The sequence below is a fragment of the Choloepus didactylus genome, chromosome 9 (genome assembly GCF_015220235.1).
Source record: "Choloepus didactylus isolate mChoDid1 chromosome 9, mChoDid1.pri, whole genome shotgun sequence".
Lineage (NCBI taxonomy): Eukaryota > Metazoa > Chordata > Mammalia > Pilosa > Megalonychidae > Choloepus > Choloepus didactylus.
In genome coordinates, this window is record NC_051315.1 from 46100701 (window position 1) to 47031278 (window position 930578).

General features: G+C 38.7%; 5 protein-coding genes, 1 long non-coding RNA gene, 2 other non-coding genes and 5 pseudogenes across 27 annotated transcripts; 6 read left to right on the plus strand and 7 right to left on the minus strand.

Moving 5' to 3' along the window:
- Positions 1 to 5944: 5944 nt before the first annotated feature.
- UPP2 (uridine phosphorylase 2) lies at positions 5945 to 96148 on the plus strand. Of its 3 annotated transcripts, none has more exons than XM_037848951.1 (8): positions 5945 to 6378; positions 11399 to 11485; positions 15572 to 15689; positions 21880 to 22038; positions 24641 to 24755; positions 30979 to 31188; positions 33373 to 33519; positions 52958 to 55626. In XM_037848951.1, exons 2-8 carry the CDS (start codon positions 11424 to 11426, stop codon positions 53107 to 53109), a joined length of 963 nt encoding a protein of 320 aa, XP_037704879.1. In that variant the 5' UTR covers positions 5945 to 6378; positions 11399 to 11423; the 3' UTR covers positions 53110 to 55626. The 3 variants fall into 3 exon arrangements, with proteins under 3 accessions (XP_037704879.1, XP_037704880.1, XP_037704878.1); XM_037848952.1 differs by lacking the exons at positions 5945 to 6378; positions 52958 to 55626 and adding exons at positions 10977 to 11087; positions 95949 to 96148; XM_037848950.1 differs by lacking the exon at positions 5945 to 6378 and adding an exon at positions 10987 to 11087.
- Positions 63809 to 65031, minus strand: LOC119543991 (annotated as a pseudogene).
- Positions 72533 to 385483, minus strand: CCDC148 (coiled-coil domain containing 148). 2 transcript variants are annotated; one of them, XM_037848947.1, is made up of 17 exons: positions 385196 to 385483; positions 288131 to 288272; positions 287706 to 287768; positions 286612 to 286733; positions 278497 to 278600; positions 251455 to 251537; positions 251099 to 251250; positions 238711 to 238806; positions 238449 to 238630; positions 209674 to 209812; positions 195306 to 195512; positions 149993 to 150013; positions 148837 to 148977; positions 124371 to 124489; positions 78701 to 78818; positions 76361 to 76501; positions 72533 to 73626 (listed from the first exon to the last, which is right to left on the minus strand). In XM_037848947.1, exons 3-17 carry the CDS (start codon positions 287731 to 287733, stop codon positions 73480 to 73482), a joined length of 1800 nt encoding a protein of 599 aa, XP_037704875.1. In that variant the 5' UTR covers positions 287734 to 287768; positions 288131 to 288272; positions 385196 to 385483; the 3' UTR covers positions 72533 to 73479. The 2 variants fall into 2 exon arrangements, with proteins under 2 accessions (XP_037704875.1, XP_037704876.1); XM_037848948.1 differs by lacking the exon at positions 288131 to 288272.
- Positions 98977 to 100802, minus strand: LOC119543993 (14-3-3 protein zeta/delta). Its single transcript, XM_037848953.1, has one exon. It carries the CDS (start codon positions 100726 to 100728, stop codon positions 99991 to 99993), a length of 738 nt encoding a protein of 245 aa, XP_037704881.1. The 5' UTR covers positions 100729 to 100802; the 3' UTR covers positions 98977 to 99990.
- On the plus strand, positions 125411 to 129047 carry LOC119543994. Its single transcript, XR_005218716.1, has 3 exons — positions 125411 to 125679; positions 128199 to 128313; positions 129000 to 129047. It is a non-coding gene; the product is annotated as an uncharacterized LOC119543994 (long non-coding RNA).
- On the minus strand, positions 163796 to 163918 carry LOC119545037. The gene has a single exon (XR_005219017.1). It is a non-coding gene; the product is annotated as a small nucleolar RNA SNORA26 (small nucleolar RNA).
- On the minus strand, positions 285243 to 285349 carry LOC119545008. The gene has a single exon (XR_005219003.1). It is a non-coding gene; the product is annotated as a U6 spliceosomal RNA (small nuclear RNA).
- Positions 385484 to 385847: 364 nt separating the features above from the next.
- PKP4 (plakophilin 4) lies at positions 385848 to 641720 on the plus strand. 16 transcript variants are annotated; one of them, XM_037848816.1, is made up of 22 exons: positions 385848 to 385989; positions 458460 to 458596; positions 529313 to 529425; positions 557030 to 557064; positions 572605 to 572736; positions 572848 to 573038; positions 575917 to 576469; positions 589770 to 589958; positions 591646 to 591862; positions 601068 to 601200; positions 602308 to 602521; positions 617097 to 617280; positions 620823 to 620940; positions 622358 to 622549; positions 622738 to 622911; positions 626392 to 626542; positions 629837 to 630032; positions 634138 to 634222; positions 634346 to 634463; positions 637001 to 637129; positions 638884 to 638957; positions 640713 to 640961. In XM_037848816.1, exons 2-22 carry the CDS (start codon positions 458465 to 458467, stop codon positions 640959 to 640961), a joined length of 3579 nt encoding a protein of 1192 aa, XP_037704744.1. In that variant the 5' UTR covers positions 385848 to 385989; positions 458460 to 458464. The 16 variants fall into 16 exon arrangements, with proteins under 16 accessions (XP_037704744.1, XP_037704750.1, XP_037704745.1 ...); XM_037848822.1 differs by having other exon boundaries at positions 572605 to 572730; XM_037848817.1 differs by lacking the exon at positions 385848 to 385989 and adding an exon at positions 386312 to 386922.
- Positions 410541 to 411217, minus strand: LOC119543928 (annotated as a pseudogene).
- Positions 641721 to 767358: 125638 nt separating the features above from the next.
- On the plus strand, positions 767359 to 785202 carry DAPL1 (death associated protein like 1). 2 transcript variants are annotated; one of them, XM_037850378.1, is made up of 5 exons: positions 767359 to 767554; positions 775268 to 775355; positions 777794 to 777854; positions 782837 to 782931; positions 784921 to 785202. In XM_037850378.1, exons 1-4 carry the CDS (start codon positions 767497 to 767499, stop codon positions 782909 to 782911), a joined length of 282 nt encoding a protein of 93 aa, XP_037706306.1. In that variant the 5' UTR covers positions 767359 to 767496; the 3' UTR covers positions 782912 to 782931; positions 784921 to 785202. The 2 variants fall into 2 exon arrangements, with proteins under 2 accessions (XP_037706306.1, XP_037706305.1); XM_037850377.1 differs by lacking the exon at positions 782837 to 782931 and having other exon boundaries at positions 767431 to 767554.
- A 49356-nt stretch (positions 785203 to 834558) lies between these two features.
- Positions 834559 to 835383, plus strand: LOC119543727 (annotated as a pseudogene).
- Positions 835384 to 870906: 35523 nt separating this feature from the next.
- LOC119544987 lies at positions 870907 to 871508 on the plus strand (annotated as a pseudogene).
- A 37906-nt stretch (positions 871509 to 909414) lies between these two features.
- On the minus strand, positions 909415 to 909586 carry LOC119545019 (annotated as a pseudogene).
- Positions 909587 to 930578: the final 20992 nt, after the last annotated feature.

Sequence of the window (930578 nt, forward strand, 5' to 3'; positions counted from 1 at the left end):
CCACTGGCACTCCCGGGGTGGTTTTGTAGCAGAATGCCTCTGCTGAGACACCTCACTATGAACAGCTTTCTATGACTCCCTTGAAGGAGGATTTCCATCAAGTTCCACTGGCACAGCACCACAGCCACTTCCTTGCCACTCTGTGAGCTATGGCCGTGCTTCCAACAAGGTCTGGCCCTCAGCCTTGGGAGGGGGCGGCTTTTTTGGGGTGTCTGTCTCAGCCCTCGGGGTAGAGGCTGCTCTTTCTGTCTACTATTTCTATATTCTTTGGAGGTCTATGCATTCTCATAATTCAGAATCACAATGAGCTCTTTATTTTAAAAAAGATTACACCTAAACTCTCCTTAATAAAACTTCAGAATATAAAATCTAAAAGCTACTTGGAAGAATAGACAGATTACCAACCAAGATACAAGAAATAGACAAAATCAGGCTTTTCATCAGCAACAGTAGGTACCAGAAGGCAAGGAACTAATATACGGTGAATACTGAGGGAAAATAACTGACAACCTAGCATTCTATACCATATTAAATAATCACTAAAAAACGAGGTCAAAAAAGACATTTTCAGACAAATGTTTCTGAAGATAGACAAGCCAAAGAATGATCATATAATGAATTTTAAAAATAAATAAATTAACCCAAAAGGAAGAAGAGATGTGAGAAGCAATGGTAATCAAAGAAATTGGCAGAGTTGGATAATTTAAATTATTTTTAACTGTAAACAAAACAGTAATGATAATAATGACCAATGGCATGGAGAGGGGGCATGAAAACAGGATGGATTAAATTACTTCATGTAGAAAACATGTAGGAGTGATTGAAGTGTGCCAAGGTCCTTGAGTTATTCAGGAAGAGAGTACTGGTATTAATTAAATTTTGTTAAGTCAAATATGCTAGTTAAAATGAAGAGTCATTAATAAAAGAATAGGAATAGAATATATAACTTCCAAATCAGCACAGAGAAAAGGGGTCTACAGAAAACCTAATCTATAGAAGGCAGGAAAGAGGTGATAAGAAATTAAGAAAAAAATAATGAAATTAGGAATACCTCATATGAAAGAATAAATGAATAAAATGTCAGTAATCACAATATTTGTAAATGGATTAAATTTTTTGTTAAAAGACAGATTTTTTTTAAATCCAGTTATATGCTGGATATACCTGCTATACCCCGAAGACATAGTGACATGGAAAGTTTGAAAGTAAAGGACAATAGGTATAACCAAAAAGGGATTAGTATCCAGAATATATAAAGAACTCCAACAAATCTATAAGAGAATGATGAAGAACTCAAAACAAAAATGGGCAAAGAATATGAACAGACAATTCACAGAAGAAGAAACCTGAATGACCAGCAAACATAAAAAGATGCTTACATGTTGGAAGCAATGTAGTTATTTTAAGTTATTTGTTTTTCTTATTCCTTTGTTTTGGTTTTGTTTGAAATGTTTTTTTTTTTTCTGATTTGTTTTTTAATTTTTTTATAAAGTTAAAAAAATAAAAAATTAAAAAAGATGCTTAACCTCACTAGTAATCAGAGAAATATAAAATGTAGCAAAAAGGTATACCATGTCATAACCATCCTATCAGCAAAATAACTATATGGCTAATGACAACAGGTTTATTGGCAAGGATGTGGGGAAATTGGGGCATATTATATACTTGGCATGAATATAAGTTGGCACAACTGGCAACTTAATAACATCTAGTAAAATTGAATATATGCAAGCACACGACCAAATATTAGAGAGACTCTATGTGCATAGACAAGGAGATATACAGAAGGATGTTCACAGGAAAAATTTGGAAGCATACTAAAAAAATAAAAAGCAAGTTGTAAAAAATATATACAGTATACTATATATGTAAACCATAATCCTGCTTATATACTTTTAAGTATGTACTTATAAATAAATGTTTTAAAACGTGCCCCGGAAGGACAGTGGCTACTTCTGGGGAGGAGGCAGGGTAATGTAAGGTAGGGAAAGTAGAGAGGGCTCTTTCTTTCTTTCTTTTTTTTTTAAATCTGTATTAATTATGGACAAAATATTAGCAATTTAAATTTGTATAGTAACCACACAGACATCTGTTATCTGGTCATTTCTATATGTTTGCAATATTTCTCAATTGAAAATGTAAAGAATATTAAATAGCATAAAGTAATCAGAGAAATAAAAACCAACCACCACAATAAAAAATAAAATGCAAAGCCAAGTGAAGTCTTCAAAGGAATCTCACTTTTGAAAAAGTCATGACATTCTTAAGGTGAGCCATTAACAGAAATGTGACTGTAACCATGATTGTATAGCCAAAGTTTTCTGCTGCTTTGGAAAAAAATTAATGTTTAACTCAATATATTGCTCTTGGTAGTGTCAGGAGAGTACAATGAAACATGCTGTTCTCTGTCACTCGGCTAAATTCAAATTAGAATTCAGTCAGCTTTGAAATTTTATGACATTCAGGGTCTGGGATTCACCACCTCGGTGATGCATTAGCATTATTTTCCCATCTGAGTTCTTTGGGGCAGCATCAGTAATAACCTTGGACTTTTATTAGAGGTTAGGACTGAGCCTTCCTTGAGTTCCAAGGAAAATTGCCTTTCTCTTCCTTCAGTGTGGGGTTTGTCAGACTCAGATCTTCTTTCCAATGGCAAGGCTGATTTCCCAGTATATTTCACATTCTGATTAAGGCACTGTTATCCAGTGCTGCCAAACAAACTTGTGATTTAACCTTCAAGGCCTGAAGTCACCTGAATGGGCCGATCATGTGTAGTTAGGGAGCTGGGCTGAGAGGCCAACAAAAACAGCCCGTCGGCCTCACGCCTTCTAGTTCACTTGTCAGGGATGGCTCAGCAGCAGACAGCTTGCTGCAGGCAGAGGTGGGCCCAGCTTTTTGGATAAAACCATGGGTAGTGGTGAGCCTGAGATGAGGTAAACTGTAAATGAAAGTGTGTTTGAGGCACATTTTAAGGTCAATTTAAATTTTGGCAATGAGATTATTCTAAAATCAACTTTGAGACTGGACCATCCATTTGAAAGGGGTCATTTTCTTCACCGACACTCACACATTATACACACCCATTAGGGCTTACCTATGCATCTTTTCCCATAACCCAGTTAAACCAACAACCCTCATGAGCAACAGGATAAGATGTTGCAGAGAGATGCTCCTCACCTCTCAATCCTATTAATCTTCAAGACCCAGATCAAATTCCCTTCTCTTGTTGCTGCTGTTCTCCTTGGGGTCTTGCCTACTTTGAATGATTACAACATTTCTCAATGGTGATCCCGTAGAAAGAGATCCAGATGGTGATCCCGTAGAAAGAGATCCAATGGTTTTGTGGTCAAGCAGAACTGGTCTGAATTCCAGTTCTCTGTTAACTCATTGTGGGACATCATTTAACCTCTCTGGGCTTCAATTTCCTCATCCGAAAATCAGGGAAATAACAATATCTGCCTCACAGGGTTGTTGTGAGGATTACATGAGATTCAGCCTGGAAAGGGTGCATGTAGTCCAGATAACGGATAACAGAGAACATCACTGACATTATTATTCTTATTGCTCTTTCAATTATTTTTGCTTGTCCTTCAGATTTCGTTCCAAGTTGAGTGTGATTATTTTGAATTTAGAAAAAAAGGCTTTTTAATTTTAGTCCCAATGGTTATTGATTCAAAACATCATGCTTTATTTCCAGTGAGATAGCTTTTCTTGAATTTTTGTTTGACATCCTGTGCCTCACATTTCCTCTTCTCAAACATCGTTAAGCAGAGAAAAATTCTAAGAATTCAAAGTATATTCAAAAGTCAAGTGTATTCAGTCTTAAGCACCTCTGTTGACCAAGCCCCTTGAGTCACTGCTAACCTTCACTGACTTCTCTTAGCTGCCTGTTGTCTCACCGAGGCCCTCGTGCTGGCACTGATGTTGGTCAAGAGATTGCAAATTTAAACTTTGGTCACAGTCATGGGAATCACATCCATTAAAAGAAAGGCCCCCAGAGCTGCTGGGGCACTTGCAAGTAAAGTCCTTCTTATCTGGATATTGCCTGAAGAGTGTGGCTGAGAATAGGGCTCATTCTCTATGTCATTGAGAAAGGTCAAGCATTAAGAAACCTAACAAAAAAGTAGGTGCTTAATAATCAATCACTTACTGGGTTATAGAGACAACGTTCCCCATGTGGAGTCTCCACTTATCTGGAAACAGACCCTACCTGGAATAGTTCCCAAATAGTCAAGTCCCATCCCCTTTTCCTAAAAAACTCTGTAGATAAATGTCCACACAACTTGCAATTCATTCTTTTATTTATCATTTTAAAAATCATAATTCAAAGAGAAAGATTTCTAGTCATGAATACTTTAATATTAGAAACATAATTCTGGAAGAAGTGAAGATCAATGAAATTTTGTAAATCAGGAGGAGTATTTTTCTAAAGCACATTTCAATGTTAAATTCTTCTTGACCAAAAGGGGTATGTGAAAGGAAATGAAATAAGCTTCAGTGGCTGAGAGATTCCAAAAGGAGCCTAGAGGTCACTCTGGTGGGCACGCTTACGCACAATATAGACAACCTTTTTTAGGTTCTAATGAATTGGAATAACTACCAGTAAATACCTGAAACTATCAAACTACAACCCAGAACCCATGAATCTTGAAGATGATTGTATAAAAATGTAGCTTATGAGGGGTGACAATGTGATTGGGAAAGTCATATGGACCACACTCCCCTTTGTCCAGTGTATGGATGAAGGAGTAGAAAAATGGGGGCAAAAACAAACAAACAAGCAAAAAAACCACCCAGTGTTCTTTTTTACTTTGTTCTTTCTCACATTAATTTTTATTCTTATATTCTTATTATTTTTGTGTGTGTGGTAATGAAAATGTTCAAAAATTAATTTTGGTGATGAACGCACAACTATATAATGGTACTGTGAACAATTGAATGTATGCTTTGCATGACCGCATGGTATGTGAACATATCTCAATAAAAATGAATTAAAAAAAAATTTCAATGTTAAAAAGATTCCAGATGTCAGTGCCCCATGGGTCCTGGAAAATCTGTCATTGTTTTTTTATTTCTGAATCTCATACACAATTACTGAACTATTACAACATAACCATAGTGACTCTCTCATCTCCTAACATAAAAACAGGAGAAGGCAATTCTATGCAAGAATTAGGGGGTGCTATAATACACCCCACGGTCTCAGCCTGTGTCAGCTTCCACTAGACCAACCTTCAAGCAACCTCGCTGGTGACAGACTTCAGCTCTACTCCCTCTTCATGGCCCTGCCTAGAAGTCTAATACAGTTGGATGCATTTTAACAGGACTGTGCAGGGGAAAGCACTCCAAAGAATAGTACAAGCACTGTGTTGTGTGTAGCAGGGATACAATTCCTTATTGCTTTAACTGTTAACTTTGTTCGTTTACCCTCTCTGTGTACACAACCTTTCTCATTGTATGTACTCCCATCTATCTGCTGGGGAATGGAGTTGGGGATTCTCTGAATAGGAATCTTGAGTCCCTAGTCAGGAAATGCTTGGAAAAGTCAGGATTTTTAAAAAATGTTTATGCTTCTGCTAAAATATAAAAAGATAGGTCTGGTGGACATGAACAGAAAATACTAGAAGCCAGAGAGAATTCGGGATATGATATAAGAGGAGTTCACATCAGACAGGGAGAAAAAGCACAAAGACGACCTCTCTTTTTGATTATGAGATTGAGAACCAGGAGAAGTAGGGCAAGAAGGTCAGACCAGGATCCTTGGTCACCACATACCTGTTGGAGATGAAATTCAAGTGAGAGGGTGTCTGTAAATATCTAACTAGGCATAGTTCAGCCTGAGAACCCTGGACCCAGGACCTGCATCCTTCGATGTAGCATGGGACAGGTTGTATGTCTCTGAAACAACCTCCATATTCAGCTCAGGCCTGCATCCAACGTGGCACAGGGTAATTGGTGCAGCCCTGGTGGGGAGAGGTATCTGGAGAGACAGCCAGAAACAACACTAGTGGCTCCCCGAAGCCTGAGTCTGACGTGCAGGGGCCTGGAATTCCTGAGTTCCTGGTGTGGGAAGCAGAGGTTCACAGGTGGTCAGTGGGCCAGCAGGGACCTGAGCACTGAACCAAGAGGCCATAAGGGAGCAGGGCATTGAGACCTTAGAGACCCCTACTAGCATGATGCTCCCTGAGGGCTGGATGGGTCTAGCCGCCTCCTGCTGGCCCCATTCGGGGACCCAGTCACACCCACCAAGCCACAGATCCCTCACAAGGACCCAGTGGAGTGGGCCCGACCTGCTGCCTCACTGTGGAGCCAAAGGACAGCACAAGAAGCTGAGCACACGGATCTGGGAGCCCTCCTTCCTCACTACCAGGAAATCAAGTAAGTTCTTCCCCACTCCCCCCATTCAGTCGGTGTCATCATGGACAGGAATTGGGCAGAGGGAGGACATCTGACAGTGCATGTATCCGAAAGAAAGCACGTCATCTAAGTGAGACTATTTAAACCAAAGACTCAGAGATAATGTCAATTGGTAAGGTTAAAGTCACCACTCTGTGTCCCAAATACCAGTAGGGTGGGTGTAGTGGGAAAGACTGGATGGCTGTTAGAAAATAAAGCACATTTTCTTTGCTCATGTGCATGACAGTGTTAAACTGCAACACCTCCATGCAATTAAGGAAACAATTATGCATTTTTTAATAACTCCCCTCTTCCACACAAAGGATTTGAGGCAGCTATCTATGGGAAAATAACTACTTAAGGAAGACTCAATAACTTTTCTTTATTTGGAATAAACAAGAGAATGTTGAAGATAAAATAAACTTAATACATGCATTTAAAAAAAATACATGTTTTTTGTTTGTTTGTTTGTTTTTCAACATGTGTTTTAACATAGGGAAGTTGGGAGGAGAAGTGTGGTAACTTGTGTCCTGTCCATTCATAGAATGCCAACATTTTTGTGGAAAAAAATCAGAGAAATAAGAACTGCCTTATTCATAGCTGTATTTCTAGCACTTCCTAGACTTCCTGGAGTGTACACTACTATTATGCTCAGTAAATATTTGTAGAATGAATGAATGAGAAAAACTGCTTAACATTAGAATGGATAGCATAAGACATTTTTTTGGAGTTCTTTCAAGCATCAATGGAGCTATGGACCTATGGGGGTGGTATGGCAGGAGGGAGGGACCCACCTGAGAGACCTGCTACAGAGTGAGGGAAAAAAGAAAAGAGTAACGTGGGCCCTTGATGGGCCTTGCTGCCTCCTTCCTCTCACAGGACAGGCTGTGAAGTTAGTTCAGGAGTGTGTGCACACGTCTAGGGGCCATTGCTACCTGGGCAAGGGTGTTTGCAGCAACCTGTGGATGCCTCAGGTGATCTGATATAACCTTTTTTGGGTACCTCATGGAGAGGCACCCCTAGGCGTAGAGAATCCGATCTGGGCCCCAAGCAGAAGGGATGGGTCTGGGAGGAAGTAAAAGAGTACTAGGCATGGGCTTTTCTTGGTAAGCCCTGGGGGATGAAGGTGGGGATCATTTGGTCTAAAATTTGACTTTGTATATTATCTTAAACTCTCAGGATAGACTGATGGACTGAAAGAAGAGGAAGAGTGTAAGGCACCTTTAAACTTGTGTCTCATTAAGCTTACAGTGGGTGATGAATTAAAAAAAATTTTTTTAGTCAGCTCTGCAATTGTTTTGCAAATAGCACAATAGATTGCATTGTTTGTTAAAAGGGTTAAGATGCCAATTCATTAAACGTAAACATTTAAACTATATTACAGTTAGTGTAAACTTGTTTTGGCCTTTCTTCAAAGCCACCAAAGCCCCCTCTGAGATGGTCTTCTGGTGCAAATATTGGGGAATAAAAACCACAAAGCACTACTAATAATTCCCTAAATGGACCGTGTTTTCTGCTCCCTCAGTGCATTTCACACATTGTTCTCTGGGCTAGGAGCACAGGCCGCTTATACTCACCCCTACCTTCAGCAATATTGGGCCATCTCCCTTCTCAACACTCAACCCAGACATTACCTCCTCCCAGAGGCCTCCTGCATCCCCTAGTTTGGGTCTGGGGTCTCTTCTCTGGGTATTCATAGTGCTTCATATTCTTTACTGTTCATAGCTCTTTCCCACTAGAGTATAAATTCCTTTAGGGCAGGCACCAGCCATCTCATCTTTGCATTCTCAGGATTTAGCCCAGTTTTACTTGGTAGGTGCCCAGACCCTTACTCCAAATCCCCAGCTGTGCCCTGCCCGTGAGTGATCAGAGCACTGCTTTAGGGGCGTGGGTACAGTTCTAGGTGACACATGTACATCTCACAGATTCGGCCGAGGGCAGATTCAGACTGAGCAGAGACCTAATGCCAGCCCGTTACATGCCAGGATTCTGATTTCTTTCCTCCAATATTAGAGATTTAGTGGCAAAATTAAGGCACTAAAAGTTCATTACCAGAACACCCAGGGGCTGGGCCTAAGTTTGCCTTGGACACTCCTGCGAGCACATACTCTAATAAATGAAACCTGCTTCAATTCCCATTTGCAATACAGTACTTACTGAAAAATAAATAATTGTCAAGAAACAACCTACCGTAAGAGTAGGATTGAATCTAAGCCATGGAGAATGATTAAAGTCTATGCAAAAGACATGAATTAGTACTCTATTTTCATAGATTTTACAAAATTATTCTGCACTTTACTCAAACCGAGACAGCTTGCTTTGATGTCCAGGGGAGTCTTATATGGGGTCCATAAAGCTGAGCCGGTGTTTCTTGGCCCTGTGAGTGAGCCAGATCATTGACTGACAGAATCTGCACTGGAAGCAGACGCGTTAAAACAAAATACTAGACAAGTATAGGAGTTTGAGCAGTTTACGATTCACAAATCAGGCAGCATCCAAACCAACGTGGAAAGGAGCTCTGTTAAGGGAGTAGAAAGGAGAAGCTCATAAAGGGCAAGACAGGAGCAAGTGAGGAAATTTCTGATTTCCATTTCGCATAAGGGGGTCTTACGAAGTAGTAAGCAGATGTACACTAATTAGTATGGTGCCTTGTCCATTCTGATAAGCTCTCTCTCCCGGACTGAAACGGGCTTATCACCAGGTGTTGCTGATCTGCAATTCTGTAGGGTGCTGTCCTATGTTCCATTTTCTTGGAGAGCCCCTGCAGGTCAATCGTTTTCATGTTCTGGAAAACCCTTTCTGGAAAAGGGGTCTCTCCCAGCAATGCCTAATGCAGACGCCCATTTTACTTGAACACATGTTAATTAGTCTAATTAATTTGCTGGAGTAATTAGTTATCTAACACTTACTAATCAGCTAACATTTTCACCTATCAGAGCCAGAGGTAAATGCCAGATTGGAGATCAGTGGTTCTCCATATTATAACATAAAAATAAATTGAAGGAAAGTTTAGAGTCACATATGTCACCAGAAGGCAAGTTGGAGGTTAAAACTTGGGAATGTGTAAAACAGTGAATCTTGTGGTGGACAATGCCTGTGATTAACTGTACAAATATAAAAAAGTATTACAAGGGGTTAATAATAGAGGGGTTTGTGGGTAAAAATGTACCGATTGCAAACTATGGACTATAGTTAACAGTAATATTTTAATATTCTTTCATCAACAGTAACAAATGTACTACACCAATACTATGGGTCAATAATAGCGGGGATAAGGGGTATGGAAGGATTTGGGTTTTTTTAAAATTTTTCTTTCTTTTCTGGAGTAATAAAAATGTTCTAAAATTGATCATGGGTTTGTATGCACAACTATGTGAAGATATTGTGAGCCAGTAATTGTATACTTTGGATGGTTTGTATGGTGTGTGACTACATCTCAATAAAACTGCATTTAGAAAATAAATAGAGAGTGACTGCCTGGAATACCACATAACAGTGGTCTGGGGTGGGGGGAGTTTCAATATTGCAGTGGTTGCTGGGAAAGAGAAGCTGCCAGACCAGCTTAAGAAAGGTTATGAGACAAAAGGCATAGGTATCATTATAAAGCACAAACAGGAGCTACTGTCCTAAACTACAAAGGTGACACACATGTTCAGGCTTATTTTGTTTCATAGTTGTCATCAGCTTTTCCAAAATAAGGTCATCAGGGATCTATGTGGTGATGGCGGTAGCAAGATTTAGGCTGCTGTTCTGAGACCCCATCATGGAGTTCCCTGTTCTCTTTCCTTCCCAGTCTGCAAACCTTGCTGGTTAGCTAAGATGGACTGAAGGGAGCTAGCATGTAATTCAAGGAGCTTGACAAGAATCATGATCACCAGGAACCAGGAGCATCTTCAAACATGGAGACTACCAGTAAAGTTATGGGCATTTGATTATTGACTGTTACGCACATTCCTAAAGAGAAATCAATGCACATTATGAAATGCCTTGTTTCGGCTGCTGTTTGGGGATTCATGAATTTTTTAGCCTGTGATTGCATGAAAATCATGAGAGGAAAGTTCTTGAAACCCTCAGCAACATAAAGCTGACTCCCATGGGAGCTGAGGTAAAAAAGAAGGGGGATGAAACTCTTCTAAAGTTTCCTGGATTCTCCCTCCCAAATGTGAGAAGTAAGAAGCAACAGCAGAAGTAATGAGGACATGGATTTCTCAACAGAGACATTCCATTTTCTGAAAATATTAGCCCATATTTTGGTATTCTGCCTGGATTGACTCCCAGACACCTGGATTGACTCCCAGACACAAGTTTCAGTGGATCTTACAGGCAACCTTATGGTTTGGCTTAATGAAGAAGTCAGAGGAAACAAGCATTGCTTAATCATCAGGACTATGTGTGAACTTGAATGGGCAAAGTTCAGATGAAGAGGCTTTCTGAGGCCCTGACTTTGGATGTTTTCCTTACTTATGATCACCAAGAATGAAAACAAGTTGGCAGGGGTTAGGACATGGGTGGGAAAATGAAATGTTTGGCAACTGAGAGTGCTCACATGTATTGAACACATTTTTCAGACAACCAGTGGAGTTGTCATGGAAACCAACAGAGGACATGCATCCATATACAGTTGTCTCAAAGCAAATAAGTCTCTGCTATGCCAGATTCAAGCTGGGACCAAGGCCAGAAGCAAGGGGCAGGTACTTTGGCCACAGTTCACAGGCTAACCAACCTGGTCCAAGAGACAGGATGGCACACCTTCAAAGGGAGCCTGTCTCCTTGGGGAAGTGTTTATACAGCAGTATTAAAGGCCGTGTCTGGGGAGGAGGGAAGGTATTTTTGAATTGATAAGGGAGTTTAGAATGCTAAGGGAAAAGTTCCATTAGTAATTTCAGAAGAAAACATAAGTGTTAAGTGAGAGTATCATTCTAACTTGGAGTTGAATTCTTATGATAATATCTACAATTTAATAACAAATCACAATATTTCTCTTTCCTTCCATCAACTTAAGAGTGACTATCTACGTAACAGAAAGGATGGCTTCAATTTTATCTGCTTCCAATAAATCCATGCAATCTGACGGGGATGCATGTATTGGGTAAGTAATTTTGATTTTTCAAAATTTGTTTTTATCACATGGATGTTCCTTGGACTTTATATTAAATGTTCAGAATATGGACCTATGGCTATAGTTATTTATATTTCTTAAATTCATAGGTCATATAGTTGGAACACAGCTCATAATACAAGACAAAATAAAAACTATGCAAATTTTCTTACAATGCCATTTTCATTTCTTGGTTCTTGGGTTTGGACTCATCTAAGAAAGTGTGGCAAAGGAAATCACAAATGCCATACTAGGGTTTTAACTAACTACACGAGTGAACAAATTCAAAGTTCAACCTGGAATTCACTATGGAGTTCATCCTTTAATTCCAGGCTGTATCTGAGAAATAATTAAATGGGCCTCCCAGTGACTAAGGGGGATTTAACTGGGCTTCAGAACATTATGAAGTGATTTCATATGCTTTGCAATGGACTTTACATAAAATTCACTTCTAAAATGCCATGTATGTCATTCAACTCAGGAGTAGACATAAATCTGCGAAGCTGTTCGCAAATTTAGCTCTAATTCTTGCCCCAGGTTCACAGAATGTAATCGAGTATTAGTCTTCATGAGGCTTAAGGAATTTTTTTAAGTTCCTTTTGATTTACTGAGATTTGTGTATAATATCTTGCTTACAGCTTCCATCATATCAGCATATCAAAAAAAAAAAAATCTCCACTTACCCATCCTAAACAGAGGTAGCTTCCTACTGTGTTCATTTTTTCAGGGAAGCCAAGGAGAGAGAGAAAAAAAAATTATGAAGATGTAGGTAATGGTAAAATGGAAAGGCTTCTTCCTAGATAGTACTTTTCTTTGACTCCCAACATTTAATACCAGCCAGGCTGTGTAACTTGTCATAGCATGCTAAAATAAATATAATAAATAACTATAAATATAGATAATGATAATAAGGGAATTCCTCCACTCCTACCCTTTGACCCATGTGTTAAAAAAAGGAAAGAAAATGAAAAAAGAAAGGTGGAGAAGGAAACAATAAGGAACACATGAGTATTTAGTAAAAATTATATATTTTGAAAAAAATCAAAGTATTACAATAGCCCATATTTAGTAAAAATTGTATATTTTGAAAAAAATCAATGTATTACAATAGCCTGATTCATACTGGGTTAAAGTTGGCATGAAATTCCCAACAAGGCTGTTCTTTAGCCACTGATACAGTGATCATTTTAGAAGTACTTGTTGGTGAGCCCAATGGGACAAATACCTTCTATAGACATCTCCCCAAATCTTCTGACCTGAGAATCATTAGACAGTGGGGCAGACTATCAAGGAAAACTAAATCTCCCCTGATGGATTAACAGGAGTATTTAAATTAATATAATAGAATATAATTAACAGACTATGCTGGCCCGAGAATTTCTACTTGAAGATAGGAAAGATGGAGTAGATGGTGATTTTAAAAATAGCAAGGCCCAGTTCTCCTTGACCAACTGAATCAGAATTTCTAGGAGTGAGGCCTGGGTAGTCGCCCAGGTGATTCTGAAATGTAGTTAGGGTTTAGAACCATGAGAATACATGAATGGGACTCTTGTGTAGAGTAATGATTCTTAGATTCATTTGGGAATCTATAGGAAGATCTCTGAATCATGAAAACAATTTTGGCAAAACGAGACAGAAAAGTGTAATATAAGTTGGATGAGAAAGCGATGGCTTCCCAAACTTTGAAGCATGTGAGAATCACATGGGAGCTTATTAAAATGTAGGTTCTGATTCAGTATGTCTAGGATAAGGTGTGAGACTTTCCATTTCTGACAAGCTCCTGCTTGGTGCTGAGGTTGCTGCTTAACAAGGGACTATGGGTAAATGTCTTCCTGCTTCTCACAAGAGAAGAAAATAGATGTCCTTTTGCTTTGGGGTTTTGAGGCTTGTTCTGACGTAGTAAAGGATACTATCATCATGGAATGCCTTTTTCCTAAAACTGGGTATGACCCATAAACTAATTTAATTCATGGTATTTTTGTTCCAGTTCCTGAAATATTCAATTTAATTCAAAAAATAGAATTTGTGAGTACTTGGAGACAAAAAAAAAAAAAAAAAAAAAAAGATGTATGGCACAGCTTGCAGCAGGGAATTCATGTATTTTTTCAGGAGACAGAAAATTAACTCTCTTACAATGCAAAGTGCTATATTATCAGCATTAGCATCAACAAATGCTTTAGGAAAACAGAGGAAGGAACTAATACTGCCTGGGGAGGGAATTAATACTGCCTTGGAGAAGGCTTCATGGAAGAGATGATAGTGAATTGGACCTTGAAGAATGGGTAGGATTTTGCTAAGTGAAAAAGTGGGGGGAAAGGATGTGTTAGGAATGAGGGCCTAAAGCAGGGGCTCTTAACTGGAGCTGCAAATCATATATCACCTGGGAAGATTTAAAAATTACTTTCAGATGGGGAGTTATTCCTTGATCAGTATAGAGTTTCTGTTTGGGGTGATGAAAAAATTTTGGTATGGAAGAGGATGACATTTTCACAATATTGTGAATGTAATTAATGCCAGTGTGAATGTTATTAATCGTACACTTAAAAATGGTTAAAATGGCAAATGTTATGTTATATTTGTGTTACTACAATAAATTTTAAAAAATACCATCACAGAATCTGAATTAATTGGGGCCTGAACATTAGTATTTTTAAAAAAGCTCCCTGGTGATTTAAATAGATGACCAAGTTGAGAATCTCTGGAGGTGCATAAAGAGGCAAGGTTTGTTAAGACGTTTTCAGGTATTTGGTAGGAAAATGGGAGAAAATTAGAGAAAAGAGGGCTCAGACATTTCCTAGGAAAGATGTCTTAACCCACTTGGATGTGGGGGTATGATTTGTTACCAATAATAATTAAAGTACCAAAGGCTGTGGATGAATAAGAAATATGAATTGTAAACATGAATCAGCATTTAATTAAGGCCACTCCTGTAGCAGCTTTCAGTTCACTGTCTCGCATTCCCTGGTACTTCACCGAGAGAGAGGAAGGCGGGGTGGCCGGCGAGCATTCAGGTGATGGCAGCCTGGGCTTGGACAGTACTCGTTGGGTGGAAATTGGGGCAGTCCTCAGTGGTGTGTTACTCAAAGTGTGCTGGCATTTCACCAGCAGATAAGTGAAAAGAAAGAGAGCATCAGGTTTGAGTGAGATAATTGCTTTTCTTTAGGGGACAGACCTAGGAGTAGACACGTCACTTCCACCACATTCCACGGGTCAGAACTCAGTCGTGTGTCCTTGACTCACCGCAAGGGAAACTGGGGAATGTAGTGTAGCAATATACGCAGGAGGAAAAGGCATCGGGGTTTGGTGAACACAGAGCATTCTCTGCTACTTCCTACTTTTTCTGGTTGGTCTGACTAAAGCTACTACCTTTTAGGTTCCCCAGTGCTGGGAGGTGTAATAACAGAGTTATTTCATGTCCACTGCACATCAGGTGTGTTAACAAACATTACCTCATTCAGGCCTCACATTATTCTTACAAGGTTGTTATTAACACTAGGCCCATTTTACAGTTCAGGAAACTGAGGGACAAAGAGGTCAAATAACTTTCCCAAGATCACACAACTAGTAGATATATATGGTTGAGTTGGTCCTAGGAAGTCTGACTCCAGAGCCCAGTATCTTATGTTACACAGTCTCCTATGCAAAGAAACAGAGTCAGACAGAGCTGGATAGAAATGACGATTCTGTGGTCAACTGGCTGTATAATCTTGGACAGGTCTCTCAACATCAGTAAGCCTAGGCATCTTCATTTATAAATTAGAACATTCATACTATTTAACTTTTAGAGTAGCTATGGCATTAAATGATGTAATCTAATTATTGTATGCAGTTTTCATGCTAGTGTATGATTTCATGCTTAGTGCTGTGCCTGGCACATAGTAAGTGCATGGCAAATATTAGCCATTATTATCATTGTTAATACCACATTGATTCTCAACAAATCATTCACTCCTGGAGTAAATTTTGTGTCTGGTATTTGAGCTAGCAGTAATCATAGGTGTAGACTGATATATACTTTCTCTTTTATGTGCTTTCTCTCTAAATTCCTTTACTCTCTCTTTGAATTTTTTTTTCCAGAGAAAGGTTTGTTCATGTTAAAAATCCTTACCTGGAATCTATGGATGAAGACATTCTCTATCATTTGGATTTAGGAACAAAAACACACAACCTACCAGCGATGTTTGGAGATGTAAAGGTAAAAATATTTCTAGCTTTAGGAAAATGATTCAATATCCTCTGATAGTCGTTTTTCTTACTTCCCAACATAAATTTTACCCCTCTGACTAGAAAAATGTTAGGAACTGAAGCCACAAAAGGAACTGAAGCTATACTCATTCTCTGAAATAATTTAGGATGTGTACATTATGAAGAATCATTTTCTCCCCAACAAGACATAAAAGTTTCCAAACTAAAGCTAGTATAAATGTGATTATTTGGTTCTGCTGGTCCCTGGAGATAAATACAATTTTATTGACAATGCCACTGGGTATTCTGAGATATTGGGAATTCATTATGATTTTACAGTTTTAGTTTACTATTTAACATCTAAATTTATGGCAGAACCTCACCAATTCTTATTTTATTGAACAATAAAATAACTCCCAACAAAACCAACACTTCTATATTATTTCACTTCTTGAAAATGACCATTATCAAGTATTTTATATTATTAAGATTTTTCTTATTTTGTAAGAAATATTTCATAAGAAAATTGCTTATGTAATATTGCTCGGAAAATTGCACTTTTGTATTATTTTATTTTAAATATTTCTAAATTGTAAAAGTAGTTTGTGTTGATTATTTAAAATTGGTAAAATATAAAAAGGAACAAAGATTTTCAGAAACACCCCATAGTCCTACCACCTAAACATAGGCAGCATCAACTCGTTCTCTTTTCTTCCAATTCTTTTTAATGAATAGATTTTTAAGTGGTTGTAATTATGTAACTTTGCATCTGGTATTTTTCACTTCACTTTATGTCATTAACATTTCCTCACATTGTTTATGGATGTCAGGTGGCTGTACCACCCATCATATAAGGTATTGTTGGGCTTTTACATCAAAGTATTTTCCATTATAAACAGGACTCGAGAGAATATTTTTGCACCTAAAAATTTTTCACATTTAGGTCTATTTGGTTGGGATGATTCACAGTAATAGTAATGGTCAAAGGGAATGAAAATTTTAAAGAACTTTTCCAAAGGGCCAGTACCCATTGAACAATCCTACCTGTGGAGAATTGTGCAGTTTTTATCAGACTTTTAGTCATCTCTGTGGCAATTACAAGAAAAATAAAGCTTTTTTACATCCACTAGCTCACTAAATGTGCATATAGCTCTTTTAGGAAGGTATGGCAAATAGTGATTTCCTCTGTAAAACAAGGATTTTGCATTCAGAGAGGTCAGAGGAGGTCAAGGTTGCAGCCTACAGGGTCAGAGCTGGGACTTGGACCAGACTCTTCCAAGTCCAGTTTCCAGTGTCCTTGTCCACTGCACTCGGTGGACTGAGTCACGGTCACTCAGAACGGTCCGTAAACTGGTGGGGGAGGGTTGAAGAAAGGGGAGAAGGGGGAAGAAGGGGGAAGAGGAGGAACAAGAAACTGAAGAAGAAACTGAGGAAACAGAAGAGGAGGAGGAAGAGGAAACGGAAAAGGAAAAGGAAGGAAGAAAGGAAAGAAGAAAGGAAGAGAGAGAAAAAGGAAGAAGGAAAGAAAGAAAAATTGATCTATGAAGTTCATTATCAGTAAGTGCTAAATTGTTAGCTGTGTCCTTCCCCGCACACACTCCCACCCCAGTCTCTCCTAGGAAACAATTGGGAGGGTGTCAAATGATTTCCTGTCAGTAACTGGATCTACCCTTTTCCCCATCCCCCTCCAGACTGCTGCTCCTTGCCCTTTTTTTTTCAAGAAGCTCACATTCCTTTTTTAAAAATTCAGTTTTATTGAGATATATTCACATACCCTACCATCATCCACAGCGTACAATCAGTTGTTCACAGTACCATCATGTTGTGCATTCATCACCACAATGAATTTTTGAACATTTTCATTGGCTGGCTTCTCTGCAACCTTGCCTTTAACTTCTCAGTATAACCTTTCTCCCTACTGCTGTTTCTGATGTTTACGAGCTGAGAGTATTTGACCAAGGCTGTATTTTGTACTTATTAACAAGATTTCACCTGTATTCAAATGCTAGGTTTGGGGTTCATGCCTCATGATGATTTTCCTCAAGCCCCTTATCTGGGGATGACTCTGATTAATTAAAAGACTCATCATAATTAATAAACTAAGGTACACATCTAATGAATTAATTAAAAAGACTTAGGAAATTTTCTTGAGACAGAAAGTGTTCTAGTATCTAGATATCTAGATATTTGCCACTCCTCTACCATTTATGAGGTGTTTCTGTGTATTAGACTCTATACTAGGAATTTATGTATAGTATATCATTAAATCACCACAGCAACCACGGTAGTTATTGTCTACATTTTACAGATGAGGAAACAGAGGCTCCAACATACCTGCAGTGTTAAAACACATTTGTAATATATATTTGTCTGTCTGTAATAGGCATGATACAGCTGGTAAATGAAGGAGCTAGGGTTAAACCTTAGATTTCTCTGATGAAAAAGTAAAAGTAACAGCTCTCTGTTAAGAAAAAGACACTAACTGTATTTTGGTATTCCAAGTGTTTGTTTCTGGAATAAAATGACTTTGTTTTAGAGCTGAAAATGATGGGACTCATACCTCTCTGACATCTCCTCTCTTACATACACACACACACACACACACACACACACACACACACAGAGTCATCTCATCTCTTTTACAATGCTAGGAACCAAACCTTTACTTCTCTACCTGACTGAATTTTCTTTAGCACTCATTCTCACTCTGCCATAACCACTATCCAACTTTGTAAGTTCATCCACCTGGTTGTTGACCTCTTTGGTAGATTTTCTTTTGGATAAGAAAGAATGCTATGATTTAGAACCTGTTTTGTTCCAGTAGACAGCAATTCTATTGATTGGGCCATTTGAGTAGACATTAGGAGGCAAAGTGTGTGTGTGTGTGTGTGTGTGTGGTAATGCAGTTCCAAGTGATCAGAGCTAGCCATTTAACTTAAACCAAGATTCTTTAGAGGTAGCAAGTCTGATTTAAATTTACAGATGATTTTCTCAGAAACTAGCCTGCTTTCAACCACATTCACATCGTTGAGTGAGAACATGCTAGGTTCAGTTTAGGTTCCCATAAATCCAAGGCAGCAATCCTGACTAAGGAAAGAGGACATGATCCCTCAGTATCTGAAAACTCAGTCTCATCTGCACAGTGATGATAATAATTATTAATAGTGTTAACTTCAAAGGAAAGGAGAACTCTGGGTATGTAAATTTAGACCTTAAAAACGCTGACCATTGCAATCCTTCCTTACTATATTTTTAAAGATTTTTCTGTCACTGTCACAAGACCTCAGTGACTTAACACAGTGGAAGACTATTTCTCATCCACATTAAGTATAAAGCAGGAATTCCTGACCAATGGATGACCCTCCTCCAAGTGATGATTTAAGGGCCCAGGTTCCTTCCGTGTTGTTGTATTGTCACCTTCAATGAATGGCTTGCAAAATTTCCTTGGGTGTCAACACCCACCCAGCAGGTGGAAGAAGAGGGTATGTAGAATCATCAACGGGAGATTTCTATGGACCGGGACTGGAAGTGGCACCCATCACTTCTGCTCACATTCTAGAGGCTGGAACTCAAGCTTATGGCTTCATCTGACTGGAAAGTAAAGTCTAACTATGTACCCCAAAGGAAGGGGAAACAGCTAATCAATCTCTGCCAAATTCACTGGAATGAATCAATCAATTGGAAAATATGGTAAATAATCCTTTGAAGTTATCCATTTAAACTCAACCACCAATACATGAATCTCTTTTACAAGATCATTAACTGGTACTCCCCAATCTCTTTCTAGAAATTTCAGTTAACATGGAAAATCATTATTTTATGAGACTATGTATAATATGTATTTTTAAAAGTTATTTGCACTCCTTTGCTAACATACAAAATACATAAACTGTAGTAGGACCAGATTAACACAAAATGGCAAAGTTAACTCTTTTAATACACTATGGATATTTGAAAGCAACTGGCAAACTTGTAATGCCTCTGACTCTTCCCTAGTGCATTTATATTTTCTATAATAAAACCAGGACAGATGATAATTTTGGGGGGGACATTAATCATAATACGTAACACTTTGGGTCAATGTTGGTTGGTGGTCTTCAACCATATTTTACTTCTCATTAAAGTGGCTAGACTGGAAATTGCATCTAGAAGTGATACATAGTAAGTCTGACTGAGGAGTAAGGCTTCAAAAGCTGCTTCTGTCTGTACATATCATCTTTAGGTCTCCAGAAACATTCAGAAATTCCTGTTGATTACTGCAGTATCTGCAGTTCAAAGAAGAATTCAAACCACAAGCTATTCTGACATCTGTTTGGTTTTTGTGGTCAATCCGAATAGTTGTAATTTACATTCACTGGCACCACTCAATGAGGGGATAGTCAAACTATTGTACATTGTAAAAAAAAAAAATCTTCCTCATACTTAGATCTTAAGCAAAGTCTAACTTTCCATACCAATGGGGGGATAATTCATGAATAATCAATCATAAATTTAAAACCTACCTTAAGCCATGGTTTTATCCTCTTTGGTACTCAGCAGTTCATTACCAACTTTAGGCCCCATCGGGGAAACTCATAAAAAGGCACAGAAAAGACAATAATGAAGGTAGAAGAGAATCAGAGTTTCTGGATAGAAGGAAAATTACATCCTATAATTGAGAATGAATGTTCCACAGGAATTATTGTTAAATGAAAGCAAAATACATCATGTAATCAGGCTACCCCATAATTATGATAAATCATTTGTGAATGGGGGCTCCTTCTCTCCAATCTAAGTAAGGTGTTTCCTTAGACAGATATTTTTGCCTGTGAGGGGCCTCACCAGGCCCTGCTTCTGGTCTCCGCCCAATGTTGCCACATCAGCCAGGAACCACAAACTGCCTTTTCCCTACTCTAAGACTTGAACTAGTTTCATTTGTAGTACATCCTGCAATATAGAAAAAATAAACAAGCTCCAAAGCAGGGCTAGGAAATTGCTACATGATATGAAAAATAATAGCTACCATTTGTTGAGCACTTGGAACATGCCGGGCTTTGTGCTATATCCTTTGCCATGTGCCTTTCAGCCTTAAAAAATCCTAGGAGGGGTACTGTGTTTTCCTATTTTGGAGATAATGGCCTGAGGCAATGGAGATTAGATGTGTGACATTAAGCAAGTTACTTAATCAGCAGCAGAGGGGCTGAGATGCAAAGCCCGGTACACCTAATCTCCAAGGTAGGCCCTTAACCACTATGTTGCTTTACCTCTGTTTTGGAGCTCCTTCAGACCCGTGGGCCTCACTGCTTGCCTCAAGGCTGCCTGACTTTGTGGGCTGTGCCATCCTGGTTCTGTGACCCTCTGTTGTCACCCATCCTCTCCGCTGCTGACCCCTGGTGCTTTCCCAGCCAGTTGCTCATCCCGTGCTGTAAGGCCTCTCCGATCCTCTCTCTGGTATCCACTTCTCCCATCCCTGGGGCTGATGTACCCCTAACCGGCTGTTGCCCAAGCAACTACCAGTCAATTTTACTGCCATATTTTATTCAATTTATGACATCCCTCACTCTAACACCCAACTCAATTTCTGAGATGTTAAAATGTGAAAGGAAAAAAACCCCAGCTCTTTAGAACAGGTAAAATATGGTAGTGGGATTTCCAGTCTGTAATGATAGGGCTTCTTCCAAGAGAATTTCTTCTGAATAAGAAATTGGAAGATCTTGGCAAGATTCCATTGAAGTGTTACTATAACATAGAATCTTTCACAATAAAAACTTTTGGTTGGGGATGTGGAATCAGAAAACATGTTTGCAACTGGGAGTTCTTTTTTTCATGTTTCTTACATTCCATGCCCTTACTGTGTATATATTAAGCACATATCTTGCTAATGCCCCAAAATAGGTTGTCTATAACAACTTAAGATGCTGGTTAATGCTCACTGTGAATAAAAACACCAGGAATACCTACTTGAGTAATATCAACACTTACTTTGATTTTGTGATTATCTTTTTCTTCATGGACTAATTTAGTACCTTAAACTTCGCATCTGTTTGCCTTATTCACAGGTTAATGATGAAAATTGGCCAATTTGTGAACATAGCCTGTGACATATACATATACTGTTATGTGAATTACTGAAAAATAAAATAAAAACATTAGAGTTGAAAGCTGACCCTTGGTTCATATCCAGGTTACTATGGCAGGTAATTGTTTATTTTTATTAACAGTTTGTCTGCATCGGTGGGAGCCCTAACAGAATGAAAGCATTTGCACTGCTTATGCACAAGGAGCTTGGATTTGAGGAAGGTGGAGAAGACATAAAAAACATCTGTGCTGGGACAGACAGATATTGTATGTACAAAATTGGCCCTGTGCTCTCCATCAGTGTAAGTACTCAATGGTTGCACTTTAGCAAGCTATGGGCAGGCAAGAAAAAGTGTAAACTTCTGAATAAAGGCATTCTTTTTCTTCTCCTGCATTGTATTCTTACACAATGAAACTAAATGTTCAGGTCCATGCATTATTGGAAGCAGTGCCAGGGGCAGAACATAGCATCCAGCGTCACTTTAGTTTGGCTTGTTAGTTATTACTTAACTATTCAAGTTGCGGGAAAAACCTTCAAAGTACACCACCCCTCTCTCTTTAACTTGTAACTGATTAACCCACTGATAATTTTTGCTTTTTTATCTCTTATGCAGCTTTGGGAGTGTTGAGCTTTTAGTACATAGGGGCCAATTTTCAGCATTGCCCAAGTAGCGTCATTTAACACTATAATAAGCTCACTGAAACGCTGCTAATGCATTTCCAGGGAGTTCCTGTGAATTGCTTTCCTGTATTTAGAATATGTTAACAGCTCTGGACACACACAGTGTCCTAAGACAAAATGAAAGTAGAATTATTTGCAACTTTAGGGAACATGCAGCCTGTTTTACCCTTGGACTCAGGGTGGCATGCGGTTATGAGAGTGGATGTACATGTGCACCCAGTTTGCCTTCCTAAGCCTGGCTCTCAGTACAGGGCTGTGTTTCTAAGCAGCAGTTCTGAGCCCTCCTGTATGGGGACAATGCAGCCGTCAAAAGGGGCACAGTTGGGCCACGGGACAGGGGAAGAGTCTACTACAGAGGTGCAACAATTCTAAGGAGCTGAGTTATAAATGGCTCCTACGCTGGGGAATAAATCACCAACCCTCTGTCACTCCATAGCACCAGGTGATGGAGGGATGGAGCATCCTGGGTGGAAGGCTGGGGTAAAGAAGGGAAAGTTATGCCCTGTCAATGGAGAGGCCAAGTTCACCTCCCCTCTAAGCCAAGAATGCCTGAAACCTGCTTTGGGTTCAAGTGGGAGAGTCCATTCATTTATTAATTTGTTTATTTAACAAGCAATGATCGAATATCTACCTTTGAAGGAAGCCGAGTATCCTCCTCTGAGTGTGGCAGTTCTTGGCTTACTAACTTTTGCTTGAATTTTAGACTAAAACTATTTGTCCTTTTTTGCACAGTAAAAGGGTAAGAACAACAAAATCAGGTTCATAAAAATGTGAAACTGCCAAAAACAAGCAGTAAAACTTCAGATTAAGACATAAAAACAGCAGTAGACTGATCTTCCTGTCCTGAAAGGAAAGGAGAGTATGCATCATGCCCGAAAGTCAGCCAACTAGAAATGGGCCTCACTTTAGGCAGGTATTGACAATTCTTCCTCTTTAGTAGTTTTTGATGTGTGTCTGTGTGAAAAAGAGAGAGAATGACTTTAGCAGAAACATGCAAACCCATTTGTCATTTTATAACCATGTCACAAAATGAGTGATAATCATAAACCTATCAAAGTTCATTTAGAAAGAACCTAATAGATCAAACAGTAATTCATCCTCTTAATCTACAGTTGAGGAAAATGAGTCAAGTGTTTACTCTTTACTGACAGAGCCACTATATATATAAGGTTTGATTCCTGACTCCAGAAGGCCTCCAGTGCCTTTGGAAGTTGGAGCATGGTCAATGGCAATCAAAACTGGGAGTATTCATAGGCTCAAGTTTCCATTGTTCAATATTCTAGATGGTCCCAACACCATCCATTTTCCAGATTTGTTAACAAGAGAGTAAGTGGCAGGTATCCTAGCTGCCAAGATACCTCTGGTGCTTTTTTGCACATAAATTTTTGGTACCCCACAGTAGAATACATCCAGGGCTGCATTAAAGGAACACATTCGCTTGTAGGCTGTTCTGTTAGGAATGAAATAGCCACAGATTCTAAACTCAGATCCAGTTACTAAAAATTTGCAGCATGGAGGATCTTTCTGGAGAGTTATTGGTGCAACCAGCAGGAGTTGCTGAATCCACTAGGCTATGGACCCCTGATCTGGTGACATTGATTCTCCTGTTCTAAATGCTGAGAACACTGGGGTCACAGTCATGATCTATAGCAACCTAATGTCATCTATACATTTAATGTGAGCTCCAAACTGTTAGGTAGGGATAAAACCCATGTCTCACCCTAGAACCTTTCAGAATTCACACAGAATCAGTAGCAAGTGAATAAAGCTATATGAGAGCCATGAAATGAACTTACTGTTTCCTTTAGGACTGTGGGAAAGAACTAGCAACCAAACTTGTATTTCCTCAAAGTCAAGCCAGTCTTGCAATAGGCTCTTTTCAAAGCATCATCCTAAAAAGCCCAGCGGGAAAATTAGCAATGACACTGCCCCGACACACTGGTACTCTGTACCATCCCCACTTTCTGCTCTTGACGATGAAGGCTGAACTCAGTTTGACTGGCAGGGAGAAGCTTCTCTCTGATCCTCACAGATGGACACATCCATCAGCGTGTCATGTAGGCGTCAGTTAGAGATGACTTCCATTCTCCTCAGCATTGGCAAAGTTGTAATGATTATGTAAATTTATCTGAGGGTTGTTAACTTGTAATGCAGGAAGAAAATATGCCCTGTGCGTGTATCAGTTTGTGGATGTATAATGATTTTCTCTCTTCTCTCAACAGCATGGCATGGGCATCCCCTCCATTTCTATTATGCTTCACGAACTCATCAAATTACTTTACCACGCCCGGTGCTATGATGTTACCATAATCCGAATTGGTACATCAGGGGGAATAGGTGAGATGGACTGATTTCCATCATTAATTCTTCCACACACAATAGCTGCCAAAATACACCATAATTCTTAGAGCCCAGCAGAAACCCAGATGGCTAAAAAGTATCAGGAGGCTGTGCTTGAAGAAATGTAAAGGAACCTGCTTATATTGCCTTTTTCTTCCCTTCGTTTCTTTTTTTCTTGTTTTTTTCCATGGAAATCTGGAGGGAGAGAAGCCATAGCCTATTGCCCAAGTGCTCTTAGGTTTTCGTAAGGGGAAGGGTAAAAGAATTGCTAAAAAATATTTTGAGGTTATGTAAGAGTAAGTTTTGAGGGTTACAGTAAATTGTGAGGCATAGGAATTTTATAAATGATAGACAAGTGCTTTCAAGTAAAACACACACACACATACACACACACACACACACACACACACACACACAAGGATTTACTTTATCAGCTAAGTAGGCAGTTCCATAGCTCTTAGGAAAACATTGTTTTTAGCTCATACCAGTGACTATATCCCATTTCCCAGCTGTCTTTTCCTAATCAACACAGGAAAAGAGACCAGGCTGAGCCTTTAGGGAAGGCCCAAGGGACACTTTCCAAAGCTTTCCCAGAGCTTCCCCTCCTCTCCTCCTCCTTGGTTAGTCAGGAAGCTGTAAAGGGGACTTATTTACTTTACCATACTGGGCTGAGGGAAACTTTTGAGGAGTTCGCTTTCTTTTTCAACCTTTTCTTAAGGAGCAGGTCTTGTCTGAGTGTGATTCTACTGTCATTAAATGCAAATACAGACTGGAAAGGTCTGAATGAAGAGTGACAAGAGGGAATGGGAACTATAAAAAGGGCTATGGTTTTGGAAAAGAGAAGATTTTAGGATTATTACACATTTGTGGAGCAAGAAGAGACGTCAGAAATACTCACAGAATTAGAAAAGTGATTTGTCCAAAATCACAGAACCACAGACGGCAGAGCCATGCTTCACTGGAATCAGATAGGGCCTAGATTATGAGCTTTCTGCTTATAGGACAGGAATAAAAGTCCAGCCAAGGCCCTCACAGATGGGAGGAAGAGGGACATCTGTGGCTGCCCACCAAGAAAGTGGAGAATGTTAGCAAGCACTGTTAGATTAGGCATCCTTCTGGACTGAGGTCTATTTGACAATATCCCAAATAATCAATCGTAGGGGAAAATACATTTGGGGATTTTATTAATTTCCCAGGGCTTTCACAACAACTTACCATAAACTGGTGTGCCGGTTTGAATGTATGGTGTCCCCCAAATGCCATTATCTTTGTGGTCTTGTTGGACAGACATTCTTGGTGCTGGTTAGATTTGCTTGGAATGTGCCCCACTCAGCTGTGGGTAATAATTTTGATGAGATGTTCCCATGGAGGGGTGGCCCTGCCCATTCGGGGTGGGCCTTGATCAGTGGAGCCATATAAATTAACTGACTGAGAGAGAGAAAGCTCAGTGAGTGCAGCTGGGAGTGATGTTTTGAAGAGGAGCAAGCTTGCTGGAGAGGAATGTCCTGGGAGAAAGCCGTTTTGAGGCCAGAGCTTTGGAGCAGATGCTGGCTGCCTTCCTAGCTAGCGGAGGTTTTCCGGACACCATTGGCTGTCCTCCGGTGAAGGTACCTGATTGCTGAGGTGTTACCTTGGATGCTTTGTGGCCTTAAGACTGTAACTGTGTAGCAAAATAAACCCCAGTTTTATAAAAGCCTATCCATCTCTGGTGTTTTGCATTCTGCAGCATTAGCAAACAAGGACAGATTTTGGTACCAGGAGTGGGGTGCTTTTGCTGCTGAGTTTGCAAATACCAAACATGTTGGAACGGCTTTTCAAATGGATAAGGGGAATATGCTGGAAGAATTGTGAGGAGCTTGATAGAAAAAGCCTAAACTGCTTTGAAGAGACTGTTTGTGGAAATATGGACTCTAAAGATACTTCTGATGAGGTCTTGAACAGAAATGATGGACGTGTTGTTGTGAACTGGAAGAAAGGCAATCCTTGTTTTAAAGTGGCAGAGAATTTGGCAAAATTGAGTCCTGGTGTCAGATGGAAGGAAGAATTTGAAAGTGACAACTTGGAATACTTAGCTGAGAAGATCTCCAGACTACACATGGAGGAGGTATCCTGGCTTCTCCTTGCAGCTTATAGTAAAATGTGAGCGGAAAGAGATAAACTTAGAACTGAACTCTTGGGTTCAAAGAAACCGGAAGCTGATGGCTTGGAAAATTATGAGCTTCCAGGGGATGGAATCCCAGAAGCTACAGCCCAACATGAGGATGTAACCAAATATGGAACCCAGCCGCCATTTCAGTATAAGCCAAGATTGGAAAAGGAGTTAAGCAGAAAGGATTTGTGGAAAGTCCTATTGTCTGATGGCTTTGACCCCTGCATGCTTCATGCAAAGCCAACAGAATTTTTGCGAGATCTTTATGGACAGAGCCATTGCCGGTCTGGACTGGAGGAGACAGACAAGGAAAAAATTAAAGGAAAAATCTCTTCAAAGACAGAGCCATGGAGGTTGAGGTCTGGAGTCAGGAGGTCTCGGGCTGGGAGAGTGGAGCAGCCCTCAGGCATGGAAAGGGTGAGTTTGCCCTGGAGGTCGAGGGCGGGCTTTCCACCTCGATGCTCTGGAAGAGTTTTGCCACCTGAGGTCCCAAAGAGGGCGGAGCACATTCCCAGGGAATTGGGGAGAGCCTGGCTGCCACCCCACTGTTCTGAAGGGGTTGAGCGTGTGCCCTGGAGATGGAAGGGAATCCGGGAGCTGCCCTGATGTTTGAGGAGGGTGGGGCCAAGAAGGTGGTCTCCCCAATGTGTGGATATGTTGGAGCACTCACCCAAGCGTTTGGAGAGGAAAGGGCTGCCAGAAAGGCCCTTAGAAAGGGTTAGACTCCCGCTCTCTCAAGCCCCAAGGATGCAACGTTGTTCTGTTAATGACTCTCAGACTTTGAAATCTAATGGAGTTTGTCCTGCAGGTTTTAGGAACTGTTTTGCTCCTGTTAACCCTGTTTTCCTTACTGTTTCTCCTTATGGCAATGGAAATGTTTATCCTATGAAGGTCCCTCCTTTGTATATTGGAAGCATATAACTTGTTCTAAGTTCACAGATCCACAGCTAGAGGGGAATTATGCCTTAGGACTGACCACGCCTAAATTGATTTTGATGGGATTTTGTACTTAACTTTTGTTACTGAAATGATTTAAGTTTTTGTGATATTGTGATGAAATGACTGTATTTTGTATTTGGAAAGATAATGTCATTTTGGAGTCCAGGGGGTGGAATGTGCCGGTTTGAATGTATGGTGTCCCCCAAATGCCATTATCTTTGTGGTCTTGTTGGACAGACATTCTTGGTGCTGGTTAGATTTGCTTGGAATGTGCCCCACTCAGCTGTGGGTAATAATTTTGATGAGATGTTCCCATGGAGGTGTGGCCCTGCCCATTCGGGGTGGGCCTTGATCAGTGGAGCCATATAAATTAACTGACTGAGAGAGAGAAAGCTCAGTGAGTGCAGCTGGGAGTGATGTTTTGAAGAGGAGCAAGCTTGCTGGAGAGGAATGTCCTGGGAGAAAGCCATTTTGAGGCTGGAGCTTTGGAGCAGATGCCAGCTGCCTTCCTAGCTAGCAGAGGTTTTCCGGACACCATTGGCCGTCCTCCGGTGAAGGTACCCGATTGCTGGTGTGTTACCTTGGACGCTTTGTGGCCTTAAGACTGTAACTGTGTAGCAAAATAAACCCCAGTTTTATAAAAGCCTATCCATCTCCGGTGTTTTGCATTCTGCAGCATTAGCAAACTAGGACAACTGGGTATCCTAAAAACAGTAGCAATTTATTTCTCTCCAAGTTCTGGGGGCCAGAAGTCTGAAACCAAGGTATCAGTGGGGCTGATTCCTTCTCGAGGCTCTGAAAGAGAATGTCTTCCATGCCTCTCTCCTGGCTTCTGGTGGCTGCTGGCAATCCATGGTATTCCTTGGTTTGTAGACACATCACTCCAATCTCTGACTTAGTCTTCACACTGCCTTCTCTTCTGTGCCTCTGTGTCTCACAGCTCCCTTTTCTTTCTCTTATAAGGACACTGGTCCATTGGAATTAGGGTCTGTCCTAAATCCAAGATGATCTCATGCCAAGATTTTTAATTTAATTACATCTGCAAAGACCTTATTTCCAAATCAGGTCACATTCACAGATAACAGGGGTTAGGACTTGGACACATCTTTTGGGGGGGACTCTTTTTAGCCCACTACAGGGATCAAATGGATAACATTTTTATTAAGGCTGCTCAGAATTCTGTCTCCATAGCCCATGCCCATGCCCTGTGCCATCCTGCTATTAGTGAGTGTACAACAAGGGCAAGGCATGTTGTTACCACCTTAGCCCAAGATCTTGGATTCTAAGTCTTTTGCTTCATGGCAACATGATATATACAGCACACAGGCTATACCAGTGTCATGGTGGAGACCTACAAATGGTGGCAAATTAAATCACTGTGCTGGTGTAGACCCACTGTTTTGAAGTTTTGTCTCATTAGGACTCTAAGCTTATCAATAGGCATGTTTGTTTTGTTTTAAACAGCATTGCATTAGGGGATGAAAGCAGTAAAGCTTATTCTTTTGCTGACATTACTGCTCCTTAGATGAGCCAACACACTTTGATGAAGATAAAGTACTCAGTTAAGTAGTATTTGGGCTTTTGAGAGACCTTAATAACAATATAAATGCTCTAACATGTAAATATTAAGATGGCATCTGAATAACATCACTTTGATGGACCCTTTTTCAACTTCCTTTTCAGTCACTTTCCTATTCTTGGGGCATTCAAAATAATTCGGGGAGCCACTTGTTTGATGTATTCTTTGGTTGTGGGGACACAAGAATCTATCTCCATAGCCCATGGAGCCATCAAGGTTCTATCATCAGAGGTCACCTTGGGTCTCTTGCTGGGTCTTGCAGAGTGTCCTGTCTTTAACTCTTTGATCAATATCTTAATTTATGTCACCCAGAAGCATGTGGCTATGGTCTGTGACAGGAGTTGGCAAACTTTTTCCATCAAGGACAAAAGAGTAAATATTTTAGGCTTTACAGGCCATATGGCTTCTGGTGCGATGTCTCAACTCTGCTGTTTAGTATGAAAGCAGCCATAGACGATATGTAAATGAATGAGCATAACTGTGTTCTAATAAAACTTTATTTACACAGGCAGTGTGCTGGATTTTGCCCATGGGCCATAGCTTACCGACCTCTGCTCTACGGCATCTCTAAGTAAACATTCACTCATTGAACACATTTTTTTTTTGAGTAGCTATAATGTGGCACTGATGTGGGGAGACATCAGTGAGCGACATTGTTGCCTTTATAGATCTTATTGTCTACCAGGGAAACAGACAAGCAGGTAATTACAAAAAGTATGTTGAACATCAAAACAAGAGTGTCTAGGGCACTATTAACATACATCCTCCTTACCTAAGACTTTAGACAGAAATAAGGATAGATCAAAAGCCAAGTCAAAAGCTGATTCTAAGGAAATTTAATGTAACCTGCCTGTGTTGCCTTTTAATTTTCCTTTGGTTTTCCTTCTGTGGATTGAGACCTTTTGAAGGAAGTGATTTCAGCTGACCCCTGAAGAATGAATTGGTATTAGTCTGATGAAAGGGTATGGGGGGAGGATGAGACAACATTCCAGGCAGGGAGAAGAACAGTTGCCAGAAAATAGTTTCTGAAGTAAGCCCCAGTCAGGAGAGTCAGTCAGCCAACAGTTCTGATTTTCGGGGGGTTGGAGGAGAGAGGGAAAAAAGGAGACAATCTTTGTTATGAGAATCAGAAGGAAGAGAGGATTCAAAGGCAAAGAAATTATAGTAATCAAGGCATTGTAGAAAAGATTAAGTACCAAGTAGTCACATCATTTTATGAAAGCTGCTTGCTGGGAGGCTCATTTAGTTTATTCCTGACCTCATTTATTCAAATTTGGGCCCAAAGGCCGGCACTGATTTGCATGTCCAAGAGTCTTGTTTGTCTTGTAATCTAAACCCCCTCACATTGTCTATGTGAATCTGGGAGGACAGCAAATATAAATGCCTGTTTTGAATGGTATTATTTAATTGCATTTGAGAAGAAAATAATTTAAAATAGGAAGAATCATTAGCAACTGGTATTAATTAATGTTAGAATAGAAAATATACTATGTGCCAAAAGTAAAGTCAAAATGATGTTTTCTGAAATCACTTCATTTATTCCCACGTTGCAGGGATTGCTCCGGGGTCTGTTGTAATAACAGATACAGCTGTAGACGCCTTCTTTAAGCCCCGGTTTGAACAGGTGATCTTGGACAACATCGTCACCCGGAGTACTGAACTCGACAAGGAACTGGCTGAGGAGCTACTCAACTGTAGCAAAGAAATTCCCAACTTCCCAACCCTCATTGGACATACAATGTGTACCTATGATTTTTATGAAGGTGAGAATAATTTATAAACTGTGAAAGCAACAGAAAATTGGCAGCAACTCTTTGTTATTCAAACCCATAATTTGTATTAAAAACTCCACTTTAGAAAATTAATAGTTGAGGATTAAAAAAAGGAACTGAAACAGCTTTTTAAAAACTCACTAAAGCATAGGAACATAAGGATGTATTAAATAGCAGAGAAACACCCATAATGAATTTATATTGAGAGTGGCTTTAATCCTCCAAGAACTAATTGAATACTAAAATGCAATCAGTGATGTTAGCAAAACCTTATCTCTGTTCATGCCTTTAATTTAAATCAGTGACTCTGGGAGAAGAGAAACATGCTAATCCTATGTTGCTGCCATTCACCTATACCTCAAAAAGGTTCTGGTACCCAACAGGGTTTGGGGACCAGGAAATAGTCAGAATGCTTGGGGGAGAAAATCCCAGAGGGTGGTCTCAGAGCGGTTCTTCTACCTCTTAGCCATGAGTAAAGAGGAGCCCAACCAAGTTTAGAGGCAACTTGAAGGTGACTGCCAAGTAGCAGCTCTTGCTAGGAAAAAAACGAAAAACAAAACAAAACAAAACCCAAAATACCCAAAGCAATAAAACCCTCAAAGACAGACCCCATTCATTCCAGAAGAAAGAATCTAAACAGAGTTGGTACCTTGCCTTGGAGAGCATTCTGCAAATCTTGTAGTATAATTGCATTTTAGGATTGTCATCTCAAAAATACATATCATTTAAATATAAAATACTTTTAGAAAAATCTCCCTTTGTTTGAAAAGTTAGGGCATTATATTGAATTTATATATATATAAAGGTTATGTTATCCATAAATTTTACGTCAGGTTAGCAAAGGAGGTGTCATCACATATTTGCTATCAAGTAGGATGGGTGTTGGGGTCTTACAGGCTTGAGGCCCACTGTCCTGGCCCACAGCCCTTCATCTGGAGATCACCCATGGCTGGTTTGCCAATGACAGCCCATTGGAGTCAATTTCAGACATGTTTTCTTTGACCTGCACGGTATATATATATTTTTAATGTGAATTATTTTGCCAGCATTTATAATTTCTGGAGATTTCATAACACCACCCAGATTTTTGGCTTCTTGAAACAGCATAACATCATATAAAGAATATAAAATAATATATGCCTGGCAGCCCTGGCAAGCCCCGGCCCACGTCCAGGGCTTTGTCCACTGGAGGTGAGATGACGCTGTTCCGTTCATGCCAGGCAGATCCTCCGTCAGTGCCCGGGCACTCCTTGTCCCTACCTGTGTGGCTTCAGGGACTTCTGAGCTTGAATCAGCTTAAAGCACACTTCTGTCAGAAGGGTCAGGAGGCAACCCCTCCAAGGAGAAGGAAGCAAGGAGAAGCAGACAGGTGGAAGCAGCATGAACGAGATAGAGGAAAGGGAGACAGAAATAGGATTGTGGAAATAACAGATGGAGATAGAGTGCTGTTAGCCCACTTGCTTCGACGGGGGCCATCCTGGAGTGGGGAGTGGAGACGAGTTCTACTTCTGTGCATTCAGGGGGGTGAGTAATAGAGTGAGGCTTTTCTCCACTTCTTGTCCCCACTAGTCGGTACAGGTGAAGTTAAGTGATAAATGAGCATCTAGGGCAGTGTGGAAAGGAGAAAGGTCAAAAGGGGCAGCATACAGCCTGAGAGGTATGTGGAAGGGATGAAGGTTGGCAAACGGATGTCCATATATGACCACTACTGTCATGATGAACATATGGAGAGCTGCAATATGTATAGACCCAAGTGGATTCAAGTGGCCCAAACCACTTTCCAGATCCTCAAGGAGCTACGAGCATCACTCAGCCTTGATGCTCCTTCCTCTTCCCCAGCCCTTGTCTTCAGGTCATCTCCCAGTCACTGAAGCAGCCTGAGATGGAAGGACAGAGCCCTCGGCGACCCCTCCCCCATCACTGGGGACAGAGCTGGTTGCCGCGGCCACTCAGTGGTTACTTGCCGAGCTGGGGTTTTCAGCACCGCAGAGACTCCTCCTTTGCTCTAGGTCCTTTGACAGAAAGATTCAGCCAGCCAGGTTCATCCTACCTGGGGAGCAGGCTCAAGAGTTAGTGATGGCTGCCCAGCGCTTTGGTGGACAGTAAGCCTATCAGCGACACCACGACCACTATGGTGGGGCATCAACTCACCAAGGGCTCTCCATCCTCTTCCAGGCCAGGGTCGGTTAGACGGAGCGCTGTGCTGCTTTTCCAGAGAAAAAAAGTTAGATTACCTGAAGAGAGCATATAAAGCTGGTGTCAGGAATATTGAAATGGAATCTACAGTGTTTGCAGCTATGTGCAGACTTTGTGGTCTAAAAGGTAAGCTTTCCATAAATGCCCAGGGTCAAACTCTCCTTTCACGTAGTTCTTTTTCATTCCTCAGGAGAAGAGAAAGGGCTCCAGCTGTATTTTCCTTTGCATTGGATGCATGTCTTAGGATTGTTTTTAATATGTTTATAATATGCATTATCTAATAATGTCTTGTGAGTGGGCAGGACATTATTCCCATTATGTAAATGAAGAAACCAAACCTCAGGGGTGTCGTCCAAGGCCACTAGCTAGTTGTTTAATGGTGGCTCCTATTTCCCATTACAATTAAATTTATTGAGACATGATTTAAATAAAATATTCCTGAAATAGTTCATCAAAAGGACAAAACATCAGTAGTGTGTTTTAAAGTTAATTTACATGCAGTTTTACTTTTCACTTTTTATTTAAAAATTAAATTCAAAAATACAGAAAAGTTGAAAGAATATTATAATGACTACCTATGTACCCTTCACCTAGATACAGTGCTTTAATATTTTGCCACATCTGTGCGTGCATGCTCTCTCTCCCCCACACATACACACGCACACATCACGTACACTTAAAAAAACCATGTGTAAACAATTGGAAGTATCCTGATACTACACTCCTATGTACCCCAGCAGCATCTCCTAAGAATAGGGACATTCTTTTAACGACCACGACATCATTATCAAACCTTTTGAAAAGCTAAGGAAAGTAAAACTAATTTCATAATATCACCTAATATTCATTCTATACTTAAATTTATCCAGTTTTCCTAAAAATATCTTTTGCAACTATAAAACTTATTTAAGGTCCAATTAACTTCATATATTGTGTCACTTGGTTGTTTTATCTCTGTACTCTTCTAGTCTAAAAGAGTCTCGCTACATTTCCTTCTTTCTCCACAGCATTGCCTTTTTTTGAAGAGTGGAGGCTGTTTTAAAGTATTCCACATTTGAGATTTGTTTGATTGTTTCTTCATAGTGTTGTTTAACTTGCTCCTCCATACCATGTATTTCTAGTAAACTGGAAGCGAGGTCTAGTGGCTTGATTAGATCAGCTTTTTGGCAAGAACACTTCACAAGAAATGTTGTGAACTTTGTATTGCATTAATCAGGTGGACACAATGTAAAGACATCACAATATGAGTAGTGCCAGGTTTGAACACTTGGTTCAAGCAATAACTGCCATATATCTCATTGAAAAGTTAAAGTTTTCTCTTTGTAATTAGTAAGGAATCTCTGGGTTGATAATTTGGCATTGTGCGGCCATCCTGTAACCCAAGTGTTTTACAGCATGGGTTGAAAAATGATGATTTTTTAAATTCTCTCATTCCTCTTACATTTATTAGCTGGCTTTCTTCTTTTAGGAGAGAAGTTTTCTTTATCCCACCCATTTCTCTCTTTCTTTCTCCCTCCCTCCTTCCGCCCCTCCTCTTCTTTCTTTCAGAGGGAGGTCAGAGGGAGGTCACTATGGTTTGGGGTATTTTAAAAGAATCAATACGTTATAAACAATTTCTATCAATTATTCTTTTGGATACTCAAATCATCCCAAATTTGGCTGAGCCCCTTTCAGAGCACTCCTTTTTTTTTTTTTTTTGCTTTGGAATAGGGCTCTATTATGCACATTAAGTCCATCTGATAAGAAAGTATTAAACAAAAATTAAACAAAACAATGATCCCAATAGAAGGTAGACAAAAGACAATGAGAATCTTGCTTTGATGACTGAACAGCAGAAAATTGTACACGTTTTTTCTTTGGTTCAGAATCTGTATGTATGTGGACTGTTTAACGAAAAAGTGTGTGAGAGTGTGTGTGTGTGTGTGTGTGTGTTGTTTGTTTATTGGCTCGGTGAACTCAATGGCTTTGAGTAACTGAATTAATTTTTCTCCACTCATGGTTGGGGCCTACCTGCAACATAGGAAAACATTTTCATATAATGTGTATGAGCCATAAGATAGGAAATCTTCACCAATAATCAGCATATTCATAAGCCATTTAAGTACTGGTTTCTTTAACAATTGTTTTTTTAAAATTCAGTTTTATTGAGATACCATACAATCACATGGTGTACAATCATCTGTTCACATCACCATCATATAGTTGTGCATTCATCATCCCAATCTATTTTTGAACATTTTCTTTACACCAGAAAGAATAAAAACAAGAATGAAAAATAAAAGTAAAAAAGAACACCCAAATCATCCCCCCATCCCACCCTATTTTTCATTTAGTTTTTGTCCCCATTTTCTACTCATCCATCCATACACTGGATAAAGGGAGCAGTGCACTCCTTTTGACATAATCCTATTATGTCTTTGAGCATTTCTTGCTGTGGGGCACAGCAGGATTCTGAAGCTCACCTTTGCTTTTGCTGCTTCAAATCTGGAGTCAACCATTTCTCCAAGATGTCTTGGTTGCTTTGATGGAGAATGGTGTTTAGTAACCAAATATGGGTGCTGCATGAATTTTTAATTTTTTTGTGAACTTATTCCAATAGACCCACCAACCTTTGACCAACACGAAGAAAATCTATTGAAATAAAACAAAATTTTCACAAGTACTAATTGGTATAACTATTCTTTGTGATTTTAAATTATTTTCCTAGTCATCCTTTAGATAAAAAAACTGTAAATTTCATCGATGGAAAAAGAGTAAAGCTACAAAGTAAATATTCTTTACTAAATTCACCTATGAAAGCTTCAGATGTAAAATGGAATAGTGCCATCTTAAAATAATATCTTTGCATGGGAAGCAGTCCCTAAATGTTAGCAATGATGTCCAGGAAAATGTTGGAGCAACTTTTTTTCAGACCTCATGATTTTGCATTTCACATAGCAATGATCTTTTTTCAGAAAAAAAGTTATGTCATGGATTCAAATTTGTTTTATAGTGTGCTTACTAGGAGCATGGGACTATATTAAGAAGCCAGGTTTTTAAATCAGATTTTTGCTTCATAATATTTTATCTTTATCATTATCTTTCTCAAGAAAGAAGGACTTTCTTCTGTATAACAACCAGAGTCCTGAGTGTACAGGCAACTGGGGACATAACAGTGAACAACCAGACAAACCTCTCTGCCTTCATGGAGCTGGATTCTAGGAAGGAAGGCAAGCAATAAAGAGATAGACAGACAGACAGACAGATAGATAGATAATAGATATAGATAGATAGATAAGATAATAGAGAGAGATGATAGATATAGATTAGATAGAAAGGTAGGTAGAGATAGATGATAGATGACATTAGAAGATGCTGAAGAGTGCAATGGAGAAAAACAAAGCAAGGAAGGAGAATGCAGATGACTGGGGTAAGATGAAGGTTGTAATTTTAAACAGCATGTTCAGGGTGTGCTGAGCAGGGCCATTTATGTAGGAGCAACATGTCTACCTGGGGGAAGAGCATTATGAGCAATGAGGACCTAAGGCCACATAGCAGGAGAACACGGGGTGTGTTGCAGGAACAAGGGGACCCGTGCGGCCAGCATGGAGTGGAAGAAGTGGAGTGGTGGGAGATTGGGGGCGTGCAGATTGTGTGGGTTTGTCTGAAGTCTGTGGCTTTCACTTTGAGCAAAGTTGAAAGCCACTGGAGGGTTTTGAGCACAGGAGTAACCAGATCTGGCTTGTGTTTTAAGAGGATCACTGGCTGCTGGGTTGAGAAGAGTCTGATGGGTTCAAGGGCAGAGGCAGGGAGATGAGTTAGGGGGCTATTGCAGTAGTCTAGGTGCAAGACGATGGATCGGGGTGATGGCAATGGAGGTAGTGGGAAGAAGTTAGACTCGGTACATTTTGAAGGCCAATCCAGCAGCATTTGCTGACAATTTGATGTGAATTGTGAGAGAAAGAGAGTAATTAAGGACTCCCAGGTTTTGGGCTGAACATCTGGAAGGAGGGAATTATAGAAGAAAACTGGTTGAGCTTTTGGGAGTAGGAGACACTCAAATGGAGGTCAGCTAAGCAGTTGGATTTATGAATCTGGGGTTTGGGCAAGAGGTTTGGGCTGGAGAAGTAAAATCGGATGTGGACACCTATAAATGGCATTTAAAGCCATGCAATCGATGAGATCACAAAGTCCGTGAGTGTAGACACAGACAAGAAAAGGACCTTGGTTAAAAGTTAAAATTTGGGGGAGGTGAGGAAGAATGAGCAAAGGAGTCCAAGGAGGGGAGGCCACTGAAGCCGGCAGCACGCCGGGAAATGTTGTGTCCTGGCAGCTGGTGAAGTTTCAAGGAAGAAGTAAAGAAATATGGTATGAAAATTTGTCCTTAGAGTCAGTGAATTTTTTTTTTTTTTTTCATACAAAACAAATAGTACTTTCGATTGTTTACAGTACCATTACATAGTTGTACATTCATCACCTAAATCAATCCCTGACACCTTCATTAGCACACACACAAAAATAACAAGAATAATAATTAGAGTGAAAAAGAGCAATTGAAGTAAAAAAGAACACTAGGTACCTTTGTCTGTTTGTTTGCTTCCCCTACTTTTCTACACATCCATCCATAAACTAGACAAAGTGGAGTTTGGTCCTTATGGCATTCCCAATCCCACTGTCACCCCTCATAAGCTACATTTTTATACAACTGTCTTCGAGATTCATGGGTTCTGGGTTGTAGTTTAATAGTTTCAGGTATCCACCACCAGCTACCCCAATTCTTTAGAACCTAAAAAAGGTTGTCTAAAGTGTGCGTAAGAGTGCCCACCAGAGTGATCTCTCGGCTCGTTTTGGAATCTCTCTGCCACTGAAGCTTATTTCATTTCCTTTCACATCCCCCTTTTGGTCAAGAAGATGTTCTCCATCCCACGATGCCGGGTCTACATTCCTCCCCGGGAGTCATATTCCACGTTGCCAGGGAGATTCACTTCCCTGGGTGTCTGATCCCACGTAGGGGGGAGGGCAGTGATTTCACCTTTCAAGTTGGCTTAGCCAGAGAGAGAGGGCCACATCTGAGCAACAAAGAGGCATTCAGGAGGAGACTCTTAGGCACAAATACAGGGAGGCCTAGCCTCTCCTTTGAAGCAGCCGTCTTCCCAAGGGTAAAACTTATGATAGAGGGCTCAACCCATCAAACCACCAGTCCCCTATGTCTGTGGTCATGTTAGCAACCATGGAGGTGGGGTAGGCGAATACCCCTGCATTCTCCACAGGCTCCTCAAGGGGGCACTACATCTTTTTTTTTTTTTTCCTTGTTTGTCTTTTTTCTTTTCTTTCTTTTTTTTTTTTAACTTTCCCTTCTTTTTTCAAATCAACTGTATGAAAAAAAAAGTTAAAAAGAAAACAAACATACAATAAAAAAACATTTCAAAGAGACCATAGCAAGGGAGTAAGAAAAAGACAACTAACCTAAGATAACTGCTTAACTTCCAACATGTTCCTAATTTACCCCAAGAAAGTTACATAACATAGCAACATTTCAGTGAACCCGTTCCCACTACATCCACCAGAAACCAACAGACCATAGTCATTTCTGGGCATCCCCAGAACGTTAAATAGCCTATCTGTTCTTCTTGGATTATTGTTCCCCCTTCCTTAATTGCTCTCTACTGCTAGTTCCCCTACATTCTACATTATAAACCATTTGTTTTACATTTTTCAAAGTTCACATTAGTGGTAGCATATAATATTTCTCTTTTTGTGCCTGGCTTATTTCGCTCAGCATTATGTCTTCAAGGTTCATCCATGTTGTCATATGTTTCACCAGATCGTTCCTTCTTACTGCCGCGTAGTATTCCATCGTGTGTATATACCACATTTTATTTATCCACTCATCTGTTGAAGGACATTTGGGTTGTTTCCATCTCTTGGCAATTGTGAATAATGCTGCTATGAACATTGGCGTGCAGATATCTGTTCGTGTCACTGCTTTCCGATCTTCCGGGTATATACCGAGAAGTGCAATCGCTGGATCGAATGGTAGCTCTATATCTAGTTTTCTAAGGAACTGCCAGACTGACTTCCAGAGTGGCTGAACCATTATACAGTCCCACCAACAATGAATAAGAGTTCCAATTTCTCCACATCCCCTCCAGCATTTGTAGTTTCCTGTTTGTTTAATGGCAGCCATTCTAACCGGTGTTAGATGGTATCTCATTGTGGTCTTAATTTGCATCTCTCTAATAGCTAGTGAAGCTGAACATTTTTTCATGTGTTTCTTGGCCATTTGTATTTCCTCTTCAGAGAACTGTCTTTTCATATCTTTTGCCCATTTTATAATTGGGCTGTCTGTACTATTGTCATTGAGTTGTAGGATTTCTTTGTATATGCAAGATATCAGTCTTTTGTCAGATACATGGTTTCCAAAAATTTTTTCCCATTGAGTTGGCTGCCTCTTTACCTTTTTGAGAAATTCCTTTGAGGTGCAGAAACTTCTAAGCTTGAGGAGTTCCCATTTATCTATTTTCTCTTTTGTTGCTTGTGCTTTGGGTGTAAAGTCTAGGAAGTGGCCTCCTAATACAAGGTCTTGAAGATGTTTTCCTACATTATCTTCTAGGAGTTTAATGGTACTTTCTTTTATATTGAGATCTTTGGTCCATTTTGAGTTAATTTTTGTGTAGGGGGTGAGGTAGGGGTCCTCTTTCATTCTTTTGGATATGGATATCCAACTCTCCCAGCCCCATTTGTTGAAAAGACCATTATGGCTCAGTTCGGTGACTTTGGGGGCCTTATCAAAGATCAGTCGGCCATAGATCTGAGGGTCTATCTCTGAATTCTCAATTCGATTCCATTGATCTATATGTCTATCTTTGTGCCAGTACCATGCTGTTTTGGCAACTGTGGCTTTATAATAAGCTTCAAAGTCAGGGAGTGTAAGTCCTCCCACTTCGTTTTTCTTTTTTAGAGTGTCTTTAGCAATTCGAGGCATCTTCCCTTTCCAAATAAATTTGATAACTAGCTTTTCCAAGTCTGCAAAGTAGGTTGTTGGAATTTTGATTGGGATTGCATTGAATCTGTAGATGAGTTTGGGTAGAATTGACATCTTAATGACATTTAGCCTTCCTATCCATGAACATGGAATATTTTTCCATCTTTTAAGGTCCCCTTCTATTTCTTTTAGTAGAGTTCTGTAGTTTTCTTTGTATAGGTCTTTTACATCTTTGGTTAAGTTTATTCCTAGGTACTTGATTTTTTTAGTTGCTATTGAAAATGGTATCTTTTTCTTGAGTGTCTCTTCAGTTTGTTCATTTCTAGCATATAGAAACATTACTGACTTATGTGCATTAATCTTGTATCCCGCTACTTTGCTAAATTTGTTTATTAGCTCTAGTAGGTGTATCGTTGATTTCTCAGGGTTTTCTAGATATAAGATCATATCATCTGCAAACAATGACAGTTTTACTTCTTCTTTTCCAATTTGGATGCCTTTTATTTCTTTGTCTTGCCGGATTGCCCTGGCTAGCACTTCCAGCACAATGTTGAATAACAGTGGTGACAGCGGGCATCCTTGTCTTGTTCCTGATCTTAGAGGGAAGGCTTTCAGTCTCTCACCATTGAGTACTATGCTGGCTGTGGGTTTTTCATATATGCTCTTTATCATGTTGAGGAAGTTTCCTTCAATTCCTACCTTTTGAAGTGTTTTTATCAAAAACGGATGTTGGATTTTGTCAAATGCTTTTTCAGCATCTATTGAGATGATCAATTGATTTTTCCCTTTCGAGTTTTTAATGTGTTGTAATACATTGATTGTTTTTCTTATGTTGAACCATCCTTGCATGCCTGGAATGAACCCCACTTGGTCATGGTGTATGATTTTTTTAATGTGTCTTTGGATTCGATTTGCAAGTATTTTGTTGAGGATTTTTGCATCTATATTCATTAGGGAGATTGGCCGGTAGTTTTCCTTTTTTGTAGCATCTTTGCCTGGTTTTGGTATTAGATTGATGTTAGCTTCATAAAATGAGTTAGGTAGTGTTCCATTTTTTTCAATGTTTTGAAAGAGTTTGAGTAAGATTGGTGTCAGTTCTTTCTGAAAAGTTTGGTAGAATTCCCCTGTGAAGCCATCTGGCCCTGGGCATTTATTTGTGGGAAGATTTTTGATGACTGATTGGATCTCTTTGCTTGTGATGGGTTGGTTGAGGTCTTCTATTTCTTCTCTGGTCAGTCTAGGTTGTTCATATGTTTCCAGGAAATTGTCCATTTCTTCTACATTATCCAGTTTGTTGCCATACAGTTGTTCATAATATCCTCTTATAATTTTTTTAATTTCTTCAGGATCTGCAGTTATGTCACCTTTTTCATTCATTATTTTGTTTATATGGGTCTTCTCTCTTTTTGATTTTGTCAGTCTAGCTAGGGGCTTGTCAATCTTGTTGATCTTCTCAAAGAACCAACTTTTGGTGATATTTATCCTCTCTATTGTTTTTTTGTTCTCTATGTCATTTATTTCTGCTTTAATCCTTGTTATTTCTTTTCTTGTACTTGGTTTAGGATTGGTTTGCTGTTCATTTTCTAGCTTCTTCAGTTGATCCATTAGTTCTTTGATTTTGGCTCTTTCTTCCTTTTTAATATATGCGTTTAGTGCTATAAATTTCCCCCTTAGCACTGCTTTTGCTGCATCCCATAGGTTTTGGTATGTTGTGTTCTCATTTTCATTCGTCTCTATATATTTAGCAATTTCTCTTGCTATTTCTTCTTTAACCCACTGATTGTTTAGGAGTGTGTTGTTTAACCTCCAGGTATTTGTGAATTTTCTAAGTCTCTGATGGTTATTGACTTCTAATTGTATTCCATTGTGGTCAGAGAATGTGCTTTGAATAATTTCAATCTTTTTAAATTTATTGAGGCTTGTTTTATGTCCCAGCATATGATCTATTCTGGAGAAAGTTCCGTGAGCACTAGAAAAGTATGTGTATCCTGGTGATTTGGGATGTAATGTCCTGTAGATGTCTGTTAAATCTAATTCATTTATCAGATTGTTTAGGTTTTCAATTTCCTTATTGGTCTTCTGTCTGGTTGATCTATCTATAGGAGAGAGTGATGTGTTGAAGTCTCCCACAATTATTGTGGAAACATCAATTGCTTCCTTTAGTTTTGCCAATGTTTCTCTCATGTATTTTGTGGCACCTTGATTGGGTGCATAGACATTTACGATTGTTATTTCTTCTTGCTGAATTGCCCCTTTTATTAGTATGTAGTGGCCTTCTTTGTCTCTCAAAACATCCCTGCATTTGAAGTCTATTTTATCTGAGATTAATATTGCTACACCTGCTTTCTTTTGGCTGTAGCTTGCATGAAATATTTTTTTCCATCCTTTCACTTTCAGTTTCTTTGTGTCCCTGTGTCTAAGATGAGTCTCTTGTATGCAACATATTGATGGTTCATTTTTTTTGATCCATTCTGCGAATCTATATCTTTTAATTGGGGAGTTTAATCCATTTACATTCAACGTTAAAACCGTGAAGGCATTTCTTGAATCGGCCATCTTATCCTTTGGATTATGTTTGCCATATTTTTCCCTCTCTCTATTAATATCCTTTATTGTACCCATACCGAATCTCTTTAGTACTGAACCTTTCTCCAAGTCTCTCTGTCCTGTCTTTGTTTCTCTGTCTGTAGGGCTCCCTTTAGTATCTCCAGTAGGGCAGGTCTCTTGTTAGCAAATTCTCTCAGCATTTCTTTGTCTGTGAAAAATTTAAGCTCTCCCTCAAATTTGAAGGAGAGCTTTGCTGGATAAAGTATTCTTGGCTGGAAATTCCTCTCACTCAGAATTTTAAATATATCGTGCCACTGCCTTCTCGCCTCCATGGTGGCTGCTGAGTAGTCACTACTTAGTCTTATGCTGTTTCCTTTGTATGTGGTGAATTGCTTTTCTCTTGCTGCTTTCAGAACTTGCTCCTTCTCTTCTATGTTTGACAGTGTGATCAGTATATGTCTCGGAGTGGGTTTATTTGGATTTATTCTATTTGGAGTTCGCTGAGCATTTATGATTTGTGTATTTATGTTGTTTAGAAGATTTGGGAAGTTTTCCCCAACAATTTCTTTGAATACTCTTCCTAGACCTTTACCCTTTTCTTCCCCTTCTGGGACACCAATGAGTCTTATATTCGGACGTTTCATATTATCTATCATATCCCTGAGGTCCATTTCGAGTTTTTCAATTTTTTTCCCCATTCTTTCTTTTATGCTTTCATTTTCCATTCTGTCATCTTCCAGGTCACTGATTCGTTGTTCAACTTCCTCTAGTCTTGTACTATGAGTGTCCAGAATCTTTTTAATTTGGTCAACAGTTTCTTTAATTTCCATAAGATCATCCATTTTTTTATTTAGTCTTGCAATGTCTTCTTTATGCTCTTCTAGGGTCTTCTTGATTTCCTTCATATCCCGTACTATGGTCTCATTGTTCATCTTTAGTTCTTTGAGTAGCTGCTCTAGGTGTGTCTCTTCTGGTCTTTTGATTTGGGTGCTTGGGCTTGGGTTATCCATATCGTCTGGTTTTTTCATATGCTTTATAATTTTCCGTTGTTTTTGGCCTCGTGGCATTTGCTGAACTTGATAGGGTTCTTTTAGGGTTTGTAGACCAGTTGAAGTCCTTATCTCTAATTTATCAGATCTACAGCTTCGTGGAGTAGACTTTCTCTAACTAACCAGCAGGTGGCGTCCACGAGCCACCTGTTCTCCACAAGCCAGATCTCCCCTGCTTAGCCTTTTTGGTGAGTGGGGGAGTGAGTCTTGTGGGGCCCAATTGGTGTCCCAAGCTTGCGTGTGTAGTTGGTGTTGCCTGCCCTGTATGTGGGGCGTGTTTCTGGGCAGTCGGGGAGGGGGGGTGGCCCTAACAGTCAAATCTCCCTGATGATCCTAGAGTTTTAAAGCTACTGCAATAGTCTAATCCTTCAGTTCAGTCCTGCCACAGTTTGTCTCTGCCACTGACCCACAAGTCTTTGGTATTGGCGTATGGCTCCTGAGACTTGCAAGTGGGCCCCTCTTCCAGGCTGTGCACCCCGGGTCCTCTGTTGAGGGATGACTGTGCTATGTCACAGGTGAGTGCCGTCCCCCCAGGGCAGTTCTGGGCTGCTGGGCTGTGTTGGGAGGCTCCCAGTCTGCTCAAATGATGGCTGAATGGGGCTCTGTTAATTCACACTGCTCCCCCTTCCCAGCTCTGGGACATTCAGCTGAGGTTGCAGGGAAGGCTAATGTCCACGCCCAGTTTTGTGGTGTGTGCCTGTTATTTGAAGCACTTCCGTCACACTGGGTTGTCTGGGGCAGCTCTGGGCTATGGGGCTGGCGATGGGCAGGAGTGTTTCCTGTCCACCAGGATGGTGGCTGTGAGCGGACACCCCCCTTTTCTTGGGAAGTTGTGTTGTTTAGTGAATTTTCTCAGCCACTGGATTATTGCCTTTTGTCTCAGAGCTCTCTTAGTTCTGCTCTTGACTTGACGTGCCCAAATTTCAATTCTTTGAAGCTTTCTGTATTGAGCTTCTTAGAGTAATTGTTTTAGAAAAAGCAAAAAGGATTTAAAAAAAAAAAAAACAAAAAAAAAACGGCCCTCCTCAGAGATCTAATGGGTTATTGAAATGCTAATAGACAAAGCAACCAGGGCCATTAAGGAAAGGTGCACAGGGCAGAGAGATCAGCCTTGCTTCGGGATTTGCATATGCGCCTCAAGGCCTGATCTCCGCCGTTCCCCTTTCTGTGTTCACCAGAACTCCAAAAATCCTCTGCTTTTATTTTGGAGTTTTTCGTGTTGTTTTTTTTCTATGCCTGTCTCCTCTCTGCTGGGCTGGCTGCTCTCAGAGTCTCTGGTGTCTGGTCTCAGTCTATCTGTGGTTGGAGTTTGAATCAGTAGAATGAGTTTCCCATAAGAGCAGCCACTGCAGTTCTCCCTTCTCCTTCCCGGAGCTGACAGCCCCTCCTCCCCCGGGACTGAGCGTGGCAGGGAGGGGCGCGGGTCCCCTGGCCGCAAAAACTTACAGATTTCGCTGATCTCAGCAGTTCCACGTTTTCATGAGTGTTGTATGAAGTATGCCCAAAGACAGATTGCTCTGTGGTGTCCAGTCCACGCAGTTCCTGGCTTTTTACCTACTTTCCTGGAGGAGTAACTAAAACATACAGCTCACCAGTCAGCCATCTTGCCCCGCCTCGAGTCAGTGAATTTTAATACACCCAACTACAAACAAAAAATATGTGGTATGATTTCTAAAAATACGTCTTAGAAAAAAGTTATAGAAAATGGTTAATCAGAAGAGATTGATTGTAGAACCACTTAACAACTCCCATCGCTCAGAATACATGTAAACACAAATCCTCGTAATATGTGAGTGAAGAACAGCAAATGCATCCTTGTCCTCTTTAGAAGGTCATTGTTAATACCCTCTTCCTGCTTTCCTCTCCACATATTAGCGGTGCCTGAGCTCCAGTCCAGTCAGCACACAGCCTGCAGGGACACCTGGACTCAGGAATTTCTGCTCCAGGAAATGCTTCCTCACGTTTGTTTATTAAAGAAACAAGTGATTATTGAATCATGTCACCATCCAAGAGTTAAACAGAGCAGCATTTGGTAACTATTTAGATTAATCATAAAATCCCTAGTCACTGACATGCTGCCCTGGTGCCAGTTTGGTGATAACCATCAATTCTTCCTTAAGAAGCACAGATTGCCAGCTGGGGAGGGCCCTGTGCTTGTGAACCCTTGACCCAAGTCTGCCTCTCCTTAAGGGTACTGCAGAAGCCATAGAGGAGTTATTCTGTCAGGAGGGCTTTGCTGTCCTTGCTGCTAATCTTTGTGACCTTGCTTTCTCTGCCACCTGCAGCTACTCCTCCTAGACTCTTTCCTCTACTTTTCTGTAGCTCCTGCTCCCTGCTGCGGCTTCCTTTTCTGCTGCTGCTGCAGCTGCTGGTAGTTGAGTTCTGCAAACAGCTCTCTTCCAGGTCATGGCTGCAGGTTTTTCATTGAGCTGACCCCCACTGGGCTGCCAACGTTCACACTTAGGGTTGTGTCTGTATCTCTGTAATTCTGTAATTCTTGGGGGGCATTTCTGTCTGAATTTCTTCATGGTGGCAGGGGCTCTTTATTCCCCACAGAAACCACTGTTTTAAAAGGTTGGATTCCTGGTACAGTGTCCCCAGGAAGATCAGCCTCTAAGGAAACAGGCGAAATTCTCACCCATGTGATGCTATCATGTTCTCATCTTTCATCACCACTTCATAACATCCTTCTCCCACTGCAGGAAAGCTTGGAAGCTGGCACCTGGAATCTTTTGATTTTAACCCATTTACAGTGCACTCTGTGTGAGCCAGGAAAGCTAGCTTTGAGGCGGAGAGTGCATGCCCAAACAGCTGTTGAAACATAGAGGAAGGTAGGGAGGTTATACCAGTGGTAAGCAATATTGCAAAATAGGTCTCACCTGGATCCAAGAGCTCAGGGCTTACAGGTGGCCATTGGCCTCCAAGGTCCTCCAGCCCCCACTAGTAATGACCCATCTCTCCCTGTCTCTCCAGGCAACCTTCTCTGAGAGACTTTTCTGTCTCTCCAATATCTAAATTCATACTAAGGTGATGATGGCTGATAGCTTCCACTTATAAATAATTTTTTATTTAAACAAGGGTCTTCTAAAGATCTGAGGGGTCACCAAGTGAGGACCCATGCAGAAACAGTTCTTTTTGCATCTACTTGGCAGAAGGTGGACTTGGGTCCATGTGGATCACTACTTCTTATCCTTACAGTTAATATCAGATCTCACCATAAATCTCCCTTTCTTGGAGAAGCCTGGCATAAACACCTAAACTAAACTCATTTGACCACAATCAAGTCATTCACCTTCATTTTTCTGCATTACATTTACCATATATTTCTGGTCTTTTTCTATATAGATTATTTTACAGATATTAATGCATGGAGGTATGTATTTATTATCTCTCCTTTAGAATATAAGCACCATGAGAGCAGGGACCTTGTTTGTCATTTCATTGTTGTATTTCCAGCATTTAAAGTAATGCCTGCCACATGGGTATTCAATAAGTCAATAAATATTTTCTGAATGAATTAAGGAATGAAAAAATGAATGCATGAAAAAAATGGCTACTGGACTCTCCTTTATCATGGAAAATAGCCATAGCAAACTCAAGTGGGTCCTTTTTTTCCCAGCCACACTAGTGGCTTGGAATTGTCCCAAAGACTTAGTAATGCCTCCTAACTATCCAAAGAGGAGAAAGCAAAGTCTTAAAATTGAGTTTCCCTATACAGTAAGGTCCATAGAAATACTTTTCTGCTGTATTTGCAGGCCCTGGGTCTCTTGACATTTGAAGGTGGACAAAGTACCTATAAGGAGGCCATCAATACCCATTAGTAACTGCTGTATCCTGAGCTCTTTATCCTGGAGAAAAGTAGTGGGAATCCTTCGTTGCTTACAAAGATTTGGGTAAAGGGAAATAGAATTCATCAAATTATTCTACATCCAAAGGCTAAATCTTCAGAATAACATAAACCCACTGTACAATGCAGAACAAATGCATTCATCTATCAGTTCATATTATGCATATATCTGCCTCTGAGAGTAAAATCTACTTTAATTAAACCCCTAACATTCTGATTAAAGATAATCTTTTTCACGGTGAACTTGTGATAAACATGTTCAGTTTGTATCCAGTTTCTAAAAACACTGCTGCCTTTAGACATGCACTTGCTTGCATGGCAATATATGAAACCTAATATTTATCTAAGATTAGGTTCTGCTTAAATCCTCTTCTATGTCTTTAGTTGTTTGCAGCACTCACTGTTGCTTTTCTTTAAAGGAAGAATTCAGTGTTATTTCTCTTGACAGATATAACTTTGGGGATATATTAGGCCTTCAAAAAATTTATTACAGTTCAGTGAAAGGGAGCAGAATCTTGACTTTAATTCCATTTTTATATTCTTCTGCTAGTCCCAAGAGGATATTGGGCTGTAGAAACTGCACCATAATCATTGATAAAGTAAAGAAGATATTACAATAAGAATATAAAGATTATACTCAGTCTGAAGCTGGAGCATTTCTTGACTCTAAAATGGAGAAAAATTAGGATTTTGTAAAACCATTACACAAGGGCATGAGGCATCCAATTCCCTTCACACTCACAGGAGAAAAAGAAACTGAGGCTCAGAAAGGTTAAGTAACTTTCCAAAGTTTGCACAGTTAATAAGCAGCCAAGCTGCAATGTGAACCCAGCTCTGTCTGACTCAAGGCCCCTTAGCATCCTGCTATGCTGCTTCTTCCCAGAAGCATCACCATGATACACAAGGTTCATTAAAAATGTCAGTCCAGTCTTCTAAATTTTAAAAGTTGTGACAGATAGTTGTGCTACTTCAGGAGACAAACCCTAAGGGCTGAGCACATACCAAGAGAGTTTTGTGTTAGAATCAAAGAAAATGTTAAGTTGATACTTATTCAGCAGTACACATAACCATTATTTAGTCCCCCAAATCAGTTATCATATTTGGGAAACCAGACAAAGTGAATGGTAGGTCATTCACTTAGTACTTTTACAGAGCCAAGATTTTTAAAAAAAACAGTTTGTTTCTTCTTGCTTGGTAAGTTTTTGCATTTCTTCAGTCAAGGTCAGAGTCTATAGTTTTATATGATTCATTTTAATTCCACCTCCCTACACTCCATCCCCCTTCCCCACTGCCAACACACCCACACATCAACCATTTAGGGCCATTGACTCACCCCCTTTTATGGTTAGTATTACTGGTGACTTGCCTTTCTGCTGACCCCAGAGAGGCTTCCTGTCTTCCTCCTGCTCGAGGCTCCCTTACCTCCCCACATCCCCACCTCAGGACATCAGGCTCCATCCTCTGCCCACCCTGACTCCTGCCTGATTGGGGGTCCAGCCTCCAGCAGAAGTGCAAAGCCCCCAAGCTGATCTCCATCTAGAGATGACAGCATGTTCCTCGCACTGACAAGATCACAGGAGGCACACAAACTGAGGATATGGACTTGGGAGAGGTCTCTGAAACCCAACCAAAGAATGAAATGAGGACTAGAGTAAGAGACTTGCCCAAGGAAACAAGGCTAGACTGAAATAAAGAAGGACTAGAACTGAGATCTGTCTCCTGAACCACAGTCCCTCCACTATTCCATATGGTATGAAAAAGCAACATATTTATCTATTGAAAGATTATTTTTATTCTCACCTATTTGAAAAAGCATCAGTTTCAGCTTTCAATAAAAGATGAGTGTATAATAATATCATTTAAACAAGGGTAAACATAATAGGCATGTATTTAAGGGAGTGGATGAGGATTTTCAATATCAAAGAGGCTATCCAGGAGTGCAATACTTTAGGTTTAGTTCTGAGTTTCCTGGTGGTCAAGTGGAAAATGGAAAATACTCTGGGTTGCACAGCCCTCTTTATGTGGAAAAAAGGAAGCATTTGTGGTTTGTCACAAGGCAAAAGCTTTAAACAAATGTTAAACTTAAGTGAAGTTATCAGCTATATTTTAATGGACAGTGTCTTCAATAACACTTTTATTAGAGCTATGGAACAATTCTTCATAGGCCATAATGCTTAATCTTGGTTCTAATTCAGCATTTCTTTGGGGATCTAAATTACTAGAGTGTGGATGCAAACATTCTTGGTAACGTGATTTGATTCAGAGCTAGTGCTTAAAGAATTTAAAGAAATAACTCTCAAATATTAATGTGCAAATAATTTAATTGGGAAGACCTTTTAAAAAAAAACACAACAAAACAGATTCCTGCCCTTCCCCACCCCCCATTTTGGATCTATATGCCTAGGATAGGGCCTAGGAATCTGCATTGTTAAATTCTGACTCTGGTATAGTAGCCGGTGGACCATATTTTGAGAAACACCTATGTAGAACAAATTGTTCTTATGCTCATTAGTTTGAATATAAATTTTCACCATCTGGTTTTTGATAAGCAGCCAACAGCCTGAGATTGATGTCTCACAAGAGATACAGTCAGTGCAAAATCTCTGGGTTGTTGATTAATATACCAGGCATATAGGGAATAAAGGTGGTGTTTGCTTAATAAACTCAAACCTTGAGGGGCTAAAGGGGCCATGAAAAAGGCCAGGGAGGGATGGAAGAGGAGAAGACATAAGGGCCAGGCTGGGAACACCAAAGCTAACTTTTGCTGCTTTGCTATTTTCCGAGAGCTGCTCTGTTTGGCTTCCACTGTGCACCTGGGTGTTTGTGCCTAGCCCTGCTATCTTTGCCTACCGTTCACAGGAAAACTATTGGGAGTCCATTCTGAATCAAGGCAGTGGGGCTAAAGCAGGGGTCCTTAGGTGTCCTTGGATTCCTAAGGATTCACAGGTGGACTTTGGGGCCTCTGAGCCCCCTATAATTATACATGGATATTTTGTGTATCTAAGCATATGTATAGTTTTGTGAAAAGAGGTTCCAACTATGAATTTCACTGGATTCTCAAAGGGGCCATAAATGATCTGAAAGGTTCAGAATTCCTACAAGTTCCTAGTGCAGCTCAGGATACATTGAGCTGCATGTCCAGACCTGTGTGTTCCCATCACACCCCAGCCTGAGGTCAGTGAGCTGACAACCTCCTTGGTGACAGCTAAGTTTCTAAGTGTCCCTCCACAGGAGCCACCCTCCCTGTCCAACCTGAGGATTATGGTAGCAAAGCTGTCAGGCTGAATTTCAGCAAATTGTTGTGGGTAATTAGTCACTTTTAATTGCTCATGGAAACAGTAATTTTAGGTGACAAGATTATTACATGCTGCTTGTTAATGGGGTCTGCAGGGTCAAGAAAACACCACTGAGATTGCTGGGACCTGTTCTTTTCTGTCTTTGGCATCATTGGTGAAATCTCCAGAAAAGACATTTTATTAAAGTCTGATCCCGCTCTGTGAAAGTTCAGAGCACTGGTTTCCTTTCATCCTTCTGCCAAGTAAAGGATTAGAGAAGGACTTTCCATTTTTCCTTGCTACTGCCAGCCGATGTCACGCTTCACAGACTTGCTGATCATTAACTTGAAAAGCTGGGGGAAGTTTCTAGATCTCCCATTTGCTTGTTTATCATTACAAGCAAGTGAGTTTTGAATAAATAAGTTCCTAGGTGATGAAATATTTGACTCAGCCCAAGTTGAATATTTTCATTGCTTTTCAATTCACTGAACAGGAGGGTCAGTTTGACCCACAGATCAGGTCAGGTTTGCCTAATGGTTCACCATGTGGCAGCTCAGAGGAGGAGTGGCTGGAAGATGGGAAAGTCTTCTCAGCAGTATTGGAAGATGGGAGTTGATTGGTTATTTACTAGCTGTCTCACACTAGGCCATTCATTTGACCTTTCCAGGCCTTCGTTTCATCATGTGTAAAAAGGGGATAATGATGAAACCTAGCTCATGACTTTAAGGATTAAATGATACCATAAATGCTGACAAAAAGAAAGAACTGAAACAACAAAAAAATAGCATCTATTATAATTACAGTATATTTCTCCTTTCCAAATCCATATCTTCTAAAGAACCTGAAGCAGTAGAGAGGCCAGAGAAGAAAATATTGCATTCTCACCCAACTCCACCTCCATGCCCTCAAAGCTTGTTAGTGAAGACATATCTAATCCCAGATATACTGAATTCTTTTTTTAAAATGCTGCATATGAAGATGACAGTTACGACATTATTGTTAATTCAAAGTGGGTGACACTGATTTCAACATGTATAACCAGATTCCTTGAAATCAAAGATTTGACACTGACAATTTAAAAAATTGTATGGAATCCATTTCTTCTCTCTGGTCCTTCCTAGTGAAGCAAAACTAATGATGCCCTCCTGGTGACTTCTCAAAAATAAGAAGTTCATTTTCTCAAAAATATTTTTGATCACTTTTCTTAAAACAAAAACTTCTCTAGTTTCTTGTCATAAGATTTTAATCCAATTCTTTAGAAATTAAATGATAATTTGCTCTCTCTTACGTTTAAGAAATTCATTTATTTTTCTTTTCAAATTTCATGAGGGTCAGCGCTCCTCTTTATTGATATTTCCTGAGGTCAGCATTCCATATATCTCCTCTATTTCCTTTACTCTTCAAATACAGAGGATCTCAGCAAGAGTCCCAGCAAGCAGACTCAAACATTGCTTCAACGAGTAAAGCATCACTTCAGGAATAATGGCTAAACCTCTACTAACAGGCTCAAGTAAGAAGAGCCTTCTCTAAGAACCACAAATATGATAGGAAGCCAGAAGTGTGTGTCTTGAATGGCAAAGATCTCTCCTTGTCATATCCTGAACATGTTGTTTTCCCAAGCTTGAATTTAGCCAATTGTCAGGAGGGGGAAAAACTGGGAATGCTCAAAATAATTTCAATTAACTTTTTCAGATGAACTGTGTGGTGGGATTACACAGAAATATGAATTACATGGAAGGCTAGAGGGTTCAGCAGGTTGCGTCTACACTACAGGGAAAACAATGCCAAGTATATGTGCTGGGGATATTGGCATGTTTGGTTTACTTTTCTATACAGGAGATAAACCCATTTATTTCAGTAATTGTGATACTCACTGTTCTAGCTGCTGTGGTCTGTGTGACACTTCTCGACAGACTGGAATGTGACCAGATCAGCTCGGCCCATGGTGTTCTGATTGAGTACCAGCAACGGCCCCAGATCCTAATCTCCAAGTTCATCAAGCAGCGTCTTGGATTCCATAGTCACACATCATAGCTGGGCAGCCCACCCTTCCCCTGGAAGTCTGTAGCTCACGTTGTAATATGCTATTTGTCATATGCCATTTGTGGCGTTTTTCATATAGTTCTCATCCACATGCTAAAGTTGTAATGAAGTGATTTTATAAAATTTCTTTTCCTTGAAAAACTGAATTTATTGTAAAAGGAATTCATACTTGCATTGAATCAAATTCAAATTTCATTCTAGAATGTTAAATGAATTGGCCTAATAATTACTTTTTTAAAAATCCTGGATTGTGACATTTGGAGTTTCGTATGCAGCATTAATTAAGCTCACATCAAAATAGATCAGCCATTTGTAGATACTGTTACCAGCTAGTCTGTTTCTGAAACTGGTCCAGAGATTCATTTTAGAACGTTGTCAGGCACTTCTAGGTGTTGGACAAGTGACAGAAATTGATCAGGCACATTCAAAATATTTATGGAAAAAAGTGTCAGTGTAATGTAGCTCTAGATGGAAAAGTTACCCTTGGGAAAATGTGACCTTACTTCTACTTTTCGCCCTGCATGAATTCAGTGCACTGTGGAACAGGAATAGAGGTTTACGTATGCCTATATTTATGATTTTATCACAGAATATAACCACATTGGATTACACCCTGATTTCCAAATGCAAACCCTTGGTAACACATAGAGAGACCCTCATTTTTCTTCAGAAATCACAAGTGAATAAATTGCCTTCTAGCAATTTTTCTTTACTTTTTTTTTTTAAGGAAATGTGGTTTGGAGGAGGTTGTATTTTTCTTTTCCATTTCAATATTAACCAAATAGGCTGAGGAATTATTAACAATTGGATTTTGACTTGAGTTCAGGTTATTAAAGTAGTCCTTTTGTGTGGCTTTGTGGCAGGTGCTTGGTCAGCCCCTGCCTAGACCCCTGCCCCACCTGATCCTCTGGGAGGTACAGTGTCACCTACAGGCTACAACATGTGCTCTATGAATTGATCCAGCCTTGGGGTTTCTTCTAATGCTGACACACTCAGGAGTTGGGAAGCATGGCTGCGGGTGGGGAGAGGGTGACTGTCAAACTTGTATAATATGTAATGTTTTGCATATATGTTTATGTGGTTGTGGCTCAAAGTTTAATTTCATCAATACTATGGATCATTTGGATCCCGGAACAAAACCATTCATGGGGCACAGGGTGGGATCCTCTACTGGCATTCAGCTGCTCTTAGGCTGGTTGAGTCTGAAGTGGCTTGTTCCTGACTCAGGAACAGTTTTCCCCTTTAACCAGCAACAATAAACAATAACCTGAGAAGTGAATCCATTTGGGAACTTCATTTGACAACAGAAATGCTTGGAGTACAATTTTCAAGGTACTCTGATAATTGACCATGGAATACAAAGATCGGAGCTAAAGTGAGGAGGAATAGCATCCCAGTCCTTTTCTGGTGGGGTTTTCACTTTGTTTCATATTTTTTTGGACATGGAAACCATTTAAGAGTGCCCTCCCTGAGCTTCAGTTTGAACTATTGTCTTGACTACTCCCAGAAAACCTTTACTTTCCTTTTTACTGAGAGAGGGGAGGATGTGAGAGAGAGAAGAATGAAATAATTGTATTTAGCCCTCCTCGCAGCTCCTGACTAGGAGTGTGTGCATGTATTTTCCCCACTAGCATTTCCATCTCAGTAAGTGGTATTGGCTGCACAAGCCAGAAACCTAGGAAACTTCTTTGATGATTCTTTTCTCCTTCATTCCCATGTCGAATCCACACCCACATCAAATCAATCGCCAACTCCTATTAATTTATTCTCCTAAATATATCTCAAATTTGTCCACTTCATGCGATTCCCTCTGCACCCATTCAAGTCCAGGACATCAACTTCTCTCCTCTAGACCCCTGCAGGAGCCCCATTCCTGATCTCCCTGCTCCCATTATAACTGAGAAGTTAGGATTTAAGGACTGATTATGATTACTGAATCATTACATAGACATTCGTTTTTACTTTCTGGTATATTACAGTAGACACAGGGAAATACCTGAAACCTGAACTGTAATCCAGCTGCCTTGATCTCTGATAATGATGGTACAGCCTTTATATAGTGCCCTTATGATTGTAGAAACCTTGTGACTCAACTTCACTTGCACCCATTTATCCAGTTTTCTGACTTTAAAGTCTTCTGCTCACTAAAGACAGCCCCTATTATTTATTAATGAAGGGCCTTGGGTCAGCCCAGAACTACCCCACCCCAAGTCCAAAGTTATCTTGATAACTGAAGCTGAATCTAACCAAAATGGGCCCACCCAACATGCACAGTAGCTTAGACTTTAACCTACAAGTCACCTATACCTCAGTATAACACTAAAACTCATGCCCATCATCACATTAAGGCTGCCGTTTTCTTACATATGTTCTGTGACTAAGCATGTACTCAATCTGTGTATGCTCACTAATTAGATCACTTCTAAATACATCATCTGGGGCCACTGTACTTATCCTAAAATCTGCCCATCTTTTGATACTATAAAACTATTAGAATTATTGCAGTTCAGGGAGACAGATTTTGGACCGATAGGCCATTTGTTCTCCTGCTTCATGCTAGCAATAAAACTCTTTCTCTCTTTGAAACTCTGGTGTCTCTGGAATTGGTCATTTGAGCACATTGGGCAAAAGAATCCACTGCCTAGGTCTGGTAACACCATTCCTGAAATTCGATTGCTTTATTTTCCTGCTTAAAAGACTTCGCATTGGTCTTAGAATGAAGACAAAAGCCCTTAGAACAGCCTATAGGTCCCTGCATTGATGATTGGGTCCAGCTTGTCTGTGCTTCTCTTCTTGTCCCACTTCTCCCCCTTGTCTCTGCTCTCCAGGCACACAGCCTTTCAGTTCCTCAATTGTACTCAGGGCCACAATTTGTAAGTGATTGCCACACAGGAGTGCTCAGCTGAGGGGACAGTGGGGCGGAAATCCAGCCCATACCCTGTTCACCTAGCTGTGTACCCTATCTTCTCAGAGAGGAGGCCTTTTCCTGTTTCACACAGTGGTGTTGTAGGATAGTGGGGGCTCTTAATGCCAGCATTTATTCCCATTTTAGGTCCTTTTGCTGCCCTCTCTACTTGAAGGGTCCCCTGGTTAACTCTTGCTCTTTGGTTTAAACCTTAACTCAAAGGTCTCTACCTCTGGAAAGCCTTTCTTATTCTTCAAATCAGATTCCTCCCAACCTCGCCCCTAGCCTCCAGCAGTGTCCTCCACACTGCGTTCAAGATACTCATCACAGCTTGCAATTATGCTTTGACTTGTGATTACTGAATGATTAGTGCCCAGACTATAGGTTTCATGAGAGCAGAGACTGTATTCATTTTATTTACTGCTGTACACACAGCCCCTAGGACAGTGCTTGGTGCACACTAAGTATGCAATAAATATTTCTTAAATGCAGAATGAATCCTTTTCATAGCCTTTCCCTTAAAACTCTCACTAAAATGCCCTAAGTCTTTGCAAGACTCCTTCCTCCTTTCCTTTTTCATGCCCTTCTCAACAAAGCTTCTCCCCAGTGGTCCCTCTCACTACATCTCACATTGTGGGGAGGGAACTTGTCTGTACCATTCATGTACAATTGTGGTAAAATTTGGAACATCTTGTTTACTCATATAGCATAGGCTCCTCTGTCAAAACCAAGCCCCAAATTCACTTCCTTCAGAAGGTCTCCAAGTTTAACTACCTTAGCTCATCATTCCTTCCCTCCTTGTTCCTTTAGTACTAGGTTTGCACTAGAAAGATGTCAATCTGTTCTCATTCATATGTTGTGTTGGGAACATTCATCCTTTTTCATATACTTAGGTTGGGACGACTCAGCCTGTATTCATTTGGTAGGCTCATGTCTCCTCTATGGGAATGTGACTGGGACACTATCTTAAAAAGCTCCCCCCAGTGATGCACAGCCAGGGTGGAGAGCCACTGATTTAGAATAATGGATGGTCCATGAATCCAGAAGAGATCCTCCACATGAACCTCTGGAAGTCTGCTCTGGAACAGTTATGTAAAGATCAAGCTCTTTTACTTGACTTCTACTCAATGCCAGGGACGGTATCTTAACCATTTTATATCTCCATCTCCAGCAAACTGCACAGTACCTGGCACATAGTAAGAGTGAATGAATGTTTACGTGTGTATATAATATAAAGTTATGTGTGTGTGTGTGTATATATATATGGCCACACATAATGCTATGTATATATGTATGTAATATAAAGTTATGTGTATATATATACACACAATGCTATGTAGATGTGTGTGTGCAATATTATGTGTGTATATATACACATGCTATATATATGTTTGTTTAATATAAAGTGTGTGTATATACACATAATGCTATATAAGTGTGTATGTAAACAAAAACTAAACTGAAAAAATCCACAAAAAAACAAAAAAACAAACAAAAATAACAAAAAACCCACAATAAATAAAAAACAAATACATAGATGAGTACCTGTCAGGTTAACTTTATGCAAATGTTATAATTTGGGCAACTTTTCTGAGCAATGTATGTATATTATTCAATGTAACTTGTTATGTGAGGTCATTAAGAACCTTCACCAGTGATTGTCTCCCATATTTCACTCCAAAAAACCCACACATTAAACAGTTGAAGTTGAATAATCGCTTTAGTAAAACTCAATCTGTGTTACAAAATATGGTACACAATTTCTTCCGGTTTATTTGTATCTAGTTATAGAACTTATCTAGTGCTTTGCACCCTGTAGGTGCATAATAACGGCTATAAACTGTTAATTTGAGGAATATAACAGTGAGTTTGAATCATATTTCCTTCTTTTAAAAATATAGTGCTTAGCACTTGGGACTTATTTAGGAACCCTTAATGAAAGTTATAGACTTCTCTGCGGAAAAAGGCACACTTCCACAAATGCACCCAAATTTGCACATGATTTCATGGGCTCACACATGTTCCTAAGGCTGGGTCATGGCAGGGCACCAGTGTGCCCCATCACAGGCCACATGCCCTGTCAGTGTCTCGCCATAGTGCTGTCCTCTCCAGGTTCTCCAGACCCCTCAGGTCCGGGCTGGTAACACATGGTCCCAGCTGCACTGTCCCTTGTCGCTTTCGCTAACTCCTGCCACCCTACTGTAAACAGTCCCTTTAGTAAGTTCTTCCAGCTACCCAGTTTAATTGTGCCATCTGGTTCCTGCTGAGACCAAGTTATACAGCCTCCGGAATACATCTGGGGACCCAAACCATTTTGAAAAACACTGACTTAAGAAACTGAAGTCATTCCATATAAAGATCTTTCAGTTGCATTTTTTTAAACTGCAAAACAGAAGTTAGCTTTTTCTTTTTAACTGGTAGAATATTTTTTAAAAGATAATCATCTATACAAGAATACAACAATAAAAAATTCTCAAGGAACTCTCCAGGGCTTGCGGCTTGAGAAACAGTGCTAAACTTATTTTCCTAGCTGGCTGTTGGGCATCACATGTATGATAGAATTGAAAGCTCAAATAAAAGACAGATAAGTGGGCCTACTGCTAGCCTCTAAGCTACATGTCCTGTCATCCTGTCACAGAGGAAATTAAAATTGTCTGCCACATACTGCGTTTCATAAAGCCATATTGTTCTCTACAGGATCTGTGTGCCTCTAAACGACTATACTTTACGTCGATTTTTTGAGGACCTGTTCTATAATCTTCACCTCAGGACTAGAGCTAAGAAAACTAATCTTTAATTATCAGGGTATCACTTTTGAAAAATGAATGAGCTTTATATAATGTTCTTTATGAAATCCTCTAGAACTATTTCTACCTTCTAAGAATCCTAAAATAATAGCCAGTGGCTCTGTGATCCTATGTCTCCTAAAATGAATAACTACAAATACTTTTAACTTGCAACCTGCTTCATTATTCACTCCTCAATGATTTCCTCCCATTTCTGATTTGCTTTTCTACTCCTCCCCCCCCCCAAAAGGTGTCACTCAGTCTAGAATGAAGTTAACATTTATTGTTTAAAAAACTGAGCATAGCAATTTTCACTTGAGAACAAAATCTACCATTAAACCACTTTTTGGGAAACCTTAAATATGACTTAAATATTATTTTTTAAGTATAAAGCAGCTTAAAAATTCACCAGGCAAACAACCTAGAAACCAATATGATGTATTTTATAGAGGATTAGTCTAGAATTAATTTACCAAAAAGTAGTAATTTAGGGTTGAGTCTATTTTTTCTAAATTTCCAAAATTTCTTGGAAATGTCTGTTTCTCTCCACAGAAGCTTCATTGTTAACGTCGTGAAACACTGTAGAAATTCCAGAGTTATGGAAAATATGTAAGCAATCTTATTTTGCCCCATCCTGTTAGAAAGAAAGAACAGATCTTTAAAAATGTGGATTTTTCTTTTCATTTCCACATCACTTTATTGTTTACATCTGAGCTTAAGCTCCTTTGAATTTACAATTCCTCACATCATAGCCAACAAAAACCAATGATGAGACCAAACAAAATGTCACCCAATCCCACTTGCTATGGGTAAATGATTAGCTGTAAACACTGACTCACTACTCAGATATGATTCCTACACTTCATGATCCCACCTTCAGTGCTAGACACACTGGGGAGGCTATTGCCATCAAAGAGAAAAGCATGAAACAAGACAAAGGAGGGAAATAAAGGACAAATGACCAGAATAATAAAGGATCCTGTTTGGCGGATCTGGACAATAAGTTGGGGTTTTATTGTGTGGGACCCTAAAAGTGAGGTTAAGGAGTTTGGACCTTATTGGCTAGGTTATGGGAAGTCACTGAAGGCTGCTGATCAGAACAGTGACAAATCATAAGTCCATTGGGAATGAGTGGGAGAAGACGGAATATGGCTATGATAAGGACAAGGACCAAAAAACCAGGTTTGGGTGTGGATGACCAAGACTTGACTTTCCATGATGTCCCACATTTGGGGAGAGGGCACAGAAATGGATTCAAGGTAAGCTGAGGCTTCCAAATGTATCATTTTCTTGTTAAACTAGTCAGTTCTCCTACTTGTGAAGGCCAGTGTCTTCAAAACACCTAAAAAGTTAAGCAGAATATTTATATTCTGAATATTTTATATTTCAGAATAAAAATTTCCTTCTCCTGTGAAGAGGATGTATTTCCAAAGCCTTTCTTTTGTTAAAAGCTAAGGAGAGTTCAGATATGACAGGGCTAGGGCAGTAGCTGTGGGAGAGAATGGCATTTAAAAAGCTGGTGAGTGAGCGATGTCAGCAATAGATCTCAGTGTCTATGCAGATAAAACATTTTACAACTTTTTGGCTAATAAAACAATTGGCTTTCCAAAAGAAGAATATATGTATAAAATTCACTACACTAAAAAGTAAAGGTTTAGTGAGATCTGTTTTGTGGTTTTTATAAAACCAAATTCTAATTTAGAGAGAGAAAGCTCATGCTATGGGGCCTGATGTACTTATGGTGGCTGGTTGACATTTCTATATGGGTTTCTTTGTTCTACTGGAGAAGACAAATGGCTTTGACAAGGTTGCTTGGTGAGTGAGAAATCAGAGCAAAGGAAGGGTCGGAGGGATGGTAATGTCAAAGAGCATGGAGACTGTTTAGCCTAATGTTCTCAAGTCCAATACAGGAATATATTAACATGGTAGCCTGAATCTTTGCATCAGCCAGTTCAGGCACTCTCCCTTAAGATACAGTAGTAGAACAAAGTTATTTTTCAAAGAACAGCTCATCAGAGTCATAAATGCATTGAGAAAAAAAATGACTAACACACCAATAGCTATCAGAATGATTAAATCTAAAATACTCCCTAGACAGAAGAGAAGAAGAGCAACACCAGCGAATATTTCTACAGGATCAAAGTTTGAAGTTTTAAGATAAAATTGTCCTGCATCAACCCAAAAACACATTGCCCTTTGTGTAAATGCTTTGGTGTATAGTGATAGTAAAAGACCAGGCAATAAGGCCATTTATTTTTTCAGGTTGTCTTAGCACATCCAGAAGCCTGTAGGGTCAAAGGATGCTACTAGAGGAGGAAAGAAACTGTTATGAAGTGGAGGAAGATGAGAAAAAAATGTAAGGAAATATTGAGAGAGAAGGGAGCCTAGAGAGGAAGGAAGACAGTTACAAACTACTGTCATAAGAAGCAAGAATTCTACTGGGTTCTGCAAGACGGAGAGCATTATAACATACCACAAAACACTGTAAACTTCTAGAAAAGCTACTTCAGATATTTTTCAAAGAGAATCAAAACATGCTGGGGTGGGTGGGACGGAAACTTAAAGTAGGGGGGGTGGGGGTGGCAACCTGAGTTGATACCTGATAAGGAGGTTTGGGGTTAAAGCTCATACAGATAGAAGGTCTCACACTGGGTGAAGTAGGATGTTGGAACTAAGACCAAATAGAAAACAATCTGCCCACCGGCACAGGAGGCCCTAATGAATCTTGCCTGTCTCTGCCAAGGCAACCAGTGGGAGGAAAACATGGAACCCCCTGACACATTCAAATTCCATGCCCGATTCTTGTTCAGGCTTGGAGTTTGAATTTACAGCATCTCCAGGAAACCAACCCGAATTCCAAATATAAACAGAAAATTGGTCATGGACCACAAATACCCTGGTACCCCTGGCAGAAAGGGACACAAACCCATTCTGTTACTGAGGTCTTCAGCTCAGTGTGATTCCTTTAAATAATTACCTTCTCTCTATTGATATTTTGTGTTCAAGTATCATTTTCCTGATTTCCTTTAGTTCTTTGTCCATGTTTTCCTTTAGTTTTTTGAACCATTTTTTTTTTCAAAACTCTGTCTCGTATGAACCAGCTCTGGTCCTCCTCACTGATGGCTTCTAATGCTTGAATTTTCTCCTTTGGCTGGGCCATCAGTTCCTGTTTCTTTGTATGTTTTGTAATCTTTTACTGAAACCTGGCCATTTTGGTATTTCAATGTGCTAGCACTGGAATTTAAATTCTGAGGCATCTGTTCCTTAAGTTTCTGTTCCTTAAGCATATATCTATCTAGTGTTATGACAGAGCTTTCCTTGAATTCCAGGAGCTGACCAAAAATAAAACGAAACCCCTTTCTCAATGTTTGCAGTTTGACCTGTGCAAGTGTTCTCCTTCAGGATTTATCCATACAATGACTTTGGAGAATAGCTCCAGGCCAAAGCATAGGCATCTCTTTGATCTTTTCTGTGAACATGTCTTATCATAAGCATGTGTGTTGTGGCCATAGGAATACCCCATTCACACAGTTCCAAATGTGCCCTTTCCTCTAGAAAACAGTTTCCTCATGGTCCTGGGTACTGCACTATGTGTCCTAAAGCCAGTAATCCCTTGCACCAGGAGCATGACTTGACTACTCTCCCACAGCATTCTGTAGGAGAACTTGGTGAGCTGCCTTCTATATGCAGGGCAAATTCTGGGACAGTGAGCCCTTCAGGCCATCATTAGGCAGATTGGTCAGACATACATGCTTCCAGGAGGTACACAAGGGTTACTCTGCTCCCTCCAGAACTGGCCCCAGGGACCTGCCCACTGGGAGCATGAGGTTGGCTCCATGATGAGCCAGTGGAGGGGTGGGGGATGGGCCTACCAGGGTATCACAGGATCCTCCCAATTTGAAGTAACCTTTTTCTTGATTTGGCATTCATTCTGTTACTGCAGTCCTTTGTTTTCTGGATCTTTGAGAAAGATGTTTCTGTCAGTTCTTGCTGGTTGTTCAAAGTTTCTGTCGGGGAGACAGAGCCCTGAATCATCTCACTTGATCTGGGCAGGACCCCTTAATTCTTTTTAATGGTTGTAGAATTTGGAGATTTAGTTGAATTGAATGAAGCCATAGATTTGAAAAGAAAAAGTGAGAAAAAAGCAAATTTTCCAGAAGCATGAAAATGAAGAAGCAGTGAGGCTTCTGTTGGCCTTTTAATCCAGTTATAAGCAATTAAACAAATTGCCATAACAACATGAGTAAGAAAATATTCTCTTCTTGTTATCTGGATCCTTTATTTCCAGATAGCAGGATTCTCATCCATGTGGGTACAATTTCATGTTGTGCTCTGCTGAATTTCCTTTAGCATGTCAATTATTTTCACTTCTAGGAAAAGTTTTATCTTATTTTAGTAAGCTTAAAAGTAAATATTGTATTGAAACAGTAATCTTCCCAGATTTAGTTTATAATGTTATTTCAATAGCAACAGGGCATATTTTTGAGAATTGCATTTTCTACTTCAAAGGTAAGCATTTCAGATTAAAACAGTATTTATAAAATGTCTAAAGAAATGTAGGCAAATTCCTGTCAAAATTGTTTATAAATATTAGGAGTTTTAAGCATATGTGGTGCTAAATAATATTGACATGTCTAAGAAAATGTGCAAAACGGAAAATAATCCAAGTACTCATTCCCCATATTCACTTCCCCACATATAAAATAATAAATTCTCTGAAGAAGAGGTATTTGATGAAATTTGTGAGGTCTACAGTGACATGAGAAACATGTATTTAAATGTAAACCTGAATTATATTAAGCAGGAAAAAAACTAGACTCAAATACTATTGAAGGTAAGGAAAGAAAAAGAGTACAAGGATTTCTGAGTACAAAAAGAGGAATTACTGTAGTATTTGGAAACCGTCTTTCATAGCTTTCTTTTTTTTTTTTTTTTTTTTTTTTAAGTTTAGACTAATTTATTAAGAGCCTCCCCTCCTAGCCCTCGCAGTCTCTTCGGGTCACTTTTTCCGCTTATAGATCTTGTGCACCAGCCCCAAGAGATAGCCAGGGGCAGGGGCTCAGAGTACTGCTCTATGAGACCCAGAAGGTGGCTGTAACTGTCTTCCTCATACTGTGTCAAGGCAGCTGGCAGCTCCATCTCCTCGTACAGCACCTTCACCCGGGCCACCTTCTCGGCCTCCTTCTGCCCGTAATTCTCCTGCAGGATCTGGTGCTGTTCTGGAGAGGCCCGTTGCAAGACACTGAACCACCAGCCAGCTGCACTTGCTGTCTTGAATGTCAGTGCCAATCTTGCCAGTCACATTGGGGTCCCCAAAAAGGTCAAGGTAATCATCTGAATCTGAAAGAATTCTCCCATCTCCAGCAGGATCTTCTTGGCATTGGCATGCTCCTTCTCCCCATCAATGCCCACTATATGCATGGCAGCAGCTACGGGAAGGAAGAAGGAGTAGAAAGTTGTCTTGTACTTGACAATGGATTTGTACCTCTTTTCAGTGAATCTGCCAAGATCCACATTGCCCTGGGGAGCTGTGATGAAGTCCAAAGTCTGCCCAATCTCAGTCTGATAGGAAATCTGCAGGAAAAGCTTGATCAGGTTCAGATAATAGGGCTGCTCCCGGCAATAGAGCTTCAGCAGGCGGTAGATACTTCCAGCAGCATGGCATCATTAATGGCATCCAAACCTATGCCTGGATTCTGATACCAGCAGAGCTGTCCCCGTCGGGTGAGGGATGAATCCATAACATCATCTGACACCAGGAAAAAAGCTTGGAGCAGTTCCACACACCAGCCCACAGTCAGGGCCTGCTGGAGGCTATCAGCATCCTGCTTCTTTGGCTCCTCCAGCTCCTGGAACACTGCCAGCATGTCAAACCCCAGTTGTACTTGCCTCCAATGACATCGTACTCCAGGATCTCCTTGAGTCGGGCAATAGCATCTCCTGTCTCTGGGTGCCCCATCTCATCCTCGGTCAGCATCTTGACAATCTGGGAGAAGTGTTGGATGAAATTCTGCTTTTCTTGGACATAAACATCAGATTTCTTGTCTCCATTCATTCTGAGGGAGGAGCAAAGTGCTCTGTTCCTGGATGCCGGTTCTTGCTCGGTCTCCATAGATTTTTAACATGTAAGAACAGGACAGGTTGGATGGCACAGTCCTTCTTGAGGACTGAGAGGTGCATTTGATTTCATTAAGAGGTCACATAGCTTGTGAATTCTATTATTATAATACCGTTCCATATTAAGTCTCAAAGGGAAATAGCCACTGCCCCTAAATACTTAGTGTCTAAGTTCCTGCAAGTTTTCCCCCTAGAACCTCTCTGTAGTTACCAACACTGGGCAGTAAACTATTGAGGACTCATCCTCAAAGCATCAGCAGGCATACAACATTTTCCCAAATAAATAGATCAGATGTTGGAAAGAGCTATAGAGTTCCCAGTCTCTCCTTAGGTAAACTTCATCCTTTCTGGATTCAGCTAAAGACTTAAAAAGTTTTTTTTCTCATGACTTTTCTGGCCAAGTCCTGATTTTAAAAGTTTCCAGTTTCTCCCAAGTTTCCTTAAAAAAATATCTTTTATCTTCAAAATGGCTTTTTTTTTTCCACTTCTTTGTCCTAGACTTAGAGTCTAGCACAGCTACAGAGATAATGAAGTTATTTTAATAAAGGCAATATAGAACCTCAGGAAATGTGGGCATCATTAAAAAAATAACCAAATACATGCTAGATGTAGGAAGCACACCCTTTCCATGATTTTTGCAAACACTATATAGGATTTTGCTTATGGCTAAGCTCTTTGAAGTCAAAGAAACTCAGTTTCTAGTTGGCTCTTCCACTGAGTGGAAACCACTCAGAAATTAAGATGATGTTCAAAAGAAAATGAAATGGTTCCCCTCTCCCTATTTTCTGAAGAGAGTGGAAATGATAGTTGAGACACAACAAGTTGGAGAGATGGAGGGATAATTTATAATGGTCGCTAGACTGTGGTTGGTGCATTAGAGAAACTGAAAAGAGACCAGTGTATAACTGCATCCTTAGTAGCAAATAACAAAATCCACTCAAGCTATTTTAAATGGAAAGACAATTTATTAAAGGGTGTTAGGTAGTTCCTATAAATTACGGAAAGGCAGAGGATCAGCATTTGAGGTATCTAACCATGGAGGATGTTCAAACCTCACCAGAAGACTGCTCTACTAAAGACCCACTGCTGCTTTACTAATTTCATGCACCATCGCTTGCACCAACTACCCTGAGTACTATATGCTATAACATTACATATGCAACTGATGTTCCAAAGTAGAAGGTCTCTGCTGCCAGCCCTGTGAGTAGATGGATTCTTGCTTTCTCACATAGTTCTCTTATGAATTGAAGTCTCATATGCGTGCATCTAAATAGCAGAGGACAGACCATAAGAGAGAAGGGGAATTGAGTCTCTAGCTTCTAATCTAGAAGATGGATACATAATATGGGACATTCCCCAAAGGTGGGAATGGTGTGGCCAGGCAGCCACTATGCATAGCAAATGTCCTCTATCAGCAGTGTGGTTCCAACATATAGGCCAGGAAGTCAATAGGATGACAGATGAGATGTTAAGAGTGAAAGAGAGGAGGGCATCATGAATGATTCCCAGGTTTCAGGTTTGCATAACATGGTAGGTAGTGGTGTAATTACTGAGATGGAGTGGGCTTGGGGAAGGAGCATATTTAATGAAAAAAAGACAGGCAGGGTCAAGAGTTTAGTCTGGGGGAATTCTGGGAAGATGGTGGCAGAAGTGCATAGTTTTTAAATTTCAAATCAGCCCACAGAAAGGAAGAGAACAAACAAGAAAACAAAGTCAGACACCCATGGGGATCATCTTCAAGAAAACTAGGTGATAAAGTATGCCCATATACCCCAGAGTATGAATGGGTGAAGACCAACTACTGACAGTTACAAGACCTGGATTGTATCCATATCTTTGCAGAAGGAACTAGAGGAAATCAATGGGCAGCATATGGACTTATGAACACTAAAATAGCCAAAGGATACTCACTGGAAAGTTATCTGAACCTGAGAGGAGTTTTGCACTCTCTCGTAATGGAAAAGTACAAGGAGTTTGCATGAAGTCTGAAGGGGCCAGAGAAGTCTGGGCCCCAGGTGCTCCCAAACTAACTAGTCAAAACTTACCTCCAGGACAAATTCCTATGATGAGACGAAACCGTTGCAAAAATAATCCAAATTGAGAAGCACGGGAACAACAGAGAAGAAGGAAAGAAAAGTTCCAGATGAAAGTAGTGGAGGAGATTTCTCCAGAAAGTAAGATGCCACATTTTCTGAGTGGTAAACAAATAAAACAAAAGAGAGCGCTTAAGAGCCCCGAAGTCAGAAGAAGTATCCTGAACCACAATTTATTCTAAAGGTTAAGGAAAACTAATTTTAAGTATAAATGAAAACAAGAAAATGATCAGATCTTGAAGTTAATGTAAGAAAACAGATTAAAGAGAAGAATAATAATGAATGTACACCAGAAAGGCATCACACAAAATATATTAAAATTATAAACTAAAAGCCAATATAATATTTTAAAACCTAAAAAAAATGATACAAGGTATTAAAGAATAACATTGGTTACAATGAGCAAAACTCAGAAAAACCTTTCAGAAATGAAGACTAAACTATAAGAAACACATGAACAAAAAAACCTGATAGTCCTAGGTTAAGCATTATCCTAGCTTAAGATAAATAGAGAGAAAAAAGTAGAACACACTTAAAAATAAAAAACAAAAACCCAAAATGAAAAGCATTGTTTTTTTAAAAATGAGACTATGCAAAAACATCTCTGTCATAAAAGGCAAAAGGCTGTAGAAATGATTCAGATTGAAGCAAATTAAAGAGACGTGATAACTAAAAGCAATATCTGATCTTAGACTGGATCCTATACTGGAGAAAAAAATGCTACTAAAGACCATATTAGGTCAATTGACAAACTTGTAATATGGACAGTAAATTGGATGAAAGTATTGTATCAATGTTAAATTTACCATATTAACTGTTCTGTGATTAAATAAGGTACCATTCTTATCCTTTGTAAATACATACAGATATGTTTAGGCATAAGTGGCTATGGAGTATGCAACTTGCACTCAAATGGCTCAGAAAAAAATATTGTGTGTGTGTGTCTGTGTATATATATGTGTACACGCGTGTAGGGAAAAAAGGCAAATGATAAAGCAAATGGAATAAAATATTATCAATAGGTGAATTTAGGTAAAAGATATACTGGTCTTATTCTTGGGCTTTTCTGTAAGTTTGAAATTATTTCCAAATAAGAAGTTTTTAAAAGCCTGGAAAAAAAACGAGGAATGAGATTAAAAGGATTCAAGAAAAAGTGATATAGACTAAAGGCAAAGAAGATCCATCACGCTATAGTAGATGTCCCTGGGGTGGGGGGTGGGGTGGGAGGTAAGAAGGGACCAGAACAAATACTAACACCTATAATTTAAGAAAAAATTCCTTGAAATGAAATTGAATCTGTATTTTGAAAGAGAATACTACTTAGTGAGAATACTGACCCAGAATGACCAACATTAAGATATAGTCTAGCAAAATTACTGTACTGTAAAGAAAATGAACATAAAAAATTCTTGGTGCAATCAGGCAAAAAGATCAAGTCACCATAAAGGAAAGAAAATCAGAGAATTATCAGTCTTTTTAATGGCCTTTTGACATTTTATGCTAAGGAAAAAAATTGTAAATAAGGCATTTTATATCCAGGCAAAACTGACTTTTATCTATAAAGGCCTTAGACAGACTGTTATCAATATGTCAAAACTCATAAAATGTTTCCATGAGCAATTCCAGGAGAATTTTCTAGAAAATAGGCTCCAGACAATCAAAATGACAACAGAGACATTGATAAAAAGACTGGTCATGATCAGTAAATATAGATTTACTTATAGAATTAAGATTAAATAGGGCTAAAAGGAAGAAAGTATAATATTTACAAAATCCATGACAATATAAATGCAGTAAAATATAAAAAAGGAGAAAGAATAAGTACATAACCAAAATTATTTTATTATTATCAAATTGATATTTTATTCCAAGAGTATTGTGTATATAATGTGGGATAATATAAATGAGTAATAATATGAAGTTATAATTGTAACATTCTTGAGTCATTGAGAACCAGGATTCTCAGTGAGGAAAAAATAAAATACAGATGTAAAATAGAAGATGCCAAGTAGAAACCCTATGGAATTTGAATCAGAAGGAACAGAATGAATTTATATATATATATTTTTCTTCAACAAATAAATTGCAAGGGAAAAATGGATAGAGTGGAAAAGCTATAGACAAAAAGACTCTCAAAAGACTTAATTTAAAAACTAAAACTAAAGTATAGTGTTTAGGGATGTTCCTTTGAGAGATGTAATGATAAAGAAAAATAGAGATAAAGAATCAAATCCTGGACATTCCAACATTTACATATTGTTGGAGGAGTTAGCAAAGGAGATTGTCAAGTGACCAAAGAAACAGCAGGTAAAGCAGAAAGGTTGATGGCATTGAAGCCAAGAAAAAGAGCATGTTTTATGAAGAAGAGTTGTCAGATGAGCTGAATGCTGCTGTGAAGTCAGTGAGATGAGGACTGGAAAGTGTTCATTAGACTTGTCAATATGGACTTCATTCATGGTTTTGATAAGAGTAGTGTCAGTGGAGGGCAAGGGGCAAAGTAAATCAGACTGGGTGACAGTAACTGGAAGGTGAGGAAGAGAAGATATGAGTATATGCAGGTAACAAGATTTTTGGCTGAGAAGAGGAGCAGAGAAACAGCATGGTAGCTAGAGGATAATGTGTGGTTAAGGGAGGTACATATTTTTAAAATATAACTTATTTCAGCATATTTTTATGCTAAGGAGAGCTGTCAGCTTGAATATGTAGGAGAAAAGGAGCATAACCAACAAAGAGAAATTCTTGTAGAGGTGAAAGGGGATGAAAACCAAACCACACGTGGAACGATTGGTTCTTTAAGAGTGGGAGAGTTGCTCCCTGTGTTAGAGGAAGGAAGGTGAATGCAGACATGGGTGTATTTGTAAATTTGGTGGGGGAGTTTTTGAAGTAATTATAGACTACATTCTTTCCATTCAGTTTGAGACAAGGCCATTAGCCTGAAAGCTGTAAACTTGAATCCAGCTTTGATATTTATTAACCATGGGATTGAGAGTAGTGGTTTTCAATTTTTTTTTTTTTTGACCATACCCACATAAGAAATAATTTCAGTGTGACCACTGACATACACATACATAGATAAGTGAAATAAATTTTATTCTATTGGTCATGTACCCTTTCTCTCTTTCTCTGTTTATCTTTTACTCTTTCTCTCTCTCTCTGTCCCCCTGTATGTCCCTCTCTCTCTTTCTTAAGGCTGTCAGCCAAACAAATACACTGGCAAGACACAAAGAATGAGAGCACAAAGGTGGGGAAAGAAAGGAAATCCTATCCTTATGTCATGGGAAGTTTGACTCCTAAGCAGGGACTGGCCTTTCTATCTCAGAAATTCATGTAAATTAGGGATATTAAATCAGAAACTGGCTAAAAAGATTATTTCTGATGCACTTGTAAACCAAGTAATTATGCTTTTTAAAATTTGCTTTCTTAGTGTTCTTTTTTCATTTTATTGATAATTTATAGCATTGACATATAGAAGTATATAAGACTTAGGTACACTTTAAGGAATAATTAAAAATATTATAGAACCACTACCTTGGATAAGCAATAAAACATTTCCATAACTTGGAAGACTCCTTTCCCCCATATCCCCATCCCCCATCTTCTTCTCTATCTGCTGGAGATAATCATTACTTTGAATTTAGGGTTAATCTTTATTTTCTTGTTTTTCCTTATTGTTTCATTACCGGTGTATGCATCCCTAGGTTATGCTTGCCTGTTTTTTGTACATTAGATAAATGAAATAACACATAGTATATATGCCTTTGCCTCTGACTCCTATCACTAAATATTATGTCCATGTTGATATTTTTTTCATTGATATATGCAGTTCCATTATATGAATATATCACAATTTTTATATCTATTCTACTGTTGCTGAATATTTGGCTTGTTTTCATTTGGGAATAATAGTTTATGCAGGAGTTTCTATAAGGCATGTATCTAGTAGAAGAATTTCTGGATCAAAGGGTATAGACATCTTCAACCTTACCAGATAAGACCAAACTTTTTCAATTTATACTCCCACCAGCAGTGTGTGCTTCCCTTTTTCTGTATCATCATACTTGGTAGTTAGAGTTCTTAATTTTTGCTTATCTGGTGGATGTGTATTGGTATTTCATTGGGGTTTTAATTGGCATTTCCATCTTTTCAAATGTTTATTGGCCATTGGATTTCAGATTTCCATATTTTATTTTGTTTCATTTTAAAAATACTGAACAGGACTCAATAAATTGACTTAATGATACACAGTTTGAAAAACAACTGCATTAGGGTATATTATTTTACTCTTCTGAATTTATTTCCTTATCTGTAAAATGGGGATGACAACCTCATATGGTTGTTATGATGGTCATGGTGGGCTGAAAAATGACCCCCCCCCCCAAAGGTTTGTCCTAATCCCCAGAACCTATGAATGTTACCTTGTTTGGAAAAAGGAGTCTTTACAGATGTAATTAATTTAAGGATCTTGAGATGAGATCAGCCTAAATTATCCAGGTGGGCTCTACATTTAATGACGTATTTCCTATTAGAAACACATAGAGAAGCAGACATCCAGAGGATAAGGTGACCTAAAGGCAGAGGCAGAGATTGGAGTGATATGGTTACAAGCCAAGCAATACCAGGATTGTTCATGGCTCCAAGAACCTTCGAGACAGTCATGGAACAGGTTCTCCCCAGAATCTGTGGAGGGAGCATGTCCCTGATGACACCTTGATTTTGGACTTGTGGCCTCCAGAACTGTGAGAGAATAAATTTTTGTTGTTCTAAGCCACGTAGTTTGGGGTAATTTGTTACAGCAGCCACGGGAAACTACTGCAAACGTCAAATAAGATATTATATATAAACTGCACATATGGAGCTGAACACACAGCATGTGCTCAATGAGTGGCAACCACTATTAATATTACTGAAAAAAAGAAAAACAATTAATAAGATTTGAGTCTGGGCAGAGCCAACAGTTGGGCTGCTGCCCAAATCTCAACTGATGTTTTCTTGATAACTATAGCATATCAACTTGCTACTGTTGTGAAAACTGTGGTGCTATCTCTTGCTGTGCTACCACTGGCTACTATTCTTTGATTGTTGGAAAGCAGACAAGGAACAAAACTCAGCTGGAATGTGAGTGAGTTATCTCAGACATCAGTATGGATGCTGTGGACTCTAAGCAGCATCAGTGTCTTGCCACTTAGAGAGGATGTGCTCTGATGCAGCAACGGCTTTCATGGGCTGATTGTCTGGTACTTCACATCAAGCAAATTGAGGACCCAGGCAGGGACAATGTGACCCTGGTAGACACCCCTAAGACAAATGCCAATGCACACTACTCCCTGAATCATGTTAAAGACTCCTTCCTCCTTTTCTTATTATGAGCTGCATAATGCAAAAGGCTGAATTGGAAGGGTATTACAATGAACTGTATAATACAGAAGGGTTTTTGCCCATAGACTCACAGGATTTTTTGTGAAGGTTTATCCTGATGGGCTGGACTTGTTGCATTCCTTACCAATGATGTTGAGGACATCATGAAGCCAAAGATTCCAGCTGTCAGACTGGTCTTTGTCTTTTCTACATTATTCCAGTAACCGCATGGAGACCACAACCCCTGGGCTACAGGTGGATGGAGAATGGGTGGGTGGGGTGGCAGCCACAACAGAAAAAATGCAAGTGGTCTTCCTATTAACAATTGGTAACTTTCAACAGCACTGACTTGCTATTCTGAGTAAATAACTAGTTTCTAGAAACAGTCTTAAATTTATGCTTAATTTTTATTTGAAATGCTCCTTTTAAAATAAAATCTAGATATTTACTAGATAATTTGGAACTTTTGAAAGAATTCCAATTATTGTAAACTTTTAAATATTCCTTCCAAGCAACTATACAAATGCATTTTTTTCCAAGCCAAAACAGATATTCCCATGCTTGAAATGCTATTTCTAATTTCTAATTTATTCTTAAGGACTAATTTGCAAAATGAAATTGTTTGGATGATTGGTTTGCAGTAAACATGGTGTACCAAATTGGTTTCTAAATTTAGAGAAAGGTTGCATCTCCTCTTATAATAATCAAGAAATAATAGAAGTATTAATGTTAATGACGCTTCCATAATTAAAAAGTCAAATTCTGAAATAACAAGAAGGTTAGCAGGTAGTGGCTTCATAATTTATACTTCTTGCAAATTGTTATTTTGAGGTCCTTTCATAGGATAATGCAATCTGCAAAATGTAATTTACAAAATGATGGTATATGTACCATATATATCATAAGCTCCATAATCTTTGGGAATTTAATACTATTAAATAAAACTTAAAATTCTAAGAATTATAAAAGAAAGTTATTTTAATAGATGCTTTGATTTCTATGTCTGATTCTTAAAAAATTTTAGTAAATAGCAATTATGGTAATTAAATATAAATGTATTCAAAGAAAAATCCTGTTTATATAAAATATAATTTGGGGATGAGAACTAGATTTTGAATACAGTAGACTCCATGTCCTTCCTTGGAGGTTTTTGAGGATTGATTTTTGGAAATATCTCTTTGGCATAAAATGTTTTATGAAGTCCTGCTTCTCGAAGTGCTAACTCAAACCGAAGTCTAGGATCAGAAATTATCTGTAAAAATAAATACAATTTAAATAAACAGCAATTCATTGAACTAATGTACATTTTTTTCAGTTCATTCTATTTTCCCCAAGCTGCATAATTTGGTTTTGCAGGATAGATGACTAAATGACAATAAACTTTGCACTTACTGATGATTATATTCCTGTTATTTTTGCTGAAAATATCCAACACTTTTTGACATTTAACCCTTTCCAGTACTTCAATGGTTCCAACAGAGAATGTATAGAATACTGTATATTAGTAAAAATGCAACAAATTAAAATGATTAAAACATGAGATACTGGAAGCTTATTTTCACTACTATCACTGATTCATTATTTTTTGATAGATGGACTTGTAAAACATAGAAAACCAGTGATTAAAACAAATCTAAGTCTCAACTTTATGCATTTTTGTTTTTAAACAGACATTTTAATTTCTACATCATTTAAGCAATATGTAAATTAAGTTTAAACACATGGCCACTACTTGAAAATAAAATCATAGAATTTTTCTTCCAAGGCCGGATTTCTATTTCAAGCAGAACTAGAAAATTTCACCATCTTATTCCAAATGTGGAAATGGCAGATGAGTATCTCAATTTGTTTACATTTATTACTGATTGGACCTTATTCCTGTTCCCCTCCTTCCATGAATACTAAATGTCCACAGACATTGTTTGCAATGACAAGAAGGTAACCACGTATGGATTATAGCTTATGATCATTTTACATGAACCTGAAGCTCCAGAGAGGATGGGGCTAATAAGCTGTTAAAAGCAGCCCTAAGAACTCTAAGGAACTCTTAGACTAATGCAGGTAATAAGAAAGTATACAGATGATTATTGTTTGTGGCAATGTGTGACAGATGATCCAAGAGAAATAAAGAGAGACCTAGCAAGAAAAGGATGGCACACGCAAACCTTAGAGGAGAAAGAGGTCAATTTAGGGTCAGGGCAGTTCGGGTAGAACATTGAGGCAATATTCTAAGCAGTTGACATTTATTACCTCCAATCCTCACAAGAACATTTCAAGCAATTATTTTATAGATGAGGAAAAGAAGACATAAAGATGTTTATAACATATATAAGTTCACAAAGCCAATAAATGGTGGATGTGGATTTGAATCCAGAATGTAGGCTCTTCCCAATATTACATGCTGCCTAGCTTGGAATCATCCTCATTTTCTTCAACCCCTCCTTCCTCAACCAGAGCCATCCATGCCCAACCCCCACCCCTCACTTCTGTGAGGGCTTCTCTACTGATCTACCCCAATTCTCTATTCAGGGCACTTGGCTAAAACATAAATATGATTATATAATTTACCTGCTTCAAAGTTTCATCTCTACTCACAGGATAAAGGTCAAATGCCTTGGCAAGTGAGACCTATGATGCTTTTCACAATCTGACCCTAACCCATGTTCCAGCCTCATCTCCTTGTCATGTACTTTAAACTGAAGAAATACTAGGAAAGGCCTTGTCTCACCCTCTCCTGCTTGGTAAAATGCTACACTTCCTTAGCCCTGATTCCTGACAGCTTTCCAGCTTCTGGCTTCAGTTCTTGCAAGCCCTAGCTGCTCTCCCAACATTGGTTTCTGGGAGATGCCCTTGCATCCTTATAATTAATCTCTCTCCCCTGTCCCCATCCCCCCAATTTATTTTTGTTATCCTAAATCATCCATAATGAATTTTGTTATTGCTACCCAAAATCCTCAACTAATAAGATAGAGCTCAAAAGTTTCCTTCTGATGCTCTGATCATTTTTCTGACTTCTCTAGCCTGAGTTAACCATTTGCTTTCCCAGGTTGTCACAAGCCTTTGTACTTGCCTCCATTACAGAATCTCACCCTAGTAGCATTATTTCCTTACATGCCACTTACCCTACAAATGAGGCTTCTTTTGCTCACTCTCTATAGACAGGACCAGTTCGTCTTGTCCAGGGCTCAACCCTGGTACCCATCGCACCATGCTGGGACATAGTATATGTTCCAAATATATTTGTCTGATTATTGTGAATAATTATTTATCTTTTATTCTCTGGCAAAGTATGCAGCACATAATAAAGGCACACGAGATTTCTTGGCCATGGAGAAATTTCCTGTTTACATAATTACATAAGTAGTCATTTATTCATCTGCTCCCTCCCACCCCCTTCCAGCCATCATGCAAAAGTTATTTCTCAGTTTCATGCACAGACTGAAATGAATCATAAGTTGGAGAAATGGTTAAAGTAACCCTTAAACCATTTTCCACAGAAAATGTTTTACTTTAGTCTTTAGCTCTGATGTATTATCTTCTGTTCACTTTAATTTCTGAAAGCTTTCCTCTGCTTTGTCCTATATCTGTATAATCAGTTGTTTCTTAAATAGGATTTATGTTATGAATTTAAATATATATTCCTTAATATAATAGAGAAATATTTAAAGAACAAAACCCAATATTAACATAGAACTTTCAAGTAAAACTTACAAAGTTATTAAAAATTTAAAAAATGAATTTTTCAATGAACAGATTTTATAATATTTTCACTTAAAATTGTTTAGGTCTATGTCACCACTCAGCTATTTTATAAAATTAAGAATTATACAGTAATTATGTGGCATCCTTTAAAAGTAAAAATTATGCTACTGTGTGATATTCAAATGTAAACACTGAAAACAACTTCTAATCCAAACACACACTTCGACAATTCTTATTGTCATCATGGCTTTTCCATCAATCCTGCAAATAATTTTCATAATTACCTGCTGTTCATTGTATGTATTCAGTGTGAAGAGTGGCTTTTGAAGAATAAATTCTTCTTCAATCCCAATACCCATCTTAGCTTTCGATGCCACTGTATCTGACATCATTCTAACGGGATCAAATTGAGCAACAATAGCAACCTGAAAGAAGAGAAAGCATGGCTACTTGGAACAAGATACAAATTAAATATTTTTTGGTAACATTATCAGTGTTAAATGCCTCTTAAAATTAAGAAATTTTATTAAAGAGAAAACCTAAGAGGGAAGAGCAGAAAGAATATTAAACCAGGCCAGTCTTAGAGATCCATAAGGGAGTGAATGGTTTAAAAACAAAATAAAATGAAACAATCAAAAATTTGTTTCATGATTAATTTTAGATAAAATTTTCTCTTTCTGATCCAAAGTCATAGTAGACCATATATAGAAAATCTTCATATTCTACCAACAACATAAAAAAAGTTCTTACCACTAGTAACTTACGGCTATGGTAGTCCCATGATGTTTTCAGAACCAGAAAGATTAGTCTGATTAAGCTGAATCGAAAATGTATCATTCATGGGTAATTTTGAGCAGTATTAATGGGCAAGGTGGGTGAATTTCCATTCCACCAAACAGCTGGATTTCTAGGGGCTGCTATAAACCATTGTTTCCCCTTCTGAAAAACTGCATAGTCATTTTGACTCAAATGCCCTTGTCCTTTATGATAATTCAAACCTGCACCCTAATGAAAAGAAGCCACTAATTTTGTAAATTATATGCACCATTAGTAACATCTGCTTGTTAATTCCTAAAGTCAAGAATTAGCATTAAGAAAATGGCATTTTTAATGCCTTTTAGAAGCTATAATGATGTAACTGTGGGTTAAACATACTTCGATTATTGTAGGTTTCCTAGCCAAAATGTCTTATACTATAGTTCTAAATACTGATTACAGATAATAGGCATAGATATTTCCTCTTTCAATGGGCTCACAGATAGAAGGAATTCTAATCATATGGACACTGTAGCTTTCAAAATTATATTTTGAGCAAGAATGTGTTTAGTAATAGTGATGTTATTTTTTGTCCCCAGAAGGCTGTGGTATATAATTATTTGCTAATGATTGAATAATTCAAATTTTGTTGGATGTAGGATAGCCAGGATGTACAGTCCTGTGCTTTGAATTTACTTTATAATCTATTTTATTGATAATGATTAAGGTGATGGTATAATAGTCACATGAATTTACACTTCATCTATACTTTCTCATTTACTAGATTTCCTTGGTTTGAATCCTAGTCTGATATCCAACAGCTGTGTGACTTTGGAGATGGCACACAGACTCTGGTGTGCCTCCTCTGCTTCTTTTTCCATAAAATGGGAATAGCAATATACCCAGTTCAAAGGATTGTTGTAGAGATTAAATTAAGTAATACCTAAAAGCATTTAGAACAGGACTAAACACTTAGTAAATACTCAATAAACATGATTTCACATTACTACACATCTGTGAGGCAGGTAATATTATTGTTATTATATCCATACTACAGTTGAGGAAATGAGGTTTAGGGAGGTTAAGTAAAAGATCTAAGTTTTCTCTGCCAGTGAGGAGCAGAACTCGGTTGTACCAGGTTTGAAGGACACCAGATGCCAAGTTCTTATCCACGATGCTATGTCACTTCCACTGACACAGTGGCCAGTCATGGAAATGGTATCAGCTCAGAAATGGTATCAAAGGAGACAGCTTGTGAGTTGAACCAATCACTTCTTGGTTCAAAATTCTGGAAAATTACAAAGTAAACTATTTTATCACATTCCCCAAGTTCTTATATCCCTGCTCTAGTCATCTCTTTTCACATCCATCTACTTTTGCCTACTTGTACTAGGCAAAGCAATGGGAGATGTTTATTCCACCACACACAAAAATGGTATTTTTTTAAGTGTTTTTTAACATGCTTGTTGACTGTGAGAGGTTTCCAAAGAGAGGTCCCTACCCCAAAGAGGATTATCTTGCTTGAGTTCCACCAGGTTGTCTGAGGACAGTAAAATCTTTCAGCTAGATGCAGGGTTTCACTGCTGGGAATGGATACCATTCTGTGAAATAAACTAGAAGTGATATGGAAATATTTAAATCTTGAGGGAGCTTTTTTAAAAGGTGCTGATAAACTTCTTTTAATATACTGAGCAACTGGTTCAACATAAATCTAATTGCTCTCAAGAATGAAGATCAGTGCCCCAATTTGGAAAAGTTATATTTTATATAGCAGATGTCATGAACTGAGCCCTAGTAATGATGTTATTAAGAGCCCTTGGAAACATTTTTTTTTAAACCACCCATGAAAATTTCCAAATTAAAAACACCTGTTTCCTGAGGGCCTCTAGCTGCCTCTCTCTCTCTTGTTCTTCACGTGCTTCTTGAAGGGCCACTTCTTTTTTCTCCATCAAACGCTTTTCCAATAATTCTTGTCGATATTTAACCCTTTAAGAAATAATGCACAAGGAAGTTAGAAAAACATCATAATAATCTTAGAAATTATATGCACTGGAGCAGGCATCTCAGAGGTGACATGACTGTAGATTTTGTTTTTGCTTGATTTCTAATATCTAAAAAACAAAAGATACTTGTGTAAAATGCAATTTACAGTAATTCTCATAACCACCAGAGAAATGCAGGTCATGGGGCAGGAAAGGAAGGAGTGAAATCCAGTTCATCTCTTTCTTCATTGAAGTTATTTTGTTAAACTCTCAAACGGTCTGTTGCCTGCCACAGCTGTAGCTAATTACCTGAGAGCTGACCATCTCACTCTTGAGTTACAGCATTCTTCTGATGAGCATTTTTAACACAATTTGAAATGTTAAAAAGGTATATTCAGTATTAAGTATAGTTTTAGAAAGAAGGGTATAATAATATGCCCAAATTATTTTAATTACTAGAACTTAAACTACATTTTGTCAATATCATCACTCATGTTGTCAAAAATGCTCTTCTTGTTTGTGTGTGTGTCATCAAAAAACTTCAAAAATTTGCACTTGGACATCTGTAGATGGCAGCAGAAACATTAGTTTCCCTTAGCATTATGTTTCTACCCCCTTTAAAATCAGCATGTATTAAAACAGAGCATATTAAATACATGGTTTAATACCCTCAAGCTCATTTGGCCCTCCTGTGCTGACTTTTTCTTGGCAAGCCTTTCTTACTATCTTCTCCTGAAGCTATTCTTCTATTGAATTATCGAGTTGGGATTTGGCTTTGCAAAATGTGGGCACCTAAGTTTTCAGGAAGTATTAGGCCGTTGCTCTGTCTTCCATGACTGATGGTGTAGATTAACTGTCTTTCAGATGTGTCACAAATGCCTTTTGCAGTTAGCATGTACAGCCACGTAGTCCATGGATATACCTTCACAAAGCACTTTATATTCTGGATTCTAACATTTACTGAGTTTTCACTATGTACCAGGTTTTGTGCTTTACATATTTTGATTCATTTAGACTTCACGACAACCCTATGTTAGGACACCATTATTGATCCCATTTTACAGACAAAGAAATGGAGGCACAGATCATGATATAACTTGTCCAAGGTCTCACCTAAAAAGTGGCAGAGCCAGAAATCAAATCCAGGCACCTTTTTTCTCCCTCCACTCCAAGCATTTAACTACTATAGTTTTCTTCTCTCTTCTCCCTGTAATCTCTCCATCCACCTCACTAACTTCTGATATGTACTCTGTGCCAAACCTTGTGCTAGATATTGTGAGCATACCAAGAAAAAGCCCCTGCCCTTAAGAAGTATACAGTTTTATGGAGACAAAGAGACATACCTAAAGAACTAAACAAAGTATAATGTCTTAGGAGGTTTATAAATAAGGTCCACTGAGCATTTGTGGAAAGGTGAAATGACCATTTGCTGGGTTGTGGGAGGGATTGGCAGGACCCAGCAAGACGCTAGTAGAAGAGGCAGCATGAGAGCTGGCCCCAGAGGATTAGGATATGGAGAAATACTGCGGGATAGGGCAGAGGGCAAGGCCTGCCTTCCAGGCTGAGAGAGCTGCACTTGGCTGAAGAAAAGGAGATGCCAATTTAAGGAGGCACTCATTCCCAACTTCATGCAAGGGCCTGAGAGTGAGAAGTCCCTCACACTTCGCCTAACACTACCCATTGCCCTGGGAAGTGAAATATTCAAGATGGCTAGAACAGGGCGACTGAATGAGGAGTGAGCAAGAGGTGGGATGGGTAGGCCTCAAGAAGATAAATTCATGGGGAAAAATACTGTTTAAAGACAGGTTGCTCCTGAGTCTGACACTGAAGGAAAATCACAGGGAGGGGAAAGAAGGGAAGCATGCCATGGGTCTTTATGGAATGCAAAGCCCAGAATAAGATTTTGAAGGAAAATCCTAAAGTCCTTTAGTGGCCATGGTTTTCCCCTCCATTGTCTCCAATGTTAGGAGTCAACAGAGTCGATACACACAGATTAATGAGCCCACAGACCAGATTGCTGACTTTCTCCTGTGCCTCCATGTCACGGAGACCTATATTTCTCCTCCTTTCCATTTTCACTAAGGCATGACCACTGCTGTTCTAATGAGGTTCTACTCAATTTAAGCACTGAGTAGAAGCTTCTGTGTAGGTTCAATTAAAAGACACCCTGGGATTTGACAATTACCATATGGTAATTCTCAGAACCTTTGAAAAGTTTCTCTTCCTTTGGGATATATAGGTTGCTTTGTCTGCAACAAAGTTTTGTCTGCTTTGTGGAAAAGTAATAGTTGTTGCAGTCAGGGGAGCTTGACTAGTAAGGATGAAAATGCAAATGAGGACAAAGCATTCTTACCTGTGTAGTAGAGAAGGCTGGCTTATAGTTTGAGACTCATTTATTTAGTTAACTAATATTTATTGAGCACCTACTATGCATCAAGCACTGTGCTAGGCACTGAAGATACAGCATAAGCATGAGAGACATGTTTCTGCCCTCACAGAGCTGAAAATTCAGTGGAGTACAAAGACCCAGGCAGTTACAATACAGGGAGGCTCATGTTCTGAGGGGCAGTGGAGGCAGAGGTCATGGAGAGCACCTTTGACAGACTTGGGACATTCAGGGAAGCATCCCAGAGGAAGTACTGTCAAGTTGAGACTCAAAAAAAGGAGCAGGAATTCACCAGAGAGGGATTGAGTAGAAAGAATGTTCCAGACAGAAGAAACAGCATATGAAGGCCCAGAGGTGAGAGAGCACAGGTATGTTTGAAGAACTGAAAGAAATTTGGTATGATCAAAAATGAACAATGCAAGGTGTAGAGTGCCAAGGGCTAAGGTTGGGGAGTCAAGAGGGGCCACATATTACAGGGCTTTTCAAGCATGAAGCCTTCTGGTCAGGGAAATACAGTGATCACTTTGCCATTCAGAAAATTCTCTCCTATAATATGGAGGCTGGATTGTCAGGAAGCAAGATCAGAGAGAATGTCCAGATACAAACTGAAGGTTTTCTGATCTAGGGCAGGGGAAGGGATGGTAGTAGGTGGTAGGGAGAAGACGTGGATTTTAAAGTTATGCAGGAAATGGTATAGATAGGAACTGTCAGTTTATTTTATGGAAGAGGTATAGATATAGAAAAGGAGTCAACATTTGTCTTACACAGTGAATGGTGATATCTCTCACTAAGATTGGGGACTTCAGAAGGGAACAAGGAAGAGAAGGTATTAGGTTCAGTATGGATACAGACATGACTTCAAGAGATGCGGCCTGAAGACAGAGATCGGGAAACTTTATCAAAAGAAAGGAATTGAAGCCATGGTGATTGATGGTATCACCCAGGAAGAGAGTGTAAAGTAAAAAGAGAAGTGGACCTAGGATTGATTCTCAAGGAAACTACAGTTAAGACAAGGACAGAAGAAGAGAACACTTTCTAGAGGAATGGGGAGGAGAAATGGTGTCAAAGAAGCAAAGGAAAAAAGAGAGGAACAATGTCAAATGCTATCAAAAGATCAATTATAACCCAAAGTAATCATTGGGTTAAATAATACAGAGGTTATTGGTGATCTTGGCAAGAGTTGAAACATCTGTGGGAAGAAAAGAAGTAGAAAGAGTGAGTGGAGATAACCCCTTCAATTCTGATGCAAAAGCAAACTTGGAGGAGAGAAACTATTGACCTGATCACAGTTGCTTTGACTGCAAAGTGATGACAAGATTATTTACCTTAAAGGTTTGCCAAGGAAAAATTTAAAAAACAAGGGACTCACTCTAAAATTCTTCATTTTTACATTTTTACAGATGCTATGGTTTTATCTCAAATGATAATTCACTTATAAAGGGGAAATTCTCTGTGCCTCCTTCTTTTCCCACTCTGGATTAGAAAAATGTCTTTGCCTAAAGAGAAGTGATGCAGAAAAAACTCCTGGAGAAGGCCGAATACTCACATATTCATGGGGAAAGAAAATAGCAACACAGTAAAGTCAATCATTTGGAAAATTTTCTACAATAAATACTTTTAGTCATTTGAGGTAGCAGATTTTCTCCAAATTAAACTGTTGCTAGGAAAGTCAAAGTCGGGAAGTGGCTAAATTCAATAGCCTTTAAGTCATGCACTGAATTCCCAAAAAGGAATCCTGAGTTCTTCTCTCTCAGTCTATTTTATGCTCCCTGAGTCTACAAAGGTTGAAAGTGCTGCAAAGGAAGCCTTGCGACTTCTCTGGGGGGTAGAGAAGCATTATATTGTTCAAAAGCAACAGCTGCTGCAGAATCAGGCACAGAATTACCAATAATTTGCAAAGGATTCTGTTTAAGCTCCAGTCCTGAGTATACTTGAAGGAATAGGAAGCTTTCATGTAGAAATGGAGAATTTATGCATCATTTAGGAGACTTTTTATGTCTCGAGTATACAAATGAAAATGGTTTGGAAACACCTTGAATTATAATAACAGCTTTTCTTTGCTTCATTGAAACTTCAGAAAGAACTGGGTAAAATATTGACCTTCCTCCTATCTGGAGCCACAGTTAACTTCAGTCTAAAAGAAGCTACCACAACCAAGGGAGGTGGAAAAAAAGGACTTCTGAAAAACGGCTGACAGTGGCAAGATTTCCAATTTTTTTTTTTAAAGTGTAGGCAGTAAATAAAACTGAACCTAAAGGCACATCTTAATTAGGGTACCCTAACTGCTGTTGAACTTCCTCCAAAACTACTTCAGGGAAGTAATTTGCCCCACGGAATTGAAGGCAGTTTATAAACAAACTTGTTCCATAGTGGTATTTAAGTCATGTGGCTTACACAGTATGGAATAAGAAATCTTCAAATAGTCACCCACCTTAGTTGCTATGGCCTGAGGTATTTCAGAAGCAGCATCAGGGTGAACCTCTTTCTGCCTATTAGGAAACCCCTTTTCAGTTTAAACCCCACTCAGAAAGTTGTTCTTCCCACTAGGCAGAGTAAACATCTCCATTAGCTACAAGATACCCTGACAGGGAAAAGTATGCAGATCAAAACAGACGTGGGCCAGGAGCCAGCCAGCACTTCTCAAGGAAGCCTGCCGAGATAAAATTATAGAAATAAGATAACCAGATGCTCACATGGGGGAGCATAACCCATCTAACAGGCAGAGAGGCTCTACTCAATGGAAATTTTGGCTAAGGCATATGCAAAGACCACTTTCTGTAACTCACAAAGCAAAGCCTGATACAAGACAGTGGCATCCTGGTACAGACTGGTGTAGGGTGAGAACAAAGAGGACTCACAGAGGATATGCTGAGCCAGAAGGAGATGAACCCATGCCAGAATCAAACAGAGACCATTCTCCTGGTTCAGAGCTCTTACTGGTTCCTTTGTGAGGTAAAATGGCAAGTTCCTATTAGAACCCTATTCTTCAATTGACTAATTCAGTTAGTCAAAATATATTTACTTTGAGCACCTACTATGTGACAAGCGCTGTTCTTGATGCTCAGAATACAATAGCAGGGGAAAAATGGACAAAATACCCTCTCTCCTAAGTCTTATAGAGATTTTGGGTTGTTAGGTAACAAAATTGGCTCATTTTTGTGTTATGCCATTTTATTGTTATGTAATGATATGTCTCATTTCAGATGGTGGGTTAAACTTTTTTTAATAAATTATTTTTGAATTTATCATAAGGTCCTAATTTAGAGGATTCCTTTTTGTATCATTATAGGGTAAAAGTTCTCAACTATAGCTGTCATTAGAAGCACTGGGACAGAGAACTGTGGGAAGATGGTGGAGTGGGAAGCTCAAGGACTCAGTCCCTCCACCAGAACAACTATTAAACAGACAGGAACTGTCTGAATCAACTATTTTGAAACTTTGGAGTTCAGAAGAATACTGTTTAGCATCCAGGGGAGAGCGGGAGGAAGAGGCTGGCAAATTGTGGTAAATACCAGTGAATTAGTCTCTCTGTGCAGTGCTCACCATCACCCATCATCCACTCTCACAGCAGGCAGTAGCTTGCTGGTGCCAGAGTGGGACATAAAAACCTAGTTCCTCAAGATTGGGGGGGTTGGGTACTGGTCCTATTTGATCACTGCTTTTGAATAGCTACTTCAGATCACTGGGGCCCCGTCTCTAGGGGCAGCCATTGTTTCAAACTACTCAGGCAAAAAGTGGTAGAGACTTAAAGAACTTAAGTTTCCTCAGAGCTGTAGAGGACAGCTGAAGGGTTGCATTTGCTGGGCATGTGATGAGTCAAGGGAGTGCAGTTTGGGAAAGCCATGAAAGAAGTTCCTAGTACCCTTCCTGGCCCATTCCTCAGCCCTGCCCCAGGGCAGTTTGGAGATGGCTGATGTTCCCTTTGTGGGTTTCTCACCTTGTTGTGGCTGGGAAAGACTGACATGGGAAACTCTATGCTTCAGTACCAGAATTTGCTCTCCAGGCCAAAGCAACTTGAGACAATGAAAGCAATGTAAGAGAAAATTGAGGCAGGCAGCCTACAACAAAGGCTTACTTGCTTTAAATTCTGCAGTAAAACACTCAGGTGAGAGAGAAGGTCTATTTCCCAGGGAGGGGACATTCAAACTCCTGTAAACAGGGGAACTCCTAAGGCCAATAGCAAGCACAAGCCAAAGACAAGACACAGGCCCAGGAATTATAGGGAGGACTCTGTACTTTTTCTTCACCTTGGGCTGACCTTCCTGATAGGAGGGCTAAACTCTGAAGGAGAGCACCAGCCAATGCAAAGCCAGTTAGGAAAGACTGGTCAAAGGTGATTTTACTTAGATTTGCATGGTTGTTTTAGCCCTTGATACTTAGAAAATCTTGTCATCTCATTATCTGGGTACAATCTTAAGAAACAGACATCACAGGGAATAAATCCCAGAGTTAACATTTTTAAAATATTAAAATGTACAGTGTATAACAAAAGATAAGACAAAGAAACAGGAAATGATGTTTGCAAAGGAAGAGGATAAAAATCCAGAAAATGCCAATGAAGAAGACCAGAATGTAGACATACCGGACAGAGACTTAAAGAAAATGATCTTCAATATGCTCAAGGAGATAAAGGAAAATACAGGGAAAAAAACCTAAAGGATATCAGGAAGACAATCAATATATTCAAGGAGATGAAGGAAAATACAGAGAAAAAACTAAAGGATATCAGGAAAACAATGAATGAACTATCTGAGACTCTCAATAAAGAGACAAAAGTTTTAAAAAGGTAACAAACTGAACCACTGAAGTTGAAGATCATAATAAGTGAAATGAAAAATTCCCAGAAGGGTTTTAACAGCAGATTGGAGCTGGCTGAAAGATGAATCAGTGAACTCGAAGACAGGACAATGGAAATGAGTCAGGTTGGGGAGCAGAAAGAGAAAAAAATCATAAAAAGTGAAAATAGCCAATAAGACCTATGGTACTCCATCAAGTGTAATGTTATACACATTACAGAAGTCCCAGAAAGAGAAGAGAGAAAGGGGCAGAAGGAATATTCAAAGAAATAATGATAGAAACTTCCCAAACTTAGCAAAAGATGTGAATATACACACCCAAGATGCCCAGAGAACAACAAACAGGATAAACTTGAAAATAAATATGCTCTGTCACATACTGATCAAACTTTCAAATGCAAAGGGCAAGGAGAGAGTTCTCAAAGCTGAAAGAGGGAAGCAATGTGTTATGTACAAGGGAGTCCCAATTAAATTAAATGCCTATTTCTCATCAGAAACCATGGAGGCAATTAGACACTGGGTTGAAATACTTAACGTGCTGAAAGAAAACAACTGCCAACCAAGAATTTTATATCCAGCAAGACTTTCTTTCAAAAATAAGGAGAGATTAAGACATTTCCAGATTAAAAAAAAAAAAAAAAAAAGAAAGAAAAGGCTGAGGGAGCTCATTACCACTAGACCTACCATACAAGCTGTGCTAAAGGGAGTTCTTCAGATTGAAAGGAAAGGACACAAGACAGTGGATCAAAGCAGCATAAAGAAAGAACTCTAGTAAAAGTAATCATATGGCCAATTATAAATGCAAATAGTGTTGTATTGCATTGTGTTATGTAACTCAACTTCCTACTTCTTACAGGTACTAAAATGCAAATGCATAAAATGTATAGATTAATTGATGGTTTGGGACAACACAATGAATAAAGATTTGATTTGTAACAAGTACCAAAAAACAGGTGGGGGAATGGATGGGTACAGGAACAGTGTACATGTATGTTTTTGAAGTTGGTATCAAACCAAATATGATAGTTATATTGAGGATGTTAAATTTTAACCCCATTGTAACCACAAGGAAAATACATGAAAAATACGTCCAGAAAGAAAAGAGAATGGACCCAAAATGGTACAATACAAAAAAAATCAAGTATATATGAAAGAAGGTATAAATGTAAAAATTAAGGGACAAAAACAGTATAAGACTTACAAAGACTAAATAGCGTAACGACAGAAGAAAGTCCTGTATTATCAGTAGTGATTTAAAATGTAAAGGGATTAAACTCTCCAGTCAAAAGGCAGAGTACTGGAAGAATGGATTACAAAGTATGACCCAACTATATGCTGTTTACAAGAGAGTCACCTTAAATTCAAAGACACAAGTAGGTTGAAAGTGAAAAGATGGGAAAAATATACCATGCAAGTAGTAATCAAAAGAGAGCTGGCGTAGCTATACTAACATCAGATAAAATAGACTTTAAGTAAAAAATTGTCATGAGGGACAAAGGCAATCATTCTAAAAGGGTCAATTCAACAAGAAGACATAATAATTATAAATATATATGCACCTAAAAGCAAAGCTCCAAAATATATGAAGCAAATACTGACAAAGTTGAAAGGAGAAATAGTTCTACATTAGTAGCAGGAGGCTTTAATACACCATTTTCAATAATGGATAGAACATCTAGACAGAAGATCAATAAGGAAATAGAAGACTTGAATGATACTGTAAACCAACTGGACCTAACAGATATATATAGAACACTTCACTCAACAACAGAATACACATTCTTCTTGAGTGCACATGGATCATTCTCCAGGGTAGACCATTTTGGGGGAAGTCAAGGATACACTCAGCAGCCATCTCACAACCCTCACCGATCCTCCTCTTTTCCCCCTTTCTTGTTTGTGTGCAGGTATTTATATTTCCCCTCTTGTTTGTTTGTATGCAGGTATTATGTTTCTATTTGCACTTGTTTGCATGCAGGTGTTCAGTATGTTTCTATTTCTCAAGAGAATTCAAGCAGCTGGGGGAGATGTTAAAACTTAACCAGTCCCAGCTGTTTGCCAGGATATAAAGGTTGCTCATTGACAGAGCCCTCTCACGGCCTGGAATGTATAAAAGCTCATTACTCATTCAAGGCAGATATCCCTCAAAGAGAGGCATGCATAGCTGCTGAGCAGTTTGGCCTCCAGGGGGCCAGCTGCAATTGGTCTCTCATCTATGATCCAAAGAGAAGCATGTAGAGCTGCTATCCACCGACCCTCACCCAAGTAGTTGGCCTCCACGGGGGACTAGCCAAGGTGGGGTCTTTTAGCCTGCTTTTTTGGACCATTAATGCTGTGCAATCAATAAAGCAGTCATTTTCTGGGAGTCCTGTCATGCTTGAGCCTGTGTTCCCACAGCTATATCTTAGGTCACAAAACAAGTCTCAATAAATTAAAAAATATTCAGATTGTACAGTGCATCTTCTCTGACCACAATGGAATGAAGCCAGAAATCAGTATCAGAGGGAAAAATGGAAAATTCACAAATATGTGGACATTAAGTACTCAAACAACCAATGGGTTAAAGAGGAAATCACAGGGGAAATTAGGAAATATCTTGAGGTGATTGAAAATGAAAATACAACGTAACCAAAACTAATGGGACACAGCAAAGGAAGTGCTGAGAGGGAAATTTATAGCTCAAAATGCTTACATTAAAAAAGAAAGATTTCAATTTATAAATCTAACCTAAAAGCTAGAAGAACTAGAAAAATAAGAGCAAACTAAACCCAAAGCAAGCAGAAGGAAGGAAATAAAGATCAGAATGGAGATAAACAAAATAGAGACTAAAAGAACAACAAACAGATCAACAAAACCAAAAGTTGGTTCTTTGAAAAGATCCATAATATTGACGAGCCTTTAGCTAGAGTGAGAAAGAAAAAAGACAGAGAACATAAATAACTAAAATCAGAAATGAAAAGGGGGTATTACTACCAACCCCACTGAAATAAAAGGGACTATAAGAGGATACTATGAACTGCACACCAAAAAAAACTGGATAACCTAGATGAAATGGACAAATTTCTAAAAACACACAAACTACCTACACCAATTCAAGAAGATACAGAAATGGATCTATATCCAATACGTCCAATCTAGTTATCAAGCCAATAACTAGAAAAGAGAATGAATCAGTAATAAAAAACTTCCCAATAAAAGAAAGTCCAGGGTCAGATGAATTCACGTGGGAATTTTACCAAACATTTCAAGAATTAACACCAATCTTGCTCAAAATCTTCCAGAAAAATTGAGGAGGAGGGAATACTCCTTAATTCATTCTATGAGGCCTCATTCAAGAAAAGAAATTACATACCAAAGTCTCTTATGAATATAGATGCAAAAATCCTCAATGCAATATAGGTTGCCATGGGATAGGGTGAGGGTAGAGAATAGGGAGTCAATGCTTAAAATGCACAGTTTCTATTTGGGATGATGGAAAAGTTTTGGTAATGGATAGCTGTGATGGAAGCACAACATTGTGAATGTAATTAACAGCACTGAATTATATAATTGTTGTTAAAAGGGGAAATTTCAGGTTGTATATATGTTAATGAATAAAACATTTTTAAAAATCCTTGTAACTGTACAACACAGTAAACTCTAAGACAAACCATTGGCTATAGTTAATAGAACAATTAATAAAAATATGCTTTCATCAAATTTAACAAATGTACCACACCAGTGCAAGGTGTTAAAAATAGGGTAGTATATGAGAATCCTGTATATTATGCATGATTGTTCTATAAACCTACAAATTCTCTAATAAAAAAAAAAAAAAGAATCACTGGCATTTATAAAATTTGTGAGGCAGGGCCCCACCCCAGGCCAATGAAATCAGAATCTGGTAGTGGGGCCCAGGTATTCGTATTTTGTTAAAACTCCCCAGATGATTCTAAGGGGCAGCCTGGGCTGAGAACCAATGCTAAATAGCCCAGTGGTTCTGAAACTTTAGCTTACATCAGAATCACCTGGAAAGCTTGTTAAAGTGCAGATTGCTCTACCAACCCCAGAGTTTCTTATTCAGCAGTAATGGGGTGAGTCTCAAAAATGTGCATATCTACAGTTTCCAGGTGATGCTGATTCTGCCACACTTTGAGAACTGATGCATAAATACTCAGATTAGGGAGACTCTGACTATTGCTGTCAAGACAAAACTAGGTACAAATGTCTACTTAGACAGGGCTTATTTCTGTTTGCATTAGTAAATATCAGAGTTACATGTTTCAGGATTGATCCAAACTACAAATTCCTGCTCTGATGCTATTGACTGTTAAGCGCAGATCTTTTTACCATTCCCCATCCACCCACCCACGTGGCCCTAACATGCACGGATGACATGTTCTCTCAGTGACAGTTGTCTCTTAGATTTGGATCAATGTCGGTGATGGGTGCCACAATGGCTGTTACTAAACTTCTCTTTCCTTCGGATGCTACGCATACTAGTGTATCTTAATGACAGAGTTGAAAAACCTCAGGCTACTGGTAATACTCAGAGGTTCTATTCAGTAAAATCAAAGGCGGAGGAAATACTTGAAGGCATCTCAGCCTTGAAAAGGAGGTAGGAGTTACTCTCTTTGAGAATAATCCCTGCAGCTCCAAGGGGGTGGAAATTTTATCACACTGGAAGTGAACCACCCATAAATGAGAATGAGATCCATTTTCCTATAGGTTGTAATGTGTCCCAATCCACATGTCTGAGTTCACTTGAGATGGTAATACAAAGATATGTTCATCTTTAAAACAAGGATTTTGACCTGGGAGTCCACAGTTGAAACAGGAAGTGAGGTAAGGGATACCAGAAGAATACTGTAAATATTATACTAGCCCTTTCCCCAAATTAGTCCAAAATATTTCTGCCATAACTAATTCATCCTTCTCTTTCTGAACCATTCCTAACCCTCTCCACCTAGCCTTCATTAATCACTTTATGTCCTTAAACTTCTTCAGTAGCATTTCAAGAGGGTTGGGGGGGGCGTGGCCAACCCAGGTGCAGGCAATAAGAGATGCATCACCTGTAGAGAATTAAAGACAATAATAACTCCAACTAAGAGCCAGTCTTTCTTTTTTTAAAAAAAAATCACCATGCACCAGCAAATATAAACAATGTTAGTGATAAAATACTCTCTTCACTAGGGCAGAGACTCCCATCTCACCTCACTCTTAGTAAGCCATTGCTTTCAAATATTTTCCTTACTTGAAAACCATCGCTTCCCGGGAGACACTTCCCTGGCCACCCTTTAAAATATAGTTTTCCCTCTGTACCTTGAGGGGATGGCATTTTCCTGGCTCCTCAGAGACTATTCCAGAAAAGTCTTACCCTTTGACGTTGAAATTATACTATCCTCTTTTCTAGTATGTTTCTTGAAATCAACTACCGGCTTCCCAGATCACTGCCCATCATTTACTGAGGGTTATTCAAAACTCCACCCTTACAGTCGCTGAGTCCCCCAATAGACTTTGCTTTTTCTTTGCTTCAGTGACCAACTCCCTACACCAAACTTGGAGCTTGCAATTATGTAGAACTGTCCCACTGCTAAAATCTTAAATTGAGGAATCCATTCTATTGCTCCAGGGTTGACACATATAAGGGTTGTCCACTGCACAACTCTAAGAAGTATTCACATGGATTGCCTGCCAACCTTTTATCCTTCTAATGTTCTCCCTCATTTATTTTTACTCAACATGCTGCTTTATATAACAAGCTCTCCATTTTCCAACAATATTTATGAACTCTCTTCTATGTGCTAGGCACCAGCTAGGCCTTTCCTCATATGTTCACTGTCTTTCAACCTTTGTTCTTTCTTCCAGGCTATGAGACACAACCAGACTTTACTTCATTCCCCACCCAGCTTTTGATCCTTGGGTCTATCACTACAAGGACATTCTCACGAGTATCCCTTAATTATCTCACCTTCTTTCCCTTCCATGACTGCTCTTCCATTCCCAACCCTAATTCGTTGCTTAATTTATTACACATTTATGAGGTCAAACCTTAACCATCAGCATTACTCCAGAATCATTTTATTTAACCCAAGCTGCCTGCAACTCTCTGAAGTTTCTAATCCACACTTAATTCTCCCTATTAGCAGAGAATCTCAACTCCTACTTCACCTGAAAAAGAAAGGCCATCAAAGCATTCATTTTACATGCTTTGCTACTTCCAACTTCTCAAGACCCTCCTTCAGTCATCCTTTGCTCTTTCTAATCTTGCCTCTTAATCCCACAAACCAGAATATTGTTCCAGTAATTAATCCCTTTCCTCTTTCTTCAGTCTGTTTCTCTCTGACGGCTCTTTTCTATCTGCATACAAACTTTCTCAAGTGGAGGGAAAAATGTCTTTCTCAATTTGGGCTCCCTTTTCAGCTGCCATCTTCTCTCTCTCTATCCCTTCACTACAAAATTTATTAAATAAAGAAGACATAGATTCTGTTTACAGTTCTTCACTTCTCATTTAGTCCAAAATCCACTGCAGTATGGCCTCTGCCCCATCCACTCTATGGAAACTGATTTTATCAATGCTACCAGTGACTCCAAATGGCCAATTCAGAGCCTGCTTTCAGAACTCCTTCACTTTGACCTCTCTCCAATGCCTGGTGGTACTAATGACCCATTCCTTTAGGGAGGGGAAATGTACCTCCCACCTCTCACTTCTCTTTTCCTCCATGTCTTTTACGGCCTCCTCCTTATCTGTCCATCCACGCTTTCAATGAACCACTTTCTTTTTTCAATTTAAAAGCTTCTTCTGGGCAATTTGACTTCAACTACTATCAGTACACGAGCATCCGCAGCTCTCACCTCCAAGCTTCAGTCCTTTGATCTTTTAGTTTGGTTTAGTTTTTCTTCATGTAAAAATTGGCCTCTCAGACAAATCCCTCAAGTGTAACTGAATTACATTGCTGAGTAAATGCAGAGCTTCTATTTTAATAGGCAGCTGAGTTAGGTATAGAGTCGGCATACTCCTGTGAAAACTTAAGAACTAACCCAATGACAGGCATAAATGAAGGCCAGAAGGCCTCTCTCATCCTTTTAGAGGTGACCCACCAGGGTGCCATGGATACCATCGACAGGGCCAAGATTCTGCTGGCTCAATTATTTTGGGTTCACTCCCATCCAAAAACAGACAATTAAGTTCCCAACGTTTAATAACTTACAACATGCTGCAACAATTTTAGTTTGAAACATTTAGAGTTAATCACTTCAGCTATTAAAAAATCTTAAGAAAGCACCCATAGAATGTACAATTTTAAGCAATACATCCTGGGGCTATGAAAAATCTTTTATACGCTCAAGTAATGGACAGAGGCGTCTTTACATTTGGGATTATTGGCTATAAACCATTTTCAAATTGGGAACGTCTTCCAAAAATAATGACTTTAATATCAGAAAAGTTGATTTTTATCCCTTCTTTCTGGCAATAATTTGACATGAGGACAACTGCCTATTAATGGCCAAATGTAGATTTTAATAATTAAAACACAGTGAGGTAGATATTTGTGGTGGTTTCTTTTAATGCTGCTGACATCAATCCCCTTCATCTGCAGAACTGCGTCTCCTCACTCCATGTAGTTCTGCAGAGGCCTTTAATCAGAGATCCTACCTCCTGGTCTTAGGGGTTTACATGTGACCTTGGTATGAATGATGATAGTTCATTACAATATGACTACAGCAACTGGCCCTGAATGGGTACATGACTTCAGCTGAACAAATTAGAACCTTTCCCTTGGATTTATAAATGGATATTGAAGAAGAAAGTGTTTCTATTTTCTCTGAGGTCACTAAGCTAGAATGATATAATTAAGCCTGGAGCTGCTGATAGCCATGCATACTGTTCCCCCAACTCTCTGCCCACTTAGAGGAAGTCCAGATCAATCTGCAAACACACAAAGTAAAAATGTAGAAAGAGGGTGAGAGAAACATGAACATATAATTTGAGTCTCAGGGAAAGACCCATTCCTGGATTCCCATTTATGTGAAACAGTCTATCCCCTTTCCTGCCTAAGCTAGTTTGAGTTAGGTATCTGTCAGTTGTTTCTGAGGAGTCCTGACTAATAAACGTATTTTCTATGTATAAGGGAATATTCACATTTTTTCTCCTCTCTAACAGGAGGGCCTGTACCTAGCTAGCTATTTCAAATGGTAATCAGTTCATTTCCCAGACTGATGGCCCATGGAATGTTAATGTCTCACAGGATATTGGGTGATCAAGTTAGTTTGGGAAAAACTAAGTTAGACAAAGTGAAATAGGTTTCTTTACAGAAGGACTTCTCAGAATAGTTATAACAACATAGTGTTATGTATTATGAATCTCCAAAAGGAGGACTTAGCATTTTCTTTGATAACTGATACCTTTTTCAATAGAACCCAAGTTTGGGAAATGTTACTTGCCTTTTCAAGAATAAGCGGGGAGGTTCATATAAACAAACTAATGGGCATATACATATATACAGGTATTGGTTTTTATTATAACTGTTTTCATGTCTTGCTTCTCTGTTAGACTGTGAATTTCTTGAGTTAAAGAGGCTATGTCTTAATTGCCTTTGTATTCTTAACAACTAGCATAGTGCCTAAAACATAGAAGGCAAGCAATGATAGAAAGAAAGAAAGAAAGAAAGAAAGAAAGAAAGAAAGAAAGAAAGAAAGAAAGAAGTTAAATTGTGGAAAACATTCTACTGAATTTCCTAAGATTTAAGTAAATAACAGGAAATAGAATTTGACTAAAAAATGAATATACACATTTCCATTCAATTTGTCTAGTTAGTTGGTGGGTATACCTTTGTGAGAAAATTAATTATTTGAAGTGCTGAAAGAAAGGTTCAATCACTGGAGAAAAAAATCAGTTGTCTAGCTCCTTTGGACAATCAGGAGCCATGGAGGCTAAAAGGCAAACTCAAAACATGACATCCATGACACAGACTTGCTAATACTGTGATTTCTGAGAGGCAGCACAGACAGAAATGGCATGTTTCCTCTCAGGAATTATTTATTATGAAATAAAATTTAAAAGCCACACAGGCAGACCAGCATTTGCTTGCCTAATTGTCTCTATACAAGCATTCATTTATTCAACAAATTTATATTAAGTGCTATATATGCAAATGTGTAAAATAGTATTTCTGCAACAAAACAAAACAAAACAAAAACACAGAGTCATTGGAAAAACCTATCAGGTAAACAAGGGCAGTACCCCATCTGGATATTTGAATATGTACTGTCATATAAGTCTGCTAAGACAAGATGGTAGTTTGCACAGTGGCTCTTGAAATCACAAATGTTTTTGATCGAGTTTAACTTCATAGGTAATGTGTAATGCTTTTTAGAAACCTGTAATGTGCTATATTAACATTTTATTGGTTATATAAAAAGAGAACTCATGTTGAGGTTTTATCTCACAAAATTAGAAGCTTGCTTTATATTCTTTTCCCATGCTGGTTTGCAGTGCTTTTAAAGGTAAGAAACAGATAAGCTTGGGTGATTAGTTTAATTGGACTTTTTTCCTGAAGAATTATTGTAAGATACATATAATTTCTGATGCCCCAAATTTCAAATGAGTGTTTTCAGAATCACAAATACTGAAAGCAGCATTGTTGTAGTATGGAACTTTAAAAAGCTACAGTAATAAATACATCGATGTGTTATCAAATCATAATATTTCAGTTTGGTTTTATCTATTTTTAACTTCTACTTATTGTAAGAAATGTTTCTAAGTGGTCCTCACTTTTCCAGAGATGGGCCTCCATATCATTATAATGGAACTAGTTTCTCTTCAACAATAGTGATGGGACGGTCCTAAGACAGCAATACAAACCACAGTCCTCTCCCTCAAAAAATGACTTAAGTAAATAAGATTAATACAGCTTTACCTTCTGTAATACTGTTTGAAAATCCCCCTTACATTCTCTTTTTTCCTTCCCAGGTCTCTCAGAACTTCTATAGAGAGCAAACATCAAAAGGACCAACGATTTTTATAGTGATTCAACTGCCCATGGCGATGAAGTAAACCCTGACTTTCTGTCAGCGGAGGAAATGATCAGCAAAGAGGCTTCACAAACAGCCTCTTTAACACTGAGGTTAAAAAAAAAAAAAACAAAAAGTGTAGAAGAACAGTTGCGTTCATGAACACCGTTGGGGTTTTGTTGTTGTTGTTGTTTAGTAACCCTTATAATTCTCCCTCTAAAAAAATTTTCTTTAGCAAAACATTTCAGTTAGGCATTTTAAATATATTGAAAAAATAAATGATAAAATAATTTATGTACTGGGCTTGACTTGTCTAGTGTTTTTCTTGGCTCCCTCAAATGCAGATCGACTCCTGTTATGACTGGCGTTTCCGCCTTCAAGTTTCAACTAGCTTCTTTAGGGACTCCCCCAAGCAGCACCTTCCTTAGCAGTCTCCTTTTTGTCTCAGAATCCAGCCTCCTGGCTTGAGCTCTGGGTTCATTTTTCCTTTTGTCCTCAAATACAGACACCTCACAAAGCAACACACCCGAGAGTCCAGCCAAGTGAACGCTGGGATTAGGATCTCGGAGTACAGGCGGCCCATCCCCCTGCCAACTTGATGAGCTCTGCTGGCTGTGCTGCATTTTCCTCAGGTGAGATGCTAAAGCTGATGTTCTATAAAAGCTATTACTGCAGGCCAGGAGGAAGATGTGTGGCTTTCTCCAGATACCAGGCAGATAAACAAAGTTGAAAAGAGTATCACTGATTAAACTGATAGGGAACTAACTTTACTGGAAAAGATAAGATAATAAACCGCACCGAGCTCCAAATAAATTGCCAGCTAATACCTACCTCACTGACCCTCAGCCTTATTTTTAAAGGAGACGTATATCTTCCCACCAGCATTATTCAGGAATGGGAAGAAATAAAACCCCAGGAATGCTGTATTTTCCTTTCCTACATTAAGCTAAAGTTGTCGACACCCATATTCCATTGGACTTTTTGGGATACCTCTTAAAAGAAATAGAGAAATTCCTAGATGAAGGACATAGGCCAAAGATGTATGATCAAACAGGCTTCTAACAACTCACAATTTGTAAAAATTTAATATATGACTGAATTATAATTAGTTTCTAACCTTGGGGAACAGGTGGGGAAAGGATGGACAGGCTGGAAGAGAAGTAAGGAAGGATCTCCTAAGCAAGTTGGTGGTATAAATCAAGTAGATAATGTTTATGAAATTTTATTTTAATAAGTTTCAATGGCTAAGTGTTGTCCTATCTAGACCCAGCCAACAAAGAACCCCACAGGTGTTCTGCACAGAGAGTAAAGCAAAAGCATGAGAAGATCCTCAGGAAGAAGAGTTCTCTCCCTTCACAAAAACTTCGCAGTAAGTGAGCTCAGAAAATAAATAGCTAGGGCTCTCCCATGGGCCTAATCATGACCACCAAACGGTAAGCCCACAGGAAAATCCACTTAGTTCAAGTTAAACTGGCAAAAGGGGTGTTAGTCTTGCCCATCAAAGGTAGGTTATTTACTCTAACCAAGCTTCTGGGAAATCTCATGGCCTGAATAGCAAAAAGAAGGCTATTTTATTTTCTCTAAAAGCTATAAGTCGAATGTCCACAAAATTCTAATTTCTTACAGAGACATAGCCCACCTTGTCACATATATGAAAGGCAACTCACATTTTCTCTCCAAGTGAATCTTTTTTTTTTTTTTTTTTTTTTTTTTAAGTTTCAGATTTTATTTATAACTTAATTGAATGAGATCATCTCCTCAGTCTAGCTTAGTTTTCCTTGCTATGAAATAATTATTTCACCTCCTTGGCCTGGGGGTTGGAGAAATCCATAGGCAAGGTAAAAATAAAGAGCTGCAAGTGAAGACGCATTATTACATTGTCCCAAATACAAACATGAAATATCTTTTCTCCTTAAAAGAAAGACCCCAAGGCCTCCATTGCACTTTTATTTGAATGTGATATTTGGGACAATTTTCCAAAAGGGCCAATATTTCCCAATTTAATCTGAAGTCATTATAGAACAACAACAAAACAGTATTTGGGATTTCAGTTTCTCACCCTTATCATTAAGACTCACTGCCTCCCATCATCAATATTTATTGAGCATTTACAGTGTACTAGGCACAACAGAACATACAGAAAACATTGTCTCTGCTCTTGAGGAGCTTACATTCTAAAAGAAAAAAAAATACACCTCTTTAAAACGGTATTTTTGTTTGGTGTTTTCTGCAAGGTACTGAGGAAAAAGTCTGTAGGGTGAGTTTTGGGTATAACTTAGCCCCATCATTATTTAGAGAATAGAGGAAGGAGGAGGACTTAAAGGCAGACAATGACAGACCATTCAAGATAGGTAGGGCTTAGAGGGAGATAAACACAATCTCATCAACCAAGGAGAGATTTGCTGCAGTAAATAGGATGAGGGAAAATAGTCTGTGGGATGCAAGCAAAGGAAGGAGGGTAGTATCTTAGACATTTGAGTGGAGCCAGAAAGATCATGCGGCCTTTTTCCAAGTACACGGCCACCAAGTAGGAATGGTTGGTGACGGGACAGAAGGCTAAAAAAGGAAGGTAATCCTGTGCACCTGACAAATAGAAGGAATAAAGGATCAAAACTAAAGGCAGGCTACAAGAGTATCAAGAAGTTCTTAAAAACCAAAAGTGGAAGCACAAAACTTACAGTTAATGCTACCCAACATCATGGTAGGCCAGAACATTGTGGCTTGTGGCTTCCTAAGTTAGAAAATGCCCTATCCAAAAATTTAAATGAAACACATTACTTTTATCCAATTGACAACCCCCACCCCTCAATAGAAATTGTTGGGGGGGGGTGGGGGGAGGAGGAATGGAAAGGAGAATGGGACATGGTTGGGAATAGTAGTTACATGAGTAGTATTTTTGTTATTATGATAAATTTCTTATTTAAACTTGGTAAAAGCCCATTAGCTGCCAAAAGGGAATAAGGAATAAATTTCTAAAAATGTACAAGTAGTTGAAAAATCCATTCATAAAACTTTTATTCCACTTACATCAACTTAATACACGTGTTCTTAACAATTATGCTTGGATTGTTCAAGAAAATTTCATAAGACATTAAACAAAGCTAGCCATCATCAAGTTATTTCCCTGTTAACTATTTTTACAGCACATGCATGTTAGGCAAGTATCAAAAAAAAAAAAAAAAAATCACAAAAGCAAAAAACCTAAAAAAAAGTTAAATACATGGGTTTTTTGTTTTACTGCTGTGCTTGATATACACACAGTAATGGATATCAAGCAACTCATTTTTACTGCATCGTTACTTGTACATTTGTTCTTAGGTTGCCTAAAACAATTAAATACAAATAAAATGAGTGTAGCAAAAATAATGAAAGCAAACAGCAGGTAACTTTACAAATAATGGAATGTGAACCGTTTCTGCCCTTCTTCAGAGTAAATTGGGTCACAACTTTGTCTAAAGGAACATTTCTGCAGCTGTAGTCAAAGGTATGCACATTGAGACTGTGTATTCCACAGATACACATGGTTCAACATGTAATATCTGTGGGGTATCTTTTCTACCACAGCCTTGAAAGTGCTCTAAACCTTAAAGTACCCACAATAACTACACTTGTGACTGAAACCAATTATCCCTTTTATCCCCCACTAGGACAAACCAATATGTAGGCAGTTTTCTTTGCTTAGACATGGAAGCAGTTTTAACACTGGCCCTTGTGAAGCCACAATGTACCAAAAGTACTATGCCAAACATTTATAACTTGTATAAAAATTCCACTTCCCCATATTGGCCACCTCAAGATGAAAACAGATAACTCTCTAATGTTAACTGGCTCTACTCCCCTAATATTAAACATAAAAACCACATGGGAAATACAGAAATTCAAATAGAAGTAACATAAACCTGTCATAATCGTAAACAAAAAACTATTTGTGGGACAGCATGGATGACAAATGGTCTACTGTGTAAATTTTAGAATGAGGCAGACAAAAGTTGGAAGGCCAGTTAATTTTCCCCTCCTTCTCCTGCTTCAGCTTCATCTCCTTGGGTATCCGATGTCCACAATGTCAAGTTGTCTCTCAGTAATTGCATTATTAGCGTGCTGTCTTTGTATGACTCTTCACTTAATGTATCAAGTTCAGCAATGGCTTCATCAAAAGCTGTCTTTGCAAGAGAGCAGGCTTTCTCTGGGGAGTTCAGAATCTCATAATAGAACACAGAAAAGTTAAGGGCTAGACCCAATCTGATAGGATGCGTAGGCTGCATTTCCTTTTTGCTGATTTCAAATGCTTCTTGGTATGCTTGTTGTGACTGATCCACAATCCCTTTCTTGTCATCACCAGCAGCAACCTCAGCCAAGTAGCGATAGTAGTCTCCTTTCATTTTCAAATAGAAGACTTTGCTCTCTGCTTGTGAGGCATTGGGGATCAAGAACTTTTCCAAAAGAGACAGTACGTCGTTGCAGATATCTCTGAGCTCGGTCTCAATTTTCTCTCTGTATTCTCGAGCCATCTGCTGTTTTTTCTCAGCACCTTCCGTCTTTTGCTCAATACTTGAAACGACCCTCCAAGATGACCTACGAGCTCCTACAACATTTTTATAAGCAACTGAGAGAAGATTCCTCTCCTCATTGGATAATTCAGCTCCTTGCTCAGTTACAGACTTCATGCAGGCTGCCATGTCATCATATCGCTCAGCCTGCTCGGCCAGTTTGGCCTTCTGCACCAGCTCATTTTTATCCATGACTTGATGTTCTGTATCTGGAGTAGGAGGCGGCGGACACACCGGGCTCGGCAGTCTCTGGGCAGCGGCCGCAGCGAGGCTGAGACTCTGTCCCTCCAAGTGAATCTTTTAATCTTTATTGTCCTCTCCCAGATGTCACAACTCCTATCTGCCAAATTCCCCATTATTTCAAGTGACAAGAATATTCCCTAAGGCCTACTTTTTTGACTATACATCTTTCTGAGATCATATCTCTGATTTTCCTGAAGATTATCACATCAACAATTTATCCTCTGCCTGCTTCTTGACTTTGAAAATGATCCTCTCACCCTGCCTAGGCACAGTTGACATTTCTCTCCTACATACATTCCTTAGTTCAAGCAAAAATATCTTGCTTGGACAGCCCCATTTCTATGCATAAAAATACGCAGAAACTGGCATAACTTCAGATGGAGACAAGCCTTTCTGCAAATAGACCAATTACCACACATGAACCACAGGAACATTGTATTCTGAGCCTGGTCTAACATAAAATCAGTTATGTCCATTACATGCAAGTCCTAGGAGGGTATGGTTTGTAGAGCAATACACTGACAGATCACAAGGATTAACTTGTTCTGAAAGCTCCCAGTATTAAAGAAAAAAAAAAAAGGCAACAAAAGCCTTGCTCTTTTAGAAGCATTTAGAGCTTTCAAGCCCACACATGCTCAGATAGTAATGATAATCTCTGTTTGTGGGATTTGGAAGAGCTACAAAGAATAAAGAGGCACAATATTTTGACAAAGTGATGTATTCTTGTCTTTAGGTGTATTTGATGGAAACCTCTGGACTTTTCCCCTTCAATTAATAAAACATTGTAAATGCAAGAACATTTGAGTATATAAAAGCTCCATAAAAATACGGAAATAAATACACATGCTTATAGATACATACACATATATATGATACCAATATATTTTTAAAGTAACCTATTTGTATAAAATTTTATCATTTTCAAGGTACTCTCACATACATTATAAAGACAAATTCGGTATAAAAATAATTTTCTGTTGAACTAGTATTTAAACACCACCAGTCACACCACTCACACTTTCTGTATTTTTCCTGATGAAATGATGTCAGCAATTACTTTTTTTTAATTATTTAGGATTTATACCCCACCTGTTCTAAAAAGATTTGAAATAATATATAAAATAAAACACAAGGTTAAAAAGCAACATAAAAAAATCAAAGATACAAAACCAGCTAACTAAAAAGAGTAGATGTTTCCAAGCATCTGCAACAAGTTAATTGCCACAGTTGTGAATTTGCCTCTCACAGGAGTCAGCATTTGTGCACCAGGTGGGACAGCTGAAACTCCATGCCTGTTTAGCAGTGTGTTTTCAGACCCGTCTCACCAGTAGGGTGCCTGGGTTAATTATATTTCTCAGAAATTCGTTGGCAATCCATCTGTGTTGGAATCTCCAATGGGGCTTATTTTTTAAATGCAGATTCCTGGGCTCCATCCAGGGTCTTTGTTGGTAGGGTCATGGGATCTGCATTTTCATATACTCATTAGGTAATGTTTTTGTTCTCTAAAGTTTGGAAAACACTGTTAGCTGGGATTGGTGCCCATCACATGGGTGCTATAGAAAAATGCAGCTTCAAGGGGGAAGGAACAGCTATAGTGATCAATTTCTTCGATAGCACTTCATGCCTTGCTAATTCTGCCCTGTACTGGTAATATTTTCAAGTGCCTGTTCCATAGCCCACTGATTTTTTACTTTTTTCACTTGCAAGTTACACCTAAGCTCTCTTTGATGGTTCTGCACACACTGCAATCTCTGCTTGTGTTGCTTGGTATCAATTTATTCCATTGCAAGTCCTGGGCACATATGAGATACTCTTCCCCAGCTTCTGATCATCAATGCCCTGGTATGGACCTAGGTAGTAGGAATTATCTGTTCTTTGCTCCTTAATGCTACTTCCAGTTCATTGGCCTTATTGGATTATTCCCCATATTTGAGGCACATATCTATGTTTTTACCATGCTCCAAAATATTCTTATGCTTGCCCCTGTTGTTTTCCACCTTCCTCTCAATATGTTCATCACTTGGCTTACATTACTGGCTCCTGATGTGTCCTCTACATTTGACAATTTCACGTGAAGTCACATCTAACATCCTGACCTTAAAGTTTATGGTTCTAATTTCTACACTCTATCATCCCTCCAGCCATTCACTTGGGAATTCATCAATTACCAACTATTTACCCCCAAGGTTTTGCTCTTGTTCTCTGAGAATTTTTGCCTTCCCTGTTAAAATTTAGGATAACTGCCCCCACCCCCACCATCATCCTTTTATAGAACTGTTAGACTCCTGTCAAAAATATTTGCTTCATCTTTGAGAATCACCCTTTGTCCCTAACTCAGAGTCTCTCTTTATGACCAAAGGCCACCCAGGAAACTGTTTTTAAAAGATCATATTCAGCATATCCTGAGAGATTTCTATATTTGACTTTGTTTCCAAAGTCAAATTAGCAAGAATACAAGCTGAAAACACTTCCTCTATACCTAGCTCCTTCAGTCTTTTACTTAAGACTCCAAAGTTACTGGGGACACCTTCCATTTTTCTTCAAACTGACCATTCAATTCAGCAAAAGTGTGGAGTATCTGTCTGGTGCAATGACCTTCAGGACTTCTGAATCTGGTGAAAATTCACTAGGAAAGCAGCATACTTGATGTACCACATCAGGTCTGCACACAGGCAATTCCATCCCAGTCATAAGGAGTCATAATCATCACCTCATGTGACTCACTTGTAGAGGCGGTCACATGATTTACTGCACCTGCTGGGGCACCTGTGCTCCTCAGTGGTGGGCCAAAGCTGGCTCATATCAGCCCACAAGAGCTAGTCATTACATTTTTAGGTCATTTGCAAACTAAGTTGTTAAACACAGCCATTGGTAAACATGAAGTCTTATAAGCTTACAGTGAAGTAAGTTATATTAAAATAAAGGTAACAAATTACTCAAAACTCATCAATTCCTAATTATTTTACTATTATCTATACTTGAGGTTATTTACATCTATCGTATCTGTATGGTAGAAATACTATATAATGGTGTGCACATGCACATCTCCTCCCAGCTCTGTGTTCATAAAGTTGGTTCTCTGAAATAGGCCATGCTGGGAATATTTACACCCTGAAATCAGCAAATGCTACAAATCAGGGCTTAACCCTGCCATCCCCCATCCCCAGCCAGTTGTTAAACATTTACCAGGACATCATTGCTATGAACCCGCTTAGCACTGAAATGGAAAAACACAAAAGTACAGTATAATTATGGGTTAAATTTCCCAACTTTACTTAATACTCTCCCATTCCCCCCAACCTGCTTTCCTTTCATCATGGTCTAACATCTCTCAAGTCAAGGACTGCTGAAGCATAATGTATATCAAATTTGAAGGATCATATTGAATTGCTATTTTATATATTTATTGATCCTCCTCTAAAAGATGGTCAGAAATTCTTTCACCTAAATTTTATATCTAATTTCTCTCTGTTCAGAATCCCTGTTCTTTTATCTACATTGTCTCCTAGACCTTGCTCTGCATGTGTGTATATGTCTGTGTATGTACCTGTGTATACTATATAGTAGATAGATAATTCTGAGGGACCAACATTAACTCAAAATACCTACAATTTAAGCCCAGCTCAGAATCTACTAAAACCCTAGAAAGGGAGATCATTAAATATCTTAGAATCAATACTTGAATTCTTAGAGGGAATGCAGGTCAGCAAACATTATTAAAGGATTAGGAAATTGATTCAGGAAAATCTAAAGAAAGTAAGACTCCTTATGTGGCAATGATAAGGCTAATGGGAAACTTAAAATGATCCTGGACAATGGGAATTTTGGACAGAGGAGTCATTGTTCTCTATTTCAACTTTGGATAAGATAAGAGGGATTCAACTTACAGCACCTCATTGAAAGAAAAAATGTAGGAGAAGCCAGTAAGAGAAAATTATCCTAAGGTTTTTTTCCCCCGAAGTTGTTTTTTATCAGTCATTCTAATCAATGATCTCATAGATGCTTAATTTGAAAAGGTAGTGAGACTTACTATTAAAAAGTCACCTAAAAATACAGTCAATGGAAGATAAAATGTCTGTATTTTTCTCTCAAATAGATACGGATTACAGCTTTTTAAATATTTTCCAAAGTGCTAAGCTCAACTGAAGATCATATTTACTAAGCCTACAGTACCAAATAGATGGGTGTGTATACTTAAAGCAAAAGGATATTAGTATCTAAGAGACACATAACTGAATCAGATCAAAAAAAACATCATGGCTAAACTCTGTTTCTGATAAAACCAACAAAGTACTTTTGTGGGACAGAATGTGAGGGCCTCAAATAAGCAACTTTTCCTAATAAGCTACTATGTCCATTTGTATGCCTAATTCCATTTTGAATCCATTTGTATATTAATATGTGCAACCTCAGGGTAATTACTTTCCTAGTTTTTACTACACTCTAATGGTAGATTTCAAAAATAATTATTAAATTTATGAATTAAATAGACTAATAGATTTAAAATAATATTACCACTGTGTTCTCAAACTAGAGGCTCAGTCTATCATCTCTGCTCCTCTACAAAAAAAGAAAAAAGAAAAAGGCCCAACGTTATTGCCATTTTATTCATTTTCTGAATCATACCAGAAATCATGCAGTTCCCCAAAGGCAAATTCTTGATGATTTTACACACATCATTTCATGATTTTGTTTTCTTTCCTAGTGGTCTCTGGGATTTCACTGGGATTTTGACTGATATATTCAGATAATACTTGTAATGGCCTCAGAATCTCTTTTACATATTGGAAATGATAATTCAGAACTATCATTCTGTAAGTATAGTTTGTAGGACAGAAAAAGCAGAAACAATGGACTGAATTTAAATTTGTCTTAAGTTTGATTCTGTAAACTACCAGCAGCCCAAACCTTAAATGCTTTGTTAAACAGAACTTAAAAGCCATTGTACAATTCAAGAACATCTTCTCCCCTAAGGAACAAAAGCAGGAGAAAACTTTCACTGTGACCAGGGAACTCAGCCAAATCTTGAGTTAGAAGCAGCTCTGTCCTCAGAAAGATAACTTTTTAAGAGAGAAGGGGACCAAAACAAGAGTAGAAAACAGAAGTAGAGACTTTGAGACCAGTAAGAATAGCTGAGCATAAAGAGGTCTGCTCTAAAGTTAGAAAGAGGCTATAAGTGGGGAACAGAAGAGTGTCAAGGCACAAGAGTATGAATTAAGAACAGCTGTCTTGGGTTACAGGTGCTCTTACTTGGTTTCATCAGTTTGCCCTAAAGTATATGGCACTTTAACCTTGGAAAATATTTAATTTTCTTGCAAATAAGTTTTAATAAAAAGACATGTTGATATTACTTTAAATCCAGTTTTCAGCTTATAAATTCTTTTAAATTATTTTTCTATAACAGATATTAGGTGCTTCTAGATGACAGTCTTTGGAACAAATTTCCTGTCTGAGGAAAATCTCAGGTTGATAAGGAAGATCATTTAATGACAATTATTAGTAAAAATATAGCTATCTGTTTAGATTATTATTGGTAACAAATTTTTCTTTTCCTGTGGAAATAAAAGGGTCAAATGAAACAAACCTCCTACTTGTGACTGATGATAATCAGAGATGGTTCCTAAAGCATAAGCACGTTCTTCTCTGTCTCCTCCTCTCTTCATAAATCTGCTTTCTTAATGACTTTAACGAAAAGTTCAGAGAAAAATAGGATTGATTTTATGTCATGAGGCTTTGAAAGGCAGCTCACGAGGGTTGAGAAGCTCTCAAACTAGTCATTCTAGAAGAGATCACAAATGATTCTGATGGAGGAGAGAGAATTTTAAGATACTATACTTGGGTGTAAAAAACCAGCTACACAAGGACATGATTGAGGACAGAGCGCTTAACAGCACCATTAAAAAAAAAAAAAGATGATTGTTTCTTAGGTTCACATGCTGAAATTGGATTTTGTGTGTCAATACAGTCCCATCACTTTCTGTCCTATGATATTGACTTTTTGAAGTATATAGAGTACTTTGTTATTAGAACGTCCCTCATTTTGGATTTGTCTGATTATATCCTTTTGGTATCTAACTATTTCTTTAGGGGCCTTTTGCCCCTGAATTTCCTGTAAAGAGCAAGTTAGGTTTCAAAAAGAGATCAGCAAACGGTGACCCATGGGCCAAATCTAGCCTAGCACTTCTTTTTGTAAATAAAGTTTTACTGGAATAGAACCATGTCCATTCATTTATGTATTGTCTATGGTTGCTTTCTGGCTATAATGGCAGAGTTAGAGCTGTTGGAATAAAAACCCTACGTCCCGCAAAGCTAAAATAATCACAGTCTGGTCCTTTTCCAAAAAAAGTTTACCAAATCCCAGACTATTAGATTCTGGTAAAATTTTTTGACACAGAGGTGATGTACACCATACTGCATCAAATCATGAGGCATAACGTCAGGTTGTCCAGTATTAGTGATGCTAAGTTAAATTACTACATTTGGTTAAGGTGATGACAGCCAGATCTCTCCCCATTTCATTTAGTAAATACTCCATGGAGTAGTACTTTAGCTCTGTGTATATATCTTATTCCCCCAAAATCTTTCATCTGAAGCTTTTAAAATCCATTGATCATTACCTGAATCAATTATTACATTAGGGATTGAAACATGGTCATTTTCTAAATCTATCATTTCTTCAACATTTATTAGCTGGCAAAATAAAATAGCTTAAGCTCATTTTATAAATTTCCTGCTCCAGACCTAGAATGAGCCATATTTTCCTGACAATTATCCCTGGTTCCTTTAGATGGGAAAAGATACTTAGAAATCAACATCCAGGTACTAGGTGTGCTCATAGCTATTGGAGTGTGGTTGTTTCTAAGCCCTTTCAGGAGCTCTTACCAGAATAATGAGAATGTGCTACATAACCACAATACCATTAACTCACCTATGAAAATGAACAATAATTCTGTAACATCATTTTTATTTAAAAAAAGGAAAAAAATCATGTTATTGATATTTTCATTTTATATTTACTATTACAGTTTTTAGAATTCTGAATTTTTATTTAATATTGTATTTGAGTCCTAATCCTATTAACATTAGTATGTTTATTTATCTGCTTTATTTTACCACAAATGTAAAGTATTTCAAAATTACAATACCAATGTTATCATTTATAATAAAGCTACTGAATGAAGTTCAGAATTTCTTTCCAATACTTTTCCCCTCAGACTATATCCCAATGAAGACATACAGAGTACTATTTTCAAAAGTTGCTTGAAGTAACTATTTTCTTCATGTGGTTATATTACCTCAGTTTGAGTGGGCGCTATAAAAATATTCTTATGGTAATTAGGGAAATTTGAATAGGGACCTGATGGATGCTAGATGATGTTACAGAATTATTGTTCACTTTCATAGGTGAGTTAATGGTATTGTGGTTATGTAGCACATTCTCATTATTCTTAGCTGATTCATGCCAAAGTATTGGTGGTAAAGTGTATATAGAGAGAGGAAGAGCACAAATGATAAAGCAAATAGGGCAAAATATTGACAATTGGTATCTGGGTAAAAAGTGTACAGACCTTCTTTTTACATTCTTCCAACTCTATTTTAAGTTTGAAATTACAGAAGAATTTTAAGAGGAAAAAGAGAAAAAGAAAAAGGTGGTCATTAGGTCAGTACAAATTTTAAAAAGGTATTCCAAACACCAGTGCACAAAAACTTCATTACCTTGAGCAAAATTAATTTACATGTATATTTTGGGGGGTGAAAAAACTTATAATTCTGCTGTGCTCTGGCAGAAGAGTCAGAACTCTGAGTGCCTTTCTGTGAAAGGGAATAGGCAAATGCAATCAGAGGAGAGAATTGTGTATTTGGTTTAACTGAATGTCAAGATTTCCTGCTTTCTTCCATTTCAGTTCAGTATACCTAGAAACTAGTTAAGGATAAAACCCAATGACACAGTGGTCTTTAGCTTTTACAGTATCAGGAAATGCATACAAGCCTAGTCTGCATGAACACTTAGTGGAGAGGTAGTAGAAGAGTTTTAACATTAAAACTACTGAACTACATGACTTTTAAATCTATTACTTTCAATGCTTAGGCTTGAAAATTTGGTATGGCATTCTGTTTTTTGTTGAGAAAAAACAGCAAAGGCAAACATAAATTAACCAAAAGAATGAGGCAATTCTTTATTTCTCCAATTTAACCACAACCAAGAAAAGTTTGGCTCATTCACCTATAATGAATCAAGGCCCGACCATCTGCCTAGTGCAGTTTATCTTACTTATATTCATTCTTCCACTGAAGGAATAAATATTGAATTACCTACAATGTGCCAGACATGAGGGTATAGTGATAAAGACAGATACAGATTCCATTCTTATAGAATTTACAGTTTACTGGAAAAGGTATAAATTTAACAAGTCATTACAATAAAAAATAATGGGTTTTGAGATTGGGCAGGCATAAGGCACTGTGATGATTTTAAAACATGATGATAAATTCTTTGATATTCCTCCTATTGAGAGTTTGGGACTAAATCTCCTTTAGTTGACTCTGGACAGGAATGTGACTATTTTGACCAATAGATAGAAGTAAAACCATTTGATTTTTCAAGGCTAGGTCATGAAAGGCCATGAGGCTCCTGTCTTGTTTGATGGAAGACCAGCTCCTGGAGCTCTAAGTTACCATGGAGGAAGCCCAGTTCCCCTAAGGTCACCCTGCTTTGAAGAAGCCCAAGCTACATGGAGAGACCATGTGTAGCTGCAGTTGACAGTTTCCAGCTAAACCCAGCTTTCTAGTCCTCCCAGCCCAAGTGAAAGAAGTCACCAGATTATTATAGCCACCAGACATTCAGGACATCCCAGCTGAGATTCCAGACATCATGGAACAGAGACAAACCATCCTCTCTGTGCCCTGTCCAAATTCCTGACCACTGAATCCATGAGCATAATAAAATTGTTGTTTTATGCCAGTAAATTATGGGGTGGTTTGTTATAAAGCAACAGGTAACTACAACAGGTACCATGGAACATATAAGAAGACAACCTAACCTTGTCTAGGGACCAGAGAAAGCCTCTCTGAAGAAATAATATTTGAGCAGAAACATCAATAAAGAGTAGGAATTAGTCATGAGAGTGTTCAAGGTAGAAGAAACTGTCTGAAAACGAAGTGGAGGAGAGAGAAATCCTGGGATACTTGAAGACTGGAAAGACTTCAGTAGTCTGGAGAGCAGTAGGAAGGGCAGGAGTCAGGTGGGAGATACAAAATAAGGCTGAAATGCTACTCAAAATCTGACCATGGCTCATCTCACAAACAATATTAAGGCATTTGAACTTCATCTGAAGTGCGAAGAGAAACGGCTGCAGGCTTTTCCATATCAAGATGATGTGACTGGATATGTTTGCATTGATAGCAAGGCTGGAATAGGACAAGTTGTAGCAGTAATTTAAGTGGGAGACAATAGTAGCCTGACCAGGGTGACAGCAAAGGGTATCAATACTTAAAAGGCAAATTCATAAGATTAATGAGTGCTGAGCTGCAGGAGTGAGAGACAGGAGGAGTCACCTGGGTTTCTGACTTGGGCAGTGGGTGAACGGTGGTGTCATTTACTGAAAAAGAAACACTGGAGGAAGAACAGGCTGGAGGGGTGATGATTAGCTCCATCTGGGACATGAGGATTTTAAATGCCAGAGAAATATCCATGCCCAGAGATAGCGAGCTAAACATTGTAGTTAGGGAGGAGAGTATGGAGAGAAACTAATATTACTCAGTTGGGTATTTTAATTCAAATATTTTGTAAACAGGCATACCTCCTTTTATTGCTCTTCACTTCATTGCACTTCACAAATACTATGTTTTTAACAAATTGAAGGTTTGTGGCAACCCCGTGTTGAGCAACTCTATTGGTGCCATTTTTCCAACAGCATATGCTCACTTCGTGTCTCTGGGTCACATTTTAATTAAGGTATGTACATTGTGTTTTAGACATGTGCTATTGTCAACTTTTATAGACTGTAGTATATTGTAAACATAACTTTTATATGCACTGGGAAACCAAACAGTTTGTGTGACTCACTTTATTATGATACTCACTTTATTGCAATGGCCTGGAACTAAATCTGCAGTATTTCTAAGGTATGCCTGGTACGTTATTTCCTTTCATTCTGATAACAATCATTTTGGGTGTCCAGAAAGATAAGCAACTTGCCTAAGGTCACAAAGGTAGAAAGTGGTAGGGGGGGGATTTCAATACAGATCCATTTACAGATCCGTTTCACTCCATGTTCAAAGAGAAATGCACATTGCACTTCTTTCCGAGAGAGAGAGAGAGAGAGAGAGAGAGAGAGAGAGAGAGAGAGAGAGAGAGAGAGAGAGAGAGAGAATTACAGCACCTGGTGATACTCTTTGGATTTTGGAGGCAGCAAATCAGCATTTGGAAATGCCTCACCAATCAGTTTAGTGGTGACCTGAAAAGTTAACTAACATTTTTGAACAGGGGCCAGAGCAAGAGAAAGCTCTCCAGCTAGTCCAAGCCCCAGTAGAGACAGCAATGCCACTTGGCTCTATGATACAGTGGACTCACTGGTACTCTGGTGTATTCTGGATGACCAGAATGTTCTATGGAGCTTGCCTGTCAAACACCTTTATAGGAGCATAATAGTGGAGGCCCTTGGGGTTCTGCAGCACAGTCATGCTTCTTGGCAAGTTACAATTTTTTCTTTAAAGAAATAACTCTTGGCTTGTTTTGGACTGTGGTAATCATTATAATAACTATTATTTATCAATCAAGAACAATGGGATAGGCATTGTAGTAGGTGCTTTCTAAGTTTTAATTCACTTATTCTTCACAAAAACCATCTGAGGTAGGTATTATTTTTACCTCAATTTAATAGATGAGGGTTGATTTCAACTGGAGGCCTGAGCTAGTGACAATGAAACTTTAGCTACCCGTAATGAGTTGGGTGTTATCTGATCCATCTGGCCATAAAACTGAGCATGCCTAGCAACACAGACTCAAGGGATGAAAATGGAGTGGGCTTGAGCATGTCCTGAAGACACAAGTATTTTGCATGAACAGGTGGTTCATACACCCCACATGCCACTCCTGCCACATTGACATCTCTCCCTCCATCCACTCCTCTGGTCCATGGGGCATTCTTAATGACAAGCCAACTGGGGGTGGGTGGAAAATGAGACAGTTTTACAGCTGCATTTGCATATACAGTGGCCCCAGACAGAAGTAGACTGCTGTGGTGGATCGCCTTGCTCAGGGACATCCTAGAAAAGCAGTGGAAGAGGGAAGGGATATCACCCAGAGTCTTGGATTTGAAGCTAGATACTTTAACAGAGAGTTTGGGTTAAGTCTTTTTGGGAATGGGGTGAGCATGTTTTAGCTTTTAAAAGGTAAAATTAAACAGTGTTAATGTGGAAGGAATTATTTTTGGTTGTATAGGTATAGAAAGAAAGGTATATATTGATTTTGCTAACCAAGGTTGTGAATTATTATTCTTTTTTCATCCTCCTACCCTCCCTCTCCTCCTTCTCCTTCTTCAGCTTCTGAGCCCCCTTCCTTCTTTGAGGAAAGACACCCGCCTTCCTACCCTCCTTTGTAGCTTGAGCATGAGCACGTGATCTGAGTTCAGCCAATCAGGTGCTTCAATTGGAAGCCAGTGATGTAAAGAAGCTGGGCTTGAGGAGAATCTATTAAGGCAATGCTCAATGGCTGGAATATGAACAAAGGCAGTGTTACCAGTGATACCCTGAGCCTATACACAGCAGAGATGGCACCAGCCAGGGCATCTGATGTTCAGTGGTTGGCTCACTGGGCTGATTCTGTGGAAGGAATTGGGTTACATTACTGACTATCTCTCTTATTTTCTCAATCTCCATTATTCCCATTTTCCAGGCTTGGTTCTGTAGCCTTACTAGTGATTCTGTTAGCTACCCAAATACCTTTTAATACAATCTTTTTACGGCAAAATTAACTAGAAATTATTTCTGTTGTTCGCAAACTAGAACCCTCATAATACAAGGAGATTGGATTAGATGATTTCTAGGACTACTTTCAGCTTGAAAATTGTATGACTCTATAAACTCATTAAAATATATAAAACATGAAACTATCCCAGATTGTAAACATATTCCCTTCACTAACCTTATAATTCTTTTTAATATCACCCGATAAGAGTATAGATATTTTTTGCAGGTATTGTTCTAAACAAAGAATAAACATCATATGTTTGAAGTTATATTGTATTCACCACAATACAATTCTCCCAATTGAAAGCTTTATACTTCCTTCACTTAAGCACAACTGGTAAGTTTCTGCCTAGCCCCACAGCTTTGTAAAATCATCCTCAAGTTTACGTCTAAGAGGCCATTATTTCATTACGTAGACATGCTTAGTAAAACCCCTTAGCTATGGAGCTAGTGATAAAGACATCAATAATATATATAGTGGTTGCTTTCATTTCACTCGCAAATACCCTATGAGGCACTGGAGAACACAGTACCTCTTAGCCGCTGAGTAGGAACAGCAAACCACCGACTTCTACATGCTGGTGTCAATATTGAATGGGAGAAAGGCAATGCAGTTTCAAAACAACCCATTGCCCACAGAGGAACTTTCAAGTATCTGTATCACTAAATATGGACAAAGACAAAAGGTGTTGTTACTGGGGAAGGAAATACGAGATAATTGATTCTCAAATAGACCTATACATGGTTAGCAGCACCAAGATCTCCCATCTGAGGTTACTTCCTTGACATATACTTATGAAATAAAAGTATTAATGGGAACCAAAGGGATGCACTAGTGCTCATTTCATCTAAGAAATGTATTATAAAGGGCTTCTGAATATTGTCTGTCCTCCATCAAACATATACCTGCTGACATTCCATTGCATATCCTGGATGAGCAAACACAGACAGATGAACTTGGCATACATCAGAAATCCAGTACCTTGTCAATGAGCAAAGATTCTAAAATAAAAACTCAAGGTTGTAAACAATAAAGCAAAAGCAGCCCAAGAAACCAAACTAATTGCCAAAAGTTTAGAAAGGATCATAGATTGGCAGTCACTTGCATACCTCAGGAGCTCCATCATCCAAGACAATTAGAACGACCCTCAGCTGTGCCATTTCTACCCAGGTGGTGCTCTGCCTGCCTACTGGCACAAGCTTGTTTGTTATTTTTCACATTAAAATGGTTTTACTTTGCTTTGTCAATAAATTTCTTGGTCTCTTTAGGTCAGTCATGCTTGCCTAGCTAACATTCATCCAAGGACTACTATAATTATGTCTAAATAATTTGTGTCTACATGACCTGTCCTGAAATACATGAACACACACATGGAATTATGTTATACCAATAAATAGGTTATAAATATAATTATTAGAAAAAAATTATCTCCATGGGTTGGAGGAAGGTATGTGGCTATCAGTGAGGTCCCTTTCAGTCCTTCAAATTAATGTTAATTTGCATAGTATTGTAACATGATTAAAAGACAAAGCAGGCAGTCTTATCAAGAATAAGAACAATATTTGCTTAATGGCTTACAGAGATCCTTGGTCTACATCATTTGGCACATCCACTTAAAACAGGGATTTAGTTGACAAAGATTTAATGAATAAGAGTATTCTCACTAATCTTGGGAAATCTCATGCTGAGAAGGAAAAACAAATGTTTGTCAAGTTTCTGATAAAGTCTTGCAGTCACTTTATTAAACATATTCCTTAAAAATTTCAAAGATTGGACTGTGACTATGCTTTAAATGTCCTTAATGTCTTCCAACACAACATGCTGAATTTTGCACATTGATAAGAAAAGGCATGGAAAATAGAAACATCTGGGTTTGCTACTTAGAAAACACAATAACTGTCAATTCCCTGCAGTTGGCAAGCACCCCACCACCCATTAGATTAGCAAAGTCAATTTTGTGTTAGAGAGGCAGCTGGTGCCAGTCTTTTCCTTCCCAAAAGGTCATCTCAATTTTAAATGTTTACTTTTTTTACAACACAGGAAAACTTTGCTCTTTTGGGGAAAAAAAATTAAAACTAGTGTCTGTTACTATAGAAATCAATATTTTCACCATAGGAAAAAAATACATACATACACAACTTTTTGCTTGGAGAAACACATGCAAGATTTTTGTTTGAAGAGGAGTTTCAGATTTGATAAACTCCTCCATGAATACCAAGTTTCACTTACATGACTTCCCTGAAAAATGTGAGTGAAGGCAGAGCACTGGGAAAAGAGAAATGATGGGTATTTCTACAAAGAAGTGGGATCTTCTCAAGAACCCAACAGATGATTCAGGGCCAATACAGAAAGTGTGCAAAGAACCCTAGTGCAGTGGTTCTCAAACTTTGCTACACTTGAGAATCACCTGAGGATTTAAAAAATGCTGAGGCCTGAATGACATCCCCAGGGATTCTAATTTAATTGGTCTGGGGTCTGGCCTGGGCATCCAGACTGTTAAAAGCTCCCCAGGTGCTTCTAATATAGCAAAAATTGGAGCCACTGTTCTAGTATTACATTACCCTTGACCAATCAAGTTCTTACAACCCATACTCTCCATTTGTTGGTTTTGCCTGGCTTCAGCTTTCTCGGACAAGCTGATATCCAGAGGAACTATTTAGCTAAGTCAGTCTGCTTGTAGAAATATTTAAAACTACCTCTAGAACATGTAGTTAGAGTATGTTTAAAAATACATTAAAATTATCTTAAAGGAGATAAAATGGAAAAGGCAAGCAATTTATTAAATCACAAGAAACAGCAATGAAGATGGGTTAATGAAAGCCCACGATCATATTTATCCCTGTAAAAAATATAATTGGCTAATATGGAAGAAGGGGAGTACATGTTAGCTGCAAGAGAGCTGTACTTCAGAAAAGACAGAGATTGAACATTTTTACAAGCATTTACAAAATGTGCTAAAGACAAGGGGAAAGAGGCCTATGTCTGAAAGGGTGATCTAATTCCTGCTTGCTTATTCTGCAACTTTCAGTGGTAACAGGAAGCAATGATGCTAAGGTTATATAAAAATTCAGCTATGACCATTACATATCCTTGTTTTCAACTCCTCTCTGTGGGTAGAATTTTTCACTATCTAACAAAAAGAATACTCAATAAAGAAAAAGGTTTTAGAGACTGTAAATATGTTTTAAATTACCTGAAAACAAAAGAAACAAACATCACAGAGTCATTGCAACCATACAGAGCCACACACAACTGTAGGAACCATGGCTGAGGCTTTGGCCCCGATGGTCTGTCAGAAATACTGTGGGGAATGAGTGCATTCAGGGTTGTGCTCTGAAAGAAAGAACAAATGGACCACTGTGAAAAAGGAAAGAGAGCATTTGGCTTCCAGAGGTGGACAGATGAAGGCTTTATGGAAGGATAACAGGAAGTAAAAATGGCAAGGGTTTGGGATGGATAGAAAAGGACCTGAAGTATTGAATTAGGGAAATTAGATAATAAAAGGTAGAAACACTGGTAAAAAATAAAATGTGTATTCTTATGTCTATTTTGGAGACTGCTACTTCTGAAAAACTGAGGATATCTTCTATTTAATCTTCTCATATTTGGATCAGTATATTAATGTCTATACATTTCATATTACTTTCCACTTTGCCCACCAATTTGAAGCTCATAGCCAGGCAATTGATGTAACTGGGAAAGTATGCCTTATTTATTATTTTAAAAAATATTATGTGTTTTTTCTTGTTTTTTCTTAATATCATCAATGTATGCTGTGGTAGCTTGGAGCTGTTATGTACTGCAGAAGAGGCCATGTTCTTTCAATCTATTCCTATGTGAATGCAGACTTATTGTAGGTGCAACCTTTTGGTAAGGTTATTTCAATTGAGATGTGATCCAGCCCATTCAAGGTAAGTCAATCCTTTTACTGGAGTCCTTTATTAGAGAATAAAAACAAGAAAAAGCTCAAAGAGAGAGAGAGTAGAGAGAAAAGTCCCAGAGAAGCAAAGAGAGGACCTGCAGGACACTGAGAAGAAGCCAGGGCAACCAGAAGCTGAAAGCAATGAAACCTGGCAGCAAATGACCAGCAGATGCCAGCCATGTGCCTTCCCATCTGACAGAGGTGCCCCAGAGGCTGGCAGCCTGTCTTCTGAGTCCAGGTATCATCTTGTTGATGCCTTGAGTTGGACATTTTCATGGCTAAGAACTGTAATTTGTAAGCTAATAATTCCCCATTGTAAAAGCCAACCCATTTCTGGTATATTGCATTCTGCAGCTTTAGCAGACCAAAACGTATGCTCTATGTAGAAATTTTGGAAAATAAAGAAATATAAAGAAGAAAATAAAAATTATCCTTCATTTTTAATTATCCAGAGACAAAAACTGTTATCATAGGATTATGTTTCTTTCTAGACTTTTTCTTTATATAAAGATTACAGACATAAAATTTTGAAAGCACCAACTTCGTATATTTCTTATTTCCTGTGAAAATCATGTTTCCCTTCAGCCATTCCACTCTTGTGGAAAAGGAAGTAGGTGAAAGCCTCTGCACCATCACTTTTTACCCCTTAGTCAAACCATGAACACTGGAGGCTTAGTAGAAACAATGAGGCAGGTATGGAGGAATCAAGAACATAGGGCTAGCTTCCCACTTCCCTGGTATAAAATGCATCCCAGGGCAGCCCTCATTTAGCATGGCATTCTGTACAACATGACTAGGAACAGAGGGAGGTGTCTAGAGATAGCATGAGAAAACGTTTGTTTCCCATGGCTGGCACAGGGTCTTATTGGAGATCTAGAAGCTTCCCAGTGGCTGGGAAAGCCAAGGACTGGTGAGATCTGGAAGAGGGAAGAGGAACCTGCTGAAGAATGGCTGCTCAGGACCAGGGCAATGGCAGGTTGTGTGGTCAAGAGCAGCATATGCTGTTCTACACCCTAGAGGCTAACTGGGTCTGGTTATGTTATTAGTGGATTACATGAGAACCAAGGCCCATTCCCAGAAAAAAGACATGCCACAAAGGACACAGTGGCAAGGGTAGTGAGGGGAGAGAGAACCAGGCAGACCGGCCACCTAACCCCACATTGCCAGGGGACTTGATGAGCTTTATCCTACACCTCTGTTTTCCAATACAGTAGTCATTACCTACATGAGACTAGTCTCCATAGGAGGAGGGTGCCTTACCCCCAAAAGAGATGGGAGTTTGTACTTTATCTCCCAAAGAGACAGAGATAATCTGAAATGAGACCCCTTTGAAATGAAAGAGACTGAGATACTTTTCAATGGGAAAGTTTACAATTCTCTTCACTACCCTATAGGAAGGGGGCTCACAAGGAAGTTGAGATCAGTTGTGGAGAAATTAAAAAGCTAGTATTCTTCAAATATTTGGTAGTAGTATAGGTGACTATTTGACTTCAATACATATTTGTCATTTTTTTAGAATTGATATCATGCTTTTCCCTGTTCCTTTCATCAGTCTGCATACAGTAATATTAATCTCTCAAAAACAGGAAGAAAACTGTATTGCTTTACAAAACAATTTTAAAAGCCATGTTTAAGTGGAATACTATTCAGCAATAAAAAGAATAAAGATACATGCCACAACATGGATGAACGTCAAAAACATTACACTAAGTGGAAGAACTCAGACGCATTCCGTTTATACAAAATGTCCAGAAAAGGCAAATCTATTGAGACATAAAATGGATTAGTGGTTACCTGGGGCTGGGAGTGGGATTGGGAATTAATACAAATGGGCAGGAGGGATCTTTTTGGGGTGATGGAATATTCTAAAATTGGACATAGTGATTCACTAAATTTAGTGAGTCACTGAATTCATGAAATTTATTAAATTGTACTTTTAAAAGAGGAGAATTTTATGAAATACAAATTATGCAATAAAGATTTTTTTTATTTTTAAAAAAGCCATGTTCAATAGCTTCCAATAAAGCTTCTGAATTTTACACATTTTTATGAAAAGACATGGAAGATAGAGAAGTAGAAAGAAACTTGAAAACTGTCAACAACCTTGCCTTTGGCAAGGAAATCAATATCCACCAAGTTATTGTTAGGGTTTTAAAAGGAAATGCAAATTATTTAGAAATTAGTTAATAAAGCTACAACATTTCAAACCTTGTAAAATGTGGCCAAAGATAGAAAAAAAATCTCTGTAGCAAAATGAATTCATAAGAAAACTAAAGGGATTTAAAATAAAATTAAACTAAAGCTTTCAACCCAAGACACCAGAAAAGACTCAATAACATTCAAAGCCATGCTTCCTTCTCTCTCCTACCTCAAACTCCTTCCCCAATGAAATCAGTCACAAAATCTGACCTAGTCTTACCTAGATTTTCATAAAAATCTCTCTGCTTTTTTACCACCTTTGCAGCCCCACTGATAAACTTACCTAGTTCAGATATCTTGCTTACAAAGTTTACTGAAGAAAACTTACAATTGGTTTTTTGGACACAAAGTTCTACCCATTCCAAAATAATTTCAAAGCATTCACCAGAAAAAAAGAAAAAGAAAAAAAAAACTACGAAAATTTCTAAAGAACATAAGGAAAAACAGGAACTGGAGAGCTATTCTAGAAGCATACCCCTAGACTGGAGATAAAACTTAGTACGTAAGTCAGTCATCTTTAACAAAATTACAATATGAAAAATCAACAGGATTTTTAATGAAATTTGACACAAGAATAGTAAAAACATTTTTGAAAAGCACAATGAGAGAAGACTTGTTCTACCTGATAACAAAACAATAATTAAACATCACGGTATTGATGTAGAAATATAAAAATAGATCAATTTCTATTTAATCTAATCAAGAGTCCATATGGATATAAAAGTATAATTAGAAATGTAGTATAAATAAAGTGGATAAAGGATGAATCATTCAATAATTGTTTCTGAGAAAGTTGGCTATCAATTTAGACAGGAAAAAATGAAAGTCAGACACTTAACTGATATCATTCATAAAAATAAATTCCAGATGCCTACAGAACTAAATTTTAGAAGAAACATGAATAATATGTAGTATTTTAAAAGAATTCTTCTTTAAAGAATTTTTAAAATTCAATTTGCAGGAATACCGGGTATTGTTTTGAAGTTTGTGCTTTGCAAAAGTGATGTCTGTCCAGGGTTATAAATGGGAGTCATATCCAGGCAGTCCTCTGTTTGACAAGCACGTGTCCTGGTGCAGGGCTTCATGGTTCAGAAGAGGAGCATTTTATTAACTTACCAGTTTGTGGTAGGGCTCTTTGGCACCAAGAAAGGGTGGCTTTTACAATTGGCAAAAAGACCATATATGCTAGCAGTAACACAATAAATAGTAAATAGTAAGTAGTTAATTTGTACATACAGATAATATGTTTTTTTACACGAATGGCATTATATTGTAGAATACATTGTATTTTTTACTCTTAACTTGTTTTTGCGTAGATGCATATAGAAAGCATGTTCGTACATGTGTTTACAACTGATAACAGCAATGACTTCTGAAGAGGAGATTGCATGAGGATAGTGGTCAGGGTGCCCTTTTGCTTTAATTTTAATGTTTTAACTTTTATAAGAATATCCTTATTATTGAGTTTCATGTAAAATATTTTATATGTTTAAATACTTTGAGAAAAACTTATGTTAGAACATGTCTCATGTTGTAAACAGTCAACTAATAGTAATCACTTACAAGTAATGAATACTTAACATGTTCCAGGCAATCTATGTGTTATATTCAAAATCTCATTCAATCCTTGCAATAATCCTATGAAGTAGATACTATTTATATCCTCATTTTACAGATGAGGAACCTGAAGTACAGAGAAGTTAAAGAACTTAACCTAATGGTCATACAGCTATAAAGGATAGAGCCAGGATTCTAATGTGACAACCTCAATCTAGAGCTTTCCCTCTTAACTCCTATGAATGACATATTGAGAAATGAAAATAGGGTATTAGGAAATTCGGAGGTTAGCGAAAACTTTGGTAAAACAATTTCAATAGAATGATGTGAGCAAAGGACAGATTGTAATAGGTTGAGAAGGCAAATGTAATTAATAAATAAAACGAATTGCTAAATCTTTTTATTATGTTGAATCATATGAAATGGCCAATACTCAACCACTGTTAAAGTATAGAAACAGAAGTTTCATATGGTTCAACCTAATATATCTGCTTATTTATGAATATTGTTTTCAGGAAACTTAATCTTAGAATTAAAAAATAGAATAACAAAGTAAACAACAGAAGTTTTCAAACCCTCAAGGCTGTATGTGCATATTTTTAAGACAGATCTGGAAACTATTTCAAGCCTTCTTATTCTAACATGCAAAAATATACCTTCATTTAAAATATCCAAACATAAGATTTGTGAATTGTATTTCAGTAGTACAGAAAAACATTTTAACCAATCAACCAAATTTATTAGTGTCAGGATGGTTACAAGAGAACACAAAACAAAAAGATGGCTGTTGAAAGAAGCAAAAGCTACTCAGTTTTTAAATGTTGAACTCCATCTCCTTAAATCACAGAAGGACTTTCCTTCTATCCATAAAATCAGTGAACATTTGCTGAGAATTATTTCTCATATATATCCTGATATTTTAAAGGCCTTTCTCACAGATTTCCCATTGGCATGTAAGAACTGGATCCATGATTATCTGAATCAACAGCATTTTACATAAGATCATAGACCTCTAAAAGGTGACTCAGCCCTCAGAAAAATAATAAAGTTCAACCCCTTCATTTTACAGAGGACAAATCAGAGCCTTATGGAGGTTAAATGAACAACTTTCTCAAGGTCATACACTATCCAAAGAAGAGTCAAGATTAAAACCCAGGTCTCCCAGTTCCTAGACCTTAATATTCTTTTCACAATGTTATTACATGACTGTTTTTCCCCCTGGTATTTAATATGGATTAATCTGATTTTTTTTTCCTACTTTTCAACTGCAGTTCTGAAACAGCTAATTTTAAAAATTATTGGGACAGGAAGCAAAAGACTGAAATGACTCTGTAATTAAACATGTTCCCTGACTTTGAGGGATAATCCTATTAAAAGCATGTCTCCTAGATGTTGGGCCCCACATCTGTTCTGCTTTTTCCCACCCCTTTAATTCCTGTGCTTCTCTTGTTTTGGACGGCTCAACCAGTCTTTTGAACACTACTGTTGCCTGTTCCAAGGGTCACAAAAGAAGCTTCTCAGATACAAGTGGGCCTCATTATATAAAATGGTTATATGAATATGGGAAGCTCACTATTTAAAGGAATCTTATTGTGATTTATGTTATGAAATGAAAGTCCCCTCCTTAATTTATTTTTTGTGAAAATTACTAAGAAGTTAGCCAAACTAGATACCTACACCAGTTACCAATTTATTGTCTCTCAGCTCAAAATCGACTCTTCATTGCCTGCTCTGTGAAAATGGGGATGGGCCCTTCAACTAGTTCTCCTTTGCAGCTGGCACAATGTTAAGCATTGTCAGGAAAGAGTGCTTGGGGGACATTGCAGAAGGTAGGGGCTTTTCTTTCTAGGTCCAGTGTTTACTCTGACTTGCTCCTACCACGCAGCTGCCAGCAGCACATGGTAGGGACACCGGTGGTGCTTGTATCATGAAGTTCAGGCAGTGCCTCCATGGTCAGATTCTCTTCAAATTTCAGAGGCACTCCCATGGAGGATTCCCAGCAAGTGTTGCAGAAATTCCAATGGTTGGCTTCACTGCCTTGAGCTGCTTGCACTTAAGAGGGGTGCTTTCTGATTGCTCAGCAACTGTGGGCGAGTTCTGGTCTGAGGCCACCCGAGAATTTCTCTGCCATCCAGTGGGTCATAATCATACCTTCCCCAATGAGGTCTGAATTCCAACCTTGGTGGAACAGTGGGGGAGGTACTGGCATAAAGATAGACAAATAGATCATTGGAACAGAATTGAAGGCCCAGAAATAGATCCACACATCCGTGGCCAATTGATTTTTGTCAAGGATGCTAAGTGCATGCAGTAGGGGAAAGAATGATCTCTGAAACTAATGGCATTGGGAAAACTGGATATCCACAGTCAGAGAAATGAAGTTAGATCCCTACCTCACACCATATACAAAAAAATCAACTCAAAATGGATCAAGGACTTGAATACAAGAGCCCAAACTATAAAACTCTCAGAAGATAACATGGGGCAAATCTTCATGACCTGAGATTTGCCAATGAATTCTTAAATATGATACCAAAAGTATGAACAATAAAAGAGACAATAAATTTGATTTCACCAAAGTTAAAAGTTTGTACATCAAAGGAAATTATCAAGAAAGTGAAAAGAATAAGAGAATAAGAGAAATAAGAGTATAAGAGAAAATAGTTTTAATCCATAAGTTGGATAACGGCTTTAAATCCAGAATATATAAAGAACTTTTACGATGCAACAACCAAAAGACAACCCAATTAAAAAATGGGAAAAGAACTTGAACAGACATGTCTCCAAAGAAGACATACTATTGGCCAATAAACACATGAAAAGATGCTCGACATCATTAGCCATCAGGGAAATGCTAATTAAAACCACAATGAGATATCACTTCAAACTCACAAGGATGGCTATTACTAAAAAAACAAAACAAAACAAAACAAAGCAAAAAAACAGCATTGCAGAAGATGCAGAGAAATTGGAACTGTAGAACATTGTGGGAATGTAAAATGATGCAGTCACTGTGGAAAGCAATATGGTGGGTCCTCAAAAAGTTAAATATAGAATTGCCATATGACCTAGCAATCCCACTTCTAGGTATATCCAATATTCTAGGTATCTTACCCATAGACAGTAAAAACAGGATCTCAAACAGATACTTGTACATCAATGTTTCAAGCAGCATTATTCATAATAGTTCACTTTTGGAAACAACCGAAGTGTCCATCAACAGATAAATGGATAAACAAAAGGAACATACACATAATGGAATATTATTTGGCCATAAGAAGAGCTATGAGACATGCTATAACATGGAAGAACCTTGAAAACATGCTCAGTGACGTAAGCAAGGCACATAAGGACAAAAATTGTATGATATCACTTAACAAGAGATGGCTATAAGTAGCAAATTAGCAGAGACAGCTGATTAGAGGTTATGGGGAAAGTGTAAAAAAATAATAAAATAATAAAACTGCATGATTTTAGTAAATCCAGATGTTTTCATATATAAAGTATACCTTAAGTATATTATCATGAATATCATATAGTACTATATAATTGTGTATTGTCTTCCCCAGGCTCAGTCACAATAAAAGGGTCTCTTTCCTTATCTGAATAATGTTTCCCCCCTTCTGGGTCAAAATATTAAGTCACAGCAGCAGCTAGTATCATTTCATGCACACAGTGGACAATAAAATACTACAAAATACTCTGTGGGTATTTGAATAGGAAGCTATCTAAGGAACAATATGGAAAATTAGAGATTCATGTATGAAAATGAGAGTTTAAAATACAGTATATACATATATCATTTTATCTATTTGTGAATATAATATTGTACAGATACATTAAATGTAGAAAATGTTCCCTCTGATATTGCTTATCCTAACACATTACAGAATGTTCTGCTCACCACTTCCATTGCTACACAATTTAGAATATTTCTTTTACCTTTCTCTGTCTTTTACTGACTGTTGAGCCATTAATTTCTTCAGTTCTTCCAGACGCCGAAGATCTCTCATTTCCATTTCTTTCCAATTCTGTTCTTTCTTAGCCCAGTATTTTCTTATCTAGGATATAAATGTTACATAAAATTTAAATTAACAGATATGTTAAAAAAAAAAAAAAGCAATGAGAAAAGCTATAAGAACATTATCTATTGGTTCATATAGAAAAGATTGAATTTAAATGGCACTTCATCTTTTTGTTTCTTAGATCTGCCTGTAGCATATTGGCAACAGAAAAATAAATTAAAACATGAAGGTACATGTCCTAAGGAACTGCATGGTTTAAGAAATTCTGAAATAGAAATGTAACTTGTGCTGAGAACTGAGATTTTAATCTATGACTAAAATAATTGACTTTCAAGGAACCACAATAAAAGCATGTTATTTTTTCTAAAGAATATGATCTACCTGTTACTCAAGAATATTTTTATCCTCTTACGATAATGCAGTCATTAACAAGTATAGCATTAAAACTATTTTTACTTTAAAAGCATGAGTTTATTTATGCTAATGGACAGCAGGATGTTGAAAGCTTTATGCTGGGGAAGTGGCAGGAGATAGGTGGGAGGAAGAAGGAAAAGAAAAAATCAGCAGGGGTATGGTTCATAGTATTTCTGACTTCTGTGGTAAAACAAAGGTCAAGCTTACTTACAAGTTCAAAAAGGTGGGAGCAAGGTTCTCACTAGGCATGTTTTACTTCTCTTCTTTGGAAATAGAGACAGAAGGAGAAAACAGAAAACATATATGTGCTATTTTCATGGGGCTAACCTGTTGTTCACAGTACCTCAATGCAGAGGTGATCGATGTGGCAGGGCAATCACAGTCAATGTTTATTTGACAGAGGCCCATTCAACCCCTCTAGGCTACCATATTGTGCCTGAGACAAAAGACTGTATCTTGGTGGTGAAAAGCAGAGCACCTCAGTGGTGAAAGCTAGTGGAGTGACCACCCAGGAGAGGGTCTGTTGTAGAGGATGGGTTAGCCTCCCCACAACGTGGCATTTCCGCTTTTGAGGTGAATATGCTAAGCTAAGTGGTTTCTTGACTCTTCCTCACTGTAGTGACATGGTCTCTGATTCCTGGGGGAACCAGAAGAAGCATCCCCAAGCGCCATGGCCATGGCCACAGCAACTCTGCAGCAGGGCCTGCAACACCAGCAGCCACAAAAGCAACATCTATTCAATGCTTAATGAATAACTAGATGAGCTCAACGCAATGATTTCAACTCCTGAGATGGCTGAGATCTGAATCCAGGTACAACAGAGATGAAGCTAAATATGTGGCAGCAACAAAGGTGGGAGAGGGGTGAGAAAAGGGAGAGGAGAAACAGACTGACAGGCTGTATTCCAGAGTCCTAACTGATAAATGCTGGGGCATTCTATTAATACCAGATACGGAAATGTTAGCAATGATTGTATTATCTTCATCTGGGGATTATAAGTCATATTTATTTTATTCTTTATACTTTTGTGCATTACCTTATTTTTTGCAATGAATATATATTTCTTTCCTAATCAGAAAAAATAAACTACTTTAAAACTAAATTTAAAAAAGAACATATTGGACTCAAGGCCATTTTTCTCTGGGCTCTAAAACACCAGAAACCTTTGCTTACTCCCAGAACTGGCCTTGGAAGGAAGTCAGAGGACCTTTTGTATACAATCCCTTGACTACAGGCAGACCAACCCCAGATAGCTTTTATCCTCAGACTGCATCCTCAGACTGCTGGTAACACTTGGCATATTAGCCTGTGCAGGCACTGGAACTGTGTTAACAAATGAGACTTTTGGGAATCTCAAGACCAATTATTTCCATCCTTGATTCTCTTTGGTATCCTCAGTCACTGCTGTAAATGTAAGCTGCTTTTTGGTCACCTACTCCCTCTCATGATTTACTCCTTCCCAGTGGTTACTACTCGGCTCTCTGGAAGCTCTGTGCCATCGTATCAGACAGGGTTCTCTAGGAAACAGAACCAACAGGAGAGATCTGTAAAATACGAGATTTTATAAGAGGGTCTCATGCAACTGTGGGGATGCATGAGTCCAAATTCTACAGAGCAGGATGGTAAAAGCTGAACTAAGCACTTCCCTAAGGACAGTTCCATTTACTTCGCATCAATTAATAGGAGCAGGAAATATAAATCAAGAATTATTGGCTTTATAAGCCTCAAATTAAAGCCAAGACTAAGGGTATTTCACTAGCCCTTTGGGATATGTGAAACACAGATTTTAGACATATTGCTTTTTAAACTTTTGGAGTGATTCTAATAACATTCCCATGATAAGGGAATCAGAAAATCGGTGCACATGATAAAAGCTCAATTTAAACCTTGTCTCTTGACTTCCAGATGAGGTTTTTAGAAAAATCTTGCCTTTCTGAAAAACAAAACAAATCCTCATTATCCCTCACCTCCTCTTATTACCTCTGAATTGTACTGGATAAAAAATGTTACTCTTTCAGAGTTGCACAGTTTGTTCATTTTGGTAAAGTTGAGACAGTAAAAATGTAAATAAACTGAAGAAACTATTCTCCATATAGATTTATGATCTAAAATAATGCTATGCCAGTTTTCAGAGAGTTTAGGATCATTTTTATATCCTAGTTTACTTTTGTAATCTTCCAAACAACTTGTTTCTTATTAAAAACTCCACTAGTAAGCATGATGTTTATGGTATTAAAGTACAGTAAAGTTTAATTTTTAATACTTGGACTAATACTATACAACCATTAAATTATATTTTTTCACTTCTACTTCAGTCCAAGAACTAACATAATTCAGCATGAAATAAGAATTTCTTGTTTACACACAGAAAGCAGAATGTTAGGACTAAAGCATTACATAAGAAAACAGTTTGGTCCCTGATTTCAAGATGTTGAAACTTTGAACAAATAGACTTCTCTACATTGCTTCCAGTTCATTACCTCCAAGGCTTTAATGGCTTATTGAGGAAGAAGTCATAACACTTAGCCAGACACACAAAAGATATGAAATATGAAATTCAAAATATCCAGTTCTATTCCCCATAAGCCACTGAAGTAATGCATATTTTTATTCCATTTTCCCTATTCTAACTGACTTAGGCAATTCTTTGTATCTTAAAGTTTTCCTCTCTACTTTTGTCCTGAAATATGCACACCCACAAAAAACAGTGGTGTTGTTATACATAAAATCCTAACAGGGCATTTTAACAGAAAAGTATTCATTTTTTCACTTAGACTTTTCTCCAATCATTTTATATAGATCATTGATGGTGAATGTATCACATAAAACACCATCTATTGAAATATGACTCTTCTTTCTATATAATCAATTTGATACTCATCTATATTTTGCCACATAAATTTTCACACATTTGTGTCAACTTCTAGAAGGTAAGGAACCTGACTTATACTATAATATTAATTTGTATCTAATATTGCATCTTGCAGAAGAGAGGTATATATTTGTTAAACTGATTCAATGAAAAGAATATAGAAAGGCAACATTCTAAAAAATACTCTTCTTATATCAACTCATATAAATCCAAGACTTTAAATAAAGCAATCAGATAGATAATAACCACACAACTTTTCAATCAGTGGCCCAATGAATTCAATCACCTGGGGGTATGGAGGTACATTCAGTTCTGACAGAGCATGGGAACAAGGTTTTCCTCTAATCAAATTGCCTGTGGGAGCCAGATTAAAGGTATTTTGTTTCCAGTGAGGACACTTAGTCACTCCTACTTCAAAATCTTTCAGCCAAAGTTCTCTTTTCTATCCTTATGGTATAGATCTCTGCAGGCTTCAACCTAGGATTTGCTTAATCTTCTGAATGAAAATTTGACTCCTCATGCAAACATTTGACTCTATATTCTTTATGCAAAGACGGGAAAACTCTTTACAGAGGTAAGAAATGAAAGCTAGGTCTTTGATTTTCAAAATAGAAAGTCAATTTTGCCATCATCCTGCCTGGTTCATCTCCTTTCAGTCTATAATTCAGATTATTTGTATTTCAGCTCATGAGTGCCCTAAACATTACAATTTTTTGCTACCAATCTCCAAGCTGATAAATAAGCTCATGCATTGCTAATAGGAGAGTAAATTGTCATATTCTTTCTTAAGAATAAATAAGAATTAGCAAAAGCCTTAAGAATTAAGAAATAAGCATTTAATACTCAATAAGTATGGACCAAGGCAAAGATTTATTGTCAGGTACAGGTATATTCATCATAGTCTTAGAAGGATGAAAAATTGAGAACAATATGACTACCCAAATGTGATACTGGTAAAAAATAAACTATTCCATATGATGAAACACTACATAACCACTAAAAATTATGTGGTAGAAAAATGGGAAAATATGCAAGACATATTGATCAATGGGAAAAAATCTTAGGTTAAAAATAATATATGCAGTATGATTAAAGTTCAGTTAAAATCCCTGCATATATAGAAAAAAGAGTATAATTTTCTTTTGGTAGTGGTTTTGGATTTGGGGTGATTTCATTGTATCTTTTGTGCTTGTTTGTATTTCCAAACTGTCTACCATGGATATAAAACACTTTATAATTACAAAAGTATGTTTTTTAAAGTCAGGTCAAGAAAAGTAATCTTCAGAAGGAAGATTTAAGAGACACGACTATTATTCATTCCTGAAGTCTCCAAATTCTATTCCTGTATCAGGTGAGATGACAACAACACTGTATATATCTGTATATAACATTTTCACTTTCTATTACCTGGCATGTGACTTCACTTTCACTTTATATAGAAAAGTTTCACAGAGCAATGCTTTAGCTTCATGTCATAGGCCTTATAAAGGTTGGTGCAATATCATAAGAGGAATGATTTAGGATCCTTTTGTAAAACTTCTATTGAAAATGCTATCCATTGGGTAGGTTTCTCCCCTCACCCCAATACATGCTAACATCTGATGTGCTGGTATGTTGTCTATTATCAGCAAATAAGAGCTAACTGCTTCCTTTTAACTTTAACCGTGTTCAATTACAACAACATTCTTCAGTCTAGGTTTTCTGATATAACTATATTTCCATCCCCTTAATTTCTTGTTCCTTTACTGATTGTCTATTTTAATGATTCCTAATAGGAACCAGTTGGCATGTTCAAAATTAGGATAAATTGAGAAGAATGCAATAAGGAGAGAATTGGTAAAGGAGGTTTGGAGTGCAGGGCAATCACAATGGATTGTGTAATATAGGGCTGATTTACTACTTCTAAGCCTGAGGGTGATACCAGGGATAGAGAAGGCTGTGTGGGAAGGGCTGCTTGACTAGAGCTGAGACCTTTGTCTCACAACATGAAGGGGAAAGAAACAGGGGAATAGCTACTCCAACCTCTCTCTCCTCCAGTGTCCATTTTGGCTGAACCCAACCAGAAGCCTGCGGGCAAGGGAGCCTATTGATGTGACCCACACATCACATACATCACATCCATCTGCTCTGGGCCACAGAGCTGAGTGGAGAGTAGATATGAAATGGAAGAGGGAACATCTCCAGCACAATATTTTAATGCCCTTTATTATAAATTATTTGAAACATGGCAACATGGATCAAACTGGAAGATACAATGCTGAATGAAATAACTCAGACACAAAAGGAGAGAGACTGTATGTTACCACTACTATGAACCCCCTGAACAATGTAAAATCAATGTCTTATAATGAAGAATATTGGGGACCTAGAGATAGACAGAAGCTAGTGAAGGGGGAATGATAACCTAATATGATCAGATATGTTAATGAGGGTGAATTTAAATGTATGGGAATGGATAGGGGTGATGATAGTTTGTTAATGGAATTGTTTAAGTATCAGAGCTGCATTGAAGGTTAACAGGATTGAAAGGGTTGTTTAAAGGCAGGTATCCACAGATCAGCATTACAAATATAGATAGGTGCTTGCATGATATACTTCCAAGGTATGACACTGGGACGGAGAGTTGACAACAGAGTGGTATAGGGGAAAAAAAATCTTACCTATTTCATACTAGGGACTATAATGAATAGGAATACCTTACTAGTACTCCACAAATACTAGGGATACATAATTACGGGCTGAAAAGAGAAGAGAAAAAAAATTATTCGGAAGTGATGTCTAAAAGCATAAACAAATAACATTAAGCTCTTTTAGGTGGTGTTCAGTTCAGTCATTTATGGGAGCATTTTTCCATAGCAGAACTGCCTATTCAAATTAACAGTAAACTACTTTCTATTGTGATGTAGTCTTATGTCCTCATAACATGAGCCAAGAAAGTGTTCTGGAGGAAACACATTAGTTATCTCCTTTTAATTGAAATGTCAGGTGGATTAAAAATAACTGCCAGGTCTTCTTTAGGAGGATGGTCTATTTTCAGCATGGGCATTGAAATATTACATAATGATCATGTCATATGTTGATACTGCTAAAATGAATTTGTCTGTAATCTCATTTAATTTCTCTCTTTTCACTATTCATTAAGAAGGGAGTATATATATACTGAGGATGTTGTATTTTAAAGCCTTAAGTGTCAGAGAGTGAAAAGTGAAAAGTAGTCAAACCTCAGAGTCATTCAATCATGACTTCTTAAAGCTGAGGTGATTTTAACAAAAATCTAATACAAACATTTCATTTTACAATTAAGGATGCAAAATCCCACAGAGTCTATGTAATTTGCCCAATGTCACCCACCTTTTAAGACCTTCTGGTTTGGGATGTTTTCCTCAATATCTCAATATCTAAGTGTATTTTATACAGCACATTCATTTAATTCATTTATTCAACCAATATGTATTGAGTGCCTTGTGCCAGGTACAGGGCATAAAGCAATGAAGAAAATAGACAAATTCTCTTTCTCATGAGGCTTACATTTTAAAACGAGAAGAAAAGACAGTCAATAAATAAATAGATGTCAGGGGTGATAAATGCTAAGGAAAAAAAATAGGGTAAATGGCTAGAGTGACAGGGAATAAGCATGTGATTTTAAATTGAATTATCAAGAAAGTTCTCTCTGATAAGATGACATTTGAGCAGGATCCTGATTGAAGTGAGGGGGTAGGTGATACAGGAGGAGAGTGTTCCCAGCATAGGTAACAGCAAGTATGAAGGTGTTAAAGCAGGGGTGTGCTATGTTTGAGGAGGAGTAAGTAGGTTTTTATGGCTATAGGAGAGTGAACAAGGGTAAAGGAGGTAGGAAATGAGGCATTGGGTGGAGTGTAGGGAGGAAGATCATGCAAGGCCTTGTAGTCCTGGTTAGGACTTTGGATTTTATCCTGAGTGAAATGGGAAGTGTTGGAGTGTTTTCAGCAGAGGAGTGACATTACCTGATATGAATTTTAAACAAATTGCTCAGGCTGCTGCATGGAAAATAGCCTTGGGGGTGGGAACAGAAAGGGAAGAGGCAACAAAATTAATTAGGAAACTAGGAGGCCACTGTAATATTCCTGATTTTAAAGGTCAGGTCTCCTGTCCATGCCGATAGATAAGGGTATGGTGATCCAGTGAAAGGGAGAGACAAGGAGTTAAAGATGATATGAGGGCTTTTGGCCTGAGCGCTGGAAGAATAGAGTTTCCATTTGTCAAAAAAAAAGAAAAAAAAAAAGAAAGAAAGAAAGAAAAAGAAACACTGGAGAAGGAGTATATTTGGAGGGAAAAGCAAGAATACAGTTTGAGTGTATTAGATTTGAGATGCCTGTTAGATATCCAAGTGGAGATATTGAATAGGCAATTGGATATGTGAGTTTGGAGTTCAAGAGAGAGTTCCAGGCCAGAGATATCAATTGGTATTTTTCAGCATACAAATGTTTGGCAAAACTATACTGGCCTGGCTGAGATTACCCAGATAGCACAGGTATTTAGAGGACTGAGCCCCCAAATAACTCCAAAGCTTAGAAGTTGGAATGATACGAAGGGTCCATCCAAGGATACTGAGAAGGAGAAACCAGTGAGACAGAAAAACCAAGGCAGAATGACTTCCTAGAAACCAAGTGATTCCATTTTCCAAGGAGGAGGCTTGAGACCATGGTAACAGTCAAGTAAGATGTGGACTGAGAATTCACCCCTGGAGATCACCAATAATCTTGACAAGCATAGCTTTACTGGAGAGGCCAAGGCAAAATAGTTCAAGAGGTAATGAGAAGAGAGAATCTGGAGACAGTGTGTATACACCATAGAATGGTGAGATTTTCTTAAGGGACAAATGTGGGGTCAAGGTAGAATATTTTTTTATAAGGAAGTCATAATGGCATATTTGTAGATTAAGAGGAAAGATCTACAAGAAAAGAGGGAAATGGTGGGAGAAGGATTGAGATGATCTTGAAATGGAGAGAGGGAACAGGATCTAGTACACGTGGCGAGGCTGGCCTCAGAGAAGAGCACAGACACTTCATACATCATAAGAGGAGGGAAGGCAGGGTACATGGTTACAGATCCTGAGAGGCTGGTGGATTTGGTGTTGGAAGTCCGTGGAAATTCTCTTCTTCTTCTGAAATAAACCCCTACCAGCTAAAAAATGACAACAAAATCATTAATATTTTCTTCAGTCTACTTGTTAAAAGAATAGCACCAATAAGGCAACAAAGAAGGTATGAACACGTACTTGATTCTTCAACTTTGATCAAACTATAATGATCTGATTTCTCATGATATTTAGCCCTAGCAGCTGATTAACCCAGTGAGAGAAATCCAGAGAGAATATTAAGAAGAGTAGGAGACAGAACACAAAAGAAGTTCCACTAGTAAGCAGCAAGGTACTAATGAGGAGTTTTAAATTTATCAATAACCTATCCATTTAATGGCTCTGAGTTAATTACAGAGCTTTCTCAAAATTGATTAATTGCAAAATTAACAGTAAACAACAATCACAGTGATGGGCAGAATAACACAGTATTCAAAAATCATGAACTATGGAGTCAGACTACCTGGGTTTAATCCTAACTCCACATAATGTTTGTGTGACTTTGAGGAAGTTATGTAACCTTGTGTCTCAGTATCTTCGTCTACAAAATGGGGACTATAATAGTACCTCTCCATTAGGGATGCTAATGAAAAGTAGATGAACAGAGAATAGTCGCTTACACATAGCAAGCACCACATAGAGGTCATTAATTAAATCAAATCATCGGAATAATCAAGACCTAGCAAGAAAACATAGTAAAAAATGATATCTGGGGGTAATTTTAAAGGCTCTTCCTCTAAAACTGCCTATTGGGAAATCTTTTGCAGAAAAACAGATATACCTTGTTCTTGATCATACAGTCAGAAGATCATTGGGCCTTTTTTTTTTTCTCTCCATCTGACTTTTCCTTAAAAATAAGTCCTAACAAAGGGTAGGGAAAAAACCTTCATCAGTTTTTCTACTTTTTAAATATCTGGGTTAGTGGAAGTTTTCACTTTTAAAAGACACTTAAAACCAGAATAAAAGAACTTATTGGATTCTTCTTTGGGTTAGCAACCTACATTTTCTGTCACTTTTGACACTTATACTGAGAGTTGACGCTGTTCAATGTCATGTTAGAAGGTTAGGATCATTTAATGTTAATTTCTCAATGTTGGTAATAAAACAAGGAACATTATGAATATTTTTATTAGCTGATCCTTGATTTTTTTTTTTTTTTGGAAAATTAAACCTCCCATATACATTCATTTCTTTATTCAAGCAATATCTTTCAGAAGACTGAAATCCTCAGAAAATAAAATCAAACCCCCAGTTTATCTTGGAGTCAATATATGTATGTAAAATATAATTTACTATCTCTTTTCAACCATTATAATATCCTGATAGCTAATTTACCCGATCGGTTTTGTGGCTCCCATGTTTGGAGTATTTCATCAGATTCTCAAATAAGAAAACTAATAATTAAAAGAAAAACACCCACAAAAAACTTTGTAAGTTCACACTTCTAGGAGTTAGTAACTGACAGAGCCACAAAACAGAGAATTAGAAGTAATTCAACAGATTGGTCCTCAATTCAGTAGGGGTATTTCAGCTCTAAGGGCAGTTGGTTCTTTGGCGAAGTGGATGTTTGTGGTGAAAAAATCGGGTAGGTTAGAGCAGAGGTCAAACTGATCTTCAGAGAGATTCAACAACATGTTTCCAGGGGTCTAAGAAGTCTATAGGATTCTTAAATTTCATATTCTTAGTTTTATGAAAATGTAAATAAGTGCTATAAGCCAATTTTAGATCATCTGAATGTCATTCTATTACTGATTTTTGCCACAGTGCTTTTGTTTATGTTTACAGTTCTGTTGTCCCCCAGTGATTCATTACATAAACTGAGAATATTTAAATTTTGAGTCGTTTTAGTCTATCTAAAGGATCCGTAGATTTCTCCTCTCTCTCATACATGCATATACACACCCATACCCATCCATACCCCTTTCAAAGGAATCTCTGAGACTATATTACTCAAGGTTGAGAAGGAGTGGCATGAGGGAAAAGGACCCAGAAGACACAGAGGTTCTGGACCAGAGCAAGGAGGTCACATCTCTAATAGGCGTCTATGCTATGGGATATGTTTTCAAGGCAGCACTACCTAAAGACACTGAGATTTATATCACCCTCCCTCTGCAACAGCAGAGCATTTACTGGAGATGAAAAGTAAACAAAGGTATTTGAAGGAAATTGCTGAGGTCAGTTCTATATCTTGCAGTTCCTACAGTGTACAAATGCATGCTATAGTAATTAAGGCATAAATGAAAAGAGAAAAATTAAAATAGAGTTGGTGATCCCTATGGAGTCAATTGAGGCAGAAAAGTCTATACTCTAAGGCCTGAACTTTGATCCACTATGGCAAAACTGATAACTTCTACTAGCATAAGAGCATTCACACTAGGAAGCAACCAGACTAGCATGGGCCAGTGTGAGGATAGATGCTGAGAATATGGTTCATCAATACAGGACCAGGAAATAAGGGGAGGCCTAGGCATGGATGAGTGCAGAGGCAGTATTATAACCACCCCAAGCTAAAGGCTTCATCAATGGCCCAGTAAGAGAGGCAGGGAGTTAATCTCAAAGTCACACTGTAATTATGTGTGCATAATTATGTATGTTTCTATATATGTGTAATACACACACATATATATTTAATTTGCTATATGTAGTACTGCTTATTTAACTAATTGAAAACTCTGTATAGTTCATGCCATTGTGTATTTTTAGTTTTTCTCTATTAACTCTTTTGTTGTCCCTTTTGTCATAACTTTTTGTTATAAAATTTGCTCTTAATTCTTTTGCTATAAAGTTTGAAGCTTAAAGAAATCCTTCAAGTATTATTACTAAAAGATTCTATTGACCTAGCCAAGAATTGCACATTAGCTTTGTGGCAGAGTAGGTAAATACATTTCTTTAAAAGATACCAGAATAGGGGTGGTTTCTGTTTGAGTGGGTGACCTCTTACAATAGCACGCACTATGGAGAATGAAGGACTGCGTAGAGCATGTGCCACATTAAAGGTGCTTGGTTCACACTGATTAAACAGGAGAATAAATGACAATTCTATTTGGACCTTTAGTGACCCCTTTGAGATTATGCACAATTTTACTGTCAATTTATCTTACTAAGATCAGACACCACTCTTCTGTGTAGAGAGGTGGGCAGTGGGGGGAAGCAAACATTGCCCAGCACTATGTGTTGGCATCAGTGCCATTGCTCGCTGAAAAAGTCAACAGAATTCACTGAGAAATAGTATTTCCTGAAAGGTAACCTTGAGATTTCCAAGTAAAACACACACTGGAAGGTTTATGTGTATAGCTTCTAAGAAAGTCAGCAAGTCATGAAACTGGTACAGAATGATCTAAGTTTTACTTGTTTAAATTGTTTAGGTGCTGATGAGTCTATAATTTATCTTGGTGATAATTGCCACTTTTAACCATAAGATGTACTAATGAGTAAATGATCCTCTGGTTTAAGGTGAATAACTATAGATAACTATTCCTGCATGCCTATGTTGTGATTAGAAAATTTCCATCATAATTTCAAAGGCTTAGACACCCATTAGTGCTGGTAGAGTTCTGCTACTTTAGAGACATTCTCCTTCCATGTCAAGAGTAACTAGGAAAATATAAAAAGGACTGTGTTAATGAGACTAGTTTCTGAACCAGACTTAAATCCACTGCCTCTAATTATTATTATTTTTATCTTGTTCTTACCTGCCCTATTTTATTCTCACCATATTTTTCTAGCCTTTTGCTCTACCATTCTAGTGGAATAATAATAATAATATCAACAAATATAAAACTTCATTTGTAGAGTTCTTTTTAGGTGCCAGGCATATGCTAAGAGCTTCACATGCATTATCTTATTTAATATTCTCAACAATGACATTTAGAGAGATAAAATAATTTTCCTCAAGGCACATGGTTAATAAGTAGCAATGCTGGGACTCCAACCCAGGTCTGAGTGACTTTGAAAGCCTGTGTGCTCAATACCTTCCAGAGGAATCTCTCATTTGCAGTGAGCTCTCTGAGTTCTGGCTACATACTTTATAGTTTTGTTTTGTTTTTAATCCTTCCAGAATGGCTCTTCTTCATAATTTTTCTGGCAACTAGATCCCCTTGGATCAGCCCCAAGACTTCCAATGTCTATAAAATTCTTGGCTTAGGTCTCATGGAGATCGTTGGCATGCTATTTAGTACATGGCACACCATTTAGTATATAGAATTAAGGCCAATGTATGGTTGAATAAAGAAGTGCCTTTGGACTGCTCTCCCTCTTTTGGAGCTTTAGTTAAATATCATTTCAGAGCCATGTACTTACTGGGCACAACCAAACTAGTCTACGCTCTTGTTGGGGGAAATATTCATCTTCTGCTCCTCACATAGCTGGGAATGTTTCCTCCCCATAAGAGTTCACAGTCACTTCCACCTTATTCTGATTGGCAAATTTGGGATGAATGACTGAGCATGTTCAGTTCAGCTTATTCTATTAAAAAGCCACCTATCCTCAGGAAGCACTTTCCTGTTCCCTGTCTTACCATAAGCAGCATAACTCTTTGTGGAAGGAGGCCTGAGTTGCCTCAGCTCTTTCTGAGCCCCAGTGGGAGGGTTCGAGTCAATGGTGGAAGTATTAGGAATCCCAGGTGCCAGCCGTATTCTCCAAAAGCTGGGCTCTTGGAGCCCAGTCCACCCTGAATCATCTTTCCTTTTTGATGAAAGGTAGTACACGTTTGCAGCTGAGCAGTTTATTAGCCAGCTTTTGGCCAGTAGAATTTGAAGTGGGGGGAGCCCATGAGACTTTCATTTTATACTCTCACTGTAACTTTCAGTCCAAGCTGACGGTGTTTCTGCTGATATTAGTACCCAGTATCCAGTGGGTCTTTCATGGATTTCATGGGGCTTCACTCTATTAGACAAAAGTCATACCAGTTGCTGAGGTGGCTGAGGGACAATACCCTTAAACTCCTTAAAGGCCCTCTGGTTTGATCAAGCAGATCCATGAGAAACATTCTTATCTCTTGGAAGGGTCATTTGTGTGACTGAATACGCTGACCTTTTGATCTTTTCAGGGTTACAGAAGAGGGTTCTTTCTTCTAGGCTGTGCTTTCAGCAGTTCTCTCTTAACTGTGGTGTCTTTTATGATCTCGATAGGCTGAGAATTTCTCAAATCATCAAGTCCTGGATCCTTTTGGTTTAACAGTTCTTTCTTCAATTTATCTTTCTTCATTTTACTATAAGCAGCAAGAAGAAACCAAGTAGTATTCTCAACACCCTATCTGGAAATCTCTTTAGCTAAATATCCAAATATATCACTTATGAGTTTGTTTTCCACAAAACTGCAGGGCACAATTTCACTAGGCTTTCTGCCACTATACAATAGGGATCCTCCATTTTCCAGTTTCCAATAACATGCTCCTCACTTTCTTCTGAGCCTTTACCAGTAGGGTCTTTAACATCCATATGTCTGCTAACAATCTGTTCAAGGCAATCTAGACTTTCTCTATTGCTCCTCAAAATTCTTCCACTTTCTGACCACTTCCTGATTCTAAAGCCACTTCCACATTTTTTGGTACATATTTGATATGGTAACATCTCATCTCCAGTACCAAAATCTATATTAGTGCGTTTGTTTGGTTGTTTAGCTTTTTCTTCTGTGTAACAAACTACCAAAATTAAGCAGCTTAAAATAATACTCATTTATGAACTCAGAGTTCTTTAGGTCTAAAGGGTTTGGCACAGTGAGGCTGGCTTCTCTTACCAAGGCATAAGGCTGAAATCAGGGTGTTAAGTGGTCTGAGTTCTCATCTGGAGGCTCTGGGAAAAAATCTGTTTCTAAGCTCATTCTTGGTTTTGGCTGAATTCAGTTCCTTGCAATTACAGGACCAAGGTCCCGGTTTCCTTGCTAGCTGTCAGCTGGGAGCCACTCTCAGCCTCTAGAGGCCCACCTGCACTCCTTTCCATGTGGGCCCCTTCATCATGTTCTTGTCATGACTTCTTCTGGGACCAGCAAGAGGAAACTCTCTGCTTTATTCCTTATTCTTATGATTAGGTCAGACCCACCCAGATAATCTCCCTATCTTGATGTCAACTTGCCAAATAATATAGCCTCACTGTAGGGGTAAAATCCATCATTTTTTACAATACCAGAGATTACAGAGGGCCTTATATACCAGGGGGCGCAGGAAACTTGGGAGCCATCTTAGAAGCCTGCTATCACAGGCTTTTACCCTTCTTTAAATCCCAACAATCCTGAATAAGCAGAGTTTAAAGTCTCTGAGAAAACATTTTTTATCGTTCTTCTGTGGCTACCTTTTTTACTCTCTTAGCTCTGTGGATCAGTGTACTATTAGAATAAGAAACACTGGAGAAGAGATTTCGTGATAAAGTTGATCCAATATAGATGTGTGGTCCTTACAACAATCAGTTTAATATGGTTAAATAGGAGCTAGGTAGAGAGGGTGAGGGGAAGAAGAGACCATATTTAATGTGCTTATAGAGTTGCATAATAGAAGAGTCTGACTTTTAATATGGACCATAATCAGGAAGTGAGTTTCTCCAGAAAAGACAGTAAAATGCTGCCTTGCAGCTGCAAATGCAGCACGTGAAAGAGGTCTCTGAGCACTACACAAAAGACTGGCAGGACTTCACCATGATATAATCAAAGGGAAGCAATTCCCTGTTAATAAGCAGACAGCTAACATTTTGTCAGGTGTACTGTAAGAAGCAATTCTCCATCATAAAACATTAAATAAGGACTGTAGTTAAAGCAAATTTGTAAGAAGATAAGAAGAGACATGAAAATAAGGGCTGTTAAAACAGAAACAAAAACAGAGCCATCTTCCAGTACAAATCAGTATGGGACAAGAATGGACTGGAGTAGAAAAGAGGATCAGCAGAATGTGGCAGGAGAACCAGCCTGGTTCAGAGTCGACCTGAATCAAGTGGTCTTTACAGCTTCATAATGTTTTTCAGAACTTTACCTTGTAGTTTTCTTTATAAATTAATAAAGGCTAAATTTATATATAGTAACATATTCCCATTTCATAATGTAGGTTCAGTCACTCTCAACTAAACCGTTTTGTCATTCTTTATAAAGTCCCAAGGTAAAGAATTCTTCAGGAATTATTATATATAGCTGATTCAAAGCTGTCTTAGGCCCTAGGTGAGCAAAACCAGTTCAGCAGCCCCCTGACAGCATAGTGTTCCCATGAGGCTCCATCTGTTCGCAGATGTTATAAGCTAATATCCAAGGATATTCATAGTGATCACCCCAAGTCATCACTTTATGGAAAGGATGCATTATGATCTGTTTACTTTCTTGAGTATGGTAGGGCTGTGAGAGTCCTTTTAGACAGATTTCCATCAGGCAGGTAGAGTTTTACATTGATTTAACATTCCCTACTGACTCTTCTGCTATTCCCAGGTCAAAAGACTGCCTCATTCAGGTCGTCCTCCCTGAAAGCTTTCTTACCAAGCTATTAATTGTTCTCAAAAGAACCCACAATTCCCACTGTGGTGGCTTGAAGTTATGCACCCCAGAAAAACATATTCTTAATCTCAATCCATTCCTGTGGATGTGAACTCATTGTAAAGAGGACCTTTTAAGATGTTACTTTTAGTTAAAAATATGGTCAACTGAATCAGTTTGGGCTTTAACTGGATAACTGGAATCCTTTATAAGTAGAAAGAAATTTAGACATAGAGAGAAAAAAGCCACTGAAGAAGCCAGAAATCAACACAACCTGGAGGAGAAAAACGATATCGCGCTTTAACTGGATAACTGGAATCCTTTATAAGTAGAAAGAAATTTAGACATAGAGAGAAAAAAGCCACTGAAGAAGCTAGAAATCAACACAACCTGGAGGAGAAAAATGATATCGCCATGTGAACTGCCACGTGACAGAAAAGCCAAGGCCAAGGATTGCAGGCTCTCAGCACCAAAATGTTACAGACCTTTGGGAGAAAGCATCACCTTGCTCACCCTTCGATTTTAGGCTTCTCCTAGCTTCAAAACCATGAACCAATAAATTCCCATTGTGTGGTCTTTTTTTTCTTTCTTTTTTTTTTTTTTTAGCAGCCAGGAAACTAAAGCACCCACACTCAGAGCATGGCTTTGATCTGAATTGGAGCCATACTCTGGATTCTCTACTAAGCACAGAGTTTCTGATGTCATCTGAGAAGAAGCATTGTTATAGCCCTCTACCCTGCATTCCATTTTTGAAAGCCTATCCCCTATTATTTTAGACTCCTCCTTTTTCCCCCTGGTTATCTATAAGATGTATGTGATTCTGAATATTTGCCTGATTACTTGAGGGCATGGAGGAGTACCCACCTACAAAAATGAAGGCTGTCTTTGGATATTTACTGTGGTATCACGAGAGGCTGAGAATTCACAAAATGATAGCTCCCTCTCTAGAAACGGCTCTGAGGTAGGGCTAAAGGTTGCGTGGGCAGTGGATGTATCCAGACTTTCCTGATAATGCTCCCTCCTCCATCATCATCCAATGATGAAGTGCTGGGTTATGAGTTGACTAAAATTGAGAGAGAACTGTAGAATGCCGGGTCAGGGAAGACATATGTCTCCTTTATGTGTGAGCCTTGCTCAGAATTTCCTTTTAGGAGTTGGGCTGGAGCTACCCTTGCCTTTGTTCCCAAATTACGCCAGGCATCATGCAGCAGCAGACTCTCCTAAAATTCTACAATGCCAATCAGTTTTTATACTATACAAGCTACCCAAAGAGCCACAGTGAAAGGATGGTGCTGGGACCAATATTACATGTGAAGTCCATCTAGCACAGTAATTTTGTTCCTTACAATAGCTCCTAAGGATAAGTTATGGAAAGGCATCATCTCTTGATAGTTATCATGACAGTAATTTCAAAAGTAGAGATATGCTTCTGAAAACATTACCAACATTACCTAACAACTTATAAATCAAAATTTTCCTTGACTGTTGAGATAAAACTGTGCACATTATGTTCAACTAGAGTTTTAAAGCACAGAAGAAAAAGAACTATCACATATAAGGTAAACTTTAGTCTTGGATACAGATTAAAATATTATTCCAGCAAATTGCTGTAAAGAAGAATTAGGAGAAAGATTATCTCTGGTTCATATATTCTATGGTGGGGTTTTACACATGACATAGTTTTTCTGTATCTATTGTCACTTTCTGATAAGAATAGAAAATCAGAAATATGAAACAGTAGATGGGGATAAAATAGAGCACCAGCTAGCAAAGTGACAATTCTTAAGTCAGGGGGAATTGCCTATAAAGGTTTTTCTGTCAAGCTGCTGTTAGCCTATAAAGAACCTAAATTTGTCTCCAACCTATAAAACCTTTGACTCTGACAAAAAATTCACAGTGATTGAAAATTATTTTCTTTTGGTGTTAGGTGTTAAGGATAACAATGAAAGATTAATAAGAAATGTATCTAAGAGTATATACATTCTCCACAGTGTGAAGACTTGCACACATCAATCTATAAAGTAGCCTTACAATTGTTTACGTATAAAACCTGTGGCATGCTTGGGTCACAAATGAAGTAGGTCTACTATTACAGGCCAGATAATACAGGATTGTCTTGTCACTTGTCCTAATAGTTATTTTATTTATTATTATACTTTGCCTTGTTCTAGGATTAGAGATTACTTACAAACATATATTTAAAATATTAAAAGTAAGGAAATCAGGATGAAGGAAAAATAATAATAGTTAAAAGAGAGTCTAGGTTTGTAGTTAGTATATATGAAGGCAGTCAGAACTCGTGGTTGTTATGTCTGAGTTGACACAGAAATTTCCTTTCCCACTTCAAAAACACAGAAATGTTGGACAAACTATAATACAACTACACACACACACACACACACACACACACACACACACACACACTGTACTGGTTTGAAGCTGTTATGTACCCCAGAAAAGGCCATACTTTTTTAATCCATTCTTGTAAGTGGGACCTTTTGATTAGGTTGTTTCAATAGAGATGTGACCCACCCAATTCAAGGTGAGTCTTAATCCTTTACTGGAGTCCTTTGTGAGAGGACAAAAGACAGAAAAGCCCCAGAGAGCTTAGAGAGAGAAACACCCAGGGACTTTTGGAGAGAGCAGAGAGAAAAAGCCCCTGGAGGAGCTGAGAAAGCCACTGAAAGCAACAAAACCCAGAGCAAATATATGAAATATACTTTAGAATAAGTGTTCGAAATTGTTAAAGGGATAGATAAAAGGCCCAAAAGATTGCATATGGCAAAAACACAAAAGTATAAAAACATGACAGGCATATATTAAAAGGACCAAAGCAAACTCTAGAAACAAAAAGTATAATCACTAATGCAAAAAATTCCACAGTCAAGGTGAACAGTAGTCTATCAAAGCTGAATAAGGAATAATGAATTAGAAGTTGTATCTGAAGAAATCTTCCACAATTTTGCACTGAGAAATAGGAGGTAGAAAATATAAAGGAGAAATTAAGAGACATAGAGTATAGAATAAGATGGCCTAAAATTTGTTTGATAGGATGGTGTTCCCTAAGAAGAAAATAAGGGGAATTAGGAAGAGGCTATATTCAAAGTATGGCTAAGCATTTTCAAGGATTGAATTATACTCAGACTGAAGGATGATATTGAATCCCAAGCAGTACACAGCATCACAGTCAAAGAAAACATGCAAAGTACCAGAGAGAAAAGGCTGATAATTAGATCAACAGCAGGCTTTTCATCAGCAAACTTAGATATAATACAAAGAAATAAAATCCTCAAAATGCTGAAATAAAAAAGAATCAGTCTAGAATTCTTTGCGTAGATAAATAGTCATCTAAGAATGAGGATGCAGTAAATACATTTTATGATACACAAAGACTGAGTTTACAATTTACAGATCATCTCTGACTGAAATACAAAATCATATCTTTCTCCAAGAAAGAAGTTGAATCTACAAGGGAAACACTGTACAAGAAGCAATAGTGAATTGGCCAATATGTTGTAAATACAAATAAGTGTTTAAATAATCAAAGTTTGGAAGGGGGGTAGAAGGAACACATAACTAAAATTCAAGATGGAAATAAATAACAAGAAGATAAGAAAAGATATAATGGATATCTGTCATTTATGACTGCTCCAAATATTCTGAATATTGCTTCCACATTTTGGTAGTTCCCACATTTTAAATTCTACTTTCCCAGGATATGAGACTACTTTGTGAACTCAGAGTAGGAAATGTTTTCGTAAACAATTCAAGTAATCAGGGAAATACAAATTAAAACATTATTAAGATACTTTTCTTATTCATCAGATTGGTAAAAATCAAAAAGCAAAGTTTGAAATATCTTATAACATAAAATAATCTTAGGAATTTGAAAGTGTACAACACAGCAATTCCCTTTCTAGGTGCACCATGCAGAAAGCTCTGCACACATGTACCAGAAGACATGTACAAGAGTACCACTGCAGCATGGTTTGCTTGAGTAAAACTTTGAAAACTTAAATGTCAACCGCTAAGAATGGATAAATGGTAGTGTATTTCTACAAGGGAATACTATAGAACAGTTAATAGGATTGAACTTAGTCTACATGTATTAACATGGGTATATCTCAAAAAACATAAGGTTGAATGAAAAAGTATATGCTGCAGAATGATACCATTTAAAATCACAAATTGTGTATTAAAATACATTAAAATCAATACACGGCCTGGAAGGATAGAAACAAAGTTCACGATCATGATTGCCTCTGAGGAAGGAAGAAGGGAAATGGTCTGAGAAAGGCATCAAAAGAGGACTTCCACTTTTTCTGTAATGTTCTATTTCATTTAAATTTTTAAAATCTGAAACAGAAAGAAAAATATTAATATTTTCAAATTTGAGTGACGGGTAGTAATGTTTATCACATCAATCTCTATTTTCAAGAATTTTTAAATTTTAAAAGAAAATAAATAGAACAAACCACTTGCTTTGGTTCTATGCAATTGCTAGAGTTGGTAGTGAATTTGGCTTAGAGTTTCCAAAAACACTTAATGCTTTCTATACTCTATAAAATTAAATAACATGTTTGATAGGGGATTTTTTATTATGTTCTTCATTATCAATGCAAGACAGTGAAATAATGCCTACATGCAGCTTAGTAAAATACTAACTAGGACCAAAAAAATGCATTCTAGGTATATAATATTTAATAGCTTTCTAAATACACTTCTTTAATGATCATAGGTATAGTTCCAATCTTGCATTCTAAAATGTGGAGAGTATATTTAAGCTCAACTTACCCATATGATTAATGATGTAGAAATTCTTCTTTCTTCTCAGCCTTTCAGGCATAAGTCCCTTGTTCTTTTAAACTGCACTTGGGTTAGCCCTCCGATCACCTTAGCCATTATAATTGCCTAATTATTCCATCCATTACACTAGTAGATTTTGTTGAGGTATTTAAAAAACCCCTCTGCAAGTTCAGGAAGATCTCTCTTGCATCTTTCAAAATGCTTTTCCCTCACTTCTAGAAATCTTCCAGACTGCAAAGAAGATAGCTAGCAAAGTGTCCCTCTGTCCTCTCCTGTACAACCATGCCAATTCCCCAACTCAAATTAAATGCCCATCAAAGAGCCCCAAATAGCTAAAGCCACCTTGAAAAAAAAATGGATTTGGAGGACTCACACTTCCCAATCTTAAAACTTATTATGAAGCCACAGGAATAAAACAGCATTGTGCTGGTACAAGAACAGACATATAGACCAATAGACTAAAGTTGAGAGTTCAGAAATCCAGTCTCACATTTACAGCCAACTGATTTTTTGACAAGGTGACAAGGACGCTCAATTGGGAAAGAATAGTCCTTCAACAAATGGTGCTGGGAAAATTGGATCTCCATTTGCCAAAAAAAAAAAAAAAAAAAAAAAAAAAAAAAAATTAAAAAAATAAATTCAAAGTGGATCAAAGACTCTAACATAAGAGCTAGATTAACAAAATCCTAGAAAAAAATAGGGAAGCATCTTCAGGACCTTGTGTTAGGCAATGGTTTCTTAGATTTTTCACCCAAAGCATAAGCAACAAAAGAAAAAATAGAGAAATGGGACCACAACAAGATTAAAAACATGTGTTCCTCAAAGGACTTTATCATGAAAGTAAAATGACAGCCTATAAAAGGAAGAAAACATTCGGAAATCACATATCCAATAAAGATTAATACACAGAATAAATACATATAGAAATCCTTCAAATTAACAACAAAAAGACAAACAATCCAATTACAAAATGGGCAAAAGACTTGGACAGACATCTCTCCAAAGATGATATACAAATGGCCAAAAAGCACATGAAAAGATGCTCAACATCATTAGCCAACAGGGAAATACAAATCAAAACCATAATGAGATATCATTTCACACTCATTAAAATGGCTGTTATTTAAAAAACAGAAAATAACAAGTATTGGAAAGGATGCAGAGAAGTAGGAATGCTCATTCATTGCTGGTGGCAATGTAAAATGGCACAGCTTCAGCAGAAGACAGGTTGGTGGTTCCTCAGAAAGCTAATTGTAGATCTACCATACGACCCACCAATCCCACTACTAGGTATATACCCCGAAGAATTGAAAGCAGGGATTTGAACAGATATTTGTGCGTGGATGTTCAAAGCAGCATTATTCACAACTGCTAAAAGGTGGAAGCAACCCAAGTGTCCATCAGTTGATGAATGGATAAAAAAAAAAAGATGGTATATACATATAGTGGAATATTCAGCCACACCAAGGAACGAATTTCTGAGACATGCAACAACATGGATGAAACTTTACAACATCATGTTGAGTGAAATAAGCTAGACACAAAAGGACAAATATTGTATGATCTCATGGGTTTGAAATAATTAGAATAAGCAAACTCACAGAGTCAGAATCTAGAATATAGGTTACCAGGGGGTGGGGTGGGTAAAGGGAGTGGGAAGTTAAGGCTTAAAATGTACACGTTCCTATTTGGAATGATGGAAATGTTTTGGTAACAGATGGTGGTGATGGTAGCACAAGACTGTAAAAGCAATTAACAGCACTAAAATATATATATCTGAATATGATGATTAAAAGGGGGGAATGTTAGATTGTATATATGGTAACTGAATAACATTAAAACAAATCCATAGAACTACAGTACATAAACAGTGAGCCCTAAATTAAACCATGGACTTTAATTAATAGTGCAATTATTAAATGTACTCTCATCAATTGTAACAAATAATACACACCAATGCAGGGTGTTGGTAGTGGGGTGGTATATGGGAATCCTATATTCTATGAATGATTGTTCTATAAACCTACAACTGCTCTAATTAAAAAAGTTAATGCCCAAGATTAAATGCACCTATTCTTGTTCTCAATAATTGAATTATTTATTTTGTGTATTTTTTCATTGTCTTCATAAGTGCCCAGAAAGTGGAATTGTACCTAAGTCACTTTATATGATATTTAAGAATCACTACATGCAAATAAATGCTTAAACAATAGAATTCCTTTCATAGTCATTATAATTCATAGAAACAAAATACTATGAGAGGGGCCCATGTAGATTACAAAATTAAAAGAAAATGCTTTTCCAATATTGTACTTTCATAACAGCAAATAATTGGTAAGCTCCCCACAGAGATATCTAGTTTACTTATATTATGGGAAACATGATCAATATATATGACACTTTCTGGGGTACATGCAACTATTCCTTTTAACCATCAGTTTTCTTGATAGTGACTGATGAAACCACCCTACTTATTTCCTTAGAAACAGAAATTGAATTCATTCTTGAATTAAAAATACAAAAACTATGAATTATATCTTCTTAGCACCTGACTTTGTCAATGTTCATGTAACTTGTATGTATGTCGTTTTCCACACAGACTGCCTCTATTCCAATTAGTTCATTTAAAAACACAAAACAAATCAAGGACAATAACAACTGAGGTATAATAAAATGAAGAAAAACTGGCTTATAGATAAGAGATCCATAGTGCCTTCATCCCCCATGTATTCAAGTTTGAAGGAAAAACTTCCAGACAAGGGCTTCATAGATCCATCTTCTTTGCAGTCTGGTTCTGGATGGTTAAAAAACTCAGAGTCAATCATATTCACAAAAATGAAAAGTTTGCCCACCAAGGACTAGGAATTGATCAGTCATTCTTGGCAATTTAGGCAGCTTTTAAAAAAAATCATTTTTTATATCATGCCAATCAAATCAATACAGTGTATAAATTAACTGGAATTTCTTTGTGCTATGGGGTTGATCATAAATTGACTTTTTGTAAATTATTTCTATAGATATCAATTCCATAAAAAATAGATTTAAAAAAACTCATAAAATATTTAACAAAAATTTTTTTCTGCAAATTCTTAATTTTTGTTGTGGGAACAAACAAAAAATGCCTATATAAAAATGTTAAATCTGTATCTATATCTAATCCCTTATATGTATTCTATCTTCCACAGTTATCAACAATCATTTTAAAGCTATTAAGAAGAGTTTTGATGAAGATTTTGAAGATTGGGAACCAAATGTTTGTTAAAAAGAAGAGTGACGGATTCGTGTCAGTAAATGAAAAACAAAACAATCTAACATAATAAATCAAGAAGTAAATTCTCTAGAGGGCCTTTGGGCATTCCATGAATCCCACCATCCCCAGTACAATGTATTTTTCCAACAAGGACCTCTCCTGACAGTCATTTGCTGCATTGCCATCAACCACGTTCCTACATAGTATAAGACATCAAGATTCAAAAACCCGTCCTTTTTACCTGCAGGATCTCTCCTAATCACAAGTACCTGTGCTTATGCAGGTCAACCAAGTGGATTTTCTTCCAGGTCCACAAATCTCTGAAGCTCAAATGAACTGAAGCAAGACTCTACTACACCCTTATGAATTTTTCTAAAGACTGCCTATGAGAATTCCATGCTAAACTTTCAGATCAATTAAAGCTCATTCAGGCAATTAAGCATTCATTCACACATTCACATCAGTCATGGATTTTATACTTTGTTTTTCTTCTCTTCTCTTTGTAACAATTCCTTCTTCTTCCACAGTTTCTTTTTCTCCTCCTCCCTTTCTCTTCTTCTGGCACAAATATCCATTTCCAATCTCACTACTTCTTCCTGGTGGGCTCGCCATTGAAGAACCTGAAATAAAGACAAACACTTCATTTCGATAACTATGCACACTCAAGTGATTTTACAAGTCATAATTAGACTAGGTTCTGTATCAAGCAGACATCAAATATGGTCAAATATATACTAAAATTGTGTGTGCATATGAACGTGAGTATGTGGGTGATGAGAGTACATAAAATGAATGTTAGTGGTAAAAGGAGAAAGCAACTTTAAAATCATCTTAAGTTAAGATTCTTCATCTGGATTCATGCAAGCAGGTCCTAAAGAGTCTGTGGATTGACTTTAAGGGATCTGTAAATTCCCATAATAAGGAAAAATTCTGTGTTTTTACACGTGTGTTTTTCTAGAAAAGAGGTTGGACATCTTTTAAAATTTCTGAACTACTAATGTATTTCAGCCTACTTATTTTGTAGATGAGGAAAAAGAGTCAGAATGAAGATGAAAAAACATTTTCAAAAAATATCTGGGTACAGATATCTCCTGTTGGTAGAAGCATAATCGTTACAGCATTTCTGGAGGTCATTTGGCAATATGTATCACAGTATAAAATATCCATAGTCTTTGACCTATAACCCCACTTCTAGGAAATTATACAAAGAAGACAATCAACTAGACAATTGCACAAAAAAGTACCCACAAGAATGTTCACTGCAGTGTTGCTTAAAACAGAAAAATTGGAAAGTCTAAATGTCTAACAATAGGAGATAGCTTAAAATTATGGTACCTTCACACAATGACTGCCATTGAAAAAAATGCTATGAATCAATATTGATTGACATAGAAAATGTCCACAGCATATTACCAGATGTAAAATAAAGGTGCAAAATTGAGTTCATAGCATGAATCCATTAATAGAAAACATCATCTATGTATTCATGCACAGAAAGAGATTTAAAAGGAGGATTACCAAAATATTGTTGGTTATCTCTACATAGTATCATTTCATGGAATTTAAAAATTTTATTATTTAAACCTTTCTCTATAAGCAAAAAACCAATAAAACTAACAAAAAAACAAATCTTACCTGGTCCATGTACACATATGGCTAAGGAAGCAGTGAAGAGGGATGCAAATGTAAGGAAAATTATTTTTAGAAAAGGAAGGAACTAGCATTTAAAGTTAATGACTCATATCTTACATATTTCATGTAGGCATGGCTCATTAATGCTAATGTATAAAATGGAAGTTGATAAACACAAAACTGTCCTATAAAGATGAAAATGTGATTCTAAATAGTTTTCTTTCTGTACTTATATTATTCAAAGTTTTAGTCTTCTAAAAAGATATTTTTGTGCTATTTATCATAAGTAACCAAGGAAATTCCTACTCTTGGTTTTCAAACATACTTAGGTTTCTCCCATTCTTCCTTATACTGGCCATGATATTTGCCCTCTTCTTTGGAATGGCATTCCTAGAATAGATCATTTACACAATCTATCTTGACCTTCTGCTTCTAAATCATTCCTTTCTATAATCTAGTTTACATCTACAACACACTAATATTCAAAGTTAGGTATCTTGTCAAGTGTTGTCAGTGATCTCTTACCTAGTTCTCAGTCTCGCTTTCTTTGAACTTATGGTAAAATTGATCCTGTTGACCATCTCCTCATGCTTTTAAAACTTTTTTTGTCCCAGGCCATGACATTGCTCACCCTTACTTCTGCACCAGTGGATGCTTCTCTCTTTTCTTCTCCCTGCTTCCCGTGTCCATTCTGCATCTCAATCCCTACTGCTATCCTCTCTCTCTGACCTTCAGCCTCTCTCTTTACATTCATTATTCGTCATGCTCATTTTCTCCTAAGAGTCTGCCTATCACTTCTATGTGCCTGACTCTTAAAATTTACATTATCAGCTCTATTTTTTTGTCTGCAATCCAATCTTATAATAATGAATTTTTACCAGCTTGGCTATTTGTATCTGTACTCAAAATTCAACATTTCCAAAATTAAACTTAACATCTTTAACTTTGCCACAGCTCCACACCAAGCCCTAGGCAACTGCCTCTTCTTTTCAGACATCCTGGTTTGGTCTTTGGAACCATAACTCTCCCAGTAGTTTGGATGTTTTCATTACTACATATACCCAACAACATGACTAATTCTTCACATTTTATATCTGACTTGGGCAACCTTATATTTCTTAGCTCAGATGAACTTTTATTTATGAAATATTAATTTCAAACCATTGATCTTACCTAGTTTTCTCCATTAAAGTTACCCAGTCCACTTGGGGATTGAATCATGTCCCTCACAAAAGACATGTTCAAGTCCTAACCCCTGGTCCTTTGGGTATGAATCCATTTGTAAATAGGACCTTTGGTGATGTTATTTTTAATTAAGGTGTGAACTCATTTGTGAATAGGATCTTCAAAGATCCTATTTAGATGAAGCCAATTTGAATCAGGTGGGCTTTAATCCATATGACTGAAAGCCTTTTAAGCAAAGGAAGCATACATCAGAAGTTAAAAGCAACCAAGTAATGAGGCAGATTGCCATGTGATAGAGACAGAGATGAAAGCCAAGGAACCCCAAAGATAACTGACAAGCCAGCATCAGAACACTACAGACTCTGGAAAAAAGCATGACCTGTTGAGATCCTGATTTTGGCCTCCTAGGCTAAAACCATGAGACTAAATTCCTGTTGTTAAAGCCAACCCATTTTGTGGTATTTCTCATAGCAGCCCTTGCAAACTAAGAGACCACTCAAAGTCTCTCTGCCAAATATATTTAGAATAAGACCAGAAGGTTCATGGGGGTGATTTCAATGTTCAAAATAGGATCTAAATAATTTAGCTTTCTCTCCCGAATCAATGATCCTCTATAAAGTAATGGCCATTCTTTATTTTTAGGCTTATGGTGCCGTCTAAACTGTTCCCCTGCCTGGAATGCCCTCAGTTTCCTCCCTATTTCATAAAATGCTTCTTGGCCCAGAATATGCCCCCTATCTTCCACGAGACATTCTCCAACCAACACTCATGATCATCTCTCTTTTCTTTCACTTACTATTCCATAATTGCTTTTGAATTGTTTTGAGCATATTTTTTTTCTGCTTCTATTCAGAGTAGGGTCCATAATATAAAATACACATATATTTTTTCTTCCCCTTACACTGTTTAGCTGAGTGTTGGTACATCATAGGTGCTCAATAATTACCTTTTGTTTAATTTATCAAAATAAATATTTCTAAATGAAACCTAATAATGGAGAAGAAATGATAGTATCAGAATATACCTTTTTTTAAAAAAATACCTAACGAAATAATGGATCCTACTTCATGGCCATCAACGACTACTAAAATTTCACTTTCACAACTGACAGGAAACTTTATATTGGATGGATCAGATGGGCAAAAATTGACACACTGAACAATGTTAAAATCACAGAAACACAAGCAGAATTATGCCGATTTTTAGAAGTATACAACACTCCCATGAACTATTTTTGCCAAAAAGTAAAAGTAAAGCTAATAAAATCCCAAGACCTACCTACTAGGTTACAGGAAATTCAGCCAACAGAGAAATATATTAAGCAATATTGTGGGCATACAATCAGCAAAATTCAAAATTTGGGAAACTTAAAGTACTTTAACAAATTACAAGAAAAAAAGAGGCAAAGAAAACTGTGGATTAAAAGGGATTTAAGAGACATATTAATCAAATTGGATCATATTTGGATTCTGATTTGAATAAACCATATTAGAAAGAATTATGAGACAATTTGAGATGTTTTGAAATTGACTGGTTAATTGATGCTATTAAGGAATTATTGTTAAAATTTTTAGGTATGATAATAGTGTGGTCATGATTATTTAGAGTCCATTCGATTATATATATCAATACTAACAGATGATATGTCTGGGATTTCTTCAATATAATCCAATGGACAAGGGTAGAGATGAACCCAGTTTGGCTAATGAGTTGATAATTGCTGAAGTTGAATAAGAGAGTTTTTTAGATGTTTAAAAGTTTCCACAATATTTTTTTAAATTAAACTAAATCATAAAATAAAATGCATACCCAAAGAGATTTGTATAATAAAATACTGTAGTCTCAAGATGCAGAGGCAGTAGGAAGAAAGACTTGAGATGCAATGAAGCTATTGAAAATAAAACAGCATATATTCAGCCTTTCTGAGTACTGAGGTTAATTGCTACAAATTTCAGTGAAAAGGAGTTTATATTTTACAACTACTCTTTTTATTTTTTGACTTCAGTGTAACTGATGGAAATTATTGAAAGACCTTTGCTTATATGATATCACGATTTGAAGAAGCAAAAGCAGAATCAAAGATCTATAATTGGAGGTTTCAGTTTCTGTTTAAGGCAAGTATAGCAACTAAACTCCCAGTCTACCCACCTTGTAACCCCTTTCTTGTCATACTTTTTGCAAGTGTAAATGACGATTCTTCTGTTCTCCAGAAAAGATAAAGATAATGCTGATATTTATAAAAAGATATAAACACCATAAAATCATGAAAAGACTAGAAATTCAACAAATTAAAGCCAATGGATAGTAAATGTCAAGCAACACATGAAAAAAAAAAAAAGAAAAGTAAAGTAAAAGAAAAAAGAAATGATGAAAAATACCCCAGAGCAAGAAAGCATCAGCCTTCAGAGACTAAATTGCTTCCCTTTAATATTGGAATCATGGGAATGCTCAGGGACCTTTAAAGACTTACCTGAAATCAATAATACACAACATCATTTGTAATTATAACCACACAAAAATAAAGTCGAAAGCAAAAGAGAGAAGGTTGTCAAAGTGTTACTGGACAAAGGCGGTGGATTCTTTTGCCGGATGTGCTCAAATGACCAATTCCTGAGGCACTGGGGTTTCAAAGACAGAAAGCGTTTATTGCTAGGCGCGAAGCAGGAGAACAGATAGCCTATCTGTCCAAAATCTGTCTCCCTGAACTGCAATAATTCTGATATTTTATAGTATCAAAAGATGGACAGGTTTTAGGATAATGAGTACAGTAGCCCAAGATGACGTAATTAGTAGTGATTTAATTATTGAGCATGTGCAGACTGATTATATGCTTAGTCACAGAACGTATATAAGAAAATGGCAGCCTTAATATGATGGGCGTGATTTTTAGTATTATACTGAGGTATAGGTCAGATAGGCAACAATTGACACACTGTACAATGTTAAAATCACAGAAACACAAGCAGAATTATGCCCATTTGTTAGAAGTACACAACACTCTCATGAACTAGGTTAAAGTCTAAGCTACTGCACATGTCAGGTGGGCCCATTTTGGTTAGATCCAGCTTCGATTATCAAGATAACTTTGGACTTGGGGTGGGTTACTTCTGGGCTGACCCAAAACCCTTCATTAATAAGCATTAAGAGGCTGTCTTTAGTGATCATAAGTCTTTGAAGTCGAAAAACTGGATAAATGGATACAAGTGAAGGTTAGTCACAAGGGTTTTACAATCACAAGGGCACAAGATAAAGGCTATACAATCATTATCAGAGATCAAGGCAGCTGAATTACAGTTCAGGTTTCAAGCATTTCCCTGTCTACTCTAATATACCAGAAAGTAAAAAGGAATATCTATATAATGATTCAGTAATCATAATCAGCCCTTGAATCCTAATTTCTCGGTTACAAAAGCTGGAATTATATCCTAAAGTAGCTAAAGTTGTGAGATCTTGACAATGAGAAGCAAGCTTAGCAGCAATCAGTATCTAAACAATAAAGTAAAACAGGGCTTTCTCAGAAGGCACCAAGGGTAGATGAAGAATCTGGTAGGAAAAGGGTGCCACTGAAATGATCTTTATCCAATTGATCCCCCCAGGGAGAGCCAAAGGATTTAGATGGCTCCCATGTAGAGAGAATGACAAATGATTATGGTATTTTTGAAATGCCCAAGAAAACTGGCAGGCAAGCAAAGGAATCAATATTAACACAATAGGCTAAAGCATAGAAGACTTCTGAGTGAACAGGAAGCAAAGGAAGAATAGCCCAAAAGAACATTTTAGTGGTTTTATTTTAAAGGGCTTGCTAATTACAGAGCTTTAAACAGAGGATGTGAACATAACTGTGTATCAGTAATAACCATGAAAGAATATTACCACAGTGGCTGTCAAGAACATGCTATAAGGAAAATATTATTTAGATTATTAACTATAGGACATTTTTCCAGGTCTTTAGTTAATATTTTAAAAAACATTCCTGCCAAGAGTGCAGTCTCTGAATGAAATCATAAATTCACAGAGGACAAATGACATTTAAAATATGTTCATCTATTGCAAATGAAAAATTAAGGGTTTACAAGTAAAACAAAAGTGATTAGTAGCATAACATTCTTCTTGCTCTTAATGAAAAGTAAAATGGTTCAAGCAAAATTGATAAACACATTCTCAGAGGGAAAAAGTACTAGAAAAACAAAAAACAATGAAACCCATGAAAAACTTCAAAGGTAATAATTGAAATTAACATCAAGGCAACAATATTAACATAAATAATTTTGCATTGAAGTTGAGAGCTTTGAAAAAATTCTATTAGAAGTGGCAGTGTGGTATAAAGGAAATGAGTATTGAACTGTTGTTCAGAACATCTGCTCTTCAGTCCCATCTCTGCCACTGATCAACAGAATAATCTTACTCAAATGGCTAGTTCAGTTTCCTCACACTTTAAAGGAGAGGATTGGATCAAGTGACCTTTATAGTTCCTTTCAATTACATTGCTCTGATTCTATTTTATATTTTCCTCATATAGAGAGATCACACTATAACATACTTTGCAGTTTTCTTCTGCAAGCTAAATGAGTTGCAGTAAGTATCAGTATTTATAGGCCTTTCAAGTAATAATAGATAATTAAACATGAATATTATATTCAATCAGCCATATTTATGGAAACAGTGCAATGTGGTTGTTTCACATTGCAAATAAAAGGAAAGGTACCATCTGACCAACAATAATTAAATATTAAAAACCACCCTTTACCAGATTTATTGTGTGACAGGCCTATGCTTTATAAGGGCATTAAACACATGGTGGATATATTTCTTGAAACAAGTATACCTCTGTCCTTCACCCATCATCTGTGACTAACTTCTACTTATCCTACTTAAGTCTAAGCTTAGATATAATTTGCTCCAGGAAGCCTTCCCTAACCCACCCCACCCATGTCAGGGGCTTCTCTGCTTCCATCACACATATCCCTCTTCTATTATAGCATGCATAAAACCCTTTGGAATTGCCTGTTACCTCCTACTGGGCTACAAACTTCTTAAGGGCAGGGACCCAATTTGTCTTATTCATAGGCTGTGTCTCCAGAGCCCAGCACAGCTTCTAGCACTTAGTAAGGGCTCAATAAACACTTGTCGGGTAGATGGATGGGTAGGAATTTGAGGCTATGCTTAGAAGTTAGACTGACAATCTTTTCCTTCCTACCCCTGGGTTGGTCTTTAGAAAGGAAAAAGTCCCACTGCCATGCTACTATTTTTTTTAAATTCAGATTTATTGAGATATATTCACATACCATACAATCATCCATGGTGTACAATCAACTGTTCATAGTACCATCATATAGTTGTGCATTCATCACCCCAATCTATTTTTGAACATTTTTCTTACACCAGAAAGAATGAGAATAAGAATAAAAAATAAAAATAAAAAAAGAACACCCAAATCACCCCCCCCATCCCACCCTATTTTTCATTTAGGTTTTGTCCCCATTTTTCTACTCATCCATCCATACACTGGATAAAAGGGAGTGCGATTCACAGGGTTTTCACAATCACACTGTCACCCCTTGTAAGCTATATTGTTATACAATCTTCTTCAAGAGTCAAGGCTACTGGGTTGGCATTTGGTAGTTTCAGGTATTTACTTCTAGCTATTCCAATATATTAAAACCTAAAAAGTGTTATCTATATAGTGTGTAAGAATGTCCACCAGAGTGACCTCTCGACTCTATTTGAAATCTCTCAGCCACTGAAGCTTTATTTTGTTTCATTTTGCATCCCCCTTTTGGTCAAGAAGACATTCTCAATCCCATGATGCCAGGTCCAGATTCATCCCTGGGAGTCATATCCTGCATTACCAGGGAGATTTACACCCCTGGGAGTCAGGTCCCACATAGTGGGGAGCATGCTACTATTTTTTGACTCCTCCACTGTGGGATACGTGATTCTTGCTTTCCCCAGTTCCAGCTGTTTTGGTGCTACCCATGCCCCACTTGTGTTTTCTGATGTGCAAATATCCAGAAAACTTTGTCGGGATTTTCAACAACTAATTCATATTTCTATCAATGTTAGAGGAAATGTGTAAAAAGTTGCAAGCAAATCTCTTTCTCTGTTTCTTCCCTAAATGCTCCCATAAGCTTCTAAATACTGTTTGCTGAGTTAACTTCAAATTTTCAATTTATTAAATCTTTAACAGCTTGATAGCTCCATTAAATTCTTTCCAAATGTACCACAATTTTTCATTATTACCTACCCAAGCTTTTTTTTTTTTAAATCTTACCTGTTCCATTTATGTTTCAACTTTACTCATGAAATACAGTGCCTGTGATTTTGCATACCTTATTAAAGCTTTCTGTTCTCTGCTTGGCATTTTTGCCTAGCAGAAAGATTTGGTTTCCCTCTTGGTTTCACAATTGTTCCTTGGTTTTTTGGGGACATCAAAAGTGAATTTTTTTTATCACCTCTCTTTGATAACTGCTTTCCATTTTCAGTGTCTCAGAAGCTCAAAGATTATGCGCTAGTATTAACTGTACAGTGTTCTTTTCTTTTCAAGTAAAATCTTGCAAAGCTTCATTGAGTTGGGTCCTGGAGGGTCTAATCTTAGTGTAGAGCAAGACTTGTAGAAAGAAAAAAGAAACAAACTAAATACCAATTAGCAGAAAACTATCACAAATATTTTTTCCTGAAGGACAAAAATTATAAACCAATCAATTTTATCCTTGAAGCTGACAAAGCCAAATTGTATAATAAAATTCAGAAAACTTGACTAAGTGTCAGGAAATCACTTGTCTGCTGTCTGTGAGATCTTGGGAAATCACTTCCCTTTACCCGGCTTCAAATTCCCCTCTGAAAACTAAGGTGGTGGACTACATCAGAGTTTTCCAAACAGGAGGACACAACTCATTAGAGGATCATGAAATTGAGTTTGTGGGCAGCAACTAGCATTTTTACGAAAGAGAAAAGAATTGAAAATATCAAAGTGCATTTCACATCATTACATTAATACTGTTTCTAGAAATTTTCTGTTGCCATTCCCTGTGTGTGTATGTGTATATTGGTTTGCGATATAAAATACATTTTTCATTGAGTCTCAGTCAAAACAGTTTGAAAAAACTCCATGAAGCTCTGTAGAATCCCTCCCAGTGCTAAGATTCTATGACTCTGATATAAAGACCAAGGTTAATACGCCTTTTCCAACAATGAGCCATAGTCCTCCTCATTCCTTTTGCAGCCTACCTGGAAGCACAGTACAGATGAGAGAACTCAGGTTTTGCAATCATAAACCAAGGCGTGACTCTTCTCTGTGACTTTCTAATGGTGTTACCTGGGGTACACTATTTAACTACTTAGAGCCCAGATAAATGTTAAATGGGATAATAATTACATACCTTACAGGGTTCCTGCATAAACACTATCAGTTGCATAAACCAGAAACTCAGGAATCATCTGACATTGCCCGTCCCTGACACCCCACATATAATCCATCCCAAGTCCTGTTGACTGCACCTCCTAACTATTTCTTGGACCCATTCATTTCTCTCCATCTTCATGACCACCACCCTACAAGAGTCACTCTGCTTCCATTCTTGCTCCTTTTTCTATATGCTGAGGCCAGAGTGCTGTTGTTGTTTTTTTTCCAAAACATACCTCGATCATTACTTGCCCATACCCCCATCTCCTTGCCTAAAACCTTTTAATGTTTTCCACTGCTTTTAGGGTGAAGTCTACAAGGCCCCCAGAGTTTGGCCCTGCCTATGTCTGCAGCTCCAACTCATAATCCTTTACCAATCACCACCTCAACTTCTCTGCATCAGGGACATTTTTCAGATCCCTGAACAGGCCACATGTCTTCCAGCTACATGGATGTTGAACATGTCATTTCCTTTGCCTGTAATGCTCGTCCCCTCCTCCCTAAATCATTAGCCTCTTTTACTAATCAATTCTTAGTTCCAAATTTCAGCTCCAGTATCTGTCAGGGAAGCCTTATCCAGCTCTACATGAGATCAAGTCCCTTAGTTACATGCTCCCATGGCAATGCTTACTTTTTCCTTAAGGTACTTATCATAAATTGAAATTACACATTCAGTTTTAGGATTACTTGACCTGCCCCCCCCCCAACGTATGGTAATTTCCCTGAGGACAGGGACTATATCTGAATGACTCACCATTGTATCTCCAGTGCCTTATACACTAGCTAGCACCTATGCTTAATAAATGTGTTAAATGAATGAGTAAATGAGACGAGAAAGTACAAGTGCTACACAGATATTAATTATGTTCCTGGATTGCTGTAATTGCTTCCTAGCTGGCTTTGTTTTTCTTCAATGTCACTTTGACTCAACCCATTCTGTGTACATCTGTCTTTTAGATTAATTTTCCCACATTTCTGTTCCATGTTCAAGGCCCTAACAGAGAAAAAAAATGTTCAGAATACATTAAGACACTAGTTTGGGGCATATACCCTGTGAATCAAGGTCAGTCTTCCACAGTGAATAGAGGGTACTGACTTATTATCCTGCCATACAATAAATACTTATTTAATGTGTTAAATATATATAGCACTTTATAATCTTATATAAAAAATTTGCTTATTAACCATTTCAAGTGCATATCCCATTTACCTGATTAAATTATAAACTTCCTGCATTCTGAGGCCAAGGCTTATGCAGTTTTTGTAGTCTGTAATACACAATGCTAAACCCACAGAAGGATCTCAGTAAAACTCTTTACTAAAGATATCTGTGATTTTACAAATAGAAAGTTGGGACAACTTTCTGCTGAGCCCTGAGTTTAATTTCAACATCAGAAAAGATTCCCCCTTTGATTCTGCAATTCTGAGCTTTCTCCATCTTGGACTAAGTTTACAAATAATATATCTAGCACCTCTGCCTAACAAGGTATTTGCCTGATTAATACAAGGGCAATGTATTACAGAAAAGAAATGGAGTCATCTGAAATTATTTTCCATAATTTAAAGGGTTATAATGTCTAGAAGAAGGTAGGAGGTGTGTGTTATATAATATAAATAAACATTAGTAAACTATTCTTAAGTTCATAGGGTTATGTTAGCATAACCAAACACCTCAAAGTGCTGATATTTCCCTTAGAGTTATTATTCTAATGAACAGAATCTTGACAAAACCGCTCATAGATCAGTAACCACTGGAACACTTCTTTTTTATGAGAATAAGACCATTTTAGAGCTATGAAATGGAGACCACTGCTGTGAACAAAAATTGAGGCAAGTGATTATAGACTGTGATAAAAGTGATTACAGTTTATGGATTTTCTAATTTATAGGACCCAAACAGGAAGACTTCAATGAGAACACCTTTTTTCCCCTCAGCTCAGTTCTTTCTGCATATATTCACAGAATCAAGAACAGATAATTTAAAGAAGTTGGCAATACTTTTAATCTCTTCACATGAGAAATTCATTAAAGTCAAACAGAGATCACAAGAAGATTAACGGGGGAAAATCATAAAAGAAAGTGATTTCCATTACCAGCAGCAGAGCCCCCTTCACTTGGGACGTTATTTAGCAATAAATATTTCAAACTAGAGATAGTACATGTTGATGCTATGGGTATTGCCTGAATGCCTTCCTCTAGAAAGAACATTCAGAACATGCTGGGAAAAAAGAAGCAATATCTTCAAAATAGAAAAAAAAAGGGGGGGGATAGGGGAACCAAGGTTAAAATGCAAAATTAAGGGCTATTATGCCCATGCACAGGGGGCTCACCCAGATTATCCGCATAAATATTAACTGAAGTTATGCACATCAATTCTCTAAGCACTCACAAGATGATAAATTCCATTGTCTTGAACTTTTTCCAAATAGATACTAAGAAAGAGGCAGGATGCTACACTGGTATTACAGTGAGTTCATGGAAATGGGAAATCTTTTTCTTTTCCATGAAGTCCTTATCACCCTCTGAAATGAATGTTCTGAGTAAATGCTAGAACAATGTGATTTATTTAGAATTCATTTGTTTTATGTTCAATAGTTAGCCAGTTTTACATCTAAATGGCAACTCCATGGACGCTCATTTATACATTCCTCTGACTTCTCCAATCTTCTAATTACTTATTCTGTATATGTTTCTCTAAGGAATACCTATAACCCCTAACATAAAATTCTATATTATTCAGCCAAGGAGACAACTCTGTCCTTTTCCATAAAAATGTATTACACAGAACATATAAAGCATGATGCTGTGACTCTGCTACTCTTCTAGGAGATTAAGCAATTTGAATTTGTTCTTTCAAGTCTGTGTTCTATTGCAAGTTTCCTGCAAACAGATAATTACTCCCAGATAGGAAAAAGGTGCTATCAGTCATAACAAAGTTAATGTAACTAACCAATTATTCTATACATCATTATTTGAATGTCTTGTATTTTTCACATTTAAAATTACATTATCTTTTCATAGGAGTCAAATGAGTTATTGCATGCTGGGTTATTCATATGTGTGATTCCTCTATGTCATGTATATCCCATAGATCACATAGGGAGAAGCAGTAAACACTGAATATTGTAATTTGTGTTCAAAGTAAGGCATATTCTAAGAAATAAGAAAAGCTCTCCAAAATAATCGAATTTAAGGATATTCTAAAGAATTACTAACATGTCAGGATTAATTAATAAAATCAATTGTACAACTTCATTGGCTAGCTGGATCTCTTCCTCTATGTACTCTCTGGAGTTCCCAGGGTTTCCTTTCTTATTCTTTTCTTTTCAGTCAACCTCCCAAATCCATGGCTCTAGATCTGTATATCCAAACTGCCTGTTGGTTAGCCTATAGACTTTCTGAGAATGACGTATTCAAAAGAGAATCACTATTCTTTTCTCATAACCTGTATTCCCTCTCTAGGTTAATGGAATCACAAATCACCCAGCTGTTCAAGCCAAGAGCTACCCTAGTCTCCTTTCTCTCCATTAAGGACAGAGACTAAGTCTTATTCAGCTTTTTACATCTATTCTCAGCCCATAGCATATCAGCTGAAACAAAATAGTATTAGAACCAAATATGAAATAAGTGGCTATGCCATTTTCCCCAGTTAATAGCAAAGTCTTAATAGGAAAATGAATCGATTAGAGCGCTTCATTGATGTCTGAAAGAATTTAACTTTGTTTTCATATAAATATTGAAACTTAAGCTCCAACTGTGAAAAATGCCTGTAATCTGCCTCTTCTCCCAGAATGGTCAGTCCTTCACTCATAATTCAGTAGCTTCATTGAGCAAACAAACAGGAAATTAGTTATATACATATATATGCCTGAAAATGTTTCCTGGCCTCTTTTTTAAAATTTTTGTGTTAGGTATAATTTTTATACAGTAACATTCCTTCTTTTTAGTGTGCAATTCTATGAGTTTTGACAAACACCTACAGTCATCTAACCATCACAACAATCAAGATATATAACAATTCCATCATCCCAAAATTTCCCTGTGTTCCTTTGTAGTCAATGCTTTCCCCAGGTCCAGGCCCTGGGAATCCTACAGTATATTGCTTTGGGTTTAGCTCCTTTCACTTAGCCCAATGCATTTAAAATACTTCCATGTCATTGCATGTATCAGTAGTTAACTCCTTTGTATTGCTGAGAAATATTCCATTGTATGGATGTACCACAGATGGTTTATCCAGCCACTAGTTGAAGTACATCTGGGTTGTTTCCAGTTTTTGGTGATTAAGAATTAAGCTGCTATAAACATGTGTGTGCAGGCTTTTATGTAAATGTAAGTTTTTATTTCATTTGGATAAATAGGAGTGGAATTAGTGGATCATATGGTAAGTATGAAGTATATATTAAACTTCATAAGAAACTGTCAAACTGCTTTTCCAAAATGGCTGTACCATTCTGCATTTCCATCAGGAATGTATGAGAATTCTAGTTGCTCCACCCCCTCACTAACACTTTATATTGTCGGATTTGGGAGGGGTATTTTTGGGGGGGGGGTGATTTAAGCTATCCAATAGAAGTGTAGTGGTATCTTATTGTGGTTTTAATTTTAATTGTGGATTTAATTTTAAATCATTTTTCTTCACTCTTATGTATCAGCCAATGTGTCAGACATCTCTTGTGCCCCACCTCACATCTTCTTGGCCCACCTTTTAACTTCACCTGTTGCTGTGGCAACCAGCTGTACCTCAACTTCACCTCACCTGAAGCAACTCCCTCTCATTTTCTGCCCAAATAAGGGCCTCTCTGCCCACCCCATATGAAATATTTGCAAATATCTGCTCATTCTGATGCATGTGCAAACCTAGAAGTCCAAGAATATTTAAATATTATTAGTTAATTTTTTTATTTTTTTTAATACACAGGATGACTAACCAAAGTTTTACACTTGAAGACAAATATGAAAAGTATTTCCAGAAAAGATCCTGTTTACGTTGGATTATTTTACCCTCAAACAAAATCAAAGTTTCCAAATGCCCTTATTTATTCAAAAACACCATCTTGTCCATCCAGAAAAGTCTAGAAAGCACCAAATAACAACACATTGCCTGAATGTACAGTCAAAGCTAACGTTAGGTTTGAACTCATCATTTGCGCTGCTTGCTGTATAAAATTGTCATAAGGTAAGAACTTAAACTGTATGTATTTTGTTCTGGCTCAGCTGTAAACTCTGGGATCCAAAGAGGATCCAAAGAGGAGTTTTACAATCTTTTCTCTGGGTTTTATGGAGACTTATTCTATCCTTCCGTATTAGCCTCTAAAAGCACTGAAACAACCTTAAAATGGAACAGGAAAGGGCCCATTGGGTAATTCTTGGCCAAAGGTGGATGGAAGTTGGTGACTATATACTCTGCTCTTCTATCTCTCAAGAAAAGAACTGTAAAGCACATCATCTAGGGCTCCTCACAGGGTCCCTAGTAGGACTGAACAAAGACTGACTATTGTGCTGCTCGCAATGGCAACCAACAAAGTAATTCACCCTGGGATTGGCTTTCCTTCCTTCCCTGTTTGACCCATTCCAGGCCTCTGCCTTGAGATCACTTCCCAAAATAAATTATCTGCACATAAGCCCCAGGCTCTGCTTTAGGCAGAATCCAGGCTAAATAACCTTTGGAAAGAACTTCAGCTCATAACAGAACTAAATAACAGAACAAAACAGAATCTATACTTATACTCTCTATAAGGGACACACATATACATTTTTTTTTCCTACTTTGGGGAATACTGTTTTTAGGAATGTCTTCAAGCATGAGATATAAGATTATAAAGTTATATCTAAACTGTTGGATTTTTAAGACTCAAGTATGTTCCTTCAGTTAGAATTTAAGGAGATGTGTGACTATAGTATTTCAAGTTTATTGAAAATTCATAAAATATTAATGTCAATTTGCTTAACACTAAAATTTAACTTTTATTCTTCACTAAAGTAATTTGTAAATTCACATTGTTTTATTTTACTTGCATATTTTATGACAAAATCTCATATGAAAAGCAACTGAGGTGACTTGCCTAAGAGAAATCTCTTACAGAAGGGGGGATGTCACTCCATACAAGGGCTTACACTAGGGCTGGAGAGAGGACATGAGTGACAGTGACCCTTGAGTCATTTAGGACAGAAGCAAATAGCAAAGGAGGGGTTACTTCATTTTGTATGAAGATCACAGTTTTGATCCTAACTTTAGTCACTAAAGCTAAACTCAGGTGTCTCAGAAGACACCTACTTCTAAGAAATGTCCATATATAGAGAACATTTTTTGTTTTGCACATTATGTCATTGTTCATAAGAGTAAGAAACTGGAGACAACCTAATAGTGGACTGGTTTAAATAAATTATAGAACAGAATACAGTGAAATACTAAAAACAGTGGTGTATATAGGTGGATATGTACAGATATAGGAAGATGTTCACCCTATTTTGTTACATGAAAAAAAAAAGATTATAAAAGAATACAGTATCATGTCATATTTGTTTTGAAGGAAACATATCTGTTTCCATATATACATAGAAAAATATCAAGAAGGATAGTAGGCCTTCAGATTGATCCCATGCCACATGAGCCCTGAAACCCAGAGGTTCCAGTCTCTCCAAGAACATCAACCAGTTTCACTGAACTGGGGTTTTGTAGAAGTTTGGATTATTATCACTTTTGACAACAGATACCACCCCTCCTCACAGACCAAACAAAAGTAGCTTTTGTTAGCAAGCAGGAGGAAGCTAAGTCTATTCAGGAGGATAGATTTCTCAAATTTCTAGATGGCAATACAAATAGAACCCAACTCTTTAGGGCACAGATCTTTCTGGCACATGTAATATGTATATATAGTGCCTATGGGAACTACTTTTGGGGGAGGGGGGTTTTTCCTGCTAAGAAAAGCATTCTGAGTATTTTAACAAAGGGTAAAAGCCATTCTGTAGGTAGACAGAAGTCACACATGTGTACTCTGTTAAAGGGTAGCTCCTGAATTTCATTTACCATTTATAGGCTTTATAGATGAATGCTGGGAAAGTGGCTCCTGGGAAAAATAAGCAATAAAGGTTGGATTTGATTTTAGATAAAAATGTATATGATAAAACTATATAATAATTGCTTAGTATTTACAATAGTCAAGCATTATAAACATTCACAACATATTGCCTTTATGAAATTGATCCCATTCTCTGTTTCAGCATAATCATCATAACCTTCACTTTACACCAATGAATGGAATTAAGGAAGCAGATTTTTAAGGTTAATAAGCTACCCTGAGGGTTTTATGTATATACTTCTTAATCTCTCAGATAATAATTCACTAGTGTATGAGTAGCTTGCAAAATATCTATTTTATGCTGAAATCAGATAAAATGTTGCCTACTAAAAATTTTTATTTTGGGGTATAACAATCATTTAAAGAACATATCTTACCTTAAAACCAAACTTACTGATTTTGTCATAAAAGTAAATTGCTCTTCTCATTTCCCTATTCCTCTAGCCACTTCAGCTTGGAGATATCAGGTATCTTACATTCTCCCTGCCTCCCCACAGTAAATCAAGTTATATTAATGCCTCTTTTGTTTTATTTGAATCTTTTTTCCATTCCCTCTCCTCTTTTTCAAGTCAAAAGGTGGGGCTGATACCTGGTTTGTTAAATTAAGGACCAGTTATAAGTTAGCCCTGAGAAGATAGGAAAATTATCTGACAAGCTTAAAAGCAGCATTCTATGAGGTTTTCATAAGATTTACAGAGGGAATTTCTGGGGAAAGCACAGATTGCTCTTGCTTAATTTCAAACATAAGTATATCTTGGAAAAATCCCAGAGGCAAGCAGAGCTTATTCTAGAGGTAGAGACCAATATATGGGTCCCAAATGCAAGCTGGCCTCCTTGATGGAGGAGAGGGCTTTGATAACACCTCTTAACACCTTTGGTTTATGACAGGTGAAGTATAGTTCTTGGACAGAATGGAATAAAGTATCTCTGAATTTAAGTAAAAAAGAAAAAATGTGCAACTACTGACAATTCTTTGGTAACTGAAAGAACATGACGTAGATAAGAAAAAGAGGAGACTCTGTAATGCCTCAACTTTATGTCAGGTATGAAACTCTCCCAGGAAGTTTGGACTAAGACCTGATGAAGCAGCAGAATCCCCTGCCTCAGAGAGTAGGATGCATGGGGCTGTGTCAGGGATGGATGCCTGGTACCTTACTAAAGAAAGGGGCTGCAGAATACAAGCCTGATGTGGGGATAAAAAAAATATAAGTCTATCTTCCTGGAGTATTCATCCAAGGTTGGAGGAGAGCTTGCCTAGCATTAAGAACACCGATGTTTCTGCTCATTCATTGCGAAAGAACAAAACAAAGAAATTCGGAATGCATCTCTTGGACCTTGAACTTGTCTCAGAAAACTGAAGCCTTGGGGACACAAGAAGTGGATCCATTTTTCTTCTAGTTGCAGACCATAACTTTGGAAAAGTCTGGAGGATGTAAAAAGGGCCCAGAAAAGATTTGCTTTCTGTACCACAAATTATGGTTCTAGATCAACAAACTCCTAGATGAGCATTTTATAAAGATCAAGAAGTTTTTGGTAGAGTCATAAAGACTTGATGTAGTAGGTGTCAAACTAAAAGGAGATGAAGACAGATTAAAAGTGTATACTATGGGAGATTATAGGCATGATATAGAGAGAACAACAGGGAAGCAGATGCTTGATGATTCTCAGTAGTAAATGACAATATATCCCCAAATGTGACAATAAATGTGGTCACCTTAGCATGTGTGTACAAATTTTACTAGCTCATCATGCTCACCTCCACCCATAGGAATTCAGCCCACTGTATCCCAAAGTATTTCTAGGGATCAACAGGAGGTTCACAAACAAGTATGTATCTGAAGGGCATTTGCCTCTTTCCTAGCAGACCCCAGTAGGGAATCTGCTATCTCTATGTTGCACCAACCAAGTCTGCAGCTGCTGCTCCTCCAGGGACCCATCCTGAATGCATCTCCAGGTGCTCACAAAGCCACAAAATCCCCACGGTGCTAACCAACACTGCATTCCCTCCAGTTCTCCCGTGCCACAGTAATTCTGGGTTCCTCACAGAAATGGGGCCATGTTTCTACTCCTTGCTCCAAAGGGCTCAGATGCCATGCCATCCTTCTATCATCACCTCTCATGCAACTATTTCAAGCATCTGAATACCTGAATAGATACATGGGATGAGATTATAGTCTCAACTTTGGCTCAGCAGGATCTACTTTGCTCTACTGTACCCCTGAAAAATATGAATCCCTTGTGTAAAGGATTCTAATTTCAGTCACTGGCTCCTTCTCAGGGAAGGAGATAGTATTTTCTCTGCAGCTTCCTGGATGTTGCTTTGGGATGAGAGCCTAAGCTAGCTAGCTTCCATGGTTCTATTCAAGGATATCAGTTACTTCAATATACAGATGACCCCACAATAGAATTCACAAAGTCCTGTATGGCACTTCAATTTTTAAATGGAATATACCCAGATGTCATTAGCCTCTGGATAAAAATGAAGCCCCTGGTCTAGATGCTTGCTACTCAACATGTTGTCCATGCACCAGTAGCGTAGGTATCACCTGGGAGAATCTCAGGCTCCACCCCAGAATCTGCAATTTAATGAGATCTTCAGGTGATTGATATTCACATTAAAGTTGGATAAGATAGTGCTAGAGTTTACATCCCCAGATTTCACCATTTTAGAAGATAATATCACTGATAGCAATACTGCTCATAGATTTGAGTAGGGAATACAAACACTTGTATCCATTTGCATCTGCTGCCATCATGGTCACTGTGATTCTACACATAGGTGCAAGCATCTGGCCACTGGGTCTTCTGGTATTGTCACACCCAATCATTTGCACATTGAAATACATATTATTTTATATTAAACTTTTTATTTCTCCTTTACATTACTCTTTTTTCAAGTGATGTGTGTAGGTTGATTACAGTTTCTGTGGATTTAATTTTAGGAGAATAAATGAGATTTTACAGATTATTTGTCACAAATAGAGACACTGGGTCTGAGGGCATTTGGAAGCACTGCCAAGGGTCATGGGGAGACTAACATGTTTTAAGCCTGGAAGTAACATGGTCAGATGTTTTATTTCAAGTCTGAGCAGGGAGTAGGAGGAAAACTGGGACAAAGGGGATTCTTCAAAGCAAAGGATGAGAAGATTTCAAGAAGGAGCAAGCCAACAAGGTCAAATGGAAGGGGGGAACCAATCTGTGTAAATTAGTAGCTAGATGGTGACAAAATTTTGCATACCTAGCTGGGCACAAACAAAGCCAACTCATTTGAATTGGCATCGATATTGGAAGGCAAGGAAAATGAAAAAGGAGAAAGAAGAAAGAAGAAAATGTTCCTCATTTTCTCTGAGCAGTCTTTTCCCTTTTATTCCTCTACCAGTATAATCCTATACAGAGTAATCCTGTAGTCTTTTGGAGATGGTGTTGCTAAGAATTTGCAGATTGAATTCTAGACCCAAATCAAATACCAGTTATCTACATCACTTCTGGCAGGCCAATTTTCTGTGACTCAGTGTCCTTATCTGTGACTTAGGGAGACCTCTCAGAAGATAGTTTTGATGACAGAAAAATATGTCAAAGTATTTTGCAAAATTAAGAAAGATAACTAAATTGTGATCATCACATTGTTTAGATTGAGATGATATAATAGGCTTTCATTAAAGCATCTGAATGCATGAGTAAGGGCCAGGCCTTTTGCTTCTCTGTAGTAATTAGGCTTTTCCTTTCTCAAAAAAGAAAGAATGAACTTTATGATATTAACAATTCTCTATGACTTCATACTAGGGAATTTATGTGAACAAAGGGGTCTAAATTCTGTGGCTTTTCGGAGTCTTTTTTATCAAATCCCTGTCAATCTTGTTTTATAATCAAAGTATATTCTTTGGAGACCTTTGGTGACAGCTGGAAGTCAGAGTTTCAGTTGGTTATATTTATTCAAAGTATTTTGTAAAAGATTCTTGATGGGGAAAATTTAAATTGAAAAAATCTCTGGAGAAATTATTATTGCTTTAGAAAAATTTAAGTAGTCATGATGACTTTTTTAAAGGTACATATTATGGTGAACATTTTACCTGCAATGGAAGTTCCATAAAGAATCACCCATGTATATCATCAGTGGTACCTGTAGGTACCTAAATAAATTTCTGACCTGAGCATGTATTCACATTTAAACCAAAGAATTACAATTATACCAGTAGATTCCTAATAAGCTCTCTTTTAAAGAAAAGAATGCCTAATTTCTTTTTTTTTAAAAGAAAGTAAATTGATCTAGTTAAATAAAATAATTAACCCATAAAATAGTGATATTACTTGTAAATTTAGTTATATGACTTGCAGTTTTCCAAAAGTCTTCCCAGGCCAGAATGAGGCACTTGAGGTTTACTGGGTTTGCATTCAAAACTGCCTCAATGTACCATTGAGTCAACTTTAAGACTGGGCTGTCACATTAGGTGAGTTGAAACTCCATTTAGACACATAAAATGACATTTCCATTATCACTGATGAGGACTTTTCTTTCAGCCATTTGAAACACTTGTCAATTAAGTAGGCGTCCAATATGGTCATTTATACATAGATAATCATGGAGCTGGAACAGATTTTGAAAAGGCCTCTTAGGTCACACTAAGCCCCATTATTTTAAATGTCACACATTTTTTTCTAGAATAAGTATGCGTTATTAATATGACAAATGGAAAAAATATCATACTTAATTATTGGCCTACAAATACAAATTCCAAATGGCCCAGATAATACTAGAAATTCACTCATGCAAAACCACTTCAGAGATACTTAAATCACATCTTACATGTGAATTGTAGTATTTCAAAGATAGAGATAATTTAGTCCAACTCTCTTCTTTGACAGATGAGGAAATTTAGGCCTGGAAATATTGATTTGTCCAAGTCTACACAGTTAATGCAAGGGCAGGAACTAGAACTGAAGAAATTTTTTTAAGAATCATAAACTGTTAGGACTAATTCAACAGATATCTTAGGTCCAACTATGGTTTACAAATTCAAATTCCACATGTGTTGAGAATATACCATTATTGAAGACTTTTCCCAGGGCTACTGTGCATGTAGTTGCACAGGGTGAAAACACAGCACATCGCAAGGGGGTGGTGCCATCTTCATAGATCAGAGCTGGGCAGTAATAACCTGAACTATTCACAGGAAGGGTGACTATTTTATGCAAAAAGTCCTATGGAGGATTTGGAGAGCTACTATAAATCACCCTACGTTCTTTGAGGTAATGATGACCATATCTGATACTTAACAGTTTACACCTACAAAGAATGTTCCAAATTATGCTAATATTTGTCATAATCAAGGGGAATAATGATTTTCCCAACTATACCTTTACCATTTTTCTCTCTGACTCACAAATAGGGAAAGTAACAATTAACACTTAAGTAGTATTTACCAAATGCCAGGAACTATGCCATGTGATTTGCACACGTGACATTTAATACAACACAGTGAATTAGGTTTTTGATTTTCTCTTTTTTATGAATGAGGAAACAGAGGCTTAGGGAGTTTAAGGAACTTGTCCAGGTTAATGAACTAAATGATCTAAAAACATGAACCAGGTCGATCTGACTAGCACCTCTGGTCCTATCCACCATAGCAGTGTTTGACAAACATCAGTCATTAGAGTGTCCTCATTACCAGATCCACAGGTAACCTGTAAATATTAAAGTTAATATTTTTCTTCAAATTAACTGGCCTTTTAAAAACATATTACATTTATTCAAAAATAAAATCAGTAATGACAGATTAGGTATTTAAGACCCAACTTTCTGCTAACAACTTAAAAACAAAAACTGGCCAACATTTGAAAAAACAAAAACAATAACCTCTTAAAATCATCAAAGAGTTAACAAGATAGTAAAGAATTAAGGAATTAATGGGCCAAGCAGGGATTTCCATTGGAAAAACAAGAGGAGAGTATTGGGGGCCTTTTCCAAGTAATGCAGGAAGGTGAGAGGAGTAGCAGTGCTTTGGAAGGATCATAGGGGAAACATGGGTTTTGAAGGGCTGTGTCAATTGGAGCCTGCTTTAGCCCTAGAGGCATTTGGCTAGAAGAGGAACTGTGGCTTCTTCAGGATAGAGGGATAGATGGAGCCCAGGACCCACCAAGGGCAGAGACCCAAGTGAAACACCCTTGCTCTGGGTTGGGACTCTGGATAATTTGAGTGGCTTAAAAATCTTCAAGCCTTGGTCCTGGAGTTTTAGTGCTGTTAAGCATGTTCTCTGGAGAAGGGTAACATCATCTAGGATTCAAATTATTTCTAAAAGCATTTTTTAATTCAATATTTAGCAAATAACCAAAGAACAAGGTATACATGAAGAGAAACAACATGAGCCAGAACCAGCAAAAACAAAAGACAGAAGACATCCACAAGAATTACAAAAAATAGACTACAACTATGCTTACTATGTCATGAAGATAAAAGCTGACTTTAAATTTTCAAGCAAAGAATTGGAAACTATAAAAATTGACATTTCAAATTTTGAAAAAGAAGCAAATAGATATTCTAGAATGAAAACTACGATAACCAGAATTACGAATTTGGTGGATGAATTTAATGGCAGATTAGAAATGACTAAAGAGGGAATTTATAATCCAGAAGATTGTATCAGAAGAAACAATCCAGAATAAAGAATGAAATATAAAATAGAGGGAAAATACAGAAAAAAGGATAAGCATAGAAACAAAAAAGCATTTAATAAAATTTAATATCCTTTCTTATGTGTGTATGTACACGCACACTGACACACACACACATACATTTCTAGCAAACTAGGAAACTTGAAAACTTGACTCCCTAAGAAACTTCCTTAATTTGAAAGCTTTCTGATCAGCAGCAAGATAAAGATGGCCTCTATCAGCACTTCTTTTCAACAGTGCATGGAAAGTCCAGGCCAGTGCAGTAGGCACATATATATATGTGTGAATATATATTAATATATATATTAATATTAGTACATTAAGGTTGCTATATAAAAATAAATACACAATTATATTTTATGTTCTAGTAACAAACATAAAATATAACTTTTTAAGAGATATCATATGCAATTCCATCAAAAAGACAAAATACTTAGAAAAAAAATCTAGTAAAGAAACTATGAAACTTTATGACAGAAATGAAAACTTAAAAGACCTAAATAAATCAAAACATATAACATATTCCCTAATTGAAAGACTTGATTTCGTAAAGCTCTCCTTCTTACCAAATTAATCCATACATTCATTATAATCTTAAACAATCCTCAACAGGATTTGTTTTTTAGAACTTGACCAAATGTTTTTAAATTGTACATGGAAATGTAAAAGACCAAGATTTTTCTGAAGAAAAAGGTAGGAGGGCTTGCTCTTCTCCCTTTGTAATCAACACTTACTACAAAGGTATAGTAACCAAGGCAGAATGGTATTGGTGCATGGATGACACATAGACAAATGAAACAGAATAGAGAGTCCAGAAATTGATCTGCACATTTATGAACACTTGGCTCAAGATACAAATTGAACTTCAGAGCAGTGGAAAAGGACAGACCTAACAATAAAAGATGCTGAGTATCTTCATGATAAAAAAAATCGGATCAGTACCCCACACCACACACACACACACACACACACACACACACAATTCCAAGTGGATCACAGACCTAAACATGAAGAGCAAAAATAATAAAGCTTTTAGAAAATTAAAAAGAAAATATATTCATGACTTTAAGGGTAGGGAAAGATTTCTCACACAAAACACAAAAGCACTAACCATAAAGGCAAAGATTTATAAATTCATTACTTTAAAATTCAAAACTTTTCTTCATTAAAAAGACACTACTAAGAGGGTGAAAATGAAAGCCACAGAGTGGGCAAATATATCTGAAACACATGTAACCTACAAAAGGTTTATATTCAAGACATTTAATGAACAACTACAAATTGATAAGAAAAAGACAGACAACTCAATAAAAAAAATGTGCAAAAGAACTGAACAGGCAGTTCCCCAAAGAGGAAACTGAAATAGCCATTAAAAATATTAAAAGGAAAAAAAATACTAAAAGGCCCTCAACCTTATTAGAGATCACAGAATTGCAAATTAAAACCACAGCGACACCCCGAGGAGCTGGGGGAAAATGCAGAGGTGTTGGGCTTCCTCACCTGGATTGTTGCTGATGTTCTCAGAAACATTGAGGACTGGTGGTTTGATGTGCCAAGCCCTCTATCATGGGACTTGAACTTATGAAGCTTGTTACTGCAAAGGAGAGGCTAAACCTGCTTAAAATTGTGCCTAAGAGTCTCCCCCTGAGTACCTCTTTGTTGCTCAGATGTGGCCCTCTAACTTACCTTGGCGGGTGAAATCACTGCCCTCCCCCCATGTGAGATCTGACACCCAGGGGTGTAAATCTCCCTGGCAACGCAGGATATGATCCCAGGGACCCAACATCATGGGATTGAGAACATCTTCTTGACCAAAAGGGGGATGTGAAATGAAACGAAATAAAGTTTCAGTGGCTGAGCGATTCCAAATGAAGTCGAGAGGTCACTCTGGTGGGCATTCTTATGCACTATATAGATAACCCTTTTTTGGTTTCAATGTATTGGAATAGCTAGAAGTAAATACCTAAAACTATCAAACTGCAACCCAGTAACCTTGATTCTTGAAGACGACTGCATAGCAATGTAGCTTACAAGGAGTGACAGTGTTATTGTGAAAGCCTTGTGACTCATACTCCCTTTATCCAGTGTATGGGTGGATGAGTAGAAAAATGGGGACAGAAAACTAAAAGAAAAACAGGGGAGGAGGGGGGAATGATTTAGGTGTTCTTTTTTACTTTTTTTTTTTATTCTTATTTTCACTTTTTCTGGTACAAGGAAAATATTCAAAAAATAGATTGGGGTGATGAATGCACAACTATATGATGGCACTGTGAACAACTGTACACTTTGGATGATTGTATGGTATGTGAATATATCTCAATAAAATTGAGTCTTAAAAAAAAAAACAGTGAAATGCCACTACACAACCTCCAGACTGGCTAAAATTAAAACTGCAAATACCAGTGTTAGCAAATACGTAGCACAATGGGAACTTTATAGACAGCTGGTGGAATTATAAATTAGTACACCGCTTTGAGAAAAAGTGTGGTGGTTTCTTGCAAATTTGTAGATACATATACCCTATGATTCAGCATTTCCACTCCTAGGTGTAGATCCTACAGAAACGTGTGCACCAGGGAACATGTTTCAGAATGTTTATGCATCACTGTTCCTAATAATTCCAAACTGGAAATAACCCAAATTTCCATCAACATAAAAATGGATCAAAAAATTGTGGTACACCACAGCCATGCACAACAACAAAATTTTGAGGGAAACCTGCCACACACAGTAGAATAACATATTATTTTACTCCATTTACAAAAATTCAAACATGGGCAAAAATAAATTATGTTGTTTAGGGATGCATATCTAGGTAGTAAATTATCATAAAATTTTGGTTATAGTATTCTGCGCGTGAGTGGTTGAGAGTAAGGTGGAGCTATGTCAAGTGCTGAGAAAAAGGTGGAGACTGACAGGGGATACTGGGGGTAGGGGCTGAAAGAAAGGGTCCAAGAGAGGCATATGACTGGGAACTGGATGGGGTAATAAAGGTCTATGGTAAGAATGGGCAAAGAAGGATTACTGGGTGAGGGTTAAACCTGGGGGGTGGCATAGGATGCAGAGAAGGAAGTTGAGGTGAGCCACAGAGGAGAGGGAGCTGAGGGACGGCAGCAGACTGAGGAGGGGGTCAAAGTGGAATGAGCTGGGTGCATCGAAATGGGTTGGGGAAGAAAGGAAGTTATCACCCAGGAAGAACTGGGCACCAGGCATGCATGCCCCTAATTCCACCAGGTGTGCAGTTTGTCACTATATATTAGCATTCCATGATTATCTCTTGCCTGACTTACTGCAAAAGCCTCCCGAGTCTGCCAGTCTCTTCCCTCACCCTTTTAGTCCATTCACAAACCAACAATCAGAGGGATCCTATTCAAGTCAGATAACGTCCCCCCTTGTTCACGTTGCTCTAATTGCTATTCCTCAAATACAGCAGGAAGAACCTTTGTACTCATCCCCTCCATCCAGAATACACTTCCGTTGGACATGCAGCTTCCTCTCTAAACATTTTCAGGTTTTTGTTAATTGTCATCTCAGGAAGGCCATCCATGGATAGCCTATCTAAATTTTCAACTCTCCCCAAGACTTCCTTCTTTTCTTTGCTTAATATTTTTTTTCTCCCTAATACCACTCTCATGCACTATGCATTTTTCTTATCTTGGTTTTTCATCCTGACCTCCATTATTAGCTTCATGAGGGTTGGGATTTTTGTGTTTTTCTCCCCACCCCACCCCCATCCTCCACATTTGACTACCTAAGAAGAGTGCCTGGCATATACTCAGCCCTCTGTCATTTAAATATCTGTTAAATGAATGAATGAATCCACAAAGTTATGAAAGCTAGAAACCTGGTCACGTTTTTCCCTCTCCCTTACCCAGTTCTGCCCATTTAACTCTATCCCTCCTTCTCTATCATTCTAGTTCAGACCACTGTCACCTTTTACCCAGACTATGGCAGTAGATGTCTAGCTGCCCTCCTCACCTACAACCTTGTCCTCATAAAATCCACTCTTGCCCCAGCTACCAGTCTGATCTTAAAACTTGTCAGACTCGCACTAAAATCCTTCAATGGCTCCTCATCACACACATGGACTAAAACTCCAGCTCCGTGACACAGCACTCAAGGCCTTGCAAGATCTAACACATGCCTACATCTCTAGCTCTCCTCCCATTACTCTCTGACACATGCTTTATGAAGCAGCAGCTCCAAACTGCTTTTGTAATGACACACAGTTTTGGGCCTGTGGGAGACTGGTTCATCTGTCTCCATGTCTGGAAAGACCTCTCCTCATTTTTTGGACCAAACGATTGCCTCTTCCTGCTACTCCCTCCTGTAGGTTGTGTGCCCTCCTCTGTACTCCTATAATTTTAATGCAAATCTCTTCCATGGTACTTACTATGCTCCATAATAATTATGTACTTATATGTATGTCTCTTCTACTGGAATCTAAGTTCTTTGAGGACACCTTATTCATCTCTGGATGCCTAGATCCTATCATTGTGTCTGGCACATGGTAGGTGCTCAATAAATATTTGTTGAATGAGTAAATGGATAAATTATGTTATATACAAACAAAAATAATTTTTATAATAATCACTTATTAGTAGTAAGTAACTTCTGTCATTTTCAAATATTCAGGTATTCAACATATATCTTTTACAAACCCCATCTTTTGTGAAAGCAAAGAAATAGGCATAGGGCCCAGGAGAATCACTTTTAACATGCCTCTCATGGTCCTTTCATGCTCAGAAATTTGCTTCTTTTTATTATAAATGCCTTAGGCACCTACAGATCATTTTTGTCATTTTTTGTTCAACTTTATTCCTTCTCTAGTCTGCCTCTCTCACCCACAAAAAAGAATTTCTAGCAAGCTGCTAGAACCAAATGAAACATTTGTAATAATGAGACCATATAGGTGTTCTGGTTTGCTAATGCTGCCAGAATGCAAAACACCAGAAATGGATTGGCTTTTATAAACGGGGTTTATTTGGTTACAAAGTTACAGTCTTAAGGCCGTAAAGTGTCCAAGGTAAGTCATCAGCAATTGGGTACCTTCACTGGAGGATGGCAAATGGCGTCCGGAAAACCTTTGTTAGCTGGGAAGGCACATGGCTAGCATCTGCTCCATGTTCTGGTTTCAAAATGCCTTTCTCCCAGTACGTTCCTCTCTAGGCCGCAGTTCCTCAAAAATGTCACTCTTAGTTGCTCTTGGGGTGTCTGTCCTCTCTTAGCTTCTCTGGAGCAAGAGTCTGCTTTCAACAGCTGTCTTCAAGTTGTCTCTCACCGGCAGCTCCTGTGCTTTCTTCAAAGTGTCCCTCTTGGCTGTAGCTCCTCTTCAAAAAGTCACTCTCAGCTGCACTTCAAAATGTCACTCACAGCTGCACTGAGTTCCTTCTGTTTGTCAGCTCATTTATATGGCTCCAGTGATTTAATTTAGACCCACTCTGAATGGGTGGGGTAACACCTCCATGGAAATTATCCAATTAGAGTCATCACCCACAGTTGGGTGGGGCACATTTCCATGCAAACAACCTAATACAAATGTTCCAACTTAATCCCCACTAATATGTCTGCCCCACAAGATTGCATCAAATATGGCTTTTTCTGGGGGACATAATACATTCAAACCAGCACCATAGGAAAAACTCAATATACATTATTTTAAACATTTACAAAATGGGGATTTTCTTAAGTAGTCTGCAGTGAAAATACTGTAATGGGAATTCATTGGGTTGAATCAGCCAGGTAACAAGTGCCAAGAGGTCATTGTATTAAGAGTACTAAATGCTGTGCTAGGTAGAAATGTACCTGAATGGCATAAATATCAAAATAAAGATTTCCTTCAGTAACTAATAAATTTAATTTCTCCTTAATCACCCTTAGAGTTTTATGAAAACACATGATGTACTTAAAAAGGTGTTCTCATCTAACCAACTACAAACAGTCATAAAAGATTTTGATAAAAGATTTCCTGTACCACCTGGAGCTACAAGCAAGGAATCAGGGCTTGAGTCTTTCTACCCAATCAACCCCTCATTTACTACCTACAGTTTCCCCAATCAAGCAACGCTGGGGTAAAAGGGCAAACTACAAAAAGCAAATAGATCAGCCCTCTGAGTTTTTGGTTGGAGAAAAGTATATATATAGAAACCAGAAAGAGTTTTGGTGTTATGAAAACTATGAGGATTGCCTCAAACAGACTTAGATGATTTAATGCCATGAGTGGATTTTACAATGCAATATCTTTTAAACCATGAAGAGCATCAAAACCAGATATGAACAGTTTGAAACACAGGAAGATTGTCAAAGAATGTAAATGGGTATACAAGATTCATCCTACAGTACTTTTTTATGAAAGTAAATTCAGTACATACAAAATTTATTTTCAAGGGTATGTCAATGGTGTTCATTGAGTATCTATTATAGATTAGGACTGGTGCTAGATATTGGTGATACATGGATAAATAAAAAGTGGATTCTTCCTTTAATATTCTTAGAGTGCAGTAATAGACATTTAGACAAGCAAATGCAATATAGGAGGAGGAGCACAGGGAGGAAAACAGCACACTTACATTTTGCTTTACATGTAGAGAAAGTTGCACTGTTAATATACATAGCTATTCTCCCCTTCTTCACAGTTATACACCTCTGAATTTTGTCTAGGCATCTATTCTGGTTTGCTAAGGCTGCCAGAATGCAAAATACCAGAAATGGATTGGCTTTTACAATGGGGGTTTATTAGTTCACAAATTTACAGTTCTAAGGCCATAAAAGTATCCAAACTAAGGAATCAACAAGACGATACCTTCACTGAAGAAAGGCCGACGGCATCTGGGGTTCCTCTGTCTCATGGGAATGCAGGTGGCCGGAGTCTGCTGGGCCTCTCCCGGAGTTAGCTTCTTGTTTCCATTACTTTCTCCAAAATGTCTCTAGGCGTCTGTCTCTCTTAGCTTCTCTCTCTCAGCTCCTGTGCATCCTTGCTTGTTTCTCCCAGGGCATTTTTTTTAAGTGTCTTGGGGTCTGCTCTTAGCTTCTCCAAGGAAAACTCTGAATTTCATGTCTTAGCTTCTCCCCTGGTTCTGGTTTCAATGGCTGTCTCCAAACGTCTGCATCTGTGTCAGCTCTGGGCATTTTCTCTCTAAGTATCTCTGAGCTCTCTTCAAAATGTCTCTGCCTTTCATCCTCTCATAGAGGATAAAACTAATGCCAGTAAACTAATTAAGACCCACCTTGAATGGGTGGGGTCACACCTTCATGGAAATAATCTAACCAAAATGTCTTATCCACAGTTGGGTGGGTCACATCTCCATGGAAATAACCTAACCAAAAAGTTCCATCCATAATTGGGTGGGTCACATCTCCATTGAAACACCTAATCAAAAGATCATACCCACAACAGGTCTGCCCCCACAAGATTGCATTAAAGAACATTGCTTTTTATGGGGGTACATAACAGATTCAAACCAACACAGTATCTAACACCTGAAATGGACTATAGCCAACTTGTAGCCCGGCATGACAGGTATGATTAAGTTCTGCTGCATGGGAAGTAGGTAGAACCACAGTGTGCCATTTCTGGGAAATTACCTTAAAGGGTAGTGGTATGCTCTTCTCACCCCCTCCTTCCTGCTGGCTGGAACAGACACAATGGCTGGAGCAAGGGTCCCATCTTGGCCTACAAGATGAAAGCCACCAGTTGAGGATGGCAGAGTAAAAATACAGAAGAAACTGGTCTCTGATCAGCACAGAGCCATTCACTATAACCCTGGACTTCCTATGCTTTCATGAGTGATAAATAAACTTCTACACTGTTTAAGCCACAGTTATTTTGTGTTGTCTTTCACTCAAACTAAGAGAGCTTCTCTGTCCTTTCCATTCATGTTACTTTCAAACAGGCCAAAAGAATGTAAAACCATCTGTGTATCTATCCTCTTTGCAGAAACAAATTCTACCGTAAGCTCCAGCTCTCTCTCATGTTCTGACATTATTCTTTCCTAATATTAATCTCCTGTTAGCCATAAATTTCAACCCATATGAAAGTCATGGCAAGGGTCAAACAGGCAGAGGGGACTTGTGGATTATGCCTGGCCACACTGTATGGCCAGGTGGTTCCCGCTTTGCCTCCCTAGGAATTGGAAGTGGCTGTCCTCACACTGGCAACCACAGAATCCAAGGGAATCCTTTGAAAATGGAGCTGATCACTCAAATTTCATTTTTTTTTTTTTTTTTTTTTTTTTTTAAGGGAGTAAGTCTACCAAGAGAGCATCACCATAGAGTCCTCTTCTGGTTACTTCCTACTTCCCATAACCTGTCCATTCTGTCAGTCAATTGTCTAGGTCCCCTTGCCACGGTACCTTTGTATATGAGTTTCTTCTGCCTAGAACTTTCTTCTCACTGCCTTTCCCTCTCTTCCTACCTTAGCCTAGTTAACTCCTGCTCAAGTTTTTATCTCAACTCCATCATCACTTCCTCAGGAAGCCCTCCCAGATCTTCCACAAAAGGTTGTATGCCCCTGTCACATTTTTTCCCCAAAGAGTGGTGGGTATATTACTGGTAGAATGCAAGATTTTAGGTGGGACACAGACACCCTTTATTAAAAAAATCATTCATTCAACAAATGTTTATTTAGCCCCTGTCAGGTTCCAGACAGTGTTCTAGGCATTGAAGACACAGGGATGAACAAAACACACAAGATCCCTGCCTTTATTGTATACATTTTAGAGGAGGGAAAGCCTAAAACAAGTAACAAGGAGTAATAACTCTATGCAGAGAATTAAATAAGAAGATACGACATAGGGAGAAAAGTAGCTAAATTTCTAAAAAATCTCTAATGAATACTTTGTTTTTTGTTACCTTATTATTGTTTTTTCATTTTATTTGTTTTGTTCATTTTCTTATTGAGTTTTGAGAATTCCGTATACATTCGAGATGAAAGTCCTTGATCAGATATGTACCAATAATAACCAATATTAACATAATATTAATATGTAAATATTATCAAATATTTGCTCCCAGTGGGTACCCTGTCTTTTTACTATCTTAACAGTGTCTTTCAAGAGCAGAAATTCTTAATTTTGAGGAAGTCCAACTTATAACCTATTACTTTAAGGATAGTGCATTTGGTGTCAAAGCTAAGAAATCTGTCCAACCAAAGATTCTCTCCTATGTTTTCTTCTCCTATGTGGTGTTGTATTCAGTTTTACATTTAGATCTACGATCCATTTTGAGGTAAGTTTCATATAGGCAAGAGGTATGTATTGAAGTTTATTTGTTTTTGCATCTAGATATCCAACAGCTCCAACAACACTTGTTGATATGACTATCCTTTCTGCATTGAATTGCCTTTGTATCTTTGTTGAAAATCATGGATGTGTGGTTCTATTTTTCAATTTTCCATTCTGTGCCATTAGGAACTGTAGCAGCCCATGAGGGCCATGACAGTCCAGAGGCCAAAGAAGACAACAGGCATTTTCTGATACATGAACTTTTATTCAGAGCTTACTTACAGGGTGAGAAGTTGTGGAGAGATCATGACGGCTCTCTCAGGCCCAGCAGGCATCACGTTCACAGGGAAGACGAACAAGCCCGAGCGATGCAACCAGGACAGAAAGCCTTTTATAAGGGTTTAAGACAAAGGCCTTCCTAAGGGTGGGGGGAGCATAGATGCAGGAACAGGTTACTTGGACCTGGGGAGTGGTGCAGGAAGGACTAGAATAGCACTTGAACAATTACATTTTGCTCTTTTGTGAGACTATGAGCCTCTCACTTCCTGCCTGCTTGCATAAAGGTACATTTTAAGGTCAATTTACCCTTTTTCTCTTTACTGGCTTAGAAAGACAATAGGTTAAACATTTAGCTGACTAGGTCATGCAGACTGCTGTGCACCAAAGATCTGCAAGCTTATTTTGCTCAGGCCATGGGTTGCCACAGGCAGACTTTAAAAAAATTTAACAGCTATGTATTTATTTTTAACATGTATTAAAAAAATATTGCTTTTCCAACTCCAAGTTGTGACTTCCACTTTTAAATTACCCAGTGCTTGAAATTATGGTTGTTTGAAGTTTTATTGCATAAAGTCACTGTAAAATACAAACATCTATGTGCCAGACCAAGTATTCTCATTTGCAAAGCATCTAGTGAGAAGCTGTTATGACTTGCCACTGACGTATAAAGCTCTCATTATAAAGAACATTAAAAAAGTACAGCCTCTTTCAGAATTTATGAGAGACCCTGATATAGACAAATCTGCTTTTAAAAACTAAGACTTTTTAAGAGTGGGGCTATTTTGTTTATTTTACTTGGAACTAATATGTAGATGCATCAAGTACCCAAACCCAGAAGAATTTCAATTAACTACCTTCCAAGAGCCACAGAAAGCACAATATAGCTGTATAGAGGAAATGCCATCTGCCGCTGTGACCAATAAATCACTCTGGCATCTATGCCTGTGGTTCCTCAGAGCTCTCTTGCATCTGCCAATATTAAATCCATGGTTAACCACAGACAGTTTCTCAGTGAATGTCCTCAACTGAAGAGACTATAAGGAAACTGGTAATGCATGGGACTAATAGATAGCACAAAGTGTGCTCATAGAGCATGGTACAGTTGACCACACCAATACACTCATGAACAAATGCTTTCAATTGGCAGAAACTACTGAATCCTTGCCAGTTCCTAGAAATTTCCCTTCACCCCAAACAGAAACCCTACACTCATTTCTTAAGTCCCCATTGCTCCTTCCCCCACTTGTCATAACCCATACTCTACTTTTTATCTCTATGGTCATATTCTCTGATACTTTCTTTGTGTTTACTGTGGGGCTTAAATTTAACCTCTTAAATCTAGAACAGTCTTGTTTTTCTTTGACACCAACTTAACTTCAATAGGACACATAAACTATGTTCCTATACTCCTCCATTCCCCACCTTTATGTAGTTCTTGTCAAAAATTACATATTTTACATTGAATCCAAAACCACTGATTTATCATTACAGTTTATGTATTTTAGATCCTACAGGAAGTAAATAGTGGGGTTACAAATAAAAAATACAGTAGTATTGGTATTTATATTTACCATGTGTGCTAGTTTGAATGTATTATGTCCCCCAGTAGAAGCCATATTCTTTGATGCAATCTTGTGGGGCAGACATATTAGTGGGAATTAAGTTGGAACGTTTGGATTAGGTTGTTTGCATGGAAATGTGCCCCTAACCAACTGTAGGTGATAAGTCTGCTGAGATATTTCCATGGAGGTGTGGCTCCGCCCATTCAGGGTGGGCCTTGATCAGTGGAGCCATATAAATGAGCTGACAAATAGAAGGAACCCAGTGCAGCTGAGAGTGACATTTTGAAGAGGAGCTACAGCCAAGAGGGACACTTTGAAAAATGCACAGAAGCTGAGAGAGTAGCTGCAGAGAGACAGTTTGAAGATGGCTGTTAAAAGCAGACTTCTGCTCTAGAGAAGCTAAGAGAGGACAAACATCACAAGAGCAACTGAGAGTGACATTTTTGAGGAACTGCAGCCTAGAGAGGAATGTCCTGGGAGAAAGCCATTTTGAAACCAGAACTGTGGAGCAGACCCAGCCACATGCCTTCCCAGCTAAGAGAGGTTTTCTGGACACCATTGGCCATCCTCTAGTGAAGGTACCCGATTGCTGATGTGTTACCTTGGACACTTTATGTCCTCAAGACTGTAACTGTGTAACCAAATAAACCCCCTTTTATAAAAGCCAATCCATCTCTGGTGTTTTGCATTCCGGCAGCATTAGCAAACTAGAACACCATGTGATCTTTACTAGAAGTCTTTATTTCTGCATGTGGTTTCAGTCAATTGTTTAGTGTCCCTTCCTTTCAGCCTGCTGGATTCCCTTTACCATTTCTTATAGGACTGATCTACTGGTGATGAAGTCCCTCAGCTTTTGATTATCCGGGACTGTTTTCATTTCCCCCTCATTTTTAACCTCCAGGAGTTTGTGAATTTTCTAAGTCTCTGATGGTTATTGACTTCTATTTGTATTGCACTGTGGTCAGAGAATGTGCTTTGAATAAACTCTCTTTTTTTTTTTTTAATTTATTGAGGCTTGTTTTATGTCCCAGCATATGGTCCATTCTGGAGAAAGATCCATGATCAGTAGAGAAGAATGCGTGTCTCGGTGATTTGGGATGAATGTTCTATATATGTCTGTTAAATTTCTCTCTCTCTCTCTCCCCTTTCTTTGTTTCTCTGTCAGTAGGGGTACCTTTAGTATCTGAAGTAGGGCAGGTGTTTTATTAGCAAAATCTCTCAGCATTTGTTTGTCTGTGAAAAATTTAAGCTCTCCCTCATATTTGAAGGAGAGTTTTGATGGATAAAGTATTCTTGGTTGGAAATTTCTCTCTCAAAATTTTAAAGATGTCATGCCACTGCCTTCTCGCCTCCAGGTGCCTGCTGAGTAGTCACTACTTAGTCTTACTTTGTTTCCTTTGCATGTGGTGAATTGCTTTTCTCTTGCTGCTTTCAGAACTTGCTACTTCTCTTCAGTATTTGACAGTCTGATCAGAATATGTCTTGGAGTGGGTTTATTTGGATTTATTCTATTTGGAGTTCACTGGGCATTTATGCTTTGTGTATTTATACTGTGTAGAAGGTTTGGGAAGTTTTCCCCAACAATTTCTTTGAATACTCTTTCTAGACCTTCACCCTTCTCTTCCCCTTCTGGGACACCAATGAGTCTTAAATTTGGACATTTTATTTTATCTATCATATCCCTGAGATCCGTTTTGATTTTTTTCAATTTTTTTCCCCATTCTTTCTTTTGTTCCTTCATTTTCTGTTCTGTGGTCATTGAGAACACTGAGTTGTTATTCAGCTTCCTCTAATCTTGTATTATAAGTATCCAGAATCTTTTTAATTTGGCCAACAGTTTCTTTTATTTCCATAAGATCCTCTATTTTTTTATTTACTCTTGCAGTTTCTTCTTTATGCTCTTCTAGGTTCTTCTTCATGTCCTTTATATCCTGTGCCATGCTGTTGTTTGTCTTTAGTTCTTTGACTAATTGCGCCAAGTACTGTGTCTCTTTTGATCTTTTAATTTGGGTATTTGGGTTTGGGTTCTCCATATTATCTGGTTTTATCATATGCTTTAAGATTTTCTGTTGTTTTTGGCCTCTTGGCATTTGATTTACTTAATAGGGTTCTTTCAGGATATAAAAAACACCAATCTCTAATTTGTCAGATGTACAGCTTGGTGGTGTACATTTTCTCTAACTAACCAGCAGATGGTGTCCACGAGTCATCTATTCCCCTCAACTCAGTTCTCCCCAACTTTGTCCTTGTGGTGTGTGGGGATCTGATTCTTGTGGAGTCCAATTGGTGCACCAAGTTTGGGTGTGTTGTTGGTGCTGTCTGCCCTGAATGTGGGGAGTGTGTCTGAGTGGTTAGGGAGGCAGGGCAGCTTTAATAATCAAACCTCCCAGGTGTTCCTGGAGATTTAAGGCTGTTGCAAGAGTCTAAGCCTTCATTTCAGTCTTGCCACAGATTGTCTCTGCTGCTGACCCACAAGTCCTTGGTATTGGTGTAGGGTCCCTGGGATTTCCGAGCAGGTCCCCCTTCTCAGCCGTGCTCTTCCAGGACCTCTGCTGAGGGAAGGTTGTGCCATGTCACAAGTGCGTGCCAGCCCTCCAGGGAAGCCCTGGGCCACCGGGCCATGCAGGGGTGTTCCCAGCCTGTTGTTTCAGAATGCAGACTCCCGGTTTCACCAAATGCGCAGTCTCTGTGGATTTAACAGACCTTGTCCAGCTGGTGCATCCCTGGAACTGGTGTTCTGGGTCACTTTCTGGCTTTTATCTAGTATTTTTCATGGAGGTTTTTTTTTGCCTTGTCTCAACTAGCCGCCATCTTAGTTTCTCCCACAGATACATTTCAAGAAAGAAGTACAAGTTTACCAGAGGAAAACAAAGATTTCCATTTTGGACACTGGGTTTGAGTTATCTGTGGACTTCTAAATTGGATGTATGAGTGATTTAGTTTCCTTGGCTGCTCAAGTGAACATCATGCAATAGGTTCATTGAAATGGGAATTTTAAATAACTCATGGTTTTGAGGCTAAAAGAGAGTCCCCCAAATCAAGGCATCATTAATTAAGGTGATGCTTTCTCCCCAAATACTGTGGCCTTCTTGGGCTGGCTGCTGGTGATCCTTGGTCTTGGGCTCCTCTATCACAAGACAATGCACATGGTGGCCTCTCCTGGCCTCTCCCTTCTCTTCCAGGTTCCGCTGAGTTCCAGCTTCTTGCTTCCTGTGGTTTTCTCTCTCTCTGAATTTCATTCCTCTTATAAAGAACTCCAGTAATAGGAGTAAAAGTCATCCTGATTGGGTTGAGCCACAGCTTAACTGAAGTAACCTCCTCAAAAGGTCCTACTTAAAATGGATTCACAACCACAGGAATGGATTAAATTTAAGAATATGTTTTTCTAGGTACATACAGCTCTAAACCACCACAATGAGGTTCAGAAGAGAGCTGTTTAGAGATGGGGGGGCGGTGGATAAGATTTCAGAGTAATTAGCATAAAAGGGCATGTAAAACCATGAGGGTGGCTGGGGAATCAATGAAGCAGAGACAGACAAGAGCAGAGAGCAAGGATGGAAACCTGGAGAATACCAGGGTTTCAGAGGTGGGAAGACAATGAGTAATCCATAAGCAAACTATGAAGAACCACTTTAAGATGGGATAAGTGAACAGTTTTTAGAAGCTGAAGGAGTGAAAAATGTCAAAAGTGAGTGGTCAGCAGTGAAAAATGGAGCAGACAGATGCAGTAGGATCCAGATGGAAGAGCATTGACCAGATTAGGGAATATGCAGGTCATCACTGACCTTGGGGAAAGTATTCTGGTTGACTGGAGAGGTCAGAACTCTCAGACAATGATGTAGGACTTGTTTTTCGAAAGGTTTGACTTCAGAGGAAAAGGCAGAGACAGGGACTTCCCAGCAGGTAGAGGATGACTTAGAATCAAGGAAGGATTCATTTGGATTGAAAAGACTTTACCATGTTTAGGGGCTGAGGGAAACACCCCACAGAGTAGGAGAGATGAAAATAAGGAAAGGGCATAGTCTATGGAACCAAATTTCTAAAGAGGTTAGATGGGTCAGAGTCCAAAACATAGGGGGAGGAACTGGATTTGTACATGTAGGAGGCATCCCATCCTATATCTGGAAGAAGGCTGGGGACAGGCAAAAGACAAAAAGATATAGGGTGAGGGAAGCAGGAATTAAAGGCTGTTTTCACTCCTCAGTGGCTTACTTTTCATGATAAAGTAGGAAGTGGATTATTCCCTGAGGTGAAGGTGTATGGTTTTAGGTGGGGGTTGAGGGGTATGGTGTTGAGAGGAGTGGTGATTCTTTGGAACAAACATAAGAGGATCTGGGAGAGTGGGCAAACTAAGGACAGGATTAAGACTCTCACGTGGCATTAAGAGCCCAGATGAGGTTGACTTTTCCCAGTAGCACTCAGCCACCAGCCCAGAAGCAGAGAAAGTCAATTGTGAGACAGATTCAGGAATGAGGTTCCCTAGCTGTGCTGTGGAAAGACAAGATGCTAAGGAATCAAGGGAGTCGCTCACAGAGTGGTCTAGGCTGGACAATGGGGATGGGCCAATAGTCTGAGAACACTCAGTGGATCAAAGAGCAATTTTAGTGGGGGTAGGAGAATGACCACTGTACTTCTCCCTTTCCTCTCACTCCTCAGGCCCTGTGTGAATGTCTCTGCTTGCTACAGCCACCAGTATTGACAGAAAACTAAAACAAAACAAAAGAGAGAGAGAATTTGCTTTATTTCAAAATTCCTTTAACATTTTTCTTAAAAGACATGAATCCTCTGAATTATCCCCCAAATGCCCTTTTAAATTCCAAGGCTGAGAACAAAATTATGGTTAAATGTTTAATTAATGTTTATTATAGCTAGCATATTAGTTTTTGAAAGGTCAAATTTATGATACAATGAAGTAATATTTTTTATATTCTGTCAGTCTCCTTTATAGCCCACTGGAGCCCAAAGTATAATAAATATCTTCTATTATTTTGTAGGATTCTTGTAAGTGAAGCTGTGTGGAGCTGAGAGAATATTGAATTTCAAGTCAAACGAGCTGGCATGAACCTTAGGCAAGTCACTTCATCTTTCCAGACTTTGGTTTTCAGGCTTATAAAATGAAGGGTAGGTGAATACATTTCAATAAAACTAAATGTAATTTAAAAAAAAATGAAGGGTAGGGATAAATCTCCAAGTTTCCTTCCAGGTTAAAAAAATTATGAGCATAATTTAGCATTTTAAATTACTATTGTATTTACAGGTTTTACCCTCTTTTCTTTAATGGTATACTTTTGATCCAAGCTATAATTTATTGATCCCCAGTACTTGATCAAGAACACAGATTCCAAAGATAACACCATGTCCAAGGGAAATAGAATCCACTTTACCACAATTTCCCCGCTTTCTGTGCACATTTACTCTTTGTAGGCTTCATCTCCAAAAGTTCAGAAATATTTATTCACCACTGTTTCAGTTTGCTAAAGCTGCCAGAATGCAATATACCATCTCCAAAAGTTCAGAAATATTTATTCACCATTGTTTCAGTTTGCTAAAGCTGCCAGAATGCAATATACCAGAAATGGGTTGGCTTTTAACAATGAGGATTTATTAAGTTACAAGTTACAATTCTAAGGATGTGAAACAGAAAGACACCTTCTCTGAAGAAAGGCTGCTGGTATCCAGGGTTCCTCTGTCAGATAGCAAGACACATGGCTGGCGTCTGCTGGTCCTTCACTCCTGGGTTTAGTTGCTTTCAGCTTCTGATTCCAGTGGCTTTCTCTCTGACCATCTGTAGGTTCTCTCTTAGCATCTCTGGGGCGTTTCTCTCTCTAAGCTCTCTCCAAATGTCCCTGCCTTTTATCCTTTCACAAAGGACTCCAGTAAAGGATTAAGACCCACCTTGAATGGGCTAAGGTTGAAATAACCTAATCAAACAACAACCCTCAATAGATCTGTACCCACAAGAATGGATTAAAAGAATATGGCCTTTTGTAGGGTACATAATAGCTCCAAACTACCACAACAATTTTCTGACCATAGCTCTCTATATTTTATGGCCTACTGGAACCAAATCCTGACTTCAGTCGGTGGGTGTTCTGCAGCAACCTCTGCATATCTCAACTTAGATTTGTGATTGAGGACAATATCAGAAAATACATACAACATATCTCTTACAATGCCTAAGATATAGGGGGCACTCAGTATGCCTGATACATTGAACAGCATGATCTGGGGAAGTCATCAAAACATACCCTTGTTTTCATCTGTATTCAGATGTTTCTTCTGCCACTAAATGAAAACTCAGCAGACCATTGGCTCACTCTTGGGGTTCAGATAGACCCAAGGTCACTTTTTTTTTTTTTTTTTTGAATCTTTTTATTTTATTTATTTATTTACTTGCTTACTTGCTTATTTATTTATTTATTTTGCCATTTACTGGAATTCCAGGAACAGTCTCATTCCATAGTTGGATCCTTTGTTTCCTAGATTTCATGTCTTCCTCTTTCTTGTTTTACTCTCAAAGGAAAACATCTAGTTGCTTCTTTAGAAGGGGTGCAGGAAAGGTAAATTTTTTGACCCCTCATGTGCCTGGCAGTTTCTTTACTCTATCCTCACACTTAATTGTTAACTTGGATGGTATAAAATGCTAGTTGAGAATTCGTTTTCTTAATAATTTTGAAAGTATTTTCCATTAAATTTTAGCATCCACTACTGCCATTAGGAAACCTGATGCTTTTCTGAAAGCCAATCCCATGGAACCTGTTTTTCTTCTGGAAACTTACATGATCCCTTCTTAATCACTGGTTTGCAGAAATTTCACAAAAATATGTCTTGAAATGGATCTCATTTTTTTGCACTGTGCTAGACCCTTTCAATCTGGAAGCTCATTTTCTTCAGTTCTGAACTTTTTTTTTCTTTATTAGAGAAGTTGTGGGTTTACAGAACAATCATGCATAAAATATGGGATTCCCCCTCACCACTCCACCAACACCACCTTGCATTGATATGGAACATTTGTCATAATTGATGATAGCATATTTATGTAACTGTACCAAGGTCACTTTTAATCACAGAACAGTCCTGACTCAGAAATAAAAGTGTTCAGTCCAAGAGATTAAGCAACTCTTCCCTCTTTACTCAGAAGACAGCTTCTCCTCTCATTCAATACATGCTTGGACCATCAGGGTCCAAGGGTAGGAGAGGGAAACAGGAAGAACAGGTAAAGGAGAGAATGGCAAAGTTAACTGACACTGTCCTAAATAAGCCTGACAGTGTTTAATGCTGACTCTTGCTCACCTGGCAGTTTTTGTTCCCTGCAATTTTATTGAGATATAGTCACATACCAGATAATCATCCAAAGTGTACAATCAGTGGTTCACAGTATCATCATATAGTTGTGCATTTATCACTGCAATCAATTTTTGAACACTTTCATTACTCCAAAAATAAATAAATAAATAAGAACAATACGTATTAAAAAAAAATACCTAAAACATCCCATACCCCATATCCCCCCCCACCCAATTACTTATTTATTGCCTTTCTTTTCTTACCCAACTGTCTATACACTGGATAAAGGGGGTGTCAGTCACAAGATTTTCACAATTACAGTCAGATCATAAAAGCTATATAGTTTTACAATCATCTTCAAGAATCAAGGCTACTGGATTACAGTTCAACAGTTTCAGGTATTTCCTTCTAGCTATTCTAATACACTAAAAACTAAAAAGGAATGTCTATATAATGCATAAGAATAACCCCCAGAATGACATGTCAATTCTATTTGAAATCTCTCTGTCCCACATTGCCAGGGAGATTTACACCCCTGGGAGTCATGTCCCAAGTAGGGGGAGGGCAGTGAGTTTACCTGCAGAGTCGGCTTGGAGAGAGAGGCCAGATCTGAGCAACAAAAGAGGTTCTCTGGGGGTAACTCTTAGGCAAATTATAATTAGGCTTAGCTTCTCCTTCATAGGAATAAGTTTCATAAGGGCAAGCCCCAAGATCAAGGGCTTGGCCTATTAATTTGGTAGTCCCCAATGTTTGCGAGAATATCAGGAATTCCTCAGGTGGGGACGTTTAATATTTCCACTTTTTCCCCCAGTCCCTCAAGGGGGCTTTGCAAACACTTTTTTATTCTCTGTCCAAATTACTCTGGGATATATCGGGGCATCACACTAATCTGTGCAAATCAACAAGATCTCACTCCCTATTCAAGGTTCCACCTGTAGTTTTGTTGGCTTGAATCCTGACTGGGATATTCCTGTGAAAATTTCCCTGATGTGGGCCATGCACATTTTCCTTTGGCCACTCCTGTTCTACATATCAGGTTCCCATTTATTTTTGTTCTAGCCCACTGCTATTGGGATTTCCTCACCTTCTGTCAGGAGCTGTCTTGGGCAGGATGCCTTTGAAAATGACCTCAGGCCACTAAACCAGAGGTGTTCTTAAATAGCGTATGTAAAGGATTGATAAATAATATGTCATTGGGAACTTCTAGCTTCCATTTAGAGTGTGGAAAGCTGGAAAGAATGTCACTCCCACCCTAACAACTAACAAAAGCCAAATAATCTGCAACATCAGAACTTTGCTTAAATCCAGCAGAGAGCTGAGGTCACAAGGCAACAAACGAGGCTGAAATTTAAGGAGAAAGAGATGCCTCCAAGGAACAATGGAATGTGAGCACTGGCAGACCTGAGGCAGAGCACCTAGGGAAGATAGGAACACCACAGAAGCAAGTAAGAAGTTTGCAGCTAAGATTTTTTTTTTAGTGACAAGCTAGTTAAATTTTAACAAATTGTTACTGTGGGTTAGTGTAAGAGTATAGAACCTGTGGAAGCTGCAGACACTAGGGGGATTTGTACCCACTCCCAGGCTTTTCTCCACATACCTCACAGAGTGCTCACAAGAAAGATTGGGGTCACAGTGGGAGAGCAGAGGAAGCTTCCTTTGGTGGTACAGGTCCAGGGGAAAGGAATGGGAGCCCTACTGAACAAAAGCCTTTAGCCACTGGGCCAAGAGCAGCAAACCCACCAGGGCACAAGTATAGACTCATTGCAGCTGGGAAAAGGGAATTTAAAAAACCCTCTGCTCCTGGGAGAGGCGCAGGAAACACTCTCCTATACAAGAATCACCAGAGACATGAAGCAGAGTTTGTCTGCCAGGAGGAGGAGAGGAAGGATCACCAGGAAAACCCTAGCATTGAGACCCAGGGACACAGGCTCTACCTGAGACCGAGGCTGAAGCAAAAAACCAGAATGCCTCTCCCTACTAGGCTAGCAAGTATCTTGTAACAAATAGCAGCAGTCTGCCACAGGGGAAGGGACAAAGGCATGGCAAGAGACCCTCTCGGAGGTGCAGGCTTGCAGAATAGTCTAAAGCCTACCACCACCACAAAAAAAGTACTACTAATTGCCAAAAACTGGAAACAACTGGTGACTAGATAAACAAAATGTTACATATTCATACAAAGGAATACTATTCAGCAATCAAAAGGAACAAACTACTGATATTTGCAACAACATGAATGAATCTCAAATACATTATGCTAAGTGAAAAAAGCCAAACTCAAGAGGCCACATATTGTATGGTTTCATTGATAAAACATTCTAGAATAGGCAAAGCTATAGGGATAGAGAACAGATCAGTGGCTAGAAGTGGGGCAAAGGGTTAACTACAAAAGGGCAGGAAGGATTTTTGAGAGGTTAGGGAACTGTTGCATATCCTGATTGTGGTGGTGGTTACACGGCATGCAACTGTCAGAACACATAGCACTGCACACTCAAAAGGGAGATTTTACTGTTTGTAACATATCTCAAAAACATATTTAAAATTTTTAAATAGCACTTCATTAAAATTAAGTTTTGATCATCAAAAGCACCATTAAGAGAGTAAAGAGACAAGCCACAGACTGGGAGAAAATTAGAAAAGAACATAGGACTTGTATCCAGAATACATAAAGAACATGCAAATGAATAAGAAAAAAGCAAACAACCAAATAGAAAAAAATAGGCAAAAGATATGAATGGACATTTCACAATATTCAACTGGCTATTAAGCATATAAAAAGATGCTTAGCATTATTAGTATCACAGAAATGCAAATTAAAACCTTACTGAGATACCACTTCACACCCACCAGATAGCTAAAATTAAAGATTGATAATACCAATGCTGGGGAGGATGTGGAGCAACTAAAACTGATTGTAAATTTGTACAACCACTTTGGAAATCTATTTGGCAGTATTTACTATAGTTAAACAAACACACACTTTATGACCCAGCAATTCCATTCTTAGGTATCTTTCCAACAGAAATGAATGCATATGTCCACCAAAAGACATGTTCAAGAACGTTCACAGCATCATTATTCATAACAAAAATCTGGGAACAACTCAAATTCCCATCAAGAGGAGAACAGATAAATAAATTGTAGTTCATGTAAACAATGAAATACTATCTAGCAATAAAGAAGAACAAATGCCTGTAACATGCATCAAGAATGAAACTCACAGATTCAATTAAAAGGGAAGTACAAAGAATATATACTGCATAGTTTCATTTTTATGAAGGTCATGAACAGGCAAAACTAATCTGTGTGATGACGTCAGGGTGGTATTTACTGAGAAGCAGCATGAGAGAGCCTTCTGAGGTAGCGGAATGTTATTTATCTTGATCTTGGTGGTGTTTACACGGGGGTATATGTAAAACTACACTGAATAGTGCACTTACATTTTCTGCACAATATACCTCAATATAATACAATTTGAAGAAAATATCACTCATAGCATTAATCAAAGACTAATGATAATGTGTGCAAAATTCACATAAACAGCCTAAAGTATGGAGACAACTCATATCACCTGGCACTTTGTGTTTCTTATCCTACAGAGAAAGAGGAAACATGCATTAGCTCTGTGGCACAGGGTAGATCAGCTTTGATGAAGCTTCTATTCCCCTTTGGGTTCCACGGTTATGCAATGTCAAAAGAAACTTATCTTTTGGTTTAAAAAAATACAGAATATGCTTCTTCTGCTAATATTTTAAAACAGAGACATTTGTTTCTATATGTTATTAATTGCTATAGTGTAATGTCTGCCAGCCTTTTTTCTGTCAAGAGAATAAAATTTCTGGTTGCACTATCAGCCTCCAACCATATTATTTATTGATAAATCAAGATTAGTAACACTTCACTGTATGTCTTCTATACCACAATACAATTTGTTTTTAGTGGCCTCTTGCCAACACTCCTAGGGAGGCCATATCCCCATTGGGTCTTCAGGATTCATACACATGAGACAACGTCCTAGGGGTGTGGTTATTTCCCAACACAGTACTCTTGGTTTCAGTTCTGTCACTGAGGCGGCTCCTCTATATTTGACTGTGAGCATCCACCAGTCTTCTATCCTCCCAACTACAGAAGTTACACACTAAGCTCTCAAATCATCCTGGAGGCCCTTCACTGGGTCAGAAGAGAAGGAAAACCCTATCTATGTATACACAGCCCAGTAAACTTTCCCCAATATCTGTCCTCACAAATCCTCTCTCCCTTTCATAACTTAACCTTTTTTATATCTTTGATGTGACTTGAGAGGTCCAAGTGTCTTTGAACCACCATCAGACATTTACTTTATAATTGTGATCTGCACTTTAGTCCAGCACCTCACTTTGATGTGCAGTATTGATGGATGGTACTGGATGTTTCTATCAAAACTTCAGCATTGGCATCTTGTTATAATAGCTTTAGGTTGAACCATATGAAATTGTTAATTGTTGACTATTTTTGACCTAAAAGAACTACAATTCAAACTAATATTTTTATTCAAGATAGACTTTTTAGAGAAACTTAACTTAAGGTTGGGTTTGAACAAAAGTGGATTCATTCATGAATACTCAAATACTGAAACACTTCTGTGAAGCATCTTACCTTGGCTTTCAACTCAGCGCACAATTCCTGTTGCTTTTTCCTGTCTTTAGCCAATGTGCTCTCCATTTCATGAGCTGCACAAGCCTCGGCAACGGTCATCACAGCCTTCTGTATAAAGTCTTTCCTATTCTTATTCCAATTTGATATCAAGATCTTTCGCTGCTCTCTAGCAAAATGATACTGGTCACAGTATTTCTCATGTTCAACCTGAAAAGGTAACAGATAGTAAATATATATCATTATGTTTACATTGTGTTTACATTGTGTTACTCCATCTTTAAATCATTTTTTGTATTTTAACAATTATTTCAAGGGTTTAGACAATATGCTAATAAACTGAGAAAATTGTGGCAATAATCCTAAAAACTCAGTTTTGTCTTTAATTACTGAAACATTCAGGTGTTCAAATATCTAAACTTGAAGTAATTACAGCAGTGACCCTTAGCCTTGTCCACATCAAACTCCTGGGGACATATCTCTTTAGCATCAACAAAAGTAGCTCCTTTTGGCAATCATTCTCAACCAGGGGATGTGTCTGAGTTTTGGAGGAAAGAGCAGGAATGGAGATAGACTAAGTAGTTTGAAAAATCTTGGTAGTTGATTGCAATATGCTCCTCATATGAAAGTATGTCCCCTCAAGTGGAGAGTCACTGACCTAAATAATACTTTGTCTTTTTCTTTTTTAAAAATTATTTTATTAGAAAAATTGTGGGTTTACAGAATAGTCACACATAAAATATAGATTTACCATATACCACCCCACCACCAACACCTTGCATTGGTGTGGAACATTTGTTACAATTGATGATACCACATTTTGGTAATTGTACTATTTTTTTAAAATTAGTTATCTTTATTACAACTGATGAAAGGATGTTAAAATAGTACTATTAACTATAGTCCATAGATTACATTAGGTGTATTTCCCCCCCATATATCACCCTAATATTAACACCTTGTATTAGTGTCATGTATTTCTTACAGTTCATGAAAGAACATTCCTATAATTGTACTATTGACCCCAGTCCATCATCCACAACAGGGTTCACTGTGTTATATAATCCCATGTTTTACCTTCTAACTTTCATTCTGGTAACACACACGACCCCAAACTTCCCCTTTCAACCACAGTTGCATACATAATTCTGTTAATTATACTCAAATACTGTGCTACCACCACCACTACCATCCATTACCAAATCATTGCACTCAATCTAAATAGAAATTCTGTACAACTTAAGCACCAACTCCCCATTCTCTAACACCAATCTAACCTCTGGTAACCTATATTCTAGATTCTAACGATATAAGTTTGCTTATTATAATGATTTCATATCAGTGAGATCATACAATATTTGTCCTTTTGTGTCTGGCTTATTTCACTCAGCAAAATGTCCTCAAGGTTCATCCATGTTGTTGCATGCAACAGGACTTCATTCCTTTTTAGAGGTGAATAATATTCCATTGTATGTATATAGCACATTTTGTTTATCCATTCATCAGTTGAAGGACACTTGGGTCGCTTCTTTCTTTTGGAAATTGTGAATAATGCCATTATGAACATCATTATGCAATTATCTGTTTGAGTCTCTGCTTTCAATTCTTCTGGGTATATAACTAATAGCAGGATTCCCAGGTCATATGGTGATTCTATACTTAGCTTCCCGAGGAACTGCCAGACTGTCTTCCACAACAGCTGCACCATTTAACATTCCCAGCAGCAATGAATGAGTGTTCCTATTTCTCCACATCCTCTCCAACACTTGTAGTTTTCTGTTTTTTCAATAGTAGCCATTCTAGTAGGTGTGAAATAATGTCTCACTGTAATTTTGGTTTGCATTTCTTTAATAGCTAGTGATGTTGAGCACCTTTTCATGTGCTTTTTGGCCATTTATATATTCTCTTCGGAGAAATGTCTATTCATGTTCTTTTGCCCATTTTTAATTGGTTGATTGTCTTTTTATTGTTGAGTTATAGGATTTCTTTAAATATTCTGGATGTTGAACCTTTGTTACATATGTGATTTCCAAATATTTTCTCCCATTGAGTAGGTAGTCTTTTCACTCTCACCTCCTCAAAATTAATAACATTTTTGATGCATCAAGGATGACAAACTCAAAAAAGTTATTAATTTTGAGGAGGTCCCATTTATCTATTTTTCCTTTGTTGCCTATGCTTTGGGTGTTAAATCCAAGAAACCATTTCCTAACACAAGATCCCAAAGATGCTTCCCTACATTTTCTTTTAGGAGTTTTACAGTCCTGGTTCTAATATTGAAGTCTTTGATTCATTTTTAGTTAATTTTTGTGTATGGTGTGAGATAGGGACCCTCTTTCATTCTTTTACATATGAATATCCAATGCTCCCAGACCTATTTGTTAAAGAGACTATTCTTTCCCAGTAGAGTGGACTTGGCACCCTAGTCAAAAATCAATTGGCCATAGATGCGAAGGTCTATTTCTGAACTCTCAGTTCAATTTCATTGGTCAATATACTTATCCTTGTGCCAGTACCATGCTGTTGTGACCATATAGCTTTGTAACATATTTTAAAGTCAAGAAGTGTGAGTCCTCTAACTTCATTCTTATTTTTCAAGCTGTTTTTTGCTATTCAGGGCCTGTCACCCATCCAAATAAATTTGATAATTGGCTATTCCATTTATGCAAAGTAGGCCATTGAAATTTTGATTGGTATTGTGTCAAATCTGTAAATCATTTTTGCTAGAATTGACATCATAACGATATTTAGTATTAGAACACATGAAAATGGAATTTCCTTCCATTTATCTATGTCTTCTTTGATTTCTTTTAGCAATGTTTTCTTGTTTTCTGTGTACAAGTCCTTTACATCCTTGGTTAAATTTGACTCTTTCAGTTGCTATTGTAGATGGAATTTTTTCTTGATTTCCTCCTCAGATTGCTCATTACAAGTATATAAACATTATTGATTTTTGCATGCTGATCTTGTACCTCGCCACTTTGAGAATTAATTTATAAGCTTTTGTAGCTTTGTTTTAGATTTTTGGGGACTTTCTCTATATAGGATTATGTCATCTGCAAATAGTGAAAGTTTTACTTCTTCCTTTCCCATTTGGGCACATTTTATTTCTTTTCCTTGCCTAACTTTGCTGACTAGAACTTTCAGAGCAATGTTGAATAACAGTGTTGACAGTGAGCATCCTTCTCTTGTCCCAGATCTTAGAGGGAAAGCTTTCAGTCTTTCACCATTGAGTATGATGTTAGCTGTGGGTTTTTCATATATGCTCTTTATAGTGCTAAGGAAGTTTCCCTTTATTCCTATTTTTCTAAGTGTTTTTATCAAGAAAGATGTTGGATTTTGTCAAATGCCTTTCCTGTGTAAATCAAGATGATCATTGTGGTTTTTCCCCTTCATTTTCTGAATGTGGTATATTATATTAATTTTCTTGTGTTGAGCCACCCTTGCATACCTGGGATGAAACCCACTTGATCATGGGATGTAATTTTTTTAATGTCCTTTTGGATTCAGTTTACCAGTATTTTGTTGAGGATTTTTGCATCTTTATTCATAAGACATACTGTTCTGCAATTTTCTTTTTTTTTTTTAACAGTATCTTTACAAGGCTTAAATATTAGGGTGATATTGGCCTTATAGAATTAGTCAGGTAGTGTTCCCTCCTCTTCAATGTTTTGGAAGAGTTTTAGCAGGATTGGTATTAATTCTTCTTAGAATGATTGGTAGAATTCACCTGTGAAGCCATCTGGTCTGGGATTTTCTTTGGTGGGAGGTTTTTGATGACTTATTCGATCTCTCTACTTGTAATTGATCTATTAAGGTCTTCTATTTCTTCTAGAGTCAGTGTAGGTTGTGTGTTTCTAGGAATTTGTCCAGTTCATCTAAGTTGTCTAATTTGTTGGCACACAGTTGTTCACAGCAACTTCTTATGATCTTTTTTATTTCTGTGCAGTCAGTAGTAATGGCCCCCCTCTTATTTCTGATTTTATTTATTTGTATCTTCTCTCTTTTTTTCCTTTGTTAGTTTAGCTAAAGGTTTTGCCAATTTTATTGATCTTTTCAAAGAACCAAGTTTTAGTTTTGTTTAGTCCTATTGTTTTTTATTCTCAATTTCATTTCTTTTTGCTCTAATCTTTGTTATTTCTTTCCTTTTGCTTCTTTTGGAATTAGTTTGCTGTTTTTTTTTGTCGTTCTTTCAGGTGTGCAGCCTGCTCTAAGGAATGTGGACTCATGCCATCTCCACAGTTGCAAGAGACAATTTTATGAATCTCATAATATTTGCAGATATCTCCTATCAGTTCTATTTCCTAGAGAATCCTGACTAATACACCTGTATGTGACAAATTGCTTTTCTCTTGCTGCTTTCATAATTCTTTCTTTAGATTTGTCATTTGACATTCTGATTAGTGTATGTCTCAGAGTAGGTCTATTAGTATTTATTCTGTTTGCAGCACATTACACTTCTTGGACATGTATATTTATATCTTTCATAAGAGTTGGGAAATTTTCGGCCATAATTTCTTCAAATATTCTTTTCTGCCCCTTTTTCTCTTCTCTTCTCCTTCTGAGACCCCATGATGCATATGTTTGTGCACTTCATGCTGTCACTCAAATCCTTGAGACACTGCCCAATTTTTTCTATTCTTTTCTTTTTTTTTTTTTTATTAATCTTCATTTTATTGAGATATATTCATATACCATGCAGTCATACAAAACAAATCGTACTTTCGATTGTTCACAGTACCATTACATAGTTGTACATTCATCACCCAAATCAATCCCTGACACCTTCATTAGCACACACACAAGAATAACAAGAATAATAATTAGAGTAAAAAAGCAATTGAAGTAAAAAAGAACACTGGGTACCTTTGTCTGTTTGTTTCCTTCCCCTATTTTTCTACTCATCCATCCATAAACTAGACAAAGTGGAGTGTGGTCCTTATGGCTTTCCCAATCCCCTTGTCACCCCTCATAAGCTACATTTTTATACAACTGTCTTCGAGATTCATGGGTTCTGGGTTGTAGTTTGATAGTTTCAGGTATCCACCACCAGCTACCCCAATTCTTTAGAACCTAAAAAGGGTTGTCTAAAGTGTGCGTAAGAGTGCCCACCAGAGTGACCTCTCGGCTCCTTTTGGATTCTCTCTGCCACTGAAGCTTATTTCATTTCCTTTCACATCCCCCTTTTGGTCAAGAAGATGTTCTCCGTCCCACGATGCCAGGTCTACATTCCTCCCCGGGAGTCATATTCCACGTTGCCAGGGAGATTCACTCCCCTGGGTGTCTGATCCCACGTAGTGGGGAGGGCAGTGATTTCACCTTTCAAGTTGGCTTAGCTAGAGAGACAGGGCCACATCTGAGCAACAAAGAGGCATTCGGGAGGAGGCTCTTAGGCACAACCATAGGGAGGCCTAGCCTCTCCTTTGCAGCAACCGTCTTCCCAAGGGTAAAACCTGTGGTAGAGGGCTCAACCCATCAAACCACCAGTCCCCTATGTCTGTGGTCATGTTAGCAACCATGGAGGTGGGGTAGGCCAATACCCCTGCATTCTCCACAGGCTCCTCAAGGGGGCACTGCATCTTTTTTTTTTCCTTGTTTTTTTTTTTAACTTTCCCTTCTTTTTTAAATCAATGTATGAAAAAAAAGTTAAAAAGAAAACAAACATACAATAAAAGAACATTTTAAAGAGACCATAACAAGGGAGTAAGAAAAAGACAACTAACCTAAGATAACTGCTTAACTTCCAACATGTTCCTACTTTACCCCAAGAAAGTTACATAATATAGCAACATTTCTGTGAGCTTGCTCCTACTATATCCATCAGAAATTAACAGACCATAGTCATTCCTGGGCATCCCCAGAACGTTAAATAGCTTATCTGTTCTTCTTGGATTATTGTTCCCCCTTCCTTAATTGCTCTCTATTGCTAGTTCCCCTACATTCTACATTATAAGCCATTTGTTTTATATTTCTCAAAGTTCACATTAGTGGTAGCATATAATATTTCTCTTTTTGTGCCTGGCTTATTTCGCTTAGCATTATGTCTTCAAGGTTCATCCATGTTGTCATATGTTTGACGAGATCGTTCCTTCTTACTGCCGCGTAGTATTCCATCTTGTGTATATACCACATTTTATTTATCCACTCATCTGTTGAAGGACATTTGGGTTGTTTCCATCTTTTGGCAATTGTGAATAATGCTGCTATGAACATTGGCGTGCAGATATCTGTTCGTGTCACTGCTTTCCGATCTTCCGGGTATATACCGAGAAGTGCAATCGCTGGGTCGAATGGTAACTCTATATCTAGTTTTCTAAGGAACTGCCAGACTGACTTCCAGAGTGGCTGAACCATTATACAGTCCCACCAACAGTGAATAAGAGTTCCAATTTCTCCACATCCCCTCCAGCATTTGTAGTTTCCTGTTTGTTTAATGGCAGCCATTCTAACCGGTGTTAGATGGTATCTCATTGTGGTCTTAATTTGCATCTCTCTAATAGCTAGTGAAGCTGAACATTTTTTCATGTGTTTCCTGGCCATTTGTATTTCCTCTTCAGAGAACTGTCTTTTCATGTCTTTTGCCCATTTTATAATTGGGCCGACTGTACTACTGTCATTGAGTTGTAGGATTTCTTTATATATGCAAGATATCAGTCTTTTGTCAGATACATGGTTTCCAAAAATTTTTTCCCATTGAGTTGGCTGCCTCTTTACCTTTTTGAGAAATTCCTTTGAGGTGCAGAAACTTCTAAGCTTGAGGAGTTCCCATTTATCTATTTTCTCTTTTGTTGCTTGTGCTTTGGGTGTAAAGTCTAGGAAGTGGCCGCCTAATACAAGGTCTTGAAGATGTTTTCCTACATTATCTTCTAGGAGTTTTATGGTACTTTCTTTTATATTGAGATCTTTGGTCCATTTTGAGTTAATTTTTGTGTAGGGGGTGAGGTAGGGGTCCTCTTTCATTCTTTTGGATATGGATATCCAACTCTCCCAGCCCCATTTGTTGAAAAGACCATTATGACTCAGTTCAGTGACTTTGGGGGCCTTATCAAAGATCAGTTGGCCATAGATCTGAGGGTCTATCTCCGAATTCTCAATTCGATTCCATTGATCTATATGTCTATCTTTGTGCCAGTACCATGCTGTTTTGGTAACTGTGGCTTTATAATAAGCTTCAAAGTCAGGGAGTGTAAGTCCTCCCACTTCGTTTTTCTTTTTTAGAGTGTCTTTAGCAATTCGAGGCATCTTCCCTTTCCAAATAAATTTGATAACTAGCTTTTCCAAGTCTGCAAAGTAGGTTGTTGGAATTTTGATTGGGATTGCATTGAATCTGTAGATGAGTTTGGGTAGAATTGACATCTTAATGACATTTAGTCTTCCTATCCATGAACATGGAATATTTTTCCATCTTTTAAGGTCCCCTTCTATTTCTTTTAGTAGAGTTATGTAGTTTTCTTTGTATAGGTCTTTTACATCTTTGGTTAAGTTTATTCCTAGGTACTTGATTTTTTTAGTTGCTATTGAAAATGGTATCTTTTTCTTGAGTGTCTCTTCAGTTTGTTCATTTCTAGCATATAGAAACATTACTGACTTATGTGCATTAACCTTGTATCCCGCTACTTTGCTAAATTTGTTTATTAGCTCTAGTAGCTGTATCGTCGATTTCTCAGGGTTTTCTAGATATAAGATCATATCATCTGCAAACAATGACAGTTTTACTTCTTCTTGTCCAATTTGGATGCCTTTTATTTCTTTGTCTTGCCGGATTGCCCTGGCTAGCACTTCCAGCACAATGTTGAATAACAGTGGTGACAGCGGGAATCCTTGTCTTGTTCCTGATCTTAGAGGGAAGGCTTTCAGTCTCTCACCATTGAGTACTATGCTGGCTGTGGGTTTTTCATATATGCTCTTTATCATGTTGAGGAAGTTTCCTTCAATTCCTACCTTTTGAAGTGTTTTTATCAAAAAGGGATGTTGGATTTTGTCAAATGCTTTTTCAGCATCTATTGAGATGATCAATTGATTTTTCCCTTTTGACTTGTTAATGTGTTGTAATACATTGATTGATTTTCTTATGTTGAACCATCCTTGCATGCCTGAAATAAACCCCACTTGGTCATGGCATATGATTTTTTTAATGTGTCTTTGGATTCGATTTGCAAGTATTTTGTTGAGGATTTTTGCATCTATATTCATTAGGGAGATTGGCCGGTAGTTTTCCTTTTTTGTAACATCTTTGCCTGGTTTTGGTATTAGATTGATGTTAGCTTCATAAAATGAGTTAGGTAGTGTTCCATTTTCTTCAATGTTTTGAAAGAGTTTGAGTAAGATTGGTGTCAGTTCTTTCTGGAAAGTTTGGTAGAATTCCCCTGTGAAGCCATCTGGCCCTGGGCATTTATTTGTGGGAAGATTTTTGCTGACTGATTGGATCTCTTTGCTTGTGATGGGTTGGTTGAGGTCTTCTATTTCTTCTCTGGTCAGTCTAGGTTGTTCATATGTTTCCAGGAAATTGTCCATTTCCTCTACATTATCCAGTTTGTTGCCATACAGTTGTTCATAGTATCCTCTTATAATTTTTTTAATTTCTTCAGGATCTGCAGTTATGTCACCTTTTTCATTCATTATTTTGTTTATATGTGTCTTCTCTCTTTTTGATTTAGTCAGTCTAGCTAGGGGCTTGTCAATCTTGTTGATCTTCTCAAAGAACCAACTTTTGGTGATATTTATCCTCTCTATTGTTTTTTTGTTCTCTATGTCATTTATTTCTGCTTTAATCCTTGTTATTTCTTTTCTTGTACTTGGTTTAGGATTGGTTTGCTGTTCATTTTCTAGCTTCTTCAGTTGATCCATTAGTTCTTTGATTTTGGCTCTTTCTTCCTTTTTAATATATGCGTTTAGTGCTATAAATTTCCCCCTTAGCACTGCTTTTGCTGCATCCCATAGGTTTTGGTATGTTGTGTTCTCATTTTCATTCGTCTCTGTATATTTAGCAATTTCTCTTGCTATTTCTTCTTTAACCCACTGATTGTTTAGGGGTGTGTTGTTTAACCTCCAGGTACTTGTGAATTTTCTAAGTCTCTGATGGTTATTGACTTCTAATTGTATTCCATTGTGGTCAGAGAATGTGCTTTGAATAATTTCAATCTTTTTAAATTTATTGAGGCTTGTTTTATGTCCCAGCATATGATCTATTCTGGAGAAAGTTCCATGAGCACTAGAAAAGTATGTGTATCCTGGTGATTTGGGATGTAATGTCCTGTATATGTCTGTTAAATCTAATTCATTTATCAGATTGTTTAGGTTTCCAATTTCCTTATTGGTCTTCTGTCTGGTTGATCTATCTATAGGAGAGAGTGATGTGTTGAAGTCTCCCACAATTATTGTGGAAACATCAATTGCTTCCTTTAGTTTTGCCAGTGTTTCTCTCATGTATTTTGTGGCACCTTGGTTGGGTGCATAGACATTTATGATTGTTATTTCTTCTTGCTGAATTGCCCCTTTTATTAGTACGTAGTGGCCTTCTTTGTCTCTCAAAACATCCCTGCATTTGAAGTCTATTTTATCTGAGATTAATATTGCTACACCTGGTTTCTTTTGGCTGTAGCTGGCATGAAATATTTTTTTCCATCCTTTCACTTTCAGTTTCTTTGTGTCCCTGTGTCTAAGATGAGTCTCTTGTATGCAACATATTGATGGTTCATTTTTTTTTGATCCATTCTGCGAATCTATATCTTTTAATTGGGGAGTTTAATCCATTTACATTCAACGTTATAACCGTGAAGGCATTTCTTGAATCAGCCATCTTATCCTTTGCTTTATGTTTGTCATATTTTTCCCTTCTCTCTATTAATATCCTTTATTGTACCCATACCGAATCTCTTTAGTACTGAACCTTTCTCCAAGTCTCTCTGTCCTTTCTTTGTTTCTCTGTCTGTAGGGCTCCCTTTAGTATCTCCAGTAGGGCAGGTCTCTTGTTAGCAAATTCTCTCAGCATTTGTTTGTCTGTGAAAAATTTAAGCTCTCCCTCGAATTTGAAGGAGAGCTTTGCTGGATAAAGTATTCTTGGCTGGAAATTTTTCTCACTCAGAATTTTAAATATATCGTGCCACTGCCTTCTTGCCTCCATGGTGGCTGCTGAGTAGTCACTACTTAGTCTTATGCTGTTTCCTTTGTATGTGGTGAATTGCTTTTCTCTTGCTGCTTTCAGAACTTGCTCCTTCTCTTCTGTGTTTGATAGTGTGATCAGTATATGTCTCGGAGTGGGTTTATTTGGATTTATTCTATTTGGAGTTCGCTGAGCATTTATGATTTGTGTATTTATGTTATTTAGAAGATTTGGGAAGTTTTCCCCAACAATTTCTTTGAATACTCTTCCTAGACCTTTACCCTTTTCTTCCCCTTCTGGGACACCAATGAGTCTTATATTTGGACGTTTCATATTATCTATCATATCCCTGAGGTCCATTTCGAGTTTTTCAATTTTTTTCCCCATTCTTTCTTTTATGCTTTCATTTTCCATTCTGTCATCTTCGAGGTCACTGATTCGTTGTTCAACTTCCTCTAGTCTTGTACTATGAGTGTCCAGAATCTTTTTAATTTGGTCAACAGTTTCTTTAATTTCCATAAGATCATCCATTTTTTTATTTAGTCTTGCAATGTCTTCTTTATGCTCTTCTAGGGTCTTCTTGATTTCCTTTATCTCCCGTACTATGGTCTCATTGTTCATCTTTAGTTCTTTGAGTAGCTGCTCTAGGTGCTGTGTCTCTTCTGGTCTTTTGATTTGGGTGCTTGGGCTTGGGTTATCCATATCGTCTGGTTTTTTCATATGCTTTATAATTTTCTGTTGTTTTTGGCCTCGTGGCATTTGCTGAACTTGATAGGGTTCTTTTAGGATTTGTAGACCAATTGAAGTCCTTATCTCTAATTTATCAGATCTACAGCTTCGTGGAGTACACTTTCTCTAACTAACCAGCAGGTGGCATCCACGAGCCACCTGTTCTCCACAAGCCAGTTCTCCCCTGCTTAGCCTTTTTGGTGAGTGGGGGAGTGAGTCTTGTGGGGTCCAATTGGTGTACCAAGCTTGCGTGTGTAGTTGGTGTTGCCTGCCCTGTATATGGGGCGTGTTTCTGGGCAGTCGGGGAGAGGGGGGTGGCTCTAACAATCAAATCTCCCTGGTGATCCTAGATTTTTAAAGCTGCTGCAATAGTCTAATCCTTCAGTTCAGTCCTGCCACAGTTTGTCTCTGCCACTGACCCACAAGTCCTTGGTATTGGCGTATGGCTCCTGAGACTTTCAAGTGGGCCCCTCTTCCAGGCCGTGCACCCCGGGTCCTCTGTTGAGGGATGGCTGTGCTATGTCACAGGTGAATGCCGTCCCCCCAGGGCAGTTCTGGGCTGCTGGGCTGTGTAGGGAGGCTCCCAGTCTGCTGAAATGATGGCTGAATGGGGCTTTGTTAATTCACACTGCTCTACCTTCCCATCTCTGGGACAATCAGCTGAGGTTGCAGGGAAGGCTAATTTCCACGCCCAGTTTTGTGGTGTGTGCCTGTTATTTGAAGCACTTCCGTCACAATGGGTTGTCTGGGGCAGTTCTGGGCTATGGGGCTGGCGATGGGCAGGAGTGTTTCCTGTCCACCAGGATGATGGCTGTGAGCGGACACCCCCCTTTTCTTGGGAAGTTGTGGTGTTTAGTGAATTTTCTCAGCCACTGGATTATTGCGTTTTGTCTCAGAGCTCTCCTAGTTCTGCTCTTGACTTGACCTGCCCAAATAGCAAGTCTTTGAAGCTTTCTGTATTGGGCTTCTTAGAGTAATTGTTTTAGAAAAAGAAAAAAGGATTAAAAAAAAAAAAAAAAAAACTGGCCCTCCTCAGAAATCTAATGGGTTATTGAAATGCTAAGAGACAAAGCAACCAGGACCATTAAGGAAAGGTCCACAGGGCAGAGAGATCAGCTTTTCTTCGGGATTTGCATATGCGCCTCAGGGCCCTTCCCCTTTCTATGTTCACCAGAACTCCAAAAATCCTCCGCTTTTATTTTGGAGTTTTTCGTGTTGTTTTTTTTCTATGCCTGTCTCCTCTCTGCTGGGCTGGCTGCTCTCAGATTCTCTGGTGTCTGGTCTCAGTCTATCTATGGTTGGAGTTTTAATCAGTAGAATGAGTTTCCGATAAGGGCAGCCACTGCAGTTCTCCCTTCTCCTTCCCGGAGCTGACAGCCCCTCCTCCCCCGGGACTGAGCCTGGCAGGGAGGGGCGCGGGTCCCCTGGCCGCAAAAACTTACAGATTTCGCTGATCTCAGCAGTTCCACGTTTTCATGAGTGTTGTATGAAGTATGCCCAAAGTCAGATTGCTCTGTGGTGTCCAGTCCACGCAGTTCCTGGCTTTCTACCTACTTTCCTGGAGGAGTAACTAAAACATACAGCTCACCAGTCTGCCATCTTGCCCCGCCTCCGCTATCTCTATTCTTTTCTCAGTCTGTTCTTTTGACTGCATGATTTTGATTATCCTGTCTTCTAGTTTGTTGATTCTTTCTTCTGCCTGTTCAAATCTGCTGTTGTATGCCTATAGTGTATTTTTAATCTCTACTATTGTGCCTTTCATCCCCATTAATTTTTATGTTTCTTTTTATATTTTCAAATTCTTCTGTATGTTCACACAGTTTTTTCCTACCTGATATTTTTCTCTTTCATTAATTCTGCATTTGTAGAGTCCTCTCTAGACTCTATCATCCTCCAGAGTTCTAAACATGTGTAGTTTGTCCTTTTATTCACTGAATCTCTGTGGAGTTTTTTTTCAGAGAATGTCTTCTACCACCATGTTGATGACTTCCCATAATTCTTTGTTTTTCCAGTATAGACACAGCCTCTGAATTTGACACATTATTTAACCCCTAAATGATGTGACAAAAGAACCTAGCAAAAGGATAAGGTAGGTCCTACCTAAAATAATACTTTATATATGGTTAATTAGGAACACAATAAAACCGACTACGACCTGACTTAAACCAAATATCAGCTACTAAAATCTTTTCTGTAAACCTCTTAGCTTTGTTTCTTAAAGCCAAAAGTAAACTTAACACCTATAAAACATTAAGAAAGCAAGCATACATTATGTGGAAATGCATATAATCAATTCCCTATAAGAAGGAAATGGAAAAATCTTTATCATGTTAATAGTAGGAAAATACAAAAATCTATTAAGTTAAAAATGACAGCTGGTAACAGAAGCAAGTAGAATCAACAGGGAATAAAAAGAAAGAGAATTAATTTAATAAATTAAGAATTTTTGAAAATCCAGAGTGGAGTATTTATTATAAACATATTCCTTATATAACAAGCATCTGTTATAAAAGGAAGGGTGGGAGAAGATATGAGAAGATGGAATAGGATAATTATACCCACTGTGTGGTCTTTGCTTCAGCTTCCTCATCTATAAAATAAGTATAACAGTAGTACCTCTCTCATCCATTGTATGTGTTAAAGGAGTTACACATGACTGACACACTGTAACTTCTATACACATTAGTATTATTACTTGCTGTGATTGTTAATTTTATGTGTCAATTTGGAAGGTTGTGATGCCCAGGCATTTGCTCAAGCACACACTGGCCTAATTGTTACTGTGAGGATATTAAGTACACAATGGGATTAGCATCCACAACCAGTTGACTTTAAGCAAAGGAGATTAACATCCATAATATGGTGTGCCACATCCAATCATTTGGAGCTCTTAAACAGCAAGAACTGAGGGTTCCAGGGATCAGAAGGAATTCTGCCTCAAGGCCTATACCCTTCACTCCTTGTTGACTTTCTAGCATAAAGAATTTGAACTCAATATTCAACATCACTCTCACTGTAATTTCCAGCCTCTGGCCTTGCCTATAAATTTGTGTGCATGTATGTATGTATACACACACACACACATACACACACACACACACACACACACACACACACAGAGATACATACACTGAGGCATGGCAGGCTCAATGCATTGGGGAATAGGCATCCCACTTTCAGGCAACCCCTGGCAGTAGCAGAACCCCTGAGAGTAGGCAGGTGATTGGTCACCTGAGGGTCAAACAGTAGCAGAGCAACTTCAGGAGTCACTGGAACGATCTCTAGGGCTACTAGGCACAGAGGGATTAAATGTTGCCACAGAACTCTCCTACCTTCAAATGTACTGTAGAGTCGAAATATGACCTGCACAGACTTTCAACCTATAACTCCATTATTGGAAAAAAAAAAAAAAAAAAAAAAAACAGCCTTGGAAAAACTAACTTTTAGAGCACAATTAAAAAATATATATATATTTTTTGTTTTCTATTTATTGACCACTAAAACAATTTAACTTGCCAGTATGCAGGGTCCAACACTTACCAGATCATACCTAGATTTGTGGGGAAAATATCTTTGTAACATGTCCAGATATAGAGTTCTTCTACCAAAGACATCTCTAGGATACTGATCCAAAATAGCCTGGTAAATCCAGTGGTCTTCTTTATTTAAATGGAAGTTTCTGGAAGAAAAAAAAAATCACAAAATATTATTAAACAATTGTGGAAGCTTGAAGAATTTTAAATTATCAAGCTATTAGCAAGTGATAATAATTATGTAAAGTGAAGTTCTGTGGTATTTTTTTTTACATACATTAGCCAAATTTGATATTGGGTATAGAAAAGGTTCTCAACTGTAATAAATATAATAGGTTATTTCAATCCTGTATTTGGTCTTGCCATGAATCCCAGGTATAATTTGAAGAAATGTGACAATTAGACATAATATTTTTAAATTTTAATTTCATTTTGCAAAAAAGATATTTTAAAAATCACAATGGATGAAATAAACAAAATTTGGAAAATAAATTATTATACATATCAATTAAAAAGGAATTTTGTTTATTCAACAAAAGTAAAGTCTGAGGAAAGCATTTATTTAAGGTTTGACTTTAAATGCAAGTCTAAAATTATCTTTTAACTTTATCCTCTCGACTTCTTGGTTGGTGGGGGTAAAACTAGAGATTGGTAGTTAAATTTCATATCACTAAAGAACGCATTTCTAAATGGGCTCCCTTTGAGTCACCTTCCCAACAGTCATATCCACGATGCTTCCAAAAGGCCTTTTTTTTCCGGAACACCCCTAGTCACTGGCCTGGTTTATGTTCTATATAAAGAAAAAGTATTAGTGTAGCCTTAAGAAGAGTGAAAAAGTTGCAATATCAGCTTGAACTCTAAACTGAATTAATCTATTTTCTTTGTATCCTGAATTTATTTGCATATTATTATTGTTATTTAATAAATTAGAATAATCAAATACAGATGCAATCAGAAGGAATATTATTAGCAACAAATATTTCTTTGATCCAAGATGGAAACTTGCTATTGTTTATTTCTACTATATCAGTAGTCTGCTGCTTGAAAGTTAATTGTGCAATTCAAAGATATGTCTTCCATGCCCCTGAAAAATATGTGACAACTGAAAACAGAATAAAACACTCTTTAAGTCAGTGATACTGTTCTAGTTTGCTAATACTGCCAGAATGCAAAACACCAGAGATGGATTGGCTTTTATAAAAGGGGGTTTATTTGGTTATTCAGTTACAGTCTTAAGGCCATAAAGTGTCCAAGGTAAGGCATCAACAATTGGTACCTTCACTGGAGGATGGCAGATGGCATCCGGAAAACCTCTGTGATCTGGGAAGGCACGTGGCCAGTGTCTGCTCCAAGTTCTGTTTTCAAAATGACTTTATCCCAGGACATTCCTCTCTAGGCCTCAGCTCCTCAAAAATGTCACTCTTAGTTGCTCTTGGGGCATTTGTCCTCTCTTAGCTTCTCTGGAGCAAAAGTCTGCTTTCAGAGGCCATCTCCAAAGTGTCTCTGTAAGCTGAAGCTCCTCTCTCAGTTCCAAAGCATTCTTCAAAGTGTCCCTCTTGACTGTAGCTCCTCTTCAAAATGTCACTTACAGCTGCACTGAGTTCCTTCTGTTTGTCAGACCATTTATATGGCTCCACTGATCAAGGCCCACCCTGAATGGGTGGGGCCATGCCTCCATGGAAATACCTCATCAGAGTTATCACCTACAGTTGGGTGGGGCGCATTTCCATGCAACCAACTTAGTCCAAATGTTCCAACTTAATCCCCACTAATATGTCTGCCCCACAAGATTGCATCAAAAATATGGTTTTTTCTGGGGGACATAATACATTCAAACCAGCACAGATACTAAGGGGAATTCCATCGTCCTCATACAAAGTTACTTAGTTTTTATAAAGCATTTCATTATTCTGGGAAGCAGGAAGAAAGAAAAGAAAATTATTTTCAAACAAGAAAATCTTCCCTACCTGCCACATGATAGTGAGGAAAGGGGGGTTAAGGGAGAAGTAGGGCAATAAGGGAGGGAGCTGAGGTTTGAGTGGTCTACCAGGGTTTTAATTTCCTGGCAGCTAAAGCAAATACCACACAATGGGTTGTCTTAAACAACAGGAATTTATGGGCTCATGGTTTTGAAGTTAGAAGAAGTTCAAAATCAAGGAGTTATCAAGGGGATGCTTTCTCCCAGAAAACTGTGGCATTCTGGGGCTGGCTGTCAGAGATCCTTAGTCCTTGGATTTTCTCTCACATGGCAATGCACATGGTGGCCTATCTTGGCTTTTCTCTTCTCTTCTGGGTTCCACTGACTTCCAGCTTCTGGCTGCTTCCTGTGGCTTTCTCCCTGATTGACTTTCACTCTGCTTATACAGGACTCCAATAATCCAGATTAAGACCTAACCTGATTCATTTGGGCCCTGTCTTAACTGAAGTAACATCTTGAAGAGACCTTATTTACAATGGGTCCACACCCACAAATGGATTAAGTTTTTCTGGAATATATAACCCAAAGCTACCACAACCAAGAATAAGAACAAAGTACTTAAGTATAACCTAATAATCAACTGCAAAGAAAGAATTTGAGATGGGTTCATTCACTGACCACATTAAGGGTTTTGGTCCTGATTGAATTAGTTATGCACATGTTGGGGATTGAGTCATGTCCCCCACAAAAGGCATGTTCAGGCCCCAACCCTTGGTACTGTGGATGTGAACCCATTTATAAATAAGACCTAGGAAGATGTTATTAGTTAAGTGGTGCCCAAATTGAAAGAGGGTGGGCTTTAATCCAATATAGCTGAAGTCCTTATAAGCAAAGGAAATTGGACACATAAAGGAAGGCCTGTGAAGCAAGAGGCTGGAAGTCAACCGAACCTGGAAGAGAAACGAGAAGATGCTACCATGTGCATTGCCATGTGATGAAAAAGCCAGGGAATCTCAAATATTGCAGGATAGCCACAAGATACTGACCCCAGGAGGAAGCAAGCCTCTAGCCTCTGAAATTGTGAACCAATAAATTTACTGTTAGGTGAATCCATTGCATGGTATTTTAGTCTGGAAACTAAAACAGCATATAGGAGAAATAAGATGGTGGCATAAAGAGGAGTGGAAGTTAGTTCCCCTGAAACAACTAATAAACAACCAGGAACAACTAGTAAATAATCTGGAATAACTGCTGAGGGACAAAAGTGACTGTCCACACATCATACACCAACCTGGATTGGGAGAAATGTCTGAGATCGCAGCATAAAATCTGTAAGTAAAGACTGCGGACCTGCACCGAGAGCCTGCACGGCAAAACTTCACTGTGATAGAGAGCAGCACTCTCTGAACAAGCAAATATACCTCAGTCCAGCTCCAACTGGGGTTTTGATTGACAAACAAGAGCTGCTCAATACAAGCTACAAATCCCCAACAAGCAGACAGAGGCTTTTAGTGATGACTGACCTTAAAGAGCTGGCAGACTTCTTTGTGCTGGGAGGGGGAGCCCAGAGGACTGGGTGCTCTCTCTGGCCGATGGGTGAAGCTGGGGGGACCATGGACTGGCCCTGAAGGGGGGCTTTCTGTCCCTTTTTTTCTCTCTCTCAACCTGGGTGGCTCAGTAGAGAAAGCCACAGCCATTTCAATTTGGAGCTCTCTGACCCAGACAAGGGTGGAGATAGCAGAGTCAGAGAGACAAAGAGCCTATTTAAATGCAAATGAACATTCCCTAAGGGGTGTATCTTCCCTAAGAGGAAGGAGGTGGTGCCCAGCTCTACTACCAGCCTTCCATTCAGAACCAGGCCCCAGAGTCTGGGGGCAAACAGCCAAACAGAAACTAAGGACTAAGGAGGCCACACCTCCTTACACCAATCAGGAGCTACAGGCTGACAGGTGCCACCTGTTGAGCAGGATAGGAAAAGCACAGTGGCTTGAGGCCTCACAGGGTGTTTCAATCTCCTAAGACACACCTTCAGGAAGACCTGATACTGAATATTGCCCCCTTCTGAGATCTGAGCCCACTCTGGTCTGGGAATACCTGATTGGGGTAACCAAGGAAACCAGATGCCTAGACAACAGAAAACTACAACTTACACTAATAAAAACGAAGTTATGGCCCAGTCAAAGGAACAAACTTACACTTCAACTGAGATACAGAAATTTAAACAACTAATAATAAGTCAATTCAAAAAGTTTAGGGAAGATATGGAAAAAGATATGAAGTGTACAATGAAAACACTGGACAACTATACGGTAGAAATCAAAAGTTAGAAAAAAAACAACTGGCAGAATCTATGGAAATGAAAGGCACAACACAAGAGATGAAAGACACAATGGAGACATAAAACAGCAGATCTCAAGAGGCAGAAGAAAACACTCAGGAACTGGTGAACAAGACACTTGAAAGCCTACATACAAAAGAACAGATAGGGAAAAGAATGGAAAAATATGAGCAACATCTCAGGGAACTGAATGACAACATGAAATGCATGAATGTACCTATCGTGGGTGTCCCAGAAGGAGAAGAGAAGGGAAAGAGCGCAGAAGCAATAAGAGAGGAAATAATCAATGAAAATTTCCATTTTTTATGAAAGACATAAAATTGCAGATCCAAGAATCACAGTGTACCCCAAACAGAATAGAACTGAATAGGCCTACGCCAAGACACTTAATAATCAGATGATCAAACGTCAAAGACAAAGAGAATCCTGAAAGCAGCAAGAGAAAAGCGATCCATCACATACAAAGGACGCTTGATAAGACTATGTGCGGATTTCTCAGCAGAAACCATGGAGGCAAGAAGGAAGTGGGGTGATATATTTAAGATACTGAAAGAGAAAAACCACCACCCAAGAATCCTATATCCAGTAAAACTGTCCTTCAAATATGAGGGAGAGTTTAAAATATTTTCTGACAAACAGACAATGACAGAGTTTGTGAACAAGATACCTGCGCTACAGGAAATACTAAAGGGAACGCTGCAGACAGATAGGAAAATACAGGAGAGGTTTGGAACACAATCTTGGGTGATGGTAGCACAGCACTGTAAGTACACTGAATAAAGATGACTGTGAATATGGTTGAAAGAGGAAGGTTAGGAGCATGTGGGACATCAGAAAGAAAGAGGAAAGATAAAGACCAGGACTGTATAACTCAGTGAAACCTAGAGTGCTCAACATTGTGATAAAAGGTAAAAATATGTTTTTATATGAGGGAAAACAAATAAATGTGAACTTTGCAAGGTGTTAAAAATATGGTGGTATTGGGGGAAAATTAAATTCAATGCAAACTAGAGGCTATTAAAAAAACAGCATATATAGACCAAGGCTTCTCAAACAAATAATTTCAAATAGTATAATTAAGCAGGGAAGACACTTTGCCTGAGGTGTTAGGCATTTAAATCACCATCAATATAGAATATACTGTGTGTCTGTGTCTGTGTATTTATACAAAGGAATATTATTCAGCCATAAAAAGGAATGAAGTTCTGATGCATGCTATGTTACAACATGGAGGAAGCTTGAAAACAATGATGTTGAGTCAAATAAGCCAAACACGAAAGGAAACATACTGTATTATCTCAAATATGAAATATATTAAATAATCAGAATAAACAAATTTTTAAAGTCAGAAACCAGAATACAGGCTACCAGGGGCAGGAGTCAGGAGTGGGAAATGGGGAGCTAATGCTTAATAGGTCCAGAGTTTCTGTTTGGGATGATGGAAAAGTTTTGGTAATGGATGGTGGTGATGGTAGCACAACAGTGTGAATGTAATTAATAACACTGAATTATATATTTGAATGTGGTTAAAAGGGGAAATTTAGGTTGTATTTATGTTATCACAATAAAAATTTTAAGTAAAACCCATAGAACTGAATAAGACAAAGAGTGTATCCTAATGTAAACTATAGACTTTAGTTGATATAATACTGGTTCATCAATTCTAACAAGTGTATCGCACTAATGCAAAATGTTAATAGGGAACACTGCATGTGGGGGATATATGGGAACTCTGTACTTTTCTGCATGCTTTTTCTGTTAATCTACAACTGCTCTAAACAGTAAAGATTTTTTTTTTTTAAGTTAAATTTTAAAAGTCTATGGACAATATCTCAGGTCCTCTCTCAAGGACCCATCTTCATGCATGGTAATATTAATGCATTATAATGTCAGATTTAGCCACATAAATTCTCTATTCTATTGTGCAAGCAATAACAAGAGAACAGACTTGAAGTCCATGCCTTCATATCTATCCTTTATAATCATTTGAATTTACACCTCTATTTGATTACAGATATGTCTGTGTGTATGTTTGTGTTTGTGTGCTGGGGAGGAGGAACTGACAGACACTAGGTCCAACAAATTTCCCATTATTTCAAATTGTCATTTATCTATGTAATGGATACTGTTGGGGCTCTGCCCAGATCTCCTTTACTAGCAGTCATCAAGATGCTGGAGTCTTGGCTGATAACGCACAGATGCCCCCCTTCTCTGAAGAATTGCGCTTGGCCAATTAGGCACTGCCTCACCTGGGAGGTTATCTCCTGCGCCCTTTCAAGGGTGAACTACAGCCAATGACTGACTGACACAGGGGTCCAGAAGGCCAGCCCACTTCTCTTAAGATGGGACCAACTCTGTGGTAGCATTTGTGTTCCAGGGTTTCACTATGGGATCAGACTGCAGCCAATCTGAACTGAGACTTCCTCCTTGCTTAGCCATTTTCCCTTGCCCTATTCCTACTTTCCTCACTCCCCTTCTCCTGAGAGCATCTTCCACTAAATCACGTGTTCCAGGAATTTCGATCTTGACTTTGCTTCTACAGAACCCAACCTAAGATAATCTAAAGCAATCTTACCCATAATTTAAAAAAAAAAAATTAAATCCTTTGGTAAATGGAGAATTACTTCTAAACTAGTTGCTTTGATGATCTCTCATACTGAGCGGCGGTGCAAGATTGCGGCTGTTCTCAAAGAGAAAGTGCAAATAGCAAACATTTACAAAAATGTTTTTGGAATAAAAGCACACATTAAGCAGTGTACATTGCTATAAATAAATATAGCAGCAGGGAAATCTGTGGCACTCAGTGCATTTTTATACATTGCATGAATGTATTAATAAGGTGCCATTTTAGTGACAACATTGGAACCACTTAAACATATGAAATGACGATATAACATTAAAACCAGATATTTCAAAGCAAGAATGCTGTGAATAGCGATCACATTCATTTTGCCCTTGTTGATTTTAGAAGCCTCACATCCCAACAGCTTTTTCCAATTACCACAATTACACTAATTGGAAGCCACTTTTCTAGACCATGTTTGAAAGAAATGATATGTAAATACCCACAATATTACTATTTTTAGAGTATTTATAGCAGTTTCCAAAGCTGCAGGCTTAAAACCAGAGATAAATATTCCCATTGGCAACACTAATGGCACAGTCATACATCTCCATTAGAAATGCTGCTTGTGAGGAAGCAAACTCCTGCTGATGTAGTTATGCTGAGCCTCATGGACAGTAAAAATCTAAGAGGAATATTCAAATATAATAACCTCTTTATAATGACAAAGTTGCCGTTTCTGAGAAACATGATCTTTTAATCTCTAAAATAAAGTTAAATTCAATGTATCTGCATTTCTAAATTCAAATCTGGATATTTATCTTTTCATTATACAGAAAAATCTACATAAAATAGCTGAATAGTTTTCCCTTACAAAGTTTCCTGTTTAATTTCACTGTTTGCTGTTGATTATGACAGAACTAGCTAAGTAGAACAGAGACTGAAAAATATTCTGATTCCTTACAAACTTTCTGAATGTTAAAAGTGACTATCATTTTAAAGAAAATTTTAGAATTATTCCATACTTTTGCAATTCTTAAATATCATCAGACAAAAGATCTTTGGCAGGGCTCTGCAATTTCTATTTCTTTTTTGTCCATGCAAATTTTCTCATTTAAAATGCTTTACAACTTTCATCATTATCACAGCACACCAAGATTTTACATTTTGAAGGTTTATTAAGCACTTCTAACACATAGAGAAATTCCAGCCTGCAGAAGGGTGAGGTATTTACCACTTACCTTTCACCCACCACCCCTGGTCCCTAAACATTGAAGTGTACAGATATCCTATCATTACGATTTCTCAGGAAGTAAGATAAAACAGGTAATTCAGAAAAAGAGGATGACAGGACAGTGAAAATTCAACCTCACAATGGACGAATGTCTCCCTTAATGCTACTTGTTTGAATCATTTCAAAGACCCTAAATAGAATTAAAATTAACTTAGCTACAAGTTTTCATCATAGTCCCATTTAAGCCACTTCCCTTAGGTTCTGGTTCCATGACATCAAAATACATTTGGGTGGGGGGATAACAGTGACAAACAAGATACGTAGGATGGCAGTGGTACTTTAACAGTGGAAATAAGTCTATGAAACTAAGCATTGTGTTTACAATTTGGTTGAATGCTGTTCTATACTTCATCAGAGTGAAGGGAGCTGTCCAGACAAAATGGTAATCAGTGCCTCCTGAAGTTAACTGATGAATTAATCAGCATCTGACGATTGCCTTGAAATTGGCAAATGGCCATAGCAGATCTGGCCAGAAGAAAAACTATTATCTTTTAAAGTATAACAGTGTCAGGAGACACTTTCTGCTCCTCCACTAAGAAGCAGGATTGCAGTGAGCCACCATTGAATTAATGTGGATAAAAGATACCTCTGACACAATCCTCTTGTCTGCCTGCACAGGGTCTGAGCCTATGGAAAATACAACTCTACTTCACTTTTCAATGGTGTCTTTCTGAACCAGACCCATCCAAAGCCCCAAGTTAATCAGTCTGGATCTTGAAAGTTTCCCATCACCCAGAACTCCACCCCAGGCCCACTGTCCAAATATAAATCCATATTTTATTTTCAACCTGAATTAGATGGAATTCCCTGGCCCCAGACCAATTTCTGATCAGCAGAATCTTCTCTTTGGATTTTGTTGGTTATGTGCATTCTCTTTCCCAGGAGATCATTCCCACTTACCAGTTCTAACTTCAAGAACTCCCAGGATCCACTGAGTCTGGCTACTGAGCAGAGAGCTAACAACCAAAGTAAAGTGGTCACTCAGGAATATATTCAAAATTCATTGGATTGAAGAATCAAAAAAATTTTTAAATAGTGACCCATAGGGTAAAGCCAGAATTTTTAACAGCATCCAAAGCCTCATTCTTCTGAAAGGTAGATAAGAAAGTGAAAATATGACAGGGTTCTAAAAGTGATGACTCCAGAATTTCGTATAGGAGGCATAAGGAATGGGTTGGAAGAGGCTAGGGGACTTATTTGGAAGCTGCATTTTCAAAGCAGGCACATTGCTTTTATTTAAATTTTTTTTAAGATGGTTTGCATAGAAAGCTCAGTTTTTACTTAGAATGTCTGTTTTTTGGAGGTTGAGTAGCGGGGATGATGGCAAACCTCCTAAGCCACACTTTGTTCCCTAGAAACCACTAGTTTCAAGAGGCAATATAATTCCTAATGACAGTTTTGGGATAATATGACCAAGATTAAAATACCTGTTAAAAGTAATATTGTGGGGCTCAATTACCCCATACACTAAATTTTAAATTTTTAAAATTTTTTAAATCATTATATTCACAAGAAGTGTAAGGAAAAAGGTAGTTATAGCAGACATTACCACTATCTCTGCCTTCTGCCCACCAGAATCCTGATTTTATTCAGGATCTACCATCCTCCCTGTTTAAAGGAAGATGGATCCCATGTCCCACCCTGGAAGTGAATCTTGGTTTATCTTTAGTCATTCACAAATGTCCCCTTCCTCTACCCAGTGTTTGGCATAGGCATGGACCAGAGACCAAATTCTAATGAATAAAATGTGAGAAGTGTCCTGGGGCAAAGATTTCCTAGTTCTTAAAAAGAGTTCCAAGGATGAAAAGTTCCCTTTCTGCTTCTGAATGATGCTTTATGGAACATCTGGGAAGAAGTCACCTACCCTGCTGGAAGGCAGGGCAAGAGAGTACAGGAAACCAGACTACATTGTGCTTGGACTTCTCTACCTTTTGAGTTCTTGTTAAATAACATAAGAAATGTCTTGATTGTTTAAATTACTTTGAGTTGTCTGAGTATTCTGTTATTCACAGCTAATGACTTCTTAACTGATAGCTAATTGAAGAGAAGAAAAATGACTTTTAAATGGTGGCTTCCTAATATTGTTTTGGAAGGAAAATACTACGAAGGGATGCAGAGATGAAAGAGATGCAGGTCAACGGTGGCCAGATACCAGTAGCAAAGTAATACTCCTCAGCTGTTTGGGGACAGACAGCTGTCCAGACACCAAGGGCCATTTTTATGAGGAAAACAAAACAAAACAAAACAAAAAACACCTCAAACTCAAGTAAGTAGAATCATCCAGGAAAGATTACCTGCAAATAAATTGTATCCTCTAATTTAGACCGAAAATTCCTTACATTGAGCAGATATCTGCTTCCATATAACCTCTTTATACTTCACTTCATAAATGGGCATTGTTAGGGGCAAAAACATTTTTAAATGCAATAGCATTGAAAATGTTTGCCTCATATAGACTTTGTAACTCAATTTCCAGGTCCCAAAACAAGAATAATCAAACTGGCCTACTTCTTTGGGATGGTATTAGGAAAATTTAATTAATCTTCATGAGGCCTTCTGAAATTTTAATTGCCACATGAAAATGCTATATTATCACCTCAAACCAACTGCCAGTAATCATTAAAAAATTATAATAGTTTAGAAGAGTGATGGTTCTTTTTCTTAGTTTGCTACTTTTTAGACATTAACAATGTTCATTTCTATGTCCTTTATAGTGCTAATATGACACATAAACATAAACCTGTGAATATAGTAATTATAATTTCTTACATTACTAGTTCTCTATGGTGTCCATTCTATTGATGCAATTTCCTTAACAAGTTATGATTTGCCTGCAGGTGAACTTCAAGGTATAAGGAGCAGGGAAAACTTGTCATTATGAATTGACTTGATATATAAAATAGGCATTGTAATTCTTGCCATGTCAAAATTTGACAATATTCTCCATAGAAATCTTAATATTGACTTTACTTATTTGCTTGTAGCTACACATATTATTTGAGTAACAAATTCTATGTGCATTACCCAGGTTTAAAAAAAATGTCCATTGTCCTAGAAAGAAATCTGTCAAGCTGCTATGTTTTCATTTTCTCCCATCTACTCAAGATTAATTTGATTTCATAGCCAATGAAGAATAGAAACCTCTGACGAACGACTCTGACCATTTCATCCTGTAAAACCCAGATTTTTCGTGGTCTCCTGTACTATTGAAAATGTAATCTCATGCACCATTACACTGTATAGTCTCTAACTGGCTGAAACAATTCTGTTAAGAAGGCAGGTATAGCCTGCGGTGATAGTAACAATAGAACCAGACATTTTAGCCACTATTCCTAAATACACTTCTTACGAATTTATTTACGTGAACATCACATAGAAATAAGTATTCAGACTGAGTATTAATTAAGCAAAGGAAAACTTTAAGACTAGTTTTTGGAGTATCCTGAAGAATTTGGACCTATTTTTCCACAAGATAAAATACATTCCATAATAACCAAGAAAATTTAAATATATTTTATACTCACAACAAATCCAAAGTACAGTGAACAATCACCAAATGTGGTCTATGGTTCAAGAAAGAGTATTAAGCCATAAAGTGATTAGGTATTGTCAATGATAATTTATTTTAAGAGAAAGTTATTAAAGATAAGTGACAAAAATAAAATCATCCTCCACAACAATTAACCCCCAATAATGTAAATCTCAAGGTTAGGTTGAGCAATCCATGTTGGAAAGTGCCAAGAGAAAATGGGAATTACAGTGACCCAGGATGTTGGTTGAGTGAGTTATCTATCTGACGTGACCAAGTGAACAATGGATGAGCAAATAATTATGCTGCTGTTTCTGAGAACTTCTCCCCTTATTAACCACCCTTGACACAACAAGCCCAGACCAGAAATGTGGAACCTGAGTCTGGACATGTCCAGGAATTGAAACCTTCCAACAGTTCTGAGGCTACATTTTCAGAGGAAAATGCTACCTGGTAATTCAGATTCCAATATTTTAACTTGCTGTGACCTCATCAAGTAAGCTTATGTCAGTTATCTATTATGCCTCTTTCCTCTCTTTTTTCTCATTTATAATCTTTAAGCAATAGCCACATGCACAGGTCTTTGTTTATTTCAAATATTTTTAAAATAATTTGTGAGGTCACTCACTGTTCCTTGAGTGCTGGTTTCTGTTGTTGGATTTTATCTGTTTCATCATTTTTTAGCAATAGAGTTTATTTACTTTGAAATAAGGGAAGAATCAGGTTTATAATGAAAATTATGCATAGATTTATTTCCCTTTTAGTAAAACTTCCAACTAAAGATAGTGACAGAGCTAAGCTGACTAGATTAATAATGAAAAATAGAGAAAGAGAACATGAATAAAACACTGGTGATATTCACATGATAGCAATATCCAGTGCTCTGATAACCAAGTCCAAAAGATGAAGCAAGTGACATAAAGCCCCAAATCAAAGAAGCAATTGCTTCACCTTCCCTCTTACCTTCTTTTTCCTTCCATTCAGTACACAAGGTAAACAAATATCTAATAAAAAAGAAAACTTAAGTTTGCAAAGTATCAACTTTCTTCAAAGATTGTACCAAAGTTACTAAAGTTTTCAGGAAGAGCAAGAAAAGTGAAATCTTATTTGACGGCTTCTAAACACTGAAAAAGAATTTCAATGTTTGTATTTCAATAATTTAGAAATGTTTCCCTCAAAAGGTAAATGAGATCTTTTAGTGTTTGACAACAAAGTAAAAAACTGTAAAAAGAGAGAACAATATATTTGACTAATACAAAGCAGTTAATTTAAAAAGTATATTGTAGGGGGCTTCCAGAAGATGGTGGTTAAAAGAGACAGGGCAAAAAAACATCTCCATGAAAAATACTAGATAAAAGACAGAAAGTGACCCAGAACACCAGTTCCAGTGATGCACCAGCTGGACAAGCTCTGCTAAACCCACAGGGACTGTGCACATGGTGAAACCGGGAGTCTGCCTTCTGAAACGAGTGAGTAAGCCTGCTGAATAACCGGTAGCCACACTGCAGTCTGGGGAAACCGAGGGTTGGTGTTTGAAGTCTGGTTAGTTTTAAAAATCCAAAAGCAGCTGCGGATATGGCAGCAAGAACCTCACAGTGAAGCACGACGGAAACTGCATCCCCACAACCTGTGGGCACGCCTCAATATCTGGCATGGATGATAGCCTTTTGCACACCTGCTGCTAACTGTCTTGGAGTGAGGAAGGCAGAGGTTAGCCAAAAGAGGAAAATAACCACACCCCTTACAGCCATCATCCTGATGGGCTGGGAACGCTGCTGCCCAGTGCCAGCGCCACAGCCCAAAACTCACCAAATAACCCAGTGCAACAGGAAGTGTTTCCAACAACACACACACATGCCACAATATGTGGCATAGAAAATAGCCCTTTGCACACCCACAGCTAATTGTCCCAGAGTTGGGACGGCAGAGCTCTGCGAAAAGAGAAATTAACACACCCCGTACAGCCATCCTTTCAGCAGGCTGGGAACTCCCCTACATGGCCCTGCAGCCCAGAACTTCCCTTGGGGGACAGCAATTAATTGTGACATAGCAGCTTTCCCTCAGCAGAGGCCCTGGGAGGGCACGGCTTGGAAGAGCGACCCACTCAGAAGTCCCAGGGACCATACGCCAATACCAAGGACTTGCGGGTCAGCAGCAGAGACAATCTGTGGTGAGACTGAACTGAAGGTTTAGGCTCTTGCAACAGCTTTAAATCTCCAGGAACACCTGGGAGATTTGATTATTAAAGCTGCCCTCCCTCCCTAACCGCACAGACACATGCCCCACATTCAGAGCAGGCAGCACCGATTACACACACAAACTTGGTGCACCAATTGGACCCCCACAAGACTCAGACCCCCACTCACCACAAAGACAAAGTTGGGGAGAACTGGCTTGAGGGGAATAGGTGACTTGTGGATGCCACATGCTGGTTAGTTACAGAAAGTGTACGCCACCAAGCTGTAGATCTGACAGATTAGAGATAAATGTTTAAATAAATCTACATATCCTAAAAGAACCCTACCAAATTAAGCAACTGCCAAGAGGCCAAAAACAACAGAAAATTTTAAAGCATATGAAAAAACCAGACGATATGGATAACCCAAACCCAAACACCCAAATCAAAAGATCAGAGGAGACATAGTATTTGGAGCAATTAATCAAAGAGCTAAAGGCAAACTGAGAGCATGGCACAGGATGTAAAGGACATGAAGAAGACCCTAGAAGAGCATAAAGAAGAAATTGCAAGAGTAAATAAAAAAAAAAAAATAGATGATCTTATGGAAATAAAAGAAACTGCTGACCAAATTAAAAAAATTCTGGATACTCATAGTACAAGACTTAAGGAAGCTGAACAGTGCATCACTGACCTTGAGGATGACAGAACGGAAAATGAAAGAGCAAAAGAAAGAATGGGGAAAAAATTGAAAAAAAAATTGAAATGGACCTCAGGGATATGATAGATAATATAAAACATCCAAATACAAGACTCATTGCTGTTCCAGAAGGGGAAGAGAAGGGTAAAGGTATAGAGAGAGTATTCAAAGAAATTGTTGGGAAAAACTTCCCAAACCTTCTAAAAAACATAAATACACAAATCATAAATGCTCAATGAACTTCAAATAGAATAAATCCAAATAAACCCACTCCAAGACACATTCTGATCAGATTGTCAAATACTGAGAAGAACGAGCAAGTTCTGAAAGCAGCAAGAGAAGAGCAATTTACCACTTACAATGGAAACAGCATAAAACTAAGTAGTGACCACTGTGGAGGTGAGAAGGCAGTGGCATGACATATTTGAAAATCTGAGAGAGAAAAATTGCCAACCAAGAATTCTTTATCCAGCAAAGCTCTCCTTCAAATTTGAGGAAGGGTTTAAAATTTTCACAGACAAACAAAGGCTGAGAGAACTTGCTAACAAGAGACCTGCCCTACTTGAGATATTAAAGGGAGCCCTACTGACAGAGAAACAAAGAAAGGAAAGAGAGATATGGAGAAAGTTTCATTACTAAAGAGATTCAGTATGGGTATGTTAAAGGACATTAAGAGAGAAGGGAAAAAAAAAAATCTGACAAACATAAACCAAAGGATAGGATGGCTGATTCAAGAAATGCCTTCACAGTAATAACATTGAATGTAAATGGATTAAACTCCCCAATTAAAAGATATAGATTGGCAGAAAAGATAAAAAAATATGAACCATCAATATTTTGCATAAAAGAGACTCATCTTAGACACAGGGACACAAAGAAATTGAAAGTGAAAGGATGGAAAAACAATATTTCATGCAAGCTACAGCCAAAAGAAAGCAGGTGTAGCAATATTAATCTCAGATAAAATAGACTTTAAATGCAAGGATGTTATGAGGGACAAAGAAGGCATTACATGCTAATAAAAGGGGCAATCAACAAGAAGAAATAACACTCATAAATGTTTATGCACCCAATCAAGGTGCCACAAAATACATGAGACAAACACTGGCAAAACTAAAGGAAGCAATGAATGTTTCCAAAATAATTGTGGGAGACTTCAACACATCACTCTCTCCTATAGATAGATCAACCAGACAGAAGACCAAACAGGAAACTGAAAACCTAAACTATCTGATAAATGAATTTGATTTAACAGGCATATATAGAACATTACATCTCAAATCACCAGGATACACATTTTTCTCTAGTGCTCACGGAACTTTCTCCAGAATAGATCATATGCTGGGACATAAAAAAAGACACAATAAAATTTAAAAAATTGAAATTATTCAAAGAACATTCTTTGACCACAATGGAATACAATTAGAAGTCAATAACCATCAGAGACTTAGAAAATTCACAAATACCTAGAGGTTAAACAACACGCTCGTAAACAATCAGTGGGTTAAAGTAGAAATAGCAAGAGAAATTGCTAAATATGTAGAGATGAATGAAAATGAGAACAAAACATATCAAAACCTATGGGATGCAGCAAAAGTGGTACTGAGGGGGAAATTTATAGCACTAAACACATACATCAAAAAGGAAGAAAGAGCTAAAATCAAAGAACTAATGGAGCAACTGAAGAAGCTAGAAAATGAGCAGCAAACCAATCCTAAACCAAGTAGAAGAAAAGAAATAACAAGGATTAAAGCAGAAATAAATGACAGAGAGAACAAAAAAAATAGAATAAATAACACCAAAAGTTGGTTCTTTGAGAAGATCAACAAGATTGACAAGCCCCTAGCTAGACTGACAAAATCAAAAAGAGAGAAGACCCTTATAAGCAAAATAATGAATGAAAAAGGTGACATTACTGCAGATCCTGAAGAAATTAAAAAAAATTATAAAAGGATACTATGAACAACTGTATGCCAACAAAATGGATAATGTAGAGGAAATGGTCAATTTCTTGGAAACATATGAACAACCTAGACTGACCAGAGAAGAAATAGAAGACCTCAACAAATCAATCACAAGCAAAGAGATCCAATCAGTCATCAAAAAACTTCCCACAAATAAATGCCCAAGGCCAGATGGCTTCAAAGGGGAATTCTACCAAACTTTCCAAAAAGAACTGACACCAATCTTACTTAAACTCTTTCAAAACACTGAATAAAATGGAACACTACCCAACACATTTTATGAGGCTAACATCAATCTAATACCAAAACCAGGCAAAGATGCTACAAAAAAGGTAAACTACATGCCAATCTCCTTGATGAATATAGATGCAAAAATTCTCAACAAAATCCTTGCAAATCGAATCCAAGGACACATTAAAAAAATCATACACCATGACCAAGTGGGGTTCATTCCAGGTATGCAAGGATGGTTCAACATAAGAAAATCAATGAATGTATTACAACACATTAACAAATCAAAAGAGAAAAATCAAACGATCATCTCAATAGATGCTGAAAAAGCATTCAACAAAATCCAACAGCCCTTTTTGATACAAACACTTCAAAAGGTAGGAATTGAAGGAAACTTCCTCAATATGATAAAGAGCATATATGAAAAACCCACAGACAGCATAGTACTTAATGGCAAGACAGTGAAAGCCTTCCCTCTAAGATCAGGAACAAGACAAGGATGCCCGCTGTCAACACTGTTATTCAACATCATGCTACAAGCGCTAGCCAGGGCAATCCAGCAAGACAAAGAAATAAAAGGCATTTAAATTGGAAAGGAAGAAGTAAAACTGTCATCATTTGCAGATGATATGATGTTATATCTGGAAAACCATGAGAAATTGACGATACAGCTACTAGAGCTAATAAACAAATTTAGCAAAGTAGTGGGATACAAGATTAATGCACATAAGTCAGTAATGTTTCTATATGCTAGAAATGAACAAAGTGAAGAGACACTCAAGAAAAAGATACCATTTTCAATAGCAACTAAAAAAAATCAAGTACCTAGGAATAAACTTAACCAAAGATGTAAAAGACCTATACAAAGAAAACTACATAACTCTACTAAAGGAAATAGAAAGGGACCTTAAAAGATGGAAAAATATCCCATGTTCATGGATAGGAAGGCTAAATGTCATTAAGATGTCAATTCTACCCAAATTCATCTACAGAGTCAATGCAATCCCAATCAAAATTCCAACAACCTACTTTGCAGATCTGGAAAAGCTAGTTATCAAATTTATTTGTAAAGGGAAGATGCCTTGAATTGCTAAAAACACCCTAAAAAAGAAAAACAATGTGGGAGGACTCACACTCCCTGACTTTGAAGCTTATTATAAAGCCACAGTAGTCAAAACAGCATGGTACTGGCAGAAAGATAGACATATTGATCGATGGAATCAAATTGAGAATTTGGAGATAGACCCCCAGATCTACGGCTGACTGATCTTTGATAAGGCCCCCAAAGCCACTGAACTGGGACATAACAGTCTTTTCAACAAATGGGGCTGGGAGAGTTGGATATCCATATCCAAAAGAATGAAAGAGGACCCTACTCACACCCTACACAAAAATTAACTCAAAGTGGATCAAAGACCTCAATATAAAAGACAGTACCATAAAACTCCTATAAGATAATAAGGGAAACATCTTCAAGACCTTGTATTAGACGTTCACTTCCTAGACCTTACACCCAAAGCACAAGCAACTAAAGAAAAAGTAGATAAAAAGGAACTCCTCAAACTTAGAATCTTCTGTACCTCAAAGGAATTTGTCAGAAAGGTGAAGAGGCAGCCAACTCAGTGGGAAAAAATTTTTGGAAACCATGTATCTGACAGAAGACTGATGTCTTGCATATGTAAAGAAATCCTACAACTCAATTACAATAGTACAGACAGCCCAATTATAAAATGGGCAAAAGATATGAAAAGACAGTTCTCTGAAGAGGAAATACAAATGGCCAAGAAACACATGAAAAAATGTTCAGCTTCACTAGCTATTACAGAGATGCAAATTAAGACTACAATGAGATACCATCTCATACCAATTAGAATGGCTGCCATTAAACAAACAGGAAACTACAAATGCTGGAGAGGATGTGGAGAAATTGGAACTCTTATTCATTGTAGGTGGGACTGTATAATGGTACAGCCACTCTGGAAGACAGTCTGGCAGTTCCTTAGAAAACTAGATACAGAGTTACCCTTTGATCCAGTGATTGCACTTCTCGGTGTATACCTGGAAGATATGAAAGCAGTGACACGAACAGATATCTGCATGCCAATGTTCACAGCAGCATTATTCACAATTGCCAAGAGATGGAAACAACCCAAATGTCCTTCAACAGGTGGTATATACACAGGAAGGACTACTACGCAGCAGTAAGAAGGAATGATGTCGTGAAAAATATGACATGGATCAACCTTGAAGACATAATACTGAGCGAAATAAGCCAGGCACAAAAAGGGAAATATTATATGCTACCACTTGAACATGAAAACATGTCCACTAATGTGATTATAATGTAGAATGTAGGGGACCTAGCGATAGACAGCAATTAGTGAAGGGGGATCAATAACCCAATAAGAACAGATAAGCTATCATGGGTAAATTTAACTGTTCTGGGAATGCCCAGGAATGACTACAGGTATGGTAGGAACAAGTTCACAGAAATATTGCTATATTAGGTTATTTTCTTGGGGTAGAGTAGGAACGTATTGGAAGTAAAGTAGTTATTTTAGGTTAGTTGTCTTTTTCTTACTCCCGTGTTTTAGTTTGTTTGAAATGTTTTTTTTTAATTCTTTTTGATCTAGTTAATAGTTAATTTAAAAAAAAAATGAAAAAAATATGCAGAGCCTCCTTGAGGAGCTGGGGGAGAATGTAGGGGTGTTGAGCTTCCGCACCTCGATGGTTGCTGATGTGCTCACAGACATTGGGGACTGGCAGTTTGATGGGCTGAGCCCTCTATCACAGGACTTGCCCTTGGGAAGACTGTTACTACAAAGGAGAGGCTAGGCCTGCTTATGATTGTGCCTAAGTGTCTCCTCCTGAATGCCTCTTTGTTGCTCAGATGTAGCCCTCTCTCTCCAGCTAAGCCAACTTGGCAGGTGAAATCACTGCCCTCCCCCTACGTGGGATCTGACACCCAGGGGTGTAAATCTCCCTGGCAACGTGGAATATGACTCCTGGGGAGGAATCTAGAGCCAGCATCGTGGGATGGAGAACATCTTCTTCACCAAAAGGGGGATGTGAAATGAAATGAAATAAGTTTCAGTGGCTGAGAGATTCCAAAAGAAGCAGAAATGTCACTCTGGTGGGCACTCTTACACACAATATAGATAAGCCTTTTGAAGTTCTAATGAACTGGAATAGCTAGCAGTAAATACCTGAAACTATCAAACTACAACCCAGAACCCTTGAATTTGGAAGACGATTGTATAGCAATGTAGCTTATGAGGGGTGACAATGTGGTTGGGAAAGCCATGTGGATCACACTCCCCTTTGTCCAGCATATGGATGGATGAGTAGAAAAACGGGGACAAAAAAAAAAAAAGGCACCCAGTGTTCTTTTTTACTTTAATTGTTCTTTCACTTTAATTTTTATTCTTATTATTTTTGTGTGTGTGGAAATGAAAATGTTCAAAAATTAATTTTGGTGATAAACGCACAACTATATAATGGTACTGTGAACAATTGATAGTATGTTTGTATGACTGCATGGTACGTGAATATATCTCAGTAAAACTAAATTTTTAAAAAAAGTATATTTTAAAAGAATATTTGTTATAGTGACCCAGAACATAGAAAAATTCAGTAAACATTTATTGAAAGAATGAATGATATTAGATATAACTCATATACAGGAAAAATGGTAAATACGTGTTCTGTATTTTTTTCAGTTTTGTATACAATATACAGACATCTGAAATATAGAAAATGTTACCAGAGGATATCTCTGGGTTCTGGGAGTGTAGACAATTTTTAGGTTCTTCTCATAAGTTACTTCTATTTTAAAAATTTTCTCTAAAAAATATAATTATCTCTGTAATAAGATGAAAAGATATTATAAATAAAAGTAAAAGCTAATAGGCTACTAAAGGGTTACCTCAAAAGCTACTAACAAGTAGGTTAAATTAAAATAATTTAGCTGGAAAAATATATACTACAGGCCTTGGCAATTTATACACAGAAGGGCCAAATCAGTGTGGCTTTTAGATAGCCTTCAGATTTAGGTCCCACATAATAAAATAATAATTATGAATTAATAAAATATAAACTTTAATATACCTATCATCCAATAAAGTAGATTATTATGGCTCTATAGCTGTTAACACATATCAGCTTCAGATCTGACATAGCTAAATGGAGCATCAGACAATTATGCTTCGTCTGTACAATTAATTCATTCAAATGTTAAGAAATTAAAGTCACAATCTCATTTAAACTTAAAACAAGCAGCTACATTTGTCTTCATGCTACTATTGAAATACAGAACAAATAGAATCTAGTTTCCCAAATGTAATGAATGAAGAAAAAGTTCTGATTGCAGTTAAATTTTTTAAAAAAATCCTTTTAGTAAAAGAGTTTCCTTTAAAGTTATGCTTTCCAAGATGGTAGCCACTAGCCACATGTGGCTATTCCGCAGTTGACTTCAGCACTTGAAATGTGACCAGTTCAAATTAAGAAGTGCGGTGTCAGTGTAAAATGCCTACCAGATTTCAAAGACTTAGTATGAAAAAAAAATAGAAGAACTCGCTAATAATTTTTAAACGTTGAATATATTTTTGCAATTATAATATTTTAGAATTATTGAATTAAAATATATTGTTAAAATAAGTTTCATCTTTTCTTTTTACCTTTTTAATAGGGCTACTCAAAGTTTTAATTACATATGCACCTCACAGCTGTGGCTTGTATCATATTTCTATCAAACAGGGCTGATCTAGAAATCAACCTGAATTACCAACACCCTAGCAAATGTAAATATTTGAAGTGGGATTTACCAGCTCAGAAACCTTCAGGAAATTGCTTACTTCACTCTGAGCTGCAGGTTTTTCATTCGTAAAAGAGATTTTTTTTAATGAGTTGAATTGAGGATTAAAGTAACATGTGCAACTCATGTAATAGACACTCATCAAATACCAGTTGTCTCCTCTTTACCCTTTAGATTTTTAAAAACCTCTATCTTTGCTTTACAAAATAGAAAGAACAAGTATGACAAAATTATTTATAATTTCACCACCTGAGGATAACTATTTTATTATTTATTTTGATGGATAACCTTCCACACTGTTTTTTACAGCTATATAGACATAGATGTAACACTTTCAGAGAGAAAGTAAAAAAAATAAAAAAAGAGGACCCACATTACACAGATTATTGTGTGGCCTGTTTTTTAATGACATAACAATACATTGCAACTCCCTGGGTCATTAAAAATTCTTTTATGAAATTATTAATGACATTGTGCTATTTCACTGTATGAACATACCATATTTGATGCAGCTAATCCCCTATTTGTTGGTTTGCTAAAGCTTCTCTGAAGAAATGCTGATGGCATCTGGGGTTCCTCTGTTACATGGGAAGGCATATGGCCGAAGTCTGCTGGGCCTTTCCCAGGGTTAGCTTCTGGTTTCCATGGCTTTCTCCATAATGTCTCTGGGCTTCTGTCTTAGTTTCTCTCTCTCAGCTCCTGTGCATCCTTGCTTGTTTTTCCCAGGGCATTTCTTGGGGGCCTTTCTTAGCTTCTTTGAGGCAAACTCTGAATTTCATCTCTTAGTTTCTCTCCTGGTTCAGGTTTCAATGGCTGTCTCCAAAGTGTCTCTGGGCATTTTCTCTCTAAGCATCTCTCTGCTCTCTTCAAAACATCTCTGTTTTTTATCCTCTCATAGAGGACCAGTAAACTTATTAAGACCCACTTTGAATGGACAGGGTCACATTTCTATGGAAATAATCTAATCAAAAGGTCCCACCCACCATTGGGTAGGTCACATATCCATGGAATCAACCTAATCAAAAAGGTCTCACCCACAATAGGGCTGCCCCCACAAGACAGGATTAAAGAACATAATTTTTTATGTGGTACATAACAGATTCAAGCCAGCATAGTTGGCTGTTTGCACAATTTTGAAACTCTTGCCACATTAAAGAGGAACAACAACAAAGAAATGTTGAACACCCTTGTTCACTTATTTGTTTCACTTCTGTGATTATTTCCTTAATGACCATTTCTCAAAGAACAAATATCATTCACATTTATAAAGATTTTTGATGACACATTGTCAGATTACCTTCCAAATAAGCTTATATATGAACCAGGTATAAAAATGCCCATTTCTCCCATACTATTTCTAACTCGGTAAAATGCTTTTGTTTTACCATTTTATAGGTAAAACTTTAAGTACTGTTTTAATTTTCAAAGCTTTGATGAGTAGAGTGGTTTTCATAAGTTTCTTAGTCATTTATATGTACAATAGCCCAGATTCCACAAACTGCCAACATGACATCTCTTCACCTCCCAGAATCTGCACCATGTACCCTGCTTCCCCACCTGTTACTGTAGTAGATGAACCACCTGTGCTTATTCCTCTGCTTGAGTACTAAATCAAAACCCCTCTCACAACTCCAGGACATCACTCAGCAAATCTGCCTCCCCCCAACTCACCCCCCCACCACCGCCTCTGCATCAAGCCAAGTTTGCCCTTTATTAGATTATTCTCATCAGCATCAAGTTAAAAGAAAGAAAAAAAAAGACAAAAATGCAAACAGCAAAATAAATTTCACCCCACTTCTTGCTCCCCTTTGCAGAAAAACTTTTTTATACTCATTGTCTTCTATTTGTCTCCTCCCATTCACTCAAACCCACCTCAATCAAGCATTTTCTCCCACCTCTTCAATGAAAATGGTCATCAATGACCTCCACCTAGAGCCAACTGTTAATTGTCAGTTCTGTTGTATTTGACTTAGCAGCAGCCTTTACTGAGCAGATCACCCTCTCAGTTGACAAAGCTGTTCACTCCCTTCTCACCTACCTTCCAGGACCACACAATCTCGGTTTTCTTCTTATCTTGCAGGCCTTTTCCCAGTGTCTTTGATGGTTCTTCCTCTTCTGACACCGTAATGTTGGTGGGTGTCAGTATTTGAGCTTCTCTTTCTCTTCATTTACTACTTGGTAATCACATCCAATCTCATGTAGTTGACTCACAAATATGTATCTCCAGCCCAGATCTCTCTCCTGAACTCAAACCCATAAAGCTGACTGGACTGCCTAAACGAAATCTCCACTTAGATATCTAACATCATCTCAAGTTCAACCTGTCCAAACCTGAATGCATGATTGTCCCTACAGCCAAAACCTGCTTCACTTACAGCCTTTCCCATCTCAGTTGATGGCAACTTTATCCTTCCAGTTGCTCAACCAAAAGTATGAGTATTCCTTTGTTGCTGTCTTTTTCCTCATGCCTCATGAAATCTGTCAGCAGAGGCTATTGGCTCTATTATTAAAATATCTCTAAAACCTGAATATTTTTCACCACCTCCATTCCCTGATTCAATCCATCATCATTTCTAACGTTCCTAAGTATCCATTCAATAGCTTCTTAAGTGTCCATTCAGTATCATCGTAAGTATATACTCTTTTCTTGTTCCCTCCCCCAACTCCATCTGAAACACACAGCTGACTTTCTAAAACGTAAGTCAGATCTTGATACTCTTCTTCTCAAAACCTTCCCATATTCCCTTTGCTCTTTTGGCTGTTCATCTTTCACATAACTTATAAAGTATCTTTATATATTAAAGATTTTAATCTTTTGTGCCTGATAGGGTGCCAATATTTTCCTCATTCAGTTTTTATCAATACATCATTCACTGCTGGCACATTTATAAAAGTAGTCTCTCTAGTTGATGCTTGCATATAAGTTTTATTTAGTTGAGGTACATATGTATATGCTGCTTCCCCCAAATATTCCAAGCCTTCTCAAAGTCAAGGCCATATTCTTGTTTCGATTATTATACACCTCCCAAGGAGTTTAGTAGAGCCCACCATTTAACATTATATGATTATGCAATAATATTTTTCAAGTAAAACATAGATTATATACAATGTATTCTAGGTAATCATACGCTAGAAGCAGAATTTATGAACCTCATATTCTTCTAAAATAGTTTTCTGACTGCTGCTATAATATGCATTCTTGCCACTCTCACCTTCATGGTTTTCACTTTCAATTCAACTCAACTGAACAAGCATTTATTTAGAAGTTACTATGTGCCAGGAGTGTGCTATGTGCTAAGGATACGAATATAGCTAATAAATAATTCTGTCTTCAATGAATTTATTTATTTAATCGCCCTTCTGCCTGTTCTTACCCCACTCATTCTTTAAAGTCTATAGTGAATTTTACTTCTCCCATCAAGACTTCCTAAGATAGTTTACCCTTAGTGCTTCCCTCTGCAGAAATCTTAGTATGTTGATGTCTATTCATCTTATTCTCTACGTAATCTTACAGTGCTCTTCTAATATAGCAGTGTATTCCAATTTTGAAATTGAGCTTTCTTAAGTACCTTCAACAAGACCATAAGTTCCCTGAGTAGAAGGGTTCTTACTAATTCAGAATGCCTAATAAGACTTATAATTATATTTCTATCAATGAAGTGGATATAATTCTTTCACTGTTATTTTTCAGAAATTTCATAACCAGATCACAGGCAGTTGATTAGGGGAGTTACAGTAAGAAAACATCATTAACCACTAACTAAAATTACAGCAAACGTATCAGAAATGTAAAATATGCACATTTCTTAGTGACACAGGATTGCACAAAGGTAGAGCAGAAATTGAGTTTAGGCTAAAAGGAAAGTAGGAAGATGGTCTGGGAAGCCTAGGTCTTTCTGGAAAGGAGTCATTGCAGAGTACTCAGGCAGACTCCTCCATATTTAGGAGCTGCTGATATAGGAACACCACAGTCTCAGTCAGCTTTCACAGGGGGACAAAGTGTGATCTGGAAGGAAGGACCATGATCAGCCAACTTGCTTTAAAAGGACAGAGTCAGATTTACTTCCCTGGTAGCCAGTTAATCAGCCTGATTACATGCCTCCTTCCTGTCCTGTGCATTCTAAAATCTCTTTTAACAAGTTCAGGATTGGAAGGGAAGAGGGAAGCTGCATTTTACAATTAGAGACTTAAAATGACATGCATGGCTGAGCCCTCTGTCTTGGGGCTCGCCCCTATGAAGCTTGTTACTGCAAAGGAGAGGCTAAACATGCTTAAAATTGTGCCTAAGAGTCTCCCCTGAGTGCCTCTTTGTTGCTCAGATGCGGCCTTCTCTCTCTAATTAAGCCACCTTGGCAGGTGAACTCACTGCCCTCCCCTCTACGTGGGACCTGACTCCCTGGATGCAAACCTCCCTGGCAACGCAGGATATGACTCCCGGGGATGAATCTGGACCTGGCATTATGGGATTGAGAACATCTTCTTGACCAAAAGGGGGGTGCGAAATGAAATGAAATAAAGCTTCAGTGGCTGAGAGATTCCAAATAGAGTCGAGAGGTCACTCTGGTGGACATTCTTACGCACTATATTGATAACACTTCTTAGGTTTTAACATATTGGAATAGCTAGAAGTAAATACTTGAAACTACCAAACTCCAACCCAGTAGCCTTGACTCTTGAAGACAATTGTATAACAATGTAGATTACAGGGGGTGACAGTGTGATTGTGAAAACCTTGTGGATCGTACTCCCTTTATCCAGTGTATGGATGGATGAGTAGAAAAATAGGGACAAAAACTAAATAAAAAATAGGGTGGGATGGGGGGATGATTTGGGTGTTCTTTTTTACATTTACTTTTTATTCTTATTCTGATTCTTTCTGGTGTAAGGAAAATGTTCAAAAATAGACTGGGGTGATGAATGTCCAACTATATGATGGTACTGTGAACAGCTGATTGTAAACCATGGATGACTGTATGGTATGTGAATATATCTCAATAAAACTGAATTTAAAAAAATGACATGCATGGCTGAGTTAACACTGTACTGTTACTGAGTTTAAAGTGTAATTAATTAACCAATCAACAAGTGTAAATGATATATTATTAATTTTTTCCTCAGCTTTATTGCAAACTATTAAGAAACAAAGGGAGGAAGGGAGAAAGAATAGGAGACTGGAAGGGGCTCTCAGGAGACCAAAAGCTTATGGGGAGGAAAACATGAGTGTCCCACAGAAGTGTCAGAAAGAAGCTACGGTCAGGAAAGACTCAGAAGTTACCTAGGGTTAACCGTATTCACCTACAATTGTGCTGAGACAAGTAGATTATAATTGAAGAGTTTGGATCAAGAAGCAATCAAAGCAAAGCACTCTACCTGGAAGGATTTGAGGTTTTCCTTGTTATTGCTCATTTCTTAAATCTAGTAGTTTCTTACAGAGGTGCTTTGTTCACAGGCAATTCTTTAACAAATATAAGAAATATAATATTTGTCGGATTAATTTTCTTCCATTTCAAATTAGAAGTCTTTTAGCTTTAATTTACCTATAAAGGTATTCCTTCAATAGTTTTCCTTTCTTTTTAAATGTATATTCTTTGGGAAATTTTTGAGGTCAATACAATAGAAAAAAGGTATGTTTTCCTACAAAAGGTCTCCCAGAAATACCATATACAGTCCCTTCATAAGGTAGAGCAATGATCTGGCCTAGGGAGGCATTTTTGTGTTTATTCTTTAAAAGAATTTCAATATTGAAGTTAAATTAGAGAAGATAACCCATTCCAAAACTTAACTTTTAATCATTTACTGTATTTGCCACTTTATACATACTCTTGCACATTAACATCTAAGAGAAAGTTTAAAAACTTTTAGAAAACATAGTCTTTGTTTGCCATGGGACAAAATGACACTGGACTGCAGGTAACATAATTCCAGAGTTACATTTTCATTGTAATCAATTATTAGAACTGATCTTTGAGTAATCACTCAAGAGGAACTTCGTATCTTAAAACAAAAATTCATAGTTACTAAAAAATTTGAAAACTATTTCTTACCTGAGCAGTAAAGAGACCACTAAGAGGAGTATTTTCAAAATGTTTTAACCTTCTAAAAATCTTAAAACCCATTATTTCAGAGAAATTCTTTTAGAAACAATCCTCTCCATTAAAAAAATAGTCAATCTACACACCCCAAAGTAATTTGGGCACAGAAAAAATATATATGCAGGGCCCCCTGAGGAGCCGGGGGAAAATGCGGAGGTGTTGGGCTTCCTCACCTGGACTGTTGCTGATGTTCTCACAAACACTGAGGACTGGCTATTTGGTGTGCCAAACCCTCTCTCTCACGACTTGCCCTTATGAAGCTTGTTACTGCAAAGGAGAGGCTAAACATGCTTATAATTGTGCCTAAGTGTCTCCCCCTGAGTACTTCTTTGTTGCTCAGATGTGGCCCTCTCTCTCTAGCTAACCCAACTTAGCAGGTGAACTCACTGCCCTCCCCGCTATGTGGGATCTGACTCCCAGGGGGTGTAAATCTCCCTGGCAATGCAGGATATGACTCCTGGGGATGAATCTGGACCCAACATCGTGGGATTGAGAACACCTTCTTGACCAAAAGGGGGATGCGAAATGAAACAAAAGTTTCAGTGGCTAAGAGATTCCAAATGGAGTCGAGAGGTCTCTCTGGTGGGCATTCTTATGCACTATATAGATAACCCATTATAAGTTTTAGTGCATTGGAATAGCTAGAATACCTGAAACTATCAAACTGCAACCCAGTAGGCTTGACTCTTGAAGACAATTGTACAGCAATGTAGATTACAAGAGGTGACAGTGTGATTGTGAAAGCCTTGTCGATCACACTCCCTTTATTCAGTGTATGGATGGATGAGTAGAAAAATGGGGACAAAAACTAAATGAAAAATATGGTGGGGGGAGTGATTTGGGTGTTCTTTTTTTACTTTTATTTTTTATTCTTATTTTACTTTTCTGGTATAAGGAAAATGTTCAAAAAATAGATTGGGATGATGAATGCACAGTGAATGGTACTGTGAACAGTTGATTGTACACCACGGATGATTGTATGATATGTGACAATATCTCAATAAATCTGAATTTTAAAAAAATAGTCAATCTAAACATTTACTGATTGACTGTATTCCACTCACATAGCAACTGTGAAACAATAAACCAGAAGTAAGGCAATCCTCAACAAAAATTAAAATGTAGCTGTAAAAATCTGCATGACTCAAGTCATTTTATCATCACCTGTATATGTCTTCTAACTGAAGATCAACATCTTGAAGTTTCTTTTGATATTTCTCTATAAAGTTCCAGAACTCATTAAGGATTGAAGATTTTAAATCAGGGTAAGGGCATTCCAAAGTTTCTAATTCCATGGGCAGTTTACTAAGAGGATTACTTTTTTCTTCCAAAAAATGACCTTGTATCTGAAAAAAAAATTTTGTTATTATTTTATTTAATATAAATGACAATTTAATAAATCAATTACTGTCAGCACCACACTTACTTTCATACTCCAGTCTGAAAGATCATTTTCTATTTTCTGTTGCTCTAGGTTGAGTCTTTCAAAAACAGCTTTCAGTTGTTTCTTCACAAAGTCAACCTATAAGACATTTTGAACAACCTTTATAGAATGCAAATTATTGCATTTCAACCAATTTGAGAGAAATATAAATATAAAATAAATATTTTTAAAAGCACATGAATTATTCTTAAAAGCCAATAAAGGGTGAAATACTAAGTAAGAGAAAGTCCAGTTGAGGACCTGTGGAAGAGAGTTCAAGAGATGCCACAGCCAGACAGTGCCCATTAAACTGAAGAGCCTCAACAGGGCTTCCAGAAGCCTAACCCAAAAACAGGCTTGGCAACTACCGCAAATACATAGCAATTCTGCACCCAATTTAGATTTTGTTTGTTATAAGGCAGAGAGCTTACCAGAGTGTCTCAGATGCAATCAACCCTTCCTTCTCTTGCATCCTTGCTTCGAATTCCCAGGTATATTGATGGGCTTTGATTATTTGGTTGTTGTTTATTTTTTAGTAGAGAAGTTATAGTTTTACAGAAAAATCATTCAAAAAAAAATACAGAGTTCCATAAACCACCCCTCCACAGTTTTTCTTATTGTTAATACTTTGCGTTAGTGTGGTACCTTTGTTACAATTGATAAAACAATACTACTATAATTATAGTATTAATTATAGTCCATAGTTTACATTAGGATTTACTGTTTATTTTGCATAGTCCAATGGGATTAAATTTTTTTTTCTAGTAACATATATACACCTAAAATTTCTCCTTTTAACCACATTCAAATATGTAATTCAGTGGTGGTAATTACATTTACAAAGTTGTACTACCATCACACCCATCAATTACCAAAACTTTTCCATCACCCCAAACAGAAACTATGTACCAATTAACTCCCCATTTCCTATCCACATCCTGACCTCTGGTAATCTGTATTCCAGTTTCTGACTCTAAGAATTTGCATATTCTAATTATTTCATATCAGTGAGACTATACAATATTTTTCCTTTTGTATCTTGCTTACTTCACTCAACATCATGTCTTAAAGGTTAATCCATGTTGTCACATGTACAACAACTTCATTCCATTTATGGCTGAATAGTATTCCATAGTATGCATATACAGATTTTGTTTATCCATTCATTAATTGATGAACACTTGGATTGTTTCCACCTTTTGAGTGGCTTTCACCTTTTGGCAAATGTGAATGCTGCTGCTATGAACATCAGTATACAAATAACTGTTTTAATCCCTGCTTTCAATTCTTTCAGATATATACCTAGAAGTTGAATTACTGGGTTATATGGTAATTCTATACTTAACTTTCTAAGGAACTGCCAAACTACCTTCCACAGCACCTGTGCTATTTTACATCCTCACCAAAAAAGAATAAGTGTTCCTATTTCTCCACATCTTTTCCAACTCTGGTTTTCTTCTGTTTTGTTTTGTTTTGTTTTGTTTTTTAAATAGCTGCCATTCTAGTGGGTATGAAATGATATCCAGTGTGGTTTTTACTAGCATTTTCCTAATGGCCAATGTTGTTGAGCATCTTTTCATGTGCTTTTTGGCCATTTGTAAATCTTCATTAGAGAAACATCTATTGGAGTCTTTTTTCTGTTTTCATATTGGGTTGTGTTTCTGTTGCTGAGTGTAGGATTTCTTTAAATATTCTGGATATTAAACCTTTATCAGATATATGGTTTCCCAATATTTTCTTCCAGTCTCTAGGTTGAGTTATTACTTTCATGATGAAGTCCTTTGATGAGTAAACATTTTAAATTTTGGTAAAGTCCTAATTACCAATTTTTTTCTTTTGTGGCTCATGCTTTTTGTGTAAAGACTAGGAAACCATCGCCTAACACAAGTTCCCAAAATGCTTCCCTGTGTTTTCTTCTAGGAGTTTATATTTGGGACTTTGATCCATTTTGCCTGTATTTTAGTGTATGGTGTGAGGTAAGGGTCCACCTTCATTCTTTTGCATATGAATATCCAGCTTTCCCAGCACCATTTGTAGGAGGGACTATTATTTCCCCATTGAGTGGACTTGGCACCCTTGTCAAAAATAAATTGGCCATAAATGTAAGGGTTTATTTCTGAACTCTCATTTCAATTCCATTGGTCTACATGTCTGTCCTTGTGCCAATACCTTTTTGGTTTGTAATAACTTTTTTTTTAAATTAAGTTCAGTTTTATTGAGATATGTTCATATACCATACAATCATCCATGGTGTACAATCAACTGTTTACAGTACCATCATATAGTTATGCATTCATCACCCCAATCTATTTTTGAAAATCTTCCTTACACCAGAAAGAATAATAATAAAAAACAGAAGTAGAAAGAACACCCAAATCATCCCCCTCATTCCACCCTATTTTTCATTTAGTTTTTGTCCCCATTTTTCTACTCATCCATCCATTAACTGGATAAAGGGAGTGTGATCCACAAGGTTTTCACAATCACTCTGTCACCCATTGTAAGCTACACTGTTATACAATCATCTTCAAGAGTCAAGGCTACTGGGTTGGAGTGTGGTCATTTCAGGTGTTTACTTCTAGCTATTCCAATACATTAAAACCTAAAAAGGTTTATCTATATAGTGCATAAGAATGTCCACCAGAAAGACCTCTCGACTCCATTTGAAATCTCTTAGCGACTGAAATTTTATTTTGTTTCATTTTGCATCCCCATTTATGGTCAAGAAGATGTTCTCAGTCCCAGGATGCTGGGTCGAGATTCATCCCCAGGAGTCATATCCTGCATTGCCAGGGAGATTTACACCCCTGGGAGTCAGGTCCCTTGTGGGGGGTGGGTAGTGAGTTCACGTGATGAGTTGGCTTAACTAGAGAGAGAGAGAGGGCCACATCTGAGCAACAAAGAGGTTCTTAGGGGGAGACCCTTAGGCACAATTATAAGCAGGTTTAGTCTCTCCTTGCAGTACAAGCTAAGGGCAAGCCCGAGATAGCGGGCTTGGCATACCAAACCTTCAGTCCTCAGTGTTTTTTGAGAACATCAGCAACAATCCAGGTGAGGAAGTCCAACATTTCTGCATTTTCCCCCCAGCTCCTCAGGGGGGCCCTGCATATATATTTTTATTTTTTGCCCAAATTACTTTGGGATGTGTTGCTATTTCACTCTAACCTATACAAACCTACCATATTTCACTTCCTATTCAAAGTTCTGTGTAATTGTGGTGTCTGAACAAACTGACTGTAGAAGTTATATTGTTTAGAAAATATAGAGAAACTAAGATGGCGGCTAGGTGAGACAGGGCAAAAAAACACCTCTGTGAAAAACACTAGATAAAAACTAGAAAGTGACCCAGAATACCGGTTACAGTGATGCGCCAGCTGGACGAGGTCTGCTAGTACCACAGGGGCCGTATACTTGGTGAAACCGGGAGTCTGCATTCTGAAATGAGTGAGTAAGCTGGCTGGAAGACCCGAAACCACGCAGCGGTGTGGGGAAACCAGGGGTTGGCGTTTGGAGACTGACTGGTTAAACCCCGCGGCTAGCAGCTGGCTCCCCGGAGGGCTGGATAAACTCCTGCCTGGGGCCATGCCCACAGCCCAGAGCCCCCCCAGTTGTCCCAGAGCTGGGAAGGAGGAACTGTGCGAGGAGGGGGGGGGTTGAAACACCCCATTCGGCCATCTTTGCATCAGGCTAAGAGCGCCCCTGCACGGCCCGGCAGCCCGGGGCTTCCCTTGAGGGACGGCACACACTGGTGATGTAGCACAGCATTCCCTCAGCAGAGGTCCTGGAGGATCGCGGCTGGAGGGGGGCCCCGCTCAGAGAACCCAGGGATGCTACGCCAAGTCTGGTGGTTTGTGGCACAGAGAGAGAGAGGGTCTGGGGCTGAACTGAAATGAAGGCTTAGACTCTTGCGGTGGCCTTGAATCTCTGGGAACCTGGGGGATTTGAATATTAAAGCTGCCCTTCCTCCCTGACCACCAGGACACATGCCCCACATTCAGGGCAGACGGCTCCGGCAACACACCCAAACTGAGTTCTCCAACTGAACCCCACAAGAATCATTTCCCCACACACTATGTGGACAAGGTTGAGAACTGACTTGAGAGGTATAGGTGACTCACAGACGCCATCTGCTGGTTAGTTAGAGAAAGGGTACGCCACCAAACTGTGTTTCTGAAAAATTAGATTGGTATCTTTTTTTTACAACTTGAAAGAACCCTATCAAGCAAAACAAATGCCAAGAGGCCAAAAAGAACAGAAAATCTTAATGCATATGATAAAACCAGATGATATGGAGAATCCAATTCCAAACACCCAGATCAAAATATCAGAAGAGACACAGTACTTGGCACAATTAATCAAAGAACTACAATCGAGGAACAAAAACATGGCAAAAGATTTAAAGGACATCAAGAAGACCATGGCCCAGGATATAAGTGACATAAAGAAGGCCCTAGAAGAGCATAAAGAAGATATTGCAAGAGTAAATAAAAAAATAGAAGATCTTATGGAAATAAAAGAAACTGTTGGCCAAATTAAAAAGACTCTGGATATTCACAGTACAAGATTAGAGGAAGTTGAACAACATCTCAGTGTCCTAGAAGTCCACAGAACAGAAAATGAAAGAACAAAAGAAAGAATGGAGAAAAAAATCAAAAAAATCAAAATGGATCTCAGGGATACGATAGATAAAATAAAACGTCCAAACTTAAGACTCAATGGTGTCCCAGAAGGGGAAGAGAAGGGTAAAGGCCTAGAAAGGTATTCAAAGAAATTGCTGGGGAAAACTTCCCCAACCTTCTACACAATATAAATACACAAAGCGTAAATGCCCAGCAAACTCCGAATAGAATAAATCCAAATAAACCCACTCCGAGACATATTCTAATCAGACTCTCAAATACTGAAGAGAAGGAGGAAGTTCTGAAAGCAGAAAGAGAAAAGCAATTCACCACATACAAAGGAAACAGCATAAGACTAAGTAGTGACTACTCAGTGGCCACCATGGAGGCGAGAAGGCAGTGGCATGACATATTTAAAATTCTGAGAGAGAAAAATTTCCAACCAAGAGTACTTTATCCAGCAAAACTCTCCTTCAAATATGACAAAGGGAGAGCTTAAATTTTTCACAGACAAACAAATGCTGAGAGCGTATGCCAATAAAAGACCTGCCCTACTTCAGATACTAAAGAGAGCCCTACCAACAGAGAAACAAAGAAAGGTGAAAGAGATATAGAGAATTTTAACAGAGATATATAGAACCTTACATCCCAAATCACCAGGACACTCATTTTTCTCTAGTGATCATGGATCTTTCTCCAGAATGGACCATAAGCTGGGACATAAAACAAGCCTCAATAAATTAAAAAAAAATTTTTTGAATATACTCAAAGCACATTCTCCAACCACAATGGAATACAAATAGAAGTCAATAATTTTTTAATTATAACTCCACTATTTACTTCCTACATGATATAAAATACACAAACTCTAATGACAAATCAGTGGTTTTGAACTCAATGTAAAATATGTAATTTTAGACAACTATATAAAGGTGGGTGAATGGAGGAGTATAGGAACATAGTTTATATGTCCTATTGAAGTGAAGGTGGTATCAAAGAAAAACAAGACTGTTATGGATTTAAGAGGTTAATTTTAAGCCCCACAGTAAACACAAAGAAATTATCAGAGAATATGACCATAGAGATGAAAAGTAGAGTATGGGTTAAGGGAAATGGGGGAAGGGGCAATGGGGAGTTAAGAAATGAGTGTAGGGTTGCTGTTTGAGGTGAAGAGAAATTTCTAGTAATGGATGGTGGGAAAGAGCATTACAACATTCTAAAGGTGATTAATCCCACTAATGGAATGCTAGGGAGGGGGTGGAATGGGAAGATTTAGGTTGTATATATGTTTCCACAATTGAAAAAAAAAAAAAAAGTCTAAATAGATGACAATTGAATGCAAAGGATGAACCTAGATGGGATTGGAGGATGGAGGACAGGAGGCTCAAAGGAACACAGTTGAGACATAAGGAAAAGGAAATATAGAATGTAAGCTTTGTATCATTGTTGAATCTCTTGTACTTCTTAGCTGTGCTTAATGGGATTGCATAAAAGAATGTTCTTGTTCATGGGAAGTGTATATGTGAATTATAGTGCTTGTTCAAGGATGTGTGCAGCTAGCTCTCATATGTTCAGAAGACAGAGCAATAGATGATGGATGATAGACAGGGAGGGAAAGAAACAGCAATATGACAGCATGTTAAAGTTGGTGGATTGGGCTATTGGGGGAGGGGGGTCAGGGTATGATGGAGTTCTGTTTATGGGGTTAGTATTGTTTTTGCAACTGTTCCTATAACTTTGAATTTATTTCAAAATAAAAAAAGAAAAAAGAAAATATAGATCCTAGACCAAATAAACATCTCTTCCCTTGGTCTCACATGGAAGTTGAAGTTTTAAAACAGTCAGTTTCGACATTTACCCTTTGGCCCTATTTGCCTAGTGTTAATCAGATCTGCTTCATTCATATCTCTAATTGAAGTCTGGGCTCTGTTTCAGCTTTTTTTTTTTTTTTTTTTTTAACAGTTGCTGTATGAACTAATACCGACATTCACATCTGCCAAGCTCTAGCTCTGAGTTTCAGATGTCACATAGATACCAGGTTATACACAAAGGGAGCAGCATCTCAGAGGTTGGAGATAGCCATTACAATTCAGGAATAGACTTCACTGCTGTAAGAGTTTACAATCTAGGGACCATTACAATAATCATTCCCCTGATAGGCTGTGAGTTTACACATTGTAGTTAGTCCATATTGGTGAGGCATTATAGTGTTTGCCTTTGTTTCTGGCATACTTCACTCAAAATGCTGTCTACAGGATCCATTTACCTTGTTGTGTGTCTCACAGCTTCACTCCTTCTCACAGTTGCTCAATATCACATTGCATGCATACACCACAGTTCACCATTCTGTTCTTCAGTCAGTGTACCCTTAGGCCACCTCCTCCCATTGCAAATCGTGAATACTGCCTCCATAAACACCAGTATGCAAATGTCCGTTCATGTCTCTGCTCTCAGATCTTCCAAGTACATACCATGTAATGAGGTTGCAGGACCTTATGGCCCCCACATACTTAGCTTCTTTTGGAACCACTACACTGATCTCCAGAAAGGCTACATCATTCTGCCTCCTCATCAACAGTAAATAGGTATATCCCTCTCTCCATGTTTTCTCCAGCACTTTATTCCTGTTTATATTTTTTCCTACAATTTTACAGAGCTATATTCATATGCCATACCATTATCCACAATGTACAATCAATTGTTCACAGTATCATCATATAGTTGTACATTTATCACCACACTCAGCATTTGAACATATTGATTACTATGAAAAAGTTTTGGGTTTTTTTTAGCAAATAGTGAAAAAGATAATGAAAAGAAAAATAAAATGTCATACAATTCAATATAATAGTAAGGACAGACACCACCACTACCAAGAATCCCATATACCTCCCTTATATACCCCTCTCATACACATTTAGCTTTGGTATATTGCCTTTGTTACATTTAATGGAAGCCTATTACAATGATACTATTGACCATAGATTCCATTTTGCTTTGATTATGGTTTTTTCCCCAATACCATCCCTTTTTCAACATTCTGCATGGTTGACATTCATTTGTTCTCCCACATGCAAAAGCATTTTTATATTTGTACATTTAGTTATAGTCTTTGGTCACTCTAGTTTTTGCTAAGTTATACAGTCCCAGTCTTTATCATCTACTTAACCTCTGGTGTCATATTCCCCTATCCCATCTCTTTCAGCTTTACTTACAGACATCTTTGTTCAGTATACTTACAATATTGTGCTACCATCACACAGTATTATGCTATCTATTTCTGGATCAATACAATCAATCCTGCTGAACATTCTGTAGTACTTCAGCTTCAAATGCCCAATCTATACCCTCTTTCTATCTCCTGATAGCCTGTGTTATCAGTTTTTCATATCTTATTTTTCCCTCTCTCTCCTTTTATCCTTCCTGATAATCTTCATTTCTACACTCTTCTCCAAACCTCTCTCTCCTGTCTTTTCCTATCAGCCTGTAGCACTCCCTTTAGTATTTGTTGTAGTGCTGGTATCTTATTGATAAACTCTCTCATTGTCTGTTTGTCTGAAAATATTTTAATCCCTCCCTCATTTTTGAAGGACACTTTTGCTGGATATAGAATTCTTGGTCAGCAGTTTTTCTCTTTCAGTATCTTAAATACATCATACCACTGTCTTCTCGCCTCCATGGTTTCTGCAGAGAAATCTGTACATAGTCTTATCGAGCTTCTGTTGTATGTGACGGATTGCTTTTCTCTTGCTGCTTTCAGAATTCTCTCTTTGTGTTTGACATTGGACAATCTGATCAGTAAGTGTCTTGGAGTAGGTCTATCAGAATCTATTCCGTTTAGAGTACACAGGAATTCTTGAATCTATAATCTGTCTTTCATAAGAGTTGGTAAATTTTCAGTGACTATTTCTTCTATTATTCTTTCTGCCCCTTTTCCCCTCTCTTCTCCTTCTGGGATACCCATAACACGTATATTTGTGCACTTCATGTTGTCACTCAGCTCCCTAAGACTCTGCTCATATTTTTCCATTCTTTTCACCATCTGTTCTTTTGTGTGTATGAATTCAAATGTCTTGTCTTCCAGTTCACTGATTCTTTCTTCTGCCTGTTCAAATCTACTGTTGTAGCCCTCCATTTTCTTTTTCATCTCTTCCATTCCCTTCATTCCCATAAAAGTTCTGCCATTTTTTTTCAAGTTTATGAATTCTTCTTGATGGTCATCCCATGTCTTCTTTATATCCTTCATCTCTGTGCCAGTTTGAATGTATTATGTCCCCCAAAATGCCATTATCTTTGATGCAATCTTGTGTGGGCAGATGTATTTAGTGTTGATTAGATTGGAATCCTTTGATTAGTGTTTCTTTGGAGATGTGACTCAATCAACTGTGAGTGAAACATTTTATTGAAAAATTTCCATGGAGGTGTTACCCCGCCCATTTGGGGTAGGTGTTGATTGGATCACTGGAGTACTTTAAAAAGAGCCACACAGGCCCAGATGCTTGCTACAGCCAAGAGGGACACTTTGAAGAATGCACAGGAGCTGAGAGAAGAGCTGCAGCTTACAGAGACATTTTGGAGATGACCTTTGAAAGCAGATTTTTGCCCTGGAGAAGCTAAGAGAGGACAAATGCCCCAAGAGCAACTAAGAGTGACATTTTTGAAGAACCACAGCCTCGAGAGGAACACGCTGGGAGAAAGCCATTTTGAAACCAGAATTCTGGAGCAGACAGCAGTCACGTGCCTTCACAGCTAACAGAGGTTTTCCGGATGCCATTGGCCATCCTTCAGTGAAGGTACCCCATTGTTGATGCTTCACCTTGGACACTTTATGGCCTTAAGACTGTAACTTTTTAACCAAATAAACCCCCTTTATAAAAGCCAACCCATTTCTGATGTTTGTCTTCAGGCCATTAGCAAACCAGAATAATCTCTTTTGCCACATCTTCCCTCAGCTCATTGAATTGATTTAGGAGATTTGTTTGAACATCTTTAATTAGTTCTTCCCTCAGTTCATTGAATTGATTTAGCATTAGTTGTCTCAAATTCTGTATCTCAGTTGAACTATTAGTTTGTTCCTTTGGCTGGTCCATATTTTTGAGTTTCCTGGTATGGCTCATTATCTTAAGTTGTCTAGGCATCTGATTTTCTTTGAATTTTTAGTTTTTTATTCTGGTAGTTCATTTCACTTTTACCTAGGGTTTTTTTTTCTGTTGGTTGTTGGCATTTGTTCTCTAACCTTGGTGTTCAGTTCACTTATTCTAGGACCTCTGAACTTAGGTTCTATTTAGTCGATCAGAATTTTTCACCTCTTGTTTTTCTGTTTCTTGCCCCTGCCTCTATGTAGCCTTTTGTGAGAGGGTTTTCCTCAGATATAGTCGACTCCAGTCAGGTTTTCCCCATCTAGAGAGGCCCAGGTCTCAGGAGGAGGATATGGAGTTTCCCTAAGCATAAGACCCTCCTGTGAGGCCTCTAGACTCTGTGCTTTTCCTCTCCTGTCCAGCAGGTGGCACTTGCCAGCCCACAGCTCCCCCACCAGTGTTCTCCCAGTGACCCTGACCCTGTTGGGGGTGTGGTTGACTGAAGCTGGTTTTTAAGTTCCAGCCCCTGGGGTCTGAGTTCCCAGAAGGAGGGCTGCCAATTGAGCTGGACCTCCCTCTACTCTCTCAATCCTAGGAACTCCAGCTGTCTCCCAGGGGCACTATTCTCTTCTCCCCTCTCCAATTTGAGGCAACTCCAGCTTAATTCCTTGGTCAGCCCAAGTTGCCAATTAAAGACTGGGTGGAGACTTTCTTCAGAAGTGAATCTGGAATTCAAAGAAGTTCTGGGTACTCTGTCTCCCCACCAAGACTAGCCTAGACATTCAACTTGGGCTGTCTGATAGAAAATAACCACATGTTACTTTAAATTTTTGAGGCACATGTTACTTTTAAATTAAAAAAAAAAAAAAAGGAAGAAAGAAAGAAAGAAAGAAAAGAAAAGCAAAAAAAAAAAAAAAAAAAAGAAGAAGAAGAAGTCCCTTTTTAAAGCATTTCCTCAGCCTGGAAGTTTTGTCAGTGTCAGAGCAGAGTATTTAAAGGTGGGCTTTGGGCTATTATCTTGATAATTACTCTCCAAAAGCTTTAAATCTTCCCTTGCTAGGGGTTATTGAAGTGTAAAAAGATAAGAAGTCAGTGAGAAAGGAGAAGGGACAAAATGTAGAATAAAAAAACACAAGTGTTTTTGGAGCCAGGGAATGGGTGCCTGCTTTTATGCACCCACCTTCCTGGAGCCCAGCCCTTCTCTACCACCCCCAGTTCCAAAAGTTAATTAATTAATTTGTTAATTAATTCTGCAGCTGAGGCTGGTTTGAGCCCCCCTTCTTGCTCCCAGCAGATTGTTGTGTTTTTTTTTTTTCTTTCAGGGGGCCAGCTGCAACAAAGTCCATGGGATCTGGGCAGGGAGGGGCATTAGACCCCTGGTCAGGGACCTTACAAAATTCGCTGCCATCTCAGCTTTTCCACCTGTTCCAAACTTGTGTACTATGTGTGACTGGTCACTGGAGACCCGAAAAACCCTGTTTCAACAGTTCCTAGGTAAAAACCACCTGCCCTAGAGGAAAGACTAAATTCCACAACTCACCACTCCACCATCTTGCCCAGCCCTTCCTGTAATAATTTTTAAAATCAAGAAACGTGAGCCCCTCTAATGTTTTTCTTCTTTTTCCAGATGGCTTTGGCTATTAAGGGCCCCTTATTATTCCTTATGAATTTGATGATTGGCTGTTCCATTTCTGCAAAGAAGGCTGTTGGAATTTTGCTGGGATTGCATTAAATCTATAAGTTGCTTTGGATAGAATTAACATCTTAATATTTAGTCATCCAATACATGAACATGGAATTCCCTTCCATTTATTTAGTTCTTCTTTGATTTCTTTTAGCAATGTTTTGTAGTTTTCTCGTACAAGTTTGTTACATCCTTGGTTAAATTTATTCCTAGGTATTTGATTCTTTTAGTTACTTTGACATTGTTTTTGATGTTTTCAATTATAATTTATGGAAACAATAGAATACCTGGCACAACTATGCTCATGGAGCCTACACTCTAGTCAGGGAAGGCAGTTAATTTACTAATATAAAAATACATAAGAAAGTACCAGGAGGAGGCAATTAATGTAAAAACAAGGTAATGTGATAAGAAGTGACTGTGGCTTCTCTTATGTGGGTGGTCAGGACAGGCCTGTACATTTAAGGAGAGTACATTTAAGCTGAGACCTAAATGACCTAAGTGTCAGTCATCAATGGGACAGAGGAAACAGCCAGTGCAAAAGCCTTGAGACAGGACTGAGCCTCGCATGCATCAGGAATAGAAAGAAGGCCAGCACCAGTGGTTCCTAACTCTTGTGGGAAAGGGGGTATGTGTGTCATGTAGGAGATGAGACTGAAGAAGCAGGTAGGGGGCCTGTTGTATAGGGAGTATTTGTGGGCCAGCAGGAACCCCTAAGGGATTTTAGCAGGGGGATGAATTGATCTGGTCTACATTTTTTAAAGAATGCACTGGGAAGTGGGTTAAGAATTGAAGTAGGGAGACAAGTTATGAGGCTACTGTAACATTCCAGGTAAGGGATATGGGTTCTTTGACAGAGTCAGGGATATATTTAACATACTGAGAAAGCAGAATTTGCTGTACCTTTTATTTTGATATATGAGACACACATGTTTCTTTCCTATAGCAAACCACTCTACTTATGACAAAATGAAATATTACTTTATCAAAAATAAAGATAACATACTGACCTCTTCCAGTACTTTCACTGCATTAAACTCAACGTGTGGGTCCAAATGCTGTAAAGTATGATTCTGTCTGTATTTCAGATCTGCTCTTAACTGCTGAACAGGACTTACCACATTTTTAAGATAGGTGCACCATTGTTCTGATAATTCTTGCTCTATGGTGAAACAAAATTGAATCAAGAAAACAAATCATTATTTTACGTTTCCCCAAGAGTAGGTAATCAGAGTATAGTTATATTTTGGAGTTCTTTTGGAAAGAAGCAAATAGCCGTTAATACTAAAAGAACATGAATTGAGTGGCCCACTTTCATTCTTCCAAATGAACCTCCCTCCTTTAAATACAGGATGAAAAATCTCACCAAAATTTGTAAGGTCAGAAAGATACTCATTTCCAATGTTTTCTTCATTGAGAAAGGATTGTATTTCAGATTCCATTTTACATCTGAAATAGATATTATCTCAATAAATTTTTATAACCATGAATAAATATATATCAGTCTTAAAAATAATTACTACAAATATTCAATCTTCTGTGTTTTGTTCATCCATTCATTTATTCAAACCATACGCTAAATGCCTAATATTAAAAATGCACAAAATAAGAAAATTGCAACAATTACATTTCAATACAACAATTATTTTCATTTTTACATTTTAGCTTCTAGACATTTTCTACACATGCATATGTATTTTATATGGTTTTAATTATGGCATACTTAACATTTCATACTGTGGTTTCTCTATTTAACACTACAATTTTTAGTTGTTTCTAAATATTTTCATAATTATCATTTTAATGGCTACATAGTATTCCATCTTGGGTATGTGACATCATCTTCTAAACCAGTTCACTTATGTGAGGTGGGGTTTTTGTTTGTGTTTATATGTATGGGGGGATGGGTGCTATTGTAGATTATACTGCCTGGTCTATTTTTCCAGCATGTAGTTTTTGCCAGGAGTATTTTTAAGATCACATTTGAAACTGTTACATGGAGGATGGGTAAATAATAGTGGAGTCAAACCAGAGATTATTTCAGAATGGATTTGTTTAACCAAAAATATAACACTTTAAAATCATCCGGCTCAACTCCCTTATATTCTCAGCTAAAAATATGTCTAAGATCTTACCAAGGAGAATTTATAAAAAACACACAAAATGCAGAGTGAATTTGGCTTATACTGATAACACACACACACACACACACACACACACACACACACAAACAGCTTAAATACCAGGAAAAAAAACATCTACTTTTCCCCCTCAAGATGAAATTTTTCCTATATAACTTGCTTACTTAATGCTATTTTGCTGCTATCTCTTTCTTGGCATTTAATACTTTTTCTCTTTTCTGACTTTTTTTCACTGTCAATTTTTACTTATAATTTTTCCTTTTTCTTCTTGGTGTATCTGATATTTTTACATCCATTATTTTCTCCTTTCTCTCTTCTTGGTTATAACTGATTTTTTCTATATATCTATATAGATCACGAATTCACAGACTTTAAGATAACCAGGTATATTGATTTCTCCCCCAAAGTTAAAACATCTCCAAATTGAGACAAAGGTCATATTTGTAAGCTTTCTTTTCCCTTTCTTCTGCTAATAGGTTGCTTATTATGAAATATGGATATTATGTTTAAGGAAAAAGACTAAACTAGAAAGGTACTGTGGAAATAGCAGAAAGATAAACCCACATAAATCTTTGTCAAAATTTATTCTTTTGAAGTAAGGTATCCCGTTTTCCTCTCTCAAGATCTTTGGTGACATCATAAAGTATACAAAGTTTCTCAAGATCCTGCAAGCCAGTGATACAGAATAATGTGTGGTCATTTGAGTAATATGCAAACTATTTCAATTCTTCTTAGCCTATTGACATGTTTTGACCTAATGAAATACCTTTCTTACAAGGTACTACAAAAGAGTCCATATATTTTATTGTGATGAAAATTAAGGAAAAGATAGAAGTTATACCAATCACCAATCCCACTTTTAAAGAAAAACTCTCCTTCATGAACCCATCCCCCTGCCACCATTGCCACTTATTTGAAAAAGGGAATATCCTTGATCTTCCCCATTTGGCAGGGTTTAAATGAATATTTTAGACATCATTTTCACCCCCTCTACATACTTCTTTCCATTGGAAAGGAGTGACTAACAAGATTGGTGAAATTGAGAAAATCAACATCCACTGTAGGAACAATTGCAATTGACATGAAGGCAACAGAGGCTCATCTCTCTCTGGTTTGATAACGCTCACACATCCACATTTTCTCTCTCAAACTGTTTGTCTTTGTGTATGTGTGTCTCTAAGTCCTCCCTCAGAACACTGTGTTTCTCCAGATAAGTGCAACCTCTCTAGCTTCTTACCCCCATTGGTAAGGTAGGTCCACCATTCTTCAGGAACTGTATGTAGGAGAGAAGTAATTTTAATTTGGGAAGGATGGAAGGTGGCTTTGCTCTGTTCTCTAATCCAACTTTACAATTAACAAAATTTATACTCTAGCATATACTCTATACTCTAGTTTATAGAGTACCCTGTTTCTATTTATCACAGGGAGAAAGGATGTGTCTAATATCCTCAAATCTCTGTCTCTCATATTCTCCAACACTAGGACTCATGGTTGAAAGCTCTTACTGGTCTTTGTTCTTCCCTCTTTCTCTGCCCCCAGCAGATATGACTTGTAGTAGACTCCCTGTTAATGGACCATGGCTCAGTTTTTTTTTTCAAGTTTATTGCCATAAAGTTGTTCATAATACCCTATTATTATCTTTTCCCTATTCTCTTTCTTGACTCATTCCAATCAGGCTTTATTCAAATACTTTACTGAAACTACTTTTTTGTCAAAGTCACCAACAAACTCCAGGTAGCCAAATCCTGACTCAGTCTTCACCTAACTCAAATTTATCACCAGCTTTTTTTTTATTAGAGAAGTTGTACATTTACAGAAAAATCATACTATGGCTCAGTTTTGAGGTTCCCATATTTACTGTCCCATGGAATGCAAGAGTGCTAGGCTTTTTGTATCAGAACAGATATAATGCTAATCACTGCTGCATTGGTGTCTTATTAGAGCTCAGCCTTTTCAAACTGTTCAATTCCCCAGCTCCTTTCCATCATTGGCAGGCCGCCTTTGGTTGGTGCTTTCCCTAAAATATTGTTATATTAGAAATGGGGCATATCCCTCACTGTAGTATTTTACCCTAAGACTCAGTCAAATGAAAGGGTGTCCAATTACTTTTGGCTCAACTGCTTTATGCAACTCAATGAGAGATTAAAGTGAAGAAAATAAAAACATTTTTATGGCTAATCCATATTTATCAGTACAAAATAATCTTTGATTCGAGGAACATTTTAAATCCAAATATGCTTACTATCTAATCTCTAAACTTATCAATATGAGTTTTGTTTCTCTTTCAAAGGAAAAAAATAATGGAAGGTGTAGAGAAATACACCTGCTTTACCTTTTTTATACGAACCTCCAAAGTTATAAAATGCTTTGATGACACTCAAACCATTCAAAATAACTAATAAATCTATTGAGAATTCTATTGGCAGAGTTTTTAGTTGACATCACTTTACTACTCCCAGTCTTACATTCTGTTCTTTTTAGGTTCAAATATTCCACTACATGGCAGCCAAATGTACCAGGAATATATCCAGTAAATGTAGCTTGACCCAATACCACCCTTCATTTTTAGTTGTCTAGCTTTACACTCAATGATATTAGAAAAACATAAGCATGATGAGTAGAGATATGGAAGACATAAAAAAAAAAAAACCTACATGGAACGTCTAGAGAAAATGGAGTGGGTTTAACAGCACATTAAACATTGCAAAAACAAAACAAAACAAAACATCAGTTAACTTTAAGACATAGCAAAGAATCCAAACTGAAGCACAGAGAAAAATTACTGAAATACAAGGAATAGAAATTCTGTGACCTATAAGACAATATCTAGAAGTTTAACATATGTGAGATTGGGATCCAGAAAAGGGGGGGGGGGAGGGAATGTCTGAAAATGTTCCCATTTGATGAGAACTAAAAACTGAGATATAAGTAGCCTAATGAAAACTTAGCAGAAGAAACATAAAGAAAGTAACGTTTTCTCCTCTTCTTCAGGAAGCACATCAGAAAAAATTACTGAAAATCATTATTAAGAAAAAAACTTAAAATTAGCCAAAGGGTGAAAACACATGATCAGAAGAACAAAGACAAGAATGACAGCAGCCTGCTTACTGGTAACCATGCAGGCCATAAGGTAATGGAACAACACCTTTAAATGTTGAAAGACGAAAACTGTCAATCTAAGATCTTTCAAAAATGAAGAAAAAATAAAAACTTTTTCAGATCACTAAAAGGTGAGAAAATTAATGACCAGCAAACCTCCACTATGTGAGACATTAAAGGACATTCTTCCAGCAAGAGGAAAATATGGAAATTTTAATCTAAACAAAGGAAAAAAGCACCAAGTATAAAGGATATATTCTTCATTTTCAATCTTTTAAAAGACAATTGATAACATAATAGCAACATATTGTGACATTTATAACATATATAGAATTAAAATGTATATGCCAGTTATCAATTTATTGCCTCTCAGCTCTAAAATCACCCTTCAGTACCTGCTCTGCAATAACGGATATAACCCTTTGTGTATTTCTCCTTTACAATGAACATGACGTTAGGTTTCATTAGTAGAAGGCACTGGAGGAACATTGGAGGAGCAAGGGGCCTTCTATTCCTGGGTTCAGTGTACTGTTTGCTTTTTCTTGTTCCTGTAGTTCAGTTTAACATTGGTGAGTATTGGTGGACATATGTGGTAGTATTCTGGCCCAGCTACCTACCAGCTCTGGCTTGGACCTAGTGACCACCTTGCTTGAGTTCTTCTGATGCATGCACTGCACAGTCTAGGCCTCACATCTGCAAGGGTGCTCTGAATTCTACGTGCCTACACACCAGTCACAACTCAACTGCTGCCGATAGGGTTATTTCCTAGGTCCTCCTGACATGGGCACTACATGCTTTAGGTCTCACACCATGGCAGTTCTCTGTCTCCTTTTGTATCTCCACCTGCGATCTCAACTTGCCTGCATCCCAGAGAACTGTATGAGCTTTAGCTCACCTGTGGCTCAAAGGGCTTTCTAGGAATAGACACCATGTGCTCCAGGCCTCATTTCTAAAACATTTTCCCAATTCTCTCAGAATGCCCACATACCAGCCTTGGCTTCCTTGCATCCTGGAGGGTCGTTTCCTGCTTGCTCGATGACTGTAACCAAGCTCTAGCAAGGAAATTTCTATGCCACCCAACAGGCTGCCACTATACCTTCTCCAAAGATGTCTGAATGCCAGCTTTGGGGATGGGAGCCCGTCTTCCAAGTCTGTTCTTTTTTGGGTACTCTTCCTTATCCCTCATATACCCTTTAGAATTTTCTTTACATCTCCTATCATAGTTTAATAATTACTTATATTAAAATTTCCTGTTTAAATTACTATGTACTTTCAGATTCTTGCTTGAACCCAGATAGATACAATATATAAAAATGATAGCATGAAGTACGGAAGGGAAGAAATGAAATTGTATTGTTGAAAAGTTCTTATACTATACATGAAGTAGCATAATATTAAAAAGAAGAATGCTGTAAGTTAAGATTTACATTATAAACTTTAGAGCAACCAATAAAAAGAGGTATAGCTAATGAGTCAATACTGGAGATTAAATAGAATAAAAGAAATATTAAATCCAAAAGAAGGGAGGAAAAGAGGGAATAAATAACAGATGAGACAATAGAAAACAAATAGCAAGATGGTATTAAATATAATAGCTTAAATGTAAGGAAAAAACAGAATGATAAAAGCTATACCATGCAACCACTAATCAAAAGAAAGCTGGGGGGCTGTAGTGATATCAGAGTAGACTTCAGAACACAGACTATTACCAGGGATATACAGATACATTTCACATTTATGAAGGAGTCAATTCAACAAGAATACATAGCAATCCTAAATGCGTATGTCCATAACAACATAGCTTCAAAATATATGGAACAAAAGTGGATTGAACTAAAATAATAAATGATCAATTCCTCAACTAGAACTGAAGATTTTAATATTCCTCTCAGTAATTAATAAAACAAATAGATCCTACAAACATCAACAGTATGATAAAAAACATGAACAATTTTATGCCAAAAATTTGGCAACTTAGGTCAAACTCCTCTAAAGACATAAGTTATGAAATTTTATTCTAGAAGAAATAATCCTAATACCGTATCTACTAAGGAAGTTGAATATGTAGCTTCAAACCTCCCACAAAAATGAATAGACAAACAAACTCCATGCCCTGTTAACTTCACTGGGAAATTCTACCAAACATCTAAGGGGAATAGAATTCAATGCACTAAGGATAAATGGGTTCCATTTGCTAGTACTCTGAATCCAACAGCATATTAAAAGAATTATACACCATGAACAAAAACGAGTAGTGATTCTATACACAAGCAAAGAATAATTGGAAGAAGAAATCAAGAAAAAATCCATTCATAATAGCAACTAAAAGAATCAAATATCTAGGAATCAATCCAAACAAGAGTTTTAAGGACTTGTACACAGAAAACTACAAAACATTGCTAAAAGAAATGAAAGAAGACCTAAATAAATGGAAGGACTTTCCATGCTCATGGATTGGAACACTAAATATCTTAAGATGTCAATGCTACCCAAAGCAATTTATAGATTCAATGCAATCTCAATAAAAATTCCAACATTGTTCTTTGCAGAAATGGAAAAGTCAATCATCAAAATTACATGGAAGGGGCAAGATGGTGGCATAGAGAGGTGTGGAATTTAGTTAGTCCTCCAAAGCAACTAGTAAATAGCCAGGAACAACTAGCATATAGCCTGGAACAACTGTTGGGGGACATCTGTGACTGGACACGCATCATACATCAGCCTGGAATGGGTGGAATGGCTGAGATCACAGCATAAACTGTAAGTAAAGCTCCCCAAACTGCAGAGCTGGCGCCCCTCCCGCACTGGCTCAGCAGGCTGAGCTGAAATACCTCTGAAAAAAGAAGCTGGTCATCTGGAGCACGGGCAAGTAACTCAACCAAGTCCCAATTGCAGTTTTAATTAACAAATCTGGACTACTGAAAACAAGCTACAAGCACAGATAAACACCGAGCAAACAGGAAAGGAATTTAACGTTGCTCCCCACAGAGAGGAGGCAGGGCTGACGGAAAAAAAAATACATAAGTAAATAAAAACAGAGGCTGTTGGAGACAACTGAGCTCAGAATACTGGAAAATGGCTGTGCCCCAAGACAAGGGGCACAGAAAACCCGGTATCAACTCCAGCTGACTGGCAAAACTGGGGAACAGGGAACTGGCTCTGTAAAGGGGCTTTTGCTCTTTTTCCTTTTCTTTTTCTCTCTTTCTAAGCAGCTTATTAGAGAAAAGCTCAGGCATTTTCAATTGTCAATGCTGAACCAGGCAAATGTGGAGCTAGAATCAGAGAGACAAAGGAGGAATTCAAGTATAAAAGATAACTCCCCAAAGGGTGTATCCTCCCTAAGAAAAGAGGGGTGGGGCCCAGCTCAAATGACTGCCCTCCCTCAGAGAATTCAGACCCCAGGGCCTGAGGGAAAGAAAAAAAAACAGAAACAACTTAAGCTTGGCTTCTGACACCCTTGGGCCCCAGCCAGTGAGAATTTAAGGGACCACACCTGTTTACACCAGTGGGGACCTGTGGGATGACAAGTGCCACCTGTTGGATAGGACAGGAAAAGCACCGAGTCTAGAGGCCTCACAGGAAAGTCTGACAACCTAAAACTACAAATGGATATCTACATAACACATAAGAATAACCTCCAGAATGACCTTTCTGCTCCATTTGAAATCTCCCAGCCACTGAAACTTTATTTTGTTTCATTTCTCTTTCTACTTTTGGTCAAGAAGACTTTCTCAATCCCAAGATGCTGGGTCCAGGTTCATCCCCACGAGTCATGTCCCACGTTGCCAAGGAGATTAACACACCTGAGAGTCATGTCCGATGTAGGGGAGAAGGCTGTGAGCTTACCTGCAAAGTTGGCTTAGACAGAGAGGCCACATCTGAGAAACAAAAGAGGTTCTCTGGAGGTAACATTTAGGCACAATTATAAGTAGGTTTAGCCTCTCTTTTGCAGTAACAAGCTTCATAAGAGCAAGCCCCAAGATCAAGGGCTCAGCATTCTAAATTGGTAGTCCCCAATGCTTGTGAGAATGTCATTAATTCCCCAAGTTCGGAAGGTTTATTATTTCCATATTTTTCCCCAGTCCCTCAAGGGGGCTTTGTGAATACACTTTTATTCTCTGCCCAAATTACTCTAGGATGTATCACGGCTTCACACTAACCTATACAAACCAATCAGATCTCACTCCCTATTATGGTGTTTGAACAAACTCACCATACAAGTTAAATTGTGTAGAGAGTGTTACAGAAAATATAGATTTTGCACGTAATAAACATCCCTTCCTTTGGTCTCACATGGAAGTTGAAGTTTTAAAACACCATCAATATCTTTCTTTACCCTTTAATCTGGTTTACCTCAGTACTAGCCAAGTCCATTTCATTCATATCTCTAATTGAAGCTTGATCTCTTTTTCAGCCTCTTTAACATTTGCTGTATGGTATAATGCTGACATTCATAGCTGCCAAACTCTGTCACTGAGTCTCAGGTGTCACACAGATACCCAAAGTTCCAGGGATCGACCAGATTATACACAAAGAGCTCAGTGTCTCAGAATTTAGAAATAACCATTACAACTCAGGATTAGATGCAACTGCTATAAGAGCTTACAATCTAGGAACCTTTACCAAAAGCCTTCCCCTGAAAACCTATGCTCTCAGATTGAATTCTCAGAGTTTGCACTTTATAGTTAGTCCATACCAGTGGGGAGTTATAATGTTTGTCTTTTCATTTCTGGTTTATTTCACTCAACATACTGTCCTCAAGTTCAAGTCATCTAGTTGCATACCTCACAACTTCATTCTTGCTTGTAACCACTCAATATTCCATTACATGTATACACCATGGCTCACCATTCTGTTCATCAGTTGATGTACCCTTAGGCCACCTCCATCCATTGTGAATTGTGAATATTGCCACCAGGTCATATAGTTTTGAAAGTAAGAAGAAATACTGTCTTTATTTGCATTTTACATGTTGCCTATGTAAAATATCTAATGGAATCTTTTTTTAAGCTGCTAGAACTAATAAGTGAGTTTGACAAGGTCAAAGGATATAAGATCAATTCATAAAAGTCACATACTTCTATATAGGAACAAACAATTGGAAATTGAAATTCTAAAATGGTACCATTGAGAGAGGCGGGGCAAGATGGCAGACTGGTGAGCTGTATGTTTTAGTTACTCCTCCAGGAAAGTAGGTAGAAAGCCAGGAACTGTATGGACTGGACACCACAGAGCAATCTGACTTTGGGCATACTTCATACAACACTCATGAAAACGTCGAACTGCTGAGATCAGCGAAATCTGTAAGTTTTTGCGGCCAGGGGACCCGCGCCCCTCCCTGCCAGGCTCAGTCCCATGGGAGGAGGGGCTGTCAGCTCCGGGAAGGAGAAGGGAGAACTGCAGTGGCAGCCCTTATCGGAAACTCATTCTACTGATTAAAACTCCAACCATAGATAGACTGAGACCAGACACCAGAGAATCTGAGAGCAGCCAGCCCAGCAGAGAGGAGACAGGCATAGAAAAAAAACAACACGAAAAACTCCAAAATAAAAGCGGAGTATTTTTGGAGTTCTGGAGAACATAGAAAGGGGAAGGGCCCTGAGGCGCATATGCAAATCCCGAAGAAAAGCTGATCTCTCTGCCCTGTGGACCTTTCCTTAATGGCCCTGGTTGCTTTGTCTCTTAGCATTTCAATAACCCATTAGATCTCTGAGGAGGGCCCGTTTTTTTTTTTTTTTTTTTTTTAATCCTTTTTTCTTTTTCTAAAACAATTACTCTAAGAAGCTCAATACAGAAAGCTTCAAAGACTTGCTATTTGGGCAGGTCAAGTCAAGAGCAGAACTAGGAGAGCTCTGAGACAAAACGCAATAATCCAGTGGCTGAGAAAATTCACTGAACACCACAACTTCCCAAGAAAAGGGGGGTGTCTGCTCACAGCCATCATCCTGGTGGACAGGAAACACTCCTGCCCATCGCCAGCCCCATAGCCCAGAACTGCCCCAGACAACCCAGTGTGACGGAAGTGCTTCAAATAACAGGCACACACCACAACACTGGGCGTGGACATTAGCCTTCCCTGCAACCTCAGCTGATTGTCCCACAGTTGGGAAGATAGAGCAGTGTGAATTAACAAAGCCCCATTCAGCCATCATTTCAGCAGACTGGGAGCCTCCCTACACAGCCCGGGGTGCACGGCCTGGAAGACGGGCCCACTTGCAAGTCTCAGGAGCCATACGCCAATACCAAGGACTTGTGGGTCAGTGGCAGAGACAAACTGTGGCAGGACTGAACTGAAGGATTAGACTATTGCAGCAGCTATAAAACTCCAGGATCACCAGGGAGATTTGATTGTTAGAGCTACCCCCCCCCTCCCTGACTGCCCAGAAACACGCCCCATACACAGGGCAGGCAACACCAACTACACACGCAAGCTTGGTACACCAATTGGACCCCACAAGACTCACTCCCCCACTCACCAAAAAGGCTAAGCAGGGGAGAACTGGCTTGTGGAGAACAGGTGGTTTGTGGACGCCACCTGCTGGTTAGTTAGAGAAAGTGTACTCCACGAAGCCGTAGATCTGATAAATTAGAGATAAGGACTTCAATTGGTCTACAAATCCTAAAAGAACCCTATCAAGTTCAGCAAATGCCAAGAGGCCAAAAACAACAGAAAATTATAAAGCATATGAAAAAACCAGACGATATGGATAACCCAAGCCCAAGCACCCAAATCAAAAGACCAGAAGAGACACAGCACCTAGAGCAGCTACTCAAAGAACTAAAGATGAACAATGAGACCACAGTATGGGAGATAAAGGAAATCAAGAAGACCCTAGAAGAGCATAAAGAAGACGTTGCAAGACTAAATTAAAAAAATGGATGATCTTATGGAAATTAAAGAAACTGTTGACCAAATTAAAAAGATTCTGGACACTCATAGTACAAGACTAGAGGAAGTTGAACAACGAATCAGTGACCTCGAAGATGACAGAATGGAAAATGAAAGCATAAAAGAAAGAATGGGGAAAAAAATTGAAAAAATCGAAATGGACCTCAGGGATATGATAGATAATATGAAACGTCCAAATATAAGACTCATTGGTGTCCCAGAAGGGGAAGAAAAGGGTAAAGGTCTAGGAAGAGTATTCAAAGAAATTGTTGGGGAAAACTTCCCAAATCTTCTAAACAACATAAATACACAAATCATAAATGCTCAGCGAACTCCAAATAGAATAAATCCAAATAAACCCACTCCGAGACATATACTGATCACACTATCAAACACAGAAGAGAAAGAGCAAGTTCTGAAAGCAGCAAGAGAAAAGCAATTCACCACATACAAAGGAAACAGCATAAGACTAAGTAGTGACTACTCAGCAGCCACCATGGAGGCAAGAAGGCAGTGGCACGATATATTTAAAATTCTGAGTGAGAAAAATTTCCAGCCAAGAATACTTTATCCAGCAAAGCTCTCCTTCAAATTTGAGGGAGAGCTTAAATTTTTCACAGACAAAGAAATGCTGAGAGAATTTGCTAACAAGAGACCTGCCCTACTGGAGATACTCAAGGGAGCCCTACAGACAGAGAAACAAAGAAAGGACAGAGAGACTTGGAGAAAGGTTCAGTACTAAAGAGATTCGGTATGGGTACAATAAAGGATATTAATAGACAGAGGGGAAAAATATGACAAACATAAAGCAAAGGATAAGATGGCTGATTCAAGAAATGCCTTCACGGTTATAACGTTGAATGTAAATGGATTAAACTCCCCAATTAAAAGATATAGATTCGCAGAATGGATCAAAAAAAATGAACCATCAATATGTTGCATACAAGAGACTCATCTTAGACACAGGGACACAAAGAAACTGAAAGTGAAAGGATGGAAAAAAATATTTCATGCAAGCTACAGCCAAAAGAAAGCAGGTGTAGCAATATTAATCTCAGATAAAATAGACTTCAAATGCAGGGATGTTTTGAGAGACAAAGAAGGCCACTACGTACTAATAAAAGGGGCAATTCAGCAAGAAGAAATAACAATTGTAAATGTCTATGCACCCAATCAAGGTGCCACAAAATACATGAGAGAAACACTGGCAAAACTAAAGGAAGCAATTGATGTTTCCACAATAATTGTGGGAGACTTCAACACATCACTCTCTCCTATAGATAGATCAACCAGACAGAAGACCAATAAGGAAATTGAAAACCTAAACAATCTGATAAATGAATTAGATTTAACAGACATATACAGGACATTACATCCCAAATCACCAGGATACACATACTTTTCTAGTGCTCATGGAACTTTCTCCAGAATAGATCATATGCTGGGACATATAACAAGCCTCAATAAATTTAAAAAGATTGAAATTATTCAAAGCACATTCTCTGACCACAATGGAATACAATTAGAAGTCAATAACCATCAGAGACTTAGAAAATTCACAAATACCTGGAGGTTAAACAACACACTCCTAAACAATCAGTGGGTTAAAGAAGAAATAGCAAGAGAAATTGCTAAATATATAGAGACGAATGAAAATGAGAACACAACATACCAAAACCTATGGGATGCAGCAAAAGCAGTGCTAAGGGGGAAATTTATAGCACTAAACGCATATATTAAAAAGGAAGAAAGAGCCAAAATCAAAGAACTAATGGATCAACTGAAGAAGCTAGAAAATGAACAGCAAACCAATCCTAAACCAAGTACAAGAAAAGAAATAACAAGGATTAAAGCAGAAATAAATGACATAGAGAACAAAAAAACAATAGAGAGGATAAATATCACCAAAAGTTGGTTCTTTGAGAAGATCAACAAGATTGACAAGCCCCTAGCTAGACTGACAAAATCAAAAAGAGAGAAGACCCATATAAACAAAATAATGAATGAAAAAGGTGACATAACTGCAGATCCTGAAGAAATTAAAAAAATTATGAGAGGATACTATGAACAACTGTATGGCAACAAACTGGATAATGTAGAGGAAATGGACAATTTCCTGGAAACATGTGAACAACCTAGACTGACCAGAGAAGAAATAGAAGACCTCAACCAACCCATCACAAGCAAAGAGATCCAATCAGTCATCAAAAATCTTCCCACAAATAAATGCCCAGGGCCAGATGGCTTCACAGGGGAATTCTACCAAACTTTCCAGAAAGAACTGACACCAATCTTACTCAAACTCTTTCAAAACATTGAAGAAAATGGAACACTACCTAACTCATTTTATGAAGCTAACATCAATCTAATACCAAAACCAGGCAAAGATGTTACAAAAAAGGAAAACTACCGGCCAATCTCCCTAATGAATATAGATGCAAAAATCCTCAACAAAATACTTGCAAATCGAATCCAAAGACACATTAAAAAAATCATACACCATGACCAAGTGGGGTTTATTCCAGGCATGCAAGGATGGATCAACATAAGAAAATCAATCAATGTATTACAACACATTAACAAGTCAAAAGGGAAAAATCAATTGATCATCTCAATAGATGCTGAAAAAGCATTTGACAAAATCCAACATCCGTTTTTGATAAAAACACTTCAAAAGGTAGGAATTGAAGGAAACTTCCTCAACATGATAAAGAGCATATATGAAAAATCCACAGCCAGCATAGTACTCAATGGTGAGAGACTGAAAGCCTTCCGTCTAAGATCAGGAACAAGACAAGGATGCCCGCTGTCACCACTGTTATTCAACATTGTGCTGGAAGTGCTAGCCAGGGCAATCCGGCAAGACAAAGAAATAAAAGGCATCCAAATTGGAAAAGAAGAAGTAAAACTGTCATTGTTTGCAGATGATATGATCTTATATCTAGAAAACCCTGAGAAATCGACGATACAGCTACTAGAGCTAATAAACAAATTTAGCAAAGTAGCGGGATACAAGGTTAATGCACATAAGTCAGTAATGTTTCTATATGCTAGAAATGAACAAACTGAAGAGACACTCAAGAAAGAGATACCATTTTCAATAGCAACTAAAAAAATCAAGTACCTAGGAATAAACTTAACCAAAGATGTAAAAGACCTATACAAAGAAAACTACATAACTCTACTAAAAGAAATAGACGGGGACCTTAAAAGATGGAAAAATATTCCATGTTCATGGATAGGAAGACTAAATGTCATTAAGATGTCAATTCTACCCAAACTCATCTACAGATTCAATGCAATCCCAATCAAAATTCCAACAACCTACTTTTCAGACTTGGAAAAGCTAGTTATCAAATTTATTTGGAAAGGGAAGATGCCTCGAATTGCTAAAGACACTCTAAAAAAGAAAAACGAAGTGGGAGGACTTACACTCCCTGACTTTGAAGCTTATTATAAAGCCACAGTTACCAAAACAGCATGGTACTGGCACAAAGATAGACATATAGATCAATGGAATCGAATTGAGAATTCGGAGATAGACCCCCAGATCTATGGCCGACTGATCTTTGATAAGGCCCCCAAAGTCACTGAACTGAGTCATAATGGTCTTTTCAACAAATGGGGCTGGGAGAGTTGGATATCCATATCCAAAAGAATGAAAGAGAACCCCTACCTCACCCCCTACACAAAAATTAACTCAAAATGGACCAAAGATCTCAATATAAAAGAAAGTACCATAAAACTCCTAGAAGATAATGTAGGAAAACATCTTCAAGACCTTGTATTAGGCGGCCACTTCCTAGACTTTACACCCAAAGCACAAGCAACAAAAGAGAAAATAGATAAATGGGAACTCCTCAAGCTTAGAAGTTTCTGCACCTCAAAGGAATTTCTCAAAAAGGTAAAGAGGCAGCCAACTCAATGGGAAAAAATTTTTGGAAACCATGTATCTGACAAAAGACTGATATCTTGCATATATAAAGAAATCCTACAACTCAATGACAATAGTACAGTCGGCCCAATTATAAAATGGGCAAAAGATATGAAAAGACAGTTCTCTGAAGAGGAAATACAAATGGCCAAGAAACACATGAAAAAATGTTCAGCTTCACTAGCTATTAGAGAGATGCAAATTAAGACCACAATGAGAAACCATCTAACACCGGTTAGAATGGCTGCCATTAAACAAACAGGAAACTACAAATGCTGGAGAGGATGTGGAGAAATCGGAACTCTTATTCACTGTTGGTGGGACTGTATAATGGTTCAGCCACTCTGGAAGTCAGTCTGGCAATTCCTTAGAAAACTAGATATAGAGTTACCATTCGACCCAGCGATTGCACTTCTCAGTATATACCCGGAAGATCGGAAAGCAGTGACACGAACAGATATCTGCACGCCAATGTTCATAGCAGCATTATTCACAATTGCCAAAAGATGGAAACAACCCAAAAGTCCTTCAGCAGATGAGTGGATAAATAAAATGTGGTATATACACACGATGGAATACTACGCGGCAGTAAGAAGGAACGTTCTCGTGAAACATATGACAACATGGATGAACCTTGAAGACATAATGCTAAGCGAAATAAGCCAGGCACAAAAAGAGAAATATTATATGCTACCACTAATGTGAACTTTGAAAAATATAAAACAAATGGCTTATAATGTAGAATGTAGGGCAACTAGCAATAGAGAGCAATTAAGGAAGGGGGAACAATAATACAAGAAGAACAGATAAGCTATTTAACGTTCTGGGGATGCCCAGGAATGACTATGGTCTGTTAATTTCTGATGGATATAGTAGGAGCAAGTTCACAGAAATGTTGCTATATTAGGTAACTTTCTTGGGGTAAAGTAGGAACATGTTGGAAGTTAAGCAGTTATCTTAGGTTAGTTGTCTCTTTCTTACTCCCTTGTTATGGTCTCTTTGAAATGTTCTTTTATTGTATGTTTGTTTTCTTTTTAACTTTTTTTTTCATACAGTTGATTTAAAAAAGAAGGGAAAGTTAAAAAAAAAAAAAAAAAGGAAAAAAAAAAAGATGCAGTGCCCCCTTGAGGAGCCTGTGGAGAATGCAGGTGTATTCGCCTACCCCACCTCCATGGTTGCTAACATGACCACAGACATAGGGGACTGGTGGTTTGATGGGTTGAGCCCTCTACCACAGGTTTTACCCTTGGGAAGACGGTTGCTGCAAAGGAGAGGCTAGGCCTCCCTATGGTTGTGCCTAAGAGCCTCCTCCCGAATGCCTCTTTGTTGCTCAGATGTGGCCCTGTCTCTCTAGCTAAGCCAACTTGAAAGGTGAAATCACTGCCCTCCCCCCTACGTGGGATCAGACACCCAGGGGAGTGAATCTCCCTGGCAACGTGGAATATGACTCCCGGGGAGGAATGTAGACCTGGCATCGTGGGACGGAGAACATCTTCTTGACCAAAAGGGGGATGTGAAAGGAAATGAAATAAGCTTCAGTGGCAGAGAGAATCCAAAAGGAGCCGAGAGGTCACTCTGGTGGGCACTCTTATGCACACTTTAGACAACCCTTTTTAGGTTCTAAAGAATTGGGGTAGCTGGTGGTGGATACCTGAAACTATCAAACTACAACCCAGAACCCATGAGTCTCGAAGACAGTTGTATAATAATGTAGCTTATGAGGGGTGACAAGGGGATTGGGAAAGCCATAAGGACCACACTCCACTTTGTCTAGTTTATGGATGGATGAGTAGAAAAATAGGGGAAGGAAACAAACAGACAAAGGTACCCAGTGTTCTTCTTTACTTCAATTGCTCTTTTTCACTCTAATTATTATTCTTGTTATTCTTGTGTGTGTGCTAATGAAGGTGTCAGGGATTGATTTGGGTGATGAATGTACAACTATGTAATGGTACTGTGAACAATCGAAAGTACGATTTGTTTTGTATGACTGCGTGGTATATGAATATATCTCAATAAAATGAAGATAAAAAAAATAATAAAATGGTACCATTGAAAATTGCATCAAGGATATTACTTAGTGATAAATATGATAAAATATGTGCAAAATGTGCATACTAAAAACTACAAAACATTGATAAGAGACTCAAAGACCTAAATAGTGATATATACCATGGTCATAGATTGGAAGATTCAACATTGTTAAAATGTCAATTTTCCACAAATTGGCCTGTAGATCCAACACAAGCCACTCAAAATCCCACATGAGTTTTTTTGTAGAAACTGATGAGCTGATTCTAAAATGTATATGGAAATACAAAGTCCTAGAAAAGCCAAAATAATTTTAAAAATAAGAACAAAATTGGAGGATTTACATCACCTTAAATTACAACTTCCTAGAATGCTAGAATAATTGAATATATATGATAATAACAAAAGACATGATGCATAGATTAGCAAAACAAAATAGAGAATTCAGAAATAGACCCACACTTATGTAGTCAATTGATTTTTTTTAATTTAATAAATTTTATTTTGAAATAAATTCAATCTTACAGGAACCGTTGCAAAAATAGTACAAACCCCATACATGGAACTCCATCATACCCTGATCCCCCTCCCCCAATACCCCGATCCACCACCTTTAACATCCTGTCACACCACCATTTCTTTCTTTCCCTCCCTTTCTCTCTCCCTCCCTCCCTCCCTTCCTATCTATCATCCATCATCTATTGCTCTGTCCTCTGAACATATGAGAGCAAGCTGCACATATCTTTGAACAAAGAATATAATTCACATATAGTTTTCCTACGGACAAGAACATTCTTTTATGCAATCTCATTAAGTGCACCTAAGAAGTTCAAGAAATTCAACATTGATACAAAGCTTACATTCTGTATTTCCCTTTTTTTTTTTTTTTTTCTTGTGTCCCATCTGTGTCCCTTTGAGCCTCCTCTCCTCCATCCTCAGATCCCATCCAGGATCATCCCTGGCATTTAACTGTCATCTATTTAGACTGTCTTTTTTTTTTCTCAATTGTGGAAACATATATATAGCCTAAATCTTCCCATTCCACCCCCTCCCTAGCATTCCATTAGTGGGATTAATCACATTTAGAATGTTGCAATGTTTTCACCTTCCCATCATCCATTTCTAGAAGTTTCCCTTCACCCCAAACAGAAACCCTACACTCATTTCTTAACTCCCCATTGCCCCTTCCCCCATTTCTCTTAACCCATACTCTACTTTTCATCTCTATGGTCATATTCTCTGATACTTTCTTTGTGTTTACCATGGGGCTTAAATTTAACATCTTAAATCTATAACAATCTTGTTTTTCTTTGATACCAACTTAACTTCAATAAGACACATAAACTATGTTCCTATACTCCATCATTCCCCCACCTTTATGTAGTTCTTGTCAAAAATTACATATTTTACATTGAGTCCAAAACCACTGATTTATCATTACAGTTTATGTATTTTAGATCCTATAGGAAGTAGTGGAGTTATAAATCAACAATAGAGTAGTATTGGTATTTATATTTACCATGTGATCTTTACAGGAAATCTTTATTTCTTCATGTAGTTTCAGTCAATTGTTTAGTGTCCCTTCCTTTCAGTCTGCTCAACTCCCTTTAGCATTTCTTGTAGGACTGATTACTGGTGATGAAGTCCCTCAGCTTTTGATTATCTGGGAATGTTTTCACCTGCCCCTCATTTTTACACTCCAGGTGTTTGTGAATTCTCCAAGTCTCTGATGGTTATTGACTTCTATGTGTAATCCATTGTGGTCAGAGAATGTGCTTTGAACAAATTCATTTTTTTTTTTATTGAGGCTTCTTTTTATGTCCCAGCATACGGTCCATTCTGGAGAAAGATCTGTGATCTCTAGAGAAGAATGTGTCCCAATGACCTGGGATGTAATATTCTATATATGTCTGTTAAATTCTCTATATCTCTCTCTCCCTTCTTTGTTTCTCTGTCAGTAGGGCTCCCTTTTGTATCTGAAGTAGGGCAGGTCTTTTACTAGCAAAATCTCTCAGCATTTGTTTGTCTGTGAAAAATTTAAGCTCTCCCTCAAATTTGAAGGAGAGTTTTGCTAGATAAAGTATTCTTGGTTGGAAATTTTTCTCTCTCAGAATTTTAAATATGTCATGCCACTGCCTTCTTGCCTCCATGGTGGCCGCTGAGTAGTCACTACTTTGTCTTATGTTGTTTCCCTTGTATGTGGTGAATTGCTTTTCTCTTGCTGCTTTCAGAACTTGATCCTTCTCTTCAGTATTTGACAGTCTGATCAGAATATGTCTTGGAGTGGGTTTATTCGGATTTATTCTGTTTGGAGTTTGCTGGGCATTTATGCTTTATGTATTTATATTGTGTAGAAGGTTTGGAAAGTTTTCCCCAACAATTTCTTTGAATACTCACTCCTTCTAGACCTTTACCCTTCTCTTCCCCTTCTGGGACACCAATGAGTCTTGAATTTGGACATTGTATTTTATCTATCGTATCCCTGAGATCCTTTTCGATTTTTTCGATATTTTTTTCCCCATTCTTTCTTTTGTTCTTTCATTTTCTGTTCTGTGGTCCTCAAGGAGGCTGAGTTGTTGTTCAGCTTCCTCTAATCTTGTATTATGAGTATCCAGAGTCTTTTTGATTTGGCCTACAGTTTCTTTAATTTCCATAAGATCTTCTATTTTTTTATTTACTCTTGCAGTATCTTCTTTATGGTCTTCTAGGGTCTTCTTTATGTCTTTTATATCCTGTGCCATACTCTTCTTCATGTCCTTTATATCCTGTGCCATGCTCTCATTGCCTGTCTGTAGTTCTTTGATTAACTGTGCCAAGTACTGTGTGTCTTCTGACCTTTTGATTTGGGTGTTTAGGTTTGGGTTCTCCATATCATCTGGTTTTATTATAAGCTTTAAGATTTTCTGTTGTTTTTGGCCTCTTGGCATTTACTTTACTTGATCTTTAATTTGTCAGAATTGCAGCGTGGTGGCGTACACTCTCTCCAACCAACCAGCAGATGGCGTCCGTGAGTCACCAATTCCCCTCAAGTCAGCTCTCCTCAACCCTGTCTTTGTGGTGTATGGGCATCTGACCTCCGTGGGGTCCACTCGGTGCACTTAATTTGGGTGTGCTCTCGGTGCCATCCGCCCCGAATGAGGGGCGTGTGTCTGAGCGGTTAGGAAGGAAGGGCAGCTTTAATAATCAAACCTCCCAGGTGTTCCCAGAGATTTAAAGCTGTTCTCTGCAGCTGACCCAAAAGTCCTTGATATTGGTGTAGGTTCCCTGGGATTTCCGAGTGGTTCCCCCTACACTGCTGTGCTCTTCCAGGACCTCTGCTGAGGGAGGGAGGGCCGTGCCACATCACAAGTGCATGCCGGCCTCCAGGGAAGCCCTGGGATGCCGGGCTGTGCAGGGACATTCCCAGCCCGCTTCAAAGATGGTTGAATGGGACACGTTAACTTTCCCCTTTCCGCACAGCTCCGCCCTCCCAGCTCCAGGACAATCAGCCATGGGTGTATTCAAGGCCACTGTCCAGGGCTGATATTGTGGCATGTGAGCAGTGCTGTGGGAAAGACTCCCTGTCACACTGGGTTTCTTGGTGCAGCTCTGTGCTGTGGGTTCAGCCACAGGCAGGAGTGCCCCCACCTGCTGGGGAGATGGCTACAAGTCATGCATTTTTCTCTCCTTTTTAGCCTATAATTCTTGACTGGTGTGAGTAGGTATGGCCGTGTTCCCCCAGGCTCTGGGGTCTGGTACTGAATGGAAAGGGCCCCACCCCTTTCCTCTTGGAGAAGATAGACCCCCTAGGAGGAGGTCACTAGCATTTAAATGGTCTCTCTCTCTGCTTGTGCTATCTCCACCCTTCTCTGTGTCACACCACTGGGAACTGAAAATGGCTGGGGCTTTTTCCACTGAGCTAAAAAAGAAACAGATAGTCCCCTTCAAACCTAGTCCAAGGCGACCCTCCGGCTCTCCAAGGTCAGTCATCACCCAAAGCCTCTGTCTATTTTTGGGGGATTCGTACCTGTAGTGAGCAGTTCACACTCGCTACTTAAAACCCCAGTTGGAGCTCAGCTGAGAGAGAGGCTTGCTGGGAGAGAGGCTCTGGCACCACCAGGCTTTGCAGCTTGGGCTATGGGGGAGGGGGTCTCACGACTTGGATCTGCAGGTTTTACTTACAGATTTTATGCTGTGATCTCGGGCATTCCTCCCAATTCAGGCTGGTGTATGATGAGTGGACAGTCTCGTTTGCCCCCGCCGTGGTTATTCTGGATCATTCACTAGTTGTTTCTGGTTTTTTTCAGTTGTTCCAGGGGGACTACTTAGCTTTCACTCCTCTCTATGCCGCCATCTTCCATCTACTCCAATTGATTTTTAAGAGGTATACAGGGGTAATTCAATGGAGAAAAGAGTGTTTTTAACAAATAAAGCAGGAACAAATTGTTATCAATTTAGGAAAAAGTGAACCTTCATTCTTACCTAACACCATATGCAAAATTATCTCAAAAGTGGATCCAAAGCCTAAACATAACAGCTAGAACAATAAAGCATCTACAGAAAATGTAGGAGAAAATCTTTGGGACCTTGGGTTAAGCAAAGATGTCTTAGATAGGACTCAAAAGACACAGGCCATTAAAAAAATGGTAAAATGGACTTTATCATTATTAAAACTGATTTAGAAAAACATGGTCAAGAAAACAAAAAAGGAAACCTCAAATGCAGAAAAAATATTTGCAAAAGATTTATCTATTAAAGTTCTTTTATCTAGAATATATAAAGAACACTTACAAATTAATAACAAGAAGAAAAACAATCAAATTTAAAAATTTGAGGAAGACACTTCAACAAGTACATGAAGATATGCTCAACATCAGTAATATTTAGAGAAATGAAGGTTAAAACCACAGTGAGATATGACTACACACCCACTAGTATGACCAAAATTTTAAAAGACTGACAATACCAAACATCAGTGAGGTGGTTCCAGTGGAGCAACTGGAACACTCATACGCTGCTGGTGGGTAACAAAATAGTACAGCCACTTTGGAAAACAATGTGGCAGTTTCTTATATATGGTATATATATATAAACATATATATATACCATACAGCCTAGCTATTCTACTCCTAGGAATTGATCCAAGAGAAAGGGAAACAAATATGTATACATAAAGATTTATAAAAAAAGGTTCATAGTAGCTTTATTCATAATAGCCAAGAATTGTAGACAGACCAACTGATTAATGGATAAATAATGTACATAGGCATGCAATGGAATATTATTCATCAATAAAAGTGAAGCAACTACTGATACATTCAGCAACATGAATGATCTCAAATGCATTATGATGAGAGAAAGAAGCCAGACTCTGATAACCACAAAGTTACATGAGAATCTTTTTTTAAAAAGGCATAACTATACAGCCAGAAAAGAGATCATTGATTGCTAGGGGCTAGGATAGGGGAAACGGATTAAATGCAAAGGGACATCAGAGAACTTCTTTATATAATGAGTGCTTTATATTGATTGTGGTAATGGTTGTATGACTATACATGTGTCAAAATTTATCAAGCTGAACATTGTATGTATGGGGTATAAATTCTACATCAATAAAGTTGATTTTTTTAAAAAAAATTAGTTGCTACTTATTTTTACCAAAAAAAAAAAGGAGACTTACATACTAACCACAAATGACTTTAATTATACTGATTCTTATCAAATTCTACCTAAAATTACTTACTCTGATTTTTAGAAACACCTTATTATTCAAAATCTCTTTGTTTCTAGACCCAGACCTTCAGGAAATCAGGGCTCACTCTCTAGTCAAGGTCAAAAAAAATCTACTCTGATGGTGAAGCCACTCAGAACACAGGCCCCAGTCCACAGGACATTCGGTCCACTCAGAGTAGTAAATTCACTCCCAACCTCTAGGAAAAACTCTAGTCTAGAGACTCACTTGGAGGAGATTAGGGCTAAGCTGCTCAGACATGCGATCACCTCCCTTTATTCCGGCCTGAAATATGCAACCGTGTCCCTTATACCTCTCTATGAAGCTTTTTCTACAATACAACATAGCTGCATTAATTCTTGAGGTTACCACACAATTTTAAGACTACTCAGCCTTGAATTCCTTTAAATAAACTACATGATTATGTTTCCCTCTCACTTGTCTAAAGATGTAAAAAAGTAGGCCACTTTGTATATTCAGTATGAAAATGTACATAAATCATCTATCAGGGCAAAGAATGTGAACTAAGTGATCCCCGTCTCAGGCAAAGGATAAGAGCCTGTCATTCACTAAGCTCTAGAATTTATCTAGCTCAGTAAGTTTCAGGAGGGTTTGGCTGGCACATGCATATGCACAAACACATGCACACTCTAAAGTGACCTACATATCCAAAGTAGGCAGCTTTGCCAAGCTGGCAGCACAGTGTATATAGCTAGTTAGTCCTCCACAGCTGCTCAGTAGCAGGGCTTCAGAGCACAGGCCAAGGAAGCCAACCTCCAGGAAGCTACAGTAAAACATACAAACCACGAGGAGAAGTACCTTTGTTCATACTGTAGATCAGTCTGCTCCTGTGCATGTGATAACTCTGGTAAGCTCTATCCTAGCTTCTTAGATTAATCATGACCCATCACATAAGAAGCCCCATTTCTGTCAGTGTCTCGATTGTCCAACAAAGTTCAGAAACACTTTCTTAAACACTTTTTTTATGCCCCAAGAACTATAAGAATCTGGGACTAGCCAGTGAATGTATGCTAACATTTCCAAAATTGTGTTCTATAAAACAGTAATGCCCATAAAATTCTAGAAAAAAAAAAAGGTAAATGATGAGCTAAACAAAATGGGACAGACTTCTATAGTGCAGGACTTCTCAGAAACTTTATTATGCCAAAGTGCATTGAGGTTCTCCAAGAGGGGAACGAAATATGAAGTATCTTCCTAATTTATCGAACCATGAAACTCATTTTTCTCCATGGAACACCCTGAAGAACATTAGTGTTTTATGGAATATGACTTAGTAAACAGAGGAAAATTGTGGTGGACTCAACTGCAGCAAACAGAGTGATTCTGGAGGACAGAATGATCACTCTGTTCATCAGGTTACTGTAGGCCCTGATGGTCCCTGAGTGAAAGATCCACAGGACATACAACCTCCTCCACATCTGAAGAGGGACAAATGTAGCATTCCATGGCAAAATCTGCCAATTTAAGGACCATGTAATGCTCTTTGGCCTGTGCATTGATGGCACTGTGAGGGACCTCCTAAGTTTTTGTGTGACTATTTGCCTAGATGACATATTAATTTTCTGCCCAACTGCAGTGCAACCATCTGCAAGTAATCAACCTGATGAAGGATGTTTTTGAGCCCTCAGGGGTGTCTACTTTGTACCAGGACCTCATCCTTCCAGGATGGTCTCAAAGTTCCAGGTGGAGGATAAGAACCTAAAAATTACTCAGGGATTCTTGGGATTTCCAGGCTGCCACCACCACTTAATTACCAATATCAGCAGAACACGTGAAATGCCAGGTACAGGAGAGTGGGGGAGAAGGCGGCTTTTAAGCAACAAATAATCAAAGGGACATGGGCAGAGAATGGCAGAGCAAGTAAGTATGTTTAAATTCCATAAAGCTAACAAACAGTCAGGAGAGCCCAGAAAATTAGAGCACTAGGGAAGACCAAAGGCGGAAATCATCTCTCTCTAACAAAGGGGGAACTTGGCAGCTCAGATGGCTTAGTTGCTTAGACTCAGCTGCTTGATGTCCTTCTTACTTTTGAAAGAGCCTGCCCCAAGTGACCCTACAATGGAAGCCTGAGAAGAAAGTGTTAAAACTGCTGGCTAAGCAGTGAGCTCAGGAGGAGGACACAGAGTGAGTTCTCTGGAACCATGAGTCACACAGTACTCATACTGGCCTCAGTTTGATCTTTAAAGATACATTTCCAGACAATAGTTAATCGGTAAAAGTCCCATGATATCCACTATAAAGGTGATACTTTAAAAATAATGCCTTAAAACTAAAAATGTGAGCAGGATAGTAACCATATTTCTCACGGAAATTTGTTATAAAAAATCTCTTGAAGGAATAACAATAAAAATAACAAGGCTTAACAAATAAACCATGTTCTCATGGAGAAAAAAAAATTCTTATTAAAATAAAAATCTTAATTCTTTACCACATGGCCAATATGCTATAAATAACTTTCTCCTTAGTCTCTAAATCAGACATTCTTGAACAGGGAAGTAAGAACCCTTGGGAAAGTACATCAGAGTCTTCAAGGGTTGAAGTTTGAGAAAGCATATTAACCATTGCAATATAATTTAATACTTGGACATTATAAGTATCCAGTTTTCTTACTACAGATTTAGAAAAACTAAAGTTGAGCAACTTTTTTTCTTTTTTTTTTTTTTTTTTTTGGTTAGCAAGGATAGATGATAAATTAGATCTCAGATTATAAGAAGGGAACCTTGTGGGAAAAAGAAAAAGTTGCTCAACTCCAAAGTCATGGTGTAAAGGAATTAAGGGTAAATGTTCCAATCCCAGCTTCATTTAAAATAGCTGATTGGCCTTCAGCAAATGACTTTAATCCTCCAAACTTCAAGATTCAGAGAGGTAGCAATGGCCTCTACTGCAAAATGAGGATAATAATGCACCTACTCTGTAGGGTTGTTGTAAGGGTTCCATGAGATAAAGCACATATCTGACACATACTAAGTACCCAACAAAAATTAGATGTCATTGTAGGCCTTTATCTTTTGCAGGCTAAAATTCTAAAATGAGGTAGAGAGGGGTGCAGACCACAGTCTCAGATAAGGCATAAGATTCTTTTATTTATTAATAGGGAGTGTAGATTTTTTAAGTTCAAGAAATACTGATAGAACTTAAACTTCTTCCAATTTTCTGGCAATCCCTAAATTCTCCTCAAATCTAGCCACTTCTCTGACTTTTCTGCTATCCCTATTAGTTTTTAATTTCCCTGAACACACATTAAAATTAGCCTACATGCTAGCGTAACATGGAAAATTATCTTGAAATTCTGTTTTGTCCAATTTCCAACCCTTACAAGCTTCAAGACAGTAAGGTTATTATTACTTGAATGAACCTCACTTCTATCACCTTGTGTCATTCCAGGTCAACCAAAAGAATTATTCTCCTTAATGATACGTATATGCCTTTTCTGTCTAGCTCAAGAACAGCTTAATACACACATTAAGGAGGGTGTGGAACAACCAAAATAAAAATTCTTCCCCAGTGTCTTCCTTTACATTTGAGTTTGCATCAGTGAACACCATAATTAAAGTTTCCAAATGGCTTTCCTTTTTATCAATTTCAACTTATGCAAATTTTCAAAAACTTTTTCCAATGAATTTAAACTTGCTATCCACAAAGGTGACTTTTTGAGGGTAAGATGGGTCTGATTTAATTGATTTTATAGCAGAAGTATGGTGAATAAGTTATATAATTGTTTTTCTATGCTTTAAGTTAAATGATGACATAAAATAATTTCCAAACATGAAGCTTTTACTTCATGTGTAGGAATCACTTGTCAGAACAAGAAACTCCTATCAACATGAAGAGCACCTAAATCAAAGTAATGTTCATGGTATTTGGAAATCTTACTCAAAAAAGCCCACAAAACTACCTATTTGACATAAAATAGATGCTTAAAAGAATATTTTATAAAGCATAGTTTATATATACCAGCATCAATAAAACAACTGAAAGGAAAATATCTTCTATTGTTGCCTTTACCTTTGAAAAGAAATCTAATTTTCAAAGATACAACTAAGATCAAGTACAAAATCATTTTTTTTGTTTTAGTCAATTATGAAGTGATGACTGGAAATAATGACAAAAGTAAAAAATACAAATAGAATAATATAGTCATAATGCAACTTATAGCCAGAAACCAGTGAACAACTTAAGTTCATTCATTCACTCATTCATTTAAAGTATTTACATATCTCCTTCTACATTCTATAGCCTACAGTGTAAAGATGAATAAGATGGGATGTTTGCCCTCAAAGAGTTTATTCCTCTATAGGGAAGATAAACATGTAAACAAACATTATAATCCAATGTGCTAAATATAATATAAATGAACACAAGGATGAATGGGAGTGCAGAAGAGGAAGTGATTAGCTGATAAAGAAGATTATATTTTTTTCCTAACAAGAAAAAGCCATATTAATATATTCACTGGATTCCAAATTAATCTGAGAAAATGATAGGACTATAATTTGATTAACATCAAAATTATAGCACATCTGATTAAATAAGTAAGCGCAGTATTCCTATGTGTTCTTTTTGATATTTTCCCCAATTCTTACCTGATTTCATTTAGTCTTTGGTGTTCCTGCCACCACACTTGCTTATGTTGTTTTATTAGTGTTTTTTGTTTAGATATCTTTGAGGTCTGCACCATTCTTCTGATCTAGAGTTAGAGGAAAAAAAGAGGAGAAAATTCAACATCTTAAAATGTGTTTTGCACATTAAATTCTTTAATCTACATATTCTAAGCTAAATACTTATTCTTTTTTAATTCTTATTATTCCAACTTCTAACACAAAGCTTACCTAAAATAAGTACTTTGCTAAACAAAGAGCATGGAGTTGAAAAAGACAATGGTTTGAAATGTTGACCAATTTAAGAACTTTATCTCTCTTTTAAACACAATTTAAATAATTTATTAAAAGATAGATAAAGTAGTTCTATTTTCCAAACATACGATAAACAATACCATAATTCCTATAGCCCCAGAAAAAATTTCAAGAGCTTTCCATACATATTCTCCCCCTTTTCACATATTTTTTCCATGTGTCATAATGAGGATTATTCCTATTTTATAGATGAAGATATTCAAGGTCAGAGAAATTAAAAGACTTAGTCAAGATCATAAAACAACATAAACATCAGAATCACAAGAAGAACCTCGGTTCAGTGTCCTTTCTATAATAATGCTGGTTTTTATCTGATCACTCAGCTTGAAATGGTAAAAAAGCACTGGATAATTTGTTAGGAGGCCTGACTTTAATCTCAGTTGCAGCCCTTACTAGACACACAACCTTGAACACAATTTTAATCTTTCAACTCCACAATTTTGTAAATAAAATTAAAAAAAATATTTAGGCAAATATTTATTTAACGTACTTAAATAATGAAAAATCATGTAGCACTGAGACCCAAATTTTCAACTAAATTTAATTTATCCCCCAATTTTAATATTTTTAAAAACATAGCATATAATTAGTGCTTTTGGGTTTCTGCTGGGTTGTGCAGTTGTGCCAGTTTGGCCTAAGGTCCATTCCTCGCCATTTTCCTGGATCTGCTCCATTTGACAGAGTAGGCTATGTTTCTCAGGTGCCCCTAACAGCTGTCTTCCAGCTGGGTTCAACTACAAGAGACTGTGGGTAGGAGATGAAAAGGAGAGGAAGGGGGAAACCAGAGAATTATTCCCCTGCTTTCTCTGCATTTCATGGGTTCTCCACCAGCATCTGCAACTTCTCCTTTGCTCCAGCTTTCTCTGGGGTAACCTCAGCCCACGTGAGTAACCTCAGCCCACGGTATCTGGTACAGCATGTCTTTTTTCTGTATGTTCCTCTGATGCAGGGATGGCACTGGCTTCCTCCTGTTGATGATCTCTGTATTGCCACATGGTCCTCTGTTTGGTTTCTCAGATCTTCTATCACTGGTGTAACCATTTTCTCTCATTAAAGATGCCTGTATCCTAAATATTCAAATGGTATCTGTTTCCTGGTTAGAATGACTGATACTCATTTGTCTACACTTGCTTATTTCATATTAATATTTTTAAACACTGTAAAAGTGCTACTCTTAAATCAGACACTTGATGAAATACATAAATATTTCCCGTTACTAGAGTACACAATACCACCAGACCTTTAACAGATCAACAATGCAGATAAAAAACTTGAGAAGAAAAGTCCTAAAAAGGAATTTTTATAATGCATGCTATTTCTAGCTGTCATTCACTGATTACTTTAACCTTGAGTTTATCTTTCTACTGTTCTGATTTCTGATTCAAAATTAGGGATATAAGAAAACAAAATAACCAAATATCACTTAACAAAATACAGCCAAAGTCAGAACTTTTCATCAGGAGGTTTTAAGAGTGCCATGATTATGAAATTTAGGAGGGGGAAAGTACACTTAAATAAATACAGATCCTGCAAAAAAAACTTTCAGTAGTATCTATTTTACCTTCGAAAAAAAAAAAAGGTGCAGCTTATTTCTAAAATCAGATATTCTAGATTCTAGTGCTTGCTTTAAGAAGGCCTAAAACTCATTCCAACTATTTGTCATCTATAGTTGTTGCAGAGAGATTATTTTGACATATTTGGTCCATGTTATACACAAAAAAATTAAAACACATTGGTGGAAGATAAGACCAATTAAGTAGACTGTAAAAGTAAAAAAAAAAAGCTACTGTTTTTCAGTAGATGCGTCACTATTTTACAGAATATCCTGATTTTTTGTAAATTCACTCATGGATTGTATTTGGATCTTAATGCTAAAAATGAAGGAAAATAAAGCATTAAAGGAACGGAGAGAATTAAAGTTGTATCTTTATCATTAGAGAGGTTTCTAGGTTATTCTAATTCATTTTTCTAGGCAATATGCCATATGAAATTAATAAGCATTTAAAAATATTTATGGTAGGTGATGATTTATGCATAAACTGATGAATAAAAATGTTTTAGAAAAATAACCAAAATAATAAACGTGCAAAAGAAACAGAAACCAAAGGTTTCCTGTGTGTAGATTATTGTGACAGTTCAAGATATTGAAATCTTAACTCTAGGCATCTTGAAATACCTGGAAAGCCCTTTTAGTCCAGAAGACCTATCTTTAAATATAAACATCAATAACTAGTGGACAAGAGTGGGGGTTTGTCAATTTTATTGATCTTCTGAAAGAACTAACTTATGGTTCTGTTATTTCTCTCTTTTGTTTTTTATTCTCAATTTCATTTCTTTTCTGCTCTAATCTTTGCTATTTCTTTCCTTCTGCTTGCTTGGGATGAGTTTGCTGTTCTTTTTCTAGTTCCTCCAGGTATGCATTTAGGTCTTTGATTTTAGCTTTTTCTTCTTTTTTAATGTAGGTGTTTAGGGATATAAAGTTCCCTCTCAGCACTGCCTTTGCTGCATCCCATTAGTTTTTATATGCTGTGTTCTCAGTTTCATTCTTCTCAAGATATTTAATGATTTCTTTTGCAATTTCTTCTTTGACCCACTGATTTAGAGTTTAAGAGTATATTGTTCAACTTGCATGTATTTGTGAATTTTCCAGTTTTCTGGCTGCTACTGATTTCCAGCTTCATTGCATTATGGCCAGAGAAAGTACTTTGTATAATTTCAATTTTTTAAAAAAATTTATTGAGACTTGTTTTGTGACCCAACATGTGGTCTATCCTGGAGAATGACCCATGAGCACTTGAGAAGAATGTATGTCCTGCAATGTGCAATGTTCTTTATATGTCTGTTAGGTCTAGTTCATTTATCGTATTATTCAAGTTCTCTGTTTCCTTAGTGGTCCTCTGTCTGGATGTTCTATCTATTAATGAGAGTGGTGTATTCAAGTCTTCAGCTATTATTGTAGAGACATCTATTTCTTCCTTTACTTTTGCCAGTATTTGCCTCAAGTATTTTGGTTAGGTGCATACATATTTATGATTGTTATTTCTTCTTGGTGGATTGCCATTTTTATTAATATATAGTGTCCTTCTTTGTCCCTTATAACAGTTTTGCATTTTAACTCTATTTTGTCCAATATTAGTATAGTTACCCCAGCTTTTTTTTTTAATTTTTAAATTACTCTTTGTGTGGAATATATTTTTCCTACCTTTCAGTTTCAACCTATTTGTGTCTTTGGGTCTAAGGTGAGTCTCTTGTAGGCAACATATAGTTGGATCATATTTTTAATTCATTCTGTCAATCAGTGTCTTTTGATTGGGGCATTTAATCCATTAACACTTGTAACCACCACTTTGATGAATTTATTCATTAGCTCTAGGAGCTTTGTTGTGGATTTATCAGGATTTACTGTAAAAGCAGTACCTACTTCAACCATTTTATCCTTTGATTTTTATATGACATGTCTTTTTTTTTTTTTTGGTGTGGGGGTGTCTCTCTTTTTACCCTTTTAGTTTCTCTTGCTGGTAATCTTCATTTCTATACTCTACTCTAAACCTCTCTTTCCTGTTTTTTCCCTTTAGCTTGCAGAACTCTTTACTATTTCTTATAGGGCAGGTCTCTTACTGACAAACTCTCTGTTTATGTAGTATAGTTCTGTGGATTTTTAAAAATTTTTTCTTTTGTTACCACACATACAATCTAACATTTTGCCTTTTTATCATATTCAGATACATATTTCAGTGTTGTTAATTGCATTATCAATGTTGTGCTGTGATCACCACCATCCATTACTAAAATATTTCCATCATTCCAAATAGGAACCCTGTATACTTTAAGCCTTAACTTCCCATTCCCTAACCCCACCCAGTCCACTAGTAAACTATATTCTAGATTCTGACTCTATGAGTTTGCTTTTTCTAATTGTTTCAAATCCATGAGATCATACAATATTTGTCCTTTTCTGGCTTATTTCACTCAACACAATGTCTTCAAGATTCACCCATGTTGTCACGTGTTTCAAGATGTTTTTGGCTATTTGGGGCCTCTTGTCCTTCCAAATACATTTGGTGATTGACTTTTCTATTTCTGCAAAGTAGGGTATTGGAATTTTTATTGGGATTGCATGGAATCTGTAATCAATTAGGAGAGAATTGATATCTTAATTATATTTAGTCTTCCAATCCATGAATATGGAATGTCCTTCCATTTATTTAGATCTTCTTTAATTTCTTTTAGCAATGTTTTGTAGTTTTCTGTGTACAAGTCTTTTATACCCTTGGTTGGACTGATTCCTAGATATTTGATTATTTTAGTTGCTATTGTGAATGGAATATTTTTCTTTATTTCTACTTCCAACTGTTCATTGCTTGTGTATGGAATCACTACTCATTTTTGGTTGTTGATCTTGTAACCACCATTTTGATGAATTTATTCATTAGCTCTAGGATCTTTGTTGTGGATTTATCAGGATTTTCTGTATATAGAATCATATCATCTGCAAATAGGGAAAGTTTTACTTCTTCCATTCCAATTTGTATACCTTTTATTTCTTTTTCTTGCCTAAATGCTCTTGCAAGAACTTCCACTACAATGTTGAATAACAGTGATGACAATGGGCATCCTTGTCTTGTTCCTGATCTTAAAGGGAAAGTGTTGCCTTTCACCATTAAGTAGGATGTTAGCTGTGGGCTTTTCATAGATGCCCTTTATCATGTAGAGAAAGTTTCCTTCTATTCCTAAACATTAAGTATTTTTATCAGGAAGGGATGCTGGATTTTGACAAATGCCTTTTCTGCACCAATTGACAGAATTACGTGTTTTCTTAGGTTGAACAAATCTTGCACCCAGGGATAAATTCCACTTGATGTGAATGTATTATTGTTTAAATAAGCAGTTGGATTTGGTTTGCTAGTATTTTTTGGAGGATTTTGCATCTATATTCTTAAGAGATATTGGTGTGTAGTTTTCTTTTCTTATGATATCTATATCTGGTTTTGGTATGAGGATGATATTGGCCTTGTAGAATGAATTAGGGAGTATTCCCTCCTCTTCAATATTTTGGAAGTTTAGTAGAATTGGAGTTGAGTCTTCTTAGAATGTTTGGTAGAATCTCCCTTTGAAGCCATCTGGTCCTGGGCTTTTCTTTTTGGGGAGGCTTTTGATTAATGACACGATCTCTTTACTAGTAATTGGTTGTTGAGATCTATTCTTCTTGATTTTTGTAAGTAGTTTGTGTGTTTCCAAGAATTTGTCCATTTCATCTAGGTTAGCTAATTTATTGGCATAGAGTTTTTCATAGTATCCTCTTATAGTCCTTTTTATTTCAGCACAATTGGTAGAAATGTCCCCCCTTTTCATTTATGATTTGCATTACTTGTATCCTCTCTTTTTTTCTTTGCCAGTCTAGCTAAAGATTTGTCAATTTTATTGATATTTTCAAAGAAATAATTTTTGGATTTGTTGATTCTATTGGGTTTTTTTAAATTTCATTTGTCTCTTCTCTATCTTTGTAATTTTCTTCCTTCTGCTCACTTGGCTTAAGTTTGGTATTCTTTTCCTAGTTCTTCCAGTTTTGAGGTTAGGTCTATAGTTTGAAGTCTTTCTTCTTTTTTAATGTAAGCATTTACAGCTATAAACTTCCCTCTCAGCACTCTCTTCGCTGCATCCCATATGTTTTGGTATGTTGTATTTTCATTTTCAGTCACCTCAAGATATTTTCTAATTTCACTTCTGATTTCCTCGTTAACCTATTGGTTGTTTAAGAGTATGTTTAATTTCCACATTTTTGTGGCTTTTTCATCTCTCCCTCTATTATTGATTTCTAGCCTCATTCCATTGTGGTTTAATAATATACACGGTATGATTTAAATATTTTTGAATGTATTGTGACTTGAACTTGTTCTGTCTATCTTGGAGAATGAATGATGCACTCGAGAAGAATCTGTATTCTGTTTTTGTTGAGTGCAGTGTTCTACATATGTCTGTTAGGTCTAGGCTGGTTTAGGGTATCATTCAAGTCCTGTATTTCCTTACTGATCTTCTGACTAGATTTTTCTATCCGTTATTGAGAGTGGTGTGTTAAAGTCTCCTACTATTAATGTGGAACCATCAATTTTTCCCTTCAAATGTGTCAGTATTTGCTTCATATATTTGGGGGCTCTGCTATTAGGTGCATATATATTTATAATTGTTATGACTTCTTGTTGAATTGTCTCCTTTATCAGTACATAATGACTATCTTTGTCCCTTAAAACTGTTTTTTTTTAATTTTTTTTTTACTTAAAGTCTACTTTATCCGATATTAGTATAGCCACTCCAACTTGCCTGGTATATATTTTTTTTCATCATTTCACCTTCAACTACTTGCTGAATTTAAGGTGAGTCTTTTACAGACAGCATATAGTTGGATCATGCTTTTTTATCAAAATATGGAATGCTTCACAAAGTTGTGAGTCAACCATGCTCGGGGGCTATACTAATCTTCTCTCTACTGGTCCAATTGTAGTATATGTGCTGACAGAGTGAGCACCAGTCACTCAACTTTTGCATATGTTTACAATTTTCCATAATATAAAGTTAAAAATATTAGATGAATACTTGAGTTGGACAAGGAAAAATATTGATTCTTGCTAATCAAAGAAATTCAAATAAAAATAATTATAAAACATATTTTATATTTAATAAATTAGTAAATAACAGTTATATATAATGTACCAAAAATTTAAAGAAAAATTTATTGTGGCAGCATATTTATAACACAAAATGGTGTACCAAAATTTGGTCTCAGTTTCAGTCCAAATTTACTATTTGACTTTAGGTTCAATCTCAGACAGACTAGATCACTGAATTTCCCCTTAAGTGTCATATCTGGCATCCCATAACTTGTGCATGATTAATGGCAACATGATTTCATAGGCTACCACCACATCTAATCAGTATAACATATCAGTAATATAGGTAAGGCAAGTCTTTTGAATTTATTACTAATTACTTGTTAATTAATGGTGACTTGCTAATTTCTTTTCCAATATAGCTAAGTATTCTAGAAATAACTTGAAGCAAAAATCTTCTTATGTGTTTTAAATGTTAAAATTCTACCATTCAGTTTAAGTATGTGTTTATTTAATATTGCAGGAGTGAAGTGCTATAATAATTAATGATGATTGCTAAAGCTGTTAATTTCATGTTCAAAAGAAGGGGCTATTTTAAATAGTAAAATAATCAGCAAATAAACTGACAATTAATATAAATGTTAAGAGAGAATGTGTTAGCTATGTAACATTAGGATCATGATCCTAAAATTCTGTACACAATCACTTGCACATAAAACCCTTTCACATGTAATCCTGGTTCACCATCTCTTGAATTTGGACATATGCGTGGGCAAAAAAAAGGATATTCTAGAAAAGGTTGATATTGAAGACATATTTGTATGGTGTTAGAGAAAGAGCCTTAGATAAGGTTATAATACATGGCTGGCTCTTACTAACAATTTTTAGTTTTCAGATTAAGTTTGAAATTGTTGAAAGTCAAGGAAATGTGTATCTTTCCAAAAATAAAGTTGAATTCAGATCTCACGGGGTTGCTGTATACATCAAGTGAGTGATCCATGTAAACAGCTCAGTGACTGACAGCATTCAATAAACATTAGCTACTGTTTGCTATTATTAATAGTTGGAAGATTCCAAAAACTATTTAGAATGCTATTTATTTTTATATTTGCAGTATAAATATTATACTTCCCAGCAATTCAATTTTCTCAAAGTAGAAAAAGTATCCACAACCTCTTACCTTTAGCTGTGTAGAGGCAGATGCTAATTTTTTTGCTTCAGTCAATGCATGTAATTGTTGATAATCTATTGGTTTATACTTGGTACTTCTCATTCCATTTTTCATATGGAATACCAGACTATCTATTTTTCATCAAAGACAGAAAAATGACAAAGGAATAATATGTAATTATCAAATATAGTTGTGGCAACATGCTAACAACAGGTTTATTTATAAATAGTTTTAAGAAAATATAAGAAATAATATATTACAACATTCATAATATATTTAAACCTCTATCTCTAGAAACTCCTAAAATATGACATTAACACTACATTACTTCTTACATAAAATTACTTCTAAAAGGGCCTAGAGGAATACTTCTATTTAAATTAGTATTTTGAGCATTAAAGAAAATTGTAATGTCAAGATATAAAGTATGCATGCCGTTAAAACCATTCTTTTAATTTAAAATGTGTTAGGCATCAACTATGAATATTTAATTATCAGATTATTAGGAATCAAATGAAGTAAATGGATTTTTTTAGCATCATAGATGCATTGCTAACTTAGAAAAATCAAAATAATTTCAATTAAATTTGAAAAAAGTTTTGAAACAAATTTAAAAATTTAATAGATCAAATAAGATAAAAATGATGTGAAATGCTTGGGTATTCTCTATCCAAACACATATAATGTCCTATTTTATTATGTTATTAATCATTTTGATAAGGTAAAACATGAGTATACGATACTCTAAGTTCTTATAGCATAAAGTGTAATAAACTGAGTAATGCACAAAAAATGTACTTTTTTGTCAATTATATAATACTTATTCTGTGCCACGTAAATTAAGAAACATTAAGTAAATCATGGATCGCATAACTAAAAGAAGGCTCACAAATGATTAAAGAACAAGCACAGTGAAGGAAAGCCTGACCACTGTTCAAGAATAAAAAATACCCTATGTAAGGAAACTGGCAAATCCTTCAATATGACCAGAAAATGAGCTTTCCCAGTATTAAAATTTGGGGAAAATGTTCCAATTTTATATAATTTCAAAAATGCATAATCCACTGTAAATCATAAAACAGAGTTGGAAGTAGAAATAGTACCTGAGCTAGCGTTTCTCTGAATCATCATGAATGGTCAGTCACGTTTATTCATGTTTTCTACATCTGTGAAGAAAACAAAAGACAGCTAAAATTTCACAATGTTATTTTAAAAATATTTTTAAATATGGGTAAAATGAAGTGCTTTTAAAGCCTAGGGGTAGGTGCCATAACTCTGCATTTTATTAAAATTTGCTGTTCCTAGCTCCTAAAAAACCGTCCCCGACCCCCATTATTTTTAGCTCTGTGCTTTTTCCTGTTCTTGATCTATCCTTTCAATCTCTTCCTTCTTAATCCCCCCCTTTTGGATTGTTTCAGTGACTGATAAATATTTTGTGATTAGAAAGCTGTATATGTTTTATCTTGCATTCTTGGGAGGAAAGATACTACATAAATTAAAGTGTAAAGCAACTGGCCAAATTACTCACCATTTCTATTAAGCAATACAGAACAGGCTGCCCAGCTGCAGGGAGTGCAGTCTACAGACAACCTCCAGCTCTCAGCTCCTCAGATTCAGACTCAGAGAGTAGCCTCCGCCTGAAGCAGCACACATCCAGTGACTGTGCAAGGCTGGAACATAAAGGTCCAGCACATTAGGCCCAATTGGGACAATTGGCAATATTTGCTCCAGAGCTATAGGATGGCTGAGACTTTGTTGGCACTGTATGGAAGTTGATTTCTTCATCTGCCCAATCCTGCTTCCTCCCACTTCCTTTCACAGGGGTGGATCCCTGATAAAACATTGTCCCAGGGCCTGCTTTCCAAGAACCTAATCCGTAATATTACTAAATTGGACTGATATCTTTTAGGAACACACAACCTCCAGAGCAAACAGACTAGATCAAGTAGTTCTTTAAGTAACAGTACTCATTTGTTTATAAATTTTTGTTCCATATCCACAAAGTGAACTACTGAGGGAACATGCCTATTGGTCTTTGCAATCACCGAAGTTCTTTTTTGTTTTGTTTCTTCTTTTATTTGGTTCCCTAAACTTTTTTAAGTGGAAGAGAAAGTAGCAAATGCCCATGACTTTTGAAAACTCTGCCAATTACCAAGAATCCTGGTAACTGCCCACCACCTTTAGGAATATAGAGATAAACTCCAGCATGCAATTTTTACAGGGTCTCTAGTCAGGAAGGTCTTGTTTCAAGCTTTTAATAATTTTGGCAACTCTCTCTATAGGCTGATTTCTACTCACACCAACATCCTATCCTTTACCCAAACCTACTGATTCTTCTTCCTAAGTGCATATCCATCTTGTTCACTTCCACTGCCATAATAGGAGTAGAGTCACCATCACCTCCTTGCCTTGATGTCAGCAACAGCTCCTAATAGTCCATTTCCACTTTGTATCCATACAGTCCATTCTCCATACAGCAGCCAAAGAAATCTTTCAAAAACTTTAATCTGACCTTGCTTGAAACCCTTCAGTGGTTTCCAATTACCCTCTAAAATAGCATTCAAACACCTTCAAATGGCCCATAAGGCCCAGCATGACCACACCTGTATTCCTCTCCAACCTCATCTCATTCACACATTCCAACGACATTCGCCTTTCCATTTCACAAATTCACCAAATTCATTCTTCCTCAAGTCCTTCCCACCTGCAGTTACCTCTCCCTGGAAAATGCTTCCTTCCTTTTTGTTGATTCCTACCCATGTTTCAGCTCAGTCTATGTGTCACCTCCTCAGAGGGAAATAACCAGATCCCTCCATCTAAACAAAGTAGGATTCTTCTTATTAGCTCTCATCCTATTCTTTTTTTTTTTTTTTCTCTGATAATTTGTATTAGTCTTTTCATTTGCATGTTTCTGATTTGATGTTTGCTCTCCCACTAGACATGTAGGACTATGTCTGTCTTGTTTCCAACTGTATCCCCAGTGCCTAGCATAGCATAGTAGGTGTTCAATAAATTCTAGATGGGGGAAATGAATAAAAGGTAGCTGGTGGTATCTAGATATCTTCTAGCCCCTCAAAAGAACTGCAATGGTAATTCCTAAGTCCTTACTGTAACATCCCTATGCCTACCATAAACTTTCCATTTCTCTTTTACTTCCTTTAACAGCATAGCCTACAGACATTGGCGCCCTCAGGGACCATCAGGTAAGTTAAGTGAGAGAAGTGGCAAGGTGCAAAACCATAGGGAATGACAAAAAACATGGAAAACTGAAGAGCATTCCATGCCCAAAGATAAGCAAATACTTTTATTTTCTTTTTTAACACAGGCACCAGACAAATAAAGCAAGTCTCTGAAACAAGTCTAAGTTACATTCAGCAGCTGGTTTGTGATCTCTGGCCCACAACATTGCTTCTCTGGTTTCCATTTAATTCTCTCACCCATAGCTTAACTGTCCAAATTTGCCATCTCCATCTGGTAGGAGACCTCACTAGTCCTTCAGTTAATTAGCTTTAGTTCATACTCAATAGAAAGCTCAGTCTCATTAGATTTAGGACTCAATTTTCTTGGCATAGAGATTCAAAGATTGAGGTGAGGAAACAAAATGGGATTTTGCAGATTCTTTTTCATCTATCTTGTGATAACCCTATTTAATTGTTCCTCCTCCTGGTTTATAGAGGAAAACCATGCAGCCACACAATGTTTCTCATCATTTCTACATGGCTCAAATATTAATTACAACCATAAGAAATTTACACTAGAATACATTCTGGAAATTAAAGTTGCTAACAGAAAATACGCTGTCTTTATGAATCTGAAACTTAGTTTGGTTCCAACTCCACAGATAACCAACTAGAAACACTTCTTGACCTATGTACTTCAATCTTTAAACAAAAATCATGAATAATTACTACTCAAATTTCAAGGATGTTGAGGACCTCTGGATGAAAGAGTTATTGAACTGAAGTATTATAAAACTGACTTAATTATAGTGTTTCTTACATCAAAGAATTAGACATCCAGATTTAGAATCTGAAAAGTTCACAAATAATTTATTTAGTCTAAACTTCTCATTGTAGCATTTGAGACAAATGCAGCACAGAAAAATGACCAAGATCACACAGCTAATCTTAGCAAAAGAACTTCAGGTCTAAAATCTCACATTTATATTACAAGAATCTCTATAAAACAAAGGTTTATTTCATAATCAATAAGATGGCCAAACCTGACCTAAGCAGTCATCATTTGGTAGCAAACCTGAACCAAACTGAAGTTTATCACATATAATGTGAACATTCATACATTTGTGCAAAAATATTAATGTGATTAATTATGAAGTGCTGTCCCAAACACCATTGGGGTTTTAAATACTATAGGACATATGTACTATATCACATGTCAGAAAATCTAAAATCTTAAAAATACATCTGGAAGTTCTGGAACATGGAGGCATAGAGAGGAGTGGAAGCTAGTTAGTCCCCCTGGAACAACTAATAAACAACCAGGAACAACTAGTAAATAACTGGAATAACTGTGGGGGACACAATCTTTCTCCACTCATCATACACCAACCTGAATTGGGAGGAATGCCCAAGATCACAGCATAAAATATGTAAGTAAAAACTGCAGACCTGAGCTGAGAGCCCCTTCCCCCCACAGCCCAAACTGCAAAGCCTTGCTGTGATACAGAGCAGCACTCTCTGAGCAAGCAAATATAGCTCAGCTGAGCTCCAACTGGGGTTTTAATTAACAAGCATGGACTCCTCAATACAAGCTATGAATCTGCAACAAGCAGACAGAGGCTTTTGGTGACAATGGCCTTTGCAGAGCTGGAGGACCTCTCTGGGAGGGTGGGGGAGCCCAGGGGACCGGGTGCTGTCTCTGGCTGATGGGTAAAAGTGAGAGTGGCTAGGAACTGGCCCTGAAGGGGGCTTTCTGTCCCTTTTTTTGGCCCAGTGGAGAAACCCTCAGCCATTTTCAGTTCCCAGCACTCTGACCCAGACAAGGGTGGAGACAGCACAATCAGAGAGACTATTCAAATGCTAATGACCTCTCCCTAGGGGTGTATCTTCCCTAAAAGGAAAGAATTCGTGCCAAGCTCTACTACCCACCTCCCATTCAGAACAAGACCCCAGAGCCTGAGGGAAAACAGCCACAGGCCACACTCTCTTACAGCAGTCTGGAGCTACAGGCTGACAGACGCCACCTGCTGGGCAGAAAAGCACAGTGACTTGAGGCCTCACAAGTTGTATCAATCTGAGATACCCTCAGGGAAATCGGATACTATTGCCTCCTTCTAGACCTGAGCCTGTTTTGGTCTGGGAAAACCTGACTGGGATAACCAAAGAAATGAGATGCCTAGACAACAGAGAACTACAACCTACAATAAGAAAAACAAAGTTATGGCCCAGTCAAAGAAACAAACTTACACTTCAACTGAGATACAGGAATTTAAACAACTAATGTCAAATCATTTTAAAAAGTTTAGGGAAGATATGGCAAAAGAGATGAAGCATATAATGAAAACACTAGGTATACATAAGGTAGAAATAGAAAGTTAGAAAAAACAACTGGCAGAATCTATGGAAATGAAAGGCACAACACAAGAGATGAAAGACACAATGGAGACATACAACAGCATATCTCAAGAGGCAGAAGAAAACACCCAGGAACTGGAGAACAAGACACCTGAAAGCCTACACACAAAAGAACAGATAGGGAAAAGAATGGAAAAATATGAGCAACATCTCCAGGAACTCAGTGATGCAGGAATGTACATGTCATTGGTGTCCCAGAAGGAGAAGAGAAGGGAAAAGGGGCAGAAGCAATAACAGAGGAAATAATCAATAAAAATTTCCCATCTCTTATGAAAGACATAAAATTATAGATCCAAGAGGTGCAGTGTACCCCAAATAGAATAGATCTGAATAGGCCTATGCCAAGACCCTTAATAATCAGATTATCAAACATCAAAGATAAAGAGAGAATCCTGAAAGCAACAAGAGAAAAGCGATCCATCACATACAAAGGAAACTTGATAAGACTATGTGTGGATTTCTCAATAGAAACCATGGAGGTAAGAGAAGTGGGGTGACATATTTAAGATACTGAAAGAAAAAAACCGCCAACCAAGAATCCTATATCCAGCAAAACTGTTCTTCAAATACGAGGGAGACCTTAACATATTCTCTGACAAACAGTCAATGATAGAGTTTATGACAAGATAGTGGCTCTACAGGAAACGCTAAAGGGAGCACTACAGACCAAAAGGAAAAGACAGGAGTGAGAGGTTTGGAACTCAATTTTGGGTGATGGTAGCACAGCAAAGTAGGTACACTGAACAAAGATGACTGTGAGAATGGTTGAAGGAGGAAGGTTAGGAACATGTGGGACACCAGAAGGAAAGAGGAAAGATAGAGACTAGGACTTTATAACTCAGTGAAACCCAGGGTGCTCAATGATTGTGATAAAAGGTACAAATATGTTTTTATATGAGGTAGAACAAATGAATGTCAACAATGTAAGGTGTTAAAAATAGGGTGGGATGGGGGGGAATACAATCAATGCAAACTAGAGACTTTAACAGAAACATTGTATTATGCTTCCTTTAATATAACAAAGGCAATATACCAAAGCTAAATGCATATAGGCAGGGGGTGGGACATGGGGGAAGGTATGGGACTCTTGGCATTGGTGATGTTGTCTGACTCTTTATTCTACTTTAGTTTATTGCTATCTTTCCTTTGGGTGCTTCTTAGCTGTTATGTTGTTTTTTTTCTCTCTTTCTTTTTTCTTTCTCTTTTGTCTCTCTCCCTTCTTTGATTCTTCCTTCTTCTTTGTGGAAGAAATGGAAATGTCCTTATATAGATAGTGGTGATGGTGGTGAATACATAAATACGTGGCTATACAGGGAGCCATTGATTGTTTACTTAGGACAGAATGTATGGTGTGTGAACAAAACTGTTGTAAAAAATGGGTTGATGAGGAAACCTTGAGGGCACTATACTGAGTGAAATAAGACAGACACATAAGGACAAATATTGCAGGGTCTCACTGATATGAACTAATTATAATATGTAAACTCATAGACATGAAATATAAGTTACCAGGATACAGAATGAGACTAAAGAAGGGAGCGGTTGTTTATTATGAGCAGAATGTTCAACTAGGGTGAACTTAAACTTTTGGAAATGGACAGAAGTGATGGTAGTACACTGTGAGAATAACTAACAGTGCTGAGTGGTACGTGAATGTGGTGGAAAGGGTAAGTTCAGGGTCACGTATGTCACCAGAAGGAATGGTGGAGGTTAAAAGATGGGAATGTATAAAACAGTGAATCTTGTGGTGGACAATGTCTGTGATTAACTGTGAAAATATTAGAAATCTCTCTCATGAACTAGAACAAATGTATGACACTATAACTAGAAGTTAATAATAGAGAGGCATATAGGAAAAAAATATACTTATTGCAAACTATGTACTACAGTTAGTAGTATTTTAACATTCTTTCATCAACAGTAACAAATGTACTATACCAATACTATGAATCAATAATGGGGGGTGTGTGGTGGTTAGGGGTATGGGAGGATTTGAGTTTCCTTTTTTTTGTCTTTATTTCTTCTCTGGAGTAATGAAAATGTTCTAAAAATTGAAAAGAAATTAATTGTGATGGATGCACAACTGTATGATGGGCAACTGATGGTATACTTTGGATCTTTGGATAATTGTATGGTATGTGAACAATCTCAATTAAAAAAAAACAAAAAAAAAACACAACACAGACACACACACACACACACAAAATACATCTGGCCCAACAGATTTCAGAGAAGGGCTTATGAAACTATATTAAAAGAAACATTTCCTGATTCCCAAACAAGTACATGTCATCCAGGCTATTTCAATTTTATGCTTACTAGTGAGAAATTCAGAGTAGCTACTTAAGCCTGTAGTTAAACTGCTTTTGTCTGAATAACTGCTACTTGAACAGGATTTTTCATGTTAAATAATTTAAGAGCACTTAGTTTTAGAAATTATTCCATTTTCATATTACATGACATTTTAGAAATTGCTTTTGAGTGTTATAAAAATGTTAAGCCTTTTAGATCACTTAATTACTGAAAATATTTTTAAATACATTTTATGAGAAATTTCTTAGAGTAAAGGAAGGACATTTTGATATATAATGTAATGATCGCTTCACTGTGACTAGAGTGTTGAAAATACATTGCAATATAAAGTTAATTTTTACAGATTTTGATAGAGAATCTAAACCTTAAAAAACATATGTGCCCTCAACTAGTTTTTCTGGTGCTGAAGAAAAATCAGGACTTCTGACAAAAGATAGGAGTGATTATTTCTATAATGAGGCAGTCTTTTAAAAGTGTTAAAATTTGCATTCTTTTCTCCTTCCAAAGAAAATCTCTTTTAATACACCAAGGAAGTCACTTGTTCATAGGCTTAAAATCTTACAACAAATGGATTGATTGTCTACTCTAAACGCTTAAATGTATGGATATGTGGATTAGCCAATCCCCCATGAGGACAAGTTCTCTAAGATGATAGAGACTCTGCCAGGCCAACAGTTCTAAGAACATCACCAATATGAAGAAATGTCAAATTATAAACTTTTCACGTGAAAAAAATCCCATAATATTTTAAGTGTGAGATCCAATATTATGGTCGAAGTTCAGTTTAAGCAGTATTTATCCAAAATTCTCTTTTAAATTCTAAGCCAGAATGGTGCATATTACTTCCATTATGAATATTATGCACTATAATTTGCATAAGGTAAAATTATTGTCCTGGGAAACCTACCAGAACCAAAACGTAAACTATAAGAACTCATAAAAATAGTTAAAGTTCCAAGTTACATAATAAATATCTTATAATCAATTCAGTCACAATGGAAAAAGACCTCACTCAAAATACAACCAACCAACCAACCAATGAACAAAAACAAAATATCTAGGAACAAACTGTAAAATAAATTTGTAGGTGTAAAGTCAAAGAATCTATTGCTTAATATAAGGTCCTGTACATATTGCCTTACGTTTTCTTTTTTTTAATACAGTTTTATTGAGATATATTCACATACCCTACAATCATCCACAGTGTACAATTATTTATTTACTATACCATCATATAGTTGTGCATTCATCACCAGAATCAATTTTTAAATTTTTCCTTACTCCAAAAAACCATAAAAATAAAAGTAAAAAAAGAACACCCTAAACATTCCATCCCCCCATCCCACCCTATTTTTAATTTAATTTTTGTCCCCATTTTTCTACTCATCTGACCATATACTGGATAAAGGAAGTGTGAACCACAAGATTTTCACAATCACACACTCACAGCATGTAAACTACATAGTTATACAATCATCTTCAAGAAACAAGTCTACTGGGTTGCAGTTTGACAGCTTCAGGTATTTCCCTCTAGCCATTCCAACACCCTAAAAAATACAAAGGGATAGCTAAATAGTGCATAGGAATACCACCCCCCACCCTGAGTGACCTCTCAACTTCATTTGAAATCTCTTAGCCACTGAAATTTTATTTTGTTTCATTTCTCTTCCACCTTTTGGTCAAGAAGATTTTCTCAATCCCATGATGCCAGGTCCAGGCTCATCTCCAGGACTCATGTTCCACCTTGCCAGGGAAATTTACACCCCTGGGAGTCACGTCCCACATAGCGGGGAGGGCAGTGAGTTCACCTGTGGCATGAGCTTAGTGAGAGAGAGAGAGAGAGAGAGAGAGAGAGAGAGAGAGGGGCCACATCTGAGCAACAAAGAGGTTCTCTGGGGGAGACTCTTAGGCACAAGCATAAGTAGGTCTAGCCTCTTCTTTGCAGCAACAAGCTTCATAAGGGCAAGCCCCAAGATTGAGGGCTCATCCTACCAAATTGTTAGTCCTCAGTGTTTGCGAGAATATTCCCAGGTGAGGAAGTCCAACATTTCTGCATTTTCCTCCAGTTCCCTGGGGGGGGGGGGGGGTGCTGCCAATATATTTTTATTCTCTGTCCAAATTACTTTGGGATATAGTGGGATTCCACACTAATCTGTACAAACCTACCAGATCTCACTTCCTAGTCAAAGTTCCATGTAATTATGGTGTCTGAATAAACTGACTGTACAAGTTAAAGTATTTAGTGTGCTGCAGAGAATATGGATCCTGCAACAAATAAACATCTCTTCCCTTGGTCTCACACAGAAGTCGAAGTTTTAAAACACAGTCAATATCATCCTGTACCCTTTGGACTGAGTTGCCTTCGTCCTAACCAGATCTGCTTCATTTGTATCTTTAATTGAAGTATGAACTCCTTTTTCAGCTTTTTAAACAGTTGTTGTATGAGTAATACATTCATAGCTGCCAACCTCTAGCTCTGAGTTTCAGGTGTCACACAGATACTCAAAGTTCCAGAGACCGAACAGATTATATACAAAGAGCTCAGAATCTCAGAATTTGGAGATTACAACTCAGGAATAGATGTGACTGCTGTAAGAGCTTCCAATCTAGGGACCATTACAATAAGCATTCTCCTGATAAGCTGTGCTCTAAGATTCAATTCTCAGAGTTTACACATTATAGTTAGTCCGTATCAGTGAGGCATTATAATGTTTGTCTTTTTAATTTCTGGCATACTTCACTCAAAATGCTGTCCTCAAGAGCCATTCACCTAGTTGCATGTCTCACAGCTTCATTCCTTCTTGCAGCTGCTCAATATTCTATTGTATGCATATGCCTTTCTTAAAAGAGTTTTATAGTTTAAGCCCTTATATTTAGGTCAGTGGTACATTTTAAGTTAATTTATATGTATGGTGTGAGTTAAGAGTCCACTCTTTTGCATGTGGATATCCAGTTTCCCTGGTACCATTTGTGGGAGAGACTACTCTTTTCCCATTGAGGAGTCTTGGATCCCTTCTCAAAAATCAGTTGGACTTAGATGTGTGCATTTATTTCTGAACTCTCAATTCTGTTCTACTGGTCTACATGTCTGTCCTTGTGACATTGCTGTTTTGATTTATGTAGCTTGGTTTAATACGTTTTTAAACCTTATGAGAGTGTGAGTTCTTAAACCTTGTTCTTCTTTTTCAAAATGGATTTTGGCTATTTTGGGGCCTTGCCCTTCCACATGAATTTAGTGGTAGGCTTTGCCATTTCAGCAAAGAAAGCTGTTAGAATTTTTATTGGTATTGCATTGAATCTATAAATCACTTAGGTAGTATTGACAACTAAAGATACTAGGTTTTCCAATCCATGAACACAGGATGTCTTTCCATTTTCTTAGATCTTTAATTTCCTTCAGCTAGGCTTTGTAGTTTCCCACGTACAAGTCCTTTACATCCTTGGGTTAAATTTATTCCTAGACATTTTATTCTTTCAATTGCTATTGTAAATGCAATTATTTACATCATTAGCCCTTAAATCAAAACCATGAGATACTACTTCATACCCATGACAATGGCTCTTTAAAAAATGGAAAATAAGTGTTGGTAAGGATGTGGAGAAATAGCCACCCATCTACACTGTTGGTGGGGATGCAAAATGATGCAGCCACTGGAAAAGTCTGGTGGTTTCTCAAAAAAGTAAACACAGAATTACCATATGACCCAGAAATCCCAGTTCTAGGTACATCCAGAAAAAACTTGAAAGCAGACAGTCGCACAGATAGATATTTGTACACTAATGCTCACAGCAGCATTATTCACAGTAGTTAAGAGGGAGAAGTAACCCAAGTGTCCATCAACAGATGAATGGATAAACAAAATGTGATTTATGCCTACTTGGAATATTATATAGCTACAAAAAGTGGTATGTTTAAAATCTATAGATAAATGAATATTACTCAGAATAAATTCTGATACATGCTACAATATGGATGAACCTTGAAGATATCATGTTGCGTGAAATAAGCCAGCCAAAAAAGTACAGATATTATATGATTTTATTTTTAAGTTATTTTTGAAATAACTGGAATATTCAAATTCATAGAGACAGAAAGCAGATTACAAATTACCAGGAACAGGGGGAAGGAAAATGGGGAGTTAATACTTAGTGGGTATACAGTTTCTGTTTGGGGCGATTGAAAAGTTTTGATAATGGATGGTGGTGACAGTAGCTCAACATTGTGAATGTAATTAATACCACTGGTTAACATGGTAAATTTTATCTTGAACATATATTACCACAATAAAATTTTTTTAAAAAAGAAATTTGTAAAGCTTACACTCTAAAATATCGCAAAACTTTATTAAAGTAAATAAAAGAAAATGAACAAAGAGGAAAAATTCTAATTCTGTATACCAAAATATTTAACAGTGGCATTTTCTGGTTGTAAGATTACAGTTGATTTTGATTTCTTCTTTTTGCTTGAGCATAACTTAATTTTTTCTTTTTTTAATAATAAGAAGAAAAACATTTAAGAAAGTACTAAGCAAGGGCAATAAGTTATTTCACTACATATTGGGAAAAGACTATGGTTTCCATATTTTATCAGATAAAAAGAAATTGAACTTCACAACACCAAGAATTCTTCAAAATGTGAACTTATAAACATATGTGAATATAAATCTCCATACTGATATTAAATTGACACTTATTTCTCATGAGTCCTTTTAGAATAAAAGACATATAGAATACATTCGCAGAATTTTTCAGAACTTTAATTTATTGAGGCTTCTTTTATGTCCCAGCTTATGGTCCCTTCGGGAGAAAGATCCGTGATCACTAGAGAAAAATGAGTGTCCTGGTGATTTGGGATGTAAGGTACTATGTATGTCTGTTGAAATTCTCTATATCTCTTCCTCCTTTCTTTGTTTCTCTGTTGGTAGGGCTCCCTTTAGTATCTGAAGTAGGGCAGGTCTTTTATTGGCAAAGTCTCTCAGCATTTGTTTGTGAAAAATTTAAACTCTCCCTCAAATTTTTTTTTTCTATTAGTTACAGTCTCTAGTTTATGCTGATTGCATCCCTCCCCCAGTGCCTCCCCATTTTTAACACCTTGCAAGGTTGACATTTGCTTGCTCTCCCTCGTAAAAGAACATATTTGTACATTTTATCACAATTGTTGAATACTCTATATTTCACCAAGTTACACAGTCCCAGTCTTTATCTTTCCTCCTTTCTTGTGGTGTCTCACATGCTCCCCATCTTTCTCTCCCAACCGTATTCATAGTTACCTTTGTTCAGTGTACTTACATTGTTGTGCTACCATCTCCCAAAATTGTGTTCCAAACCATGCACTCCTGTCTTCTATCACCCTGTAGTGCTCCCTTTAGTATTTCCTGTAGGGCGGGTGTCTTGTTCACAAAGTCTCTCACTGTCTGTTTGTCAGAAAATATTTTGAGCTCTCCCTCATATTTGAAGGACAGCTTTGCTGGATACAGGATTCTTGGTTGGTGGTTTTTCTCTTTCAGTATCTTAAATATATCACACCACTTCCTTCTTGCCTCCATGGTTTCTGCTGAGAGATCCGCACATAGTTTTATGAAGCTTCCTTTGTATGTAATGGATTGCTTTTCTCTTGCTGCTTTCAGGATTCTCTCTTTGTCTTTGACATTTGATAATCTGATTATTAAGTGTCTTGGCGTAGGCCTATTCATGTCTCTTCTGTTTGGAGTACGCTGCGCCTCTTGGATCTGTAATTTTATGTCTTTCATAAGAGATGGGAAATTTTCATTGATTATTTCCTCTATTATTGCTTCTGCCCCGTTTCCCTTCTCTTCTCCTTCTGGAACACCAATGATACGTACATTATTGTACTTTGTTTCATCCTTGAGTTCCCAAAGATGTTGCTCATACTTTTTCATTCTTTTCTCCATCTGCTCCTTTGCATGTAGGCTTTCAGGTGTTTTGTTCTCCAGTTCCTGGGTGTTTTCTTCTGCCTCTTGAGATCTGCTGTTGTTATGTTTCCACTGTGTCTTTCATCTCTTGTGTTGTGCCTTTCATTTCCATAGATTCTACTAGTAGGTTTTTTGAACTTTTGATTTCTGCCGTATACATGTCCAGTGCTTCCTTTACAGCCTCTATCTCTTCTGCAATATCTTCTCTAAACTTTTTGAATTGATTTAGCATTAGTTGTTTAAATTCCTGTATCTCAGTTGAAGGGTACGTTTGTTCCTTTGACTGGGCCATAACTTTGTTTTTCTTAGTGTAGGTTGTAATTTTCTGTTGTCTAGGCATGGTTTCCTTGGTTATCCAAATCAGGTTTTCCCAGACCAGAACAGGCTCAGGTCCCAGAGGGAAGAAATATTCAGTATCTGGTTTCCCTGCGGGTGTGTCTTAAAAAATTGCTCCACCCTTTGATGCCTCGGGTCACTGTGCTTTTCTGCCCAGCAGGTGACGCCTGTTAGCCTATAATTCTTGACTGGTGTGAGGCGGTATGGCCGTGTTCCCCCAGGCTCTGGGGTCTGGTTCTGAATGGAAAGGGCCCCACCCCTTTCCTCCTAGAGAAGACAGACCCCCCAGGTGGAGGTCATTAGCATTTCAATGGTCTCTCTCTGCTTGTGCTGTCTCCGCCCTTCCCCGAGTCACAGCCCTGGAAACTTAAAATGACTGGGGCTTTCTCCACTGAGCCGAAAAAAAAAACAGATAGTCCCCTTCAGACCCAGTCAAGGTGACCCTCCGGCTCTCCCAGGTCAGTTGTCACCCAAAGCCTCTGTCTGTTTTTTGGGGCTGCGTACCTGTAGTGAGCAGTTCACACTTGCTACTTAAAACCCCAGTTGGAGCTCAGCTGAGCCATATTCGCTTGCTGGGAGAGAGCTTCTCTCTGGCACCACGCGGCTCTGCAGCTCGGGCTATGGGGGAGGGGGTCTCCCGACCTGGTTCCGTAGGTTTTACTTACAGATTTTATGCTGTGTTCTCGGGCATTCCTCTCAATTCAGGTTGGTGCATGATGAATGGATGGTCTCGTTTGTCCCCCCGCAGTTATTCTGGATTATTTACTAGTTGTTTCTGATTTTTTGTAGTTGTTCCAGGGGGACTACTTAGCTTCCACTCCTCTCTATGCCGCCATCTTGCCCGAGTCTTTCCCTCAAATTTGAAGGAGAGTTTTGCTAGATAAAGTATTCTTGGTTGGAAATTTTTCTCTCTCAGAATTTTAAATATGTCATGCCACTGCCTTCTCACCTCCATGGTGGCCGCTGAGTCATCACAATTTAGTCTTATATTGTTTCCTTTGTATGTGGTGAATTGCTTTTCTCTTGCTGCTTTCAGAACTTGCTCCTTCTCTTCAGTATTTGACAGTCTGATCAGAATATGTCTCGGAGTGGATTTATTTGGATTTATTCTATTTGGAGTTCGCTGGGCATTTACGCTTTGTGTATTCATATTGTGTAGAAGGTTGGGGAAGTTTTCCCCAATTATTTCTTTGAATACTCTTTCTAGACTTTTATCCTTCTCTTCCCCTTCTGGGATATCAAAGAGTCTTAAGTTTGGCCATTTTATTTTATCTATTGTATCCCTGAGATCCATTTCGATTTTTTCGATTTTTTTCTCCATTCTTTCCTTTGTTCTTTCACTTTCTGTTCTGTGGACTTCTAGGACACTGAGACATTGTTCAACTTCCTCTAATCTTGTATTGTGAATATCCAGAGTCTTTTTAATTTGGTCAACAGTTTCTTTTATTTCCATAAGATCTTCTATTTTTTTATTTACACTTGCAATGTCTTCTTTATGCTCTTCTAGGGTCTTCTTTATGTCGCTTATATCCTGGGCCATGGTCTTCTTGATGTCCTTTAAATCCTTTGCCATGTTTTCATTCCTCAATTGTAATTCTTTGATTAATTCTGCCAAGTACTGAGTCTCTTCCAATATCTTGATTTGTGTGTTTGGAGCTGGATTCTCTATATCGTCTGGTTTTATCATATGCATTAAGATTTTCTGTTGTTTTTGGCCTCTTGGCATTTGTTTTGCTTGATAGGGTTCTTTCAAGTTGTGAAAAAAAAAAAGGATATCACTCTAATTTTTCAGAAACACAGTTTGGTGATGTACACTTTCTCTAACTAACCAGCAGATGGTGTCTGTGAGTCACCTATACCCCTCAAGTCAGTTCTCAACCTTCTTCCCATGGTGTGTGAGGAAATGATTCTTGTGGGGTTCAGTTGGAGAACTCAGTCTGGGTGTGTTGCTGGAACCGTCTGCCCTGAATGTGGGGTGTGTGTCCTGGTGGCCAGGGAGGAAGGGCAGCTTTAATATTCAAATCCCCCAGGTTCCCAGAGATTCAAGGCCGCCGCAAGAATCTAAGCCTTCATTTCATTTTAGCCCCAGACCCTCTCTCTCGCTGTCCCACAAACCACTGGACTTGGTGTAGCATCCCTGGGTTCTCCAAGCGGGTCCCCGCTCCCAGCCGTGATCTTCCAGGAGCTCAGCTGAGAGAATGCTGTGCTACGTCACCAGTGCGCGCTGTCCCTCAAGCGATGCCCCGGGCCACCGGGCCATGCAGCGGCGCTCTCAGCCTGAAACAAAGATGGCCGAATGGGGTGTCTCAACCCCACCCCCGCACAGTTCCTCCTTCCCAGCTCCGGGACAACTGGCGGGGCTCTGGGCTGTGGGCACGGCCCCGGGCACCAGTTTATCCAGCCCTCCGGGGAGCCAGCTGCTAGCTGTGGGGTTTCTTTCAGCTTCCGGCTCTCCCCTCCGTTTCCCCAGCCCCGAGGATATCTGCAGCGGACTATCCTCCAGGCCAGACACTGAGAGGCAGGCCCAGCCCCCTCTTGCTGTGTTTTACTGCGTGGTTCCCACTTCCTTAACTGCAGCCGCTCCTGGGTTTTTCCCTTTTTTTTTTCCAAAGAGCCAGTCGGTCTCCAAATGCCAAGCCCTGACTTCCCCACAATGCTGCGTGGCTGCGGGTCTTCCAGCCAGCTTACTCACTCGTTTCAGAATGCAGACTCCCTGTTTCACCAAGTATACGGCCCCTGTGGAACTAGCAGAACTCGTCCAGCTGGCGCATCGCTGTAACCGGTATTCTGGGTCACTTTCTGGTTTTTATCCAGTGTTTTTCACGGAGGTGTTTTTTTGCCCTGTCTCACCTAGCCACCATCTTAGTTTCTTGCCTCGCAGAACTTTAAAAGAAAGATAACATTAAAATATTCACAAGGTCGTTTTTTAATGCTTGGTAGGGAATAAACAAAATAAACAAAGTAAATATATTAAACTATTTTTTTCAATTATAAAAGTAATAATGGTTAAAATAATATCAAACCGTATAGGGTATTTAAAGGTAAAAATAAATCTTTCCCATATTATTTGGCCCTAATATTCGAGTTGCATTCAGTACTGGTGGTCATTTTCAACATTTTATTTTGTACTCTTTCAAAGATTTTTTGTGCATATACAAGTAAATGTGTTTATCCAATTTTACACAAATGTATTCATGATATTTGTACAGTTCTACAAGTTACTTTTCATTTAATAACACAACTTGATTATCCTTCTATATTATTCTGTTTGTGTCTCTATATATATTATCATTAATGTCTTCCAAGATGGCCCTTTTATATATATATACCATAATTTATTTAACCAATACAAGAATCCAAGAAAAAAAAGTCTAAAAATTTTTGTCTTTTTAGTGCACAACAAAATCTATAATCAGTCAAAGGAAGCACATACAATCGCTGCCCTTTGCATAATTCATATAAATTTGCTTATGAAGCAACTTCCCCAGTCAATCTTTATGAATTTCCTAGTTTTTATGTATTTAAAAGCCCAAAGAGGAAACCCTACATCAACTCTGCTAATGAATATGATTCAAATGCAAACATATTTATCCCATATGCTTTTCCATTAAAAGTTTAGGGACCAGATCAGGTGGAAAGGAAAGGGTTAAGGGGCAAAGAACCTAAAAATGTTACTAAGGGACTTCAGACAGAGTGGAGGTGACTACAGTGGGGCCTCTCATAACCTCAATCCCATTAAGTCCTCAAAGCTATTTTAATAATTCCAAAAGCCCAAGAGAAAATGTGTATCTATCTAGATTAAAGCAGAACATGCTAAATAAAGCAGGAAATTTCAAGACATTTCACATGGGGGTGGGGTGAGGGGAACAGTTAAATTCATACAGCTCACACTGCTCAGTCTCAGAATTTCTGATAAAAAGCTATGATCAGCAGTTTCAAATTCTGGCAAATAAACTTGGTGAAATGAAATAACTGCATATGAATAATAGATACAATTTTGTAACTAATACCAACCCCCCTCCCAAAGATGGGACCCATAAAGGGAGGGCAATAAAAGTGATCTTTTGACTTGCCACTTTGAACACACTTAAACAGAAGACTTAGCCAATCTTCTGACACAGTTTGGAAATCTAATTTCTCATCCTACATACCTGCACTTCATGTATGAGGCATGCCTGCTTTCTCCTGGCCGCCTTTATTCCTAACTTCTCCATGAGTAGAAGGGAGTCAGATAATTCATCCTCTCCAAATATTTGGTGTGGATTATTGCTGTATCCTTTTATCTGGACTCCTAGCCCCAACTACCATAACACAACTGCCTGAATGAGAGATGTCTTAAAAATCCAAATATTTCATAAAGCTCCCCAATCTACCAAATGGTTTCTCATTGCTTTCCAGAACAGGTTCAAACTCTGTTTAGCTAACCTGGGCCATCTAAATCTACTTCTTGCCTATTTATCTAGCCTCATCATTAGCTGTTACCCTACAGGCACTCTACACTCCAGCATTCCCAAATCATTTGAAGATCCCTGAATACACAATGCTTGTGGCAGGTAGATCACTGGCTCCCTAAAGATGTCCATCTCCTAATCCTCAGAAACATGTTACATGGTAAAGGGGAATTAAGTTAGGAGATGGAATTAAGGTTGCTAATCAGTTGACCTTGTATAGGAAGATTATCCTGGATTATTGGGGCAGGCCCAATGTAATCACAAGAGAGAGACAGGAGGATTACAGTCAGAGAAGGAAATGTTACAAATAAAGTGGAAGTCACAGAGGAGAAACATTTGAAGATGCTGTACTGTTGGCTTTGAAGATGGAAGAATGGGGCCACGAGCAAAGGAATTCAAGCTGCCCCTAAAAGCTGGAAAAGGCAGGGGGACAGTCTTTCCTAAAGCATCCAGAAGGAGTGCAGCCCTGCCAACACCTTGATTTTAGTCTAATGAGACATATTTCAAACTTCTTTTTAAAATTTTTTATTGTAGTAACATATACAACTCCAAATTTCCCATTATTTCAAACTTCATCACTCCAGAATTGTGAGATAATAAATTTGTGTTATTTAATCCACTAAATTTCTAATTTGTCATTTAGCAATAGGAATCAGACACAATGCTCTTTAATACCTTTCCTCCTTTGTACACACTACTATCTAGGCATGGAATACCTTTGTCTGTCTAGCTAATGCCTACTTACTACACTTATCTTAAGAATCTTATTAGAGCCTCTCCTAATTCAGGAAGAGGTGATTTCACCCCCATTTTTGTGCTACTATTGTACCTCATGCATACCCATACTGATGCACTTCTTCATTTATGCATTTGTTCCATTGTTTAATTGAATATCTACCATATACTAGACTAAAGGAAATAGATTATTCAGGCCTCTGTAGAGAGACCTTCCCTAGCCATCCCATCAGAAGTAGTCCCTTCTAACCCCAGTCATTCTTTATTCCCTCAGTCTATTTTCCTTCATAGCATGTCTTACTTTGCGGTATTACACTATATATTTATTAGTTTGTTTACTTGCTTATTGTGCACCTCTACAACTAGAATGTAAGTGCCATGAAAGCAAGGACGTTAATGAATCATCTCTATTTCCAGAGTGCCTAAAAGAGTGCTTGGCATGTGTTCTGGTTTGCTAATGCCTTTTCACAAAACACCAGAAATGGATCAGCTTTTATAAAGGGGGTTTATTTAGTTACAAAGTCACGGTCTTAAGGCCATAAAGTGTCCAAGGTAATGCAGCAACAATTGGGTAGCTTCACTGGAGGATGGCCATGGCGTCCGGAAAACCTCTGTTAGCTGGAGAGGCACGTGGCTGGCGTCTGCTCCAGAGTTCTGGTTTCAAAATGGCTTTCTCCCAGGATGTTCCTCTCTAAGCTGCAGCTCCTCAAAAATACACTCTTAGTTGCTCTTGGGGCGTTTGTCCTCTCTTAGCTTCTCAGGAGCAAAAGACTGCTTTCAGCAGCCATTTCCAAAATGTCTCTGTAAGCTGCAGCTCCTCTCTCAGCTCCTGTGCATTCTTCAAAGTGTCCCTCTTGGCTGTAGCAAGCTCGCTCCTTCTGTTTGAGCTTATATAGTGCTCTAGTAAACTAATTAAGGTCCATGCTGAATGTGTGGGGCCACACCTACATGGAAATTATCTAATCAGAGTTATCACCTACAGTAGGGTGGGTTGCATCTCCATGGAAACATTCAAAGAATTATAATCTAATCAACACTAAAATGTCTGCCCACACAAGATTGCATCAAAGATAATGGCGTTTTGGGGGACATAATACATTCAAACTTGTACAGCATGTACAGGGCACTCCATTTGTTAAATAAACATTAAGTGATTGCATTTTAAACTACAGTCCTGTCACTAAGTTAAGGTACCATTAGAGGAACACATAATTTTCACCTCCTCTTCCTCAAGTTTTTAAATCTAGGCTCACCTGTTTGAGATGAAAATTAATATCAAGGACAAACTCCAAATCAAAAATGGGCAGTAGAGTGAATGTGTATACAAAAAAGGAGGAAGGAAAAATATGCCTACTTTATTTTTGTGGCATTTCAGCACTGACTGTCAGTTCACATTAACATCAGTTGACAGGTACTCCTTGCCCACATGTTCAGCTGCCAGTCATGGCCCACAGTGCTCCACATGCAGAAACCTGGGTAATGCCTCTATTTATTAGTAATCTAAGGATAGCACTGCCATTTTATTTTTCCAAGGGCTTGCAAAAAAGAAGGAAATTCTTTGCATGGTAGACATAGACAAACTTGTCTTAACTCCAACAAATATTATTGAGTGAATAATGCAAGTTCTCAAACAAACAAAAAAAAAAAATCTAAAGGATACACAAAAAAACCAAAAGACCAAACTGGAGAGGATACTGTAATTGGAGATAAGTGTCCAAGGGACTTTTGCTTTATCTGAAATGAAATCTTTGCATTTTTACAATGAGAATGTATATATGTCTTATTTATATAATTAATGGTAATAAAAAATTCCCCAAAAGGTCTTATCTATGAATAATTAGGTCTTCTATTGTAGAATTAATGCAGTGATATTACAGTACAAGAGACTTTATCTAAGGAATTCTGCTGGCAAGAGTCCCAGAGCCTGATCGCCCCCATTACACACATTTCTGAACCTGCCCATCTTTGACTACTTCCTAGAGCACCTTGACCCTACCAAGTTGCAACAACCCTGTGGAGTCCCGGATAAAGCTTTATCTTTAATTCTGACTGTAATTCAACAGTTTTTTTTGTAAATTCATTGTGACTTTAAAGGGGAAATTTCCTCTGACACATTCTTTAACGAAATGATTCAAAACATAGTATTTTTCTTTTGATTAACAGTCACAAATTCATTGCTCTTTCTCTTGATTACCAAGCTTGTTTATTAAAACAAAACTGTTAAAACCAAAGTTACAAACAAGGTTATAGAGGTCAACAATTAAACAGAATTTCAGTGTGGTTTCACTGTTGTTGCAAAGGTAATTTTGTCACCTGAAATTTAGATCTGTGGCAGACACCAAGGGGTACCAATATCCATTCTCCCCTTCTTCCTTCCTAACAGAACCTTTTTTTGCTCAGGATAGAAATATGCCCAGCTAAAATAATGACCTTCCTCAATACCCCCGACATGCTAAGTTCCAGCTAACAAGAAGTAAGCAGAGATCTGCAGGGAATTTGAAACAAGATTTGCTTTCTCTTCATAGACACTGCCCCTTTGTTCCTGTCCTTTCTCTCTTATTCCTACCTGGAATGTGGATATGAAACTAGACGTGGAGAGACCATCTATGACTATGCAGTTAATATTAGGATGAAATCTATGTGCTATTGCAGAGAAAGATAGGAGGATCCTGGGACATTAATGACATCAAGAAACCAGCCTTGCATTGCTTCCCTCTGGACTTATGGTTATATGAGAAAAACAAATACCCAAGCTTCTGCAACCATGTTCTGGATACTTTCAGTCAAACAGAATACCCAAATGATATAGACTGGCATAAAATGAAGCACCCAGGAGATGTGAGTGCCTCTCCACATGGAGGAGTATATGGGATAAAATATTTCCTGGGATAAAATACCAGGAACTATTACTATCATTTCTCTTCGATAGTAGCACGAGAAAATTATGTTTAGCAAAATTTCCTATTTTAAAATGCCAATAGAGTTTCATTTGCAGCTTCAACCTAGATGAAGACTGTAGATAAAAAAGATGTATTGGTGGTTCTGGAAGGGAAGGAAAAAAAAATTCTCAGAAATTTAATCCACTATCAAAAATAACACAGGAGGCGGGGCAAGATGGCAGACTGGTGAGCTGTATGTTTTAGTTACTCCTCCAGGAAAGTAGGTAAAAAGCCAGGAACTGCGTGGACTGGACACCACAGAGCAATCTGTCTTTGGGCATACTTCATACAACACTCATGAAAACGTGGAACTGCTGAGATCAGCGAAATCTGTAAGTTTTTGCGGCCAGGGGACCCGTGCCCCTCCCTGCCAGGCTCAGTCCCGGGGGAGGAGGGGCTGTCAGCTCCAGGAAGGAGAAGGGAGAATTGCAGTGGCTGCTCTTACAGGAAACTCATTCTACTGATTCAAACTCCAACCATAGATAGACTGAGGCCAGACACCAGAGACTCTGAGAGCAGCCAGCCCAGCAGAGAGGAGACAGGCATAGAAAAAAAACAACACGAAAAACTCCAAAATAAAAGCAGAGGATTTTTGGAGTTCTGGTGAACACAGAAAGGGGAAGGGCGGAGATCAGGCCTTGAGGCGCATATGCAAATCCCGAAGCAAGGCTGATCTCTCTGCCCTGGGCACTTTTCCTTAATGGCCCTGGTTGCTTTGTCTATTAGCATTTCAATAACCCATTAGATCTCTGAGGAGGGCCGTTTGTTTTTTTTTTTTTGTTTTTTTTTTTAATCCTTTTTGCTTTTTCTAAAACAATTACTCTAAGAAGCTCAATACAGAAAGCTTCAAAGAATTGAAATTTGGGCACGTCAAGTCAAGAGCAGAACTAAGAGAGCTCTGAGACAAAAGGCAATAATCCAGTGGCTGAGAAAATTCACTAAACAACACAACTTCCCAAGAAAAGGGGGGTGTCCGCTCACAGCCACCATCCTGGTGGACAGGAAACACTCCTGCCCATCGCCAGCCCCATAGCCCAGAGCTGCCCCAGACAACCCAGTGTGACGGAAGTGCTTCAAATAACAGGCACACACCACAAAACTGGGCGTGGACATTAGCCTTCCCTGCAACCTCAGCTGAATGTCCCAGAGCTGGGAAGGGGGAGCAATGTGAATTAACAGAGCCCCATTCAGCCATCATTTGAGCAGACTGGGAGCCTCCCAACACAGCCCAGCAGCCCAGAACTGCCCTGGGGGGACGGCACTCACCTGCGACATAGCACAGTCATCCCTCAACAGAGGAACCGGAGTGCACAGCCTGGAAGAGGGGCCCACTTGCAAGTCTCAGGAGCCATACGCCAATACCAAAGACTTGTGGGTCAGTGGCAGAGACAAACTGTGGCAGGACTGAACTGAAGGATTAGACTATTGCAGTAGCTTTAAAACTCTAGGATCATCAGGGAGATTTGATTGTTAGGGCCACCCCCCCTCCCCGACTGCCCAGAAACACGCCCCACATACAGGGCAGGCAACACCAACTACACACGCAAGCTTGGGACACCAATTGGGCCCCACAAGACTCACTCCCCCACTCACCAAAAAGGCTAAGCAGGGGAGATCTGGCTTGTGGAGAACAGGTGTCTCGTGGACGCCACCTGCTGGTTAGTTAGAGAAAGTGTACTCCACGAAGCTGTAGATCTGATAAATTAGAGATAAGGACTTCAACTGGTCTACAAACCCTAAAAGAACCCTATCAAGGTCAGCAAATGCCACGAAGCCAAAAACAACAGAAAATTATAAAGCATATGAAAAAACCAGACGATATGGATAACCCAAGCCCAAGCACCCAAATCAAAAGACCAGAAGAGACACACCTAGAGCAGCTACTCAAAGAACTAAAGATGAACAATGAGACCCTAGTACGGGATATGAAGGAAATCAAGAAGACCCTAGAAGAGCATAAAGAAGACATTGCAAGACTAAATAAAAAAATGGATGATCTTATGGAAATTAAAGAAACTGTTGACCAAATTAAAAAGATTCTTGACACTCATAGTACAAGACTAGAGGAAGTTGAACAACGAATCAGTGACCTGGAAGATGACAGAATGGAAAATGAAAACATAAAAGAAAGAATGGGGAAAAAAATTGAAAAACTCGAAATGGACCTCAGGGATATGATAGATAATATGAAACGTCCGAATATAAGACTCATTGGTGTCCCAGAAGGGGAAGAAAAGGGTAAAGGTCTAGGAAGAGTATTCAAAGAAATTGTTGGGGAAAACTTCCCAAATCTTCTAAACAACATAAATACACAAATCATAAATGCTCAGCGAACTCCAAATAGAATAAATCCAAATAAACCCACTCCGAGACATATACTGATCACACTGTCAAACATAGAAGAGAAGGAGCAAGTTCTGAAAGCAGCAAGAGAAAAGCAATTCACCACATACAAAGGAAACAGCATAAGACTAAGTAGTGACTACTCAGCAGCCACCATGGAGGCGAGAAGGCAGTGGCACGATATATTTAAAATTCTGAGTGAGAGGAATTTCCAGCCAAGAATACTTTATCCAGCAAAGCTCTCCTTCAAATTTGAGGGAGAGCTTAAATTTTTCACAGACAAAGAAATGCTGAGAGAATTTGCTAACAAGAGACCTGCCCTACTGGAGATACTAAAGGGAGCCCTACAGACAGAGAAACAAAGACAGGACAGAGAGACTTGGAGAAAGGTTCAGTACTAAAGAGATTCGGTATGGGTACAATAAAGGATATTAATAGAGAGAGGGAAAAATATGGCAAACATAAACCAAAGGATAAGATGGCCGATTCAAGAAATGCCTTCACGGTTTTAACGTTGAATGTAAATGGATTAAACTCCCCAATTAAAAGATATAGATTTGCAGAATGGATCAAAAAAAATGAACCATCAATATGTTGCATACAAGAGACTCATCTTAGACACAGGGACACAAAGAAACTGAAAGTGAAAGGATGGAAAAAAATATTTCATGCAAGCTACAGCCAAAAGAAAGCAGGTGTAGCAATATTAATCTCAGATAAAATAGACTTCAAATGCAGGGATGTTTTGAGAGACAAAGAAGGCCACTACATACTAATAAAAGGGGCAATTCAGCAAGAAGAAATAACAATCGTAAATGTCTATGCACCCAATCAAGGTGCCACAAAATACATGAGAGAAACATTGGCAAAACTAAAGGAAGCAATTGATGTTTCCACAATAATTGTGGGAGACTTCAACACATCACTCACTCCTATAGATAGATCAACCAGACAGAAGACCAATAAGGAAATTGAAAACCTAAACAATCTGATAAATGAATTAGATTTAACAGACATCTACAGGACATTACATCCCAAATCAACAGGATACACATACTTTTCTAGTGCTCACGGAACTTTCTCCAGAATAGATCATATGCTGGGACATAAAACAAGCCTCAATAAATTTAAAAAGATTGAAATTATTCAAAGCACATTCTCTGACCACAATGGAATACAATTAGAAGTCAATAACCATCAGAGACTTAGAAAATTCACAAATACCTGGAGGTTAAACAACACACTCCTAAACAATCAGTGGGTTAAAGAAGAAATAGCAAGAGAAATTGCTAAATATATAGAGACGAATGAAAATGAGAACACAACATACCAAAACCTATGGGATGCAGCAAAAGCAGTGCTAAGGGGGAAATTTATAGCACTAAACGCATATATTAAAAAGGAAGAAAGAGCCAAAATCAAAGAACTAATGGATCAACTGAAGAAGCTAGAAAATGAACAGCAAACCAATCCTAAACCAAGTACAAGAAAAGAAATAACAAGGATTAAAGCAGAAATAAATGACATAGAGAACAAAAAAACAATAGAAAGGATAAATATCACCAAAAGTTGGTTCTTTGAGAAGATCAACAAGATTGACAAGCCCCTAGCTAGACTGACAAAATCAAAAAGAGAGAAGACCCATATAAACAAAATAATGAATGAAAAAGGTGACATAACTGCAGATCCTGAAGAAATTAAAAAAATTATATGAGGATATTATGAACAACTGTATGGCAACAAACTGGATAATGTAGAAGAAATGGACAATTTCCTGGAAACATATGAACAACCTAGACTGACCAGAGAAGAAATAGAAGACCTCAACCAACCCATCACAAGCAAAGAGATCCAATCAGTCATCAAAAATCTTCCCACAAATAAATGCCCAGGGCCAGATGGCTTCACAGGGGAATTCTACCAAACTTTCCAGAAAGAACTGACACCAATCTTACTCAAACTCTTTCAAAACATTGAAAAAAATGGAACACTACCTAATTCATTTTATGAAGCTAACATCAATCTAATACCAAAACCAGGCAAAGATGCTACAAAAAAGGAAAACTACCGGCCAATCTCCCTAATGAATATAGATGCAAAAATCCTCAACAAAATACTTGCAAATCGAATCCAAAGACACATTAAAAAAATCATACACCATGACCAAGTGGGGTTCATTCCAGGCATGCAAGGATGGTTCAACATAAGAAAAACAATCAATGTATTACAACACATTAAAAACTCGAAAGGGAAAAATCAATTGATCATCTCAATAGATGCTGAAAAAGCATTTGACAAAATTCAACATCCGTTTTTGATAAAAACACTTCAAAAGGTAGGAATTGAAGGAAACTTCCTCAACATGATAAAGAGCATATATGAAAAACCCACAGCCAGCATAGTACTCAATGGTGAGAGACTGAAAGCCTTCCCTCTAAGATCAGGAACAAGACAAGGATGCCCGCTGTCACCACTGTTATTCAACATTGTGCTGGAAGTGCTAGCCAGGGCAATCCGGCAAGACAAAGAAATAAAAGGCATCCAAATTGGAAAAGAAGAAGTAAAACTGTCATTGTTTGCAGATGATATGATCTTATATCTAGAAAACCCTGAGAAATCAACGATACACCTACTAGAGCTAATAAACAAATTTAGCAAAGTAGCGGGATACAAGATTAATGCACATAAGTCAGTAATGTTTCTATATGCTAGAAATGAACAAACTGAAGAGACACTCAAGAAAAAGATACCATTTTCAATAGCAACTAAAAAAATCAAGTACCTAGGAATAAACTTAACCAAAGATGTAAAAGACCTATACAAAGAAAACTACATAACTCTACTAAAAGAAATAGAAGGGGACCTTAAAAGATGGAAAAATATTCCATGTTCATGGATAGGAAGGCTAAATGTCATTAAGATGTCAATTCTACCCAAACTCATCTACAGATTCAATGCAATCCCAATCAAAATTCCAACAACCTACTTTGCAGACTTGGAAAAGCTAGTTATCAAATTTATTTGGAAAGGGAAGATGCCTCGAATTGCTAAAGACACTTTAAAAAAGAAAAACGAAGTGGGAGGACTTACACTCCCTGACTTTGAAGCTTATTATAAAGCCACAGTTGCCAAAACAGCATGGTACTGGCACAAAGATAGACATATAGATCAATGGAATCGAATTGAGAATTCAGAGATAGACCCTCAGATCTATGGCCGACTGATCTTTGATAAGGCCCCCAAAGTCACCGAACTGAGCCATAATGGTCTTTTCAACAAATGGGGCTGGGAGAGTTGGATATCCATATCCAAAAGAATGAAAGAGGACCCCTACCTCACCCCCTACACAAAAATTAACTCAAAATGGACCAAAGATCTCAATATAAAAGAAAGTACCATTAAACTCCTAGAAGATAATGTAGGAAAACATCTTCAAGACCTTGTATTAGGAGGCCACTTCCTAGACTTTACACCCAAAGCACAAGCAACAAAAGAGAAAATAGATAAATGGGAACTCCTCAAGCTTAGAAGTTTCTGCACCTCAAAGGAATTTCTCAAAAAGGTAAAGAGGCAGCCAACTCAATGGGAAAAAATTTTTGGAAACCATGTATCTGACAAAAGACTGATATCTTGCATATACAAAGAAATCCTACAACTCAATGACAATAGTACAGACAGCCCAATTATAAAATGGGCAAAAGATATGAAAAGACAGTTCTCTGAAGAGGAAATACAAATGGCCAAGAAACACATGAAAAAATGTTCAGCTTCACTAGCTATTAGAGAGATGCAAATTAAGACCACAATGAGATACCATCTAACACCGGTTAGAATGGCTGCCATTAAACAAACAGGAAACTACAAATGCTGGAGGGGATGTGGAGAAATTGGAACTCTTATTCATTGTTGGTGGGACTGTATAATGGTTCAGCCACTCTGGAAGTCAGTCTGGCAGTTCCTTAGAAAACTAGAGATAGAGCTACCATTCGATCCAGCGATTGCACTTCTTGGGATATACCCGGAAGATCGGAAAGCAGTGACACGAACAGATATCTGCACGCCAATGTTCATAGCAGCATTATTCACAATTGCCAAGAGATGGAAACAACCCAAATGTCCATCAACAGATGAGTGGACAAATAAAATGTGGTATATACACACGATGGAATACTACGCGGCAGTAAGAAGGAACGATCTGGTGAAACATATGACAACATGGATGAACCGTGAAGACATAATGCTGAGCGAAATAAGCCAGGCACAAAAAGAGAAATATTATATGCTACCACTAATGTGAACTTTGAAAAATGTAAAACAAATGGTTTATAATGTAGAATGTAGGGGAACTAGCAGTAGAGAGCAATTAAGGAAGGGGGAACAATAATCCAAGAAGAACAGATAAGCGATTTAACGTTCTGGGGATGCCCAGAAATGACTATGGTCTGTTAATTTCTGATGGATGTAGTAGGAACAAGTTCACTGAAATGTTGCTATAGTATGTAACTTTCTTGGGGTAAAGTAGGAACATGTTGGAAGTTAAGCAGTTATCTTAGGGTAGTTGTCTTTTTCTTACTCCCTTGCTATGGTCTCTTTGAAATGTTCTTTTATTGTATGTTTGTTTTCTTTTTAACTTTTTTTTTCATACAGTTGATTTGAAAAAAGAAGGGAAAGTTAAAAGAAAAAAAAAAAGAAAAAAGACAAACAAGGAAAAAAAAAAAAAAAAAAAAAAAAACGATGTAGTGCCCCCTTGAGGAGCCTGTGGAGAATGCAGGGGTATTCGCCTACCCCACCTCCATGGTTGCTAACATGACCACAGACATAGGGGACTGGTGGTTTGATGGGTTGAGCCCTCTACCATAAGTTTTACCCTTGGGAAGACGGTTGCTGCAAAGGAGAGGCTAGGCCTCCCTGTATTTGTGCCTAAGAGTCTCCTCCTGAATGCCTCTTTGTTGCTCAGATGTGGCCCTCTCTCTCTGGCTAAGCCAACTTGAAAGGTGAAATCACTGCCCTCCCCCCTACGTGGGATCAGACACCCAGGGAAGTGAATCTCCCTGGCAACGTGGAATATGACTCCCGGGGAGGAATGTAGACCCGGCATCGTGGGATGGAGAACATCTTCTTGACCAAAAGGGGGATGTGAAAGGAAATGAAATAAGCTTCAGTGGCAGAGAGATTCCAAAATGAGCCGAGAGATCACTCTGGTGGGCACTCTTACGCACACTTTAGACAACCTTTTTTAGGTTCTAAAGAATTGGGGTAGCTGGTGGTGGATACCTGAAACTATTAAACTACAACCCAGAACCCATGAATCTCGAAGACAGTTGTATAAAAATGTAGCTTATGAGGGGTGACAGTGGGATTGGGAATGCCATAAGGACCAAACTCCACTTTGTCTAGTTTATGGATCGATGTGTAGAAAAGTAGGGGAAGCAAACAAACAGACAAAGGTACCTAGTGTTCTTTTTTACTTCAATTGCTCTTTTTCACTCTAATTATTATTCTTGTTATTTTTGTGTGTGTGCTAATGAAGGTGTCAGGGATTGATTTAGGTGATGAATGTACAACTATGTAATGGTACTGTAAACAATCGAAAGTACAATTTGTTTTGTATGACTGCGTGGTATGTGAATGTATCTCAATAAAATGATGATAAAAAAAAAAAAAAAAATAACACAGAAGAATGTATCTGTGGATTTACAATACTCCAGAATAAAGATAGTTTTTGCATAAAAAATCAGTTATTCAAGGACGAATTTTCTTCAGAAATGCTACAAAGAAGCATTTTTAATAAAAAATATCAATCCATCACTCTTTAAATTAACAACGAAGACTATAAAACTCCATTAAATGACAGTGCCTGGAACATGGTAGCCATTAATACTTTTGAATGAATTAAATAATTATAGTAGTTTCAAAATATTCATTCATTTTTGTGTTATTGTCAGTTACAAAAATGATCCCTAATCTAGGAAGTGAAGAGATGAAGGATGAGATTAAAGGAGTTAAGAGAAATTTTTGAGGGAGGGAGAGAAAGAATGAGGAGAAAGAAAAGCAGAAGAAATGAAAGAAAAGAGAAAACTGTTCACTTCCTATTTCCTCTTTCCAGTTCCCTCAATTTGGGAACTGAAAAACATCCTTCTTCCTTATAAAGGCAAATACTGGTATTTAATAATTGTGCATGTAATTGAAATCAAAACAGCACATTATCAAAAGTAAGGTATATCTTAATTCTTGAGTAGCATTGAGGTTTGGAGTCAAGCTTCTAAGGCCTGAATTTCAACTCTACTACTTATAAACTATATGAACCTCAGCAAATCACTGATGGTGGAAAATACTCAATATTGTAAAAATTTCAACTCCTTCAAATTGATTTCTACAATCCCAACTGAAATTCTGGAAGGCTTTTTTTTTCGTATGTATGAAAATTGGCAGGCTGATTTTAAAATGTGTATAGAAACGCAAAGGACACAAAATAGCCAACGGGATCTAGAAGAAGGGAACAAAGCTTGAGAATTTACAATACCATATATTGTGTTATTAATGCAAAAAATAGACAAACAGGCCAATGGAGCAGTATAGACAGTCAAAAAGCAGATCCATACATATATGATCATATGATGTATGACGGAGGTGAGTCACACTGCTGTGCAGTGTGGAAAGAACCATCTTCAATAAATGGTCTTGGGTCAATTGGATATCCATATGGAAGAAATGAATCTTGACCCCCTACCTCCCAACAGTCACGAAAATCAATTCCAGATGTATAGCAGATCTAAATGTGAAAGATAAAAAAAGTCATACTTTCAGAAGAAAACACAGAAGAACATATTCATGACCTTGGAATTGGCAAATATTTCTTAAACAGTTCACAAAAAATGCTTGCCATAAAGGTAAAAATGCGATAAATTGGAAAATACTAAAATTAAGAACCTCTTTTCATCAAAAGACACCATTATGGAAGCGAAAAAGCAACTCAAAGAGTGGGAAAATATATTTGATACACATACACACACACACACACACACACACACACACATTCAACAAAAGACTTGTATCCAGAATATATATATATAATTAATATATTAATTATATATTAAACCTTTTACAAAGTAGTAAGAAAAAGGAAGACAACCCAATAGAAAATGGGGCCTGTTTTAGTTTCCTGGGCTGCTTAAAGCAAATACCATGAAATGGTTTGATTTAAACAATGGGAATTTATTCACTCATGGCTTTGAGACTGAAAAATGTCCAATATAAGGCATCATCAAGGCAATGCTTTCTTCCCAAAGACCGAATGCTGGAGTCCTTGGCTCCTCTGTCACATGGCAAGGCATACGGCAACATCTGCTGGTCTCTCCCTTCTTTTCTGGGTGTCATTGATTTCAACTTATTGCTTCTGTGGCTTTCTTCCCCACCCCCCCTCAATTCTTTCTGTTTATAAAGGACTCCAGTAAGAGGATTAAAACCAATCTTGAATGAGATGAGTCACACCTTAACTGAAGTAGCCTCATCAAAAGTTCCGATTTACAATGTGTTTACACCCACAGGAATGGATTAACTTTAAGAACATGTTTTTCTGGGGTATATACAATTTCAAGCCATCACATGTCACCCTCTGGATCCCAAAAAGACATCTTCTTTCTACATGCAAAATAAATTCATTCCATCACATTATCCCAAAAGCCTTAAGTCATTTCAGAAACAATGCTTAGTATAAAATCTCATAAATATCAGTTATGGGTATGGTCTGTCCTGGGGCATAATTCCCTACTGTCTATGGACCTGTGAAACCTAGACAAGTTATCTGCTTCTAATATACAAAGGAGGAATAGGCATAAGATAAATGTTTCCATTCCCATAGGGAGAAACTGGAAGGAAAACAGAGGTAACAGTTCCCAAACAATCCTTAAACCCAGCGGGGCATACTCCATGAGATTTAAAGGTCTAAGAGTCATCTATGGAATGATATTTTGTCCCCTGGGCCTGATGGAGTGGCAGCCCCAACCCTACCAAGTGCTTGTGCAGTAGCCATGCTCTCCTTGGACAGTGGGGTGAAAAATCCACCTTCTTTAAGCATTGGGGTGGTAGCCAGACTCTCCACAATCCTCAGTGCACAGGCTCCTATCACTAAGAACACTAGGGTGGTAGCACTCTTCCTGAACAACACAAGGTGGAAGGTCTGCCCTCTCCAAGCTCCAGGGCAGAGCTATCCTTTCCATACACAAGGATGGTCTAGAAGGTGTCTTTGGTCCAGACGTCAGCTTCCATAGCTCTGTCCTTGAGTGATTTTTTTCTTTAGTCTGTCTCTTTTTGTCCAGGCTGGCAGTGGTTCTGTTCATACAGATCTTGCAAAAAAACTTGTCAGTTTTGCATGTAGGACACGGGACCAATCCATCAGACAGTAGAACTTTGCATAGATCCTTCCTGTATAATTGTACCTCTAATACTGACTTCCACTGAAATGACTCACTGAATCCATGTTCAGTTAAACCCTCACATGGAGCACTATTCTCTGGGGACCCATTTTCTAGAAGCTCAGAATTTTCCAAACCATCAATTTCTAGTTTCTTTGTACCCAGAAGTTCAGTTCTCAGCTTATCCCTTTCTTCTCACATTTTACTATAAGCTGCAAGGAGGGACCAGGTGGTACTTTCCACATTAAGCTAGGAAACCTCCTCAGCTATATATCAAAGCTCATAACTTTCAAATTCTGTCTTCCATCAAACATCAGAACTCAATTTTGCCAAGTTCTCTGTCACTTTAAAACAAGGTGTTCTGGTTTGCTAATGCTGCCATTATGCAAAATACCAGAAAATGGGTTGGCTTTAATAAAGGGGGTTTCTTTGGTTGCAAAGTTACAGTCTTAAGACCAGTAAGTGTCCAAGGTAAGGCATTAACAATAGGGTACCTTCACTGGAGAAAGGCCACAGGCATCCGGAAAATCTCTGTTAGCTGGGAAGACACGTGGATGGCGTCTGCTTGCTCCCAGGTTGCATTTCAAAATGGCATTCTACAAAATGTCAGTGTCACCTTTCAATAGCTTCAAAATGTTTCTTAGCTGCAGCTCCTCCTTCTGTCTGTCAACACTATTATAGGACTCCAGTGATTCAGTTAAGACCCATCTATTCAGGAAATTTCCTCCATGGAAATTATCTAAACAGAGGTCTTGCCCACAGTTGATTGAGTCACATCTCCATGGAAACACTCAATCAAAGGATTCCAACCTAATCAACACTTAATATGTCTGCCCCTACAAGACTGCATCAAAGAACATGGCATTTTGGGAGACATAATACATCAAAACTGGCACACAAGGATCATCTTTCCTCTAGTGTCCAATAGTACATTCATCATTTTCTTCTAAGTCCTCATCAGAAGAACCTTTAGCATACATATTGATACAAACAGTCCCTTCAAACAAATCTAGGACTTTTCTATCAGGCACCTCACAATTTTTCCAACCTCGATCCATTACCTCATCCCAAAGCCATTTCCACATTTTTGGTATTTGCAATAGTACCACACTCCCTTGGTACCAAAAGCTCTTTTAGTTTCCTAGGCTGCTTAAAGCAAATACCTTGAAATGGTTCAGCTTAAAAAATTGGAATTTATTCACTCATGGTTTTCAGGAATGGATTCACTTTAGGAACATGTTTTTCTGGGGTGCATACAGTTCCTAACCACCATACAGCAGAAGATTTGAACATATCCCACAAAAAAAGGATATCCAAATGGTCAATAATTTTATTAAAAGGTGCTCAACTTTATTCATCACTAGGAAAATTTAATTTAAAACTGCAACATACCTCTGTACACACACTAGAATGTTGTTCTGGTTTGCTAAAGGTGCCAAAATGCAATATACAAGAAACGGATTAACTTTTATAAAGGGGATTTATTAGTTCACAAATTTATAGTTCTAAGGCCATGAAAGTGTCCAAGCGAAGGCATCAACAGGAGGATAACTTCACTGAAGAAAGGCTGATGGAGTCCGAAACACCTCTGTCTGTTGGGAAGGCAAGTGGCTGGCATCTGCTGCTCCTTTGCTCCTGGATTGCACTGTTTTCAGCTTCTGATTCCAGTGGCTTTCCCTTTTAAATGTCTGTGGGTTCTGAGCCCTCTCTCCCTCCCTGAGCTCTCTTAAGGACTCCAGTAAACTAATTAAGACCCACCTTGAATGTGTGGGGTCAAATCTCTATGGAAATAATCTAATCAAAAGGTCCAACCCAGAATAAGTCTGCACCCATAAAACTGGATTAAAAGAACATGGGCTTTTGTGGGGTGCATAATAGATTCAAACCAGCACATTCCACCCTCTGGGCCCCAAAAAGACATGTTTTTTCCATATGCAAAATACATACATACATACATACATACATACATACATACATTCATTCCATCACAGTAACACAAAGGCTCATTTCAGTTAACAATATTAGGTACAAAGTCTTATCAAAATCAGTTACAGATGTGGTTTGTCCTGAGGCAAACAAGAAGGGTCAGTCAAAAGATAAACATTCCCATTGCCATAGGGAAAAACTGAAAGAAAAACAGGTGTCAAGCGACCAAAACAATTCTGAAAACCCACAGGGCAAACTCCATTAGATTTTAAAGTCTGAGAGTCATCTAAAGAAAGACGTTTTATCCTCAGGGCTTGAGAAAGCAGGAGTCCCACCTTTTCCAAGGGCTTTTGTGGTAGCCCTACTCTCTCCAAACACTAAGGTGATTGCTTCAACATATCCATGCACTGGGGAGACCATGTTGTTCTCGGCCCCATCCTCCTTAAGCATTGGGGCAGTACCCAACTCTCTGCCATCTCCAGGGCCAAGGCTCTCCACTCTCAGAACAGTGGGGTAGTGTCCAGGCTCTTTTCAACCCCCAGGGAATGTGCTCCACCCTCTCTGAGGCCTGGAGCACTGGCACTCTTTCTGAACAATGGAGCAGCCAAGTTCCCCTCAATTCCCCAGGCATCTGAGAATCCTTAGGCAGCTGTTCTAGTTTGCTAATGCTGCCAGAATGCAAAACACCAGAAATGAATTGGCTTTTATAAAAGGCGGTTAATTTGGTTACCAAGTCACAGTCTTAAGGCCATAAAGTGTCCATCAACAAAAGGTACCTTCACTGGAGGATGGCCAATGGCATCCGGAAAACCTCTGTTAGCTGGGAAGGTACGTGACTGGCATCTGCTCCAGAGTTCTGGTTTCAAAATGGCTTTCTCCTAGGATGTTCCTCTCTAGGCTGCAGCTCCTCAAAAATGTCACTCTTAGTTGCTCTTGAGGCATTTGTCCTCTCTTAGCTTCTCCGGAGCAAAAGTCTGCTTTCAAAGGCCATCTCCAAAATGTCTCTGTAGACTGCAGCTTGTTTCTCAGCTCCTGCCATTCTTCAAAGTGTCCCTCTTGGCTGTAGCAAGCTCGCGCCTTCTGTCTGACCTTATATAGTGCTCTAGTAAATTAATCAAGGCCCACGCTGAATGGGCAGGGCCACACCACCATGGAAATTATCTAATCAGAGTTATCACGTACAGTTGGGTGAGTCGCATCTCCATGGAAACAATCAAAGAATTTACAATCTTGCCCACACAAGATTTCATCAAAGATAATGGCATTTTGGGGGACATAATACATCCAAACCAGCACAGATACCTTCACTGAAAAAAGGCCGATGGGGTGCAGAACACCTCTGTCCGTTGGAAAGGCACGTGGTTGGCATCTGCTGATCCTTTTCTCCTGGGTTGCACTGCTTTCAGCTTCTGATTCCAGTGGCCTACTTGGTTCAGGAAAACAACACTACTGGTTGTGTCCAAAGGGAGGAATGTGTAAGGGGAAGGGTATATAAACACCAGGCATTGTTCTGCTTTGAAGTATGTACTAATTTAATTGTTTCCAGATATCTTAAAAGATAAATAAAGATAAATAACTGTTCGCTGAGGCTAATTTAACATGGTGACAGAGTTGACAAACTTGATGAAAGGTCCTTGGCTAATTTTAAAACCAAACCTGCTGAATATTCCAAATGATAAAACATATTTCACATACAAAATTTTTCACCCTAAAAATGCTCTAGAAGACGGCCTCCCTATACATGATAACAAATTAGCCATATGCAATTAGGTTAGAGTGCAGATTGCTTTTTCCTCCTAAATTTCTGCAGCACCAGCCTGTCATATCTTTACTTTCAAATTAAGCGTACTTTTCAATGGGAAATCCAGATTTCACCACAAATTCAGGTTGAACCAATCTTCCCATTTCCTTCTCAAACCAAAGGGAGATGCACTGAATTCTGTAATCTTTGGACTAGCTCCTCTCCATAAACCCTGCAACCCTGGCTAGATTCTTCTACTTCTTGTAATTCTCTGACACAACCCTTGATAGAAATCAATGCTCAGGTTACTAAAGTCACAAAACTGACCATTTCTTTTTCAGGGGCTTCTCACCTCCTCCTCTCAGGCTCTTTTCCTCGTGTTTTACTCCACACCCCACCCACATTCACAAGACTGTCTGATCTGCATTCACCTTCATTCTCCTTTAATCTGCATCCATCTCTAACTCCCAAAATCTTTCCCATACTTGTTCTAGTTTTTGCCAGTCATCCTCTGATAATCAACTCAAACCCATGGTTCTATCCCAGCTATGCAAGAAGTTTCATGATAGAAAAAAAGCTATATCAAAATACATATATGCTTTTGGAGTTCTGTGTCCTTTTGAAATTATTTTTTTGAACCTCCTTGCTTTCTGGCACAACAAAAATTTTTCAGGCTTATCTTGTGCTTTGCCTGCTCTAGTCCTGGAATGCCTTATTTTTCCAAGGAGCTCTGGTCCCTGGGAGAATAGTATTTAGAAGCCATGAGATGGGCACTAGATGTGCTTATGGCTGTTGAGATATCACTACTCCTTGGCCCTGCCTGTAAGCAAAGCTAGGAAATACACACACACACACACACACACACACACACACACACACACACACACACCTCTATTTCCATCTCTATTTATTTCTCTACATATATACTGAGAACCATGAATGCACATTGATATCACCCACTGCAATCCAATAGTATACGGGTCATTCTAGTTTGCTCTCTTTCTGTATATTTGTAAAACCTTTCTCCAACAGTGAGAAACCTGGCTCCTATTGTCCTTAGTCTTCTGTTATTCGATAAACTCCCTGTATGTAACCAACTCTAATGACATTCCTCCTCTACACAGACACCTTCCTCTCCCTACTTGAGTTCCATCAACCCACGCTGGCAAGCTATACTCTTCCAAATAGACTCGTATCTTACCCTGACTCCCCATGCTGCTACCACCCCATAGTATGGACATACCTTCTACTCCAATTGAGTTTCAAAACCCCATTCAAGCCTGCCCCTCCATGTTGATAACCTCTTCACCCTGCTTGGGCTCTGACATCCTGCACAAGGCTCATCTCAATTTATGGGTGACTACCCACCTCACTTGAATTCTGGCATTGCACATTAGGCTGCCTTTCCACATGGATGATATCCCTCCCCTTTTTGGACTCCAATATCATACTCTGGGCCACCAAAGTTCCCACACCCTTCCAGCATAGACACCAGCCCTGCTCTATCTCACCTAATGGCTTTAGGACTGATTGTTTAGGAAGGGGAGAAGAAGAAGAGGAAACTGACTGGACAGATTATTGCCTTCTTCCTCAACAGAAATTCTCTACTTTGTTGTGATCATAATTTAACAGTTTTCTGTAGACAACTCTAAAATGTTTGACATACAATATCATTTCTTCTGTAAGCAGTCAGACCCTTACAACAGGAGCCAGTCAACAATTTTTGAAGTCTTTTTATTCTAAAAAAATTGAAATCTATATTCATTAATTTAATGAAAGTAATTACTTTTTTAAATGATCACAAATATGGGTAACCAATAATAAAAGACGGGAACGGTACCCACTGTGCCCACAATGGAGGAATATACTATTACACTCAAGACTGTGAACTATGGAGCCAGGGTGTTGGGCTTAAAATCTAGCTCTGAGACCTCTGGCAAGTTCCTTAAATTTGTTGTGTCTCTGCTTTTCTGTCTGTAAAATGAGGATAATAATCATACTTCCTAGAGTTGTTGGAAGGATAATGGCAGATAAAATATCTTGTAAGAGCTTCTGGCACACACTAAAGAGGTAAAAAAAATACTAATTAATTCTATTAAAAGAGTACTCACGAGCTGTATGTTTTAGTTACCCCTCCAGGAAAGTAGGTAGAAAGCCAGGAACTGTGTGGACTGGACAACACAGAGCAATCTGTCTTTGGGCATACTTCATACAACACTCATGAAAATGTCGAATTGCTGAGATCAGCGAAATCTGTAAGTTTTTGCGGCCCGGGGACCCGCGCCCCTCCCTGCCAGGCTCAGTCCCGTGGGAGGAGGGGCTGTCAGCTCCGGGAAGGAGAAGGGAGAACTGCAGTGGCAGCCCTTATCGGAAACTCATTCTACTGATCCAAACTCCAACCGTAGACAGACTGAGACCAGACACCAGAGAATCTGAGAGCAGCCAGCCCAGCAGAGAGGAGACAGGCATAGAAAAAAAAAAACAACACAAAAAACTCCAAAATAAAAGCAGAGGATTTTTGGAGTTCTGGTGAACACAGAAAGGGGAAGGGCGGAGCTCAGGCCTTGAGGCGCATATGCAAATCCCGAAGAAAAGCTGATCTCTCTGCCCTGTGGACCTTTCCTTAATGGCCCTGGTTGCTTTGTCTATTAGCATTTCAATAACACATTAGATCTCTGAGGAGGGCCTTTTTTTTTTTTTTTTTTTTTTAATCCTTTTTTCTTTTTCTAAAACAATTACTCTAAGAAGCCCAATACAGAAAGCTTCAAAGACTTTCAATTTGGGCACGTCAAGTCAAGAGCAGAACTAAGAGAGCTCTGACACAAAAGGCAATAATCCAGTGGCTGAGAAAATTCACTAAACACCACAACTTCCCAAGAAAAGGGGGGTGACTGCTCACAGCCACCATCCTGGTGGACAGGAAACACTCCTGCCCATTGCCAGCCCCATAGCCCAGAGCTGGCCCAGACAACCCAGTGTGACGGAAGTGCTTCAAATAACAGGCACACACCACAAAACTGGGCATGGACATTAGCCTTCCCTGCAACCTCAGCTGATTGTCCCAGAATTGGGAAGGTGGAGCAGTGTGAATTAACAAAGCCCCATTCAGCCATCATTTCAGCAGACTGGGAGCCTCCCTACACAGCCTAGCAGCCCAGAACTGCCCTGGGGAGACGGCACTCACCTGTGACATAGCACAGTCATCCCTCAACAGAGGACCCGGGGTGCACAGCCTGGAAGAGGGGCCCACTTGCAAGTCTCAGGAGCCATACGCCAATACCAAGGACTTGTGGGTCAGTGGCAGAGACAAACTGTGGCAGGACTGAACTGAAGGATTAGACTATTGCAGCAGCTTTAAAACTCTAGGATCACCAGGGAGATTTGATTGTTAGGGCCACCCCCCCTCCCTGACTGCCCAGAAACACACCCCATATACAGGGCAGGCAACACCAACTACACACGCAAGCTTGGTACACCAATTGGACCCCACAAGACTCACTCCCCCACTCACCAAAAAGGCTAAGCACGGGAGAACTGGCTTGTGGAGAACAGGTGGCTCGTGGACGCCACCTGCTGGTTAGTTAGAGAAAGTGTACTCCACGAAGCTGTAGATCTGAGAAATTAGAGATAAGGACTTCAATTGGTCTACAAACCCTAAAAGAACCCTATCAAGTTCAGCAAATGCCACGAGGCCAAAAACAACAGAAAATTATAAAGCATATGAAAAAACCAGACGATATGGATAACCCAAGCCCAAGCACCCAAATCAAAAGACCAGAAGAGACACAGCACCTAGAGCAGCTACTCAAAGAACTAAAGATGAACAATGAGACCATAGTATGGGATATAAAGGAAATCAAGAAGACTCTAGAAGAGCATGAAGAAGACATTGCAAGACTAAATAAAAAAATGGATGATCTTATGGAAATTAAAGAAACTGTTGACCAAATTAAAAAGACTCTGGACACTCATAGTACAAGATTAGAGGAAGCTGAACAACGAATCAGTGACCTGGAAGATGACAGAATGGGAAATGAAAGCATAAAAGAAAGAATGGGGAAAAAAATTGAAAAAATTGAAACGGACCTCAGGGATATGATAGATAATATGAAACGTCCAAATATAAGACTCATTGGTGTCCCAGAAGGGGAAGAAAAGGGTAAAGGTCTAGGAAGAGTATTCAAAGAAATTGTTGGGGAAAACTTCCCAAATCTTCTAAACAACATAAATACACAAATCATAAATGCTCAGCGAACTCCAAATAGAATAAATCCAAATAAACCCACTCCGAGACATATACTGATCACACTGTCAAACACAGAAGAGAAGGAGCAAGTTCTGAAAGCAGCAAGAGAAAAGCAATTCACCACATACAAAGGAAACAGCATAAGACTAAGTAGTGACTACTCAGCAGCCACCATGGAGGCAAGAAGGCAGTGGCACGATATATTTAAAATTCTGAGTGAGAAAAATTTCCAGCCAAGAATACTTTATCCAGCAAAGCTCTCCTTCAAATTTGAGGGAGAGCTTAAATTTTTCACAGACAAACAAATGCTGAGAGAATTTGCTAACAAGAGACCTGCCCTACTGGAGATACTAAACGGAGCCCTACACACAGAGAAACAAAGACAGGACAGAGAGACTTGGAGAAAGGTTCAGTACTAAAGAGATTCGGTATGGGTACAATAAAGGATATTAATAGAGAGAGGGAAAAATATGGCAAACATAAACCAAAGAATAAGATGGCCGATTCAAGAAATGCCTTCACGGTTATAACGTTGAATGTAAATGGATTAAACTCCCCAATTAAAAGATATAGATTCGCAGAATGGATCAAAAAAAATGAACCATCAATATGTTGCATACAAGAGACTCATCTTAGACACAGGGACACAAAGAAACTGAAAGTGAAAGGATGGAAAAAAATATTTCATGCAAGCTACAGCCAAAAGAAAGCAGGTGTAGCAATATTAATCTCAGATAAAATAGACTTCAAATGCAGGGATGTTTTGAGAGACAAAGAAGGCCACTACATACTAATAAAAGGGGCAATTCAACAAGAAGAAATAACAATCGTAAATGTCTATGCACCCAATCAAGGTGCCACAAAATACATGAGAGAAACACTGGCAAAACTAAAGGAAGCAATTGATGTTTCCACAATAATTGTGGGAGACTTCAACACATCACTCTCTCCTATAGATAGATCAACCAGACAGAAGACCAATAAGGAAATTGAAAACCTAAACAATCTGATAAATAAATTAGATTTAACAGACATATACAGGACATTACATCCCAAATCACCAGGATACACATACTTTTCTAGTGCTCACGGAACTTTCTCCAGAATAGATCATATGCTGGGACATAAAACAAGCCTCAATAAATTTAAAAAGATTGAAATTATTCAAAGCACATTCGCTGACCACAATGGAATACAATTAGAAGTCAATAACCATCAGAGACTTAGAAAATTCACAAATACCTGGAGGTTAAACAACACACTCCTAAACAATCAGTGGGTTAAAGAAGAAATAGCAAAAGAAATTGCTAAATATATAGAGACGAATGAAAATGAGAACACAACATACCAAAATCTATGGGATGCAGCAAAAGCAGTGCTAAGGGGGAAATTTATAGCACTAAACGCATATATTAAAAAGGAAGAAAGAGCCAAAATCAAAGAACTAATGGATCAACTGAAGAAGCTAGAAAATGAACAGCAAACCAATCCTAAACCAAGTACAAGAAAAGAAATAACAAGGATTAAAGCAGAAATAAATGACATAGAGAACAAAAAAACAATAGAGACGATAAATATCACCAAAAGTTGGTTCTTTGAGAAGATCAACAAGATTGACAAGCCCCTAGCTAGACTGACAAAATCAAAAAGAGAGAAGACCCATATAAACAAAATAATGAATGAAAAAGGTGACATAACTGCAGATCCTGAAGAAATTAAAAAAATTATAAGAGGATATTATGAACAACTGTATGGCAACAAACTGGACAATGTAGAAGAAATGGACAATTTCCTGGAAACATATGAACAACCTAGACTGACCAGAGAAGAAATAGAAGACCTCAACCAACCCATCACAAGCAAAGAGAGCCAATCAGTCATCAAAAATCTTCCCACAAATAAATGCCCAGAGCCAGATGGCTTCACAGGGGAATTCTACCAAACTTTCCAGAAAGAACTGACACCAATCTTACTCAAACTCTTTCAAAACATTGAAGAAAAGGGAACACTACCTAACTCATTTTATGAAGCTAACATCAATCTAATACCAAAACCAGGCAAAGATGCTACAAAAAAAGGAAAACTACCGGCCAATCTCCCTGATGAATATAGATGCAAAAATCCTCAACAAAATACTTGCAAATCGAATCCAAAGACACATTAAAAAAATCATACACCATGACCAAGTGGGGTTCATTCCAGGCATGCAAGGATGGTTCAACATAAGAAAATCAATCAACGTATTATAACACATTAAAAATTCAAAAGGGAAAGATCAAATGATCATCTCAATAGATGCTGGAAAAGCATTTGACAAAATCCAACATCCCTTTTTGATAAAAACACTTCAAAAGGTAGGAATTGAAGGAAAATTCCTTAACATGATAAAGAGCATAGATGAAAAACCCACAGCCAGCATAGTACTCAATGGTGAGAGACTGAAAGCCTTCCCTCTAAGATCAGGAACAAGACAAGGATGCCCGCTGTCACCACTGTTATTCAACATTGTGCTGGAAGTGCTAGCCAGGGCAATCCGGCAAGACAAAGAAATAAAAGGCATCCAAATTGGAAAAGAAGAAGTAAAACTGTCATTGTTTGCAGATGATATGATCTTATATCTAGAAAACCCTGAGAAATTGACGATACAGCTACCAGAGCTAATAAACAAATTTAGCAAAGTAGCGGGATACAAGATTAATGCACATAAGTCAGTAATGTTTCTATATGCTAGAAATGAACAAACTGAAGAGACACTCAAGAAAAAGATACCATTTTCAATAGCAACTAAAAAAATCAAGTACCTAGGAATAAACTTAACCAAAGATGTAAAAGACCTATACAAAGAAAACTACATAACTCTACTAAAAGAAATAGAAGGGGACCTTAAAAGATGGAAAAATATTCCATGTTCATGGATAGGAAGGCTAAATGTCATTAAGATGTCAATTCTACCCAAACTCATCTACAGATTCAATGCAATCCCAATCAAAATTCCAACAACCTACTTTGCAGGCTTGGAAAAGCTACTTATCAAATTTATTTGGAAAGGGAAGATGCCTCGAATTGCTAAAGACACTCTAAAAAAGAAAAACGAAGTGGGAGGACTTACACTCCCTGACTTTGAAGCTTATTATAAAGCCACAGTTGCCAAAACAGCATGGTACTGGCACAAAGATAGACATATAGATCAATGGAATCGAATTGAGAATTCAGAGATAGACCCTCAGATCTATGGCCGACTGATCTTTGATAAGGCCCCCAAAGTCACTGAACTGAGCCATAATGGTCTTTTCAACAAATGGGGCTGGGAAAGTTGGATATCCATATCCAAAAGAATGAAAGAGGACCCCTACCTCATCCCCTACACAAAAATTAACTCAAAATGGACCAAAGATCTCAATATAAAAGAAAGTACCATAAAACTCCTAGAAGATAATGTAGGAAAACATCTTCAAGACCTTATATTAGGCGGCCACTTCCTAGACTTTACACCCAAAGCACAAGCAACAAAAGAGAAAATAGATAAATGGGAACTCCTCAAGCTTAGAAGTTTCTGCACCTCAAAGGAATTTCTCAAAAAGGTAAAGAGGCAGCCAACTCAATGGGAAAAAATTTTTGGAAACCATGTATCTGACAAAAGACTGATATCTTGCATATACAAAGAAATCCTACAACTCAATGACAATAGTACAGACAGCCCAATTATAAAATGGGCAAAAGATATGAAAAGACAGTTCTCTGAAGAGGAAATACAAATGGCCAAGAAACATATGAAAAAATGTTCAGCTTCACTAGCTATTAGAGAGATGCAAATTAAAACCACAATGAGATACCATCTAACACCGGTTAGAATGGCTGCCATTAAACAAACAGGAAACTACAAATGCTGGAGGGGATGTGGAGAAATTGGAACTCTTATTCATTGTTGGTGGGACTGTATAATGGTTCAGCCACTCTGGAAGTCAGTCTGGCAGTTCCTTAGAAAACTAGATATAGAGCTACCATTCGATCCAGCGATTGCACTTCTCGGTATATACCCGGAAGATCGGAAAGCAGTGACACGAACAGATATCTGCACGCCAATGTTCATAGCAGCATTATTCACAATTGCCAAGAGATGGAAACAACCCAAATGTCCTTCAACAGATGAGTGGATAAATAAAATGTGGTATATACACACGATGGAATACTATGCGGCAGTAAGAAGGAACGATCTCGTGAAACATATGACAACATGGATGAACCTTGAAGACATAATGCTGAGCGAAATAAGCCAGGCACAAAAAGAGAAATATTATATGCTACCACTAATGTGAACTTTGAAAAATGTAAAACAAATGGTTTATAATGTAGAATGTAGGGGAACTAGCAGTAGAGAGCAATTAAGGAAGGGGGAACAATAATCCAAGAAGAACAGATAAGCTATTTAACGTTCTGGGGATGCCCAGAAATGACTATGGTCTGTTAAATTCTGATGGATATAGTAGGAACAAGTTCACAGAAATGTTGCTATATTATGTAACTTTCTTGGGGTAAAGTAGGAACATGTTGGAAATTAAGCAGTTATCTTAGGTTAGTTGTCTTTTTCTTTCTCCCTTGTTATGGTCTCTTTGAAATGTTCTTTTATTGTATGTTTGTTTTCTTTTTAACTTTTTTTTTCATACAGTTGATTTAAAAAAGAAGGGAAAGTTAAAATAAAAAAAAAAAGAAAGAAAAACAAGGAAAAAAAAAAAAGATGTAGTGCCCCCTTGAGGAGGCTGTGGAGAGTGCAGGGGTATTCGCCTAACCCACCTCCATGGTTGCTAACATGACCACAGACATAGGGGACTGGTGGTTTGATGGGTTGAGCCCTCTAACACAGGTTTTACCCTTGGGAAGACGGTTGCTGCAAAGGAGACGCTAGGCCTCCCTATGGTTGTGCCTAAGAGCCTCCTCCAGAAAGCCTCTTTGTTGCTCAGATGTGGCCCTCTCTCTCTGGCTAAGCCAACTTGAAAGGTGAAATCACTGCTCTCCCCCCTACGTGGGATCAGACACCCAGAGGAGTGAATCTCCCTGGCAACGTAGAATATGACTCCCGGGGAGGAATGTAGACCTGGCATCGTGGGATGGAGAACATCTTCTTGACCAAAAGGGGGATGTGAAAGGAAATGAAATAAGCTTCAGTGGCAGAGAGATTCCAAAACGAGCCGAGAGGTCACTCTGGAGGGCACTCTTACGCACACTTTAGACAACCCTTTTTAGGTTCTAAAGAATTGGGGTAGCTGGTGGTGGATACCTGAAACTATCAAACTACAACCCAGAACCCATGAATGTCGAAGACAGTTGTATAAAAATGTAGCTTATGAGGGGTGACAATGGGATTGGGAAAGCCATAAGGACCACACTCCACTTTGTCTAGTTTATGGATGGATGAGTAGAAAAATAGGGGAAGGAAACAAACAGACAAAGGTACCCAGTGTTCTTTTTTACTTCAATTGCTCTTTTTCACTCTAATTATTATTCTTGTTATTTCTCTGTGTGTGCTAATGAAGGTGTCAGGGATTGATTTAGGTGATGAATGTACAACTATGTAATGGTACTGTAAACAATCGAAAGTACGATTTGTTTTGTATGACTGCGTGGTATGTGAATATATCTCAATAAAATGATGATTTAAAAAAAAACAAACAAAAAAAACAAAAAGAAAAAAAAAAAAAAGAGTACTCACAATGCCTGAAAATATGTCCAGAGTCTGTGATTCTTAGAACCTGATTTCAGAAACAATATATTAAATGTAGACACCGAGGTTTTAACTTCACAATGTCATCATAAACCCATAGGTACAAAAATAGGCACAAAGATTGTACGATATATTTAGACTATAGATTTATACTCTTCCTTTAGGATTACATTTGAAATAAAAACACAAAATATTTAAATTCTCATAGAGAATTTATTGACCTCATAGCATATATCTGTGGTTCAGAGTGTGAGAAACAACTCCTTATAATATAATAATATATTTCACTTTCTCTACAACTTAAGGATACATAAAAAAGAGTAAGTAGTCCTTAAGTACAGTTGATTTTAGTTTAACTCAAGAATTCTTCAAATTATTTTTAATAATAAGAACCTAAAACAAAACAAAAAAAGTTTAAATATGCTAGACTTCATACTAATCTACTACAGAATGAGAAAAGAGTATGATAAAATAAATTGGGTTGATCCTGGGTCAACTGTAATTCTCAACCCACATTCTCTTAAGATAAGTGCTATGTCACTAATTCATAAAAAGCACTTACGTCTTCACAAACCAAAGTAAAACTTCATTTCCCTTTACTTTAAAATAATCCCATAATAGAGCCAAGTGAAGAATGTTCCATAGGACCATTACTTTCCCTACTTATTCCTAAAGATATTTTCTTTGATTAGAATTCATCCTGCTTTCTAACTTTATTTGTAATTCTTTTCTAAAGATCCATCATGTATTTCCAGGACAAGTTTCTCAAGTTTTCTAAAAACAGAAAAAAAGTTTAAACAGAATATTGAAGATGAAATTTTCTGCTCTAGAAATGAGCTTGCACCTCATTTGGTCATAATAAAATAATGTATTATGAACCCTAACTCAGGTCAGGCTTTGCTGTGGTTTGGTAGAAGAGTAGGAGTCTTAATTGGCTGTCCAAAAACATAAAGAAAAGACTGTATTGATCATTCTCATGCTTCAAAATGTGAGTACTTTTTTACTGATCAAGGTAATTTCTTAGAGAAAATTCTAGTTGTCTGATGATTGAAGGTGAATGACTTTACGAACGAAGTTATTTTATGAATTTCTACCCTATATACATGCTGCTTGGGACTACAGTAGGTATAATATAAATGCATTTATTATTAAGTGAAAACCTCTTAATAGCACTAAGAAGATTTAATAGAGCTAAGGTTTATATAAAAAACATGCACATTATCTTGCTCAATTCTTCTAAGACAGAAAGCTGGAAGGGAATTCCCTGAGTAGGGAGTCTCCACCACAAGGGGATAGAAGGCCCAAAGGCACACCAAGCCACAAAGGTCAGGAAAGCTGAGGGCCAAATATGTCAGGAGGAGAGTTAAGAAGAGGGTTAAGATTGGACAGGGAGATCTGAATTCAAAACTAGAAAAAAAGACCCCGAGGAAGAACAGATGTGATAAAACCAAGATGGCAAGAAATGAGTGACAGGATTGCAAAGTAATGGCTTAGAGCAGAATTTTTTTAAATCCTTTTCAAAAAAAACTTTTTTGAAAGAAAATTTCCTTCTCCAAGATTCTAAACTTGAGACCAAAGAAAGATTTGGCCTGGATAAAGTCAGTCTTTATCTAGGAAACTAAAGTTCGATGATATAAAGCTTAATACCTGTGATAAGTTATGTTTCCCACTAAAAGAAAATTAGTCTGCAGGGAGCACAAATGAAGCTGACATGATGAAAGGAGGAGGTGGCCATTCTTTCTTGAGACCCAGGCTCAATCCTGCCCTTTCCTTGGCTTCATTGTTCTACCTTTTACAGTATTCCTGAGCCATAACATTTTTCTTTTGCTCAAGCTAGGTTTCACTGTAACTAAGAATCCTGACAAGTTCACTCAGGCAATGTAAATACCAGGCAGAAAGCAATTTACTGGTTCTAGAACCCCTCAGCACTGCCACAAAGCACCAAGTTTCCCCAGATCAGAAATGGAAAACCACTGCCCTAAGTAGCAGCTATTATTTGAGACTTGTCTTTATGGGCAGACAGAGGTGTAATGTATGGATGGTGTGTCAGGGGTGAACTTATGTATATATTCATTCATCTATTCAACAACTATTTCCTGGATCCTTCTTATGTGCAAGGTACTGTACTAGGCATTGGGGTTTCAATAATGGACAGAAGAGACATGTTCCCTGCCTTCATAGTGCTTACTGTCCAGTGGGCTGATGTGCTTATAGACAGTGAACTACAGAAAGGTAAGCTACACTTATTATTGATGGTTGCTTCTCTCTCCCAATAACATTCACAAAATAGATCATCTACAGTTCTCATAAATGTTTAATTAAAATATCAATACTATTTATGAAATGTCTACATTACTAGTTCTAAGACATACTAGGTCAACTCATAATGACCATAAAATCATAAAGAACATTTAACCAAGACCACATAGATGAATTAAACATTTACTACCAAAGTAATGAGGTAGCATATTCATTTTTATACCACTTATTACTGAAATTGTTTTGCTCTTTAAAAACATTGGAGAAATGATATCTATCTCTACTTCTTAAAACACATGTTAATTTCTAGCAAGTATTGCTTTCCTTAGCACTTACTGTTATTATTCATGAATAGAAATGATTATAGGATCCCTCTATTATGAATCCAGAAATTCCAAGGTTAACTAATCTTTAAGTAGTAAAAGAATTGTGTCCCAAGGTAAGATATTTGGTGCAGCATATGACATGAATTTGAAAGATTCTTTGCCACCTGCACTGAAGGAAGTGGCCTGGGCTTGCAGGGTTACGTAAGTAAGATTATAATCACTTATCAGAAAATACCTTTGGGACTGTGACCACAGTGGAGATAAGTAAAATCATGAAGTAATTCAGCTGAGCATTTCAGGCAGCAAAGCTCCCATAGTAGCAGCAGCACAAGCAATGGGTATGAGGGGACAAGACCTAGATGAGGATCTGAGAAACGGGGTGCAGCTTTGGGGTGAAATCACAAGGAGAATGACTACAGATTCTTCCTTTTAACAGGCAGTCTCTCTCTTTCCCCATGAAAAAAAAAGTGATGATATCACCAGACCCATTCACGTGGTAGGGTCATAATTCCACCACATATACTCACATACAAATCCACTTCCTGCATCTGAGTCATCAGATTCTTTCAACTTGGTTCACTGCCTCTAATTTGAGGTTACATTGGTTAGTAGCTTCAAACATAAAAAACGGCTTGGGCTTCTCTGCAGAGCAATCACCTCCAGTATTTGCTCACCCATTAATTCATACACTCATTCAATACTTACTGAGAACCTACTATGTTCCAGTCCCTGTGCTAGGTGCTGGAGCTACAAAGATGAGGAAGAGAGTCTCACTTCTTCATCATCTCTTAGTATATGGTCTCCAAACTCAGCAGTGGTCTCTAAACTTTTCTTTTAATTAACATTTCTACTAATAAATTTCGTGCATGTTCTGTCAATAATGGATATTTACTATTTATAAATTATTACTATTATAAGTGATTGCTATTATTTTATTACTTTCATCTAATATCTCAGGGCAAAATAAACCCTTAGGGTAATGGTCATAGATAGCAATAGTTGATGTAAATCTGTATTTTAAATGATTTTAACCATTTTAAATCTTCCATAAGATTTATTTAGCTTGCTATTGTTTTTACCTATAATGGGTTGGTGGAAGGGCCCTGATACCATTATGTCCAGCCTCAGGTAACACAGCTCTTGGAGGAGTCCTCACAGTGGTACAGAAGTCAGCACAGGCCTTTCCTTGTCATCTGATGTGCTTACATTACTAATATTATCTACAATCCCGGGATCCTTTGTAGGAATCCGTTTAACACATTCCCCATTTTGTGGAAGTTAGTTTCAGTTTTTAAAAAAGTTAACGTAATCTTTAAATCCTCTTAAAATCAGATAAGCATCACTACAATATTTCACAATATGCTGAATATGAGCAAATGGGTGAGAGTTAACCAGGTGTAATGGGGACTAAGTGAAGGTGCCAGGATGGATCCATACATTAAAGATTTGGAGAGCTTACTTTATTTCCTTAGATTTAAAATCAATGTAAACAGAAAATCCACCACTGCCTCCCTGCACCCCATAGGACAGCCCTGCACTTCACATTGAAGAACACTGGTCTACAGAGTGAGACAGAGTACATGACATCAAAGATACGCACCATTAGAGCACAGAAGATAGCCTGAATTTGCTTGCGGAAGCATTTGGGGTAGGGGAGGGGGAAGCTGAGGTAGAGAAAGGGAGGGGAGTTGATGTGTTGGGAGTATCTTGACGAAGAGTAGGGGGGGTCTCATTAGATATAGGAAGGGAGAAGGTCTTAGAAGACACAGCTATTCAATTCAGGGGGCTGAAGAGCAGGACATGCTTGGAGAAGTCCATGGTAAGTAATTTCAAGTGGCTACAATTTAGAAGGCCAAGTGGGTAGCCTTAGATATAGATGGAGAAAGAATGGATGAAAAGAGGATTCACAAAAATCTGCTGCTGCCAAGAACACTCATGACTTCAATTTAGAAAAGGGCAGCCAAAATTAAATAGATGAGCTGCCGAGACAGCAGATCACAGAGGTGGATAGATCTTTAAAGAGAAATCACTGAGGAGCATGTCATATTAAAAGACACTGTTGTAGACTAGCTTCCTTGGGAATTAAATAAATGGATTTTATCTTCAAGAATATCACAGAGAATAGAGCAGTTCACCCATACACGCCTTTCCTGTCACCAGATTTCTGTGGGTTAGACAAATTGAATAATTAAATAACAAATTTGATTTAAAGGATGCAATGGCCATTTGGCTTTTAATGACCAAATTGCTTTCTGAGAGCCTATGTCCTGATATTCTTCTTTGTGGACTTTTTATTCTTCAATACCTGTAAGGAATTCTGAGGACTGACTAGTGAGAGGTATGAAGATTTCAAATAGCTGAGTTAATATCACTGACCTTATCCAACTTAAAATCACTGTCCACTGGTTGGTTTTGAGTTTACTTATGCAAAATAAAGCTTAGATTCTATATGTTAATGTAGGCATACATACAAAAATTACTCTTTTACTTTAGAAAAATTCAAACCTTTGCCAAGAGGCAATATACTATAGTTTAGGCAAAGAAACAATTACCTCTGACAAATAATCAAGGAATTGAATTGAGGATCCCAAGGAGCATCTGAACCACAAAGAAAGAATAAAATTTTTCATAACTGGTTCCATAATCAAAGAAAAGGGGAGGAAAATAGAACAACTCTGGGATCGTAAGAGGTTGGGAGAGATGGGATTCATGTCATAAGGAGGCGTGAGTAAATTCTAAAAGGGGTTGGCACAGCAAACAATTAGTATTGCATCTTAACAGAAGACATTTTGAATCACCCTGAATACTTCCAACCCTTCTCACTCTCACTTGTCACAGGAAAAAATATGGAGAAACCTCACACTCGTGGGGCTTCAGGAGCAGGGAGAAGGAGGAAAAGACCAACAAGGACTTTGAGAATCACACCCTCCTTCTGCCCTTTTCATGTGCCTATTTAAGGGTCGCTCTACTTGAGGTAATTCCATTTTACCTCATAGGTAATAAAATTTGCCCACCTAGTTCTTACTACACCCTGACAACAAAGAATTTTATCATTCACCCTGTTCTAAGAAGAACAAAGCTCTGTTGTTTGTTCTCCTTCTAAAATGAGTTATCATTTTATAAAAAATTCAAACAATACATAAAAAGTCCATCATAATCCTACCCCTCAGAGACATCCGTTTTGTGATTACTTCTTCAGCTTTGTTTTGTCTTTAATTTTTCATTGGTTCTATTCCTTACCCTGAGTAAAAAGAATTAGCTTTTTTAAAGATTATGGTTGTTTTTTTTTAGAAGTATAGATGTTCAAAACCTATTCAAAGCAAAAAATACTGCATTCTTGTACCATAAATATGAGGATAAAAAACACCAAGCTATAAAATGGCCTCACCCACTGAAGGGGCAGCTACAGGCTGAAAGTAAAGTAGCTAACAAACTTATGCATTCACTCCCCTGCCTCTGAGGCAGCCAGAAACCTGCCTGTGACACAAGAGGCCTATCCCATGCTCCACAGTCCAGTCACTCGACCTGAGCAGGGACCCACACTTAAGGATGGCCCCTTCCTCCTCTCTGTTGCCCTAGGAAAATTCCCATCTTAGCTAGTTGTTTGAAGTATGTAATTTGATTAACCCCATGTTAACATGTGAATGAAGGAAAGGCGGCTGAGGCAGCTTCCTTCCCAGGGGTATGGTTAATGCAAAAGAATCCCTAAAGGCTAGAATTTCAGAATGGGTAATAAAGTGAATAGAAAGAATTTCTGGTAGTGTGTAGAGATAATTTTGATGAGAGTAGCCATCTCAACTGAAACCTAAAATCACACTCAACATCATGGGAAAATCTGGTCCCACCTACTTAAATTCTAGCATATTGTTAATCTCATTGCAATACTGTACTGTCAAAGCATTAGAGCTGAGCAGGAAGATCAAGGTTTTGGAATAACATACATCTGGATTCAAATCCCACACTGCCCTCTTACTAGAGGAATGCCTGTGGGCAAGTTATGGTTATTGTTCTTTTTTAACCTCTCAGATCTCTTTCTTCATCTATTAAACAGGGTTGCTATGAGGATTAAAATTAATAAAAGAGCATATATAAAGTGTCTGACTCATATTAGGTACTCAAAAATAGTAATCCTTGTCTTATATGCTATTACTTGCAGTCTTTATACAACATTTAATAAACTGAGTGTTTTCCAGAGTCCTCTGTTAAGTAATAATTGATGGAGTGGCTAAGGATAGACCAACTACTACATCTCTTATTGTACTGTGATGAAATGGTTAGTGTTGCAAAATCATCCCCCTAAGAGAGGTAACAAACTAAGAGCCCTAGGCCAATATCGTTCCCAGGCAGAATTAACTTAACCTCCACAGTGTTCTTTCTTTTTTCTTTTTTTTAGTTAATCCTCAATATTTAAAAATAAGGAAATATCACATAAAAATCCATATTTCCACCATCTTTTAAAAGAGCCTGCTTTAAAAAGCTCATTCTTTTATGACAACAACTGTTGGAGTAAGTAGCAATTGTCCTTTTTAGTAGGGCATAAGTTCTCCAGTATGCTACAATCCCCACTATGACTTATAGTAGTACCCCAACACTAAGAAAGACTGTCGGTTGCCGTGTTTCATCCAGTTTTCACTGTTATCTTGCTAATTCTGGACCGTGTCCACTAATTTTCACTTCTGACTTGGCTCTTGTGGCATTTGAGTTAGTGACCTCTGTCCCAGAGCTAATGTAAATATTCCAGAATATATAGCCATATATGCAAGTTCTGAAATAAGACAGACCTGGGTTTGAATCCGGATCATCCAGATTACAAATTGTGGTGGTCTGAAGCTGTATATACCCAGAAAAACATATTCTTAATCCAAATCCAATGGATGTGAACCAACTGTAAGTAAGACTTTTTGATGAAGTTAATTCTGTTAACATGTGGGTGTGGCCCACCTCAACCAGGATGGGGCTTATTCCTATTACTGGGATCCTTTATAAGCAGAATGAAATTCCGAGAGAGAGAGAAAGCTGCAAGAAACTGAACATCAATGGAAACTGGAAAAGAAGGGAGGACCAGGAGACAACACCATGTTTTAATTTGCCAAGCTGCTCAAAACAGATAGCATAAAATAAGTTGTTTTTTAACAATGGGAATTCATTAGCTTATAAGCATACAGTTTTGAGGCTAAGAAAAATGTCCAAATCAAGGCATCACCAAGGCCATGCTTTCTTCCTGAAGACCAGCTGCCAGCAAGTGATCCTGAGACTCCTCTGTCATATGGTAATGCACATGGTGGTGTCTGCTGGTCTCTTCCTTTTCTTCTCAGTTACATTGCTTTCAGCGTCTTGCTTCCGTGGATTTCTTCTCTCTCTCTCTCTCTACCTCTCTCTCTCTCTTCTCTCCTTCCTTCTCTCTCTCCCTCTCTCAGGATTCATCCTGTTTATAAAAGTCTCCAGTAAGAGGAGTTAAGGCCATGCCTTAACTGAAATAACCTAATCAAAAAGTCCCACTTATAATAGGCTCATACCCACAGGAATGGATTAGCTTTAAGAATATGATTTTCTGGGGTACATACAGTTCCAAACCACCACACTTGCCTTGTAACAAGTGAAGGACCAAGGATAGCCAGCAGCCAGCCCCATAATGCCACAGTTGTCAGGAAGAAAGAAAGCATCACCTTGATGATGCTATGATTTGGACTTTTTCCCAGCCTCAAACTGTGAGCATAGAAATTCCCATTTTTTAACCCAACCCATTACATGGTATTTTCTTGAGCAGTCAAGGAAACTAAAACACTTTTTTGAAAAATCTCGGCAAGTTGTTAACTTCTCAGAGCCTCAATTTCTTTAACTCAACGAGAGAAATAGTAACAGAGTGATCTCATGGAATTGTTGTAAGGTTTAAATAATATAATGTATGTAAAGAACTCTTCACAGTACCTGACATGTAAAGAGTGGCAATAAACATTAACTACAGTGATGACAATAATGGCAATGAGGACAAATACGAGTACTATTATTATTGCTGCTGCTGTTTCTGCTAATAATTACTGCTATTATTAGTTGAGAAGGGTAATAATACTGGCTTTCTCCATTCTTGTTTCTGCTTTCTCAGTATGGGAATTGAAATTCATTTGTAAAGTCCTAGGAAACACGGAGCCTTTCAAAAGTGGGAAAGGGTAGTTTCTATCTGCCACTGAATAGGAATGCAATGGGGTAGCTGCAGAATGAAGTAAGAGAGTTCCCACTCCCAAAGGCTCAGGACCACCAGCAAACCAGCCCCACACTCAAGCCCAGGTAAAGAAGGCAAGAATCTGTCTCAAAATCCCAGTAAGAAATATGTTTCAGACAAGCCAACCAAGCAGAGAGAACTAGAAGGGAGAAGACAAGACCTCTAGAGACTTGAAGCTAGAAAATTTCAGATGGACCCAGGAAGTACTGCAAGTTGGTACTGACTCAAGGAAGACACAACTTTCTGGGAATGAGGTTGGAGGTGAAGGTGAAAATGCAGGCAGAGTGGCTACCCAAAAGAAACGGAGGGCAAACTGTGGCCAGAACAGACAAACCCAGACCCTGGATAGACAACCAAAGAAAGGACTAGAAGAAAGTAGATCTTGTAGGCACTGAGAATTCCATCAGTGTGAAGCTACACAATCCGAAATTACTTCTCCTTAGGGCTTCCCTAGAATGAAGAACGACAACTGGGCTGTGTACATAAAGTCCTAGTAGTTCCAAGGTGGGACTTTTATCACCAAAGCAACAACTAATGTTTATCATTTACAAAGTGCTTCCATATTTATCATTTGATCCCAGTCCACTTTCATAAGTAATATTCTACTATCATACAGATGAAGAATGAAGAGATTAAGTCAATTGCTTAATGGCACAAAATTAGTATATGGTTAAGATTGTTAGAGTTTAATTCTTCTGAATCTGAATAGTTGCACTATTTAATGTTTATACCATGTTCATAAATAGCACTTCATTCATCACTAGTTTCAAGTTATATTTTTCCTTTATAATTATCCTTGTTTGCTTAAGGATACTTTTGTTTTATTTTGCTGTTTGTTTTTCTGTTTTTAATGTGTATCTGACTTGGTTGAACACAAAACAAAAAGGTCAAGGACAAGCCTGAACCAATATAGCTAAAGAGATCAATTTTCCTAGGGTGTCAGGCATGGAGCCAACAGTCCCAACTAAGATCAGAGTAACCCAATTTCTCCACTATCACCCAACCCTCCAGATCACTGCAGGTGGGGTTTGTAAATATTGGTGACATTTCCATAAGGGATTTATAGTAGCTTCATCAAAAATATTTTCATCCTCCCAATGGATATACTAATCTTGTATAATTCTGGCACTAATGAAGGATTACAGTCAAGAGACTTTAAAAAGTTGTAGAAAAATGTAACTCAAAGCAATGATCTCGGCCAGGACTTGGAACTTGCCTATTCAGATAGTATCACTTTGCCAAGGACTTTCCAGTTAATACCATGCTTTCAACACTGATTAGAAAGTAAAATGTACTATATCAAAGTAGAGTAAAGTCTTTTTTTGTGGAAGTCATGTGATTTTGCTTTAAGAAATTTTCCAGAACATGAAATTTTCCAGAACATGTCTCTAAGGATCCCAGTCCAGTGAACTAAACAATGTGGCTTCTTCATTTTTAAATGGTGTGTTTTGAAATGAACAAATCTTAACACTTCATCAAGCTAAGAAAAGAAACAAAGGGAAAGAAACAGTCTCTTAGGGCAGGAAAAAAAGCTGTGATGGGTTTGAGGATGCAAAAATTGAAGTCACCTGTAAGGCTGCCAAGCTAAAGTGAACCAAATGATTCAATTTTTTTTTCAATCAAACAAAAGCCACCATTAACTTATTTTTTTTTATTGAACCAAAGTCTGCATTTCCAAGTTACACAGGCAAAATGCTTGCCAAATCCTATAATATCCAATAGATTCACAGTAGATGTTGATATTTCACAAAATAGAGACTCAAGAATTCAGTCTGTAAGTTTGGAACACTAGGGCTTACAAAGCACACACACACACAAACACGTTTACACACCATGCATACACCTTCTCCCCACAGGCATAAGATACTTAGCATTTCAATCACTGAAGCAAAGTACCTGCAGCACATATAAAATATCTGTTACATCACCCATTAAAAGTGTGTATTTTTAGAGCTTTTGACCTTTATATGAACTAAACAATGAAGCAGTTCACAAATTTGACAGAGCAGCTTTTCCAAAGTGGAACACTGAACCACTGTCCCAAATGCCCCCATCAAACTAAACAATTAAAATAGCATTTAGTAAAAGATTTTAAAAGCTATTGTAACAGAACACTGCCAAGATTACTGGCTCCCGGCTCAAAAAAATCAGTTTGCCTTGGCATTTATTAAAAAATAAAAAGAATGAATTTATTTAGCAGATGAATGGGCTGAATAAACTTAAAGGTGATGAAGAGAAACCCTGTGGTCCCCAGTTCCTCAAGTTGTTATCAAATTAACTTGGACAACAGCAGCCTAAGACAAGTCCTAATAACACAGAAAAGGCGTAGTTATTATGTGGCTCCAGAAGGCCTGAATTCAAGTCCTAGCTCCTCAGTTACTATCTGCATGACCTTGGGAAATTACTTAACCTTCATCTGAGCTTACATTTCCTTATTGTAATATGAAGATTATACTAATACTTGCCTAATGGAAAAGTTATATGCTTTTATAAATGAAATCAGACATGTAATGAGCTTAGTACAGTGTCTGGTACAGAGCAAATGCCCACTAAAAGTTAGCCATTACTTGCTATTATTGTTAAGAAACCTAACAGTGGTAGGACCACATAATTTATTGTCCAACCCTGGACATTTTTGAGGATGAAAGGGGACTCTATTAAGCAATATGGTAGCAGACATGGAAGGTCACTCTAATCATAGAGTTCTCCTATGCAGCCTAGTCTGGCAGCGCATGGATTGCTGGGGGCTGGGAGCCAGATTCAAATGTCATGTAACATGCAACAGAAAATCATACTAATAAATGAGGATGTCTAGCCACCCCTGAATAGAAATATCAGCAATGAAGTGGAAAAAGGGCTGAAATGAATTGAAAATAACAGTTTCATAACCAGTGGATATGATCACACCAGAGACAATCGTTAGTATCAAACTTTATATAGCATTCTAAAATGCTGTAAAATGCAACAGTAGCCTCACTTTATTCAAGATTTGAAATTAGGAGTTTTTAAAATTTACATTTATTATAAAATATCCTAAGTCATTTCTTAGATCTGTATAAACTTTCCCATGTGGTATCTTTAGCACAGATTGTATGCTAGAAATTAAACTCATTTAAAAATTATGAAAAGTAGCTCATATCATCCTATCAGGAAGGTAGTAACCTGGATAATGCATCGGAATAGTTCAGTCTCTAGAGAGGATCAGGCTGTCTCTCTGGCATTTTGAATCAAACATTGTTCTTTCAACAAATTAGCCAGTCATTCTGAAAACTCATAAGGGTGCAATCATTTAATGTTTATTTAAAAATTATCTTGTTAATTCTTATAATACCATGGAGGTCTTGTGAATATTTATATAGATGATTTAATTAATGCTATTGGCAAAGAAGAGATAATTACCAAGAGGGAAAGGAGTCAGCAGCAAGATTTAAAGGCCATTAAGAGAAGAATTTAAAAATTTTTCCTGTTTGAAAGGGAGGAAAATAATGCAAATTATTGGATTTTCAATAAGAACACAGATAGAATAAACAAGAAATTACCAAAAATGGTTATATATGGGACTGAGAGGAAGAGGAGAAACAGGGACAGGATGGTGGTGAGATTTCTTGCATACCATTTGACACCATTTTAATTTTTGAACCATATCAAGTGTTACATATTCAAAACACTAAAAGAATGTTTAAGTTGGCTATTTTAAGAGGAGAAAAAGTCCCACAGATAATGTCTTGAACCAACAAACTATAAAAAAAAGTTTAAACATAGAGGAAGATAAAGTGCTTCTATACCTCTTACAACTCTAGCCTTTATTAGTGATAAATATGAGTGATAATGTTTAATTAGTCTAAATGAGGGAAAAGGGACAGCCTTAATTAAGGACAATTCAAATGGTCACAAATAAAGACAGGCACAACTCGTATTTGATCAGCAATATCTTGAAACCCAGAGAGTCGTGCTTTAATTTGCAAAAGGAGATAGAAACAGAGCAAAGAGCTGGAGAAAATATGGGAAAGGTGTGCAAAATATTTTCAACTTAAACATTTACATGAACAAAATGTGTTAAATGTTTAGTTAATTAGCATTAAACATTAAAAAGCAGTTCAATGATAATGAATTATGGTTTTAAGATTCCCTAAACAAGTTAATGAGTTACTTTATTTACATATTCCATATTTTGTTATAGTAGAGACAAGAGGAATTAATTATTTACATTAATTGCATTGTTGGATAGTGCATTTGTTGGATATTTTAATAGTTTAATAGTTTGTCATAGGGAAGAATCATATATAAATGGATATGGTAACTCCTAGAACTATTTATCTGATTATTTGTGGAAACTATAAAAATTATAACTCATTTATGGATGCAAGAGCAATCTGGTTGAAACATCTGTCTCCTTATTGACTGCCAGGGTTGTTCTATGTGATCAGTCTGCCTGAACCATTATCTCCTTCCTCCTTGACCTTGCCATGAACATCCCTTCCAAATGTGCCTCCTCCATGACCTCCTTACAGATTTACATTTATCTTTTATAGTTGAATCTTAGAAACAAATCACAATATTTTAGAAGCTCTGGTTTGTAAGAGACCTGAAAAGTCTTTACACAGATCAGAAGGCTCTAGCCCTCCTCACTGCTAAGCTTAAGCAGAAATTCAATTCTTAGTAACAAGGCCACCACACAGGGTTGTGCAGGGAGTTCCACAAGAGGGCCTGGCAGAGGAGGAAAACAGGGTCTGAAATCCCAGAGAAACTCTGCTTATCAGGCCACATGCTTTAGTGTGGGACTGCATCTGTCTGTTTCTAATTCCCACAAAAAGTGTTGGGTGGGCTAGTGTGTGCCCTGAGCCAGAACTCCACATATAGGTGAGAGATTGGTCCCTTTGTTTTCTCTGATACTTTTGCCCTCACTATGAGGAATAAATACCATAATATATATTTTCAAGAAGTCATTTTAAAGTATGCACTCTTGAGGTAATAGCCAGGTAGGGAGATGACATTTCCATGTATAATTAATGATCCCAGTTTGTATAGATTTATACAAGAGTGGATTCTTTCCTGAACTTCTTCCTCTTTCTCTTCTCTCTCTCTCCTCCCTGCCTGATCTTTCTCTCTCTCCAACCCTAGACCCCACCTCTAAGATTTTGAGGAAAGCAAGTTTCTTTTTGCCTAGGTTTTTGATACAACCATCAAATTCAGGTCGAAATGGTTCTCTCTACAGCCATCTGGCATCCACGCTGTTCGCAATCTTCCCTGAATTCTCATTTTAAAACTAGCATGGGATCAAGGGACTATGTTGCCAATTCTCATTTTAAAACTAGCATGGGATCAAGGGACTATGTTGCCAACTTCCTCTGAATTTGCCCTTTCACTTCAGTTTGCCCTAGGTTTTTCATTTGCTGCTTCTGGTCACTTCCTTTCCTTCCCCCCAGTCATCTTCCTCCTTGGATCACACTTCAATCAGGAGTCACCCAGTCTCAAAGTAGCTGTCCCCCATTATTCTACCAACAAACTGTCATCTTCTTGCTTCTTCTATAAAATTCATCCCCCAAATCTACAAATGCATCAAAATACTCGAATTTTTAAAGGGACATATTAAGCAAAAAAAAAAAAAAAAAAAAAAAAATGACAATGTATATCCTATTTAACTGGAGAGAGAGATGCATACAGTCAGGACACCGAGTTATTAAATTTTTGGCAGTGTGACAGCAGATGGAAAAAAGCAACAACAATTAAGGGTAAAGTAAAGATACCCAGATTTGGAATAAAATTAAAAATAAAGTAGGCTCCATCTGAAGAATAGATCTTAAATTGTGGCCCATGGCTGGAGTCCATTGTTATAGGTCAGGGTTTGTAGGAACCTTGTAATTATATGCAAAAACTTTCTGTGTTAATTTCCCTGGGGAAAGATTACACAGATTCCATCAATTTCTCAAAGGGAATCTGTGACCCAAATAAGATTGAAACATGAAAGGGGAATCAGTGACTGAAATATAAAAAGGATTTCACTCTAAGTAATTGATAAAAATTATCTAATTTTTAGCCTAATTTAAATGCAAATTTTAAATTCCCTATGTGAATATTAAAAAGGTCTCATCAGATCAGTGACATCACCAAGATGATGGAGAGAGATGATCCAGGGCTCCAGACCCTACAGAAACTTTAAACAACAAGCAAAAACTGGCAGAATAATCTTCTCACAGTTCTGGAAAACAGTTAAAGGGTCACAGAAACTGGGTAAGCACTGAATCAAGAAAAAGGCAATTTAAAAATGGTAGGAAAACCTCATGGTGTTATGCTAGCCCTTATTCCAACCCTCCCCAGCTTGGCGAAGAGCTGGCCCATGCTCCTAGTGTGAATCCATGGTCCCAGTTCCAGAAGGAGCAGAGTAACCCTTATAAACATACTGGGGTACATATATGTCTGTATAAGTCTGTCTGGTGACAACCTGAAAAACTAATCAGGACACTCATCACTGGCTTGGCATCCCAGACTTTGTACTGCACATAAGAGTGGCTCACTGGACAGCTATACCCTGTGTGAAAACAATCAAGTCACTCCCTGGGGCAAAGTATTATCATCTTTAAGAAATACAGGGGACTTCCGGTGCTCTCCTCGAGGCGGTTATTTTGGCTGCTTTTTACTCCGTTCCCTGGAAGGGCTCTGCGTTGGGGCTCGGCTGAGAAACTTAAACCCACCAGAGTATTCCTATACCAGATAAGATTTAAACACTAAAGAGAAAGTCCTGAAAGCAGCAAGGGAGAAGCGATTCACCATGTACAAGGCAAATACAAGACTAAGTACTGAGTACTCAGCATGGAGGTGAGAAGGCAGTGTTACGACATTTAAAATTCTGAAAGAAAAAAAATGCCAGCCAAGAATTCCTTATCCAGCGAAGCCCTCCTTCAAAATTCAGGGAGAGAGGAGGCGGGGCAAGATGGCGGACTGGTGAGCTGTATGTGTTAGTTACTCCTCCAGGAAAGTAGGTAGAAAGACAGGAACTGCGTGGACTGGACACCACAGAGCAATCTGACTTTGGGCATACTTCATACAGCACTCATGAAAATGTGGAACTGCTGAGATCAGTGAAACCTGTAATTTTTTTGGCCAGGGGACCCGCACCCCGCCCCTGCCAGGCTCAGTCCCGTGGGAGGAGGGGCTGTCAGCTCCGGGAAGGAAAAGGGAGAACTGCAGTGGCAGCCCTTATCGGAAACTCATTCTACTGATTGAAACTCCAACCATAGATAGACTGAGACCAGACACCAGAGAATCTGAGAGCAGCCAGCCCAGCAGAGAGGAGACAGGCATAGAAAAAAACAGCACGAAAAACTCCAAAATAAAAGCAGAGGATTTTTGGAGTTCTGGTGAACATAGAAAGGGGAAGGGCACAGCTCAGGCCCTGAGACACATATGCAAATCCTGAAGAAAAGCTGATCACTCTGCCCTGTGGACCTTTCCTTAATGGCCCTAATTGCATTGTCTCTTAGCATTTCAATAACCCAATAGATCTGTGAGGAGGGCCCTTATTTTTTATTTTTTTTTAATCCTTTTTTCTTTTTCTAAAACAATTACTCTAAGAAGCCCAATACAGAAAGCTTCAAAGACTTGCAATTTGGGCAGGTCAAGACAAGAGCAGAACTAAGAGAGCTCTGAGACAAAAGGCAATAATACAGTGGCTGAGAAAATTCACTAAACACCACAACTTCCCAAGAAAAGGGGGGTGTCCACTCACAGCCATCATCCTGGTGGACAGGAAACACTCCTGCCCATCACCAGTCCCATAGCCCAGAGCTGCCACAGACAACCCAGTGTGACGGAAGTGCTTCAAATAACAGGCACACACCACAAAACTGGGCATGGACATTAGCTTTCCCTGCAACCTCAGCTGATTGTCCCACAGTTGGGAAGGTGGAGCAGTGTGAATTAACAAAGCCCCATTCAGCCATCATTTCAGCAGACTGGGAGCCTTCCTACACAGCCCAGCAGCCCAGAACTGCCCTGGGGGGACGGCACTCACCTGTGACATAGCACAGTCATCCCTCAACAGAGGACCAGGGGGTGCACAGCCTGGAAGAGGGGCCCACTTGCAAGTCTCAGGAGCCATACGCCAATACCAAGGACTTGTGGGTCAGTGGCAGAGACAAACTGTGGCAGGACTGAACTGAAGGATTAGACTATTGCAGCAGCTTTAAAACTCCAGGATCACCAGGGAGATTTGATTGTTAGAGCCACCCCCCCTCCCTGACCGCCCAGAAACTCGCCCCATATACAGGGCGGGCAACACCAATTGCACACGCAAGCTTGGTACACCAATTGGACCCCACAAGACTCACTCCCCAACTCACCACAAAGGCAAAGCATGGGAGAACTGGCTTGTGGAGAACAGGTGGCTCGTGGACGCCACCTGCTGGTTAGTTAGAGAAAGTGTACTCCACGAAGCTGTAGATCTGATAAATTAGAGATAAGGACTTCAATTGGTCTACAAATCCTAAAAGAACCCTATCAAGTTCAGCAAATGCCACGAGGCCAAAAACAACAGAAAATTATAAAGCATATGAAAAAACCAGACGATATGGATAACCCAAGCCCAAGCACCCAAATCAAAAGACCAGAAGAGACACAGTACCTAGAGCAGCTACTCAAAGAACTAAAGATGAACAATGAGACCATAGTACGGGATACAAAGGATATCAAGAAGACCCTAGAAGAGCATAAAGAAGACATTGAAAGACTAAATAAAAAAACAGATGATCTTATGGAAATTAAAGAAACTGTTGACCAAATTAAAAAGATTCTGGACACTCATAGTACAAGACTAGAGGAAGGTGAACAACGAATCAGTGACCTGGAAGATGACAGAATGGAAAATGAAAGCATAAAAGAAAGAATGGGGAAAAAAATTGAAAAAATTGAAACGGACCTCAGGGATATGATACATAATATAAAATGTCCTAATATAAGACTCATTGGTGTTCTAGAAAGGGAAGAAAAGGGTAAAGGTCTAGGAAGAGTATTCAAAGAAATTGTTGGGGAAAACTTCCCAAATCTTCTAAACAACATAAATAAACAAATCATAAATGCTCAGCGAACTCCAAATAGAATAAATCCAAATAAACCCACCCCAAGACATATTCTGATCACACTGTCAAACACGGAAGAGAAGGAGCAACTTCTGAAAGCAGCAAGAGAAAAGCAATTCACCACATACAAAGGAAACAGCATAAGACTAAGTAGTGACTACTCAGCAGCCACCATGGAGGCGAGAAGGCAGTGGCACGATATATTTAAAATTCTGAGTGAAAAAAATTTCCAACCAAGAATACTTTATCCAGCAAGGCTCTCCTTTAAATTTGAGGGAGAGCTTAAATTTTTCACAGACAAACAAATGCTAAGAGAATTGCTAACAAGAGACCTGCCCTACTGGAGATACTAAAGGGAGCCCCACAGACAGAGAAACAAAGAAAGGAGAGAGAGACTTGGAGAAAGGTTCAGTACTAAAGAGATTAGGTATGGGTACAATAAAGGATATTAATAGAGAGAGGGGAAAAATATATATGACAAACATAAACCAAAGGATAAGATGGCTGATTCAAGAAATGCCTTCATGGTTATAACGTTGAATGTAAATGGATTAAACTCCCCAATTAAAAGATATAGATTCACAGAATGGATCAAAAAAAATGAACCATCAATAGGCTGCATACAAGAGACTCATCTTAGACACAGGGACACAAAGAAATTGAAAGTGAAAGGATGGAAAAAAAAATTTCATGCCAGCTACAGCCAAAAGAAAGCAGGTGTAGCAATATTAACCTCAGATAGAATAGATTTTAAATGCAGGGATGTTTTGAGAGACAAAGAAGGCCACTACATACTAATAAAAGGGGCAATTCAACAAGAAGAAATAACAATCGTAAATGTCTATGCACCCAATCAAGGTGCCATAAAATACATGAGAGAAACACTGGCAAAACTAAAGGAAGCAATTGATGTTTCCACAATAATTGTGGAAGACTTCAACACATCACTCTCTCCTATAGATAGATCAACCAGACAGAAGACCAATAAGGAAATTGAAAACCTAAACAATCTGATAAATGAATTAGATTTAACAGACATATACAGGACAGTACATCCCAAATCACCAGGATACGCATACTTTTCTAGTGCTCACGGAACTTTCTCCAGAATAGATCATATGCTGGGACATAAAACAAGCCTCAATAAATTTAAAAAGATTGAAATTATTCAAAGCACATTCGCTGACCACAATGGAATACAATTAGAAGTCAATAATCATCAGAGACTTACAAAATTCACAAATACCTGGAGGTTAAACAACACACTCCTAAACAATCAGTGGGTTAAAGAAGAAATAGCAAGAGAAATTGCTAAATATATAGAGACGAATGAAAATGAGAACACAACATACCAAAACCTATGGGATGCAGCAAAAGCAGTGCTGAGGGGGAAATTTATAGCACTAAATGCATATATTAAAAAAGAAGAAAGAGTGAAAATCAAAGAACTAATGGATCAACTGAAGAAGCTAGAAAATGAACAGCAAACCAATCCTAAAACAAGTAGAAGAAAAGAAATAACAAGGATTAAAGGAGAAATAAATGACACAGAGAACAAAAAAACAATAGAGAGGATAAATATCACCAAAAGTTGGTTCTTTGAGAAGATCAACAAGATTGACAAGTCCCTAGCTAGACTGACAAAATCAAAAAGAGAGAAGAACGATATAAACAAAATAATGGATGAAAAAGGTGACATAACTGCAGATCCCGAAGAAATTAAAAAAATTATAAGAGGATACTATGAACAACTGTATGGCAACAAACTGGATAATGTATAGGAAATGGACAATTTCCTGGAAACATATGAACAACCTAGACTGACCAGAGAAGAAATAGAAGACCTCAATCAACCCATCACAAGCAAAGAGATCCAATCAGTCATCAAAAATCTTCCCACAAATAAATGCCCAGGGCCAGATGGCTTCAAAGGGGAATTCTACCAAACTTTCCATAAAGAACTGACACCAATCTTACTCAAACTCTTTCAAAACATTGAAGAAAATGGAACACTACCTAACTCATTTTATGAAGCTAACATCAATCTAATACCAAAACCAGGCAAAGATGCTACAAAAAAAAGGAAAACTACTGGCCAATCTCCCTAATGAATATAGATGCAAAAATCCTCAACAAAATACTTGCAAATCGAATCCAAAGACACATTAAAAAAATCATACACCATGACCAAGTGGGGTTCATTCCAGGCATGCAAGGATGGTTCAACATAAGAAAATCAATCAATGTATTACAACACATTAACAAGTCAAAAGGGAAAAATCAATTGATCATCTCAATAGATGCTGAAAAAGCATTTGACAAAATCCAACATCCGTTTTTGATAAAAACACTTCAAAAGGTAGGAATTGAAGGAAACTTCCTCAATATGATAAAGAGCATATATGAAAAACCCACAGCCAGCACAGTACTCAATGGTGAGAGACTGAAAGCCTTCCCTCTAAGATCAGGAACAAGACAAGGATGCCCGCTGTCACCACTGTTATTCAACATTGTGCTGGAAGTGCTAGCCAGGGCAATCTGGCAAGACAAAGAAATAAAAGGCATCCAAATTGAAAAAGAAAAAGTAAAACTGTCATTGTTTGCAGATGATATGATCTTATATCTGGAAAACCCTGAGAAATTGACGATACAGCTACTAGAGCTAGTAAACAAATTTAGCAATGTAGCAGGATACAAGATTAATGCACATAAGTCAGTAATGTTTCTATGTGCTAGAAATGAACAAACTGAACAGACACTCAAGAAAAAGATACCATTTTCAATAGCAACTAAAAAAATCAAGTACCTAGGAATAAACTTAACCAAAGATGTAAAAGACCTATACAAAGAAAACTACATAACTCTACTAAAAGAAATAGAAGGGGACCTTAAAAGATGGAAAAATATTCCATGTTCATGGATAGGAAGGCTAAACGTCATTAAGATGTCAATTCTACCCAAACTCATCTACAGATTCAATGCAATCCCAATCAAAATTCCAGCAACCTACTTTGCAGGCTTGGAAAAGCCAGTTATCAAATTTATTTGGAAAGGGAAGATGCCTCGAATTGCTAAAGACACTCTAAAAAAGAAAAACGAAGTGGGAGGACTTACACTCCCTGACTTTGAAGCTTATTATAAAGCCACAGCTGTCAAAACAGCATGGTACTGGCACAAAGATAGACCTATAGATCAATGGAATTGAATTGAGAATTCGGAGATAGACCCTCAGATCTATGGCCGACTGATCTTTGATAAGGCCCCCAAAGTTACTGAACTGAGTCATAATGGTCTTTTCAAGAAATGGGGCTGGGACAGTTGGATATCCGTATCCAAAAGAATGAAAGAGGACCCTTACCTCACACCCTACACAAAAATAACTCAAAATAGATGAAAGATCTCAATATAAAAGAAAGTACCATAAAACTCCTAGAAGATAATGTAGTAAAACATCTTCAAGACCTTGTATTAGGCGGCCACTTCCTAGACCTTACACCCAGAGCACAAGCAACTAAAGAACAAGTAGATATAAAGGAACTCCTCAAACTTAGAATTTTCTGTACCTCAAAGGAATTTGTCAGAAAGGTGAAGAGGCAGCCAACTCAGTGGGAAAAAATTTTTGGAAACCATGTATCTGACAAAAGACTGATGTCTTGCATATGTAAAGAAATCCTACAACTCAATGACAATAGTACAGACAGCCCAATTATAAAATGGGCAAAAGATATGAAAAGACAGTTCTCTGAAAAGGAAATACAAATGGCCAAGAGACACATCAAAAAATGTTCAGCTTCACTAGCTATTAGAGAGATGCAAATTAAGATCACAATGAGATACCATCTAACACCGATTAGAGTGGCTGCCATTAAACAAACAGGAAACTACAAATGCTGGAGGAGATGTGGAGAAATTGGAACTCTTATTCATTGTTGGTGGGACTGTATAATGGTTCAGCCACTCTGGAAGTCAGTCTGGCAGTTCCTTAGAAAACTAGATATAGAGTTACCATTCGATCCAGCGATTGCACTTCTCGGTATATACCCGGAAGATCGGAAAGCAGTGACACGAACAGATATCTGCACGCCAATGTTCATAGCAGCATTATTCACAATTGCCAAGAGATGGAAACAACCCAAATGTCCTTCAACAGATGAGTGGATAAATAAAATGTGGTATATACACACGATGGAATACTACATGGCAGTAAGAAGGAACGATCTCGTGAAACATATGACAACATGGATGAACCTTGAAGACATAATGCTGAGCGAAATAAGCCAGGCACAAAAAGAGAAATATTATATGCTACCACTAATGTGAACTTTGAAAAATGTAAAATGAATGGTTTATAATGTAGAATGTAGGGGAAGTAGCAATAGAGAGCAATTAAGGAAGGGGGAACAATAATCCAAGAAGAACAGATAAGCTATTTAACGTTCTGGGGATGCCCAGGAATGACTATGGTCTATTAATTTCTGATGGATACAGTAGGAACAAGTTCACAGAAATGTTGCTATATTAGGTAACTTTCTTGGGGTAAAGTAGGAACAGGTTGAAAGTAAAGCAGTTATCTTAGGTTAGTTGTGATTTTCTTACTCCCTTGTTATGGTCTCTTTGAAATGTGCTTTTATTGCATGGTTTGTTTTTTGTTTTTTTTTTAATTTTTTTTTCATACAGTTGATTTAAAAAAGAAAGAAAGTTAAAAAAAAAAAAAGAAGTACAGTATAGCACCTAGGATTGGGGGGAAAGAATCTTTCCTAGGGGAAAAGGGAAATTTGGGTTCATGCAAAAGGGGCATTCATAAGCACATGTGTGCATGCACAGAGCAAGTCAAATGCTCAGAAAAGACAGGGAGGACATTATACTTTCACCTTGGGATGTTCTTTTGGAGAACACTTGCACTGAAATAGAGTACATGTACAGGTCAATACGTAAAGATTAGAAAAAAATAGTTTTTTCTTTCTTTCTTTATTGTTAGCTCCTGGCATTAAATGAAATCTCTGTCATAAATTTAGATGAATATAAGCTTAAGGAACAGACAACTCAGTGACTAAATTCCAGAGATAACATTAAAATATTAAGATGTCCAGAATGCAACTAAAGATTACAAGACATAAAAAGAAACAGGAAACAATGGCCAATATAAAAGAATAAGATAAAGCATTAGAAACCATCAATGAGGAAAAATGGAAAAATTCAAATAAATATGAAAGTAGGCATTAATAGAAGAATTGCAGACCAAAAAGGAATAAGACTTACAAAGACCAAACAGCAAAATGGCAGAAAACTGTCCTTCAGTATCAATAGCTACTTTAAATGTAAATGGATTAAATTCACCAGTCAAAAGGCAGAAATTGGCAGAATAGATAAAAAAGCATAACCCAACTATATGCTGTTTAAAAGAGACTCACCTTAAATTCAGACATAAAAGTAGGTTGAAAGTGAAAAGATAGAAAAAAATACTCCATGCAAATCGCAACCAAAAAAGAGCAGGCAGTGGGTATGCTAATATCAGACAAAATAGACTTCAAGTCAACAAATGTTAAACAAGACAAGAAAGGACACTATACATTGACAAAAGGGTTAATTCATATCAATTAATCAAGAAGATATAACGATTATAAACATTAATGCACCTAACAATAGAGCCTCAAAATATATGAAGTAAATATTGATAGATTTGAAGAGAGAAATAGATGGCTCTACATTAACAGTAGACTTCAATACTTCATTTTAAATAATGGGTAGAATATCCTCACAGAAGATCAATAAGGAAACAGAGGACATGAACAATACTATAAAGCAACTAGACCTAACAGATATATAGAAAACTTCATCCAACAACAGTATAATTCACTCTTCCAAAGTGCACACAGATCATTCTCTAGGATAGATTATATATTAGGTCACCAAACAAGGTCCCCATAAATGCAAAAAGATTGAAATCATAAAAGTATCTTCCAATCACAATGCAATGAAGCTAGAAATCAATAATAGAGGGAAAACCAGAAAATTCACAAATATGTGGAAATTAATTAATACACTCAAACAGCCAATGTGTCAAAGAAGAAATCACAAGGTAAATTAGGAAACTTTTTGAGATGAATGAAAAGGAAAACACAACATATCAAAACTTACGGGATACAGCAAAGGCAGCACACAGAGGAAAATTTATAGCTGTAAATAGTTACATTAAAAGTAATCTCATATTTGGAGGAATGTATTATGGGTCCAGGTAAGATTTTCAAGCCCCATTCAAATTACTTCATACATGATCAAGAAAATGTGAAAGAATTCATTAAAGTAGTATTTCCTAAACTTCTCCAATGATGTGAATCACTTGTAGTATCTGTTTACTTTAAAAAAAAAAAAAAAAAAAAAGGATTACTGGCGCCACCTCACAAATATTGAATCAGAATTGCCTAGATGATTCTTATCAACAGGAAGCACTTTATGAAAAATTTACAAAGTTGCTATTAATTGATGTGATGCCCTTGTCACACAAAAATGGGTGAACTAACAAAAGGAAAACAGGAAACACCCTGAATTCAACAGGGAATCATCTATTTAAAGTAGGACTTTTTCTTTGTGAAATTTTGAATAAAACAAACATATAAAACAAACATATAAGTTAAAATCATATAAAACACTTTGACCTTAATAGCAATATAACAAACATTAAAGCTAATTTTGTAATTCAAATGTAAACATATGAAGGTTTTTCTACCCTAAAATTTTTCCAAACCATGTAGTAGAATACACTTACTAAAAGTTTTCAGAGACCTTCATGCATTTGAATATATCTATTTGATGAATTACCATGCTTAAGAGTATTAGGAAATTATTAAAGGAATCATCATAAAAAGGAAAACATTAATAGAAGCAGCAGGAGATCAAGTAGTCTCTTTCAAACATATTATCCCATTTCACTAATAGTTTTTTCACAGAGGGAATGTTTTTACAAATGTATTACAAATCACCCCATGGAGATTATTTATAATGGTCACTTCAATGGGATAGCCCAGCTAGTTTATTCTACAGTGCCATTTTAATAAAAAAAAAAAAATACTGGGAGAAAATTTTGTTTTGATTTGAAATATTTAACGTTTAAAATTAATTTAAGTTAAAGCCATAAGCAGTTCAACTCTCAAATATTTGATTAGTATGTACTATACGCCTGGCCCCAGGCCACCTACTAACGATAAAGTGATGAGGAAGGCACAGTTCCTACCCTCAAGGAGCTACACTGTTCTAAGTACTTTTAACTTCTTTTTCTCCTGCTTTGTTAAAAATTTTGAGTAAACTAAATCAGGGGTCAGCAAACTTTTTCTGTTAAAGGCCAGATAGTAACTATTTTATGCTTGTAGACCATACAGTGTCTGTGGCAATAATTCAACTCTTTTGTAGCTCAAAAGCAGCCACAGGAGGAAGCTAAGATGGCAGCTAGGTGAGACAGGGCAAAAAAACACCTCTGTGAAAAATACTAGATAAAAACAAGAAAGTGACCCAGTACACCAGTTCCAATGATGCACCAGCCAGACAAGGTCTGCTAAATCCACAGGGACCGTGCATTTGGTGAAACCGGGATTCCGCGTTCTGAAATGAGCAAGTGAGTCAACTGAAAGTACAGTGGCTCCGTTGCAGTGTGGAGAAACCGTGGGTTGGTGTTTGGAGACAGACTAGTTCTTTTTAAAAAAAAAAACCCAGGAGCAGCTGTGGATACAATGGGGAGAACCATGCTGTGAAGCACAGCAGGAGTGGGCTGTACCAACGCCTCGGTGTCTGGCATGGAGGATAGCCCTTCCCACGCCCGCTGCTGATTCTCTCAGGGCCAGGGGTGCAGAGGAGAGCCAAAAGGAGAAAGAAACTGTGCCCCTTGCAGCCATCTCCCTGGCAGGCTGGGAACGCTCCTGCCCAGGGCCGGACCCACAGCCCAGAGCCACGCCAAGAAACCCAGTGTGGCGGGGAGTGTTTCCCGCAGCACCACATACACACCACAATATTGGCCGTGGACAGTAGCCTTTAGTGCACCCACAGCTAATTGTCCCAGACCTGGGAAGGTGGAGCTGTGCGAAAGGGGGGAAATCAACATGCCCCATTCAACCATCTTTACATCAGGCTGAGAATGCCCCTGCATGGCCTGGCGGCCCAGGGCTTCCCTGGAGGGCCGGTGCACACTTGTGACATGGCACAATCTTCCCTCAGCAGAGGTCTGGGAAGAGCACGGCTGAGAAGGGAACCCGCTCGGAAATCCCAGGGACCCTACACCAATACCAAGGACTTGTGGGTCAGCAGCAGAGACAATCTGTGGCAAGACTGAAATGAAGGCTTAGACTCTTGCAACAGCCTTAAATCTCCAGGAATACCTGGGAGGTTTGATTATTAAAGCTGCCCTGCCTCCCTAACCACCCAGACACATGCCCCACATTCAGGGCGGACAGCACCAACAGCACACCCAAACTTGGTGCACCAGTTGAACCCCACAAGAATCAGATCCCCACACACCACAAAGACAAAGTTGGGGAGAACTGACTTGAGGGGAATAGGTGACTTGCGGACGCCATCTGCTGGTTAGTTAGAGAAAATGTATGCCACCAAGCTGTACATCTGACAAATTAGAGATTGGTATTTTTTATAACCTGAAAGAACCCTATCAAGTAAAACAAATGCCAAGAGGCCAAAAACAACAGAAAATCTTAAAGCATATGATAAAACCAGATGATATGGAGAACCCAAACCCAAACACCGAAATCAAAAGATCAGAAGAGACACAGTACTTGGCACAATTAATCAAAAACCAAAGACAAACAACGAGAGCATGGCACAGGATATAAAGGACATGAAGAAGACCCTAGAAGAGCATAAAGAAGACATTGCAAGAGTAAATAAAAAAATAGAAGATCTTATGGAAATAAAAGAAACTGTTGGCCAAATTAAAAAGACTCTGGATGCTCATAATACAAGATTAGAGGAAGTTGAACAATGACTCAGTGTCCTCAATGACCACAGAATGGAAAATGAAAGAACAAAAGAAAGAATGGGGAAAAAAATTGAAAAAATTGAAATGGATCTCAGGGATATGATAGATAAAATAAAATGTCCAAATTCAAGACTCATTGGTGTCCCAGAAGGGGAAGAGAAGGGTAAAGGTCTAGAAAGAGTATTCAAAGAAATTGTTGGGGAAAACTTTCCAAACCTTCTACACAATATAAATACACAAAGCATAAATTCCCAGCAAACTCCAAACAGAATAAATCCAAATAAACCCACTCCAAGACGTATTCTGATCAGACTGTCAAATACTGAAGAGAAGGAGCAAGTTCTGAAAGCAGCAAGAGAAAAGCAATTCACCACATACAAAGGAAACAACATAAGACTAAGTAGTGGCTACTCAGCGGCCACCACAAAGGTGAGAAGGCAGTGGCATGACATCTTTAAAATTCTGAGAGAGAAATTTCCAACCAAGAATACTTTATCCAGCAAAACTTTCCTTCACATTTGAGGAGAGCTTAAATTTTTCACAGACAAACAAAGGCTGAGAGATTTTGCTAATAAAAGACCTGCCCTACTTCAGATACAAAAGGGAGCCCTACTGACAGAGAAACAAAGAAAGGAGAGAGAGATAGAGAGAAATTTAACAGACATATATAGAACATTACATCCCAAATCACCAGGACACACATTCTTCCCTAGTGATCATGAATCTTTCTCCAGAATGGACCATATGCTGGGACATAAAACAAGCCTCAATAAATTAAAAAAAAAAAATTCAATTTGTTCAAAGCACATTCTCTGACCACAATGAAATACAAATAGAAGTCAATAACCATCAGAGACTTGGAGAATTCACAAACACCTGGAGTGTAAAAATGAGGGGCAGATGAAAACATTCCCAGATAATCAAAAGCTGAGGGACTTCATCACCAGTAGATCAGTCCTATAACAAATGCTAAAGGGATTTGAGCAGGCTGAAAGGAAGGGACACTAAACAATTGACTAAAACCACATGAAGAAATAAAGATTTCCAATAAAGATCACATGGCAAATATAAATACCAATACTACTCTATTTTTGATTTGTAACCCCATTATTTACTTCCTATAGGATCTAAAATACATAAACTGTAATGATAAATCAGTGGTTTTGGACTCAATGTAAAATATGTAATTTTTGACAAGAACTACATAAAGGTGGGGGAATGGAGGAGTAAAGGAACATAGTTTATGTGTCCTATTGAAGTTAAGTTGGTATCAAAGAAAAACAAGATTGTTATAGATTTAAGATGTTAAATTTAAGCCCCACGGTAAACACAAAGAAGGTATCAGAGAATATGACCAGAGATGAAAAGTAGAGTATGGGTTACGAGAAGTGGGGGAAGGGGCAATGGGGAGTTAAGAAATAAGTGTAGGGTTTCTGTTTGGGGTGAAGGGAAATTTCCAGTAATGGATGGTGGGAAGGTGATAGCATTGCAACATTCTGAATGTGATTAATCCCACTAATGGAATGCTAGGGAGGGGTTAGAATGGGAAGATTTAGGCTGTATATATGTTTCCACAATTGAAAAAAAAAGAAAGTCTAAATAGATGACAATTAAATGCCAAGGATGATCCTGGATGGGATCTGAGGATGGAGGAGAGGAGGAAATATAGAATGTAAGCTTTGTATCAATGCTCAATTTTTTGAACTTCTTAGCTACGCTTAATGGGATTGCATAAAAGAATGTTCTTGTTCATGGGAAATGTATATGTGAATTATATTGTTTGTTCAAGGATGTGTGCAGCTTGCTCTCATATGTTCAGAAGACAGAGCAATAGATTATGGATGATAGGGAGGGAGGGAAAGAAAGAAATGTTGCTGTGACAGGATGTTAAAGTTGGTGGACTGGGATCTCAGGGGAGGGTGGTCAGGGTATGCTGGAGTGCTGTGTATGGAGTTTGTATTGTTTTTGCAACTGTTCCTGTAAGTCTGAATTTATTTTAAAATAAAATTAAAAACAAACAAACAAAAAAAAAAGCAGCCGCAGACAAAACCTAAACTAAAGAGCATGGTTCCAATAAAACTTCATGTACATAAGCAGGAAGCTGGCAGGATTTAGACCTCAAACTGTAATTTGGTAGTCACAAGACTAACTAGTTTCTAAGTTAGTCTAAGTTAGTCTAAGTTTAAACTTTCAAAGTTTTATCATATATATCTTACTAAAAATGAATAGATGAGGAATAATGAAAAGCAGGTTAACTAAGGAGATAGGGAATTAAAGAAGAGTTACAGAAAAAAATAGGTTGAGAGAAATCAAGGAAATAGTCAAAGAAGAGAGGCAGCATCATTCAAACAGGAAGTGAGTCAGCAGGAAAGGTCAAGCTCTATATAGAAAGTCTGAAAACATTCAACACTTTGTGCACAAATAAATACATACATACATAATACATACGTACATACATAATGTCATACTATGGAATAATTGCTTCTATAGTTTTATAGCTCTCGCTTGGAAAGACAGCTGTGTTAAAGAATTGGTCATAAATTGCATAATATTTTAAATGTTCAATTATATAAATAATGTACAATATTTTAACATTAAAACTACAAATAAGCACACAAAAAAAAACATTTAATTAGTATTTCCACAACTCCTACCAATCCAGAAACATTTTTTCACCAAATGATTTTTCAAATCAGTTAGTAGAGCTCACTCTTCAAAAGACAGTTCTGCACCTTGAGGTTCATGTGTGGGATACTGCCTTTGCTCAAGTGGAGCAGACTGCAATGCTTGGCCCCCAGTGGGCCATCATCACAGAGATATTGGGTTCTAGGCATTGTGCAAGGCACTTTCTGGAGCTCACCTCACTACATCCTCCCCACAATCCCAGGAAGTAGGCACTAGTATTATTATGTCCATGTTATAAATGAGGAATCTGAGGCACAGAGAATAGAAGAAATTTACCTAAGGTGAAGCTGCTAATCAGTGGCAGAAGTATGATATGAACCAAGGAATTCTGTTTCTATTATCCATGCTTTGAATCTCTAGTGCTTCCCCTAAGAAAAAGTAAGCACATACCCACCCTGTTGTAACCTGGTCTCCAGTAAACTGACACTCCCTGCTTTCACTGTGAGAAGTATGAATGTAATAAGTATGAGCATCTCTGCCACCATAAAGAAATAATGGAAACAATACCACACTTTTCAATGGTTTGCTGAGTATTTTGAATTATGGCAATTGACTTAAATCCATAGTTTGGTCTCTGAGGGCCACAATATACAACCATTTAGGAGTTTGGTCAGTCAGTGGTTCTGAAACTTTTCTGGGTCCCAAACACTTTGCAAATATGACAAAAGCCACAGATGACTTTCCCCAAGGGAATGCACATAAATACAGTGCAGTGGCCTTGAAATGCAATACTCCAATCTCCAAGAGAACCTGTTGGCAGCAGCAGAGTTGACTGACAGCCCCAGCTGCTAGCTGCTGTTCCCTTGGATCCATGACAGTGCTCACACTAAAGCCAAATCCATCCATCTGCTCCAAGCCAATGACTAAGAACAGTCGGGGCATTAATGCCAATTTCTGTCCAATGTAGGAATCCTCTAACAAGCATCTTTTGCTTAGGGACTTCCCATTGGCCTAAGATGTTCTTAGAATTGTATTGCCGTTTGAGAGCCTTCCTGCCTAGTTCTTCCTTCCCTCTCCCCTATCATAGGTCTTAGACCAGCCTTGTGGTTTGAAGGCTCTCCCCATCTATTTCTGCTCCCTCTACTTTATTCTACACAAGCATTTCCCCAATAAATTCTTGCTTGTTTAATCCCATCTCGGCATCTGTTTCTTGGAGGACCTTAAGTGATACACATATGTAAAACTTTATATACTTTTTCAGAGTTAGTGGACTCCCATAGCTCATTGATGGATCCCCATGGGTGTGAGAACACCAGGTTGAGAACCTCTGCAGATGGTACAATGACAGTCAAATGAATGATAGATACTAAGTCAAAATCTGCATTATTCTGCTCTTAGTTATTCTGCTCTTACAGAATTTGACTAACAATTTTAAAAATAATGTACAATCCAAACCTAAGACAATAGAAATACTTAAATACTGGTTTAATAGTGGACATTTAGTATTAAATAAAATCTAATGGAAACCAGAAGAGCCATAGCAATAAAATATAAGAAAAATTTTGAAAATTTTCTTAAAAATTGGTCTCTGGAAAGAGCACTGGACTCTGTGATACTGGCATCTGAATTGAAGTCCTAGCTTGCCTAAGCTTCCTGAGTAACCTACAAGTTATTTAATCTTTCTGGCCTCAAATTGCTCTATCTCTAAAATGGAGGGTAAACTAGGTAATTACTAAGGAATCTTTTAATTCTAAAATTTTATAATAATCTATGTATTATGTAATGTAGTATTATGTATACAGTATTATATATGTAACATCATGATAATATTCTGTGTGATGTAATTAAATAGTTTCAGGGAGGTAAAATGACGTTATATATCAATAATGTCATTTCAGAAGAAACTGAGGATGACTTTATACATATTTAAAATCCTCAAGATATGACCCCTGCTTCCTTTTCCAGGCTCACAAACCATGTTCAGGCAATACCTTCTTTCTGTTTCTTGTACCTCTCGAGCTCATTCCTGCCTCTAGGTCTGTTGCATTTATTTGGAAAGTAGCTTTTCCTCATTGCTGAGGTCTTGGCTCAAATGCCACCTCCACAGAAAGACCTTAGGTGCCCTCTCTGTTCAAAAATATCCACCTCCTGACCCTCTTTATCATAATACCCTGTTATATTTTCTTATCAGAAGTTGCCACTATTGCGTTGGTTGGATATCTGTCTTTCCCCACTGGAATGGAAACTCTACAAACAAATTTTGCCTTTCTTGTTTATTATGGTATCTCCTGAGGCTAGAATAATGCATGGCATGAAGGAAATAGTCAATAAATGTTGGTCAAATGAATTAATGAATGAATATATGCATACTAAGAGAAAACAAACATTTTAACTTTTAGAAGGAGAATACCAACAAAGGATAGTGAAAGAGTTATAAAAAATTATCTCACAATTAAATTTTTTCAGGGTCATATAGAAGCAAAATATGTGCTTGTTTTTTTGTGTTGCTTTTCATAATTAGAGAAGATAACTCAACTATAAGTCAGGAGTAATAATGGTTTTATCTTTGAGCTGGATTTTTCTGTGGAAAGTCAATAAAATTGTCTGGTGATCAATAACAAGATCATGTTCTAACTAATTGAACTTAAAGTACTTAGCTTTTAATATTTGGAAACAAACAAGTATCAAAATAATTCCATTGATTTCCAAAGAACTGAAAATCACAATGCCTAATAATAAAGTCATCAAATAACTCTACAAAAATTTAATAATCATACAAATGTCATATTAAGAATGAGTTACATAAGTTTAAATAAATAATTTCTTAAACAAGAGAATCCTACCATTGGACTTGATGCCATAAAGTCCAAGATGAACATAAAGTAATTTCTCAATTTTCCATGACAGCCGTAGTAATTAGCCCATGAAGACGAACCATCATGAATCAGAAAGGGCATAGGTTTTCAAGCTTCATAGATGGAGGTCCAAATCCTAATTCTGCCACTTACTACCTATCGTTTAGTTCAATTCACTTAATTTCTCTGAGAATCAATTTTTTAATTTGCAAAATGGGAATAATAAAGCCTACTTACACTTGTTTTGAAGACTAGTGATTTGCTAAAGCAGGGAATGTGGGAGCAGGCATATTATCATAGACGGCAGCTAATCTGGACAAGGGAAAGACATTGACAGTATGGTGCTCAGGAGTACAAGAGAGGGGAACAATGTCAGAAACACCTCTACAAGCTGATTTACCTCCACCAGAACCCAGGTACTATTCCTATCACCCTCCCAGGCTCTGATTCAGGTTTCAACCTTAGAGAGAGGATGGAAGCAAAAATGGAAGACCTTTGGCATAAGCCTCCAGTGAAATCTCCTTAAGTGATTCTGATGTACTTCCATCCCCTGGTCCCCAGAACACTGATGAAAATTAACAGCTGATAGGGCAATAAAGAGGCAAAACCAACTTCCAAAAATGAGAAAGTACTGATTTTTTTCATAAAAACAATCAATATAAGTTTACTTTTCAAAAACTAGAAACTAGAGATAAGCAAAAAGAAAAAAAAAAAAAATCCATTATCAGATCACATACAGCCAACCACTGGAATGTAAGCTTTATGAGGGCAGGGTTTTCGTCTTTTTTTTTTTTTTTCCAGATGCATCCCAAGAGTATTTGACACATTAGGGACACCCAATAAATATGTGTTGAGTGAACAAATGAATCTTTGTTAACATCTTGGTGTGATGCTTCTCAAAGTAGACTGGCTTGAGTTTTAATTCTTTTAAAATCATTTCTTCTATTTTTTGTGATCAGTTATGATTGAGGAAAATGAATAATGCAAAAGAAGCAAAGGTTTTGAAAATATACAATGTTTACCATTAAGAACCGACTGAAATATTTTAAAATTAGGCCTTTGCCCTTAACCCTACCCGCTGAATCACAAATTGCAGACAGGAACCAGGGGGTGAATCTTTCAACAATATTCACAAAAAAAATAGAAATTTTCCCTAATGATGAAAGTTTACTTGAAATTAAATTCTTCTGTGTTATTATATTCAATGAAATATAAATCTCATTTTTAAAAGGCTATAAATAAACTGTCATTCAGATTATATGAAATGATGCTGTACATCAGGCAATAATTCATAAGAAGCTCAACAAAATTTTCAGTTAGCATTTGTCATGCTCATGATTCTATAAAAAGAAATGGCAATCATCTACTAATTTACTCATTCATTCATCAAATATTTGTCCAGTGCCTAGTGCTGGGGACATGAATCTTATATACAGTGGGGGACTGCAGAGACAAAATGAATTTTATACAAGTATACATAAAGTATGTGTTTAAAGAATAAGGAAGGCTTTCCTGCAGAAGTCAAAATGAACCAAGATCTATGGATAAATAGGAGTCAAGCTAGAGAAGAGTGAAAGTTGAGGTAGGAAACGCATTCCAAAGAAAGGTGCTGAGATCCTACAGCAAGAAGGAAGGTGGCCTCTTCCACAAACTGAAAGAAAGCCAGCGTGGATAGAGAACCAATTGTCAGGGGCATTGCGGTGAGAGAAAAAAACAGGAAAGGTAGACAAGGGCCAAAATATTCTTAATACCTGAAACAAAAACAGGCAAAACCAAAGAATAAATAAATAAATAATTCCACATTTATAGCTGGAGAATTAAACATTCCTATCCAGGTAACTGATAGAAAGTAGACAGAAAATCAGTAAAGACATATATGATTTGAACAACACTATCAACCAATTTGACCTAATTGACATTTATTGAACACTCCATCCAACAGTAATAGAACATATACTTATTTCAATTACAAATGAAGCACTCACCAAAATAAACTGTATGCTGGGGCTTAAAACACATCTCAGAAAATGTATAGGGTTTGATATTGTAGAGGTCAAAATCAAATTCTGAACAGTTAAATTAGAAATCAATAACATAAAGATACCTGGAAAATCCTCCAAAATTTGTAAATTACTCTTTTAAAAACAACTTTATTAGGGTGTAATTGATTTGTAATAAAGAGCACATATTTAAAGTATATAATTGAATAAGTTTTGACATATGCAAATAACTATGATACCCTCATCATATTCAAGACAATGAACCCATCCATTCCCTTCAAATTTTCTTGTGCCCTTTGTAATCACTCCCTCATGTACCTCCATCCCCAAGAAAATAGCTTTCTGTTTCTAAAGATTGGTTTGCATTTTTCCAGACATTTATGTAAATGGAATCATGCAGTATGTTCTTTTTGTGTGTGTGTGGGTCTTTCAATTAGTCTAATTATATCGATTTTCATTCATTTTGCTATGTGTATTAATACTTCTTTCCTTGTTTTACTGAGTAGTCCATTGCATGTATATGCAACAATTTGTTTATATATTCATCAGTTGACGGGCAGTTGGCTTTTTAACATAAGCAACACATTTTTAAATAACCCAAGGTGAAAGTAGAAACCATGAGGGAAATTAGGAAATATTTTGAGCTAAATAAAAATGAAAATGTATCAAAATTTTTGGAATACAATTAAAACTTACAGGAAAAATTATAGCCTGAACTGTTCAAAGACAGGTCCAAATCAGTTATGTGTTTTCACTTTATGAAGCTAGAAATGAGAAAAAGAGCAAACTAAACCCAAAGTAAGGATAGGGTTTAATAAAAGAGAAAAGAGCAGAAATCAATGAAATAGAACAGCATGGCAAAAAGGCCAGATAGTAAATATTTTAGGCTTTATGGACCATAAGGTCTCTGCTACAACTGATCGACTCTGTTGTTGTAGTATAAAGGCAGCCATAGACAATAGTTAAATGAATGGGAATGGTTATGTTACAATAAAACTTTATTTAAAAAAATTACGCAGTGCGCTATAGTTTGCCAACCACTAAAATAGAAAACAGGCAATTTAATAAAATGAATGATACCAAAAGATTTTTTTAAAGATCAGTAAAATTCATAAACCTCTAAACAGACCAATCAAGAAAAAGGGAAGAATATATAAATTATCCATATTGGGAATGAAAGAAGGGCCATCATTTAAGAACATACATACACTGAAAGGATAATAAAGGAATATATTAAATATCAACTGTATGTCAAGAAATTCAACAACTTAGATGCAATGTACAAATTCTTGAATGACACAAATTACCGAAAATGAGTCTAGAAGAATAGAAAATCTGACTAGCTTTATCTCTATTAAATTAACTACATTAATTGTTAAAAACCTTCAAAGAGAAAATTCTAGGCCCAGATGGTTCCACTGGTAAATTTTATTAAACTTTTAAGGAATCAGTAATATCAATCCTTAAAAAACTCTTTCAGAAACTAAAAGCACACATTTCAAATCTTTTTACAAGATTAGTATTATACTATACCAAACCTAAAAAAAAAAAAAAAAAAAAAAAAAAGGTTACAGGGAAAGAAAGGTAAAAACCAATAAAGCCAATTTCTTTCACGAACAAAGACACAATCATTTAGATAGCCATCAATTTATTAATGATATTAATAGAATAAGGCAGAAAACCATTTAAAAAGGTACAGAAAAATCACTTGACAAAATTAAACATCAATTCATGATTAAAACTTTAAACAAACTAAAAATACGAAGGCACTTCTTTAACCTAATAAAAGGCCTTTATGAATAATTTACAGGTAACTTCATACTGACTGGTAAAAGATGGAATGCTTTCCATTCACAATCAGTAATAAGGCCATGATTTCTCCCTATGCAACTTCTAACCAACATTGTTCTGGTATCCTAGCAAGTGCAATAAGGCAAGAAAAATAAAATAAAAGGCAGAGAAAGAACGAACTCTGTTTTATACAAAGACAACCTAACTGTGTTATAGAAAATACTAAGGAATCTTTTTTTTTTAAAGCTACTGGAACTAATAGGTGAGTTTAGCAAAGTCACAGGATATAAAGTCATTATATAAAAATCAGTTGTATTTCCATATGCTAACAATGAACAACTGGAAAATGAAATTCAAAAGTACCATTTACACTACCATCAAAACCATGAAATGCTTAGGAATTAACAATACACATTCAAGACCTGTATATTAATAACTGTGCAATATTCCCAAGAGACATTAAAGAAGCTCTAAATAAATGGAGAAATATACCATGCTCATGGATCATAAAACTTGTAATTGTTTTCAGTTCTCCCCATAGTAATGCATAGAGTGAATGCCATCCAAATCAAACTTCCAGCTGGCTTTAAAAAAAAAAAAATAGAAATCAATAAGATAATTATAAAATTTATATGGAAAGGCAAAAGACCTAGGCTAGCAAAAATGATTTTGAAAAGGAAAAACAAAGTTGGAGAATTGACATGATCTGATCTCAAGATTTACTATAAAAGCTACAATTATCAAGACAATGTAGTACAGTTGTAAGGATAGACATATCCTTATAAATCAATGAAACAGAATAGAGTCCAGAAACAGACCCTACATATATGGTCAATTGATTTTTGACAAATATGCTTGGTAATTCAATGAAGAAACAGTGGTAATCTTTTCAATAAATAGTGCTAGATATCTATGGGAAAAAAATTAAAGTCAAGCCTTATCTCACACCATATGCAAAAATTAACCTAACAGCTAATAGCTAATTATAAAAGTTCTAGGAGAAAACCTTCATGAACTTGGAGTAGGCAAAGATTTCCCAGATAAAACACTGAAAGTAAAAATAATTTAAAAAAATGATACATTGGACTTCATCAAAATTAAAACTTCTGCTTTTCAAAAGACCCTATCCAGAAACTTAAATTGCAAATGAAACACTAGGAGAAAAATGAGAATATAAACTTCAATCCAGAATATATAAAGGACACATATCTCAATTTTAAGACAAACAACACAATTAAAAGGGGGAAATTATTTGACTAGATGCTTCACAAAAGATTTACAAATACTCAATAAGTAAGTGAAAAGATGCTCAACATCTTTAGTCAACAGGGAAATGCAAATTTAAACCACAATGAGGTATCACTACACACACATTAGAATGTTAAAAAATAGTGACAATTCCACGTGTTGATAAGTATGTGGAGCAACTGGAACTTCACACATTGCTGGTGGGAGTGTAAAATGGTATTGCCATTTTGGAAAATTGAAAGTTTCCTAAATAGTTAAACAGAAACTTATAATATGGGCCAGCGATTCCAAAACAAATAAAAACAAATGCCTCCAAAAAGGCTTATACACAAATGTTCATAACAGCTTTACTCAAAATAACCAAAACCTGGAAACAACAGGTAGATGAATAAACAAATTGTGGTATATACATGTAATGGACTACTACTCAGCAATAAAAAGGAATGACCTAATTACCTAATTATATACACAATATGGCAGAATCTCAAAGCATTATGCTGAATTAAAGAAGCCAGACACAAAACATTACATTTTATATAACATACATTTTATATAATATCATTTATGTGAAACAAATCCAATCTATAGTGACAAAAAACCAGATCAGTGTTTACCCAAGAAAGGGCAGCAAGGGAAATTTCTGAACTAATGGAAGTGATTCTATTGGTGCTTACACAGGGGTATACATTTGCCAAAATTCATCAAACTGGCTGTACTCTTTAAATGGGCACATCTGGTTTTCTAGAAATTACATACCTCAATAAAGTTGATTTTAAAAAATACACCTCACTTTCATCCTAATAATCCATTTTGAAAGACAGAGAAGATACAAAAAAGGAAGAAGAATAAAGATCCACCAGGAAACTGGATAATTCAGAAAATGGAAACTCAGTTCTAAGTCTGTCAAGCACACAGTAAATGGTATGTAACTGCTATTTGCTATTATTGTGCAAATCAAAATCACTACAAATTTACTCCTGGCTGCTAATGCCCAAATCATTCTTATCCAATGGTTGTTCAATAGCCTATTAAGAATAAAATGCAATGTACTTTAAAATAAGAATTGCTCCTTTTATTGATTATATGAGCAAACAGATCAATGACCACCTGAAAAGAGAGCTAAAAACAGATTCTGAAGTACTGTTACAATCCTGTGGTGAGTGGATTAGCATAGAGTCATGTGTTTGGATAAACTAGGGAGATTTTCAACATTCCTTCTCTGGTTCTATGGCAAAATGGGATTTTCATTTCTAGAGCTGCCAATTTACCAACTATAACCATGAAAATATAAATGTACACTACATAAGAAAAAATTAAGAGATTTCAGAATTAGTTGTATTAAAAATAAAATTTCCAAACTAAATAATCACATCAAAAATATGAAATATATCAGAAATACCTAATTAAAAAGTTGCAAAATAATCACGGAATATAGTTAACTTTAACATTTTGAGATGTCTATCAATTTCTTACATGAAACAGGTGAATTTTTTTCTGATGTTAATGATTGAAATAAAAATATGCTGAAGACATTTTATTAAAAGCCAAATTTGTTGCTATGTGGCATCCTATGGCTTGGGAATTTTAATTCATACTTTTGTTTATATATTTATTTTTGACCTGAAAAAGCACATGTACTAATTAGACTTTTATTAATATTGCTTAGTATTGTTTCCTTTCCATCCTAGAAGCGTGTGAGGGAAAGTGAAACATACATTGATTTATCCATATGCAACACTTATGTTCATTAGGTATGTGCAATATTATAATTCTCTAAATATTACAGAAATTTGGCTCCTTACCAATGAAAATCTTTTCATGTGCTTCATTTTTTATTTGACTTATTTGCTATGATTGTTTACAGAATATGTGAGGCATAATGGGACTATTGAATAAAAATGGATAGCCATGCCCCTCTTTAAAAATCAAATACTTAAATATTGAGGTGGAAAGTACACTTTGCATCCAAACTGAAATCTTTTGCTTATTAGGAGAGCTATTATAGTTTAAAAGCTTGCCTTGATAGAGAAGAGAAAAAGAGCCTCACTATCAAAAACAAAGACTTGTTAAAGGTAGTATAGAAAACAAATAATTGGCTTTTGTTCAGTACTAGCCAAATTTATTTTGTGGTTTGAAAGAACTAAGAACAGATTGCTTTCCTCAGATTGTTAGCAAAGAAATGTTTTCATCAATTAACATTTTTTGCTAAGAACATTTTTTCCAGTGCTGTTTTTCAAATGGAATATTATATAAATAAGCCTACCCAAATGACAATTTTTGTGATTTTTCTTTGATATCTTAGAGTATAATAATTATGGCATATCAGGTCAGAATTATGGCAGAAAACACAGAAATTGCATTTCAAACAGAAAATTTGCTTGGAGAAAAAGTTGCCATAGGTAGCTATTCCTGCAAATGAAATGAAAGGAACATCACCTTAGTTTGTGCCAGTCTTCCTCTTCATCATGCTTTTACCCATCATTTACATCCCAGGAGAATGGTGGGGAACTAGCAGGGTAGGGAATAAAAAAAGGGTTGCAGCAAAAGTTCCTGGACTGTAGAACACAACATTCCATTTGCTCAGGGCTGTTCTGCTGCCCAGCTTTATTCTTTCCCTTTCTGGCCTGTGCTGAAGTGATTAGCATTTAATGATGGTCTGTAGAGAGGGATATAAAAATCACCAATGTTTATTGAGCAATTACTATGTGCAGGACACAATTCTAAGAGCTTTATCTATTTTTTCTCATTTAATCTTCACAATAATATTTGGGTAACTCTACTGTTCCCACTTTGCAGATGAGAAAACTGAGGTCCAGGATCACACAATTGCAAAGTGGCAAATGCCAGATGCAAACCCAGTCAGTCTGGAATCAGAGATTAGTGAGCATAGAAGTAGAATTCTTTAATGGCTTTGTTTTGTTTTGTTTGCTTTGTTTTGTTTTTAAGTAAACAACTGTTCCCTTATTAAGGCAAGGGAGGCCAAGGTCCTAGGGGGAGGGAAGTGAAGGCAAGATATAAGTGGGAGTAAAAAGGAGAGGCAGATCTTGACAAAGAAAAAGAGTGGAAGAAAGGAAGAAGTGTGGGTGTAAGAAAGGGTTAAGTTTAGCTTTCACATAAAGGACACACAGAATAGAGCAAATGGAAATTGGGCAGAAGAGCCGGCTTAAACTAGCCCCTTTGTGAGGGGAAGGAAAGAGAGAGAGAGCACCGTGAGGTAAGTCTAGAATCAGCGCCAGTTCCTTTTATGGGAAAGATAACCAGGGTGACTGGAATGTAAAAGAATGTGGGGTATGGTCAAAGGTGGGGACTTTGAGTGAAAAATTTGAACTAGTGAACTCTGATAGGCTGTACAATGCAAAATCTCGAAAGCGGACTAGTTAAGCTCTCTCCGATAGGCTGTACAATTCTAAGGTTCCAAAGGCAGGCTAGTTAGCTCTCTCGGATAGACTGTACCCTCTGGAGTATCCAGCCATGGAGAAACAGGGGAGGGACTTGCGTTTTAGGCCTAGAATATAAAACTTTGCTATGTTCTGATTTTTGGTGCGCCTGCCTGCCACATTTCTGGCTGTGTGCCTGTTCTTGCAAGATAGTAAAAAAATTCTTTTTTCCTCCAGAACTGAGTGAGCATGCATTCCTTTACAGGTACCACTTAATTTCCAACATGGTCAAAGGTAAGTTATGGAAAAAGAAAAAGTGGTGGAAACAGACTTAAATAGCTATAGTGAAGTGATAAATATTTTTGATTAATTTTTTTCAAAGGAAAACGAAACCAATATTTAGAATGAGATCATGCAATGATTCCTTTTACACACAAATTAACCTAGGCGCAGAAAGGATTTTAGCCTGACTGATCCATTTTATAGATCAATAAACACAGAACCAAAGAATTTCAATGCTTTGTTCAAGACCTGAAGCAGGTAACACAGGCAAGGCTAGGAACCAGATCCTCTGACTTTGAGCTCAGGACTCTTCCACGGCACAGTATGCCAGGTTTTGGAACACAGAAAGTGATAGTAGGTTGCAACACAATTTCAAGAACATAAAAAATAATTGAAGATTAAATACAAAATACTTCAGGCTACTATCTTCTCAATAGTCAAATAATATTGTAGGAAAGCAGTAGAGATGAAGTCATTTACAAATGCAAGGAGGAGAATTCTTGGCATAACTGCATAATTTTTTTCTTCTAATGATTTGTCCCTATAAAATGTTCAAAATTGACATTATATTAGTTTTGGAAAATTTAATCTGTTCTCTCTCTCTTTCTCTCTCTCTTTCTCTCTCTCTCTCTCTCTCTCTCTCACATACACACACACACACACACACACACACACACACACACACAGTGAGATGCCTAGCTCTTACTAGTCTCTTCTTTTTATTAGGAATATCAATAGGTTTGGTGGAAAGCCTTAGGCTGGGAGTTACATGACCAGTTTCAAAACTGGCTTGTAATGTCTAAGGTTCTTTCCAGCTCTAAAATTCTGCAATTTTAGAAAACTGGTAATTGAAATAAAAATGGATTAAAATATTAGATTTAAGCATAAGTAACAATGACATTATGATGTATCAGCTAATATAAGTCTATGAGTAAATTGTTTCTAGTGGCTTCAAAAAAGTCAGGATTGATTTGTAAAACACTAATGATTAAGTTATTTATGGTATTTTAAATTATATTAGTTAATAATTTTTTATTTATTTTATTTTTTTATCTAATATTAGCAAATAGAAGGAAGCAAAAAGAAATAGTTGATGTAAAACAGAAATGAGGTGGACTTTTCTGTAATAAACTCTTGGTTACCATACATCCCCATGTTTATATTCAGTTACAGGTACAGTTAGCATACCCATAAAGTTCAAAAGTTTACAAAGTTTGAATTTTTAAAGTTTAACAGTTAATAATTAATGTTTTTGAGAAATGGAATACATTAGGCTTCATTTTTATGGATGTGGGACAGAGGCAATAGAAAACAAGTGACTTTTCCAAGGCCAAATGGTAAATCATTGAAGTGTAGGATTTGAAATCAAGTTTTCTATAGACCAAAAAGAAAAAAAAAAAACAAAACCACACATTAATTCTGCTTTGGTGGATATTTTTCTTTTGTCAAATTCTCTACCTTATAGCAATTTCCAGGCTTCCTTTCCATTGTGTTTGTGTTATTTATGTGTCACTTTCATGTCATTTGGATGTATCAGAAGAATACCACTTTAGACTTCATTGACCTTTATCAGGTTGGATCACAGTAATGATCAGTATTTCTGATGATGTTAGAGATTAAATGTGATTTACTGAAGGTAAATTGATCTAAGTGATCCTCAAAACAAAGAAAACAGGAAAAAAAAAAGGTAATAAGTTTGGAATTTAATACCTGGGGTAGACAGAAGAGAAAAAAGTTGTCAAAGCAAAACAAAAACAGGAGGGAAATAATGAACATTATCTAAAGATATTCAACCAAAACTGAGATCTCCAAACATTTTTTATCACACTTCTCTAATACTAAACATTTTTGAGAGCATACTTCCAAAATTATCTAAAATTCTGAGTGTAATATGTGTGGCAACATGTAAACTATAAAGCATACACATAAAAAATTCCAAGGACAAGAAAAAAGATAAAGTTAATATTTTAAATTTAAAAGTTATTAATAAAACATTGATTTTATTTGTAATAATCATCAATATAGTATTAATTCTTATAAATTTAAGTGAGAGTTAGGTGATTGAAAATGCTTCATAGCCTTGAAAGTCTTGGTTTAATACCTCCTCAGTAAAGGATTCTAAATCAGGCTCTAAGGTCAGTTTCTTCCCATACTTTGTTTTAAAGTCTATGATAGATAAAATACTCCACAAAAAGATATGCAGATCCAAATAAAAGTAGTACAAAATTGGCTTCATATATTTATCATATCACTTGCATTCAATCCTCTCATCCCAGCCCCAGGCAATCACTGATCAACTTTCTATCTCTATATATTTTTTCGTTTTTTGAAAGTTTCACATAAGCAGTATCATATGCTATTTGGCCTTTGTGTCTGACTTTTTTTTTTTTTTTTTAACATGTTTTGGAGGTAGAAAATATCATTATCTTTTATTGTGAATAGTATTTCACTGTACTATATTTTGTTTATAAAATCCTCAATTGATAGCAATTTTTTTTTCTCTTAACATGTTTTGGAGGTAGAAAATATCGTCTTTTATTGTGAATAGTATTTCACTGTACCATATCTTGTTTATAAAATCCTCAATTGACAGCAATTTTGGATTATATCCTACTTGGGGCTTTTATGGATAATGTCACTATTATTCATGTAAAAGCCTTTGTGTGGACATACATTTTTATTTCTTTTAAGTAGATACCTAGAAGGAGAATTGTTGAATCATAAGGTAAGATTGTTGATATTTTTGAGAAATTTCCAAATAGTCTTCTAAAGTGGGTAAACCATTGTGCATTGTGCATTTCAGTTAGCAATTTATGAGAGTTTAGTTTCTCCACACCTTTGTAGATACTTGGCATTGTCAAACTTTTACGTGAAACCCATTCTAGAAGTTTTGTAGTAGTATTTCACTATGGTTCAAATTTGTATTTCCCTAATGGCTAATGATGTTGAACATCTTTTCATATGCTTATTAACCATTTGAATATCTTTTTGTTGAAACACCCCTTAAAATTTTTGTCCATTTTTTAATTGAGTTGCTTGCATTCTTATTTTTTATTTTTAGAAGTTCTTTATATATTCTAGACACAAGTATCTTATTAGATATATGACTTCCAAATAGTTTTTCCCAGTCTGTGGGAAAAAAATCTTGTTTTTATTTCTTTACTATGTCTTTCAAAGGACAAAAAAGTTACATTGTTAATATAGTTCAACTTATCAATTTCTACTTTCATGGATCATGATTTTGTTGTCATATCTAAGAAATCTTTGACTAAACCAAGGTCACAGGAATTTTCTCCTATATTTTCTTCCAGAAGTTTTATAAGTTACCTGTTACACAAAGGTTTATGATGCATATTGAGTTAATTTTTGCGTATGATGTGAGGTAAAAATCTAGGTTCATTATTTTGCATACGGATACCCAATTATCTTAGGAATGTTTGTTGAAAAGAATTCCTTTTCTCCTTTGACTTGCCTTGTCCTCCTTGTTGAAAATCAATTGATCATAAATGTAAGGAATTATTTCTGAACTTTCCTTCCTATTTCATTGATCTAGTTAGATCATTTGGCTATTCTAATGTCAATACTGCATTCTTTTTAATAATGTAGCTTTCAGTATAGTGCAATTTTGAAATTGGATAATGTAATTCCTCCTACTTCATTGTTCCTTTCTTTCAAAATTGTTTTTTGTATTCTAGTTCCTGTGCATTTCCATTTTAGGATTAATGTCAAGTTCTACACAAAAAGCTTTCTGGAATTTTGATAGAGATCAAATTAAATCTGTAGATTAAAGGTCTTGTACTTCTTTTTTAAAATTTATTCCTAGGTATCAAATTCTTTTTGGAGAGAGAGTGTTAATTTTATTGTGGTAACATATATTTAACATCAAATGTGTCATTTTAATCATTTTTAGGTGTATGATTCAATGACTTGAAGTACATTGACAATTGCTACCATCACCACCATACATTACCAAAACTTTTTCATCACCCTAAACAGAAACTCCATGCCCATTAAGCAATAACTCCCAAGACCCCCTCTCTCCAGCCCCTGGTAGCCTCTAATCTACTTTCTGTCTCAATAAATTTGCCTATTCTAGGTATTTCATATAAGCGGAATCATACAATATTTGCTCTTTTATGTCTGGCTTATTTCACTTAGCATAAGGTTTTCAAGGTTTAGTTCTTTTTATGGCTAAATAACATTCCATTCTATGTATATACCATATTTTGTTTATCCATTTATTTTTTGACGGACATTTGGGTTGTTTCCTCTTTTGGCTATTGTAAATAATGTTGCTATGAACATCAATGCACAAGTATCTATCTGGTTCCCTGTTTTCAATTCTTTGAGGTATGTACCTAGGAGTTGAATTGCTGGCTCATATGGTAATTCTCTCTTTAACTTTTTGAGGAACTGCCAAACTGTTTTCCACAGTAGCTGCACCACTTTACACTCCACACGAGGGTTCAATTTCTCCACATCCTTGCAAAGACTTGTTATTTTCTGTATTTTAAAAAAAAAGAATAGCCATCCTTGTGTATGTGAAGTGGTATCTCATTGTGGTTTTGATTAGCATTTCCCTGGTGACTAATGATGTTGAGATCTTTTCATATGCTTATTGGTCATTTGTATATCTTCTTTGGAGAAACGTCTATTCAAGTTCTTTGCCCATTTTCTAATTGGGCTGTTTTGTCTTTTTGTTGTTCGGTTGTAGGAGTTCTTTATATATTCTAGATATTCAACTCTTATCAATTATATGATTTTCAAATATTTCTTCCATTCTTTAGGTTACACTTTCTCTTCCTTAATAATGTCCTTGATGCAGAAAAGTTTTTAATTTTGATGAAGAGTAATTTATCTTTTTCTTTTGTTGCTCATGCTTTTGATGCCATAACTGAGTCCATTACAAAATTCGAAGTCCTAAAGATTTTCCCCTATGTTTTCCTCTAAGAGTTTTATGGTTTTTATCTCTTATATTTAGGTAATTGATGCATTTTGAGTTAATTTTTGTTTATGGAATGAGATAGGAATTTGTCATATTCTTTTTGAGGCTAATGTAAATGGAATTGTTTTCTTAACTTTATTTTCAAATTGCTAGTTCTTAGCATGGAGAAATACAATTGATTTTCATATATTGATTTTGTATCTTGTGAACTTATTAACTTCACTTATCAGTTCTAATAGCTTTTATAGTTTGTATACTCTATAGCATTTTCTATGTACAGGATCATGTTACCATGAATAAAGACAGCTTTAATTCTTCCTTTCCAATCTGTGTGTCTTTATTTTATTTTATTTTCCTTATTGCACTGGCTAGACCTCAAGAAAATGTTGAATACAAGAGATGAGAGTCGACATTCTTATTTTGTTCTCAATCTTAGAGGGAAAGCATTCAGCTTTTTACCATAAATGATATTGGGTGTAGGTTTTTCAAACGTGTACTTTATCACATTGAGAAAGTTTCCTTCTATTGCTAGTTTGTTGAGATTTTTTTTATTATTATTATTATGAATGGATTTGGATCTTTTCAATTGCTTTTTCTGCATCTATAGCCACCTTCATATTTGAAGGATGGTTTTGCTGGATGGACAGTCATTTCTTTCAGGGCTTGCAGTATGTCCTGCAGCCTTCTGGTGTCCTCTGTTTCTGATGGGAAGTCACCTGTTAATTTTATTTTAGTTTGCTTGAACAATGAGTCCTTATTCTCTTACTGCTTAAACCCTTTCTCTTTGTCTTTGGCTTTCAGCAGTCTGATTATATCTAGTGTGGTTCTCTTTGTATTTATTCTACATGGGGTTTGCTGAGATTCTTCGATTTGTAGGTTCATATTCTTCATCAAATCTGGGAAGTTTTAAGCCATTGTTTCTTCAAATGTTTTCCCTATACTATTCCATCCCTCCTTTCGTTCTGGGACCCAACATATGTAAACAGATACATTTCATGCTGTCCCACAATTCACTGAGACTGTTCATTTTTCATCAGTCTTTTTCTTTCTGTTCTTCAGACTGGTTAGTTTTTATTGGTCTTTATCTTCAGGCTTGCTAACACATTGTTCTGCCATCACAAATCATCTGTGGAACCCATGTAATGGATTTTCATTTTGGTTATTATACCTTTCAACTCCAGAACTTCTATCTCATTCTTTCTCATAGCTTAGATTTCTCTATTGAGTCCTTCTTTTTTGAGTCATTTTTTCCTTTAAGTTTTTTAACATATTTTTAATATCTGCTTTAATTATTTTTCTACTAAATCCAACAACTGAGCCCACTTAGAGTTAGTGTTTACTGACTACTTATTTTCCTGAATATGGGTCACACTTTCCTGTTTTTTACATGTCTCATAATTTTTTGTTGAGAACTGGGTATTTTAGATAAAATGTAGTAGTAACTTTGGGTTGAATCTTATTTACTTACTGAGAGTTTTCTTTTAAGGATGAAAACTAAAATTTAGAATCTGTTTCCCCTGTGTTGTGGTACCACTGATGCCTCTGATAAGTCTTCTCTTATTTATTAATATAAATGTACAATATAAATATGTTCTAATAATTTTTTCATTCCAAAGGTTTGGTAAAATGATTCTATCCTGAAAAAGTAACAATATTGTTCACTTTCTCTAAGTTCTGTCCTTCACTCCCTTTCCCTTGCCCCCAGTTGCAAAGGAGGAAAATGAGATATGAGGAATATAGGACTTTAGAGTGGGGATAGTAGAGGAAACAGACAATACACTAAATAAAGTTCACCAACTTAGGCTGGCAAAATTTGGTACTGGAAAATAATTTATTTTCTATTCCTTGCTTGTTAGAAATCTTTTGACTGTCCCTCTTCACAGTCAAAGAAGATAGTCATAATATATGTTTAAAATAAAATATATTTTGCATAAAATATATGCAAAATATTTTAGTCAAGCCTTTTTGTTGGAAGGAACAGATACTCATTAAAGGCAAACCAGATAAAACCTGGATTAGAGTGATTATAAGAAACAGAAGTCTCACAGAATAATAAAAAATGGAGTATATTCTGGCTTTTTGGACAGAACTAGAACACAGAAAACATCAGGAGCAACACACTGCTTTTTCTGACTCACTTGTTCTCTTAATTCCAAATTCCCAGAAGAAGAATGTGACTGGCCTAGTTACAGGTTACAGGTCAATGGTCAGCTAGTGCATTAGCTACCTTTCAGTCAAATCCCCACAGGGTCTGATGCCAAAACTAGATCCAAGGTCATGAGGCATGCAGGACTGCCTCCTTCAGGGACTGTGGATGAAGGTACTAGGAAACATGCCTAATATATATACCATATGTTTTATGCCACTCTGATTTTATAAAGTTGTTAAATTCTCATGATCATATCATGTTCTAAGAGAGAGGGTAACCTAGATGGTCCAAATGGAAAAAAAAAAAAAAAAAAAAAAAAAAAAGGTAACTTTTTAACCTGCTTGGCAAAGCTGAATTTAAACTTTCCTGCATACAGAGTTTTGTAGCCTTAGCCCTGATAACTGCAGGCCAAGGCACGTGCAGCCAGTCCCTCTCTCACAGGCTCCTCTCTCATAACCTGGGAGGAATGAGTTCTGCTATCTTTCTCTCTTTGGAAGCTGCATGCCAAAACTCCTCCACTCTGTTCTGCTTTCCACCTTACTTCACTTTTCCGTATTGAACCTCTACTTCCATCTTTTCCTAATTATCTTCCTACAGTACTGATTCTAATTTTTCATAGTTGGAAGTCAAATTCTTCCAAGAACTATACAAGAATTAATGAATATTGGCTTTTTTTAAACGTAGGAGACACTTCATTACTCCAAGGCACCATGGGGATATAGTCATCACCATGACAGTGATCCTGTCCTATGCAAGAGAAGGCATACATATAAACAACTATGCCATGGGGTAAAGAGTATCAAGTGTCACAATAACACAATATAGAAGAAATCACTCCTTCCAGAGGGGGGTAGGGTGAGAAAACTTACAGAAAAGATTTTAAAGGTAGGTGAAGGATTTGCATATTCAGAGAATGGGACTGGGTTCAATATTTGGTTAAAACTTGCATAACAGTAATCTCCAGAATAACCTCTTGACTCTATTTGAAATCTCTTAGCCACTAAAACCTTATTTTGTTACATTTCTTTTCCCCCTTTTGGTCAAGAAGGCATGTCAATCCCATGATGCCAGGGCCAGGCTCATCCCTGGGAGTCATGTCCCACATTGCCAGGGAGACTTACATGCCTGAAAGTCATGTCCCATGTAGGGGAGAGGGTAATGAGTTTATTTGTAGAGTTTTCTGCCATTCTTTTATAGCAAGTTACTACTAATCATTATGGACTAATATGAAAATAAACACTGGAAACTTACAAAGTTTTCATAATCTTGCAAGGGTTTGGGCTGAATTCTTTCTGAGATGGTAATTGAAAATTCAGTTAAATTTCCGCTGTTTACTTTTTGTTCTGAAGATACACCAAACCTTTTTTTCTTTTATTCTTGAAGATGCACCAAACCTTTTCAGTCTTTTATAACTTTCTAACTTTGCTCTAGCCCTCACAGCCTGATCTTAGAGGGGCCCCTCTATATACTCCTGATTCTGGCCTCTAGGCCCACCAAGGTGATGTAGCTAGCAGGACAAATGCACCCTCTTTTTAAGAAGGTCACTTGCATTTCTATAGATCCTTAAACTGGGAGAGGAGGGTTTCTACCCTTCAATGGAAGTCTGGAATCTGGGCATTGTAACTTGCAAATATAGGACCTTTTTTGCAGAAGAGAACTTTATTGACCAAATGAGCTAGGATTCTGAGGACAAAGAGCACAATCTTCAGAATCATTTCATCTGTATTCAAGTGCAAAAATTATATATGGTGTGAAAAAGTAAAAGCCTCAAGAAATTGCCTTCCATCCTCCAAGGCAGGAGGAGGTAACTCCTTGTGAAAATTAGACTGAGGTTTAGGAAAGCTGAGGTGAGGGACCTCAGGGTGGATGCCTGGAATCGTCTCATTCAAGGATGAGAAGGGTCATTGGAGGGAGGCAGAGGGCAGAGGAGACTTGAGGAAAGCAGAAAGAGGACAGGTTTGGTAAAAGTGTTCCATGTAATGTGCTAGGAAATCACCTTACTTGATGATGAAAGGGATTTGGGGAGTCAGTAAGGACCCAGTCAAGACTAGACACTGAACTTTTAGTAGAACTAAGTGATCTCTTAATCTTATCCAGCAATGCTTGGTAGTGCAGGAGCAAGTTCAAAAGAAATCATTCAATGGAGTGCAATAATTACAAAAAAAATTAATGTTGAGTGACAACTTAATTTCAGGCAACATTATTCACGGCGGATTTTATTAACATTTTAATCATTCAAAATATGAAGTACATAGTATCAAAATACTCATCAAACCTGTGATCTTAAACACAAAAAGAAAAGGTGATTTGAGTAAAAAAAAATCATTTAACTATTTTTTGCTTGTTAGCCTAAGACAAGAGAAAAAGAAATACCCATTTTTCTTTGTATTAGACACATCTTCCATTCATTCAGTGTTATTAAATTTTTTAAAACTCAAATCATTGTTTTTGTCAGTACATTAAAATGTATCTCATTTATAAAAAATTGCATTTTACTTTTTCTATTCTCTAAACACACACACACACACAGCCAGAAGAAATCACAAGCCTGATGAGCTAATTTCCATGAAGGCAAGGCATGAGACAGCACTTCTTGGCCCCTGCTGATCCCTTCGTAATTCTTGAAAAGGTTAGGGGAACACTCACATGTTCAACTGATTTGTTCCATGGTCCAACCTTGCACAGAATTGCTGACTAAGTTCAGATTTAACTACAAATTGTGGAGAGTTGTTTTTTCAGATGAGGTACCATATTAATGCACTTTATCTCAGATTATATTTTTGTAGTCTTCAATTATAGTAAGATAGAAACTAATAGCAAATAATATTATCGATTTAAAATTCATGACAGTAGTTAGACATATGTAACTTGCACACACATTAACCTATTTCTCTCAACAAAATATTTGTAATTTCCAAAAGCCTTTTAGTTTTTTTCACACAGTGTGGTCCCTCCACCAGGAGGGGCAATAGCATAAACATAGTCTTGTTACCAAAGAGATTAGTGTAAAAATGGCAAAATCATCAAAAGAAAAGGAACCTAAGAATATCTGTGGCTATATGCTAGAGCAATATATTGCTGAAAACCCTAATATAGTCATGAAGCCCCATTTTAATAAGTGGCAGCTAAATATGAACATTATTTACCAAAAAAAAAAAAAAATGATATTGACAAACTAGCACCAAATGACTTTACATGAAGGAAGTAAAGGACTTGGTATTAAAGCTCAAGATTTTTGTGTGTACTGATTCAATGCCTTGGTTCATTTAAAAAAAAATAAAATTTAGAGATAAACTGAAAAAATCCACAAAATAAAATCCATCAACTGTAATCTATTTCCTTCACTCTTTTGAGAAATCATCAGAAGGCATGAAGGATTGACTCTGTCACCTGTGTCTTTCCCCAGCCTGTAACCTCTTACGGGAAAGAGCATGCACCTGTAAAGCTCATGGTGCAGAATGCACAGACAGTTGGGTGTTTAACAAATATCTTTCATTGGGAAGATTAGAGGTTTGTATTTGGGAAGCCAGAAAAAGGCACCCATCATACAATTTTAGGAGCCAGCCTGTTTCCTTACCAAAAGAGCATCCAAAGTAAATCCTCTTTTGAGTCCTCCAGGTAGGTTTAGGTTTAAACCATAAGTTAAAAGACCCAAAATTTTGAAGCTAGATTCACCCCCAAGGAAGGGGGCGTGGTCGGGAATAAGTGGAATTCAGGTATATCAGTTACATCAGAAGGAAGCAGCAATTTAAGTGATGAGGTGCAAACTCACCTGGAGAAGCAGAAGCTGCACACGAGTCAAAGGTCAAAGAGCATAACCTCAAGGGCTACCAAGGCCCCAGAGAAGTGACATGCCCGCTTCTGGGCACTGACTCTCAAGGATACATTTAGCGGCTCGTGTTCCTGCCTTTGACGCCCGGGACAAACCCTACCATACCCGGTTGGAGCTGACAAGAAGGCAAAGCAGTAGCTAGCCAGATTTCAGAGCCATTGCCCGGGAATCCCCCAACACTACTTTACCTCACCCTTCCCACGCCTGAAATACCTCCATCTCACTCCACCTTCTCCAGGCCCTCTTGCTCTTAACAGCATCGGTCTCTATGGCGACCTGAAACCGCAGTTCCCATTGGCCTGTTCAATATGAGGGCCGGGCCAATGGAGAGGGCCAGCCTCCTCCTTCCGACCAATAGGGCTCGCGGGGAGCAATCCGGAGACGGCGGCGTGCTGACGTTCCCGGGAGCCCGGGGCTGGCTGGGCAGGCGGGCTGGTGGCTGGGCGGGCGGCGGCGGCGGCCTCTGGGCAGCAGAGGGGGCTCCGGGGCTGAGTCCGTGTCGACGCCAGCCGCGGAGGCGGCACTATGGGCACAGGGTAAAGGGACAAAGTGCCACCGCCGCCGCCGGGGGTGGTGGGAGAACCTCTCCGGGGCAGGGGGAGGGTGGGGGAGGGAGGGGCGGGCAGCCGCTCGGCAGTTGCACTTTTTAATTTTTTCCGGTGGCGCAGCGGCGACCCCACGGCGCCGATGTCTCTGATCCCCGGAGTGACGACGGCCGCTGCGTAACCTGGAAAGTAAGTGTGCGGGCTTGCGGGCGGACGCGGAGACTCCTGCGCTCGAGACCCCGGTCCTCGCCCCCTCGAGCCAGAGCCCGGACCTGCCTCGGAGGGGCGCGGAGGGGGACGAGCGCTCCCTCCCGTTACTCCATCGCCACCACCTCGCGGCCGCCTCGGCTTTCCTGCCCCGCCTCGTGTTCCTGCCCGCACTCGCCTGCCTACTCCCCTCCCCCCGGCAAGCGCACAAGTTTCACCCTCCATTTGCTTTTCCCGGCGATTACTCTTCCCGGCTCTTCCCTGCATGCCGCGCACGACCCCTCCTCATGTTGACTTTTAGGATCCAGAGCCCCCAGCCCCGAACTTGATCGCGGTGCCGACCCTCTGCTGGACCTGTACTCGGAAGGTTCCCGGCTCCTGCCCGCCTGGATCGCCGCCCCGCTTCTCCGACACCCCGGGGCGCCCGCCTTCTCTAGCTTTCAGGGCTGTCTGTCCGTCCCTCCCTCCAGCCCCAGATACTGCATCCTAGTCCTCTCCTCATCCTTCCACTCCCCTCCTGCCAGGGTCTCCCGTTTGCCCCCTAGTCCGGCACTCCAGCCGGTCCTGCTCACCACCCCCTCTGTCCACGATGTCCCTCTCTCCTCGCCGTGCGTCCTCACGCTCCACCCCTCCTGGTTCCCCAGCCCTGAGCCTCCCCGGTTGCTCTCCTGCGCCGCCGCTTCCTCCTCTCCTTCCCAGGAGTTGAAGCGGAGGTGCGGCACCCCTCTGGTGGATCGGGTGTCCCTGCCCGCCGCTTGGGTGGCCCGGCCCTCTGCCTTTTCCCCTTACTGGGGGAGCCAGGGAGCGGGCGGCGGGGCCAGGATTTGGCTGCAGGTTGGCGGAGTGCGACGAGCAGCGAGCGCTGGCACTGGAGGTGCGGCGGCGGCGGTGGCCGCCGGGCTCAGTAATAGGCAGGTGTGTGTGTCCGGGGGGATGGGGTGAGTGAACCGGGCCGCGGGCTCCTCGGCGGGCGACAGATTGTGCAGGAATGTAAGGAATGCACCAGGGGCCGAGTCCACTCTGCCCGCCGCGGCTGTTCTAGTGCCTTCCCGGCCCAGCTGTTGCCGTGCTGCCAGAGGTCACTGGAGCATCTTCGGAGCCGGTGAGGCTCGCTCCACTCCTCTCTTTGCCTCTTTCCATGCGGCAAAGAGGGCGGCGCGGGGGAAGCGCGGCAAATCTACTGGGCTCCAGCTGGCCTTTCGACTGGATTTTTGCTGCATTGGTCTCTAGGACCGCGGATTTGCGGCGGATGGTGATGTAGCCAAGGTTATTGATCATTGCATAAGGCTTTTTCCAAGTTTGGTTTGCAGCGGTTTGGATAGTGTCTAGTTTTTGTGAGGGTTTTCTGAAAACATGCTGGACAAGGAGGGGCAAAGGTTCTTAGAGTGATGAGGCTGCAGCCAACATGTTTTAGCTCTATCAAAGAATGTCTGTTAGTGCTCATGAACGGGGGTGTACTGCAAGAGAGATCTTGTATGTATCACTTTGCTGTCATAGGAATCATAATTTTTTTATCCTTGTCATACTGGACTGTGTTTAGACCTCATATAATACATAATGAATAGAAACAGAGAAGCAGTGTTTGGTCAGCGATGGGACAGATAGAACTGTCTGGTACAGTTAAATACAGGGTGTATCAGTTACCATTGGAAGTAACAGGGGGACACCACAATCATGTCCATTTCAAGATGTAATTTATTAATGGAGGTCGCAGTTCTTTCTCTTTTTGATACAGAGTTTGGCTGCAGAAATAAATGCAGCCCCACAACTTTTAAGGAATGGTAATGCACTTCTGTGTAAAATCAGTAATGATTAGTATCTATTTTCCATGAAATTTTATTTTCCTTAATACAGAAAAGCAGAATTTTGGCAGAAGATGTTTCTTAAGATTTGGATTTATATTCTTGTATTTTAAAAGGGAAAGTAGAATAATGTTTCCTTTTTTAAATGTAGTTAGGTTGCTATAGAAGTATCTTCATTTCTGGTGCCTGGAAACAGTTGTGGAAAATGGCAACAGGACACTGAGAACAAATATGTCGACATATAAATATGTTGCTAGATGTTGGAGAAGTATACTGTGTGTGCTTTTGTTTGACACAGTTTGCTTTGAAAATTAAGTATACTATAAGCCTCTCTGCACTTGGTTATTTTGTATCAGATTCAGGAATATAATGAGTCGATTGTCCACCAAATCGACTGTCTTCCAACACCTTTGTGGATCACGGGCACTGAAAAGATGAGAGCCTTTTAATAAAAGACCCAAGGGAAGGAAAAATAGAAAAAAAAAAGTACTTTGCAAGGGAAAGGTTATGCGTTTTGACTGCTGCGTTGTTTTCCAGGTATATACTTAATTAGTGGACCTTCTAATTTAGGAGCTTAATTTGTGTCCAGTAACACAGTGGAGGTTATTGGGAAGTGTTTGTAAATGCCAACAGGAAACTTATTATGTAACAATATCATATTACAGTAGAGTTTAACACATGCTTATTTGACTTGATGTTAAGATTAGAAAGTAAAAGCAAATTTAGTTTGCTGCATTAAAAATTGAAATAACCATTCATGTATGTAGATATTGTATATATATGATTGGCTGTGCAAATAGTTTTACCTGCTTCAGAAATCTTCTGGTTAGAGATATAGCACATAGAAGTTTCAGGCCTATTTTGATAGGTTAGGCTTATTATATTTTAATTGTTATAGATATTTGAAGAGAGGAAGTTTTTAAACAGATAACCCTTCACAATTGAAAATAGCATAAATTGTATTTTGACCAAAGTACATTCCATCCCCACCCTGCCCCAACTTTATATAAGAAGAGGGTCCTGCATTTGGTGTCCTACATGTTATGTTAATGATTCTAAATTGGGAAAAGCTAGTATCCAGTTATCTTAATTCTTAACTGTTCTGTTTTTGATGGAAATAAGGGAGAAGAGGTAGTGAAGGAAAGCATAAGAAAAGGGAAAAAGAAAGTAGGAACAGCTCCTATTCTACCGGAAAACAAATCGTATGCATTGTTGCTGAATTTGCAAGTTGAAAAAACTAAATACAATGAATGGCTACAACATAGTTTAAATTAAAAAAACTACTACTAAACTCAGTCTAATAAAGTTTTTAGCAATAGTACAACCTTAAGAATTTGGATTAAGTCAATATTAAATCAGAATTATTTTCTTTCTAAGCTGTACAAATTGGCCAAGTAAGTTTAATTTAAAATTTTAAAACCTCACTTAAATTGATTTTTAATATCCAGTTATTGCCAGTTTTTGAGCTGAAGTAATTTCCATATTGTTGACCAGAGATTGATTTAAATAGGGAATTTTCCTACCCTGGGTGATGCCAACCATCTGGTAAGTCCAGTCCCTTATCTGAGTGTTTGCGATATTAAAAATACTCTATAATCTAATTTTTTTTTCTATTTAAGTCAAGACATAGCACCCTACATTGCTTAATTCTAAAATGGATACTATATTTTCAGTCTTAATTGGAAGATAATCTAGAGGTTATTGTGGGGTCATTTCAGGGCATAAATATCCATGGAATTGTTTGTCACTTTTGGAAGTTGCCTTCACACCTTCAAGTGCACTGGGAGGAAATTACACCTTCAGTGTGTTAAATGGTTTCGTAGTACCCTTCCTGCAAGGGTGTAGTGATTCTTCTGAAACATAACATCAGTGGACTAAATGTTTGAAGTACTAAATAACTGCTTCAAGGCCAAACTGTAACTACAAATAGCTGCAAGCAGAGAGAAAGGAAGTAAAACCTTAAGGATACCTGCATGTAGGGCTTTGAATACTATCAATAAGTGATGATCGCAGTCGCCAGGACATTTTGATGCCAGGGGTAAGAAATGACAGTGTTCTTTCAGGGCGAGGGGATTAGGCCCCAGGTCACAGAGGCAGCAGTTATCCATGTGCTTGCTGGTCTTAGGTGAAAAGTTACACAACATTAAGATGTTTCTCAAATTGTTACTTTAATAATTTAGTGAAATTATCTTAATCTTTTGGAGATTTGTTAGTAGTATTAATTTGGGGATGTGATATATTATTTTGGGGTTGCTTTTAGATTAGCAATGCTGCAGACATTCCATTTGTTATTTGCCTAAGTTGTTTTTTTCTTATAATTTAGATTTACGTTTATTTGATGCACAAACTTATGTTGGCTCCATCACTGATCATTTTGTTATGCATAGTTTTGATAACATAGTTTATGATGATTCATATAACAATTCATTGCAGATCATAAAATGCCATTAGAGATTGGACTGTAAAGTTTTAATACTATAAAACATATAAATTAACTATGGGTGTATCTAAATTATTTTAGATTATGTCATTGTATAGTATTTCTCATGAATCAAAGTGGCTGCTGATTCTTTGGGTAGCAGTCATTACAGGCAGATACTGAATCCTATAGCTCTTAAAAAGACCAAAATTCACAAAAGAAGGGTGGGAAGGAAGGAGACCAGGAGAACCAGTGTGTCTCTTTCCTTAACAGTGTTTAACTTCTACAGCTATTCTCTGTGTTAAATAAATATAAATTAAGTCAGTTGCAATTACCCAACAGTGTTTATCCTGCTTTTCCCTGATCTGGATTTTCCCCTCCCCCTAGTATACACACCATCACAACACATCTGTCTGCGTTGAAAGGTAGAGGAAGCCCCTTTTGAGGGGACTGAGCCCACTTACATAGAATATAGAAGTTGATGCCTAGTGTTCCAAGTTGAGGTTACAGTGCGTGTGCATTTTTGTTGGAACAGCAATGTTATATGTGAAAGTTAGGTAAAATGTGTGGTTGAAGTGCACCTATTGGGATACTATGTAGATTTTGGAAGCCTGGTCTGGAACTTGGAATGCAGGTTTTTTTAATAGAAACTTACAACCAATTTAGAAACAGACTTTGGAAACACAGTGATAGGCAATGTCTGAAATTCTGGTCCAATTTAAGCTCTCTCTCAAATTGCAAACATGAGAGGGAGCTAAAGGCATCCTGGGCCAGAAATTCAGAGATCTGCCAGTAAACCTTTTGACCTTGACAAACCCTTTAACATTTGGTTGCAGCTTCCTTCTTTTAAAAATTCAGGGTTTGGATTACATTGACAGTACATTATAGCCCAAGGTTCCCATAGTCCTCAGTGTCTTTTTTATTTTTAAGGAGAAAATAAGGTCTTCTAAGTATGCACAGACATAATCAGTTCTTGTCTCCCTCCTGGCAACAAGGAAGTTTGCTTGTTGCCCTTTTGAGACTTTTGAACCTCCTTCATGTTCATCTTAGTTTTTTGGTTTTTTTTTTTTTTTAAACAATATCATTTTGGAAGTGAGAAGGGATGAAGCATATGTTTTCAAGGTCTTGCTCTCTCTACCCCCACTCCACTCCAAGACTAAATGTTGTCGTTTTGGCCAGGAAGAGGCCTTTGTATTTTGCATTCATACTGAGCCAAGCCAATGAGAACTGTCATTAAGGCAGTACAGTGCCAGGGTTAACAGCCAGACTTCAGGTTTCTTTTCTGGCACTACTACTTACTAGCTGTGTAACTTTTGGCAGGTTATTTAATCTCCCTGGATCTCATTTTGCTCATCTGTAAAATGGAGATGTTAAAAGTACCCGCCTCATATGATGGTCATATGAGTTAATACAAGTATAATGTTTTGCAACAGCCTGGTGCAGGGCCAGCTTAATAATGTCAGCCATTGTTCTTATTCTTGCATTGTGGTGCTTTATGGTACTTCCTGCATCATCCACTATATGCCAGGCAAATTATTGACTTGCTTTCTGTGGATTTCTTAGTCAAACAGGATGTTTCATGGAAGAAATAAACTACTGGGGGGGTGGGGGGGGAGATGAGCTTGATAGCTTGCAAGAGATTGCCTGTAAGGAAGAGAATCCGGCAAAATAAACCAAGGAAGGGCCTTTTAAATGTAAGAAGGTTAAAGTTTCTTGAGGTAGGCAGTACTTACAGGCATTTCATCTATGTTAACCAACAAGTGTAGGAGGCTTGGGTAAACATACCTTTATAAACTGTTATGTTTAAAAGGTGAGGACTGATAGTATTACATTGTAGGAGCCAGAAGTAGAAACACTTGCAAAATGTAAAACATACCTTTTAAATATGTAAACAACTGTTGAATTTGTAATTTGCTAGTAAATACATAAAGAAAGTGTTAGAAAATGTTAACCATTTAAATTTACTCTTTAAGATGCCTTTTCTCTTTGAAATTAATCACATTTTAAAATGAATAAATGGATGTTTGAAATCTGGCAGGAAACGATGACAGAGCAAGAGAGACTGGAAGAGAAAAGGTTTTGAAGATACTTGATGTAAACCAAAAGACAGTGGTTTAATAGATATCAAGAGGCTCTAGTTCTAGTCGGGCTGTGTTACCAAGCAGGTATGTATCCCATGAGCAGGTCATTAAACTCCTCTGGGTTTTAGTTTTCTCTTCGATAACATGAGAGTTGGACTAGATGCTCTTTAGAGTGATAGTACTTACATCTCACAACTCTCCTAATATCAAGCATTCTCATTCAGTTACATTTTTTCTGCAGCAAGAATATACTGTTTTCTCTTCAAGAATTTATTACAATTTACCCTCCAGAATAAGAGAAGAAAATTGCAGCTGTGTACCTGACATTCTCAGCTCCTGAGACATGTTAAGTGTTGCAGTCAGACAAATGTAATCCCATACTGGCTGAGTCAGTGGCTCACTATCGGTTGTGTGATAGTGGTAAAAAGTATTCAAAGGAGTGAGGAATCTTGGGGATTCTACAAGGAGCAATCAACAGAAGTAGAATAATAGCCACATCCTCTTGTGGATGCTGTATGTCTCCCAGTTTGTCACAGCCCTACCCTATAGGACTTATTTAACAGCCGGTCCCAAGTATGTATATAAGGCTTAACCCCTGATTGACACTAAGTTTCCCAAAAGTTGGATAGAAACAGGAGGATTTAGGTTGGTTGTCAGAGGAGACTAGTCTTATTAAAATAAGAAAGACCCACCTACCATTATTTGCCTAAATGCTTTGATTTATCTTCAAATACATTAAATAATGGAGACAGGATTGTTCCTCTGAAAACATGTTGCTTTTCCATGAATAAGTTATGTTCATAGGAACTCATTGATCTGTATCTTATTATAGAATGTAAATAGTTCTCATTCAACTCTGATATCTGCTTATAGACAGTCTGTTCATCAACTTTGGTGGGTTATAATAGGGTGATTTTTTTTTTACTTGGATTTATGCTCTTCTGTAAAAAGAAATAGTAATTGAAAATCTACAAAAAGAGTTTCTCCTAGACCCAGCTTTCCCCCATAAGGGAGGAAAAGTCCCCATAGAGCTTTAATATATACATATCCTTAAAACAATAGTTCAAAAGTACTGGGGTTGATAGTTTCTCTTTGCTAATGAAGTAAGTACATTATTTTCCAAGGGGATAATCAATTATATTACCAATGTATGCAATATTAAATGCATTCTCAGTGTCATGATCAAAGTAAACAGTTCAACACTCTTCAATTTCCATACCTTCATGAGGATTGTAAATACTTACGTAAAATGGTAACCAGTAATAACCACTTTGTAATGAAGAGGATAACACCTGTATGCCAGATGAATGGGAAACGAGGACTGATCTAGTTAGGGGTAACTTATTCCTCAGTACCATCAGAAGTCCAACCAAGCCAGGGGACTGAAGATAATTAGTGCTTCAGATATTTGTTGGAGTTCTGTTGTGTGTTAGGTAGTCTCTTCTGGTTCAGACATCTCTTATTTATAAAGATGTGATTGGTTTAGTTCAGTTTAACCAACATTCATTAGTCCTCTGAGTATATCAGACTCTTCTAGGCCTTGTGGCTAAAAAAGATAACTTAGTTTTCTAGGGAGTTTTACAGTCTGTTTTGGATTGAGTATTGGGAGTCTCTGTGGTTAAGGTATCTATGATTTTACAATCTAGTTGGGAAAGATAAGACACATGAACAAAAAAAGATTGTCCTAGTAATCTTTGGCATAGAAATAAATATGTATAATTGTCCATAGATGTTAAGAATGAGTTTACAGTGTCTTTGTATTAAGTAAGCCTTACCTAATACTCCTACTTGTTTAGATGTTTGTTGTTTGATACAAGAGACAGCTGTGTTACTCATTATCAATGACTATTTGGGAAAAGCCTGCATTTGAAAAGATGCTCTCCACCAATGATAAGATAGTGAGTTCAGATTAGATTTCAATCATGAACTTTATTATTTTGGTTTTATTACTTGAAATACTTTACCATATAGCCTATGTAAAATAATCACATTGGAAATGCATTATTTATGAGAGATCATAGTTTATGCCTTAGCACTTCCCATTTTAGTAAGTACTTATTTTCATTTTCATTAAATTTATAATACTTGTAGTTTATTGTGTTTTATGCTTTTTTTTTATTCTTTAAACAATTTATGTGCCTTTTTAAGTCCAAACTTATTATCTATTATTGAAAATGTTCCCTTGTGTTGTTATGAATAAGCAGAAGAATGTTTTGAAAATCTTTTGTGACATCTGCTAGAATAAATGGTCTCATTGAATCTTACCTTGAATCTCAGACTGATGCACTGATGGGAATTTTCCACTTTCTGTCAATTTGTCAATGACTGAATAGGCAGCAAAATTAGTTTTAAAAAAGCAATGAATAAGGAAAAGAAAACCCAACTGGACTTTCACAATAATCGCTATTGTTTTGGCACCTGTGATAAACAACTCAGCTGTTAAATGTCTTAACTCAAGATGTGGATAGATGAAAATTATGTCAGTCCAAAATCTTTGGATAGTATATTGGCAGGTGTTGATCATCCAAGATACTGTCTGTAAGTCATTTGTTTGGAACTCTGAAAACAATTTCCCATAGAAGCAACATAAACCCATAAATCCACCATCCAACGGTGTAATTGGAGTGTAGAACAAAATCATTCATATGAGTTCCATGGGAAAATGGTCCTTCTTGTCAACCTTAAGCTATTCCATGGTGGGAACTTTGTCTTTCTGCATGAGTTACTCTTGACCCCAGTGGCTCTGGATATCTGAAATGAATTAATGTGTTTTGAATTCTGGTCTTGGATAATCTTCTCCCCACCTAGTTCCCAACCCTTCACCATTTTGTAAACTGCCCTTGTAAACTGTTCGGCCTGAGATCTCCAATACCATTTATTGTGCATGTGGAAAAACACACCCTACCCTTTAAAAAACACGTTGTAACACAATTTGCTAGTTAGATAAGTCATTACACCAAATTGCTTAGTAAGAACATTAAATAGAACATTTAAGATTAATTCATACTCATGTTAACCTTAATTGCCAGGATTATAAATATGGGAAAGAAGTTTACACAATGCTGTTTCTTAAACTATTAATATTATAGCCATTGAGCACCAAGACAATCTTGCCAGGCCTTGGCAGTTTGACCTTGACCAATCTTTCTGTGTCCTTCCCTTTTGTGAATTAGTAATGTCTTTTTGTCTGTTCAGCTCATGAATTGAGGACAAAAGTAGAAATATTTTGAAGCACATGAAATTTTTCAAGGGAAAAATTTTACTAAAATGCTAATAGTATCATCAGTCTCATAATACTACATAACTATTAAGAGTAATAAAACAGAAAATTTCATAGTTTGTTTTGATCTAATAGCTTCAGTAAACCTTTGGTTTCAAGACTGTTGTTAGAAATACTCATACATTTTGGTGCTCCTCATCCCCTCAAGTGACCACTGTGATAAAATTTGAATAAATTATAACTTATAAAGTTTTCTTTCTAAAAATATACACTGAATTACATAAGACCTTAGTAATTTAACCATTATTATGTGTTGATGATTTAAAATAGCAGCTTTTAAAAGTTAAATTTATAGCTTTAATATATTATAAGCACTTAACTATATAATCAAGTCTTAAATTTTTTGAGTACTTTACAAATACTATTTCCTATGAGTTTACCTTGTTTTTTAAGCAAAACTCCATCATTGATTTTAAGTGGAGTTCGTGAAGTTAGTTGCTTCATGACTTGACTTCAGTTTTTTTCCTATTTTGTTTTGTTTTGTTTTGTTTTAAGAAGTAGGTACATTTAATTTCCTATAAGTATGCTGTATTTTGAAGTGCAGCTGTTATTATTAAGTCCTTCAGAATTTCACCTACATATGATGTAAGTGATCATAGATAATACTCTCTCAAAAAATGTTTATTTAGCACCTGCTGTGCATGAGGCAGAGTGGGGGCATAAAATGAAGACTGAGTTGTGTGTGATTGGAATAGATCCATTTGTCAGGGTGAAGTCAACCAGTATACCTGATACTTTTAAAGGCAAAGAGAGAGTCTTATTTCTTTCTAAAACATAATTTTCTTAGTCTCCCCACCCTAGCTTGTTTTTTCCTCCTTTTTGCACAATTATTATATTATACGATCTGTCAGAGAAAAATATTGAGATTGTGTCTGGCTTAAATAAAATCTTAGTGATTGATAATTTGGTTAGTTTTTAATCAATGACCTTTCCACCTTGAATGTCAAACAAAAATATTTTCGTAGTTAAAAATGCTGTCAGATTATTTAACTGGTTTCTCTGTTTGGTATTGCTTATGTTCATTCTTGTATTTTTATCATCAATACTTTTTTTAATTTTATTTTTTTAATTGTGGTAACATCTATATAGTATAAAATTTGCCATTTAACCATATTTAAGTTTATAATTCAGTGGCATTAATTCCTTTTACAATGTTGTGCTACCATCACTACTGTCCATTAACTAAAACTTTTTCACCACCCAAAAGAGAAACTCTTTACCCATTAAGCAGTAACACCCCATTCTTCCTCCCTGCCAGTCCTATCATCAATATTTTTGAATTTCAGGAGATTTGAATGATGAAGTTTTCTAGAGCTCATTTGCCAAATAGGCCATATTAAGTAGAGTTTTGCTTCTCAGGCTATTGACTTTTATTTTTATAGCACTGTCCCACACAGAAAAGAGTGAAAATGGTGGCTGAGAAAAAACAAATCACATTTTATCTCTTGGAACTTTTGTTTTAACAATAACAAGATTTTGTGTTTCTGAAGCTATAGAGTTGTGCTGTCTAATACAGTAGCCACTAGCCACTTGGGCTATTTAAATATTTAAATTAAAAATTCAGTTCCTGCAATTACACTAGCCACATTTTAAGTGCTAAATAGCCACATATAGCTAGTGACTATTGTATTAGACAAATATAGGACATTTCCATCATTGCAGAGAGTCCTATTGAACAACATGTTCTGGGTCAGTTAAAATAATAATGAAATAAAAATAATAAAAAAAAATAGATCTGGGTCAGTTAAAAATAAAATAATAAAAATTTAGATGTTTTTAGGGGAACAAAGCAAACTAACATCACTTTATGGTCTCCAAATCATAAATATGAATATGAATAATACAATTTTAACTGTACAACAACTCTAAACTTGATGGTATGCTACTTACATTTCACAAACAGGCAAATTTCAATTAAGAAAGTTACAGAGAGGGATGAAAAGAGTTGATCACTATTAAAGGTTATTAAAATATACTGTAAGTTCAGATTGTCATTTAGTCCTCCATACTGAAACAAAATAATAGTAGTTTAACAGTTAGTAAATATTTGATTAATGAATCATGGAAAGCAGTTGATGTACAAGAATGTGTGATATTATTCTTGCCTTCTTTTGATAACTCGTCAGGTTCTTTTTTTAAAATTTTCTATTGGCTTATTATGCTTTGAAATGCTCAGTGGATTTCGGTGAATTCAAGTTAACAACCGTTTATTTTTGAAGCTCAGTACAAGGTGTGGGGATAGATGCAGAAATGTTTTAATATGGCCAGTCTCTTTGTTTATAACATCCTATATAAGAACATTAACTCAAAAAGTGGTATTATAGTAGCAGGTGAGCCTCAGTGAGTCTAGAAAAGTCACTGCTGAATACAGAAGGAATTGCTTGTCATCTTTATCTGCATAGAAATATCAGATCTGCCAGAGACTTTTATCCTCCTCCACTCTCTATATGCTGAGACCTGTAGGGGCATTAAAGATATAAAAGGCAGAGTGTTAGAGTATTAGCTTATATTAGAACTTTTTCCATGATTCTGAAGATGAAAAAAGGATGTCAATTGTTTTGAATACCTTTGATTTATAGTTTTACTTTGGAAATTAAACTGAAAAATTCCCTGATAGCATAGAAATTTTGGTATACAGAGTAAATTAATCCACATAAGAAGTGCAATTCATTTACTATGTAGAGTATCACTTTGCTTCATCACCACAGGGAAATGAAAGCATACTCTGCCCCCTCCCCTTGTTTTTCGCTTTAAACCTGTTCTTATAAGACACAAAGTTCATCTGGTTTTGAATTTTCCTTTCTCATTAACCAACTCTCAAAACAGAAAATATGCTGAGAAACAATTTGTGTTGCTTAAAATGGATATTTTTAACATTGCGTTATAAATCTATGCTATAGCCGGCAGTCTTATTTTTCACTGCTTTTCAAAAATAAGCTAATTGACTCTCCTCATAGGAAAGTATGGCTGTAACGGTATGCAGCTACATTCTCTAACTCTTTCTGAATCAATTTGGTTGTAGAAACATTAGAATGTACTGAGTTGGTCTGAAGTTAGTTCAATTTCAATTTTTCATTGTCTTTTTTCTTTTTTAAACTCCCTTTAATCTTCACTTTTGTGTTGAGCTTCTTAAATCTTCTGAGAGCAGAGAAAGAACTGAAGAAGAATGCATTTTCTTTCACTCTATACCTTTTAGAAACCATTTGAAAAGATATATTTAAATTATTTGTAGAATGAGACTGAGTAATTTAGGCATGTTTAATTTTTCAATAATCAGAACTGTTTAAATGCCTTTAAGTTTAATAAGGTATCTAAAATGGAATTACTTTTCAATGACCAGTGCTTCTTTTCTTTGAAATAATGCTCAATTCAATAAATGGCAGTTACTAGAAGAAAGAAATTACCCTGATTTTGTAACTGTGAATAAGATTGGAGAAATATTAAAACAGACATTCATTGATATTTAGGTTAAATGCTAGTGCTTATATCAAATCAACTAGAAGGGATGAATCTTGCTTCCAGTATGTCTTCTCTCGTATGCAATGAGATTCTGTTACTGCAGTGATGTGCACAATTTGAAATAAAGCAAAATCCTTCATGTCAGCACTTGAAGGCTTTTTTTTGACAATGAGCAAAATGTTAGGCATCTCAGTGTGAATAGTGCTCATGATCCAGAAAATATGGGCAGACAATTTAATTGTTCTTGACTGTAAAAATTAAATCTGATACTAAATTTAATCCAGGAATCTATTCATGTAGAGTCCACCCCACCCCCCTTAAACAAAAATTAAACTTGCTTGCCTAAGCAACCACATTGATGTAACATTTAAAAGAAAGTTCTTGCTAAGTAATTTAACCCATCCTCCCTACTCCCTTTCTACCAAACCTTTTCTTTACCTTTATCTATATCTCTAGAACCTGGAGTGTCCAGTTGTCCATTACTTCAGTGTATTTTCACCAGCAGTCCTAATTCTGTCCATTATAGGAGAACAGGATAGCTCAGTAGTTTAGAGCCTAAATTTTAAATTTTAGATATGTTTGATCATGTTTTCTTCCACTTACTGGTTTTGTGACATTGGGCAAGTTAATTAAACTCGCTGTGTTTTCCCATTTGTCATGTGGTCCTAACAAAATCGAGTTCTAGTGGCATATTTGCCACATAGGTAATGAAGCTTAAGCTTCACTTGCCTGGGTCCCTTCCAAGAGCCTGAAAGGGCTCTTCACAGTGCCTACATGGTCATTTATTTTTGTAAAATTTACAAAAGTAGATTTTTAATGGCTGCTGGTTTAGATCACTGTATCTTTCTACCTTCCCCTCCCCATCCCTCAACTTCTCACCCTCCACCATTCTTTCTCTCATGGCAGGTTGTTTTAGAGTGACCATAGGCATTTTTGGACTGCAGCTGATGCACATTTGAGTTTGGGGATACAGTTACTTTGGGGGCAGTAGGATTTTTAAATTTGTAGTTTGTACTTTCTTTCTGTATGTAGCCAAGTCATTGCTAGCCATCCTGCTGTTCGATTGGTTTCCAGAAATATTCTTATAATCCCTGTGTGGACTAGTTTGGCCTTGTGACATAAAAGTGCAGGACCAGAGTTTACATGAACTTGCCTTGTGGTGTCCTTCACTGAAAGTATGTGGGTGTTGGAGGGAAAATAAGGCTTGATGTGTATTGAGCAAGAAGCTAGTTTGTGTAAAATTCTCCGTTCATTAGACATGTGATCTTGTAAGCAGAGGCTATATTTCTCTTAGATGGCTGGTCTAAGTGGAAGTTCTCTCCTATTGGGATAATCTTGATAATTCATCCTATATGATTATAAATGCACTATTGAATGAAATTAAATTTTTTGTATTTCTGTATGAAATAGTAGAAGTCATTCTGACAGGGAAAAGCCAAGTGTTAACAAATTTTTAGATCACTGAAAGAGGAGGAGATACATTTCCAATAGAAGCAATGAGATATCCAATTAATAAGAGAGATTCGTATGAAAAACACAGGAAAAAGATTTTAATGTCTTCTAATTTGACATGCACTATTGACTTGTCTATAACATACGACTTGGAATGTGCTACTATAATGAGGACTTGATGCAGTTAAGAGTTGCTACTGCACAAGAAATACCCTGAATGTTGTAGTTCATATATGAAAGGAACTTGATAAATATTTTTCCAAAATTTTATAGCATCCTAAAAATGTACAAAAGAGTAATAATAATTAACTAGTTATGAAGCTGAAAGAAACTTTTCTAAACTATTAAAAGAGAAATCTGGCCCTGTGCTTTGATGATAGAAATCAATCTTCCTGTATTTCTTCCTAGTCTTAGGCTTTCCTTCCTTAATCCATAACCAAGCCCAAGTCTTCTCCTTAAAAATTTCTTCACCGAAGCCCCTCTCTCTCTCCTCGCCTACAAGGCCCTGGGATTCCTCTACCCATGGTAGCTTCATAGTGTTTGTTGAGGAGGCATTTAGGCTGGTGACCTGCTGAAGGGTGGCACCTGGGTATTTGTAGCAAGCATGATGTTTTTTTGTTTTTTTGTTTTTTTTTAATTCAATTATATTGAGATATATTCACATACAATCATCCATGGTGTATAATCAGTTGTTCACAGTACCATTATATAGTTGTACATTCACCACCACACTCAATTTTTGAACATTTTCATTACCACACACAAAAAAGAATAAGAATTAAAGTAAAAAAGAACACCCAAAACTTTTCATACCCCCTATCCCACCCTATTATTCATTTCCTTTTTGTCCTCATTTTTCTTTTCATCTGTCCATACACTGTATACAGGGAGTGGGAGCCACAAAGTTTTCACAGAAATCACACGTCACACAGTGTAAGCCATATAGTTATACAATTGTCTTCAAGAATTAAGACTACAGGGTTGCAGTTCAACAGTTTCAGGTATTTCCCTCCAGTTATTTCAATACACTAAAAACTAAAAAGGGATATCTGTATAATGCATGAGAATAACCTCCAGAATGACCTCTCAACTCTGTTTGAGATCTCTCAGCCACTGAAACTTTATTTTGTTTCATTTTTCTTCCCCCTGTTGTTGCAGGAAGGCTTTCTCAATTCCACGATGCCAGAGCCAAGCTCATCCCTGCGGTCATGTCCCATGTTGCCAGGGTGACCTACACCCCTGGGAGTCATGCCACACGTAGTGGGGAGTGTAGTGAGTTGGCTTAGAGAGAGAAGCCACATCTGAACAACAAAAGAGATTCTCTGGGGGTGATCTGAGGTACCATTTTAAGTAGGCTTAGCCTCTCCTTTGCAGCAACAAACTTCATAAGGGTAGGCCCCAAGATCTAGGGCTATGCCTTCCAAATTGGTAGTCCCCACTCCTTGTGAGAATATCAATTCCCCTAGTGGGGAGATTCAATATTTCCACAGTTTCCCTCAGTCCCTCAAGGGGGTTTTGCAAATACATTTTTATTTTATTCTCTGCCCAAATTACTCTGGGATGTATCGGGGATTCATACTAACCTGTACAAACCAACCAGGTTTCACTCCCTGTTCAATATTCCATGTAATTATGTTGTTTGAGTAAACTGGCAGTACAAGTTAAATCATATAGTATGTTACAAACGTATAGATTTTGCACCTAATAAACTTCTCTTCCTTTGGTCTCACACAGAAGTTGAAGTTTTAAAAACACCATCAATATTGTCTTTTACCCTTTAGTTTGATTAACCTTAGTTTTAAACTAGTCCATTTTGTTTGTATCTGTAATTGAAGTCTGATCTCTTTTTTCAGACTCCTTAACATTTGCTGTATGGGGCAATGCTGACATTTGTAGCTGCTGGACTCTGGCTCTGAGTCTCAGGTGTCACACACATACCCAAAGTTCCAGGGACCAAACAGGTTATACACAAAGAGCTCAGCATCTCAGAATTTAGAAATAAGCATTACAATTCAGGAATAGACATAACTGTAAGAAATTACACTAGGAACCTTTACAATAAGCCTTCCCCTGATAGCCTATGCTCGCAGGCTCAGGTTTCAGAGTTTGTATATTATAGTTAGTCCATGTTAGTGAGGCATTATAATGCTTTCCTTTTCCTTTCTTGTTTATTTCAACCAACATACTGTCCTTAATGTCCATTCACGTCACAACTTCACTCTTGTAACAGCTCAACACTCCATTGTATGTATACACCACAGTTTGCCATTCCGTTTGTCAGTTGATATACCCTTAGGCCACCTCCATCCACTGCAAATCGTGAATATTGATACCATAAACCCCACTGTGCAAATGTCCATTTGTGTCCCTCTTTTCAGTTCTTCCAAGTAAATACCCAATAACTGGGTTGTAGGACCATATAGCAACCCCATGCTTAGCTTCCTGTGGGACCACCACGCTGCCCTCCAGATGGGCTGCACCATTCTACTTCCCCACCAACAGTGGTTAGGTACATCCCTTTCTCCACATTTTCTCCAGCACTTGTAACCCTCTGTTTATTTTTTAGATGGTTTTATTCACATACCATACATTCCATCCTAAATAAACAATCAGTGGTTCCATGTATAATCATGTAGTTGTGATTCACCACCACTATCCATATAAGGACATATCCATTTCTTCAACAAAGAAAGAGGAAGAGGTGAAAAAAGTAAAAAGACAAAAGAAAAAGAAAGAAAAAATGGCAACTAAAAAGCAGCAAAAGGATAAAATTAAAATAAAATACAATTAAAAAGTCAGACAATAACACCAATGCCAAGGATCCCATACCCCTCTCTTATATCCCCCTCTTAAGGGCATTTAGCTTTGGTATATTGCCTTTGTTACAATTAAAGGAAGCTTATTACAATGTTACTGTTAACTATAGACTCTAGTTGCATTAAATGTATTTTTTCCCCAATACCACCCCATTTTTAACACCTTGCAAAATTGACAGTTATTTGTTCTCCCTCATGTAAGAACATATTTGTACATTTTATCACAATCATTGGCTGCTCTAGGTTTCACTAAGTTATACAGTCCCAGTCTTTATCTTATATCTTTCCTTCTTGTGTCCTACATGCCCCTAACCTTCCTCTTTCACCCTTATTCACAGTCATCTTCATTCAGTGTACTTACATTATTGTGCCACCATTACCTAAAATTGTGCTCCAAACCTCTCTCTCCTGTCTTTTCCTGTCTGTCTGTAGTGCTCCCTTTAGTATTTCCTGTAGAGCAGATATCTTGTTCACAAACTCTCTCATTGTCTGTTTGTCCGAGAATATTTTAAACTCTACCCCATATTTGAAGGACAGTTTTGCCAGGTATAAAATTCTTCATTGGAAGTTTTTTTCTTTCAGTATCTTAACTATATCATACCACTTCCATGGTTTCTACTGAGAAATCCACACATTGTCTTATTGAGTTTCCCTTGTATGTGATGGATCGCTTTTCTCTTGCTGCTTCCAGATTTCTCTTTGACATTTGATAATTTGATAATTTGATTATTGTGTCTTGGTATAGGTCTGTTTGGATCTGTTCTGTTTGGTCTATGCTGTACTTCTTAAATCTGTAATTTTGTGTCTTTCATAGGAGATGGGAAATTTTTAGTGATTATTTTCTCCATTATTGCTTCTGCCCCTTTTCCCTTCTATTCTCCTTCTGGGACATCCATAACATGTAAATTTGTGCACTTCATGTTGTCATCCAGTTCCCTGAGGCATTGCTCATATTTTTCCATTCTCTTCTCTATCTTTTCTTTTGTGTGTAGGAATTCAGATGTCCTGTTTTCCAGTTCATGAATCTTTTCTTCTGCGTCTTCAGATCTGCTATGGTGTATCTCCATTGTGTTTTTCATCTCTTGTATTGTGTCTTTCATTCCCATAAGTTCTACCAATTGATTTTTTCAAACTTTGAGTTCTTCCTTATGTTCACTCAGTGTCTTCTTTATATCCTTCAACTCTTTTGCCATATCTTTCCTCAACTCATTGATTTGATTTTTGAATTGATTTAGCATATTTGTTTGAAGATCAATTAGTTGTTTTAATTCCTGTATCTCGGTTGAAGTGTAAGGTTGTTCCTTTGACTACCATATCTTCATTTTTCCTAGTGTGATTTTAGTTTTCTGTTGTCTAGGCATCTGTTTTCCTTGATTACCCCAACCAGATTTTCCCAGACCAGGTGGGCTCAGATCTCAGGAGGTGGATGTATTCAGTACCAGGTTGCCCTGAGGGTGGGTCCCAGAAGATTGACAGGCTTTCCTGTGAGGCCTCTAGACTCTGTGCTTTTCCTATCCTGCCCAGCAGGTTGCGCTTGTCAGCCCACAGCTCCCCACTGGTGTAAAGAGATGTGGTCCTTTTAATTCTTAGCAGACCCTGTCTTGGCCAGGGGCCAAGGGTGTCAGAAGCCAGACTTATGTTGTTTCAGCCCCCGCCCCCCACCAGGCCCTAGGGTGTGAAGTCTCTGAGGGAGGGCAGCCACTTGAGCTGGACCCCACCCACCTTTTCTTAGGGAAGATATACCCTTTAGGGAGTTATCTTCTATGCTTGAATTCCTCCTTTGTTTTTCTGACTGTTAACTCCACCCTTGCCTGGGTCAGCACTGACAATTGAAAATGTCTGAGGCTTTCTCTAACTAGCTGGTTAGAATGAGAGGGGAAAAAAAAAAGGAGAAAGAGAGAAAGCACCCTTTTCAGAGCAAGTCCCCAGCACCCCCCCCCCCCCCCCCCCGTTTTGCTGGTCGACCGGTATCAGTACCTGGTTCTCTGTGCCCCTTTTCTTGGGACACAGCCATTTTCCAGTATTCTGAGCTCAGCTGTCTCCAAAAGCCTCTGTATCTACCTATCTATCTATCTGTCTGTCTGTCTGTCTATCTATCTAATTTATTTCATCAGCCCTTCTTCCTCTATGCTGGAAGGAACCTCAGGTTCCTTTCCTGCTTTGTCCAGGACTATCTGTACCTTGTAGCTTGTATTTAGTAGTCCAAATTTGTTAGTTAAAACTGCAGTTGGGGCTTAGTTGAGTTACTTTCCCTGTAACCTTTTTCTTTTTTCTACAAGGAAATGTTTCAGCTCAGCTTTCCATGCCCGTGGGGAGGGTGCCAGCTCCACAGTTTAGGGAGCTTTACTTAAAATTCTGTGCTATGATCTCAGCTGCTCAACCCATTCCAGGCTGGTGTACAATGTGTGCTCAGTCACGGATGTCTCCCAACAGTTGTTCCAGATTATTTACTAGTTGTTCCTGGTTATTTACTAGTTGCCCTAGATGACTAACTAAATTACACACCTCTCTGTGCTGCCATCTTGTCCCATCTCAAGCATGGTGTTTTTAATCTGTGCTATTGATAATTTTTGTTTGGTTTAGTGATATTGATGGATGTTTCCACCTGCAGTGGATCTTCACCAGTGCCCCATGGGTGACAGGGTGGTTTTTGGCCTCCCTCCATCTGTTTAAGACTTTTGTTCCCTAGAAGAGATAGGAGAGAAGGATTTTGTTTGGATGAATTTTGTACCTTTCCCACAGGCACCTCCCTAGACTTGCACCTAAAGTGAGACCGTCTTGACGGATTCTTGCCAATATTTTTTTGTTAGAACATGGTAAAGTTCACATAGAAGATTGTGAGAGTTGGTGTCATTTCACCTGGAGTCAGTGGCCCCAAGGGGTTTTATATTCTCTTGCTTGTCCACATTCAACCTTGGCAATTTGTTAAAAAATTTTAGCTCATTTCTTCTAACCAGCATCTGCCCCAAGGAAATAAGTGCTCACATCCGACTCTTCTTGGAGCTGCCTCTGTCCTTAGATTTCAGGTTAGTTGGTTATACTGAGATTTCAGCTGTTTGATGGGTTCAAGAATTTGTAGATTGTCTGGTGTTTTTTGTTGTTGTTGTAGTGGGATCTCTGCTCTTTCCTCCTTTCTACATATGTAGAAGAAGCCAGAGAGATGTTATGCAATTTAAAGCTGCTTTGAAAAAACTGATGTTTCCAATTCAAATGCCAAGAACCCCATCCCCACTTTTAAAATCCTTTTATTAGAACTTTTAATTTTTTTCATAAACTATTTGTCATCTCCCACACTAAATTGTGGACTTAAAAGTCGTGAAACTGACTTATTCATTCTTTATCTTCATTTCCCAGCAGAGTGCCTGGCCCAAAGTGACTGCACAGAAAGTGTTGATAGACCGTAGAGTTTGTATTTTAATCTAAGTAAGAGCATTTCAGTTTTCTTATTGGGTAGGAAGGACATGGCAGCACAGTCTTTCTGTATTGTACCCACTTTCCCGTGGGACTCACCACCAGTTCAGTATCTTTGACCCAACAGCTTCCCACTGCAAACCTCTGTGACTTCTACCTGACGGTCTTCTCTGGCCTCTGGAAGGCTTTCTCTGCCACCTGTGTTGTGGGCAGGTCAGGAGTGCCAGGAATTATCAGCCCTAGGAGCAGCCCTTATTCAGTGACTAACAGGAGCCAGGCAAATTGCCCAGCTTCTTCATCCTTCAGTGGGGACATCTCCTGGAAGTTCACAGTGGGAGTAAGTCCAATTTGCTCAAAACAGTAACCTACTAATGCACCCTGTGTTGGCTTCCTTCCCTGGCCTATTTCATTTGTCCACCTCCCAAATAAATTACTTGCACCAAAATTCTTGTCTAGAATTCTGCTTCTAGGGAAACCGAATCTAATATTGACAGTTATAATTCACATAAATATTCAGACTTTGGAGTTCTTTATATCAGGAATAATCAGTAAAATTAAGGAGACTTGAGTGTATGCATTGGGGGAGGGGGGAAGATTTACAATTTTCATCACATTATCAAATGGGTCTTTGTCCTCCCCAAAAGAGTTAGGATCCATAGCAGTAAGGAAAAAGAAAAATCCTTCCCCCCACCCCAACTTAAGACTTTAGAACAGTAATTTCCCTTTCAGAGGACTGGTACACTGAATCTTTTTTAGATGCAATCAGGAAATCATTGGAGAAATTACAGGTACATGTACAGTCATAGCTTAGTAATGATTTTAAAGATAAGATTTTAGGTTTGCATTTGTGTTATTGGTTATCATCATCCACATGCACAGTGAAAAATGTGCTATGGTATCAAATCATATCATGATCTTCTTCCTAAACTTTTGAATTGTTGACTTATCCTCAGCATTTTAATTGAAATAAAATAGTGATCATCTCAGATTAGAGAAATGCTGTTTTAAATTTAGGAGATCTCACTTAATTTTTTTTCTGAGTATAAATGTAATCCGTGCTTGTATGGAAAAATCTTTATATGCAGAGAAGCATAAAGGAAGAAGATAAAAGCCACCTAACATCTACCTGCATCTAATGGTGACCACTGCATATATTCCCAGGAGGTTTTTATTTTTCTAATTATATCCATGAATAAGTATAAAAAAATTGGGATCAATATCATCATTTTCTTATCTCACTAAATGTTCTAAAACACAATTTTTAATATTTACATAGAATTCTACTATATGGATAGTCTGTGATTTATTTAATCTATACCACCTCATTGGACAATCATTTTTTTTCCTAATTTCTTGCTTTGATAAATAATGAAATTCTTTTTCCAATTTATAGAACAGGAATATATTGGTGGCTTAACATTGAAGTTAAGCTGCAGGTATCATTACCACACTTATTTGAAGATAATACTCCTAATGAGATTAATGCTTATAGAATCAAAGACTATTAGACCTAGGAAGGATGTTAAAGATCACCATATGCAGGCCTATCCTTTTACAGGCGAAGAATCAGAGACCTGGAGAGGTGAACACTCAGGCTTATATGCATGTCTGTAATCAGGAATCCTGGGTACTTTCCTAAGTGGTCTGTTAGTGTGTATCTGCAGCCTAGCTATCCTTTATGGGAACAATCTTTGCTGGCTTTTCCTGCCAGATTCCTGATGAGTCCTCCTCTTAATGAATGCCAGATTGCGCTTGCAGTCCGCATCTCTGCTTTTCCACTTAAGGTAATCAGTATGTTCATACTTTCAGTTTGCTTCTATAGTGGTCACTTTGCCTTAGGTTACTATGGAGGAGCTATTTGGGAGACTTGACTTAGGTCAAGTGGCAGGAAACAATGGTAGGTCTGTGGCATCTTTCGAATCTGTATTACAAGTACCGTTTTTGCCTTCCAGTCTAGAAGGCCTGGCTAATTTTCTTTCTTTCTTTTTTTTTTTTAATTTTCTAATAAGACTAAATTTATTCAGTATCCTCTTAAGTTTTGATTATAAGTATCCAACAGTATAAAAAGTAAAAAACAGATTTGTAGGTTTCTAATATATTAATACAAATTGCATGACTACATACATACAGTACATCCTACAGGCAAAGAAAGGTGGAAGGGGAAAAAGAAGACTGTGGTTGAGGTCTAGTAATAAATAAATAAATATAGAAGTAGAGATGATCCATATTATCGTATATTCTATCACCAATACTGCAGTCAAAATGTACAAAAAAAAATTTTCAAATATAACTCAGGAGGAAGATGATAATGACTAGGACTCTTGTAATACACCTCAAAGGCTGTGGGAGAGCTGACCCAACTCATTGTGTAGTCTGTGCATTTGGTGGCATGTAGCATATGCAGAATCATAAGTTTAGATTAAGAACTATAAAACTATAGGGTGCCTATAAACAGTTGCTCACTCCTTGTTATTCATACTATCCAATTTTTAAAATCCAGTTTTAAAAATAAGCACTGAGTCATGTTATTACAAGAAGGAAGGCAAAAATGCTCCTCCCCTCATGAAAGGTGATATTTTTCTCCTGAAATTTTAGAAATGAGGCAATGGGAGTACTTTGGTTTGGATTGAAGTGAGAGGCTCTTAACGGAGATTTCAGAATTGAAGCGCTCCATGTTCAGGATTTATTTATCACCTAACATGTCAATGTTCAGAAAGTCTGACTAAAAGAAGCCAAACCAAAACCAATCTACTCAGCATTAACACACACCTCTTTTCTTCTAGTAGAATTTTACTTTAAATATTGAAAAGGAAAAAAAAAAAAACATAATAGGTTAAAACAAGTCTAACAACCACTCTACACAGATAAACCTTCACAAAGGTCAACTGAAGTAATCAAGAGCTAAAACTGAATGTGTAGATTTTCAACGAAGTCACCAAACAGTCCTATAACACAAACAAAAGTCAATTATATACACGCTAGACAAGCCCTCTAAGAAATGTGCCCCAAGAAGCATTAACCTTTGTTTTGTGCCATCTTGAAGATTTGCACACTTTATTTTTTCAGACATTTTTAATAGTGGGTGTTCTCTATCATGTGGTAATGCTTTGGTACTATTCATGTAAGATCGCTTATCCTGAATCCTTGCGATTTCCCCAAGAGGAGCTTTGATTCTGCTTTAGAAGTTTCATATAAATTAAAATCTTTATCAAATACTAATATGAAGGGAGGTGACACAGTCAAGTTACCTCTGTATATTTAGTAATTACTTTTTCTTTCAAAGTATATACACCAGAAAGCTTAGTCTGTCCTGCTTAATATTTTAGTAGTACAGGTTTGAATCATGAACCTTGGCAAGACCTTAAACAAATACCTCTAGGGGCAAGTCTGTATTATTGAATTATGACAAACTTACTATCATGAGGGAAAAGAAGTGTAGCCAGCCATCTTAAAAAATGCCCCAACCACTACTTCTCAATATAGAAAAGACTAAAACTACATATGGTTTATCATACAGCAAATCCCATCTCTGTCACCTGCAATTCCCCTAATTTCATTCATGAAATTATGAAATAATTCTTATGAAATACTCAGCATCTTAAATATTATATGAACAGTTCTCTTTTTCTTTTAGTAAGCTAGACACTGGCTTCAGAGTTTGTAAAACTAGGGGGAAAATAACCCATTCAAAACCATTCTAAAAATTGTCTTTTGGCAGAATAGCAAGTATCCAAGTTAAAAATAGGAGGGTCACTTTGTTGTCTTTCCAAAAAAAAAAAATTTTTTTTTGTTCCCCTTCTATGTAAACCTCAGTCACCACTCCTGAGTGGAGATGGGTAGAAGTTCTGGCCCCTGCTCTTCCAGCTTCTCAGCAGTTGTTTTCTTATTGCTGCAGCAAGGCTTGAATAGATGTGTATCAATGAGGACTTCCCCAAAACAGCCTTTATAGATAATCCCGCAATGTATTTTCTGTCTTTTCCAGCTGTGAGATCGAAAAAGGAAAAGACTGGTGTTCTATTAGAGCCAGAAGCCATCTTGGTATCTGAGCCATCATCTGACTGGTTACTGTAACAAGGAGACTGGGCTGGGGAGGCACTTGAGGTGGTACTGGGAGCATCAAAATTGTGACGTTTAAATTCTTTCTGCAGTTTACTGATCTGGTTGCTTTTTATCCTGTTTCCAGACAGAGTTTTCACTTTCTTTGGTTTCAATGTAGTCTTTAGACTGGGTCCTGCCCTTGGATCTACCACATGATTCCAGTATTTTTTTGATCCTGCTGGCAGTTTCTTCCATCTTTTCACAAGCAAGACACAATCATTGCAGATATCTCCTGAATGAGTCTAGTGCAACCCAAAACAGCTCTGAAAGTCCTTTTTATAGCGTTTACTGTCAGTGAATTGAGAACTGAAGGACTTAGCCCTGCAAATACAGCAGCCATCTATGCTTCAGTACATCTTTGGCTTGTGAAAACCAAACATCTTTTCTTCTGGACAATAGTCTTACAACCCCCAAAGAACCAAAACCAAGCATGGGAGATCCAGGATACTCTTCCTGGCCAAGAGAAGGGAAGAAAATGACATTTTCTAGAAGGTCTCCAGGTCTCCATAAGCTGTCCTGGCTAAGTTTTAAAGCTGAAAAATAGTGGGATCCAAGTCATGGCCTGAAGCTTCAACCAAATATCATATTAATATCCTAAAATTATTATCCAGGTTGCATGTTATGTTAATCTTATTGAGAGTTAGCATCTCTGTGTCATTTCATAGATTAATTTTTGTATTTGCTTTTAAGGTTTTAGATTTTATGGATTCTTTTTGCTCTATGTAATTTGTATAGTAACTGCCACTTTATGTTTTCAGGTTTTAGGAAAGGACTGAAAAAGCACACATACACATATGTTAGGAAATACAGATGTAGCCCCAGATTTGACATTCACATGTATTTTAAAAAACGGAGCCAGTTTTGTATATACAAAATGTACCTTTTTCTAAAAAAATAAATACAAAATGCACAGTTTCCCTAAAGAATTAAAGAAAATGACCTAAGTGTTTAGTGTAAGATAAATCAAGTAGTTGATCCCTAAACTAGTCTTTCTCAGTGTCATCAAAATATGCAGTTGACTTTATCTATCTATTCTTAGACTTATCTTGATGAAACGGCCTAATTCAGGAAAATCTTTCTGCTTCGTGTTAAAATAGGTGGCCTTAGTACTTGTAGCATTGATTTAGTGGTGTATTGTGATGTCTACAAGTAAATAGGAAAAGCCAACTAGAAGATAATATTGAACAAAATCTTAGGCTCCAGAAATTGCATATAAGAAATTGGTGAAGTCACAAAGTGGCAATGAGTGATGCTAAAGTAATTTGCGTCCGTATTTGTTTTTTACTAATGTAGTTCAGGAAGTCTGTTGCTTCAAGTATTATGTCTTATGGTCATTTTATTTAAATTATGAATTAAACTTCAAAGTGGAGAAAAGGGCTATCCATGCTACATTAGCCAATTAAAAAAAAAATCTCTTAAGTGATACGAACACTTCTATAATAGTATCATATGGGCACCAAAAAATTCAGTCTTGTGAAATGTGAGGTGAGGAGATCATTTCAAAGTTAATGAAGTATCACTAAAGCAAGCCTGTAAAGCTAGCCAGCCAGAAATTCCAGGAATGTATGTGTGTGTATGTGTATGAAATTGTTGTATCTGAATTCACATTATCCAAATTTGTATAGTTGTGGGGCAGTCTATCACAAGGTTTTAACATAATTTGTTCATTACAAAAGGTCTTTCCTTCAGAGGTTCCAGAGTTATTCCTATCCTGAATTTGGAACTAGTTGGCATTGTCTGTTAGACTTAATAACAAAGTAAAACAGTAAAACTATGATCAGTAATTATGCTTCCAGAAATCTTAAGTGTTGGTTGGGTATTTCTTGATTTAGGAATGCTAGTAATAGCCAAACCCTAAGACCTGAATCCAGGACCTCTTGGTTTGGCCAAACCCTGCTCCAGACCCTTAGGTGTCTACACAAGTCTTGTTCTGTTAGTTGAGATACACATGGGGACTAAATGCATTTAATCTATAATCCATAATCTGCTGCCCATTTTTTGCACCAGTGAGAGGAAGGAAACCTGTTGAAAGCTGTAAATGGTAGGTGCAGCTGTTACAAGGCCATGGGAAACTTACCTCAAACTCTTAAGTCCAGAATGATTTCATAGCAGAGTATCCCGGGCAAGATACCATGTTTCCCGTCAGCTAATGTGGCTGGGAAATTAGGACTTTAGCCACTCCTCTCTCCATAAAACAACAGCAGCAACAACAGGAAATGATTTAGGCCAGTCCAGCTGGAGGTGCACTTTTTACATAGAAGGAATTGGAAGAAACCGTGCCAAAGTGATTGCAGAAGTATCAAATCCTGAACCATTGAAATAATAATTATGGCTTGATTTCTCTGGAAGTCAAACTGCAAGGGACAGACTGTAAAAAAGACTGAAGTATTAGTTTTAAGCCAGGGTACCCTTAAAATTCTGCTGTCATATTGTTCCACTGTGATTAGGCTGAGGTCCAATTCCCTGGCAAGTTTCCTCATTAAAAAATGGTTAAAGTCCCATGCCAGCTAAGCAGAAGGGTCTGACTTCTAAGGTATGCCAATAAATTTGATAACTATAATAATGGATGATTGTTCACCAATCTGCTTTATACATCTATAACCAGATAAACTGGAGATAAAATTTATTCTCTCAGCTCTTGTGTTCTAGAGAGAAACTTCTGGTTCAAGCTAAAAACATTTCCAGTGTTCTAAAATAGACTGGCAAAGGTTAGGGATCCTAAATTTGCAGTTTTGTTTTTGAAAGGGTGTGGTTTGAAGCTTAATACTAACCTTGTGTCAGCTGCAAGATGTGAAGTTATTGAATAGAAGAGGAATTTTAGCTTTAACCAGGATTATAAAGACGTAATCATTATTAAGGCAATTAGGAGTTTTTTGAAAAAAATTAGGGAAGCTTTCAGAAAAATTGCTTCTGTATCTTAAAAGTGATCAGTCACATTAAGTTGTATGTTTTGTTTCTCCTATTCAGTGAGTTAAAATGTTATAGGATGAGATGCTCACAAGCAGATGACATGTTATGATTTTAGCTTTCAAAGTTTAATAAACACTCTGGGCTATGCTGGCAATTTGTGAATCTTTAAATTCCTTGTGCTAAAAGATTAGCACATTTTAGAAATGTGGCACTAAGTGCTGGGCTTATCAAGATAAATGGAATCATCAGCAAGCATTTGTCATCTACCTACTGTCCACTGTTCTACCTTGGCAACAGCTCATGTTTTTCCATTAAATAACTTTCTAAATATTTTGATTGAATCATCTAAGTTATTAGTGATGGTTTAAACATCAATTAATAGTTGAGGCACAAAACATGAAATATCTGTAATATTTTGGTGATTATTTGAGTTTTGGAGGCCAATAATACTGGAGGGTTTTTGGTTATTTAGGGCTTTTATGGAGTATTTCAAACATCGAAAAGTACATAGAATAATGTTATTAGTATGTTCTACAAATTTAAGAAATTTTATTTTAGTAAATTTCCTTAAGGTTTCTGAGATTGGTGTTTATCCTTTTCATTATGTTTTTATTTTACTACATATGTATATTTCTATTAACATAGGGTTTTAAATTCTTTTATTTTCTATTATATTTTTCAAACATGGGTTTTTAAATGCTGAAAATCTATGTTATGATTATGATTTCCTGTCACTTTTTCCCTAGAATTAGAGTTAGTAAATCCCACCCACTAAGTGCTTAGCTGAAAGAGATTTGTCCTATTCCTTTTCGAGGTTGGGTTGCCAAGCCAGCTTTTTCCAGAAGGTTTCCATTGTTTTTCTTTTTCCTTTGGAGGAACTTCAGCAGCATTTTTCTTCCAAACTTCTCAGCTCTCCAACAATTTAGAAGTTATTATGGTAGCTAATTTTTAAATTCAGCAAAATTTAAAAATTTTGTTTTTCCTTGATATATTCTTATTCAGGCTTCTCTAGGCAGCTTGTTATTTTTGTATTTAAAATGAGAATCATGAGTGGAATTGCTGGGTCATATGATAACTCTGTGTTTAACTTTCTGAAGAACTGCCAAGACTGTTCCAAAGTGAATACCCTATTTTACATTCTTAGCAGCAATGTATGAGGATTGCAGTTTCTCCACATTCTTGCCGGCACTTGTTATTGTCTGTCTTTATTTATAGCCTCCTAGTGGGTATGAAGTGGTATCTCCTAGTTTTAATTTGCATTTCCCTAAGGACTTAGGACATTGAGCATTTTTTCATGTGCTTGTTGTCCATTTGCATATCTTTGAAGAAATGTCTATTCAAATTCTTTGCCCATATTTTAATTGGGTTATTTCAAGTGTTTTTAATTGTAAGTACTATGATTACTTGTGGGGAGAGAGAATTTCCTCAGATTGAAGGACAATATGACTGCTATGTATGTGGGAAATAGACTGCTACACAACACACAGAAACATCCAAACTTGATTATACAAATCAATATTATCCACCCATATGTGTTATTGAAATGGTGCTAAATTAGTTTATAGCTTTAGTTTTGGATTTTAAAACATTTTTATTAATGTTTCTGATATTTTACTATGTTCTGAGAGGAGAGTGATATCAATGAAGTTTGTAGAGTTTACAGCTGTCATCTGTTATGCCTGAAAGGTCTAGCTGTGCTGCCCAGTAGGTAAGTCACTAGATGAATGTGACCATGTCAATTTAAATTTAAATTAATTAAAATTAAACATTAAGTTCCCCAGTTACAGTTGCCACAGTTCAAGTACTCAATGGCTACATATGGCTAGTGCCTACCTACAGAACAGTGCAAATATGCTATATTTGAACAGTAAGTAGTGGTCAAGATTTATTTTATTTTGAAAATTTCCTACTCTAAGGAAAAAGTCATTGAAATAAAAAAAATTTTTTTCCCTGTCTTTGCTGTTCAGAGCAATCTTCTTAACACCTCTGAGGTCATTTGCAATGTAAGGTTTGGTTCTTGTTGCTATTCTTTTCCCCAAGGGATTCAGTTTGACTTCTCTTTTAAGATACCTGTGACCCTTCTGAAATTCCTTGAAATTTTACTTGCAGATGACAGTGTGAAAGGAGAGAATCAAATTCTGAAAGTTTGTGATTTAGTGGTGGTTAGTCTGCATACAGACCATTGTGAAAATATTGAATATTTGCAGCTAGATTCTGAAATTTAGATATCAAAAGTAGTCAGTTGGCCCATCTGTAAAATCACCAGCAGCTGTGAGTCACTAGTGAGTCTTAAAAAATCAGTGTGTTGAGTTGGGGAGGTTGGTATCTTTGGAAAGTTGAGATAAAGGTTAAAAACCTATAATTGGTTTTCTTTTCTTTTCTCTGTTTGTTTTTGTGGTCCAGTTCTTGGGGGAGTTAGGTTTTTGTCCTCAATTACTTGTTCTAATTTTGGTTAATAGATGTTCTCAAAGGCCCCCTAATTTCAGTTTGCTAGTGCCATTCTGGGAATTCTTGGTCCTTTGTCAAGTTTTTCCTTTCTACATTACAGACTGCTTTTCCATGGTTATATATATGTATATAGTATATATATATATATATAATGTCTTATGTTTTGGTTTTTTTGTTTTTATCTTTTCATTTGTCATCTCACTCTGTCCTTGTATTGTTGTGGCTTGGATTTTCAACTTGAAGTACTTGATCCCTGACCATCTCTTAAAAATTTCATAGTAAGTCACCTGAACTTTAATTGACTTTTGTTAGACATTAGTGACAAAATATAAAAATTATGGCACTATAGATCCTGCCCATGTGGTAGATTTGGAAGCAAGCAGGCATTTTGTGCACTGAGATTGTTCGGGGGTAATCTGTCTGAAACAGTGGTTTTGCACTTTTTTTGTTTATGATATTTTGAGAATTTTTTACTAGAATTGATTAATTTTTTAACTTTTGATTTTATTAACATCTAAAAGTTACTAAAGGCGACTGAATTTGGAATCATGTGCTGCTCTAAGAAGTGTGCAGATAAAATCAGGAGAGAGAGAAATTGACAGATATTCTGTACTGGTTTTCATCATAGTTCTGCAAAGTTTCATTTAAAAACGCCAGCAAAAATCAGTGTCTACTGTTTTGAGTTTTCTTTTCCCATCTCTTGTCAGGTTGACTGATGAATCTGTGGTATGTTTGTGAACATTAAAAAGTAAGCATTATAAGAATGTGAAAAATTGCACATTTTTCACAGCTGCCATTCTGAGCTAACTCTGAATCAGTTCTGCTCACCTTTGAGAAAGGAAGCTGTGCGGTTCTGCTGTCCGAAGTGTCCATTGCTGTGCTTCTCATTTGGGGTACATGTTAGAGATGTTTATGGTTCAGGGTTTAGCACTACTTACTAAGCATATTGCTATCTACTTTTAGGAAGATTTCTCCCTCATTTGCACAGTCAGTGAATTTTTAATGACTAAAATGCCTGGTCCATGTTGGATATGCACGTATATGCCTTTCTCCAAGAGGATCCTACCTAATGAGGCCTCTGCTGTATTTCTGGTGATCAAGATGGTGATAGTTGATCTTTATACCAGATGGCATTTTAGAAAATTGTAATAATTGGACTTTATTCCTTTATAAGTGAGTTGTTAGCTATGAACATGTTGTTTTGAGATGTGGTTACAAGTATATACCATAAACACAAGATTGCCTGGGTTAGTAAACACTGAAAATTGCAGGGTGCTTGCACAGCCCCATTTGGATTTGTCAGAAGAGAGTCCTTACTTAGGAAAAGTTCTGCAAATGGCAGTCAGAATAAAAGGTACTAAGATATTGCTAGTGTCAACTGTCCAGTCTAGCATTCTTATATCTCACCTCAAGGTACTCATTGTGTTCTCCCCAAGTGTCAGATATTTAAAAAGAACAAAAAGTGCCAACTGATTATATCGTTTCCCTACTTAAAAAACTTATCGTTGCTCTGTGATAAAGACTGAAAGTTTGACCTTGGTCTACAGTTTGACCTGTCTTTGACTATTAGCAGAGGTTCCAAACTGGCAGCCTGACCTGTACACAACTCTGAATTTCCAGCTTCCTGAAAATCATAGCCATTGTTTATTGAGTGCTGACTATGTGATGAGCACTATTCTGCATATTTTATGTGAATTAACTCATTTAATCTTCACAAGACCCTATTAGCCAGGTGTTACTATTGGCCCTATTTTACAAATGATAACACAGACAAACCTGACGGTTAAGTCAGAAATCCAAAGGTGTACAACTAGGAAGTTGCAATTTCAGTCCAGGCTACTTAATCTCAGACCCCAGGGCTCTTCACCACTCTCTGTGCTGCCTGAGGTAGGCTCTCCATGTAACCCATGACACCACTGTTCATAGTTTCATGTTTATTTGTGTGATTATTTGATTTAACTCTCTTCCCCCACAAGATTATAAGCTCCGTGAAGGAAGAACTATAATTTGTTGAATGAATAAATGAATGTGATTTGATGTGATCCGTTACTGAGCTTGTACAAGAGACCATTCATAAGCAAACATGTAACCCTTTAGTTCATTGATATTATCTGTAAAACGAGAGAATTAAAATTTCTGTAAAGCATGTTGGGTGCTAATACAAAAGTAACTTTATGATGGACAAAGATTTGTTTTTGTAGTTTTGTTTTGGTCACAAATATGAGAACAGGTGTTACTTAGCTTATGTTCAGTAACACTCATCCATAATGTTCATAATTAAAAATATATTGTCATATGTAATGTAATTAAATTATTTTAATTTATTTAAAACTTTTAAACAGCATTCATTGTTTTGTTAAGAAAAAAACTAATTTGTACACAATTTTAATTTCTAATTAAATCCATGTAATCATTAATAGAAGAGTTCAAAATAAAAGAATTATAAAACTGGGATTTGATAATAAGAATTAGATTTTATAAATATTTGATTTGTAGTCAGTAGTAACATTATTTTGAAGATACTTGGCAAGCTCAGTTTCTAAATTCTTTCTTTTGTGATAGGTTATAATTAAACTAGTTTCTTCCTATTTAAATATATGTAGATGTGGCATAAGAGTGATTTTTTTTGTTAATTTTTTTTTATTAGAGAAGTTGTGGGTTTACAGAACAATCATGTATAAAACACCAGGTTTCCTTATACCACCCCCCACCACTACCTTGCATTGGTGTGAAATATTTGCTACAATTGATAGCACTTTTTTGTAGTTGCAGTATTTTTGTAAACAGTAATTACCTTTGTTACAATTGATGAAAGATTATTAAAATGATACTGTAAACTATCATCCATAGTTTGCATTAGGTGTATTTTTTCCCAAATACCATCGTATAACACCATGTATCAATGTCTACATTTGTTATAATTCATGAAAGAACATTCTTGTACTGTTAACTATAGTCCATCATCTACAGTAGGGTTCACTGTGTTATTCAGTCCTTTGCTTTATCTTTTAATTTTTATTCTAGTAACATACATGACCTAAAGTTTCCCCTTTTAACCATGATCACCTGTATTATTCAGTGCTGTTGATTACAGTCGCAATAATTGCTATCGTCACTACCATTCATTTCCAAACCTTTGCAAGCAACATGAATAGAAGTTCTATACAAATTAAACATCAATTTCCCATTCTCTACCCCCAGTCTATCCTCTGGTAACCTATATTCTAGATTGTAACTATATGAGTTTGCTTATTATGATTAGTTCATATCAGTAAGATCATACAATATTTGTCCTTTTGTGTCTAGCTTATTCACTCAGCATAGTGTCCTCAAGGTTCCTCCACGTTATTACATGCATTAGGACTTCATTCCTTTTTATGGTTGAATAATATTCCATGGTATGTATATACCACATTTTGTTTATGCATTTCATTGGTTGATGAAACTTGAGTTGCTTCCATCTTCTGGCAATTGTAAATAATGCCCCTTTGAACATCAGTGTGCATATATCTGTTCATGTCCCTGCTTTCAATTTTTCTAGGTATATACCTTGTATGGAATTGCAGGTCATATGGTAATTCTCTACTTAGCTTCCTGAGGAACTGCCAAACAGCATAAGAATGAAATTTTTTTTTAATATTAAATTGTGTGAAGTATGGAGACAACATTAATTGTGTCATATAAAGTAGACTTTTTTCTTTTGAGTTTATTATTAATCATGGTGAAGTCAAAAAATTTGAGCAGAATATGAGTCTTTTCCATTGTATCAAATTGAATGTTTTTTTTTTTTATTTTATTTTTTAAAGCTAATAGTTTGGTAGCAATGTAGAGCTGAGATTTACATGAAACTGAGGACTTAAACGGCAAAGTGTTGAGTGACTATGAGACCCATAAGACCTATAGATACCCAGCTTTATGAGCAGTGTTTCAGCTTACTAAGAGTTGGGAAGGGTCAGGAAAAGTGGAGTGTTAAGAACATGGATCCCATGTTTAAAATCCTCAGTAAAACACAGGTCTTCCTGACTAAGCCATAAGTCAGAGAATGGATTAAATAAGGCGTAAGAAACAAGTACCTGCTGCATGGCAAACTGAATTTGAGAAGCTATCTACAAAGATACTTGAAGGATGTACTCATCTGCATCACAAGCAACACACTGTTGTCATGTTGTCATGAAGTATGCAATAGTGGTGACTGAAAGTCATTCTTCCTTGCTTGGGGTGAGCCCTATTGACATGAACAGCTCAATACTGAGTCATAGATAGTGAAATGTGTGAGCTCATTGATAGTCCTGGTAGGATGAATGCAAGTTTTTGGGTAACTGGTCATTTTAGCCATGGCTGTCTGTGCACACAAGAGAACTTCCAACTCTGGGTTTTGCATGTGTGTTGTTTCTTTTTTCCACAGTCTCTAACATAGGACTGGCTTGTGAGTAGCTACGCATATATTGTTGGTGGGAATATTTCCTGTACCACTCATTACCAAGAGGAGGAAATGTCTGTGTTTGTCTTCTAAAGAGAGGACTGAGAAAAATGGATACCTTGCCTATTCCTCAACTAAATGTTGTATAACTTAGCTGACCAGTATGCCTTAAGCAGCTACTTCCATGTTACTTAATTCCACTAGATATCATGTTAGCAGACTTTATGTCAGTCACCTGTTGGAGCTGACATTTTTGAGCTGTTTCAGTATAAGTTCTAAATTAAATTACAAAACTGGAACATTATGTATGAATACCCATGAAAAGGAAATAAGTGTAATAAAGTCTCCTTATGTAGTTGATTCATATTTGGGTTACAGTGAGCATTTGTATATAGATCTTCATGTAGATGTAGCCATGTAGATCTTCTTGAATATCAATATTAGTTAGCAGTACAAATATTATGGGGCTCACATTTGAGATTCTTGATAGCTTCCTGGTGAAAGAACTTAGAATCTGCCCCTGAGTCAGAGAAAGAGGGAAAGGCCTGTGACTTTATAAAGAGCTGTCCAAAGAGAGTCTGGAAACAGATAGGGACAGATGGTCAAAGCTCTGCACCGCAGGAAGAAGGCTTGATTCTCCATTTCTACCGATGATCCATCTTAATTTTCCACAGCTGTCATCACAAAGTAGCATAAACCTGGTAGCTTAAAACAACAGAAATGTATTGTGTCAAAGTTCTGGAGGCTAGAAGTCCAAAATCAAGGTGTTGGAAGGGCCATGCTTTCTCTGAAGCCTGTAAGGAAGAATCTGTTCCCATGCCACTTTCCTAGTTTCCGGCAGTGGCTTGCTGACAATTGATGGCTTGTTGCACTTCAGTCTTTACCTCAGTCATCACATGGCCTTCTCCTTGGTGTCTGTCTGCTGTGTCTTCTCCCCTCTTTATAAAGGACACCAATCATATTGGGTGAAGAGCCCAACCTACTCTAGTCTTATCTCATTTTAATGACTTAACTAATTGTACTTGCAGTGGCCTTATTTCCAAATAAGGTCACATTCACAGATACTGGAAAATAAGACCTCAGCATATCTTCTTTGGGGGATACAGTTCAACCCATGACACTACCTTAGTGGCTTGGAGGAGGCCATTGCCTCTCTCTGAATCTTTGTGTTTCTCATCTCTCCAGTGGATGGGGTTGAACATGGTGATTTGATAAATCTCTCTCACATTCTCTGCATCCAGAAGTCTAATATTTTGCTTAAACATACAAACACACACATGCAAACCCATCCAGGTACTATGAAGTGATTTTTTCCTTCAGAAGCACTGTGTTGTAGGCATGAAATTAATGTACCAGCTTGACTCCTCTGATATGATTTCTCAGGGTGTTAGCATATTTGGGCTTCTCTTATTTGAATTACTATTTATCGTAACTTCCTAGAGTTATACTTTTTCAAATTAGGAAGGCAGTTTCAGTGTAGTCACACTGTGTTAATTGTTTTGAATTTGTATCCCTGACAAGGAAATGTCTGAAGTTAAACATACTGTCAATAACACCTTTGAAAATTACTTGCTGGGGGAAAATGATGTGTCCCAATCTCTACCCTGCATGTACTTTGTCCCTCCTGTGGCATTGGTGTGGCATGCCTGAAGCCATCCTCTATGCTCTAAGATGATCCTCATACTTAATAGTGACTCCAGAATGTTGACCTGGCATTTCTCTGGCCTTTTGGCCTCCTGCCGTAGCTCCCTCTGCCCTCCTGGATGAAGGCAGGTGGTTTCCTACTGAGAGCCCTAATGCTGGAGGTAAGGCTCAGATGTAAAACCAGGTTTTCAGAGCCCTCTTCTACTGTAGTTCATAGATATATTTACCAGTGTTTTCTGTGCCAGACTCTCAGAAGTTAAATTCTACTTATCACTTCATATAAACCCTGTTATTTATGTGGTACAAAATTTTCTTCTCATTTGAAATCAATGGACATAATTTTTGAAGCTGTGTTTATCAAACAAGACAAAAGTATGTTAAAAACAATTAAGTACAGTAAAACCTTAACAAGATATAGTGAGAGGACATTGAAGTGAGGGGTCCAGGATTCCTCAGGCCTGGCCTTGGCCTGTGTGCTGATGAGCCCAGTCCCCTCCTTCTCCCCAACCTTGGTTTTCTCCCACAAGGAAACAGTTTACATTGTGAATGATTTCTCTTTGGCTCTTGGTCATTATTAAGGAAAGAATTAGGGGAAATCTTATTTTAAATTACCTTTTTAAATAGATGCGTAAGAGCTACTCGATCAAAGAGTGAGATTTACTTAAAATAGTTTCAGTCAATTTAAGGGTATGTAAAACATTAATACAAGATGGCTGTTACCTAGGATTTTTGAAGGGTGAAATTGAGATACTTGTAGCCAAAAGGTGTAAATTTAGCTTACAAACATAAAATTATTGTGCCAGGAGATTGGTAGGTACAAATGTGAACCTGTTGGTGTGAGGGGATTTAGTTGTCCATCTTCCCTTCTCGGTGATAACGGACGTGAACACCAAGGTGAATTAACAAATAAAAACCCCACCTCTTTGGAGGGAAAATAAATGTGATACCTACAAGGAAAAAATATATTTATTGGAATTTTTTGAGGTGGTTAAAAGAAAAATAAAGTAAATGTATTTTTCTTAGGCTTTCAAAAAGCTTTTAATGAATTTCCACTTTTAATGGCTATTTTAAAAAATTGCTGTTGAGTATTAAATGGTAAGAATAACTGAATTGTCACAGATGCTTGAAGTTTAGAAATGCCTCTTGTTTGTTCTCCTTGTAGATTCTCCCCACTTCATTCACATTGCTAGTCTTTATTTTGTAGAAGTATTTTCGTTGGACCTTAGGGAGGCTTGAGTTGTCCATACATCTCGATTAATGACACTCTGTCATCATTGTTCAGGGCCAGACTTCTCTCTTGTTTTATCTATTCCTTTTTTTTTCACCATCCCCCACGTTAACCCCCACTACCATAGGCAATTACTCTAAAATATATTTAGCATGTGTCCTTTTGTTTGTATGTACTCTTACACAGTGTATATTTTGTATTATGTAAATTGTTAAGTAAATGGTCTTAGTCTCGTTCAGTTAATATTTTCCCTTAGCAATTTGTTTTAAAGATCCATCCCTGGTGCTGTGCGAACATCTAGCTTGTTGATTCTGACTGTGGTTGAGTTATTTCATAGTGTACATTCATCCCGTTTTCCCTCTCCACTCCCTCCATGATGGGTATCTAGCTTGCTCTCACTCCCCACCATCACTCAGAGGGCTGAGTGTCCACTTAGGGCCTGTGTGACAATTTTGTTGGGAAATATGCCTAAGGCCAGAAATGCCGGGTCGTAGAGTATGAGTAAGCTTAGTTTGTGTAAGCTTTGCCAGTTGCTCTCCAGAATGGCTGCATCCCTCTACATATCCCACACTCCACCAGCACTAGGCATGACCCACCTCTCTACATTTTTGCCAGTCTATCAGGTGTAAAAGATCTCATTTTAGTTTGCTTTTTTCTGTATCTATTGGTTTTTTGTGGGTTTTTTTTTGGGGGGGGGGTATACTCTTTAGTAAATTTCTTGTTCGTAGTTGTTGCCCATTTTTCCATTTGTGTCTCCATCTGTCTCACGTTGGTTTCAGGAGCATCCTCACATCTTATCTAAGGGAATTGCAAAAATCTTTTCCCAGGTTCTCATTTGCTGGTTAACTTTACCCATTGAGTAGAAACCCTTAAATGTGATATCAAACTCATTATTTTTCAGCCTTATGGCTTATAGGTTTGTTTAAGTCCATCCCTATATTTAGGTCTCAAAGATGGTCTCCAACATTTTTTATCTTTCACAGTTCAGCTTTATTCCGTCTGGAGTCCATCCATATCATGCCACTGCCCTGCTTAAAATGGCCTCAGTTGCCTACAGAATGAAGCAACAACACCCACAAGGCAAATGAAGCCCCTCATGATTTCTTTCACATCTTTCCCCCCATTTGTATGCACCCACACCACCTCTTATTCACCTTTGTACTCCAGAGTACACTGGAATTGATGTTTTCTAAAACCAGAAAACAACTAAGCATTGTGAAATAATTCAAAAGGTATTTTAACTAATTTTTTCATTTTAAAGCCTAGAAAGAAGTATTCCTTTTGTTACTTTTTTTAAAATGGAAACACTTTTGTTTAAATCATAGAGGTAGTACATTCTCATTGTTTCTTAAGTCAAATAATATAGAAATGTACAAAGTAGGATATGAAAAATTCAGAACCCCAACCTTTTCATACTATTTTTTTTTGTCTTTGCCAGTGGTTCTTAACCTTGCATATATGTGGAATCATCCAGGAGGGCTTTCAAAAATGCCCTGGCCATGCCCTATACCAAATAATCCAGAATCGCTGGGAATAAGACCCAGGCATTGGTGTTTTTAAAGCTTCCTAGGTGATCCCAATGTGCAGTCAAGGTTAGAAACACTGGCTCTTTCAACACTTTAAAAAATAAAAATGGGTCATACCAAACATTTTATTCAGCATCTTGCCACCTCCCGTCCTCCACCCAGTGCTTGCTAAGTGAGATTTAAAATACTACCTTTGTTTTAAAATTTCACTGTAATTAAAAATTGCATTTCATTTGAAAATGCTATCAAGCATACAAGCCCTGTTCATCAACTTGATTAGCAGTATGGAGTAAATATTTTAAAGTAATCTAGTATTTATGTGAATAATGTGAATAATGGTAACTTTTGACTTGCAGAGTAGTAATAGTGTGTAATTCTTCCATTTTTACATCAGATTCATAGTTTATCAAAACTCAACAATGGTGGGCAGTGACCTCATGGGTACTTTATTTTGATTGTGCCAATGGCAGAATTAGTCAAGTACTGAGGGGGAACGAAGGTTTATAAAAATTAGAAGCTAAAAAAATCAATTTACTAAAAAAAAAAATTTTTTTTAAGTGGGAAATCATCTTTTCTCTTATCTGTAGTCTTTTCCTCTTCTCTAGCTCCTTCTTAAACACCTTTTTATCTACCCAGATTTTAACAACAGCCAGCAACCTGCCTTCCCCCTCTGAGAACTCTCCTGGTCTCTGTGTTTCTCTTCACAGTGAAATATCCAGTGCTGTCTCCTTTTCCTCTTCTCCAGTCCCTGTTCTGTGCCCAGCCTGCTGCATCCTGGCTTTCCCTGCCACATCCCCGCTCAAACTTATGCTCATGACCTCCTAATCAAAGTTTTTCAAGCCTCATCTTCCACAGCAGCACTTGGCCCCATTGACCCCATTGACTCCTTAGTGAAATTTCTTTCCTTCCTTGCCTAACAGTATACTACTTTTTCACGAATCTCCTTTTATCTTTTTGACTCTTACTTCTGGCTTCCCTTTCCAGCTGACCATTTTTCTCCTGCTTACTTTTTTTTTTTTTTAACAACCATTATTATTTAATTCTTTTTTAATTTTTTTTTAAAACTTCAGTTTTATTGAGATATAGTCACATGCCATACAGTCCTCCATGGTGTACAATCAAGTGTTAACAGTACTGTCATATAGTTGTGCATTCATCACTGCAATCTATTTTTTAATTTTCCTTACACCAGAAAGAATTAAAATAAGAATAAAAAATAAAAGTAGAAAAGAACACCCAAGTCATCTCACCCTATTTTTCATTTAGTTTTTGTCCCCATTTTTCTACTCGTCCATCAGAGTGAAAAATTAAAATAAGAAAAAGAACCCCCCAATCCCATCCTATTTTTCATTTGGGTTTTGTCCCCATTTTTCTATTCATCCATCTATACACTGGATAAAGGGAGTACGATTCGCAAGGTTTTCACAATCACACTGTCACCCCTTGTAATCTATGTTATTATATAATCGTCTTCAGGAGTCCAGACTGCTGGGTTGGAGTTTGGTAGTTTCAGGTATTTACTTCTAGCTATTCCAATACATTAAAACCTAAGAGGTATTATCTATATAGTGCATAAGAATGTCCACCAGAGTGACCTCTCGACTCCATTTGAAATCTCTCAGCCACTGAAAGTATTTCATCTTATTTTGCATCCCCCTTTTGGTCAAGGAGATACTCTCGGTCCCACGATGCCGGGTCTGGATTCATCCCCAGGAGTCATATCCTGCATTGCCAGGGAGATTTACACCCCTGGGAGTTGGATCCCATGTAGGGGGGAGGGCAGTGAGTTTACCCGTCAAGGTGGCTCAGATAGAGAGAAAGAGGGCCACATCTGAGCAACGAAGAGGTACTCAGGGGGAGACTCTTAGGCACAACCATATGCAAGTTTAGCCTCTCCTCTGCAGCAACGAGCTCCATAAGGGCAAGTCCCATGACCGAGGGCTCAGCACGTCAAACCGCCAGTCCCAATGTTTGTGACAACATCAACACCAGTCCAGGTGAGGAAGTCCAACACCTCTGCACCTTCCCCCAGCTCCTTGGGGCTGGGTGGGGGTGGAGGCTGTAAATATATTTTTTATTATCTGCCCAAATTACTCTGGGATGTGTCACTATTTCACTCTAGCCTATACTAACCTACCGTATCTCACTTCCTATTCAAAGTTCCATGTGATTGTGGTGTTTGAACAAACTGACTGTAGAGTTGTACTGTTGAGAAAATATAGATCCTGTACCAAATAGACATCTCTTCCCTTGGTCTCATATGGAAGTTGAAGTTTTAAAACACAGTCAGTTTCAACCTTTACCCTTTGGCCCGGTTTGCCCTAGTCTTAACCAGACCTGCTTCATTCATATCACTAAGTGAAGTCTGGGCTCTTTTTCAGCTTTTTTTTTTTTTTTTTTTTTTTTTTGACAGTGGCTGTATGCACTAATACTGACATTCATATCTGCCGAGCTCTAGCTCTGAGTTTCAGGTGTCTCAGAGACATGCATTGTTCCAGAGACCAATCAGGTTATACAGTAAGGGATCAGCATCTCAAAGTTAAGAGATAGGCATTACAATTCAGGAGTAGAGTTAACTGCTGTAAGAGCTTACAATCTAGGGACTATTACAATAATTATGTCCACATTAGGCTATGTTCTAAGATTCAGTTCTGAGTTTACACATTGTAGTTAGTCCATATTGGTGAGGCATTAAACTGTTTGCCTTTGTTTCTGGTGCACTTCACTCAAATACTGTGTACAGGATCCATTCACCTCGTTGTGTGTCTCACAGCTTCACTCCTTCTCATAGTTGCTCAATGTTCCACTGTATGTGTACACCACAGTACACCATTCCGTTCTTCAGTCAGTGTACCCTTAGGTCACCTCCACCCTTTGCAAGTCATGATTACTGCCTCCATGAACACAAGTTTGCAAAAACATATATTTTTTAAAATGCTAATTTTTACTATTCTATGTTGGTTTATGTTTACCTTTGTACATTTTTCAGTGGCCTCTGTTTTTTTCTTTGGCTCTTTGCTTAGTTTATGTTTCTGAGTTCCCTTCTCTATCTGCTTTTCTTACTCCTTTTTGGCTCCTTTGCTTCTGCTTAGTGCTAGATCTAAGTTACATGGAGAAAATTGATACTGATTAAGGAGAAGTTAAGCACAAAACCTTCTGATCCTTTAAATTGTGACTTTAGGAAACTCTCTCAGTTGTTCTGGAGATTTATAGGGTGGTGGTGGAGTCAGGTAGACCTGGGCTCAAATCTAGACTTTATCACTTACTAGCATTGGACCTTAGACAAGTTATTTAACTTCTCTGGCCTCTGCTCTCTCAACTGTGAAACAAGGATAATGTGTAACTCAATTTTGCCTTGAAGGTATAATGATACAGTGTTTGCAAAATGCTCAGCACTCTGACTCATACTAAGTAAGCATTCAGTAGATGGTTGCTGATGTTACTGTTATAGTACAAAGTTTTCAGAGATGAAGGTGAAGGCCAGACATCTTATTTCAAATACTGTTTCAATTTGTAGAATGCCAGTAAACATTTGCCTACTCAGTGCACAGTCAAGAACCCCCTCAGCCCCCCAAAACAGAAGTATGTGGGGTAGAATTCAGAGATTCAACTGGTGTTTTATAACCATTAATAAAGTTAGATCTGGAGTGTGGCAGAAAGAGAATGAGGAAAGAATAATAGAAAAAACAAAAACCAAACCAAAACAAAACAAAACAAAATCTTAGCTCCTGACTAAACCAAAAAGATATGAATGGTGAGTGATGACTGCTTTGAAGCATGGTAAAGGTGAGCAAAAATGACCCTTTTGTCGAGTGAAACTACGGCATTTAAAGGCTTCTAAAGTGTGCCACTTTTCATCCACTTTTGTGTGTGTGTTTTTATAAATTATTTTTATTGTAAAACATATATAACATAAAACTTGCCATTTTAACCATTTTAAGTTCAGTGTTGTTAACATTCATAATGTTGTGCAACCATCACCACTATCTATTTCCATCACCCTAAAGAGACTCATCTGTTTTTAAATAAATATGAATTTAAAATTAAAAGTTGTTAAGTGACTTGAAATAGTAAAAACAAACAAACAAACAAAAAACTGTTGAGATATAAAATGCATTCTTACAGTCTTCACTGAATTCTCATGGTGGACTTTATATTTTGGTACTTTGTTTCAGAATTTTTGTTGCGAGACACTTTAAAAGTGTTACATTTTATCATGTCATTAGTTTTATATAATTTTTAAAAAGTTTGACTTGTGAAATGTAATTTTGTTTCTTTAGCTTCACTTTTCTTTTCAGCATTCCTTTACTGGTAATAATCATTGGAGATCTAGTTTAGAGGCAAACCATGAAGATGTGTTGGCAGGGCAGACAGTTGGACTATTTTTAGAACTTACTCCACTCTGCTTTATTCTTATAGACACTCCTGCTCTCAGATAATGCTGTTGAGCCTCTGCCAACAATGGGAAGATTGTGGATGGTTTTTTCTTCAAGGGTAGGGGATTTTTGATGATCTAGTCACTCTACCTCTCCTGACCAGACATGGGTACCTGCAGCATAGCCAGGGGTGACATCACAGCCTCTGGCCACAGGAGAGAGCTGGGCTCCCTGCTTACCTGGGGATTGGGATGGTGCCAGTGTATCAGCGCTGTGCTCTTGAATCCAAAACAAGTGTAGAAACCTCTGCGCTAAGAACAGTAAAGAACCCATCACAAAAGAGGCTGCCATAGGTATCTTCAGGGATCTAAAATAGCAGTTACTTGAGATTCCATACGTATTTGAGCAGCTTACCATGGTGGTTAAGCATGAGAGCTGGTGAAGCTTAATTTTAAATGCAAGGCTAAATGACCCATTGAACATTTTTTAAATTAAAAAATTAGCCCCCTTGACATCAATAGTGTAAATGGGTGCATTACTTTAGAGTGCTCACCCACCAACCCAAGAGGGCAGTGTCTCAGTAGGACCCCTCACCTGCACCCCACATGCAACAAGCCTTAACTGCTGAGCAACCCACCCCAATACCTTCTGTCAGTGAAGAACTGCTGTTAACCCACCTTCTTGATTTCCTAGCTTGTTCTTAGGAGAAAGTTCCTTGTGATTTGACTGCTTCTCCAGCTATAGATAAAATGTAACACCACTGAGTTTTGTCTGGCTAACATTTAACACTTGGGTCTGCATTTGAGTTAGAATAGCTGAGGTCAGTGTTTTGATATTCCTAAAGGATAATTGGGCAAGTGTCCAGTGGCCTGGAGGAAAACCTGTATTTGTGTGGGTGGCAGAGCAGAGCTCCACTGACCCCTGCTGCAGTTAGAAAGCTCAGTGGCCTGGCTTCATGACTACACGTTCCAAATCATGCCATTTTCTTAGTGCTTATTCTTCATCAACTCAAAAATGAGGTCTGTTATTACTGAAATAAGATAGGTAAGACCAAGACAAAACTGCCCTTGCCTGTATATTTTTCTCAGACTTTATGAGTAAAATGAATGCCACTGGAGCACTAGAGTATAGAGACAGGGAGTTCAAAGAGTAAGATGCATGAATTGAACAAAGTCTAACCACAGCAGACTTGAATTGGCAAATTTTATTTCTGTTATGCAAAATTTTTTTTTTTAAAATGCGTTTATCAGAAAGTGAGATGACAATCTCCCAGAAATGTTAGAAAGTTCTAATTAGTGTACTAATGCCAGAGAAAGGAGTCATGAAAGTCATCCTCAATAGTAATTGTTGGCATTTTCATGGACTGTATATAAGGTAATTTAGTATATTTTACATTTGTGAATAATCAGGGCAGGCTAATCTTGCATGTTTGTTCCCTAATTACTCTATTTTTAGTACTCCCATCATTTCTCTTTCTATTGCAAGAGCTGAAATGTCCTAACCACAGTGCATTGCACACACCCATAGAACAGTGGCAAATTTGAAGGCCTCAGTCAACTCAGTTGTCTCTGGAGAGAAGGCAATCATCCTGATAACTGCCAGTAATGACAACCTTGTTGATTACACCAGTCAAGGTCTATTATTAAGCATGCAGAAATTTTCATTTTTGCCTTACAAATCTGGTTTTGTTCTTTGATAAACATCCATAATAGCAAAAAAGAAAGATAACCCATCCTCATTAAAACCTGAGTTCTACAAAGAAAAGGTACAAAAACCTCCCGTTTGTAGATATTTTGTTTTCCCTGAGCAACAGAAAATGCAGCACTTATTTAACTTAGCAGCAATGCTGTGGAAAAAGTATATGCTTGCAGACATAATGGCTTCCTTTTTTTTTTTTTTTTTCCATGAGATTACTGCCAAGGCAGAGTCTGTGGTTTACTCCATAGTCCACGACAGCATATATGAGAGACAGCTCGTTCTCATTGTTGACCCAGAGCCTCCCCTGGACTGGAAGGATGCTCCTGTGAAGTTAGGCTCTTTGAGACTTGAACCTGGCTAAGCAAAATTAGGCTGTGGCTGGTGAAGTTGTGGTTCCAGATTAGGTCCTTTCTATTTTTCTGTTGGCCTTCTCTATCAGAGTGACCTACCAGGTCTGTAAATCCAGTGTGTCCAAACTGAACTCCTATCATTAGCTCTTATTTTCCCTAGTTTTTTTTTAAGGGTGCCAGGCATTAAACCTTAGATCATTTTGGTTTCTTTCTTTCCCCAATCTGTTGTCAAGTCACTTTTTCTCAAACCTGTAGTCTCAGCTCAGTGCCTACTATGTGAACCGTTGGGAGAAGCTCCCACTAAGGCCTCTGTCTCCTCTTCTTTCCAGTCAGTCTAACATGGTGGCTAAAATGCCCTGAAATATGAAGGTGAGAACATCACTCTCCTGTGCAGATATTCCCACTGGAACCCCAATGCCCATTCTGCAGGATCCATCTTCTTTACTTCATCTGCACCTGGCCATCATCTGACCTCTCCGTTGCATTTCCTGGGATTTACCTTCTTCTCCTTCAGGCATCCTATAGTCCAGCCAAACTGGAATGATCCATTAGCTCTGTGCTTGCCCTACAACATGTTGCTTCTGTTCTTTCTGATTATGCTCTTCACCCTGTCTTGATTTTCTTCCCATCTGTTTCTTCCTGTCCAAGGGCTCTTCACCCTTCAAGCCCTGCTCAAGTATTATTTCCACAAAGGCCTTCCGTATTACCCATGCTCTTGCCCCACATGTGTACCCTCCATTTCCCACTTTATTTGTACCTCATTTATAACAATTACCTTTTAACAGTTTGTTGATATCTATAATATATTATAAACAAAAGTATATAATTTTGTTTATATTTTATTTACTTCTTAACTCTGTTTCTTTGAGGTCAGGATCAGCTTCTGATTCATTGTTCTATTCCTTCTGGCTTCAGGCATCGTGCCTTACACATAAATCTGTAAACAGAGCCAGAGATTTGATTTTTTAAGATTCCCAGTTGTCTGTGTTTTGTTCTCTATGAAATGCCTTTGATGTTTCATAATGTTTATAAAATTGTTTAGGAAGTAATGTTGAAAACCAATCCATGACCAAAATTATAATAAAAGTTGACACTCTTTTGTCTGTGTTTTACCATTTGGTCCAATTTTATGAGGATTTTTTGGAACACTTTTAATAATACAATATGTAGTAACATTTATTACATTCTGTATACAAGCAAGGAGAGTTAGACTTCTTATAATAGAAGTATAATGGAGATATTCCTACCCTTTCATACCTTGTGGTGTAAATCTATAAAAGTCAAATCAATCTGATAACGATATGTTAAATAAAAGGACTTGAAAACTTTAAAATGTTTTGTTTTTTGTTTTTGCATTTTTAGTTGGCCACGAGAATTTATGTGTTAATGAAGGGTAAGTTGCAAGGGTTGACTACTGTAAGAAACGATCCCCATTCTTCTGTTAATCAGAAAAAGATTCCTATAAGAAAGAACGTTACAGGTGCTTCAATTTAATATTAGAGGGGAAGGAATTCAGAGATGCAGATATATGGGAGAGGATATAGGCTGGAAAAAAAGAACACATTCTGAACTACTTTGACAGTTGTGCCATTAGGAGCTATCTAGTCACTTGGTCAGCTACTCTGTTCTGGGTAGAACGGGTTGCAGAAAGTTACAATAGGACCGAAAATCTCGATACCTGGGCCTCCGTGCTTGGACCAGCCTGAGGCTGCCTCTAAGCCATTTTGTAGAGCTGTTGCTTTGTATGGGACCTCAGAAACCTAAGAATATTGAGCATGGCTGCTAGACCTGAAACTGGGGTTTTAGCTCTACTTGGCAAGCACAACAAGCATCTTGGAAACTCCCTATGGTAGGGTCTCATCAGAACTCTGTGAACACCATGCTCCCTTTGGGCAGGCTTCACTGCTCTGCTGGTCCAGGCCCTATTGCCTCCTGGGCCATGGCTTGAGTGGGTTCTTGAACTTCCAAGATGTGTTACTGAAAAGACTTAACATTACCAAGGATATCCTTTCACTTCATAAAAACAAAACAAAATAACAGCAAAAACCAACGTTTATTGTTGCCTTGCAACTCGGCCTTTTTGGCTTCTTGGGGCATCCACTGACTTAGCTTAAAATGAAGTATTTTATTTCGAACTGCTACATGCCAGGTTAGTTTATGTCCTTCTGTTTCTCAGAATTCCACAAATGACACATTACTCAAACCTGTGCTTTAGCGCATCAGCACAGATTTCTCCCTCCCTGCCATGTACAATGTCCTTGCCATGTACAGCGTCCCTGCTTGAGGTTTTCATGTAGCAGCTGCTTGCATATCCTGCTGACATCCATCCACAGCACATTTCCAGCCAACTGAGCTAAATTGGAATGAGCAGGCCTTCAGTGCTGGTGAACCAGCTATGCTCCAGAACGTTGCCACTTCTGTCTTGCAATACAATGTTAAGTATTTTGTTGAAGAGGCAGATTTAAACTCTTCAGTTAGGTCAGAGCCAAGTTTTATAGCTCTGTGAAAGATGCATGGTTACTATTTCAGTATCTCCAGTGTGAGATGATTTTGATTAATTTTTCTATCACTTCCTCTCAGAACTCACACAGTATCACCGAGCAAATGTTTAGTCTTGAAACTTAATTGTCTAAGGCAGGTTGTGACTTTAATCACTTATTTTACAGTCTTTAGGCTATAGGATCATTTGTTATCGCTCAAGCTTTCCCAGATGTGTACATCAGGAGTATGATTGTTGGCATCAAGCAGTTCCTGGACAGTATTTGTAAAGCATATTTGATGGTGCTTTTACAGCTTTATTGAGGTTTCCTGAGAACTGGAAGCACTTAGTAAGTAAAACAGCAAAATGGAAACCATTTATTTGACTTTGCTTTACTGTATCTGTGATGAGGAGTAGGTCATCCATGTCGATTTAAAAGATGATCATAAAACCTCAAGATTTTAGTGAGTCCAACTGGGCAGTCATATCTTAGGAACTGTTAAAATCCAGATCAGCTGATGACATAAACTACCTGATATTAGTCCCTAAAAATAAGATTCTGGACCCATTAGTGGCCTCCAGGTCCACTAGAGGCCAACCTCCTGCTTTTGCAGCTTAGGATCCATAATAACTCTAGTACTGGTGGAGGGGCCCCCAAAATGCTTCCAGAAAAGCTGGAGCCCACCCTCATCCCTGGGCTGGAAACCTTAGTTTGAATAGTTTCTTCAGTCTCTCTGAGCTTTAAAATTCTATGACAGAATGCCTCGCCTGCAATTCCTGTCTCTGCTCCTTTCCTGGCACCTTAGCTGTCTCTTAAGTCCCATCATGTCTGGAGTCAAGGTGTCTCCTCATCACCTCTCACCCCGAGCACTCGTCATCCTCCCTGACCACTGTCTATGTGGATTACTGCACTCTTCTAGCTAAACTACCTGCCAACCAGTCTGGTCCTCTACTATAAAACATACAACTTTTCCAAGTCATGGCTACTCTTTAAGGAAGTACCCAATGCTTCTGATGCAGTTGACCACAAAAGGTGGTTCACAAGGTTGGGTTAACTCACATGCTGATAGTTGCTGATGGTGATGCAGAATGTTTGTTTATAGTTGTACAGTCTGCTGTGTGCTAGAGATGGTTTTCATAAGAATAAGAGTAGACATTCAAGAGGCAAAGAATAGTAAGCTCTTCTTGTTTTAAAATAAACTATTGGTACAAATCCTTGAGACTTTCTGCTCTGTGGTCTTCTATTTATATATTTAAGAATGCTGTGGGAATTCTTGGTAAGAAGTGTTAAAGACTTTAGGCCTATCATATGCCTCTCTTAGCTTTGCTATTCACATCTGTTTTGCATAAATCCAGTTAGATCCTCCCCTCATAGGAATTCTTCAGCCTAATTAAAAGTTTGAGCCATAACACATGTGAAGGAATTGGAAAAGCTAGAAGTGACATTTGTCGGATGATGTACGCAATATCCAAGTTAACTCTTCTTGCTCTGCCTCATATTTCATAGATGTATGTCAACACATGTAAAAGATATATCTAAAGGAATTCCAGTGATGCTTTATCTTTAATTTGTTTCATATTTAACTGGTAGCTAATGCTTTACCTTCGTATTTATTTGATTCTCCTTTTACATCTAATTTCCTTCTCTTAGAATTCAAATATACTTTGATGACTGACTAAAGGAACTTGCTACTAAAATAAATCCCATGAGCAATTTTATGAAGTTGTATAAAATGAAACTACACACACACACAAACACACACATTCATATTGAATCTTAAAGTGGAAATACTCTTGTAATTTTTTATTTGTGCTTTAGAATATTAAGATCTTTCATTTTTTCATTGAAGTTTATGTTAAAATTTTGGACATTCCTAGTATTTGAAACACCTCCTAATTTTTAATTGGACATTTTAGCAGCTGGGCAAAGTTTATAGTTGGCAGTGTTTTTAATCACAATCCTAATAAGGTAAAATTTTTCAAGATGATTACTGACAAGTTGAAAGTAAAGTGCAGCATGATTCCCATAGTTAAGAAGAAAGTTTAATCCTTAGTATTTTTTATCATAAAAATCTTTCTATATATAAACCCAAATTGTATTTTCATTTATGCATATAATTAAGAAAACATTATGTTTTATTATACCTCCTCATAGTTTGTTACTTTAGGACAGGGGTTCTCAACCTTGATTATGCATCAGAATCATCTGGATGGGTTGTTAAAAACAGGTTGCTGGGCCTGTTGATAGAGTTTCTGATTCAGTAGGTTTGGGATGTTGCTGCTGCACCTCGTTTTGAGAACCACTGGCTTTAGAATTTCTAGTAAATAGTGATCTAGTGTGATTTTCAAATATGAGTTTGAGATATAAGAGAGCATAGGAAGGCTTACCATAGATTTTACGGTTTGCAAAGTTATATTTAAGTTAATTTTCCTCCATATTCTTTTTCTTGCTGTTCTCAGGATATTGTATTTTTACTTTGATTTAAATGTATATAGTGCTGACAGTGTGACTTGTATTATTTGGTAAACAACCAAATGTACATTTGGTGATGGAGCAATATAGTGACTTTTATATTATTAAACTTTGCACCAGTATTAGCAAGTCAATATGAATAGGTTTCTATAAAGCACATGGCCCAATGGATATTCAATAAGTGTTGGAATAAATAAATATACACACAAACACCTTGTTTTCCTCCAAATGTAATGGAGTTACTCCTTGAAATCTTGGCTGATCCAAATTTGAATATTTGAGTGTTATCTGGTTCATGGATCATTATGGTTTCTTTGCTTCTCATATTTATAGACCTGAAGGATGGTTATCTTACTGATGATTTAAACCTTCTACTAGCAAGTGTAGGAGAGAAGTTAATCATAAAATTAAGCCTTCACTTTTCTCTTGCTAATTAGTAATACTTATTTAATGGAACAGGCAATATTAACATTATAAAAGTTCCTTTGGAGATAATTTGTTTAAGCTGATCTTATGATCTTCTAAGTATCTTTTAAAAAAAAAAAAGCCTTATTAACTAAAGTGGAATATAAGCATATAGCAAATTAGATGTTACTTTTATATTCTTACACATTCACAGGAATTTCCTATTAAAAATATTTAGTACATTGAATATTTGTTATGTTACATTTTCCAGTTATTTCAGCATAGTTTCAGTGATGATCTGTGTTGATTGTAATGGATAACAGTTACTGTGGATTGCCAAACTATCTGTTTCAGTCTTCATAAAGATGTTTCTTCCACATGAGAAATGGACATGAGAGCTTAATAGAGTTTTCAGGTGGAAATTAAGTAAGAGAAAACTCTCATCCTCTACTGGCTCTGACCAAAATGATTCATGGATTCTAGCTTATAAAACATTTCTATATTGCTCCTGCTTTTGGGTTGACTGAGATAATTATTTTCATTTGCTTAAGATGCTGATAAGAAAAGTATTCTGTAAGCCATGCAGGTTTAGGAAGGCTATGAATTCAGCTGTGGGCAGGCTGAGTTTGAGTATCTGAGAGGACACCCTGGTGTGAGGCTCCAGAGCCAGATTTTAGTGGCTAGCCTAGAAGTAAACATGTCAACCTAAAGTAATTGTCCCCCTACCTCCCTTCACCCCCCAACAGAGCCACAAGGAGAACCAAAAATAAACTCTTAGGGAACTCCTGGAACTCAGGGTTTACCAGGAATCGGGAATTTGAATTCTTATTCTATGTCCAGGGTCTTAACTGAGCTCCTGGTTCTTCCCACTGTAGTATATGCTGTTACTTTTGATAACTAGTGAACAAAGCAAAGTTTTTAGTAAACTCATGTACCTTATATGCTAGATGAGGGAGAGAGAAGACAAACATATCAGAAGGTGATAACCATTAAGATAAAAAAGAAAGCAGGGCAGGTTAAAGGTAGAAAAGCAAGAGCAAAGGGATGGCTGGGAGGGGGCCATTTTAGAAAGGTGCAGCAGGGAAGGCCTTCTAGGTGAGGTGACTCCACAGAATGAGGTGACAGACCAAGAGCTGAAGAAGGGGCACGCTGGAGCCCAGAGCTGCAAGTGCAGAGGCAGTTAGAGGGAAGTGGATTGCTGCTGTCCTGGAAGTACAAGAGCTGGGCAGAAGGTACATGAAGTGTTACTGTGGGTCCATCTCTGCCCACTGAAACTCTTAGAGGAAGATCTCTCAAATGCTCAGGAGGCAAAATCCTTCACCTGTGCACTTGAACAGACTTGTTTTGAAACATTAAGTAAAACGTTTGGAAAGTAATAAACCTGAGCTGTTTTTTCTCAAAGCCATAAAGTGAAATTTGAATTTTTAAATGGTTGGTTGTGGAGTATGAAGAAAATATTTTTGAACTACCTAGATGGTAACAGACTCATGTTTCTTTTAGAATTTGTTGTTTTGATCACACACTGCAGTTTAAATAACTTTGCCTGGAGAACCAGCAGACCCACAGGCACGACCTTGGGCAAGTCCTGCCCTAGTTATGAGCCTTAGTTCATTTATCTCTACATCATGATCTTTGATATTAAATGGTCTCCCTTGAGCCTTGGGGGGATCCTCAGGGCTCCTAGTGGTTGGAGATGAAAAAGACCCAGCCAGAACCACCTTTTCTTTTCTTTTTTTATGTATTGGTGTTACTCTTGAGATTTAGAAGAAAAAGGTTAAGAAAATAAACAATATGGAAAACCATTCAACTAGATAATTTTCAAGGTCCCTCCCATTTCTAGAAGTCTCTGAAGCTGTTCTTTTTCCCTAAGTGAGTTTGACTATTAAAAATTTTTAATAAATTTATACAATTTAAAAAGCTAAATAGGCTATGGTCCCTTTTACCACCCCTCCCAACCCGTGATTCTCTCTTCCTAGAATGAAGCTACCATATAATTTAGCCACAAAAATGTTCGGATATGTGTTGATGACCTGAAAGCTTTCTTAAAAGAGTGCTGCTTGACTAATCTTAATGTTTGGTACACAGGCTTTCTTGGTGATAGGTTTCTATTATGTTTAAATACTATTTGCTTTGTGGTTATTTTAGAAATCTGATCAAGAATTGACCAGTAATGTCTTAAGTTTTACTTATGTCTCGAGTTTTTACCTTTCAGCACAACTTTATGAATTAGAGTTTTTAAAACTGAAGAAAGTAAAGGAACAATAGAGTGAAACTTTCCCCATTCCCTTCTGATTAAACTGTTTACATGAAATGTTGCCAAGAAGTACCTGTAGATGTAACTTCTTACGTACTTTTAAGATGGATGGGCCAGCCAACTGCTGATTAAAATACTTGATTTTTGACTAGGGAAGAGAAATAAAAAATGGTTAAGAAAGGAACTGCTAAGTATTTTCTAAAGGTATTATATTTAGTTTGTGGCCATCCTTCATGGTTGCACTTACTTTTGAAGACATTCTTGTTAGTTTTCTGCCACCACCTTCTGTCTGCCATGCATAAAAGTTGGAATTATAGAAAGTAGGAGGTGGGAAATGGTTGGATGATTCACCTGGTCAGTGTAAGGCCTATCATCCACCAATAAACTGTTCTTTTTTATTTTATTTTATTTTTTGCTTTTGAGGGCCAACATGGCATGCCCATTACTTCCTGATGGGTGTTTCATATTCTGTAAATTTATCTTGCTGCATGTATTTTATAATGGTGCAGCTGTATTGAGCTGTATATGATTGATATCACATACTGAACCAAGATACAGGAAATAGAGTCTAGAAAGAGATCCACATGTTTCTCAGTATGCCTCCAAGTGACTGACCACTGTGAATGTATGAAAATGAGTTTATGCTGTTAACGGGGTGACTTTTTTGTGATGTAATTTCAGTAGCTGCTCATGGCAGCTGTTAGTCGAAGGTCAGTAGAAAGCCAGCTGGTTTAGATACCACAGTAGTGGAGAGCAACAGAGTACAGCGAAACTGGGACTCAGTTGTAGCAACATGAGACTATCCCAACTAACTCCTGATAAGTTTCATCTGACACTTTCCCAGCTCAGTCCCCATGAACTGCACTTCTTGACAGGCATAGACTTTCTGCTTCTTGTTTAGTTTAATGTTTTTTCAATTCTTTTGTGACTATCGGATAACTGATATTAACTTTGATGTCTTGCCCATTTTAAAAACCTCTTGTTTCTTCCACAGGTATCAAGAGTAGGGGAAATACATTGTATTAAGCAGTCTGATAAGGAAGTGATGTTTGGGACCTTGGGGTCCATAGAATGTCCTTGAATGTGGACTACTATGTAAGAAAAGCTCTGTGTGTCTTTGCCACTGGTTGATAGAGAATGTGAACCTATTGCTCACCAGAGTGAGCTTCTAACTGGGAAAAACTCCTGGATCCACCACTGTGAACTTCCTCCACCTTGCTTGTTATGACTTTTTTGCAGGGTGGGGCTGCTGCTTCTCTCCTTTACCTAATACATTCAATTTTCTCAACCCAAAGGACATTTTATCCCTTAAACCTTCCATATAAGGCGTCAAAAGTAGAAATGGAGATGCCCGTGAAGAAAAGTTAGAAACCACTGCATGTCCTAGGCAGTTCCTAATTTCCACTGACAATTCTAGTGTGTGTTTTGCAATAGTGTATAATTTATACATAGGTAGAAAATTGATGCTGAGAGACCCAGCTGCTCTCAGAGTAGTGTAGTAGTAGTGACTCAGAAAAAGGAGAGAATTGCTGGGCTGTAAAATGAGCAGATTGCCTTTTCAGTTTCTTTTATAATCCATCAAAGTGCTAGCTTACTCCATCTTCACTAAACGTTAAGTTAAATGTTTCTTATTTGTCATGGTACCTCTTATGTTCAAAATAATTTATGTTGCTGTAATTCTTATAAGTTGTTAGCATACATGCTTTCTTGTGGACAGATGGTACTTGTGATAGAGCCTTTATAATTCTAGTAGGCTGATTGGGTTTGGGTATCAAAATGTTATACTCACACCATTACCTTAATTGTAGAGTGATACTGAATTGACTGTGGATAGTCATCTAATATGTGTTCTTTCTTTGCACTGCTGGGGTTCTAAATATTTATTAATCATCACTTACTTATACTCTTTAAAGCCATACTTTATTGGTGAATCTTCCACTTGTCAGAGAATGGTATTTAGGTAGTAGATAAAATGCTCTCCATTATCTAAGAAAAATGTGAGCATATCCCTATAAATCCTATCAGTGAACTTCAAATCACAGTTTATGAGCTTCAGACCTTTCTCCCTCCTCTGCCCAAGAATCAAAATGACAAGAAAATGAGTCTAGGGAAATTCACAGTATTTTAAACTGAAAATACTTATATTTTGAGACTTATGTCATTAACTCAAATTCTGCAAGATTATGAATTTGTGATCAATTCAGGTTTGATAGACTGAAGTTATCTATGACTTTGAATAAAGTATTAGCCAAAAAAAAAAAAAAAAAGTAACAAGGTTGTTAGAGCTGTAAAACGTAGTTAAATCTTTGAGGTATTTTACTGCACTGTTTTAGAATCACCAAATGCTGCTTTTGATCTATTCATTAAAGGAGGACAAAGGTATCTGCATTTTTATTAGCAGCAATAAAAAGCATGTCTTTAAAATATGGCATATTCCTTTTCATTTTCCTGTCCACTTATTCTGAACCGGTGATGTTTCAATAAATTGGGACATAATTAAGACTTTGATAACAGCTTTCTGGAGTATTGCTAGGCTTATAGCCCTGATTTATAGATTGATAAAAAAGTGCACTCTAAATATACATTAGGTCTTGAGCTGAAAATTTAGAAATAACTGTGTGACTGCATTGTGGCATGGGTTATCTCCTGTCAGTGGAATGTAGTTTCCTTGACTTGTGGTTATTTTGCTAAATTCTTCCCTTAAGAAACTCAAAACTCTCATCTAAAAAAAGAAACAAGTTACCTAACTGGGAAGATTGAAAATGAAATTTGATTCTTTCTGACATTTTTCGTGCCAACTAATGAACAAAAGACTTCTTTAAGGAAGCAAGTTGTTCAGTAAGTAGTTCTTTGACTCTGAATATGGTATTAAATATTTTTCAGTAAGTGCAGCAGTATAGTGCCAATTTCTGTTTTCTGCTCCTACCATAGTAAACCAGTTCTGTAAGCAAAGATTTTATTAAATGTTCCAGCACATATTAGACACATAGAATGTACAGCCATGTAAGATAGGGGTCCTGCTCTCCATAAACTTTATAGATGAGGGGCATTTTAAAGAGCAAATACAAGGTGAAAATGAAGATGGTGTGTTCTCCAGTCTTTAACTAGATTGGTTGAACTAGAGGGGAGTATCATTTAAAAAAGAATTTTTTTTGTTCCAAAATCAATTTGAAGAGTGCCTTCTGAAGGATGAGGCATTTACACATGTTGCCATATATAATTTTCAAAATAAAGTATGTATGTGTAGAAGGCAGGAATGGTTTGGTGAAGTGGGAGGCCGTGAGTGTGGTTTTACACTTGCTTGTGGAGTTTGAAATGACAGGCGATGGAGAGGCTGTGCTCAGGAAGCCTAGGAAATGCAGGGCTGGAGCTCAGGAGAGGGAAAGGTGAAGGGACTGGTTCTGCTTCCCCATCCTCAAGGGGCTGCTCCAGCGCATCAGCCTTGAGGAGAGCACAGTACCAAGGGACAATGTTCAGAGGCAGCTGCTGCCTGCTGGCTTGCTTGAGAAAATGCCCACCTTTGGGCGCAAGCAGCTACAGAGGGGTTCCCCTCCAATTTCCACCTAACTCTGACCTCTGATATCTTTATTGAGCTGTACTACTGTATCTACCTCCACTCTTCTTAATCCTTCAAAGTCCAGTTCTAATCCTCTTGCTCCAGAAGACTTCAAGTGTGGTCAGGAAAGGTCCCTGTGAGCTTGAGTGATGGGAGGGAGGAGCCCTGTGGTGATACTGGGAAAGGGGGACATACAGAGGTCTGCAGAACCCACTTTGGGATACTCTTAACACTGTGTCACAAGTCACAGAGCCTTTTCCAAATCCTTTTAACTGACATTCTTTATTTTTCCATACAAATTGCATTATGTTGCTCAAAAGTGTGTTTTTTTGGTTACTTTGAGACACACAGTTTTATTTGAATGTTGTAATTTACTAGTACTTAAAAAGAATTCACACACAAAAAAACTCTACCGTTTGTAAGAATGAGAAAGTAGGAGAATTTGCTTTAACTTTACAAAGTTTAATCTGTTCTTTTATCTGATGAATACTTTTTCTCAGTTAACTGAGTCACCTGACTGAATTTTCTGATGGAAAGCAGTGAAAGACAGTATTTATCAGAGACAGCTCAGTTGGGAAGACATTTTTAAAAATGACATGGTTTTAGTTTCCTAGGCTGCTTAAAGCAGTACCATGAAATGGTTCACCTTGAGCAATAGGGATTTATTAGCTTACAGTTTTGAGGCTGAGAAAATGTCCAAATCAAGGCAGTACTTTTTTCCTGAAGAGCAGCTGCTGGCGATCCTTGGCTCCTCTGCCACATGACAAGGCTCATGGCAGCATCTGCTGGTCTCTCCCTTCTCTTCTGGGTTTCATTGCCTTCAGCTTCTTGCTTCACCCATGCAGAGTCAATTTTTGTCTCACTTCTGTGGTATGTTCTAGCCATCTTTACTCACGTATTTGTCACACTGCCTTAGTTCTTCTCTTTCCTGTTAGACTTTGAGCTCTTTCAGCATCTTGATTTTCCTGAAACCTAACATTGCCTAGTATATAAATGTTTTAGAATGATAACACAGATTTTGTCATCCTTCAGTTTGTTTCGTGCTTTCATGAAACAAACAGTAATTGAACACCTACTGTTTCAGGCACTTTTCTAAGCATTGGGGACACAGTGGTAAGCCAGATGGAAATAGTCCCTGCTGTCACTGAACTTAGGGTGGATGGTTGGAAGATACAGAAATGTGCACAGGAAACAACAGTACAGTCCACTGCATGCTCTATCTGTAAACAACAAAATTCTGAGATGTTTTTTCTTGTGCTTTTTCAGAATTGTCTGGAGATATTAAGAGTGAAAGTGTGTTTGGCTACTTGAAAACAAAATACGGTATTAAGCATGCAGAAACTAAACTGAATCATCATGCCTCTTAACTTTGACTTACTGAAGAGAGAGGAAAAAGGATTGTTAATCTATAATACTTTATTATTTGATTCTGTTTTTATGTAGGGTTCTCTAGTAGTTCTCTAAAGAGCTGCTGAAGAAATTGCAAATTAGATGCATCAGTTGCTTAGTTCAGCATTATTAAAAGAAACTTTAAACAAATATAAAATCAAATTTTTTTTGATGATACACCAATTCAGAACTGTCAGCTTGCCTTTTTTACCTGTGCTTTCAGTAAATCATATTATAGATTAACATCTGCCCTAAATTGGATATGTTTTAGGCAAATTGTTATATACCCAACTGGTATATACAACAATTGATCTGCCCAACCAAAGTACCAATATGCACTGCATACCTGGTCTCTTTTCCACATGCATGTCCATGAGACACGCATGAAAAAAATAATTAAAACTGTCACCTGGCCTGGAGCAGACTGAGTTCTTTTTTTTCTGGAAAATCATTTACTCCTTCATTTAGGAACTGTTTTTCAAGAAATTGGTACCCAACTTAGAGCCGAAACACAATTTCATGCTTAATTTTGTTGTCATGAATCTTTATTGAAAAGGGCCTAAATTTTTCTATACTCTTTTCTTTAAAGTATTTAATTTGTGTTTTGCTTTTAATGGCCTGACATCATTGGGAAAGCTGGGGAGAGCGACATTTTATTTGTGAAGAATGGGACAATGCCTCTTTCTAACTACATTTGCTCGTTAATGACACTGGTTATTATATTGCAGGGTTTCCCAAAGTATGTTCCTCAGAATGTTAATGGATGGGCCTCAAAAAAAGGGGGGCAGGGAGGGGTCTGTGGTCATACAAGTGTGAGAAGTGTTGGGTGAGATGAAATAAACAGGTTCATTTAATACAGGATTTTGCAGAGTCTTCAACATGTTCTACACTAGTGTGTCTCAAAGTTGATTGTGCCCAGGAAGCACAGAGGATCTTATTAATGAAGATTATGACTGAGTAGGTCTAGGGTGGAGCATGTGATTCTGCATTTCTTACAAGCTCCCAAGTGCTGCCAGTTCTGCTGGTCACACTTTGTGTAATGAGGTTCTAAGAAATCCGGGTGGAAATGTGTTCTGCAGCATTTCCAGGGTCTTACTAACCATGGAAACCTTTTTGAGGTACTTGTAGTGCTCTCTGGAGCACACTTTGAAAAATTAACTTTTAATTTAAAATTGACTCTTTAAAATTAGAAATGAATTAATTTATAATTTATATAGAAGTCTAATGCAGAACTTACAAGTTACGATCTGCCAGACAGCCTAGTGTAAATCCCAAGATAATTAGTCCATGTAAAAAGAAAACGAACATCATGAGCTAAAAAGACAACAATGACTTGATATAGCAGGATGTTCCTGGATTATATACTTTCTTAGTCTTAATAGCCCTTATAAATATTATTAAATGCTCAAGTCCTTAATTAAACAGTTTTTACTGTTTTATTGCCTATAGCAATTCGTCTGTAAATGGTATATTTCTGAGTCCCCAAATGTGCTATGCTAGTGATTTCATTAGTCTCTAATTTTTGTTAACACTTGCATCTGATACGAAAAACTGATAATAAAAACAAATCTTTTATTTACACAGCTTGAGGTTTGATGTGGTTTACAATACCCTTAATTGCAAATGATGTAGAACGAAAGCCTATGGAGGATTTTAGAAATCTATTGAACCTAAAACAAATTTTGAAATTTAAAAATGTTAAAACAATTAATTAATACATTATAGGTGGGCTTTTCCCCACCTGGCTCCCTCTGCTCCACCTGCAATAGTGCCCTCATTTATGCATGCCTGTTAGAGCTCTTTGAACATCTGCTTTCTGTTTTGAGTCCTCAATTCATTGTTCATCTCAAGCTGCCTTTTATCATAGCTGTTAATTTGTCTTATTTTCCCCTGAGGTTGTAAATTGGATCCAAGGTCAGGGTCTTACTCATTTTTATTCTTTCACTAACACCTAGTTTAGCATGTGGTACATAATAATTAGAAGGTCAATATTGTATTAAATAAATATCTTTATAACTCAGCATATAAAATTAAATATTTTATTCTTATGATACTTAAAACTAATATATTTATTTTCTTATCCCCATTTTCTGCCATGATGAGTGTAATAGTTAGTATTAAATATTCATTGTATAATAAACCATCCCAAAACTCAGTGACTTAAACAATGAGGACTTTTTATTTCTCACAGTTCTAGGGCGACAAGGAGATTCTGCTCCTTGGCCTTGCCTGGGCTCACTCATGAGGCTGCAGTCAGCAGGTGACTTGGTTAGGACAGGACTGTCTAAGATGTCCTGTCCTTTTACATGTCTGAAGTATGGGCTGAAATGGTTGGTTTGCTGTGATAAAAATTTAAATTTTTTGCCATTTAATGATTTTTTAATTCAATTTAATAAGGTATAGTCACATACCATATAGTCATCCAAAGAGTACAATCAGTTGTTCACAGTACCATTATATAGTTTTGCATTCACCACTACAATTAATTTTTGAACATTTTCATTACCACACACACAAAAAAATAAGAATAAAAATTGAAGTAAAAAAGACAACCTGAAACATCCCATCCCCCCATCTTCCTATTATTCATTTACTTTTTTTCCCCATTTTTCTACTCATCTTTCCATACACTGGATAAAGGAATTGTGAGCCACAAGGTTTTCACACTCACACAGTCACATAGTATAAACTACATAGTTTTACAGTCCTCTTCAAGAATCAAGGCTACTAGGTTGCAGTTCAGCAGTTTCAGGTATTTCTTTCTAGCTAAACCAATACACTAAAGACTAAAAAGAGATATCTAATGCATAAGAATAACCTCCAGAATGCCCTCTCAACTCCATTTGAATGCTCTCAGCCTCTGAAATTTTATTTTGTTTCATTTCTCTTCCCCCTTTTAGTCAAGAAGGCTTTCTCAATCCCACGATGCCCAGTCCAGGCTAATCCCCGGGAGTCATGTCCCACATTGCCAGGGAGATTTACACCCCTGGAAGTCATGTACCATGTAGGGAGGAGAGCAGTGAGTTTACCTGCAGAGTTGGCTTAGAGAGAGAGGCCACAGCTGAGCAACAAAAGAGGCTCTTTAGGGGTGACTCTCAGGCACAATTATAAGTAGGCTTAGCCTCTCCTTTGCAATGACAAGCTTCATAAGGGCAAGCCCCAAGATTGAGGGCTTGGCCTTCTAAATAAGTAGACCCCAAATGCTTGTGAGAATATTGGTAATTCCCCAGGTGGGAAAGTTTAATATTTCCACATTTTTCCCCAGTCCTTGAAAGGGGCTTTGCAAATACTTTTTTTATTTTCTGCCCAAATTACTCTGGGATGTATCGGGGCTTCACACTAACCTGTACAAACCAACCAGATCTCACTTCCTATTCAGAGTTCCATGTAATTATGGTGTTTTACTGAGCTGACCATACAAATTCAACTATATAGTGTGCTACAGAAAATATACATTTTACACCAAATTTACTTCTCTTCCTTTGATCTCACACAGAATTTGAAGTTTTAAAACACTGTTCCCAGTATAATCACATAATTATGCATTTACCACCACAATATATAAGAGGACATTTCCATTTCTTCTGCAAAGATAGAGAAAGAAGAGAAAAAAGGAAAAAAAAAAAAAAAAGACTAAAAAAATACTAATAAAAAATAAAAGAAAATACAATAAAAGTTCAGATAACAACACAAATGCCAAGAGTTTCATACTTCTCCCTTATAGCCCTCTCATAGATATTTAGCTTTGGTATATTGCCTTTGTTACAATTAATGAAGCATATTATAATGTTACTGTTAACAACAGACTCTGGTTTGCATTGATTGTATTTTTTCTCCAATACCATCCCATTTTCAATACCTTGCAAAGCTGACATACATTTGTTCTCCCTTATGTAAAAACATTCTTATATTTGTACATTTAATCACAATCATTGACCGCTCTAGGTTTCACTAAGTTATCAAGTTCCAGTCTTTATCTTCTATCTTTCCTTCCAGTGTCATACCTATCCCTAACCTTCTTCTTTCAACCACATTGACAGTCATCTTTGTTCAGCATACTTATAATACTGTGCAGCCATCACACAAAATTGTGCTATCCATTTCTGAATCTATATAATCAGTCCTTTTGAACATTCTGTGCTCCTTCAGCATCAAATGCCCAATCTCAATCCACTTTCTATCTCCTCGTATCTTTATTTCTACACTCTTCTCCAAACCTCTCTCTCCTGTCTTTTCCTATCTGTCTGTAGCATTCCCTTTAGTATTTCTTGTAGAGAAGGTCTCCTGTTCATGAACTCTCTGTGTCTATCTGTAAGTATTTTAAACTCTCCCTCACTCTTTTAAATGCATTTTTTTATTGTGAACGTCAACATATATACATAACAGCGATAACTTTCAAAGTCTGATCCAACAAGTAGAGAACAAATTTCCAAGAATGTCATGGATCACAGTTCCACAACTTCAGCCATTTCCACTATTGTAAAATACAACATACATACAGAAAGCTGTCAACTTTCGATTTACAGCTCAACGAGCAGTTATATAAGCAATTTCAAAAATTGTTATGGGTTACAGTTCCAGTTTCAGTTCTTTCCCTGTCATGCAATATAAGGTATATACAGAAAGATGAGGACTTTCAAAGCACAATTCAACAAGTAGCTATAGAGCAAATTTCAAAGGATGTTATAGGGTACATTTCCACTGTGTCATTTACCTCTTCCAGGTATTCCAACACCCCAGCATCCAAATCTGTGTATGTAAAATGTTTCAGTATTCATAGACCTTTGTTAAATCTCATCTTGTTTGTTATTACCCCTTCCTCTCAAACTCTTTCTCCGTCTTCAGGGGTGTCTAGGCAGTGAGTACCCTAACTCGTTCAAAGGGGATGTCAACAGTATGGGGAAGGAGGTTGTGTCTGATTGTTGTTCTTAAAGACACTGTTGCCTCTGGGGTTTAGGACTTATCTGGCTTAGGAGCACTCTGGTGGATTTAAGTTTCTGAGAGATAAAACTTAGTGAGTGAATCTTTTATAGACTCAGGTAGGGACCTAGGTATTTGGGGACTACTTTTGCTAAGGATGTAGAGTACTGTGGCCATTTGGGATGTCTAGCTGGAGCTTTCATAAGAGAAACCTCCAGGACAGCCTCTTGACTCTACTTGAAATCTCTTAGCCACTGTAACCTTATTTTATTACCTTTCTTTCCCCCCTTTTTGTCAAGAAGGCATTTTCAATCCCTTGATGCCAGGGTCAGGCTTTCTCTCATTTTTTAAGGACGGTTTTGCCAGATACAGGATTCTTGATTGGTAATTTTTCTTTTCAGTATCTTGAACATATCATACCACTCCTCCTCCATGGTTTCGGCTGAGAGATCCATGCTTGGTGTTATCAAGTTTCCCTTTTATGTGATGGATTGCTTTTCTCTTGCTGCTTTCAGGCTTCTGTCTTTGTCTTTGACATTTGAAAATCTGATTAGTAAGTGTTGTCTTAGAGTAGGTCTGTTTGGATCAGTTCTGTTTGGGGTACACTGCATTTCTTGGACTTGTAATTTTATGTCTTTCATAAGATTTGGGAAATTTTCATTGATCAATTTCCTCTTTTATTCTTTCTGCCTGTTTTCCTTTCTCTTCTCCTTCTGGAACACTTACAACATGTATATTCGTGTGCTTCATGTTGTCATTCAGTTCCCTGAGACCCTGCTTATATTTTTCCGTTCTTTTTCCTGTCCTTTTGTGTGTAGAATTTCCAGTGGCCTGTCTTCTAGTTCACGGATCCTTTCTTCTGCCTCTCCAAGTCTGCTGTTGTTTGTTTCCATTGTGTTTTTCATCTCTTCTATTGTGCCTCTCATTCCCATAAGTTCTGCCATTTGTTTTTTCAAGTTTACAAATTCTTCCTTATGGTCACCCTGTGTCTTCTTTATATTCTTCATCTCTTTTGTCATTTTCTTTCAACTCATGGATTTAATTTAGAAAATTTGTTTGCACATCTTTAATTAGTTGTTTAAACTCCTGAATCTCAGTTGAGTTGTTCGTTTTGTTCCTTTGACTGGGCCATATTGTTGTGTTTCCTGGTGTGGCTCATGATTCTTTGCTGTGTAGGCATCTGATTTTGTTGATTAGTTTATTCTGGAGGTTGTTTTCTCTCTTTTTCTAGGGTTTTCTTGTTGGTTGTCTTTGAGTTCTATCTTTTCTTTGTTTCTCTCACTGGCCAGTTGTCAGATTTCCCAAAATCAGGCACTCACTGTGGTCTGCTGCCGTGCTTAGAAGTAGGCTCTGGGCACCCCAGCAAATTCACTAGGTGTGGTAATACAAATCTGCTGGCTTCCAGTGGTGCTCTGCTTTTGCCTGCCAACAAGACCTGGGTTTGTTTTATAGCCCTGCTTTAACAATTGGGTTTTCCATATTTCTTAGCCAAAACAGGGCCGGGTTTCCATACAGGGTGTGTAGACCAGCTCCTGTCACCTTAAGGAAAGGTCTGTCCAGCAAATTCAGTCACTTGATCTCAGAAACTGCTTTTGCCTTGGAGCACAAAGCATCTCGGAGTGTCTACACAGGTGAACCTAAACTCCAGGATTCCTGTGCCCCACTTTACCGACCAAAATCTGGCTCAGTGTGGGGCTCCACCTGTAGCAAAATACTGCCTATCTGATCCAGTACTCCAGCCATCCCCAAGGCAAGGAAAAGGCCACTGGCTGCTGTTTCTCAGGGGTGGGGGAGGGGCTTTCAGACCCAGGGCTGGAAACACAGTGTCTACATTTGCTCAGTCTTTTTGTTCCTCACTGACCTGGGCCTTGAAATGTTCTCGCCTGTCTCCTGGGTCTTCAGACAGTGAGGGTATGTCTCACTGCTCTGAGAGATTTTGTAGTCTGTGTTCTGATGGTGGTGGTGGTGGGGAGCCGTCTGCTGATTTCTGTGTCTTTCCCAAATGAGACCGAATGAGGGGGAGGAGAGAGGACCGGCTGGTCTGGGGCGGAAGATTCCTACCTGATATTATTCTCTTTCTTCAGTTCGGCATTTGCAGGGTCCTTCTCCAGTCTATATCCTCTTCCAGAGTTTCAAACAATTCAGAAAAAAAAAAAAAAAGTCCTTTTGTTTGTTGAATCTCTGGAGAGAAATTTTCAGTAGCTATTTGCGTCACCGTGTTGATATGTCACCCTGGGCTTCATTTAATGATTTTTAAGTGTATAATTCAGTGGCATTAATTACTTTTACGGAGTTGTGCTACTGTCACAATGTTCTGTTACTAAAACTGTTTTATCTCTCAAATCAGAAACTCTGTCCTTTAAGCAATTACTCCCTATCCCCCCTATCCCCAGCCCCTGGTAACCTCTAATCTACTTTATGTCTTTGTGGATTTGCTTCGTTTAGATATTTCTTATAAGTGGAATCATATACAATATTTATCTTTTTGTGTCTGGCTTATTTCATGTAGCATAATGTTTTCAAGTTTATGTATCAGAACTTCGTTTCTTTTAATGGCTGAGTAATATTCTATTGTATGTATTTACTACATTTTGTTCATCTGTTGGTGGACACGTCGGTTGTTTCTACCTTTTGGCTATTGGGAATAATGCTGCTATGAACATTGTCTACAAGGGTCTGTAGGAGTTCCTGTTTTCAGTTCTTTTGGCTGTATACTTAGGAATAGAATTCCTGGTCATGTGAATTCCTTCTAAGCATTTAGGAGTCATAAAATTTAGTGTAGTTTTAATACCAAAAGTGGTTTAATTCTCATAAAAATGGATATCTTTAGTAATTAAGCTACTGAATAGTATTCTATTTATAAATTTTTAAATATTCTAAATTCTCTTTATAGAGCTCATCTGATAAGAATATATCATCATATAAATTGGTTCCACTGTGTTACTTTTTCCTTTTTCATAAATAAAATAACTTTAGAAGAGCACATAAAATGTAAATACAGTTTAAAATAATATTAAAAAGCAAACATGTCCATGTAGCTATTGACCCTGTGAGGCTAGCACTCAGATCACTACAGAGATAACTGCTCTTCTGACTTCGGTGAATGCCTTGTCCTTGCTGTCTATGCAAGCATCCCTAATAAATATAGTTTTATTTTGCCTATTTTAAAACTTAATATAAACAGAATTCTATTGTTTGTATTCTTTTTTGACTTACTTCTTTATTCAACATTATGGTTGAGAGAGTCATACTTGCATAGAGCTATAGTTCATTTGTCTTACTGCTATAGGTGAAATATGTTGCATTAATGTATTGCACTGTATTTATCCACTCTCATGTTAATGGTGACTTGCATGGTTTGCTGTTTATGACTTTCACAAAGAGTGCTGCTGAAACCATACTTGTATGTCTCTTCAGGTGCTCATGTGTAGTAGTGTCTGCATAATCAGGAATGAAATTGCTGGGCTGTGGGTTGTGTGTTAGCTCTACTAAATGATGCCAAAATGTATCCCGGAGTGTTGTTCCCATTTACACACTCATTAGTAGCATGTGATAGTTATCATCGTCTGACATCTTTCCCAGTCTGGTTTTGCCATTCTGCTGGGTGTGTATTGAAATCTCATTATAGTATTAATTTACTCTTTTTAAATCATTAATGAGATTGAGCAGCTCACTATTGGTCATCTAGATTTCCTCTTTTCTGAACGATGTATTTAACCTTTTGCCTATTTCTATATGAGATTATTTTGTGTTGATTTTCTTTATTGTAAAAATAATATAAACACTGTTACACGTAGTTTATTTTCTAGAATTGCTATGTTGTTTGGCATATATCTCCCTTTCTTGCCAAGAAATTTATAACTTTTTGAATGAACTGCCTGATTAGAAGTTTAGTATGTAGGAAACTACTTCCAAGCCTCCTAAATAGTTGCAAAATTGGGTAGTACTTCTATTTCCAGGACATTTTAAAAATATAGCTGTTAAAAATTTATCTACTGCTCCTTTCAAAAGTCTAGAAAAGTTTTCATATGATCCCAAAGGTATTTAACCTTTCAGTCATTTCTTAATTTCTCAGGAATTCATTCTTCTCTTCTTCTGTATTATCTATTCTAGTTTCATTAGGAGTGAAGCAAAGAGAAACTTATTTTTGCTACATAATGATACTCATTAGTTTTTCTGTTTTTACTGTCATAATATTTTATCTAATGCTTATTTAACAACCTTTTATTCTGTATTATTAGAATCTAACTTTACACTTTAAATCAGATATAAATTTTTATGGTTATTTTTTTCCCTTTATCATTTTTTCTTAATTTGTTTTTAAGCATCATTACTTTATTTTACCAATTTTGAAATGTGGTTCAATCATCAAAACATTTTAGTGAGTGTTCAAAATTAAATTGTGAGATATATGTTATCCTCCAGACTGTAACTCAAGAGGAGGGAAAAATATGTAAAGTTCAACTCACTGGGTAAGATGTAACCAAATATATTTAGTGTACTTTGACCAAAAGTTATTGGTAAGGAGAGTAGAAATGAGTAAAGAGAGAAAAATCCAATACGTAGTTAATCTTGCTTCTGAGGGAGATTTAGTACAGAGATTGTGTTTTTTGTTTTTTTTGTTTTGTTTTGTTTTGTTTTGATTAGTATCTTCTGTGGAAAAAACCCATATATATAACATATATTATATAATTATTATATATTGTATATATTATACAATTATTTATTATATATATTTTTATATGGCAGAGCAGTAATCATATGTGGCCTGCTTCCACAACCAGAAAATTGCCTGTTCATCATTAGTAGTTCAATATAAGATACACACACACGTACACACATAAAATTATACTAACAGTTTCACATAAAAGCTTCTTTGTCTTCAATAAAAATTACAGTGGAAACATATACAATCATTCATACTCAGCCTTCCTCCAAAATATGCTTTATAAGGTTCACAAGAATGCAATCCAACAGTCTGATAGAAATAGGGACCTGGGCAAAGAGGAAATTTATTAAGTTAAGGCAAGGATAAAATGAGAACACAAACGTGTACCTGTAGTTGTAAGAGTTGGTTACAATTTCATTTCTGAGCTTTGTACTGCTGAAGTAAAGGGAGAAACAGGGTCAATGATCAGATTTCCAGTATCTACCATTCACTCAGGAAAAACAAGGCTTCCTGACATTCAAATGCCTTTTTATAGAGACAGTGTGATAAAGCCAAAATTCTGAAAATTCTCAAGGAACATTCATTTCAATTCAGAATGCAAAAGTTGTTCTTTTTTAGTGTCAGATTCAGGATATATAGATCTAAAGTTTTCTATTCAGAACACTCGCCTAATGCAGCATCCCTTCTCCACCATCCCTGCTATATAACCATCCAGACTCATCAAAGACCTCTTGTGGTGGGGAATTACTGCCTTCAGAGGCGATCAAGTCTTAATTTTGGACATTTGACTGTTAGCTCAAAAAGGAAAGACCGTCCTGAGCTTGCCCTTGTGGCTGCAACCTTTAATTTTGATTCAAAGGAATGTAACCACTAGCTAAATTTGATTCAAAGTATAAATATAATAAGATAGGATAATAAAAGTTCTTGAGTAACCATTAGCTTTCAGTCCAGCTCTTGGAATCATAACTTAAAAAGTCTAACCTTGCTTGCCTGTGACAGTCCTTCAGAGGCCTATAGATGTCTGCTTGTCTACAAAGACCTTCTCTTCATTAGGCCAAACTTGATCTTCTGTTCCTTTAGGCTCCTCCTAGCATCCATTCCTCAGCTTTGAGCTAATGAAGAGCAGGAACTGTGCCATTCGTTTCATTCCTGTTTCTGTGCCTAGAAACAAATGAATCCCTTAACCATCCCACTCATCCTCTCTTGAATGGAATACACTTGTATGCATTCCAATTAATTTGCCATCCATAACTGGAAGTGACCATGTCCCACAGAGATGGACTGAAAGAGAATTATACATCCTGTCTTTCCATCATTTAAAATACTGACCCATCAATGTAGCATAAGATTGCCTTAGCTTTGGGGCAGTTTTCCTAACTAGCATGCTGCTGCACTGACCTAAAAACAGGACCCCACATTTATTTCTATTTTTATCTCATTCCATATTCTTCCAAGTCATCCAAGAATTTGAATATACCCTGTATATTATTATTTACATCTTGACTAAAGTTGTTGATTGGGATTGTGTCACGGTCAGAACTCGGTGACATTCCATTAGAAATCTCTGTAGATTGATATATTTTGCTCAACTATTTGCAAATTGTCAGAGTTAGCAGTTGTCCTTGTCTCAGCCCATTTTCTTTGTTAATTATTGTATCATGATGGACTTAGAATATCATACATGCCTGACTGGAGTCTATAGATGCACTGCATTTCCATAATTACACTGCTAAAGACAGATATTAGATCAGCTTAACACAACTTTTCTTTGCTGTGCTCCTTTGTAGTTCTCACAAATCATCTCTTGGATGAAATCCTTTTACGAATCTCACCTAAGATTTGCGTCTAGCTCTCTAGTTTGTCGTGTGAAAAATCTACCTTCTCCTTTTCAAAAACAAGCCATGGCATTTTCCTGTTTTGGGTCTTCTGCCATCTCTTCCATTCTCTGTGGTTCTCCAGAGAGACCCAAAATGTCTCAGTAGCCTCTCTGTAAGTTTTCTCTGGTTTCCAGAATGTGATTGCCCAAATCAGGTGAGTTGAGATCACTGAAGCTTAATTTCTGTCTCTTTCCCCGTTTTAGGTACTCATTGTTTGGTTCCTTACTAATGGGAAGAAACAATAGCACTCTGTTACCCTGTCTTACCTAGATTCCTTTCAACTCCGTATCTACTATTGTTATAAGAACTACAGGAAAAGGGAGAGACAATTTCACTAGCTTTATAGCTTGTCAGTGTTGGGGCTGCTCCTGCCCCATGTTGCTTGTGGTATTAGGACTATTTCCAGAGGTAGAGAGGTAGGAAAGGGTCTCACCCTCAGTAATGCAGGGATACTGCAGTCATCATTCTTCATCCTATGACTGCCATGTGTGACTTTGAGGAATCAAGGAATAAAAGTGTGAAAATGTCCTCTCCTGCTAAGTTTTTAGCATTTTGATAGTTTCCCTTACAAATTTTAACCTTTTTGCAACCTTTTCCTGATGTCTTTAGTGTTGTTATTCCATGGTTTGTATCTTGCTACATATTGCCTTGATCTGATTTGTATTTTGCTGTATCATATAGATGACAAGCTACTCACGATTGGTTACCCTGCCTTATGCCCATATCCTCTGTAAACGTGTGAACAGAGCATTATTCAGAAAATGCTTGCCTGATTTCATTGATTCTGGGCAGTCAGTGTCATCAACATAAATATAGTTATTTCCCCAATGACGTTTCTATTTCTCCTTCTCTCATGTACTCTGTCTTCATTGAATTTTTTGCTTTGCTTTTTCTTTTCTTCACATACTGCTTATTTCATGATATTATACTCTTGACATTTAAAATTTTTGCTTCTTGGCATTATTTGTTTCACCGTTGCATAGTAACATTTTTGTTCTTCGCAACCATCTGCTTATTTTAAGATGTATAGTTTTTAATATTGTAGAATACTTTTGTGACTTTACTTGCCTTAAATGCTAATCTGGGATCTTTATATGTAGCATTTTTTTCCTCAAAGACCTAATCTGTTGTCCTTAATGAGTACTTGATAAATATAGAAAGAGGGCATTTTTATCCAGTTGATGATATTTTAAGTGTTTTACATTTTGGTAAGCATACCAAGAAATAAAAATTGCCATGAAATTATTCCATTGCGTTGTATAAAGAATTAATAGGTGCAGTTTTTACCAGTGAGCAAAGTGGGGCCCAGAAGATGGTAACTTTTCCAAGGGTTCTTAGGTTTTGATCCTAGACCCACTCTCCAAGCCCAAAATTTCTCCTATGAGTACTTGAGGAGATCCTCCTCCTTGCCTATGAGGGCCAACTGGGCCTTATATATCACAAAATTGGGCGATAGAGAATTCATCCACTGGAGAAGGCATGAGGACTCCTCATGGGGCTGGCTTCAGGGGCAAAATACACAGACAGACTCATCAGACCCATTGTCAATTTCTGCCTGTTTATATGGCAAGAATAAAACAACCACCTGCAGAAACTAGGAATCTGGGCCCATCTCCATTAACATGGAAGTCAGGAAAGAGAGGAATAAAATGGGGTCTCTTTCTTCTCTTTTTCATCTTCCCTTTTACTTCCAGATTGTGATCTTGAAAATAAACAACAGGCAGTAGCTGACCTTTGAAGGAATAAGAAAAATCCCCAGGTAACCTCCAAAATTGGGTATTATGGCAGTTAATTGATAAAAAATTGAAATGCAGTAGTAAATAATTTTTAGGGGAAAACTTTGAAGAATGTAGACAACAGTATTTATGGTCTCAGATCTCTGTATGCAAGTGTACAGAGTAACATATGTGAACAGATATGGTCTCAGGAGCATCAACACTTGGAGATTGCCTAATGGCTGGAATGAAATTGAAAAAAAAAGTTCATCCTTCATTCATGTGTTCATTTATTCATTTATTCATCACCTCTTATATATACCAGGCACTAGTCTATTCTTACGGTGTTTTAGACTGCTCTCAAAGAAACTGGGAGAGTCTGACATACAAACAAGTTATTGAAATATTTTCAGTATTTTATGTGGGCATCTTTCCTGATATTTTTCAAATTTGTATAAAGTTCTTATCAGGTCTGTAAGTCTCCTGGCAAATGGCAAACGCACGGCTCTCAGTATGTGTTATCTTAGGAAAGGCACTCTGTCTTCTGCCAAGAACCATTCTTCTGTCATAAGCTATGGGCCTGAAAAATAAATTCTGTTTTGAACATGTCCATAGTCATTATCATCTTTGGATAGTCAGATTCCTCTAAGGAAACCAGACTACCTTTAATACTCTAAGAAGGATATCCTTGTTGCTAGTTATAAATGCATTACATTTCTTTCAAATGCAGCAAACGTTTATTGGTTTGTTGAGGGCAGCTTTGATTTTTAAACCCTTTTATACCTATTGCCTAAGCCTCCCCTCTAGTTGGTGAAGTATTCTTTTCCTCTCTAGATGTCTTTTCATGTGTATACTTCTTTGAAGACTGACTAGAGTGTTTGATATTGTTTCATTTCTTGATAAGGTAGTCATATTAACTTAATAGTCATTTGTTTAGAAAAATTAGCAATTTAACAAGTATCTAACAAGTTCATTGTTTTATTATGTATTTAGTTAAGTCTTCCTCTCCCCTTTCCATGTCATCCTCTACTATGATGTTATTTAAATACTTTTTATTATTATTATTATTATTATTATTATTATTTTAGTATTTGTTATTACTAGCCAGATTTCTGGCCCTAGAAGTTTCTTTTCAGAAATCAAGTAGCTGTAAAGGTATTGTGATCAGTGTATTGTGGGAAACTGAAATGTTGAGTCTAAGGTAGTTCCTAGGAACCATCTGCATATCCTCAGTCCTATGCCTGTCATGCACAGGAGCCTAGGAGAAAGTGTTAACCCTTTGCCTGCTTGATTGCAGGAGGAATGCCAGCTCCTGAGCAAGCCCCATTGGTGGAGGAGGGGCAACCAGAGACCCACCAGGAAGCTGCCTCCACTGGCCCAGGCATGGAACCTGAGACCACAGCCACCACTATTCTTGCTTCCGTGAAGGAGCAGGTACATCCCCTTATTGAAATTAACAGTCAGTTATTTCTTCAATGCCTTTGAAAATTGATTTTTGGATTTGTTTTAAATTTGTCTAACGTCCTTGATGCCTTCACGTTTTCTAATTATAAGGTGTTTACATCCCTGAGTACATTGGGATGACTGGCATGTAGAGCCGCTCCTGGTGCCAGTCAGAATCGGAACATGCAGGATACTTGTGCGTCTGCAAGTAAGGACAAAATCGATGGTGATCGGTGTCTCTGTCTCTCACACATTGCAGTGTGTGCATGCACGCAAAGCTTTGTAAAGCATATTTCAGAATGCTGACTTTCATATTAAGGCGCTGGCAACTGGATGCCTGTAAGATACTTAGATACTTGGAACATTTTAACATAGGTGTTATGTAGGGTTGTCGCTGTGATTTTTGGATAAAGGCTATGTTTTGTTGTGTTTGCCTGAATCAAAGTATATTCATTTTGTGAGCTAATGTTCTAAAACTTGTCAAACTGTGCCAGTTTGCTTCAGTGTCATGTTTATGTTGATTTTTTTAAGACACTAATACTATTTAATTTTCAAACCCAAGTAGACTTCTAAGTTAGATTTTATCTATTGTGCTTAAATTGGAATTATGGAATTTCATTTCTTTAGATCTAAAAGCTTAATAAGGTCAATGTAAATTTATAGCTCCAGGGATGGTTTGCTTTTCTGCCCCCTCCCTCAAAAAAAAAGTACGTACCTTCTGTGAGGGTTATTCTGATAGAGATAATCTAACAGTAAGGTCTTTTTTTAAAAAAAAAAGAAAAAAAAAGCTTATGGTTAAACTACTGAGTCTTTTTCTCAGAAGATACAATACAAAAACTTAGATGTATATTTTCTGGGATGTTCTTTTAAAAATCAGTATCAGCAGTTTAAATGATTAATGGTGACTGTTGGAAATAAAGCGGTGCCTGTAAGGGAATAAATGCTCTCTCGGTTCTGGAGGAGAAAAGAATTTATTTACAATTTTGCAAGATGGGGCGTCCAGCCAAACACGCGGGAGGCTGGCGCGCCAGAGGAAGAGAATGGCGATGTTTAAATCTTCTACTTCTAATTCGCAAGTCCCTCCCCTGTTTCCCCATTGACTGGGTACTACAGAGGTTACAGCCTATCCGAGAACACTAACTAATTCATCTTTTGAGATTTTAATTTGTACAGCTAATTCCAGAGAGCCAACTAGCTCATTATTGAGATTTTGAACTGATTAGCCAATGCCCCCCCCCAAATTTTTATTTTTTTGCTGTGAGTTCCCGCCTCTGATACTACCTCATGTCTCTTTACATCAGGCAGATTCTCTCTTCTCTTTGTCTGGGGCTTGTTTAAACTGGTTTTGCCTCCATTTCCCTTATTCCATGCTGTCTCTATGTGAAAACGAAACTTATTCCTTTCTTACAGATTCCCTCCTCTTTCTTTTTTTAAACACTTTTAGTTTTTACATTTTAGATTCTCAAATTTGCTAAGGGCTTTTTCACATTCCTCATCATACGGATTTTTCTTATTTTTGATTCTAGTGGTTTTGATGGGTTTTTGAACTAGCCTTTGAGCACACAGGATTATGTAGCACCCAGCTGTTATAAACATTTTGGCTGGAATGATAAGGAAAATTAAAATAGATGTTGCAATTCCTTTCCATTTCTCGAACTAATTTTTTAACCATTCTATGAGTGGGTTGTTAATGCTAGAATTCTTTTCTAGTTTCTGAAATAAGGCTGTTAAGCCTTGTAGGGCTTTGGTGATAGTTCCATTAGGCGCGGTATTATAGGGGATGAATGTGCGACAATTTTCTCCAACTATAGCACAGATGCTTCCTTTTTCAGCTAGCATCATGTCTAGGGCCATTCTGTTTTCTCATGCCATTCGGCTAGTGGCATCTAACTGTTCTGCTATTTCTTTAATGACATCCCTGGTATAGTTGATAAATTTTAGCTGATGATTGACATTTTTATTGATGGTGACCCACCAGAATAAGGATGATTTAAATTCTGCAGCTACTTGATTTTTAGCTTTAAACTCATTAGGAACTTTCTGGGGAACCCCTATACTATCTACAAACATTTTTTTATTGAAGGAACTAGGTACACTTTGTACATTTTTCTTTTCTCCTTTGCCTTGGGTTGGTACTTTATTACTTTCAAATGCCAGGGTAAATGAGATAGCCAATTGAACTAGAGCACAGGTTTCTCCCCACCTTTCAGGTAGTGTTGGCCAGAGGATGCCCTTCCCACAGTACCACCAGAGGTCTGCTCGGGGTATAGTTAGGCTGGAGAAGTTGCCAGTACTATCCTTGCTCACATTCCACACCTGTGTACACAGAGCCATGGTACCAAGATCCTGGAGCCCTTCTTCCCATTTGGAGAGACAGGCAGAGTGGTTTCCGGGACCGAGGTGAGATGCTGGTATGGCTTTGACACTTCCCTTCTGGACTGGAGGGAAAAGGGAGGACAACGTACTATAACTTTCACCAGGAGTAGCATTTTGAAAGAGGAGTGTTATACATTTAAACTCCCTTTCATGCTTTTTCATCCCCAAGGGGAAGGGCATAATCTGAACAGTGGGTTGTTTGGTTGTACAAGCATAACAGTCACTTCTGTTTAGACTTTGGATGGTATGTTTGCCCCATTCTACCCAGGCATTTGTATTTCCATAACCTGTCTCTATTTCTGTGGTTTGCTTTAAGTCTTTGGTCTTAAGTGTTCTAATGACCTTGGGGTCAATTTGAACTGGAGAGTTAAATTCCAGCCAAGTTTCCCTTAATGGTTTTTCCCCTAACCTGGGTAAGACCTATCCCTCATACTGTGTGGTCCACCAAGCAGTGTCCCAAGAATAACAGGGGTTAGGTGTCTCATAAGTTATACTCTCAAATGTTCGCCTCCCAACAATCTTGCTTTCTATTTGAACAGTCTGCTTACATAAATGCTTATATTCCTCACTCAGTTGTTGCTGACGTTTTAGATTTTTACAGCTCATTACTTGACAAACATTAAATTGTACAGTTTGAGACTTTAAGCCTTTGACTACACTTATAACCAGCTTAGCAGAACCTGTTACTCCTTGAATATAGAACATTATGATCAGTATAAGCAATTTCATCATTAAGCTATACACAGAGCACAATGCAAACATAGGGTTTAATTCAGCCCTTCCTCCCTCCTAGTATGTTCTTTTAACTGTTGCCTATTTAAAGTGATCCTTAGGGGATCTGAGGTAGGAGTCACTTTCCAGGATTCAGGTTGAGTTGCTGGATACTTATTGTCTGGTTCAGGCACCGGTCCCTTCACTCGTGTGTAATGAGTCCAGCCTCTTTCTGCCGTTCGGACTGCCGTCTTAGTTGTCAGCAAGACCTGATAGGGTCCTTCCCAGATCGGTTGAAGTTTGGATTCTTTCCATGACCGGATCAGAACCCAGCTGCCAGGCTGATGTCGATGGGCAGCAAATTCAAGAGGCGGGGTCTGAGCCAGCAGTCCACGGTGCCTGAGAGATGATAAAGTAGAAGACAAGGCTAGTATATAATTCTTAAGAAAAAGATCTTTTGTGTCTAGGGAGGGGAGCTCTCCAGTCCACCTGGGGAAAGGCAAACCAAAAAGCATTTCATAAGGGGAAATTCCCAGTTCTTTTCTAGGGGCAGTCCTGATTTTTAGTAGAGCTATAGGTAAGCACTTGATCCAAGTTAACTTTGTTTCCAAAACTAATTTAGAAAGATGTTTCTTTATGGTTTGATTCATTCTTTCCACTCTCCCAGAGGATGGTGGATGCCAGGGAGTGTGGAAGTCTCAAGTGACACCCAGGCTTCTCATGACATTTTGCAACACACAGGAGGTAAAGTGACTGCCATTATCAGAGTCTATATTTTCCACTAACCCATAACGGGGAATGATTTGTTCAAGGATAACTTTAGAAGTTCCTAATGCTGTAGCTGAGGATAGAGGGTAGGCTTCCACCCATCCAGTGAGGTGGTCGACAATTACCAAAATATATTTTAAACGACTGATTGGTGGCATTTCAGTATAATCAACTTGAATGCTCTGGAATGGTCTCAGGCCCGGCTCTCTTCCCCCTTGTACCTGTTTTCTTAAAACCTTTTTATTAATTTTTTGACAAATTATGCACCGCTCACAGATTTGTTTAGCAACTGTATAAAGGCCTACACATTCAAATTGTCTAAGTACTACATCACACATGGCTTGTACCCTCCAATGACTTCCCTGGTGTAGGACTGCTAATATCTCCCTCATTATTTGTTTATTTAACATTTGTCTGCCATCTGGGAGAAACCATTTCCCCTGATCATTTAAGGTTGCTCCTAACTGTTTCAACTCTTTTACTTCTTTGACAGAGAATGTAGGGACCCCAAATTCCTTAGGGATAGAGGGTATTAGGATCATTATTTTTAAAGGGGGGTAGAGAGAGGCCTCCTTAGCCTTTTCATCAGCCAACCTATTGCCTTTTGCCTCAAAAGTAGGTCCCTTCTGGTGTCCATTTATATGCACCACTGATATTTCTCTAGGTAAGAGTAGATTGGTTAATACTTGTTTCACCAATTTCCCATGAACCAGTTCTTTTCCTTTGCTATTGATTAATCCCCTTTCTTCCCAGATCTTTCCAAAGGTGTGGACTACCCCAAAGGCATACTTAGAGTCAGTGTATATTGTACCATCCTTTCCTTCTAATAATTTGAGGGCTTGATTTAGTGCATACAATTCACAAGTTTGAGCTGACCACTTATTGGGCAATCGGCTAGCTTCTTTTACTTCACAAGTTATCCCATTCACAACTGCATAGCCATTGTGCCTTTCTCCTTCTAGGACTTTGGAGGATCCATCTATGAACAGTCTTTCCCCCGAGTGCAGGGGAAGATCCCTTAGGTCAGGTCGGACTCGAGTTTGGTATTCAATTAGGTCTAAACAGTCATGCTTAGGGGTCTCTACTTGCTCAGGCCCCTTCTAGAGGAAGGAGGCCGGGTTTAGGCTATGATCTGTTGTTAAGACCAAATCATCTTTTTCCATTAGGATTGCTTCATATTTTAAGATTCGAGAATTAGTTAACCATTTTCCTGCCCTTTGAGACAGAATAGTTCTCACTTGATGAGGAGTACTAACTACTAATGCCCCTCCAAAGGTTAATTTCCTGCTTTCTTCTACTAAAAGGGCAGTTGCTGCAATGGCTTGAACACACCCAGGCCACCCCCTAGAGACTGGATCTAAAACCTTCGAAAGGAAAGCCACCGGCCTTCTTTGGCCTCCCCAGATTTGGGTTAGGACCCCTAAAGCTGTTCCCTTATCTACTGTAACAAACAGGTGAAAGGGTTTTTCGAGGGAAGGAAGTGCTAGAACAGGAGCTTGCACCAGTGCCTGCTTGAGTTCATTTAATGCCTTTATTTCCACTTCCTCCCATTCTATCTTGTCAGGCTCTTCCTCTAGTAATTTTTGGTATAGCTCTTTAGTTCGAGATGCAAAAGAATCTATCCACAATCTACAGTACCCTACCAATCCCAGGAATTTTCTTAGCTCTCTTTTTGTTTGAGGAAGAGGCAACTCTACTATGGCCTGGATTCTTTCTGGATGGATTTTTCTTTTTCCTTCACTTATGAGGTGGCCTAGGTACTTAACTTCCCTTGCTACAAATTGCAGTTTACTTTTAGATACCCTTAATCCTTGTTCCCCTAAAAAGTTCAGTAGATTTTTCGTAGCTTGAGCCACCACTTGCCTTTCTTTACCTGATATTAATAGATCATCTACATATTGCAGAAGGGTGATTTCAGGTGGGACTGGAAATTTTTCCAGTACCCTCTCTAACTCTTGCCCAAAGAGATTGGGGGACTTCGTGAAACCCTGAGGTAAGACCGTCCATCTGTATTGCTGCTTTCGCCCATTGAAGGGATCTTCCCACTCAAAGGCAAACAGGTCTCTACTTTCTGGATCAAGGGGACAGGCCCAGAAGGCATCCTTTAAATCTACTACACTAAACCACTTATGATGGAAGGGAATTTTACTCAGGAGAGTGTAAGGATTAGGAACTACAGGGTGTCGAACCTGGACAATTTTATTAATGGCCCTTAGATCCTGCACCATTCTCCAGCTACCATCTGGTTTCTGAATGGGGAGAATGGGAGTATTAAAAGAGGACATACAGGTTTCCAAGAGTCCATCCCGAAGGAGACCCTCAATGATGGGTTGGAGTCCTTGTCTTCCTTTAAGAGGAATAGGATATTGTTTCTGGCACACGACCTCCCCTTCCTTTTTTAACTTGATTTTAATTGGGGGAATTTGCAACCCTCCCCTGTTTCCTTCTTTTACCCATACCTCCTCCTTAATGTCTCTTTCATCTTCTTCAGTGAGCAGGGCCAAAACCTCAATCCGTCCATTCCTTACCTTTAAATCCAGTCCCATAGGTATTATTAGGTCTCTTCCTAATAAATTACTCCCAGCTTCTGGGATGTGCAACAAGGGAGCTATGATTTGATTATTTTCCCAACAAATGTTAGTAGGTTCAAGAATGGGAACTTTAAATCCCTCCCCTTTTACCCCTGTGACGGTGAGGGAACTGCCAGAGAGCCTGGCCCCCTTTGGAAGATGATTTACAGAGGAGCAAGCTGCTCCAGTGTCTACCAAGAATGTAATTTCCTCTTGATATGGGCCCACCTTTAAATTTACTAAAGGCTCCCGGTGGGCTTCTGAGATGAGGAGCCTCTGACTCTCCTAGTCTTCAAAATTCATTAGCGGTATAACTCGACCCTCCTTCTGTAAATTTGGGCACTCCCTTTTGAAATGGCCAGGCTTTTCACAATGATAACACCCTGCAGAGTTCTGCATTTTCCTTGCTCCCTTTTTTAAATTAGCCCAGCCCCCTCCCCTATCTCGCCTCTGTCTGCATCTCCCATTTCTTGTTTCTAATCTTTTCTTGACCAAGTGGTCAACAGTGGCTATCATGACTTTAGCCTGCTGCTTTTGTTTTTCGTCCTTCCTTCTTACAAATACTTTCTGTGCTTCCCTTAATAACTCTTCCAATGGCTTATTCATCCATCCATCTATTTTCTGAATCTTTTTCCGAATATCAGGCCAAGATCCCTTCACATAGCTGACCTTTAACATTCCCTGGGCTACAGGGTCATCAGGGTTCATACCTGAATATTTCCTTACTTGTTCTCTCAATCTTTGTAGATAAGCAGAGGGAGACTCATCTTTCTCTTGATTTACCTCAAAGGCCTTATCCAAATTTTGAGATTTGGGTACCGCCAATTTTATTCCCTCTACAATGAGGTCTCTGAGATCCTTCATTTGTGCTCTATCCTCTTTATCATTATTATCCCAATCAGGGTCAGTATTTGGAAATTTTTGCTCTGCTGCCATCACCCCTTGCCCTGGCGGGTGTTGCCTTTCCCATTCTTTCATAGCAGCCCCTCTTATCATTCCTCTCTCCTCTTTTGTAAAGAGGATGTTTAATATAGACATAAGTTCAGACCACGTGTATAGGCTAGAGCCTAGGAACTGATCTATTTGCTCAGCCAGCCCCATTGGGTCCTCTATTAGCAATTTCATCTCCTTCTTAAAATTTCTTACTTCTGCACTCGTTAATGGGGCATTTACATACCCGACTTCCTTTGGCTCCATAGGCACCTCCCTCAAGGGGTAAAGGGATTTAACGGGGTGATGTTCCCTTACTCTCTTTCCTTTAAGAGTTTTTGGAAATGGAAAATTCTGTACATCCTTTTTGCACTGTATTAATTCTTTCCTCAACCATTGATGGGTCATATCTGGTGGGGCAGTTGGCGCCGATGGGCCTCCTGATTCCCCTGGAACCTGTGCGGACCTTATTAGGTCCTCAGACTCTAACAATCTCTGCCCTGGGGGAGGAGGGGAATAGTAGGGAGGAGGAAGGCTTAATAAGGGGTCCCAGGGTTTAGATTCTACCAACTCATCTTCCAAGTTTGGGTTTTTATCTTTCACAAGGTAAAGGGGAGTTTTTTTGTTCTTTAGCCAGCACGTGGCATAATCAGACTCCTCCTTAGAAAAGGGTTTCTTCTCATTAACATAAATTACAAGGTTGGCACAGAGCCAGTCCTTCTCTGACCCATACTTTGGCCAGAATACGTCTGGTGGTGAAATGCTTTCTTCAGTCCAAATGTAACAACAGTATTTAATCATTTTCTTTTTGTCCTTTTCCTTGGTCCGATCGCTATCGGTCCAATATTTTAACATCCTACCTAGTGGGCTATCTGGAGGGATGTCCCCGAGGGACTCTATAGGTGCCCCCTTTTCTTCTTCCCCGGCCGGCCAACTGCCTCTATTTCCCATCCTGAGTCTTGTCTGGGCTTTTTTCTCTCAGTTCCTTTCGCTTCGTCTGTCTCTGGCCCTTTCCCTCGCGGGAGAAGGGAACCGCAGATTGAGACTCCGCACTCGCTTCGTGCAGTATGTTGCACGTCTCAGTCACACACAAGCAGCTCCAGACTCATCAGGAATTCCCGACCACCAAGGCAATATATTACTTTCCTTACCTTGGTCCGTGCACGGAGTTGCCTGGTCAAACAGAGGCAAGCCCTTTTCCCCTTTTCTCATCCACAACCGGCAGATCCAAGCGTCTGGTCTCGGGCCCTTTAGCTGCCGGAGATGGGCCCCTAACGGCGGAGTCCGAGACCGCTCAATCAGCGGGGCGCGCCTTCCCTTTGTCCACCTCGGGGGTCCCCCTCCGAAGCTTTGGATCCCGGACGAGCCCCCAAGTTGTTGGAAATAAAGCGGTGCCTGTAAGGGAATAAATGCTCTCTCGGTTCTGGAGGAGAAAAGAATTTATTTACAATCTTGCAAGATGGGGCGTCCAGCCAAACACGCGGGAGGCTGGCGCGCCAGAGGAAGAGAATGGCGATGTTTAAATCCTCTACTCCTAATTCGCAAGTCCCTCCCCTGTTTCCCCATTGACTGGGTACTACAGAGGTTACAGCCTATCCGAGAACACTAACTAATTCATCTTTTGAGATTTTAATTTGTACAGCTAATTCCAGAGAGCCAACTAGCTCATTATTGAGATTTTGAACTGATTAGCCAATGCCCCCCCCCAAATTTTTATTTTTTTGCTGTGAGTTCCCGCCTCTGATACTACCTCATGTCTCTTTACATCAGGCAGATTCTCTCTTCTCTTTGTCTGGGGCTTGTTTAAACTGGTTTTGCCTCCATTTCCCTTATTCCATGCTGTCTCTATGTGAAAACGAAACTTATTCCTTTCTTACAGTGACAAAGCATGAAGGAATATTTCAGTGAATACCTCATTATTTTACTATTTATTGTAACTTAGCTAGGTATGTGGCATGAAAGATCACTCCAGATCTATGACATGTCTGACCTTACAACTGTGTTTTCAAGAAAAATGATTCCACAGCTTTTTCTAATAACAAGATGTCAAAATATTTTCCATTCCTCACTGAAATTTGAAGTTATTAAAAGATTCCACAAAGTAAGAATTTGAGAGGACACAAGAAAAATGTAGTCAGTTCTGTTTCATTTTTCACCCAGCTGTAGAGTGTCTAAATTTCTATCACTGTTGGGGTTGGAGTTTGGGGAGGGAGACTCGTTTTCTTATAGTACTTCATAGTTGTTACCATTTGACCCAAGGAGCAGTAAGATGAAAAGACTGATTTATTGGGACCTCTTAGTGTATAGTGCATTTTGGTGAAACATGTAAGAAAATTTATCAGAATACCTGGAATTGACTGAAAACTAGAATCACATGCAATAATAACTTCAAACTTTTATCTTTTGGCAATTGTGTTCTGAATGGATGTTTTGTGTTAGATAGCAAAAAGGGTTATAGTTTCTTAAGGTAGCCAAAAAAATTACAGGTAGTTGTGTTACTTATGAAATAATTATTATTCACCTACCAGGTTATTTAGTGGCAGAATATACTCTAATATTTTCCTCTATTCCTGTCCTGAGGAACCTGGGACCATAATTATATATTTCCAGTTTCGTTCATTTAGTTTCTTTTTATGATTGTTTGTCAAGTGATTGACTCAATACTCGGCATCCAAGTCATTCTATCTATCTCTTGTTCCAAGACACTCACTCACCTGGTGTTAAATAGCTCCCATAAGATTTTTGTGGCACCAGATAACATATTGTGATATTTCTATAGCTGCAGTAAAAATTTCTTATGACTCTCCTGAAATATTTCACTCCTATTGTATGCCTGGTACAGGAAAATTAGATAAAAATAAGAAAGCTAATTTCTAATAACCTTGTGTATTTGATTTTTTTCCTAGAGGTTATAGGTTTACAGAAAAATCCTGCAGAAAACGGAGATCCCATATATCCTCCCCCATACACAGTTTTCTCTATTACCAGCACTGCATTCTTGTGGTACCTTTGTTACAATTGATAAAAGAATATTATTTTAATTGTTATAGTCCATAATTTACAGTAGGATTCCCTGTATTGTACAGTCCTATGGTTGTTTTTTTTTTTTATTTTTATTCTAGTAACATATATATGCCCTAAAATTTCCCCCTTTTAACCCATTCAAGTATATAATTCAGTGGTGTTAACCACGTTTACATTGCTGTGCTCCCATCACCAACATATATATTTGATTTTAACTATTCATCAGAGTGTGACAATCTTTGCCTACAAATTAGACTCAAATGGAATAATTCATATTTTTCTAATCCTCCTTACTAGTGTTGTTATTGAAATTATATCCTTGATCATGTTTTGTATCAAAAGAACAGTCTTCTTGGATGAAATACATAATTATTAAAAAAAAAAAAAAAGAAGCCTCACTGCCATGCAGTTTTCATAGCCATGGGTGCTTTTATCAGCTCCATGATCTTGGGCACCAGACCTTGTTTGGTGGCAGCCGGGTCTCAGGGAGGTTATTTCATTAGGGTGCAGAAAGAATGCCTGAATAGAGGGGTTCACGTCCTGACTGCCTTTTCCTTTTTTACTACTTAACCGTGAATTGCCCAGGGGGAGTATGTGTGAAATAGTGCAGTGTCTGGGTATATTTTACTCGTGGAAAACCCTCAGACGTTTCCTCTCAAAATTCAGGTGTTAAAAGATATTACTTTGCAATTCTTTAACCCAAGTGCCTTTACATTATGTTTGGAGTTGCCCTAAATCAGACTGTTTCTAAGACTTGTTTTCGTATGCTCTATTTCTCATAATATACACATGCAGCTCTTCTAATTTGTGAGACTAGAATAGTAGTTTCAACAGTGTATGTCATGCAGAAATGAAATACTGTCACAGCATAAACATTACTGAGGCAGACTTTGTAGCCTTTCTGAGCCTTGGTTTCTTCACCTGTAAAATGGAAGTAAAATAGTTATCGTGGACATTAATTTATCTATGTGAAATGCTTACAACAGTGCCTGGCAGCTCGTAAGTGCTCATGTATCATCCTCATCTCTACATGAGAAGAAAAGATCCTTCTTAGGAACAGCTGGTGTTTTTACTTTTAAATCTATCTAACGATTCAGTGAACCTTCTTTTGAACATTGATATCAGAAGACAAAAACTTTCTGAACATATAGTAATGTTTATGTTGTGACAGTAGTAAACAAGGAAATGGCAAGCAACCAGTAGCAGGCCTTTTAACAAACCATTAGTCTGTTAAATATCTGAAATTGGATTTAGGGTGTCATAAAAACAATTAAATCACTGTCCATAGGACTGTGCTTTCCCTAGGATCCTCCTGTGCCAGGAGTTGCTCCTTGTTCCTTGGTATAATGCTGGAATTCATGTTTTCTCTCTTTCCTGAAGTGATAACCTTTCCCATTCATGTAAGTCGCATAGGTGCATATCTTTGCAGGTACAGGAAAAATTCTTCATTCATTGGTAAATAAGAAGTAGCCTACTTCTACTTTTTTTAAAATAAAAAATTAAATATAGCTTTTTCGTTTTGATAAAGTCCCTATTTTTTTCTTTTGTTTCTTATACTTTGGGTGTAAAGAGAAGGAACCTACTTATGTTCAAATGCTACCTCCTTCATGAAGCCTGGTTCACCCCAGCCTGAAGTCAAGCTTCTTGTCTGACCTCCTTTATACTTTACATCACTGCTACAACACTTATGTGTTGCACTGACTTATGTAATCAGCTACGTAAGGACAGGGCCATGTTTTGTACATTGTTTTACACATGTATTACAAAATGCTCCTCCCCCAGCACTGTAAATCTATTAGCCTGCAGTAAGTGATTGTTTGAGGAGGAAGTGGATGAATAATACTATCAGGTTACTTTGTCACCCACGTGTTGTTTAGTGAGGATAATAGGACCTGTAGTAGATTTTGCTGACCCGGAGAGTTCTGCAAATAGCCCCTCAAAAGTACCCAGCTGCATATTGTTGTCCGTAAGAAAATTTGAATTGAGCTTTGTCCATATTGATCCAGGAGCTAAATGCCATCTCTGTATGGAGCAAACTAAAATTTTATTTCATATTGATGTTCAGATAATGCGATAGGTGTTTTAATTTTCATCTCCCATTGGTTCAGTTTAGCTAAAATTTTATGTTTAGGGCATACAAGGATATAGTACTCTTGATGATGTCACAAAATATCCACCAGCATCATGTATACCAGATGATACTGGTAACTGGTAAAGAAAGTGTGTATCAGTTCAGGATCATGCTTTATGAGAAAGAAAAAATCAACCCATAGGTATAACAAAGTGATGTGATCTTTAGTTGAGTCTGAAATTACAGGAAGTATCAGTTGAAGTTCAGCCACCATTTGGTTGTAATCAGGATCATCATTTGGCATGTTCTACTGTTCAACTCCACTTCTAGTGAGAATCCAGCAGTCCAAGATGAATGTTGAAGTGGGAAATGAGGAATTTTTTTGTATCCTGATAGTTTTCAAATATCTGGCAAACTTTATACTGGCCAAGTGCCTAGCTTACAATCTAACACGTAAGAAGTAGACAAAGAAACATAACCAGCTGCTGCCCTGCCTCTTTCTGTGAAAACCTTGGACTAAAATTGTCGGAAATAAAGCAGTACCTGTAGGGAATAAACACTCACTCAGTTCTGGAGGAGAAAAGAATTTATTTACTATCTTGCAGGATAGGGTGCACAGCCAGAAACGTGGTGGGCTGGCCCGTGGGAGGAAGAACATGGCGATCTTTCAATCTCCTATTCCTAGTGCGCAAGTTCCTCCCCTGTTTCCCCATTGGCTGGGTACTACAGAGGTTACAGCCTATCTGAGAGAGCTAACTAGCCCGTCTTTGAGATTATAATTTTTTCTTTTTAATCATCATTTTATTGAGATATATTCACATACCACGCAGTCATACAAAACAAATTGTACTTTCGATTATTTACAGTACCATTACATAGTTGTACATTCATCACCTAAATCAATCCCTGACACCTTCATTAGCACACACACAAAAATAACAAGAATAATAATTAGAGTGAAAAAGAGCAATTGAAGTAAAAAAGAACACTGGGTACCTTTGTCTGTTTGTTTCCTTCCCCTACTTTTCTACACATCCATCCATAAACTAGACAAAGTGGAGTTTGGTCCTTATGGCATTCCCAATCCCATTGTCACCCCTCATAAGCTACATTTTTATACAACTGTCTTCGAGATTCATGGGTTCTGGGTTGTAGTTTAATAGTTTCAGGTATCCACCACCAGCTACCCCAATTCTTTAGAACCTAAAAAAGGTTGTCTAAAGTGTGCGTAAGATTGCCCACCAGAGTGATCTCTCGGCTCGTTTTGGAATCTCTCTGCCACTGAAGTTTATTTCATTTCCTTTCACATCCCCCTTTTGGTCAAGAAGATGTTCTCCATCCCACGATGCCGGGTCTACATACCTCCCCGGGAGTCATATTCCACGTTGCCAGGGAGATTCACTTCCCTGGGTGTCTGATCCCACGTAGAGGGGAGGGCAGTGATTTCACCTTTCAAGTTGGCTTAGCCAGAGAGAGAGGGCCACATCTGAGCAACAAAGAGGCATTCAGGAGGAGACTCTTAGGCACAAATACAGGGAGGCCTAGCCTCTCCTTTGCAGCAACCGTCTTCCCAAGGGTAAAACTTATGGTAGAGGGCTCAACCCATCAGACCACCAGTCCCCTATGTCTGTGGTCATGTTAGCAACCATGGAGGTGGGGTAGGCGAATACCCCTGCATTCTCCACAGGCTCCTCAAGGGGGCACTACATCTTTTTTTTTTTTTTCTTTGTTTGTCTTTTTTCTTTTTTCTTTTTTTTTTTTTTAACTTTCCCTTCTTTTTTAAATCAACTGTATGAAAAAGAAAGTTAAAAAGAAAACAAACATACAATAAAAGAACATTTCAAAGAGACCATAACAAGGGAGTAAGTAAAAGAGAACTAACCTAAGATAACTGCTTAACTTCCAACATGTTCCTACTTTACCCCAAGAAAGTTACATAATATAGCAACATTTCAGTGAACTTGTTCCTACTACATCCATCAGAAATTAACAGACCATAGTCATTTCTGGGCATCCCCAGAACGTTAAATAGCTTATCTGTTCTTCTTGGATTATTGTTCCCCCTTCCTTAATTGCTCTCTACTGCTAGTTCCCCTACATTCTACATTATAAACCATTTGTTTTACATTTTTCAAAGTTCACATTAGTGGTAGCATATAATATTTCTCTTTTTGTGCCTGGCTTATTTCGCTCAGCATTATGTCTTCAAGGTTCATCCATGTTGTCATATGTTTCACCAGATCGTTCCTTCTTACTGCCGCATAGTATTCCATCGTGTGTATATACCACATTTTATTTATCCACTCATCTGTTGAAGGACATTTGGGTTGTTTCCATCTCTTGGCAATTGTGAATAATGCTGCTATGAACATTGGCGTGCAGATATCTGTTCGTGTCACTGCTTTCCGATCTTCCGGGTATATACCGAGAAGTGCAATCGCTGGATCGAATGGTAGCTCTATATCTAGTTTTCTAAGGAACCGCCAGACTGACTTCCAGAGTGGCTGAACCATTATACAGTCCCACCAACAATGAATAAGAGTTCCAATTTCTCCACATCCCCTCCAGCATTTGTAGTTTCCTGTTTGTTTAATGGCAGCCATTCTAACCGGTGTTAGATGGTATCTCATTGTGGTCTTAATTTGCATCTCTCTAATAGCTAGTGAAGCTGAACATTTTTTCATGTGTTTCTTGGCCATTTGTATTTCCTCTTCAGAGAACTGTCTTTTCATATCTTTTGCCCATTTTATAATTGGGCTGTCTGTACTATTGTCATTGAGTTGTAGGATTTCTTTGTATATGCAAGATATCAGTCTTTTGTCAGATACATGATTTCCAAAAATTTTTTCCCATTGAGTTGGCTGCCTCTTTACCTTTTTGAGAAATACCTTTGAGGTGCAGAAACTTCTAAGCTTGAGGAGTTCCCATTTATCTATTTTCTCTTTTGTTGCTTGTGCTTTGGGTGTAAAGTCTAGGAAGTGGCCTCCTAATACAAGGTCTTGAAGATGTTTTCCTACATTATCTTCTAGGAGTTTTATGGTACTTTCTTTTATATTGAGATCTTTGGTCCATTTTGAGTTAATTTTTGTGTAGGGGGTGAGGTAGGGGTCCTCTTTCATTCTTTTGGATATGGATATCCAACTCTCCCAGCCCCATTTGTTGAAAAGACCATTATGGCTCAGTTCGGTGACTTTGGGGGCCTTATCAAAGATCAGTAGGCCATAGATCTGAGGGTCTATCTCTGAATTCTCAATTCGATTCCATTGATCTATATGTCTATCTTTGTGCCAGTACCATGCTGTTTTGGCAACTGTGGCTTTATAATAAGCTTCAAAGTCAGGGAGTGTAAGTCCTCTCACTTCGTTTTTCATTTTTAGAGTGTCTTTAGCAATTCGAGGCATCTTCCCTTTCCAAATAAATTTGATAACTAGCTTTTCCAAGTCTGCAAAGTAGGTTGTTGGAATTTTGATTGGGATTGCATTGAATCTGTAGATGAGTTTGGGTAGAATTGACATCTTAATGACATTTAGCCTTCCTATCCATGAACATGGAATATTTTTCCATCTTTTAAGGTCCCCTTCTATTTCTTTTAGTAGAGTTATGTAGTTTTCTTTGTATAGGTCTTTTACATCTTTGGTTAAGTTTATTCCTAGGTACTTGATTTTTTTAGTTGCTATTGAAAATGGTATCTTTTTCTTGAGTGTCTCTTCAGTTTGTTCATTTCTAGCATATAGAAACATTACTGACTTATGTGCATTAATCTTGTATCCCGCTACTTTGCTAAATTTGTTTATTAGCTCTAGTAGGTGTATCGTCGATTTCTCAGGGTTTTCTAGATATAAGATCATATCATCTGCAAACAATGACAGTTTTACTTCTTCTTTTCCAATTTGGATGCCTTTTATTTCTTTGTCTTGCCGGATTGCCCTGGCTAGCACTTCCAGCACAATGTTGAATAATAGTGGTGACAGCGGGCATCCTTGTCTTGTTCCTGATCTTAGAGGGAAGGCTTTCAGTCTCTCACCATTGAGTACTATGCTGGCTGTGGGTTTTTCATATATGCTCTTTATCATGTTGAGGAAGTTTCCTTCAATTCCTACCTTTTGAAGTGTTTTTATCAAAAAGGGATGTTGGATTTTTGTCAAATGCTTTTTCAGCATCTATTGAGATGATCAATTGATTTTTCCCTTTCGAGTTTTTAATGTGTTGTAATACATTGATTGTTTTTCTTATGTTGAACCATCCTTGCATGCCTGGAATGAACCCCCTTGGTCATGGTGTATGATTTTTTTAATGTGTCTTTGGATTCGATTTGCAAGTATTTTGTTGAGGATTTTTGCATTTATATTCATTAGGGAGATTGGCCTGTAGTTTTCCTTTTTTGTAGCATCTTTGCCTGGTTTTGGTATTAGATTGATGTTAGCTTCATAAAATGAGTTAGGTAGTGTTCCATTTTTTTCAATGTTTTGAAAGAGTTTGAGTAAGATTGGTGTCAGTTCTTTCTGGAAAGTTTGGTAGAATTCCCCTGTGAAGCCATCTGGCCCTGGGCATTTATTTGTGGGAAGATTTTTGATGACTGATTGGATCTCTTTGCTTGTGATGGGTTGGTTGAGGTCTTCTATTTCTTCTCTGGTCAGTCTAGGTTGTTCATATGTTTCCAGGAAATTGTCCATTTCTTCTACATTGTCCAGTTTGTTGCCATACAGTTGTTCATAATATCCTCTTATAATTTTTTTAATTTCTTCAGGATCTGCAGTTATGTCACCTTTTTCATTCATTATTTTGTTTATATGGGTCTTCTCTCTTTTTGATTTTGTCAGTCTAGCTAGGGTCTTGTAAATCTTGTTGATCTTCTCAAAGAACCAACTTTTGGTGATATTTATCCTCTCTGTTGTTTTTTTGTTCTCTATGTCATTTATTTCTGCTTTAATCCTTGTTATTTCTTTTCTTCTACTTGGTTTAGGATTGGTTTGCTGTTCATTTTCTAGCTTCTTCAGTTGATCCATTAGTTCTTTGATTTTGGCTCTTTCTTCCTTTTTAATATATGCGTTTAGTGCTATAAATTTCCCCCTTAGCACTGCTTTTGCTGCATCCCATAGGTTTTGGTATGTTGTGTTCTCATTTTCATTCGTCTCTATATATTTAGCAATTTCTCTTGCTATTTCTTCTTTAACCCACTGATTGTTTAGGAGTGTGTTGTTTAACCTCCAGGTATTTGTGAATTTTCTAAGTCTCTGATGTTTATTGACTTCTAATTGTATTCCATTGTGGTCAGAGAATGTGCTTTGAATAATTTCAATCTTTTTAAATTTATTGAGGCTTGTTTTATGTCCCAGCGTATGATCTATTCTGGAGAAAGTTCCGTGAGCACTAGAAAAGTATGTGTATCCTGGTGATTTGGGATGTAATGTCCTGTATATGTCTGTTAAATCTAATTCATTTATCAAATTGTTTAGGTTTTCAATTTCCTTATTGGTCTTCTGTCTGGTTGATCTATCTATAGGAGAGAGTGATGTGTTGAAGTCTCCCACAATTATTGTGGAAACATCAATTGCTTCCTTTAGTTTTGCCAGTGTTTCTCTCATGTATTTTGTGGCACCTTGATTGGGTGCATAGACATTTACGATTGTTATTTCTTCTTGCTGAATTGCCCCTTTTATTAGTATGTAGTGGCCTTCTTTGTCTCTCAAAACATCCCTGCATTTGAAGTCTATTTTATCTGAGATTAATATTGCTACACCTGCTTTCTTTTGGCTGTAGCTTGCATGAAATATTTTTTTCCATCCTTTCACTTTCAGTTTCTTTGTGTCCCTGTGTCTAAGATGAGTCTCTTGTATGCAACATATTGATGGTTCATATTTTTTGATCCATTCTGCGAATCTATATCTTTTAATTGGGGAGTTTAATCCATTTACATTCAACGTTAAAACCGTGAAGGCATTTCTTGAATCGGCCATCTTATCCTTTGGTTTATGTTTGCCATATTTTTCCCTCTCTCTATTAATATCCTTTATTGTACCCATACCGAATCTCTTTAGTACTGAACCTTTCTCCAAGTCTCTCTGTCCTGCCTTTGTTTCTCTGTTTGTAGGGCTCCCTTTAGTATCTCCAGTAGGGCAGGTCTCTTGTTAGCAAATTCTCTCAGCATTTCTTTGTCTGTGAAAAATTTAAGCTCTCCCTCAAATTTGAAGGAGAGCTTTGCTGGATAAAGTATTCTTGGCTGGAAATTCCTCTCACTCAGAATTTTAAATATATCGTGCCACTGCCTTCTTGCCTCCATGGTGGCTGCTGAGTAGTCACTACTTAGTCTTATGCTGTTTCCTTTGTATGTGGTGAATTGCTTTTCTCTTGCTGCTTTCAGAACTTGCTCCTTCTCTTCTATGTTTGACAGTGTGATCAGTATATGTCTCGGAGTGGGTTTTTTTGGATTTATTCTATTTGGAGTTCGCTGAGCATTTATGATTTGTGTATTTATGTTGTTTAGAAGATTTGGGATGTTTTCCCCAACAATTTCTTTGAATACTCTTCCTAGACCTTTACCCTTTTCTTCCCCTTCTGGGACACCAATGAGTCTTATATTCGGACGTTTCATATTATCTATCATATCCCTGAGGTCCATTTCGAGTTTTTCAATTTTTTTCCCCATTCTTTCTTTTATGCTTTCATTTTCCATTCTGTCATCTTCCAGGTCACTGATTCGTTGTTCAACTTCCTCTAGTCTTGTACTATCAGTGTCCAGAATCTTTTTAATTTGGTCAACAGTTTCTTTAATTTCCATAAGATCATCCATTTTTTTATTTAGTCTTGCAATGTCTTCTTTATGCTCTTCTAGGGTCTTCTTGATTTCCTTCATATCCCGTACTATGGTCTCATTGTTCATCTTTAGTTCTTTGAGTAGCTGCTCTAGGTGCTGTGTCTCTTCTGGTCTTTTGATTTGGGTGCTTGGGCTTGGGTTATCCATATCGTCTGGTTTTTTCATATGCTTTATAATTTTCTGTTGTTTTTGGCCTCGTGGCATTTGCTGAACTTGATAGGGTTCTTTTAGGGTTTGTAGACCTATTGAAGTCCTTATCTCTAATTTATCAGATCTACAGCTTCGTGGAGTACACTTTCTCTAACTAACCAGCAGGTGGCGTCCACGAGCCACCTGTTCTCCACAAGCCAGTTCTCCCCTGCTTAGCCTTTTTGGTGAGTGGGGGAGTGAGTCTTGTGGGGCCCAATTGGTGTACCAAGCTTGCGTGTGTAGTTGGTGTTGCCTGCCCTGTATGTGGGGCGTGTTTCTGGGCAGTCGGGGAGGGGGGGTGGCCCTAACAATCAAATCTCCCTGATGATGCTAGAGTTTTAAAGCTGCTGCAATAGTCTAATCCTTCAGTTCAGTCCTGCCACAGTTTGTCTCTGCCACTGACCCACAAGTCTTTGGTATTGGCGTATGGCTCCTGAGACTTGCAAGTGGGCCCCTCTTCCAGGCTGTGCACCCCGGGTCCTCTGTTGAGGGATGACTGTGCTATGTCACAGGTGAGTGCCGTCCCCCCAGGGCAGTTCTGGGCTGCTTGGCTGTGTAGGGAGGCTCCCAGTCTGCTCAAATGATGGCTGAATGGGGCTTTGTTAATTCACACTGCTCCACCTTCCCAGCTCTGGGACATTCAGCTGAGGTTGCAGGGAAGGCTAATGTCCACGCCCAGTTTTGTGGTGTGTGCCTGTTATTTGAAGCACTTCCGTCACACTGGGTTGTCTGGGGCAGCTCTGGGCTATGGGGCTGGCGATGGGCAGGAGTGTTTCCTGTCCACCAGGATGGTGGCTGTGAGCGGACACCCCCCTTTTCTTGGGAAGTTGTGTTGTTTAGTGAATTTTCTCAGCCACTGGATTATTGCCTTTTGTCTCAGAGCTCTCTTAGTTCTGCTCTTGACTTGACGTGCCCAAATTGGAATTCTTTGAAGCTTTCTGTATTGGGCTTCTTAGAGTAATTGTTTTAGAAAAAGAAAAAAAGATTTAAAAAAAAATAAACAAAACAAAACAAAACAAAAAAAAAAAACGGCCCTCCTCAGAGATCTGATGGGTTGTTGAAATGCTAATAGAGAAAGCAACCAGGGCCATTAAGGAAAGGTCCACAGGGCAGAGAGATCAGCTTTGCTTCGGGATTTGCATATGCGCCTCAAGGCCTGAGCTCCGCCCTTCCCCTTTCTGTGTTCACCAGAACTCCAAAAATCCTCTGCTTTTATTTTGGAGTTTTTCGTGTTGTTTTTTTTCTATGCCTGTCTCCTCTCTGCTGGGCTGGCTGCTCTCAGAATCTCTGGTGTCTGGTCTCAGTCTATCTATGGTTGGAGTTTGAATCAGTAGAATGAGTTTCCGATAAGAGCAGCCACTGCAGTTCTCCCTTCTCCTTCCCGGAGCTGACAGCCCCTCCTCCCCCGGGACTGAGCCTGGCAGGGAGGGGCGCGGGTCCCCTGGCCGCAAAAACTTACAGATTTCGCTGATCTCAGCAGTTCCACGTTTTCATGAGTGTTGTATGAAGTATGCCCAAAGACAGATTGCTCTGTGGTGTCCAGTCCACGCAGTTCCTGGCTTTTTACCTACTTTCCTGGAGGAGTAACTAAAACTTACAGCTCACCAGTCTGCCATCTTTCCCCGCCTTGCCGAGATTATAATTTATACAGCCTGTCCGACTGAGCCTGTCCGACTGAGCTAACATCTTTGAGATTTTTAATTGTAGGCCTATCCGAGAGTTCAGTTTAAATTTTCTGCTGGGAGTTCCTGCCTCTGATTTTACCCCATATCTCTACATTCCAGTAACCATGGTTACTTTTCCATATAAGGAGCTGACGCAGATTCTCTCTCTCTCTTCCCTTGACCACAGAGCCTGTTCAAGCCGGTTCTGCCGCCATTTTCCCTATTCCATGCTGTCTCTATGTGAAAGCTAAACTTAACCCTTTCTTACAAAAATGATTGATCGGTCTTTGAGATGGACAGCACACCTTTGGATGCTGAGGAATTGGAATTTGATAAGCCACTGTCTGCTCATCCCAAGCCTCAACACCATCCCCCACAACTTTTTCAAATGAATCAGAGTGCTCGTTTTACAGGTACAAGGAAGCAATGAGCTAAGAGTCCTACTGTTGAGGTGATTAGGGTTTTTATCAATTGGTAGAGTACATTGAAGTTTTTCATTGATTGGGTGTCATCAGAGCCCTTAGCTATAGAAACACTCTTTAAAAGAAGATCATATGATCAGTTAGAGTTAAATGTATTTCATAGCTCTTTATCAGGTACAAGTTGATTTGCATTCTGTAAAATTACAAATGGATTTATTAGACTCTTTCTTCTTCTGTCAGAATGTTGCTTGCATAATTGAGGTCCCTGTTTGAACCTGGCCCTAATTCCTTAGGCATTCTAACCCCCATTCCATTGTTCTCTCACAAACCACACTCTTTTATTTTTGGTTTATGATTTAAGAAGCTTGGAATTTGGATTAAGGTTGAGGCCAATCCAAATAGCATGAAAAGGTAAGCAAAGAAGAGGTTTGGTAAAACAGACTGATTTTTTATGTATTCATCTGACTCTGGTGAGGTCCCACCTTAGGTTCTCTGTATTTGTTTTGTCATCTTTATTGAGTGAAAATTGCAATGTTCCTCATTTGTGAGATTCTCAAAGAAAATAGTTCCTTTTAAAGATAATAATTTCTGACTTCTGCAAAAATTTTAAATTCTATCTTCAGTGAATCCATATGAATATCAGTGATATTTAAATATAAAAGAGTGAAATGAGTCAAAGGTAAAAATGAGTCATTACAAATCCTTACATTTTTAAGATAAATTAAGGAAATTTGGAGCCCAATTGTAGCCTATTGCTATTGCTTCATCTTTATGTGGATATGTTAGCTTCAGTAACCTACACACCCTTCCTGTGTGGCAGAATGCCCAGAACTGAACAAATTCCAGTACAGTTATTTACTTTATTCCTCCAAAACTGAAACAGCTCAACTGTTCTGTACCTGCCTTTGCAACTTCCTTTTATTTGGCCTCTACGTTTATTTACAATAAAATAGTTCCTCTCTGACATACCTAAACCACGTGCATAGGACTTTGAAAAGACAGACTTTTCAGTTGTAAACAAGCATAGTTTGTGGCTCAGCTAAAAGCACTGTACTGTAAATACAATGCCTAGAACTTCTAATTTTTCCTACTGGTAACTAAATTATCCTTGCAGTTGTATAGTTATCCAGACAGTAAACCTACACTATTTTGAATATTGTATGCGTTTGGTGGAGTAATTGGTATATTATGAATATTAATTGAAAGCCCAAGATTCAAGAACATGTTTACTTTTACTCCTTTTTTATTTAAGTAGGCTTTAAGTCTGCATTGTATTATGTCAGTTTTATGTAAATATGTTAACTTAGGTATTTTTTATTTTAATTTTTACCTTTGAATTAGCACTACCGTTCATTTACATGTGAAAGTAATAGAGTATTTTCTCTTTGTTAACACTTAAAACCAACCCTGACTTTGCTTTAAAATTATAATTTCCTTTGCAGTTGACTAGCACCCAGTTTACAATTGCTGTTCAGAATTAAATTACAAGTATATGGAATGATTTTTCCCTGTACATGCAAACTTTATGCTATTGAACTTGAAATGAGTGACTACTGGATTGGGGAATCAAATGGATGTCAAAATCATTCAGCATTGAATTCTCTGCTCTGCATGCTCGTTTTTCTTTTTAGCATCACTTCTGGGGAGGAAAATATTTCAGAAACATTCTTTTCCCCTCAGGTATAACCCTAAAGTTACTCCATAGCACTAGCAAAATGGCCTATACAAATAGTGCCTATTCTCATATTTAAGTGTCCTCAATTTCCAAATTGCTGTGTTTTTTTTTCCTTTGCAGAAATTCATCCATATGGTCTGTCTTCATCTGCTTTTATTTTCTGAATATATTATTTCCAAAAGGATCAGATCTGCTTGTACCTCAGCAAAGTAATTTAGGTTGTGATTATTTCAATTTAGTCATTCTTAGGGAAAATCATTTAAAATGCAAAGTTCTTCTCAAGTTAAGTTTGTAGACAAATGCTATATGTTAATAATCTAGGGATTAAACATAATAGAAAGAATTTGCAAGTAAATAAAACATTTTTGAAACTTGAGGACAAGTTTTCCATATATTCTGTATAATCATTTCAAATATAAAAATGTCATAAATTGGAAGATAGAATCCCTTTGTCTCTTAAAAGGAAATTTAATTTCCCTTTAAATATTGGAGTTCAAAATATTTCAATGTATAAAATATTTAATTTGTATTTTAATCTGCGGAATTTTTATATTTGACAATTCCTGTAAAGCAGCATGAAATCAGAAAAGTGTTCCTCCTATGATACCATCTACTTTAATACGCATGTCTCTCATTTGCAAGTTTCACAATTATTTTATAACCCCAATCAGGATCAAGATCCTTAGTCATGCCTGTGGCCTCTTAGAAAGCACTTCTGGAAGAGCTCTTACTATTTCCTCCATATTTATCATTTCTGCATTCTGTTATTCCTTTAGAAATACCTTTTTATCACAAAGTTGACATAAGCCATTACTTTTCCCCTTTTCAAAATATTTCCATAAATTGTCTTATGAAAAACAAAAAGTAAGCCTTTTGTGTCCAAGTGGGGAATAAATTGATACTTCCTTTTTTTTCATTCTTTACCTTAGCCACCACATATGTTTCTTGCTTTAAAGTTAGCTATAATTGTTGGAACAGGGAAGGCTTACTGGATTTTTCCCACTGCATCATTTTCTCATTTGTTTCCTTAATAAGGTGCATATTGTTTTTTCTTATTTCTATAATGTAAGCTGTTATACAGCAGGATCTTGATTTTTTCTTTTTTCAGGTATCAAAATATAATGAAAAAGTGAATTCTTATTAAATTGTTATGCAAAAATATATCTTAGTGATTACTCTTTGGGCTTCATTCTGAGCTCATTGATTAGAAGATTTGAAGGTTTGTAGGCAAGAAGAGGAAAGTTATATTTATATAACTGAGGGTACTAAACAGTATGCTGGTATACTTAGCTCATTTTTTCTGCACTACAGAATTGGGAAAAGTTATTTTACTAATGTGAAAATTTTTATCTCTTTGAATAATTTTTTTTAATGTCTTAACTTTGATAAAACTTCTTTTGATTTCCCATTAAAAATCTAAAGACAAGTCACACCCTATTGCCATGGTTGGAGAGGAATATCCTCTTCCTAAAAGGCCAGTAGAACAGAATGGTCAGTGAATCATCTGTGCCACGTCTGCCTTTTTGAGGACAAAGACCCTTCCTTCTTTTTGGGGACCTGTTGCTTTTTTTTTTTAATTAAATTCAGTTTTATTGAAATATATTCACATACCATACAATCATCCATGGTGTACAATCAGCTGTTCACAGTACCATCATATAGTTATGCATTCATCACCCCAGTCTATTTTTGAACATTTTCCTTACATCAAAAAGAATCAGAATAAGAATAAAAAATAAAAGTAAAAAAGAACACCCAAATCATCCCCCCCATCCCACCCTATTTTTCATTGAGTTTTTGTCCCCATTTTTGTACTCATCCATCCATACACTAAAGGGAGTGTGATCCACAAGGTTTTCACAATCACACTGTCACCGCTTGTAATCTACATTGTTATACAATCATCTTCAGGAGTCCAGACAACTGGGAGTTTGATAGTTTCAGGTATTTGCTTCTAGCTATTCCAATACATTAAAACCTAAGAGGTGTTATCTATATAATTGCATAAGAATGTCCACCAGACTGACCTCTTGTCTCCATTTGAAATCTCTCAGCCACTGAAACTATTTCATTTCATTTCTCTTCCCCCTTTTGGTCAAGAAGATGTTCTCAATCCCACGATGATGGGTCCAGATTCATCCCAGGGAGTCATATCCTGTGTTGCCAGGGAGATTTGCATCCCTGGGAGTCAAAGAGAGAAAGAGAGAGGGCCACATCTGAGCATGGGGCCTGTTGCTTTTTGACACAATTGGAATCTTGTGTCTTCTCTTGCTCCCACCACCACCACCACCTCCACTACTTCTACCATCACCACCTCTGCCACCTCTACCACCACCACCTGCACTGCCACCACCACCACCACCACTACCTCCACTACCACCAGTACTGTAGTTGTAACTCTAACACTACCACAGGAAATAAGTTAGAAACTTAGAAAATACTTTGCCAATAAGATGTATAAATTGATCTCTGTAGAATAGAAATAGAAAGCCATTAGTATATCAAAAGCTAACTTTATGAGTTAATGAAGTGAAAAATCTGTCAAGTAGTTTTTGGCCACTGAGCATCTAATCCCACTTTCTTTGTAGTGTGTGCTTTTTCTCACCTTAATAGACCCAGTGGGAGAATGTATGAGCTATGCAATATCCATTTAAAAAAAATTTTTATTCTTAAATTTACCAAAGTGTTTTCTATTGCTGGTGACTAAAAACCCTGGGTTACTCAGGTAGGTATTATTACTCCCATTTACAGAAGAGAAACCAAAGCTCAGAAAAGTTGAGTAACTTGCCCAAGGTTACACAGTTAATAAGTAGGGAATCTGGGATTCATATCTGGGCAGCCATACTGAAGAGGTGTATACTAAAGATAATTAAGATCTGTTGTGGAGCCAATAAGTAGAAGAATTGATACAAAGGAAAATTGAATCATTGGTGGTGACAGGCATATTTGAGAATTTATCTTGATGTTATCCTAGAATGTGAAGGAAAAGAGCAAAGATAAAATGACATCATAAATGCTAATAGATGTGGAAGGCCATAGAAAGTAGTACTAACAAGAATTATGGATATTCTTGAGATAAATGTCAGAGTAGTTAGAACAGAATCAGTACTCAAATACAATTTACAAACAATTTTCCTAAGCAGAAAATAAAAGTCCTGAGTATACAGATTTAAAAAGGGTTATCATATTCAAGGCATTGCCTATGGAAAAGAGACCTGTCTAGTGATTACTTAACAAATTTAATACTTACAAAGATAGAAGGAAAAACTTCTACAAGAATCCAGATAAGAAATAGTTTATCTGCAAAAGATTAATAAAAAATAAAAAAGTCAGACTGGCATCTGGCTTCGGTGAAACACTTCAATTCCATAAGAAAGCAGAGTGATGTGTGTAGAATTTTGAACAACAACAACAAAATACATGTAATTCAAGTATTTTATACCAGGCAAAGTTGACTTTTAATGTGTGAAAGACTGTAACAAGACGTTCTCAGATATGCAAGGGCTCATGAAATGTGTTCACTCTTGTACACATACCTGTGCACACATTAATGAAACAAAAGGAGATACTTCTAAGTGTTAAGTAGGTATCTTTGGTAGCTTTTGCCCCTGTATTTTCCAAATTTATTATAAAATGAAGTTAGAGACCCAGAACCCGTGAATCCTGAAGACGATTGTATAAAAATGTAGCTTATGAGGGGTGACAATGGGATTGGGAAAGTCATAAGGACCACACTCCCCTTTGTCTAGTTTTGGATGGATGAGTAGAAAATGGGAGAAGGAAACAAACAGACAAAGGCACCCAGTGTTCTTTTTTACTTTAATTGCTCTTTTTCACTTTAATTATTATTATTGTTATTTTTGTGTGTGGTAATGAAGGTGTCAGAGATTGATTTTGGTGATGAATGTACAACTATGTAATGGTACTGTGAACAATTGAATGTACGATTTGTTTTGTATGACTGAGTGGTATGTGAAAATATCTCAATAAAATGAATATATTAAAAAAAAGGCAATCTCCCTCTCCTAAGTGTCTAAGTTTGAACAATAAATTATATAGTCACCCTTCCCAGGAACCATATTAAAAAAAAAAAAAAAAGAAGTTAAGGCTTAATAAAAATTCTAAAGCTGCAAAATAGAATGACTGGGGGAAAAAAAAGCTTTCATAAAAATAATAATAAAAACTTACCATAGGTTTTTATGAAGGAAAGAAAAGAAGCTTATATAGATTGTAAGATGTTGTAAATTTGTCAGATGCATCATGGTTGAAGAACCAGGACTGTCTTGCTTAGAAAAATGGAACATTTAGCATGACCATGAAAGCAGTTTTTGGATCCAGAAGGGTATCATGGCCTAGTTGTAAAGACCAGGAGTTCCCACCCCCACTGCCTTAAGCGTTATGGCCTTAAGCAGGTTGCTTTGGGTGGAGCCTATGTCCTCATTTGTAAAATGAAGATAATGGTTCCAATCCTACTAAAAGATTAAGTAATCAAATACATTTTCTACTGTTACTGCCCTTGAGCTGATCCATAGAAAAGTTTTGGAAGCAGCATGTTTTAGCCCAGAGCCACTTAGGAGGGACCTGGATCCAGACTGAGGAGTTCTCCAAGGTGAGAACCCAGGTTAAGATTTAGCCTCACGGGAAGGGATCCAGCCAAGTGGGTGAAACAGAGGTTTGCTCACATGTCTGCAGGCCTTTAGGCCTTTGTCTGATGAAGCTGATGGGAGAAGTCAGTGTCTGTCTGGATCCATGGGTTCAGGGATTGTGTCATCTTAATGTCATTCTCAAGTTCAGCTTTACCCAGATCTCTCTTCAGAGTGTGTCCAGAAATCTCATTAAGACAGTCCTCAGATATATCCTTACCAGTTGCCTTGGCAGGATTTCCACAGAGTATTATTACGTAAGAGAAGAAAGATAATGAGAAGTATATAATAAAATATCCCACTTTTTGAACTGCACCATTCTGAGGGTGTTTTCTGCTGTATGCCAGAGCTTAGAATAATGCTTGGTACTGGTCAGTTCTCAGTAGTTGTGGAACACATATTTGTTGATACTTGTGTCCTTGCTGTTAGAAAAAACCATTCTGCACAAAATCAGTAGCCGAAACAGATTTGTTCAAAATTGAATCTGGTTTTTTTTGTTTATTTTGTTTTTGTTTTGTTTTGTTTTGTTTCTTCTTCTTTTTTTTTATTAAATTCAGTTTTATTGAAATACATTCACACACCATACAATCATCCATGATACACACTCCACTGTCCACAGTATGATAACATAGTTATGCGTTCATCACCACAATCTATCTCTGAACATTTTCCTTACATCAGAAAGAACCAGAACAAGAATAAAAAATAAAAGTGAAAAAAGAACACCCAAATTATCCCCCCATCCCAACCCATTTGTCCTTTAGTTTTTATCCCCATTCCTCCACTCATCCATACACTAGATAAAGGGGGTGTGATTCACAAGGTCTTCACAATCACACTGTCACCCCTTGTAATCTACGTTATTATATAATTGTCTTCAGGAGTCCAGACTGCTGGGTTGGAGTTTGGTAGTGTCAGGTATTGACTTCTAGCTATTCCAATACATTAAAACCTAAGAGGTGTTATCTATATAGTGCATAAGAATGTCCACCAGAGTGACCTCTCGACTCCATTTGAAATCTCTCAGCCACTGAAACTATTTCGTCTCATTTTGCATCCCCCCTTTGGTCAAGAAGATACTCTCAGTCCCACGATGCCGGGTCCGCAGTCATCCCCGGGAGTCATACTCTGCGTTGCCAGGGAGATTTACACCCCTGGGAGTCGGGTCCCACGTAGGGGAGAGGGCAGCGAGTTCACCTGTCAAGATGGCTCAGTTAGAGAGAGAGAGGGCCACATCTGAGCAACAAAGAGGTACTCAGGGGGAGACTCTTAGGCACCATTACATACAACTTTAGACTCTCCTTTGTGGTAATGAGCTTCATAAGGGCAAGTCCCATGCTCGAGGGCTCAGCACATCAAACCGCCAGTCCCAATGTTTGTGACAACATCAACACCAGTCCAGGTGAGGATGTCCAAGACATCCGCACCTTTCCCCAGATCCTCGGGGCTGGAGAGGGGGAGGCTGTAAATATATTTTTTTATTATCTGCCCAAATTACTCTAGGATGTGTCACTATTTCACTCCAGCCTATACTAACCTACCATATCTCACTTCTTATTCAAAGTTCCATGCAATTGTGGTGTTTGAACAAATCGACTGTAGAGTTGTACCGTTTAGAAAATTTAGATCCTGCACCAAATAGATATCTATTCCCTTGGTCTCATATGAAAGTTGAAGTTTTAAAACACAGTCAGTTTCAACCTTTATTCTTTGGCCTGGCTTGCCCTGTTCTTAACCAGACCTGCTTCATTCATATCACTAATTGAAGTCTGGGCTCTTTTTTCAGCTTTTTTTTTTTTTTTTTTTTGACAGTGGCTGTATGCACTAATACTGACATTCATATCTGCCGAGCTCTAGCTCTGAGTTTCAGGTGTCTCAGAGATATGCATTGTTCCAGAGACCAATCAGGTTATACGCTAGGGGATCAGCATCTCAAAGTTTAGAGATAGGCCTTACAATTCAGGGATAGAGTTAACTGCTGTAAGAGCTTACAATCTAGGGACTATTACAATTATTGTGTCCACGTTAGGCTATGTTCTAAGATTCAATTCTGAGTTTACACATTGTAGTTCGTCCATATTGGTGAGGCATCATCCTTCTCACCATGTTTTCTCCAACACTTTTACTCGTATATATATATTTTCCTACCATTTTATAGAGTTATATTCACATACCATACATTTATCCACAGTGTACAATCAGTTGTTCATGGTATCATCATAAAGTTGTACATTAATCACCACAATCAGCACTTGAACATACTGATTACTACAAGAAAAATTGTTTTTTTTTTTAGCAATAAGAAAAAATGATAAAAAGAAAAAGAGCATGTCATACAATACAATATACTACTAAGGACAGCAAATAACACCATTAATCTGGTTTGTTTTTAAAGTGAAATGGTGGTCCTCACATCTTGACCAGAACCAAACCAAATTTTCATGGCTTCTGTTTGTACAGGCATTGGCTCCTCAAACCCAACAGCCTGATGACAATAGCCTGACCACATTTTGAAATGACGTCACTCTTTTTTTTTCATTTTTTTTTTTTTTGGAGGGAGGCATTTGTCTGACAGGATTATATTTTCCAGCTCTTAAATGTTTCCAGCAACATTTCATTGAAAATGAAGCAGTCATGAGTCATATCTAAGCCTGAAGAAATACTGGGGCTTTTACAAAGAAGTTGAATGTTTGTCACTGCTATGACGGGGCATACCCCTAGTCTATTCTTGCCTTCTGTAACCTGGATGCAATCCAAAGCCAATTGTAATCACTCTGACTGATTTATTTGAATTGGCAGAGCTCACATCGGTATGCTCGAAATGTTCCTTTATGATACATTCTTACTACAGAAGAAGGAAAATGTAGTAATTAGGACTGTCTTATTTTATGATTAGAACTATGCAAAATATATGGAGCAATTTCCAGTACAATTCTTGTATCTGAAAAATAACATCCCAGCTTATAGAGTACCTTGGCCATAAAATACTACAAAGTACAAGATCCAGTTCACTATTCTGTGGCTGTGTAGCTAGCATTTTGTCTACCCAGAGAGAATAAGCCCTAATAAGGTTATTAAACATCTCCATAAGCATACAATTTTGACTCCCAGATCAGATTAGCATTGGCAAGTTAGGAAGGGCAGGCACTGTGACAGCCCAGAGAAAGTCACATGGCCACCTGAGAGCCAGCAGGCAGCCACCAACAAGGAGAACTGGGCCAAGAAAGCACAGCTTTTTCCCATTCCCTTCAGCCAAATGTGACACTCTGGATAGGCTGATCAGCCCATAAGCTATGCCATCCTCAGAGCCACCCAGCTGCTGGTGCGCTCTAGAAGGGCACAAGGAGTCCAGGGGGTTTCAGAATGTCCTGGGGCATTACTGTACCATAGAAGACATGGTAAGTGTCACCCTCCTATTTTTAAAGTGATAATCTTGTCTTATCAGTAAATTCTTAACTTTTCACTGTACTCTTCTAAAGAATTCAGTAAATTTTTTTATTACATGAAGAATTAAACTCATCTTGGTATAGTGGAAAGAATGTAGGCTTTGCTGTCAAGCAGATGTGGATTCAAATCCAGAACTACCATGAATAACTTCATGATATTGGGCAAGCCCCTTTTAACCTCTATTAATGTGTTTCCTCTTCTGTAAAATTGGAATAATAGTGCCCCGTCCATAGATTGTTGTGAGGTTTTAATTAAGTGCTATATTTAAAATGCTGATAAAGTGCTCAATATTTAGTAGGTGGTCAAGTCCCTATTCAGAAGCAGAGCTAACTCATTTATTGAGTATTTTGTGAATATTGAAGTTTTATCGTTCTTCAGGGTTTTTAGTGATAAAGCCGACATTCAAATCTATTTGCCCCTGAAATTGTGATAGCAAAATGAAGCCACCCACCCTGGGTGGAGTATTGTTTACTCTGTTGCCCTTTATTTTCTGCAGAGCATTAAGTTTATTTTTCATTCTCATCTACCAGAAATCTTCAATTCCCAATCTTCCACTTTTGTTTGGTGAGTTAAGACAATTCCTTTCTTTTCCTGTTAGAAGCTGCCCAAGGCCTCCTCTTCACCTGAAATGCGTTTAAACATTCTCTAGGCTAAAATAATCTAATGGGATTTTTTTTTAACTGCTCTCTGCTTAATCTGAGAAGCCATTGTTTTGAGCTTGTGGGCTGTGACTGGGCTTAAGGGGATAAGTGTGGATTGGCAGCACAGGGTGACATGCCAGAATAATTCAGTATGCTCCAAGTACTGAAACTGTCATGGAGAGATGGGTAATGTTCTCTTTGGAACTTTTTAAAGAAGATTCCCAAACCGTCTTATTGAGAAGAATCCATTCTTTTATGTAGATAACTTTACAGAGGAATTATTTCTTGAAAGATCATGTATGAAGTTCTCTTTTAGTCACTTCAGGTTTTTAATATTAACTCCCAAGTACTCTGTAATATGTTGTGTTCAATAAGCCCTTATTTATCTGTAAAACATGTCTGTAATTCCTATCAAACAGATGGCAGAGATAAGAAAAGATAATAAAATGAATACCAAACTGATTGGCCACAGCAGTCCCTTACAGTTTTTCTTATGGTTACTAAGGAATATTGCTCTTACACTGTGGCATTTCAATGAGTGTCTATAAGACAAGCACAAATTATTGATATTTCTTAATTATCATTAAGACTTATTGAGTACCTATGTGCTTGGTATTGACTAAGCATTTTGTATGCCTCACCTCATTTAATTCTCACAATAGTCCTGTAAATTTGTTGCTATTATATTATCTCCATTTTACAGATGGGGAAGATGAGGCGTAAGGAATTTGTAGAACTTAAAAGTCTACTAGAATGTAGCCACCACTATGCTTAGCAGAAGCCTTTGATCCTAGAATGGGGCATACTACATAATAGACACTCAGTTTAATACTTGTTGAATGACTGAAATAGCCAACTTCACACATCTGATTAGAGTCAAGGGATTCAATTCCAGTACTATCTGACCCTAAAGCCTAGAGCTTAAACTTACTTCATTACCCTGTCTCATTCCCTTCAGCACTGGATTAGACAGTTTCTGAGAAATAAAAGGTATAGAGGACAGAGTTCCAGCCCTCCTGATATATAATCCAACAAAGATGCTTAAACCTAGGAAAGGTGTTCAGAATATAATTAAAGGAGCATCATTAAGCAGGTGGTTTCTGAGCTTCAGAATAGGAGTTGAGGCAGTTAGTCTCTAAAATAGCTCTGTCATAAATCTATTAATTAGGCTTCTGGTTAAGCTACTTCTCAATGCTGGTATTTGGAAAAATTGTTGTATTACCCCAGGGTTTTCAATTTACATTTACTTTTTGGAATATTGTCACGTTTCCCTCCAGAGAACTCACCATCTCAAGTTTATATCTATGCGCATGCTGAGCACAGATTTTTTTTTCCACTGCCTAAAAAATGTTTCCTTTACAATTTATAAATGGAAATGATTACATTTTAGTGTATAATCTCAACTAAAATGTTAATTTTGGGAGGTGACAGGAGAATTTTTCTAAACTCACAACCTTTTGATCCATGACAGTAGGAAAGTTATCTATTTGTTTAACTTTGTATTCCTAATACCTACTATAGGGCTGGGCATATAGTAAGTACAATACTTATACTTGTTGACTAAATCATATTTAATGTTTTAAATTTCAAAACTTTTCCATTTTTAATCTGTATGCTCAAAACTGTAAAGGACTTAAAATATTTTGACTATAGCAACAACCCCAAATACTCAGTACATATACATATAGCCCACACACACACTTAAACACAACATGTACATGCACAGACACATGCAGTTGTTTGAAGGCCAGGCCTTTGAAACATACTAAAAATTGCACTGGAAATGTCTCTGAATAACTACAAAACTCCTGTCTTTTGCTTTTTAGGCCCTTACTCTGAGCCTTACTCACTCTGTTTTAAATATACAATTGGTTATCTTTGTATTTTTTAGAGTATGTTTCAGATGGTGCAGATTTATTTGAGGAGCTGGGGGCTAGGTGATGAGAGGAGCCAAAGAACGGTAAGGAGAAAGGATAGAGACCAAAATTAGAAGAGGAACAGTGACAGCACCAGCCTACAGCTCTGTGTCAGGGGAGGGCACAGAAAAACTGAAGGGCAGGCCCAGGGACTACTGATGTCTCCAAATGAGTGTGAATATTCATAGTGATGCTCTCAGTCATCAAGGTAAGTGTGTGTGCTCTTAGATTTCTATTTAACAAGTTTGGAAAAAGCATGTAATATCTCAGGAATGTTTGAAATTAGAAAACAAATTGGCATTTGAAGGATAAGCTTTGCATATCCAGAAATTTTACTCCTGTGGAACAGCTCTTTACTCAAAGATTACAGAGAAATGAAGCATTATTAAGTAGTGCAAATGATCAGTATAGCCAGTTTTTTTTAAGTAATGCATTAAAAGGTCATAACTAACTTGGGGGAACAACACAGAAAGACCAGAGTAGTTCTGCCCATCTAGTTATCCTTACTCTAAGAGGCAAAGTTGGATTATGCTGATGGAATAACAACTTACTATTTACTGAGCATTTACTGTGGGGCAGGTGACAGCAGTACCTCATTTGATTCCCCACTGTGCTGTAATTTAGGGATTATGAGGATCATCTCCTTTTAAGCATGAGGGAACTGAGATATAAAGAGGTTAAGTAACTCTTCACAATACCCAATTCATAAGCACTTAGCAAGAATTCCTGCCAAGTCCTCTGGTTGTTGCAGAGCAACAGTGATCTGATTGGCATGCTCTCTTCTGGTCAGGGTTCATGAGAGCCATGCTTAGTCGAAGCAAATCCACTTCCTAGCTGAGTGACCGTAGGCCAGCCGTGCAGTATTTCCAAGCCTCGTTCTGTTGTACAATGAGGTGAAGAGTAAAAAGTTGAATGCCTATTGCACAGGGGCATTGTGAGAGCAATGAGAATAAAATCACTTAGAAATTCTCATATTGTAAAATTATGTTTATAACGCATTGTTATGATATTCTAATACTTAGCAAAAAGAATAAAGTTATTTCTATTTGGAGTTTTGTTTTTGTTCTTTTTTTAATTTTTATTGTGACTGGGGAGCATTATTATATGGCATTGTACACCAAGAAATAAGGATCGAAGTAATTTAGTTCAAGTTGGAAAAATTTGGTTCTACCCTTCATTTGTACCCTCTTTTTCCCCACCCGTCTCAACAAGAAAAGTCCAAGTCCTGGTTATATTTGTTTCTTTCATTCTGCTGATAAGTAGACTGCAAAAAGGAGGTAGTGAAGTAATGAAAACTTTGCTTTGTTTGGTGGTTCCTTTTGCTTTAATTAAAGTTGACCACCAGAAGTTGGAAGGCCCTATATTCTCATTCAACCATCCAACCAACTCAGTATATACTCATGGTTGTGTTTCTCTGCCACTGCTCCAACTCGTCTGTCATCTGTAGATAACTATCCGTTGGACAGGTTCACATTCATCAAAGGTCAGAGATTGAGGAAGGAGAAACCATGTCAGGAAAGATCCCTTTTTACCTGCAGATGGAAGCAGGGAGCAGAACCATGTCATGACATTTAAGGATGCTGGAGCTTAATGGATGAAGCTCAGTCTCCCACCCAGAGTCTTCTATCCCCAAAGGTCTCTCATTCACCAGATCAGGTTCTTGCCCCATCCTCCACTACTCAATGCGCAGTGCCCTTAGGCTCCCAGAGACCAGCACTAATCCTGAGTTTGAGGTCTGAAGGAGACCAGGCCTAAACTGGGTCTTCCATACTTATTTTCAAGCCTCTGGGCACAAGACAGTTGAGAGCATTACTTCTGATCAGCATTTATTGCTGCAGGAGGAGGCTGTTTAATGTTTCTCCCTTTTGGGGCTGGACTTCCTCACCAGGCATCTGGGCTTCCATTCTTCCTCTCTGTTATTTCCTTATCCTTATTTGACAGCTGTTTCCTTTTGCTACTCCTCAGTTTTTATCCTTTTTGCTTTTCCCACAACTCCTTCAGCAGCAGAGTCACCTATTGTTTGTTCAAAGAAAGGAAAGTGGGAAAGAGTTTTAAAAAGCTGACATAGAGATAAGTCTTTTCTTTTAAGTTGTAAACTGCTGGAGGGCAAGTGCCCTTCTTAAACATTGACGAGCACTAAATAAAATTTCATGGCTTAATTCTTTTATAGTAACAGAGAACACAACTATTTGATAGTCTAAGTAGATGCAGAAGTTAGGCTTAGTGCATAGAACATTTTCCTAATAATACCTACATTCACTTCATAATCGTCACACTATTTAAACCTGCTTCCAACAGTTTTTAACCATATCCATGAGTGATTATAGGTCTTCATTCATATATATGTACATTTACACCACCACCCCACCACCACCCCCCACCCCCCCATTCTCCGTCCTGAGACCTGGTGTCTTAGCTTTTCCTAACTTTAAACTGTTGATGAGAAGATCTCACAAGTCCATTGTATGATTTGATTAATGTTTATTAAAATTCTTTGAACATAAAATCTCTACATAAATGCTAAGAATTATGATTGCTTTCTTCACATAATTCCCAAGACTCAATTTCTTGCATTTAGTTTCTCTCATGGTCAGTCAAGATAGGTATATTTGCAATGCTTTGACAATATTTCAAAATTAGAAGCATTTTTGGTTGATGTAGATACCAGATTATTCTCGCTGGTTTATATCTTTAAAAAATTAAATATAAATTCATATTAAATCAATCTTTAATCAGTTATACCTGGGATATTAACAGTTGGATACTATCCATCAAGCTCTGTATTTATACTGTCATATTATTTTTGTAAATGTGTACTTAATTTGTGTCATTCTTCGAGGATTTATTTGAACTGCATTTTTGTTTAAATAGAGAGTTCTTATTAAATAAAATAATAAGACTTCAGATATCAACCTTTTTAGATTCATATGGAATTTGCCTTCTTATCCCAAATTTATTTTGTCATATAGCTTCATTTCTTTCGTTCAAACATCCTTTTTCTTAAGATTTTTACATTACTTTCCTTGCAAGGTTATGAAAACTGTCTCTTTTGTAATTGAATTCAGACCAACCTGCAGTGGAAACACTCAGGTAAAGATGGCTAGATGGCAGAAACAATAGAGCTGCATATTTCACTGTGATGCTTTTGGAATCATCCTTTTCTGAGTAGTCACAAAATACTGATAAGTTTGGTTGATTTTCTTAGTATTCAGGAAAGAATAGTGGAATTTTGTTGGGAAGAAGTAGCAGTATAGGGCAAAAAAAAAAAAAAATGTAGTGGGTGGCTTGAGTGAGGTGTCAAATTGAAGCTAATTTCACTTTTGAGGAAAAGATTTCTCTCAGGGAGTGCAAGTTAGTGGACAGAAGATAAGCATAGAAAAGTATCATAGGGAGCATTGAGGTATGCACAAATTATGAAGAAAGAGTAGACAGAGAAAGAGTACAAAAATAGGCCTGGAGCATATTGCAGAAATGGCTGAAATGTAAAGTTCAGGGAGTAAAAGGTAAGAGACGAGCTTGATTTCCAAAGCCTTATGGTAGAGTAAGTCAAAAAGGTGTGTGTGTTTTCATTCCATCACTGAATACTGAATGATTTTAGAAAAGGCAGCATTTCAGTTTTTCAACTTCCCAACTGACAAGATAGCCAGGGAACAATGTGGCATAGAAGTTCAGAGCATGGCCTTTGGAATCTGGCCAAGGTAGCTTGAATTTTGAACTCATTTTTATGAGCTAAGTATTAAATCAAGGTAGTGACTCATCTAGTAAAGATGTTTTGAGAATTTTAAGAGAAGAACTATTTGTGAAATGCAAATTTGTATTCTTCTGAATATTTCAAAGAGGAAAGCAGACTGCGAGGAAAGAAAAACATTAAATTTATCTTAACTTTTCAAAGTTTATGTAGCCTTATTTTGTACAACCAGCAAAGACGTTACAAGGAAAAAAAAAACTGTCAACCAATATCCCTCATGAATGTAAATGCAAAAATCATTAACAAAATATTACCAAATGCAGTCCAACAATATATAAAAAGATAATACATCATGGCCAAATATAGTTTATTCCAAGAATACAGGTTTGGCTTAACATTTATAAATCAAGCAATGTAGTTCACCATAGTAATAGAAAAAGGAAGAAAAACTGTATGATCATTTCGATAGATAAAGGAAAAGCATTTGACAAAATTCAATACCCATTCATGATGAAAGCTCTCAGCAAACAGCAAACTGATAAAGGGTGTCCACACAAAACCTACGGCTAGCATCATATTTAACAGTGAAAGACTGAATGCTTTTCTTCTAAAATTTTAGTCAGTGCAGTAAGTCAAGAAAAAACAATAAAAGGCACCTAGATCAGGAAGGTAAAGTAAAACTATCCTTTTTTTTTTCAAGAGGACATGATTCTGTGTGTAGAAAACTCTAGAGCAGTGGTCAGCAGACTATAGTTCAAAGTCCAAATTTAGCGTATCATTTATTTTTGTCCAACTTGAAACCAAAGATTTTTTTTCATTTTTAAATGGTTGTATACAACATCAAAGGAAGAATAATATGTGAAAATTATATATTAAAATTCCAGAGTCCATAAATGAAGTTTAATTAGAACACAACCACACTTTTGTTTATTGTTTGTGGTTCCTTTCACCCTCAAACAGCAGATGAGTAGTTAAGACAGAAACCATCTGGTCCACAAAGACTAAAATATTTACTGTTTGGCCCTTTACAGAGAAAGTTTGGCAACCTCTACCTTAGAGAATCCAATGATAATAAGTGAATTTAACAAGGTTGTAAGATACAAAGTAAATAGGCAAAAATCAACTGTAATTCTCTATATTAGCAATGAACAACTGGAAAATTTTAAAACCCAGTATTTTACAATAGCATCAAAAATATAAAATAAAATAGGAACGAATTTTTAAAAATATGTGCATGACAAGTAGACTGAACTCTACAAAGCACTGCTGAGAAAAATTTAACACAATGTAAATAAATGGAGAGTTATACCATGTTCACTGATATGGAGATTTAATATTAGTGGTCATTTCTCCCACAATTGATCTGTAGAGTCACAGCAGTCTCAATCAAAATGCCAGCAGATGTTTTTTGTAGAAATTGGCAAGCTAATTCTAAAATATATATGCGGAAGCAGAAGACCTAGAATAACAAAGCAATATTAATAAGGTTGGATGATTTACACTACCTGATTGTAAAACTTCTTCTAAAACAACAGAAATCAAGGCAATGTAATATTGGCAAGGGAATAGACATTTAGATCAACCAAATAGAGAGTCCAGAAGTTGATCCACACATATATGGCCAGTTGATTTTTTTTTTTTTAATTCAGTTTTATTGAAATATATTCACAAACCATACAGTCATCCAGGGTATACAATCAATTGTTCACAGTATGATCATATAGTTATGCGTTCATCACCACAATCTATTTCTGAACATTTTCCTTACATCAGAAAGAATCAGAATAAGAATAAAAAATAAAAGTGAAAAGAGAATACCCAAACCATCCCCCCATCCCACCCTATTTGTCATTTAGTTTTTACTCACATTTTTCTACTGATTTTTTTTCAATTTTTTAACTTTGTTTATCAAAAAATTAAAAACAAACAGGCAAACAACAACCAAAAAAACCCCACAACATTTCAAACAAAGCAATGGATTAAGGAAAACAAATAACCTAAAATAACTACTTTGCTTCCAATATGTTCCTACCATACCCCAAGAAAATTAATAAACCATGTCCAAACAGAGGAGTAAGAAAAACAAATAATCTAAAATAACTACATTGCTTCCAACATGTTCCTACCATACCCCAAGAAAATTAACAACCCCTAAGAAAACAAAGGAATAAGAGAAAAAAGAAACCTAAAATAACTCTATTGGTTCCAACATGATCTTACTATATCCAAGAAAGTTTACAAACCATAATCATTCCTGAGCATTCCCATAACATTGAGATTACCCTCCATAGTTTATCTGTTCTTATTAGATTATCATTCCCCCTCCACTAATTGGTATCTCTAGGTCCCCTACATTCTACAGTATAAAACATTGTACATTTTTCACAGAATTCACATTAGTGGTAACATACAATATCTCTCTTTTTGTGCCTGGCTTATTTTGCTCAGCATTATGTCTTTTTTTTTTTTTTTTTTTTTTTAATCTTCATTTTATTGAGATATATTCATATACCACGCAGTCATATAAAACAAATCGTACTTTCGATTGTTCACAGTACCATTACATAGTTGTACATTCATCACCCAAATCAATCCCTGACACCTTCATTAGCACACACACAAGAATAACAAGAATAATAATTAGAGTGAAAAAGAGCAATTGAAGTAAAAAAGAACACTGGGTACCTTTGTTTGTTTCCTTCCCCTATTTTTCTACTCATCCATCCATAAACTAGACAAAGTGGAGTGTGGTCCTTATGGCTTTCCCAATCCCCTTGTCACCCCTCATAAGCTACATTTTTATACAACTGTCTTTGAGATTCATGGGTTCTGGGTTGTAGTTTGATAGTTTCAGGTATCCACCACCAGCTACCCCAATTCTTTAGAACCTAAAAAGGTTGTCTAAAGTGTGCGTAAGAGTGCCCACCAGAGTGACCTCTCGGCTCCTTTTGGATTCTCTCTGCCACTGAAGCTTATTTCATTTCCTTTCACATCCCCCTTTTGGTCAAGAAGATGTTCTCCGTCCCACGATGCCAGGTCTACATTCCTCCCCAGGAGTCATATTCCACGTTGCCAGGGAGATTCACTCCCCTGGGTGTCTGATCCCACGTAGGGGGGAGGGCAGTGATTTCACCTTTCAAGTTGGCTTTTTTTTTTCTTGTTTTTTTTTTTTTTTTTTTAACTTTCCCTTCTTTTTTAAATCAACTGTATGAAAAAAAAGTTAAAAAGAAAACAAACATACAATAAAAGAACATTTCAAAGAGACCATAACAAGGGAGTAAGAAAAAGACAACTAACCTAAGATAACTGCTTAACTTCCAACATGTTCCTACTTTACCCCAAGAAAGTTACCTAATATAGCAACATTTCTGTGAACTTGCTCCTACTATATCCGTCAGAAATTAACAGACCATAGTCATTCCTGGGCATCCCCAGAAGGTTAAATAGCTTATCTGTTCTTCTTGGATTATTGTTCCCCCTTCCTTAATTGCTCTCTACTGCTAGTTCCCCTACATTCTACATTATAAGCCATTTGTTTTACATTTTTCAAAGTTCACATTAGTGGTAGCATATAATATTTCTCTTTTTGTGCCTGGCTTATTTCGCTCAGCATTGTCTTCAAGGTTCATCCATATTGTCATATGTTTCACCAGATCGTTCCTTCTTACTGCCGCGTAGTATTCCATCGTGTGTATATACCACATTTTATTTATCCACTCATCTGTTGAAGGACATTTGGGTTGTTTCCATCTTTTGGCAATTGTGAATAATGCTGCTATGAACATTGGCGTGCAGATATCTGTTCGTGTCACTGCTTTCTGACCTTCCGGGTATATACCGAGAAGTGCAATCGCTGGATCGAATGGTAACTCTATATCTAGTTTTCTAAGGAACTGCCAGACTGACTTCCAGAGTGGCTGAACCATTATACAGTCCCACCAACAGTGAATAAGAGTTCCAATTTCTCCACATCCCCTCCAGCATTTGTAGTTTCCTGTTTGTTTAATGGCAGCCATTCTAATCGGTGTTAGATGGTATCTCATTGTGGTCTTAATTTGCATCTCTCTAATAGCTAGTGAAGCTGAACATTTTTTCATGTGTTTCTTGGCCATTTGTATTTCCTTTTCAGAGAACTGTCTTTTCATATCTTTTGCCCATTTTATAATTGGGCTGTCTGTACTATTGTCATTGAGTTGTAGGATTTCTTTGTATATGCAAGATATCAGTCTTTTGTCAGATACATGGTTTCCAAAAATTTTTTCCCATTGAGTTGGCTGCCTCTTTACCTTTTTGAGAAATTCCTTTGAGGTGCAGAAACTTCTAAGCTTGAGGAGTTCCCATTTATCTATTTTCTCTTTTGTTGCTTGTGCTTTGGGTGTAAAGTCTAGGAAGTGGCCGCCTAATACAAGGTCTTGAAGATGTTTTCCTACATTATCTTCTAGGAGTTTTATGGTACTTTCTTTTATATTGAGATCTTTGGTCCATTTTGAGTTAATTTTTGTGTAGGGGGTGAGGTAGGGGTCCTCTTTCATTCTTTTGGATATGGATATCCAACTCTCCCAGCCCCATTTGTTGAAAAGACCGTTATGACTCAGTTCAGTGACTTTGGGGGCCTTATCAAAGATCAGTCGGCCATAGATCTGAGGGTCTGTCTCCGAATTCTCAATTTGATTCCACTGATCTATAGGTCTATCTTTGTGCCAGTACCATGCTGTTTTGGCAACTGTGGCTTTATAATAAGCTTCAAAGTCAGGGAGTGTAAGTCCTCCCACTTCGTTTTTCTTTTTTAGAGTGTCTTTAGCAATTCGAGGCATCTTCCCTTTCCAAATAAATTTGATAACTAGCTTTTCCAAGTCTGCAAAGTAGGTTGTTGGAATTTTGATTGGGATTGCATTGAATCTGTAGATGAGTTTGGGTAGAATTGACATCTTAATGACATTTAGCCTTCCTATCCATGAACATGGGATATTTTTCCATCTTTTAAGGTCCCCTTCTATTTCTTTTAGTAGAGTTATGTAGTTTTCTTTGTATAGGTCTTTTACATCTTTGGTTAAGTTTATTCCTAGGTACTTGATTTTTTTAGTTGCTATTGAAAATGGTATCTTTTTCTTGAGTGTCTCTTCAGTTTGTTCATTTCTAGCATATAGAAACATTACTGACTTATGTGCATTAACCTTGTATCCCGCTACTTTGCTAAATTTGTTTATTAGCTCTAGTAGCTGTCTCGTCGATCTCGCAGGGTTTTCTAGATATAAGAACATATCATCTGCAAACAATGACAGTTTTACTTCTTCTTTTCCGATTTGGATGCCTTTTATTTCTTTGTCTTGCTGGATTGCCCTGGCTAGCACTTCCAGCACAATGTTGAATAACAGTGGTGATAGCGGGCATCCTTGTCTTGTTCCTGATCTTAGAGGGAAGGCTTTCAGTCTCTCACCATTGAGTACTATGCTGGCTGTGGGTTTTTCATCTATGCTCTTTATCATGTTGAGGAAGTTTCCTTCAATTCCTACCTTTTGAAGTGTTTTTATCAAAAAGGGATGTTGGATTTTGTCAAATGCTTTTTCAGCATCTACTGAGATGATCAATTGATTTTTCCCTTTTGACTTGTTAATGTGTTGTAATACATTGATTGATTTTCTTATGTTGAACCATCCTTGCATGCCTGGAATGAACCCCACTTGTTCATGGTGTATGATTTTTTTAATGTGTCTTTGGATTCGATTTGCAAGTATTTTGTTGAGGATTTTTGCATCTATATTCATTAGGGAGATTGGCCGGTAGTTTTCCTTTTTTGTAGCATCTTTGCCTGGTTTTGGTATTAGATTGATGTTAGCTAGCTTCATAAAATGAGTTAGGTAGTGTTCCATTTTCTTCAATGTTTTGAAAGAGTTTGAGTAAGATTGGTGTCAGTTCTTTCTGGAAAGTTTGGTAGAATTCTCCTGTGAAGCCATCTGGCCCTGGGCATTTATTTGTGGGAAGATTTTTGCTGACTGATTGGATCTCTTTGCTTGTGATGGGTTGATTGAGGTCTTCTATTTCTTCTCTGGTCAGTCTAGGTTGTTCATATGTTTCCAGGAAATTGTCCATTTCCTCTACATTATCCAGTTTGTTGCCATACAGTTGTTCATAATATCCTCTTATAATTTTTTTAATTTCTTCAGGATCTGCAGTTATGTCACCTTTTTCATTCATTATTTTGTTTATATGGGTCTTCTCTCTTTTTGATTTTGTCAGTCTAGCTAGGGGCTTGTCAATCTTGTCGATCTTCTCAAAGAACCAACTTTTGGTGATATTTATCCTCTCTATTGTTTTTTTGTTCTCTATGTCATTTATTTCTGCTTTAATCCTTGTTATTATTTTTCTTCTACTTGGTTTAGGATTGGTTTGCTGTTCATTTTCTAGTTTCTTCAGTTGATCCATTAGTTCTTTGATTTTGGCTCTTTCTTCCTTTTTAATATATGCGTTTAGTGCTATAAATTTCCCCCTTAGCACTGCTTTTGCTGCATCCCATAGGTTTTGGTATGTTGTGTTCTCATTTTCATTCGTCTCTATATATTTAGCAATTTCTCTTGCTATTTCTTCTTTAATCCACTGATTGTTTAGGAGTGTGTTGTTTAACCTCCAGGTATTTGTGAATTTTCTAAGTCTCTGATGGTTATTGACTTCTAATTGTATTCCATTGTGGTCAGAGAATGTGCTTTGAATAATTTCAATCTTTTTAAATTTATTGAGGCTTGTTTTATGTCCCAGCATATGATCTATTCTGGAGAAAGTTCCATGAGCACTAGAAAAGTATGTGTATCCTGGTGATTTGGGATGTAATGTCCTGTATATGTCTGTTAAATCTAATTCATTTATCAGATTGTTTAGGTTTCCAATTTCCTTATTGGTCTTCTGTCCGGTTGATCTATCTATAGGAGACAGTGATGTGTTGAAGTCTCCCACAATTATTGTGGAAACATCAATTGCTTCCTTTAGTTTTGCCAGTGTTTCTCTCATGTATTTTGTGGCACCTTGGTTGGGTGCATAGACATTTACGATTGTTATTTCTTCTTGCTGAATTGCCCCTTTTATTAGTATGTAGTGGCCTTCTTTGTCTCTCAAAACATCCCTGCATTTGAAGTCTATTTTATCTGAGATTAATATTGCTACACCTGCTTTCTTTTGGCTGTAGCTTGCATGAAATATTTTTTTCCATCCTTTCACTTTCAGTTTCTTTGTGTCCCTGTGTCTAAGATGAGTCTCTTGTATGCAACATATTGATGGTTCATTTTTTTTGATCCATTCTGCGAATCTATATCTTTTAATTGGGGAGTTTAATCCATTTACATTCAACGTTATAACCGTGAAGGCATTTCTTGAATCAGCCATCTTATCCTTTGCTTTATGTTTGTCATATTTTTCCCCTCTGTCTCTTAATATCCTTTATTGTACCCATACCGAATCTCTTTAGTCCTGAACCTTTCTCCAAGTCTCTCTGTCCTTTCTTTGTTTCTCTGTCTGTAGGGCTCCCTTGAGTATCTCCAGTAGGGCAGGTCTCTTGTTAGCAAATTCTCTCAGCATTTCTTTGTCTGTGAAAAATTTAAGCTCTCCCTCAAATTTGAAGGAGAGCTTTGCTGGATAAAGTATTCTTGGCTGGAAATTTTTCTCACTCAGAATTTTAAATATATCGTGCCACTGCCTTCTCGCCTCCATGGTGGCTGCTGAGTAGTCACTACTTAGTCTTATGCTGTTTCCTTTGTATGTGGTGAATTGCTTTTCTCTTGCTGCTTTCAGAACTTGCTCCTTCTCTTCTGTGTTTGATAGTGTGATCAGTATATGTCTCGGAGTGGGTTTATTTGGATTTATTCTATTTGGAGTTCGCTGAGCATTTATGATTTGTGTATTTATGTTGTTTAAAAGATTTGGGAAGTTTTCCGCAACAATTTCTTTGAATACTCTTCTTAGACCTTTACCCTTTTCTTCCCCTTCTGGGACACCAATGAGTCTTATATTTGGACGTTTCATATTATCTATCATATCCCTGAGGTCCGTTTCGATTTTTTCAATTTTTTTCCCCATTCTTTCTTTTATACTTTCATTTTCCATTCTGTCATCTTCGAGGTCACTGATTCGTTGTTCAACTTCCTCTAGTCTTGTACTATGAGTGCCCAGAATCTTTTTAATTTGGTCAACAGTTTCTTTAATTTCCATAAGATCATCCATTTTTTTATTTAGTCTTGCAATGTCTTCTTTATGCTCTTCTAGGGTCTTCTTGATTTCCTTTATCTCCCGTACTATGGTCTCATTGTTCATCTTTAGTTCTTTGAGTAGCTGCTCTAGGTGCTGTGTCTCTTCTGGTCTTTTGATTTGGGTGCTTGGGCTTGGGTTATCCATATCGTCTGGTTTTTTCATATGCTTTATAATTTTCTGTTGTTTTTGGCCTCGTGGCATTTGCTGAACTTGATAGGGTTCTTTTAGGATTTGTAGACCAATTGAAGTCCTTATCTCTAATTTATCAGATCTACAGCTTCGTGGAGTACACTTTCTCTAACTAACCAGCAGGTGGCGTCCACGAGCCACCTGTTCTCCACAAGCCAGTTCTCCCCTGCTAAGCCTTTTTGGTGAGTGGGGGAGTGAGTCTTGTGGGGCCCAATTGGTGTACCAAGCTTGCGTGTGTAGTTGGTGTTGCCTGCCCTGTATGTGGGGCGTGTTTCTGGGCAGTCGGGGAGGGGGGGTGGCCCTAACAATCAAATCTCCCTGGTGATCCTAGAGTTTTAAAGCTGCTGCAATAGTCTAATCCTTCAGTTCAGTCCTGCCACAGTTTGTCTCTGCCACTGACCCACAAGTCCTTGGTATTGGCGTATGGCTCCTGAGACTTGCAAGTGGGCCCCTCTTCCAGGCTGTGCACCCCGGGTCCTCTGTTGAGGGATGACTGTGCTATGTCACAGGTGAGTGCCGTCCCCCCAGGGCAGTTCTGGGCTGCTAGGCTGTGTAGGGAGGCTCCCAGTCTGCTCAAATGATGGCTGAGTGGGGCTTTGTTAATTCACACTGCTCCACCTTCCCAACTCTGGGACAATCAGCTGAGGTTGCAGGGAAGGCTAATGTCCATGCCCAGTTTTGTGGTGTGTGCCTGTTATTTGAAGCACTTCCGTCACACTGGGTTGTCTGGGCCAGCTCTGGGCTATGGGGCTGGCAATGGGCAGGAGTGTTTCCTGTCCACCAGGATGGTGGCTGTGAGCGGACACCCCCCTTTTCTTGGGAAGTTGTGGTGTTTAGTGAATTTTCTCAGCCACTGGATTATTGCGTTTTGTCTCAGAGCTCTCCTAGTTCTGCTCTTGACTTGACCTGCCCAAATAGCAAGTCTTTGAAGCTTTCTGTATTGGGCTTCTTAGAGTAATTGTTTTAGAAGAAGAAAAAAGGATTAAAAAAAAAAAAACAGGCCCTCCTCAGAGATCTAATGGGTTATTGAAATGCTAAGAGACAAAGCAACCAGGTCCATTAAGGAAAGGTCCACAGGGCAGAGAGATCAGCTTTTCTTCGGGATTTGCATATGCGCCTCAGGGCCCTTCCCCTTTCTATGTTCACCAGAACTCCAAAAATCCTCTGCTTTTATTTTGGAGTTTTTCGTGTTGTTTTTTTTCTATGCCTGTCTCCTCTCTGCTGCGCTGGCTGCTCTCAGATTCTCTGGTGTCTGGTCTCAGTCTATCTATGGTTAGAGTTTGGATCAGTAGAAATGAGTTTCCAATAAGGGCTGCCACTGCAGTTCTCCCTTCTCCTTCCGGGAGCTGACAGCCCCTCCTCCCCCGGGACTGAGCCTGGCAGGGAGGGGCGCGGGTCCCCTGGCCGCAAAAACTTACAGATTTCGCTGATCTCAGCAGTTCCACGTTTTCATGAGTGTTGTATGAAGTATGCCCAAAGTCAGATTGCTCTGTGGTGTCCAGTCCACGCAGTTCCTGGCTTTCTACCTACTTTTGTGGAGGAGTAACTAAAACATACAGCTCACCAGTCTGCCATCTTGCCGGCCAGTTGATTTTTGACGAAGGTACCAAGGTGATTCAGTATGGAAAGGATAGTCTTTTCACTAAATGTTACCCAAACATCTGGTCATTTATTGGGAAAAAAATGAACCATGACATTACTTTACACCATTTACATAAAAATTAATTTAAAATGGATCATAGATGTAAATTCAGAAGACATAGTAGAAAATCCTTTTGCTCTTAGAGTAGGCAAAGATATATTAAGCAGGTTCCAGAAGGCACTAATCATAAAAGAAAAATAATAAATTGGACTTCATCAAAATTTTAAATTTCTGTTCTTTGAAAGAAATTAAGAAAATGAAATCAAGCTACTCACTGAATGGGAGAAAATATTCACAATATATATCCCTGATAAAGTGTTTGTATCCCAAACAAATTGAAAACTCCTGCAAATTAAGTCAATAAACCTAATTTTTAAATTTAAAAAAAATTTTAAACACTTCAAAAGTATTTATACATATGGCCTATAAACTCATGAAATGATGCTCAATAAAATTAGTCATCAGGGAAATGTGAATTATATCTACAATGATGTACTACGTCACCACCTGTTTTGTGACTAAAGATTTATTGGAAAACAGTCTGCTTATTTGTTTATATATGGTCTATGGCTGCTTTTGTGCTACCATGGCAGAGTTGAGTAGTTATGAAAAGAGATCATATGCTGGTTTGGATGTATTACTTCCCCCAGAAAAGTCATATTCTTTAATGCAGTCTTGTGGGGGCAGACTAATTTGTCTGTTGATTAGAGAGGAACCTTTTGATAGTTTCAATGGAGATATGAGTCACCGAACTGTGGGTGATACTTTTGATTAGATTATTTCCAAGGAGGTGTGGCCCTACACTTTCAGGGTGGGTCTTGATTAGTTCACTGAAGTACTTAACAGAAGCTAAGAGGCAACACAGAGGCTGATGTTTAGAGTTACTTGGAGATGCTAAGCTAAGAAATGAAGCCTAGAGTTTGCCCTGGAGAAGCTAAGGGAGGACCCCCAGATGCTTAGGGAGGAAACATCCTGGGAGAAAGAAGCAAGGACGCAGAGGAGCTGAGAGAGAGGAGCTAAGATAGATGCCTGAAGGCATTTTGGAGAAAGCCATTTTGAACACAGCCCAGGAACAAAGGACCAGCACATGGCAGCCATGTGCTTTCCCAGCTGACAGAGGTGTTCCAGACGCCATTGGCTGTTCTTCATTGAAGGTGTCCTCTGGTTGATGCCTTAGTATGGACACTTTTATGGCCTTAGAACTGTAAATTTGTAACCTAATAAGTCCCCTTTATAAAAGCCAGTCCATTTCTGGTATTTTTACATAATAGCAGCTCTAGCAAGCCAGAACAGACCACATGGCCCACAAAGCCTAAAATTTTTATTGACTGGCCAATTACAGTAAAATGGCTAAAATTAAAAAGAGAGGTGATACCAAGTGTTGGAGAATATGTGGGGTAACAAATTTCTTATATATTGCTGGTGGGAGTATAAGATGGCACCATGTTGAAAAACAGTTTGGTAATTTCTTATAAAGTTAAACATACACTCACTATATGGCCTAGCAATTCTACTGAGTATAACCCTAGAGAAATGAAAAAATATGTCTACACAAAAATTTGCACATGAATGTTCATAGCATCGTTATTTACAACTCCCCCAAACTAGAAACAACTGAATTGTCCATCAGTAGGTAAATGAATACACAAATTGTTATTTTCATGCTACTCAGCAAGAAAAACAGAACAAACCCCTGACACAGCCTGAATGAATCTCAAAAATATGCTAAGTGAAAAAAGCCTGATATGAAAGGATACATACTGCATTAATCTATTTAAATGAAAAATTCAGAACAGGAAAAATCTGTAAGGGGGTGGTAGACTTAGGGGGTATAGCCGGGAGGGACAGCACTGCAGAGGAGCTAAGGCCAATCTTGGAGGGTGATTGAAATGTAACAAATCTGATTGGGGTTGTAGTTCATTGTGATATGCATTTAGTAAAACTCATGGAGCTACACACCTAAAATGGGTGCATTTTATTTTATGTAAGTTCTATCAATGAAGTTGATTCTAAAAGTAGAAAATACTAACATTTTTTAAAATCATAGTGAAATTTGGCTTAAAATATACTGTGAGCTTCTACAGAGCATGCACTCTTTGGTAGACATCATTTTATGTCCAACATAGTGCACAATGCTAGGCACCCAATAAGTATTTTTGAGTGAATGCCTGAGTGCAAGATAGAAACAAGACTACATAATAGGCTGGGAGTAGAGGAACAAAGCTACCTTGAGTTCAGCCAGCAAGGCTCAATGGTTATCATTTTGGCTGGGTGAAGCTGTTAGATGTAAAATTTTTGTTTTAGAATTGTTCATCCTAGCATTAATTTTTTTGTCGAAGAGGAATGTGTGCAATATAATCCTTTATTACCAAAATTGCAGATAAAGTGTTTTGAATGGCACACAGGGATTCAAACGATTAACTGTCTGTGGGTACTTAATGTAGGAAACACTTTTATTGAAATAATGCAGTGTCTGTGTTGGTAGTTTTAATAAAATCAAGCCAGGCTGATCTATTTGAGAATCAGGATTATGGAAATAACATCTTTTACCTGAGGAATATTTTAAGATTGAAACAGTTATATTCATATTTACTTATGGAGAAAGAACTGATAGATAAGTAAAACTTTAACCCTGTGGAAAAATTTAATATTTTTATTCAGTTTCTTTATGTTAACACTGAAGAAATTGCTTTAGGTTATGCAACTCCATGAATGTTATGTTCCCAGGATTACCCAGAGAGTACCTTTACAGGAGATGATCATGTTTTATTTCACTTCTGAAAAATAAACTTGAGTCTGTATTTTGCTTTTTAATTCTTTTAAGTTTTGATTGCCAAATTTTTCAGTTTAGGGGAAATTTTTCAGTGGCCCTGGACCCAAAACCCTAGAGGACTTGAGAGCTTTTTGTTGAATATATTCCTTGAGATTTAGACTTCATCATCCACCCTTTGCTGGTTCAGCACCTCAGGGACTGCTGGGCCTATAGCTGCCCTCTGCAGTCAGTCATCTGTATTTTCTGTTTTCTTTTCTTTTTTTTTTTTTTACCCTAAGATAGAACTGATTGGCTCATTGTTCCCTTATTGTGAAGAGTGGTAGTGGCTGAAGTAATTTTGAAGTACATGATAGAAAAAGCCTAGATTGCTTTAGACAGCTTGTTAGTAGAAATATGGACATTTAAGATGATTCTGTTGAGATCTCAGAAGGAAATAAGGAACAATTAATTGGAAACTGAAAGAAAGACTATCCTTATTTTAATTAGCTGAATCGTGTCCTACAGTTGGGAGGAAAGCATGTAAATGATGAATTTGGCTATTTAACTGAGGTTTCCAAGCAAAGAGTTAGAAGTGTGCTCTGGTTTCTTGCTGCTTATGAGAAAATGCAGGAGGAAAGAGATAAAATGAAGGAAATTTTGCAACAAAAGTGTGCGCCAGCATTAGATGTACTGTTAGGAAAGTATGCTCTGGGGAGAAGCCCAAAGGAGAGACTGGGCAGCCTTTAACTAGTACTGAGGAAATTAGGCATTTAATCTCACTCATGTGACTTCCACATGACTCATGGATTCCCTCAACCATCAAAAAGCAGTAAAAGAGATGAGGTTGTCCAGGAAAGCTCTTGTGGTGGACCCTCTTATCTACATGAGTGACCCACAAGGTTTTTGAAAATGCTGTATGAACAGAAACACTGCCACCTTGGACTTATGGGGACAAAGACAGGACAAAGAAGGCCATCAGACTTGTAAAATTCTAAAGGCAGGAAACACAGACTATTAGAACTACTCATTCTAATCCCCAGTCTCCCCATGTTTCCTCCAAATTCTTCTCTCATGTCCTCTGGAAATCCTGCTCTGTGGAGAGCCACTACCCCCATATCTTCAACCTCTTCTTATATCTTTCCTTCCCCATTTCTTGCCATAATAGTGGCTTGGCTGTGCCCTGAGTTGATTCTACCTCCCCTGCAACTTTCTAGAGGAATCTGGTTAGTTTCTTAACCTCTAGGTTTCTCCAACTCAGGTGACAGGGTCAGTATCCTCCCTGCTCCCAGTCATTCCATATGCATGTTTCCATTGCATGTTTCCATTGTGTCCAGATAATTTCCTATTTGCTTGCTTGGTATACATCGTCCTGAACAGTCTAATTGTGTGAATAGATTCTAAGGAAATTGTCTTTCCTTAAAATCCATGTTTAATTAATTGAATATAAATACATGTGATGTGTATTTAGTGAAGTGATACTTTCCTAATTGTGCTCTAGGTAGTTCAAGAGGCTCCCTGGGCTTCTGAAAAGGTGGCTGACTACATCATCAAAAATGAAAGAGAGTCAGCAAGTGATCTATACCAACGCTATGTCAATTTTAAACGCTTATGAAGTTACTGCAGTTAGATTTTCAGACCATTCTTTCTTCTCTAGAGCCTATCTGTAGTTTATATGTAATTGTGAGCCAGCAGGCTGCCTGAATACCCTTTCCCATACAGTGGGTGTATATTGAGGAAATGTAAACAGATTTTAATAATAAAGCAAAACATAATTAGGAAGGCAGATCTGTTACAGAAACATCATACTTTGCATTACAAAACCAAATGTAAATTGGATTAGATCCATAGTACATAAATGCTTCTCTATCCTTTGGTTTAAATATTTCTAAAATATTTTACTGTGTCATAAACACCATTCACAGCCCAATATGGGAGATGTTGGTTAAGTGTACTGTATGTGGACATGAAGATGGGTAGTAATAATTTACTCATTTGGATTTACTTTGGGCTGATTTCCTGATAGTGGTGATGGGTTTTGCCCATGCCATCTGTATCCTCACCCTGTCTCACCTTCTGTCATGACATAATCAGATGGCTGACACTTTGAGAGGTAAAATCCACAGACAAAAACTGTTTTCTCCTTTGTGGCCTGTTTTGTTTTTTTTTGTTTTTGTTTTTTGTTTATATCAGTATACTATCCCAACCAAGCTAATAGGCCCAGTCCAATTATAATCTATTATGAGGTCAAGGTTGTTTTTTCCATAGTTATTTTGACCACTGTTGATCTGATGCAAAATACTTTAATACCCCTGAGCAAATTCTAAGAACAGTACATTTGTGTTCTGTCATAATCACAATAGAGGACTAAACATTTATTAACCAGAAATAAGATTCAATATTTACCTGTTATAAAGTGTAATGCCTTATTTGTCACCTTACTACACTGTGTCATTTGTAAGTACTGAAATAGTTTAAAGATGTCTCGCTTGTTTTCTAAATAAAAGGGAAATGGGCCCCATACAATTAAACACGTCTCATTGTAAATATACATGTGAAAAATATCTTCACGCAACATAGTTTGTTTTTAAAGGTACCTTCAATACACTAATGGCGTATAGTTTAGTTTAGCAGCTCACTGTGTTGATTGTAATCAGGAGTGTGAATAGGCAATCAAATACTTATGTGAAATTCTGCTCCCAAAAGAATTCATGGCAAGCCTGTTGCTATGGTGCAGTCTCACCTGGGACTTGTTTAGGTTCTTTCTCAATCAGATATATTGACAATAATGAGCTTAAAAACAGAAATCCTCATAGAAAATTCAGAATGGAGAAATCTAGATAGATAAATGAAGCAATGTGGCCCTTCCTTCTTTCTGTTGCACTTATGAATTCTTTTTTATGATCCCAAGAGCGTTAAGAGCTACTGAAGGCATTACTGTCTCACTTTAAGGTGAGCTGGATATCAGAGAAGGGACTGTTTATCAGATGTGAAACTTTAGAGAAGATAATCTCTTTAAAACTGCAAGTTAGATTTTCTGCATACACAGCTGCATCACTGGAACTTCAGGAACTGTTAGTCGTTTCATATCATAAGGTTACTAGCTAGTAGTACCATCATATTTAGATAGTGGCAAAGAAAGGCTCAAGAGTCACAGTTATTAAATTGGAGGAGATGAACATGTCAGAGTAAAATAACAAGCCAGTATAAAACCTTTGATGGATTACATAGGCTTGTATTGTTTTAAAGAGATTTTTTCTTCCCTGTTGTACCTTTAAATCAATTTCTTTGCGACACTCTGGAGGTCATGGTGTGAGGCTAAAGAGCACCTACTCTGGAGTCAGACCTGACTTCCACTCCCTGCTCTGCCATCTCCCAGATGTGCAACCTTAGGCATAGGAACTCAGGTTCTTCCTCTCTAAAATGAGAATAATTGTGCATAACTCATGGGGTGGTTGTAGAAGTTCATTAAGAGGTGCTAAGCACATAGTACAGTGTCTCGCTCATAGTAAAGGCCTAATAAATAATAGTTAATACTTTTATTGTTATAACTCATTAAATGGATTTGTGCTAGATGTAGACTTACTGAAAACATAAGAGGAAATATAAGGAAATTGTTAAAATATGATTTTTTTCATAAAAAAATTTTAGTCATGAAGGAGGTGGGGGTAGTGAACCAAGCTACACTACGTATTGTCCACAGGTGCTTATCTGTAAGGCTTTGGCAACTAGAGCCCTCATCCCGGTAGCCTGTGCAATGGAAATGTTGCTGTACTGACATTAAATCCAACTAAAACGTGCTGTTCTGAAACACTGCTGTGCAAACCAAGTTAGTGTGTGCTAAGATTTGCCAAATCATGTAATTTTACCTACCGTTTGATTTTACTGCCATTGATACTATTAAAATACTGTATTTTAATTATAAGGAATTACTTTGTTTCAAAAGGTAAAAGCAACAGATGTATATTTAAAACAGTAATTTAGGTTTAGATTCAGGAGAGAGAGGGGATAGAATGGGACCTATATCCTTTCAATGTGGAAGGTGCCTGGGTTTGAAGACGGCAACTGGTTAGAGATTTATTCAATTTATGAGAGGAGGAGAAACCAGTTTAAGAGTAACCTTGTTTAGCTCAAGATGGCTGTGGGTCATATCCAGAAAGAGACCCATTAGATAGCTGGGCCTCGGTCAGGGGCTCTGGTGTGAAGTGCAGATGCAAGATCCACAACCACAGAGTTGTTACTCAGAGCCATGGACACAGCACAGGCACGGAGAATGCAGGCCCTGGGTGTGACCGAGGGGATCCAGTCTCCATTCTGCCCCCTGTGTGCTCTGTGACCCACAGCTTCCTCATCTGAAAAACAGATGTGATAATTCCTGCCTCATAGGTACAGTAACTATGAAACCACTACCCTCTCAATGATAGTTAAAGGCCTAGAACAATGAATGACATGTATAATAATAAATATGTATTGTTAAATTAATAAATGCGAGCTGCTGCTATTACTATTATTGTTGTTGAGATCACCCAGGGAAGTTTCTAGATCGAGCAGAATACTGAAAACACCAGTATTTACAAGAGGTGAGGAAGGAAGAGGAACCCATGAAAGAAAGAGTAGCCGGAGAGAGAGAGAGAAAGAAAACCAAGAGTATATGATGTCAGTAAAGCCAGAGAAGGAGAATGTCAAGGAGGGAGTCATTAGTGATGTCAGAGTACAGGAACGTCAAGGCTGATGGAGAAATGAAAAGTGCTCTTTGCGTTTAGCCACCAAGACATCGTTGGTGACCTTGGGCAGAACGGTTTCTTAGCAGAGCTTAAAATGGAAGCCAAATGGCAGAAGGTTGGAGAGCAAATGAGAACTGAGTAAGGGTGTCTTTGCAAGAAGCTTGTCTGGAATGGGAAGCAAGAAACGACAGCCTGAAGCAAAAGCATAACTTGGGAATTGAGGGCCCTGTCAAGAGAGTGATGTCAGGGCTGATCATATACAGAGAAGAAGATTAAGGCATCAGTGTTACAGGGAGGTGGATGCTACTAGGCAGGAGGGTGGGGGGCGTGGGAGTTATGGGTGGTTTAGACAGTCCTCTAGCAAATGAGTTAGCAAGTCGTGTTTCAATAGAATGAATTTGTCCTTTGGAAACTGCAGCTCCTCCTAAGTGAACAGGAACACTTTGGAAGGAACTGGACAAAGCTATATTGGTGGTACTCGAGAGAAAAAATGCAGGCAGTTGGATTGGTTATTTTTTCCCCTTCCTCACCTTTTGTAGGAAACAGCACTGACCCCCATGGATGGAGTGTCGTCTCTGCTGTAGATTTGGTAAGAGACTTCAGCTTCGCATTTTATTGTGAGCCCTAGATGTTTTTCGTGAAGATCAAAAGCTGCCCAATGAGGATCTAGTCCCTTCATGCTGCCTACTGTTTTGCTCTCAGGCTCGGGAGAATTGGGATTACACCATAGCCTACTCCACGGGATCCTTTCTACAGTCGACCTTTTATTTACTCCTTACTATTTAATAAAACATCTATCCCTTCATTTACCGAATCCTCCGATGGATGAGGAAGGTTGTGGCTCTCCTGAGGCCAACTTCCTGTTATCATTCCTTTCCACGGGGGCCCATTCTGCTCATCCTTATGCAGTCATGCATGCATGCATGCAGGTAGGTTTGTTCAGCAAGTACTATTTGCCAGGCATGGCTCTAGGTGCTAAGGCTGATGATACCTTTGAGGAGGGTCCATGCCAACATGGTAACTTTTGCTGACCTAAGTTTTGGGCTTTAGAGAGGGTCACTGGCTGGTTCTGATATGCTGCAGAAGCTTTGCACCAAGCATTCAGTTCAGAGGCAGTATTCATTCCTTCTCACCACAACAACTTCCTGCTTCTAGAAGGAGAAAAGACAGTTACAGAATTTGGTTGGATCTTTTTCTCTCTGTTAACTGGAGTTATGAGTTGTCGGCAAAAAAATTACTGGCCAGAGTATTTTTGAAAAACAATAACAAAAACAGTATTTTTAAAAAAATATTTTCATAAAGTAGACATAAGGAAGGAATTTCTTATTAGAGTAATAAGATGGGAAATGCTGAACTACCTTAAATTAGTACCTAAATATTAAAGGACAATTTTTTTATCTGCCATCCCTATACTGTTCATTGGCATTGGTATTTTAATATCTTCAGGCTGGTTTTATAAAGAAAAAAATGCATTTTAATTTTGTGAGGCTAATGGAGGCCCCTAATTTTGCTGATTTTACTTGTTTTGAAATCTAATAATAGAAAATAGAATGTTATGATGATAACAAGAATCAAACATTCCTCTCAGTGATTTCATGAGTGGTACTTCAGATACTAGTTCATTCTGGTGATTTTTTGTGTAAAATTAGATCCTCTTTATATGAGGATTAAGAGGAAAGAACAAAAAATGACAAAGCGGGACCACTGAGAGCAGACCATGATCAGAAGATGAAAGAAGTAAATTGTTAAGCAGACCATGATCAGAAGATGAAAGAAGTAAATTGTTATTATACTGAGTGGTATAATAACAGATTGTACAGTTTACAGAGCTTACTAAAAAAGGGAATATAAGACATCTATCTAATTACTTCATTTTTTCCCCCAACTTAGGAATGGAAAATATATTCATAAATCATTGGCATGCAAGTCTCTTAGAGGACAACTTGGTACCTTAAAAGTGTATATTTTTTCTCTTTATAATGCCTAACTCTTTAAAAACAGAGCTTTATAGTTTACGGAGTATTTAGCACCTCGTTTGTATAGTCATACCAACTCCACAGTAATATAGATGATTAAACTGAGGTTCAGAGATGTTTAAAATGACTTGTCCAAGGTTACACAGCTAGTGAGTGAGAGAGATTAGATTCAGATTGAACCCCAAATCCTATGCTCCTTCCATCTTGGTGCTCATCTCCCTCAGATCACATGCCTTAAAAAGGCTTGCAATTCTTTTAAACTCTAGGACAAGAGTCAGCAAACTATGGCCCATAGGCCAAATCTGGCCCTCTTTCTATTTTGTTTTGTTTTTTTATAGTCTGTAAACTAAGAATATCATTTATATTTTAATGTAATTACATTTACTTATTTAAAAATAATGTGATTTTAAAAATTATTTACATTTTTAATGATTGAAAAAATCAAAAGAAGAGTAATATTTTATGACACTTGGAAATTAAATGAAATTCAAATTTCAGTGTCCATAAACAAAATCTTACTGGAACACAGCCACACTCATCCTTTCATGTTTGATGCCTGTGGCAGCTTTCATGCTACCAGGGTCAGCAGTAGTGACAGAGACCTGCCTTATGGTTCACAAAGCCTAAGACATTTACTGTTCAACTCTCTACACAAAAAGTTTCCTGACCCATGATTTGGCATATTAGTTAGAAAAAAAAATCTTTCATTAGAAATTTTATGTGGGACTTGAAAGTTTGTTAAAGCTTTCCCCACACCATAGCTCTCCGATGCTCCCAACAGCCAGTGAGGCAGATGGTGTTTGCCTCGGACCAACAAGGAACTGGACGCCAAGGCGGTGAGCTCATCAGCACCTTGCAGCTCTCTGTGGTCACCGACTTCCTAGGTATTGAATGTTATTTGGCATCTTAAATAAGGATTGATTTTGACATTTCACCTTGGAAGCTTCAGTTCGATTCCCCAACTCAACTCCTGTGGCCTCATGCAGACTTCCCTGACTACACTCACTGCATCTGCTCTGCCTACAGAGCTCTCGCTCACAGTCTCTCATGCTTGCTCTCTCTCTGTATCTGGCACATAGTAGGCACTCAAAATTTAAACAAAGTTTAAACGAATGAATGCATAATGAAGTCAGTCTTAAATTTCAGAAGAGGAAACTATGATAGATTTCATTCTTTTAGGTCTTTTTCACTATTAAAATTTGTGGAAATTAGTAGTGTCATGAAAGGAGGAGAAGCCAGTAGAGGAGAAAGAAGAAATATGAATCTCAGTATCTGTTTTATTGCAGAATTTGACTTAAATTTTATATAGAATTTAGGTTTTTTAAAAAATATATAATCAGCTTCTACTTTAAAAATCATTTCTATTTCGAATGCCTATTCAAAATTATATGTTATAATAGAACGAGTACCCTTTCAAACTACTGTTATTAGTTTATCAAATGAAAAATTTACCATTTGATACGTAGAGTCTAATTGACTCAGACCTAACCTGATTTAAAATTGAAAATGAAGTGTTGGGTTATTCTTCCATGTTTTGTTCTCAAAGAAGTATATAGATACATAGAATTTGTAAGAAAGATTATGTAGATTCAATTTTAAAGTTACATTGACCATAAGTTACTCTTTCCCTCTTTAGCCTGTCAGCAGTTTATGGAAGAAAATTAATTAAAACTATAGAGCAAGCTGAGAAGCATCTTTCTCCAGATACCAGTTCCTTATTAAAGAGTGTCCTGCAGAGCTTCATGAGAAATAGATAGAGTAGAATCTATTAAAACAATCAGTTCATTAAACGGTATATATTTTTAAATAGGATGTTTATTTCATGCTTTTTATGAAAATTCTTAAAATATTCTCATCTTTAATAAGTCAAATTGGAGCATCTAATTAATAGTGAAAATTGGGATCTTAGTGTGGTTTTGGGTAAAAAACTCATCCTATTTTATTTACAAAAATAATTAAACATCCAAGGTAAATAAATTAAATATGCACACACAAAAAAAGTGTAAAATAAAAAATAAGCCACCCTACAAACATCTGGTCCTTTTTCCAAAATTTTAATATGCTTCTCAAAATTAGGTTTCTTGAATATACATCAAGAAAAAAATTTCTGCATATTTCAAAGCAACTTCCCCAGCTTTATTTCCTTCTTGTTTGGCTTCCTTTCTCCTGACTAATGAAATAGGGCATTTTTTCCCAATCTTTTAATTAGCATTTACATTTCATTTATGGTGACTTTGTTGCCTATTTTTTAATCTTGATTTCTTAAAATATGTTTATATGAGATTTTATTGCTCTGTTATATGTTACATGTCACATATATTTTACTCATTTTGTTTGTCCTTTGACTTTGTTAACATGTTCATTTGGCATAAAAACTTTTATTTTTGTGGTTAAATAAAATGCCTGTGTTTCCCTTTCTGCTTTTGGGGTTTCTTGTCTCATTTAAGAAGGTGTCTGTCATTCTAAGATTATATAAACATTCTCCTAGCTCATCTTTTTACATTTATTTGTGGAATTTGCGTAAATGTGTGTATATATATTGTATGTGGGGTAGAGATCTAATTTTGTTTTCCTTTGGTTAGCTAGTTATACCAGTAGTTCCTTTCCCATTGAGTGAAAATTCTACCTTTGTCATAATTAGTAAGTTCACATATATACTTGCACCTGGCACCTTAATTCTATTAATTTCCAGGGCTTTATTTGAAAGTTCTGAAGCAATAAAGCCAATTGCAGTTCTAAATATAACCTTCAGGAATGGAAAATGAGACAACCTTAATTTTTTTCAGCTAGCTGTAATGGGAAAGAGCAAGAAGTTGGAACTCCACTCCTAGCTCATCACTTAACTAATTCCATAACCTTGAGCAAGTCATTTATTTTGACTCTTCTCCCCTCTAGGTTCCTAAAAACCTAGGCTAAAAAATGGCCTGGGCTTTTATAATGATGATAGAAAATATATCCCAAGTGCTTGACCCACAGTTGGCATTCATTCAGTGATACCTAGTATAATTATTAGTGATGTGACTTAATAGAAAACAAGAAACTATGATATTTGCTATCAGATTATAACTGTTCCAAACATAAATATTTATTTCTTCATATGTGAACAGGTATTGTGTACAGGGGAAGAATAATTCTAAATGTGGGAATTTGAAGATTCTTTCAGGCAAGTAAATCAGTTTGAACAATAAAAATAAAGATCTGGCATTTATTTTCTTGAGAACTTTTCCATTTTTTTCTTTTTTTACTGAGAGCCAGTTGTAAGTCACCCATGGAGACTTAACTGAAGTAAAAAAAGAAAAAAAAGCAACATTGTTTAACTTGTCTAACTTGTCTGCTTTTTAGGTAAGTAGGGAATATACAGCTATTCAACAAAGGTACCAAAAAGTAAATTAAAAGCTTTTGTGTATGGCTACCCAGTGGAGGGAGCTGGATACTGGAGGAGAAAGCAGGAGAGTCAGAAAAACAGAGGTACATCAAATATGGAAACACAAAGGACAGAACACTTGTGGACCTGGAGAATCAAATAGGCCTTTGCCTGGGTGCAGATGCACCAACCTATAGATAAACCTACCCCAGTTCTGTCCTAAAGCTTTAATGTTAGATATTGTGGATGGTTTATTAGTAACACTTGGTTGTTTTCTTATTCTTTCTTATTTCTCAAGAAGCCCAGGATAATTTCTGAAGATTTTGAAAGGAACAATAATGTTAGTGAAATCATACAGATAAAATGAAAAAACTAGAAAGTTAAGACAAGAAACTGAGCACTTCTTATACCAGCTAGGGCACAACTAATAAATGTGTATTCTAAATCTAGTAAACACACACACACACACACACACACACAGCCATAAAATGTCTACAAAAGCGGAACAGTTAGAGAAGAAAACCTAGTAGTTAAAAAAAAGTATTATCACAGGAAAACATATACCTGCACTAGGTGGTATTTGTTTTCTTTCCCATTACATTCATTAAGTTACTAACCAAACCTTAAATTAATCATTAGCCTCTTATTCCCTGGTGCTATTTATTAAATCTGCTGAAGAAAGGAATATTAAATTTAGCTTTGTTTCATTTCTCTTACATTTTTATATTTTTTCTTGTGTTTGCAAACATAAATAATACACATAACTAGTAGGCGTAGAAGAAGTGGGAGATTGGCCATTAATTCTTCTCCGTTTTCCATTTCAGCAAATAATGATTTATGTGCATTATTATCATTAACTGTGCAGTCAGTTAACCCCCAAATAAGTACCTCACATTAGGTGATACACTTCATTGGTCTTGATAATTTTTAAATATTTATGTACTTGAAAACTAGATAAGTGCTTAATGTTAAATCATCATTTTCCATAATGAATTTTAAAGTAACAATCAAATATTCAAGGCATTACATTTTAAAGAAAATTTCCTGGTGTTTTTGCCATCAGTTCTACCAAATAACCACTTAGTTGGGAAATAACAGTAGTTGTCATTGACACCTGCAACTGACACTGGCTCTAACCATCCATTTTACTTCTTGCATTTCTTTTCTTCATTATTTATGTGATTATGAGAGCCTCCAAAAACAAAGAATTTTAGACATACATTAGTAAAACCTCAACAGAAAACTTAACTGGAATTATTCGTATTTACACACACATATAAATACATACAACACACAAACATTCTCCTTTTTAGAGGAAAAGAATAATGAAATTAAAAGAAAGCATTGCTAGTTCAACAATTAAAGATGTTACTACACTGGTAGACAGATTTTTTAAAACTAGTGTGCCAGGCTGGGTAACTCCTTTTTTCTGACAGACAGGACATGATGCAGGAGAAGTCATGGAATTAGGCAGGTGAAGCTGGGGAAAAGCAATGGGGAGCAGGGGTGCGAGGGCAGGCAGTGGCATAGGGGTGAGTCATATTAACAGCAGTAAGCTATGATGCCACTGAAATTATGCACACCTTTTTGATTTAAAAAAATACATTTTTCCATGTCACTATAAATAATGTGAAATTCTTGATCAAGCTAATTTATTAAGAGCAGTCACAGAAATGTTGGGAAACCCAGGCTCTGCCTCTGTGTCACTCTGCAACTTTAAATAAAAGTAGAAAATTCTTTTGTAGCATAGATTTTTCTAATTTTATTTTCCTGTATTGTAAGAATATGATTACTACATTTGAAATATGCTGAGAACTTAAAAAGGATTATCTGTAATATATTATGCCTGTCAGTGTATAAAAATATTCGGGAATCAGTACATTTTTGAAATCTATGAGATCAGTTATAACATACATAATAAAATTTACTACATAAAATTTATCCTGAATGAATTAGTAGGGTTTTGTTTATGTTCTTTTTTTTTAGCAAGCTGGAGGGATACTGAGATGAAGAAAACAGATTCTACTCTTCTTTAAGAAGAATCCAGCTTAATAAATTGAGCCCCATTTTCACCTAGGGGCTGGATAAAAGACTGTAGTTGTCCATGTGAAGGTGATGTGACCACTCGCAGGGGCTGTGTTTCAGGTGGATGGAACAGCATGAGAAAAAGCCTCGAGTTCTACGTATAGGAAACTATGAAAAGATGCATGAAAGGGAGTGATAGAAGACCAAAATATATATATATATATATATATATATATATATATATATATATATTTGGGGGCCAGACTCTGCAGAGCGTTTTCAGGGCTGAGTTGGTTTTTATAAGTTGTTGTATGTTGTCAGGTTGGGGGGGCGGGGGGGTGGGTTGTAGCACAGCGGCTAACACCATGGGATTTGAACTTCAGTGGACATGATTTCAAATCTGTGCTTGCTCTCGGTGATCTTGGACAAGTCGCCCTATCTATGAAATGAGGCTAACTATGGAGACATACAAAGTATTACACATAAAGCATTTAGCAGAGAGCGTGAAGCCCAGTAAACCCTTGATAAAGAAGAGAGGTTATTGGTGAGAGGAGTATTGTACCTTAAGATTTACCTGGAGGAAATGTGAAAAGCACATGAGAGAAGGCCCCTCACCCCCTTGGTAGAGAGAAGACTTAGTGAGGAGTCATATGAGCCTAAATGAGGATAGTAATGATAGGAATAACAAAGAGAATGGATTCTTCCAGTGTTAGAGAGGTAGAGTGACAGGATTTGGGAAACCTATTAATGTGTGAGAAATGAGGAATAAGAAGAAAAGAGGAAATGATGAAAACACTGAGTGAAAGAGGGACCATATGGACAATGTGGATCTCAGACTTTGACGTGGCATGAGACTCTCCTGGAGGGCTGGTTAAAGCACAGGTTGCTGGGCCCCACCCACTTCAGGGTCTGAGAGTTTCCCAGGTGATGCCAATGCTGCTGATTCAGGGACTACATAGTTGAGAAGGACTGTGGTGGAGAAACAGAAGATTCTGATGGTGGGGAGGTGTGGTCCTATGGAGGCACTGGCTCATCTTTCAGGTGGATCTACTTAGCAGACCATTGAAGATGTGGGGTTGGAATCTGGTGTGCATGCACCCATGGAATTGTCAGAGATTTCCAAATGAGATACTGAAGAGCTAGTGGCAAGTCACACAGTAAGTCACTGTTGAGTAGACAGTTTTTAGAAAGCAATCTGTGGTTTGATAGGAAAAGCTTGGGCTTTTACCTGCTTACTTTAACATTCTCAACCACACTTGGCTGTAAGCAGAAAGCTTTCTTTGTATGTTTTAAAGTAAACCTCTCTTCCTGTATTTTTGAGTTCCTAATAAAAGAGCTTTGGTGACAAAGTTACAGATAAGAGCTTGAACTTTAGAAAATAAACTTAAGAGCATCTGGTAAGCTTTTGCTATTTTCTCTTTGCTTCACTAAAGCTGGAGGAAAGATGTCAAAGCTAGAACCTGGTATATTCCTGTGTGGTTTGGTAGCAGGATAAAACAATAAAGATCTTAATGTTCTTCATATCCTATTAGAATATTAACTAGTATAAAAAAATTAGATTGATAGTTGTGTCTTGTGCTTTTCTTAGCTTAGGATCTAAATGTAGGAAGCAATGGGCATAGCATGGAACCCCTAACCTAGGAGAGGTGCCGTAATGCTCTGCAACCCTGTATGTCTTCAAGGTGGTACAAAGCCAGCAGTTTCCATTTGCAGTTTAGTCCTTGGTGTTACCTTGTCCTGTGTAAATATTCAGCCTGAACAAAAGTGATTAAAATTTTGTTTTCCCATATATTAAAAAAAATTTAATTTATAATGCAATACAGTACCCTTTAATTCAACCATCCCACAATACAAGAAAATGTGCTTTGTTTTTCAGCATCACATAAGCTGGGTTCTGCAAAGTTTATTGTTTCTTGAAATGTTAATAGTTCTTTTGTGAAAATGAAAAAGTTGCTTAGTTTCAGAAATGTGAGTTAAATAAAGGTAAACCCATTTCCTGCTGGTAGGCTTTTCAGAGCCTTAAAAATGCTAGTGTTGCTATGAATCTTCAGGATGTGGAATCTGATGTGTGCCATTTCCCAAACACACTCGGCCTGGAAGCTTTCCTTTAAGGGATGTGTTACATCCTCTGGGACACGGGTATTCTCAGAATACAGTTTGAAAAGGCAATGTTCAGGTTTTTTTGATTTTGAATTTCCTGTTAGCCAATGGTGTTAGGCAGAACAAAGGAGTTAATTGTTTATTGATTTAGGGACTATGAAGTGTGCATAATGGTTTGTCAATTATTTAGTAAGATGATAAGATCTGTTGATCACTTCTGCAGCACTAGTTGGTTATCTTAAGGATGATATGTTCAAGGACCTTTGATAATATGGCTGCTTTGGTTTTAGGTACCAACCTAGATTAGAAAATGATATTTAGCATGTTTTTGAGGATATCTTACTAGCTTTCAAATATTTATTCTTAAAATGGCTCCCTAGACCTGGCTCAAGAGTCTCAATGATGTGATCCTGACTATAATTTAGTCATCTTTTGAATATTAGAAGGGGGGGGTGCTATATAGTATGTTCTGGGAGCAGGACTGTTCTGCCCAATCCCCTGTTCCTTAAAGATCTAACATGTCGCTACCCGGTGATAATTGTTCTTTTAGTGATACAAACTCTTCTCTCAGTGTGCTAAGGCAGGAAAGTAAAGTGTTTCTTTTTGAACGATTTTTCCACAACAGTGGTTGAAATTAAAATGCTTTCTTAGTCACTGATTCCTTTAGGTTTTCTTCTTTGAATAAAACCAGTACTCAATACTTTCCTTCTATGATTTATAGGCATAGAAAGGTATGTTGACCTCCAGTGTATTGTATAAATACTGCTGATGCAAGATGATTTTGGTACAAAGATGAACATTTTGTTAATTTTTCTCTTATTTTAATTTGTATTAGGAAAAAATATATAAAAGCACTGGGATTCATGATTTCAATTATTGTAATACCTGGCATGATACTCTCTTTTTAAGAGGAGTAAATTTGAAGAAAAATACTCAGTAAAGACAGTATAGGTCCAAGGGGGAAGAAATGGAGATTGAAGAATAGATAGAGGAGTCCTGAAATCAAGAAGATTTGAGTATGTTTATAAACTGCAAGGAAACGTTGACAGTCATTAGAGAGAAGCACGACCTTGAGGAGGCAGCAGGGGATGGAAGGGAATAGCCTTAGACAAGGAGGGGATATGCCTTCCGCTAAACCTGGCAGGGAGCTGAGGGTCAGTGTGAGAACTGGGAATCATGTTGACAGTATCACAGCTGACAGCCTTCTCTGAGTGCCTGGTGCTATATCTTTATTGTCTCGTCATGGTTGTAGTAATTATGGAAGCTATTCCTGAAGGCTTGGTGACTTGGTTAGAATAACTTGAAGTAAATAGAAGTAATGAAAGTGGTCAGGGGATGCTGTAGTTGGAGGGCACGAGCCTCAAAGGATAATGAGACTTTGCATATGTTTAGGAGAATAATGTTCTTCATCGTTAAAGGAAAAAAGGAGGACACAACTTACTAATATCAGGCATGTAAAAGGGGATATGACTAGATCCTGTTGACATCACAAAGGTAACGAATATTATAAACAACTTTACGCTAATAGAGGTACTGAGGAGTCAAGGAAACGCCAGCTCTTTCTGGATGCCTCGGTGTGGGGTGTGGAAGAATGCATAGGGTTTACTGGAGAGGGCTGCAGGTGAAAACAGTGTTTCAGGGAAAAAGTACATTTCAGTTAAAGGTGGGAGGTGGAAAGATTCTAAGGTAAAAGGTGAAGAATTTATAAAAAGATCATAAATTGGAATGAGGCTTCCATTGTGGCACAAATGGAAAGGGTCAGGAGATATATCACTACTGGTCATCGGTAAGGATTTAATGAGGGTGAGAGGGGCTAGGAGGCCACATTTTCAGTCCTTGAAGCTAAGGACTGGAGTGGAGTGCTTTCTGCTTGTCAAAGGAGATGATAGTGGGAATACTAATCCTGAAAGCTACCTGGAGCTTCTAGAAGCAAAAGAAAAAGGACAATAGCCTCATGACTAGATGTGCAATATACCTAGTATTTCTGTTGGAAAAGAACACTGAATCACTAATTTAAGGCTTCACTTGGCCTGAGAACCCTGTGAAGTTGGATTGAGGTAACTAAATAAGGCAAAACAAAGGGGAAGGATAGAACTTTCACTCCATATGAACATACAAACCAAAGTTCTCAAACACACAAAGACATCTAGTGTGAAGAAAGGTAGCTAACCAAATCTACAATCATGAGTTACTCCAGATGAAAATAATTTTGTGGAACAGTTTGACAGACTTAATAGATATGTTTAGGATGCTTGAAAATTAATTAAAGGAAGAACTTTGATTATAAAGCGGCCAGAAATTATGAAATAAAAATAGGAATAACTAAAACAAAAATAGTGTTTATGAAAAAGAACCAATTAGAAATCTCAGAAATTGAAAATATTATTGAAACAAAAATTACAATAGATGGGACAAACAGGACACAGAGAGAAATAGTGAGTTGAGGTTAGTACTGAGAAGTTCCACCTCAATTCAGCACAGAGAAATTCAGAGAAAACATAAAAAAGTCATTGAGACTTTCATTCTGACAATATGGTGGATCCAGTATCCTAAACAACCTTTCCACTAAAAGAAAACATTTAAATTGTCTTTTTAAAAGCAAGGCTAAGCTGAAAAGCAAGTAAGGCACTCCTAGAGACCAAACTGAAATGTAAAAGCGATAAACCTGGCTTTTATCCTGAAGGAATCTGCCCAACCTATTGATCTTGAGCTTACCTTTTGACAACTACATAGCAAGCTTGCAGAGGATGGGTTGTATAATGGGAGAGCCCCTTCCCAAAGCTAGAATTTTACCAAAGCTTCATCGTTAGCGTAAGGGTGAATGAGAAACCTGTCCCTCAAGAGAGAACATACAGAGAAATTTGCTTATCTTAATCTTGATGCTGAATAGGGAAAAAATTCACCCCTGAGAAATTATACCTGTGAGATTCAAAAACCTAAATGACCAGAAAACACAAAAAGTTACTGGTAATCAGGGAAATACAAAATAAAACATGCAAGATAGTATTCCATGGCTATCAGATTTAAGAAAAAGAAAAAGAAAAAATTTAAGCCCAGAAATGTAGATCAGTGTCAGCAAGGATGTAGAGAAACTGGAACTGTCATACTCTGCTGGCTGAAATACAAATTGGTGTCATTACTTTGGAAAGTAATTTGATAGTCATTATTAAGCAAAGTTGAAGACGCACGTACTCTTCAACCTGGCAGTTCCACTTCTAGGTCTCTTCCCTGGAGAATCCTGGCACATGTGCATAGTGGTTTATACAAGGATGCTTATTTTGCAGCATGCTTGTAATTGCATTAAACTGGAAACAACTCAAGGGTTCATCATAATGTGAACATATAAATACATTGTGTTACATTTATATAAGGGAATCCTTTTAAGCAGTGAAAATAAATGAACGTGATCCACATGTGTTGATACTGACAAACCTCGAAATATATTGAGCAATAAAAGCAATCTGCTTCAGACTGTATAGAGTACCATTGATATAAATTGTGTGAACATGCAAAGCAATGCTATATATCATTTATTAATCTGTAAATATGTAGTGGTAATAATATATTATTTTAAACATGAATAGTAAATACCAAATTCAAAATAATGATTACTTCTAGGAATGGAGAAAGGATGGGAAATGAGATCTAGGGGTAAGAAATTTGGAAATTTCATTTTTTTCTATAATATTTTAATTCTCAAGCCCTAAAGCAAATATAGCAAAATATTAAGATTTGCCATAGCTGAGTGAGGTTCGTAGAAGCTCATTGTGTTATTAACTACACTTCTCTGTGCATTTGAAGTATCTCACAATATTTAAAAACTGGACTTAACTCGGTCCATAAGAATACTGAAGGAAGCATCCAACTCTTAAGTAAAAGATGTAGCTATATTGTTGTTTCATAGATTTTTCTAGCAACTTGGTGACTATAAATGGTTTCTATAGGTGTGTCAATCAAGGTTCCAAGTTGCAAGAACTACAGGCTGTCATGGCTAATTAAGCAGAGAGACAGTTTTTTGAGTTGGTGTTAGTAAATTCCCAGCATTGTTACAAGGACTTGAGAACAAATTTCCAGAAACAATGTCCAAATCTGCCACAAAATTGGTCATACAAAGAAATCACTGGCAGAGCCACCAAGCACTAGATAAAGCAGTTTGTATGGCAGTCATTTCCTAGTCAGGAACTTCACCTTGAAGCCTGTTGCATTATGTGCAGCAAGAAGGTGGAAGAGACAGAGAAAATGAGCTTCCTGTTTTCTGGAGTCATGCTTGGTATCAGCACCTGAATCCAAGTCTGGCATGCAAGCATCTTCTTGGCAGAGCCGAAGTCACCTTCCTCTGCCTCTGAGGGAAGGAATGACGAGAAAGATGTTCTTTTCAGTATTCTAATTTGGAACCTATCTTACTCCTACCCTGATAACTTGTGTCCTTCCCAAAATGAGGAAAACACTCCAGCCCTCAATCTGTCTTAGCCACTGAACTCAGAGCCCAAAGATATTCACAGATGGTCCTTTGCTGGAACAGCTTGATACAGGCAGCCAGTGTTGTGGGAAAGGAGGTATATAATAAAAAATTGAGTAAAATAATTGAATGGATGGAAATGTATCACAAATATTTGAGACTATTCAAGGGCTAAAAAAGGATAAGTGTGAGGTAAGCGTACTACTACTAGTCTTAAAATAAATGCATTTAGCCTGGTGCTAAATGTTGTACTATCGTGTATCTATCTGGTCTTTCATTGCTGAGCATTTCTTAAGAGCCAGTAGTCTTGGCATTGTTAGGGACAGTCATTGTCCCACTTACCTGTTATGATTATGTTGTACAGCATTATTGATCCAACTCTTATTCATTCAAGCCCTGTCCAATAAGGACCATGCCAATTAATCTCATTAGAAAAGAATTCTCAGTATCAGAAAGCCCTAAGAACACAAGGAACTATTCCTTAAAAATTATTTTAAGAATGACTTATGGAATTTTCAGAACAAATGTTATCAAGTAATTGCATGTACATTTGCCTGATTCCACAGAGAGTTACTGCATTTTCGTTTGAATTTTATTTTTATTTTTTATAGCAAACAAATGTTAACATACTTCATAAATAAATTTTAAGTAGATTTTATTTCTAGGGTAAATTTCTAGGGTTAATGTTCACATACCTTGTATTTTGAACTAGCAGTCATTGTCAAATCAGACTAGTTACAGTTCAGAATTTGGTTTGGATAGACTTGTAAGTAGATAATATGGCACAAGGGAGTTTGAGATGTTACTGGAGATGTTATTTGTGGATTAAAGCCTTTGGTGTTTACTTTATTTGATCTTTGAAGCTTTATCGCTTGGTATGCTTTCTATTAAAATCCTGTCATGCTAACAGTGAGATTACAAATAAAATTAAACATCTCCTATAATAGAGCTTGTTTACTCTGATGATGCAGCATTGATTGCAAAATGTAATTTCTTTTGACAGTCTTTCTGACTTTCTAATACAATTTTAAATGCCATACTATGGCACAGTCTTTTTCCATTTTTTGTCGCCTTCCCTTCACACAGCACATGAATGCGTTTGTGACAATAGCAAAATTTTGTTGCTTGTGTGGTAGATAAATACAGAAAGACCTTTTCTGTGCAGTTGGAATGTTTTGTTTTTCTTTATAATTAAAAGGCTTTGTATCAGACATGGTAAAGTGATTCTTACAAGAATGTGCATTTTTAATGCTATACTGACATAGAGTACGAGGGATCTAAAAATTAGTCATTGAGGATGAAGAGCTTATATTGATTGGTGTGCCCCTTTATGTAGACACTTCAAATAAGGTCTCTGCAGACCTTAAGTTTAATAAAGCACTGCAGCAGAAGTAGTGTTTAAAAGATCTCAATTAAGAACCAAAAAAAAAAAAAAAAGAGGTAAATAAAGATCTACATCTGCCCAATTCCAAAGAAGAGAAAGGCTGGTTTTCTGGAGCCTTTAAATTTGAAAAAGATACAAATCAGCTGTTTATTTAGGCCAGCAATTACATAAAAAATTCAAGATTCACAAAGCTACACTGAGCATTATGTTATGAGTATGTTCCTGTGTTTCCTGTGACATACAATCATTCATAAATCTGCCTGAGCAGCAAACCTCGGCGCCTTATATGCTTTTATTTCCTTGAATCACAGGAGCTTCAGTTTCAACGACTCACCCGAGAACTGGAAGTGGAAAGGCAGATTGTTGCCAGTCAGCTAGAAAGATGTAGGCTTGGAGCAGAATCACCAAGCATCGCCAGCACCAGGTACAGGATGGCTCACTCTTTACATAGCCTCAGTTACATGCCTTATTAAGTTGTGCTGGATGCAGCAAATGATTCTGTTACTGTTGTCACTGTTAACTTACCTTCCTGAATTTGATGCCAAAAATGCCAATTTATTCTTATTTTTGAGAAGCCTCTTGCAATATTGATTATCCTTCAGTCCTGTGCTTGAAGGCTTTATATGGTATCAGTAAGCTTCTGTAACAAAAGCCCATATACTACCTTTAGAAACTTATTTCTCATATGTTGACCCAGCTAATGAATGTTTTCCATAAGCAATTACTAATGATTTGGTAAGTTAACTTCAAATTGACTGATGCTATGAAGACCTGTCTTTTTGTTTTATTTGTTTTTTGTTTTGGTTGTTTTTTAGTATTGGGTTTTTTTTTTTTAAACTAAGAAATACTTCTAAATGATAATATTTAGTTAATTTTTAAAATGTCTTCAGTTTACTTTGGTTTTCCTTGAATTCTAAGGAATTACTATATGAAATAATTACTTTATAAAATTATTTAGTATATTCAAATATAGTAAATACAAAGCCAATATGTTACTGAAATAAAAACACTTATAATCATGATTGTTCTTCTTTAAATAGCATTTTATGCTATTTTAAAACACTAGTACTATAAAAATTACCACTACAAGCTCCAAATGGTGATATCACCACTTATTGTATCTGTGGATATCTTTCTTAATAAATATATATTTCTATAAAGCCTAGCATAAAGCACTTCCATTGCTTACATATTTAAGCTTTGTTTGCTCACTCTTAGGTAGGTATACCCCAAATAACTTGTTTCTAAGTTATTTCTAGCCTCATAATTGGTCTATTCCACAGTATCTTCTGTTACTTATGGCTTCAAATCCTTGTTAGTGAATAGACTCCTTTCTGTAGTTATCATTTCTGGCTGATTGTTGCTATGGATTTTTAAATCTCTTAGGCTGATGAGTTGTATTCACATGAATTTTTTTTTTTGACAGTTGTGCATATTAGTAGGCTTAGTAAAGCATAAAGCATGCAAATAAGATCACTAAAACTTTTAAAACACAAATGTAAAATTAATTTGTAAATTAGAGGTTTCTAACTCTGGTTTGGCAATATTCAATGAAATAATCTATTAAGGAAGTTAAAAACTGTCAAAACAAAAATATCTTTATCTTCAGCACTAAAAAGAGGATAGTGTGGTATTATATACTTCCAAAAAGTATGAACCAATTGATTTAGAAAAATATAATTTTGGGTTAATAGAAAAATTAATTCAACATTTAAACAACTCAGTTAGTAGTTCTTATTCTGGCAATGTAGATAACTAAGCTAACATAGTAATTCTATTGATAAAACTCCTAGAAATACTTGATAAAAATACAACAGCAACAACGACAATAATAAAAGTCAGTGTCTGGAGGAAATGGCAAAAGAGAAAGCAAAATCCTCATATACTAGAATTAGAGAAGGAACTGAAAGTCAGAGCCAAAATCATCTGTGCTACCTCTGCAAGGGACCCAAAATAAGCACCAGGGTCTTGGGTTTAACACTTATGCAGGGACCAAAGACTGAAGCCTTGGACATACCCAAGGTGGCAAGATTGAACATGGCATTAAACCAGCCTCAAAGGGCTGCATCCTTGATAAACCCCAAACTTGCACCAGGTATGGGTTTGGAGTCCAAATGTAACTATCCACCTTGTTCAGGAATCCCCAGCTGAGAAACTAACACCACCAAAGGTGAGCTTACAATCAGATATTACAAAATAGAAGTCAAAAAAACTCAACAGTGTAGACTCAGCAGGCAGAAGAGTAAGATTTAAAATTCCTACAACTTCATATCATCAGAAAGTCTGACAAGTGTGCACAGGGAGACAGGTACAAGGATGTTCATTGTAGCATTATTTGCAAAAGTAGAAAATTAGGAACAACATAATTATTAGGATGGAAATGGAAAATAAACTGAATAAGTAAACTCAGAAGTTGTTAAAATGAAATAACTGGATCAATGTTTATCAACTTAGAAGGACACGTTTCCAAAATAGACTGTTGAGAGAAAACCACAGGTTGCCAATAAATAGGTACACTTTAAAAAATGCATGATAGTGCTGTATAATATTTAAACAATGTTTGATATTGTTTATTTTGTATTGCACAGTTTAAGATAATGGTACCTCAAGGGAAGAAGGAAAGACAAAGATATCAGGAATTAGGCAGTGGCTGAATCTGTAACTTTTTTTTTTTTTTTTTTTTGAGAGCCATCTGAAGCAAACGAAGAAATGTTAATGTGTGTTTAATGAGGAGGTAGTTGACATATGCACACCTATTAGATTATTTTCTGTGCTTTCTGTAAGTTTTGAAATATTAAATCATTTAAAGGCTTTTAATTTTAGAATTTCATTTGGTTATAGAGTTCAATTAGTTAATTCTATAGGTTTGTTGAAAATCTTGAGTAAAATTAATATTGTCAGTAAAACTGTCAGTGATGCTTGCTGCTTCATGTCCAGTTTCCAGTGCCCAGTACATCAGTAGGGCTCAGTTGGAGAATGAATGGGTCCTACAGAAATGGGAGCAGCACTGACCAGAGGACAGGGAAAGCAGGTGCAAAGGCACCTGTGACCCTGCACTGCAGTTGTACTGGAGCACTAAGAGGCTTGGGAGTGTCTAAGATGTATCCTGAAAAGACGCGAATGGATTATTAGGTTGGAAAGGTAAAGCTGGCTTCTGATTGTGGAGAACCTAGAACTGGAGTCAAGATAAGCTGCACCTTCATTAGGTCTGTAAAAGAGACTTATTAAAAGTTGTTGTTGGTGGTGGTGGTTGTGGCAGTTTTTACCTGATAGCACAGTGTATGAGGTAGAATGAAGAGCAGCCAGACAGTAGGAGAGGAATCTATTGTGGAGTCTTAAGGTTAATGAGTAACGTGGTTCTTCATTCAGTGAACTGTGGTTGGAATGATAATTGATCCACTTGGATTGCCCTTCTCCCATCTCACCTTGGATTCCCATTTATCCTTGATGCCCAAATGAAATGCTAACTCCTCCTTGCATCCTCTCCCACATTTCTTAGGGAGAGCTTTCTCTCTTCATCTGAACTCTCATAACAGTTTCTGAGTGTCCATCAGAGCTCTGTTCCAAGGTGGTGTGTTCTACCCTACCCCCACAAACCTGGCAGCTATCCAGCCAAGTGTTTGTTGAATGAATAATGAATCTTAATGAAGCCCAGGATGTTTTGAGCTCATCAAGGTAGGATGCTTTACCATAAGGTTCTCCACCTGATATCGTTAGGTTTCTCTCTACCATTTCTGGTATCTTCCCTCTGCACACCTCTTAGTTTGTTTTTCGAGGACCTTAAGAAGACTATTGCCACAGTTATTCTGCTTTGTGACCATCAGGTTTACACACTGGCAAGCAGCCCATTATAATTTGCTAGTGAAGAGAACAAATGATTTTATTGTGTCTCTTGAGAAATTTTCCTTGCTTCTTACTAGTCCCTGCCAACCATCAGTCTCAAAAACAGAATCTAATTCAGAAGAATTCAGCAATTCTCTCTCAGACCCAGACCTTCTTCCTATCAGCTACTTCTAATATTCTCAAAGGAAATTAAAAGTGAAATTGCTGCTAACAGCCATGAAACTTCCTTTGGATTCAGCTCATTCTTATATAAAGTGAGTTTAGTCAGCAAAATTAGGAATCTTAATAGGAGTTATCTTTCCTATTGTTTGATTTGGTTCCTTATGTTAGAGTTAAGGTGATCTGTAAGATTTTCTTACTTTTTCTAGTCCAAGATGACATGAATGACTCCAAGGAAAGTAAAAGGGTATTTTATTTACTTTTTTTCAGTTATTCAAAATTGTATGTATAGTCTTTTGGTTTCTGTTTGTGTTGTGCCTCTATTGGCTTTATACTGTGAATAAGAAAAAAGCAGCGGCACAAAGTCCTATTTAATAAATCACTCATATTATACTAACATACTATGGAACTCCTTCCCCCAAAATGGGTGGCTCTAAAAGTAAGCAGTTCAGTACCTCACACTTTAGTACCAAAGCCTACTTTTTCACCTTGGCCCTGAGATATTCCCATATTAAAAGCAGAGAAACTGGCCTTCTGTATTTTTGAGCCTACCAGGAATTGTCCAAAAAATTGAACTGCACATCTCCCTATGCAGTTTGCTTCCAGTATGCCTTGATTAGAACTTTAAAATCTTAACGATTAAGATGAAATTGCTTAGTTTTTCTATTACTGACTCTTTGGAAGTAGTAGTCTAAACCACATAGTTAAAAACCCCATTTCTCATTATTTCCATTTCTTTTACCTACTGCAAGAAAGCATTAATAATGCTAGCAATAACAATATATAATGATCCTTAATCAAGAGTTAGTGGTTCCTGAATCCAAAAATGATATATCAGACCAAAAATAATGACTGCCATCTTGAAAAATTCTGAAGGTGAACTCTAGGATCAGTTAGTAAAGTAGTTACAGTCTTACTGCATTTGTACAGAATACAGTATAGTTATCTATGTATTTAATATGTATTTAATATTTCACCTCATTGAAGGTGGGTTCTGGGATCAGTTTTTAGAGGAGCTACAACCTTTTGGCATTTGTACTAAGTACACTATGGTCTTCTGTGTATTTAATATCTTGTCACATTCCAAAAGTATTTAAAGCACCACTCAAAATATAAAAACCGAACACTGAGTGAGGAAATTAGAGCAAAGGGAAGATAAAGTTTAGAAAAATCATATGGCCAAGATTACTGTAGTCCACCAAACATTTATAGTGCCTTTCCATGCAATTGCTGAAAGTAGGAAGCCACTCAGGTTCTGAGTGTCTCAGTAGCCATGTCATAGAGAGAAATGCTAATTAATTACTGGATTCAAAGTATCAGTAAAGTAAAAGAAGCCAGGTTGCTTAGGAGTATCCACCGTTCCTGCAGTTTGGACTTGAGTGATTTCCCTGTGAATTCCCATTAAGAGGCCACGCACCGAATTGCAAAACCAGGCCCATAGGCCTCTTTCTTTGATTGTGCCCCTGTGTATATTGATGGGATAGCATCTTAGCTAAAAATAATTTTCCAGGGAGCCAATTCTGACATGCCAGCTTGGCTCAAGGATTATACTTAGTATGTGTAGATGAGTGGATCCGATCGTTGCAGGTCCCCTGAACAGGCAGGCTGCCATGACTGTTTCTGCCTGCAGAGCCTTTTAGAGTTCTGGGTGGCAATGAGTTTGAGTTCCCTTCCCTGCCAAGAGGTGAGTGAGATGTCCTGTGTTGCAGGTCATCACCTTAGCCACAGCAGTGACACTCAGGGAATGCTGAGGTGTGTACAGCTCATCTCAGGAGAATCTCACAGCACAGGAGCCTTCATGTCTCCCATGGGCTAAGCAACAACTTTTGAATCCAAACTTTGATGAACATGGGATTTGCAATATTATCAATAGATAACAGTTCTCAAATTGGTCAAGTTTAGATTTCAGTGGATGGAGTGACAGTGACAGTACAGCCAATGATGAGGGGCTCACCTGAAGCCTGTGCTCACCTCCCACCCTGGGACCTGTCCTGCCTACCTGTGCCCTCGGGGCACTGGCAGGAGTGGCCAAGGCAGGATTGTCACTGTTTTTTACTGACTATGGTTAAATGATGCTCATTTTAGACTATTTGTAAAGTTAGAGAAAGTATAAAAGCCATAATTCCACCATTTAGAGATAACCACTTTATAAGTCAGGTTTATTGGAGTGTAATTTACATAAGTAAATTTTTTCCTTTTTAGAGCACAGTTCTACGAGTTTGGACTGTTTTGGCATTCAGTTGTGTAACCACTAGCACAATCGAGATATACAGTACATAGAACATTTCCATCACCCCCAAGAAAGAAGAAACCACGTTTAAAAGTTTACTGTATCACATCTCTTCAAGTCTCTCTCTCTCTCTCTCTCTCTCTCTCTCTCTCTCTCTTTTTAATTGAAGGTTGAGGTAATTCCCCCTGGGCAACTTTTTATCTCATTCCTAAAGTTCTATTTTGATCGTGCCAGACCTACCTTTTAATGCACTTTTAATGGCTCCCGCTTGGCAGAGGAATTCCCAAGAGTGCAAATAGCTTGGGACTGGGCCAGCAGCCTGGGGATGCTAATTTCAGCAGCTTTTAGAGACCACTGCAACCTTCCTTCAGATGTCAAGCTGCACTCTTCTGGGCAGAAGACTGGCCAGGGGAAATATTGCAAGGTAAATTTAGTCTTCACTTATACAAAGTATGACCTATGTTTACAGTCCATGCAAGCAGAGAAATTATACCATTGGTTCTGCTCGTGAACCAGTAGAAGAAAAAGAAAATATAGTTAGATTCTTTAATTTTATAATTCAAAATTTCAAAATGATTCCTGTCTCCATAGCAGACTTGGAATGCTATCAGAAATTCATCTCAATTATCTATTCTTTGTTTCTCAGTTACTTCTAGATAAAGTACAGAAGGTGAAAGACAAAATTTATTTCTTTGGAACATAAATTAGTTCCAAATGTTTTATTTTGCAAATCATAATTTGTCTGCTCATTAAGATGAAGCACTAAATTTCATTTATATTGAAATCAGAAAGAGATATTTAGAAGTGGATCTTTTAATAATTGTAGAAAACAGTGGTGACAATTTTTGGAAGCAAAGAAGAGTTTTAATCTTTCATTCAGATTTTTTATGCATTGTTTTAAAATTTGATTATCTCATTTAGAAGCAATCTGTCCCTTTACACTGCTGGTGTTAGAAAGTTACTCAAGACCCTGAGAAAATCCTGTCCACATCAGCTGAATGAGGGGGAAAATGGGTGGCGTTACTAAAATTAAATAACTTTACACTCTCCCTAAGATTATCTGAACCTTTTCAGTTAGTTTAAAGCCCTGCCAAAATAGAATTCTTTATAGTTTCAAAAAAGGTCATACAATCTTAACAAATAGTCTTCTTATCAGCACTTAAGAAAAGAACTGTGGTGTTTTTTAATGAAAAGATTTGATTCTCCACTGCTATTGAGACATTTTTTCTTACACTATAGGGTCATCTGCTGGTGCCCATCAGGCTTTCCTTGATACTGTTAAAAATTCTGAAAGTGTTTTAGGGCTGACAGTAGCAGAAGAGGCTTTTTCATGGTTCAAATCTTTCTCTTAACTGAATATTTTTAAGTCATTGTGAAGTAAACGTCCTCAAATGACACATCCTTAAAAACTGAAGTGTCTTTTAAAAGATTGAATGTTTGAGCCTTGACAGTTTATTCCTTATTTAATGTACCACTTCAAGAAGATGCTTGATAAAGTTCTGCTCCTTTGACCTTCGGCCCACTGACCAACCAAAACCCAGTTACTTTTAAGTGCATACTATAAAGCTGTTTGAGAGTCCTGTGACGTTCATCAGAATATAGTTCACCAATTTCCTTTCTTAGTGTTATATTTGGTCACTAGGGGCTCTTTCACTGGACAAACAAATGTAAGTTCTCTGACTTCATTTCATATCAAACAAAATGAGGAATAAGAATAAATGATTTAATACTAGAATGTAATTATCAGACACCCTCTTTGGGATCTTGGCAGGGAATCTTTATTAAATAGATGCTCTTCTGAGCAAATCTAGTGACATACTGAATTTTTATGATGCAACTCCTCTGGTAAATGCAATAGAATCCCACATTTGAAAGACAGAAAATCAGCCTGTGGCTTACTTGCAGCTCTAAGGAAGTTATTTATTTGGAACAGTTTACATAGGCACAGTTCTTCCAGAAGTCATTTTTAATTACTACTACTTATTGTCATTCCAGGCACACATAATTTCAGACATAAGCCAATTTCATCTGGGACATAGAAATCCAAATGGCTACTGTCTCTTCCCACCTGAAATAAACTTCTTTAACTAATTCTTGTATAAGGCATGTGAATCCAAGGTAATTCAATCAGTATTCCATTAAACTAACCTATTTTAAATTAAGAGTGTGACTATGTAGAATTTGGATTTTAAATCAATAGTTTCCATAAGTAATGGAATCTTTTATGAGCCTAGAACATATATAAAACAATAAAATGTTTTAATCCATAATGAGGAAATATTCTAAAATAAATTACTTATCTCTTAAACCAAGCATTTAAAAATGTTAAATTATTTGGGTAATACGATTGGAAAGAACCACAAAAAAGACCAAGTTTGTACTTACCATTAAAGTTTCAGATTATTTTAAGACTATTTAATTTGAAAGAAAGGTTAACTCTTTTCCCTAAACTAACTGAACCTTTAATATGTCTATTAAAGGTTAAATATGGAGGCAGCCCAGCTGTATTAATTTTCTTAATTAATGAAGGGAAAATACTATTTAAAATTCAGAGGCCCATGCATCTAAAATATATGTACCATGCCATTATTTAATTATCTGTTAAAGAGCCATTTTAATTAAAATAGCGTTATTTCATTTTCTGTAATTTTTCATATTTCACATTCTGTAATTACTATTCTTAAAATATGTAACAATGATGAGTTATTGAATCAATACAATAACAGCACCCACTGTTAGTCATTAGTTTTTTTAACCATGCATATACATTGATAAATCATAAAGTATTTCAAATAGGTCATATAGATATTTCAAGACACGTCTTTAAAAATGTGCCTTTACTGCTTTATAGGAATTAGTAATGACTTCTGTCATATCATAAAGCAACAGTGCTTTTAAATCCTATGTTTTATTATTACTATCATTTTGGTGTTTTGTTTGAATTTTCAATCTTGTCATCTTGGAAAATTTTTTAAATATTTAGAAATACAGAGAATGATATTTAAAAATTGCAAGTACTTACCACTCAGAATTGAAAATTGTTGACTTTTTTTTAATATACAAAATTCTGTTATTTTATGGAGGAAATAGAGATTAACAGTGCTTCTGTTGTGCTGTATACTATAGTTATGGATATGTCTGCATATTTCCTTCATTTCACTGATTCCTGTCTGCACAAGATTCTTCTCTTTCCTAAATTCCCCTAATGCTGGGTCTTGACTTCTTATATGGCCCTTTCACTTCCCATCTTATATTTTCACGATATGTGTGCATCTCTCAACTCTTCTCCTAGGCTAAAAGCCTTAGAAGAGATGCTTCTTATCTGATATCATCTTTGTGTTCCCACAGTGCCTGGCATCATAGCTTGCATATGATGAACTCTCAGTATGTGATTGTTTAATGACTGGAGAAATGGTACAGCTATTTACTGTGAGCCAGACATGGTCTTGAATATAGTATTTATAATAACTTCTTTAATCCTTACAGAAACCTTATGAAGTGTAGGTACTGTCATTATTCCTCATTGTGCAGATGGGATAACTGATGCACAGGGAGATTAAGCAGCTTGCCCACATAGCTAGTAAGTGGCAGGGCTGCGGTTTGAACCTAAGGAGTCTGTGCCCTTCAGCATACCTTACACTGTACTGAGAGAAGACTGGGATACAGGTTAGCCCATCTGAAATGAATGAGTTGATCCTATATTTCACTCCCTTTCAGTTCAGAAGATGAATGTTCTCGTAAATCCTCTATTTTACTACTACTATCAATTTTTTCATTTTATTTGTATTTTTAATCTTCTTTATTTTGAGAAATGTTAAAATTACTGAGACATACAGAAAATAATCTAACAAAAAATCAAGTACTCATCACCCAGAATTGAAAATTGGTGATAATTCATCATATTTGTTTCTCTTCTTATAAAAGAAATCTCTTTTGCCCCATTCTCCCTTCCCTATAGCTGATCACTAGTGTGTGGTCTTCTAATTCACTGTGTACTTTTATATCATACACAGAGTCATCTGTGGCCAATTCTTTGTGTTGCTTTTTTAACATACATAAATGATCCAGTCTGTGTGAATGTGTACCTTGCTTTTCCTACTTAGTATCTAAGCTCTATCCACGTTGATACATGTAGATCTTGTTTATTTTTTTAAACTGCCATTATACTGTAGTTACACGATGAACTTTAGCCATTCCCCTATTTGATGGTGTTTTAAGTTCCATTTTTCACTATTGTGAGGAATGGAACAATGAACATTCTTTAACATATCTCTCAGCGCAAATGTGCAAGATTCTGGAAAATTTGTTAGAATTGGAATATTTGGGTCATGATAAATGCCCCATTTTCAATTTTTCTAGGTCTTGTTGAATTGCTTTCTGAATGAAGTAGTTTACCAATTGCACCCTCTCAAAAAATATGTAAAAAAGTTCCAGGTTCCCATTTTCTTTCTTCTTGGCAACATTTATATTGGGCTGCCTCAATTTTTGCCAATCGAAAGTTATCTCATTTTATTTTGCATTTTCCTGATTACTAGAGAGGTTGAGTATGTTTTTTAAATACTTGTGGTCTGTTTGGGTTTTCTCATCTATTCTTATACTATGGCCATTTTTCTAAAGAGTAGGTTGGCTTATTCTTTTTGTTATGTCATTAGTTGTTTTTTTTTTTTTTTTTTGAGCTAAAATTTATTTAAAATGAAGTACATCATAGCACAGAGTACACCATATTTAAGATTACTAATCTTTTAGTATCATGACAAGTATGTAAAAGAAACAACCTTATATATACAATATGTCATAGATTCCAAACTTTCCAAATCTGCAACTTAGGAAAAGTGAAAGCCCAAACAGAAGATATTAACATTACTTTCTGGTTCTATTTCCACATTTGCTTTTGTGACACTGCATTTATTTTTTTCTGCCAATGTTTATGATGTTTTACCCAAATTCACTCTTAAATATTTATGCCTTTGCTTTTTTCCAGAGACAAAAGATACAATGGTCTGGAAATTTCCAGTCTAGCTGAAGGGAATATTGTGAATAACTAACCAGATATCAAAGTGCCTAAGTAACAGCATCAAATATCTGCCTATATTTTATTATTTCCAGTTTTATGAAGAACTCTCTTTTCATCAGATTTTATTGTTTCTCTTGACTCTATCTCAGAAGCCTTGTCTTACTGTCTTTGATTCTTATATCCTGAGCTGAAAACACATCTTTATAAGTGTACGGGAGGGAAGGAAACAATAGCTATTAAGAACCGTTAGATAACAGACACTGTGCCAGTAGATGTTTTGTGCTCATTGTCTCCTTGCTGTTCAGTAGGGTTTCATTTTTGTTGTTGGTGGTGATGTGTTTGGTTTGGTTTGGTTTTGATTATTATTGTACACCTGAACTTAACATCTTACCTGTGGATGGCATTTTTCCCTAAAGATGGTGTTATTCTCTTGGATTTCCATTGGGCTGCCAAGAAGTGGTTTGGGAGGACTTAAGCACCCCAGGTACCTCCACTTTGCCCCACTATACTCCTAAGAAGACACAGTCTAAGTAATAACTGGTTTCGATGCAAAGACAACTATAGGGGAAACTCCTGTCCCCCAGTCTCACCTTCTTTGCCACTATTTTGTCTCTCTTCTCGACAGAAATTGGAGTGGTTGCTATTTATCTTCCAGGTTGAACACAAAGATGTTTTAAGAAGCCATGTAGATATTAATTAAGAAGTTCTAAAAGACAACCTGGAAAAATGTCTTGCTTCTAATGTACCTTCTGCAGTTTTAATTATTTTAGGGCAAAAAGTTTACCTTTCCTTCATCTAATCACTTTAATCTGCATGATGAAATAAAGGAAGGTAGATGTTAAACTCACATTCTCATTACCATTTGGCAGGTTAAGGACACAAAGAGGGAAGAGTGATATGTATAAGAGGTTACATAAACCCGTCAGAGAACTACTATCATATACAGCTGTAAGCCAGTGATACATGGAAAAGGAAACTGAAATTGTGATTATCTACCTAAAATTGAGGGCCACCCATTAGTGCATTTCCAGCAGTTAATCAGCTTGCAGTGAAAATGAACATGGCATGTCTGCCTAGGAGAGGAAAAAAAACACAAAACTGACAAGTTTGTCAGACTTTGTAGTCTGAATTGTTGTTATAGCTATCTTCCCTGAGGCTTCACAGTCTATTTAATAACAAATCAATCTGATCTATTTTTTGCATAGATTTTTCTACTCTGCTTTTGTGTTACTACAGTCAAATGGAGGGGAAAAAAACTGAAACTGAAGATGAAAAAGCCTGTAGGCTATAGATTTTTGCAGCTAAAAATCTTTTATTAAACAATTCACATTTCAACCACTATCAAAGACTTTAGATATAACATTTGGTTTGCATTAATGGATTGCTTATAATCCTGGAGGAATGCCCCTAGGGTATGTGTATGTATTTATTTATTCTAGACTTTTTTTTTTTAAACGGAAAAGAACAAATAACAGTGAATTTTAAGATCCTGTGATGTGTAGTCTTTGCTTCAGGGCCAGTCTAAGTCAGTGAAACGTTGATCTACCCTCAGCTTTAGTGACATTATCAATAATGGGGCTATTTGAGCCACAGAGAAAATTAAGTAAAATTATCCACCATGATACAAGAACTATTACTTAAGAAGTACAAAATACAGGTGTATATATAGTTTTCGAGCAGCAGTAGCAAAATCCTTTCAGTAAAGACTTACTTGTAAATAATAAGTGAATCGTATTGTGTTCTATTTCATACAAACATAAATACAGAGGCAGAAATTGTATTATAGAATAGCATAATATATTAAGAATAAGTCTAGAAGTTAAAATCTTGGGCAGATTTCGCAACCTCTAATGATATAATGGATCTAGACCAATGATTATCAAGGACTGCTAAAAATCATTGGCTAAAAAGGGATAGAAACTTTTACAAAGAACAGACCAGGCTGGCAGCACTTGAAACCCCTGACCTATCTTATGTATCTATCTCAATGAGAGAGACAGCCAACATTAGGGTGGCCTAATAAGATAGAGTGTAAAGTTTATAACATCACTGTGACTTGTTTTTGCCCAAAAATTGAGCCTGTTACATCTCCTCAAGCATCTTGATATAAATACCAGTTCATACTAAATCTGGGAACAAAGGAGCATGCTAAATGACACTGTGCTGTTGCATTAGTTAGAGCCAGGCTGTGGGGAATTCTACACAGCAAATGAAACAGTTTCAAATAGGAAAAATTTTTTTAAAAAGGAAGAAGAAGCTATGCATTAAAAGTGATTTCAAAAACATGGCAACCAAATAAAATGTGTCAACCTTGTTTTGGTCCCAATCATGGCAGGGAATTTGAATACTGACCAGATATTTGTTGAAATTAAGAATTTTATTGTTAATTTCTTAGATGTGATAATGTTATTGTGGTTGTGTTCTTTTTAAAGTGTCTGTATTTCAAAATACATCTGAAGTATTTATAATTGAAATGATAAGTTATCTGGGATTTGCTTCAAAGTATTCCAGTAATGCAGAGAAATTGTGGGTAGAGGTATAGATGAAATACATTTGGCCATATGTTCACATGTTTTGTTGAATCTGGGTAATGAAAACAAAGGGAAATTATACTATTTTCTCTCTTGTTTTTTTGTATATATTTTAAATGTTACATGACAGAAGGTTTATATTAGGTGGTTCAGCTCTTAATTCTCTGACTACAATTAGGTTTAAAAAATTAACCAAGGTTGTTTCCGTTTTATAAAATTAGAATGGTTGTATTTCTTAAAGTCTGAGTGATAAATGTTCTTTTCAAATTTTAAATAAATAAAGACCCTTTATTAACCCTAATTTTTAAATTGTATAGATTATAAATCTATAAAGTATGCTCCCTATACTACATAGTATTCTTAATGTTTAGGTTCTAAAATAAATCAACCTTTTTCATCAATAATGTTGGCTCATTATAGCAGTGAATGCAGAGGAGGAGGGAAAGTGAAAAAAGAAAGGTAAAGCTTTTAACCACCTCTTCTCATGTTGCAAACCATTGTTCCACTCTGGATTCATACTTCTCAGAAGAAGAATATTGGATATTAGAGCTATGAATTTAAGACAGTCTTGACCAACCACGTGCCTGGTCTCTTGACCATGAAAGGTGCCTGTTCAACTGTGTTTATAAGTCACGCACTGCATATCAAGAATGCTGTTTTAAGTGACTCTGCCCAGATCATCTTCCACTGTAGTCATCTCATTCCTTCTCATTCTTTCTAATAGGATTTTTTCTATTTCATTCCCCATACAGTAGTTTGGAAATTCTTTGCAACAGTGCTTTTGGAGTAAATAGAATAAAGGAGGAAACAAGATGTGTAAGGGGATATGGGTCCCCTGAGAGCTTTCAGGTGGAATTTCAAACATTCTAGAATCATTTTCCTACATTCTGGATGTCTTACTAGACCTAGTGTATGCCACACCAAATATTGACTCTGTCCTTTTTCCAGGACAGCTATTGATCATCCTGGGTCTGTACTCTAGCCACATGTGAATTTATTCCTCTTTAAGCACTAAAACAGCTATTTATGGTGCTTGTCTATGAATCAAGAGCTGAAAATGCTGTTACTGGGAGAAACATAAGTTAAAAAAAAAAAAAAAAGCAGAGGGAAGAAGACGGTGGCATAGAGAGGAGTGGAAGTTAGGTCCCCCTGGAACAACTAATAAACAACCAGGAACAGCTAGTAAATAATCTGGATAACAGCTAGGGACAGCTGTGACTGTCCATGCATCGTACACCAACCTGGACTGGGAGGAATGCCTGAGATCACAGCATAAACTCTGTAACTAAGAACTGTGGACCCCAGCTGAGAGCTCCTGCCCCATAGTAGCCCAAACTGCAAAGCTTCGCTGTGCTAGAGAGCAGCACTCTCTGAACAAGCGAATATACCTCAGCCCAGCTCCAACTGAGGTTTTGATTAACAAATGTGACTACTCAGTACAAGCTACAAATCCCCAACAAGCAGACAGACTGACCTTGGAGAGCCAGAGGACCTCTCTGGGAGGGAGGGGGAGCGCAGAGGACGAGGTGCTATCTCTGGCCAATGGGTGAAACTGAGGGTGGCTGTGGACTAGCCCAGAAGGGGGGCTTTCTGTCCCTTTTTCGGCAGTGGAGAAAGCCTCAGACATTTTCAGTTCCCAGCACTCTGACCCAGACAAGGGTGGAGATAGCAGAGACAGAGAGACTATTCGAATGCAAATGATATCTATCCAGGGGGTGTATCTTCCCTAAGAGGAAGAAGGTGGTGCCAAGCTCTATTACCCACCTTCCATTCAGAACCAGACCCCAGGGCCTGGGGGAAAATAGCCACAGGCCACACTTCCTTACACCAGTCTGGAGTGATAGGCTGACAGGAGCCATCTGCTGGGCGGAAACAGTGGCTTGAGGCCTCAAAGAGTGTATCAGTCTTCTAAGACACCCTCAAGGAGACTGATACTGAGTATTGCCCCCCTTCTGAGACCTGAGCCCATTCTGCTCTCGGAAAACCTGATTGGAGTAACAAAGGAAACCAGATGCCTAGACAACAGAAAACTACAACCTACACTAAGAAAAAACTGAGTTAAGGCCCAGTCAAAGGAATAAACTTTCACTTCAACTGAGATACAGGAATTTGAGCAACTAATGCTAAATCATTTCAAAAAGTTGAGGGAAGATATGGCAAAAGAGGTGATGCATATAATGAAAACACTGGGTGTACGGAAGGTAGAAATTTAGAGTTTGGAAAAACAACTGGCAGAATCTATCGAAATGAAAGGCACAACACAAGAGATGAAAGACACATGGAAACATACAACAGCAGATCTCAAGAGACAGAAGAAAACATTCAAGAACTGGAGATCAAGGTATCTGAAAGCCTACACACAAAAAAAAAGCGGAGAAAAGAATGGAAAAATATGAGCAATGTCTCCGGGACCTTAAGGACAAAACAAAATGCAGGAATGTACATGTCATTAGTGTCCTAGAAGGAGAAGAGAAGGGAAAATTGGCAGAAGCCATAATAGAGGAAATAATCAATGAAAATTTCCTATCTCTTATGAAAGACATAAAATTACAGATCCAAGAAGCACAATTTTCCCCAAACAGAAGAGATCTGAATAGGCCTACGCCAAGACACTTAATAATTAGATTATCAAACATCGAAGATAAAGAGAGAATCCTGAAAGCAGCAAGAGAAAGTGATCCATCACATACAAAGGAAGCTTGATAAGGCTATGTGCAGATTTCTCAGTAGAAACCACGGAGGCAAGGAGGAAGTGGGGTGATATATTTAAGATACTGAAAGAGAAAAACCACTGACCAAGAATCCTATATCCAGCTAAACTGTCCTTCAAATATGAGGGAGAGCTTAAAATATTCTCTGACCAACAGACAATGACACAGTTTGTGAACAAGATACCTGCTCTATAGGAAACACTAAACGGAGCACTACAGACAAAAAGGAAAAGACAGGTGTGAGAGGTTTGGAACACAGTTTTGGGAGATAGTAGCCCAGCAATGTAAGTACACTGAACAAAGATGACTGTGAGTATGGTTGAAAGACGAAGGTTAGGAACATGTGGGATGCCAGAAGGAAAGAGGAAAGATGAAAACTCGGACTGTATAACTCAGTGAAACCTAGGGTGCTCAACAATTGTGATAAAATGTACAAATATGTTTTTCCATGATGGAGAACAAATGAGGTCAACATTGCAAGGTGATAAAAATAAGGTGGGATTGGGGAGAAAAATACAATCATTGCACACTAGAGACTGTAATTTACAGAAACATTGTATTATCCTTCCTTTAATGTAACAAAGGCAATATACCAAAACTATGGGGGGGGCGTCATAGGGGAGGTGTATGGGACTCTTGGCATTGGTGATGTTGTCTGACTCTTTATTCTACTTTGATTTAATGCTGTCTTTCCTCTTGTCGCTTCCTAGCAGTCATGTTTTTTTTTCTCTCTCTCTTTTTCTTTTGTCTCTCTACCTTCTTTGACTCTTCTTCCTTCTTTGTGGAAGAAATGGATGGAGATGTCCTTATATAGATAGTGGTGATGGTGGTGAATACATAAATATGTAACTATACAGGGAATCATTGATTGTTTACCTATGACAGAACGTATGGTGTGTGAACAAAACAGTCTTAAAAAAAATGGATTGATGAAGAAACCTTGAGGGCACTATATTGAGTGAAATAAGAGACAGATAAGGACAAATATTGCAAGGTCTCACTGATATGAACTAGTTACAATATGTAAACTCATAGACATGAAATACAAGTTACCAGAATATAGAATGGAGCTGAAGAATGGGGAGCGGTTGCTTATTGTGAGCAGAATGTTCAACTAGGGTGAACGTAAATGTTTGGAAGTGGACAGAGGTGATGGTAGCACATTGTGAAAATGACTAACAGTGCTGAATGGTCTGTGAATGTGGTGGAAAGGGGAAGCTCAGGGTCACGTATGTCACCAGAAGGAAAGTTGGTGGTTAAAAGATGGGAATGTATAAAACAGTGAATCTTGTGGTGGACAATGTCTGTGATTAACTGTACAAATATTAGAAATCTCTCTTATGAAATAGAACAAATGTATGACACTATAACTAGAAGTTAATAATAGAGGGGCATATAGGAAAAAATATATACCTATTGCAAACTATATACTACAGTTAGTGGTATTTTAACATTCTTTCACCAACAGTAACAAATGTACTATACCAATACTATGAATCAATAATGGAGGGGGGATCTTAGGGGTATGGGAGGATTTGAGTTCCATTTTTTTGTCTTTATTTCTTTTCTGGAATAATGAAAATGTTTTAAAAATTGAAAAAAAAATTAATTGTGATGGATGCACAGCTCTATGATGGTACTGTGGGCAACTGATTGTACACTTTGGATCTTTGGATAATTGTATTGCTTGTGAACAATCTCAATTAAAAAAAAAAAGCAAAGCAGTTATTTAAGAAATATGCTCTTCTTATACCCATCATGGGAATATTTTTTTTCCAGGAAATAAAGAGACTTTACTGTTCTTAAAAATTAAAAATAAATCCTTACTCTGGATAATCAGTGGACAGAAAGTGAATATCATACTTTAGATGCACACCAATCTGATTGTATGTTTACAGAAGTAACAAATGTATAATCAAATATTTAGGCTTAAGGTGTCTTAAAATTCTTTTCAAGAGGCTTTTTAGATAGGCTTTTCAAAGCTTTGTAAATCCTAAATAATATACAGAATTAAATTGTATGATCATAAACAAAGCTATTTATAATTACTAATTTTATGGGTTTGGATACTCTTGTATCTCATAGTACAGATCTCTGCAGCTTAGGCATGTCTTAACGCCCTGATCCATCTCATGTAGAACAAGTAGAAAAACTGGAGCCTTTTCCTGCTCTTTACATTTATTTAAAAATGTAAGATTTGAATTGTCTTGTGCATTTCTAAAAGAAAAGAGTGTATGTGTGATGTCTTTCTCTTTTTTTCCTTTTAAATTAAAAAAAAAAAAAAATTCCCATTTTGTTTCTTCACTTTTGGAGGGTTTTATAGACCATGGTCTCAAATAATTCCAAATTGCCCATCTATTTCTAGGTTACAACAGAACATTAGGAAAAAGAATCTCAGTTGTGTTTAGCCATTTTATTATTTTTGTCTCAGTTACTTTCACTCTTTCAAATGTTACCTGAAATGTTAGGAAACCTTTCTATTCTGATCTCTGTTTTAACTGGTTGGAACACCTGTTGTGGGATGGGCTCAAACAGAAATGAAGCTTCCTGTATAATTCATGAGGATACCAAAGGGAACTGTTTGTCTCGGTTTTTGTCTAGTCCTATATATTCTTTTTGATCTTCCCCTTCCCATATGGTCTTCTGAATCTTTTATTCATAGATTCAAAGAACTAACACAGAAATATTTTTATGAAAGAACTTGTAACATCTATATTATGTTCACTGGTAGTCCTCATGAAAGCCACTTTTATTGTTAAAAGAGTCATTATAGTATTTCCTCTTTTTTTAATGTTTTGCTGTGCATCAAATAAGTAGTTTCCTCTTTAGAAGACTGGTCATGCTATTTTTTTATTTATATCCCCCATTTTCCTGGAATGAATTTGAGACAGCTATTAGAGGGGTTCACAAATATAAGGAGAATAGTATGAGGGGAAAATGGGATAAATAATTGAAAAAACAAGGGTGAAAACCTAATAGGACCAGAAATGAAACCGAAAAATGATCACCATAATGGTTGGTCAAACATTTTACCCTAAACTTGCTAGCAGCTAATGAAAACCAAGAATTCATTTTTCCACCATGCTGTGAAAGTGCATCCAAGAGCATGACCAGTGTTTTAGGGTTAAGTATCACCAAGAGGGAAATATATGGGTCAGACTCTGGGTCTATGACCTGTCCTGTGTTCTATGGCATATCAGCCCTGCCTCCCTGTAGCTGCCTTTTTCTCTCGTTCTGTTGGTCACACGGTGATTGGGTTTAGAGTGGTGGTGGATCCATGCAAACCCATCACCACTAATGGAAGAGAGCACTCCAGCTCATGTCCTGTTTTTGATGGCCAGGAGCAGCTGCATCCTACACGAAGGAGATCATTGTAAAGTCAAGTGTGCTTTCTTTTCTCTAACCCCAACATCACCCTCATACATTTAAATACCTATGAAAAGACACCCTTTGCCCTGTCCCATTTGTTATGCCTGACTTAGTTCAAACTTCCAGGGGCAATTTAAAGTCAGAACACATGCAAAAGTAAACTACAATTATGAGCCTATTGTCATGTTTTGTCTTTTACCAGCTACTGAGATCTTGGGAATAGTCTTCAGAAGATATGGCTATCCAGATGGAAAGTAAGGAAGATTTAGTAAGTGGTCATTTGTCAGGAAGAAGGAAGTCAATTTTCCTCCCACAGAGAATTTCCCAGGGTAAAGAGAGCACAGAAAGGAGCCTCAGTCATTGAAAAGCCATGAATTTGGAGGAAGATTTTTTGTGTTTGGGTTAAGATTAATTGTGAACAGACAGAAAGAGTATATTTGGAAAAGGCTCCCAAAATGTAGTTAAATACCACAAAGGATAGTTTTCAAAGTACTACTGCTAAGAAATTCTCACTGCCTAGACTAGTGATTTTTCAAACTAGGGTCCTCAGAGCCCCTTAGAGTCTATAAGATGTGGGTGAAGGTATCTGTTTGCCTTCCAGTTCCCCTTCTCTTCTTCAGCCAGGCAATACAGCTCACCTTTATTATCTGCTTTATATATTAAGTGTCCTGTCTTTGACTTATCTGTATAGACTAGTGGAAGGATGAAGAGCTAACAAGTGTCTTGGGAAGAATGATCATGATATATTATTTAATTTTGTCTGACCACCCTAGTTTCTTTCACTAAGTACAGAGAGAAGTCCCTGTTCAATGCAAAGTATTTATTTCCTAGTCAGTCCTCATCTAACTAAAAGTGGCAGATGGGGTCCCCGTTTCCCAAACATAGGAAAAACAAAACTAGTTGTAATTGTTGATAGGTGGTATGAGTTCTTGGAACATCAAAAGAGGGTTCATAGCATTAGAGATCCCTCTATTCCATCTCAGTCATCTAGATCCCACTTCTTCACCATTCCAGTAATGAGTATAAAATGAACTCAGGAGCTGTAAAGTTACCATTGTAAGGGTCAGAATAAGGAGAAATTTGACCTGCCTACATGGCAAATGCTTTTAAGACCTGGGACTGTCAAAAGGATTTAGCAGACTTTCAGGAGCACTGAGGAAAGCTTAAGCAGAGAATGAGCTTTCCCTAAGAACTCACAGGAAACTAATGAACTATTTTATTCATGCATTAAAAGAGAGAGACTGGGCAACATAAAAGGAAAGGCAAAATAGTACAAGAAAGAAATAAAAGATTCAAAGTATGTTGTGATGTTCTCTCCATATTATAATTGAAGATTTAACCTAACTATAATTAATGAAGACATAGAAATTTAAATGTTCAGTAGAATGGATTACTCAAATAAGGTAGTTTGTTTTAAATTGATCCTGTAACACTCCACATAAGAGACTGAAACTTGAGAGTCATTAAGTGATTATTTTGGCAGACTCCTGGGAAAATATCCCAAAAGCATAATGGGAAATATGGAGTGACTTGGGAATTATGGAGCGCAATTTCCATATCTAAGAGGATTCTGAATTAATTCATTAAAAAGCAATTTGTAATGCCTAGAGGATAACTGGTGCAAAGTGAATTCATCACCGTACCCCTCCCAAAAAAGCCAAATAAATCAAGTTTCCTTTCTTTTTAACTGAGAAATGGTCCTTGTAATCAGTTAAAAAGTAGACTTACAAAGATTAGGACAGTAGATTGAAAATTAAATAACAAAGCAATAGAAGGTAGCAAGAAGTTTTGGCAATGAATTTAGAATCCAGAAAATCCATATGTTTGCTAATAGAATAACTTTGATCAGTAGAATAAAAAAGCCCACTGATAGCAAATAAGTGCGCAATGAGCAAATGACAAATTGGAAATAAAACATAATGAATTCGTAGAGAAAGAGAGAAATGCAGTTTGGAATTTATTTACTTGAGCCACTGAGATTTTGTTTCAAAACATGTGACAGTTCTTTAAATCTAATTCAAGAGTTAACGTATCAAAAAAAAAAATGTGGAACTTTTGTGTTGACCTCACAACTTAAGACCAGAGCACAAAATGGTAAAACTAATAGGAAATGCAAGAGTGAAAAGGTGAGGGAAGTCAAGCCAGCCGGGTGCACATTTTAAAATTTTTTGTAATAAGGGTAATATGTATATGATCATTGAGTGTTCACTTATTAATTGCCTCTATTCAAGAAAGGAAAAAAAAATCTAGGAGTCATTTAAAGAATATCTTGAACAGTAGAGAAATTGATTTTTTAGGCCATTTAATAGTGAAATAAATAGAGGATATCAGGCTACTCATTTGGGTTGGTTTAAGCAACAATTTGAAGTGATTGTAGAAACATGAAGGGGGAAAATGTCAGGTTTACTTGCACATGTAAAATACTATGTTGGTGGTCTCCCAAAATGGTTTGATTGCCAGTCCTTTACAATTTTGAGCTGTGGGAATTGAGGTAAACTTTAGAATATACCAGTATGTTTCAAGTTGCTATGGACTTCTCCCCTCCAAGCCTTCATGTTTAAATTCTTACCTGGCTGGTCTCAATTCCAGTCGGATAACCTTTTATTAGATGACTGGAAGGAGAGCTTTTGTTTTAAAGAGCAAGTGTTGAACGTGTTTAGTTGTTCTGTGTAGGGGTGTGTGTGTGTGAATGCTTCCTTAGCCCACTGCTGAGACCCGTGACACTGATGCCAAAGTTCTCTAAGGATCAGCCTTTCAGAAGTCCCTTGGCACCTTCCTTTGAGGGGCATGTGATCCAGTTTGATAGTCACACAGGTACTGTAAACAAATAATTACAGGACAGTTGTAAGCACAATGAAGCAAGTACTTTTTCTCTCTTTTCGCCATTATATCCCCTGCCTCTAACAATGTCTGGCACTCAGTAGATGATCAACAAATATTTGTTGAATACATGAGTGTGATATGTGCAATATATACCTTTTCTATAAGATACAGAAAGAGCAAAACACAAGGGACAAATCTGACTCCCTTGTAGAATGATTAAAACACTTTTTAAAATTACCGTATATATGTTTAACCTTTAAAAAAAAAAAACGACCAAAAGAGTTAAAGTCAGCTTTCATTTATTTAGCATTCTACTCAATGCCCATTCCTAGTTAGATGAAGGTAGAATTAAGACAGTCTTTACCCTCCTTTGGTGGTGGTGATCAAAAGATAAACAGATACTGTAATTATAATTGCATGAAAAGTGCAAAAAGAGAGATAATTGGGCACATCCTTGACATAAAAGAAGAAATGACCACCTCTCATAGATTTAATTCTTGAAGGATGATTGGTGGTCTCTAGGGAGAAGGTTTGTAGTAGGTAGGTAGGTGGTCTAGACAGTGGGACACTCATGCTATGTTCATAAATAAAATAGTTACTAGAGGAATTCATCCCAGTGATCTCACTCCATTATTACAAACTGACATTTAATTTGTTAGAAACTATGCTTAATTTCTTGAACTATTGAGGGTTTTACATACGTGTATAATTCTTATATATATAATTTTATATATTATATATTTTATATATATAATTTCTTCATACAATGACTTTTTAAAAAATAAAGCACAAAATTTCACAAATCAACCATGTTCTAATCTCAGGCTGAGACCTGCTTCTCTTTTCAACAGAGGAGTAATCTTAGATCCTGTCCCAATTCAGTGTGTCTTGTAGGGAAGTAGTGACAGTAGCCTGCATGCAATAGTTATAGGAAGAGCCCCATCTGGACCTGGGAGAAGGTGAGGGAAACGACGTAGTAAGTTACCATGTGACCCCATCAGATTCTCCATTGCCCTCTCTCCTGGTGTTTTCCCACTGTTGTCCCTAAAGTAGGCCAGTTCACACTAGGCACAGAAGAACCAGGAGGAAATTGGACACTGACTTAATTAAGGAGAGCATTTTTCAAAAATATGCCTGTTTTATAAAGTGATACAAAAAAGCAAAGGTTCATGTTGAGTGTTAAATATCATGGGTATATTAGAAAGATAGTTGCATGGTACCTGCATATGCCATTCTGGAATTTGTGTAAGTCTGAGTCACCAGACGGTGTTCCTGCATGTTCTGCTCCAAAAATAGCATTGCAAGTGTGAGGCAGCATGGCGTTTGAGGGAATTGCAAGTAATTAGAAGTGGTTAGAATGTAGGGTTTATGTGGGGGAGAGGTAAAAAGTGAGGATAAGCAAGCAAGAAGGAGCCAGGTAGTGGAAGGCCTTCTGTGCTGTAGTAAAATGTTTGTGTTATCCTTTGTACTGCTATTGTGCATTGTCAGCAGGAGAATGGCATCTGATTTGAGCATTTGAAAAATCACTGTAGCAGCAGCATGGAATAAAACCCAAAAGGGAGAGAAATCAAAGCCTGGAAGACAAGCTAGGAGAGACTGAAAGAATGATCCACCCAAAAGATGAGAGAATAAAGGCCTGAATTGTGTAGTAGGAATGAATTCAAAAGGTATATGTTCTGAGTGCCTGCTGTGTGCCAGAAACTGTCTTAGATTCTGGGTATACATCTGTGAACAAGGCAGACTCCACTGCCCTCATGGAGCTTACATGCTACAGGGGTGAATAAATAATAAAAGTGACTCCTTGCTCTTTAATTTGAACGACAAGGTGGTAATAACTACATAGGGGCCAGCTTGGGGAGAAACAATGTCAACATGTTGGATGTGACATGTGTTATATCCAGTATGCAGTTGGAAATACAGGTCTACGGTTATGGAGTGATGTGTGGCCTCTTTTTAGAGGGCTTGTTTGTATTTGTTTTCATTTGTAATAATTAACGTCAGTCAGGGTTTGGGTTGCAAACAGCAGAGTCCTCTTTGGCTTCTTCAAGCAGAAAAGGAGTTGATGCTGAATGCGCATGCCCAGGAGTGGTACCCGCTCCCACCACAGAGTGCCTCTGAACACTCAGGGTACCGCGGCGCCCCACACGTGGCTGCTTCTGAGTCCCCAGTCTCCGCCTGCCATCTGCCTGCAGGGAACGATGAGCAGGCTAGTTTTTTGACTCATAACAAGAGAAAATACACCAAAATAAGGGAGGGCTTTAAAAGATATTGGACAGCCCTAAATGTCCATTTCTGTGAATGAAAATAATTTCATTTTCACAAATGTGTAGAATTTTATAGTAATGCACTACTTGGCGTCATCCTTAAAACAAAACTTATTTTTCACATTAAAATGAGTTGCCCTGATTTATTAATTTACTAATGAACTTGCTTTAAATTATCATTCACTGTCTAACCAGACATTCCCAAACTCATGAATAGATTGCATTCTAAAAGTTTGTTGATAATTAAGTTATTGGAGATTATGGATGCATCTTCCCATTGGAACACAGTTATAAAGGTAATACAGTTCTTGTATTTCAAAATGTGTTCCATCTTCCCATGGAAGCTCCTAGAACACAAGCTGCTTGACATCTTCAGAAGAGAAATGAAAGGGAACAGGATGTTGTCATCAGTGGGCACAGTGGCTAAACATTGTAGATGGTGAGTAGAAGCTGGGGAAGTGTTTTAAGGAAAAGATGTTTGGAGTTGCTTCTAAATGTTAATAAAAGTGCTTAAATTCAGTGACTTAAAACAGCATTTCAAATTACCTGTATGTGTTGTCAATTCATGAATCCCAGAGTAGGGAACAATTTGAGTCATTTAGAGTGAGTAGTTCAAAAGGGAAATCGAGTGCTCTGAATAATATATTACATAGACTATTTTGAAGAGCCAGTTATCATTTGGAATTGTAGAATTTAGTGTAAAGGTAATTGGACTAACTATGCAGTATTCAAAATATACCATGAAATTTATTTTTTATTCTTAATATTAGCTTGTTTTCCTAATGATTTCTTTTTCCTAAAATGGAGAATGTTAATTTTAACTGAGGCTTCCCATTGCCTTCACCTAGGAACGCTTTATTGTAGTTTGGTGACCAGAAGCTTTATTCACAGCACCAAAAATGCTGTTTGCCTGATTATTACACAGTGAGGTTACAGGAGAGTCTTACCTAGATTCAGGGAGATTAAGTTGGCCTGCTTGAGCAGAGTAATAACTGGATCTTCCAGAACAATGAAGAATTCAGTATTACTTTTTCACAATTTGTGTTGCAACAACAATGTATATTAAGCAAGTGCTACGTGACAGGCAATACGCTATGCACGCAACATAAAGAGCTGAGCAAAAAGCTGCAGCCCTTGACCAGCATCGGCAATTAGCATGAGTTATATTCTGCGATCAATAATTTCAAGGATAAAAGAAACTTGTAAAAATATTTCATTAAATTTTATGTAAGTTTCAAACCCGTAAGATGCTAAACTTTCATGATATTCCTGAGAAACTTGAGGTATATTAAACATTTCTGGATGGCAGTTTGATTTAACTTACATTTTAATATTGACATAAAATGAACATTTTGATAGGTACATAGTTGAATAATGTCAGCCTCATTGCTTAAAAAACAAATAATAGAATTCAACAGTAAAAACAGGTTAAAGAGTAATTGAAATTCAGAGTAGGTAACGGCTTTTAGAGCCATGAGAATGTGATAACCTGTCAGCAGCAGGACAAATGTGCCATTGCTGACATTTGACCAAATTTTCAAGTTTTTCTGTCCCATCAGTCCCTTTTGAAATCATTTAAGAGTGCATCAGATAAAAGAGCATCTCTGGGGTGCTGGAGAAGATTAGTATTAACTGATTGATTCCATTCACTGGGAGCATGTCAGTTCAAAGTCCTGAAATGTGAACGGTGGTGAAGAAAAGGCAAATCACACACAAAATTGAAGTTCAGGGAGTTCTTACTGAATGTCAGGTTTTCAACCAGCAGGAGTTTCATTAACTATTTAATAGCTTGGGGAAAATTTTAAGGAGTTAACAGAAACTTAAAATCATGAAACTGTAACACTGAAAGGAATGTGGCCTTTGTCGGTTCCAAGTCTGATTTTACAGTGTTTCCTTAAGCATAAATCACACTTCTTTTTCTTAAATTTGAAAAGCACTTCAAAAATACTTTAATATGTGTTTTTTCTGCTTTGATAAAAAAATGTATACATGTATTAAAAAAATCCTTGAGGTCCCACCCCAAAGAAATCGCAACTACTAGCACTTTAGTTTTTATTTTTCTTGACTTCTTTCTAGGCATGCTGTGTGTGTGTGTGTGTGTGTGTGTGTGTGTGTGTGTGTGTGTGTGTGTGTGTGTGTGTGTTTAACGCAAAAATGGGATCACAAGCTGTTCTACTGAATAACACAGCAGTTGGGAGCCCTGCCTTTGGAATCAGACCATCCATCATGTGCCTGATCCCACCTCTTTCAGTTACTAGTGTGAGCCTGGCCAGTTTCCTCATCTGTAAAATAAAGATGATAATATCCCTGTTCATAAACTTGTTGTGAGTAATGTAGAGGAGATACTGTATGAAGTGTTTAATCTGGCATTTAATAAATGCTTAACAGTCCAGCCTGTTGTTCCTGTGTCATCCCACGATGCCCCTTAGCACCATGCTCTCCTGTATTGATTGGGGTGGGGGTGGGGGCATTTCCAGGGAGAGACAGAAAGGTTTTTATGCACACATTTTTTTTTAAGTCCTTAAAGTAGATATTGTGTAAGTGGAGGAAAAATATACAGTTAAAATTTTCTCCTGGCTTTATTTAAGTTTTCTATTTTTAATGTGAAATTCAGCTCTGTGATTTAATTTTACAAGGTGGCATCCAGTTCAAAACTGATCCCATTAACTTTTGTGTTTATTATAGTACCTAGAGGCTTCTTTTGAAAATAAGTAAAATGAATGAACTTCCTAACCTATTTTTAAATTCATTTTAAAGTATATATATTTTTTATATTATCACAAAAAAATAGTATAGTACATTATATAAGTACCATGAATTTCATGCTTGATTGGGCTATTTTCTTTGTCTCATTCAAGAAGACTCTTATGTCACCTTACAGCTTGCTTTAATTTCCAAGTCAAAATACATTTTTGTCCCAAATTGATATGGAAGGTTAAACAGAAGAGTAACTTTAAAATTTTGTTTGAGATTTTTATACATGCTTTATTTAATGAGAAAATTAAATGTACATATACAAAGTAAGTTGGCAGTTAAATTTTATGACAAAGTAAATGTTCTATTTTTTCCCTTCTTTTTCTCTAGCTCAACTGAGAAGTCATTTCCTTGGAGATCAACAGGTATGATCTTTTATTATGTAAAAAAATTTTTTCTTATGTTTTGCACACACATAAAGGCAATTTCATAGCCTTCTCTCTTAATTTACTACCTCCTGGTGAAATAAGCCAAACTGAGCCTTTTAATAATAACAGTATTTGGCTACTTTGAATTAGTAGCTCTTAATATGCTTAATTTTTAAAAATATTTGAGTAGATTCGTATATGTCAACTATACAGAAAGTTAAAGCATTGGACAGCAACATTTTTAATGTTAACGTATTATCTGAAAGAGCTTCCTTTTCATCATAAGGAAACACTGAGTTGCCCTCAGAAAGGTTATTGTATAATCTGGGATACCTGGCTGATCATTTATGTAAAGCAAGATCTATTCTCTCAGTGTTTCTCATATTCAGAGAAGCACTGTCTGAAATGTTTCTTTTCTTTATGCTTTCAGATGTAGAATGTCTTAGAGCTTGTACTACAAGATAATTAGCTTTGTCTTATTAGCTATAGTTACTTGGTTATATTTTTTAAGGAGATTAACATATAGACTCCTTGGCTTTCTTTTTTTTTACCTTAATTTCTCCTCATTTAAAGGGTGAATTACATTAAAGAAGCATGCTGCCACTTTCACAGATGTTTGATGTTTTCACACTCAGTCTTCATAATAACTATTTATTGAGCATCCTCACCATGTGCCCAGGACTATGCACATTACCAGGAGACAGTGATGGCCATGGCCCACGTGCCTCTCCCTGGTCCCCAAGGAGCTTTCAGTGTAAAGGGCAATGCCAACACCTGTGTGCAACATTATAAATGCTATAAGAGGTCTTAGCATCTAAATATCTGAGTGTTTTTCAAACAGGGCTTACAAGGAGTAAAGCCCAGGCCACCAAATGCCTGCTACCTAAGGTATCAGGATTCTGGTGTTACTTATTGTGTATACTAGGCACTGTGGTGTTTTATAAAGAAGCTATTCCCAAGAAATGTAGTATTTACTCAGACCATAGATTAGGCAGAGACATATAAAAAGCTACCTACACTTATAAACAACAATTTAATACAAAGAAAGATATACCATGAAATAATATAATGTTTGATTAACTGCCAAGTAAGTATTTTGTGGGAAAAATTGTCATAAATGAGCAGTCCACTTCAGAGAGAGCCTTATAGCAAAGATGGGCCTGGAGCCTAGTCCTTGGTAGGGGCCAGGCTGTGAAGAGAACATTGTCATTGAGCAGCACAAGAGACAGCAGGAATGTCACATGGGAACATTTAAAACCGGTTTGGGAGACAGTAATGTGCAAAAGCTAAATAACCATATTGGGTCAGATTAGAGAGACCTGTTAATACCAGGGACTTTGAATTCTCCTGCAGGTGGTGGGGAGACACTAAAAATCATTGGAGCAAAAATTCAGAGTTTAAATGGCCCTCAGGAGGAATAGCAGAGCTATGAAAGGGAGGGAGAAAAAAATAGTGGCAAGAGAGGCCAAATGAAAGTGTATTTCAGACTTTGGTGTGTGTGTGATAATCTGAAATAGGAGATTCCAAAGGATTTAGAGAATGACTGGGTTAGGAGGGAGCAGACAATTATAACTTTCAGGTTTTGAGTTTAGGAGTATGGTGGAACCGTTAAAACAATTAGGAGAGTCTAGATGGAGAGCTGGTTTTAGGGGAATGCCAAGAGCTTCGACTTCAGATGTCTTGGGTTTGAGATGATTACAGGTCAGCAAATGGAAATATTCAATACACATTTAGAAAAGTGAGTACTAAGGAATGCCCTTAATTAAATGTGAAGAAAAACATACCTGTTAAACTAATAGATCCGTGCATATTAATACTTAATTCTGTGGTTTGGGCACGTGGACAATGTTTAACCAAGTCAGACAGAACAAGACTGAAATGCAGGAGAGCAACTTATGCTAAGAGAAAGTTGCTGCTTTTATTTCTTGGGAAGTAATGTGGAAGTGGTGTGACATCTGGCTGAGTCTGAGAGAGAGGAGTCAGTTGAAATGCAGTTTTATTCCCCCGTTTTGTCAGTGCACTTAAGGTCCATACTGAAGTTAGGAATCACAAATACTCCGTTCACTGAGCTATTCCAAGGACTGAGTACAGTCCTGTGTATGGTAGACGCTGGGTAATTCACTACTGGAGTGGAAGAATGCATGCACACAGGCGTGAATACGTAGATGATGCTTTATAGTGTCATCAGAATGTTTGAGTGTGTATACCTTAGCTTCACAGCTAGATTCTAAGTCTTTGAAAAGTGTCTATTTTTCTTTCCACCTCAGTGCCTAAAGGCAGTATCTGCCTTTAGCAGGTACTAAAAATATACCTAATGAGTGAATGGGGAAGATTTTAATTTAGCAGCAAAACACATACCTTGAAAACTAGTATCACTCAAAGACGTTATATATTTTCAAAATCCTCCCAAGTTCTAATGCCCCAGGACTTTTTTTGATTCTTAACTTGACTCACTGTAAACCTAAAACCTGTGTAGCCTAACAGGGCATTAGAAAAGAAAATCCCCGTTAGCCACAGCACTGCAGTTCCACCCTTCTTGCTGGACTGTGTATACCCAGTCTTGACACCTGGATCTGTTAAGTTTAGAAATTGTGTGACATTAGCAGTCAGATGTTTTAGGTGTTTCCTTTCAGCTTTCTGTCATTCTATCATTACATTGCAGTGAGATTCTGGATGAGTTTTCTTTTTTTCTTTTTAATTTTCTTTATATATTGCAGATTCTCCACATGTGCACATGAAGTTAATTTTTTTCCGTTTTTCTTCTTTTATTATAATAGCTTTATTGAGATAATTCTCATACCATACAACTTAACAGTTTAAAGCTTCCTCCAGTTCAGTGATGTTTAGTGTCTTCACCGAGTTGAGACCAGTCCATTTTAGAACATTTTCATCACCTAAAAAAGAAACTCTTTACCCATGAGCTTTCACTCCCCTTTCACCCCACAAACTCAATGTAGGCATCCACAGGTCTACTTTCTATCCCTTTGGACTTGCCTTTTCTAGACATTTCATATAAATGGAAGCATACAGTGTTTGGTCCCTTTCACTTAGCGTATTTTCAGGGCCCATCCACGTTATGGTGGGGCGGGGGGTTGCAGTGGGAGTTTTCCAGTGTAAGTTGGAACCAGAGAGATGATGTAGCCACTGCCAGAGATGCTGCCTGAAGTAGAGCAGGAGAAACATCCTGGCATCTCCATGTAATTCTCCTAACCCTCACTAGTCTGCACTGGCTGAAACAAGCTCAGGTGGGCAATTGTAGAGTTTTAGCTACCAAAAGCCAGGCAGGCACTGTGTATAATCTTAGATTGATGAAAGTAGGCAGGGCATAAGATTAGATGGTGAAGACAAATGACAGGGAATGAAATATCTGAGGCCGTGGCAGCCTTTAAACTCCCCTCCCCTGCAATACATTAAATCAGCTTCAGTCATTTAATCACCACTTTCATGATTTTTGCCATATTCAAGTATCAAATGTACTATTATATGCTTAATTTTTAAAAAATTAACTTAAATCACTTTAAAAAAATTTTTTTTCATCACCCTAATTAGGCTATGCAATAAGAGCTTCAATATGCTAGATATATAGGTAAACAATCATTTATTTATAGCATTTATATATAATATAGATATAGATTATAAACAAGCATTAATATGATTTAAAATAAATACATAATAATTAATTGAAAGTTGTCCAAATTGCCCCTCAAATACTTAAGTGTTAGGGAAATACAACTCTAGTTTATCTGTCCTCACCATACTGACATCCATAATTCATAGTTATGCCCAGGCCTTTATTTTTGTCTGAGCACAATATTGCCTGAACTCATATTCAAACCTAGGAGTTATAGTTACTTAGTCTTTTTTTCTTTTGTAGAGGGGGTGGGGTAAAGGGAAGGGGTGATAATTATCCTTCAAAACAGCAGTCACAATCAGTCTTTCTCTACTTTCTAACATTTTAACTGTAGTAATGTCACTTGTGTTTTTTCTTAAATTTGCCTACTTTTCAGCCATACTTACAACATTTAAGTTGTATCCATGGCCATAAGCTAGTTATAAGGGTAGAAAATTGACATTTGATTTTATGAATAAAACAGTAAAATTGCTTTGTTTCACATTTCTCTTTGTTGTAGATATTAATGCTATTGAGAAGTTTTATTAAAAGTAATTGGTATAAAATGCCAGCTTTGCTGCTGCTTTTACCATAAAGTTTAACTATTTTTTATGTACCACTTTGCAAACAGATGCTGAATGTAGTATGAAAATTATCTTGCTTTTAGAATTAGGCAGTCCTCAGAATGAGGCGAAGGTGGCTTAAATGTAAACAATATTTAAAAGATCTTCAGTTCACTTTGTTTTGGGCTAGGTCTAAACATAAGAAACATCTTTAGTTGTTTTCTTATTGTTTTCTTAAATAGGAATGAATTACACAAAAGGATTTAGGGTTAAAGTTCTGTTATTTTTCCTCATCTTTAATAATCTTGACTCTTGCAGATAATTTCTCTACCCGCCCCCCCCCCAACAATGAGATGACTTGTGAGCAGGGCAGTAGCTTGATCACTGCCTGAGTGAGATCCCTGCCCACTCAGTTGTTTTCAGATGTTACGTTCAGTTAAAATGTCAGAAGCAGCTCAGCAGCTGGATTTTTGTTTTTAATTTGTTAACTTACTGCATCATTTTCTAATGAAAAGCTCAAGTTCCCTATGCAGAAAAGATTTCCATTTCTTTATTACTCAGTTCAGGTTTTTTTTTGTTGTTGGCAGTGGTTGGTTGGCTGGCTGGCTGGATAGCTGGCTGGTTGGTTTTTAAGTTGCGCTAGGGATGGTAGACTCTTGGAGAGTCAAAAACCAAAGCTCCTCCACTAACACTTTGCAGTTTGGAAGCTGCAAGCGATACTTCCCAAAGAGTGACAGGAAGTGCCCATTCACAAAACATTTCTATTTTCCCAGGCTTTTGGGGAAGGAGTCTCAAGGAGATGCTTCCCTAGAAGTAATAAGTAGTTTTGCTTTATTGTTATTTTTACCTTTGGCCCTCTTCGTTGTTCTGGACTTTCTAGTTTATCAGTGTTAACTTATTTGCTCTCTAAAATCGTAAAGGCACATATTTTTTTTGCCTTTTATGAGGAAGCAAATTCAGTGTTTTGGGTTAAAAGCTTTGTCTTTTCCTTAGTCTTGCATTTCTGTTTATTATGTGTATTTTGCTAAAAAGGAGTAAAGAGTGTTGTCCTAGTGCTTCTATTTCCTTTTATTAGCAAGTCATTTCCCATTGTTCATTTCATATCTTTTAACGTTTTATTTATTTGTACAGTCTCCACCAATATTTAAGGTAGCTTTCAAGAACACATATAATAAAATAGAAAAATAAATGTCAGAATCACAGAAAGTATAAATTAGAATAAGTGTCAGAATCACAGAAAATATAAATTAGAATAATAAGTAAAGGCCTGAAGAAAGTAAGAATGCAAATATGTTCATATGTAATCATGCTTCTTTGTGATGGCAAATACTTTATGGAATATCTTTTAAAGAAAAGAGCTTGGATTTACCTCTCTTTTAAGAAAAATCACACCAGTTCAGTCATAAAAATAACCATGCACAATATATGCCACCCACAGGAAAGAAGCTGTGTCAAAGCCATAGATTTGGTCCTTTTGTGAAATCTGTCATTGGTTTGTTACTTAACTCCCCCAGCCACATCCTGTAAGGTAGATTTCACCGCAGATCACAATTTCACAGTTTTTCTGTTCCAGGGAAAAAATTACTAGAGCCTAGGCGCTTTCCAGTTTTAGTACTTACGTGTAAAATGCATGAGAGGAGGGGGTAGAATCAGTCTGAGAATCTATGGTTTTTGCCAACCCTGTAGCCCTCCCCCCACTCTGGCCCCGCACATCAGGACAGGAGCGTTTTACAGAGTCAGATGCACTGTTCTGTTCCCACCTGGCCAGATAAATTCAGTCTCCTTGTTTTTAACACTGACATGGTCCCTAGAAGAAGAAAGAGTCCGAGAAATAATTGCAGAAGTAGAAATTACTGATTATTAAGGAAGTGATAGGGAATTGGTATTCACAGATAAGAAAATAAAGAGTTTAAAAAAGATTGGTGTCTGGCAAAGCAGTGACCTAGCAAAGGACACAGGAGCATTCGAAAGAGGGGGACATTTTTGGCTAACCCTGAAGGCATTAAGGGCTTATTAGACACAGTGAGTCTACTACAATAAGTAATGAATAGGAGGAAAAGTTTTAACAATTCTGTGCAATTCCGTATAGTAAGGGTGTTTGATGTTTGACAGTAAATATGGAAGGGAACAAAAAAGATTATAGTAAAATAGAAATTTTAAACTGATAAGATCATTCAACTTCACATTGCTGCTTTTATGTGTAGTATATATTGAAATGCCATAATTTTATACTGTACATTTAAATCATTATGTGGCATTGACTGACATTAATAGTTAATATATACTACTAAATTTAAGACTTCAGGGGCTAAGTTTTGTGTTAATTGTTTATATATTTATATTTTTTCTCTAAACCATATAGACACAAGTTTCTTCCACTAGGGTGAGTTTACAAAACAAAACAAAGCAGAACATAAATATTGAAGATAAAAGATAAATGAGAGACTAGACCTAAGTCAATTTATCTTTCTTTTTTCCTTCATCTGGAGCAAGTAATTTACAACAGAAAAAAGAAGCCTCAGTACATGAGATGAGACATGAAGTTAAATGGAAATACTTTATGCCTCAGTACAAATGTACTGAATTTATAAAAGAGAAGGAAGTTATTTTATATAGTATATGTTCATAAATAGAATATTAGATCAGCAGTCATGTATAAAGGACTATTATTCTAATGAGGACTTTGGATGTTATGATTTATTATGGCTATAAAACTGTAGAAATGGCATTTCCTGTTTCTTTTGTAAGTACCAGGAGGAATAAGAATTTTTTTAAAAACTTGCCTTAGAGTTCAGTTTTTCCTCCCTTATTTTTTGCAGCTCTTTTTAGTCACATGTTCAGGGCAGTCAGTCTTCTTACCATAACACCTGCAGTACTGTAGCTTTCTGACCACCGCTGTAAAAGTTCTTCTTAACTTTTTAATTTTTCTTACAAAAGAAAAAAAAATTCTTTTCCCTGGAAAAAAAAATTTGTAAATGATAGACTATAGTTAATAGTACAATTATTAAAATGTTCTTTCATGAATTATAACAAATATACCACACTAATGCAAGGTCTTAATAATGTGGTGGTATGTTGGGAAAACAATACACCCTAATATAAACTATGGACTGTAGTTAATAGTATAATTATAATGTTCTTTAATCCATCGTAACAAAGGTCCACTCTAATGCAAAGTGTTAATAGTAGGGGCTGGTGTATATGGGAATACTGTATTTTTTCTATGATGTTTCTGTAAACCTACAACTTCTCTAATTAAAAAAATTTAAAAATGTCCAATTAAAAATCTTTTAAAATCCTCTCTCAATGTAAAAATAAAACCAATATAACTAATTACTATATACTAGAAGCAAACAACAGATAAACAAAGTAAACAGATTCAAGGAGAAAAAAAAAAGTAAGTCATTCTTCTTGTTTTATTTTTTTTAAATGTCTAGAAGAACTTGGATTAAAAGATAAAAATTTCCTCTATTCCCACATCATAGCCATTCCCACAGCCTACACCCCCATACCTACACACATGCTCTCTGAGTTAACAGTTTGGTGTGTTTTATTCCAAATTTTTTAAACACAAATAAGGATTTACTATGCATAGCTTTATGACTTAGGTTTTTTTCATTAACGATCTAATAAAACCATGGATGTCGATATATAAATATCTTCCTCATTTTTTTTAATGGATCCATTACTTGGAAATGTATGTAAGCAGTTTTTTATTAGTAGACATTTCAGTTTTTTCCATTACTGACAAACAATGGTAAAGGCTTTCTCCATCCGTCTGCCTGAATGTCTCTGTAGATTAGAGTTCTGTAAGTAGACCTGCCTGGGCAAGGGTGTATACTTCTTTGCTTGGGTAAATAGTGTCAGATTTTGCCCACCCAAAATGTTTAATAGTGTACACTCCTACCTATACCAGTGTTTATTTTTATCTATGTGTATTATGTTTACAAGAATGTAGGAGTGTAAATCTTCATGAATATTTAAAATTTTAATGTTATTAGGCTTTTAAAAAGGTTTATATATGGATTAACAGTAAATATTTTTAAATATCCATTAAATTAGAACATTAAGTGTAGGCTTCAGTGTACCTCTGACCATCCTGTTATTTGATTAGTGCTCATGGAGATTGGAGATCATCCTGATTTGGGAATTTCATAAATTGTCATAATGTTTTTTGTCAGTTTGCTTTCTTCCGTTTTCACATCTGACTCAAAATGATCAAATACATTTTTTCCACCAACAAAAATGTAACAACCACCATTAAAACAAGCGAAAAAACCTTTTGATCACCATTGGAGATAATTAGGGTACCAACTTAAATCCCAAGTATGGGTGGGAACCAGGCATCATCAGTTTCATTAAAGATCCCAAGTTTGAGAACTACTGCTCTACTCTAAAAATTAGCAATTAAAGAGAATTAAATGTTTATCCTGCCTGTCTTGAGCAAATGTGTATTTCAGGGTAATCAGAATAGCCTTAGCTATTTGTTTAGCTGTCTAAAGAATTCTAAAATATTTCAAAAGAATTCTAGCTGATAAATGTAAAAAGAATAATAAAATTAGAAAATCACCAACATGCAACCCCTGAAATAACTGATTCAAGCAAAGATTGTCAGTGGAGGATAAAATTTTAGGACAGTGGTTGTCAATCCTAGCTGTACCTTAGAATCACCTCAGGTGCTTTTAAAAATCTCAGTGGTCAGGCCACATGCCAGACTGATTAAATTGGAGACTCAGGCAGCAGTAGTTCTGGACTCTTCTCCCCACCCTCTCATCCCACAAGATTATAATGTGCAACCAAGGTTGAGAACCATTGCTTAGAAGACAGGTTAATGGTAAACTTGATGGTAGAAGGATGAGGCAGACCCCACCTAAGTTGACTAATAGATCTTAGCAACCCTAAAAGCACAGCTAGATATGATACAGTGTGACGCATATGGCACCCTCCGTAACATTCTAACCATGAAAGCTTGACCTGCAAGCTTTCATCTCTAGCTTACTGTTTACAAGATATATCAGGGTTAGAGGAATATGTAAACCATGAGGAAAACATCAGACAAATCCAGAATGTGAAACATCCTATAAGATTATTGTTGTGGTTTCCTCAATGAGTCAAGAATATGAAAATGAGATTGCAGGACTAGATTACAGGATTTAAGTGACAATAACACTCAAATGCAGTCATTGCAACTTATTAGAGCCTAACTAGGGTAAGCCAACTGAAGGAAGACATTTCTGAGACCATCAGGAAAATTTGAATATGAACTCATTATTAGATGGCAATATGGAAGACATGGTTTTGTGAAGCCCTTATTTTATAGAGATACATGAGGAAGTATTTAGAGGTTAATGGCCTGATGTTTTGTCTTTAACATCTGTAACAAAGAAAAAAGGGGAAGAGATGAATGGAGCTAGCATGGCATAATTTAGTTAATTATTAAATCTGAAGTATGGTATGTGGCAGTTCATTATAGTTTCGTCTCTACTTTTATATATGCTTACAAACTTTAATGTTAAAATTTAAATGCAAAATTTTAAAACAAAATATTGGGGTTACCAAAGTATATCAGAGTGACCATATGTCAAAGTCAGGAGAGTATTGACCATACTCTTGAAGGTTAGCTCTAACAGAAAGAACCCAAATGTGAGATGGATGGCATGAGTTTCCCAGCCTGCAGATGTTTGTTTAATTTGTTTTCCACATGTTAGGGATTATATTAAGTGAAACTTTATCAAGCCAAATTATCTGTAGTGCAATGAATTTACTGATACATTCATACAGGGCCACCACCAAATAAGAATAGTAGCATTTTGCTTTAGCAAACTTGTATCTGAATGTTCCTAAGCTACTTATTTGTGATATAAAATGCATCAAAAAAGGTTTAAATATAGTAAGTTAATACTTTTTGTGAAAATCAGATATCCAGTTTCAGCCTTTAATATTTTATATATGATACAAACATGGCAAGTAAATATTTAAATTTTTCCATGCGTTTAGTGATATGAGAAGAAAGTGTCTATTAACTATCTAAAATAGAATAGAAATCAGTAAGCCTGAAAGCTGCTCTTTTTCCATTATCACTCCTCAATACACATAACCACATTTCCTCTGTTTACGATTGTTTCTTTGGAAGAAATTGGAGCAGCTATCATATACAATTCCACATTTCATTCTTATGCCAGAATTAATCTGTATTTTACTTTACCTTGTTAATATTCACCAAAAAGATAATACAATGGGAAAATACAGGAAAAAAACTGCTTTAGAAGAGCCAATCATTTCTTTTTATGGTCAATATTATTCCCTACAGTAATCTATCTTATATCTCAAATATGCCCATTTCCACATTTGGTGACATTCTTTTCCCAAAAGGATTAAAATATATCTTTGAAAAAAATTTTTAGAGTAATTTTGAGCACTTAAATACATTTTCCAAAGACCATTGACTATTTACACCATCATGAATCCCTTACTTACTCTTTTTTTAGATGCATGGTCCTACAGGAAGCAAGAGCCCAATGGCCATATCTCAATACCCATGTTAAACATGATGTTGAACACTTTACATGTGTGATCCATTTCTTTTCATCTTTATGTTTCTTAACTCCTTATTCTTCTAGCATTCATTTGACAGAAGGTAAGATGCCTATATTTTAATTAGTACCCAGGTTTAAAATACTTAATTAGCACTTGTTTTATTATGATTTCTGGAAACTCCTATTCAGCTGATTTTTTTTATAAATTATTTTTATAGTTTTATATTCCTGAACAGAATTCAGGAATTTTCAAATATTTGCGAACAGGAGATCTCTCTGGTGGTAGTCAAAACTAAAATAGTATTCAGATTTGTCACTGTAGAAATAAAATAAAGTATATTATGCCAGTTTATACAGATACAAAGTTTGCTTTAACTAGGAAATTGAACCCAGAAAGAAAAACTTGCACAGTGGATTTCCTTACAGACTAGTTTATGTTTAGAGCAAAGTTTAAAGGGAACTAGAAGATACTTCATTAATTTCTATTTTCCAAGACTTTATGCAATACTTTCTAAATGAGTAAAAATTATAAAGTCACAGTCTTATTAACATTTGAAAGATAGTACAAGTATGCATAAGACCCAGAAACATAGATATACTCAAGAGAGCCAGACTGGAAATAGTTTCAAGAAACATGGCTGCGTTCTGCCCATTCTCTGAAGTATTTACTTCACTGAAATCCAACTTTAAAGGGTATCATATATGGTTGTTGAGTCAACAAATTCCAAGTATCTGTAATACTCTTAGAATGTTTGTCAGTGTCCATCTATAGCTTCTCCTATAGACTAAAGAACGTTATTAGGTTCATGTTTCTACCCTGTTTATGTTTCCTCTCTGGCACGGAATATTTTTGCACCTCTGTAGAAAGTAGGCTCCCTCCTACAGGAAGTGAGAGGTCCATGGCCAAAAGGAATTTGAGTCTCCAGAAGACAGAAGTCTCTTCTCATATTTTTTCACAAGTTACCCCTCTGAGTATGATAGCCTAACCTCAACTCACAAGCCAGACAGTTGGAAGAAATGGGACATATTCAATTTACTTAACCATCAAAGAGAGTGTCATCTGCCTTAACATTTCATGCTATTACTTTCCCAAGAGTCCCGCGAAGACTGACAGTACACTATCTTTTATATAAGGGCAACCCCCAAAACACCCTAGCAACTCAGAACAGGCACTCTAGAGGAGGCTCTAGCACAAGGCTGCAGCTTGCTAGACTGTGAAAGACTAGTTACAGGGATGCATATACTGAAAATCTCTTAACTAAAAAGGCTTGTTTCCATGGTAATTTTACATAGTACAGGCTTTCCTCATTTTGTACGGTATAAACAGCAAGATACACAGCTTAACAAAAGAGAGACATTTTCATAATTCCAGGTTCTTTGGAGAGGCCTTAGAATTTTTACTGAGGATATCTTTATGCACATTTTGTGCGTATTCGGGGATATACATCACAAATAAGATAAAATAATTCACTTTATATTCCATCTTTATCATGAGCTTAAAGAGGTAGAAAATATACCACATTTTCATCCCCCTAGAGTATTATTGTCCCTTATCCACTAATAGTTTTCTTAGTTGCACCCTTCTACATTTTCTAATTAATTGCCCTTTTTTTTCAATATTGGGGCACTCAGATGCAGCGTTAACAGAAAAGAAGGTTTATGCTTCTAATAATCTCTCAGTCTTAGATGCAGATGTAGATTTCTTTCTACCTTGAAGCTTGTTCAAGTTCTGTAATTTTAGACATACTTTTTTTTGTGGGTGTTAATTTGGTGTTTGAAAATGCCCCGTGGCATATTTCTGGTGTCCCTAAAAACATGTTTGTGATTTTTTTTTAAAAGAAAGTATCACATGTCTTTTGGTACACGGACTAAAGAGGTAGAATTTACATTTTGAAAAAATTATTTTTACTTGTAACAATGTCTCTTTCGTATTCTGATTGTGCTAAATCACAACGTGGTAACTATTTAATTAGAGTTTACAGCCTTGATCATGGAATGAGTAACGCCATCCTGTATGTTTCTGTGGTTTCCCTGGTGAATTTCTTCCATTCCCCATAGAATGTTTTTAAAAGACATTCATCTTCAAGTAAGGTTGCATAAATAGTCATAATTAATAAATGCAAACCTTGCCATACTACAGCAAGGAATATTTTATCCAGCAATTAGGAAATGGGATCTTTTGTTTATATGGTGGCTGTGTGTACATACATTTATAGGTATAAATTATATACATACCTATATATATAGGTATGTATATAATTTGTGAATTACACATTTTCAAAGAAACAGTAAACAGTAATAAAACTTGCAACAATTGAACTTTAATAATTCATAAGACATTTCAGGATCTGTTTAACTTTGCAGAAGTAGAAGTAGAAAAATGACTAAAAACCTTATTCATAGTGTGAAATTTATTTTATGGTTCATATTATCAGCTTTTTAAAACTTTTACTTTTCTATTGCTGAGGTTCAGATTTCTAGGTTACATCTTCTTCTTTTCCTATTTAAATAACTACCTCTAATAGAAGGAGTGGGGGGTGATGGTGGCATAAACAGAACGCTGATCGTTTTTGGTTTCCATGGTAATAATTTTTCAGATCCTGACACTGCACGCCACCTGGTGTTTTTAAGCCAAAAGCTTTGATGTGTTGGTAGCCCAGGTTTTATCTTGTATTAAGCTCTTCAGCTAAAAACCATCTGAACATCTTTTTCTTTTTAAAGTGGGTATATTTTTCTGTGTATGAGAATTTCCGAAGCTACCACGGTGATGCTTCAGTATCTATAATTTGTTACTGTTTCATATTTGCTTCTCAAGTGTTCATTCTTGAATGGAACAAAGCTAGACTGCTGCATCACTGATTTCAGTGTATCTCCTGTGCAGCTATTCCTAGCCATTCCAATTCCCTGGCTCTTCTGACTAGCAAACCATGTGTTTTACTTAGTCTTTAATAAAACTCCTGCAAGAGTTGCTGTATAAGAATATTTAGAACTCTGGAAATGCAAAGTAGAAGACTTACAGATGAAGCAGATCACTTTCCAGTATCATCAGCCTGAAAGAGAATCAGATCATGTTTCATTGTGTACCAGGGAAACCATATACAATCTGTAATCTTTATTGAAATTCAAAACTTGGAAATTCAGAACTGTCACAGAACTCTATATCCTAGAAGTATGCTGTCAAATGATACATCAGGAGACAGGTTGTTAAAAACCTATATTAAGAATTTCTAGCAAGTCTTTCTGCAGGCTAGGAAACAAAACATTAGATTAATTTTCACATCAAGTAAAGTCTTAGAATGAAGTGGGATTTCCCAGTTCTCCCATAAACCTTGTATTTGCTTTCCGGACTAGCTTGATTGGCAATGACTAAAAATTTTATTTTGCTTTGCGTAGCCAATCTTTATTAAACACCATAAGGTAAAACCACAGCACAATGCTGGCCATGAATCAGCATTCCATAAAGGGAAGCTGTTATTGTTACCTGGAATTTGTTCAACAGATATTTACTGGGTACCTACTGAAGTGCCTAGACATTGAAGATACGTTAGTAAACAAGGCAGACAAAAGTCCCTGCTGTAAATGAGCTTATGTTCTAGTGAAAGGAGATGGTGATAAGTTGTGTGTGTTGGGGAGGGGGGGGAGCTATCCCTCCTGTGGTGAGTAGATACTGCTTAGTTGTTACTTCCTTTAAGAGATATTTCCTAAGCTCCTTTACCCCAGACACACACACACACACACACACACACACACACACACACACACACATGCCATGTCTATTCTGCCCATTATTGCGTTCTTAGGGCTGAAATATAGTAAGTCCTTAATAACTTGATGAAGGAAAGGAAGACTAAAGAGGAGATTGAAATCCTGAGGATCATGTGTTGAACTCGTAATGTGATATGGGCTTAATTTAAATCTTTACATGAGTGAAGCATCATTCCTGAAAAAAATCTTAGCAACACAAAGTTTAAATTGGAGGAAAGAAAGACTTAAGTGAAGATAATTAGAATATGGGCAAATATATTTTGAAGATACTAAAGAAAAGAGGGTGTAATTGAATGGAATTGGGGACAGGCAGCATGACCTACACTCCTAAATTTATAGTATAAAAAATAAAATTGGACATGGAAAAGAAGGAGATTAGGTGGGCTTCTTTTAAATTCAAGATGGCAAAATGGTCCAGTTGAAAACAGAACAAGATAATGGGAGAGATGGATGTGACTAGAGGAAACAATGATCAGGTTATATTTGTCTAGAATGATTTGGGAAAAAAGAATAAAATAGATGAGTAAGAAATTAAAATTTCCATTGTTTGCCACTTTAAAAACCATATAGTTGATTTGATTGTAGACATATAATATTAAAAAGCAGGCTCTGTCTTCAGAGATTTCATCATCAATCTCGGTAACTTGGACACTACATAAATTTTCATTTTAAAAGTTTGGGATATGGAGGATCATTTTTTAGATACTCGGCCATCATTTTCACTCACAGTATGTTAATCCTCTTAAGGAACATCACCTGGGAGGTGAGTTTTCCAAGGGGGAACAAGGTCAGTTTTCAGATTTTGACTTAATATAGTATATAAGTTAATCTGGGCCTTGTAATCAACATGAACAACAGTTGTGAAATACAGCAAAATATATGAATAAATTATGAGTAATTATGGAACACTAATATAGGGAAACTCAAAATGATTGTACAGTTTAAGATGAAAACTGTCTTGTGTTAACATATAAATTTTAAGATGTTCTTGACAGATAACTAAACCTTTTTAAGCAAACTTTTTGTAGTATTGCCATTAGATTTAGCTCTTACCTTCTTGCAGATGTGCCAAATACTGGTGTAAGCAAACCTCGAGTTTCTGACGCTGTCCATCCCAACACCTATCTCATCAGGACAGAGCCAGAACAAAGGACCCTCTATTCACCAGAACTGACCTCTCTCCATGAAAGTGAGGGTCTGTTGTATTATCTTTTAAGTATTGCATTTTGCTTTTTCTATTTCCTTTTAGAAAATGAGCATTAGAAGTGTATAATAAAAATATTTCCTGCTGGTTTCATTCCTGCAGGATCATTGGGTAACTCAAGAAGTTCAACACAAATGAATTCTTATTCTGACAGTGGATACCAGGAAGCAGGGAGTTTCCACAACAGCCAGAACGTGAGCAAGACAGATAATAGACAGCAGCATTCATTCATAGGATCAACTAATAACCATTTGGTGAGGAATTCTAGAGCTGAAGGACAAACTCTGGTTCAGGTAAGCCAAGCACTGCAAGATCATTTTGAAGAAATACCCTACTAGTTGAATAACTGTTATAGATATTCTTTATTAAAAGTGAAATCCACATACACAATTTAGAATTTATAGAATAAAATAGCAAAGTCATTTTACACTATTAGAGTCCATGATATTAAGGAATTTTTAGTAATGACACCTAAAATATATTAGCTTTTGTTCATTGGCCCCTGTTAATAAATTCTGATAAATTCCCAGATACAGGAAAATAATTGTTCTGGAAACAACAGGATTGGCATAAGGAGAGTGGACCAGGAAGCATGTGATAGAAATGGGTAAAATGTTCTAATACCTTATGGGTTTATGAGTTTCTAAAAGTACTGAAGCTGAAGTATTCTGTAAAGAATGTTAGAGGAACAGAGCACTGTTCTCACATCTGCATGTAATGGGGCTAGCCCGTTCTAATTAAAAGTTTTTGCCCTTTTCACTGGAATTGTTCTATGAAAGCACATTTCTTATCTTTTGCTAGAATATAGATATTCCTGTTTATAGAAAGTTACTGTTTAGCAAATATCCATTCTTTTAAGTTAGAGTTCTCTAACTTGTTAGCCAAAAGAAATAATATTGCATACATATTTATAAGAACTCCTTAGCTCCTCCCTTGTAACCACTTGATTTACGTCAGTCCACCATCATATGCCAGGGTTAAGAGAAGCAGTTGGAGTCCTAAACACTGAGGATAACTATCTGTCCAGGGATCCCAGTGATAGCCCTGGAACTGAAAAATGGCACATAATCAAAGAAGTTAGGCTGAAGCTCTGCTTCTCATAATGCAATACAGGAAGGCTGCAGTTATGCAGCAGTGAGAGAAACACTGCAGCTTGGACACTTTCATTTCACTCAAAGACTTAGGAAAATATTTTTAAGTAATTTGAAACATTTTTTATGTTAAAACAAATACAGATAGAGTACATAATTTTTTAAGCCAAAACAAGGAAATCTTTTGTCTGGAGCAGGCTACTTCAGGCTACACCCCCAGTTCTCAAATTGTACATTTACTTCTCTGCTGTTAAGGATGCTGTTAGGGATTCTCGATTGGTGAAAAGCATTGAGAATCTTTGGACTAAATGCCTATGGCAGCTCATCTGCTTTGGTCATTTCTATGTTAGCATGACTGAAGTCATATTTTTGAACAGTAATTACCTTAACTGTAGAAATTATCCTTTTCTTCCCTTTAAAGTGATCACAGTACTTCTTTTTTAATTCTGTTTTGAACTTAGTTGATTTTGTTCCTAGAGCTGAGGAATCAGATTGTAAGGGGGCCTCTAAATCTTCCTTTGCAAGTAATCTGGCAACACATTTTTCTTTCTAAGGCAAGTGTCATCCCATTTTGGTAGTTGACAACCCATAGTGGAATTTTCTTTACTTATTTTTAGCACTATTAGTAAACCCTAAGCACAAATTTTAACTTTTCAGCAATCTGTTAATTTTTAAACCCCCTCTTTCTTGGCTTGGTGTCAGTATCCCCATCCCTCTCCAGATCTTTTCTCCATGGCTTTTGCCTTCCCAAAATTGTTGAGTTGGAGCACACATGGGGTCTCAGAGAAGACAGTTCATATTTGCTCGTGCTACCTGGAGGCAGAGCTTGCCTCCTCTTGTGACAACACAAAGGTATACAAAGTCCTTATCTCACCCCTGCTTCTTCCTTTATTACTACCAAACTAAAAAGTGGGTGGGAATTGCCGGCAGCTGTGCTGTAAGAGATACACTGAGCAGCCTGGGCCTGTAGCAAAGAGCCCTAGTGTCTGTTTTTTGTTTCTCTGTCTCCTTTCCTTTGTCCGGTGCCTGTTCCCCTCAAACCAGTTCTCCAGGCCAGTCACCACCTTTCTTCATTGTTACACAGCATCAACAAAAGGATCTAAAACCCACTATTTTCAGGAGAAAATAGTGTAGCCTTACAGTAGGATCAGACTTGGCAGAAATGTTCTTCATTTTCTGTTCTGGTCTTTTCCAGCTGGCTAGAACAAGAACCCTGCAGAGATGCTCAGCATTCCTCCTGCTGGAAAAGACTTTGGGGTGTTCTTTATTTGCATCTCTTTAAATTCACCAGTTAAAGATAAAAGCTTATAGATCAAAGGAGATAGGAAATGGCTGGAATCACTAGAAGCCATACTTGAGCTAAAGAAACAAACAAATTTGGCTAGCGCATCTGTGCAGCCAACCTGTCCCTTGAGAATAAATTCACAGAGCAGTGTTGGACCCAGACTCTATCCAAGTGTTTGTTCATTCCATGTTGAAAGAACATATTCCTTTTGTTAATGGAGCCAACCTGTAAAGAGTAAACAATCATAGATACTTTGCTATCTACATTTAGATTGATGTATTCAAGAATTTTTTTTTTTTTTTTTTTTTTTTTTGCTTTACATAAAGCCATTACGTTGGCCAAACTTTGAATCACAGGGAACAAAGTAAGTATGCTGCTCCAGTCACTTCCAGAACTCCCTTCACACTTGGGAGTTATTTGTAGCACTTGAAATAAACCATCTTATGTTTGTGAACAATGCATAGGCCAGAGGGTAAAAATATATGGACAAAAGAAAAAGGAATATAAAGTATCGTCAGATCTCTTTTTATTAGTTGACTTTAATATTCTAAAGGAGTAAGGGCAGAGGTTAAACCACACACACACACTCTCTCTCACACGCACTCTCACAAATGTAGAAGAAAAGCGCATTGAGGAAATATTTAAATCCAGCTCTGAAGTATAAAATAGGAACAGAAACTTAAATGCCTAAATAGTGAATTTACATTCTGTAGTGAGTTGTGTACATTTTTTTCTGTAGTGACAATGGACACAAAACCCTGGATAAACCCATTCTCTCTTTCCTCCTTTCATCAGCCATCACTAGCCAATCCGGCCATGAGAAGAGTTAGTTCAGTTCCATCTAGAGCACAGTCTCCTTCTTATGTTATCAGCACAGGCGTGTCTCCTTCGAGGGGGTCACTGAGAACTTCTCTGGGCAGTGGATTTGGCTCTCCATCAGTAACTGACTCCCGACCACTGAACCCCAGTGCGTATTCTTCCACCACGTTGCCTGCCCAGCGGGCAGCCTCTCCGTACTCCGCACAGAGACCCGCCTCCCCAACAGCTGTACGACGGATTGGCTCCATCTCCTCCCGGCAGCCCTCCAATCCCAATGGACCAACCTCTCAATACCAAACCACCACCAGAGTAGAATCCCCACTAACCCTGACGGATGTACAGACTCGAGTAGCTTCGCCATCCCAAGGCCAGGTGGGGTCATCATCCCCCAAACGCTCAGGGATGACTGCTGTACCACAGCATCTGGGACCTTCACTGCAGAGGACTGTTCACGACATGGAGCAGTTTGGACAGCAGCAGTATGACATTTACGAGAGGATGGTTCCCCCTCGACCAGACAGCCTGACAGGTGAGTATGAGGGGAAATCACCACATAAGACCAGTGAGGAAATCTTCTGTGCAACCATATCTGAAACAGAACAGTAGCATAGTGAAAGCTCATGTTTTTAATTCAAAGTTTACACTGTAAACTTCAAGTTAGCTTGTCCTTGAGGCTCTGAAATTCTTAATGCATAAAATCATATAATTACTTATAACAGTAGAACTCTTCATTTGGAATGAATACATTATCCCCTTCAAAAAATTAGGGTTTAAAATGACCTCTTTTGCATTGTAGAAGAATTGAGTGGAATTCTGAAATGCTAATTGATTTCAGCCTGTTCACCCATAAGTCATGTTCAAAGGTGGTATCAGAATATATTTTTCAATATTTAAATATATTTTATTTAGAAATGCTTTAATAGTATAGATGAATATGGACTTCTCCCTACTGCTTGATTTTGGTGTCTCAAATGCTACTTGGATTAAATCAGAAAGATTATTAGGTTCTGATAGGATAGCTATTGCCTTCAAGGTTTTCTCAAGGAGTCTTCCCAAATAATGTAAAGCCTTTGTTGTTTCTATTCAAATGAAGTTGATCTTTAGTTTTTTAAATTACATTTTAAAGATTACATATACACAATGGTAACAACAACAACAACAAAAAACTATACTGGACAATATGCAATGAGAAGTGGAAGTCTCAAGCTCTTCTTTTACCCTCATCCAATCCTACTCGCCAGTTTATGTATCTTCCAGGATGTTTGTTTACCTATATAAGGAGATACATTCCATGTAGCTGTACACTCACACTGTTTTTTTTTTTAATTTACACAGATGAACTCTATTATATATGTTGTGTATACCTTGTTCTTTTCACTTACTATAGCTAAGCATTCCACATCATTCTTTCTTAATGGTTGTATAATGCTCCATTTTTATAGTAGTATTATAATTTATTTAATCACTTCCCTTTAAATGAACATTTTGGAGAGGCGGGGCAAGATGGCAGACTGGTGAGCTGTCTGTTTTAGTTACTCCTCCAGGAAAGTAGGTAGAAAGCCAGGAACTGCGTGGACTGGACACCACAGAGCAATCTGACTTTGGGCATACTTCATACAACACTCATGAAAACGTGGAACTTCTGAGATCAGCGAAATCTGTAAGTTTTTGCGGCCAGGGGACCCGCACCCCTCCCTGCCAGGCTCAGTCCCGTGGGAGGAGGGGCTGTCAGCTCCGGGAAGGAGAAGGGAGAACTGCAGTGGCAGCCCTTATCGGAAACTCATTCTACTGATCCAAACTCCAACCATAGATAGACGGAGACCAGACACCAGAGAATCTGAGAGCAGCCAGCCCAGCAGAGAGGAGACAGGCATAGAAAAAAACAACACGAAAAACTCCAAAATAAAAGCGGAGGATTTTTGGAGTTCTGGTGAACATAGAAAGGGGAAGGGCCCTGAGGCGCATATGCAAATCCCGAAGAAAAGCTGATCTCTCTGCCCTGTGGACCTTTCCTTAATGGCCCTGGTTGCTTTGTCTCTTAGCATTTCAATAACCCATTAGATCTCCGAGGAGGGCCTTTTTTTTTTTTTTTTTTTTTTTTAATCGTTTTTTCTTTTTCTAAAACAATTACTCTAGGAAGCCCAATACAGAAAGCTTCAAAGACTTGCTATTTGGGCAGGTCAAGTCAAGAGCAGAACTAGGAGAGCTCTGAGACAAAATGCAATAATCCAGTGGCTGAGAAAATTCACTAAACACCACAACTTCCCAAGAAAAGGGGGGTGTCCGCTCACAGCCATCATCCTGGTGGACAGGAAATACTCCTGCCCATCGCCAGCCCCATAGCCCAGAACTGCCCCAGACAACCCAGTGTGACGGAAGTGCTTCAAATAACAGGCACACACCACAAAACTGGGCGTGGACATTAGCCTTCCCTGCAACCTCAGCTGATTGTCCCAGAGTTGGGAAGGTAGAGCAGTGTGAATTAACAAAGCCCCATTCAGCCATCATTTCAGCAGACTGGGAGCCTCCCTACACAGCCCACCAGCCCAGAACTGCCCTGGGGGGACGGCACTCACCTGTGACATAGCACAGTCATCCCTCAACACAGGACCAGGGGTGCACGGCCTGGAAGAGGGGCCCACTTGCAAGTCTCAGGAGCCATACGCCAATACCAAGGATTTGTGGGTCAGTGGCAGAGACAAACTGTGGCAGGACTGAACTGAAGGATTAGACTATTGCAGCAGCTTTAAAAATCTAGGATCACCAGGGAGATTTGATTGTTAGAGCCACCCCCCTCTCCCCGACTGCCCAGAAACACGCCCCATATACAGGGCAGGCAACACCAACTACACACGCAAGCTTGGTACACCAATTGGACCCCACAAGACTCACTCCCCCACTCACCAAAAAGGCTAAGCAGGGGAGAACTGGCTTGTGGAGAACAGGTGGCTCGTGGATGCCACCTGCTGGTTAGTTAGAGAAAGTGTACTCCACGAAGCTGTAGATCTGATAAATTAGAGATAAGGACTTCAGTTGGTCTACAAATCCTTAAAAAACCCTATCAAGTTCAGCAAATGCCACGAGGCCAAAAACAACAGAAAATTATAAAGCATATGAAAAAACCAGACGATATGGATAACCCAAGCCCAAGCACCCAAATCAAAAGACCAGAAGAGACACAGCACCTAGAGCAGCTACTCAAAGAACTAAAAATGAACAATGAGACCATAGTACGGGAGATAAAGGAAATCAAGAAGACCCTAGAAGAGCATAAAGAAGACATTGCAAGACTAAATAAAAAAATGGATGATCTTATGGAAATTAAAGAAACTGTTGACCAAATTAAAAAGATTCTGGACACTCATAGTACAAGACTAGAGGAAGTTGAACAACGAATCAGTGACCTGGGAGATGACAGAATGGAAAATGAAAGTATAAAAGAAAGAATGGGGAAAAAAATTGAAAAAATCGAAATGGACCTCAGGGATATGATAGATAATATGAAACGTCCAAATATAAGACTCATTGGTGTCCCAGAAGGGGAAGAAAAGGGTAAAGGTCTAGGAAGAGTATTCAAAGAAATTGTTGGGGAAAACTTCCCAAATCTTCTAAACAGCATAAATACACAAATCATAAATGCTCAGCGAACTCCAAATAGAATAAATCCAAATAAACCCTCTCCGAGATATGTACTGATCACACTGTCAAACACAGAAGAGAAAGAGCAAGTTCTGAAAGCAGCAAGAGAAAAGCAATTCACCACATACAAAGGAAACAGCATAAGACTAAGTAGTGACTACTCAGCAGCCACCATGGAGGCAAGAAGGCAGTGGCACGATATATTTAAAATTCTGAGTGAGAAAAATTTCCAGCCAAGAATACTTTATCCAGCAAAGCTCTCCTTCAAATTTGAGGGAGAGCTTAAATTTTTCACAGACAAACAAATGCTGAGAGAATTTGCTAACAAGAGACCTGCCCTACTGGAGATACTAAAGGGAGCCCTACAGACAGAGAAACAAAGACAGGACAGAGAGACTTGGAAAAAGGTTCAGTACTAAAGAGATTCGGTATGGGTACAATAAAGGATATTAATAGACAGAGGGGAAAAATATGACAAACATAAGGCAAAGGATAAGATGGCTGATTCAAGAAATGCCTTCACGGTTATAACGTTGAATGTAAATGGATTAAACTCCCCAATTAAAAGATATAGATTCGCAGAATGGATCAAAAAAAATGAACCATCAATATGTTGCATACAAGAGACTCATCTTAGACACAGGGACACAAAGAAACTGAAAGTGAAAGGATGGAAAAAAATATTTCATGCAAGCTACAGCCAAAAGAAAGCAGGTGTAGCAATATTAATCTCAGATAAAATAGACTTCAAATGCAGGGATGTTTTGAGAGACAAAGAAGGACACTACGTACTAATAAAAGGGGCAATTCAGCAAGAAGAAATAACAATCGTAAATGTCTATGCACCCAACCAAGGTGCCACAAAATACATGAGAGAAACACTGGCAAAACTAAAGGAAGCAATGGATGTTTCCACAATAATTGTGGGAGACTTCAACACATCACTCTCTCCTATAGATAGATCAACCAGACAGAAGACCAATAAGGAAATTGAAAACCTAAACAATCTGATAAATGAATTAGATTTAACAGACATATACAGGACATTACATCCCAAATCACCAGGATACACATACTTTTCTAGTGCTCATGGAACTTTCTCCAGAATAGATCATATGCTGGGACATAAAACAAGCCTCAATAAATTTAAAAAGATTGAAATTATTCAAAGCACATTCTCTGACCACAATGGAAAACAATTAGAAGTCAATAACCATCAGAGACTTAGAAAATTCACAAATACCTGGAGGTTAAACAACACACTCCTAAACAATCAGTGGGTTAAAGAAGAAATAGCAAGAGAAATTGCTAAATATATAGAGACGAATGAAAATGAGAACACGACATACCAAAACCTATGGGATGCAGCAAAAGCAGTGCTAAGGGGGAAATTTATAGCACTAAACGCATATATTAAAAAGGAAGAAAGAGCCAAAATCAAAGAACTAATGGATCAACTGAAGAAGCTAGAAAATGAACAGCAAACCAATCCTAAACCAAGTAGAAGAAAAGAAATAACAAGGATTAAAGCAGAAATAAATGACATAGAGAACAAAAAAACAATAGAGAGGATAAATATCACCAAAAGTTGGTTCTTTGAGAAGATCAACAAGATTGACAAGCCCCTAGCTAGACTGACAAAATCAAAAAGAGAGAAGACCCATATAAACAAAATAATGAATGAAAAAGGTGACATAACTGCAGATTCTGAAGAAATTAAAAAAATTATAAGAGGATACTATGAACAACTGTATGGCAACAAACTGGATAATGTAGAGGAAATGGACAATTTCCTGGAAACATATGAACAACCTAGACTGAAGAGAGAAGAAATAGAAGACCTCAACCAACCCATCACAAGCAAAGAGACATATACAGGACATTACATCCCAAATCACCAGGATACACATACTTTTCTAGTGCTCATGGAACTTTCTCCAGAATAGATCATATGCTGGGACATAAAACAAGCCTCAATAAATTTAAAAAGATTGAAATTATTCAAAGCACATTCTCTGACCACAATGGAAAACAATTAGAAGTCAATAACCATCCGAGACTTAGAAAATTCACAAATACCTGGAGGTTAAACAACACACTCCTAAACAATCAGTGGGTTAAAGAAGAAATAGCAAGAGAAATTGCTAAATATATAGAGACGAATGAAAATGAGAACACGACATACCAAAACCTATGGGATGCAGCAAAAGCAGTGCTAATCTTCCCACAAATAAATGCCCAGGGCCAGATGGCTTCACAGGGGAATTCTACCAAACTTTCCAGAAAGAACTGACACCAATCTTACTCAAACTCTTTCAAAACATTGAAGAAAATGGAACACTACCTAACTCATTTTATGACGCTAACATCAATCTAATACCAAAACCAGGCAAAGATGTTACAAAAAAGGAAAACTACCGGCCAATCTCCCTAATGAATATAGATGCAAAAATCCTCAAAAAAATACTTGCAAATCGAATCCAAAGACACATTAAAAAAATCATACACCATGACCAAGTGGGGTTCATTCCAGGCATGCAAGGATGGTCCAACATAAGAAAATCAATCAATGTATTACAACACATTAACAAGTCAAAAGGGAAAAATCAATTGATCATCTCAATAGATGCTGAAAAAGCATTTGACAAAATCCAACATCCCTTTTTGATAAAAACACTTCAAAAGGTAGGAATTGAAGGAAACTTCCTCAACATGATAAAGAGCATATATGAAAAACCCACAGCCAGCATAGTACTCAATGGTGAGAGACTGAAAGCCTTCCCTCTAAGATCAGGAACAAGACAAGGATGCCCGCTGTCACCACTGTTATTCAACATTGTGCTGGAAGTGCTAGCCAGGGCAATCCGGCAAGACAAAGAAATAAAAGGCATCCAAATTGGAAAAGAAGAAGTAAAACTGTCATTGTTTGCAGATGATATGATCTTATATCTAGAAAACCCTGAGAAATCGACGAGACAGCTACTAGAGCTAATAAACAAATTTAGCAAAGTAGCAGGATACAAGGTTAATGCACATAAGTCAGTAATGTTTCTATATGCTAGAAATGAACAAACTGAAGAGACACTCAAGAAAAAGATACCATTTTCAATAGCAACTAAAAAAATCAAGTACCTAGGAATAAACTTAACCAAAGATGTAAAAGACCTATACAAAGAAAACTACATAACTCTACTAAAAGAAATAGAAGGGGACCTTAAAAGATGGAAAAATATTCCATGTTCATGGATAGGAAGGCTAAATGTCATTTAGATGTCAATTCTACCCAAACTCATCTACAGATTCAATGCAATCCCAATCAAAATTCCAACAACCTACTTTGCAGACTTGGAAAAGCTAGTTATCAAATTTATTTGGAAAGGGAAGATGCCTCGAATTGCTAAAGACACTCTAAAAAAGAAAAACGAAGTGGGAGGACTTACACTCCCTGACTTTGAAGCTTATTATAAAGCCACAGTTGCCAAAACAGCATGGTACTGGCACAAAGATAGACATATAGATCAATGGAATCGAATTGAGAATTCGGAGATAGACCCTCAGATCTATGGCCGACTGATCTTTGATAAGGCCCCCAAAGTCACTGAACTGAGTCATAATGGTCTTTTCAACAAATGGGGCTGGGAGAGTTGGATATCCATATCCAAAAGAATGAAAGAGGACCCCTACCTCACCCCCTACACAAAAATTAACTCAAAATGGACCAAAGATCTCAATATAAAAGAAAGTACCATAAAACTCCTAGAAGATAATGTAGGAAAACATCTTCAAGACCTTGTATTAGGCGGCCACTTCCTAGACTTTACACCCAAAGCACAAGCAACAAAAGAGAAAATAGATAAATGGGAACTCCTCAAGCTTAGAAGTTTCTGCACCTCAAAGGAATTTCTCAAAAAGGTAAAGAGGCAGCCAACTCAATGGGAAAAAATTTTTGGAAACCATGTATCTGACAAAAGACTGATATCTTGCATATATAAAGAAATCCTACAACTCAATGACAATAGTACAGTCAGCCCAATTATAAAATGGGCAAAAGATATGAAAAGACAGTTCTCTGAAGAGGAAATACAAATGGCCAAGAAACACATGAAAAAATGTTCAGCTTCACTAGCTATTAGAGAGATGCAAATTAAGACCACAATGAGATACCATCTAACACCGGTTAGAATGGCTGCCATTAAACAAACAGGAAACTACAAATGCTTGAGGGGATGTGGGGAAATTGGAACTCTTATTCACTGTTGGTGGGACTGTATAATGGTTCAGCCACTCTGGAAGTCAGTCTGGCAGTTCCTTAGAAAACTAGATATAGAGTTACCATTCGATCCAGCGATTGCACTTCTCGGGATATACCCGGAAGATCGGAAAGCAGTGACACGAACAGATATCTGCACGCCAATGTTCATAGCAGCATTATTCACAATTGCCAAAAGATGGAAACAACCCAAATGTCCTTCAACAGATGAGTGGATAAATAAAATGTGGTATATACACACGATGGAATACTACGCGGCAGTAAGAAGGAACGATCTCGTGAAACATATGACAACATGGATGAACCTTGAAGACATAATGCTGAGCGAAATAAGCCAGGCACAAAAAGAGAAATATTATATGCTACCACTAATGTGAACTTTGAAAAATGTAAAACAAATGGCTTATAATGTAGAATGTAGGGGAACTAGCAATAGAGAGCAATTAAGGAAGGGGGAACAATAATCCAAGAAGAACAGATAAGCTATTTAACGTTCTGGGGATGCCCAGGAATGACTATGGTCTGTTAATTTCTGATGGATATAGTAGGAGCAAGTTCACAGAAATGTTGCTATATTAGGTAACTTTCTTGGGGTAAAGTAGGAACATGTTGGAAGTTAAGCAGTTATCTTAGGTTAGTTGTCTTTTTCTTACTCCCTTGTTATGGTCTCTTTGAAATGTTCTTTTATTGTATGTTTGTTTTCTTTTTAACTTTTTTTTCATACAGTTGATTTAAAAAAGAAGGGAAAGTTAAAAAAAAAAAAAAACAAAAAAAAAAAAAGATGCAGTGCCCCCTTGAGGAGCCTGTGGAGAATGCAGGGGTATTCGCCTACCCCACCTCCATGGTTGCTAACATGACCACAGACATAGGGGACTGGTGGTTTGATGGGTTGAGCCCTCTACCACAGGTTTTACCCTTGGGAAGACGGTTGCTGCAAAGGAGAGGCTAGGCCTCCCTATGGTTGTGCCTAAGAGCCTCCTCCCGAATGCCTCTTTGTTGCTCAGATGTGGCCCTGTCTCTCTAGCTAAGCCAACTTGAAAGGTGAAATCACTGCCCTCCCCCCTACGTGGGATCAGACACCCAGGGGAGTGAATCTCCCTGGCAATGTGGAATATGACTCCCAGGGAGGAATGTAGACCTGGCATCGTGGGATGGAGAACATCTTCTTGACCAAAAGGGGGATGTGAAAGGAAATGAAATAAGCTTCAGTGGCAGAGAGAATCCAAAAGGAGCCGAGAGGTCACTCTGGTGGGCACTCTTACGCACACTTTAGACAACCTTTTTAGGTTCTAAAGAATTGGGGTAGCTGGTGGTGGATACCTGAAACTATCAAACTACAACCCAGAACCCATGAATCTCGAAGACAGTTGTATAAAAATGTAGCTTATGAGGGGTGACAAGGGGATTGGGAAAGCCATAAGGACCACACTCCACTTTGTCTAGTTTATGGATGGATGAGTAGAAAAATAGGGGAAGGAAACAAACAGACAAAGGTACCCAGTGTTCTTTTTTACTTCAATTGCTCTTTTTCACTCTAATTATTATTCTTGTTATTCTTGTGTGTGTGCTAATGAAGGTGTCAGGGATTGATTTAGGTGATGAATGTACAACTATGTAATGGTACTGTGAACAATCGAAAGTATGATTTGTTTTGTATGACTGCGTGGTATATGAATATATCTCAATAAAATGAAGATTAAAAAAAATTAAAAAAAAATGAACATTTTGGTTGTTTTTCACTTTTAGCTATTAGAGACGAGAATGCAATATACATTCTTCTTCCTGCATATTTGTACATAGGTACTAAGACAACTGTGGGATCCATTTCTTGATATAAAATTGCTGGATCAAAATATGTATGCATTTTTCTTTGAGAAATATTGACAAATTGCCCTCCAAGAAGGTTACACAGCTTGTATTTCCACCAATAGTTTAAGAGGGTACCTGTTTTACTATACCTTCACTAATACTGCATATCATCAGAGTTTCTCATATTTGTCAATCTGGTAGCTAAAAAGCTCTACCTTGTTGTTTTAAATGGCTTTCTGTTGAGTTGTGACCAGGTTTGAAGATTTCCTGTTTATTGGCCATTTTGTTTCCTTCTTTCCTGCAAACCTCAAGTTTAAGTCTTTTATCCATTTTTATACTTTGTAAAGCTTTTTATACTTGAAAGAAATTAGCTCTTTCTAATATACTTCTTGAGAATTTTTCCCATTTTGTAATTTGTCTTTTGATTTTGTTTATGGTATTTTTCTATATATAGAAGTTTTAATCATTTTTGGATAGCAAAATCTTTTTTATCAATCTATCTTTTTTCCTTATGGCTCCCGGGAAAGGTAAAACATTTTTGAGATTTTCTAGTTGATTAATTTTCATGGAAAATTAATATTGAACTGGATTTCAAACTCAAAGAAACTCCTATTAGAAAGAAACCATGTTTTTCATTCACCTGTCAGAGGAGTGTACTAGACTTAAATATTTTCTGGCATGCCCCTGACAAGTATGCAGCAAGGTAATGTAAAGATCATTTCTGAAATTCTGCCTCCCAAAGAAACTCTAAAAGATAAATGGTTCTGAAGACTTCTGCATTCCCTCCGGGTATGTGTAGAACAGGTATGCAGAAATCTATGCTTGTAATAGAGTGATACACACAATGCAGGGAAGGAAGAGCGCACATATATCATATATTACTGTCTCCATGTTTAACCCTTAGAGGGCTGATCTCCTTTGGCCTAAAAAGGCTGCTTCTCTGACAGTGCAGGAGAGATCAGGCTTTGTTTCAGGAAAAAAATATGAAACCTAGTCTATCATCGTTTTTTTTTCCCCGTAGAAATACTACTGTCTTCTAAAGAAGCAAAGGATTTCCTTAAAAAGATTCTAAGAAACCTTTGTCTGCTGTTATCTGCTGCCGGCTTAGTCTGAGTGTAGATCCTGATTTGTGAATTCCTTTCTTTTATTCTTACTTCAGAAAATGGCATGCCTGTCTTTTTATTTGCTATAGTTCTTAATTTCAAAGGATTAATAACCTGCTAATTGATAAGCCCAAAGCAGTATTTTATAGTCAATTCAGGCACTCAGATATCTGGTGATCATAATTTAAATGATGATACAATTATGTATAAACTTAGTTCCTACCTACAGAAAAATATATATGCTCTAAAATATTCATTTCAGTGTAATCATGGCATATTGAGAAAAGTTTGGGGAAGTAAAAGAATCCATGTTTGAAAGATAAATTTCTGTTTATTTCTGTTACTTAAATGTTTTTAAATCACAAGGAATATATCTAATAATATATTAATAAATTACTATCTATTTATGGAATTGCAAATATAAATTGGTCAGGTTAATAATAATATGGAGGATGAGTATTTGCCATTATTTAGAAAGGAAGTAGGAGGTAAGATTATTAAAAATTAATCCATAGAAGTACTTCTGGAAAAATTATTTCTAATACCAATTATAGAACATAATTACTTGTCTTCCAGTTTAAATGTTACTGAGTTATAGTGGGCTCTCTACATATAATTATTTTATATAATCCATAAAGGCTATGTAATTTTGTAAATTTTAAAAAGCTAATCTGCTGGGTTGTGTTTTTGTTTTTGTTTTTTAGTGCTTGAGCAAGTAAGCAAAAATAGTACTGTTATTCAGAAAGATTTTTAATAACGAAACAGTGCTACATCTCATTATGATTTTGTCTGTTATGTCCCATTATAGACTGTTACATATAATAATTTCATCTCACTAATCATCCGATAATAAGTGAATGTCTGCTGGATATTTTTTAAAGTATTAAATAGAAAAGAGCTAATTTTGTTACCTTTCCCATGAAATCGTATCAGATGTTAACAAAAGTTTTCATATTGCATGAATTCCAGTGAAGAATCCCTCCAGATCCTTGCACAGTGAGAATATACTATTCTGATAATGATACAGAATACTTTGTTCTTACTTCACTTCACAGGAAGATGGTGAGAGCAGGGAGTTTGGGCCAACTTCCAGAGCATCTAGTACTCTGTTTGCCCCTGCCCATGTGTAAGGTGATCCTCAGGGTCTCACAGTGAATCAAGAGATTCCCATGTGAGTTTGGGATTCCCATGAGTTAAAATAGCACCTCAGATTGATAAGATCACCCAGGACTTGGTGCATTCACCTACCTCCTTTTTGCCACTACCAAAAACAATGCCTGCACTTTCGTTCTAGTTACCTATGGGCCCATAAAGAAACAGAGCTTGTTCTTATACTGAGTAGAGGCTAAGAAGAGAGATCCGCCAGTGAGTAAAAGGCTGAAATCCTCAGATGAGAATTTTGTGATATCATCTTTAGAGTTCTGTCGGCTTCCAGGGACCCCTGGTGGGCTGACCTCCATCTTTTACCTTGTATTGGTGGCAGGCTCTGTCAATTTCACGTCACTGGTCCTTGAGAGACACAGTGCTTACCTGCACTCTACTCTCTGCTCTCCAGGGAAGTAGCTCTCTGCTGTGGGTTAATCACTTTTCCTTTTGGGCTGTTTCCTCATTTTAGCAATGAGAAAATTTGGCTAGATAGTCTCCCAGTTATAAGATTGTGTGAACCTGCGATCTTCTTTTTATCAAGGGGGGAGCCAGTGTTTAAAACCCACTTTGGCTCATCTAGTTTCTTCCATGTCACAGTGCTGTCCAGGCTAGGTAATAATCATTCATTTTGGAAGCTTTATGCATTTATTAACTTTCTTGCCACTCCTCACTAAGTAACATATAATTATCATTCACATTCAGGCCCGTTTGCTTTTAGTTGTGATATGATTAACTGAACTAACAGGATGGGAATGATCCTATCTTTTTATAATTAGTTACTATGTTAATTATGTTCAGTCTTTTTAAAGCAAATATATGCTGACTGCCTTCAGATACGTTTGCATGTTCATATTTGGAATGTAACCCTAGTTTGTGTTCTTACCAAGTGACACGTTTTACTTCCTAATGATGACTAATCACAAATTTCTGAGCTATACAATATAGAATATGCTAATTCACTTTTTAAGAATAAATAAAACTATTGGACTTCAAATATTCTTTTCTCTCATGAGTCCCGTGTGTGAACATTTGTTATTAGCAATTTGAATCAAAGATTATTTTAAATGATTTAAGGTTAATGTACTAACTTTGTACTTTTCTTTTTACTAAAAAGAAGGTAAGCAAGAATCTGGTATAGGGGTTCCTATAAAAACAATGCTTTGTTTTTAAAAGGGAAATATAATGATAAATAGTAAAATAATACCTCACAATGCTTAATAGGTATATTACTTCAGTAATAATATTCCAAGTTTTGTAGCATAAAGTTTCCAGTGGTTTCCTGTAAAACCCAAATGTGAATTAATGAAAAGGAATATTTCAAAACAGTTCTTGACATCAGCCTTTATTCAGTACTATTATGTAGGCATTGTCTTAGGTGTTGCAATTTAAAGACGTGTGAAACACATCAAGCCCTGCCCCCAAATTGCTGTTCTTCCACTTGGTAAAACAGAGAATTTTGGCAGGGTAGGAAAAGAGAACAGTATAAGCATGCATATATATATATGTCTTTAAATATGCAAGTCCTATAAGACTGAAGAGGGCATTCTCTTTTTGGTCACTATCATAAAATAGCTTACAGTTGGGGAGTAAATGTCAGGTAGCATACCATTCAATAATTTCTTTCTTACATTTTTTTCTTAGCAGATTTACTTCTATATTGCTGCCAAGGAAAGTTTTATTTTAAAGATGTTTATATTGTTCTTTTCACACCTGTTGTCCATCTTCTCTAAAATTTACTGGTTTTGATGTTTAGATTTAATTTGACATTTGGTCCCACTCATTAGAATTTTAATTAGGATTTATGTTTTTAACCTCACCACTAGTTTCTCTATTTCCTTGTGATACAATTTTCCTGCTTCTAGGCTTGCGGAGTTCATATGCTAGTCAGCACAGCCAGCTTGGGCAAGACCTCCGTTCAGCTGTGTCTCCCGACTTGCACATCACTCCCATATATGAGGGGAGAACCTATTACAGCCCAGTGTACCGCAGCCCCAACCATGGAACCGTAGAGCTCCAGGGATCACAGACGGCCTTGTATCGCACAGGTTCAGGTGGGCATCTGCCAGCCATTTAGCTGGTTTCCTGATTTCACAGGTCCAACAGTAGAAGGATTTTATTAAGATTGGGTTCCCTGTTAGAATAAAATCATGTTGCACATTTGGTTGTCAGATAGACAACTGGGACAGCAGATCAATAAACAGTAAAACAGAAGTTCATTTAGTACCTATTTATAGGTAATATATTTTTTTCCACTTAGTTTTAATCTAATCAATGAACATAGTGCTTGTACTATTTTAATTTACAAATAAGTTTGTAAAGCTATCAGTCTTACCCTCCTCAGGTTAGAAGCCCATCAGATGTAGAAAGGAAAGCCACGATTGTAATTTTTTTTGTAAGTTTTGTTACCTAGAACAAGCATTTAGAGAAAATCCATACATGAGTTCATTGGCTGCCTTTAATTTAACATGTATAGCCAGAAATATATTTGGCATTACTCTTTTTGAGATGTTTGATTTCCTCTGAATGCATGATGAGTGTAGAATGTGAAGTAGATACCCTTGCGATGGACTCAAATTGTGACAGAATGCAATAACAGTATTTACAAAAATAGGCAACTAGTGCATCACACCCTCATACCCCCAACCCTCAGATTTATACCTCCACATCATGACAGCTGATTGAACAGAAGCAATGGCCCATGGTGGGGCGAGCTGCCAGATGGTGCCATGGATCTGGCTCAGACTTCAGAAGCTGCTTCTTTTAAAAAAAAAATAAAAAAAAAACAGATTTATTTAACATGCCCACAAATGAAAACCAGGTAGCAACAATAAGCCCCCAAAAGGCATACCTTCCATAACACCAGGAGGCAGGATTGGTTCTTTACTAAAAATTGACAATTTGGTTCACGGAGGCATTTTTCTTCCAGTAGTGTGTAACTTCAACTTTTAATAGATATTAGTAAAGAATTATTTCATTTGTTCTTATGTTCTGTAAATTGAGGAATTTCTTTCATCTTAATAGGATTAATAAATATTGTTGTTAAAAGCTTTCATTGTAAGAAGAATGTGTATGAAATCGTTGGAGAGATACCTGTTGCTGTATTTAGGAAAGAAATATTCAATACAATGTACAGTACCTTTCTCTCTCTCTATGTATATACATATTTATCATCATGTTTATAATTTCAGGGAATAGCTATAGAAGAATGTGATATATCAATCTTCTCTCCTAGGTGATAAATTTTCCAATAATAGCAAGATCCAGAGTTCTAAAAGAAAATGTGTGTCAAAATAAATAACCTGTTGCACTAAGTGTTAAAAGTTTAATGGTTTCAGTTACTTACAGATTTGAATAAATATCTTATTTTTATTGCTAAAATAAAATTATGCAAGTTTTATAATTTTTCCATTTATTTCTCAGATTAGTTTTGTTTTCTTATATTGCTCTCATAAATGTTACTCAATCTTAATAAATATAGTAAAACCTATTGCATAAGAAACTTTGTAGTTTCCTATTTGTTCTTTCCTGCTAATAAAACTGATAGAACCATTATATATGTATATTAAAAATGTGTATATACTTTTTTAGCACTAAGAACTAGATTTGTAAAATCTTAAAGTTAGCTATTTAAATAATTGCCAAAAACTGTAATCCTTTTTAAAATTAAAAATATGTTGCCTTTTAAAAGTATGACCTCATAAAGAATCTACTAATCTATTTTAAATGTTGATTTTCTAGTAGGTGTTGGAAATCTGCAAAGGACCTCCAGCCAACGAAGTACCCTTACATACCAAAGAAATAATTATGCCCTGAACACAACAGCTACCTATGCGGAGCCCTATAGGCCAATACAATACCGAGTACAAGAGTGCAATTATAACAGGCTTCACGCAGCGCCTGCAGATGATGGCACCACAAGATCGCCTTCAATAGACAGCATTCAGAAAGACCCCAGGCAAGGACCACTTATGAGTCTCCAGAATGCTGTAGTATCACAGGATTCCACCAGTTCCTTCAGTTTGGCTTTCTTTTGAGTTGTCGAGTTTATTATAATATCTTATACCTTATCTCTAATACTTTCAGTTGTATTCTAGATATGTAGGTCATTGAGGTTCATTTCATTTTGAAGATAGATTCCTTCTTGCAGCACCTTAATAATAGGTTAGAGAATTCACAGGTCTGTTTGAATCTGCAGCATTCACCATTGAAATACTTTACCAAGACAACTACCTAGGACAGTCTCTTAATCTGAATTATATAAAATCTTTTAAAGGGGCGTTTTACTCCTTTTGCCCTTATCCTGACTGCTTTTGAATGAGGACTTCAGAAAAAGCTTGAACTAGGAAAGGCTAGTGTTGTGTTCCCCTTTTTTTTTGCCTAATGAAAAAAAGTTGTAGGTTTACAGAAAAATCATGCAGCAAGTACAGGGTCCTCATTTACCCCTTCCCCACACACACACCAGTTTTCCCTGTTATCAACACTATGCATTAGTGTGGTACTTTCATACAACCCATGAAACAATATTATAATTATACTTTTAACTGTAGCCCATGGTTTACATTAGAATTCACTGTTTGTTTTCTAGAGGTCTGTGAGTTTTTTGAATTTTTATTCTGGTAGCATATATGCAACCTAAAATTTCCTGTTTTAACCACTTTCAAACGTACAATTCACTGGTGTTAATTATATTCCCAAAGTTGTGCTACCATCACCACCATCCATTACCAAAACTTTTCCATCACCCCAAACAGAAGCTGTGTGCAAATTAAGCATTAACTCCCTACTCCCTACCAGCACCCCAGTCCCTGGTAACCCATAATCATAGTATTTCTAACTATGAATTTGCATATTCTAATTATTTCTTGTAAGTGACATCATAAAATATTTGTGTCTGGCCAAACTATTTTCCTCAGCAGCAGCACCATTTTACATTTCCACCAATATTGAACATGTATTCTTATTTCCCTACATGTTCTCCAATACTTGTAATTATCCATTTTTTTATAGTACTGTGTACTATGTAGGGTGTGTACTGGTATTTATTTCATTGTGGTTTTGCCTTGCATTTCCCTAATGGCTAATGGTGCTGAGCATCTTTTCAAGTGCTTATTTGTATATCTTCTTTGGAGAAATGTCTGTTCAGGTCTTTTTCCCATTTTTTAACTGAGTAGTTTGTCTTTTTGTTTTGGGAGTTGTAAGATTTCTTTATTTTTCCTAGATAGTAAACCCTTATCTGATATGTGGTTTCCAAATATTATTTCTCATTCTGTAGGTTGTTTTTTTACTTTCATGATAAAGTCCTTTGAGGCACAAAAGTTTTTAATTTTGATGAAATCTCATTTATCTATTTTTTTCTTTTGTTGCTCATGCTTTTGGTATAAAGTCTAAGAAACCATTGTTTAACAGTAGGTCCTGAAGTTGCTTCCCCATGTTTTCTCCTAGGAGTTTTAAGTTTTGTTTCTTTTATATATCTCTGTGATCCATTTTGAGTTAATTTTTGTATTTGGCATGAGGTGGGGGTCCGCCTTCATTGTCTTGCAGTTTTCTTAGCACCATTTGTTGAAGAGACCATTCTTTCCCCATTGAGTGGACTTGGCACCATTATAAAAAATCTGTTAGCTATAGATGTGAGGATTTATTTCTGCCCTCTGAAGACTGTTGGAATTTTGATTGGGACTGCATTCAATCTATAAATCACTGAGTAGAAGTGACATCTGAACAAATACTTAGTCTTCCAGTCCATGAACATGGAATGTCCTTCTGTTTATTTAGGTCATCTTTCATTTCTTTTATCAGTGTTTTGTAGTTTTCTGTGTACAGGTCCTTTCCATCTCTAGTTAAGTTTATTCCTAGATATTTGATTCTTTGGGGCTACTGTAAATGAATTTTTTTTATTTCCTCTTCAGATTGTTCATTATTAGTATATGGGAACACTACTGATTTTTGTGTATTGATCTTGTCCCCCGCCACTTTGTTGAATTCATTTATTAGTGCTAGTAGCTTTGAAGTGGGTTTTTCACCATTTTCTACATATAGAATCATGCCATCTTGTTGAATGGTGGCTGTGGACATCCTTGTTTTGTTTCTGATCATAGAGAGAAAGCTTTCAGTGTTTCACCATTGAGTGTGATGTTAACTGTGGGTTTTCCAAATATGTCCTTTATTATATTGAGGAGGTTTCCTTTCATTCCTAGATTTCTGAGTGTTTTTATCAAGAACAAGTGCTAGATTTTGTCAAATGCCACTTCTTTGTCAATTGAGATGGTTGTTTTGGCTTTTCTTCCTTCACTCTGTCAGTGTAGTATATTACACTAATTGATTTTCTTATGTTGAACCACACTTGCATACCTGAGATAAATCTCAATTGATCATGGTGTATAATTCTTTTAATTTGCTGTTGGATTCAGTTTGCTAGAATTTCGTTGAGGACTTCTGCATCGGTATTCATAAGGGGATATTGGTCTATAATTTTTTTTTCTTGTGGTATCTTTATCTGGCTTTGGTATGTCCCCCTTTCATTTCTGATTTTAGCTATTTGCATCATCTCTTTTTTTCTTTGTCTATCTAGCTAAAGGTTTGTTGATCTTATTGATCTTTTCAAAGAACCAACTTTTGGTTTCATTGATTCTCATTGTTTTTTTAATTCTCTATTTCATTTATCTTTGCTCTAATCTTTATTATTTCTTTCTTTCTGCTTGCTTTGGGTTTACTTTGTTCTTCTTTTTCTAATTCCTGTAGTTGTGAGGTTAGGTCTCTGATGTGAGACCTTTCTTTTTTAATGTACATATTTGGAGCTATAAATCCCCCCTCTCAGCACTGCTTTTGCTTCATCCCATAAGTTTTGTTATGTTGTGATTTTGTTTTCAGTCTCCTCAAGATATTTCCTAATTTCCCTTTGACTTCTTCTTTGACCCATTAGTTGTTTGAGTGTATTGTTTAATTTCCATGTATCTCTGAATTTTTCAATTCTCTCTCTGTGATTGTGTTACATTTTTTAACTTTTTATTTTGAAATACTTTCAAACTTAGAAGATAGTTGGAAAAATAGTACAATACCTGTTCAGAGAACTCCAACATACCCCCACCCAGATACCCAGATCTACCAACTTTTAACATTTCCATATCATTCTGTCTATCCATCCATTCGTCTGTCTATCCATATAAATGGTCTGTCTATCCATTTGTATGTTTTTTAAACATTTGAGAGTAGGTTGTATGATCATATTTCTTGGTAGTGTTACATTTCAAATCATTATCAGTCAACTCTATATATAACTTTTATTAACTAGGTCCTTTGAAAAGCTTACTGCCCTTTAGGAGAAAGTGGTTTACAAGAAATCCTCATATCTCATGAGCAAAAAATATTTGGCAATTAATAGACATTTTCTTCTTTTAATTTTGTTTGGCCATGTAGAAGACTTTTTTTATTAAAATATGAGTCATTAGTACCTGATTGATTTTTAAAAACTAGCATCATCTTTAATGAAAACCATTTAAAATATTCAGGAAATAAATAAAGATCTTTAGAAACCAAAAGAGAATCTTAATTTCTTAAAGTGAAATTGTTGCTAAATTTTAACCAGCTTCAATGTTATTTTAAGGGATGTATTAGCAAGATTTCATTCACTCTTCTCCCACAAATAGTTTTTCACTGGAAAATTGTTAGAATTATCGATTCATTTTTAGAAACCTACTATTATGATTAATATGAATTAAAAACATGAGTGAGGTTTTTTTCTTTAAAGTAAAATAACTAAATGTACTTTAGAGTTGAATGGAAAGCAGACTGTTTCACTAAAACCTCTTCACCTATTCACTATTTTAACTAAAATTCTTCAAGAGTTTGTGTACCTTTGGCTCTGCTATCCTTGTTTGCCACATTCTTTTCATTTTAAGGATTTTAAAAATAATTTTTCTAATGACACCTCCAATATAATTGAGTCAAAAAATACTTTTACATGATTTTGTTTTTAAAGTCCTCAAAGTGACAACAGATTAGGATACCCAAATGGATGTGGAAATTCCCAAAAGGATTTTGAATTGTAGGTAGTTTGGACCATAACTTGACTTAACCTGCAGAGAAAATGGATAGCTACCCATAGAAGCAGTGAAGTATGATTAGAGCTTTGAGTGTAATAGGTGTCCCTGAAGGGCTTCAGTTTTGACCTCTAATAAGAGTTGATTCAATCTAAACAAGGATTTCACCTATGATAATATACTTTTGCTATGCATAATATGATAATTTCATAGTCTAATACATAACATTGTTATGGCTAGCTTTGATTATGTGAAACTTGACTGATAATGAATTTCATAAGATGAATAAATGATTATCTTATAATAATAGATGCATTCATTCTAATTGAAACTGGAATCCAGGTGAATTTGAAGTTTGAATATTCAGACCAAAACAAGTTCTATGACAACTGTTAACTATTTTTTATTTTTGAAAACAGCAACTTACATATTTTTATTCACCTGTAAACCTACTTTATTATTAATACTATATTATAATTAGCATGAAAAGTTCTATATAAGACTGAAGAAGTCATTGTTTACTATATAAAAGAAATTCTATGAGTCATCTAATTTGAAAGCAAAATGTATTAGTAGTACAAGTTATGCTTCTAAAAGGAGTAATACAAAAGTATTTCCTATGAAAGTGACCATAACTTAAAGAATGACAATATTCATGGTGTTCCTTTTGAGGAGGGCCCAGTCTGAGAAGTTCAACAGAATAATTTCATATACCACCCCCTTAACCTTTATGCCATCCTCGAATATTTTACTTCTATACATATTATAAAACCCACAATATAGAGTTCTTATTTTGACTTTAAATGGTTACTTGTCTTTTAAAGAAATTAAGAGATGAAAAAAAAGATGGTCTTTTATATTCACCCATATATTAACTTTTTAAAATACTCTTCACCTCTTCCCATTTATTAATCTTTCCATCTGGACTCATTTCCCTTCACCTTATTTTAGGTTTTCTTATATTGCAAGCTGCTGGCAATAAATTCTCTCAGCTTTCATTTATCTAAAAATGTCTTTATTTCACAAATTTTTAAAGGATGTTTTTGCTAGATATTAAATTCTTTCAGTACTTTAAAAGATGTTTTTCATCATCTTCCAACTTCATTTGACTCTGATGAGAAATCAGTCATTGTTGTATCATTCTTCCTATTATATAAGGTGTCCTCTGGCTGCTTTTCAGATTTTTTTCTTTATTTTTGGGTTTCAGCAGTTTTACTCTGATGGGCCTAGGTAGTTTTCTTTGCAGTTAGCTTGTTTGGAGTTCACTGAGATTCCTGGAATTTAGGTTGATGGTGTTTACCAAAATTGGGAAATATTCTTCCATTATTTCTTTAAATTTTTTTTCCTGCCCCATACTCTCTCTCCTCTCTGCTTTATACAACAGTCTCCAACGGATGCTGTTAAGCCCATCCATTGATATTTTTTTTTATTTCAGATATTTGAATTTGGTTCTTTTTTTTATAGTTTCCATTTCTCTGATGAGATTCCCTCACTATTCATTCCTTATATCCATCTTTTCCTTTGAGTCTTTGAGCACATTTGTAATAACCATTTTAAAGTATTCCTCTGCTAATTCCAACTTCTCTGAGTTTGTTTTACTTACATGTTAACTGTTGTGAATGATACACAGCAGGGAGTCTGCAGCATGTTGTCTCCCTTTACAGTACTGAGTTTTGTTCTGGCAAGCAATTAAATTACTGACAGGTCTTTTTGATCCTGTCAAGACTGGTTTTGTCCTCTGCTAGGGCAGGCCTGTTTCAAATTTGTGAGTGGTCCTCAAAATTAGCCCCGACTCAGTGGCATGATCCTTACCCATAAGTCATGGTCTTTATGCCTGAGGTGCTCAGCAGGGTCTCACTCTGACTGGCCAGATGTCCAAAATTACTCAGCATTGTGTGCTGCAATCCTGCAGCAGCCATTTGCCACTAGACCTGTACGTGCTTCCTGTACATGCACAGCCTAGCCCGCAGCTAAGGAATTGTAGGTCATCCCCACAGACTTCTAAAATCCCCTCTGCTTAGCTCCCTCCTCTCTAGTGCCCTGCCCTGTAAATTCCAACTACTTCAGTATCTGCAAATTCTAACCTATGCTTCCTCAGTTCACTAAGTCCATCGTGTTTTGCTTGGGCTCAGCTCCTGATGATATGGTCCATAAGTGCCCAGAAGCAAAAGCCCAGTGAATATGGAGTAGCTCCAGTGTTTCCCTCATCTCAAGGATTACATTCCTTTGTTGTCTACTGTCCAGTGCATGAGAACAGTTTTCTCATGCATTTAGTCCAGTTCTGTTGTTGTTTATAGCAGCAGGGCAAGTCTGTACTACTTAGTCACTCCATGTTGACTGGAAATGGAAGTCTGGACTTCAGGTTTAATGAAGTAAATCCTGGCAGACATTGATGCCATCCCACCAGCCCATAAAATTAATGGCAGACTTTCCAGACGAAATTTCTGCTGTGAACTTGAATCAAGATGGGAATTGATGGCAACCAAACCTAACTGCCCATCTCCAGCTGAAGTCCACCATTGGTGTTGTCAGGCTTTCATGGTGCCTGGGATGTCAGGAAATCTTGACCATCACCATACCATTTAAAGAGGACAAAACGTGTATTTGTAGTGAATGTGAATCATTAAGGAAAGATTAAATCATGTTCCATGCACTGTGTTAGTTACAGTGTAGAATTATATAATACATTTTAGACAGATTTTTGTCAGCAATGGTTAACATGGTTTCAATGCATAAAAGGAAGACTGTTTATTCCAGAGAATAATTCATGTTCAGGGATAAGGATTATTAATAAGACATCTGTATCAGAAATCAAAGTTTATGAAATATTTTTATGTATATCATCACATTTAATCATTACAAACAGCCTCTGAAGAAGGTAGAAATGATATTTTTATTATTCCTATTTTACAGACAGGGAAACGGAAGCTCCAAATCCTTAACTGGTTTTCAGAATCACATCATAATGAAAGAACCTAATACTTAAACCTGGGCATTTAACTACAAATTTTCTGCTGTGCTATCCTGCCTCTTTTGGAATTTGCTGTATTTTTAGTGTCTATTAAGGACATTGTCATTCAATCTGTCTCCCAAACCAGACATCTCAGGCTCACCCTTGAGTAGTTTTTAGGAGGTAATCTGGCTGTTATGCAAAGAGTGGATTTGGGAGGGACTGCTGATTTTTGAAGCATGGGAAACATGTAGGAGGCTGTTTGGTCCAAGCATGATGGAAAGAATGGATGGATTTGGTTTACATTACATATGTTGGAGATAGTCAACAGAGTTTATTGTTAGATTAGATTAGGAAGAAAAGGGAAAGAAAAATCAAGGATGATTTTTTCCTTTGATTTAAACAACTGCAGATTCCTGTGTGGATAGTCTCTTTGCTACTTGTCTTTTCTGATTCTAGTACATTCTCTACTTGGCCATTTGAGTTATTTTCCAAATCAGTGTGACCATGTCAGACTCACACTCTCTACTTCAAAACCTCCATTAGAGTTCTGTTGCTTATGTGTGGGAACAACATAAAGACCACCTGTGTTTCACTAACCTCCACCATTTAATTACTAATCCAGCTTCTCTACCTACATCTAATGGTATTTAATAGTGCCTACCTCATGGGCAAAAAGTAAAGGCAAATAAGATGATGCATGTGAAGCTCTTGACACAGTACAAGACAGAGTACACTCAATAAATGAAAATTCCTGTTATTATTGATAAACTTTTTAGTTTAGCATAAAAGAGCCTATACATAAAATCATGTCTTAATCAAGTTTACATCTCCAGCCCCTAGTATGGCACCTGGAGTATACAAGGATTTACTAAATATTTGTTTGAATGGGTGGTGGGTATGTTTGCAGGTATATCATGACCTGCCCCTTTGTGGTATACTAACCTAACTGCAAGTTAATACATGGAGCCTTCCCAGACCAAGAGAGACTCTAAGGCTTTAAAAACGGGTGATAGAAGTCTTGGTTGTTATTTTAAAGATTTTTTTAAAGGGTTACTTGGTATTAGTTCATTTTTTTATTAACCCTTAACTTCAATCCTTTAATCAAGGTCTGCAGATTTGTTGTTCTGTGAACCATTTGCTAAAAAGGTGGTCTTCACATAATATAAGCATAAATTACCATTTAACAAGGTTTCCAAACAGTGCACCAATTGAGTGATGTCAGGAAATTCTGACAATATGATATTACCTAAAAAACTCAAAGTATGAAAGTAAATGATGTGCTATGTTTATATACTCCTTATACAGGAAATGGTACTGCATAGTAGTTGAAGGCAGATTGCCTAAGTTTCAATCTTGCTCTGCCATTTACTAGCTGTGTGAGTTTATGCAAGTTGCTTATACTTTCTGTCTCAAATTCCAAATCTATAAGGTTGCTGTAAGAATAAATGAAGTTATTTACCTAAAGCTCCTAGAATAGTGCCTGACACAGAATAGGTGCTTATGAAGTATTAAATGCTATTTAATAGTGATCCAATTTTATGAAAAACTCTATACATGCGTGCATATGTGTACACATGTAAGGAAAAAAAACTGATTATCTCTGGATGTAGGATTTCCAGTAAAAATATATTTTTTATTTTTTGTTATTTTCTGTTTCTCCGTTCTTATAATCAAGAGCAACCATAAATGTTAGTTTCTTAAAAATCATCATGCCCACAATTTTTGAGATTTCTATGCTGATGCCAGCTATCTCGCCATTCCCACCACCCCTTCTTTCTCTCTCCTTAGGTGTGAGGTCTCTGTTAGCTGAAGCACCCTTGTTTACTTGTGCCTTGCACCTGCGAATTTCTTACACAGATAGAAAGGCATAAAAATAGAATCAGGAGGAGAAGAGCTTAGAATGGAGATGTTACTTGATATATTAAAAATTTCCTCTGTTCTACCGTATCTGTTTCTGTGCATCTTTGCATCATGATTTCTATAAGATCATTAGCATCTGGGCCTCTTCATATATTCATCAGAAAAACAGATAATTATTTATGTATATGCTTTCAGATTTTTATAACTTCCCATTTTTGTCTCAGCTAAGTTTTGTTCTATGACACATTTTGTCCAGCGTGCTCATTAAAACATGGGACCCTTCTTTTTGAAACTGTGTCTTTTCCACATAGGGAGTTTGCCTGGCGTGATCCTGAGCTGCCTGAAGTCATCCACATGCTGCAGCACCAGTTCCCCTCGGTCCAGGCAAACGCGGCAGCCTACCTGCAGCACCTGTGCTTTGGCGACAACAAAGTGAAGATGGAGGTACAAGGCCCAGCACCTGGGACAACCTGGGGGAGATAGTGCCTTTCCACTTAGCAATCCTGCACTTAGGAACATGCCACAGGAAATTCAGGGGTCTTTTTAAGGGTATATTTCGATACCAGTTACTCTTTTACTTTTTAACTTTATATGTCAGTATTTCTCAGGAAAAACTAGAATAAGTATATATTTCTTCGAGTGCTTTTAATATTTTTAAATCGTGTCCATTTTGTTAGCTTATTTATAAAATATGAAGAAAAAATCAATTTAACTTGCATTTTTAACATATTTTCAAAAATATATTAGGTAAAAATTATAGTATGCATTGAACAAGAGATCTCATGTATTTTATGAGACTGGTCAAGTTTGATGCCAATATACAACTTTAAATAAAGTTACAGGAAATTTATAATCATTACTAATACTGGATATGTATGAATATTTTATTTCAGACTTGAAAGTTGTTTGCCATGTATAGAAACACAGTGAGTCATTGATTTTTGACTTGTGTCTGTAATGTACCTGTTCCTTCTTGTAATAATTTTGGCCTTTCTCCCACTGCAATGTCATATCAAACTGCAGTGTTTTTTACCAATTTGAAATGTAAAATAGCAGACCAGTTACAGACATTAAAGTAGATGCAGTAAATGAAGCCCAGAAATACTCAAGCAGTGTACTAATGAATTGACAAATGGAAGAACATTTAGGGAAGGTAGCCTAGAGAACCAATTCTAGAAACTAAATGACATGAGTCAAAAATTCTTTCCTGTGGTGTCTCCAACCCTGCAGAGAGCCTTGTGTTTGTATCTGTTCACTGCACTCCAGAGCGAAAGCACAATTCCCTGTGTGTGTTCAGAGGGATGGAGGAGAACTGGGCTCCCTGCCCGTAGACATTACTCCACGCAGCTCCCTTTCCTTTTTTACGCCATGAAACCGGGAAAGGGGCATTTGTTGGAGAATGTTCTCAAAATTTATAAAAGATACGTGTTACTTAGGACAAAAAGTTACTTTTTGAAATGATCTGGAGATACCCATTTCCCTTGATCTTTTGTTTGATCCCTGATGAATCATGTGTCACTTAGAGTTGGTGCCTAATGTTTTTCATTCTAGGTGTGTAGGTTAGGGGGAATCAAGCATCTGGTTGACCTTTTGGACCACAGAGTTTTAGAAGTTCAGAAGAATGCTTGTGGTGCTCTCCGAAACCTGGTTTTTGGCAAGTCTACGGATGAAAATAAAATAGCAATGAAGAATGTTGGTGGGATACCTGCCTTGTTGCGGCTGTTGAGAAAATCTATTGATGCAGAAGTAAGGGAGCTTGTTACAGGTAGGTGTAAAACATGATTTTGTGCTAGAGGGCATGTTGAAAACAACCTAGAAGATGCCCTTGGATAGTGGCATGGCCAGGCAATTGGAAGTTCTCGGTAATAGATGATGGAGTGCTCATAACTGTGAAGAATGCAGCCTATAATTTCACATGATTCAGAAGGCTCTTGCAGTGCTACAGGGTCATTTCTATCAGAATCAGTTATTGTACTTATTATGTCTAATATCAGCTAATGGAGATTTGGAGATGTCTTGTTCTTGGAGGGCTGGGTAACTCATTTTTTATTAATGTATTCCATAGTAAATCTACTAGTTTCTAATAGACTCACTCTCTTTATTATGAAAATGAAATATATTTAACAGATTGGCTACCTTCCGCTTCAGTTCAGCCAGGATCTGCATACTTATTTATATTCTCAGACACTTTTCTAGGCACCAGGGATATAAAGAAAAATTAAACTCAGTCTCTGCCCTTAAGTAGTACTCCAGCTAGAGAGGAACACAAGTAGTTTGGCAATTTCTCAGAATTTCTCGTACTGATGCATTGGTAGCACAGAAGATGGGTAGGGATGTTCCCTGGTCAATGTGAAACCAAAGTTATCCTCAAAGATGAGGCAGCATTGACCAGGTAAATGGGATATTTCCAGTCACAAACAGAGGCTGAGGCCATCATAGGGTATGGGGTGGGAGCTACGGGGCAGGAAGGGGCTGCTATGGCATGAATCTCACTGGAGATTTTCACAAGGCCAGAGGGGTACAGGCCTGGTTGGTTTAGGGAACTTTTATGAGGAACTCTTATGAGGAACTTAGTTGTGTCCCATGTGTAATGAGGGGTCCTTATAGGACATGGCCGGGCCAGTTTGGGGTTTTAAAATGCACTCTTCAGGCAGGCAACAGAGTGGAGGATTGATTTGAAGAGGACAAGGCTGGCATCTGGGAGGCCTATAAAGGAGGTCATTAGTCTATAGAGATAACAGCTTGAACTAAATCAGTGCTAGAAAGTTGCAGTGGAGGTGGGGAAGATAAAACAGATAAATATTTCTTGCTCAGGGCATGAGGATCCAATGTGGGGAGTGAGAGAAAAAGAGGCTTCTGGGTTCAAGAGTAGCTGAGGTTGCGATGAAAGAACAATTCTGCAGGAGGGTGAATGCTAATAAATAAATTAGCATTATTTATAATAGACAATTAGGGGAAAGTACTAAGTATTTATTGGCAGGAAAAGTGTTAAATCGTAATACAGACACGGTGAAACCATATACAAGGGTTAAAATCAGTACAATAAAGCTATATAGCAACGTGTCTAAAACATTTACAGGATGATAAGTACATGTATCATTTATATAAAGTTATTTAAATATAAAGATTGAGGCTATAAATTATTTTTAGATACATCTACATCAATAAAGTTTATATCTTTAATTGGATTGATAAAAAATAAATTCAGGATTATAGTTACCTTGGCTGGAGGGGGAAAGGAAATGAAATTGGGAGAGTAATCCCGCTCTGTTTCTTTAAAAAGAAAGAGAAATTTGAAGCAAATAAGGCAAAATGTTAATATTTGTCAGAACTGCATGGTGGATACCTGAGTGTTTGTTTTATATTTTCTATGTTATTTTTTATGCTTGTAATATTTAATTTAAAAATCTTAACAATGTTTTTGCAAAATTGATCCCATTCCTCACTGGCTTCCATGATACAATTAAAGCTGTAGGTTCTGTCAGAGATAATTTAGTAACACCTGGGAATGTACCAAATCACTGTGAATCTAATATTTAAAGGGAATCAACTTTCTCATGAGATATTAATGTTCGAAATACGTCATCATTATTTCCCTGTATTCCAAATAAAGGATGAAATTTAAGGACTAAAAGTAGAGTAGACTTCATATATAATCCTAAACTCTAGAATGGACCACCTGCCTTAAAACTTCATTGCATTGATTTATGAGTTTATGCTCCCTCTTTCTAAAAAGGTATTGAGGCATCTCACCCTTTCCCACCTTCTCCCATGTGTGTCTAAGTATTTTCTTGCATTTACACACATGTGCAGCCCCTAAAGCTGCAGAATGATGGCACGTGGCCCTCTCCAAGGAGGAATCAGCAGTGATCCAGGGACAACCTGGTGTTTGGAACAGTGTCTACTCACATTTGGTTCTCTTTTGATTAACTGGCCATATTTGTCATAACTTGGTCCTTACATCCTTTGAGTAATGGGCAGCTTTTTTCTCTTCTGTCATCATTTCTCACAGTAGGAATAAGTCTTTTGTGGATTATTGTTTCTGAGGGTTTTCCTTGAGAAAAACTGTTATGGTGCCTTTCCTTAGCTGAACTCAAGGGATTTGTAATATTTATTGACAAGAAAAAAAGAAAAGTGCATGGAAGTTTGATGATTTCTTTTTCATTTGAGAGTAAATCAAATTCTAGTAGAGCCAGACTTCACTATTAAGGGCTTTTCTGTACTTATTTACCTGGAGCGTACCCTGTGAGTGCTAATTTAAATGCTTTCCTCTGTTTCATATTTCATTTCTGAGTGAGCAAAGTACAAGTTACTGAGAACACAAGATGTTTTAGACACAGCTGGCCTTGAAAGGAGGATATGAGTGTTTCTTAATTAAAAAAAAAAAAAAAAGCTATTTCCCCAATAGATGGTATCACTTCAATGAAAAACTAACAACCATCTCTGATACTTCTGTTTTGGAAACATCTGCTAATAGCTTTTAGACTTTAAGAAGCATCTTTTGGCCATATTTGTAGGATAGGGGAAATTAAGAATTGCTTTATAACTATGTACTTTTACCCCTAATAATTTATTCTGACATGTGGATTGATTGCTTATGAGTTAGATGTTCTCGAGTCAGTGTGTAAACACGTCACTCAACTGCCATGTGTAAAGGAGTTGGACTTGGAGGACTGCTGAAGTGGGATTCCAGCTCTAAAAGTAAATGTCAGTCTGAGTTTGATTTGTATATAAACACTGTTTAGCTAATATGAAACTACCAAGCTATAGTATAAATCTAGCACAGTGGCTTCTGTCTGTGTGTGTATTGCATTTATACACATATTTATAGCCCAAGATTTACGGAGACACCAACATTATTTATTCACACTTCTCAGTCCTAAAATTTTGTCATACCAACCTTCAGTGATGTTCAATAAATATTTTAAGAGTGACTGATCCATGATATGTTTAAGTGTGACAACATCAAAAGATCCTTGACGTGTTCTTTGGTTAACGCTTTCTCAAGTCAAATACTCGTAAGCTGACTTGAAATTGTAGAATCACAGAGTTGGAGGGAACCTCAAAATTCATTTTGCCCAAAAAGGCACCCAAAGTATGAATCTCCTGTATAGCTTCCACACAAAGTAGCGATCATCATATGCTTAAACCATGGGGATAAGGAGCTCATTACTTTGTGGGGTTAAGGCTTAGCAAGAGGGTTATCCAAAAAGCAGCAAGAAGACAGCTGATTTAAGAGGGCAAGGAAGATAAAAGCTCATGAGTTCATTTTGCCTAGGAATAACCCCACCAGGGTCATCAGCCCTAGATCCAGCCTCCTGGACCCCTCCTAGCCAGGAAGGTATGCCCCAATCTGAACCATCCTTATCAAAGCACGTCTGCTCTAAACGGGGGCAGCAGGGTGCCTGCGGCCACAGCACCCAGCAGTCCCTGTCAGCTGACCATCTCCTCTGATCCCCTTTGAAATGGAACATTTTCCTTCCAAATGTCAGTGTTCTGTTAGTGTCTATCCACAAACGCCATGGCCCTAGCCAGCCGTGCACAATGCTTGTCCTTTGTCTGTGTGATCTAGGAGTGCTTCAGTGAAACTTATACTCAGCTGAAATGTTAAATCACAATGACCTGTGTGTTGAAAACATTCTGTAATTTGAAGTAATGTCTATCCCCTTAAAGCTAGGTATTTTTATTATTCTTAATATTAACTAATTCAACCTGGTTATTAATCCAAAGTCTTTTTTTCTAGTACCCTGTGTTTCAAATTGGCAATTTTTACTGTACTTACATGAAGAAATGTTAGCTATTCTTTTAGAAAAGATGCCTTACCTTTGCTTTAAATATCATAACTGCTCAGGGCTTGCATTTTTTGGTCACATCTTTATTTTGAGAAAATAATTTTTGCCAAGTGTATTTTCCCAAGACAGTATGGCTGTCATTGTTAATTAAAATAGTTTTCTAACATGTAACATGATTCTCATGTTTTCTTCATTGTGTTGAACATTTTCCAGGTTGAAACCTAATGAGCTTTTCTTTTGGTAATTACTAATACATGTGGGTGCTTAGGATGTTTTTGTTTTTGTTTTTTTTTAATTCCAAAGCTACTTTTTGCCTTTATTGTGCTTAAACTTGTGAGCTGGATGAAGTATAATTGTTCTCCAGTCAGGTTATAAAATGAATGTCTGCTAGGTACCAAACCATGGATGGAAAGTGTGGAGATGTTGTCACTAAAAAGAAATTCTTTGTTCAAGAGAATAAGTGTTTCTAAGCTAGGAAATATGACTTTCAAGTTACTGGGCATCCTGAAAGCATCACTTTTTTAATTACAGAGATTGAAGATAATGCACAGTATCTTGAGGGAGGGCTGCCTTTTAATGTACCAGATGTCCCAAAACCCTTATACTTCTATTACACACAACCAACCCTGGTGTTAAATACCGAAAAGTAGCCTTTGATCTTTAATAATAAACTTTGTTTAAATGACTGCTATATTCACATTCTTTCCAATTTAGCAAGTGATTATTTGTCCATATGGCTAAGTACAATATTTCCAAACTGTTTGTTCTGACATTTTTGGATGCCAGCAACAGATTCCAGGCACTATGCAGAACATGAAATTAGGCATATTCCCTGCTTGTTCATTAGTTCCATATCTCTAATTAGAAATGAGAAAATGATAGTTGTGCACTAGAGAAGACTAAATGGGCCAGAATAAGGTTTAGCAAACAGTAGGATATTCTGGCAAGAATCAGTCTTACATACTGTAAAGAGCAGAGGTTGGTGAACACGCATTCAGCCTTTTGAACTATCTGCCATTACAGGATGAAATTCTTTACTAAATGTGTCCCGTTGGTCTTATTAAGGTGCCTCCAAAATGGTTCTTTATTCTCTGTTCCAGAGAGGAATTTGTCTGTTACTTTCTGTCCTGCTTTTGTGGGCCGCTAGAGCTGTCAGGAGCTGCAGGGGTAGTTTAAAGAAATCTAGCAATATCATCTCCCAGTTCCCAGCCCAAATCAGTAAGGAGTCTTAGCAGTCAGTGCATTTCAGAAAACAATAACAACAGACATGTTCTGTCTTATTTACTGAACATTTCAAGCCATAAAAATTGATAATGAGAAATAAAATGACAACCAAAAAAAGTTGTTTAATTGTTAGTAAGACAAAGATGGACCAATTCTTAATTCATAGAATCATAGAAGATTGAGCTGGAAAGGGCCCTTAAAAAATCTTCTGTGCTTCCCCTCCTGTAACAGATTTAAGAAAATGGGGACCAGAAAGGAAGAACAGGTGGGTCACAAGGTGGGGCTCCCGGTGCAGGCTGGAGTTCTTCCTTCCTGCCCCTGCCTCTGGGGAGTGCCAAACAAGAGCAGAATCTGGTGTGCAAGTGTCATTTCCCTGTGTTCTTTCAAATTACCACTCAAAAGGGGAAACAAAAAGAAAAACCCCACAACATCCTTTACTCTCATTTTCACCAGGAAGTATATGGAGAAATATCCATGAACTTGGCTGCTATCTGATCACATCAGAGTGATACTGTGTAATCACAAGCCTCAGTTTACTTAGAAAACATGTGATGTGTGATTTTAGTCTTGTGAATATTTTAAGATTTATAGACCGAGGATGAAAAATTCCACCTTGTAAGTAGAATATGACTTTATATTTTGAGGTGTGTGCTTTCAAATGCTGAGCAGGGTGAGGCTGTCCAGTGGGGAGAGCCAAGGGGATCACATGCAGAACTCAGGTAGTCAGCCACTTTGCTGAGTAGAATTTTCCACAAGGGGGAGGCCCAGTAAGGTCACGCTCCCCTGGGGACTAGAGAGCCTGTAAATGCAGGGAAGGTGGGGCACATGAAGGAGAGCTTAAAAGAAGATGCCTGAGCAACCCTAGACTAGGCACCTCAACTACATTGTGGTTTCCAAGTCTGTCCGATTTCCCATAGCTCGTGACGGTGGGCTCTTTTGTCTTTAAGCTTCTGCTGGTAGCAGACAACTAAGTTGAAGACTTAGCGCAGTTGCAAATGAGTAAGTACATTCCTGGGACACAGAAAATCATCTGTGGAATATATAACTTCAGTGACATTTGCTTGAGTTAATCTATAGTGTAAATGATCCAATTCTGTGTCAGGGGCTGAAGTAACCTGAAAAAAAAAAAAAAAAACAGGGTGTCGGAATGCTGCTCTCACAGCCATTTCTGCCTCTCTTAATGGAGATTTAATCAGAATGAGGAAGATTTCTTTTTATGCAACCTGTTCCTTGGACAAACTCTCCTCTAAAAAAGGAACCATTATTTACATTCCTCACATGCAGTTCTCAGTCAGCATTTCTGAATTTTCAGCTTATTTATTTTCTGAGGAAATGTCTTTCCAAAGAACGTGGGACTGTATGACTATGTTATGTCATTAATCCTCTCAACATACCCGTGAAGTTGTAAAATTACCTAGAAATAAGGGAAAATATGTTGAAATTGAAATGCAAATATGATTCTGTAAATGGTCCTCTAGAAATTGATAGATCTTTTCAAAAATGCTTTGATCCACCTTCTTTGTGCCTGAAAAAAATCACAGGAACACTGTCTAATCCATATACTCTAAAGACACTAAAAATCTTTCACTCAAGTCAGTTGCCTGGGGAAAAATTTTTAACAGCAGGCTCAAATCCCTTCACGTGGAACGTGTGTGCGGCCTCTTCCCAGTTCAACCCACTTCCTGAGGTGCTTCCTTCCCTCAGTTCTCCTCAGCACCCACTGGCTACTGCTGCAGAAACCAAGAAGGCAACTGCTCTCACTGTGGCTGGGCTTGAGTGTACTTTCCCTTGCCTGATGTGGATTAAGCATGAGTTTTGTGCAGAGTAGCTCAGGGAGCACCATGATAAACAAGGCAAGGACCCACCACAGAGGAGGCCCCCTGTCCAAGCCAACAGAGAAAAGCTGGGGCAGGAGGAAAGAGCCATCCGTGCCTGGAAGCCAGGAGCAGGACTCCATGCTCAGCTGCACTGGGGGCCCCTGCACACGTTCAGGACCTCGGCTGAGATGATGGCATCTCACGCACCCTGGGAGTGATTGAACACCACCATGACTTGTTTTCTTCAGAATTTAGCTTGTTTCTATAATTGAAGGCAGTATTTTTGTCCCACTTTCATAATAATTCATTGTCCTCCCATTATTTTAATTCCATTTCAGTTTCATATTATGTTCATGACATTCCAGTCCTGGTAGGAAGTTTGAATAATTAGCCTGAAGCCATAGGTACAAATAGCAGACATTTTTTATTGCACTACTCTCTTCCCCTTGACTTCCTTGTTTCTGGTAATGACATTATATTTTCACACATGCCAGACACTTGGCTCATCTTTGGTGCTCCCCCCTCGGCTCGTATAAAGCTCCAGGTTCTCATCACAGAACTCCCCTTCCTCTTTGCCTTCCCAGCCCCTCCTCACTCCTTCAGGTCCTCATCACCTCCCTCTTAAACTGCTGCCCTGGGACACAGGCTCTGCCCCTCTTGGTGGTCCATCAACCTCACTGCCAACCCTGAGATCATACCCGTCCCCGCAGTTGAAACTTCCCTGCCTGCCAGCCCAAATTTGCAGTCCCTGCTCCACCGTCGAGGCTAGCCTGGACCCCCAGCCTCCCGGGCTCTTCCCCAAGGCTGCATTCTACCTGGAAGGGCTCCCGTCCCCAGCGGCTTCTCTACCGCTCTGCCCTTCACACTCCAGGTCAATTGCAGTGGTCTCTGATCCTACCAAACTGAAGCTCTTGTGCTTCTTGGGAGAGGCAGCATGGTGTCAGGGAACAAGTGTGGGCTTTAGAGCCCTTTGGCCCCAGGTAAATCACTTCTCCAAGAACCAGTTTTCCTGGTGATTAACGCATAGTACTTGCTTGTTGGTGTGTTTGTGAGGGTATGTGTGGAGTCACTGGCGCACAGTACATGCGAGCCGTGACTCTTGCTCATCCTACCCTCAGGACACTTTCACAGATGCCTTGTGTTGAAACTATTTGTGATAAGGCCCTCAGAGTCTGGCATGAACTGAGCAAGTGTCTATACCTGTGCTGTCCTGATAGAAATATAATAAGAGATACATCTGTAATTCTAAATTTTGTAGTGGCCATGTTAAAAAAGGGAAGAAGGAATGGGTGAAATTTATTTCTTTTGATACAATATTTCCAAAATATAATTTCAACTTGTAACTAGTATAAGAATCATTAATGCAACTTTTTACATACTTTTTTCCATGTCAAGTCTTCATTATCCAGTGTGTTCATTACGCTTAGAGCACAGCTCAGTTTGGACTAGCCACCTTTCAGGTGCTCAGTAGCCACACGTGGACAGTGCGGGTCTATACAATGCTTGGGTATATGTAACGTATCTGCAAAAGGTTTCAGACACGTAGTTTTAAGCGTGGCTTGGAGGGTGGCAGGGATGCAGGCAGCCCTATTGTGACAGGATGTAGTAGCCATAGCATCTTAACATTACTCCCTCTGTTTTTTGCAAGATGCTGAGTGTTCCAGCCAGAGACTGTCTAGGGAATAATAATGGAGTGTGGTCAGAGTAGGCAAGGGCCCTAGGTTCGGAGGCCACCTTCCTCCCTTGCCATCAACAGATTGTGGGTTTACAAGTTGCACACGCACCCTGCCCCTCGTATATAATCTGTAGCATCAATGTTTGTTTTGCATTTTCACCATTAATCTAACATTTCTACACCCAATAATGGAAGAATGCTTGCACGCACGACACCAGCCTGTTCCAACAAACCCATAGACGCAAAAAGTGCCAGGAGGGGATGAACGCATACACCCAGGCAGTGTTGCTGACGCCAGAGAGCAGGAGCACAGTGAGGACAGCTGACTTCTCCTGATGCTGGCTTGGCACCAGGGACACTGGGGCCAAGGCCTCATCATCTACCTCCTCACTGAATGCGTGGGTAGTTTTACTCACCTCATAGACATCTTGTGAAAGGGAGTGACTGAAACAAAATGGCAAGAACAGAGACTGAAACTGCAGGTAACTCCTGGAAAAAAAAATGCAGGGCCATGTAATGTGCCGATATCTGTGGTCACTGGCACTTTTATGGCTTTTTGTTTTTCTTCTTGCAGTGCCCTGTTTATGAACACTTGTTTTTTGATAATTAAGAAATAGAGTATCAATTAAATGTTGTATAAAAATGGTCTTAGAATTTTCTTTCTAATCAGAAAGTTGTGGTATATTTATGCTGCCAGAGAAATCACATTTTCCAAACGTTAGGTTGGTTTCCAATATCCTTTAAGAAGTACATTTTTCAAATAGTTGCTATTATTTTAATTAATCAGTAAAATCATTTTCTAATTTGTCTATAAAATTATCAGTTGGCCGTTAGAATGACTATAGAGGTAGTTTTAAACGTGAGCTCTTTCAGAAATCTGCAGCGTAGAGTTTTTGTGAAATGGTACTTTAATTACTTTATTCTTTGTATGGAAAATGAACTTTCATCTCTTGTAGTAGTATTTCATTGTAATTATTGGTTACTCATAATTATGTGTATTTTTTCCCGTGGTAGAGAACAAGTAGTGTTTTCTGCAATAATATGCATGAAACGCCTTAATATTTTCTAAATTAGTTTATATATGTATATTCTTGGCCCTCACAACAAATAGCTAATTGCTTTAAATTAAATAAATCTCAAACTTCCTAAATCAAATTATAGTTTATTTTTAACTTTCTCTTCAGGGACCAGGAGATAATGGAATGTGCTGCTAAATATTTCTGAAGCAAATTTTGCATTAGGCTGTCAGAGCTGGAAGTTTATCATGTTGATAGAGAATGCTCATCCTCTGACTCTGCATTTTCTCATCTGTCCTACTACATCTGGGAGTCCGGGTATTTTCTATTCATTACTTACTGCCCTGGCAACATTCTTCCTGACCCATTAAATGAAGCCCCAGACAGAATAAGTGGAGAGAACATTGTTTTATTACTACTTTAGGAGGTAGAAAACACACAGGTATTATTAACTGATCTTAAGAATGGTGCTTCTTCAAGTAGAAAAGGCAAATTAATCTTTCCGTATCTAAAGCTTTTAGATTTAATTGAACCTTTTTCATCAGAACTGGTTGTTTTGGTTTTCTTTTTGAAATGGAAAATGGGGAAGAAAACTCAGTGGCATGAGACATGCCATTATTTTAGGAGTGGCTAGTTAAATCCACACCAGTGTTGGGGCTCTTTTTGCTCCACAGTCAAGTGCAGGATTTGAGGGAATGCTACACATAATGTAGGATGATAAGGCTGCCCTTGTGTTGGCCCTTGAATGCCACATATTTAGTGAAAATAGAGTTTTTACTTTACTTGTCAATAATAACTGAACATTTTTTGGAGTTATAGAAACGAAAGTCTAAATTTCTGTAGATTTGTTTTATGATTTTATGATCAATACATCATCTTGGTTGACCAAAAAATAGCAGAGTCGGCTTTTTTTTTGGTCAGCCAAGGGCTACCTAATTTTAAACAGTTTTAACATTTTATAATTTGGCAACACTGATCCTTTTTATTTTACAGTTTGAGGGATGCAGTGTCTGGTATGTTGCTGTAACTCAACTCCTGGTCTGGGAGATAGAGTGGTGAAGGGTTTCTCTGTTCCTCGTAGCTACACCAACATGAAACCATGGTGGTTTCAACTACAATGAATTCTGGTCTCAGCGCAAAGGGCAGGAAAACTGTGGTGGCAAGTTCCTTTAAATATCTGGAGCATTGTTCCAACCTTCTCCCCATAGCCACAGACCTTAAAGATACCCCTGAATACTCAGGTTTAAAAAAAGGCCCAAAGAGGAAGTAACTTAAGATCTAAGTCTAACAGGGAGAAAATAAATGGGAAATCTAAAAGCAAAGACAGGATATAAAATGGATCCATCAGCAAATATTTGTTGACCACCTACCATGTGCCCTGCAGATGTGTAACAAGACATGAAAGAACAGGTGGTGCTAGAGTGTTTGTTCCTCATTATACTTGCTTAATGAAATTCAAACTTATCATTAGAAATGCAAATGCTCATCATCCTTAAAAAAACTCAACATATAAAATTTCAAACTGATCAAATATATGGGAAGTTAATTCATTTTGTGCGGCTTGACTCAAAAGTGAGTCAGTTGAATCCATTACATGGAATGCATTCAATGCCTGGCACACAGTAAAACCTCAGTAAATGGCGATGTTGCTGTTGTTTACACGGGTTTAGGGGTGTTTATGCTGTGTCCAAGCCCTTATAAACTGCAGAAATGGCATATGACTCCACTGGTCACTCTAAATGCCTGGTAAGAAGGAGAAAGACCAGAACAAAATTCTAAGACCAGCAAGAAGAATCAGGGAAATCCACAAATCTGGAAAAGATCCTCTTGCCAAGAAGTAGGTATAGAATTAGCCAGGATTGGAGGCAGGAACAACGAAAAACAAACTTTTCTGCAAAATGATCAGAGAACTTCCAGGCATGAACTCCAGGATCCAGCATGATAAAGAACCACCCTTCATCTTAGTCATGTTTTTACCTTAAGTTTGTGACTCAGCCTGTTAACTTTTCTTTAGAAATATATCTAATTTCATACCTATAGCCTACAGTATAATAGGCTTTATTTTATGTTAACCTTACCTTGCAATTAATGTTATTGGAAGGCATTTATTCTATGGGAAAAAAAAGCAGATTACTGGAATGTGCTGCTGTCTCCCATGTGTTGAATTTTATGGAGTGAGGAATTTGAAAGGCTTTGGCAGAAGCCTAGTTAATGACGTTAGGAATCACATGTTGTAAAATTGGCAGTGGGGGAAGTTGGGAGATGACCGTTTCCCTGGTCCATCCCGAGATAACCAGTGGCCTCGGGTTGGATGCTGCCTCTGTGGCTGGCCCGTGCCCAGCAGGCTCGTCTGTGCCTGGGTTGGGTGTCATCGGCCTCGGCAGCAGAAAATGCTGAAGCCACATCCGTAGCGGCTTCAGCAGTGTTTCTGCCTTGACCATCCCACCCTGCTCTACCTCAGCCCTGCTCTTTCTTCTGCCTTTCTCATTCTCCTCTTACTTGGGTCAGTTCCAACCTCCAAAGAATCATTTAGCCAACACATCCCTTTTGTGGTCTTCAGTCCTCTAATCCTTTTCCCCTAACGCAGTGCTTTTCAAGTGTCGTTTAAACACATGAAACCGTTTCTTTAAACAGAAACACACAATGAAGCCCAGTATTGAGATCAGATAAATGTGGAGCTGCTGTAATGAATTGGGGTGGGGACCCAGGGCCCTGCCACCAGGCCTTCTCCTCCCCCCAGTTCTCACAGGGCTGCCCCTGAGGGAATCCAAGGAAACCCCCAGAATCCAGGGAGCACACTTTGAAACCATTGCCCGAAAGCATTTTCTATAAAAACATACAGCCATTTTTATAAGACTCCATGGAGAAGTAGCTCAGTCTGTGGAATTTGTTTCGTAAACAAACGCTTATTAAGCACCTGTAGTGTGTGCTGCCTTCTTCCTAGGAATGTCTGTGTTGTGTGCCAAAAGATGACTATATAAGCAAAGATCTGTCATAGTGGACAGAATGTGCTTTCAGAGATGAAGCAAGGTCTTCACTTTTCCTAATTCTGAAAGCCCCTCCTATCCTGTACCCCCTTCTCCTTAAGGGAGAGCCAGTCTGTGCCTAACCAGAGAGGCTGCTACTGAGGCCTGGTCCTGAAAGGCTGTGGTGATGGTGGGTCATCCTACCCCAAAGGGCAGGAGCAGGGAAAAGGGTGGAATCCTTGGGGAATGTCAAACATTGAGCCAGGCAAGCTGAATTGGTGAAGTTCAGAAGTCAAAGCTAAGTGAAAGAGGAGGAGGAGGAGGGGGTATGGGTGGGGAGCAGAGCAAAGGACCCTGAAGGTCACAAGGGTCACCCACCGTTGTTGATCTTTCACTCTGCAGTGTGTGGATGGGTCATGGCAGACGTGCCAGAGAAGGAATGGTCCTCGCTCAATTTATACTCAGCAGTTTGGAGGTTTTGTTGTTGTTCCATCTTCAGTTGTCACACTTTGCTTCTATCTCGCCTTTCCTTAAAAAAAATGTTACTATCAGCTCTTGAACCTCCTCCTTTGAAAGGGCTCTGCGGCTCCGCCAGGCCGAGAAGGCTGAGCAGGTTTCCAGGTCGGCTCCTCGGGTCGATTCACTGAAGCAGCAGTTCTCGGTCTCGTCTCTGCCCCGACAGTCTCAATCCATAATGCTCACAAGCCTGTCACGTTCCTGTGGACATGGATGAATTTTGCCAAGTCTTTCCCAGTCTGCAGGGCCACAAGCATTTTTGTGTGAGATAGTTCTGAAAACACCGTACAGACTTTTGTGCAACTTGCCAAGGATACGTCAGGAGCATTGGGCTCTGAGGGACTTCAGTGCAGAGAAACCCAGCTGCACCATCTCTCCTCCACCTCCTTCCCTCTTGCTCAGGAAAATGCACTGAGGTGAAAAGGATATTTGGGCAGTTATAATCTTGAATTTGCTCTAACTGAAAAGCGTAATTATTAGAAAACATGTTATAACAATAATTTAACACACCTTATAGTTGTAACAGAAATTAAGACCCTCTAAAATGATTATCATTTTAAACACTTCAATAAACTACATTTAAGATCTGTTTTCCTACCAGTCTTGATATGAATTACAATATGGGTGTTTTTAATTTATTCTTCATCTCGCCTGTATTCAAAAAAGGAACGACAGTAACTTGCACTTCTAAAACATATCATAATAAAGCTCTTAAAGTGAAAATAGAAGTGCTTAAACCTTATCTAAATACAGAAGAATAGCAAATATAACAATCTTCTGTCCCAGTCAAGTTACCACAAGCATCATATTTAAGCCTGAGCTTCCTAGTAACAGAGGTAAGAATAGGAAGCATGATAAAGAAAAACATTCCATTCTCTTGAGAGAGAAACTCTCTCCAAGTACTAAATTCTAAAAACTGGTTTATCAATATAAGTTCGATGCAGTGAAAGACATTTTACCAAAAACCACAGATGGTGTTATATTTATGACTCTTCTTTAAATCCGTCCCCAAAAATCACAGAGTAACTCTTAATTTGCTTTGTAAAAGCCACAGTCATCTTACCAGATAGATATGTGGGCTCTAAAATTTACAGGAAAGAATGTTAAGATCTTAAACTATACCCCCAGAAACTCACATATAGTCACTCAGCACTTGTTAGGGGTTTACCCCTCACCAGTTTGCAAATACAGATCATCGATTAGGCTTGGAACGTTCTGAGTTCACATCCATTGGGGCTTATATGTTCATGTTTTATTCCTAAAACTACAGGATTGTTAAATGATGATTTAATTTTTTAAAATCTCTCTCTTTTTTTTTTTTTTTTTTTTTTTAGGAGTTCTTTGGAATTTATCCTCATGTGATGCCGTAAAGATGACAATCATTCGAGATGCTCTCTCAACCTTAACAAACACTGTGATAGTTCCACATTCTGGATGGAATAACTCTTCTTTTGATGATGATCATAAAATTAAATTTCAGACTTCACTAGTTCTGCGTAACACAACAGGTTGCTTGAGGTAAATTCTGTATTTCTTCTTATTTTGTGGTTAAATGTGTCATATGATACATTAATTTTAGGAAAACTTATTAATGTCTGTGTTTCTAGTTTTGTTTTAAAATTTAGGCCACTGGATTTTATTATCCTGTGAGGAAAACGTGAGCACAGACTTATGGCCTTAAAGAAGTTATCTTATAAATGTCACTTCTGTGAATTATTCAGAAAGGCCCTTTCAGTCTGTGATTAATGCCAAAATTCTAGTGTTTTCCACTTTAACAGCATTTTTCTAGTTTTTACATTCTGACTGTAAACTGTTTGCAGTCTGGTTTGTTTAAATTCAGAATGTGACAGTTAAAATCTTTTTGCCTTTGAAAGGGTGTATGTGATTTAAAGAATCATTAGTTTTGAGTTCTATAAATACATAAAAATGAGCCAAAATACTACTTTTTGGTCATTACCCTTATCATTTAAAATCTATAAAGGCTCTTTAAGTGCACATATTATTATGTTTTATTTGCCATTAACAGTCATTGGCTCAATTTCAACCCTGTTTCCCAACCTTTCAGTGTCCTAGGAATTTGAACAGAAGCCTTGGGGCAAAGGGATGAGGATAGTGGGCTCTGGCCTCAGACAGCCTGGCTTCCAGTCCCAGCTCCAAGCCTCATTTTCCTCATCTTTAAAATAGGGGTGATAATACCATCTCATGGTTGTGAGGAGTCAGCATGACGCATGTGTAAAGTGCTGAGTGTAGTATGTGACACGCAGTAGGCTCTCAGGAAGCACCACCAAGCATTTCAGCCAAAGCAAAAGCAGCTCTACTACAGAGGCCTTGAGAGAGATGGAGGGAGGGTTGCTGCTGCTCTGAAGCTTTCCACTGTGGTGACAGGTGACTGTCGGCCCTCTTGGACTGATACAGGGGGAAGTGCAGAGAAGAAGGCTGAGGAGAATCTGAACCCTAAATAGCAGGCCAGCTCCTCCTACCTCACATGTCCACCTCACAGGGGACGTGTCATGTCAGCCTCTCCCCGCATCTGGAACGGGGAGGCTCAGTCACACCTCAGGCTGCCTGCCAGGCTTCTGGGATAGCCCAGAGGCCAGACACACCTCCGACTCACTCAGTGCTTCAGGAGCTGTGAGCATTTGGTGAAAGCCTTCTGTGTGTCAGGCACTGGTCCAAGTGCTTGGAAATCCATGATGAGCAAGACAGTCTAGGTCCCCATACTGATGGAAATACATTCTATTGGGGAAGACAAACAAGTAAGGAAATAACATCTATAGAATAAAGAAAGATGATGTGAGAGTTACTGGGTAGCCACTTTGATGGTCACCACTTAGGTGGTGATATTTAAGCTCAGATCTGAATGACCACAGGAGCCACTCATGGAGGGGTGTGGGGGCAGGGGGTGGGGGGCAGGGGCCAAGCATTGTAGGCTAAGGAAACAGTTGGTGTAGAGGCTCTGGACAGGAATGTAATCTTATTCATTTAGCATATGTTAGCTTCATTCCACAATGAAAATCTATGTTATACCAGCAGAATGTGATCTCTTTGTTTTTGCTGCTGAAAAAAAAATATTTTTAGCTTATGATGAAATCACCAACTTTTTAAGTTATTCTGATTTATACTATTAGGTATTTTCTGGGAATTAAAGGATCCTAGCATGCTTTTCCTCCAGTTAGCCAATTTATGACTAACATGAGAATCATAATTTATATAATCTGTATCTTGAAAATCTATATTGCATTCAAGTCCCATGAAATAAAACCACCAGCATCTGGAGCTTAGTGGGCAAGGGCCAGAATGGCACCAGATTTTAGAGAATGTTGTAAATTGGTAGAAGGAGTTTGCATTTTATTCCAGGTGCCAAAGGAAGCCATCAGAGTGTTTCAAGCTGGGGAAGGACAGAACCAGTTTCTGGCTGCAATATGGAAAACTGAGTACAGGCAAATGTAGAGGCAGTGACAGTGGGCTGTGATCCAGGTGAACAGCAAGAATCACCTGGACTGGGAGCTGGGGAGAAGTAGGGAGGAGGGAGAGCTGACAAGTCTTCCTGATACAACGGGTGAGGAAACCAGGACAATACATAGATCTTTGGATCGACTGAGTATGTGGAAGTGCTGTTGATGAGATCAAGGAGAGGGAGAAGATAGGTTGCAGGGGTTGAACAGTTGGAAGTTCTGTTTTGGTTGTGTCCATTTTGAAATGTCTCATTAGTTATCTGTGTGATCATGTCAAGAAAACATTTGGATAAATGAGTCTGGAGTTCTGGAGAGAGGTCAGAGCTAAAGATAGACGCTTGGGAACCATGGGACCACAGGTTGTATTAAAGCCAAGGGACAGAATGAGACCACCTAGGAGAGTGTAACAATAAAGACAAGAAGGAACCAAAATAGAACCAGGGGCACTCCTGGAGGAACCCGCAGGCAGAGGAGACAGAGAAGGAAAGGCAGCAAGAGGGGAGGAAGGCCAGACGAGTGCGGAGAGGAAAGCCCAGAGAGGAAAGGAAGAGGCAGCATGGAGGGCTGCTGTGAGGTGGCATGAGATAGGAGCAGAGGAGGGACCCCAGATGACCCTGTCCCTCTTGCCCCAGAAAACAAAGGAGAACAGTCATTCCAACCCCTCCTATCCAGTCTAAATTTTGCAAGTTAAAAATCAGCCTACATACTTTTATTTTTTATTCTTATTTTTACTTTTTCTGGTATAAGGAAGATGTTCAAAAAATAGATTGGGGAGATGAATGCACAACTATATGATTGTACTGTGAACAATTGATTGTACACCACGGTTGATTGTATGGTATGTGAATATATCTCAATAAAACGGAATTTAAAAAAAAAGATTCAGCTTACAATTAGCCTACAACCCTTATTGTTGGGGCATAAAATAGATCGTTTTCAGTACCAACATATGAAGGAAAATCTGAATTTGGATGAGACCCAACACGGTTTTCAGGGGTGTTTATAACTGGAAAAGTGAGAAAAAATTGTAACGTAGCGAGTATCCATACTTAATTTGAGATGTTTGTATAAGAAATGGTACTTTTCTCTGTTCATTCAAGAGGCATTTAATGATCACCTACTGTATGCAAAATGCTGTGTTGGATGCAGGGGCCAGCAAGGAGCTCATGGCCTAAGGAAGGAGGTTAATCATGTCTGAAATTTATAACCATTGCTTCTATGGACAAGTACTCCACTAATTGTTGTATATGCAGTAACTCATTCCTCACAACAAGCCTATGGGTATGTTATTGTTATTTTCCCCTTTTCGCATATGAGGAAGCCGAGGAGGATAGGCCGCAAAGTAATTACATCATGAAGTTAGAAAGCAGTAGGTCTTGAGAATAGAAATTCAGATGCCGGACTCCTTTCTGTTTGTGTGGCTAGCAGGGAGCTGGCAATTATAGTGATCTTCTGGTGTGGTAAAATGCCTGCTCCCAAGTGCCTTCTCAAACCCAGTCGAAATGGCTGTTACCTGCTGTCCATTCTCTCAGCTCCTTATGAGGAGATATAACTAATGAGGAAGTTGTTCATCTCAGCAGCTCCCATGTGTCTCCACTCATTTAGGAATCTCAGCTCCGCGGGGGAGGAGGCGCGGAAGCAAATGCGGTCCTGTGAGGGGCTGGTGGACTCGCTGCTGTACGTGATCCACACGTGTGTGAACACATCCGATTACGACAGCAAGGTCAGTGCCTGCCTGCCAGGGTGACAGGTGCAGTGGCAGGTGACATTGGGTCCCTCACGCCACTATTTGCATGCTGTTGATTCTGAAATTCTTGAGCCGTTCCTCTTCATTAGGTTATATTCTAGGTCAAAGGGAAAACTCCAAAAATTGCAAGTTAACAAAACACAGCAACTTGAGAAAATAACCTTAAAACCATTAATACCGAGTGACTTGGTGGTACTAACAGGACCAAGCACGGGGTGGCATGGGCCCGGCTCCTTCTCACACTGATGGCCGCTGCTGCTGTTTCCTCCAGTTCTGTATCTCCTACTCCTAGAATCCACACTATCTGTATTCAAGTATCTACTGAAGAAAAGTTCCTCATCAAGGCACTGTAATCCCCCCAACCTCTCTGCCCTTCTCCCCCCAGGGCCGTCCACAGCCCCCACCCTAGCACCAGCTCTTTCATGCACCTTTCTACAGGTGCTGGCCCCTTTCTTTCCCTCCTGTTTTCTCCATCCCGGCCCTAGGACAGGTCTTTCAGCAGTGACAGCTATCTGGGATCTGCCCCGGGACAGGGGTGAGGAAGATGGGAAGAAACAGGAAGCAGGAACTAAAAGTGGCAGGCATTCCAAGGCCAGCCAGCTACATGATGTTCAAGATGGCTCGGACTAGGAGAGGCCATAAGTAAGTCTTGGGCTTTAAAGATGAGTCTGAGGAAAGAATAATGACTCCTAAGATCAGGAAGGGGCAGGGGGAGGAGCTCAAGGTGACAGCAGGTTTTTATTAAAGCCTTATTGAACCAAAAGATCTTGGTGCCATTACAAAGAGTAAAAGTGTTGGGAGAGTCATTGCTAGGCAAACACTGAACTTGATTTAGACACTCTGAGTTGAAGTGATAGTTGGCCTCCCAGTTAGAGATGTGATATAAACCCCAAGGAGCAAAAGACCACATACAGAAGGCAAAATTTCAACAGAGAAGAGTTCATGGAGCATTCTGCAGAGGGAAGAGACAGCTGGGAGACTGAAGGACCAGGCAAAGATGAGACCTGAGGAAGGGCTGTTCCCGGGGAGGGCGTTGTCACAGTGAGGATTCACAGTGGTGACAAGTAGTGAGGTCCTGGCATGTTGGGCACATTTCTGCCACTACAGCAGCCCTGAAGCAGAATCTATAGATGTTTTCTTTTCTGGGGGAGCCTTGCATATTTTAGTCAGCATAAAACCAGATCTAAAGATGTACCAAAAGTGGCCCTGCACCCTGTCATTTGGGTACCCTACAAAAAAATTCCAAAATCACAATTCTTTCTTTGGATTTTTTCAGGTTGCCATAAGTAAAAAATGATTTCCTATTCTGTATTTATTTACTATCAGGAGTGTAGGAAGCATTTTGCACCGGTGAGCTATGATGGTTTCAATTCTATTCCTTGTTGGGTTTCAGACAGTGGAGAACTGTGTGTGCACCCTGAGGAACCTCTCCTATCGGCTGGAACTGGAGGTCCCCCAGGCCCGGCTGCTGGGACTAAACGAACTGGATGACTTACTAGGAAAAGAGTCTCCCAGCAAAGACTCTGAGCCAAGCTGCTGGGGAAAGAAGAAGAAAAAGAAAAAGAGGGCGCCACAAGAGGATCAAGTTAGCATTTTATTTGACAAGTTTTGTTTTTCTGAGAGTAAGAAATCTCATATATGGCAAGGAAAAATTTTTTCTCATGACACCATTTTCTATATAACCATAGCTGAATCCAGCAAAGATGAATGTTTTGAAGTTTTAGAGATTGAGTTCATTTTGCTTCCTTTTAACATGTGCTGTTTATCTTTCAGTGGGATGGAGTTGGTCCTATTCCAGGACTGTCAAAGTCCCCCAAAGGGGTTGAGATGCTATGGCATCCATCAGTGGTAAAACCATATCTGACTCTTCTAGCAGAAAGTTCCAACCCAGCCACCTTAGAAGGCTCTGCTGGATCTCTCCAGAACCTCTCTGCTGGCAACTGGAAGGTAAGTTATCTTCTGCATGTCCACACTTCAGGCCAGTTTTGCAGCCATACAGATCAGCAGTGTGGTGACAGGGACATGGTTGTTTAGAGCTTGTCTGCTAAAGCGTAAGAGCAGAAAGAGGGAGGCAGCAGTAGGCTCTAGGGATCCAAAGATAAATATGGCATAATGCTCCCCATGAAAAACTGAAGGTTGGTAAGGAAAAGTGACAGATCCCGTCAATACAGGGTTGAACCACAGGATGTGTGTGCTGTGAGATCTTTAAAGAAAGCTTCTAGCCTTCCACCCCACCCAGCAAGGTATAGGAAAGGCAAGGAAAGATGGGAGCGAGGAAATAGGGAAAGTTTCCTGAAGAGGTAGTGCTGCCTACACTGAATCTTAAAGGATGAGTAAAATCAGGCCAGCAGCGGTTGAGTTTGGAGGGTGGGGAGTGATCCAGATAAAGGGGACACACAGCAGGACAAAGGCAGTGAGCTGAGGGGAGGACAGTGTGGGCCGAGACCACACACATCCATGATTGCCAAGACATAGTGGGCAGGGCAAGGAAGGGACCAGGTGGGAGCCAGGAATCCTGGGCAGACCTGAAGACAAGCTTCAGAAGCTGGGTCCTGACCTGCAGACAAGAGGGACCACTGAAAGGATTTAAGCAGACAAGTGGCGTAGACAGGCTGGTGTGTGCCTCCTGGATCCCTTCTGTGGCCATGCACAAGGTGGATTCCAGAAAGAGTAAAGGAGAGGCTGGGATTCCATTCGGGAGCCAGTGCGGCATCCAGGTGAGAGACAGTGAGGGCCTGAATTAGAGCTGAGGTCAGGCAACACTGCTGGGGAGGTAGGGGGAGCCGCTGCTCCTCTCTCAGGCACTTCCTGTACACATGTGTATCTAAAGTGTCCATAGGTAATGGAGTCGAGGGGTCACTCTGGAGGTTGTTATTACGTATTATGTAGCTATCCCTTTTTAGTTTTTAGTGTATTGGAATAGCTAGAAGGAAATACCTGAAACTGTTGAACTACAACCCAGTAGCCTTGATTCTTGAAGACGAGTGTATAACTATATAGCTTACACTATGTGACCGTGTGATTGTGAAAACCTTGTGGCTCACACTCCCTTTATCCAATGTATGGACAGATGAGTAGAAAAATGGGGATAAAAAAGTAATTGAATAATAGGGAGGGAGGAGGGGTATAGGATGTTTGGGGTATTCTTTTTTACTTTAATTTTTGTTCTTTTGGGGGAGTAATGAAAATTTTCAAAAATTGGGGTGATGAATGCACAACTATATAATAGTACTGTGAACAATTGATTGTGGATGATTGTATGGTTTGTGAATATATCTCAATAAAATTTATTTTTTTTTTAAAAAAAGGGTCCATAAAAACTTGCAGATATCTGGCTCCCTTTGCTTCTTTAGCCAGCATGAAAACTGAAGGCAGTTTCCTGCTGTTACCACTATAAGCAGATTTTCAAAACTTTTTTAAACATATCCAGCAGCTTCCCAGATAGTGTTTGTCTATAGTAGTCTCAGCCTCCAGAAATTTCCTGACAAGTATATTTTGGTAGATTTATTCTAATGTCCGTTTGGCACTGCTTCTCCCACCCCACTCCCCAAAATCATCCACAATAGTATCAAGCCAGTTTGTTTCATACAGGCAGCTACAATAGTGGGTGTATACCAATAAATTACGGACTAGTGCTAAATCAAAGTGGTTATTTCTTTTGTTCATAATTGAAATGCTCGTAGCTTAGTAGTTAGGCACTGGCTCTGGGGCCAGACCACCTGGCTTTGAATCCTGATCCTTCTACTTACTAGCTGGGGCCTTGGTCTAAGTTACTTGTCAGTCCTCCAATTCCTCATCTGTAAAGTGGGGATATTAATACCTACAGCATGAGGTAGCTGGGAGGATCAAATGAGAGTAAATATGGAAGACTTAGGACAGTGCCCAGCACTTAAATGTCTGTAAATATTTATTTTTATAGACCCAGCTTCTGGTGACCACAGGAGCATTTAAAAATAAAGACATTAAAAAAAAAAAGAAAGAAAGAAAGAAAGAAAGAATTAAAACAAATGTGACTTGAGTTGTTTAGAATTTCATTTCTGGGATCATTTACTAAATGAAAATTAAATAGCAAACTCATTTAGAATATAAACATTATATTTAAGTGATTTGAAAAGTACCTAAAATAATAAATCTAAATATTGGACCCTCATTAAGGGTACAGTATAATCATGGCCACAGATGTTATCAAATCAGAGGCTCTTTGGGAAAGAATGATGACTGTCGTTTTCCAGGAGAGAGGCACACCAGGCTGGACTGGGCTCGTCTGTCTCTAGATGAGACGGAAGCAGTTGGTTCTGATCTTGCAGGCTTCACAGAGGGGAGTTGATAAACCTGCCTATTGTGTACTCCATGTCCTGCCCTGTAGATTTCACTTGATTTGGAAAACTTGAGTATTCATTTCATTTGATGACTATTAATATAATCTTTGAAATGCATCTTTTCCTCTTATTTGCATTATTAAAATAATGTACTCTATTGGTATTCAAGAAACTGGGTGGTCAATTAATATAAAAGACTGGGAAACCTTTGTCCTCCTGACTTGCCCACAATAGGAGAAAGTATTAGATGTTTGATGAGCAACATCTGTCAATTATCCTAAATTGTGGAAAATGATTTGCATTGGTAAGAATGTCAATTTAAAGCTCAGAACAAGATTGAAGATCCATTTTCTAATGTTACTTGGGGGTTATTTTTGCTGTTTCACTGATGACGGTGTTCATTTCCAATTCATATGGTGCACAGGCTGACTCACTCTGCAGAGCTACCTCATACTCACAAAAGAATTTGACTGCTGGATTTTTTTTTTTTTAAATAAGCTCACTAATCTTTAGTGAGAAATTACTTTGCATACAAATGTACCTTTTTTTTTCTTTGACAGTGTGTATGAATTATGCTGCTTAGTATTTCTGGAGAATTCCCTTTCTTCTGAGGCAAGGGATTTTTCCAAGCAATCTCTTTGACAGGTCACCAAACTCTAAATATTGTTACAGGCAATATAGAAAAAAAATTGACTTGATGGAGACAGGTTCTCTTTTAATGTGTACTGATCAGTCTCTGCTATCCTATTTATAGCCTCTGGACTTGGCATGGGGCGATCTGCAAAGACAACCCATGGTCCTTCCTTAATCAGGTTTATATGTAAAAGATAGAAAGTAATCACTGCCTTTTCTTCTGCATAAAAATATCTGGCAGATGGTAGTTTGAGATTTTCAGGCTTGGGATTTTTTTGAAAATCAGTCATCCTATCCTATCTTTCTCCCAAACTGTGTTTTTCTCTTTACTAACATCACAGATCTCATCTCCAATTGAAGAGAAAACATTTCATCTATTAATTCATCTTTGGGAAACTTGTTTTTTAGGTGACAGCAGCATATGAAAGAGTTGAACTCTGTTTTATACTCCTCATTGTCTTATTTTGCTTGCTAGTTTGCAGCATACATCCGGGCGGCTGTCCGAAAAGAAAAAGGGCTCCCCATCCTAGTAGAACTTCTGAGAATGGATAACGATAGGGTCGTTTCTTCAGTGGCAACTGCCTTGAGGAATATGGCACTAGATGTTCGCAACAAGGAGCTCATAGGTAAGTTCTGGTGAAAAGGTGAACTTTAAAGGGAAAAGTAACTGCGATCTTTACAGAACTCGTCTTTTGATTTATAAAAATATGACATTAAAACTGTTAACTGAATTTTAGTCCCTGTTTCTTGGCATGTGGGGTACCTAAGCTACCTGACCATTTTTTACAGCAGGAGGAAAGCTCATTAATTAAACATTGATTAGGGAAGGTTAATTTTCAGAAATGCCAACAATTTCAGTTACACATTACAATACTGCCCAAAAGATTTGGTGTCTCTGTTTCAAAAGAGATAGGTTTCCTGAGAAACAACAAAAATTTAAGTTTCCCTTTATGAGTTTTGAGACAAACACTAAATAAAATGTTCTAAATAAAAAAAAAAAAAATCACATTAGTGATTCACAGCTTTTCCTTCTCAGATTCATGTAACTGTCGGTTCCAGAGCAGAGCCACTGTCCCAAGGCCATTTCCACCCCAGGGCAGAGCTGGGAGGAGGTTGAGGCAAGCAAGGCCCCTAGGATACAAAGTTTAAGGAGGCACTCACCCTTGGGTTTAGGCAGGTGTAGGATTGACACTTGCACAAACCTAAGAGGGACGGAGGGCCTCCTTAAATTTTGCACCTTAGGCAACTTGCTTGTCTCACCCTAGTCTTGCCCCTGCCCCAAGGCAGTGCCAGATTCCAGACACAGTGTGGGGTAAAAGAAAAGATCAAGAGCCCTCCAGTGGACTTCAGATTAAAATTGGATCTGCTGTTTACCAGCTTTGTAACCTGGGTATCCTGTATAACCCCACCCAGGCTCAATTCCTTCATCTAGATAGAAAATGAAAGGCAAGTCTTTGACCTATCTCTGAAAGGGAGCTGGTGACGCCTGCTATCCCAACCTCGGTTTGCTATGAAGATGGAATGAGAGAGTGTTTGAGGCAGCTCCTATAAAGCACCAAGCTCCGCACTGCTCCCACTGCAGATAACAGGTCAGGGAGAGGGAGGGGAAATTTGACAAGCTCTCTGGACTGGTGTGACTGTAGATTGAACCTGTATCAGAATACCCCTGAGTGGGGGGCAGAGAGGGAAAGAGAGCACAATAATATTTACCTTAGAGAACTGCTCTGAGGGTTAACTGGGATGACTTACATGAAAGCCCTTCACACAGTGCCTGGCATAGAACTATCCCAACAATAAATGCTAACTTCCATCTTTTCTCCTCAATAGCAGAGTAACTATTTTTAATTATTGCCTAGATAGCCTGCTTTTAACCCAGTGCTCCTTTGAGCCAAATCCCCTCTGAGGAGGAGAGGCGCTTCTTCCATGCCCTTTCCAAAATCCAATTTATACCTGATTCCAATAGATGCATTATAACTGCTAATTCCCACAATTCCTTGAGAAAAACCCTTTAGGTCCCTAAAGAAATAGTTTTTAGTCATTTTTTATGTATCTTTTTTGTTTGAATCTCTTACAAGAAAATGTAAGGGGGTTCTTAATGCTAAAAACAAAATAATTGACAAAATACTTCTTTATGGCCCATCATTGCACAGCCGGGAGAAGATACCAGGTAGTGCAGAGGTTAAGGGTCAAAACCATGGACCCTGGACATTCTCAGGAGCTGAGTCCTAAAACCTTTGGGAACAAGAATGTACATAGCCCTGGCATTCCCTCAGTGCATTCCTGTGTTTTCTACGAATATCCTGACCACATTTTCAGTTTTCACCGGAGTTTTATCCTTCCATTGATGAACATTTCCTCCCAGCTGAAGCACCCTCAAACTGCTTCATGGATGAGTTTTTCTTGCTTCCTATAAAGACTCCTTCTTTGATGTGAGAGCTGAGCCCCTCCCAGATTCAGTGTTTGACTCTAACTTACCCAGCACTTCTGTTCCTAAGAGCCATCACCACCTCAGACCCCTTTACTTTCTCCTCACTTTCATCACTAGCAGTGGACCTTCTTTTCAGAGCTGTTTTAACAAAGAAACAAAGTTTTGTCACTTCACAAAAGTTACCACACACCCAACTAAGTCAGTCCAGCCTAGCTGTCTGGAGCTGCATGTGCTGGGGGGGGACTGCTAGGCTCACTCACAGGCAGGGTGAGCTGCCTTATCCCAGGCCTAGGCAGTGCGATTTAAACTTGTGCATTAGCAAGATGACAAATTACCTGTCACGGACCTTTTGGTCATTCACGAGTATTCAAAATCCCCAGTGTTAACGTATCATCTATTCTCCAAAACCACATTTATCTTCTGGCCCTACAATGTCATCAGTGTTTTTCCACTCTTCATAACAATATTTATTGTGATTAAGCAAGAGTCTTTCCTTTAACATGCTATAAATTATGCAGGCATGTAGTCAGAGCCTGTCTCTTACTGCTTACCATTTCATATAAATAGGTCTTTAATAAAAAGGTCATTTAGCATCCAGTCAGTTACTAGCACAGGGTGGGGTGGGGGGAACTAAGACTATTTACTTGAGCTTCAGTTAATTTCTTTTGTTTGTGGTGCAGTTATTCCACTTTGTTAGTTGGTAATTGAAATTCAAAAAGCTAGAGATAATCTCTCTTTGGAGAGAAGTAAGAGTAATTAAGTATCTGTAAAGAAATTATGCAGTAAGTTGGATCTCCCCCAGTCTCGTCCTATCAAGAAGTTATTATTATTGCATTACTTCTGGAAGATAATATACCTATAATTTTAATAACGAAATTTTACTTGTGTCTTCTTTTCAAGAAACTGGCATGTTGTTATACCTACTAATGTCACCCTGGCTGATGTACACCATCAGCTTGATAAAAATGTGCAACCAGACCCAATTTACACGTAAACTAGAAAGACTTCAGGAAAGCATTATTTATTTGGTGTGGTTGGTGTAGAATCAAAGATAAGTTTTTAGAAGCTTTAAGAGGAATTTAGGGTATTTTTGATGCATATTCTTATTCAATAAAGATTAAAATTTATTATAATTCCTTTATTTCTCACTGTTCATTGAAAATAATTGCACTAAAGCAACTTGATTGGTATCTCCAATTTTATGCACCAATTTATTGCTTTTTCTTTCAGTGATTTACAGTAATGTCTTATAAACGAATCATTTCTTCAAGTGACATTACAGTAAATGTTAACTTTCCCTTTTCAATTACAGTATTTGTCATTTTGTACTCTTTGCCGTGGGTTTTGTTTTTTCTTTTCTTTTTTTTTTCCCTTCTGTTGTTGGTTCCTTTGGGATTTATATTTAAGAGACTGCACACTGTCAGAGTCTTGCAAGTAACAACAAAAACCTTGTACCTACTGAAAGTAGAATTAAGTTTTTTGCATTTGGCAGGCAAATATGCCATGCGAGACCTGGTCAATCGGCTGCCCGGTGGCAACGGCCCCAGCATACTGTCCGACGAGACCATGGCAGCCATCTGCTGCGCTCTGCACGAGGTCACCAGCAAAAACATGGAGAACGCCAAGGCCCTGGCCGACTCGGGAGGGATTGAAAAGCTGGTGAACATAACCAAAGGCAGAGGAGACAGGCAAGTCTGCTGCAAGGAGAGGCAGGCACACCGCACTTGTTCCCAGGATGTTCCCGGGATCGACGGGGATAAGGGCCTTCGTCAAGGATGCATTTCTTATTGGAGGGGATTTATTTCTGTGTTTCTCGCCAGCAGATTAGCTAAGCAGTCTCCAGCAGTTAAAACCTGTTATGCTGGGAGAAGCATTTTCAAGCCTGTGGCCCCTTTTCTGGTTTTTACTTATATTGCAACACCCATCACTCCTATGTTGGTTTCTGTCTGTAAAGCCACATTAGCTGTGGTGGCGTCCTCATGCCAACGACCCCTGGAAGAATCAGAAATGCCTGATGAGGGATCCAGGGGGCACCATTTCCCTTGCGCTATTGGCTCTGCTCAATTCATCTCCATGTGCCGAGCAGAGTATTAAAGCCACTGCCCTGCAGCAGGGCCAGCCACATGGCCTCAGCATGTGCCCTGGGCTTGGAGTGCTCGTTTCCCTCTGCTTATAGGTGGTGCCTAATTGGTGAAGCAAAAGAAGAAGGGATTAGAGAATCAGTGGCAGAAATAGATTTTTTGTCATGGAGTGATAGCAGCAACTGTATATTTGCCTTAGTGTGAGATTGGCGAATCTTTTTATTAGTTCAGGGAAATGGTAAATAGGGAAGCCTGGCACCTTCTTCGAAACAACAGGAGAGCAGCCACCTTGATCCGTAGTAAATGCTGCACCCCCCATTCCCTCCTCCTTGCCTGCTTCATGCGCCTCCAGAGCACCAAGTTCCCCTTGCTGGGTTAATTATGTATTTCCCTAGCTTCAGACACCCCTCTAGAGGACAAGCTCCCCCAGCACAGGAACCTTGTCTTTTTGTTCACTGCTCAGTCACCAGGATCTAGAGCGACTCCTGGCCCACGACAGGTGCTCAGTAAATAGTTACTAGTTGGCTGAACTTACTAGTGCCAGAACTTACATTATGTCTTTTAGTTTATACTTTTAAGGAATCGCTAAAATATAAGAATGATGTAGCAAACACTCATGTGCTCATCCCCAGAAGGCACACCTATCAACCTTCAGCTGTATTTTCATGTTGTCCTTTATTTCTTTACATCTTTTTTTTTTTAATTTCTCTAGTAATAAGTATATACAATTCCTTTTTTATTTTAAAGGAAATAAAACATTGCAGATAAAAATAGATCCTGTTCTACTAACTCCCCCTTCTGGTCACCCCCTCCATTCCCTGAGGTAATCATGATGGCCTGTGTTCTCTTAAAGTTTCATTAAATAGGCTTCACTTGTATTCCACAGCAGCTGTACCATTATACAGTCCCACCAGCAATGAATAAGAGTTCCAATTTCTCCACATCCTCTCCAGCATTTGTAGTTTCCTGTTTATAAGTAGCTTTCACTTGTGAAAGGCATAAGAAAAAACTGGAGGGATACTGAACCAGTGCCAGTATGCTTGCATTTTTTAAAACAGATTGAGAAAGTCTTGGACCAAGCAAAGTTTTCTTCTGACATCACACACCTAACTTTCCTCACGATTCATTCAACAAGTATGTATTGGCTACCTACTATGTGCTGAGCACTGTTCTAGGTGCCAAGGTTACGGCAGTGAGCAGATCACACAATAGTGCCTGCCCTCGGGGAGCTTACATGCCATGGGAGAGGTGCCCAGTGTCCAAATAAGTAGCACATGTAGTCTGTCAGGTGGTTCTGAGTGAGGGCGAATAATAAAAGTGGGGAAGGTGATAGGGCATGCCAGGGCAGGGGAGAGAGAGGGCATTGCAGTTTTAAATAGGGTGGTGGAGGTGGCCTCTTTGGAGCAAAGACCTGGAGGAGGGGAGGGAGGGAGGGATGGAGGATGTAGCTGTCTAGGGGAAGAGCATTTCAGGCAGAGGGAGCCAGTGTAAAGGCCCTGAGACGGGAGAGCATCTCGTGTTTGACAAACAGCAAGGAAGCCAGGGGCCTGGAAAAGAGTGAGTGATGGGGAGAATAAGGGAGGAAAAGTCAGAGAGGACATGGGAACCAGATGTTTAGGACCCTGTGAGTAACCTCTGGTAAAAGGCAGCCACCGCAGAGTGATGAGCAGAGGAGTGACATGATCTGACTCACTTTTTAAAGGTAACAGGGTGACCTGACACCTCCCCACCCTGGCCCCAGCAGAGACTAATGGTGGCAGCATTTGAGGTGGTGAAGAAGTTGTTGAATCTGCAATAGAATTTGCTGATCGATTATGAGGGAAGGCAAGGTATCAAGGATAGCTCCAGGGTCTTTGACAAAAGAGACTATAAGGATGGAATTGCTACTTACGAAGATGGAGAAGCCCACAGGAAGACCAGGTTTTTAGTGGATTAGGAGCTTGTTTTAGACTTGTTTCGTTGGAGATATCTATTAGCTATTCAAATGGAATGGCTGGAAAGCAGTAGAATATATTGCATTCAAGTTGTGATCTGGGCTAGAAATATAAATTTGGGAAGCATTAGTATATAAGTGGTATATTTAAAGCCATGAGATAGGCTGAGATCACCAGGGAGATGGGGTCCAGCCAGGTAGCCCGAGGAGTGACCAGGATGTTCAGAAGAAAAGGAAGTAGTTCAGAGTTGAGCAAGCATCCCTGCTTGGTCAGGTAGAGCACACCTGACCACTAGATGTAACAATATCAAAGTCATAGGTTTAAGAGATGATGAATTAAGAGAAGAATTAGAGGTGAGGATGCATAACTCTCTCAAGGAGCGGAGAAAAGTCCTTGCTTTTCTCATGAGTCAGAGTTCTGCCCATAGAATTTGTATCTAGAAACATCTCAGATGTTGTGTCAAGGTGTATACCTAGCCCATCCTGCTTGTCACTTGCTGCAGATGCCATCAGAGGCAGGCAGGGCTTGTGCCTCTCAAGCCTTGTGCCCAGCTGCCTTGCACTTAGACGGGGAGAGAAACAGCAGCAGCATCCCGACCCCACTAAGAATGGCGTGGCTGTGAGGGGTGAGGATTCTGCTCCACAAAATCTGTCTTCCAGAGGCCGATATCTTCATGGGTGCCTACAGTTTCATCTCTGTTCATTTCTTGATATTAAGGGTCTTGCTCTGTTACCCTTTTTTAAAATATAAAGTTTAGAAAGGCTTTGAGTAGGTTGGGTTTTGCCTGATTCTGCCCTCAACTTGTCAGGATCTCCCAGAAGGGTGAGTCTTGAGTGGGGGTTGGATGCAGACATGCCCACCACCAGGAACAGAGACTGCAGCCCCTGGATATGCCTACCCCCGGCCCTCCCTGCGGCCCTCACCATCATTAGCAGCCCCTACTCGGAGTTAGGGGCAGAGGAAGTTTCAATTAGGAAGGTAAAGGGTGGCAGAGGAAATCAGATTTTAGATCAGGGTGATGTTCACTTGAAGTCACATTTTCAGCACTAAAATGAGTTCTGAAGACAGGTATGTGGTTACCCTTGGGGCTGACTTGCCGAGCACTGGCCCATGAGAACTGCCCCTGCTGCAGCATCGAAGGCCTTAGCTGAAGCTGGAAGCCGCAGCTCCCAAGGTGACATGCAATGACTGTGGTCAGTGATGTTCCATCAGAGCGCCAGTGGCACTGGGGGACATGCAATAAGCATTCAGCAAAATGTCCTCAGAGAGGGGAAGTAGTAACTGTGACCATATTTTCCAAGTCAAACATTAGAGACGTGTGCATTTGTTTGCATAGAGGTGTAAATGATAAGAAGTCTATGAAGGTGTTTAGATTAAGGCCTTAAAATGGGTAAAAAAAAAGAAAAACCTCATATCAAATTAACTTGGGGGGGTGTCCCCAAACACTCAGGTCACAATAATTCCAAAGCCCCAGTGAGGCTGATGGCCCTTGGTAAAGATACAGTGGACACCTGAGAGAAGTCCTCAACTCAGAGGGCTCGTGGGCTCATCCTGACCTCAGCTCTCTCCTCAGAGCCGGAGCCCCATGGCCTCACTGTTGCTTCTGCCACCCCTTGGCCAGAACTTGATTGACACCCAGGCACTCCTGATTCCTTGGTGATGTTTTCTGACAGCAGCTCCCATGCCCTCTGGTCCTTGGAGAGAGAACCTCTTGGCCACTGGTCTGCAGGCTGAGGCTGTGCCACCCACAGTCATTAACATCCCCACTCTCTCCCTAGATCATCTCTGAAAGTGGTGAAGGCAGCAGCCCAGGTCTTGAATACATTATGGCAATATCGGGACCTCCGGAGCATTTATAAAAAGGTAACTTACAAGAATAGCTCAGGCATGATTAGCATTCATCAGAGCACACATTTGTAATCATTTATTATAATGAAATGTCATTATTCATTTTGAGAGGTTTCTTTTTCTCTCCTAACGCCACAGGATGGGTGGAATCAGAACCATTTTATTACACCTGTGTCGACATTAGAGCGGGACCGATTCAAGTCACATCCTTCCTTGTCTACCACCAACCAACAGATGTCACCCATCATTCAGTCAGGTCAGTGGGGAAACATCACTCTTTCATGAGAACATTTGTGTGACAGAACACTGTTTCCCACCCAGAAAAGACTGAGCATAAGTTGATTAAGCTTGTCACCTCCAAACACTGAGGAGGAAAATTTGCTCATCAAGCTGAGAGTCATCTTTGGGAATTACAGGCTGTTGTGGACAAACCCACCTCCCTCCTCTCATTTTAAAAGTTTAGGCAAGTTTACACCAGCTACAGTGCCTAATGGTGCTCAGGGCTCTCCCCCTTCCTCTGCCTCCTTCCCCCAAGACTCTGCTTCACTGGTATGAGAAGGGGCCCAGGAATCTGCATTGAATGAGCCAGACAGGTGATCCGGATGCAGGTGAGTAGAGGAGCACACTCTGAGAAACACTGGGTTATAACCAAAAACAGCTGCTCTGTCTGCCTGTTGACCACAAGTTTGAAATCTCCTCCCAAGTGATTTTTGTGCTTTCTTGGTGAACACTCTTAGAAGCAAGATCCTTCAGACCCCATCGTGGGAGAGCCATGGTCTCTCCTGCATCTTCCTCCTCACCAGTTAAACCTTTATTCCCTGGCTGCCTTACAGAGTCCACAGCTAATGAGCAGGTCTTACAAGGTGGGCTTGTAGGAATCCCTTTGGTTTTAAGTTGGGAATCTTGGCAACCACTCAACCTACCTATTGTTAGAAAGAAAGAAATCCATTTTGAGACCCAGACTAAATTATTTTACATTAAAGGATAGGGTATTATTACCAAGCCAAGTCAATCCTGTAAATTTAATTCTTAACTAAATGAAACAGGAAAAGTAATAAATATCTTATTTTTATTTGGCTTTAAATCACCCATTCTGACATATAAATATTATCTGTGCTGCTACTGGCAGTCTTATTTCTCATGTGGACAAATGTGGCCAAAAAGACTAATATAGGGCCACTGGTTCTTACCACATAATTGATGTCTCCACTTGTACTAGGAATTTTTTTTAAATTATCTGTGCTTACTGTGTCTGTGTATATTTATATCTTAGTTTTTAAATTATGAGTTGTTTTCTTCAAAGAGATCTATGCCTGTTTTTTAACATCCTTGTGCACTTCAGGTATAACCTAAAGATGTCTTCTTTTATACAAGAGCTCAAAATCCTTTAGGGAGTCAGGAATGGGGAACCCCAGGGGAAACAGGAGATTTGGCTGCTTAACAAAAAAAGGCAGATATACAGGCAAAAGAATTATTTCAGGCAGATTTGGGGCCTAGTTCCTAAGCAGTGAACTGTTTTTGAGGATCTCATAAATATACACCCCGGACCTTGTTGACCAGCCTCTGTCCAGGCTCCTGGACCCCTTTCTGGGTTCTGTTCACAGCAGGGTTTATCTTCACTCCTGGAGGGTGATCTAAGGGCTGATGATCAGCCCCTCAGCCCTAGTGTGGACTGTGCTTATGGGCACGTCTTGTGTTGCTTTGCTCATGTGGAAGGCAGGTAAACTTATTCTCTGCCCTGCTACCTTCTAGAAGGAAACAAGGTGATTAGCTCAGAGATACCACCCACACCTGCTCACCCATGTTTAACACAGAGCAACCTTACGTTGCTGAAGTGATTTTTTAGAAAAAAATATCCCAATGTCAGTACTTCCCCAAAAGCATCGGTGCAGGCAGAATCACTGGTGTGAAGGTTTGGGGCTACTACTTTCAAGTGTATACAGTGACTAAGTGACCACTCTTAATTATAATTAGTTTCAATGTAAACAAGCTGGTTTTTTAATGAGAAAAAGGAAAAAAAGAGATGTGAAATGTTTCTCTTTTCCCTCTCTGAAAAAACATCCAAAATTAGACCCATGGATAGACATGTTGTTATTAAATATTTGGCTGAAGTTGGAATAAAAATGCTGCTGGGCCTTTAGGAAGGCCGGGGCTTCTCGGCACTGTGAGCATCTTGATGAGCCGTACTGACTGGGTTTACATAATTTCCCTGACAGCTGATCTCCATAAAAAGAACTATAAATTTTATGAGCTGGGCACCCTTACTCACACTTAGAGATGCAGATATTTTTGAGATAATTAGAAATAAAAACCTGCCGTAAAACATCTATTTACTGAAGAAGTACACATAAAGGATAATGGATTGATGTTTTACAAGCAACTGAACTGAGATCATAAAATAGCAACTATAACTCTTGCATGGCTAGTAAGTTATCACTCAGTTGTGAAGACCTCATCAGGTCATTGAGACACACTGTGGGGACCCTGCATGGTTTCTGCCGTGCACTTTGCAAATGGGGCAGCGTCTACTCCAGCTGGCAGGTGAGTTCAGGCACTGACCTTGCTGGTTTGCACAGTGCCAGCCTACGGGGCACGTTCCAGGTCCCTCGGGGTCGGGCTGCTCTTTACCTCACAGCACCTCTTCGCTCTGATCTGATTGTTAGCACCATCCACCGTGGCAGTTCTAACTACTGACCTTTGTTTTTCCGGAGCGGATTTTCCAGAGACACTGACAGTCTGATTTCTCTTTCTTCCCTTGTTCTCTCTCCCTCCTCCTCGTGCCTCTCCCTTCAGTCGGCAGCACCTCTTCCTCACCAGCACTGTTAGGAATCAGAGACCCTCGTTCTGAGTACGATAGGACCCAGCCACCTATGCAGTATTACAATAGCCAAGGGGATGCCACACATAAAGGCCTGTACCCTGGTAAGGTGCCAGTTGGGTGTGTGATTGAGTGTCTCAAGAAGCCGCGTGTTTCCAGGCACCCAGCCGGTGGCCTGGCAAGTAGCCCATGCCGCTCCCGAGAGGGTCCCCCAGCAGCAGATCAAGGGCCATTCTCACCATTTCCTACGCCGGGGGTGTCACCTTTCCTGCTTGTTCCCAGTTAGACAAGCTCGTGTAGCGGTAGGGCGGGCCACAAATGGAAAAGGGGCTCTATCCACATGAGAAATCCTCCCTGACTGCCCGGCAGAGCACCCTGCTGCTCACACAGTGTCTCCCTGTGTTTCCCACATGTGCCAGATGCTGACTCAATGTGGCTTTGAGGGCTGTATCTCCTACATGGGCTCCTCTCTTAAATTCAGACCTGAGAATGGAGATCAATTTCATGGTTCCATGAGAAAGAGTTGGAATGAATAGCAAATGTTTAATGTGTTTCTCCTCAAAGTGATTTTTTTTTTAAGAATGACAAAAATAATGTTACATAGAATTAATACTTTATGTCCTATCCTAGTCAGAAAGCTGTGCATGTAATTTATTTAAAGGATGCCTGCCCATAGGGTTGCCAGGGTTTTGTGTTGTCCCCTTTGTCAACAACCTTGCAAGTTATAACTGCTCTAGAAGTTTCAAATAAGGCAGCATGAGCTAAAAAAATAAAAAATAAAAAATAAAAAATACTTTTCTCAAAAAACCTATTTATTAAAAAGAAATAAAAGCTGGTGGCAACTTAACTACTGCTGGGGGAGCATTCTCAGTTGTGCTGTTGTCTTTGAAATTGTGATTTCACAGGAATGTTTACTAATCAAGTATTGTTACTATGGCAATTAATAGCTCAGAAAATTGCAGAAGCTACATTTCAAACACCAAGCTCTTTGCAAAGAAAATGCACACACAAATGTGCATTATTGCTTCAGATTTGCAGCAGCGTGCTTTATTTTAAAGATTACCTCTTCAACTTGCATGCCCTTCTGTGTCTTCTTTGCTTGCTTCAGTAAACTAATTTGCCTGGGGTATGTTTCATTTTCCTCATTAAAAAATAAAAATCAAAACCTTGGTTAGCCTCCACAGTAACAGAAGGGTAATTATGACATCATCAGGGATGAAGACAATTATTACAAGGTTCTCTTTGTTTTAAAGCAGCACTTAAATATGGCAGACGCGGGGCTGGGCCTCCATGCTGCCGCCTGCTCTGACCCTGCCTGTGCCTGCTGTCCCTGACCTGGGATTTGGGACCAAAACTGGTCTGAAGTCACGGGTCTTATACTGATGTTATGTTTCCCTTCTTGTCTCTGACCCCGTGCTGTAGCTTAGAGCCCTGGAAGAGTGGTCTTCCTCAGCTTAAGGGGCAGTGCTGCTATTCAAACCCAGCCAAGGAAATCCCCACAAGGAACCGTTTGTGTTCACAGGGATTAAACTCATGGCAGGTGCAGGTGCGAACAGCTCCCCACAGTGACCAGAGGTTGAAAGGATCCCTGTTTTGGATGAGCTCTGCTCTGGCATTCCTTTTTGGTGAAATACACATGACCTATTTTTTGCCATATTCATTAGACCCTAATAGCCCTGAAGGGAGGCAGCAGCCAGCCTAGATCCAGGGGCCCCGGCAGCCGGCTCTCAGGTCTGTGCTGGCGCCCGGAAGGCAGACCCCATCAGGGACGGCCCCTCCCTAGCGCAGGGAGGCCCCACAGCCTGATGGACCAGAGTAATGAGTGCTAGTTTTAATTTAATAAAATATTTTCTTACAGGCTCCAGCAAACCTTCACCAATTTACATCAGTTCCTATTCCTCACCAGCAAGAGAACAAAATAGACGGCTACAGGTGAATTTGCAATATCATTTTTACAGAAGGCCGATTAGCAGGGATCAACGCGGTGAGGGGTCCCCGCCGGTTGACTTGCCAGAGCTGAGCCAACACGGCAGCGGCCCGGAGCTTTCCCTGGGGATCTTCGCTCCTCGGAAACTCATCCGTGCGTTAAGCAAATCAATTCCAAAGTAGCCTCATGTTCTCGAATATCCAAGTCGGTGCTGCTGAGACCACCTGCCACTGATGGGAACCAGCTGAGACGTCTTTAATTCATGTTCTTTGCCCAGCAATCCCCTTTCCCCACTCTTTTTTTGGTTAGGCTGTAAAATCTCTCCCACCCTCTGTGTGGGGAAAGGTTGGTAAGCACACTTCATTCTCTCATCTCACTGTTCTCTTTTTTGGATACCTCACTCTCCATTCTCATGATTCCCTCCTTGTCCAAACTGCCGTGATTTAGAAACACTGCACCCACAGCCAGGTCTGGTATGGACCTCAGTCTTTTCGCCAAGTAGGAAATCGTGGTTGTGACACACTCAAATCGCTGCTTTCTGTGGAGGCCTAAAATCAGTTGTGGGTCCTTCCTAACCCAGTGAAGGGTTGTGCTGGGATCCACCTGGGTCATCTGATCTCTCCTCTTACCTGCCAATAGCCCATGAGCACCAGGGATTTCCCAAAATCAGACTGACTATATCCTGTCCTTTAAATAAGGATGTTCTAAAACCTCCCTCCATTTCATCTTCTCTCTGGATAGGAAGAAAAGGAATTCCCCAGGTTATTAAATACTATAGGTTTTTTTAGTTGGGAAAAATAGCCTCAGAATCATAACACTAATGTAAATTAAAAAGAGAGTTTAGCTCCAAAACCCTGACAATGTCAAATATGTTTAGTTTTAGAACATGATGCTGACAACTATTTGGCAAATTCATCACATCATACTAAGAAGGGGGATTTGGACGTGTTAAGGGGGGGAAAAGGCGTAAGAACCATGACAGTATTCTTGCAAATATATTTGAAGAAATTAACGTGAAGTCAAAGATAAGACGACACAAAAGGAAATGGGGAGCAGGGTGTCTTGTGTGAACAACCCCAGGTGCTTCACCTGGGCCTTCTTGCAGACATCTTTATTAACCCTGGCTTGGGGAAATCTTTTCCTCTGGAGTTGAGTTTGCTCACTTGTCCCTTCTAATTTTACTAGTCTCCTGTCTTAAGATTGCTTATTCCTTTAATATTACAACTTAGAGCAGAGTTTCTAAAGTCTGCCTGTTGTTCATCAAACCATATATTTCTTTTAAAATTGAGGGACAGATTCATCTTCATATCTGAGGTAAAATTTTTTAAAGACAATTCTGCAGTTATATAATTGTCTGAAAATTGTATCCAACCCCAAACTAAATTTCGTAATGTGCCAGTGGTTCCCTTTTGTCAAAGCAAAAACCAGGCCACCATCTCCCTGGGTGTACCCAGGTAAGGGGCCTCCCCCAGAAAGGAGGAGGCAGCCGGGGGCCACCTGCCACAGAGATCTTGGGCTCTCCTGAGGCACAGACTTCTCTAGGGGCTTTAGGACGGGACTTGCCAACCCAGCCAGCCCACCTGGAAATGTACAGGTTAAAGCTGTTACGTTCCATGTTCATCAGAAACCACGTTTAACCTGAGTCCATAAATATTGAATATTGCTTTAAAAATATGAAGCAGGACGCCCATGTTAATTTTCCTTCAACTCACGTTTCAAAAGATCGCTTGTATTTATTTGCTCTTTCATTTTGTCAACAGCATCAACAGCTGTATTATAGTCAAGATGACTCCAACAGAAAGAACTTTGATGCATACAGATTGTATTTGCAGTCTCCTCGTAGCTATGAAGATCCTTATTTTGATGACCGAGTTCACTTTCCAGCTTCTACTGATTACTCCACACAGTATGGACTGAAATCAACCACAAATTACGTAGACTTTTACTCCACTAAACGACCTTCTTATCGAGCAGAACAGTACCCAGGGTCCCCAGACTCCTGGGTGTAGCCCCAAGATGCTCGGCCAGGGAACTCTTTCTTTCTAACCTTGTTTGAACTGAAGTGAAAAGTCCGTCTTGCTGATCTGATGGTGGAATGTGAAAGTGAAATGGAAGGAATGAGTGAAGAGCTTATTTTTTTTTTTCTTTTTTGAGGAATTATCAGGGAAGTGAGGAAACCTTTGGAAGAGAGGACTTTCTAAACTCTATTTAGGTGTTAGATCTAATTACTTGTAGATTCTGTAGTCTGGTAAAGGTGTGGGCAATGTGATGAGAGGTTTGAGAAATGGGTGAAAATGAGATGGGGAGTGTGTAGGTCAAATCAAATTAAAGATGATTTTTTTAATGTGAATAAAGTTATGTTCTGATAGTTTGTACAGAAGAAAATAAAATGGATGCCCTTCATGTTTTATTGCTATTACTAAATGTCAAGATTGTATGCTATTATGTCTTGTAAATTTCTTTTGTTGATGTAAATATGGAAATGCCACATTGGTAAAGTGCCATCATTTGTATGCAGTGTGTCATTTGAAAAGAGATTTGAAGAAACTGACAGCTTAGAAAACAAATGGGAAACCCAAGGAACTGTCAGCAATTAAAAACAAGCTACAACATCCTTTGTTTTAAAATGAATAGTGTACCTTTGAAGCACAAAGTCCTGTCTGGTATAGCAACACCACGCCCATTCGCTGCCTCTTTCATAAGACACTTCACTGCCATTTTCTATGCACATGGAAGAAAAATAAATGTGGAGATTTCATCCTTGGAAATGTGTTCTTTTTTTTTTCTTTTTCTCTACGTAATATAGAAAAGCAGATTGAATAAATGTGGATCTAATTACATGTTGGAAACAGCTTAAATATATCCGAATATTTTGGACTTTTCTTAGTTTTATACAGTTAATATATTTTTGTTTGTGAGATGGACCACCCAAAGAAGAAGCTCTGAACTTTCTTCCTCTTTATCTTATTATTTTTATTTGTTAGGATCTATTTTGAGTCTAATGCCCTCTACTGTTTTATCATGTTTTTTCAGACTGCTATATGTATTTAACACCACTTTCCACCTAAGAGATTTATATCTGGCAGCCAGCCCTAACTATACTGACAAAAGACTCCTTTGGGCATCATTTTCAATAAGAACTTGGTAACTACCTAGAAATGGTGATTGGACATTTCTTTGGTTGGCACCAAAGTAATAAACCAAAAAATTCTAAAACATTATTTTGTTGAGTAAATTTCATGAGACACAGTAATTCTTGGAGTAAGGATGGATCAGAGAGGAATCACAGAGAAATAGGCAGAGGTCTGATAAACTCACAAGTAATGCCCTACAGTGAGGGGCACCAGCCACAAGGGCCCAAAGTCTGAGACCCTCCCAAGTCTTGGGTTTCCAGCTTTGAACCCCAACTCCTGGATCTTACGTAGTGAACTGGGAAAGCAAACCCTATGACAGTCAAACCCAAAATGTTGACTTCAGCACAATCTGTTCTGTAAGTGTGATACAAACTATATGTTAAAACACTTGTATTTGTTAGTCTGTGGAAAGAGACCCAAGAAAAGGGCTTTTCCTTTCTAGTGTGCTGAAGTCCATAGATTTGGATCCAAAGCGAAATGGAAATACAAGTTTAAGCAGAAGATTTAGGCAGATCTTACCAAAGTCAGCTAAGGGGGAAACTTTTTGATATGCAAGCTTTCTAAAATGACACCTGTGCTAACTCAAAGTCAAGCTGCTCAGAGCCCTGAGCCCTGGCCTCATATGACGTAGCAAAGCCCAGGGAACAACCCTCTTTAGATGGCTGAGGTCCCCAAATTCTCCCCCAGGGACTAGCATCAGGACTTTTGAGATGTCTAGTATCTATTTGGGTTTTGAATCACTTTCTGGTGATTCTGGCATTTTCGTGTCGGGGTTGAAGCTGAAGGCTTACTTGGAGAGTCAGGAAAAAAACAAGGGCCTCTCGGGCTGCCCTTAGCTGATTGGCAGTAACTGTTGCTTTTAGTGAGCCCATTGGGCTTTAGGGGAACTCAGTGGGCCCAGATTCCCCACTGTCACAGGCAACTTTTCAAAAACTGACTGAAATGGATCACAAAGAATTCTCACTTGAGCCTCCAGCCTGACATCCTAATGGGCCCACAAAGAGACCTGTGGGCGAGGACTGGGCAGAAGATCGGATGCCCTTTAAGGCTCATCCCTTGTAAATGAGAAAAGAAAATACAGACGGATCTTGAGGGAAACACAGCTGCATCATTGGTCAAAAGCGTGTGAGCCCACTCTCCCTCCAAGGTGTAGGAATAAACAAACGGCTAACGTAAACTGTTCAGTTATCACCCTAATGTCACCAAGCAGCATGCAGAATCCAGCCCTCAAGTAGAGATCCGGTCCTGCTCAGCCAGGTCAGCCACTTCCTCCAGGATCAGCACTGAACTGAGCCAAAGTCGGTGAGCTGTTTCTTCACTCTGGCTGCATATTAGAATCAGCTGGGGAGCCTTCTAATCTACAAAGCCTGGGCCCCACCCTGATCAAGCAAAAGCTCTGGGGGTTGGGTCCCACTGCTGTATGCGTGTAAAGCTCCCCAGAGATTGCACTGTGACATCAAGGTGAGAACCACTCCCCCACTCACCCTTCTCCCTGCTACCTTCCTGCTCTGTGACCTGAAAATGCAGTTGTGGGGATTGTGGGGAGGGGTTAAGTTTGCCTGGAAGAGAGTGATAGAGATTTGCCATGTTGTAACTGAGATCTGAAATTGGGGAAACTCAGAGATTTGACTTTTTCCTGTTGTCATAGTAAATCCTATACCTGTGCACATTTGTTGAGATTATGTCCTTTGAAGCTCATGGACATTTCATGGGTATCAGAAATGACCTCACCCGTTACTCTCCCAGTGATTAATCCCTGGCTGTGTGGGTTGGCCGTGTAATTGCTGATTCTTGCAGTGAGACACCAATAGTTCACTTCCTCGAGCACTCACCATGTGCGAAAAGGATCACATATATTGTCATTTAACCCTCACAGCAAACATATGAAATCTGTACCAATATCCCATTGTATAGATCTTGAAGCAAACTCGGAGAGTAACTTGCTAAGGATCACACAGCCAGGAAGTGGCCAAGGTGGTTAGCCCTATAGTCTATCTTTTTTTTTTTTTTTTTTTGTACATGAATATTTGTAGCAGTTTTATTCTTAATAGTCAAGAATTAAAAGTAATCAAATATCCATGAACAGGAGAATGGATAAGCAAATTGTGTTATCTTAATACCATGAAATTCTACTCAACCATAAAATTTGTAGAGTACTGATACACACAATAACATGGACAAAGCTCAAAAAGGTTATATTGTGTTAACAAAGACATAAAAAGTATACCCGTTGTATGATTCCACTTATATTAAGTTCTAAAATTAACAAAAATAATTTCTGAATCTAGAAATCAGGGTAGTAATTGCAATTGAAGGTTGAGATTGACTGGAAGGGAACATGATGGGACTTTCTTTGCTTATTATACTTTCTTTTGTAACAGCTTTATTAAAGATTTATCCCTAATGTTTCCTCTAAGAGTCTGATAGTTTAAACGCTTACACGTGGATATTTGATCCATTCTGAGTTAATATAGTATATGGTACAAGGTAAGAGTCTAACTTTTACATGTGAACATCCAGTTGCTCCTGCACCATTTTTCCCCCATTGAATTTTCCTACAGTCTGTCTTAACCACAAAGCCAGAGTTCTTAAAATTCAGTGATTTGAGTTCCAACTAAACTAGCGTGTACTGAAAGGTTTTCATCATTGACTTAAGTTTGCCAAAGGAAATTTTATCACTACTCCAAATGGAAAAAAAACATCATCACATGCCATAAATAGAAAGTTATAAAAATGAGCATTTAACTATTAACGTAAAGATGTCTGTGTAACCCCAAAATTCATCCTACCACCACTGGTGTTGCATGAACCTCATTTGGGGAAACGAATCCTGCTTATTCTGATGTGTTTGATGACTTGTCTGAAAACCACCACCCCTAGATGAAACTGTTGTGCTATACCTATTAATATAGGCCCATTAAAGCAAGAATGTGTCACGAGGCAACCCTCTTATTTGGGGGCCTCAGTTATACCTTTGAAGAAACGTGTCTAAATCCATTGGATGGTGGATTTATTTCCATAATCAAACCAGATTACAATGGAAAAAAAATATTTTAAAATTTGGTCATTGCTGGTTCAGTTAGATTTTTAAGGATTTGCTTATAATAGCATTATTCGTAATAGCCAAAAAACTGGAAACAACCTAAATCTCCAACAGGAAAATGAATAAACAAATTATGGTATAATCCTGTAATTCAGCAATAAGTCAGCAGTAAAAAGAATGAACTACTAATACAGTAACGTGAAAGAGTCACAAAAACATATTGTGTGAAAGAAGCCAGACACAAAAGAATATACACTGGATTAATCTTTGCAAAAACAGGCAAAATTTATCTGTGGTCATAGAGATCAAAACTATGGCTGCCTTTGTTCTTTATCTTGATTGGAATGGCTATTACACAGGTATATACATTTATCAAAACTCATCAAAATGTACATATAAGATCTGTGCATTTCCTTATATGCAAAATATACCTCAAAAAATTATTAACACCTTCAAAAGTCGGGAAGGAAATATGTGACAACATTGAGGCTAGTTTTATGGCTCTGAATCAAACATGATTACTAGTTTCCCCTGAGTAGATGAAAATCCAAGATACATATATTTTTAAAACCTTACAAAACATCCGCTTGGATTTCTCACGCTGTTTTACCACAAGATTCCTTTGTAGTTATAGACACAAGTCCATTTAAAAACTGACAGCTTACCAAACTTAAACAGAACTCTGGAAAACACGTTTTTTGTAAAGCACTATGTGGAGTGTCCTTTTGTTTGAGCTATGATTGTAAAGATTTATGTGCATATAGACGAGAAAATGAGAAGTAAAACAGGCTGGTGTTTAAACTGTTGCCAAGAGAGAAGTGTATCGCTCCTTTTACCTAATGATCCAAAGAGATTTGTAAATAAACACTTCACCCACCGCAGTTACCAAAGCCACAGGGAAGGAGTGTGGGAGAGGAGCCCTTTTCAGCAAAGCATCAGAGAGGGGTTAGTAAAAAAATAAACAGATTAGTGAAATCAGAGGCAGAGCAGCTAACGGGGCTTTTTAACCCTACATATACGGGACAGAACTTTGGATTCAAAAGGGAGCTTTGCAGCAGGGCAAGGATATCCCCGTGGGAGAGAAGGCAAACATTCTTACCCTTAATTAGTTTGCATCTGGGAAGGGAGTTAGAGGAGAGCAAGGGATGCAAATGATGTTTGAAATGCTATTGAGTATTTCCACCCGTGATGTTCAGCTGCCCTTCACTGGCTGTGCCCTGGGCTGCCTCTCACACAGATAACGCTTCTCAGCCGGTATTTGTCAGTTTGTCTCTGTTTGGAAGATCTTGACTTGAGTCTCCAGCCTCATTCACCCCTGTGACAGCACTTTGCTGTTATTCACCCATGTGATGGCTTGACTTGTCTCTCTGTCTTTCTGACTGCACTTGTTCAGGACAACCCTTAAAAGCTGCAGACACAAAAAGAAAATATTAGCAAGCAAATTATGACTTGAATCGTATGTGTTTTAGTGCCTTTCCCTGTTTTTATGTCGGCAACTTCACTGAAAGCAGCTGGCAAGTCCCCTAAAGTGGCTGTTTGTGCCTATTGCTGTTGCCTAATTCTAACTTGAAATCACTGAAAAGCATTTTGTGCTGTCATAATTGTTTGCATGAACCATAACTAGCTTTTTCACTATTAAAGTCCCATTCAACGGTTGGAGGAATTTTGATAAAGGCTTAATGATAGTATAGGCTATTGCCCTTTTTATTCACCTCCCAAAGATTCTAGAGCTGACCAAAACATTGCTGCGCAATAGAAAATTAAGGACAACTTGTACTGAGTGAAAGGTGTAATTCTGAGATCAGTGGGAAAATTTCCAATTCTTCATTCAGAAATCCCTTATAGCTATTAATTTACTCTCCAAAAGGCAGTGCCCCTGAAATTTGCCTTTATTTACTTGCAGTAAAACGCAACATGTTTGGCTTCTAATGCCTTATGAGCTGCCGTCCACTGACACTAATCTAATAAAATGACTTCAGGGAGGATGATATCCCTCTAGGGTCTCTCTTCAGCGTTCTTCTGAGCCAGTGGCTGTCCCAATCCAATCTTAGGGAGCTCGCTTTTCTTTCCAGGTGTGAGAAATAGTCCCCTGAATTGTACCCAGCTTCCTGGAGACCAGAGGAAAGGATTCAATCCAGATAGGCTCCTGGTTGGAAATGACCCTACTGGGGATGGACCTGCCATTATAGAAACGGTTGTGCTATTTCTCTGAAGAAGGCATTTCAAGCTTTCATAAAAATATTTTGTGATGACAAATCAGGAGGCACCTTCTGTAGCTGAATGATTTAAATATTTACATGTCCACCAGTATCTCTGTAATCATTGGGCCTTCTTGTCTCTGAACTGGTCAAAAGGTAATGGTGTATTTATTCAGTTTGCTAATAACTATGTGCCTCTTTTCATTTTTCTTTCATCTCTGTGTATCTGACATGGTGATTGCTTCTTTGATAATTAGCACTTACATGGAGAAAAGCTATCAGAGGAAATGGGGGGGATGGTGGTATGGAAACTGACCAGACCTGTCACAATATAACATCTTAATTGGAGAAAACCTGGCGCTACACTGCCTGGAACTAACATTGTCCTCCTGAGCCACATCACTGGATTATGGTAGTGATATAACATAACTGAGGAATTGTGTTTCACTGGCAATAACAAAGTCCCCCAAAATTGTGGCTTCGGTAAGACAAGTTGTGAAGGGTTTTATGTTTCTTTTTTCTGTTACATAATGAAACAACCAGAGAAAGTCAGGCCAGTGTTAGTATGGTAGTTTCACAATGTCCTCAGGGATCCAGGCTCCATCCTGTTCTCTGACCCTCACCCTCATAGCTTCCCACTGACTGTTGGAGCTCCAGCCATCACATCTTCATCCCAGGAAGGAGAAAGGGGTTGGGAAAGTGGAGCCTGCCAACTGAGTCAGCCCCCTTAAAAGAACTTTCCTAAAACTGTCCACCCAGACATCTAATCCTATCCATAAGGGAGGCTGGGAAAAGTAGTTTTTACCTGGGCCCATTGACATCCTTATTCATGTAGGGGTTCTATTAATAAGGAAAATGAGGAGATGGATAAGAGGAAGGTGAATAAGATGATGCTATGAGGTGAACCCTGCACTTTTTTACTCTGGTTCCTATTGGAGATTGAATCATGTACCCCATAAAAGGCATGTTTGGGTCCCAACCTCTGATCCTGGGGTGTGAACCCATTTGTAAATGGGACCTTTGAAGATGATATTAGTTAAGTTGTGCCCAAACTGAATGAGAGTGGGCCTTGATAAGGCTGAAGTCCTTATAAGCAAAAGAAATTGACACAGAAGAAGCCATGGGGAGCAGCAAGCAGCTGGAAGTCAATGGAACCTGGAAGAGAAAGAAGACACTGCCATGTGCTTTGCCATGTGAGGAGAAAAGAGGGAACCCCAGAGATTGCCAGCCAGCCAGCAGTCCAGCCGCTGAAACCTGTGAGCCAATAAATTCCTGTTAAGTCGATCCATTGTATGGTATTTGTTTTAGCAGCTGGGAAACTAAACCAGTTTCTATGATGCAGGCTCCAAGCCAGAGATTGAGGTATTAATTCCTTGCTTGAGCTCTGAGAAGCCATTGTACCAGCCTCTCTCCAGACTGAAAGATGAGCAAAGCTGGAAAATTTCTCAAACTCAGCTAGTGGTAGAGGCAGGAGTCCCCAAAAGACCAGGCTCAATTTATTGTTCAATCTCATAGCACAGAGGTTAACCAAGGAGAGCCAGTCATGGTCAACAATCAGTGGTTAGACAGCCTGCCCAGTGGCTTCCAATCTCAGGGGGGCAGGATCCCCGGGAGGGCCTCAGGGTTGAAGGACAGGGACTATAAGCCCCTCTCCCCACTGCATCAAGAGCAGCTCCCCATGAGCTGCTTTCTATGTGCCACGTCTGTGTAAGATTATTTTGGCAAAGGTTCTACAGCTAAAAACAAACAAAAATAATTTTAAACCATTGTTTGGCCAACGAATGGCCTTGTGATCAACTCCCTGGAGCTCTGCGTGCTCCTAACTGGCAAGTCAGGTGGAGTCCTCCGCAGCAGCCTACCTGTTGCCCAGGTGAGAGGCACTTCACCCCACCACGCATCTGTGGGTCACCCTCTGGGAAATGTCCGGGCACTGTGGGGAAACCTGGAGGCTGAGGATGCTGTCTGTGCCCCCAAGAACTTGCAGTGCCCTTGAAGTCATCGGAGCAAGTCTGGCTTGAGCTGTCAAGGAAAGCCTTGTAGAGAAAGAGGGATATGAGCCCAACTTGGGGTTAACTTGAAGCAAAGGCTTCAAAACATAGATGAGAAAGACAGGAGGTGTCCTGAGAATGAGAATGAGGAAAGGTGGGAGAGACACAAAGAAGCAACAGTGAGTTTCTCTCACTGGTTTTGGGTGAGGACTAAAGAAATGCCAACCTTTTGATTACTCCTAGAAATAATAATAATAACAATAATAATAGTAATAATATAATAATAACTAGTGGCTGGCTGTTTACTAGGATATTGGGTGTCAAGAGTTGTGCTTTATCCACATTATCCCATTTAATCTTCACAGCAGTCTAAGACAATATGCATTGTGCAATGTACAAGGAAGACAGAAGTGGTCAATCCTTAGAAATGTAGACCCAGCAGTCCAAGGTCACACAGATGACTGAAGCCCTACTCTGCTGGATTCCAGAACCCCCATTAACCCTTCCAGGCCTGCCTGAGGAAGCAGCAGCTGCCGCCTTGTATCTACGTTAATACTAAAGGAGGCCCGTGTGGCTCATCCAGGCCCAGCCAGGAGTCCCCTCCAGCTTCCTACTAGCTTCCCTGGCAAATTAGGCTCAAAACAGGCAAACCAGTTTTAAAATTTCTCTTAGCAAAGATAACTAAAATAAAAGTTGATTTTTTAAAAAATAAAACTGTAAAGTGGTCAGCTCACAAGCTAGCCTCTGAGTCCAGGCAGGTTATAGCAAAGGACCACACTGAATTAAATGAACTGAGACAGGGCGGGAGGGCGGCTTCCTGCCCGGGAAGATTCCGCCGTCACCGCCTCAGCTTAGAGGATAAAGCAGCTGAGGACGTTGAGGCCTGGACAGAAGACAGGGAATTCAGCCTGGGAAAGGGGCTGTCAGCCTCAAAGGGAGGGAAGGGCCTCCGCTCCAACCTAGCTTTTGGGAGGTGGGCTACGGGGTAAAACCATCCCCAAACAACCACTGGCTCACATCTCTGCAACTCTATAAAAAGGGAAACTTCTGGAAGATGTGGAAAGAAGCCCTTTATTTTTGTCTTCACCCTTTACTCACTCTCTCTTTCCTCCTAACTCCTCTTCAAAGACAGAGGAGAGAATCACCTGATGAGACTTGGAAAAGCAGTTAAGCCCGTGTATTCACCTGCACAGGGCGAGAGCCAGCTGTGCCCCACGGTGGCCAGGCTGCCTGTGCTGCAGGGAGCCCTGAGGCCCTGTAGGGGAGTTCATTCAGCCAGGTGTCTATCGCAGCCTGATTTTGCTCTGGCTCAAGCTGTAGTTGCTGAATTGGCTTCACAAACTGATACGATGTTTTACTACATGACGGGTTCCTCCATGGTTCTGACTTCAGAAAGAAGAGGGGTATGCCTGGTGTTTCAGAAATCCCGGCATATCCAAGCCTGTGGACTGCATCCTTAGTGCACAGAAAGCAAAGTGAATCTCAAGACGGAAGGCAGGCCCCCACCTGGGGGAAGGTAAGAAGTTGGTGTTTGTCCTCAGTGCCTCCTCACTGCCCCCTCCAGGGCTCAGTGTGTGGAAAACACACCCTGAGGGAGGCAGTCCCACTTGATTAACCTGGGCAGGCACCGATCACCCCAAGGAATAAAACTTTGGGCAAATATTTTGGAGAACATGGTTGACCCTCAGGTTGACTTTGGATTTCCCACTTCCCTCCTTCCCTACATGGAATTTAAGACAGCACATCCACAGGTCAGGACTGAGCTGACTTGCCCACCTGGGTCCAGGAAACAAGAACAAGAAAGCCCACATGGAGGGCTCCCCGCAGGGGCGGACCCACCCACAGGTGCTCATCCTTGGGAACAAAACACAAAATCTCAGTGCTCCACCCAGGGGGAAATGTGGCACAAGAAATAATGACAGCCATCAATTATGCACGCTTATGTGTCAGGCACTGATCAAAGCCCATCACCTGGATTACCTCAGGGGGAGGTTGTGAGGAAGCTGCTACTGTCAACTCCATTTTACAAGCAAGGAAACCCAGTAGAAGGTAGTTAAACTTGCCCCAAGTCATGAAGGCCAAGTGACTGCCTCCAGAGCTGCCTCCCTCAATGAACAACAGATTAGCACATTCCCCCTGCTCAGCAGCCTTATCCCTCGGGGAATGGAGATGCCATCCTTTTCGGTCCGAGGTGGAAACCCATTCCAGGTTCCTCTCCCTGGCCTTGGGTGGGTGCGTCAGGGCACCTCTGCACCGGGATGGCCGTTCTCTGGTCCCTTCCTGCCCCACTGTCCCACCCCTGGGCAGCTCTGCTTTCCTGTCCCCACCGTCCTAGCTCTAGTAATCCTTCATTTCTGCTTCACCCGGCAGGCCTGCCCTGCACTTCAGCATCACCTCTTCCTCCCCTCTGCCTCAGGAGTGAATGCTTCTCAGCCCACGTCCCACCCCAACCAGACCCCAGTGGCACCCCAAGTGGAGGGTGTGGTGGCACATGCCACCCTTGGGGGAGCGCAGCGGGGAGCATCCCAGACTCCATACAGTGCCACACTGGGGAGCCCAGTGCATCCTTGTGCTGAGTAAAGCAGTTTTGCCAAGTGTATCCCTTGAAACATTAGTTCTACAAGTTATCCCTAGGAAAAGACTTATGGTCAAATAAGTCTGGAAAACGCAGCCTAGTGTTTCTCTCAGAAATGCCCAATGCTCTTTGATGTTCCTATTGAAGGCTCCAAGAAGGCTTGCAGTAAACAGATTTGTTTAACCCAGTATTTCTCAAATTTATTTGACTCCAGGACTTTTTCCCTTGAGTGGCTGGATGGTCAGGGGAGGAACTATTCCTAAGACCACAGGGAATAGACCTCAGGGGTAGTCTTAGGAATAGTGTTTTGTGGAATTCCCTTTGTGAAAAGGAGAGAAGATAAAAGTTATTTTTCCTCACTTAGTGAAGAGAATTTTTTGCCCCCCCCGCAAACTGTACATTTATAATCAAAATGTACCTTCTTAGGTGGTAAGTCTCCATAAGCTCAGAATAGCTTAATTAAAATCCAGACTAATTAATTTATTCTGTGGAGGTAGGGAATAGGCACATAAGGTGGCCCTAAGACACTGATGCTACATGATATAGGGCAATCGGTGCCCTTGATAACTTCATAAGTTCTCAAACTTTTCATCCCAGAACACCTTTACACTCATAAAAATTATTGAGGATCCCAGAGAACTTTTGTTTATGGGGGTTATGTAAATTGATGTTTACCATACCAGAAGTTAAAACTGAGAAATTTTTTTAGATCTTTATTGGTTCATTTAAAAATAATGATAGAGTGACCTCTCCAACATGGTGACATGAGATATCCCTTGAAAAAACTGCCCCGGAGATTTGGCAAGTAAAAGAACAAACTCCACTTGTTTAGAACTCTGGAGGATGGTAGAGATTGGAGAAGGACTTCACAAACACTGAATTAAAGAAACAGAAAAATCTCAGGTAGGATGATTCCAGGCTGGATGCCAAATGGTCCCCACTGCCTCCCTCTCATTCAGTCCCTCCAACTTGGGAGTCACATAGAGGTAAAGAGTTTAGAGAATAGTTCCAGGCAAAGCATCGGTGCCTCCCTGATCCTTTCTGTGCAAGCACCTTGTCTTGGGCCTGCACATGTGGCCTTAGGAATTCGTCCATTTACACAGTTCCGAATGCCTCCTCTTCCTCTGGAAACAGTTTCCTCATGGCCGCAGCCCCTGCGCTGTGTTTCCTTAACAGCCAGCAATCCTTTGACAGCTCTCCCACAGCACTCTGTATGAGAACTCTGTGAAGCAACTTCAACAAGCAGGGTAGGTTGTGGGATGGCAAGTCCTTCAGTCCACCCCAGACAGACTGGGCCAGTCATACATGTTCCAGCATATGCATGACGGTTTCTCTGCTCCCTCCAAAACAGGAACCAGGGATCCATCTTGACTGGGACAGAGACTCCCACATGGCATATTTTCAAATAGATGTGGAGATGGTAGAAAGAATCCTAGAAGAATTACTAAAGGGAGTTCTGCAGTTGACAGGAGAAAGTGGCTTGGACTAGTGTAAAGAAATGAAGATCATCAGAAAGGGTAAAAAAAGGGTAAATGCAAAATCCAAAGTACTATATCCTAATATACAGCTCTACTCTTTAATTCATATATGAAATCAGAATACAACTGAACAAGAAAAAGGCATATTTGCTGATAATGGACGTGCAAAATATAAAGTGATAAAATAGAACAAAAACAAATAAAGGGGGAAACAGGATATGGGAGAAGAGGTTGTGTATGCTATTGAAGCTAAGGTGGTATATTTTCAAATTAATAGATTATAGATGTAAGTTGTGTAATATAAACTCCAGGTTAACCACAAGGAAAGTATTTTCAAAATATACAGAAATAGAAATGATAAAGTGATTAATTAGATACATCACAAAAGATCAACTATACAGAAAAGGGGATTGCAATAAAGGAAAAGAAAGACAAAAAAAAAGGATATGATGTATAAAAACCAAAGGACAAAATGACTGAACTAAGCACTGCCTTTGCAGTAATAACACTGAATGTTAATGGACTAAACTCCCCAATCAAAAGACACCGATTGGCAGAATTGGTTTAAAAAAAAAAAAAAGAATGATCCAACTATATGTTGTTTACAAGAGACTCATCTTAGACGCAAAGACACAAATAGGTTGAAAGTGAGAAGATTGAAAAGATTCCATGCAAATAGTAACCAAAAAAAGAGCTGAGGTAGCTATACCAAAATCAGACAAAATAGACCTTAAATCAAAAGCTGTTATAGGAGACAAAGAAGAACACAATATATTAATAAAATGTTCAACCCACCAAGAAGAAATAACAATCATAAATATTTATGCACCTAACCATGGTGCAAAATACATGAGACAAATGCTGGCAAAACTGAAGGGAGAAATAGATACCTCTACAATAGCAGGTGGAGACTTCAATACACCAGTCTCATCAATAGATAGAACATCTAGGTGGAAGATCAATAAAGTAACAGAGAACTTGAATAATAAGATAAATGAGCTAGACCTAACAGACACATACAGAACTTTGCACCCCCAAACAGCAGGATATACATTCTTCTCAAGTGCATATGGATCATTCTGCAGGATAGATCACATGTTGGGTCACAAAACAAGTATTGATATATTTAGAAAGATTGAAATCATACAAAGCATCTTCTCTGACCATAATGGAATGTAGCTGGAAATCAATAACAGATGGAGAGGTGAATAACAGTGGTGACAGTGGGCATCCTTGTCTTGTGCCAGTGCCATGCTATTTTGGCCATTGTAGCTTTGTAATATACTTTAAAGTCAGGAAGTGTGAGTTCTCCAACTTCATTCTCCCTTTCCAAGATATTTTTGGCTATTCGGGACCTCTTATCCTTCCAAATAAATTTGATAATTGGCTTTTCCATTTCTGCAAAGTAGACTGTTGGAATTTTGATTGGGATTGTGTTGAATCTATAAATCAATTTGGGTAAAATTGACATCTTGACGATATTTAGTCTTCCAATTAATGAACATGGAATGTCCTACCATTTATTTAGGTCTTCTTTGATTTCTTTTAGCAATGTTTAATAGCTTTCTGTGTACAAATTCTTTACATCCTTGGTTAAATTTATTCCTAGATATATGATTCCTTTAGTTGCTATTATAAATAGAACTTTTTCTTGATTTCCTTCTCAGATTGCTCATTACTAATATATATTAAACACTAATAATTTTTGTGTGTTGATCTTGTACCCTGCCACTTTGCTGAATTTCTTTATTAGCTCTGGTAGCTTTGTTGTATATTTTTTAGGACTTTCTATATATAGGATCACATCATCTGCAAATAGGGAAAGTTTTACTACTTTGTTTACAATTTGGATGCCTTTTATTTCTTTTTGTTGCTTTATTGCTCTGGCTAGAACTTCCAGTACAATGGTGAATAACGGTGGTGACAGTGGGCATCCTTGTCTTGTTTCAGATCTAAGAGGGAAAGCTTTCAGACTTTCACCATTGAGTATGTTAGCTGTGGATTTTTCATATATGCTCTTTATCATGTTGAGGAAGTTTCCTTCTATTCCTATTTTTCAAAGTGTTTTTATCAAGAAATTATGCTAAATTTTGTCAAATGCCTATTCTGCATTAATGGAGACAATCGTGGTTTTTTCCCGTCATTTTTTTAATGTGACCCTCACACTTACGGCAAATTGATTTTGACAAGGCTGCCAAGTCCACTTGATTGGGAAAGAACAGTCTCTTCCACAAATGGTGCTGGGAGAGCGGGATGAATGAAGTCCTGATGCATGCAACAACATTCATGAACCTCAAGGACATTTTGCTGAGTGAAATAACCCAGGCACAAAAGGACAAATATTGTATGATCTCACTGATTTGAACAAATTATAATAAGCAAACTCATAGAGTTAGAATCTAGAATGTAGATTTACCAAGGGATAGACTGGGGGTAGAGAATGGGGAGCTGATGCTTAATTTGTACAGAATTTCTATTTAGGTTGATTGTAAAGTTTGGAAAAGGATGGTGATGATAGCAGCTGATAGATAGCGCTGAATTATGTATGTGAATGTGGTTGAAAGGGGAAGTTTTGGATCTTGTATGTTACTAGAAGGAAAGTTAGAAGACAAAACACGGGACTGTATAACACAGTGAACCCTTTTGTGGATGATGGACTGGGGTAAATAGTACAAGTATAAGCATGTTCTTTTCATGAATTCTAACAAATGTGTGACACTAATACAAGGAATTATAATAGAATGGTATGTGGGGAAGAATACATCTAATGCAAACTATGGACTATAGTTAATAGTTCTATTTTAATATTCTTTCATCCTTTGTAACAAAGTTAACACACTAATGCAAAGTGTCAAAAATAGGGGAACACTGTCATTTTTAATGACTTTTCTGTAAGCTTACAACTTCTCTAATTAGAAAATAATAATTTTTTAAAAACATGATACTAAGTGAAAGAAATCAGACACAATGTACTACATATTGTATGATTCCATTTATATAAACTGTAAATATAAATAAATCTATGGAGACAGAAATAGATTAGTGGTTATGTAGGGCCGGGGAAGGATAGAGGGGTTGAGCAGTGATGGCTGAGGGGTATAAGCTTTTTCTTTTTGGAGTAATGAAAATGTTCTAAAATGGATTGTGGTGGTGAATGTGCAAATCTGTGAATATACTAAAAGCCATTGATTTTACACTTTGGATGGATTGCATGGTATATAAATATATCTCAATAAAACTGCTTTTTTAAAAAAAGAAGATACCTGGGGAACAGCTAAACTGATCAACAAATCTGGGCATGAGAAGAGTCAATGCAAAGAACCAAATCAGTAGGCGTATAGTTTTCCATACCCTTGTGTCACACGTGTATTTGTGTAACCACCACCACATTCAAGAAAAACTGTTCCAACACTACAAGGCTCCCTGGTGCTACCTCTTTATAGTCATATCCACCTTCCCTCTCCAACCCACACCAGGCATTTTACATTTCTATAATGTGCCATCTTGAGAATATTACTTAAAGGGAATAATACAGCGTGTGCTCTTTTGAGATTGGCTTTATTCACTCAGCATAATGCTCTGGAGATTCATCCAAGTTGTTGCGTGCATCAATAGTTCGTTCCTTTTTATTGCTGAGTAGTATTCCGTGGTATGGATGTACCACACTCTGTTTAACCATTCACCTATTGAGGGACATTTTTTTTTATTGTTTCCAGTTTTGGGCTGTTACAAATAAAGCTGCTATGAACATTCTTGTAAAATAATAATAATAACAACAACAATAATAATCAACCCATGATACACTAAATAAATTATGTATTTTATGAAAAATAACTGTATTTTTCAAAACCAAAAATAAATTACTAAGAAGAATGGCGTCATTTTGAATTTTTGCAGATCTCTTTAATGTTTGAATTAATAAAAGACAGCTGGATTCTTGTACCTGCTTCTGCAGGCAATCTGTTGTGATGTCATTTGTTGTGTCATCCAGAACACTCCACGGTGCACTCATAAGAAAATGACATATTTTGTTGATGATGATGGTGATAGTCTTGGCCTTGAGGACCCCCTGAAAGTATTTCAAGGACCCTCAAGAGGTCCCCAAACCACACTTTGAGAACTGCTGTTTCTGATGATTGCCTCAGTTCCTTCTGGTACACTGCATACCCCAGAGAGGGATGGAGGGATGGGTATTTCTCCCTCCTCCTGAGCTGAGCAGGCCCAGTGACCCTGGGGTGAACCTCTCAGTGAACGCTGGTCCTCAGGGCGCAGGCTGGCTGATGCCCTTCCTTTTCCCCTCCCCACCACCTATTACTGGAGCCCATTGGAGTAGGGATCAGTTTGCATATTCTTGAGTTAGACTTTTAAAGGGCTTTGATGTATAGAATTTCATTAAAGCCATAAAGGCCCCAAGGCAGCTGCTGTCCAAATACAGATATTGTGCTCATTTGTAAACCACCTAATTTCTGCAAAAATCAATTTAAGCTTCATCTATAATCCACACTCTGCTCTCCTGCAGGGTTTGAGCAGGTCCATGACATGCATGAGCCACAAGATCTGTGTTTTGTTCCTCCCCACACCCAGATGATGATAAAATGGTGCTTCTTCTTTTTGTCCTGGGGAAACTTGAAGCCCAGACACAGGCAGGAAAGAGGGAAAGTAACACAGATCAGAGCATAAATAGCACATGCTGCCCCATGGGGGAGCCGCCATGCTTCGGACAAGCCTCTAAACGGAAGATGAGTCTAGATGAACAGGGACCTGGGTGGGTCCTCAGCCTTATGCATCCACAGGTGAACAGTCAGACACTGCTAACAATTTCTGCCCTGGGCAGAGATGAGAGAAGATGAAACTCTGTAGCTACACCGTGATCCCTTTGCAAGACTCTGTATTTATGAGGCTCAGGCTAGATGTTTTGATTTTGGAGCTGAGTGGAGAGGACACAGATCCTGACTCTGCCTCGAGCATGGTGAGGTTGGGCAAAGGGTATGGCTCACCTAAGTCCCAGTTTCACCATCAGTAAAATGATTTATTGTAGAATTAGCTGAGATAGCACACACAGCACTGTGCCTGGCCCACAATAAGTACTCAAAAATGCTGGCCGTTGTTTTGCACTCTTTCTCACCTTCCAACCTTACTAGGTGCATCAAAGAGCAGGCCCATCCTTAACATCTGCAGAACTCCAGGCAAGAACACAAATGGAAGCCCACATACCATATATCTAAATATTTAAAAGATATAAATCCGCTCATAAACTTCACATAAAACATGTTTGATATGTCTACCTTGACAAACATGCCTAAAACAAAAAATTTTTTAAATATGCATGAAAGTATAGTTTTTATATAACTAAAAGGCAAAGCATCAAATATGACTGAATTTAATTATTATTCATTATAGCTCAGGACCAACAATCTTTGTATGAGTAATAAATATAATGGATACATTCATATATATATATATTCTATGAAGAATTTTCTTGCCTTCTTTTTGGCAAGATCACTAATTATACGGTTTTAATAAAGATTTTCACATAATTTATGTTCTATTGACATTAAGAATTAAAAATAAAATGTAATTATATTCAAGGTATAGTGTGTTCAAAGTGTAGAATAGATTTCTATCAAAACATAAAAGTAAATATAAAAATCAAGAAATAATATTTTTGTTCTCCCCCCCAAATTTTTTCATCTAAATTACTCAGTTATGAAAGGCAAAATGCAAATTTTAATTAATGAATGTAAAATTTTAAATGGAAGGATTTAAATAAAGCTGAAATTTTAATTTCACTTTTATATCAAATTTGTTTTTATTAAAATGAAACTTTTCACAATTCAACTGTGAATGTCTATCTAGTTACCAAATAATCATTTTCCTGCTTTGTGCATGTTATGGCTAGACTTTCATATGCACAAATATGAGAGTAAAATGAATTAATACTGCCAATGTTCCTCTGTCACCATGTGCACCTGCTGTAAATACACTGCTCCTTACGGAGGACTCTTGGAACCACAATCAGAAAGGAAAGAAGAGCAGGAAGCAAATACCTGGCACCATTGGGAAATGATACTTTGCAATACAAGAGCCCATTGCATTTCACGCTCCCTGAGACAAAGGATTTGTCAAGTCATTTTATTCTTTTTCTCTTTCCTAAGTGCTTTCACTCCTGAACATTCTGCACGTAGAAGCAATGCCTGCTCTGAGCTAGAGCCACATCTTTAGGGTCTTCAGGCTCAGTCACTTTGGGTTGTGAGCTCACAGGGCGGGAAATGCACATAATGCAGAGAACCTTCTCACTGGAGCCCGAGCAGTGCTAGGCTGAACAGCAACTGTTCAGAGTTTGGAGTCAGGCTGTGCCAGCACAAAGCCCCAGGTCCTGAGTTACTGAGGTGCTTTAATGTATTTGTGAGTGAGTGTTTATGTGTGTGAGGAAGTGTAATATGCAGGGGCCCAGGGCAACAACCCCTTTGCCGAAGTCTACGAGCAGGACTGCGAAGGGCCCTGGTGAGCTCTCCCGCCAAAATGTGGGAGAGTGTTTTGCTGTTGCCTGGGCACCAGCCTCTGACAAATCTGATACAGCTTCCCCACCCAAAGAAGCAAGGCAGAAAAAAATCCAAGAAAATCAAGACAAACAGATATTTCCAGGTTATTTTGGGAAGGTGTCTTGCTTTCCTCTCCCGGAATCTGTCTTTTCTCCTCTACCCAGCTCCCTTCCAAACGTTAAAGCTGTGGTGAGGAACTCCAGTGAATGTTGGGATTATCTGTGACTCCACTAGCTGTACATCAGTGACCCCTGTCACCACAAATAATGGAAAGTCAGCTGCACCTGAACGATTAGTGAGTTGACTCTTTAGGAAAGAAAGCAAATGGTGTCAAGATTAAAGGGGAAAAAATCAATGGCTGTGTAAATCCTGTCTTAAGCAGGCTGTCTTCCCTGATCAGAGGCACTGTGGGGCCTCCATATTCGGAGGTCCTGCCTCCACCTCTGCCTCCTGTCTCCCGGCCCCCACAGTCATTCCCCAGAGCCAAGTTAGTGGCAGGGTGTGTGACTCCCCTCCCGGGCACAGAAGCTACGACCCAGGGGAGCCAGTTTCCAATGTGGCCTCCTGGGAAGGGCTCAGCCCTCCTGGGCTCTGCAGACCCCTGCTCACTCACTCTCTCTCTCTCCCCCCTGCTCCCCAACCTTCTCTCCACCCCACCCCCTCAATAACCAGACAATCTTTTGAAATGATGAGCTACAGAATGTGTGAATGTGTCCAGGGCAGAAAAAGAGAAATTAGCAGAAGAGACAACCAACAGATCATCAAATCAATTTTATGACCTGGCTCCTGCCAGCCCACAGGACAACCCAAAGGGCAAAAAGCCAAGTTGTCTGCATAAGGCAGTGGTTCTCAACAGGGGGCTATTTTGCCTCCCAGGAGACAGTTTTGGTTGTCACAACTGGAACTGGGGGAAGCAGTGTACGTGCTACTGGCATCTAGTGAGTAGAGGTCAAGGATGCTGCTAAACATCTGATGTGGATTGAATTATATTCCCGGTTTGGACATGTTCTTGGTCTTGGTTTGCATTCTGGTGAGTATGGGCCCATTGTAAATAATATCTCTTCAAGATGTTAACTTCTGTTAAAGTGTGGCTCAAATGAATCAGGTTGGGCTTTAATCCCGATTACTAGAGTCCTTTGTAAACAGAGTGGTAATCAGATGGAGGGGAGCAGCCAGAAGCTGCAAGTCCATGGGCCCGGAAGAGAAAGGAGAAGACACCGCCATGTACTGCCATGTGACAGAAAAGCCAAGCACCAAGGATCGCTGGCAGCCAGCCCCAGGATGCCACAGCCTTTGGGAAGAAAACTTCGCCTTGATGATGCTTGATTTGGGACTTCTCCTAGACTCAAAACAGTTCCCATTGGATGGTATTCATTTCAGCAGCTGGGAAACTAAAACAACATCCTACAATGCACAGGACAGCCCTCACAACAAAATTATCTGGCCCAAAATGCCACTAGTGCTGAGGTTTAGAAACCTTGCTCTAATGTTTCTGTGGGTCAAAATTTCCAGTCAGTGGGTTTTCTTCATTTACCCTTGAAAGGAATGACCTTTTCACTGGGAGTAGTAGCAGCTGGTGTTAAAGAAAAAAAGAAGCCACAGGTGTCACCACTCAATCCTAAATAGCCGGGCTGCAGCTGCAGAGAAATGAACGTGAAGGCCGATCTGGCAATATTCAGTCTTCTGCTACCAACTTCAGATGCCAAAAAAGTATCTCCATCCCCTCTATGTGTGCTTGCTGCACACACACACACAAATTCCTATAGCTAACCCAAACTTTCTTTTTTCTTTACATAGAATAACACAGGAAAAAAAAAAAATCCATAGGAAAACCAGGACCTGCATGTAGTCTGGTTTCTGTGGTGGTTCTAGAACAAGGCCACAAATTATTTGAAACGCCTCCCATTGGAAGATGGAGTCTGTGTCCTCCTCCCCTGCATCTGGGGTGGGCTTGTGATGGCTTCAACCCATAGAATAGGGTGATAATGATGCTGTGACTTTCAAAACTGGGTCATAAAAGGCCATGCAGTTTCCCAGTCATTGACTGAAGCACCATGCTTGGCTCCCTGAGCCAGGTGTAAGGAGTCCATCCACTTCAAGGCCATGACGGTGGAGAAGCCATGTGAAGAGGACACCTGGGGAGGCCCAGAGAGAAAGAGAGAGAGAGAGATGACCCCCGATCCCAGTTTACCCCCAACATTTGAATAATCTCAGCCCAGTTGCCAGACATGTGATTGAGGAATCCTCGAGACGACTCCATCCCCCAGACTTCAAATCTTTTCTCTTCTGAGGCCTCAGATATCATGGAGCAGGAAGAAGCCATCCCTGCTATGATCTGTCCAGATTCCTGACCTGTAGGTGTAATAAAATGGTTGCTGTTTTATAGCACTAAATTTTGGGATCATTTGTTATGCAGCAAGATATTACTGAAACAGTTTCCAAGTTCATTCTCACCCAGGGCCTTTGTGTTATCAAGTTCCTCATTTTTTCCTGCCCCAATCTTCCTCTTTCTTTGAATCTCTGTATTAGCAAACAGCCCCACAGGATGAAGAGGAACTAGACCATCACAGCATTTATTTATCTCACCTTATGTCGTAAGCACTGGGCTGAGTGCTTTATATGCACTGTTTTATTTAATAGTCACAATTGTCCAAGAAAGTAGGTGTTCTCCCCGATTTAGGGTTAAGAAAATCATGGCTCAAATGGTTCAATAGTGTGTGTGATGGAGCCTGGCCAGGAAGCCAGTCTGGATCTACAGCCCATGCCCCTTACCTCTATACTATCTTGCCTTTGAGCACAGTGTATCTAGATACTCTTCGTACAAGCTAAATTTTCTGGAAGTTCAAGTCCTTAAGAGAACTAAATGAGGCACTGTCAAAAGGAGCACAGCATCTTGGGAAGGATTCATTGTACCAGAACATCCCTGGGCCTAGGTCTAGGCCCAAGATGGCTCAACCAATGTTCATTCGGTTCCCTCATATGAGTGTTTTCTTTTAAGCTCATGGCAAATATTTTTTTTGATGGTGAGAGACCTTGCAAGGGTCCTGTTTTCCAAGTCTCTCCTCTGTGGGAAAGTAGACTAGCAGCAGAAAAACCCCAGGGTGTCTGGGTAGCATATTAGCCCTGCAATTGTTGACCAGGCACAACACTCTTCCACTGGTCCAAGGGACCTAAGCCTCCTAGGGTTTTCTCCTCAAATCCCCTGAGATTGGTTTGACCAGAAGTGGGGGAAGAAAAGTAGCTTGTTTACTATGTGACTTGTAAAACAGAAGGTTGGAGAAACAACTTTCTATTTATTTTAAACAACCCTTTGCAATTAAGGAAGTAATATATGCTCTTGTGGAGAAACCAGAAAATAGAGACAAACAAAAAGAAAGTTGAAAAGCCCTCCCAAGCCATAATAACATAATAAGTAGCATTTTGATGATTAACTTTCCAGATTTTTCCTATGCAGAATTTTTTTTCCTGCAAAAATGGGAAGATGTTGGACATACTCTTTGGTGATATTTTCCATTCACCTAATTATAAGCACATTTACATGTCACTAAGGGATCATTTAAAACATTCTTTTATATTTTTCATCAAATGGGTGTATCATAATTTTCTCATCAATCTGCTATGGTTGAATACATAGAATTTTAAAAAGCTAACCCACCCCAAATGAGCATCTGCCCATTATCTTCTGCTTCTGAAGGAGAGATGGTTTCTAATACACTTACCTAAACTTTCATTATTTCCTGGGCCCTAAGAGCTGAAAAGTTGAGGTAATTACCTGAGTCATTTAGAGGGAAGTACTTCTCCTTTAGGAAAAGAAACTTGATGCTGAATTATCTTATTGTTTTAACTTTATACTGCAGTACGCATAGCAATAGTTTCTGAATAAATGCTCAGCTGATGCCAGAGTGTGGAGCCCCAGCATGGATCAATGCTTTCCAGACCAACAACTGGTAGATGTTGTGTGTAATGCTTCCACACACAGCTCTCACCTGCTCCTCATAACATGCCTTTTAGACTAGTTATTGCCATTTGACCAATATGAACATGGAGACTCAGGGACACCCAAGCCTTCAACTCCAAATCCAGAACCCTTCAGCTATGCAATGCCTTGGGGTTCACTCTACAAGCTGCCTTTGGAGACAGCCACCTGCCTTGGGTGAGGGACAATCCTGTCAAGTATATGAAAGATAATTTTGATATCATTTGTTTTTCTACCCATGTGCATGTTTTGTAATTAAATTTTTGATTTTGAGATAATTGTAGATTCACATGCAGTTGTATGAAATAATGCAGAGAGAGCTCATGCACTGTTCACCCAGTTTCCCTCAATGGTAACATTTGCAAACTGTAGTACAATGTCACAACCAGGCTATTGGCTTTGATATAGTCACGATACAGAATATTTCTATCTCCACATGGACCCCTCAAGTTGTCCTTTTATAACCACACTCACATCCCATTCCCACTCCTCAAACCTGATAACCATTAATTTGTTCTTCATTTCTGTAATTTTGTCATTTCAAGAATATTATATAAATGGAATAATACAATATGCAACCTATTGGGATTGTCTATTTTCATTCATCATAAGTGCCTGGAGACTCATCCAAGTTGTTACATGTGTCAATAGTTCAGTCTTTCTAATTGCCGAATACTAAATATTCCATTTATCGGACATACCACAGTTCGTTTAGCCATTTATCCTTTGAAAGCCATCTAGGTTGCTGGCAGTTTGGGACTTTTACAAATAAAGCTGCTGTAAACCTTCATGTACAGGGCTTTGTGTGAACATAAATCTTCATTTCTCTCAAACAAATGCCCAGGAATGCGATTGCTGGGTCATGTGGTAATTGCATGTTTGTTTTTTGAGAAACTGCCAAACTTTTCCAGAGTGGCTATACCATTTTACACCCCCACCAGCAATGAAGGGGTGCTCCAGTTTTTCTGCAACCTCACCAGCATTTGGTGTAGTCTATTTTGTATTTTAGTCATTCTGATTGGTGTGCAGTGGTATTGTATTGTGGTTTTAATTTGCATTTACCTAATGTCTAGTGCTGTCCTTTGCCCATGTTCTAATTAGATTATTTACTGTTGAGTTTTGAGAGTTCTATGTACATATTCAGATACTAGTCCTCTGATGGAGATGGGGCTTGCAAATATTTTCTCCCACTCTGTAACTTGTCTTTTCATCCTCTTAACAGGTCTTTTGAAAAGCAAAATTTGTTTGTTTTGATGAAGTTAAATGTATCAATTTTTAGATTTTTCCCAATGTTTTTTTCTAAAAGTTTTAGTTTTACATTTTATATTAAAGTCCATAATTTTTGTATAACATGTAAGACTTAAGTTAAGGTTCATTATTTTTACTCTGGATGTCCAATTGCTGCCCCACTATTTGTTTTAAAAAGGCTAACTTTTCTCCATTGAATTGCTTTTGCCCCTTTGTCAAAAATCAGTTGGGCATATTTGTTTGGGTCTATTTCTGGATTCCCTATTCTGTTCCATTGATCTATGTCTCTTTCTCTCTGCTGATACCATATAGTCTTAATTATTGTGTCTATGGAGAAAGTCTTGAAACTGGGTAGACTGATTCTTCCCACTTTATTCTTCTTTTTCAAAATTGTTTTAGATATGCTAGTTCTTTTGCCTTCCATAAAAATTTTGGAATAATTTTGTCTATATCTATAAAAAATCTTGCTGGGATTTTGATAGGAATTGCATTAAATATGTATATCAATTTGGGGAGAATTGATGTGTTTACTATGTTGAGTCTTCCAATCTATGAATACAGTGTCTATCCATTTATTTAGATCTTATTTGATTTTTTTCATTGCCATTATGTAGCTTTCAGCATACAAGTCCTGCACATGTTTTATTATATTTACCCCTAAGTATTTCACTTTTGTGAGTGATTGTACCAACTGCAAGTAGATGGTATTGTATTTTTCATTTGTGTCCACATATTCATTGCTAGTAAATAGAAATACACTTGATTTTTTCTAGTGTTTATCTTTTAACTTACAAACTTGCTGAGCTTACTTTATAGTTATAGGAGAGTTTTTGTAGATTGCTTGGGAATTTCTCTGTAGAAAATCACATCATCTGCAAATAGGGGCAGTTTTATTTCTTCCTTTCCAATTTGTATGCCTTTTATTTCCTTTTCTTGACTTTATTGCTCAGGCTAGAATTTCTTATGTTAAAAATAAGGGTGGTGTGAATGCACATCCTTGCTTTGTTCCTGATCTTAAGGGAAAAGGATTCAGATTTTTACCATTAAGTTACATGTTATCTCAGGACCGAACCACTATAAGGGACTGGCAATTTACTATGTGAGCTTTCTTCCCCAGTCTTCAAAAGGGTGTTCATTCTGTCTTAATAGCGCATGCACCGTGGGATGGTGGGGGGAACATGGTAATCCTCTGCTTTTTCTCAACTCTAGTAACCTCTGCAATTTTACCTTCTTTTTCCTTCTTTTTTAAAATCCATACACCACCTCAACAAGGGAAGGGGCCAAGCATTACTATCCCCATTTTACAATGACAGAGGCACAGGGAAATGTAAATATGTTCCTAGAAGAGCTAAATCTAGACCTGAAGCCCTTGGACTACAAATGCCCTTCATAATTACTTGGTCCCTGCACTTCCTGCCTGGGGCCTGCCCTCCAGGTTCCTGAGCCCTGAATCCTAGAGGGGCCTCCCTTGCAGACCACACTCATGGGGCTTCTAGAAAATTGCTCCCCCCTTATTGCCCCACACTGGGCTCTGCCAGGACGACCTTCCTGATTCTCAGAAACCACTGTTCCGTGGAAAACAAGTGTTGTTTTCCCCCAACAAATCCTCCAGGGAGGTGAGGGGAAGCTAGAATCCTAAATACAGGATGAGGCTCGATCTTACTCCATGACGCTCGCTTCCTCTTCGGCCGTCACACCCCACTGTGCAACGAGAGAAAGGAAGTGGCCGTGACTTCAGAAAGCCGATATACTGGGAAGAAGTGTTCCCAGTAAATTTAACATCCAAGCTACAGCACAACAGTGACTTGTCTGCCACGTCGCCTTCAGGGAACCAGTATGAGGAAATAGCCTCTCTTATTTTGAGGAAGGTTCAGCATGAGGGCAAAATCACTCCATAAAATGAGACACTGCATAATGCTGTAAAAACTAAACATTTGTCCCAGAAAGAGGCCCTTTCTGAAGGACTTTTTTATTTATCTTCCTCTGTGGTAATATCTGTGACCAGAGAGGCAGGCAGTTCTTTGGTGGGGGAAGAGATGGGAGAAAGAACAAGGGGTTTTGTGGTTGACATCACTGGTCTGACTGACCCTGCCAGAAAATGGAGTTTACTGCTGCCCTGCAATTAGTTCTTCCTTCCTTCTTAGCAATTCTTCTTGCTCCTAAGGTCATTAGCAGAGGCATTAAATTCTTAAATATTTCTGCCACCGGCCAGGCCTAGCTGCTAAAATGCTGCAGAAGTCCTTTGCTTTAAGGCATCGATGCCCACCAGTTATAGCCTGTAGGCAGCTTGGATTAGTTTTTCCAGCTTCCAGATGGGCTTAAGGAATCAGACAGTCAGATTCAATTGGTAGGTAGGTCAGAAAAACATGGAGCGTGTCCAAAACGGCAGGCCCACAGGGGCCCGGAATAGTCACCGCAGTCAGCCTGGGGCCAGCATGAGACACCAGGCACTTGAACTTGAGGCAGTTAGGGATGGAAGGTGGGATGAAAAAGCCATGTGAAAGAGCACAGCGAACCAGCTTCAAACCAGCCTCGAACCAGCGGGCCCTGGCAGAGCTGACAGAGGGGTGGAGAGTCCAGCGAGATTCTGTCAGCACCAATTACCCATGCAGCCTGGGGCAATTACTTTTCCTTCAAGACAACTTCCTTCTTGGGCTAGGTAATCTTCAAGTCACTTCCGGCTCTAACACTCTGTGACTTAAAAAATATTTTGGAGTAATTTTTCTTTTCTTTCCTCCCCCTGCCCCCTGCCCAATTTACATTTTTGTTATATCTTGTCCTCAACCAGTTACAAAAGTATTTACAGTAAAAAGTGAAAGATGCAGGCCCACCCCACCCCCACTCCCTGTCCCACTGCCCCAACGTCCTTGCCTCTCTGGTTTCTTTATTGCCAGACAGTCAGAGCAGAGTTTAAGACTATGGGGGGCTCCAGAACCAAATGGCCTGGCTCAAACACAGCTGTCCTTTCATGCCTTGTCTCCTCATCTGTAAAACTAGAAGGACAATAGTATCAACCTCCTGGAGTAGTTACTATGAACCAGCAGATATGAACACTTACTATGTGCCTGGCACACTGTGTTTAATACATTGTAGCAGTTTTTATGGCAGTAGGCCTCCTCCGTACATGGTGATGCAGCTGTAAATAAAGCAGACCTGAGTGTTACCCGGTCTAAAATCAGCCCAAGGGAATGTTAGGACCCTCTTTGTGTCTGGCTTCTTTAGTCTCCACCCGCAAATGAGCTGATGTCATTTCCAGGGTTCCCCCAGCAGGACCCCAACCCAAGTGCACCCTATCTCGCTCTAGCTCATTATCACAACAGCTCACCCCTGGGCTGTGAGTTTAGGCTCCCTGTCTGTCTTCTGTCCTCTCTCATCAGCCAGGCCCCAGTAAGGCTCTCCCCTCCCGCCCAATGCATGCCAGCTGTCCCTTCTTTTTTTTTTTTTAAATTCAGTTTTATTGAGATGTATTCACATACCATACAGTCATCCACTGTGTACAATCAACTGTTCACAGTACCATCCTATAGTTGTGCATTCATCACCCCAATCTATTTTTGAACATTTTCCTTACACCAGAAAGAATCAGAATCAGAATGAAAAATAAAAATAAAAAAAGAACACCCAAATCACTCCCCCCATCCCACCCTATTTTTCATTTAGGTTTTGTCCCCATTTTTCTACTCATCCATCCATTAACTGGATGAAAGGAGTGTGATCCACAGGGTTTTCACAATCACACTGTCACTTATTGTAAGCTACATTGTTATACAATCGTCTTCAAGAGTCAAGGCTACTGGGTTGGAGTTTGGTAGTTTCAGGTATTTACCTCTAGCTATTCCAATATATTACAACCTAAAAAGTGTTATCTATATAGTGCATAAGAATGTCCACCAGAGTGACCTCTCGACTCCATTTGAAATCTCTCAGCCACTGAAGCTTTGTTTTGTTTCATTTCACATCCCCCTTTTGGTCAAGAAGATGTTCTCAATCCCACAATGTGGGCCCAGATTTATTCCTGGGAGTCATATCCTGCATTGCCAGGGAGATTTACACTCCTGGGAGTCAGGTCCCATGTCGGGGGGAAGCTGCCCCTTCTTTTGATTCCCTAATGCTTTGTACATGTTTTATACGGGCATCAGGAGATGGCAGAAAAAGCATGGGCTTTGGAGTCAACTACAGCTTGGCTTGAATCCCAGCTGAGCCATTTACTCACTATGTGGCCTTGGGAACCTGACTTAATTTCTATAGTTCTCAGTGTTTTCATCTATAAAATGGGCTAATAATAATAATGTCTGCCCCATAGGCTTCCTGTGATGATTAACTAAGATGATAATGTCGATGAAATGCTTACCATCATACCAGGCACATAGATGATGCTCAATAGAAATTATTCCCCATTTCCCCTTATCACTTCCAAATGCAATTTCATGTTTATCAGTCTGTCTCCCCCACTAGACCGTGAGCTCCTCAATGGCAAGAATTAGGTCTTATCCATCACTGTATCTCTAATTCTCTGCCTCCAGAGTAGAACAGTGGTAGTACATAATTGGTACCCAGTGTATCCACTATCTATTGTCAGAATAATGCTGCACAGCAAATCAAAATTAAAACAATCATCTATATAGCTCATGAGTCAGCAACTCAACAGTTTAGGCCAGGCTCAGCTGGCTGGTTCTTCTGGTCTTGTCTGGGCTCAGCCACAGGTCATCTAGGCCCTACTGGGGATGGGAAGGAGACTGGTCATGTGCCTCCCATCAACCAGCAATCTAGCCTGGACATGTTCACATGGCAGCCAGGAAGGATGCTGATAGAGAGAAGAAGTATGTGAAGACTCAAACCTGGCACACTGTCACTTCCACCACATTCTATTGGCCAAAGCAAGTCACAGGGCTAGCCCAGGTTAAGGGATAGGGAAACACACTCCAGCTCTTCATGAGAGGAGTGGCAAAGTCACATTTTCAAGGGCACAGATCCAGAGAGCAATGGAGAGTTGTAGCCACTTCTGCAATCAACCATACTCAGTAAATGTTTTTCGAATGAAAGAGGTTAGTTAGGGAGAGGAAATGAACCAAAAGGGCAATAAAAAGAAAAGTCCAATTTGTGTCCTTACATCATGGGCAAGGACACTTAAAATTCTAGGTTGCTCAACACAAACGAGAAGACAAAGGCGAGATGACCTCTCAAACCATTAAGTAGTTGAGCGCTCTCTAAGGTACTGTAAGGAGAACATGTGCCAGTGGGGGATAAATCAAGACACCCTGAGTGTCCTGGAAAGGCTGATGAGCCTGGCTTTATCGAGGACACTCAGCCTCCTGACAGCAGGATAATTACAGACTCCAGAGTCATTAATCAGCAATCGCTGATGGCCAGGGGAGTCTATAAACCACTAACTTTCTCTGTTCCAAAATTGATTGGACTTAAAAACAATTATTCAAATTCCACACACTTGAGCATTTGGCTTAGGAAAAAGTTGGACAAAATGTCAAAAACTTTGTGTTTTTTATTAATCTCCACCTCCAGAAAATCCTGCATTAGCCTTTCAATCACTTGATGAACACTGTGTTTTATATGCAGCCACATGCACATGCACACAACTTCTATCAGAGAGATTCTTGCCAAAGACCCTCCGGCTGTGGTCACAGAAAACTCATTAGATGATGAGTTAAGGGGCGTGACTACCATGATAGGGTGTTGTGAAGTCACCAGCATGGAGTTAAGTGATTCCAAGGAGTCACTTCCCCAGATAGGCTAAGTCAGTCTCCACCTATGTGTATCCCATCATTTCAACATGTTCTCCATCCTTCTGGATCACCTTTTCCCTCAATACCAGAAAAAATGGCCCAAGCAAGCCCACTCATTCTACCTGCTGCACTCACCAACGTCCGTGCATCTCCAGGGTCGGTTCTTGCCACAGGCTGCTACAGCCCAGCTCCTGCAGTACCCAACTCTCTCCTTTCTTGAGATGTTCTGGCATGGTGCAAAACTTCTTTTCCTTCTTTCTGGCAAATCACTTTGTACACGAACTGCATGCAACAGATTTTATTTGAAGCTTTTCTGGCCAAAGGGGGGTAATTATAGCATAGGCAGGCAGTGCACTCTCTACGTCACTGGGACCACATGCTTTCCTCTGAGCTCCCTGTAGACCACCTTCCCAGCTCCTGCTGTCCTACCCTTGCATCTCTTCCTCCTCCTGGAAGCCCAACAAATTTCAACGTTTCTTAATTTGCAAGAGCAATTTAGCCTTCTTTCTCTTTCCTCCTTACCCAAACAGCTCAGCCTGAAGAAGTGATGTCTCGGCACCGAGGAGGCTCCTGTAGTCTTGTTTCCCAAACAAAAGTGCATCTCTTCCCCAAGGAACAATTCTTCTTCCTCCCAGACCAACAAGAAAAATTGCAGCCAACTTCTAAGATAATAGATGTTTCTTTTCACCTGTCCCCTCTGAGGTGTGACTTGAAAGTGCAGAGAGACTCTCATCCCAAGGCCTAAAATCCTCCCCCCACCCCCAGTAAGGCCATTGCTTCATGCTGAGGGATTATACCCAGAAGACTCAAGTAACTAAACACCTTATCTGGTAGAAGTAACCCACTAAGCTAGGAGTTCTCAAGCTTTAGTGTATGTTAAAGTCATCTGGTGCACATGTTAAAAATGCATTTTTCCTGGTCCTGTCCTGAGAGAGTCTGACTCTGAAAGCCTGAGGTTTTTGGATGCAGGGGACCCCACATTGAGGAACACTGCTTTTCTGTTGGACCAATGCTGAAGAATGCAGAGATGATAAGGATCAGATAATAATCTGTATTAGTTTCCAAGGATGCTGTAAAAAATTAACACAGCCCACTTTTTCTTCTCTCTCAAAGAGTTAGTTGGTCTGAACTTTAAGGATGAGCAAATAAGGAAAAATATCCATAGAGATTAATAGACAGAAGGAAAATGAAAAAATAGGAATAAGATTGATGAGACCAAGGACCAGAAAGAGGAAGCATAGAGAAATGGGTCAATAGCAACTAGCAAAGATAACAGGAAGAGATAAGAATACAAGATGTAAGACGGTTCATTTACTCACTTTACACAATCAACCATAGGACTATGATTACCAACAAAATATCAAATAAAATAAAATAAATAAAATTTTAAAAAAATTAACACAAACTTGGTGGCTTAAGACAATAACAATTTATGCTCCCACAGTTCTGGAGGCCAGAAGTCTGAAATCAACATCCCTGAGCCAAAAATCAAGTTTCTTGGCAGGGTCATGCTCCCTCCTGAGGCTCCACAGGGGAATCCATTCCCTGCCTCCTCCAGCCTCTGGTATCTGCCAGCATTCCTTGGCTTTTGGCCACATCACGCCAATCTCTGCCCCCATGGTCACATCACCTCCTTCTCTGTGTGTATAGTCAAATCTCCCTCTGCCCACCCAGGTAATCCAGAATAATCACCCTGTCTCAAGATCCTTAACCTAATCATGTCTGCAAAGTCCTCTTTGCCATAGAAGGTAACATTCAAGTTCCAGGGATTAGGATGTAGGTATCTTTGGAGTCCATTTTTCAGCCTACCACACTGTCTGCCAAGGTTCCCAGGGAATGGCGTTAGGGTACTTGGCTGCTATAGTCTGCAGCCCACTGAAGTGGCCTGGTTAGGAAAGGGGTTTCTAAGAAGAGGAGTTCCTGGGTTTGCAACAACTGGACACTTTCAATCCCTGCCCTTTCCCCTCCCCAGTGAGTCCATTATTAACTCTCAGAAAGCAGAGGGCAGAGGAACCTCAAGATGACTCCCCACTTGTCCTTTGTCACCACTGCCAACTTGCGTCTCAATGGGACTCAAGGTTTGTGTTGTTCAACTCACTGGGCGCCTCTCAGCAGGCCCAGCCTCACACCCAGTGCCAGCTGCAGCTGTGGGGCTGGCAGCCAGACCGTAAAAAGCAGAGGGTGACCCCAGCCCCTGTCTGCCCCCAGCTTTCTGGGAGTTTCTGTCCAGACAAGAACCCCTTTCAGAGCCATGAATCCAGTTGCGGGACAGGCTTTTGATTGTACAAGTTGTTTTAAAGAGCTTTAGCAAACACAACTGGCCCAGCAATCGCCAAATGTTGACTCGAGGTCACCACTCTGGGGGACCCCACAGGGAAACAACAGTGTCCCAGCCTGAGTGGCCCCAGGTGTTTGCCTGCTGGCAGTGGGTGGCCATGGGAAACACTGACTCCCATCATAAACACTCTAGACCCACCTCACACCCACTCAGAAAAGAGGGCTGCTGCCCTTTATTGAGCACCACTGTATGCCTACCCCTGCCCTCCTCATGTAGGCGAGGGGCTGGTACCCTATAGAAAATTACCCCACAGCTCTACCTCCAAGACGTCAGTGAATTTTTCCCAGTTGAAACTCCTACCCTCAGTTCCAAGCTCATGTGTTTCCACGCAATGCCCTGCATCCCTGTAACTGACCTCTACCTTTCCTCCCAGCCCCTCACAGAGGGTAATGTGACAAACTCCAGGCTCAGCTCCCTATTGGGTTACTGCCAAGCACTTTCCTGTTTGTCACAAGCCTTGCCCAAAACAGCCAGGTTGTGCTGGCTCCAGGGCTCACACCCAGCTTTCCCAGCAGCACACTCTCCCTCTTTTCATCAAAATTTGACATCTCAAATTTCATCCTTAAAAAAAATGTGTGTGGGGGGGAGGCAGGGATGCACAGCAATCTACCCCAACATGCCCCGTTGTGGACTGAATGTCAGCTTATCCATGACATCAGTAACCAAAAAATGCATTCCTGACACCAAGAACTGGAGTGGGCAAATTTCCTCCATTTTTATTAAAACTTAATTTAGCATCTGAAGACTGTGGAGCTGCAGAGGGCCTTTAAAGATTATTAAATCCAGCCCCTTGTTTTATAAATTCGGAAACCGGAATAAGGATGCACTCCAGCCGGGACTAGAGTTTAAATTGGGTGCTCCCCTTCCCCCACAGTAAGTTATCATTCCTACTCGCCGCTCTGCCTCCGGTGACAAGGTTGGAAACTAGGGTCTCATCAGAATGCTTCTCCTTAAACACGGGTCTTGAGCGCCCATCCTGGCAGGGCAAGCGGGAGCTTGAGGAGCTGACCCCGAGGCCTGGATAGCGCAAGCGTGTGATCAGGGAGAACGCAATGGGAGGCAAAACTAAAGTCAGAAACAGGCACGGACTGATCAAGATGTCTTCAAAAAGGTGAGCAGAGAGAGGGAATCCTGTAAGATGCCTGGGGATGGCACCGGATTTGGCTCTGATCCTGGGGCGGGTCCTGGGGAGGGGCGGGGCGGTGGCTGGGGAGGGGCCTGGGCGGGGCCTGGGGTGGGGCGGTGGCTGGGGAGGGGCGGGGCCTGGGAAGCGATCAGGCGGCGACACTCAGAATGGCCCAGTGGGACCACTTCTCTGGCTTCCCAGTTCCTGTAAAACTAGAAGGCTGTCTAAATTGCTCAGTTCCACCAGGTGCAGAATCTACTTTGTTTCCTATCAAAGTAGTAGAAGCTTGGGTAGCAGGCTCAAGTTTCAAATACAGCATAAGCAGCTCTATTTCTGTAGGTGCTTAATAATATGAAGGAGATCCCTTGTAACTGCCCCTCCCAGCTGCCAGACGAGAGCTCTTCCCACCACACCAAGCAGCTCATAGCTCACACAAAACCTGATTTCGTTGAAAAAAAATTTATTCTTAACATATCTGTTTTTACCCTTCTGGCTTTGCCTGCAGGAACGAAATAGGAAACTGAGGATTCAGTTAATTTTCAAAGCCTATTTAGCTCCATTAAGAGCAGCAGGTCCTACAAAAGGGACAGGTAATCCAGGCAACGATCCTTAGGCTTACTCTCAGACCCATTATTCTCGGCTTTGGTTTCTCAAATTATAAAAATTAAGATAGAAGATGGAGAGCAGATTTACTTAATGAAGGTTAATTTGCAAGGGCTACCACTTGCACAGGCAATTTTCAAGGCTTGTAAGTATTTGCAAGTCTATTTATAATTATATTTTTAAATATATATTTATAATTTGTATTCTTTTTCTTAAAGAAGGCCCCAAATTTTATATGCCTAGGGCTCTGCAAAAGCTGGTCCACTCCCAAATGCTGTCATCCAACTAAAAAGGCACCAAAGATTCACAACATTTTGAAGAAGGAAACTAAACTCCTTGATAGGAAGACTGGAGACCCTACAATTTTACCTCGACTTTTGCCAACTTCTTTTTTTCCACCATTAAAGTGTTGGGGCTGTTGGTGTCAACAGCAAGCTAATACCAGATATTCATTAACACAATGCTCTTTGGAATGCTACAGAGCTTTGGGTTACAATGGCATCTATTATTAATGAACAGATGAAGAGCTTCCACTGTGAAAAATAAAACTAAGCTCATACAAAATTCAACTTGGTTAATTTGACTTGAAGTTTGCAAAAGACGAGGAAACCAGAAAGAGAAGAAAGAAGTAGGGAAGCTTCTGAAGCAGAGAGAGATTGGGAGACTCCTCCACAGGGTAGGAAAAGCTGTCCTCTCATCATGCCCTTCCCCCATAGTTGGAGAAAAAATCATCCAGCCCTTGCTGAGGTTCTAAGTAGTGACTTTGATCACAATTCAGAAAAGACCTGCTCTGTCTTGAAAGTTGACATGATGTCACATAGGGGATTCAGTCATTCATTGTTTTAGTTATTTGTTGTGCTACATGATGGGGACATAATGAGCAAAACAGACATGGCCTCCACTCTCCAGAATCTCAGTCTGGTGGGGAATCCTGACAGGCAGAGAGGCCATTGCAATTCAGTGTGATACATGCCTTGATGGAGTAGGTATGGGAAATCAGGGAGGCACAGTGAGGGGTATCCAATCCAGATTTTAGGGGTCAGGAAACACCTCTCCAGAGAAGGGAGGGACCATCCAAACCCATAAGATGTGTAGGCATCAGAAGGAGGAATGAGAAGTGTGTTTTAGGTAGTGTTCCTGAAGTATTGTGGACCAGATGTGTGTTGGGGTTGGGGGAGAAGGGTGGAAGAGGCATGAGTTAAGCAGGTACTGGATCCTATAGGGTTTTGTTTTGTTGTTTTTTTTTTCAGTTTTATTGAGATATATTCACATACCATACAATCATCCACGGTGTACAATCAACTGTTCACAGTACCATCCTATAGTTGTGCATTCATCACCCCAATCTATTTTTGAACATTTTCCTTACACCAAAAAGAACCAGAATCAGAATAAAAAAATAAAAATAAAAAAAGAACACCCAAATCATCACCCCATCCCATCCTATTTTTCATTTAGTTTTTGTCCCTATTTTTCTACTCATTCATCCACACACTGGACAAAGGGAGTGCAATCCACATGGTTTTCACAATCACACTGTCACCCTTGTAAGCTACATTGTTATACAATAGTCTTCAACAGTCAAGGCTACTGGGTTGGAGTTTGGTAGTTCAGGTATTTACTTCTAGCTATTCCAATATATTAAAACCTAAAAAAGTGTTATCTATATAGTGCATAAGCATGTCCACCAGAGTGACCTTTTGACTCCATTTTAAATCTCCCAGCCACTGAAGCTTTATTTCGTTTCATTTTGCATCCCACTTTTGGTCAAGAAAATGTTCTCAATCCCACGATGCCAGGTCCAGATTCATCCCTGGGAGTCATATCCTGAGTTGCCAGGGAGATTTACACCCCCGGGAGTCAGGTCCCACATAGGGGGGATGGCAGCAAGATCACCTGCCAAGGTGGCTTTGTTAGAGAGAGAGGGCTACATCTGAGCAACAAAGAGGCATTCAGGGGGAGAATCTTGGCACAATTATAAGCAGATTTAGCCTCTCCTTGCAGCAACAAGCTTCATAGGGGCCAGCCCCAAGACAGAGGCTCAACACATCAAGCTGTCAGTCCCCAATGTTTGTGAGAACATCAGCAACAATCCAGGTGAGGAAGTCCAACACCTCTGCATTCTCCCCCAGCTCTTCAGGGGGGCCCCGAATATGTATTTTTATTCTCCACCCAAATTACTTTAGGATGTGTTGCTATTTCATTCTAATCTATACAGACCTACCATAGCTCACTTCCTATTCAAAATTCCATGTAATTGTAGTGTTTGAACAAACTGACTGTAGAAGTTATGTTGTTTAGAAAATATAGATCCTACACCAAATAAACATCTCTTCCCTTGGTCTCACATGGAAATTGAAGTTTGAACAGTCAGTTTCAACCTTTACTGTTTGGCCCAATTTGCTCTCATCTTCACCAGCTCTGCTTTATTCATATCTCTACTTGAAGTCTGGGTGCTATTTCAGCTTTTTATTTTTTATTTTTTTTAACAGTTGCTGTATGCGTTAATACTGATATTCATATCTGCCGAGCTCTAGCTCTGAGTTTCAGGTGTAACACAGATACCCAATATTCCAGAGACCAGTCAGGTTATATATTAAGGGATCAACATGTCAGAGTTGAGAGATAGCTATTACAATTCAGGAATAAATTTGACTGCTGTAAGACCTTACAATCTAGGGACCATTACAATAATCATTTCCCTGTTAGACTGTGCTCTAAGATTCAATTCTGAATTTACACATTGTAGTTAGTCCATATTGGTGAGGCATTATAGTGTTTGCCTTGGTTTCTGGTGTACTTCACTCAACATGCTGACTGCAGGATCCATTCACCTCGTTGCATGTCTCACAGCTTCACTCCTTCTTGTAGTTGCTCAGTATTCCATTTTATGCACACACCACAGTTCACCATTCTGTTCCTCAGTCAGTGGACACTTAGGCCACCTCCACTCATTGCAAATCATGAATACTGCCTCCATAAAACCAGTGTGCAAATGTCCCTTCATGCCTCTGCTATCGGATCTTCCAAATACATACCCCATAATGAGGTTGTAGGACCTTATGGCCCCACATACTTAGCTTCTTGTGGAGCCGCCACAGTGACCTCCAGAAAGGTTATACCATTCTGCCTCCTCAACAGTAAAAAGGTTCATCCCTCTCCCCATGTTTTCTCCAGCACTTTTACCTCTATTTATATTTTTTCCTACAATCTTATAGAGATATATTCACATAACATACAGCCATCCACAGTGTACAATCAGTTGTTCATGGATTCATCACATAATCGTACATTTATCACCACAGTCAGCACTTGAACATATTGATTATTATGAAAAAGTGTTGTGTTTTTTTTTTTTTTTGGTGACTAATAAAAGAGATAATAAAAAGAAAAAGAAAAATGTCATACAATATAATAGAAAGGACAGAAAACAAATACCACTACCAAGAATCCCATATCCCTCCCTTATATCCCCCTCTCATACATATTTAACTTTGGTATATTTCCTTTATTACATTTAATGGATGCATATTACAATGTTACTGTTGACCATAGGCTCCAGTTTGCTTTGATTATGTTTTCTCCCAAATACCATCCCTTTTTCAACACTCTGCATGGTTGACATTCATTTGTTCTCCCTATAGGGTTTTGAAAGCCGTGGTAAGGAGTGTGGGCTTCACCCTAGAGGCAATGGGAGTAACTTCATGAAATCACCCAGATGGGGTGGTGCACGGACTGGAGGGAAGCAAGAAGACCTAGTTAGGAGACCGAGGTAGCAACAAAGGCAAAGGATGATAGTGACCAAGATGGAAATTATAACCATGGGATTGAGATATGGATACAGATTCAAAGTATTTTAAAAGTACGATGGATGTGGTTTGGTAATTGGCTGGAAGTGAGGTGTGAGGGTGTCCAAGGAATCTAGGATGGCCTCAGGTCCGTCTAGCTTGAGCAGTTGGGCAGCCAGATGGCAGAGCTATTTGGAAAGGCTGGGACTCCAGAAGGAGCATGTTTCATTCTTTTGAACTGAACTCAGCCATTAGGACAAAAGGAGGCTTCAGAGTTCACAGCAGAAGGCAGGGTGAAAGGATCCAGAAAGACTGACTTACTGAAGTTATGGAGGGCAGATGAGGAAAAGGTAAGAGGTTGAGAAGTTCAGTTGAAAAGATATTCAAATGGGAAAAGCAGGTTTTAAAACCATATTCACAGTAAAACACACACACATGAACAGAATATGTACAAGGAAAAGACCCTGGAGGTATCTACATGAATATGTTAGCAGTAAATATTGCATCATAGTGAGACTGCTAGAGATTTCTATTTCCTCCTCTTTACTTGGCTGTATTTGCAAAGCTAAAGATTGTACAATAAAAGAGCATTATTTTTTGAAATAAAACACAAAAGTTATTTTGAAAAGTGGTTATGCAGGTGAAGGAATATCATTGGAGGGCTTTTAACTTCAAGTGAAGAACTTCATGGGAAAGGGCAATAAAGAGAGTGAATAACAGAGGTAATGTGATTAGCCATGTCAAAAATTTGGTCCATATTGGAATCAACTGCAATGTCTAAAAGCTATTGTCCTGGGTCCCACCTGTGGAGATTGATTTAATTGGCAGAAGGTGTGGCCTGAGTCCTGGGGAGTTTTAAATGTTCCCCAGGTGTTTTTAAAGATTGAGAACCACCAATGTAATTAATGAGAAGTAAGAGAGAGAACTTTTCTGAATAACATTTTAAATTAACTATAAAGGAGTGAGAATCTTGGGAAGAAGGTTATTGTGATAAGGCCACGAGGCAGGGTCAAAGATTAGCAATGAAATGGCACCCCCAGGGTCCGGCAAGTCCATCACACACTACGAACTTAAATAACAGTTGGGTGACGTGAGACAACCTCAACTGGGGCGGGGGGGAGAGCTCCAAGAAACTCTGCAAGAACTAGAAGCATATTACACGGGAAGAAAATCTGAGGTCCTGAAGATTTCAACGTGGCCAAGTACAGGTGCAGCTTGTACTGATATTCAAAGACTTTCCTTGTCCTAAGAGTTTTTAAGCATTATTTGGCAAAGGGCAGCAGCAACAGAACAACTCAGCTGAAGGCCTGTAAGTCCAGGGGAGAAAGTGTAAGCATTATTCACAAACACTGAGGAATGATTTTCAAATATCCTGGAACCCAAGTGATTGTCAAACTCGTGCATGTGTGCAGGACACGTGGCCTGTGTGCTAAAAGGCCCGTGGAGGGCCTCACTTCCAGAGCTGCTGGCTCAGAAGGTCTGGGGTGGTGCTTTGAATTCCGTTCCCATTGCTTTCTATCCTTGTCTTCTTGGGCAAATTATTTCTTTTCTCTGACCTCCGTTTCTCCTTTTCCAAAAAAGATAATAATAGCTTTCAGAGTTTTATAGGAGTAAATACAATAACATTGTGAAAGCAGTTCTTCAGTTTTTAAAAATGATTTCCTATTGCCATTGTTCTAAATAGGAAAGGAGCCTATATAGCTGTTAAAGTCAGTCTGGATCTCAAAAGAGCAAAATCTTTCTGCCTCATTTCTATCTCTCATCTGATATTTTCTACATCTTATTTAAGCTTCTAAGGTCTAAAATAGAGTAGCTAGAGCAAAAACTATTTTTGTCTTAGTAGGAAATTAATGGCATAGAATAGGAGCATCTAAAAATGTAAAACTTTAAAAAGCAGAATCAAACTCAAAATTTTGGTTTTAACACAAAATAACTTGATTTTAGGAATTACTGAAGTGAAGACAATGGTTATTGGAATTTAAACTAATAGAAAAGGCAATTTTGGTGAAGTGTGTAGAACTTTTACCACTTACATTTCATTAAATCTGAGATGCCTTTGATTGTAAGATGCACCATGATTTTATCAATCACTCAGGAAAAAGAATGATCCTAACTAAGCTATGACAATGCTTTCTTTTCTCATATAACTGAGTTTATTTATTGAAAGAACTTTTTTCCTTACACATACTAGGTCATCTTTTGCGTATATCTCAGTGACAAAACAAAACTCAGCCTTTTCTACTTGTGGGTATCTTCCCATAAGTCCTACAAAGCCATGCTTCTCAAACTTTCATGTTCATACAAATCACCTGGGGATTTTGTTAAAATGCAGATATAAAATATGTCTGGGCTAGGGCCTGAGCGTCTGCAGTTCTCACAAGCTCCCAAGTTAATCCCAGGGCCACAGTTTGAGTACAAAGCTATAAAGCAATTGGTTGACTACTTGCAAGAAAATGTGGAAATGTGCTCATTCCTCCAGAAAATGTTGGCTTCACTAATATCAAATGTATGCCCTGCTGCTCTGTTTCCATGCCCCTCTGCATAAAGAATAATTTTTATTTTAATGCCAAGTAATGGTATAGTCTTTCTGAGAATGCTTAAGTGGCAGTGAAACCCACCACATGTAGCACCAGCAAGGCACATAATTCATTGAAACGATGGGGTGTGAAGAGCTAGGACCAAACTGGCACATGCATAGTCATTGCTGCACCCCAATGCCAATTGTAATGCATCATTGACTGTAAGCTGCACTCTGATACCAGACATTACAAATGGGAAATTGTTCATCTTCAGATCAAGAAACTATGGAGAATGTGTTGCAAACCTCTGTACTATTTTAACCTGTACACTTCACAGTTATTTTTACATTTAAGAAAATGCTGAAATCAGTATTAAAGAGTATTGAGATTTAACAGTAATAATCCCAGTGTGTTTCATAGCATATCTGTTTTTAACACTTTTTTCTTCACCTGTGTGAATGGAAAATGAAAGTTCTTCAGTCATGGGTGTTGGTGATGTGTGTGTTTACAACAGATTTCTCAGCCGTCAGTCACCCGAGCACTTGTTAAAAATGCCCAACTCTGTGTTCCACCCAACCTACTTGAAGTAGCATCTCTGGGGATCAACCCCAGGAAACTCTTTTGCCAAGACCCTCAGGAGAGCCTTGAGAACTCCTGGTTCTCAAGATTGAGAACCACTGGTGTAGTGTCTTCATACCTTCCTGCAAGATTTAGTCTGTCAGTCCTCAAGGAGGGGGCACTTACCCTGGCCCAACCACTGTATCAGGAGCACCAAGAAGCCTGGCACAGCATCTCTCCCTGGCCTTACAGAGCTTACACTCCAAATAGGTCGAGGGAGAGAATACTGGTCCATGGGATTCAGAAGGGGAGTGGGAAGAGGAAGAAGAGGGTTGCCTCCAAGAAATGTGATTGGAAAAGGCTTTATGGGGAAACTGGGAAATATGCTGGCTCTTCAAAGAAGGATGAAATTTGGACAAAACAGGAGAGGAAAAGGCATTTCAGGCAGGCGGTACAGCATAAGCAAAAGCAAGGAGGCAGGAGAGTACAAGTCATGTTTCACAGACATAGTTGACCACGTTTTCTAAAAAAATGGTCCATATTATGGCGTCAGGAAAATTTATCCTGAGAAAGCTTGATGGGAATAAGGCAATGCTTCAGGAGTGCTTGCTCTCTGGTATTTGATGCCTTGGTTTAGAGTTTTTTAATTTATTGGCCTGTTTTTCTTCTGCTTCTCCTTGTTCTGTTCTCCCTACAAGTTAAGGGGAGGAGCCCCAGAGACTTTGCTTTTTCATCAGCACCTGTGGCCTTCTCTCTCTCCATCCTGCCTTTCATCCTGGCTTCCCCTGCCATTCAGTGTCCTTCGGGAACAGATTCTTCAGTCTGACCCTTTCCTGTGTCAGCTGGCTCATGAAGAGAAATGCAAGCTCACCGCAATATTAATCTGAGCAAAACATAACTGGAGAGGAAATTTTGCTGCTGTGTTGCAAAAAGCATATGGTGCCTCCCAGAAGCCAAAAGAAATGATTTTTTAATCATCTGCTGCTCAGGATTATCCACGCTCCCTTTCCTTAGCATGGATAATTGAGGGTTGGCTGTATTTGGATTTCAAAGCAGTTTGAACTTTATAGAAATCCAAGTTTCCCAGTTTGCTCGTCATCCCCAATGGGCATCCAGGCCTGTAATTAAATTGATCTGCGAGGGGAGAGCCGCAGCAGTACCTCTGTTGTGAGTGGTTGCCCAAGAGAGACAATTGGCTTTTTTATGTTGCAAATGTGTTGCACACGTGGGACCAAAATGATAGCAACTGCTTTCCTTCAAGCGAGAAGCCTTCTGTGCTGTGGCTCTGGGGTGCTGTTACCCCTAGACATTTCAGCTCTGCTCTCCAACCAAGGTCCTCAGTACATTTAAAACCTTTTGGGTGAGACCTAATTATGGCACCTGTCAGGTTTCACAGCAGTGCAAGCAGAGATATTAAAGACAATTTGTTTTTAAGGGAAGCAAAACGGGCCACCACATTCTGGAAGCTGAAATTGTGAATAAAGGGAAATGCTAAATACAGCACGGTTAGGAAAAAAAAATCTGTTCCCTGCAGGTGGGTGCAGTTTGTATTTGAGGGGAAAAGACTGGGCAGACGTCTCCTAGAACAAATGGGGCTTGGGGAGCAGATGATGTGTTCCTTCAAACAGAGCTTGCCCTAGGTGCAGGAGCCAGATGAGGAAAAAAGGAAGGATGCAAGCTAGCATGTGTTTCACCTGGATGTGTTTGCCACCTAGAGAAGAAGGAAATTTTTAAAATAAACAATAGGAACGCACAAAAAGGAAGCATTTCAGGACACCCTTTGGCTATAGAGGCTCCATGTGGTGCTGTGGCGTGAGGGATGAGGAGCTGGGAAGAGGCCCAGGTCATCACTGGATGGACAGGGGAGCGGAGCAGACCTGGAGGGATGGGCCATGGTAGTCGAATGGCAGGGGGGAAGGTCAGAACAGGACTACAGCCCCTCTACAGCTGGCTGCCTTGGAGGGTGCATGAGCTAAAAGCCTACTGGGCCCTGTGCTCCTCCTTGTTGGCAAGGCTGCTGTCCCCAAGCCAGCCAGTTGCCAGCTGCCATGGGCAGTTGTCATCCTGAAGTCCACCACCTGGATGGACCCACAAGGGGCAACCCCAAGCCCCTACTCAAGGCCAGAAGCAGGAAGTGTTCAGTCGGGTGTGGGGCCCCATCACTTCTTTGCAAAAAATGAGAACTAGAGAACAAATTGGGACCCCAAACACCCCTCACTCACCACCTCCCCAAATCAAACCACCCGGGCCTGTCCCTCGCTCCTCTGCCTGGCTGCACCGCCCACCACCAGCACCCTGCTTCAGGGCACCATCTGCTTTTGTTTTTCTCTCTGGCAGCAGCTGACCCCCAGGAACGGACGCCTTTGGTCAGTCAGTCCGGGAAGGCGTGGCCTGCGTCCCGCGGCCGGCCGGGCCTCCTCTCTCTTTCACCTCACCCCAGAGATACTGCTCTTCTTGCCTTTATCATCTAAGATGAGTTTCCGGAGAGAGTCCCTGACCTCAGGTGGAGCTTGTTACTATTTCCGACTCTCGGTCCCCTCAGCAGAGCACAAGCACCGAGAGGCCGCGGCCCTGCCCGGGCAGCCGGCTCACCCCCAGCGGGAGCGCGCGGCCTCGCTTCCCGGCCGCCGCAGGGTTCATGGTTAAACCCACAAACCACTCCCGCCAGCCTCTGCATGGGCCTCTCCTGACCACAAGTGGTTACTAACTAAAGAAAACTTGGATTATTTTTCTAAGATAAATTAAAACCACACAGAGAGAGGAGACCCCTTGATAAAGACCACGGATTGCTGAACCGTCTTCCCTCTCGTGACACCAGGCACCCAGTCACCCAGTCACCCAGGAGAGGGCCCGGAGGACACATGCTCCTGCCCAGGAAGTCTGTGGATCTTGAGGGAGAAGCAACTCTGGCTCTATTATTTAACTTAAGGTGAAATTTACTTAACATGCAATTAACCACTTAAAAGTGTACAATTCAGTGGCATGCATGATGTTGGGCAACCACCACCTATTTCTAGTTTCAAGACTATTTTATCACCCCGGACACCTAAGTAACCCTCCCCATCCACCCCACCCTGTGGCCCTTCTCTCACCGAGCATTATTCTGTTCCTCCTGAGTGTCAGGCACCATGCTGGGCCCTGAGTGCCAAAGCAAGCCATTGCCAGGCTCCCCAAGCCACAGGAGACTGGCCAGCACACACTGCCCCTCCGGAAAGTGTTTTCAGGCAGTGCCTTCCCAGGCTGCTCCATCCCAGCTGGTTCTGCTCCCGCAAAGCCTCCCCATCCATCTTGCTTTGTAGATGGCAGGACCACAGCTCTGCCTGGGAGGCAGACACTTACCCTCCCGCTCAGGAGTAATGAGCTGTCCACTGGCAGCTCTCCCAGCAGGAATGGAGAGACCATGTTTCAGAGGTTTCCTCTAAAAATTTTTTTTTAAATGAAGCACTACCCTGGTGTTTCCCAAATGTGTGCCTGTCTTTCATGGCTTGGACTCTTGACTTTTATTAGTGTTGCTGAAGAAAAGCTGGTGACAGGGTGTAGGGATAACTCCAAGATTTCTCTACAGAGGGGCTTGGGGGGTGACATCTGGTCAGAAGTGGGGGTAGGGCCAGGGAGGCTGTCTTGAAACCAGTGTTTATTCCGGAGGTGCTGATGGAGACTGTGGGAGGGTTAAGCCCTCTCCCAACTTCCCAAATTAAGTTTCTGTTCCGTGAACAAAGCCAGCATTGAAGAGCAGGAGTGCTGCATCCCAGTTCCAGCTCTAATCAGCTGGAAGACTTCTGTGCAATCCCAGAATTTTTCTCATGATTCCCATCTGTAATGTGGTTGGGTTGCACCAGAGCATCCCTAAAACCCCTCCAGAGACTCAAGGCCATGGAGAAAGGAAGAGAAATTGGAGATGCAGTCCCCAACCTCCAAAAGCTAATGATGGTTCAAATATAGCACCAAAAGAAAAAAAAACTGCATGAAACTACAAATGTAGAAAGTTATGGAAAGTTCCTGCTTTTTTTCTATCTCCAGCATCAATCACCTCTCCTTCTGGAAACTGCCCCTACTTCCCATTTGGGGAAGTCACAAGATTCTGGGTCCAGGAATGGATCCCATGACCTAAAATATATCCTCCGTCTGGCCACTTCTCACCACCTCTACCGCAAGTCCCCTTGTCCCAGCCACCATCATCTGCCCCTGCTTGCCCCAGCCTCTTCTCACACAGCAGCAAGGAGATAATTTTTAAACATGACATGTCATGTCTCTCCCCTTTGACTCTCCACCCTGGTCAAAATGAGATCCCGCTTCCTTCTAGCGGCCGCAGGGTGGCACAACGTGTTCTCTGCCATGTCACCTCATCTCCCGTCACTCTGCTTGGTCCCACTGCTCCAGCCATCCTGGACTCTCACCGCTGTTCCATAATAAGCCGGACTCGCTCTGCCTGAGGGCCTCTGCACCCGCTCCCTCTGCCTAGAATACTCTTTGCCCAGCTCTGCATGGGCAAGTGAGAGACCTCACTTCATGGAGGTGTCTACTCAAATGTCACCTCCTCCGAGAGGCCTTCTCTGACCATCTTATCTAAAACAGCACTCCACCCCCACCCCGCATCACCCTCTACTCCCTTAATCTGCTTTGGGTTTGCTCGTGTTTTTTTTCATAGCTCTTATTTCCTGCCTTTGTATCACCTCATAGAGTGTACTCATTCATTTGTTTATTTTCTTTCTCGCTCACTGGTGTAGGTGAGGGTTAGGGGTTTGATCAGTCTTATCGTTACCACATCCCCAAACATACAATAATACCTGGCACGTAGTAGGTGCTCAGTAAACACTTATTGAGTGAGGGAGGTCAGTCTGGGCATTCAGTGCCTGGCCACTTCGGTTGGTCCAGGGCCGGGCAGGGTGAGTCCCAGCACTCTGATGGGATGTTGAGCCACAGGCACAGGCTCTCCTCTGTGGGCCTGAGGGTCAGAACGGTGTGAGGTGAGACTGCCAGACAGAGCCAGGAACATGGCCAACCCAGAGGAAGCAGGACCAAGGGGCAAACCTGGTGGCCTCCGTAGAGCCCTGGATGAAGCCTTGCCTGAAGCTAGAGCTTCCTGTGGGTTTTCAATTAATGTGACCCAACACTTCTTCAGCATTGTCTAGTTATTGCTCACACAATACCACAGTAGTTCTTTCTCATTTTGCAGATGACAAAATGAGGCTGAGAGAAAAGTTGAGTGACTTAACCAAGTCCACACTGTCAGTAAAGGCCAGATCAGGGCTCCCCTTCAGGTCTGCTGACCCCACCTTCTCCAACACCCCTTCTCTGGGAAGGCAGCAGGCTTGCTGGCATGCAGAGCCTGGAGAGGGGCAGGGTTGGATTAGCCTAAAGGGGGAGCAGCCTGCTTCCAGGGTTCTTTCTGTTTATAAAGGGCTTTTCTTCCAAGCATTCCACCTGCTCTGGCAAATAACTGTTACAAGTCTTTTCTGCCTCGAGTCCAGGAAGACAAGGTGGGAAGGCATAGATGTCCTGCAGCCTTAGTAACGGATGACTGTCCAGACTTGTCAGCTGACATGACTGACAGGGACTGGATCAACATGCTGGTGTCTGGAATTTGTCTGGGACAAATGTTTAATCCTCATTGTCCATTGGCCCCAGCAGTAGGGAATAGGGTAGGACATTAGGGTGCTCCTTATGTGTTAAAGAGTGACAAATGTCCAGCCCTCAGCCTTCGCAGGCCCCTCTCCCATGAGATTCTCTGAGAAGGTCTTTGCCAGGCTGATTCCACAGCCTCAGCCGCCTTGACCGGCCCTGCCCCAGGTTGAGCTTCATTTCTCTGATCTGGGTCAGACACGTGAATCCCGAGCCCAGCTCCTAGGCCTGAAGTCTCCCCAGCAGCTGCCTGCTGACTGCCAGGGTGACTGTGCTCAGGAGGAGGCTGCAGGAAAACATCTCATCCCACATGTTCTCACAGCCAAGGCAGCCAAATAGCATCCAGCGAGCAGTGGGCTGGAAGGGCAGGGGAAGGCTGAGGCAGTGCCTGGGCTCTGCCAAGCCCCAAGCTACTGTGAGGCATGGTTGTCTCATAAGTTGTCTGCATTTCTCCTTGGCCCACCAGAACCCCTCACCAGCCCCACTGGCTCCATGCCTCAGCCCAGGGCACTTCTCGACCCAGACACTCAAAGATTCCCCACCTGAGTGGCGGAACCTCTCCTTGCATAAAAGCCTGCAGAACAGGGACTGGGAAACTACCGGGCCTGGGGTCTGAATGCAGCTAGCAAAGACAGGAAGACAATTTCTAATCTAGATCCAAGTGTTGACTACCTCGGACAGTTTGCAGAACCTGGAGTTTGGACAGAGAAACAGCAAGTTGTTTGCCTTTGGACAGAACGTGCCAGATTTGTACTAAATGACCATGTGGCTCCAATCCTTAGGGTCAGGTCATTCCCATAAACCGTGGTTTTCAAGAATAAGATGCAGTGAAGCTACCAAGGGGCCTGGGCTCCACCAGCAGAGATTTGGGTTGGGTGAGTCTGGGACAGGATCACTGCATATGTCCCCCCACATCACATCACAAAGCCTTTAACTCCAGGGGCATAAAGGAAAGTTCTACAGATACAAGGGAACTTGCAGCGTGATCTCAGCTGACAGGGAAGGCAGCCTCCCCAACAGTGTCATCAGCCAACACGTAACTGTTACACGCTGCAGAGCTGAACTGAGCGGGGCACCGGCCCTTCTCCGTGTCTTCTGCATCCTCTCCTTCCCTGAATCAACAGTATTCTCCGCAGAGTTTGTCTCTAGGGTAGCCAAGCTCTAACCACTGGGGAACAAAGGCAGCAGCTGGCGTCCATCTGGTGTGGCCTGTGGCCAGGTGAGCCACGTCCCTGGCCAGGCTGTGGGGACGTTCTGCACCCACCCAGCTCTTCATGCTTGTGTCACCCCCAGCCTCAGTGGGTGGCTGGCAAATGGCCCCACCCTGAAGCCAGAGGGGCCCTGCCCTCCAAAGGGGATGCCGCTCTCCATCCCAAAGGGGACAGCGTGGCAGGGTGGGCATCTTTGGGAACAGTCTCGCCGTGGCTCAGCAGGAAGCCAGCCACATATTTATTCGTGGCAAGGATCACACATCACCCCTGGGTTAGTAACTCAGAGAAAGCACCAGTGTCTCCACTCTAGAAGGTCATCTGTGTTTCTCTGCAGCTGTACTGGCACATGCATGGCCATAATATTACTTCTGCCAATAATAACAGCTGGTATTTTCTAAGCTCTTATGTATCTGGCACTGTTCTAAACACATCATATTATTAACTTAACCCCATTATAACTGTATGAAGTAGTACTGAAATTATCCTCACTTTCTAGCAGAGACAGCTGAGGCATGAGGAGCTTATGTAACTTGTCTCACACATGACATGTGAGTGAAGGAGCTGGAAAGTGAACGCACACACTCTGCCTCCAGGGTTCCCAGTAGCCTAGACATGGGGACAGGGCACCGGGTCAGTCTGCAAGTCAATCAGGTCAACACTCAGGAACCCATCCAGTGGAGGAAGTGGTGACGAAGGCGCCAGCTGACTGATGGGATGGTTAGGGTATGGTAGTCTGGGCACCCAGTGTCAAAGTTTTTGTTACTAATAACACAGATAAGGACTGGAGGCCATAAAAGCACCATCAGAGTGTTCCACGCAGGTGTGGCTGTGCCACAAACACCTAGAGCTTGAGGAACTCCAGCTTCAGCTTTCCACAGACATGAGTCCCGAAAATAAAGAAGAAAAACCAGAACTGAGCCCCAAGTTGAATCACAGACACCCCAAACCAGGCCCAGGTCAGCCAGCTTGCAATCCTCTCCAGGGCAGCTGTCGTGCTCCTGGAGGATCCCTCCCTCCTTCCTTCCCGTTCCCCCCTCAGCCTGGGTGTCTGTCCATCTCCAGGAGGCCCTTCTCTGTGCCAGGCTTTGCAGCTGCAGAGGGGAGCCAAACAGAGCCTGCCTCGTAAGACAGCAGCTGACATTGTCTTTGTTTGTAATTCAGAAGCACACTCTGGTGGGAAGAAAGAATCACCTACCCTTTCCCCATGTGTGTCTGCTCAGGAGAACCCTCTCACGCAGAGCCCTTGGGCAGGGGAATTAACCAATGCATTGTTCAGAGTCACTGCTCCTGCGGCTCCAGCCCTTGACTGGTTCTGCTAGAAAAAAAAGGCAAAGGCTGTGGGTGGGAGGCAGAGCATGGCTGGGAGAGGAGAGAGGAGGGAGGCAAAGTGGAGTGTTCAGAGAGTGGGGGCAGAATTACAACTCCTGTGAGCTGAGGAGGTGGGGGCGCCCCGCTCCCTTGGGGAGCAGCGGAGCAGTTGGGAAAAGGCCGCCTGACCCATGGGACAAGGCAGAGTGGAAGTAGGAGGAGAGCAGGAACCTTTCTGGGAACCAGGGCAAGAAGGCCCTGAGATGGGAATGGGTGGACTCAGCTGACTCAGCGAGGAATCCAGAAGTCAGGAAGGAATGGCCCAGGCAGTCATGCCCTGAGCCAGACAAAGCTGGGCTCTGTATCACCCTGTGGCTTTAAGCACTAATCTGAGGTGGTGCTTGCACCTGCATTGGTGCCTACTGAGGAGGAGGGGCTGGGAGAAAAATGGAGGGCAACTTTTCTGAGGCCCCCTTCCAGATGGAGGCAGCAAAGGAGGCCCCCCGAGGCACTGTCATATATACAATGAGAGAATACATGCCACGCATTCTCTTCACACAACCACACACAAACGCACACCACCAGCACACACAAACACACACCACACAAACATTCACCACACAAACACACACAGAGTATCTGGCTATAACCCCATTCTTGGGGCCATGTTCGGGAACTGTGCCACAGTCTTATCATAAGGAACTTTAGAACAGCAGGAACTAAATCCCCTTGGATGAAGTCCAATGAGGCCTTCGTGTTCCAAATTCTGTTTTCCAGTGAATGCTGCTATACTGAGGTTCCAGTTGATGGGAGAACCACAAAGCCAGGCAATCTCTCAAATGATCGTTCAGTGCCTGAGGGAACAAGCAAGAACCACCCAAATCCCTAATGATTATAGGTGCCTCTTATTAATTTTTCTGGGATGGAGACATGGTCCAATCTCGATCCCTGAAGATTCAATCGATTCTATCTAACATGGGAATGGTGCATGATTATTATAGTTTAGAACCATATTAACAATTGGCCCCTCTTTATCACTACTTAAAGTATCCCTTTGGTTGGAATCTTATTGTTTTGGATTTAACACAATTCCTCTCTCAGATTCTCTCTCTCGTACATACCAGAGTTGCTTTACAGAGGAAGACAGTGAGACTGCTTGGATTACATTTACAGGGGTGGAATCTCTACTGGAAGGCAAGTGGGGCATTTAGGGTGTTTGTGAGGGGAAAAAGAAAAACATAACAATTCAGTGGAATTGGCCCCAAAGTCTTAGGAGGGCAGCCAAACCTGGAGGGCAACCAATGTATACCCATCTAACATTTCATCTGGTGGGGGCTGGGATTGGAGAACTCAGAGCTTGGGCTGGGCCCTGTTCTACCCAAGAACTAACTCCTGAGTCTGCTGAAAGCTTGGAGGCATTTGGGTTTGTCAGTCTCTCCAGTGTCAGACCAAGTCTCTGTTCAGTCTTTCAGGACTACCAATTGAGAAAGGAGAAGAAGGTGGAGATGCCTTCAGAGGGAAGGAGAGGATATTTGCAGACCAACCTCACCAACATGGCCTGAGGAATCCCTGCTGAGCTGTTGGGGATGGATGTTGAGATACTCAGAGCCAAGTTCCCCCAGAGCCTCAGGCTCTCAGCAAGCAATGCAAAAATCCCCCTGGGAAGGGACCCAATGTTCCACCTAAAATTGTCCAGGGTCCTTCTCAAGCAAGGAATTTATTTGAAGTCTTGGGTTTCCCAAATTTATGCAAATTTGCATTATACTTTGTTTAATGTAAATATAACAATTTATTTACAAGTTAAATTATTTAACTTTCCCTCATGAGTATTCAAATTAAGTACTCTCTAGGAAGATGCCTGCTATTTATTCTTATTCCCTATATAGCTGACTTAATTCATTAAGGATGAGTCTATCCTATCAATGACTATCTTAACTAGAATAATACAACTTTCACTACCATTTATTGACAGTGGAACACTGAGTTGGACACTGCTAAATGCTTTACATGTATTCCTTTTTTTCCACTTTTTTATTGAGATATAATTTATACATCATACAATTCACCCATTTAAATGAAAATTCAGTGTTGTTTAGTATATTCATTCACAAGGTTGCACCACCATCACCACTATCAAATTCCAGGACATTCTCACCACCCCAAGAAGAAACCTGTAACCATTAATAGTCACCCCCCATCTCTCCTCCCCAGCCCCTGGCAACCACTAGTCTACTTTCTGTCTCTGGGCATACAGGTATTCTTTCCTAAACAACAACTTAGTGAAGAATGAGAAAACTAAAGCTCCAAGTTCAATCACTTAACCAAGTCACGCAGCTAGTAAGTGGCTGAGCCAGGACTTAAACCCGAGTATATCTGACTCCAGAGCCTGTGCTCTTAGCCACTCCCACATTCTCCACCCTGCCAACCACTGCTCACAGCTCCTCCAGGTACCCAGGTTCAACCTGAAAACATCCAAGGACAGGGAGCTCACCCACTTCCTTCTCCGTGGAGACAGGTAACTTGCTGCTACACAGTTGATACTATCTACATTGCTGGGAATCAAAACCATCCTCTCTTTGCCTGCCTTTAGGACCAGATTTATCCCCAGCTTGGCCCAGACACTGGGCTCATCGGCATGGCAGGGCCCATGCTGGAAGTAAAGATCGCTGGTTCAGAATAAGGGTGGGACAAGACGCCCAGAGGCTAGAGAGCAAGGGGGTGCTCAGGGGAAAGCAGGGAAAGAATCAACCTCACCTACTTCAGGTCTCCAGGTACAATCCATCCTGTTCAAAACCATCCCAGGCTCTCTTACCATTTAGAACATGGACTGGTAACCCCTGGTCTTTTATTTGAGGAAAAATCAAACCCACATGGTTCTCTTAATAATTGGTAAATGTGTCCAGGACAGCAAAAGCAGAGGAAAGCTGGGATGACAGAGGATAGTTCCTTTCAGCTTTAGATGTCTAACAACTGCAGCCATTCAGCCTAATCAATGAAAGAAATAATTTTTGCAGGCTGTTGACTCTCAAGTGAACTGAGCCTTCTGGCAGGGCAAAGATGAACAGTCTCAACGGCAGCATTGCTTAAGTTAGTGCGGTGTGAGTGCCTCTGATGCTAATCCCATATGCTGCAGCGTGGCTTTGCCAGTGGGTGCCCTCCACATCCCTGGAGGCCTCTCCTCCAGCACTAATACCTGGAGGAGCAGGGAAAGATGATGCCTTTCAGCTGTGACCTTTCTGCTAGGAAATCTCTCAGTTGATCAGTTCCTGGTATGTTTAATGTGGTATTTGCAGGGAGGATGACCTTCATTAAACAGTAAGGTCAAGTGCACCTTTGGGAAGGGAGTGGAGAGACAAACTGAGTGACAAGGAGCCCGTCAGATAAAGGGAAGCACAACTCTCCCCCCAGGTGTTTCTGAATCCAAAAAGTTTGAGAAAGGTCTCTAGGGCAATGGCCAGCTTTCCGACATTGAAGGGGGGGTAAGTCACCTGCTCGATCATCAGCAAGCTCCTTACGCACTCGATAAATAAAAGCAAAGGGTAAATAAAGGTAAGGCCTGGGCTGCCTCACAGCTCACTTTGCTGAGCCCTTGGGAGGAGATGAGGTACTTAATCTAATTCAGTGGTAAAAGGCATGGATTTCAGCTGTTCTGTCCAGAAACTTCCCACCTATTCTAAAAAAGCCAAGATTCCAAAAGTTTTCAGAGGGCCCTGGGAAAGAGCAAGAAATAGTTAGGACCAATGGTATGGCTTGCATGTGCCTATAAAAAACCAGGCCATCGGAGCTCTCTCAAGTAAGACAGGACACTTCAAAACACCACAATAGGAAGCAGAAGACCATTTACAGGCTCAGAGAGACACAACTTCTCAGAGCCTTCATTTCCTCCCGTTAATTCTCCATTGGTTCAGTGCCACCTTTGTAAAAGGCTTTAAATGTTTCTATAAATACCCAAAATGGCACAGCACTTGTTGGGGACAATAAGGTAGCATATATAATATTCACCTTCAGCGATACCGGTAACATGCAACATGGCCACCAGGGCTGATGCAAGAACAGCTTAAGCTATAATTAGCCTTCTTCAAGGAAGTAACAGTAGTTCCCGCCTAAGCAGTAGCTAGTTCGCGCCTAAACAGTAGCCACCCATTGGCCATCCACCCTAGCAACAGCAATCACCAATCCCAGACCGCTACCTGTCCTTATTAGCCACCCCCTCTCCCTCCAGGGCATATATACCCTGCCTCTTCAATAAAGTTTTGCAGCTTGATCAGAAACCTGTCTTGCTGTCGTTCTTCACGTCTCTTGTCCCATACCATTCCTCCCTCGCAGGATTTGGAGCCTCCGTTGATCGTCCCACGGGCCGGGACAAGCACTGTCTAAGAGAATGTTCTGCAATGATAGAAATGTTTGCTGTGCTGTTCAGTAGCCATGTGTGGCTACCAAGCCCTTGAAAGGTAGCTAGTAAAACTTAGGAACTGAATCTTTAATTTTAGTTAGTTTTAATTTAAATTTAAACCGCTACACATGGCTACTGGTTATCATAAGGGGAGTGAGTGCAGCACCAGACTGCAGCTTCCTGCAGGCTGAGACAAATTTTTGCCTCCCTTTCTCCCCACAGCCTTGAGTCAAGAGTGGGGCCTTCTCAGGGGCTGCCACAAATGCCTTTGACTGCCTGGCTGAGTGATCCCAGGTTGCAGAGAATTAAAAGTAGACCTGTTCAGTGGAGGTGAAATAACTGACCCCCCAGAGCTGTATAGTATAATGAATAAAAGTAGAATTAGCCCGGGGTGAGGAGAGCAAGTACTGCTTGCTCCATTCACTGCAGCAATGGATTGCTTCATTATCAAGGTTTTATCACTTCTGCCCTTGCACGGGTTTGCATGTGTGCAGGTCAATTGTTTGTGTAAATAAGACTGGCCCTGGAAGGGTGAAAAGGAGCTGCCCAGTCATTATCTTTCCAGCTCCTGGCCCTGCCTTCTGAGCAGATGGCCTCAGTTTTTGTTCCCCGCTCATTTGGGGCACGGCTGAAATGACAGACTTGGAAAGAGGAGGGAAAAACTGACTGCAGGAGGGAAGCAGGCTGAATGCATTGTCATTTGACAGCTGAGAGAATCGCCTCTCTACCATTGTGTTCAGGCAATGCCACCACTGACACTCGAGAGAGAGAGTAACGGTAGCCCCCAGTGAAGAGGCCCTTTCTTGTCAGTGCACTGAGCATGTCCATGGGTGCACCTTACCTCTCTCCCCACGGGAAAGTCCAGAGCAGATGACTCCCTGGCATCCTAGGTAGATGTGATGCCTCCCCTCATTATCATCCAGATGATCATAGCTCTGCCATCTTTAAATTGGATCCAGAGGGTTTAGATTTGTGGGTTGTCTCGCTGCTGGGATGTGCAGTAGCTCGTTTAGAAAAGCTCCCCAGCTTCTGAGCTGAGCTATCAAGCTCAGTCGCTGATGAAATCTCTTCCTCTTCGCGGGGTATTTCTTACGGACTGTGCACCACCTAGAGGCCGTGTCTTAAATTCAGACCCAGTCCAGCAACCAACTTCTCTCCCTCATTTTCCCCAAGTCAAACAAAGGACCTCAGAAACTCCTTTTGAGGAGACTTTGTTTTAATTCTACCCACTCAGTGTTGGCCTTCTGCAACCCAGTCCCCTCACAGAGACTGTCAAAGGACAGGAGTATCAGGCTGTCCTCCCAGCTTGAGATGAGATGAGAGGATGTGAGACTTCCTGCGTATGTCCTAAATCTACACCAGCGCTCTCAGCGCCCTGAGATGTTCTCAGCAATCCGAGCTGCACTTCCGGCTGGGTTTTATGTGTGGACTCAACTGCCCAGGACTGAGGATTCCATCTATCTCCTCCTCTCTCTCACGACCACATCTGTGGCATATAACGCAGATCAGGGGCTGAGTCCAGGGAGGGGCACAATTTTAGGGGAATCCAATACCAAATATTTTGAGCTGTGATTGATTTACCTGGGTTATACAGACCTGGCTTTGTTTTCCTGTTTTCTCCAGAGAGAAATGGACGTAAACCTTGCCCTTGCACCCCCACCACATCCGGCTGTGCTCTCCAGCCAGGTGGGCCTCTGAGAACCGCTGCAGTATTGTGGAAAGGAGGAGCTACAGCTCAAGTCTTTGAAAACAAACACAAGAGACCATTGAAAGTCCATTTGGGGGCTTAGGCGAAGCAGGCTCTAGCCTTTGTTTTCTCTTTCAGCTTTAAGGCGATCCAGAGATGGCTGCCGGTGACTAGAGAATCTGAACCAGGAGGTTTGGGACCAGACAGGCAGAAGGCGGCTCTGAGTCTCTGGACATGTTGGCATGGCAGTTTCTGGGTTTGTGTGTCTGGATGTACAAGGAGGGTGATGTCTACTTTTCTTTCTTCCTTTATTACACGGAGAACTGATCATGTACTTCACTGTCACTGTCTTATTGCACTAACATAATGGACCCTCTTGTAGACATGGCTACAGTTTTCAGTTATTTCAGTTATTTTTTTTATTATGGAACTATAATTCTGAAAATGCCGTTTCCTAGGAAGAAGGGGATTCGAGCACCAGGGTGAGTCGTCATAATAGTAACAGCTAACATTTATATTGCATTTAATGGTTTATAAAGCACTTTTCACAGACATGATCTCATTTCTCATACCAGAGAACATGAGGAAGTAGGTGGAGTTTATAGGCAGCACCGGGAAGGGATGCAGCATTTATTAGTTGCAAGGAAATGGTGATCATCTCAGCTTTGCACATGGGCCTCAAACCCAAGATGTCTACTTGGCAGAAAATAGGAACTCAATGGGAGGTCTCCCCCAGAAACAAGAAAACTACACATCAGGAAAAAAAGCATACTTGACTGGAAATTATATAGAATTTGAGAAGTGCAGAACACAGGCTTCCGCAGCTGGCCTCTAGGCCAAGATTTCTTGGTTGATAAGTGGGAAACATTGGGTAAATAATAACTTATTTACAGTACTTCTCAAAGCCTTTAGTAAGCTAATGTGCATTGTGTCTTCCCAAAGGGGGCTAGAGTTATAGGGTTTCCCAGAGTTAGGTGATAATGGAATTGCATTTGAGACTAATGTTCCGTAGGACACACTTAGGGAAATGCAGACTAAGGAGGTTGGTCCCTGAGGTAGGGACACTGAGACGGGCAGGTCCGAGGAGAGACCAGGTGGAACCAAAGAGCTTTCCAGGGAGGGGAAGGAGCTCTAAGCAGGATGTCTGAAGCCCAGAGAAGGAGGACAGAAAGGGAAGGGGCTTACTCCCAGAGTGACTATGTGCCAAGTCCAGGGACAGCACATCCAGGGATGGGACGTCCCCTGGTGTTCCAGCCCCTTGGAGTGTGGTCAGTGCAGCGTCGTCTTCCATCTCGACCAGGATGGCAACAGGGTCAGGGAAAACCCACATTGCCGCAGGTTCTTGGGGAATCCCTCAAACTGGCCAAACCTCTTGACACAGGAATTCCAGGACACTTCAAATCATTTAGTTCCATGGGAATCATGCTAAAAGAATCCATCAACCCAGGCTTGTAAATTCTCCAATCATACTTTTTGGGGTGACATATTTATTTTAATAGGTTTAATTTTTTATTATGAGTAAGCATAAAGGTTGTCAATTTTGCTTTACAAGTCCCCAAATCATAGTAATAGCTGCCATTTTTGAGTGCTTCCTGTGTGCCAGACTCTGTACTCAGCATTCCACATGTCTGTTTTCATTGACTCCCCCTTGATAGAGCCCAGATGTTAAACTGAGTGATCTGTCTCCAGAGGCCCCAGACTTGACCATTAGGCTTTATTGCCTTATCATATGTAGAAAAGATTGCTAGTGGCTCCAACTCTCCATTCATTCTCCCTCAGAAGAATCTGTTATTATTCTAAGAAACCAAGACTATATTTCCCAGCCTCTTTTTCAACTAGGAATGTTGAATGAGATGTCAGCAGAAGTTGTCCAGTGAAGTTTCTGGGAAGGCCACACTTAAAGGGGGCTGACTCTGTCATAAGGCACACTCTTTTTGCCTTTTTGTGCTTTCTCCTGCCCAAAACTTGGAGGTGATGGCTGGAATTTCAGCAGCCATTTTGGACCATGAGGTATTGAGGATGGACATTTTTTGCTAAGTATGACAGAGCAGGAAGAGAGAAGACTCAATTCCTGAAGATCAGAGAATAACACAACTGCTATGGACTGCATACCACCAGACTATGTTCACATGGGAGATAAATTAGCCTCTATCATATCTACCCTACTGATATTTAAAATTTCTGTTCTATGCACATTAAACTATTCCTAACAGATACACCATGCCATATTTAAAATTGTGCTTCCTAGCCTTAATTTCTAACAGTCTGCCACACCAATGAATAATTTCCTCCATAAAGGCCTGTTTCCTTCCCACGCCCCATTCCCCAAGGAAGCATGTTCCCTGCCTGACTCAAATCTTAAAGTCCCAGTGACCTTTTCCACACCCACCTAGCCTCTTCCTTTCTGGATCTAGCAATTAATACCATAACCACAGATCTGAGGCCTGTATTCTTTTCAGCACCATTCAAAATAGTATTAGGAATGTTTTATACCCATGAATGTTTGGGGAGGATCATAGTTTAGTATAAAAATCAGTGACCTGGTAGGAAAATAAAATGGTGTGTGCTGATCCTTATTCTGCCCTTTGCAAGCTTCAGGGTTGCAGAGGGTAGGTGATCTCTTCCTAGACATGGGCCTGAGACCCCTGACTCAGCCATTAATGACTTTTCCATTTCATGGGAAGTAGATGGGATTTTAATGGGCTGTGACTATTGTCTGTTTTCTTTAAGTAATATACACGAAGATCTGTGTGCCCCTTCCAGGTGATAGGATGCACAGTCTAACATTTGCAAATCCCTGCTTGAGCCCTTTCCTTTGGAAATCATGCTTCTTTGCTTTGTCTCCCATATAAGAAGAGGAGACACCTGCTCTTTGTTTTCTAGATAAAGGAAGAAAGTCATTATTGGCTAGCACCGTAATGCCACATTTTTTTGCCCTGAAAGAAATAATAAAGTGGATCATTTCTTGACTACAATAAATGTTAGGATGCTGTGAAAGGAGGAAGAGGGGGTGGTGTTTAGACAGGGCAGTGGAGGACTTCTGGGATGGCCAGCACAGTCCTAGCTCCTCATATAGGCTTTTCATAAGAGTTGTCACCTTATAATAGTTCATGAAGCTTTGTATATTTTATGCTATTTGTGTCATATTTAATATAAAAGGTTAAAAGGCAAGGGTTTGGGAAAAACCGGCAAGATGGCAGACTGGTGAGCTGTATGTTTTAGTTACTCCTCCAGGAAAGTAGGTAAAAAGCCAGGAACTGCGTAGACTGGACACCACAGAGCAATCTGTCTTTGGGCATACTTCATACAACACTCATGAAAACGTGGAACTGCTGAGATCAGCGAAATCTGTAAGTTTTTGCGGCCAGGGGACCCGCGCCCCTCCCTGCCAGGCTCAGTCCTGGGGGAGGAGGGGCTGTCAGCTCCGGGAAGGAGAAGGGAGAATTGCAGTGGCTGCTCTTATCGGAAACTCATTCTACTGATTCAAACTCCAACCATAGATAGACTGAGACCAGACACCAGAGACTCTGAGAGCAGCCAGCCCAGCAGAGAGGAGACAGACATAGAAAAAAAACAACACGAAAAACTCCAAAATAAAAGCAGAGGATTTTTCGAGTTCTGGTGAACACAGAAAGGGGAAGGGCGGAGATCAGGCCTTGAGGCGCATATGCAAATCCCGAAGCAAAGCTGATCTCTCTGCCCTGTGCACCTTTCCTTAATGGCCCTGGTTGCTTTGTCTATTAGCATTTCAATAACCCATTAGATCCCTGAGGAGGGCCGTTTTTTTTTTTTTAAATCCTTTTTGCTTTTTCTAAAACAATTACTCTAAGAAGCTCAATACAGAAAGCTTCAAAGAATTGAAATTTGGGCACGTCAAGTCAAGAGCAGAACTAAGAGAGCTCTGAGACAAAAGGCAATATTCCAGTGGCTGAGAAAATTCACTAAACAACACAACTTCCCAAGAAAAGGGGGTTGTCCGCTCACAGCCACCATCCTGGTGGACAGGAAACACTCCTGCCCATCGCCAGCCCCATAGCCCAGAGCTGCCCCAGACAACCCAGTGTGACGGAAGTGCTTCAAATAACAGGCACACACCACAAAACTGGGCGTGGACATTAGCCTTCCCTGCAACCTCAGCTGAAGGTCCCAGAGCTGGGAAGGTGGAGCAGTGTGAATTAACAAAGCCCCATTCAGCCATCATTTGAGCAGACTGGGAGCCTACCTACACAGCCCAGCAGCCCAGAACTGCCCTGGGGGGACGGCACTCACCTGTGACATAGCACAGTCATCCCTCAACAGAGGACCCGGGGTGCACAGCCTGGAAGAGGGGCCCACTTGCAAGTCTCAGGAGCCATACGCCAATACCAAAGACTTGTGGGTCAGTGGCAGAGACAAACTGTGGCAGGACTGAACTGAAGGATTAGACTATTGCAGCAGCTTTAAAACTCTAGGATCATCAGGGAGATTTGATTGTTAGGGCCACCCCCCCCTCCCCGACTGCCCAGAAACACGCCCCACATACAGGGCAGGCAACACCAACTACACACGCAAGCTTGGTACACCAATTGGGCCCCACAAGACTCACTCCCCCACTCACCAAAAAGGCTAAGCAGGGGAGATCTGGCTTGTGGAGAACAGGTGGCTCGTGGACGCCACCTGCTGGTTAGTTAGAGAAAGTGTACTCCACGAAGCTGTAGATCTGATAAATTAGAGATAAGGACTTCAACTGGTCTACAAACCCTAAAAGAACCCTATCAAGTTCAGCAAATGCCACGAGGCCAAAAACAACAGAAAATTATAAAGCATATGAAAAAACCAGACGATATGGATAACCCAAGCCCAAGCACCCAAATCAAAAGACCAGAAGAGACACAGCACCTAGAGCAGCTACTCAAAGAACTAAAGATGAACAATGAGACCCTAGTACGGGATATGAAGGAAATCAAGAAGACCCTAGAAGAGCATAAAGAAGACATTGCAAGACTAAATAAAAAAATGGATGATCTTATGGAAATTAAAGAAACTGTTGACCAAATTAAAAAGATTCTGGACACTCTTAGTACAAGACTAGAGGAAGTTGAACAACGAATCAGTGACCTGGAAGATGACAGAATGGAAAATGAAAGCATAAAAGAAAGAATGGGGAAAAAAATTGAAAAACTCGAAATGGACCTCAGGGATATGATAGATAATATGAAACGTCCGAATATAAGACTCATTGGTGTCCCAGAAGGGGAAGAAAAGGGTAAAGGTCTAGGAAGAGTATTCAAAGAAATTGTTGGGGAAAACTTCCCAAATCTTCTAAACAACATAAATACACAAATCATAAATGCTCAGCGAACTCCAAATAGAATAAATCCAAAAAAACCCACTCCGAGACATATACTGATCACACTGTCAAACATAGAAGAGAAGGAGCAAGTTCTGAAAGCAGCAAGAGAAAAGCAATTCACCACATACAAAGGAAACAGCATAAGACTAAGTAGTGACTACTCAGCAGCCACCATGGAGGCAAGAAGGCAGTGGCACGATATATTTAAAATTCTGAGTGAGAGGAATTTCCAGCCAAGAATACTTTATCCAGCAAAGCTCTCCTTCAAATTTGAGGGAGAGCTTAAATTTTTCACAGACAAACAAATGCTGAGAGAATTTGCTAACAAGAGACCTGCCCTACTGGAGATACTAAAGGGAGCCCTACAGACAGAGAAACAAAGACAGGACAGAGAGACCTGGAGAAAGGTTCAGTACTAAAGAGATTCGGTATGGGTACAATAAAGGATATTAATAGAGAGAGGGAAAAATATGGCAAACATAATCCAAAGGATAAGATGGCCGATTCAAGAAATGCCTTCACGGTTTTAACGTTGAATGTAAATGGATTAAACTCCCCAATTAAAAGATATAGATTCGCAGAATGGATCAAAAAAAATGAACCATCAATATGTTGCATACAAGAGACTCATCTTAGACACAGGGACACAAAGAAACTGAAAGTGAAAGGATGGAAAAAAATATTTCATGCAAGCTACAGCCAAAAGAAAGCAGGTGTAGCAATATTAATCTCAGATAAAATAGACTTCAAATGCAGGGATGTTTTGAGAGACAAAGAAGGCCACTACATACTAATAAAAGGGGCAATTCAGCAAGAAGAAATAACAATCTTAAATGTCTATGCACCCAATCAAGGTGCCACAAAATACATGAGAGAAACATTGGCAAAACTAAAGGAAGCAATTGATGTTTCCACAATAATTGTGGGAGACTTCAACACATCACTCTCTCCTATAGATAGATCAACCAGACAGAAGACCAATAAGGAAATTGAAAACCTAAACAATCTGATAAATGAATTAGATTTAACAGACATCTACAGGACATTACATCCCAAATCACCAGGATACACATACTTTTCTAGTGCTCACGGAACTTTCTCCAGAATAGATCATATGCTGGGACATAAAACAAGCCTCAATAAATTTAAAAAGATTGAAATTATTCAAAGCACATTCTCTGACCACAATGGAATACAATTAGAAGTCAATAACCATCAGAGACTTAGAAATTCACAAATACCTGGAGGTTAAACAACACACTCCTAAACAATCAGTGGGTTAAAGAAGAAATAGCAAGAGAAATTGCTAAATATATAGAGACGAATGAAAATGAGAACACAACATACCAAAACCTATGGGATGCAGCAAAAGCAGTGCTAAGGGGGAAATTTATAGCACTAAACGCATATATTAAAAAGGAAGAAAGAGCCAAAATCAAAGAACTAATGGATCAACTGAAGAAGCTAGAAAATGAACAGCAAACCAATCCTAAACCAAGTACAAGAAAAGAAATAACAAGGATTAAAGCAGAAATAAATGACATAGAGAACAAAAAAACAATAGAAAGGATAAATATCACCAAAAGTTGGTTCTTTGAGAAGATCAACAAGATTGACAAGCCCCTAGCTAGACTGACAAAATCAAAAAGAGAGAAGACCCATATAAACAAAATAATGAATGAAAAAGGTAACATAACTGCAGATCCTGAAGAAATTAAAAAAATTATAAGAGGATATTATGAACAACTGTATGGCAACAAACTGGATAATGTAGAAGAAATGGACAATTTCCTGGAAACATATGAACAACCTAGACTGACCAGAGAAGAAATAGAAGACCTCAACCAACCCATCACAAGCAAAGAGATCCAATCAGTCATCAAAAATCTTCCCACAAATAAATGCCCAGGGCCAGATGGCTTCACAGGGGAATTCTACCAAACTTTCCAGAAAGAACTGACACCAGTCTTATTCAAACTCTTTCAAAACATTGAAGAAAATGGAACACTACCTAACTCATTTTATGAAGCTAACATCAATCTAATACCAAAACCAGGCAAAGATGCTACAAAAAAGGAAAACTACCGGCCAATCTCCCTAATGAATATAGATGCAAAAATCCTCAACAAAATACTTGCAAATCGAATCCAAAGACACATTAAAAAAAATCATACACCATGACCAAGTGGGGTTCATTCCAGGCATGCAAGGATGGTTCAACATAAGAAAAACAATCAATGTATTACAACACATTAAAAACTCGAAAGGGAAAAATCAATTGATCATCTCAATAGATGCTGAAAAAGCATTTGACAAAATCCAACATCCCTTTTTGATAAAAAACACTTCAAAAGGTAGGAATTGAAGGAAACTTCCTCAACATGATAAAGAGCATATATGAAAAACCCACAGCCAGCATAGTACTCAATGGTGAGAGACTGAAAGCCTTCCCTCTAAGATCAGGAACAAGACAAGGATGCCCGCTGTCACCACTGTTATTCAACATTGTGCTGGAAGTGCTAGCCAGGGCAATCCGGCAAGACAAAGAAATAAAAGGCATCCAAATTCGAAAAGAAGAAGTAAAACTGTCATTGTTTGCAGATGATATGATCTTATATCTAGAAAACCCTGAGAAATCGACGATACACCTACTAGAGCTAATAAACAAATTTAGCAAAGTAGCAGGATACAAGATTAATGCACATAAGTCAGTAATGTTTCTATATGCTAGAAATGAACAAACTGAAGAGACACTCAAGAAAAAGATACCATTTTCAATAGCAACTAAAAAAATCAAGTACCTAGGAATAAACTTAACCAAAGATGTAAAAGACCTATACAAAGAAAACTACATAACTCTACTAAAAGAAATAGAAGGGGACCTTAAAAGTTGGAAAAATATTCCATGTTCATGGATAGGAAGGCTAAATGTCATTAAGATGTCAATTCTACCCAAACTCATCTACAGATTCAATGCAATCCCAATCAAAATTCCAACAACCTACTTTGCAGACTTGGAAAAGCTAGTTATCAAATTTATTTGGAAAGGGAAGATGCCTCGAATTGCTAAAGACACTCTAAAAAAGAAAAACGAAGTGGGAGGACTTACACTCCCTGACTTTGAAGCTTATTATAAAGCCACAGTTGCCAAAACAGCATGGTACTGGCACAAAGATAGACATATAGATCAATGGAATCGAATTGAGAATTCAGAGATAGACCCTCAGATCTATGGCCGACTGATCTTTGATAAGGCCCCCAAAGTCACCGAACTGAGCCATAATGGTCTTTTCAACAAATGGGGCTGGGAGAGTTGGATATCCATATCCAAAAGAATGAAAGAGGACCCCTACCTCACCCCCTACACAAAAATTAACTCAAAATGGACCAAAGATCTCAATATAAAAGAAAGTACCATAAAACTCCTAGAAGATAATGTAGGAAAACATCTTCAAGACCTTGTATTAGGAGGCCACTTCCTAGACTTTACACCCAAAGCACAAGCAACAAAAGAGAAAATAGATAAATGGGAACTCCTCAAGCTTAGAAGTTTCTGCACATCAAAGGAATTTCTCAAAAAGGTAAAGAGGCAGCCAACTCAATGGGAAAAAATTTTTGGAAACCATGTATCTGACAAAAGACTGATATCTTGCATATACAAAGAAATCCTACAACTCAATGACAATAGTACAGACAGCCCAATTATAAAATGGGCAAAAGATATGAAAAGACAGTTCTCTGAAGAGGAAATACAAATGGCCAAGAAACACATGAAAAAATGTTCAGCTTCACTAGCTATTAGAGAGATGCAAATTAAGACCACAATGAGATACCATCTAACACCGGTTAGAATGGCTGCCATTAAACAAACAGGAAACTACAAATGCTGGAGGGGATGTGGAGAAATTGGAACTCTTATTCATTGTTGGTGGGACTGTATAATGGTTCAGCCACTCTGGAAGTCAGTCTGGCAGTTCCTTAGAAAACTAGATATAGAGCTACCATTCGATCCAGCGATTGCACTTCTCGGTATATACCCGGAAGATCGGAAAGCAGTGACACGAACAGATATCTGCACGCCAATGTTCATAGCAGCATTATTCACAATTGCCAAGAGATGGAAACAACCCAAATGTCCTTCAACAGATGAGTGGATAAATAAAATGTGGTATATACACACGATGGAATACTACGCGGCAGTAAGAAGGAACGATCTGGTGAAACATATGACAACATGGATGAACCTTGAAGACATAATGCTGAGCGAAATAAGCCAGGCACAAAAAGAGAAATATTATATGCTACCACTAATGTGAACTTTGAAAAATGTAAAAACAAATGGTTTATAATTTAGAATGTAGGGGAACTAGCAGTAGAGAGCAATTAAGGAAGGGGGAACAATAATCCAAGAAGAACAGATAAGCTATTTAACGTTCTGGGGATGCCCAGAAATGACTATGGTCTGTTAATTTCTGATGGATGTAGTAGGAACAAGTTCACTGAAATGTTGCTATATTATGTAACTTTCTTGGGGTAAAGTAGGAACATGTTGGAAGTTAAGCAGTTATCTTAGGTTAGTTGTCTTTTTCTTACTCCCTTGTTATGGTCTCTTTGAAATGTTCTTTTATTGTATGTTTGTTTTCTTTTTAACTTTTTTTTTCATACAGTTGATTTAAAAAAGAAGGGAAAGTTTAAAAAAAAAAAAAAAGAAAAAAGACAAACAAGGAAAAAAAAAAAAAAAAGATTTAGTGCCCCCTTGAGGAGCCTGTGGAGAATGCAGGGGTATTTGCCTACCCCACCTTCATGGTTGCTAACATGACCACAGACATAGGGGACTGGTGGTTTGATGGGTTGAGCCCTCTACCATAAGTTTTACCCTTGGGAAGACGGTTGCTGCAAAGGAGAGGCTAGGCCTCCCTGTATTTGTGCCTAAGAGTCTCCTCCTGAATGCCTCTTTGTTGCTCAGATGTGGCCCTCTCTCTCTGGCTAAGCCAACTTGAAAGGTGAAATCACTGCCCTCCCCCCTACGTGGGATCAGACACCCAGGGAAGTGAATCTCCCTGGCAACGTGGAATATGACTCCCAGGGAGGAATGTAGACCTGGCACCGTGGGACGGAGAACATCTTCTTGACCAAAAGGGGGATGTGAAAGGAAATGAAATAAGCTTCAGTGGCAGAGAGATTCCAAAAGGAGCCGAGAGGTCACTCTGGTGGGCACTCTTATGCACACTTTAGACAACCCTTTTTAGGTTCTAAAGAATTGGGGGTAGCTGGTGGTGGATACCTGAAACTATCAAACTACAACCCAGAACCCATGAATCTCGAAGACAGTTGTATAAAAATGTAGCTTATGAGGGGTGACAATGGGATTGGGAAAGCCATAAGGACCAAACACCACTTTGTCTAGTTTATGGATGGATGTGTAGAAAAGTAGGGGAAGGAAACAAACAGACAAAGGTACCCAGTGTTCTTTTTTACTTCAATTGCTCTTTTTCACTCTAATTATTATTCTTGTTATTTTTGTGTGTGTGCTAATGAAGGTGTCAGGGATTGATTTAGGTGATGAATGTACAACTATGTAATGGTACTGTAAACAATCGAAAGTACAATTTGTTTTGTATGACTGCGTGGTATGTGAATCTATCTCAATAAAATGATGATTAAAAAAAAAAAAAAAAAAAAAAAAATAAAGAATTGGGGTAGCTGGTGGTGGATACCTGAAACTATTAAACTACAACCCAGAACCCATGAATCTCGAAGACAGTTGTATAAAAATGTAGCTTATGAGGGGTGACAGTGGGATTGGGAATGCCATAAGGACCAAACTCCACTTTGTCTAGTTTATGGATGGATGTGTAGAAAAGTAGGGGAAGCAAACAAACAGACAAAGGTACCCAGTGTTCTTTTTTACTTCAATTGCTGTTTTTCACTCTAATTATTATTCTTGTTATTTTTGTGTGTGTGCTAATGAAGGTGTCAGGGATTGATTTACGTGATGAATGTACAACTATGTAATGGTACTGTAAACAATCGAAAGTACAATTTGTTTTGTAAAAAAAAAAAAAAAAAAAAAGGCAAGGGTTTGGGGAGGTTACATCTTCCCACTGGTCATGTTCATTGGTAGGTAGCAGAGGGATTGTTTTTTTCTACCACCCTCATTGCCATAGAAGCAATGCTGGCTCCAGAAAATTGAGAAACTACTTTTTTACAGAGGGAAATATGGCAGTAATAATTGCTCACATTTAAAGTGAGCACCTAATCCAGCTAGGTGCAGTTGTCAGAATATTACATGTATTCTCTTCTAATCTTCAGAGTGACCTAATGAGGCAGGTACTTTCATTATCCTCAGATGAGGAAATGGGGGGTGGGGGTGGGGGTGGGTAGGCAAAAGAGGTCAAATAACTCACAGCAAGTGCCCAGTAAGTGCCCAGGTCAGAATTCAAACACAGGCCATCTGGATTTTGCTTAGCAATAAGTAAAACCATTATGGCTACTCTCTATCTCTGGGTGTTCCGGTTTGCTAATGCTGCTGTTACGCAAAATATCAGAAATGAATTGGCTTTTATAAAGGGGGGTTATTTGGTTACAAAATTAGTCTTATGGCCATAAAGTGTCCAAAGTAAGGCAACAACAATAGGATACCTTCACTGGAGAAAGGCCATTGTCAAACCTCTCTAAGCTGGGAAGACACGCGAGTGGCATCTGCTTGCTCCCGGATTGTGTTTCAAAATGGCGTTCTCCAAAATGTCTCTTCAAAGCTGCAGCTCCTCTAATGTCCTTCTATTTCTAAGCTTTTCTAGGGCTCTAGTTACTAAATCAAGACCCAAGCTGAATGGGCGGGGTCACACCTCCATGGAAACAATCAAAATGTTCCAACCTAATCAACTCTAATATGTCTGTCCCCACAAGACTGCATGAAAGAACATGGTATTTTGGGGGACATAATACATCCAAACCAGCACACTGGGTGTCTTAAATTTCCATTTCACTGAAAAGAAAGTATAACCTTACCAAAGATAGAAGACATTCCTAATTTTGGCAGGCCCTTGAACTTGTGTTCCTATCTGCCAGAAAGCAGACACAAAGTCCTCAACCCTTCTGAGTTCAATGTGCTGGAGTAACCAGCTGTTCCAGTTTGCCTGGGACTGAGGGGTACAGGTACATGGGACCTTCAATGCTAAAATTGGGGAAGTCCCAGGCAACTCAGGTCAGTCGTCACCCTAGGTGGGCCTCTTTCTGCATTCTTCAGATGCAGGAAAGATCTCTCCCAGGATAAAGCTCAGGTGACAGCTGGGTCAAGATGATGCATCTGTGAGCTGCAAACTCCAATAAGCATACCATGAATCGATGAGGTGTGACCACCCAAAACCTGACTAGGCTAGGCAGCTGCCCAGCAATGATTCAACTTCCTAATGAGGAAGGCTGAATTAAGTCTGACATCTAGAGGAAAAAAAAATCAACGGTAACATAGGAATGGTGTGCATAAGAACATAATCTACATTTCTTTCTACTGGGCCATAAATTTCCCTCGGACTTCCCGTCATTCTGGACCATATTCAATGCTGTCAGTCACTCTGAGACAGTAACTGGTCTTAGCAGGCAAGGATTTGTCTACTTCCAAACTGCGCACGCTGCTATAATCCTTTGCTGTGGAACAGGGCTCAAAACATCCACAAACGTCAGATATGCCTCTTGCAGCTGACTCCGAGTTGTTAATAGTGTTCAGCTCGTTGTCAGAGGGGATATGATTCAGCAGAGGCCATGCGACTTGCCACCAGCATTCTTTTGCTCTGGTTGTGTAATGAATAGAGAGGCAGACGTGGAATTGTAGAGACACGGAGATGGGAAGGACGTCAGAGGAGATGTGTAACCAGGGCCTGGTGGGGCAGGGGTACCGCAGTGGGTGATGGGAGCAGAGGGAGGGCGCAAGGACACTAAAAATGACCACCATCTGACTACCTTGCATCATATTCCTTACAATATTTCCCTCAATAGTCATTAAGCACCTTCTGAGTGTTTATTCTAAACATTGGGGGTCAGCAGTGAGTAATGCCAAGTCCCTGTCCTCAAGGAGTTACCTGCTGGAGGAGCCTATGTTCTAATGCCTGGGTCTTGCACCCAGGCATTAGAACATAGACCTCAGAGGTAGCAGCAGTGTATCATAGTCTTTTAAATTTTTTTACAGTTTGCCAACTGTTTTTGAATATATTTTTTAAATTAGAGAAGTTGTACATTTACAGAAAAGTCATGCATAAAGTTCAGAGTTCCCATATACCACCCTATGATTATTAACACCTTGCATTAGTGTGGCACATATGTTGCAATTTATGAAATAACATTTTTAGAGTTGTACTATTAACTACAGTCCATGGCTCCCCTTAGAGTTCACTGTTTGTGTTGTACAGTCCTATGGATTTTCTTTTTTTAAAACTTTTTATTCTAGTAACATATATACAACCCAGAATTTCCCCCTTCTAACTACATTCCAATATATATTTCATTGCTGTTAATTACATTTTCAATGTTGCATTACCATCACCATCACTATAGTCTTTATACCTACAGTGTCAACATGCTACCTGTAAGAACTGTTGAAAAGTTACCATTTTTCAAGAGCATGCTTGGGAAGGGAGACTGCGACAGCTGCATCCCCCACTAACTATAGTCCTTCCTCAGTGAACACATCTGATCCAATCCTAGGACCACCAAGGACAGCCACATAGGTTGTAGGCTGTACAACTTCATAGGGTACCATTCACCCAGGTTACAAGGAGAAATGACTTGGCTTTTATAAAGGGGGATGAGATGGGATTTTAATGAAGAATGCAGAAAGAGGCCCACCTAGGGTGACCCACTGACCTGGTTGCCTGGGACTCCCCCAGTTTTAGCATTGAAGGTCCCATGTCCCGGTAAACCCCTCAGTCCCAGGCAAACAGGAACAACTGGTTACTCCAGCACATTGAACTCAGAAGGGTAGAGGACTTTGGGTCTGCTTTTTGGCAGACAGGAACACAAGTTCAAGGGACTCTCACAGCATCCTAACACTTACTGTAGTCAAGAAATGATCCACTTTATTATTTCTTTTAGGGCAATAAATCTTAGACGCTAGTCCTGTGCAGTCGGCAACCATTTACCTATTGCAGAAATCCTGTCACCACATGCTGCTAAAGGCCAAGGCTTTTGATGAGGTTACTTCAGTAAAAGAGAGTTTACACTTATTTCTTGACCTCTAGTTGTGAAAATTTGGAATGTTCTTTCATCCTTCTAAAATGCAAATTGATCTTTTGATTCTATTTAAACTTCTTTAAGGCAAGGGCTTTCATACTTTAGTGAGATATGTCTTATATTATGACCCAGCACACACACCCTCACATTACATACATGCATACAACCAAAACCTTCCCCTTACCTATTTGCACTATATTCTCTTGAGAGTTCAAGTATGGAGCCAGACTCTGGGTTTGAATCTCCACTCCCCATTTACTAGCTGCGTGACCTTGGGCAAGATATCTTTGTGCCTCAATTCCCTCATCTGCAAAGTGGGGATAACAATACTACCAACCACATAATGTTGCTGTGAGGATCAATAAGTTAATACTGAGTATGTAAAACTCTTAGAACAGTGCTTTGAATGTAGTAATTACCATTTAAGATCCAGCCATTGTTATTTTATATTTTATATGCTGGTCATGACCCACTGTATTGATTCCACATTCTACATTTTAAAGATCATTGCTCCACCCAAAGGCACTTACTCACTGCTCTCAGAACAGAATTCACACTCCCCCACATGGTTTTCAAGGCCTTTGTGGCTGGCCCCTGCTGAACTGCCACGACCTCCTCTGTCCCAGACTCCCTTCCCCTGGTGAATTCCTGTCAGTTGCCTGACTATGCTATTGCCCCCAGGACCTCATGCAGGCTGTTCCCTTCCATTCTACTTGTAACCCCCAATCTTCTGGAAAATTCCTACTTTAATGCTCAGCTCTTGGTCAACAACGTGTCTGACCACCAAACACAGGTAACTGCCCTACAATTTCCCCTGCATAGACGTGTGCACTTATTGTTAATGCCTCTTTGCTGTACCCCTCCATACTACTAGTTCCCCAGGAATGGCATCTGACATATTAACCACTGTATGCTCGGCACCAAGTCCAGTGTCTGGAACACCCTCTCAGTTGCCTACCCACTAGCCATGTCCTCACTTTTTCTTAACCTAATTGAACTCCAATTTTATTCTGGTATCAAAACTCCAGAAGCCTAAGGGATGCCACAAGGTCAACCATGAATGGTCCCATCCAGTCATGGAAATCCATTTACCTCCCCAGGGATTGGTTCAGGGATGGATGGGATTGTGACCAACATCTGGTCAAATGAGACAGAGGGAAGGTTTGCTAGGGTGACTTCTCAGGGAGGGAAATCATTCCATGAAAATTCAAGAGTTGTATGAGAAGAAAGGGCTCACACCTGTCTCTAGGTGACTACTGAGACAACTGTCCTGGGGCCATGGTGAGAGGCCCCTGGACATTGCCAACCTGCTGAAGAAGGCACAGCCCAGGTCTGACAGGAACTCAAGGAGTCCCTGGTGATTTTGCTAAGACTTAACCAGCTCTGCAACTGCCCACCCTCTGGACTTCTTGTAATGAAATAGCACTTTTCCTTATTGTTTAATGCCAATTAGCTCAGGTTTTCTGTTCTCTTATAGCTGAAAACAACCTAACTGACAAAGGCATTCAGTAAATATTTGCTGAATGAGTGTTTAGAAGTTAAACATGCTAATGAAGAAGAGAGATGAGAAATAAAACATTGACCATCAACCATGAGCCAGGCACAAGAGGACTCTTTTATGTATATTATGCATTTAATCTTCATAGCAAACATGTGGCTGCAATAACTTTACCCATTTCAGAGATGAGGAAACCAAAGCTCAGAGTTCGTGTCCTCACCATCCCAGAGTTGGAAAGTGCTGAAGCTAGGAAACACTTAACTACTGTAGTACAAGGTCTTACTTTAGCATCCTAATTCATAGTTTTCATTTGTACAGCAAGACTTTTTTTTTCATTTCTGCTTTCTGTTGAATTTTTGCCTGTTGGTGGAAAAGTTAATCATTCTAATTTTGATCTTATCCTGGTTACTCTTCACTTTCACCCATATGCATGTTTATTACCCCTTTTCACTTCTCAGTGCCATCACTATCTCATCTTTCACATCTTCTGCTCTCACCCCCAGAGTAAGGTGTAGCACCCATGCTACACTCCTCTAAGGGCAGGGCCCAAGTCCCAATTCCCTCGGTTTCCCTCCCCTGCCCCCACCTCTGATCCAGTTAATACTGGAATTTCTCCAGGATGGACTTGGGGAAGGGAGCCAGCAGCAATGCCAGTTTGCCATCCTGGCAGGAAGCCTGGATATGGGAAACAAATCTCAGGTCTGGCTAATACCAAAACATGCTATTTTCACTATACTATAAGGCCTTCACAGACAGGTAGCCTACAAGGCTATTCGCACAGCAGTCTTAGAAGAACAAAACTCACTCATGCAGCTCTCTGTAATGCGCTTTCTCCTGCCCTTGGTGGGAATGAATGACTAGAGCAGAGAAGACAGTCTTGCCTCCAGCCGCCAGAATGTCTGCTTCATGCAGCCAGCATTTCACAGATGAATGCCATAGAAAATGCCTTCGCTGCACCTAAGGAATTTCAAGTGCTTTCCTCCTGTTTCTGAGGGAGAAACAAACAAACAAACAAACAAAAACTGTCCTTTCTGCAGTGAAGCCCCAGGAATTGGCTGGGATGAGGGAGGGCCTTGGGAGCTGGAAGTCATGTGCCCTCTAGTGGTCATTTGTAGGAAGTCTGGGCCAGATGGTCATTTATGCAGAAAATCAGCAGGAGGAACCAGCCGAGAGAGCGGGGGAGGGAAAACGGCGGAATGCCTAAGAACACTTAGGCAGTAAACTTAATTAGTGGAAAGCCACCTGCTTTAGAATTTTACTTAGAAAACCAAATACCAGTGATGGATATTAAACTGGACATCCAAACTCTCAATAAATTCTGAGAGGTTTGACTTCAAGTTACTCCAGAGTTTGGCCTCCCAGCACTGAACCCCCTGAGACTGGGGTGGGTTCCCAAAGCGAGGGCGCAGAGCTGGACAAGACCCACTCACCAGAACTCCTCCTGGGAAGGAAGGGCTGTTTGTGATGGGGAAACATTCGAAAAGAAGCCAAGGCCTGTGTGAACAGAATGGTTCTAGCTAGAATGGGGGTGGGGGTAGGGGTGGGAGATTTTTTAAAAATTGCTGCCCAAGAAGGGAGGCATGAAGAGGAAGAATGAAAATGTGATGAAGCTCGATGGGGAAGTCTGCCGACTCCTCGATGTGTGCTGTCTTCTAGTAGCGCCCATTCCATGATCCCTAAGCCTTCAGAGGAGTCCATCCAGCCCACTGAGTGGGGGTCCTTTGGGCACCTCAAGAGGAGCGAAGTCTGCCTCGGGTTGGTACAAGGGTTATTTTCACATGCGCACAGGAGTGGGGCTGTGGAGAAGCACAAGGGAGTAGTCCCAGGAGCTCACAAGAATCGTGAGACCACAGTGGGTTTGGACCAAGTTTTACCGGGTGTGTGTGGAGGAGGGGACCCTAGCCAGCGAGAGTGCACAGGAGTCAACTTGTTTAAAATAGATGGTTAGGCTTGACTTTTCAGCAACAACTAAATTTAATAGCGGCTCCACCCTGGAAATACCAAATTTCACATAAAAATAATGGCCCATGCCAATCATCAATGTCAAATGAAGAATCTGACATTTGGGTGTAGGCACAGTCTGTGATCTTGAAGCAGTGTAATAAGCCGCTGAGATTCCTTCAGATTTATTTAAACTTCTCAAGGTGTGGGAAGACGGGGAAGGGAACAGGGAAGACAGACACAGATGAGAAACCTAGATGGAGGTTCTGAACCTGAGTTTCTGCAACTTGTCTGTTGGGAATATGACAAATGAATAGCAGATCTAGGACTCAAACCTAGGCCTTTAATTTCAAATCCCTCTTTCTTCTCATATCCTACGCTGCCTCTCTCGTACAGAAAGCCCATCTTTGTTTTTTTTATCGTGAAATAACTAGCTATGAAAAGCTCCTAGTCAAATGCTTCTCTCTGACCACATCTACTGCCATCCCATCAGTGCTAGAAAAATCAGTGTTATAACTGGCCTTAAAACTGCCAACACGTGAAAAAATTCAGCTTTTCATCTGAGGATGGGACTCAACTGAGCAAAAAAAAAAAAAATCCATATAAAATGCATGTAACTGCTCTTCCCTGTATGGTTTCAGGTGTACCTAGGAACACATTTTATATTTCTCTCCCATTGAGATGTTTTTCCTCCAAAATAATACAGGCATGTGGCTTCATAATGTGTCCTCTTATGTGTGAACACGCTGAGAGCAGGATGGATAGGATCTGATTTATATTTGCATTCCTGGAGCCTAGCACCTTTTGAGCATGTAAATGGAAAGCCAGGTGAATGTTATTACATGAGCATTAGGGGAAGAATCAGTATTCTCCCATTTTATATTGAGTGACAACAAAAGAAAAGAAAGGCCTAAGTCATGCAAGGATGCACACTCACCTCATCGCTAGTCTTGAGTGCTGCACACCAGAGTCACATTTTCCCCTCAAATCTTACATTTATTGCATGATGATTCATTCAAATGCCTCCAAATGCCACTTCCACTATCTGGAGTGACTTTTGTGGGCACAATAAAGGACAATTTGGAGTCATTTGTTTTGTTCCCGCAATAAAAGAAAGACTTGGATTTACACAGCCTCTCTTCTGCAGGGAGCTCAGCACCCTTGCCCATCTGGTGTTTTGTTGTCTTCGTTTCATCCCTGTGAAGTCAATAAAGGGTGCTCTGCTGGTGTCACAGTCAGGGAAGGTGAGAGTATGTGGGCGTATTCCCACTCACCACAAGGGGGAGCCCATGCACCCTCCCATTACCTTTGTTCAACAGAAGCCTACTGCCCACCTGCTAGGGTGATTCTGCAGGTATTGGAGGGCCTCTGCCCTCATGCAACCCCAGCCTGGAAATGCCAAGTCTAGCCCTGGAGAAAGACAGGTGAACAGAGAATTATAGCAGTGTGGTAGTGATAGGGGCAGTGCTGCAGGGATGGATTAGTTGCAGCTGGAGAGAGTCCAGGGCGGACACAAAGGAAGGGAGGTATTGAAGGGATTTAAAAATAAAGCTTCAGCCAAGAGGTGACTTGGAACAGGAGGATGGGTGAGATCTTGACAGACGGCCGAGAAGAGGGCATTTGAGTGTGAGAGGGAGCATCGTGTGTGAAGCAAAAGCAGCTCAAAATGAGAGACAGGGATGGTATCTTCAGGGCTGCCATACGTTGTCCCATGTGCTGGGTATTGGGGTACACGTGGGAGTTGGACAGTGGAGAATTAGGTGACAAATTGTTCACAGAGATGTTCTCAGTAAGTCTATATGAAGTTGTGGGCAATTCCAAATGCTCAGACATCCATCAGAGTGAGAGTAGGATTTGGCCCCTTGCGGGACACTGATTACGTGCTTCAACTTGGCGGGCCTGGGCTGGGGGACCTGATCAGCCCCTGGGGAGGGTGGTGGGCACGGGCGACAGCGCCCTCCGCAGCCCCCCGGGCCTGGGAAAGTGAGGCCGGAGGCAGGCCCCATTTCCTCACCCAAAATAACACTGTTAGGGGAGGCTTGCCGGAGGGAACCGCCTTTTCCCCACCCCCTTATCTTGCCTGGACACTCCCCGTTGCCAGTGCAACTCCCATCACCACCAGTGCGCATACATTGTTGCCAGACACCGTTACCGGAGCAACTCTCGCCCCTTTTCAATCAACCTCCGCGCCCTCTCAGAACCAATCCAAGCCTTTAACCTCTACAGCTACCCCGCCCTCTAAATGCCCGATATAAGCTTGTACTCTCCCCTAATAAACTCTCTTGGTTTCTTCACCCTAAAAAGAAACGTGTCCCGCCTGTTCCTTTCTCGCCGCCCTCCATACTTTGCACGCCACCCCGCCGGGGACCTGGCCAAGTCCCCCGCCTCGCCCTCGCCTCCGGGAAAGAGCCCCCGCCGCCGGTACCCTCCAAGCAATCCTGAGAGCCTAGGATTTAGCAACCGGCCGCCACCCCCCCCCCCCGACGAATCAACTGCGACCGCAACGGGCGCCCAACGTGGGGCCCCCTGGAATTAAAAGTCCTCTCCACGCAGCGGTCCAGTAAAACCACCCGCTCGCCCGGACGCCTCTCCAGCTCCCCTTCTCCTAGCCTGCAAAGTAAGGGCCGCCTCTCCCTCGCCGCCCCGCGGAGCCGCCTCTCCCTCGCCGCTCCACGTCCGGAGCCGCCTCTCCCACGCCGCTCCGCGCCCGGGCCGCTCTTCCTTTCCCGTGTTAACCTAACTCTTACCCCCGACTACCTTTCGTCTTCTCTTCCTAAGTCCCCCCATTCCTCCTAACACTCTTCCTCCAGTAGCTTTCCCTCTTCCCCTCCATTACTTTGCTGTGGTCCTTTGTGTCTTTGTTTCTTTGTTTCGCGCGGTGTGCCTCTTTGCGACCGCCCCCCCCCAAACTGCTCTCGCTACTAGAGGCTCCTGCCTTCTATTCTCGCCGTCTCCTTCGGCCTCGCGACCACGGTTTATCTCATTTTCTTTACTCAATAATCAACCCCCCTTTTTTCTTTTCTCACTCCGCTATGGGTAATCGTCTATCTGCACGCCAAGCACCCCAAGTTCGTGCTCTGGCTGGTCTCCTAGACACACATCGCTGTAAGGTGTCTGTCCGGCAGCTGCAAGTATACTGGGACCTCCTACTGCCCTTTAACCCATGGCTCACCACTTGCCATCTTTGGGACCCTGTTACTTATGATCGCCTTATTGATCGGGTCACCAACGCCATGGAACATGAGAGCAAGCGCTTCCCTCCCGGCTTGCTCCCCACCTTAATAACCGTCCGCTCCTGCCTTCAAGGCTCCCTCCCCCCTGATCGAGGCCCCATTAAATCCAAGGAGGCCCTATCAACCCAGTCAACAGATTCAGACAGCGATACTAATGTAGACCACGATTCGGACACAGAGTCCTTAGTCGAGCAGATTAACAACGCGCTCGAAGTGACTCCCAAAAAACAAAATAACACTGAGCCTCGCCAAGATGGCGAACTTCCTCCTCCTCCTTCTTCTTCCATCGAGGGGAGGAAGTGCTCCGGCGATGACGTCAGCCCTAAGCTGGGCCGGAAACCGCAAGCGCTTTACCCCGCCCTTTCACAGGGCGGAGCTAGTCCACCATCTTATGCCTTAGCCACTCCCACCGCGCCGCCGTCTTGCGACGCTTGGGGCCTCCCACTTCCGCCTCCCCCTCCGGCGAGCTCCCCCTCGGAGCCGCTACCGGCAGCTGCCGCCGCTCCTCCCACCCTGCCGACTAACAACCCCTGGCTGCCTTCTACACCTCAAGGCAACCCTTGGGGCGACGCTCCCCCTACCCCCACTCCCGCGCCAAGCCCTCTGCAAGCGCGTCCTCCTTTCTCTCGTGCTTTTCACTGCTTTCCTCTTAACCTTACCCCCACACCACAGAAACCGTATAACTGGTATCCCATTGACTCTGATACTATTAAGCAGCTTCGCAGGGCCGTCAAGGAGGACGGGTTAGGTAGCCCATACGCTTCCCAAATACTGCAGGATCTCGCCATGGACTTTTGCCTCCCCCAAGACTGGGCCTCGCTTGCCCGTTCCATTCTTAACCCCGGCCAGTTTGTTGATTGGCGTGCCCACTTCCAGGCAGAAGCAGCTAGGCAAAGTGAGCAAGACGCAGCCACTGGAGTCTATCATCACCCCGAAGCCTATTTAGGCACGGGAGCGTTTATAAATACATCTGCCTATATTAATGCACCTGCCAACTTTTGGCCTATCCTTTGGGGAATCGCCTTACGAGCGTTTGCCAACTGCTCTGCCTGTCGGCCTAATAAATTCACCAAGCTCTTCCAGGAGCCGAGTAAGCCTTTCGCCACCTTTGTCTCCAGAGTCGAAGAAACCTGCGCTCGAAAGAATTGTCCAGCTTGTAAGGAAACAAACGGATGCTATTTTCTCCTCGTTCGTGCAAGTCCAGTACCAGCGACTCGCCACCTCTGACGCTCCCTACTCCGAGATGACAACCAACCCTCCGCGACCTCACCGCCACCGGTCAACCCGCCGACCGCGAGGCCCTTCTCGATCGCCTGAACATCACACCAACCTCGAGCTCCAGCTTCTCTGAACCTCCAACTTTAAACCCCCCACCCTCGTCCATCCCGCAAGCAGCAAGGCCCCTGTCGAGCGCCCGGGCGCCACACCAACGCCGAGCTCCAGCCTCGCTGAGCCACCGTCAACCCCTTTTTCCCCTCCCCGGCCTCCCCCTTCCCTCATCCCTTAGCGGGCCTCTCCGGTAAGCTTCTTCCTTTAATTAGAAAAGAAGGGGGAAATGCGGGACACTGATTACGTGCTTCAACTTGGCGGGCCTGGGCTGGGGGACCTGATCGGCCCCTGGGGAGGGTGGTGGGCACGGGCGACAGTGCCCTCCGCAGCCCCCCGGGCCTGGGAAAGTGAGGCCGGAGGCAGGCCCCATTTCCTCACCCAAAATAACACTGTTAGGGGAGGCTTGCCGGAGGGAACCGCCTTTTCCCCACCCCCTTATCTTGCCTGGACACTCCCCGTTGCCAGTGCAACTCCCATCACCACCAGTGCGCATACATTGTTGCCAGACACCGTTACCGGAGCAACTCTCGCCCCTTTTCAATCAACCTCCGCGCCCTCTCAGAACCAATCCAAGCCTTTAACCTCTACAGCTACCCCGCCCTCTAAACGCCCGATATAAGCTTGTACTCTCCCCTAATAAACTCTCTTGGTTTCTTCACCCTAAAAAGAAACGTGTCCCGCCTGTTCCTTTCTCGCCGCCCTCCATACTTTGCACGCCACCCCGCCGGGGACCTGGCCAAGTCCCCCGCCTCGCCCTCGCCTCCGGGAAAGAGCCCCCGCCACCGGTACCCTCCAAGCAATCCTGAGAGCCTAGGATTTAGCAACCGGCCGCCACCCCCCCCCCCCCGACGAATCAACTGCGACCGCAGCCCCTCCCTGGGGACCACCCCAGGACTACAGTCCTCATCCAATGCTAAGACCAAGATTTTTCTCAGAAATGATCAGTTCTAGATCTGTCTGCAACCAACACTTGGAGAAATGAATAGTCAAATCCCCAGAGTTCTCCATAGAGCAGAGCTGCAGTCATCTTTGCTAGAAGCCTTCTCAAAGCACGTTCATTTAAGTTACACTCTAGGGCAGAGATTCTTAACCTTTGTTATTCCCTGGACCCCTATATGCTACTTTATTAACACATTCAATAACAAAATCTAGTGACAAGTCTAATCATTACACAGTAGTGATGAGTGTAAATGATATTTTGAGATATCTGCAACAATTGTAATGTAACATAAAAATACCCAGGATTTCAACTGCTGAAAATGCTGCCTACATTTGTGATTGAAGGAAATGCTGAACATCAGTTAACGGCTAACAAAAATGAAGACGTATTTCACAGATGCCAGCTTAAGAAAGAACCTCTGCATTAGAACCTAGAACTGAAGTTGTGGGGCAGTAGCTAAAATTCTCACCCCTCAAACTGATTGGTTGTCACTGTTGTCTATCAAAAAAAAAAAAAATTGTGCATGACTCAGGTGGCTTAGGTCTGTCCTCACTGAGGTTGCAGGTAGTTAGCAGACTTTACATATAAGGGATGAGATGAGGCTGCAGGAGGGCAGTGCCAGAGGGAGGGATAAGAGGGGACAAGGGGAGGTTCTAAAGGGCACAATCAGCAGGCAGAAGACAGCTCGGTGGCACTTAAGTTTCCTCTATGCCAACTTAGATGACTGGGAACATGGCAGTGCCTGAAGTTTGTCTCTGTAGAACTGGTCAAGCAAGTTCTGCTGGTTGAGGTGCATGCACAGCCATCAAAGCAGGGTTTCATTAATGACACTTTTACTCAAACTCTGTGTGTGTGTGTGTGGGGGTGCATATAAAGGAAAAAAACTCCCCAGAGATTGTTCTTGCCTGGCACACAGTTGAGAGAGATGTGAGGGAGAAGAACAACCCATACTGCAAGACTACCTCCTATTTTAAAGAATCTCTTCCCCCGTATTGACCTTGAGGAGCATCTGGAAGGAATGGCTATTAAATGTGAGCCTTATTCCACATCCAGGCCTCCTGCCCCCTCCATGGGCCCCCAGCCCTCTTTTTCCCTCGAATCCTTCTCCACATTACAACTAGGGAATTCTTCTTAAAATAAGTCTCTGGATTACATCACGCTCTGCCTAAAAACCGTCACTCAACACGGCCTCCAAGGTCCAATCTGATGTGGCCCAATTACTCCCAGCCGCACTGCTGGTCATCCCACCATGCTCACATGACCACCAGCAGGACTGTACCACCGGGTTGCATGCCAGGTTGTCTCCCCTCCACACCCTCCTCTACTGCTCTGGCCCATCACGGGTGTGTCTCCGCCACCTGACCAAACTCCTTGTGTCTTTCCACATGAGGACCGTGGGAGCACCAGGAGAGAGCGCATCTGTGCTGAGGGAAGGAATAAAGCAAATTACCACTCACTAAATGCAATGGAATCTAGTTGTTTGGGTCTGGAACAATTTACTGAGCAGGGTAAGTGGTGTCCTGGGGCAACATAAGGGGTTTTTTCCCTCTCTTCTGACCCTACTTCCTACGATTTCATTTAAATATCATAATAAATATAAAGCCCAACAAATCAGGACTGAGAACCTGTGGGCACCCTCTTTCCAGAGCAGGAGCTTCATTAGCAGACTTCTCCCTTGGGTTGGGGCTACAGCAGTGCCTAGAGAACATTCCACCATCACACTTTCTCAAAATTGAAGAAAGGCTATTATAAAATAAAGCTTTCAAACTAATTCAAAAGGAACAGAACAACCACTAATCACCAAATTAGAGATACTTCTTGTCTTAATATGCACTGGAGAGTTACTCAGAGAAGAATGCCCAGAGAATCTGAAGAGAACCAGCCACAGTGAATGGCTCCCTTTGGATCACTCATAGTGTGGGGTCCTCGGCTCCACTGGTTCTCGTCTCTTTAGTCTCTCCCCTGGCCAACATTGTCACCGCTCCTGGTCAGGCAAGTCATGCTGATGCTGCCAGTCCTCAGATCCCCCTCGAGGTGTGTAAGAAATGCAGAATCTCAGGTCCCACCCCAGACCTACTGAATGAGAACCTTCCTCTGAGCAAGAAACCCTGATGATTCATGTGCACCTTGCAGTATGAGATATACTGTCCTCGAATACCTACAATCTTCTTAAAAGCTCTATTCTACATTTTATATGATAAAAATGGGCTGCTCGTGAACTTCAGCCCTACTGAGAGCTAACAAAAAATCGAGAAAAACAAGCTTTAATGACAAGTTTAAGGAACTACTATTCTATCACAAAACATTCAACTGCAGTACTCTCCTTTCTGCTAGAGAACTGCTGCATCCCATGTAGTTCTTACAGGGCTAGTCCTGCACAGGCTCAGTCACCCCCTGGCTCCACAGGTGGACACATGAGCAGGTCTGGCTGGTCAAGGTACCTCATCTGCATGTCCACTATGGTTTCCAAAGCTCAGAACCAAACAGGTCCAAACAGACCTCCCAGGAGAGTTCATGTATGGGTGCTGAAGGAGAGAAGGGCTCTTTCATATCAAAAACAGGAAGGACTTAGGTTTAGGGCTGCCCGGCTTCAGCAGGAAATGATAAGACCAACCCTCAAAGAAAAGCAGAGAAGAGAGATGGTGGGAGAGAGCACTGCCTGTGTTGTTGGAGTCCCTCAAATCCAGCTGAACCCTTGGATTTATCATCTGTATAAACCAATTTGAGTTTAATCAGGTGAGAGATGGGTTTCTGTCGCTTGCAACCAGTATGTTCAGGTATTAGTGCAGATTTCCTCACATACTGGATTTGCCATAAAACAATACTGAGTCCAGAGGTTGACCAAGCTGGCAGCCACACATTTTAGCTCTATGTGCCAAGCTTCCAGCTGATGGCCAGGGATACCAGGGTGAAGATGACATGAGGTGAAGATGGCACATTAAGTTGCTGTCAGGGCCTGGAGGTGAGTTGGGAGTCAAAGATGTGAACAATAGTCCCACACAATATGAAATGGTAAATGCCATAATGGAGTTATGAACAAAATATTGTGGGGATACAGCGGAAGGAGTGAGAAAACTTGCAAGGGAACAGGTAAAGTCTTGACAAAAGAGTCAGCACTTGAGCAGGATGTTTAAAAGTGGAGATTCCCCAGGAGTTTGGTTTGGAAGCTGGTGTTGCCAGCTGAGGAGAGCATGCGTGCAGAAGCCTGGGTTGGTGAAGCACATGTGGTGGTTGGAGCCTGGTGGGTGCCCGGGGACTGGACTCTGGGCAGTGTGGTTGAGGAGGGCGGCGAGAGGGGACGCTGCAGGAAGGTTGACGTGATGATGCAAAAAGAACCTTCTCAAGCCAAGGAGTTGGATTTAGTCCTTAGACCAAACATTGCTAATGTGGGTTTTTAAGCAGAGAAGAGTCATGAGAAGATTAGTATTTTACTGAAATGTCATGGAGGCTAAATAGGATCATTAAACTATAAACTCCTGGGTGGCAGGACTGTCTCTAGCACACGGAAGTATTAATAAATATTTATTGAATTTGGGAGATGACAGTCTCAACTGAAGCAGCAGCAGTGGGGATAGAAAGAAGGGACCAATTTTGAAAGACATTTTTGAACTAGAATCAATAGGATTTTTTGGACAATCAGAGAAGAAAGAAAGGAAAGAATTAATAATGACTTAGCAGTTTCTAGCTTGGGTGACCGGATGGGAGAAAATTATAAATAGGTGCAGGCTCACAAGTAAAGATAACAGCCTCACTTTTGATCATATTAGATTTGAAGGGCCTGAGAATCCAGGGTGAACCATCTGGAGGAAGTTGGCCTAACAGACCTGGAGTTTAAGAGAGAAGTCAAAGCAAAAGATACAACGATGTGCATGCAGTCAGCAGAAACGGTGTTGAGTGAGAAAATCAACCTCTGAAATGCAGAAATTTTCAAACTATGACTCTAAAGGAAGACATCATAGTCAAGTTCCTTTATAATGATTACATAGAACAACAAAATTCCCCCCTCCCCAACCCCTCACTTCCTTTACACCCCATTCCTACACCCGCACTCAATAAATGTGGCAAAATTCCTCAGGACCGCAGGTGGGGATTAAATAATCAAGACTCCAGCAATTTGTCCCCCTTAGCGTGTCTGTGCCATAGACGAACCATGAGCTACAGGAGCTGATGTTGGAGAAGTCATAGGAGAAATGGCAGCAGTGAGGGTTAAACCCGATGACATTTGAAGTATGTCTGCCAAACCCAGGATGACCATGGAGCCAGGAGGCCTTTCAGTCTCTTCATCTTCTTGCTAACCTGGCTGTGCACGGCCTCTTTCCTGCCAGGGATTCCCTGCCCACACCTCCAGGGGCAGCCGACAGGGGCACAGCCCTCCCGGTGGACACACACGTGATGGGATCCCAGGGCCAATCCTCAGCTCAGCTCTGTGGTCACACCTCATCTGACAGTGAAACTAGCAGAAAGCTAATTGCTTTTCTTGTTGTTACACCTTTTTCTTTTAAAAAGCACTGGACTAGTAATAAACCAGGCACAAAATGGCACTTATCATTTGAGTCCACTTGTATGAAATATGAAGAATAAGCAGATTCATAAAGATAGAAAGTTAATTAAAGGTTACCAGGGGCTGGATGTGGTGCAGGGAGGGACAGAATGGGGAGTTATTGCTTAATGGGTACAAGATTTCTGTTTGGAGTGACAAAAAATTTTGGTAATGGATGGTGGTGAGGGTAGCACAACAAAGTAAATGCAGTTAAGGCCACTGAACTGTACATGGTTAAATGGCAAATCTTATTTTATGTATATGTTACCACAGTTTTTAAAAAGCACCGAATTAATATAGAAAGATATCTATGGCATTAAAAAGTGACAGAAAAATGAAAAAATAGGGTGGGATGAGGGGTATGATTTGGGTTAGGGTGGGATGGGGGATGATTTGGTTGTTCTTTTTTACTTTTATTTTTCATTCTAATTCTGATTCTTGTTAGAAAAGTGGTCAAAAATAGATTGGGGTGATGAATGCACAACTATATGATGATACTGTGAACAGTTGATTGTACACCATGGATGATTGTATGGTTGATTGTGTGGTATGTGAATATATCTCAATAAAACTGAATTTTTAAAAAGTGACAGAAGTAAATTGTATAGCAGTATGTATAGTACGGCCTGTTTGGTTTTGTTTTAAAGTGCATATGAATATGTGCGTGCATGTATAGAATATATCTGAAAGGAATCCCACTCAACACTGAGAAGCTGGACTGAGAAAGAGGAAATGGGGAATTTTACTTTTTACGCTTCAGTATTCACTTTTTTTTTAACAAAAGCCATTAATTTTCAAACAAATTTTTTTTCAGAAAGCATTGGGTATTTTAATCAATCATAAAAAGACAGTCTAATGTTTAATAGGTTTCCAAGGTCTGTATGCAAATGTGAATCTCTGATCATTGTGGTTTCAAGTAGATGCTTCTTGAACAAGCCAGTACACGTTTCCAATGACTGAACACAGGGCAGCTTCCTGACTCTGGGGTCCCTCTTCTTCTGTCTCCTTCCCTCCCCTCTCTCCTCCCTTCCTCTCCTCCCATGTCAGGCGAGAACTCGTCAGGAGAATGCATGCAGGGTAGGGAGTTACCGTGATTATAAATGTGGGAGTTGCCGGCTACAAAGCCACTTGTGAAACAAGGTCGAGCACTGGATTGCTTACTACAAGCCGTGGGAAGCTGGACACTCTTTGCCCGGACTAATCCATGCTCATCCATACCCTGCCTAAGCTAACATGAAATTGATAATCATATTGATGATCGAGTCTAAAGCTGACTTGTCCCTGGGTGTAAGGCGGGCGGGTGCCTGCTCGGGGCTGACTTCTTTCCCAGTACCTCCCTGACCGGTTGAGATAAAATCTCTGCCATCCTGGGAAAAGGCCTTTAGAAGCATCATTCCCAAGGACCACCTCAGAAAAACCCGAAGAAACTGTGAATTATCAGGGTAAGTGAGAAAGCAGTTCATAAAGGCACAAGTAGCAGATTCCCATTTAGGAAATTTAAATAAAGAAATGAAGTAAAAGTAAACATAAAAATCAATTTGGAAAATAACATAGCTGACAGTACATGTTTGATGTTCATCAAATATCAGAAAGATTAAAATGTGAGCAATAATGATAGGCAGCCCAAGGAGGAGGGGTGCTTGCTTTACTTCCTGTGACATCGCCAACAGCTCTGCTGCAAAAACCCCACCTGCCTTGGGCAGGGGGACACTATCAGGGAGAAAACCTGAGACCCTTCTGCTCTGCATGCCCCGCTCTCCATCACTACCACCCTCCACTCCCAATCACCACCCGCACCATTGCCACCCCCAGTATGCTTGTCCCTCCACATTCTCCCCCTACATTCCATCCTGACTTCTAGCTGCACCAACACTCAACATTATTGTCCAAAACTCCTTCAGCATGCCAACATGCTCTACACAGAACAAATGACTGTATCCCAGAAGATAGCATTCTAAGGATGTCAAAGAGCTTGAGGACTGAATTTATTTCCCAAGTTGTATTTTTTAAAATTTGTAGTGAAAAGAGACTGAACCATATTGGATTTAGAAATAGCCGGAAGGTAATGATTTACCATGTTTATATACATATACGTGCAATGCAGATGGCCACTGGAGCCTCCCTGACATTTCAGATCTAGGTTAGTGGCCTTGAACCAAAAATTATGGTCAGAAGAGTTTCATGCTTCCTAAAGACTTCTGCAATTTCCAGAGGGATCATCTCTTGCGATTCTCCTGCACCTCTGACTCTTTCGTCCGTATGGGTCGTGTCTGTCCCTGCATTGTCGAGCCGGCCAACGGTCAACTTCACTGAAAATGTGGAGGACACAGACAAGGGTCAGAATGGGGAGACAGTGGTCTTCCATCTTCTTGCTGGCTCTTACTCTCTCCTATCCCCCATTGCTCCCCTCTTCACTCTGTTCTCTCCTTCCTTTGAAGATGCAGAAAACAGGCGAACAAGCCAAAAACGTCTCAACTTATCTCCAACAGAGTATTTTCACTCCCCTCTCTGAAACCCTGGGGTCTTTGGAATCTCAACTTCTTCCCAAGCAGGCTTATCAAAAAATGGTTTTCAAACATGTACTTACACTAAAGATATTTAAATTTCTCCATTTAGCTGTAAATAAGCATATATGCATCTTATATTTCTACAGTGTTTTAGAGTTGACCAAGCACTTTTACAAACACTATCTGACTTGACCTCCCCAAGAACCCTGCAAGGTACGCAAGGTTTTTGGATCTTTACCTTAAAAATGAGGCCCAGAGAATTTTTCTGTGGCCCAGAGTTAGAGGTGAAAATCAAAATAACCAAGATTCATTCCAAAATCTCCTCACTCTGAGTCTACTTGCAATTAACCAAGTGGCATCAGTAACGACCATTTTTGGCTTCCTACTGTGTGCAGGGACCCTGAGCTGACCCTAGGGTACCAAGACTCAGTTCAGTACCCTACTGATAGTTCAGTGAGAAAGGGAGATTTCAGTCAATACCAACTGGCACATGTCAATTACCAAATATACCCTTAAGAGACTAAACACTGCAGGAAAAGTCCTACAGCTCCTAGGAAATGGGCAGGCAGTACCTGCGCCTTGTAGCTCTGAGAACCTGGCAGGTCCTATGAAGGAATTTGAGAGATTCAGGACCCTCTAGAAGACTTTGTGGTCCAAAGAATGGTTTGGAACCCTTCCAGGCGCTCGCTGAGTTGGCTTCTGTCAATTGTTTTGCCTGGCCTCCCCCACCCTTCTCCGAGATACACCCCCATAGTGATTCACCTCTTTTTCCAAATCTTGCTATGACTTCAGGTGTGCTGACACACCTGGCCCAGAGCCTCAGGTATCCTTGCTATGAATTCTTCCCACCTGGTCACACCCCCAGCCTTGCCATCCATAATTGCTTCTCTACCTCTGGAGCCACTGCTCACTCTTTCCTGGAACACTGGCACCCCACCTGGCTCTGTAATTTAGAGAGTAAAATCTTTGGGCAAAGACCATTCAAACACTACTTCAGCTGACAAGCATTTATTAAGCATCTAATAGATGCAAAGCACTTATGAGCATGAATTTAGTAATCAGTAACCATTAATCACATTAATAATTAACCGGCAGGCATTTACGTCTGGGATGTACCCTAGATGTAGGTGGAGTAGGCAGGGGATATTGCCAAAGGGTTGCCCAAATCTTTCCATCAGACTGCCCTGGCACCAAAATTGCCATCATTAAAGAGGCTCCTGTTGACTGAGTCTCGTTGGATCCATTAGCAGCTATTGACATTAGCTGATGGAAGGTCTCAGAGGAATACTGTACTGAAGCATGAGACATTGGCCTACAGAGCCAACATGGAGTGACTTTGAGCAACCAAAGGCTTCTTGAGGACACCTAGTATCAGGGGAGAGAGTGTCTAAGAGGCAAAGGAGAATGAAAGGAGATGCTGCCGGGAGGGAGTGGGCCTTCTCCCTAGTTTGGCCCTGGGCCAGCCCTGAGCACAACCAATGGAAGCACGTGGAAGAAGGGGTGCCCACCTGCTCACAGCCTGGGAGGGAATAGATAGTGTCGAGACTAAGACTCTTCAGTATGTCCATAGTATGTGCATTCACTGAAAAAGAAGAAAAAAAGAGGCCTCTTCTTTGGAGGTTTTTTAACCTAATACTCCTCTGAGGCCTCTATCTGTAAAGAGGACGAGGCTGCCCACACTTGGGATTCCACTTTCCACTAGGAGCTTCTGAGTCGAATGAGCTCCTGCTCCACCCAATTCACTGGCCAAATTATTTTTTGAGTAGCATTAAGTCTGTGGCCAGCCTTCCTTTGGTGGTCTGCCATATTGTTAATGTGCCTGAAAACAGCTGAGATTAAAGCTTAATGGGGCTAAGGGAAATAATCTGTAATGAGCATTAATAAGCACTGAGTGTGAAACTATTAGTGGGGTTGTTCCTGAGAAAAGTCGCCTTTTAAAATGGCATGGGATTCTTTGTGGTCCACAGACAATTGCCCCTCTGTTCCTGACACTCTGTCAAACCCAGGAAAGCATTCAGTGTTTTCATCTAATTCTCCTGAACATTTCTCCCCTGCTAGCCACTGGAAACCAAAACCGTATCTATAATGGGAATTTTAAGGGCAAAATTTTATAGCTGTTGCATACTCATAAAATATGAACAGCATGTGATACTTTGTAACTGTTTAATTACCTATGACTTTTGCATTTTTGTACTTGTAAATATATGAACCAAGTGGACAAGGAACTCATTAAAATTAGAATTTTTTTTTAAATGCACACACTTTATTTTCCTTTTCCTGACTATTTTACTGTTGGACTGTGTACTGTGTCAACTTGGTTTAGCTGGAACTACATTTTCAGGAATCTCTTCTCTCTATGTTCTGAGATAGAGTTGGGCAAAAGAAGAATTTGTGTAAGATTTGGAAGGCAGCAGTGAAGCGGTAGCTATTATTCTCTGAAGGCGGCGGTGGTTAGGTGAGGTGACAGACACAGGTGCCAGCCGGTTCCGGCTTGTGCTTGCTTTCTCCTGCTCCCTGTCCAGTCTTCCCAGCTGCCAATGCTACTGACCAACAGCATCCCAAAGCCCATCACCAGATGCTTGACTGCAGCCCTTCAGAAGGAAGACCTGTGCAGTGATGAAAACTTTCAACCAGAACCCTTTCTTGGTCCTGCTCTGGTAGGTGGGTGTGTCTGGCTTCCCAGATTCCTCTGCAAGTCCTAACTGCCCACCCATGACAGCCCTTTAAGGGAGCGGATTAGAGACTTTGCTGTGATCCTACAACTCGTCCTTTTGGACCCGTACTTCCCCAGCTTCTCACACAACTGTAGGATGGATCCCTTGCTCAATAATACTCATAGGAATTCCACTTCCCTGTTAAACCTGACTGATTTAAACTGATTCCCTTGCTTCACCATGTTGGAAGCAGTCAACCACCCAAAAGAGATTTCACAATTGAGTTAAAAGTTGGCTCCTTAATGAAAATGCTCTAAAAATTGAAAAAAAAAAATTGTGGTGATGGATGCACAGCAGTATGATGGTACCATGGGCAATTGTACACTTTGGATCTTTGGATAATTGTATGGTATGTGAACAATCTCAACAGAAAAAAATATTTTAAAAAAATGGCTCCTTCTTGTCCCTGAAGAAAGGTACAAGGCTAAAGTATTATAGATGTATATATATATTAATAATACTTTATTCTGTATTAATAATTCTCAGTATAAATAAGGATAAACCACATAAGGCAATATTCTCTGTAAATCCTTTCTTGTCATCTAAAATGAGGGACTGGTCTTATAAAAGGACAAAGACATTATATGGTTTTAAATTGTCCTTTTTGAACTTCAAAGATGGTGTTAAGTAGGGTGAGGGTCAACTTTCTGCAAATGTACATGCCCCAGTTTTACCTACTGGTTCACAATAGTTCACAGAAGAAAAGGAAAAGGAAATTGGAAGCCACGGTTATTATGCCCTGTAAAGGCATGGTTATTATGCTCCTGTCTTTAGTCTTGCGGTGTGTACAGCAACAACACAGTACTAATAAATATTTTTTTCAGCTTCTGAAAGTATATTATACAAGAGATCACCCAAGCACTAAGACTGCCTTTATTATCCACATATTTCGCCTCTTACATACCCCAAGGGTCTCATCTCAGTCTCTGCCAAATGCAGCTTCTCCTGATTGTCTTGTGAATTCCTCCATGAGCTGCAAATTCTTGTCTTTCTCATTCTGTACTTAGACATGCAAGGAACCATTCTAAGCCTCAAAGCCCTCATTTATTGTGAACTGAGAATAGTCTGCTGGGTGTCAGAAGGTGTGGCAAGAAGTTGCACACACAACATCATACACATTACCAGAATATCAACACATATGATAGTAAATGGCAATTTAGGAAAGCCTGCCACCAGAGGTGTATGTCCATCATAGAGATATGTGTAGTTATTCGGTAGACAAGATAAGAAACTAGAACAAAAATGATTCCAGGTGACAGGAAACCCAGAAGAACTGTGTTTTGTTTAGTCCTGACTCTGCACTAACTGGCTGTATGACTGTGAGCAAATCACACATATTTTGGGGGCAGAAAGTATTAGTTATACCAATATATCTTTGTCCTTCTAAAATGCCCATATTTTAGCTGAGCATGTGGCAGCCAGGAATAAAGGCTCCATTTCCCAGTCTCCCCTGAAGCTAGATGTGGCCATGTTACTACATTCTGGCCAATGGGATATAAGAAGAAATGCTGCATGGCAGCTTCAGAAATTTCCCTAGGAGACAAATGAGACGTGCTCTTCACTTCTTCTTTACCACCTTCTTCAGTTCTGCTTGGAATGTACAAATATTGGATAGAAATCTCTCCTGGAACATGAGGACAAAAGCCACAGCTCAATTACTATCAAATCCAAAGCTGGAAGTAGCCTGAGAAGCCAATGACTAAGGATCCCCCACATCAGACTTCTTTTTGATTAGAGTAATAAATTTCTAGTTGTTTAAGTCAACTTTTCAGATCTCTGTAACGGCCAGAACTAATTCTACCAAATACTTGTTACTCTTTTTTTCAATTCTATTTAGATGCTGTCAAACTAATATAAATATCCAATTCAAATATTATTGCATTAGCAGTATTTTTTGCATTATGCATATTTTTAATCAGTGAAAACTGCTACTATGGTTTTCCTGGAGATTTTTTATGTTAAAAAGGATATTTTCAAAAATGTTGGGGCTCTGCTCAGGAGGTTGGGTAGACATTGGAAGTGAATAGAGGAAGAAGTAGGAGTAGAACACAAGTCACAAGATTGCCATTTCCCACCTCCTAAATCCACCTGGTCAATCTACTTGGCATAATCAGAGAAAGAAAAATAAAAGCAGATGGAAGAAAGCAGCCTGTGGCTGCTCAGTGTTGTGATCTTCAACAACATCGCTGAGATTTGTCCACGGGTGACCCAAATTATCTGTTCAGCTGGGCTCTTAACCATATTTCTCCAGGACTCGTGGTGTGAGCACTTCAAGTCTTCAGTGCTGCAGGGACATTTGGGTCACCTGTCCCTTTTCTCATCATCCTTTGTTATCCGGCGTCTGTACTTGAACTGGAATCTTGGCAGAGCTCCCTGTTAAATTTCTCTCTGGAATTCTAACCCTCTTTTTCTTCTGCTGTTCTTTTCCTCATTTCATCAGTTCAGCTCTCCCAGAGTTATTGTCTCTTGAATTCACTCGCATCTCCTTCCCCCTGCCTATCCTAGCTCCTTGCTAAGACACAAAATACCCACATTTCAATCAGAAAAGACACCCACAGGCCAGCTGTCCCTTCACCCAAGTGTACTAACTACAACGGGGTTCCCTGTCAAACAAGAACCCCATTACCCAAAACCTTCTAACCTATTTCTTCTGGTCTTCACTGAAGCTTTGTGGGTCATGGAGAGGGATCAAATCGAGCAGTCCCTTAGATATTTATCTTCTCCTAAAGGCCCTCTCTGGCCTTGCCTCCTGTTCTAGTTTGGTAATGCTGCCAGAAGGCAAAACACCAGAAATGGATCAGCTTTCATAAAGGGGGTTTCTTTGGTTACAAAGTTACAGTCTTAAGGCCATAAAGTGTCCAAGGTAACACATCAGCAATCGGGTGCCTTCACTGGAGGATGGCCAATGGTGTCCGGAAAACCTCTGTTAGCTGGGAAGGCACGTGGCTGGTGTCTGCTCTGGAGTTCTGGTTTCAGAATGGCTTTCTCCCAGGACATTCCTCTCTAGGCCACATCTCCTCTTCAAAACGTCACTCTCAGTTGCTCTTGGGGTGTTTTGCTCTGGAGAAGCTAAGAGAGGACAGAGTCTGCTTTCAACAGCCGTCTTCAAACTGTCTCTCATCTGTAGCTCCTCTCTCAGCTTCCATGCATTCTTCAAAGTGTCCCTCTTGGCGGTAGCAAGCTGCTCCTTCTGTCTGAGCTTATATAGTGCCCCAGTAAACTAATGAAGGCCCATACTGAATGGACGGGGCCACATCTCCATGGAAATCATCCAATGAAAGCTCTTGCCCACAGTTGAGTGATCACATCTCCATGGAAACATCCAATCAAATGTCTCCAATCCAATCAACACCAATATGTTTCCTGCCCACACAAGACTACATCAAAGATAATGGCATTTGGGGGGACATAATAAATCCAAAAAGCACACCTCCCCAACAGGATTGTTACAGGAAATATATTTCTCTCCAAGCCTTCCCCATGCAGCTCCCAGGCCCCCTGACTCCTCCCTCCTTCATTCCTCCTCTCTTCTCCCTACTCCCTTTTCTATGCAGAGATTTGAGCTCTGCCCCAGCTCTTAGCCCACACTTGCACTGCCCAGGTCTGCAGACCCAGACTCTGCAAGGTGCTAAAGCAAAGGCCTGTCCATTGACAGACACCCTCTTTAGAAGGCAGTTTACCCACTCTTTCTTGTTGCCTGACTTTGCCCTTTGGGGCCTCACCCTTCTCCCAGCTTACGAAGTGTATTTCTTCTGAATAAATACTCTTCTCAAGGGGTATTCTACCAGCAACTAAGAGAATACAATGTTCTCCATATGTTTCTGTCCTATGGATTTCCATGAAACCATTTCATCTTCTCTTAGGTATAGCCTCAATTACTAATTTGTGCTTTCTTTTCTGCTTTAGTTTTTCTTAAAATGTACTGTTCCTGGTGAACATGATCCTGAACAGTTCTGTACATGAGCTTAAAGACAGGCAGGCATTATCCTTCTAGGAAAGTACCTCCTCTTGGGTTTTAATATTTGCTGGTAAAGAAACTAAAGGACAGAATGGACTTTACTGACATTCACTTGGGGAACTGAAAATAGGATTAAGTGAGTCTGACCCTTAGCTTTGTGCTTAAACTACGCATACACTTTCCAGGAGATCCCACTAGCCTCTACAGCAAAAGGAAAAAGGCCTAACTTCTCAGTTGTGCATATAGATAAGACCTTTTCATCCTGGTTTGCTCAGGACATTATACAACTATATATTGTATATTGTATGATTGCACTTAAATAAAATAACTAGAACAAATTCATAAAGACAGAAGGTAGATCAGAGGTTACCAGGACCTAGGGGGTTGGGGGATAAGGAGTTATTGCTTAATAGATACAGAGTTTCTGTTTGAGGTGGTAAAAATTTTTTTGGAACTAGATAGTGGTGTTGGTTACAAAACATTGTAAATGTGATTAACACCACTGAATGGTGCATTTAAAATTTGGTTAAAACAAAATTTTATTTATATATATTTACCATAATTAAAAAAAAAAAAAAAAAAAAGGATATGGGCTCTATTCCAACTACCTGGGTTCAAGTTCTGGATTCCCCATCAGAGTGACCAAATCAGTCAGGGTTCTTGGGTACAAGTGATAAGAAACTGACTCTGGCTGATGTAAACAAAAGAGGAATTTATCAAAAGGATAGGCAGTGGCACATCCAAAATTGCCAGAAGAGCTGGAAAGCCATGTGGTGATACCCGAATCATAGTACAGAAGCAGACTAGTAGGCAAGCTACTGCTGCACCTTTGAGCACTGCCCTAAGGTTCACTGACCCCCTCCCCCAACTGCCAACACTGCAGGCGCCAGCTAGTGGTGCCCCGCAGATCTGACCCTTCTGTGGCCAGCGCTGCCCCTGTAGGCATTCCATGCTCTCTTCTTCTTTATGTTGCAGGACATCTACAAAGTAGGGCTCCCAAGTTACCCCTTCCCAAGGTCATTTTCACACAACTCTTGGATTAACTCACACAACTTTTACTTAACTTTTATGGAGACTTGTCTACCATCCACACTGGAGTTCCTGGGTCTCTGAATTAACCATCTGGGAATATTCTATTCCAGTATTTCTAAGAATTTATCACCTAATTAGCACAAAACCGGCTTTTTCTGTGAGACTATAAACTATCACTATAGATTAAAAAAAAGAAAAAAAAGAATGTACAATTCCTCTGTTCCATCTACAAAATATTAGAGATGCTCAGATTTTATAGAAAAGCAGTACATACAGACAAAAAGCATCACTATATTCCTCAGTCTCCACGGTAGACTCTGATATACCATGGCCTTTTAACAGCTCATTTTGAGCAATTTTTTACAGACATTGTCCAGCTCCTCACGACAATATAACTTGGGATTTATACACAAGCCACTGACCTTGCTTAATCAGCAGGTCATTATCACAGAGTATTGTATTTTTGAGCTTTCTGGAGAGTTCCTGGGCAGGGAAACATGGTCTCCAGCCCCACTCAAACTTACCCTATTTGTTTGGCAAAGATGCACAGGCACGTAAATCTGTAAGATGAAGCACAGAATCAGCATTAAATGGAGAGGCAGATGCTATTCAGAGCTGGTCTCTGTGGAGCTGGCATTCCCATGCCCAACAAGCAAGCCAAACTCCAGAAACGGAAAGCCGATCCTGTGCTACTGTCAACCAACGAATATAATGGACAATGACTAGATGTGAAGGTGATTCAAATGTGCCCAGCACTCCATCATGCTCTTAAGGGAGGATTCCCACTGTGGTGGGTAGAACTTGCTGTTTGAACCACTAGTGAGATAGATTTGAAATTTTGAAAATAATCAGCACGTTCAGATTTCAGTTTTCATTCTGCAATTGGATGCTGTGAGAAAATAGGGACAATAATTGTTTCTTCTAGATTTTCATATGCTGAGCCTGTAAGGCACTTGTGAAACCAGAATGGAAGCCAAGACAGGAACCGGGCTATCTTGCATATCTGGATTTCTTTTTTTAATTTTAAACATTTTATTTTGAAATAGTTTCAAATTTACAGGACAGTTATAAAAATAATATAAACCCCATGCAGAGAACTCCAACATACCCCTATCTCCCCAGATACTCACATCCACCAATTTTAACATTTTGCCACATTCGCCATATGAATTTAGCTATCTATCCATCATTCTGTCAATCCATCTATCTGTGTATCTGTCTATTTATCAATATATTTTCTGAGCACTTGAGTGTAGCTTGTTCATATCATGCTCCTTGAACCCTTAACACTGCCATGTACATTTCCTAAGAATAAGAATATTCACCTATGTATCTACCTTAAATGTGGCTATCAAGTTTAAGATATTTAAGTGATATGAAGCTTACAGTTCATATTTCAATTTTTTCATATGTCCCATTAATGTCCTTTTGAGACTTCTTTCCTCCCTCATTAGATCCTGTCCAGGATCATGTTTTGCCTTGTATCTGTCATTGTCTCTTTAGTTGCTCTTTTATTTTTTTCTTACTGTAGGAAGATGTATACAATATAAACTTTCCCATCTCAGCCACTCCCAAGCATACCATTCAGTGGGCTTAATCACATTCACAGTGTTGTGGTACCCTCATGCCATTACTAAAGCTTCCCCGTCTTCCCAAACGAAACCCTATACCCATTTTGCACTGATTCCTCATTCCTCCTGCTCCCTGCCCCTGGCAACCTGTACTCTGATTTCTCTCTACATAAACTTGCATATTCTCTGATATTTTCTTTGTGGTTATCATGGGGCATAAATTTAACATCCTAAATCTGTAACAATAGTATTTGCTTTGATATCAAATTAAATTCAATATTATATACAAACTACTCCTACTCCCCTCCGTCCCCCCGCTTTTATGTAGTTCTTGTCACAAATCACATAGTTACACACTAGGAGTCCAAAAACACTGACTTCTCATTACATTTTATGCATTTTCCTTTTAGATACTGTAAGAAGTAAAAAGTGGAGTTACAAATGAAATACAATAGAACTGGCATTTGTATTTAATCCAGTCATTACCCTTACTGTAGATCTTTGTTTCTTCATGTAGCTTCTATCTATTGCCTATTGTCCTTTCCTTTCAATCTGCAGAACTCTCTTTAGCATCTCTTGTAGGGATGGTCTAGTGGTGATAAATTCCCTCAGCTTCCGTTAATCTGGGAATGTCTTAATTCCTGCCTCATTTTTGAAAGACAGTTTTGTCAGTTGTAGAATTCTTGGTAGTTTTTTTGCTTGCAGCCCTTTAAATATGTCATCTTACTTTCTGACTATCTCCATGGTTTCTGATGAGCAATAGGCATATAATCTTATTGAGGCTCCCTTGAATGTGACATGTTGCTTCTTTCCTGCAGCTTTCAGATTCTCTCTTTATCTTCAGCATTTGACAATGTGATTATAATATGTCATGGTGTGAGTCTATTTGGATTTACCCTGTCTGGAGTTCATTGAGTGTCTTGGATGTGTATATTTATGTCTTTTGTTAAATTTGGGAAATTTTCAGCCATTATTTTTAAAATATTGTCTCTGCCCCGTCTCTCTTTCTTCTCCTTTTGGGATTCCCACAGTGTGGGTATTGCTATTTCCCACAGGTTCCTCAGTCTCTTTTCACTTTTCTTCATTCATTCTTCTTTCGTTCCTCAGAGTGGGTGATTTAAATGGCCTTATCTTCAAGTTCTCTGATTGTTTCTTCTGCCAGCCCCAATGTGCTGTTGAACCCCTCTGGGGAATTTTAAATTTCTGTTACTATGGTCTTCAGCTCTGTTTGGTTCTTTTTCATAATTTCCATCTCTTTATTGATATTTTCTTTGTGTTCTCCGACCATTTTCCTGATTTCCTATAGTTTTTTGTTCCTGTTTTCCTTCAGCTTTATGACCATATTTAGGACCATTTTTTAAAGTCTTTGTCTGGAATGTCCCAGGCCTGATTCTCCTCATTAAGGGTTTCTAATGCTTTCATTGTCTCCTTTGCCTGGGGTATCACTTCCTGTTTCATTGCATGTCTTATAATCTTTTGTTGAAACCTGGAAATTCTGATATTTTTGTGTATTTTTTGCTGGAATTTAAACTCTGGGGCACCTGATCCTTAAGCTTATATCCAGCTAGTGTTGGGACAGAACTTTCCAGGAATTTCAGAAGCTAATAGAAGAAGAAAGAGGAGGGGAAAGAAGGGGAGGAGGAGGAGGACAGAGAGGAGGGGAGAGGGGGAGAGACAAAAGAAAACCCTTTTCCCTCTCTTGTAGATTAACCCATGTAAGTGTGTTCACTCAGAACTTATCCATACAGTAAGTTTAAAGAATAGCTCCAGGCCAAGATTAGATGCTTCTCTGATCCTTTCTGCATATGTGTTTTGTCTTGGACATACTTGTGCAGCCTAGGAATTCCCTGATTTATACAGCTCCCTAAGAAACAGTCTCCTCATGGTCCTGGACACCGTATGTTCCAAAGCCAGCAACCCCTTGCCCCGGGCAGTACAATTTGACTGCTTTCCCACAGCATTCTGTAGGAGAGTTCTGTGCACCACTTTTTATATGCAGGGACCGTTCTGGGATGGCAAGTCCCTCAGGCAACCATCACTTAGGTTGGGCCAGACATACATGCTCCTGGTGTGTGCACAAGGGTTGCTCTGCTCCCTCCAGAACCAGGACCAGGGACATACACAGTGGGAATGTGGGCCGACTCCACACCAATTCAGTGAGGGTTGAAAGGGGTCAGCCAGGTGCCGGGAGAGCCTACCATTCCTAAGTAGCCTTTTTCTTGATTTGATGGTCGCCCTGCTACTGCAGTCTTTTAACTGTTTTCTGGAGCTTTGAGAAAGATGTTTCTACCAGTACTTGCCAGTTTCCCAAAGCTTCTGTGGTGAGGATAAAGCCCTGAAGCATCTTACTCTGCCATCTTGATCGGGGAAGAGGTCTTGTCTGTCTGGATCTTAATTCATTTGACACACAGTGTAGGTTTGCTGTGCTTCCTTCCCTGAACCCTGAAATTTTACAGAAAATAGATTTCAGAAATTTTGGATAAATGAAGACCATAGGCTATTTCTGCTGAAAGAAAGCCTAAGCCCATATTTAAAAGCAAAAAGCCTACATAGTTTATACATGACTATGAGGACATTATGACTGAGTTGGGAAAAAAAGAACTATGTTCAGTATAACTAATGGCAATGAATAAATCAGCAGTTGGCCTTATAGGACTTCTGCTAGCTTGTAGAGTACCAGGGTGCAAATACAAAAAAGACAGCTCCCTTTGGGTGGCTGAAGCCTTGGGGAACATGGGTGTGCACTGTGGGCAAAAGAAGATATGCTCCTGGGAGCATGCCTTGGTGTGGGTCCTGGTTGAATGTTAACCCTCGCTTGCCCCTGAGCCAGATGCCTTAGCTCACCCCCTTGGCCGGAGCCACAGAGCTCTCCAGTCCTGCACTAGAAACTGAGAATGGAAATCCAAAGGCAGGCAGACTAATAGTAAGGTTGCAGCAGAATACAAAGCCAACGAGCAGGACTTGGACCGGCAGGTCAGGATTCAACGGAGGTCACAACTAGTCCAAAGGTGTCTCCCTAGGCCGTGGAAGCCATGTAGCTGAGGAAAAAAAGGAGTCTAGGGTAGAGTTTAGGTAGAACCCCAAACCTTTAGGGGAGGGATGGAGGCCAGCTGTGGAGGAAGGATATGCCAAGGCCCGGCTGGAGTCATGGGACTGAAGGTACTAGGCCTGTGAGACAGCTTTGAGCAAACATCTCACTAATGGCCCAGGATTAAGATGAACCTAGAGCTGTGGGTCTAAAGAACAAAGGGGAGAATGCCTGAAGGCAAGGCCTAGTACTTAGGAAAATCACATCCTGAGCCATGAGGTTTGAGCCATTAGGAGATGGAGAAAGGAGTTCCGGACTGAAGTCAAGCAACTGAGTTGAAAGAAAACAGGAACAAACAGTTCAAAAATAAAAACGGTCATTAGTGGTGGATTTAGTTTCCTTATTATATACAGAAACCAGAAGAACTTCTGAGCCTGTTGGAGGATTTTCACCTCTGACAGAGGGATACCCCATGTCCTTATGATTACAGCTCACCAAAAACTTAACTGGCTCCTTCAGGCAACATTTCTGAATGTTTTCTATTTCATAAAGATAAACATCAAGCCACAAATCTCATGCTTGATCCAAGAGAAATGCCAGTTCAGAAAAAGAGAAAGTCTAATGGCCTCGGAGTGAATTTACCGAGTTACATTTACAAACCAACCAGAACTGAATTGAGCCTGCAAGTGAAATGGAAATGAGTGGTTCGGAACAGAAATAGAATAATGCACAACTCTACCCACCCTTTGTCACATCAGAGGAGGCAGAGGCACTGGGGTTTTGTTTCTGTTTGTCATTCATGTCTTACCCGCCTATAAATGGACTGGCTAACTGAGGTATAATCATTGTGTCCCAAAAAGATCCATTTTCCTAGACAGTTTCAAATCATCTCACAACCACATTCAGTTTAAATATGCTTCCCTTGCAACCCGTGAAAGGAATGTTATGTTCCTCTGCCATGCAGAACGTGAACATTGTCCATGTCTCCAAATGAGCAAAAGACTGCCTGGATGTTTTGCTCTTTGGATTTGAATCCACCAACTCCAGGAAAACATGGGAGTCTTTTTTATTCTAAAGAAAATTATCTCCAACTGATATTAGAAAAGACCACAAATATATCACATCTTACAACAACAACAAAAAACTCTATAAAATTTTCAGAAATGCAAATAATCACGTAAATGCTATTTTTCAGCTTTGTTTTCCACAGCAGCCTGAGATTAATGGGTGTGTATTGGCATTTATTTTATATGATTGAAGTGAAATGCTTCCATGTTATTCCATCCAAATAATCTTTGAAGAGTATTACTTGGAACTTTAATTTTTTTGTTTTAATTGTTTAATTTTTAAACAATTTTTAAAATAGTTTAAATATTTTATATTTTTGTAATTTTTTATTTCCTGAATCTTTAAAGGAAGAGGACATTTGGTAAATGTCACTAGAATTTGTTTTGCCAGATTAAAAAGAGATTTACCAAGTGATTACAAAGAGCGTAATAATTGTATAGAGTCACTGAATTATCAGTTTGGGGACATTTTAATAAGTAACTAGACTCAACCATGAGTCAATCTGATCTTGGTAATAAAAATAATCAAAAATACTTAATTGACTACTTTTTAATTTGATATTTTCTATTGTATGAAGACATTGGGAAGAAGATAAACACACACATACATGCAAACCCACACACACAACCCAACGAATGAGATAATTGGACTAGAACATTTCTAACTAATAAAAATTACAATAGTAAAGTGACAACTGTCAATATCTATTGGGAAACCTACTATGACTTGGGCAGAGAGCTAAGGCTTTACACATACCATTTCTTTGAGGCAGATACTGTTATTATCTCCACTTTACACTTAAGAAAACCGAGGCTCAGTGCAGCATTAGCCAAACATCTGACTGTCAAGAACAGGAAAGGCCTGAAATTTTACCCTATTTTCAAGCTACTAAATTAGACTGTCAGGGTGTCATGCATGATGACAGAAGACATGAAACTCCTGGGTCAGAAACAAAGGATTTTATTTTCATGGCTCAGCAGGCAGAGTGAGCTTCATGTTTGCATAAGTTCCCCAGTTGAGATGACCAAACCATCCCAGCTAGCCCAATACTGTCTCAGTTTTAGCACCAAAAGCCCTGGCAAGCTGGGACAGTTGGCCACTTTAATTTTCCTTGCCTCCTAAGTTCTGAGGAAGCAACCAGGAGCAACCCAAGATAATGTTCACACAGTGGGCCTGAGTCACAAGTAGAGAACCCTGAGCTTAGTAAACCTCCCAATCTTATAAAGGGGCTGCTAATAAACTTGCCTACCATTTGCCCCAGAGGGAGGCATTATTTTTAGTACCTTGGATAGCAAACAAATTGGCCCTTTACCCTGAAGGGAGACACTATCTCTATCCTCTAAAACTGTTTATTTTACAAACAATCTTGAAAAGATTATCTGAAACAAAAGCTGTCATGATATCAGCAGTAACATGACAGAACCATGGAGAATTATCTCCCAACACTCACAGCTAATAGTAGTGAATGTAGTATTCAAATCCAGATCTTTCAGACTCAAAACCCATGTCCTCATCCACTTGCTGTCCTGCCTCTTAAATTACTATGTTCAGGGGGTGGTGGCAAAACTGTACTTCAAAATGAAGAAGAATTTAAGACATTCACAGATAAATAAAAATTGAGACTTTGTCACCAAAAGACCTGCCCTACAAGAATTGCTAAAGGGAGTTCTTCAGGTTGAAAGGAAAAGAGAGGAAAGAGTGGCTTGGAGCAGTATGAAGAAGTGAGTATCTTCAGTAAAGATAACTAAATGGATAAATGCAAAACCCTAATCCTCAATACATAACTCCCCTCTTTATTTCCTCTAAGATTTAGAATGCAAGTGAATAAGAAATAATCATATTTCCTTACAATGGACATACAAAATATAAAAAGGGAAGGGGTGACAAAAACAACATAAAGAAGAGAAATGGAGGGATATGGAGGCAGAGAATGCATACGTTATTGAAGTTAAGTTGACATCTTTTCAAACTAGTAGTATCTAAACTTAGGTTGTTTAATACAAATCCTAGGGTAACAACAAAGTATTTAAAAAATATACAGAAGCAGAAATAAGAAAGAAATCAATCAGTTGCATCACAGAAGATCAACTGTACACAAAAGGAGGCTGAATAAAGGGTAAGAGACAAAAAAGATATGACATATAAAAAGCAAAGGACAAAATGACTGAAGTAAGTTCTGCCTTATCAGTAGCAACACTGAATGTCAATGGTTTAAACTCCCCTATCAGATTGCCAGAATGGATAAGAAAGCATGATTCAAATATATATTGTTTAAAGAGACCCAAAGACACAAATAGGTGGAAAGTGAAAGGATGGAAAAAGATATTCCATGCAAATAGTAATAAAAAGAGAGTTGGGATAGCCATACTAATATCAGACAAAATAGACTTTAAGTCAAAATCTGTTACAAGAGACAAAAAACACTAAATATTAATAAAAGGGTCACTCCACCAAGAAGAAATAGAAACCATAAACATTTATGCAACTAACCACAGTGCCCCAAAACACTGAGACAAATACTGGCCAAAGGGAAGGGAGAAATAGACACTGCCATAGCAATAGTTGAAGACATCAACACACAACTTTCAACAAGGTATAGAGCATCTAGACAGATATCAATAAGGAAACAAAGAACTTGAATAATATGATAGATGAACTAGATCTAACAGACATTTACAAAACATTGCACCTCCAAACAGCAGGATATATGTTCTTCCCAAGTGCTCATGGATCATTCTCTAAGCTAGACCATATGTTAGGTCACAAAATAAGTCTCAATAAATTTAAAAAACTGAAATTATACAGGACACCTTTTCTGACCACAATGGAATGAAGCTATAAATCAATAACAGATGGAGAACTGGAAAATCCACAAATATACAGAAGTTGAAAAATACACTCTTAAACAATCAATGGGCCAAAGAAGATATCACAAGGGAAATCAGGAAATATCTTCAGACGACTGAAAATGAGAACATATATCAAAACTTATGGGATGCAATGAAGGCAGTGCTCAAAGAGAAATTTATAGCTCTAGATGGTTACATTAAAAAGAAGCAGTGACATGAACAGACATTTGTACACTGATGTTCATAACAGCATTATTCACAATTGCCAAGAGATGGAAACAATCCAAGTATCCTTCAACAGATGAGTAGATAAACAAAATGTGGTATATACATATGATGGAACACTATGCAGCAGTAAGAAGGAACAAGGTCCTGAAACATATGGTATGGATGAACCTTGAAGATATAATACTGAGTGAAATAAGTCAGACACAAAAGGAGAGATATTGTATGTTACCACTTCTATGAACTCTGAACAATGTAAAATCAATGTCTTATAATGGAAAATATTGGGGACCTAGTGATAGAAGCTAGTGAGGGGGAATGTTAATCTAGTATGTTCATATATGTTAATGATGGTGAGTTCAAAGGTATGGGAACGGACAGGGGTAGCAATTGTTTGTTAATGGGATTATAAGTATCAGATCTACATTGAAGGTGAATAGTATTGAAAGGGCTTGTTTAAAGGCATGTTTCCCACAGATTAGCACCACAAATATAGATAGGTTCTTGCATGATATACTTCTAAGATATGACACTAGCACAGAGAGTTGACAAAAGAAGGGTATGTGGGAAAAATCTACTTACTGCATAATAGGGACTATAATTAATAGGAATACCATACTAGTACTACACAAATCCTAGGGACAAATTATTAAGGGCTGACAAGAGCTATGACGTGTTTTGGGTCATAAGAATTGTTTAAAATGGAGAGTGATGAGAATTGTACAACTAAGTGATGATGTGAGATATGGATGGTCATGGACATAACATATGCTATGTGAACTTTGGAACCCCTTACTTTATAAGTCAAGCCCTCAATCTTGAAGCTTGCTCAGGTGAAACTTATGGTTGTAAAGGGGAGGCTAAGCCCACCTATAATGATGCCTAGGAGTCACCTCCAAAGAGCTTCTTTTGTTGCTGAAATGTGGACTTGCTATCTCTAAGCCTAACTCTGCAAATAAATCCATCACCCTCCCCCTGACATGGGACAGGACCCCACCTCCCAGATAAATGAGACTTCCTGGCAATATGGGACATGGATTCCAGGAATGAACTTGACCCTGGCTTTGAGGGATTGAGAATGCCTTTTTGACCAAAAGGAGGAAAAGAAAGACAACAAAATAAGATTTCAGTGGCCAAGAGAATTCAAATAGAGTCAAGAGGCTGTCCTGGAGGTTACTCCTATGTAAGCTTCAGCTAGATATGCCAAATGACCAGAGTATAATAAGCCCAAGTCAACAGTAGTCCCAAAAACCCTAAAGAATACCTGAATACCTATCTGAGACTCTATAATAAAGTTTCACTCACAAAGTTAATTCTTCAGAAACATAAATCCTTCTGGGAACTCCTATGCCAGCTAAGTCCTAAAACCCAGAAGCAATAGCCTTTTCAAGTACATCAACTAGATGTATTCCTTTTCTCATAAAGTTGACACCCCTTTCCAACATGAACAAGTTAGGGTGGTCACTGCCTAGACATCCCTGAAGTTCAGGAAAGTGATTAAACTAGAGGAAGGGGTAGCAACAGACGAGATGGAATTTAACAAAGGATTATGAATACTGAATCTCTACATAATTTTGTTTTTCTTAGTTTCTAGGGTATTAGAATAGCTAGAAGGAAGGAATTGAAATGGTGGAACTCTAACTATAGCATCCTTTGAAATTTGCTCTATAGCTACTTGTTAAATTGTAATTTGAAAGCTATCATCTTTTTGTATGTATGTTATATTTCACAATAAGGAAATAACTGAAACTATGTATTGTAACTCATAACAACTTTGGAAATTTCCTCTATAACTACTTGTTAAGTCATGCTTTGAAAGATATTATCTTTTGGTATATATGTTATATTTCACAATTTAGAAATAACTGAAACTATGGAACTGTAACCCATAATATTCTTTGAAATTTATTCTCTAACAACTTGTTAAATTGCAGTTGGAAACTTATTACTTCTATGTATATATGTTAATCTACAATAAAAAATGATAAAAATAAAATAAAATGATCAAGCAAAGCCAACTTTATATTTACTGCAGACCATTTACTTTACAGTCTTTATAACATTTTTGAAGAGAGTAATGAGAAGTGGGATATCCATAAGGTTTAGAGAGATTTAAGGCAGATTATTCAATGCAGGGTCTAATTGGGATTGGGCAAAGTTTGTTGCATAATACTTTAGAATTGGGGATATTTCAGGCCAAGCCTTAAACTTAGCTATTATTCTGAGAAGTGCCTATTTATCCATATGAGGAAAAGATGAGTGGTATATTGCTGGTGTAAATGAATTTTCAGGAACATGAAATAAATGACAAAGTTATTGCAATATTATTTTCTGAGCAAAAGACTGTCCTGGAATAATAAAGTCATGCTCATTCTAAATATGGAATAATATAATCATGTTAATATAGAGTATCAAATAGTAAAGCTGTGCTGATGTGGACACTAAGCTGTATGATGGTAGATAGTTTCAGTTTTCATAGTGCAATATTTGAACATGTAAATCAAAAGCAGTGCCACATATTTGTATTTTGTGTCATGTAAAAAAAACTATTTATATATTTAAAAATCCAATAACAATGTAATCTCTTTTCCCTTGACAGCAAAATGAAATTCTATAAATATGTGAAATATGGAGTCAAAAGTATTAGGCAAGATTTTAATTAAAAAGTTAACACCTGTGATATATTCTTTCAGTATTTTGCCAAGAAAAACTGTAGAAAATTGTGTCCATAGAAAGAATCTTTCTATTCTGATAGATGACTCTTTTCTTGTGTCAATAAAGTAAATAGCATAAAATTCTTCTGAGAAGACTAAAATGTTAACACATTTTTATAAATAAAAATTGTGCTAGGTAAAAAAAAAAATAGAAGAAGAAGAAAGCACTAAAACCAGAAACCTAATAGCACACCTGGAGAAACTAGAGGAAGAACAGCAAACTAAACCCAAAGTGAGCAGAAGGAAGGACATAACAAAGATTAGAGCAGAAGTAAATGAAATCAAGAAATAAAAAAAACAATAGATAATGGTACTGTGAACAATCGAATGTACGATTTGTTTCGTATGACTGCGTGGTATGTGAATATGTCTCAATAAAATGAAGATTTAAAAAAAAAAAAAAACAATAGAGAGAATTTCCAAAACCAAAAGTTGGTTCTTTGAAAAGATTAACAAAATCAACAAACCTTTCGGTAGACTGACAAAGAATAAATGGGAGGATACAAATAACTAAAATCAGAATTGAAAGGGAGACATTACTACTGACCCCATTGAAATAAAAAGGATCATAAGAGGATAATATGAACAACTGTGTACCAACAAATTAGAAAACCTGGATGAAATAGGAAATTCCTACAAATACACAAACAACCTACACTGACTCTGGAAGAAATAGACTATCTCAACAAACTAATTACAACTAAAAAGATTGAATTAGTCATCAAAAACCTCCCAACAAAGAAAAGCCCATGACTAAACATTACGAGAAGAATTAACACCAATCCAGTGCAAATACTTCCAAAAAATTTAAGAGGAGGGAACACTACCTAACTCATTCTTTGAGGCCAAAATCACCCTCATCTCAAAGCTGTATAAAGATACCCAAGGAAAGAAAATTATAGATCAATACACTTTTATGAATATAGATGCAAAAATCCTCAACAAAATGCTAGCAAACCAAATCCAACAGCACATTAAAAGAATTACATACCATGATAAACTGGGATTTATCCCAGGTATGCAAGGGTGGTTCAAAATAAGAAAATCAATTAATGCAATATACCACATCAACAAAACAAAGGGGGAAAAATCCACATGATCATCTCAACACAGAAAAAGCATCTGACAAATTCTAGCACCCTTTCTTGATAAAAACACTTAGAAATAAAGGAATTGAAGAAAACTTCCTCAATATGATAAAGAGCATATATGAAAAACTCACTGCTAACAACATACTCAATGGTAAAAGACTGAAAGCTTTCCTTCTAAAATCTTAAAGAAGACAAGGATACCCACTGTCACCACTGTTATTCAACATTGTATTAAAAGTTTTAGGCAGAGCAATTAGGCAAGAAAAATAAATAAAAGACATCCACACTGGAAAGAAAGAAGTAAAACTTCCACTATTTGTAGATGACTTGATCCTATATATAGAAAGTCCAAAAAAATCTGCAATAAATCACTAGAGCTAATAAGTGAATTCAGCAAAGTGGCAGAGTACAAACCAACATCCAAAAATTAGCAGTGTTTCTATACACTAGTAATAAACAATCTGAAGAGGAAATTTTTAAAATTCCATTTACAATGGCAACTAAAAGAATCAAATATCTAGGAATAAATTTCCATTTCCTTTTTTATTTAGCCCAAGATGAGAGCAGGTGTGGATATTATTCTGTTTTCAAAAGGTTATTCAGGTTTTCTTTCTGTGTAGAGCTGATTCTTCCCTCTGTTCCCTAAACATCAAAGGAAGCTGAAAAGAAGAAGTAAATAAGCAAACAAAACAAAAGGAGTGGAGGAGAAAGAAGACGGTGGCATAGAGAGAAGTGGAAGTTAGTTAATCCCCCAGAACAACTAATAAACAACCAGGAACAACTAGTAAATAATCTGGAATAACTGCTGGGGAACAAACATGACTGTCCACACATCAAACACCAGCCTGGATTGCGAGGAATGCCTGAGATCACAGCATAAAATCTGTAAGTAAAGACTACAGACCCATGCCGAGAGCCCCTCCCCAATGGCAGCCTGAACTGAAAAACCTCACTGTGACAGAGAGCAGCACTCTCTGAACAAGCTAATATACCTCAGTCCAGCTCCAACTGGAGTTTTGATTAACAAACGTGGACTGCTCAATACAAGCTACAAATCCCCAACAAGCAAAGGCTTTTAGTGACGACTGATCTTAAAGAGCTGGTGGACTTCTCTGTGCCAGGAGTGGGAGCCCAGAGGACTGGCTGCTATCTCTGGCTGGCAGGTGAAGCTGGGGGTGGGGGGACCATGGACTGGCCCAGAAAGGGGGCTTTCTGTCCCTTTTTTCTCTCTCTTAACCTAAGCAGCTCAGTGGAGAAAGCCACAGCCATTTTCAGTTCACAGCTCTCTGACCCAGACAAGGGTGGAGATAGCAGAGTCAGAGAGACAAAGAGCCTATTTAAATGCACATGAAAACTCCCTAGTGGGTGTATCTTCCCTTAGAGAAGGAGTTGGAGCCCAGCCTACTACCAGCCTCCCATTCAGAACCAGACCCCAGAGCCTGGGGGAAAACAGCCAAAACAGAAACTAAGGACTAAGGGGGCCACACCTCCTCATACCAGGCAGGAGTACATGCTGAAAGGTGCCACCTGCTGGGAATATCAGGAAAAGCACAGCGGCTTGAGGTCTCACAGGATGTGTTAATCTTCTAAGACACACCCTCAGGGAGACCTGATACTGAATATTTCTCCCTTCTGAGATCAGAGCCCATTCTGGTCTGGGAATACCTGATTGGGGTAACCAAGGAAACCAGATGCCTAGACAACAGAAAACTACAACCTACACTAAGAAAAACAAAGTTATGGCCCAGTGAAAGGAACAAACTTATACTTCAACTGAGATACAGGAATTGAAACAACTAATGCTAAATCAATTCAAAAAGTTTAGGGAAGATATGACAAAAGAGATGAAGTGTATAATGAAAACACTGGGCATACATAAGGTAGAAATTGAAAGTTAGAAAAAACAACTGGCAGAATCTATGGAAATGAAAGGCACACCACAAGAGATGAAAGACACAATGGAGACATAAAACAGCAGGTCACAAGAGGCAGAAGAAATCACTTGGGAACTGGAGAACAAGACACATGAAAGCCTACACACAAAAGAACAGATAGGGAAAAGAATGGAAAAATATGAGCAACATCTCAGGGAACTGAATGACAACATGAAATGCATGAATGTACGTGTCATGTACATCCCAGAAGGCGAAGAGAAGGGAAAAGGGGCAGAAGCAATAATAGAGGAAATAATCAATGAAAATTTCCCATCTCTTATGAAAGACATAAAATTACAGATCCAAAAAGCGCAGTGTACCCTAAACAGAATAGATCTGAATAGGCCTACACCAAGACACCTAATAATCTGATTATCAAACATCAAAGATAAAGAGAGAGTCCTGAACGCAGCAATAGAAAAGCAATCCACCACATACAAAGGAAGCTTGATAAGACTGTGTGTGGATTTCTCAGTAAAAAACATGGGGGTAAGAAGGAAGTGATGTGATGTATTTAAGATACTGAAAGAGAAAAACCACCAACCAAGAATCCTGTATCCGGCAAAACTGTCCTTCAACTATGAGGGAGAGTTTAAAATATTTTCTGACAAACAGATGATGACAGAGTTTGTGAACAAGATACCTGTGCTATAGGAAATACTAAAGGGAGCACTACAAACAGATAGGAAAAGACAGAAGTGAGAGGTTTGGAACACAGTCTTGGGTGATGGTAGCACAGCACTATAAGTACACTGAACAAAGATGACTGTAAGTAAGGTTGGAAGAGGAAGGTTAGGAGGATGAGGGACACCAGAAGGAAAGAGGAAAGATAAACACTGGGACTGTATAACTCAGTGAAACCTAGAGTGTTCAACAATTGTAATAAAATGTACAAATATGTTTTTACACAAGGGAGAACAAATGAATGTCAACCTTGCAAGTTGTTAAAAATAGGGTAGTATTGGGGGAAAAATACAATCAATGCAAAGCAGGGACTATAGTTAACAGAAACATTGTATTATACTTCCTTCAATGTAACAAAGGCAATATACCAAAGCTAAATGCATATTAGAGGGGGACAGAAGGGAGGGGTATGGGACTATTGGCATTGGTGATGTTGTCTGACTCTTTATTCTACTTTAGTTTAATGCTATCATTCCTTTTATTGCTTCCTAGCTGTCATGTTTTGTTTTGTTTTGTTTTCTCTCTTTCTTTTTTCTTTTTCTTTTGTCTCTCTACCTTCTTTGAGTCTTCCTCTTTCTTTGTGGAAGAAATGGAGATGTCCTTATATAGATAGTGGTGAAGGTGGTGAATACATAAATATATGACTATATAGGGAACCATCGATTGTTTACTTAGGATGGAACGTGTGGGGTGTAAACAAAACCATCTTTAAAAAAACGGGTTGACCTAGCATATGTTGTCACAAACATTGGGACTGGCGGTTTGATGTGCTGAGCCCTCGAGCATGGGACTTGCCCTTATGAAGCTCATTACCACAAAGGAGAGTCTAAACTTGTATATAATGGTGCCTAAGAGTCTCCCCCTGAGTACCTCTTTGTTGCTCAGATGTGGCCCTCTCTCTCTCTAACTGAGCCATCTCGACAGGTGAACTCGCTGCCCTCCCGCCTACATGGGACCCGACTCCCAGGGGTGTAAATCTCCCTGGCAACGCAGAGTATGACTCCCGGGGATGAATGTGGACCCGGCATCGTGGGACTGAGAGTATCTTCTTGACCAAAAGGGGGATGCAAAATGAGACGAAATAGTTTCAGTGGCTGAGAGATTTCAAATGGAGTCGAGAGGTCACTCTGGTGGACATTCTTATGCACTATATAGATAACACCTCTTAGGCTTTAATGTATTGGAATAGCTAGAAGTAAATACCTGAAACTACCAAACTCCAACCCAGCAGTCTGGACTCCTGAAGACAATTATATAATAATGTAGATTACAAGGGGTGACAGTGTGATTGTGAAGACCTTGTGGATCACACCCCCTTTATCTAGTGTATGGATGAGTGGAGGAATGGGGATAAAAACTAAAGGACAAATGGGGTGGGATGGGGGGATGATTTGGGTGTTTTTTTTTCACTTTTATTTTTTATTCTTGTTCTGGTTCTTTCTGATGTAAGGAAAATGTTCAGAGACAGATTGTGGTGATGAACACATAACTATGTTATCATACTGTGGACAGTGGATTATATATCATGGATGATTGTATGGTGTGTGAATGTATTTCAATAAAACTGAATTTAATAAAAAAAAAAAACCGGGTTGACGAAGAAAACTTGAGGACACTATATTGAGTGAAATAAGTCAGACACATAAGGATAAATATTGCAGGGTCTCACTGATATGAACTAATTATAATATGCAAACTCATAGACATGAAATATAAGTTACCAGGATATAGAACGAGGCTAAAGAATGGGGAGCAGTTGCTTATTATAAGCAGAATGTTCAACTAGATTGAACTTAAGTGTTTGAAAATGGACAGAGGTGATGGTAACACTTTGTGAGAATAACTAACAGTGCTGAATGGTGCATGAATGTGGTGGAAAGGGGAAGCTCAGAGGCATGTATGTCACCAGAAGGAAAGTTAGAGGTTAAAAGATGGGAATGTATCATACAGTGAATGTGGTGGGCAATGTCTGTGATTAACTGTAAAAATATTAGGAATCTCTCTCATGAACTAGAACAAATGTATGACATTAAAACTAGAAGTTTATAATAGAGGGGCATATAGGGATAAAAGTATACCTATTGCAAACTATATACTACAGTTAGCAGTATTTTAACATTCTTTCATCAACAGTAACAAATGTACTATACCAATACTATGAGTCAATAATGGAGGGGGGGTTGCTTAGGAATATGGGAGGATTTCAGTTTCCTTTTTTTGGTCTTTATTTGTTTTCTGGAGTAATGAAAATGTTCTGAAATTCAAAAAAAAACAATTAATTGTGGTGATGGATGCACAGCTGTGTGATGGTACCATGAGCAATTGTACACTTTGAATCTTTGGATAATTATATGGAATGTGAACAATCTCAATTAAAAAAAAAAAAAAAAAAAGGAGTGCAGTAAGAGTTTCTGTATTGCCTAAATGATACTCAGTTTACCATAAAGACATTGTGGCCAAATAGGTGCACAGACACTATAAGCAAAGTATGGAAAAGTTCATAGAAACAGCACATCCTTTAGAGAGAGAACTGGTGAATAAGCTGCCCTCAGTCATGATCCACTGCACAGAAACCATAGGGACTACTCTGTAGGTACTATTTTGGTCCCCGTTCTGGGGTCCCCAGACTGCTCAGGGACCTGAAGACTAAAAATCAGGATCCAGAGCTATTTTCAGTTAATTGAAAACATTAGTGGGAATTTTAAATCCTCCCCGAAGGGGCCTTCAAGAGCCAGACCATCCAAGTAAATGTATGAAGCAGAAGCACCACTATAGAGCACAGCTAGAAGCAGACTAGAGAGTACTTGTCCTGCCTAAAGACATTCAAATTTAGTTTTAACAAAACTACCCAAATAGACTCTGTGCTATATTGGGCCATCAGAGGGTCGAGTTGCAACTCTGGCTTCCCAGGCTATCTCAGACACCAAGATGTTTGCTGGAATTTTATCATCAGTGAGGAAATTCTCATTCAAAACTTTGGTCTATACATTTGATTAAGAAGAATAGAAAATATAAATAATTTATCAAATGCAGTTTGGCTGACAAAAATTTTTGAAACATAGAGTCTATGGGCTAAAAAACAATGAAAGGATTCACCTGTCAAACATGTGAATGCTTGCCATGTGTGTCACACCCTACAGATACACTCTGGATTGGGTAAGGTGTCTTCTGTGATCTAAAGGAGCTCATATTTTAATAGGGCTAGAAAGGTAAGAAGAGAAGTGCAATAACATCACATATCACAAAAAAAAAAAAAGAAAAGAAAAAACAATGAAAGGCTTAGAATGCAGCAGTTTTTCTCTCCAAGATCTGATATGCTAGAAAAAGAACCAGAATACATTTGGATTGAGCAAGAAAACGAATTAAAAGTTGATTTTTTAGTAGGCTTATTTTTAGAAGAAGTACTCTAAGGCATCTGTTTTCCAAGGCAATGCATGAGGATTCCCCTGGCTGGGGACGCAGAAGCACACAAGCCTTGTTGACATTTCCACTTTTAAACTGAATGGGCTTCAGCAAAGGATACTGCTGTCTTTGTGAAGCATTTCCTGCTTAGCTTGAAACCACAGAATGCCGGCATTTAAGAACAGCCCAGTTATATATATGAGTTTGCTCTTGAAATTAGCTCTTCTCCCCCTCCTCAGCTCTGCATTCCCCAACTCAACTTCCGTTTTATACTACAAGGTCTTCATTGCATCTTCTTTTTCACTTTCTTCCTTCTCTTCTGCCCAGTTTTTGATATTTCCATTCTTGGCCTGCTACCATAGCTATTTTCTTGCCATTTCTATAGTTCACAACCTTAAGAGACCTTTTTTTGTCATTTCTATTTTCATGGAATGCACACTGGTAGCAGAGAACCCTTCAAATTACCGTTTGTCACAATTGTTTGTCATTTAGTCTTCCAGATGCATCAATAAGTTTGGTGATCTGATTTGGTGTTCCTTCCTTTCTGATGTGGAGTTCTAGTTAGCAGCAGCCAGCTTTCCTGCTGACTGCCCCTCCTACGCAATTAAGACGGAAACCTCTACCATCACTGCCTTCCTGGTATTCTCACATCACCAATAACATGCATTTATTTTGTGCCAACCACATGCCACATGATCTGAAGAACAAAGAGTGCCTACTCTCAAAGAGGTTCTAATCTCACTGGGAAGGTAGGACAAGCACATGCAAAGATAAAAGTCCTGATGTCATGAGTTAGCTTGTGCTAAAATCTGTCAAAGTGCTGAACGGAGCCAGGGTTCAGAGTCAAGTTCTTTTCCTCAGAGTCCTGCCTCTCAAAACCCATGACATCCTATTTCCAACACCCACACACAAACATGGGAATTGACACAGGACATAACTCAGCACTCTAAAGCAGAGTGAGTAAAATGAAGGGAATATTGTTTCAAATCTCTAAGTTTACCTGTGGTCATATAGGAAGGAAGAAATTATTTTATCATTATCTACCTTGAAAAGCTTTTTTATTCAGAAATCAGTCTTGGATAAGATAATCCACCAAATCTATTAATGTTATGTTTAAATATTTAAATATGTGTGTGTGTGTGTGTGTGTGTGTGTGTGTGTGGATATATATGTGTATGGGTATGCATGTATGTCTATATGTATATATGTGTGTGTTTGTGTATGTACTTTTTGTTTTAGTCTCAAACTAACATATTAAAAGAGCATATTGCTTTCAGAGCAGAAGTGCTTTCTTACAACTTCTTTTCAGCAAAAAATCAAATTCTACAAGGTCTGTCAGTATCTTCAGATTTTCATTTATTTTTCAATTTCTAAAGCACATCAGTCATTTGTGCAACCAGAGCCACATACACTCACAGCACAATATTCAAGAGAGAACAGAAGACATGCCTCCTTTTTAAGCCAGTCCTTCCCCTAACCTGCACAAGCACATATCTTTTACTTGAAGACAAATTATTGCTGTTTCTTCCATACCCACAGGGAAAGCAAGGGATAAACTAAGGGCTGTCTACAGAAACTTTTCAAGGAAGAGACTTTGCTTGTGATTTCATCAGTTTATCACTTTGTGTGTCATAACAGGATTAACATAAAATGCACATGGAAAGTCATTTTTGTAATTAAAATAGGATTAACTAATAGGATTGAGAGAATTTTAAAATCATTTGGAAAACAAGATTATTCACAGTTACATTTCCATTCCTTTATTTGAATAATAGAGAATTATTTATTACCCAAGATGACCATGAAGTTGACATTCACTTCACTTAAACATGTAAGTTCTGCAAAAATAAACTGCAGATATTGCAGAATTGTTTGAGGAAAGTAATTTTCTGTTGAGAAACCACTTGGGCTACTTGTCTTCGAAGAAATGTGGTTTTGAAAGTAGCAGAGAACAAAGAAATGTGAATCCCTTTAAGCAAGTATTTCCTATGGCCCCATAGGGTTCAAATCAGGGATACTAAGTATCATTTGTCAGCTCCACTAAGCACTGTGAGTGGGATGAGGCGATGATACAAGAGCATCTTGCAGACTTCTGGGGTTACAGTGAAGGCTCAGGGGTCAGCCAAGAGCAGAGGAGTAGCAGAAGAGGAAAAGAAAAGCTCAGTGGCAGGAAAAACAGAGTAAACAGTCGTTTTTGAAAGTGGAAGTCCAATATGATTACAGCTGAGACCTCAGTCCTGGAGCCTCCACGACCCCTAAACTTTTACAGATATTATAGAGGGAGTTGCCAGAAACGTTTTCGAAGTGTTGGCATAATAGTAAGATGGAAAAATTCTTATTCCAAGTCAAACAAAAAGGAAAAGAAGGTATAAAAATACCTTATATCCAAACACATTTTCAAGATAGTAAGCCAGCAAACAGGTCCCCAAAACAGCTGATTGTAAAATGCTGAACTGGAGACTAAAAAAGAAGTTGAACCTTATTGACACAGTTTTGTACTGTGAGTCTTCCACTGGGTTAAAAATGAGTCAGCTGCCTACATTCTGTGTTTTCTACCACTAGAAATTAAGTTGTGGGTTTCTCCTTCAGCACTTCATTTTCTATAGAGAAACAAATTTTCTTTTTCTGTATCTACCAGTGTTCTTTGAAAACAGAGTATCAACCAAACGGACAGCAAACCTTAACATCACAGAAAAAGAGATCAAGACTTAGTATGTCTCTTGATGTGATTCAACAGGAAGTGCACAGTAACACCCCTGAAGTGTGTTTGCCAAAAAGAAAAAAAAAAAAATCAAACAATTTGATCAAGCCTCTCGATCTAAAGACGAGTTCACAGGAAATACAGAAAACAGGAAAACATACTAAATAACATGAAAAACCTAGTATAATCTAGAATGTCAGAAGTTCTACAGGACTGAAATTTCTAAACTAAAGGTTTCTTCAACAAATAATTGCAAGGAAAAAAAAAGCAGAGCTGGACCTATAGATTAAAAAAGACAACAAGATGACAGAGTGAGAAGCCCTTCTGGGCTCCATCCCTCCATAGAAGCTTTGACTAACCAGCAAGAACTGGCACAAACATCTTTCTCAAAGCTCTAGAAAACAGTTAAATGACTGAAGAAACAGGGTGAGTGCCAAATTGAGAAAAAAGGCTACTTAACAGTGGTAGGATCTCGTAGCACCCTGGCTGGCCCCATCCCCATCCCCTCACCAGCTCAACGTTCCCAGTGTGGGTTCCTGGTCCCAGTTCTAGAAGGAGCAGAGTATACCTTGTACCTATAATGGGAGGGTGGATGTCTGGCCCAAGCTCTTTGGTGGCAACCTGATGGACTGGACCAGGATGCTTGTCACAGGCTTGCCATACCAGAACTTGCCCTGAATGTAGAATAGCTCACAGAGCTCCTCTACAGAGCACAGAGAGAGCAGTCAAGTTGTGGCTGCCTGGGGCTGTAGAACATATAGTACAATGTCTGGCACCATGAGAAAACTGTTTCCTAGGAAAGAGAGGACATTTGTAACCATGCAAATGGAATTTCTAGGGCCACATGTGCAGATCCAAGACAAGATGCATCAAGAGAAAGGATCAGAGAGGCCCCTGCACTTTGCTAGAGCTATTCTCTAAACTCATTATATGGGTAAACCCTGAAAGAGAGCACTTGCACAGACCAATATGCAAAGACTGGGAATGGTGTTTTATTTTTTTCCTTTTTTTTTCCCCTGGCATTCAAGGAAAGCTGTATCACTAGCTGGAAACAAGCCAAAGGCACAGACAGATGCCTCATGGTCTAAATTCCAGCATTAACACACTAAAATATCAAAATTTCCAGGTCTCAACAAAGGATTACAAAACTTACAAAGAAACAGGAAACCATGGCCCAGGCAAAAAGGAGGATTAAAGCATTAGAAACTATTATCAATGAGGAGAACCAGATAAACAAAAGTGGAGGGAGTTTATCATTACTAGAACATCCCTACAAGAGATGCTAAAGAGAGTTTTGCAGGTTGAAAGTAAAGGGCAATAAGTGATAGATTGAAGCTACATGAAGAAATAAGGTTCTCCAGTAAGGGTGAGAACAGGGGTAAATATAAGTACCAACTGTTGTATTCTTAGTCTGTAACTCCACTTTTTACTTCCTACAAGATCTAAAGGCAAATGCATAAAATGTAATGAGGAATTAATGGTTTTGGACTCCTAATGAATAACCATGTAATTTATGACAAGAACCACATAAGGATGAGAGGACAGATGGTTATGGGAACATAGTTTGTGTGTATCATTGAAGTCAAGTTGGTATCAAACAAATGAGATTGTTACAGATCTAAAGATGTTAAATTTAAGCCCCATGGTCACTACGAAGAAAATATTGGGGAATATACAAATTCGTAGAGACAGAAAGTAGAGTATAGGTTGTCAGAGGCAGGGGGCAAAAGGAGTGGGTAATTAATGCATAATGGGTGCAGGGTTTTGTTGGGGGGAAATGGGAAGGTTTTTTAGTTTACAGAAGTAGTGAGGGTAATGCAACATAGTGAATGTGACTAATCCCTAATTCCATTAAATGGTATTCTTGTGAGTGGTTGACATAGGAAAGTTGATGTTGTGTATGTGTTCTCACAGTAAAATAAAAAGGAGAAACTAAAGAGACAATGACAATTGTGATGGTTAGGTTCATGTGTCAACTTGGCCAGGTGATGGTGCCCAGTTGTCTGGTCAAGCAAGCACTGGCCTAACCCTTATTGCAAGGGCATTTGTGGCTGGTTAATAAACCAGAAGGCTGGTTTATTAAATCATCAATCAGTTGATTGCATCTGTGGCTGAGTACACCAACAAAGGGCATGTCTTCTGCAATAAGAGAATTCAATCAGCTGGACTTAATCCAATCAGTTGATGACTTAAGGGAGAAGAGACCATATATACCTTATTATTAATTTTTTAAATGTTGAAACATGCACACATATTACCTATGGAAAAATTAATTTTAAAAACTATTGCTTGGTAAATTAAGTTTGGAGTGGAAAAGAAAAAACGTTCATTGTATATTTCTTTTTGTCCCATGAAACTTTCTTCTTGCACCCACCCCTATAAAGTGAACTAAGGAATTATACACAAATTGTTTTTTAGTAACATGAGTCTAACTACAAAGTAGTGAAATTGACTTTCATAACCAGACACCAAAGGCAGCCTCATTTCTCTGCAGCCACATATTATGTGCAAAAGAGACAAAATCAGCAGTCATTCAGATTATATCATCATGTAAAATTCATTCTGCTCCCTGACAGCAGTCAGAACATTTGGACAGACCTCTGTGTATATTTGGGATATATCATTTTTTTATAAAGCAGTTAAATCTGACTTCTACAACACTTCCAAATATAGTTAGATTCCATATAACCAAAAATGTATACACTAAAATAATAACTACAAGACAAAGATTTAACAACAAATTACATTCATTTTTTTAAACTTTTTTCTTTTTAAAAAGTCTTTGGGGCAAACACTACAATGCCTCACTGATATGCACTAACTACAATGTGTAAACTCAGAATTGACTCTTAGAGCACAGCCTAACAGGGAAATGTTTATTGTAATGGTCCCTAGATTGTAAGCTCTTAGAGCAATCAAATCTATTCCTGAATTGTAATGGCTATCTCTAAACTCTGAGATGTTGATCCCTTGCTATATAACCTGAAACTCAGAGCTAGAGCTCAGGAGATATGAACGTCACTATTAACACATACAGCAACTGTTAACATTTAAATTCCAAAGACTTTTTTTTTTTCTAAGAACACACATATACAAATATAAGAAAGTTCTTACATGAACTAAAACAAATGTACATCACTATTACAAAAGTTAACAGGGTGGTATATGGGGAAAATACATGTAATGCAAACTAAGGTCTATAGTTAACAGTAACATTATAATATTCTTTCATTAATTGTAACAAAGGCACTGCACCAAAGTTAAATGTCAATAATAGGCGGATATAATGGGTATGGGATTTTTTTTTCTCATTCACTGTGGTGGTGAATGTATAACTATGTGATTATACTAAGAGCCATTGATTGTACACTTAGGATGGATTGTAAGGTGTGTGAATAAAACTGTTTAAATAAAAATAAATAAATAAATAATGCACACAACACAATATAATCTCAAGTGAGTTATACTTTTCTAAGTATGAGACAATCTCAGGCTATACAACTAAATATTAACAAACTCACTAACAAGAAAATAAAGAAATTAATCTCTACGGCACAAAAGCTAGCACAAGCAAAGGCAACTAGGAAAAATATTCCAAAGAGCTATCTTCTCACGTATGTAAAGGGCTTTCAAATATCAATAACGAAGAGGTACCAAATAGTCGACACCATCTTGAAAAAGAAGAACAAAGGTGGGGTACTCACACATCCCAATTTCAAAATTTATTACAAAGCTACAGTAATCAAAACAGTATGGTACTGTCATAAGGACAGACATAATGTCCAACAGAAAATATTTAAGAGTCCAAAAATAAATCCACACATCTATGGCCAACTGATTTTCTACAAGGGTGCCAAGTTTATTCAATGAGGAAATGAAAGGTACCCCCAATCGCCAGAGAGGAGAGACAGCTGAGGAGTTCAGGCAAAGGTGTTTATCCTGAGAGTGGAAAGGAGCCCACCTGGGCAGTGCACAAAGTGGCATCTGCACCAGCCATGGCAGGGAGAAGGCGTTATATACGCAGTTTCGGGGAGGGAGGAGGAGGAGGAAGAAAAGTTTGTAGCAAAAAGTTTTTAGTTGACGTCAGTCTTGGATGGGGGGATTAATCTCTTATTGCTGTGGGCTGGTTTTCTTCAAGGCCTCAGAGGCTGCTGTCTCTGCATTTCTTGAGGAGGCTGGACCTATCATTCCGGTCTTTTGGGTGAGGGGGGTTTAGGGCGGCATTATGCTTCTGTAGCGTTCCTGCTGAGGAGGGTGGTAGTTGTCGCAGACGGGGAGGAACCAGGGTTGAGATGGGGGATTTTGGGAAGCCAGAGAAGCTGGGTAGCTACGGAAGTGCAGATGTTTTTTGAGATTCTTTCAATGAGGTTACTAAGTAGCCTTAAAATGTAAGGGGTGAATAGCACAGCGAGAAGCAGGAGAAGTGGGGTGAGCAAGGGGAGGATCCATTGTTTCCACTGAATAGAAAATGGGGAGCTGGTGCTCTGCTGGAGGCGGGTAGCTTGCTTGCGGAGTTTTGAGATGCCTGTTTTCATGATTCCTGATTGGTTTGTGAAGAAGTAGCATTGTTCCTGTAATAGAGCACAAATGCCTCCATGGGCAGTGGTTAGAAGGTCTAGGACTGAAAAACGCATGGTGGTGGGTGGAATTTGGGAGAGGAGGGTATATGGGTTGGGGACTATGGGGTGTGTGGGGATTACAGCTTGGCTGATGGCCCTGCTGTCTTGGACTAGGTGGTATGTGCCATTGGGCTTGCAGACGGGTAGGATGGGGGTGTTACATGGAGAGTGGGTTAATTTTAAGAGGTTTCAGGTGAAAGCTTTTGTATAATTGGTTTGAGGTCATGAAGGTGTGTGATAGATATGAGGTACTGGGGGATTATGGGGTACTTGGAGGGATTTTTTTGTTGGTGGGTTAGATAGAGAAGTAAGGAAGTGGGTCAGGGGATTGGTTTCCTCAGGGTAAGATATGGAGTTGACATCAGGGAGGTTATTACATTATGGAAAATTGTTTATATTCTTGCACAGACTGCTACATTAGCTAAGAGTGGGTTTTATGTAAACAGTCATGTCTGTTGTGGGAGAGTTTCTAAGGGTGTGTTGTGTATGTGTTGGGGGTGGGGAGTTTTGCCTAACATAGTCTCTTCAACAAATGGAGCTGGGAAAACTGGATATCCACATGCAAAAGAATGAAATTGAACCCGTACCTCATACCATATACAAAATGAACTTAAAATGGATAAGCAACCTAGATGTAAGATCTAAAACAATAAAAGTCTTAAAAGAAAACACGGGAAAATCTTCGGGAACCTGTATTAGGCAACGGATACTTAGATGTGATACAAAAACATGAGCAACAAAAGAAAAGAATAGGTAAGTTTGTCTTCATCAAGATTGAAAACTTTTGTGCATCAAAGGACATTATTAAGAAAGTGAAAAGGCAACCTACAGAATAGGAGAAAATATCTGGAAACCATATATCTGATAAGGGCTTAAAATTCAGAACCTATAAAGAATTTCTGCAGCTCAACAACAAAAAGGCAAAGAATCCCATTTAAAAATGGTAAACGACTTGAATAAACATTTCTCTGAAGAAGATATACAAATGGCCAATGAGTACATGAAAAGACGCTTATCATTAGCCATTAGGGAAATAGAAAACAATACCACAATGAAATATCACTTCATGTCCACTGGGATGGCTATTATTAATGGAAAATAAGTTTTGGAGATGATGTGGAGAAATTGAAAATTTCATGCATTGCTGGTGGGAATATAAAATGCTGCAGCTATTGTGGGAAACAGTTGTCAGTTCCTCAAAAAGTTACACATAGAATTACCACATGACTTAGCAATTTCACTCTTGAGTATACACCCCAAAGACTGAAAACAGGGACTCAAACAGATACTTGTACACCGATGTTCATAGCAGCATTATTCGCAATAGCCAAAACATGGAAACAACCTAAATACATATCAATAGATGGATGGATAAACAAAATATGGTATATCCATACATTGGAATACCATTCAGCCATAAAAAGGAATGAAGTTCTGATAACTGCTACAACATGGATGAATTTTTAAAACCTTATGCTAACTGAAATAAGCCAGACACAAAAGGGCAAATATTGTATGATTCCACTCATTTGAAATATTTGGAAAAAGCAAATTCATAGAGACAGGAAGTAGATTATAGGTTACTAGAGGCTATGAATAAGGGGAATGGGGAGTTATTGTTTAATGGGTAAAGAGTTTCTGTTTTGGCTGATGAAAAAGTTTTAGTAATAGAAGGTAAGGATGTTAGATGACAGTGTAAAAGTAATTAATGTCACCGAACTGTACATTTAAAAATGGTTAACATGGAAAATTTTATGTTATATAAATGTATATATCACCACAAAAATAAACAACAAAATTGTCCAAAATACCAACAAATGGAAGAATCAAATAATTTATGAATAAGCAATTCACAACAAAGAAAATACAAATGTCTCAAACATTAAAAGATGCTAACTTCACTCATACTAAAATAAATGCAGATTAAAAATAAAATGAAATCCTGTTTTTCACCTATCAACTTGACAAAGATGAAAACATTTGTGATGCACTACTTTGGCAAGACTGTGGGGAAAAAGGCACTCACACATTTCTGGTGGGGACTGAAAACTGGACAACTTCTTTGGAGGGAAATTTGGCAATGTCACTATTACAAATGCACACACCCTTTGAGGCTGTAACATGGATGAACATTGGAAACATTATGTTGACTGAAATAAGCCAGACACAAAAGCAATGCTTACAGATAAATTCATACCCACATGCAAAGCTTCCTTTGTACAAGATTATTCTTGTTTTTCCTTCATCAGGGAAGGCAGGGAGGGCAGCACAGCTGTGAACAGAGCTGATGCAAGCAAACCCTGGCCCAGGAAAGACTGGCCACTCTCAAACTTTCAGAGCATCTCTTTCTTATGGCCCAGCCTGGCCCCAATTGGAACTCCTCTGAGACTTTGTGAGACCTGAAACTTTCTAACACACAGGGACTCATTCCTATGACATATAACATATTATTAGCATCTTCTGTTCAGAGAGTGTGCTGTTACTTGGCTGTTTTGTTAATTGTATGTTTCACAGATTTCCAGTATGTCTATTCAAATGTTTGATGGGTGTTTCAAGCTCCTGCACAATAACAATGTTTGGCCAACAATGGATCAATAGCAGCTTCCGGTCATTTCTCTGCCATTTTGTAAAGCTTCTCAACTTATTTGCTTCTCTTTATCTCCTTTTATGATGATTTTTTGCATCTATAAAATAAAGTAAGTAAATTTTTACTTTGTAGGAGGTAGGAAAAGTAAGGGATTGCAGAAATTAATGTTTCCACTTTTTCTCAAGTATCTTGGTAACTTTACAAACAAGTGGACTATTATTATCTTCTAATTAAGATTATTTGCCTCTTGGCTCTAACACCCCCCACTGAAACTCCAAAATCCCAGTGCAAGAGAAACTATACCATTCATTGTATACCTTGTTATCATGATTGACTAACTTTAAAATTATGTTTGTAAGCCTTCCTGCTTTGCTTTGTTGCTGGGGAGATCCCCTATGCAAAGGTGTCTGTGTGATAACTCAGAAGAAGGATCCTTAAAGACATCTCCAGATTATTAGTGGAGACTTTGTTTCAGATCCAGCAAATGGAGGGAGAAGATAGCACCAACTGCCTGCCAAAGAATACGAGTTATTAAATATGCCCCTGAAGGAAAGAAAAATCCTGCTGTTTTGGGGACAGGAAGGCAGGCTACATCGCTACATTGTAAAAACAGGCTAAGGAAGCTGGTGTGAACACGCAGGCACTGAGGCTCAGAGGCATTTCCCAAAACAGGGACAGGGCTCCCAGAAGGGGGCTTCCCTCTAAAGCACCCCACCATATGAGAGTCGCCACCCTCCTGGGTAGCTTTCCTGCCCGCAATTTCTGAGATAGATTTCCCTTACTTTAAGAACCAGGCATTAGATACAGGATGTAGCAAATGTTAAGAGAAACAAGCAAAATATAAAATGAGATGCACACTGCAAAAATATGAGTGTGTGAGGAAGGTAATAATCGCTCCCCATGCACAAATAAAAAGAAGAAAGAACTACAATAAAAGTGTTGTGTGAATTTGAACTACTATTAATGCCTTTAAAGTTATATTGACCTTTCACTTAAAAGACCAAAAAAAAAAAAAAAAGAAAGAAATTGTGATCTGGCCACCTCAATATCATGAGAATCCATTTTATTAGGCTTTTAGCATTATGAAGCACAATTCCAGATACTCTGGTCCTGTCTGAAGCTCCTCTCCATGTAGTTACCTAGACTAATGCCTCTCTTAAAATGAGATTTATAAGCCTGTTTAAAGGGTAATGACATGTTGCCTTCCTCTGAGGAGACTTTCATCCCCATGAAGGCTCTAGTATTTTCCAGAATAAATAATCTGGGCTTTACTCGCCTCACAGTGTACAAAACAGGCCTGGACTTTTCGTGACGAATAAAGACCGGGCAAGGGAAGACGCCACACCCTGAGGCGGCTGCCTCGTGAGGGTCTGAGTGGGCCAGGGCAGTCGGAGCTGGGGCTCTGACATCCTACTCCTGTGTGGCCACCACCTGGAAGCAGAGTATTCTAGTACAGGCACCCATTCTCCCACGGAGGTTGGACTGCCCTAGGTGCAAACACCCTTAAGGGCTGTTAGCCCCTTTATTTCCTCTCATCTTCCACAGCTTGCAAGTGTAGATGGTAGTCTGTGAGATCTGGGCAACCTCACACATCTAGGTTTTATGCTGTAGACCCATGCTACCCCATACAGTAACCACTAGCCACATGGAGCTCTTTACTTTACATTTAGAGTCATTAAAATTAAATTCAGTGCCTCAGTTGCACCAGCCACATTTCAAGTGCTCAAACCACATATGGCTTATGGCCATCATATTGGTCAGAGTAGATACAGAAACACTTCCATCATCACAGGAGGTGCTATTGCACAGCGCTGCTATAGACCTTGCCAACTACAGAAGGACTCCTCCCTCTCATCTCATCTTCCACATGGGAAAAAAAAAAAAAGAAAAAACAAAAGAAAAAGAAAGGCAGGGATGGAGCTTAGTCACCTCCGAATCCCAGTTCCAAGTCCAGGGACCACAGGAAGAGCCACTCACAAAATATATGCTGAATGAAATTGATGTTCCCTTCTCTTTGCACCCATGGCAAGTACCTACTTCAGCACATTTTTTTCCCAAGAAAAGATTTTATTGATTACAAAGTAAAAACTGAAAGAAGATAATACAAATTAAAAATAAATATTAATATGATTCTGATGTAAGGAAAATGTTCAGAGATAGATTGTGGTGATGAACACATAACTATGTTATCATACTGTGGACAGTGGATTGTATACCATGGATGATTGTATGGTGTGTGAATGTATTTCAATAAAACTGAATTTAATAACAAAATAAATAAATAAATATTAATATGAATTAAAAATAAAATAAAACGTACATATCAACAGGTAATACTCTCACCTATAGGCAACCACTCTTAACATCTTTGGAGTATTGTCATTCATTTATTTAACAAATAAATATCTGTGTTTATTAAAGTATAATTTTCATACATAAAAATTCATCCAGTATTAGATGTAAAGTTCTACGTATGTAGCCAACACAATCAAAATACAGTCTCTCCATCATGCCTGAAGTTCCCTCATGCTTCTTTGTAGTCAAGCCACTCTCCCCACCCCCCAGCCCCTGGCAATCACTGATCTGATCTCTGTTCCTTTAATTTTGACTTTTCAAGAATGTCACAGAAATGGAATGATACAATATGTAGCTTTTTTAGCCTGGCTGCTATTTGTTTAACATAATGTTGTTGAGATTCATCCATGTTGTTTCATGTTCATTCCTTTTTATTGCTGAGTAGTATCCTATTGTATGGATGTACCAAAATCTGCTTATCCATTCTCCAGTTGATGTACCTTCCAGTTATTTATAACTTTTGGCAATTATGAATCCCCCATCTATAAACATTCCCATACAGCTTTTTGTGTATACATATGTCTTCACTTCTCTCGGGAAAACTGCTAGTTGTATAATAAGTGTATTTTTAATTTTATAAGAAATTGCCAAACTGTCTCCCAAAGCGGCTTGACCACTTTTTTGCATTCCTAACAATGTATGGGAGTTTCACATCTTCACTGGCAATTCACATTTTCCTTTTTATTTTTTCAGTTGAGCCATTCTAATACATTCATAGTGCTATTTCATTGTGGTTTTAATATATATTCCTGTAGTAACTAATGATGTTGATCATCTTTTTATTTGATTATTTGCTGTCACTATCTCTATTTTGGTGAAGTTTCTGTTCAAATCATTTGCCCATTCTTCAGTTGAGTTCTTTTTCTTATCTTTGAGTTGTAAGAACTTTTATATATTCTAGATGCCAGTACTTTATCAGAAATTTGTTTTGCAAATATTTTCCCCCAGTTTGTGGCTTGTCTTTTCATTTTTTTTAAAACAGTGTTTTCAAAGAGCAAAAGTGTTTCTTGTATTGAAGAACAAAGAGAGATTTATAAGAATCTGCCATAAGTTGACTTTCAATCAGCACTCGAGATGTAATGGCTAAGCTTAAATTTGCATTTTCTTCTTTTTAACAAAATTAGCATCTATTGGTTTCTAGCACATTTTTTCACTAAGCATATTATAGTGAATATTTTAACATCATTAAATATTATTTGAAAACATGATTTCTGCTGGGTACATAGTAATCTCTCAAATGGCTATCTCTTAATTTATTTAACTATCCCTCTGTATTTTAGGATGTTTATGTTGATCCCAAGTGAGTTGGTTTGCTAAAACTGTTCAAAATGCAATATACCAGAAATGGGTTGGCTTTTAAAAGGGGGATTTATTAGCTTACAATTTACAGTTCTTAGGCTGTGAAAATGTCCACCTCAAGGCATCAACAGGACAATACCTGGACTCTGAAGGCAGGCTGCCGGCATCTGGGGCTCCTTGGTCACATAGCAAGGGACATGGTGACGTTGCTGGTCCTTCTCTCCTGGGTTTTGCTGCTTCCAGCTTCTGGCTCCTGTGGCTTCCTCTCTCAGCTTCTGTGGGTGTGTCCTTGTCTCTCAGCTTCTCTGAGCATTGTGGGCTTTTTCTGTGTGTCCTTTATCCTCTTTTAAAGGACCCCAGTAAGGGGATTAAGACCCTCCTTGAATGGGGTGGGTCATACCTCAATTGAAATAACCTAATCAAAAGGTCCCACCTACGATGGGTCTGCACCCACAGGAATGGAAAACTGAAGAATGTACTTTTCTGGGGTCCACAAAGCCTCCAAACCATCACACCAAGCAATAGTAAAAAATATATTAAGAAGAAATAAGCAATTACCAGCCTTGTGCATTGAAATCTCCATGCACATCTCCAATTATTTTCTTAGGATAAATGCTTATAATTGCAGAGACTGGGACAAAGGCCTAGAACTTTGTTTCATAATTGCTGTGCAGAAGGACTATAGAGACCCTGTCTTGCCTGTTCTTGATGTACCAGTGTATGTCACAGAGCCGGTCACATTGTAGGTGTACTATATGCATTTGGTGGATGAAGAGTTAGAGAGAAAAAGAATTCCACTGAATTCCATCATCTCCTCTTCACTCTATGAAAGAAAATAAGAATATCTTCTCTCTGTTAGACTACCTTGATGTACCAGATGAAGGGAAGAGGAAGAAAGCTCTCTTCTAAGAGAAAATCTGCCAAGGAGGTGCAGGTTCCCAGAGTGCTGGGTGACAAGACCTGTTGCTGCTCAGCAATGCCCTCAAGGGGCCCCACCCCTGGCCCGTATAAAGCAGGGTGCAGTGGGAGCCGCAGCTGGAACTCCGCCCCCAGCACCAGCACCGGCACCGGCACTGGCACCTGGCACGCACCATGGCAAATGAAGTGCAAGTCCTGCTCTCCCCGCTGAAAGGAGGGCATCCTCCTGCAGGTAGGCTGCCCATCTGCCCTCCGTCCTGCAGCCAGCCGGGCCTCCTGACTGCTGCTGCTCCCCCTCCTTCACCAACGCTTCAACAGGAGCACACCACAGAGCACAGGTTCTCAGCCCACCCATTATTACTCTAAACTCATGCAACCCGCTTTCCTCCTGTCTTTGATCCTTCTAGGCTGGCGTATAACACCACTTGGGGATCCATCAGGCCCCACTGAATTAAAACCTGATTGTATTGGAGATAGTGGGGGCTCAGGTTAGGAGGTTACCTTCCCTCCCCTGCTGTCTGCTGAGGGTAGCACATCCACACTTGGAAGATGATTTGTTACCATGGAAACCTTCCTCCTTAGAGGGCTCAGCTCTAAGACTCAGTCTCTCCAAGATGCCTGTACATCGTCTGACTTCATATCCAGGCAAACCAGCTTTGGCAACGAGGGCAGCACCCATGTCTCTCTCTCCCTCTCTAGGCTTTGGCATTGGGCGGTGTTATCGATGACGTAGTTTATCCATCAACAAGCTGAGAAGCGCTTTTTGATAATGATACAAGAACTGGAGGGGGCTGGCTGGAAAAAAGTAGCTATGAAGGTGTTTTTGCAAAGCATCCACATTTTTTTAAAACTTATGCTACTTATATCAACTCTCTGGAATATGGAAATTAATTGTACTGTACTTAACCATATGTTCCTATAGAAGGGCTGAGGTGTGAAGGCCTGTTTTTAGACAGGTTTATGTCCTTTCGACTGCCTTCCTTCTTTTTTCCTTAAAAAAGATCTTGAACGCTTGACCGCTTTGTTCTTGCCTTTCTCCATTTACAAAATTTATTTATTGGTCTAATTCTTTGGCACCTCTAATCCAAGGTTATTTCAATCATCTTTGCTGCTGAGGGTGATGACAGGTATAACCTTCGCAAAGCATTAAAAACTGACACAGAGGTTGGGTGGCTTTAAGATGGGCGACTCAGCTGAAAGGAGTCAGAATTGCTAATGCTAATTCTGAATTTCCCATTCTAGACACCATGACCTGATCTTCCTTAGCAGACTACTGTGTTTCAATGTTTGTAACTGGATTTAGCAGTATTTAACATTACCTATGTTTAAAGATAATGATGCTAACTAAAGGTCAGGAACTGTATATGCAAATTATCAGAAGTGAAGCTCATGACATAGATTAAAAACAAAAGAGAAAGAACCTCATTCTCTTCTGCCACATTCCCCCCAAACCTTCAGAAAACAGTCAAGCCAAACCTGATTTGCTAAATTACATTTATGCACAAAGAATACAGAGATAAACTTAACAAAATGAAAGTTTGAATAAAACCACCAGGAACTTCCTGTCCCCACCACTAATGATTGCTAATTACTCTGTGTACGTAGCACACCATGACTCCATCAAGCATGTCACAATGACTCTGGCATGACAATTAATTATTATGAACTGTGACACGACAGATAAGAGGTTTTGGATAATTAGAATGGAGATGAAGGCAGCCTTTTGCATCCCCCCCCCCCCCCCCAAATGAGAGCAAGGGAACAAAGGCGGCTAATCCTTCAGCTTGTCTCGCTACGTATTTTAAGTCTGAACCAGTTTGCTGTGTGGGAAAAATTTTATTTATGGAATAAAAATAATTAGGTGTGCCGAAATTCTATTAAACCTTCACTTGAATTTATAGGCAGATTAGAGAGCCCTAGAAGTTTGAAGCAGTCATGATACTGTGGGAAGGGTCTGACATGGACTTTGGAATCTGACAGATCTGTGTTCGAACCTGCTTCATTATTCATCTCTGAGCCTCTGTTTTCTCATCTCTAAAATAGTGGTTAATGAATGACACAGATCTTGTAAGTTTGTTGTGAGGATTAACAGAGAAAGCCTGTGTAAAGTACGGGACACATGAATGCAAATCCATTTAAAATGCAAGCCTGGTAAAACACCTGTCAGAAAAAATTATCCTCCCCAAATTCAAGACATCCTGATGTTCGAGGCTGCATTCAACATTTACCTACAGTAGCCAGAACAGACAGAAAGCTCTACCCATGCCTGCCCCATCACAGTTAAAAATGAAACCACTAAAAAGTCAGCCAGCTGTAGCTCTTTGCCCACCTTCGTGCAGAGCGCTTAGCAGTTTTTCTTTCCTGCATATTAATATAGTATATTGCACCTCTGTTAGCCCTGTTATAAATTTGTGCTGTGGAACAAGACTACATTTAACATGAGGAGACCTGAGCTTTGGTGAGCAAAGCTTTGAATTTTCTGCGTTTTTTATTTGCCTTGCTCTCAATGCAACCACGTTAACGGAACCACATTAAAGGAACAACAGCAGCACCGGGAATGTATGAGAAGGGGATGGGGAAGCCAACCACGTGACGAAATAGAAGCAAGAGCAACAGTTGATGGGTTTTTCTGTATTTCGTGCATTTTAATTTAGTTTAAACCAAATGAATCAAGCCCATCCAAGGGGTTACCACCAAGCCCCTAGACAGAATCTTTTTTCTGCCTCATTAAAGAAAGAGGGAAGTTTAGGGGAGGGGGTTCCATCCCCAAGTGTGAAATTAATGCAGAAAATGAGAGAAGACCGTAACTGCACAAAGGCCATACCATTTTAAAAAAATCACCAGAGGCTTGATTCCCTCAACTCCATTCTGCTGGAGTCAGCTGGGGTGGGGGATTGAGAGGGCAGAGCCGTGAGGTTTGAAGAGGGAGGTGGTGAGACCCATGGCCGCAAGCATCGCAGGGAGGGGGGTGGTCACTGCATGAGCAGCTGCCGTTTGCTGAGCACTAGCAGGGCACCTGGCGGTGCACAGAGCCTTCAGAGCCTTCTAGACATCTAGCGGCCCTGCAATGTGGAGGTGACCTTCCTCACTTCCCAGAGGGGCAGACTGAAACTCAGCAAAGTTGAGGCACTTGCCCAAAGCCACACAGCAGGGATTTGAAAATGAAGGAGGCCTCACTGCAAAGCCCTCTCACTCTAATGCCCTCTCTCTTTGCTCCACAACCTTTTCATGATGAGGGTCTTTTGGGTATTGACTGGCAGCTTAAAGTTAGCTGAAAAATCAACCATTCTCACAAAGTAAACAATCTGCAAACTTCTAATCTTTAAATTAAAATCTTTAAATAAAAGTTCTAAGTCACAGGCAGAGTTCACACAAACCTTTATGTTGTTCAGCTTCTCTATATACATCCTTCACTGCCTAGTGGAGGAAAAAGTCTAATTTTTCTTGTTTGTCTTTCTTTATCTTGACTATTCTCTACCCAAGACTGCGTAAAATTTCTGGAAAATCTTAAATTGAAAATTAGTTTAGAATTGTAAACTAAAAGGTCTAATTTTGAAAAGTTATAAGCTGCAAAAGCAGTCACAAGAGTGTAACTCTTATTTGGGGACAGGAAAGCAAAGCTTCATTTTCCTCACATAAATTCAGGTTTTCTGATGAAACTGTCCAAAAGAGCATCTCTCTTGCATTTTCGGTCTCTAGTTCATTCTGCTTATTGAAAGAATCTAAGGTATTACCTTAAGTATTTGTTCTCAAAGGACTGCTAAAATGCTAAACTACAGTATTTTAATTTGCCCAAATCCAGTTGGTCTTTCTATAAAGGTTCAAAAAGCAGTAAAAAATGCAATATAGTCCCCAAGATGGAGTTACATAAATGATTAAACATTTAAATGGATGGTGTGAAAACAGTGAAACTTTAAATTCCAATAATTCAGACCTATCTGAATAAGCAAAATAGGCAGAACCTGAGAGCATTTGTTTATAAATGCTGATCGGATGCACAAAGGTTTGTCTAGATCCCAGGAGACCAGTGTTCCCAGCAGAGCTTTAAAATTAATCCTCCACAAACTGTTTCCGTTGGGTTCAGTCACCCCATAAGTGAGAGCCTTAATCTGCGTCTCAGTGCATCAATCTATAGCATGGGGATATTTTCTTTTGCTTCTTTCTACCATACATGGATGATCAAGTGAGATCACCTACTTGAATGAAGTAGATACAAGAAAGGTGTTCTGAAATCCAAGGTGTGGCTGTACTGATGCTTCCCAAATCACTGAGCCTGAGTCCACAGCCCTATAACACAGAAGATTCTGGTTCAAAGACTGCTGGATGGAAATAGGAATTGGGGGCAGGGGGACTTTTATTTTCTCCTAAAGACTCTTTTTTATTGTTCTTCAGAGTGAACTCACATTTGCATTTCCTTTTCATTTATTTTGGCATTTCTTTGTCAATTCAGTACCCTATGGTCTTTCTGAAAGGAGGGAAGTGATGGATTTTCTTTTGGAGGCAGGTGGGAAGGGTTAGAGTCACAGTGAAGGACTTCATAATAAAGATCATCTAGTTCAACTTCCATTGAATTCCAAAAAGTCTCCTAAGGTGTTCATGGTAGGTAGACTTCCACCCTCTGCTTGAACACCTTGAGAGACAGAGGACGCACTATTATATCCTATTTCACTTTGAATAACACAAACTATTATATATTAGCCAGACTCTGCATTGCTGGAACTTCCTGGTCTTCATTCTCTCCTCTGTAGCATCATAAAATAAATAAATAAATAATAGCTACTAATAATTAAGTGCCCACCATGTACCAGATGCTTAACTCACCTCTACTCTCTAGAGCAACCCGAGCAATTAGTATTATTCCCTTTTGAGGAAGAGGAGTTGCGCCTCAGAGGGCTGTCAGTATCTTGCTCAGTGTCAGAGAGATTAGGAGGGGTAGAGCTGTCTGACCCTCACCAGGAAACTGCTCCTCCCACAAGACAACCCCTCAGATCTCAGATGAGGGCCATTCTAAGCACTGAGTTTCTTCAGGAGTGAACTTTCCAGATTCTCTCATTGGACACAGCTCCCTTTTCCAATCTGGTTACCCTCCTCTGGACATTCTCCAGATTCTTAGTGCCCTTTCAAATGAAAGGCACAGGACTCAACATTCTAAAGGTCTTCTCATTTTTAAAACTATTGTTTATTTTCACTATAACAACTGTGCTTCTATTGTTGGAGATAATAATCAGTCCAGGTGGAAGAAAATGTTTAGAAACAATAGCATCGGGGAAAACAAATGGATCACTAATAAGAAAAGAATTATAGTACAAGGTATTTTAAAAGCATAAGAAGAATGAAAAATACTGTTGGGAAGGGTGTTGAAGGCTCAAGCCCCAGATCTCCTATTTGATTACTCTTGCTAGAATAGATGACAATGCTGTTCATAAGCATCACTCCTCACACACAGGCACACATGTCTCCTTAACCTTTCTTCCAGAAAAAGCCCATTCCTTGGTTTATTTCACCTCTGTATTCCATGGCTGTTCAAAGACATTTCCATATAATTTCATTTATACTAATTACTGTTGCTGATTACTTAGTATGCCCATTTTTCTTACATATATATGTCTTTCTTGTATATATATTTATATATATGCACAATAAGAATTTAAAGTAGACCATGTATGGGGATAGCATATTTTTTGCCTAGACTAAATTTAACATTACAAAATTCCAGTGAGAAGCTTTTATAATCAGTAAAAGAACAATTTGGTAATTCAAAATGCCCAGGTAAGGTTTGTTCCATTAATGCAAGATGGTTCAGTAATAAGACATCATTACTATAATTAACAATAACAATAGATCCAAGGAGAGAAACCATATGATCATATCCATGAAGGGTGAAAAGGCATCTGAAGAAATTCAACATCTATCTGTAATTTTTAAGCTCAATGAAATAGTAATAGAAGTTTATGAAAGATCAGAGTGGTGAATTCCTTAGTGATACAAAACCCAAAGTCATAGAAGATTGATCAGTTTACATAAAAACTACAAATTTCTGCATGATAAGAAAATATCATCAACAAAGTAGAAAAAGCACTAACTGGTAAAATATTTTATATTTGCAACACATATCACAGACAATGAGCTCCTCTAAACCAAGAGAAAAGGATAGGGAAAAGACTAGCCACCTAATAGAAAAAATCGACAAAGGATTTGAACAGTTCATAAAAAAAGAAAATGCAAATGGCTTCTAAAATACACTTAAACAGCCTCAACCATTCACAAAATAAGAGAAATGCAAATTAAAACGAGTGATAATTGTTTTTACTTGTTGGCTGACAAACCCAAATGTTTTGTAGCTGACATTGTTGCCAGGGGTATGGGGAAACCATCGCTGTCAGAGTGACGCAACCTCTACAATGGATGGGCAAGGTGGCGAGATTTAGCAAAATTTCAAGTGCACATACTCTTAAGAACTAACAAGGCCACTTCTAGGAATTTATCCCACTGATATACCTGCACATGTGTGCAATTATGTATATAAAAGGATATTCATTGCAGCTTTGTGAAAACAATGGATTAGAAACGTCTGCAAGTCCAACATTAGGGAATTGGGTAAGTAAACACAAATGTTCATATATTGAAATTTTAAATGAGATGTTAAAAATAGAAAACCATTTCTGTATATATTGATATGCAACTCCCTCCAAAAAATAAGCAAACAAGGTACAGAACAATGTGTATCTTATACTGCCATTTTAAAAAATAATACATGGTGAATATCTGTGGGTGAATCCATAGGGAACATGTAACATTGGCAACATCAAGGGAGATGAACTGGGAGGCTGGGAAGTAAGGGTGGGAGGAAGATGTTAGGCCTTTTTGTGCCTTTTAAATTGTATGTGCTATGCATGTATTACATAATCAAAAAAAATTTAAATAATTCCTTCTTTTAAAAAACAATGATGAAATCAATTCACAAGGACATTGAGAAATAGGTTTTCCCTATTTTTTTCATTTTATTGGAACTGGTTTTAGAAAATTACCAGTCTGACATATCCATAAAAAAAATTAACAGGTTCAAACAAATCAGAGCCCATTTAGCTTTTTCTCATTTGAGCTTGTCAGATTTCAGATGTGCAAATTTCCTGGGAACAAGTATAAAGTATTTGCTTGACTCACAATCTGAAATGGGTTGTTTCTTTTCAAAAGTTGATTTCATCTGACATTGTCAAACACTTGAATTGCTCTTAGGTCATCTGAGGCCTAATTAACACTAATAGGCCTCTTGAATGGCAGGATTATTAATGCAGTTTAATCACATATTAGAACCTGTGAGCTGACCAACATCAGAGGTTTGGGGTCTGGAATGGTATGTGGGTATGTGGTGGGATCTGAAGCATCTCTGCTGAAATAAATGCCTTTTATCACTGCATGCCCTGACTTTTGGCTCATCTCTCAGAATCTGACTTTTGAAAGCTTTGGTTGGGAAAAAAAAAAAAAAAAAAGCAAACCATGCACAAATCTAATTTTGTGGGAAAACAGAAGGGTCACATAGTAATTGTCAGTTGCTATCATGTGGAATGTAATTAGTTTGATAGTATGAAAAAGTGTTTTCCAATAAAATGCCTAAGGGAATGGTTGTTATTCTCCTCCCCAAATCTAAGGTGTAACCTTCTGCTATTTTAACTTCTCTGTCCCCACCCAGGTAACTGGAAAGTATAAACAAGTAGGCCCCGGCCCTTTTTCCCATCCTTGAGGCCCCCCAAAATATGGTTTCATTTTTTAAATCTGTTTCATGGTAATTTTTCATGTGTTGTTCTAGATTCAAGTTCACAAGCAGCCTTTAAAAAATAAGCTCTAAAATTCTTCCCAAATCTAAATTCAAACCTTGAATAGCAAAGCAAGCCTTCTCTTGATGTTCTAACATGACTCTCCTCCGTTTACACTTACTTGTTTGTAGTAAAAGCTGGAGGAATGCGAATTTCCAAAAAACAAGAAATTGGAGTCTTGGAGAGACCTACCAAAAAAACGGGATTAGAGAAAACAAGGTAGGGGCTGCTTAATTTCTTCTTCTTCATCACCTTAAGGAGTTTTTGAGTGAATCTGCTTCCAGATTTTAGAGGCCCTTATTTTAGTACAAACCATGCCCACACCACGAAGAATTTGCTAACCAGAGTTGGTGACAGTTGGCGGGGCGGGGTGGGGATGGCGGACCTGGCCAGTGGTGACCCGGGCTGACGGCGAAAGGGACACTCGGGTGAAAGATGGCTGTAATCTGGGGGCTCTCTCTGGGTCCCCATTACCATCCCCACCCCTCCCCCTCCGCTCTGCGGCCACCCCAGCAGCCTTGCTTTAGAACAACGGTTCTAAATGTATCCAAACCTGACGCACGTCTCTTCAGCGTTTTCAGATCAACCTTTAAAATATTATCCCTGGGCTTGCCTGTTGTCCTAATATGCTTTCTGCTGAGGCGAATCTCCTGAATTAAAAATAAATGCCTTTTTTGTTTCAAATTCACCACTCAATTATTTAGAAACTAATGGCCACTGCGTCTGGCACGGCTGGAAGGCAGGCAGCGCCGAGGCTGGGTTCTGCCGCCTTCCGCCGTGGCCTTGCACTGCGAGGCTTCCAGGGCTCAGCAGAGAAGCGCGGCCGGATCGCGGGCAGAGCGGCCCCCCAGCTCTCAGCCCTGGTTAAGGAAAAAGAGTGCTTTCAAAAAGAAAGAAACCTACCGAACTGGTTCCTCCAAGTAACGTAATGAGGGGCCATTCAGAGACTATTATTAATTTTAAGATGGTTTCCATAGATTAGTCAATGAGTGATTCAACATGAATGGATTAGAAGATGCTCAAGGAAGCGCCTTAAGATTTAAATGGCTTCAGTCCCAGAAAGAGAAGGCTGAGGGGGACAGCGCATTGCTATAGAATTTTTTTTGCTCTTTCATATAAATTTTTTTTTTCAGATCTGGAAGGGAATTTTTTTTAAGATTTTCCCCCTTCACTTTAAAATGAAAAACTGATTTATCCTTTCAGCAGTAAATCATTTGTTTCTCCTGATGTCAGAAAATAAACATCACATGAGGAACACCAAGCTGTAATCCTCAAGAGTGGGGGTTACATATCCCTCTGTGATCAGCACCTCACATAGTTTCTAGAACAGAGAGTACAATCTGGAAAGGGTGCCAGACTGCTGTTACACCAGAAGCTGGTTAATTTCTAAAACCTACTTAATTTCCAAAATCTGATTCAAATATAATCCTTGTTTACTGTGACACCAATTAATATGCCTGGGCCAGGGGTTCAGGAATTAAGAGTCACGAACTGGAAATGACTTCCCGGTTGCAACCAGAGGCCAGGTCATTCATTGCCCTGAGCCTCAGGAAAACGAGGGTTTACCGTTAATTCTAGCATCAGCTGAACAATGGGGGAAGAGGAGACGGCTAGAAGGTAATAAAGTGGTGACTGAAACCCTCCACTGTTTCTAATAATCATTAAAAGAAGGGAAGTGGACTACTATAGAAGTTAAACAGCAAGAAATAGCTTTCTCTCTTTCTCTTCTTACCAAGGACAGATACAGGTTAGGTGGGGCCTGAAGCTTACACAAGTTGGGCTCCATTTTAAAGAAAAATTTTACAAAATTACAAATATGAAATGGCTAAGACTCTTCCCAGGGCCTTGGCAGAAGCCCAGGCAATGCAGGGCCCTGCAGCTTAAGCTTGCTGAGCATCACTGTCAATCCATCACTGCTTCTTTTATCTCCCACTTGGTGGCACATGGAATAAGATTACCTCGTTTTCATGGAAAAATACCTCTCATTACATCTTCTTGGGGAATAGCTTTTAAGAAATATCATAGAAAATACATTTCTAAGCACCAACAATCTATATCCATTTCCTTAATAATTTCTACAAACCAACCCAGACCATCCTGAGAAAAAGAATATTTTTCCCTTCAAGAAATTGTACTGCAGGCTCAACTCTGAAACTCTCCTACGAAATAACTTGGCCTGAGAGAAAGAAACCAGACACAAAAGAGTCTGTGCTGCATGACTCATTATACAAAGTATGAAAACAGTCAAAACTAATGAATAAATTCATTAATTTTAAATGAAGGTGGTGTTTATCCTGAGGGGTAGTGGGAGCACAGAGGGGACTCGGGGAGCCAGCTGTGTTCTGTTTCTTAATCTATGCGCTGGTTTCACTAGTATGTTCAGTTTGTGAATATTCACCAAGCTATGTCCTTATAATTCATGTATTTTTCTGCAAGTATGGTATACTTTGATGAAAAGTTTTAAAATAGTAACAACTCGGCCTATAAGGCTTTTTGTAGCACCTAGGCACTGAGGCAGGGTTTTTTGTCTTCTAGAAGTTGCATGCCAAGCAGAATGAAAGCCTAAAAGCCCAGCAGACAGCCCGCTGTATAAACCATTTAGCCTCTTGAGTGGGAACATTGTAAAGTTCCACATGAATTTCTTTTTATCTTCACAGTGCCATTGGAAGTGTTGCCAAGATACAGACAATGGATGCCCTGAATGACACACTGGAGAAGGTGAGCTGGGTGTGAGGTGGACGCATCTGGACAGACACACGGAATGCTCCAAGTCAGTGTTTACCCTGCGGATCAGGCTGCATAGTTGAATGAGCAGGCCAATACTGAGATTTTTTCCAATTCAGAGGTTTTGATGTACCTGTGAAAGAATCTGTTCTCAGTCACAGGAACACAGAGTGCTTTGGGTTAGAGGAGTTTTCCTCCCAAATTCCTAAAGTGTCCATTGAATAAACCATTTCAAAAGTAAGATAGGAAATAAAGTGAGAATTGTGAAGCAGAGTTTGCAGGACTTGACTCTGCCACCCCCAATATTTTGGGGAACATTGGCATGTTTTGATAAAAGGCAGACTGGGCATTGAAAATGAAGACATTTTGGACCTTCCTCCCTGCCACAGCACTCCTATAAGGAAATATGTGATTTGAGGTAAGGGTGGGTGGTGGAGAGGTCACAGTTTAGGGCTAGAGGAAGGCTGGGCATGGGTGTTATGGCCCCGATGTCTGCCATAAAGGTGGCTGACCGTCACTATTTTTATGCCCTGAATTTCTCTAAGTAGCTCAAGAAACTCAGAAAACTCTTACTGAATAGACAGTGCTTTGGTTTTGAATTCAGTAGTTTGTTTTTTATATTTTGAAGGTGAGCTGAGTGAGGGCCCTTATTCTACTTCTAGGAGGCAGATATACTCTCAGGGAACGAGCTCCCACATTTGCTGAAGGGACAGGACTGGGTGTCCTTCATAGAAGCAAGACTTGCCATGACTGCCTAAACCAAGGGCCTGAGGACCATCGGTTCAGCCTTGGAAAAGATTAGGGCAGCAGCTGCGTGGCTGGGTCTTCTGGGGCCCACATCTGGCAATGGCTCCACCACTTACTATCTGTCTAACCTTGGGCCAGTCACTTATCCTGTGAATCAAGGTGTTCCTTTATAAGATGGAGCTGAGGCGTAGCACATACCCCATGGGGCTGCTGTGTGGAGTAAATGAGTTCACACGCATGAAGTTCGAACCAGAGTAGCTGGTCTGCTCTCTCTTGGGTTGGTCATTGGTTTGATGGCAGTGAAATGAAAAACCCAGAGGCCACCTTTAAAAGGCAAGATAAGCTTCTTGAAGGCTCCAGATTCAGAGCCTTCTAATGTGGAGGGCTTGTTTCTCCCACCCAAATAGATTTAGGGGAAGTCTTAAGTACTCTTTGCCTTTTTGGCTTCAAAAGAAGGGCATTATTAGATGCCAGGCAACACAAGTCTCCCACCCCTCTATCTCACATTTTCTTGCTTCTACCCACTATACCCTTCTTCCTCAGGGGGCAAGAGAATGCCCACAGTTGTAAGTAGATCTGGATAGAATAGACATGTTCCCCTAATATATATTATTAACTCATAATAAAATGTTTAAGAAGAGTGGCCGATAAAGTTTGCATATAGGGTCTATATTGTCTTTATATACATATATGTGCATATAACCTTTCAGTTAAAGATACCTCTTGTTTGTTTCAAAGATAAAAAAAATAATCTCTCCCCAAAATAGCAACAACAATAAATCGCACTTGGAAACCATAAGAGAACATTGAGATGGTATGCTGTTACAATTTTTTAACAGTAACTATACCTATTAAAAAAACAAAACAAAACAAAAACAACCTTTAAAGCCCAGCTCAACACTTAGAATTTCAAAGCACACCTCAAATGACAGTAGGATTGTGGCTAAGACGGCACACACCATCAGTGTAGACAGCAGGTTCCAGACCCACTGCCAGGCTCCCACTGGCTCTGCCACTCACTGGCTATATATCCTTGGGCAGCTTCTTCTCTCTTTTGTGCCTCTGTTTCCTCACCTATAAAATGGGAATGACAACAGTATCTATTTCAGAGGGATGCTGTGAGAATAAAATTACATTATATAGAGAGAGTTATATAATATGTACAAAGTGCTTAGCACAGAGCCAGATACAGTTATTCTCAGGAAGTGTGAGTGGCTACTGTTCCCTACAGGACATCACTTGGAATCCCAAGCAAAGAATAAGGGGCAACAACAAAAAAAGTTCCAAGGTTAAGATAAGTGACTGCCTCAAATATAGAAGTTGGTAGGATCCATGTATTTCTCCATGGCTACAAAATATCCCCCTGAATCCATAATTCAACCTGATGTGTACTAGGATTTCATAATAAAAGTTCATCTAGGCTGGAAAGACAGATGATTTTTTTAAAAACCACTGCTGAGATCAGTGGTTGCAGAGGCTGTAGTAGGAATGAGGGGCTGTCTACAAAGTGGCAGGAGGAAATTTTTGAGGGAGGCAGGCAGTTCTATGTCTTGATTATGTTGATGGTTACAAGGCTGTATGCACTTGTCAAAACTCACAGAACTGTACACGAAAAAGGGAAAATTTTATTGTACGTAAATTATAACTTAATTTTTAAGAAATAAAAAAGTGCTGTGTAAACTGTACAGCCTCATACCAAAAAATGAAGACATGTGAAAGATACAGAGATGGTGGTATCTGCTGATAAATTTTCACCAGTCTGCATTACAATTCTCCCTACAATATACTTTGTCACCAAGACCTCACAATATACAATTGGTCAGAAGAAATACAGTAGCAGAATCAAAGGTCATGTCCTCTGCATTTATTAGCATTCATCCGTACCTGTGTTAACAGTACAACCCCTATCCATGGGGTCTTATCAACCATTGAATCATGGCAGGAAATTTCTATCCATAAGCTGTTGATCTCTGGAGACCCTACTTTAAACCCAGCTGTCTTAATCTGCAAGGGCTGCTGAGACAAATACCACACATTGGTTGGCTTAAAAACAGGAGTTTACTGTCTCACAGTTTCTGAGGCTAGAAGTCCAAAATCAAGTTGTTGGCAAGGCCATACCTGCTCCCCAAGTCTGTGGCATTCTGGTGCTGGCTTGCCACAATCCTTGGGGTTCCTTGGTTTGCATCTCTGCCTCCCATCACACAGCAATGTCCTCTACTCATGTCTGCGCCTCCCGTTTCTACCGAATTCTGGCTTCTTCCTGTGGCCTTGTTTTTGTAAGGCCTCCCCTAATATGGATTAAGACCCATCCTGACTCAGTCTGGCCATCCCTAAACAGGATTTTAGATGATCCTCTTCATGAATAAGTCCACACTTTGATAATGCCGCTTCAAAGGAGTCTCATTTACAAATTGGTTCACACCCACAGGAAGGCAGATATAAAGTAAAAACATGTCTTTCGTTGAGGTACATAATTCAATCAACCACACCAGCCCAGGCTTTAGGATTTGGGAGACTGAAAAACGATCCCCACAGGGGAATGTACAAACTGTACAAACCTGAGTAAGAAGCAGCCTAAAATTTCCCCTCCCGCTGCCTCCCCTCTTCTCCCTACACATAGACCTTTCCCCACCATTTTCCCATCCCTCCCTACCACTCTAGTCACTCCTCATCACCCCTTCCAGCCCCGAAGATGGGAGAATTCAGGCTGCCCAGTAGCAGATCACACAACGTGATATTGCTGCAGCAAAGGGATTACGTAACCCCAGAAGCCCTCTAGGCCAATAGTCTGGGAGACCTGGTCTACTTAGAAGTTGTTTGGCCGTTTAAAAGTCACATAGCTCCTCTGAGATTTATGGTTGTTCATTTGCTTAATTTTTTTAAGACAGGGTGTGAGAGAGAATGCTCTTGTCACGTGTATTAATTCTCCAGAAGTCACAGAAGCTAAATTTGGCAAGAGTCATGAAGGGTCTTGGAAGATCAAAGTATCCAGTTAAAACTTTATTAACAGGATTGAGTCATGGTGTGAAGGGGGACAGGAGGTTTAAGCCTAGTTAAAGTTGGGGCCACTTTTCAAATTGCCACATGGGTCACTATCAAAGTCAGGGAGATGTGTGTGAAATGGATTCAGGGGGAGAGAAAGCTATCCAAGGCATCTGCAAATTTAAAAAGGGTTCTTTCTGTTTGATAGATTAACATCACCGTAGGAGTATCCTTGAATTTCATTGACTTGAGCTGGATGTTTTGTTTTAAGCACTTTGTTCAACAGGGTGTGGAATTTAAGTGTCAACATTAGAGTTGGAAGTTAACACCCTGGAAAGACGAATGGAAGAGTTTCCAGTCTGCCTACTCTCCCCAACTTCAGGCTCAAAAAAAAAAAAAAAAAAAAAAAAACTGCTGCTGGTTTTCTTGCATCTGGAATTTCTTTCACAGTCCCTATCATAAAGACCTTTACTACACTTCTTTTGCTTTTCCTCTGAAACTAAAAATAGAGGTTCTGAGGTCACGGCTACCCAAGGTAAAGGCAAATTCTCATGTGGGAGCTTCTACTGATTTGCTTTTCAATTTCAATATGTCCTCTCTGGGATGGAGCCACAGCAAGACAGAATTCTTAACACATAATCTGGACTTCAGTACTTTCTCTTATGGGGGTTACCCATCTACCTCTTAACTTCAGACTCTTATCTTAACTCAGATTCTTTTGCCCTAATGAATCAGAAAAGAAATGCCTTTCATTCTACAGACCCTATCATTTTACAAAGACTAATGATGAAAAATCCAGAGCTCCTCCAAAGTTGATGGCAGACTAAAGCACAGCTGGTTTCTGGAAAGCTATTCCTACTTCTAGTTCAAACTTGAAAAATAAAATCTTCCAATCTCCACTGATATAAAACTTCTAGCAAAGAAGTAGGGTATTTAAGGGTTGGCCATCTTAATTACAGTGTCATCAATTCTAATGAGAGACTTAATAGTCTCTACATCTACAAACCTCAAACCCTTCTACATCCCAGTGTTCCGGACTGAGGATGGTGGAGGATTTGAAAAAGAGAACTGGACACTTCTTGTCACCTTATTTTCAAGGATTGCTGTATGAACCCTGCTACTGACCCCTCAAAACCTGAACACTTGTAGCATAATAATTATGCACAGTTTCTCTGCCACTATTATTGTCACCAGAGTTATTTCCACTTGCTTCTCAAACCTGTTGATTTTGTTTTTTTGTACCCCAGACTTTAGCAGTCCAGTTCACAGAGGATCCTGAGGCCCCAGGACTGACTTCATCCCCCAGGCATTCCAATCTGTGACTCTCCTCTTCTGGGAGGCAGTTGAGTGCTACTTTTAAAACCTTGGTTAAATGCTTTAGTTAAAATGTGTGGAGATCACCCTGGGGATTATCAAATAAAGAATTAGTGCTGAATTAAGCAATTAGTGTGTTCTACCACTCTTGCTTTTCCTTTCCTTTCTCACCTCCACCCATCACTTCTCTCAGGCCTTAAGAACAATAGTCCATATGTGGCTTTCTTCCTTCCAGTCCCAACTTGTCATCTTGCCTCACCTCCCCTTGGCCAATTGCCCAGATTTTTGTGATATCCGAGTTACTTGTTTGTTTTCTTTCTCATCTCCCTTTACCTTACGTTTGACCTTAAGCAATTTCTTGAACATGATTTAAAACTAACCTGAAATAATCCATCTGTCTTGGTTGAGACTAAAGACACTTAGTCTGGAAGCAAAGTCTGAAGTCAGTTTCCTCTTAACATTCCTTCTGGTTTTAGTGCTAAAAGAGGAAAAAAAAAACAACAACCCCATAAGACCTCTCTCCTTGCCACACTGTAAAATGCCCATCATGTCATGCAACAATGGTTCATCTGACAAAAAAAAAAAAAAAAAAAGACACTAGCTCTTTGGACTCTAAAACATTTATAACCAATATCTCAATTATGTTTCTTCCATTCTGCTGGAATGCCAGAAGACACTTAGTTATTAGAGTATATATTTATTATATAATTATTATTGAACTTTATTATATAACTCATAACTGCTCATTGTAAAAGGAAAAGAAAACTACTGACAGGTAAATAAAAAAGACTAGGAATTGCCCATAATTCTATCCACAGAGATAACCACTGATAACATTTTAGTGTACATTCTTCCAGCGTGTTTAATTTTTTAAGACTGAGAAGAAAGGACTTTTTGGAGTCAAGTTTCACATGAGAGGAATACCGTGTGCCCAGAGCTCAGGCGAGGACACTGAGAAAGGATAGAGGCCCATCTGTTCTCCCTGGCATAGAAAAGCCAAACAAACCATAAACAAGGTGATGCGTGAGGTCAAGAACAGTTTATCTCCCCTTTTATTTAATTTGAGTATCAAGACAAGGGTGACTAAGTTCAATAATAAGTTAAATTCCTAGCTGCTGAGGCGTCTCTTCCTTGCTAGATAAGAAGGTGCCCTTGTGTAGCTTAATGCTATATTGATGAGTGTGGAAACCAAGCCCAGGTGTGGACCAAAAGGCCGCGGGGTCCAGACTCTCCTCCTGAGAAAATGAGCAGCGCTGGGCAGCCTTCCCGTCTCACACTGTCCCTGATGAAAATTCCATGAGGTCCCTTAGTTAGTTCTGTATGAAATTACTTCCTTCAAAAAGTTTCAGTGTGTATTAATTTAAATCTATTTAAGTTGTTTCTCATATTTGTCTTCTGTGGAGGTGACTAATGAAAACTTATGTTACCTGAAGCTAGAACCTCATTCCTCAGCTTTCTCTCCACCAGGCTATTTAGATCGAGCCATACAAAATGGCCAATATTAGACCATTTTTGACTAACAAAAATGGCAATTTCACATGGTTCAACCTAAAAATAATAACCCTAACTCTTCTTTATTTCTTTCAGAGAGTCTTTTTGTCTGACCTTTTGACAATTGAGGGTTTGGCTTTTTTTTTTTTTCCTTCTCAGGACCTTCTCTGGTGTCCCCATAGACTTCTTAGAAAATAGTGATACACGTATGCATACTAGTGCCAGAATAACTGCTACTATAACAGAAGACTGTGCATACATCATTAACCATTTCTACTTCTTAAAATGTTGCTTCAGAACATTATCTATTCTTTTACACGTATCAAACATTCCATAATTTTAATATTAGAGAAAAATTAATGAAGGGAAAACCCAGGTTAGCATATATACACAAGGGTCCAGGGCTGGGAGTTGTATTATCAAAGAAGTAAACATAACTGACCACCTGCATTGCTTTCTACTACATTAATATTTTAAGATTGTAAAGATCCAATATGCTTATATTTTCTTTCCTTCTCACCTCTAGCTCAGCAGTAAGTTTCCAGCAGCAGTGCACATGGCACATCAAAAACCTAGACCTGCCCTGGAGAAGGTCACACCACTAAAAAGGATCTACATTATTCAGCAACCTCGAAAATGTTAAGCTAGGACATGAAACCCAGTCATCTGGCCCACTGCCTCGAACATCTGACAGCTTAGCAGAAAGGACCAAAACTTTCCATAGGTTTTAGAGTGCTTAATTGGTAAATAAAACAGCTTTTGTATCTTCCCTTTTGACTATAGATAATAAAGCATCCTTGGTTGTAAATCCAGTGCATGCCTGTGCCTTTTTTTGCCCATGTCGGGATCCCTTTGATGTTTACATAGGTAATTCTGCAGGCTAAGGGGAGAATCCAGTCTGCCCCACTATTCTCCTCCACCTCCCTGGATAAGCTCCCTCCTCAATGCTCACCTTGAGTAGTTCCACCCACACGAAGTTCTCCTTGAAAGCAAAAGTTAGAGATGAGTACACTGAGCTTTGCAAAGGCCAATACTCTGTGCAAACCTAAGGAGTGATTCTTCTCAGTGCGATTGTCTTAGGATGCTCATGTTTTCACTTGAGGTGATGTGTCTTTTCCAGTTTCCCACATGTAAACATAATTGATTTTGAAGGCTTGGTGGGGAGAAATTAAAAATGACACTTATTACAAACATATTCTCTTCTGCAAAGCAATCAAGGACAGAAGGTAGTATTGTAGTTTCTGAAGGAGTTTTGCTCAGGACCCCCCAGAAATTTAATGCTCTAGAAGTGCCAGGGTCATGACGCTGCAGGGCATTGTGAATGGGGTATAGGAGCTGATTTTGATTGGAGATGAGGATGGGAGGGAAGGTCTTGCCATGGTTAAACCTGCTCTAGCTCCCCTTCCCATCACCACCACACACACACACACACCCCACTTCATATGCTGACACCCTCAAGTGACAGTAGGAGAGAACTCACATTCTTTCTCCACTGAAGTCAGCCACCACTCACATTCCACCATTCTGCCCTTCTAATTGATAATGCTAGCCAATAGTCAGTACTTCTCTTCACCCAAGGAAGGGGATCAGCACTTTAGTACATCTTTTTTTACAGGTGCCCAACCCATGGAGAATGACCTAATGCCAAACCTGTCTCTGTTTCTGGAAATCTAAAGGCACCTGGCTAAGACCCAATAGCCAGGAGGATTGCATCCCATTGCCTCCCTACATTGTTTGGCTCTTTTTCAGGAATGAGAAGAATTGTTTGAGATAATACCTAGCTATCAGGCAATGCCAGCATGAATCAATAAGACAGTTAGTCCCAACCCCCTACTTTGGCTTAGCTCAGTTCCTGGTATTCTGGGGCTATGGTCAGATATATCCCAGAAAGGTAAGTGCTGCAAGGCAACTGCACAGAAGTTCAAGGTCAGCCAGCACTTCCCCAGTGGATAATAGCACAGTGTCAGTTGGATGCTGGGTGCTAGCTGGAACACTGGACTAAGATTTAGGAGATCGTGGTTCTACTTTGGACCCTTAGTAGTTCTGAAACCTTAAGCAACCTTCTCAACCAGAAAGCTCAGCCTTTCTGGTTCTTATCAAATGGACATAATAATATCTGACCCCCAAATGAACCTTCCCAAAGAAGACAAATTGGCCACTAAGATTTGCAATAAATCATTTAAAGAGGAGTAGTCAGAGCAAGGTGGTACAAGGATGCCTGTCCTAGAAGCTATCAGAACTACAGTGATAAGAGGAAAACTACAAGAGAGGTTATAAACTGGGCCTAAAATAGTAAATTCAGGGTAAAGCTGAAGATTTGGGACTGGGTGGAGGCAGGAAGGAAATGTGGAGGACGATGATCAGGGAAATGGGAAACAAAGATGGAGGCACTGCTAGAGTTGCCTCTCTGGAGGGCAGTATGAGGGCCAGCCACCCAAAGTGAGGAGAGAAGAGCTCCACTCCTCCCGTCTAGAGAGGAGGACTATTACCCAGAATGAGTGCAGTGATTTAAATCGCCAGATCACAGGAAGTAAGAAGTGTAGAGTGGACTTCAGATTTGAAAGGACACTGGATTTATTTTAGAGACTGTATCAGAAGAAAAAGGAACAGGGCCGATGAAAGAACTCTGAGGTGATATGGCCACATGTGAGCAGAGCCAAAAGGGCTGTTTGTGCTCCCGCCTGAGGAATAAAATGCTGCACTGATAGGCTATGGCTCCACTTAGTTATGAGCCCTGGTGATGTGTTCACAAGCCCAGCAAAAGCCAGACAACGCGGGTGGCAGGGGCAGGGGTCCGGGGGTAGATGGCACTGGGACACAAAGTTGAGTAAGTCACTGCCCCAGTCCCCCAGGATCTCTTAGACCAGTGAGAAATAGGCATACCCTCAAATCTCGAGGAAGAGAAAACTTAGAAATGGTTTGGTGGGGAGCAGAGGAGTTGGGAGGAGGAGACATACATATTGTACATGTGGCTGAAGAAATCACCTGAGTAACAAAAAAGTATTTAGTGTAGAAATCAATAACCCACCTGCACATCCTTTAATAAACAGAAATTAGTTAAGCTTTCAGTTATGGAAATTTTCAAACATATGCAAATATTGAGTGAATATTATACTGAACTATCACCCAGTTTCTGCAATGTGGCCAGTCTTGTTTTATTATAGCACCCAACCCCCTATTTCCCTCTCCTTCTGGATTATTTTAGAGCAAATCTCAAACATTATATAATTCTGTCTGAAAGTACTTCAGTATGTTATCTCCAAGAAATAAACACTCATGTTCTCCCTCTCCCTCCCCCCTTTCTTTCTCTCTCTCTTTCTCTCGCTCTTTCTCTCATCTCTTTCTTCAGCCTTGCTCTCACTTTCTTTCCTTCTTTGTAAATTGAATTTTGCTCAAATATTGTGGTGAAAAGGGGATATTTCTATAAACCTTCCAAGAATTTTCACCATAGAAGGGAGACTGGCATTGCTATGTTAACCACAAGAGGCAGGAAAGCACACACACAAAACAGCTGAGCCAACAACACACAGAAATGACTGCTGGGAAATCTGGGAAAGCAGTGAAATGTAGAGCCTCTGGAGGGTGATAGAAGATGCAGAGAGAAAACACTAGGAAAGATCGGTTGTTGCTGAGGAAAAGGATATAGAGAACACTCTAAAATAGCTATGTATTAGGCCACTCAGAGAATAGAATAGTGAAAGAGAGAGAAATTAACAAAGGGAGATAAATTAATGGTAGGAAATATGCACTTTTTAGTCAACAAATATTCATCAGTCTCCTATTATGTTATAAGCTTCTTCAGATGGAACCCTAGTCTAAGGAGTGCATGGCTGACATTTGGTATATGCTGTATTTTTAAGTGAATAGTTAAGATTGGTTCTAACCCCCATCCTACCACCCAGAGGATATTCAAAGCCCTCCCCACAATGCCTGTGAATTTCCAGGGACATTACCTTGTCATGGTCATGTCTGATTTACAATGAATTAGTTCATGGCTTGCCATCCCTGTGCCCCTTCACCGTTATCTGGGTTTGGGGTTCAGCCCTTTTCCATGATTTCCTCAAAAGCCTACTTTGGTGGGTGGTAGACTTTTTCAAAGATTTCATAGAGAATTTACATCACAGTGAACAGACAACTTCCAATCGAACATTAGTTATTCTTGATTTCATATGAAATGTCCTTCCACTTATTTCTCACCATCTCTCTAACCTAGGATTTTGTTCACTCTTCATTTCTTCCCTTAAAGCCCCCTATTCCTCATGCCATCTGCTAGATGCTTTTCCCTGTTCCCACTCTCCCTTTCCCAAATTTCTCTTCTCTCCCTCTATCCAATTCCTGTTCCATTCCAAATTAACAATTCAGCTATATCTTTGATTGCCTTGGCTCCTAGAAAACCACATCCTCATGAGTCAACTGACCCAAAAGTAGTCTCACCACCTCCAACAAGTCTGATATCAACTTTCAAGAGGTTAACATTTTCATCCAAATATGATTGAACGGATGAATGAATGAAAGGGTCACAAAGAAGGAAGGACAGAGAACTTGAGCCAAGGAAAATACAGGGCCAAAGGAAAAAGAAGAGAAAGTTCAAAAGCAGTGTTGAAGGACTGAAAGAAAAAAAAAACAAAACAAACAAAATTAGGGTAAGCAGAGTCTAAAGTAAATATATGTAATATGGATAGAGTGATTTCACATACACTATTTTGTGAAATCTTCACAGGAATCCTGAGAAGTAGTAGATATTACCCCATTTTACAGATTAGAAAATGAGCCTCTAAGAAGTTAAGGGATTCCTCCAAAGTTTTTATAGCTTGTTAAATGGAGGAATTTTGGGGGGGATCTCTTAATCCCAAATCTAGAGCTAGATTAGAATACAAGTGGAGCTAAAGCTTAGAAGTCTTCAAAAAAGGTAAGATCTGGAAGTAATTTTGACTTTAAGAATAGAGCTGAATTTGAAGAGAGAAATTTGAAGTGAAAAAATTGGTTTGGGGCTCTCACCAAATTCCTCATTAAGGGAAGAGCCATTCAAATTCAGATTTTTCAACTTTTGTTTAAAAGGCATGCAATTTGGATGTTTGAAAGATCATGGAAGTGAATTGGGTTGGGAAAAAAGATCCAATTTATCATCATGCACTCTCAAAAGAAATATGGAAGACAAAAATAAAGAATGTATACATGGTGCCTCTCCAGTGTATAGCAAAAGAATGGGGTTGGGGAAGGTGCCAAGGAAATGGGGCTGTGGATAAACAAAAGGCGACCTCTGCAAGAAAGCATTTGTTATCAGCCTATAAAACATAGTAACAGAGACTTGAACGTTTTCTACAAGGGCTTTCCAAATCAATCTAAATAATTACAAGAGCATATTTTGAATGACCTGGATGACCCCCTTATGAGCAGGTGTGTCACAAAATCTCAGGCCCATGCTTCCACAGGTGTTTTCAACCCCACTGGGGCCAATAGTGTCATTACTATAATTATCACAGACCTAAGAGAAAAGGAAAGAGGAATACAATGCATAAATGGACCCCATGAACAAAGTTTCAGGGCAGTTTGAAAAGAGAAAAATATGATAGAATTGAGTCACCATAGGCTGAAACTGCCCCAGATTAGCCACGCCATGTTAAAACAGCAAGTTAATTATAAGGAAAATAATTTAGATCAACAATGGGAGTCCAAAAGAATATTTTTCTTTTAAATAGAGTGTATTAATTATTCAAGTTTTAGAATCATTAGATTGAATAGAGGATATTTATTTAGCTGCCCGTGCTTAGCCATTTAAATACAGAAGCATAAGAGTATCATAAGCAAAAGTACTAGAAGTCATAAAAAGTAAAGTGAAAGATATTTTCAGAAAAATTAAAATAAATTTGTTCCCTAAAAAAAAAAGTTAAGTGAAAGATTTTATTATTCCTACTCATGCAATGGTAGAGCTTGAAATTAATTTCTTAAAACACAGGGAGTTGGGTAAATAACTGAAGAAAAGCAGAAGTCCTATTCCCCTTTAGAGATTTCAGAAGTAGTGAGATTTTTTTAAATAACATAAAGAGAACTTTCCAAAGGAGTACAGCCAGAGGCTTTCAAGAATAAAATAGATATTGCTGCAGAGGCATTTAAGACAGATAAAACCAAAGTGAAGACACTGAGTAAATCAAAGTACAGATGAAACAGAGTGGAGGAGATGAGAACAGAAAGAGGTCACTCAAGAACAAAAGCACTCCCTTCAGAAATCCAAGGTCTATGTTGCAAAATTAAAATGGACAGAATAAGAAGTCACCAAAAGAGAGCCTGGAGATAATGGTAGGGTTTAACAAAACGCATCAAGTGCCAGGAAAAATCGAGTGATGAACTTGCTTGTGGATGATGAAGAAACAAGCAGTTTGAAAGTAGACGTCATGGGTCAAGTGATTCTAAGTGAACCAGGTTTTGAAGAAGGGAAACATTTTCAGGGCTGGCAGATATGCAGCTTATTTCTACCAGGTTTTTAAGAACTGACCCAACTGTTGTTTTTAACGGCAGACACTTGAGAGGAAGGTGAACTGGCCTATAAAGTGAAACAAGGAGCTTGTGATAATGTTTTTGAAAGGAGAAAGGGTGGATGTTGGAAACTAGAGTCCACTATCTTTATAAGCCTATATTGGGAAACTTTTACAGGACATTTTCCACAGGGCAGCAGAATACTAAACAAAGAGGGGAAAAAAAGTTGTCTGGACTGCTGTGAAATCACAAAAAAATGCCAGGGATTTAAAAAAAAAAAAAATGCAGAGATAAACAACAATGGGGCTGGACATGGAGGAGAAGGGCTGGTGCCATAGCCACACAAGAAGTTGTAAAAATGTGTGTCTCTATAGTGCCTTCATGGATTGACACTTCACGTCCCTTCATTGTCACCCTGAAACATGCCAAAGGAAGGAGCTGGTAGGACAAATCAGTTTATTTGTGCAGTGCAAGAATGCAGGCCCTATATTGCCAGATCTTCTGAATTTTTCCAAAGCAATTTGAAATATAGTTTTGTGTGAAATCTCCTTATTTTTTATAAATTGGTTCAGCTTTCTTTTTTTATGGCACACTGTACAGACAAAACAGTTCCAGAATGCAGGTGTGATTTGGCCCATGGACCACCATTTTTCAAATTCTGGTTTATACAAGCTGTGATTTTTCACCCTGGATCTGCACAAAATTACTAGATTCCCGATGACCTGAGGGATGTGAGTATAGAGCCTGCCTCCCAACCACACAACGGGAGCATAAGGAAAGAAGTTAAGAACACGTGGAGTTTAGCAAGAAGGATGCAAAGATGAAAAGGGAATGGCAAACTTCAAGCTGAGCCCAGCTTTAGTTTCCACATATGACATCGCTCTGGAAGTTACTGAAGGCATATATGCCTGGATAGCCTCAATAAAATACAAAATTATACAAATGAAAATCCAGGGGAATCTAGTAATATTGACGGTATGGATGGATGAAGAGGCTAGGTCCATGAGGATTTTTGCTTCAAAGTTTGGAGAGAATAGAACAATACCTCTCGTTTGTTGAGAACTTCCTGTGTGCCAGATACTATCCATTTTACAAACACTGAACAGGAGGTTCAGAGGTTAAGACCCAAAACATCATGCCCCTGAGCCTTTGTTTATGCTTTTCCTTTGACTTGAAAAATCTTTTGATTTTTTTTTTAATGCCAAGATATTCACTCCAACATTATTTAGATTAAAAAACCAATAACCCTGTAAGTTGCATTCCTTGGTATATAACTAAGAGGAAGGAAAACACATGTCCACACAAAAATGCGTATATAAATGTTCATAGCAGCATTAGTCATAATAGGCAAAAGTGGAAATGGCCCAAATGAATCAACTAAAGGTGCTATATCCATACAATGGAATATTAATCAACAATAAAAATGGATGAAACTTGCTACAACAAGGATGAACTTTGAAAACATTAAGCTAAGTGAAAGAAGTCAGTCTCAAAAAGACCACATATTGTATAAGTCCATTTATATGAGATTTCCAGAAGAGGCAAACTATAGAAGCAGAAAGTAGATTACCAGTTGCTTAGTACTGGGGGTTGGGAGGTGGGGAGCAGGTATGGTGGGGGGAGGAGAAGGGTGGTGGTGTGCATTGAGGGAAATTGAGAGTGACCGTTAATGGGTATGTAGTTTCTTTTGGAGTGATGAAAATGTTCTAAAATTGATGTGATAGTTGTCCAACTCTGTGAATACACTAAAAACCACTGAATTCTGTCCTTTAAATGAGCAAATTATATGGTATGTGTACCAGTTTGTATATATTATGTCCCCAGAAAAAGCCATGCTCTTTGATGCAATCTTGTCAGGGCAGACATATTAGTGTTGATTAAAGTAGAACGTTTGGGTTAGGTTGTTTCCATGGAGATGTGACCCACCCAACTGTGGGTGATGACTCCGATTGGATAATTTCCATGGAGGTGTGGCCCCATCCATTCAGAATGGGCCTTGATTAGTTTACTAGAGCACTATATAAGCTCAGACAGAAGGAGTGAGCTTGCTACAGCCAAGAGGGACACTTCGAAGAATGCACAGGAGCTGAGAGAGGAGCTGCAGCTTACAGAGATATTTTGGAGATGACCTTTGAAAGCAGACTTTTGCTCCGGAGAAGCTAAGAGAGGACAAACTCCCCAAGAGCAACTGAAAGTGACATTTTGGAGAGAAGCTGAAGCCTAGAGAGGAACATACTGGGAGAAAACCATTTTGAAACCAGAACTTTGGAGCGGACACCAGCCACGTGCCTTCCCAGCTAACAGAGGTTTACCGGATGCCAATGACCATGCTCCAGTGAAGGTACCCGATTGTTGATGCATTACCTTGGACACTTTATGGCCTTAAGACTGTAGCTATGTAACCAAATAAACCCCCTTTTATAAAAGCCAATCCGTTTCTGGTATTTTGTGAAAAGGCAGCATTAGCTAACCAGAACAGTATTTGAATTAAATCTCAGTAAAGCTTTTATATTAAAAAATAAGAATGAATAATTTCATAAGTTTTGAAAAGATATTTTTTAAAGAGTAAGGAAGAACCACAATTCTTTAAAATTGAAAACAAAGGAGCAGGGGGTAAGGGCTAAAGAATTGGGCAAAAGGATAAAAGTAGATTAAAGGGGAACAGAAGAATGAAAAGAAGTCATAAATTATTTATTTATTGACTTTGTAATAACTATCTATACATGGCTTATGGAAATTGTGTGCTTTGATAATGGAAGAAATATAAATATTAACTACAACTATCTGTGGTGGCTAAATAAAAATAATGTACTTGAAAGAGCTTTGCAAAGGAGGCATTTTAGGATAAAGGCATTAAATTCTTACCCAGACTCTGCCCTACCCAGTTCTGGGGCTGCAAAGCCTCTGGATTCCTGAGGAAGGAGAGGAAAATACACTGTGTCCCGTTTCTCTTGTCCAGTGCTCTGCCCACACTGGGTATCCAATGGGCACATTGACTATTCAAAACTTCAGCCTTTTTTAGACATTTGAGAACCTCCAGATTAGCCAAAAGTCATGAGAAGGTGATCAAAGGATGGTGCCTTTGTCCATTACCACTTCCTCACCAACGAAGGGTAGAGGCTCCTCCCTGGGTTCGCTGTCCATATTAGGGCCTGGCTGTGATTCCACCCTTAGCTCAGGTGGGGCGGCTGGAGGCCTTCTCGGGGCCTGGGCCAGAGCGAGCAGTAGCAGGTGCCAGGCATCAAGCTAAGCACTTCACATCTGGCGTCTCATTTACTTCCGCAATAACCCTGTAAAGCCCGTTGGAAGGATGAAGGAATCCTTGGTAAGATTACATCACTTACTCAAGAGTATATATGGCTGGTGTGTGGCAGAGCCAGGGTTCAAACCCAGAAAGCTTGTCACAGCCAGGACGACAAGCCTTCAAGGTCACCCAACCGTAGGGCACCATATTTTCACATACCACTGATGCAGTTTTAAATTGGAACAAACTGTCTGGAGGGTAATTTGCCAGGATGTATAAAAATCATAAAAAGGGCATATATTTTGATCCAGCAAACTTGCATCTAAAAATTTATCCTACAGAAACCACTCGACAATTGAGCAAAGATACCTACATATAGATAGATAGATAGATGATAGATAGATTCATAGAGATATACACACACATATATATGTATGCGTGTATATACATGTGTATATACATAAGAATTTTCATTAAGTTGTATATAGTAAAAGCAAAAAAAAATTTTTAGGAAAATAGTATTTCCATCCACAGAGGGTTAGTTAAATTATAGTGCAGTACATCCCTCTGCATTGTGACAGATCTCAGGAAGGATGTGCTTTGTAGATAACAACTGGAGGGACAGCAGGAGAGACCCCTCCCCAAACCCAGATCACGAACTACAGCCAAAGTTGCCATGTGTCACCCTTGGTAAGGTCACCCCCTTATCACCATCCAAGTCTCCGCAGGATTGTAGGACAGTACCTACAAATGCCAGAACCATTCCTCAATGTCATTTATCTGAAACATGTCATCTAGCATTAATGTATTTGTGGAATATTTCTGAAACAGAAAAAAATGCCTGGAACTTGGGTGCAAAACATTACCTCTAGGTGGGTGGAAACAGCCGTGTGAGGCTCTGGTCTTTCCCGTGGCAATAGGGAATCAAGGCCCGTCCCTTTCTTTCCCCAGGCCTCCTGGAGATCCCCCCCACCCCTCCAGAGTCGCCCTCACCCTCAACAGGAGCAAGCTTGGCTGGAAGTCAGGAGCAAAAGGCACGTCCTGAACCTGACTTCATTTATCACTACTGTTGATGGAAGCAAATAAATGGATTTTAGACAAGGTGCTGTTTACATTTTTTAAAAATTACTTTTTAGGGGAGGCGGGGCAAGATGGCAGACTGGTGAGCTGTATGTTTTAGTTACTTCTCCAGGAAAGTAGGTAAAAAGCCAGGAACTGCGTGGACTGGACACCACAGAGCAATCTGTCTTTGGGCATACTTCATACAACACTCATGAAAACGTGGAACTGCTGAGATCAGCGAAATCTGTAAGTTTTTGTGGCCAGGGGACCCGCGCCCCTCCCTGCCAGGCTCAGTCCCGGGGGAGGAGGGGCTGTCAGCTCCAGGAAGGAGAAGGGAGAATTGCAGTGGCTGCTCTTATCGGAAACTCATTCTACTGATTCAAACTCCAACCATAGATAGACTGAGACCAGACACCAGAGACTCTGAGAGCAGCCAGCCCAGCAGAGAGGAGACAGGCATAGAAAAAAAACAACACGAAAAACTCCAAAATAAAAGCAGAGGATTTTTGGAGTTCTGGTGAACACAGAAAGGGGAAGGGCGGAGATCAGGCCTTGAGGCGCATATGCAAATCCCGAAGCAAGGCTGATCTCTCTGCCCTGTGCACCTTTCCTTAATGGCCCTGGTTGCTTTGTCTATTAGCATTTCAATAACCCATTAGATCTCTGAGGAGGGCCGTTTTTTTTGTTTTTTTTTTTAAATCCTCTTTGCTTTTTCTAAAACAATTACTCTAAGAAGCTCAATACAGAAAGCTTCAAAGAATTGAAATTTGGGCACGTCAAGTCAAGAGCAGAACTAAGAGAGCTCTGAGACAAAAGGCAATAATCCAGTGGCTGAGAAAATTCACTAAACAACACAACTTCCCAAGAAAAGGGGGGTGTCCGCTCACAGCCACCATCCTGGTGGACAGGAAACACTCCTGCCCATCGCCAGCCCCATAGCCCAGAGCTGCCCCAGACAACCCAGTGTGACGGAAGTGCTTCAAATAACAGGCACACACCACAAAACTGGGCGTGGACATTAGCCTTCCCTGCAACCTCAGCTGAATGTCCCAGAGCTGGGAAGGGGGAGCAGTGTGAATTAACAGAGCCCCATTCAGCCATCATTTCAGCAGACTGGGAGCCTCCCTACACAGCCCAGCAGCCCAGAACTGCCCTGGGGGGACGGCACTCACCTGTGACATAGCACAGTCATCCTTCAACAGAGGACCCGGGGTGCACAGCCTGGAAGAGGGGCCCACTTGCAAGTCTCAGGAGCCATACGCCAATACCAAAGACTTGTGGGTCAGTGGCAGAGACAAACTGTGGCAGGACTGAACTGAAGGATTAGACTATTGCAGTACCTTTAAAACTCTAGGATCACCAGGGAGATTTGATTGTTAGGGCCACCCCCCCTCCCCGACTGCCCAGAAACACACCCCACATACAGGGCAGGCAACACCAACTACACACGCAAGCTTGGTACACCAATTGGGCCCCACAAGACTCACTCCCCCACTCACTAAAAAGGCTAAGCAGGGGAGATCTGGCTTGTGGAGAACAGGTGGCTCGTGGACGCCACCTGCTGGTTAGTTAGAGAAAGTGTACTCCACGAAGCTGTAGATCTGATAAATTAGAGATAAGGACTTCAACTGGTCTACAAACCCTAAAAGAACCCTATCAAGTTCAGCAAATGCCACGAGGCCAAAAACAACAGAAAATTATAAAGCATATGAAAAAACCAGACGATATGGATAACCCAAGCCCAAGCACCCAAATCCAAAGACCAGAAGAGACACACCTAGAGCAGCTACTCAAAGAACTAAAGATGAACAATGAGACCATAGTACGGGATATGAAGGAAATCAAGAAGACCCTAGAAGAGCATAAAGAAGACATTGCAAGACTAAATAAAAAAATGGATGATCTTATGGAAATTAAAGAAACTGTTGACCAAATTAAAAAGATTCTGGACACTCACAGTACAAGACTAGAGGAAGTTGAACAACGAATCAGTGACCTGGAAGATGACAGAATGGAAAATGAAAGCATAAAAGAAAGAATGGGGAAAAAAATTGAAAAACTAGAAATGGACCTCAGGGATATGATAGATAATATGAAACGTCCGAATATAAGACTCATTGGTGTCCCAGAAGGGGAAGAAAAGGGTAAAGGTCTAGGAAGAGTATTCAAAGAAATTGTTGGGGAAAACTTCCCAAATCTTCTAAACAACATAATACACAAATCATAAATGCTCAGCAAACTCCAAATAGAATAAATCCAAAAAAACCCACTCCGAGACATATACTGATCACACTGTCAAACATAGAAGAGAAGGAGCAAGTTCTGAAAGCAGCAAGAGAAAAGCAATTCACCACATACAAAGGAAACAGCATAAGACTAAGTAGTGACTACTCAGCAGCCACCATGGAGGCGAGAAGGCAGTGGCACGATATATTTAAAATTCTGAGTGAGAGGAATTTCCAGCCAAGAATACTTTATCCAGCAAAGCTCTCCTTCAAATTTGAGGGAGAGCTTAAATTTTTCACAGACAAAGAAATGCTGAGAGAATTTGCTAACAAGAGACCTGCCCTACTGGACATACTAAAGGGAGCCCTACAGACAGAGAAACAAAGACAGGACAGAGAGACTTGGAGAAAGGTTCAGTACTAAAGAGATTCGGTATGGGTACAATAAAGGATATTAATAGAGAGAGGGAAAAATATGGCAAACATAATCCAAAGGATAAGATGGCCGATTCAAGAAATGCCTTCACGGTTTTAACGTTGAATGTAAATGGATTAAACTCCCCAATTAAAAGATATAGATTCGCAGAATGGATCAAAAAAAATGAACCATCAATATGTTGCATACAAGAGACTCATCTTAGACACAGGGACACAAAGAAACTGAAAGTGAAAGGATGGAAAAAAATATTTCATGCAAGCTACAGCCAAAAGAAAGCAGGTGTAGCAATATTAATCTCAGATAAAATAGACTTCAAATGCAGGGATGTTTTGAGAGACAAAGAAGGCCACTACATACTAATAAAAGGGGCAATTCAGCAAGAAGAAATAACAATCGTAAATGTCTATGCACCCAATCAAGGTGCCACAAAATACATGAGAGAAACATTGGCAAAACTAAAGGAAGCAATTGATGTTTCCACAATAATTGTGGGAGACTTCAACACATCACTCTCTCCTATAGATAGATCAACCAGACAGAAGACCAATAAGGAAATTGAAAACCTAAACAATCTGATAAATGAATTAGATTTAACAGACATCTACAGGACATTACATCCCAAATCACCAGGATACACATACTTTTCTAGTGCTCACGGAACTTTCTCCAGAATAGATCATATGCTGGGACATAAAACAAGCCTCAATAAATTTAAAAAGATTGAAATTATTCAAAGCACATTCTCTGACCACAATGGAATACAATTAGAAGTCAATAACCATCAGAGACTTAGAAAATTCACAAATACCTGGAGGTTAAACAACACACTCCTAAACAATCAGTGGGTTAAAGAAGAAATAGCAAGAGAAATTGCTAAATATATAGAGACGAATGAAAATGAGAACACAACATACCAAAACCTATGGGATGCAGCAAAAGCAGTGCTAAGGGGGAAATTTATAGCACTAAACGCATATATTAAAAAGGAAGAAAGAGCCAAAATCAAAGAACTAATGGATCAACTGAAGAAGCTAGAAAATGAACAGCAAACCAATCCTAAACCAAGTACAAGAAAAGAAATAACAAGGATTAAAGCAGAAATAAATGACATAGAGAACAAAAAAACAATAGAAAGGATAAATATCACCAAAAGTTGGTTCTTTGAGAAGATCAACAAGATTGACAAGCCCCTAGCTAGACTGACAAAATCAAAAAGAGAGAAGACCCATATAAACAAAATAATGAATGAAAAAGGTGACATAACTGCAGATCCTGAAGAAATTAAAAAAATTATAAGAGGATACTATGAACAACTGTATGGCAACAAACTGGATAATGTAGAAGAAATGGACAATTTCCTGGAAACATATGAACAACCTAGACTGACCAGAGAAGAAATAGAAGACCTCAACCAACCCATCACAAGCAAAGAGATCCAATCAGTCATCAAAAATCTTCCCACAAATAAATGCCCAGGGCCAGATGGCTTCACAGGGGAATTCTACCAAACTTTCCAGAAAGAACTGACACCAATCTTACTCAAACTCTTTCAAAACATTGAAAAAAATGGAACACTACCTAACTCATTTTATGAAGCTAACATCAATCTAATACCAAAACCAGGCAAAGATGCTACAAAAAAGGAAAAGTACCGGCCAATCTCCCTAATGAATATAGATGCAAAAATCCTCAACAAAATACTTGCAAATCGAATCCAAAGACACATTAAAAAAATCATACACCATGACCAAGTGGGGTTCATTCCAGGCATGCAAGGATGGTTCAACATAAGAAAAACAATCAATGTATTACAACACATTAAAAACTCGAAAGGGAAAAATCAATTGATCATCTCAATAGATGCTGAAAAAGCATTTGACAAAATCCAACATCCCTTTTTGATAAAAACACTTCAAAAGGTAGGAATTGAAGGAAACTTCCTCAACATGATAAAGAGCATATATGAAAAACCCACAGCCAGCATAGTACTCAATGGTGAGAGACTGAAAGCCTTCCCTCTAAGATCAGGAACAAGACAAGGATGCCCGCTGTCACCACTGTTATTCAACATTGTGCTGGAAGTGCTAGCCAGGGCAATCTGGCAAGACAAAGAAATAAAAGGCATCCAAATTGGAAAAGAAGAAGTAAAACTGTCATTGTTTGCAGATGATATGATCTTATATCTAGAAAACCCTGAGAAATCAACGATACAGCTACTAGAGCTAATAAACAAATTTAGCAAAGTAGCGGGATACAAGATTAATGCACATAAGTCAGTAATGTTTCTATATGCTAGAAATGAACAAACTGAAGAGACACTCAAGAAAAAGATACCATTTTCAATAGCAACTAAAAAAATCAAGTACCTAGGAATAAACTTAACCAAAGATGTAAAAGACCTATACAAAGAAAACTACATAACTCTACTAAAAGAAATAGAAGGGGACCTTAAAAGATGGAAAAATATTCCATGTTCATGGATAGGAAGGCTAAATGTCATTAAGATGTCAATTCTACCCAAACTCATCTACAGATTCAATGCAATCCCAATCAAAATTCCAACAACCTACTTTGCAGACTTGGAAAAGCTAGTTATCAAATTTATTTGGAAAGGGAAGATGCCTCGAATTGCTAAAGACACTCTAAAAAAGAAAAACGAAGTGGGAGGACTTACACTCCCTGACTTTGAAGCTTATTATAAAGCCACAGTTGCCAAAACAGCATGGTACTGGCACAAAGATAGACATATAGATCAATGGAATCGAATTGAGAATTCAGAGATAGACCCTCAGATCTATGGCCGACTGATCTTTGATAAGGCCCCCAAAGTCACCGAACTGAGTCATAATGGTCTTTTCAACAAATGGGGCTGGGAGAGTTGGATATCCATATCCAAAAGAATGAAAGAGGACCCCTACCTCACCCCCTACACAAAAATTAACTCAAAATGGACCAAAGATCTCAATATAAAAGAAAGTACCATAAAACTCCTAGAAGATAATGTAGGAAAACATCTTCAAGACCTTGTATTAGGAGGCCACTTCCTAGACTTTACACCCAAAGCACAAGCAACAAAAGAGAAAATAGATAAATGGGAACTCCTCAAGCTTAGAAGTTTCTGCACCTCAAAGGAATTTCTCAAAAAGGTAAAGAGGCAGCCAACTCAATGGGAAAAAATTTTTGGAAACCATGTATCTGACAAAAGACTGATATCTTGCATATACAAAGAAATCCTACAACTCAATGACAATAGTACAGACAGCCCAATTATAAAATGGGCAAAAGATATGAAAAGACAGTTCTCTGAAGAGGAAATACAAATGGCCAAGAAACACATGAAAAAATGTTCAGCTTCACTAGCTATTAGAGAGATGCAAATTAAGACCACAATGAGATACCATCTAACACCGGTTAGAATGGCTGCCATTAAACAAACAGGAAACTACAAATGCTGGAGGGGATGTGGAGAAATTGGAACTCTTATTCATTGTTGGTGGGACTGTATAATGGTTCAGCCACTCTGGAAGTCAGTCTGGCAGTTCCTTAGAAAACTAGATATAGAGTTACCATTCGATCCAGCGATTGCACTTCTCGGTATATACCCGGAAGATCGGAAAGCAGTGACACGAACAGATATCTGCACGCCAATGTTCATAGCAGCATTATTCACAATTGCCAAGAGATGGAAGCAACCCAAATGTCCTTCAACAGATGAGTGGATAAATAAAATGTGGTATATACACACGATGGAATACTACGCGGCAGTAAGAAGGAACGATCTGGTGAAACATATGACAACATGGATGAACCTTGAAGACATAATGCTGAGCGAAATAAGCCAGGCACAAAAAGAGAAATATTATATGCTACCACTAATGTGAACTTTGAAAAATGTAAAACAAATGGTTTATAATGTAGAATGTAGGGGAACTAGCAGTAGAGAGCAATTAAGGAAGGGGGAACAATAATCCAAGAACAGATAAGCTATTTAACGTTCTGGGGATGCCCAGAAATGACTATGGTCTGTTAATTTCTGATGGATGTAGTAGGAACAAGTTCACTGAAATGTTGCTATATTATGTAACTTTCTTGGGGTAAAGTAGGAACATGTTGGAAGTTAAGCAGTTATCTTAGGTTAGTTGTCTTTTTCTTACTCCCTTGCTATGGTCTCTTTGAAATGTTCTTTTATTGTATGTTTGTTTTCTTTTTAACTTTTTTTTTCATACAGTTGATTTGAAAAAAGAAGGGAAAGTTAAAAAAAAAAAAAGAAAAAGAAAAAAGACAAACAAGGAAAAAAAAAAAAAAAGATGTAGTGCCCCCTTGAGGAGCCTGTGGAGAATGCAGGGGTATTCGCCTACCCCACCTCCATGGTTGCTAACATGACCACAGACATAGGGGACTGGTGGTTTGATGGGTTGAGCCCTCTACCATAAGTTTTACCCTTGGGAAGACAGTTGCTGCAAAGGAGAGGCTAGGCCTCCCTGTATTTGTGCCTAAGAGTCTCCTCCTGAATGCCTCTTTGTTGCTCAGATGTGGCCCTCTCTCTCTGGCTAAGCCAACTTGAAAGGTGAAATCACGGCCCTCCCCCCTACGTGGGATCAGACACCCAGGGAAGTGAATCTCCCTGGCAACGTGGAATATGACTCCCGGGGAGGAATGTAGACCCGGCATCGTGGGATGGAGAACATCTTCTTGACCAAAAGGGGGATGTGAAAGGAAATGAAATAAGCTTCAGTGGCAGAGAGATTCCAAAACGAGCCGAGAGATCACTCTGGTGGGCACTCTTACGCACACTTTAGACAACCTTTTTTAGGTTCTAAAGAATTGGGGTAGCTGGTGGTGGATACCTGAAACTATTAAACTACAACCCAGAACCCATGAATCTCGAAGACAGTTGTATAAAAATGTAGCTTATGAGGGGTGACAGTGGGATTGGGAATGCCATAAGGACCAAACTCCACTTTGTCTAGTTTATGGATGGATGTGTAGAAAAGTAGGGGAAGCAAACAAACAGACAAAGGTACCTAGTGTTCTTTTTTACTTCAATTGCTCTTTTTCACTGTAATTATTATTCTTGTTATTTTTGTGTGTGTGCTAATGAAGGTGTCAGGGATTGATTTAGGTGATGAATGTACAACTATGTAATGGTACTGTAAACAATCGAAAGTACAATTTGTTTTGTATGACTGCGTGGTATGTGAATATATCTCAATAAAATGATGATTAAAAAAAAAAAAAAAAAAAAAACAGAACTGGGTCTGTGAAACAGAAGGCAACTGAGGGTTGGGGGAACTTTCAAGTTGATTGTATTTAAGATATATGCAACTATTCCACAGTCCAAACAGTCCATGTTATTCATGGCTTGTGGTCATATGTGGTCAAAAACACCTTTTTGTCTCTTACCAGTTTTTCTCCTTTCTCTCTCAGGGTTCCAGTTAGAACAAATACATTTGCATTTCTAATATGGGCTTTACATTTTTAGAATAAGATCAAAACAATGAGATTTGAAATTATTCTTTCAAAATAAAAAGTTAAAAACAATTAAAAAAAAAAAAAAAAAAATTACTTTTTAAAAAGGTGTACCGGAGGAATCCTCTCCCGACCTCATGACTGAACCATAACGGGACTATATGTGACTTTTTTATTTAAAACTTTGGGAAAGTCACAGGCATTTTAGAAATGAATGGCTTGATTTGTGCTAAAAGGAAGAGATGAAAAATATCTGGAAACTAATGGACAACACCATTTGGAGTGTTTCATGAGCTTACGGTGATACTTCACTGTGCTTCTCACCCTTAGCAGTGGGTCTCCCAACTGCCATTTTGTACAATAAAAGTGATGATGGGGCTTATATTTAGGTAGCATGTGTTTCCACAAGAAGACTCTCTTGCTCATATTCTATCACCATAAATTCATAAAGTTGATTACTGTAGGGCAGTTATATTTTTGGAAAATACATACTGAAATATAGAGGGAACAATGAACATCAGGTGGTTCAGAGACAAAAGTAGTTTTAGATGGATAGGTAGGTAGGTAGGTAGGTAGATAGATCACATGGGATAAAATGTTAACCATGGGTGAATCTGATAAATGACATAGAGATGTTCTTCACACTATTGTTATTTTTGTATTTTTTAAAAAAATTGAAATGATTTCTAAATCTAGTGTTAAAAATAAAAAAGACCTTCTTGGCCAGAAACTTAGAATATTTTGCTGCTTCACATCTGGTAGCACAGCACACTGGGAATATTACTGGGCTGTATCTGATATCACTTTATTTTACTATAATTACTTTGAATAGATAATGCATTTGAGAGATTCAAAAATCTAAACACAAAAAGTAAATACTGAGAAATGCCATTCTCTCCCCATCCCCATCCACTCAGCTACCTCTCACCATTTCTATTAGCTTCTGATTTATCTTTCCATGTTTACTTAGGCAAATACAAGCAAATGTGAATATGTATTATTCCTCTCTTTCTTATGCAAAATATGGTATGCCCTACACAGCATTCTGTTCCTTGTTTTTGTCACAATCAATATATCCCAGAAATCTCTCCAATCTGATATCATTTAGGATGCCATCCCTATTTATAAAAAGACGGACATAATGGCTGCTTCTCTTTATTTACACAAAGCATGCTCAACCCTTATACTTGGCTATGGATTAAATTAAATGGGTTTTGCATTTACATTTCACGGATGACAAGAAAAGTCAACTTGTAGAGTTGTCAAAGTTCAAATTCAAAATGTTGAGACATTTTCTTAAATATTCTGACTAGGTATGAACATCAAGGAACAATGAACTTCAAACATTTTTCTTGAAAGAGCACTGAGAAGATGGGTAGACCATAAAGTTCACTTACATTTTCATCATTCCTTTTTAAAATGCCTAACTCTGGGAGTTTTTAGACAATATTTTGTGTGCATGTTGCTCTTTGCTGTATGTGGGTACAACTCCGAACTGTCAAGGAGTTTACATTTGTAAAAGAAAAGTTTCTACCTTTTTGAAATATCATGACCAAACGACTTTGTTTTTCTGCCTGCAATGCAATTCAGTTCAGCTCAGTAGACATTTTCAGGCCTTGTGCAAATCACTTCTGTAAATCATTTAAAAGATGAATGACGGAGGGAGGCGGGGCAAGATGGCAGACTGGTGAGCTGTATGTTTTAGTTACTCCTCCAGGAAAGTAGGTAAAAAGCCAGGAACTGCGTGGACTGGACACCACAGAGCAATCTGTCTTTGGGCATACTTCATACAACACTCATGAAAACGTGGAACTGCTGAGATCAGCGAAATCTGTAAGTTTTTGCGGCCAGGGGACCCGCGCCCCTCCCTGCCAGGCTCAGTCCCGGGGGAGGAGGGGCTGTCAGCTCCAGGAAGGAGAAGGGAGAATTGCAGTGGCTGCTCTTACCGGAAACTCATTCTACTGATTCAAACTCCAACCATAGATAGACTGAGGCCAGACACCAGAGACTCTGAGAGCAGCCAGCCCAGCAGAGAGGAGACAGGCATAGAAAAAAAACAACACGAAAAACTCCAAAATAAAAGCAGAGGATTTTTGGAGTTCTGGTGAACACAGAAAGGGGAAGGGCGGAGATCAGGCCTTGAGGCGCATATGCAAATCCCGAAGCAAGGCTGATCTCTCTGCCCTGGGCACTTTTCCTTAATGGCCCTGGTTGCTTTGTCTATTAGCATTTCAATAACCCATTAGATCTCTGAGGAGGGCCGTTTTTTTTTTTTTTTTTTTTTTTTTTTTTTTTTTTTTTTTTTTAAATCCTTTTTGCTTTTTCTAAAACAATTACTCTAAGAAGCTCAATACAGAAAGCTTCAAAGAATTGAAATTTGGGCACGTCAAGTCAAGAGCAGAACTAAGAGAGCTCTGAGACAAAAGGCAATAATCCAGTGGCTGAGAAAATTCACTAAACAACACAACTTCCCAAGAAAAGGGGGGTGTCCGCTCACAGCCACCATCCTGGTGGACAGGAAACACTCCTGCCCATCGCCAGCCCCATAGCCCAGAGCTGCCCCAGACAACCCAGTGTGACGGAAGTGCTTCAAATAACAGGCACACACCACAAAACTGGGCGTGGACATTAGCCTTCCCTGCAACCTCAGCTGAATGTCCCAGAGCTGGGAAGGGGGAGCAGTGTGAATTAACAGAGCCCCATTCAGCCATCATTTCAGCAGACTGGGAGCCTCCCAACACAGCCCAGCAGCCCAGAACTGCCCTGGGGGGACGGCACTCACCTGCGACATAGCACAGTCATCCCTCAACAGAGGACCCGGGGTGCACAGCCTGGAAGAGGGGCCCACTTGCAAGTCTCAGGAGCCATACGCCAATACCAAAGACTTGTGGGTCAGTGGCAGAGACAAACTGTGGCAGGACTGAACTGAAGGATTAGACTATTGCAGTAGCTTTAAAACTCTAGGATCATCAGGGAGATTTGATTGTTAGGGCCACCCCCCCCTCCCCGACTGCCCAGAAACACGCCCCACATACAGGGCAGGCAACACCAACTACACACGCAAGCTTGGGACACCAATTGGGCCCCACAAGACTCACTCCCCCACTCACCAAAAAGGCTAAGCAGGGGAGATCTGGCTTGTGGAGAACAGGTGGCTCGTGGACGCCACCTGCTGGTTAGTTAGAGAAAGTGTACTCCACGAAGCTGTAGATCTGATAAATTAGAGATAAGGACTTCAACTGGTCTACAAACCCTAAAAGAACCCTATCAAGGTCAGCAAATGCCACGAGGCCAAAAACAACAGAAAATTATAAAGCATATGAAAAAACCAGACGATATGGATAACCCAAGCCCAAGCACCCAAATCAAAAGACCAGAAGAGACACACCTAGAGCAGCTACTCAAAGAACTAAAGATGAACAATGAGACCCTAGTACGGGATATGAAGGAAATCAAGAAGACCCTAGAAGAGCATAAAGAAGACATTGCAAGACTAAATAAAAAAATGGATGATCTTATGGAAATTAAAGAAACTGTTGACCAAATTAAAAAGATTCTGGACACTCATAGTACAAGACTAGAGGAAGTTGAACAACGAATCAGTGACCTGGAAGATGACAGAATGGAAAATGAAAACATAAAAGAAAGAATGGGGAAAAAAATTGAAAAACTCGAAATGGACCTCAGGGATATGATAGATAATATGAAACGTCCGAATATAAGACTCATTGGTGTCCCAGAAGGGGAAGAAAAGGGTAAAGGTCTAGGAAGAGTATTCAAAGAAATTGTTGGGGAAAACTTCCCAAATCTTCTAAACAACATAAATACACAAATCATAAATGCTCAGCGAACTCCAAATAGAATAAATCCAAAAAAACCCACTCCGAGACATATACTGATCACACTATCAAACATAGAAGAGAAGGAGCAAGTTCTGAAAGCAGCAAGAGAAAAGCAATTCACCACATACAAAGGAAACAGCATAAGACTAAGTAGTGACTACTCAGCAGCCACCATGGAGGCGAGAAGGCAGTGGCACGATATATTTAAAATTCTGAGTGAGAGGAATTTCCAGCCAAGAATACTTTATCCAGCAAAGCTCTCCTTCAAATTTGAGGGAGAGCTTAAATTTTTCACAGACAAAGAAATGCTGAGAGAATTTGCTAACAAGAGACCTGCCCTACTGGACATACTAAAGGGAGCCCTACAGACAGAGAAACAAAGACAGGACAGAGAGACTTGGAGAAAGGTTCAGTACTAAAGAGATTCGGTATGGGTACAATAAAGGATATTAATAGAGAGAGGGAAAAATATGGCAAACATAATCCAAAGGATAAGATGGCCGATTCAAGAAATGCCTTCACGGTTTTAACGTTGAATGTAAATGGATTAAACTCCCCAATTAAAAGATATAGATTCGCAGAATGGATCAAAAAAAATGAACCATCAATATGTTGCATACAAGAGACTCATCTTAGACACAGGGACACAAAGAAACTGAAAGTGAAAGGATGGAAAAAAATATTTCATGCAAGCTACAGCCAAAAGAAAGCAGGTGTAGCAATATTAATCTCAGATAAAATAGACTTCAAATACAGGGATGTTTTGAGAGACAAAGAAGGCCACTACATACTAATAAAAGGGGCAATTCAGCAAGAAGAAATAACAATCGTAAATGTCTATGCACCCAATCAAGGTGCCACAAAATACATGAGAGAAACATTGGCAAAACTAAAGGAAGCAATTGATGTTTCCACAATAATTGTGGGAGACTTCAACACATCACTCTCTCCTATAGATAGATCAACCAGACAGAAGACCAATAAGGAAATTGAAAACCTAAACAATCTGATAAATGAATTAGATTTAACAGACATCTACAGGACATTACATCCCAAATCACCAGGATACACATACTTTTCTAGTGCTCACGGAACTTTCTCCAGAATAGATCATATGCTGGGACATAAAACAAGCCTCAATAAATTTAAAAAGATTGAAATTATTCAAAGCATATTCTCTGACCACAATGGAATACAATTAGAAGTCAATAACCATCAGAGACTTAGAAAATTCACAAATACCTGGAGGTTAAACAACACACTCCTAAACAATCAGTGGGTTAAAGAAGAAATAGCAAGAGAAATTGCTAAATATATAGAGACGAATGAAAATGAGAACACAACATACCAAAACCTATGGGATGCAGCAAAAGCAGTGCTAAGGGGGAAATTTATAGCACTAAACGCATATATTAAAAAGGAAGAAAGAGCCAAAATCAAAGAACTAATGGATCAACTGAAGAAGCTAGAAAATGAACAGCAAACCAATCCTAAACCAAGTACAAGAAAAGAAATAACAAGGATTAAAGCAGAAATAAATGAAATAGAGAACAAAAAAACAATAGAAAGGATAAATATCACCAAAAGTTGGTTCTTTGAGAAGATCAACAAGATTGACAAGCCCCTAGCTAGACTGACAAAATCAAAAAGAGAGAAGACCCATATAAACAAAATAATGAATGAAAAAGGTGACATAACTGCAGATCCTGAAGAAATTAAAAAAATTATAAGAGGATATTATGAACAACTGTATGGCAACAAACTGGATAATGTAGAAGAAATGGACAATTTCCTGGAAACATATGAACAACCTAGACTGACCAGAGAAGAAATAGAAGACCTCAACCAACCCATCACAAGCAAAGAGATCCAATCAGTCATCAAAAATCTTCCCACAAATAAATGCCCAGGGCCAGATGGCTTCACAGGGGAATTCTACCAAACTTTCCAGAAAGAACTGACACCAATCTTACTCAAACTCTTTCAAAACATTGAAAAAAATGGAACACTACCTAACTCATTTTATGAAGCTAACATCAATCTAATACCAAAACCAGGCAAAGATGCTACAAAAAAGGAAAAGTACCGGCCAATCTCCCTAATGAATATAGATGCAAAAATCCTCAACAAAATACTTGCAAATCGAATCCAAAGACACATTAAAAAAATCATACACCATGACCAAGTGGGGTTCATTCCAGGCATGCAAGGATGGTTCAACATAAGAAAAACAATCAATGTATTACAACACATTAAAAACTCGAAAGGGAAAAATCAATTGATCATCTCAATAGATGCTGAAAAAGCATTTGACAAAATCCAACATCCCTTTTTGATAAAAACACTTCAAAAGGTAGGAATTGAAGGAAACTTCCTCAACATGATAAAGAGCATATATGAAAAACCCACAGCCAGCATAGTACTCAATGGTGAGAGACTGAAAGCCTTCCCTCTAAGATCAGGAACAAGACAAGGATGCCCGCTGTCACCACTGTTATTCAACATTGTGCTGGAAGTGCTAGCCAGGGCAATCTGGCAAGACAAAGAAATAAAAGGCATCCAAATTGGAAAAGAAGAAGTAAAACTGTCATTGTTTGCAGATGATATGATCTTATATCTAGAAAACCCTGAGAAAATCAACGATACAGCTACTAGAGCTAATAAACAAATTTAGCAAAGTAGCGGGATACAAGATTAATGCACATAAGTCAGTAATGTTTCTATATGCTAGAAATGAACAAACTGAAGAGACACTCAAGAAAAAGATACCATTTTCAATAGCAACTAAAAAAATCAAGTACCTAGGAATAAACTTAACCAAAGATGTAAAGACCTATACAAAGAAAACTACATAACTCTACTAAAAGAAATAGAAGGGGACCTTAAAAGATGGAAAAATATTCCATGTTCATGGATAGGAAGGCTAAATGTCATTAAGATGTCAATTCTACCCAAACTCATCTACAGATTCAATGCAATCCCAATCAAAATTCCAACAACCTACTTTGCAGACTTGGAAAAGCTAGTTATCAAATTTATTTGGAAAGGGAACATGCATCGAATTGCTAAAGACACTTTAAAAAAGAAAAACGAAGTGGGAGGACTTACACTCCCTGACTTTGAAGCTTATTATAAAGCCACAGTTGCCAAAACAGCATGGTACTGGCACAAAGATAGACATATAGATCAATGGAATCGAATTGAGAATTCAGAGATAGACCCTCAGATCTATGGCCGACTGATCTTTGATAAGGCCCCCAAAGTCACCGAACTGAGCCATAATGGTCTTTTCAACAAATGGGGCTGGGAGAGTTGGATATCCATATCCAAAAGAATGAAAGAGGACCCCTACCTCACCCCCTACACAAAAATTAACTCAAAATGGACCAAAGATCTCAATATAAAAGAAAGTACCATTAAACTCCTAGAAGATAATGTAGGAAAACATCTTCAAGACCTTGTATTAGGAGGCCACTTCCTAGACTTTACACCCAAAGCACAAGCAACAAAAGAGAAAATAGATAAATGGGAACTCCTCAAGCTTAGAAGTTTCTGCACCTCAAAGGAATTTCTCAAAAAGGTAAAGAGGCAGCCAACTCAATGGGAAAAAATTTTTGGAAACCATGTATCTGACAAAAGACTGATATCTTGCATATACAAAGAAATCCTACAACTCAATGACAATAGTACAGACAGCCCAATTATAAAATGGGCAAAAGATATGAAAAGACAGTTCTCTGAAGAGGAAATACAAATGGCCAAGAAACACATGAAAAAATGTTCAGCTTCACTAGCTATTAGAGAGATGCAAATTAAGACCACAATGAGATACCATCTAACACCGGTTAGAATGGCTGCCATTAAACAAACAGGAAACTACAAATGCTGGAGGGGATGTGGAGAAATTGGAACTCTTATTCATTGTTGGTGGGACTGCGTAATGGTTCAGCCACTCTGGAAGTCAGTCTGGCAGTTCCTTAGAAAACTAGATATAGAGCTACCATTCGATCCAGCGATTGCACTTCTCGGGATATACCCGGAAGATCGGAAAGCAGTGACACGAACAGATATCTGCACGCCAATGTTCATAGCAGCATTATTCACAATTGCCAAGAGATGGAAACAACCCAAATGTCCATCAACAGATGAGTGGATAAATAAAATGTGGTATATACACACGATGGAATACTACGCGGCAGTAAGAAGGAACGATCTGGTGAAACATATGACAACATGGATGAACCTTGAAGACATAATGCTGAGCGAAATAAGCCAGGCACAAAAAGAGAAATATTATATGCTACCACTAATGTGAACTTTGAAAAATGTAAAACAGATGGTTTATAATGTAGAATGTAGGGGAACTAGCAGTAGAGAGCAATTAAGGAAGGGGGAACAATAATCCAAGAAGAACAGATAAGCTATTTAACGTTCTGGGGATGCCCAGAAATGACTATGGTCTGTTAATTTCTGATGGATGTAGTAGGAACAAGTTCACTGAAATGTTGCTATAGTATGTAACTTTCTTGGGGTAAAGTAGGAACATGTTGGAAGTTAAGCAGTTATCTTAGGTTAGTTGTCTTTTTCTTACTCCCTTGCTATGGTCTCTTTGAAATGTTCTTTTATTGTATGTTTGTTCTCTTTCTAACTTTTTTTTTCATACAGTTGATTTGAAAAAAGAAGGGAAAGTTAAAAAAAAAAAAAAAAGAAAAAAGACAAACAAGGGAAAAAAAAAAAAAAAAACGATGTAGTGCCCCCTTGAGGAGCCTGTGGAGAATGCAGGGGTATTCGCCTACCCCACCTCCATGGTTGCTAACATGACCACAGACATAGGGGACTGGTGGTTTGATGGGTTGAGCCCTCTACCATAAGTTTTACCCTTGGGAAGACGGTTGCTGCAAAGGAGAGGCTAGGCCTCCCTGTATTTGTGCCTAAGAGTCTCCTCCTGAATGCCTCTTTGTTGCTCAGATGTGGCCCTCTCTCTCTGGCTAAGCCAACTTGAAAGGTGAAATCACTGCCCTCCCCCCTACGTGGGATCAGACACCCAGGGAAGTGAATCTCCCTGGCAACGTGGAATATGACTCCCGGCGAGGAATGTAGACCCGGCATCGTGGGATGGAGAACATCTTCTTGACCAAAAGGGGGATGTGAAAGGAAATGAAATAAGCTTCAGTGGCAGAGAGATTCCAAAACGAGCCGAGAGATCACTCTGGTGGGCACTCTTACGCACACTTTAGACAACCTTTTTTAGGTTCTAAAGAATTGGGGTAGCTGGTGGTGGATACCTGAAACTATTAAACTACAACCCAGAACCCATGAATCTCGAAGACAGTTGTTTAAAAATGTAGCTTATGAGGGGTGACAGTGGGATTGGGAATGCCATAAGGACCAAACTCCACTTTGTCTAGTTTATGGATGGATGTGTAGAAAAGTAGGGGAAGCAAACAAACAGACAAAGGTACCTAGTGTTCTTTTTTACTTCAATTGCTCTTTTTCACTGTAATTATTATTCTTGTTATTTTTGTGTGTGTGCTAATGAAGGTGTCAGGGATTGATTTAGGTGATGAATGTACAACTATGTAATGGTACTGTAAACAATCGAAAGTACAATTTGTTTTGTATGACTGCGTGGTATGTGAATATATCTCAATAAAATGATGATTAAAAAAAAAAAAAAAAAAAAAGATGAATGACGGTTATCAGGGACTGGGGTTTTAAACGGTGAAAAAATTTTAGTGATGGAAGGTGATGATGGTAGCACAATATTGTAAAATTAATTAATGCCACTGAATTATACACTTTAAAATGGTTGAAATGGCAAATTTTATTATGTAAATATATTACCACACACACACAAAAGATGAATAAGACATTTGCCATGGCCTCAAGACGCTCACAATATCTCTTTAATATGGAAACTTGCCATGTTAACAAGCAGGCCCAAGTACTACCAGAGCACAGAGTAAAAGTCGACCAGGCAAAGCAGGATGGGCCAGCAGAAGCAAAGGTGTGACAACGTGAAAAAACCTAGTGGGGGGGAAATGGTAAACAGCCCAGTGTTGTTACCATTCAAGGCAGGGAACAGCAGAAGAACTGGCTGGAAGAGGGAGCACCTCAGATGACCTGCCAAGGACTTGCCTCTGGGTGGTTGTTACAGGAAGGGGCCCGGTCAGGTTTGCCTTTTAGAAGGCTCACGTTGGCCTCAAAGTGGAGGAGAGATTTGAGGAGCAGATAAATTGCAGGCAAGGAGCAGCTGGGAGATACTGGGGAGACGAGAAGGATGAGGGCCTGAACTACTGCAGTAGTCCTAGGAATGGAGAAGAGAAGGCATATTTGAGCAAGTTTTGAGCAATTAACAGTGTAGGGCTGGATGATTATTGGCCATGGGTGGGAAGACGCCAGGAAGACTTGGGATCTGACTGTGTGACTCCAGGAATGGTGGTTCCATTAAATGAAATGGAAACATAGAAGGAAGAGGAAGATGGTGGTGAGTTCCATTTGGGTTATATTTTAGAATAGCGAGCAGGTGCGCTATGACTCTGTTGATCAGAGGACAGTTCTGGTATCAGGGATACAAAGTTGAGCATTGTAATTGCTTCCTGGGGCTGCTGTAACAAATCACCACACACAAAAAAAAGTGGCTTAAAACAACGCAAATTTATTCTCTTACATTTCTGCAGGTAATCAGTCTGAAATCAGTTTCACTGAGCTAAGAGTCAAGGTGTCAGCAGGGCTGGTTCCTTTTGGAGGCTCTCAGAATCTGTTCCCTGCCTTTTCCTGCTTCTAGAGGCTGCCTGCATCCTTTGGCTCATGGCCCTTCCTCCATCTTCAAAGCCAGCAGTGCTTCCTTTGTCACATTGCTTTCTTCTTCTGTAGCCAAATCTCCCTCAACCTCCCTCTTAGAAGGACACTTGTGATTACATTTAGGGTCCACATGGATAATCCAGGTGTGGTGGATTGAATTGTTTTACCTGAGTTTGGACACGTTCTTGATCTTGGGCCACATTCTGGTGGGTGTGGACCCACTGTAAGTAGAATCTCTTAAAGATGTTACTTCAGTTAAGGTGTGGCCCAACTGAATCAGATTGGGCTTTAATCCAGATTACTGGAGTCCTTTATAAGCAGAACAAAATTCAGACAGAGAGACAGAGAAAGCCACACAGAGGAGAATCTGGAAATCAGTGGAACCTGGAAGGGAAAGGAGAAGATGTTGCCACGTAACAGAAAATCCAAGACCCAAGAACTGCCAGCAGCCAGCACCGCAAAGTTGCAGATCTTGGAAAGACATCATTACCTTGCTGACATCTTGATTTTGGACTTCTCCTGGCCTCAAAAACTGTGAGACAATAAATTCCCATTGTTTAAGCCAACCCATTGTATGGCATTTGTTTTAGCAGCTGGGAAAGTAATACCCCAGGATAATGTTTCCTTCTCAAAATCCTTCTCTTAATCACATCTGTAAGTTTCCTTTTACTTAATAAGACAATATTCACAGGTTCCACAGATGAGGACCTGGATATCTTTGGGGGCCATTATTCAGCCTACCACATGCCTTGTTGGCATAAAGTTAGAGTATATATGATTATCTGGGGTGAGTTTGTATGGAGCAAAGATCATAAGATCAAGAATGGAGCACCAGGAACACAGAAGTCAAAGGAATGAGCTTTGGAAGAAGGAAGCCAAAGGTAGTTGGATATGGAAATCTGACTGGGAAGGAGAGTACCAGGAAAAATGGGTGTCACAGAGCTAGGCTGTAAAGAGTTACGGGGAGAATAGAATGGTCGACAACCGCAGATGAAGTTGCATAAGCCATATGGAGGCCCATGGGCATCTTTTTCAAAGTAGCTTCAGTGGAGTATAAGGGGTAGAAACCAGATGGCTGTGGGTAGCAGGAATGGGCAATGAGGAAGGGTGCACCGCCCTTTCAATATGTTGGCTAAGAAAAGAAAATAAGATGCAATGGCAGCTAGAAAGAAATATGAATTCAAGGGAGCAAATTTTGTTTTCTTCTGCTTTGTTTCCAGGAAGGCAGGAGTCTGAAGCACACTGTAGGCTGAAAAGAAAGGGTCCATTGAGTGGGAGAGGCTAAAGATGTATGCAGGGGCGGGAACCCCTGATGGACAAGGTCCCCAAAGAAGCTGAAGGATGTGAATCCAAGGACATGACTCCAAGGACACAGACAAGGAAAGTGTAAAACAGACCTATCCTTTGATCCAGCTTCAAGGAATTTATAAAAATCTTACAAAAATGCTCACAAATGAGAAAAGAGTGTACAAAATTTTTCAAAATCAAAGGGATGTACAAGAAGTACAAGAAGAGTATGCTTCTATGTACAAGAAGTATTGTCTGTAACAGGCAATGGGGAACAACTTATATGTCTACCACAAAGGATTAGTTAAGCTTTAAAATCTTGAAAGGGACAAGGACTTATTCCTTGTTGATATTTGGTTGTGTGTTGAGAAAAGAAATGGAGTTACTATGGCTAAGGGAATTAAAATGGAGTAGGGAGGCCATTCAAGAAGTGACCCTTACGCACGTCTCAGCCAGATCACAAACTGCAAATGTAAGCAGAACCAAATGCAAGTGTTTCTGAGGACATTTGGAGGCCATGAATTAATTAAATCAGTAAACCGTCTAAGTGGGAGGATATTTAGAATGCTCCACATATCCACCAATCAAAATTCTTAACAAACATCTTATGTAATCCTCTTCATTTTTTTAAAAACCCTCACTTGGAAGCCCCAAGATGGGACAGAATTGTGGTTTCTGCTTGAATCTGTGTTCCCTGAATTGCAATTCAATGACTCCAAATAAATGATTTGGTGCCTTGTTTAAAAAAAAAAAAAACTTGAAGGGAAAAGGTCTTCCTATTTATGATATGATTTCCAGACGTTATAAGGAAGGTGTTACAGAATTGATAACAAAAACAACAGCAGAAATATATGACTTCCTTAGACCCCAGGAATAAGTAAATGCTGAAGAAAACATTTCTAGTCTATTAATATTTAAAGAATTCCTTCATATTTACATTTTTAAAAGGACAAATAACCTAATAGAGAAATAGATAAAAGCTGCAAATTGGCATTTTATGAAAGACAAAAATCAAATAGCTAACAAATATATTTCTTTAAATGATCAGCCTCATTATGGATGAGAGATATACAAATGAGATGCCATTGCCTTGGCTTTAAGATCAACCAAAATTAGAAAAATTGATAATATTTGTTATTGGTGAGGCTGTAGAGAAAAAGACACTCGCATACAGGGTCAATGGAGTTTAAATCTGTTGCATTTGTAGAGAGCAACTTGGAAAGTATCAAAATGTTAAATTTGCAGGACTTTTGTCTCAGCAATTCCACTTCTAAGAATCTTTCTTATAGAAATCCCACTACACATAAACATGAAATTATTAACAAGTATATGTTTTACTTGTTCATACTTTCAATTGCCTGGAATGGTGAAAAAATTGGCATGGCCTGAATGTCCATTAACAGAAGATTGGTTAAATACATTATGTAACAAGTATATCATGTAACACTGGGTGGCTATTAAAAGGAAAGAATTTGATCTAGATGTAATAAATTATGTGGACATAGGTTTATAATATTTAAGTACAAGAAAGAAATAGCTAATTTCCAGATGTAGCTCAATCCCATTTTTGGAAACAAAAACTATTTCTATGTACTAAAGAAAATAAGGATTAGATAATATACATGTCAACATGGATAACTCTTAAAGTGTTTTATGCTAAGTGTAAGAAACCAGACTCAAAAGGCTACATACTTTATGATTCCATATATATGGCATTCTGGAAAAGGCAAAACTATAGGAACAGAAAACAGAGCAAGGGTTTCCAGTGGTGGGGGCAGGGGAGGGGTTGACTAAAAAGGGGCCTGAAGAAATTTTTTTGTGGTGATGGAAATGTTCTATATCTCAATTTTGGTGATGGTTACACAACTATATGTATGTGTACAAACTCATAGGACTGTACACTACAAAGGGTGAACTTTACTGTATGTGAATTATATTTTAATAAATGTAACTTTAAAAAACATTTGCAAGGATTCCCAGTAAGCCATCAATAATATCTTAAAAAATAAGAGTATGGGAAAGGAAGAATCACATTTAATACTTTTATTTTATTTGGATTATTTTTAATAAACAAAGCACTACTTTTGTAAATCTTTTAAGGTTTTAATAAATATGGCATTCATTTGTTGTTGGCGCCAAGCTGTTGGCGCCAAGCTGCAGATTTTCGTCAGGGCGTCTGCTTCAATGTTGGACAACTAATTTTTTTTTTTTTTATTAAATTCAGTTTTATTGAAATACATTCACACACCATACAATCATCCATGATATACAATCCACTGTCCACAGTATGATAACATAGTTATGCATTCATCACCACAGTCTATCTCTGAACATTTTCCTTACATCAGAAAGAACCAGAACAAGAATAAAAAATAAAAGTGAAAAAAAACACCCAAATCATCCCCCCATCCCACCCCATTTGTCCTTTAGTTTTTATCCCCATTCCTCCACTCATCCATACACTAGATAAAGGGGGTGTGATCCACAAGGTCTTCACAATCACACTGTCACCCCTTGTAATCTACATTATTATATAATTGTCTTCAGGAGTCCAGACTGCTGGGTTGGAGTTTGGTAGTTTCAGGTATTTACTTCTAGCTATTCCAATACATTAAAGCCTAAGAGGTGTTATCTATATAGTGCATAAGAATGTCCACCAGAGTGACCTCTCGACTCCATTTGAAATCTCTCAGCCGCTGAAACTATTTCGTCTCATTTTGCATCCCCCTTTTGGTCAAGAAGATACTCTCAGTCCCACGATGCCGGGTCCACACTCATCCCCGGGAGTCATACTCTGCGTTGCCAGGGAGATCCACAACCCTGGGAGTCGGGTCCCACGTAGGGGGGAGGGCAGCGAGTCCACCTGTTGAGATGGCTCAGTTAGAGAGAGAGGGCCACATCTGAGCAACAAAGAGGCACTCAGGGGGAGACTCTCAGGCACCATTACATACAACTTTAGACTTTCCTTTGTGGTAATGAGCTTCATAAGGGCAAGTCCCATGCTTGAGGGCTCAGCACATCAAACTGCCAGTCCCAATGTCTGTGACAACATACACTAGGGGATCAGCATCTTAAAGTTTAGAGATAGGCCTTACAATTCAGGGATAGAGTTAACTGCTGTAAGAGCTTACAATCTAGGGACTATTGCAATTATTGTGTGCTGGACAACTAATTTTTGACAAGGGGGCAAAGACCACTCAATTAGAAAAGAATAGCCTCTTCAACAAATGGTACTGGGAAATTGGATCTCTGTCAAAAAAAAAAAAAAAGGAGGTTCCCTACCTCACACCTTATACAAAAATCAACTCAAAATGGGTCAAAGACCTAAATATCAAACTCTTAGAAGAAACCATAGGGAAGCATCTTCAAGACCTTGTGTTAGGCAAAGGTTTCTTAGACTTTACACTCAAAGCACAAGCTACAAAAGAAAAAAATAGATAAATGGGACCTCGTCTGTGATGGTTTGAAGCTGTACATACACCAGAAGAGCATGTTCTTAAAGTTAATCCATTCCTGTGGGTGTGGATCCATTGTAAGTAGGATTTTTGGTGAGTAGCATCTTAAGATTTGACCCACCTCTTTCAGCATCGGTCTTAATCATCTTACTGGAATCCTTTATAGGAGAATGGAATTCAGATAAAGAGAGAGAAACCAGGGAAGCAAAAAGCTGAAAGCAACAAAACCTGGAAGAGAGGGGACAAACCAACAGTCACCACCATGAGCCTTGCCATGTAAAAGATGCGTCCAGGATCACCAGCAGCAGGTCTTCAGGAAGAAGATATTGTCTTGATGAAATCTTGGTCTGAACACTTTCATGGCCTCAGAACTGTAAACTTGTAAGCTAATAAATTCCCATAACTGAAAGCCAAATAAATAAATAAATAAATAAATAAATAAATAAATAAGGCATACTCGAACAATGAAACACTACATAGCCATTAGAAAATAGTAGATTTAATGTATGAGCATATAAAGGTGGTCACAGTCATTATGAAGTTGAAAAGAAGCAAATTGAACAACACTATGCAATCCCAGTTTTGGAAAATACAATAAAACCCTGTACGTATCTGTTTAAGTATATGTATATATGTGTGTATATGAATATATACATGTGTGTGTATATGTGTAACTGGAAAGATATCTAGCAAATATTTAACAGTAATGTAACAGTATTTACTTTTGGGGAGTGATGTCATGGTGGGTTTGTGAAGGGGTGACTTTTATTTTTGACTTTGGTTGAATTGTTTTGAGGCTATATCATTTCCATAATTATAAAAACCAATTAGGATGTTTTAACTTTTCAATTTGAAATACTTTCAAACTTATAGTATAGTTACAAAAATAATACAAACCCCATGCAGAGATTCCAAATACCCAGATACACAGATCCACCAATTTTAACATTTTGCCACATTTGCTGTATCATTCCATCTATTTCTCCATCTGTCTGTCTTTTGATCTTTGTCTATCCATTTTCTGAACACTTGAGTGTGGGTTGTATACAACAGTTTCCTTGAACTCTTAATACTGCCATGCACATTTCCTGAGAATAAGGATATTCACTTATGTATCCATCTTAAGTGCAGTTATTAAGTTCCAGAAATTTAACATTGATATAAAACTTACAGGCCAAATTCCAACTTTTTTATATGTCCCACTAATGTCCTTTTGAGCCTTTTATCCTCCCTTGTTAGACCTGTCTGGGATCATGTATTACATTTAATTGTCACTGTCCCTTTAGTGCTTTTTCTTCTTTTAATGGTGGAGACATATATACAACATAAAGTTTTCCATCTCAGGCACTCCCAAGCATACTATTCAGCAGTATTACTCATATTTACACTGTTGCAGTACATTCACCACCTTCCATTACCGAAACTTTCCCATCTCCCAAAGCAGAAACCCTACACCCATTATGCATTAGCTCCCCATTAACCTGTCCCATACCCCTAAAAATCTATCCTCTAATTTCTGTCTCCATGAGCTTGCATATTCTCTAAGACAGAACTTGCATATTCTCCAATATTTTCTTTGTGGTTACTATGGGGCTTAAATTTGACCTGTTAAATCTATAACAATATCATTTGCTTTGATACCAACTTAACTTCAATGGTATACACAAGCTATATTCCTATACCCCTCTGTCCTCCCACCTTTATGTAGTTCTTGGCACAAATAACATGATAATGCATTGGGAGTCCAAAACCCCTGATGTCTCATTACAATTTATGCATTTGCCTTTTAGATACTGTAAGGAAGTAAAAAGTGGAATTATTGACCAAAAATACAATAGTATTCAGCATTTACATTAACCCATCTAGTCACTCTTACTGAAGATCTTTATTCTTTCATGTAGCTTTTATCTATTGTTTATTGTCCTTTCTTTTTAAAGTGCAGAAGTCTCCTTAGCATCTGCTTGTATGCTGGTCTAATGGTGATGAACTCCCTCAGCTTTTGTTTATCTGGGAATGTGTTAATTTCTTCCTCATTTTTTCAGACAATTTTTGCCAGATTTAGAATTCTTGGTTGGCAATTTTTTGCTTTCAACACTTTAAATGTTATCCCATTGCTTTCTTTCCTTATGGTTTCCAATGAGAAATTGGCAGTTAGTCTTATTGAGGATCCCTTGCATGTGACATGTAGCTTCTCTCTTGTGGCTCTCAGAATTCTCTCTTTATCTTTGGTATTCAACAGTTTGATTATAATCTGTCATCGTGTGGACCTATTTGAGTTTATTCTGTTTGGAGTTTATTGAGCATGCTGGATGTGTATATCCATATATCTTTCATTAAATTTGGGAGATTGTCAGCCATTATTTCCTTGAATATTATCTCTGCCCCTTTCTTTCTTCTTCTGGAACTCCTACAGTGTGTATATTGATACTCTTGATGGTTTTCTATAGGTTCCTCAGGCTGTTCATTTTTCTTCATTCTTTCTTCTTTCTGCTCTTCAGACTGGATGATTTTAATTGTCTCATCTTCAAGTTTTCTGATTCTTTCTTTTGCCAGCTCCAATGTATTGTTGAATCCCTCTAGGGAAATTTTAATTTCTGTTCATGTAGTCTCCAATTTTATTAGGTTCCTTTTCTTAATATCCTTCTCTCTATTGGTATTCCCTTTGCTTTAATCTATCATTTTCCTGATTTCCTTTAGTTCTTTGTCCATTTTTTTCTTTAGCTCTTTGAGCATATTTAGGACCATTTTTAAAATTCTCCTTTGCAGAACCATTACTTCCTATTTCTTTGTATGTTTCATAATCTTTTATTGAAACCTGGACATTTTGAAATTTTAATGTGTTATCACTGGAATTTAGACTCTGAGGCATCTGTTCCTTAAATTTCTGTCCTGCTAATGTTTTGACAGAGCTTTCCTTGAATGCCAGGAACTAGCATAAATAATAATAATAATAACAACAATAATAACAACAACAATAACACTATTCCCAATCTTTGAAGATTGACCTGTGGGAGTGCTTTTCTTCAGAGCTTATTGACACAATGATTTTAGAGACTAGTTCCAGGCTAAAGTATAGGGCCCTTCCTGACCATTTCTGTGCATGTGTCTTGTCTTATGCATATGCATGTGGCCCTAGGATTCCCATATTTACATGGATACAAATTTCCCCTGTTCCCTTGGAAGCATTTTCGTCATAGTCCTGAGCATTGCACTATATGTCCTGGAGACAGCAATCCCTCATCCTGGGCAGCACAACTTGACCACCCCTTCCCCCCAGCATTCTGCAGGAGAGCTCAGTGAATTGTCTTCTACTTTCAGGGTAAGTTCTGGGACAGAGAGTTGCTCAGGCCACCACCAGAAAGATTGGGTCAGACATACATGCTCCCAGTATGTGCAGGAGGGTTACTCTGATCCCTCCAGAACAAAGACTGGGGGTCCACACTGGGATCATGGGCTGACTCTATGCTGAGCTGAGGGGAGGAGAACAGGCCAGCCAGGGTCCTACAAGAGCCTACCAGTTTCTGATTTGGCACTCACTGTCACTGTGGTCTTTTAACTGTTTTTTGGAGCTTTGAGAAAGATGTTTCTGCTCATTCTTGCTGGCTGTTCAAGCCTTCTGTAGATGAAACCCTGAAACATCTCACCCCAACATCTTGATTAAAGCCACATTGTAGCTTTAATTTTCACTTCCCCAATGGCCAATATGTTGAACATCATTTCATGTGTTTATTGGCCATTTGTATATCTTTGGAGAAATGTCTATTCAAGTCCTCTATTTCCTTATTGATTTGTTTAGATGTTCTACCCAGTGTTGGAAGTGCTTATTAAAATCTTCAACTATATATATATATATATATATATATATGTATTTTTTTTTAGAAATGTCTGTTTCCATAGGGGACTGGTGGTTTGATGGGTTGAGCCCTCTACCACAGGACTTGCCCTTGGGAAGACTGTTGCTGCAAAGGAGAGGCTAGGCCTGCTTATAATTTTGCCTAAGAGCCTCCTCCCAAATGTCTCTTTGTTGCTCAGATGTAGCCCCCTCTCTCTAGCTAAGCCAACTTGACAGGTGAAATCACTGCCCTCCCCGCTATGTGGGATCAGACACCCAGGAGAATGAATCTCCCTGGCAACGTGGAATATGACTCCCGGGGAGGAATGTAGACCCAGCATCATGGGATGGAGAACATCTTCTTGACCAAAAGGGGGATGTGAAAGGAAATGAAATAAGCTTCAGTGGCAGAGAGATTCCAAAAGGAGCCAAGAGGTCACTCTGGTGGGCACTCTTACACACAAAATAGACAACCCTTTTTAGGTTCTAATGAATTGGAATAGCTAGCAGTAAATACCTGAAACTATCAAACTACAACCCAGAACCCATGAATCTTGAAGGCGACTGTATAAAAATGTAACTTATGAGGGGTGACAATGTGATTGGGAAAGCCATATGGAACACACTCCCCTTTGTCCAGTGTATGGATGAGTAAGTAGAAAAATGGGGGCAAAAAAAAAAAAAGGCACCCACTGTTCTTTTTCATTTTAATTGTTCCTTTTCACTTTAATTTTTATTCTTATTATTTTTGTGTTGTGGTAATGAAAATGTTCAAAAATTAATTTTGGAGATGAACGCACAACTATATAATGGTACTGTGAACAATTGAATGTACACTTTGTATGACTGCATGGTATGTGAATACATCTCAATAAAAATGAATTTTAAAAAAATGTCTATTTCTCCCTTCAATTCTGTCAATGTTTGTTTCATCTGTTTTGATGCTGTTAGACATATTCGTATATATAATTGTTAAATCTTCTTGTTGAAATGGCCTTTCTATTAATAAATAATGTCCTTCTTTGTGTCTCAAAACAGTTTTTACCTAAAGTCTACTTTGACTGATATTAATATACCCACCTCTATTCTCTTTTGACTACTATTTGCATGTAACATTTTTTTCCATCCTTTCACTTTCAACCTATTTGTATCTATGGATCCATGATGGGGCTCTGTAAACAGCATATAGTTGGGTCATGTTTATCCCTTCTGCCAATCTCTGACTTTTGATTGAAGAGGTTAATCCATTTACATTTAGGGAAATTAGTGATAGGGCAGGATTTACTTCTGCCATTTTGCTAATTGTTTTGTGTCTGTCCTACCATTTTTACCCTTTTTTTCCTCCATTATGTTCTTCCTTTTGGTTTAGATGATGTTTTATCATGAGCTGTTTTGAAACACTTATCCTTTCCTTTTGTGTAGATTTTTAGATATTTTCTTTATGGTTTCCATAGGGATTACATTTAGCATATTAAATCTATTACAATTTAGTTTGTGTTGATTCCAACTTGATTTCAAAAGCCTGAACTACACAGTATCTGTATCCTCCATTCCTCTTTTTTATGTTGTTCACAAATTACATCTTATGCATTGTGTACCCAGTAATAAAGATTTACACTTGTTTTTTATGCATTTTAATTTTCAGCCTTATAAGAAGTAAAAGACATAATTACAAATGGACAATGAAATAATACTAGCATATATATTTACCATACCTTTACTTACACCAGAAATCTTTATCTCTTCATCCAGCATTGAGATAGTATCTAGTGTCCTTTTCTTTAATATTTCCTGTAAGCAATTCTCATGGTAATGATATGCCTCAGTTTTTGTTTGTCCTTACATGCCTTAATTTCTCCCTCAGTTTTGAAGGACAACATTGCTGGGTATATTATTCTTGGGTAACAGTTTTTGTTTGTTTGTTTGTTTTTTATTCCAGCACTTTACATATGTCCTCCAACTATCTTCCAGCCTTTATGGTTTCTTTTGAGGGTCCCTTGCACGTGACATGTGGCTTCTCTCTTGTTTTTAAGACTCTGTTTTTGTCCTTGGCATTGAACAGCTTGATTATAATGGATTCTTGGTTTAGATCTGTTTGAGTTCATCCTGCTTGGTGTACATTGAGCATCTTGGATTTGTATATTCATATCTTTCATCAGATTTGGGAAGTTTTCTGCCATTATTTTTTCAAATATTTCTTCTGGCCCTTTATCTCTCTCATCTCCTGCTGCTGTGCCTATGATGATGCGGGTGTACCTGATGGTGTCCCATTGGTTCCTCAGGCTCTGTTCATTTTTTTCATTCTTTTTTTCTTAGACAATTTCTATTGTTTTTGTCTTTGAGTTGGCTGATCTTTCTTCTGCCTCCTCCAATCTGCTCAAGTCTCTCTATTGAATTTTTCATTCAGTAATTGTATTTTTGAGCTCCAGAATTTCCATTTGGTTCTTCTTGATAATCTCTATCTCATTATTGAAATTCTCATTTTGTTCATATATTGGTTTCCTGATTTCCTTTAGTTCCTTGCCCATGTTTTCCTTTAGTTCATTGATCCTATTTATGAGGTTTGTTCTAAGATCTTTGATTAGTAATTCCGGAGACTGTGCTTCCTCCAGAATGTTTTTTATTGAGTTTTTTTTCCTGTGACTCAGCCATAGTTTCCTGTCTCTTTGCATATTTATTTTGTAATGTTTTGTTGCAAAGTGGACTTTCTGAGTATTGTGTTGTGGTCACTCTGGAAATCTAGTTCTCCCACTCTTCATCACCAGACTTGCAACAAGAAGGAAAAAAGAAGAAGAAGAAGAAGAAGGAAGGAAAGAAAGAGAGAAAAATATGAAAAAATACTAAGACAACACACACACACACACACACACATACACACACACAAGAAAAAGAAACAAGTGCACTGCCTCTCCAAGTCTCTTGTTACGAGCCTGAGGGAAGCCAGAAGCTGCTGCTTTTGAGGCCAAAACCTAGGCCGACATCCCTGCTCATCCCTCACCAGACCCAAAAATGTAACACAGAGAAAGAAACAACCAACCAACCAACAAAAAAGAAAAAGAAAGAGTGCACAGGTTCTTCATGTCCCTGTGAATACTGGTGTCTAAGGCCAGAAGACACTGCTTCTGAGAGAAACCGAGTTCGGCATCTTTGCTGGGTCCTCAGGGATTCACCAGATTAACAAACACAAGAAAGAGTAAAAAGAAACCCCAAAAAATGGGTCTTTAAGTCATGTAGATGCTGGTGTGAGTCCAGAAACCACTGCTGCATAGAGGGCTGAAATCAAGGCCACAGTCTGTGTGAGCCCTCAGGGATCTGCCAGACCAGAAAACACCCACATACGGAAGGCAAACACACACACACACACACACACACACACACACACACACACAAACGAGCTCATCATGTCGAAGTAGATGCTGGTGGGAGGCTGCAAGCACTGCTGCCCAAAGAACTGAAACTGATGCACTCTCATAATGACTTTTTCTTGATTTGCACACTCCCTGTTACTGCAATCATTTAACTTTTCTGGTGCCTTGAAAAAGATATTTCTGGCAGTTCTTGCTGAGTATTCAAAGCTACTATGGGGGAACAGCCCTGAAGCTTCTCACTCCACCATCTTGATCAGGGCAGGGACACCCCAATTAATGTTTTTAAAATAGCATAACTGTGATGGTAGCACAACATTGTGAATGCAATTAACAGCACTAAATATATATCTGGATATGATTAATAGGGGAAATGTTAGCTTGTATATATGTTAACAGAATAAAATTTTTTTTTAAATCCATGGAACTACACCTCACAAACAGTGAACCCTAAGTTAAACCATGGACTTTAACTAATAGTACAATTGTAAAACTGTGCTATCATTAATTGTAACAAATGTTCCACATCAATGCAAGGTGTTGGTGGTAGATTGATATATGGGAATCCTGGATTTTATGCATGATTTTTCTTTAAACTCACAGCTTCTCTAATACAAATATAGTAATTTAAAAAAATAGCATAACCGAGGAGATTGCTTTGATCAAAAGGAGGACCCTCCCACCCTTTGAGAGCTAAGGCAAGATCTGTGCAGATACAGAAAATATGGTAGGTTGGAAAGTAGATAGAGGATTCAGTTATTTTGGCCTCAATTTTCTCAGTTCAATAGGTCCTCTGGTGAGAGAGTAAGGGAATGAGTGTTGGGAGTGTAGGGGGTTTAAGAAGGTGTAAAGGTTTGGAATAATTTTTGAGAGGTATGGCAGAAGAAGAATACTGAAGATAAGTAGAAAGTACTCTCTAGTGTACAGGTGATGAGCCCTCAGGAGCTGGGCTGGGAGGCAAATGTGTGAGGCAGGCCAGGAGGGGTCTCCCGCAAACTGGGAAGGGTGGAATTATCCAGGGTGGGTCCTGGAGACTCCACAACTGCACAGTGTCACCATGGCTCCCAGAGAAGGCAGAAATAAGTTTTTTAGATGAAATCATCCAAACTTAAAATATGAGCAGCTACTAAAATTTTGTTTCAAACACTATTCAGGCCAAACAAAACCTGAGAGCCCATAGCTGTACGTGTGTATGTGTGCATGCGTGTGTACACTTTTTTTATTACCATAAGAAATTTTTATTTTCATACTTTTTATAGTTCATACTTTTCAACCCCCTGATGCTTGTTTCTGGGAGGAGGTGAGATATAGCCAAGACAAAAAAAAAATCACTGCTCAGTCGAGATGATCAAAATAGACCTTTTTAAAAGAACATAGCAGACACAATAGTTTTGGAAGTCAAGTTTTCAGCTTCAAGAGGCAGGTTCTTGAGAGAGTAAAAGACTTTCTGAATTCCAAAAGCTTCCTCTTAAATATCAAGAACAAGAGCCTGGTTCTCTCAGAGTCTGCAGGAGAAGGCATTCGGTAAGTTGTAAGAGCAATTTTCCCTCAAAGAAAGAGAGTTTCACCAGTTGGCTGGGAGGGGCAATCAGAGAGGAGAGGAATTTCCGACTTAGAAGAGCGGTTCCAAAATTTCCCAGCTAGGTCTGAAGGTGGCGCTTAGGACCTGCCTCCCTCCTGAATCCCTGGGAGCAGGAAGCCCCATCCCCATCCATTGCCAGCACCTGGATTCGAATAACACTGTCAGCAGGACAGGTGTACACAGAAAACTGGAGGGCCTGAGCCACCCTCTCCATTCACAAGCTTCCCTTGCCCTCAAGAGGCCTGGCTGCTACCAGAATTTCCTTCATGGCTCCAAGGAGAGGTAGAAGATGAGCCGAGAGGGCTGACCTGCAAGCCCTCCAGTGGGTCACCATGGAGGTGGGGGACAACATGACCCTGAAGCTGAGGACCTCAGGGACGTCTGCATGGCCGCTGGGAGCTGGGGCAGGGCTGGGTCAGCCAGGGGAACACCGGCCATGCCAGGAGAAGAGATCCCAAGTTACCCTAGCTGCAGCCACTTTAGAAGCAGAAGCAGCAAAAGGAAAATCCACCACTCAAAGACCAAGCAGGCGTGAGTCTCCTCAGCAGTGACCAGCGAGGAGCCAAAGCACTGAATAGGAAAAAAATAATCAGATATTGGACTTCCTTATACTTTTAAAATTATATCTAGGGTCAAGGCACCATAATTTTTTCAACACCTAGGGCATCAAATCTGGCCCTGATTTCCACGTAGGTAACTAGATGAGCTGAGGAACAGAAAGCACTAACAGAGGGGAAGAAAAAGGAGGCATCATTGGTCAGAGGTCTCTGGGGGCTCAAAAGGCTGGTGTGGCCAGAAGGAGGATGTCAGGAAACCTAGAGGACAGGCTTGGGGTGGGGCCATGGAGGTGGGGCTAAGTGGAGCCAAAGAGAAGGGGCCAAGATTATGAAAAAAAGCCACCCAGGGTAAAGCAGGCTGTGGGGTGGAGAGGAGGGTGTGAGCCAGGTGCAAAGTCTTCAGTGAGAGGGAGGGAACTTCTTGGTGCTGAGCAGGTGCTGGTGCTTCAGCCAACTGCGTTCAGGTAACTGAAGGGAACCCATTCGCCACCCATTTCCGTAACTGGACCTTCACCTCGTGTGGCCTCCATAGACGTGTTATAGTGAGTAATAAGCTTACCGAGGATATCAATGTTAATACTTTTAAATGTGGTAAACCTTTATAAAGTGTGCTAAATAACACACATTGATTCTTTTTCTGATGTTTGTTGGATTTAAGCAAATTTAGGAATATCCTCATGTGCAGTATCAACTTTTTACTGCATTGCCTTTGTTTCCAATTAAGCACACATTTCAATTTCTCCTTCCTAATTTTTCATTTAACAAAAGCCGAGAGCAGTTGTAGGCTTATAGAAAAATCAGGCAGAAAGTACACAGTTCCCATATTATCTCTCCCCACACACATGCATGGAATTTAAACTTTTGAAAAGTTTGTATTTAAGCAGTTTAAGGTGGACACAAGTTGCCAGGGGAGCCTCTTCTGTGCATTTTACTTGACATTCAAGGTGAGGTTGCCAAGAAAGCTTTTTATTCAATATAACTGACTCTTTTTTAAATGTGTCTAGAGAAAATGACTATCCAGGAATGTTTTGTTTTTTAACTTGTTTTCATTTTCCCTGTGCCAGACTGGGTATCCCTGAGAGAAAACAGCCCTTCCCAGGAAATCCAGACTCAGTGCTGATGATATCCAATCCTGAGTAAATTGACCTTTTCTGCTGAGGTGAGTAGAAAACAGCTATAAGAGAATCCATGTTGACTCCCAGTAAATCTTTAGTTTTACAAGTTAAGTCTGTCTTTTCTCGTTGATGATTTAAGCATGTGACACTACATTTCCTGTCAAATAAGCAAAAAGTCTGGCTTTATTCTATTTTGAAGTTTGTAGCTAAATATTTATGTATGGTCTGAAGAAAGAGGGAAATGTCAAGTTGGTTGTGGTTGCATGCCTTTTTGCACACGTCATCAGAAACTATTGAGAACGGTGATTTAATGACTGCCATATTAAATGCTCCGGTCTGACTAGTAAAGAAGCTTCTTTTTGTTTTCCTCACAATGTCCACTTAAATTTCTCTAATTTTCATTTTACTTTGCTAATTGAGATTTCTTCTGCAAATCTCAGACTGCATTGGATCCAGTCTGGTAATTTGTGGGGTCAGGGAAGTCCTTCTGAAAATGAAAACAAGCTGTTTGATATTCTTGATTTAATGGAGTAAGTGCAATTATCCATATAGATTGAGAAGGGAAACTGGGGGTGGAGGGGTGGGGGGATTGGGGGACAAGGAACCAACCACAGGTAATATAGAAATCCTTTTTATTTAATTTGGTCTCTGGCCCACACTCACATTCATTGTTATCAAATAGCACTGTAAATTGCTGATGGGACCTGCAGAGAGATTTTGCCAGGCTGCTTTCCTACCTCCTTGGAAACTTCAGAAATGATAGGGAGGGTTATGTTGTGATTTGGAGAGCCTCAGCTAAAGTTCTGAGAACTACTAGGGTTTCATGAGTGGAGAGCGTTCTATTATACTTTAAGCCACGTGTATTGTTTCCCTATTATTGCTGTAACAAATTACCACAAGCTTGGTGGTTTTAAAAAACACAAATTTATTGTTTAACAGTTCTGGAGGTCAGAAGTCTAAATGGGTCTTAAGGGTGAAAATCTGAGCCAACAGAGCAGTGTTCCTTATGGGTGGAGCTCTGGGAGAGAACCCATTTTCTGGCCTTTTCCAGCTTCTGCAGGCCGCCTGCACCCCTTGGCTCGTGGTCCCTTCTTCCATCTTCACAGTGTGTCATTCCAGCCTCTGCTCCGGCCATCCGCCTCCTTTTCCTGACTTTGTCTCTCTTCCTTCCTCCTTAATAAGGACCCTCGAGACTACAGAGGGCCCACTCAGATAATCTTCCCATTTCAAGATCCTCAATTTATTCACATCAGCAAAGTCCCTTTTGCCATGTAAGGTTGAATGTTATTCAGCCTACCCTACCAGGGCTGGCTGTGTTTTCTCAAACCAGGGCAGATCCTGCTCCTGGGTCACCACAGCAAGTTTAACCTGGCCAAGGTCCCTGAGTGGTCTAGTCTTCAGCAAAACCCCACGGTCAGTGCACCTTCTGCCAGACCCTTTAATTGCTCCATGGCCTGCGTCTGGCTCTAATTCATTCGAGCAGCCAGGACATAGATAAGCACCATGGAGAAGAGATTTCAAATCACTGCAAGGAACCCACACAAAAAATGTCAACCCAAATGTAACATATATGGTGAAAAAGCATGAATTGTGATATACTGAAAATGCTTTTAATTTTGTCTCCCATTATCTTTTTAAAATTTATTCGGGGAGAGGGTAACCCTGTCCCTGCTTCCATGCGTATGTCTTAAGGGAACACTGTTAGCATTTAAAACATGGCAATTCTTGGGATACTAGGATATTTAGCATCCCAGGTCCTAGCCCTCTAAATGTCAGAAGTACCTTCCCCATTAAATATTGTGACAGTTAAAACATATCCAACGTATTTCCTAATGATTCCTAGGGAGATGGTATTGAAAAATACTGCCTACTGTCCCAGGACTTCTCTCTTCACTCCCAGGGCCTCAGGGAATAATCATTTTATGGTTGCTTTAGGCCATAAATGCAGTCTCTATTCAGTAATTAGAATGCCTAGTACAATGTGAAACTCAAAACTCGATGGATTTAGGGTTGCAGCTGGGGAAAATCTGCAGTCAGGGAAGGGGGTTGTGGTTAACTTCTTCCTTACCCCCAAGGTCCCCCATTTGCTAACTAGATTGGAAAAGGAGGGGGGAAGGGGTCAGAGAAGTTTCCAAGTTGTTTGCTAAATGGCTTGGTTACAATAGATTCTTCCTTTCATGGGTGTTTTTGTGAGTTTCTTTGGAGATTCCTATCACTGGGAACCTCTGGCACAACTCTCAGGAGTGTGGGATGTGTTCCACCATCAGGGTCATGCCCACTCCCCCCGGGTCCCTGGTAGACCCCTCACAGGGCTCACTACCCTCCAGCGAAAGGCAATCGGGAGTTAGGCAACTGCTGCTTCACCCTGCGCCTGGTGGTCTGGAGCCTCGCTTTGGAATCACATTTTTACATCCGGGTACCTACTTGTAACTTCCTTTTAACATCCTACTATGGTACAGAGTTCAGAGAATAATTCCCGAACAAATAACTAAGAGCTGTTTCTTTCATGCCTAAGAATCTCTAGGTTAGAGTTTCCTCACCATTGTAAGGTATATACAATTCATTTTGTAATCTAATACCTTTCCAGGCTGAATTTTGAAGATAGGACTTGAAATGTCCTTTTGTCTAGAAGGGTGTTTAGGGAGCCACCAACACTACCCCACTGTCCCCACCCCCACCCCTGCCATTAAAACTCCATTCTTTTCTTTTCCACAAATTCTTAGAGCTCTTTACCCTGCTGCATTGTATTCCAGTCCCTTCAAAATGGAGGTTTGGAGAACTACCGATAACTTCTCATCCACATTCTTTTTTGACCTTAAGGAATGTCTGGAATACAAAGGAGGGACTGACTCAGATATAATAAAAATATAATCACCTTTTCCAAAATAACAGCTACCGCATGTAGCAATTCACAACTTACAAAGTGTCTGCACATGTATTCTCTCATTTGATCCTTAAGTCAGTGAAGGCAAGTCTATTTCACAGATGAAGTGAAGTTCAGACAGCAAAGAAAGGGGAACTAACATTTAGTGAATGCTATTATATGCTGTGTGTTTTTTGTGAACATTAATTATTTCATTCATATTCATAGTGAATATATAATATAGATATTATTATCATCCCCAGGAAACTAAGGCTCAGAGAAGTTGAATAATTTATCCAAAGTCACACAGTCAGTAAGTACAGATTCAAGATGCATGCTTATTTTTTGCTGTGCTATAAATTTAGTCTTCTCTCTTAAACTAGAACTTATTAGACTTAGTTTAATAATGAACTCCTGAAACTTGTGTTCATTTTATAAAGGAAAAAAAGATTTGGGAGTGTTTTTGCCTGTCAGTTTCATTGAATTTTAATGTCAGCATAAAGCCAGATGGCCTAAAAGAGAACACTTTTATGGTTCCTAATTTTGGCATTTAAGGGTGAGTGAAAAGTAACATGAATTTGAGGAAATAGTAGTACAAGTCATCATATGTCTTTGTAAAATGAGTACTTTGGGACTGATCAAGCCAAGGTAAACACTGAATCATTTCAAATGAGACAAGCACAATCTCATTTCTATATTGCTCATTAGAAGCCCAGAGCACAAAGCTCATGGGACTGGCGATAAAAGGTTAAATTCCGGAGAACTCCTGTAAACATTTCCAGAGACCTCCCTTTGCCCTTTGTCAACGGCACATTAAACAGCTTCCTTAGCCCTAGAGGCCCCTTCTTTGCAAACCTCATGTTGGGCAGGGCCTTCTACCCCTGATTTCTCTATCTATAATTTTAGGAAAGTCCTGTTAGCTCCCTTTGTTGCAGAGTGATGTTCTGTCCTGAGTCCTCCAGCTTCCCAGGCCCTTCCTTCCCTAAGTTTTATAGCACTTGCTGATTCTTCTAGCCAGTGTAACCCTTCATGTTGAGTTGTAAGGAGCAGGGATCTTTCTATGGGTAGTTGTGTGTGGCAAGGATGAGTGACACCAGAGATGTGTGAAGGAAAAGTTTATTATTCCTCACGGGTCCTGGAACAGAGAGGAGCCAGACTCCTCATCGGGAGTGTACGCTCAACCCAGCAGGTAGGGAGCAAAAGGTTAGGGGGCGCCTGGGAACCCTGCCTATATGATTCCTCAGTGGAACCGCGGCAGCTGGTCAAGAAAGAATGGGGACTGGGTAGTTTGTATTTGACTTTCGTGGAGAAGCAAACCCAGGTAGGACGTGGGTAGGAGAAAGAGAAGCTGTTCATCTTGTGCAAGCAGGTGTCAGGGAAGGTCACGGAGGGACCAAACAACAGGGTCTGAGATGCTGACGCAGCATGACAATGTGAAAAGCCTTTCTTTTCTTTCCTTTTTTAGTGTTTTATTAATTTATTGTAATTTTTAATACATCAAGGTTTTATCCACCATTGAGTTTTTGACAGACAACTGTGTAATGCAAGTTCAGAAGATGATATTTTATGGGACAGAATAGAGTCTTAAGAGAAAAAAGAGCACCAATATTTGGTTGTGGTGATGGGGCACCGGAGCAGGAGACCAGGGATTGCCCTGTGCAGGGAACCCTCTCTGAGAGGCCCAGGTGGTTATCATAAGTAGATAATGGGAGAAAATTCTTAAAGTTACAGGCAAGTCTCAAATCTGAACGATTCCCCCAGAAAGAAACAGCCCCTTTCTGTTTCCTACAACCTCACTTCAAAGCAATATGGAACCAATAATTCTGTAGCTGGTCCATATGATCATAACAGACTGCTTGCCTTTCAGAATAATCAAAGCTAGAGTAACTTTCCCTGGGATTATGATAAGAACATATGCCCACAGCGCTTACCATCGAAGTGGACAAAGCATAGAGAGCAGGGATGACAGCCTAGTGGGGAGCTTTCAGGTTGTAAGGAAAAAAGGCTCAGGTGTCTTGCCTTTAATGATGGGGGCTTATCATTGACACAGAAAAGTAAAAACTCCAAGTCTGGTATTTAGCTAAAACTTCGGGCTCTGAAGTCAAATGAATCAATTCAAATACCGATTCTCCCATTCCAGAGATGTGTGTAAATTATTTAACCTCTTCAGACTTCAAGTCGTCATCTGTAAAATGGAAATAATATCTAACTTTTAAAATTGCCTGAGGTGAAATGAAATAATCCTGTAATGCTGGTAAAGAACTTAATACTGTGGCTGGTACTCCAAAAAATATTAGTTCTTTCATCAAAAAACACCACTGAAAAAATCCACCATTACAAAAATGAATAGACAAGCTTTGGATTGCAAAATATATACAGTATATTTATTTGTCTGAAAAAGGATCCATATCCAGAATATATAAAGAACTATTATGAACCAACAATAAAAAAATGAACCACTCAATTTATTTTAAATAGGCAAAAATTTGGACAGTTGGCCTTGATCCACAGCTTTGTAGGAGGCCACAGCCAGGGCCCTCACCAGAAACATGTTTTGTAAGCAGTATGACAATGATGTCACTGTTTGGAGCCCTCAGGGCGAGATTCATCAAATTAATATGCCATGGAAGACATCAAGCAAGGTTCAGCGACAGTTGGTCTGAAATCAAAAACCCAGGCAGTGTCATCTGCATGGAAGAGGGCACAATCAGAGCTTGCAGCCCATCAAAAAAAATTCTCTGTGTTGACAACCATGTTGGTATCTCAATTGCTGGGCTTACTGCTGATGCTAGATTGTTACATAATGTCGTGTACCATGAGTGTTTGGATTCCACGTTTGTATTTGACAAACCTCTTCCCATGTCTCATTATGTATCTCTAATGGGAAGCAAGATCCGGATAACAACACAACAATATGGCTGGAGGACACATGGTGTGAGGTGCTTATTGCTGGTTCTGATGATGGGACGTGTCTATCTGCTAACTGTATTGACTACAGAACTATGACTGTTGAAGTCTGCTCTCAATCAGTTCATACTTACTTGAAGAGACATATGTCTGAGGTTACAGAGTGCAGTTTGAACAAAGTACTTAAACATGGTCTGGGTGCCTTAGGAGAGAGACTTCCTGCAAAGCAGGACTTAACTCCAAAGAATGTTTCTGTTAGAATTGTTGATGAAGACCTGAAGTTTACGATTGTTGCTGATGATGACGGGTCTTCATTCCTGGAAGATCTACAAGAAAGACCACAGAGAAGGGCAGAGCGCACTCAAGCTTCTGATGAGCCTGCGGAAAAGACTGATGAACATTCTGATGAAGCAGTCTGTATGTATTTTATAAAATATGTAACAATACAGGAATACATACCTGACTGACAATTATCTATACTTTGAACAAAAAAAACAGAGTAGTGGAATAGTATGTTTGGGGAATCAGTCCAGATGTGACTTTTTTTCCAAGTAACCTAACTGAAACCATATAATGGAGTGCTTTTTTTCTTTGAGAGGGTCTATAAAATACTTTTCTAGAAAGTATAAGGTATCTATTCTACTGTATTTGTAGGAAGAACCTAGTGCCTCTGTGGTTTTAAAGACCACTGTGAAATAAAACTGTTTCACCTGAAAAAAAAATTGGACAGATACTTCCTAAAAGAAAATACAAAAATAAGCAGATGAAAAGATGTTCAACATCATTTGTCATAAGGGAAATGCATATTAAAGCAACAATGAGATAACATTGCACAACCCTCTTAGTTTTCCAGGGCTGCTTATGACCAGTACCACACAGTGGGTTGGCTTAAAGAACCAGAACATATTGACTCATGGTTTGGAGGCCAGAAGTCCAAATCAAGATGTCAGCAAGGCCATGCTTTCTCCCAGAGTTGGTAGCGTTCTGGTGATGGCAGGCCTCTGTCACATGGCCATTTGTCTCCCTTGCTGCCTTCCTCTGACTTTAGGCTTCTATGACTTTCTCTCACTGCATCCAAAATTTCCTCTATAAGGTATCTGGTCATACACATTAAGACCCACTGTGATGGTTAGGTTCATGTGTCAACTTGGCCAGGTGATGGTACCCAGCTGTCTGGTCAAGCAAGCACTGGCCTAACCATTGCTGTGAGGACGTTTGTGGCTGGTTAATAAACCAACAGGCTGGTTTATTAAATCATCAGTCAATTGGCCGCAGCTGTGACTGATGACTCAACATAGGGCGTGCCTTCCACAATGAGAGAATGCGATTGGCCGGATTTAATCCAATCAGTCAGTTGAAGACTTTTAAGCAAGACAGATAGAGGACCTTCACTTCTTCTTCAGCTGACCAGCGAAGCATTTCCTGAGGAGTTCATCGAAGTTGGCAGGTTATTCCTGAGGAGTTCATGGAACGTGTTTGTCAAAGATCCCAGTTCATTTCCTGAGGAGTTCGTCAAAGTTGCCAGTTCGTTTCCTGAGGAGTTCATCGAACATCTTCATTGGAATTGCCAGTTTGCTGACTGCCCTACAGAAATTGAACTCGTGCCTACCCATAGTTGTGTGAGTCACTTTTATAAATCTTATATTCATAAATATCTCTCATTGATTCTGTTTCCCTAGAGAACCCTAACTAATATACCCACCCTCATTCAATTTGGCCCTATCTAAAAAGGATCTGCACAGGTCCTATTCATAAATGATCCCATACCTTAACTAAGTATAACATCTTCAAAGATCCTATTTACACATGGGTCCACACTCACAGGAACATGACTTAAGATCTGAACATGTCTTTTTCTTTTGTGGGGGACATGATTCAATCTCTAACAACATGGAATAGAAAGACTAAATTCAAAAAGACTGACAACACCTAACCCTGGAAATGATGTGGAGGAACTAGAACTTTCACGTATGGCTGGTAGGAGTGTAAACTGGGACAATCATTTTGGAAAAGTCTTGAAGTTTATCATAAATTTTAACATACATCAACCCTATGAGCCAGAAATCCTACTCCTTGGTATTTATCCAAGAAAATGAAAAAGTATATCCCCAAAAAGACTTGTACATGAATGTTTATAGCAGCCATTTTCTTAACAGCCCCAAATTGGAAACAATCCAAAGGCCCATCAGCAGGAGAAAGGATCAGCAAATTGTAGCACATTCCTACAACGGACTACTACTCAGCAATAAAAGGAAACCAACTAATGGCCCTGCCCTGGTCAAGATGGCAGAATGTAATACTTCAAGGGTTCATCCCCTCCCCCAGAGAAGCTTTGAACAAACAGCAAGAACTGGCAGAAACATCATTCTGCAAGCTCCAGAAGACAGTTAAAGTACTGAAGTAACAGGACAGGTGCTGAATCAATTAAAAATGACAGGATCTCCTGGCCCCCTGGCTGGCCCCTTCCCCACACCTCATTGGCTTGGTGCAGAGCTGACCCATGCTCCCAGTGTATGCATCCCTGGACCTAGTTCTGGGGGGAGCAGAGTAACTCTTGTGCACATACTGGGAGCATGTATGTCTGGCTCAATCTCTCTGGTAGCAGACTGGGGGATGTGCCGTCCAGAATAGAACTCTCCTACAGAATGCTGTGGGAGGGCAGATAATTCATGCTGCCTCGGGCAAGGGATTACTGGCTGTGGGCCATACAGTGCATTGCCTGGGATTATGAAGAAACTGTTTCCTAAAGAAGAGGGGGCATTTGTAACAATGTAAACCAGGGATTTCTTAGGGCCACCTGCACAGAAAGGATCAGAGAGGCCCCTGCTCTTTGGCTGGAGCTATTCTCTTAAGTCTTTGTATGGATAAGCTTTGAAGGAGAGCTCTCCCATAGGTCAATCTGCAATAACCAGAAAAATGTTTCCTTTTTCTCCTTATTTATTTTGTTAGCTCCTGGAATTGAAGGAAAGCTCTGTCTTAACAGTACCTGGATACAAGCTTAAGGAACAGATGCTTCAGAGTCTAAATTCCAGCAATAACATATTAAAATATCATATGTCCAGGTTTCAACAAAGATTACAAAACATACAAAGAAACAGGAACTGATGGCCCAGGCAAGGGAGAAAATTAAGCATTAAAAACCTTCATTGAGGAGGACCAGACCTGGGACATAACAGACAAAGGGTTTTTTAAAACAGCCCCAACTATGCTCGAAGAGGGTTCTAGTTTGCCAAAGCTGCCATTATGCAAAATACCAGAAATGAACTGGCTTTTACAAAGAGGATTTATTAAGCTACAAGTTTACAGTTCCCAGGCCATAAAAGTGTCCAAACAAAGGCATCAGCAAGAGGATACCTTCACTGAAGAATGGCAAATGGCGTCCGGAACACCTCTGTTACCTGGGGGGGCATGTGGCTGGCATCTGCTGGTCATTCGCTCCCGGGTTCTGGTTTCAAAATGGCTTTCTCCAAAATGTCTCTGGCCTTCTGTCTGTCTTAGCTTCATTCAGCTGTCTGCTTGATTCTCCTGGAACATTTCTCTCTAAGCATCTGGGAGTCCTCTCTTAGCTTCTCCAGGGCAAACTCTGGACTTCGTCTCTTAGCTTAGCATCTCCAAATGTCCTTCTGTCTGTATCTCTAAGTGTCTCCATGCATCAGCATCTATGTTGGCTCTTGAGCTCTCTTAAGTACTCCAGTGAACTAATCAAGACCCACCTGAATGGGCGGGGTTCTCGCCTCCATGGAAATGATCTAGTCAGAAGTCTCACTCACAGTTGGGTGAGTCACATCTCCATGGAAACACTCAATCAAAAGGTTCCACCCAACAAGATTGGATTAAAATATCATGGCTCTTCTGGGGTCCACAACAGTTTGAAACCAGCACAAAAATTAAAAAAAAAAAAAAAAAAAAAAACCATGGACAAAGAATTAAATGAAATCAGGAAAATTATAGATGAATACAAATTATAAATTTAATATCAGTAGAGAGATGCACATTATGAAAAGGAACCAAATAGAGCTGCGAAGACCACAGTAAAAGAAATTAAAAATTCCCTAGAGGGGTTCAACAGCAGATTGGAGCTGGCAGAAGAAAGAATCAGAGAACTTGAAGATAACATGTTTGAAATCATCCAGTATGAGGAGCACAAAGAAGAAAAGAATGAAGAAAAGTGAATAGAGCCCAGGGAACCCATGGGAGACCATCAAGAGTATCAATATGCACACTGTAGTAATCCCAGAAGGAAAAAAAAAAAAGAGAGAAAGGGGCAGAGAGAATATTTTAAAAAATAGTGGCTGAAAATTTCCCAAAGTTAACAAAAGACATAAATGTATATGTCCAAGACATTCAATGAATCCATACAGGGTAAACCCAAATAGATCCATGCTGCAACATATAATGTTCACACTGCCAGGTGGCAGAGGTAAAGAGAGAATTCTGAAAGCCACAAAAGAGAAGCAACAGGTCACATACAAGGGATCTTCAGTAAGATTAAGTGCCAATTTCCCACCAGAAACCATGGGGGCGAGAAAGGAGTGGGATGACATATTTAAAGTGCTCAAAGCCAAAAAACAACCAACGGAGAAAATTCTGTATCTGACAAAACTGCCTTTCAAAAATGAGGCAGAAATTAAGAACATTCCCAGATAAACAAAAGCTGAAGGCGTTTGTCATCACTAGTCAGCCCTACAAGAAATGCTAAGAAGAGTTCTGCAGGTTGAAAGGAAAGGACAACAGGTAATAGATAGAGGCTACAAGAAGAAATAAAGATCTCTGATAAGGGTAATGAGTGGGGTAAATATAAATGCCAGTACTATTGTATTTTTGGTTTGTAATTCCACATATTACTTCCTATAGGATCTAAAAGGCAAACGCAAAAATTGTAATGAGAAATCAATGGTTTGGGACTCATAATGTATAAATGTGTGATTTGTGACAAGAACTACATAAAGGTGGGAGATACAGGGATATATAGAAACATAGTTTGTGCATTCCATTGAAGTTAAGTTGGTATCAAACAAATAAGATTGTTACAGATTTAGGATGTTAAATCTAAGTCCCATGGTAACTACAAAGAAAATACTGGAGGATAGGCAAGCTCATAGAGACAGAAAGCAGGGTACAGGTTGCCACCAGATGGGCAACACGGAGAACAGGGAGTTAATGGAAAGTGGGTGTAGGGTTTCTGTTTAGGGAGATGGGGAAATTTTAATAATGGGAGGTGATGAGGGGACTGCAAACATCACGAATGTGATTAATCCCACTGAATGAAATGCTTGTATATATGTTTTATATATGCTCCCACAATTAAGTAATAAAAGAGTAACTAAAGGGACAATGACAATTGAAGGTAATACAGGATCCAGAATGGGACCTAACCAGACAGGAGAGAAGACTCAAAAGGATGTTATTGGACATATGAAAAATTAGAATATGGACTATAAGCTTTATATCAATGTTAAATTTCTGGAGCATGATAACTGCTCTTAAGATGGATACATAAGTGCATATCCTTGTTCTCAGGAAATGTACACGGCAGTATTAAGAGTTCAAGGAGCATGATGTGTTCAGAAAATAGACTGATAAATACATAGACAGACACAGATAGATGCACAAATAGATGGATAAATAGACCAATGGATTGATAGAATGATGAATAAATAGAAGAAAATGATATGGCAAATATGGCAAAATGTTAAAATTTATGGATCTGGGTATCTGAAAGGATGGGGATATGCTGGAGTTCTCTCTATGCAGTTTGTATTTTTTTGACAACTGTCCTGTAAGTTTAAAAGTATTTCAAATTTAAAAGTTTCTAAAAAGTCAAAACTACAAATATGAAATCTTTTCATGTCCATGAATCTTCTGGAGCAGACATGTTTCCTCAAAAATGCCCTTAATTATATGCAAATGTGGGTTTTGTGTGGCTTTGTCTTATGCTACTCCTTAATGTAAGCAAAGAATAAGTCAATACTATGGGGACCAGCATAATGTGGTCCACCTTCTGATTTTGATGATCCAGAACTTGATCTAGAGATAAAACCTAGAATATCTAGATTCTAGACAAATGAACAGACTATCTGCATCCTTTAAATACTCATCAATAAATCTCTCAGCTGGGCTTTTGATTAAAGCTGAGCAGCAAAGTTCAAGACTTTGCTTTCTGGCAGTCACCAGCATGGCCTGCAGGAATTCTGTTACTAAGGAGTTAAAGGAGAAAGTGTGTCTGCTGCCCAGCAGAGAAACTGGCACATGGTAAACACTAAATGAATGCGTGCTGATAGCCTTCAATTCTAAGGGTGAAAACCAGGTATTAAGCTTTTTAAAACTTAAAAAAAATCAAAAAGGCCAACCTATACAAGGTGCCTGTAAAGTCTGGAAACATGAAATTATTTTTTTGATAGATTGAATGTGACCTGATATAATGTATATTTGCCCATGTTTCTGGACCTTATGAATACATTGTAATATTCTACAAATCAAGCGCTTTGGGTTTTCTTGGTAAATACCAAAGTAAACTCAAATAATACTATAATCTACCTTTTGTCTAACTTGCAAAAATGTTTGCTACAATGCCAGGAAAAATTAAAATTTCAAAAATGAGTTCCAAACATGAGGAAACTGCAAAGCACCACACACACATAGGTGCATGTACAAACTGGTTGTATCTATTGAGATAAAAAAGTTTTGCTAATGGATGGCAGTGAAACTTGCACAACATTGGGACTTGAATGCCACCTAATTGTACACTTAAAACAGGTTAAAATGGAAAATTTTATGTCAGAATAAAATACCTTGAATTGTACTTTAAGTAGGTGAGATGTATGTGATGTGAAAGAGGAAGGAAGGGAGGGAGGGAGGGAAGGAGGGAGGCAGCAATAGATACTTGCAACAAAGTGGGTGACTCTCCAAACCATTATGTTGCACTAGACACAAAAATAGCTAGACACTAAAAAAGCCATCATGTATGAAACATAAGAACAGGCAAAATTAATCTATGATGGCTCTGGTGGAAGGAGGATGGACTAGAAAGAGGCACAAGAGAAATTCCTAGGATCATGAAAATATTCTATCATGTTTTTGTTGATGGTTGCCTGGGTATATACAATTATCAAAATTTATAGAACTGAACACTTAAGATCTTTGCAGATTATTGTATTGACTTGTACATCAATGTAAAATAATGTTGCCTATTATTAATTATAATTGTTACAACAAATCATCTCTGCAACAACACAGTAGGCCTTATGGGAAACTGGAATGCCATTTGCAATTGTTCAGAGTACATCAGTAGCTCTATGACCCCAACATTTTGCAGCCCTGTCAGAACTGAGCATCTGTTATTCCATAATCTGTGACTCCATATTTGCATGATTCAGATTCTCTCTCAACTCTCCAATTATTTCTACTGCTGCTTCTAGCTTTACTTCTTCTCTTGGTTTTTATTATAATTTTTCTACTGTCCTCTCTCACCCTCAGAAAGAATAAGATTGGGTTCAGTGAATTAGCACTCTACTTGGGCACCCCTATTTCTGATTTCCCATGTCAGGCCACCTCAGAAGCTTTTGCACTCCTTATGTAAGAATTGTCTTTGTTAGACTCCTGTTTCCCATCCAATCTGTTTGGCCGTGTTGGCAGGGCCTCAAGACTCACTTCACAGTGACTTGGGAAGAAGACAGGAACTTGGGTTGTCTGGACACATGGTGTCCCCAAGCCCGTCGTTGCAGTGACCGTGCTCTATCACAGGGAGGCAGTGTCCCTGCGTCCTTCCAGTTGATAAGTCTCTGGACCTAGTTTTGGGGACACATCCCTGCTGCAGGAAGGATCCAAATGCATATGTTTTATATTAGTAATACTGCTGTAAAACGAGGTCGTCTTTCCCAAAAGGTAACAATGCATGAGAACTATATAGTTAAATAATATATGTTTATGTCACCAAAGATTATTAGAAAACCCCTTTGATCTAGCAAATCTAAGAGAAACCACCATCCTGACAGTCTTAATAGCCCCTCCAAATGGAAAAATTAGGGTATTTTTAGGGTTTTGGGACCAGGGCTTAGTGATTTTAAGTCAAATCTTGCAAGATGAGGAACTGCTTGGAATTATGCAGTTTCTGACATAGTAGCTTTGCATTCATGGGCTAAGTGTGGCAAGGGTCTTGAAGAGATCTGGATGAACAAGTTGTTTGGCTTGATTATGAAGCTGTTTAGTTGATTCGTATGTTTATCTTCCAGTAGAAGGAATTTCCTGGAACAAGTAACTAACTGATTTTTTCAATGTAATTTTATTAAGATATATTGACACACCATGCAGTCCATCCAAAGTATGCAATCAGTGGTTCATGTATCATCACATATTTGTGTATTCATCACCATGATCATTTTTAAAATATTTGTGTTACTCCAGGAAAAGAAACAAAAAGAAAAAAGAAGACCCCAAACATCCCATACTCCTTACCCCTCCCTCTTATTGATCACTCATATTGCACTCTACCCAATTTTAAGACTTACGGTAGAGGTAAATTAACTAAGACAGTGTAGAATTGTCAGAGATAGATATATATGGATCAGTGGAACAGGACAAAACATCCAGAAGTAGATACATACAAACGCGGGCAACTGACTTTTTTTTTAATGGTTATAAAATCATTATCAAAGATCAAGGCTACTGGATTACAGCTCAATTTTAGTGATTTCCTTCTGGCTATTCTAAACACTAGATACTAAAAAGAAATATCTATATAATGAGTCAGTATTGGCAGTCAATTGTTAAATACAAATCTCTCAGTTACACCTCCTCCCTCTCATTTCATCAGTCTTGCAATCTTCAGGGATATCTGGACAGTGACCATTTTAACTTCTTCCTGCTGGAAAGGGGTGTTGACCTTACAGGGTAGAGGCATGACACTGGTTGATGTTCTTGGAGAGACGGTACTTCTGGGTTTCAGGGCTTATCTGGCATTGGAACAATCTGAAGGCCTTAAGTTTCTGAAAAAATAATCTTAAAGAAAAACTTTTATAGAGGCTTAAATAGAGCTCAGTGCACTCCCTAGGGTTTTCAGGAATACTAAACTAACTGATTTTTGCTTGATTTCAACATTGTTGAGGGACAGAGAACTACGTTTTCCACTTCTCATTGATTTACTCGTAAAACTTTAAAGCAATTTTGCACATATTCTACTTTAATGTCCTACCTTCCAATCCACCACTCACAAAAGCAAGGCTTTGGTATAAGTCATAGCAGTTGGAAAGCTTGGGCAGTGAGGAGGTTGTGAGAAAGTGGCTGTTGGTTTTTAAATTCCTATGCAGCAATGGGATACTTTTTATATTTTACTCATTGTTGTCATTCTCTTAACTTTGTAACCCTCCTAGTTGCCTCATTTGTAAAAGAGGGATAATAAATATAACTAACCTCATAGAATTGTGAGGATTAAATGAGTTACATAAGTTTAAAGAGCTGGGAAATTATTATTATTATCATTATTTCCTCTTTTTGCCAACTTGACACAGTGGTCTGTTACTCCATGAACGGGTCTGGGCACATCCTACTGTGGTTCTTGCCCCAGGACATCTGCCTCCTCACCTCTCTCCCCCATCACCAGGTCCACAGGGATGGCCATGGTAGTTCTTTAAAGTATTGAGAAACTTCCATCCAAGCCCCTCAAATACACCTGTCCTGGCCTCTCCCCTGGGACATGTAAAGTCATCTATCAGCCTCTACAGGATAAACACCTGCCTGCTCAGTGCACCTCTCCCCTACTCCCGGGTTACAAGCCCCCACCCTTTTTACTCTTGCCTCTCTAATATTAACCTGTCCAGATAGTAATGTATTGCTTTAAAGACAAAAAAATGTTGTCACGAGCCCTGAGGTTATAGACAGATGAACAGTTATAAGTAGAGAGTCTCAGTAGATAAATCACTAGAGTTTGATTCCATTTAAGAATCTTTACAGACCAGGCATTATGCCGAGCTGGGGGTCTACCAAGATGTAAAGGCCATGAGCCCAGCCTTCGGGCAGCCTACCATCATACAGTGCAGATGATACAAACAAGTAACTCTTCTCATGCACCCATCTTGAAAATGTAGACTAAACTCTACATTAGCCCGAGAGCTGAGAGTTCACAAGTCAGCTCATCCTCTGGAGTGAGCCAGCTCCCTGGCCCCAGGCCTTCTGCCTGTTCTGACAGAAGTTGGAGACATCATTATGGCTTTCTCTAATACAGTGCTCCTGGTGTCCACCCGATACTAGATCAAAACCCGCTTTCCCACTAGCAGTCTTCTGCTTTACACCCAGACACCCAGCTTCTCTTGCTTTTCTCAGAATTCAAGACGGTTGTTTCTTTCTGGAGGGGACTAAGGGACATCCTTGTTTACCCACTTACTGTTAGGGTGATTTACTACATGTGGAAGCCACGTGCATCCCATCACATGGTCAGACCCCATCCCAAGGTGGAGGCAGAGGGGGGACATTCACCACAGCCCTCACTTTTTTTTTTGTTTTGAGCCTTCCCCCAGTGTTTCAAATGTCAGCAGCAGAAGTTCTGTTGGCTCAGGAATGGGAGGAGGCAGTTTGTGTGTGAACAGATGGCTGCAGGCGGGTTGTGGCAGAGCTGCTCTCCACACGCTTGCCCGGCTTGCCCTGGCAAGTTCACGGAGGGATCACAGCCTGGGTAAGGCAACTGCCATCTCCATGGTCTCCCCACCTCTGCTCTCTGCCATTTCCATTTGTTCTCTCTTAAAGCCAGAGTTTTCCTCTTAAATAAGGAATCCCATCACATGCCTGCTTCACAGCCTTTGTGGATTTTGTTTCCTACGGATGAAATGTTAACTCCTTAGGTAGACTTAGAAGGTCCCAATCACTTCCTTGCTTTACTGAGTGCTGTGGGCTCCCATCACTTTGGTCTTCCTGTAATTTCCAAAGTTATCCTGCTTGTGGGCTCCCTCTAAACTCGGACCCAAGGCACAGGCTATTATTCCCATCCAGAATTCCTACAAGCTTTCTTCACCCCCTTCCTCACCTGCCAAACTCCTATTCACCCTTCAAAACCCATTCTAACATACCCTCCTCTGAAAAGCTGTCCCCAGTGCCTCTGGGGGAAGATAGTTGCTCTCTCCTCAGGGTTTCCTCAGCCCTGGGTTCATAAATTAATACAGCCTATATCAGGTTTCATTATAATTTATCTGTTTATCTCTCTACCCTACTAGACAGTAAGATACTCAAGTATATAGTCCCTGTCATAAAGTTGATGCTCAATGTATTTAGTGAATAAATGAATGAAAAGTCACTGTTTACAGTTTCTTTTTAAGCTTTCATAGTTTCTCAATATTATAAATATTCCCATTCTTCCCTGCTTCCCCTTCCCATCCAGACTTCCTAGGGCTTATGGGTTATGGTAAAAGGGACATTATAATGACTGTGAAGTGGGGTATCTTTGTCTCTGGAATCTTTTCCCCTTTTCTGCAGCCCTTTTCCCCCTTGAGAACTTTTCTCCCCCTGCCAGGTGCCCAGTAGAGCAAAGCCAAATGCAAACCATTGCTGTGCATACTGGGTTGAACAGGGTCCCCCCAAATTCATGTCTACCTGGAAACTCAAAATGGACTTTATTTGAGCATAGGTCTTTGCAGATGTAGTATGTTAAGATGAGGTCATCCTGGATTAGGGTAGGCCCTAAATCCCATCACTGGTGTCCTTTCAGGAAGAGACATACAGGAAAGGAAGGACTGGGTCAAGGATTGCCTAAAGCCCTCAGAGGAAGCAAGACCCCACCCACACATGGATCCCAGACTTCTAACCTCCAGTACTGTGAGAGAATAAGTTTCCATTGTTTGAAGCCACCCGGATCTTTGGTATTTTTCACAAGGGTCATAGGAAACTAATACTCCTTGTGACCATGAGCAAGTCATTTAACAGCTCTAGCCTGCAGGTTCTCATCTGAGAAATGAGAGCTTTAAGCCGGCTGAAGTCTCAGGTTATTTGTAGTTCTAATGATCTATAAACCATAAAGAAGTTAGTTGGAATTGAGGCCCTCCCAAATAATAGGAAAAGTGTTTCTGTGCAGAGGGCCTTTTTGGTGCTCCCTGTAGTATAAATCTGTTTATCTGTGGATAAGGCAACCCCGGTGGTAGCTTCTTCCTTTCCTGGCCCATCACTTCCTACCACTTCTGACTCAAAGTTACCCTCCGAGTTGCCAACTGGGCAAGTATCAAAAGGTCTTACTTTTCCCATCTTCTGAGGATTCAAAGAGCCCACCACTCTTTCTGGGTGATGTTATCAAGATGGTGGAGTGAGATGACACTCCAGGGTTCCTTCCCCCTCACCTCAAAACTTTAAGCAACAAGCAAGAACTAACAGAACCATCTTTATCAAAGCTCTGGAAAACAATTAAAGGGTTGCAGTGACAGGATGAGCACCAACTCAAGAAAAAGGCAACTTAAAAACAGTTGGAAAATCTCATCGTACCTTGTGCCCCTTTCCCCTGTTCCTCACTGGCTCTGAGTAGATCCAGCCATGCTCACAGTGTGGGTTCCTGGTCGAGGTTGTGGAGGGAGCAGAGTAACCCCTGTGTAACATACCAGGGTGTGTGTATATCTGTGTCAGTCTATCTGGTGGCAGCCTGAAGGACTGAACCAGGACTCTTGTCGCAGGCTCACTGTCCCAGTACTTGCCCAGCATGTAGAGGCAGTTCACAGAGCTCTCATACAGAACACTGTAAGGAAACAGTCAAGTCACAGCTGCCTGGGGCAAAGGATTGCCAGCTGAGGGACATACAGCACAGTACCCGGGACCATGAGGAAACACTGTTTCCTAGGGGAAAGGGGACATTTGGATGTGCCTAGTGCCACACATTCATGCCCAGGACAATATGTGTTCAGAAAAGACTGGGGAGGATCCTATGCTTTTACCTTAGGCTATTCTCTAATCTCTGCTCACCCCTGGATTATTTGCAGAGCCTCTTGTGGGTAGAGAACCCTGGACAGCTGCATGCTGTTAGGCACCCTGTCAGGGCCTCCGTGATCGACTGTGCAGGTTGTACATTGCACAACTCTAGGGGGCACCCTTCATATCAAAGCTGTTGCAGACTTGTACATGTATCAGAATAACTTTCTGACGGTTGGCAGCAAAGTGTCTTAAGGCAAAGATGCCTTTTTCTTACTCACACAAAGGCATTTTGGGGGTTAGTTGCAGTGCTGTTCTTTTGTTTTTTAAAAGGGAAGCTTCCCCAAAATAAGGTTATGCAAATTGTGTGAGATCATCAATGTTTCCATTTAGCAAGTTAATATTTTTAACATACCAAAAAAGTTGCATGATGAATAACTCCTTTAGGCATTTCAGATTATCTCTGGGATTGCTTGTAGAAACTAGTCTGTAGATAACATTTAAAGTCGGAATTGGAGCCTTTGTGGTCTTAAACCAGGGCCACTTGGCCCTACTGGTCCCACCCCCACTGCTTAAGCCCTTCTTATATGACCCTCTAGCAGGCTTCTCTACCATAGTTGACACCCAAAACGGATCACTTTTAACACCTCTCCTCTTTACAGCAAAATTATTTTCAGAAATAATCATGAGATGAATTAATGATAGCCAGAAAATATATGCAGACAGTGACACTTCTTTTATTGAATGTTGCATGTATTAGGACTGAAACTCTATGGTCACAAGCTCACTATCTGCATTAGCATGACTTTACTGTTCCAGAACATTCTTGACCAGGAAGAGGAAGTTGAATTTCATGAAAAATCTATTTATCTAAATGGCTGACTAGTGATTTGCTGTCAGTTGGATAAATAGCTCCTTCTCAAAGCAATAGATAGCTCAGCTGGGCTTATCAAATGATCATTTACTTTTTGAAAATCCACTTCAAATTCCTAGCACCTTATAAATAGCATGTATTTACCAAACCTAAACTACCAAACTATATCAGGGACTTTGCCCAGTCCCAATCAAGCCCACAATTGGAAGACTCACCTTAAAAAAGCCTTACACATATCCCACCACTGACTTCCCTCTTACAAGATGCCTAGTAAGATTCTGTCAAACCAGTGGCAGGACATTCCCAACAACATAAACAAAGAAGGAAGGAAGGAAGGAAGGAAGGAAGGAAGGAAGGAAGGAAGGAAGAAAGGAAGGAAGGAGGGAGGGAGGGAAGGAGGGGGGAAGGGGGAAGGGGGGAAGAGGGGAGGGGGAAGGGGGGACAAATTGACTATTAGTGTACAAAAAAATTAATGAATTTATACTTTTAAAAGCATTACTCATTTAGAAAAGGGGCAAAAACTTATAACTACATTTGGTCATAGCAGTAATCAATAGCATTACAATTTCTGTTTGGGGGCCTTAACTTCTGCAATTTGACAATGACTGTCAAAATCAACATTCTTTGCATGTTTACGACACAGCATAATTGTCTTCACTCATAGGGGACATTTTTAATTTTAATTTTGAAACATTTCTTTAAAATGAAGCAATACGTATTATATAAATAGCTAAGAAAAAAACTTAAACATAAAGATGAGATTGGCAGAGTCATAAAAATCCCATTTCACAATAAATCCCAGAGACTGTAATACTGTCTGTTCTGGTTTGCTAAAGCTGCCAAAATGCAAAATACTAGAAATGGATTGGATTTTACAATGGGGGTTTATTAGTTCACAAATTTACAGTTCTAAGGCCATGAAAATGTCCCAATTAAGGCATCAATAGGATAATATCTTCTCTGAAGGAAGGCCAATGGCATCTGGGGTTCCTCTGTCACATGGGAAGGCACATGGCCAGGGTCTACTGGGCTTCTCCCGGGGTTAGTTTATGGTTTCCGTGGCTTTCTCCAAAATGTCTCTGGGCTTCTGTCTTAGATTCTCTCCCTTAGCTCCTGTGTATCCTTGCTTGTTTCTCCCAGGGTGTTTTCTCTAAGTGTCTGGGGGTCCTCTCTTAGCTTCTCCAGGGCAAACTCTGGATTTTATCTCTTAGCTTCTCTCCTGGTTCTTATTTCAATGGCTGTCTCCAAAGTGTCTCTGGGCATTTTCTCTCTAAGCATCTCTCTACCCTCTTCCAAATGTCTCTGACTTTTATCCTCTCATAGAGGATGCCATCTTAAATGGGCAGGATCACATCTCCAAGGAAATAATCTAATCAAAGGTCCCACCCACAATTGGGTGGGTCATATCTCCATGGAAACAACCTAATCAAAAGATTCCACCCACAGTAAGTCTGCCTCCACAAGAGTGGATTAAAAGAACATGCCTTTTGTGGGGTACATAACAGATTCAAACCAGCACACTGGCAATGTCTTTTGTTCTTCAGGATTGATTCTAGCAGTTTTCAAATGTCTCTGCATTCAAAAAAAAAAAAAAAAATTCTCCACCAGGGAACTCATCATAGGTTTCTACTGTATTTGGTAAAAAGTTTCCTAACTTTTCTTCTGCAAAGATCAGAGAAAATGCTGACTGATAATAAGCACTGATTGTATCTGATTCTTGGTTTTAGAATGAGGGTTCATTTTTCTGTGTAAACAATTGAGACATTCAAATATTTCCCTGTTGATTTCTTCTGGCAATATAAGACCAGCATCTTTTGTTGTTTCTCCTGGCATTCTTCTTTGAAATGTCCATTTCCTAGTACTTGGTTTTTGCAGAGTTGATGGTCTTCTCCACAATTTCTATGCACGGATCTTCAATGAACAATTTTAAAGCTTAGAATTTCACCGTACTTTGTTCTAGGTTGATTCTGGCTGTTTGCAAATATGTTTGGGTGATCACATAGAATGACAGAATGAAAGTTACTTAAGTTCTGTTTCTTTGTCTTTACAATCACTGTGCTATCAGTGATTGTCTCAAATCTGCAGTTCAAACAACAGGAGTATGTGGTGCAATTGTGCCCAAAGTGAGATCTAATGATTCCAATCCAACATGAACTTGCTCTTGAAACAAATGCAGTGTATCTGTGTGCATGTGTCCCAGGCCAACTGGGTAAATGGAAGTTCTCCAAATTAACTTCCATGATGAAAAACACAATGTTTATGAAAGGATAAGTAACAAAAATGTATTAATTGGAAACTTAAATGTATGTTAGTAAAACTGGACAAAAACTACAGCAGCTGTTTAGTACTCAGACCAAAAAATTTGTTTTCAGGAAGAATTATTTTATCGCTAACATTGTTTAGAATTGCCGCTGATGGTGATAATAAAAAGTAAGTCATCTTTTGGTTGGCTTTATTATTGTTTTAAAATTCCCTTTAGACACCCCTTATTGCCCTCACTGGGGTAGACTGCACCCTCCACCTGCCTTTGGCACACCTGCTTCCTAAGGTCTTCCAGCGACAGACAGATTGAGAGTCAAGGAGCCTTAGGTAAGATTGTGATGCGTTCCTGTAGCAGTACATCTTCCTTATAAAAAGAACCCCAGTTTTCTTTAGGTCTCCATCTCTCAAGGAAGATGACCATATCCCCACTTCAGGAGGATGTACTGATTAGGATTTCATGGTAACCCAATTCCCCTAGTCTGTGACTGATTTGGGCATGGGCATTCGTTGAACTTCTAGTCAATGAGGTTTGAGAGGGAAATCTGCTGTGGGGCTTCCAGGAAAGATTTCTTCACTCTTAAGAAGAGAAGCAGAGAAAAAGGTATTCAGTTATTCAGTTGGAAGTTGTCATGTCTGCTCATGATGGGTGGAACCTCAGTAGCTCAGTCTGTCCACGCTTATAGGAGCTAGCCTGAGGACAAAGTCAACACACTGAAGGTGGCAGAGCAGAAAGGTGGAAAGAACTTGAATCCTCAGTGATGTCCTTGGGCCACTGAATTAAACAATCCTGAAGTAGCCTTACCTTATTTGTGCCCATGTCCTTCAGCCTTATAGGATGTTCCAACTTTAATATTTTCTTCTTTTTAGTGACTTGAGACTTAGATCAATATCCTGTGGGAACTCGGGTGATTCACAAATTTCCCTCTAGAGGGATTTCTAGTCTCCAGAGTCTCTTGCTTCACATTCTGGCTCCCAAGTTGGTTTCTGACTCACATGGGGTATCTCATCTTCCTAGCTGCTGTCGTCTCTCCACTCCATGATCCCCTGAGGGCGGGGCACAGCCCATCTTTCCCCAAAGCCCTAGTAACCCCAGGCTGTGTCCTGATTGTACAGTCAAGCTACTGAAACAAGCAGTGCCAAAGCTTGACCTACCCATGGACTTTCCAACTGCCCTTCCCATCTGAGCCAGTGTGAGGTGGGTTTCTGTCACTTACAATCAAAAGATTTCTATCTGATACATTGACTCTACATTTTGAGCTGGATCTCAGTTTCCTCATATATAAAATGAAGAAACGGAACTGTTTAGGACCTTTCCTCTTTAAAATTTTAGATCACAAAATCTGTTCCTCTGCCCTTAAACTGTAACTGTCAAAAATATCTATATCATTAAAAAAAAAACTCTGAGGTATAAATCATCTCTTTAAAATACATATTGAGATGAAAATTTTAGAAATAAATGGTGATGACAGCTGTACAATATTGTGAATGTAATTAATGCCACAGAATTGTATGCTTAAAAGTGGTTAAAATGGCAAATTGTATGTTATATGTATTTTGCCACAATTTAAAAATACATTCCGGGCTTAAAAACACATGTACCCTTCCCCCTGCCACTATCAAGAATTTTGCCTTTCTTTTTCCTATTCCAGTTACTCCAGCTATGAAAATAATAAACAGCTCACCTGAATTCCTTTAGTACCCAAGTGTCCAGGAGAGTGGCTGGTTAGGAGTTTCCTCGGGATCCCAGCATCTAAAACTGGGAGATGCTGTTCAGTATTTGAATTCTCCTCTGATGCAGCAAAGTAAAGTAGCAGGGAAGAAAATGGAGGGAGGATGGGTGATTGTGTGAGGGTAGATGTAGCTTGTAGATTGATTTGAAAATGGTGTTTATTCATCTAGTATTTCTTTAATCTCCTGTGTTATACCTGGACTTATGTTGACTTGCTCTAGTCTTAATGGAGGCAGTTGACTCATAATATTTTTCAATATTGTCTTGTTTTAACCTCTTGTTTAGTCTTGTCTATACTCAATGCCTCGAGCAATGCCTACTAAGTGCTCATTAAATTATGTGTAATGAAAGAATTATTATTTAATTAAGTCTTAAACCTATATTGGATTACACTTTAATTCTTATTTTGAACACTAAATTTTTTTAGGGTAAGGTCAACCCACTGATGTCCTTCAAGACACCCATTATTTCAGCTTGTATTGTAACAGACATTACCAAGCTGTGGGTTGAGATGAGGGTAGAGGTTGGAGAGAGGACTATGGAGATATTGCAGAGATTTTTATGTATTTTTCTCAGTCAGCAGATAAGAGAAGTGCAAATACTAACATATTCAGGTTCTTGATAGAGTCCTTGTAATCTACAGCATTCTGCTATTTTTTGGCCATGAAATAACCATTCTGTCAGAATTTTCCATTGACCACTAGAGGGTAGTAGAGACCCAGCAAATGCCCGACTACCCCTTAGGCTACCACATATTGGTGGACAAGATCTAAGCAGTGATAAACAGCCACTTCATTACAATGGCCATTTTAGGCAAATAATTCAGGCTGCATAAAAAAATAAGAAAATAAAAAAATTAAAATAACTTCACTAAATCCCATGAGAAATGTATATATTTTAACCAGTTACACAATGTAGGACATGAAACGGTCGGAGTCTAGGTTCAGAGTGACTGGATTTAAATCTCATCTCTACTCCTCAATAGCAGTGTGACCTTGGGAAAGTTTTTAATCTCCCTGTTTCCTTGCCTGTAAAATGATGATGATAATAGTATCTACAACTATGCAATTAAAACAGTGCCTACCTAGTACATAGTGAGCAAGCTGTGTAAGTGTTAGCTCCTTAAAAGTTAAGCACTTTGGCTCTGGAGTTACCCTACCTGGATTCAAATACTGGCTCCACCAAGAGAAATAGCTTCTGACTTTAGGCAAGTTACTTTTCTTAGCTCAGTTTCCTCATGTGTAAAATAAGGCTAATAATAACCTCATGTTACAGCTTGATTAACTGCACATGAACACTCAACACAGTGCCAGGCACATAATAGACTATAATGTATGCTTGTTTTTAGTATTATTTTAAATATTATTTGTATAATTACTAGTGATATTAATATTATTAGACTTGATTTATAATTCCCAGTGATATTAATATTATTAGACTTCTTATGAGAAATATGGCACAGTTATGTGTACCATTTATTGTTTACCTTAAGGCATATTTGAGAAATAGCTACATGGAGTCCATTTTCTAGTAATTCTCCTCCAAGTTAAACCGGCTCTTATTTCTCAGACTGCCCATCAGTGTTCGAAAGCTTTGCTTCTACCTGAAAGCTGAAATGGAATGTTGTGCCAATTAAGTGGAGAATTGATCAATATCAATGGGCAAAGTGTACAATTTACACCCTCAAAAGTTTGGTATTTTTCCCAAAAGTAGATCTTTTAGTTGGATCACTGAAAAAATTAGAGTTTCCACTTTAAGATTGTGCACGAGGCATCAGGTTTGTTTATTTCTGAGTAGACTTTTACAGACCTAAAGCAAGTGTCCCCTCTAAAGCTGGCCTCTGCCCACCTGCAGCTTGTCGTGGTGTGGAATGGTTCAGCATTGACAGCCAGGTTTATGTCCTCCGTCTCCGTGGAGAATTTATCTTTTAAAAAATCATCCTATATATGAAACTACAATAAAAATTTTAATCATACTCATTGCAATAAGATGTAAAACCATCTGACATTTTATGTTATCTGTATTTTATTAAATCTGCCTGAAGAGTTGGAGTGTCTCTCAACATATAGTCTCTTTTAGTAATCAAAAAAAAAACATTTTTAAAATGTTGACAACAAAACGAATTGATTTCATGAACCTGTTGCCAGATTTGGGTAACCCAATCCAGCAACAAACTTACCAAAAGTTTTGGGGAATTAGGCGTTTGCCATTGTTAAAAGAAAAACTTTTCAAGCAATTTAGGATCTCACAGCTTTATTGAGCCATTCATGAATTGGGCAGGATCCCCTTCAGAAGTTACCAGGGAGCTCCCCAGGTGGGTGGAACGGATGGCACTTATGTAGGGCAAATGCAGAACAAGGGAGGAAATGTTCTCATTGGCTGATGTGAAGTTTCCAATTTTATATATGGTTTTTTTACCAAAATGGGGGAGCAGATATACCTCTATTAGGATGGTATACTTGTCCCTTCTGATAAGCTCTACTATACTGGTGCAAACAGGTTTATCCCCAGGTGTTGCTTATCTAAAGTTCTGAAAGGTTGCCCATTGTTCCCTTTTCTCTGAAAGCCCCTGCAGTTCAATTGTTTTTGTCTTCCGGAAAACCCCTTTCTGCGAAATGGGTCCATCCCAACAACATCCAATGCAAGAGGCCATTTTATTTTATTCAACACCACAATGAGCGGAGAAGGCCAAGCTGCATTTGCCTGACCTATAAATCCCCACAGCTGCCAACCCATTTGGCCAATTTTTGGCAAAGGATTGACTTCCAGTCAGCTTTGCTCAATCTCACCTCTGAATTTCCTATTCCCACTGGATGCCGTCACCGCTCGAATCGACCCTGTATGGACAGAGCCCCAGTGGGTGACACTACCCAAAGATGAGAAAAAGGCTGAGATGAATGAGTGTAAGCCCTGGATCCCCTTCTCGAAGACAACTTCCCCACATGGAACAAAAGAATCTGTTTTCCTAGTCATCCATTTCAACCAAGTAGAGTTGAAAAGACTTGTCCAGAAACTCGGAACTTAGATAGCCGAATGGCTGTATTCCAGTGTGATCATGTCTGCCCTTTAAATGTAAAAACTGAAGCACTTTGTAAAACCTGAAAACAGTTCAAGACATTAAAGAGACCCCCCAAAAAAGAAATTTTCATGCACTGTAGAAACCATTCAGAGGCAAAACATCACATCCTAGTGAATATAAAGGGTCTTGCAACCCCCCCTCTTATTTTGAACAAACTCTCATTGACTTAAAAGTGACATTTCCAAACTGGCTGTAAGAGTGATTGTCCCCCAAACAAAGCAGGCTGCATTTGTTCTGGTAGGAATGGAGTCTCTTCTTTGTCTCGGGATAATTTGATGAAGCATTCATTTTCCAGTGTGACTCGCATTTGAGAAATTTCTCAATGAGCCCATTTAAAAATATATTTTAATCCAGAGCTTTCATGACTTACTCTAAGGCTTCTTTCAGCCTTCAGCCTTGCCCCCTGTTAAGCTTAATAGAACTGGCAAAACTGTTTTTTCAAAAGAAAAATTTTCAGTAAATTTCAGCTAGATGTGATAATTTTTCCCCTAAAATGTTGTTTAGATTATGTATGTGTGGCTTGCATCCACAGTTTTTTAAGATTAGGGATTTTCCATTTGCTTTGAAGATTTTTTCCAAGTGTAAAACAACAAATTATCAGCTTTTAGACTTGGAAAGGAAGGAAAGTCACCTTAATGCTTGAGGCCATAACAGAAGGGGTGTTGTTTAACAGACAGTGTTGTGGAAACTGAAGCTGCAGGTGATTTATTTTATCTTCTTGGGAAATGTTCTCCATCAGGGCTTGATCTCCTGCTACCCACCTTCTCCCTTCCTGTGCACATCTTGACCCCTTAGGTCAGAATTCCTATAAATTTCAGGGCCTGCCATTTTCCCAGGGCAGAGGTGATGGCCAGGGAAGAGGAGTCGCCAAAACCACATCTTCATTAACTCAAACAAACAGATGTCCAAGGTTTACATTTGGGAACTATGAATCTTCTTCGTGATGGTTCCCATGTCTCTTTAAATAAACAAAGTGGAAAGAAAAATATTATGGTCTTGTATTTGCAGCGTTTTCTTCTGAAAATAACTTGTGCAGGAGAGGTTAGCCATTGGCAAGTGCCTAAACAGAGCTTGTCTGACTTCAGTTTTCCAATTACGTCTTCTTAATAGCCCAGCTCACCAGTTAGCACCCCAATACCTGCATGCATGTTTGAAAGTCAAAACTACAAAGTCCCTTTAATCCTAAAGGGAAGATGTGAGTTAAATTTAGGACTGAGCAGAAGGCAGTCTTGTTGGTAATTACATTTTGCCTTCAACTTCAATTTATAGCATATGAATAGGATTTAAAAGAATAATCCGTATTTAAAGTCTGTGTAGTCCCTTAAGACGCGAATAACTTAACTGAGCCAATCAACAAGACTTTTAAGTATCAAAGCTGTAGCTGTATCTAAATTTCCCCTTGAGTGAGAAGTGAATGATCAAATTCAATAGCACTTCATTTGATAAAGCTAAATATTTTCTTTCCCTTTGCTAATCTCCTCCTGAGATTTTGTTCTTCCCTTGAACAAATTAATAGAGGGTGAATGATGATCAAAAGAAAAGCTTATCGAGAGCAAACTATAAATTGCTGGTGAGATTGAAACACAGATCAGAAAACTTGTTCTTCAGTCAGATAAAGATCAGAAGCAGAAGGCATGGATATGAGCATGACATCCACTGTAAAATAAATAGAAGGAAAACAGAAACAGAAGGGTCTGGAGAGGGGTTAAGGATGTCACAGTCAGAAGGGAACTTTGTGAGGCTCCGTGGCGCCTCACTGCCCTCCTGGTTGACCATTCCTGGCAGGGGAAGCCTGAATTATGAGCAGCTCCTGATTTGTAGCCTCCTCATGTCCCACCACCTACACACACGACCCCCACCAATGTTCTTTTTTATAAATAGGGTTTACACAAGGCCTTGGGCTGAGTTGAAATGAACAGGAAGTTTACATATAAGTTAACAAAGGCCGTGCTTTAAGAATTAGTAATTTGAAATCACTTCTAGAAATAAATCCTATGGTTTACCTACATACCTCCCAAAGAATCTGTATACAGATTATTCAGTGTAGCATTGCTGGTGAAGAAATTATTGGAAACAGCCAGTCCATCAAAAGGGGACTGGTTAAATAAGCTGCACCTCATTCCACAAGAGAATACTAGGTAACTGTAATATATTTGAGGATATTCTCCAGGATATACTGGTGCAGCACAGTGTATATAATATGTTACCCTTGTTGTAAAAATGGAGGGGAGATAGGAATATGTTTTATTTGCATAAAAAAGTTCTGGAAGGAAACATAAGAAATTAATGAAAGTGCTCTCTAATGGGGGCACAACAGACAGGAATTGATGGACAGAGATGGACACTTTTTACTGGATGCCTTTTTAAATCATTTTGGTTTCTGGATCATGTAACTATGTTACCTAATCAGAATTTTTAATAAAAATTAAATAATACAACTCAATAATAAAAAATTTAATTTTTTCTAATTTCCAAAAAATTTGGATGCTTCACCAAAGAAAAGCTATAGATTGCAAATAAGCACATGAAAAGATACTCAACATCATTAGTCATTAGGGAAATGCAAATTAAATTTTAAAATATGCATTTAATACAAAATGTCTCAAAAAAACAGACAATACCAAATTCCAAGGAAGATGCAGAATAACTGGGCTCTTTATACAATGTGGTGGGAATGCAGAATGGTACAGCTGCTTTCTAAAAGAGAACATCAGTTTCTAATAAAGTTAAACATACATTTACCATATGACCCAGCACTTCCACTGCTAGGTATATAAACAAGAGAAATGAAAACATATGTTCACACACACACACACACACACACACACATAAACTGTGCACAAATGTTTATAGTAGCTTTATTTGTAATTACCAAAAACTGGAAACAATCCACCTGTCTACCAACCAGTGAAAAGATAAAAAGTTTTATTACTGGAATATTACTCAGCCATTAAAAATGTGAACTACTGATACATGTAACAACATGAAAAAAAACTCAAATACATTATGCTAAGTGAAGAAAAATGAACTCAAAAGGCTGTATGCTTCCATTTATGTGACATTCTGGAAAAGGTAAAAACTTAGGGACAGAAAACAGATTAGTGGTCAGTGGCCAGAGGTGGAGAAAGGTTTGCCTATAAAGGAGCTCCAGAAAACATTTTTGGGTGATGGAATTATTCTATATCTTGATTATTATGGGAATTATAAAATAGTGTACATTTGTTAAAATTCATGAAATTGTCTTCAAGGGGCCAATTTTACTGTATTTAAACTATACTTCAATTAACCTGACTTCTTAAAAATTATAGTAATAAATAGGAGGGAAAATTGGTCAAACTTCTGCTTTGTAAAGGTCACTCTAGTTCTACATGGTAAAATGACTGGAGTGAGTAACCGTGGAGATGGGTTTGGAGCTTTTACAGTGGTCCTGGTGAGACACCTCACTCAAGAGCTTGGATCAAGGTGCTGGTGGGGAAGATGGAGAAAATGATCTTAGAGATGCTCTTTGGTGTGAGAATTGGGAGGACTTGGTAATGAACTGGCTATGGTTTTTTTTTTTAATTCAATTTTATTTAGATATGTTCACATACCATACAGTCATCCATGGTGTACAGTCAATTGTTCACACTAACATTATATAGTTGTGCATTCACCACCACAATCAATTTTTGAACATTTTCATTACCACACACAAAAAAGAATAAGAGTAAAAATTAAGGTAAAAAAGGATATCCAAAGCATCCCATATCCCCCATCCTTCCCTATTATTCATTTAGTTTTTGTCCTCATTCTTCTATTCATCTGTCCATACACTGGATAAAGGGAGTGGGAGCCACAAAGCTGTCACAATCACATGTTCACACAGTGTAAGCTACACTGTTATACAATCATCTTCAAGAATAAAGGCTACAGAGTTGCAGTAGCAACCTTCCAAACCTCTCACTCCTGTCTTTTCCGATCTGCCTGTAGTGCTCTCTTTAGTATTTCCTGTAGAGCAGGTATCTGGTTCACAAACTCTCTCAGTGTCTGTTTGTCTGAAAATATTTTAAAGTCTCCCTCATTTTTGAAGGACAGTTTTGCCAGGTATAGAATTCTTGGTTGGCAGTTTTTCTCTTTCAGTATATTAAATATATCATACCACTTCCTTCTCGCCTGCATGGTTTCTACTGAGAAATCCACACATAGTCTTATCAAGCTTCCTTGATGGATGCTTGATGGATTGCTTTTCTCTTGCTGCTTTCAGAATTCTCTCTTTGTCTTTGGCATTTGATAATCTGATTATTAAGTGTGTTGGCATAGGTCTATTCAGATCTATTCTGTTTCAGGTACGCTGCACTTCTTGGATCTGTAATTTTATGTCTTTCGTAGGAGATGGGAGATTTTCAGTGATTATTTCCTCCATTATTGTTTCTTCCCCTTTTCCCTTCTTTTCTCCTTCTGGGACACCCATGGCACATATATTTATGAACTTCATGTTGTCATTCTCTGAGATGCTGCTCATATTTTTCCATTCATTTCCCTATCTGTTCTTTTGTGTGTAGGATTTCAGATGTTCTGTCCTCTAGTTCATGAGTTGCAAATAAAAAATACAATAGTATTTTTATTTATATTTACCATGTGGTCTTTAATGGAAATCTTTATTTCTTCATGTGGTTTCAGTCAATTGTTTAGTGTCCCTTCCTTTCAGCCTGCTCAATTCCCTTTAGCTTTTCTTATAGGACTGATCTACTGGTGATGAAGTCCCTCAGCTTTTGATTATCTGGGAATGTTCTCATCTCCCCCTCATTTTACCCTCCAGTTGTTTGTGAATTTTCTAAGTCTCTGATGGTTATTGACTTCTATTTGTATTCCATTGTGGTCAGAGAATGTGCTTTGAATAAATTCAATTTTTTTTAATTTATTGAGGCTTGTTTTATGTCCCAGCATATGGTCTATTCTGGAGAAGGATCTGTGATCACTAGAGAAGAATGTGTGTCCCGGTGACCTGGGATGTAATGTTCTATATATGTCTGTTAAATTTATCTATATCTCTCTCTCCTTTCTTTGTTTCTCTGTTGGTAGGGCTCCCTTTAGTATCTCAAGTAGGGCAGGTCTTTTATTAGCAAAATCTCTCAGCGTTTGTTTGTCTGTGAAAAATTTAAGCTCTCCCTCAAATTTGAAGGAGAGCTTTGCTGGATAAAGTATCCTTAGTTGGAAATTTTTCTCTCTCAGAATTTTAAATATGTCATGTCACTGCCTTCTTGCCTCCATGGTGGCTGCTGAGTAGTCACTACTTAGTCTTACGTTGTTTCCTTTGTATGCGGTGAATTGCTTTTCTCTTGCTGCTTTCAGAACTTGCTCCTTCTCTTCAGTATTTGACAGTCTGATCAGAATATGTCTTGAAGTGGGTTTATTTGGATTTATTCTATTTGGAGTTCACTGGACATTTATACTTTGTGTATTTATATTGTGTAGAAGGTTTGAGAAGTTTTCCCCAACAATTTCTTTGAATACTCTTTCTAGACCTTTACCCTTCTCTTCCCCTTCTGGGACACCAATGAGTCTTAAATTTGGACGTTTTATATTATCTATCATATCCCTGAGATCCATTTCAATTTTTTAAATTTTTTCCCCATTCTTTCTTTTGTTCTTTCATTTTCCATTCTGTGGTCTGCGAGGATGCTGAGTCATTGTTCAACTTCCTCTAATCTTGTATTATGAGTATCCAGAGTCTTTTTAATTTGGCCAACAGTTTCTTTTATTTCCATAAGTTCTTCTGTTTTTTTTTATTTACTCTTGCAATTTCTTCTTTATGCTCTTCTAGGGTCTTCTTTATGTCCTTTATATCCTGTGCCATGCTCTTCTTCATGTCCGCTATATCCTGTGCCATGCTCTCATGTTTGTCTTTAGTTCTTTGATTAATTGTGCCAAGTACTGTGTCTCTTCTGATCTTTTGATTTGGGTGTTTGGGTTTGGGTTCTCCATATCATCTGGTTTTATCATATGCTTAAAGATTTTCTGTTGTTTTTGGCCTCTTGGCATTTGCTTTACTTGTTAGGTTCTTTCTGGATATAAAAAATACCAATTTCTAATTTGTCAGATCTACAGCTTGGTGGCGTACACTTTCTCTAACTAGCCAGCAGATGGCATGCGTGAGTCACCTATTCCCCTCAAGTCAGTTCTCCCCAACTTTGTCTTTGTGGTGTGTGGGGGTCTGATTCTTGTGGTGTTCAACTGGTGCACTAAGTTTGGGTGTGTTGTTGGTGCTGTCGCCCTGAATGTGGGGCATGTGCCTGGGTGGTTTGGGAGGCAGGGGAGCTTTAATAATCAAATCCCCTAGGTGTTCCCAGAGATTTAAGGCTGTTGCAAGAGTCTAAGCCTTTATTTCAGTCTTGCCACAGATTGTCTCTGCCGCTGACCCACAAGTCCTTGGTATTGGCATAGGGTCCCTGGGATTTCTGAGCAGGTCCCCCTTCTCAGGCTCTTCCAGGACCTCTGCTGAGGGAAGGCTGTGCCATGTCACAAGTGCACACCAGCCCTCCAGGGAAGCCCTGGGCCACCAGACCATGCAGGGGCATTCCCAGCCTGCTGTAAAGATGGTTGAATGGGGCATGTTAATTTCCACCTTTTCGCACATCTCTGCCTTCCCAGCTCTGGGACATTTAGCTGTGGGTGCACTAAAGGCCACTGTCCACAGTTGATATTGTGGCATGTGCACGGTGCTGCAGGAGACACTCCCCATCACACTGGGACCCTTGGCGCGGCTTTGAGCTATAGCTCTGGCCCCAGGCAGGAGCGTCCCTAGCCTGCTGGGGAGATGGCTGCAAGGGGTGTGGTTTCTTTCTCCTTTTGGCTCCCCTCTGCCCCCCTGGCCCTGAGACATTCAGCAGTGGGTTATCCTCCACGCCAGATACTGAGATGTTGGCACAGTCTGCTCCTGCTGTGCTTCACTGCACAATTCTCACTGTTGTAACTGCAGCCGCTCCTGGGTTTTTTTTTTTTTTATTAAAAAAACTAGTCCATCTCCAAATGCCAACCCACAGTTTCCCTACACTGCAGCACAGCTGCCAGACTTTCAGCTGGCTCACTCACTCATTTCAGAATGCAGACTCCCGGTTTCACCAAATGGACAGTCCCTGTGGATTTAGCAGACTTTGTCTGGCTGGTGCATCGCTGGAACTGGTGTTCTAGGTCACTTTCTGGCTTTTATCTAGTATTTTTCACAGAGGTGTTTTTTTGCCCTATCTCACCTAACCACCATCTTAGGTTCTCCCCTCCATTGCATTTTTCTTCTCTTCTCTTGTGCCTTTCATTCCCATAAGTTCTGCCAATTATTTTTTCAAACTTTGAAGTTCTTTCTTATGTTCACCCAATGTCTTCTTTATATCCTTCATCTCTTTTGTCATGTCTTCCCTCAACTCATTGATTTGATTTTTTAATTGATTTAGGAGATTGTTTGATTACTAATTAGTTGTTTCAACTCCTGTATCTCAGTTGAAGTGTAAGTTTGTTCCTTTGACTGGGCCATATCTTCATTTTTCCTAGTGTGATTTGTAATTTTTTGTTGTCTAAACATCTGTTTTCCTTTATTACCCCAATCAGATTTTCCAAGACCAGACAGGTCCAGGTCTCAGGAAGAGACTGTATTCAGTATCAGGTTTCCTGTAGGTGAGAACCAGCAGATTGTCAGACTTTTCTGTGAGGCTTCTAGACATCATGCTGGGTGGTACCTGTCAGCCCACAGCTCCCCACTATATAAAGAGGTGCAACCCCTTTAATTCTCAGCCACCCTGTCCTGGCCAGGGGCCAAGGGTGTCAGAAGCCAAGCTTAAGTTGTTTCTGGTTTTATTTTCCCCCATCTCAGGCCCTGGGGTCTGAATTTTCTGAGGGAAGGCATCCACTTGAGCTGGGCCCCAGCCCTCTTTTCTTAGGGAAGATAGACCCTTTAGGGAGTTATTTTCTGCATTTAACTTCCTCCTTTGTCTCTTTGACTCTGTTAACTCCACCCTTGCCTGGGTCAGAGCTGACAAGTGAAGATACCCAAGGCTTTCTCTAATGAGCTACTTAGAATGAGAGAAAAAGAAAAGGAAAAAAAGGGAGAGAGCCCCTTTTCAGAGCCAGTCCCCAGCCTCCCAGTTTCACAGGTCGACCAGTGTTGGTACCTGGTTCTATGTGTCCCTTTTCTTGGGACACAGCCATTTTCCAGCATTCTGAGCTCAGCTGTCTCCAAAAGCCTCTGTTTTTAATTATTTATGTATTTTTTTTTCTGTCAGCCCTGCCTCCTCTCTGCCAGGAGGAACCTCAGGTTCCTTCCCCACTTGCTCTGGGTTTATCTGGGCTTGTAGCTTGTATTCAGTAGTCCAAATTTGTTAATTAAAACTGCAGTTGGAGCTTGGCTGAGTTACTTTGCCTTGCTCCAGGTAACCTGCTTCTTTTTTCCACAAGGAAGTGTTTTAGCTCAGCCTGGTGTGCTGGTGGAGGATGGGCACCAGTTCCTTGGTTTGCAGAGATTTACTCACAGTTCTATGCCGAGATCTCAGCCATTCCACCCATTCCAGGCTGGTGTACAGTGTGTGTCCAGTCATGGATGTCTTCCCACTGTTGTTCCAGACTATTTACTAGTTGTTCCTGGCTATTCACTAAACTCCACACCTCCCTATGCCACCATCTTGCCCTGTTTCTTGAACTGGATATGGTTTTGAGAACTAGAGCTATCAAAGGAGACTACAAGGATTATTATTTCCCATGTTATTTGAGGCAGATGTAGAGCAAAGTGCATCAAACTGAATTCTATCTCTAACTCCAACAAAGAATTGCACGCAGTCTCCAGCAATGTCTCCAAATGTATGTAAAGGACTAGAATAGTAACATAAAATCTGGAGAACATGAGATTGAGAACCATTCCATTGTTTATCCTAGAGGTTAGAGGACAAAGAACTAATCCAGTCATGGCCCTCCCTGAAGCCAACACTACTCTGAAAGATGCTTTCCACACCAAAATTCTGTCACCTGTACTTTCTGGTCAATATAAAGTGGCCTGACTAGGAAAGAAGAGAAACAATTTGGCTGAAACTTACTCCATTTATTAATTAATAAAACTTCATCATTAATCTGTTATTTACTTTTTGTCTATACAGTTCATCTCCTATACTTGCACATGCCATTCCTGAGAATGATTGTGGACAGAAAAGTCACCATGAAGCCCGACTGGGCCATCTCTGATCACACCATTAACATGCTGCTTCCAGATTGGATCTAACAGTCTAGAGCAGGGCAGTTGCCTGGGGTCACCTCAGTTCAGGGTCATTTGGTCATAGCAGCTAAACAAGAACCTTGGAATGGCATGCAAAATTCAACAGGAAATCCTTTCAAGCTTGTATTGATGATGGTGAAGACAATAAAGAATTTCAATGATAGTGCCCAAACATATTTGTATACAACCTCTTATTTTATTTTACATGCATACATACACACATAAGCATGCATATAAACAAATATATTCTGATTATAAAAATAACACGCACAGAGTCTGTAAAGCATGTCATAAATTCCTCCCAATTCCATCATCCAGATAGCCATCATTAACTTTTTGTTGTATATTCTTACAGATTGCTTTCTATGCAACTTCATGTTTATTTTAAGAAAGTTACTTAAACAAATACAATTTAAAGAAAATTCAAACCAACATAGAGACACTGGATGTTAATACTTCTCTCCCTGATTAGAAGGAAATTACATGAGAGGGCATGTCTAAATGTCTCTAAAGGATATGTCTAAATAATTCATTAGCTTTTAAAATATTAATTGAGGGTTGTTTCCTTTGATAGCTATTAAGAGGATATGATAGAAATATCATGTAAAAGAGAAAAGTTAAATTCTAGAGTTATCCAATTCTAAATAAATATTCTCAGCAACAATATTTCAAAAAGAGTTAATACATTAATACATGATAAAAAAACTTTACTCTGGTGAAAATTATTTCTTTTTTTTTCCTTTTCATTTTAAAATCACTCCATTTATCAAACAAACAAACAAACAAAAAAACCATTTCCAAACAAAACAAAACAACAGGAAAAACAAATATCCTGAAATAACTTCATTCCTTCCAATATACTCCTACCATACCAAAAGACAATTAACGAACCATAGTCACACCTGAGCATTCTGATAGGAAATCATTTCTAATAACATAATAAAGTACATACCTCAATGTACTTAGCCATTTGAATTATTTAAGCATTTGAATTAAGGCAAAATAGTGATTAATAGCTAGTAGGTAATTAATATCAAGATATCTTGTTTGTCTAGCCCCAAACTTATTCCAGAAAAGTTAAGAAAACCTTTACCTTGGATGTATTTTATACACCATTACAAAATTTCTTTTCCCTAATCATTAATGATGTTGAGCAACTTTTCATGTACTTTTTGGCCATTTGTATATCATCTTTGGAGAAATGTCCTTTGAAGTCTTTAGCCAATTTTTTAATTGGATTGTTTGTCCTTTTGTTGTTGCATTGAAGGATTTCTTCTTGTGTTTCTTATTGTGTTCTGGATATTAAGTTATTATCAGATATTGGGTTCCCAAATATTTTCTCTCATTGTTTAGGTTGTCATTTTACTTTCATGATAAAATACTTTGAGGCACAAAAGCTTTTAATTTTGATGAGGTCCCATTTATGTATTTTTTCTTTCATTGCTTGGGCTTTAAGTGTAAAGACTCAGAAACCGTTCCTACCACAAGATCTTGAAAATGCTCCCTACATTTTATTCTAGGAGTTTTATAGTCCTGTTTCTTATATTTAGGTCTTTGATCCATTTTCACTTAATTTTTCTATGTATGTGAGGTGGGGATCAGCCTTCATTCTTTTGGAAATGGAAATCCAGTTTTCCCAGCACCATTTTTGGAGACTGTTTTTTTTTATTGGAGTGGTCTTTGCTGTCTTGTCAAAAATTAGTTGGCCATAAATGTGAAGGTTGATCTATGAACTCTCAATTTGACTCCATTGGTCTACATGTCTGTTCTTCTGCCAATATAATGTTATTTTGATTACTGTGGCATTGTAATATGTTTTAAGGTCAGGAACTGTGAGTCCCCCAATTTCATTCTTCTTTTCAAGATGGCTTTAGCTATTGGGGGACTCATTCCTTTCCATAAATTTGAAGATTGGATTTTCCATTTCTGCAAAGAAGCTTGTTGGAATTTTCATTGCAGTTTTGTTGTATCTGTAAATTGCTTTGGGTAAAATTGACATCTTAACAATATTTATTCTTCCAATCCATGAACAAGAATGTCTTTCCATGTATTTAGGTGTTTAATTTCTTTTAGCAAAATGTTTTAGTTTTCTGTATGCAAGTCCCTTACATCCTGCCTTAGATTTATTCATAGATATTTGATTCCTTTAGTTGCATTGTAAATGAAATGTTTTTCCTGGTTTCTTCTTCCAAATGTTCATTGCTAGTATACAGAGACACTACTGATTTCAGAGTTTGAGCTTGTACCTCACCACTTTACTGAATTCATTTTTTAGCTCTAGGAGCTTTGTTGTGATTTGTCAGGATTTTCTATATATAAGATCATGAAAATAGGGAAAATTTTACTTCTTCCTTTCTAATTTGAATGACTTTTATTTATTTTTACTGCCTTATTACTTTGGCTAGAACTTCCAGTAAAATATTGAATGACAGTGGTGGCATTGGGCATCCTTGTCATGCTCCTGATCTTAAAGAGAAAACTTTCACTCTTTCATCATTAAGTACAATGTTAACTGTGGGTTTTTTCTTATATTCCCTTTGTCATGTTGAGGGAGTTTCCTTCTATTCCTAGTTTTCTAACAGTTTTTATCAAGAGTGCTGGATTTTGTTCAAATGTTTTTTGTGCATCAATCGAGATGATCATGTTTCTTTTCCCCTTCATTCTGTTAATATGGTGTATAACAACTGATTTTCTTATGTTGATCTACCCTTCCATAACTGGGATAAATTCCACTTGTCATGGTGTATCAATCTTTTAATATGCTCTTGAATTGGGTTTGCTAGCATTTTATTGAGAATTTTTGCCTCTATATTCATAAGAGATACTGGTCTGTAATTTTCTTGTGGTATCTTTATCTGACTTTGGTATAAGGATGACATTGGCCTCATAGAATCTATTAAGTAGTATTCCTTCCTCTTCAATTTTTTGGCAGATTTTGAGCAGGGTAGGTATTAATTCTTCTAGAAACTAAAATCCTTCTGTGAAGCCATCTGGTCCTAGGCCTTTCTTTGTTGGGAGGATTTTGATTACTGATTCATCTTCTGGTCTCTCCCTTCTCTTCTGGATTTTGTTGCTTTCAGCTTCTTGCTTCTGTGGCTTTCTCTCCTATCCCTGTATTCATTCCATTTATAAAGGACTCCAGTAAGAGGATTAAGTCCCATCCTGGATAAGGTGGATCATCCAAAGATCTTACTTCCCTCCAGTTTTTTAATTCCAGGGAGATGGTGGAATAGGGAGCTCCAGGACTTAGTCTTTCTACCAAAACCACTATTTAAAAGGCAAAAACTGTCTGAAACAACTGTTATATGGCTACAGAGGCCAAAAAATTACTGTACAGCATCCAGGGAAAAGTGGGAGGAAGAGAAAGATAAACTATGATAGAGAACAGTGAGGTATTGAGGGAAAATATAATCAGTGCAAACTGGAGTTTATATTAATAGTGATATTGTAATATTTTTCCATTAATTTTTAACAGTGGCAATATACCAAAGCTAAATGTCTATAAGAGGGGATATAAGAGAGGGTTAAAGGATTCTTGGTGGTGGTGGTATTATCTGACCTTTTTATTTTATTTTTATTTTTTCCTTTATTTTATTATTCTTATTTTGATTTTTTTTCTGGAGTAATGAATGTGTTTAAGGGCTGATTGTGGTGATGAATTCACAACTATCTGATGATACTGTGAACAATTGATTGAATACTGTGGATGATTGTATGGTATGTGAATATATCTATATAATATTGCAAGGGAACAAATAGAGAGATATAAGTGCTGGAGAAAATGTGAAGAGAAAGATTTACCTATTCACTGTTGGTAGGGAAGTAGAATGGTGCAGCCCATCTGGAGGGCAATGTGGTGGTTCCACAACAAGCTAACTATGGGGTTGCCATAAGATTCTGCAACACCATTGTCGGGTATATACTTGGAAGAACTGAGAGCAGGGATACAAATGGACATTTGCACACTGGTGTTTATGGCAGCAGTATTCACCATTTTCAATGGATGGAGATGGACTAAGAGTACATTGACTGATGAACAGAATGGTGAACTCTGGTGTATGCATACAACAGAATACTGAGTGGCTGCAAGAAGGAATGAAGTTGTTAAGCATGCAACTAGGTGAATGGACCTTGAGGACAGCATTTTGAGTGAAATAAGCCAGAAACGAAAAGACAAACATTATAACACCTCACTGATAAGGACTAACTATAATGTGCAAACTCTGAAAATCAAATCTTAGAGCATAGGTTATCAGGTGAAGGCTTATTGTAAAGGTTCCTAGATTGTAAGTTCTTACTGCAGTCACATCTATTCCTGAGTTGTAATGGTTATCTCTAAATTCTGATATGCTGAGCTCTTTGTGTATGACTTAGTCAGTCTCTGGAACTTTGGATATCTGTGTGATACCTGAGACTCAAAGCTAGAGTTTGACAGCTATGAATGTCATTATTACCCTACAGCAACTGTAAAAAAAAAAAAAAAAATGCTGAAAAGTAGTTCAGACTTCAATTAAAAGTATGAGTGAGGTGGATCTGGTTAGGACTAAGGCAAATCAGACTAAAGGGTAAAGGACAATATTGATGGTGTTTTTAAAATTTTAACTTCTGTATGAGACCAAAGGAAGAGATGTTTATTTGGTGCAAGATCTATATTTTCTGTAGCACACTATATAATTTAACTTGTATGGCCAGTTTATTCAAACATCACAATTACATGGAACTTTGAATAGGGAGTGAGAGCTGGTTGGTTTCTACAGGTTAGTGTGAAGCCCCAATACATCCCAAAGTAATTTGGGCAGAGAATAAAAATGTATTAGCAAAGCTGCCTTGAGGAAAAATGTGGAAATATTAAACATTCCTACCTGGGAATTATTGATATTTTCACAAGCATTGGGGACTACCAATTTTGAAGGCTGAGCCCTCAATCTTGGGGCTTTTCTTTATGAAACTTATTCCTGCAAAAGAGAGGCTAAGCCTACTCATAACTGTGCCTGAGAGTCACTCCCAGAGAACCTCTTTTGTTGCTCACATGTGGCCTCTCTCTCTAAGATGACTCGGCTGTTAAACTCACTGCCCTCCCCACTACGTGGGACATGACTCCCAGGGGTGTAAATCTCCCTGGAAACATGGGACATGACTCCTGGGAATGAGCCTGGACCCAGCATTGTTGAACTGAGAAAGCCTTCTTGACCAAAAGGGGGAAGAGAAATGAAACAAAATAAAGTTTCAGTGGCTGAGAGATCTCAAATAGAGTCAAGAGGTCATTCTGGAGGTTATTCTTATATGTTATATAAATATCTCTTTTTAGTTTTTAGTATATTGGAATAGCTAGAAGTAAATACCTGAAACTGTTGAACTGCAACCCAGTAGCCTTGACTCTGGAAGACGATCTTATAACCATGTGGCTTACACGGTGTGACTGTGTGATGGTGAAAACCTTGTGGCTCACACTCCCTTTATATAGGGTATGGACAGATGAGTAGAAAACTGGGGACAAAAATTAAATGAATAATATGGGATGGGGGATGGGATATTTTGGGTATTCTTTTTTACTTGTATTTTTATTTTTATTTTTATTTTTTTGGAGTAAATGAAAAAGTTCAAAAATTGATTGTGATGAATGCACAAGCATATGAGGGTACTGTGAGCAATTGATCATACATTGTGGATGGTGGTATGGTTTGTGAATATATCTCAATAAAACTGAATTTAAAAAAGAAAACATAACATAAAAAGAACAGTGATGTTCCTGAGCGGGTGGTACTGCCTCTGGCACTCCATGCATTGAAGCCCCAGCCAGTGCTGTCAGCTGGGGCCTCCCCTGGCATCCACACTCCAGCTCTGCCTGGACCAGGCCCTAAAGGCAAGGACAGAGAAGCTGCCTGGGGAGCTCCACAGTTGCTGAATTTACCTGCAGCTGCCAGGAAGTACAGGTTCAAAGATGGTTTGCAGAGGCTTTGCATGTTCCAAGAGCTGTCTGTGTGCCCTCAACCTGCTCTGCATGTTACTAATTGGCATTGCTGAATGAAGCATTGGCTTAGGGTGATTTCCAGTCTCGGAGTATTTGGCGGTGGTCACTGTAGTGGCATCCTCTTGCTCCTGATTGCATTGGTGGGGCTGATTGGAGCTGTAAAACACCATCAGATGTTGCTATTTTTTTATATGATTATTCTCTTACTTGTATTTATTGTTTAGTTTTCTGTATCCTGTGCTTGTTTAGCCCTGAAGGAGGAGCAACAGGGTCAGCTTGTTGAAATTAGGTGGAACAATACAGCAAGTGCTCGTAATGACATCCATAAAAATTTAAACTGCCTTGGGTTCCAAAGTTTTAACCCAAATGACACCTTTCTGGCTAGCTGTGCTAAAAGTGGTCACCCATGTTTACCATGTGCTCTGGTAACAGGAGAATATGCAGGAGAGGTTTTGAGATTTGTTGGCGGCATTGGCCTTTTCTTCAGTTTTATGGAGACCCTGGGCATTTGGTTGGCCTATAGATACAGGAACAACAAAGATCCTTGCACAAATCATAGTGCATTTCTTTGAGAAAACAAGGAAAATCTTTCATATTCTGATCTTGTTCAATTTCTCTAAGTTAAGCTCTTTTGTACATTTAAGGAAATAGTATCTGAAAAATGACATTATTGATGGTGGAATTATGTATTTCTACTCTTATGTTTCTCTAAATGTTTTTGTTTTCCCATTGCTAAAAAAAAGAATTGAAACGTGGTCTCCTCTAAACCTCAGTGGCACCTGTAATATACTGTGTACATGGTGTCTGACACTTTCCACTGTGGCCCTTCTTATCATTTGTATCTGCACAAAAGCTTTGTATGGCACTACTGTGTTGATCATACTGTGAATTTAAATATGCATCTCACTGGAATAATTGTATGTAGCACTGTGCTGAATAGGTAGTTCCTACAGGGAAAAGAGTTGAGGTTTATTAAAGCCAGAACATATGAGATTCTATTATGTTAAGTCCAGTATGGGAAATACAAATTCCCAATTTTTTAATCTCCTTAGGAAAGCTGTGTTGTGGTGAAAATGTTACTATCAAGTGATAATTTAGTTCTAGTAGTCTTTTAGGATTACATTAATGCACTCTAGAGAAAGCTAGATATTTAGGAAAGCGTTGGTTTAGTTTTTGGACTTTTACGGTCCGAAAGGAGAAACAGTCTTGTGAAATGTTCTAATGTATAAACATTTACCTTCTGCATTCAAAATGAAATGAATGTGAGTAATTCAGAAAGTATATCTATATAATCTTGATTATCCTTTTGTAATAATTTGAAGTCCAAAAGACTGCATTTTTAAACAAGTTACTATTAATGTGTTGGCCAATGTAACAAAAAGATACTTGATTATCTGAAATAAATTTTTCATGAAATTTCCCAGTATTGTAATAGCAATTTGTCAAATCCAAACATTTGAATACCATCTCCCCGTAATTTGAAATTGAAATAGTATTGTGATTTTGTAAATTATATTTTAAAAAATTAAAGGATGGAAACCTTTGGAATCTCAAAAAAAAAAAAAACCAAACAAAAAAAAACAGTGAGTTGCCATCTCTGCATAGAGACTGTCAGCACCCATCCCCTACTCTGCAGCAGGTTGCCTTGGGGGCCAGTCTCTGGTTATCTTGATGGTGGCAGAAAGAGACATAAAAATCCTCTATCCCAAGAACAGGGGTGGCACAGCTGATAACTGATTATGGTTTTTTGATTAGCAACTTCAGATCACCAAAGTCCCAGCTCTGAGCTACTGTTTCAATCCACCCAGAACAAAGGCAGTGGCAGCCATTGTTTGAACCCCACCCCAGGCACAGTCAGAAGTGGTGGAGATTTAAAGACACAGTCTTCCCTCAGGACTGCAGAGAATGATTAGCTGAAGGGCTACATTTGCTGGGCAGGCCAGGAAAATACAGCCTTAGGGAGCTGTCAAAGAGGCTTTTGGTGTCCTTCCTGATCCTTCCCATGATACTTTGAAGCTGGTCTACACCCCCTTCATGGGAAGCTGACCCTGTTTGGGTTGGGAAATACCTGGCTTGGGACATCCTCTCCAGGGTGACCTTCCTCCCAGAAACTGCCCTCCAGGCAAGAGCAGTGAGAGACAATGAAAGGATAGTAAAAAACTATAGAGGCAAAAGGAGGGAACACTACCTAACTCATTCCATAAGGCCAACACCCCCCCCCCGCAATGTCCCAATAAATATACCACAAGAAAAGATAATTACAGACCAATTTCTCTTATGAATATAGAGGCAAAAATCCTCAACAAAATACTTGCAAATTGAATCCAACAGCACATTAAAAGAATTATACACCATGATCAAGTGGGTTTTATCCCATGTATGCAAGGGTGGTCAATGCAAGAAAATCAATTAATGTTATACACTACATTAAAAAATCAAAGGAAAAAAACCACATGATCATCTCTATTGATGCAGAAAAGGCATTTACTATATCTAGAACCCTTTCTTGATAGAAATGGTCTGAAAAATAGGAATAGGAGGAAACTTATTCAACATGATAAAGGGCATATATGAAAACCCCATAGGTAACATCATACTCAATGGTGAAAGACTGAAAGCTTTCCCTCTAAGATCTGCAACAAGATAAGGATACCCAATGTCACAACTGTTATTCAACATTATGCTAGCAAGAGCAGTTAGGCAAGAAAAAGAAATAAAGGGCATTGAAATTGGAAAGGAAGCAGTAGAACTTTCCCTATTTGCAGATGATGTGATCCTATATATAGAAAGTCCCAAAAAATCTACAACAAAGCTACAGGAGCTAATAAACAAGTTCAGCAAAGTGGTGGACTACAAGCTCAACACACAAAAATTGGTAGTGTTTCTATACACCAGTAATGAGCAATCTGAAAAGGAAATCAAGAAAAAAAATCCATTAATAATAGCAACTAAAAGAATCAAATATCTAGGAATAAATTTAACCAAGGATGTAAGGGACCCATATTCAGAAAACTACAAAAGATTGCTAAAAGAAATCAAAGGCGACCAAAATAAATGGGAGAGCATTTCATGCTCATGGATCAAAAGACTAAATATCATTAACATGTCAACTTCACCCAAATTAATTTACAGATTCCGTGCATTCCCAAGCAAAATTTCAACAGCCTACTATGCAGAAATGGAAAAGCCAATTATCAAATTTGTTTGGAAGAGTAGGGAGCCCTGAATAGCAAAAAAGAAGAAGAAGAGGAGGAGGAGGAGGAGGAGCAAAGTTGGAGGATTCACACTTACTGATTTTAAAGCATATTACAAAGCTACAGTGGTCAAAACAGCATGGTACTGGCATAAAGATACATAAATTGACCAGTGGAATTGAATTGAGAGTTCAGAAATGGACCCTCACATCTATAGCCAATTGATTTTTTTTTTCATTTTATTGAGATTGTTCAGATACCATACAATTATCCAAAGATCCAAAGTGTACAATCACTTGCCCCTGGGTACCCTCATACAGCTGTGCATCCATCACACTTAATTTTTGTTCAATTTTTAGAAACTTCATTACTCCAGACAAGAAATAAAGTGAAAGATGAAAAAAGAAAAAAAGAAAAGGAAACTTGAATCCTCCCCTATCCCTAACCAAACCCCCTCAATTGTTGACTCGTAGTATTGATATAGTACATTTGTTACTGTTTATGAAAAAATGTTGAAATACTACTAACTGTAGTATATAGTTTGTAATAGGTATATAGTTCTTCCCTATAAGCCCCTCTATTATTAACTTCTAATTGTATTGTCATACATTTGTTCTGGTTCATGGAAGTGATTTCTAGTATTTGCACAGTTGATCATGGACATTGCCCACCATAGGATTCAGTTTTATACATTCCCATCTTTTGACCTCCAACTTTCCTTCTGGTGACATATAAGACTCTGAGCTTCCCCTTTCCACCTCATTCACACACCATTCGGCACTGTTAGTTATTCTCACATCTTGCTACCAACACCCCTGTTCATTTCCAAACATTTAAGTTCATCCTAATTGAACATTCTGCTCATACTAAGCAACCACTCCCCATTCTTAAGCCTCATCCTGTATCTTGGTACCTTATATTTCATGTCTATGAGTTTATATATTATAATTAGTTCCTATCAGTGAGACCCTGCAATAATTGTCCTAATGTGTCTGGCTTATTTCACTCAGTATATTGCCCTCAAGGCTTTGTCATCAACCCATTTTTTTTAAATATGGTTTTGTTCACTCACCATACATTCAATCCCAAGTAAATAATTGATGGTTCTCTGCATGGTCATACATTTATGTGTTCACCACCTTCACCACTATCTATATAAGAGCATCTACATTTCTTCCACAAGGCAGGAGGGAGAGTCAAAGAAGGTAGAGAGGCAAAAGAAAGAGGAAAAAGAAATGACAGCTAGGAAGCAGCAAAAGGAAAAATAACCTTAAATCAAAGTAGAATAAAGAATCAGACAATACCACCAATGTCAAGTGTCTAACATGCCTCCCCTATCCCCCTCTCTTATCTGCATTCACCTTGGTATATCACATTTGTTACATCAAAGGAAGCATAATACAATGCTTCTATTAGTTACAGTCTCTAGTTTATGCTGATTGCATCCCTCCCCCAGTGCCTCCCCATTTTTAACACCTTGCAAGGTTGACATTTGCTTGTTCTCCCTCATAAAAGAACAATTTGTACATTTTATCACAATTGTTGAATACTCTAGATTTCACCAAGTTACACAGTCCCAGTCGTTGTCTTTCCTCCTTTCTTGTGGTGTCTCACATGCTCCCCATCTTCCTCTCTCAACTGTATTCATAGTTACCTTTGTTCAGCATACTTACATTGTTGTGCTACCATCTCCCAAATTGTGTTCCAAACCACACACGCCTGTCTTCTATCACCCTGTAGTGCTCCCTTTAGTATTTCCTGTAGGGCAGGTGTCTTGTTCACAAAGTCTCTCATTGTCTGTTTGTCAGAAAATATTTTGAGCTCTCCCTCATATTTGAAGGACAGCTTTGCTGGATACAGGATTCTTGGTTGGCTGTTTTTCTCTTTCAGTATCTTAAATATATCACACCACTTCCTTCTGGCCTCCATGGTTTCTGCTGAGAGATCCACACAAAGTCTTATTAAGCTTCCTTTGTATGTAATGGATCGCTTTTCTCTTGCTGCTTTCAGGATTCTCTCTTTGTCTTTGACATTTGATAATCTAATTATTAAGTGTCTTGGCGTAGGCCTATTTATATCTCTTCTGTTTGGAGTACGCTGCGCTTCTTGCATCTGTAATTTTATGTCTTTCCTAAGAGATGGGAAATTTTCATTAATTATTTCCTCTATTATTGCTTCTGCCCCCTTTCCCTTCTCTTCTTCTTCTGGGACACCAATGATACGTACATTATTGTACTTTGTTTCATCCTTGAGTTCCCGAAGACGTTGCTCATATTTTTTCATTCTTTTCTCCATCTGCTCCTTTGCGTGTAGGCTTTCGGGTGTTTTGTTCTCCAGTTCCTGAGTGTTTTCTTCTGCCTCTTGAGATCTGCTGTTGTATGTTTCCATTGTGTCTTTCATCTCTTGTGTTCTGCCTTTCATTTCCATAGATTCTACTAGTTGTTTTTTCGAACTTTTGATTTCTGCCGTATACATGCCCAGTGCTTCCTTTACAGCCTCTATCTCTTTTGCAATATCTTCTCTAAACTTTTTGAATTGATTTAGCATTAGTTGTTTAAATTCCTGTATCTCAGTTGACGTGTACGTTTGTTCCTTTGACTGGGCCATAACTTTGTTTTTCTTAGTGTAGGTTGTAATTTTCTGTTGTCTAGGCATGGTTTCCTTGGTTATCCAAATCAGGTTTTCCCAGACCAGAACAGGCTCAGGTCCCAGAGGGAAGAAATATTCAGTATCTGGTTTCCCTGAGGGTGTGTCTTAGAAAATTGCTCCACCCTTTGATGCCTCAGGTCACTGCACTTTTCTGCCCAGCAGGTGATGCCTGTTAGCCTATAATTCTTGACTGGTGTGAGGAGGTATGGCCATGTTCCCCCAGGCTCTGGGGTCTGGTTCTGAATGGAAAGGGCCCCACCCATTTCCTCGTAGAGAAGACAGACCCCTCAGGTGGAGGTCATTAGCATTTCAATGGTCTTGCTCTCTGCTTGTGGTGTCTCTACCCTTCCCAGAGTCACAGCCCTGGAAACTGAAAATGACTGGGGCTTTCTCCACTGAGCCGAAAAAGAAACAGATAGTCCCCTTCAGACCAAGTCCAAGGTGACCCTCCGGCTCTCCCAGGTCAGTTGTCACCCGAAGCCTCTGTCTGTTTTTTGGGGATTCGTACCTGTAGTGAGCAGATCACACTCGCTACTTAAAACCCTAGTTGGAGCTCAGCTGAGCTATATTCACTTGCTAGGAGAGAGCTTCTCTCTGGCACCATGAGGCTTTGCAGCTCGGGCTATGGGGGAGGGGGTCTCACGACTTGGTTCCGCAGGTTTTACTTACAGATTTTATGCTGTGTTCTTGGGCATTCCTCCCAATTCAGGTTGGTGTATGATGGGTGGATGGTCTTGTTTGTTCCCCCACAGCTATTCTGGATTATTTACTGGTTGTTTCTGGTTTTTTGTAGTTGTTCCAGGGGGACTATTTAGCTTCCACTCCTCTCTATGCCGCCATCTTGCCCGAGTCCGACTAGCCAATTGATTTTTAACAAGGCTGCCAAGTCCACCAACTAGGAAAGAATAGTCTCTTCAACAAATGGTGCTGGGAGAACTGAATAGCCATAGGTAAAAGAATGAAAGAGGATCCTTACCTCACACCATATACAAAAATGTACTCAAATGGATCAAAGACTTAAACATAAGAACCAGGACCATAAAACTCCTAATATAAAATGTAGTGAAACATCTTTAAGATCTTGTGGTGGGCAATGATTTCTTGGACTATATACCCAAAGCATAAGCAATGGAATAAAAATAGATAAATGGGACATCATCAAAATTAAAAACTTTTGTACATCAAAAGACTTTGTCATGAAAGTGAATAGACAACCTACTCATGGGAGAAAATATTTGGAAACCACATATCCAATGAGGGTTTAGTATTGAGAATACATAAAGAAGTCCTACAACTCAACAATAAAAAGACAAACAACCCAATTTAAAAAATTGGCAAAAGACTTAAGTAGACATTTCTCCAGAGCAGATATACAAATGGCTAAAAAGTACATGAAAAGATGTGCAACATCACTAGTTATTAGGGAAATACAAATCAAAACCAGAAGTATTAGTGCATACAGCAACTGTTAAAAAAGCTGAAAAAAAAGTCCAGACTTCAATCAGACATTTGAATGAAGCACATCTGGATAGGACTAAGGCAAACCAGGCCAAAGGGTAAAGGATGATACTGACTGTGTTTTAAAACTTCAACTTCTGTGTGAGCCTGGATCTAGCATCATGGGATTGAGAACATCTTCTTGATCAAAAGGGGGAAGTGAAATGAAACAAAATAAAGTTTCAGTGGCTGAGAGATTTCAAATGGAGTTGAGAGGTCACTCTGATGGACATTCTTATGTGCTATATAAGTAACACTTTTTAGGTTTTAATGTATTGGAATAGCTAGAAGGAAATAACTGAAACTGTCGAACTGCAACCCAGCAGTCTGGATTCTTGAAGACGATTGTATAACTGTTAGCTTACATGGTGTGATGGTGTGATTGTGAAAACCTTGTGGGTCATACTCCCTTTAACCAGTGTATGCAGGAATGAGTAGAAAAATGGGGACAAAAACTAAGTGAAAAATAGGGTGGGATGGAGGGATGGAATGATTTGGGTGTTCTTTTTTACTTTTATTTTTTATTCTTATTTTTATTCTTTTTGGTGTAGGGAAAATGTTCAGGGATTGACTGGGGTGTTGAATGCACAACCATATGATGGTACAGTTGATTGTACACCATGGATGATTGTATGGTATGTGAATATATTTCAATAAAACTGAATTAAAAAAAAAACAGTGAGCTATCATTTCACACCCACTAGAATGGCTACTATTTAAAAAAAAAAAACAGAAAAGTACACATGTTGGACAGAATGTGGAGAAATAGAAACACACATTCATTGCTGGTGGGAATGTTAAATGGTGCAGCCGCTGTGGGAGACAGTTCCGCAGTTTCTCAGGAAGCTAAGTATAGAACTACCATATGACCCAGCAATCCCGCTACTGGGTATATACCCAGAAGAATTGAAAACAGGGACTCAAACAGATATTTTTCCACTGATGTTCATAGCACATTATTCACAATTGCCAAAAGATGGAATCAACCCAGATGTCCATCAACCAATGAATGGATAAAGAAAATGTGGTATATACGTAAGATGGACTATTATCCTGGTATAAAAAGAAATGAAGTCCTGATGCATGAAACATTGTGGGTGAACCTTGAGGACATTATGTTGAGTGAAATAAGCCAGACACAAAATGACAAATATTGTATGATCTCACTTATATGAACGAATTATAATAAACTAACTCAATGAGTTAGAATCGTGCATGTAGGTTACCGAGAGATAGTTTGGGGATAGAAAATGAGGAGTTTATGCTTAATTTGTACCGAATTTCTATTTAGGTTGTTTGTAAAGGTGTGGAAAAGGATGGTGGTGATAGTAGCACATTATTGTATAATTAATAGCACTGAATTATGTGTGTGAATGTGGTTGAAAGGCTAAGTTTGGGTTCATGTATGTTACTGGAATGAAAGAAGATAAAACATGAAACTTTATAACACAATGAACCCTCTTGTGGACGATGGACTGGGGTTAAGAGTGCAAGTATAAGAAAGTTCTTTTCATGACCTATAACAAATGTATGACACCAATACGAGGTTTTAATAATAGCAAGGTATATGCAGAAAAATATACCTAATGTAAACTACGAAAAAAAGTATAATTATAACAACAACAATAAAAACAGATCCTACTTAAAGTGGAGTTATACCCACCAGCATGGATCAGATTTAAGAATTTATTTTTCTGGAGTACATACAGTTTCAAACCACCGCAGTTACCTTGCCAGAGTTCATTCTTTATTTATGCCACTTTGAACCATTGCTTGTAGGGCAAGTCTAGTGGTGATGTTTTAAAATACACAATATATAAGTATAAAGAGCAAATATGAAAGTCCCCATCCCTGTCGCACTTCTCACTGCATTCCCCAAACATCCCCGTCACACTTCTCACTGCATTCCCCAAAGTAATTTCTCTCAGTGGTCTGGTACACACAAACCCTCCTCAGTGTCCTTTCACTGATTACGCATACTCAAAGCATTTGTTTCTATATTTTGTGTTCTGTGTTTTGGTTTTGTTACTTAACAAAATGTCTTGGAGCTATTTCCACATTAGCGCCTATAGGTATATCTCATTCCTTTTAATGACAGTATAATAATCAATAGTATGACTTTATTATGATTTGTTTCACCACTCTTTTAAAAACTGTATATCTATCTCCAATGTTGGAGATATCAATATAGAGCTCCTTGAAGGTCAGTAAATTAAGTGGCTAGAATTTCATAAATATCAACAATTACATATATTTAAGGAAGAGAGCAAAAGAACGACAGTGGTGTGTATACATAGAAATCTTTATTGTGGAATCTTAGAGTTAAGTCTAATAGTGAATGAGTAGGACCATCTCCAATGCCTCCAAAATCAGAGATATTTAATGTCCAGTTGAAGATGCACCATAAATTAAACTAAAGCATCCTTGACTTTTTTTAAAATGCAATTTTATTGAGATATATTCACACAGCATAGAAACCATCCGAAGTACACAATCACTGGTTCACAGTATCATCACATAGTTATACATACAAACCCATGATCAAATTTAGAAATTGTCATTTCTCAAGAAAAGAAATAAAAATTAAAAAGAAAATCCTAATCCTCCCATCCTCTTATACTGAACCATAGTGTTGGTGTAGTACATTTGTTACTGTTGAGGAAAAATATTACTGTTAACTATAGTCCATGGTTTGCAATAGATACATTTTTCCCCATATACCCCTCTATTATTAACTCCTTATAATAATGTCATACATCTGCTCTAGTCATCCTTCACTTTTAATGTATGTCAACAGTTCTATGATTTTTATATTTTTTGAAAACATAATGTACTCCCTACTAGTCAGGATCCCTCTGTGTCAATGAGCATCCTGACAGGAAACACATGTCACTTTCAAATAGAGAACTGAGGAGAATTTAATGAAGGGACCATTTTCAGTGGTGTGGAAAGGGGGAAGGGAAAGCAGAAAGGGATGGTGAAGACCCCTGGGCATAGCCACAAGGAGAGCCATTACCACCTCTAGGTCCAGGGATCAAGAGCCATCACCACCCCCTGGGCCCAGGAACAGTGACTCCAGGTGCAAGAGAGGCCACCTGCAGGAGCTGGGACTTTTGTAGAGAGAAGCAGCCAACCACCAGCAAGCAGAGAGGAGGGAGCTGGGACACAATGCCTGACGTCACTCTTCATCCTGTCCTTGATCTCCTGTTGGCACCTCCCACTGGCAGAACCTAATTGAAAGCCAGAGGGCAAGGGAGCACACTGATGCACGTCAGTTTCCTGGGGGCCGGAGCAGGGTGGAGTCAGGGTTGCCAAATAATATACAGGCCGCCAGTGAAATGTGAACTTCACATAAACAATGAATAATTTTTTAGTGTAAGTATATCCTATGCAATATTTAGCATCCTGTATTTTTATTTGCTAAATCTGGCACTTCAGGTGGAGAAGGGTAGAGAGTCAATCTAGAGGGGCAAATGGAGAACACGGGTCTTACATGAGGGAGGTCCATCAGCACCCATTTTTCATTAACAAAGTCGGTGATTCTAAGTGCAGAACCACTCACTGAGACCCACAGACAATCCATTCATTCAATCACGGTAATGAATTGATTAGTAAGTTTCCTCGGAAAATTCTCCACACTTTGGCTTTTAAGTCTAATTATATAGAAAAGAGACTGCACATAAAAAGAGTCAATAAAAAAGGAAAAAGGAAAATTTGAAAGGGAGAGTTCCCATACATGCCCTCTCCCATTGGTATTTAGTTTCTTTATTATTACAGACTGGGCTTTGCAAATAAGATGCACCTTCAGGAGTTAAATGGAATCTTTGTCCAGTCCTTAGGAGAGGAGAAAAATTCCAGCATAACTAGAGGTTAAGCCAACCAAAGAATGTAAGAGGGATGACCTGACAAAAACTGGAGTCATTCTCATGTTTGTAATTGATATTAACATAAGACAGAAATACTGTACAAAGATGGGGTTGATAAGAAGACAGAGTATCGTGCAAACCAATATGGTTGAACAATATTCAGGTAATTCCAAAGCAGCAATCTGCTTTAAGAATAAAGTTTATTTTAATTTACAAGCAAGTAGACAAAAATTACAGATGGAGTGTCTGTAGTTACTCTTACCTTAAAATAATAAATCTGATCATTTGAAAAAAAAAAAAAAAAAAAAAAGCCCAGAGGAACTGTGAGATTTTACAGGTTTGAAAAAGTACTTTTCCCTCTAAAAAGGGTTGCTTTTTTTAAAACTTAAAAATGGATTTGATTTGTCCCATTTCTACTACCAAAACATGACATTTTTTAGAGGCTTAGCAAATCATACTTTTTAGTATAAAATTTTTTTTAAGTACTGAATAGGGAAAATGATTCAAGTTCTGTCACTTGGTTAAACAGCTGTAAGAGTTTGAACTCATTTTAAGTGATTGGCTGCTGTTCACACATTGATGTCTGAGGAAGCCAAGCATCTGCTTTCCAAAGAGTGACCTACATAGCATATTTGACACCTGGAATAGATCATTTTTTAACACCCCCCCCATATGACAAAATTATTTTCAGTAATAATTATGAAATGAAATGAATAATAATGGCTAAAAAAACAACAGTGGAATTTTTCTTATATTGAATTTTGTACATATTATCATGTCAATAAAATATATGTTACTGTACAAAAAAGAAAAAATAACGGATTCATTATGTTTAATTACATTTAAGTACTTTTTAAAGCAGTGGGGGGGGGGGGACGCATAAAGAAAGGCTTCCAAAAAAATGAATGCCACAGGATGTGACTGCTTAGAGCGAGCACAGGGAGATTTTTGGAGGGTGACAGAGGAGTTCTGGATCTTCATTGTGGCTGTGGTTACAAGAATCTACACATGTAATGAAATCTTATAGAATTATACACCCACCCACAAATGAGTACATGTACAACTGATGAAATCTGATTAGGGTCTGTGGATTATACCACTGTTGATTTTCTGGTTTTGATGTTGTACTCTGGTCACCTGACGTGGTACCTTTGGAAGTAACTGGGTGGAGGAAACACAGGACTCTCTACACTATTTTTGCAAATTTCTGTGAATCTGTAATTATTTCAAACTAATAAAATTAAGGTTATATACTGTGTGAATCCATTTATGACACTGTTGGAAAGACAGAAGTATAGTGACTGAGGTCAGATCAGTAGTTGCCAGGGGTTAGGGGCCAGAGAAGGGTGTAACCATAGAGGAGTGGCCAGGGAGCTTTTTGGGAGGTGATGGAACTGTTCTGTATCCTAACTGTGATTGTGGTTACATGAATCGATATGTGTGTTAAAATTCATAGAACTGTAGACCAAAAAAAAGTCAATTTTACTGGATGTTAATTTTAAAAATTTTAAGTCGTCATCTTAAATCAAAGAAAAGCAAAAAAAAAAAAATTGTTAAAAGCTTTGGAATCGGGTCAGATTTTCATTTAAATCTTAGGATCTTGAGCAAGTTAGCTTCAGTTTCTTATGTATAAAATAGTAATAATGATATCCACCTAACGACAGTGTTTGTAAAGGGCCCTTAGCATATTGCCTAGGAAGAGAAAGCACTCATAAATAATATTTCTTATTTTTATTTTTTTTATTTAGGTGAAATCACTGTATAAGGAAATTTGGAATAAGCAAAAAAAGTCACTGAGTATCTCCATTGGAAAACTATGTACTGTCCACAGCCCCCCCTTGGCTTTAGCAGATTCTACCCTTTCATTGACTATTTTACAACCCTGTGATTTGTGGATAAGTGATGGCAATGCAAAATAACTCCTATCTATAGTTATGCAAATATATTCTGGTGGGGTTTCAGTTGACTCCCACCACACCCCCAATCCCCCCAATCCCTTGACCCCTGTGGAAAAAGCCAGTTGACTCCATCTCAGTACTTGCTTCCACAACCACTGTGGCAGAAAGAGAAGGAAACTCTTCTCTTTTTTTTTTAAACTTTTTTTTTTTTTTAATCACACTCAGAAAATCTCTGAGGCACGTTGGTAGAAGTGAGGAGAATCTGTGAACCCTAATCTAAGAAAAGGAACAATCTGTGTCTAAGGGAAAACTGAACATTTAGAAGAATCAGAATAAATTTCCATCAGGAAACACAGGAGCCAAATAGTTCTAATTGGATAAAGGTAACCTTCCTCAAAAACCAGATGACGGCTTTAATTCAGACAGCGCGTACCTGATAATCCACCCTGGGGGTGTCCCTGTAGGCCTGGTTGATTTTTTTTTTAATGCAATTTTATTGAGATACATTCACACATCATACAAACCATCCAAAGTGTGCAATCACTGGTTCACAGTATCATCACATAGTTGTGCAAACAAACCCATGATCAATTTTAGAACATTTCCATTACTCCAGAAAAGAAATAAAAATAAAAAAGAAAGATAACCTAAATTCTCCCACCCCTTATCCCCCCCATTCTTGACCCCTTATCCCCCCCATTCTTGACCCGTAGTATTGGTGTGGTACATTTGTTACTGTTGATTAAAGACTATTAAAACATTACTGTTGATTACCGAGGCGGGGCAAGATGGCAGACTGGTGAGCTGTATGTTTTAGTTACTCCTCCAGGAAAGTAGGTAGAAAGCCAGGAACTGCGTGGACTGGACACCACAGAGCAATCTGACTTTGGGCATACTTCATACAACACTCATGAAAACGTGGAACTGCTGAGATCAGCGAAATCTGTAAGTTTTTGCGGCCAGGGGACCCGCGCCCCTCCCTGCCAGGCTCAGTCCCGTGGGAGGAGGGGCTGTCAGCTCCGGGAAGGAGAAGGGAGAACTGCAGTGGCAGCCCTTATCGGAAACTCATTCTACTGATCCAAACTCCAAACATAGATAGACTGAAACCAGACACCAGAGAATCTGAGAGCAGCCAGCCCAGCAGAGAGGAGACAGACATAGAAAAAAAACAACACGAAAAACTCCAAAATAAAAGCGGAGGATTTTTGGAGTTCTGGTGAACATAGAAAGGGGAAGGGCCCTGAGGCGCATATGCAAATCCCGAAGAAAAGCTGATCTCTCTGCCCTGTGGACCTTTCCTTAATGGCCCTGGTTGCTTTGTCTCTTAGCATTTCAATAACCCATTAGATCTCTGAGGAGGGTCCTTTTTTTTTTTTTTTTTTTTTTTTAATCCTTTTTTCTTTTTCTAAAACAATTACTCTAAGAAGCCCAATACAGAAAGCTTCAAAGACTTACTATTTGGGCAGGTCAAGTCAAGAGCAGAACTAGGAGAGCTCTGAGACAAAACGCAATAATCCAGTGGCTGAGAAAATTCACTAAACACCACAACTTCCCAAGAAAAGGGGGGTGTCCACTCACAGCCATCATCCTGGTGGACAGGAAACACTCCTGCCCATCGCCAGCCCCATAGCCCAGAACTGCCACAGACAACCCAGTGTGACGGAAGTGCTTCAAATAACAGGCACACACCACAAAACTGGGCGTGGACATTAGCCTTCCCTGCAACCTCAGCTGATTATCCCAGAGTTGGGAAGGTAGAGCAGTGTGAATTAACAAAGCCCCATTCAGCCATCATTTCAGCAGACTGGGAGCCTCCCTACACAGCCCAGCAGCCCAGAACTGCCCTGGGGGGACGGCACTCACCTGTGACATAGCACAGTCATCCCTCAACAGAGGACCCAGGGTGCACAGCCTGGAAGAGGGGCCCACTTGCAAGTCTCAGGAGCCATACGCCAATACCAAGGACTTGTGGGTCAGCGGCAGAGACAAACTGTGGCAGGACTGAACTGAAGGATTAGACTATTGCAGCAGCTTTAAAACTCTAGGATCACCAGGGAGATTTGATTGTTAGAGCCACCCCCCCCTCCCTGACTGCCCAGAAACACGCCCCATATACAGGGCAGGCAACACCAACTACACACGCAAGCTTGGTACACCAATTGGACCCCACAAGACTCACTCCCCCACTCACCAAAAAGGCTAAGCACGGGAGAACTGGCTTGTGGAGAACAGGTGGCTCGTGGACGCCACCTGCTGGTTAGTTAGAGAAAGTGTACGCCACGAAGCTGTAGATCTGATAAATTAGAGATAAGGACTTCAATTGGTCTACAAATCCTAAAAGAACCCTATCAAGTTCAGCAAATGCCACGAGGCCAAAAACAACAGAAAATTATAAAGCATATGAAAAAACCAGACGATATGGATAACCCAAGCCCAAGCACCCAAATCAAAAGACCAGAAGAGACACAGCACCTAGAGCAGCTACTCAAAGAACTAAAGATGAACAATGAGACCATAGTACGGGAGACAAAGGAAATCAAGAAGACCCTAGAAGAGCATAAAGAAGACATTGCAAGACTAAATAAAAAAATGGATGATCTTATGGAAATTAAAGAAACTGTTGACCAAATTAAAAAGATTCTGGACACTCACAACACAAGACTAGAGGAAGTTGAACAATGAATCAGTGACCTCGAAGATGACAGAATGGAAAATGAAAGCATAAAAGAAAGAATGGGGAAAAAAATTGAAAAAATCGAAATGGACCTCAGGGATATGATAGATAATATGAAACGTCCAAATATAAGACTCATTGGTGTCCCAGAAGGGGAAGAAAAGGGTAAAGGTCTAGGAAGAGTATTCAAAGAAATAGTTGGGGAAAACTTCCCAAATCTTCTAAACAACATAAATACACAAATCATAAATGCTCAGCAAACTCCAAATAGAATAAATCCAAATAAACCCACTCCGAGACATATACTGATCACACTATCAAACACAGAAGAGAAGGAGCAAGTTCTGAAAGCAGCAAGAGAAAAGCAATTCACCACATACAAAGGAAACAGCATAAGACTAAGTAGTGACTACTCAGCGGCCACCATGGAGGCAAGAAGGCAGTGGCACGATATATTTAAAATTCTGAGTGAGAAAAATTTCCAGCCAAGAATACTTTATCCAGCAAAGCTCTCCTTCAAATTTGAGGGAGAGCTTAAATTTTTCACAGACAAACAAATGCTGAGAGAATTTGCTAACAAGAGACCTGCCCTACTGGAGATACTCAAGGGAGCCCTACAGACAGAGAAACAAAGAAAGGACAGAGAGACTTGGAGAAAGGTTCAGTACTAAAGAGATTCGGTATGGGTACAATAAAGGATATTAATAGAGGGGAAAAATATGACAAACATAAACCAAAGGATAAGATGGCTGATTCAAGAAATGCCTTCACGGTTATAACGTTGAATGTAAATGGATTAAACTCCCCAATTAAAAGATATAGATTCGCAGAATGGATCAAAAAAAATGAACCATCAATATGTTGCATACAAGAGACTCATCTTAGACACAGGGACACAAAGAAACTGAAACTGAAAGGATGGAAAAAAATATTTCATGCAAGCTACAGCCAAAAGAAAGCAGGTGTAGCAATATTAATCTCAGATAAAATAGACTTCAAATGCAGGGATGTTTTGAGAGACAAAGAAGGCCACCACGTACTAATTAAAGGGGCAATTCAGAAAGAAGAAATAACAATCGTAAATGTCTATGCACCCAACCAAGGTGCCACAAAATACATGATACAAACACTGGCAAAACTAAAGGAAGCAATTGATGTTTCCACAATAATTGTGGGAGACTTCAACACATCATTCTCTCCTATAGATAGATCAACCAGACAGAAGACCAATAAGGAAATTGAAAACCTAAACAATCTGATAAATGAATTAGATTTAACAGACATATACAGGACATTACATCCCAAATCACCAGGATACACATACTTTTCTAGTGCTCATGGAACTTTCTCCAGAATAGATCATATGCTGGGACATAAAACAAGCCTCAATAAATTTAAAAAGATTGAAATTATTCAAAGCACATTCTCTGACCACAATGGAATACAATTAGAAGTCAATAACCATCAGAGACTTAGAAAATTCACAAATACCTGGAGGTTAAACAACACACTCCTAAACAATCAGTGGGTTAAAGAAGAAATAGCAAGAGAAATTGCTAAATATATAGAGACGAATGAAAATGAGAACACAACATAGCAAAACCTATGGGATGCAGCAAAAGCAGTGCTAAGGGGGAAATTTATAGCACTAAACGCATATATTAAAAAGGAAGAAAGAGCCAAAATCAAAGAACTAATGGATCAACTGAAGAAGCTAGAAAATGAACAGCAAACCAATCCTAAACCAAGTACAAGAAAAGAAATAACAAGGATTAAAGCAGAAATAAATGACATAGAGAACAAAAAAACAATAGAGAGGATAAATATCACCAAAAGTTGGTTCTTTGAGAAGATCAACAGGATTGACAAGCCCTAGCTAGACTGACAAAATCAAAAAGAGAGAAGACCCATATAAACAAAATAATGAATGAAAAAGGTGACATAACTGCAGATCCTGAAGAAATTAAAAAATTTATAAGAGGATACTATGAACAACTGTATGGCAACAAACTGGATAATGTAGAGGAAATGGACAATTTCCTGGAAACATATGAACAACCTAGACTGACCAGAGAAGAAATAGAAGACCTCAACCAACCCATCACAAGCAAAGAGATCCAATCAGTCATCAAAAATCTTCCCACAAATAAATGCCCAGGGCCAGATGGCTTCACAGGGGAATTCTACCAAACTTTCCAGAAAGAACTGACACCAATCTGACTCAAACTCTTTCAAAACATTGAAGAAAATGGAACACTACCTAACTCATTTTATGAAGCTAACATCAATCTAATACCAAAACCAGGCAAAGATGTTACAAAAAAGGAAAACTACCGGCCAATCTCCCTAATGAATATAGATGCAAAAATCCTCAACAAAATACTTGCAAATCGAATCCAAAGACACATTAAAAAAATCATACACCATGACCAAGTGGGGTTTACTCCAGGCATGCAAGGATGGTTCAACATAAGAAAATCAATCAATGTATTACAACACATTAACAAGTCAAAAGGGAAAAATCAATTGATCATCTCAATAGATGCTGAAAAAGCATTTGACAAAATCCAACATCCCTTTTTGATAAAAACACTCCAAAAGGTAGGAATTGAAGGAAACTTCCTCAACATGATAAAGAGCATATATGAAAAGCCCACAGCCAGCATAGTACTCAACGGTGAGAGACTGAAAGCCTTCCCTCTAAGATCAGGAACAAGACAAGGATGCCCGCTATCACCACTGTTATTCAACATTGTGCTGGAAGTGCTAGCCAGGGCAATCCGGCAAGACAAAGAAATAAAAGGCATCCAAATTGGAAAAGAGGAAGTAAAACTGTCATTGTTTGCAGATGATATGATCTTATATCTAGAAAACCCTGAGAAATCGACGATACAGCTACTAGAGCTAATAAACAAATTTAGCAAAGTAGCGGGATACAAGGTTAATGCACATAAGTCAGTAATGTTTCTATATGATAGAAATGAACAAACTGAAGAGGCACTCAAGAAAAAGATACCATTTTCAATAGCAACTAAAAAAATCAAGTACCTAGGAATAAACTTAACCAAAGATGTAAAAGACCTATACAAAGAAAACTACATAACTCTACTAAAAGAAATAGAAGGGGACCTTAAAAGATGGAAAAATATTCCATGTTCATGGATAGGAAGACTAAATGTCATTAAGATGTCAATTCTACCCAAACTCATCTACAGATTCAATGCAATCCCAATCAAAATTCCAACAACCTACTTTGCAGACTTGGAAAAGCTAGTTATCAAATTTATTTGGAAAGGGAAGATGCCTCGAATTGCTAAAGACACTCTAAAAAAGAAAAACGAAGTGGGAGGACTTACACTCCCTGACTTTGAAGCTTATTATAAAGCCACAGTTGCCAAAACAGCATGGTACTGGCACAAAGATAGACATATAGATCAATGGAATCGAATTGAGAATTCGGAGATAGATCCTCAGATCTATGGCCGACTGATCTTTGATAAGGCCCCCAAAGTCACTGAACTGAGCCATAATGGTCTTTTCAACAAATGGGGCTGGGAGAGTTGGATATCCATATCCAAAAGAATGAAAGAGGACCCCTACCTCACCCCCTACACAAAAATTAACTCAAAATGGACCAAAGATCTCAATATAAAAGAAAGTACCATAAAACTCCTAGAAGATAATGTAGGAAAACATCTTCAAGACCTTGTATTAGGCGGCCACTTCCTAGACTTTACACCCAAAGCACAAGCAACAAAAGAGAAAATAGATAAATGGGAACTCCTCAAGCTTAGAAGTTTCTGCACCTCAAAGGAATTTCTCTAAAAGGTAAAGAGGCAGCCAACTCAATGGGAAAAAATTTTTGGAAACCATGTATCTGACAAAAGACTGATATCTTGCATATATAAAGAAATCCTACAACTCAATGACAATAGTACAGTCAGCCCAATTATAAAATGGGCAAAAGATATGAAAAGACAGTTCTCTGAAGAGGAAATACAAATGGCCAAGAAACACATGAAAAAATGTTCAGCTTCACTAGCTATTAGAGAGATGCAAATTAAGACCACAATGAGATACCATCTAACACTGATTAGAATGGCTGCCATTAAACAAACAGGAAACTACAAATGCTGGAGGGGATGTGGAGAAATTGGAACTCTTATTCACTGTCTGTGGGACTGTATAATGGTTCAGCCACTCTGGAAGTCAGTCTGGCAGTTCCTTAGAAAACTAGATATAGAGTTACCATTCGATCCAGCGATTGCACTTCTCGGTATATACCCGGAAGATCGGAAAGCAGTGACACGAACAGATATCTGCACGCCAATGTTCATAGCAGCATTATTCACAATTGCCAAAAGATGGAAACAACCCAAATGTCCTTCAACAGATGAGTGGATAAATAAAATGTGGTATATACACACGATGGAATACTACACTGCAGTAAGAAGGAACGATCTCGTGAAACATATGACAACATGGATGAACCTTGAAGACATAATGCTGAGCGAAATAAGCCAGGCACAAAAAGAGAAATATTATATGCTACCACTAATGTGAACTTTGAAAAATGTAAAACAAATGGTTTATAATGTAGAATGTAGGGGAACTAGCAGTAGAGAGCAATTAAGGAAGGGGGAACAATAATCCAAGAAGAACAGATAAGCTATTTAACGTTCTGGGGATGCCCAGGAATGACTATGGTCTGTTAATTTCTGATGGATATAGTAGGAACAAGTTCACAGAAATGTTGCTATATTAGGTAACTTTCTTGGGGTAAAGTAGGAACATGTTGGAAGTTAAGCAGTTATCTTAGGTTAGTTGTCTTTTTCTTACTCCCTTGTTATGGTCTCTTTGAAATGTTCTTTTATTGTATGTTTGTTTTCTTTTTAACTTTTTTTTTCATACAGTTGATTTAAAAAAGAAGGGAAAGTTAAAAAAAAAAAAAAAAAAGAAAAACAAGGAAAAAAAAAAGATGTAGTGCTCCCTTGAGGAGCCTGTGGAGAATGCAGGGGTATTCGCCTACCCCACCTCCATGGTTGCTAACATGACCACAGACATAGGGGACTGGTGGTTTGATGGGTTGAGCCCTCTAACACAGGTTTTACCCTTGGGAAGACGGTTGCTGCAAAGGAGAGGCTAGGCCTCCCTATGGTTGTGCCTAAGAGCCTCCTCCCGAATGCCTCTTTGTTGCTCAGATGTGGCCCTGTCTCTCTAGCTAAGCCAACTTGAAAGGTGAAATCACTGCCCTCCCCCCTACGTGGGATCAGACACCCAGGGGAGTGAATCTCCCTGGCAACGTGGAATATGACTCCCGGGGAGGAATGTAGACCCGGCATCGTGGGACGGAGAACATCTTCTTGACCAAAAGGGGGATGTGAAAGGAAATGAAATAAGCTTCAGTGGCAGAGAGAATCCAAAAGGAGCCGAGAGGTCACTTTGGTGGGCACTCTTACGCACACTTTAGACAACCCTTTTTAGGTTCTAAAGAATTGGGGTAGCTGGTGGTGGATACCTGAAACTATCAAACTACAACCCAGAGCCCATGAATCTCGAAGACAGTTGTATAAAAATGTAGCTTATGAGGGGTGACAAGGGGATTGGGAAAGCCATAAGGACCACACTCCACTTTGTCTAGTTTATGGATGGATGAGTAGAAAAATAGGGGAAGGAAACAAACAGACAAAGGTACCCAGTGTTCTTTTTTACTTCAATTGCTCTTTTTCACTCTAATTATTATTCTTGTTATTCTTGTGTGTGTGCTAATGAAGGTGTCAGGGATTGATTTGGGTGATGAATGTACAACTATGTAATGGTACTGTGAACAATCGAAAGTACGATTTGTTTTGTATGACTGCGTGGTATATGAATATATCTCAATAAAATGAAGATTAAAAAAAAAAAAAAAGACATAATGCTGAGCAAAATAAGCCAGGGAAAAAAAAAAAAAAAAAAACATTACTGTTAACTATAGTACATAGTTTGCGATAGGTACATTTTTTCCTGGTTGATTTTTGTGTACTCTGGTGAAGACAGATTATGTCCCAGCACAGTCTAAAACAGAAGAAAGTAAGGTTTGTAATTACTATTTTATTTAAAGGAAAAAAATTGCTGTTTTATTAAAGTCTGCATTAGGGACCCACCAATTCAGGTAGTGAAATGTAGCTGACGGCTGCCTGGGGGTGGAGGAGTGGGGGAGCTTTACCTGGATCCAGACCAAGTCTGTTTCAAGTTTATTGATTGAGAATTTCACTTTGAAAAGAATACTTCAGGGGACCATGGGGAGCTGTCAAATTCTGCCCCAGGGCAGAAGATTAACTGCTCTGTGGACCAGCAGGGAGAAGCTCAGTAAATCAGAGGCCCCTTGTTTGTGGGTCTGTGGATTTACAGGTGGCAAAGTAACAGGCACTGCCTCCCTGCAGGCGCCTCGGGGACATCACAGTTTATGGGTCAGAACTAACCACATGAATGGAAAGGACCAAGTGAATCCATTCTCCAAACTACAGATTGAAAAATGGACTTGAATGAGCCTAGAAAAGAATGATCCATCTTCTGGAAGAAGCCCCAGGAAGCTGGTAACAGTGTAGCTTCTGGGGAGGGGAAGAACCCTGTTGAGTCTTATTGAGGAAGCAGTGAAGTGTAGCAGAAGCCTGGCTCTGCGCTTAAGTGGCCGTGTGTGCCTTAGGTCTTAAATGGTCTCAGCTCTGAAGTGGAGATTATGATAAAACCCAGCTTGTGCTTTTATTGTAAAATTAAATGGGTTAGTTATATGTGAAGCAGAACAAGGAACAGAGTAGGCACTATACAAGTATTACTTTTTACTATTGTACTACCTATCAAAAAAAGTTTTTTATTGTTGTAAAGTACTGGAAGTATTTTTTGTAAAGCAAACAATCATCTCCTACAATCTCTCTGTTTTCTGGGTTTTTATTTTTAAAATGAAATTTTCTTAAAGTTAGACCCAACTATAATGCTACCTCCCTCTCTGCAGCTCCTTTCTTAGATGACCCTGGCTTGCCAAGTACAGGGGTTCCTCTTAGAAAGGGTTAGTAGGCATTTTCATTGGTAACTTACACAGCCCACTTCCCCAGTTGCAGCCCCACTGCTCCTCAGACTGCTTATTAATAGTAGTAGAAAGGAAATAATATCCACTACCACTCAAGCAGCCCCTTACATTGTAGGCACCCTGAAAAGAGGAGAGTATGTGTGCCGATTTGTATGTATTGTGTCCCCCAGAAAAAGCCATGTTCTTTGGTGCAGTCTTGAGGGGGCAGATGTATTGGTGTTTATTAGGTTGGAATGTTTGGATTGGGTTGTTTCTATGGAGATGTGCCCCACCCAACTGTAGGTGACAACTCTGATTAGATAATTTCCATGGAGGTGTTACCCCACCCATTCAGTGTGGGCCTTGATTGGTTTACTGGAGCACGATATAAACTCAGACAGAAGGAGTGAGCTTGCTACAGCCAAGAGGGACACTTTGAAGAATGCACAGGAGCTGAGAGAGGAGCTAACTAGAGCTGAGACAGACATTTTGAAGACAGCCATTGGAAGCTGATGCAGACAGTTTGGAGAACGCCATTTTAAAACACAACCTGGGAGCAAGCAGACGCCAGTCACACGCCATCCCAGCTAACAGAGGTTTTCCGGACGCCGTTGGCCATCCTCCAATGAAGGTACCCGATGTGTTGTTACCTTGGACACTTTATGGCTTTAAGACTGTAACTGTGTAACCAAATAAACCCCCTTTTATAAAAGCCAATCCATTTCTGGTGTTTTGCATTCTGGCAGCATTAGCAAACCAGAACAGTATGCTCCTCCATTTTAATTTGCAATTAATGAAGGCGAGAGAATGCCTTCTAAAATTTATGCTTACAGTTGTAAGCACACAAAGTAGAAAGAATAGTAAAATGAATACCCCATATATCTAACACCTAGATTTAACAATTTTCAAGTTCACCACATTTGCTTCTTTCTGATTTTTTTGTTTGTTTTTTTGTTTTTTTTCATTTCATTTTAAACAAAATTACAGACTGCATGACTTTTTTTCTTTTTCTCTTTTTTTAAATAGCTTTATTGAAATAATTCATGTACTATACAATTCACCCATTTAAAGTGTACAATTCAATGGTTTTTGGCATATTGACAAGTTGTGCAAACATCAGCACAATCAATTTTAGAACATTTTCATCACCCCGAAAAGAAATCTTTTACCCTTCAGCAATCACACCCCCATCCCCATCCCTGAATTTCCCTTAACCCCCTATCCCTTCTCCCAGCCCTAAGCTACTACTCATCTGTTCTCTGTCTCTATTACAGGTTTGTCCCTCTGGACATTTCATGTAAATGGAATCATTTAATGTGTGGTCTTTTGTGACTGGCTTCTTTCACTTTGCATAGTGCTTTCAAGGTTCACTATGTTGTACCATGTATCAGTACTTCATTCCTTTTTATTGTCAAATAGTATTCCATTGTATGGATATGCCCCATTTTATTTATCCATTCATCAGTTGGTGGATACTTGTGCCTAATATGAACATTCATTCTACAAGTAGCATGACATTTTAGCCCTAATATATTTTTTATATTTATCTCAAAGAAATAAGCTTGATCTCAGTCAGGTTGGAGTTTCAGCTCCATCTTTCCCCAGGATGGTGACTGAGTTCCAGGGGCTTACAGAGTGTGGATGTGTGTGTGGAGGGGTGGGCTTTGGGTACCTGATTGCCACCTGTCCCCGTTGTTTGCTGAGACATCCGTACTGCCTCTGGTTCACTGAGCCCACACAGATCAGGGCTATCTTCTCCCCAAGGTCTCTTTGGGTCTCCTGGCTCTTTGGACCCTGTCTATCCTACTCTTGAGCATACAGGAAACACTCTACGGTTCCAGTTCTCCACGAAGCAGTTAGGAATTCCGTAAGCCTCTTTTAGGTCTGGCTTTCTAGGCCTGTGCTGTCCCATATGGCCGTCTGCCATGTGTGGCTACGGAGCACTTAATTGAAATGTGGCTAGTCCAAATTGAGATGTACTATGACTGTAAAATACACACAGAATTTTGAATATTTGGTACAAAGAATAAAAAGCTCTAATAATTTTTTATATTGATCACATATTGAAATAATATTTTTGGCACAGGTTAAATAAAATATATTATTAAAATTAATTTCACCTGTTTATTTTTACTTTCTTTAATGTGGCTACTAGAAAAAAATGTAGTTACACATCTGGCTCGAATTATGTTTCCATGTAGTCATTTCTTCCTACTCCCCCAGGCCCCTCCAAGGCAGGGGGAATTCTGGTGCTTTATCAACTCTGCAAGCTCTACTCAAGAATGAGGTTCAACAGGGCCCCATTCTTGGGGATACATGCCATCATCTTACCTGTTTCCTTTTCCCCAATTGTCCATTCTCCTCCAAATTAGACCAGTTTAGTCAGGGATGGGTGTTCAGGCTTTTCTGCCAATCATCCAAATCTGTTGTTTATACCTCGCTAGAATTTTTGAAAATCAAAGCCAAGAATTTGACTCTGGTGCTACTGTGATATTCTGACCCGGAAGCAGTCTGTGCATTCCCCCTAACTGCGGCCAGAATGGGGAAATATCACATAAAAGAAGGAAATACTGGAAATGGGGACTGTAGCAGTTACCATACCAAAACATTTCCCATTACCCCTCACCCTATATCAAGTGCTGTGCTAGTTGTTAAGGGATGGATGAGGCTCAGTTCCTGCCCTCAAAGAGAGCAGGCCTAACGGGTGATTCAAATCTGTAAACCCATAGGGGCAATGAAATTTTAGGGGCTCCACAGCAGAAATCTGTTCCGGACACAATAGCACAGAAGGAAAAGGTTACCCTGACCAGTTCCATGGGGGGAGCAACCAGGAATGCGAGTGAAAGAGCTGTGGAAGCTGCAAAGCAGTATGGAAACCAAACACATTATTATGGCCTGTTTTAGTACCTCAGGAAAGTCACTTAACCCTCCTGAGATTTGTTTCCTTAGCTAAGGAGAATAATAGAGATGATTTTGACCTGTTCCGTCTACCTTGCATCACTGTTCTGAAGGGGAAATGTCCAACAAATATACCAAACTGTTAGCATAGTTTGGTTTAGGAGGTGGGATTATGGGTGACTATTATTTTGTTCTTAATATTCTGAATTACCCAAATTTTATATAGGGAACAATTATTACTTTTTTTAAATTTCTAACATGTAAGAAAATTTCCCATTGTAACCACTTCCAGGTGTACAATTCAGTGATTTCAATTATATTCGCAGTAAATGCTACATTTATAAACTGTAAAAGGGAACAATTTTATTTTAAAATTTGCCTTTGCTGCCAAAGTCCTTGATCTAGTGATCCATACTGGCTCCCTCCACTTCCTCCCCTTCCACTGGATCCACCCATTGTAATCTGGTTTCCACCCCCTCATCCACAGGTCTTAAGTGGCTTCCCATTTGCCAAGGCCAGTGACCTCTTTCCAATCCTGTCCAATTTGGCTTCTCTACAGCATTAACACAGCTCTTTAAAATTATTGAAAATCATTGTTTAAATTATAGAAGTAATGTATATACACTACAGAAAAGTGTGGGGAACTGAGTCTTCCATGTTGCCTGAGGCATATCTGGGGTGGTGGCTTAGAACGCTGAGCCGCAGGCCTGCATAGAATGCCATGCAGGCCCGCCCTGTAAAGATGTGTGTCTTGTGACTACCATTGTCTTAAACCTAGATTGTGTACACCTGATGTAAACATAGGTATCTGGTGGGCTCTCCCCCACCTGAGCACCTTTAGCATATACACCTGATCTTCTGAAATAAATAGCTGGAGCAAGGCTGCATTGTCGTCCACTTAGCACGAGATGCAAGTGGGCCCCCTGCTCCCTTAATTCTTAGCTTTGTGTCCGTGTCTCATTCCTGCATTGCCCTGTCAGCAATAGAAAAGCAAAAACCATCCTCTTACAATGCCTCCACCATAATATAATCAAGGGCATTTTGGCATACTTGATTTAAGCTATTTTTACATCATTATGGCGTGCATATGTATCCAATTTTGTATTTGCCATCTTTCTTGAAACTCTCCCTTATTTCCGCAAAACTCTCCTGATTTTTCTACAGTTTGCCCTTCTTGCTGGCTCACCTTCATGAGAAAGACCTCTGTGTCCATCTGACTGAGTCAGCTCCCCTGATGTGACTGCTCTCCTTGTTTTGCAGGAAAATCTCCTAAGATGCTTGTTAGAATGCAGATCCCTGAACCCCACCCCACCCACTCCCAAAGATCCTATTTTATTAAACTTGGTTTGGGCCCAAGAGCCCACTTCCTGCTTTCTGAAGCATGTGGCCAGAGACTCTACTGAGAAAACTTCTGCAGACACATTGCTTCACACCAACCAACTAATCAACCAACCCAAAATGTGAAAAATTAGAAAATCCTAATCAGTGTTTCCTAATCATCAGATTCTCTAGGGGTAGAGTGTGAGTATCTGCATAGATTTAAATTTTAGAATCACTTTGTTTCTACAAAGAAGTGAGCTGGAATTCTAAAAGGAATAGTGTTGAATCTGTAGGTCATTTTGGTAAGTATCGCCTTCTTGAAAAGGTTAAACCTTCCAGTCCATGAGCACGGGATGTTTTTCCATTTATTTAGATCTTTAATTTCTTTCATCAGTGTTTTGTAGTTTTCATGGTATAAGTTTTGCACTTCTTTTGATAAATTTATTCCCAAGTATTCTAATCTTTTTGATGATATTGTGAATACAATTGTTTCCTTAATTTCAATTTTGTATTGGCCGTTGCCCATGTATAGAAATACAATTGATTTTTTTTTTTTACAGTTTATTTTTATATATTGATCTTCTACCTTGCAACCTTGCTGAACTCACTTATTAGTTCTAATAATTCTAAATTCCTTAGAATTTTCTATATATATGATCATGTCACCTGTAAATAGAGAAAGTTTCACTTCTTCCTTTCTTTTCTTTATCCTTCAAGAAAATATTTTTATTCATATATATGCATGTATATGTGTGTATGTGTATTTGACAAAATAGATTATCATATATTGATTTTTAGTCTTTTTTTTCACAAAATCTTTTGTGAACTTTGAGTTGCTATTAAAGTTTCATTTTTTAAAAATTAATAGACTTTATCTCTTAGATGTACAGAAAAATTGAGCAGATAGTGCCGAGTTCCCATATACATGCAGCACAAAGTTTCCCTTATTATTAATGTTTTATATTAGAATGCTACATTCGTTATAATTCAGGAACTAATATTGATACATTATTATTAAGTAAGGTACATACTTGGTTCAGTTTTCCTTAGTTTTTTTTTTAATTATTTTTTTTGTGGGTAATACTTTTTTTGTTATTTTCTTTTTGTTTTTTTTTTTTTTACTTTATCAAAAATTTTAAGAAACAAGCAATAAAAAAACCAATATTTCAAACAAAAGCAAAACAAAGGAATAAGAAAAAACAAATAACCTAAAATAACTACATTGTTTCCGACATGTTCCTACCCTACCCCAAGAAAACAAACACACTATAACCCAACAAAAATAAGAAAAACAAATAACCTAAAATAACTACATTAACTGCAGACTTGTTCCTACCATACCCCCAGAAATTAACAAACCATAGTCATTCCTTAGCATTCCCAGAACATTGTTTACCCTCTATAATTCATCTGTTCTTATTAGATTATTGATCCCCCCTCACTATTTGCTGTCTATCACTAGGTCCCCTACGTTCTACAATATAAACCATTTGTTTTACATTTTTCAAAGTGTTCACATTAGTGGTAACATACAATATTTCTCTTTTTGTGCCTGGCTTATTTCGCTGAGCATTATGTCTTCAAGTTTCATCCATGTTGTCATATGTTTCACGATATCGTTCCTTCTTACTGACACGTAGTATTCCATAGGGTGTATATACCACATTTTGTTTATCCACTCATCTGTTGAAGGACATTTGGGTTGTTTCCATCTCTTGGCAATTGTGAATAATGCTGCTATGAACATTGGCATGCAGATATCTGTTTGTGTCAATGCTTTCAGATCTTCCAGGCATATACTGAGAGGTGCAATTGCTGGATTGAAGGGTAACTCTATATCTAGTTTTTCAAGGAACCACCAAACTGTCTTCCAGAGTGGCTGCACCATTATACAGTACAGTCCCACCAACAATGAATAAGAGTTCCAATTTCTCTACATCCTCTCCAGCATTTGTAGTTTCCTGTTTGTTTAATGGCAGCCAATCTAATTAGTGTGAGATGGTATCTCGTTGTGGTCTTAATTTGCATCTCCCTAATAGCTAGTAAAGTTGAACATTTTTCATGTGTTTTTTTAGCCATTTGTATTTCCTCTTCAGAGAACTGTCTTTTCATATCTTTTGCCCATTTTATAATTGGGCTGTCTGTACTATTGTCATTGAGTTGTAGGATTTCTTTATATATGCAAGGTATCAGTCTTTTGCAAGATACATGGTTTCTGTGCTGGTTTGAATGTAGTATGTCCCCCAAAATGCCATTATCTTTGATGTAATCTTGTGTGGGCAGACGTACCAGTATTGTTTAGATCGTAATTCTTTGAGTGTTTCTGTGGAGATGCGCCCCACCCAACTGTGGGCAATGACTCTGACTGGATAATTTCCATGGAGGTGTTACCCCCACCCATTTAGTGTGGGTCTAAATTAAACCACTGGAGCCGTATAAATGAGCTGATGAACAGAAGGTACTCAGTGCAGCTCTGAGTGACATTTTGAAGAGCAACTGAGAGTAACATTTTAAAGAGCAGCTACAGCCAAGAGGGACACTTTGAAGAATGCTTTGGAACTGAGAGAGGAGCTTCAGCTTACAGAGACATTTTGGAGACACCTTTGAAAGCCGACTTTTGCTCCAGAGAAGCTAAGGGAGGACAAACAACCCAAGAGCAACTAAGAATGACATTTTTGAGGAGCTGAAGCCTGGAGAGGAACATCATGGGAGAAAGCCATTTTGAAAGCAGAACTCTGGAGCAGACCCTGACCACATATGTGCCTTCCCAGCTAACAGAGGTTTTCTGGACACCACTGGCCATCCTCCAGTGAATGTACCCGATTGCTGATGCATTATCTTGGACACTTTATGGCCTTAAGACTGTAACTGTGTAACCAAATAAACCCCCTTTTATAAAGCCAATCCATTTCTGGTGTTTTGCATTCCGGCAGCATTAGCAAACTAGAACAGTTTCCAAATATTTTTTCCCATTGAGTTGGCTGCCTCTTCACCTTTTTGACAAATTCCTTTGAGGTACAGAAGCTTTTAAGTTTGAAGAGTTCCCATTTATCTATTTTTCCTTTTGTTGCTTGTGCTTTGGTTATAAGGTCTAGGAAATGACCTCCTAATACAAGATTTTGAAGCTGTTTCCCTACTTTATCTTCTAGGATTTTTATGGCACTGTCTCTTATATTGAGGTCTTTAATTCATTTTGAGTTAATTTTTGTGTAGGGTGTGAAGTATGGGTCCTCTTTCATTCTTTTGGATATGGCTATCCAACTCTCCCAGCCCCATTTGTTGAAAAAACTGTTATGTCCCAGTTCAGTGGCTTTGGGGGCCTTATCAAAGATCAGTCGGCAGTAGATCTGGGGGTCTATCTCCGAATTCTCAGTTCAATTCCATTGATCATATGCCTACCTTTGTGCCAGTACCATGCTGTTTTGACTACAGTGGCTTTATAATAAGCATCAAAGTCAGGGAGTGTAAGTCCTCCTGCTTCGTTTTTCTTTTTTTAGAATGTTTTTAGCAATTCGCAGCATCTTCCCCTTCCAAATAAATTTGATAACTAGCTTTTCCAAGTCTGCAAAGTAGGTTGTTGGAATTTTGATTGGGATTGCATTGACTCTGTAGATGAGTTTGGGGTAGAATTGACATCTTAATGACATTTAGCCTTCCTATCCATGAACAAGGAATATTTTCCATCTTTTTAGGCCCCCTTCCATTTCTTTTAGTAAAGTTATGTAGTTTTCGATGTCTAGGTCTTTTACATCTTGGGTAGGTTTATTCCTAGGTACTTGATTTTTTTAGTTGCTATTGAGAATTTAAATGTTTTTCTTGGGTGTCTCTTCAGTTAGGTCATTTCTAGTGTATGGGAACATTACTGATTTATGTACATTAATCTTGTATCCCGCCACTTTCCTATATTTGTTCATTAGCCCAAGTAGCTGTGTCATCAATTTCTCAGTGTTTTCCAGATTGAGATCATATTATCTGCAAATAATGACAGTTTTACTTCTTCCTTTCCAGTTTGGATGCCTTTTATTTCTTTGTCTTGTTGGATTGCTCTGGCTAGCACTTCTAGCACAATGTTGAATAATAGTGGTGACAGTGGGCATCCTTGTCTCATTCCTGATCTTAGAGGGAAGGCTTTCAGTCTCTCGCCATCCAGTACTATGTTGGCTGTGGGTTTTTCATATATGCCCTTTATCATATTGAGGAAGTTTTCTTCAATTCTTACTTTTTGAAGTGTTTTTATCAAAAAAGGATGCTGAATTTTGTCAAATGCTTTTTCAGCATCCATGAGGTGATCCTTTGATTTTTCCCTTTTGATTTGTTAATGTGTTGTATTTCATTGATTGATTTTTTTATATTGAACCATCCTTGCATAGCTGGAGTAAACCCACTTGGTCATGGTGTATGATTTTTTTCTATGTGTCTTTGAATTTGATTTACAAGTATTTCGTTGAGAATTTTTGTGTCTATATTCATGAGGGGGATTGGCCTGTAGTTTCCCTTTCTTGTAGCATCTTTACTTGGTTTTGGTATTAGAGTGATGTTAGCTTCATAAAATGAGTTAGGTAGTGTTACATTTTCTTCAATTTTTTGAATGAGTTTAAGTAATATTGGTGTCAGTTCTTTTTGGAAAGTTTGGTGGAATTCCCCTGTGAAGCCATCTGGCCCTGGTCATTTATTTGTGGGAAACTTTTTGATGACTGATTGGATCTCTTGCTTGTGATTGGTTGGTTGAGGTCTTCTGTTTCTTCTCTGGTCAGTCTAGGTAGTTCATGTGTTTCCAGGAATTTATCCATTTCCTCTACATTAGCTACTTTGTTGACATGCAGTTGTTCATAGTATCCTCTTATAATTTTTTTTAATTTCTTCAGGATCCACAGTAATGTCGCCTCTCTCGTTTATTATTTTGTTTATATGGGTCTTCTCTCTTTTTGATTTTGTCATTCTAGCTAGGTTCTGTCAATCTTGTTGATCTTCTCCAAGAACCAACTTTTGGTGTTCTTTATTCTCTCTATTGTTTTTTTGTTCTCTGTGTCATTTATGTCTGTTTTAATCCTTGTTATTTCTTTTCTTCTACTTGTTTTAGGATTAGTTTGCTGTTCATTTCCTAGCTTCTTCAGTTGTTCCATTAGTTCTTTGATTTTAGCTCTTTCTTCCTTTTTAATGTATGCATTTGGAGCTATAAATTTCCCCCTCAATACTGCCTTTGCTGCATCCCGTAAGTTTTGATATGTTGTGTTCTCATTTTCATTCATCTCTATATATTTAGCAATTTCTCTTGCTATTTCTTCTTTAACCCACTTATTGTTTAGGAGTGTGTTGTTTAACCTCCAGATATTTTTGAATTTTTGTAAGTCTCTGATGCTTATTGACTTCTAATTTTATTCCATTGTGATCAGAGAATGTGCTTTGAATAATTTCAATCTTTTAAAATTAAAAATTTTTTAATTTATTGAGGCTTGTTTTATGGCCCAGCATAGGATCTATTCTGGAGGAAATTCCGTGAGCACTAGAGAAGAATGTGTATCCTTGTAATGTTCCATATATGTCTGTTAATTCAAATTCATTTATCAGGTTGTTTAGGTTTTCATTTTCCTTATTGGTCCTCTGTCTGGTTGATCTATCTATAGAAGAGAGTTATGTATTGAAGTCTCCCATAATTACTGTGGAAACATCTATTGCTTCCTTCAGTTTTGCCAATGTTTGTCTCATGTATTTTGGGGCACCCTGATTGGGTGCATAGACATTTATGACTGTTATTTCTTGTTGTTGAATTGTCCCTTTTACAAGTATATAGTAACCTTCTTTGTCTCTTATAACATCCTTGCATTTAAAGTCTATTTTATCTGAAATTAATATTGCTACTCCTACTTTCTTTTGGCTGTAGCTTGCAAGGAATATTTTTTCCATCCTTTCACTTTCAATTTCTTTGTGTCCGTGTGTCTAAAATGAGTCTCCTGTAAGCAACATATTGATGGTTAATATTTTTTAATCCATTCAGCCAATCTATATCTTTTAATTGGGGAGTTCAATCCATTCACTTTCAATGTTATTACTGTGAAGGCATTTCTTAAATCAGCCAACCTATCCTTTAGTTTATGTTTGTTAGATATATTTTTCCCTTCTATTTCCTTTAACATACCCTTACTAAAAGTTTTTAGTTCTGAGCTCTTTTCCATATCTCTCTCTCCTTTCTTTGTTTCTCTGTTGGTAGGGCTCACTTTTGCATCTCAAGTAGGGCAGGTCTCTTTTAGCAAATCCTCTCAGCATTTGTTTGTAAGGATTTTAAGCTCTCCCTCAAATTTGAAGGAGAGCTTTGCTGGATAAAGATTTTGGTTGGCAATTTTTCTCTTTCAGAATTTTAAATATGTCATACCACTGCCTTCTCGCCTCCATGGTGGCCACTGAGTAGTCACTGCTTAGTCTTATGTTGTTTCCCTTGTATATGGTAAATTGCTTCTCTCTTGCTGCTTTAAGAGCTTGCTCCTTCTCTTCAGTATTTGACAATATGATCAGAATGTCTCAGAGTGGGTTTATTTGGATATATTCTGTTTGGAGTTCGTTGGGCATCTATGTTTTGTGTATTTATGTTGTTTAGAAGGGTTGGGAAGTTTTCCTCAACAATTTCTTTCAATACTCTTCCTAGGCCCTTACTCTTCTCTTCCCCTTCTGGAACACTAATGATTCTTATATTTGTGTACTTTATGTTGTCCATCATATCCCTGAGTTCCATTTTTATTTTTTCGGGTTTTTTCTCCACTCTTTCTTTTGTACTTTCACTTTCCATTTTTCACTCTTCCAGTTTGCTTATTCTTTCCTCAGCTTCCTCTAATCTAGTACTGTGTGTAAAGGAATCTTTTTAATTTGATCAACAGTTTCTTTTATTTCCATAAGATCATCTATTTTTTTATTTACTCTTGCAAATTCTTCTTTATGCTCTTCTTCACATCCTTTATATCCTGTGCCATGATGTTGTTGTTTGTGATTATTTCTTTGATTAATTGCTCCCAGTACTGTGTCTCTTCTGATTTTTTGATTTGGGTGTTTGGGTTTGGGTTATCAATATCTTCTGCTTTCTTAGATGCTTTAAAATTTTCTGTTGTTTTTGGCCTTTTGCTATTTGCTTATATTGATAGGGTTCTTTTAGGATATGTGGGATTATTTGAATAATTATCTATAATTTTTCTGAGCTACAGCTTGGTGGAGTGCACATTCTCTGATATTATTATATACAATCTTGAGGTATTTTATAGGGCAGTCTATGCTGTTAATCATAAAGAATATTAGCTGATTTTATATATTTTGAAAAGTAGTATAAAACAACCATTAACCATCATTTACTCTTATTAACAAAAAATAAATAAATTATAAGGTAAGGTAAAAAAAAAAGTCCATTTTTGTTTAAGCTACTTTAAATTGGTTTACTATCTCCTGCAACCAAAACAGCATGCACAAATCAGTAGTCTCTACCTTATTCCTCTTGAATTTCCAGCATTAGTTTTAGTTCCCAGTACTGAACTAAAGTTTGATGAATACATTGATTACTATATTTTTACATAAAATCACTCTGATACCTGTGCTAAAAAAATCCTAAAATCCTAGGACTTAACGAAGTTTCAGGATTTGACAGTAGGAGCTCCAAAGCCATTGTATTAGTCTGCTGTGCTCAGCTTCAGTTTCCTATAGTTCTGTGTGATGTGGCTGAAAAAGTAGTTCACCAAGATCCTGAGGATGTCCAGAACTAGGGTGAGAAGATGGGGCTGCTGGAGAAGCACACCCATGAGTGGGTCTCCAAACACTTGCTTATACAATATGTGTGTGGAATTATGTTGCAGAAATTAAAATTAATGAATAGGTAAAGGACATCTATAGAATGATGGTTGTGAGCTGGTGATTGCTGTTCCCTCTAAGAATGACGCCTGGAGAGGAATCTGCAAAAGAAAAATGCAGGATCAGATTTATAGCAGCAGGTGATGTGTTCACCAAATACCTGTGCTAGTAATCAGATTTTCCCAAGTTTGCCTTTGCTGAAGGGCAAAGGAAAAGAGAAAAGCATGGTATCATGAAGGAATGTTTTGCTGTGGCTTATATCAGTAATCTCACATGTGTGAGTGGTTGTTCTAGTATAGGATGATATAGAGGGATATAAAAGGAAGGAAGTAAAATATGGAAAAGAGAGAGGCAGGTTTTCTGCTGTCTGTCTTTCTCTTTAAAGTCTCCTTATTCTCGGCAGCTTTGCTGCATCTAAGAAAACTGTTATACACATTATCCTCCAAGTGACATATCTTTATTTTTAATTCATCACAGAAGCCCTGCAAACTAAATGAGGCTTGACAGGAAAATCTCTATTTGGTAAGGGTCTTGCAAAGACAAGGAAAACCTCAATATTCCTTAGAATTCCCCACTGGGTTCTTACACCAAGTCCAGTTTTCTTTAACCCTATGAACTCCTTTGGTTCCTAGTCACTTATCCCACCACTGTGTTTCAGAAAGGAAATTCTGGTATCTGTAACAATGACCAGCCTGGACCTGGAGTCAGACTGCCTGGGTTCAAATCATTGTTCTCCACTTACTTAATCTGTATGACAAAGGACAAGTCACACTTTGTGCCTCAGTTTCCTCCTTGGTATATGGTTGATGGTTACTTTTGTGTGTCAGCTTGGCTAAGCTCTAGTTTCACCTTATTTAAATAACACTAGTCTAGATGTTGCTGTGAGGGTATTTGGTTGACTCAATGTACAATCAGTTGACCTCTACAATCATTGTCTTTAAAAGAGATTACCCTCGGTAAAGTAGGTGGGCCTTATCCAATCGGTTGAAGGCCTCAAGAGCAAAAAACTGAGGTTTCCAGGAAAAGAAGATATTCTGCCTTAGGATTACAGCATCACCTCCTGTGTGAATTTCCAGTCTGCAGCCCGCCCTATAGATTTTGGACGTGCCAGCCCCTACAGTTGTGTGAGCTAATTCCCTAAAAAAATAAAAGTATATAAACAGATATAACATATATACATATATTATATACATTATGTATGTATATAGACATTAATAATGTGTCCATATTATATATAATTATAAATGTATATATACATATACATAATTTCCTATTGGTTCTGTTTCTCCAGAGAACCCTGATGGACACAAATGGGTATAATAATAGTATCTTCATAGAGTTTTGTTAAGGATTAAATGAATTAATATACATTAAAGTGCTTATAACAGTGGCTGGCACATAGTAAGTCCTATAAATTTTTAATGTTATTATTTTATACACAAAACCACATTTCTCTCTATGAAAACTTGCCACGTTTTCCTCACATCTTTGTGGTGAGCTCCTGCCTCTGACCAGTTCTTCTCATGGAATGTTCACTTGAAACAGACACAACCATTCAGTTCAGCCACAGTTCTGGCTGGATCAGGGGATGACAGAATCCTCCGTTAAGTGGCTCACTCAGGACTAAGCCAACACCCAGGGCTAGGGCTCTCTCCGGGCTCACCCATGGTTACACTTGTGTTTATACTTGATTCCTTCAAGGGCAAGGTGCCCATGCATACATAGACCTCAGGCACCATTCACTTAACCTATAAAATATATCTCTGATGCTAACTAATCAATTCTCTAGCATAGATTCAGGCATAGGAATAGTTGAAGGGCTGTAGTAACCATGGATTCAAAATCCTGAGTCCAGATTAGTGTCCTTTAATGCTAACCAACCATCCCCATGAGGGCACTTCAGAGGTTAATTAGCAACTCCTAGGGTGGATATTAAAACTAACGTTTAAAGCACATACGTATATCTTGCTGTCTAAGCTGAAGTATTTAAATTACAGACAATAATCACCTAATATCAGTGAAACCCTCAAAGTGCAACTTGATTTTTGTTTAGGTGACAGCACAGCTCTTGGCTCCAATACCTAAGGACATTCATAAGTTCTTCATTAAAAATGACTAATTAAAATAACATCAGCTGATAAAATGCTCTGTTTGCAAGGAAACTTCACAGCTCTTGATTTTATAATCGCTGAAAATGTGTTTTCAGATGTGTGGGTGGGTTGGAAGTGATTCCACATCTGACTCAGCCACATCAGAGGTGACACTAACTAGAGCTTTTCAATATCAGGATTATCAGTGGGTAATAAATAGATTTTTGATGAAGCAAGTGGAATTTCAGAAATTAAATACCAATTTGCTGATGAAGAAAATCTTTTAAACTTTTGCTTGCTATAGGAAATAATTTTGGTTTATGGCACAAAATCTGTACAGCCAACACTGCGGAACAGTTCATAGACATGTTTATTTAGGACACACCTCATCCTCTTGCTTTTGAAATTGAACTAAAAGTAGGTCACAGTAGGCAAAATATTAAAAGAAAATATAGATATTTATTTTTAGTGTCCTCGATGGTACAATAAGTTTGGCCCTAGTTAACTGTACAAAGGGCAGCAGGAGGGCATGGATTCTCTGCAGGGTTAAGGGAGAGAAGGCAGAAGGGAGGAAAGATTAAGAAGGGCAATTGTCAAAGATGGGCTTTGGCTAGTTTGAAGTAGATGGTGTATCACCAAAAATCTGAACCGAAGGTTTTTTTCTCTTATTTTTTGGTAGGGAAATGGATGAACACAATTCACTGGGGGGTGTAAGCATGAAACTCTTGGCCCACATGCCCCCTGGGGTGGAATCCCTGCTTTACTCTGAAAAGTGAACTTCCTTAATATCTTAAGGATGACGCTCTCCAATTCCATAACTTCCCAGTACCATTTTGAATGCTTAGTCCTATTCATTTTTTAAACTTCAATCTCAAAAAAGAGAGCAACATAAATTTTGATGTCAAGATTTGAAGCTCTCTCCTCTCCACCTCCACCCCTAGGACACCCCGGTACAGGTGGAGGTGGGAGATGTGTCTGCCCTCACACACCTGTCCCCTTGCTCTTTCTTAGGCAGGAACACCCTGGGTTTGGAGGACAGAGTGTGAGGCAGGATCTCCTTATTTGGTTACTCCAGGCAATGGGGGCAGTGGGTCCTACTGCAGAGGTTGCTGCTGCCTCCCCAGCTCCAGATGTCTTCCTCCCCTCCTCTGGCTGCCCATGCTGGCTCTCCATGGGGCACAAGTCCTGATGCACAGTCCCTTGGCATGCAGTTCTGGTCTGTGCTCAGCCTCTTCCCCACTTCCTTGGGTCTTCCACTTGCCTTCTGTTCTCCCCATAGGGGTCCTCTTGTCTAGTACCCCAACAAGGGCACTGACAAGATGGCTCGAGCCTAGCTTACTTTAAGAGCTCCCACTTAAAGGAAACACTATGCTTACAGTACAAATGGTGGAAATGCAGTCTGGAGCCTATTAAGAGTGACAGATATTTTTGCAACTTTCCTGTAAGTTTGAAATTTCAAAATTAAAAAAGAAGAAGAAGAATAGTGAATTAGAGCACTTTGTAGGAGACACGGGGAATTAAAGAAAACAACCATTTCCGGAAGTATTGCAATTCCAGGGTGATTCATGGTATGAATAGATCCATCTCTCAATTCCAGATATTAACTTAATGCCTGTTCATGGACGAAGAACGCAGCAGACCTGATAAGAAAACAGACTACATTTGATTTTAGCCAATAGACTGAAAAGGGATAACAAGATTTTCTCAAGTCACGCCCCTCCCTTTCACGCTTGAGGTGGAGGCTGACACCTCCACGGCTTTCCACACCTCTTTCCTCCTCTGAATCCCTGATAAGTGCCCTGACCTGATACAACACTCCTGGGGAAACATCTTTCTCACTGAAAATGATCAGTTTCATGTCTTCCTCCTGAGGCCTGATCCAAACACCTCCTTTGCATAAACTTAACTGGGCGGCTCCATCCTCCTGGCTCCTATATTTTCTGTAACTCTTTGGGAGACAAGGGACAACTCTGGGACTGAAGTAAACAAAATTTTTTTTTAACTTTTTATTATGGAACTTGCCATAATAAAACATAAACAAAAGTGGACAGAATAGTATAATGAACTGACATGTACTCATCACCCAGCTTTGACAATCATCATCTCATAGTCAATCTTGTCTATGTCCCTACCTACTCCACCTTCACTCCTGACACATGTACTGAAGCATAAGAACTCTTTTTTTTAAAAACATAATTACAATACCATAAATACACCTAAATAATAATAATTTCTTAATTATCATCAAATATCCAGTTCATACGCACATTTCTCCAATTGTCTCATAAATCAGGGTCCTAACAATGTTTATATGTTGTATTTGGTTGAAATATTTCTTGTATAAATCAGATTACACTAGACTGTGCTGCAGTAGCTCACAACTCAGGTTTATTTTTTGTTCACGTGAATTTCCATGAGTCAGGCCTGCGTCCTCTTCACTCCTGGCCACAGGCTAAAGAAATGTCCCTACTTGGGATACACCCACTTCCTGGCAGATGGAAATGAGGAACAGTTGAAACACGCAATGACTTTTAAATCTTCTCCTTAGAAGTGGCAACCTTCAAGTGTGCCCACATTTCATTTGTCAAAGCATATCACACTGCTAAACCTGACGTCAGTGATGAGGCAGAAAATACAATCCTCCCACAGGAAAGTACAATGATATTGGGAATAATACAGTCTACCACACCTCACAAGTCTCTTCTAATTTATAAGTTCTTCTTGCCTTTTTTTTTCTTTTTCGATTTATTTGTTGAAGAAATTGAGTTGTTATGTAGAATTTCCCATATTCTGGATTTTGCTGAGTGCATCCCTATGGTGTGTTTAACCTATTCCTCTGTCCCCTCTACTTCTTTTAAAGTTGTTGTTAAATCAAAGGGCATAATCAATTTCAGGTTCAAATTTTGGGCAAGGATATTTACTAAGTGATCCTGTATGTTCTGTTAGTTATCTATTGCTGTGTAACATATCATCCCAAAACTCGGTGGTTTAGAACAATAATCATGTATTCTCTCACTCATGGCTTCTTGTGGGTCAGGAATTCCAACAGAGGGATGGCTTGTCTCTGCTTCAAGATTTCTGGGGTGCTAGCTGGAAAACACGAAGGCTGAGGGATTGGAATCATCTGAAGGCTTGACTGGGGCTAAAAGTTCTGCTTCCAAGATGATTCATTCACCTAGTTAGCAAGGTGGTGTTTGTAAGTTGGTTCTTTCCAATGTAGGCCTGTCCACAGGGCTGCTTGAGCATCCTCTTAACATGGTGACTTGCTTCCCCTAGAGTGTTAGAGCAGCAATGTATTTTCTGACCTGGCTTGGGAATTCATACACTGTCACTTCCATTGGTCACAAAACATACCCTTATTCTAGTATGGGGGAGGTCTACACAAAGGTATCAACACTAAAAGAAGAGATTCATTGGGTGCCATCTTGGATGCTAGCTACCATATGTATTAGGTGGTTTTTAGTGTTAAAAAAGAGAGAAAGGCAATAATCTAATTCATGTTCTCTAGGATAATGGATTCCATCACTTGAAATTTCATGGTCCAGTGGAATTTTAGGGGGAAAAAAATTAGGGCCTGAATGGAGATATTAGATCTTTGTTTTGTCATGTAAAGACATTAAAAAAGAGCAACCTGTTAATTCTACCATGATTATTATTTCTTTTTCTTTTTTAAAAAAGAATAGCCCTCTTGCATATAGATATTCAAAGCTCGGAATGAAGAATCATTGTTTTAGATGTAGAGCAAGGAGAATTTTCCTGAGCTGCTGGTGGAAATGCACATTGGTACAACCACTTGGAAAACATTCTGTAGTTGAGTCAAGAATTCTCATACTCCACTGCCCAACAATTCCATTCCAAAATATATACTCTAAGAAATGTGTATACATATACACCAGGGGTCATATACAAGAATATTAATAGCAGCACATTAAAAATAGCCCCAAACTAGAGACAACCCAAATGTCCATCAACAGTAGCATAGATAGATAAATTGATGTTTACTAATACTGTAACATTCTATTTATATAAAACCCCAAAACAAGCAATACTAAAGTATGATGCTTTGTGGTGCATACTTAGGTGAAAAAAGTTTAAAGAAAAAAAGAGAGAGAGAGAGAGAGTAATTATTGTAAAGGTCAGGCTGTGATTACCTTTGGGGGGAAGGAGGGTTTTCTGATTGGGAAAGGACACTGGGATGCTGGCAATATTTTATTTATTGATATTGGCTTTATAACTCATTAAGCTACACATTTATGTTAATGAATTTGTCTGTGTGCTACACTTTACAATAAAAGGGTTTTTTTTAAAAGAAAAAATTAAATAGACTTTTTAATTTAAAAATTTTAGCTTTAGAGAAAACTTTAAAAAAGAAAAAGACCATCTGTATCAGTGGGATCTCTGCTCATTCTGTCACTGGCAGTCTTCACTCTGGAGATTATGACACGTCCCTGACTCATTGGAGGGGGAGTTGGTGCATTATACGCACAGACACACACACACAGTCACTCTTTCTCTCTGTCATGGGGCTCCACTACCTATGCTTCAGGAAGAGGAAGTACTTTTTCTCCTCCTTTCACATGGATGAGAAGAGGAAATAGCTCTCCCCAATAACTTGGCAGCCTTTCCTCCCCAAGAAGTCCCCCCTTCTTTACTCCAGGCCTTCTGGACAGGTGTATAGGTGGACTTACTAGCTCTTCTGACAGCATTCTCAGCAAGCCCTGCAGAGAAACCCAATGCCTGGCAGTGCCCTGAGCTAAGAATGGTACTGGACACTGTACACTATCCTGTTAAACCACTGTTGATAGAGCATGTATTATATTCCAGGGGCTTTGTTAGAAGTTTTACATGCATTGTGCAATGCTGTAAAACTTACAATATTTTATTTCATTCTCCCAACAGTCCTATGAAATAGATAGGGGATATCTAATTATTTCCACTTTTCAAAGAGCCAGTTGAGGCTATCCTAAGTTTGAGCATCTTGCTAAAGCCACAATAAAGTAATAATTACAACCAGAGTCACCTTGGACCATCATAAAGATGGCAGAGATGCTACCAGCCTGGATCCCTGAAGGACTGTGTGGATGGGAGAGCTATGTGGGCACAACCCATCCATGCACACTGGCCATACCATGCCAACAGGGGAAAACTGCCATGGACTGTTTCAGAAGAAAGACATAAGTTTTATTGGCTTAGCCATGGAAAAATTTTTAGTTCTATTTATTACTTCAGCTTAGCCTACCCTAACCAATGTAATGAATGAATTAATGTTGTTGCACTTTGAGAGGGAAGTTTGAAAGAACTTATCAAAATAGTAAAAGTAGAACTGTTCTGATACAGCATTTCCACTTATAAAAGTGTATCATACAGGGGGGCGGGGCAAGATGGCGGACTAGTGAGCTGTATGTTTTAGTTACTCCTCCAGGAAAGTAGGTAGAAAGCCAGGAACTGCGTGGACTGGATACCACAGAGCAATCTGACTTTGGGCATACTTCATACAACACTCATGAAAATGTGGAACTGCTGAGATCAGTGAAATCTGTAAGTTTTTGCAGCCAGGGGACCCGCACCCTTCCCTGCCAGGCTCAGTCCCGTGGGAGGAGGGGCTGTCAGCTCCGGGAAGGAGAAGGGAGAACTGCAGTGGCAGCCCTTATCGGAAACTCATTCTACTGATCCAAACTCCAACCATAGATAGACTGAGACCAGACACCAGAGAATCTGAGAACAGCCAGCCCAGCAGAGAGGAGACAGACATAGAAAAAAACAGCACAAAAAACTCCAAAATAAAAGCGGAGGATTTTTGGAGTTTGGTGAACATAGAAAGGGGAAGGGCAGAGCTCAGGCCCTGAGGCTCATATGCAAATCCCGAAGAAAAGCTGATCTCTCTGCCCTGTGGACCTTTCCTTAATGGCCCTAATTGCTTTGTCTCTTAGCATTTCAATAACCCATTAGATCTCTGAGGAGGGCCCTTTTTTTTTTTTTTTTAATCCTTTTTTCTTTTTCTAAAACAATTACTCTAAGAAGCCCAATACAGAAAGCTTCAAAGACTTGCAATTTGGGCAGGTCAAGACAAGAGCAGAACTAAGAGAGCTCTGAGACAAAAGGCAATAATCCACTGGCTGAGAATATTCACTAAACACCACAACTTCCCAAGAAAAGGGGGGTGTCCGCTCACAGCCATCATCCTGGTAGACAGGAAACACTCCTGCCCATCTCCAGCCCCATAGCCCAGAGCTGCCCCACACAACCCAGTGTGACGGAAGTGCTTCAAATAACAGGCACATACCACAAAACTGGGCATGGACATTAGCCTTCCCTGCAACCTGAGCTGATTGTCCCACAGTTGGGAAGGTGGAGCAGTGTGAATTAACAAAGCCCCATTCAGCCATCATTTGAGCAGACTGGGAGCCTCCCTACACAGCCCAGCAGCCCAGAACCGCCCTGGGGGGACGGCACTCACCTGTGACATAGCACAGTCATCCCTCAACAGAGGACCAGGGGGTGCATGGCCTGGAAGAAGGACCCACTTGCAAGTCTCAGGAGCCATACACCAATACCAAGGACTTGTGGGTCAGTGGCAGAGACAAACTGTGGCAGGACTGAACTGAAGGATTAGACTATTGCAACAGCTTTAAAACTCCAGGATCACCAGGGAGATTTGATTGTTAGAGCCACCCCCCTCCCTGACTGCCCAGAAACACGCCCCATATACAGGGCGGGCAACACCAACTACACACGCAAGCTTGGTACTCCAATTGGACCCCACAAGACTCACTCCCCCACTCACCACAAAGGCAAAGCAGGGGAGAACTGGCTTGTGGAGAACAGGTGGCTCGTGGACGCCACCTGCTGGTTAGTTAGAGAAAGTGTACTCCACGAAGCTGTAGATCTGATAAATTAGAGATAAGGACTTCAATTGGTCTACAAATCCTAAAAGAACCCTATCAAGTTCAGCAAATGCCAAGAGGCCAAAAACAACAGAAAATTATAAAGCATATGAAAAAACCAGACGATATGGATAACCCAAGCCCAAGCACCCAAATCAAAAGCTCAGAAGAGACACAGCACCTAGAGCAGCTACTCAAAGAACTAAAGATGAACAATGAGACCATAGTACGGGAGATAAAGGAAATCAAGAAGACCCTAGAAGAGCATAAAGAAGACATTGCAGACTAAATAAAAAAATAGATGATCTTATGGAAATTAAAGAAACTGTTGACCAAATTAAAAAGATTCTGGACACTCACAGTACAAGACTAGAGGAAGTTGAACAACGAATCAGTGACCTGGAAGATGACAGAATGGAAAATGAAAGTATAAAAGAAAGAATGGGGAAAAAAATTGAAAAAATCGAAACGGACCTTAGGGATATGATAGATAATATAAAACGTCCAAACTTAAGACTCATTGGTGTCCCAGAAGGGGAAGAAAAGGGTAAAGGTCTAGGAAGAGTATTCAAAGAAATAGTTGGGGAAAACTTCCCAAATCTTCTAAACAACATAAATACACAAATCATAAATGCTCAGCGAACTCCAAATAGAATAAATCCAAATAAACCCACTCCGAGACATATTCTGATCACACTGTCAAACATGGAAGAGAAGGAGCAAGTTCTGAAAGCAGCAAGAGAAAAGTAATTCACCACATACAAAGGAAACAGCATAAGACTAAGTAGTGACTACTCAGCAGCCACCATGGAGGCGAGAAGGCAGTGGCACGATATATTTAAAATTCTGAGTGAGAAAAATTTCCAACCAAGAATACTTTATCCAGCAAAGGTCTCCTTCAAATTTGAGGGAGAGCTTAAATTTTTCACACACAAACAAATGCTGAGAGAATTTGCTAACAAGAGACCTGCCCTACTGGAGATACTAAAGGGAGCCCTCCAGACAGAGAAACAAAGAAGGGGCAGAGAGACTTGGAGAAAGGTTCAGTACTAAAGATATTCGGTATGGGTACATTAAAGGATATTAATAGAGAGAGAGGGGAAAAATATATATGACAAACATGAACCAAAGGATAAGATGGCTGATTAAAGAAATGCCTTCACGGTTATAACGTTGAATGTAAATGGATTAAACTCCCCAATTAAAAGATATAGATTCGCAGAATGGATCAGAAAAAATGAACCATCAATATGTTGCATACAAGAGACTCATCTTAGACACAGGGACACAAAGAAATTGAAAGTGAAAGGATGGAAAAAAATATTTCATGCAAGCTACAGCCAAAAGAAAGCAGGTGTAGCAATATTAATCTCAGATAAAATAGACTTTAAATGCAGTGATGTTTTGAGAGACAAAAGTGTGTCATACAAAAATACATGAATAGTTAGGGTTTTATGTACATGGAAGTTCACTGCAGAATTATTCATAATAAAAAATTAGAAACAGCCCAAATGTAGATCTTTAGGGAAATGATTCAATAAAATGGGTGAATAATATAATGAAATGCTATTCACCCATTAAAAAGAACAAGAGACATGATAGGGGAGGAAGGATGTCCTTAAATTATTTAATGAATAAAAAGTTGCAAAATAATAGTCATAATATTTTTTTAAGGTTTTTTTAAATGAAAAATAAATAAGTTAAATATATGTATGCAATATATATACATGCATATGTATTTATATTATATATTTTTGTATATGCATAGAAAAAAGTCTAGAAAGTTATAGACTAATATATTAAGAGTAGTTACCTTTAAAGAGCAGGCACATCATGGTGGTTTAAAATATGTCCACGAATTCTTCAATACTCCTCTCTCCTAAAAGCGAAGCTCAATTCCTCTCCCTTTGAGTGTGGGCTGGATTTAGTATGAGTGTGGTTTCCAGTATTAGGTCATAAAAGACATCTGTCTTCCTTCTTGCTGTCCAGCCTCTGGGGGAAGCTATGGAGAGGTCCATGTGGCAAAGAATGAAGCCTCTTGCCAACCACCTGCACTAACTTGCCAAGCATGTGAGCCTCCTAGGCAATGGATCCAGCAGCCCCAGTCAAGCCTGCAAATGACAGCAGCCCTAGCTGACATCTCAACTGCAGCCTCATGAGAGACTGAGCCCCCAGCCAAGCCACTGTGGATTCCTGACCCACAAACTAAGGGAAATAATAAATGTTTATTGTTGTTTTAATCCACTGAATTGTGGGGATAATTTGTAATGCAGCAAGCGATAGATAACTAGACAAATAGGAACAGGAGGAGAGTGAGGGAGGACAGTTTTCTTTTTTTCTTTTTATATTCCTCATTGTATTTTTATAATTGGCATTTGTAATTTTTTAATTAAAAATTTAAAATTATAAAAAGGGCATTCTTTAAGGAAAAGTACTAGTTCATCATTTGCTGGAACTAGAAAAAATAATATATATTTTAAAAAACATGTAAGAAACTCTTTCAGAGACTAGTAGTGGTGACTGCACATATATATTTATAGAAACAGTCCCCAAAAAACAAAAATATCTGCTCTGAGTGATATGAAACATAAGATATTGCCAGCCATCAATTATTATTCATTTTTCTAACTAAATATTACCTGGTCATCCCTGACTTGCAGAGGAAGAAACCACCCAAGGGCATTTATGCTGGTGTTAACAAAGGACAAAGAACCCCTTTCTGATTTTTTTCCCTTGGAGAACCAAGTATTTAAACTTGCAGTATTGATAATGGTAAAGCCACTAGTTAAGACTCCAGTCAAAAAAGTTACGGATTTAACATCTGCTTCTTTCTCCTCACCTCCAGAGGCTTCCCCTGCTGCATTCACACCCATTAGGACTTGAGAATTTGCCTTTAGCACCCATCATTTCTTCTCTTCTCCACAACTATTTTATCTCTGCAATCCTTCAGCAAGCCCAACAAATCAGTCTAGCCGGGTTACAGAGTAAGGACTTCCTAGAAAATACCATTTACTTAATGACTTCCCCTGTTCATAGTTACATTTAATTCCTGTTGAGCTAATGGCACCAGGGGACTGATGTCTGCATCCTGCAGCGAATATTCCCATCATTTCTTCCTCTCCACTTAAAAACATTCTTTAGCTCTTAGTAAAGTTAAGGGGCCCAGAGTTCCTTGTGTGAGTATTATATATGCTGTTATATGGATTTTATCCATATACCAGATTCTTTCAAAGTGAATGTTAATCTTGCCTGTTATATAAATTAAACATCTGCAATTTTCCATATGTAATGATACCATCAAGGGAGTAAGGAGTATAACAGAAGAAGGGGAAAAAATCATTAAAAAGAGAATGTTAGGCTAAGACAGAAGAACCTAAACCTAGACCGAATGTCTGAAAAGTTAAAATAATTGTTCTCCTTGAATTACATCATCAAACCAAGTTGGGGCGTTCAGGCCATTGCAGTCACAGTCCTTCCAACTAGCCACCCAGATAGTACCCAAGAAGAATAAAAACCACGCTCAGCCTGTTCCTGTGCATTTTCAGCATCCAGACTTACTTAGTGTTCAGGCAGGAATCTGACACCTATTTGCCTCACTTAAAAATGTTAGTGTGAATAAAGCAATCCTCCCTCTCACGTCCCTCAACCCCCATTCCCCTTGCTAATGCAGTCAAAGTATCCCCTACAACTTTTCCCAAAGAGAGTCAAGATCTGCACTGCTTTCTATGGAAATCAGTCTTCTGGGTACTAACTGTTTTATGATTTTTTTGGGGTTGCGGTGGGCAAATAAGGGTGAGAAAAAGTCCAAATAAACTGGCTCTGACATTCCCATGCTTGTGTGGATTTATTTGGTCCTTTGATGTCTTTTTTGTTTCTCTGTTGGAATGTTTCAAATATGCACTTAAGTCACCCACAGAATGGCTGCTAATGTAAATGGACATGTGTTTAGAACGGGCTGTCATCTTAACCTTCCCAGAGATGCAAAACCCATAAAACACAAAGGGTCAATTGGAGTTACCTTTTCTGTTTCTTCTTTTAAATATAAGAGGTTGCAGAGTTCAGATTGCCCTTTCCTTCTTTTTTCTCTATTTATTCAGGTGACTTAAATTTTGACTGTTTTAAGAAGGGGTTGACCCTCAACTCTAGGACATTCCTCTTAAAATTGAGTTTTTACTTCCATGCCTTACTGATTATTTTAAGAATAGTATGTGAGCTTGAACTTTGATACTCTTATCTTCATAGTTATCTCTATTTTAAAGATCTATAAGAATATAGAAGCATGCAATCTGAAGTACCTCAACTCATCTTGTAAATACTCTTATGAAGTTCAAAACTATTTTATTATAAAAGTATTACAAAAGGGCAACCCAAGTGTCCATCAACAGATGAATTGTAGACATAATGTGATATACACAAACAATGGATTATTATTCAATTATGGTTGAAAAATAAAAGGAGTGAAGTTCTGATACATGCTACAAGGATGAACCCTGAAGATATCAAGTTGAGTGAATAAAAGAACAGACACAAAAGGAACAAATCTTGTATGATTTCACTCATATGAAATATCTAGAAAAAGCAAATCCATAGAGACAGAAAGTAGATTAGGGGGTGGGGGAGATGGGGAGTTTTTGCTTAATGAGTACAGAGTTTCAGTTTGGAGGAAAGAAAAAGTTTTGTTAATGTTCAGTGGTAATGGTAACATAAAATTGTGAACATGATATCACTGAATGGTGCCCATGAAAGTGGTTAAAATGGAAAATTTTATGTTGCGTATATAGTACCACAATAATTTTTTTAAAAGTATTACAAAAATAATACTAAAGAAAAACTGAGGTGTAGGGGAAAAATCATCTATAATCCATAATTTGAACACAAGTCCTGCTAAAATAGATCTAATCAGAGGTAAGGCAAGGCATTGACATGTCAGAGCACATTGCATTTGGAAGCCAGTGTGTACTGCCTACCTAGCAGCTCTAAAACCACTAACAGTGCTTTAAAAGTTTATAGACTGCCTTTTACATGTAGCACAGTATCACAAGAATTTTTAGGTAAAGTCTTCAAAACAGTTACCTTTATTCCTTCAGGTTTACAAGTTTTTGAGCATGTGCTTAGAGAAATTAAAATTGCAGTATGTTATATCAGCATCTTCAACCATGGTTTCATACCTAATGTCTTAGGTTAGCTATTTTGTAGAAATGAGACACAGTGTAAAAACTATTTTGAAAAATTAAAGGATCATCTTTTCCTTGCTGAAAATTACATGAATCGTAGATGCAGGTTATGTAGATGCAGGTCTATATAACCGTGTTCTCCCCGAGACCTCGAGGTAGGCTCAGTCTGACTGGTGTGCTTGAGCGCATGATTCATTTCAAAATGTGAATCTTGGTCAGACCTAGTATATTTAGAGCAGTAATAAAAAATATATATGAAATGCTTTTAATGAACTTCTCAAAATTATGAACAACTCTTTAGGGATTTAAGGTGGAAATATAATAGCAAAGACAGCTCTTTAAAGCAATTGGGTAGCATCCTGAGTAATAGGAGACTTTCTGAAGTGATCGCTTGAAGGCTTTTGATGAACGGAAATAGCTTAATGCTGCCTCTCAGATTTATTATATTGTCTGTCCTACTTGGTATCCCTATTATCCCCTACTCCATTATCCCATTTTAGTCACTTTCATTTCTGTCTTTGTGGGGTTCAATTTGGAATCCTTGGGTAAGTTAGCTCATCATAGTAACATGGCCAAGGAAGTCTGGACCATCTAGCTTTGTGAACAATTTGTTAATGCTACTTGTTATCGTTTTTGTGAAGTATTTGCTAACAATAAATCCTTTCCCCCACTCTCTATACTGCTCCACCCACTAAGGTTCCGAGGATGAGTAGCTAACCATGTTATACTAAGAGGCTTAGGGGAATGAATAATGGAAAAAGCATGGGTTTTGGAATCAGATGAAACTGAAATCAAATTTGCATATTAGATAGGGCTCCTGGACAAATTCCTTGATCTGTCTAAGCCTGAGATTTCTCAACTGAAAATTGAAGTTAAACAAAATCAAACTTTGTTGTGGGAATTAGATAACATAAGTGATATGGCACATGGTTGGTACATAATAGGCACTCAGTAATGCAATTTCTCTGCTACATAGTTATTAGTGTGATTTGCCAACTCTCTTGCTCTCTTCCTGGCAAAGGGAAGAATTGCACTGCTTGGCCCATTTTTGGTTGGATGGGGATGTGGGACTTTTTGACATAGTGACTGGCAATGTGCAAGATGGTAGCTACAAAGTCAGCCTGGGTTCAAAGGCTACAATGAGCCAAATGTTCCTACCGACCCATGAAGGACAAACGGAGTGAACCAGAATCAAATCTTATTGCTTCAGCCCTAAAGTTTTGGCATTGTAGTTACTGCAACATAACCCAGCCTTTGCTGTTGCTTTCATCTACCTGAACAACAAAACATAAAAACTGAGTGAACAGGAATATAACTTAATTAGTGGTTTGAGGAGAAGTCTGGTATATTCTCTGATTTCACCACAGTTATATGGAGAAGTCACATTTCCAGACTGAAGCTAGAAATAGCTTCTCTTGTATTGGGGTTGGTTCTATGTCTCATTCCAAGTAGAGTAGCTTGAAGAAGCAGACACATGAGGGCAAGCTATTAATCATGTCATATACTGACACTTAGGAGAATCTGGAGAAATTTCCTAGGGCTTTTATGTATTTCAGATTTACTTCTTGGTAAATCAACAATAATATATATGCCCCATCTCAAGTTCCAGTCTTACTTAGAAAGCGTTAAAATGTTCCTGAGTACCAAAGAACCTAATTAATTATGCTCATAAATAAAAATAAAGTAACTCTTGGAAATCTCTTTCTCCCAAATAAAATTTAATTTGGGGTAAAAAAAACTTAGTCAAAATATTTAAATATTCTATTCCTAACTTCCTGTGAGTTCACTAGACATCAATAAAATCATCTCCTTAGAGAGCTAATTGATGCAGCAATTTAAAAAGTAACAAAAGAATGGAAATTCCATTTCAACAAATGCTATTATAGCCAGTGTCTCTGAATAATAAGAATGTTTCCCAGCCAAAGTTCATAATTGATTACTTCAAGCCATGTCCACCATAACTACATTCCAGAAAAATAAAAGAATTGGGATCCTCTTTTAATGCTCATGCAAAGACAGTTGACTTATAATCATGATATTTTTAATGCATTTTTATTGTAAACTTTAACATATATACATAACAGTGAAAATTTTCAAAGTACAATTTAACAAATAGTTAGACAGCATATTTCAAAGAATGTCATGGGTCACAATTCCACAATTTCAGCCATTTCCATTATTGTAAAATATAACATACATACAGAATGGTGTTAACTTTCGAAGCACAGCTCAACAAGCAGTTATATAGGTAATTTCAAAAACTGTTATGAGTTACAGTTCCACAGTTTAAGTTCTTTCCTTATTATGCAATATAGGGCATACACAGAAAGGTGAAGATTTTTTAAAGCACAATTCAATGAATAGCTGTAGAGAAAATTTCAAAGGATGTTACAGGTTACAGTTCCACCATGTCATTACCGTCCTTCCAATTACCCTCCTTCCGGCTATTCCAACACCCCAGAGTCTATATATATATATAAAGTTTCAGTGTTCATAGACCTTTGTTAAATCTTACCTTGTTTGTTACTACCCCTTCCTCTTACTTAATCTCCTTCTCCATCTTCAAGGGTGTCTAGACAGTGAGCCCACTGACGTGTTCATATTAAAAGGGGGTGTCGACTGTATGGGGAAGGGGGCTGCATCTGATTGTTGTTCTTATAGGCTGTTGCCTCTGGGTTTTAGGACTTGTCTGGCATAGGAACGCTGTGGTAGATTTAAGTATCTGAGAGATAAAACTTAGTGAGTGAATCTTTTATAGAATCTCAGGTAGGGACCTAGGTATTTGGGGACTACTTTCGGTAAGGGCACGGCATACTGTGGCCATTTGGGATGTCTAGCTGGAGCTTGCATAAGACAAAACTCCAGGATAGCCTCTCCACTCCATTTGGGATCTCTCAGCCACTGGGACCTCAGCTTGTTACCTTTCTTTATTCCCCCCTTTGGTCAAGTGGGCATTTTCAATCCCTCACTTCCAAGACCAGGCTCATTCCTGAGAATTATGTCCCACATTGCCAGGGAGATATAATTCTCCTGGGAGTCAAGTCCCTCATGGGGGAGAAGTTAATGAATTTATTTGCCAACTTGGGCTTAGAGAGGGAAAGGCCACATCTGAGTAACAAAAGAGGTTCCCTGGAGGTGCCCTTTAGGCATAATTATAGGAAAGTTCAGCCTCCCATTTACAGCCCTAAGTTTCACAAGAGCAAGCCTCAAGTTGAGGGCTTGATTTATTAAGCAGTGGGTTCCTAATTTCACTTAATATATATTCTATCCCAAGATAAATGGTCAAGTTCTTACATTATCTTTACTTAATTGTACAATCATCATACAGAGCTCTTATCAGCTGCTAATTATTCATCTCTAGTGTTAGTGTAGAGTTGATAAGATATTGCTATTAAATATAGTCATTAATCTGTAATGGGTATTTTTTCCATATACCACTGTGTTGTTAACACCCTGCACCAGTGTCACACCTTATAAGTATATCATTGCTAATACTTAGTTAGGTTTGTGGTGCTACTCTGTGGGTTACATGCCTTTAAACAATCATTTAAGAACATGTTTGCCTTCAATGCGTCACTGATACTTATAATCCCATTAAAGAGCCATAGTCACACCTGACCATTCCCATACCATTAAGTTCACCCTCATTATCATATCTGTACATACTAGATTATCATTGTTATTCTGGTTTCTGATTTCTGTCTCTAGGTCCTCTATATTCTACATTGTAAGACACTTACTTTACATTTTTTCTGGTGTTCACATTAGTGGTAACATACAATATCTCTCCTTTCATGTCTGGCTTATTTCACTCAGCATTATGTCCTCAAGGTTCATCCATGTAGTAATATGTTTCACAACCTCGTCCTTCTTACTGCTGCATAGTATTCCATCGTATGTGTATGTACCACATTTTGTTTATCCACTAATCTGTTGAAGGATATTTGGATTGTTTCCATCTCTTAGCAATTTTGAACAATGCTGCTATGAACATCAGTGTGCAAATATCTGTTTGTGTCACTGTTTTCAGATCTTCTGGGTATATACCTAGAAGTGAAATTGCTGGATTGTAGGGTAATTTGATATCTAGTTTTCTGAGGAACAGCCAAACTGTCTTCCACAGTGGCTGTACCATTATACAGTCCCACCAGCAATGATAAGAGTTCTAATTTCTCCACATCCTCTCCAGCATTTGTAGTTTCCTTTTTGTTTAATGGCAGCCATTCTTATTGGTGTGAGATGATATCTCATTGTGTTCTTGATTTGTGTCTCCCTAATAGCTAGTGAAGATGAAATTTTTTTCATGTGTTTTTTATTCTCTTGGGAGAAATGTCTTTTCATATCTTTTGCCCACTTTATAATTGGGCTGTTTGTACTATTGTTGTCGAGTTGTAGGATTTCTTCATATATGCAAGATATCAGGCTTTTATCAGATACATGGTTTCCAAATATCTTGTCCCATTACATTGGCTGCCTCTTCGTATTTTTGACAAATTCCTTTGAGGTAAAAAAAAAAAAACAACTTTTGATTTTGAGGAGTTCCCATTTATCTATTTTTTTTTTTCTTTCATTGCTTGTGCTTTGGGTGTAAGGCCTAAGAAGAGACCTCCTAATACTAGGTCTTGAAGATGTTTCCCTTCATTATCTTCTAGGAGTTTTATGGTACTGTCTCTTATATTGAGGTCTTTGATCCACTTTGAGTTAATTTTTGTAGATGGTGTGAGGTAGGTGTCCTTTTTCATTCTTTTGGATATGGATATCCAGTTCTCCCAGCCCCATTTGTTGAAGAGACTGTTCTGTCCGAGTTCAGTGGATTTGAGGGCCTTAACAGAAATAATCAACTGTAGATCTGGGAGTCTATTTCCAAATTCTCAATTTGATTCCATTGATCAATAGGTCTATCTTGGTGCCAATACCATGCTGTTTTTACTACTATGACTTTATAGTAGGCTTCAAAATCAGAAAATGTAAGTCCTCCCACTTCATTTTTCTTTTTTAGAAGGTTTTTTAGCAACTTGAGGCATCTTTCCCTTCCAAATAAATTTGATAACTAGCTTTTCCAAATCTTCAAATTAGGTTGTTGGAATTTTGATTGGAATTGCATTGAATCTGTAGATCAGTTTGGGTAGGATTAACATCTTAACAACATTTAGCCTTCCTATCCATGAACATGGAATATCTTTCTATCTCTTTGGGTCCCCTTTTATTATTTTAGTAAAGTTATGTAATTTTCAGTGTAGAGGTCTTTTACATCCTTGGTTAAGTTTATTCCTAGGTACTTTGTTTTTTTAGTTGCTATTGAGAATGGAATCTTTTTCTTGGGTGTCTCTTCAGTTAAGTGATTTCTAGTGTATAGGAACATTACTGACTTATGTACATTAATCTTGTATCCCACCACTTTCCTAAATTTGTTTATTAGCCCAAGTGGCTGTGTCATCGATTCCTCAGTGTTTTCCAAATATAAGATCATATCATCTGCAAATAATGACAGTTTTACTTCTTCCTTTCCAATTTGGATGTCTTTTATTTCTTTGTCTTGTAAGATTGCTCTGACTAGAACTTCTAGCACAATGTTGAATAATAGTGGTGACAGCAGGCATCCTTGTCTCATTCCTGATCTTAGAGAGAAGGCTTTCAGTCTCTTGCCATTGAGTATTATGCTGGCTGTGGGTTTTCTCATATATGTCCTTAATCATAATGAGGAAGTTTCCTTAAATTCCTACCTTTTGAAGTGTTTTTATTGAAAAAAAGATGCTGACTTTTGTTGAATGCTTTTTCAGCATCTATTGAGATGATCATTTGATTTTTCCCTTTTGATTTGTTAATGTGTTGCATTACATTGATTGATTTTCTTATGCTGAACTACCCTTGTATGCCTGGAATGAAATCCACTTGGTCATGGTGTATGATTTTTTTAACGTGTCTTTGGATTCGATTTGCAAGTATTTTATTGAGAATTTTTGTGTCTATATTCATGAGGGAGATTGGCCTGTAGTTTTCCTTTTTTTGTAGCATCTTTACCTGGTTTTGGTATAACAGTGATGTTGGCTTCATAAAATGAGTTAAGTTTTCTTCAATTTTTTGAAAGAGATTAAGGTTGGTGTCAGTTCTTTCTGGAAAGTTTAGTAGAATTCCCTTGTGAAGTCATCTGGCTGTGGACTTCTATTTGTAGGAAGGTTTCTGATGACTGATTGGATTTATTTGCTTGTAATTGGTTTGATGAGGTCTATATTTTCTCTGGTCAGTCTAGGCTATTCATGTGTTTCCAGGAAATTATCCATTTCATCTAAATTATCTAGTTTGTTGGCATACAGTTGTGCATAGTATCCTCTTATAATTTTTTAAATTTCTTTAGGATTCAAGTAATGCCCCCTCTCATTTATTACTTTATTTATTTGCTATTTCTCTCTTTTTGACTTTGTCAGTATAGCTAAGGGTATGTCAATCTTGCTGATCTTCTCAAAGAATCAACTTTTGGTTTTATTTATTCTATTGTTTTTTTGTTCTCTATGTCATTTATGTCTACTTTAATCCTTGTTATTTCTTTTTTTCTACTTGTTTTAAGATTAGTTTGCTGTTCATTTTCTAGCTTCTTCAGTTGTTCCATTAGTTCTTTGATTTTAGCTCTTTCTTCCTTTTAATGTATGCATTTAAAGCTATAAATTGCTACCACAAGACCACCTTCACTGCATCCCATAAGTTTTGATATGTTGTGTTCTTGTTTTCATTTGTCTCTAGATATTTAGCAATTTCTCCTTTGACCCATTGATTGTTTAGGAGTGTGTTGTTTAATCTCCAGATATTTGTGAATGTTTTAGATCTTTGATGGTTATTAACTTCTAGTTGTATTCCATTCTGGTCAGAGAATATGCTTTGAATAATTTCAATCTTTTTAAATTTACTGAGGCTTGTTTTATGCCCTAGCATATGATTTATCCTGGAGAAAGTTCCATGAGCACTAGAGAAGAATGCATATTCTGATAATTTGGATGTAATGCTCTATATATGTCTGTTAAGTTGAATTCATTTATCACATTGTTTACATTCTTTATTTCCTTATTGGTCCTCTGTCTGGTTGATCTATCTGTAAGAGAGAGTGATGTATTGAAATCTCCCACAATTATTGTGGAAACATCTATTGTTTCCTTCAGTTTTGCCAATATTTGTCTCATAAACTTTGGAGCACCTTGATGGAGTGCATAAACATTTCTGATTGTTATTTATTCTTTTTGAATTGTCCTTTTTATTAGTAAATAGTGTCCTTCTTTGTCTCTTATGACATCCTTGCATTTAGAGTCTATTTTATCTAAAATTAGTATTGCTACCCCTGCTTTCTTTTCATTGTAGCTTGCATGGAATATTTTTTCCATTCTTTCACGGTCAATTTCTTTGTGTTGCTGGATCTAAGATGAGTCTCTTCTAAACAACATATTAATGGCTCATATTTTTAAATTCATCCTGTCAAACTATATCTTTAAATTGGGAGTTTAATCTGTTCACATTCAATGTTATTACTCTAAAGGCAGTTCTTGAATCAGCCATCTTACCTTTGGTTTTTATTTGTCAAATGTATTTTTCCTCTCTTTCATTTTATTTCCTTTAACATACCCTTACTAAAACTCTTCAATTCTGTGCTCTTCTCCATAACTCTCTTTCCTTTCTTTTTTTCTCAGCCAGTAGTGCTCCCTTTAGTATCCCTTGTAGGGCAGGTTTCTTGTTAACAAATTCTCTCAGCATTTGTTTGTCTGTGAAATTTTTAAGCATTCCCTCAATTTTGAAGGAGAGCTTTGCTAGATAAAGAATTCTTGGCTGGCAGTTTTTCCCTTTCAGAATTTTAAATATGTCATACCTCTGTGTTCTCACCTCCATGGTGCCCACTGAGTAGTCAGTACTTCGTCTTGTGTGATTTCCCTTGTATGTGGTGAATCGCTTCTCTCTTGCTGCTTTCGGAACTTTCTCCTCTTCAGCATTTGACAATCTGATCAGAATATGTCTTGTAGTGGGTTTATTTGGATTTATTCTATTTGGAGTTCATTGGGCATCTTTGACTTGCAAATTTATGGCATTTAGAAAGTCTGGGAAGTTTTCCCCAATGATTTCTTCAAATGCTCTTCCTAGCCCTTTACTCTACTCTTCCCCTTCTGGATCACCAATAATTCTTATATTTGTGTGCTTCATGTTGTCCATCATTTCCTGGAGCTCCATCTCAATTTTTTTATTTTTTTCACCATTCGTTCTTTTGTGCTTTTACTTTCCATCACCCTTTCTTCGAGTTCACCAATTTGTTCCTCTGCCTCTTCAAAACTGGTGTTATGTGTCTCAAGAATCTTTTTAATTTGATCAATAGTATCTTTTTTTCCCCAAAAAGATCTGCTTTTTCTTTATTTACCCTTGCAAATTCTTACTTATGCTCTTCTAGGGTCTTCTTGATGTCCGTTATATCCTGAGCCATGATATTGGTGTTTGTGATTACTTCTTTGATTAATTGCTCCAAGTTCTGTGTGTCCTCAGGCTTTTAAATTGGACATTTGCATTATACATATCTTCTGGTTTCTTGATACACTTTATAATTTTTTTTTTTTGTTTTTGGCCTCTTGGCATTTGCTTATCTTGATAGGGTTGTTTTAGGATATGCAGGCTTATTTAAACATTTATCTATAATTTGACAGAGCTACAGCTTGGTGGAGTGCACTTTCCCTGACCTACCAGCAGATGGCACTCTTGAGCCATCTCTTACCCTCAAGCCTGTTCTCCCCAACTTCATCTATGAACTGATTGGGGGTCCAAACCATGTGGAGGTCTAATTAGTGCACCAATTTTCTGTGTGCACTGGTGACTGCCAGCCCTGTGGGTTGGGGGCATGCCCTGTGCAGTTTGTCAGGGAGTCTGCTCCTGGACACAGAGGTCCCATTCCTGGAACTGCAGGTGGAGTTCTCTGGGGGTGCCAGCTGCATGTCTCACCTTCCAGCTCAAATGCCCCACAGTCCCTGTCTGCCATGCACCTGCGAGTCCATGGGATTGGGGTAGGGTTTCTGGTACTTCCGTGTGGGGCCCTTGCCTCTGGGCTGTGCACATCATGGACTTCTGTGGATGAAAAGTGAATGCTGTCATAAGCCTGCCAAATCCCAAATTCCCTCAAGGGAGCCCTCTGCTCTGGGTCTGTGAAGATTTATATCTCCAGCCAGATGCAAAGATGACTGCATGGCATGTGGAAAGCTGCCCAATCCATGCTCGTCTGCCTGCTCCAACTGCCAGTCCCTGGCACAGGGTCTCTTGGCCATGGGTCTGCAAAGGATTATCACCCATGCCAGGTACTGAGGAGGGTGCCTGGGGCCTGAAAGGCTGCTCCTCTCCATGTTCATCAGCCGACTCCAACCACCTGTTTCCTGTGGCATTCTGTGTCTTAAACACAGTCTCTTGGCTTCTCCAAGTACATGCTCACCATGTGGTGTGGAACTCCCTGCCCAGCCAGTGGATCCCTGGAAGTGCTGTTCTGGAGCACTTTCTGTCCTTTATCTGGTGTTTTTCATGGAGGAGAATTTTACTCTCTCTCTCCTAATCCACCTTCATCCTAATCATGATATTTTATAGAAAAATAGAAAGTCAAATTTATGAAGATAATGTTATTGGCTGAGTGCTAAAATCAGGATTGAATTCAGCTGCATGTGAAGGAAACCCAACCACACTGGTTTAGCTAAACAGAGTTAATTTTTCTGAAGCAATGAGGAGTCCATAGTTAGGTAGTCCACTCCTGGTACAGCTGCTTGGGAAAATCATCAAAGGCTCGGGTTCTTTCCAAGCTTTTTTGTCCTCTGGATTGCAAGATGGCTGCTTTTCTTCTAGGTATCCCTATTCTAGACAGAAAGAAAAAGGAAGGGCAAAGAGCACATTACACATGCCAGCTGTCTCTGCCTCTGCCCCCACCCCCATTTTTTTTTTTTTTTTACCAGAAAACTATCACTTTCCTGGATGCCCCTTCCCATAGAACTGAATCATTTGGTCCCTAGAGCTCCAAGGGAGTCTGCAGAGGGTAGTATTTTAGCTGGGCACACTGTTGCCCAAACAAAATTGTGTTTCTGTTAATAAAAAGAAGGGGAAAAATAGTTTTTTAGTTAACAACAGCAACAAAAAAGGAAAGAAATAAAGGGTAGACAATATTCCCCACAGAGTTTAAGTGCATTGTTTCAGAGCTTTTTAAGGAGCATACGATATAGCGACTGCTATTTCCCATTTTATCCACAAGAAAACTGAAAGCCTAAATGGCTTGAATAACTTACCTAGTGTCAGAAAGATGGTAGATAGCAAAGTTGAAATTTGAACATAGGCCCCCTTTGGAAGATGATTCTCAAGTAATAATAATATACGAAAAAGGAAAGTTTGTCAAGCTTGGAGCTTGATTTTGCATTGGGTCCTTTAACTGCCTCATCAATCACACAGAACCAACCCAGGGCATGTCCAAGGTGTCGTGGGCAATCTGCCAGCAGGGCCTGGTGGGAGGCAGCTATGCTGTCCTACTTTCTCGCTGAAACCACACACTCTCAGACTTCAAATAGTCTTCAGCTGGCTGTGGCAAGCGTCTGTATTAGCCTGCTAGTGAGGCAGAACTCATGATTCAAAAAAACCTGG

What these genes read in the sequence shown, in the direction of transcription:
- UPP2 (XM_037848950.1), top strand. Translation starts at nt 11,002, where the DNA reads ATGCATCCATATACAGTTGTCTCAAAGCAAATAAGTCTCTGCTATGCC. An exon ending in AGGCCAGAAGCAAGGGGCAG is followed by an intron (nt 11,088 to 11,398) that starts GTACTTTGGCCA and finishes CATCAACTTAAG; the next exon opens with AGTGACTATCTACGTAACAG. An exon ending in CGATGTTTGGAGATGTAAAG is followed by an intron (nt 15,690 to 21,879) that starts GTAAAAATATTT and finishes TTTTATTAACAG; the next exon opens with TTTGTCTGCATCGGTGGGAG.
- LOC119543993 (XM_037848953.1), bottom strand. Translation starts at nt 100,728, where the DNA reads ATGGATAAAAATGAGCTGGTGCAGAAGGCCAAACTGGCCGAGCAGGCT.
- CCDC148 (XM_037848948.1), bottom strand. Translation starts at nt 287,733, where the DNA reads ATGATGATTCAGAGAAACGCTAGCTCAG. An exon ending in CAGTTAGAAGACATATACAG is followed by an intron (nt 209,813 to 238,448) that starts GTGATGATAAAA and finishes TTTTTCTTCCAG; the next exon opens with AAACTTCCATTTAAATAAAG. An exon ending in TCAGTAAAAGACAGAGAAAG is followed by an intron (nt 78,819 to 124,370) that starts GTAAAAGAAATA and finishes TATTTCTTAAAG; the next exon opens with GGTTAAATATCGACAAGAAT.
- PKP4 (XM_037848816.1), top strand. Translation starts at nt 458,465, where the DNA reads ATGCCAGCTCCTGAGCAAGCCCCATTGGTGGAGGAGGGGCAACCAGAG. An exon ending in CCAAGCATCGCCAGCACCAG is followed by an intron (nt 529,426 to 557,029) that starts GTACAGGATGGC and finishes CTTTTTCTCTAG; the next exon opens with CTCAACTGAGAAGTCATTTC. An exon ending in AGTAAGGGAGCTTGTTACAG is followed by an intron (nt 602,522 to 617,096) that starts GTAGGTGTAAAA and finishes TTTTTTTTTTAG; the next exon opens with GAGTTCTTTGGAATTTATCC.
- DAPL1 (XM_037850377.1), top strand. Translation starts at nt 767,497, where the DNA reads ATGGCAAATGAAGTGCAAGTCCTGCTCTCCCCGCTGAAAGGAGGGCAT. An exon ending in ACGGGATTAGAGAAAACAAG is followed by an intron (nt 775,356 to 777,793) that starts GTAGGGGCTGCT and finishes TTATCTTCACAG; the next exon opens with TGCCATTGGAAGTGTTGCCA. An exon ending in TGAATGACACACTGGAGAAG is followed by an intron (nt 777,855 to 784,920) that starts GTGAGCTGGGTG and finishes TCTCACCTCTAG; the next exon opens with CTCAGCAGTAAGTTTCCAGC.